The sequence below is a fragment of the Chelonia mydas genome, chromosome 1, assembly GCF_015237465.2.
Source record: "Chelonia mydas isolate rCheMyd1 chromosome 1, rCheMyd1.pri.v2, whole genome shotgun sequence".
Classification (NCBI taxonomy): domain Eukaryota; kingdom Metazoa; phylum Chordata; order Testudines; family Cheloniidae; genus Chelonia; species Chelonia mydas.
In genome coordinates this window covers 25806662-26960094 of record NC_057849.1, presented here as the reverse complement: position 1 = coordinate 26960094, position 1153433 = coordinate 25806662, and the positions used below count along the sequence as shown (strand labels likewise).

Genomic DNA, 1153433 nt, shown 5'->3' with positions numbered 1-1153433 from the left:
GGAAGGTGATCAGGAACAGTCTACATGGATTCACCAAGGGCAAGTCAGGCCTGGCCAACCTGATTGCCTTCTACGATGAGATAATTGGCTCTGTGGATATGGGGAAAGTGGTGGATGTGATATATCTTGACTTTACCAAAGCTTTTGATATGATCTCCCACAGTATTCTTGCCAGCAAGTTAAAGAAGCATGGACTGGATGAATGGACTATAAGGTGGATAGAAAGCTGCCTAGTCAGGCTCAATGGGTAGTGATCAACGGCTCAATGTCTAGTTGGCAGCCGGTATTAAGTGGAGTGCCCCGGGGTCAGTCCTGGGGTCAGTTTTGTTCAAAATCTGTATTAATGATCTGGATGATGGGATGAATTGCACCCTCAGCAAGTTCGTAGATGACACTAAGCTGAGGGGAGAGGTAGATATGCTGGAGAGTAGGGATAGGGTCCAGAGTGACCTAGACAAATTGGACGATTGGGCCAAAACAAAACTGATTAGGTTCAACAAGGACAAGAGCAGAGTCCTGCACTTAGGAGGAAGAATCCCATGCACCGCTACAGGCTGGGGACCCACTGGCTAAGCAGCAGTTCTGCAGAAAAGGACCTAGGGGTTACAGAGGCCCTGGGGTTTTTTCGCCTTCCTCTGTAGCGTGGGGCACAGATCACTTGCTGGAGGATTCTCTGCACCTTGAAGTCTTTAAGCCATGATTTGAGAACTTCAGTAGCTCAGACATAGGTCAGGGGTTTGTTACAGGAGTGGGTGGGTGAGATTCTGTGGCTTGCGTGGTGCAGGAGGTCAGACTAGATGATCCTAAGGTCCCTTCTGACCTTAAAGTCTATGATTCTATGAGAAGCTGGATATGAGTCAGCAGTGTGCGCTCGTTGCCAAGAAGGCCAACAGCATATTGGGCTGCATTAATAGGAGCATTGCCAGCAGATCGAGGGAAGTGATTATTCACCTCTGTTCGGCACTGTTGAGGCCACACCTGGTGTACTGTGTCCAGTTTTGGTTCCCCCACTACAGAAGGGAGGTGGACAAATTGGAGAGAGTCTACCGGAGGGCAACGAAAATGATTAGGGGACTGGGGCACCTGACTTACAAGGAGAGGCTGAGGGAAGTGGGGTTATTTAGTTTGGAGAACAGTGAGAGGGGGATTTGATAGCAGCCTTCAGCTACCTGAAGGGGGGTTCCAAAGAGGATGGAGCTAGGCTGTTCTCAGTGGTGGCAGATGACAGAACAAGAAGCAATGGTCTCAAGTTGCAGTGGGGGAGGTCTAGGTTGGATATTAGGAAACACGATTTCACTAGGAGGGTGGTGAAGCAATGGAATGGGTTACCTATGGGGAAATGGTGGAATCTCCAACCTTACAGGTTTTTAAGGCCCGGCTTGACAAAGCCCTGGCTGAGATGATTTAGTTGGTGTTGGTCCTGCTTTGAGCAGGGGATTGGACTAGATGGCCTCCTAAAATCTCTTCCAACCCTAATATTCTCTGATTCTAAGTCTCTTTCAAAGTTACTGTTCTTCCTTGTGCATCATTACAGGAGTTGCAAGCAGTTACAGCTCTTCCACCCCATTTAAGGCAAAGGTGGTTGCAAAGCAGTCACTAAGTAGTGATACTAAGGCCTTGTTAACACTAGATTTTGAACCACTGCATTTCCCCCTCCAGTAGCAATGGCAAGAGCAATAGTAGGCCAAGGCCCTGATGGTCATTGGTGATTTAACCACCATATTTTCTAGACCTGCTCTGAGCATTTTTAGGAGACATAGTAGTTAAGATGCTGGCACTTTGTCTACACTACAGCTTTCACTGTTGTTACTGCACCAATGATAGGAATAGTGGGAAAGTTCAGGGGGAAAAAGTCCAGGGTGGACACAGCTTGAGTGCATAATTTGTCCTTTGAAAACCTTTAATATCAGTGATGGTGCACAAGAAGGAAAGAACCCAGCCTGATTCTCAGATTCTAGGTTGAGTTTACAGGGCTGGCAGTTGGGGGCGGGGGAGACATCCTTTTACTTGAAAACTGATTACACTTGATATGGAAATTACTGAGCCAATAAATACAAGTCACAAGGATTTCACTTTTACACAGCAAACTGTCAGAGCCGAACTGCACTTTCACTTGGAGTGTTCAAACTTTTGTGGATTTAAATCAGGATCAAGATCTTAAATTCAAGATCATTTCAATCTTGGACCTTTTGTGTTCAGTATAACTCAGCCTACGGCATCATGTGCCATGTATGTTTCATCCAGTGTATTAAACCTCTATTTGTCTACTCACCCTTTTTTTCCTTTTTTTGGGGGGGTGGGAGGGGGCAGAGAGGTCTGGATTTTTTTATTCAATTTCTCTCGTAATCTTGAAACTTAAAATCACCTCAATTAAGAAGAATATGAAGGACTCATCAATCCATGTTTATGATGCAGTTTTTAATTGTATTTAATAAGGAGAACAATGCTAAAGTTTAAAGTAAAATTGTTTCCTTGGACAAAGAGAATAAGCACACAAGGATAGAAACTGGCCAACATTACAGAAACAATTGACAGATTTAACAAAACGTTGAATGAAAGCAACATTGTAATAAAGTCTTGGTTTCTTATTTTTTTTTTAAATGAAATGAGTGCACTGAACTCTCACAAATAACACCATTGATAGGCTTCAGTTAAACCGAGGACACTTTAGTTGTGCAGGATTAATACATTGGATAGAAGAAGTCATTCAACAAGTAAAAGTACTTTTTGAAAAATAGTTGGAGGAGGAGGTGCAGCATTTAATGAACTAACTCACTGAGCAAACTCCAGGATTGCTATATTTCCCCCCCCATAAGTAATATGGCACTTTTGGCAGTGTGATTGGTTATACATAATGTGTTTGAATGATGTCTTTACACATGCAAGATTGTCGTGCTGTTTAAAAAAAAATCTGTACCCAAATAAATCTCAAAAATGTAGGCACGATGTGTTTTAATGTAGATGGCTTCAATGCCACATCAGTTTATGATATACAGCAGAGAGGGCTACTAACATGTTTTTTATATCTCAAACTAAACACTGCTGGCAGTAACCAATGGCACTAGAGTATCCAGCTCACTAGTCTCAGTAGCTTTTCAATGGTTCATAGCTGCTAATTGTGCAAAATATTCTAAAGCAATAAAAGTCTACTTGAAATTCTGCAACATAATTGGCTTTCACTGTACTGCAAGAGTGACACATTATTTTAGATTAGTTCCACTTCAGATTGAAGGGGGCGGTAAGAATTTGATGCTCTGTCTATTTTTAATGACATTCATAGATTCATAGATACTAAGGTCAGAAGGGACCATTATGATCATCTAGTCCGACCTCTTGCACAACGCAGGCCACAGAATCTCACCCACCCACTCCTGCAAAAAACCTCTCACCTAAGTCTTTCATGGTGTGCTGTTGTGTAAAGCATTGAGGAAACCTTAAGTATAACTAACCTTTCCTGTGGCAGACTCCTGCCTTGGGGCCTGATCCTAACTTTATTCAGACAAAATACAGATGCCACAGTGATAAAACCTGGCATAAATACCTGGATAGAGAAGAGAGGTTAGATAGATAGGATCATGGCTCTGATTTTAAAAAGCATCTGGATTATTACACTAGATCCCATATAATCATACGTTATCAGCTAGGGCATGTAAGACTGGTGAACACACTGCATTTTGGGAAACCTAATGTTATATCTAATACAATTAATAGAATATCTGATTCATTACATTTTAATCAAGGGGAAAAGCAGAAACAGTTAGAAAATAGATTTGCAACAAAGGCTTTAAGGGAAACTTTTAGCAGTGAGGCTTTGAGCTAAACAGGACACAAGATCCCCTGCTTGCACCAGAGTAGATGAAAGGGAAATTCTGCCTGGCCCTTTTTCATGGGGACCTTTTGGAGCTGGATATAAAAAGCCTGGCTGAGAGAAGGGGGCCAGGAACAATTCCAGTCCCTAGACTCAGGAGTATAGGGACTGCTTCCTTCCTGCTCCTCTGGTGTGCATGATACCCTGAATCGGGCAGATAATGAGGCTGGGCTATGGTTCCTCCCCACCATTGTACAACAGCCAGTTGGGGGAGGGGAGTGAGTTGTGCCCCTCAGAGGTGCATAGTAGTACATATGCAGTCTCTGCCTACCCGAGAGCTCTGGGAATGCTCACCCTGTGGTGGGCAGCTGCATAACAAACTTTTCTATGGGTTGTGACTAAATGACATAATCTAGCCCAATGTGATTTGTGAAGTGGAGCCAAGTTTGCAAACTCATACTACCACCCTGACATCAGTGGGAGTACTTGCTACTCCCACCAGTGAGTGAGTTCAGGATCAAACTCTTGATTAGTTTACTACCCAAACCTAGTCACACATGGGGAAACATTTTAAAGTGCCTAAGTGACTTAGGAGTCTGTCCTGTTTTCAAAAGTGCTTTAGACACTTAGGAGCCTAAGTCTCATTGAAAGCGGATGAGACTTAGGCTCCTAAGTGATTTGGGAGCTTATGGAAATTGTAACCTTGTCTTTGGGAGTTTTTTATTTGCCATTTCAAAAATAGGTGACTAACGTTATGTTCCCAAACAAATGGTCTGATTTTCAAAATTGAAGAGTAGCCAGCAGTTCCCGTTAAAGTCAATGGGAGCCGCTGGGTACTGAGCACTTGAAAATTTTCACTTTTTGGGAGCCTAAATGTGGATATAGGAGTGTCAGTTTAGGCACCTATTTTTGAAAATTAGAATTATTATTGCAGCACCTGGGATCCCTAGTCATGGACCAGGAACCCGTTGTGCTAGGCGCTGTTCAAACACAGTGAAAAGATGGTCCCTGTAAGAAAAAGATGGTCTAAGTAATCTTAGTTTAGGTAATCCTTATGGAGAACACATAATAATCCATTTTCATGTGGTAGTGATGGCCATTAAGTTTTTTTAAGGCAATCAGAATATCTGAATAGGGTGTCATCCTAATTAACATTTTAAAAATGTCAGGAAAGGCTTTTTTAGGGGAGATCTGTAAATTGTGCAAGTGGCATCTAGTACAAGAAGAAAACTGAGCACTCTCCTTGATTGCATCACTCATTGAGGGTTTTACTCTTTGACGGGTTGTGGCATTTTATCAAAACGGAGTTATTAGTAGAACACCACTCAAAATCACACTGCTTGTTAAATACAGAACCAATTCTGAAAAAGAATGATCATAGCAAAATTTCTGTCTAATTTTGATTGTTAGGGGCTAGTTTACGACATTTAGGCACAGCTCAAGTAAAACATGGTGCGAAGTACCACTGCTCTAGTGGGGGCACCAAGAGCCATTCTGTTCTGCACCACTTAGGGCTCCCAGGTACAATGATGGGGTGTGGCTTACTACCCTCCACCCCTTCTTGGGGCATCATGTGTCCATATAGCATAGGGAGGTAGCAGTCCCTGTGTTCTCAGACTGGAATTCAACCTGGCTCTTATGTGGGCAAACCTGCTGGGGGAATGATCCCTCACCCACACTGTGCTTGCACTAAAGTCCAGGCATAATCTGTCTCTTTAAGAGAAAATGGGGGATTTTTTTCATGTTGAGCAGTAGTGCAAGTAGGGTGACCAGACAGCAAGTGTGAAAAATCGGGACAGGGTCGGGAGGTAATTGGCGCCTATACAAGACAAAGCTCCAAATATCAGGACTGTCCCTATAAAATCGGGACATCTGGTCACCCTAAGTGCAAGACACCTACTGGGTGATGCTACACAAATGAGCAGTTGGAAAGCCTGTCTCCTGGCACTTTGGGTAGACATTATTTCTTCCTTAGGCTGACTTAAATTTTCATCCTTGTTTCTAATCATCCAGTTTCACATTGTTCAAACCATGTTTTCTACCTCTTCTGGACCCTTTTTAGCTTCCATTTTGAGTATTAATACAGTTAAATTAAAGATATCTCAGAACGTGGGAGAAGCACAAGGCTATTAAAAAGTGATTGTTACTGTATAGAGCTGCTTTTGTCAATGGGGCTGATTCTGCACTCCTTTTGTGTTCAGAGCTCCCACTGCAGTTAAGGGGCGTTTATGTTGTGGAAGAAGTAAAGGGTACAAAGGAGTGATTCCTCATGCCTGGAACTGATTGTAAGTCCACAAGTATTCTTCCATATTCTACCCTCATGTTAGTCTGTGTGAGTCTTCAGCGACAAGTTGAGTCTTTTGAACACACATCTTACATACAGATGTGCTCAGGAGTCAAGTGGGGCATAGACCTGGTGCTGGCCACTGCATAGCAGATTTTCCCCTCACCAACCCCACAGAGTGGACAGTGGCAGTGGGGAGGGGAGGGAATGGATGTGTAAGAGAATTTTGCTAATTATTTTGTGCCATTTTGCAAGGCCTTTCACGCTTTTTCTTTTTCAGTGATATACCGATGAAATGACAACATGGAACACATGCAAGGAGGTGAATTGTCATGTGTTTTCATTGTGAAGCCATTTTGGCTCAAAAGCAAGGCATTTTTATTGAACATATGAAAGAACAACAGCAAACAGAGCAAATATAGGCCATTCCTGATTTTGTACCTAAAAAGCACAGGCCAGCTGGTGTAAATTGGCATAGCTCATCATTCCTGCAGTTTTAGTACTTGTGATTACGTCACATGTCTGTAACCAGAAGGCCAGCTCACCTGGATTACAGAAGAGTTCATGGGTTCTTTGATATCCATTTTAGATACAGTGAATAATTGTAAAACTGCATTACCATAGTCAACTCTTCATTGCACTGCTGAACAATGATTTCCTATATTATCATAGATTTAAGATAAATAAATATGTAAAAATTAAAGGCAGCAACTTCAAGACTTCATCCCGCAATCCTTAGATTGAGTGGGCATTTTGCTTTCACAGGAACTTCAGATCAGATCTTTATTTTGGGCCTGATCATGCAGTATGCATGGAAGTCAATAGGAGTTCTTTGTGTGGTAGCCAGCATTTTAGCTATCACCAGGTATTGGACTGGGGACTTCTAGGACTGAACACATGAGACTCTGCAGAATGAGATAATGAAAGGGTCTCTGGCTAGGCACGATGATACTCTTCCTCTGTGGATCCAGCCAGTCAGTTACAGTGGGAGGTCTTGCGGGATCAAGTTCTTTGTTACTGCAACTGTATCAACATGAAACATTCTTAATATTACATTCATATTATTAATTTTTACAATGCAATTAAAATAGCTCTTGCCCTAGAGGTTACATGAAGGGAATTATTGCAAAATATTTACAAAAAGATCTTTTAAAAAAATTATAACACCAATGTTTAGTGGTGTTTTCTGGATGTTGCTGAAGGAGCAATTAACAAAGGATGAACCAGAATCAATAATGCTTTCTACAGTTTGACATTATTAACCGCATCCATATACGCTTGATAGAGGTTGAGGCAGTCTATGGATTTATTATTTAGTCTTAGGGTGTAGAATCCAGCCTGTGAAAATGGCCATTTATTCCAATGGATTAGTGAACGGGAATGCTGGGAGGGTGGGGGTGGATTGTTTTTAAAATGTGTGGTAGAAGCTTAACTCAAGAAATGGTTACAAGGAAAAATATATACAAGATCCACAAATACTTACAATATATACAGATAGAGATTTATTTATTTAACTGTAAAATTTCCAGCCTCATACACTTCTTTTAAAATTAGAATTGGGGCAAAAACTAATCATTCTAAATCCAAATGTGCCATTAAAAGAAGGAAGAGAGAGATGTGCTTCTGACCCTGAGACTGGGGTACTCAGAATCCATCAGCTGAATCAGCACTTTTAGTGTGAAATCCTTGCCTCATTGAAGTCAATAGCTCCAGAATTCCATCCTTAATATTTTATGAAAATGCTCTTTGAGGGTGAATGTCATCCCTGTCGTCATGCCTGTGCAGAGGGCTAGCATATGGCCAATGCACCGCATAAATCTCACTTAAGCTCATTGGAAAAAGTAAAAGATCCATCCCTCTGTACTAAAGTGGGACTTACTGGGTAGAACCTCTGCAATAGACCCTCTGCAAAAGGTTGAATTTCACCTCTAAAGAAGAGTTTTGCTGTAAGGAACATTCTGGAATAGAATCATTTTATTATAAATCCAAAACACTAATAACATTTAAAATCAAATCAAGAAGAAACTAAATAGATGAAAAGATCCCAAATAGTCTTCCAAAAGCAGAATAATCACTAGCAGCCTTCTGTCCCTGAAGCATCATTCTCATTCTGCTAGTGACCCATGTAGAAGACAGGATCTCCCTTTGCTTTTTTCCGACATTTTCTTAAAGTGTCAACATTTGATATGCTGGTATTGTAAATATTTTACAGTCTTCACAACTGAGATACTCTTTTCCTCAAAGTTGCATAAATCTGTATGCAGCTTATTACACTCATCCTGACTATGTTTCAAATCATGCTATAAACGTATAACCTGTATTGTAGACTAATAAAAGAGTTTCTTTTTTTCCCATATCAGGAATAATTGCATCTTACATTTACAGTTTTTTTTTTCAAAATGTACAGTTGGAGGAAGGGATTTTCTAACTGTAACAAAGTAATGGATACAATTAATTTAAGGCTTTTTACATTGGTACGTGGGTATATTATTACATGGAAAAATAAACTATTGCTAAATGAAGAGAGAATTTACTATGGAAGAACTGTGTTAGTCATCTAGTTTAACTGGATTTATATAATTGATTTCAGGTTTAAATTAAAATTAACAGTTGTGCTGTAACATACTATATAAAAACTTGTTCTTTGTTTACCAAGCACCTCCCACTGTCATTGCAAAAGTACTCAAGATGGAGAGTACCTTGTGCTGCAAATACCCCCACTGATTTCACGTAGATACCACAAGGAGCAAGATAACAAGGTACTAAGTGAGAGTAAGGATGGCAGAATCTGTCTCTTAGGATAAAGCATCTCTTCCGACATCTTTTAGGCAGTTGCAATGAAGGGCCAGATTTTGGAACCCTTATATATCTTAGTAAGCAGTTACTCACATGAGTAGTCTCATTAGCTTCATTTCAGATTACTGATGTAAGTGCTCATCAATGTGAGTAACAATTCCAAAATTTGACCCCTAATTTTTAAAGCACAAATGTAATTAGAAAAATGACTTTGTAAAAATGTCAATGTCCACGTCACATCTGCTTCCTATAAACATATAGAATATCTGCTTACTTGTATGAGAAAAGTTATTACTACTTTTCATTTAGCTCTGCAGCATTAACACAGCAATAGGACTGTGAGCTGGATGCTATTCTGGCTCATGCATCATCGAATGATAAACTGAGCTCCGTCTGAGTTATATTTAACACTCGTATTCATATACAAGTTAGAAAGGATAGCTTGACTTTCAAGTCCCAAGCTGAGTTTTCAGAGCTAGAAGTCTGAATAAACAATGTTGTGAAGTGAGCAAATTTGGTGCCACCTCTTGCGTTCCCTGAGCACTCAAAATTCCGATTGACTTTGATGGGCATTTCACACACACAGAGACACACACACAGCAATTCCATATTCAGGACCTTGGACAAAATGGAGGGTGGAAGTTTTATAGAGTCATTTTCAAAGTAGAACTATGTTTTAAGGATGGTTGCTTATATTTAAATTAATTTTATAGGCACCATTGGGACAAATTTGTGCTGTTTAAATCCATGGAGTAATAAAAGGAATTAATTTGGCCCTGATTCTTTAGCTATTTCTCTTCGGTCATCATTAACTGTTCCTCTCTTTCACCATCCTATAGAAAATGGTTATATCTCTCCAAGATCTTTGTCCACTTAGTTTTCATCAAAGCAGTACTATATACCAGTTAGGCTCCTGTGCTTCAGAGCACATTAGCAATACCAGGAAAATATGGAAGAAGCTTGGAAAATCATCAGATTTGTCACTTTGCCATACAGTTTTGACTTTAGATGGTTTTCATTGCCTGCCATAAAATCTATTAAAGTGAGTTCATTCTTTGAAATTTGTCTCTAAAAATAGGGTCCTATGTTTAATGTGCTTTAGTGACTCCATATGCAATTTGCTTAGTGCACAAGTTTTAAAACATTTTTCCTAACGGTCAGCACAGTAAATCCGATTTGGAGTGTGAAAATCAAGTTGAGTTCCTTCCTTCTTACTCAGCATCACCAATGACTGAAAGATAGCTAATGTAACGCCAATATTTAAAAGGGCTCTAGAGGTGATCCTGGCAATTACAGACCGGTAAGTCTAACGTCAGTACCGGGCAAATAAGTTGAAACAACAGTAAAGAATAAAATTGTCAGACACATAGAAGAACATAAATTGTTGGGCAAAAGTCAACATGGTTTCTGTAAAAGGAAATCATGTCTTACTAATCTATTAGAGTTCTTTGAAGGGGTCAACAAACATGTGGACAAGGGGGATCCAGTGGACATAATGTACTTAGATTTCCAGGAAGCCTCGCCAAAGGCTCTTACGTAAATTAAGTTGTCATGGGATAAGAGGGAAGATCCTTTCATGGATTGAGAACTGGTTAAAAGACAGGGAACAAAGCAATAAATGGTAAATTTTCAGAATCGAGAGGGATAACTAGTGGTGTTCCCCAAGGGTCAGTCCTAGGACCAATTCTATTCAACTTATTCATAAATGATCTGGAGAACGGGGTAAACAGTGAGGTGGCAAAGTTTGCAGATGATACTAAACAGCTCAAGATAGTTAAGACCAAAGCAGACTGTGAAGAACTTCAAAAAGATCTCACAAAACTAAGTGATTGGGCAACAAAATGGTAAACAAAACGTAATGTGGATAAATGTAAAGTAATGCACATTGGAAAAAATAACCCCAACTATACATACAATATGATGGGGACTAATTTAGCTACAACTAATCAGGAGAAAGATCTTGGAGTCATCGTGGATAGTTCTCTGAAGACGTCCATGCAGTGTGCAGCGGCAGTCAAAAAAGCAAACAGGATGTTAGGAATCATTTAAAAAGGGATAGAGAATAAGATGGAGAATATCTTATTGCCCTTATACAAATCCATGGTGCACCCACACCTTGAATACTGCGCATAGATGTGGTCCCCTCATCTCAAAAAATATATACTGGCATTAGAAAAGGTTCAGAAAAAGGCAACTAAAATGATTAGGGGTTTAGAACAGGTCCCATATGAGGAGAGATTAAAGAGGCTAGGACTTTTCAGCTTGGAAAAGAGGAGACTAAGGGGGGATATGATAGAGGTCTATAAAATCATGAGTGGTATGGAGAAAGTGAATAAGGAAAAGTTATTTACTTGTTCCCATAATATAAGAACTAGGGGCCACCAAATGAAATTAATGGGTAGCAGGTTTAAAACAAATAAAAAGAAGTTCTTCTTCACAAAGCACACAGTCAACCTGTGGAACTCCTTGCCTTCGGAGGTTGTGAAGGCTAGGACTATAACAGGGTTTAAAAGAGAACTGGATAAATTCATGGAGGCTAAATCCATTAATGGCTATTAGCCAGGATAGGTAAGAAATGGTGTCCCTAGCCTCTGTTTGTCAGAGGGTGGAGATGGATGGCAGGAGAGAGATCACTTGATCATTACCTGTTAGGTTCACTCCCTCTGGGGTACCTGTCATTGGCCACTGTCAGTAGACAGGATACTGGGCTCGATGGACCTTTGGTCTAACTCAATATAGCCATTCTTAAGTTCTTATGTACTGTAGTAATAAAGATGATGCGAGCTAAATTATACAGGCCATAGTGGGGTGTGCAGGTGTAACCCATGTTGTAATTTGGCCTGCATGATTGCTGTTAGTGGAGAAGGAAAGAGAAGGCTGAGTTTGCAGACCTGACCAAAAAAACCCCTCCCTTTTATCTTGTAAACTGTGCAGAGTTGAGCTGGAGTAACACTAAGAGACCACAAACATGGAACCTCATCCTGATATTTTTAGAGCAGAACCCCACTTGAAGCAGGCAACCACATCTGCCCCATGTACAAAAAACCTTTAAATATCTCAGAGGAGATTTTCTCAAAAGTGTTCAGTATTGGCCAAATGCTGCTCACACTGAAATCAGTGAGAGTCAATGAAGTAAATGAGCGTTTCACCACTGACTCCAATGGGAGCAGAGCTAGGTCAATGCTGAGTACTTTTGAAAAGTGACACCGTTAGTGACTCCCCTTCATTTTACATGATTCTGTTTGGAATTCATTGTTCCATATAGTTTTTGGAGCCTACAACTTCCAAATGAACTATATATACTATATATAAAATTAAGAAGGCAATATTGATACTATATATTTTATATCTATTATTTCTAAACAGTTATTATGTGTCTATTGCCCTTCAATATACACACCACTCCACCAAGTACTAATGGGAATTCTGAGCACATATTAGAAGAAGAATCCTGAAAGTAATATAAATGTGTAAACAACTGACCAGTTACATTGTATCATCTGAAGGAAAAAAAGAGAAAGAAAGAATATATACAGAAGACAAATAGAATAAATAAACTGAGATGGATATATATGAAAATCCCTGCCAGGAAAGGCATTAGTGATAAAATATTCTTGTAGGACAAAATTCTCCTCTTCAGTACACAAGCAAAACTTGTTTCCCTACCAGTACATACACAGAAATGCCAAGTTTGACACATAGAGGGAAAGCACAGTATCTATGTCAATCTCCATGTGCAAATATGACAGGAAAAATTTGCCCTCAGCCTTGACTACTATACCTCTAAGCAAATGCATTCATTATATTTTCTAAGAGCCAAATTCTGACCTTGGATAAATGCATGACCCCCACTGAAGTCAATGACTGCCTCATCCACATTTTGAGAGCAGGATTAGTCTCTCAGAAATAAAGCAGCTGGCATTCATGTTCTACTTTAATTCTGAAGCTGATTTCAAATTGGTATCTTGTATAAAATATGAATTTAGAAGAGCAGTGTGTTTTATCAAGACAACAGTATTCCAGTCACTATATGACATTAAAATTGAAAGAACAGAAAAGTCAGCAAGAATGAGTGTAATCTTACAGTTACATCACTGGAGTTCTCAATGACACTTCTTTGCATTCACCATAACACATTTACAAGGTATCAGTTTTGATTTGGTCATTGTTGTTTAAAGCAGGAGAAGGCTTGGTCTTTGGACCTTCAGTCCCCCCTTTGGATGTGTCCTGAAAGAAAAGCCTTGGCATCCACAGTGACATTAGGATTCGTTTATATTCTTTCCGAAAATTCTGGTTAAGAAGTCCGTATATTATTGCATTAAGGCAACTGTTGAAGTAGGCCATGAAATAGCTTACGACGAACAACCACTCAGGAATTTTTGGTGCCATTTCCAAAGGATTGATAGCTACAGCTAGTCCAATGAAGTTCAGTGGCGCCCAACAAAAGGCAAAGATCACGAAAACCACGAACATGGTGAGAAAGTTTCTGAAGTCACTTGGCTTCAGTCTTGCTTTTATTTCTGATTTGACTCTTCTTCTTACTTGAATCACTAAGATCCAAATCCGAAAGTAGCAGAAGCTCACAATAGTGATAGGTACTATGAAATGAATTATGACAACAGCGATGGTGTAATAGGAGCTAGCAGTCTGAACAAATGTGCATGAATAGATGCGTGGATCATACTCTAAAGAGCCAACGAAAAAATTTGGCACAGTTGCAACAACTGTTAACACCCAAATTAGGCAGACGTATAGCATTGTGTTCCACCAGGTATACACTTTGTCATAAGCAAAGCTATGGCATATATAGCAGTATCTGTTTATTGCAATTGCAGCAATGTTGAAGATGGAGCCTATTACGCTTAGTCCCATCACAAAGCCACTCAGTTTACAGTGCATTTCACCCAAGGACCATCCATTGTGGAAAATGGCTAAGAGCACCAGTGGATATGGATACAAGGCCACCACCAGGTCTGCCAAAGCCAGGCTAACCACAAATGCATTACCTACGGAAGAAGAAAAGAGAGGCAAATAAATATACTCATATTTATGAAACAGAAGAAAATAGTTTCAAACATTTGTAACACGAACGTGTTCAGGGTACCAGCAAGAAGCAGCAATTTCAATAGCAACCTGTCTGTACATGAGATCTAGCTCTGTCATACAGAACAAGCTATCACATAAATATTAGCTGCTGCTGAGCAGCTGCTGAGTGGCTTATAGCTATTAGTGACTGCACTTAGGCCAGAGGATCTTCCCACAGTAAATACCCTACTGCCAGGATCACTTTACTATTCTACCACTGTTTATAAACTTAAATATCAATAATCCATTATATATAAACTAAGTCACTTTAGTGTAACCAACTCCAGCAGCCTTGTGCAAAAATGTGATTGAAAAGGCAGCTGGGTAGGCAGATGCTTGTGTAGAGGATCGTTATAGGCTGCCTCTGTAATACACCTTGGGATTCAACAAACTGCAAAGGGAAAAATGACATGAAGAGCAGGGATGATGGTACCAGGATGATGCATCATATGTTTATTTCAAATAGCTACACAATAAGCTGAACTACAGATATTTTCTTTGGCATGTTGCCTACCCTTCTGCAACTAGTTTGCAATTGAATCAATTTAGGAGGAAGAGTGAAACACTTCCACCATCTTCTATACAAAAGCACACCAAACTATGTAAAAATAAAAAATACAGGAATGCAATGGAAAGAAAAAGTATTTAAATGCACAGAAGTCTAGATTATTTTCTATTTTTGATATTAAAAGAAACTTCAACAATAAAAGTGAGACTTATTGTCTCTCTCTAAATAATACCCTTTTCATCTATTTGAAGTTTCTGAACTGTATCTATAAAACCTTCCTGTATAAAACAGTAAGACATCAAAATTTATATTTGAAATGTGAAATACGTTACACTAAATAGTGGTTCCATTGATTTTGTGGGAAGAATACCAAATACCTTCCTAGCAACTTCCCAAAGTAATATAATAGGAGAGTTACTAATATTAGGTTTCTGGCATTCAGGAAACATAAAAGATGTTCTTAGCTTGGCTGTTTGCTTGTTTTTATTGAAATCCATATAGTACTAGTAAAAAAAAAAAAATCCTTTAAACTGTGAATGTAATTGTGAAAAAGACCAGTGTATTTTAAAATTACGTGTGGGCATAAATCTGGTGTTCATTTACAGTGAAGAATTAAGGGCTCAATCCTGGAAGATGCCGAGCATTTTGTTCCTGATCCAGTGACACACCTATGTACATGCTTAATTTTAGGCATATAAATAAACCATATGCTTAAGTACATTGCTGAGTCTGGTCTATAGTGCTTAGTCCTCTGCAGGATTCAACACTCAGAAATAATGGCAAGACCAGTGCCCATACAAATTTCTCCACACACTTTAGCAAATATACCTTAACCATACAGAAGGAATATGGAGCTCTGCTACTCCCCTCTACTCAAAGGGAGATCTTCTTCCATCAACCCCTTCACATGAGGGAAGGGAGACTTACGATACTACCAAGAAGGACCTTGAACAGATCACTGCAGTCTACATGGATCTGGGAAGAAGGATAAAAGAGTTTGGTGTTCTCGTCCAACACAAGTGGTGTTCTCGTCCATCCTCTCTGTTGAAGGAAAAGGCCTGGGCAGAAACCATCAAATCGCGGAAGTAAATGTGTGGTTACACCGGTGGTGTCGGCAAATGGGCTTTGGCTTCTTCAACAACAAGCTGATGTTCCAGAAAAGAGGATTACTGTGCTGGGATGGGCTCTATCTATCTAATACTAGGAAGAGCATCCTTGGACATTGTCTGGCTAACCTGATGAGAGTTTTAAACTAGGTCCAATGGTGGATGGTGACAAAAATACAGCCAATGTGTATCTATAGTCAAGTAACAAAGACAAGGGAAAGGGGCTAATTGCTGAAGAAGGGTCTAGAAATAACAACTGCATTCAAAAGGCAAAAAGAAAAGCAAGAGGGTAATCTGCAAAGTATCTTCGATGCCTGTATGCGATTGCAAGGAGTATGGGGAAGAAGCAAGATGAACTGAAAGTCATAGTATATGAAGAAAATTGTAGTAAGATGAGGCCCTGAAACATAAACCCTTATATCAGAGGCCCGGTATGAAGCCTAAGGCCTGAACTAAAGTAATGGTCAAGACTTTGCTAACATAAAGCAAAGTTAAGCTGTGAGCCAGAGGCAGGCCCTGCTCACAGAAGCTGGCAAGGAAAGGGCTGATGTTGCAAAAATATACGTACCTAAAAGGTACTGGACACTAGATACCAGAACACTCCAATACTTGCACATTCCACACACATAACAAGGAACAGGCTGACCCATCCTAAAGACAGGGGCAAAAGGGTAATATGATGGATAGAGTTGTTTTGTTCGAACCAACATGTATAAGGTGAGAGGCGGAACCTTGCTACGTAGAGGGGTTGCACCGCAATATGTCCAGAATGATGCGTAACTTGTTTGTACCTGTATATAAGAATGCATCCCTGAGTGGATGTCTTTGTCCGGCCTAGGGGGCAGTGGAGTGTCCCACCACTGACTGAGCTGTGTCCATTGTCAGGGGGCACATATTCGTAGTATGTCCTGTAGAGTCTGCTGGAAGCTATTACTGTGCTTGGTTTGACAATAAACCTGGCCAGGTGCCTTCGTACCTTATCGGAGTCTGTGGACATGGGGGTTCTCTCAGGGTCTGCTGTGCCAGCAATCTGCAGAGCCGGGGCAGCACACAGAGGGAACACATGCACACGGACAACTGTTATCAACATTGAACAGAGCAGAGCACCACACTGGTGGCGTCTGACAACAAAAATTATGACTTAATTGGCATGACAGAGACTTGGTGGAACAACTCCCATGATTGGAGTACCTGCATTGAGTAATATAGCTTGTTCCAAAAGGATACGTATAAGAAAAAAGGAGGAGATGTTGTGCTGTATGTCAAGAATGAATACACTTATTCTGAGGTCCAAGGGCAAGTGAGTCACAGACCTACTAAGTCTGTGGGTGAGGATAACAAGGGAAAAGAACAGTAGTGATGTTATGGTGGGAGTCTATTATAGACCACCAAATCAGAAAGAGAAAGTGGATGAGTAATTCTATAAACAGTTAATAAAATTAGCTAACACATGAGCTAGTATTAATGGGGGATATTAAATTCAATGATATATATTGGAAGACTATTGCAGCAAAATATAATATATCCTGCAAATTCTTAGCATGTGTAGGGGAAAGCTTTCTGATTCAGAAAGTTGAGGAAACAACTAGGGGGTCATCCATTTTGGATCTGGTTTTGACCAACAGGGATGAATTAGCTACAAACATGAAAGTGGTCAGGAACTTGGGAGGAAGTGATCATGATCTGATAGAATTCAAGATTCTATGGAAAGAAGGACATGAGAACAGCAAAACATGGACACAGGATTTCAGAAAGGTGGATTTCAACCAACTCAGAGAAATAGTAGGCAAGGTCCCAGGGGAAGACCAATTAAGAAGAAAAGGAGTCGAAGGGGGCTGTCAGTTCTTAAAATACGTAATACTAGAGGCTCAAGATCAAGTTATTCCAACGCAGGGGAAAGATAAAAAGAGCCACAGGAGGCTAATGTGGCTGCTCAAGGAGCTTTTTAGCTATCCAAAACCAAAAGGGATACATACAGGAAATGGAAGGAGGGGCATGTGACCAAGGAGGTATACATGGGAATAGTGCAAGCACATAGGGACAAAATTAGGAACGCTAAGGCAAAGAATGAGTTACAGCTGGCAAGAAATGTTAGAAACAACAGGAAGGGGTCCTTCAAATATGTCAGACAAAAAGCAAGATCTAGGATGGTATGGGTCCACTGCTCAATGGAGAAGGTGAGCTGGTAATGGAAGATGATAGAAAGGCAGAGCCGCTCAATGCCTACTTTGCTTCAGTCTTCTCACAAAAAATAATGTGACCAGATGACTAGTGAAGTTACCATAGACAATAAAGGGGAAGGGATGCAGATCACAGTAAGTTAAGAATATGTCAGAGATCTTCTGACCCATTTGAATAAATTCAAATCAGCAGGGCCAGATGCTATTCACCCAACGGTACTGAAGGAATTAGCTGAAGAAATCTCGGCAATAATACTTACAAACTCATGGATGACAGGCAAGGTCCCATAAGACCAGAGAAGGGCTACTAATATAGTGCCCATCTTTAAAAAGCGGGGAAAGGAGGAACTGGGGAACTATAGACCAGTCAGTCTGACTTTGATACCTGGGAAGCTACTCAAGCAATGTATAAAACATTCAATTTGCGAATAGCTGGAAAGTGGAGGGGTAATCACTAGCAGCCAGCATGGATTTACCAAGAACAAATCATGCCAGACTAGCTTGATTTCCTTCGTTGACAGGCTAACTGATTTGGTGGATAGGGCGAATGTAGTGGATATAATATACTTAGACTTCATCAGTGGTTTTGACACAGTCCCACATGACATTCAGATAAGTACGCTGGAGAAATGCGGGCTTGACAGAACTGCCAGTAAGTGGCTACATATTTGGTTAAACAACTGCAAAGAGTAACTATTAATGGAATGATGTCGGATTGGAGGGAGGTCTCAAATGGGGTTCAACAGGGATCTGTTCTGGGTCCAGTCTTGTTTAAATCTTTATTAATGACCTAATGTAGGTATAGAGAGCATACTGTTTAAATTGGCAGATGACACAAAGCTAGGACAGGCTGCAAACACTTTGGAGGATAGAGCTAAAATTCAGAGGGATCTCTAGAAATTGGAGACCTGGGCTATAGACAATGAAACAAAATTCAACAAAGACAAATGTAAGGTGCTACATCTGGGGAAGAAAAACCAAATGCACTAATACAGAATGGGGGATAACTGGCTTGACAGCAGCACTGCTGAGAAGGATCTGGGAGTTGTAGCGGAACACAATCTCAACATGAGTTAGCAATGCGAAACTGTTGCAAAAAAATGCAATTTTAGGTTGCATTAACAGAGGCATAGCATGCAAGTCATGGGAAGTGATAGTACTGCTCTACTCGGTACTACTTAGGCCTCTGCTGGAGTAGTGTATCCAATTTTGGTCACCAGTGTATAGAAAGGATATAGAGAAACTGGAATAGATCCAGAGGTGAGTGACACAGATGATCAAAGGGATGGAATGCAAGCCATCTGAGCAAAGGCTGAAGGAACTCGGCTTGTTTAGTTTGGAAAAGAGGAGATTAATGGGGGATATGATAGCAGTCTTCAGATACTGAAAGGCTGCCATAAAAAAGATGGAGAAACATTGTTCTCTTTTTACCACAGAGGACAGGAAAAGAGGCAATGGGTTCAAACTGCAGCATAGCAGATTTATATTAAATCTCAAGGATAACTTCTTAACTGTAAGAACAATAGGACAATGGAACAGACTGCCTAAGGAGGTTGTGGAAGCTTCTTTTCTGGAGATTTTCAAAAGGAGGCTGGATAGCCATCTGTCATGGATGGTTTAGACAAAACAAATCCTGCATTTTGGCAGGTGGTTAGACTAGATGAGCCTTGCAGTCCCCTCTAACCCTATGATTCTACCTTCCCACCACAGCCAGCACAGGTGGTCTGCAATGAGAGGAGACTGGCTTACCTCAAGACTAATGCAGAGGGAGCTCCTTGCTATAAATTTGGCAGCACTTTGCAGGGCCAGGTCCTGCCTGCTTTATGATTCCCAGGATGCACAAACACCTTGATGTCCATTGTTCATTCCAAAACTCAGTAGAGTGTTGGAATAATTTTCTTTGAGACTGTTGGATCCCTTTTTCTGTACTGTATCTCTAAGAGGTAGAGTCCAGAACTCAAAATGAGGATGGGGGGGCAGGGGTTAAAATGACTTTAAGATAGCTTCCTGCCCTCCCAATCCTGAGTTGCTCTCATGGCTGGAGAGCCCCTGGCATCATTTAGATAGCCCTAGGAGTCAAATCTATGGCAGCTTCCCAGAATCTCCTCAGACCCACCCCAAAACTCTCTTCCTGCCCCCAGCTCCATTCCTGGTATGCACCTTACATTGGGATTGTGAAGAAGTCCTCAAAAGGCAGCCTTATGGTTGTCTTCTGCAGTGCCTGGGCTGGGGGAATCCTCCACAAGTCAGATGTAGGGGGTTTAGGGCCCCTTTACTCAGGGCTGATTACCCAGTAGGGAGACTAAGCACATGCTTAGGGCACCAGCAAAGCAGGGGGCACCAAAAAAATGAGATTTTTTTTTAAATTTGATATTTCAAAAAAAAGCATCCAAGTAGTCATCACGGGAAAAATCAGAACGTTGTTAGACTTCCTTACAATCCACTACACACTCTTCCCCCATTTTTCTGTTCTCTTTGTATTACTTATCCCCACCTAAACCAGGGGGGTGTCCTAATAACGTAGATCAAAATAATGTGAGGAAATCAGATCCTGTCATGTATTTGCAATACATTTATGTTTTATTATTGATATATTCTTCTGAGTTATATGTACTTGATTCGTTTTTTCTCATATATATATTATATATATATATAAAAATAGTGTACGTTGTGTAATTTTTTTTTTAAGTTCAGATAACTGAGATAAGGGGCAGGATGAAACGTAAGCAACTGAGTGGAGCACAGAAACATAAACTGGCAGAAGAAAAGAAACAAAAAACTAGTGAAATTTTCCAAAATCTTCCAAAGCTGACATCATTTTTCAAAGCGAATCCATCAGAAGCAACATCTTCTCTCAGTAGCACAGACAGCATTCCAAAATCTGTAGGTGTTTCAGAGACTGACCCTTCTTCTATTGGTGAAACAAACACCATTCCAGAATATGTGGATGTGTCAGAGACTGTAACTGATCATCCTACTGCTGGTGGTAAAACAGACATTGTTCTAGAAGGTGTGGATATGTCAGAGACTGAACCTGCTCATGCTGTAAATAATAGGAGAAAAGATCCTGGTATGTGGGTTGATTTCAGTACCGATGATGTAGCTTACTGGATAGAATCATAAAATATCAGAGTTGGAAGGGACCTAAGGAGATCATCTAGTCCAACCTCCTGCTCAAAGCAGGACCAATCCCCAATTTTTTTCCCCGATCCCTAAATGGCCCCCTCAAGGATTGAACTCACAACCCTGGCTTTAGCAGGCCAGTGCTCAAACCACTGAGCTATCGTGGACCAAAGGACTATCAATGCCACACTGGGCCATATGAGAAATCACGTTGGACTTTTACCAATGACAAACAAATACGATATTGCCCACAAAAAGAAGCTTTTAGAACAGAACAAATATGCCATATTCATACCATGTGCTGCGCACACTCTCTCAATCTTGTTGGCCGCAGTGCTGTTGATTGTTGTCCAGTGGCAGTACGATTTTTCTCAACAGTCCAGTTACTTTATACATTTTTCTCTGCCTCAACACACCGATGGGAAGTTCTTAAAACATATTTGGGCAATGATCGTGTGTTGAAATCTCTTTGTAATACTCGCTGGGAGGCACATGCAGTGGCAACAAGTGCAATTCTGGAGTCCTACTCAAAGATTGTGGATGCATTAGAAAGTATAGCTGAACACCAATCACAAAAGGGAGAAACTATACGAGAGGCAGAAAACATTGCAAACAAGATGCAAGAACTAGAGTTTGTATTCATGTTGACCATATGGAATGAAATTTTACAACACTTTTACCACACAAAACAAGCTCTCCAAGAAAAAGAATTGGATTTGAAAACATGTGCAGACCTCTGTCAATCATTAGCAGACCACTTACACACTTTGAGGAATGATTTCAAAAGATCTGAAGACATATCAAAAGATATCTTGCTTGATACTAATTACAAAGAAGCCCAGTCCCGCAAGCGAATCAGGAAACAACAAGCAAATGATAGCAGTGCAACAGAAACAGGATCAGCATTGAATCCTAGAGATAAATTTTGCATATCTACTTACTATGCTATAATTGATACACTTGAAGCTCGTATGAAGAGGAGAAGTGAAGTATACAAAGAAGCATCAAGTAGATTTTCTTTTCTAAAGAATATGGATTTATCTTACGAACAATATTCACAAGGTTCCCAAAAGCTAGTTGACTCATACCCTGTTGACTTGAACATGAATCTCTGTGAAGAAGTATGGCACTTCCACTGTTATATGCGCGCAAAGTTTAATGAAACAGGAAAAATGAAATTCAGTCACATTGATCTTCATGACACAATATTGAAAGAGGGAATACAATGTGTATTTCCAAATGTAGAGATCGCACTATGTATTTTTCTAACATTGATGATTACTAACTGCTCCGCAGAACACTCTTTTCCTTAGCTGAAAAGAATAAAAAACCCTCAGAGAACAACGTGTCAGAACAGACTTGATTCACTTTCCCTGTTGTGTATGGAAGCAGACATGCTTCGTTAAGTCAGCTTTGATGAACTCATCCAGAATTTTGCAATCAGAAAGAAGCTAGAAAGAAGCTATTTTAATTTCAGCATACATGTAAGTTTTATGTCATTTCAAAAAATAAAATTTTATTTTACGGTATAGTATTGTTTTTATTTTGAATTACATATGGGGGGGCACCATAATCTTTTCAGTGCTTAGGGCCTCTAAAGGTCTTAATCCGGCCCTGCCTTTACTCCACTCCACCCTTTTTACTTGGCATAGAGGGGACAGAGCAGGGTGGGGAGGATCTCACCATGGTGTATGTGCTTCATGGTAGTAAGTAGCTTCACCACATTTTCCGCACATTGTGATATCTTTTGGGGAGAGAAAATTTAATCCATGACAACACAGATTAAATGTCCATAAATCCCCTTAAACATCAACCAGGCACATATCTCAATTCAGCTAAAGGAATCGCCTATTACTTTCAGAAAATTCTACCTGGCTTCTAGCCATCAGGAGATCTTCCCCATATAATTAAATCATTTACCTTTCACACACACTTACAGGTGCAGCTTTTTATTAAACGCTGTTTAAAGGTAATCCAGAAAAGCAGGTGGTGGTGCTGCTGCAGCAGTGGCATCAAGCCTTCTCTCCTTGTGAGAACATCTGTGAGATCCATGAATATACTCAGTATTTGTCTTACTGACGTCTTTCAAGGGATCAATCTGTCTCTAGTCCTGGAGGGGGCATGGACGGAGAAACCTTAGTAATAGCTAATTAAATGCAAGTCTGATTTCAGAGTTATCAGCTAAAGCTGCACTGTGGAGAGGGTGAGGCTAGGTTGAGATGTCTGGGAAATGATTTATCCCTATGAAACATTGTGATTAAAACAATTTTTTTTTTAATTTTCAACAAAATTTTTCTTCAAATATTTTCAGGTTTTTGTCAAAAAAATGGAAATGGTTCAGTTTAAAAGAAAAATTTCACCTTTCAGTGACTGAAAAGTGAAGTCTTTATTCAAAAAAGAAAACCTTTCAGGAAAGTGGAAAATATTTGATAAATATTTCTGTTTAGTCAAGAAGCTATTTTCTGCTGAGGAAATACTTAGATGGGAAATTTTCGACAAGCTCTAATACTGCATAAGCAGCATCCAAGAAAAACTAGTTTTTAATCATAGCAAGGTGCATAGCGCTTACATGTAGGAATAGAAATCAGATATAAAAAGCTCCCTGAAAAGATGCAGAAAGTCAATGGGATTTGTGCTCCTAAATGCATGTGGACCTTTTGAAAATGCCACCTAGGATGAATAAGGCCATTCCAAACTGATCAAGAAAATAATGTGACATTGGTGCATAATGTGTACTGCATTTTAGGAGAGACAAAGTGTAAAAGCCTGACAGAATGCTTTCTGTGCTTTGTCAGACTACTCATTGCAATATAAGGGCCAGAGTCTTGTCTTTTGTGGAGGTGAGTGCAGAATATGGTCCTAAATTGTTATATTATTGCAACGAGTAGTTTGAAAAAGCAAAGAAAACCTTTTCTAATGTATAAATAATCTAAACCAGGGGTCGGCAACCTTTCAGAAGTGGTGTGCCGAGTTTTCATTTATTCACTTTAATTTAAGGTTTCACGTGCCAGTAATACATTTTTAACATTTTTAGAAGGTCTCTCTGTATAAGTCTATATATTATATAACTAAACTATTGTCGTATGTAAAGTAAACAAGGTTTTCAAAATGTTTAAGAAGCTTCATTTAAAATTAAATTAAAATGCTGATTTTACACCGCCAACCCGCTCAGCCCGCTGCCAGCCTGGGGTTCCGTTCACCTAAGCCAGCAGCAGGGTGAGTGGGGCCTGCGGCCGGGACCCCGGCTGGCAAGGGGCCAGCAGTCAGAACCCCAGACCAGCAGCAGGCTGAGCGGGTTGGCGGCCAGGACCCCAGACCGGCAGTGGGCTGAGTAGCTCAGCCCACTGCCACTCAGCCCGCTGACGGTCTGGGTTCCATCCACCGGCTCCTGCCAGCCAGGGTCCCAGCTGCCAGCCCCGCTCAGCCCACTGCCGGACTGGGATCCCGGCCCTGACCACATAGAGTGGGTACCTACCTTCTCCCTGGTTCTAGCTCATTCTCTTCCTCTCTCTCTCTCTCTGCACTGAGCTGAGGGTGGGAGTGCACTGACACAGGGCTGGGGGTGAAGGAGCAAGCTGGGGGTTGGGGTGTAGGATCTGGCCAGGACCTTGAATGAGGAAGGGGGCTCAGGGTTGGGGCAGGAGGTTTTGGTCTGGAGCTCTTACCTGGGCAGCTCCCATTTGGTGCAAGGGGTGCAGGTGGGAATGTGGAGGAGGGGGATGCAGGAGCTTCCATTTGGTGCTCAGGGTGGGGGTGGGAATGTGGGGGTGCAAGAGTCAGGGCATGGGCTGTGGGGGGTCTGGCTATGTGTGGGGGGTGCAGGAGTCAGGGCAGGGGGCATGTGAGGGAGTGCAGGAGTCAGGGCATAGGGTGTGGGGGGGCTAGGTATGTGTGTGGGGTGCTGGAGTCAGGGCTGGGGTCGTGGGAGGGTGCAGGGGTCAGGGCAGGAGGTTGGGGTGTGTGGGGTTGCAGGGATCAGGGCAGAGGGCTGTGAGTGTGTGTTGGGGAGTGTAGGGGTCAGGGCAGAGGTGTATGCCCTGATTCCACTCCCTTCCCCAAGACCCCGTCCCCACCTCTTCTCCGCCTCCTCCCCGGAGCCGGGAGCGTGCTGCGGCTCCGCTTCTCCCCGTCCCTCGCAAGGGCCATCAGCTGATCGGCAGCAGGGAGGGAGAGGAGGAGGCGGGGCAGGAACCCAGCGCACTGGGGGAAGAGGCTGGGGAGGGGGGAGCTTGCCTGCCCTGCAGCAGCAGCCAGCAGGACCAAGCTTCTTCACCCTGCCCCCTCAGGGGGGGAGCAGGCTGAGGTGGGCAGGATTTTTAATGGCACGCTGCTGCTTGCCAGGGTTCCGGCCGCCGGTCCCGCTCAGCCTGCCTCCGGCCTGGGTTCGGCAGCGGGCTGAGCAGGGCTAGCAGCTGAGACCCAGCAGGCAGCAGCGTGCCATTAAAAATCAGCTCGTGCGCCATCTTTGGCACGTGTGCCATAGGTTGCCAACCCCTGATCTAAACTTTTGGAAATCAAAGGACTGTGATATCTTTGAAGTTCTCTAAGCAAGCAAATGTTCCTTAATATGCCTATGAGGCAGCCTCTAGCATGGGTCTTATCTATAAGAAAATTACCAATTTAGTGCAGGAACCACACTTTGCTCTCTCCAGCAAGTCTGAAGCCACACTATGCTCAGGTAGTTGGGATGATTATTTCATCCTTACAATGTACCCATGGTAATGGGTTCCTAGATTTCAATTCCATCAGCTACATTTGCTAAAAGATAGTGCTTACTGATCAGAAACACAGCTGCCTCATTGAAAGCTACATGATAAAATGACTTCATACTGAATAAAGCACATATGCACCAGTCAGTGGTGAGTTACGGCTATTGAGAGCCAAATGATCAGCCCTGGGTGCAGCAATGTACATGCACCTATTGTGCATTAAAATCTAACATTTGTGTGTACAGAGAGGCAAATGAACGTTTATTTACCAATCCGTGTGCACAATCATCCAGTTTGTACCCCAGATTTGATAGCATGACAGGAATGTATATGTTTTTTGGTGTGAATGTCTGTGCATATTGTTTTTAATCCAACTTCATAATCACAGTAAATGGGATATCATTTAGGGTTTGTCTACAGTTGGACATACAGGAAAGTTAATCCAAAGTAACTAAAGGTGAGAATTTGAAGTGGATTAGTTAAACCACATTAAATCCCTGTGTGAATGCTGTTATTCAGAATTAAAGTGGCCTTAATGTAGTATAGTTTAATTCACTTTGGAAGTGAATTAAGGCCACTTTACTTCTTAATGAGAGGGTTCACACAGGGTTTTAATGTGATTTAACCAATACACTTCAAATTCACCCCTTTAGTTAATTCAGATTAATTTTCCTGGATGTTCCCACATAGACAGGTCCTTAATCTCTGACAGCATTTAAATGACTATGCTGAGAAATTAAAGAACAAACTTTTTATTAAGGCCAGGATTTTTAAATGCTAAGCACCCTCTGTGGGAAAAGTAGGTCCCATGAAGGTGTTTAAAGTTGGGCACCCCAAAATGGGAGTACTTAAAATCATTTGGGTTTTTTTAAAACCTTTTTCTATTTCTTTAGTTTCAAATTGACATTATTTTATTGTTTTATATATTTTTATTATAGACTCATAGACTTTAAGGTCAGAAGGGACCAGCGTGATCATCTAGTCTGACCTCCTGCACATTGCAGGCCACAGAACCTCACCCACCTTTTCCTGAAATAGACCCCTAACCTCTGGCTGAATTACTGAAGTCCTGAAATCATGGTTTAAAGACTTCAAGTTACAGAGAATTCACCATTCACCATTTAAACCACTAGTTTAAACCTGCAAGTGACCCATGCCACATGCTGCAGAGGAAGACAAAAAAAATCCCCCAGGGTCTCAGCCAATCTGACCAGGAGAAAATTCCTTCCTGACCCCAACTATGGCGATCAGTTAGACCCTGAGTATGTGGGCAAGACCCACCAGGCAGATACCTGGGAAAGAATTCTCTGTAGTAACTCCGAGCCCTCCCCATCAAGTGTCCTGTCTCCAGCTATTGGGGATTTTTGCTACTGGCAGTTGCCAATGGGCCACATGCCATCGCAAGCAGTCCCATCATACCATCCCCTCCATAAACGCATCAAGCTTAGTCTTGAAGCCAGTTAGATTTTCTGCCCCCACTGCTCCCTTGGAAAGCTGTTCTAAAACTTCAGTCCTCTGATAATTAGAAACCCCTTCACCTAATTTCAAGCCTAAACTTGTTGATGGCCAGTTTATATCCATTTGTTCTTGTGTCCACATTGGCGCTTAACTTAAATAACTCATCTTCCTCCCTGGTATTTATCCCTCTGATGTATTTAGAGAGAGCAATCATATCTCCCCTCAGACTTCTTTGATTAGGCTAAACAAGCCACGCTCTTTGAGTGTCCTTTCATAAGGTAGTTTTCTATTTCTTGGATCATCCTAGTAGCCCTTCTCTGCACCTGTTCAAGTTTGAATTAGGACTGTCCAGTGATTAAAAAAATTAATTGCAATTAAGAAAACTAATCGCCATTAATCGTGCGATTAATCCCACTGTTAAACAATAATAGAATGCCATTTAAATATTTTTGGATGTTTTCTACATTTTCAAATATATTGGTTTCAATTACAACACAGGATACAAAGTGTACAGTGCTCACTTTATATTTATTTTTGATTACAAGTATTTGCACTGTAAAAATCAAAAGATATATTATTTTTCAATTCACTTAATACAAGTACTGTAGTGCAATCTCTTTATCATAAAAGTTGAACTTACAAATGTAGAATTATGTACAGAAAAACCTGCATTCAAAAATAAAATAATGTAAAATTTTAGAGTTTGCAAGTCCACTCAATCCTACTTCTTGTTCAGCCAATCACTCAGACAAACAAGTTTGTTTACATTTGCAAAAGATAATTCTGCCCGCTTTTTGTTTACAATGTCACCTGAAAGCGAGAACAGGCATTAGCATGGCACTGTTGTAGCTGGCATTGCAAGATATTTATGTGCCAGATGCGCTAAAGGTTCATGTGTCCCTTCATGCTTCCACCACTATTCCAGAGGACATGCATCCATGCTGATGACGGGTTCTACTCAATAACAATCCAAAGGAGTGCAGACCAATGCATGCTCATTTTCATTAACTGAGTCAGATGCCACCAGCACAAGGTTGATTTTTTTTTTTTTGGTGGTTCAGGTTCTGTAGTTTCCACATTGGATTGTTATTCTTTTAAGACTTCTGAAAGCATGCTCCATACCTCATCCCTCTCAGATTTTGGAAGGCACTTCAGATTCCTAAACCTTGGGTCAAGTGCTGTAGCTATCTTTAGAAATCTCACATTGGTACTTTCTTTGCGTTTTGTGAAATCTGCAGTGAAAGTGTTCTTAAAATGAAACAACGTGCTGGGTCATCATCTGAGACTGCTATAACATGAAATACATGGCAGAATGCGGGTAAAAAAGAACAGGGGACATACAGTTCTCACCCAAAGAGTTCAGTCACAAACTGAATTAACGCATTATTTTTTTAACGAGCATCATCAGCATGGAAGCATGTCCTCTGGAATGGTGGCCGAAGCATGAAGGGGCATATGAATGTTTAGAATATCTAGCACGTAAATACTTTGCAATGCCAGCTACAAAAGGGCCATGCAAATACCTATTCTCACTTTCTGGTGACATTGTAAATAAGAAGAGGGCAGCATTATCTCCTGTAAATGTAAACAAACTTGTTTGTCTTAGCAATTGGCTGAACAAGAAGTAGGACTGAGTGGACTTGTAGGCTCTGAAGTTTTACATTGTTTTGTAACAACACAATGAGCTACAATGAATGGCAACTACACAAAAATGAGGAGGTCAGTTAAACAGAAATTAAAGGGTACAATGCCAAAAGTGAAATCTCTGCAAGCTGTGTGGAAACTTTTTAAAGACACCATAATAGAGGCTCAACTTAAATGTATATCCCAAATTAAAAAACATAGTAAGAGAACCAAAAAAGAGTCACCGTGGCTAAAAAACAAAGTAAAAGAAGCAATGAGAGGCAAAAAGGCATCCTTTAAAAAGTGGAAGTTAAATCCTAGTGAGGAAAATAGAAAGGAGCATAAACACTGGCAAATGAAGTTTAAAAATACAATTAGGAAGGCCAAAAAAGAATTTGATGAACAGTCAACCAAAAACTCAAAAAGTAATAGCAATTTTTTTTTAAATTACATCAGAAGCAGGGAGCCTGCTAAACAACCAGTGGGGCCACTGGACGATCGAGGTGCTAAAGGAGCACTCAAGGATGATAAGGCCATTGCGGAGAAATTAAATGAATTCTTTGCATCAGTTTTCATGGCTGAGGATGTGAAGAAGATTCCCAACCCTGAGCCATTCTTTTTAGGTAACAGATCTGAGGAACTGTCCCAGATTGAGGTATCATTAGAGGAGGTTTTGGAACAAATTGATAAATTAAACAGCAATAAGTCACCAGGACCAGATGGTATTCACCCAAGAGTTCTGAAGGAACTCAAATGTGAAATTGCAGAACTACTAACTGTAATTTGTAACCTATCATTTAAATCAGCTTTTGTATTAGATGACTGAGGCTAACTAATGTGATGCCAATTTTTAAAAAGGGCTCCAGAAGAAATCCCGGCAATTACAGGCCTGTAAGCCTGACTTCAGTATCGGGCAAATGGGTTGAAATACAGAACAATATTGTCAGACATACAGATGAACATAATTTGTTGAGGAAGAGTCAACATGATTTTAGAAAAGGGAAATCTACTAGAATTCTTTGAGGGGGTCAACAAGCATGTGGACCAAGCAGATCCAGTGGATATAGTGTACTTAGATTTTCAGAAAGCCTTTGACAAGGTCCCTCACCAAAGGCTCTTATGCAAAGTAAGCTGCCACGGGATAAGAGGGAAGGTGCTCTCATGGATTGGTAACTGGTTAAAAGATAGGAAACAATGGGTAGGTATAAATGGTCAGTTTTCAGAATTGAGAGAGGTAAATAGTGGTGTCCCCCAGGGGTCTGTTCTGGGACCAGTCCTATTCAACATATTCATAAATGATCTGGAAAAAGGGGTAAACAGTGAGGTGGCAAATTTGCAGATGATACAAAATTACTAAAGATAGTTAAGACCCAGGCAGACTGCGAAGAGCTACAAAAGGATCTCTCAAAACTGGGTGACTGGGCAACAAAATGGCAGATGACATTTAATGTTGCTAAATGCAAAGTAATGCACATTGGAAAGCATAATCACAACTATACATATAAAATGATGGGGTCTAAATTAGTTGTTGCCACTCAAGAAAGACATATTGGAGTCATTGTGGATAGTTCTCTGAAAACATCCACTCAATGTGCAGCAGCAATCAGAAAAGCGAACAGAACTATTAGGAAACAGATAAATAATAAGACAGTAAATATCATAATGCCACTATATAAATCCCTGTCATCCCAGGTTATGGGCCTGAGTGACAGGGAGATAGTATTGTCCTCCGTGACAGAGAAAGGGGGGAGAGGAATGATAAAGGGTGAAATTCTGACCCTAATAAAGTAATTGGGAGTTTTGACATTGTCTTCAGTAGAACCAGGAATTCACTGAAGGTGTTAAATTGATAGAAAAACATCTTAGAAAATATGTCAAAATGGCAGACTGAGAGTGCCAGAGATGCTTACAATATGTTCACAGTTTGGTGTATCTAACATACACTTAAACAAGGATTAGATATTATGGATGAAGGGTTTTCACCTGTTGTGAATGCTTTGTTTATTCTTCTACAAGATTGGTTTAAATCCTTTCACCCACAGTGTATAACAAGAGAGAATTTTGGAAGGACACTACCAGGATTCTAGCTTTGGCTGATGTATCAAAACATATTCTGAGTTGATTTTCCAGCTAGCTAGACAAATGAGGGATGTATTTTGTCAGGGATGTAAAGTTTTATAGCTCCCATAAATTACCTGTGCAGCCACTAAGCATAGGAAATGATTTCTTGTTCTTCAACAAGTGGTAAATATATAACACACATACAACATGAATTTAAACTTTTATAGCGTTCCTGTATCCCAATAAAACAGGGAAAATAAAACATATGTTTTATGGTCCCAATCATCCTGCAGGCTTCCTATGAGGTAAGCTGGTAAATCTGCACAAAACTCTTCTTTTGCTGAGACATCTTCCATCTTGAACAAAGATCAACAAGATATGGGCTTTGGACTTAATGTGGAAGACCCTCTTGACAGTATTTGTTTCTGACTATTAAAATTGTGAGCGAGGAAAAATTATTTCCTTTTATCAACTTGGTTGCATTTAGCTGATTATATCAATCTAAATTTGGCCTAGTCCAATGTCCATGAAAGTCAGTGGAAGAATTCCCATTGACTTCAAATGGCATTGGATCAGGCCATTAAATAATAGAAGTATAAGGAAATAAAAGCCACTTATCCTAAAGTAGAAATCCTGTGAGAAGCTATTCTCACAGTACTTCCAACCTGACCTAAACCAGGTCTTACAGGAAATCTTACTAGCAAAATCTGGCAAGTTTTTCACCCAGATTTCTCAACTAATGAGGTCCAGAAAAGCATCTGAACTCCAGACCAGTGGAAAATTGAGAAGTACTAATTTAAGGGAACAAGATCTTCACCAATAAAAGATAGAGTAATAAATGGGGGTATAGAGTTTTGACAGGTTCTTACTTCAGTAAAGACTGTTATATGTTTGTTTAACAAGAATGTGAAACACTGAAAACACATGGTATAGCTAACATGCACTAAATTGTGAAAGTTCAAGGCATGTGCATAAAATTTGGAAACAAACAAAGGAAAACCCCAACCCATAGTTTCTATCCAACCAAAAGTTTCTACAACTTTTAAAAGAATAGACCTCTTCTCAAAATAGAGCTAAGAAGCAACCCACTAGCAACCTCAGGTAGGAAAAAGCCTGAGAAAAGGTCTGACATGCCAAGGGAAGTAGCCAGGGCAATCTAGCTGCAGCCAGGAAGTAAAAGGCTAGTTAGTGATACCCAAAATGGAGACATTTCTTAAAGGAAACTTTTATTTATTAGAAAGGATCAAAGTTATTCTGCTACTCTGCTGAACTTCCCTAATAGCAAATGTAGCAAGTGGAATAAAAGCAGTTCACCCATGTTTTGATGTTTTTCTGAAATACTTATTACCTCATATCAGGGTGCCCTGCATCTAAAGAAGTATATGCTAGTTCTGGCATTGGTTTGCAAACATCTGCAGCATGAGTCAAAGCTTATGATGGGTGGATCTCAGAATACTCATCCAAAGCTTACTCTGCTAGTTTCTAATGGGGTGTGCAAGTCCGTTAGCATCCCAAAAGGAGATTCTTATTGTCATGACATTTACCACTAAGCAGAAACATTGCCAAACTGGCCAGCAATGCAGGTGGGCTTGAGGAAACTGGAGTTGTTTAAATCTAGCATCTGTTAGCTTGGACACTGAGAGTGCCTGCTGCTCTAGGAGAAGCTGTGGGCTAGGGAGATTGGGGTTAAATCCCAACCGTAGATTCTAATTTGAGCTCATTGAAGCTGAAGGAAAGCAGCTGGATCCCCAGCTAAGCCGCGTGTTAACTAGGGCAGCTGAGCTTTGTTCTGTAATCAAAGGTTTATAAAAGATCAGGCTTGTGTTCAAGGAGAAAGAAATCAAGGGAGAATTTCTGCTTTCTAACCAGAATTCAGCAGGTAGCTGGGTTGTTATGTGTTGTAGATGATATAGCTCCACGTGCCCTTTATCCTGTAGAAGCAAGATAATAAATGAAAGTCCCTACCAGAAGATGAAGACATCTTGTAGTCCCCTGACTAAAGACCCATGTGATTTGCAAGTGTGGACCCTGGCATAGCAATGAACTTCTTAGGCATAGCCAGTTCATTGATAAGGTAAGAGCTGTATTTTGTGTTCCTGGTTCTATTCCTGGCCAGAACTAAGAAGCATACAGATAGATGGGAACAGGGTTAACTCCTGTAAACATATAAAAACTAGTTTGAGGTTTTGAGATTAGGTTTGTGCAACCCCCAGACCTAGATAGTGTAGAGGGATGGAACTGTCTGCAACCTCTATAGGGGGAAAGCTACCCCTGGCCACCCTCATTACACAAATTACATTATTTCTTACCATTAGTTCCACATATTGTGGGGTTTTTTGTGATTTTTTTTTAATTGGAATATGTCTGTGTTGTTGTATACATGCTAATAGATTGTTACTGTGACTGATCTTCGGAAAAGGCACAGGAGTGGTGCAAAATATGCCCTAGAGTATATTGGTCACCCTGACCTTATAGATCGTGAACTCTGGTTTGGGAATGGGATTCAAGCTCCGTAAGAGACCAGAGAGCTCTGTCTGAGATACCAGGAATTTTTTCTCCCAAGGAGTAGGGGCTTCATCAAAAAGGCTCATTTTGTAGGTTTCTATTCAAGATTCTGAATCTTGAGTGGAGTGATTTGATTTGACTGGACTACACTCCACAAACAGCCATGATGCAGAACTGACTTCCCAGCGAAGCCTGACTGGGCAAGTGGTGGTGGAGAGCTGACTACGTGACAGGGCCCCACCAGAACAGCAGTGGCAGAGCTGATGTCACAGAACTGGATGAGGTAGCTATAAATCAGAATGCGATTGTGTGGTATGTAATTCATGGGAGTGGACAAGGAGAGCCACCTCCTGACCATCACCAAGTTTCTTTCAAACAATGAATGAGTGAGTTTGTTTATGACCAAGAGTTCTGGACCACAACAAGCTGGACAGTTGACACAATGGAACTGAGGGTTTGGCCATTGTTTAGGGTTTCTTTCCCCTGTCACTTCTGGAGCGAATTCTGTGATACTGCGCACCTGCAGAATTCATATGCCACACAGATTTTTGTTTTTGTTTTCCTGCAGAATAATAGTCTGATGGGGAAAGCAAAGGGAAGCCCCAAGACGGGTCAGCGTTCCCAAGTGGGTGCAGCAGTTCTGGCATTGGGAACAGCTGGGAGAGATGTAAATCACCACCTATGGTGGGACAAGGCTAGGCATGCAAGACTCTCTCTCCCTTGCTATCGCAGTGCACCTGGTACAGAGGGACAGAGCCCTGGGGTGTTGCTGGGGCAGGTCTGGCCCTTGCACAGTCTCACTGTCAAATCTGTGCCCCTAGGGAAAGGCTGCAGGGTAATTCTCCACCTCTGCAGCCAGTGGGGAGGCAGTGCGTACCCTTTGCCTCTGCTGATGCACCCACCCTGCAGAGGCATGGGGTTGACACAAGCAGCTATGGGGAAGTTACAGGGAGCCTTGGCCAAGGGTGCCATTTAGCAAGAGCAGGGGGGTACCTACCCCCCATGAGTTTTGAACCAGAGGTCTGCTCATGGCTGCACCCCAGGCGGAGCTCTTACCTGCAGCACCACACAGGCAGATCCCCTCCTCCATGAGTCGGGGTTTTCCGACTGTGACTCCCATGGTCAGTTTCCTCTGCTGCGCTACGCCTCTGGGGGTGGGGCAAGCAAGGAAGAGGTCAGTCAGGGTGGGAGGAGAGTGCATAAGGGACTGTGGTGGGAGTGCATGGGGAGAAGCAGAGGGTCCCCAGTGGTTGGAGGGGAGAAGCAGAGGATCCTCAGTGCTGGGGAGATCTTGGAGCCGAGGGGTGGGAAAGGGGAGTCAATCTCCAGGGGACGGGAGAGGTGAGGGCAAAGGGCTGTGCCCTGAAGGAGGGGGCAGGGAGTGTGGGAGGAGCACCTGAAGGGGGATAGTTCCTGGAGCAAGGATCTGAGAGAGGGGGAGCTGAAGAAGGGTAGGGGGCTAGGAGCAGCAAGTGGATTTTGGGATCCATTTGCCCTCCGAGAAGCAGGGAGCACCCTCACCTGTCCTTCGAAGAGACTGGGGACAGACTTCACTAAGCTAATGCATTCTCTCAACTGACTAACTTGCTCTCTGCCTTCCTCCCCATCTCCTACTCCAGGGTAACCTATATCTTGATCCCGCAGTGAGGATCCATGTGGATGCAGAGGTTTCTTTAACTCTTTACTCCTGGGGGAATCTTTTTTTGTTGCCTGTATTGTTAGACATACTTGCTGGCAGGTATTTTGAAATAAATGACCAAAATAATAGAAACTGATGTGATTATATTGGGTTATTCTGACAAAATGTGCAGAATTCTCCCAGGAGTAAAGCCTTGTATGTAAATATATATAGTTATTGTGTTTTGCTTTTGTTTGCTCTTCTTTTTTTCCCCAAATTATTTATGGTTTCATGTTCCCAAGGACTTCTGAATGCTTGCAAGTAGGGAAGACCCCTCCCCCCAGGAAGATATGATTTAATTTGGAAGTTGTGATTTAATTTCCCAGAGCCAGATGTACTGATACAGCTCTGGGTGGGGACTTTTCTCTTTTCAAAAAGAATCCCTCCACAGATCTAACCCTGGCCTTGTGGCGGTCATTGGCACCTGGCAGAAGGGTCACTCTTATTTTGGCTGAACAGACTCAATTTCCCTAACCAACACTGGGCCACCAATAGCCATAATCCTGATGGCTCAGCTAGACCCTAGGCTAATCCTGGTGCTGCTACAGGGCTCAGTCATGAGATGAGCTGTGCGAGTGAAGAGCTGCCTTGCACCTGTCTGCAGGCCTGACTTTCTTGTTTGGTATTGGCTTCTTCGAATTTGAGGGGAAAAAAAAGATGGTAATTTCAAGATCCATTTGATGTTGGCTCTTGGTTTAAATCTGTAATGTTTGAGTCTAACCAAGCCACAATACATGGTCTCATTCTTCTTTTTTGTCAATACATTAAAGAGGAGAAACTCTGCCAGCCATATTCAGGCAAAACTCTGTTCATTTGAGTAGGAAAAAAGCCAGTAGGATTGGCCCTGGTCTGCAGGTGGAGCATAGGATTAGATCTCTCATAGTTTGAAATTTAGATTCTCTAGTACAAAGTAGATATACCATGGATCAATACCTAGGGTATTTTTTGAACTACTCTGGACATGAGTTAATCCTTATGTTAAGTAATGTACTGTGAACAGAAGTGTTAGCATAATTCTCCTAGAAAGTGTGGGTGGGTGGGTTTGTTTTACACACTAAAATTTAAAGGTAGCAACGCCCTAATGTTGTTGCTACTTTCTCATGGCCAAAAATATTTTTTGGGTGAAACTGCAGAAGATTGATCTTATATAAAGTGACAGTCTAGATATTTTCACAGAGACTGCTGCATCACCTCTGAGCTTTTGTGGATCAATACCTTTTTTATTTTTTGGTATCTCAAAGGTAAGGCAGAGGGCTTTGTCCTTGATCCATGGCCTATAGAGGGTATTTACTGTTAGTAGACACATCTTTAGAAGAAACTTTAAATACTTGGTGAGTAAAATTGTCCCCCGGATCTCTCAATTGAAATCCCTCTGATATGGCTGGAAGTTCTGTGTGCAGAACAAGAGTCGGGAAGGGGGAAATATTTTTGAGAACTGATCCTGCATGTGTTATGCATCTTAATTGCTTCAATGGGAGTTTTGCATTCAGAAGAGGACTGGATCCTTCATGTTCTGAAAGCGTAGGTATGACAGAGGGAGGACTTTGTAGCATACTTTAATATGATTGGGTGGACAGAATTCCTGCTCCATCCTTCTTAATTACAGAAAAAGAGTAAGGACAGTACTATAGGTGAGAGTTGTTTCTGTGCTGGTTCCCAAGTCTGAATTTTTTTATAATGTATCTCGGGTATAAAAGCAACTTCTGTGCTGCTCCATGGCTAAAAAGCTAATCAGGCACAAGATTTGTGACCCCCTAAATATGTAACATTGCCCAGATGCAGTGTCCCATGGTGAAATCAGTCCGTATTAATAATGAATATGACTCTATAGTGCCACCTTGTGTTTCAGCTAAAATTGACATAATAAATTGTACCAACTAACACAGGAAGGCAACACGTAAAAAGTGTGTGGTGGTTTGTGGTTTCCAGAACAGACAAACCATCTGATCTGGTCCTTAGAGGTACTAGGCTTCCTCAGCTCCCTGTGCCGCTGAAAACTTAGGACACACCTAAGAGGTACCCTGAATAAATTTATAAGCAGAGTTCAATGCAAGAATCTTTAACAATATATTTACTGTCACTACTGTTTTGTAACCATTCAGACTCTAATAGTGTGATAATTCTGGGCCCAATTCTACAGCCTTTACTTACATAGAGCAGCTGTTAAACATATGAGTTGTCCCACTGTGCTCAGTAGGATCTCTTGTTGGAATAAATGCTACTGAACATGAGTAAGAGTGACAAAATTTGGCCTATAAAGACAAATTTTATGTCCATTTTTCTTTTTCCCCTATAAATAAAAGAATTCCTATAGAATCTGCTTATGTTGAGCTTAGATATTATTATTATTATTATTATTATTCTCTATTATATAGCACTTTTCATCAGATCTCCAAGCACAGGATCCTTTTCCCCATTTTATAGATGAGAAACTGAGGCACAGAAAGGTGAACTGACTTCCCCAAAATCACCCAGCAGGCCAGTGGTAGAGCCAGGAATTGTACTCTGGTCTCCTGAGTCCCAGTTTAGTACTCTAGCCATTAGTCAACACTGCCCTCCATGTAGGGCTAGCTCATGCCCTTAGGCACAGCCTTGAATAAAGGGCAGTGCATAGGAACACCGCCCCAGAGGGAGCACCAAGAGGCACTATACATCATTATTACTGCTCAGAGGCATTGGCACAGATCCTCAAAGATGTTTAGGCACTTTAATTCCCATTGAAATCAATGGGAGTTAGGCTTCTAAATATGCTGCTGATCTGGGCTGTTTCCTCCTGGGATTCACCTATTGCACTGGAGTGCACATCATTTTACAGCACTCTGTTTCAGACTACTGCATACTCCCCCTGCATAGCCAGCCAGCTCTGCTGACAGAAACTTGATGGGGAGGATGTATTCATAACTCCACTTACTCCTTGAGGGGAGAGATGATATTCAGCTCCTGCATTTCCAGCCCCAGCAGCACTGAGTTATAAAATCCCATTAGCAAGGGGAGGAACCCTTACTCCCCTGCCTCCACACTGAGGGCTAGTCACAATCTAGCCGTCAGCATAGCCCATATGGTTACAATGTGCATTTTCATTTCTAGAGAACTGCCACTTGTCATGAAGTTTTCTTCATAATTTTCTTCACTTGAAATAATCCATTACTTCAACCAACAAATAATAGGAAACCTATGTGAAGTATCACAAATATGAAAAACTCATCTACTGCTGACAAAAGGGGGAAATATAACCAATTTATAAAACACCACAGATGTATTCTAGTCAGATCCCACCAATAACCAACTAAGCTATTTTCATTCTTATGCTCTCCTGTCATTTGTATTATCCTCCTTCTATAAAAAGAGGAATGTATAGAATTTTGTGGTATGTTATTTTGTTAGCCTTAAAAATACCCACTGAAAACAAGTTTGGACCAACTATAACAGGCCTCAGTCTGGAAGCAAACAATCAAATTAAGAAGTTTTCAGTGGTCGAAAAGTCTGGTCTATTCACAAAACTTTACTGTGCTGTTTAGGCCTCATAAATATGAATTTATTTTGTGTGTCTGGGCTAGTTCTTCCTCTGCTACATTCACAGAAACCCTTGAGTCTGATAATGCACCTCAGCTTTCTCTGCTCCCTTCCTTTAGTTTCTGGTTTTTGTCAAAGGAAATTATGCTTTTTACTGTACATTGGAATGCAATATTGCCCAAGTTTAGAAGACAATCTATATTCTGCCCTCTTTCAGAAAGGACAATCTCACACTCTGGAAGCATAGCTGGTTGAAGAGTAAAACTTTCTTTGTGCGTTAAAGCACTGAGTTGGTTTGATATAATTAGTGGGTTCATGTTTGCAAGTATTCAGACAGAGGAGAGGTTGGTATTTGTGAAAATGTTCACAAATACCAAAAGTTGCACAAGACTTAACAAGAATATTCAGAGGTGCAGGAACCAAACTGTAAACCCTGTATTGGATGGAAACCACTTCAAACCAAGGGGTCCAGCAGCAGGCTCAGCACCCCTATTCCAGCACTAGCCTATGAGAATATTCAGCCAGGAATTATTTGCCGTTCATAATTGGCAATAAATAGTTCGGCCAGAGATAATGAAGGGCAAATTCCTACTAGTCATCAGAGAAGATTGGGGAAGCAGAGGATATGAGCAACAGTCCCTTTAGAACCCATCTTTCCAGCTCAGGACCAGGGAGGGCTAATATATGGGCTCAATCCAGGGGTAAGTGGCCTATGGCCTGAGGGATACAAGAAGTCAGTGGTGATTCTCTAATGGTCCCTTCTGGCTGTAGAATTTCTGAATCTATATGATTGGGGTGGGGGAACCTTACTGCTAGTCGAAAAAGTAGCAGCATGTAATCTCTAGCACATGCTGTCTGTTACGTGGGGCCTACCCAACTAAGCCAAAAAGTTCCCACCGATTGTTTTCTAGGATTATTGGGTGCTCAGCTTGAGAACCCTTGCACCTTGATTTGCAGAAGTTCTGAGTGCTCAGCTTCCATTCAATGTTATAGGAACTTTAGGTGCTTCTTATCTCTGAACATTAAATCCTATCTGTTTCAAGTTGGGCTCCCAACATCAGTGGCCACTTTTGTACATTTGGGTCATAGGCTTTTATAAATGGAGGCTAAGCTCCTTAGGGATGTTTAGAATAACAGTAGATCTAAGCAGCATTGGTAACACTCTGGAGAGCTGTATAAAAGGCCTGGGTCTATCCTCTTAATTTACAAGACACCCCAGTGCATCTGCAGTAGAGTTGGATGAAAAATGGAGGGGGGAATCACAAAGATTTTCATAAATTGTTTAAATTTTCATTCCTTGGATTTCAAAAGAGCAAATTTTGTCCAAAATTTGCATCAATTTATTGAAAATTATCATTTATTTTCTTTTCATTTTGTTCAGTTTTCCTCCCCTGCTCCTTTTCCCCTCTCCATTTTGCCACTGAAAAGGAAAAAGACAGATGAAGGGAGGGAGGAGAAAAATGAGAAATTGAAGCTCTGTTTAAATTTTTTGTGTTCCAGTTTTATTAAAAAATGGAAATTAAAAAAAGTTTGCAAAAATTGTTTTGGGGGGGAGACCATTTTTGACCCACCCACCCCCACAGGCCAAAAAAAGTTTGAAAAATTTCCACCAGAGATATCTAAACCCTTCAGACAAAGTTGTCCAGGGAATAGTAATGTGTAGTGCATTTTGATGGCTATGGGAAACTGCCCAGCTCTGTTTAACTAGGTGTTTTAGGTAACCAAGATTTGGAATAAGAGTTGTAACAATACATAGACTTTACATCAGTAGACTGCAAAGTGCTATGAGGAAGGCAGTGTGGTTTAGTGGCTACAGCACTGAACTGGGCCTCAGGAGATCTGTTTTATTCCCACCTCTGCTTCAGGCCTGCTGGTGACCTTGGGTAAGTCACTTCCCCTCTCTGTATTTCCATTTCCCTGTATGTAAAATGGGGATAATGATATTGACCTCTTGCAGTGTGTTTTGAAATCTATTGATAAGTGCTCTATAAGAGAGAGATCCTTTAAAAAGGAGGAGAGATCATTACCCTGATTTTTTTAGATGGGAAAATGACTTGCCCAAGCTCACCCAGAAGTAGAGATGGCACTAGAACCTAGGTCCCCTGAGTCCTCATTTGGTGTGGTATACTCTAAACTTAAGTCACACTGCTTCCTTCTAGCTCTGAATTTCATTGATATTGTCTATGGCTTGACCTGAGGGCCAGGCTCATGCTTATGGTGCTACCTGAACAATTGATAATAGCAATAAACTTAGTTGTAGACGAGTACTGCGCCTCAAACACACCATTGTGCATATGGGATAAGAGCTCTTTATCTTAGTCTCTAGTGTACAGCCACTAAATCACTGCGCCATAAGTAATATATGAAAAATACTGAGGACTATTGGACTCTCGGCAAACTTCCCTCAGTGGACTGGCACACTTTATTGCAGCTGTGTCTGCAATTGTGGTCGTCCTTTTAGTTCAAAGATGATCATGACATCACTGATTGGTTTGGTTTCTGTGAACACGTGTGGCTGATCAGGCCAATGGGAGCTTTGAAGGGTCTGTGGCACACTGAACAAGAGATGCTGTTATAGGTTACTTGATTAACAGCAGACATGCTGCTGCTCTCAATTGTAACACATTGAAAAATGTCATTGTACAATGGTCCTCTCCAGTCTTTTCCTTTCCTCTGTGCTCAAATCCTCATTTCACCTGCGTAGAGTAGAAACTCTCTAATTTAAATCTGCACACCCCTTAATCTAACCACAAAAGGTAGTGATCCTAGTCCTCCTACTGAAGTCAATGGCAGATTTGCAAATCTCCTTTGGTATAATAGCAAACTGCTGCAGCCAGGCCTGATAGGGTGTGTCTACACAGCCTGCAGCAGCAAGCGTCCCAGCCCTGGTTGACAGACATGGGCTCGTGGGACTCATGCTAAAAATAGTTGTGTAGACAGCGCTTTTAAGTTGCAGCTTAGGCTTTGAAGCCCACCACCATTCACAGGCTTCAGACATGAAGATGTAACATCTGGTCAGCTATTTTTAGCACAGTAGCCTGAGCCTGGTGAGCCAAAGTCTGTCAACCTGGGCTAGGAGGCTCTGCTGCAGGCTATGTAGATGTACCAATATATTAAGACTTCATTATTTTCACAAACTCTACTACATTTAGTATGTGACAAAGTACTGTAATAAATAATTTAAAACACTTGTTCAGATACATGAACACAATACACATGATGCATTATCCATGTTTTCCTATTGTGTTGGTTTGCTTACTTGCTAATTCATAAAGCTGACTAATGCAGAATGGGTTTCCCTTTCCCAGTTATTACTGTGAATCAGCAGGGTTCAGTTGTAGTAGAGAGTGCATAAATACTACCTACCTAATTCTTAAAGATTATTTTCTGAAACCATCTTCATAGTTACTACATCTTTTTTAAAAGATGCAAAATTCTGAAAATTGTAATAAATATCACACCTGACGCTTTCCCACTTTCCAAGCATTGTAGTCATTAAGTAACTCATCCTCATAACACTGTTTTGAGGAAGGGAAGTTTCATTAACCTTATTTTACATATGAGAGACCCTATCCAAGGTCAGGGTTAGAGCTGGTATTAAAATCCATGGTATTCCTGGTTGCCCAGGCTGTACACAGTGGTTCTCAACCTCTTCCATATCGTGATCCCATATTACAAAAAAAAGTTTTGGGACTCCTCCCCCCTAGTTTTAGGAAATGCCTGTACATAAAGAAATGGTTGCAATCTGCAGGTTGAGAACCCAGGCTCTACACAGTGCTGCCTTGCTACATCATTCATAGGGCCAAATCCTATAGGCTTTAGACCAAGGGTGGGCAAACTTTATGGCCTGATGGCCACATCTGGGTATGGAAATTGTATGGCAGACCATGAATGCTCATGAAATTTGGGGTTGGGATGTGGGAAGGGTTGGGGGCTGTGGCTGGAGGTGCAGGCTCTGGGGTGGGGCTGAGGATGAGGGGTTGGGGGGTACAGGAAGGTGCTCAGGGCTGGGACTGAAGGGGATCAGGGCTGGGGCAGAGGGCTGGGGCACAGGAGGAGGTCAGGGTGCAGGTTCCAGGGGGCACTTAACTCAAGCAGCTCCTAGAAGCAGTGGCATATCCCCTCTCTGGCTCCTACACAGAGGCACAGCCAGGCAGCTCTGCGCGCTACCCCATGCACAGGCACCACCCTGCAGCTCCCATTGGCTGGGAACCATGACCAATGAGAGCTGCAGGGGCTGCGCTTAGGGCGGGGACAGCATGTGGAGCCCCCTGGTTTCCCCTATGCATAGGAGCCGGAGGGGGGATATGTTGCTGCTTCCGGTAGCCATGCAGAGTAGGGCAAGCCCCGACCCTGCTCCCCAGCGGGAGCTCGAGGGCCGGATGTGGCCCTCATGCCATAGTTTGCCCACCCCCGCTTTAGACAAAACTCCCTTTGAACACAATGATGCTTTACCTGCATAAGGACTTCCAAGATTTGGTTTGGGGGGGTAAAGTAATCAGGATAATTTTGGCCAGAGCAGAAAATATTACAAGTTTATGTTGTGATCAGGAAAATAGAGAAGTAAGTGGACATTTCCTTGCCTGTACCAAGTTATTTTCTCTTAAAATCCCAACAAATACTCCCCTAATGTCACAGGGATCTAAATAAACTTGCCTGTGCCAGAAGAGAGACTAACAGATACAAACACACACAAAACACCATATGTAAAACAAAGCCTTTTATTGACTCCCACATATCTAGGAATAGTGAGCTCCCATCTCAATTCCCAGTCACATTCAGGTTTCCCAAGCCACATCCTGCTATCCCACAAATGACCTCTTCACATATTCCATTGAATATCTGTGTGCACTAACTATAGGCTCAATAAAGTTCCAGTGTTACTTAAGAGCCTCTCTTATTGAGGCACCCTAACATCTTCCTGTTCTTTTCCACTGATTCTCTCCTGGTTCCCGCTTCTCGTCTGGATGAGAACAGCTGTTTTTGGTTAAAAAGATCCATTGCTAATAAACCAACAGAAGTCTCCAGAAAAGAGTGTAGCCCTTTCTGCTCCTAGCTTGTGGGATCCTCCATCTGTTTTATATTGCACGCACTTACGGAGTTGAATGTCTGTAGAAGCTGTTGCCAGTTTTTACCATCTGCTCCCTTTGAAAGAGGGCTTTAAACTATGATGCATTTACATGTATCATAATATGATACACAGTAGGTTTATAAACAGAAGAGTAAATTAATGCTGTGTTGGAAATCAATTAATGTATTCTCTTCCGAAGCAGTAGTAGTTTTATCACTCACCTCAATCTAGAGAAGTAGTGGGATGATGATTCTTGAATCCAGGTCTTTCCAGACAGCTGGAAAAACACTCACTCACACATAGAGAAACTCTGTTATTGTTGGCCATAAAAGTCACAATACCAGTGCGGGAAACCATTTTTCCCCAACTGACTTGTTTTCTTAAATGTAAGTGGATCACATTCAGGGAGGAGATGCAAAGATATTTAAAATACTTCTACCTTAATTTTAATTAAGGTACCTGTGTATGTGGAACAGATGGGGAAGGCTACTGGTGATTCTGCCTTAGAATGGGGTTCTGTTTGCATGGGCTGCTCCATCAGAAAGCACTCCAAACGGGTGATCTCTGTGTTCTAGAACGTGAACCATAGGTGCACAGGGAAACTGAAAAAAATATTCTGGCTGGTTAAGCAATAGAACTCTTTAAAGCCCTGATTCTCCACGAAGTCTGAGCTCAGCTCACTATGGGAGTAGTCAAAAAGGGCAGCTGCAAGGAAACAGCTGTAGTTCCCTGATTCAGGGCCACTTGGCACCAGTGCAAGTTAGAGCGACAAGGGTCCTGTTTGGCTTACATCATTACCATAAAGTTTCTTATGGCTGCGGGGTATCTGGTATAGTGGAGCTCAGCTCTGCTGATCCCTCTCCCACCCTTGACAACACAGAATGGCCTTAGCAGAATGGAGAATTGGGGCCATAATGTACTTACAGCACACCGCAGAGAGCTCTAGACCCTGGCAAGAATAGTTTGGAAACCAACTTCATTGGAGTCAAGATTTCACCCAATGTTTCTGTAAATTAGTGTTCAATGCTAAAGTCAATTCAGCCATTTGCAGAGTCCCTTTCCCACTATGTACGTTTGTGGCACATTGTGTGGGCATCTTGAACCTCACTCAGGCCACACTTCAAACTGGTCCCCTCTTGGGATTCATAAATATTACAAAGATGGAGCCCAAGTGGGTAACCGTTTTAGTTTTGGCTGTAGCAAAGTCAATGGGAGAAATTTTGCCTGAGTAAGACACTGTCCAGATCAAGTCACATCTGTAAGCTGCTGCTTTACCAGGTGCGTCAAATGGGAATTTCCCATGGGCCAGACTAGTAATAGCTTTACTAAATCAGTCGCATCGGGAAACCACTCTGCACATCTTACAAGAAATAAGGTTGTTTTTTAAAGGCCACCTACTATAATATTTTGTTTGGTGTTTTTTTTAAGTAGACTTCAAAAGTAACATACTTTATCTTTCCTGGGCATAGATATTTCTATTTCATGTCTAAATGTGAAGCTAACTTTATAATAAAGGCAGGAGAAGATATTTAAAATCTTCAGATCCCTTGTCTACTGGGTTTTGTGTAAGCGTTATTAAAGAGGATTAGATACCTTTTAGATTAACTACCTAAAGACGACATAACAGGATTTGAAAGTAGTTAATTTTTGCTCAACTTTAAAGCAATAAGATGTCCAAGTGCTGAAATAAGATGCTGGACAGCTTAGTGAATGTTTCAAGTCTGGGACCATGGTCATTTTGGGTGATCTCTGCTCAGAGGTAATATCCCAGAAGATAAATCACCATGGCCAAGACTGTCATACCAAGGCCTATTTCTACATATGATTCCAAGCTACCCATTCTTCTGACTGCAAAAGGGAAACCTGGCCAACATGGCAATCAGTTCAGAAAAGAGTGTCTGGCAAGGAAAAACAGTGTTTTTCACCCTTCGTAAATTGCTATATGGGTGTTTTTGCAAAGACTCTAGAGTACACCGTGCTTAGTAGTCTGCCTTTCCTAGAGTGCTCTATAGTTTAGAATCACTACCAATCACTTTCTGTCACATGCGCGAACTACATTTTACTACAGCCCCCTGACTGGAATATCTAAGTACCATTTGCCTTCAGATAACCATGCTGCTGGGTTGCTTAGTTTTAAGTGATCCCTGACTTGAGAGAGATGCACAAAAGGATGCCAGGCCCCCCTTAATCAGATAAGTGTTTCTTTATTTCGGTACAATAGTAGGCCTTTATACTTAACTAAGGCTCTGTCTCAGGTGACTGTGTTGAGAAGTTTCCTGGATTTCATTCAGTATATGACAGTGTGCTTTTTCTCCTTTTTTGAACTTATTTCTTTCAGTTAAGACTTGAACCTACCCACAGATACAAAATGCTCACCAGACTTTACCTCCCAGTCCCAGCTGCTTCTAGTAACATTGTAAATTTAAAGCAGTTACACAGACACACAACATTCTCGTTATGCTTATTTAAGCAAAAAGGCTCCATGTTTTTTTATGCAAGAAATAATGCCCCACGAAATGCACTGATCCTGTTGTAAGCATGTTGCCAGTGGTAAGTTTATTTCACTGCTCCCAGTTTTCAAGGATGCAAAATTCACTCCTGCGAAGTGAGAGCAGTAAAGAAGTAGAAAAGTAGGGAAGGATAACGTTAGCCTTAAAATCAAGGTCACCATTCTTACCACCTCTACTCCCCCTGCCCAAATAGTTATTTTGCAACCTTCTATTTATATAACATTTAGGTTGCATTATTTAAAAACTCAGAAGTGAGGAAATGCAAATGCTAAGCTTCTATATGCAACTTTGGGCCAGCTCCTCAGCTGGTGTGGCTCATTTGGAGTTAGACCAATTTATACAAGCTGATAGTCTGTTCCCTTAACTCTTTCCCCCAGTCAATAAATTGTTTAATTACATGATAACATACTGTCTTTTAAACAATATAGGTTAGTACACTGTGGAAAAGGTATAGTGTTATGCTGGGACATTGGCTCAGTAGTGAATCAGAGGAAAGAGTGATACCTACTAGGTCACCAATAGCATATTTTACAGCATCTTGCATTTTCTTTGGATGTCTTCTTTCAAAGCACTGATCAAGCCTAACCCTAGTTAGCTTATACCCGTAGAATCGAAGGGAATAAGACATTAAACTACTACTTAAAGTTTCTTCTAATCCCACAAATGCAGGAGTTAGAATTTACGCTAGCACTCCATCTTTAACACAGACCATCATGGTATTGTGAGACTGCCCACTGTGCTGTGACCATTTCCAATAAGTAAACCAAATGGGTTAGATTGTCAGGGCTAAAATGGTCTTTCAGTTAATTTTAGGCAGCCTTAGCAGCAGCTTTAAGTTATGGCAGTCCTCCCAGTGTGCCCTGTGTTTTGTGGCACAAGACACGATGGCCATAGCTGAATAAACTATGGCTCACCCACTTTAGCCACTGGCACTTGCAGGGTACATTGCAGGCCCACCCACAGTGGTTCAACACTATCTGCACCAAGGGAATTCTCCCTCAATCCACTGCAGGCTATTTATAGCGCCTATACTCTGCCTGAGCAACATATAGGAGCAGAATCCTTCCCAGTGCAACAGCATTGATTTAAATGGTATTACATTTAGAATGAAGTTGGCCCAACTGGATAAATTAAGGGAAAATAGTCTCCTTGACTCAGTGTACTTGCTTTCCTTGGTCTGAATCAGACCCTTAACCTCATCTTAGTGTGTTGACTATCCTACTTTGTCATCCTGAATGACAGCAGCAGTAATGGGAATAATGCCAATGCTGCCAGAGTCCCTAGCTGTGCTAGTTTTTTCATCAGCAGGTCTTAATTTTTTTGTGCTATGGGAAAGCATTCATCTCCCTGCAATGGAACTCCTTTAGGGTGAAAAGCACATCTCCTTTTTCCTGCATTCTGTGTCTCTGGATAGTGGATCTGAACAAATTTGCTAATAGTTGGGTTGAAGCTGTGGGCGGTATTTCCCAACCAGACGCTCCTATGGAGAGTAAGAGTTGCCAAGCACTTCTGAATGTGGCCTCTTCATTTTGGTGCCTAAATGGGAACAGTTGGATGCAGACTGCTTCTGCAAATCTCACTCTCGTTGTTTTATATTCATTAAATGAGAGCAGTGTGCTTGGCAGTGCACAGATTGTAAAGAAAGACATGGTCATGTGCCATAGAATTCACATTCTCAGTAGACTGACTGTAGGTATGCAGCAGCACTTACTACTTACATGGCTTCACTCTGTACCATTTGCTGAGCCATTTCAGTAAAGGAAAGTTAGTTGTCTTTCATACCAAGAGTGTAGGAGGGAGTACTTAGTTACAAGGGGAGCATGAAAGAAATCACAAACCTGTTTACCTTAGCTACAATAGTGCTTTGCAGGATCAGGTCCAGAGAGGAGTTCTAGGTAAAAATGCCAGCTCTGATTAAGGCAGAGGTCCCCAAACTGTGGGGCATGCCCCACAAAGGGGGTGTGGAGGAACACTCAGGGGAGAGTGGCAGAGCATGGGGCAGCCCCCATGGTGGCAGGAACACCACACTGCACCACTCTGACGCCAGCCTCGGCCCCTGGCTCCCAGCAACGGCTCCCAGCTGTGACTCCAGTCTCAAGCCCCTTACCCCTGTCTGCACCCCTCTCCCCCACCCGAGCCACAGCCCAGCTCCTGGCCTCTGCCCCCCCCCCCCCCCCCCGGGGTGGGGAGGGTGACACAAACAGGATTGTGGGGGGGCATGACATGAAAAGTTTGGGCACCACAGGATTAAGCTATTTCAGTGAAGCTTATACGCTGTATTTTGCAGCCTCAGAGTAAGTTGCCAGAACTCTGTCTCTTAGGGTATGTCTACACTGCAGCTGGGTGTGTTATTTGGTGTTCATGTAGACATATCCATGCTAGTTGTAATCCAACTAGCTCGCTAAAAATATGCATGAGGATGCAGTGGTATGGGCTTCAGTGCGGGCTGCACAAGTTCACTTGACACCCCACCCTGGGGACAGACTCACTTGTACAGTCTCTGCCAAATCCCTCACCGCCATGTCCTCAATGCCATGTTTAGTGAGTTAGAATACAGCTGGTGTGGGTACATCTACACAAGTTGCAAATCAGACTCCCAGCTACAGCATGGACATACCCTTGGCCTTCCCAGATATTTACGCACAACGGCTTTGTGCACACAGCACACTGAAAAGATTTTGTTGTATTTCATTAAGAGCTTGTTCCTGAAGGGTGCTGTAACTCTCTCAGCGAGGTACATGGTCTCTCCCTGGATCGAGTCCCAGAGGAGTGTTTTGTTCTGGCTGCTAATTGTATGGTGGTTTATTTTAACATTCCAGTACGATACCAGGATGTCAGATCGTTCTATTTAACAAAATTGCATGAATGAATGCAATAAAGTGTGACATATTATATGGTCATTAACATTTATAACAAAAGTCCTTTGCTTGTGATGGGCTTGTAGATTTACTTTGCCATAACGGGGGAGAATCAACACCTAGCTTGGCATTTCCTCTAGTGTAGGTACCAGGGTGTGTAATGAGATTTAAAAAAAAAAAAAAAAGGGGGGGGGGGGAAAATAAAAATGCACGTTGCAATGTGCGTAAGCTTTCACGCAAGCATAGAGATGCTGGCTGCTGCATAGCAGCTGGCGTGCAAATCACATGGGCACAGAGTGTGCTGCTGATGCAGCACTGGGGCTTCCTTGATGGCTGAGGCTCCTGGAAAGGGATTGGTTGTGAGTGTAGGGGTTCGTGGTGGTGGTGGGAGGAGGAAAGCAGCAGTCAGAGGCTCGTGTGTCTAGGTGACCTCGGGGGGGCTCCCCTTTCCTTGAGGATTGAGGGAGGCTCCTGGGAGGGAGTGGGTATGGGGCTTATAGGTCAGGGGCATCAGGCTGCTGGTTTGGGAGGGGTGCCTAAAAGGGCAATAGAAGGGTTAGTATGGTGGAGCCAGTGGCCAGTTTTTCTGTGCCTTGGACGTTGGAGTTGTAACCCTATTTACAACATTAATATTAATGTAGGTTCACATTATTGCCATCTTTGGAGTAGGGGAGTGGTCTGAAAATTATTTTTGTGCTTTTGATTTTCAAAAAAAACACCTCAAACCCCTGGCGTCAAATTAACAGAGATGAGCCTAAAGGGTGTTGTGGCCTGAAAAAGTTTGGGAACCACTGATTTAGCTTAATGAAGTGTTGAAATCCTGCAGGCACTGGAATGTTTTTAGAGGATTATAATAAAATCGGGGTTTGTTATCTGTCAATTGAATGAACTTTGTGCTGTTGACAGGTTCCATCCTATTGGATGACTGGGACTGGTGGATAGGTTTCAGTCCAACACAGCTCTTGATTTACATGAAAATCCACAGGCAACACTGCTGGAGACACTGGCAACTTTTCCCTGTTAGCCTGATGCTGCCCTGTTACTTTCATGTCAGGGTAGCGGGGAACAATAGGACCAATATAGCAAAACAAAAAATACTGTAGGGGAAATACTGTATGCACTGCTCCCATAGAGTTATAAAATGTAGGGCTGGAAGAGACCTCAAGAAGTCATCAAGTCCAGCCCCCTGCACTGAGGTAGGACCAAGTAAATGCATGCTGGAGTCTCGGATACATACAATGTTAGGCCATCGCATACAGAGGACCTGAGTCTGAGAAGAGCCAATTTGAAAGAAGACTTGCAAGGAGCTCAACACCTCTGAGGTTTAGAGCTGGGCAGAATTTTTCGTATCCCAGGTTAAAAAATTGGCATCTGAACTTTTTTCCTATCCTGAATTGGGACAAAGAGTCAAGATCTTAACCATTTTTGCAAACTGATAATATGGAAGGAAAAAAAATCAGTTTGGATCAATCTAAATGCTTCACTACAATCCTTTTGAAACATTTTGTTCCCACATTGACCTTTTTTTTAAAAAAAAATTTCTAATTAACTTAAATTTCTTAAGAGTCATTTTGAAATGAAAACCCAGAATTTTTAGTTTTGAAAATATCAAATGGGGCTGTTGTGACAACTTTGAAGCTTTTTTCCCTAAAATATATTTAAATGAGAGATTCATTGAAATCGACCCTTTCCTGCAAACAGATTTGTTTTCAAGGAACTGCCATTACATGACGAAAAAAGGTTTCCTTGAAAAATTCCCGACCAGCTCTACTGAAGATCCAGCCCAGAACATGATGAGCAAGGTACTGGGTGCTTGGAAGCACCTGCCGGCTTAACAGGAGTGTAGCAGCTAGACACATTCAGCATGAAGGCAGCTCACAGAGGAGATACCTCTTACAAAGCTGTTTCCTACAATGCGAGCAAATGGACAACCCAAAATAAACATCACTTAGTTTCCTTTTTAAGCACACTGAGTTAGGAAAGGGCCACATACCTATTTAAGGTCAGCACATGAGATGGAAGACTGGATATGTGCACAGAGACAGATGCTTCCCTCATCAGCCAATGATGAGATACTGCAAGGATAGCCATTTTCCTCTGACCCCGGTCAAGGTGGGGCCTGGTGGGCAGAGGATGCTTCTTTGAAACCTGTCCCAGGTAGGTTGATGTGGGCCTGGACAAGCTGGTCTGGAGGTTGTTCTGCCTCTAGCCATGCTGATCCTGGCACCAGCTGGGCTTGCTTAGTCCTAGCAGCACTGGTCAGCTGCTGGATCTGGGACCATCATTGCCCCATGTTGTGGCTGAGCTGGTGGGCCTGGAATTTCTTGTGCCCAGTGAAGGTGGTGGTGCATAGGTCACATGAAGGCACACGTGCTGCTCCAGGGACCACTGGTCCTCTATGGGAGCAACACTGGACAAACCTGGCTTCTCGGCACAGGGCCTGGTCTTCATGCCTGTCTGACAGGGCTCCCCACCCAGCTGTTTCCCCTCATTTTGCAAGGAGCCTCCTTCCAGCCCACTTCCTTCCCCTTCCTCTTCCTCCTCCTCTCTAGCAATGTACTACTACTTCATCTGCTGGACACTGTAGGGCTTCTTTGAATCCTCTTTGTCCTGAGGGGTGCCTTCTGGCTGGGTCTGTGAGGACCATGGTTTGGGAATGGATGCTTTTGTCCTTCGTAATACCTGCCCTCTGAATTTAACTAACCCTGAAAAAAGAAAAGGAGGACTTGTGGCACCTTAGAGACTAACCAATTTATTTGAGCATTGGTTAGTCTCTAAGGTGCCACAAGTCCTCCTTTTCTTTTTGCGAATACAGACTAACACGGCTGTTACTCTGATAACTAACCCTGGTCTCTTGCTGCTTTTTATCTCTGCTCTGCCCAGCATCAGTTGCTTCCAGATCCTTCCTGTCCAACCTGGCTGGGGTGGGGTCTTCCCAGGTGTTCTTTTTCAGGTACATGCTGCTGACCTGGCACCACATACTGTTCAGCTGCACATAAGGGCATGTCCTCTGGCTTGTCCAGCTGCCAGAACTGCTCCTGGAGGTTGCTTTTGCTGTCTTGCAGCTCCAGAGCTGAATGGGGAGCAGCTGGCTCCAGGGCTGAGCTGGAGGCCAATTGCAGAGTTAGGCCCTTTTCAGTCTCCAGGGCTATCAAACATGACTTCTTTCATCTAGAACAGTGGTTCTCAAAGCCAGTCCGCTGCTTCTTCAGGGAAAACCCCTGGCGGGCTGGACCGGTTTGTTTACCTACCGTGTCCGCAGGTTTGGCTGATCGCAGCTCCCACTGGCCGCGGTTTGCTGCTCCAGGCCAATGGGGGCTGCGGGAAGGGCAGCCAGCATGTTCCTTGGCCTGCGCTGCTTCCCGCAGCCATTGGCCTGGAGCAGCGAACCATGGCCAGTGGGAGCTGCGATTGGCCAAACCTGTGGACGCGGCAAGTAAACAAACTGGTCCGGCACGCCAGGGGTTTTCCCTGAACAAGCAGCAGACCGGCTTTGAGAACCACTGATCTAGAAGATGCTACTTTAGGGCAGAGGGCCCATTTGCTCTTTCTCCCTGGCTCTGACGTAAGGCTGTTCCCAGACCTATCCCCACTTCAACATCGGTATCCACAGCTGAAGAGCCCACCCAGGAAGTTTGTGTAAGCTTCATGATCTAGACACTGCTGCAACCAGGATTTGGTCTGATATGATATGAAATGAGCAGCTACTTTGCCCCTAAATGTGAGAATGTGACACTGTTAGACAGCAGCATGATCTTCTCAGAAAGCCCAACTAAAAATGAGTCTCTGTGAAGACCTGTGATTATTATGCATTTAGGGCAAGATTTTCCAAAGTACCTAAGTGATTTAGGAGCACAATGTCCTGACTACTCCTAAGTCACATAGGCTATTTGAATATGCCACCCTTAATGCTGGTAGTACCCATGATATTAAGAGATTTCTACACAGAGAAGGCATGGCACTTGCCCTGAGAAATACACACTCTAAAGACAGAGTGATAGGAAGGGATGCAATATATATGTAGAGTGGTCAAGTTGATGATTCACCGCCTCTAAGTAATGGCTATATTGAGCCCTGGCTTGGAGGATTTAATAGGACTCATTGTTCTTCTAGTGTAGAAAACATTCCTTCTCCCCCAAGTTTGAAGTGTCATGGAAACAATGATTACAGTCTTTGTAAGACAAAGATGAGTGAAGCCAGCATTTTGCTCCATAAATATTGCTTATAGCCTCAGAATGTACAGTTTCAACAACATGGTTCACTAGTGACTTGCATCATTCATTACAAAAGGTCTACAGACACAAAAGGTACGATTTATCCTGTCAGTTAAGAATGCTCAATAAAAATATTTTAAAATATTAAATATTTATCATAATTCTTCCTGAAACCATCTAAAGTTGCCCTGTTTGTTCAGTTTTGTATGTTTTTCTGACAATTATCTGACACTAGTAACAAGGAGAAGAGATGGACGAGTCAGACATCTAAATGCGCTTCTTTGAGATGACTTTGTAGCTACTAAATATGAATGGAGGGAGCAAGGGATAGGGTGGAATATATAAAGGGCCAGATCCTGGGCTGAGTCTGAGACACACTTGGTGCAGCTCAGGTGCTATTTTATGGTCCCTGATCTTGGAACCATCTAGCCATTGTCCAAGAGCTGTCCTGTGATGGCTCTTTTTTATACTAAGTAATATTTTCTGCCAGCTGGAAGAACATGAATAGGGCTTCTAGGTACTAATAATTACCAATATGACCCACATCCTCCTTTCCAGCTCATTTTGTTTTTCAAAACTTTTTGTGCTTCTGAAGTCTATGGACAATATTTTGCTTCTCAAATGCCTTTGTACTTGCAGGTCACAGTTGTACCCAGAGTGCTAAAATACTATGCAAGAGGTTATCCTCTGGGCCCAAAAGGAGAGGAACCTTTTTGAGAAATGTTGTTAATCTTATTTGGTTGTACGTCTCTGTTCTTCAAATTCCCTCTTCACGTTCTGATTTCCAGCCTGTGTTACCTGCTAGAGTTTATACACATTTCTGTTGGCTTCACTTGGGTTGGATTTCCACGCTGTTTCTTTCTTGCTCTCCTTTCAGTTTAAGGGTATGTATGCCTTCTATGGCTCTACTCTGGCTATTTTAAATAACCTCTGTGAGTCTAAGGAGTTTATTGTCCTTATTTTCAATGTTAGGGTCTTTTTGACTAGCTTCCTCTTTAAAAAATATAAATGATCAGATCCTCAGCAGATGTAAATTGGCATAACTCTATTTATTGTAATGGAGCTATGCTGATTTATGCCAGCTGAGTATTTGGCACAAAATAAAGGAAGTTTGGTCAAAGTGTTAACTTTTGATACATACCCTTCTCCAGCAACATTGAAGTGGATTCTGTTATCACTGGGTGAAACAGTGGACGTGTTGTTCCTTGACTTTAGCAAAGCTTTTGACACTGTCTCCCACAATATTCTTGCCAGCAAGTTAAAGAAGTATGGGCTGGATGAATGGACTATAAGGTGGATAGAAAGTTGGCTAGATTGTCGGGCTCAACGGGTAGTGATCAATGGCTCCATGTCTAGTTGGCAGCCGGTATCAAGTGGAGTGCCCAAGGGTTGGTCCTTGGGCCAGTTTTGTTCAATATCTTCATAAATGATCTGGAGGATGGTGTGGATTGCACCCTCAGCAAGTTTGCAGATAACACTAAACTGGGAGGAGAGGTAGGCATAGGATACTGGAGGGTAGGGATAGGATACAGAGGGACCTAGACAAATTGGAGGATTGGGCCAAAAGAAATCTGAGGTTCAACAAGGACAAGTGCAGAGTCCTGCACTTAGGATGGAAGAATCCCACGCACCGCTACAGACTAGGGACCGAATGGCTCGGCAGCAGTTCTGCAGAAAAGGACCTAGGGGTTACAGTGGACGAGAAGCTGGATATGAGTCAACAGCGTGCCCTTGTTGCCAAGAAGGGCAATGGCATTTTGGGATGTATAAATAGGGGCAGTGCCAGCAGATCGAGGGACGTGATCGTTCCCCTCTATTCGACATTGGTGAGGCCTCATCTGGAGTACTGTGTCCAGTTTTGGGCCCCACACTACAAGAAGGATGTGGAAAAATTGGAAAGCGTCCAGCGGAGGACAACAAAAATTATTAGGGGACTGGAACACATGATTTATGAGGAGAGGCTGAGGGAACTGGGATTGTTTAGTCTGCGGAAGAGAAGAATGAGGGGGGATTTGATAGCTGCTTTCAACTACCTGAAAGAAGGTTCCAAAGAGGATGGATCTAGACTGTTCTCAGTGGTAGCTGATGACAGAACAAGGAGTAATGGTCTCAAGTTGCAGTGGGGGAGGTTTAGGTTAGATATTAGGAAAAACTTTTTCACTAGGAGGGTGGTGAAACACTGGAATGCGTTACCTAGGGAGGTGGTGGAATCTCCTTCCTTAGAAGTTTTTAAGGTCAGGCTTGACAAAGCCCTGGCTGGGATGATTTAGTTGGGGATTGGTCCCGCTCTGAGCAGGTGGTTGGACTAGATGACCTCCTGAGGTCCCTTCCTACCCTGATATTTAGAATCATAGAATCTTGACCCTTTGAAGTTAATGGCAAAACTTCCATTGACTTCAATAGGGCAAAGATTTCAGTCCTTGTCAGTTAGGCCTAGATCTTAAAGTATTTAGGCACCTAATGGTCATTAAAACTAATGACTCAAAATCAGTGACTCAACTGTAATTACTTTTTGAACCAGCTTAAATGGAAGAGAACATGTCACTGGGAATCTTCTCCCCTCTCGGATGACAACAGAGATGTACTGTGTTTAGCTTACTAAGGATGGGTAGAAAGTGGGCTGGTGGAGGGAAAGAAGAGAGAAACAGAAAGCTGTAAGGCTTCAGAGTTTTGGGGATGGAAAGGGGTGAATGAAGGAGATACATGGGGGGAATGTAGAGGTGAGATGACAGACTGAGGTTGAAAATAGGGTGACCAGATGTCCTGATAAAATTGGGACTGTCCCGATTTTTAGATCTTTGTCCCATGTCCCGACCGATGCACAGTCGAGACGCCATTTGTCCCGATATTCCGGCTTTGGCCACTCCGGACACTTTTTTTTTTGCTTCCCCCATGTGTCCCGATATTTTGTCTGTTTCATCTGGTCACCCTAGTTGAAAAGAGGGGGTGGCTAGAAAAGAGTAGCAGTACAATTGAGTGGGTAGGGAAGGAGAGGCGCAGAGAGCCTTAGATGGGGAAAAGAGAGGAGATGCAAAGAGCAGAAATTAGATGTTAGAGAAAACATGGAAAACGAGGGAGAGAACACAATGCAGGGGGAAAAAAGAGAGATGAGGAAAAAGGAAAGGCTACAAATGGTTAATATACACACAGATGTAAGGAAGGAATGTGGTGTGAATGAGAAAAGGGAATGTGAAGAACAAAAGCACAAGACACTTACATTTTTAAAAGTTTATTAAGTAGGAAGTTGAATGCCAGCATTGTTAAAATACCATGTGCAGGAATGTTTTGTTTTATACAGGTGTGTACGTTTACACATAGAAATATCTATTTCTGTAGAGATAGACGTGTGTGTATAATTACATGACTGTATACACCAGTGTTCTGATGGCAGGGGGCAGGAAGAATGGAGGAAAGTGGAATTATTATTCATATTATAGTAGCATCATACCCCAATCAAAATCAGAGTTCCATTGTGCTAGGTGCTGCTTATGAGCGTATGTATATATAGAGAGAGAGAGAGGAGGGAGTAAGAATGGAGGGAGAAAAGAATGTTGAGTGGGTAACATTGCACTAGTATAATAACTAGCTCTTATACAGTACTTTTATCACTAGATCTCAACGCACTTTACAATCTGTTTATCCTTACAACATCTCTCTGAGGTAGTGAAGTATTATAATCCCCATTTTACAGATGGGGGAACTGAGGGTCTGAGGTCTGGGTCTACAATTAAAAGTTAGCTACGTTGCTCAATGTGTGAAAAAAGTCACATGATGAGTGACTTGTCTACAGTCGCACAAGAAATCTATGGTGGAAAAGTGATCAGAAGCCAGATCTCCTAATTTTAGGCAAGTGCTTTAACCACTGGACCAAATGTCAATGCTCACTAATACAGCCTTTGGCAGTGCCCCAAGGCTAGAAAAAGGTTCCCTGCCAAAATTCAGAGGGTACCACTGTCCTAAATTATCCTATGAGCTTACATTCCAGAAAAGGTTGGGCAACTTTACAGTAGCAGAGGACCATTAAAATCCTTTGAGCTGTCACAATCAGGACAGCTCACCTGGCTGCTGGTGCAAGCACATGCACCAGAGCAGTGAGTCATGCACCAACACCACCCTGCCAGGCCACATCACATTATATGCATATATTGAACTCCATGATCTCATGGAAGGCAGATCAGCCCCTGCACACTCTCACCACTCCTGCCCTGGTCCCTACCAGTGGGGACATGCTAACCCCAGGCGCTGTCCACAAGCACCATCCCAGAGCTGCCACCTTCCTTCCCTTACTCCAGCAGGTGTCAGAGCAGCCTTCCCTCTTCCTCTGGACTGTGGAAAGAGCCACCTCTCACCCTTTTTCACTGTCCTCTGCTCCATGCCGGCAGAGCCTTTCCCCTTCTCTCACTCCAGGTGCTGGCAGATCTGCCTAGTCTCTTCTGGTTGACGGGGCCAAATAAAAAAGATCTGACAATGACCCATGGGCTACCAGTTGCCCATCCTTCTTCCAGATAATGGGCATGATTCTGATCTCTTCCCCATTATATGCTGGCATAACTCCATTGAATTTCTCTTGATTTGATCTGCCCCCCTCCAATATGGAGCTCCTTGTAGAGTTCCCTACCATAGGTTTTACTCTCTTGCCTATTGTTTGGCATTGGAATAGTAGAGTTATCTATGTCTATATAAATATGGACTGAAAGTCTCAGAAGTGACTTGTGATTTGGGGTAACTTGGGACATCTTAATAAGCCCTGATTTTTTTAGGGTGATCAGCTGAAAATGAGGCCCCTTCAAAGATCTCTCAAGTTTGGCACACAACAATTGAGGCACCCAAAATTGTTAGTCACTTCTGAAAGGACATTATGTCAAACAGATAGGACAAGTTAACTTATTTTATCATTCCCACATATGAAGTTTTGTTTAACTTTGCAACAGGTTGGATAAAATTATTTCCCCTCCAAAATTAGACACTAAAGCACCAATTTCTGTAAATTAAATCATTTCTAGAAATCAGAAATTGCTCCAGATCGTACAAAAAGGCTGGTTAGAGTTGCATAACTGGATAAGTGGTGTGGAGTCATACCAATTAGGATATGAATTAGTAGAAAAAACCTTCACAAATTCACTCCCTTTCCCCCAAGCACAATTCAGAAACGTCAAGCTTGCAGTTGTAATGTATGTACAGTCAATATGTACAGTACATATGTAAAGTCAGTATGTACGTCAAGCCTGCAGTTGTAATGCTGCCCAAACTCCCAATGTAGCCGGACAAAGATCAGGCCCTAAAAGCATCAGTCCTACCAATGCCCCACAGTCTCTTCACTCTCCTCTTCTGCTGAACATGAATACCAACCTACACTTTTCTATATAAAGGCTAATGGGACATTTTATTTCACTCAGTTCTGCGAGCCTCACATTGTACAAAAGCTGCGAAACAGATTTGCTTTTGATCATTCCTTAATTGTATGGTGGATGATTCATAATTAAACACTTTGTAATGATCAGGATCTTAGTATAAAACCTAAGACAGAAGTGTCTAAATCTGGGGGAATATAACATAATGGTGTCCTGATTCCTGAAGAGAAAGTTATTAGTGATATTAGTTATAGTAATTGAGCTTGGGTTCTTTATTCCCCAAATCCACACTTAGTTGCAACCTTCAGCTCACACCCTAAAACTCTCCCTCTGTCTCCACACACAAGTTTACCAGATTTTTCAGAGAGAAGGTAGTCAAGATCTGAAGTGGTCTCTCCGATTCATAGAACCATAGAGTTAGAAGGGACCGGAAGGGTCATCTAGTCTAACTCCCTGCCAAGATGCAGTATTTATGCCTAAGCCATCCAAGACAGATGGCTATCCAGCCTCCTTTTGAATTCCTCCAGTGAAGGAGCTTTCACAACTTCCTGAGGCAGTTTGTTCCATTGTCCTACTGTTCTTACAGTTAAGAAGTTTATCCTGAGATTTAATATAAATTTGCTATGCTGTAGTTTGAACCCATTGCCTCTTGTCCTGTCTTCTGTGGCAAGAGAACAATTTTTCTCCATCTGTTTTATGGCAGCCTTTCAAGTATTTGAAGACTAATATCATGTCTTTCTCCCCTCCCCCCATCTGCTCTTTTCCAAACTAAACATACCCATGCTTCTTTGCTCATAAAGCTTGCATTCCATCCCTTTGATCATCTTTGCTCACCTCTGGATCCTTTTCAGTTTCTCTACATCTTTCTATACAGTGGTGACCAAAATTCCTCCTATTTCCTCCCTCCCAGCACCCTCTCTTCCTTTTCCCCTGTCACCTACACCAAAGTTTTGGCCTGCTCTCTTCTTCTAACCCTTCCACTGTCTGTGATCCCATCCCCTCTTGTCTCTGACATCCACTGCCATCCACTCTTGCCGCCTCCTGATCCTCCTCAGTATCTGACTCGCCTTTGCTCCTTCCCTTCACAATTACAAAGATGCTCAAAATCAACAAGATAAAATTCAATAAAGACAAGTGCAAAGTACTATGCTTAGGAAGAAAAATCAAATGCACAACTATAAAATGTGGTGGCTAGGTAGCAGTATTACTAAAAAAAGGATCTGGGAGTTGTAGTGGATCACAAATGAATGTGTTAATGTGACGCAGTTGTGAAAAAGGCTTATCATTCTGGGTTGTATTAACAGTAGTGTTTGTAAAACACAGGGTAATTGTCCCATTCTACTGACATTGAGGCTTCAGGTGGAGTACTGTGTCCACTTCTGGGCACCAGACTTTCAGAAAGATGGGGACAATTTGGAGAGAGTCCAGAGGAGAGCAACAAAAATGATAAAAAAAAATTTTAGAAACCCTGACCTAGGATGAAAGTTTAAACAAACTGAGCATATTTAGACTTGAGAAAAGATGGGGGAATGTGATAAGTCTTCAAATATGCGAAGGGCTGTTACAAGGAGGATGGTGATCAATTGTTCCCCATCTCCACTGAAGGTCAAGTAAGAAATAATGGGCCTAATCTGCAGCAAGGGAGATTAATATATTAGGAAAATCTTTCTAACTATAAGGATAGGTAGGCTCCAACAGAGCCTTAACACAGAGGGCTGGACTAAATGATCTCTTGAGGTCCTATCCAGCCTTACATTTCTCTGATTCTATAATTCTATGCTCCAGTCTCCTCAAAAAGTCATCTCTTGACCCACCTATTTTTCCAGCTCCTGCCTCTTCTCTCTTCTTCCCTTCGCCTCCAAAGTAATTGGTTCTTAGCATTCCTCACCTTCTCCACTACTCCATTAATTGTGTTAGTCTGGAATGTTCATTTCTCTGATTCTCCCCCAGCCATGTTCACTCCTTCTTTCACTCTGCATTCTATTCATGGAAATCTGAATTGACCCATAAGCCACTACCTACCCCTACCTCTACCCCTTCTCCCTCCCCACCCCATCTATCCTCGAGTCATTTCTTCCATAATGCCTAAAAATGAGTTTGTGGGACAGTCATATGTAGAAAAATATTTAATTTTAAGAGAATATGTATATTCAAAATAAATATTTTGATGGTGTCCCTGATCCTCAGCATGTTGCTTGGCCTCATGAATTGTAAACTGTTGCTAGCACATTATGGGCACTACTGGACCTAATAATATGCATTAATAATTCTATTATGAAATAATGCTTGTCACTAGTGACAACTTATGATACCACTATGCACTTTGATACTTAAATGTAAGCTGCTTCTCACTATCACATTCACCAGTAACTTCTTTGCACTGTAAAATGAATGAAGCAAACCATATCTGCCTACCTAGACAGAAGTCCTTCCTGATCATGCTTCCTCCTCTGATTTGATGTTTCTGTCCATCTGAGCTTCTCAAAGATGAGTGAACAAAAATCTATTCATTTTCAACAACCAATGGGCACTAGTCAAAGCAAGGTACTCCCAGGGTTATTCAGAGCAGAACTGACACTTCTCTCAGTCTTTGGGTCATGCAAAGCTACAGTGATTCATATCTATGGACTCTGATAAGTGATAGACCTATTTGTCTAAGGACTGGTAGGTTGCTGTGATTTTTTTTTTCCCCTCCCCACTTACAGTATTTGCTCATCAGCAGAGGTGCAGGTGCTCTCAGTGTAATAAGAGGAATTTTAAAATATGGAGGAATGTCATTATTTTTCTCCTAACTAATTAGACATCTACATGGAGTAAAGCTCAATAGAAGCATATTGTTTTAATCATACTATATTATATGGCTTTCTAAGCCACATCCTGCCCTTAAATATACATATAAACATGTTATCAAGTTACTAAGCAATTGATGACTAAACAGTCATTTGCTAAAAGAAAACTGCTTTTAGATTAAAACTCAGCATCCTCTATTTTTCAGTTCAATACCTTCCTGGTTCTGTTTCTATATTTTCATTTTTCTGTCCCTTTGGCTTATTTTTCCCACTGATAAAGGCTAGATTCCTTTTTTAAAAAATATAAAATAGTATTTAAGTATTGACCAAATGGTAACAGAATAGTAATGATAGCTGCATATATTGTATTATTTCCAATTTCATGTATCTCCAGGTCCTAGAGAAGCATTTTTCTTTGAAAAGCAAAAGTAACCTAGTTCTTAGCTCCTCCTACTGTTCAATTCAAATCCAATTAGTATATCTTCAGCAGTTATTACTGTCAAGTTACATAAACCAGAGTTTCACACACATCTGAAGTGATGTTTGTAAAAGTCTTATGCTTCAGCTGAACTATGAGAATACCCTTTGTACCAGGTTAATTAATAAACAAGATAAAGAGCTATTTCAGCCTTTCTTATAGCAAATAAAATCTGTCTTAATGTATTGCATCCTCAATGGAGAGGAAGGAAAGGAAGTTTCATCTCTTTACACACTACTTTATCTTTTGTATTTAACAGGGGGACTGACTTTTCCTCAATTCCCCTCAGTTCCAGAACTATCTACAATGAATGTGAAACAAGAAAACACTGAAAAAACCTTTGCAAAAGAAGTGAACCTCCCTGAAATAGCCCTGTATGCTTAAAGTACTTTAATAAGGGTATATTGCTAACTATATTTTACTAACAGAAGAAGGGTTTACAGCAAGGCTCTCGATACATGTGTCTAACTTAGAGCTGTTCTTGACAAAGTTTTGTTACTTAGGACTGAGTTCTGTCACACCATAAAATAATGCTATTGAAGATCTGAAGTACCTGTGCAATCCCGGAACTGCTTGTAAGGAGAACTTTAAGGAGCTCAGGCTTCAGAGTAGCAGCCGTGTTAGTCTATACCCACAAAAAGAAAAGGAGTACTTGTGGCACCTTAGAGACTAACAAATTTATTTGAGCATAAGCTTTCGTGAGCTACAGCTCACTTCAGCGGATCCATGCAGTGGAAAACAGAGGGGGGAGATTTTATATACACAGAGAACAAGAAACAATGGGTGTTACTATACTCAGTGTAATGAGAGTGAGCTATTACCAGCAAGAGCGAGGGAGGGGGAAAAAAAAACCTTTTGGAGTGATAATGAAAGTGGACCATTCCCAGCAGTTGACAAGAACGTGTGAGGAACGATGGGGTGGGGAAATAAACATGGGGAAATAGGGAGATGGATGTAATGGAAGAGTAGTAAACTAACAATCTAACTTTTTAGCACTTTATAAATGAACTCTAGTTTGGCTGAATGCAGGCAGCATGGTAGATGGTATAACAAAAGTCTATACACCAGGACATAACACACCACAACAATGGGAAGCAATTCTAAAAGATGCATGGCAGAGCAGTCCCAGCGGGGTACCCCTTATTTCCTCCCCCTGTCTAGTTCTATAGGGCAAACAAATCCCTAGCCACCTGCATCTTTAGCTAACCCCAAACTGAATAAAGTGGGAGAGAAACAGAAAGTTTATCAGTAACATCACCTCAAGAAATAAACACACACGCCATTCATAAATCTCCTTTATTTTCTGTTTCCTGGTTTAAGGATGACCAGTCAGGAGGCAGAAAATGTTGTTTAATAAATATAAAGATAACCGTGATTTTGATAAAACTGGGGACCGTGAACTGAGTCAGTCTCTCTCGAACCGCCCCCCCTCCCCCCAAAGTACACTTAGACAAGCCTGGATCTCTACAAAGAGATTTCCCTCTTGATCAGTTTTGGGAAAAGCTTTAAGTTAAATCATTAAACGCTATATTATTAGCCTATACACTGGTGCCCAAAGAATTATACACGGCGCAAAGATTACACGACGCTCTGCCAGGAGATACTTGACGCCCCTGAGGCTCGAGGGCCGGGTTTAGCATCGCGCTCGCCCGGAGCCCAGGCGTGGGGCTGCTGGCGGAGCCCCCACGTGCGGGGCAGGGAAGGGCTACGCCGGAGCTCAGGTGTTGCTTTGAAAGCGCCCCCGAGGCGGCCCGGTCCAGCCTGCTCGCCCCCTCCCCTCCGCGCCCCTTACCGGAGTTCCGGAGCTTGCGGTTCTTGAAGACCGAGATGACGACCAGCAGGTTGCCCACGATGTCCACCACGGTGGTGAAGATCAGCACGCTGGACAGCGCCGGCCCCACCCAGGCCGGCCGCCGGGCCGCCGCCGCCGCCTCCCGCCCGGCCAAGCCGAAGCCCCCTCGCCCGCCCAGCTCGCAGCAGTTCCTCAGCGAGCCATTCTCCAGCATCGCGGACGCCCCCGCCGCCCCCGCTTCTCCGGGCGTCCCCGGCCGCCGCCTCCCGCCCGGCCCGGCTGTTCCTAGCACGGGCTGGGGCGCTCCGGGCTCGGCATGGCAGCGCCGGCTGCCGCCTTGCCTCACGCCCCGGCTGACCCGGCTCAGGCGACTAGCAGTGCTCGGCGGCGGGCAGGGCTTTAATGGGCTGAGCCCCCCGCCGCCCCGCGCCCACTCCCCCGCTGCCTCCCCGGCAGAAGGCGCTGCGGGGCGGCGGCCGGGCTGGGCGGGAAGCAGCAAAACCCTCCCTCGCGCCCCCTCCCCTCTCTCGCCCGCCCCCGGCCGGCAGCGCCGCCAGGAGCTGGGGCAGGCGGGGGAAGGGTCGGCGCGGGCTAAGGGGGGGGGAGAGACTCAGAGGCGCTGGCCACTGTCTGTCTGTCCCCCGCCCCCCGCGCGAGCGCAGCGTGACTGCAAACTTTCCCGCGCGCCGCTCGCTGCAGCTCGGCGGCGGCCGGGGGGCTCTGAGGGGAGCCCGCGCGCCAGAGCCGTTTGCTGCGAGCAGGCGCGCGCGGGGCGGCCCCGGAGCACGGGGCCTCGCGCACGGGGCGGCGGTGGGTAAGTTCGGAGCGCTCGGGCACGAGGAGGACGCGGGGGAAGTACGCATGGGGAGGGAGCGTGCAGGAGAGAGACGGAGGAGCGTGCCTAAGGGAAGGGGATCCCCGACCGGGGGGGATCTGGGGAAGGGATAACACGCATGGGGGGGGGAGGGGAGCAGCCACAGGGGAGGGGCTCATTGGCAGTGGAGCATGCATAGAAGAGGGGGAATCACACAGGGGAGACGGGAGGATGCACAGAGGAAGGAAGCTCACAGGGATATGGGAGGATGCGTGGTGGGGGGGGGGGCATGGTCAGGGCAGTGGCAGGCAACCTTTTTTCATGTGCGGACCCCTAAAATAGTTCAAATGGCGTTGCACACAGCCCCCTTTGGAAGTCTGCAGATCCCCTCCCCCCAGGGGTGCGCGGCCCGTAGGTTGAAAAACCGCTGAGTTAAGGGAATGGGGAGGGGAGGGGGGGTGATGAACAAGGGGCAGAGAGCCCCAAGCAGAGGGAGTGTGGGTGAGGGAGGAGTCCCAGGCGGGCAGGCACCCTGTAAGCTAGGGACTGGCACTCAGCAGAGTGGTAACAGGTGTGGGGCACTGCACACGCCGGGGCTGGCACGGGGGCTGTGGCCGAGTTGAGCGTGCAGGGGACGCTGTTGCTGTACGTGGGGCAGGCAGGGGCCATCGCACGCCGCAAGGGGCACGGTCCTGCGGCCGTGGATGTCCCGCGGCTGCTTGCAGCGGCCTCGCCAGGCACTGAGCCCAGCTGGGCCACGGGGCGGTGTGAGGGGCTGATCTTGGGCTGCAGACCCGGGGCCCTTCCTGCGAGGAGGCAGCGAGGGGCCTGAGCCGTCGTGCTAGTCCCGGGCGCTGCGTGGGGGCAGAGGAGCCTCAGTGCTCCTTTCTGCGCGGGACAAGTCACAGCCACAGGGCGGGGCGGGGGCAGGCTGAGGAAGGCCCGTGGTGGCTCACCTCACTGCCGGCAGGAGAGGAAAGGATTTAGAGACCATGCTCATTAGCAATAAGCCTCAGAAGGGTCCAGCACCGTGCTGGAGCTGCGTGGCAACTAGCCAGGAGTCTGAGCTCGGACAGCAGGAGCTTCCACGTGACTCATGAGAAGAGGCTGGGCGAATAGCTGCCAAGGGAGCAGCTCCTCCTTGGTTTCTCTGCCTTTGGCTCACTGTTTGAATGGCCTGACTAACCAGGAGAAGGTAATCAAGGGCAGCAAACAACCCTTCATCTCCTTTTTTTAAAAAGGGCAGGGCTTCAGATTTAGAGTTTATCATAATTATGAAGTCCATGTAATCCAGCTCTATCTAAACCATCTCTCTCTGGCTTGGAGTTTCAGAACTGATTTGGCAGGAGGCGATTTTTTAAAGCAGGGGTGGGCAAACTTTTTGGGCCGAGGGCCACATCTGGGTATGAAAATTGTAGGGCAGGCCATGAATGCTCATGAAATTGCGGGTGGGGGGCGGGTTCCAGCTGTGGGGGCGGGCTCTGGGGTGGGGCCAGAAATAAAGAGTTCAGGGTGTGGGAGGGGGCTCTGAGCTGCAGGGGTGGGGGAGGAATGAAGGGTTGGGGGTGCAGGAGGGTGCTCCAGGTGGGGAGATCAGGGCAGGGGGCTGGGGCACGGGAGAAGATCAGGGGTGCAGGCTCCGGACAGCGCTTACCTCAAGCAGCTCCCAGAAGCAGCAGCATGTCCCCCCTCCAGCTTCTATGTGGAGGCATGGCCAGGCAGCTCTGCGCGCTACCCTGTCTGCAGGTGCTGACCCTGCAGCGCCCATTGGCCCTGGTTCCCGGCCAATGGGAGCTGTGGGGGCAGCGCTTGGGGTGGGGCAGCGTGTGGAGCCCCCTGGCTGCCCCTAGGTGTAGGAGCCGGAGCAGGGACATGCTGCTACTTCCAGGAGCCGCATGGAGTGGGGCAAGCCCTGGATCCCACTCCCTGGCGGCAGCTCGCCAGACGGATTAAAACGTCTGGAGAGCCAGATGTGGCCCCTGGGACATAGTCTGCCCATCCCTGTTCTAAAGCAAGTCTCCCTACTATAAGTCAATAACTATACATGAGGCACCCAAGGAGGAGAACTTTATTTTCCTCAGGATCAGTCTAACAGCTACAGTGAGTTAGTTGTAATGGGAAATCCCTCCTCACTTTCCCCCTCTACACCATCTGTTGTCTGGCTCTAAATGTTCCACTGCTGTCCCACCAGTTAAAGCAATTTCAGTCACTTCCTATGGATTATGTCAGGGCTGCCCAACCTACAGCCCACCAGAGCATTTCATAAGGCCCGCAGCCTGCTTCAACACAATATACTAACGTCCAATTCACTAGCATTTTGTCATCATGTTTACATCATTTTAGTTTACACAAGTGTGTAAATAAACAATACTGTACATAGAAACAACCTGTTTCAATACATATGAAACAACCTGAACTTAAAATATAAATCAATACAGGTGACTTTAAATCTTATTAAAATTTGTGGAATCTGTTTGGCCCACACAAGATTGTGCTTAGGTATATGTGGCCCTCCTGTGTAATAAGGTTGGGCACCACTAAATGTAATCATTTACTAAGTATAATACAATATACACTATGCATTATTATTTGTGTTACATTAATGCCAAGAGGCACCACCTGAGAACAGGGCCCCATTTTGCTCAGTGCTGCACGAACACTAGGGTGGTATACAGTCCCTGCCCCCAGAGAGCTTACAATCTAAATAGGCATGACCTACAGAAGTGGAGTGACTTGCACAAGGTTACACACACAGAATATCATTGGAACAGCTGGGATTAGAGGAACCCAGATCTCTTTACTGCTAGTCTGATGCCCTATCAGGCCACACTGCCTCCTAATACAACAATAAGATTATATACAAGATCTCCTAGACTTGTGTGCGACTTCTCTTCCTCTCCTACTCCCCAAAATTTCACAAATAAATTGATTAATGTATGATAAGTAACATCCAGTGTACCCTGTGAATTTCACAAGTCACCCAGATTTGACTATCCTGGCAGACTCCAGTTGAGGCCTAATCAACGCAGAGTAGAGTGGAAGAATTACTTCTCATGTCTTGCTTACAACACTCCTGCTAATACATCCCAGAAGGATGTTTGCTTTTTTTGTAACAGCATTACACTGTTGACTCGTATTTGACTTGTGGTCCACTATAACCCCCAGATCCCTTTCCTCAGTACTCCTTCCTAGGTAGTCATTTCCCATTTTGTATGTGTGCAACCGATAGTTCCTTCCTAAATGGAGTACTTTGCATTTGTCCTTGTTGAATTTCATCCTGTTTACTTCAGACCATTTCTCCAGTTTGTCCAGATCATTTTGAATTTTAATCCTATCCTCCAAAGCACTTGCAACCCCTCCCAGCTTGGTATCATCCTCAAACTTTACAAGTGTACTCTATATGCCATTATCTAAATCACTGGTGAAGATATTGAATAGAACTATACCCAGAACTGATTCCAGTGGGACTGAACTTGTTATGCCCTTCCAGCATGACTGTGAACCACTGATAACTACTCTCTGGGAACTATTTTCCAACCAGTTTTGCACCCACCTTATAGTAGCTCCATCTAGGTTGCATTTCCCTAGTTTGTTTATGAAAAGGTCATGTGAGACAGTATCAAAAGCTTTACTAAAGTCAAGATATACCACATCTATCACTTCTCCCCTATCCACAAGGCTTGTTACCCTGTCAAAGAAAGCTATCAGGTTGGTTTGACATGATTTGTTTTTGACAAATCCATGCTGACTGTTACTTATCACCTTATTATCTTCTAGGTGTTTGCAAATTGATTGCGTAATTATTTGCTCCATTATCTTTCCAGATACAGAAGTTAAGCTGACCGGTCTGTAATTCTCCGGGTTGTCCTTATTTCCCTTTTTATAGATTGGCACTATATTTGCCCTTTCCCAGTCTTCTGGAATCTCTCCCATCGTCCATGACTTTTCAAAGATATCACTAATGCCTCAGATATCTCCTCAGTCAGCTCCTTGAGTATTCTAGGATGCATTTAGTCAGGCCCTGGTGACTTGAAGACATCTAATTTGTCCAAGTTGAATATTGTGCACCGGTATGGAAAAGATGCAGCCACATGCGACTTGTGGATACCCAGCTGAATACAGTGATGCAGTGCATCACAGGAATCCTTAAGTCAACTCCAACCCCATGGCTACCTGTTCTGTCTAACATCGCTCCCCCGCTGATACGCCACACTGCTGCGACATTCCATGAAGCTCAGTGAATCTAGGAAAATGGATGCCTTCCTATCCACCAAGACCTTGATAATGACCCCCTGCAACGTCGTAAGTCCCACAAGCCTTTCTGGGAACATTCGTTTAGCCTCAAGCAATCGGGCTATGATCAGAAGCAGGCTTGGAAAGCAGATTGGGCTAAACAAGACTTAAAAAATAAGCACCTTGTGCCGCATCCCATTCAGAAAGTTCCTAGGTTTAACCTTCACAGTCATCTTGGTCAACTCTGAACTGAATTTGAACCAACCATGGTAGATGCGCACATCTAATACACAAAGGGAAAATCAAGGACTCCCCAGTCTGAGAGTTTGGTTCCCCACAACAGACCATCGAACATATCACTACTACTTCCAAATTTATAAATATGAAGCAGGCATTAGTGCAATAAATTCTGCGACTCCTGATGTAGCCATTTGGCTCGATCAACTTCAGGTGAAATTGTAGTTGCTGCTCTGCACCAGCCAGACAAAAGAAGAAGATTTAACTGAGAAGAATTTGGTCCAGAATCTTCAGCCACACCTTAAAAAATGAGCACCTAATGTGGAGCACCTAACCCTTACTTAGGCACCTAAGTAAGAAGGTCTGATTTTCAAAATTGCTGAGCACCAGCATCTTCCATTGATCCTAATAGGAGCTGCTGAATGCTGAACACTTTTGAGAATCAGCCAACTTATTAAGGAGTCCAAGAGCCCATTTTTGAAAGTCTTGACTATCAATCATTGCTCAGAATCAGTGGGACTTTTCCCAGTAATGCTTTTCTGTGTTATATCTGTGGATGCTCTCTCTAGGAAATGCTTCTTTTAGTTTTCTGAAAAAGATCACTCTTACCCTGATTTTTTTTCTTTTATTTGAAGCAAGATGTGGTACTTCATCTATGGGTGAATCTGGAAAACTGTACTGAGAACAGTCATGGGTAATTAAAAAGTGTTTGTTCAGAATAACTTCCACTGAGTCTATGAACAGATCAATTTTTGTGGTTAAAGGTACTTCTATTGAGCTCTAATATAAAGAAATGCCTTGGTATTTTAAAGTAATATTAAAAATCTTTTATTTTCTTTTGAAAAATTCTATGCCTCTGCCCCTCATTTTATGTCTAAGGGAAGTAATTTTATTCTGTGATGTAAATCCAGGCAGATTTATTTTTTAAGCAATCTAAGGCTCTGTGTGTCTGCTGCAGGACAAAACCAAGGAATTGCCTGTATAGGGAGCAATCAAGTATTCCACACATCACTCAGCTGCCCAAGGCTGTTCTCTGTGGATTGTTCTTTTTTTCCTGAAAACGTGTGGCTGCTTCCTGAAGATACATTCATGCTCCTGTTTTCTGTGTTTTACTGATTTTTTTAAAGGGACTTATCTTTAACCAGTTGTCAAAAGTGTAAACTTTTTATGAACATGAATGTAATTTCGGGAGACAGAAGTTGCTACTGCTGGCGTCCCTTGAATTTTCAGTTTCCCAGTAGAACAGAAGAAAAAATTACCTCTCAGCACATTCATTATGTTATCACATGTCTCTGTAAGCTAACAGTGCAATTTCAACTAGAAGCACTATCTCTTTTAAGACGCCGTCATGCTTTCAGTGGTGTTAATTTCATGGCAATTTAAACTCTGCACATCCTGGTGGAAGCCAGAATCTAGGGTGCTCTCCTGCTTTCAATTTGATCCAAGTTTAGTTCTTTCAAAAACAGTTTGACTTACCTTTGAGTCAAATCAGGCCCAAGTTACAATGTTTAAAAGAAAGCCTCTTCTGCCCGTCACTGGTTTTCTACTGTTGAGAACCTGTGCAAAAAACGGTATCTCCTTGCAGAAAGGAGAGACTGTGCCATCCCAGAAACAAAGTTGGTTGACTAACATATTGCTATATGATCTGCATCTTTTTTGCTCCCACACTATGAGAAGGTACTTATCTAGAAATCAAAGCCAGTTTTGTTATCTTTGTTGTATATTTTTTGCAACTTTTAAAAATGGCTTTATTTTCCCCTAGAACTCTCCTTCGGCCCATGCCACTTCCTGCAGTCCCCACTGGCCTAGAATGGCCAGTGAGAGCTGCGATCGGCCAAACTTGCAGACGCTGCAGGTAAACGAACCGTCTCGGCCCACCAGCAGATTTCCCTGATGGGCCGTGTGCAAAGGTTGCCAATCCCTGATTTAGTGGGTCTAGTGAAGACCCGCCAAATTGACTGCAGATCACACTCTGGTCAACCCCGGTACTCCACCCGGAACAAGAAGAGTAAGGTAAGTTGATGGGATACACTCTCCTGTCGACCCAGGTCGGTGTAGTCACCGCAGTAAGTCGACCTAAGCTACGTCAACTCCAGCTACGTTATTCATGTAGCTGGAGTTGTGTAACTTAGATCAACTTACTGCGGTAGTGTAGACATAGCCTCAAAGTGTGACCTTCATGCTTGCAGGATGATTGTGAGGAGCCCATGTTGGCTACAGCAGCAAAGCATTGTGAGGCACCTCAGCTTGCAGGGCAAGTGGTAACACAGCCCCTCACTAGTATAGATTGCACCTGGAATGTCATACCGTGGCAGGAGTAAAATGTGTTCTTTTTTGAGCTATTAAAGGAGGCAGGGAGAAAGGAGTGGGAGAGAGTTAGGCTCCTAAATCCCATTGACAGTCAGCATGAATGGAACACTTAACTGCCCTTAGTGCCATTGAAAAATCTTTGTTACTGCAAGTATATTGTGAATTAGGAATGAATTGAATGCTCTAAAAAGTGAAATAATGGTGGCTCGAGCACAGTGCATTGCCAGGTGACGGTTCCATGCACATCTCTGCTGATGCAACCCATCCCTAAACTTAAACCCTCCAGGCTAGGCCACTCTTGGGCCTCTGCTGCCGTTTTGTGTGTTGGTTTTATGGCATTTATAAATGCAAGGCTGGAATGAAATAAACTAATTTTCACTCATGACCTAAGCTAATATTTGAGCATGCATTTCCACAGGTGAAAGGCAAATTCCATTGCCCCACATCACCCCTTAACTAACTGCATTTAAAATGGAAAGCAGAGTCACAGAGCTCATATCAGTAGACTGAGCAACCATAATGCATAATACAGTGTCTCTGAAAAATTCTCCACACTGAGCTCAGTTCAGTTGCCTATCTGTAACTGAGAGCAGAACTGGGTCCACGATGTGGAACAGGGCACAGGTGTGTGCTAGCTAATTGTTAAAACAATCTTTGAAATAAGGAAGGGGCTTGAATTTTCTCTTTCTCTTCCTACCCTGCAGTGCTGCTTTGATAATCCAGAGTGATCATCGTTTGTGGGAGGCTTGATTCCTGTCATAGAGGAGTGGGATTGACTAGGCTTATGCCAAGAGAATGGCATCTAACATTGGCCTCACTGGCTATGCCTGCCAGCTCATCTTGGGTTAGCAGACAGTGATCCTGCCTCCTCATTTCATGCAGTTGAATACAGGACAGGTGGCTAACATTATAATTAGCATACAAGATATCAAATATGGATGGGGACCCTTGCTTTCCATGTATAATTGAAACCCAGCTAGCCAACGCTGCAGGCTCAGATGACCCTGACGGAGAAGTCTGTTCAACATAAGCCATGAGAGAGATGCTGAGACAGTGCTGTTTGCACCTGGCTCTGAGTGCAGCCCCAACACCACCAGATTTGAAGGTGTGACCACCTTGTATTGGAATCTTAAGAAGGGTGAAGCAGGGACACTATGTGCCACACTGATGTACAGTTCACTACACCACAGAGTCCCTACTTGAGTTGACAACATTTCTTTCTGCAGAACCACTGATGTGGCCTGAACTAATGGGTGACTTCAGTCTCCACACAGATGACAATCCCTGGGGGGGCAACTTAAACTCTCGTGGTCAGCAGGACAGCCATGTGACTGTCCTGTGTGGTTTTTGGATTCATATAGCTAGAGATACTCTGGATCTGATTTTTGAGGTGGGATTGGAGGCAAAAGGGATGGTATGTCTTTTTCATGGACTGACAGGTTCTCTTGGAAGTACTATGTTCTGATGAAGTACTATGTTCTGCAGTACTTCATCAGTCCTTACTCAAGTAAAAGTCACTCTGGCTACAATGGATGTTTTGGCTGAGAAAGGACTGTAGGATTTGGCTCTCAAGTTTCAATGTAAACTAGATAGTTCTGATTGTTTCTTATATATAGTGTGTATATATGAATCCATGAAAATGTAAATGCATGAAATCCTGACTTTTCAATAGGGCCAGGATTCCCCCCATTAAGTACTGCAATATTTCAAACAGTGGTATACAGTAGAATCTCAAAGTTACAAACACCTCAGGAATGGAGGTTGTTTGCAACTCTGAAATGTTTGTAACTTTGAACAAAACATTATGGTTGTTCTTTCAAAAGGTTACAACTGAACATTGACTTAATACAGTTTTGAAACTTTACTATGCAAAAGAAAAATGCTGCTTTTAACCATCTTAATTCAAATGAAACACGCACAGAAACAGTTTCCTTACCTTGTCAAATCTTTTTTTTTTTTACAGTTTCCCTTTTTTTTTTTAAAGTAGTTTACTTTTAACACAGTATATGCTTTTTTCTTTTTTTTCTTTTCTTTTTTGGCGGGAGTGGGGGGGTATCTGCTGCTGCCTGATTGCATAGTTCTGGTTCCAAATGAGGTGTGTGGTCAGTTTGTACCTCAGGTGTTCGTAACTCTGAGATTCTACTGTATTTCAATTGATTTATAACCATTGATAGAAGCAGCCAAAATATGCACTAGACATATTTATATAAATGCATATATATTTATATAAATCTTCTCTGATAAATGTAACAACAACAAAAATTCAGGAGGATGAAGAATTTATCCAGAAGTAGAATTTTTCATAAGGTTCTGTCAATAACAGGGGAAAAAATTACCCAGCTTCTGTTCAATGCTAAGGATTTATCCTCAAGAATCTAGACAGAGCATTGGCATTCAGGATTGCATATTGATGTGAGCAATAATGATAGAAGTGCAGGGCATTTCCTGGAGATTAATGGTCATCCGGGTATTGAGGGTCTAAACTCCACCAAGGGGCACTCACCCCAACTGGTTATTCATCCCCAGGAAATGCTGTGAATGTCAGTCATTATTGCATAAATTAACATGCAGTCTTGGAAGCTCAGTCTACATTCTTAAGGATAAAATGAAAAAACAAAACCATGATGTGTGGCTATTTTTTAAATGGGTGATGCTGTTTCAGCTGGTACCATGTGTACAGGGCATCTCTAGAGAACTACTGGCGTGGAGTTTACACAGTCAAATTCCTTAAATCATCTGTCAATATCATTATATGAAACTCTACTATAGAATGTAATATTAGTTAAGAAATGTAGAAAGAGGGGAGCTGAAGGCCCAGTGTGATGAGTAGATATGCCACAAACTGCCCCTGGTGATTAAAGTGGAGTGAAACAGGAGTGGGAGGTTGCTTTGTACCAGCCAAGGGGGAATTTAGAGTGGTGGTCCCTCAAGACAGGGAAACGGGGGGAGCTCTCCCTCTGCTTTTAGGTTCACTACCTTCAGTTCCCCCTTAATATAACTGGTGTCCCCCTTTAATATAACCCCGGCCTCACTCAGTCAGTCAATAAAAGGTATCAAGCTCTTTAAGAGGCAAATTTTAAAAAAAATCTCATCAGATAAGGAGCTAACCACATAAAAGTAGGATGGTAAACACATTAAAAACATGCTAACCAGCTTTGCATCTTATGAAGCCACTGAATAGTAAACAGTAGCTTATATAAGCACAAAATTTGCAGGCCTAATCTTGCTCCCACTGAAGCAAATGAGAATCTTGCCACTGACTTCACTGGGGAGACCAAAATGAAGAGCTATGAGCACGAGAGAAGAGAAAATGCTCCAGTGATTACAGTGCTAGACTCTGATGGTGCTAGAGCAGTGGTTGTCAAACTTTTGTACTGGTGACCCCTTTCGCATAGCAGGCCTCTGAGGGCGACCCCCACCCTTATAAATTAAAAACATTTTTTTATATATTTAACACCATTATAAATGCTGGAGGCAAAGTGGGGTTTAGGGTGGAGGATGACAGCTCACAACTCCCCATGTAATAATCTCGTGACCTCCTGAGGGGTCCTGACCTCCAGTTTGAGAACCCCGGTGCTAGATCCTCCTGACCCCTGAATGCCAGGAGCATAAGAATAGGGATTGAGCCTGCCCCCTATGCGAGGCACATAGCAGGGGTATAGGGCCCTAGTGCACACCTACTAAGGCCTCAGGGTCTCTAAAATTAGCAAAGTCTGGTGCTTCATCAATGACTATATGGTTTTATTGACAAGTGACCCTGCATTGATCAGATAATAGCTGTCAGTCGGGGTTGTTTCCACTGTTGCATTCAGCCATGCGGTTCTGGCATTGGTCAGTGTGAAGGAAATTAAATGACTGCTATCCAGGGTACCGGCTTGCCAGATTCTCAATGGATCTAATGGGAATGGGTCACATCTACCACAGATGCTTGGTGAAATGGAAGGAAAATAAAGAGAAAAAAGTGGAGTGCAATTATGTCAGCCAGAGAGGATGGTACAGCACTGGAAGGGTTTGAAATGCCTAGATTCTGTAAGCCCTAAGATTTGAATCCCAGCAAGCTCAGCTAAGTCTTCCTCCCTTCTAAGTTAGATGGATTGAATAGTATGTAGTTTTCCTGTATGTATGAAGTCCTGTCTGCTCTATGTGAACATGTGAAAAGTAACTAGCGTTTGTCCTGGATGTTTTTCCATGGCCGAAATGCCATTTAATCCCATCCAGTTGTGCATTATCTACCTGCTGGAAGCTGCCCCTCAGCCCAGGGGATCTTCAGTGACATGTATGTAGAGGGAAAGTCATCTCTGGGAAGAAGGCTAACACAAGACCTATTCATCACTTAATAGTGCTTAAAAGTGAGAATTCAGTGGTGCATCGGTCTTGTACTGGTCCTTGGCCCAGGGTGAATTTCACCCACAGTTTGTAAGCCTTTGAGATGAAAGGCTAAATGATAAACAATAAAATCTTTCTACTTAACATGTGAGAGAGTTTCAATAGGCATTAAAATGAAGCTTGAAAAAGGGTGAAAACTATTTTTGCATCCTAGGCTCATGTAATAGTCTTTGTGTGCTCCAGGTACTTTCCCATTGGATAGGGGGTAAAATCATGTTAAAGAGCAAAATTGTATTTATTGTAGATGTTAATTATTCAAGCATTGACTGGAATTCATTAAGTAGAGGAAAAGGCATGAAAGTATGTTTGTGGCGGTGGTACAGAATTGCTTTTTAACTCAATATGAACATCAAGCAACAAGGAAAGGAATGTTGCTAGACATGTTATTAAGTAACAGAGAGGATATGAAAACAGAAAGGCAAAGGGAGAATGCAGGAAGCCATTTGCTTCAAAGTGCCATTAGGATGCGTTTTAAACAAAAAGGGGAAAAGTTAAAGTAGCCAACTTTATAAAGACAAGTTTGGTTTGGAAGAGACAGGGGATGAATGGAATACAATTAAATGCTATAAGACGCCACAGTGGAAGTTAGAGAGTGAAAGGAAATGTGACAAAACAGTGTTTCTTTCTACCTTTTTCATTTCAAATGCTATATTACTAAAAAGCGTATAATGGAAAAAATGGACCCATTTGAATAAGTAAAAAGGTTTATAGCATCATTAGGAGGAGGAAAGAGACAATCAGAACTATTAGATGCTTACAGTTTCAGGGAAAGAAGATAGTGAACTAGTGAATAGACTAAAATTCTAAATGTAAAAACATAAGGAACATTACAATAGCAAATATATAGAAATGGTATTTAACTAGTATATTTCAGCCAAGGATCCCAGAGGACTGAACCTTTCAAAGCAGACTAGAAACTGTGGGTAATTGAACTATGCAGGTTTATACCAGCTGAGGATCCGGCCCTAAATTGTCATGGATTTACTGGTATGCAGCCCTTAAGCAGCACACAATACTATGCAACTGAAAAATACCACATCCCAACTCAACCCACATGGGAATTGAATTAGAATTGTAGAAGCTTGGTGCTAACTCTCTTTCTGTCAGCAAAGGTGTCACACATTTTTAATGATCAGTGCTTGAGTTGAAAGATGGCTCCTCCCAACGCCCATCATATTAGGCTATTGCCAGTAATAAATCAGGAGGAGGAGCACCACTTACTGAATTATCTCAACAGTTCCATTTCCTCCTGCAGCACCTTAGAGGATGGGATTTCCAAAATTCATCAGTGGGAGCAGAGTTCAGGCAATGAAAAAGTGGGTGGCTAACGTACAATAGTTCTCAGATTTAAGAAATTGCAAACAAAAACCTACAATAAAACAATATTATCAAGGGTACAAAGTCAAGCACCCAAAAGTTGGGGACATGCCAGAATTAGGTTGCATTAAGGTACCTTGTGTTAATAAGAAGCATAATTAAAATTGGAATCTTGGTCATGCCTAGATTTCCCAGCAACATCAGTGGCCCCAAATGTTCCCACTTCCTTCCCCCCCTTCACTTAGGGACAGATTTTACAACACCTATCCACACTGACTAGGGGATAACCTGAAATCAGTGGGAATACTCAATCAATAATGCACAACTCAGTGCAGGTGGCAGAGTCTGGCCCCTTGTCAAGTAGTTAAAGTGTTTTCTTAGGCAAGCTTAACAATGTGTGTCACTGTCACTCCAGCTAGAATTCAAAGGTTACAGCTACACTGCGATAAAAAACCCACGGCTTTGAGGTCAGTTGACTTGGGCTCATGGGGGTCATGCTGCATGGCTAAAATTTGCTGTGTAGACATTCAGGCTTGGGCTGGAGTCGGGACTCTGAGACCCCATGAGGGGGAGGGTCTCAAACCCTGAGCTCTGACCCGATCCTGAACATCTACACTGCAATTTTATAACCCGACAGACCAAGCCCCCCAGGCGCAAGTAAGCTGACTCAAGCCAGATGCAGCCATACTGCAAGTCTTTTATTGCAGTGTAGATCTATCCATATTGATAGTAATCATAAATATAACTGTGACATTCTATACCTTGGGGGAGCACCCTGTAACCCCCATATTCCTAATTTACATATATTTGTGATTTTGCATATCAAGCATGCCTTGTAAAGTGTCATGGGAAAGGTTATGATCTGCTGAAACCCACTGTTCCCTCTAAATATGTACATTATTAATGCATATGAAGTTATGAGAATTGTGTTGTAAAGTTGTCACTAAAATATGCTGTGGGTTTGGGAAGCACCCAGATATTAGCTCCCCAGAGACAACAGCAAGAAAAGTAACCAACACCTGGGCAGGTGTCAAACAACCATCAATAGCCATTGTCCAGCAAGGGAGTTACAATTCAATGACTCACCTGGACTCATGTTCTCCAAGCACATTGACTAAGGGTATAAAACAAACACAGTGGCCACATGCTGGGGCATTTCTCCCTCCCTCCACCTAGGCTGCAAGCAACAAGGATATTCAGAAGACTGAAGATTCCAACAGAGTGGCCCAAGTTTCAAGGGTGAAACCTGTGTACTCTGAACTGCAATATCCATTGGGGTGAGAAAAACTGTTTAATCTAGATGTTGCCCAATCTAATAGGGTTGAGAGTTTAGACTACGTGCTGATATTTTCTTTTCTTTTGGTAACTAACTCTGACTTTTTGCCTATCACTTATAATCACTTCAAATCTATCTTTGTAGTCAATAAGTTTGTTTAACTGTTTATCTTTACCAGTGAGTTTGACTGGAGTGTTTGGTAAACCTGCTCAGGTTTACAAAGTCTGGTGTATATCCACTTTCCATTGATGCAGTAGTGAATCAATTAATAAATTTGCACTGCTCATCTTGAGCGGTGCAAGACGATATACTCCTGAGGTACAAGGCTGGGAGCTGGGGGAATTTGGCTGGTGCCTTTCTCTGTGTGATTCATGAGTGGCTCTGTGAACATGCAATCTAGCTGGGTGTGGGGCTCCACATGAGGTTGTGCTGAATGATAACAGTGCCTGGAGGGGTTTGCTGCTTTTCACTAGCAAAGCACTGTGAGAGGCAGCCCAGGCTGGAGAGTGAAGGGGGCACAGCAGTCCCACAGACCCAGGCTGCACCCTGAGGACCCTGTCACAATTACATGATTGTAAGGATTGTCCTTCTTGCAGCATCTGAACTTCTAAAATGACTTGTAGGTGTAACAATGCAAGACGATTGTCTTGCTATTGAAGGATGGGATGAGTGCAAAGTAGAGTGAAAAACCTTCTGAGGCTGCCTCTGGAGCAGAATAAAGGGGTTTGGGTTCTCCACTGCCTTGCATCCATTTACACCTTTGTTAAGTGTTTTGCACCCGCCTTACACAGGTGTAAAGTGACAACACAAGGTACAAGGTGGTGGAGAATCAGGCATAAGGAGCCTGGGAAAGAGGCTCCTACCTGAAGCAGCGGAGTGCTGAAGTTTAGGAATTTTAGGGACAGTGCTGGGCAGTAAGTAGTTTAATCCATTGATATAAACTAAGATCTGACCCTGGGGAACTGGAGAATGAACCTTCAACTAGAGAGAGTGAAAGTATAAAAAGGAGAGGGGAAAATTAGCAAAAATTGGGTGAGGATTCCATTGGAGACTGTGAAGAGATCCAAAGGGATCTCTCAAAACTGGGTGACTGGGCAACAAAATGGCCGTTGAAATTCAATCTTGATAAATGCAAAGTCATGCATATTGGATAACATAATCCCAACTATACATTCAAAATGATGGGACCTAAATTAGCTGTTCCCACTCAAGAAAGAGATCTTGGAGTCATTATGGATGGTTCTCTGACAACATCTAGGGGAACAATTTGTATCGTGCCGGTGCTGAGAGCCATTGAACCAAACTGTAAACTCTGTATATAACAACAAGCCAGTAAATATCAATGCCACAAAGGAGAAACAGAAACATATAAAAGTGAAGTGACTTACCCAAAGTCACATACCAGGTCAGTGGCAGAGCCAGGCTTAAAATTCATTCTCACCATTCCTAGACCAGGGCTCTATTTGCTAAATAACACTTGTGAAGGGTTCCCCCCGGCTGGGGTATGATCTGGAACTCGGGTACCATAGGTGCCGACTTCCCCTGTACCTGGGGGAGGGGGGGTGATCGACCCCCCACTCTGCCCAAGTCCCACCCCCACTCCAGCCCATCTCCCAACCCCCCGCCTCTTCCCGCTCCCTCCCCCAAGTGTGCTCCTGTCCCTGCTCCTCCTCCTCCTCACTTCTGGAGCCGACCTGCATGCTGCAAAACAGCTGTTCATGGCGGGCAGGAGGTGCTGGGAGGGAGGGGGAGGAGTGATCAGCAAGGCGGCCGGCAGGAGAGAGGCGCTAGATGGAGGGCAGGAGCTTGGCTGCTGGTGGGTGCTGAGCACCCACAAATTTTTCTCCGGGGCTGGAGCACCCACAGTGTCAGCACCGATGGATACCACTGAGCCCCCCTGACCCACCAGCCTGCGCTCCCTTTACACTGTACTGCTGTGACCAGTCTACCAAACCCTCTCCCAGGTTCCAGCACACATACAGATAGGGACACACCCAGCTGCAGAACATACAGATGCTGTGATCAGTTCTGCATGGGGAGGCTACAGCTAAGGAATTGCACAGCTACTCAAGTGCACCCACCTCACCCTGGAGTGTAAACCCAAAATTATACTGTCTTGTGCTGTACAGAGATCTGTACAGTGTAAGCTCATGAAATTCACCTCCTCCCTCCATGGGGAGAAGGATATGCAACAGCTTTCTGCTCCCAATTATGACTCTCACATACGGGTTTTAGAGAAAGCAAAAATAAATTTATTAACAAAAGATACATTTTAAGTGATTATAAGGGGTACCAAACAGATCAAAGCAGATTACCTAGCAAACAAACAAAACATGCAAACGAAGCTTAATATACTAAAGAGATTGGATATGAGTAGCAAATTCTCACCCTAAATGATGATTCAAGCAGGCTGCAGAGATTCTTAAGGGGCCAGCTGCACTTGCTTACAGCTTAAAAACCCCAGGTGTTCCTTTCACAGGCTAAAATCCCTTTAGCCTGGGTCCACCAATTCCCCCCATTTCAGTCTTTGTTCCTCAGATGTTTCCAAGAGTCTCTTTGGGGCACGGAGTCAGTGAAGAGCCACTATGATGTCACTCCCCTGCCTTAAATAGCTTTTGCATGTGGCAGGAACCCTTCGTCTCAAAGCTTTCTGGCCTTAAACTTTATGAATAGACAGACAGCTCATGTAATTAACTATATGGACTCCCTCAGACCAAAACCACTCCCATCTTCATGCCTGTCCAGCTTAGGCAAAATCTGAGTGAACAGATGGGTCTCACACAGAACAAGGAAGATCAAACCTCATCCCAGTCACTATGAAATAAAATTCAAACAGCCATTCATGAACATCTTTTTGAAGAGAACACTGCAGAGATCAACACACCTATGAGGCAGTAGCCTTCCTACATCTCAAAAAGAGACAGGCATGTTTTCATGATCATGCTCCACCACCAGCAACACATGCCAGGGAGAGGATTAACTGTTAAGTGTGTTCTGATTACACTGCCACATGCGAGTTAACTACATTTCTTGCCCCTACCCTGTGGCAGGGTTATTCTGCTGGCCTACCCTCTTGCATTTGAGCCAGGAGTGGTCAAAAAATTCTTATCAACACCATTTTATGATGGGAAATTTGGTTTTCAACAAAATGGACATTTGTGTGGAAAGTATCTGCTTTCTGCAGAAAATTTTGAGCTTGGGGGCTTTTGACGAAAAGTTGAAATTTACCTCAGAACCTCCCTCCCATTTTCTAACAACTCTAGTTAGAACCCTGCATAAAGCTGCTGAAGTTCTGCTGCCTCATAGAAGCAGGGAGGTAGCAGTAGCTCTCTAGGGAAAGGGATAAGGAATCTAGGACAGGGGAAGGCCCGGAGGCAAACCAAACCCAGGGCTGGTCTACACTACAACGGTAGGTCATCTTAGGCACTTTGCTCAGGGCTGTGAAAAATTTCACGCTCTGTGATGTAATTAAACTGACCTAAGCTCCAGTGCTGACACAACTATGTCACCGAGCTACCATCTCTCAGAGAGGTGGATTTACTACAGCAACCGAAGAAGACCTTCCATTGCTGTAGTAAGTGTCTATGCTGTGCTACTTTAGCATTTCTAGTGTAAAGGTACCCCCAGTGAGGAAGCTTAGGTTTAAATTACCAGTAAAGTTAAATCCCAGGAACACTGTGAGTTTGGACACTTAACTCAGGCTCTGGGTTGATTTACTGATGATAGGTCAGAGACATAGCCCATTCATATCCTGCCACAAATTTAAATGCCTTGCATGTCAAGGACTGCTAGCGTGGGCTATGAAAAGGAGAAAAAGTATGGTTCATGCACACACCAGATAATCCTATTTTTAAAAGGAGCAACTGCCAGAGAGATGAAGTAGTATGTGTCGCGGGGCAAGGCCCGATGGCTATAGGAAAGTAGTGAGAAACAGGTATATTAGCCCCAGGCTAAACAAATCCCTGTTACCATGGTAACCAAATGGCAGTTGCTCCAGGTCAATTAAGACACCTTGGGTCAATTAAGAGCCTTTTAGAAAGCAGTGGAGACAGCGAGGTTGATTGGGACACCTGAAGCCAATCAAGGGCTGGTTGAAACTAGTTAAAAGCCTCCCAGTTAGTCAGTTGGGGGGGGGGGGGGTGTCAGGAGCTGTAGGAGGAAGCTGCGCTGCTGGAAAAACTGGGCAATACAAACCCTATCAGGCACAAGGAAGGAGGCCCTGAGGTAAAAGTGATGTTGCACAAGTGGGGGCTGCTGTTGGGAGGTGGCCCAGGGAATTGTACTTGTCCTGTTTCAAAAAGTCAGCTACCAATAGCTGCTACTATTAGGGTCCCTGGGCTGTTGTTGGGGGGGGGGGGTTGCCCAGTGAGAGGTTGCTAGAGTGTGGGGAGAAGGAAAAGATCATTGTCAAAAGTGAACCCTGTGTGTGCTAGCACAGTAGTAAAATTTCCATCCAGGATGTTTGAATGACAACATATGCGAGTTTTTGTTGGGGGATAGGGAGGCATAAAGAAGCAAAGAGGGAGGAAATGGCCTGTTTGCTAGAGTCAGCTGGTTTTGGTGACAAGAGAACAGCACATGTTAGGAGAGATAATTAAGGTGTCAAGTTTAAATACTTTTCTATAAGGATGAATAATCGTATCAGAAAAACACCTCTGATATTCAGCAGAGAGCAGTTTAGTGCCTGAAAAGTCTACAGAAGCGTGAAATCTGACATAAAAGAAATCCAAGGGACAAAATGCCAATTAGCTCCAACTTTGATTTACATAATGGAGACTGTCATCCACTGAGAGTCAATGATTCTGATGTCCTGTGCAGACAAGGTACATGTGCCGATTGACGAATTGCCCACAATATCTCCGCATGAAAGCCTGTCATATTATATATATATATATATATATATATTTCAAAAAGAAATTTCCTCCAGAATTTAAGCTGAAGGTATTATAGTTAAGGTTGCTGCACCACAACTTCTGTTTACAGGTTGAATTTTCTAAGTATTCTAAAATGGACATGCTTAGTTAGATCCCTTTGAAATTTGATGTGCATCAAGAAAGTGCAGGGGAGGGTTAGTGAACCAAATTTGGAGTCATTTGAGCTAGCAGTTGCTGAGATATAACCCACTGAAAAATAGTCAGTTTTCAAAAGTTTCAAGGTGGGTTGCGTTTTTAGTTTTGTTTTTGTTTTTTGCTCAGAACTAGAGATCAAACTATTGATGTGATGCAGGTCAAAATGGCCTCAAATATGTCAAGTTTTACCCAAAGTAGTACATGGAACCCATTAAATCACTAAATACAGAACAGTATTTAAGAAATTTTTACAACGCACATGCATCAATACAGAAAAAGGACTAGAGGGTTTCCATTCCCTCCATTTTGTATGTTTTAAAGCTCAACTCTTGTAAGTGCTCTAAACACCTTTTTCCCCTGGTTGTTCTTCAATAGAGTTAGATGGAATCCTGTGGGTGGAAGCAAAATGGGCTGTAAAAGGAGGTGAAGAGCTTGTACATTTCAGCAGCTCTAGGGTTGATTCAATAACGGTATATGTGTTAATGGGCATAATGGGGTTTTGCTGAAAAAGGGAAGAGTTAAGGTTGCATGTGTAATTTAACTGTGAATTTCCTGGTTTTCAGAAGCTGAGTTCTGCTCAACTCAACATTCTGTATGAGGACGACATAACTCTGTGTTAGTATAGGTTTTTGCCATTGAAATATTTATATATATTTATAGTAAGTAACAAATGACCTTTTAATATCTGAACTGCTGCTGCTGTAAACGTGACTGACCACTGCTGCATATTGTGTTGCCTAACAATGTTGAGTAAGTATGATACAGTATTATCCAGAACCCAGCATGATGACTGAAGAGAGGAGATTGGGCTAATTAGAATGTTAATTAGAATCCAAAGATTAAACATCAGTTTTGATAACTGACGGAAAAGGTTGGTGAAGTTATATGTTCTGACAACTAACAGTTCCTCCTCTCTAGTGGTAAGTAACTTGTACAGAACATCACAAGCAGTGCATGCAGTAAGTACTATACTGTAAATCCTAGCAATTAAAAACTAAAAAATACCCCCAAACCAAACATGGAATTAAGGGGAATATGCTCCACCCTAACTGCATTGAAATGAGCATAGGCTGACCTTAAATCTTGAGGCTAGCATCTTGACTTACTTAGTCATGTACTCCATCATGTGATCTTCCTGTCTCCTCAGTTTCATCACCTGGGTCAGCCTTGGAACAGGTACACAGGGCCTTGCACATGTTACACCTTTTATGCCAATTCTTAGCTTCCAAAGGAGAACACAAATTATTTTTAGAATTCTAACCTTTCAGCTTCTTGCATGCTGAGGCCGCCCAGGCCCCAGCTACATGTGGCACAGCAGCATATACACTGCTCACAGGCCCATACAAGAGCTCAGTCTGAGGGCTACCACCCTATTCTTAAAAAGGGAAGCTCACATTTCTTGATATCATGTATGTAGCTATTAACACAAACTATCAATACAAACAGAACCACACTTTGGAGGAAGAGGACTTGTAGAGCAGACCCTATGTGATGGTATTAACAGAAGGAAGAAGAAGACAACCACTACAAAGACAATCATCAAATAGTCACACAAAATTATTACTAAAAATAAACAATATGAACCCATTTGTAAAACAATGTATTTCAGGGGTCTTCACACCTGTGCACCGAGAGCAGTGCACTGTTACACTAAAGCAGCCGTTCTTAACCGGTGGGTCATGATCCCTGTGGGAGGTCATAAAAAGGCATTGGGGAGGGAGGAGAAGGAGGCATCACAAGATGTTGAAAATTTTATTTCAATCTAAAGCCAAGAAAATTCGCTCCCCCACTCCCTGCAATACCCTTTCCCTTCAAAGTCAAATATTCCTTTTCAAGGTCTCAAAATGCACAGAGATAAATCCTATAGGCCTTGCATGGTTCTCAGTGATACATATTTTAAACACACCCAAACACATTCTGCCCGGCTTTTGTGAGCTATATAAATGACATCCTAAGATGAGGGGCAGTGAAGAATTGGGGCCCTAGCTTTCCATGCTGTCACAGGATGTTACTGACCCTTTAAGAGGGAACAGGGCCAGAGCCCCTTTGCCTTCTAGTCTGGCCAATTAAGAAGGCAGGCGAGCACACAGGGGTTATAAGTGGGCCAGGAGAATCAGAGCCAGGAAGTGACCTGGTGAAGGGAAGAGAGATTTGGTAAGAAAAAGAGACACTCAGTCAGCGCTGCCTGGGTCAGTCAGGAGAGACCCAGTGGGGGAAAGAGAGAGAGAGAGCCAGTGAATCAGAGCAGACTGAGTCAGACAGGAGAAGGGAAGGAGGCAAGAGCTGTCTGAGGTTGTTTCTGGGAGAAGGCTGAAGGCAGGAGAGCAGCAAGAGGGGGTTGCTGACTGGCGTCCCCGAACCAGGGTTGGGGAAGGCTGAAGGCCAGGCAGCAACAGAGGGAGTTGTCTGCTGGCTCTCTGCCAGAGAGATGTAGCCAAGGGCTGGAGGCAGCGAAGCAGGGGCAGAGCCTAACCATTGACAGCTCCAGGGCTGGAGAGGGGCCAGGGGCAATGAGAGGTGTTCACCTGGTAAAGATGATTTCCCAGCAGAGAAGCTGTGTGGTTTCCTGTTAGGAAGTCTGGGGCTGCATGCCAGCTGGAAGGGCTGGTGTGGCTATTCTAGCAGAGGAATAGCAGAGGACTGACAGAGTCTTGGCATGGCCAAAAGGTGCCAGTGTGTGGTATGTCGGGCATCAAGGGACAAGGTATCCTGAGTTTTAATGGCTGCTTGCACTGGGTCAGGGAAATGGATTTTTGTTGGCAATTAAGGGAATTGTGTTTTGGTAATAAACAGTCCCCAAGGAGGGGGTTATTAAGTAAGAGAACCAGACGTGAAGTTAGTGGATTACCTCAGGAGGGAAATTGAGGCAAGCACACCTGTTCTGTCATGACCTGCTGCAGGAGTGTGCTCCAGGTGGAACCACCCAGTGATACCTGGTAATTCTTTTAGATCTGTCAGCAATTCTTTGAAACCATTAGCCATGAGGTGGTGGTGATGCAGCTGAGGACCGTGAGGTGGATTAAGAAGTTGTATTTGAGTGGCTGTTCATTCTACTTTCAAAGATCCTGAAGGTGAAATTGGGTATTTATCCATCTGCTCCAAGGGCTCTCTAGCACAGGGTCCCTATTCTGAGGTTACTCACGGGTCTGGTTAGCCTGCACTACCATGAGTCATGCTGATGTCATTCAGCCAATGTCTCCTTTTGTTTAGACCCAGATGGTGCAATCTCTGCTTTCCCAATGTTGAGCCAAGGCTAGTCATATTATATAATATTTGTTAAGCACTGTGTGCGTGGTGCTATTCAAGATACAAAACACACACAGTCCCTCCCTCAAGGAGTTCAAACGCTAAACTAGACAGACACAAAGTGGACATGACTCACTGAAGCCCAGAAAAGGAACTGTTTGTTGTCCCTTTTCTTGTGGACATTACAAAAGTATTTTAATGAAAATAGTGTAGTGCTTAAGGGATCTGAATTATTCCACTTATCCAGGTTTTATAAGGTCACCCATCTACATGTTATCTAAGTGCCTTCCATGAAGAGAAGCCATGACATACCAGGGTACAATCCAGAGTAATGAGTATCTGTGTCACTCCTGTCCTGTAACCTGGGGTGTCCTTTACAATGCTTTGCTGCTGTGGCCTCCAACCTGGACTGTTCACAAACAGCCTCCAGCATGTAAGTCACTCCCAAAGTTATGTCTGTTTGTGCTGCAGCCAGCCAGTCACACCTTGGCTCTTATCAGCCTTGATTATGCTACAGGGTGACCCCAACACACACCCCAGTCCTGGATCATCCCCAAGAAATGTATGTCCTTTGCTGCCCAGCCCTCTCCTGGTATGGTAAGGCCCTTATTCCTTTAAAACGGAATAATATGCATGCAACTTGTTACCCTGAATGGAGTTACTCAGCCACTTCAGCTTGAACAGATTTGATTAGACAAAACAATAAAACAAGTTTACGAACTATAAAGAATAGATTTTAAGTGCATACAAGTAATGAGGCATAAAAATCAAAAATGGTTACAAGAAAAATAAAGATGAAATGCAACAAGTGCCTAACTCAACAAAGTATATTAAATTCAAAGCAAGGTTTTCTCACCACAAGCTTTCAGCAGTCTTATTGACCAAACTTTTTTAGGTCAGGACCCCATGCCCAGAGTCCAACGGCTGCACCCTGTGTCTCTTTAGGTGCAGTGAATGCGGTGGGCAGGGAAAGAGAGACATATGCCTTGGGGTGTTTGTTCCTCCTTTTTATCGTTTCAGTCCCCCTCTCTTGAAAACCATTTCCAGATGAGACCCAGGAGACACAGAGTCTATGTGGAAGAATATTCCCTGTTTTTTTCCCACCTGTTTGAACTTCCTTTATTTGCCTTCCCTGCTTGAGGACTCTGTTTACAGCTTAAATGCAAATTAAGGCAAGCATACATTCCTTTCTTTGTTCTGCCTAGGCAGGGTGTGGGGTTTGGAAGATGTGCTATGAATAAGGGTACAAATCTGTCACAGATATTACAGATTCCGTGATTTTACGAGACCTCTGGGACTTTTTGAAAATTCCAGTAATTCAGCCCCTTCAGCTTCAGTGCCGGGCAGTGGGGTGAAGGCCCACTCCTTAGTTTCTGCTGTGAGCCCCAGTGAGTCTAATGCTGGCTCTGGTTGTTGCTTAGCCAATAAGATTTGTTGTAATTGAGCAGTCAAGCATGAGGAGCACGTGTGTGTTTTAGTTGAGTGAAAGAAAAATTGGCAACTCCAAATACACTAAGAAGCAAAGTGGCAAACACCGCTGCAATGCAGAGAAGTAGTAAATTTCATGAAAGTGGCAATTGATTATTTGTACAGTATGTAATGTTTCTGTAGATTACAAGAGAAAAGCAAGCTGCGACAAACATATAGAAAGTACTTTGCATAAACATAAGGCACAAGGCCTTGAATCGGGTCTGGGCAAGAAAGCTAAACTACAAAAAATGGTGAGCGAACTGTTTACTCTAAAGACCGAAGAACAGATGCATTGTAGGACAGATGTTTACTGACTTACAGAGGCTTTCTTCACTGCTAACATTCCACTACATGTCCTAGACAACCCTGCTATGAAAAGCTATCTGGGAAGCTCCCTGAAAAACATCAGCGTTATACCGACCTCAGATCATCTCTGAAAAACGTATTTGCCAAGGCTTTCTGAAAGACATGTAAATGACCTGAAAGAACTGCTGAATCAATGCTTTGGAATAGTCTCATAGCAGACAAAACTACGGATGCTATATAGTGAATATCCTGGCAGCGCCCTGTTTGTCTTTTACAGACATTTCAAACTGACAAGGAAAAGGTAGTTTGGAATTGAAGTCTTTACTAATATTGTGTGTCTGTTTGGAGACTGTTAACTTTAAAACTGTGAGTCACACAGTGGTGGAAACAGTTCAGAAATACAGAATTCCTTTTGATAAAGTCACTGCTTTTGCCACTGACAAATGCTGCAGATGCAAACAAAACCTGGGAACGATGTCTCAAAGTGCTTTTTCTGAATGCACTGAACATCCTCTCAACTTAGTGGGCAATACCTGGAGAAACACATTTGGAAAAGTAAATGAACTTGTCGTTGACGTAAAACATACATTCACTACCTGCCCTGCCCACAAAGCATGGTTCTGTCAATCGTTGCAGGAAAAAGAGAAAGTGCCTGCAATTCCACCTTCTTCAGTAATCATATCGTGGAACAGCTGGTTTTTTTGAGGAGTGGGAGCAAAGCTGTAGTTCATCTGTTGAAGATGTGGTCACTTTAAGTAAATCAATGGAAATAAAAGCAGATATTGCAGCAACAGAAGAATTTGCACCAAGAATGATGGCAGCTCTTGTTGCTTATGAAAAAACAGAAATCAGCTTGCATAAGGTGGCAAATAATTTAGCTGATCTTGCCATTTGGGCAAGCCCTTCAGTGGGATGACTGACAATCTGTTAGCTAAGAAAGCCCTTTGTGAAAACAGCTATAAAATCGAAGCCTGTATGACCGGTTCTGAACAGTTTTTTCAAACTGCTGCCAGTTTTTTTTAAAGCCTGCTGAATGTTTGATCCCAGTCAGGCCAAACTTCTTGACCTTGCATCACTAAATGTATTTGAGTCTATTCCCCTGTTTGAAGACAATGAGTTGGCAATAGCCAAGTTTTGTAGCTATAGCAGTGCAGTTCCTGAAATGAAGTCCCTTGACACTGTGGAATTTTGGTGCAAACTTAAAAGATCGCTTTCCAAGTCTGGCCATAATAGCTTGGAGGTGTTTATTGGTGCATGTTAATAGTGCATACTGCATGAGATCATTTTTGTCTTACGAGGATATCTTGCGAGATGATAGACGCTCAAACAAAGACAACAACCTGGCGATGTACAACATGCGGTTTCAGAAATAGTTGAAAATTCTGTTTGTAAATGACTCTAACAATTAATCTTGTCAGTAGTCAAAATTATATAAGGTTTAATAGGCAATTTAAAAGCTTCAGTACTGATATAGTGAAAACTGCTTTACTGTGTACATTTCCCTGATACATAATTTATTGCCCAGGTCCTGTCCATGACTTTTAATAAAAATACCCATGCCAAAATCTTAGCCTCGTTAATGAGATCATACAGGGGAATCTTATAACTTCACATACAATGTTTCCACCCACATTTTACCAGGACAAGATGGAGCAGCAAATTATGAGTTTTCAAATGATACCTTACAAGGCAAACTTTGTACAAAGATTATTACTATAATGTGTAGGATATGAATATAGGGGTATATTCTGTCACATGGGTCATTTACAGATGACACAGAGCAGTTGCTCAAGGTCACGAGGCAGGTCAGAGACGGGAAGAGAGCCCAGGTCCCTTATACACTGGACCATGCTGCCTCCATGCATAGAGAGGTGCAGGGAAAAAGGAACAGACACAGTTAGCGGAGCAAATGAATGGGGTGGGAGAATAACCATTGTGGTAATGGGGCGGATGTCAGTACCTAAGATAGAAAAATTATTGGTAAGTGTAGGCTCAGGGAGTGACATGCAAAGAGAATGTGTCAGAGATGTAAGCCTGCAAGACTGGGACCTGGATAAGAGCTTATTGTCTAACCCTCAGTCTGGGTAAGACAGAATTGATACTGGTGGGATGGAAGAAAAGCATCAGGAGAAGATGGCGATTGTGGAGGCAGCATCTTCCTCCTTCTTTGAGGAAATATACTCACCAGTGCTTAATTTGTGCTAGGGCTTGCAAGGGCTGAGCCCCGGCACCTCTAGGCTTGGCAGTTCATAGGCCCAGCACCTCTGGGCTTGCTGCATCACTTATGAATAGAACCTACCAAATTCATAGCCATGGAAAACACGTCATGGACCACAAAATTTGATCTCACCTATGAAATCTGGTCTCCCCTGTGAAATCTGGCTATTGTAGGGAAGACCAGATTTCACAGTGCTGGGCAGCTGGAGAACAGCAGCTGCTGGCTGCGAGCCCAGCTCTGAGGGCAGTTCTGCCACCAGCAGCAGCGCAGAAATCAGGGTAGCATGGTATGAGGGAGAGGTCACCACTTTGCGGCGGGCAGGGCTGGCCTTATAGGTGGGCAACTGGACAACTGCCCAGGGCCCTATAGTCGGGGGGGCACCATGGTCACCCCCACATACACACACAGCCAGCCCAAGGCCCCTTTAACTCCTGAGCACTGGGCCTGGAGCCAGGAAGGGCAGGGCTGGGGATGCCCCACCTGGATCTCCTAATGTGCACTGGGCTCCATCTGCTTGTCCTGGCAGGCTGGGGAGGGACAGGACTTCGACTTCCTCTTCCTCTGCATGGGCCACTCCCAGCCCCAGGTCAGACCCACCTCTGGGAATCTTCCCTGGCTTCAGGAAGCTTGCAGCTGCTGGCTGGGAGCCCAGCTCTGAAGGCAGTGCTGCCACCAGCAGCAGCACAAGAGCGAGGGTGGCCTTGTATGGTATTGCGACCCCTTACTTCTGAGCTGCTGTGAGTGGTGGCATTGTCTTCAGAGCTGGCTGCCTGGCCAGCAGCTGCCCTCCAGCCACCCACCTCTGAAGGCAGCAACGAAGACATGAGGGTGGCATGGTATGGTATTGCCACCCTCACTTCTGCGCTGCTGCTGACAGCGGCACTTCCTTCCGAGCTGGCCACCCAGCAGCAGCTGCCCTCCGGTTGCCCAGCTCTGAAGGCAGCAGCACAGAAGTAAGGATGGCAATACCACGACCCCACCCCAACAACAGTCTTACCACCCCCTCCCACCACAACCCCATTTTGGGTTGAGACCCTCATGGTTACAATGCTGTGAAATTTCAGATTTAAATATCTGAAAGCACAAAATTTACAATTTTAAAAATCTGATTACCATGATGGCTTGAAAGGGTTAAACATCCTGCAAAATAAATAACCCTCAGAAGACATGTGGGGAGTTAGAGTAGGGTCGACAATGTAATCAACAGTCCCTATCTATGCTGTATTCTGATATCATTTAAATGAATTGTGAACACGGGATATCTCGGTATTCATTTCACTTTGAAATGTATAGCAAATCTGTGAATGGTGGAGGAACAAGCAAATGGCCTTATGTTAATTCATATAGCTAAGTACCAGTGATGGACCTCCTTCAGTCATCCTAATTACATTTTGTTCCCCGAGGAACTCCCAACTTGTCAAAGAGGACATGAAATTGTATAAAAGATCCCTAGGTCTGATTCTGTCATCTGAGAACTGCCTAGGCTTCATCAGGGGAAGTTTGAGTCGCAAGACTGAGGTCCCAGTTATGCTGGTACGCCCGGAATATGATATTTGGACACTGGACTATGACCTATGAACTGAATTCTAAAGGAACTCTTTGCAACTACAAAGCTCACCATCTCTGCTATGAATCTGAACCTCAATGGATTGAACTCATGTCCGTATGTATATTGATCTTTTAACCATACTCTCTCTTTTGTTTTTTAATAAATTTTAGTTCAGTTAATAAGAATTAGCTGTAGCATATATTTGGGTAAGATCTGGAATATTCAATAACCTGGGAGGTAATGTATCCGATCCTTTTTTCTTTTATATGATGAAATAAGATTTACAGAAATTTTCATCATATTTGACGTGGGTATCTGGATGGAGGCCTGAGGCTGGATCACTTTAAGGGAATTGTGTTGTTTGGACTTCTGAGTAACCAGTAAGGTAATAAAGAAGCTGTTTTATGCTGGCTTAGTAAATCTAAGTATTGGAATATCCACCAGCTTTGGGGGGGTTTGGCTGCCCCATTCTTTGCAGTTCACCCTAATTGAGTGACCCTAGCTGGTCCCCACTGGGACCCCAGTCACACATGAAATTGACCAAAATGGAGCATGAATTTGGTAGGGCCCTATTATGAAAGTAAAAAGATTGCTTGAGCCCCAGAACCTAATTGCTTGATCCTGGCACCACTTTCATTACAAATTAAGCACTGATGCTTGCCCTAGCCCTTGGCTAACAGAGCTCACAATCTGGTGGTCCTGCTAGAGCCTCTCATGCTCCTGGGGATGCAAAGCAGCAGCAGCAGCCAAGACATTTTTTTTTCCAATCTGTGCTTGGCAATGAGGTGGCAGCCATTTCTGTCTGTCCCAGACCTCTCTCTAGATTTCTCACTGCCAGGACAATATTCTCACAAAGTGCTGCATATGAAACCGCTCAGAAACTTCAGCCAGTGCCTGCCTGTATCTTAATGCATGGTCTTCCACAGAACATAATGATAGCTGTGTTACACAGAAAGCATTGGCTTCTCAGTTTAGTGTTCCCCAGTTGCAACAGAAGGTGCTGGTTTTGATCTATAAAGCCCTATATAGTATGGGTCCTGGCCCAATCTTAGAGCTCCCACTCTCTCCTATCCTGACAGCTGAGATCAGCAAGGTGATTGACATTGCCCAGATGGGAGCTGGAGGCAGGGAGTTCTCAACTCTGAAATGTCCCCACTCGTCTGCCAGAAACTGCGCTACCTTCCAGGGCATATTTCCTGTCTATTCACTCAAGGCTCATTAGTGCTGGCCCCTGCCCTATTCCTGAGCGTTTTGGGTGGGCAGACTGGTGCAAAGAGCCTCTCTATCATGTGCACTCCTACAAAGGATACAGTGCAGCTGAGGTCCTCTAAGTGCAAGGTGGTGAGAAGCATGTGCGATCACCTGCCAACAGGTGGGTTGCCATGGTGGGGGGAAGAAAGGGTCATAGCCTTGTAAAGTGCAGAGCAGGGGTTATGCCCCTTGGAGATCCACCAACCGTTTTGCCAGCTTCAGGCACAACACCTCCTAAATCTCCCTCTTGGCAGCTGTGTCATGGCCAGCTAGTTATGTTTTAACATGGGTTTGAAACAAAACAAAACTGTAAATGCACCTAAGGTGATGATGGGCCATTTGCAAACTGGAAAATAAATAAATATAGGTTCTACCTCCATTTGACCCAAATCAGTTTATTTTATTAAATCACAGTAGCTAGATTAAAACCTGATACTTACATGACTAACCCATACCCTCTGGCTGTCCACGTGACCCTCAACAATCCCAGCTCTAATAGCATTTAGACCCCAAAATGATGTTGAGCAAAATCCCTTACAAAAAGTGCATGTGATTTCTCCTATTCACTATTTTTGCCACAAATAAGATTGAATTAGTGTCCATCTTTCTAATTATAATTCATGATTCACAGAGGCTGAAAAGTTATTTCCTTTCATGTCTTTCTAATTAACTATGCTTACAGATACATACCAAAGTGAAGAGGTACTATGGAACTAGCAGCTTCTTCTTGGCAAACAGATATGTTTCTCGCTCACTTTGTTTTCTTTTCATCTCTGAGCAGAAATGGTTGTTATAGCAGAAAAACTAACTAAACAATGTATTTCTCGGTGGATACTCCATAAAAGTTCATGTAATGTCTTCACTTTGGTCTGATGATGCATTACAGGAGCTAATGATGAGCAAGATTAACTGGGGCTCTTACCTTGTGATCATTCAGTTATTGGTTCATTTATTCTGTTATCCAGAATAATGGTGGAAGTGTAACCACAAACCATAGTCATTGCTCCTCATTACATCTAGAATTATTTCTCATTATAACCATATAATAGGCATGAATGTAATTTCACTATCTTTACTGGACCACTGTTAGTTGAACTTTCTTTTAGTTTAAGCAGTATTGACTGTTTTAGATCATTCCAATGTTTCCTTAAGAAAAATTTAAGAAAATACTCTAATGTAGAGTATTTTAAAACACAAGGGGCCTAGATTAAGCAGGGCACTTAAATGCATGCCTAATTTTCAGCACACAGGTTGTACTATTGAAGACAACGAGTGCTAAAAGTTAGGCACCTGCTTAAATGCTAAGCTGAATCTGGGAGCCTTACGTGAGTGTGAAGTGGGTATAAAACACTGGCATTCTGCTCTGGTAACATTTGACACCCTCTTTGCACTGATGTAAATGACAACACAAGGTGCCAGGCAGTGGAGCATCAAAATGGAGGTATAATTTTTCTCATGATTGTTTATCTGTCACATGCATCCAATTTCTGAGGTCAAAATTTGAGAATAAAATCATACCGATCATTCTGAAGCCTGCATGTCGTTAGTTTTATATTAGTGGTTAATGTTACCTAAGCCTAGCACATGTAAGCATTCCCATGACTAATAGACCTCAAAATACGAATAATGGCCCTGATTATCCGCTCATTATTAGAATTTATCTGTATTAAAATAGCACCAAGATTAGAGTCCCATTTTGCTAGGCACTGTGCAAACACAGAGTTAAGAGACAGTCCATACCTCCAAGCAGCTTACAACCCGAGTGCTGCAAACAGCCATGCACATGCTTAACTTTAAGCACCTGATTTAAGCTCCCATTGACTTCAACGGGGACTTCTTATGTGACTTGCAGGATCAGAGCCTAAATCTCACTTAGATACCAAGTTCACGCGAGTGTAATTCTACTGACTTCAGTGCAGTTACTCCTGATTTACATCAAAGTAAGAGGAGAATCCAGCCCAGCATCTGTACTGCACATGAACAGCATTAATCACCTGGGCTGGATCTAATACTGCTGTTGCTTTCCTTGTCCTATTGTTGAAAATGTTGGATTTTTTTATATTCATTAAAGTAATGAACAGCTCTATTGCCTTTCAAATAACAAATATTTAAAAATAAATGAGCGAACGATATATTCTTAATTCATTGCATTCACATGCTTTTAAATGTTCCAGTGCTAAATAAAATCAATGGATACTAACCAGAGTTAATCCCTGAAATTGTTTTTAATGTTAATTTTAATTGTGTCAGTGCTTTGAGATCATTAGAACAAAAGGCATATTTTTATTATTATTTTGAACATAAAAAGCTCAATAACCCAGATATTTAATGTTTAAAATAAACTGCTCTGCCTCACAATAATCTCTTTGGAGCAGAGCACATCTTTTAATCTAGGTTTGTAAAGCACTGTGGATGTTTGTAGCTCTATGTAAATGAATTATGATTCATAATATTACAAATTATAATCAAAATTATTAGCACACATTCCAAAATGCAGCGGCATTGGTATTCAGCTGTCAGAGGAAAGGAGCAGACTTACTTTTCAATCTACACCACAGTGTAAATCTTCTAAAAGAGCAATTATACTCTACTGGGTAAATAATGCTCATCTGATAAATTAAATCTATGTATTTAGTGACACAATGTACTGCAGTAGCCTCTTCAGAGCCATTGGGATCCACAGGGTCAAGTTAATGTGGCAAGAATCTGTATGTCTCTGAGAGCCCAGTGGAGGGGATATCTAAAATGCTATGAACCTTCATGGTTTGGGGCATGAGCCAACCTCTGTCACCCCGACTTGGGAACCCCATCAGTGCACTGGGATTTCTTTGTTCTCCACTTTCCTCTAATTGGGGAACAGCAGGGCAGAAGGGGAGTCAGTCCCTGGAGCAAGGGGCTGGGGAAATCAGGCTACAGTGGGGCAGAAGGAGGGTTGGTCCCTGGAGTGAGGGGCTGGGGTGGAGAAATCAGGGCACAGCAGAGGGGCGGACAGGATCCCCCTCCCCATTTTCCCCCCTGGTGGCACCAATACCTACCTCTCCACCAGAGAGACTGCAGCTGGGTCTGAGAGCCAGCCAGTTCTTTCCGTCAGCAGCTGAGCAACATCTCCAGGCTCCAGCAGCAGCTGTTGTTGCTGCTCTTCCCACCCTTTCGTCAGGGAGGCTGATTGTGGTTACGCTGGTAACCGGACTTTTTTGTCTTTAGTCAGCAGTGCGGACACTGCTGGGTTCCTTTTTTGACTGGACTTTCTAGTTGAAAACCGGACACCTGGCAACCCTATTACAACATCCCTGTGAGGTGGGTAGTGGTGTAATAATTGTGCTGACCAATTTACCCTAATTGTGAGCTCAACTGTAAAGTGTCTGTGAAAGTTCATAAAATGTCACAATAATCTAAAATAACAACTGCTGACGGGAAAAGGTATGAAAGGGAGACACAGAGTGAATTAATCCACACAAAAAGGCTGCTGGTATGACTCCAGGATGGTGTTAAGATCATGGCTGGTAAACAAGAAAAGTGTAGAACTAGAAATCGGTGAAGCTAGGCCTAACTTGTGGACAAAGCTATTCCACCCACACTCCCTTTGTGGGTCCGTAAAGAAAGTGGATGGGGGGCAAATGGGCTACTGGGGTGAGCGTCACCATCATGGCTGTCACACCCACCATCTCCTTGTACCCTGGGCCTCTCTCATGCTGATCCTGAGAGATGGCCTGACCAGACTGGCCAGCAAGAAGGACTTAGATGACATCACCACCTCTACCAGCTCCAGCTGAATCCCAAATGCCACATGGGATGAAACGGGATTGGATTTCAACAGCAGCAGCAGCTCCAGTTCATCAAATATTACCATCCTTAACACCCATCTAAGAGACTGTCAAGCATGAGGGTTTCTCCACCTAAAACCTCTCTCCAGCTAAAAGCAAAGGAACCAAGGGATGTTGTTGAAATGAAAGCCTTATTTAATACTTTACATTTCAAATGCTTTAAACTGTTTTTCCTTCTTTTCTTTATCTTTAATAAAAAGTTTATCTAACAGTGCGTTTGCTATGGTAGTGAGCAGGCTGAGGGCTCATTATTTAACCCTGTTTAATGTTGGATGGTGACTGGGGCATGTTAATATCTCTGACTCTTTGGGCCCGTATACTCCAACTAAATTAATATAACAGTGGTAAGGTCTGATCACCCATATTTTACAGATGGGGCAGCTGATACTGCAAGATGACGTGACTGGTCCAAGACCACACAACATAGTAAGTCAGGATTAAAATGTGGGACCTTCCAATGCTGAGCTTATGCCTCCAGACCACGCTGCCACTTCCACCATCCCACCTCGGGGGACTATTCTACTACATAACACATCTCACTGTTCTCACCCCCAACCAAATTTTTGGCTGAAAAATCAGTCCCTCACCATTCTATTGAACCCAAGGTATTGTACAACAGATTGCATGTAAAAGCACTGAACAGAAATGACTGAGGGTGCCATAATTTTTGACAATACAAGAGAGTAAAGGACTCATAATGCAGACATCTCTGATCAATAGGTGATTTTAGGGACAATACATCCTACAGCACAACAAAGAAGTGGAAAAGCAAGAACAGCAGCAAAGACCCCAAATCTGTACATGATATTTACATATAGTAAATTATGTAATACTGCACAACAGGATGAGTCACAGCTCCAAACTTCGCAACCTCAAAATTGTTTAAACACAGCTGTTCTGTGTGAAATTCCCTTTTAAGGTGTTTATAGTAGTGCCTGCTATTTGGCTATCACAGGTTCATCAGCAGATGCTCTTTAAAAAAAGGAGTACTTGTGGCACCTTAAAGACTAACCAATTTATTTGAGCATAAGCTTTTGTGAGCTACAGCTCACTTCATCGGATGGTATATTACACTGGTAAGCTTATGCTCAAATAAATTGGTTAGTCTCTAAGGTGCCTCAAGTACTCCTCTTCTTTTTGCGAATACAGACTAACACGGCTGTTACTCTGAAAGATGCTCTTTAATAACCCATTATTTTGTAGCTGTAAAATTTCAACTCTGCTTGACAGAGAAGGTCTCAACCCTGGAGCATTAAAAAAACCAAATCACCTCAAATGCCATTTTTCTTTTGACAAGCCAGCACAGTGCATTAATAATGGATCATTTCCAAGAGCAAGAGGCATATCATCGGCAAGGGAAGAGGCTGGAGAGAGGTGAGCAGGGAAGGAGAATGAGAGAAAGTAATAAATGGGATTAAGGAGCAAAACAAATTGTTCTTTGTTACTATTTTATAAATGGTTACGTGCTCCAGAACTGTGCATAGATGTAATTTCATCGCAAAGTTCTAGTGACGCTGAGAAAAAACACACATACCGCTCCCATAATTTATGGTGTTGCTCTCTGCAAAATAGCAGTCTTACCATATATGGTTAGGTGTACAGAATTTGGTATATTACACTGGTAAGTGGCATGACAAAGGGTCTGATTCTGCTCTCGCACAGTGCAAATCAGGAATAACTCCCCTGAAGTCAATGGAGTTACACTGGTGTAAAACTGACACATACCTGAGCTCAGTATCAGGACCAAAGTACTTTGGATCTTTACTTCTATGTTAAGGGTTGTTCAGTATTTGTTATTTTAATTCACTACAATTTAGTCTGGTAGGGTCTGACTGGTCAAGAACCAGGATCTAGCTGGATTTATTCGCTGATATACTTAATTGACTCAAAAGGTGGTTGCACCTCATCCGTAAGTGAAGAGGTTGATTTTATATATGTATGCGCCCCATATCTATACATCTCTATCTCTAATCTCTGTATATCTCTATCATATATCTATATGCCCCAGTCCTGCAAAAACATGCAATTGGACTACTTGCATGTATAAAGTAACATACCTGCTTAAGTCTTTGCAGGATCAGCCCCATAGTTTGTAAAATAAGTCTGGCATCTGAATGAAAGTTGCTTATTTAGACATATAGAACTGTATTATCATACTTGGCAAGATTAATGAATTACAGTCACTGCATTCTAATGGTATGGTTTATTGACCTTCAGATTAAGTTACATAATATTTTCCATACCTGTTAAGGACCAGGAAGACTCTGCTAGGAGAAGACAGAGATCTTAAATGTGTTTTTGGCTGTCTGTTTACAACGTATGTTAATTATTGATCAAAAGGGTAGAGGCTGGAGTAGTTACTGGAGTGGTCTATTTGTAATATACGTCAAGAATTGCCTACAGCTAAGGATGGGTGATCTTTTTTAAAATGAGTTTACAAATCTAAATAAATAAATGAAGGAATACATTATTAATGCAACTTATTACTCTATAAAAGCAAGGGTAACACAACATAGATATGCAGAACGAGTGCAGAGGAGGTGTAAAACACTACCATTCTGACATGGTAACATATTACACTTGCATTGCACTGGAGGAAATGACTATCCAAGGTCCAGGGGCTTAAATAAATGTGCCTTTTGTACATGACCTTGGGATTTTTATTTCAAAATTGAACATCCAAACATTTAGGGCTCAACTGATGTTTGGGCACAAAAGATAGGATAGGGAAGGCACAAAGAACATCTGTGCAGGGACCAGGCACAATGCAATCCTTGTTCTCCCCAGACCTCAAGGACCACTGCACCTGGCTAGTACTGAGGTCAGTAATGGCCTTCCCAGAGAAAGAGAGGCTGTGACTGTGGCCCTCATTCTCTGGAGCACACCAGACAGATAGCGAGTCCCGTGCAGTCGGGACTGCTCGTTGCATGCTGTGAAAGAGAGGCACAACAATCACACTCCCATTTGTGCTCCTGGAGGCCTGATACCAGGATGAAGACCATGCTCGAGAATTTCACTCCTCTGGCACAATGGGACTTTCTGCAACAAGGGTGAAGCTCATCTGTGTAGCAGAGAACTTTTTCAGGGCCTGAACTCCACCAGGAACTAAGGACCATCACAGATCAAACCCCCTTCCACTCCAAGTACGAGGTGCATTTCTTTGACCTGGCCTTCTCCAGCACAAACATAGCAACATTATATAAATAAATAAACTCCAAAACAAACCCTGCACAGAGAAGCAATAATATGGAAAGGGAAGTCACAACAATGCCCTCAGTTTTCATTCCAAACCTGGTGTCACAGACACAGTCTTAACATAAAGTCCACCAACAATCTGCATCCACACACAAATACGCTATTAATCACTCACTCAGCTGCAGGCAAATGAGGGGAGGTGGTAGCTCTGTGACTGGGAAGCAGCCTTCACACCTCAGAGAACTCTTACACTGAGCATTGGGATGGGAAGCTAGCCACGAGTAGTGAGGCTGCCAACTTCCAGTCTCCATAACTCCTCTCTTCATGAAGCACTATCAGCCAAGGCACAGCCAGACTTGCTGGAGAGCACAGATCATGTGTGTAAGAGGGAATCACAGCCATGGACAGATATAACTCCAAACAAGTAGCAACCCAGAGAAAACTGATCACTTTCCCCACAAACAGTACCCTGAATTCACATGGCAATGTCTACACATAATAAATTGTTCTGAGGATTACCTGGTTTTATTGGTGCAGAATAGGCCAAGATGCAGCTACTCTCAAACTAGGACCTATTATACCTGGCAGCAAGGTGCTTCAGCATTTTGTCAGTCACCAGTACTTCAGGGGGACACTAAGGCTCCCTTGTCACTTTACTCCCTAAGGCCATGTTTCCTAAAATGTGGGATGGACCCCTTTTGGGTATTGCAAAGAACCAGTCAAAGAGTCTTGGCCAAACATCTGTTCTTCAGTCCCAGCTTTCATTTTGAAAGGAAGTTAGTCTCAAGCTGCAAGCACTGTGAGGAAAACCTTGAAAAATGTGCCCTGAGTGTACTGATGCAGTAATGTCTGCCTGAGTTTGAAGAGAGCCTAAAACAATAGCTCTGAATTTGAACTACCCCATTCATCTCAATGGATGCTAATAACACTAATTTAGACATCTACATAATTAGCTATTTCACTGATTGTCACATGTAAGAAAGGAGAATCATCATGTTATGAAGCTTTATACAGTCTACTTTGAGAGCTTGTTTACCGTAGAAAAGGAGTTGAAGCAAGATCATTGTTAGCTTGGGGTATGTTAACTAACTTCAGCCTAACCACAACCATTTTCTTAGGACATGGCTACACTTGCAAATGTAGCGTGCTCTCATAGAATCATAGAATATCAGGGTTGGAAGGGACCTCAGGAGGTCATCTAGTCCAACCCCCTACTCAAAGCAGGACCAATCCCCAACTAAATCATCCCAGCCAGGGCTTTGTCAAGACTGACCTTAAAAACTTCAAAGGAAGGAGATTCCACCACCTCCCTAGGTAACGCATTCAAGTATTTCACCACCCTCCTAGTGAAAAAGTTTTTCCTAATATCCAACCTAAATCTCCCCCACTGCAACTTGAGACCATTACTCCTCGTTCTGTCATCTGCTACCACTGAGAACAGTCTCGATCCATCCTCTTTGGAATCCCCTTTCAGGTAGTTGAAAGCAGCTATCAAATCCCCCCTCATTCTTCTCCTCCACAGACTAAACAATCCCAGTTCCCTCACCCTCTCCTCATAAGTCATGTGTTCCAGTCCCCTAATCATTTTTGTTGCCCTCTGCTGGATGCTTTCTAATTTTTCCACATGTAACCCTTCTGCCCATCAGAGCTGGCAGCAACAAGGGCCGGGTTCAATATCTAGGGGATCCATTCCAATAACACAATGCAAACCGGCTCGAGCCCCCACCCAGTGACCTGGGACAAATATATACCACCCCCCTGGGCACCTCCAAGAGGCAATACTTCCCCTCTCGCAAGCACATAGTCTGAGTGTAGCAAAAAGCCTTTTAATAACAGAGAGAAACAATGTGGCATTATGTTGGGGAAACACCACCAACAGGATTCATAACACAACCCATGAGCAAAAAAAACCACCCCAAGCAAATTGGGGCATGCCCCTTTCCCTCGGGTTCTTGAGTCCCAGCACCCAAACGTCTCTTGAGTCCAGCAATCCACAAATCACCCAAAGTCCAAAAGGTCCAGCCCCAGAGTTCAAAAGTTCATCTGCATAGTGTTACTCCCCCAGTCTGGCTAAAATGTGCCTGTGTGTGGGGGAAAGGGGTAAGGGGCACCTTACGTGTCCTGAAGCTGACTGCCCCACAGGGCTCTGCTCTGCTACACTGTCTCACGAACGGCTCTGCTCCACCACGACCGGCTCCGCTTTGCACAGCTCGCCGTCTCACGAACACGCCGCTGTCTCACGAACGGCTCCGCTCCACCACGACCGGCTCCGCGCTGCACAGCTCGCCGTCTCACGAACAGCTCTGCTCAGCTCGCCGTCTCACGAACACGCCGCTGTCTCACGAACGGCTCCGCTCCACCACGACCGGCTCTGCTCTGCTCAGCTCGCTGTCTCACGAACGGCTCCACTCTGCACAGCTTGCCGTCTCACGAACAGCTCTGCTCAGCTCGCCATCTCACGAACACACCGCTGTCTCACGGACGGCTCCGCTCCACCACGACCGGCTCTGCTCGGCACAGCTCGCTGTCTCACAAACAGCTCTGCTCAGCTCGCTGTCTCACGAACGGCTCCGCTCTGCACAGCTCACCGTCTCACGAACAGCACCACTGCAGTCTAGATCTTCCGGCTCCCCACTACTTGACACAGTGCTCAGTGATTTCAGCTCTTAGTGATTTCAGTTCTCAGTGATTTCAGCTCATAGTAGTGGGGGCCTTAGTGCTGGTGCACCATAAGGCCAAAGTGAATGCAGCACAGTACCTGTAGCAAGACTCTTAATAGACCCAAAATTAGCTCTGACATTCCACAGTGGAGAGAGACAGAGGTGCAATTGGTGCTTCAGGCCCTCACAAAGGGGCCCACACCACCAGGTACTAATACCTGTCTCAAGTCTCTCTCCATTCACACAGTTTTGGAACCCATGACCCTTGCCTAGCGAGTGCTACTTAGTTGATGGTGAGTCCCTCCATCATAGCAAAAGGCCAAGTACAGTTCCAAGCACAGTTCCCCTAATCAGGGTAATAACAATTTATTCTTCCCGCCCCAATAACAGAGACACTGGGGATCCCACAGCAGCCGAAGTGACCATTTGGGCAGCTATGGCCTCAGTCTAGGCGGGGTGGGTGTGCCTATGCAAATGAGATCAGCCCCTGAAGTTTTTTTTTTTTTCACAACTTGCCACACCTCACCACCAGATGTCAGGGTGGAGCTCATCCTGACACTGCTTACATCCTCCCCCCAGCCGAGAATTTGTCGTCCCGACAAATCACATGCCCTTTATACCAACTCATTGGTTTCCTCCAAAGGGCCTCAGGAAGCCCACTTTAGCTTCCACAAGCCTGTGTGCTAAATGTATTGGCTCCTCACTAGTCACCCCAGGTGCATCATAAGTTAACCGTTTCACTGGTCTTATCACCCTGTCTCGTCTATTGAGACTCTCTGTTGCCGAGGTAGGGGGAACATCCTCTTGAGTGACGGATGGAGAGGCTTCCCTGGAGGGTCCCTCGGCTACTGGCGTAGGCCCCTGCACTCCTAGTTCTAACGCTGGAGGGTCCAAGGTGCCCAGGGCATCCTCTACCTGTGTGTCTCCACTGTCCAATAACCTGTGTGTGTCATCACAGGGGGGTCTCATCAGCGGCACCGGGGTGTCAGAAAGGGGCCTAAATAATTCCGCCATGGGGTTTAGGGCGGAAGAGGGAAAACTCTCGTTTGGTTCAGCTGATCGAGACTGAAATCTTGTCTCCATCCCAGGATACACCAGGGTTGTGTCTTCCTCCTCAGACTCACTCTCAGATGTGCAGAATAGGGGTAAGTTAGCTGCAGGGGGCCCGCTGTCTGTGTTGGATGGCGGCTTGGGTCTAGCACCTCTGTTCTGCCCGGCTGCCCTGTCGTGGCCCGTCTCATAAGGGATGCTTACCAATTCCCCCACAGGGAGCAAAAGGTTTCTATGCACCGTCTTTATTTGCCCTGGGCCGTCTTCAGGTTTGATCTTGTAGACCGGCAGATCTCCCAGCTTTTCCATCACCACGTAAGGTATTGCCTTCCATCTGTCAGCTATCTTGTGTTTGCCAGCAATACCCAAATTTCGCAGCAGGACTCTGTCCCCCAGCTGGAGCTCCTGCGAACGCACTCTAGCATCATATCGATGTTTGTTGCGGTCTGCGTTCTTCCGAGCTGCAGCGGTAGCTAAGCGATAAGCATCCCGCAGCTTTTCCCTTAGTCGGGATACATATTGCTGGTGAGTTTCATAGCTATCTCCATCCTCTGATACACCAAAGCACAAGTCTATGGGTAATCTTGGTTCTCGCCCAAACATCAAGAGATATGGGGTGACTCCCGTAGCATCGTTCTTTGTGGCATTGTAGGCATGCACCAGAAATGCGACATGCTGGCTCCAGGTTGCCTTCTGCTCTGGTCGCAAAGTTCCCAACATATCTAATAGGGTTCGGTTGAACCTCTCTGGCTGAGGATCACCTTGGGGGTGATAAGGCGTTGTCCTAGACTTTTTAATTCCTGCTATCTTCAGCACCTCCTTCAGAAGGTGACTCTCAAAATCCCGCCCCTGATCAGAGTGTATCCGAGCCGGGAATCCATAGACTGAGAAATATTTGTCCCACAATACTCGAGCGACGGTGGTGGCCCTCTGATCACGTGTGGGATATGCCTGTGCATACCGTGTAAAATGGTCAGTCACTACTAGAATGTTCCCAACATTCCTCTTGTCTACCTCTACAGACAAGAAATCAATGCATACCAATTCCAAAGGTTTGTTGCTGGTGATGTTCTTGAGATATGCAGCCCTCGTGGGCAGAGTTTTCCTTTGAACACATCGAGCGCAAGTCTCACATTTCCTGCGAACATCTTCAGCCATTCGGGGCCAATAGAACCTACTACGAATAAGTTCCAGGGTCCTCTCCATCCCTAAATGCCCAAAGTCATCATGCAGAGCCCTCATGGCCAGGGCTCTGTACTTTTTTGGCAGCACTAGTTGTGCTCGTTGTTTTTGTAAAGGGTCAGTGGTCATTCGGTGTAGCACTCCCTGAATCAGTTTTAGTTTGGTCCATTCTCTCAATAGTAGTTTACCCTCCGGGTTAGGTGGGACAACTGCAGCTGGGCTTCGCCCCTCCCTTTTGGCAAGTAGTGTATCACGAATGTCAATATCTTGCCGCTGGGCTTCTTGCCAGTCCGCCGCATTGAGCATGGGCAAAGGAGATTGGTCCAATGCAATATAGTTCACTGAAGCAGAAGGCATGCATTCAGGGGGCAGGCCCAAAGCTTCTGCAACACATCCCTGAAGGCTCTCACGGGCCTCTGGCTCTCGGCGACTCACACTGCAAATAGCTCTCACTCCATCTGTGGGTATCACAGCAACTTCTGGAGCCTGTGGACGCCTGGACAATGCATCTGCATCTACATTGCTTCTCCCTGATCGGTACTGAATGCTGAACTCATAGCTAGCCAAGGCGGCTACCCATCTCTGCCCTGTAGCATCCAGCTTAGCACTTGTTAACACATAAGTCAGTGGATTGTTGTCTGTCCACACCTGGAACTGAGCACCATACAAGTAGTCTCGAAATTTCTCAGTGATGGCCCATTTCAGGGCCAAAAATTCCAGCTTGTGGGTGGGATAGCGAGTTTCACTATCAGACAATCCTCGGCTGGCAAAGGCTACAGGTTTACGTTTGCCTTCCACTTCCTGGTACAGGACTGCTCCCAGACCCTCCAAACTGGCATCAGTATGCAGGATAAAGGGTTTGCTTGGGTCAGCAAAAACTAGGACTGGAGCATGAGTTAGGCAAGTAATGATTTCTCGAAAAGCCCTTTCACATCTCTCATCCCACCGTGGCCCAAATGGTTCAAATGGGCCATAGTGTCTCTGCACAGGGGGCTTTGGAGACCTCCCCTTATTCTTGGACTTAGATTTGTTCTTGCTGGACTGATGTCCCCTGGTGAGATCGTTCAGAGGCTTTACAATCGTAGCATAGTTTTTCACAAATCTGCGGTAGTAGCCACTAAATCCGAGAAAGGTCTTGAGTTCTCTGTAGTTACTTGGACGTGGCCATGTAGTGAGTGCTTCTATTTTATCAGGATCAGTACTCACACCCTCTTGGGACACGATGTGACCCACATACTTCACTGAGGTTCTGCAGAACTGGCATTTGTCAATTGAAAGCTTCAGACCATAATCCTCCAACCTATCAAGCACTTTAAGAAGTCTTTCTTCATGCTCCTCTAAGGTTCTTCCAAACACAATCAGGTCATCCAAATAAACTAACACTTGCAGTAAATTCATGTCTCCCACAACTTTCTCCATGAGACGTTGAAAGGTGGCAGGTGCTCCAGAAATCCCTTGGGGCATGCGTTCGAACTGATAAAACCCTAATGGGCAGATGAAGGCTGTCTTCTCCTTATCTTCTTCTCCCAGAGGGATCTGGTAGTATCCACTTCGAAGATCCAACACAGAGAACCACTGGCTTCCCAGCAAACAGTCTAAGGCATCTTGCACTCGAGGCATAGTGTACTGGTCGACCACAGTACGGCTGTTTAGGGTGCGGTAGTCAATACACATCCGAATTTTCCCATTCTTTTTACGGACTACCACAATGGGTGAGGCGTATGGGCTGCGGGACTCTGTAATGATGCCATTCGCAGCCAGCTCCTGAAGATGATGTCGCACATCTTCCATCTCAGAGAGAGCAATCTTCCTAGATCTCTCCCTGAAAGGTCGAGAGTCATGGAGTCTGATATTGTGCTCTACTCCTTTTGCACATCCCACATCCCACTCATGCAGTGAGAACACCTTGGATCTTTCACAAAGTTTCTTCCTCAGGCGATCTTTCCAGTCCTCGGACACTGGTGAATCTCCAAAGTCAAACTTTGCTGGGTCTATTGTGGGAACTTGAGTTTCACACTGGGGTTTTACAATCGACTCAGGCTCAAAGAGGTCTGCTATCTTTTGTCCTTGCTTCACAACAACATCACGACTCGTTTCATTAGCAATCAGTATAGTCACCCTTTCCTGGGCTTCAGCAGGTAGGGTTATGACTCCACTGGGGACCAGCACTCCTTCAGGGAGCTCTCCTCCCATCGGCTGCTCTATCATTGCTAACGTCCGTTTACTGCCTTTCAGACAGGTACTCATGACAAGCACTTCTTGCTCCGTCCTTGCAGGCACTACTAAGGGGGTCGTGCCCGCGTACTTCAGTGCCCCAAGCGGTAGCTCAGATGTCTCCCTTTTAGAGCTCTCAATTTTCCTATAGGCTTCAGCACAAAGCGTATGGATCATCAGGGTATTCAGGTACTGGTCCCCAGCCCGCCTTCTGCAGTAATCCGCGAGTACCTTGAAGAGACTGGAGTTGGTCCCTATCAGCACAGACATATCAGAGGTCCCTTTAGGGTCAGGGCATATTAAGGCAGCTGTGTCTACCTCTTCTCTTACCCCAGCAACCTCCTCTGGGAATTCCAGGTGCACTATGACATACCCTTGGTAGGGGTATTCATCCATGCTGAGGCCACACAGGCCAAGGCCAGTCAGTGGCTGTATAGGCAGGTGCCTAAGCATCTGCTGGTAGAATGACTGAAATATAATAGTCACTTGAGATCCAGTGTCAAGCACTGCTTTACACTCCACCCCTTCAATCCTCACCGTGACCTCTGCTCGAGGCCCTATCAGTCCTGCGGGGATCCCAGCTGGACAGTCTTTTCTGGGGGAATCTTCAAATCCTGCAGACCTGGGGGGTCCCCGTCCCCAGACCCTCTGGCAGCTACCGGATCTCTCCCAACTGATCCTCAGCTTTCCATACACTAAGGAGGGGTTTTCTTCATTACGGCACTTGGCAGCACTGTGTCCATCCTGACCACATCGGTAGCAGAAGAATTGACATTTCCCCCTTCGCCTGGGTGGGATGGTGGCTCTAAGTGTGGGCTTCTCAATTGCCACCGTTTGAGGCTTCTTATTCCTGGAAGTCTTAACTTGGTCAATGGTACTTTGCAGCTCAGCTATCCGTTCCGTCAGGACCTGCATTTGTTGGGCAAGTTCCTCTCTGGTGCTCACCATCAGTACACTGGCCGCTTGCAGTCGTGTTGTGCTGGCTGGATCCGATGTTTGGGCTTCCCAAAACTCACTGGCAGCCTGCCTTTCTTCCTCCTCTCTGACCTCTTTTATCAGCTGGGAGTAACTTGGGGGATGTTCCCGTCGTTCTCTTAGCTGGAGATGAAGTAGAATCGGGTTCTGATACTGAGTTCCTCTTACAATTTGAGCCAGTCTGGTCCGATCCATCTGCTCAGCAGTCACTGCTCCCCTCAAGACAGCTCTCTGAAGCAGTCTCTCCAGTCTCTGGATGTAGGCTAAAGCCTTCTCGCTCTTTTGCTGTCGGGAATTAAGGAACTTACAGTAGCTGTCTTCAGGGTCCTCTACGCTCCCAAAGTTGTGTTCAAGGGCCTCTAGGCAGTCCTTCACACTGACCCCAGGGTCAGTGAGCTTCAGGGTGCGAATCACATCTAATGCTGGGCCGCCAAGGCTCTCTATGAGGCATCTTCGCTTTTCTGCATCTGGTACGGCCCACTCTTGCAGCATTTCAGTGGTATGCTCCAACCAGGGTTCAAACTCCTCCTCCCCAGCAAATAATCTTAACTTACGACAAGAGTTTGACGCAGCATGGGACAGCACAACCTTTTCCAATGTTTGCCCCAGAGCTTTTGTCCAATCATCAGCCGAGGCTGCAGCCTCTGAGCTAGAAGCTGCTGAGCCAGGGCCCAACAAACCTGACAAATTAGCCATTATACAAACAGTAATTTCCTCAAAATATAAGCACAAACAAAAAAAATATAAATTGTTTTCCAATGTAGTGGATCACTCAACAGGTGCTTGCGAGGGGTACTGACCCAGGGATCCCGGACGAGCCCCCAAAAATGTAACCCTTCTGCCCATCAGAGCTGGCAGCAACAAGGGCCGGGTTCAATATCTAGGGGATCCATTCCAATAACACAATGCAAACCGGCTCGAGCCCCCACCCAGTGACCTGGGACAAATATATACCACCCCCCTGGGCACCTCCAAGAGGCAATACTTCCCCTCTCGCAAGCACATAGTCTGAGTGTAGCAAAAAGCCTTTTAATAACAGAGAGAAACAATGTGGCATTATGTTGGGGAAACACCACCAACAGGATTCATAACACAACCCATGAGCAAAAAAAACCACCCCAAGCAAATTGGGGCATGCCCCTTTCCCTCGGGTTCTTGAGTCCCAGCACCCAAACATCTCTTGAGTCCAGCAATCCACAAATCACCCAAAGTCCAAAAGGTCCAGCCCCAGAGTTCAAAAGTTCATCTGCATAGTGTTACTCCCCCAGTCTGGCTAAAATGTGCCTGTGTGTGGGGGAAAGGGGTAAGGGGCACCTTACGTGTCCTGAAGCTGACTGCCCCACAGGGCTCTGCTCTGCTACGCTGTCTCACGAACGGCTCTGCTCCACCACGACCGGCTCCGCTTTGCACAGCTCGCCGTCTCACGAACACGCCGCTGTCTCACGAACGGCTCCGCTCCACCACGACCGGCTCCGCGCTGCACAGCTCGCCGTCTCACGAACAGCTCTGCTCAGCTCGCCGTCTCACGAACACGCCGCTGTCTCACGAACGGCTCCGCTCCACCACGACCGGCTCTGCTCTGCTCAGCTCGCTGTCTCACGAACGGCTCCACTCTGCACAGCTTGCCGTCTCACGAACAGCTCTGCTCAGCTCGCCGTCTCACGAACACACCGCTGTCTCACGGACGGCTCCGCTCCACCACGACCGGCTCTGCTCGGCACAGCTCGCTGTCTCACAAACAGCTCTGCTCAGCTCGCTGTCTCACGAACGGCTCCGCTCTGCACAGCTCACCGTCTCACGAACAGCACCACTGCAGTCTAGATCTTCCGGCTCCCCACTACTTGACACAATGCTCAGTGATTTCAGCTCTTAGTGATTTCAGCTCTCAGTGATTTCAGCTCATAGTAGTGGGGGCCTTAGTGCTGGTGCACCATAAGGCCAAAGTGAATGCAGCACAGTACCTGTAGCAAGACTCTTAATAGACCCAAAATTAGCTCTGACATTCCACAGTGGAGAGAGACAGAGGTGCAATTGGTGCTTCAGGCCCTCACAAAGGGGCCCACACCACCAGGTACTAATACCTGTCTCAAGTCTCTCTCCATTCACACAGTTTTGGAACCCATGACCCTTGCCTAGCGAGTGCTACTTAGTTGATGGTGAGTCCCTCCATCATAGCAAAAGGCCAAGTACAGTTCCAAGCACAGTTCCCCTAATCAGGGTAATAACAATTTATTCTTCCCGCCCCAATAACAGAGACACTGGGGATCCCACAGCAGCCGAAGTGACCATTTGGGCAGCTATGGCCTCAGTCTAGGCGGGGTGGGTGTGCCTATGCAAATGAGATCAGCCCCTGAAGTTTTTTTTTTTTTCACAACTTGCCACACCTCACCACCAGATGTCAGGGTGGAGCTCATCCTGACACTGCTTACACACATCCTTCTTGTAGTGTGGGGCCCAAAACTGGACACAGTACTCCAGATGAGGCCTCACCAATGTCGAATAGAGGGGAACAATCACGTCCCTCAATCTGCTGGCAATGCCCCTCCTTATACAGCCCAAAATGCCATTGGCCTTCTTGGCAACAAGGGCACACTGTTGATTCATATCCAACTTCTCGTTCACCATAACCCCTAGGTCCTTTTCTGCAGAACTGCTGCCTAGTCATTCGGTCCCTAGTCTGTAGCGGTGCATGGGATTCTTCCGTCCTAAGTGCAGGACTCTGCACTTGTCCTTGTTGAACCTCATCAGATTTCTTTTGGCCCAATCCTCTAATTTGTCTAGGTCCCTCTGTATCCTATCCCTGCCATCCAGCACATCTACCTCTCCTCACAGTTTAGTGTCATCTGCAAACTTGCTGAGGGTGCAATCCACGCCATCCTCCAGATCATTAATGAAGATATTGAACAAAACCAGCCCCAGGACCGATCCTTGGGGCACTCCACTTGATACCAGCTGCCAACTAGACATGGAGCCATTGATCACTACCCGTTGAGCCCGACAATCTAGCCAGCTTTCTATCCACCTTATAGCTCTGAGTTAAACCAGTCTTCATAGAGCGCAGTAGGTAAGCGCTGCAGTCTGTCCACACTGACAGCTGCAAGCACGCTGGCGTGTCCACATTTGCTGCACTTGCAGCAGCATTGGGAGCGGTGCATTGTGGGCAGCTATCCCATACAGCACCTCTTCCCATTCTGGCGCTGTGGCTTGTGGGAAGGGTGCGGGGGGTGTGGGGCATTCTGGGTCCTGTCCCAACACCCTGTGATGCATCGGTTCACATCCCAGCAATCCCTCTGCTTCTGTCCACAATTGGCGCCATCTTTCAATATTGTTTTGTACGCTCTGTCTTCCCTTTCAGTCTGCGTGAATGCAGCCCGAACTGCTGAGGAGTATGCTGACAAGTCTCGCCAGCACGTCACGTTTGGCAGTCGAGTTATTCCTTATGATCCAAAGTGACAGTGAGGACTCCAACGATATCGACACGAGTAACGCATACGACACGAGATTGCTTGTGGCATTCACAGACATGCTCACCACCATGGAACACTGCTTTTAGGCTCGGGAAACAAGCACTGAGTGGTGGGATCACATTGTCATGCAAGTCTGGGATGATGAGCAGTGGCTGCAGAACTTTCGGATGTGAAAAGCCACTTTCGTGGGACTGTGTGAGGAGCTCACCCCCACCCTACGGCGCAAGGACATGAGATTGAGAGCTGCCCTGCCAGTGGAGAAGCGGGTGGCTATTGCATTCTGGAAGCTGGCAACTCCAGACAGCTACCGATCGGTCGCTAACCAGTTTGGAGTGGGGAAGTCAACCATTGGAATCCTGTTGATGCAAGTTTGCAGGGCCATTAATTGCATCCTGCTCAGAAGAACCGTGACTCCGGGTAACGTGCATGACCTTATGGCTGGCTTTGCATAGATGGGTTTCCCTAACTGCGGAGGGGTGATAGATGGGATGCATATTCCAATTCTGGCACCAGCCCACGTAGCCTCAGAGTACTTTAATTGGAAGGACTATTTCTCTATGGAACTGGAATAGGGGCCAGAAGCCCACCCCCTGCAATGCAAAAGGGTAAATGGCTCAGCTCAGATTGTGGGTGATGAAAGGGAGGGATGTGGGCCTCACTCACAGAATACTTGACAGTGAGAGAACGTGTGTGTGAAGGAGAGAAAGCATGGTCGGAGGACAAGAGAATGTGCAGCAGAGAGTCAGCTAAGAGACAGAAAAACAAAAAGCACAGAAAAGCAGAGGGCAAGAAATACCTCTAAGTGCAGAAGAAAAAAAAATGAAGCCATCTATCCCGACCACAACAAAAGCTGAGCAAAGGGACAACAGGTAGACAGTGAAAGAAAGAAACCAGCAAGAGGGAAATGCAGCTAAAGACCCAGGCTATAGCAACTGAGGAACATCTTTAGAGCAGCTATGAAAAGCGCAAGATCACAGGAACTGAACTGTGATACTGCAGACATTATAAAGAGAACGGAGAGAAAGAAAAAACTAACACAACTGGCACGGCATTCCCAGCAATAGCCCTGGAAAAGTTAAATTGCACAAACACAGGTTGGGCTGGAAGATTACAATGCCTCCAGATGGTGTGAGGTTTCAATGAGACAATAGATCCTTAAAGGTGCATATGAGTACTCCACTGTCTGAGGGGAATCCAGCATAGAGTGGGCATTCCTAGTTAGCTCAGGGATGGGGCCTTGTGTGGGAGGAGGTCTGTCCAGAGGGAGACTTTTCCAAAGAAGCATAAGTTAGAGAAGTCTTATGGCTGTTCTAAATTGCACTAGCTGACCCCAAGATTGTAGGGGCAGGGAAAGCCACCTTTCCTCCTCCTTCCCTGGCAGCTGCACTAAGCAGGAGCTTCATATAACTGGAGGATAGAGCCCAAGAATTCCCAGTAAGAGTTACTCAATGAAAGATGCCTCTGATGAGATCCAGGAAATGTTTCTGTTAATTGCAGAAGCAAAAAATAATGATGAGAAGTTTGATGCTCACTGTTGGGGGTCCATAAGGACAGATACAAAGTGCAATTTAATCACAGTTCATAGATTCCAAGGCCAGAATGGACCATTGTGATCATCTAATCTGTCCTCCTGTATAATACAGGTCATAGAACTTCCCCAAAATATTTCCTAGAGCATATCTTTTAGAAAAACATCCAATCTTGGTTTAAAAATTGTCAGGGATGGAGACTCCACTACCAGCCATAGTAAACTGCTCCACTGGTTAGTTATTCTCACTCTTAAAAATTTACTCCTTATTTCCAGTCTAAATTTGTCTAGCTTCAACTTCCAGCCATTAGGTCACGTAATATCTTTCTCTAACAGCATATCCTCAGCAAATGTGAGGAGCATGATTTGCTTATCACAAATACTATCTTTAGGCAGAGGGACAAATATAAGACCACTTGGAAACACCCACAGTCCGAACACTGGCATCTTCTTGAGTATGTCAATGTCAGAGCTAGTGATTGTACTAATGTCCATATTACTCAAGTCATGAGAGGTACAGATGACTGCTGGACAGTCCATCATTTAGTCAGATCAATCATGAACATGCAGGTTGCACCACAACACCATAAACAACCAAAAGGAATGCAGAAGAGATTTAACATCAAGGCACTTCAGAATCACACTAGTCATGAGACTCTTCAGCCATGCCTCTTTGACAGGCTCTCTGACCTGCCTGACAACATCAATGACATCCAAAACACATTGGGAGCAGTTCAAGACCATTATTCACAAGGCATGGGCTGAATTGATTGGATACTCCACTCACCGCCATCGGGATTGGTTTGATGAGAACAACGAGGACATCCTAGCACTTATTCATCAGAAGAGAAGCACATTTTGCACTTGGCAAAATGAACTCTTTAACCAGCATTGCCCTCCTCTCCATTGCTGGAAAGTCCTTGCTCCCTTCCTTTGAACTGTCTCCTCCCTCTTCCCAAAGACATCCTTCCAGAATCCCAATGTGGTTTCAGACCACCTCAGACATGATTTTTGTTTCAGGACTGATCCAAGAGAAGTGTAGAGAATAACACCAGCTCTTGTTTATGGCATTTATTGACCTAATTAAGGCCTTTGATTAATCAATCATAACATATTATGGAAGGTGCTGTCTAGGTTCGTCTGTCCATTGAAGTTCATTTGTGTTCTCAGGTTATGTCATGGTGGGATGACCGCCATCATCCTCTGTAATGGTTTGGAGATGGACCCTTTCACCATCCATACTGGTGTCAAGCAGGGCTGTGTTAGTGCCCCAACACTTTTTCCCCCTCTACCTTGCCGTGATCTTGATTCTTATTTATGGCCACCTTTCTTCGGAAATGGATTGAGTATCGCATGGACAGCCAACTCTTCAACTTCCAGTGTCTTCATTCTAAAACTAAGGTCACCAGGACTGTTATTACCAACCTTCAGGATGCTGATGACTGTGCTATCCTCGCACACACCAAGGCTGACTTGCAATCCACCCTATATCTTTCCTCAGGCTCCTATCATAGCCTGGAACTTTCCCTCAGTATTGGGAATATTAAGGTGCCCCACCAGCCTGTCCCAGCACAAGTTGCTACCTTTCTCCCACTAATTGTCATCAGTGATGAGCCCCTGAAAAAAGGTTAAGCATTTCCCTTACCTTTGTAGCCACCTCTATCTTGATGAGGAGATGGAACATTGTGCCAGCGTATCCTTTGGAAGGTTGCTTTGTCATGTCTTTATTGACAGAGATCTGCAGATGGAAATAAAGATCCTGGTCTACAATGCAGTAGTCATCCCCATTCTTCTTTATGGGTGTGAGACATGGGTGATATACCAAAGTCAGCTTAAGTGTCTGGAGTGGTACCAACAGTGCTGCCTTAGGAAGATTCTCTATATCAGATGGGTAGACCATCACACCAATGACAGTGTTCTCTCTGCAATTAACATCACCAGTGTTGAGGCAAAAATTATGGAACAGCAGCTTCACACACTGGACTGGCCATTGTATGAGGACAGCTGATACTCATCTTCTAAAGCAAGTCCTCTTTTCTCAACTTAGTCATGGTAAGAGAACTTGCAGTGGACAGAGGAAACACTACAAGGACACCCTGAAAGTATATCTTAAGAAGGGAGGCATTGACCTCACAAACTGGGAAGAGCTTGCTGGCAATAGACTGCAATGGCACCACATCAGACATCAAGCCTCAGCCTGTTTTGAAGAGAATTGTCTTGCTTCAGAGGCTGAGAAACAGCAGAGGAGGAAGGAAGGTGTACAGCATCCTGGCCAGCAGTTGTGCTCTCTCCAAGCAACCACCTGTCACATATGTGGAAAACCTATAGAGCATGGATTGGACTCCTCAACCATGTTAAATTTCATCAATGACTTTTCCCCTGGCAGGCATCATCCTTGTATTGAGGTATAGCTGCCGCCGATGACCACCTTTCTTTGATAGATTGAAGAGCCCATTATCAAATATGTGTTCCCATGTACTTATTTAGATTGTAATCCAGTGATCCCTTAACCTTCTCTTTGTTAAACTAAATAGACTGAGCTCCTTGGGTCTATCACCTAAAGCATGTTTTCTAATCCTTTATTCATTATCATGGTTCTTCTCTGAATCCTCTACAATTTCTCAACATCCTTCTTGAATTGTTGACACCAGAACTGGACACAATATTCCAGCAGTGGTCACAACAGTGCCAAATATTGAGGTAAAATCTCCTATTTGAGATTGCCCTGTTTATATATCCAAGAATCACATTAGTTCTTTTGGCCACAGTGTCACACTGGGAGCTCAAGTTCACCTGATTATTGACCACAACCCCTCAAAGCTTTTTCAGAGTCACTGCTTCTCAAGATAGAGTGCTCCATCCTGTAAGTGTGGCATACATTCTTTGTTCCTAGATGTATACATTTACAATTAACCATACTAAAACATATATTGTTTGCTCACACCAAGCAATGTAGACTGCTCTGCATCAGTGGCCTGTCCTCTTCATTATTTACGACTCCTCCAACTTTTGAGTCATCTGCAAACTCTATCAGTGATGATTTTATGTTTTTTTCCAGGTTACTGATAAAAACATTAAATAGTGTAAGGACAAGAACAGATCCCTGTGGGAGCCCACTAGAAACACACCTGTTCAATGATGATTGCCCATTTACAATTACATTTTGAGACCTATCAGTTAGCCAGGTTTTAATCCATTTAATGTGTGCCATATTAATTGTATATCGTTGTAGTTTTTAAATTAAAATATTGTGCAAATACCAAGTCAAATGTCTTACAGAAGTCTAAATATATTACAATCAACCCTATTATCTTTATCAACCAAATTTGTAATCTCATCAAAAAAAGATATCCAGTTAGTCTGACAGGATCTATTTCCCATAAACCTGTGTTGCTTGGTATTAATTATACTACCATCATTTTATTCTTTATTAATCAAGTCCCATATCAGTCACTCCATTATCTTGCTTTGGATTAATGTCAAACTGACAGGCGTACAATTATCTAGGTCACCCCGTTTATCTTTTAAAAATATTAGCACAATATTAGTTTTCTTCCCATCTTCTGGAATGTTCCCAGTGTTCCAAGATTTAGTGAAAATCAACATATATGATCCAGTGAGCTCCTCAGCCAGCTCTTTTAAAACTCTTACATGAAAGTTATCTGGGCCTCCTGATTTAAAAATGTCTAACTTTATTAGCTGCTGATTAACATCCTCCTGAGACACTAGTGGAATGGAAAGAATGTTATCATATGATGAGGTTACATCATCTGTTTTTCTCCCAAATGCAGAACAAATATATTTATTGAACACTTTTGCATTTTCTACATTATTATTGCTAGTTCTACCATGTCCATCTATAAATGGACCAATGCCATTACAGGATTCTTTTGTTCCTAATATACTTAAAAACAACCTATTGTCCTCAATTCTGCTGGCCATGGATTTCTCCTAATGTCCCTTTGCTTCCCTTATCAATTTTCTACAATTCATAGCTTCTAATTTATATTCATTACCAACTTCCCTTTTCTTCCATTTGTTATATATTATTTTGTACAGTTGCCTTCACTTCCCCTCTACCCCAAAGAAGACTGTGTAGTCCTTTAAAACAGCTGTATAGAACCTTGTCAAACTTTGCCAATTTTCTCAATTACATATAAGAAATAAGAAGATACAATCATTATTGTGGCTGTAAATGGGACAAAAACCTGTCAAATACTTCTTGTGAAACCCCAAAACCGACACTTGAAAAAAGCAGCAAACACAAATAATTTACAAAGTTTATGGACTGTGTAAATAGACCTCAAGCTTTAGCTGGCCTTAATGGCTGAAAATGCTTTGATAACTTCCACCCAGAATCAAAAGATTTCACCTTGGATGCCTGTGAATTTCCTACAAAAGTAACACATATGCAAACAAAGATACTAAAATTAGCAATTTAAAAGTTGCATTTAACTGATAATTTGCATGTAAGCAGCAGGATACGGACCCTGGACTTCAGGAAAGCAGACTTCGACTCCCTCAGGGAACAGATGGCCAGGATCCCCTGGGGGACTAACATGAAGGGGAAGGGAGTCCAGGAGAGCTGGCTGTATTTCAAGGAATCCCTGTTGAGGTTACAGGGACAAACCATCCCGATGAGTCGAAAGAATAGTAAATATGGCAGGCGACCAGCCTGGCTTAATGGTGAAATCCTAGCGGATCTTAAACATAAAAAAGAAGCTTACAAGAAGTGGAAGGTTGGACATATGACCAGGGAAGAGTATAAAAATATTGCTCGGGCATGTAGGAAAGATATCAGGAGGGCCAAATCGCACCTGGAGCTGCAGCTAGCAAGAGATGTCAAGAGTAACAAGAAGGGTTTCTTCAGGTATGTTGGCAACAAGAAGAAAGCCAAGGAAAGTGTGGGCCCCTTACTGAATGAGGGAGGCAACCTAGTGACAGAGGATGTGGAAAAAGCTAATGTACTCAATGCTTTTTTTGCCTCTGTTTTCACTAACAAGGTCAGCTCCCAGACTGCTGCTCTGGGCATCACAAAATGGGGAAGAGATGGCCAGCCCTCTGTGGAGATAGAGGTGGTTAGGGACTATTTAGAAAAGCTGGACGTGCACAAGTCCATGGGGCCGGACGAGTTGCATCCGAGAGTGCTGAAGGAATTGGAGGCTGTGATTGCAGAGCCCTTGGCCATTATCTTTGAAAACTCGTGGCAAACGGGGGAAGTCCCGGATGACTGGAAAAAGGCTAATGTAGTGCCAATCTTTAAAAAAGGGAAGAAGGAGGATCCTGGGAACTACAGGCCAGTCAGCCTCACCTCAGTCCCTGGAAAAATCATGGAGCAGGTCCTCAAAGAATCAATCCTGAAGCACTTACATGAGAGGAAAGTGATCAGGAACAGTCAGCATGGATTCACCAAGGGAAGATCATGCCTGACTAATCTAATAGCCTTTTATGATGAGATTACTGGTTCTGTGGATGAAGGGAAAGCAGTGGATGTATTGTTTCTTGACTTTAGCAAAGCTTTTGACACGGTCTCCCACAGTATTCTTGTCAGCAAGTTAAGGAAGTATGGGCTGGATGAATGCACTATAAGGTGGGTAGAAAGCTGGCTAGATTGTCGGGCTCAACGGGTAGTGATCAATGGCTCCATGTCTAGTTGGCAGCCGGTGTCAAGTGGAGTGCCCCAGGGGTCAGTCCTGGGGCCGGTTTTGTTCAATATCTTCATAAATGATCTGGAGGATGGTGTGGATTGCACTCTCAGCAAATTTGCGGATGATACTAAACTGGGAGGAGTGGTAGATACGCTGGAGGGGAGGGATAGGATACAGAAGGACCTAGACAAATTGGAGGATTGGTCCAAAAGAAATCTGATGAGGTTCAATAAGGATAAGTGCAGGGTCCTGCACTTAGGATGGAAGAATCCAATGCACCGCTACAGACTAGGGACCGAACGGCTAGGCAGCAGTTCTGCGGAAAAGGACTTAGGGGTGACAGTGGACGAGAAGCTGGATATGAGTCAGCAGTGTGCCCTTGTTGCCAAGAAGGCCAATGGCATTTTGGGATGTATAAGTAGGGGCATAGCGAGCAGATCGAGGGACGTGATCGTTCCCCTCTATTCGACACTGGTGAGGCCTCATCTGGAGTACTGTGTCCAGTTTTGGGCCCCACACTACAAGAAGGATGTGGATAAATTGGAGAGAGTCCAGCGAAGGGCAACAAAAATGATTAGGGGTCTAGAGCACATGACTTATGAGGAGAGGCTGAGGGAGCTGGGATTGTTTAGTCTGCAGAAGAGAAGAATGAGGGGGGATTTGATAGCTGCTTTCAACTACCTGAAAGGGGGTTCCAAAGAGGATGGCTCTAGACTGTTCTCAATGGTAGCAGATGACAGAACGAGGAGTAATGGTCTCAAGTTGCAAATGGGGGAGGTTTAGATTGGATATTAGGAAAAACTTTTTCACTAAGAGGGTGGTGAAACACTGGAATGCGTTACCTAGGGAGGTGGTAGAATCTCCTTCCTTAGAGGTTTTTAAGGTCAGTCTTGACAAAGCCCTGGCTGGGATGATTTAACTGGGAATTGGTCCTGCTTCAAGCAGGGGGTTGGACTAGATGACCTTCTGGGGTCCCTTCCAACCCTGATATTCTATGATTCTATGATTCTATGTAAGTCATAAGATAATTATTACAGTAAAAGAAAGTGATATGTGAAAAGAAAAGGTGAAGTGAGATATCACAAAAGCATACTTTTAGAATTTTAGGGAGAGTTTAAAATAATGTTGAGCTTAACCGAAACTGACATGTACTAACTGCAAGTATACCATTGTAACTAATTGGTATAAATGTTAACGAGTGTAATGTAAATGATTAGTTAAACCATGGAAGATAGGAACCCCAATATTACTGAGATATGGAATTATGTATAAGGAAAAGAGGCTAAAACCCCCATTGAATATGCATAAGATAGGGAGCATTAGAATAACCCTCTATAAAAGTTAAGGCCCAGTGTAACCCATGCCTATGTGGTTCTGTACCCCTCTAGTGGCACCTAGCCCAGTTAGAGTCTGCTACAGCCTTGGCTAAGAGCCATGTGGATTATAGCACATGCAGTAGGAAGGGGTGGCCAACCTGTGACTCCAGAGCCGCAAGCGGCTCTTCAGAAGTTAATATTCGGCTCCTTGTATAGGCACCAACTCCGGGGCTGGAGCTACAGGTGCCAACTTTCCAATGTGCTGGGGGCGGGGGGAGGGAGGGGAAGGCTGCTCACTGCTCAACCCCTGACTCTGCCACAGGCCCTACCCCTACTTCACCCCTTCCCCCAAGGCCCCCGCTCCTTCCTGCCCCCTTCCCTGAGCCTGCCACGCCCTCACTCCTCCACCTACCGCCAGAGCCTCCTCCATGCCTCAGGAGGCATGGGGAAGGAAGGGGAGGCGCTGATCAGCAGGGCTGCTGGCAGGCCGGGGGGGAACTGATGGGGGGTTGTGGAGGTATTACTGTGGCTCTTTGGCAATGTACATAGGTAAATTCTGGTTTCAGAGTAGCAGCCGTGTTAGTCTGTATCCACAAAAAGAACAAGAGTACTTGTGGCACCTTAGAGACTAACAAATTTATTAGAGAATAAGCTTTCGTGGGCTACAGCCCACTTCATCAGATAATAGAATGGAACATATAGTAAGAAGATATATATACATACAGAGAAGGTGGAAGTTGCCATACAAACTGTAAGAGGCTAATTAATTAAGATGAGCTATTATCAGCAGGAGAAAAAAACTTTTGTAGTGCTAATCAAGATGGCCCATTTAGACAGTTGACAAGAAGGTGTGAGGATACTTAACATAGGGAAATAGATTCGATATGTGTAATGACCCAGCCACTCCCAGTTCCATTCTATGCATCCTATGAAGTGGGCTGTAGCCCATGAAAGCTTATGCTCTAATAAATTTGTTAGTCTCTAAGGTGCCATAGGTAAATTCTGGCTCCTTCTCAGGCGCCAGCTGGCTACTCCTGCAGTAGAGGCTCATACACTAAGCTTCAGAAGTCCGAGATTTGATCCCGCCCACTGACAACCAGGGTCTGTCAGTGTTACACCAGTTTGAGGGCATTGGAACGCATTGGTCTGATGACAATCTGTGGCTCAACTCACCTATTCCATAGTTTCCTGCAAAGGATGATGCAAGTGCCAGACATTTTGTATTGGCTCTGTCTCCTTTGCTATATTACAGTGTTTGTGATCCTGTTTGTTTTGCTAATACATTTTATAACATTAGTAGTCAGAAAACACGTAATGGATTGTTTCTCATGCAGTCCTCAAGGTCCTCATTTTACTGACAGCTTCACTACCCTAGCCAGTTCAGAGGCAGAACTCTCACAAACTACTGCATAGTAGACTAAATTAAATACCCCCTCCCTCCTTATAAATTAGGCTACAGATGCAAGAGAAAAGAGGCAACAATAAAACAGCAACATGGATCTGATGCCAATGTAATCTCCACAGAGCTAGCCATTTGCCTGAATTAAACCAAGAACAGTGTCTGGTAGCTTAATTTTCAGCCCTATGGCAAGGTTGTTAATCATACAGCAAGGAGGTGTAATAACCATGCAGCTCTACAATTCCAGAGTATACTCAAACCTGATTGAAATTGCTGGAGATTGGCATGATGAACACCACTAACAAAATTCATTATTTTCTATCTGGAGTATTTATTTCAGCAAGATTCCCCACGGCATTTCATTGGTATCAGTACATCTTCAGAAGAGAATGTATCACGGAGCAGCAAGACTGCAAAGCATGCTGTGCAAGGTGCTAATGTGTTGGACTCTAACGAATCTCACAAAGGACATGAAGAGAGCTTACCTGCTAAGACTCTTTCAGCAACTTGCTCTCATGCTAGGAAAAAAAATAATTCAAAAAATAAAATAAATCAGTGCTCAATACTTGTGAGTCCTACAGAAATCTCCAGCTAACAATGGTTAAATTGAGGGCCAGCTGAGTATAGTTTATGTTAATGTCATATATACACATGAAAAATTGCACAGATTTCAATTATATCTTCCTCCTACAACAAAAGGCTGAATTGACAAGATGCCTTTTATCACCATGACTGCTTTCTCGTATATTATATGCTGCTCACAATCCTTTCTCTATCCTTTTTAGATTGTAAGCTGCTGAAGGCAGAGACCCCATTAAGTCACCTGCCACAGAATCTTGCTCAGAACTGGGCCTCCCAGAACTATTACAATACCAATAAAAAAGTCTAAGCAAACTCAAATTGATCATAGAATTCCAGCAAACAGAGATACCTCAGGTGTGATAAGGAGACTTCTGGTGATGAATATACATCGAAGGAAACCCAGGTCATGTCTTTTAGAGTTATAAAGACACTAAGAGAGCTAATGTTTCCATCTATGCTGCTGCACTTTAAAGTGCCAATGAGAGAAAGCTGGTAGTGGCAGATGCTGCATCAAATGCAGTATGTACATATTGAAAAGACAATCATTTCTGGGGACATATTTAAACCTTTATGAACTCTCCCCCCATGCAGTATCAAAACAGATCTTAAGCCTTTGCTGGCCATTCTTAAATAAAACTATTTGGCTGAACCTCTGCCTTAAAAAAGAAAGAGAAGAAAAGGTTCCCCTGTCAGAGAGAGAAAGGGACTTTGAGAAACGAGTCCAAGTGCATTTTGACTGTGACACAGAAGATCCCCAAATCCACCACCCAATCACAAAAAGTATGGCAGTTCAAAAGATAGATAACATCAACCCAGATCTTGCAAAAGAGGTGAGAGACATAGGACAGAACTGCTTTGTCATTTTCATACGTGATTGGCAGTAACCCTGATAGAAAGAGGTTTGTTGCTGAAGCAACATCACAGAACAACACCACAGTCTCTCTCAGTAAAGCTGCTATTGAAAATTGACAAAGGATGCTAATGCATAATGCTAATGCAGTGTGATACAATGATTTACCGTCTCACCTTGAATAAAAAAATGTGAGCTCATGAAAGAGAAATCAGATCTGAAGACCACACATCCTCAGTCTTACTAATGTGATTGAATCTGATCCACGTAAAATAGAATTAGACACACCAAGGTATTTAGGCTCCTAACTTCCATTGAAATCAACAGAAATCAAAAAGTTAGGAGCCTAAATACCACTGATGATCTGGGCCTGAGTTTCCAGCAAATAAAAATACTTCAGAAATGATAATACTCCAGGGAATGAGCATACATCTCAAAAACTTCATACCCAATGTTGTACAAGTTACACAACCATTTAAAGAGTAACTCCAGCTGGTCTGGCATGATATAATGAAAAGAATCAGGAGATGGCAGTGGAAGATGCCCCATGATATAGCCAGTGGGCATCCCTTTTGCAGCTTCAATAAGATAGAGATTTGCTTTCATTTCCTGAGTATAACAGAAGCAGAGCAATGGTGTGTGCATATTGTGAAATAAGGCACTTATAGGCATTCTAATGTGTTTAGCCTTGCTGTGTGTATGTGGAGTTCATGATCAAAACAGCACAAGCCTTGCTTGGCCCTTCTTGGATCAAAATGCTTGAACGGAAAGACATTCTCATAAGTAAACAAAGGAAAGGTGGCCTACATGAAATTACTATAAGGTGGGTGCACAACTGGTTGAAAGAGTGTATTCAAAAAGAGTAGTTATCAATGGTTTGCTGTCAAACTGGGAGGGCGTATCTAATGGGATCCTGCATAGATCAGTCCTGAGTCTGATATTATTCAGTATTTTCATTAATGACTTGGACAATGGAGTGGATAGTATGCTTATATAATTTGCAGAGGATGCCAAGCTGGGAGGGTTGCAAGCACTTTGGAGGACAGGATTAGAATTCAAAATGACCTTGACAAATTGGTCGGAATTCAACAAGATGAAATTCAATAAAGACAAGTGCAAAATCCTTGACTTAGAAAGGAAAAATAAAATGCACAATTACAAAATGGGGAACAACTGGCTAGTCGGGGGTAGTGCTAAAAAGCATCTGGTTTACAAGGCATTGCAATGCATAACAAAGTGTGATGCATGGACTCTTCATCTCACCTGCATTAAAAAAAGTGAGAGAAATCAGATGTGAGGAACAAATGCTAAAATACTATAACTGGGCTTACCTCTTATTTTAAAAAAATAAAGAGAAAAATATTCACAGCCTTTTCAGCAAACAAAGATAGTTCAGAGTAATAAGACCAAAGGATGAGCATATGTGTGAGGACATTCATACCCAACCTTGCATGTGTTTCATAGCCAATCCAAGAATCACCTTGTTCTAGCATGAAAGGGTGCTTAGGTGTAGAACATGGCAGTGGCAAATGTCTCACTGTATGATCTGGAGGCTTTTCTCATATAACATCAACAAGAAAGAGAAAGGCAACCAGATGCCTTGATTTCCTGAGGCCTAATAGAAGCAGAGGAGTGATATGTGGATAGAAACCACCCCACATTTATTGGCATGACAATGTATTTAGCGTTACTGGATGGGTGTGGAGCTTACTATCAAAACCAGAGCAGATGACTTCCTTGGCCTTTCTTGGATTAGAAGCCCTGCTTTAGACACTAGCACTTTACTTACAGTAGCACACACAAATGCCAAAAAACGCTGGCAATAGTAATTTCTAAGGCTCCATTCACACAGGCTTTGCTGGAGGAGACACAGGAGGTTGAGAATTTGTCTGCGTGTATTTTGACTCTGTTACAGAGCATATTCCAAAATCCAGCAAGAAAGATCAATACCACAAACTTTGTGAGCACAGGTGATGTCAACAATTCACCAAGGACGCAGAAGCAGAAGCAAAGGCCATGCAATGGCCCTTCGGCCGATGTGGCAGATTGGAGTCAGCCCACAAATGCAAGAAATAATGGGAAATCGCAACATATGCCACATATTGAAGTCTTATCTTCCAGAAGTAATGATACCGATTTCATTTTTAAAGAGACCTTCCAGCATGTGGCAAGAGACCTAGTCATCTTGAACAAGAACACTGTAACAGAGTTCTTCTCTTCATCTACCGAAGTGGTCAATTTGGAGAAAACAACGTGCTGTATAATTCATCGACTAAAGTCCATAAACAGTCATCAGTTGCCTGCTACAGCCTTTGATGGTTTTCCAATAGTCTGATTTTGAACACATGCCCAGCTTTCTTCAGAGAAACAGGGGAGTGGAAAGAGTCTGTGGAATTTTAAACCACCTAAAAAATGTCAGGAAAACAAAACAAAAACAAAAAACGATACAACTATACTTGCAACTCTTTGGTGCAGGAAATTTGTGCAGCTGACCTCCTAATGAGAACATGAGTTCATGCCCTATTGCCTGTAGTTTAATAGAACTAAAAATTGACAGATTCCTGAGACTATGGGTTGTGAATGCATCCAGTTATTACACAAACCATAGGGCTCTGGAGCCCCAGTCAAAAAGGTTTCCAGGGTGTCACATAAGAAGTTTCAAATTTCAGAAAAAAATGAAGGGCTTTCCAGCTGTGTGAACTCCTTTCTTAAATGACATGGCGGAACGTCCTCATGCACTGTGGAAGAGGAGAGAGGAATGGTCAGATGGACAACTTAAACTGATGCCAAACTAATTTTTTGTTCAATATTTTGGAACGAGTAAAGAACTGGTAAATGTCAGTGGAGTGATGCTGAGAGGTCGCCATCAGTTATTCTTTATTTGCATTGTGGTAGCACTAACAGGCCAGAGCACACTGTGTTAGTCGCTGTTCAAACAAATAACAAAAATGGCTCCTGCCTCAGAGAGCTTATAATTTCGATTGTATATTAAATAATATACCATACTGAAATGGACATTAAGATACAAAATACATTTGGAATGCTATCGTTTTATTTTTTTCATATCAGGGCCCTGTTATTTGATCATCAGAACTCTGACAAATATGAATCAAGGATGCTATGTCAAAAAAACCAACAACCAGAAGTTCAAGGTGAATGCACAAATTGAATGTTATTGGACTAAGAAGATGCACAGCTAGGACTTCATTAATATCAAGGGCTCAGATGGTGGAGCAAGGAAGGTGCCTTCTTCCATGCCCCCCTCCGCTCCCCCGGTGGGAGGGGAACTCACACAGATGCACCTCTGAACCCTGGGTCCTCGCTGACCAAGGACAGCCACTGTGAGTGGGGTGTGGTGAGAGAGCAGAGAGGGGCACAGAAAAGGAACTTTTGGTTGTAGAACTCAAGAACCTGAGGCAGAAGACTCTGCCCCACGCACTCTGGGGTGGGTGCCCTGCTCACAGTTTTATGAGTATGAATCCTGCTTGCAGCATTTTCCCTAATTAATGTCAGGTGACTTCCCTCCTTTCATTAAAAGTTTCTTTGCTACACTCAGACTCTATGCTTGCAAACGGCGAAGCATTGCCTCTCAGAGGCGCCCAGGAGGTGATGTGTAATTTTCCCAGGTTACTGGGTGGGGGCTTGAGCCAGTTCTGTGTTGTATTGTTGAAAAGGAACCCCTAGATATTGAACCTGGCCCTGGTTGCTGCCAGCTCCACCTGGCAGAAGAGTTACAAAAGGGAGGGGAAAGGTCCTTCTTAAATTCACCATCTGTATATAGAAGACCTGCCTGTCTGCATGGACACATTTAAGAGGCTATCATAGATGTAGTTTGACTTCTATATTTGGGGGTAGGGCCCATGGCCAGTAGCCACCACTCTCCGGCCACCCAGCTCTGAAGGCAGCAGCAAGGCAGAACTTTAAAGCTGGGCAGCCAGCATTCATGTTGTTTGGACAATGGACATAGATTAGTAGATGGTTTCACTTTTGGTTTAGTCAGTTTCTCTTTCTTATGTTCCTGCACCAGAATGTGCTATCATGTGATTAAAAGTGCATGATTTGGAGTGAGACCTGAGACAGCAATGGTTGCCCAAAGTCAGAGCTGCACTGTCCCATGGGGAGGTAGGTACGGGGCTGGTTCTAGGGGCAGATGAGCAGGGTGATTGCTGTGCCACTCGGCTGGGGGTTTTTTTTGGGGGGGGGACGGTTGCCTTTTTCCCTCCTCCACTCTGATTGGCTGGCTGTTTTGTTGGTTTTGCTTCACTGATTGGCTTTTGGTTGGTCCTTTTTGTCCCTGTTGTTATTGCTTGGCTGTCTGGAGGGCAGTGGACACCACAAAGGGGGCACCAAAAACATTTTCTGTCCTTCCCATATGAAACAGTTGAGGCCACTCCTGGGTAAGGGAGGAATTGTGCCTCAGGAAAGCAGTCTTCTTTAGGGCTCTGTGCAGCTGAAGAGGGGTGGGTGGGATTAAGATAAACACTAAAATTAAGGCACTCAAATCAGTGTTCAGTTTTGAAAATGTCAATGTGTGGGCCTGATTACTGAGCTCCCACTGACTTTAGCAAAAGCCATAGGTGTTCAGCTCCTCTGAAAATCAGGCCCCAGGTTACTACTATTATGTTAAAGTTTCTTGTGGGCTGTACCCTTAAGTCTCTAAGATAGTGTCTGCAGAGATAAGCAGCCATATTGAGAAACGGAGCTGCCTCATGGAGGAGTCTGTATTGAGGTTACTGAGCACACAGAGGTAGACACCAACTCTGCCTGACTCTCTAGCTTGCAGGCTGAGGCAAACAGCCTATGCTGAACAGTGTTACTGCATGGCATCTGCCTAAATCATCTTGCTCTCAGAGATGGAAGGTATAAAGTTGCTCCTTGTTTGGAAGACTTAACACCACTGGTATAACTGAAAGCAGGATTTGGGCCACAATATTTTATGCTCAGCTTGGCTTTGTTTCTGAACAATGACTGTTTTATTGCAGAGTGAGGGGTCCACTTATATTTAAAGTTAACTTAAATGCCTGTTCATCAGTTGTCACTGTTAGGCTCTTTGGCACATGGATTGTGGTTGTAGATGTTTGTACCACACCTAACACAAGGAGGTTCTGCTTCTGACTGGGATCTCTGGATGCTACTTTAATCTAAATAGCAACCAACAATCTATTTGAGCATCTAACACTTTGTTGTGGAGTCATTTCGGTTTGCAGTAGCATCGACATAGTATTTGATTATCCTTTGCTGATTGGAGTCCAAGTCTAGACGAGCCAGTTAATCAGAATAAAAGTAACCTCACTGTGTTCGTGAACTGTTGGCATGGCACACAGTCAGCTTAACGCTGTGTCTCAACAAAATAAACTCAGTAAACTCAGTGACTAACTTTACTTTTTCTGGCATTCGAGCTGTACCCATTGGCTAGATAGATATGATGCATTTTGCTGTTGTGTGCTTCCATTGCCGATGAAGCGGAAGTGACTCACTGATGTGTGGGCTGACCAACGCAACCGAGTCTTCTAGCACTGAACCATTTCTTAATTGACTATGACAAGACCATCTCTCTCTTTTCCTATAATATTTTTAAAGGGCACAAGGCCAAAATGTAGGTTCTTTTCCTTTACACAACCTTCTATTACTATACTATAGAATAAAATAGCTTAGACTAGAAATCACTTAAGACCAGAGTATTATAAGTAATATTTTATTCTATGCTGAATAGCTAACACTAGGACTAACCAAACAACTAGCATTGCTCCTTAATTAATTGTAAAGCTGGTCAAATATTATTCCTCAAATGTCTTACAGGGGTTTTATTATTGGCTAGAAAAGTCATCAGGCACATGGATGTGAAACAACCAGATTTTTGTGGGTCATTTTTCTGCCATGCATGTGTGCCCTCAACTTCATGGAATAATTTATCTGTGAAGAAAGTTAACACTGGATGACACTGGAACCAAGTACCAAAAATTAAACGATAATTTAAAAATGAAGTCTTCCTTATTATTAGAATATGCCCTTTTATGGGAGTTGGACATGCTAAATAGCCAGGAGCTTTGCTTACAACCAATATCTCTGATTTATGTGATGCCATCAACAGGAAAAAGCCAGTTAACTGAAACTTTTAACCCTTTCTCTGCTTAAACACCTTCTGTTCTGGAGTGTGGTAAGCACTAAACCTGGTACATGGAGTAGCACACAAGTTTCAATCATTAACCACTGGGCACTTCAGACATCTATCTTCTTATGTCTTATTTAAGTCTCATATGCATCTTTTTGTTCTGTGTTTGTACAGCATCTATCACAACTGGGTTGTGATCCATGACTGGGGCTCCCAAGTGCTTGGCAATCTAAATAATAAATAATATCTCCCCCTTTTTGTGGGTTAGCTATTGTGACTCACTGATGTGTAGGCTGACCAATGCAACCGAGTCTTCTAGCACTGAACCATTTCTTAATGGTTCAGTTCTGTTGGCTGAATACTACAATAATATCTTACACTAATTGATAATGTAGTTAGCTTGTGGAAAAGGAATCAGACAAGGTAGATAGACTTCTGAAGACTTGAATGAAGCTGGTAGATATGTACTATTTACTGTACCATTAAGTATATAAAAATGTATCCATGCTGAAGAATAGAAGAGGCAGAATTTGCATCAGTTGTCGCACCCATTTACATGCAGGAAATGTTCAGCCCCTGCAACTCAAGAAATTAAACCCACATCACGTATAAACATTTCATAAGAACCTATGAGGTTATCCCTCATGGAAACGAATGTAAAAGTTCAATGGGAACACACAGAGATTTGTAAGAAGGGAGAATGTTAGCAGAGCTGAAAATAAAACCTTAGAAAAATACAATGGATGTTACAGAGTACTCTCCATTCACTTCTCATTTCCATAAAATCATGGTATAGAGTTTGGATATCAAAATGACAAGCATGGGAATAACCTGACAATTGAAGACTCCTTAGCAGTGATTCTTGAAAAATCACCTTCCTCCTTTAAAAGATAAGAAGGGTCATGAGAAATACATTAATCCAGTAAAGCATAAGGAAAGAGATGCTTTCTGGTAAGTTTACTGCCGAGTAATGTCAGTGTCATTAATATACACCAGTATAATCACCAAGGGATTAAAATGCGCTGTGCCTTTAAGTATGTTGTCTCGCAGGCTGAGAGAGGGGCACAGTCTATCACTCTCATTCCAAATGACCCTTCTGCAAGATATCTCTTCAGGACAAGCAGCATATATCTGGACTAAGCTTTAGACTAAGTCGGTGATTCGGAAAAGGGAAGGGGTAAGGAAAAATGCCTTCAGAGAAGAGGACCAGCTTGGATCCCTAGGTTATTAGTAATTCATACAGGACCATAGAAGTGTTGGCATTACAAATAAAAGCAATGGTTCTCTGGATTGGAGCGTTTTCAATTTAAGGCGCTGATCCTGCCAGGAGCTCTGTGCAGATGGACCCCTATGCCTACATGGAGCTTCTCATAGATTTGGGGCCTAAATTCCACATAATACAACAATGGCTAATGATAAAGGAAGGATGGGTGAAGATAACAACAGTGAAACATCAGGAGACACATTTATAGCTGCAGAGACATCTTGTATCTCACCAGTTCCTATTTTTAGTTAATATAGCAAAATTAGGGGATGCAGTCAGGGAAAATGAGAAGGAGCAGAGGTCAGCACTAATCAGATGAAGTGAGTTCTGATGCATAATTTGTAGGAGGAGAGTGAAGACTCAGGCCATGCAGTGTCAAGGACAATGTTCCAGATAGAGGGGAAAGAAGGGGTGGCAGGCAGCATTCCCCTTGACTCTGCGTACCATGCATCCTTCAGTGGGAGTTAGCTGCCTAAATACGTTGGGGATCTAGACCTCAGAGGATCTAGACTCCCTCCCCAATGCTGCAAGTGGCACCTGAGCCCCGATGACTTCACTGGGCTCCACGTCGGCACAAGAATCTCAACTCATGGAGACAATTCCAGGATCAGAACCTTAGATACCTCAATGGTAGGCACTATATAAAGAGAGAGAGAGAGAAAGAGAGAATGTGTTAACAAACATTGATTTTTTAATAACTGCTTTGTACAGTGCCAGAGAATGATGGGTCATTGTGCTGACAGAGCCACTTTGAAGTGATCTTGACTACCCCAGACTCAACTTCCTGAGCCAAATTCTGCCCTCAGTTACACTCATGTAACCCTATGAACTTCAGCAGAGCTGTAGCTGATGGCAGAGTTTAGCACCCTGTCCATCAGGAATGGAGAGCAGAGAATGCTACTCCCTGGTAAAGGACACACAAGCTTTATTTTTGCCTGTAACTTGAATATTTGTCATTTTAATATTGACTCCAAAGGAATTTAAAAGATGAAGTTGATAGAAGAATCATCCTTCCTGCCTGGAGCCCAAGAGTGAGTAAGAGAGTTCACAGTTTAGGGGGGAGGAATTCAGACTTAAAAAACAAGACTTACACAGCATAAGTCAAGTAAACTTGTGTGGGCTGGCAGGTTTAAAGAGTATGATAGTATTCATTTAGTGGGGGGTCTATGGCTTAAAGCACTTTCATTACAGTTATAAAAATTATTCAATACCCACAACTATTTTGAAAACTATGTATTTCAATCTATTCATATCCATCTGAGTGTCCTCCACTTCTAAGTGCTCTGGAAACTAGCATTTTAAAACACTTTTGTTGCTAAGGTCTTGTGAACTCAGCATTTCATCAACTTGATCCTGGCTACCTATGGTCTATTCATATCCTGAAAGGTGTCTCCATACCTGTCCCTAATTAGTTTGGATATTGTTTTCAAATGGCATTTTTAGATATATCAGCTAAACAGGCCCACGTAGATTAGATGTCTTTCAATTACTAGAACAACGTCATCTGCAGTTTTCCACTGGCACTAAATAAGCTACTTCAGCCACATGAACTGCTATATAACAAATTATGAGCCAGGCCTTCAGCTGGATGGCATAACACTATAGAAGCATGACTTCAATATAGCCTTACCAAGCTGAGGATTTTGCCATTCTTCTGTTGTGCACCTCGTATTTTACAGTCTGAACATTTATGATAAACATCTTTTTTTTATAGCAAAAGAACTTTAAAGCGATGTGGCAATTTGCAGAATTCTTTGAACTGATGAAGCCAGTTTTCCTTTAAAACAAATCCGAGAGTTCTGTGTAAGCTCAAAAGCTTGTCTCTCTCACCAACAGAAGTTGGTCCAATAGAAGATATTACCTCACCCGCCTTGTCTCTTTAATATCCTGGGACCAACATGGCTACAAAACACTGCATATATAAAGCACACAGACCTACACACAGTGCAGTAGAACCAAACTTATGTTAATATTTTCTTTGTACCTTAATGCAGCCCACAGGGGCTTCTATCAGGCTAGCCTTGCTCAGAAATGAAGGAAATAATTGTTATGATGATTTAAATAATGAAATTTCATTCAAACATGGTAATGTAAGAGTTTGGGGCTGTGTATCGTGTGATCAGCATGGCACTTTGCTATTTTGAGTCCACGTTGATTCTAGATTGCTTAATTGTGGTATTATAAACAGAGTCACTTTAAACACACTGCAAGCATGGTGCTAACCAGAGGGCCCTGCAAAGAAGTTTTACTTAAGCAGTTCATATTGATTTATGTCTATTTTAGTCATGATGAGGTGACCATGAAATACTTTATTTCTTTACCTTGTTATCTCTTTAAAAATATTGAGTAGTTTAGGCCTAGATGAGCTAGAGAGGATTTTCTGGGCAATTGGTTGGTAAAAAACACAGCATGAACTAAAATGGAGACTTGATGGTCCCTTTGCCCTCCAGGAAATTCCCTTGGTATACATGGATTTCCTGGCTGGCACAAAGTCCAAGTAAAGGTTCTAGGCCACCCTTGCAGTATACCAGGTACGTCAGGACATTGCTTGAGGTAAGAGGATAGCCCCTAGGAAACAGCACATTTGGAATTATTGGCAGGCAAGCATAAGTTATAGCAGCTCTAATTTAGGCCCCGAATCAGCCCAAGGGCTGAACTAGCTGGGTTGTAGAGATGTCAGTGAGGGCAGAATTTGGTGTTTCATCTCTAACTTTTTTTCATTGCTTACCTCCTTTCAGAGGTCAAGCTCCTGACCACTCACGGTCATTAGAAATCCTCTGGCCATGTAACAGGGCACTGCTCGGGCATCTCCTCCTGGATGCTCTGGGGATTAGCTCTCTCCAGGTCTGACACCCCCTTCTGCCACTCATTGAGTGCCTTCCATCTCTCTCCCCCTGCGACTCAGGGTGCTCTCTTATCATGACTTGGCTGCTCCTTCTTTGTGGGTTGGCCCTCTAGCCAGGTCACTAGGTGTTTTTCCCCTTTCCAGGATATCTGTACTCAGGCAGTCTTCCCAGTCACTGACCAGATGGTGCCACTTCCCCACTGGCTGGTAGGGGAACCCAGGCCTGCCCTCGAGTCTGGGTTCCAGCTCAGAGGTCTGCACTATCATAAACCTTGCTTTCATTTCCTACACCCTCTCCCCTAGGTTTCCTGCCTGCCTTCCCTCCCTCTCTAATGTCTAGAGAATGGCTATAGGGCCCCTAAGTACAGGCCCCTTTCCTGCTGCCAACTTCATGGCTTTGTACTAGCCCCACCTGTTCCTTCTCAGCTAGGCTCAATCATCATTCAGGGGGTTACTAACTAATTCCCCTCAGCTGTGGCCTATCTGGTTAACTAGCCCGTTCTCAGCATCACTAACCTCTTTTAGGCTAGTGTATGGTGAATACCCCATCACAGTCAATTAACAGTAGAGATGTTATCCTGGTATCCTAACTCAGTTCCATTTGGGCAATTAAAATCTGTGAATTGTCCCCACAGCTTCAATTAGACACCATAGCCTTCACCTTTTCTCCTAAACTATCAGCTAGTGTTTCTACTGGCTGTTAAACTTTCCCCACTTTACACCCAAGGAAGCTGCATCTCCATGATGCCTTTATAAATTTGGCTCATACTGGTGTGAATCCTGAGTAACTCCATCAAACTCTGTGCAATGACTCAGGATTTACACGAGTGTGAATGAGAGAAGAATTTGACAGATATAAATAAAGATCATGGTTAAAAAAAAGTCTTTCAATGAAAGCTGCTGTAGAAACACCAGAAATTATTAAAAGTTATTATTTTCATTACTATTAATGCCAGAAGATCTGTCAGCCATACAAAAAAAATCCTAGGGTAGATCTACTGGAACTATGCCAGTTTATACCAACTGGTGGCCTGGCCCCAAGTTTCTTTTGAGTTATCTTTATTAAGGAAGCATTGCTTTTGAAGCACTCACATCTCCAAATTTTTGTTCGACCCTTGGAGGTGCAACTGAGAACCAAATTTGGCCAGTGTCCTTGTTACAATATTCAAAGCATGTGAATTCTCTGTGTGCGTGTGCGTACATGCAAACATTTCCCTGTTGTTTTTAATGACATCTATGAAACATACCATATTTTGATAAAGATTCCTTTAAAAATGAATTTCAGAAAGGGGTATGGCAATGGATAAAGCCTTTGAGATGTTGAAGCTGTTTCCCAGCTCTGTTTACTTTTTCTCAGAATTCTTTGTTTTCACTAAAGTTTCAAGATAAATGATTATTAGGTGTTCACCTGGCTCTATCCTATTTCCTCAGTGCTGTGGTAGCTTCATGACCTAAACATGAGCCTGGAAAATCACTGTCCACTAGCTTGAATGATCACCTTACCCCTTCTTCAAAAGGAAGGTTAAATTCCTACTAACATCACATTCTGGTGGACTAGCAGAAGTGAACAGTGTGAAAGATGCCTGTTACTGGCCTAATGCATCCGATGAAGTGAGCTGTAGCTCACGAAAGCTTATGCTCAAATAAATTGGTTAGTCTCTAAGGTGCCACTAGTACTCCTTTTCTTTTTACTTCCTTAAAGGTATGGAATCAGCATGTATATTGCAGATCTGTCTTTTTAAAAATGTTCACATAATGCATTTGAGATTAAAACAGGAGTTTGAAAATATTTAAATATTTTTCCTATTTATGTGTGCCTTTTATATGCACTTTCTTATTCAGATTGAAATAATTCCTGTAGCCCATGATAACACATTACCCTATACGTAAACACCACATCATAACACTAGCCAAGTAAGTCACTTCATGCCAAGTTCTATGGTCTACAGAATTTGGCCCTCCTTTTTTATTCCCCTCTCTTGGAATATTTTCTATTCAAGTATATTCATTACTATGGTATCTGACTGGTCAGTATAACCCTTGTACCAATGTTCATGGCCACCTGATCCATGAAATAAGGCACAGTCTGCTAGCGGAAAATCCTGCCTTTGAACTAGATCTCCTTTGCTTTGCTTACAAGGAGTTAAGGAGCATGATTTGACTAATTTTGAAGATTGCCATTTGAAATTATTCTAAAAAGGATTAATAAAATGCTGGCTGTGGTCTGTTGGAAGTTGTGCACCATCTGCTGGAAATCTTGAAGCTCTCTCAACTGTCTTAGGAACCAGCTGTCATTTTAAATGGTAAAAGGTGCTCATTTAAAAGGCAATTGGTTCTTTTTAAAATGTGCCTAAACACTTTCTCTAGTCAGACCCAGAGTATATATGCACATATACAATACATTTCATCCAAAATTTGAATAAATGAATGGTCAACTTGAGAGGGCTTGAGCCGGATTTCAGAAGCGCTAAGCACCCACAACACTTGATGAGGTCAGTGAGAGCTGCAGATGATCAGCATCTCTGGAAATCAGTCCCAAGGAGTCCAAGACTGGGCATCTAGAACTAGCGACCTCTTTTGAAAATGTTGGCGTGTATATACACATATGAGGTTGGCCTGAACCTGAACACCAGATCTGAACCCCTTCAAACAACTGGGGAAGTTTGGATCCATGGCCAGATCTCTCTCTGCCTAGCCGGAAACAGAACCTTGGATCCAAACCCCCCTGGAGCTCTGGGGAAATTTGGATTCAGATCTAACTCGATCTGAACTTGATAACTCAGTCCCACCTCTGGATTAAATTCAGATTTTCCTCATAAACTCTACCCTGCTTCCTGGCCTGAGCACCCAATCTTTTTTTTTTTTTTTTATTTTATTTTTTAACAGATTTTAGCTAGGATGCGCAATTTGACTGAAGACAGAAGACTATAGGTCACCCTTTCAAGATGAGGGATTGTATCATGGAAAGCAGTGCCTCTAAAATAGAATTAGAGAACATGGTGGAGAACCCCTGAGCATGAGCTCCCAATGGCTGGAAAGACTAAGTGGGATTATGTGATCCTTGGCTGTATATACAGGGGAATATCAAGAAGGAGGTGCTATTATCTCTGTATATAGCATTAGTGAGACCCCTACCGGAGTGCTGTGTCAAGTTCTGGTGTCCATCCTTCACAAAGAATTTGAAAACTTGGAAAAGGTTCAGAAAAGATCTACAAGAATGATTCAAGGTCTGGAACATCTGCCTCATGGTGAGAAACTAAATAAATTCAATGTACATATGGAAAAGATATCTAACAGTAGAAGGCTATTTAATCTAGTAGACAAAGACATAACAAGAAAAGCTGGGAGCTGAAGCTAAATTCGTTCTGGTTAGAAATAAGGTGCACATTTTTAACAGTGAGGATAATTAATCATTGGAACCAAATGGATTCTCCATTACTTGAAAATTTTAAATCAAGATTGGTAGTCTTTCTGCTTCAGCCACAAGATACAGTCTTGATGCAGGAATTACTGAGCGGATTCCTATGGCCTTTGTTGTGCAGAAGGTCAGACTCAGTTTAGCCATGAGGTCTCTTCTCTCCCAAAGCAGCAACAGTCTTTGCAGGGCACGTGGGGGATGATGGTGCCTTCAGTCATATTCTGAAGAAGATGCCTGAGAAGTTTGAGGACTGTCCTTTCCTTATGAGAGAAGGCTGGAGCTCAAAACTTTTTCGAAAATAATTTGGCACCAATTCTTGCCACACTAGCATCATCCCAAACTAACATCCTGCGACTGAGGGTGAGCTCTGAGAACATGGAATTTCTTTCCTCTGGTGGGCCCTTCTCATGATGCTTGAGGTGGGGGGAGTGTCCCAGAAGCTAGGGCCCTATGCAGGGGCCCTACTCACTTCCCATGGTGGACAGAATAATGCCCGTTGGTGTCAATAATGCCCCTGGAGCCAGTTGTATCCTGCATCAGAAGACGGCAACCATGGGCATCCCCCTTAGAAATTATCACTGGCGTCAGACAATAGACTATTTCCTTGTGTGCAATGTGGGTGCTCTCTGTGCATCAGCAAGTGGGCTATGCACGCCCATGATTCCACATTATATCGTTTGCTTAAAAATAAGTCTACAAGACAATAAAATAAGCTAATCAAGGTTACAGCAAAGATACATTTTGCACAAACATCCTTTCTGGTGTTTTAGCAATTCTTTATTTCTACACTTTTCCATTAAGAACATTACTAAATATGACACCTATCCCACATAGCAAAACACCAATTGTTCAGTACAGCATAATATCCATAGGGGCATAATGAAGAACACTAATTAGAATGTTTCGGTGTCATCTTAATATAAAAACTAAGAGGAGAGAGATGAAATTACAGTGAATCCGTTTTCTAAAGACAAAAATGGGACAGAAATCTGTGAAATATTACACTGGAGAAAAGGAAACAAATTGCAGCACCTGTAAAAGTGATGCAGTGGACACAGAGTGCATAAGCTGCATATCTATTTCAGTCATGTGTCCATTAAGCCTAGGTGAAAGATTAGACACAAGTGACAATTCAAAAATATTTCTTTTAACTTCAGTCCATTGAGATGTCACTTGTCCCCTTTTCATAGGTCCTCTGAATGATAAAAATCAGACATAAGTGGCAAAGATTGTGGTTTAACTGCCTTTGTTCTTACAACAAGTGTATCCTAGCAGCATTTCTCTGCAGAACACCAATCCTTTACAGTCACCATATTAAATGAAATCTCCTTCACTTGTCTTCGGATTTGGATTCAGCTCCGAGTTATCCTCTCCCATTGTTCAGGCCCTTGTGTTTAGCGCTCTGATGTTATCATCCAATTCTCCAGGCCTCAAGGTCGCTTGGCCAGATCCTCAGCTGGTGTAAACTGGTGCCGTCCCAGAGACTTCAAGGGAGTGACTTCCAATTTACAGAGTTGTGAACTCTCACAATTTGATCAGAAATCTCAAGTTCCTTGGTGTTTTTCTTAAATCCCTAGACCCTGGAGTCACGTGAAGACACCAGAATCTCTCAGCTTTCGTTGCAAAAAAGTAAGTTTCTAGCCTTCATTGTTACGGAGGAATGCTTGAAAATGAAAGTCAAAAAGATTCAAATGTCAGAAGCTAAATAATTACAACCCCAAGCATAATATTATTTTTAAGCCAACAGAGGGTTTTAGGGCCCTGACTCAGGAGTTCTGAATGCTTGGGGTTGGCAAGCACCAACTGAAGAATTCCCCCATCTCCATGTTAATGTCCATTTCAGAGCGTATTGCCTCTGGTTTCTTTCCTCTTGGATGCAGAGAGTCTAATATATTCTTCCTCATCCTCAACTGTGCTGGAGCCACTTTATGCCACTCTCTTGGTGCAAAGTGACCATAGGGCTGGTGCATCTGATTATGGGAGGATCTCCCCAGCACAAGGAGATTGTTTTGGTGGCACAGAGCTCCTGTAATGTCTCCTTTGCCACTCCATTCCTTGTGGCTGAGTAAAGGTAATGCCACTTTTTTCCACAGACCCTGCAGATCCTGGGCTGCTGAGGCCACTTTCAGCCAGTATAAATTAGAGCAGGCTTGAGGTGGTTTCAGTTACACTGGGTCGCTGGCCATACTCACAATTGGCACAGGACTGGGGAATGCAGATTTACAGCACTAACATATACGTCTGCCAGCTGAGAATTGCTGGAGCACTGCAGAGCTGCAGACGTGTCCCCACCCCCCAGCATACCTCCTTCACTGCAAGATTCAGTCCTAGGCCAGTGACAGCTTTCCTAGGTCATGACTTTAGTCTCAAGTCTCACAGCCCTGCGAGACTAGAAACAGGAACTTTACACAATTGGAACAAGTAGAGTCCCGCCTTCCCAATGGGGGCACAGCCTTTGTTTTAGCCTTAGGAGGTCCCAAGCTATTTATCCTTGAAACACTGACATTTTTAGACACAAAAATGCTATTTAAAAATTGGTTTTAGAGGTTTTTGATGGTTCCCTCTGAGCCCTAGATTGTTGGATTCATGAGGCACCTGGCTGTATGGGCAAGGGGATGCAAAAATAATCTGAATCTTTTTGGTTTTTTAATTAAACAAACTCTCCAGAACATCCTAAACCTTTTTTCTTTAATATACATAGCATATCAGGCTATGTGATTGTGTGGTTTCTCAGAAAAGTTAGTTAGCAATCCAGGATTCAGTCCAGAGATTATAAACACATTAGAAATTTAGGAGACAAAGGACAGAATTCCAGTATGAGTAGTAGTCAGACAGAACTTTCAAAAACTTCAGCTGGAATCTTGCCTGAGAAAAGATTGCTGGATTTGGCTCATAGATTTTAAATTGTTCCATACCCAAAGGAAAACAAAACAAATAAAACAAGTAGGTCTCTTCAAATGTGGCAGTCTCTGCTAAATCATCAGTTTAGGTTAGATAAAGGAGGGTAATCTCTGGTTCAGTGCTTAACATAGACAGCTTGTGTAAAATAGCAGTCAAGCATGCCAAGATCACATCTTCTCCAGGTCTATTCCATCAACATCCGGACACACTTTTGAAACGGAGGAATTTGTGCATGTTTTGTTTTTAGTCATAAATACTGTTTAAATACAAGACAGGATTAATTTCACTGGACATTTTCTAGAGGAGAGTCACTCCAGCAGGCCTTGGGAAATTGGGTAAGAACAACTCCTGTCCAACCCCACTGTCAAGAAAGCAGGTACTTGCTGGAATGATAATTGAACAAGCTTTTGTAACTGTATGAATAACAGAAGACTAGATAAGCCTGATTCCTATAAAGTTTCTAAAATATTCCTGTCCATCCACACATCATACAATATTGCTGTTGGCACCACTCAACAAAAGCATGGTGACTTAATGGTTTCACTATAAGATCAAGGCATCTCTATAGCAAACAAGTGTCCCCATCTGTTCAGTCATCCATAATGAGTGTAAAACAGGGAGCTCTACAGTCAGACAACATGTTGCTAGGATTTCAATATCAGAAGCTGTCTGCATCTGTGAAGCCAGACAGGCTTCTGTCAGTTTAATTCATTGAGCCTGCAAAAGCATTTAAAGAGAAGAGAAAAGAATATACAGCTGGGGCTGTACCTGCTGCTTTCCTAAACGCTGAATACCTCCGTAGATAACTACCGTGTTTTAGATCCCAAATCATTAGCAAAAAAGATACAATAAAATTTACAAGTAGCAGGGGGTAGAAGAAGTGGGTTTTTTACCCATGAAAGCTTATGCCCAAAAAAATCTGTTAGTCTTTAAGGTGCCACTGGATTCCTTGTTGTTTTAATAAAATTTACAAGCACAGTAGGACCCTGAAGAGTCTGGGGCACAGGTGAACCCATCTGAAAAACAAGGTGGGAGAAATATTGTGAGTTTAACGCTTAGCACAGAGGTTTGGGGGACAAGAGACCTTCATTCTAGCCCCAACTCTGGCAGATATGGCTGGCCTCCCTATCTTATGCCATATGGCTGGGAACCCGGGTTCAGTGAGTCTGAGTGCAAGCTGGCCTTGGGGAAACAGAGCAATGTGGTCCTCTTCAGCTAGTTGGTTTGGAAGCTAGCCAGGGGATATTGACTTCACTCTATGTGAGCGCAGGAAAGAGTACAATAGAGTCCCGAGGGGGGAAACTGATCCTTATTTAATCAAGACCTTTGATTAGCTGGATTTTGGTAAAACAGAGTGTAGTGTGACCCAACAATTTAGAAAGCACAATACTGGAGCTGAAACCTGGTTCCTCAGTCCTTGCCATGCTCTGCATTCAAGATTCTATGTTTCTCTGCCCCAGCTAGTGGAGAGGACCTGACCCACTGACTGCATTAGGAGTTGCAGGTGCACACTTCTGTGCAGAATTTGATGCAAGTCATGAAATGCATTTCCTACTACTGGTTTAGTTGTTAGTTGTGCTATCAATGCCTCCAAAAGAAACCCAGCACACTGACCAAGTCCTCACAGCAAGTCAAATGCTCTTTAGGGGGGAAAACCAAAGGTGGACTAAGTTATTTAAACTGTGTAAACCAGAACCTCAATAATAGGCCTGATTTTTAAAAATACTAGCATGCAGTTGCATACCTAATTTGTTTACACAGTTACCATGACTGGACATGCAAATCAGGTAGTCAGAAATGCAAATTGCCCTCTATTCATCAAACTCGTGATTTGCATCCGTAAATTTGCTAAACATTATTTATTAAAAATAACATGGCTGCCCACATCCTTTGCCTTCTTTATGTGGATGACTTCTATGTTCAATCCTCTTTGCCACATGCTGCCTGCAATTACAGCTATGCAATCCTCTAGACTTCAGTTGAGGTTCACAATAGTAACTGCCAGCAAAATTTAACCCATAGTGCCAGTGTTTTCCTTCCTCCAATACAGAATTAGAACTCTCATTCAGCGCTTAATTTCTTGTCATTGCATTTAGTCAGCAGCTTGGATGATAATGTATGTTCCACTTTCTTATTGCCCAGTAGCCTGTGCATGGGCAAATCTTCCCTGGTTCATGCCAAATAGTCTTCGATGAGCCTGGCAAATTGCCACCTTCATTTCCAGTCTCATTAGATTAACAAAGATCTCCTTGTTGTTTTTCTGATCGATTTTTGCTTTACAAAAATGGCATCAATTAATCGAAAGTCACAATGAAAGAAAAAGTTCAAAGAAAGTGCAGTATTGTTGGGATGAATTCTTCCCTCCGACATAACCACACCCCTGATCTCTGCTTCAGCCAAAGAGGGCATGGGGCAGCTCAGCTGGGGCAGAGCCTTTAAACCACCTTTTTGTCATATCTCCCTTCAGATTCTGGACTGTTTGGGCACTGGTCTATCCCGCCCCCCACTCCAGCATGACTTAGGCCAGCCAGAGGGCTGGTCACTGTGGGTGGTGTGGGAGCTGCAAGAGTGGCTCTAAGGCACAAGGGGTACTTCCATGAATGGCTACATTGACTGTAGGGTTCCTTAACAGCCTGAAGTAGCACAAAGCAACTGCAGCTCAGTCAAGGGTCTGGCTTGTTGACTGCAATAGAAGTTGCACCTGCAGGCAGAATTTGGCCTAGTAATAATTCAGTCTTAAATTTGAATACAGAATCTCTGAAACACATGAACACTTCAGCCATCAAAGTGACAGTTTCTTATTGAAACTTGAGGAATTAATAAGTGTTAATCAAGCTACAAAACAGCTCCTCAGCGGTTCTCCAAACACAGCAGAAACATAGTAAGAATGACAGCTCCAAAACTGAATAAAGGGATGAGACAGCTTGAACCAAGGGTGCATACAAATTTCAGGCAAATCAGACAGTTTACTTTTGCCTTTTAACCCTTCAATCAACCAGAGGGAAGCTGAGTGCAATGGGGTTCCCACTCACCACTTCGTGCTCCCCTTTGCCTCTAGACCTGGGAAAGTAGCTCTCATTATATTGTGTACCCCAGTCCTGCTCTCAGCTCACTCGGTGATTGTCTCTCTTCTGCTCACTTGGCCCTCCAGCCAGGTCCCCATTAAAGCAGGGAAGGATGTAGAGGTGAGGAAGTCCAGCAGTATCACTGTCCGAACACTTTATCCAGATGGCGTTCAGCCCCAGCTTGGAGCTGAGTGCCACTATACCATTGATTGGAAGGGGAACCTGAGCCTTCTACTCTGGGTTTTGGTCCAGAGACCCTATAACTAGCAATCCAGGTCTGCTCTGTCCCCGTCGCTGTTTCCCTGGGCTCCTTCCTACCCAGCCTCTTGTTTCCCTTGGCTGTGTCTGGGTTTACCACAGTATTCTACTCCCCATACTTCACTGCTTCCTAGCCTCTTGCAAGACTTCTTACTCCAGGACAGGCTCTCAGGGCTCTCTCTTTCTTCCTGGACTTCCTCCTGAACCCTGACCACTACCCTCATCCCAGGGAGTATCTGGAGCCTCCTTCCCCGGCAGCCCTTCTGCTTTTAGCATCAGTGCAGGCTTTATAGCGCTGGCCCAGTCCTTCCTCAGCTCGGCTTCACTCAACATTAACCCTGGCCCTCCCTTTCGCAGGTGATGCCCCACTGAGTCCCAGTAACAACTCAGATATGTGGCTAAAGGGAAGAGATATTTTACTGGGACTGTCAGAATGCAGAAGGTTGCAAATGCCATAGTGACGCTACTTAAACAATTGCAATTCAAAGTAAAACAGCGGCAGTTCCTATTTGGGCCCTGGGGGCAGTTCAGTAGAGTGTTAGGGTTCCTCAAGTCTAATGCCTTTGGGTCTCTGTAGAGGCAAACAGGAGCTTCCAGATTTCCAGGCCAGGATCAGTAAGCAGTGATTAGGGCCCCTCTGAACTGGCTCCCTGCCCAGCCTCTGCTGCTTCCCCACAGAGTCTGCACAGGTTTGACCACAGCAGCAATGTGCTCCAGGCACACCTCTTCACATGCAGTTCCCCAGCTCCAGCTTGCTTTGCATGCAGTTTCCTGGCAATCTCTGCAGCATTCAGCTTCCCTAATGCTCCCAATTTGTCATGTAGCCATTGCTTCCCCCAGAATGAGGTTACCTCCTGGCTCAGCGTCCCCATAACATTTCTGCCCCACCTTGTAGTGGCCAGACAAAGGGAATGTACTCACATATCCACCTGGAGGGTGATAGGTCAGAGGAGATGGTAGTTTTCTGCTTAGCAGATCATCCCACGATTCTTTCCTGTGTATCAACTGTAATGTTTAATAAGTTCCAACCAGTCACACCTGTACAACCATATTGAAGGCAACAGCTCTCACTGAGGGTAGTATCTGGCCCGTCAAACCTTTATTATTGGCAATGGTGCACGGGAAGGTAGGAACCCAGCTTGACCTTCACCTTCAGATCTTAAGGTGAATTTGCAGGGCTGACAGCTAAGAAAAATACATATCTGAATTCATAAAGTGAGCACACTTGAGACAAACCTGGAACCCAATAACCCCCTCTCAGTTACTCCAATTAGCTAGCTATTATTATTAATCATTTGGATTGCAGTAGCATCTAGAGGCACCCACTTGCTCAGGTCCCGTTCTACTAGGTGCTTTACAAACATAGTAAATGATAGTCCCTATCCCAGAGATCTTACCAACTACAGATAAGAAATCAGGGGGCAATGAGACAAACAAGCAAGATGAGGAGGGTGGAGACCTGCAGAGTAAGAAAACGTTTAGGATATTTTTGCATCAACCAATTGTGTGCATATTGCTTAGCAGTAGCAATAATCACAACGAGCTACCTGCTAAGCTTCTGTACATCTGTCTGTCTGGATTTTTTCCTTCCATTTGCCTTCTCAAGTCCTGTCAATGAGTTTTCAGTTTCTTCCATACCTTGACTGCAATTCACTGCCAATTTTGTTGTGTTTTTCATTTCTACCTCCCACCTCCTCTCAAATCCTTTCCGTTGTGTCAGGAGGGTTTTTTTCTGACTATTTCTTTCTGATGAGTAAAATGGATTTTTCCCCCTTGGACAGCAATGCATTCCCTTATTATACACAGTAATATCCCCAGAATGCCACTTCAAACTGTACTTGAATGATTTAGCACATAAACTGCAAATGAATGAGCAAATTTGTGAATAACTTGAAGTTTTCTGCCTTTAACTGTTGAACTTTATGATCTCAGCAACTCAAATAGCCTTTCTGAGATATAAGATACAAGAATAAAAACAACAAATAGGAGGGAGGGTGTTTTGTTATTGCACAAGTCAAAGCCCATTTCATTTAAGGGCAGGTGTTAGCAGCTAATATTTACCATACCCGGGCAGAGAGATACAGTTTAAATGTCAGCTAGATAGATATTGTTATCTATATTTAAAGGGCCAGATTCTGTGGTGCCTTCAGCATCTGCTGTGCAAAGCAGAGAAGCCAGGAAGCCAGTTACGGTTCCTTGATTCTATGCCCAATCCCAGATGCAGGTTGGAGCAGCCTGGGGGCTACTCTATCATGCCCCAGCAGGCAGCTAGTGCATAAGGGACTATCCACTAGTTGGGAATTGCACTCCAGATACTCTCCCCCTTCTGACCCTGGACAAGCTTCCTGCTCCAAGAGATGTTGTGGGCAGAGAACTGTTGGAACCAGCTATGCTGACTGTAAACCCTTGGCGGAGTCCCCACGTCAGGGCAACCCCCAACACTGGCCTTGAAGCCAGTCTCTCTCCCCAAATGGTTCGAAGGTAAAGGAGCACAGCAGAGACTCTACCCCCAAAATGTATGTATCAAAATAATGTGAAAGTACCTTGTATTCCTAGGTCACTTAGACTATTATGTACACTGAAACTGGGAGGTGTGATTCCCAGCCTGGGTAGACAGACTGTGTAGATGTTGCAGCACAGGAACTGGCTTGGGCTAGCCGCCTGAGTCCACGCCTGCCCAACCCCCTGGATCGGAGCGTGGGTGGCTAGCCTGAGCCACACCCCTGATGTTGCAAAGACCACACTGCTATTTTTTGGTGAATTAGCTTGAGCAGAGCTAGCATGAGTCTGTCTACTCACACTGGAACCACATCTCCCAGCTGCAGACTAGAGACATTCCTATCGGCCTTGCTGGAGCCCGAGGCATAACTAACAGTGTGAACCAAAGGTGGTGAACCAGAGTAGGCCTGGCCTTGGTGAAATAACAGCACACTAGGTATTAGCTATCACCACGTAAGCACATTCCTGACTGGAGAGGAGGGTACAAAAACACACATCTCTCAAATAACTGTGTAAACACCTTCTTAAGAGCTGGTAGAGGAACGCACCGACACATGGATAAAGATGTTTTGTTCGAACTAGCAGTTACAAGGATAAGGGTGGTAACTAGCCCTGTCTGGAGTGTAATACTTAACTTGTTGGCATCAGTGTATAAAAGGACAAGTCATCGGAGGGGCATCTTTGGCCACCAAGGGGAGAGCATCCTGTTGTGCTGAATGAGCTGGTACCATTGTTGCAGGCATATATGTGTCAGTGTACTTGAAGCTCCCATGGGGTGCTAGCACCATGCTTTGTCAACAGTAAACTTGGCCGAGCGCCTTCGCCACCGAACTTTCTTAAGAATAACATTGAGATTTGCTGTATCAGCACGCTGAGTCCTCTGCTCATGCAGCTAACACCGGAGCTCTGAGAACAGCAGCGCTGAGCAGCCGTCACAACTTGGCAGCAGTAACAACATTCCTCAGCACTTAACAATTCCCAGTGGCCCGGGTGCCCCAAAATGGTACCTGTAGGTCTTTCTGCAGACTTGGCCAATGCTTCAACCCTTGGGCAAGCTAACCCATTTGCCATACCCCTTCCGCACCCACCAGGATGGCTATGCTAAGAGGAAAGCTGGATATATCCGCCTCGTTCCCCAGCCATCCCAGAGACATTATGCTTCCTGCCACTAAAATGGCACACCTTCTTCTTCAGACCTCTGAGGCAGCGTAATATGGCCCACAGTCTCTTGAGAACCTAGGCTGAAAATTTCAAAGGGTCAATCGGAGTTGGACACCCAATGCCCTTAGGCCTGTATAAAAATCCCATCCCTAGAGAATAAAGCAAGCCACAATTATATCAGGCACCTAAGAGTGGCAGAGGGAGGGTTATGGAAATCAGGGGCCCAGAAAACTATAGAGGGAAATAAATACTATAGCTAGATTTGTTGCTGCTGTTGTTTACAAAAGACTAGACAGTTCTGTGACTGATCATACTTATAGTGATGCAGGATAAGATTACAGAAACCCTGCCTAGCATGGGTTAAGAAGAGAAAAAACTATAAGGTGGCAGACGTGTCTTCCTTCGACCAGGCCTAGGGTTGAATCTCTCAGTGACAAGGCAATGGCAGACTGCGAGACCCTGAAATCTGGTTCATGCTGATGAGTGTAAATACTCTTGTTAATGAACCCAGCACCAACCACGATCTGACTGATGGTGGATCTGAACCTTCCTCATATCACTAAGACCTAGCTGCATTACCTAGCTGGCTGTGTGTTAGAACACAGCTCTGTGCTAATTAGAGCTGAGCATTAGCCTAGAGAAGGCCAGGGAGAAGGAGTGGCTGGGCTTTTAATTCTTATGTATATCACGCCATAAGCATACACGTGGCTTTACAGAGCAGGAAAAAGACTGTCCCTGCCCCTGAGGAGGAACTTGGCATGACACATGAGAAGAACAAGGGCAAAATGGTGACAGATCAAGAGATGCTGCATAATACACAATGTCTTTTCAGCTTCTGGTTTGCTTTGGTTTTGTATGTTAATTCTGTTCTGAGGGGTAGAAGTAATAGGAAGGAGCAGTTCTCAAGGAGAGATGAGAAGGAGGGAGAGTAAGGTTGTCTGGTGTTACAGGTGCTGAAAGGGCTTTTTGCATCAGAGCTCAGAGGCTGGAAACTTCCAGTTCCAAAGATGGACTGATGTGAATATTTTCACTGTGTCTTTCAAAGCCAATGTGAGACTCCTCAGGGTGCACATGGGAACATGAATGGGGTGCTAAGAAGAGCAAGTCATCACCTTAGATTTCAGGGAGAGAAGAAGCCATTCACACACTGTCTCCAGGAGGGCTGTATATAGCACTGCTGCATTTGCTGAGGTAAACCAGGCTTCTCACACCTATAAAGTCATCTCACTGCCATTCAGGGAATGGCGCTTGTCATATGAATGCTCCTTTGTCCCAACATAAACTTGCAGCTGTCAGCACAGCCAGCGCTAACTGCTAGGAAATGATCAGTCTGAGAAGGAAACGTTGCAAGCTACCAAGTTTCCAAAATGTGCTAAAACTGCCATAGACGCAAGCTGCCAGCAGCTTTTTATAAACTGTGGCCTTGACTGGCATGCTGCTGAGTAAGGAAATATATCAAATAATCCCAAAAAGAGAGGAGACAACACCCTGACCAGGGTAACAGTCCTGAATGATATAGGGATCATTTCCTGCCACCTGCCTCCCCCACAAAACAGGAGTGCATGAGCTCAAAAGAATCTTTAAAAGGCATGTTATTAGTGAGGGAGTGAGAAGAACTACCCTAGCAAGGAATTCTATAGCTGTTATCAGGAAAACCTGAATGAGCTACTGCTCATACAAGCAGCAATAACTGCCAGCGTATATGCCTGACTTGGATGCAGCCCTAACTTCATGGAGCAAGAGGTGAAAGAGTCAGGGAGCACCAGGGCTAAAACTGAATCACCAGCTTGCTGAACCCAGGCCCTGCCTTGAAAAGTCTATTCTGTAACTCCAGCCATGGAGCACTTGTGGAGTATAAACTCCACTGGCTTTGACGGTCAGTGGAGTTTGGCAGAATATGGATACATGGAAGAGGCTCTTTGAATGTAGCTAGTCTTATACTATATCAAGACAGGTAACATTTCATGACATGCTGATGATATCATAAGAGGAGCTGATAGCACTGTAATAGTTAAGGTTGCCTGACATTTTACATTATGAGACCCTGTGTTCATAATGATGAATGTTAACTGTTTGGGTTGAAATTTGACATGTTGTGAGTCTGCCTCAAGCTAAATTTTCTGGGAGAATTTCAGAAAAAAATGCTTCAGCAATTTTTCAGAACAAGGTTAACAAAGAATACATTGTTTGGTCCAAGTTAAAAGGTTTTTACAACTTCTTCACTGAGAAGCTCTAGCACCTTCATACTTCGGAGCCAGGACTAAAAATTTGGTAGGGGACTTGTCAGCTGCCAAGTATGTGCCTTTTGTGGTCTCTTTGAAAATCCCCCTCAAAATTTCACCAAATTATGATTGTCTGAAAATCTCAGTTTGCATGTACTCAGTAGAGAGCTGCTAGCATTTGCCAGCTATATTCTCTGAAGATTCCATCTGCACTGTCCATCTTCCATCCCAGCACTGTGGGGTCTGAGCAGAACTTTCTCTGCAGTTTCTCTTCCCAGCTGCCATGGCTGCTGGGTACTGGAACAGAGAGCAGGATACTGTCTCTCCTGTGATCTCAATAATTTGACTGATAGTGCCCAGACAGCAAGGAGGAAGAAGTCTGACTGGAATGCAGAGCGGTGAGGAACTGGGGCAAGGTGGGAATGGCAAATGGGGTGACAGGGACAAGGGGCTGAGGTGGGTTAGGAAGACAGAGACTTAGACACGTGGGATAGTGGGGGGTACGAGACTAAGATGTGGAGCTAGAGGGAGGATTGGGACTAGGGCTGGAACATGGTGCTGAGGAGGGCCAGAGGACAACCGAGACTGGGACGGGTTGAGAGGAGACTGGGACTAGGAAAAGGACAAGCTGGAGGGGCCAAGTCTCTGTAACGAACAGCAGGCAGTCCCCTCAGTCCCCCTGGAACAAAGCTTAAGATTCCTGCATCTCCCCATTCCTCAGCTGTGAAGCCCACTGACAAAATGTGTGCCTCATTTCCTTCTAATGGTTGACTTACGTAGAGGATAACAACCTACTACCACTGTCAGTTGCTCTGTTAGCTGAAGTAGCAGAAGGCTGCGCTGTGGACCTAAAGATACCAACCCTGCTGAGGAACCATGTGGGAGTCAGTATGGGTCCACATGATAGAATAGCTACTTTTTCAGAGTCCTGCACTTAGGACGGAAGAATCCCATGCACTGCTACAGACTAGGGACCGAGTGGCTAGGCAGCAGTTCTGCAGAAAAGGACCTAAGGGTTACAGTGGACAAGAAGCTGGATATGAGTCAACAGTTTGCCCTTGATGCCAAGAAGGCTAACAGCATTTTGGGCTGTATAAGTAGGAGCATTGCCAGCAGATGGAGGGACGTGATCATTCCCCTCTATTCGGCATTGGTGAAGCGTCATCTGGAGTACTGTGTCCAGTTTTGGGCCCCATACTACAAGAAGGATGTGGAAAAGTTGGAAAGCGTCCAGTGGAGGGCAACAAAAATGATTAGGGGGCTGGAGCACATGGCTTATGAGGAGAGGCTGAGGGAACTGGGATTATTTAGTCTGCAGAAGAGAAGAATGAGGTGGGATTTGATAGCTGCTTTCAACTACCTGAAAGGGGGTTCCAAAGAGGATGGATCTAGACTTTTCTCAGTGGTAGCAGATGACAGAACAAGGAGTAATGGTCTCAACTTGCAGTGAGGGAGGTTTAGGTTGGATATTAGGAAAAACTTTTTCACTAGGAAGGTGGTGAAACACTGGAATGCATTACCTAGGGAGGTGGTGGAATCTGCTTCCTTAGAGGTTTTTAAGGCTAGACAAAGCCCTGGCTGGGATGATTTAGTTGGGGATTGGTCCTGCTTTGAGAAGGGGGATGGACTAGATGACCTCCTGAGGTCCCTTCCAACCCTGATATTCTATGATTAAAAGAATATCAAGGTTGCAAAATCAAACACTCCAGAAATAGGAAACACCAGAATTAAGGTTTCCCCAGCTACAAATGCAAGAATTTGCAACACTGCAATGGAATATCCCAGACTTTCTTAAACTCATTTAATAACCACAAATCTGACATGGTTTGATGAGGTGTTTACCTCACACTTTCTGGGAAAGGGTTAATGGAGAGTGAGAAGGGGGCTAATTAACCCACCAAGCCACACCTGAGGGGAATCAGGTGGCCAAGTAATCCCCTGACTGCATGAGGAAGCCCATCTGCAGAGGAATGAGCTGGGCTGGGACCATAAAGACAAGAAATTGGAAGCAGAAAGAGAGCTGCTGGGAAAGTCTGGAGTCAGTCCTTTGGAGCAGCGAGATGTCTTTGGAGGCTATAGGGACAGATCATCAACAAAAATGATTAGGGGTCTGGAACACATGACTTATGAGGAGAGGCTGAGGGAACTGGGATTGTTTAGTCTGCAGAAGAGAAGAATGAGGGGGGATTTGATAGCTGCTTTCAGCTACCTGAGAGGTGGTTCCAAAAAGGATGGTTCTAGACTATTCTCAGTGGTAGAAGATGACAGGACAAGGAGTAATGGTCTCAAGTTGCAGTGGGGGAGGTTTAGGTTGGATATTAGGAAAAACTTTTTCACTAGGAGGGTGGTGAAACACTGGAATGCGTTACCTAGGGAGGTGGTAGAATCTCCTTCCTTAGAAGTTTTTAAGGTCAGGCTTGACAAAGCCGTGGCTGGGATGATTTAATTGGGGATTGGTCCTGCTTTGAGCAGGGGGTTAGACTAGATGACCTCCTGAGGTCCCTTCCAACCCTGATATTCTATGATCAACAGTTACTTTCTGGAAGCACCAGATGATAAGGAAAGAGCTCAGTGAAAGGCAGTAAGGTCTCAAAGGGAATAGATCTTGACAGCTGGCTAGAGGTCCCTGAGCCAGAGTGGTGGGGCTGGGTTCCCCTGCCTGCCACAGAGGGAGTGGCACTATAAGGTAGTGAATGAGCAGACTGCCTAGATCTACAGGAGAAGAATGACTTTGATATCCCAGAAGGGGACAAAGCAGATAGTGACCTGGCTGGATGGCTGAATCACAAAAAGGCTGCAGCAGCTCCTAGAGCAAGAGAGGGGTTAGAGACAGAGATGGAGTGACAGCTTGCAACTCCGGGAGGGAGGAGTTGACCCTGGTGAGCTATTCCCCAAATGACCAGGAGGAGGCGCCATGCCTGCAGTGAGTGCAGCACTTCGCCACAAAAGGAAATTTCACTCACCCTGAGGAAAGTGTATAATTTGAGGATATAAACAGGTGGAGTTAGGAAATCCTGTTCCTAACTGAGCTTGTGGACGGACACACACACACACATATACTGTATCTTTCATTTCAACCTTAAATAAGAATTATATATTTCCCTCTGAATTCCCAACTGAGCTTGGCTATTCCTAGGTTCCTTCCCTGTTCCTTGTATTCCGCCTCGGGAGACGTTCAAACCTTTTATACTTCTGAGTTGGAGCTAATAAAGACCACATGGTATGTCTATACAGGGTCCTAGCACATGACAGCCTGTGACAGAGTGTCTCACACTTTTAAGTTAAAAGATTCCTAGGTTTCATTAACTTTTTCCTAAAAGGGAATTAAGATTATCTCAGAGGGAGAGTAGCACTAACTGGCTTCCATGGGAGTCAAGTAAGAGCTAATCTCGTAGGATAGTAAATGCAAACCTTATTTTGAGGAATATTTTATCCTTGAAATTTTGGTTGGGTTTTCCATGCTTCCTAGATAGAGTTTAGAAGTACCTGAACTGAAGTGTATAACGAGAACATCTGAGAAAGAAAATCATCCTGATAGCATTAAGGAAAAACAAGCTGAGGGAAATCTTGCTAACAAATGTATTTACCTTAAAGAGTTTTCCTCAGGTTCGAGAAAGGATATGTCACCTGGGAATCTGGTGGCTGATAGAGAAAAACTGTGGCCAACTTTAGAGTCTGATCCTGAATTTAGGCCCTTAAAGATTTAAGGGGGCCTGATGGAAGTGAGAATTATGATCCTTCTCATTTGCTAGAGAAGGATAACTCGGTATTGGCTGAAGAAATCTGGGATGTCCTCCAGTCATGACACCAGGCTCCACAAAAGGACTTGGGCACCTACTCCTACTTTAGGCACCTAAGTCCAAATTTTAGGTACCATTGTGATCCTCAAAACTCCTGCTCTGCTATCTTCGAAAACCTGGAGGCACCTAAAATCCCTTGGCACCTAAATTTCTGCCATTGAAGTTCCCAAGGCACCTAAGAATATCTCTATACAGTAGCTGAGAGGGGTAATTCCCAGATCAGGGAGATGTACACAGGCTAGCCTGGCTCAAGCTAGTATCTAAAAATAGCATGTGGCCACTGTGGCACTAGTAGCCATCCAAGTGCATAGCCAAGGTCTTGGGTGGGATTGTACTCAGGGGGCTAGCCTGAGGCACGGCAGCCTTACTGTTGTTTGTAGCACACTAGCTGGAGCAGGGCTAATTAGGAAGCACACCTCCCAGCTGCTGTGTAGACCTACCCTAAATTTCTGCCTCTGGGTATCTGCACTCCCTGAGAGGGGTGGGGCTCAGGACACACTCCCTGTCTTTGGCATCTGCTATTGGATAGTTAGGTGTGCCCTCCCCCGCCCCGCATCTTGGTGGCTATTGTGGATCCCATACTTAGGCACCTAATTCTCCCCATGCATTGTATAGGGAGCCTAGCCCACTCCAAGGTTTGTAGATTTTGCTGGGCAGCAGTTGTCTAAAAATTAGGCTCTGTGTTACTGAGTGTTGCAATGTCTAAGTCCCTTTTTGGATTTGGGTCTAGGAGACCAGAGTTATTCAGGAGTTGGAATTAGCATAGCTTTGTTTTTATCAGTGATGCGTCATTTGTTAAGTGCCGGCAGTGTACATAGCTCTGCACACACGTCTGTGACCCAATTCTTGTTGAAATCAAGATGTATGTCTCAGACCATGAAGAACTGATGCAGTGCGTTCTCTGATTGGAAGCTGAGTAGGATTCAAGGTAAAGACATTGGCTCTGTGTGTGGGAGGAAGGTGAGGTCACTGATTCAGAATCACCTCCTACACTTTGGCAGGCGTGTGTCACACTTTGAAAAGGGTACTAAACATTAGGCAAGGCAACACATAACCTTTTCGTCAGACATTTTATTCTGTTCTGACTGTAGTCCCTCTGCATATCTGCATGCTCTCTCCTAACTGCTCCTTTGGGGCAAAATTCCACTCTCCATTCAATCTACCATTGACTTCAGAGAAGTTACTGCAGCTTTACACTGGTGTAATTGAAAGCAAGATTTGGCCCCATATGTCTCCTTCCACTCTTATCTTTTAGCCATGTTTCGTGCTTGAAACAGCCTGTCACTTCTCATGCACCAAGCATCCTCTCTCTCCTCTTTCAAACCTCTCCTTAACTCCTTTATTTCCTCAAGGCTTCCTACGTATCTTCCCCAAGAATGTCCATACATCTCCTTCTGCCTGAACCATTGTCCTGTGTAACTCTCCAGAGCATAGGCCTTGTCTCTTTATATGTTCTGTAAAGCAGCGGGCATATTTATGGTGCTCCATAATAACAGTATTATTCACAGCAGGTACGTTTTACTATCCCCACTTTATAGATGAGCAAACTGAAGCACGGAGAATTTAAGTGATTTGCCCAAGATCACATGGCAAGTCAGTGGCTGGGCTAGATGTTGAGAACAGGAATCCTATCTCCCAGTCACCTGTTCTAACTACTAGATAACTGCACCCTCTAAAGGAAAGAATTCTGGTGGTACTAGAAATCTATTACGTCCCTTTTCTTCGATTCCTAGATTTTTAACATCAGAAGTGTCCCTTACGGTCATCAAAACTGGCCAGCATAACACAGACCACAGAATTTTACACAGTAGTTCCTACATAGAGTCCAATACCTTTAGCTCTGCAATATACAAACTTGATATCAAGATTATTTGACCCACTAGTTCTCTGCTGTGTCCCAAATCCCCTGAAAATGAATAATACCCTCTAACTGCACTGGGCAGAGATGTTAATAGTGACAATTCTCTTTGATTATTGTAATACTAAACACTTTGAAGAAGTAGAATACACCATTTAAACTGAAATGATTGGATGAGTTCCAGGTTTTCCCATCTTTGCCTGCTAATACAAAATGTCACCCTGCACAAACAGTAATCTGGGCAGCTACTATACAAGGGGTCAAATCTTCAATTGGTGTAAATCAGCACATCTGTACTGAAGGTCTTGTCTACACTAACCCTGTAAGTCGATTTAAGTTACACTAGTTAAGTTACGTAACTTAAGTCGATGTAACTTACATTGACTCATAGCACTGCCTACACCATACTGTGTTGACGGGAGATGCTCTCCCGTCAGCACAGCTTCCGCCTCTCGTTGAAGTGGAGTACTGAAGTCGACGGGAAAGCACTCGGCCATTATTGCATCTTCACTGGACAGCTAAATCGATGCCCACTGCATCTATCGCAGCAGTGCCGATTTAGCCCAAAGTGCAGACAAGCCCGAAGTCACTGGAGCTGCGCAGATTGAAAGCAGCTAAGGATCTGGATCTAAGCCAGTGTTTCTCAAATGGGGCCACCATGGCCACATGCAGCCACCAGGGGCTTTTCATGCAGCCACAGCCTCGCCTGGGGTTGGGCCCTGCCATCCTCTTGAGCCACAAACACTGGAAGAGCAGGCAGCCGGTGTGAGTGCCCCACCTTCCCAGGGGCAGTGAGGTTCAGGCTTCCACGGTGGGCAGCGGGCTCTGTCCCCTGGCCATGGAGCTTGGGCTTGGGCTCTGGCCCCAGGCTCACCACCACCCCCATCGCCTCTGTGCCCCACTGCCTCCTATGGCTCCAGGCTCTGGCTACAGAGCCAGGTGGCAGGCTGTATCTCCCAGCTGCAGGGTTTCGGGTTCTGGCTACAGGGCCATGGGATCCAGCCCTAGCTGTGCCGCAGCAGTGGGTGCTGGCTCCAGGGTCACCCCCCACCATGCCTGGCCCCCACTGCATCCTCCAATGCCGAGTTTTGGCTGTGTGCTCTGTCCTCTGGCCACATGGTGATGGGCAACAGGTGCTGGGCTTTGGGCTCTGGCCCTGGGCTCACCACCCCACCTCCATTGCCCTGCTGCCTCCTCCAGCCCCCATCCATTCCCCCAGGCACCAACTGCCTCCCTAAGCCCCCCTATCCATCCCCAATTGCCCCTGACCCCTGCTGCATCTACCCACCTCCCCATACAGGGCTTAATTTGTCCCCCAGCTTGTCAGGGCTCAGTAAGTCTGTTATGAAAAGTGATATTTGTATGTTTGTTAATATCACTTTTCACTGCCTCCCAGTTAGCTAGCTGTGAAAAGTGTTATTAAGCATACAAATATCACTTTTCACAGAAGCAGACTTACTAGCTAGCAAGGCTAAAAAAAAAAAGGCAACCAAAAAAGCAAAAGAAACGACAACAAAAGACAAGAACATGCAAAGCACCTTATTTGTGTTTCTATTCTGGTTAGGTCCAGTAAAGAATAGAAACGACAGTAAATTCTTTTTTATTATTGAGTCTGCAAAAGAAAACCCTACATAAATAAATGACAATGATTTGGACATGTGTATGTGCATATTTATTTGTTCTTCCTAAAGTGAATTAAATATTTTAGGAAAAATTGTCAGAGCAGCCACCTGCAAGAGTTGGTGGCTGCACTCTGAGGCCACCAAAAAATGAGTTGTGAGAACCCAGCACTTTAAAAAGACTGTAGAGTGGGGATTAAAACTCTGTGGGTCATTCTTTAGAATACACCCTCAGAATACTGTAGATCAATATATTTTAGGGCAATTTCAGTTTTACAAACCACACAGTTCCTTTAATGTACACATGCAATAGGAATGCCCTATTGTCAGGCACAGAAGATAATTCTCCAGCAAGGGAAAATCTCACATCCCCACTTTGTCTCACACTGACAGATAATCACACATGGTAAAGGGCACGTGGTATCCCCGTGTACTGGAGTGCAGCCAGAAGCAGGGTTATGTGGATGTCGAACCTGAATTGCAGGGCAGGACATAGGACACTGTCATGAATATTTCCATGTTGAGCCAAAGGTCACCTTTCACTGAAACTCGGGGAGGCCAAAAATCACATGTTCTAATGAGCAAAATGCTGATTTTTGACATTGCCTGACTCTGCAATGCTGAACAGGACCAGTCAAGTTCTGTGCTTTCCATGGGGACACTGAGCAAAAGACAGATTCAATAAATCATTAACAAATTCACTCTCCGGGCAGGGCACATGGTAATTAATCTCATCTCTGTCACTGTTGCTTTGAGAGCTAACTCTGTAACTGACAAGCTTCTCCTCTTTGGTCCCATTTCTGCAAATGGATAGACAGCTGACATTGGTGGGGCAGCCCAGGAGATTATGGAGGCGCTTGTATGAGGAAGTAGCAACCCCATCTCCTGCCAATCCCAAGCCCTCCTTTCCCTTCCACCCTGATACTTCCAGCAGCATTAACTCTCGTGGATTGCTGATTAGGAATTGACAGGGTCCAGGGGGGCAAACGCAATGGAGTGCAGCTGCTCCCTGAAACCCCTATCCTCAAAATCTGTGGAAAATCGAACTCACTGTCTTTCTACAGTGGGCTCTCCACCCCAGTTCCAGCTGATTTTACTCCCTGTGCAGAGTAAGTGTAGAGGGGAGTTGGGCTCTTATTGCCAACACTGATAGCCCTTCTACAACAAAGATGTACTAAATAAGACTTACTCGTTTACTTCTTTTCCAAGAAGTCAGAGGACTTTTGGACACCTTTATGAAAGGACATCACAGTATCAGGCCACAGCAACAAGTATAAAAAAGAAATTTTCAGAGAACTTAGTCCTTACTTTATTGTTGCACAGGGTAATAGTTTAACTATCAAAGTATTTAGGAACCCCCTAGAAAAAGCTGTGGCAGGGGGCTTTTGTGTTCACTCTGTGCTTCTGCTCTGCATAAACAAAGTAGTCCATAACGTCAGCGGGAAGAACTAGGATATCATACCTGTTGTTTGTAAAGTAGACAGGACTCACTTATTGCTCTGATACCTGGAGACTAGAAGAATGCTTGTGGGAATGCAAAATGCAATCTTTCAGAGCAGTGACTCTACCCAGGATGCTACTGTGTCTCAAATGTTGTCACCTGACTTCTTTGCTTTCTTTCATTTTGCTTCACAGCAGTTGTTTTGGATTTTAAAGTGCACTCCCCAGGGAAACCAGAGATGGGGGGATGTAGATCCAAACGTAAGTATTAAAACCTGTAGGGTGTAAGAGTAAATACATAAAGCAGCAAGAAACGCAGATCACATGCCATATGGTGCAGCACCATATCAGGAGTCTCACTATTAGAGCATCAAAAGCAGCTAACCAAAATTAGTATTGCACTTCCATCCAGGCCATTCTAAACAACCCTTGATCTCATTCGGAGTTAGGACAATCTTTACATTAAGGACAAACCTGTCATGTACAAAGCAGGCTAATTAGCCTGGGAGGCAGGATACCTTAGTTCTACCTTCCAACCATGCCACTGATTACCTATGTGACTATGCCAATGAGAGAATGTCTCTCGCTGACATAGCATGGTGTGGATACTGCTTTAAGTCGATGTAACTTACGTCACTCAGGGAGGGGTCGTTTTCACACCCCTGAGTGACATAAATTACATCGACTTAAGCAGTAGCGTAGACCAGCCCATAATCTCAGGCGGGGCAGAGGGTTGTGTGTAGGGTGTGTGTGTGTGTAGAGAGAGAGAGACTTAGAGACTTATAAAAATGTCTGTCACTTTGGTATATTGTATGATGCACCATTAAAAACAACTATTAACAAAAACGAAGTCACAAAAAGAATCTAGATCAAAATCTTAAACAGCTTTTATTAGACACTCGGGCATCTACGTACAGCAGATTTAGCTAACCCTGATAAATACCAGAAATGCTGCCAGACATCAGCTAATATGTCCCATAACACTTTTTCTTACCGAAAATTACAAAAATATTGGAGTAATGTTTCATTAGTCTTTCCACAGTTTTGAATTCAAAGTTCCTCCCCTCTCCAAAAGCCTGTCACCTGGCATTTATGGACAAATTTAAGTAGTCCAGCAAATGCCAGAAATGGCAACTAATGTATCTCGTAGCAAAATCTGTAATACTCAGAAAATAGAGCACCCCTCCAGTTTATTTATAATGGGCAGGAGAATTGTCAAACACAGCTTTGACAGAGAAAATAACTATATTGGCAACAAAGTGAAGAAAAATACATTGAAGTGTGATGTGAAATGAAGGCTTAAATTAGCTGTGGTGTAACACAGCTTGTACACTGGGGGCTAGGTCAGCTTACCTATGTCACTCAGGGGTGTGGATTTTTCAACGCCCTGAGCGAAGTAGCTGGGTCAACCTAGCTTTTTAGTGTAAACCAGGCCTGACACGGTGACCTGATGCCCACCACATTCAGTTTGTGCTGGACTCCAAGAGGGGGCATACGTCCTCCTGGGAGAGCACACTGCCTCCCATCCCGGAGGGTTCAACCCCAGGAACAGGTAGCAAGAGTCTAAACTGCTGTGACAGGTCTGGAGATAGAAAGGTGATCTGCCAGGTGACTGGGTCTTGATTACTTAAGCCCAAAATGTATTAATAGATTTGTTCTGGATTCAGATCATAGTTTCATAGATTCTAAGGTCAGAAGGGATCACTGTGATCACCTAGTCTGACTTCCAGGATAACACAGGCCAAAAGATTTCCCTGAATTAATTCTTGTTTGGACTAGAGCATATTTATTCATTTGCCATGTGCTGGTGTCTTTGATGATAGCTATTTTGTATCATTACCCTGTGCAATAATTTCCCCATAAAAGAAAGACCAACTCTTGGAATAGTTCACAGTGCTATTCAGTCATCGTTTCCAAAACCACCATACGTTGCCATTCATGCAGGATCTCTAACAGGCATAACTTTGTAGTGACGTGAAAATGACAGCATGTGAGTGGCAGAGTTCCTGACCTGGGCTTCCAAACTTTCTTCATGTTAGGTAGCTGATTAGCGAGTGGGTCTGGCAAATATAAATATGCATGACAATGTATACACTCCTTAGTTTTCTCAACAAACTTTCTCAGTCTCCTCCAAGGCATTATAACACACAAAATTGGGTTTAAAACAGTCCAATGACACTAGACCGCATCACCCTACTTTGAGATTTGACGTACGGCCCAGTTTTTAGGTAAAATACAATAATCCTGTGCTGCAGATTTGTCTCAGCACATTTCACATAATTAGGGGAGCCAGTGAAGGAGCTGTTCAGAACCACAGAGAATCAGCAGGGTTCTCCCCAGTCACTTGTATTTGCCTTCTGTTCTACTGAACAAGAATACGAATGTTCTGAGGCCACCTACTGTTTATTTTAAGGACCTACATGTTAAACTTTAGGACACTATCCAAGAGATCTGACATTTCTTAATGACTGAAAAGTAGGCCTCATCATTTATTTAAAAAGTCAAAATAAGTTGACAACAGAACAGCATGAAACCCACCTGCTTTGCTTTATGTGAATCTTTATTTTAACAACAATCCCTAGCTCATATATAAGGCTCATAGGAGATAACTATTGTGATACCCAAATCTGTTTCTTTCACTTTATCATAATGAATGCAACAAGTGCTCTGGGAGCATGTAGAATCTTTATAAGAATGCAGTGAACAAAACTCAGACTCTCCCAAATGCTCCACTTTCAAATGCTCCTACAGCCCTGCTCTGGAGAATTCTCAAGACACAGGATGAAATCTGGGGGCCCATTGAAATTATTGGTTGAATCCAGTGGGGCCAGGATTTCACCCATGCTGTTTCTCCCCCATCAGTTCAACAGAGCCTGAATTTGCTGACTTCCAGGTGATACTGCAATGCCCATTTGTTCTCCCAGGCTTTTGCAATTGGGAGAGATGAGTAGAGGGTGAAGAAATGATGGTTGCAGCAACTCACACCACTTCAGAAACTGTTCTTGACTGAAAGCCTCAGGCCACTCACAAGCCAACCCAAGCTGCATTTGAACACCTGTCTTTGGACTGAGGCACAAATGGAATTTAACCAGAAGCTCCAGCCCAGCACAATCTAACCCTACTGCCAGGTGGACCAAGCGAGGGTGCCATGATGGTCTGTTGGACTGGTTAAAGACTGAGCCCAGGGAGGGCTGCAGAGAAGGGCACACCAACGGAGGGCACCGCTACAGGACCTGTTGGACAGTGAGAGGACTGAGCCCAGGAAGGGCTGCAGGACACTTTTGATTGTGTATCCTGGAAGAGGTTTTGTCAGTTTCACACACAGACTGAGTATGACTTGGCCAGAGGGCTGATTCACTGAAGACTGGCCTGACAAGCACAGCGGCTGACCGGGGGCACTGTGAGTGAAGGAAACTGAGAAAAAAACTGGAGGCCCACAAAAACAACGAGGAGTCCTTGTAGCACCTTAGAGACTAACAAATTTATTTGGGCATAAGCTTTTGTGGGCTAGAGCCCACTTCATCAGATGCATGTAGTGGAAAATACAGGAGCAGGTATAAAAATACATGAAAAGATGGGAGTTGCCTTACCACGTGTGAAGTCAGTCTAACGAGACAATTCAATTAACAGTAGGATACCAAGGGAAGAAATATCAGTTTTGTAGTGGTAATGAGAGTGGCCCATTTCAAACAGTTGACAAGAAGGTGTGAGTAACAGTAGGGGGAAATTAGGTTTAGGTTTTGTAATCACCCAACCACTCCCAGTCTTTAATCAGGCCTAATTTGATAGTGTCCAGTTTGCAAACTAATTCCAGTTCTGCAGTTTCACGTTGGAGTCTGTTTTTGAAGTTTTTTTGTTGAAGAATTTCCACTTTTAGGTCTGTTATTGAGTGACCATAGAGATTGGAGTGTACTCCAACTGGTTTTTGATGTTATAATTCCTGATGTCAGATTTGTGTCCATTTATTCTTTTACGTAGAGACTGTCCGGTTTGGCCAACGTACATGGCAGAGGGGCATTGCTGGTACATGATGGCATATATCACATTCGTAGATGTGCAGGTGAACGAGCCCCTGATGGTGTGGCTGATGTGATTAGGTCCTATGATGGTGTCCCTTGAATAGATATGTGGACAGAGTTGGCACCGGGATTTGTTGCAGGGTTTGGTTCCTGGGTTGGTGTTTTTTGCTGTGTGGAGTGCACCCCATTACAGTCAGCCTAACTTCAATACCTGGAAAGATAGCGGAACAAATTATTGAACAGTCAGTTTGTAAGCAGCCAGAGGTTAATAGGGTTGTAAGGCATTGCCAGTATGGATTTGTCAAAAACAAAATATGCCAAGCCAATTTATTTTCCTTCTTTGACAGGGTGAGTGGCTAGTGGATAGGAAGGAAGCAGTAAATATGATATATCCTGATTTTTAGTATGGCTTTTGATAAAGTCTCACATAACAGTGTCATAAGCAAACTAGGGAATTGCAGTCTAGATTAAATTACTAAAGATAGATACACAACTGATTGAAAGACTGAACTCTAAGAGCAGTTATCAATGGTTTGCTGTGAGGTTCCACAGAGGTCAGTGCTGGTCAATATTTTCATTAATGACATGGATAATGAAGTGGAGAGTAGGCTTATAAAATTTGCAGATGACAGTGAGCTGGAAGACATTGCAAGCATTTTGGAGGACAGGATTAGAATTCAAAACCACCTTGACAAACTGGAGAATTGGCCTGAAATCAACAAGGTGAAAATTTTTTAAAAAATTGCAAAGTACTACATTTAGGAAGGAAAACTCAAATGCACAACTACAATATAGGGAATAACGGGCTAGGTGGTAGCATTGCTGAAAAGGATCTGGGGGTTAGAGTGGATCATAAATTGAATATGAGTCAACAGTGTGAAGCAGTTGTGGAAAAGGCTAATATAATTCTGAGGTGTATTAACAGGACTGTCATATGCAGGACATAGGAAATAATTTTCCCTCTCTACTAGGCACTGGTGAGGCCTCACCTGGAGCACAGTATCTAATTCTGGATGCCACACTTTAGGAAAGATGTGGACAAATTGCAGAGAGTCCAGAGGAGAGCAACAAAAATGCTAAACGGTTTAGAAAACTGGGTATGTTTAGTCTTGAGAAAAGAAGACTGAGGAGGGACCTGATAAGTTTTCAAATACATTAAAAGCTGTTATAAAGAAGAGGGTGATCAATTGTTCTCCGTGTCCATGGAAGGTAGGACAAGAAGTAAAGAATCTGCAGCAAGGGACATTTAGGTTAGATAGTAGGAAAAACTTTCTAACTATAAGGGTAGCTAACTCTGCAATAAGCTCCAAGGGAGGTTGTGGAATCCCCATCATTGGAGGTTTTTATAACAGATTAGACAAAGACCGGTCAGGGATGGTCTGGGTTTCTTAGTCCTGCATCAGTGCAGGGGGCTGGTCTTGATGACCTTTTGTGGTCCCTTCTAGACCTACATTTCTAGGATTCTAAGTTCTGGTTCAGTGAAGACAATTCTTCCAGGCTCCAGAATGCTAGGGAAAAAACTCAGAGCAAAGCAAGACCCCAACACAGTCTCTGCTCTCTCTCTCATTGATCGTCAAACTCAGTATGTCATGAATGAATTGAACTAAAGGGATAGAGAATGTGAAGAGAAGAAAATTTACAATCGTTTATATATGAGGAGACTGGGTAACAAGCAATAGGAATGGGGAACTCTCACTGATAAGAAATTTGATATAATTGGCATTACTGAAACCTGGCGGGATGATTCACGTGATTGGAATGTTAAAATAACTAGTTATAACCTGTTTAGGAAGGACAGAGAAGGTAAAAGAGGTAGAGGGGGATGTTCTAGAGTTATTGATACCTCAGAAAGACAGAATGTTGAACACATATGGAACAATGTGCTAACTAACAGAGCCCTCTCTAGGGCTTTGTTACAGACCACTAAATCAAACTAGACAACAGGATGCCTTACTTCTTAAGCACCTAACTGTAACATCTGGAAAGAAAAAATGTGTTATGGTGTACTTAAATTTACAAGATCTCTTGTAGCCAGTAGGAAAAATCATTAGAGTTTCTAAAAACTATAAATTTAACAAAAAAGGTATTGCAGCCAACATGAGGAAACTCTATTTTGGACCTCATTGTGATCAATCACTGAAGTGGAAGATGGTGATTTCCTAGGAATCAGTGATCATGACCTGATTACATTTAATATGGGCAACCAGAGGGCAATCCCAACCAGTAAAATAACTGTGTGTGTGTGTGTGTGTGTATATAGAGAGTGAGAGTTCTAAAGGGCTAATTTCCCCAAGATGAGGAAAATTATGAGCAAAATTGATTGGGAGGAAAATTTTAGATAGAAGAATATGAATGAAAACAGGGAGTTCTTTAAGAGATTATTAGCTTGTCAAAAAGCCATGACTACACAATCAAAGACAACTTTGGCTAAATATTTCTGTTCTGTATTTGGAAACAAGTAAGCTGACATACTCGTATCACATAAGGACAATAAAGTTCTCTCCAGTCCATTAGTAACCAAGGAAGATATTAAATATCTACTAGGGGTTAAACATTTTTAAATCTACAGGCCTGGGACACTTCCATTCAACAGCTGGGACGAGTTGGCTGAGGAGATCTCTGACCCATTGATGTTAATTTTTAATAAATCTTAGAATACCAGGGTAATTCCGGAAGAATGTAATAGCACTAATATTATGCCAATATTCAAAAAGGGCAGGTGGGATGACCTGAACAATTCTGTCCTTGAATCCATATATATTTTAAGAACTTGTACCCTGAGTGCTTCATTGCATACTTTTAATGCTGCTCTTGAGTTGGATTAGAGAGGATTATTTATAAATATATCCTATCCAGTCCTTAACTTTTTTCAGGCTCAGTTTATACTAAAGCCACTACTTTCAGATCTGGATCTTCAGTTTCCCCAAGAGTGATGGAGTGTTCTTCTGAATTTGACAACAAATCTTAGTGCCTTCAGAATGAAATGTAAAATATACTTCTTCAGCATTGCTTTCCCATTAAACTTATACACACACATTTCTTCCAACTTGGTGATTGAAAGAGAGAAATATTGTATAAATTTGCTCAGATACAAAGCTGATGTGTTCAGGATGGGTAGATAGATGGATTTTATCCATTATCTCCAAATTTGGGGGTGCTTAGATGTAGTATTTTGGTCCAGACCATCCTCATATTTCTTTACAAGTTTATTTTGTATTGGATTCAACTGTTTATCCTTCAACTGAAGCAAAGCTCTCTCTGGGGTAAGTTAGCCCATTTGTATTTCATATTGATAATCTTTAGTAATTTGTTACCATAACTAATATTTTAATAGTGGAGGCCAAAAATCTGTGCTGATTTACCTTCTGTGGAACTGATTGACTTCAGTGGATTTGCACAAACTATGAGTCAGCATAGAAATTGGCCCAACGTATTTAGCCTTCAGATCCATCATTAAAACTATTTGAGTTTAGCTGGTAGAAGAACAACCACCTGGGATCCTTATTGATATACAATAAACCACTTGAAAAAATGTCTTTGGGTTTTCTTCCACAATTGAATGTGCCATTTTAAGTAATATTTTTACATGAAGTAGGAATGTGAGTGTTTTAAAAAGTAGTTATTAGAATAATTACATTAATTAGCTGTGGTATGGAGGGAAGTTGTTTCTCTTGAATGCCTCATGCTGTAGTTCATTAATTTTCCCATTTGCTCTTTTTTAACTCATTAATTTTAAATGTTGTAGATTGATGCTGAGGTGAAGACAAAGTTATTCATTCACTCTGCCATCAGCTTCAAGCCATCTTACAATTATCGGTATTGAGAGAGACAAGGTGGGTGAAATCTTTTATTGGACCAACTTCTGTTGGTGGAGGGCACAAGTTTTCGAGCTTCACCGAGCTTTACTTCAGGTCTGGAGAAAGTAACCTTATGGCAAGTCTACAAAAGTAAGTCAACATAAGTTATGTCAACATACAGCAACCACAGTAATTTAATCGGTTTATGTCCACACTAGCGCCTTCTGTCAGCGGTGCACATCCTCACCAGGAGTGCTTGCACCAGCTGTCAGTGTGGGGCATTGTAGTGCACTGACAACTGGAGCCCCACCACCTGGTCAATAGAAGAATTCATCTGTTGATTGAGCTACCATCTCTCTGGGAGGTGAATTAACTACAGCAACAGGAGAACCCCTCCCATCACTGTAGCGAGCGTCTACACTGAAGCACTACAGCAGCACAGGATCGCCACTGGAGTGTTTTTAAGTGTAGATATCCCTAAGGCCTGCTCTACACTAGGAAATTAGGTCAGTTAACTGTATTGCTCAGGGGTGTGAAAAATCCACACCCCTCCCCCTTAATTGACACAGTTCACAGAAGTTTAATGTTGGAAGAGACCTCAGGAGGTCATCATCCACTCTAATTCCCAGGTCCTTTTCTGCAGAACTGCTGCTTAGCCAGTCGTTCCCCAGCCTGTAGCAGTGCATGGGATTCTTCTGTCCTTGTTGAACCTCATCAGATTTCTTTTGGCCCAATCCTCCAATTTGTCTAGGTCACTCTGGACCCTCTCCCTACCTTCGAGCATATCTACCTCTCCTCCCAGCTTAGTGTCATTCGTGAACTTGCTGAGGGTGCAATCCATCCCATCATCCAGATCATTAATGATGATGTTGAACAAAACAGGCCCCAGGACTGACCCCTGGGGCACTCCACTTGATACCAGCTGCCAACTAGACATTGAGCCATTGATCACTACCTGTTGAGCCCGACGATCTAGCCAGAAATGGATCTATCCATTCATCTAATCCGTACTTTTTTAACTTGCTGCCAAGAGTACTGTGGGAGACCGTATCAAAAGCTTTGCTAAAGTCAAGATATATCACGTCCATCGCTTTCCGCATATCCACAGGGCCAGTTATCTCATCATAGAAGGCAATCAGTTTAGTCAGGAATGACTTGCCCTTGGTGAATCCATGCTGACTGTTCCTGATCACCTTCCTCTCCTCCAAGTGCTTCAAAATGGATTCCTTGAGGATCTTCTCCATGATTTTTCCAGGGACTGAGGTGAGGCTGACCATCTGTAGTTCCCTGGATTTCCTTCTTCCCTTTTTCAAACTGACCTAATCCCCCGTGTAGACAACACTAGCTTGACTGGGGCATTCTCCCATCGACCTAGTTACCAACTTTCAGGGAGGTGGAGTACCTACTCTGAGGGGAGACCCCCGCTTCCATCGGCATAGGTTGTCTTCACTGAAGTGTGACAGCAGTACAGCTGCACCACTGCATCATTTTAAGTGTAGACAAGCCCTAAAATAAATACAAGGTGGGGCAGATTGTTAATCCTAACGAGTCAACACTTGGGGATTGTCTACACTACGGAGCTTTTAGCGACAAGGCTGTGTCGACACAGCCTTGTCGCTAAAAGTCAGCAAGTGTGAACGCTCTTTTGCGGTATTTTGTTAGCACTTTTGCCAACAAAATACTTCCAGCCCCACGAGCGGCATAAGCTTTGTTGGCAGGAGAGTGCTTCTACCGACAAAACCGCATTCACACTGCTACTTGCATTGGCAAAACTTTTGTCTTTTGCGGGTACTTAAAAAAGCCTCCCCCCCGCCCCCCGCAAAAGACAAAAGTTTTGCCGACAACCATGCAGTGTAGACATAGCCTTGGTGTAGGCAACCGCTTAAAATGAAGTGAGCAATTAACACCTCTGCAGTTGGAACATGGTGGAGGGTTAGTAGGCAGCAGGGTGTGTTACAGATTGTTGTAATGAGTTATAAAACCAGGGTCTCTGCTAAGTCCATGGTTCTTAGGCCTGATCTACAGTAGAAAATTAGGTCAGCATAACTACATTGGTCAAGAGAAAAAGCCACACCTCTGAGCAGCATAGTTAAGCCAACCTAAGTCCCCATGTAGACAGCATTAGGTCAACGGAAGAATTCTCCCATCAACCTACCTACTTGGAGAAGTGGTTACCTGTGCCAATGGGAGAATCCCTCCTATCCACATACATAGTGTCTATGCTGAAGTGGTGCAGTTTTAAGTGTAGATGAGCCCTTAGAGTCCAGCAGAATTGTGAATTTAAATTCCCAGGTTCCTCTTCTGAAGGTGTTACATGAACCCCCCCTTTTGCTTAACAATCTGTCCAGCTTGTATTTAGCTTAGACAGTCTGGTTCCATTTTCCAGGCCCGAGGAAGAGCCTTGTCTGTCTCATATCCTGGGGCCAACACAACTATAACGCCACTGCACAAGCAATTATGGTATTCTGATTTATTTATATTGCAGGGGTTGGGGCTCTGTTGTGTGAGGTGCTAAATAAATGCATGTGGCCTATGCCTCCAAAAACTTACTATCTCTATCCACTTGTCTCTCTAAAATGAGACAAGTGGATATGACAAGGGGATGAGGAAGTACAAGGTTGCAGTGAGATAAGACTTGGTGGATGGGAGGCAATGTGTTGGGCTGTCCTGTCCCATGGACCTTCAGAGTTGTAATACATTTCCTCTAATTTCCTTCCAGCCATAATCCCTTCCTTATTGGGAAGTCTTAGGCACATCCATTGAGGTAACATAGGAGGGCCTAGGAACAGCTCTGCCCCCAGGTGACATATATGAGACCCTTGGAACAACTGTAACTTATAGAGCTATTGGGAGTAAAATGTTGTTTTCTGAAATTCTAAGGAGCCATGTGTGTGCATGTGCACACACTCATGGTGATGCAGGTGTCATTAGTGAGAGCTGGAAAGTAAATAAGAGAATCTGAACAGCTGGTAATTGTTTCATTTCCTACATATTTCATCTCCCAAATGCAAACAGCACATAGAGTAGATGAGAATTTTTCTGCTGATAAGCAATTAAACCAGGTGAGGCTATGGCCTACAATGGTCCCTATTTGGGGATTATAGGGAAAACCTGGGAGGAATCCCCTCTCTCTGGGTAAAACCTTAGAACTCAAAGTACTCTCTTCCGGCAACATTTGCTCCTGTGGAGAGGGCTAGCACAAGACATAGGCACCACTTTAATCCTACTTACATCCATTAGTATATCTTGCTAAACACTCCAGGCTTGGTAAAAACATAATGAAAACATACAAGCTCAACTGCATCACATCAATTGCAAAAGCCAGCTTGAGTTGTTAATTTCTTCAGGATGTCAAAGATACTTTGTTCCTAGCTCTGTGCTGGAAAGAACAAGCTGCTTATCAACAGAGCTGTAACAATATAGAGAGGGCGAGGTTAAACTGTGTTTGGAATAAAGGACCTGACACCTTGCGCATTTCCTCTGACAGCTCATTATTACAGCTAGAGCTGGAGGGTGAATATTTTGGCAAAAACTTTTTGTTCAGAAATGTAGATTTGGGTTGACTGAAACATTTCACAAATTCATGCTGATTTCAGCAAACTGTTTCTATTGTAGGGGGTGGGAGTGGGAGGGAATGGAAATGTCCAAACCGTTCATTCTGACAACAAAACACTTCAATTCTTCAGGCTAGATTCACAAAGGAGCCCAGATGTCCAACTCCAACATTCTCCCACCATTTGAGGAACCCTGGAGTAGATGGTGCTGGCAGCCCCTTTATACCTGACAGCTCAATGGTCGGGGTACTCCCTTGGAGAGGAGGGCCTGTTCCAGAGCAAGAATTCAAGCCTGGATCCCGCACATCCTAGGTGAGTTAGCTAAACACAGGGCTATTACCATTCCGCCGCCTCCTTGGTTTGTGAATGGTACCTCAGTCCGTCCTGTGAATCTAGCCTTTCACTTCCAAGTTGCCTTTATATTTAATTTTTTTTAAATAATCAAAAATGCCTAAAATCACAATGAAACGTTTGGTTTTGGTCAACCCAAAATGAATTCGTTTAATTTCTGGCTTTTCAGTTTGCCAAAAAACTTCAGCTTTGGAATGACCCAGAATGAATTTTTACAATTTTTCAGAACTGCCAGTGGACCAAAAAATCCCAAACCAGTTATTCACACATTTCTAATTATAGCTTCAGGGCCTGGTATACCACCACCTGGAACCTTGTGTAGTCATTTATTCCCAAAGTGGGTGTAAACTGTACCAGTCAAGATTTAGTGGAGTTTTACATCCAGTTTTGAACAGGGTTAAATACATGAGGGGCAAGGCTCTGAAAAGTCACACCTCCATTATCCAATTGTTGTTCTAGATGAAAAACAAGCATCAGCAGATAAAGCCAAGCTACTGCAGCCACATGCGCTTTGCAAAAGAAGGAAGGCTAGTGCTAAGACAAGCTTTACAGGACTAGTGAGTCAGGACTAATGCAGGAACCTGAGCTAGTGCACTGAGCACAAGCTTACGCTTCAGTAACTCCTCAGCTGTAGTCCCAACTTTGCTTGGTGGCATTGGGCAAGTCACCAAGAGTCAAGCATTCAAAAATGGCCTCTCACTTTGATCACTTCAGTTTTTGGGATCCCAAATTTAAACATTCAGAGCTGCTGAAATTCATGGAATCCACTGAGTTTAGTCAGTATTGTATACACTCAACATCACTGAAAACTAAGTGTTACAGTAAGTATTCAAAGCTAGGCTCTCAAAAATGGAAGCACCCAAAACTATAAGCCTCTCTTGAAAAGCTAGGCCTCAACTTCTGTCTCTAGTTTCACTTTCAGTAAAATGGGGGTAATACTTACTTGTCTCCTGGGGGCATTGTGAGGGTTCATCAGTTAGTGTTTGTGCAACACTTTCAAAGGGTAACTCACCTTTAAAGCGAGAAACTCACCTATTATAGTGAGAAAATACTTTGCATTACAAACCTGATTTTAAATCCCTCCTTTAATGTCCCCAAAATCCAACCAATCTGACTGAAATTTCTCCTGCATGATGTCCTGCCAAAGGAGACTTTATTGGGTGAATCAGACAGGGCTTCTAGCATTAGCTAGTGTCCTAGGAGTGAAGACTTACCATAGGATCATGATCTCAGAGCAGAGTAGAAATTGTATTACAAGAGTTGTCTGCAGTCCTGGAGCTGTTTGGAACACTTGAGGCAGGCTGCTGAAGCTCTGCCATTAGAAGACTGTTGGCCCTGGCCCTGTGTATATATCATGATTACTCCCCACAAAGAAGTAGCAGGACAATAAGGAAACATTTTCAGGAAGGTAACACTTCTCCCACACTGAAAAACAAATTACTCACCTCATGCTAATCACATGGCATTTTTACTAGCAGTAAGTGAGAGCAACTTTTTCTGTTCTTGTCAGTAATATTTTCTTTTCTCAGATGAACTGGGAATCAGTCACACTGAAAGTCAGTGGAACCTACAGTGTGATCCTAATGACAAATCTCTGCAGCTTTACATTCATTCACATGTGTTATTTTGTTTTCAAATCCCTTTTAAAAAGAATTTGTTCCAATTCCTTTAATTCCTCTTTAACAGAACTCTCAGCAGGGCTTCTCCATCACTCCTTGTTCAGAATACACAGGGGGTCCAGCTATATGAAATGCACAAAAGTGGGAGCATCCCCCTCTTCCCAGGAGGTGGGAGAAGGCAAACACAAAGGGGTTTTAATATCTGGGAGTTGCAGGGGTGGGAAAAGAGCTTGCTTCTTTTCTTCATCTGACTCCCTCCTCTCTTCCAGAGCCTGCCCACACCACAACCATCGCAAGCTGCCCATCTATTCCTAACTCTTTTACCTTAACAACCTTTGCTTCTGCTGGGTGCTGACACTACTGCAGCCAGCTGCAGAATCAGTTATCTGCTGCTTTCTGAATAGGGATGGGCCTGATCCCAAACCTTGAAACTAGATCTGTATGTCACATCGCGATCACAGGTTGCAACAAAACTTGTGCTCTGAACAGTCCCAGTTTGGGGTTCAAACTCCAGTGTGGAATCCAGGCTTTCCTGAATAATTGGGGTGTTCAAATCTAGGCATTTGAGGGCCTGTGAATTTGGCTCCAAATCAAAGTTTGTACCTGGGGTTTTGGTTCACGCCCATCTATGCTTCTAAGGCTAGCATGGCCCAGAATGCTGTGAACATTTCTTGCAGGATCAGCCACTAAGTGCTGTTTCATAGCAGGTAAGTAAGTATCAGCCCCATTTTACAGAAAGTGAAACCTGAGATGGGGAAGCTAGGGCCTAGTTTTTCATAGCAGTGCTGATGTCCAGGTTCTGGGGGAAAAAACAAAAGATTGGGGTGTTCTTATATGCCTGAGTTTCTTTCCTACAGTAATGTAAACCAGTGGTTCTCATCCAGGTGTACACATACCCTTTGGGGGTATGCAGAGGTCTTCTGGGAATACATCAACTCATCTAGACATTTGCCTAGTTTTACAACAGGCTTCATAAAAAGCACTAGTGAAGTCAGTGTAAATTAAAATTTCATATAGACAAATGAGAAAGGAAGTAATTTTACAGTAACAGTGTGCTGTGACACTTTTGTATTTCTATGTCTGATATTGTAAGTACATAGTTTTTAAGTGAGGTGAAACTTGGGATATGCAAGACAAGTCAGACTCTTGAAAGGAGAACAGTAGTCTGGAAAGAACCACAGATGTAAACTGTAATTAGTGCATTGCTATATCTCTCTCTGGTGGTGGCTGAACCATACAGAGGGAGACATAATTTGCAAACTGGACACCATCAAATTAGGCCTGAATAGAGACAGGGAGTGGATGAGTCACTACAGAAACTAAATCAATTTGTTAGTCTCTAAGGTACCACAAGTACTCCTCATTGTTTTTACAAAAACTAATTTCCCCTTGCTAACTACTCTCACCTTCTTGTCGACTGTTTGAAATGGGCAACCTTGTTTACATTGGCCTCATTAACACTACAAAAGTGATTTCCACTCCTACTTGTCAACTGTTGTGAATAGCCTACTTCCAACTTAAATTGAGTTGGCTCATTAGCACTGACCCTCCCACTTGGTAAGGCAACTCCCACCTTTTCATATGCTGTGTATTTATACCTCCCTACTGTATGTTCCACTCCATGCATCTGATGAAGTGGGTTTTAGCCCACGAAAACTTGTGCCCAAATAAATGTGTTAGTCTCTAAAGTGCCACAAGGACTCCTCGTTGTTTTTGCTGATACAGACTAACATGGCTACCACTCTGAAACCTGCAAAAAGAAAAGGAGGTCTTGTGGCACTTTAGAGACTAACAAATTTATTTGACCATAAGCTTTCGTGAGCGTTTATGGTCAAATTTGTTAGTCTCTAAGATGCCACAAGTCCTCCTTTTCTTTTTGCGGATACAGACTAACACGGCTGCTACTCTGAACTCTGAAATCTGTTACCAAGCTAATGTTCCTCCCACCAAACATATCTTTTTTTCATTTAACATGTGATGGAAGTGGTGGGGAAAACAGTCACATCTGAACTGTTGGATCATCACAGTACTTGATGCTGATGGCAACTTTTGGGCAGATGTTGATAAGGACCTTTTACCTGGCCCATTCATCTTGGGGTGCACTTTAAACTTTCACTGTCACCAACTGCCCCATGAAAGCAGGTTTTAAGATACATTCTACCCCCAAATGCATCGGTGCGGGTGTTCGGTAGATTTGTTGATATTGGCAATGGGCTCCAAATGGAGGATCATCAGACAATTATATGAGTCATTTTAGCTGCTTTTGCCTCCAAAATTGTGATTCCAGATAACAACAACAAGGACGATGATGAGGAAGCACTTGCCCGCAGTAGATTAGGAAACATATCCGGGGCATCATCCTTTATGGAAAAAATTGCACAGAGTAAAACCTGACAAGATTTCTATGGTTCAGGTCACAGCGGAGCATGAGGGATCTACCAGCAGCAAAGGACACTTGATTCTTTCCTTTTTAAAATATCACAACAGTGTCATTCTTATTGTTGCTGTAAGCTTCCTCGGAATTTAGGGCCAAATCCTTCAACCCTTACAGAGACTTGCATATTAATTTCAAGGGGCATTTTACCAGAACAACAACTGACTAAGGTCTGCAGGATTTGTCCCTTAAGAAATAAAAATTGTAAATACACATGACATCCTGCCCTCTGTCCTTTATGAGCTTTGCAAACATAAAAATATTTGGTTCACTGAGTGGTTACACTGTGTGGGGACCTGACCTATTATCCCTCATGCCCAAAGCAACCAGGTCCTCCACAGCTGGGAAAGTGAGAGCAAGACTGACTTCTCTCTCATAGTTAAACTGAAATAAAGCCTAGACACATCAATCATTTCTCTCTCAGAACTGGGATTCTTTCAGACTGTTCTTTGAGTACAGTCCTCACTTGCAGTGCGGGTGTCTTGCAGTTCTCTGTGTGACAGGAAAACCTAGGATTGAGCTTGACAGGAAAAAATGGAGGAAATGTCCAGCCCAGAAAGACTTCACTGTTTTTTGGTAGGTGCAGACTCTGCAGCATTCTGTTCTAGAGAATGTTAATTATGAAGAAGTAACGGTTACCTGGGTTGCTTTCAGTACTCTTATTCTCCCCGCCCCTCAAAATTTCTGTGCTTCCAAACATTGCAACGCCAAGTATAAACAAGCCTGAGTGTTCCAATGCAGTCAAAGCAACAGTAAATGTAAGCTTTACATAATACAAAAATTGCTAATTTTATTCTTAAAAGTTGGGTGCAGATTGATTTCGCCATCAGTTCCAAAATGCTTCCCAACTGTCAGATTACAAAAAGCATTCCTACTCTAGTGGTTAATTTCCTTTGTTCCATTTCTTTTTTAGTTGTTGATATAAACTTTCCTTAAATTGGATCCAAAGTCCCCCACCCCCCATCCCCAGTGCAAAGCCTGAGTGTACAGAGCATTGCATGGCAAAGAGCACCTACAGAATTGACTAGCTGACAATGCAATCCGCCACTCCGTCAGTCAGGGTATAAAATCCACTGTTACTGTAGTAGCAGCTGTAACATACTATTTGCTCTCTCATGTGAGTGTTTTGGCTGGAAGAGTGTAAGAAAAGGACTGAGACCAAATATTAATTTCACATAAACAAAATGGCAACAAGTACTTTCTGCCAGTACAAACCTGAGCACAATTCAAACGTAGGATATATTCACATTGTTCATGTCTGCAAATGTACAAGTGAGATCTAAAGAGGTTTATTTTATGGCCTGGATCCATGTATATTTGCCCCTGCTATGAAATTTAGGTTTGTACCTCAGCAAAAACTCTTGTATTCTGCATGGCACAATAGCATTTGTTCTTGCAGAAGGCTTTGCATTTTTCAAAGTTAAATTGACTAATAAGGACTCCTGGTGATTTATAGGATATCACAGGGAGAGATAATGAGTTTACCTTACATCTATGAATTGGTAAGCATGTTTCTGATAGCACTCAATAATGAATCACCATCTAAGTATTAGGGTCAGCCTTCTGACAATAAGCTACTTGTCAGGTGCTTGGAAAGCACAGCATTTTGCCATCACAAGAACAAATCAAGTGATTATCTTTCTCATGATTTTTGGCACTAAGAGAGGAGATATTGTGAAAACACACACACACACCCCGCTCTCCTGCTGGTAATAGCTCAACTTACCAGATCACTCTCATTACAGTGTGTATGGTAACACCCATTGTTTCATGTTCTCTGTGTATATAAAATCTCCCCACTGTATTTTCCACTACATGTATCCAATGAAGTGAGCTGTAGCTCACGAAAGCTTATGCTCAAATAAATATTTTAGTCTCTAAGGTGCCACAAGTACTCCTGTTCTTTTTGCAGATACAGACTAACACGGCTGCTACTCTGAAACCTGTCATTATGCAAGGCACGGAATTTAGCCATATGGAGTGGAAATCTATCAACTTCATGAAAAAACTTGTACAGATACAGACAGACATCATCTTCCTTTTCAAATGCAAACAGATGGACATCATACCAAAAGGACTGAAGATAAAAAATCCATTACAATCTACATACCACACAGACTATGCTGACAGCTTGTGTCACACGCTCTCAAAGAAACTGTGGAACCACCTGATCAACATCCTCTACAGCAAACAGGGGAAGATTAAGAATGAGCTCTCAAAACTGGATACTCTCATAAAAAACCAACCTTCCATACAAACTTCCTCGTGGCTGGACTTTACTAAAACTAGACAAGCCATTTACAACACACACTTTGCTTCTCTACAAAAGAAAAAGGACTCTAAATTATCTAAACTACTACATGCCACAAGGGGCCACAACAGTGGTTCTCTTAACCCACCCAGCAATATTGTTAATCTATCCAACTGTACTCTTAGCCCAGCAGAAGAATCTGTCCTATCTCGGGGCCTCTCCTTCTGCCCCTCCACCCCCATGAACATGATACACTTCTGTGGTGACCTAGAATCCTATTTTCGAAGTCTCCAACTCAAGGAATATTTCCAACACACCTCTGAACAACATACTAACCCACAGAGACCTTCCTACCAAGACTACAAAAAGAAGGATTCTGGGTGAACTCCTCCTGAAGATCGAAACAACAGACTGGACTTCTACATAGAGTGCTTCTGCCGATGTGCATAGGCTGAAATTGTGGAAAAGCAGCATCACTTACCCCATAACCTCAGCTGTGCAGAACACAATGCCATCCACAGCCTCAGAAACAATTCTGACATCATAATAAAAAAGGCTGACAAAGGAGGTGCTGTCGTCATCATGAATAGGTCAGAATATGAACAAGAGGCTGCTAGGCAGCTCTCCAACACCACTTTCTACAAGCCATTACCCTCTGATCCCACTGAGAGTTACCAAAAGAAACTACACCATCTGCTCAAGACACTCCCTGAAAAAGCACAAGAACAAATCCACACAGACACACCCCTAGAACCCCGACCAGGGGTATTCTATCTGCTACCCAAGATCCATAAACCTGGAAATCCTGGGCGCCCCATCATCTCAGGAATTGGCACTCTGATAGCAGGCTTGTCTGGCTATGTAGACTCCCTCCTCAGGCCCTATGCTACCAGCACTCCCAGCTATCTTCGAGGCACCACTGACTTCCTGAGGAAACTACAATCCATCGGTGATCTTCCTGAAAACACCAGCCTAGCCACTATGGATGTAGAAGCCCTCTACACCAACACTCCACACAAAGATGGACTACGAGCCGTCAGGAACAGTATCCCCGATAATGTCACGGCAAACCTGGTGGCTGAACTTTGTGACTTTGTCCTCACCCATAATTATTTCACATTTGGGGACAGTGTATACCTTCAAATCAGCGGCACTGCTATGGGTACCCGCATGGCTCCACAGTATGCCAACGTTTTTATGGCTGACTTAGAACAACGCTTCCTCAGCTCTCGTCCCCTAATGCCCCTACTCTACTTACGCTACATTGATGACATCTTCATCATCTGGACCCATGGAAAAGAAGCCCTTGAGGAATTCCACCATGATTTCAACAATTTCCATCCCACCATCAACCTCAGCCTGGACCAGTCCACACAAGAGATCCACTTCCTGGACACTAACATGCTAATAAGCGATGGTCACATAAACACCACCCTGTACTGGAAACCTACTGACTGCTGTGCCTACCTACATGCCTCCAGCTTTCATCCAGACCACACCACACAATCCATTGTCTACAGCCAAGCTCTACAATACGACCACATTTGCTCCAACCCCTCAGACAGAGACCAACACCTACATGATCTCTATCAAGCATTCTTACAACTACAATACCCACCTGCTGAAGTGAAGAAACACATTGACAGAGCCAGAAGAGTACCCAGAAGTTACCTACTACAGGACAGGCCCAACAAAGAAAATAACAGAACGCCACTAGCCATCACCTTCAGCCCCCAACTCAAACCTCTCCAACGCATCATCAAGGATCTACAACCTATCCTGAAGGGTGACCCATCACTCTCACAGATCTTGGGAGACAGGCCAGTCCTTGCTTACAGACAGCCCCCCAACCTGGAGCAAATACTCACCAGCAACCACACACCATACAACAAAAGCACTAACCCAGGAACCTATCCTTGCAACAAAGCCCGTTGTCAACTGCGTCCACATATCTATTCAGGGGACACCATTGTAGGCCTAATCACATCAGCCACACTATCAGAGGCTCGTTCATCTGCACATCAGCCAATGTGATATATGCCATCATGTGCCAACAATGCCCCTCTGCCATGTACATTGGCCAAACTGGACAGTCTCTATGTAAAAGAATAAATGGACACAAATCAGACGTCAAGAATTATAACATTCAAAAACCAGTTGGAGAACACTTCAATCTCTTTGGTCACTCAATTACAGACCTAAAACTGGCAATTCTTCAACAAAAAAAACTTCAAAAACAGACTCCCATGAGAGACTGCTGAATTGGAATTAATTTGCAAACTGGATACAATTAACTTAGGCTTGAATAAAGACTGGGAGTGGATGTGTCATGACACAAAGTAAAACTATTCCCCCCACCCCACCCCCCCCCACACACACACACTGTTCCTCACACGTTCTTGTCAACTATGGAAATGGCCCACCTTGATTATCAGTACAAAAGGTTTCCACTCCTCCCCCCGCCACACACTCTCCTACTGGTAATAGCTCACCTTACTTGATCACTCTCGTTACAGTGTGTATGGTAACACCCATTGTTTCATGTTCTCTGTATATAAAATCTCCACTCTGTATTTTCCACTGCATGCATCCAATGAAGTGAGCTGTAGCTCACGAAAGCTTATGCTCAAATACATTTGTTAGTCTCTAAGGTGCCACAAGTCCTCCTTTTCTTTTTGCGGATACAGACTAACACGGCTGCTACTCTGAAACCTGTGAACACATTTGACACTTAAATGGAAATAACCACTTCACACTTGAACCCCTTCGGCAGGACAGATTTTAGTGAATGCCTCTACACAGAGATACATAGATTCTGCCACGCGGTAAAGGATCTCCATCATGAGCTATGCATTTAAAAGTGAATAAAGTTTAGATATTGGCTTTATTTTTGCATATAGCTAAACTTTAAAAGAGCCACTTACCCTTAAATCTGTGCTTCCAAACATTGCAAAGCCTAGTGTAAACCAGCCTGAGTGTTCCAATGCAGCCAAGCAGGAACCAAACCTAGAGAGCCAAGAAATAGATCATGAAAATGTTGTCTATAACAATCTGTAGTATGCTCGCCACAAAAAACTCAAAATAAAGGAGATGGACAAATTTGATATGAAAATTAGAGGAGACAGGTAAATAGCTGGGTCCCAAAAAGATCTGTAGTAGGACCAGTGCTGTTCAACATATTCATAAATGATCTAGAAAAAGGGGTACACAATGAGGTGGAAAAGTTTGCAGATGATACAAAATTACTCAAGTTAGTTAAGTCCAAAGAAGACGGCAAAGAGTTACAAAGTGATCTCACAAAACTGGGTGATTGGGCAACAAAATGGCAGATGAAATTCACTGTTGATAAATGCAATGTAATGCACATTGGAAAACATAATCCCAACTATACATATAAAACGATGGGGTCTAAATTAGCCATTATCACTCAAGAAAAAGATTTCGGAGTGACTGTGGATAGTTCTCTGAAAACATCTGCTCAATGTGCAGTGGCAGTCAAAAAAGCAAACAGACTGTTGGGAATCATTAGGAAAGGGATAGATAATAAAACAGAAAAATCATCAAATCATAGAATATCAGGGATGGAAGGGGCCTCAGAAGGTCATCTAGTCCAACGCCCTTCTCAAAGCAGGACTAATCCCCAATTAAATCATCCCAGCCAGGGCTTTGTCAAGCCTGACCTTAAAAACCTCTAAGGAAGGAGATTCCACCACCTCCCAAGGTAACCCAGTTCAGTGCTTCACCACACGCCGAGTGAAAAAGTTTTTCCTAATATCCAACCTAAACCTCCCCCACTGCAACTTGAGACCATTACTCCTTGTTCTGTCATAACATCACTATATAAATCCATGATAGACCCACACCTTGAATTCTGCACCCAGTTATGGTCACTTCATCTCATAAAAGGTATCTTAGAACTTGAAAAAGTACAGAGAAGGGCAACAAAAATGATTAAGGGTTTGGAACAGCTTCCGAACAGCTCCTTTTGAGGAGAAATTAAAAAGACTAGGATTGCTCAGCTTAGAAAAGAGACGACTAAGGGGGGATGTGATAGAGGTCTATACAATCATGACTGGTTTGAGAAAATGAATAAAGAAGAGTTATTTACCCCTTCACATAACCCAAGAATCAGGGGTCACCCAATGAAATTAATAGGCAGCAGGTTTAAAATAAACAAAGGAAGTACTTCTTCACACAATGCAGTCTACTGGTGGAGTTCATTGGCAGGGGATGTTATGAAGGCCAAAAGTATAACTGGGTTCAAAAAAGAATTAGCTAAGTTCATGGAGGATAGGTACAGCAATGATTATTAGTAGGGCCCTACCAAATTCAAAGTCCATTTTCATAAATTTCACGGTCATAGCATTTTTTAAATCTTGAATTTCACTGTTTCAGATATTTAAATCTTAAATTTCATGCGGTTGTAACAAACATGGCTATGTATTTTAAAATGACAAAATATAAACACGTAAAGCCCTCAAGACACAGCATTTCTCAAACTGAGGGTCCTGACCCAAAAGGCTGTTGTAGGGGGGTCATGGTATTGCCACCCTGACTTCTGCACTGCCTTCAGAGCTGGGTGGCTGGAGAGCAGCAGCTGCTGGCCGGATGCCCAGCTCCAAAAGGAGCACTGCCACCATCAGCAGCACAGAAGTAAGGGTGGCAATACTGTGGCCCCCTCCAATAGCCTTGTGACCCCCTTTTGGGTCATGATCCCCAGTTTGAGAAAAGCTGTTTACCTTTATACACTTTTACCCTGTAGTATAGGGCATTTTTATAGTATTGGGTAAAAGTACACAGAAGATCAGATTTCATGGGGGAGACCAGATTTCATGGTCTGTGATGTGTTTTTCACGGCTGTGAATTTGGTAGGGCCCTAGCTATTAGCCAAGATGGCTAAGCCTCTGACTGCCAGATACTAGAACTGGATGACAGGGGATGGATCACTCAATAATTTCCCTGTTCTGTTCATTCTCCCTGAACCATCTGGCACTGGCCGCTGTCAGAAGACAGGATACTGGGCTAGACGGATTATCCGTCTGACCCATTCTTACGTTGCTTAGAAAATAATTGCATGACCATAGCACATAGCACTTACACAGCCCGCATTTTCAATGCACAACACAAACACTGACTAATTAAACTTAAGATTCAGTCGTAAATCTCCTAACATGCCCATGCAGGGGCGTAAAGGGGCATAAAATGCCCTCTTGTTTTTCTACTTGGGCTACCTATGTTGTTACTCAATGCACTTGGGAGAGAGCAGCTGTCACCAAGTTCCTGCTGTTATTTCCATGTGGCTGGGAGGGGAGTAAAGCTGGGCAGGAAAGGACTTTTCCCATTGTGGAAAAATATGAGATTTTGAAAAGTTTTCCCTTCCCAAATAGGAATAAAAAGTCAAAATTGCAAAAATTTTCATGAACCAACAATCCAGAAAAGGATTTGGTTCAGGCCAACCAAAATGTTTCATTTTGATCATTTCAAAATATTGTGTTTTGATTTGGACCTTTTTTAATCTTTTTAAAATACAATTAGTTTAAATTTGTAAATGAAACAATTTCTACATTTTTCAAACAAAAAAATGAACTTTTCATTTCAAAGATGTCAAAACAGGATGTTTTGACATTTTTTAAACTTATTTTTCCAAACTTTGTTGAAAGTGACCCTTTCCCCCCAAAATTGGTTTTGACAAATCAGCATTTTTGAACAAAAAGTCATTGTTGAAAAATTCCCAACCAACTGAGGGTGAGACAGCAGAACCCTGGCTCCACCCTGTTTTTCCCTCCCTCAATGCACCATGCCCTACTCCTGCAGCAGTGCAGCTGTCTGCTACCCCTTACATGGGGCAGGCTGTAAGATTATAATTCATTTAGTTTGTCAAATCTTTGGGGCAGGGATTGCCTTTTATTACAAGTTTGCACAGTGCCAAGCATATTGGAGTCCTGACCTCAGTTGGGGCCACTAGACCCTACTGACATACAAATAATAAACAACTGACAAACAACAAAGGCAGAAAAATCTATGGAGTCATTGGAGGTTTTCTGTCTGTTACAGTAGTCTGATGTTACCCTGGATGGATATTTTGAAAAAATGGTACTTAGAACAAGAAATCCCAACCACATAGAATAACTAACCATTGCAACAAAACTCCTTGCATTGGCTATCGATGTCTACCAAAAAGCAGCAAATTCTGCTTGAAGATATGCCCATGAGAAGTATAAAATAGATTTACTATTAGCAGACTTGGTCAACATTTTTCTATACACAAATGGCTTCTGCCACCCCCACCATCAATCTTTTTGGTTTTGTGTGCGTGTGGAAACTTTCATGTTTTAACAACATTGAACGTGACAGAGAGACGAAGTGGGGAAGAAGACAATGGGTATGTCTACACTGTATAAAAGCCCACAAGGCAGCGAGCCGCAGATCCCCAGTCAACTGAATGGACTGAACAACTGAACTGATTGTTACCAAGCTAACAATCAACATTCCTGCCTGGACTGGAGCCTGGGATCTGAAACCCAGCAAGAAGGGAGGGTCTCAGAGCCCAGATTCCAGCCTGAGTGGGAACAGCTGCAACTGCTATCTTTAGCCAGATTCCAGGCCTGCTTCAGTTGACCTGAACTCTGAGACTTTTTTTTTCTTTTTGCAGTGTAGACGTACCCAAAGCGACAGTCATGGGAGAGGTGTGTGTAGAGTCAGAGAACGAGGATGAACCGTGGAGTGATTTAAAGAAAAGTGGGAGAAGCTTCAGCTGTATGTAGAAGATGGCCCTGCAGAGAGTTAAAAATGGATTGGATCATGTAAAGCACTAAGCTCCCTCACATCCCACAGACTTCAGGAGGATGTGCAACCTCAAGCCTTTTCTAAAAATGATGGGAAGGGAAGCTCAGAGAGCTATGTACAAGGTGGATACTGGTACTGCTTTCCATGGGCAGCGAGTCAACCTCCCTGTTTGGGGAGGCTAGCCTACTGCCCTCCCCTTCTGCCTGAGGCCCCACCCCTACCTTAACCTTCTGCCCCCAGCTTGCCCACCAGAGCCGGAGGAGTCCCCCTCCCCCACCATGGCCAGAGGAGCCCCAGCCTGCCTGCTGGCCCAAGACCCACCCACCCTGAGCCCTGGCCAGCCAGTCCGAGATGCCCCAAGCCCCGATCCGAGCCCCAGCCCAGCCAGCCTGAGCCACCCTGAGGCACAGTCCACCCACTGGCCCGAACCCCAGCTGCCCTGAGTCCCAGCCTGCTGGCTAGCCTGAGCCCCATGCCCCGTTGGCCGGCCCCTCCTCTGGCCAACCCAAGCCATGCCAAGCGCCGAGTCCTGGCCCACCGGCCAGCCTGAGTCGAGTCCAGCCCTTGGCCTGAGCCACCCCACCTGCCCTGAGTCCCAGGCTGCCGGCTGGCCCAAGCCCCAGGCCGCCAGCTGCCCTGGCCCACTAACCGGCCTGAGCCCCAACCAGCCCACCCCTGGCCCGCCAAAGCTCCTGCAGGTGGGAAGAGGAGCCTTGGGATGGAGCATGGGTGGGGCCACCGCCTGGCTGTTTGGGGAGGCTTAGCCTCCCCTGGCCTATTATACATGTCATCCATGCTTCTTTTGGGTCTTAGCAAAGCTTTCCTTAAAATTCACAACAGAATAAATTTAACATGGTATCTAAGGTTACTCTGTTTTATCTAAATCTCAAACTCTCTTCTCTTTAAAGTTCATTTCACCCCATATGAACTCTCTTGGTGAAGGTGAAAAAAAGCTGCTGAGAGCATCTTAGTCACATCATTATTATTGTTCTCACTAACGGTCTAAAAGGTGATTGCATTTCCATCACAGTACACTGGGCAATTTTTCTTTCCCACATCCTCATCCTGACCAGCTCCAAACCACACAGCATCAGGAAACACACAGTACAACACTATGCTTGGAACAAAAACAAATGCTACTATAGAAGATGCAACACGTAGCTGGTTCTGGCTTACCTCTATTTTCTTAGATGTGGGCTGCGCACAGAGTTGTCCCAATGTAACTAAAGGTGTGGTTTCATGCCAGTTCTATTAAATCAGTGCAACTTTCATGTGTGGGCTCTTATATCAGTTTAAAACTGGTTATACTGGTTTAGTTTGCACTTGTACAGTTTTAAACCAATATACAAGAGAGTCCACACACAAAAGTTAAGTAAACTGATGTAAGTTAAATCTGTGTAACTTTGGTGCACAGACAACTTCTTAGGGCTCATCTACACAAGGAGTTATTCAGGAATAGCTGTTGCACTTTAAATTCACACCCTACCTTAAGCAAAATTAACTTTCAAGCATAAATACCACCTCAGTATGAAATTTTTGTCCCTCATGCAAAGACTGAATTCAGAGTTGAGCGACAATGAGGGGCCTGTTAAATGGGACAAATCCTCCCCCAACTCAGAGCAAGGTGCGGGGCACCTTCTATTACCATACTGTCTCGCAGGGCCTCATTCCCAAAGATGTGCTGTGGAGAGTAAAACTGTGAAGTTATTGCCAGGCCCTGCTCTTCAGCTAACCCATTCACAACACCTTGTCTGGGTAAATGAGGCCCCCTGCCTGGCACTCCATGTTCATAGAATCATGGAATATCAGGGTTGGAAGGGACCTCACGAGGTCATCTAGTCCAACCCCCTGCTCAAAGCAGGACCAATCCGCAATTAAATCATCCCAGCCAGGGCTTTGTCAAGCCTGACCTTAAAAACTTCTAAGGAAGGAGATTCCACCACCTCCCTAGGTAACACATTCCAGTGTTTCACCACCCTCCTAGTGAAATTTTTTTTCCTAATATCCAACCTAAACCTCCCCCACTGCAACTTGAGACCATTATTCCTTGTTCTGTCATCTGCTACCACTGAGAACAGTCTAGATCCATCCTCTTTGGAACCCCCTTTCAGGTAGTTGAAAGCAGCTATTAAATCCCCCCTCATTCTTCTCTTCCGCAGACTAAACAAGCCCAGTTCCCTCAGCCTCTCCTCATAAGTCGTGTTCCAGTCTTCTAATGATTTTTGTTGCCCTCCGCTGGATGTTTTCCAATTTTTCCACATCCTTCTTGTAGTGTGGGGCGCAAAATTGGCACAGTACTCCAGATGAGGCCTCACCAATGTCAAATAGAGGGGAATGATCACGTCCCTCGATCTGCTGCCAATGCCCCTACTTATACATCCCAAAATGCCATTGGCCTTCTTGGCAACAAGGGCACACTGTTGACTCATATTCAGCTTCTCATCCACTGTAACCCCTAGGTCCTTTTCTGCAGAACTGCTGCCTAGCCATTGGGTCCCTAGTCTGTAGCGGTGCATGGGATTCTTCCATCCTAAGTGCAGGACTCTGCACTTGTCCTTGTTGAACCTCATCAGATTTCTTTTGCCCAATCCTCTAATTTGTCTAGGTCCCTCTGTATCCTATCCCTACCCTCCAGCATATCTACCTCTCCTCCCAGTTGTATCACTGTGGATGTTCAACTATATTTTGGGGCTTTCGTAGCTCAGGGAAGAATTCCCAGCCCCTTCCCCCAGTTTATGATGTCATCTCAGAGAGATGAGGCTCAAGCCTGATTTACACTAAAAAGTTAGATCAGTGTGAAAAAGCCACACCACTGAGCGACGTAGTTAAGCAGACCTAAACCCTGGTGTAGACAGCACTAGGTCGCCGGGAGAATCCTTCCATTGACCTAGTTACCACTTCTCAGGGAGGTGGATTACCTACATTGAAGGGAGAACCCCTCCTCTCAGTGTAGATGGTATCTACACTGAAGCGCAGCTGTGCTGTTGAAGCATTTCAAGTGTAAACAATCCCTCAGAATTACTACAGAAAAATAAAGTACTCATGACGTGTGATGTATCCAGAATCCAGTGGAGCTAATACAAGATTGGGTGTCAGGAGAGTGCGCTTCTAATCCCAGTTTTGCCACTAGGTCACGGTGTGTCCTTGGGCAAGTCACCTAGGCCAGCATTTTCAACAATATCTGCCTAAAGTTAGGCACCTAACTAAAAGTATCCTTTTCAGAAGTACTGAGAACTTCAGACACTCGGTACATCTAGAAGTCAGTCCTCTGTGTATTTACGTACCTATGTATGGATCCGGGGGCCTAACTTCAGCCACACAAGTTTGAAAATGAGCTAGTGTAAATCCGCATAGCTCACATGCCTTAAATAGAACGCAGTCAGTTTGCATCAGCCCAAGATTTGGCCCATTGGTTTTAATCTGTCTGGCCTTAGTTTCACCATTTGTAAAATGAGGATGCGGATGAAACCCATCCTTTGCCATTATGCCTTAAGCTCACCCTTGCTTCTGAGACCTAGGGATGAAAAGCACTACAAAAATACTAAGCCTTATTTATTAAAGGTTATTCTATTATTACTGAGGAAAATTATAATATTTTTAATGTTCAGACCTTTGTTGTTTAGTATATTTTCTATTTTGCTTCAAAATGGGGCATTACAACTAAACGGTGCTATAATCTTGCAAATATACTAAACAGGGTATGATATTTAACATGTATTACTCAGTACTTATTAAAACAATAACAGTTGCAAAAGCTAACCACAGTCTGATTAATATATATAGACCAAATTCTGACATACTTACTCACACTAAGTCATACCTTAGTCTGTGAACAGTCCCTTTAAAACCAATGGGACTAACTGTGGAGTAATGTGCTATTCATCAGGAGTAAGAATCTGTCCTTTGAGCGGGTGATAAGAAATAAAGGCTCACATTCTCCTGTATTGCAATGAAATGTGCAGCTAGCTATTATACCTTCTGGGAGGCAAGGAACAAACTGCTCTCCGCCTTTCCAGTCTGCTGCTCGCCCGGTCTTCTGGGACTAGATCATTGGCTGCCATCTCCTCTTGCATTTATCACGGAGTGATCAGGCACTAGTATATTATTCAGGTGCGTGAGGGTGGCGAAAGCATGCCTGGGGCTCAGGAGCGGGAAGAGAGAGCCTTGGAATCTTTATGAGCATAGGCTGTTGGCATGTAGGCACCCCACACCAGTGCCTTGATCTGAGAATAAAAGAACTGCAACTGGTAGTATATGCTACTTTTCTTTTCCTTTCAGCTACTAAAATGTTCATTTTTCAAAAAGGGAAGGTTTCCCCCCAGGGATGGGACAAGGCCTCAAATCAGAGGGATGGCAAGGAAGTGGACACATGAGTTTTTGTGGGTTAAGCCATACTCTCCATGAGGCAGCTTACGCTGATCTAACTATGGAGGTGTACAATGCTCCTCCCACTGCTTTAACTCGCCTCTTAAACCAACCTGATAAGATGAGAGGCTTAGACCTTTAGGAGGTGTCCCACAATGTCCTCTGTCGCCGTTTTGAAAACTGCTGTCCTGCAGCCAGGTACTCAGGTTACTCCTGGGGGAATTGTGCGCCCACAGAATTCATGTCCCCCCACAGATTTCTTTGCTTCCCTGCAGAAAAATTATTTTCTGACTGGGAAGCAAAGGGAAACCTCAAGAGTGATCATGCAACCTTCCACAGCAGTGCGGGTGCATTGTTTTGCTAGCCCGGAGCGGCCATCAGAGAAGTAAATGACCGCAGGGTGGGCAAGGTTGAGGTTGCCCCAGCCAGTGGCTCCTACCCTGTGCGGGGCTCAGCTGCTAGTCCTGGCTGGGATGGGGGCAGAAGAACACAGGACTTCCATTTCCCCTCCAAGGAGCAGCCGGGGCCAGGGCAAGGGCCAGAGCCAGATCAGACCCAACCCCAGAAACCTCCCTCGGCTACAGGAAGCTCTGCACCCCCCCGACACACTTCCCGCCCACATTGGTCCTTAGCCATGGGGGGGGGTCACTGTGTGAAGAGCTGCTCCGCTGTCCACCCAACTTCCGTGTATCCAGACCCCCCCCCCATACCCGGACCCCCCCACCAAGCCTCACACACCCAGAACCGCCCCACACACGGAGCCTCCCACACGTGAACCCCCACCCTGCCAAGCTTCACCCCTGCTGCATCTGGACCCCCACCCTCCCCCGCATCCAGACTCCCACCCCTACACCCAGACCACCCCTTGCTGAGCTCCTCACACTTGAACACCCACCAAATTAGCCACACCGCTCCTGCACCTGGACCACCCTGACCAGCCCCCGTCCCCACTGAGTCCCAACCAGGTGCACCCAGACCCCCATCCTACCCCACTAAACCCCACTTCCCCAGCACCCAGACACCCCCACTGAGCTCCCCGCACCCAGAACTCTCCTGCTGAGCCCCAACCACTTCCACCTGGACCCCCCCAGCACTTCCACTTCCACCTCCCAACCACTTCCACTGGACCCCCCCAGCAGAGTCCCATTGCCCCTGCCTCCTGAACCTCCAAATAAGTCCCTGTGCATCCAGATCCTTCTGCTCCCAGACCCCCCACTGAGCTGCCCACACAGAACCCTCTCACGCCGCACCAAGCCCCTCCACACTTGGATCCGGCCAAGCTGAGCCTGCTTGCCCCACACCTGGTTGGGAGCCAGAGATGGGCATGCGTGCAAAACTCCCTCCCTCTCACTTGCTATCTTAGTGCCCCTGACGGGAAGGGGCAGGGCCCAGGGTGTTTCTGGGGCAAGCTCGGCCCTTGTGCTGTCTCAGAGTCAGGTGCAGCCTCACCACCGAGTCCACGTCCTGAGAGGGACTTCAGGGTAATCTCCCACCTGTGCTCCCCACTGCCATGCTGGAGCCTCCACATTTATTTATTGATAAAATTTGCAGAGTTTTGCAGAATTTGAAAACATTGTGCGCATAATTTTTATTTTATTTTTTTTGGTGTAGAATTCCCTACGGAGTAAAAGATGAATGCCCATCCCCCCTTAAAGACTCAAGAAGTTTTGAAATTGCTCTTCCTGTTTGCTCAGCATGGAGAGCAACTGCCCAGTGGACCGTGCCGGCTCCATGGAGCAAAAGCGCCCCCTGCCTGGAGTTCAGGGGAGGTGGTGGATCTCCTGGGTCTGTGAGGAGAATTGGCTGTGCAGGCACAACTCCGCTCCAGCCGCAGGCATGTTGCTATCGATGGCCAGGTCGCTCAGGGCATGGTGGAGAAAGGCTATGACAGGGACATGCTGCCGCACCGCGTACAAATCACGGCGTTGAGGAAGGTGTACCAGAAGCCAAGGGAGACAAATAGCCACTCCAGTGTGGAGCCGCAGACGTGCCGCTTCTCCATGGAGCTGCATGCCATCCTCAGTGGTGACCCCGTCTCCACCGCCAAGAGCCCCGGGGATACTTCTGGGCAGGGCGGGGCCGGAGTCACTGGCCACCGTAGTGAACCCAGAGGATGATATGCTGGACAAGGAAATGGAGGCAGAGGAGGATGGGGGCAGGCAACAGGGAGATCCAGTGGCGTGGGGAGCCAGGACCTCTTTTTGTCTCCTGAGCATTCTAGCCAGTCCCAGCAGTCAAGCTCCAGTGAGCCAGGGAACCTCTGGTAAATACTCTACTTCACTACTGCAGGGACACATCTGGGCATGGACTGCCTTTTAATCGGGCTACAAGAGGTAGTGAAATAACCAACACAGGTACAGTTGCTATCTTCTTCTCACTTCCCTGTACAGCTAGGCAGAGGGGGCCCTGCAGAAAGGTTTGTTTACACACACCAGGCTGTCCCACGAATCCTCCATAGAGATCTCTAGGAAACTTTCTGGAGATAGTCTGCAATTCTCTGCTGAAGGTTTCTTGGGAGGGCTGCTTTGTTTCTCCCCCTGTGGTAGGAAACTTTGCCATGCCGCTCAGCAGTTACTTCAGCGGGCACCATAGCAGCACACAGGGCAGCAGCATATGGTCCTGGTCTGCAGCCACACGCATACAGGAGCTGGACCCTTGCTGCCATGGCTAACTTCAAGACTGAGATAGTGAAGTCAGGGAAGAAAAGAAACAATCAGTTCCAAATGAGATACCAGCCCCCTTCCTTCTGGTGGGCCTTGGGCAAGCTGCAGTCCAGCTCAATGTCACTTGATCAATCCCCATAAAGTGTTTCAAGGTGATTGTTTACAGTCCAGCCCAGCTTTCTGTCAGGCTGCTTAGACAGTCCGTAGACATGGGAGCAGGTTGTGCCTCCCATCAGGCCTCTCACTGGGAGCTGGAGGAATTAGAGATCTGTCCCCACCCTACAGCTGCCTCCTACTGAGCTGGGTTTCTCCCTGTTGGAACTTTTCCTCCAGTCCTGACATGCTGGGCAGGTGTGGCAGAGCAGGGCTGCTCAAGCCTGTAGCAACTCCTTAACCTCTTCCCGTCTGGTGTGGGATCTGTGCACCCTGTCACGTTATCGCACTGAAACAATTGTTTTTGATTAAAAAACATAAAAAATTATGGAAAATTTCAGACCAAAGGAACATTTTTTATTTTTTCAAAAATGTTCATTAAAAATACTTACTTTATTTTTACCAACTCCCAGTGGCCTTTTCTCTCTCCCCCCATCAGTTTGCCATGGACAAATATTGCTGGAGCCATGTCAAATTCATCTGTACTTATTGTTCATTTAGTGTGCAATGTCTGCTTTGTGTCTAAGCCCACTTGGGCGCTGTCATTTCAGACATGAAGGTTACTGGACCTGAAGATAGGAACTTCATCAAAAGACACTCCCTCAGCTGGAAGTTGAAACTAGACAAATTCACATTGGATATAAGGCTCCACGTTTTTAACAGTGAGGTTAAATAACCACTAGAACAACTTAACAAAGGACGTGGCAGATTCTGCACCACCTGGAGTCTTGAAATCAAGACTGGCTATTTTTCTAAAAGATAGGCTATAGCTCAAACAGAGGTTGATGCAGGAATTATTGGGTGAGGCTCAAATAAATTGGTTAATCTCTAAGGTGCCACAAGTACTCCTTTTCTTTTTGCGAATACAGACTAACACGGCTGTTACTCTGAAAGCTGTATGGCTTGTGGTTAACAGAGGTCAGACTAGATTATGAGTTCTCAAACTGTGGGTTGGGACCCCAAAGTGGATCATGACACCATTTTAATGGGGTTACCAGGGCTGGTGTTAGATTTGATGGGGACCAGGGCTGAGGCCAAAGCCTGAGGGCTTGAACCCTGGGCAGGTAGGCCAATGTTACATGCTCCCTGCCCAAGGCAGAAGCTCTTGGGCTTCAGCTTTGGCTCCTCAGCCCAGGGTGGCGGGGCTATGGGTGGGCTCAGGCTCCAGTACCCTGACCTGGGGTCGTGCAGTAATTTTTGTTGTCAGAAGGGGGTCACAGTGCAATGAAGTTTGAGAATCGCTGGACTAGATAATCATAATAACCCTTCTTATCTTAAAATCTATGAATCACAAGGTGTGGGGGGAATTGGCAGATTTTACACAGTACCTGTGAAGCACACACATTATTCTATTTATAGAGATATTACTATAGCACAGGTGGATCTGAGAACAGAACTCCACCTTGGGAAAACAATATACACCAGACAAGGGCAGATGTGCCTGACTGTATGGGAGAGGCAAGGAGCCAACCAGGGTCTGCATGGGGGAGTCTCTCCAACGCCCTATTTCCCCCCCCCCAAAAAAAAAAACCCTGTTCCATTCTTCTCCCACCCACACCCAACAACCCTCTAGGTTGACTCCCAGGCTTCTCCCCAGCAATTACTTCCCTCTCACTTGGCTCCTCCATTATCCTGGACTCCCCCATGCATTTGCACTGCTTCTGAAGCATGCAGGAAATACTTTACTGCATTGTAGTTTAAATGAATTATTACTGATAAACTGTATTAATATGCCTAGTAAGGAATCTATTTGTCAAAAAACATTTCCTGAATCTTTTTTGTTGTCTGTATTGTTACAGACATACTTGCTGACTGGTATTTTGAAAGAAATCACCAAAATAATTGAAACTGGTGTGATTATACTGTGTTATTTGGACAAAATATACAGAATTTTGAAAATTTTGGCACAGAATTGCCCCAGGAGTATATATACATCTGCAACTTGCTGTGCTGATTTCAATGCAGTGCAATAGCTTGTTATTTGGGTTTATACATTATATGCAGAACAGACAAATCCCAGTTTAGAGAAGAAAATTACCACAGAGAGATATTTTTGTTGCAGGAAACAATCATTACATCAAAAGCAAAAGACACCGCTGGTACCCCTGTGACTAACCTCTTAAAATGAACTCTCTGAGGTAGACTCATACTGAGAAGCTATCTAATACCAGCTGTGCTTCCATGGTATTTTTCCCCCTTGCAGCAAAACTTCTTCTGTGTCCTGCTTTACTTGTAAAATTAACCACAGTAAATAATGCTTTCAGGTCTCTTTATACTGAGATTTTATTTTTAACAACAGAAACATCTTAATGGTTAAGACAGAGAATACTTTGTGCCTGGGATTTAGTACTCTTGAGGTTACTTGCTCTCAACACTGCGGGGCGGCACAGGGGGAGGGGGAAATCATCTCTGTCAGATAGTAGAGAAAATAAAAAGTCAGATTGCACACACTGAAGAAGCCTACAAACAATAAGGAGCCTCTAGATGGCAATGTGATCTTCTGCTATTGCTGGAATGCTCGCTAAACAGGCGTAGTGCCTCCATCAGCATTGGCTCGGTTTCGATGGCTTTCTTGTTATGGGCATATTAGACTGGAAGACCAATAAATTCCAAAGCACGCTGACCAAGGAATGCCACTGCTTGGCTGTCAATCATGCAAGTATCAAAAGCTTCAGCGGCATAGTGAGATTGCTAGTGATAAACTGAACATCTAGCCAGGCCACCATAAGCACCTTGTCAGAGATCAATCTGGATGGCGCTTGATCTGCAAGGAGGCTATGTCCCTTTGGGATATGCCATGGTGGTGATGGGGTTGGTGATGATGTGGGCACAGAAGGGTGAATTCTTGTCTGCGTTCAATGAGAAAAGTCAACCCATTCTTGGAGCAAAGCTTTCAAACCATGCGCAGGAAGACAGGAAGAGAGAATTCCTTCAGGAAAGACCTTAATAAAAAGAGAGACTGTTCTCCTGGGAAGAGAAACAGAGATTTTGCTCTGTGGAAACAGACTATGCTTATTTCACCCTTCTGACCCCATAGAACTAAAGCCCTTTCCAGCTGCAGAATGTGTGTACAATCACAGTTCTGAATTGGCTGAAAAATGCAGATCAGCCTCAAGCTCTGAGTGAGCCAGAGAAGAACAGAAAAACTCAGCAGAAAAACTCCTGAGCCATCAGTAGTGAACCTGAGCCCCAACTGGGGGAACATCCAAATTAACTGGAATTCTCCTGAAATGGAAAAGAACTATATCTACACCATATGGGGATGTGACCCTACCTAATGAACTAGACTGGATTCTTGGACTACTGAAATTGCTGAACTCTGCGCCCTTAAGAAGTAAACTGTTATGCCTTTGCTCAAAACGGCAACCCATCACTTCTCTCCAGCACTGTCCAACTGGACATGTTCTAGAACAGGCGTTCTTAACCTTTTTCTTTTTGAGGCCCCCCCCAGCATGCTATTAAAAACTCCACGGCCCACCTATGCCACAACAACTAGTTTTCTGCATATAACAGCCAGGGACAGTGTTAGGGGGTAGCAAGCAGGGCAGTTGCTTCAGTCCCAGGTTGAAGGGTGTAGGCCCATGAGGTGGGACTTTAGATTTCTGCCCTGGGCCCCAGAGAGTCTAACACTGGTTCTGCTTGGCAGACCCCCTGAAACCTGCTCGTGGCCCGCAAAGGGTCCCTGGACCCCTAGTTGAGAACCGCTGCTCTAGAGCACAGCACAACAAACACAACCTCTTCTGATTGTGCACTGGCAGACTGCTGTTTTTATCCTCTTGAGGCTCAGCCTCTCGAGACATCCACAGTGCTGTCCAACACTAAGGGGGGAAGTTTTCAAAGGAGCAGGTGATAATTCCCATTGATTTGCTCACTGCCATTTGTGCTTCTAGAATTCTCCACCGAAGTTCCTAGATCTGAAGTCAGGGTCACCAAGATAAGCAAAAGCCACTACACCAACTGCCAAGCCCAACCGACTTGCCCACCCTCAGCAATAATGTTCAGGGCAAAACTGCCTTGCACATAGTAATCCAGCCTGGGTGTCCGTATAGCTGCACGGATCTGTTGAAGGCTTTGAGGCCTAGAATGTAGTCCACAAAGAACAGTTCTGTGCATTCAGTGAACCTATGACCCATGCTCCCAGTCTTGACATGCACAGAGGCAGCAAGGTGCTACCTTTGAAGCAATGCAACATAGTGCCCAACAAAGCAGACCTTACAAAGTCTTCAAGTGCAAAGCTCAAGGAGAGGAAACGGTGCTGTGCCATCAGAACTCATTGCCATCATACTGGACTCATGACAGCACTGCCCCAGAGAGAGTCTGGAATACAGCCATGCACAGCCAGCCTTCCCCTTGCAGTGCCTGTACACAAGAGGAGAATGTGTTCCACTATCAAGGTGATAGCAAAGGGTGAGCTGTTAAGCCCCTAGATTTCCAAAATATTTCAGCTGTGAGAATAGTGGTCCCAGTTCTAGGGCAGGAGCTAGGAGATCCTGCCCTATCAAAGATACTTGTACCATGGCAACCTCTCTCAGCCAGCTCCACAGACAATATTGCAGGGCTGCAAAAAGCCCAAAGTGTGAGAAGCTGTCCAGAAGCTACGATACTGGTGTGATGGAAGTAGGAATTCTCTGTAATATTTTTATGAACAATGTGCATGTCAGTTGAACCATTTGGCTTGGTATTGCTCTTCAGTAGTGCAGAAGGTTTAAAGTGCTTCTCCTGGAAGAGAGGGAAGGCGTTTGGGTCACATGGATGGCTGAGATGGTCTGAATGAGCCATCTACAGATGGAATCAACACCGGACCCAGAAAAGACAACTGGGACCTCAAATGACCTAACGATTATCACTTAAGAGGGAGGCTCAGGCAGGCTGAACATGTAAATTTAGCATGGTTTTGCGGCAGGACAATGGACTGGAGGTGTCAGGGACCTGTGATAAGAACAGGGTGCACAGACACTCGGCAGCTCTTGAGGAAGAGCTCTGTGTAGCTTGAAAGATTGTCTCTCACCACCAGCAGTTGGTCCAATAAAAGATATTCCCTTATCCACTTTGTCTCTCTAATATCCTGGGACCAACATGGCTACAACAACACTGCATAGCTAAGAGCTAGATATCATTATTATTATTTCCCTGGACTTTCCTTTTCTTCTCTCCTCTTTGTTTACATAGTCTTTTGGTTTTTTCAAACAGACAGGAGGGCTAGAGCTAGTAAAAGCATACGCACATGCAGCCAAGAATTAAAGTAGGGACTGACGCAGGCTCAATCCTCCCAGGCAAAGGAGACAGGAAAATTGAAGCGGGAATCAGGTGGGTATGTTGATGTCTTTGCACTGGACAAAGCTGACAGTTCTTCTTGCCTCATTGCTTCCTGGTAGGTGGAGACATGCTGCTACCTGTCAGGGCGGCTTGGATCCTGGGTGGGAGGAGAGGAGGTATCTGACAAAGAAAGAGAGGCTAGCACAGCCCAAGGATTCAATTCCCTCACAGTGACTAAGGGAAGGGAACCCCTTTCAACATTCTTTGGGAGCCAAAAATCATCCACCTGTGCCTCCCTTGTGCAGACATCCCACCTAGGGCATTGCCCAGGCAGCCATCCTCTCCCTGAATATGGTCAATAGCTATGAGAACCCCTTCGGGGAGATCATGAATCAGCACGGAGTACAATGCTGCACAGATGAAGGTCAATTCTGTTCCCTTCACATCAGGCACCATAGAGGTAGGCACCCTGCAAGAATGAGTCAGACAGACAAAGATAAAGACAGATAGAAAAACTGTTCTCGTACTTGGAGGTAAATTAAAAATTCCAAACGGTAACACCTAGTCTAGCAGAGTGTAGTGCATGGGCCAGTGTGTATGCTACCACTGCCTTCTGCTGGAGAGGGCCAGACCTGCTCAAGTTGATAAGGGCGTGTTGATCTCTAAGGACATCTAGACATTCAATTTACTTGGAATAGCAACTGTAATGCTCAAAATGGTCAAGTGGTGGTAAATGGCCTGTGATTTTGGACCACAGGCCCCAAGATCTGTCCTTACTTGCTCGTACAACACTTTGGGCGGCTAACATTTTCTGAGTAAGATGATGCTGAAGTGCTTTGCAGTCATAGATCCACTGTAAAATCCACTAGTCTTCCCTTGCAGCTGCATAGGACTATTACGACTGTCTGCAGCGTGATCATGTCCCCCTCACTTCATGGACTTGGGTGAGAAACTTGAAGGGCTCCTGATCAGCAGTACTGGCACATGGGACAAGCTTCTGATTAGCTTCTGCAACATTCACTTCCATGGCTAAATGTTGCAGAAGCTAATCAGGAGTGTAGGTAGATGGCAAGTGTATCACCATCCTGTCTGGTGATCAAGGTGACTTATTATTATTTGTATTCTGGTAGTGCCCATAATATGCTAGGCACTGTCTGCATGCACTGGAAGATACAGCCCCTGCCTTGAAGAACTGGCAACCTAGGAAGCCCATCATGAAGCCAGGATGTGTAACACTCCATTGCTTGCCTGTAAGGCCTCAGCCAGATCAGACCCACGGGTGTTAAATGAGCAGCTTATGTTCTCCAGATATCTACACAGCATGCCTGAGATCACAACTTAAGGTAGGGTTCTTCATGGACACCTAGCACCAATGACAGGTTTCAGAGTAGCAGCCGAGTTAGTCTGTATTCGCAAAAAGAAAAGGAGTACTTGTGCACCTTAGAGACTAGTCTCTAAGGTGCCACAAGTACTCCTTTTCTTTTCACCTAGCACCAAGTCTCACTGAAACTCAGTGGGACTGGTCTCCCCTAACTCCCTTTGTCTCTTTGTAAATCTCAGCCTTAGCCCTTTGCTCTTAAAGCAACTTAGATTGTGAGCTATCATAGAATCATAGAACCATAGGGCTTGATGTACCACTCAGGGCGCCTAGTCTAACCCCCTGACGAGATGTGGGATTGTTGCGTCTAAACCATTCAAAACAGATGGTTCCTCTGCCTCTTTTTGAAAACCTCCAGTGAAGACGCTTCCACGACTTCCCAAGGCAGTTTGTAGCTATTGAAGTCTCAGTGTGTGTTTGTACAGCATCTAACACAATGAGACCCCTATCCTGACTAAGACCTCTGGGTACCACCGTAGTACAAATAATACTAGTAATAGCGGATAGCAGAGTTTTAAATACAACCCATTTCAACACACCCGTATTACAACATTCAAATACGCACTCTGATTTTACAGATAAGTCTAAACCACGACATTGAAACTCATCCGTTAACCTGTGTACTGCCAGGAGTCTAAATTTTATTTCCTCTTTGAGTGACTTATCTATGCCTGCAAATATGGCAAAGCAGTTTTCTGGGGTCAAAGCATGACAGGTAGGAGCTTCTATTGAGTCAATTCTTTTGACGATTCCAAGTTTTTGTTCTTTCCTCAGTTATGGTGAGTGGTGAGTAATTTTCCTCCAGCTGAGGAATTCCATTACCTTCCCCCCTTTAAAATTAGTATCCTCTGCAGAAACCACATCAAAACAGTGATCTAATGTCAAAAACATCTCAGGCTCCAAAAAAAGAGTAAAAAAACAAAACACCTTCCCCGACAATTTAGAAAAGTTCCTGCTGCCAAGTAAATTCCTTTATAAATGCTAACTCCACTCAAAAGACATTTTAGAGTCATGTTTTTGAAGGCTTATGCTTTCATTATCACAGTCGGGAAGGTGAAACTTCCTCACTAGAGTACATATTTGAATGCAAAATAAATAAATGGAGAGATGAAATAACATGGAAATATCACATGTTATAAACCAGCACTCACAACCAGAAGCAAAATTAGTGTCACCAGCGAACTCCAGAGAATTAAACTATCCTTTAAAAGTGCTCGCATGCAAAGGCAAAGTCCTTGGCAATGTATTGTGGGAATGGCCACAGTGTAGTCTGTGGGCCATGAACATACCACAGGGTTTTCACATTTGTGGCAGTCCTCATCATTAATAGTAATACGTTCGCCTCCATATTATATTAATAGATTCATAAATTTTAAGGCCAGATGGGACCATTATGATCATGTAGAGTCACCTCCTACATAATACAGGCCAAACAACCTCATCCAGTCATTTCTGCATCAAACCCATAATTTCTGTTTGAACTAATGTCTATATTTTAGGTATAAATCCAGGCTTAATTTAAAGACTTCAAGTGATGGAGCATCAATGGTTTCAATGGGTGATTATTCTCCTTGCTAAAAATTTGCACTTTAGTTCTAGTTTGAATTTGTCTAGTTTTCGCTTCCAATCACTGGCTCTTATGTCATGTCTTTTCTTGTCAAATTAAAGAGCTGTCTACTATCAGAAATCTCATCTCTGTGTAGTTACTTGTAGACTGCAATCAAGTCAAATATTACCCCTCTTTGAATAAAGTAAACAGATTGAAATTAAGTCTCTCACTATAAGGCATGTTTTCCAAATATCAAATTAGTCTTGTAGCTTGTTTCTGAATGCTTTCCAATTTTTCAATATCCTTTTCTGAAATGTGGACATCTGAACTGGACACATTATTCCAGTAATGGTCTCGCTGATGACACACACCATGGGAATGCCACCCTCCGTACCCCTACTTGTATTCCTCTGCTTATACATCCAAGTATGCATCTGCCTTTTCACATACAGACTCACCCTTGGAGCTTGTGCTCAGCTGGTTACCTGCTATGACCCTAAATCCTTCAGTGTTGCTCCATTCCAGGATACAGTCCTGCATCTTGTTAAGTGTGGCCTACATTCTTTCCCCCCAAGACATACTACCTTGCATTTGGCTCTGTTAAAATGCATGTTGTTCAAATGAGTCCACCATGCTAAGCGATCCAGGTTGGTTTTTATAACTGACGTGTCTGACTCATTATTTACCCCTGTGATGGGGTACATAGAGCTCACACTGGGCAACAAGGGGGCTGAGAAGTTGCTCTGGACTCATGCAGCTCCACCCCCGCCACCCCCCAGCTCCCCACACACCTGCAGGGCATGCGCAGGCTGGAGGAAGAGTTTAAAAGGGGGAGCAGAGCTCACCTGTTGGCAGACCAGGGAAGAAAATAGGACAGACCTTCAGCCCTCCGCTTCTGAGGAAAGGGCTGACTGAAGGAAGGAGCTTTCCACATGACCACTGCTTTACGGCCCTGGTGATTGCAGGTCACTGCAGAGGTGCAGCAGCCATCAGCAGGAGACCCAGCAGGGAGAGAGCTACTATGCCAGGCCTGGCCACAAGGAGGCACCAGCGGTGAGTCAACATCTTCACCCTTCCCATGCCTAGAGAGAAGGGAGGACTGACTGACCCAGACGGTCAAACACTCTAGACCTAAAGGCATGGGTTGGTAGGACAGACAACACGGATCTAGAGATGGGGTGGCCAAACTGTGGCTTGCGAGCCGCATGCAATTCTTTTACAGTTAACGTGCGGCTCATGGAGCCCCCCCAAACCCCCATTCTCCACCTACCTGACTTCAGGGAGTGGTGGGGAAACAGGTCAGGACCTCTGCCTTGCAGCAGGGTGATGGGGTGGGGGCTTCTGCTTGATAGGGAGGTGCTCAGAGCTTCAGCAGGAGCGGGACTGAAGCCCTGAGCCCCGGTAGGTGCCTCCCATGTGGCAGAAGCCCCAAGCCCCAGCAGGCACACCCCAGCTCTCAGATGTCTGAAGATCGTCATATGTGGCTCGCAGGGTCAGTAAGTTTGGCCACCCCTGCTCTAGAGCATCTTGTCACGTGGATAACTGAGAACCAGCAGCAGCAACAGGCAGCCCAGCAGCAGCAGCAACGCTTGCAATGCATGGCTGCCCAGCAGCAACACTGGTCCAGGACTTGGGGGTGCAGCAATAGGAACAGCAGCAAAGACTGGTCCAAGAGGCACTGTCCTAATGAAGCCTCAGGATCTCCCGGGGTTTCCCCTCAGGGGGGCTATAGGCCCCATGGCCCAGCCTGTGCCAGTGAAACTCACAAAGATGGGCTCCAAGGCAGTAGCGCAGCCGGGGGGGGGAAGCGGGGGGAGCGGCCACTCCCCCTCTGAGCACAAGTGGTGCCTTTTTAATTTATAGGATTAATTTTTTAATTTGTACTCACCCGGCGGCGCGCCGGGTCTTTGGCGGCGGGGGCCGTCACGCGCTCTGGCTCCTCGGCAGCACTTCGGTGGCATGGGCCTTCACGCGCTCTGGCTCGGCGGGGGCCGTCACTCGCTTCGGGTCGTTGTCGGCATTTTGGTGGCGGTGGCCTTCAGTGCCGCCGAGGACCTGGAGCGCCGCCCGGTGTGTACAAGCGGGTGGCACCTTTTTTTATGTCCGCTGCCCCTGTTTTCTCCACCTAGCTACGCCACTGCTCCAAGGATGACCTGCAGGCTTTCCTGCTGGCGTCTGAACGAGAGGCAACGGCAGCCCAGTGGCCACCTAACCAGTGTTTACATCCAACTGGGGATAGAGACTGGGTGCTCAAACATTGGCCAGAGTCCCTACCTAATGCTGTCTGATGGAAAATTATCTAGCTGCAGAAAAAGCTCTGGCAACATCACACAAGCAACTGCCTGAGCCAAGGGGGCCCCTTGACTCAAGAGAAAACCCACTCGGGCAAGTCAGCAATCACACAATATGGTCTCAGCAGCACCAGCTTTTAACGGGCCCAACGGATCGCTGGGTCCTGGTCTGGCCTCCGTTGGGAAATCCCAGCATCTCAAGCCCCAGCCCACACAGAGGCCCCTGGGACTTCTGCGGACATCTCCACAGGAATACAAGGGAGTAGGAGCAGACCAGCCACACAGGGAAGGGCTACCTCAAACATTCGGCCCAGAGGCAGCACCCACTCAGCCAGCAATGGGGGTTTGCTTTTTATGTGGGTGCCCAGATCATCAGTATCATGATTGCCCCTATATGGAGTGTGGTTATGGAGAGGTGTGGCCTGCAGAAAGATGCCCCATAGGTAAACCCTAGCTAAAGTAATGGGCCCAGTTCAGATAAATGGAACAGAGGTAGATTCTAGATGAGGAAAGAGCCTGGTCTGGGACAACTTGGTCCCAAAGCCTAAGACTCCCCAGGGAGACACTATTTCTACAGTGTATTCCTGGAGACATTAAACCCTATCCCAGTACACACATGCACTTGGCTGTAGGGGAAAACATGAAGTCCCTTGTAAGTGGGGCTGGCCTGCACACTAGCCTGCCTCATTATCTTGAGTCAGGACTGATAAGATTACTCTGAGGTACTGAGGGAGGTTAAACCAGCCCCACAAGGATTCACTGACGACACTCTGGGAGATGGGCTCTCAAAACCTGTGATGTTGGCAGGTGTAGGTGGGGAGCTGAGCCCTGGAGACAGGGGATCCAGCCAAGGAGAAGTTCCCCCAGAAGGGCCACCTCATAACAAAGTGACATTGCCCCCCCTACAGGATAGGGACATCCTAACTAGAAGGACTGCCTTCATCAAGAATCAGAAGGAAGACAAACCCTTGAGGCAGGTCAACTGCTGGTGGTTAGCAGGGATCTAACAGACTCATAACAAACAGAGCAGTACCCCTGATTTGAGCTCTAGGCAGAGTGATTGTACCGACTAGAGAAAGACTGACCGATGGGTGAAATTCAATTGCAGCTCCTCGTTCCCTGACCTCATAGGCATGAGGTTATATGACCGGCTCATACTATTCCCTCTCCAGGTCTCCTCAGTCATGAGAAGACCCTGGCTAGGTTCTGGACTGATTTTTTGGGAGGCCAGGATTCACCAAGAACTTAAAGTCTTCTGAAGCTCCTGTCCCTAATGCTGACTCATAGGACCGAAAGAAGTGACAAAAACCCATCTGGTCCCACTCCCCATAGTAGGCATGATGTTTGAAAAGATTGGGATGGACCTCTTCAGACCCTTAGAAAAAAGTCCAGTTGGGTACAAACACGTATTAGTTGTAGTTGATTATGCTACCCGCTGTCCTGAGGCAAACCCACTGTAGGTCTCAAATGCAAAGACTATTTCAGCAGAATTGCTAAAAGTCTTTGCCAAAGTTGGGGAAAGGAGATCCTCACTGATCAAGGCACCAACTTTGTCACATCTGCTGAAGGAGTTGTTGTAATCTATATGTCTGTTAACAGCCTTTTCACCGTGTGACAAAGTTAATTGCTGAGGACCCTGTCACTGGGATCAGCTGATCTCTCCCCTGTTATTTGCTATTCAAGAAGTTCCCCAATCATCTAGTGGATTCTCACTTTTTGAACTCTTACATGGGAGACAAGCCTGGGGAATTCTTGACTGGCCTGTGAGATGTGGGAGGAACAGGCTCCTAGGACAAGAGTGTTGTACAGAATGTAGTGAAGCTTTGGGAGAGGCTCAAAACCCTAGGGACCTTTGCCAAAAAAAACTTCCTCCATGCTCAACAGGCCCAGCAGCGAGCCTGCAACAAAGGTGACCATATGGGCATACTTAAGCCAGGGAATTGGGTACTACTTCTACTCCTGAGTGCAGAGCCCAAGTTACTTGCTAAATGGCCAGGGCCATACAAAGTATTCTACCAGATCAGGCCAGTTAACCATGAAAGCAGCCAGCCCGATAAGAGAAAGCGAACCCAGATCTACCTTAGTAAACTTCTGAAGCCCTGGAAGGAGAGAGAGAGCTTATTTATCATTCCTTATCCCCCTAAGTCTGAGCTGGGGCCCCAACGCCCACCCCACTGGACCCAGCTGCTATACAAATGGGAAGACATCTTCACCTGGAACAGAGAGCCCAGTGAGAAGCCTAGTAAAAGCCTTCTTGACAGTGTTTGTATCCCAGCCATGATGGACTTATCTCGTGCAACACCACATCCAGACAGAAGCTGGGCAACTCCTGGGACAGCCCACAGCGACTCCCCCCAGAAATACAAGAGGCTGTGAGGCAAGAGGTCCATGTAATGTTGGAACTAGGGGTCATTGAAGAATCCTGCAGCAACTAGTAAAGTCCAGTTGTACCGGTCCCAAAGCTGGACAGCACTATCCAGTTTTACATAGACTTTAAAAATGCCTGTGCGATCTCCAAATTTGATGCGTATCCGCTGCCCGAGGTTCAAACTACTTAACTGGCTAGGTGAGGCCCGATATAGTAACACGTTAGGCCTAGCCATGGAATATGGGCAGATCGCACTCACAGCAGAATCATGGGAGAAAACTGCCTTTGCCACATGGTTTGGCCTCTATCAGTTTAGGACTATGCCCTTTGGCTTCCACAGTGCCCCAGTGATATTCCAATGGCTCATGGATCAAGTTCTTCAACCACATGGGTCTTATGCTGCAGTCTATTTAGATGATGTGGTTGTCTCCAGCTGAGATTGAGATAAATATTTAGCACAAGTCGCTGCTGTACATCAATCACTATGGGGTGGGGGAAGGAAGGGCTAACTGCAAACCCAGCAAAGAAGAAAGCATCTGTCTGGGACATACTTTGGGGAACGGCACTGTCCAGCCCCTTGTAGACAAAGTCCAGGCCCTCAAAGCATGCTCTACTCCAACCATGAAGAAATAAGTCCAAAGATTTGTGCCAAGATTTTCAGTGATACCAGCTCCCCTAATTGAGCTAATTAAGGACAGTAGCCCCAAGAAGTTTCCCTGGCCTTAGACCTGTGAAAAAGGCCTTTCAGAAGTTGAAAGACCACTTGTGCAAACAGCCTGTCCTGTTCAGTCCTGATTTCTCAAAAGAGTCCATTTTGCAAACCGATATCTCAGAAGTGGGCTTAGTCACAGGATTGTCCCAGGAAGCAAATGGAGAGGAACACTCTGTGCTTTATCTGAGCAGCAAAGTGTTCCCTCAGGAGCAGGCATATTCTGTGATAGAAAAGGAAGAACTGGCTGTGAAATGGGTCATGGACTCTTCTTGATATTACCTCCTGGAAAATGCATTCAAGCTCATCACCGACCATGCTCCCTTAAGCTGGTTAATCGCCATGAAAGACACGAGGCCTCAGCTTATGTTCTGATATCTGTCCCGCCAGCTGTGCACCTTCCAAATTCAGCATAGAGTTGGAAATGCTCACCAAAATGTTGATTTTCTTTCCAACGGGTGGAGAAATCTGCTGGCCCTGGTTTCCTAGATACAATCTTGAAGGGGAGGGTGGGTGATGTGGTATTCAAATCCCCCACTGGACAACAGGGAATTATGGAGCAGCTCAGGGCTCAGGCAGCTCCTCCTCAGGGGTGCTGATGATGGAAACCATGTATTTGGTGTTTGTTATTACTACTTCAAGCCAGGAAGTGCAGGAGCACCCCATCACCCTTAGTTCCAGCACCACTGCTTCACCCTGCCACACCCGTAAGGCAGGCACAGGCTGGAGGAGGAGTTTAAAAGGGGGGCAGAGCGGCTCCCTTATTGGCAGACCAGGGAAGAGAACAAACCTGTAGCTCCTGAGGAAAGGGTTGACTGGAGGCTGGAGCTTCTCAGATGACTGCTACCCAAAGACCCCCTTCCTGAGGGAAGGGAGGGCCAGATTCTGATGCACATTGAGAGGGAATCATTCTCCTCTACTTCTTAGTAGCTCAGTGTATTTGTGTTAGTTCGTTTGCTTTTTTGTTAATAGACTACCCTAAAAAGAGAGAGACTTTAAAATGACCTGGTCAGAAGGCCAAGTCACAGGAAAAGGCAGAGCACCACAAAGGTGTAGCAGCTGTCAGTAGGAGACACCCAGTGGGGAGAGAGCTGCTATGCCATGCCTGGCCACAAGGAGGAGCCAGCGGTGAGTCAACCCATTTCACAAGGACTAAGGTAAATGTCTTACAGAAGTCTATTATGTAAATAGTTACCATTATCAACCACATTTGTGATCTCATCAAAAAACAATATCCATTTTGTCTGACGAGAACTATTTTCCATGAAACCAAGTTGACTGGATTATTTTACCATCCTTTAATCCTTTTCTGAGTGCAGCTCATATCGGTGACTAAATGGATCAAATGCTGGGAGATGCTGTTACCAATTTGTTACCCATGAGGGTTTTAACAAGGTTCAAATTTATTTTTTATTCATAAATTTCCAGTATACTCTGAAAATCTGTGTCTCTGGCATAACATACTAAATTCTGCTACCCTAAACGTCTATTACAATTTTTAGTACTTGTACAGTTCTGTAGCCATTAATTTACCCTCTCTTTAATGTAGGGATCCATGTAGACTGTTATAAGAACATCAGTAGAAGGTGTTATAAATGGTTATAAGCAACCTGTCGACCTGTTAGGCTCTATAACAATTTATTATTGTTTATTACAACATCTATTCATTATGTATTAACCCTTTGTAAGCTATGTATATATATATATTTAATATAGAATGTGTCCAAACCAAGATTTTTTTTTTAATACAGCACAAATATACAAAAGAGCCATTCAGTTTAACTGCAAGTGGGGGTTTGTGGAAATCAAACCATAAATGCACAGGAATATAAAAAGTTAACAGTTCAGAATTATGTCCATAGGTAAAAGTTTTGTCCAGAGTATTTTATTTAAATGTGGAAGCCTTCTGTTCTTATGTATCAGTGTTTAGAGATGATATTTGCTATTGTTCCCTTCAAACGTTGTAAATTGCCTTATTTTCTAAATGGCAGAAAATTCATTTCTAAAGGTTAGGCTTGTTTATCAGGAACATGACTTTTCTGTGGAAATTTAATGATTAGATACGGCAGCTCCGAACACAGAACGGAACCAAATAATTTATATCAGAGGTTCTCAAGCATTTTGCATAAGACACTCGGAAAAAATAGATAGCCCCATAACAACTAGTCCATTGTAAAATCTTAGGGTGAAATCCTGGCCTGATTGAAACCAATGGCAAAACTCCCGTTGACTACAGTGGGCTAGGATTTCACCCCGAGTAGAGACTTGATAGGTTTTTGTTTTACTGCATAGTAGCTGTTAAGGTAAACTTCAGGGGGAAGTCTAGAGTTGACCTTGACCAATTACATTGAGGTAGAACTACAGCTTGCCCCGTCAACACTACTCTGTTGTGTTGGTTATAAAATCACACCTTGTTATTCCCCCAAGTATAGACATTATCAGATTGTGGACTAAATCTTAACAGGTAGATTGTCTTGTGGACAGTTCCCTTCCTGGTAGTCCAGGCTATCTCCCCTCTCATTTGTGATCACATGACACCCCAACTGCTACATGACAGTGGCAACTACAGCAAATGCTGACTTGGGAAAGTAACGTCACAAAATTATTTAATGCATTTGTAGCTTCTTTGAATGAAACTTAGCAGATGGAGACAAGGAGGAGGAGCCAGTACCATGTGACCAGCACACACTTCATGATCCACCAACAAGTGCTCCACAGTTTAAGGACATCTGTTCTATATGATATTACGTTTAACAAAATCAAACCAAACTTATGTTAAAGGACTGTTTTTTAGATTGCAAAGTCAAACACTCAAAAGTTAGGAAATGCAGAATTTTGATTGTCCATGTAACCTTAACCTCTGCCCCACAATCGTTCATTACATGATCACATACTGTTTTTAACACAGGACCCCAGACTCTTTCAGTGCACAGGATGGGTGGTGTTCAAGGAAGGAGGCAGCTGTTCAATACCTTTAGCTTCATCATTTAATTAGTGGTTTCTGCCTTATTTGCTGCACACATTCCCAGGCCTGCAGTGCATACATAATCATTTCCTCGTGGCCAGGACACTTATTACTGTCGTGTCTGAGTGGCTCACAAACAATGAATTCATTTACACCGAAACATAATAGGGCATTATTATCCTCATTTAAAAGATGAGGAAACTGAGACAACACAAATTCACTGTAACCACACAGTGAATCACTGGCAGAGCCAAGATTGACACGAAGGCTGTTCTGACTCCCAACACTGGGTTTACGCCTCCAGACCAGACAGCCGCAATAGTGTGCGGGCACAGCTTCCCTTGGCATCAGCTGGAGTTGTAAGCGTTTGGCATTTCTGCACCAAGTGTCTCAAACCAGGCACCCAGGAAATGAGGAACACACATTTCGTTCGTGGCCACCTGCCAAGATTTTGGTTTAAGCGAATTGCTGAGCAAAATAAGGGAAGCCTGTGCCAGAGGCAGGAGGAGCACTGACTTCTCCTCCATGGCATTCACATGCCTTAGCCATAAGAACACCCTTTTTCCTCCTGCAGCCTCTTGCCTTGGTCTCTTCCAGCTTCTAAAGCAACTGAGGCCGAGATCCTACAAACAGCCTCAGACACTACATAGCCCTGAATGATGGCCTGGGAACAGCCCAGTCTGTTTGCTGAATCATTATTAGTTCTCTTTATGTGGAGGTAGTGCCGCTGAGTGACCTCCCAGGGCATTGAGTCCTGAGCTGAATAAACCAAACAACGGGGGAAAGGACAAGGTAACAGGACAGAACTGAAACCAAGCAAACCCCCAAGCTGAGTTCGTCCCGCCAACTTCAGTGAACTCGTAAGCCTACAAGACGACTGCCCCCAGAAGGACATGGGTCCCTCTCTCCAGGAGGGGGCAAGGGCTGGTATCTCAGACATAGTTTTCTCTGAGCTGGCTTGGTTACTGAGAAGCACCCTGCTTTGTTGCTGCTTGTCATTTATTGTCTCTGTTGAATAAATAGCTGTGAGTTCTTTGCTTGTCTGAGTCATTACATCCCTTCATGTGTGAGAAGAGCCCACGTGCCAAATAGCGGGATCGCGACCCTGGTGCTTAGACAATGAGGCTCAATTATTAGCAACTGCCTGCCAGCCCAGACTACACTTTTCAGTAATTTTCAGACAGCAATAACTTGGTGCTCAACAGACCCCTAAATCATGCCTAAAACACCTTGTTCCTGTCTATACTCCGCAGCGCTAGCTCCCCCAGTTCCCTGAATGGCATCTCAGGAAAGACTGGGCTCCTGGCTGAAAGGAACATGCCCTGCTGCACAGAGGTGCTGTTGACAAAGGGCTAGATTGTCAGCATTGTTGTTCCCCGGTGTGGCTGAACAAGCAGGAGTAAAACCACCCTCCTTCCTCAGATGGATACTCTGGCTGCGGGGGGAGACAAAGGCTGCTTGCAAGTAGGCAAGGAGGGGCTAGGAAAAGCCCTGGCTCCCATCACCCTACCAAACAACCGGCATCGGTATCCTGGTGAACAGGGAAGGGGTATGCTGATCCATGGAGAAACGTGAGTAGTACACATAAGGGCAGATCAGAGATAGAGTGACCTGTGCCCTGACCCTTTAAGGATTGAAGGCGTTAAAGGGGACAGCTGTGGTTGCAGCAGCAGGGTAGTGTGCACCCTGCAAGGACTGGCCTGGGCCACTGTGTGTGTGTTTGTTTGGATACTAAGTTGAATAAAACTCCAGTTTTAAAATGGTCCCTGCTCTGGTAGCGTAACGTGTCATAACTGACTTCCTCTCCAGAGCGTGGGAGGAATGGTGGCTGGTTGTGAACGACATGACAAACAAAGCTGTTCCTAAACCTACTGTGTCAGACTTTACACCTCTCTTTAGGGGGGATGAATAATGAACATTGCTAGGGGCTGGGTCTAATTTATAAAGATGTTAAGAGAGAATTGTAAGAAAAATAATGAGATGAAGGAAACACTGAAAGATCCATTGAGATGACACCAGCACCCGCACTTCTGGGAGGGCTTCCTATTTTCTAATCCAAAATAAAGCAGAATTAAAACTTGCCATTATCTGAAGAGGGGTTTCATACTTTTGGTCTCTAAGAGCTCTGCTCCCATTGGAACCACATCAAAACTTACATTGACTTCCGGGAGACAGGCTCAAGCCTCAAGAAGCAGTAGGCGGTGTGCACTCCCATTGAAGATAAGGGGCCAGATTTACAAGCTACTTAGGTGCCTAAAGATGCCGATGGATGTGTAGGCCCAGATCCACAAAGGTAATTTGGAGCTTTGAAATGAATGGAAGGTACCTTTGAAGGTCTGGGCTCTAGCGGGATGTTTGACTTCAAAAGAGTTAGCTTAACTCACCGAAGTGCTTTCATAAACGCCAGTCGGTGCCCATGTGTATTGTTAGGAGCCAAAATTCCTTTGTGCATCAGGCCCCTAGAATAGGGCCTGGTCCATGGGACTACTTGTGTGATTGAAATTAGACACATCTCAACAACTTGAACCCCAGAGGCAAGCCACTGCAACAGTACAGGTGGGAATCCCTCATTGCAGCATGCAGAGAGCCTCTTAGCACTGCATACCTCTAGGGGTGGGGCGGGGCACAGCAATGGTCCCATCTACTTACTAGACACCCTAGCATCCAGTACCAGGTACTGGAGCCAGCTGCATTCTTTTTAACGATGCAGTAAGTGCTACCAGTGAGTAAATTCTCCCCACACTCTGCCCTATGCTTGGGAACTTCACCTTTCCAGCCCAGTCCAGCTCTGGGTCTAACAGCTATAATTTAGCTCTTTCTTTCAAGCTCCATGGACTAGTGACTGTGCCTCCTGCTCTGTTCTGTACAGCACCAAGCACAGTAATTGTTCTCAGTTAATAATCAAATGCAGTAAGTTGCAATATTGCAATGAAATTTACATGGTTAAAGTTCCCTGAAGTCCAGTATAGCAGAAGTCAGTCCTTCAACAATGATAGCTCACTTGCATCACAGATTTGTGATCATTATTACATTGGTAAAGCTGCCATGCAATAACACTAACGGTGTCCAATAAAATTACTAATGCCCACGAGGTAGGATTTATGGTATTCATTTCAGTGCACAAGTAGTAACGTATTAAACTGCATATTTAACCAGGTGAATGGGGACAGAAAAAAAATATGGTTGAAACATTGGCCCCACTGAAGTCAATGGGGGGTTTTGCTTCAGCGGAGCCAGGATTTCACCCTATATATGTGTAATGAGGCTGCGTTAACATACCTGTTATCTTCACGCCTGGTTTTGGAGACTAACACAGTACTGCCCTGTAATTGTATGAATAATTATCTATGCATTTAAATCTCTAGGTTCTTTTAAAGAAAATTTAGTGTGAAAGGTGACCTGCAAAGTAAAAACAAATGTTGAGTGTGCCTCTTTTTTTGCTTCTTTCTGAGGTATACACAAGGCACCCCACAGTGTGCCCAGCTAATTGATCATCACACAGAGATTGAGGGCCAAATTCTCTACGACGCCTGTTTACAGCAGCATTTGACCCTGGGAAGCAAGCTCATGACACTTATGAGTTCAAACAACTAGTGACCAGATGGGAAAACCTGAATTTGGTTCTACACAATTCTGCACTGCTTTGGGCTCAACACAATTCTCTGCTCTCTGAAGAACCCAGGGCCATATTCTCACCTTCCACTGGCTTTACAGTGGTTCCCTCAATTGTTTTGAATGGAGTCATTCCTATTTTACACTGGTGTAAGGGAGAGGAGAAGCAAGCCCTAAAATATTGGTAACGAAAATCTAGTATCAAATTCTCTCAGGCAAACTGAAGAAGCTGATATTGGCAGGTGTGGGGCAACAAGTGTCGTCAGGGAAATAGAAAGCCAGAGAGAGAGGCCTTGTCATGTTAAGGGAGAAAATACCTCTGGTGAGAGCTAAACTACTGTAGAAACAAGTCATAACTGAAGCTGTTTCCTCCACCTGCTGTTCAACTGCTCTGTCCTCTCTTCCTGGCCCATGGATTCCGCTCCCTGCCAAGCTCTTATTTACAAGTGAGGCACTGGGGCTCGGAAGTCTCTCTTCGTTGCAGCATCTAACTGCTGGTAGAAAGCAGGCAGGGGGTTTGTCAATTACTGTTCCCACACTGCAGAGAGAGTCCTAGTTACAGTGATGATTTATTTTTAACTGGGAGGGAGAGGGGAAGAGAAACAGGAAAAGATGCTACCAGGAGTTGCAAGTCTTCAATTTGAAAATTGCAACACTCATTGAAGTTTAATGACCCTGAAGCCTCTATCTCTTCACTGCCGTTTGATCCACATAGAGGACTGTGCAGTCTCTATCAGTGGGATGCTGAGATACTACAGCCATGGGGGCCAGAAGTGCCTTTCTTAAATAGATGGCTTCTTTTGCCGAAACATTTTCATTCAGTTTTGCAAGTGCACCTTTTGTTTTATACTGGACGTCCCACTGTGAATATATAAGAAAAGTTTCCAGGTGAAAACCCAGTGCCATTGAAGTCAATAGCAAACTCTCACTGACTTCCATGAAGCTGGCATTTCATCCTCTGTACCTATTCATTTTTTCAATGCTTTATTATTTTTATATTCAATGGAAACACTGCTTATCACACTTATCACCACACGCGATGCTTCTTGGCACACAACGAGGGAGAATTCCCCTTCTTTAACCTCGTCTCATTACTCATACTTATAACGATAGTTTTATTGTCCCACATCCCTTAGTAGTTTTGAATAAAATTGCTACCAAGTCCTAAGGCACCCATTCTGAGTGTCATGGGAACAAAGAACCAGGGGCTGATACCAGAAAACTGGGGAGAATCACTGAACTGTTTGCCGTGGAAGGGGAATAAAGTTTCACTTAAAGAGTGATTTTTAAAAAGCACTCTCTGTATTAGCACTTCTAAACTGGGTCAAAAGTAATTTGTTTTGCCTGAAAATGATGTTTGCTAGTGTCTCCCCACAGATCTTGCACTCCCTACCTCTCCAAACAGGCAGATGGATCCTCCAATGGCTGAATTTTTGACTCCTAGTCCTGACAGCCGCTTGCCCACATGTGGTCTCAGTTCCAGAGCATCCACATCTACTTACACTACTGTTTGGGAAAGCAGTGAAAAAACAGCCTTCTACTCCCAGAACAAGGGAGATGTGAACTGAAAAGAAATTAACATGGTTCAAATGAGGGCCCTGAAGTCTAAGAAAACCTGTGTCCCCTTGGAGGGAATAGATGCTTTTGCTTGGCATCCTGCTTTGTTTTACCACTATGCGACTTTAAATTCATGTTTCCAGGAGGCCAAAGAAAAGTATCTGAACTCTGATCAGTGGTTTAGTTTCAAAGACTGTTCGAAGTCTCATATGGTTTTAATGTGATACCGTCCTATGAAAAACATCACTCCTCCAATTTAGTGGTGAGTGCTCTAAATCCATTCTCCAGTTTTGTATGGAAGTCATTTTTTAAAAAATTATATGGTTGTGTTACGTAAACAGGATTAAAATGTGTTTGAAGGGCTCTGAAACGGTTTCCCTTCCTACTTGGAGCTGTTGTTTCTTCTCAGCACGTTGGGAGCTGGGGGGTCGGAAGATCTGAGCAAAAGTGTCTAGAGTTAACTGAATGTTGTGGGTGGGGGAATCCCTCTAATTCTGATGTGGTGAACCCCTGTACACAAAACTCTGAATGGACTGAAAGATCTTTGAGACAGGGACTTTTTTAAAATAATTGTATATATCGTGCCTAGCACAATAGGGTCTCATTTTGTTACTGCGCTATAACAAGGAGGCGGATTTGAGGAATCTGAAAAGCGCAGTGCTTTCTGGATTACAACATACAGTAGGGAGAACTATACATTGCAATGTGAATTTCCCCTAGACTGCTGGCAGAATTTATATGCCTCATCTGAATCCCTCTTTTCAAAATGTGTCCTAATGAAAATGTCAATAAATAGTAAACACAAGTAGGTTTTTTTTTGTTTTTTTTACTTAAACTTGTTTTAACCATCAACTTTAGCAAATTTTGGCAGTTACAAACCTGTACACTTTTTTCTTTTTTATAGCAAAAGAACACAAGACAATACTGCCAACAGCAATTATGAAGGAACATTTAATCTTCAGATGAGGGCCGAGATCCACTCGAAGTGATTACCTTCTCCTTTGCATAAGGTTGGTTTTTTTTTGTCAATGAAAAAATGATGTATCTTAACAGCTACTTGACATGGCATAAAAATCATGTCTCTAAGTCTTTGTGCAAAACACATTGATTTAAAAAAAGTCAATAAAAAACATCTTCTTAAAAACAGAAAAAGTTAAATGAAAAGAGCTGAACCAAAAGGAAAGTTACAGTACATTTGAAATGATTAAAAAGTACCATTTTTTCAAATCTAAACTTTTTTTTTGCCATTACCTTAAAAGTTTAAACCAACTTGGATGACTCTCTTTTAATTATATCAAACAAAAATTTAAAGCGACCCGATTGGCATCAAATATCTACAAAAGCCTGGTAATTTGAAACCATTATATACATTATTTTTATAAACTTCTTTTTAAACACCAAAACATACATCTTTTACAAACCAGCCTGCTTGCAACAGGTAAAATTTACACGACAATCTTTCTGATACAGTGCTTTAAAGAGAACTGCTTCCATTTCCCAAATGCATTTGTCACTTCCTGAAAAGCAGTAGTATGGGCTCATAAAATTATTAAATAGTAGCAATTCAGGTATTCATATGACAGACGAATAATTACAGTACTGAGAGTTCCAATCTCATTCCCATAATACAATTCAAGTGCATCCTTAACACTGGTAACGACAAGTTATGGCCTTCGCATAATACTACGTATTTGTAATTATTGCTTTTTGTTATTACGTAAAGAAATGAATTTCGTTTATTCTTTCCCCGCCCACCCGCCTGTTCCTCCCCCGTAAGATGTGGCTATAGGTAAATCAATGCCCCTTCTGTTAATGGGTGACTTTGTAGGTCAAGTTTACAGACTACAGGCTAAAGGCAATGGACAATAATGCGAATACTGTTAATTTCTAGGGATTGTTGTATCACTGATGTGTACTGAGAGGACAGAGATGCAAACTTGCAAAAAAGCAGAGAACTATACCATAGAACTATACCATAGAGCAGGTACCATCATGAACCTAAAGAAGTCTCTCTCCCCTTTAGAACCTTTTAACTTCCGTAATTACTCCTGTAATAATTAAAAAAAAAAGAAGGCTAAAATGGTAATATTGATCTAACAAAGATGCATTTCCTCTATTGGTTTAAAATAGGTATTTTCCTTAATTATGAATGACACCAGCCTTTTAAAGAAAGCATTGCAGTAATGAACAGTAACGGTCCACTGAACCTTGAGTCACTCCTGGGTTGTGGGGTTAAAATATCATGGCATGATTTTCAAACAGGAGTATGACTTGCTACACAAATATGTATTTACCATTCCTGCTAGACCTGCCTTTTCCATTGGAACTTGTATTGAGGCACAACAACAATTGTCATGTAACATATCAAAGGCTTTATAACAGGCTAGAATTTTTTTTGTTGAGGACCAAATTTAAACAACTGTAAGAAACATGCTCAGGGTGAAATTCTGTGCTGTGCCTCTGAGAGGTGCAGCCCAGGTGGAGCTGGGATCTCTAAACCACCTTTGTGTCTTCTTGACCATGGGCTGCTCCCGTCTTCCAAACCTTGCCTTGAGAAAGGACCCTTGGAAGGGCAGCCCTATGGCTGTCTCCTGCAGCGCTTGTGCCAGGCAAATCCTCCCCCACCTGTATATGGGACTTTTAGGGTCCCTGTACCCCACTTTGGCCCTTTTACCCAGTGTAAAGGAGCCAGATCAGGAGTACTAGTTTTTTTCCCCTCAGAAGCTCATAACTGGAGGCAAATGTTAACGATAATTTAAAAAAAAAACCCCATGCTTGCCAGATTCTCCTTTACACTAAGGCCACTGTAGAGGGTCTTGGCAGTGTAAATGGCATTGACACCCACTTTAAGGCCCTTAAAGGAGCATTGGTGTTAATGAGAATCTGACCCTTTGTCAAAAATAGAAAATATGCATCAGATAAGTAAGACCCACAAGCATCTTGGAAGTCTAAGAAATTCTGATAACGATATGAATTTATTTTCTGAGCAGTTGCTGCCTTTTTTTTTTTTAAAAAATAAAAAGCGAAGAGTATATTTACCATAGAGGACTGTGGTTTTGCCGTGGAATATCATCATTTGATATTGTAGTAATTCTGTGAAAACAGAATCTGAAGGGAAATATCATGTAGTGGAGCCATCTACAGGAATGTGAATTGTGACACTGTACAGACACAATGATAGTTAGTCAAGACTAGCAGGGATTCTGAGCAAAGGCTGAACTAGGCAGCTGACAAGACGGCAACAGACAAAAAACCCATCATACGACAGAGTAATATACATCCGATGGAACAGTGTAAACTACCTACTCATGCACTCATTTGGTTCATATTGTCACCTCCCAGGTGAGAGAATCAGGGTTAATCATAGCACACCATTAATTAAAAAGGCAAATAAGATGCTGAGTTGTATTAACATGGAGACAGAAAGTAATGTGAGAACGTTATTGCACGCTGTAATGCTTGGAAAGGTTTTCACCTTGAGATCTGCATTCAAGTTTGGTCATTGAAAAGAACTAGAAGAGAACCAGAAAGGCAACAAAAGTGGGGACAGGCATTGAGGGGTTTCTGTCTGAGGAAAGACTGAATACAAGAGGCCTATTTAGTTTGAAGAGGAGGCGATATTGAGGTATATAAAATCATGAATGGTACGGAGAAGGTTTATCAGGTGCTCCCATATCCCCTTCCCCATAACACATTAACAAATTGGCGCTTGATTAAATGAAATGGCAACAAAATTTAAAAGACAGAAAAGGAAGTATATACTGAAGCTACGTGTATATTACCAGTGAAACTCACTGCCCACAAGATATTACTGAGGCAACAAGCTTAGTTAGAATCATTGGTATTTTCTGGTATGGCAATTGCTATGTTACCAATTGTGTTTCCCTTTATGACACTTTTGATATGTCCCTATATGGAAAATAACTTAGATACCAGTGTCTCAGGGATCTATTACCCAAAGATGTTTTCTACAGATGAAGATGGTGAGAATATTTAATAACTAGTTGGGGGCAAAAAGAGAGTTCATTGCATAATAGCTCAAAGTGTAGTACAGAAGAGTTGACTTGAAGCAAACCCCATGTACATCACAGCCATGTGCTAAAAGAGTATTAAATTCATATCAGCATTAAAACTATTGCACAACAGCTAAAAGTGCAGCTTTTTTATTTTGTTTAAACTCAAATATTCCTATCCTTGAAGTAATACTAATCTATTCCTTGCAACCGCTTCTCTGTAATGTGAACTTTCTGAGCAGGGCATGGTCATGCTGCAGAACTGAATCTGTGCCTTGGCCCGAGCCAAACTATTTCATAGGTTGCAGGGAAATCCCTCATTTCCCTTGCAATCGTGATATACTTGAAATCTGTATTTTTTTCCTTTAAAATGATGGGAGTGTGGGAGGGAAAGGGGATCAAAATGTACCATGAACACATTTAGAACATACCACTCTTACAGAAGCACTTTGAGGAGACCAAGTGACTGTCATAAATTCAATGAACAGGAACTATATGCAGGCAAGTACTTCATAATACTTGTAGGTGCAGTACATTCTCTTGCCTAAATTCCACTTTATTTATTTATGTACCTCTACATACTGTAACTGGATTGTTTTTTAATGAAGAATTGTTGCATGATCTAAAGTAAAACCAAACTTCTCCTGATAGATGATATACCGGAGGGAAGCACTGAAATATCAGGTTTACACTGCAAATTTTAGAGACCATGTTTTATTAAAAGTGTCACAAGCTACACAACTATTTAAGTAACATTCTCAATAACCTATTTTCTTTTGGGAAAACTTGTGAATAATCACCAGCAGTATGATAAGAAATAAGACTGACTTATGACAACCGAATGGGTAAAATTCAGTTCAGTCAAGAATCTCAAAAACGATCCAGTTAACTTATTTGACCAAGAAACAGGATAAGGCAGCAGCATGAAAAACCTGTTGGAGCATCCATTCATCTATAACTTCTATCTGTTCATCAAACTTTCAGAACGACTGAGTTCTGCCGGGGAAGGATGTGGATAGTAAACATGAATGCAAAGTGAAGACTTCCTCCTATTCAATGTACAACATACAGCTACAGAGATATATAAAGCTGTAGAATTACTCGTAACTGTAGTAAACACATTTTCACAGCACTGAGTAAAGGGCACATATATATTTTTACTGCAGTTGAGTGGAAAAAAAAAAGATGTCCATATTGCATTTAACCTGCTCTGGATGATTAATGTGAAATGCCAAAATTAACCTGATGTGTTGTTTTTGCATTTTACAGTATTATACAAAAGTGCTTTTAACCCTGTGAATACTATTTGAGCGTTCTGAGGGAATACAGGGCCAGGTACTCAGCTGATGTTGATGTAAACAAAAATACCTCCACTGACTACCCCAGTCTACACCAGCAGAGGATTTGTTCCACAAACTCGAGGGCAGGCCTTTTTGAAACTGTAGTTGATCTAGCAATTTAAGATTACAGCAGAATGCGTATGCAAATTAAGACAAACTAATTTAACCGGACTATGACAGCATTATGACTGCTGTTAAAAAGCTGCAAGGAAGCCCCAAATAAAAGCAGCAAAATGTGGAGTTCAGGTTCAGTTCTGTTCTCAGATACGCGTTCACATTCTGTACACAAATCACTGGGAGTTACACACGTGTATCTAAGGGCAGAATTTGGCCACTAGTGAGTCATACTCGCACGGGTTAAATGTCGCAATATTTGGAAAGTCTCATCATTCAATGTATACACAAACATCTGAAAGTAAGTTTGAATAATGGCAACCCACCTAGTCTAGTTTGGCGTACAATATATAATGTATATATTTGTCTTACTTGATGCACACAAGCTAGAATTAGATGTGATATATAAACAAAACCATAAATAAGTAGTTATTTATGGACAGATATCCATGTCGATAAGTTGACTTTGAAATGCTTTTTAAATAAAACCAATGGAATTGTTTTACATATGATCAAATTCTTTAGCGGACCTAAAATTTCATGCAACAGTGCCTCTTGGAATCATCCTCCCGTTTCTTAATACTGCCGGGAGAGATTGTAACACTTTTAATAATACAATACCAAATAAAATAGGAGGTGAAGAAAGGGAACTTAAAAGGTGAAATTGTTTCCCCCCTCAGAAACTCTGTGAGTGTACTCTTGGGAATAAATAAATGGTACATACTCTCCAGATTGTCTGTTAACAATTTTGTGGCATACAGCTTAACATAACTGGTCTCTTTGTGTCTGCACATACAGTATCATTTTTGAACGAGTTAATAGGTTATACTGGATTTCTGCCTTGCCCAATATACATAGATATATCTTTACCAAAATGTCTTCTCAGTATTTATACTGTTAATTGGACCAAATGACCACCAAAAAAAAAAGTCTCCTTTACACTTGTGTCTGATGCTGGGTCTCCACAAATGGAATGTGAATGTTATCTAGGATGAGCTCCTCCACACTTTCAAAGTCACTCATGGCTACTTCGGAGTCGTCAAAGCCGCAGCTAGCTGAGATGTCAGATGAGGAGGCATCCAGAGAGTTGTGTAAGGATAAGGGCATCTTACCTGCACTAACGTTTTCCACGCTTTGGCCTGGGACAACAGCAAAAGTACTAAATTCATTCACAGTCTGAGACCCAGCAGCGTCCATCTCATTGGGAAACTGATGAGGAGGGAGGTATTGGCTAGGGTGAAACTGTGGCCGCCGTCTGCAATCTGGGCTGAGTGTGCTAGCCATTGAGACTGGCTGTGATGGTGGAAGGGTTTCATATTGGTCTGGGTAATCCTCGGGTAGAGGTGGCGGTAACTGGTCCTGACTTAAAAACTCTTCTTCGTGAGGAGGAGGATAGTCGCTGTCAATGTCATAGCCACCAAGGTAGTAATCAGTTTCCAGCTCCCTGTTACTTCCATGATGCACCGAGCCTCCATCTGCTGTTTCATAATTGGGCACTTCCTCAATATCAGACAAACGAGCGCTTGGCATCCAGTCAGAGGTGTCCCAATGATAAGCTGTAAAGGGGAACAAACTCTTTAGGATGGACAGTAACTAATAAGAACAAAACCTATTGCATGCACCTGCTACAGAGAAAATATTCACAGCAAATTTCAGCCACAGATGCAAATATAATCAGCATGCTCCATAGCCTGCTAAAACTGGTCAGTCATGCTCTTCCCAAAGGGGGGAAAAACAACTTTACATCACGATGCCAACACAAAGATTAAAAGAAACAAAACATAACCATCTGAAAGCATTTCACATTGAAGGATGCAAGTAAGTGTATTAGAAATTATGAGTCTAAAAAATCAAAATGCTAGAAATCTGTGAATTAATATTTTTCAATTAAAAAAAATCCAGCATGCTCAAAATAGCACGTCTGTCACCCCCAAACAACTTTGTTTCAGGAAAGAAAATACGCAGGACACACAAAGTGAACGGCTGAGAGGTCGAAAAGTATGGACGGCCCCTGAAGTAAACACTGGATGGCAAAATTCCCATGCATGCAGAATTTGCACATAATATAATCCGGAAGAGGGAAGAGAGATGAAGCATACTGATACTGAGAAAACAAAAACCAACGCCTTCCCCACCCTGACACAGTCCAATAGGCAGAAAGCATCTCAGAAAAGTCACCTCTGTTGTAGTTCTGTCCTTGATCCATAACAGACACTGTTAGATACAAAGCGAAAAGTAAAAGCTGGTAATTCAAAGCTTGCTACCAGCATAGAGTTACAAGTGAAAATACAACTCTTAGCATGCATATGTCTAAAATACAGCTGGCTGTACGTTGTTTTATTAGCATTTTTAATTGTGCCATAGTTTAACGTATCAGGTAAGCCTTGCCCAGTCAAACATGGAAACATTCTGTCACTTGTATCAGTAAGTCATATTCCTTTGCTTTCATTATCTTAATTATCTATCTTCCCTTAACAAACATGGAATTAAATTAAAGCTGGAATTCTTAGTATGAAAGGGCCACCCACAGTCTGTAAGGTTTATAACTGTATAATACATTTCCCTCTCTCTTGCTCACTTTGAAATGGAAAAATAAGAATCTACAATTCTCAGGGCCAGTTCAAACAAATCTGGGCCCACTCAAGTTCAGATACCATGGTGATGGGCATGGTATAAAAACCTGAATAGAACAGAAAGCCATTCCATGGGGTCATCAGCTATACTACCCAACATTGCGTGCTTCCCGATCCCACACCCTTGACCTCTAAACTGTTCTGCCATGCTAGCTGATGGGGGGGGGGGGGGGAGGGAAGAGGGATTCCAATATGGGGTAGGAAAGAGAAGAGGAATGAAGGTTTTGCGTTAAATGGGAGGAGAGTAACCTGTGATCTTTTTTTTAAAAAGAAGCTCTAATAATTCAATCACTAGTTACTGGTCTCAATGCAGGAATCACTGAGCAAAAATCTATGGACTTTGTTATTGTAGGTGGTCAGATTAAATCATCATAAGGGTACTTTATGGCCTTAAAATTTATTAATCTATGTATCCCAGCCAGGGCCGAGATAAAAGTGTGTGTGGGGGGGCATGGGGAACCATCCCAGTTCCCTGGTGGCTCAATTTATTAACATCACACAGAGCTCTCATTCAGCACCAAGCCATTTGTCCAGTTTACATGGTAACATAGCATGGTTAGTAAACAACATGCTAGCCTTCCAACTGGTCTCTGATAATGCTGGGGTGGCTGGGGACATGCTTGCCTGGAGGCTGCAGGTTTGGCAGCACTGTCTAAACCACCCTTAGCCATCCAAATATTGTCCAAAAAGAGCCTAAAACAAATGATCACACCAGTGGTCCCCAAACTTTTACCTCGTGCCTCCCACCCTGAGCTGCAGCTCTGGGAGGGGGGGACAGGGACAGAGGTACAGGGGTAAGGAGGCCAAGGCTGGTGCCACAGCAGGGGGCAGAGCCGGAAACGGAGCCCTGGCCAGGGGTGAGGGCTGGCAGCCGGGGCCGGCACTGGGGCCAGGAGCAGAACTGGGTGGCACTCCTTCCCCACCCCCCGTGGGGGCTGGCCCGGGCCCCAGCCTCACCCCCAGAATGTTCCTCTGTGCCCCCCTTGGGGGGTGTGCCACAAAATTTGGGGACTTCTGGATTACACTGACAACACTCTTTGTTGGTAACCAGTATTGTGCTCTCCTCCCAGCTGTCTTCCGTCAGTGCAATTATACTGTACCCAAGGTGCATCAGGTACCTTAGCAGCTGCATCTTTTCACTACCCAGTAGAACCTCACTAATTTGCTGACCTGCACCACCCACAATTCCCACATGAAATAGTGCCCTCTGACCCCTGCCCCTGACTTCCCAGCAGGGATTTGACAGCAGATGTTGTTGTGAGGTTTCATGTGACTAAGGGCTTGTCTACGCCACGCAGCTTTTAGCGACAAGGCTGTGTCGACACAGCCTTATCGCTAAAAGTCAGCACGTGTAAACACTCTTTGTCGGTACTTTGTCGGCACTTTTGCTGACAAAATACTTCCAGCCCCGCGAGCGGCGCTAGCTTTGTCGCGCTCCTGCCAACAAAGCCGCGTTCACACTGCCACTTGAGTCGGCAAAACTTTTGTCTTTCACGGGGGGACTTTTTTATGTACCCGTGAAAGATAAACGTTTCATCGACAACTTCACAGCGTAGACACATCCTAAGAATCCATTGCTTTTACCCAACTCTACCTACTTCTCACATCAGGAGTTTGCAGGTGGGCACAACATTTTCAGTGGAGGCTTCTGAAATTTATTTCTATGTTTTCTTGAGTCCACTGACCTTAAGGCATGGTGTGCAGCCAATTTGTTTTTCAAGTTTTTGTCTTGAGACACTGAGGTATTGGCGTTGTTTCTTATTTTCTTAATTTGGGGTGGAGTCTATTTTATTAGTTAACATTGATTACCTCATTGTATTAGTTTTGTAACATTATATATGTTAGACAACTGCTCAGGGTATATCCTTAGATCTCAGGAAATAAGCAAGTACATTCAAGTACTGTACCATAAACAATTCCGGCTACATGAACCTTTGAAAACTGCCATGAAAATATACTATCCTGGGCACAAAATCAACTAGCTCACCATTTATTGTGATTATAATGATGACATCAGTATTTTATTTGCCCATCCTTAAACATTACTCAGCCTGGGCTAGCAGCACTCTGTAAGGCTGGACTAAACTATACTTGCTAAATAAGGGTGAAATCCTGAGCAAGCCAGACTCGATGGGCTTAGCAAATAAATAATAAAACCGAGCTCTTATATAGCATTTCTCACCAGTAGATCTCAAAGTGTTTTACAAAGAAGGAGAGTATAATTATCCCCACTTTACGGGTGGGGAAACTGAGGCACAGTGAGGCGAAGAGACTTGCCCAGCAAGCTAAGTGTTCCAGGTGGGAACAGAACCCAGTTGTCCTGAGTCCCAGTCCAGTGCTTTATTCACTAGGCAACACTGCCTCCAATGGGGGGCTATGGAACCCTCACTCTAACTGAGAACCAGGACATGTTTCTGTAGTAGCATCCAGAGCTTTCTGCACAACCCGTGTGTTGGCATTGTGGCATTTGGGACCATTTGGCTTTGCCCACGCCTACCTTCAGCCCCCACCTCCTCTCCATATGGTCCTGTGGCACAAAGAGCTGAAGAACTTAGCTCCCCTGTGGTTGGGGGTTAAACAGTCCCCACGCCTGGTCCCCCAGCATCCACCTTACGACAGCCACAGCAGTTTGGCTACGTCATGAGCTTAATCCTGCTCCCAATCAAGTCAACAGAATAACTCCCACTGACTTGAATGGCACAGGATCAAGCCCTGTGTGCCTTTCTGTACCCTGGATGGCACCCACAATTACCAAAGTAGATTTTGTGATGCATCGTCCTAGATCTTATTCTGCTGTTTGTTTGTAACCTTGCTAATTTGTAAAGCTGTCATCTGTAATGGGTTTGCCAGTCAGTGTAGATTAGTGAGGTTCTGCTGTAGTGTTTCAACAAAGAATACAGGAGGCAATGTTTGCAGAATAATAAAGAAAAAAATTAAATACCTTCATTTTCTATAGTGTCAACTACATTGTTGACAAGCTGTATGACAGTCACTATGGAAGCTTGTGGAAAAGGGAGAGCGGAAAATAAAGGGAGGGGAAGGACAGCTTTAGGTTAGTATTTAAAAACACACACAATATGTTCCCACATTAAAATTTCTCAAACAGAACTGGCATGAAAAAGGCTGTCAAACAATTCATGAATTATGCAGTGGTTTCCAACACATTTCATTTCAGATAATCCTGTATATTTTTCAAATGGAAAAGGACATGATGATAAATTCCAAAGCATTACTTTCAAAAAGGCACATGCAATGATGAATATCAACTCCTAAATTCAAACAGGACTGTCCAGCTGATTCAATTAACCAAAGTAGTATCTGGTTTTACCAGATACTAATCTCTAATTAATTCTTGCTCAAAGGCCACTAGAGACAGTGCGGTGCATTCCAAGGAATCATTATCTCTGAGGCAATCACACAGATCTGAAATGGAGCTAAGCCTTCAACTTAATCTATTTCATAATAGAGATATTTTACTTATTTACTGTGCGTACCCTGCAGTATAGTACCTCAATGACATTAAGCAGTGCTGCTATAATTAGGACACTGTCAAATGGTTTCAGCCCAAATTCCGACCCACGTTAAATAAAATGCTATGTTGAATGTCCTGTGGGTTCGAAACGTGTTTTGCCAGTAATTAATTTAGACCAATCACAGTTAAATACAGGACCAAACTGCATTGTATGGCATAGACACCTTGACAGTAGCAATGACTGGACTCCAAAAGGTCCTGGTTATTGGATGAGCTACCCCAAGTTCAGATGCTTATCTAAACCTTCCCCCGATCTCACAGATTGGCAAACCAGGACTTGACATTTTTTGCAAATAAGCTTTCATAGGAGGCTTCTGAATGTGCAACATTATTCTGATTAATATCCCATTCTTCTCCTGATGAGAGGCTATGCCCCTTGCAATTGAGGCATGGTCCCAGGCACACTGGAGTCAGTGGAAAGACTTGCATTAAATTGGTGCTGGCTCTTCATGAACGAATAGTCTTTCCCATCTCTAATTACCATGATCCAACTTAATGCTCCTGGGAAGGGGTCCCTATTTTGATCCAGAAATAGCCTCTCTTCTCATGATATTTAAGCCCATCCTTTATTGATAGTCATTTAGCAGAGAGAGGCCTGGTTAACCAAATAAACCATATCCTTGAGCTGTGTTGACCTTATAGATGCCATCAGTGATACTGATTATAATCATATAAATAAGGGAGTCCCAGATCTGTTAATGCACCATAAGTAATAGAGAGGGATAAAAAATCCTCCATTATATGGTTAGCTGCCGCATGACTGGGGAAAGAGGGTGAAGGGAACACTAAGTGGGGGTGCCTTTCCAGAGACGCAGTGAAGTGCCCGCCACTGCCGGGCCAGCACTATTTCACCAGCATAAGATACAGAGTCACTGCTTAGCCTAGCAGTGCTGACTAGCTCAAGATTTGGCACGCACAATTTGGAGACACAAAAAAAATCTTGCCCACCCCTCTGCTAATGCAAATGCTTGGCAAATTAAAAAAAAAAAAAAAAGGTAAAACCAGAAGGGAATGTGATGCTAGTGTGAAGCATCTGTGAGACAAGAAAGAGTTGAAAACAAAACATTAAAAACCAGGGTCAGCTTCACATGGTAATGGCAGTGGAAAAAGCGAACAGAATGTTGGGAATCATTAAGAAAGTGATAGATAATAAGACAGAAAATATCATACTGCCTCTATTTAAATCCATGGTATGCCCACAACTTGACTTCTGCGTGCATATGTGGCCGTACCATCTCAAAAAACGATATATTGGAATTGGAAAAGGTTCAGAAAAAAGGGCAACAAAAACGATTAGGGGTTTGGAATGGCTTCCATCTGAGGGGAGATTAATAAGACTGGGACTTTTCAGCTTAGAAAAGAGACAACTAAGGGGGGATATGATAGAGGTCTATAAAATCATGACTGGTGTGGAGAAAGTAAATAAAAAAGTGTTATTTACTCCTCCTCATAACACGAGAACTAGGGGTCACCAAATGAAATTAATAGGCAGCAGGTTTAAAACAAACAAAAGGAAGTATTTCTTCACACAATGCACAGTCAGCCTGTGAAACTCCTTGCCAGAGGACGTTGTGAAGGCCAAGACTATAACAGGGTTCAAAAAAGAACTAGATAAATTCATGGAGGATATGTCCATCAGTGGCTATTAGCCAGGATGGGCAGGGATGGTGTCCCTAGCCTCTGTTTGCCAGAAGCTGGGAATGGGCGATAGGGGATGGATCACTTGATGATTACCTGTTCTGTTCATTCCCTCTGGGGCACCTGGCATTGGCCACTGTTGGAAGACAGGACAGTAGGCGAGATGGAAGTTTGGACTGACCCAGTATGGCCGCGCTTATGTTAAGGAGTTACCCTTCCCCACGGGATCCGAGTTTGGGTTCTCAGACCAGTTGGAAGAGACAGCAGGGACTGGAACTACTTGCAGAGGCTGTGCACTCAGTCTCCTCATGCTGTTCTGGAGGGAATCCCTCTGGCTGATTCAATATGAAAGGGGTAGCATCCATGAACAGGGTCAGCTTTTGTGGAGAAAACTAGGGGTCTCAGTGAATGGTCCTTCTGATCCCTGAACCAACTCACCCACCCTAGACCCCCAATATAACAAGTAACCTGACAGTGTCCTTTTAAGTTTGCTTCAGCCCATCCATTCAAAATTCCTTCTTACAGGAAACAGTAACTTGCCTTCAAAGTGCACTCTCAAAACCTTTGTGCTGAGAGCAGGCATTCTTTTCCCATTAAGGTGAATAAGGAATTTTAAGACATCGTTTGCCTTTTTTGATTACGAAAATTAATGCTAATTACTCTGAGCACAACAAACCAAGACAAGCAATTTAAACACATTCAAAATGACTTAAAGTCACCTTAACAAAAACCAGTCACAGTAAATGTTCACAATAAAAAGCATTCAAAAGAAATGTTAGAGTTATGAGCTGAACCCATCAAAGCTATGGAAATCCACAGAGAAAGCCCCAAACCAACAACACTCGGGGGAACGTATGCTGCCTACCCATGTATTGACACAAACTGAATGAACAGTCTGATGTTTCTCTTAGGAGAAAGAAGCAATGCCTTTTGCTTGTAATGGCACTTTTACAGGAACTATTCCCAGCTCCAGTAAGACGAGCTCTGTTGCTTCCATATATGGAACAGGCTTCCCGAGTCAGTGGAAGATGACAACCCTACCCAGTTTTGCTAATAATTTTCGCAACATGACACAACACGTTGCCCAGTCTCAGAAGAGGACAGTCAGTGTTGCAGGGAGGGTCATGCCTTCCAACTTCCTTGGAAGTTTTTAAGGTCAGGCTTGACAAAGCCTTGGCTGGGATGATTTGATTGGGGATTGGTCCTGCTTTGAGCAGGGGGTTGGACTAGATGACCTCCTGAGGTCCCTTCCAACCCTGATATTCTATGATTCTATGATTCTATGCACAACCTTGATGGGAAGAAGTGTAGTAATGACTCCGCCTTCGTGTCTCCTTGAGGACGTGGCTGGTGAGCAGCTATCCAGTTTCGGGGGCAAACACTGTGACCTTTGCAAGACGGATTCATTCACTAGCTTTAGAATGGAACGCTGGTGTGGGAATGTGAGGTGGTGAGTCATCCCTGAACTAGAGCCTGATTAAACCACTTGCAGTGATGGGTCATTCCTCACTAGGCTCCAGTCAATGCACAAGCCAGGAGCTGCTCTGGTGACTCTCAGGGCACCTATATAAGCCTCACAGGAGAAACAGTAGCTCAATCTGCCCAACGTCACAGAATGACTTGGAACACTCCCCTGCTGGATAGTGGTGACCCACAGGCCTTGCTCTTGCTCCAGCCTTGTTTCCAGTCCTGCTCCTGGAGAAACACTTTAAACTGCTTTAAAAGGAGAGTGCTTCCTTACCCCCTGTGTGTGTGTGTCCATGTATGTCTGCCTCCTATTTGGGGGTCCTATGCTGAAAAAAATCAGAAAAAACAGGATATGCTATTCTGCACTGACTTCTGTGGGATGACGCCAATGACCTAAAAGGCCTTCCTATCCTCTCTGAACCTTGATTACAGTAGACACTGAACTAGAATTCTTATCTTTAAGGGACACATTTTAAATATTGCTTCCACAAAATGTGTGTGGACACAAAGGGTCCAATCCAGCTCCCCGGAGGAGTTTTGCCTAGGGTTGCCAACTTTGGTTGGAAGTATTCCTGGACGTTTCATCAGAGGCCATAATCTTTAAAGATTAATATTTAATTCTTGGAGACTCCAGGACAATCCTGGAGCGTTTGCAACCCTAGTTTTGCCACTGACTTACAGGATCAGGTACCTGAAAAGCCTGCATTCACACTAATTTGTATTTGGTTGGCGTACAAGGTAATTGCATATACGTGCAAATGCATGTTTTGCAAATGCAACAGAAGTGCAACAAATAATGCAGGATTACACAGCCAGTTTTGAAATTTGGTCTGGAACTGCACGGAAGCTTAACTGCAAGGAAACTGAGTCTTTGCTCTTTTTGTTTTAAATAAAAATGTGCATTTTTTTCTTTTAATTATTTTGAAAGGGGATAAAAAATAATCAATTAGACAAGAACATTTGAATGTGTTCAGTTTATTTAGACATAAAGGAAAAGGAAAACAGTCATTTGTTTGATAGCTATCATCCAGCTATAGTCAGCATTTTTTGTAGCCTATGAATTAAAAAGATAGCCAAATTGCTACCCTGTCTGTGAAAGAAAGAGTAAAATTCTCTCCTTCATTCCATGGGGCAGGCATCAATTATACACTCTGCACTCCTTCCACACGGGGTATGGATCCAAGAGGAGAATTTCAACCGAACACTGGTACAAGGTATGATTGGGACTGTTTACTTTTTATCACCAGGAACACATATTCTAAGCTTTTTATTGTGTTTATACTTTGGGGTTTGAAAACTCTGAACATCTTACAATGGAAGGAGGAAGGGTGATTCTTGTTAAAGGGCGGCACTGAGACTCAGGAGATCGTAGATTCACAGATTTGTTCCAGGCTATGCCAGGCTTTTTGTGCGATGCTTCATCTCCCTGTCCCTCAGTTTCTTCCTCTGAAAAATGGGGAGAATGCCATTTTACAAGGGAGCAGAGTGGATAGATTCATTCCTGTGTGGGAGGTGCTCAGACTCTATGGGTATGAGTGCCACAGAAAAGGTCAAAATGACTGAAATTTCTATTTTTAAGGTATGGATGAAAAGATTGAGTCAAGTGAATAAGAGGAATTACTCACCTGAAACTGGAGGTCCTTTGAGATGCGTGGTCCCTTTCTGTATTCCTCTGTGGGTTATGCATGTGCACCATGAGCCCAGAGCTGGAACATTTGAAAACAGTGTCTGTTGATCCACGCATGCCCCCTGCCTCACACCTCATGCCTCACCTCATAAAGGGCAGGCTGGACTGACCGCTTCTCTGGTTGCTTTACTACGACAAATCAGATAAGATCTGAAGCGGAGGAGAAGGAGCGTGGGTAGTGGAATACAGATAGGGACCACACATCTTGAAGACCCTCTAGTTACAGGTAAGTAACCTCCTCTTCTTCTTCAAGTGATGGTATCCCTATGGTATTCCACTGTGGGTGACTGACAAGCAGTACCTAAGTAGGAGGGTGTGAGGATGTAGATTGTAGGGCTGAGCAGAGTAATCCTGTCCCAAAGGAGGCATCAACAGAAGAGTCCTGCACCCGGGCATAATGTCTTTCAAATGTGTGAATGGAATCCCATGGGGCTGCTTTACAGATGTCCCGGAAGAGTACCTCCTGAGGAGATGCCAGAGTTGTTGCTTGTGTCTGGTAGAAGGAGCTCTTACCCCACGGAGGCTGGGGATTCAAAAGCGGATAGAGTAGAATGCAGCCAGAGATCCACTGGAGATTCTCTGAGGGGAGATGGTGTGTCCATTAACTTTTTCTGCTGTAGTGATGCACAGTCGCGGGACATCCTGGTTGGTTTTGTAAAAAGCCAAGGCCCGCTGAACATCGAGGGAGTGGAGTCTTTGTTCCTCTGTGGGAGTGTGTGGTTTTGGGAAGAACACAGGTAAGAGAATGGATTGGTTAAGGTGAAATACCAAAACTACTTTAGGGGTGAATTTGGGGTGTAGGTATAATATCCTTATGGAATATAGTGTATGGAGGATCTGCCATCATCACTCCAAGTTCACCAACCCTTCTCACTGAGATGATGTCTACAAGGAAAGCGACCTTCCTAGAATGGAGGGACATGGAGCAAGTAGCTAAAGGCTCAAAGGTGCGGCCTTGTGTGTACTGAGAGAACACAGTTCAGGTCCCACTGGGGGGCAGGCTTTTGAGTAGGTGGGAAGGTTCTGATTTAGCCTTTCCAGAATATATTGGTCCACGGCTGTGTGGAGACCGAGTAGCCCTGAGAAGGTGGATTGTATGTGCTCATCACCACCAAGTGTATTTCCAAGGAGCTGATGGACAAAGACAGGATACAGTCCAAGATGAGAAGAATATCTTTAGTCTCTGGGAGAATGCCTCTTTGGTTTGCCCAAGAGGAGAACATTTGAGAGCAAAAATGTCCTGTGGAGCAGCAACAGATTCAGATCTCCCTGGTGTGAGAGGGATTCTGTTTGTCTGGGTCATCAGAGCTGGCAAGCAGGGTGGTATCTGAAGTTGGCGGTGATCAGACTTCATCGGTGCAGACGGATCCTGGGGTTTGGGAGGAGCCGGGGATGACAGCGCCAATGGACCATGGTCCACTACCAATGGAGCCCAATGTTTCGGACTTTCTTGTTGTGCCTCTGGGACTTAGGATGTACTAAATCCTCATAGGCCAAGCTAGTGGACTTGCTTACAGCTGAGTCCAACTTCTTTCAAGTGGACTTAGAGGAAGACAGTCTCATGCTTGTAAGAGTGCTTCCTAGCTTCCTGACAAGACCTCACCGTAGGGTCCGTGCAGGCAGATTCTCTCACACCAGAGTCAGACTTCACAGCAGTAGGCGCACTCTTTGCTGAATCAAGCCAATGTACGGGGTGTGTGTGGGCGTGTTCTCGGGCCTGGGTCCAACTGGGGCCTCATGGCCTCCATGAGGATTTGCGGAGATGAAGTTCCCGCCCTTCTCAGGAATGGCTGGGGAACAATCAGCAGATACTGCACCTCGCTGCAATGTGAGTTTCCCCAAGGCAGCGCTGGTGGTCATCACTGACTGGGAAGGATGGCGAGCACAGAGTTTGAAGCCTGGAGTCCTGGGCATAGTCCAGTACCCAAATGGGATGGAAGTGGGGTGCTAATAGTTTTAAAAGTTTTAAAAAAGATTAAAATGATTAAAACCTATTAGAACTTTTAAACTATTTACGGACTAGATGATTCATATTTTGCAGAAGGAAGCTGAAGCTGCGGACTCTGAAGTTTCCCACCTGGACCATGTGGCAGTGATAAAAGACTGTGGAGGTGGTCAGTCTGCCCCACCCTTAATCCCCTGGTCTGGAAGCACAAGGTGAGCCAGGGCGTATGCACAGATCAGCAGGCACTGCTTTCAAATTCTGTAGCTCTGGGAGCATGGTGCGCTTGTGGAATATAATAGGGACTGTCACTCGAAGAAGAATCTGCGTGATCTGATGATGAGGCAATTCCCCCCCCCCACCCCCCAGGAAACGCACTTGTGAGTGCAACAAAAACAATTGCTGTGCTGCTTGTGGGTAAAAGGCCACAGCTTAACCAAAAGGAGCTGTGAGTGCTCTTCACTTTAAGTACTTTTTCTAATATTTAAGAGTAATTAAGGAAGAGCTGTACACAACGACTGGGGAAGTAGATCTCCAGAGGATTCATTAATTGATTGTTGAGGATTCTAAGAACAATTTCTTTGTGATAATCTTCTTGATGCATCTGAATTAGGCACCCACTTTCATGGCAGTAGCATCTAGCTTTATTTCAGACCATTGCTCAACATACGCAGTCCTTAGGAATAGAGGTTTGATCGGCTGCTTAATTTTAGGCCGCATATATTCACCCCTTGTATAACCTTCTGTCAACCACCAAGGTAACAATCTAAGACATGAGAGCAGGCAACCAACTTTCTCTGAGTTGGGATGTAATGGTATTGATCATTCATCCAGCTGTGATTACTAGCGTGACAGTCACCACTGACTGTTCACTGAAAGGTAGTGGAGTTTTTTGTTGGGAATCCTAAATGAGACTTTGCAAACCTTATAGGATTTCCCTTTGAACTGACTCTTGAGACATGAAAAAGATATTGCTCCAAGGCTGAAAGACGCTGCTGCTTTTGAGTGATAGAAATTCTATATCCAGGTCCATTATATTCCTTGTGTTCTGGACCTTTGGGCGCGTTGTAAAGCTGGGTCTCCCATATGACAGCTCAGGGCACCAAGGTTTCAATGATCTTTCCTTTAATTGAAAAAAAGAATCACAGAGAGGTTTAGGACCCAGGAGCTCTGTGCTCGCAAGCCTGTGCTCAGACTGCACTAGATTTTCTACCAGATTCCAGCCCTCTCTCTATAACGGCTGTGGATGGGTTTACAAGATGTGGCAACCTCTGCTGATAATTCATCCCCGATACAATAATGCTGTAATCACTTCTTACCGTTATCGTCACCCGAGTCTGACTGGAAAGAGCTGAGGGACTGAACTTCAGAGTTGCTGCCTTTATTACTTCCTGCAAAACAGGTCACCTCTTCAGCGTCATCAACCTCTTTACCTTCATCGATAGCAAAAAACAAAGCAAAATGGTACTGTACAGGTATGCACATGTCTAAACATACCACTGCAGAGTGAGTTAAATGTTGCAAATGAGTAATTCCCTCTTGCTTTTGTTGGAATAAAATTATTTACTTCAATGGCAGGAAATGACCTCATCTATTGGTCAAGTGGACAGCCAATCAAGAGATGTGAATTATGTTTTTGAAACACTTGACAAGTTTTGAAATGGCTGACGACAGCTGAAGCAATGAAGCAGCAGCTGTTTTAAATTTTCTCATTTGAATGCTGTGTGGGATCAGAACTAATTAAAATTATGAATCAAAAGGGTGCTATAAATATCTTATACAATAGATCACAATTACATTGATCTTTACTGTTCACTGTCCTGGGGCAGAATCTCACTCAGAGCCTACTCCAAAGCCCATTGAAGTTAATGGGAGTCTTTCCATTGACTTCAGTGGCCTTTGAATTAGGCTCTACTTGCTCTGCCATTGGTGAATAGTCGCAGTGATTATACTTTGCACTTCCAGTGTCTTTCCTCTTCAAGCACCTGACAATTTCTCCTAACTCCTAAACAGTTCAGAAAGGTACTTAATTTAACTGCCGTCTATGGTATATATCCTCTCTCCTTCACATAAAGATACAAACACACCATATAAGACACGTAACTAAACACAGACAGATATATATTTCCAATCAAACAACTATCAAAGTGGCATAATTACATTCTGTAATAAGGATATTTAGGTCTGTATTCTTCTTCAGATCAATGAAAGCATGTTTATAGGTAAGAAAAACATACCTATATCTGCAAATGCTGTTGTCTGCAATGTAAGTGGCAAGTCAAAAATTAAAACACTGCCAGAAAGCTTAAGAATTATATCCTCAGTAAATAAAGGTTATCCTTGTACTTCACAATGCTAGAAATATATTTGGTCAAAATTCTGACCTCATTTACACCACTCAATTGAAATTAAAAGGTAACGCTCGTTCTGCACTTGTCCCTTTGTTCTCAATTAATAATTTCCAGAACAATGGGACTTCCCATATTAAGATAAAGGTTGTAGTACGGGCTCCTTCATTTGGAAGTTTTAAGTTTAATCTACAAAACAGTGGTTTCAAGATGCAACAGAATAGAAGAGGGATGAGGTTATTAAGAAGAAAAGAAAAAAAAGATGAGCAAAAAAGAAAACTTTGAGGACCCATGCCCTAATACAAGGCGTTTTATCAAGCACTGTCTTGCGATAAAGGCAGGAGGACAAACAGCCTAATATATGGCCCTTGGAAACTGCTATTTCCTGATGCAATAAACTGTATCATGTCCCATGTGTAGATAGACTGTACAGAAATTGAAGATGTGCTTTGCTATCAGTGAAAAGGGAAGAGAAGCACTGGGAGCACAAATGGTTTAAATATGAAGATAACAGACGGTACAAGGTTTTAATATTTAGCACAGATGAGAAATAGATTGAAAATGTGGTTATAAGAGCAGCCTACACTCGTCCGATGAGCAGCATAAATAAAAAGTACTTATTAATTCATTTCCTGCGTAAATTTTAAGTGCCTTATCTAGTCTAGTTCTAAATACCCCTTGCACGACTGATTGCTCAAGCTAAGAGAGCTCAGAGTCAGGAAACTTAGGCCAAAATTTTCCTTTTCAACAGAAAGACACTTCCGCTGCATCATGCGGCAGGAGTCCTCAGAGCAGTCTTCCTCAAACGTCCTGAACGAATATAAAAAGTAGGCTGGCCGCCATATTTTGATGACCTAAATAGGGCACTTCTCTACCTAGCCTCATCCTAATTACATCCTTTCAGTACTAAACCCAGCACTTTCTCTGTGTACATTAGTCTGGGCTGCTTTCAATATGGTTCATTAAGTGTTCCCTGTCAAACTCACCTAGCGTTAACCAGACAGCACATCCTGGTTCACCCTGCCACCCTTGAGCTCCTAAAACTGCTGTACTCTGACAAGAGCTGTTATAACATGTGTCAGAAAGGGAAAGTAACACCCGGCATCTAATGACGCGACTCACTTTCAGTACCGCCGTCCCAGGTACTCTTCCTGATGGAGTCACAGTCGGATCGACAGGGAGACACGGCTGGCAGGTTGGGAGCCACGCTGCACACCACCACACCCCGCCTTGCTGTCAGTATCCGAGGAGACTCTGGATGAAACGTTGTCATCTCCTGATGCTCAACTCCAAGTCCATCCACTATCTTGTCTAAATTGTTCCGCGAGTCACTCTGGAAGCAAGGGGTGTAGGCCATGGGCCTCACAGGGACTTGCGGTGGCCCCACCTCTTGGTAGATATTGCGACTGTCCCCAGTGTTCCTTAGGTTCTTGAACTGGATCCCGTTGCTCTTGTTGAGCAGAGCAGCAGTAGCCGGGTCCTGGACCAGGGTGATATTGTTGCGTGAGTAATTTTTCCTGAACACTTTCTTGCGGAAAACTATAAACAGGATGATCAACACAAAGATGACAAAAAGGACGACTGCTATTCCTATTAGCTCTTCTTTGCCGACGTAGGAATGTCCGGCTTGTATGTTGGGTACCACCACAGGCCTGAGGCCACAATACTGGCCCACATATCCAGGAGTGCAGTTACACAGAAACGAGCCAAATACATTGATGCAGGAGCCGCCATTTTCACATTCCTCTCTTTCACATTCGTTGACATCATCTTCGCACCTTAAGAGAACAAGACATGGATACAGATCTCGGAGGAGAAACCTTAGCAATCAACACCACTTACAATAATTTATTTAGGCTGTCCAGGCAGCAATTGTGTTATGTACTCTGCCAGTGTCTGGCAAATGAACATATTATTATCCAGCCACATTACAACATTTAAAATCTTCTAAAGAAGGAAACAAGTTCTGCTGCTTTTTAAGCCAATGACAAGAAAACAAACTGGAGAAAGGAACTGATTAATCCTACTCGTCAGGAAAAGGCTCCTAGGACTGATTCACCATTGCATTACTCCCAGGTTTTATGCTGGTGCAACTCCATTGATTTCAGTGGAGTGAAATCGGTATAAAACTGGACTAATACAGTGATGAATCAGGCTCAGAGACTGTAATAAAAATGCTAACTTTTCTGTAGGTGTTTTGGACCATCCCACGAGATTCAATACAAATTGATATCCCTGCTGTACAATTCCACAGAATAGTTCAAATAACCTAACAAAAGGTTAGCATTGGCTATTAAATTCTATAGGATTTTAGATGGTTTGGGAAGAGAAAGGGAATGGAAATGAAAGAGAACGAATAGGGGGAAAAAGAGATATCAAAACTGTACTAATATGGGAAAGGAATGGGTGATGGGGAGTATAAAAAGTTATTTAGGACTGGAGGTAGAATTAACAAATGTAAGAGAAAGCAGAAGAAATGAGAACTAGAATCTGAAATATCGAGGGGAATTGGTAAGCAATGAAGCTGAAGGAATTATAACAGGAGAGCGGATAGATGACATGGGAAGCAAGTTGAGGAGCAGGTTAGGGGATTTTTCTGTTTCTGCAACAGATATTTGCTGGAGAACAAGATTTTAAAAAATGGATGCATTGAGTTAGGCTCCCAAGTCAAGACTTAGGTGCCTAAATAAGTGAGCTAATTTTCAAAACTGATGAGCACCCAGCAGCTTCCATTGCCTTAATGGGACTTTCAAAGGAGCCTATGGGAGTTAGGTGCCCAATTTCCACCGAACTCCCAGAGCTAAACAACAACTTCAGAAACTAATTTTAAATACCCACTTTGGAAAACTTTGGCCTCCTGCATTTCTTGGATCATGTTAATATGGCCTCTTGGTAAGCCACGTGATTTGGCTATACTTTGTTAGGTAACTAGAGGCTTTGGGGTACAAGACGCCCTATGCAAAAAAGACCTCGTATTAAAGTGATTCAAAGATGACAATTCCCCACTGGAATGCATCCGATGAAGTGAGCTGTAGCTCACGAAAGCTTATGCTCAAATAAATTGGTTAGTCTCTAAGGTGCCACAAGTACTCCTTTTCTTTTTGCGAATACAGACTAACACGGCTGCTACTCTGAAACCCCACTGGTAGTTCACTTACGTTACTCCTGTCAGTCCATTTTTGCAATTGCAGATGAAGGCATTGCCTATCGGGTCACATGACCCTCCGTTCCGACACGGATTTGGAAAGCACACTGTGATCTCCGATTCACAATTTCTTCCTGTGAATTGAGAGAGGCAACTACACTGATAACCTGGGAAAATAAAAACAAAAGTAACAACAGGAGCCTATAAATACAACTGTCAACACATGCTACAATTGGGTTACTTTAGTAGCTGTCCGGTAAATTGAAACAGAGTTACTTGGGGTTGGGTGTCACATAGGAATTCTGGCATGCAAGTGTCACCCACATTAATAGCAATGTGAGAGTTTGTCCCCAGCTCGTGGCCAGACCTCATAAGAAGCTTATACATCTGCAAATGCCTGTGCCCTAATAGAGTTGATCTTTTTGTTCCAGGAGTACAGCCAAATGTTTTTACATCAAGAGTCCTGGGTTCAATCCCAACAGAGGACACCACCAAAGAAGCAGTTACAGTCAGTAACTTATCCTTCACCTTCCGATATCAGCAACTGTCCTTTGAGAAAGCCTTTAAAAAAAGATTTTACATCATTGCAGCACTTCTTACTCAAAGACCTTGCACATGAAGAGAAGCTGCCCACACTTATCTTAGGGCTTCCGTGCAGAATAAATAAATGTGTCTAGACCGGGGTACGCAAACTACAGCCTGCGGTCTGGATCTGGCCTGCCAGCCTTTTTAATCTGGCCCTTGAGCTCCAGCTGGGGAGCAGGGTCTGGGGCTTGCCCTGCTATGGCACTCCAGGTGGGGAGCAGGGTTGGTGGCCGCTCTACACGGTTCCCGAAAGCAGCGGCATGGCCCCACTCTGGTTCCTGCGCATAGGGGCAGGCAGGGGGTTCCGCCCTGCATGCTGCCCCTGCCCCAAGCACCGCACCCGCAGCTCCCATTGGCCGGGAACTGCGGCCAATGGGAGCTGCAGGGATGGCACCTGCGGACGCGGCAGTGTGCAGAGCCGCCTGGCTGTGGCTCCATGTAGGAGCTGGAGGGGGAACATGGCCAGTGCTTCCGGGAGTCGCTTGAGGTAAGCGCCGCCTTTAGCCTGCACCCCAGAGCCTCTCCCAGCGCCCCAACCCTGATCCCCCTCCTTACCTCTAAACCCCTCAGTCCCAACCCGGAGCACCCTCCTACACCCCAAACTCCTCATCCCCAGCCCCATCCCAGAGCCCTCCCCCCGCACCCTGAGCTCCTCATTTCTGGCCCCACCCCAGCGCCCACACCCCCAGCCAGAGCTCTCATCCCCTCCTGCATCCTAACCCCAATTTTGTGAACATTCATGGCCCGCCATACAATTTCTATTCCCAGATGTGGCCTTCGGGTCAAAAAGTTTGCCCACCCCTGGTCTAGACCCTTAGAAAATATTTCCAATTCAGACATTTACACAGATGGTACACCAGAGTTTACTGATCTCATCACTAGAACAGAAAATCGCATAACACTAAATTAAGAATAGGCATGATAACGATACTTAACATTTCTATATAATCTGTCATCTAAGAGACTGTGTGTGCTTTACAAACAGTAACTGACTCACCCAATGCCTGAGTGAGGTGGGAAAGCAGTATGACATCCATACTGCTAGCTAACCTGGGACAGCATACTGTTAAGAAACTGATTAATCATGATTCAAGATCATACTGTTGGCCCCAAGTTTCCTGCTCAGTCTCACACTGAAGGTCAGTGGCAGTTAGAAATAGAACCCAACAGTTCCTAGAACTTCCAGTTTCCTTGCACACTCATTTTTGTAACAATGAGTAACATTAATGAACATTGTTTAAAATTAATAACCTGGAACAAATTTAGTGTTGTGGATGCTGTCACTGGGCCTATTAGACAATTGTAAGTATCACAAAACCACATATTTTCTGTGTTCTGGTGTCAGTACTGCATCTGCAAGATGAGGTGGTTTGTGGGGTTTTTTTTTTTCCCAATTCAGACACATTCTGAACATTCAAAGATCTGGACAAAACACACAGAGTGGCCTAACGAGATGTGAAACTGACAATGCCATTGGCATTATATCATGATGCCAGCCTATTAGGAAGATTTCTTGTTACCTGGAAAACCATTTGCTTACAAACAGTTTGGAAAGGAATCACTGCATGAGTGAACAAGATTGTGTCAGTGTTCCATTATATGACTCAATAGTGACATCTATAGACCAAAACACTACAGTATATCTGTTTTTATATGAAGCATTATAATCGCTCTGTGTATTTAATTTAACCAAAATATTTAATTCAAATACAAAAGATTTTATGCAGAAAGTTGTCATGTGACAATGTAATAGCTGAACTAATATGTTTTCAGTAGATTCCTGACCTAACTGTAATCAGACAGTAGGAAACTAAATAAAGCATTTGTGTAAATCAAATGTCTTTATCTAAGTTACTAATAATTACCAAGAATTATATTAAAATATAATTTTCTTGTCACTTTTTGCATTTCTCTGAGCTTGAAAACTGAAAATAGGTTAGTCAATTTTTCTTTCACGTTCTCATGCAATAAAGCATGATACCACAAAGTTTGGATTGCAAAAAGTAAACCTATTTCCACTGGAAATAAAAAAGCATACCATTTTTATTATTTTTTATATTATCTGCATGAGAGCAGCATTTAGAAAACCTGAACTGTCAGATGTTCAGAACAGATTAAGCTCCATTGTGCTAGGCAGTGTATAAACAAAACAAAACAAAAAAGTCTCTGTCGTAAAAATTTATACTTACAAAGCTGCATTTTAGACTGAATTTTACTCAATGATATGGCCTTTAAAATGCACTCAGATGCTAGCCTAGTACACTAAGCAGCACAGTATCTAAGTATAGGGATCCATTTCTTGGGTTAGGAAAAAACACTCATAAAACAAGGTAAATAGAGTCCACATTTATCACTGATTTAATCTCAGGGCCCTAATCCGGAACCTACTTATGCTTATATCTTGGGACCGAAAGCAGCGGGGAAACAGTTTTCCGGTTGCACAGCTAGGCCAAGCCACAGAAAACACGTTCAGGAGGATTCCTCTCACTCCAGCACATTCATGGGCGGAGAACTATTCTCCACGGGGATCAACAGAAGTGAAGCACTGAGCACTGGAGGTATTGCCAGCAGGCCAGGGCACAAAGAAGATTCCCTGGGCCAAAAGACTGGCCATTCCCTTTACTCCTTCCTATCCCCCAGAAGTGGCTGTGTTCTTGTTGCGTGGCAGCGACTGCAGGTCAGGGCGGAGGATTCCATACCTCACCCTGTGACAAGGTTTGACCCTGAAGCAAATCCCTTTGGCTGCTGTTTCTGATGTTGGGTTCAGATTTAGGCCCCCAGGGAGGAGGTATGATACATATTATATTTCATGGTACATACCATGTGATAAAGTTAGCTATTATCCCACTGGCACTATGAGAAGAAAAACATAAATCTGCTTCCCTAACAAAGGCAGGCAAAGTTAAAGGAAACACTAGCGACCTCTAACTTTTCTGCATGGAAAAGAGCACATTTCAAACAGTCCAGGGCTTGATCCTGCTGCTACTGAAGCCAGTTGCGGGGCTGTGGATGTTCAGCACCTCTCCAATTCAGGTCATGTATTCCGGTCCATAAATATGGATTTAAATGACTAACTTTATGCACCCACATTTGAAAACATTGGTCTATATGCTTCAGTGCAGTATGACTCACTGATGAACTGATGATGTTTCGAAAGGGAGCGGAGGAAGATGACAGATAAAAACGTGTTAATTTATTATTATAAATAATAACACAGATGCTAACATCGTCAAGTGTACTTTGTCTTCCTGACATTTTTAAAGGTGTGCATATTGTCTGCCAGAAGGCCACCCTGCAAACTTCAGGCCTGGTCTTCAGCTGGCGTGAATAGGAGTAGTGCCCACTGACACCAGCTGAGGAGCTGGTCCTTTAGCTTTTAATATGGCTTTTACCACAACTCTACCAACTTGCCTCTCCTCAAGCCTCATCACTTTGACTTCAGCATCTTCCTTTCATCTAAGGTATTGCTCACCTCTCCCTTTTTGGTGATATAAAGTGTCAAGAGGCACGAGGACACCGTGTAGTCCCAGAAGAGGAGCCTCCAGCAAACAATGACACTTGCAGTACTACGCAGGCTTCTCATCTATTCACATATGTTTGCTTGGCTGCCGTAGAGTTAAAGAAGTTGTAAGCAAGGAGGCACTGTGCCATTGTAGCAGATGGGATGACTCAATGCAGCTGTCATGCAGAGAGTGTGTCTGTTGTTGGTCGGATCTCCAGTCTGAACCTTTGAGCTGCTGCCTATCCGTAGATTCACTTGACTTTATTAAAGAGGATGTTCCAAACAGCTGCCAATTCTTTTTCACATACATATGCTCCTGTTTCCATCTATTACCTGGCCTCCTTTTGTGACATGCTTTGCTTTTACATCAGTTTCAGGCATGTCGTTTCCATGCTGTGCAGTTTTACTTCACCAATTCAGAGCTGGACCTATAGAAACAGGTTTTGCCTCAAATCCAGTTATACCAGGAGCTGATTGGTACGAAGCATTGGAGCAAAAGGGGAGCTCCCCGTTTTGCATTTTGATATGATTCTGTAGACATCTGGTTGGTTTGGGGACCAGAGTATTCTTCATCCAAGCATATTCCTGCCACCTCTAGTTTGTTTTATATTTCTCACACAGACAGTGACCTCCTTGCAATTACGACTCTGGTGACACCTTAAAGACTAAGAGATTTATCTGAGAATAAGCTTTTGTGGGTAAAAAAACCACTTCTTCAGATGCATGGGGTTTTTACCCACAAAAGCTTATGCCCAAATAAATTTGTTAGCCTTTAAGGTGCCACCAGACTCCTCCTTGTTTTTGTGGCTACAGACTAACATGGCTACCCCTCGGTTCCTTGCAATTCAAATTGCAATTACAATGAATCTCTGTCTTTCACTCAAGACCCTTGGAACCAAATTTGTTTCTGTGAATTTATAGTCAGACTCTTTTACCTAATTTGAAACAATAAAATTCAATCAAGAAATCTGGAAGAGCTGATTAGCAGTCGCTTAAAGCTATACAAATAATAAAACGGTCCAACTCTTTTTAATTTTTTTTTTAAATCCTAAAGTCTTTTAAAAATCAACATTAAATGGAGTTGTGATGTTAAGAGTGCTTTTGTAAATCACGGTGTTTCGTTTGCGTCTCTCTGAAGGAGAAAGAAAAAGAGAGCCGGTCAGTTAATGACCACATGATTAAAGCAGCCTTTTATTCTTTGCTTAACTCTCATGAGTGTTCTGAGAAATACCTAGTTCACATGTTAGTATCTCTAAAATGCATCAAAATTTAAAAGTACCATATAAATGCTACGAAGGGTCCCCCCCCCCGCCACTTGGGATTTTAATGGTATTTATGTAAAAAGCAAGAGCTCATAGAATGAGGAGGAGGAAAGGAGTGTTGTTCTCTACTCATACTTCGCCCATGATCCCAGAGGAGCTAGATACCGCTGTTAAAATGATACATACTAAAATAGCTAATGTTGATATTTATGATGTCATTAGGATTCAGAGTTAGTTCCTCACTGGTTAATAATGGGGCAGCTGCATCTTTCTGGGAGCTAGTGTCTATCCATACAGATGGTAAAACAGCTTCTGTCAGCTCACGTTTGAAAGATTTTCTTCAAAGCTGTAAGGGTGCAATTTTTTTACCCTTTAGTTGAAAGTTTGAATTCTGCAGAAGCTGAAGGGCTGAAAGAGGGCTGCTGGTCCATAATCTCACCACATACTGGTGCAAACCAACTCCTGAGACTCAACCCCACATGTGCTTTTTTTTCACTTAGACATGGTAAAACTGCCTGTTCAGACAATTCAATCCAGGCCAGATGTATAGCACTGATAAAATTAAAATGAAGTAACTATACTTATAATTACAAGACCCTAACTAACCTAAGGTTTGTTTTTGTGACTTTTGAAAAACTTGGTCCAGTATTCATGCTTGCACTATTAGTACATTTGGTACAGTAATGCTGTCTATGCCATTGCCGTTTGCCTGCCTTTGTATGGAGTGGAAATCTATCAACTTCATGAAAAAACTCGTACAGATACAGACAGACATCGTCTTCCCTTCCAAATGCAAAGAGATGGACATCAGACCAAAAGGACTGAAGGTAAAAAATCCATTACAGTCTACATACCACACAGACTATGCTGACAGCTTGTGTCACACGCTCTCAAAGAAACTGTGGAACCACCAGATCAACATCCTCTACAGCAAACAGGGAAAGATGAAGAATGAACTCTCAAAACTGGATACTCTCATAAAAAACCAACCTTCCACACAAACTTCCTCGTGGCTGGACTTTACAAAAACTAGACAAGCCATTTACAACACACACTTTGCTTCTCTACAAAAGAAAAATGACACTAAATTATCTAAACTACTACATGCCACAAGGGGCCACAACAGTGGTTCCCTTAACCCACCGAGCAATATTGTTAATCTATCCAACTATACTCTTAGCCCAGCAGAAGAATCTGTCCTATCTCGGGGCCTCTCCTTCTGCCCCTCCAACCCCACGAACATGATACACTTCTGTGGTGACCTAGAATCCTATTTTTGAAGTCTCTGACTCAAGGAATATTTCCAACACACCTCTGAACAACATACTAACCCACAGAGACCTTCCTACCAAGACTACAAAAAGAAGGATTCTGGGTGGACTCCTCCTGAAGGTAGAAACAACAGGATGGACTTCTACATAGAGTGCTTCTGCCGACGTGCACGGGCTGAAATTGTGGAAAAGCAGCATCACTTGCCCCATAACCTCAGCCGTGCAGAACACAATGCCATCCACAGCCTCAGAAACAACTCTGACATCAAACTCAAAAAGGCTGACAAAGGAGGTGCTATCATCATCATGAATAGGTCGGAATACGAACAAGAGGCTGCTAGGCAGCTTTCCAACACCACTTTCTACAAGCCATTACCCTCTGATCCCACTGAGGGTTACCAAAAGAAACTACACCATCTGCTCAAGACACTCCCTGAAAAAGCACAAGAACAAATCTGCACAGACACAACCCTGGAACCCCGAACTGGGGTATTCTATCTGCTACCCAAGATCCATAAACCTGGAAATCCTGGGCGCCCCATCATTTCAGGCACTGGCACTCTGATAGCAGGATTGTCTGGCTATGTAGACTCCCTCCTCAGGCCCTATGCTACCAGCACTCCCAGCTATCTTCGAGGCACCACTGACTTCCTGAGGAAACTACAATCCATCGGTGATCTTCCTGAAAACACCAGCCTAGCCACTGTGGATGTAGAAGCCCTCTACACCAATATTCCACACAAAGATGGACTACAAGCCGTCAGGAACAGTATCCCCGATAATGTCACGGCAAACCTGATGGCTGAACTTTGTGACTTTGTCCTCACCCATAACTATTTCACATTTGGTGTATGTATACCTTCAAATCAGCGGCACTGCTATGGGTACCTGCATGGCCCCACAGTATGCCAACGTTTTTATGGCTGACTTAGAACAACGCTTCCTCAGCTCTCGTCCCCTAATGCCCCTACTCTATTTGCGCTACATTGATGACATCTTCATCATCTGGACCCATGGAAAAGAAGCCCTTGAGGAATTCCACCATGATTTCAACAATTTCCATCCCACCATCAACCTCAGCCTGGACCAGTCCACAAAAGAGATCCACTTCCTGGACACTAACATGCTAATAAGCGATGGTCACATAAATACCACCCTATACCAGAAACCTACTGACCGCTATTCCTACCTACATGCCTCCAGCTTTCATCCAGACCACACCACACAATCCATTGTCTACAACCAAGCTCTACGATACAACCGCATTTGCTCCAACCCCTCAGACAGAGACAAACACCTACAAGATCTCTATCAAGCATTCTTACAACTACAATACCCACCTGCTGAAGTGAAGAAACAGATTGACAGAGCCAGAAGAGTACCCAGAAGTTACCTACTACAGGACAGGCCCAACAAAGAAAATAACAGAACGCCACTAGCCATCACCTTCAGCCCCCAACTCAAACCTCTCCAATGCATCATCAAGGATCTACAACCTATCCTGAAGGACGACCCATCACTCTCACAGATCTTGGGAGACAGGCCAGTCCTTGCTTACAGACAGCCTCCCAACCTGAAGCAAATACTCACCAGCAAGCACACACCACACAACAGAACCACTAACCCAGGAACTTATCCTTGCAACAAAGCCCGTTGCCAACTGTGTCCACATATCTATTCAGGGGACACTATCATACGGCCTAATCATATCAGCCACACTATCAGAGGCTCGTTCACCTGCACATCTACCAATGTGATATATGCCATCATGTGCCAGCAATGCCCCTCTGCCATGTACATTGGCCAAACTGGACAGTCTTTACGTAAAAGAATAAAAGGACACAAATCAGATGTCAAGAATTATAACATTCATAAACCAGTCGGAGAACACTTCAGTCTCTCTGGTCACTCGATTACAGACCTAAAAGTTGCAATTCTTCAACAAAAAAACTTCAAAAACAGACTCCAACGAGAGACGGCTGAATTGGAATTAATTTGCAAACTGGATACAATTAATTTAGGCTTGAATAGAGACTGGGAGTGGATGGGTCATTACACAAAGTAAAACTATTTCCCCATGTTTATTCCCCCCCTCCACCCCCCACTGTTCCTCAGATGACAAACTGTGCATGCCCCATTCCCACAGACCATGGTCCTTCCAGCTCAAGGCTACAGGGGCTCATAAGGCCTGTAAGGGCTGCTCTGGGCCAGGGTCAAGCCAGGCACTGGAACTCAGAGCAGGGAGCCTGTCTCTCCTGTGCTCTCATATGATGTCCCCTGATGGCACCCAGGCAGCATGGAGGAGGAAGCCATCTGATCTGAATGCAAAGTGGGAAAAGCTGGTCTGGGGGAATGGAAAGGAGTAGACTGGGACAAGGAATCTGGTGAGACTGGGACTGGGGGGGCGGATGACCGGACTATCAGGCAAGGAGATTGGAACTGAGAGGTCAGGGGAAGAGGCTGGGACGGTTGGGTGGAGAGGCTGGAACGGGGAACCGGAGGAAAGGGGAATCTGGGACTGGTTGAGCAAGAAGACTAGGAGTTGGGAGGGGGTTAAAATACGAGGGAGCTCAGGAACTGGCAAGGGAAAGAGGGCGATGGGAGAACTGGGAGTCAGTTGTCCAGGAAGGGGAATGCTGAGATTGAATGAGCAGCTGGGGAGCGGGGAGAGGAAACTAAGTCTGGCTGGACAAGGAGACTGGAACTAGGAACCAATGGGGGGGAATGGAGACAGATCTGACAAGGAGCTATAGTGGGAAAACTGGGACTGGCTGGGCGAAGAGACTGGGACAAGGAGGCAGGGAGGGGGGCACTGAGGTAAGGAGCTAGAGAAGGAGGTTGGGGCGGAGCTCAGAGAGAGAGACTGGAACTGAGAGATGTTGGGGGGGAGGGGAGAGACATTCTGGATTAGGAGTTGGGAGTGGGGAACTTGGACAGGATGTGGAAGGAGACTGGGGAAGAATCAGGACTGGGTCAGGGACAGGTTGGAGTGGATGGGACAGAAGGGTTCAAGCCTGGGGGAAATGGGCAGAAGAGTCTGTGTCAACTAGACAACACTCCCCTCCAGAGCACGGACAGGAACTGAAGAGTCCTAAGTCTCACTGCATCTCTGTTGTCAGAAAACAGCTGTGAAACCCACTGGAAAAGTCTCCCATCCTCCGCTAGTGACAGTCCACATAGCAGTGGTAGGTTGTCATCCACTGTCAGCTACTCTATTAGCTCACGTGGCAGAGGTTTGTGTGATGGATCTACGGATCCCAAGCCTGCTGATGAGAATCTGGCTTATTAAAAAAAACAACAAAGAAACAAAAAAAACACAGTCTAGGAAATCACACTCCCCCACCCCAATCCTCTCTTAAAAGAACATTACGGTTGCAAAGTCAAGCACTCAAAAGTTAGGAAATGCCAGAATGAAGCTTTCCTTTTAATTCAGCCTTTTTGTTCATTTGCTTTATGACAGAATCTTTAATTAGATGATCACATACTATTTTTCCCCCACAGGATCCCTGCTTCATTCGGTACACAGGATGCCCCTGCTCTGGGAATGAATCAGAATTGTGTAGTAGAGAAGACTGTTGTGTGCAGGATCCCTGCCTTTTCTGTTGCAGGAGTTGGAAGTAATGTGTAGTCATGAGGCAGGGGATTGCAGGAAAAGAAAGGCAGGTTTCATGTTTAAGGCAGCTAAATGATGCCCGGAAGAACTTGATTGCCTTCGCCACAGAGTTCCTGTGTGATTCTAGGCAAAGCACTTAAACCAAACTTTCCACAGGTAGTCCTTTTAATGCGTATTCCTCATTTTCTGGGTGACTGACTTGAGACCCTAGGGTCTAAACTGTGGAAATGTGGAGCTATATGCCAGCTGTGCTTTGAACACATAAAGTGATATATAATGCTTAGTGCTTTGACAAATCAGGTCCTGGGTGCTTCAGATCGGGCACTCAGAATTAGTGGAAACTTTTGACCTTAATCTCTCTGTGCCTCACTTCCCCATTTGTAAAATGGGGACAATACCACTTCTTCACCTCTCAGGGGTTTTGTGAAAATAAATTAATGTTTGTAGAGAACACAGCTACTAACGATTCATAGATAAGGCCAGAGGGGACCTCTTGGATCGTCTGGTCTGATCTCCTGTATAACACAGGCCAGAGAACTTCTTTGAATTAATTCCTGTCTGAACAAGAAAAACATACAATATTGATTTAAAAATTGCCAGTGACGGAGAATCTACCACGATCCTTGTTAAAGTTGTTCCAATGATTAGTTACCCTCGTTGTTAAAAATTAACATTTTATTTCCAATCTGAATTTGTCTTGCTTTGAGTTCCAGGCACTGGATCTTCATTTACCTTTGTCTGCTAAATGTGATGTATGCCACAGAAAACCAATGAGGAAATTAGTAATTATGTATTTAGAACAGGACTTGAATAGAGTACAATAAATAAGGCATGCAGCCACACACTGAACAAAGAGAAAACAAAATATTGAATAGATGTTAATTAAGTGTGCACTGAATGAGGCAAGAGTCCTGTGGAAAATACAGTATGTGATCACATATTTAAAGACTTACTATAATGCACACACACAAGGGGATCAAACTGAGGTTGCACGGGCAATCTTTTTGAGGGCTTGGTTTTGCAACCTTGATAGTGTTCTTTTGATATGTTTTTTTTGGAGTATAAGCCAGCAGCATCACCACAGTCTCTCTGAAACATTAACGGAATTTGCCCCTGGAAAGTGTTATTACTCCCATTTATTTAAATAGTTGGGAAACTGAGGTTTTGGGAAATTAAGATATGTCTACACTGCAGCTGGGAGCAAGCCTCCCAGCCTAGCACACCACGCTAGCTTTGCTCAAGATAGTGCACTAAAAACAGCAGTGTGGACACTGCAGCATGGTAGGCAGCATAGGTTAACCATCCCAGTACAATCCTACCCATACCCCTTAGGTCTGTATTCAGGTAGCTACCCTACCTGTGCCACAATGTCCATTCTGCTACTTTCTCCATGCTCGCTTGAGCAAAGCTAGCGTGTGTCTGTTTACCCGGGCTGGGAGGCACACTCCCAACTGCAGTGTAGACATTCCCTAAATGGCTTGCCAAGAGGGCAGGCACCAAGTCTGTGGCAAAGCCAGGAATTTAACCTAGGTCTCCCGAGTCCTAGTTCAGCACTTTACCCACAAGCCATCCTTCCTCCTTGCCACGATCAATTTAGCTGATCATACTTCTGTGTAAGCCACTGCTTTGGCTCCTGGTACCTTATGTCAAGGACTTCATGTTCAGGTTCTAGATTCTTTTGCACATGTAGCCCTTTCCTGGTTGACATCATCCTATGGACCATTTGCTTATCCTCCTCCATTCATGAGCAGAATGCCCACACAGGTCAATCAGAAGCAGTTCTCTGTATTGGTGGAAGTTCCCTACATGAACAGCATGCGGTCTTCAGCTTCTGAGCTGCTCACACTGTACAGTTCTACCTATAGGGTCCACCACTTTAATTCTGGAGAACCCCTTGCAGAAGGCCTCTGGTCCCAGCCCATCTATATGTCTTAGCAATAAACTTTGATCTGTTGAGACTAGTCTTTTTTCCCTTCAGATATGTCATCTCTCTCTCTCTCGGGGTGCCCAAAGAATGGACTGAGATTCATTGTAGCTAGCCCTAAAATGCCTTGAAAGCTGTAATGGCAAGGGGAAACCAAAGCTGATTAAATGTAGGTTTTATTGCTGATGAACAGAAACAACCAGCCATTTCTATTCAGGAAGGAAGGTATCACCTCAGGGATAGCATTATGGATGTCTGCATTCATTTTACATACTTTATGCAAATTATATGTAAATTAGGCATGGCCCCATGCCTCCTGCTACACTGCCAATGACTTTTTGACGTCACAGTGTTTGGTCGTAGATAGAACTCTGAGCTCTCTTTGTTTTCTCTTATTTTTACTGTAAATCATAGTAGGATTATTATAGGAAAAGGGAACTTACAATTGTATGCAGACTACTCTGGAACATTCAAATTCAAAATTTATCAAACTAAATTCTGCATTTAGGCTGAACACTGCTCACTTTGGGACAGATTCTGACACCCTTGTTCATAGTTAGTAGCACCTTACTCCAGTGACTTCAATGACCCTACATGTAAAGTAAGGTGCTATGTAAAGAACTGGGCTGTAGGTGCTGCTGTGTTATCCCTATAGTCATTGACTTAACTGGACCAGAATCAAGCCCCTTTGGTAGCAAAATATATGTGTGCGCACTTTCCCCCCAAAGAAACGCTGCCATCTCCTTTCCTAAGATAAAAATGAAACTTTGTATATTTTATTTTAAATCTACTGCGGGTGCTACCATTGGTGCCAGCAAGCACAATGTTCTGCCATCCTTAAAAGCATGCTACAATTTGTGGTTATATAATTAGCATTTGACATGGTGTAGGGTTCTCCTTTCAACCCAATTTCATTATATGCTCTTTTTATATACTGAGAATGGCTCACACTAACAGGATTGTTTTGCCTGGTGGAAAAAAATGGCCATGACTTGTCATAGCGGGCTGGTTTATAGAGCCACTCATGTATAGTTAGGGCCCACTGCTTTGAAATTATGGTACTATAACAATCCTTTATTTACATAAATTGCTGAAACAGTAAAAAGAGCAAACAGATTTCTTAACTAGAGACAGCTGAAATATCCCCTCTGGGCACTTGCCTCCTCATTGAGGCAATAACGTATGCAAGTCTAAATAACTTCAGTGCCTGGATTCCAGAAGTAAATTATCTTGACTTGAACCATTTATTTTATTCTAATAATAAAATGGACTCAACATTTGGAGCTGCATGCATCCCCTGCACTGCCCTCCTGTAAATTGGCAATACATATGATGTTGGGAAAAAGAATTACCATGAAGTGATTTGTTAGAAAGGTCTCAATATACTCACCATGCAATTGCTAGACAATACAATAAATAGATTCAAGTTAAATTAATAAAAGGCACAGTTCCTACTCTCCCCAGCTTGCTAAGTTGGTGAATACTTGACCTAATTTATTATATATGGAATCTGAGTTAACGTTTCATCTTTACTTCCTGGGATTTCTATAATCTTGTTTAGCAGTTTCTCAAAAGCCACTACCTCTTTTTCACTCAGAAATATTTTCTTTCCCCTGTAATTGCCTGCTGCTTATTGTCTTTCCTTACATTCACAGGTAAAGACCTTACACATACACATAAGCTGCAACATTTGTCTTCGTGCTGCACATTGAAGTCCCATTGCCATACTTGGTGTTAATACTGAGATGCTTTGCTAATGTACGTGCTGTGGGTTCATTTCTTTTAACTATCTTTGCACTTTCTTCCATTGACCGTACTTCTACAGCTTCCCTGACTCATCCTTGATCTTACTTGTTGTGAACCAAAGCAAAGTAGGAAGCACTGAGGTAAATACTGGGATGGCAAAAGGGTGCTGTGCGCCAAATTAAACCTCCCACTAGCGGAGCTGTGAAGAAGGTACCTTGCACGAGCAAGGACAGCTGGAGGCCATTCAGCGAGCCCCTTCCATATGCTCAGGGAACACAGACAGACCAGTTATGGCTTCCTTCTGCACAAGAGCACTAGGGAAAGTGCTTATAACTTCCTCCTGGTGAAAGCCAAAATTCAGCTTCTGTGTTTTCTTGCAATACTGCTGAAGAATAAGCTTGCTTTTACAGAGGGAAGGACACCAGAGTGTGCAAGTTTCCTGCAGATTTTCTTCCATTTCCAAAAGTGAATTTCAGTCCAGTTGAACTATTTAATGTCTGTGCAGGGCTGGGACTGAGAAGCAATAAACAGATGCTAAGTAACATTATTACTAACAGGTGCTTGGAAAAGGTACCAGACTGTTTAATAACTGGAATCGGAGCCCACAAAGACAAGGAAAGGCTCCACCCCTTCAGGTGAGGGAGGGGCCACTGAGCCCTGAAATCAATAGATTACAGGGGACAAAAAAATGAAAAAAGCAGGGATAGAAGTGCAGGTCACAGAGTCAAAACCAGGGCTCCGGAAGGTGCCACCAAGCAGAGAACCCCAGACAACACCCACATTTCCAAGAAGGAGTCCAAGGAATCAGTGGTTGCTGCATTGAGGAACCCTACCTAGACAGGTGAATGTATGAAGGACTGGAAAAGGGGACCACAATCTCAGAGAACCAGGTATGGCTAGTGCCAAGAGGTGGCTGATGAGTAGATCCTGGGACTCTGTAGGGCCACAGAAGAGGCATGCATAGAGGTGCCAACCTGACAGATATGGAAAATGAAGCACTGAATTGTGCATGGCAGAAAAAAAGCTTCCTCATTTCTGTGCTGCAAACTAGGACTGGGAGGGCCCAGCCTTAGCATCAAGCAGGTAGATTTGTCTCCACACCCATTCAACACTCTCACTGACAGGACTGCCAATGATACCAGTGTTTTTTGTGATTTGGGCACCTGCTCATTAGGAATTAGCTTGATACTACGAAACCCGCTTCACACAAGCTGTCAAACTGCCACTAGACAGGAACGGTCACCTCTAATACAGGTGTGAGTCAAAAGAATGACCTAATGGCTTTGCCCTGTTACCAAGACCCTGAAGCGTTCAGTTCCCCCTGAGATTCCACTGCACGTGGGTTTTATCTGCAGTTTTATAACGCTTTAGACTCACAATTTAATATATAGATATGTAAGCAAATTATATACTCAAAAATGGATGATGGTGTTGTGGAAGTCTAAGTAACAATCTGTGCCAGCTTATATAGAGAAGCACAACTGTACTGTTCAAGCTGTGATGGATATTAGGTATCACCAGTTTTGTTTGCAACCTCTGTTGCTGTAAATGGATTTTGAAAGCCTCAGCTGAGCACTTCAGTAATTGTTATGCTATTGGTGTCTATATAAATAGGATTATAGTAACCCTAGTAAAAGACAATCTCCTCCTTGAATACTAATACAGTGAGAATGGGTGAGTGCCATTTAGTTGTTGTTTATGAAGCTGGCAGCTTTTATAAACTTTGCCAAACCTAAAAAGCTTTTATAGAGTTTATGAGATTTTTCCAACATGTTTCCGCATTGAAAGACTTGTGACAGACTGAATGAGAGACAAGGTGGGTGAGGTAAAATCTTTTATGGGACCTATTTCTGTTGGTGAAAGAGACAAGCTTTCGAGCTCTTCTTCAGCTCTGTGTAGCATGACAGCTTGTCTCTCTCACCAACAGAAGTTGGCCCAATAAAAGATATTACCTCACCCACCTTGCATCTCTAATATCCTGGGAACACCACAGATAGCACTGCAATTGACTGAATGAGACAGACATTGACTTCTCCCCCCCGCCCAAAAAAAAGAAAATGTAATTAAAGATATTTACCACCAGATGGCAAACTAGTACAGCTCCCTCCGTTCTGGCAAGGATTCCTCTCACATGCATCAGGGTATAGAACGCAGCCAAGCTTTAATTCAGTCAGGCCAACCACTTCTGCAAAGCTGCTGCGCTTGTTTTGGAGCGGCAGTTCATTGTTATTCAGGATAACAGAATCCAGGCAGCCCTGAAAACCACTCAGGACCTGGGTTGTCCTCTTGTCAGTCAGGCTCCGGACATTATCCACTTGCACCTGGGCTCCAAAGTAGACAGAGCTATCCGTACTCAGAGTCTGAAAGTAGAGGGGGGCTTTGCGCCGCTCCACATAACTGTCATCAAGTGACAAGCTTGTGAAATTCCGATTGAGCTCCAGGAAGACCGAGTGCCAGTTCCCATCATTAACAGTCCTGCCAGAAATTCCCAGGATTCCTGGGCCACTTCCACAGTCCAACTGGAACCACAATTTGCCATCCACGATCTGTGAGGGTAAAAGCAAAAACCAACCCACTTAAAACATTGGTCTTACAACACTTCTCTAATGTGTGTCCTTAAAATTGGTCTGATGCTTTACACGAATACTGTGGTATATTGTAGCAACCATTCACAACAACACACAGACACACGTTACTGTACATTAGCGGTAGAAGTATAAGTAAGTTTCACACTACGGGGTGGGGGGGGGGGGCAGAGAGAGAGAGTGATGGTGTAATCCAAGGGATAAGGCACTGGGCTGGGACACCTGGCTTCTATTCCCAACTCTTGTGTGACTTTGGGCAAGTCACTTCATCTCTCTGCACCTGTTTCCTCTCCCATCATGTGCCTCTCTTGTCTATTTAGACTGGAAGCTCTTTGGGGCAAGGACTGTCTTGCACTGTACATTTCCTGTGCTTAGGACAATGGAGCTCCGATCTCAGCAGGCGACTCCAGGTGCTAATAGAAACAAATAGGTTTAATGGAGTTTACATTAGTCGGGCTGCAGGATTCTGCATCCCTATAGCTTTCACAGAGGAGCAATTATTTTTGTTGTTTTTCCTAATGTCACAAGTTCACTCACCTCTATCAACAAACTGAAATCCTGATTAACCAGGGGCCAGTTATGACCTGTGGAGTTTACTTCACTGCACTCCAGCTTCCATTCAGAAAATGCAAGAACTGCCTGAGAGCTTCTACTTTCTCTCCTTCCCTCATATTTGTACTGAGCTCATCACTGTGGGGTACGTATCCTTAATTTAAACATCATCACCACAATGTAAAGGTCACACCTGGGTCTAGTTTCCTCCCTCTTCCCCTGGAGGCAGCTGGCAATTTATTGATGGTGGTTGTCATTATTTATTACTGTCCCTCTTGCTCCTTGTCTGGCTGGTGGCAGAGGAATGGAGATGCTGGTTAATAAAGAGGGTCTAGAGTGGAGAGGAGACTGAACTAGAACGCAAGAGACCTAGGTTTGATTCCTGCCTCAGACTCCTTGTGTGATATTGGGGAAGTCATTTAATCCACCCTGTTCCTCAGTTCTCCATCTGTAAATCAGAGTTAACACTACCCTACGTCAGAGGAGCTGTGAACATAGCACTGAAGATTGTGAGGGGGCCAGTGCACGTACATAAATAGTGACAAGTGGAACCCTGTGCCTGGGTTTCCCTGAACTTGAAGCTTGCCAGCATTGTGGGGAAGGTGAAGTTCTTGGTCCACCAAATGAAGAGCACAAACACCGGCTTCCCTGATTAGCTGTTTATCCAAAGGTTGCAAGTGTCACCAGAGGACCATGAGGAACTTGAAAATGGCTGACAGAATTGAGAAACATTTTCCTTGACGTGCTGACATTCATTGGACCCACATACTGTTCAAACCTTTGTGATTGTTTTACTTTTATTTCTTACTAAATGTTGTCCTTCAAAGGCACAATCTTTTTGCTGTGAGGACATGCCACCATCTCACCTGGAGCATGGTAATACAAGTGACAACCCAGCCTCTGATTTAACTGCTGCCATTACTACGTCTTCCCTTAAAAGTCATACAAAATGGGCACCTGTAATAGAGATGTCTCAGCTTTCAGCTCTAGTGTAGCACAATGAAAGGAAAACAGCCTTCAGGCCTTAACTGATGTAGCATCAGGGATGAAACAGACAGTTGGCAGAATGAGGCTGGTGCACTTACTCTTTTAGCCCTAGAGACCAGTGTTCAGATCTAGATTAGGTTACTGGTGAAAATAAGTTTGGTGGTTTCTGCTGGTCCCTACTGTATGCATTGCCGTTTTATTTTGAACAGCCTCTGCACTGCGACCCAGAATGCTTTATCGCATTCTCTAAGCAGTATTTATCCTCACCAGCCCCATTTGGGGACAGCTCTGTCCCAGTGTTTATCCCCCACACTTGAGTTCTCACAAAAGTCCCATAAAATATTACAGCTAATACACTCCTTGATATTTCCCCATTCCTGACATTTTTTTCCCCACTTTGCTGGCCTTGGAAATCGAGGTAAAATATTTGGGACAAGGGCACAGGCTGAATTTTCAGCTACTGCCAACTTCCATATGTCCCACCACTTACAGCTTCTGATCCTGAGATTGGCCAGATTTGGACAGGCTGTAACTTTGAATGGGCCTGCTCCAATTCATGCTAGCAGATAATGGCTCTGAAGAGGCCGTTCCACTGTCCAGCACACAGAGTGGGGGCACAGAGCTGGCTAAGCCGGCTCTATGCCACATAGGGACTCTCTTCAACTGCTTTACATGCAGGAGTGGTGCCTAGCAGATGAAATGGGGCAGAGGACGAGGGGAAGGATTTGGCCTTATGAGTTTATCATGAACAACCCTTTATTTAAAAGCCCTTGACTAGACAAACCTGTAGGAGTCTGATGGAACTATAGAGAATTGGAAATGTTTCTAACACAACAAATGTAACTGACAGAGTTAGAAATCTAAACTGTTGTCTTATACTCCCAAAGCTCAATAAAGGAAAAGGCTGAAAGTTTTGTGTAAGAATAAGTCTGGATTCACCTTCCATTTCAAAGTCTTATCTCAGAGGGCTTAAAAATTGGCTGTCAACAATTACTTTAAATTAAAAGCTGGCCTATTAAGCTATCAACTGAAGAGGAATCTTTTGATCATCAAGATGGCCCCTCAAACTACAGTTGTTGTTTTTAAATTAAGAAGCGGCAGTTTATCTTCCCCCATGCAACAACTAAAACACCCCAATTTTGTAGGAGCAGTTTAGACAGGCAGTTTCAAATTTTGGCTTGACATGGTCTAAATACAAAATACAAAGGGGCGGGGGGGTGGAGGAGGAGGAGGAGAAGAGGTGCTTTGAAAAGTAGCCATCACAGGAGCAGTAAATATAGTTCTTTCCCTAAAGGCTTTTATTATGCTTACTATGGAGTCTACTCTCCTGCATATTATATACATATAACTCCCATAAGGCTCATTATACCCTGACAGGTCCATTATCGACATGCCTTTTACCGGTATCCACGTACCATGCTTTTCCAGTGATCTATCTAAATACAGCACCGTACACACACTCTTGGGACAAACATTACACAGTTTTTATCTGGGAGACAACGGATCTAGAGTTTAAAAATACTTTACATATCTTCTGTTGTTGCTTGATCTTCTCTTTCTTTTCTTTTTTCATCTGTTTTATTCCTTCCCATTCATATGTTTATTAAATATTACAGCTCCTCTGTATGCTCTGAAATTTCATGTCCATTTCATTAAATGAAAAACACACGCAAGGCAAGTCTTGGAGAGAGCAAGGATGGTCCAGGGGTTACAGCTGTAACCTAGGACTTGGGAGGCCTGCACTCATGTCACCAGTAACAAACTGATAACTTAAACAGTTATAAGTCACCAGGACCAGATGGTATTCACCCAAGAGTTCTGAAGGGACTCAAATATAATATTGCAGAACTGCTAACTGTGGTATGTAACCTGTCACTTATATCAGTCTCTGTACCAGATGACTGGAGAATAGCTAATAGATGCCAATTTTTAAACAAGACTCCAGAGGCGATCCTGGCAATTAGAGGCCACTAAGCCTAACTTCAGTACCAGGGAAACTGTTTGAAAGGACAGAATTATCAGCATGCTTTGTTGGGGAAGAGTCAATACATCTTTTGTAAAGGGAAATCATGCCTCGTCAATCTATTAGAATCTTTGAGAGGATCAAAAAACTTGTGGACAAGGGGGATCCAGTGGATATAGTTACTGGACTTTCACAAAATCTTTGACGAGGTCCCTCACCAAAGTAAGCTGTCCTGGGATAAGAGGGGATTAGGGATAGGGAACAGCTTCTATATGAGGAGAGATTAAAAAGAATGGGACTTTTCAGCTTGGAAAAGAGACAACTAAGGGGCCATAGGATAGAGGTCTATAAAATCATGAATGGTGTGAAGAAAGAGTAAAGAAGTACTATTTACCCCTGCACATAACACAAGAACCAGGGGCCACCCAAATGAAAGTAATAGGCAACAGGTTTAAAACAAGCAAAAGAAAGAACTACTTCACACAATGCACAGTCACCAGGAACTCATTGGCAAGGGATGTTGTGAAGGCCAAAAGTTCAATTGAGTTAAAAGAAGAATTAGACAAGTTGATGGAGGACAGGTCCATCAACGGCTATTAGCCTAAATGATCAGGGATGCAACCCTATGCTCTGGGCCTCCTAAGTCTCTAACTGCCAGAAGCTGGGAATGGGCGACAGGGGATGGATCACTTGATGATTAGCTGTTCTGTTCATTCTCTCTGGGGCACCTGGCATTGGCCATTGTCAGAAGACAGGATACTGGGCTAGATGGTCTGACCTAGTATGGTTGCTCTTATGGCCCTGCTCTGCTACAGACTTCCTGTGTGACCGTGGTGCCTCTGTTTGCCATCTGGGAAATGGGGATAATAGCCCTACATTAAATACATTAAAGATTGTGAGTTGCTCAGATACAACAGGGATGGAGGCTATAAAGTACTTTAGAAAGACAAATGCGCAGACAGTTACAGTGCTTAATGTGCAAGGGAAGAAGGTGTCCTGCTCAAATTGTGACTTCAGCTGCAATAGGCAAAGCAGGACCTACGTGCTATAAGTAAGAGGGTTGGGAGGGGCTGAGAGCAGGAGGAGTCCTGGCCCCAGCCACCCCCTACTTGCTGGCTACAGAAGCTGGATAGACACACAGGGAGAAATAAACTGCTTCACAAAAACAGGTGAAGCAAGTTACTCCTTCCCCCAGAGCAGGCACTGAGTAAAGGAGAAATTGTTGCTCACTGAGTCACAATTCACCTCTCGTCTCCCCCTGGGGTAGTGCAGCAAGGTGCTGCCCCTTCCTTAGGACAGGCTGTCCAATCTAATTTTTGGTGCTGCATTGAGAGATATGGGGAAACAGAGCTAAAATTTTGTCTGAAGATGGTAAATGCTAGCAAGTGTTATGCAAATCAAATTAAAAGCTGATGCTCAAGTGCAGGGTCCGCAGATTCCCATGCAAATAGCTTTTACGCCTTTGGCTCTAAATGGGATGACTAACGGTTTGCTGGTCCAGACCAGACTTCCACTCAGAACTGAGCCTCTGGTGCTATTTTTGCACATACAGCAAGGTGCAAGTTGCCCCATCCTGTGGTAGTACAGTCCGCGGGACCCCAGTGGAGACCCACTCTGATCAAATAAAAGAACGATGCTATAGCTTCACTGCAGGGCAGCCAGTGTTTCTTTAAAGTGGTAATTCCTGAACAGCTGAGTGCTTCCTACCTCAGAACACAACTTACCTTAAAGTCTCTCTCCTTACGGCTGCATGGGCTCTAATGTCAATATATATTTGGATACACGTACGTGCTCTAGCATACAAATACATAAAACTCGTGAAATATGTGAAATAGGCAGAGATGTGCAGAGGTGCTTCGTAAGGGTGATGCAATTTGGTACATTTTGATTGTTTCATTCAATAAGCAAAATGAATATTGTAAATTACATTAAAATATTAGCCTGGCAGAGGGGCTTGGATATGTACATCAACACAGGTAATAAAATGATCAAATGGTTCTTCTCAAACCACCTTAGGCTTGCATAGTCCATCTGCAATCACATACCATGAATACAACATGATGCCTACTGATCTATCTAGGGAAATGTTTTGTTACATTTCAGGTTTGTGTGTGTAAAATGGTATATTTAATACTGAAATATTACTTGCTTCAACTCTAGCAACACCTGGGATCACACCCAAGCTTCAATCTTATCCTGCATAAGGTGATGTTGTAATAATACGTTACAATGTATAAAATTCACTTAACTAAGCTGTGCAAAGTTTCACACTGACTGCCTGGACTAAAAAACATATGATCGCCTTATACTATTCAACAGTTACATTTATTGCATGAGAGGAAAGTCAGTCTTTATTTTTTTAATCTCTGATTTTATAAACCAAGCGGGACTTAAATGAGGATTCTCATCCAAAATGGCCTAATCTTGGTTAACCTTATTACTTTTCACTGATAGAATTACACGAGAGAAAGGAACGCGTGATGCAATTCTCTGCATGTGTAATCATTCCTAGGGAAAATGCAATTGAATGACATCTCATTTTGCTCCAATAGCTTAAAATCAGGAGGCATACATCTGAAAGAATTTACTTTTAGAATGGCTGACCTCTCTAAATCAATGGATAAATTGCTTTATCTGAAACAACAAAATAAATAACACCCTTATTATATCAACGTACTATAACTAGTAAGCTTTGAACAGGATGGTAGACAAGCAGTTTGTTCAATTAAATTGATTATTCAGTGAAGAAGGACCCTGTGTTATGATTATGAAACATTTCCATCCCTTGAGTTATCATAAACGTATGAGCTTCCAAAATTAAGCTGGTCACTTAAACATTAAAGACATTATTGTGCTATCAATTTTTAAGTAGATATCTATGGTGGTGGTGGTGAAGGCCTATTTCAAAAATCAATGGTACAATATGCCTTAAATATCTCTTTTGGCCTCAAGAGAGTTTCACACAAAGCCCTAAAATTGGTAGCATCAATATTGTTCCATTTTCTACCCTCATTTAGGGCTTGATTCTGTGAAGTGCTGAGCCATCTGGCTCTGATCCAGCAAAGCACGTAAGCATGTGCTTAAAACTTAGTATGTGTATAGTCTCAATGACTTCATGTGTATGAAAATAAGCAAATGTTTCAGTGCTTTGTTGGATGGGGTCAGAGTGCTCTGCACACTGCGGGATCAATCCATTATCCCCTTCTTTAGAATAGCTCGGCAGATTTAACTTAATTGAAAGCAATACTCAAATCTTCTGAATAACAGTCTCACATTTAGAGACCTCTGTCTAGTCTATCAATCTTAGATATGCATATGACCGGCATTACCATAGTGTTTGTTTGAGTGGCTCACAATCTTTAATACTCACAACACCCATTTTACAGATAGCATCAATTTTTCAAAGGTGCCCAAGAGATTTAGGAGCCAAATCCCATTTTCACAATTGGCTTAGGAGTCTAATTCTCAAATGGGCTAAAGATGCTTTGAAAAATTTGGCCTAAGTGAATTGCCCAAGATGGCACAAAGTCCATGACAGAACAGCGAAAGGAATCCAAATCTCCATATCATACCCTAACCACTGGAGTATGCTTTCTCTCTATTTTAGGTTTTCTTAAGTGTCTGTCACCATAGTATCCAAGCCCCTGTTGGTAATGTTAACTAAATGTGTGATCCATTGAAATGATAGGCACCATACGAATGTGGGATTATCATTTGAGTATTGCATATGCATTACAGACAGGGCTAATTGAGCCATCTATTGTCAACGTTGCCTGACACTTCTCATCATAAGATCCTATTTTCAGTTTCTTACAACTTTACCAAACTTTAATTATTCAGGATGAACTTTTATTTATAAGTGTCTGCTTCAGGTTGAATTTTTTGGGGAAACTTCATCCAAAATAGTTCAGCCATGTCCAAGAACGAGATTAGGAAAAAGACAGAATTTTTGTCCATGTTAAACTCTTATTTGGAAACCACTAGCACCCTCATATTTGAAAGTTCAAGCAATGGCCTTTTTTACATCTCCAAACAATTAGGTCTCATACAAGCCTGAGCTGTGCTGATTTCCCTGCTCTCCTTGCCCCAGGTGAAAGGCACAATACTTGTACTCATGAAACATTTTTTGTATTTAAGCACAACAGCTAAAGAGATATTTGCTGTACACTGAAAATTGCTGTCACTGTTTTAAATTTACCTGAACATTCAAACAAAAAAAAATAATCCAAAAATTGCAAACACAAATACAAAATGCTTTGTACCATTTCCTCCACTGCTGATTTACAGTACATGGAAAAGATACAATCAGTCACATTGTCTTCATTCAGTGCCTTTGGGATTCCAGCAGAAGTATTATACATGGAGGCTGTTGGAACTGTTTATCCTTCTCTTTTAACCTGCTCAACAGAAATTTGGCCTTCCACAGAACCACATTTTAGGCAGTTCAGCAAAGAGTCAAAGTCATAGAGACTTCATTCAATACAGTAGGTATCTTCACCTACCCCCAGCCTTCTGGAAGAACACTCATAACTCTCTGATTCAATAAGCCACCTCATTCAAGCAGAGAAGCTTTTCTTAAAAAATAAAAAAAAATTGTTTTTGAAATTAACTGTGATTCAGCGGTATGAAGGCTCATTTTCCAACCACACAGATGCAGAGGAAAAACAGCCTTTTCAACAAGTGTGGCTTAGAATACACAATCATCTGAATGGCCAGGTCTTACATCTCAAGTAGATCGGCTCTTGGCCTAGTCACACAGAATCATAGAATATCAGGCTTGGAAGGGACCTCAGGAGGTAATCTAGTCCAACCCGCTGCTCAAAGCAGGACCAATCCATACAATGGTCATATAAGATAAAGCACCCAATGGTCCATATTCAAAGAATACTACTACTGCAGTGCATATCAAGCTGCTTTTTTGTTTCTTGTTTTTGTTGAAATTGCTGCTTTTCCCTGTTACCATGAAACAAATCAATCTTCATCTTCTCAATCCACAGGTGAAATGAGAACAACATTCCCCAAAGCAAGAACCAATGAGAAAACACATAATCAAGAAAATAAGTGCAGGAAAGATAACATTTTAATTACCTTCAGAATTATACAGGGATTTGCTCTGGTGTACATTATAATCCCATTGCTTTGCAAGGTTCGCAGACGCAGAGCCAGCTTGAATTCTTCTTTCTTGCTATTTTCAGAAACCCGGTATTTGATGTAACTATTCCCAGCAAAACTAAGGGAAGTGTGCCCTGAAACAACCATTTTGAGAAGATACATATTCTTTTAATGTTCAGAAATGAGCAGAGACACATGAAATTATCCTACAATTGCAAATGAAGTTAGTTACAGAACACAGGTAGCTAACAAAGAAGAAACTTTTAAATAAAACCCACCTTTGACTGATTAAAAACTTGTCTCTGTTGCAAACCACACACCACAGATTTGGGGAGAAATCTAATAATTTATAATTATAATTTCCTAATAAGGGGGAAAATCCAGCTCACCATTCTCAGACAAGAAGCCTTATTGACTTCATTGGAACTATTGACAGGTGTAAGGTGAGAAGGATTTAGCTCTAGCAGAGCACCAGAAATCAGAATTTGCTGGGGAATCTGCACCCTCTGTTAGCATCAGGATATTTCTGACCCCGAGTCCTACTCAAAGCCCATTGAAGTCAATGGAAATGGTCTGCTTGACTTTGCATCAGGACCCTGGTGCCTTGGTGGTTAACATAAACTGAACAAAATGTACAAAGTTCCTGAAATGTTTTTTTCAAGATACCATGGTATTTTTATCACAAAAAATACAAACTTTATGAATGTTAATAACAAGTAAAACCTTGAATATCTCCTAAAGGATCCCAAAGTGCTTTGCCGCTAGCAGGGCGGTATTCAATGACAGCAGTTCTCTAGAAAGAACTGTCTTCTCAAAAGTCCCATGTTTTACTGATCTGGGGCACCATCCTGATCAGATTCAGTCAATGGGAGTTTTGTTTGTAGAAGCAGAATCAGGTATATATGCAGCACCAGGTTTGCACAACCAGTTTCTTTTACTACACTCATAAGTAAATGAGTGAGACCAGATCCTGAGAGGTGTGCATACACAACTCCCATTGACTTCAATAGCAACTCTCCGTATTATGATACAACGGCCGCACTTCTTATATAAAAATCACACTTTTAAGTATTTCCTGGTTACTCTTTTGCGGGAATCTGCACCTGAACATTCTCCGAGCTTCCCTGGTGGGCACTGGCAGATGAATGGCCTTCGACTAGCTTCGTACCCCACACACTGCATGTCCCCTGGACATGGCTTCTCCATACAGGGATCGCTGGACCCAGGACACAGCCCTCCTGTGACCAATTGAAACATGCTGTTAAGAATACAATGTCAAACATGCACCTTGGCAACAGGAAGCAGAAAGAGACTTAAAAATTGTAACAGAATTTAAATCTAGATTGTAAACTCTTTGGGTCAGGGATGTCTTTTAAATAAGTGTGCGTACTGTGCCTAGCATAATGGGGTGCTGGTCCTTGAGTGGGTGCTTAGGTGCTGCTATAAGACAAATCAATAAATAATAATAATAAACAATTATGACCAATTCACTGGTGTCATGATGGCTTTGTCAGTGTTTTCGTTCCAAACCCCCTCTCTGAAGGGGATCTAGAGCTGACCCATGAAACACATTACTAGGGGCTACAACCTTCTTTTGCCTTGCCTTAAGTCGGGAGAATTCTGTGCAGGCAGGAAGGATAGCCACGCCCAGGCTGCACAGTGTAAGGAGAGCTCCTTGTGCAGGTGGTACTGCAGTATCCTCATGCTCCACAATGGCATGCTGATCCTTCCAGAAGGGGAAAGCAATCCCATAAAGCTGGACACACTGCTAGGCACCACAAATCCTGCTCCCTCCCTCCCAAATCGGGCTGCATAAACTACACTGCATCTGGGATCCTAGACAAAAAAGGAGGAATGGACAGGATTTTTCTGTCTTTGAAGCTACATATTATCCTACAAAGGATTCAGGGTGGAGATTTTTTTTTTAATTGAAAAAATAATCGGATGGGTTATTTTAAATGATATATTTTTAAGACAGGAGAAGTTTAACACTCTAAATAGCTAGCTTCAATTTACAGACTTAAATTGGGCAAAATAATCCTTAAAATACTCAAACTGTATTTAGTGGCATATGTAAATGGATTAAAATTACTTAAACTTTGAAAAGCCCTGACAGCTGATGCACCGTCAGTACTTTCATAAAGATTTTGACTAGGTTTGCCAACCCGGGACACAATTTTGGTCTGACCTATATCCATGAAGATCTCCCGCTGACTTCAAAGGGTAGTCTGGAGGAAGAATTGAGTCCCCGAGGTGTAAACCTTGATTAAAATCTTTCCTTACAACACAGGCACTGCAAGCACTTCAAAAAAATCCCTAAATATGTTAACACCCAACAAATTCAGATGGCTGCTAAGGGCTTGATTTAAAGCTAATGGAAGTCAATGGAAAGTTCCCATTTAATTTAATGGATTCTGGATCAGGACCTTATTTTGTCTTTTTAAAAGCCCTTAAAATACATATATATTTAAATTACCTCAGTCTGGAAAGGCATGTAAACACTGTAAACCACAATACAAATGACCACACAGCCTCTGAAGGAGTCACTGAAGCTCAACATATCAATCCTCAAATGCTTCTAGAAAGAGAGACTTTCTTTTTAGACACCACAAAGAAATGTAAAGGAAATTAACATGCACTGGGCCAAGTTCTGCCCTTGGATGAGTTTGTGGGACTTCTAGTGAAATACATGTGGTTGTGCACAGACTTGGAAAATGGCACGCCTGCCTATGCTTGGGATTTATTTGCTTCTGTTGATTTGTATTTAGGGCTTGAACAGAGAGAGGGCCAGTGGTGGGGGATGGATAGGGTTAGCACTTCCTCATCTGTCAAACTTAAATTAATACATCTCAGAGCAGATTTAAGGACAGGAGAGTCCCCCCCTTATTGAATATTTGCTGTTCCTGCTTTGTGTCACAACCTTAATGTAATTTGAATGTGGGGGTTTTTTTTAGTACATGTATTTTATTTACAGTGTATAAAGAAAGTAATGAACTTGTAATAGAGCAATCCCCTCCGACCCCTTGCAGTTATGAAAGAGACAACGTTACTAACACACTTTTGTACAAGCCAAGCAGGGCTCAGACTAAGCATAGCTCAAGTTACCTGTCACTGTAGGTATTTTCTGGAAACAGACAACTTATTACTGTAGGTTTCAAAGTAGAGATGGTCTGCCTATAAATATGGCAGAGACTATAAATGTCTATGCTTGGTGAGCAACACAGTCAGTTTAATCTTTTTACACCTCCCCTCCTTTGTCAAACATTTGTTTGAGATGTCTGTGCAGGAAATGAGCGCTGATGTAAAATGATACATGGCAATCATTATTAATCAGTGTAATAGGGTATATTAACACGCATAATAATGAAGCAGAGCTCTGTGTAAGCACAAAAGCATGCCTCTTTCACTGTCAGAAATTGGTCCAATAAAAGATCTTATTTCGCCCACTTTGCCTCTCATGCATAATACTAGTAACATACTATCACATTTCAACTCCTATCGATACTAATAGGGATGAAATCAACAGGCTTCTATGGAAATTTAATTTAATAGGGTTCTATAGAAAATATTATAAAACGACAGAATTTAACTGAGAATGAGATATTTTCCATAGGTGTTTTTGGGTGTCTGTTTTCTTTTTGAGTAACAACAATCCTATAGAATTCTATAGCAGGGACATAATTCTCTAGAGAATGGCAAAAATGTTCCATAGAAAGGTTATAAATTACTGTTTAATTCCATCAGCTATATCAATACATTCTTATTAGGTGTGTGCGCTATCTGCACAGTACATCTGTTCTTTCAACACACTTAAACCTTTTGTAAGGTAGTATTTTAAGTGAGCCTCTCTGTAGCTGACAAATAGACAAGTCACTTGGGCAAAAACCCCAGAGCTTGTGAATATGCTGAACTGCTGAGATTTCAGAATGTGGCATTGCACATTTTCACAACCCTTTAACCTTTGATTAAAATCTCTGACATTAAGCAATAAATCAATACTTGGCTTCTCTATCACTCTCTGCCACTTTTTAGCTGATTCTAACTCTTGATTTGTGGTTCAGATTCATCATTCCATGGTCCAAAAGTATATGGAAAGAATCTAGTATATTTATTATCACTGTGAAGATGTAAGCTTACCCTGGCAGACCACGAATGGTTTTTTTAGATAAACTACAAGAAAATCAACTTTGTATTCATCCTGTGGATTTCACAGCTGTGACAGAAGCTTTAAAATATTCAAACCTGGGAGAAGAAATGTTTTATGCCTATCTGTATGATTATAAGTGCATAAGCTACAAATCATGCACTACTGTATTGCATTGTTTTGGCTAATGTGCATGTTCAGGCTGATTTCATAACTGCACTGTAAAATTGTAAAATAATTCACGGATATGTTATCCGTTGTCAAAGATTTACAGCCAGAGTTGAAATACAATAATTTAGTTGTCACATTTCCACTCTGAAGTCCAGCATTTTTACCATTCTTTGTTCTTTCCAAAAGAGATTCAACGATATGGATTAGGATTGATTTTCTTTCCCCTAGGCAAGTCCTGAAAATCCATGGCATTCCCATGTAACTCACATTACTATTAATAAATTTGTTTCCAAGAAGGTATTGCATAGAAACATGGGGTTAGGGTCAACCAGTAATGGACAGGAAATTTTGGGAGGGGTCTGCCTGATTTTGACAGATGATCTCTGTTTATTGCTCTAGAAAGAGGTGGAACTACTCCAAGGTCCCTGCCAGTATGATGAAGAGGAAAATACTTTCTCATTTCTAAATGTGGCAATTACTTCATCCCTGTACATATAAGCAGGAATCACCCAGAACCATGTAATCCCATTTGCAGTGTTGCCAAGTCTTGGTGATTTGTGTTTTTCTGAAAGCCCCAGCTCCTGGATACATGTGATTATCTAAAAAAATCTCAGATTTCATTTTAAAAAGTAAACGTTTAACTTTCTTGGTTGCAGAGAAAAAATTGAAAGTGACTCCTAAAGGCTAACAATACCAAGGCAAATAAAAAGAACCCCAAACTTATTATTGTAAAAAAAAAAAAACTTAAAATTTTTAAGACAATCTTATGATTTTTTTGGGTGGGGGGGTCTGACTCATAATTTTTGAATGCTTGGGTTGGCAATACTGCAACTGTACTCTTGGACTAGGGTGACCAGGCATCTTAGTCTGTTCTAATGTAACTGGGAATTTGTCCCGGTGTTAGTGGAACTGGCTGGGATATCTGACCACCTCTGCTGGCTCCAAATTCTCCCCAGCTCCTTCCAGTCTGTAGCAATTCCCATTCTGCCTGTCTCTACTTGCCTCACACTCCTCTGGGCCTCATTCCTCATATTTTATACCAGCTCTCTGCAACATCCCCTACCTCAATGCTCTATCAACAGCAGCTTCTCCTCATTGATCGCATTATGTGGTATCATAAGGGAATCCCATCTCCTATACAACCCAGTGACAATTCTTTTCTTCCTCTTAAAAATCACACCCCTTTCACTCCAGGGCCAAGTCTCTCTCAAACCATAGCTCTTCTAAAATCTGAGCAACATGGATTCTGCTGATACCTTGTGGGGCACAGAATTCCAAAGGTTGATAACCCTGAAAAAAGTCTGACCTTGCAAGTAATCTATACTTCAGTGGCTCAAAAGCACTGTGGTTCAAAGATCAATGGACTACAGTCAACTTTACAGTCAACTTGGGTGATGCACTGGCTTCAAAGGCAGCGTACATGTTTTAGGGGAGAGACCTCAGTATTAATGCAAAAATGATATTAATTATCTCATAACAACTTATTTTTTATTAGGTCATTACAAACGTTCATGGAGGATAAGTCCATCAATGGCTATTAGCCAGGGGTGAAAGTAACTTAAAGGACTTACCGATACTCCGGAATCCTGATGAGGGGGTGGGGCCTCAACCGGAAGAGGCGGGGCCTTTAAATCCCCAGGCTCTTTAAATCAGGATTTAAAGGGCCTGGGGCTAGGGCTGTGGGAGCAGCAGCTGGGAGCCCCGGGCCCTTTGAATCACCCCCTGAGCTCCCAGCTGCAGAGGCAACTGAGAGCCCTGGGGTTCGGGGGTGATTTAAAGGGGGCTATTTAAAGGGCCTGGGGCCACCGCTACCGCCCCAGCCCTTTAACTTGCCACTGGAGCCCCGCTGCTGCTACCCCAGGGCTCTGGCAACAAGGCTCCAGGGACAATTTAAAGGGCCTGGGCCGGATTAACTTTTTGGGGGCCTGGCGCCAAACATATCTGAGGGCCCCCCTGGGGAAAGAAGAGGCCAGGGGCAAGAACCACCTGGGCATGGTGGTGGTTTGGTGGGAAGGATTGGTCCCCAGCTGGAGCGAGGCAGGGGCCGGGGCAAGATGAGCACAGTGAGGCATGGGGGGAGAATTAGTCCCTGCTGACTGGAGCAAGGCAGGGGCTGGGGGCAAAAACACAGTGGGGCGGGAGCTAGGGTTGGTCCTTGGAGCAAGGGAGGGGCTGGGGGTAAACTGCAAGGGCAGCAGGGCTGGGGAGGGGGTAAATAGGATCCCCCACACATACCCCTGCCCACACAGAGTGGGTACCTAACTTCTCCCTGGTTCTAGCCCATTCTCTTTGTCTCTCTCTGCACCAAGCTGAGGGTGGGGGTGCACTGAGAACAGGGCTGGGGATGCAGGGTCTGGGAGGGAGTTAGGGTGCAGGAGCAGGCTGGGGGTTGCAGGGTCTGTCCTAGAATGAGGAAGGGGGACTCAGGGTTGGGGCAGGAGGTTGGGGTGTGGCGCTCTTACCTGGGGCAGCTCCCATTCGGTGCGAGGAGTGCAGGTGGGTATGTGGGGTGGGGGAGGGTGCCGGAGCTCCCGTTTGGTGCTCAGGGTAGGGGTGGAGATGTGGAAGGGTGCAGGAGTCAGGGCATGGGGTGTGGGAGGGTGCAGAAGTCAGGGCAGAGGGCTGGGGGTGTGGGCTGGGGTCGTGAGGGGTGTGAGGGGGGTGCAGGAGTCAGGGCAGAGGGCTGGGGGTGTGGGCTGGGGTCGCTCCCAGCTCCCTGCCCTGAGCGGCTCACGGCAAGGGGTATGCCCTGATTCCACCCCCTTCCCCAAGGCCCTGCCCCCGCCTCTTCTCTGCTTCCTCATGCCAGCAAACAGCTGATCGGCAGCAGGGAGAGAGAGTGAGAGGGGGAGGGGGAATGCAGCACACTGGGGGAAGAGGAGTGGGAGGGGGGAGCTGGGCTGCCAGCGGAGCCTGCCCTGCAGCAGCAGGACAGAGCCCCGGGAGAAGGCAGCACCAAGCTTCTGGCCCCATAGGAGAGAACGGGGGGCGGAGAAGAGCGGCCAGGGCCCCTTCCGAGCATGGGCCCTTTAAATAGCTGCTGGAGCCCCACCGCCGCTACCCCAGGGCTCCGGTAGCGGGGCTCTGGTGGAAATTTAAAGGGCCCGGGGCTCCAGCCGCTGCTGGGAGCCCCAGGCCCTTTAAACTGTCGCCTGGGGAAGCCGGTCTGCCCCGGTACGGCACACCGACTCTTGCCGGTACACCGTACCGGGGCGTACCGGCTTACTTGCACCTCTGCTATTAGCCAGGATGGACAGGGACGGTGTCCCTCACCTCTGCTTGCCAGAAGCTGGGAATGGGCGACGGGGTGGATCACTTGATGATCACCTGTTCCGTTCATTCCCTCTGGGGCACCTGGCATTGGTCATTGTTGGAAGACAGGATACTAGGCTAGACGGACCTTTGGTCTCACCCAGTGTGGCCGTTCTTATGTTCTTAAACTTGTTTACATGTTTACTGAATATTAAGATATAACTACAAATATGTTATAGCCAGGATGCTTGGAAATATAACAATACACATGTTTACCTAGTTATGTTACAAAATGTTAAAGCTAATCAAAGAAATTCAGGAAGATTTCTACTCCTATTTCCCAAGGACAAGCAAACATCAAGATGACAAACCATGTAAAACATTCATGTTTTAGGAAGAAACCTGAATATTACTGCAATGTAGGGTATGTTACCAGAGTGATACATCTAGGTACCATAGGTTCTACCAACCTCCACCCTCTTGCAAGAAAACTTACTTGTGTTCTTAAAACCTTCAGAGAAAAACATGTTGTTGGAGATGTTTTAAATTTTTGTTTATTTCTTAAATGTTGAAATGGCAAACAGCTTTGGAGATGTATGTTTGCAAAGATATCTAAATGTAGGAATAGTAAGATGTTTAATATACAAATATAGCAAGGTCATTTGATGCTATAACTGTGTACTAATATAAGAAGCCATTTAAGTATAGAATATTCATATTAATAGGATGCTAATTAATTACTGGCAGTGTGCAAGCAAACCCTCATCCAACTCCAGAAGACAAGAATCATCTCTTCTAAAACTATGACAAGAATCAACACATTTTTATATTATTTAAGTTGTAAAAAAAAACTTTCTAAAGGTTATTTAATTTTAAAAGACTGTTTGGAGAACTGAAATCTTTTATATAAAGAACACGAGTGTTTGGATTGTTTCAAAACAGAATTTCATTTTCTAGTAAAGTTGAAAGAATATCTCAGAAGATGGATCAAATAAAAAGAAACAGTCAAAACTAGCTTTGACAGTTATCTGATGCTTTCGTCCACAAGAAGAACAAAGGCGATGAAAGAAACGTTGCATATTTATTAAACAGACTGTATATTCAGGAGCTGAAGGTGTCACCTAAGCCAAACCTGAAGGCATCAAGCCAATGAAAAGGTGACAGCAACCAACTCTGAATCTTCAACAAGCCTGTGTCTTTTCCTGTAAATTTCCTAAAAATCGGAAGGCGATGCATATAAAAGAGTCAAAGTGAGCACCTCTCATACACACACTCCCTGCTATTCTGCTTAGACAGCAAACACTCCACAACTTATGTTGTGTATCTCTATAAGCTAGCTGCCACAGACAATTGAGAAAAACAGAAAAGACTCAAGAAGAAACCAACCCAAGGAAGACCTCCCCAAACTTCAACATGCACATGTGAGAGAAGTTAACTAAAACACTGACAATGGATTAGATTTCAATTCATATAATGATTTTATTGGGATACTGAAATGCTATTGTAACATAAAATATTAACAGTTTCTCCTGATAATCACCAGCTGGTTAGGCCATGTATTGCTGGAGAGGAGACGGGATAAACATTGGTAATCAGAGAAATAGTGGGATTTAATTACACTTAGGATTCTTAATATTTGTAATTGCCCTGTTTTAAGATAGCTTCTTTTAATTAACTAATTTAAATATTTCCTTTGATTTCAGAGGATTTAGTTAAGATTGCTTACTTTGCCCAACTACAAACTGCTTAGTTATTAACAACAACCAGATATGCTTCACTTGCCCTTAAACACATTATTTTGCCTGTTTATCCACAGTTTTAAGTATCTAATAAGATACTAAAACTGAATTTACAATAATTTGGGATAACAGTATACTTTGTCTTAACTTACCAAAAAACAAAAAGCACCCCACCATCGCCCAGGGAATCCATTCTCAAAGGTGAAATCTCTGCTACAAGACCTCCATAGAACAATATAATATAGGAGAGATTGTAATGGAAGTATCAGTATTATTACATCTGTTCTCTCATTTGTGTTATTTAATTTAATACTTTCTCTTTCTTTTTTCACTAGTAAAATGACCACAATTAATAACTGATTATTTTGCTTGGTCTTAATCATGGTATCTCCTAAGATACATAAAAGAACCTCTGTGACTAAGTAGGGGGAGTCACACCCATAATATGGCAATAAAAGAAACAATTAGTAAGAGATGGCCTACCCTTTCTCTAAACTAAGTATTTTTAGTAACATTTAAAATAAAATTACATGGCGCCCAACAATTAAAATGAGCCCCCTATACCACACAATGTGTTTGGCACCTTGGAAAAATCAGACCACTTTTATTTAATGCCTAAGCGCAGACTGGATGGGAAGATACTATCCCCCTCTCTCACTCAGCCTTCTTGGCTGTACTACCATGATGGCTTACAAGGGGCAGGATCTGTGTGTAGGCTTTATGGGAGTCAGTTGGTCTTTTGGAGGAATTTGAATGAGCAGAGAGTGGGAGTCTGGCACATTGGTATTGGGACTTGAGTTCAATGGTCAGGACTGGACGCATCGGACCCAGCCATGAGAGGTATCGAGGACCTGTTAGCGGGTGCGGTGCACTCTCAACTCCTACAATGGGACCTGAAGGGGCACAGCTCCTCTAAAAATTGGGCCCTTTTTTTTATTTATTAGTGGCAGAGGATCACAGTGCATTATATTCAGTTATTTCTGCCTTCCTGCAGAATGTACCGGGTATAGCTCCAAAAGACCTAAAGCTTAGATTCCTTCTTTCCTCCCATGAATTTAGATTTTGGTACAAGACAGAATAATCTATTCCTGTCACACTGTAGAAGAAGCCATATGCACTCTAATATAGATGTGTGAGTTTTCACTTCCACACAACACTTTTGGGGACAGTGTTCCCAAGGCTCCTGAATGATTACATCGGAACCATATTCGATCCTCTTCCCTAACACACACATTTTTGTAACCCATGTTTTCAGAAACTGTCTAGTGTAGTGCAAATTATGCTCCTCATAGAAGTTCCTTAACAGGGGCTAGAAATGGGACTGTGAGCAAGACTGTATGGACAAATCGATTCCAACAAAACTAACCAACTTTCCCCCCCGTGAATCTTTGTCCTAAAACTAAACCCAGACCAAATCTTTACTTAGTTTTTTTTTTTTAAAGGATAATGTAACATGAAGTATCATTTTTGCCTCTGAAACACCAAAATACCATGGGAATGGCTGTTTATTCCAGTACTTTTCACATGACTGGATGCAAAAATGCCAGAAATCTCAGGAGTTAGCCTGTTATTACACGATTTTTTAGTTATTGACTCTAAAGGTTCAGGCTGAGGCGTCTGAACTTTGGGGCGTTATCCTACCTGAAGTGAGCTGTTGAATCTTTAGAGGTTCACAAGTTACCTGCTTTAATAGTCTCTCAGCATTCTGGTGTTAGATAACTCCATTTGCTCATAAAGGTAATCTAGGTTATGCACAGCTGGCATGCATAATTTGTGCATATTTGTGACATCTGGCAGTGGGAACTACGTTCCAAGTCTGATACATATTTCAAGAATGTGTGAATTAGCTCAAACTCAGGCTTCCTGGGTTATAACTGAATCTGATCAGTGAAAACATATGCAATATTTTAATAGGTTTGTCATTCTTCAATCTATCTATATTTATTTGGCTAGATCATTAAACTACTCTAGAAACAAATACAGTAGAACATTGATTCTGCTGAATGTGTCTTGCCAAAGCTATCATGTTAAAGGAACCATGAGGAAATCTATCCTAGTATTTTGTGTACTATTTTTCCACTTGCTATATTTATATGCACATAAATATGCAGATACACATTCATTATGGTTTATCATACAGAATACACACATACACACTTCTGAGGAAAGACTGATTAAAAGAACTATCTATGATTTGCTTTAACAAAAACTAAAGAGAGTGAGGCAGGTTAATTTTCTACAAGTATCTGAAGGGAGCAAATGCCACTGACCAAGGTTAACTGCTTTGGGTGGTAAACAAAGGGTATAATTAGCTACAATGGAATGAAAATAAGAATGGGAACATGTAACTGAATATCAGGAGAAAATTGCTGTCAGTGAGATCTATCAGTCTCCCAAGATAGGTATGGATTCCCCATTGATTGGTACATTTAAAACTAGACTGGACAAAGATACAGTTTCAAGACAGCACAGAATATACTGTACGTAATAGTCCTGCACTGGCCTAGGGGCTTGGCTAGATGATATGATAGCACTGTCTATTCTATGAAAGTCTCTACTGCACAGCTTTTGTATAGCTAATAATAGCAGGGACTGTAACATACATCTAAAGCTGTTTGAAACACTTAACACTATCATTTAACAATTAGCCCTTAAATGTGCATAAAAGATCTCGACTCCAATATTCTAATCTTCTCACGTTCTCTGAACTATCAGGGCCCTATTAGCTCCCCTCTGCAGGACTCAAGTGACTCCAGCTGAAGTTCCATGCACTGGGGCCTGACCCAATCCCCTCTGAAGTCCACGGTAAGACACTTATTGACTTCAACAGGAGCAAGAGCAAACCCTTAAGGAGGCTAGGTTGTCACACTGAAGATCTGCCATACAGTTCTGAGAGCAAAATGTGGTGCACAGTCTTTATGGGCCGAATTCTTTGCTAAACTGTCACAGCCTCATTGACTTCACAGGAGTTTTGTCCATTGACACCAGCAGAAAACGAAGTCCCGTCTCTCTGTGTATGTTTACGAGAAGGGAGGTTTACATGTATTGATTTTCAGCAGCTTCTTATTTCACTCTTGAGCAAAGTGGAATGAGGAACAGAAAACCGCGCAAACAGAAGGAACAGGTCTATTATTATAACTGCTTGAGGTTTTTTACCTAGTACACAGAAGCAGAAGGAAGATGGGCAACCTAGTGAATATGTTGGCCGTTCCCATATGAAATCCCTTCAAAACTGCGGAACAATTTCATGAACCAGTGCCACTGCTGGGAGCCCCAGGCCTTTAAATTGCCCCCTGGGGAAGCCGGGCTGTCCCAGTATGGTGCACCAGCTCTTGCCGGTACGCCATACCGGGGCGTACCAGCTTACTTTCACCTCTGGTTAAAGGTCATTCTCACTTTCAAAACGCTGGGTGCAGCCGCTAAATACTGACTGGCCAGTTTCTGACATGACCACACTTTATGTACTATTCAGTACTGTTACAGATTGGGTGGCAAACCACAGCAGAAGGTTTGTTGATGGCTCTGATTACCATGCCTCCAGCAAAGTGGCCTTTGGTCACAGAAGGTGAAAGTTCACCATCTTCCATTTACATCAGTAAACATGAACAATTCTTAACCACCCTCAGAAATCAATTTCCACCATACATTTGCCACATGCTCTTTAAATGAATTGAACTGCCCCTTCCAATCTGCATCAGAGAAATAAAAACTATCCTAACCCATAATATGGAAAGATTGAAGGTGAAGAGGGAGTCACACTCACCATTACACGTGCAGCGTACATTTCTGTAGAAACGGGGACACACAAAACTAATTCGCGCTGTGCTATAGGTCATCAGGGAATGGGAATCAATAGACAGGCTTTGTTCGCAGTGCTGCTCCTGACAATCCAGTCCAGAACAATTCTTCTCCAAGATAGCTGAGATGTGAATCACATTTTCTAAGTGTCTCCTTGCATTGGTAAGCTTCTGAATCAAATAAGCAGGCTTATAGAATCCACTGTTGTGCATCTGAACTGCAAACAGCATGTCAAGCTGATTGGTGCCTGCCACAGGCTGAATGCTGATAATGTGCAGGCTATCTTGTTTCTGCGAGAGCACAGCATTTCGCAAGGTGCGCCTGAACCCATGCATGTGGAGCCCCACAAAATCTTCAGGGGAAACGTTCTCAAATCGAATGGTGACCGTGTTCTGCAGCATTTCTTGTATCAGCTGTTCCATGTGGACTATAACATCGATGGGCACTTGGAACCGACCATCGCTAACTGACACGTTCAGCGTGTACTTGCCGTTATCTAGCCCTCCCAGGGCAATGATCTTGCCATCATGGCTGTTAACCTTGAACAGACTTTTCTGCTCTGACTTCAGGGTATAAGTGAGAACGTCATACATATCTTGATCTGTGGCATGAATCTTTCCAATGACACCCCCTGGAAAGTCATCTTCCATGGTGACTATAAAAATCTCCAGTGGAATGGCTGTTGGTTTGTGAATGCTTTCTTCAATAACCCGCACTTGGATGTAACTGTGGGATACCTGTTGGGGCTTCCCAGAATCTTTAGCCTAATTTAATTTGGAAAGAACAAGCACACACGTAAATCACAGTCAACAGTAACAAATCCTCACTCTTCCTCCTCCTCCCTACTACTATATTTATAAAGTCTGTCATCCTGACACTCTTTTCAAAACACGTTACTAACTATATTCATAAAGGAACTTGGCCCCACATTGCAATGCTGCCACCTCTGATGTGGAATACAAAAACACCTTAGGGAAATGAAGAAAACTGTATCTAAATGAACTGCAGGGGGAAACATATAGGCAGACTGAAATGCGACCAGAATACCACAGACAGAACTTGTACTCCGGTATTACATGGGCTCTTCAATTACCACAAATGCTCAGGTTTTTTATTTTAGTCTCAAATTCCCATTTGAATGATGGCCCCTCCTGCGCATCTGATGGAGCTTTGGTTCAGTACTGACTCAAAGAAGAGACTGCAACCTACTTAATCATCAAGACTGCTTTCTGCAGCAGCTGGGCATGCTTCAGAAGTTTCTGATCCACCTTGACCCTGCTTAGCTTATGAGGATCTTAGAAAGTTAAGGTTGGCGTTTTTAATACTGCTTTCTGTATTGCTTTACCTAAATCACTCAAGAAACATGCTTGAAATAAAGAAAATTTATCACCCTCCAAAGATGAAATAAGATGCATGTTCTATTACTAACAATAAAATATGAGAGTAGAACTGAGCTTGGACAGCTGACTCTGTGACCCAGAGCACACATGATAGCATCATTTTCACTTTTTAGAGAGAGCAACAGAGCAGGTCTGACAAAAAACTCAAGGCCTTCCTGACAGAAGGCTATGCAAACTTGGATCAATGTCCTTTTTGTGCAGTAATAAAAATGCTCCATTCAGCTCACTATTAAGATTTACTACTCACTCTGAAGGAGAACAGAACAAAAGAACATAGACCTGCCACTTGATCCGAAGATCTTTATTGGAGAATTGAATGTGGTTATAAAAATCAACAAGGAAAAAGAAAAAAATATAGAATGCTAATAAGAATTATATATATACCTTCAATAGGAGCAGTGTGTGCTGAGCACCTCTGAAAATCACTCCTCCTCACCCTGAATAGGGCTGGAAAGCCAAAAAGGTCATTTTGTTGACCTGTCCCTCCTCCAAATTTAATTTTAATAAAAACTACAAAGGAGGACTGGTGGTAGAGTGGAGAGAGAGAGGCTCTTCCTTCAGCTGCCCTGAACTGTCAGGTATGCTGGTGGGGTCCAAACACTCCAAATAACATTAAAAATGTTTTAATTGTAGAAGCCCTTAAATAAGAAAGGAATGCGAAGGGTCCATTAAGCCTCCAAAAGTCAACCACAATATTTTTCTATATATTTTGATACATTTTAGACTATGATGTCTATCTTTTACTCCATTTATATCACAGTCACAGGTACATAGCTAAAATTGCAACCACATTTCCATTACATATGCTATTTATAGCCTCACCAGAACTTTGCTTAGGAAAATTAGTTTGGCCTAAAAATTGGCAGTTTTATAATAAAGGCTAGGGAAAGGGTTTTTTTATTCCTATAAGGCTTGAGAATAAAATTGGTTTCAGTGCTTATGAGTTTTAGGCTTGCTGCAGAATGACACCCAACTGTTTTCCCCCTGTAAATCATGAAGAGAAGCAGACAATGTACTTTTGAGTTAGACGTCACAAAAATTACTCTGGTTATGAAGCTCCTCGGTAGTGACTTCTATTAGCAGCTCTTTTTTCATCTCCTTTCTAAACTAAACAAACCTGGAAAATTTTCATGAGTTCTTGGTCTGTTTCGGAAAATGTATTACTACATTTATGGACTTAGGAACCAGTGTGATTTCCTTCCCGATAACAAGATTTTGTTGTGTGTTTATATGTGCAGAAGGTATTTTTTTCCTGGATATTCTATTCCCCTACTTTCCTTCCTGAGCTTTATAAAAAAATAAATGAAAATCTTAAATCATACGCTTGCTACTCACAAATCCCATTCCATACAAATAAAATTGGTAAGGTGGCTGGTTACCTATTTATATTTATATGAAATTGGGTTTGTGAGCAGTGAAGGAAATGTACTGTTTTGTGCACTGTACGTTGCAATGCACTATATGGACTAACTGAATAAAATCAATTAAAAACAAAACAAACAGGCAACATAAAAACATAAAACATAAAAATAGTGACAAAAATGACATGACACTAAGAGAATTTTCTTGGTTTGTGCTGATGTGCAATAATAAGGCCATACCTGCACACAAAGCATATATTCAGTTGCTACCATGTGCTTGAAGATAACTGCAGATCTCAAAACTCCATGTGGGTCCAACATAAATTCCTCCTCTTCATTGCCAGTCAGAATGGTAAAGGTAAACGGGGGGCCATTGTGAAAAGAATCGTTGTCTGTCACTACCAGCTGCAAAATGCTTGTGCCCACTGGCTTATTCTCCTTTATGCATATACACAGTGTATAAAGAGAAATTACAATGACGTATCTCACCATATTGTTAAAATAACATTCAGAATACACAGGAAAATGGTTTTTCCACAGCAGTTCCCCATAGTTTTTACATTCCACCCCATTGTGCTCCAGTTACACACATGGAACACGATTCACTTGGCGGGAAGCACAGAGGTGACTGAGAGCAGAATTTGACACAGCACCTCTAGTGAGGAGTCCAGATTTTGGGCCTTTTTTTTTTTTTTTAACCACACTGTATCTATTACACATGACCATTATTATTAGTACACTGAATAAAGTGAAGAAAACTTTAACCTCTTGTTGGCTCATCACCTAGCTTAGGGTTGGGCAGCCATTGGTATATTTGGCGGGACCAACATGCATTTACCAGGGTGATGCAGTGATTTGCCAGTCAGAACATTTAACTTTCCCCAGTACTATGAAGGTAATCATATCACAAAGCTGTTTCATAAAATTTTTCATGCCTGCATCCCATTGTGATGCAATGTTCATGATTTTCCCACAGGATACACTGAAACAGATAACATGGGGTTGCCAGAGATTTAGATTCTCTCCCAACTCCGCCCCCAAAAACCTACCCCAAAGAGAGCTCTGACCCTGTAAAGGGAGAAGTGCTAGAGACTCCATGAAGTCCCTAGGGACTTTGCAATTGCTCTTGATTTTATGGGGAAGGCACTGAAATACCACAGTGATTGGGGGGCAGTATAAAACTCTAAGATAGACAGATAGATCCATCTTCACAGTACCAGACATGGAATATACTAGTCAAGAGTGCAGAAACTCTTCAGGAGAGTATGGGAAATGGAAATTCCAGAACTTCTTTCATTTTCTTCTCTCCTCTGATCAAGGAGGGCTTGAACCCTCTGTTTACAATTTGAGCTAATTCTTTATCTAGCTGTGGGACAGGCAGGAAAGACAAGAGAGCCCGACATGGCAACTGGAATGGCTACAACTGCGGAAGAAGAATAAAAAACATTTCTTAGACAAGGGGAAAGCTTCTTGAGTAGCTGGGATAAGTGGTAAAATCTGTGGCAGATTCTGAGGAATCTCGTAAACAGAGTCCTGTCAAAGAGTTCAGTAAAACATGCCTATCCTTTGCTTGCAGTGAGACAATTTGATATACCTTGGGCTGATCAAAAGTAACTTAATGGTAACCAGATGCTTTCATGTTTAAAGGTCAGATCAGTTTTTGATGTGCAGGATACACTTACTTGAATTACAGCTGTATAGTTGGCTGGTGTAAATACAGGGCTATTATCGTTCACATCAGAAATGTCTATGTTGACCGTTACAGATGATGACATAGGAGGGATGCCACTGTCTCTTGCCTGAATAACTAGTGAATATCCAGACACCTGCAAAAAGGTGAAAACATTAAATCAATGTGAAAGGGGTCCTAAATTTCAGCAATCATTCCTTCCATCCTGTGTGCCACGTACCACATTCTGTGGAAAGCTGTCTCACCTCATTACTTGTCCTGCCCTTTGTATAACATTTCCCTGTTTAGTGCTTCACTGTGTCCCAAACTCTGTTTTATAAGGCTATCAATAATTCGAATGGCGTCACCATATTAAAATAACTGCACCAGACGATGCATACTGTAGATAATGGTACACTTCAAAAACAAACTGCATGGTGCCTTGCGTATAATATGCAAAATCAGCCATTACAACTTTAACTTACAAGCAAACACAAAGAATACTTTGAGTTAGGTGTCTATTGCAACATTTTGGTCAGATTCCAGTCAAACCGGGATTTTAGGAATGGGTTCCAAGACACTTTTGTACATGATTTCTGAGCGCATGTCTCATTATCTATCTAACATGAAACATTTCTAACATGGCATTTGCAAAGTACTAAGGTAAAGTTCATAGAGAGGTAGCCTAAATGATTTGAAAAACATTTTCAATGGCTAGTAACACCTGTGCCTCTGTACCCCCTGGCTTGGATAGGTAGTTTGCAGCTGGATATCATCTACCTGCCACTAAAAAGACAGATTTTTCTCGGTACTTATTAGAAACAGCCACACAATACATGTCATTAGGGGAGCAGTTGTCTTTATGCTTTTGGGACATGTCTTTACCTTTGACGATAGCACAAACCACAGGGTGCCTGTGGCATTAGGTTTAAAACATCACAACAGCACCTGGGGAATGGCTTTTCTTACTTCCCTCTCTCCTATGACAGGCTTTGGCTGGTTCAGAGTTGGCTGTTGTCTTGGGACTTCTTCCGACAATTTTTTTTGTTTGGTTTTGTCTTTCTGTGCCCTCTATCACTCACCTTGGATTTAAGATCTTAACCTGTCTGTATGTTTACCCCTTTGAAATGAGTACTGTTTCTCCTTCCAAAAGTTTAGCTTATACATTTTTTTTTTGTACAAGAATGAGGACCCGACATTGATGTCCTAGAGTATATCCTATATTCTATGTATTTCAGAATTGGGCTCGCTGTATTGTCTCCGAAGAACATCAGAGACAATGGGCCAAATTCACTACTGATGTAAGCAGGTGCAACTCTGCTCACATCATGTAACTGCCCCTGTTTATACCTGTGGTGAATTTAGTCCTACATGCATGTTTATATAAAGCACCTGTGTGCGTGTGTACTTTGCAGCTATACTAACACAAACATTAAATTAATGCAAATTAAAAAATTAAGGCTATACAGTAAAAAATATATAGCACCAATCTAGCCTATAGACCACAGCACAGCAAAGAACAAACACATGCACTGACTGCATGACGTCTGTGTTCTTAGCACCCCTAGTGCTACCTGCAGAGATTTCCCTATGTGTTGTAAGATTACTGAAGTCATGTAACTTTCTCCTATGCTCACACTAACACTAGGCAAACCATCTTTGTTTGTCAAATGCTGTTATTTGAGTGGTGGGTTGGGTGAATGTTGTACTGGGGTAAACAAAGCAATGCGGTCTCTCAAATATAGCACCCTATCACTACCTCTATAGCTTGGCCACTTCACAACATAACCTTGCTAATAATATTTTACACACATTGCCAATTCAAAGTTGAGGTCTTGGCTCTGTGCCTGGTGTTACTGTCTAGAATGTGTTACAATCACCATTGTGTATGTGTATGATAGATACAGGGTGGCAGCTCATTAACACTACAGCTTTCTGCATTGTCACGGGTTTGTCTTCTTTAATCTTATCTGATACCAGTAGAGAGGGGAGCATTTGAAGCTCAGTTTGCTTGTAGATAGGACTGGGGTGAAAGGAGTGAATTGGGCAATAATAGAAATAGAGGATAGAATATTTTGTAGTGCCAACTGCAGACTACATAAACGACAAGCCTGCAGTCATGCAGAAAGCCAGCAGCACAGCTGAAGTCAATATACATATGCAATTTCTAGTAAGTTTAGAAGAAAGTCCAGCACATGTTATCTTACCCTTTCTCTGTCCAATTTCTTTTTAACCTTTATAAGTCCCAAAACAGGATCAACTGAAAATTCATTGTCCCGATCACCATTCACTATGGAAAAATGAATCTGGCCATTGGTAGGACTATCCTGGTCTTCTGCTATCAACTTTTTGAGAGAAGAATAAAATTAGCTATACAGATTAAGAAATATTTCTAAGGTACAATAAGAAATCAAAACCCCAAAGGAATAACTTTACATTCCGTCAGGTTAGTAGATATAACTTACTAGACAGTGCATGTTTGTCTAAAATTTCTCTCATCACAAATTTGGAATGGGAAGATTATTTGCAAGGGGCAAGCCAGTGTGTGTGTTATACAAGTCATATGAAACAAGTACCAGTGAGCTCTTCATATTGCTGCATACAATCATACATTTTGTTTAGGCCACATAGAATCATAGAGTTAAAAGGGACTGCAAGGATCATTTCGTCTAACTCCCTGCCAACACAGAATCATAGAAAATCATAGACTCACAGAACTGGAAGAGACCTCGAGAGGTCATCTAGTCCAGTCCCCTGCACTCAAGGCAGGACTAAGTATTGTCTAGACCATCCCTGACAGGTGTTTGTCCAACCTGCTCTTAAAAATCCCCAATGATGGAGATTCCACAACCTCCTTAGGCAATTTATTCCAGTGCTTGTGATCCACTATGACCCCCAGATCCCTTTCCACAGTACTCCTTCCTAGGCAGTCATTTCTCATTTTGTATGTGTGCAACTGTTTGTTCCTTCCTAACTGGAGTACTTTGCATTTGTCCTTATTGAATTTCATCCTGTTTACTTCAGACCATTTCTCCAGTTTGTCCAGATCATTTTGAATTTTAATCCTATCCTCCAAAGTACTTGCAACCTCTCCCAGCTTGGTATCATCTGCAAACTTTATAAGTATACTCTGTATGCCATTATCCAAATCACTGATGAAGATATTGAACAGAACCAGACCCAGAACCAATCCCTGCGGGACCCCACTCGTTATGCCCTTCCAGCATGACTGTGAACCACGGATAACTATATGCAGGATTTGTTATGTCTAAACCCTCCAAGACAGATGCCTATCCACATTTTAGAGAGAAGTTATTTTAGAAAATTTGTTGACGCTCTAGAGTGGGATTTTCAAAGGCGTTGGGTGACTTTTAATGGCAGCTGGATGCCTAACTCCCTTAGGAGCCTTTGAAACTCTCAGCCTTAAAATCTTTTAATGCTTCTAGTTTTCACAACCTTTCCCACTAAAGCCAGATGTCTCAGATACAGTAGAAGGTGTTGTGATTTGAGGTAGGCTATGTTGTATTCCAGCAGGGCTAGATTCAAACACTTTTTATTTCACGGAAAGCCATAAATGTTGCCTCTCCAATGAGAAACATTATGTGTTTCTACCTCTGACGAGCCACGAGACATCAGACATCACCTGTCATGGGTCCAGGGCAAAATTATGCCTAGGGTGGAGTGCAAAATTGAGAGGAAAAAAGAAAACATTTTATCTCATGGGTTCTTTTTTTGGAGGGGGGCGGAGGAAATGGCAGTTGCTTTGAAAGTTGATTGGTGGTTTGGAACATTAAAAGTAATTCTAGAAGAGACAGAATACTGGACAGATGGCAGATGAGGTGGTCAAAAGGTGCAGTGGCTATTATAGTTTATCATCTGCACAGCCACAGAATGATTGTTTATTATATGCTTATGCAAACAGTTATTTATCGCAACACCTTGTATTGACTTTCTGTCTGAAATCATATACATTATACTCACCATAATAACGGAATCACCAACTGAAGCATCCTCACTGATAACTGCACTGTAGGCCTCTTGATTAAATTTTGGTGCATTGTCATTAACATCCGTTACATTTATGTTCACTGTAGTAACAGCACTTAGGGCTGGCGTACCTCCATCTTTTGCTTCCACTCTTAGGTAAAAGTCTTTACACATTTCATAGTCCAGAGCTTCAATTACAGAAATGGATCCTTTGAAAGAAGAGAGGGAATGTTAACAGATCTAAAGAAGCAAATTCTGTGAGCAGTAATATTATCAGCGTTAGTGATAGCCAAAAAATTATAGAATAGAATACGTTATTTAGCACCATTGCAAAATACCACATGATGCTACTGAAACGATAATGCCAGCAAATCCAAGGAAAATGTACAATTAGACATCTGCATTTCCTCTTGTATAAATTAAAGAAAGATATAATAACTTGAGCTTATATATCACTTCTCAGGACAGGAACTTCAAGTGGTTCAGAATGATTAATGGCCCCACTAGAGGTAGCTTTTATTACACCAGTGCCATAGATGGGTAAACAGAGAAAGCACAGTTTAATGACTTGCCCGGGCTCACAGAGAGTCAGTGGCAGAACGGGAAATGGAATCCAGACATCTTGATTCACAGCTCAATGTTCTGAACCCAATAAACATTCTGGCCAAAATTTTCAAACCTACATGGCTAACGACACCTATATCTATCTTCAGCAGCCTAAATACAGGAGGTCTGATTTTTCCATAGCATTAAGTACCCACAACTCCACCTGAAGTGGGAGCTGTTGGGTAATCATCAGCTTTGAAAATCAGGTTATTTTTGTTTAGGGCCTAAATATGGACTTAGAAGCCTAACTTCAGGCAACCAGGTTTAACAATGTTGACCTCTATCTCACAACACTGCAGGAGCAGAATTTCTCTTGCTCCAATGATTTGAATACATTTTCATCTTATTAACTTCATGTACCAATGCTACCTTTAGAAGATAATCACTTTACATACAAGTCATTAGCCAGAAGTTTTTTTGCACTGAGTAAAATGCATTGAGGGAAGTACCATTGGGCACTAAGGGGAAGGGCTGAGTAGCAACCCCAGCCAGACGAGCATTACTCCCCCTTTGGCATGACTTGCTGAGAGCAGGAGCACTGAAGAGGACCTGTGGAGAAGCCTGCACTTGCTAGCAGGAAATTCCCATTGATAAATGGCATGACTGAGGGGGATTATTTTTCAAGCCCTGATCAGGCATGTTACATCAGTATATGGCTGTCTAGAATCTCAGCTCCTGCATCTAAACTGACAATAATGAAGCTGTCACACATTAATGAATAATAAATGCTATTTTCTTCTTGTGCAATTAAACTTCACCTCTGTCTTTTATTGATTTATCTCCTTGGCTTCATTGTCAAATGCAAATTTAACAATATTTAAGTATCTCTTTCCATGGTGCTTATGTATAAATTCACCTACTCCTTGCTGAAATAAACTGAAGTTAAAGCAACACTTCCATTAGTTATTTTAAAAAGCCCTTTAACGTAAGTGAAGAGTTTCCATAGAGAGAAGGGGAATTTTTTTCCACAGTATAGTGTATGTGAGATAACGTGTCATGCTGGGTATTTCTAGGCTAAGAGCTACATTTATAGCTGCCCATAAACAACTGTTACTTTCAGCTTTCACATTACAGATCAATCAGGTAAGAACCTCAGGTGGCAAGTCCATATGGCTCTTCCTGAATATTGTGGGATGAGGGAATCCTGACTGAGAGAGGTACAGAAAGAGATGACAGCTCACTGCTGTTACTTAACGGGGATAATGAATAGATCCCAATCAGGAAACTGAAACAGCAGTAGCCTTTTGGAATACCCCATGTTTCTGGGTATTTCTTTAAAGAAGCCAAGCAGTCTGTTTTTTTAAAAACTCATTACACATAATAAAAGCATAAAGGGTTTAAGCCTACTTTCACAATCCTGTAGATCACGAGCAACCCCACTGAAGTCAGTGCAGTTCTACAGGGTTATAAACGTAAGGCCAGAGACAAGCCCTTAGTGCTCTGTCCATTGATCAATCTTCTCCCAACCTGCTGAGCATCAGCAGCGAGTCACATGTGGGTACCACAGCCAGTTAGTTCTTCAGGGAAGGACCAGAGAGCCTTTGCTCACACTGGTGAGCACTTGAGTTGCTCCACTGTGCGTAAGTGCTCATGAGTGTGAGTAAGGGCTGCATAGTTGGGCCCCAAGGACTAGTTTCTGCTATCCATACTCAGAGCCTGTAACATCCCAGGCCACTGATTCATGGAGTAAGGTACTATCCACTTGAGTACCTGTGACTGCATCTGGCCCTAAATCACACCACTCCTTTTCATGTGGAACTTGTCTAAAACTAATTCCACAATGAAAGGATCTATAGAGCTGTCTTTGGAACTCATTGAGTTCTACAGGTTTCCCCAAAGCACTATTAATTAGAGAGACGCTTTTCGTGGGTGTTGTATTACAAACCCGTCTTTGAGTTGATCCTGAATTTCCCTTTCTCATTTCCAGACCTGATGAGGTAGGTAATCTCTGCATTGGTACCAATGTCTTTGCTTGTTGCGAAAACAGCCAGTACTTTGGTGCCAGGTGAGGTATCTTCAGGCACTGTAACAAGGTAGTCTCTTCTCTCAAACACAGGAGGGTTGTCATTAACATCCAGCACTGTAATGGTAACTATGGCAAATGAAGACAGGGACAACACAATGCTCTGGTCTGATGCTTTTACGCTGATGTTATAGGAAGGCTGCAGCTCTCTATCAAGTGGATGCTCCAAAATAATAATCCCTGATGACCTATCCACAGAGAAGTAACCATCTGCGGAGTCCGCTAAGGAATAGACCACCTTTCTGTTCACACCTGAAAGAGAAGGAAAGATGAATTTTAAAAAATGCTTGAAAGCAAAACAGTTGCAATTTTGGTGTTCATTTCTCTAGCACGTCATGGGATGTGGTGGTGGTGGGGGGGGGCGGAGGCGGAAAGTTGAGTGGCCTTTCTTATACCAAAAATCCCCGGTGAGCAATCTGTGCAATCCTTTACACCTGACCATAGGGTGTTGATTGAAAAAGCATGGTAACCCTTTCGCAAAACCAACCAGCAATGCAGTCCAGAAGCAAGGCCCAGAACTGAGAACCAGTGACTGTCGAGATCTAACCCATTCTCTGGTGCTGACTCTGTGGCCGTGAACAAGTAAACAACATTTCCATCTCATTTTCTCCAGTTGTATAATGGCGATATTAATACTCACTGACTTCACTGGGGTTTGAGGGATTAATTAGCTACTATTTGTAGCGAACCTTGAAATGTAAAGTGATGAGGAAAAAAAAGATTTGTTACAGTGCTGTGATAAATGCTTAGGGTCCAGACCTTACTACGGTCACTCCAACGTGAGTTTTGCCTGAGTAAGGATGGGCTCTTATGCTGGGCATAGAAGAATTCCCACGAATGACAACAGCAGCAGTTGTGCATCTATTTCCCCTTCTATCCCATGTTGTTACTACAATATTCCAGTAGTGACTACTTAAATCAAGACCAGGGCCTCTGCTTTTGTGCTATATAGATTGTACAGACCTTGAGAGACACAGTTGCTGCCCTGAAGAGTTCATAATTTAAACAGATAAGAAACAGACAGAATATGCGGAAAATGCAAAATGCGGAATGCGGAAAATGAAAAAATTGCCTCAGAGAACATCTTGGAGAAATAGTAATGTACATATGGAAAAACAAATACAGCAGAACCCCTTTATCTTATCTAATTGGGAACAGGGCCGATCAGATAATCAAAAATTTGGGTTATGTAGAGAATGGGGAAGAGTGAGGCTGCATCGCCATCTAGTGGCCACAGGAGAGACCGCCAGCTCCTGGAACCGTGCGTGGCGGTTGTTCGGTTAATACAAAGAGCTGGATCACGGCAGTTCAGATAAATGGGGTTCTAGTGTATACCTCAGGTGGCAAACTGCATTCTTTCACTACCAACTTTGCCTTCATTCCATTGCACACACAGTATGAAAGTTAAAAATGTGTGTTGAGGAACAAAACATTGTCTCTATAGGTTGAAATTTGTCAGATGGGATAGTTACATCACCCAGTCCCAGCAACAATATGGACATTTTAGAAAGGAAAGTCTTTTTTCGGGTTGAGAACAGTAATGGAATTGGGCAATGAAGTCTTTTATTTTTCACATCCCAGTTATAGTACCAGAAAGCCTAGACTTACTTACCTTATAGTAACTGGAGTTCTTTGAGATGTGTGGTCCTTATGGGTATTCACTGTGTGTGCACATGTGCTCTTTGCACCTGGGACTGCAACTTCTTCAATAGCCTGGTCCACGCCTGCACCCTGCACCTCCTTGTGCTCCCAGCTGAGGGCATAAGGGTGACGCAGACTGATTGCCTCTCCAGCTCCAACTCTACCACGAATCAGAAGATGACACAAGCAGAAGGAAAGTAGGGCAGGCCATGATTATCCATAGGGCCTATGCATCTGGAAGAAATCCAGTTATTATAAGTTAAGTAACTTCATTTCTTCTTCAAGTGTGGGTTCCTATGGGTATTCACAGTGGGTGGGTCCCAAGCAGTGTTCGTTGCGGAGGAGGGTATGCTGTGCCACAGAGTGGAAGATCACCAAGCCAAATGATGCATCCATAGCAGAAGCTTGGACCAGTGAATAATGCCTGGTAAAAGTCTGTATGGAAGCCCAAGCAGCTGCTCTGCATATCTCCGAGAGGGGGATTCCCCTATTGATGCCACTTGGACTCTTGCAGAATGGCACCTGAGGGGCTTTCATAACATCATGGGAAAGAATGGTGGAGAAAATCTACCTAGAGAGCCTTTGAGAGGAAACAGCTTTCTCCTTCATTCTTTCAGTAATAACAACAAAGAATTTAGGGGTGCTATTCTGTGCAGGCAGAAGGATAAAGCCCTGCACACATCCAGGGAATGGAGTATTGTCTTCTCCATGCTTTGGTGAGGCTTAGGGGAAAACATTGGAAGGTGAACAGTCTGGTTAAGATGGAACTCAGAAGGCACTTTAGAGGTGAACATAGGATGTAGTTGCAACAAACCCTTCTCCTTGTGGAAAACTGTACAAGGCGGATCTACCTTAAGGGTCCGAGATTTCCAACCCTTCTAGCAGAGTTAATCATTGTTAAGAAGGCCACTTATATAGGTGCAGGAGGGAATGGGAGGCTAAAGATTCAAACAGTGTTCTCCTGTGAACAGAAAGATCAGGCTGGATGTCTTCAGATCAAGCTGGATGTCTTCAGTGATAGAAGATACTCCAGCAGGAGGGGGATTCCTGGTGTCCCAGCAGGTAACCGGTGGTGCTGGCACCAAAGGGAGAATTGTTTCCATGTAGCGGCGTAACGTATCTGCATAAAAGGTCTCAAGCTGTAACTGAGGAACTATGTTGGTTGTCCATCCAAAACTCATGCTGCCAGATGTAGGGATGCTGGGCTGGGCTGGTTCATCCTAGCCATGTTCTGGGACAGCAGGCCCAGGAATGGTTGTAGGTAGATGGATGGTGTGAGGCTAGCTATAGTGTGGTAGTGAACGAAATTTGCCTCAGCCACTAAGGTGCTAACAGGATCTCTGTTGTTCCATCAAGTTTGATCTTCTTGAGTATACAAGGAAGCAGAGGGATGGGAGGGAAAGTGTACATCAGTGGTTCTGACCACTTGCCCAGGAAGGCATCCCCTCTGGAACTGAGGCCTTGAGGGATCCCAAGACAGGACACTCTGCCAGATTGTTGGAAGATGGGCGGAGTTCCCACTGGTGGTCTTTGTGTAAATGCCTGCTGAAACTGTCTGCCAGGAAATTCATCACCCTGGGATGTGTTGGGTGATTCTCATAGACTATCAGAGTTGGAAGGGACCTCAGGAGATCATCTAGTCCAACCCCCGGCTCAAAGCAGGCACACTCCCCAATTTTTTTTTTTGCCCCAGATCCCTAAATGGCCCCCTCAAGGATTGAACTCACAACCCTGGGTTTAGCAGGCCAATGCTCAAACCACTGAGCTATCCCTCCCTCTGTGGCTGATGCCCCAGTTTCAGAGCTGGACTATCTCTCTGCAGAGTCCAAAGGATCTTGCTCCTCCCTGCTTGTTTATATAGTACAAGATGGTCATGTTGTCTGCTCTGACCTGGACGTGTGCGGACCAAACAATGGGTATAAATGACTTGCTCGTCTTGTGAACTGCCCGAAGCTCTAACACATTGATATGTAGTGTGGATTCCTGTGGGGACCAGGAGTCGTGGATTTTCTGGTTGTCAAGATGCACTCCCATCCCAGTAGGGAGGCGTCCATTGTGAGCGACTTTGTAGGGAGTGTGGGAACAAAGGAGACTCCCACTCATACTGTGTCTCTGCTCTGCCATCAGGTGAGCGATGTCAACATCTCCTGAGAAAGAGAGACCTTCTTGTCCAAGGAATCCCTGTTTGGGGCATAGACTGTAACCATATTTGAAGGGATCATAGGTGCAGACATAGAAATGGAGAGACATAGGTGCACTCCACCATGTGACCTAACAAAGACCAAGCAGGACTGGACTGGAGTCTGAGGTCTGAGATCAAGCTGGTTGATCAGATCCCTAGTGGCGAGGAGCTGGTCTTGAGGCAGAGTAGGGCCTTGATGTGACTGAGTTTAGGCCCATCCCAGTGAAATCTATGGTTTGTGTGAGCGTCAATGTGTCTAAATTGACTTAGAGTCTGAGGGAATGAAAGAGTTGGAGTGAGGTGGTGGCTATTGCTTGTACCTCCTGGCATGATTGACCTGTGAGCAGCCAATTGTCCAGGTAGAGAAATATTGATCTTCCCTGTCTGTGAAAGTATGTGGCCACGATTGTAAGTACGTGGGGCTGTGAGGAGGCCAAAGGGGAGCATCTTGTACAGAAAGTGCTCTTGGCCCACTGTAAAGCCCAGGAACCTTCTGAGAACAGGATGAATGTCCAAATGAAAGTATGCATCTTTTAAACTGAGGGCTATAAATCAATCACCTGATTTGAGGAAAGGCATTATAGAGGTCAGAGTCGTCATTCTGAACTTTGAGTGTCAGATGAAGACATTCAACTGTCTGAGGTCCAGAATGGATCTCCAGCTCCCCTTTTTTTGAAGAGGGGGCGGGGGGTAGAAGAAGTACCTTGAGTAAAAGCCCTTACCTACATGAGGAGATGGTTTGGGCTCTATTGCCCGCAGCTAGAGAAGAGAGTCTGCTTCTTGTTAAGAATCCTCTGGTGAGAGGGGCCCCTGACAAAGGGATGCGGGGAAGAAGCAACTTCCAGCATGCAGCCTTTTGACAGAAATGGCCAGTACCCATTTGTCTATCGTGATAATGTGCCACACTGGGAGAAAATGACACAGGTGGCCACTGAAGGTGTAGCAGTGGGTGTGGAATCTAGTTGTTGACCGTCAGGCATTGCATCAAAATGACTTTGGCTGAGACTGCAGAGCGGAGGATGATGGTGCAGACTGTCTATCCTGCTGGGTCCTTTGCCATTTCTTGGGAGGTTCATATGTCTGCTGTTGAAAGAAGGATGGAGACAGTAGTCAATGTTGAGGTGGAGGAGGCCAGGAATATTTTCTATGGGTTGCCAGAGTATATATAGCCAGAGAGTGGAGGATAACTTGAGAATTTTTGAGGGTACGTAGTGACTCGTCCGTTTTGTCATTAGAGGTTGCTACCTTCTAGGGGAAGTCCTCCACAGTAGTTGGACCTCTTTAGGGAACTCCGAGGTCTATAGGCACAAAGCCCTTCTCAAGACTACCGAGGTAGCCAAGGAGCGTGACACTGTGTTTGCTACATCAGGGGATTTCTGGAGAGAAGATATTGAGACTAACTTTCCTTCATCCAGGATGGCCTGTGGAAACTTGATGTAATTCTGACAGCTTGTTGTAATTCAAGAAGTTGTATTTGGACATCAAAGCTTGGTGATTCGCCAGCAGGTCTGGACGAGTGGAAGGGGAGCAGAAGGGCCATAATCTGAATGGGGCCTCATGAGAATTGCATAAGATGTCTCTGGAGCCTGAATTCACGAGTCTGCCTGGTATGACGAGGGAAAATGTGGCAGATACTGGACTTGGAAGGGATGTGAGCTTCCCAGAGGCAATACAGGCAGGTCTTATGCAGGTCATCAGGAAAACCAGGGGCAGGCACGGCAAGGCTTCAAGCCTGGAATTTTGGGCATAAAGGTGCCTGAAATAGTGGTGGAATTGGTGGGGGGAACCCCCCCAACTTCCAGCTCACTATCACTACAAGCCAAACTAACTAACTATCGAAACTAAAAGTCCTATCTACAATATTTACAAATTTGATTAAGTAAATCACCCAAGAGCAGAAATTGCCACAGAAATGGAGGTTCCATCCCAGACCATGAATGGTAGAAAAGGAATTTCAGGTTTCAGAGTAACAGCCGTGTTAGTCTGTATTCGCTAAAAGAAAAGGCGTACTTGTAGCACCTTAGAGACTAACCAATTTATTTGAGCATAAGCTTTCGTGAGCTACAGCTCACTTCATCGGATGCATACTGTGGAAAGTATAGAAGATCTTTTTATACACACAAAGCATGAAAAAATGGATGTTTACCACTACAAAAGGTTCTCTCTCCCCCCACCCCACTCTCCTGCTGGTAATAGCTTATCTAAAGTGATTACTCTCCTTACAATGTGTATGATAATCAAGTTGGGCCATTTCTAGCACAAATCCAGAGTTTAACAAGAACCCTGAGGAGGGGGGTGGGGGGGGGTAGGAAAAAACAAGGGGAAATAGGTTACCTTGCATAATGACTTAGCCACTCCCAGTCTCTATTCAAGTCTAAGTTAATTGTATCCAATTTGCAAATGAATTCCAATTCAACAGTCTCTCGCTGGAGTCTGGTTTTGAAGTTTTTTTGTTGTAATATCGCAACTTTCATGTCTGTAATCGCGTGACCAGAGAGATTGAAGTGTTCTCCGACTGGTTTATGAATGTTATAATTCTTGACATCTGATTTGTGTCCATTTATTCTTTTACGTAGAGACTTTCCAGTTTGACCAATGTACATGGCAGAGGGGAGAGGCAGTCAGTCTGCACCATCCTTTGCTCTCAGTTGGGCTTACAACGGGGGACAGGATGCAGGTGTGGACGAGCGGACACTGCTATTAAAGAATTTCTGGTCCTGGGCACACTTGTGCACACACAATGATATCCTTAGGGAATAGCACTCAAAGATTGCATAGGTGCGTATGCTAAAGTTGTCTGCAGTAATGAGGCCTGAAGGGAAGGTACCATACGGTTGCTTGCTCTTCCTACACTTCAGTGAGATAGCTATTTCAAATCTTTGTAAAAGTGAATGCTGAAACAACCCCACACAAGTTTCCTGGTTGCTGGTTTATTTTATACCCAGGTCCTGGGAACTGCAATCAGAGATTATTATTAAAACACAAAGATCCACTAAGTTGTAGATTCCCCCTTCTTAGCATCTATCAGCTGAGTATTTGCTGCCCTTATTGTGTGAGAACTTTACAAGCCTGACATTAATTGAACACACAAGAGCTACCAATCCCTTCTAGGCGTATTTTTTTAATGTAAAATTTGTGACAGTATTATTCTGCTTTACAGCAGTAGAAAAGCATTGTAAAAATGACTGATCAAAAGCCATACAAATCACATTTGTTTTCTGCTTGACATAGTACAAATAAAGTATTCACACCAGGGGGAGCTGAGGGACTCTCTTTTCTCCAACCGTGCTTACATAAAAGCAACACCAAGCACCAAGAAAAGACGCTATTTAAATTACATTAGGATTAGCTGGCTCTCCAGAGAATAATGCAGTCCTTGACACACCTATCTTGAGTTTTAAACATTCAAATGTAATTAAAAATAGACATATAATTGCCAGTATTCTAATTCATTGTTATTGGTGTTACACTAGCACCTAGACGCACTGCCTGAGATCACAGCCCTGTTATGCAAGACAGTAGAAAAACAGTCCTTGCCCCATCTAAACAGGCAAATGGTGGAAGAAAGGAAGTATCTGCATTTTACAAATGGGGAATTGAGGTCAGCACAGAAAGACAGACAATCACCTGCTCAAGGTCACACAGGATGCCTTTGCTGAACCTGGAACTGAACCCAGACTCCCTAAGACCGAGTCCAGTGGCTTATGCATAACATACATGGCTTAGACTGTAAGTTCCCTGGGGCAGGGACGGTCTTTTCGTTCTGTGTATGTACAGCACCTACCACAACAGGGTCCTGGTCTTAGGCACTATGGTAATACAAATAAATAAATACATATACAACAACAACAACGATTAGATGAACACAAAAAAACAATTCCCTGTACAGTAAGGTGCTAACACCCTGTGACCACGTGGGAACCACATTTTTAAGAGGACAGAAATAAGGAGGACATTGAGAGCACAGGGAAAATGAGCTCGTACTTATGAAAAAAGCCTAGAAAGAGAGATGAGTTTTAGGGGTTTTCTAAATGTGGCCAACCGTAGGCAAACCCCTGGGAGTAGTGGATTACAGAGGCAATGGCCTCTGTAGTTCCACCTCACTAAGTGGTCCAGATAAGAACAGGTTCTGTGATGGGTGAGAGACAGAAAGGTGGCCCCTAGAGTAGCTGGGCCAGAAGGCATTTAGAGATTTGCTGATTGTAACCAATACCTTGAATGTCACCAGGCAATTTGCAGGCAGCTCTCTCAGAATATGAAGCACAGGTAGAATACACCCTCATTCTCCCATCCTACTCAGATGGACAGCCGGGTTCTGCAACACTTGCTGAAATTTCTCAGTGGCCTTTGTGACTTGCTCCAGCCTAGAAGCATTGTGCAAAGGCATGGAGGAGCGAGGCAAGGTCTCCAAGGAGTATATGCTGCAATCTTTTAGCAAGCTGAAGATGGAAAAGGGCATTTGTGGCCACTGTTGCTATTTGGGAGTCTAGAAGCAGAGATGCACCTAATGGGACCACAACTTCTTTGACAAGGGGAAGAGACAACCTCAGTTTATGAGGTGATCATACCCCCTCCAAGGCCCTCAGGAGGCTTCCCTGTACTGAACAGCATTCTCGCCACCCTTTTTAGGTTGATCTTAAGCCAAATGGTTTTCATACAGGTCACTATTTCTTCCAGTCACTGAGAGATAAAGCTTTGAGTCTATATAATAGCGCGACACATCATCTAGAATATTAAAAGTAAGCCAGGTCTTTGGAGGACTTCACCTTAAGCTACTCATCCAGCGCACCATCAAACAGTCAACAAATCTGATGATATACAAGGCAGCAGTAATAGCATCCCTTGTATATGGGTGTGAAACATGGACAGATTTACACACACACACACACAACCTCAAACAACTTGAAAATTTTCACATGCACTGTCTCCATTCTGTTCAGAAGCTCCACTAGTGAGACCAAGTCTCAACTTTTAACATCCTTGAAAGAGCAAAAACAACCAGTATTGAGGTGACAGGTTTCAGAGTGGTAGCCGTGTTAGTCTGTATCAGCAAAAACAACTAGGAGTCCTTGTGGCACCTTAGAGACTAACAAATTTATTTGGGCATAAGCTTTTGTGGGCTAAAACCCATTTTATCAGATGCATGGAGTGGAACATAGAGTAGGGAGGTATAAATACACAGCATATGAGAACATGGGAGTTGCCTTACCACGTGGGGGATAAGTGCTAACAAGCCAATTCAATTAAGGTGGAAGTGGACTATTCTGAACTCCCTAAAGAAGTCCAACTCTTCTCAACAGTTGACAAGAAGGGGTGCAAGTATTATTATTCCTATAAGAGGATTCCACAGTATTCTTTTAATAAAGGAATAAGCCAGGAAATTTTATACTTAGATTTTGTACTAGCATGGGATGGACTATTGCCCTTTGCTATGTGAACACAAGCCAAGTCTCTAGAGTGGAGACTTTGTGTAATATACAGTCTTTTTGTACATCAAATGCCATCCTTCCAGTGGTTATTCCTTCCTTCTGTACAGCACTGAAATAAAGTAGCACGTAGCTGAATGCTGCTTATATTGTTTGTCGCTAATCGCTATATTAAGGACAATCACAAGAAATGTGTCTCTGTAAAACACAAGGGTTACAAGTGTAACTCCCGTGATTGGATACACTCCCATCCCCCGATTGAAAGGCTAACAAACATTCATGCACTCAGGCAGCACCAATTAGGTGCGCCTGCAGAACACGTTTCACTTGGAAAAGGGGAACTTAGAAAGGTGACGCTCGCCACAGAAATGGGGCAAAGTTTGCCCTGGAGGAGAGGCTGCCAGGGACTGCCAGTAGCAAAAGGAGCCCAGCGCGGGGCTAGCCTCCCTGCCCTGCCCCCCACCTTGTTTGGGGGCAGACAGACAGTGAAAGCCTGATACAGGCAAGAGGCCCCATGTAAGGCTGCTCCAAGCCAATTACCTGTGGTGGGACCTGGGGAGCACCGCCAAGAACTAGAGATAATTGGACTCAAAGAAGGATAGTGGGAGTGAGCTGAACTCCTGCCGGGAAATCTGAGATTGCCCAGACCTGGAGGGATAGAGGACCAAGGACCAGAGACTGAAAGAGACTATGGCCAAACCCAGGCTGAGGGTTGGCCAACTACAACTGTGGGGCAATGCGGGCGATGAAGCCCTATGCCTGATACAAGGCCCTGAGACAGAAACAGGTTCCGCACCAGTCCGATGAGAGGGGCCTTCTGCCAAGATGGCCCCCGAGCACTGATGTAAGTTGATGGTGGAGTGGCAACAACAGCAGGCCAACCAGCACCAGCAATCCCAGCAGCAGATGTTGCAGCATTGGAGAGTCCAGCAGCAGGCCCGAGCAATGCAGCAGCAACAGCTGCTGAAAGAGATTGTGTCCAGCAGCACAAACTCTGGACTTTCTGCAATAGTTAAGATCATCAGCCCCTGCCCAGAGAAGGCAGGCAGGGCCCAATACAACAGGGGGAGCTCTACCATCTGTGTCAGTGAAGTTAACTAAGATAGGCCCGGACAACAATCCAGAAGCATTCCTCACCACCTTTGAGGGGGAGCTGCTGGCCTCTCAATGCCCTCTGGAGTATTGGGTGTTAGTTTAGCTCCTTACCTGACAGGACAGGCTCAACTGGCTTGCCGTAATCTTGATCCATCGCTGGCTTGAGACTACAATCAGGCCAGGGTAGCTATTTAAATTACCTGTACATGTGAGAAGACACACTGGCAGCACTTTAGAGCAGAGATATAACCCAGGTGGTAACCCAACAATTAAAAGAGCACTGTCGGTGATGACTTCGCTCCAGGGCCGAAGTTGCAGAGTTGGGCCTAATGGAGCAGTTTGTATCCATGCTTCCAGTAAGGGGCCAGGAGTGTGTATTCCGGCATCACCCCAAGTCTTCGTCGGAGACGGTGTAGCTGATGGAGAAATTTCTCACAACCAACTGGTTGCTAGAGATGGGACACGCGTAGCCTCTGCCCTCTTGCCAACCATGGCACCAGATGCCCACCAGCAGACACCATACCCTTGGCGCGACAGAAAACAAGTGCAAACCCCACCCCAATGACTGAGCTACCCGCACAGAGAAGAGAAGACCTTGGCAAGACACGGGGCCAAGCTCAGTGAGGCATCACCCGAATTACTGTCTGGTAATGCAAACAACCAGGCTGGAGCCCTTGAGCTCAGACACAGGTCTCATTCATAGTTTAACAGCTGCTCCCCGCCAGGCAGGAGCCTGCAGAGATGAGCTTGGTAATATGCTACTCCTGTGGGCAACAGGGGCATATGAAGAAAGAGTGCCCATGGATGGAAAGGGAATAGGCAGAGAGTTGGACGGCAGATGACAGCAGGACTTCCCCTAAATTGACAGTCCCACTATGGGTCCAAGGGAAGGAGGTCCTAGGGCTTGTAGGTGTAGCCAAGTGGTTATGCAAGCCACCCTAGTGGGTTAGCCAATGAACCCAGAGGGGACAATTTGCTTGCAGTATATACATGGAGATGTGAAGCCTTGTCCCAGTGTACAACTGGAACTGACAGTGGGAACCCTCACCAATTCAGTTACAATAGAGCTAGCCAAAAAATTTGAATAGCCGGTGATAAATGGCCAAGATTGGCCCTACTTTTGGCAAATTGTTAATGAACTAACCAATGCTTCAGCTGAACACCTTGACAAGACCTGGCCTGTGAACACAGCAGACTCAGTGGGCTTGGGGGACTTGGAAAACCACAAGGAGGGTATGTCCCAGGACCAGAGCCAGCCAGGGAGATGCCTAAATAACTGGTACTTCCTGTGGATCTTGAGGCCCTAATGCAAGGGGAAAGCTTCGTCCAAGGTAGATTACTAAAGGACGATCATGCCAGACCAACCTGATCTCTTTCCTTGAGAAGATAACCAAGATTCTAGACAAAGGAAATGCAGTAGATCTAATCTACTTGAATTTCAGTAAAGCCTTTGATACAGTTCCACATGGGAAATTAATAGTTAAACTGGTGAAGATGGGGATTAATATGAGAATCAAAAGGTGTGTAAGGAACTGGTTAAAGTGGAGACTACAATATGTCATGCTGAAAGGTGAACTGTCAGGCTGGAGAGAATTTACTACTGGAGTTCCTTAGGGATCTGTCTTTGGGACCAATCTTATTTAATATTTTCATTAATGAGCATGGCACAAAAAATGAGAGTGGGTTAACAAAATTTGCAGATGGCACAAAGCTGGGAGGTATCGCCAATATGGAGGAGGACCGGAATAGCATACTGGAAGATTTGGATGACCTTGAAAATTGCAAAGCACAAGATCATTCGTGTAGGAACTAACAACAAGAATTTTTGCTATAAGCTGGGGATGTAGCAGTTGGGAAGCGAGAAAGGAAGAAAAAGACTTGGGTGTACTGGTTGATCACAGGATGACTACAAGTCGCTAATGTGATGCAGCTGTGAAAAGAGCTAATGCAATCCTAGTATGCATTAGGTAAGGTATAAGCAGTAGAGATATGGAAGTGTTATTATCATTGTACAAGGCACTGGTGAGACCTCATTTAGAATACCATATGCAATTCTGGTCTCCTGTGTTTAAGAAAGATTAATTCAAATTGGCACAGGTAAAGAGACGGGCTACTAGGAAATGGAATGGAGAACCTATCTTATGAGAGGAGACTTAAGGAACTTTGAAGGTTGAGGGGAGATAGGATTGCTCTCTATAAATACATCAGAGAGACAAACACCAGGGTGGGAAAGGAGTTATTTAAATTAAAGGCCAGTGTTGGCACAAGAATAATATAAACTGGTCATCAACAAGTTTAGGCTTCAAATTAGATGAAGATTCCTAAACCTCAGAGAAGCCCTGGAACAGCCTTCCAAGGGAAACAGTGAGAGAAAATCCCTAACTTGTTTCAAGATCGAGCCTGTTAAGTTTATGGAGGGGATGGTATGATGAGGTTCCATATAGTAGTATGCTACAAATGCCATTACCAAATATCTCCAATGGCCACAGTCGGGACACAAGATGGGGAGGGCTCTGAATTGAGGGAGATGGGTAGATGTCTGGCTGGTGGGTCTTGCTCACATACTCAGGGTCTAACTGATCACTATATTTGGATCAGGAAAGAATTTCCTCCCAGGTCAGACTGGCAGAGACCTTGCAGCATGGGGCACAGATCACATCTGGTTTGAACTAGAGTAAATGGTGGATTCTCTGTAACTTCAAGTCTTTAAATCAGGATTTGAGGACTTCAGTAATGCAGCCAGAGGTTAGGGGTCCATTACAGGAGTGTGTGGGTGAGGCTCTGTGGCCTGCGATGTGCAGGAGGTCAAACTTCATGATCATGATGGTCCCTTATTGCCTTAAAGCCTCTGAATGAGAACAATATGATGATGCGACATTTAGCTACGGCTGTGAACAAGTGGCATACATGAATGAGGATGCAATGGACCTCCAGCACCTGAGACACTACCCCCCACTTTTTGTTAGAGAAAGAGCCACTGTATAGAGTGGAGCAAAACTTGTAGTTGGGGGTAGTAGGAACTCAGTTACTCGTCCCCCATAAGTATTGTCAAGCTGCAATGCAGCTAGCTCATTATATTCTCTGTACGGTGCATCTAGGTCAGGAGAAGACTCTGGAGTGGATACTGGCCCTGTTTTTCTGCTCAGGGTGCATCAGGGAGTATTGCTCTTTCTGCCCTCAGTGTACGTATTCAGCAGCTAAGAATGTCCCGAAGGTCCCCCTGGTCCCAATGCAATTAGTGGAAACCACATTTGAGAGAATATGGATGGATATGGTCATTGAGAAACCAATATATACTTAAAAAGAAAAGGAGTACTTGAGGCACCTTAGAGACTAATAAATTTATCTGAGCATAAGCTTTCGTGAGCTACAGCTCACTTCATCGGATGCATTCAGTGGAAAATACAGTGGGGAGATTTATATGCACAGAGAACATGAAACACTGGGTGTTACCATACTCACTTTAACGAGAGTGATCACTTAGGGTGAGCTATTACCAGCAGGAGAGCGGGGGCGGAGGGAGAAAACCTTTTGTAGTGATAATCAAGGCGGGCCATTTCCAGCAGTTGACAAGAACGTCTGAGGAAGAGTGGGGTGGGGATGTGGGGGGGAATAAACATGGGGAAATAGTTTTACTTTGTGTAATGACCCATCCACTCCCAGTCTTTATTCAAGCCTAAGTTAATTGTATCCAGTTTGCAAATTAATTCCAATTCAGCAGTCTCTCCTTGGAGTGTGTGTTTGAAGTTTTTTTGTTGAAGAATTGCTACTTTTAGGTCTGTAATCGAGTGACAAAGAGATTGAGGTGTTCTCCGACTGGTTTTTGAATGTTATAATTCTTGACCTCTGATTTGTGTCCATTTATTCTTTTACGTAGAGAAATTTGTTAGTCTCTAAGGTGCCACAAGTACTCCTTTTCTTTTTGCAAATACAGACTAACACAGCTGCTACTCTGAAACCTGTCAATATATACTTGTAGTGGTGGACTATGCCTCTCATTACCTGGAAGCCATACTGTTGTGTTCAGCTAAGGTGACAGTGATCACTCCTGAGTTTATGAGATTTTTTGCCCAGATACGTTTCCCGCAAGAAATTTTGACTGATCAGGCTCCAAGTTCACACCTCAGGTGATGCAGAAACTATGCTCCTGCCTTAAAATCACGGCTCTGAGAACATCAGCATACCATCTGCAAATCGACAGCCTCGTGGAAAGATTTAACAAAACATTGAAGGAGATGTCAAAATGGTTTGTTGGGATGAAGCCTACTCACTGGCACCATCTCCTCCTGCTGCTGCTATTTACCATGTGAGAGGAACCCCAAGCCTCCACAAGGTTCTTGCCCTATGAATTGCTCTATGGAGTCTAGCTCTGGGGAATCTTGGATGTGTTATGAGAAGGTTGGGAAGAAGCAAGAAGCAAACCCACTTGACACAACCCAGTATATTATACGCCTACAGAAGCACTTTAAGACATTGAGCACGTCTAAAAAAGAGAATCTCATCTGCGCTCAACAGAGGCAAGAACAAAGGTACAACTAAAAGAAATGTTTATGAACTTTCCACCTGGAGACAGAGTTCTGTTGCTATTACCATCCTTGAAGTTGAAATTGACGGCTCACAGGCAGGGCCCATTCAAGATGTTGAGATAAATGGGCCTGGTAGATTATGAGATCCAGCTATCTGGCAGGAGGAAGGAAACTAAGGTCTCCCATGTACATTTTCTCAAGCTATGGATGACATAGGAAACTCTCCTGATAGACACTTACCTGGTGAGCCCGGAACTCGGGCCCAAGGTAGCTGCTTGCCCAGAACCTGGACCTCTACTATTAAATGAGGCCCTTTCACTGGATCAAAAAATCCAATTGGTGCAAATGATCTCAGACTTTGCTACAGAGATCTCCCCAAGTCCGGAGAGAACATACACAATACAGTATCATCTGGAAACAGCACCAGGGCAACTGGTTAGGGAGAATCCCCGATCCTTACCAAAAAGGACAGGGGACACAGTAAGAAAAGAGGTGAAGGCCATACTGAAAATGGGATATTGAGGAGTCTCAGAGCAACTGGAGGGCCCCTATAGTCCTGGTCCCTAAAGCAGATGACACAGTCCGATTTTGCATAGACTTTTAGAAGGTCAATGCCTTTGTGAAATTTGATGCCTACCCAATGCCCAGGGTGGAAGAGCTATTAGAGCAGTTGTGCCCAGCACAATACCTCAGTACCCTTGACTTTACAAAGGGCAGACTCCTCTGTCTCCATTCTTCCAGGAGATGCCTGTATAATCAATCCCCTTTGGCCATTTCCATTTTAAAACTATGCTGTTTGGGTTGCAAGGGTTGGCAGCAAGTTTCCAGCGTCTTCTGAATCAAAACATTAGACCCCACCAGCAGTAGGCCATGGCTTACCTTGACAATACTGTCATCTATAGCTATATGTGGGAAGATCATTTACAGCACAGAAGGGCAATACTGACATCCCTACTGGAAGCTGCCCTCACAGCTAACCTGGCAAAGTGTAAGTTGGTCGCAACAGAAGTAATTTATTTAGGGTATTGGATAGGAGGAGGCCCTGTGAAACCTGTGTTAGACAAAGTCTCTGTGTGTTAAAATCATATCCCATGTCCTGGACTAGGAGACAAATACGCTGCTTCTTGGGCCTTGTGGGATTCTATTGCCAGTTCACCTGCAATTCTGCACTCCAATTTAGCTCCCTTGCTAAAAGGCAAAGACACCAAGAACATCCGGTGGGAGGACTGGTCTGATGAAGCTTTTAATACCTTGAATACACTTCTAAGCCAAGCGCTGGTCCTCATCAACCCATACTTCACCCAAGAGTTTATTCTCTATATGGATGCTTCCGATGTCAGCCCAGGAGCGGTGCTCTCCCAGGACCCAATCCTATATGTAAGCAGGAAGTTGTTCCCCCTGGGGGGGGACGACAGTATTCAGTTATTGAGAAAGGGAGCTCTGGCTATCCAGTAGGCTGTAGACTCACTCAGGTATTACCTCCTGGATAGGTCCCTTGTCCTTAGTCACTGACCACGTGCCCTTGCGGTGACTACCCTACATGAAGGGCTCGAACCCCCACATTATAAACTGGTATCTAGCCCTCCAGCTTCTGGGAGCAGCACCACGCAGGGAAAGAGCATACAAATGTGGATTTTTTTCCCCAGACTTATTATCTCTGTTTCTTTCCGGACATGACAAGTTTCTTTCCGGACATGACATCCATTTGCTTTTCTGTAGCTGATAATGCCTGCTGATGACACCACATAACCATTTTCTTTTTAAATATTAAAAGTTTACAGCATGTTTCTCTTCTTGGTTTTAATCCATCTCCATCAACTAATTAACAAAAATATTTTCTCCAGGAAAGTTAATTTACTCTATTTTAATTGATTTTTTAAAAGAATTCTTAGCTTGCTTTCTTTCTTTTTAAATAAATGCGATTGCAAAAGAAAACCAAAAAAGAGGGCTGAAATATTTTCTTTACCACAGAAAACAATCACACTGTTAAAGCTTGGCAAAAAGTCACGACAACCATAAGAAAAAATATTCTATGAATATGAAAGAAAAAAAAAGGAAGCTGTGCCATAAGATCTGTGAAATTAGTGGTTACTTTTCAAGTTACAAATTATTTGTAAGCAGACTATCTAATTGCAGTGCTTCCTCCCATTCCAATTTTTCATGGTGTAATTATTAGCTTTAGGATGCTCCTATGGCAGTGGTTCTCAAACTGTGGGTTTACACACACAAACAACAGAGAATTATCCACATCTCTTGGCCTTTTTTGTTAGTAGTTGTTATAAACATACAGCTAAGGATAGCATAAAATCCCTCCTTTACCTGTAACGGGTTAAGAAGCTTAGATAACCTGGCTGGCACCTTACCAAAAGGACCAATAAGGGGAGAAGATACTTTTAAATCTGTGGGGGAAGGTTTTTGTTTTGTGTTCTTTCCCAGTCAGCGAGGAACCAGGGTAGGGAAAATAGATCTCCTAAAGCCATACCTGAACTAAGCATTTAAGAGTACAAATTGTAAGTAATAGGAAGGAAATGCGTTAGATTATTTTTTGTTTTAGCTTGTGAATTTTCCCTGTGCTAAGAGGGAGGTTTATTCCTGTTTTTTGTAACTTTAAAGTTTTGCCTAGACGGTAATTCTCTATGTTTTAAATTTTATTACCCTGTAAAATTACCTTTCATCCTGATTTTACAGAGGTGGTTATTTTACTTTATATATATATATGTAAATAAAGTTCTATTTTTTAAGAATTTGATTGGTTTTTAGTGTTCTAAAAACCCAAGGGTCTGATCTGTGCTCACCCTGTTTACCTATTTGGGTTGGTAGATTATTCTTAAGCCTCCCCAGGAAAGGGGGTGAAGTAGCTTGGGGGAGTATTTTGGGGAAACAGGAACTCCAAGTGGTCCTTTTCCTGAATTTTTGTCTAATTCACTTGGTGGTGGCAGCAGTACTCATCCAAGGACAGGGAAGTTTTTGTGCCTTGGGGAAGTTTTTAACCTAAGCTGGTAGAAATAAGCTTAGGGGGTCTTTCATGTGGGTCCCCACATCTGTACCCCAGAGTTCAGCATGGGGAGGGAACCCTGACAGTAGTATTTCATTTTTATTGGAGTTTTAGTAGCTCCCTTGGTACTCGCAAAGATTTAAACACTTCGGAAAGGAGCAGAACTTCAGACAGAATAGATATTAATCATAGTTACTGAGATCTTTGCTGAAAATGTTGTATCCTCCCTCACCCAACAGAGGGGAAAACTCAGAGAGAGGGCATTTAGAGATAACTGCAAGTACAAATTAACCATATACAGATACAGAAAACAATAGATAATGAACTTGATTCCTTCTCTTTGTAGCAGCTGGGAGGGCAGCTATCACTAACTAAACACAAAGGTCTATAGGAGCCCCAACTAGCAGAGTCTGCATGACATGGGATATGCTGAATGCAATGCATCCTCTGAGCTACCTGGACCTAAAGAGCACCACCCACTTTTTGATGGGTGCAAGCTCACAATGCCGCTTTAATCAGACTTAGGCAAAAATTCCACTGCCAGGGGCCTTCCGCTGCAGGCCATGACAATATCCAGCACAAATCCTGAAGGAATCAAGCCCAGGAAATAGACTCTTAATGGAAGTAAACCAAATAGCAGAGACATACTGAGCCATAGGAGTCATACAAGACCCAGAGCAACCAAGGTCATCATACAAAATATCCCACTGTGTGGATATATTTTTGAAACTGACAGATACATCTCAGAGCACTCTGTGTTCTGCTGTGAGGTTACAGCCTTTCAAAAGAGCAGGATACATCAGCAACTAAAAGCACCGCCTTCACAAAACTAAAGGGATGCTTTGGAAATGTACCACAGAACTTATTCATCGTACTTGTTGCTTTATGATGTATCCAAAACTTTTCTTTAGGTTTGTAGAAATCCTTCCCAAAATTGCACTCTTACACTATACCTGTGAAGTTTCACCCCTCCCAGCACAGACCATTCCTAGACTTGTTTTCATCTCAGGAGAGAGAGATGTGCTCTAATGGTATAATTTGCTCTGGATAGTCCCAGACAACATTACCCCTAAATCCTTTTCAGAGTCACTGCTTTCCACATATGGTCTCCGACTCTGTAGTTCTGGCCTGCATTCCTTGTTTCTAGATGTAGAACTCTGCATTCAGGAATATTAAAACACATTTTGTTTGCATGGGTCCAGCTTACCAAATGGTTCAGATTACTCATATGACTGCCCTGTCCTCATCATTATTACCATGCCACCAATCTTTGAGTCATCCACAAATTTTATAAATAGTGATTTTTCATTCTGTAAGCATGAAAAGCCAGACTACAGAGTGGCTCATCGGGAACACTGGCATGAAACAGGGCTTCATTTTATCTCTGCTGTTTGGCATTGCCATAAACGGCATAGTAAAGAAGTGCATTTGGAGCACAGATGCCAACTTTTGTTGGCGCCGGTGGGTGCTTGTGCCCCCCCCGGCCCCTGCCCCACCCCAACTCCGCCCCTCCCTGCCCCTATTGGATCCCTCTCCAAATCCCCGTCCCGGCCCCGCCTCCTCCCCCAAGGGCGCCACGCTCCCCCTCCTCCCCACTCCCTCCCAGGCTTGCTGTGCGAAACAGCTGTTTTGTGGCACAAGCACTGGGAGGGAGGGGGCAGAAGCAGGACCCAGCAGCGCGCTCAGGGGAGGAGGCGGAGTGGAGGCGAGCTGGGGTGGGGTGGGGAGCTGCCGGTGGGTGCAGAGCACCCACTAATTTTTCCCCATGGGTGCTCCAGTCCTGGATCACCCACGGAGTCGGCGCCTATGATTTGGAGTACAAACACTGGTATAGAATCAGTAGATAGCATATGATTAGAGGAGCTACACTTTACTGATGATAGTGGGAAACTAAGTGATATCCCCAAAAAGTAACAAAGAGAGTCAATCTGGCAAACACAGCAGTCCACGTAAGGCTCAAAATTAGTTATGCTAAAACAAACGTACTGGAAACCCAGACATCAAACAGTAACATCACGCTAGACGGCAAAAATATCAAGGAAGGAAAACAGCTTCCCTGCCTGGGCAGCACCATATTGGCCAGAGATCTCAAGAAGGAAAGGATATCAAAGATAGGAAAGGCATCTTCAGTATTTACTAAACTCAACAACATATGGAAATCAATGATATACAGCACCAAACCAAAACTGAGAATTTTCAATTCGAACACAATATCAATGCTAACATATGGCTGCAAGAACTGAAGATCTTTTAGACTGAAAACTAGATGCCTTTAAAAATATGTGCCTATGAAAGATTCTGGGCACTGGTTGGAAAGACTTCATCACCAATGAAAAGATCCAAGAAATTACGAACCAGCAACTTGTTTCCACTAGAATCAGAAGAAAGCACTGGACATATCTACTCCAGATACCAACTCTCAGACTCCCACATGAAGCTGTCAAGTGGAAACCAGCTGGTGTGCAGAAATGAGGGTACCCCAGAGAAACGTCAAGAAGAACTCTTAGGAGGAAGGGCAGAACAATCTATCTCAACACCATAGAACAGTGGAAGCAGCAGCAAATAACAGAAAGGAAAGGAAAAGACTAGATTCCGCCCTGTGCACCAACATTGGAAGATGCAATGTAATAATGATTTTATATTTATTTCCATATCATTGATGCAAATGTTGAATAGCTTCAGTCCTAGTACCAAACGCTGTGAAACTCCACTAGAAATATCCCCATTCAATGCTGATTCCCCATTGGCAGCTATTTTTTGAGATCTATCAAAGAGCCAGTTCTTAATCCATTTAACGTGTGCTTTATTGATATTGTATAGTTTGAATTTTTAATCAGAATGCTGTGCAGTCACAAGTTAAATGCCTTACAGAAGTCTATGCAGTTACCCTTATCGACCAAACTTGTAATCTCATCAAAGAATGAAATCAGGTTTGACATGACCTATTTTTCATAAATCCATGTTGACTGGCATTAATTATATTCCTATCTTTTATTTCATAATCAATTAAATCACATATAATCTTTTCCATTATTTCGCCTGGGATTGATATCAGGTTAACCAGCCTATAGCTAACTAGGTCATTCTGCGTGCCCTTTTTGAATATTGGCACAACATTAGCACTCTTCCAGTCATCTGGCCTTTCCTTGGTATTCAAGATTTATTAAAAATTAACATCAGCAGGCCAGAGATCTTCTCAGAAAGCTCCTTTAGGGAGCTTAGTTGCAAGTTATCCAGGTCTGCTGAGTTTAAAGTGTTTACCCCTAGTAGATGTTGTTTAGCATCTTCCTAAGTTATGAATGGACTGGAAAGTACTTCATGGTTCTCATGTGACATGAGCACATCATCTTCCTTCTTTCCAAATACGGAAGAGAAATATTTGTTGATCACTTTTGCCTTATCTGCATCATTAACAGTTAGCTATCTAGTAAATGGCCTACAACGTTATTAGGATTTCTTTTGTTCCTAATATATTTAAAAAATTCTCTCTATCCTTAGCCCTGGCAGCTATGGATATTTTCCTGATGACTTTAGTTTCCCTTATCAATTTTTTGCTGTTCATAACTTCTAATCTATATGATTTCTATTATCCTCCTTTTCTATTTTTTATATACTTTTTTTATTGCTAATTTTTGTCTTCATTTTGCCACTGAACTGGGATGGGTTTTTAGCCAAAGTTATCTTCTTTCTTGATTGTGGAAACACAGCTTTTTTGAACATTTAATACATTCTTTTAAAGAACTTTGATTTTTCATACACATTTTTCTATCTATATTTTTTTTATCTCAATGAATTTTGCTCAGCTTTTGGAAATTACCCCTTTTGAAGCACCAAGTATTTATAGTACTGATTGGAACTGTCCTCTACTTGTCCATATTCAGTGTTCTCTGGTCATGATCACCAGTCACTCAGCAATTATCGCCCTTATCTTTATTCATCATAAGGAGCTACCTTGGTGTTGGGTACAATAACTTTTGTATTAGAAAATTATCATGTACAATTTTTAGAAACCGTAATGATGGCTGAATGGTACCTCTAGCATACGTCTCCCATGACAGACCGATCAGCTAAAAGACTGACTAGAAGGATCTTGTTAGACTTCAATAAATTGCCAAAACCACCAGTACTGGATGAGGGAAATGGAGAACTGGATCTGCCAGCTGGTCACCACAAATGTTAACGCTCCAGGGACCAGATTTCTAGAGGTGTGTAGGCACCTGAAGATGAAGATAGGTGCCGGCCTAGTTGGAAGTAGTAGAATTTTTGAAAGCGTCAAGGCACCTAACTCCCATTAGATTTGTCCATCAAGTTTCCCTCTAGGGTAGACATTGCATAACAGATTCCACATATCAGATTGCTATGGTGTCTCTGCAAACCTCAGAGCCTCTCTGCCACACCGTACAACCAGTTGCAGCTCAGATCCCAAAGCCTCTATACTCTATCTACAACGGCAGGATGGTGGGTTATTTCACTAGCTTGTATGATACGGGTGAGCTCCGTGAAAAATCAGGAATTTCCAGTAAACGTAGGGCAGATAGCAATGCTATATGTTTATCTTTAAAAAAATCAATAATTTTAGTGTAACAAAGCGAGTTGTGTAGCCACTCCCCTTTCTTCCAGATGCCCACTTAATTCACAGTTTGGACCATCCACCTTTGTTTGAACTATGCACTGTATTGGAATATGCTCCTTGTTATCCAAAGCAATTCTCTTCGACTGAAAGTTGTGAAATTGGAAAGCAGAGCCCTCCCATTCATGTCCCCCTCTAGCATGTGTTTGGGCTTGGCTACACTTACATTTTATAGCGCTCTAACTTCCTGGCTCAGGGAGGTGAAAAATCACCCCCCTGAGCGCAGCAAGTCAGAGCGCTTTAAAGCGCTAGTGTAAACAGGCTCCGAGCGCTGGGAGCTAATCCCCTCATGGAGAGCTCTCTCCCAGCGCTCGCGCGCGACCACACTCACACTTCAAAGCACTGCCACGGAAGCGCTCTCACAACAGCGCTTTGAAGTTTCCAGTGTAGCCATGCCCTTAGTCAATTTAGGTTCAAATCCTGCATAGTGCTGAGTACACTCTGTGATGCTGTCAAGCAGGTTGCCAATACCCACCAAGGCAGCAGGCTAATTCACTCACATGCTAATAGAAATCAAAGGAGTGTCAAAAGGCATTGTAATGTGATCAGGCCAATTCACTTGTGGGTTGGCATAATTAAAAAGGAAATGTGATGGTATTGTCTTCATTTATCTGTAACCTGTTGAATGTTATTACATTATATTTTACATTATAGATCACTGTACTTAATTAACCCTAGATCAAAGCATGTATTAGCGTTTAGATGAGAATTTACTTAACGTGTAAAACTGCATGAAAACTAATGAAGGATTGTTTCTGGCTATCACGTTGTTCATGAAAACTAATGAAAGACTGGCTGGATGGCTTAACTAAATGTATTATGTATGTCTCTGTAAAGTTCACCAGGATTGAAGCCTTAGAACTGTAAATGAGAAGCATGCAAACTTCAAAGCATGGGCTCTTGCGTTCAACAAAGGGAAATCTACAGAACCATGCTGTGATGCGAACACGTGCCAGATTGCTTTCTGGGGAAAACAGCTAAGAGAATGTACCTTGGGAGCAATCCTGTATCTCTGAGCTGTTTGGACACTTTCAGGGGGTGTTCCAGATACAAGACAGAGATCCCCAAAGCTGTTTTGGGTAACCCTGAGAGACCTATGGAAAATCAGGAGATTACTACACCTCTGCTAATCATTTGGACTTACAAACTCTGACTCACCTATAATGTATTTTACCTACATTAACCTCTCAGTAACTTTAATTTCTTTTTCTTAGCTAATAAATCTCTAGTTAGTTTACTAGAGAAATTGGCTACAGCATTGTTTTTGGTGTGAGATCAAGAGTATCCTTTGACCTGGGGTAAGTGACTGGCCCTTTGAGGTCAGGAGTGTCCTAATGTGAGGTGATTTTTGGTTTTAATAACTTTTCATCATTTAGACCAGTTTGTCTGGGTGGCAAGATGCACTAAAGAGCCTCAGGGGACTGTCTTTGGCTCCATGGTAAGATTAATATAGTAATCCAGCAGTGCACAGTTGTTACTGGCTTGATGAAATCTAATTATAGAATCACCAGTTTGGGGTGTTAGAAAACAGGGCAGACAGTCTGAACGGAGACTGACACTCTCAGTTGTGAGCTACTCCAGACAGCATGACACCCTCACCTCTCATAGATTTCAAAAGGTCTCTTAGGAAATACTCAGCACATTTCATGATCAAACCCTTAAGAAGAAAGCAAAGGCACATCCCTGTTTCAAATAATACGCTGAGCAGCAGGTACTGCACAGCAAAAACCTTCAATAACTTGAGCAGCGGCACTGAATCTTCCTACTGCCTGGAAATTGCCCTAATTATCCTAAGAATATGTGACCAAACATTCATTCTATATAATGCCAGTTCCCCCATATGCTGTATTATGTTTAGTGGGACGAGTTCCTGGAGCCCACCACATGGCTTGTCTTTCACGTTTTCTCTCTATGTTCTCCATGCTGGCATTCCTTTCTTCATTCTTCTGAAAAGGGTGCGTGTTCTCTAAGTCACAACTCACCCTCCTTACAGGTAGAGTACATGGCGCTTCAAGGACCGAAATAGCAGAGGAGTCGGCAGATGCTGACACTGACTGTAAAATGCACCGTGGAAAATATGTTCCTTGGCTCATTACAAGCTACACAAATGTTTTCAAGGGGAGTGGGGGCTTTCAGTACTCTACAGAGATTTAACTACTGTATGTTATGAAAAAAACATCCTATCCTAATTCACTCATTTCCACAACAATGGGAATATGTTTTTTTAGTGCTGACTAATAAAACACTGAATTGTATTAAAATCAGTTTCAAACCAGATTAACCCCTGCATCTTACACATCCCTCTATGATTTACAGCTCTAAATACGAAGTCTATATACCCTTTCATATTTGTCATCACATATCCACCTCTATAAAAATATGCAGTCTCAGAAAGAGAATGAATGTAGCAATTACCTCTGTTTTTAAATAGTTCATCATCTCTTTATGTAAAGTTGATTTAGCACAAACATTTATTTACAACTTTTATTTCAAATTCTTTGCTATCTTTTTTTGTTTTAAATGTCACTTCATACACATGAGAAAAAAACTAATTAAAACAGCAGTGGAAAATAAAAACACTGGGTTTGCAACACATGTATTGGCTAACTAACAGTAATTGTTTTGCACTACTGGGCAGTAGAATAAACTGTAATTGTGATTTTTCAACCAAGGAGCATAATGTGTTCTTTATAGATAAAGTAATAAATGTTTGCAGCTTATTATTTAACTTTACTGAATGCAGCAAATTTAAACTAGCAACCTTAAGAACAGAGGACACTACCAGCATCTATTATAATTCAGAAAAATATGAACAAAAAGTATTTCTATTCAGTGGAAGATCCTGGTTTGTAGGTAACATCACTCATGCCATGATTTCATAAAACATCTCCCAAAAATAAAGCAGAGAAAAGAAAAAACTGTCAGACTCTATATTTATTTACCTGAAACAAATTAGATGAAAAAGAGCAAAGGCTTTTACAAATTAATACTTGTGTTACAAGACAAAAAAATCGTGCCTAGATTTCATGATTAAGTTCTTCACATAACAAAAGACTGAAATTAAAAAAAACAAACCAGTAAGAAAATAACCAGAGTATCTCCAGTGTAAACAATAACAGACTAAAATTATAACAAAGCTGTGATGTATCAAGACCTATATTTCTCTACCCAGCAATAGATTTCTACTGGCATATAACTATACTACATGCATAACACAAAAACAGGCATGGAGAACTTCAGCTCCAAAAGAACTTGAGACCTTTATAGCACAAGAGTTTAAACTTAACCCTAAATTCATCATAACTGCTACCAGTGACCTCTACAATAAGAATATGGTGATGACAGACTTCCCTGGCCACTGCAATACTTATACATCTATGACACCATGCCACACTCAACAATGGGCAGCAGCAAAGGGGATAACAAAGGGGAGAGGAAGGAAAAGCAGAAGAGGTGAATAAGGAGAGAAACAGGGAAGAGGAAGGTGCCATCTCTGTCGCAATTCCACCAACCCATGCATTTTTCCTAGTTATTCTTAGTAATATTGCTCACTTACCTACATCAGGATCCGTGGCCTGGACTCTTGTTAACAAAGCTTTAGTGGCTGTATTCTCATAGACACATGCAGTGTAATGATCAGTAGAAAACATTGGTGGATTATCATTGACATCTTCCAGAAAAAGGTGGATTTCTGACTGGCAGAACCTGCCACCGCCATCTGTTGCCCTGGCAATCAAGTTGTACACAGGGATTTTCTCTCTGTCTAAAAGGGCCGAGGTTTTCAACTCACCTAAAATTGGGTACAAGCAGTGATCATCATTATAATATTACAGAATATCCATTTTTAGATATTGTAAGTACCAGAAAGATCACATATTTTTCAGGAATTAAAAGAAAAAAAGAGGGGAAAAAAAAGAAACAACAACAGTATCCATCACTGAAAAGAATACAAAATCCTGAAAGTTTCATTTTTACTTCTGTTTATCCACCATAGTTAACTGCCAGTACAAATGCAGTAGCATAAGCCAATCTGGATGACCTTCAAAGCCCTACAATTTCACCCATGGCTGAGAGTATAATAAACAGTATTTTTCATGTCTGCCTTTTGGTTACTCTCATAATCTCCATGGCTCTCTGGATTTCTAAACACATAAATGCACTGTAAATCTACTGATGACAGCAGAGATAATCAAATGTAAAGGGCCATAATGCTGATCTTTGCCAAAAAACAACTCAAGCGTCTCAGTGGGTGCCTGCGCCTTCCAGTTTAGATCAGATCTCTCATTCTTAGATACACACACGTTATAGACCAATGAAAGGACACAGGTCTGACCATGGGCATTAAGAGCAACCATAAGGTAGATTGTTCATATTCCACAAGTTTTAAATATTATCTGCTTCTTATAAAACAAATAAATAGTCTTCAACCATTTACGTATCAGCAAAGCATCTGGTACTAGCCAGCAGGACTGATTTAGTCTTTTATATGCCAGATCCCATATTTAAATGCATTACACTTTTTTCTGATAGGGGACAATAACCCACCTTTAAAATACTAAAAACCTCCCACTGCTTCAACCTCTATCATTTATGGTAACAAAACAGTACCACCAGATGCAGTTGCCTCCGGTTATTAAACCACGTATCAAATCAGCAATACCCCCACAACACTCCAACATGCTAACAAATACTATATCCATGGCCCTTCCTCCCCAAAAGCCTGGATGAAAAGATAGTCCTTGCCACATGTCCTGAAGATTGACACATTCAGGCTATTTTAGACACGGGTGGAAGAAATGATTGCCAAAGCTGAAGGCTTTTTGTAAACATTCTGCCAGCAGCTCCCTGTCTTTTATACCAAGTGGGCTCCAGCTCAAGGCCTCTGATGCCCACAACTGGTTTGAAGGTCTTGCTGGGAAACAGGAGGGTTAAATCCTCCCCAATGGATGGAATATCCAAGGTGGCTATCAAAGGGGTTCCTTCCCCTCTACTGTCCTATAACTGTCACCTTCAAAGTGGACATAAATGCCTGCAATATTATAAACTGACAGCAGAAGTTCAGATTTCCACATGTGACACTTTAATGGAAAATGCATTAGCAGTAATTGGCGAGAACTCTGGCCCCAACTGGTGGCCGGGGTTAGCAATGTCATTCAGAGACAAAAGTTTTGTCACCTTACCGCTTTCTGGATCTAAAAAAAATTTATTGTTCCCAGGCCCGAACAGCGAATAGCGAATTTCACCATTGGATCCGATGTCTGCATCCTTGGCGCTGATCTTAAGGATGACTTTGTTTGATGGAATGTCTTCAGGAAATAATGCTGTGTATGCAAACTAGGGACAAAAGCACAAAATATAGGGGATGCAAGAGCAGCAGTTAATATTATCTTTGAACAAACATCATTTTGCATGGTTACTCTCTATGGTGCATGCACTTACAAGTATCTTCAACATTTTTATACAAAAGAAACAACTTTTCTTAAGGAACCTTAACTCATTAGTATAAGTTCTTAAGTTTTTTAAGTATCACAATAACAATTAAAAGCATTAATAGGACTGCAAAGGTGTTAGGAATAAAAAGGCAGCCACACCTTATACACTGTCTACCCTGACTTTTCCTTGAACATTCCCCTCATTTCACTACTGTAGCAGAACAACTGCACCCTTGACGGTGAATGTGGGAGCGCAAGGACAGGACACAGGTAATTTTACCACGGTATCATCTGTGCTCAGAGTAGGTCTAGATATCATGGTGGTTAAAATGCCAGAGGCTACCTGTGCCCGGTCTATACTAATCCTCTCACCATTGTTACCACTAGAGGAGCTGCACCAACAATAATCTAACCTTACTGCACAATAAGAAAACTACCAGCGTGGAGAAGGCCTAGCTCCTCTAGCTCCACTGCTATGTTCTCTAAAACACTCTACTCCCACCTGCTTTAGCGAAATTATCTGCTCCCACCAGTGCCTCCCAGAACACGTCAGGCCACTGAACTAAGAACTTACCATGAATGCAGCTAAGAAATGAAAAGAAATGAAACTGGAAAGCAATGATAAATAATAATGAACTTTATAGGAAATCTTTATGTCCAGTAAAATATTACACAACTAAAATTTGCTGACTAACCTGATCACAGACAGGACTATTATCATTAACATCCGTGACCGTCACTTCCACAGCAGCTTGCGTTACAAAGAGGCCATCGGTAGCAGTGATGTTCAGAAAATAAATGTCTTGTTCTTCCCGATCTAGTGGTCTCTTCACGTAAACCTTCCATTCATTCTGAACCAGTCCCAAGGCAAACTTCCCTTTGGGATTCCCTCCTACAAGAGGCAATGGAGGCCTATCAGAACTTTGCACTCATTCAAACATAAACACAAGATGCAGCTTAAAGGTGCCACAAGTAAGTAGCTATCTTTTCTCCTCATACAATGATAAGTGCTTTCAAACTGGCAAACTTTGGAAATCTGTAATAAGATTATGCTCCCGGGCATTTGTGGTCCCTTGTATGAAAGTAGAACACTAATATCGAAAGAAAACAAAATCCGTTTAGCAGAGCTCAAGATGATCTCGTTTAGTTCTCCTTAAGGGCAATCAAATTCAAACTGTGAACAATCAATAGTCTTCTCAGGATGGTACAATTGTCTTTCCACTTAGTCTCAAGAGAGGCTGTAATACACTATAGCTCTTGTTACCAAGACAATTTCATTAGCTGTTGATTATGCAATCAAGGAATGGCAGTAGGTTCTATTAAGGAATCCTTTAATGAAAGCTTTATCATACAGCTGTGCTGTTCTTATACTCATTAGGATTCTAGTTTTAAAAAAAAAGTTTACATGACCCAGGAAGACACATTAGTATTAAATAGCCCTAACGAGGGGTCATTTAAAGAGCAGTTGAAAGATAAGCATTGCAATTAGATCACATTTATCAGAGAGTGAAAGCTAGCGAAAGCCAGCTAGGAGTGAAGGAGGTGAAGCAGAACAGCTTTGCATTATGCTGAAACACTGACACCGAGCCTGGCACTATTACTTTTCCACATCATTAAATTGCATGGAGAGAAAAGCAGCTTGTACAGAGAAAGACTCGTCCCCATCATCCTCAGAGAAGGAAATAATGTTATTTCACACACTGAAGGATACAAGGAATTAAAAGTGATGTGAAAAAGGGCATGGTTCTTTGTCAATAACATTTCTAATGCTTACTTACACCTGCATTTGAAATGGTATAATCCCCTAACTCTTCTATAAGAAGATCACCTTCAATTACCATCCTTTGATGTAGCCTGTTCTCCAACCTTTGTCTTTAAGTTGTCAGATTAGACTGGAAATTCTTCGGGTCGGGTTATCACGACTTCCTATCTGTGTGTACAGCTCCTAGAACATGCCTGGTCTGTAAAACTAGATGTATACATTCACCATATTCAGGCAGAATGGCATCTGTTTATAATGAACTCAGATGCTGCATGAATTGAATGGGGAGACGGAAATGCCCCACATTGTTTCAGTGAGCAAATTACAACTCAGGCTAACCCGTTATGTAAGCTTTTCCCACTGGGCGAAGTTTGCTACTGTTCTCTTAAAGGGAGACTGCAAAGGTTAAAAAAAAGGGGGGGGGGGGCGGGGGGGCTTGTGCCCTCCTTCTTTGTGATGTATAAAGGCAGCCCAAATGGTGTCTTTTCATTAATTTTTTTTTTCTCCCTAGCAATATCAAGAACGTAAAGTCTGGTGTTCCCTGGCTTTGCTGGAGGGCTCACTCAGTGTCTTAGATGTGTGTTGTGAGATCTCTTGGCCCCTAATGGAAAAGGCAGGTTTTTAATCTTTTCTCCCAACTATTTATGTGAGTATGTTAGAAAATAGGCATTAACAAAAACATAGAAAAGAGAAAAAGTTATAAACGGTCAGAATAAAAAAAATCACTCTCCCCCTGTGATCACACCACTTAATTAGGTGTGACTACCTAGCATCTCAGATATCATAACTCTGCCAGTTCTCCATAAAGTCTCTCAGGGGCCTGTTCTACGTTATGAAATTAGGTTGGTATAACTACATCGCTCAGGGGTGTGAAAAATCTACACCCCTGAGTGACACACTTAAAATGATCTAACCCCCGGCGTAGACAGCACTAAGTGGATGACAGAAATCTCTCATTGATCTAGCTACTACCTCTGGGGGAGGTGCAATACCTATGCTTTCCCATCAGCATAGGTAGTGTCTTCATTGAAGTACTACAGCGGCACAGCAAACTTAAACCCGAACAGAAAGGTTGAATGCATATGTTAAGCCTTGTGTGTATATCAAACACCAAAAAATGAGGGCACACACTCGGTCCCACCGCTCTTTTGCTTTAAATATTCAAGCTTTTTCAAACTGGCCTCTCTCCATTAAAATTAATGGAGTGATGTCTGGCCCTAAGTCTCTATTGCTAGACAACACTATTTGTACCAACCTATAATTGATTTGAGAAATAATTTTGTGATTTAAAAGATGTTTAGATTATTGATCAGCCATATATTTTACAGAACCTTTAGACTGAGTGTGTGCATTTGTATTCAAGTATAAAATTAGTATATCAAACATTTAACCATTTTCTGTTTATAGCAAACCACTGGACACAGGTTCCAATCCTGAAAGGCCCTGAACTCCCAGTGACTTCTGTGAAAGCACAGAATGCTCAATGACATGCCAAATCAGGCCCTTGCTGAAGCTGTGTTGTGACAAAAAATGGATCTCCCCAAAAGAGGATCCATTGTATTTCATTATGCAACATGGGCTGGATCCAAAGACCAGTCAAGTCACTGTCCACTGACTTGACTGAACTATGAAGCACATCCTAATCAGGCTATCAAGAAAGGTTTAATGATTAACATTAAAATATCTCCATTTAAGTTCAGCATCCGGGTAAAGAAGCATAATTTTTCTCCACAGCTGGCTGCAAACCAGTCATAGCAAGAATTCTTTATAATATAAAAAAACAGCCTTAAATATATGTGTTTAACTTCATGGTGGCATTCAATACTTTTCTGCACTGTAAATGAGAGTTACATGTACATGCTTTGGTTAAAGCAAATGATTAACAAGCTTCAGTTAACATGAAGCAGTATACCCACCTCATGTATATCCCATTGCAAAGTAAAGAGGAGAGGTAAAATCTTTAATCAGTTGGGTGGTTGGTCCTGCTAATAGTAACACCAGCCTTGAACAACTCTATAGTCATTACTGCTGTGTTGTTCATGAAATAACTTTTATATCATACGCTGTGAATTATGGGAGCATGTATAAAATATTTGGGTCTTTAAGATCCCACATTTCTTTCCCTTATTCTATTAGAAGATTCATCTGACTGACCAAGAAACCTTAGTGATAAACAGAAAACATGTGAATCAAAGGATTGATTCATATGTCTCTTCCTTTTTGGTTATCATTATCCTTCCTTTCTCCATTGCTCAGCACTGGTGCTACATTTTGCTGATGAAAGACTGAAGGCATATGATAAAATGTCACAGAAATAATGAGCTGTAAACAGTAAAATACTGTCAGGGAAATATTCTTAAAAGGAAAGGATAAAAATAAGCTGTGGTTCATGGAACCATTTTCTAGCACTCATATGTAGGTCCTGCTGCAGATCTCATTCTGCAATGATTAATTAATTTTTCCACTAACATAGTTAAGCAGATTCTGTGTCCTCAGGGCATTCTAATTAATTAGTTTTTCACTCTGAATAATGTAGAATTTTTAAACGGACGCCTCCTGACTACAAGTATTAATGGATTCTTTAAAATCTGCTGGCAGTTTTCTTATGTTCTGCTTTGAATGTCACAACACTGAAGTGTTAGCTAAAAATAAAGGCAACTTTTTAGAATGACTTTGAGGCTAAGGCCTGGTCTACATAATGGGGGGGTATCGATCTAAGATACGCAACTTCAGCTATGAGAATAGCGTAGCTGAAGTCGACGTATCTTAGATCGACTTAGAATCACTTACTTCGCGTCCTCGCGGCGTGGGATCGATGGCGGCCGCTCCCCCATCAACTCCGCTTCTGCCTCTTGCCATGGTGGAGTTCCGGAGTCGACAGCAGGGCGATCGGGGATCGATTTATCGCGTCTACACTAGACGCGATAAATCGATCCCCGATAGATCGATCACTACCCGCCGATCCGGGGGGTAGTACAGACATGGCCTAAGAGAATCTGCATAATCTTTCATCTTTTGTTACTTGAAGTTTGACTAATGGCCTGTTCCCCCATGCCCTACTCAGCACATGGTACAAAACCAACTTGGGCACAAGTTTAATGAAAGAAAAAACAGCTGGATACAATGAAATCCAGAAACATGTTGATCTCAAATAAACAAATCTTGATACACATCATTACTAACGCGCACACACGTAAGTTATAACAACTAAAAGAGTAGCTGAAAACTAAATGCTGACCACATGAGTTTTCACTGCGAAAACTATTCCCTATTTGTAGTGCATACTAGAGTGGTTAATTTATTTTGTTTCTTTCTTTGGATTTCATATTTATTTATTTAGAAATGTCTAGTGCCTATCTGGAACTGTAGGTGATTTATGCATATTAAAACCAATAGAGTTTACACAAAATGTAATACAGTGCACATGCTTATTGAGCTGCCCAAATGATAAAGACAACCCACCAAATTCTACCACCACCACACCTTAGCTTTTGAGGACAATATTCTTATATCTGCCAGTATACCTCCTCCTGCAAATACCTGAGCTCTCAGGGCTCTCAGAAGTGGCTACCTGAATGACTCTAAGGGTATGTCTACACTACAAGAAAACACCCACGGCTGGCCCATGTCAGCTGGCTTGGGCGGTGGGACTACAGAATTTCAGTATAGATGTTCAAGCTCGGGCTGGAGCTCCGGCTCTGGGACTCCACAAGGTGGGAGAATCCTAGAGCCTGGACTCCAGCCCAAGCCCAAACATCTACACCAGTGGTTCTCAACCTTTCCAGACTACAGTACCCCTTTCAGGAGTCTGATTTGTCTTGAGTACCCCAAGTTTCACTTCACTTAAAAACTACTTGCTTACAAAATCAAATATAAAAATACGAAAGTGTCCCAACACACTATTACTGACAAATTACTTCCTTTCTCATTTTTACCATACAATTATAAAATAAATCAATTGGAATATAAATATTGTACTTACATTTCAGTGTGATACTTGAGCCTGTTTTTCCACTTGTGAGTCTTGTCTGAAGCCAGAGCCTCGGCAGTGAGGCTGAAGCCTGAGCCCCACCGCCTGCAGCTGAAGCATGTAACTTAGCTTCACAGGACCCACTGTGGTGTGGGGCCTCAGGCAATTGCCCTGCTTGCCCCACCAACCCTGCACTTGTGACCCCCCTAAACCCATCCTGCGACCCCCTCTGAGGATTGCAACCCCCAGGTTGAGAAACATTCATCTAGATTAGTTGAATAGCCCCTGGAAGACCTCTGTGTACCCCCAGGAGTATGCGTACCCCTGGCAGAGAACCACTGATCTACACTACACTTTTATAACCCTGCAGCCCAAGCCCCGTGAGCTCAAGTCAACTGACACGGGCAGCCGCAGGTGTTTTACATACCTTAAAGGACAGATCCTCAGCTCTGGTTTACTGTCTCCATTGACTTCAGCAGAGCTATGGCCATTTACACTAGCTGAGGATCTGCCCAGAGGTGCTTGAAATGCACACAAAGCAAAAATAAAAATGTGCCACCCACCCCAGAATTACTCAATAAATACCAATTGAGCTTCCCATGCAAAACAAACACAGACAAAAAGAAAATAATACTCACCACAAACAACACAAACTCTCCCTTCCAAAAAAAATACCGAGAAAGGAGATGAATAAGGGGTCCTCCTCTCTTAATCAGAAACACGGGCAAGGGCTCCAGTGACTTGCTGGATCAAAGTTATAATCTCAGCCACATTTTCTGGTTGCTTTCCCCTGATCTACCAGCACTACACCTCAGTCTCATCTGAGATGGGCATCAACGAGCTCACCCGTGCCCAGGGTCAGATGTCAGTCAGACACTGGGCTAGGCATACCGCCTCACCAGGTAGGTCAGCCACACTGAGGATGTCAGACTGAGTTCCACAGGCACACTTCGAAGCTGCTATAGCCCATGCCTCCTCACTAAGGGCCTGATCCTCTCAGCTGCTGAGCACCATCCGTTCCCACTTACTTCAATAGGAACTGTGGGTGCTCAGCAGCTTCAAGGACAGGGATGCAATCTTAACAGCCTCAAGCAGTGGTTACGTCCAGTTACCTTAGGCCATGTCTACACAGGGACACTCAGGAAAGTGAATGTAAATCAACTAGAGGTGTGAAGTCAATGCACATTGTGTGTGGATGCCCTCATTAAGAAGTAAAGTGGCCTTAATTTACAGTAACTTAATCTGCCTTGAATCAGGCTTCCCCCCCACCTTGAAGGTGACTTCACACCTTTTAGGTGATTTGCCTTAACTTTCCTGAGTTTCCCCAAGCAGACAAGCCCTCAGATATCTAAATACTTTTACAAAACCTGCAATATTTGCACTAACAAGGGCATTCCCCCCTACAGTAATTACAGGGTCCTGTAGGTAATACTGCAAACACCAAGAAAACCTTCTCTATTTGTCTAAAACAATACTGACAAGTCTTCGGTAACCCACATGAAAAGGCCCATGGTTTATTGCATGCAACTGGCCAAAATTGCGCTCTCACGAGAAAAGCAACAGTGTCCCTTCCATCTCCAGCTATCACTGCCAGGGATTTGCTGATATTTAACAGCCAGCTTTTATATCGTGCCTTTCATTGGTACGGATCCCAAATTGTTTTACAAGGACTGTCAATAAATGGACAAATAGGCATCACTCTTCCACCCGTGAAATGCAAATGGCTCTGGGCTAGAAAATGGCAGCTGTTTACCAGCACAGAGCAAGCCTGAAAAACAGGTTTGAACTGAAGAACTGTATCTATGTTAAACTAAAAGTGGGAGGGGCATGTTAGTCAAGGACGGTGTAGTTATCCATATCAGAAGTTGGCCAGAACACTGAGATTAATGATGTATTCTTGGGGAAAGTACTATGGGATCTTTAGTCATCACAAGTGGTTAGAGCTTTGATTTTATGCCTCATCTAAAAGGTGATTTTTCCACACCTTCTGTGTGTTACATGTCCTCAGGGACATGTATGAAAGGCTATTTTGAGTGCACCAAATGCCATTCTCGCCATTTACTTTCTTTTCTCTTTAATTCAGTGATCCATACTTGCTCCAGTGAACGGCTCAGGCGTGACTGTATTTACAGAACAATATTCTGGGTCTCAAAATACCTTCAAAATGACACAGTCACTGAAAAAAATCCCCAGCTAATTTGATCTCATGAAATGTTTAAGTCCACTAGCAAAACTCATTTTGAACTCGAAGTATGAACTGAATGTTTCATTAGTGAAAATGCAACTGTATTTTAACATTTGTTTTTTAACCAATAGAATTAAATTTTTCTGGATGATTTTCATTCTACAATTTCCCATATCTAAGAGGATGTCTTAAAAAAATGAAGATAGCAAAGCCTCTTTGGTATTATGTTCTAGCAACTGCAATGGTGTATCACATGTGCCTTTTAAACCTTTTGCTTTTTTCAGTAGTAGTATTTTTAGAATTTTCTATGACAACTTAAAATCAGGAAGGGATAGTTTTGAAACTTTTAGGTCTTATGGGAGGAGACTGCTGTTAAACTGGTATTTTTCTCAAATGAAAGGAAGTGGATTAATACATAATGTATCTATATTGTGCTTTAGAACAGGAGATTTAAGACTGTCACAAAACCAATAGGACACCGGCATTACTATTCCAGTTTTACGAACAGGAACAATGAAGCAGGAAGCGGGTGGGAGAGTCAGGAATAGAACTCCTGCCTTCCAGTTTTGTTCTTTACTCGCAAAACTATCCTTCACTTCCTGTCCTTATACACTATTAAATGATACACTATTAATATACCAGTTTAGCCTTTACAGGAGTGGAAGAATTTACTTTCCAACTGAGTAAAGACTCTTTTCAATGGTCAAAATGAATTATTAAATCACTTGAAACCTGTGGTATTTTGAACGTATATGATGACAAATCCATGTTACATAGGACTTCACGATTGTTACCATACCACGTGCCACAGCCATTCTGCATTTGACAGCAAAAGCAGGGACAGAATTCAGATCCTCCAGCTCCAAATACACAAACCCCTGCACCACTTGAGCTAAATGAGACTTATTTTTGCCCATTACTTGTTAGCAGAATTGAGTCTATGACAAAACTGGGAGCAGTTCTAATTCTATCCAGTGCAGACAGTGGTGCATACACACAATAACCAGGTCATTACAATATATCAGCAGCTCTGGCAGGATGAGAGGCAGGAGGAACCAAAACCTTAATCCCAAAAAAGTACTGGAGAATGCAGATAACAGACATAGGCATAGACAAAATAATCACATCCCATTCCCCTCTCCATCTCCCTTTTCCAACACATACACACATCTAATGTTGCTCTGGAAAAAAAGAATGACAATAAATATAGCATGATAGGAACAAACAATATTACTATGCTTGGAAAAAAATATTAGTGAAATAACGTTTACACCATATACCTACTGCACAGCGTTAACCAGAACAGCAGTGAGGAGGGTTACTGCTTCCCTGGTTTGTGATATGATGCTTCTCGTAAGTGGGGAAAGTGTGGTATTCCTCCCTCCCTAATTTACATTGCACATCAATTTTTCCACAGATAATGATTTTTTAAATTGAATTTTTAAATGAAAGTTTAAATGAAAATTCCCCTATCTGGAAGGGGAAAGGTTTAATTAAAAAAAAGTGCTTAGAAATGTAAGGGTTTTCCTCCTGAGAATAAATGCTGTTTATTTTCTCTGGTTGATACATTAAGTTCTGATCCTTCCCATGCTGACACATCAATCATGATGGGTTACACCTCCTTACATTGCAGCACAGCATGAAGTGCTGGGCTGTGAAATTGGGGGGGGGAGGGGTAGGCGGGGGGGCGGGAAGTGACACACACACAAATCTCTTTCTCTCTATCTCTAAGCTTCACTAATTGCTATAAAATTCTGGTCAAATTAAGAACAATAAATCCAAGAGAACAATAAATCCAAGAGAAACAGAACTGACTTGCTTCCAAGCTGAAGATGTACCTGACATACTGCTAAATCTTTCATGTCAATCTATACTAAATCTCAGTCCTTCAATAACGGCAGGTTTCAGGAAGAAAAGGGGTTTGAAAGTTTCTTACCTGTGATATGGTAGCTAACCTGCCGGTTGACTTCAGACGTGTCTTCATCCCATGTGCTGAGAACTGCCACAACTTCACCGGGAGGGTCACTCTCTTTTACGGATCCTTTGTACACCTCATGTTCAAAGACTGGTGTGTTGTCATTTATGTCTGTCACAGTGACAGAGACCAAGGTGGTGGATGAAAAGGAGAAAGCTTCTCCCAGATCTGAAGCAACCACTGCAAAAGTAAAAGTGGGATTCTTTTCATGATCTAGGTCCTTCAATGTGCTGATCCACCCACTGTTGCTATCAATTGTGAAGGCTTCCATGATCTTGTCCAGATCAGATTCCGCTGAAAGAGTATATGTGACTTGCCCATTTGCACCCCAGTCTGCATCAACTGCTTTAACCTGGATAAGATTAATCCCTATTGGCATCCCTTCCATTATTACAGCTTCATAGTTGGCAGCTTCAAACACAGGCTTGTTGTCATTTACATCCAACACTTTAACCTCCACATCCACAGTTAATACAATGTCCACTTTGTCTAGCTGTATGGTGGCTGCAACTTTAAAGTGAAAAGCAGGATTTGTCTCATGGTCAAGTCTCTTATCTAGCTTTATGATTCCAGTGTCTTGGTCTATGATGAAAATCCCTTCCTTGTTGTTTTCAGCTAATTCACCATTAACAGTGCTATACACAGCACCCTGGCTTGGCAAAACATGCAAAATGTCAAGGGTGCTTCCTATGAGAGTGTCTTCTGGTATTGTAAAGGAATATTGGGGTTGGGAAAAGGAAGGTAAAACAGCTTCTGGAGGTAAAACATGGATATAGACAGGAATAAGGGAATGCTTCATGGGAATGCCACCATCAACTGCTTTGACGAAGAACGACAGAACTGTGTTTTTCAGCTGGTTGAAGTTACCTTTGGTGACCATCCATCCATTGTCAGGATCAATTTCAAGCAGATCTGCCACTGAAACTGAGGCTTCACTATACAATGAATAAGTGATCCTTGAATTGGTTCCATCATCTGGATCTAATGCCTGCACTTGGGTGACCAAATGACCTTTTCCAACATCTGCTTTGACACTTGCTCTGTATTCTATTGTCAAAAACTGGGGAGTATTGTCATTCTCATCCACTACAATCACTCTCACGGTGCAGAAAGTCATTCTCCCACCTCCATCCAGGGCCCTCAAAAATATATTGATATCCCCTTCCAAAGGGTTCTCTCGGTCCAATTTCTCAGTGGTTAGGATCTGTCCATTGTTATCAATTAAGAATCGGTCCTTGGCAAAATCATTTATTATAGAGTAGTTTATTTGGCCATATATACCAGAATCTCCATCTGTCGCTTTTACATGAATTACCTTAGTTCCAGGGGCAGCATTTTCTCTAACCTCTGCCACATAAATACTCTGTGAAAACACGGGGCTATAGAGGTTAGCACCAAGAATGTGAATATGCACCTGAGCTGTGCTGGTGAACAATCCATCCGAGACAGAGACATTTAAGCTATACATTGGCTCCATCCTCTGTTTCCGATGGTTAGACAGAGTTATAATGCCACTCTTGCTGTCCATTAGAAAGCTGGTCCGATCATTTCCAGACAAGATACTGTACTCCAGTCTGTCAAAATCAGAGCTGTCAGCATCAGAAGCTTGGACACAAGTCACAAAATGACCCCGAGGGGCCAGTTCACTCACGTAAGATTCATATATTAACTGGTTAAAAACTGGAGGGTTGTCATTCATATCTGTCACATAAATACTAACAAGAACTTCACTGCTCAGTGGAGGGAATCCATTATCAGCTGCTCTGACTTTTAAGCTGCACTGCTGTAATAGTTCATGATCCAACATACGGGCTGTCAGGATTAGGCCACTTGTGCTATCTATGTGAAAATAATCAGTGCTGTTAAAGGAGTCCTGGACAATTTGATACTGTATATTTTTGTTATTTTCAGAGTCTGCATCAGTAGCAACAACCTGCAACACAGGAGTGCCAATCAAAGATGCTTCGGATAAGGTGGCATTATAAGCCGAGTGATCGAAAACGGGAGGATTATCATTTACATCATTAATGATTAAGTCCACAGTGACCTCAGCCCGAGCACCAGTGAGGGCATCACTGGCTCGTACTGTCATCTTAAAAACAGAATTTACTTCATAATCCAATGGGCTGATGACACTCAGAATGCCGGTATCAAAGTCAATGTTAAACTGGTTGTAGGGATCTCCATCAACGATGATATAAATGATACCCTGGCCCTCTGGGCTGGTTGCATTTATGCTAAGAATTGGGGTGTGCATTTCTACGTCTTCATTTACAGAAGCTGTATAGAAGGGCTTGTCAAATACAGGCATTGCTTTATTAACTATAGTAATAGGCAGTTCTACTGAAGCAGACAATGATGGATTACCACCATCTTTTGCAAGGATGATAACTAAATACTCTATATTAGATAAGTCAGAGTTGAAAGCTTCTCTTAAAGTGACACTACCAGTTTGTCTGTCAATTTCAAAATGCCCATAGTCTTCTTTCAGCAGATAGGAGACTTCACCATTTGCACCCTTATCTTTATCAATGGCTGTCACTCGATATATTAGGGTACCAGGCTCAGCATCAACTTGTACAGCAGCATAGTAAGGCAGCCCTACAAACACCGGAGCATTGTCATTGATGTCCTCAATGTTAACTCTGACAACCACCCTGGCCACACGGAGATGATCTAGTTCACGACTTGCCTCAACGACCAACTCATATAGCTCTTGTTTTTCTCTGTCAAAGGGGATGCCTGTTGTTTCAATGACTCCCGAGGTGGATTTGATCTTGAACTTGTTCCCCGGGTTTAATATACCATACTTCAAGGGCTCATTGAGACGGTTTCCAACAGCATTCACCACAGCTACCTTTGTGATATTAGTGCTGTTCTCTGAAATAGAAGTGGAATAAAAACTTTGCGTAAAATGGAGCCCACTATCCATGGCTTCTTTTACCATTATGGTCACCATAGCAGTGCTGTAAAATTTCCCATCAGACACTCTTACTATAAGCATATAATGATCTTTGGAAAGAGTATTATTTTTTATAGTGAGTACCCCAGTACCTGAATCAATCAAAAAATGGTCCACATTGCCTTCGATTAGACTGTATGTTAGTTCAGGTGGAACCTCTGAATCTGGGTCTGTAGCCTTGACTTTAAGAACCTCTACACCAACGTAAGTGGGAAGAAGCAAGACTGTCTCAAACACAGCCTGACTGAAGACTGGAGGATTGTCATTGATGTCAGTTACTTCAATAGTAACTTCGACCGGACTCTCCGCTGTGAGCTGTGGATTTCCGCTATCCCTAACATGCACGTGGAAATGGAAGTGGGCTATGGTTTCATGGTCTAAATTTGCAATTGTTCTGATCGCACCAGTGCTGGAATCTACAGTGAAGTACTTCTTAGCAGTGGATTCAACAATCTGATAAACCAGCAAAGCATTCTGATTACTGTCGGCATCCGTGGCTCGTATCACCAGTGGGTTGTTGGCTGAACTCCGGACTATACTGTTTACAGGAGCAGCTTCACTTATGCTGCCTAAGTATTGGGAGAGGATAAAAACTGGCAGGTTATCATTTTCATCAAGAATTTGAATGTTGGCGGTGGCATTTGATGCCATGCCTGCCATGTTAGTTGCCTGAACAATGAGCTGGTAAGAGGAAGTGCGTTCATAATCAAGTGGCTTTTGACTGGTGATGACTCCAGAATATGGGTTTATAGTAAAGGCTCCATCCACATTCCCATCCTTGACCTCATAAACTAATGTAGACTGACTGACTGCAGAGATCAAAATGACTGAAGTTCCAATATCAACATTTTCATTAACTTCTGCTTGGTATTCCTTGTGTGTGAACTTTGGATGGGAATTATCTGACATGGTCACAGAAATGCGTACAATTGCTGTTGCAGACAGTGGTGGTGAACCTTGATCAGTTACTTTGACTGACAAAACAAACTGTCCCATTGTTGTCAAGTCCGGCTCCTTCAATACTGTGATGATGCCTAAAACTGGATCAATCTTGAACGTGTTCCCAGTGTTTCCTAAAACATAAATGTTGAAAGCTATATTAGAAGTGAAATCTTGAAAATATGTTATAAAACTAATCTGACTATGATACCATAGTCATATGATACCATAGTCATTATGTTATAAAACTAATCTGACTATGATACCATAACCCACAAGTGTTCATCAGTAATACCAGTAATTGCATAGAATGAAAAAAGCAGGTAACTAAATCTGTGGCCTGAAAATCAAATAAGTGGCCTGATTTTCATAAGTACTGAGCATCCAGCAACTTCCACTGACTTCTGAAAATCAGACCATGTATTCATGTGTGTAAATATGGTCCTAAGAGCCCCTTTTTGAAAATCTTGGTTTATACATTTGTTTCATATTGATTAAAACAAAGCCTTTTTCTCTATCTTTAAAGATTTTAAAATTATTTTAATGGTTACTACAGGCGCTCAATACCTCTGAAAACCACACTACTTCTATTTAGGTGCCTACACGTGAATTTAAGAGCCTACCTTTAAGATCCGAGTTTTGAACATTTGGGCAATGTATATTATGCAAAAGTAAAATGTAGGCAAATGCACCTCCCACATTATGTAATTAGACTATCAAATAGTTGCATACCTGAGACACAAAAAGGGGATCATAGGCTAACAAGCCAATTGTCTGATAAAGGGATAACAATTCATGCCCTGAAATAAAGAGGCTATTAAGCACCTATAGAGAAGATTACTGTAGCTCAAGGCTACAAAGAACTGACTACAAAGTGTTAGAATAGAATTTAGAAAAATTACAAGGAACAATACCATATAAAATAGATAACAGTATCTTGTGTCAGAGAGGTTTATTATTTGATTTCTGAAGAAAGAGAAATCTAGATTAATAAGATTTTGTAGAAAATGTTTTGAGATCAGTGTTAGAATGTACAGACAGAGAGGTCACAGACTGCATAAAGGAGAAAATAATGTGTTTGGATCACAGGTTTATTTGCTTTTTAAACTAACGTGTGATATACACTCTGACTGTTCTTCAGGAGACAGATGCAAAACTTCAGGGTCTGTCCAAGTTTTTAACTGTTAATACATGTCACCTCTATTAGGCAACATTTTTGTGTGTGGCATCTTAAGTAATTGCTTAAAATGTGGTTGTGTGTGTGTGTGTAAGCATACACACAAGCTTTTAGCTCCTTCTTCTCATTTTGATTCCAAAGCCAAACAGCATATATAGACCTGTACCAATTCTGAATCTTTATTGTCAAACCATTCCCGATATCATGGTACATTATCATGGAGACTATTCCTGGGATCTTTTTTGCTAGTCAAGGACCCATGACCACTGTAAGAACATTTCTCATACACCACTGAGTGGTAATCATTAGTAAACAGTGATCTTTTAGTGGCAACTGCTCCAGCTGTTGCGCAGAGGGCAGCATGTGTGAAAATTCCAGCTGGAGAACAAACTATGTGGCGACCCAAGAAGTAAATAAATACAGATTCTCTGAAAGCTGTAACTGACTGCTAAGACTACCCGTATTTGCTGCAGGTTCTAAGGCACAGAGGCTAGTCCAAACAGCAGAGATCAGTATGATAGTGGCTCCCACATATCAGCTATAAACACACCCGTAAGAGCGACAGAGGCCAAGGGTTATGCTAGCTAAACCAAACTTTGTGCTGTTCACTGAGAAGCCCGGGGTGCAGATTCCCACAAGGATGAGCACACTGGTAGCACTGACAAACATCGCATGTGGCCAAGCAGTTTTATTTTGTTACTGCTAGCTAACAGGAATCAGTTACAGTCACAGACTGATACATGTAAGGGAGGGGGGGTGTTGTTTTTCTCCTTTAGAAATTTCTGATTAAATTATGAGACTACTGCTTTCATCATTCAAAATACTTCCTGTGAATGAAGAAGCTGTGTATGATCTGAGCCCAGCTGCTAAAATCAGCATCCTCACTGCACAGAATTTATAGGTTATAGAAACTACAGCAAATGAAGCCTCAATTTTGATACATCTAGGATTGGAACGTCTGTGGATAATGAAACCATAGGAGTTCAGTTTTATAGTAAATGGAGGCTTGAAGCCTGGAAAAGCAGACAGAGCTCATGATGAAACAGAAACAACAGGCAGTTATAGAAGACAAACCTATATGCAAACACTTTGGAGGATAGAACTAAAATTCAAAGGGATCTAGATAAATTGGAGAACTGGGCTACAGACAAGATGAAATTAAACAAGGACAAATGCAAGGTGCTACACTTAGAGAAGAATAACCAAATGCACAAATACAGAATGGGGGATAGCTGTCTTGGCAGCAGCAGAATCTGGGAGCTGTGGTGGCTCACAACCTCAAGATGAGTCAGCAATATGATGCTGTTGCAAAAAGGGCAAATGCAATTTTGGGTTGTATTAACAGAGGCAAAGCATGCAAGTCACAGGAGGGGATAGTATTGCTCTACTTGGTACTGGTTAGGCCTCAGCTGGAGTACAGTGTCCAGCTCTGGTCACTGCTGTATAGAAAGGATGTAGAGAAACTGGAAAGGATCCAGAGGTGAGAGATGAAGATGACCAAAAGGATGGAATGCTAGCCTTATGAGCAAAGGCCGAAGGAACGGTGTACGTTTAGCTTGGAAAAGAGGACGGGGTGAAAGTAAGGCGGTACGGGCCGGTACGGTGTACCGGTAAAACGTGGCCGCCGGTACCGGCTCGTACAGCTGACTTTAAAGCGCTGCTGCCGCTGCCCAGGGGAGGGGGAACGCAAAAGGGGCAGCGACGTTAAAGCCCTCCCACGGCAAAGGACCCTGCTTAAAGCTTAATATCGTTGCCCCTTTTGCCCCCTCTCCTGGGCCGCTGATGGGGGCAAAACGAGTAGCTGTCCTCGGCCCGGAAATTTAAAAGGGCCCAGGGCTCTGGCCGAAGCCCCGGGCCCTTTTGATCGCCACTGGAGCCCCAGGCAGCATGGGCCAGGCAGCGCGGATGGCCTGGCTGGGGGATGCTGACCCCCCAGCCCTGCCCCTTCTGCCTGAGGCCCCTTCCCTTCCCAGCCCCCCATACTGGTAAGAGTTCAATTTTACTTTCACCCCTTAAAGAGGGAATATTATGTCATAATATGTCATAAATATAAAGGGAAGGGCAAACGCCTTTAAATCCCTCCTGGCCAGAGGAAAAACCCCTTCACCTGTAAAGGGTTAAGAAGCTAAGACAACCTCATTGGCACCTGACCAAAATGACCAATGAGGAGACAAGATACTTTCAAAGCTGGAGGGGGACGGACGGACGGACGGACAAAGGGTTCCCTCTGTCTGTGTTGCTTATGCCGGGACCAGAGCAGGAATGCAGGTCAGAACTCCTGTAAAAAGTCAGTGAGCAATCTAGTTAGATATGCGTTAGATTCTGTTTTGTTTAAATGGCTGATAAAATGAGTTGTGCTGAATGGAATGTATATTCCTGTTTTTGTGTCTTTTTGTAACTTAAGGTTTAGCCTAGAGGGATTCTCTATGTTTTGAATCTGATTACCCTGTAAGGTATTTACCATCCTGATTTTACAGAGGTGATTCTTTTACTTTTTCTTTAATTAAAATTCTTCTTTTAAAACCTGATTGCTTTTTCATTGTTCTTAAGATCCAAGGGTTTGGGTCTGTGTTCACCTAAGCAAATTGGTGAGGATTTTTATCAAGCCTTCCCCTGGAAAGGGGGTGTAGGGCTTGGGGTGATTTTGGGGGGAAAGACATTTCCAAGTGGGCTCTTTCCCTGTTATATTTGTTGGACGCTTGGTGGTGGCAGCAATAAAGTCCAGGGACAAAAGGTAAAATAGTTTGTACCTTGGGGAAGTTTTAACCTAAGCCGGTAAAAATAAGCTTAGGGGGTTTTTCAAGCAGGTCCCCACATCTGTACCCTAGAGTTCAGAGTGGGGAAGGAACCTTGACAGGGAGACTAAGGGGGAACATGATAGTGGTCTTCAAATATGTGAAAAGCTGTGTGACGGGGTGTACTTGCTCCACACTGGAGAAGGAGGAGTTAACCCCACATGGTGGGTGGAGGAAGCCACATCCCCTTGCCACTGCTGGGCATGCTCCAACTGGAGCCTCAGTATAAAAGGCCAGCTCAGTCGGGGGTGAGGAGAAAGTAGGCTCATTGCAGGCTCCCTCCTCGGAGCTGCTGGAGCCCCCGATCGTGGAGGCCAAGCGCGCCGAGACCCAGGCCAAAACCTGGCTGCCCACGGAAGCCCAAGTCATTGGGAGCTCTGCAAACTGATGACCCCAGAGGCCCAGGAGACTTGTGCACAGCAACAGTGGAAAACTGGGTAGGAAGTAACCCAGGGGAACTAGAGATTGGTCTGGTTGTGGAACCGGGACAAAGGCAGCATGTTTCAGACGGATCCTCACTAATGTAGTGGTGAATCCATTCGCTGCTATCAGGGCCGTGGGCTGGGAATTGGTGGAGCAGGGATGGCCTGGATCCCTCTTCCCTGGCTGCCAGCAACCCCTGGGTGGCAGCCCACTTCCGCACTGTCAGCGCGGTCACACAGCCTTGACTAAGAGGGCAGCCATACTGACTCTGGCCACTAGGCCACATGGCCCTGCAAGGGAGGGCAGCCACATTGAGTCTGGCCATTAGGCCCTGAGGCTCAGGGTGGTCATTGGGACTCAGCTGCGGGGCTTTAATGCCCTTCCCCACGCCCCAAAGGGTGACGGGGTGTACTGGCTCCACAAGAGGTTGCCACAAAGAAGATAAAGAAGAACTGTTCTTTCTTGCCACAGAGGGCAGACCAAGAGGCAAAGGGTTCAAACTACAGCATAGCAGATTTAGATTAAATCTCAGGAAAAACTTCCTAACTGTAGGAATAGTAGGACAATGGAACAGACGGCCTAGGGAAGTCATGGAATCTCCTTCACTGGAGGTTTTCAAAAGGAAGCTGGATAGCCATCTGTTTTGGGTGGTTTAGACCCAACAAATCCTGCATCTTGACAGGGGCGTAGACAAGATGACTCTTGCAGTCCCCCCTAACCCCAAGGCTCTATGATTCTGTGATCTGATATATGTAGAAAGGAGGAAAACATACAGCCTAAAAATGGCCATCTAATAACCTAAACATCATTTCATCATCATCTTATTTTCTGTCTCCATTATGTACTATATTACAATGCATTGTAGCCATATACTTACAGCACTACATTATTTATGATGTGTAGTGTGGTGGCGCCTAGAGGCCAACGAGGTTGGGGTTTCCTTGTGCTAGGTGCTGTACAAAGATACAGTAAATAACAGTATCTTCTCCAAAGAGCTCACAGTCTCACAGACAAGACATAAAAGGTAGACAAGACAAACCAGGGGGCTGTGGGACAGACGGACTAATAAAAATAGTAGGATGTGTGCAATTCTTCACTGGTTTGCTGTCTACCTCTTCAAAAAAGCAATACACCAATCCCACGCCCTCACCCACACACATATTATAATAGGGAATATAAAACTATATCCCAATGAGGGAATCATGTAGGAGGAGCATGGAGGGAAGTAGATGGCTCAGGTTATGGAAGAAGGAGTCTTTTATCACTAGGTTGCCGGTTGGAATCTGCTTCAGGTAGATACTCAGGTCTGGTGACCTTGAACAAAGTAATTTGCTGGCCTCTGCTCCAGTGCTAGTGGAACAGAGGCTCCTGAGTTCTTTTGCTAACCCCGCTACTTACACTGGGAAAGTCTCTTCTCCTCCATTTCCTCACCCATCCTTAGTCCGTTGTGACTATTTAGACTGTTCTAAAACACCATTTGTTTGGCTCCCATGTTGGAAGCCACAGCAGACTGGCCAAGGATGGAACAGGCACAGAGACAGAGAGCTGGGTGCCCTCTCTCCCTGGGCTGATCCCTTAGGAAAGGGTGGAGGCATATTGGTGTGTCAGCATGGGTAACCTGAAATGCAGCTGCCCATGCTGTGCTCATTCTGTGATGACCAGGACTTAATTCTTCCAGGGTTATTAATCTATTCCCTTTCCCGAGGGCCACAATAAATAAAACGTATGACATCTATCTCTTTCAAAGAAAAGGCCACCCATAGAACGGTGATACACAGTGCAGAACTGTATTTCACCAACATACTCCATCTGAACATAATGCTGTGCCGCATTTATTTGTATGGCTGATGGGAGCCCTCCTAATTAATTGTGCATAGAGTCACTTGTTGTGGCAGTGAAGATGACATCAAATCTGGCAAAAACAGCCACAGCTGTCTGTCCATAGAGCTTGAGACCAGCTCCTCCCCCAGACAGTAAATTGTCTGATACTCTGCTGGAGCTGCTCACACTCTTGGCACTGGCTGACCATACTGGAACATGTTCACAGGAAGGACAGTGGGAGACAGAACCAGTAGTGTGTGTAGAGAGGCAGTATGAACCAATGGATAGAATACTGGACTGGGACTCAGGAAACTGGCTTCTGTTCCCAGCTTGTTACTTACCTTGGGCTAGTCACTTCACCTCTGAATGCTTCTGCTTCCACCCTTTATCTGTCTTGTCTATTTAGATTGTTAGCTCCTAGAGTTGAAGGCCAGAAGGGACCACCAGATCATCCTGTCTGACTTTTTGTATATGACAGGAACATCAACACCACCCAGCTCCTGCACACTAAACCCAACAACCAAAATTAAACCAAAGTCCATGGGAGATCAGTCTATTATGTGCCTCAAACAGAGAATGGGAAGGAATGAGATGCCCAAGACCGCTGCAATGGCAGGGAAATGATTAAGTGAGATACCCAGATAATCCTGGCAAGTGGCTTGTACCTACATGCTGCAGAGGAAGGCAAAAAATCCCCCAAGGTCACTGCCCATCTGACCGGAGAGAAAATTCCTTCCCAACCCCACAGATGGTGATCACGGAACATGTGAGCAAGAACCAGCCAGCCAAGCATCTGAGAGAGAGAGAGAGTGCTCAGTGCCACCTCAGAGCCATGGCCTTCCCTGCCCAATGTCCCATCTCCAGCTTTGGCTGTCCTTGATGAGCCAGAGGAAAGAGATTAAAAAAACAACCCAGAATACACGGGAATCCCTTTCTGATCCTCTGCAGGTGGCTGGCTGGAACCTTGAAGCATGAGTTTTTAGGAACGTAAGACAAACAGGAAATGAGACCCAGGGCTGCTGAGCCCTGCCCCCCACCATCACATGCAACCCCATCACACAGGGCAGGGACTGTTTCTGTGCGCCTGAACCCTTCCTACTTCAATGTTCCTGATCTAAATTAGGGCCTCTAGAGGATACCATGATACAAATAATAAACCTGCATTCTGACCACATGCATAAATAATATATATGATTACTTAGACTGTCCAGCTTGGCTGCTTTTCAGGTCTGTATTTAACTGTTTTCTGTTTTGAACAACTTACAACATTATCTTCTTATTTGCTTAAGGAAGTGAAATTCCAATTCCTGTCATTCTTACAAAGCCTCCAGAGTAGAGACGGGTGAACAAGAATGAGGGTTCCTTAGGGTTTGTCACCATGAGAAAGTTGCATGGTTTAATGTAAGGTGTGTAGTGCATAAAGCTGTGCAGGTACTCTTATTTTGGGTTGATCGAGGCTTATTTCAGTTTAGTTAAACCTGTTCCTAATAGACTTAAACAACACAAGACAGAGCCAAGAAAATATTTTTGCTCAGGGCTGGGTATGTAGCCTTAGTTTTTCTGGAAAAGCTAAGACTACATAAATAGCACAAACAATAAAGATTCTGTGGCCACTGGAAAACTCTTGATCTCTCACTGAAAAATGAAGAGGATTATTTAGATACTTTGGAAACTGGCTCAGATGTTGAACTTTCTGAACTGCGTTTTAATAGGTATGCTTAGTGTTTGTTTATTAATATGTTTATGATACTAAGAATAATGGGCAAGATCCTCGGCTGGTGTAAATTTGCATGGCTCCACTGAAGTGAATGGGTCTCTAGGAGAGCATAAGTGCCACCTGCATAGATCAGTCTGCAAGATCAAGGTCTAATAAGTTAAGTCTGTGTCTTGATTAATCATTGGGACCATCATGGAGTATGGGATTCCTCTTCTTTGTGATCTACAGTTGAGAAGTGTGATATAGGTGCCAAGCATTATTATTATTAAAATGGAAAATTCACATTATTTCAAAGTGCAGAGTGCAGCAGCAACACAAAAGCAATCTAAGAGATAGGATTTTCCATTTTCTCACTTTTCCCAAGTATCTCTACTGAATGCATACTAATTTCCGGCTTTGGAAATGGTTTCTAAATTCAAATCTATAAAAGCAATAAAATGTTCACCTCTTACATATATATGCATACACCCAGAAATGCATTAGGGAAATTAAACCATGAAAAATACAGGACTGACAGCCTTGGAGATTCACATCCACTAATTTTCCACAACAGCAGCACAGCATGGACAAAGGCAATGCAAGTTTCCAGAAAGTCTTGCTATTAGCTCTACTCTGGAGTAACCAACTCTAGGGCCAGAAAGGAAACTCAGGCCTAAGCTATACTTCACATTTTTGTCAGTATAGCTATGCCGGCAAACCTTCCCACTGTAGACACAACTTATACGAGCGATAAAATGCTACTGCTAGTGTAGCTTATACAGGTTCAGTGAGAAAGATAAGCTGTACCAGTCAAAACACTTCTATACTCGTATAAGATGCCTCTATAGTAGGGCCTTTGCATGCATACAAATCTTGGCTGGGGGGACGAGGGATATCATACCCTATGCCGGCAAAAGTGGCCTCAGTCTCCCTGCTCCTCTGATTAAAATGTCAGCAAAGATGCCAGTTAGCACCAGCTGTCATTGTGTTAGTTTATGATGAAGCCATCCTGTTCACTGCACTAGAATGCGGCTCCCACTGGCCACGGTTTGCCGCTCCCGGCCAATGGGGGCTGCGGGAAGCGGCACGGGCCAAGGGACATGCTGGCCACCCTTCCCGCAGCCCCCATTGGCCTGGAGCGGTGAACCACGGCCAGTGGGAGCCGCGATCGGCCGAACCTGCGGACGCGGCAGGTAAAAAAAACAGTCCAGCCCACAAGGGGCTTTCCCTGAACAAGCGGTGGACTGGCTTTGAGAACCACTGACCTAGAGGTAAAAGCCTCAGTAGCCATCTAATTAAAATGAAGTCAGCTCTCTCTGATCAGTAGCTTAAATGTGGAAAACAGCAGACAAGAATTTGTACTTTTTGTACACTTTCATCAGGGGATAGCTAGGATCAAGAATCCGTAAAGATTTCTTAGTGTTACCCTATCTCTAAATTAAAGCCAATATAATCACTCTTTTCAGTTTATAGAATGCATCATATTGCAGCCTTTTCTGCCCCGTCCTCTAACCTGCTTCCATAGCGTAGATAAGCTCTGCGTTTTCTCCTTTGTCTTTATCCAAAGCAGTGACCTGCAAAACAGCAGATCCAATAGCTGCTGACTCATACACCGAAGCTTCATACAAAGGACTGGTGAAGTAGGGACTGTGATCATTGGAATCTTCCACATTTATGATGACTCTGGCCAGGTTTCTTCTATAAGGAAACTCCTGATCTCGAACCTATAGAAAAAATGCAGGAGAAACATCTTTAAATAGCTTTATTAGCAGTAATAATAACTATCTGAGCCCTGGCAATGTGCTCCTTGCTGTACATTACACTAAGTACAGACTTTTTCCATCCTGAAGGCCTTAAAATCTAAAAGACAGACAAACAGAAGAGATGGCACAAAGTGAGAAATCAAGAGGAGAAAAAGGACTGGAGGGTATTTTTAAATTTAATTTGTTATAAATTTATTCCTGGTGCCCCCACACTGAAGATGTAGATTTTTAAACTGATACAAAATAATGCCATAAAGTCTCATTTGATGTTCAGTTTTGAGTTTGTGCCAAAGGTTCTCTAATGCTGACAAATACAATATAAACTGCGATGTGCCACGTCCCTCATTGCCACCATAGCAGGGGAACAAAGCAGCAGTATGTACAGTGCACATCTATGTAGCTTTGTTCCTTCTTTCCAAAAAAATGTATGGGATTGCACACACAATGACCAATGATATAGTTATCTAATCGTTTGCATGTAAAAATCCAATTTGCGCATACAGGTACGTGTGGATTTTTATATCAGCAAATATGTGCATACATTTTTGAAGATCACAGTACCCAGGGTAAAAAGGACAGTATTGATCCTACGGGGTGCTGAGCACTCTTCACTTAGACTGCAGTCAGCGGGGACTGATCAAACCTCGCAAGAGGGACTCAATACCTTGCAGACCTGGAGCTATTATTTACACCTGTACCTTCTTTCACTCCCACATCCAAAATCTCAGCACTGGCTACAGTGAAGATCCTACCGGCAGGTGTAAGACAACCTTGAATATTTTGGTTCTTCTTAAATAAAGCAAGCAAACTTTGCAACACATGGAGGCTAAGCACACAATCCTAGCAATGATCTCCATACCCCGGTTTCTCTATAGTCATGTCTGCACTTCTTCTTAGCTCCTGTCACTTCTCACTCACCACAAGCCTGCCTTCTCCTTGGGCTCTGCTTGCCTGAAGATGAGTAGCAGTATGCAGGATGGTGCCTAAGTTGTTTCTTCCTAAAGCTAGCCTTGCATCTAACGGGCCACACGGTGGTGCTTCAAAGGGCTTATTCTACAGGGCTCTTAGATAGCTAAAGAAAATTAGTAGGTTACAGTGTTTAAACTAACTGAGTTTAAACTAATTTGTTTTGAAATTAATCTCCACTTCATAATATGCAACTTCCACATCAAAGCAGAGCACATTCACCTCTATAATTTAGGCACATTGAGCACACAAACCGATAATTAATTTTTTCTCTGCCAACTCCCATGTTCGGAAAAGTAGCGGTATATGAATATCTACCACCTTAAAATAAACCTATATAAGTAAACTATCTATCAGGCTGCCATGCTTCCCAAGGCTACAGCTTTGTGAACTGCAAGAAGCAATTCTTCTGTGAGCGACTTCTCAAAGAACTTTTTAGCTTCTCTTCAGAAACTTTGAAAATGATCTCAGATGAAAGGGCCAAATGTCAAGAGATTATAACGTTTCTTGCTTGTTGTCCCTCAAGATGGCAAATCATTTCATATTAGATAAAATGTACTGGTAATAAGTCTTGCAGAGCTTAAATAAAAAATGTAAAATCAATGCACAGTGTAGGAAAAGATTAAATTAATTATCATTTACTATACTGAAAACTCTTTGCTTATCCAAAGACTAAAGCAAATATACATCTTAAACAACGATAGTGTTCTAGGTACCAAGCTTATATTCCATTCTTACCATTACATTAAGGATGTGCTTATCTTGAGCTTCATGGTCTAATCTCTCGGCAGTGTATAGTACCCCTGTGCTGGGGTCAATTCTGAATTTTCTCATGCTGACTGAGTCAATGCTGCTGTGAACAGTGTAGCTCAACTTGTGTTTCTCGTCTCTGTCTATAGCTTCGACCTGCAGTATCTCAGTATCAGGGAGAATGTCCTCCGAAATCGTGACATCGTAACTTGGGTGAGAGAATTCCGGGCCATTATCATTGTTATCCAATACTTTGATAAGAACCTACAGACAACATGAAATAAATAAATCAATAAAGCAACTATGACTAAGAGTTATTGGAGTCAAGTCAGTTCAGTCAACATGCACGCAAAGAAATATGATTTGCTTTACAGAACTATCCGTTATGTTATTCATATATGTGCTGGGGCAGAGGAGTCGAGAGTCATCATTTAATGTTAAACAGTCACTTCCATAATCAAAATAAATGCAAGAATATTCAATGGGAAAGCAAATTGATCCTAATTAAAATGATCTACCCTAGAGAGGATTGTTAATGATCTACACAAGAGATTCACAACACCAAGGTTTCCAGCAATTGGAATGACTTAGTATTTTGGAACTTTGAATTGCTATAGAAACATTAGTTTTGTGGGTGTTACCAGAGAGCTGTATGCATATTCTGGGCATTTTTTCCTCCTCATCATCAAGGCCACAAAACTGATCGTTTTCCTGATGTTTAAACCTGTTCTCTTACCGGATGAAGCATTCATTAAATCCTGTACCTTCTCAGCCCCACATATTGCACTGTGATGTACTATCAGTCGGTATGTTGGTATCCAGACACAACAGTGATGGGTACCGCAAGTGTTCATCACATTTTAAGCAACATTTTAAACTACTGTAGGACTGGAAATTTGGGCTAAGAATCAATTCAAGGCCACACAGATCTAAAGCCAGCTAAAATGGAACATATTTTGGTGACTGGGCAACAAAATGGCAAATGAAATTTAATGTGGATAAATGTAAAGTAATGCATATTGGAAAAAATAACCCCAACTATACGTACAATATGATGGGGGCTAATTTAGCTACAACTAATCAGGAGAAAGACCTTGGCGTCATCGTGGATAGTTCTCTGAAGACGTCCATGCAGTGTGCAGCGGCAGTCAAAAAAGCAAACGGGATGTTAGGTATCATGAAAAAAGGGACAGAGAATAAGACGGAGAATATCTTACTGTCCTTATATAAATCCATGGTACGCCTACATCTTGAATACTGCATACAGATGTGGTCCCCACATCTCAAAGAAGATATACTGGCATTAGAAATGGTTCAGAAAACTAAAACGATTAGGGGTTTGGAATGGGTCCCATATGAGGAGAGATTAAAGAGGCTCGGACTTTTCAGCTTGGAAAAGAGGAGACTAAGGGGGGGATACGGTAGAGGTATACAAAATCATGAGTGGTGTGGAGAAAGTTAATAAGGAAAAGTTATTTACTTGTTCCCATAATATAAGAACTAGGGGCCACCAAATGAAAGTAATGGGCAGCAGGTTTAAAACAAATAAAAGGAAGTTCTTCACTCAGCTCACAGTCAACCTGTGGAACTCCTTGCCTGAGGAGTTGTGAAGGCTAGGACTATAACAGGGTTTAAAAGAGAACTGGATAAATTCATGGCGGTTAAGTCCATTAATGGCTATTAGCCAGGATGGGTAAGGAATGGTGTCCCTAGCCTCTGTTTGTCAGAGGGTGGAGATGGATAGCAGGAGAGAGATCACTTGATCATTACCTGTTAGGTTCACTCCCTCTGGGGCACCTGGCATTGGCTCCTGTCGGTAGACAGGATACTGGGCTGGATGGACCTTTGGTCTGACCCAGTATGGCCATTCTTATTTTCAAGGATAGGCGATCTAAAGGCACTGGCTACATGGCAGATTTATTTTAAAATAATTTACAATTCCATACAATCCCCTCCTGCCTATGCTCTGTGCAGGATTCCAACCTTTATCGCCCCCTTGTTCAATTTTCCCTCAAACACTTTTGTGCTTCCTCCAATCTTTGCCTTAAGCCTGCAAGCAGCTCTCCATAACAATCTGAAAAGCCACTACATTATCCTCTTTCAAATTCCACCTTACAACTCAATGCCAAAGTGATGCCCACAAAACAATGATCAGTGGTACACTGCAACTGCAGGGTATTATACTGATTGTAACAGCTCACTGTTACCCTGGTCTATCCCCATCCGATTGTTGTATCCACCTGCTCTCTCTCCTCATAGGCTGTAGACATGGCCCTCTTTTCAAGTGTGCTGCCAAGAACAACAGGGCCCCAAATCCTGATTGGGGGGCTCTAGATGCTACCCCAATTCAAATGGTTAATAATCATCATCCCCACCTTCAAGTTTTTGCTTATTCACAATTTTGCCAATATGTAACCATAAATATACCACAAAATGTATTTATCACCAGCTGAGGAATCAGATCCCTGCTGTGGGCTTGGTTTCAAGCCTTTATATGCTACTGATTACTTCTGGGACCCTGGCAGCAGAATCATAGAAGAAGGCAAGGAAAAGTGTTTGTAACACTGAAACAGACAACAACAAATACAGCTGTATCTTTCATTGCACTGAGGAAAAGCAGTACCTCCTGCAGAGGATGTCTGGGAAACTTGATACACTTTTTACAAAGAGAGCATGTAATACTAGAGATGAAGAATAAATGTACCACAGGAGGGAATCCATCATTTAAAAAAATAGTCCTCACAGGTTGCCAGCTATAAATGGTCTGATCCTATTATTCAAAAGTTTTAGAAAGAGATAGGAAATGAACTGAGACCCTGCCTAGGAGATGTAGTTATAAACCAAGCACACGTCTGCTGGGTGATCTGACTATCCTCCAGGATACTACCTCTCGTATAAAGAAGTGCCTCAACCTGGCTCTTTTGTAGCAGAAAGAGTTTATTACAGTGCTGGATCAAACCCAGCTCACCCACACTTTTTGTTTTAGTAGAGGAAACATTCATTTAATCTGTTACTACAGTATCACATGAAAAGACATGGCCTCAGAGGGAAATGAAACTTTAGATTTCCATGTTTGGAAGCCTTTCTTGAATACTTTACCAGACAGAGCACAAGCAGTTGCAAACTCCAGTCACAATGACCTAGCCCGGGAACTGACTAAAAAGCAGTTGCAATGAAATGGTCTATATCTTAAAGCTATTATAAAGGACTTAGCATGTGACTGTGCGTTTGGGAAAGTTTAATCTTTGATAGCTTATGAGGATATGAAGAAAGGAGGAAGCTATATTCGGTTATTTTTTGGTGGGTGAGAGAGAGAAGTATAATAGAGGAGTAAACATATGTCATTAGAGCTATAATGATGACAAATCTCCCTTACTCATTGCAGTTTTATTTTTCTAAACATACAGAATACATCAGGATATGTTCCTAACCTTAACGAGATAAATAAATCCTTAAAAAGAAAAAAAAAAGATTTAGCACTTAGGGATTTTAGATGCCTTAAAACATGGGAAAAAGTTTGGAATAAAAATAAAGAACCTAATTCTGCTCTAAAAGCACACAGAGTAAGGTTACCTGACCAACAACTTGCTCTTTTGTGAGCGTAGAAAAGAGACACTGAAGCAATTTGAATGTGGGGGAATAAGATGGGAACATGATCTCTAGCATCTAACACTTAATACGAAAACTATTAAAATAGAACATTCCCTAAAAGCAGTGACACTTTCAATCCTTGACACACATCCTACTGTAAAGCAGCGTGATTATTATTTGCTGCATTGTTAACACAGACTATAAGGAAGAGAGATTTATTTTGATGTTGATTTAATTAGTGGCGAGGAGCTTTGTTATATGTCATTAATTTAGACATTCTAATTGAGAAGTGAACACCTTTCAAACGCTAAATAGCATTTCACTGAAATGCACAGTGTGTTCGATTGCACAGCTATTATTACAGCACAGATTACATTCATTTTGGGATCATTAAAGTTGCCATGTGAGTTTGTTTTTTTTACTAATGCTGAAGTGTGTTAGTTCAATCCACTCTCTCTCTAGGAAACAATGGTTATGCCAATGTGGGAGCTCACAGTGACAAGCCTTAACAGCACTGAATTATGTGCTACAATCGGGACTTTAACCACCAACACCATTGTTGCCGTGTTGTATACGATTATACAAATAGCATGGTCGCTTCCCACTAGGTGTTTATGTGCAGTATTTCTGATTCCATTATGGCAACCACAAGAGGTAAGCTCATGTGGTTCTGATATCGCAACCCAGAGATGTGTACATGCCTTTGTTCACCACCTTGATTGTGCAATCACAGCTCCTTGATCTATGATCTCATTCAATCTCATAAATTAAGCAGGGCTGAGCTGGGTCAACATCAAGAGACCAAAATGGAAACCAAGATGCTACAGGAAATCATAGCAGTGATTCATTAGGTGGCATTCTCTCTGATACACCAATGAACCAATGATCCAGCACATTATTAGGGAGCACTGAGGTGGCTGAGGTGCTCCTTGGATAAGACTGAGGTCCTAATTAGTTGTGGTCATTAAAAATCCCATGGAACTTTTCACTTTAAATTTTCTTGGTAGTTTCACGGATAAGGTGGTTTTCTTTTCACTTTCTGTCCTGAACTGTTATGAAATCTTGATAGTTGCTGTTTAATGGTTGCCAACTTCCTCCCTAGAGATGACTGCATTTTAGTGGTTTGTGAAGTGATCCATAGTGCAATATGTATTATTTATTACATACTTTGCATTTCTATAGTACCTTCCCATCTGGAGATCTTAAAGTGCATTACGAACATTAATGACTGAAAATGACTCTATCAACTTGAAATTTAGTCTATTAAAAAGCAGTTAAAAGTAATTTCAGGTACTGTCACCTGCACCTCTGTATCCCTGCCAATTTGTTATGGGTTTAAGATCAGATTTTCCTGTGTTATTTAAAATCATGTTCTCTCCCCTATTGCTGTGTCAAAGTCCTCTCCCCACCCAAATAAAAAAAGTGGAAACTGACTGTACAGGGGAAAAATGATTATATACAAAGTGTTTCAACTCCACAAACTGGACAAAATATAGAATTTTGTTTTCTCCAAGTTCTTTAAATTCTAGTAATCTTAGGAATTACTTGTAAAAACCATAGGTAAAAAATGTGCAGACACAAGTATAATTTTTAAGCTGATGGTATCCTATTAAGCCTCACAGCACTTCTATAGGGTAGATAAGTATTATCATCCTCATTCTACAGAAGGGAAAAAACAGAAGGGAGGGGTGGGCGGGGCTGTGATGCTGTATGATCAAAATATAACCATTTATATCATTAATATTACCACTGTTAGACAAATGCAACAAATCTTGCTCAAAGTATGTCATGTAAGGTATCAATGGAGAAGTTACAATCTATCAAATATGATTATCCTTTTGGATGCACGTATCATCTTTGTATCTAAAGTTATGCATATTGACTATGTACCAGTATTTCAAATGTGTTTGCTCCTGGGGTAACACCCAAAAGGTAGTTTAAATACAGTATAACCAGCACATTGTGAATGGATCATTCAAGTTGATGGCCCATTATGGAAAACCAGGGCCATAGAAGAAGCCTTTTCCAGGCTCAGTGAGCTTTCCTTTGGACGCTTTAGCCAGAATATGGGTAATGGCTGCTCCTATGAGTCATCAAAGCATGCAAGGGCATGTGACTTGCTCATGTGACCCCAGACTCCATCTTGTGCCTGTAATTTTCCACAAACTAAGACTGAGAGCATTCCCTCCACATGGGAAAAGTTATAAAGGACCCTGGATGCATCTCCATTTTGGCCTCTTTCCTGCTCTGTTTTCTGGACTATGGACTTACACTAAAAGGCGCATTCCAACCAATGGACTGAGGACCTTCCAATCTTTTGGAAGTTATCAGAGGCCTTACAAGCCAGCAGTCTGTAACATCACTGCTACAAACCTGATCCAAGAACTTTGCAATGACTGTATGTATTTGCTTTCCTTAACCATTTTAACTCTCTCCTTTTTCTTTTCATCTTATAAATAAACCTTTAAATATTAAATACTAAAGGATTAGCAACAGCATGATTATTGGGTAAGATTTCAGTTATATCTTGATCTGGCTATGTGGCTGATTTTGGGATTAGAAGGAACCTTTTGTTTGATTAAATTGGTTTTAAATAACTACTCATCAAAGGCTAGTGTCTGCATGGTGAAATGAGTGCTGGAATGCTTGGGGAGACGGCAGTTTGGACTTCTTGTTAATCATTGTGATGAAACAGAAGTTTAGTTTTGTTACTGGCTTGGTATATCTTATGGAAGAATAACCACCAGCCTGGGCTGCGCCTGCCCTATTTCTCAGCTGTTCCTCCTGAATTTGGCATCCTCAGCTGTGACCCACTGAGACATGGCAACAGGCTGTTAAATGACTTATCCATTATTGCACAAGGGGTTTGGGGCAGGGCTGAGAATAGAATCCAGATCACTTGACTGTTAGAGGTATATTTTTGATCTATTTCCTCATTAGTCATGTCACCTTAAAATATTTTTTTATCTTGTAAAAGATTTCCTGCTATGCTGGATGAATTTTATAGACTAAAAATGGGTTCCAGAGAGGAAAAAAAATCCTTCTCTTCAAAAAAGGAGCAATGTTAAGGTGACATGAACACCGCACACATACAAATGGGTCTTGATTACACATATGTGGATAACATTAAATGAGCTGAACTGAATTCAATCAGAGTACTCATTAGAGGAAAGTTATTCAAATACACACGTATTTGCAGGATTGTGCCAAAGTCCAGGGGTGAAATCCTGACCCCATTGACAAATGTCCAATTAACTTAAATGTAGCCATGATTTCACTCCTGAAGCCTTAAATCCTAACCATCCTGCAGTAAGGGAAGTGTCTTGTATTTTTTACAAGAATTAAGTCTTATCAACAGAATTGGATCCAAGGCTAACAATGCATGTGTGTGTGTTTCAAACCCTTTTCTTTTGTTCCAAATTGAAAATCTGACATGAATGAATCTGCCATTCATTACTGTTACTTCATGGGTCAAGCAAGCTTTTAATCAGACAAAGATTCATTGGCACACATCAGGACTGGCTTTTAAAAATATTTATATACTAGTTGCAGTTGCCCAAAGTTGCTGTCAACTTGGAAGAAGGTAAATGTTAATATTGTAGGTGAGTGGAGCATTATGTTGTCACAATACCTATTATTTAAAATGAAAGGCTGATTTTAAAAGTTCTATGTTACATCTCCTCAATGAGATGCAATGAAAATATTTAATGCCTGCATTCTGTTAAGTAGCAATGGCCTCAGGAATTCCTCTTTACTGAGGTCGCTGATTAAAACACTTTTCATCTGCCAACGTTATCTGAAAGACTTTATCCACCCTCATAAAGCAAATTTCCAGCACAGCAATCTTTGCCCAGATATCCTTGAAAGCTCATCTCTTTTCCAATATGTAGCAGGCTCTACAAAAGCTTGCCCATTTCTGGTCACATTGTGCACTGTCTAATTTACAGTCCGAACAAGTGTCTTGCTATAAAAGATCTCCTTCTCCCTACTCACTTCCTATTTCCCACAGTTAAAGCAAATTTCAAATAAAGGACCTTTTGGAGATCCAAGCTTATAAATTAGGCAAAGTAACTCTCAGAGCATTACCAGAGACTTTGTATTCAAAATGGCAAGTGACAGGCCTAGAGAAATACAATCAAATCAAAGCAGAACAAAGCCTAATGCAGGAAGTCTCTCCAAAGCCGTTTTTAATGTTGCCCATCACAAATACTTCTGGTTGAGGCAAAACGTAGTTGAATAAAAACTGGACACTTGCCAGGAGCTGCTTTACAGATATTTGAGGCTGGAAGAATCCTCTTGGGCTAATTGCTTGGTCAGGGAACTGTGTTGTAGTACAACCTATTAAGTGCCTGAATTGCTTCAACTCAGCCTATGCTTTTATATGGGTTTTGAAAACCTACTTTGATTTAATATTGCTTTCAAGAGTGTTACCACACAGGTTTATTTTTTACAACCTGAAAAGTTTTTTTTCCTATCCTTCTAAATTTTCCATACAAATGCAAACAATTTCTCCACCATCCTGAATTTATGCTGAAATGGAAATGAAATGTCACACACAGCCTCCACTTCACACACTGGCATGTGGCAAGATAGTGCTGGGGTTGTGGCATGAGGAAAAAGCAAGGCTTCCGAGAGTGGAGGTTCTAGTTCTGGAGAACTGTCCTGCTCAGAAAAGTAAAGAATTGAATGAAAACAGAATGTAGCTTCATCTCAGTTCTGTGCGCCATTCACAACTACTAACTTAACAGTTAAATCTTCTAGAACTGATTGATATGGGAACAGCTGTGGTAGTGGCTTAGACCATCAGGAGAGGGCAGAAAAAAGACTTCAGGGAAGGATCCAGTTTGTTTAACAACTGGCCACCTGGTAGAAGGCTGAAAGACATTTTAAAAATGTCTCCAATTAAAGCGCACATGTGGAGCTATAGAGGGCTATGATGCTTCACCTACATTTTGACTCATAGCCACTACTGGTTGAAGGCGAGCCTTTCTGGCATTCTGCAGAAACAACCTCCCTCTCGTGTAAAGATCACTATGATTTATTAGGTATTCACTTCAGCAAAACTATTTCCTAAAATAAACGTGTGCCCTGAACAAAGAGAACAAGTTCTACATCCTGAATGTGCCATCTAAAGGATTCGAATGAGCAGAAAAATTTCATAGCTTTCTGCAGAGAGGAGGGAAAAGATCCATGAACAATAGCTCTGGCAAAGGCTCATTCAACTAGAAGACAATTTGGCTGGGCTGGGCAAAAGCTTTTTAACAGCAACTACAAATATTGCTCACAAAAAAGTGTGTAGGAGTAGAGACCTAAGCATTCACAAAGCATGAACCAAGTCACCCACATCATGAGATTGGTTTATAAATAATGAGATTTATTGTTTAAAAAACAATACATCTAAGCTTTTTTTCCCTCTACTGTCTGGATTTTGAGCCTTCAGGGTTCACATTTGCTCTGAACCAGGAGGAATAAAACTTTCATTACAAAAACCAAAAGGAAGCTGAAATGCCTGCAAGCTGCATGGAAATTACTTAAAACCACCATAATAGAGGCTCAAACTAAATGTATTATCCCCTCACCCCCTGCAAAAACAAAAAAACCCAAACAGTAAGAGGACCAAAAAATGCCACCATGGCTAAACAGCGGAGTAAAAGAGGTGGTATGGTAGAAAAAGGCAACCTTTAAAAACCGGAAGTCAAATCCTACTGAGGAAAACATAAAGGAGGATAAACTCTGGCAAGTCAAGTATAGAAGTATAGTTAGACAGGCCAAAAAATAATTTGAAGAGCAATTAGCAAAAGACACAAAAACTAACCACCATTTTTTTAAAGTACATCAGAGGCAGGAAGCCTGCCAAACAACCACGGGGCCACTGGATCATCAAGGCGCTAAAGAAGCCCTCAAAGAAGACAAGGCTGTTGTGGAGAAGCTAACTGAATTCTGTGCATGAGTCTTCACTGCAGAGGATGTGGGGGAGATTCCTACACCTGAGCCATTCTTTTAGGTGACAAATCTGAGGAACGGTACCAGATTGAGATGTCAATAAAAGAGATTTTCGAACAAATCAATACAGTAAACAGTAATAAGTCCCCAGGACCAGGTGTTCGGGTCACCCAAGAGTTCTGACGGAACTCAAATATGAAATTGCAGAACTGCTAACTGTGGTATATAACCTGTAACTTAAATCAGCCTCTGTACCAGATATCTGGAGGATAGCTAATGAAACACCAATATTTAACAAAGGCTCCAGGGATGATCCTGGCAAGTACAGGCCAGTAAGCCTTACTTCAGTACCAGGCAAATTAGTTGAAACTATAGTAAGAAACTGAATTATCAGACACACAGGTGAATATAATTTGTTGGGGAACAGTCAACACATTTTTTGTAAAGGGAAATCATGCCTCACCAATCTCTCAGAATTCTTTGAGGGTGTTAACAAGCATGTGGACAAAGATGATGCTGCTGACATAGCATACCTGGACTTTCAGAACGCTTTTACAAGGACCCACAACAAAGGCTCTTAAGCAAAGTAAGCAGTCATGGAATAAGACAGAAGGTCCTCTCATGGATCAGTAACTGGTTAAAAGGGTAGGAATAAATGGACAGTTTTCAGACTAGAGAGAGGTAAAATAGTGGTGTCCACCAGGAATCTGTACTGGGACTTGTGCTGTGCAAAATAGTCATAAATGATCTGGTAAGAAGGCAAACAGTGAGGTGACAAAGTCTGCAGATGATATTAAATTACTCAAGATTGTTAGCTCCAAATCTGACCATGAAGAGTTACAAAGGAATCTCACAAAACTGACTAAGCAACAAAATGGCAGATGAAATTCAGTGCTGATAAGTGCAAAATGCTCATTGGAAAAAATAATCCCAAGTATATATACAAAATGGGGGAGTCTAAATTAGCTGTTACCGCTAAGAAAGAGATCTTGGAATCATCATGGATAGTTCTCTGAAAACATCTGCTCAAAGTGCAGTGGCAGTCAAAAAAACTAACAGAATGTTGGGAACCATTAGAAAAAGAATATATAGTAAAACAGAAAATATCATAATGCCACTATAGAAATCCATGGTATGTCCACAACTTGAATATTGTGTTCAGTTCTGGTGCCTTATTTCAAAAACAATATAGGAGAATTGGAAAAGATACAGAGAAGGGGCATGGAACAGCTTCTATATGAGGCAAGATTAAAAAGAGTGGGACTGTTCAGCTTAGAAAAGAAATGACTAAGGGGGGATATGATAGAAGTCTACAGAACCATGAATGGTGGGAAGAAAGGGAAGAAGGAAGTGTTATTTACCGCTTCACATAACACAAGAAGCAGGGGTCATCCAGTGAAATAAGCAGGTTTAAAACAAACAAAAGGAAGTAGTTCTTCACACAGTGTGCAGTCAACCTGTGGAACTCATTGCTGGAGGATGTTGTGAAGGCCAAAACTATAACTGAGTTCAAAACAAAATTAGATAATTTCATGGAGGACAGGTCCACCAGTGGCTATTAGCCAAGATGGTCAGGGATGCAACCCCATCCTCTAGATGTCACTAAACATCTGACTACCAGAAGCTGGGACTAGGCAACAGCTTGATAATTGTCCTAGTCTGTTCTTTCCCTTTGAAATCTGGCACTGGCTACTGTCAGATGACAGGATGCTGGGCGAGAGGGACCATGGGTCTGACCCAGCATGGCCATTCTTATGTTCTAATGTTCTCATGTAATAGCACGACTCCAAGAGCTGGGGCATTAAGAAAATCCATCAGATAAAATTGCAAGAGCTGGTAGCACTGAAGCTGACAGAAATAAATCATTCCCCACTCCTCTGTACCTTTCCAGGTGTTTTAGAAGAGTGAACAGCTGGTTAGTGAAAGGGGAAGCAAGAGGCAGAGCACCCAGTTTCTTTGCTTCTCCAGCAGCTGGGCTGAAAGGTTCTTGTGAAATTGACAAGACACTTCCAGGTGGGCAGCCGGGAAACTGAACATTTCTGTTTTAGTTCTCCTAAAATGATCTTTTTCTTGAAATCCCCTTTTGCAAAAAAAATTTGACATTTTGTCCTGGTTTGTGATAATTTTTTTTTAAATGCCAAATTTTTCATGGGAAGGGATTTCTATTTTCGGGCCAGCTCTATTCCTGACCTCATTTCATCAGGGCTGGTCAATACTGAGAAGGGAGTGGGGGAAAGGGTACCATTAAATTGATTCTGTGCCAGCAGAAGCCCCTCTTTGTTCAATTGAGGGCAATATACTCTCCATCATCAAGATTAAATCTTATGACCTACAGCAAAAGCAGAGTCCTAGGGTCATGGCTTCATGGTTTCATTCAAGTGTGGGGACAGCAGATGTCCCCCAAGGACTAGTGAGCAGGCGATACCTGCAAGAATCACATTTCTCATGAACTCAGAGGTGGTGTACAACTTCAGACTTTTATAAATTATCACATTGCCTTCAGAAATGATGAATTAAGTGGAGAAAAAACAAAACCCGTCCCTGTCTTGTTCCTCGCTTAGCCTTCCTAGAAGTTAATCAATCTAATAGGTACCTTCATACTCACACTCCAATAATATATCAAGTAAATCAATATTCCTCCCTCACAACTACCGCTGCCACTTTGCTCGGTTCATAGCAGGAGTGCATTAAAATAGATCTTTACTGGCATAAAACGTGGTGGTTGCAGCCTGGATGAAGGGGCAATGTGGTAAGTGGGAACAGTACATTAACACGAACAGTGTCTCACTCACGAATTTGCATGGATCTCTGTAACTTGACATCATCCACTCCCCCACCAAAAATCCTTTAATTTATGTGGAAACCTTTAAGGCCTTCTTGGGTTTCTTAAATTCTTTCTTTTACCTCCATCAAAACTTATCTATAACCCAAAACGTGTGAATTTTAAATCATAATGGTTTTGTTTCTCTTAATACACTATAACATACAGCGTGCAGGGTCATGGGGTGAAAGAAGTCATAATAGTTTATCAGAATTTAATAAATGTGCAGCACTGCTACTGAAGAAACTGAAGCTGTTATGTGGTCTTCAGCACTGATCATATTACTGAAACAAAAATCTTTGGTATTTTTACAATGTCTTTTACCACTTCTGACTGTGTAATGCACCAAATGACAGAAAGAGATAAAGGAAGAACAAGTGCTGTTGAATAAAAGGGAATATGGTTTCATTAAGCATGATGAAGATCAGCTGTTTTGTAGTAAACCACTGCGTGTTGGGGGAGGGGGGTGAGTGGGAGGGCTTCTTTTATTATTTTTTTTAAATGAAGCAAAGGGATTTATAGATGCATTTCCCCCCGCACTTCTTCCAGAAAATATTTTTGCAAGTAACATTAAAACTAGGGCTGTCGATTAATCACAGTTAACTCGCAAAAATTAATAGTGATTAAAAAAATTAATCACAATTAATTGCAGTTTTATTCGCACTGTTAAATAATAGAATACCAATTGAAATTTATTAAATATTTAGGATGTTTTTCTACATTTTCAAATACATGGATTTCAATTATAAGTGTACAGTACTCACTTTATATTATTCTCATTACAAATATTTGCACTGTAAAAATGATAAACAATAGAAATAATATTTTTCAATTCACCTCATACAAGTACCGTAGTGCAATCTCTTTATCGTGAAAGCACAACTTACAAATGTAGATTTTTTTTTGTTACATAAATGCACTCAGAAACAAAACAATGCAAAAAACTTTTGAGCCTACAAGTCCACTCAGTCCTACTTATTGTTCAGCCGAACGCTAAGAGAAACAAGTTTGTTTACATTTATGGGAGATAATTTACAATGTCAGCTGAAAGGGAGAACAGAAGGTTTGCATGGCACTTTTGTAGCCAGCATTGCAAGGTATTTATGTGCCAGATATGCTAAACATTTGTATGCCTCTTCATGCTTTGGCCACCATTCCAGAGGATATGCTTCCATGCTGATGACGCTGTTCAAAAAATATTGTGTTAATTAAATTTGTGACTGAACTCCTTGGGGAAGAATTGTATGTCTCCTGCACTGTGTTTTACCCACATTCTGCCGTATATTTAATGTTATAGCAGTCTTGGGTGATGATCCAGCATGTTGTTCATTTTAAGAACACTTTCACTGCAGATTTGACAAAACGCAAAGAAGATACCAATGTGAGATTTCTAAAGATAGCTACAGCATTTGACCCAAGGTTTAAGAATCTGAAGTGCCTTCCAAAATCTGATCAGGACGGGGTGTGGAGCATGATTTCAGAAGTTTTAAAAGAGCAAGACTCCTGTGTGAAAACTACAGAACCTGAACCACCAAAAAAGAAAGTCAACCTTCTGTTGGTGGCATCTGACTCAGATGATGAAAATGAACATGCGTTGGTCTGTACTTCTTTGGATCATTATTGAGCAGAAGCCATCATCAGCATGGACACATGTCCTCTGGAATGGTGGTTGAAGCAAGAAAGGACATATGAATCTTTAACGCATCTGGTACATAAATATCTTGCAACACTGGCTACAACAGTGCCATACGAACACCAGTTTCTGGTGACATTGTAAATAAGAAGCAGGCTGAATTATCTCCTGCAAATGTAAACAAACTTATTTGCCTGAACAATTGGCTGAACAAGAAGTAGGACTGAGTGGACTTGTAGGCGCTAAAGTTTTCCATTGTTTTATTTTTGAGTGCAGTTATTTTTTGTACATAATTCTACATATGTATGTTCAACTTTCATGATAAAGAGATTGCAATACAGTACTTGTATTAAGTTAATTGAAAAACACTTTCTTTTATTTTTACAGTGCAAATATTTATAATAAAAATAAATATTAAGTGAGCACTGTACACTTTGTATTCTGCATTGTAATTGAAATCAATGTATTTGAAAATGTGGGAAACATCCAAAAATATTTATATAAATAGTATTCTATTAGTGTTTAACAGCGTGATTAATTGCACAATTAATCGTGATTTTTTTTTATTTGTGAGATTAATCACGATTTTTTAATCGCTTGACAGCCCTAATTAAAACCCAGGTGGTTCTATGCCTACAGTGCAATGTCCTGGGACTCAGAATAAGACTTCTGAGAACTCTCAGAAGATTATATTAATATTATATGAGATATATTTTTGACTTAGCACATGGGCTTTATTTTGTTAAATAAACAAAGGTGAGTAACATTGTTCAGCTCTTTTTATCACTTTTAAGTTTGAAAATTCAAACTTTTGAATATGATAAAAATACCTCACATGAATTTATATAAGAGAATTATAGAATGTGAATATATGGAACACTATTCAGTATTTCCTATATTATAAATTCTCATCTCTAACATTATTTCACACTCTATAAAAGAAAACAATCTTTATAATTTTAATTCCTATTTCTACATATGAAAACATAACTTCCAGAAAAAAACTAGTTAATGAGTTGATTATATATCACACAGGAAATGATAGTTATTGCTATATCTTATATAGCCTGTTACTATAGTATATGAGTACCTCACAATGTTTAATGTACTTATCCTCACAAGACACTGATGATTTAGGGAAGTTCTACTATCCCTAATTTACAGATGGAAAACCGAGGCACAGAGGAGATAACTGATTTGCCCAAGATCACACAGGAAGCTTATGGCAGAGCAGGGACTTGAGCCAAGCCCACCCACAACCTACTATTTATTATTATTTTTCATTAGTAGTATTACTGTAGTACCTAGGGGTCCCAGTCACAGACCAGGACCATGTTATACTAGGCACTGTACAAACATAAGAACAAAAAGACAGTCCTTGCCCCAAGAAGCTTACCAAGACCAGTGCTCTAACCACTGGGCCATACCTCCTCTCTATTAAACCATGGGTTTAGGTGGACACCCACTATGAAGCACAATTTTCATTGTGGGCAACTCTTTTGGTTTTGTTTTTTGGTTCTTTCTTTTGGTTATTTATCAAGCATTTTAATAACATACTATTTGATATCTAAATCAAATCACAGAGGCTGCGTAAGTGATTGCACTGGGTATGTAACATGACATGTCTGACCCACAGAGATTATGGTTATATTTAGGATTGGGATAAAGAACTAGCCAATATATATACAAAATTCATTTTGCTAGCTACAAGCTTGTATTAAATGCTTCTGTTTAACTGTCACTGAAGACTCTGGAGATAAATCAAAAAGTACAAACTGGAAGTACTGTAAATGGCGAAGGTTAAACAGCTCATAATTCTTGAAGGTTTGAGACTTTGATCATCTTTTCAAATAAGGGCGGAGAGCTCCCAAACTACATATGAGTCATCCAAGCAAAACCAGACATTTCTGATAACGGTAAGATAAAAAAGCAAAAAATAAATCTGCCATGACATCTTTTTGCATTATAAAGAAGCAAATAACATTACAAACCTAATTTTTTTCATTTCCTCTGCAGGTCACCTTTAATCTGGGAGGCCCTGTACATTCCAATGATGTATATTTCATCCAAACACTATAAAATGCATGCTTCATGCACACTTCACTCTCATGCTGAGTTAGGAGTCAAGACACTAACTAGTCCATACCTCTCAACTGTACCTCACTTTGAGGGACATCTCTCCTTTTAGTCCCAAAGTGGTCTATGCTCCAAACAAATTCATCCCCTTACTTGTATTGTTGGAAATTACTGACATCAGAAATAAAGAAATGTAGAATTGAGATTACACAGTCATTGACAGGAAAGGAAGGAATCCCAAAGCACAAGTTTTCTGCCTGAATAATTTGTGCCTTCCCCTCATTTTGGGTCTTTGCTACACATTATGTTCCACATTTAGGCATGGGTAGGTTGAGAGGTATGAACTGCATTTAGAAAAAAAAAAGAAAAAGAAACAGAAAATAATCCGCAGTATTCTACAGTAATATCCACAAAAACTGCAGAATCACTAAGATGTAAGATGAAGTCCTCTGGACCACTGTTGTATAATACAAATCTGTGCTGTCACATCTGATATGGAAACTCTCAGTCCTGGGACAGAATCTTGGTTCAACATGAACATGAAGACCAGAAGAAGAAATGCCACTATTCTAAGTATTAAACATTCAAATCTCTTCAAAGCAAGTGGAAACATGCTTCAAAATATTCACCAAATGCCAAATCATTTAACTTGGCTCCCATAGGATGTTCTTTTAATTTGGATGGCACAGTTATTCTATAATATTGCACAAATTCCACAAATAAATGAAAAACTTGCACACAAAGAATGCAATATTGTACCTGAGTGGTTGCAACACTTGTTCCATCGGTGACCTCCACAGTCATGTTATATATTGACCTCTGCTCTGCATCCAAGGGCTTTGCAATGACAATAGTGCCCACACCCTTCTCAGCGTCGAAAGAACTATCGAAATTCCCTCCTAATTGTCCACAAAAACACAATTCAATTAGCTATCTCTGGAAACTTTCCATAGAAAATGTATCTGGGGTAGGTGTATCTGTTTATTGACAACCATGTTTAGGGCCTTCTTTACGCATAACCCAGTGAATTTTAGTGAAACTTTTTGTTCTAAAATAATTTATATTTCAAAGCACAGTTTTGTACACTGTAAAACAGATGTTATAAAAAATGCCCTGAAAACAAAAGCTTCGACAATATAGTTAAGTGAAGCATTATTAACTGAGTTTATAAAAAGATTTTAGGGGTTATAAACCCACAAGAGATGTGCCCTTGTAATTCCTGTAATGAACAAGCATAAGTTTTGGTTTAAGAAATTCATTTTAAGGGGGTTCAATTCTGCAGATTTTATGTCAATGGGTGCAAGGACTAGACTGGTCTTTTAAAATGAGTACGGCTTATTACATATTTGGAAAAAAATGCAAATAGAGAAATGTAATGCTAATTTCAAGGACATGTAAATATTTGTCAGGAGAGGTCAAATAATTTGTCTCTCTCAGAAATAATTAAACAGAGTTGACAGGGAAGACACCAAAAAAAAACCCCCCCCGAAATCAAGATAAACCTCTAAAACTTCTCTCTGCATTTTACATCAGAATTGTTCCAAATACACAATTGTCCTGCCAAACCAAATTACCTACAGCAGTGCAAAAAATATTCCAGCAGCTCATAAAGTAGGGAAAAAAAATCAACAAAAGAATAAGGGAAAGCCATAAACAACCAAAGATTAAAGGGTTACCAAGAATATTCTACCACAGCTACAGTTCATAAGTTAGAACTGCTCATTGTGCAAAAAGTAGGATTGCATTAACTGCTGCTGTGCTTCCCTCCCCACCCCGGGTGATCAGATGTCCCGATTTTATAGGGTCAGTCCCAATATTTGGGGCTTTATCTTATATAGGTGCCTATTACCCCCTCCCCTCCCAGTTTGCCTTCTGGTCACCCTACTCAGCTGTAAAGAGGAGTTTATTATAATTCCAACTCTGAGATTTTCTGGAGCATGAGGAGGAGGAATAAGACTAGACGGGGAGAGAACTCTTGCGCTATTTTAATTAAATATCAGTATCATTCAATCAGTATCAATATCAGTATCAGCTATATTTTCTAAGGGCCTGATCCTGTGAGTGCCTTTGATTCCCATTGATTTCAGGGGGTGTTTAAAATGTTTCAGGAGGTGCTTAGTTTCTCTAGGGATCAGGTCTGTAGTTGAGAGATTTCATTCCATTGATTTTGGTTTTGCCCAGTAATTTTATTGAATGGCTGCTTTGTTATGGTGAAACCCTAACCGTTTTTTGGGGGGGTGGGGGTTTGAGAGCTACCTTTACTCCTTGCTCTCACACCCTGATACACAAACTATACCAAAAAGAATAGGGAGGGGAGCAGGCAGGGCCTCACCCTGACCTGCAACAGCTAGATGCACAGTGTGGGAGTTTGCGGCACCATCCGAAGCTATCGGGCAGTCATCGAACTCCCTCTGCACACTGGGAGATCCAGAGGAACCTGTCTCCTGCACTGCCCCACCAGTGAACTGAGCCTATCAAGCACAATGTGGCCCTCCATTAAAACACTGCAATTTGATCTGCTGTGATTTACAAAGAAGGGAAGCACTCTTATTCCCCGCCCCCTTTCTGCATAACCAAACACTTACTATTCCCAGTGGTTATATATACTTAACACTTTTTAATTGCTAGTGAAAGCATAATTGTCCTTGACATTTAATTAAAGTTATGGAGATACCAACTTATTTGAAAACTATAAGATCATATGTTTGGAGGTATTTTTAAGTTAACCTAAAAAAGAGAGAGGTCATCTCCCAATTAATGTTTTTAATTGATTTACTTGGGAAATACTGCATGAAAAAAAAAATCAACTCCGGGAAAAAAAATCATTTGAAGAAGTGAGTTTGCAGATGGTTGCAAGGAAACCTGGGCTGAAATGAAGCTAGCCTTGGGACAGTCTGCTCTTTTCAAAGAGAATGTTTCACACTGATAACCGTGAGAAATAAAATGAAAGTCTTTAATACAAAATGCTTAATAACTATCTTAATGAGCAATCAAAAATCATATGTTATCAGCACACACTTCCAAGGAAACTCTGCCTTTAAAACTTCCAAAAAGTTAAAACTGAGAGATTAGCAAATACAAGTTTTTAAATGCCCTTTCCTTGCTTGCCAAGTATAGTGTTTAGGATGAGGACAATGCAGATTGTTCAACACTGTGCCACAAATAACACCCATCTGTCCTTGCTCTATGAGTCACAGACAACTTTGACTAACTCCATAATCTCTTCCTAAAATTAATAAACTTCATTCAATTGGATTAATAGTATAGGCTCTCATATAGCCTTCCAAAATTATATTCATGATATATTTCTCTCCCTCTCTCTCTTTCTCCTGTCCCTCCCACCAATCAGCAGGGGCTGGGCTGTGTCTATTTTTCATGGTTCAGTTTTGTATTAAATAGTGTTACTGAAGAAAAGCTAGGTCAAAGAACTGGATCTGCATTTTAGGGTGAGGTTTGCTATCAGCCCAATCTCTACTGGGATTGAGGGCCATATTTATGGGTAGTTTGTATTTCGCATCAGCTGTGGACAACAGAGAATTTGTCACTTGATTATTTCATTTAGGGGAATGACCTATCACTCAGTCTGAGATATTTGGATTGTGCCTCTCTTCTAGCATACACACCAGAGGCAAGTCAAATTCATGTCTCAGAGTTTCAGGGTTTAGCCGCACTGCAAACAATCCCTCACCAGGTGAGTGTTTCCAAAAGCGTATTGAAATGCTGACGCCTTACTAGTAAATTAGCTATAAATTCTTAATTGTAACTGTGTGTACAAATGTATTCACTACATACATGGACTCCAAGAAGGCAATGATAGAAGCACCCAAAGGAATTTCCTCAAGTGGGACAGAATGGGGAACAGGTGTTTCCCAGAAACAAAATCATAACAAGGTTTTGCTTCTGGAACCTGCCTCTCCCCAGTCCGAGACTTCAGAGATGTAGAAAGCAATGCAGAAACATACTAGGAAAGGACGGATAAAGTAATACAGAAAGAAAAAGAATTCTTGCCTTTACTACAAATTAGTGGAATTAAATTATTTTGTGACCAGTGCTTGGACCTACTTTCTTCCAAAGGATGCTTTCATGGGATGGCTACGGAGGTGGCAGCTTTACAGCTTTCCTTTGTGGTGGCTCCTCATGTTCTTGCTATGAACGTACTTAAAGGGCTCCAATCCCCTCTGCAAGTATTTTATTTGCAGCTGTGTAAACTTCAGCGATGCAGTTTCATACATAGCTACAGAATATTTAGAAGCTTTCAAGAAGAGGAATTTAGGATGAGAGGAGACAAGCAAGGATGACATCTGCCTCAACTGTGCAATCCTATTAAGGCAAACCACTGAGGGTGGGGGAAAAGCACTCTGCTATGATCCTGGAGCAGCCGGTTTCCTGTGCCTGATCTTTCTACCTTGGCAATGGTAACAGAATGTTTTGCAACCTCTTGCATAAACCAAGAAGGTGGAAGATCTCCATGAACTCAAGGGTCAACCTAATACCCTAGAGGAGTATCCCAGTTTATTTAGGGTTTGGCCCTGGTATAAAAGATCCTGCCTACTAAGAGGACAAAGCAGACACCTATGCAACAGGCCTATGAGATCTTAGCAGCACGGGCTTCTTTGCTAACTTGGGATGAGGAAAATGATGGCTGCTTCCTCTTTTGTCTTTTGAGTCACTCTTCCTAGTATAGTACGGAGCAGGAGGAGGTGTATGGAAGCTGAATTGGGACACCTGTGAGCCAGAGCTTCCGTTCCCTTGGTGAAGATGAGATTCAGCTGCATCTCTTGACTGGCTGTAAATAGAGCCAGGGGGAAGGTATGCTATTTGGTATCAACTGGAATGCTTCTTGGCTTAGGGGCTATTCCCAGTTACATATCTGCTGATGGCTTAGCCCAGAGGTGGGCAAACTACGGCCCGCGGGACTGTCCTACCCGGCCCTTGAGCTCCCGGCCAGGGAAGCTAGCCCCCAGCCCTTCCCCTGCCGTCCCCCCTCCCCCGCAGCCTCAGCTCACCGTGCTACCAGCACTCTGGGCGGCGGGGCTGCCAGCTCCTGCTAGGCAGTGCAGCAGCATGGCTGGCTCTGGCCGGGCGGCGTGGCTGCCAGTCCTGCTGCTCTGAGCGGCATGGTAAGGGGGCGAGGAGTGGTCAGGGGACTGGGAACAGGGGGGGTTGGATAGGTGTGGGAGTCCCGGGGGGCCTGTCAGGGAGCGGGGGTGTGGCTAGGTGTCAGGGAAGTCAGAGGACAGGGAGCAGGGGGGGTTAGATAGGGAGTGGGGTCCCGGGGGGGCAGTCAGGGGACAAGGAGCAGGGGGGGTTGGATGGGTCAGGAGATCTGATGGGGGGCAGACAGGGGACAGGAAGTGGGAGGGGGCAGGGGCCAGGCTGTTTGGGGAGGCACAGCCTTCCCTACCCGGCCCTCCAACCCCAATGTGGCCCTCAGGCCAAAAAGTTTGCCCACCCCTGGCTTAGCCAGTCCGCTCCTGCATTCTGTATCTTCTTCATGTGCATCAACCAGAAAGAAGCTAGAGAACCTTCTGCCCACCAAAGAACCTGCCTTAGAACTAAAAGCTACTGGTGTCCTCTTGCTGATTTCTATATCATCTTATCTGACTGAATAAGGAAATGGCCCCTTTCTCAGGTGGCCCCTGAAGTGGAGGAGGGTCAGCCTGACGATTTTTATCTCTAGGAAGTTGGTGTTCTAGAGAGTTTGACTTTGTCCCTGATCACTGCATGCTGTGGTTCCCCAAGCATGACCCTTCATGGTGCGGAGCTGGCATCCACGGTCAGGAAGTAGGGATTTCAACTCTGATGGAAGAATCCTACTATTACATAGGCTTTTCATTTCAACCACAGGCCTGCCACAGATGCAGACTGGGGAAACTGCTAAACTGGAGGTGCAATTTTTGTGTAGTCTTGCATGTGGGGTGACCAAGAAGACATAGGAGCTGCATGTAAACCTGGATGGGTGAAACTCAGACACTTCTTGGAGATTAGCACCTGCATCTTGCTGAATGAGACTTTCCTGTATCCAGAAGACTGGCCACCTTCCTTGTATCTGTTTTGAAACCTAACTATGTGATCACCTGTGAGGGAATCAGGGATTTTTTTTAGCTGATCAGAGACCCATGTTCCTGAAGCATGTGGAGGATCTTTTGGGTTGCTGGCTTCTTGTCATGGTGCTCTTAAAACAGTACCAGCTCAGAACAGGCACATGTGACTTTCTAGACAGAATTAGCCTGGCTAATATTATCATCAAAACCTTCGTGAACACCCTTGCTGCAAAGGACAGGCTGAACGGAAGGGTTTTATAATGCTAGAGGCAATTTCCAAGGGTGAACCTGAGAAACTGCCAATTGCAGGGCCTGATGGATACGTATACTGTAGCGCTCGTGAGGAAATATGATATGCTTTTTATCTTTTCTTTTGCATTTTCTTCGGTTTCCACTCTGGATTTTTTACTTTATCTTTAGAGGGAGAAATATAGAAAGTAGAAGGTGTAAGAGCCATGCGTCCCTGCCTTGCTGAGAAATAATTTAAAATTAAAACAGGCGTGTATTCCTGTAAGAGACCGTATCTTCCTCTGGGAAGGAGGGGAAAGCATGTCAGACTTCTGTGAAAATGACTCTATTACCCACTGATGTGTATGGAAGGAAACTCTAGAGTTTTTCCCCTTTGAAGAGGACTGGACTAGGATAGTGGGGTTGGAGATATTCCTGAGAAATCCCTGATTGCAGAGGGTGGTGTTTGTTATCAAGTCCCAGACATGATACTCGACAATACTGAGTTTAGTGAGGTATCTACAGGCTGAAGTGGGGTGGATTTCTCAGCCCTTTCTCCTGATGCCCTCGGGCAGCGTGTGCCTGGTTCAGTTGCTGGGCAGGTCTCCTTACAGATGGAGCAACTCTGGGTGTACATGGAGCAACTCTGGGTGAGCAGGGTCTCATACAGCCTGCTCTGTCATGATGTGGAGGGCAAGAGAAAAGGAGTCTGGTGAGTGCTTCTAATTCAGGGAGCAGAGCCCCAAAATAATATCTGTCCCAAGGCGTGGGGAGGGGGGAATCTTGCTTAGTCCTGCCCCAAAGTGAGTTATAAAACCTAGGATGCTAATAGAAAAACATGGGACAGCTGAACCACGGCCCTGTATGCAGTACTGGAGGCACAATGATGGAAAGGGAATGGACAGATTCCAGGGTCCCAAGGAAGAGTCTAAACTGCCTCTGGCATTTGCAGAAAGAAAGGTACAGCCCAAATTACTCAGACTCAGGGAGAGGTCAGGATCAGAAATTTAGCTTTCTAGTTCTGGCGGATCTAAAATAAATCTATATGCTGACAAAACAGGTACCAAGTACTCTGAATTCAACTGCAGCATTCAGTTAAAACATGGTGTATTTTAGAAATATTAGTAACACAACATGCAAAGCAAGACTTCATATGTAGCACATTATCTTAGAAAGAGAAGGACACTGCAGAGATATTTTGAATTTCAGCAAAGTAACTGTTAGTAGCAAATCCAAGGCTGTGATTCTCCTGAAAAGCTGAGTATGGAGCAGAAAATAAGGTGTAGGGGGAAAAAAACCCCAAGAAATACAGTACACAGTTCTCATAGCAGATGATTCAAAAGAGGCTGGGGAATCATGTTTTTGGCACTCAATGAAAACTGGTGCAATGTGGTTTGCATAGGAAAAAGTTTACATTATTATTAGCCAGGGATCCTGAAATTACTGGAATTTAAGCACAACGGGGTAGGAAGGTCCTGCTCTAGTTTTAAAAGTTGCCTGTCCTTTTAAAGGCCTACATCAGGATCAGGAGGAAGGGATGGAGAGAGACCTAATGGGAAAGTGTCAGAGGGGTTTTGTGCAACATGCTACTCAAGCAACAATCGGCACCGTGCAGCTCAGCTAATGCAGGGAAAGTAGCACACTAATTATCGTACCACTCCCACGACCAGTGCAAAGGGGTGAAAGAGACAGAGACAGAGAGAGGGCTCAGTTTACATGGGAACAAAAATAATTTCAACTGTTTTGGAGCTTCTATTCCATTGAAAATGAGTTTCTTATCAAACAGTGATTAAATATAATAAAAACTGAGAAAATGGGCTCTTGTGTTCAGGGCCTTCACAAGGCAGTGCTGTGGGCTCTGTGTGACCTGACAGATAAATTCAATACATGCTGAAAACAGAAACTGGGTTTGACTTTTCAACCATTATTGATTAGAAGGGCCCAAATAGAAGGCAGCCTCCTATGTGAGGAGGTGAATTCCAAATTAAACAAACAGGCAAGTAGATATCAGAAAAAAATAACGAAGGGAAATGATTACACTGGGAGATTCTGGTCTTTATTTATTTTATGAAGCCAATAAATTTAAAGGTTGAACTCGAAACTCTGAGTTAAATCAGGCACTTGCATAAGCATGCAGGACTCCCGTTGACTTTACTGTGGGATGTTCATGGAGATGCAAGTGCAAAATTCAGATCAGGGCAAGGTTGCTGCCATCTTTTAGTGTGGCTCACAAACAGCTGTCTGGAGCCATCAGTCCCTTCGAGCTTCCCATACGGTAACTGACACTGATTAGAAGCAGCTAAATTAATCTAAACATAAATACTAGACTGTAAGCTCTTTGTGGCAGGGACCATATTTTTGTTCTTTGTTTGCACAGCACCAAGCACACTGGGGTCCTGGTTCATGCCTGCTGCTACCAGGCACTACTGCAGTAGAAATACTACTTCTAATAAAGTAGATGGCCACAGGCGCAGACGAGGGAATCGACCCTGCAATGTACTGAGAGGTGCCGAGTGCCCAGAATACCTATTAAAGTCAATGGAAATTAGGCGCTCAACACCTCTTGGTACTGGCTAACATCAAACCCTAGAGCCTTTATGGACAATGTTAGTTGGTTTTTGTTTTTTGGTTTTTTTGGGGGGGGGAGGGGAGGGAAATAAACTAAAACCTATTTTAAAAAGTATTTAAGCTATTCTAGCTGTAAGTACTGTATTAAATTACCAACTACGGGCTCTAATTACCATGCATGCTCTTCATCAGCCATCTCTTTTGGGGGGCAAACATATTGAGCATCATTACGAGGAGGTGCTGGAACAGGAATAATTACAATGATGCGTAAGAATGTAGCTGGAAAGCAGCAGCCTTCTCTCAGACTTAAAGTTGAGAGCATTATAATGAGAGTGGTGGGATTCACTGAGCAAAAGACAAAACAGGATGAAGGGCAGAGAAGTCCAACAAGAAGTTCGAGTTCAAAAAGTGACAAAGTCAATGTGGGGGGAGGGGGGCCTCCCGTGGGAGGATAGTTAGGGTCAGCAAGAGGAAGGGAATGTAAACGTGATGCTAATATAAACTGCTCAGACTGTGCTAAAACTATCGAAGAATGCAAGGGAAGACATTAGATGTGTTTTGCTCTTCTCAAAGGGCTAACGGGAACCCAAGAGCACGACAGCACTGGGTTTAGTTTTAATGATGTTTGGCATCTCAGAAACGCAGCTACAGATACAAGAGGAAACACAACAGTTTTCCTTCCTGATCTGCACAAATTAAGGACAGAAAGGTTACAGAGCTGTTAAGTGAGTTGCCCAAAGCCACACAAATAAATCAATGGCAGAGCTGGGAACAGACCTCAGGAATGCTGACTCTTAGTTCCCTGTTCCAGCTGCTAAGAAATACTCCTTCTTCCCTCTTTTTCTGATATCCACAGACCTACTGCATTTGCCTTTGCATTTAAAATACCACCACTGTCATGCCCTCTCCTGCCTTTTACCAACCATGCTTGCTTTCCTTTTCCCCACCTTTATAAGCAAAGTTACGGAAGGCAAATTAGGCAATTTTGTGCTTGAAATCTCACATCTAAACTGATTTCACTTTGTCAGCTTGCATTCAAGTGGATCATTTTGGTGGCTCCACTTGCAACCCACATGCTGACGCTGCTCATGCCTAATTTTTTTTTTTCCATTTCCCATTTTAAAAGGACAGCACTGAACTGTAAAACCTTTGAATTTTTTTTGGTTAAATTGTGAAAATCCGTGAATAAAGGGCTAATAATTGGATATGATAAAATCTGTCATAGAAAAGAATGTATCCAGTCCATCCTGTCACAGGCACTTATGAAAGGTGTCATATAATTTGCTTCAAAGAACTTGTAAAAAAAGAAAAGAAAAAAAAAGGCAGCTTGGATAGTTGTACTTTAGCAAATGTGTTTGCACTAAGGGTACCTTCTGTTGAACAGTTCTGCCCACAAGCTGTCTGTAGAATATAGAACATCTCTCGAGCATGCTTGCCACCTTGAAGCAGGGCAGTCGGAAGCAGAAAAAAAAGAACAGAATGCAGAAAAAAAGGTGAAGAAAAGAGAGAAATGAGGGACAGCAAGTCTAAGTACCATAAATACATTTAGAAATGAGATTAGCAAAGTATGACAATAGAATTTAAATGACAGACAACATCAAGATTGCAGTAAATAACATACTATGAAAAAAAAAACAATCCAGCCATACAGCGCTTTCTTTTCAGCTTAGCTAAGGAGTCATAACAAAAGCATGAGTATTATTATTATTATATTATTAAATTAGGCATTTTCATTTCAGCATGTCACATTTTTAATTTGGGTAATAATTCACTGTTAGTTTTCTCACTCTCAAAACCACACATCCTGAGATGTTTTTCTTGATACCTATTCACAGCACTGAGTTCAAACTTACCGACTACATCAAACCACAAAGGTATATTAGCGGGTTGCACAGAGACCACGCCCACAATTTCCGTCACTTTATCGCTTTCCATGACAGTGAAGTTGTAGAAGGGCTCATCAAAAGTCAGTGATACAGGTGAGGGTACGGGTTTCTTAATCCACTCAATATGGAGGCGTGCAGTTGAAGACTTCTGGGGTCGTCCATTGTCCACTGCTTTTATCTGTTACGCATAGAGAGAACACATACGGTGCCTTAACATGCTGCTCTGTCAATGCATCTTGAGTATATTCCTGCCACCAGAGCAAAGTTGGGTTTATTTCTGTGGAAATTTTCAACTAAAATGAAAATTCATTTTTTGTCAAAATTTTTCATGTAAAAGTTTGATCTTTCAGTGAAAATCAAAATGTTCTGATTTGGAAATGCCGCTGGCCTCATGGGAGTTGTATTCTGAGGACCTCATGCTCCCTTTTGGTCCAGGCTCCCTGGCTGGACTACAACCCCCAGCACGCACCACAGTTATTCCTCCTGGTGAGGGAGGTGGTTGCATCATGAGAGCCCCTGGTCATAGTGAATCATGGGGAACATAGCCCAGCCAGGGAGGACAATGGGGACATGAGGAAACTGAACTACAACCCTTCATGAGGAACTGTGACAAGATATCTGGCTGAAAATATTTCAGTTTTCAGCCTAAATATGTAAGTTTTCCATAGTTTCATAGGGTTACGGTCTGAAGGGACCTCCTGTGTATCTAAGGCCAATAAATTTCACCCAAAATCAAAAATTTCTACAGATACTTTTCACTTGGTAAAATCTCTTTTAGTTGAAAACTCAATTTTGCACTATTTTTTTTAAACTAAGTAACTAACTTAGTTGCATCCGACGAAGTGGGTATTCACCCACGAAAGCTCACGCTCCAATATGTCTGTTAGTCTATAAGGTGCCACAGGACTCTTGGCCGCTTTAACTAACTAAAGTGACATGCCCAATACCTGAGATACAATTTAAGTCTAAAGGGATTGTTACTGCTTCTTGGTCTTCTCTGCAGTTCTGAGACAGCGAGGAGAACTTGATAAAATAAAATTATGTCAGGGGTTTGAAGCAATCCTTGCTATGCAGAAGGGATACAAACCACTACAACTGGCACTGTCAAATAACACCATCAATATTGTAGGGATGCGTGAACTCACAAAACAAATATTGAATACAGAGGGCTTTCAGCATGGTAGATGCTGATGATGACTTCAATATCCTATATAGGCTCTTTTCACCCATAGCTTAACTCCATAGATTTTACAACTGCTGCAGTTTTTGTGAGATATTGCGCATTAATATTTTGTCATTCAAACAGGGGAAAATAGCAAGATGGCATTCACACTAGTGAGATGTAAAGGTCTATATCTGCTTGCCATGCCAGTACTAAAAAGATCTGCTAAAAGCAACAGACAAGTAAGAATCTCAGCTTTCTAACAGTACACGTCAGATGTTTCTAGTCAAATAATTCACATTTTTAACCTGGTTTCAGAGTAACAGCCGTGTTAGTCTGTATTTGCAAAAAGAAAAGGAGTACTTGAGGCACCTTAGAGACTAACCAATTTATTTGAGCATAAGCTTTCGTGAGCTACAGCTCACTTCATAAACTGTTATTGGTGCCTGTGTCTACCAGTGCTTTATTGATACTGGTCCAGAATTGGACTAGTGTTATTTTCATTACCTTCTCTAGAAGCCTTTTTAAAAATGTAATAGGCTTTCGCTGTCAGGAAGTTTGACCTGGGTTCTATTCCTGGCTTTGCCACTAAGCTACTGGGTGACCTTTGGGAAGTCACTTCACAACTGTATGCCTCATTTTCCACATTTGTAAAATGGAGATAATTATATTTACCTTTGCACGTTGAGACCTGCTGATGAGAAGCATTATATAAGAGGTAAGTATTATTAATAATAATTTTCCCAAAATTTCCCTGAATTTCACCCCATTACTCCTATTTCCAGTCTAAATAATTTCTATATCTTATGTTCACACTGTTGTTATTATTTTCATCATTATTTGTATTACTGGAGTCCTACTCGGAGATTCCAACTGAGACAGCAGACCTACTTTGGCAGGTACTGTACAAACACAAATATGATCCATGACATGACACATATGTGGACCAATGGCCTTTTTTGCTATCGCACTTGGACTGCAAAACTATTAACTTTTCAGTATGCTATATCCTTCAGTCTCTTACAGTACTATGTTTTGGATTATTTCAACCCATTTTCCAAAATGATTACTTTCTTCCTGTGTTTCAGTTTCTCTAGATCTATTTATGTTGCTTCTCTGCCCTCAGTGTTCACAATTCCTCCCAACTTAGTATTAATTCTTCTTATTATTTATATTATACTATCAATGTGCATGGTGCGTAATAAGCGTGATCCTTGCCTGGAATAGTTTACAATCTAGGGGCTGGTCTATACCAAGAGTTAGTGCGTGGCAAGCTGGGGTGTAAATCTACAGCACTCTAGCCTGCTATGTGCTAACTGGCTGCATGGACCCTCTGGCCATGTGCTAAACGTTCCATAGTTCACTTTGATCTACCGCTGTTTCAGCATGCAGTAGGTCAAAACATACTGCAGAACTTTTAGTGAGAGGCAGCAGGGTTCACATGGTGACTTACTGTGCAGTATCCTATAGGGCTAGCCCATTGATTTACAGTGCAGCTTACAGCACAGTAACTGTCCAGATAGACAAGCCCTATGTGTACAAAAAGACGTGGGATGACAAACATCTGGGTAAGAGAAGGGAGGATGGGGGTTACAAATACTATTTCATGTGGGTGCGTTGGTCAGTTATGTAAACATCCAGAGAGTCTGGCTAGTTTTTCTTTATTTTAGTGTGTTTTCGAGTTACACACTATAGGAGATATTTATAAATATATATCACTATACCATGAACTAATGTGATTAACACACTTTTAAAAAGGCTGGAAGTATTTGCCTGAAACACCTTATCCTGTTAGCCAGTGTTGATCTTGCTGGGAAATAGATAAAGGGGGTCTGGTGAACTGTAACAGGTGGTTTGCTGGGAAATAGATTAAGGTGGTCTGGTGAACTATAGCAGATGGTTTGTTACTCTACTTGGATTTAAGAGGGATGGACTCTTTAGAGAGAGAGGAACAAGGCTGTATCCTGAGCAATCCTGGGGTAGATTCCAAGTTGGAACTCGGCCTGGGGAGAAGACTTGAGCTGAACTTTACATTACAGTATTTTATTAATAAAGCCAACTGCCAGGAAGTGAGAGACCTGGCTCACAGTGTGAGATCTGAAAGGCACCTGGTCAGAGTGCTGTTTACGCTGACACCTAGATCCCTGATGAAGATGTGAAATAAGACGGGATGAAACATCCATCGATGTGGCACACTACTAGACACCTGCGCCCACTCAATACTTTGCTGTTTATCATTAGCCTTTGTTTAAGTGCCTACCACCAGTCGTTTTCAATCACACAAGAATGTTTCAATACATATGGATTTCTGGAGTTCATATGCCCCTAAATTTGATTCTATCAAAAAATACCACACATCTCTTGTCTCTCTCAGGCCTGGTCTGCACACAGTTTTTGTGTCCCATAACTATTTTGGTTAAGGCAGTGATTTTTTTTTTTTTACTGAAATAGTTATTCCAGTGCAACCCCTAGGGTGGGTGAAATTACACCAGTGTAAAAGTGCTTTATATCAGTATAGATTATTCCACTTCACTTACAAGCATAAGCCCAGGGCCAAACAGAGAGTGGGGGCCAGGAGGGCCATTTGGCCTGGGCCTCAAACTCAAAGGGGGCCTCAAATTTAAACACTTGATATAGATTTTTCCTCAATAATTAGTGCATTTGCACAGAAAAAGGCTAGAAAAGAATTTGTTAAATAAAAAAAAATTCAAATTATGTCTCACTTTTTTTGGTGCCTTATTTTGTTTTCATGTGTCGTCATTTTTTATTTTTATTATGGCTAGGGGCCTCAAAAGCCGGAAGTGGCCCGGGCCTCTCTGGATCTCTGAGAGGGCCTGCATAAGTCATGCTAGTATAATTACTTTTATACCGATATAACTGTCTCCACACAAGGGGGTTGTATTGTTTTAACTGAAGTGGTAGAGTTACAGCAGTACAACTATTGTGTGCGTAGACAAGCCCTCGGTCTACATTTTTTCCCTGTGCATTGGAAAGACAACTGATGTTTTGAAGATCGACCATTTGAACAACCTGAGAAGAACCCATTATGTGCTATAGCATGAAAACATTCAGGTTAAAAAGAGCTTTTACTTTATCTATAGTTATGTATGAAGACTGGATTTCTTAATGGGCTAAGGTTTTACATATAACTCCTAAATTAGAGAAAACGATGTGATATTATTTATACTAACTTTAAAAAAAATATTCTTGAAACATGAAATGGTGTGTGCTTATTCTGGTTAATGAATCCTTACTGTTAAGATGTCGTAATTCCCTGCTGTGAATTGCTTTCTGGAAGAAACCATCCCGGTTTTAGGGTCAATAAAAAATTTCCCATCATCATTTCCATCCACGATGCTGTAGGAAATTTCTGCATTCGGTCCTTCATCTTTGTCAAATGCAAAAGCTCTGTAGATTGGCTCCCCTCTTTTCTTGCGGTCTCTTTCAGGCAACTTGATCTGATAGACTTTCTCTGGAAACTGAGGCTTGTTATCATTTTCATCCAGAACTTGAACCACCACCCAAACAGTAGATTGCTTGGGAGAGACGCCTCCATCTGTGACCGTCACCTGGATCAAAATATATTTTTATATATATATGAAGAATTATGGAATCTAAATCTAATGAAACTTTGTAAATGGGCGGAATGAGCCACATGGAAAAATAACTCTTTGGTAGTCAGCAAGGTCTTCCCTTTAAGGAGTAATGTTTATAACAAGAAATCTAACAAGTTCATATAAGTAAAAAGAGAGAACACAGAAAAATCTCCAGCTGGGGGTTCAACTCGGAACCTACAGCCCCAGGTATAGAAATCTATTACTTTTTCCAAAACACATTCTCCTGCCTCTCTCTCTCAAACAGCCCCTGAGCAGTGATGCCAAAAGAGATGGAAACAGAATTGGAAATAACCACTTGCTCACCAGGGGATCATGTGGTACCTTTGCACCACTGCATTTTTAAAAAATTTTTTTTAGAAGTTTCCTGATTCATACATGGAAGAAGAGATGTGATTTCTTTATAGCACTGATGACAAATTTAACACATTTCTTCTTAAATTCTGAAAGGATGGCTGTCATTTTTTCATTCATTACCCAGAATCTGACAGCTCATTAATCCCATGATTTGTATGGCTGCAGTGGAAACAGAGATACATATATCAACAGAACAGAACCAGAGACATGCTTAGTAAAAATTCCTGGTGCATTGTGTAAACTATACAGCGAGCTGACAGTAATAAATAAGCACTGCAATCTGAGGGAAAAAAGAGTTAATTAGGAAGCTGGCAGAGAGTTAAAACAGAATTTACTAATAATTTTAATTATGAAATATTGTGAAAATGCGATGATCCAAAATCAGCAAGAACTTGAGAGACTCAGTAATACTCTTTAAAAAAAAAAATCAATCAATATACATTTCAAGCTTTCCCCCCATCTTTCAAGTACAATTTTAACAAGTTAAGTAATAAGGCAGAAAGAGACTTCTGCTTGCATGAAAGAAGCTTGGATTCGCTTTCAATTAAATTTGCTAACATGCCAATTCCCACAGTAGCAATTTTGGATGGCGGTCAGCCAAAAATATTACATACTTTCTAGTCTGGCTGGGCTGACCATTGACAGTGACAGCTCTGCTGGTTAACTGCTCAGTGGGTTATTTTTGTCTAAATGTCTCTTTATTTCCTCCTTACAAAACGAAGTCCCATCTCCCAATCCGCAAAGAAAGCTAAATGGTTCTGGAAATCTTATCCCCTGGCATTGTTCACTCCCTGCAATTAGAAACCGCGATTTAGAGTAAATGCTGAAGTGGTCTTGCGATCAGCAGCAGAAGTACAGCATTTTCTAGGAAGGAGTCAAGCTGTTTTTTCCCCCTGGCCTGTTTTTAACCACACTTTTTAAAACTAAAACCATGGAAAGTGCTGGACTGACAGCTGTGAGACTCAACCCCTCTCTTTACAGACAACAACTGTTATGGCAGCAGGCACCAGCAATGTAAGATTGCCCACATCATCCAATCACTCATCTGGGATGAGGGACCTGCTCTAGGAGTGCATCAGCCTTGGGTGTCTCTCTTGAGAGACTGTCAACCTGGGTGCCAATTAGTACTGGTTGGGATTGCAGTCTCGTGATGCGCACACTTGTCTGCTGAGAACTGGACTGAGACCAGCATTGTATTTCTCACAAGCCACTAAACCACCATCTGTCAGTACTGGAGCAACCGGCAACCTAGAGATGAAAGACTCATTGCTCACTGCCGATGAGCTCAGTCAAACAGTTCCTTGTCACTGCACTTTTAAAAATATTATTTATCATTTTTAAAAGGCTGCATGAGTGGTAGCTGATCTGCCTCTCCCATCTTGTGAAGTTAACACCTCTGGAAGTAGCACTCAATAAACCCATGAATGCTAGATCATTTGTAAACAGAAAGCACTACCCCCAATCTATCACTAGCATAAAAAAGTAAGAAAAAATCTACCACCTTTAAGGATGATCCCACCGCACCTTTGCTTTTTGCTGCAGAGCAAGACAGGCAGTCAGCAGGAGCACAAGTTAAAGAAATCCTATTCCAGGACTTCTGCTTATAATAGAGATAAAATAATCAATAATACTGGCAGTACAGCAAGGATGTAGCATACAAAAAAAAAATGAGCCATGCTAATTTCAACACCAATCAAAATATAATGTAATGCTGTTTATTATTTCTATAATGTCCCTAATACACAGAAAATGCCAGAATGAGAGGGAAAATACTGGTGTTTGCATAATGAAATATGACACTATTACCAGGGAAAGATACATCTTCCAAACTTCCAGAGGAACACCGTGAACAATGGAGAATATAAATAAAAATATTATAGGTGGGGCTGATAGCACAGCCACTTCAAGATCACCTGATACTTCTATTATTAGATCCTGTTTTCACTGCTTATGACTTCGCCAAACTTTAATTGTTTGGGCTGAAGTTTTCCATTTCAGGTGTCTGCCTCAATTTGGGGCGGTTGTTGTTGCTGTATTTATTTATTTATTGAAGATTTCAGCCAAAATGGCCCAGCACTTTCTGAGAACCATAGAATATCAGGGTTGGAAGGGACCTCAGGAGGTCATCGAGTCCAACCTCCTGCTCAAAGCAGGACCTAATCCCCAACTAAATCATCCCAGCCAGGGCTTTGTCAAACCTGACCTTAGAAACCTCTAAGGAAGGAGATTCCACCACCTCCCCGTTCCACTGCTTCACCACCCTCTTAGTGAAAAAGTTTTTCCTAATATCCAACCTAAACCTCCCCCACTGCAACTTTAGACCATTACTCCTTGTTCTATCATCTGGTACCACTGAGAACAGTCTAGAGCCATCCTCTTTGGAACCCCCTTTCAGGTAGTTGAAAGCAGCTATCAAATCCCCCCTCATTCTTCTCTTCTAGAGACTAAATAATCCCAGTTCCCTCAGCCTCTTCTCATAATTCCTGTGCTCCAGCCCCCTAATCATTTTTGTTGCCCTCCGCTGGACTCTTTCCAATTTTTCCACATCCTTCTTGTAGTGTGGGGCCCAAAACTGGACACCGTACTCCAGATGAGGCCTCACCAATGCCGAATAGAGGGGAATGATCACGTCCCTCAATCTGCTGGAATGCTCCTACTTATACAGCCCAAAATGCTGTTAGCCTTCTTGGCAACAAGGGCACGCTGTTGACTCATATCCAGCTTCTTGTTGACTGTAACCCCTAGGTCCTTTTCTGCAGAACTGCTGCCTAGCCACTCGGTCCCTAATCTGTAGCAGTGCATGGGATTCTTCTGTCCTAAGTACAGGACTCTGCACTTTGTCCTTGTTGAACTTCATCAGATTTCTTTTGGCCCAATCCTCTAATTTGTCTTGGTCCCTCTGTATCCTATCCCTACCCTCCAGTGTTGTATGTAGAACAAGGCTAGGGGAAAATATGTTGTTTTGCCCACGTGAAAAAATTCTGGGGACTTTTTCTGAGAGATGCTCTGGTGCCCCAGGCTTTGGAGCAGGGATGTGACATTTGGCAGAGGGGCAGCCTTAGCATCAGGGATGGGCCTTTTGCTGGCCCCATGAAAATCCGCCCGAATTCGGCCAAGTTTATTAGTCTCTGAAAATCAAATCTCACACATGCTCAGTAGAGACTTCGATTTTCGCAGCTAAATACCCGGGCAGCTTGGGGCTGAACGTGACTTTTCCTGTAACTGCAGCAGGTTGTGACGGGGGTCAAGGCACCTGAACTGAGCGCAAATCTCTCCTCTGCTCTCAATACCCCCGATGCCTGGGCAACCTTATTTTGCCCACCTTGTGCATATGTATTACCATGTAGTCTTTAAATTGCATGATCATATCCTGTTTTTCCATGGGATCACTGGCACCATTCATCACATAGGATGGGCCTTCTCTGAAGATGGATCAGGGCTGTGTAATGAAGAAGATCGTTTGTAGGACCCCGACTCATTTGTTGCAGAAGTTGGAAGGTCTGTAGTGAGTGAGGCAGGGGATTGCAGGAGGACGACAAAAAACATGGTTAAAGCAGTTGAATGCTGGCCTGGAGAACTGGATTCTATCTCTGTCTCTGCCACTGGGTTCCCACGTGATGCTCGGCAGGTCACTTAATCCAAACTTTTTATAAATGGTAATTAATTGTGTGCTCCTCATTTTCTGGGTGACTGACTAGAGACCCTGGGGACTGATCTGCAGAAGCACTGAGCCACTGAAGTCAATAGGAGCTGTGCTTTGAACATGTAAAGTGCTATATCATCAGGATCTATGCATTTCCTTTTGACTTTAATCTCTCCGTGCCTCAGTTCCTCTCTGCAAAATGGGGATGATAATACCCCCTCATCTCACAGAGGTATTGTAAAAATAAATTCATTAATATTTGTGAAGAACTCAGGTTATATAATGATAAGCCCCTCCAGAAAGACCATGAGGAAATAAGTGAGTCTGTCTTCAGAACAGGGTTTGAGTAGCCTGCAATAAACAAGGCATGGGGCCACACATTGAACAATAAGGAGAGAACAAAGTGCTGAATAGCTGCTTGTTATGCTTCAGTCTGCACTGAACTAGACAGGGGTCCTGGGGGAAAAATAATGTGAATAAGATCACGTAATCTAAGGCTATCAGAAACGCATATGCAAAAGGGGGTCGAATGCTGGCATTTTCTAACTTTTCAGAGCTTGACTTTGCAACCTGCTAATGTTCTTTTAATTTTTTTTGTGCACACAGATAGATCTAGATACAGATGAAGGTGCCCTTTTACCAGACAGCAGTGATTTTGGGGCCAATTCTGTTTTGGAGTTGATACAGGATCCAAGTTTTTCTTCTCATTCCCTTTTTGCCTTTTTTTTTTTTTTTTTAATTAAAAAGTGAATTTTCTAGTTCCTTAAATTTACAAAACTAGCTTCTCCTATTAGGAAGGCATTGGTTCAAGCTATACTGTTAAAAGCATATTGTTATTGCTTCTCAAAGGTGAATTAAAATCCTTTGTTTTACTCTTTACTGACTGAATTCAGTCTCCAAACTTGGAAAAAAACCTTTTCAAAATAGAACTGAATTTTCTATGGATTTTTTGCTGTAAAATATTCTGTAACTCTGTAAAGAAAACCTTTTAGAATACTCCCTTTCTGAATTCTGGAATTCTTTGCCAGAGATTTTTTTTTTAAGTCCATCTAACATAAGAGCCAGATGAACCACGGGCTTCAAATTTTACTCATGTGGAGCAAGGTGTAGATCTGGGATCCATCACATTTCTAGAATACCTTGGACACTGTCTACATAGTGAGACATATAATAAATAAATTTAAAAGTTATTTCTAAAATGTGTCAAACCAAATTTATTCTGCCAATGGCAGCTGACAGATATGACAAATTACGAAGAATGCCCCCCAGCCCCACTATTGTGTCAAGTGGATGCTCAAGAATTGTTTATATAGCACCCGTGATTGAGAAGAAAACCCCCATTACACCTTATGTTTTCAGTATTTTCTTAATGATGAGTGCTAAGAGTTCCTCACGCTCATCTTTAAGAAAATGTTGATAACATAAACTGAGTGTAATCGGAGTCTTCTTCACCACCATGGGGCTATAAATATATTAATTTTTGTAAACCCAATTTCTGGAACATCAATGGAATAACAAATATATTCAATGATTCAAATATATGTCAATAACAACTGAATGGTTACATCTAGTAGTGTTAATTAAATAACATTAATAACATTCAAAGCAACCGATATCATAAATTTTTGCTTTAATCCTGAAGTTTGTCAATTCTGCTCTAAAATTGTACACCCTGGAGGAGAAAGCTTTACACTTAAGTGTCTTCTGGGTAACACAAGCTTTTCAAATTGCCAGGCTGCAGCTTCACTTGAAAAGCTCTGAGTGCCCGATAGAGGAAGCTGAAGTGTTAGTTAAAGCTTTATCTCTCAGGCATGTAAATTAAAAAAATCCAAAACCCAACAACCAGAGATCGGATTATTTTACTGAGCTGCTATTCCACTCCCTGGATAGCCCTTTTCTCCACTCCACTGGCCTATCTCCAGCCCTGGATTGTCAGATCCCACATTTAAAATAGATTAAAATAAAAGAGAAAAAACAAAATGACTTTCAAAATCCCCCCATCCCCCCCCCCCGGCAACTTTGCAAGTTTAAAGTTGCTCAGACATATTCCCATACAACACAAATTCTGAATAGCATGGAAACAAAAAGATATCTCAACTATCACCCAACACAACACCAATCTCCAAGTACTAGCTCATTTACATCAGGACACTCCAACATGTTACACTGACCTCTCTAATGTACTCACTTTCAATTCAACATTACTACAATCCTCAGTGCAAACATCAAACAGTTAAAAACCACACTGCAAGGTAGTAAGGAGATCCCCTCACAAACCCCAGAAAAATCCTCTGCAATTTTCTTGGAAAAACAGAAATCTCTTGAAGTTCTCTTCAATTTTAAAATGACCTTCAATCAAGGCTGTGCTGAGATATACCAGTTCATAGGAAAATTTAATTTATCCAAGCTTATCTGAAAATTTCCTTTCTTTGAGTAACAAGGTCCATAGCTTGGTTAAAATGGGTACTTCAGCCAGCTTGCAGCTTGGGAGAGGAACCAGACCTATCAGTCACTGGCAGCAGAAGAATGCCCTGCCTCCTGGAATAGCATAATTCAAATCTACTTTCCTAAATTACAGATTGTGTTCCTCAATATACACTGAAGGAACAAATTCTCCTACTGCAGAGTATGGTAAATCCCATGTAATGGCAACAAACTCAAAACCATGGATGTCAATTTCCACTGCTATTCTGGATGATTGGTTTTGTCTCCAGGATGAGCCAGATCTGTCCACCTTATTACTCAACTAAAGGAAATTTTCACATAAGCACGGATAAATTTTCCTATTCTTCATTACACCTATCCATTACAATGGGATTTTTATAGTAATGCACTTCCAGTGTGTGAAGCAGGTTCATCCTTTAATTACGGACATCCAAAAAAAGGTAGATTTTATATAAGTTGCTCCTCTGACTTCCTGTGGGCACTAAGGTGTGGAGAAGACTTCTGCCAAAAGAAAGAAAATGGCATCTGCTAACACTGGATGACCAATATACAGAATTTGGTGAACTAATGGATATCTACCAGACCTCAATACAGGAGATATGCCTACTCTGCCCTGAGAATGCTAGTGCCCCTAACAACTGGACTTGCTGCTTAACTGAAGGAGGACTATTTCCTGAATTTGCTTAGGAAATGAACTCTATGGCCATTGTAAGAATGACTGATCTGAATTAAAATTACAATAATGGTCTCATTAGAGAAAGCTCCCGAATGGAAATAAAAAACTCATCTGATTGGAGAACATAGCCAATAGGAGGCCTACATGTTTGTTTTGTCAGTTTGCTGCAACCTGAGTGTTTTCATGCTCAAAAGAGGGAGCCGAGAGGATACCTGCCTGGACCTGGCTGCCTACAAAGGGTCCATATGGTGAGGAGCCCATTCCTTCAACTAAAAATCTCCCTCTGTTAGAAATGCTGACTCCCTGACCACCAAGAAAAATAGCCACAGGTATCTTTGGTAGCAATACTAGGTTCAATTTTGATTGGTGCACACTGAGAACTGAGCAGACTGGTTCTTCCAGATATGGATTGCTGTCCCTCTCGACACTCTATAGCCAGCTGTTGGGAAGAAAGTGGCAAGGCAGGGCATTCTGCAGCAAAATCTGGAAGCAATCACCAGGACATTAGGGCATGGAGACCCATATTGGTAGCTGGGGATGAAAGTCCAATACCTTCCCAATCTTTTAGGATTTGGCAGGAAATCCCTATCACTCTATTGCACTTTCCCAGGGTCTGTGATGAGGTATACATAGCTACAGCTGTCTAAGGCCATTACAGATCTCCTAATGGAACCTATTTGAACCTGTAACTCTCATTTGGCGTTCCCTAAGGAGGAAGAATTCCCCTTGTGAAGGTGTGTGTGTACGCATGCCTAGAGGTATCAGAGCGTCTATGGACTGGTCCTTTGTGCACTGATCTGTCATGTTTACTCTATAAGGGTGATCAGGGGAATGCAGCACTGATGACTATCCCCCAGGCTGCGCTCCATGGAAGTGAGCAGAGGAACCGGGTGCTAGATTATCTGTCCTGCTGCACTCAGTGAGGGTGACCAGGGGAAACAGTGGTGATTTTATTATTAATTTATTTCCCCCTTGAGAGTTTGTCCCCATAATCCTGCTTTGGAAGGCAGAATAAAACTGGGCTCTGAGACAGCTCTGAAAATACTTCAAGTGGCTGGCATCTCCTTGTCCTCAGAGAGGCTTGGGCGTGTCTCCTCTCCCCCATATAGAATCGTAGGACTCGAAAGGTATGGCCCGCTACTGGCTCTCTCTGAAGGAAGGTTCAGCCTGGGTCTCAAGGATAGGCTTCCCAGAAGCTCTACCCCTCTCTAGTGCATGGGATCCATATGGGTCAGACGGGTCTGTGTTTCCCATTGTGGTCTCAGCCTGGGATATCAGCACGGATCCCCCATGGGGAGAGGGAATGTTACAGAAGTGGCAGCAAGGAGAGAAAGGGGGTCCCAAGGGCCCCTCATCAAACTCTCTGGCATTGGCAGCGTCTCTGCTGCATTTAGTGCCCTCCATCTGCAATCCAGGGGAAAGTGGAGGGGAGGAAGCAGCTGAGTTCCACAGTCAGAGGCAAGGCTGCTGGCATGGGCTAGAGGGTCTCAGGTGCAATCTTCTTCAGGCAGAGAGGGGCTGATTATCCTGCAGCCAGTTTTTTTCCAATCCTTCCTAGCTCCTTTCCTGCCAGGGATGGGGAAGCTGAAGTGACCCCACCCAGACTGGGCTGTGAAGGAAACTGCATTCTACAGGGGTGGTAGCAGGAGGCTCAATCCTTTCCTTTGGCATCTCTGGCTTTCTGGGCCCAGCTCGCTCCCTGAAGCCTGCAGGGGCACCCGTTGCTACCAACACCTCAGACAAGGAAGCAGAGCTGAGAGGATTGTCTGCCCAAAATCAAATGAAGCCACAGGATAGGGCTGGGCATGAGCTAGACAGTAGTCAACGGAACTGTTAGCCTAAAAAACTGAAGTAACGTTTGGAATTTCCCTCTGCAGCAGGGAGGTCTGGCTGAGCTGCCAGCCACTGTGGAGGCAGAAAAAAATGGAGATGAGTTCAAGAGGCAGGGTATTCCCCACCTGCCACTGACTGCCTGGCGTGGTTCTGCCTCCAAGCTGCAAGCACACTGAAGTATCCATTGGAACGGATCTGTGGACATTAGCATGAAGAAGAAAGATAAAGATTCTGAAGGCAGAAACATTGCAAGAAAAAGACAAAGACAGTGAAATACAACATGTAGTTATACTCCAGAGAAAGACAGCAATAGTGGCTACGTTGTTCCAGAGGTTTCATTTAAAACAATACCCAGAATCCTTAGTGGCAATAGCATAAACACAGTCAAATTGCTCTTCTGAGTTAGTGTGTGTGGAAGGTATGGTTATTGTATGATCTCAGTGAAAAATAAACTGAGTGCTTTAGGGAACTCTACGATAATAATTTTTGTAAAATGTGTGATTTACTATACTAAATTTAGGATGTACTGATACAAATCAACACACAATAGATCCGAGAGATCTTGGAAGTAAAACAGACATGAGGTGGGCAGCTGTTTAGCTCATTTAATCTAATGCAAATTCCTGAAAAACACAAATGACTCCAACACTTATTGTAGAAAAGACTGCCAGTTATAGCAATGGGACTCATCCCTGCTTCTCTCCCATTGGAGAACTGTTAATCTGGTAGTCTTATGTTTTCAATCATGAAAATTAATCACTCACTTTGGCCAGATATGATAAATGAGTAATTTTCCAATTCAGTTTTAACAACAATCTGTTAAAGACACAAACACTCGAGGTAGCTGATTAGAAAAGCCACTAATTTCAGGCCACATTCAAGCTGGAAAATGAGCACAACAATTTAATATTCAAAACTAAAGATTAAATTGTCAGGTAGTTTCAAGGCCTTAACAACGAGTATTGCTAACAACAAGTTTCAGAACATTTACTAAGAAAAAAGCTTTTGTTATTGAAAAAAGTGAAAATAGTTATTGGCTTGGAAATAAGCATTTCCCTGCTGTATTTTCAATCCCAATATTACAGGACTGTATTAAGAAAAGTCTTGATGTTTTTGAATCAAGACTGGATGCCTTTCTGGAATATATGCTTTAGTTGAAAACAAGTTATTGGGCTCAGCACTGGAGTAACTTGGTGAAATTCTATGACCTATGCTATACAGGAAGTCAGAGTAGGCGACCAGGATGTAACCACTCAAAGCAGCACCAGATCCTGCCATAACAACAGATTCAAAACTGATGATCAACACCCCTAACACACCTTTCAAGATCAACCGGGCCTACACATGCCTATCACAACATGGGGTATATCTCATCCAGTGCCTCAACAACTATTTGGGTGAAACAAGACAATCGCTATACTCTTGAAATGAACTCAAAAAGAAAAATGATAGAAGATAAAAACACCACATCACTCATGGACAAACACTTTCCACAAAATGATCACTCTATATCTGACACCTCAGTCCTCGTCCTCAAAGGAAACGTGCACACCTACAAAAGATGAGCCTGGGTTAGGGTTGCCAACCCTCCAGGATTCTCCTGGAGACTCCAGGAATTAAAAATGAATCTTTAATTCAAGATTATGTCATGTGATGAAAGCTCCAGGAATACGTCCAACCAAAACTGGCGATCCTAGCAGTGCTTAAGTTCATAACTTTGCTAGACAAAAATCATGACTCTATAGAGCAGTGGTTCTCAATCTGTGGGCCTCATGCGCCCCAATTAGCATACAGCTGCAGCCCAGCTGTGCGCTAAAGAAAATTTCAAAATTTGTCTCTCTGTTCTGGCAGGGGGCAGGGCTGGCTGACAGAGAGACAGGATCTGGCAGCCTGCTGGAGCGCTCCTGCCAGCAGGGAGCTGGTGGGTGCTGCAGGGGGGGCAGGGTGCGGGAGAGTGGGTCTCTGGGCAGGTTTGTGGGGAGGGCGAGTGCTCTGGGCAGTGGGGGGGGAATGTGAGGGACGCTGGGAACTAGGGGTTTGTGGGGGTGCTGCAGCACCCCAGGTTTTAGGCTGCCGGGCCCTGTGCGGCCGGACTCGGGTCCTGGCTACCAGCTGCCTGGCCCCGTGCAGAGGGTGTGGCTGCCCTGCGCTGCAGGCTGTGGTTGCCCGGCCTCCTGGCCCCACTCTGTGGAGGGAGTCTCTGGGCATAGGGGACTGTGCATGTGTGTGTGTGGGGGGGGAGGCATTGTAGTTCTCAATCTGCGGCCCACATAACACATTGTGGGCCATGTATGCAGCCCACAGTGATAAACAGGTTGAGAACCACGGCTATAGAGATACTGATTTTGTGTCTCATTACAACAATCAGTGGCCCAGGAACCACCCTTTGTCCTGTGACTGCAGAAGTGTTAATTGCCCACTTGATCTTCAATGGTCTCTTGCAACACATGTAAACTCCTTATGCCTAACAATCCGTTCCACCTTATATTTAGCTGTGACACTCTGATTATCTTTCCCAGACCTGAAGAAGAGCTCTGTGTAGCTCAAAAAGCTTGTCTCTTTCACCAACAGAAGTTGGTCCAATAAAAGATCTTACCTCACCTGCCTTGTCTCTCTCATATCCTGGGATGATTATAGCTACAGCACAACTTCAAACAAAAGTTAAATACATTCATTTATTTTATTGACCCAGCTGTTTGAAAGTCTAAAAAGCAAACAAGGGGAATAAATAGTGAAAAGAAAATTATATTTACATTTTAGTTGTAATAATCTAAGTTATTAATAGTAAGACAGGCAAGGATTTTTTGATTATATAAAAAATTTTACAGTGTCCCTTTAAAAATAAAATACAGTCCCCCATAGACACCAGTTCAGAGGTTCAATATACTTGGAGACACTATCAATCTTTGTGTACTAAGTTATATTTATGGCACTCTGGAATGGATAAGTGTAAAGCCTCAAAGAAAGAGATATTACTCCATTAACTTCTCATGACAGCACAGCAGTCTGCTACATGTCAAAAGACAATCCCACCTATCATCTCTCATTTGCTATTAAGCTGCCAACGCTCGCCCATGATGCCAGACTCCACTGTCCATTTGTGGAGTTTTCAAAAATGCACCTCCATGCTTTCTCCCAGCCTGCCCCACATGCATGGTCGGCACTCCATGTAAACCTCCAGAAAGCTAATATTCTCCTTCAAATCCTACCTCAAAACTCTTCTTTGCCATCCTGCCTGCATAAAATGTGACAGTGGTTAGGCTGCTATTGTGCCGGGACCACTGCCTATCATGCTGACCTAGAATGTCTTGTTGTTTCCTTGTACCCCTCCATCTGTCTATATCCATCTGTTGTCTCGTCTTGTACTTAGAGTGTAAATTCCTTGGGGCAGGGGCTGTCTTTTTGTTCTGTGTCTGTACAGTGCCTAGCACAGTGGGGTCCTGATCCATGACTAGGACTCGTAGGCTCTAATAGTAATATAAATGAAATATAAATTAGGTGCCCAGGCTCCCTAAGCAACACATGGGGACAGTTAGGTGCATAAGAATGCAATTCACAAATGCCAAGCTGGGAGCTCCCTCAACTAGCCAATAGGAAATGCTGAGGAGAAGGATGCAGCCTAAGCCCTGCCCCTCAAAGGGAGTTAGGTCAATCCAGTCTGGAGAGAGGCACTTCCCTGCACTCTGGATTCACAGCTATGAATGCTCTCCTGGAATTAGGCACCTAAGCCAGCCCAGACCTTTCTCAATGGAAAACTATCAAGGAACAGGAGGAGGTGGTGCCCCTCTTATACCCTACAGCCCAGTGATTAGAGCACTAACCCAGAATGTGAGAGATCTGGGTTCAAATCATCCCTCTGCCTGCTGTGGAGCAGGAACTTGAACTCAGGTCTCCCATCTCCCAGTGGACTCTGGGTCATGGGTGTGTGCTCCCCCTCTCCTGTTGAAGCTGTTCTGTTTTGTACAAAATACTTAAATGGTCATTGGCCAGACAGAGAGTGAGACTGACTCTATGGTCCAAGGGCTAGGGTGCCCACCTGGGATACACAGCTTCCAGTCCCTGCTCCAGTGAATAATTATTTATACAAACTTCACAAGGTTTTTTTGACCTTTTCATGATCTCTTATACTATTTCAATGAAGAAATGTTCAGGGTTTACCCACCTATGTTAAGTGCAAAGGTTGCCTGCAGTCCAGTAGTTCCTTTCCTAACGTACCTAATGGACGGTTTCAGAGTAGCAGCCATGTTAGTCTGTATCCGCAAAAAGAAAAGGAGGACTTGTGGCACCTTAGAGACTAACAAATCTGAGCATAAGCTTTCGTGAGCTACAGCCCTATCTACTTTAGCCATTTGTGATTCTTCCTTCTCTCAGGCTGAGGAAGACTTGTGATCAAATATTGATATTGAGAGCTGTTCTTCCATATCCTTGCCTAGCTCCACTTTTGCAGATAACAGTCTCCTTCAAAACTCTTATCTCTAAACTTCAGAAAATAGAGTGGCTCCCAGCCTGACAGCTCTTAAAGTCCTCATGCCTTCCCGCAGAGAGGTATGCATCAACTACTAAGCTCTTCACATTACCTTTCTCTTAGGAGATTCATCTACCCTTCATTTTCTATTCATAAAACTTGCTTGATTCCAATCTTCACTATCAGCAGGAACTAAACACCTTTTTCAAAGTTTCCTTAAAATTATGATGATTGCTATTCAATTCTAATCTCTTCCTTGTCACATACGCTAGCCCAATCTCTCCAATCACATGAGCTATTGAGAACAATTCTGTCATGAACAAAGACGTAAGATTTTAGTACCACTGTGATGGAGTGTTCACGCACATTAGTCCTGGAAGGGTTAACAGAAGCAAGAAAGGCCAATTAGCCAGAGGCTGCACCTGGCGAGGAAGTAGGATGCAATGAGGCTTAATTAGGGATGAAGCTCACCGAAGCAGAAACAGGCAGGGCTTCTATAAAGCCAGGAAGCTACAGTCACAGTCCCTGATATAAGTGAGGAGAGTAGGAGCCTGTAATAGGAGTGCAGGAAGCAGTCCAGGGAAGGACCAGTAAGGGCTGAGAGAGCAGACCTGAACTGCTCTTCGAGGGCCCCAGGACTGGAAGCCAGTGTAGAGGGTGGGCCCAGCTTCCCCTACAAGCCACTGTGGGAGTGGCGCAGGCAGTGGAGATATAGACTGCCTCAGACTGTGTGGAGAGACACTCTGGTGAGACTCCGGAAGGGGAGGATGATGGGGAGTTGGCCGGAGGACTATGCCACGAAGGAGAAGTGCTGCAGCTTCTTCCCAGCCAGAGAGGGGCCGCAGAGCGAGACAGCAGGCTGAGCAACTGCTGGATGGGGCGTGGACACTGGTGAACTAATTTTCCAGGTGTGCCACGAGGAGGTGCCAGAGCAGTGTAGAAAGCAATGCCCTGTCCCAACCGCTACCAACAAATTGCCCAAGCAGTACCCAACCTTTTGCAGTTTGTTTTATGCTTTAACTGTCTCCAGACAGGCTGTGTTCAAAATACGATTCAACTTACCAGACACTAAAAAATTAATCAACAACAGAAGAGGTACATCATGTCCTAGCTACAGTCTGCAGACCTACCATTTTTTACTATGGCTCCTCCAAGCTAAGCAGGGTTGGTGTAGGTCAGCTCTTCTATGGGAAACTTCCCAGGACTGTACTGATGATTTAATATGTAGCACTCTTCCCTCTGGATCATAATAAGCCAATGTCACTGCCTGGTGTTAGCATGTGCTGTAATGCTGAATGTGCTGTCTCTCAGATAAGACATAATACAGATGTCCCGGGCTCCATTTTCTTTAAACTGCTCCTGGCATTTATCGAAAGATGTGCGGTGTTTATTGTATTATACTGGCCATACCCCAAACTGGATAAATATATTCTGCCCACCTAAATTCCCACTTCTGTTGCACCTGGATAACAGCCATTCTACCCAAAACTATAGTGTAGTACTGCACTTAACAGTTGCCAAGTCTCATTTCAGAAGTAGCTGCATTCTAATAGTGGATGATGCAACCTTGTGTGTTGTTCTGTTATGGACTCGCAGACATTTAAATTAAGCTTTTAAAGTTTTATGTAAAAAAAAAAAAAAGTAAAAAAAGATCTGCAAAATAAAAAGACTTCTTACTAACAGACAAATTACAGGTAGAAAAGACCTATTAGGTCATTAGTCCATTCCCAGGAGAGGCCAGAATTATTACCTCTAACTCCAGTTACCTCTCGTTGTCTGTGTCCTAACTGATGCAGAGTTGTGCCACCACACTTGGGAGACTATTCCAAAACCTACAGCATCCAATCCTCAGGAAGTTTTCCCTGATATTAAGCTTATTCCCTTTCTCAATTGTATCCTATCACTTTTAATTAATATTAGTTGAGAGGAATGACGGAAAATCCCTAAACATAATCTACGCTGTTCTGGATCTTCATACTAACTGGTGGTCAATTTTACTAGTTAATTTCAGAATCAGCCTGGGGCTGGTAGTGGACAGGACCCAAAATTCCCTTCAGATGCTGCTTTTGGAGAAGTTTTTATCTTCATGATTTATTCTTTTTTCTCCTTTAAAGTTCAGTTATCAGTCTTGAAAACCCAGCCTGGGAAATGAAAACCAAATTGTGTCTTTTTTGGCTCACCTATTGTGACCAGCACAAAGATTCTGCATTCGGAACTCCAATAACAATTCTGTTGATGCCAGGATAAAAGCCCTTTAGTTTTTTTTTTCCATAGGTGCATTGGGTCTTCAGTTCTCACCTGAAGTAGCGAAACCGTATTTTTCCATCAAAGTAAGTTGATGTGGCTCTGAATACATTTAGGGACTGATTCGCTGTTGCCCTGAACTGTGTGTAGTCATTTTATTTTAATTTTTATCTGAACAGCCCAGATATGGTAAGATGTATGGGCTGCTAGTAATACACAGCGAGAGGCTAGAGGCAAGCAAGCATTCCCCTGCTGAACCAAGTGCATGTTGTCCAGTGAACCAGATTTATTGCAATCTGCTCAGTGGAGAAATATATCAGACGTGAAATTCTAGCCCTTTGAAGTCAGTGGAATTTTTCCCATTGACTTCAATGGGGCTAGGATTTCATCCCTAGTGCTTAATAACTTTACTTGAGCCCACGTATTGCCTTTGCCTAACCTTGGGCTCCATGCTGCACAGTATACAATATAAGAACCTGCAGGATCCAGGCCTTTGCCTAAAGGAAGGGGTACAAAAGATGTATGCAACTGTCTGGATACAGCAATAAATATTGGAGCAGGTAAGGAAAAACATAACATTTTTACCCCAAGAAAAATGTGTCCCCTTTTTGTTGAAGAAAATTAGCTATTTCTTATATACAATATCAGTGATTTGTGTTTAAAATCAGCCATTCTTGCTGGCTCATTCTTCCCTCATATAGGCACCATCTCACAAACAGTTATGCGTGTGAGTGACTTTTAGCATGTGTGCAGTCTCATACTACTTACAGACAGAAACATGTAGAATCAGGGTTGTGGGGTTTGTTTGTTTGTTTGTTTTGGGGGTTTATCTAATACAGGCAATACTGTCCTAAAGCCTTAAAATTCCAAGTGTCTTTGAAGAGATTTCATGTCCTGAAGGAAAGGTCACTGAGTTCCCATAAAAAAGGTTCAGGAGATGATGACTATATATACTCTACAGTGCACAGAGCTCAAGAACGGCATCTTTATAAACCTGAAAAATAGAAAAGAACGACACTCCTTTCCAGCAGGAGATGTGGAATTTTAAGAGGACAGATCTGTAAATCTTTTGATTTTTCTTAATCCCATTATTCTTGCGCACCATACTTCTATAGTGGTTTTTTTTATTATTATTTTTGCAAGGATCAGTGAGACTTAGGTAGTGCATAGGTACTGTATTAGCCCTCTGGAGACAGGTGAAATAAACCCATAGTGATGAAAATACCCATTAAATCCCTGCCCACTGATGCCAATGGAGCAGGATCAAGTCCTTCCTGTCTATAGTTATACTGGTTCACTTCCATGCAATCGAGGTATTTAAATTCTCAGTAGGCATCTGTCTTTGTCTGACTTCACTAAATCAGGACTTTTTAAATATGGAGCAAATAATTCCATTTTGGGACATTAGCAACTTGATAAAGTGCTCAAGCATCAAACCTATAATTTATGAAGTCACTATAACCCCTTGATGGAATTAGATAGTCTCATCATCTACCTGTTATTCTGTAGTATACCAATAGGAGAAACTGGTGCCACATGAGAGACCAGAGGGAGGATAGTCAGAGAGAAAGATCAGCCAAAGTGAGTGATAACTGGATTCCAAAAGTCACAAAACATGGCTGAAGTATAAGGAGTATCATTCCGTGTAAATGTCTCCCTATTGTGAAATGAAAGTTAAGAGCAGAGCCAGTCATTTACTTGTAGCACTGATTTATAGAAGGAGATCTGAGGGCCCCGGTGAGCAGCATCCCCATTAACTTTTTAGTACTAGGGTTTAGTGCTATTGGTAAAATTAGTGGATCTTAGAACGATGAACAGGAATGTCCGACTGAGACAACTTCATAATGCTATTAGCCTTTTGAAAGACTGTCCTCTAGCAAATGTGATCCCGGGGACAATAAAACACTGCATGAGACAGCGTGCCTAATTTGATAATGTGGGACTGACTCAAGGGAGAAGAATCAGAATTTACCTTGACTCATTTTATGGGCATCAATTAGTTCTTAAAAGGATGGAGAGAGAGAATGGTCAGTGGCAGAATTAATTGTTCTGAAACAATTTTGTGGATTTTTTAGCATGATAGATTACAGAAGCCAACTTTCCAGCTGAGAATCTTCCTGACACAGGGCAAGTCTCTGATAGGACAACTGTGCCCCGGCCATGCCCTGGGCAGCAATCCCCATCGCTAGGTATTTGGGTCAGAGGCAGGAGGTGCTATGGCAAAGTTCTATTATCCTCCACTGGAACATGGGCCCATGAAGCACCCTATGTGAGTGACGCAACAGAGCTTCCTAGCAGCAGCTCTAAATGGTGTCAGGGCTGGGGCTGGCCTTCAGAATCAAGGAGCAGTAACTGGCTCCCTGTTCCCTCATCCCACTTGCTGTGGCAAGTAGAGCTCTGGCACAAGAGTATCATAAAACACACTGGCAAATCTCTGTGTCTGCAAAGCTATTACTTGAGTGTGTAAAATCAGAGGCCAACGTGATACCCTCTTTCAAAAAGAGGCCTTAATCCATTGATTATTGACCTGATAGAATATTTAAATCTCATTAAGAAACTATTGAATAAAAATCCAGAGTGAGTTTAAGTGATCTGCAGCAAGGGAGATCAAGGTCAGATATTAGGGGAAAAAAATTAAATTTCTAACTATATGGATAGTTAAGCAGTGGAATAGGTTACCAAGGGAGGTTGTGGAATCCCTCTCATTGGAGGGATTTAAGAACTGGCTGGACAAACACCTGGTCTAAATATACTTGGTCCTGCGTCAGCATGGGGGAATGGGCAGACTCGGTGACATCTTGAGGTCCCTTCCAGCTCTACATTTCTATCATTTTATGAATATTCATATTTCACTGCTCATGCATGGTGAGTTCCTGTGCTAAAAATCCTTGGGAAACAGTGCTGAAATCTGCATTTTAAATCAGCCATTTAAACATCCCAAGGCAAGCCTATATTCTGGAAAGTCTAAAAGCAGAGATAAGCCCAAATGACAAAGTTTGGATGTAGACTTGTGATATTGCCAAGATTAAAGAATTAAGATACAGTGTTACAGTTGCCATCTCCACAACTACATGTGTTTAAACCACTCCCTTCGGAAACAAACACAAATCTTTTTGGTTACAAAGCTCAAAGAAACTTGTCTTTTTTAGTCCTTTCTTCTCACCCCACCCCTCAGAAACAGACCTTTCACTTGATACTTTCACACAAAGTTAGATTGTACAGGAAATGGATGCCTGGGGATAAGAAATTAAAGCAAATTTGATTTTATTATTTTTTAAATTTCAGTCCCTTGCTCAGACTTGGCATCTCAGCCTGGAGTGAATTTGTACAGTCAAGTTATATCAAGAGGCTTATAACAGAAATGTTGAAAGATCCTTAACTATCGCAAGACTGGGTAAATGCCACTGGCGTATGCAGAGAAGACACACCAGGGCTTGGCTTTGGATATTGCATTTAATTCCACGAAGAAATGGTTACATTCAAAACTCACAACACTGTGGGGAGTTTGTTGCTTGTGATTTGCCCACGATCAGAGGTGCAACAATGGGGCAAAGAGTCCGGGGGGCCGGGGCCAGACTCCTCCCCCCATCCCTTGGCTGGCTCTGAACAGAAACACAGCAGCTGCCACCTCCCTTCCTGGCCATGCTGAAGAAAGCAACAAGGGGCAGCCTCGCAGCTAGGGGATCCTGCTTCCCCACCTAAGGGCGGAGCCCTGGCTGGAGTCCCAGTGCTGTAGGCTGGCATGGGAGGCCCCCTATCTCAGGTGGGGCTGTAGCAGGGAGAGGGTGTCTGGAGCCTGGATTCCAGGGTTTTCCATGGGGATCCAGGGTGCTGGGAGCCTATGGTGCTGAGCCCTGCCCTGGCTCTGGGTTCAGCATGTCCCAGCATTTTCTTCTCTGGCAATAGCCCCACAAACCTGCCTGCATCTTGCTCTGCCCTCTGTGAGCCGTGTGCCAAGCCAAGCCAAGCCCTCAGGCCAGTGAGCCCCACACTGTCTTCTCCCCTAGGACAGGCACCCTACTGGAGAGGGGTCCTCTCCCTGGACACCCTCCTTTGGAAAAATTCTGGTCACATCTCTGTCCAAGACAACAGGGTATTTGGAGTTGATGGTGATGGAGGAGAGAGCACTAACACCAGTTAATACTTTTAACCCTCCGGTTTTATATTTTGGGCTACTCTTTCATCCTGAAGAAGAGCAAATTAATCCTGAAGCTTTGAGTATCTCCCTCAATGAACAAATTTTATCAGGGAACTCATGCCATACTCCACTTTTTAATGCACCACAGAATAAAACACATCTCCCCTCAGCTAAAGAGTACACAATCCCAAAGATGCTTATTAGTGGGAATTATTATTTGTAGGTCGTTTTTGAAATGAATATAGCCAAGATTTTAAAAAATGGTTGCCAAGCACATACCACATTTTTAGTTACTACATGTTTGTTTGTTGTTTGTTTCTTTAAAACTTGAAAATACCTGTTTTGGCAAAACAGGCTAGAAGCTCATATGATGGTTTTAAAATTATCTGAAAAAAATGGAGAAGGAAATAGAATCCATGGGAAAAATACATATGTTCAAGACTATGGAAGAAAGTATTAAAATGCTTATTGGTGTATTAATTAAAGACAAAATGCTGTTTCTGTAGAAAAAAAGACACTGTACTAGAACAAGGTTTTTAACGTTCACATCTTAGATTTTCCTGTATTATTTGAGGGAAATAAACTGATTAATTCTGTAATGATATTTTGCAAATAATTAACTATGATAATATACCCCGTCAAATATTTTGTGTTCCAAATAAGAGGGTTGCTTTTTTTTTTTGCCAAAACCTTCCATAAAACCCACTCCACAACTAATATTGTAGCATTTTCAACATCTCTAGAAAGATCATGAGAGATTTTCAAACAGCAATATTATGTTTCAAAAGGAAGAGACTCATCTACTTCTTGACAACTCAAAAGTCTTCTGGCTAGGAGAAAGAAATTATTTGTTTTTTTGAGGGTAGATTTCATAGCACTTGATGCTTTAGGGCTTCTGTACTTTTCTGTCTAAGTTATATCTCAGGAAAGGCCCCACTTTGGTCTTTGATTATGATCAAGCTAAAGATTTTTTTATCCATTCTGATGATGAATAACAATGTCAATGAATTAGATACCAAAGATGAATTAACCTACAAATTTGAATTTTTTTTTAATCTCTCAAGTCTCTAGTGTACCACTGTTTTAGAGATAATCCATTATGTCAGAGACAGCAAGGCAACAGTATTCTTATACCTTAGGGTAATAAGTTTAGAGAGAAAAAATATTTGTGTCTAGTATATTTATTAAACTGTGATTCCCAACACGATTAGAGGTCTTCTTATACCCAAGATTCTAGTAAATACTTTAATTGTGTCATGTTACAAATTATGCTCACTACCAGATTCTTGTCAGTGAAAGGTGCATTTCTTTGACATGATACATTATTTTTTTTAAATTGAGAGAGAAATAAATCCTGTAAGATGCCAGGGTTTTTTGTGACATTCTACCCTTTCATGTATGTCTTCTCTATCTCTACTTATCTAACAGAAAGTGGGTTGAGAGGCGGTAATTTTGTAAGATAAAAGAGCAGATAAGTAGGGAGAGGCTTAGCTGTGAAAGGGCTCACCTAACAATTGTAATGGAGAAGAGGGAGATTAAGAAAAGGGCTGTCATGTTTATAATGATGGGTCAGGAAGAGGATCCTAATAGCGCTATGGCATAGAACTGAGGAGAGGGAGGTGGGCATCAGAATGGATAGAAAGGAGGAGATTTCGGCAGACAGTCAAGATGGGAAATGACGCGGGCTTAGATGACAGTTTTGGCAACCAAAACAGAAACAAAAGCCCAGATCTTAGGGAGGATCTTAGAAGAAGATTTGGAGGTGGCCTGTACATGTGTGTCTACTGAGAGAGCAGGGTCAAAGATGACTCCAGGTTATGGGCTTAAGTGACTAGGACGATGTTGTCAGCACTGATGGAGACAAGAGGGAAGGGAGACACTTGGGAGGAATGGCAATGATTTAGGTTTTTGCCATGGTAAGCTGAAGTATATGATGCGACATTCAGGAGGAGATAGCAGGGAGACAGTTGACATGCAGGACTGGATGGAGAGAGGAAGGTCAGTGACAGAGATATACGTTTGTGAGCTATTGGAGAAGAGGCACTGGATCAAAGACAGAGTCCCATGGGACACCCAGAAGATGTGGGACAGAGAAGAAGTATCCTGCATGAAAAAAAACTGTGGAAAAAAAGAGCAAAGAGTTTTGAGGGGACCCAGAAGAGGACAGAATTGCAAAAGCCAAGAGGAGATTTCAAGGGGGAGGATATGATCAGTGGAGTCAACAGCAGTCAAGGAGGCTCTGGCTGGAGGCAGAGGTTGAGACTGAACTATGCAGAGGTCACTTGAGGCTTTGGGGAGAGTTGTTTCACTAGAGTAGAAGGCAGAAAGCAGAAAGGATGAAGGACGGCACTGAAGGAGAGAAATGTGAGACAATAGTTGTCAGTATCACATGCAGTGGGTTTAGAGGTGAGGTGGAGAAGGGAAGCATGTGGTACATGGAGAGGAAGGTGGTGTTTTTGTAGTGTCTGGGATGTCAATGTACCACTCTTTACAAGAACTAAATTAACTTTTTAAAACAATCAAAATTATACCTATACACTAACAGCTCACACAGGAAGAAGTGTTCCCAAGTAAGAGTGAAGCCAAACTACTCACAGGGAAGACAGTGGTCTCCCATGCTGTACAGGAGGCGAAGAGGAGATGGGGAATGTAAGCAGTGGCCATCTTTGCTAAGGGTAGCCTGTAGCCTCAGGGGATGTCTACACTTGCCATTTGAAGTGGAAAAAGTTCCTTTTTTGCCCAAAAACCACGGGAGCATCTATACTTGCCAATGACTTGCCCCGCGCCCCCCCCCACACCTCCATGAGAGGTATATAGCTCTTACTGGTGATGCTTTTGTGGTGATGTGCAGATGAAAATACGTTCTTCCTGTTTACACAGCTTTTAGACTCCGGAGAATATCCCACAGTGCCTAGCTGACCACGCTAGCCAGCAGCTCTGCTGCTCTGTTGCCAGGTAAACAGACATCCTCCCCACTCCCTGTAAAGCCCCGGGAACTTTGAAATCCCCTTTCTTGTTTTCTTGGCAAGTGCTCACTTATCTGACCAGGTGACAATGCCTGCTCTATGGAGCAAACGATCCCCTGCTTGGAGCAATGCAGAGCTACTGGAGCTGATCAGTGTTTGGGGGAGAAGAGGCTGTGCAGGGACCCAGGATGCCCCGCGATCACCCTCCACCCCATTCCCACAAGACCCATCGTCAAACTGGAGAGAGCTGAACTGTGGGACAGCTATCCTAGAGCGCTGCTCTCATGGATGATGGAAGTGTTTCTAATGTAAACACTCTCTGACACCTGAGGAATTAAGTGAGTACACAAACCAGAGCTTTACTTTCACTGGTTCCCTATCACTGGTGAAACTTACAGTACAAAAACTCTGCAAGTGTAGACATACCCTCACTCTCTCTAAGAACAAAGAGGGTGACCATTCTGAAAGAAGGAAATTCTTTGTGTGGTTCTCTGAAGGGAAACATCAGTGAGAACATTATCCTTCAGTAATTGATGAGGGAGAAACCTTCAGTTCTAAAGGATATTAAGGTGGGAAATGAAAATTAAACCTAAAAAAATCTTCACAAAAGATATCCATTCCACCAGATTTATTCAAGATTCATCTCTCTGCCACTTTCTGGATAGACTGAAAAGGCTTGAGCCAAAATCAGGAAAAGAAAAGGCTTGATGCTGAGTGCTACAATTCTTAAAGGACCTCTTTTAAAATTAATTTTAACTAATCAATAATTTTACTTGTAAATTCTCAGAAAATGGATTCTGTAACCAACAAGTAAGTGTTCTAATTTTCGGGAGAATACAGTGTATTTCTCATACATAACAAGGAAGCTGTATCCCTGCTTTAAGGGCAAAACTCACCTCAACCTTAACTATGAAGCTGCAGTTGGAAACCTCCACAATGAGTGTATGTTCTGTATATGTATTACACACAGTCACAAATTAGGAATCCATGGAAGCTGTTAGTTACTGTAAATGATGCAAAAACATGACACAGGACTAAAGCAGATATGCTTCAGATAACACAAAGATTCTGTACATCCAGATAGATTCAAATTATGTGAAAGATTCCCTGCCATTTCTGTAGAAGATTAAAACACTGGTACATTTATAAAAACAAGTGTGAAGATTTAGTAAACCAAGATGTCCTCCACAATGACTTTTTGTTTAGTAAAGCATGGAGCGTGGCAAGAGGCTCTGGAGGAGACACAGTAAGGGGATAAATCAAACCAGCGTGAGCCTCGTGGGTGGGCTCCAATCAATAAAACAGAATGACACATCTTCAGAAAAGTACAACAAAGTAAAAACCTATGAACCCTGAACTAATCTCTGAGCTAATTCATCAAAAGGAAAGCTACAGCAGACAGAACTCCAGAATTATGACAGAGAATAAGATATAAATGAACTACAGAATCTGCCGACACAAACTTACTGCCAAGAAAAGGTTTAAAACAGGAAGAGGGATGGAAAATCATTATAGCATGTTCCTTTTTATTTCATCATGCATTTAACAAACTTCTAATAGCCTAATTTTCATAAGAACACAATAATGTTGGGTGTTTTAACAACAAAACATCCATCCATTCTGTTTATGCTAAGGTAATGCCCATCATCTCCTAGCTCTCCAAACACAAGGGATGACATAGGACTTGTCCATGCTAGGATAAAAGGTATATTTTTTAAAAATGTGTTAGTGAATGCATTTTAACGGACCCATTTTACAACGCTATCATAGCCAGCTGGCCAAGATAAACCCAAGAGGGGAATCTAGGATACAATCGACTAATATGTCTGTGAAATACAACTTGCTCTGTCTAGCTAAATCATGTTAACTGATATGGTTTAAAAAACGCACCTTTTCTCCTACTGTGGACAAGCCCACAGTCACTGAGGAGAAGAGTGTGTGATCTCTCAAAATATATATCAGAAATTAAAATGGGAATGCTGCAGGTTCCTAACTCACACCATGGTAAATCAGGAATAACGGAGCTCAATGGAGTTAAAACTGGCCTAAGTAGACCAGTGTTAATCAGAAAATTAGGTCGCGTGAGAATATTACCATGACATAATGATAAATGTGAGTTATCCCTAACTACAGTGACTGCAATGCTATATTATTCAACATGTCAGTTAACCAAAAGGTCATGTTTTCACACTCCCTCATTTTCTAGTTAAAAGCTCAGTGAGATCAGAATCCAGCCCAAGATGATGAGCCCTTCCTGATATACATTTAGGAACCTCAGCACCCAAGAGCTGCTCAACCCTTTACAGTTCATTTCTCCTCAGAATCTTGTTGCCTAGTAAAATTTGATCTTGCGGAAATGTCCTGCAGCTAATATTCCACTGGGGAAGTGAGATCCAGGGATCCCTTGATGCCAGTTGGCAGAGGGCACAGCAGGTGCATAAGGTTGTACAGGGATCCCCTGGGTCAGAGATATACATAATAGTTCATCAAAGGATGGTATGTGAGGGGGTCTAGGAGAGCCAGTAGCCCACTGGTCATCATAATCTATGCAAAATGTACGTATGGATATTGCAGGAGTTATGTATCTATGCTGAAAATTATGTTCTTAAGGTCTCGGAGTTAAAACAGGTCATCTGGAGATGACATACCTTGGAGATACTTAGTTCAGGCAGGACGTAACACTTATCTCCCTGTCTGCTCATTTCTGCATTGCATGCCTCACAACATACACATATGTGCATATTGAGTTACAGGCAAAAGAAGAAGTTGTGAAATCTAGCAGAAAGGAAATCTACAAGATGAAAAGAACAGCAGAGGGGTGTCCTGTTTCTGAATAAAGACAAAGGATTGTTCTGGTATACTCTGAGGTGCAAGAAAACACACTGAATCCTAACCTCAGAGGCAAGCTGACAGAGTACTTGTCTCATCAAAGGAGGACCAGAGCCCAGCCTGACTGTAAATCGTTGCAAGGATTTTGGGTGAGCACTATTCTACGAGACATAAGAGCATCTTGTTAATTAAGTCTAGGCTCTAGAATGCATGTGATGATTTTGTTCTATGTGTAACCATTTGTTTCCAATACCACATCTTGCTGCTGCTTGAATCTCCATGTTTTGTTAAATAAACTTGTAAGGAAAAAAATCCAATGGGGACAAGGCCTAAATGAAGTAGTTGGTTAATACTTTAAAATTAAAGACTAAGATCTGCAGTAGACATGAGTGAAACAAACATTTCCTCTGGGATGCCCCAATTCCAAAGAGTTTATAGAAATATCACACAAACATTTCTAGGGTTCACAGTCATTCTCATCTCAATAGTATTGTTTAGCTAATCTGAAATCGATTGTGGATCTCTCACTCCATCTCCTAGCAAATATACCGACAGTCTCTCCCTTGCTGTGGTAAAAATTATGCTCTCAGCGATGCCTCTCACTGACAATGTGCATCTTGCACAGGAGCCTAACGGGATTTAAATAAAATAAAAACGGATGTTCATTTTCAGCAATATTCATGTTGCTTTATATTTTAGCACAAAAACTTTTTTTTTTGCCTTAAAAAAACATTGTAAAATTTAGTCGTCCTGAGACTTTGGCCTCATCTACAGCCTTACTTCTCAAGTTGCTGTCTAAAATAACACAGCATCTGGAAGCCACTGAAACGTGTGGTCATCAAGGAAAGAGAGAAAGAAATATCTGTAACAATGCCATGCATTCACTATTTTGCGGCTTTAAATTCTTGTACAGACCTCATGGACGGATCCTACTTGGTTAGCAGATGAAGTAGTAATATTTCCAGTCATGCATTTGATAACTCTGTGTTCTTAGGTCACATTAGTAAGAGATATGCTGTAGCCCATGAGTCACTTATCATGACAGACCGATGTAATCACAGCCAGATGACTTTCACATTCTGCTGTGTAACATTTTATGCCTCAATACTCCTGAGAAGCAGTGTCCAATGTCATATGTAAATCTGGCTCTTGAGCAATGATTTTAACCTCCAAAGCCAGTCCCTGTCTTTGGAAAGTTCGTTGGCAACTTCTGATAACAGGACCTTCAGAGAAATGGCATTTTTAAGTGTGTGCCACCATTTTGCTGCTATTCATTTTTAAGTGGTCTTCTGTAAAAATTCACATTTAATTCCTTGGGGTGTGCAAAGCAGGGGCAGAGGAGTAAATGCAGAACGCAGACTTCTAGGTGGCCCTCAGCTGTTGTCTTTGATACAGAGGCAGAGCCCACAAAGAATGCAGATCTCAGCATCATTATTATTATTATTATTTGCATTACTATACTGCCGAGGAGCCCCAGTCATGGACCAGAACCCATTGTGTTAGGTGCTGTACAAACACAGGACAAAAAGACAGTCCCTGCTCCAAAGCGCTTACAGTCTAAGCATAAGACAAGAGACCATGGATGGATACAGACGGAGCAACAGGACAGTACAAGAAAACAATGAGACAGTATTGGTCAGCATAATAGGCTGTGACCTCAGCACACAAGGAATGTTGCAACTTCCTCTAAGTTGCCTGGGCAGCTTGGCCCAAGCAGTGGCACTGCATGCTGGGAACTCTAGTCTCAATGAGCTGTACTGCCACATCGTAAGTATCAGCATGTTGAAATCTGCTCCGTTATATAGAAATAAATCTCCCAGACCTGCAAAGTGATCCACAGGCAGGGAGATCCACTGGGGTCTGAGTGTGGCCCACCACCTCCCCAGGAACGAAACCATTCGTTGGGCAAAGTTTGGGACATCCTCATCAGTTTTATAGGCCCCCACTCACAAATCAAATTTCAGACCTGTTAAAGTTTATTTCTTTCCTGTTTTTAAGCATTTTTTGCAATGCTGTCACTATAATGTTGCTTTTATTACCTTTTTAATAGGGACTCTTAGACTTATTTTGCCACTCCAAATGATTTTTAGATCATTCTAGCAATAATCAAAGGCGGCCTACAACTTTTCTCTCTCCTTTCCTTGTGGCAAACACAGCAAAGCTATTCCAGAGAACTGTTAACTAAACAATTTTAAGTTCAAGCTATAAGTAGTAGTTTGCCTTCCTATATTACTAGTTTCTCTTGCATCATCTAATGGACTTCAGTTTTAAAAAGGGAAAGGCACGTGCCCTCTTGCCAACACTTAAACCTCAGATAAAAAAAGCTGAACCAAATACGTTGCCTAGTTTATACCCCAATCGCTAGTACGTCACCAAGAAGGAATGCACAGTTTTCTTTGCCAAAAGTGGGCAAAGTTAAAGCTATATGAATAGATGTTTACACAAATTCATAATTTAGGATTTAAATAATCAATCTTCTGTATAGTACTAGCTACATCTCAGAAGCTAAGCAGGTTTTAGGTGTGTCAGTACATGGATGGGAGGCTTCCACAGAAAACCAAGGATACTGCAGAAAGTAGTGTTGGTGAGATGAAATTCTTCCATAGGGCTCTGTACTAAACCAATGCCCTGGCATGGTACAAGGAGGATACTGTGTTATTTTAAGTGCTACATTTCGGGTGAGATGTCAAAAAGCAAGATCCTTACCCACTTGTGGTCATTTCCAATAATACTCTTCCCCAATTTGATATTCAGGACAAATTTCAAATTGGATAACAACATATCCAAATATCAAAATTCCCCTTGCAGTTTCAATTTTTCATTATGGATGGAAACTAACTTTTCAGAAGGATGTACTTCTGACTGCATTTGCGGGCGGGGGGGGGGCTAATTATGTTTCCCTCTGACTACTGGAAATAAATACATGCTACATAACAAAAAGAAAAGGAGTGCTTTTGCGGATACAGACTAACACGGCTGCTACTCTGAATGCTACATAACACAGATTGTATAGTGCTCTTTGCTACTGTACTCACAGTAAATGGTTTCACTGGAGCCCTGATATTTTGGCACTTACATCAGATCTGCCCATTTATCTTCATTACGGTCTCTTGTACTGTTACTGACCTCCTTCTCAGAACTATACTAAAGCAGCACAGCAGCAAGATTGATGAGGCCGGTATTTACTGATTTACTACAAAAGTAAGGCATTTCTGAGTACTGCTACAACATTCTGATTGAACAAAGTTGGTTAAAAATAAGCAGGGAGTCAGCGAAGGCACTCTCTTCCCCTTATTAATAATGATCCTTGAGCTGAAATTTCAAGGGCCAAGCCTGCCACAACTGCTTCTTAAAAACCATTAAGTTATAGTTAAACTTTTAAGATAGTTTACATTTCACCCACGCTTATCTACAATGACTATTAGCAGCTATTTTTTGTTCTTTATGGAGACTCTACTGAAACTACCCTTTGATCAATCATTTAGTTAAAAAAGTACTACAGAATAAGGTAAGAAACTACAGAGTCCTTGTCAAGAATTTAAACATGGAAAGACTACGAGTAAATTTTCAAAAGTGCCTAAGGGTATGTCCACGCTGCAAAGAAAAACCCACAGTGCTGTGTCTCAGAGTCTGGGTCAATTGACTCAGGCCTGAAGGGCTCGAGCAGTGGGGCTAAAAGCAGTAGCGTACGTATTCCTGCTCAGGCTGGATCCTGGGCTCTGAAACCTGGCAAGGGGGAAGGGTCTTGGGACTTGAGCTCTACTCCAAACAGGAAGATCTACGCTGCTATTTTTAGCCCCACCAGCTCAAGCCCTGTGAGTCCGAATCAGTTGATCCTAGCTATGAGACTTGGTGTCATGGGTTTTTCTTTGCAATGTAGATGCCCTAAGTGTTTCGAAGCCTATGACCCATTTTCAAAATTGACAAAGGTACTTCGACACTTTTGAAAGTGTACCCTGTACTACCAGTGAGGTAAAAGGAGGAAGCAACATTTTACTCCAGCTTTTATGAACCTTCAAATCATGCAGTTCTCAGGTTTTGGAGCCTCTGTTGAGAACTGTACACTAAAACCGGAATCTTCTCTATACAAAAGGCTAATCCCCTTGTTAAACAGAGGACTTGCAGTTCAAGAGGGTCCTAGCCAACGAAACTCATCAGAAGCATGTACATTTTACAGATGCCTGCCCAGGATGGCTTGAACCAACATTTGCAACAGCTCATTTTGAAACCCCTGAAATTGAGAATGTACACTCAGATCTATTTTACAGAATGAATGTGCAAGTCAATGAGCTGTCACTTGGATTAAACGTTTCACTCCCATCAAACTGCAGATGTACACAGCAGAGCAGGACGGGAATTATTGCTATTCCTGGTGTCTCAGAGTAAGCTGACAAAGGACAAAGTTGTAGATCCTTCATGAAATGGTTTACTTTCAGCCTCCGTATCTCACTCCAGTTGCTGTTGGCATAAGATGAGGCAACTAATTTACTATATGCAAAAGCTGTAAAATATAACAGTAGGAAGCTCCCAACAAGAAACTCCCTGCAAAAGGCAGACCTAAACTTTTGACTCTCTTCCCAGAGCTAACATTCCAATAATGCTGCCCACTGTTAGCTTTTATGTTTTTGGTGAGTAAGAACTATGCAAAGAAAAAATGAGGGACAAGACTCCAAAAACCAGGAAACATTAGAAAACGAAAGAGACACAAATCTGGGACAGAGATTGGATGAAGGCAGGAAGAAGCAGCTGAGAGAGATTTAATAAAAATGCTGTAATGTCCAGTTATTACGGCGGAATAAAGGAAGATTCCCTGCAAATGGTAATCACATCTCATTTTGAAATGGGTATTTATTTTAATTCACTTGCTTAGCAAGCAGATAACTACCACAATTTCATTCCTTTTATCTGATTAACAATTAAAGCATGGATCCATTTAAGATATCCCGCAGAATAATCTGAGAAAACTGCATTGGGGTTGTTGTATGTTAGAAAATAATGTAGCAAGTTGATAATTTTCCCCCAATTTAAACCATCCCTTTAGTAAGTATACAGGAAAGCGAGAAACCATGCAGTATGTGATCCACTGAGACCAAATTACACCTGCCACAAAAAAAATGCTACTAGACAGTAATCATGTAACCATGCCCTAAACCCTAGAATTATTAAATGATTTTAGAAACGTCAAAGAAATCAAACCTTTTTTAAAAAACGGGATAATATACTTTTCAGGGAAGGTTTAAAAGGCACCTTTTTCAAAGAAATAAACAAACGTACCTCTCTCAAAAAAAAAACAACCCAAATAATTTGAATCTTTCAGCCAGGAAGCAAGATAAGAATTCAGGAAGAGTAAAGTCTATCACGTAAGTAGGTTCTGAAAGTTAATGTCTTCCTTTGTATGTATTCTTTGACTTGTGCAGAATCCTTTAACTGCAGCCATAGGTGTTTGTTATAAAAAGACAGACACTGGAAAACAGATAACTACAAAAAGGCATACTCTATGTCACTAAGGCACTCAATGTGGGTTCAGGAGATCTGAGTTCAATACCTGATGCTACCACAGACTCCCTGTGTGACTTGGGACAAGTCACTTTGTCTTTGTGCTTCAGCTCCCCATCTGTAAAATGGGGATCATGATAAAGAGGAAGTTACCCACCTTGTACAGTAACAATGGTTCTTCGAGATGTGTGTCCCCCTATGGGTGCTCCACTGTAGGTGTATGTGTGCTCCTGCGCCTCTAATCGGAGATTTTTGGTAGCAGTGTCTCATTGAGCCCGTGCATGTGCCCTCTCTCCCTCGTGGTCTGCCTCGAGGCTATTTAGCACTGCACGGGCGGGAGAACTCCCCCTCACTTCCTTCTCTACCGCAGAGCCCTATAGAGAACTCCAAAGTAGAGGGGAGGAAGGTGGGTTGTGGAGCACCCATAGGGACGCACATCTCAAAGAACCATCATTACTGCACAAAGTGAGTAACTTCCTCTTCTTCTTCAAGTAGTGTCCCTATGGGTGCTCCAGTGTAGGTGACTCCCAAGCAGTACCCACCACTGGAGGCTTGGACTTCGGAGCAGAGTCTTTTACTACAGAGAGTACTGTGGAGTCGAAGATGGTGTGAGTGCCCAAATCTTCAACGATCGCATAATGTTCTGTGAAAGAATGGGCAGAGGCCCAAGCGTTGAGATGGGGTATCCCTACGGAATGTGATTGAGCTAAAAACTGACCTCGTGGAGTGCGTATGGACTCTGGACGGAAGCAAGTAGCATCCTTGATTAATGCAACTAGAGACCCATTTGGATAGTCTTTGAGCCGATATCACAGAGCTTTTGGATCTTTCTGTGGACAAAAGGAAGAGTTTACGGGATTTTCTGAAGTCCTTAGTCCTGACCAAGTAGAATTCTAATGTCCTTCTAATAGCTAGCATATGTACAATTATCTCCCAGTTGTCCCAATGTGATTTTGGGAAAAAACAGGGAGATGGATCTGTTGATTCATATGGAAAGTGCAGAGAAAGTAGGGAGAAACTTGGGATATGGCCTTAGAGTTACTTTGTCTTTTTTTTTTAAAGGCCGTGAATGATCGATGTGCCATCAGGGCCGTTATTTCTACTATGTGCCTAGCTGAGGTGATGGCAATTAGTAATGATGTCTTCATGGACAGGTGTAAGAGAGAACAAGATGCCCTGGACTCGGAGGGAGGTCTAGTCAAAGCCCTGGGAACTAGGTTAAAGTCCCAGGCTGGCGTGGGTGGTGTCACATGCGGGAAGAAATTCCCAATGCCCTTAAAGAATCTACGAATTAGTTGGTGAGCAAACACCAAGTGGGAAGCTGATTTCACCATGAGATGAACCTTAAGGAAGCAGAGTTTAAAATATAGTGCAAAATCAGAGGGAGGAAAGATGAGGTTAAGTCTCTGTGTTTGAAATGACACAAACCTGGAGTCGTTTCCATTTTGTAGATAAGTATGTTGAGTGGTCAACTTTTGGTTGTGTTGCAACACATCTTTCAGCTTGTCAGAGCATTCTGCCTTTAAGCGTTGGAACTAAGAAGGAGCCAAGCCTGGAGGTGGAGGACCCTCAAGTTGGGGTGAAGGGTCAGCCCATTGTTCTGAGAGAGCGGGTGAGAGATGGGCTGAAGAGAAACAGGAGGGCATATTGCCATCTGTGTCAGGTAAGGGAGCCAGACTGGTCATGGTCAAGAGGGGCAATTAGAATAACTCCTGCTTTGTCTCGTTGAATTTTCAACAGAATCTTGGATAGAGTAGGAAACTGGGAAGACATATACAAGTGGGCCCTGTCCCATGGGAAGATGAGGGTAACTGCCAGTGAATGTTTCCCCAGGCCAGCCCTGGAGCAGTAACAAGGACCTTTCTTGTTCTGTTAAGTAGCAAAGAGATCCATAGGCAGGGCTCCCCACAGCGTGGATATATCTTGAAGCACCTCTGAATTCAGTACACACTCACTGTTGTGAGAAAATTGCAACTGTCGGCTGTGGCGTTCTATATCCCTGGTAGATAGACAGCTGAGATGAGCACATTGTAATGGAAGCATCAGTTCCAAAGTTTGAGTGCTGCCTTGTAGAGGGAGGGAGATCTGGCAGCTCCTTGGTGGTTTATACAAAACACACAAGTCACATTAAGTCTGTCATAACCTTTGCATGTTGTTTTTGATGAAAGGCAGAAAGTGTGCACAGGCACTCCCGACAGCCCTTAGCCCCAAAAGAGTGATATGGAAGGTCATTTCTGTGGAAGGCCATTTGTCTTGAACCTTGTGGTTGTGTGGGTGAGCTCCCCAGTGTATTAGGGAGACATGTGTCCCAGGGTGGTGAATGTGGGTAGCGAGAGGAATACTCTCGGTTGTACTGCATCAAGGTTGGTGCTGATAAAGTCCAGTCACTGTATTGGGGTTAGTATGCCACTACAATGAAGAGAACCTTGGAGAATACCCTGTGTGGAGCAGACTGTACTGAAAATGATCCTGCCCCAAAGGTAAGCAGTAGGAAATCTGCTGTACGATGGTTGTATTGAGATATGGAAGTAGGCACCCTGTAGGTTCAGGGCTAGAAATCAATCTCCTTGCTATAAAGCTGGTCCTAACTGCTGTGAAGTAGGGCAAGGTGACTTCTGAGTGGCGTGACAGGTGTATAGATGGCAGCTTATGCTGTAAGGTATCGTTGTTCAGGCCCTCGACCAGCTCATCAAAAGTGCTTATAAGAGGCAGTTTGAGAGGTCACGGACTGGGGTGCAGCCTGTTTCCACTTTTGAGCCATGGTCCTCTTACACTGTGGCTCATAACAGCACTGAGATGGTGGGTATTGAGAAGATTGTGATCTGTGGTGTGGTTGAGAGGTATATCTTCTCTTCTGTCCCACAGCGTAAATTCCTAAGGAGTGTAACATGGTCCGAGAATCCTTCGGGAAGTGGAGAGAAAATCTGTCTTCTCCGCAAAGAGTTTGGCCCTTCAAACTGGAAGTCTGTGGCTCTTTGAGCAATCTAGAGAGGTGTAGCCCAAAAACAAAAACAACACAACCTGCCTCAGTACCACTGTCATGGAGACTGAGAGGACAGCTGTAACAGTTACATCCAGCGCTGTCTCTAGGACCAGTCTGGCTATTAACTGACCATCTCTAAGAATGGTCTGAATCTGTTCTTTTTGTGTTTCCAGTAATGTTCCAGAAACACAGTGGGTTTCCCATAACTAATAAAATTGTATTTGGCCATGCCAGTTTGGTAATTAATGATTCTACACAGTAATGTTGTCGATGAATAGGCCATCTTGCCAAGCCTGATTGTATGGAGTTGACTTGGCACCATGCTGCTTGCTTTGGGCATTAACCACATCCACTATGATGGAGTTGGGTTGTGGATGTTGAAAACAAAGTCTGCCTCTTTGGGTAGAGATGTAGGGGTTTTTTTTTGTTTGTTTGTTTTTTAAACTCACAGTTGCTGGATGGTGTGATGGAGGCTGGAGTCTGCCAGATGACTTTGGTAGGATCTAGAATCACCTCATTAATTGGGAGGACAATTCTAGATGAGAAGGTGGTGTGCAGAATTTCCACCAACTTGTGATGTGTATCTGCCACCTCCTGTAGGGGAATCAGCAGCTTGTCTGCCACCCTCTTGGTAAGATCCAGAAAGTTCTTAAAATCTTCACCTACTGATGAGGGGTGGGCAGCTCAGCCCCATCTGTGACAGAGGAGGAGAAGTGTGCTGGACGGGTAGCTTCCTCTTCAGGTTCTTTTTCCTGTTCTGAAAAAGCTTCCTTCTGCACTGACTCAGGTGCTCTAGACAGCCAGGCTGTAGCAAACCATCTGGTGGACTCTTCCTGACAGACACTGGGGATGGTCGCAACATGTGTGTATGTTGCCCAAGAATTACAATATGACCTTGGGGGGGTGAGACAGGAAAGCAGGCATGGGTGGTGGGCTTACCTCAGGGGGCCCGTACCGCGATTGTAGGTTGGCTTGATGGAATTGGGGAGGACCCTTGTAATGTGACGGTGGGCCACGATGAGGGCCAGGGAAATTATCTCCTCCTGGTCAGTGTCAGATTCTTCAGTGGGTAAGGGTGGCGCTGACTGGGGTATTGGCAGTATACAGCCCGGTGCCAAGAGCGACTCTGGGTGCCGGGATGTGCTCGATACGGGGGTCCTGGTACCAAGTAATGGGGATTGCGGTTCTTCCCCAATCATCAGGTCTCCAGGGTACCAGAGCTCATGCAGTACCATGGGTTCATTTGGTACCACAGAGAAGTGTCTATGGTACGTTGTCAGTACCGATAGTTGGGCAGAGCACTCCCTACATAAGAGTTTTGTTGTGCACAGTACAGAAAGTTTGTTGGTGTCACTATTTTAGAGATAACTGTCTCTATTTACGGTAACTGTCTCTCCCTGGGTACTGAGGCCACAGGCCTCCAGAGTACCAGAGCACGTGTGTTACCATGGGCTCACGTGTTACCACAGAGGAGTGTTTGTAGCATGTTGTCAGTACTGATGGTTGGGAAGGTGCAGAACACTTCCTAGATGGGAGTTTTGTTGCACCTGGTACCAAAGGGTTTGGTACGGTAATTGTCCCCTCTCCTTAGGGGGCGGTACCATTGCCTGAGAGCCTGACTGAGGAAGCCCCTGGGTATGGAGGAGATGGGGCAACAGCAGAGATGACAGCAGGGCAGCGCTCACAGCAGGAGGCCCCTTCTCAGGTGCCTGCTTCAGAGCTGCTGGGTTCCTACCGAGGTGGCCGCTCTGGGGAGCCCCACTGGCTGGCCAGTTACTGGGAGTGCACCTGTTGGGATCGGTGCTGAGATGGCTGCACTGGGGAACCCCTCTGGCTGGCCAGTTGCTTGGAGGAGCTCTTTTTATGAGCCTTCTCCCCACCCCTTCTCTTCTTCTCTCTCTTCTTCTTCTCCTCTTCACCACTCGATCCCTTTTGAAGTCAAGGCTCCGGGGTCAGCACCCACAGGAGCCCCCTGCAGACCGAAGTGTTTTCTCCATAGGGAGGAGTTTTAACTTCAGCTTCCAGCTCCTGTGGCAGGTAAAGCATAGGGCCTAATCACATCAGCCACACTATCAGAGGCTCATTCACCTGCACATCTACCAATGTGATATATGCCATTATGTGCCAGCAATGCCCCTCTGCCATGTACATTGGCCAAACTGGACAGTCTCTACGTAAAAGAATAAATGGACACAAATCAGACGTCAAGAATTATAATGTTCAAAAACCAGTCGGAGAACACTTCAATCTCTTTGGTCACTCGATTCCAGACCTAAAAGTGGCAATTCTTCAACAAAAAACCTTCAAAAACAGACTCCCATGAGAGACTGCTGAATTGGAATTAATTTGCAAACTGGATACAATTAACTTAGGCTTGAATAAAGACTGGGAGTGGATGTGTCATTACACAAAGTAAAACTGTTTCCCCATGTTTATTCCCCCCCTCCACCCCCCACTGTTCCTCAGAGGTTCTTGTCAATTGCTGGAAATGGCCCACCTTGATTATCACTACAAAAGGTTTTTTTTCTCTCCTGCTGGTAATAGCTCATCTGAAGTGATCACTCTCCTTACAGTGTGTATGGTAACACCCATTGTTTCATGTTCTCTGTGTGTATAAAATCTCCCCACTGTATTTTCCACTGAATGCATCCGATGAAGTGAGCTGTAGCTCATGAAAGCTTATACTCAAATAAATTTGTTAGTCTCTAAGGTGCCACAAGTACTGCTTTTCTTTTTACAGATAAGGAAGGGACAACTGCTCATTCCGCCTGAGGCCAAAGGCGGTAGAGAAGGAAGTGAGTGCGCGGGGGAGGGAGGGGGTTCGCCCCTGCACTGCTAAATAGTCTCGAGGCAGACCAGGAGGGAGGGAGGGCACATGCGCGGGCTCAAAGGGACACTGCTACCAAAAATCTCCAATTAGAGGCGCAGGGGCACACAAACACATACAGTGGAGCACCCATAGGGACACTACTCGAAGAAGAATAGTCCCCTATCCTACAAGGTATTGTGAAGTAATCAATTCATTAAATATTGTGAGGCACACAACTATGGTTTGAATCAGGGGACATATAAATACCTAGATTAACAGAAGGATGGTTTACATTGGGCAGCTGTGGCAGCGTGGAATAAGCATGGGTATTGGAATCAGAAGACCAGGGTCTGCCACTAATTTACTCTGTGACCTTGGGCAATTTACTTGACCACTTTGTGCCCTGTTTGCTCTGCCTGTAAAGCACCAGTGTGAAGTGCTTGGAGAGCTATGAATGAAAATGTGCTATTAACACTGCAAAGTATTATAATCATTAGCCCCCACAATCTCATCTTGCCTTGTTTTGTTAACAGCTATTGTGAATGGGGTGGACACAGATCTTTCACCAATGGAATTTGCTCCATAGGTACTTTGTTGTCTGGGAACAATGCCTCAATCAAATTCAAGTTGAGAAAAGGGCATGACTATTTAAAAAATAATTAAAAGGCGTTCTAACCAGGAAAGGTCCATCAATGCCTCATACATGCACCACGCAAGCGGAAACAGAGGTTGCTGGGTCAAGCTCTAATAAGATCCTTTCAGAGGGAGCCAGTTTTACTCTTTTTTATGCCAGACAGACTCTATTGACAAGAGGGTATGAAACAAAACCGGAAGGGTAATAATTGTACTATTGGGAGACCATGGTAATCTTGGCAATTAAGGACTCCCTAGGAGGTTAATTAAAGACACGGAGAGTCAAACATTTCACAAAATGTTTCAAGTATGTCATAAAAACGTGCCCACCTTAGACAGCTCAGTTCTGAACCATCAACAGCCTATTTGTTTTTGCCATGCTCAACTTGCCTCTAAGTATGCTGTAAAGATGGCGAATGTTAACTTTTCATTAGCAAATGAAAAGACTGACTAGGTCATCTAGTTCATCTCACTGTCAATGCACAATTCTATTCCCTGCAGTAAGTTTTTGCCCACTTGGCCCAGTTTAGTTTTAAAAGCCTCAAGCAACAGGGCTCCTTCCACTCTCTTCAAGAGGCTATTCCAGACCTTGCTGTTCGCATTTAAAGATTGCCTACACTTTTCTGTGCTCAGTTTCATCCTATTAATCCCAATTCTAAACCTCCTGTATCAGCCTAAACACTTCATCTCATTCCTTTATATATGCACCTTTCAAAAACTTGTAGACCAATCAATATCTTTCAAACTGTACAAAAATCTGAGGAAAGCATCTAGCGTAGCGGGCTAAAGCCTGAGTTTTATAAATAATACAAGAGAGATCCCCCCTGCTTCCACCATTAAAGATGTATAATGCTTCCCTTTTAAAGAGATGAGAATCCCTTGGAAAATTGGCATCTGGTGTGATTCATTCAGATCCCCTGAGAAAACACAGACACGGAGAAGACTTACAGTCCAGACCAAATTTGTCCAATAAATGATATTACCTCACCCACCTTGTCTAAGACCCAAGTTTCTCATTAATATATATACTTCAAAATCTATGCCAAATTCACTTCAGCTGGCTATCTTCCCTAGCAGTAAAAGCTGAAAAATCTCCAGTTATCGGAATAAAGAATTACTTAGCTAACTTTCCAACAGAAGAAATCCCTTAAAGGAGAAAAAAAAATCCCTTTATTCCTCCTCATTTATTTATAGCCTGGGATGTTTGGGATTGTACAGAAACATATAGAGGGGAAAAAATTAGCAGGTTAGGTAAGAAATTAACCCTCCTCTCGTTTTGTTCTGTACTAAGCCAAATGCTCAGGATTTTCCTCAAGCAGTACTAACAATGGGAAGGAATATCTGAAACCAGAGGTTACTGCATTATTCTGCTGAATAGTGATTGGAACAAAAATTCATTCTGATCCTGTAAGGGTGCTTAATATGTCCAGATATTCTTTAGCTCACACTGCTATGTTTCCAAAAACATATTATATGGATGGCTGTGTCTATTGGATGATCTTTCACAGTGGCCCCGGTTTTCCACTTGCACGAATGTGAATCAGGAGTAATTTCAGTAAATTCAGGGGAATTACATCACTGCAAATTAGAGTGAGATCAGAATCAAGCCTGGTATATGGAAAAGGATGGAAACATTTTATCACATGGTTTTTAGAGCCACGAGGTAGAAATCACGTACTGGACCTCGCAATACACAGGTACAGTTTTGTGAGAGTTAGGCATATTACAGATAGTTATTCACATGAGAGGACATATACTATGGAGAGAGAGTTGAAATAAACCTTCCACTGCAAAGAGTAATTTCTTACTTGGAAACTGTAGTTGATAGGTTTAAATTTGAAATTTCAAAAATGATTCATCCTGATGATCTAGCCAAAGTGAGTAAAACCAGAGTTTACTTCCACTCACATTATAGGGTTTTGCATACAGATTCAAGATGCAATCTTAGGCCTCAATCCTTGAAAAACTTAGACATGTTTAATTGTACACTGGGAACAATCCCACATACAAGTGGTTTTCAAACTTTAGCAACCTGAGGACCCCTATTTTGATTTAAAATATTTCTGAGACCCCCCCAACCTCCCGGCTCAGCCCCAGGCCCTGCCCTTACTCCACCCCTTCCCCCAAAGCCCCACCCTTGCCCCATCTCTTTTCGCTCTCTGCCCACTCCATCCCCCCTCCCTCACTCACTTTCACCAGGCTGGGTGCAGGAGGGGGTGCGGGCTCTGGGTGGGAGTTTGGCTGCAGGAGTGGGTAAGGGGTGCAAGCTCTTAGAGAGAGTTTGGGTGTGGAGTGCGGGCTCTGGGCTGAGGCAAGGGGTTGGGGTGCGGGAGGGGGTGAGGCCAATTCCTGGCCAATGGGAGCTGCGGAGTCGGCACCTGGGGCAGGAGCAGCATGCGGAGACCTGTCCTCCCCTCACCCCACCAGGGGCTGCAGGAACGTGCCAGCCGCTTCCGGGAGCAGCTCAGGGCCAAGGCAGGCAGGGAGCCTGCCTTAGCCCTGCTGCACCACTGGACTTTTAGTGGCCTAAAATCTCCTGGTTTGGCTTCAGTAGCCCCCGGGAGATAGAGGGAGGGAGAGGAGTTGAGGGAGGGAGGGAGAAGAGTTGATCAGCAGGGCCCGCAGACCTCCAGGAGTTCCCTTCGGGACCCCCAGTGTTCCACGGACCCCAGTTTGAGAAACGCTGCCATATACTTCAATAGCACTAATCACAGGGTGCAAAGTTATCGATGTGCAGAAGTCTTTGCAGAATCAGGTCCTTCCAAACTGCATTAGAAATTCATTAGAGGGACACAGACGACTGAAGTATCACATGCTTCTCTGAAATATTTTAACTTATTGTTACAAAATAACAAAAAATTGCTATAACCGAAAGAGATTAGAGAAAAAAAGAATATCTGTCTATTTCTACAGTTTGTTCATGTGTTTGAAAGCATTTTGTGAATTGTCAATTGAATTATTTCCCTGTATAGTCAGGTTCCCCTCTTTGCACAGCTCTTTCAGACAGCAACAGGAGAGGGAATAGCATTGTCTTAGGGGGGTGGGGGGGGAATGGTTTTCCTGAAAATTAACATGGAAAGTTAGACAACAGGTGTAACAGCAGAAACAAACTTTAAACTCATTATTTGAAATTGGTAAGATTTGAAGAAGGAGGTACCCCTTTAATATATATATTCCCCATCAGAGTTTACCTCGAGAAAATGCTCTGCCTGCTGCTCTCGATCCAATTTTCTTGATGTTGTCATAATCAGACCTGCGGTAAAAAGGAGAACATTTGATTGTCAATATATGCTGGAGCAACGTAAGTCTCTCCACTGACCATAAGAAGCAAGTTCATTTGCTGAATTCTCCAAAAGTGGTGGTCATGGGGGGTGGGAGGATGATTTGGAACAGTATCATGCCTAGTTTTCTTGATGTCTGTCCAACATCACCATAGTCAGTATTTGCCTGAAAATGAATCTGTAAGGGGAAAAAAGAATACAATATTAAAAACTGAAAATGGGTTACAATTGTGTTTATATAGTTAATACACTGTAGTTAGTATGGTAAATTCAAAAACCTCAGTAAAGAATCACTAGCAGTTTTGTAATTAGGAATTTTAATTAACATTTGCATATGAGTGAAATCTTACAGTAAGAACCTCATTAAAGATTTTAGAGGTCTTGAACAATTAATAGGATGGGATGCTGATTACTTCTGTGCCAAAGCTCTGTCTTCTGTTATTTAACTTTCTGATAGGTTTTTGATCTCTCTTTTTTGTTATTATATTTGACAAGGAAGGTTATTTCTGTAATAACTCCTTGTATGCATAATGATTTCCAGCTCTTGTGCACTGAAGGTTCTGTACTACGTCATCATTTTGTTCCATGTATAAAGAGCCTTTAAACAAAGTAACTTTTTACATTAAAAAGATCAAGACATCTTTACTTTAAACAATGCTCTTCTATACACTAATAACCTCATGCAGGATATAGACTTAGCAAAGAAAATATGAGAGACACTCACAGACTTTCCAAGATTCATTACCCTTACCGTGTTGTTAAAAACAATTTTAGCTTTTATTTTTCCTCAGTAGCAATTAAAAGGTTCCACTTCTACCTCACACAGAGTGTTCTTTGAATAGCAGGATACATTGTGTGCTGTCTCGGAGGTAGATTCTGACTAGTGTTAAGACACCAGAATCCCAGAGGTATATATTCCCAGAGGTTTATATTTTATCGAAGACAATGCCAATGTACCATATACTTTGCAAGAATTCATTCTTCATGTTTGCTAGAAAAACAGGAGCAGTAATATCCCACGGCTGAACTAAAAGACTTACTTGTTTAATGAGAGGATTTGCCGTTCTGATGACCATGATTTTTTTCAGAATAATAATTGTTATTAATTATAATTATTATATTTTACATTTATATTGTGCCTTTAATCTCAAAGCACTCTAAAGCACTTTACACACGGTCGCTTTCTACTTAGGAGGAATCACTTCACTCACCAGTAAAATAGGGGTTATACCTAGGAGTAATGGGATTAATTTAACAAAGAGAAGTCTTTCCTGATATTTCAGGCTAACAACGAGATCTATTAGACTGAAAAATAGACTCCCAAGGGAAAGTGACAGAAACCAGACTAGACTTGACAAAGCATCAGAAAAAATTATATACTGTTGTTATTGAGAATAATCCTGTGCTGGCAAAGGGATGGAAAAGAAAAATGCAACAGGCCTTTTCGATCTCAGATGGTTATAATTCTGTTCTCTGGGTTGTAAGATGACTGCAGTTGTGTGGGTTTGGAAAGGCATCATAGTGGATGACGGGTTTGTGCCATGCATGCAACTCTGTATTCATGCATCCGATGAAGTGAGCTGTAGCCCACGAAAGCTTATGCTCAAATAAATTTGTTAGTCTCTAAGGTGCCACAAGTACTCCTGTTCTTTTTGTGTGAATGTAGCTCATCATATATGAACACAAGGAAGAAGTCACTACAAGCAAATACTTGTTTTCAGCAACACCTTGTAAGAGCAACCGCCCCTTACAAGCAACATTTCCTCTGGGAACATGTTCCCTACTGTGACTTATCAGCACTCCCCATAACAGCAACAGTCGCTTGGGAGCAACATAGCAAAAGGGCACTGACATATTGCTATTAATGACCATCTACTGTATTTAAGAAAATATTTCATTACCAACAAGATTTTAATGTGAAACTCATTAAGCCCTTTTGTGGCATTAAGACACCACTGTAGACACCTGTGCTCAGAAAGGGCATGTATCAACAGAGCTCTCACTATTGCTGAAGATATGACATTTCTTTATATGCCCTCCCACTCTCTTTTTGCTAAGGCACTATTTATAAATGGTACCCAACTTCTTCTTAAGTCAGAAATGTACATGCACAAAGAGTACGGACTGAAGGTCAGATAGTCAAATGCACCCTATACCTTCCCAAACAGTTTTGGACGCATGCTGCACGGCCATTCATTACAGTGAGTGATATGATTAGGGTTCCCTGGCTCCGGAAGGCTCCCAGAAGCGGCAGCATGTCCCCGCTCCGGCTGCTAGGTGGAGGGGCCAGGGGGCTCTGCATGCTGCCTGTGCTTCCAGGCGCCACTGCCACAGCTCCCATTGGCTGTGGTTCCTGTCCAATGGGAGCTGCGGAGCTGGCACACGGGGTAGGGGCAGCGTGTGGAGCCCCATGGCCACCCCTATACCTAGGAGCCAGACATGCTGGCTGCTTCCGGGAGCCGCGTGGAGCCAGGGCAGGTAGGGAGCCTCCCTTAGCACCGCTGCACTGTTGACTGGACTTTTAGCGGCCCGGTCAGCAGTGCTGACCACAGCCGCCACGGTCCCTTTTCGACCGGGCGTTCCAGTCGAAAACCAGACACCTGGCAACCTTAGATATGATTTCCGCCTTAACCACCCCATAGAGAGAGCACATCTTACTCTCCTTTTGAAATGAAAAGCTCACGATGGACTCTTCAAACTGAACCTTCCAGTTGGTAGAACACCCTGGCACCTGCCACTGGACAGGCAAAAGGGACGGTCACTATGATCAATTCTCACAAGTGTCATTTTGTAAGGTTGTTGGTTGGTTTTTTGTTTTGTTTTTTAAAGCTACAGACATTTGTATTACGGTTCTATCCAGAGGCCCCAAACACATCTGGCTCCCATTCTGCTACATGTTCTTCACGCGCTGTCTGTGTGTTTATTCAGTGCCTAGGACAGGGGGGCTCCATTCTTGGCTGGCGCTTAGGCACTACCATAATAAACATGATTAATGATAGAATAATAAATACAAACACATAGCAAATCCCTACTACAAAAATGGTTCATATAATTTCAAAGGAATGGCTACAGGAAGAGAAGAGCAGCCATCAGACTCCATATTGAACAAAACCTAGTATACGCTCTTCAATCAAATAATCATCTTATACAGAGATGGCTATAAATGTTCCCTATAAAGGCTGTTGATGTTGGGCCAATTTCATCAGCCCCCACGAATGATTTCAGCTGAATTTCATGAGTTTTTCTCGGAGGAGAATTCAGCCAATGGTGTTGTAACATTTTTTCCCTCGCCAAGTTTATTAATGTAATAAATAAGTGATAGTAATAGTACTCAGCAGGACAATTTTAATCTTCCAAGCACTGTACACATGTTAACCAATCCATCTGCACAACGTCTCAGTGAGTATCATCCTCACTTTGAAAGTGGGGAAACTGAGGCAACTTGACCAATGTCACCCAGCAGGCCAGTGGTAGATGTGACAGTACAGCTTGCTTTATTGATAGCTGGTGGGGCTGGAGGATTTAGGGCTACCGCCATGCCCCCCCATCCAGGGAGAAGATATTTTGCTGCTCTGTCCGAAGGGCAGCTCGATTCCTGAGCTGCCAGCTGGGAATTGTTCAGTCCAGTCTCTTCCTGGACGCCAGGCAGTAATAAGGGAGGATGTTTGCTGCTCCTGACATTCAGATGTCAAGAGGAGTCATCTCCCCCCGCACCAGACACCAAAAAGGGAGAAGGTCCCCTCTTCGGGCCCGGGGAGGGCTTTGTAATCACAGAAGTCTGTTGGGTCAGACAGCTTCAGGGGCTCGGTCCAGAGTCTTGGCTGTACACGAGCATGGGCAATATTGTGAGATTTCCTGCTTCCATTCAAACCAGACAAGAATGTCCTAGCAACCGACCTTCTGGCACATCTGCTCCCAGCCAAGCACTGAAAGTGGGGAGTCAGCTAAACTTTTGTGAATTTCAAAACAGATTAGATCCAGTCAAGTTCTGGGTCCAGAGAGGCCTGACTAGACTAGTCTTAATTTGCACTTTTACAGAGCCTTTCCCCCATGGATCTCAAAGCAATTTATAAGCATCCCCTGCAGGATAAACAACTATTATCATCCTCATGTTACAGAGAAGCTGAGACACAGGTAAGCGACTCATCTTAGGTCACAGAGTGAATAAGTGACCCCACCAGGAACAGAACTCTGAACTCCTGACTCCATGTCTGCTGTTCTAGTCACCGGACAACAAACCCTCTTTGAACCAGTTTACTAACCCTTTGGTGTTAACATATATATAATGTAGCGAACACGTAAGCATAAGAACAGTTATGAGCTCAACAATGAGGCTAGCACTCTGTGCAATGGTAAAATATGGGCATGAAATAACTAATAATAAAATAAGCAAGCCAGAGAGTGTCAAAAACAGTTAGCTTTTATGTTTAGCTTTTTAGTTTTGCTGATTTGTGTCATCCTGGGTATTTCTGTGATATGCAAAAAATAGGTTTCTTTTTTACTTTAAATGATTCCTTTGTGATTTAATTTTTTAAAAACAGTAGTTTTGCTTGGATGGTTAATCATGTGTTTATGCCGCTTTTTATGTGTATCTGGGGAAATTCCCAAAAGTACTTATTTGCACTATGGGCCTGATGCCATTCAGGTTTCAAAACGGAAAGCTAGATTCTCAACTGGTGTAAATCAGTGTAGCTCCACTGAAGCCAAAGGACCCACATCAATTTACATAAACTAAGGATTTGGCTGAGAGGATTTTATTGTTATAATTTTTGGTCTGCTTATTTTTAATCATAAGTATATGAAAACCCCACTGTAAATCACTACTTTTTGTGTAACAAGAAAAAAAGTTGTATTTTTTTAATAAATTGAATCAAAAGTCATTTTTAGACAAAAATCTGATAATCCATGTCCAAGCTCAGCATCCATTATTTTATTTGTCTGTGCAAGTTGTACTTTCTTTGAATACATAAAATGTCATTTAACTCCTACCAAAGCTGCAAATCAAAATTAAGTTTTGCCAGTTTTGCCAACCTTTCTGATAGTTTACCATGTACAGTACTGGAAATGTAAACATATTTTATAGGATTGTGTTACTCTAACACAAAGCTCATGGTTTTTGGCAGCCTATATGATTAACTTGCCAAGGAATGTGGGTCTGATATGCAGGCTGAGAGAGTATCTTGAGTAAAAGCAGACAGGTAAAGGAGAAGCTAATACGTGACTTTTCACCAACACTGAATCTACCCTTTTAAGTCTAAGATGGAACTGATGTTGATTAAAATGGAGGATTACAAATAAACAAATGAGGAAATAATGCTACAACTGTACTCTTCAAAGATGTGATCCCAGAATCCCATATTTAATGGGCAAAGGAATTAAATAAAGGTCCTAAAAAGTATCATCCAGAGCAGACGGGCTACGCTGTGCTGGGCACATGAAGCCCTGGCTTGCACCCTCAGAAAGCACAGCTGTCCCTAAGTTGGTAACATCCATATTGTACAGGTCAGTATTTCTATGCATTCTTAAAACAGCAAGGGAAAAGGATATGCAAGATTTGTGATGAGCAGGATATGTGGAATTGCTCCTCCTACATGTACTGTCTCATGCAGCTCAGTTGCAAACCAGATGAAACTGTATCCCAACTCCAGTACTTCCAAAGCAAAACAAACAAAAAAACAGAGGGACGTGCAGACTGGTCTAATAGGATTTGAGAAACCAAACTGCAAGGGATGAAATTACTTATTTCCATCCTCCTCCTCCATCAGCCTGGGCAAATGGGCATTTAAGAGCAGTAGTCCAACAGCAACACAAATGATCTGCATAGGTCCTGCTTATCATTATGGCAGCTGGCAGAACACACTTTCCAAAATGTGTTGGTAAGCTGCTCTACAAAACTCAAGATGATATCTCTGCTCTTGGAGCCGAGAAGTAGACATGGCCCCTGGTCCAGTGTACCCTGATTGCTAATGCTCCTTCTAAGGTCATTCCTCTAATCAAACCTGCCAGGCCCTTTTAAGGAATTTTAAAACCATACTGCCAAATAACACTCAGCAACACACAGTGATTGGATTAGCACCTAATGAGTTGTAATTTAAACCGCTGCATACCCATTGCATTACTAGCTCCAGCTTCACTCCTAATGTGCTGGCTACCTTGAGTTTAAAGGACCAGTTAACTCAAACTAGACATTTGTGTATGCAAACAGGAGTGTGGGTTAGGGGCAACACTCGAGTTATACCTGGAGTTAACAATACAGTGAAGATAAATCCTTAGGTTAATCAACTTTTCATAATCTTATTTAATATGTATTATTCTAAATGTTAGCATTAGAAATATTTGGAATATTCTCAACTGCTATCAATTATTTACATACACAGTCTGACTGGTTAATATCACTGTAGCCATCATGAATGTTACCCTATGAGGAAGTAAACAAACCTGTGGACTCATCATATGACTATATTCAGCTAGGATTTTCTTCCTGTATGTAAAAATCAATACATATCATCCTTACATATATTTGACTTCTGAGAAATATTTATTTAGTGGATCTTAGGTACCAAGGCACCTAAAGACTGAAAGTTAGTTTGCCGCAGATATTCTTTCATACAGAATATTTGAGTTTCCCTAATAGGTCTAATACTAATATTAATCCAGGGAGAGCTCAGTAGCTTTTTCCAATGAAATTCAATTATTTAGATTCTAACTGTAGGGTCAGATTCTGATAACCTTATTCGAGCTGAGCAGCAATTGACTCCAGGGATGATTCTGTTTTCAATGTGTCTCTTCTCTCAGTAAGGTACTACTTAACAGGAATAAGGGTGTCCGAATCTGGCTCAAATGAAGAGGATACATTAGCATCGTGTTACTCTCCCTGGTAGGGGAGCAGATTTTTAAATTATAGGAAATAAAAAAGGACTGAAATTGCAATCCAATTATTTTGTTAGCTTCTCATCTCCACAATCGGTTTAGCTAAGAATACACAAACAACATGTGCAAGGCAACAAGCCACCCAGGGTCAAAGAAGGCCAACAAGCAGCATGTTCCTATGTCTCTAAGCAGAAGGCAGCTCCACTGTGACTTTCAATAACTGATATGGTATCCAGATTTGTTCTCTCCAAAATAAAATATTCAGATTGGGATACAGATGTGAAGTTGGTTGAGTAGAAAACAGTCAGGCTTCAATATATTTCCAGGTGTATCATCCACTTTTTAAACCCACGTTCTTCTCCTATCCCACCCATTAAAATCCCATACATCTAATTTTTTTAAAATAAATTCTTGCAACTGCACGATTGGCTGGAAATATGAATAAAGGAGCTTGTAGTATATTACTCAGGTTTAACTTGTGGTTTCAGAATATGTTTACTCAGATGTACAAACAATACATTCTATCACTTGCAACATAAAAAAATCTTCATCAGAGAACAAGGCCAGACACAATTTGCCATGAATCGTAAAGCCTGTATGGCAAAGCCACATGGACAGATCCTACATGGATTATAGTTGAGATCTCAGCCCGAAGCTTTGCTATACCCTGGTTTCAGGGGAAAGCTTTCCTCTCACTAAGATACTGATCCTGGCCTCCAACTATGATGGTACCCATAGTATAACACTAGGGAGCTTTCTCCACAGAGTTATCACCCATCCATGCTCATCAAGGAGTTTTTGCACCTTCCTTGTCACAGATGCTATATTCCCCAGATTTTTAACTGCTGCTCTCAAGCGCCGCAATGAACAAAGATACAGGTAGAAGAAGATCCATCAAGTTATCAAAGCAACTTCCAGAGGGTAACCTTTGAAGACTATGTCCAAGTCCCAGTAGTCAGATGCCAAATGGGTCTATGCTTAAACAAAATAATGAAGCTGACCCATAGTTTGAGAGCAAGAGGAAATGGACAACATAGGCTCCAATGTTCATCTGTATCTGGGTAGGAGCCTGATTGACCAGAACAGAAATAGTTTGGGTGAACTGACACTAATGCCTAGTTGGCCTAGACAATCATATTTCTTGCTGCAGAAGTGTTCCTCAGCTAAAAGAAGACTGGCCTTTCTACATAGGAGGCTTTCCCAGATCTAAGGAAGCAGTTGGTCCTCTACTAGAAACTTAAGAACTGGACATTCCTTCTCTAGAACACATCTTACCTTAAAGGGAGAGTAATCAAGGAAGCTTTAAATGCATTAACTGACCATATTCTGAGACACTTATTTCCTTTGTGCCATAAAATACCATGACAATGATTCCTTCTCTTTGAGAGAGTCTATAGCTTTTTTAACAGTTTTGATGCAGAATCCATTCTCTAGCGCACTATTTGTTCTTTCCTCAACAGAAGGGTGTTCTGGAAAAGTTCAGGTATCCTTCCTAGAACCTGTATGTATATGGTCTCCTAGCAGAAAACCAGTTTATTACTTTCCCCCATAGCCTCTCAAATACATACACTTGGTCCCTTTGTTCAATGAAGAATGGCAGGCCATCTTTTTTCAAAATTGCTTGAACTCGCTTGATTGAAAGTGAGATTTCTAAAAGTGCCTAGATTTCCAGTGGAACTTGTGCTTCTAAATCACTCAGGCACTTTTGAAAATCCTATGCTCAGTCTCAGTTCTATAAATTTCACCATCACTGGTGGAGGCCTATAGATCCTAACAAGGAAAAGAGCATCCAAAGGTCCCTCACAGGTGATTGAAACATTTCTCTTTCTCTACCTAGACCCCCAAAGTCCTGAGGAGAGCCTTGTCTTGTGGAACCTCGTCAAAGCCTGATTCCTCTTCACAGGATATGAGGATTCTGCCTCCAGCTTCTTTAAGGTAGAACCAAACATGAACACTAGACTAGGATCCAAGCTCTGAACTGAAGAAGAGAGAATCAAAGGTAGTAGAAGGCTTCTTTACTGGAATCTGAACCATCAATGAAACTAAGTTTCAGGGAGACCAAAAAGTATATTCTGTAGTCAAGGAAGCCCTTTATTTTAACCTGCCCTAAATTTGAGATGTTCAAATCCCTTTGGTCATTTAAGGCTAAAGGAACTAGCCCAGGTATCCTAGCTTTGCATCTACAACAAAAGCTGCTGTGGATTTAGCCATTCATGGAATTGGCCAACATAATCCATCTAGTGGGAAAGATAAGAGACTGCTTCATCAGTGAAAAATTCACTTAAAAAAAAGTGTTCTGAGGATGTTCTTAATAATTCTAGGTAAGGTGTTTTAAATAGGCAGGAACCTGTTGGTCAGCTCCTATTGGGCACTGATTCCTAAAAGGTGGGACAAGCGACTGAAAATATCTGGCACAGGTATGGAGATTTCAGCCCAACAATGAAGTAGAAGAAGAAACTGAAGAAACTAATGCTTGTGCTCCCAGGAATAGTACTCCTGACCGAAGAAGTCAAAGGAGAGGTAATAAATATTGCCAATTAACAGGAGTTTACTAACTCAAATGATCAGAAACTTATTTCTAGAAGGCCCAAGTACACATCAATTATACTCACAAGTCAACAAAGGAATTTCATTCAAGAGCAGTATGCAGGAAATGGCATAAAGAGACAGGATACCTCTGTTCAGAAGTACAGCCGTCAACTGTAAAATCTTTGTTTTCCCCTGATGGTACAGAATTAAACCTACAAGTCTAGGTTGATCAAAGAGGGTCACTAGAGTTCATCATCTTTTTCAGTAGTGCATGCTGGAGTATAAAATTGTCCAGTATCCATGGTAGTGGAAGTGCAGAAATGGTTAGCAATAATCAGGGCAACTCTGTTATCAACAAAAGGCATTTTAAACACTAACAGCACATTCATCTAGCGTAATAAATTAGCGATTGACATAGTGAAATTGCATATCAAAGATAAATTATAGAACAGAATTTAAATTTGACTTGGAGATGTAAACAAACATATCATTTTATATAATTACACATGTAAACCTCTAATTTAGAAAGAATGTATTCTGATCCTAAATGAATGATACTATATTGAAGAAAAAAACGAGGAAGACTGTGTAATTACTTTAAAGATTACTGCATTACTGGTTTTGTTGAGATGACAATGAGAATGAAATGACCTCTCTCTCTGAAATGAGCGAAACATAAAATGCTACCACTTTTAAAACATTAATGTTTTCTTTTATATGCATAAACTGACTCCCAAGAATTTATTTCTCATTATCCTCTTCTACGTCTTGGATAGTAAACTTTATATTTAGAATATGAAAAGGGAACACAACACCGATATTCCACTAAAGAACTCCCAGATCCTCACATATTGGCAGCATTTGTCTTCTGATCTGTTTGGGATCTTATATCTATCTATGCATGGTACTTATGTTGCCCCCATTTCTGCAGTAACTGAGCATCTCACAATGTATTTATCCTTACAACACCCCTATGAGGTAGGGAACTGCTATGAGCCCCATTTTACAGATAGGGGAACTGAAACACAGGAAATCTAAGTGACTTCCCCAAAGTCACACAGGAAGTTTGTGGTACAGAAGAGAACTGAACCCTGGTATCCCAAGGCCCAAGCTACCACCTAACCACTGGATCATCCCTCTTTCCATCCTGACTACTATCAATGTAATTCCCGAGAGCCTTCCAAGTATTATGGGGGAGTGGTAGCAAGGCCCTAGTTAAGGCTGCCTCAGAGAACTGTGTATATTTTAAACACAGAAAACAACAATAATATACCTTTATTCTTCCTTCCCAGTTTGTAGGATCCTTAATTCACTGTGTGTGGGGGGTGCATGGGAGAGAAAGACCAGATCCTACTGAAAACCAGTTAGTCCTGTATGGGCTGAAGTTCACAGTCATTCTAATTTCTTCAAAGAGTGAGCTCAACTATCTGGGTGCAGCCAGGAATGTGTATGTTTACACACACAGTCCCTGTCACAAACAGCTTACATCCTAAGTAGATAAATGACACGTGAGGGATAGGGAAGTGGAATATTAATTAAATATATTTAATCTGGTTATATCTCACTAAATCAATTATCTGCCAGTACATTGGCGCATCTCGTTCCCTCCTGTTCTCTGCCTGTGGCCCACAGTAGTTTAATCTCCTGAGAGCTGTTATACTTTGGTCGAATTCTGGTGGTTAGGGTTGGTGTGGCAGTGTTTAGTGGCCTGTGATATACAGATCTGGGGGTCATTTCTAGCCTTCAACTCTATGACTCTATATAGAATTTGTATGTGCATTTGCAATTTTAAAATTATAAACATATAAAGTAAGTGTCAAACCCTCCTTGGCCCCTCAGCCAAGCCATCATTAACGGAGGATTTCGTATGGATGTTACAGCATTCAGTAGCCCTGAGGAGTCAATGATAGCTTCAATGTCATGGAAGGCCTGAACCATTACCCTAGATAGTGGGGGGCTATCAGAGGACGCAAGCTCTTAGGAATCCTTCCCCACAGTGATTAGCAGGTTAAAGGTTTTACAAGTTCCTCATTTAAAGATAAATGAATAAATAAATAAAAACATTTGTCTCCTTTGTATTTTCCCTTCAGAAAAAAAAAATCCGTGCCTCCTACACAACTAATTGTTAATATGATGCCTCTGTGCAGATTTTAACAACTCCCTAGGTCACTCTTTCATTTTCAATAATAAATTACAGCATTCCATTCTGGTTGTAATTAGCATCTAATTAGTACTTGTAGAAGTAGCTATAAATATATCTAACTCCTGGTTAGTTTAATATCCAAAACACATGATCATTATACAATTTCCTTTAATTTTTCTATGCACAAAGGCCTGCTAATGCCTAAACCGAGTGAGCCTAGCTAGCCTATGGTTATAACTTATGCCAGTCGGTTTCACATTTTAGAAAAAAAGAAACTTGCACAACATGAAAGAGAGGAAAGGGGAGGTGGTGCTGCTCTCAGTAGTGAGAGGGTGTGCAAATAACCCACATACCACTCTGTTGTTTAATGCATTACCAATCATTGCTTGATCTTAGTTTCTAGCATATTATCACACTACAAGAAGGGTGGGGGATTAAGTCCTCAGTCAGTGCTTTTGTAACCCATATGCATAGGTCACAGCATGGTGAAGCCTTGGAATTTTCTTTTATCAATTGTTGTGGGGGGAGTGGACAGTTCATCGCCTAACAAACAGAGCTATCGCTTGTGCCTCCTAATCCAGACTCTCTTGTCACCTTTTAAAGGAAAGTGATTTTACATTTTTCCACCCACATTATGAATGAACACTATACTTGACAATGGGTAAACACCTCCCTTTTCTCCCAACTGTGATCAGAATAAAGGGATTGATTGCTTATTACAAGCAATTGTCTGCAGCCTAGCAAAACCAAGGTTTATCTGGATTGCCAAAGCACCATGTTAGCAGTGCCCTTTGCTGGCCACAGATTATCAGGATCAGGTAAATCTCATCTTCATCTCTAATAAAAATGCTTCCTTGGTGGTGTGACCTTCCCTGAGCCAGATGCAGAAGGCAGAGCTGCAGAATGAAGCCTCTTATCAAGATTTATGGTCCTATTTCATGACATGTTTATCTCAGGAAAAGACCTAATTAATACCTTGGAACTGTTAAGATCTGTTACCATTCACAAAGTGGCTAGCAAACTGCACTGGGAGCCCTGAGTTCCTTTCCCAGCACTGCCACTATCCTGCTCTGTGACCTTACATGAGTCACTTTGTGTTTCTGTGCCTCAGTTTCCCCTACTGTAAAAGGGGGATAACAATGCTCTTTTTTGAAAAGTGCCTTGAGACCTATAAAGCACAAGCAGTGCATGAGAGCTAGATATTACCACCTAATAGTCCTGCAAAACACCAATGAAATACACCTTAATTGTTCTCTAAGATTATTTGTTAAATAGCTGGGGGGAAAGAAAAAAAAAACCTCCTTCAATTACTGAAATAAATTCCTTTCCGTACCAGGGGTTTATACTTTCATTTGTCTGTCAGGGTAACCACCCCAATGACAAAAACTTATTTAAATGTATTTCATCATAAAAATAAAAACCATCCCAGACTACAGATGCCCTGACAAATAATAATAATAATAAAAAAACCCACGAACAGCAGCAGCAGTAAACAAACAGACTTTTTCCTCAAACCCAGCATTTTCCCATCTCAGCTCCTGCAAAAATCAATTTCTGCCCCCTCCAAATGAAAATCCCCGCCTCAGCCTCCCCAGTCAGCTACCCAAATGTTTGAGCTCTGCAGGGTGCCTTACAGGTCGACATATTACGGGAGGAGGACGAACAATACAGAGGGAAATTAAGGAGTCCTCACAAAGAGGTGTCTCAGACTCCAAGAGAGAGGGGCAGTTAGCTGAAGCACATCCCCACCAAGCCCCTTTGCCCCCCACAGGTCTTTCCCTCAGCACCCAATGCCAGATAGGGCAGGAATGTTTCCAGGTCACTGACCTAAACAAGGCAATGGAAATGGAGGAATATAGGCAAGTGAGTGAAAGAAGGGTAGCAGGGCTTGATCCACGGTACAAGGAGCACCCTGAGGCTTCCCTAAGCCATCAGTTTGATTTATAGTTTATATAGTATGAGACGTTATTGACGGGAAGAGGAAATAAGGAACTGAATGAGGAAGGTGGAAGAGATAGAGAAACGAAAAGATGAGCGGAAGAGAGGGAACATGCACGGAAGAGAGTAGGGAGCAAGGAAAGGGTGGAGGTAAGGATCAAGAGGACTCAGATTCAAATTCATAAACTTTAAGACCAGAAGGGACCACTAAATCATTTAGGCTGATTTCCAGTATAACACAGGGTGCATAGTAATAGGGGCTGAAGGCTCTAGGACAAGGTGGTGACACCAGATTCAAAGACTCCACTGCCAGATTCAAAGACTCCACTGCCAGAAGGGACCATCATGATCATTTAGTCCAGGGGTTCCCAAACTTGGTTCACGGCTTGTTCAGGGTAAGTCCCTGGCGGGCAGTGAGATGCTTTGTTTACCTGAGTGTCCGCAGCTATGGCTGCTTGCAGCTCCCAGTGGCTGCAGTTCACCGTTCCCAGCCAATGGGAGCTGAGGGAAGTGGCGTGGGCTGGGCCACCACTTCTCGCAGCTCCCATTGGCTGGGAACAGCGAACCACGGCCACTGGGAGCTGCGAGCGGCCGTACCTGTGGACGCTCAGGTAAACAAAGCGTCTCGCAGCCCACCAGAGGCTTACCCTGAACAAGCCGCGAACCAAGTTTGGGAACCCCTGATCTAGTCTTACCTCATGCACACTACAGGCCACAGAACCTCACCCACCCACTCCTGAAATAGGCCCATAACCTCTGGCTGAGAGACTGAACTTCTCAACCCTTGATTTAAACACTTCAAGTTACAGAGAATCCACCATTTACACTAGATCAAACCACCAAGAGACCTGTGCCTCACACTGCAGAGGAAGGCAAAACCCCACCATCCCTCAGCGTCTCTGCCAATCTGATCGGGGGGAAATTCTATCCTAAACCCAAATATGGTGATCAGTGAGCCCCTGAGCACGTGGGACACAAGGGAAAGACTTTGCTGTAGTAACTCAGACCCCTTCCCGTCTCCAGCCATTGGAGATACTTGCTAATGGGGATGGGCCAGACGCCATCACAGGTAACCTCATCATACCATCCCCGCCATAAACTTGTCAAGCTTAGTCCTGAAACAAGTTAGTATTTTCACCCCCACCGCTCCCCTTGGAAGGCTGTTCCGGAATTTTATTCTTCTGGAGATTGGAAACCTTCATCAAGCTTGAAGCCTCAACTTGCTGATTGCCCGCTGAAATCCATTTGTTCTTGTGCCAATAGTGTCCCTTCACTTAAATAACTCCTCTCCCTACATGGTATTTATCCCTCTGATGTATTTGTAGAGAGAAATCATATCTCATATCAGCCTTCATTCTGTTACGGTAAACAAGCCAAGCTCCTTAGGTTTCCTCTCATAAGGCAGGTTCCCCATTCCACTGATCATCCAGGTAGCCCTTCTCCACACCTGTTCCAGTTTGAATGAATCTTTCTGAAACAGAATTGCACACAGTATTCCAGAGGAGGTCTCACCAGTGCCTTGTACAATGGCAATAAGACTATCCTATCCCGACTGGAAATACCTCACTTAGGATTGCATTAGCCTATTTCACAGCTGCATCACACTGATGGCTCTTAGTCATCATGGGATCAACCAATACACCGTTATATTAATTTAGATGGAATATATGGGCTAAAGGTATTAACATAACCCAGTCAATGCCCAACTTTAAACCGTGTTAAACAAACGCTTGGTATACAGAAAGCTCCGCCTGCTTGCAATCATGGCAAACACAACATTAAAATATTTTTTATTTTTATTAAATATACAGAAAAGAAAGAAAAGCAGTTAAAGTATTAAATAAACCTTTCATTTTAACAACATCCCTTTCCCCTTTAGCTGGAACGAGTTTTTTAAAGGACCTCACCTCCCCCGTCCCATTTGACAGTCTCTCAGATGGTATCAAAGATGGTAGTAACTATCCTTTTGGGGGGGAAAGAGAAGTTGTTAGTTGAAATGGGCTGGAGATACTGCTGCTGCTGAACTCCAATCCTGTTTCATCTCAGGTGGTGGTTGGGATTCAGTTGGAGCTGCTGGGGGTGGCAATGCCATCTGCAGCCCCCTCTCTGGTCAGGATACCTCTCAGGATCAGGATGATTAAAACCTGGGGTCACAGGAGATGATGGGGAAGGGAGCCATGATGGTGAAGCTCACCCTAGTAGACTCTGTCTGTTCTTCTGTTATGTTCCTCTTTTTGTTCTTTCATATTTTCCCCGCAAAATATCTTTCTTGTAAGAACCCAAAAAGGAAGTGGTCAGTAGAATAGCCCATGTCCTCATTATTTTGTCCACCAATTAGGCCTAACATCTGACATACCAATTTTGGCTCATTACCTTCCAGTTCCACATCTTCTATTTTTAACAAACATAATGTCAACACAGTCCTTGAATCATACAAACTTGACCTTTTTGTTTAAATTAATTCAGTTATTCTGCCTCCCTTTCATACCTTTCCCATCAACATTTGTTATTATAGGTTACTGTAACATCTCATGAAGTTTTCATACTTTTTACAGTTGAGCTCACAATTCAGGTAAATTCGTAGGCCCAATTATCACAACACCATCTAGGTCTCTCTCCTCTTCTGTTCTTATAAGTCTACCTCTTATAGCAAAAAATCTTGTTGTTAGTCCTTAAGTGTATGACCTTGCACTTTGCACTATTAAATTTCATCCCTTTTGTATTACTCCAGTTTCCAAGGGCATCCAAATCTTCTTGTGTGATATTCCGATCCTCCTCTGTATTGGCAATACCTCCCAACTTTGTGTCATCTGCAAATTTTATTAGCACACTCCCACTTTACGTGCCAAGGTCATGAAAGTGTTTAAATAAGATTGGTCCCAAGACCGATTCTTGAGGAATTCCACTAGTTAACTCCCTTCAGCTTAACAGTTCCCCTTTCAGCATGACCCACTGTAATCTCCCCTTTAATCAGTTCTTTACCCACCTTTCATTTCTCATATTAAGCCCCATGCTCTCCAATTTTAACTAACAATTTCCCACATGAAACTGTCTCAAATACTTTACTGAAATCCTTGTCTAGAAAATCAGTTATCTTTTCAAAGAAAGAGATCAGGCTGGTCTGGTACAATCTACCCACTGTAAAACTATAAGCAAGAGTCAATGAGTTGCTACTGATACAGAGAGACAACATGAGGGGGCAGGTTGTGGAGTGGTGCCTGGCTGAATGGAGTGCTATCTGTGAGGGCAGAAGCAGGAATGTCCAGAAGCTGGGCTGGAATGCCGGTGGGGGCTGTTGCAGCTGCAAGGACACACCCTTCCCCCTCTTCTTTATAGTCTCTCCTCCTCCAGCACAACACCATTACTTTAAGCCATCACTTTTACAGAGCCTAAATATATTTCCCTTCCCTACCCCCATTTCAGTCTTTTCCCCTTCTTTTTTGTTTGAGATCCTCCTCCCCCAGCCTTTGACTTCTTCACCCCATGATGATCACCTCCACATGGAGGAGGGATGAACACGGTTCTCTCCAGAACTCATGGATACTGCTCTTTCAGTCAGACAGCAGAGACCTGACCCGCTCTCAGTGTGCATTGCAGTATTCCCAGCCCAAGAAGCAAATGGCATTTCTACAGGTTGTAGTTACCACTCCACCAGTATCTCTTCTCCCATTCTCAATATCTGTATAATTATTTCTCCTCCTCAATTATCTGTCTCTTTTCTCCCCCACCTCTATCCTAACTTCCTCTGTTTTTATTCTAGACGGGCGCTGCTGCTGGCTTTGTAGCAAAAATGGCCATCACCTTCAACTGTCATGGATACTGCAAGCTCAGAAGCAGCATCAACAACACATGTTGCATAACTAGCCTGGGTAAAATGTATTCAGACTCATTTTCAATACTTCTTATTGCGCTACTGGATACAATGATTCTGAGGCAAAGTGGGATGCTTGGTGAGCTCATTTGCATCTCATTACCCAGCACGCTCTTCCTCCCCAAAGCTATTTTCATAGCAGCATTGTTGTCCAAGCCCTGGGAACAAGCGGAAAGATTTGGGCATGCTTTTGGATGCACTGAGTTCTTTTCTGCTGGCGTTGCTCCCCCTTAGTAATGAAAGGCTTTGCACAGTGGTCAAAATGATCCAATTTTCCATTTTACAGTTTTGTTTTGTTTTTTCAGTAGTTTAAGTTATCAGGAGCAAATCTTGAACAAGGAACAAGATTACAGACATGTGAGCCTAATGTTCCTCTCTGTGTGGTGCTCAGGCCTGAAGGTTTTGATCGGGAAGTAAAAAATGAGTTTAAATTCCATGGGATTTAAATTCGTTTGTAAGAAGAACATATTCCAGCAGAATGGGATTGCAAGCCCGTTACTTTGAGAAGGGCAAATATCCTCGATTATAACTCAGTAGTATCAGCAGCTTGCTTTGCACATTACATGCTTCAACTAAGAGCACGGAACATATCCACTCCTGTCACTATCTACATCTAAAGACTGAAATGATTTCTCTCTGTCCAATTCATTTCAAAGTGTGTAGTTTCCAATTACAAGTATAACATGTCAGCCAGTACAAGGGTCTACAGTTTGAGCCACTGCAGTAAATTTTTGCTTTCTGGCAGTTTTACAGCATCAAAGGGTTGATTTAAGGATCAGTAAAACATTTTTTTAATCCCCATACCAAAACTCAAAACAACACTTAAATTACTTAAGTTCTTTATTGTTTTCAATATCTTCTTAGAAATTTGGACATAAAATTCCACTCATGAATGATTTTATACTTTTTCAATTGACACTTCAAACAAAGGAAAGAATAAAAAAAAACCCCAGACACATCAGTTCTGTTCACTTGAATAGCACCTCTCATCCAAAGATTACACAGCACTTCATAATTGTTAATGAGCCTCAACACCCCTTCTGTGGCACGTATTTCCCCCATTCTATAGAAGGAAAAAAACACCTCAGGCACAGAGATAATGACACAGAATATCTCTGGCAGAACCAGTATTAAATCCCGTATCTTCAGACTCCCAGGCTTGTGCTTTAAACACAAGATCAGGACCAAGCATGTTCTTTCAAAGTGAAAATACACAGATAATGTGGGGTAAAAATTATGCACAGAGAAGTGACAAAATCTGTGGGAACAAGAGACGCTTTCTGCCATGATTCAGCTCCCCCTTAAAACCTTTGGAGTGACAATTCCTCAGGCCTTATGCACCATGTGTCTCCAAAACAGTGCCACGGGAGCATGCTCTGTAAGTTTATGCCTCTATACTCCCCGGACAGACAATTATACCCTCCTACCCACACAGATTATTCATTTTTCTAGTAATATATCCCTTCTGATGCAGTAATATGGGTCTATTTTAGGGCCATTTCCATGACAGGCCAACAATTGGTCCTTTAGGATCCAAAAGGACTTTCATGTTCAGATTATACCTATTGTGAGTGACAGGAATGTATACGATGTGGTGAAACCACCAGAAATACTGCAAATGGCACAGGCTAAAATAATTACACTGAACTGTTTAAAAGGTAGAGAAATACTGTGATACTGTCTAAGGCTGAAGTTTCACATCCCCTATCACAGCAAACTGCGTTCACACTGGAGTCACTGGAGCTGGCAGTACCAGGTCCCTGGGGGAGTCATGCCGGGACACTGGATAGGGATTTCTTGGGGGCTGGCCCGTGGCTGTGGAATCCTCATGCAGCAGAAATCAGGATGACAACAAATTTTACCACTTTATGAATATACACACATTTTTTCCTCTCTCTATAATGACATAATAATAGAGTGGTAGGATAGGGAATGCAGCCCTGCACACTGTAGTTTTATGTAACTTTGTTGGTGCCCAAATACCATAGTGATGGTCACAATAGCTACATCTCTCTCTATAATACACTTCACACAATGTCCAGCCCTCTAAACTTCAGAACACGAAAATGGCCATACTGGATCACACTAATGGTTCATCCAGCCCAGTATCTTATCTTTCAACAGTGACCAATGTCAGATGCTTCAGACGGAATGAACAGAACAGGGCAATTATCGAGAGATCTGTCCCGTCATCCAATCCCAGCATCTGGCTGGGTCAGAGATTTAGGGACACCCAGAGCATAGGGTTGCATCCCTGACCATCTTGGCTAATAGCCACTGAGGGACCTATCCTCCATTAACTGATCTAATTCTTTTCTGAACCCAGTTATAGTTCTGGCCTTCACAACATCCCCCGGCAACAAGTTCCACAGGCTGACGGTACATTGTGTAAAGACACACTTCCTTTTGTGAAGGCTCATGTTGAATATGCCATGCCTGCACTGCACTTCTATTTCAAACTATCCATGGGCCAATGAACTTAGTATCAAACAAAGCTGGTCATAAAACAGAACTGTAAAGCTACAGCTAAAAGGTATGTTAATACATTATGATATTTGATATGTCAACGTTCATCAGCCCTTTGCAGAAGGCTGTTAAAGCTCATTATTCAAGTACTTCCTCATGCAGCCAGTGATTCCAGCAACGTTGCACTGAACAGCCTTTGTTGTGTTTCACTAGTGAGGAAGCACTGAAGGGTGCTGCAGAATGTGTATCTTGCAAAGAACTGCGTTCCACTAGCAGGATGAAGGTACCAAGTCAAGGGTGAATGACAGACAGCCAAGGTAACAGTGGAACAGATAGCATAGAAATTAATGTTCACCAGTCCACTCTGTGTCTGAATGATTATTATTTTTTAAAACTCAAACCATTTATTTTTGTCAGTCAAAGCAAGTAAGGCAAATAAAAATCAAATGGATTTATTTTTTAAAAAGGAAACATTTAGCCACCTACAAACCTTATGTAATATCAATAAATGGAGTACATTTTCCCAGAAGTCACACCAGTGCAAGCCAGTGGGTATCATGGCATCAACAGAGGGAAGAACTGAACCCTAGGAGACCTGGCTGTGACTCCTAGGAGGTACAGTACAGGTGATGAAGCCAAGGAGAAGGAAGGAGACACCAAGGTGGCTGTATGCAACCTGAGGTCCCTCTAGATCAGTGTTTCCAAAACTTGGGACGCCGCTTGTTCAGGGAAAGCCCCTGGCGGGCTGGGCCGGTTTGTTTACCTGTCATGTCCACTGGTTTGGCCGACTGCGGCTCCTACTGGCTGTGGTTTGCCGCTGCAGGCCAATGGGGGCTGTGGGAAGTGGCGCAGGCCGAGGGACGTACCAGACGCCGCTTCCCGCAGCCCCCATCGGCTGGGCACAGCGAACCGCGGCCAGTGGGAGCCATGATCGGCCGAACCTGCGGACGCGGCAGGTAAACAAACTGGCCCGGCCCGCCAGGGGCTTTCCCTGCACAAGCGGCGTCCCAAGTTTGGGAAACACTGCACTAGATTATGGGCTGTTCCAGTCAGTCTGACCTCTGGTGTAAATCAGATCAGCCCCAGGATCTGCCTATGTGCTGCAGGGCAGCCCAGATTCTCCTATAGTAGACTACACATCCCCCCTGCATCTCCATCCCACCTTGTCCCTCCTCCGGCATCCGCCACATGCCAAGCCCTTTCAGTGGCCTGGTGCAATTCCTGGCCCCTTGCGACTTTTTTTATGCTACTGGAGCAGCATATAGGGCTAGAGTTGAGGGGGAAGAGGGCAGTAGTGGTGCCTATATCTTCAATCAAAACTGTGTAAGTTATTTACACAATTCCATTTATACATACACATGCCTGATAAAAAGAAAAAAAGGTGAGCATTCAGTTTGAAAGTTTCCATGCCACATTTTAGGCCTGGTCTACACACAGATTTTGTACCAGTATAACTACAGTATGTCAGTTAGGTGTGTGATTTAAAAAAAAAATAAAAAAGTTATACCAGGACAACCCCTAATGGACGCAGTTCTATTGGTATAAAGGTGCCTTTTACAGGTATAGATTATGGGAACGAGCTATCCGAGTATAAGCACATTTATACTGGTATAACTGCATTCACACTGGGGGGGGTTGTACTGCTTTAAGTATACCAGTGTCATTAAAGTGGTACCACTTGTGTGTACAGACGGGATCTTAGCCTAATGGTAATTAACACTGACATTTTCAACTACCATGAGCAGCTGAGGCTTACAATGGAAATAGCCACTGACCCATAACAATTTGCCGTACTATCAGACGCTGCTGTTAAACAACTCTACTTTCAATTAGTTTTGCCACATCTGCAGGAAAGACAGTTTATGTGCTCTTATGCCCCTTTTAGCATGAGACCCCAAGAGCTACAAGTTGCTTGTGACCACTTTTCTATTAGAACACTGCCTTCCGACGGCAACAGGAAAAAATACTCAATTCAGCCAATGACATTTCTAATGAAAGGGCTAAGACAACACAAAGGCACTGATAAAAGTGGCAGTTAACCCTGTGGTAGCCTTATTGTTCTCGATTCACAAACACTGAACACTTGAGCAACACCAGGAGAGAGAGGGAGAGAGAGAGAGGAGGAGGTCTGCCATCTGTTGCTAGCAGTGACATCACCCCCTTTAGCTCAACCATTTCTTTTCAGGATTGTGTCTGCATCATTAATCAGTACCGTCCTGAGGCTGCCCCATTCAGCCAGGCCTAAACTGTCAGCACTTGAGCCCTGCAGTTCAAAAGGGACCTGCCAAAATGCTTGGCCTCATTTTTAAAGAGGCTTGGACCCATATCAAGATTACCTTGGACAGTGTACTCTGCAACCAGTACTGGGAGAAATACTGCATCTTACGGTATGTAATTTGAAGAATAAAGTAATCCAGGGTTAAAACAACCCCCAAACATACCAAACCAGATACTGCTTTCCTTCTGTGAGCAAGACCAGTGCTCGGTGCACAATGAAATGATTTGCACCTATTCTGCTTACCTTTATACGATGAGTCTTTCTCTGCAAGCTACAAGGAAATCTATATGGGAGCCACAACAGACTTCTTGTACAGAAAACTCCAACTCAAATAAGAAAGTAGAGAATCCACTAATTCAACGGTTCTCAAAATTTATTGCACCATGACCCCCCTTCTGACAAGTACTACACAACCCCAGGAGGGGGGAACGAAGCCTGAGCCCACCCCAGCCCCCCTGCCCAGGGCGGGGGGGTGAGGGGGGTGTGTGTGCAAAGCTGAAGCGGGTAGGGGGCATGCAACTTTAGTTCCCCTTCTCAGGGCTGAAGTCCTCGGGCTGAAGGCCTGGGTGGTGGGGCTTGGGCTTCAGATCTGGGTGGTGGGGCTCGGGCTTTGGCTTTGGCTCAGCTCTAGGCCTCAGCAAGTCTAATACCAGCCTTGGAGACCCCATTAAAATGGGGTCACGACCCATAATTTGAGAACCCCTCACTCATTCATTAGGGAACTCTGTCATTTAAAAAAAGTGAATTTATCATAATTTGGTAAAAGGAGGGGAATAACCCTCACCTCTGGAATTCCCAGTGAGCCCGATCTCCCATGTGGCAATCTTTCACATTACTATTAAGTATTGTGGAAACACCTCAGAGCCACAGTCATTGACTAGGGGCCCACTGCGTGAGACAAATATTGTAAATTCTTTCTATCTAACATTGTACTTAGAGCACAGTGCCCCAATTACAAAAGTATCTGAGTCCCTCACAAACTAATGTATTTAGTCTCACAAAGTACTTTTGTCTCCACTTTACAGATGCGAGCTGAGGCCCAAGGAGGCTAAGTGACTTGCCAAAAGTCACACAAGAAGTCTGTGGCACAGCAAGGACTTGAAACTAGGACAAGGATTTTTACGTCATGCACACTATCAAACTAATAAACAGTAATAATAAGGTTTCAGAGTGGTAGCCGTGTTAGTCTGCACCAGCAAAAACAACGAGGAGTCCTTGTGGCACATTAGAGACTAACAAATAATTTAGCCCATGAAAGCTTATGCCCAAATAAATCTGTTAATCTCTACGGTGCCACAAGCAATAAAAAGGACAGTCTCTATAGGACATTATGAAATGATGCTTTATGGATCTGGTCCATTATAACTCAGTATTTGGGGCTGGGTAAAAATAAATAAATAAATAACCAGTAACATTGGTTGAATTTTTTTCCCCCATACTTCTTCAAAGCAAAACAAATCCCCCCCCGTCTCCCACAATCTTTGTGGTTCCAGCCGTAGCGCTATTCTTGCTGCTCAGCATTTTCTTTGGTCTCTCTTCATTTCTGTGTGGCCAATGCCTAGAGTCCCAGGGCTCACGGAAATAGGAGTAACATTGCCACAGGAGAGGTGGAAACAGTGAAGCTGCCAGAATCGTGCATGCAGCAGGAAAGCAACTTTCAGCACTTTTTACTGAATCAGCTGGGAAAGAGGAATTTACTGTAGGGAAGAAACAGTATCAGAGGAAAAAGCAGCAAATACAGAACTGATTTGACAGTGGGTCAAATTCTGCCCTAATTTCTGGACTGACTGCAAGGGAATTGAGTTTGGCCTAGTATGTCAGGAAAGGGGAGCGGGCAGAGCAATGCAGGGAGGATGACATGGTTTCATTATAGACAGGATTATCACCAACCTGGGAATGGCGTTCAGAACAGGAAAACAGAAAGGGAGAAAAATTCAGGCCTTACACAGACTCTCTGAATTTGGGATGGATTTGGGACACATTTAGAGAAGAAAATGGTTTTAGATATCTGAAGGTCTTCTACAGTTCACATTAGTGCTCTGTCTGAGTGCCTGATAATTGTTAACCTCCCAATATTCCTGTGAGGTAGAGAAGTACTATTATCCTTATTGTACAGATGGTCCTACCGGTACCATCCTTCTTCGCCTGTAAACAGAGTTTGATTACATAGAATAAAAGGAAGCGAAAAGAAAGGTTTACTTATGAGAATAACAATAATTGTTTGAAAACTATGGAAAAAATTAAGAAAGAAAATAATCATATATAATGAAAAGCTGCTGACAAACACTCTGGTTCACGGCATATGCAGAATCCCCAAAGTGGATGTTTTCTGTTTGGGAGGGTGGGGGATGAAAAGCACAAGCATATTTTTGCCCTATTTAGCTATAAAAAGTTTAAGAATGTTAAGAATAGAGGTGGTAGGGTATTCACCAAACAATTCCAGACATGAAATGTTACTTCAACAACTCCTTAAATCTGCTTCAGTTCTTACACAGCTGTGCAATTCTCAGTGTCAAAAGGAGGCATAGAAAAGCAAGCTTGTTAGCTTGAGGAGATAGGTACCCAAAAAGCAAGTCAACTAGTGTGCACAGGGGACAGAAATATAACCAAGAAATCCATTAGCTCCACACATGAAACAACAGCTATATATTTAAGGAATTTCCATATTTAATTTGACTGGTGTAAGTGGCACTTTCATGACAATACCTGCTATGGAGATTGGAATTGGAGATCCCTCACTGAAAAACAGTTTAGAGTAGGGCTGTTGATTAATAGCGGTTAACTCATGAGATTAATTTTAAAAAATTTATCATGATTAATCGCAGTTCTAATCGCACTGTTAAACAATAGAATACCAATTGAAATGTAGTAAATTTTTGGATGTTTTTCTACATTTTCAAATATATTGATTTCACTTACAATACAGATTACAAAGTTTACAGTGCTCACTTTATATTATTATTTTTATTACAAATATTTGTACTGTAAAAATGATAAACAAAAGAAATAGTATATTTCAATTCACCTCATACAAATACTGTATTGCAATCTCTTTATCGTGAAAGTGAAACTTACAAATGTAGGATTTTTTTTTTTTGTTACATAACTGCACTCAAACAAAACAACGTAAAACTTTAGAGCCTACAAGTCTACTCAGTCCTACTTCTTGTTCAGATAAGAAACAAGTTTGTTTACATTTACAGGAGATCATGCTGCCCTCTTCTTATTTACAATGTCCCCTGAAAAGGAGAACAGACGTTCACACGGCACTTTTGTAGCCAGCACTGCAAGGTATTTATATGCCAGATATGGTAAACATTCGTATGCTCCTTCATGCTTCGGCCACCATGCCAGAAGATGTGCTTCCATGCTGATGGCACTTGTTAAAAAAATAGTGCGTTAATTAAATTTGTGACTGAACTTGTTGGGGGAGAATTGTATGTCTCCTGCTCTGTTTTACCCACATATTTCATGTTATAGCAGTCTCGGACGATGACCCAGCACATATTGTTCGTTTTAAGAACACTTTCACTGCAGAGTTGACAAAACGCAAAGAAGTTACCAATGTGAGATTTCTAAAGATAGCTACAGCACTCGACCCAAGATTTAAGAATCTGAAGTGCCTTCCAAAATCTGATCAAGACAGCGTGTGGAGCATGCTTTCAGAAGTCTTAAAAGAGCAACACTCTGATGTGGAATCTACAGAACCCAAACCATCAAAAAAGAAAATCAACCTTCTGCTGGTAGCATCTGACTCAGATGATGAAAATGAACATGCTTCGGTCCGCACTGCTTTGGACTGTTATTGAGAAGAACCTGTCATCAGGATGGATGCATGTCCTCTGGAATGGTGGTTGAAGCATGAAGGGACATATGAATCTTCAGCACATCTGGCACCTAAATATCTTGCCACGCCAGCTACAACAGTGCCATGTGAACGCCTGTTCTCACTTTCAGGTGACACTGTAAACAAGAAGCGGGCATTTATCTCCCGCAAATGTAAACAAACTTGTTTGCCTGAATGATTGGCTTTAGAAAAAGTAGGACTGAGTGGACTTGTAGGCTCTGAAGCTTTACATTGTTTTAATTTTGAATGCAGTTTTTTTTGCACATAATTCTACATTTGTAAGTTCAACTTTCATGATAAAGAGATTGAACTACAGTACTTGTAATAGGTGAACTGAAAAATACTATTTCTTTTGTTTTTACAGTGCAAATATTTGTAATAAAAATAAATATAAAGTGAGCACTGTACACTTTGTACTGTGTCCTGTAATTGAAATCAATATATTTGAAAATGGAGTAAACAGCCAAAAATATTAAAATAAATGGTATTCTACTATTGTTTAATAGCGTGATTAATTTTTTTAATCACACGATTAATTGCGATTAATTTTTTTAATCGTTTGACAGCCCTAGTTTAGACCCAAAGTTTGATTTACCATAAGCGACTTACAATCTGGTATGGATTGTCCTCTAGAGCTAGTAGAAATGTGCTTATTCACACTTTACTACTTTGCCCTCCAAAAATGGCAGCCTATCTTCCACATCTCAGCAAAGATTTGATAGCACACAAAAAAGCTGTCGTGAGTATGGCTGGTTGAAAATTGTGCATCAATACTCTTTTTCGATAGATAAATGGGGTTTCGATTAAATGTACTTTTTGGTGAAAAACCTCTGCTTTCCGAGGGAAATGCAGTTTTTTTCCTTGAAAAACCAAACACCCAAAACCCAAAGAGTTTTCAGTTTCCATCCAAAATATTTCAGTCAAAAACTGAAATATTTAGATTTGGATATACTAGTATATAACTTCATGGGAGCTGTAGTTTGGTTTCCTCATGTCCCCATTTTCCTCTATGGGCTGCTCTACCCACATGAACTACATCTCTTATGATGCCCCACAGCCAGGGACTCCGATGATGCAACCACCTTTCCTTACCCAGGAGAGGATACTGTGGTATATCATGGGAGCGGTAGTCTGAGCAAGGGGCCCAGCCTATAGAGAGGAAAGGGAGCATAAGACACCTGAACAGCAACTCCCATGAGGCACCACACAGCAGCATTCCCAAAACGAAATATTTCAGTTTTCAATTTTTCAGTGAAAATTAAAAAAAAAAAACAAAAAAAAACACCATAGGGCCAGATTCTTAGTCTTAGTGCCATCCCCTTTGTGTTGCCTGAGTGGTGCAACAAGGACACAATTTGGCTGCGGGTGGCCAGTTCAGAATTCACCTGGTAGAGGGGAATTCTCAGTTGACACAGAGCTGGCCCTTATACCCCCCTCACTCGTCCACCCTGACTTAGGGAGCATGTGCTGGAGTAAGGGGATGGGGCAGACTCAGCTCTTGCTATGAAGAAACAGCCTTGAATTTTTTTCAGCTACACTTTCACTAATTCACATATCTCTCAACAAGGGGACCAGGCAGCCCAATTCTGACTGTTCTGGTGTCAGAGCCAGACTGCAACCAGCCCTTGAATGGGTGCTCGGGGTAAGTGTGGTATCCCTTCCCGTCTGGTGTCCATCACCAGCTATTGGGGATATTTGCTACTAGCAGTTGCAGATCAGCTACGTGCTGTTGTAGGCAGTCCCGTCATACCATTCCCCCCATAAACTTAACAAACGCAGAAGCCAGTTAGGTTTTTTGCCCACCACTGCTTCCCTTGGAAGGCTGTTTGAGAACTTCTCTCCTCTGATCGTTAGAATTCATCTAATTTCAAGCCTAAACATGTTGATGGCCAGTTTATATCTATTTGTTCTTGTGTCCACATTGGTGCTTAACTTAAATACCTCCTCTCCCTCCCTGGTATTTATCCCTCTGATGTATTTATAGGGAGCAATCATATCTCCCCTCAGCCTTCTTTTGGTTAGGCTGAACATACCCGGCTCTTTGAGTCTCCTCTCATAAGGTAGGTTTTCCATTCCTCAGATCATCCTAGTAGCCCTTCTCTGCACCTGTTCCAGTTTGATTTCATCTTTCTTAAACATGGCATATCAGCACGGCAGATTCCACAGCATTCCAGATGAGGTCTCACCAGTGCCTTGCATAACGGTACTAACACTTCTCTGCTCTACTGGAAATACCTCACCTGATGCATCTTAAGACTGCATTAGCCTTTTTCACAGCCACATCACATTGGTGACTCAGTCATCCTGTGATCAAGCAATACACCCAGGTCTTTCTCCTCCTCTATCACTTCCAACTGATACGTTCCCAGCTTATAGCAAACATTCTTGTTATTAGTCCCTAAATGCATGACTTAGCACTTTGCACTATTAAATATATAAGGAAAATATTCTTAAAACTAACTCTAATAAGTTTTCAATCAGCATTTTTCTCACTTTGCCTATCCATAAATTTCAGTTACTATCGAGGGAATTTTTTTTTTGTTGGTTTGTGTGTGAAGAGTGAAATCAACATATACCAACTTTCACCGATAAACATCTAATCCCTCCAAGCCTAGCTCTATAGCGCATAGCTTTTTTTTACTAGCTGAAACAAATGGCCTTGCAAGAAACTTTAGAAGAGAGCCCTTGCAAGCCACCACCCCTCCAGCACAGTAAAATATACAAAACCACACAGATCAGCACTCACTTGGGTCCTATTCTTCATCCCTCACTTCCCCCTCGCTCCTCTCCCCCAGGTTAAAAAATCCATGTGTGGCAGCACATTGGTATTCAAAAGTTTGTTTTCTTTTGGCAATTTGGTCTTGAAGTTTTACTGTTTATACAGTCAGACAATGATTACTACTGGTGTGAAAACACAGGCATCTGTGGTTCTGATTATGGCTAAATTCAGATTGCAACCTCAGCTGTCAACAGTTTAATGTCTCTCTCTCTCTCTCTCAAAAAAGCAGCCTCTAATTATAGAGGAATTGTTTTGAAACACATCTGGAAAATGTGCACTGGACCTTTCCAGTCAGCACTACTTCTCCATGACCTTCCTGCTGCCCAAAAAGCAATGAAGCAGAAATAACTGGGAAATTCCTTGCTATATCACTTCTCGCTTCTCAAGGCTGTCATCACACTTGTGCTTGCTCTCAGTAATAGCTCCTGGCATGGAGTGTACTCATCTCATACCACAATATTCACCAGCTGTCAGATACTGGCAATTTGGAGTCTAAGTACCAACACAGATAGAAATGGGGGTAATAATGTTGTTAGTTGGGGACAAATTATTGAACTTCTAGTGCAATCCCCCCTCAATCTCCCAAAAAGTCTAAGTTTGTGTGTTTTTTCCCAAACAAGTGCAGGAATGGGGTTATGAGATGGACACCGTCTGATTATAAGAATTTATGTGCAAATTTTTTTAACATGGACCCACAGTACTTAACTTCCACTGATTTAAATGGGACCTAGATGCCTACATACCTTTAAAAATCTGGGCCTATGTCCTTAATTGCTCTTTAAATTCTAGAGCAAAGGCTCATGCCTAATCTATACCACCACAGGGATAACCCAGTGACTTAGAAATACACCCGAGTCACAACTACACCCCTGCTTCTTCCTTGCTTCCGGAGACAGTAATTTATTGTTGGTTTATGCCAGTAGTAAATTACTACACATCTTCCCTCCCCCCCGCCAACCCCCCTGCCGCCCCAGTGCTAGCTTGGCTATTATGATCAGTGAGTAGAATGGGCAGAGCCAAATTTCCATTCACACTCTGCCCACTTGCTGCAAGGATGAAGTAAGTGGGTAAATAGGCCAGTTTATAGTTCTCCATGCAGTCTTGGGGCTCCAACCCACTGCTACTACTCCTTGAATGACAGAGGAAGAAAACTGCTCCAGTCTGTCCACCCTGATGCTTGCTTTACAGGTGGGCCCTGGCTGCCTCTGCTCTTTAGGCAGCCTAGGAGGTGGGTAAAATGGGGGGGGGAGGGGTGTAGCGTAGTCCCGGGCTGCTGCTCCTCTTTGGGAGGGGAAAGAGGGGAATCTAGCCAAGATAAATATGAATGTAACGGGTAATTGGTACTGTAAATACTGTATCTTCCAAAGGTAGCTTAGAGGTTGTAACCTTCATTTGGCCTTGCTGGACAGGCATTGGACTTCTGCTGAACAGCAATGGGAAGAGAACACCTAGATTCCACGGGGACAGGTGCACTATCTATACCACAGGTAGATGATAAATTAGCTAGACCTTCCAGGCTCTCCCCTTGAGTGTCAGTTAAGAAGATTTTATAACATACATACCAGAGACAGCTGTCAGAACGTGAAGCGTCCAGATACTCAGTGATCAGACGGACAATTGTATTGGCTTCTCTTTCGCTTGGCTAACTCCAGAGATGAATCAAAGTCTCTGTCATCCAGCAGCCATCATTAAAATTTTGTGATAACAAGCATCTTTAGTCAGTAGCTTCACAGTCATCCCTTTCAGTTCCTGCTTCTGTACCAAGGAAGCCGAATTCTTCTTTGTCACATTCTTCTCCGTCACATTCTTCTTTGACAAGTTTACCAGAGGCTTGCATTACTGCTTGCCCATCTACTCTTATGACACTTTCAAGCATTCTTCTTGTTCTCCGCATCTCTAGCACACTTCCGGCTCATTTAACAAAGCTTATGTTAAGCTGCAAGCACTGAATGAGCCAATTTGCTCGCTCTCTCCAAAAAGGGATTTTAGAGCAACCTGGTTGTTCCTGTAAGGATACTGAACTCCTCTTTCTCAAGCCAAAAAGTAAGAAAAGGCTACAAAGCAATTCCACAACATAAATATACGCTCACTAGCTGAACGGCTCCATACACATACGACCAACAGCAAATCAAACGCATGAGTCTTTGAGTGAACCCCCTACCTAGTAATGTTCACGTACAACTTCAACAGAGTTGGGTCCCACTGATCAGTACTCTGCTTCTAGAAAAGGTCAATCTGAGCAGAAAGTTGATCAAAGGACTGCTCCCTGTTCTTGATTAACCGCTCCCATTATTTGCTGTCCTTTAAAAATAAAGTTCTCAGTTTTCAGCTGCGATGCAATTTGCATTACTGAGCAGAACAGCCTGATGTGTATAAATCCACGTTTAGAGATATTATGAATTGTATTTTGCATATAGGTACATAATTTTACTTATCAAATACATAATAAAATAAGGAGACAATATTTTAACTGTGACAAAGTCAGGCCAGACAGCTGCAAGAGGGTCTTTTCTTTTTTTTTGTTTTTTAACAAACATTTATTGATGCAGCCATGTTACAAGTTTAGAATCGCAGCTTCTGGAAGAACCACTTATTCTTACCAGTCTTGTATCTTTCCTCAAATTTCACCTTGGCTTCGTGCCTTGCCTTGCGTTTTAGTGCAGGGTCCCTGAACACATCTTTATTGACAACGGTTTTGTCCAGAGGAATATCAACAGAATACCTGGTGAGCATTAGATGGTTGTAGTTATAAACCTTCACAAAAGATTTGATCTTGGACCTCTTCGCTATCTTCTTTTTGCCCATTGCAGCAGCTACCTTCTGTGGGTACCTATCAATACCAGCCACCAGGGCATGGCCATATGGTCAGTCCGAGGTACCATCATCATGTTAAAGGCCCTTTTTCCTACAAGCTGAGAAGGGGTTACCTCAGTGTCAGTTAGCGACACCTGATCCCAATTAAGGGCTGCCTGAGGCCTTTAACCCCACTCCTTTGGGTAGAAAAGAGGGGAAGAGAGAGACAAGCTGCTGCCATGTTAGTGGCAGTAGGGAAACAAGTTGCTCCAGGGAGACAGGCTGTTCTCCTTTCCATAGGGGAAATAGCCAAACCTCAGTACCTGTTGGGGAAGAAGGGCAACCAACAGGGTGACACCCGGCACCAGCGAGGAGGCAGCGAAAGGTACCCCTCTAGGGTTTTTTTTGTTCATGAGACTGTTTACTTTTTGTTTGGTGGAGGATCACTCCTTAGGCCAACCCTCAGGCCTATCCTGAAAATATGACCCAGGGAGCACAGAAGGGGGAAGGCAAACCCTGCCCTGAGTGGAGCTGATTACCCCAGGCCCGCCATCACCAGAGGGGGAAATGCTAAGTCAGGTGAGATGAAGGAGGTGCCTTGCCACATAATGTATACAGTACACATAAGGGGGACACAGAAAAGGTTCATCACACAACCTAAATTCTGTATTTCCATGATATGCTGAGTGCCTCATTTCTCAACCTTAATGTTGCATGAAGATTAGTTTTTGCATGGAATACCAGCACACACACACACGACCACACAGCCGATGTTTTCAACAGTGATTCTGGATGCCTCAGTTTCTGAGTCCCATAATTGAGACACTTTAAAAGGGCCTGCCTTCACTTCTGAACCTCAGGCCCCTTTAAACTGTTTCAAATTGAGTACCCAAAACCATTGTGTGAAAATTTACACACAAGAGTGCATGCATGCGTACACATATGGTGTAAATACAATTCATATTAAAAGTCTACAACTTTCTGTTCTTTCAATCACCAACTGAAAACCTCTCTTCTGTGTCAACTTCAAGATAGCTAGCTAAGTTTTACATTAAGAAAATGACTATTTTGACAGAACCAGTAAGAAGTGGGCACATCATGACTGAGTAACCATGTTTCAAAAGCACTTAAGTTCCTTTGACTTTCAGTGGGACTTAGGGTCCATAAGTGACTCTGGGACTTTTGAAAACTGGACTTAGGCTTCTAAAGTCACTAAGATGCTTTTGAAAATTTTATCTGGCATCTTATTGTTTTGTGTCTTCACCCCATTCTCCATACGGGTTAGTGATCCTGACCCACTATGTTACGCCTAAATTTAGATTATATGTAAACTACCTAGTACTTTTTGGTGCTGTGCTAATAATCAGTAAAATATTAACATTAATAATATATAACATCTGAGTTAAGGTTTGCACTTCTGTCCTCTTGAATGTGTCATTATGATAGTGGGCTGAATCCTCAGGTCTGGACACCTTTCCACTTTTCTGACTCCTAGATTGTACCAGGTATGTGGTCATACAGAGTACAAGTGCTGATAAAAGCCATGGCAGCTAGAGTGCTCCCCTAGGGACTGCGCTGCTAGCTGGAGATCCCTGAGTGTAGCACATTCTGGCCACGCCCCCTTCCATGTCCATGGAATGCTCCCTACTTCTGCGTAGGGGGTGGAACAGGTGGCACACACCTGGCTCTGATGGCTTTACCCTATCCTGGGGCTCCTCTACATTAGGGAAATCCTCCAGCAGTCATGTTAGGGGAGCTCAGTCAAGTTGGGGAGATAGAACTAGAAGCTAGGTTTTGACCTATGCTTTTTAGTTACATGAAGATGTACCATTTCTCAAATAATGAAGTAAATCTTTACTGATTTCGGACCAGATCATGAGATGTGACTTCAAGAGGAGTTGCAGGTGCTAGCATCTCTCAGGATTTTCCTCTAAGGGCCAGATTTTTAAAAGATATTTAGGTGTCTAGTTGGATTTTCAAAAGCACCAAGGCACCTCTCAGCCACAAACCATTAAAGATTCACTGAACAACAAAATCCATCAATCATAACAAGTGGATAAAACAAGTTAAGTTGTTACACAGGTTTCTAAGCTTGTAGGGAAAAACCCTAGTATGACATTAACTTTGTCATCATATAACTGAAGACAATCTGCTTCATGCTCCATTCCAGATTTACACCAGTGTAACTGGGAGAAGAATCAGACCTGACATCATAATGCATACACACAAAAGGACTCGAGCTGATTTTGCACATGGTACCTTGCCAACATTTTAAAAATGGTAGTAAGTGGAAGCAAGGACACAGAACAGCCAATTGCGACTGCTTACATGCTGAGAAGGAGAGAGATCTTCTCAATTCTGTTTCAAAACAACTGAAACAGCCCTAGTCTATCACTACCACAGAAATTTACCAAATATTTCTAATTAACAAAATATGCTCAAACATATAACACTCCAAAACAAAACAGCTCTCCAAGCTACCAAAGTACTCAATGACAGAGGGAGACATACAGACAGAACTTGTCTACAATATGAATCTACAATGTGTGTCAACAACAGGGCAGCTGAACCTGAACAGGCTCTAACCAGGATTTCTGAAACCGTGTGAAGCATGTTTGTCTTTGGCTGTACTTGCAGCTAAACCACACACAGCATCAGTTCAGTGGCAGCCATTATTGAAACCTGTGGTCAGCAATAGGTAAATTTCACAGTGTGGATGCTATGGGGATAGGATATGGTACAGAAGCTAAAATAAACTGATGCCAGAGATTATACCCAACTGCAAAATGGAAGAGACACTGAAAAGCTATATGGCCAAGGACAAATGCAGTCAAGAAATCCCAAGTACTGCTGGAAAGATCCCTAAAAGTGATTTAATTGGCTCTCTTGAAGCCTGAACATCACTTAAGTCTTTTCAAGCCAGAGAAGTAGAGAGAGAGAGAGAGAGAGAGAGAGATCCTTCCCAGAAACCAGCACTGAAAGCTACACTAACTATGAGAGAATTTGGAGCTTCTATCAGACAGAATTCAGGACCAGATCCTCAGCTGGTGTAAAGTGGCAAAGCTTCATTGAAGCCAATGGAGCTCCACTGATTCATACTAATTGATGAACTGGTCTTCTATGTCAAAATTGTCAGTGAGTTACCAAAAACAGCGACGTCTTGTGCTTACCTAGAAAAAAAATGCTGGCAATATAAATGAGAATTCAAAACTGAGGTATAAAACCCATATACGTTCTCTTTTTCATGACCTCCCAAGTGTTATACAATGAGTAGGACAGCATGCAATTTCCAAAACCTCGCAGGACTGACTAATTTAGGCAATTAGTAACATATGGAGATTTCACTTCAAGTCAGGTCTAGTTTGTTAGTGAAAGGTCAGTATCATGTGATGGATGTTGGTGGCCCCCTTTAGTAGGAACTTGATATCTCACCCCAGTGACAAATCAACACATGTCCATAGCATATAAAACCCCACCAAAAGTGATACAAACTGTTAGACTTGAGGGCACCTGCATAGGTCAAGGACTATACGGGTATACAGAATGACCATCTCCCAACAGAGATGTGGTCTTTTCAGGACAGGACTGAGGCCCATTGTGGGGGCAGTATTTTGGTGGGAATCATACACTACTACAGGCTATCATGTCCCTAGTGTGTGGACAGAGGAATTTGCTCCCCAGAACTTTCCCTGCAGCAGAAAATTCAGCTCAAAACATATTTGAAAAAACCATACAGGATATCTCAATGTCAATAGAATGAAACATCTTGGCCTTAAACATTTTAGAAGCAGATGTACCAATTTTGCCCCTGGCTTCAGAAAATGGACTTCACAGGTTATATCACCTATGTAGATAATAAATGCACGTATGCGAAGTCAGGTTTCCAACATTCCTTTATTCCCAGGCTTGTGGTGTCCTGGAAGAGATACTCACACCCAGTTCTACTGTATCAGCAGCTAATTATGATTCTGTGGTCTGTGGGCCAAAACAATAGAGATCATGTTCTAGTCCATCCCTCTGCACCTAGGTAGGATCAATTATACCTAGATCATCCCTCACAGGTTTTGTCTTACGTGTTCTTAGAAACCTCCAATGATGGCGATTCCACAAGCTCCCTTGGTAACCTAATTCCACTACTAAATCTTTAGAGCTAGAAAGTTTTTCTTAATATCTAACCTAAATCTCCCTTACTGTTACCTTTAGTCGAAATGGAGAACAATTGATTGCAGTCCTCTTTACAACAGCCATGAGCATATTTGAAAGCTGTCATCAGGTTCTCCCCTCAGTCTTCTTCTCTCAAGACTAAACATGCCCAGTTTTTTTTTAACCTTTCCTAAACCTTTTATCGTTTTTGTTGCTCCCCTCTGGACTCTCTCCAGTCTGTGCACATCTTTCTTAAAATGTGGCGCCCAAAACTGGACACAGTTCTCCACCAGTTCAGAGTATAGCGGAAGAATTACCTCCTGTGTCTTACAACACCTGTTAATATACCCATAATCTTAGCCTTTTTTGCAACTCCATGTTGGCAAATAAAGCAGATTGAAAAACGGTATTTTCCATACAAAAATTCAAGAACACAAAATGTTCATACAAATTTTCTTCCTTTTCTCACATACCCCCCCTAATTTTTTTCTGCTTTCAAAAGCCAAAATGGGGGTGGGGGATGGGAAGATTAAGAAAAAAAAATTCAAATGCACTGACAATCTTTGCTTTGTAAAAAGTCTATTTTGCATAGAATAAGCAAGTTTTATTGGACATATTTTTTCAGCTCTATTGGCAAGTGAAAGAAAAGTGAACGGGGTGGGGGGGGGGGGGGGAGTCTGAGGACACACCAGGAACAGTGTCCTCTCCCTTTGCATGTTGTAATGGGTAGAAATAATTAAAAGAAAAAACTTGGTGGGCTTCTTGCATGAAGGCTTGGGATTTAACTCCCATCTTCCACTTTTATTGCCCCAAGATTCCTGTGTTCCCTCTAGAGGACCAGTGGCTTGGGGGATGCCATGGTGATAAAAGACAAGTCCTTCGGAAAAGAGGTTGGAGAGTGGAGCAGGACTTGGGAGTATTGAGGCCCTGGACAGAAAGGAGCAGCCAAAGTGGAAGGGGGAAGGGGAGAAGAGAAAAAGAGAGACTTCATCACACAGTATAAATGCTCTTCTCTAGCTTCAGCACTAGCCTGTGGCAACACGATTTACTTCAATCACCCTGGAAAACAGCAGGTCTATTTGTCTCTTTCACACACAACAGCACTTTTAAAACTAATCTCCAGCAATTTTCTACAAACAGCTATAAACCCCCCCAAAAGAGAACCAAAAAAATGATTCCACATAAGTCCCCAAAACAATTTTAGTAACAACAGTGTTATTTTCTGGCAGTCTTACATTAGGGATTAAATTCACACATTTTATTGTTGGTTCTTCTTCTATATTTTAACCTTTTGGATGCCACACTCTCCTTGCTAAGGCTGAAAGCAATTTATTTTTCAGCGTGATAAGATCACTAGATTCTTATAGGCCATACAAATGCAGCTTCACTGTATATATTGTATTGCTGTGCTTTCAGAGAGACTTTAAAGGGACAGGTTCACCAGTGATGCAAAGCTGCTGCAAACCCAATTTAACTGACCAGCTAAACAGGGTTTATAACTGTTATGCATGTCCAGAACGGCACAAAGCAACTGGAGCTTCTTAATGTAATTGGTCCCAGGGAATCAACATTACATAGGAAAATATTAGGAGATTTAATGATGGTCATTCAAGGACAACATCAGCTTCAAATCTAGTCTTTTTGAAAGCATGAATTACAACAATAACACCAAACAGTTCTTTTCATCTGCAGATGCTGAAGTACTGAAGAGTAGTAGTTCAAAGTACTACACCTACGTAAATCCTCCTGCCAAATGCTGTGATTTTCCAGACACATTTTCTTATTTTTTTTAAAAAATTACTCTCCCTGCTTCACACTGCATGGAAGACCTACACAAAAAAGACCTCCGTGACAAAGATAGCATGGCTCTGTGATTGTTTCCCCCATGCTTTGTATGATGATTGTTTTTGGATAAAAAAATAAAATGGAATTAACCAACTACATGCCTATCATTATCCAGGTCACTTAGCTTGTATGTTTTATCCTCGTTTCCCTCCCTATTTTTGTCTTTTTAGACTGGAAGACTAATAAAGTAGAAACCGTCTCTCAGTATGCTTTTGGACAGACAGATAACAGAGCCTCTCTTCCTGATCCATTCCACTGTTCCCTAGTGCAATAAAAAACAACAACGAAACAGCACTTCCAGGTACAGAAGGTGTTAAATTCCAGCCTTTAAAACTAGAGAGCACTTTGTGAAACAGAAAAGCTCTCCTTTTTCACAACCAGTGAAAAGCATCAGTATTAGGCACTGAAATACTGTTTCTAAAACCTACCTCTTAAGCAGCTTTACAATAAAAATGAATCCCCTCTTTAATATGACAAGAATTTGAAGGATGTAAACACCAAGGAGATGTTTAAGGTAGTCAAAGTATAATGAGAAGTAATTGGATGGAGTTAAGGAAAAGGAGCAATTTGCCTAAATCAGGGGAAATTTCCTAAGGGTGAAGTTGATCAGGCCCTTGAAATGACTGAATCACGGAAAATCGGACTGAACAGAGCATGGAATAAATGGGCAGGAACAATCCTGCTCTGGTTCCAAGGGATGTGCTAAATGATCTAATACAACCTTTTCATCTCCAACTGTAGAGGGGCAAATCCTAAAGCCCTTATTTAGGGCCCTGTCCTGCAGCTACATCCACAGGTTAATTCTTGCTCCTGCATAGAGCCCCATTGACTTCTGTAGGGCTCCCAGGGATCTGAGTGCAAGGTTTTGAGATTTAGACCCTATTCAGGTTTCAGAGTAACAGCCGTGTTAGTCTGTATTCACAAAAAGAAAAGGAGTACTTGTGGCACCTTAGAGACTAACCAATTTATTTGAGCATAAGCTTTCGTGAGCTACAGCTCACTTCATCGGATGTGAATATGCATCCGATGAAGTGAGCTGTAGCTCACGAAAGCTTAGACCCTATTCAGTCACTACTCAGGAAAACTCTCCCCTCTCATTGAAGTCAGTGAGTCAGTAAGAATCTCCCCTATTAAGGGTCTGACTAAGGGCAAGATCTTGCCTCTAATGGAAAGGATCACAAGAAGGGAGGAAACTCCATGACATTTCCCTTGCACAATTTTCTTCAGACCTTTGCACTGGGGATGGTAGAGTCTTTCCCCCTCCACTCCAATAAATCAGCTGGAGGCTTTGACTCCAGAACCTGCAAAAAGCTTCAAGAGACATTTGTCTCCACAATGATTCCAGGATCTCTGGCTGCACACTCCTGTTTATTATCCTACTCACAATTTCTCCTGGATCTTCTCTGCCCCTAAGGGTAATTCCATATTCCAAGGACCTCCTAAAGCCAACTGGCAGAGGGGTACATAGGCATGAAAGGATCCCATGAGTTCACCACAAGGGGACACGTAAGGTCTCTACTGAAAGCCTGTGTCACACTTGTCATCATAATCACTATGTACAGAAAATATGTGAGGAGTTGTGTGTGTACACTAAAAATTATGTACTCTAGGTCTGCAGTGAAAAGGTCACAAAGTTAGAGTGTCTTGAAACGAACTTCTCTAGACAGGGGTTGGAGACACTTCTCTCTCTAGCAGACCATTTTGTATTGTGTGTCATATAACAGAAATCTATTAGCATACTAAATCAAATGCTAATGAATTGCTGGCAGAGACTTCAGAAGAACTTTAACAGGAAGAGGTAAACAATGAGAAAGGAGGGGGAACCCTATTTTCAGGTGAGCATCAAAGGTCTCTTCTGGTATATTTGGGTGTCTTTGTCATCCTTCCACCTGTGCAGACAAGCTTCTAGCAGGCTTGATCTTATGAAAGTGGGATCTTGGCCAATCTGCTTGACAATGCTGGGCAAAGGACAGAGGGTAAGCCATCCTATAGGATACAAGGAGGTAAATGAGGTACATTTAGGCTCTAGAAAGTGTGGAATGATTGTTTTATATGTAACCATTTGTTTCCAATATTCTTACTTATTATCACTTGAATCTCTGTTCTTTGATAATAAACTTATTCTTGTTTTCACTATAAAAACTCTAAGTGGAGTATGTGGAGCGGAGTGATGATCCTGAGGTGAAATTAGTAAGCTGGTGTGTAATTTTCCTTTGGAAGTAAAGAATCAGAGTTCTGTAAGTGCTCAGTTGAACAGGGGCTGGGCACTCCATAGGGTCACCTGGAGAACTTGGAGGTTGATATGTACATATCGCTAACCTCTACAGAGAGAGCAAGGCCTCGAAGGTGGTGCTTCTGTTGCCAAAGGCTGGTGGAGTCAAGAACCGAGCCATAGCAGGCACAAACAAGACTTCCTCACACTAATGGCAGGTGGTAGCGAGGTGCCTCACATAACCCTGATATCCTTGGTTAGTGCCACATTATAGTTTGGAAGAATTCTGCTGAAAAGCTTCAGCTGAAATGCTGCTTCATTAGTTTTCAGTAGATTCTCAGCGGGATTGGCAGGAGGGATGACATATGTAGCACACCTGCCACTCCCGCAGTTTATGTGTGGCTCTCTCTAGGAGCTGGGATGAGTGTCACATATGCAGGAGTAAATCCACATACAGATCAGGGAGTCGTGTTCCAGTCCTGAATATGGACCTCAGACCTAGTCCCTATGATTCTAACAAACATCTCAAAAAGTGTAAAATTGTTTTAAGGCCTGACAAACCCTGCTCTACATATTTATAAATGATTTTATTAACATTAGAGTATTGCAAAGCCCCAGCTAGAACTCAGATAACACAGACAGTTGAGTTCAGTTAAAAAATAATGACTGGTCTACAGATTAAAATACTAAAACATATTTCAGAGTAGCAGCCATGTTAGTCTGTATTCGCAAAAGAAAAGGAGTACTTGTGGCACCTTAGAGACTAACAATTTATTTGAGCATAAGCTTTCGTGAGCTACAGCTCACTTCATCGGATGCTCTGTTGAAGTGAGCTGTAGCTCACGGAAGCTTATGCTCAAATAAATTTGTTAGTCTCTAAGGTGCCACAAGTACTCCTTTTCTTTTTGGTAAAACGTATTTGTAGTTCTAACAAAATACAGACTCTTCCACAACATACCTAGAGCTAGCCAACACCTTGAAAAATTAGGACAAAACATCCAAAAGAGCTTTTCAGCACTACAGGTTATTCCCTAACCAGGACTGGATGGATTACACAATAAAATGTCAACATCAAAACAATATCAAAAAAATAATTACAGACAGTGTTAGTGTTGTAAGCTGATAAAGACCAGATGGTCTTTTGTATTTATGGTTTGCCTTGTGCATACAAATGCTTTTGGGATCTAATTAATCTCCTACAAAACTCAAACTGGGTAATTACTATCATTATCCCGTTTTCAAATAAATCTGAAGTCTAAACTGCAATTAAGTTTTTTATCTTACAATTCATATCAGAGATTTTAAGAATTGTTCTTTTCACAAAATTTCTTTCAGTGACTGATGTAAATAAAGTGCAAAAACTTAAAATACAATTTTAAAAAAGGATCCTTTCTCTATAAGGGAGTATTGGCAGTATGACTGTAAGTGCTTTCCAAATAAGTGAGACATTAGTGGTGGATACACCTGATTCTGCTATCATTACTCATGTTGAGTGGTACTTTATTCCTACTGGTAAAATCCAGAATCAGGTCATAATTAAGGTTCAGTTTTTAAGCTCTATAAGGGAAAGCAGCTGAAGAATTTATATGGAGAGCCATATAACTACTCATATACACAATGCGATAATCTTTTACAAGATATGAAGTGGCAGTGACTGTAATTAACTTTTGACTCTGCCCCAATAGGCAACACACGGGTTGATGATGGGCTATGAAAGAGTGCAGTGCAAATAATAAGCAAAGAATGTCATTTTTATTGGTTTCTTGCCCTCAGGACAGCTAATCACATGACAAAGGTATCATACTACAGAAAAGCTTGACATTGTAATAATGTGAACCAGTGAACTCATTTAATGGAGAATTAATCAAAATCTATCCAAAAATAGATAGTAGATAAGATGACAATGTTACAAGTTAATCACACTCCCCTGACCCAGATAAATTATTATAGATTACCGAGGGGTCAGAATCCTTCGTTTTGCAAGGTAAAAAAGCAGCAAGTGGTAATCATCCGAAACAGTTGTTCCGGCCACTAAGGTGACCAGACATTTTCAGGGACCCAAAGCATTCTGGTTTTGCTGCTGAAATGTATATGATTTACCCCTCTGCTTCTGTAAAGACCGTTTGCAATCTGAACACTGAAATCAACCAGAACACTGAGCTAAAGTGATACCATATGATTAATTTTATTATGGCCTTTCTTGTAACATTAACCACTGTTGTAATGGTTTCCCAAGCTGTGTTCTTGTGTGTGTTCTCCTCCCACTTCTGCCCAACCACCTCCACCGCTATTTTGAGGGCCTACGCTCGGAATTTGTTTTTATTTTGTTGATGTGGGGGAGACTTCTTTTAAATATTATTTATTATCTGTTAAGTTCTGATTTAAATAACTTTTTTTTAAAAAAAGTCTTTGATCATTTGTGCTATTGCCACATTCGATTAAAATATACACCGAACTCAATTATAAATGCGGTTTTTTCCCCCCAATGTCACTAGTAGAGTAAGATATCTTATTTGAATTTAACACAACTGCCACAGGCAAAAACAAAATACTGAAAATTAAGTCCCTCATCATGCAAACAGTCAAAGCAGGTAAATCACTTTATTGACATGAATAACCCCACTGACTTCAACTCATGCTTAAGGGTAGTTAAGCTCTGGAGTAGGCTTCCAAGGGAGGCTGTGGAATCCCCAGCACTGGAGGTTTCGCAGAACTGGTTGGAGAAACACCAGTCATGGATGGTCCTGGTTTACTTGGTCCTGCACCTGTGCATTGGTCTGGACTTAATGACTTTTTGAGGTCCTTTCCAGCTCTACAATTCTATGATTTCTATGTGCTTATGTATAATCCGTGGATACAACTGTATTTGTATTGAAGCTTTTCCTTAGTGGCATAAAATGTTTGACACTGCCAAACAAAATTGCTTTAGTGTTAACAAGGAAAAGTTAATTAGACTTTCAGTACAGTAACAAAGTTATTGGGATTTTTTTCTTTTTCTTTCTTTTTTTGTTTTAATGCATACAGCCCATATTTTTTCAAATATAAGAGTCCCTAAATCCATGTTTAAGGCATCTAAGGATGAGATTTTTGAAAGCACTTTGGTGACTTAGGGGTACAAGTACCTTTGACCTCAAACTACAGACCCTGAGGAAGGAGTACAGCCTGGTCAAAGCATTTCAGCTTTCTTGGCATGTGAGAATTCAATTTTGGATGGGGCGTTGATACAACCATAGTCCAGGCTATTTGCTTATCAATGTTGTGGTTTAGTTTGTTGTTGTTTTCACAGTAAGGATGTTAATGAGGCCCCGAACTTATCTTTTTCAGCACAGATGAGCATTTTAAGTGTGAAACGTCTTAGCAGAAAAAAAGAAACTATATCAGATATAATAAAGCAATAAAATAAGGCTAAAAATAAATAGCAATAATTACAATGACCCAAGGACTCAGAATCTCTGACCTTAGCAGGCAACGTCCTGCATTTTCAGAGCGGCAACAGAAACTCCTTATATGCATCAAGAGGTCTTTTCAGCCATTGTGAGACAAATACATCGTGCGTGTGTCATATACAGTAGCTAATTTGCTGATCCACAATTAAGAAATACAGCACATCAAAATCCAGCCCTGTCTACCTGTGCATTGTGTTGCTTGTTTGCTTGATGTTTTTGGTAGGTGAGGGAATTTCATTCTACATGAAAAGGATTTCTGGTTATTGGAAGTTTATAGCCGAAACTCTTTTTTGTAACATCAAACTCAATTGACCTGATAGTAGCATGGCTTGCAGCCGGCAGTACAGTTCTGCTATGCCCAGAACAATAATTGACTTGACAGTCCATTTTTTAACTGGGGTTGAAATATCAAATTGGTTCAGCTATTAATGCTGATGCTGCAGCATTCTGCCAGCTTGCCCGCTTTTTTGGATGACAAGCGGATTTGTGATCACACCATCATTAATGAGGGCCACAGCTGCTGCAAGAAATTGCCTTGGTCATGGATTCAGGAAGTTGTGCTTCAGAAAATAATACAGCACAAGAGGGAAAAATGGGTCAAAAAGACAAGAGTCAGAACAAGGAATGACAGGTGCTCCTGCTTCAAAGATCAGAGCATTACCAGTTTCATAGATTCAGTAATCTAAGTCCCTGCCTTAACTCTCCATTCAAACTCCCGCTGGTGCTGAACTTTGGATAAATAGATATCCAGAACTGGAGCATTAAAAGTACACACCTCTCATATGGCTTCATTTAACTTAATAATAAAGATTACATTTAAATGATACTTTTCACCTTGAAGGGTCCAGAAGTGTGTTTAGGCCTTGAATTGGGAAAACAGCACACATGCTAAAGTCCATCCATAGTCAGCAAAGCACATGCTTAACTTCAAGTGTTTCCCAAAGCGCTTTCTGAAGTGCGGCTTAGACAGACAGATAGATGCAAATAGGAGTAGCTATTACTGATTGTGGAAGTTCTCTTATTAAGGGGTGATCACACAAAGAGTATGTTACACATGCTATGTAGGATATCAGCAGGTTCCTGGATAAAACTTAAGGAGTCGTGCTTAATCTTCTAAAGCCATACATGGGTTAGATCCCAGTTGCTTGAGATACCACTTCTCTCCCTGTATGGTACTTCAATTACAATCATCTGAAGCAACTGTGATCAGCTGAGATGCCCAAGCTAAAACCCTACTTGCTCCTTGTTCAGACCAGTGGATGGCTTGCTGGCCATGTGTTCTTGGATAAGGGGTCTGCAACCAAGAAATTCACATCCCCTTCTTCCCCTTAGTCCAGGGGTCAGCAACCTATGGCATGCGTGCCAAAGGGAGCACACAAGCTGCTTTTCAGTGGCACTCTGCTGCCGGCTGGGATTCTGTCCGCCGGCCCCCTGCCAGCCGGGGTTCCAGCCACGGGCCCCGCTCAGCCCGCTGCCAGCCTGGGATACCAGCCGCCGGCCCCACTCAACCGGCTCCCTTTCTGGATGAACGGAATCTTTCCCTCCCCAAAGAAGATAATCTATTTACAGACAATGGAAAACTCAGCAATCAAAAGCAAGGGCAAGGATCACACTAAACTGATAAGATCTGCATTTTAATTTAATTTTAAATGAAGCTTCTGAAACATTTTAAAAACCTTATATACTTTACATACAACAATAGTTTAGTTATAGAAGATAGACTTATAGAGAGAGACCTTCTAAAAACATTAAAATATATTACTGGCATGCGAAACCTTAAATTACCATGAATAAATAAAGACTTGGCACACCACTTCTGAAAGGTTGCCAACCCCTGTCTTAGTCTATCGGAACCGGGATATGGTGACATTCAGGACATGCTATAAGTTTTGCCTGTTTCCCTAAGGCTTTTAGGGGTTTTCCCCTTTTCTTTTTTAAGAGCTTCCCTGCCTTTTTTTTAACATGGCTTTGATTACTGCTTTTGTAATGCACCTAGAGAACTTATGACCGGCACAACTGGGAGAAAAAACTAGGAATCCTTCCAAATAAAAGTCGCTATGTAGTTTATCCATAATAACCCTAGATCATTATTGTAATTATTAATACATGTATGTATTATCAACAATATCACCTACCAATTTAGAAGTAATGAGGAATACTGTAACCAATTAAAAAATAAATAAATAGGAACTTTTAGAAAGGCAACATGTAATTACCCACAAGATACAAAAGACACTTCAGCAACCCTTCTCCTGCAAAACATAACACAAGATCTTTAATGATCATGTGTGAACAGGACCTTAAGTATAAGTTTAATCTAAACTGGAGAAGTGGGGACGGAATCTGATGGATCCTATTCGCTCGTTCCCTTAATTATTATTATTTATATTAGCATAGCACCTAGGAGCCCAGTGTGCAAGAAATTACCAGATGTTAATATTTTCCATCTGCTTGACAGTGCTGACTGACTGTTATGACAAGGAGGAGAATCAATGCATGGACTAAATAAGGAAGTATGATTTACTCCTTCTCATAACACAAGAACTAGGGGGTCACCAAATTAAATTAATAGGCAGGTTTAAAACAAGCAAAAGGAAATATTTCTTCACACAATGCACAGTCAACCTGTGGAACTCTATGCCAGATGATGTTGTGAAAGCAAAAACTATAATAGGGTACTCAAATTCATGGAGGACAGGTCCATCAATGGCTATTAGCCAGGATGGGCAGGGATGGCGTCCCTAGCCTCTGTTTGCCAGAAACTGGGAATGGGCGACGGGGGGATGGATCACTTGATAATTACCTGTTCTGTTCATTCCCTCTGGGGCATCTGGCATTGGCCACTGTCAGAAGACAGGATACTGGGCTAGATGGACTTTTGGTCTGACCCAGTATGGCCGTTCTTACAGTCTTATGACTATTGGCTATAGTAACTCTTTAGGAAAAACTTGGTCTTATGTTCCACAGTAATGATACAATTACAGGGACTGATGGAGTTTGTAACGATGAAAGGTGGCTACCCTGAGAGGACTTACATTATAGTTGCTTCTTAACAAATTGTAGGTGGCAAACTTCAGACAACTGCAACGTGTTCAGGGAGCCACAGAAACTGGCCTAAGATATAGTGCATTCTATAAACACACACAGTATCTGCTAGAAAAAACTTGGTTTCATTCACTAATACTTTCTGAGTTTGAATATATGGCAACTGACAGCATTCAGTCAGGCTCAGAGCACTAGAGCTTCAAACATGAAAAAATTAATATGATCAGATATTCACCCAAGAAATGCTGAAAGACTTCCACTTTTCTTGAAAGTCTTTAGTGTCTACGGTGTCATAAGAATGTGCCAGGGAATGCAGGTTCTTAGTGGTTTCATCATCTTATGACACTGACAACTTGAGTTCCTTTGTTCACATGTGAGAGTGTATGCTTGTGTTTAACAGTATTTTTTTAATTAGTTCTCAACAAGTGTAAGACAATGGAGCCTCACAGTTACAAGGCTTAGAAACAGATATAATTATGAAAATATGAACTGTACTCTAGAGAACAGGGAGTAGACCAGGTCCTGACCCAAGGAGCTTACAGTCTGATAGAATGAACACTGCTCTCCAAGAACAGCATTAATTATAGCACTTACACTTAGTGCATTTTGTCACAAAGCTAATGCTCTTCTGAGGAGGATTTTCTTCACTAAGCATCAAGAGTTTCACCAATGTTTACGCAATACACCAACTGTATCAGAGACCTCTTTTAAATGCAGCTAAACAGCTAAGTCCCATCTGAAACAACAGTCTTAACATTTAAAGGGTTTAGTAGTTGCCAGCTGAACAAATCCCACCTAGGTATCTGAATTCAGAATGTGGGTGATGTTAGAAAGGACAAGGATTGAATATGTATGGACATCTATCTAACTATGGTACTTGTATGTCACCCATTGCTGTAGTATCTGAGATCTTCACAATCTTTTTTATGTATTTATCCACAGAAGTACTACTATTCCCATATTACAGATGGAGAACTGGGCACAGAAAGGTCAAGTGACTTGCTCAGGGTCACATGGGAAGTCTGGCAAAGCAGGGAATGGAATCCAGGCCTCCCAAATCCTAGACTTGTGGCCTAAAAACTGGATCATTCTTCCTCTTCAATCTACGTGCGTCTTCTTATTCGAGGTTGTTTCTCTCCTGGACAGGGCTGAGGCCCATTGACAAGGCAATGTGGGAAAGCTCGCTCTGTTGCTGCCTGTGTTATACATTTTCTATGGATTTACAGAAGGCTTCATTACCCAGGAATGCCAATCTGGCACCTATTACAAGTCTTACATACTCACTCAAAATAAACCAAACTGAATCCAGTGTTAGAAGAAGTGTCCACTGCCAAGAACAGAAGCAACAAAAATGCATGGAATATTCATGAAAACTGCCTCCTCCACTCCAGTGACAACATATTCTTTTGAAGGGATAATTCACAATTATCTTCCCCCATTACTTAAAAACATTTAGCTATAATTTGTGCAGCCAAGACCACTTATCTTTCCTTGGAACGATTCATGCCAAGTAAAAAGGCAACTGCAGCTTTTATAGCAAAGAGGGGCATAATCATCTGGTTCACTGCTGCCTCCTATAACACAAGCTCACAATCATCCACCCCACCCTAAAAAACACCTTACCCACAAAAAACAACATACACACACACACACACACACACACACACACACACACACAGAGTCTCTGCTTACAAGTGCTACTATAAAAATTAACATACTATGCTCGTTCAATGGAAAATCCCACAAAGGTTAGCAGTGTTGATCTTATTGATGTTGTCATTTTTAATGCTGCATTGATTTTGTTTTTGCTGTAATTGTGATAGTCTTTGCTTGATGATAATTCTTTACGAATGCCCATAAGAGGCAGAACAACTACTGTAGAACAGCCAAAATAAAATGTGTTCAGTTTCTACATCTAATAGACCATTTTTCTCTTTTGTCTGCAGCTAATAAAGTGATGATAATCTCATAAAAATTGGTGGTAAACAAAAGCCTTTGCAATTCCGAGTTGAATTTTATTTGAGAAGGGGGTTAAGAATCACATTCATTATTACTTTTTGAACAAAGAACTGGGGAGCAACCATAAGCCCTCTTCACAATTGACTGTCACAATGTAATATTAAGTCTTTCATTTTCCCCAACGTTTCATATGGTACAGAGGGCAATGTAGCAACAGAATAATCCTCTGGAGTTTTGTTCTTAGCTGCTATTTGCTCCTGTGCATAATTTACTTACACTGAAAATAACATAGACACTTCCCCCTGAAAGATTTGTTTGGGATTGTAAAAGGGTAACATTTACAAAAGCTGTAATCATCACTTAATGCACATATTGCTATTATTAATTATGTCCAGAGACATCAAAAGTCAACAATAAGCATCAGCTTGAAATTTGCTTTAGAAAAGACAGTAGCAGCAAGCAGCACAGTAGTGGCTGAGTTAAACAGCAGCTCTGCTTCCACAAAGTTAACCATGTCACATGTTAGACAGAAAGCTGCAGGCACTCCTGGATTTCAAGTATTGGACAAATTGCTTCAAAATGCTTCAGGGTCAAAAAAATCCTTTAAAATAAATTCAGCTTAGCTTGGAACTTAAAATTTCTTTCATGCTGCATACAGGCAACCATGAAGCAATGCTGAAGTTATGCTATATATAGACATAATGGAGTGCTAGAATCCTACAGCACTGCAGATCATTTTACCAAATGTATGTTTTGCTTTATTATGCTTTTTGGCTTTGTGCTTTGGTTGAGGCCCATTTATACATTCTCTAGTCACTATTTCACCTGTTTCCTGGTACACTTCTCACTTCCTACCTCCCATCATAACCCATCTCTCTCTCTCTCGCTCTCTTTTTTTTAAGCTAGGGAATCATTCCAGGAACGAACAATTAATTTAACCCTCACCCCCACCTGCACAGACACAAAAAGCTGGCACAATGTTGCTGCCAAACCGTGTGTGATCAGAATCTGTATCTTTACATTTCATCATCATGTTCCTAGTATGCCTCTGGCATTTAGGGCAATGACAAAGCTCCTCCACTCCTGTCTGTTTCTGGCAAGTCTTTCAATGGTTCCCCAGCTGTGCTCCAGGTTTTTCAGCTCAGCTTCTGCACCTCTTTGCCATGTTGTTTTCGGGCAGCCTCGTTTTCGCTTGCCTTCGGGTGTCCATGTTATTGCTACTCTGGTGATGAAATCAGTTTCCATCCGAAGCACATGACCGATCCATCTCCAACGCCTCCTGGCAATGATGGTGCTCAGATCCTCTTGGCTGCACTGTGTCAGTAGATCTTGGTTTGAGATTGTTCTGGGCCAAAAGATACGGAGGATTTTTCTGAGGCAGGTTGTATGGAATGAAGACAGTTTGGACATGTCATACTTTCTCATTCCCCAGCATTCTGCACTATAAAGTAGTGTTGAAAGTACGCAGCTCTGATACATCTTGAGTTTGGTGTAGGTGTTGTATGTTGATGATTTCCAGACTGTATTTAAGCTCCTGAAGGTGCTCCTGGCTTTACTGATTTTGTTCTGGATGTCCTGGCTTGTTCCACCGTCCTGGCTGATGGTGCTGCCCAAGTATGTGACTGTTTCTGCATTGGTGAGAACATAATCCTCTATCCTTACTGGTGATGGTGAGGCTATATTAAAGGTCATGATATTTGTCTTATTGCGGTTGATTTTCAGTCCAATTTGCTGACTGAATGCATTGAGTCGAGTTGTTTTTTCTTGTACATGGTGTTCAGTTCGTGATAGGAGAGCGACATCATCTGCAAAGTCCAGGTTTTCAAGGTATGGGAAGAGTGTCCATTTAATGCCTCTTGGCATGTCTTCTGTTGTACGCTGCATTACCCAGTCGATGGCAATGTTGAAGAGGATTTACATTTAGGACCTGCATAATAATACAGGAATTGCCCTACTGGATCAGAATCAAGGTCCATCTAGTCCACGCATATTGTCTCCAAAAGTGACCAGTATCAGCTGTTTCTGTAGGAGTTGCAAGCAATCACAAAGATCATCCACAGTAGAAGTTTTTTCATAACCTCCACCCATTAGTCATTGGCTTATGCCCTGAAGCATAAGAGTTTAAAGCTCTAGTAAATATCTTACCCCCTCTAATGCAACTGTAGTTAATCTCATTAAAAACACAACTGTCTAATCCTTTTTAATACTATTAAGTTCAATACCTTGTGGCATTGAGTTGCACAGATTTTTTATTTAGTGTTGTTTTTAATTCCCACAGTTTGTTACTTGACAAAATAATAATAATAAATCCCTATGTGGTTTGATCTTGTGAGACTCTGAGCACCTCCAGTGATGTGCTGAACTCCTCAGCTTCGGTGGAAAGGCCCCCACAGCACCTTATAGATGATACTTAGCACCTTTCATAAGATCAGAACCGATGGTGGAAAAAAGACTACACTGAGCAACTATTATCCTCTACTTGTGTTTCCATGTTCCCCAAATCTCTGTTAAATACGCATGTGAATAAAACTTCTAGCCCTACAGTTCATGGAACATATTTCAACATTTAAAGTATTAACAACTTTAGTTCCTCTCCTTCCATGCCCCACCCCCCAACAGAGCAGCAATTTAAGACCATGCAGCAGACCCCATTGATTTGATTTGCACTGAAAATATGCTATTTCAAAACAAAAATGATGAGCTCACTTTCTGAACTCACAAACAGATTGTAACTAACTGTGATGAAATATTTAATACCCCAGGTTCTTTGCAGTTCACTTTTAAAGTCACTGACTCCTTTGAGAAAACTGTGGAAAACATTCTAACAAATTCTGCTGATACAGTATATATTCTGGGTTGGTTTTTTTCTTCTTCTGTTTTCATTACGAAGAAAGTTAGCATGAAAAATAGATTGTTGTTGCATAGAAAGTCATCTGCCTCTGTTGCTTAGCCTTCACCCGCAGCCACGAGCATGTGCTTGTGACTTCATAATCACCTCCACAACAATTTACAGTAGAAGCCCTATTTTGCAAACTAATTGGGGATTGAGGAGTTCATCAAGGTGAACATTTCAAAATTACAGTAGGAATGCTGCATAAGTTGCAGTATGGTGCACAACATCATTTTCTTCCTGTCCTTCAAAGAACTGCAAATATATTTCCAAGACGCTGAAGGCATTGGAATAGAAAAGATGTTGAGCTGGTTCTTCATCAACATCACTTTCATTGCGGGGGACAGGGGAGGGGGCTTCCTAGGCAAAAATGTTTCTTATAACTGGTTATTTGTAAGATTGATGCTCATAAAAATCAATGTTCTAGGGTATCATGATATTAGAAACAGAAGATTATCGACTTTCAGTGAGGAATAAACAGAACAGGAGCAGATGAGTTCCAAAGCAACAGTGACCATTTTTCATATACATGTTCCTACAGGAACAAAAGAACAAACAAGACATGTAAATACACGACAATTTTATTTTGTAAGGCATCTTTCTCACACACACACACACACACCACAGCTGCACAGAATTAAACAGTACAGTTCTAAGTGAAAATACAGAAGTGGTATTAATGAGTTTTAGTTCAGACTAAAAATAAGAATACATAAAGCAGAAAGATGCAGAGAGAATGTATGCAGATTGCAGGAGCTGCAGAGGAGAAGGCTCTCACTCAGGCGATAGTAAAATTATGTGAAGAGGTAAAGCAAAGGTAGGTCCTAAGATAAGCAGAAAAAGGAAGGATGGGAGATCAGGAGGCATGAGGTCCTGGAGGTAGACTGGAGTAAATGCATGGAGGGTTTTATTAAAACAAGGATTCTGAAAAGAACAGAGAGACAGTGAAGCTGCTGTTCTGAGAACACAGGTCAGATGATTGAAAAATAAATACTTATACTGTACATTCAATAATTCCAACTAGGAACTTTTTCCATGACATGTCAGTGGGCCATTAGAAGTAACACAACACTCATTATGTGAATACTCAATATATTCAAAATGTTCAATATCAAACATTTGTAAGTGCAACCTACTGTTGAAAAGCTTCACCACAAATCATTAGAAACATTTCTGTAAATTTGGGAAAGATGGAACCAAACTGCACATCAATAATGCAGCACAGTCAAACTTTAACATCCTGAATACACGAGTTGCTACTAACAATTCTTAATGCAAGTCTAGACTAAATGCTTACAGATATGCAGATCTTCATATATATACAGTTAATGCGTACATCCTATATACACAACTTCAGTAACCATTTCACTAGTGGGATTCTGTCAGTGCCTTCTAAATTAATCTGATTTACATTGCTGTTTCTAGTGTTCCATGCTTCCTTCCACTGAACTTCATAATTGGAGCATGCAGTATCATAGAATCATAGAATCATAGAATATCAGGGTTGGAAGGGACCCCAGAAGGTCATCTAGTCCAACCCCCTGCTCGAAGCAGGACCAAGTCCCAGTTAAATCATCCCAGCCAGGGCTTTGTCAAGCCTGACCTTAAAAACCTCTAAGGAAGGAGATTCTACCACCTCCCTAGGTAACGCATTCCAGTGTTTCACCACCCTCTTAGTGAAAAAGTTTTTCCTAATATCCAATCTAAACCTCCCCCATTGCAACTTGAGACCATTATTGTTGAGACCATTATTGTGTTGTTCATAACAACACATTCATCAATAACTGTAATATGAGATTTATCAGAAAATGTGCTTATTGTTGCCTGCTGTCCACATTTGGGTGGACAGGTATCAAGTAGGGTCCACAGGTGAGTAGCTCTCCTGAAGCCTTTTAATGTTATGACTAGTCAAAACAAAATCTAAAAATGAAGTGAAGGGAAAAGATAAAGACTAAAGCACAGCAGAGCTAGCCAAAGGAACAACTAGAGCTTCGCAGGCAGCATACCCTTCGCGAAGGGGCAGTGGTTTTAGCAAAATCTCTGTGTTTTTCTGTCTCCATCTGCTGGAAGGAATTATAAATGACCCGCTATCTTGGCTACAAGGAGGAGGAGAGAGGAATTACATTTGCAGAGATGATATGCAGTAATAATGAGAGGTCCATACAGGAATCAGTACAATGAGTTCATGAGAAGCAAAAAAGAACCAAGCGTAATAGCTGAGAAAGGCAATAGAGCAGAATAAATCTACCCTGACAGTCCTAACAATTGCAGTACCATATGTTCTGTACTTTTATCTATTAACCGTTTGTTTGAACAATAGAACCCAAACTTCTTAAAAATCACACGACTCGTGCTATAGGCCATCTGTCAAACAAGCCATTGTGACAATATTCCTAACTTGCCTCAACCAAAATGCAGTACTGTGAACAACTTTCCTGTAGATGGAAACAGAATGGTATAAACCTGGTGCCCAAGAGTGTTCATGCTTAGGGATCTGATAATCATTTCAGGGGGCACAAGAACTGAGAGAATCTGAAAGCCTGACATTCAAATAATTCATAAAAAGACTGGCTTCCAAGAAAATAAGAATGGGGCATTCGCTCATGGTCACTGTTGAGCTGGGTGGTTAGATGGTGCCGGCTTCCTGTTTTCAGCTATTAACTTGCATTAAGACAGCTAAAAAATACATTAAACATCTTCCTAATGTCACTTTTCCATGTAAGCAACTGCTGAAGTAGCTACAGGGATGCTGTGTCACTGTGAATGGAAGGGGGAGGTGTCCACAGGCCATCACTCTATTAAGATGTGTTGCACCTTATGAAAAAAATTGGGAATCAATGACAGATTTTAAAAAAAAAACAATCTGAAGGGGGAAGTGCAAGGCAGCACCAGGTATTGTCCAGAGGGAGATGTGATCATTGCCAATAGTTACATTAAAAGAAAAATAAGAGTGAGTTCAGTATCTAAGTGCATTTATCTGCTAAATTTGACAGTAACAGCTCTGCTCTCAGCGCTATCAGTTTGAGTCTTTTGAGGGTTCAAGTTGACATGATGGTGGCAAGTTTCAAGATACTGACTTCACTAGCCTCAGGTGTCATTTCGTGGTGATGACAGCAGCTGTCTTGGACGGTGTGGGGGAAGGTTAAGACACAACTGTCAACATCACTGACTTACTGTGTTTCACTATCAGAGACCAAGTGCTGGCAGTCACAGCGTAGGAATAGGCCAGGATGGCTCCAGACAGCCACCTCCCTGGAAGTGCTGACAACATGATACGCCAATAACAGAGGCTGAAACTATGATGCAAAACAGAATCAGAGAAAAATCATACAAGTCTATGTAATGGCCACTGATTCTATACTCTCTAAAGAAGACATACGGAGCTCCATTCCACCTTTGTTTATAACCCATGGACTTCAAAGGAGTTGTATGCTGCATATCCCAGGGCAGCATCTGTCCCCTATGTTCTTGGACTGAAATTCACCAAGGTAGAGAGATCCTTTCAAACCTACCAGCACCACTTAAGCAGTGGGTCTGCACAGGAATGGGAGGAGCAGCTATCTGCTCTGTGCACTGCAGAGGGGAACTCCATGTTGGCTCTGAACACGGTGATAGGAAGAGGATCACTGGGGCAAGTCAAGAGAGAAGGACCAAGATCTGTATTTAGGCCCAGATGGTGAGCAGCCCCTGTGAGACTGTGCAGAGGTAGATAGCTGAGCATGAAGCTTCCCCTCGTCTCCTCCCCAGAGGAGCACATAGGACATTCACAGTAGCAGTCCCTGCATTCCCTGTTCTCTGGGGAGCACACAAACTGCTAACTCTTGTTCTCCCCACCCCCACCCACAGGCAGTAGGACATTCAATAGGGGGCAGGGAGGTGGGATTATGACCTGTTCCCACAGAGGGACACGGAGCAAGCCAGTGTCTTGGGGGAAGCATTCTGTGTCAGACTAATGGCTGGGGCACAATTACTCCTGGGGGAATTCTGCATCATTGCGTGTGCGCAGAATTCATGTCCCCTGCAGATTTCTTTGCTTTCCCTGCACAAAAATGACTTCTGAGAGGGAAGCAAAGGGAAGTCACAAGAGTGGTCATGTGTCCTGCCCCGGCAGCGCAGGCAGGTCAGTATGGGTGCCTGGAGCAGCCGGTAAAGACATAAATCACCCCAGAGGGAATGGGGGGGTGGGCAGTCTTGCGTGAGAGAGAGAGAGAGAGACTATTTCTCTCACTCACTACTGCAGCATGCTCGGCGTGGAGGGGCAGGGCTTCAGGGTGTTTCTGAGGATGTAGGAGTGGGGCAGGCTCTGTCCCATCAGGGAGAGCAGAATATAGCAGCCTGCCTACTCAGTGAATTGTTCCCACTGTCTTAGTGAATTCCCCTAGGAGTATAATAAAATAGGGGTAAAAGTTTTAAGGCTCCTTATAGAATCATAGAATAACAGAGTTGGAAGGGACCTCTGGAGGCCATCTAGTCCAACCCCCTGCCCAGAGCAGGACCAATCCCAATTAAATCATTCCAGCCAGGGCTTTGTCAAGCCTGACCTTAAAAACTTCTAAGGAAGGGGATTCCACCACCTCCCTAGGTAACGCATTCCAGTGTTTCACCACCCTCCTTGTGAAAAAGTTTTTCCTAATATCCAACCTAACCTCCCCCACTGCAACTTGAGACCATTACTCCTTGTCCTGTCATCTGCTATCACTGAGAATAGTCTAGATCCATCCTCTTTGGATCCACCTTTCAGGTAGTTAAAAGCAGCTATCAAATCCCCCCTCATTCTTCTCTTCTGCAGACTAAACAATCCCAGTTCCCTCAGCCTCTCCTCATAACTCATGTGTTCCAGTCCCCTAATCATTTTTGTTGCCCTTCGCTAGACTCTCTCCAATTTATCCACATCCTTCTTGTAGTGTGGGCCCAAAACTGGACACAGTACTCCAGATGAGGCCTCACCAATGTCGAATAGAGGGGGACAATCACGTCCCTCAATCTGCTGGCAATGCTCCTACTTATACACCCCAAAATGCCATTGGCCTTCTTGGCAACAAGGGCACACTGTTGACTCATATCCAGCTTCTCGTCCACTGTAACCCCTAGGTCCTTCTCTGCAGAACTGCTGCCGAGCCATTCGGTCCCTAGTCTGTACCGGTGCATTGGATTCTTCCGTCCTAAGTGCAGGACTCTGCACTTGTCCTTGTTGAACCTCATCAGATTTCTTTTGGCCCAATCCTCAAATTTGTCTAGGTCCCTCTGTATCCTATCCCTACCCTCCAGTGTCTCTACCACTCCTCCCAGTTTAGTGTCATCCGCAAACTTGCTGAGGGTGCAATCCACACCATCCGCCAGATCATTAATGAAGATATTGAATAAAACCGGCCCCAGGACTGACCCTTAGGCACTCCGCTAGATACCGGCTGCCAACTAGACATGGAGCCATTGATCACTACCCGTTGAGCCCGACAATCTAGCCAACTTTTAACCCACCTTGTAGTGCATCCATCCAGCCCATACCTCTTTTAACTTGCTGACAAGAATACTGTGGGAGACCGTGTCAAAAGCTTTGCTAAAGTCGAGGAATAACACGTCCACTGCTTTCCCTTCATCCACAGAACCAGTTATCTCGTCATAGAAGGCAATTAGATTAGTCAGGCATGACTTTCCCTTGGTTAATCCATGCTGACTGTTCCTGATCACTTTCCTCTCATCTAAGTGCTTCAGAATTGATTCCTTGAGGACATGCTCCATGATTTTTCCAGGGACTGAGGTGAGGCTGACTGGCCTGTAGTTCCCAGGATCATCCTTCTTCCCCTTTTTAAAGATGGGCACTACATTAGCCTTTTTCCAATCTTCCGGGACTTCCCCCGATCGCCATGAGTTTTCAAAGATAATGGCCAATGGCTCTGCAATCACATCCGCCAACTCCTTTAGCACTCTCGGATGCAACGCATCCGGCCCCATGGACTTGTGCACGTCCAGTTTTTCTAAATAGTCCCGAACCACTTCTTCCTTCACAGAGGGCTGGCCACCTCGTCCCCATGCTGTGCTGCCCAGTGCAGTAGTCTGGGAGCTGACCTTGTTCGTGAAGACAGAGGCAAAAAAAGCATTGAGTACGTTAGCTTTTTCCACATCCTCTGTCACTAGGTTGCCTCCCTCATTTAGTAAGGGGCCCACACTTTCCTTGGCCATACTTTCCTCTACATTGCCAGAGTGGTGTAAAGGACAGTATGGCCTTATAAATGTTTATGGTGCTTTAGTGATTAGAATGATAGAAAATTCCTATCAAAATGTGCTCCCTGAACTGTTTGCTACTGACCTTTCTGGAGATGGTCAGTAGCTAATATAAGTTGTGAGTTTAATTCCCCAGCCCTCACTTGCTCTTCAGTTGCTTATAATGTAACACTGAACATATGGCTGTATGTATTTGTTGACTAATAACTAGAAATAAAGAGTCATACCTAGCTACATTACTATTAAGGAAAGAGGGTTTAGGGATTTTCTCCAATGCTCCCCATTCCCAATCCATTGTATTGTAGTTAAATAAATTACCATAATAATTGAAACCAGCGTGATTATATTGCGTTATTTTGACAAATAAAATAGGCAGAATTTTACAGAATTTTAAAATAGTGTGTGCTGAATTTTTAATGTTTTGGCGCAGACTTCCTGCAGGAGTACACAATGCACACCTCCCACTTGTCTGGAAAGGGACAGTATCTTCCCTGACAAAAAGGTGTGTTTACCACACGACAGCTAATGCATGTTAGCTATCCCACTGTGAAAAAAACATAGCAGAGAGACATGGCACTCAGGTTTTACTGCGAGGCAAACCATGTGGGGAGAGAAGGGGAAATAGTTCTGAACACACCTACCACCTTGGGATAAACACTGCAAGAGCCTTGTCTCCACTTAGGATGTTACAGTGAAAAAACTGTCATGTGATAGTTATCTCGCAACACACCTCCGTATCAGTGAAGTGAAAATGTGCATCTCCTTGGTGTTCTTGCTAAAACAGTGTGGTTCTGCACCACTCCTACTCAGGGCTTCTGTCTAAATGCCACAGTCTTTCCCCTCCTTTTACTGTGTCCCCAATTCAGCAAAGCACTTACTCATATGTTTAAGCATTTCCCATTGAAGTCACTTCCCCGCTCTTTACATAAGCATGAACGTAATTCAAGGGCCAATTCCCAACATTAGGATTTAACTATAATCTATAAATATTCTTCATATTATTCAGGAGCAGAATTTATCAGAAGTTCACATTCTGCAACCTTTGAGATCTGAAAGGAAAAGCACTATGTACTGAGCACTAAAAGCTACTGCTAATGTCTAGTATTACAGGGTTATTTTTAAGATAAATATTTCTTTTAAAACACTTAAAGTTTCTTCAGAGCCACCAGGCTGAACAGCAATGTCAGCATTACCATGTGCCTGCGATTACTACTTTTTATTAAAGCTGGCGTGTCGCATGCAAATACAATGCAGCAAGCAGGTTGCCTCATGGATGTCATTACTTTGGACTCATAACTGAGAGCACAACAAAGCTTTAAAAATAGCTAGGAAGACTGATCAGATTTCCATGTCTACTAAAAGGTGGAATCTTGAACTTGTTTTGCCTTTCCTACTGAGAGCTGTAAAAGGCAGCTTGCCTCTGCTGATTGTGAGTGGTTCAGTGATAGTTATCCAAGGTTTCACACGATTACAAGTGACACGCGTGACCTACCATTATGGGGAACAAATGATGCAGTGATCGTTACAGACTGACATGCTTGCTTTCTCCTAAAAAAATAACAGTTAGCTCCTCAAAACACATACTGCCTGATACCCATTTACTTTTATTTGGCATGCTCTGGTTTTAAATTCCCTTCTCACTAAGGCCTTGCCAACAGTAGGGTTTTTAGCCACAGGTATAGCTACAGTCATGCAAACTTCTAGAGTGAAATCCTGATCCTACTGGAGTCAATGGGAGCTTTGGAATAGACTTCAATGGGACTGATATTTCACCCCTAATGCAGAAGCATTACATCAGTGTACACCATGACTTGCACCAATGCTGCACTCCTACAATGGGTGTGTGCACTGGAGCAGCTACTCGGATATAACCACACTAGTGGCTAAAAACCCAGTGTGGACCAGCCCTTACAATGGTATAAATTCAAGGATTTCAGTGCAATTGCACCTGATTTACAACAGCATACATGAAAAGAGAATCCAGGCTTCCCTGTCAAGCTATGTTCGACAAACCTGAAACACCTGATTTAGGTATTAAGAAATACGCTGCCAATGGCATTCATTGCTACTGTATTTATTGTGCTGAGATTTTGATGGGTTTAGAAACAACTTCTGAAATAGCACATTTTATTTAAGCAACTACCTCCTGAGGATGCTAATTCTTTGCCAGTTCAGGTAGGAGTTCCAAAGGCAAACAATACTGCAGTGAAAACTACCTGTAATTCACAACTGAAACAAAATTATTTAGGTCCCTGAAAAGTTATAGTAGCAGAAAACAAACATTCAGAAAATGTAGCTGAAAAGGAAAGTAAAAACATTATGGCCCAGGTTTTCTGTTGCCCTGTAACTTGCATAATCATTTACACAAGTGCCAACTGGGATAAATCATCACTGTTCTGATTTACTAGTGTTTTATGCTCACTTTGCACTGGTGTGTGTACACTGGAGTCAGTGCAAATCAGAATGTACATGTTTACATATTTGGGACATATGGAGTTCAGGGCAGCATTCTGGTCCTGTTGGTCCCGTGTGGCTACAAAAACACAGGCTTAAAGGGACATGGTCAGGTTTAAAATAAAATCACACCTTTGTCTGAACAGAGTATAGTAAATTCAAGTAACGCCTAAGATTACTATAAATTTATTTTTCTTCTGATCTCTTCCAGTGTAGTAATCTCAGGTGTTACTTGAAACAATACCAAGTAGTAACGCTGCAGACATAAATGTGAATCATAAGCAGACTGTGTGTAACATTTTGAAAAGTACCTAAGTTATTTAGGAGCCTAAATCTCACAGATTTAGGCCATGTCTACACTAAAGTATTAGGTCAACCCAGCTACGTCACCCAGGGGTGTGAAAATTACATATCCCGGAGCGACGCCATTAAGCTAACCTAACTCTAGTGTAGACAGCGCTAGGTGAACAGAAGAATTCACCTCTCTGGGAGGTGGATTAACCCCTCCCATTGCTGTTGTGTCTACACTAAAGCACACCAGCAGTACAGCTGCAGCAGTTTCAGTGTAGATATAGCCTCAGGCTCCTTGGTGTGTAAGTCACTTAGGGCCAAATTTCCACATTGAAATCAATGGGAGTTAGGTGCCTAAGCCGCTTAAGCACTTTTGAAAATCCCAGTAAGTGTCTACTTGCATCTTTAGGCACCTTAATGCCTTTGAAAATCTGTCCCTTAAGCACTTTTGAAAATGTTATCCTACGTCTCTTTAATAAGGTACAATACTGGTCCCATAGTTAAATGGGAGGAGGTTCTCATTTTTAAGCTGATATCTTCACTAGTTGGCGAGAGCGCACAATGGTCCCTATTAAAAAGCCATCAGCTACCAATGACACCACATTATGATAAACATTCTACAAAATGGCATAGCTTCAATACCATGCTTATCATTCTGGCATCTGAGTACTTACATCTTACATAGGTACCACAGGCAGATTTAGGGAGCCTTACACTTAGGCATGCAGCAGTTTCTACCCCCACAGCCTTTCCATCCTAAACCACTACCACCCATGCCCAACAAAAAGAGGAAATTAATTTAAAAAAATTAAAACCCCAACACCCTACCCCAAGCAGAATTTTGACCCCATAAAGAGAGAAGTGTCAGACACTCCATGAAGATCATTAGGCACTTCACTATTGCTACTGACTTTATGGGGAAGGTGCTCAGATACTATGGTGATGGGTGTCAGTATAAAACCTTAAAATAGATATATAGATTTGAACAGTGTTCTGTAAAGCTCATGGCCATCAGACAACATGGCCAACATAGGGGAAAAAAGCTGGGAAGAATCTTTGCACTTGAGTGTTCTCAATGTCCCTTTTGAGTCAGAAGCCATTATCCTTCATCTGTATGTTAATGAAGCAGCTGTTTCTTTGCTAATTGTTCTTCCAACAAATTGGTTTTGTTGGGTGCAATTAAGATTTTATTATGGGATTTATCATTACAACCACAAATACGTGTATTTCAGTTTTACAAAGACAACAAAAAGGTGCAATTATAGCACTAGGCTTACACAAGGTGTCATCACATGAGGTCACAACCCGGAGTCCTTAAAGGGTGATCAGGACATGTGTGGCTACCTATGTACATGCTTATTCACTGAGTGTTTCCCTTCACACGTGCACTCAGCAGTGTTTTTAAACTGGCTTGCCCACAGTTCGGCATCTAAATCCAGACATAGGCTCCTAAATAAATGGTCTAATTTTCAGAAATGATGAGAGTGTCCACAGGTCCCAATGACTTCACTTTGGTGTCCTTGTAAATTTGATATCAGAATCTGAGTTCAGTTTATTTTACAGTCAAATAATTGTTTTAAACACTCTTCTTCTTGGTTAATTTGTTTTAAGATTGCCCAGCAAAACAGTAATTATCCTTTCAGATGTGCTAGAAGTATGCAAAAACTCAAATCTGCACTATTATTTTTGTTAAATGGGATCAAATCAAAAGCATCTTAAGAATAAACGTATATCGCCAAGTTCCCATGAGAGTCCACCAAAGACTATGTAAACTAAGGGGTACGGTTTTCTGCTTCATGTTTCCAGATGTAATGAGAAAAACAGGACAAAAACTGATTAAAACTGTATATGGGTGCAATCTTCTGCCATTTGTTTTCACAGGTAGTGGATTTGGCTTACGGTCTAAATTCAGAAGATCCAATCCTAGCTCTGACGCTGACTTCATGAGTGACTATGATAAGTCACTTAACTCCATGGAGCCTCAGTTTCTCCAGCTATAGAAATGTGGGTACTGATATCCTCATATGAATGATGTTAAGAATAAATGATATTTGTGGTGTGCTATGATTCAGTAAGGTACTTTGGCATGCAGTTAATCTCACTGAACTCAATAGAACTACTTGTGCTTAAAGTCAGGCATGTGCTTATGCACCTTGCTGAACTGGGGTCAAAGTCACAGTGTTACAATTCAGGTCAATCAGGGGCAGAGATGGGAATACCTGACCAGGGGTCTGGATCCCACTAGACATTTTTCCCAAGATATGTTAGGCAGAAAAAGTCACACAAATGCTGCAGCATCAAACATAAAAATAGGAAATTTTGGTACAAATAAATAAATAAATACATAAAACCCATGTCAAATATTTTGTCTAGCTTCCAGTACTAAGTGAAGGTTGTACTTTTATTAAAATTTCATCAAGTCACAGGTCTGATGAAAGATTTTTTTTACCCTCTACTGTGTAGAGTGCTTGCTTCAAGCTCAGTTATTGCTATGCAACATCTCAGATATGACAACAGGTGTCACTTACATTGTGTAGGAGAAAACAGAGGAGTTACAGAAATACTGGTTATATCTTAGGGGCCCAATCTTTCAGTCTCAGGACAGGTAAACACCCAGTGATTTCATACCGAATTTTGTCTGCATTGAAACTGCTGATTTGGGCACAAAGTGTCGAACATCTTGGTGAGTGGCCAGTTTTTAAAGGTGTCGGAGGAACTATGAGGAGAGGGGGAATACGGGAATAGCTGGAATAGCAATGGGGAGAATGCCCCATGAAAGCTTATGCTCAAATAAATTGGTTAGTCTCTAAGGTGCCACAAGTACTCCTTTTCTTTTTGCAGATACAGACTAACACGGCTGTTACTCAAACTAATGAGATGAAGGCTCAGATTGAAAATCTTATCTGTAGCAAGTCACTACTGTCCCTGACTCCTTTAAATGGAACAACTCTTCCCTCAGGCAGCTCTGTCTATCTGTCTCAAATACTTATATGGTCCCCAATGGAGAGCTTTACAATCTTTTTAATGCATATATTCTCACAGAGAACTGACTGGCCAGGTGACATGCCCATGGTCAAACAGGAAGTCTGGACAGCACAAAAACTTGAAACCAGACCTCCAAAGCCCTAACCATGATCAATATCATAACGAACTGAACTGCTTCTTCATCTACAGTATGCCAATGTTACTGTGATAACTCTAGAAAGAGACACATTAGGAAGGATCTAATCACTGACATGATCAAGTGTAACAGGCACATTAGGACTAATATGGTTCCCTGCTCCGCTCCAAGAGGAGCTGTCACACAGGTTCATGAACCCGGGGAAGAGGCCAAGTTCATTTTAATTGTAGTTTTCTTAATTTGTTCATTTAAACAGCTAACACACTTTTAATAAGGCTGTGTAAATCGTTGGGATGACTGAGCAAAAACAAAATGCAACTACAGTACAAGAGAAAGGCCAGCTCAGCAGGAGGAAAACCTCAAACTGAACAAGGTAACATAAGGAAAACGAGTTCCTCATCTGGGCATCAACCCAGCCCTCAGTGTCAAGCAGGGATTTGTTCCCTTTCTGCCTCTTCAGCAACTCCTTCCGACAACTGTCCTCTTAAACACATGAGCAAGGGGAATTGCACAGGTTGGCAGCTGGAAATAAGCCTTTGGGAGTGCTTCAGCTCTGCGTTACAAACTATTTTAAGTCACCAAATTTGTGAGTCCCCGATTCATTCTTTTTTCTGACTGGTCTTGCTTCAAATGCTTTGTCTCAGATGTGTGTTCTGAAAAGATCCAGTGTTTTATAGACAACTGGCAGCATCCCCCCTAATTTATGATTTGCTAACTATCCACATTAAACACAAAGCAGGAAATAATTGTCCAGTTAGCACAGACGGATCAGAGGAATGGACCAAAGTCAAGCCACACTTTAGCCGATTAAATTCTATGAGGATGGCTCACAGAATTTGTACCTACAACTAATATTTTAAAGGAGTTAGAAATTTCACTGTTGGGGGCTAGTATGAACAAAGTCTTGATACAAATACTGAAAATAAATTTGTTCTTTACTTTGTCAGATCCTATCCAATGAACAGACATGACAATTGCTTTTTCTGCCCTTTGAAACAAACTATTAGGAACCTGTCTTGTTAAAAGTGACCTGCACAAGCTCACAGGAAAATCCAACAGCTTCAGAATCGTATGCTCAACATCCTGAGTAGCAAGGCTAAGAGGATAGTCAGCCCATGAAATGTACACACAGCTATGTTTTTCCTTTCTCATTCTGAAGGCTCAAGATGTCACACCTTCCCTGGAACCTTGCTGAAAACTAGACATCACTACGCTGTCATGGAAGGATTTAATCTTTTTGTTGCTGTTTTTAATAAAATAGTATGTAGCAAACTGTGACTTGCAGTTGGAATAAGTATGGGCCAGCAAAATTAGTGGAGGGGCAGGGAAAACAGGTAGGTAAGTTTAACATCTAATTCTGTAAAATCACTGAACTTTTAGAATATTATTTTCAGATCATCCTTAAAAATATCTAGGATACAATACTAAAATAAATAAAACAAGAAGAAGTTAAAATTATGTAGTCTTCATCCTGAGGGAATCCAAATTGCTTCAAAATTATATACAGCCCTGAAGCCTTCAAATTCCATCTGTTCTGCAGGAAGAAGTGTTTTGTTAGATTTTGTTCTTCTTCTTCTCAGGAACTCAGTGTCATTCAATGGAATTTATACAGCAGGAGAAGTATTACCCTGAAGAACAGTTAGTATTCGAAGGCTCCAGGACAGGGCTGAAGGTGGGAAACAGCAGATTTTGCGCAAGGTGCAATATTGTGAAGAGTGGCTTAGCAAATTCCAACTATTACAAAAAATGCAACAGACTCTAATGTCCACAAAGATCACACGAAGTCGTCCTTTTTTTTTTTAAGGTCTCATCCAAAATAGGAAAACACAATAAGTTGCAATTCATTTGCCAGCAAAGGAAAAAGGATTGAGTTGATTCTGCCAAGATCAAACCTCTAGTTCCAGAGAATCAAGGTATTTCTAATCTAATGCTTAGACCACTAACTGACCCCACCCCCACCCCCCGGCTATTCATGTGTCATCCTGAAGTACTGCAAAGCAGTAGAAGTACACAAATCATGGCACCTACTCCCGAAGTGCAGCCACTACTGCTTTGGGATATGAAAGATTAACAGCACACAGCAATCCTATAAAACAGAGCAGGAACGGGCAGACACAATTGATGTTTTACGGGCAACACAGGAGGTAGCCTCATTATTTTTGTCATTCACCTTCCTTCTTCCCATTAAGTATATGCACAATCATTCCAGTTCCTTCCATGATGACCATTTATTGTGTATGTGTTGTATAAATATTTATACTAAAATAAATTTTATATTTATTTTGCTGGAAATGGCCAGGTCTGTATTTACACCACAAATGGATAAGTGAATCCAGATCTGGCTTTTGGAGTCTAAACCATCTTAGTCTCGCTAGTGCTACAGATAACAGTCAGAATGGAGACAGACAGATTATGGGAGTTGGGTGGGGGGGAAGAGAGGACAAGACATCCCTAGATAAAAGATCAGGGTGAGCTTTACCAAATCCCTGTCTACAGGTCTTACATGTTTCACTGAGTTACTACCCTAGGAAGATGATAGCTTCTCTGATAAATCTATCAGGAAAGGGATTGTGGTCACATAAAAAATATCCACGTTCCAAGGTTAGGTCTTCTCACATCCAAAGGGATTAAAAATATATAATCTCTTTTACGGAATTGCTTGTTATTTCACAAACTACGGCTTTTGTGACCTTTCTGTCTGGTGCTTTCCACAAATGTTGCTAAACCAGAGCGAAAAATAATGCAAATGGATGACAACCAGTGAACTCTAGAGTAAATTATGACTCTTGCATTCCAAAGCATGTATATTTTTTATTCAGTCATTTATTTCTTCTGAGTTGCCCTTCTTAGATGGAGAACATCTCCCCTGTGTCATTGTTAAGAGGATAAGAATAGTCTTATTGAAATAAACCAATAGTCCATTTACAGTAATCCAGTATTATGTCTCCAAAAGCAGTCAGTGCTGGATGCTTCCTAAGGAGGTGTAAAACCTCTTTTATGTACCTAACCGTGCAATGCTAGGTATCATGGAGGAAAATTTCTTTTTGACCCCAGCAGGTGATCATTTCCCCCCCAAAGCATAAAGACAGATATCCCTTACAACTTTTATCCTACCAAGTGTAACAGCATCTGTGCAATTCTTATTAATTCTTATGTGTCTTTTGTTGTTGTTTTCAGGGCTTTGGAGCGGAGCCCAGAGCTGGAGCGTGGAGCAGCTCCGGAGCAGTGGGGCTGCAGGTGTTTGCCTGGAGCTGGAGCAGAGCCAGAGCACAGCTCCAAAGCCCTCGAAGAAATAGGTATCTCTTACTCTACCAGAACTTCTGAATTTGGCTTCTTGATCCATAAGAAGCTCCGGCAACGTAGCCCCTTCCCTTCAATTGGTGAGGCTACACCTTAAAGTAGTGAAGAGTAAACAGTGCTATTGTAAACCTGAGCCAATGCTCTGCCACTCTCCAGTAAGGTCAGACAGAGAAAGGCTAGCTCTGTAATACTGCCAGCCCTATAAATTCTACCTGGGTCATGCAATAGCACCAATAATGAAGATCATATGGGCCAAGTTTTGCCCTCAAAATATGCTTGTGCAATCCTGTTCTCTTGAATTGGACCTGCAGAGCTCTAAGTGAGGGAAGAATCTGCCTCCCAAAACCAAGTTAGATTAGTGTACAAAAGAGCAGAGTTTCGTTCTGAAAATGGAAGTTAAAGACAGATCCTGCTGCCATGGAAGTCAATGGGACTTTTATCACGAGTTCAGTGGTAGCAAGATTGGACTCTGAATTAACAATTCTGTCAATGAAGAAGAAACCACAATTGAATCTGAGTAAAATGTGCAAGTAAGAAATAATAGAAACCCACTCTTTAGAAATACATTTTTCTCACCTTGCTCTTCTGGTCAGGGACCATGTCTACACCTGTGTGTTTGTACAATAGGGAACTGATACTGACTAGGGTCTCTACACATTACTGTACTGTAAGCAACCCATAACAACTTTGAGATATTGCAGTAATGAGGCGCATACAGATCAATATATTTCTGAATCTTTCTGGAAAAGGCCTGGAAAGAGAGATAGCAGACCAAATGTTCTCCCGGCCTTTAATGCAAATAAAGGGGAAATCAGCTTCCAAATTTAAGACTATAAAAAAGCATTTGCAGTTTGTAGATAGTTTAATATTGTGATAAGTCTGTGACCACTTTAGGCTGCCTGGCTGTCACTCTGCAACACACACTGGTCCTTTGTAACTTCATGGTGGCAATGGAGATACATTTTAGATCCTCTTGTTTGCTTTTTCCAGCTCTCCATGTGCAGGGGATGGAGGCCCTTGCAAACACTTCCATGCTGAGGCCAGCTGGCTCTCCTTGCCTGAGTCCTGCGTGATCCCTGGCCAGCAACAGTCTGTGTGGGTGGACTTGGCTGCTTTTGGCAGAATAAGCAGAGGTTCCCATCCAATTACTCCACTATGGGAAGAGAAGCTTTTTTGCCTAACTAGCACCTCCACGTGGCTCTGGGGAGAGCTCCAGTTGTGGCTGCACCTCACTAATACAGAGAAAGGAGTTATATCATAGGGACTCCAAACTGCAAAGAAGCCTGATATTACACAGGTCAGAAACAGATCTGCAGATTTAACCAATTCATAAATCCTATGATTAATTAATTTGAAGAATAGATGATCCACCACCGGAGGGCCTGCAGCTGAGCAGGCAGGACGCCACAGGAGTGGTCCTCAGTTGCTGGGTCATTCTCACTCTGCCACTAACAAGTCTAGTTCTGCTTCCTAAAATGTATGAAAGGCCCTCCCTCCATAGAAAACAGTGATATTTACCTACCTTGAGAGACTGTATGGGGGAGACTGCCCATTACATGCTATTGTAACTCTTTTGGGACAATTTCATGCTTTGAAAACACTGAGATGCTCTCTGAGTTATTCCTCCACTAAGAGCAGCGGGCAGAGATTGAAAGATCGTCTCCTTATTTTGCCTATATTTAAATTCTCTGTGACTCAGTCTAAACCTAACCCTCGACCTAAGCAGCAGCACGGCATCAGGAAACCTGCTTTGGAGTAAGAGTGGAGGAGGCTGTACACATGTTAACCACTTAAACCCACTGGGCTGGCTGCCTGTGGAAGATTAATTTCCTTTATTTATGCATCCTTGCATGACAAATTGTTCTCAGTACAGAAGCTGATAGAAATGTGAATGGCCCCCATTAAAATATGCTAACCAATGTCTCCTCTTTATCACTGAGGTGTTAAAGAATTGTTTAAGCTAAACAAAGGATGACTAAACTTCTTCAGACGCTCTACAGTAAAAGGTTTCAGAGTAACAGCCGTGTTAGTCTGTATTCGCAAAAAGAAAAGGAGTACTTGTGGCACCTGAGAGACTAACCAATTTATTTGAGCATAAGCTTTCGTGAGCTACAGCTCACTTCATCAGATGCATACTGTGGAAAGTGTAGAAGATCTTTTTATACACACAAAGTATGCTATATAAAAAGATCTTCTACACTTTCCACAGTATGCATCCGATGAAGTGAGCTGTAGCTCACGAAAGCTTATGCTCAAATAAATTGGTTAGTCTCTAAGGTGCCACAAGTACGCCTTTTCTTTCTACAGTAAAAGCCTACTTAAAGTGTGGATCCACTTCCTTAAATCAGGAACCCACTTGAGCAATAACAACCTCTTTTAAACTTTGCTTTAAAAAAAAAAGTTATTTTTTAACATTATTACATATACATGGCCCCCCACTTTTGGTCATAGGGACTAGATCTTATATATCTATGTCAGGTCTGTATAAGGCCCCCATTACCATTGCACCCAAGTGAGTTATAATTTTTAAATGTATTTTTCCTACAGCACCCTTGTGCGGTAGGAAAGTGCCCCTTTATTATCCCCAGTGGGGAAGTGAGGCAAGGAGACTATGTGACTTGCTGAAGGTCACCCAGGAAGCCTCTGCCAGAACAGAGAACTGACACAGGGTCTCCAAAGCTAGCACCCTATCCACTGAGCCATCTTTTCACTATATCCTGTTTGACTAGGAAGTGGGGACTGGGCTGGCAGTTCTAACAAGAGCATTTAGCCGCAGCTCTGGAGACATGACACCTGCTACCTCTTCCACAGGAGAATCCAGACCCTCAGGTGCTGTTGGCTCTCGTGGGTCCACAGCACATCCTGTCACAAAGTTTGAGAGCCCCAATAGCACAACTTACAAATGGCTGCATATCATAGAATCATAGAATATCAGGGTTGGAAGAGATCTCAGGAGGTCATCTAGTCCAATCCCCTGCTCAAAGCAGGGCCAATCCCCCACTAAATCATCCCAGCCAGAGCTTTGCCAAGCATGACCTTAAAAACCTCTAAGGAAGGAGATTCCACCACCTCCCTAGGTAACCCATTCCAGTGCGTCACCACCCCCTAGTGAAACAGTGTTTCCTAATATCCAACCTAGACCTCCCCCACTGCAACTTGAGACCATGGCTTCTTGTTCTGTCATCTGCCACCACTGAAAACAGCCTACCTCTAATCTCTTTGGAACCCCCCTTCAGGTAGTTAAAGGCTGCTATCAAATCCCCCCTCACTCTTCTCTTCCGCAGACTAAATAATCCCAGTTCCCTCAGCCTCTCCTCATAAGTCATGTGCCCCTGCCCCCTAATCATTTTTGTTGCCCTCTGCTGGATTCTTTCCAATTTTTCCACATCCTTCTTGTAGTGTGGGGCCCAAAACTGGACACAGTACTCCAGATGAGGCCTCACCAATGCCGAAGAGAGGGGAATAATCACTTCCCTTGATCTGCTGGCAATGCTCCTACTAATGCAACCCAATATGCCATTAGCCTTCTTGGCAACGAGGAAACACTGCTGACTTATATCCAGCTTCTCGTCCACTGTAATCCTCAGGTCCTTTTCTGCAGAACTGCCGGTTAGCCAGTCAGTCCCCAGCCTGTAGCGGTGCATGGGATTCTTCCGTCCTAAGTGCAGAACTCTGCACTTGTCCTTGTTGAACCTCAACAGATTTCTTGAAAAAACATAATTCTTTAAAACCTAGCAGCAGGTTTGTTATAGATCTAAGAGTTAAAAAAATGACTCGAAGCCATTATATCAGGGGTGGTCAAACTGTGGCTTGTGAGCCGAATGCAGCTCTTTTACAGTTAAAGTGTGGCTCGCAGAGCCCTCCACACCCCCCTGACCCATTCTCCACCTATCAGACTGCAGGGGGGAGCTAGGGACCTCTGCCTTGCAGGGGGGTAGTGAGGTTGGGGCTTCTGCCTAGTGGGGAAGCGTGTCTCGGGGCTTCTGCCAGGCGGGGTGCATTTGCTGGGGCTCGAGGCTTCAGCAGAAGTGGGACTGAAGCCCCAGGTCACGACAGCTGCATCCCGTGGGGCTGAAGCCCCGAGTCCTGGCAGGTGTGCCCCGGCTCTCGAACTTCTGAAGATTGTTGTATGTGGCTCAGAGGGTCAGTAAGTTTGGTCACTCCTGCATTATATTATCTGACACCTTTTTGGTGGTCTCAGTTAAGTTCTCAGTCAACTGGTCACTACATCACAAAATTAATCACTGCCAATGGTTCTCTTCTGAGAAAAGTACCATGAATGGACATGATGATTTTACTCTTGCTCTCCATTTCAGGAATTTGGCAACTGGATTCTGTAAAGGTAGGAAAGTTTATAGTACCACTGTCTACGCCACACCTGTTCTGTGGATAAAACAGTCTCTGGGACTGTCAAATCTGGAACTTGTCAGGAGCGCTAAATTTGTATCCAGGAGAGTGAAAAATTTTTTGATCTAAAAGTGAATTTTAGATGAGACTGTACAGTACAAACTCGACTCTTTAAAGAAAATAAAGTGAGAACAACACATCACCTATTACTCTGTTTATGTTCCCTTTTGCATTATGCATGTCCCACTTCTACTTACCAAGTGAAGTGTGTACTTTCAAAATAACCTTGAATGTCTGACTGGACAAAATCCATGCATAGCCTTACATTTTTAAAGTCTGTCAAAGAGCTTACACCGGCTCTCCCAGGAGTTAAGCGATTGATACATAAGAAAATAAAAAAAATCTTTATGATCTGGTCTATATTCTGCAGCTGCATGGTGGAGATTAATTTAAGGAATATATTGTGATTTCTTCCGTCTTCTCTATGCACTGAGTAAAAGGATAATCCACTTGTGCAACTGAACTCCTTTAGCACAACTGAACAAACAACAGAATCTCAAATCATACAAAGCCAAACTCCACCACACTTACTCACACTTAGCAGTAATCAGTGTGAAAACTGTTGGGACCACTTGCTGCTAGAGGTACTACTTTGTGTGAGTAAGGGCAACAATACAGCCCATAAGAAGCACACCAGTTGAAAAGCTGTGTAGGATGCAGAAAAGATCAATGTGTAAATTGAGCAAAGGGGCCAGAGGAAACAGCAATAGTATATGCTGTTACATATATGTACTTTGTTTAAAAGGAAGTGAATAGCTATTGGGATGAGGAAGAAAACCCACAAATCTAACTTCTGGCCTTAAACAGAAGCAGTACTGTCATTCAGAAAGTGTAAACAAGGCTTCAGAACTTCAGTTGTTCACTTCCAGAAATCCTATCTGGGTAGACAGAAGACCTTCGCCTTGAAAGCACTGAGACAGGATTGTGGAATTGGTTCTTTGGTGGCCAGACTGATGATACTGTGGAACTAGAATGAGTGGAAATCCATGGCCGAGTCTTAACGATGCACCCTGGGTTTTATGCTCATTTCCCATCATTCCTACTGCCTTAGCGTCACAGCAAGTGATCTCTTCTCCAGCTCAGGAGCACATCAACAATGCTTGGAGAACAACTGAAAATGACAACCCAAGGTTAGAAGGCACCTTGTCACTTTCAATTCTTGGAGCAGGAGAGCTGTGTCTGTGCAGCACTCCCAGCCCCGATAGCCTGAGAATAAGGCACATTTTGGGTCTCTAATCTTTGTGTACACTTTAAGGATGGATAAACTCATGTTGCCTAACTTCAAATCTATTGAAAAATCATGGATTTGAAATTTCAGCTCCAACACAAGTCATATCCAGTTCCCATTTCTTCTAGGAGACAGCGCAAAAAAATGAGCACTGAGTTCAGTTTACAATATGATTTAGCATTTCTGGAATTTATGGCACTGTCACAGAAATAAGGGAATTTTGTCAATTCTCCATCACTGCTCTTTTAATTGTACAATTATACATATACACACAAACACATAATCTTTTAAGCACTTTCAGTGTGGCTGGTGCTATACAGACAGAAAAAGATCTCACCCATATTCCAAGAAGCATTCAAGGCTACCCCAAGCCTAAATCAGCCAGATGAAGTTCAGGCACATCATAAGACGCCAAAAGCCAGAGACAAGTCCACTCTCGAAAACAGTGCAGATATCCTTCTATATCATCTACAACTTCCTTCTACTTGGTAGATGACCACTGAAAAAGTTTGTGAAAGAAACACAGCAGTGCTGATATACTCAAAGTGATTCCCTTTGTATCAGCAAATCATTTGCTATGTTTCAGCGGGTCTTCAGCAAGAATAGCCTCTAAAAATAAAAATGCCTGTTGCTCCAACTTTTTCACATCCACATGTTTCCTGAAATGTATCAGCCCGAAAGTGTATCTAAAGTAAATAAATAAATAAATAAATAATGTAGATTTAGCAGTGTTACTTATTGAAGCACAACAGTTTAATCTGAGAATTGATAAGAGAAGTTCAACCTATTTAAACAACAAGGAGGAGTCCTTGTGGCACTTTAGAGACTAATAATTTTATTTGGGCATAAGCTTTCGTGGGCTAAAACCCACCCATCAGACGCATGGAGTGGAACATACAGTGGGGAGGTATAAATATACAGCTTATGAGAAGATGGGAGTTGTCTTACCACGTGGCGGGTCAGTGCTAAGGAGCCAATTCAATTTAATTTGGAAGTAGACAATTCTCAACAGTTGACAACATACAGATTAGATGCACCCAAATACTGCCAATACATTTCAAAGGGATTGGAAATGCACATTTGGATAATGCAGGTGTTCTACTAATGATAGGGAATGGGAAGGTGGCTAATTCTGTGGAATATTGTGCTTTCAAAGGGAGTATGTGTCAGCTGACAACCTACTTAGCATTTTATACCCCAATTCTGGGTATCCAGCAAATAAAACCAGTGAAACATGGGTAGAGACATGATTAAGTTGACATGCAAATTTCTTCCTCTTTTTAATATATGCTACTGAACAAATGTTATCTAATTACTACTACTAAAAGAATTAGCTGCTTCTTTATGAAAAAAGCACACTCCTTTTTTTTTCTTTCACTCCTTCCCTCAATGTAGGGAATATTAAATGGATTTTCTATGTTTGTGTTAGAGTTTTAGTGGATTAGGAGTGTGGGCAAGGATTCAACATAGTTCTAAATCCATTAATAAAAAGATACAGCTTATAGCTTATCTTAAGCTATTGCAGAGAAAACGACTGACATAAGGAAAAAAACCCACAACAATAATAATAAAGGGATTTAATGAGCTGATGTTCCAAGATAGTTAGATCCTGCTGAGAATTCAGACCTATGCCATTGTACAGTTACCCTGACAGTCAAGGCTAACCAAATTCAGTGAAGCAGACTTGAGGAGCATCTACTTGCAATATAGATTTTGTATAGCTTTCTGCTTATTAGCCTGCTCCCATATGTCCTGAAACAGTGGCAGTCAGCAGGCACAGATAATACTCTGACTTTTAAAAACCTATCTCATAGTAAGCTCCTGCTGGAATGCAGTCCATTTCAGAAAACATAGGGTATTTTGTTGATCACAAATCACCCCAGCCCCCGCCAAAAAGGATTTTATAACAGCAGTAATTCTGAATGACCCTTCCCTATTACTGCTGTCTTCTTCTTCATGTGGGACCATTTGGGTGACAAATCTCTACCTGTCCAAACTTTTGGACTCATTCCAAAATGTAAAAGTCAAGGGAAAGCAACTGTGCTGTGCTAGAAAATAAAAGTTTAACACTATTGACAAAGTATGTCATTAGATAACATACTCAATGCAGCTTTAAATGTGATCAAATAACTTGTTCCATTCTCCATCAGAAACACCATCTGCTTTAAAAAAAGTGAAGTCACACTTCACCTGATGGATTAGTTCATACAGTTTAAAACCTGATCTCAAGGTTGCTGGTTAGGAGTGGATGATGGAGGTAAAATGATTATAACTAATTTATATTTAATTTAGAGGAACTAACTAAGGAATAAAAAAATTCCACAGATTTAGCCACCTTCCCATTCCCTATCTTTAGTAGAACACCTGCATTATCCAAATGACTGGGGATTGCATTTCCAATCCCTCTGAAATTTATTGGCAGTATTTGGGTGCATCTAATCTCAGTTCAAGATTTTATACTGATACAAACTGCTGACCTATATCAGGTAGGAAAATCCCAGAGTATGTGTTATTCCCAATATCTGTGTTACTAGCATTTTGTGTTTCCACCTTAAATTATAAACAAGTAAATTCCACACATAAAAATCAAAGTATGATCTTGTCTTTTTTCTCCCTTTCATATTCAGTCATTAACAATGTAAGAGGCAAATTCTGTACTGATTTATAACACAACTGACTTAAATTGAGTCAATGAAATTATGGGTGCCAGTAAGCATGGAATTTGGCTCTCAGGCACTGCTTTGTACACAAGTCAGCATTTATTTTACACCTTCTCTCTGCAAATTTTGGTAATCAAATCTCTGTCCCAAAACATACAAGGCAAACCTAAAGATATCAGTCTGAAAGGCATGGGGGAGGGTGGTATTTGAAAAACTCTCCATACATGTCCAACAAAAATCCTGATGATCCTTGAAACAATAAAACAACCCATTTTCCACGGAAATGACTTTTCCCTCCCCTTTGGCTGGAGTTAAAACCTTCCCCAGAGAATGCCTGGAAAATTGTAGCCATTTGCTTTTTGGACTACTTCTGTGGTTAGACTGTGCATCCCAAAATGGAACTAAATCCGGGGAAGTACCAGAGTATACCATGGCATTCTGGAAGGAAGGGAGACTTGTGCATTCAATTCCAAAAGGCCTTGGAACAAATTGTCTGCTGGCATACTCAATGGAGTTATGCCAACAGAAAAGTTAGCCCCTTGAGTTATTCTGAAGTGAGGTTTAGCTGTCAGCGTGGCTTTTCAACACAGGGCTAGGACAACTTTGATAGAAGAACCTTATTTCTATTAACGTCTTTAGCATTTCAAGGATTTAAAAGAAACGAAGTACCTTTCTGAGACTGTTCCTGTACTTATTTCTAAATGCCCCAGTGATTAGAATTTCCAGAATTAGGGAGTGAAAGCAGGAGGAGGAATTATTTAAGCTCAGTACCAATGTAGACACAAGAACAAATGGATATAAACTGGCCACCAGGAAGTTTAGACTTGAAATTAGACAAAGGTTTCTAACCATCAGAGAAGTGAAGTTTTGGAATAGCCTTCCAAGGGAAGCAGTGGGGATAAAAGATCTATCTGGCTTTAAGATTAAACTCGATAAGTTTATGGAGGAGATGGTATGATGGGATAACATGATTTTGGTAATTAAATATTCATGGTAAATAGGCCTAATGGCCTCTGATAGGATGTTAGATGGGGTGGGATCTGAGTTACCCAGGAATGAATTTTCTGTAGTATCTGGCAGGTGAATCTTGCCCATATGCTCAGGGTTTAGCTGATCACCATATTTGGGGTTGGGAAGGAATTTTCCTCCAGGGCAGATTGGAAGAGGCCCTGGAGGTTTTTCACCTTCCTCTGCAGCATGGGGCACGGGTCACTTGCTGGAGGATTCTCTGCTCCTTGAAGTCTTTAAACCACGATTTGAGGACTTCAATAGCTCAGACATAGGTGAGAGGTTTTTCGCAGGAGTGGGTGGGTGAAATTCTGTGGCCTACCTTGTGCAGGAGGTCAGACTAGATGATCATAATGGTCCCTTCTGACCTTAGTATCTATGAATCTATGAAAAAAGGATTGGGCAAGTTAATATCTGAAGATGTTACTGGATTCCCTACTGCAAGTGCTACGGAGGTAAAAGGAGGATAGATTTCTCCTGTTCCCAAGAATGACAACGGTAAGTTGTGTCTCCAGGACATACTTTTCAGACACCCCCCCAAAAAAAAATCTGATCAAGCAAAAATATTCTTAACTAACCAAGAAAGGTGATTTAAATATAAAAATATTATCTAAAAATGACTTTAACCGCATCACAATAAGCGTAATCATTTTTTTAAATGACCATACATGCCATGTGAAAAGAAATGTGATGAGGTTCAACAAGGACAAGTGTAGAGTCCTGCACTTAGGACGGCAGAATCCCATGCACTGCTACAGACTAGGGACAGAGCGGCTAGGCAGCAGTTCTGCAGAAAAGGACCCAGGAGTTATAGTGGACGAGAAGCTGGATATGAGTCAGCAGTGTACCCTTGCTGCCAAGAAGGCTAACGGCATTTTGGGCTTTATAAGTAGGAGCATTGCCAGCAGATCGAGGGACGTGATCATTCCCCTCTATTCGGCATTGGTGAGGCCTCATCTGGAGTACTGTGTCCAGTTTTGGGCCCCACACTACAAGAAGGATGTGGAAAAATTGGAAAGAGTCCAGCGAAGGGCAACAAAAGTGATTAGGGGGCTGGAGCACATGACTTACGAGGAGAGGCTGAGGGAACTGGGATTGTTTAGTCTGCAGAAGAGAAGAATGAGGGGGGATTTGGTAGCTGCTTTCAACTACCTGAAAGGGGGTTCCAAAGAGGATGCATCTAGACTGTTCTCAGTGGTACCAGATGACAGAACGAGGAGTAATGCTCTCAAGTTGCAGTGGGGGAGGTTTAGGTTGGATATTAGGAAAAACTTTTTCACCAGGAAGGTGGTGAAGCACTGGAAGGGTTACCTAGGGAGATGGTGGAATCTCCTTCCTTAGAGGTTTTTAAGGTCATGCTTGACAAAGCTCTGGCTGGGATGATTTAGTTGGGGATCAGTCCTGCTTTGAGCAGGGGGTTGGACTAGATGATCTCCTGAGATCCCTTCCAACCCTGATATTCTATGATTCTATGTGCACTAGCATTATAAATTCTTTAAAATTTGCTATGGCTCCTGGAGGAATCAAATACATATTACATTACCTCCTTCTTGTATATTTTATTGTTTAGGCTCTTAATAAACTCCTTTCCCATAAAATTCATGGCTAAACCACTATGCTGTTACTAAAAGTGAACAAGTATAATACATCCAAAAGAATGCACTACCAGGGTTGCCTAAGGTATTGCAAAGGTTCCTCCTGACATACCAGGAACGTCTAAGCATCAACCAGAACTTCAGTTGAGTATTATATGTGCGCTGGTAGCACTGACTATTATTAAGGTTGCCTGACACTTCCCAGTATAAACACCCTGCTTTCAGCAGCTTATGCCTTTGCCAAACTTTAACAATTTGGGCTGAAATTTTACATGCCAGGTGTCTGCCTTAGGCTGACTTTTTTGAGGGGTAGGGGAGGATTTCAGTCAAACTGATGCAGCTGTTTCTGAGAATGAGGCTACGCAAAAATATGTTATTTTGTTCACATTAAAAAGTCTTGATTCCTTTTATCTGAAAGGCTCTAGTAGCCCCAAGCTGTGAAGCAGGGACTTGAAATTTGGCAGGCCTTGTCAGGACTTCTTTCCATCCCTGTGAAAATCCACATAGATTTGGCCTAGTTATATGAGATTTTGAAAAACTGCTGTTTGCACATGACTTAAATTTTAGCAGCTAAAATATTGGAAGATTTCGTCCTCACCGAGCATGCCCTCTCAGCTCCTAGTGAATGAGTGTGCTCCATCCCCTCACAGAGCCATTTCACTGGTTTGCTTTGGTTTGTTTTTCCTCTACACCGTTATAATGAAATCTCAAAGTAGATACAGTCTCTCATAGTTACCCAATATTTATTTTAAAATAACAGACGCATTAACCTGTATGTGAAACTTTTGGGGAATGGCATAAGTGACTTAACATACTAAATGCGCTTTCTATCCTCTCTCTTTCTGAAGACATAACTAGAATCTGTAATGAAGCTGAATATACATCTCTCTTTTATGTGCTCATAATGTCCTAGTTTCTTGAGAGGTATTACCCCACATGAAATCTTATCTGTGCAGAATTGAGACTAGCTCCTCACATATCATCCTCCACACTCCTTTCTAAAGAACTTAAGCTGATTATAGCAATAGCATCCAGCTGCTGTGCCCGCCTATTTCAATCATATCAGGACAAAATTATCCTCTCACTCTGCTCCACCTTACCCCCAAGAACATACTTGCTCGTCTTTGACAAGACCAGAGTTAAAATAACTGTGCACATTTGTATTGTATCTATTTTCTCATCTGAAATTGTTTGGTACTTTCCACGTTCTGTTGCCTGGGGAACATTTTTTGAAAACTTCAGGCAAACCTGTCTCTTAGATTTACACGTTCCTTTTATAAGAGTCCCGTGTCTCTTCTTTAGCACTTTAGCTGCAGTGTAAGTTGTCTCTTTCACTTGCTCTTTCTTAGAAGTTATCAGAAGTAAAATCCAAGAACCTTAATATAAGAATCAGGATTTAAAAAGAGAGAGAGAGAGAAAGCACACAGAATGCGCACGGCAATCAAATGGGAAAATAGCAGGTCTACCTTTCCCCCCGTATAAATGGTTAATCTGACAAAATTCTGAGACTATGGATGCTGAACGTTGAATTTCACAAAGAAGTTTCTTGAAGACAACAATTACAAAAGCCAAGAGCTCTTCCACAGTGACCTTCTAGCCCCCGATGATCAGGTTAAATTTAATTTGAAAAAAATTATTCCCATTCTTTTATCATATAGTATGCCTACAAAAATCCAACAGTGAGCGATTTATTCCTTTCCGGTATGATTAAATGTTGTATCACAGTTTAATATCTGACACATCTTCTGTGGGGGACAGAGTGGATGATCAATCAAAAAGTCTCTTCCATCTCTAGTTTCTATGATCCTAGTATATTATTATTTAAACACTTTACTTCTCCCCCTATTACGAAGTGCAAATGATGGGAAATGGTTTGAACTCTACATACATGGTAGCTCCCACAACAAAGAAACACTGAAACCACCATCATTGTACTTTGCATATTTAAAACCAATTTAATGGATTATTATTTCCAGATATTCTACTAGCATGCAAGCTCAAACGTGTATTTAACTTGGAACTCACAAGGCGAGAATGCTCTTCACAGTGAGTGTGTGTGTGTGTGTGTCCCCATACGATGTCATAATGATAGACTGACAAGCAGTCTCACCCTCTGCTAAACCTCCTTCAGCTTGTGTCACAGACATAAATCAGATTTTATTCTTCCTCAAGGACCTCAGGATGTTGGCTCAATCTCAATGTTGCAAAAATGAGAAGTTTGCCTTTTTATTAAACTTGCCTTCAGAGACATCTTCCCCAATTATATCTAGGGACAGTTTGGGAAAAATCTTACTGTATGTGCTTTGTTGTACCATACTTGATAGCATGGGCAAATGACCAAGGCCTGCAAGAGCCACCTTTGCTGTGTTTCACATGTCCTTGTTTAAAGTACTATGCAGAGCTACAACTCCTCATCACCAATCCAGCTTTTAACTGAAGAGACAGGCTACCAGGGAGGCGAGGAAAGCTGCAGGGAGCACTCAGATGCTATGCTATCCGTGTTTCATGACCACAGACTAGATTTGATTAAATAGAAGTGTGATTTCATATTTGAGATCAGGTTCACCGCACACCTTTTGGGTTTTAACACAGTGCAAGAGGGTGATGCTGGCACGCAGAGATATAGTGGAGAAAGTCATCACACATCTCTAAACAATGCCAGTATTGCCAACAGAGAGTTGAAAAATCATGAGTCAGAAGCCCCAACATCATGAGACTGGTATAAAAACCATGAGTTTTTGTTTTAAAAAAATGGGGGGATGAGAGGGGGGTTGGTCCATCTTCTGGCTTTTTAACTACCTCTGACTGCAGGCCCTTATTCCCCAGCTCTTTCCCCTCTGCAGGCTCCAGCACTTGTCCCTTATCTCCAGCTAAGGCTTCCTCTGTGGTTTCACCTCTGTTAACGCCCCTTTCCCACACTATAGTGGGAGATGAGGCTCTCGCACACGGTGCCTGCTCCAAGGCTCTGCCCAGCTCAGAGTGCACAAGGCCACCCCAGTACTACAGACAGATATTACTACAGTGATTATGATTATAAATAGCAGCTGGCCAGTGAGCACTGAAATATCAGTATGGGAAACAATGCACAATCCGATTAAACAGGCGCATATGGATCCTAACGTTTTCCGACATCACCCAGCAAATGTGACAGTATTGCGCAGATTGGGGTATGCAGGAAGCTCCTGCAGTCTTGCAACAAAATCAAAAATTCAGATATACATATACATATATACACCAGATATTCAGATATATAGGTATACATCACATATACATTTCATATGTGGGTGCCTTTATTTAAGTTTGTGGCAATGGAGTTTTAGGGAGGTAACCAGAATTTGCCCAATAAATATCATATACAGTGCTTTAATATTTTTTAAACCAGATGCTAGCTTGAGATAGATAAAACAGACAAAGATGAGGGGGAGGAGGTTAAAGGCAATTGAGAAGCTGCTGGGAAGCAAGAATGTGCTGGGATTTCTACCAGGGGACTTTTGGGGGGGCCCAGCTTGCGGCAGAGGGGCCTTCTTCTTGCTTTCCCTAGCAGCAGCCCTCTCCCAGGGTTGATTTCAAGCCCTTCAGGGCAGGAGCGGGTGACCATCTCACTACACTTACATGCAGCAGAATCATGGAGCTGATATGATCCTTGATTGTTTCACCACTACCCAGAGTACTAGAGAGCAGAAGTGAAACTGAGCACAGTTTTAAGAGCCCTCTCACTCTGCTCCTAACTCATCGATGTTCCCAGCTGCAGCAGAAGCACCTGAACTGAACATGTGCAGAATTGGGAAGGCCACATAATTTCCATTTGCATTCAGCCTCATTTCAGAAGCTTAAAATGCCCATAAGAGCTACATTTAAAAAAAAAAAAAAAAAAAAAAAGCTTCAACTGATAGTTTAAGTCCCCAAGCTGGTTAAGAAGAGCTTGACATTTGTCAGTCATGAGCAGTGAATGTAACTTTCAAGCGTGGATAATATATACTTACTAGAGTTGAGAGCAAAAGTGAAAAAAACTCTTAAGTTTAAAAAATGACTGCACTTTAAATGACAATTTTATCTGCATTAATACATGGAGTTCTGGACCTTTGCACTTGATTAATAACTGCAGGTCACTTTTCACGTCAATGGGGAATAGTTTTTCATTCTAAAACCAGAGGGCAAAACTCACTTCTCAGATATAGGCAGTAACTCTTAACTCTAATATTCTGCTTTACCTATACACCTGTAGCTCCTATTTCCACCACCATGTGAGCTGTGCATGTGGGGAGAACAACATATCATGAGAGCACTAACATGTGGATCTAAGTGAAGAATTTTGGACTGAGATGGCACTTTTGCTATTTTATTAGATTCATTATAAAAAGAGGGAGAAATAGTAAAGCAATGTTCTCTTCTGACTCTGCCTCCGTTCAGCTATTAAACCTAATTACTAAATAGCTTTCAGCTGGAGCAATTTTTTTTTTTCTGGACACTATTCTTTGAAGGCCACAATTAAAACAATAATTGTATTTGCTGCGTAAATTAAATCTTGATAAGTCACACACAACATCTTTTTTCATGTAGCCTCTTCGGAGGGACACATTCTCCATTTTACATTTTCATTAACCTGCAACAGCACAGAGGTTGAAAGGTTAAAGCTGTTTAATTGCTAGTATATGTTAATCAGTATAAAAATGATATTCTAACATACCACTGCTGGCAGAGCTGTTCTATTTTCAGATACAGGCCTGTATACTCTCCTTTTCTCATTAAGCTACATTCACATGTATCACATAGCATATATATCTAGGCTTTAAAGAATAGAATTCATTACTATTCCTATAAATAAGGCAAGAAGCAGCCCAAATCAAATGTTTTGGGGGTATAGAAGTACTTGGTTCATTACCATTTATTATTATTATTATTGTTATTTCTATTCTGGGAGCACCTAGGAGCCCCAGCCATGAACTAGGGCCCCACTGTGCTAAGTACAGCACAAACAAAGGAAAAAGGTGGTACCTGCCCCGAGGAGCTTACAACCCACCACATCCTCTCTTTCCCTTTACCGCAACTGTCAGGACTTCAGGTAGGGTTGGCTGCACATCCTGCTCTACCACTTTGGTGGTGGGTCTCCTCTTCAAGAGGACGCATGCAGGACCCGCTAACCAATTCCCAGCACAAAGAGAACAAGAATTTAGCCCAAAGCCCACAATAAACTCTGGGATGTCACTCCAGAGAGGGCAGCAGGCCACCAAGCCTCCCCCTCAGCAAGACACAATATTGCCAACACCAAACATTGAAAATTGAGAGTCAGACCTTCCCTCGTCCTGAAAATCACTAGATATGTTTTTTAACCAGTGATTCCCCCTCCCCCAACCCCACCCCCCCAAAAAATACAAGTTGAGTCTTTTTATGTGTTTCCTGGGTTTTTGAATCTTTGGGGTTCATGTTTTCCAGCTTCTTTCCACAACCACGAGGATAGAAAATAACTTCAATTCCAGGAACTGGGGTTTAAAGAAAACCACCAAATAGTGCAAGACTAGCCACAAAATGATGAGCGAATGAATGCTTGGAAGAGCACTGGAACTTAGTCAGACCTAGAGAGACCAGGTGTGTGCTTCCCAAGAGATGAAGCATGGTCCAGTGGTTAGGGAGTGGCTTAGGATTTGTGAGAGAAGGATTCAAGTCCCTGCTCAGCCGCAGACTTCCTGTGTGACCTTGGGGCAGTGCAGGGAAGGGCAGCTCTTCTCACACCCCTCTGTCCCTTCCTAGGCCTGCTGTTGCAGGGCAGGCAGGGGGAGAAGCACCGGAGCTGTCCCAACTCCACTGCTCCCAGTTGGGAGGGAGAGGATGGAGCAGAGCTGCCTCTGGGTTCTTTCTGCGATCACTTTGCGTATGCGTGCACAGTAGTTGGGAGATATCATTGCTAGCTCAGGTAGACATACACATGCTAGCTCTGCTTCGGCTAGCACGCTAAAGCAGCAGTGTGGCCACAGTGGCATGCGCAGTAGTTTGGGCTAGATGCCTACAGACAATTCGCCCAACCCTTTGGACACATACTCGAGTGGCCGTCAGAGCCACACTGCTCTCTTTAGCACACTAGCCTGAGTAGAGCTAGCACATGCATGTCCACCCGATGGGCACTGGAATGAAAGGTGCTGGGGGTGAGGCAGTATCCCTTACAATGAAGTAATAATAGTAACCAAATGCATGGCTTTCATCATATACTGCATTTACAGTTTTATTCAGTGCCTTTATTCAATGGTTGTTAATCTCTCTGGGCCTCAGTTCCCCATCAGTACAATGGAGGACAACAGCACTGCCCTACCTCACAGAGGTGTTTGTGAGGGTAAATATATTAAAGACTGTGAGAAACTCAGATAAAGGGGGCCAGATAAGTATCAAGGAGAAGTCTGCATAGGGCTGGTGGAGTTGGATTGACCATCAAAGGTTAACCTGATGTGGCTAAACTTCCGATAATCATCCAGACTAGCGAAATGGACTCAAGATCACCTTCCATAATGACTGAGGTTAGCCTAGTGCTGCTTCTGATGGAGGCAGAATTTGTTTTCATGAGAGCAAATGACAACTGGAAACACAGTAGGTAGATAGGTAAGTGATAATGGGACTGTAACTGGGGAACAAGAGGAGGAGGGAGTAAGTGATTGGAGGAGAAAACGAGATTGAAACCTAGCTATGTTCTCTTGCGTCCTGTGACAGTAAAAATATCAGCTGAGACTGGGGCCCTGCAGAACAGCCCAGATCAGTGGAGGGCTATATGAAGTGACATTTTCTTCTCTCTCTAAAATCCCTGCCTAACTGGCTTTAGATTACATTTCAAACAGTCTCTTCTTTAAAAAGCTAATTAGATGGTAAGATTTTTTAGGTCAGTGACTGTGTCTCCATAGGCCCCAATCATGCTCAGATGCTGAGCAGTATATTATTATTAATTATTCATAGAAAGCAAATACCTATCTAGAGATGCTAGGCCTGCCATTTAATGCACTTCTGAAAAGCGTTCAGCTAGCACAGTGACAGGTGTGGGATAAAAACCTGAAAAGAACAGAAATGAATTTAATCTAGGCATTTCTAAAGTGCCCATCATCACAGCATCTTGAGCACAAATTTAGCAACAAATTACGCTTGTGAATAACCCTAATTGTCTCCAGAACAGACAAATGCCTCACAGTACATCCTGCAACCTGCACAACATGCAGGGGATCATTACAGCTGGGCAGAGAAAGGGAATTCCCCTGGCCCCCTTCTAGACTGGGGGTAAGGGGGCAGCTCCAGAGGACCCCTCTGTACCTTCCCAGGCCTGGTATTGCAGGGAGGGAAAGGGGAGATACAGAGGAGCTGTCCCATCCCTGTGCTCAGAAGTAGGGAAGGGGAAGAAGGAGCAGAGCAGCTGCTGGGTTCTTTCTCCTCCCCTCAACCCCAATCCAGTGAGAATGGTTTCTGTTTGCAGAGGGCAAGGGAGATCTCTGCCTACAGCAGCTCTCAACTTTTTCTGACACAGGAGATGAGCAGAGAGCCAATCAACCAGACGGAGTTTCCCTCAGGCAGGGCTCAAATTCATGTGAGGGTTGGAACTTCTCATGTCATTGCCAGGCTGGGCCCCAGCCCTTGGCAAAATGCTATCACTCAAGGAAAAAAAATCACAAGAGTTGGCACCACTGAAGGTGCAAGTGCTTAGAAGGTGGTTTCAGCACGAAACAGAGACAGAGAATGCCTCTTGCACTCATTGATCCTGATCCTCTTCTCATTCAGACCATTTTTAACACTGGTTGCAACATCCTTGACTGATGTGAAAGAAGAACTCGGGCCAGAGTGTTTCCATGATACAGACACTATTCTACAACGGTTGCCAAGTTTACTACCTGCTGCGGCAGCACCAGCAACCCAAAACACACACGGATAGATTTTTAGGCCAGAAGGGACCATTAGGTCAGCTAGTCTGACTCCTAGTGAAATACAAACATAGAATCTCACCCAGTTATCCCTGCATCAAACCCACTAGCTTCCATCTGATCAAAGTATAACAGGTCCTGAGGAATTATCCACTGTAATTAGAAGGTAAATATAAAAACAAGTAAAAAACCACAAACCATTTATGATTAATTACCTTTTGGGACTGAAATATGAGTTAAACAAATTACCCTACTGAGTAAACTGATAATGCGGACACTTTAGCAGATGATCTAAACCTGTTTGGTGCCAAGACAGACAAAGAACTACTCTAACCCATCTTCCAAGAAGAAAACTTGAAAAATAAGTTCAGGTTTTAATATTCAGCAACTTAAATGTCAACTTAAACATATGGCTCACATTTACATTTTATAAAAGCAACCTATATAAAAGCTAAATCCAATAAAATAATCCACAAGTTATTTTTAGATTCCAGTGGGGACTGTTATTCTTTTAAACAAATAAACATTCCCTTGCAGTGTTACCACCAGACCCCAAAACTGAATCAAATTATAAAAAAAAATACCACTGACTTTACAGATTTTTGTCCACGCTGTGAGAAACACAACAAGTAAATAAAGAACATAAATAATGACTAATGCCTAAGACGTCATCTTCCCCCCCTTTTTTTTTTAATAACTGACAATTGTACCCATGGGCGCTGACGAAGACAGAAGAGTAGCAACTGTCTGTCATGGAGACGGCGATAGAAAGAAGAATTCTTGGAATTTCAATTTGCAACCAAGTCCCCAGTGAAGTGATCAGACAGCAGAGTGGAATGCAGGACATCATTGTTGAGAGCAGGCATAGTAAAATGCAATGGGCCGGGCATATAGTGAGGCTCACTGACAATCAATGGACTATTTGAGAGAAGAAGCATCAGCAGCCCCAATGGCAAAACTTTGACAGGTAAACACATGACCACAGTACCAAGGAGACAGATTAGACTAGATTGGACTATTCCTTTTTGTGGCACACAACATTACCCATCAATTGTGATTGATAAACTCACAACAGTGTTGGTTTGCAATGTGCGCAGGCCTGAAACTGATGCTAAAAAAAAAGAAAAAAAGAAAAATACAATCTTCTCTAAGAGCCTCTACCTTGCAGTTATAGAATAATACTAAATTTCACAAATACCAGAAGGATGGTCTTGATCCATTTTTTAATAGTCTGAGAGAGGAGTTAGGTCTGGAACCCTAAATCAGCTGGCTAGATCTTCATGCCCCCGAAGTGGTGGCTATTACTGCACATTTAGACATGGTACTAATTTTCCTTAGCCTTTGCCAGTAAAGGCAGCACTAGACGAAAAAGTAAAAAAACCATTCATCCCTAGAAATCTACTGCTGTTAAAAATAACTCAGTACTTTTTTCTTCAGGGGGAAAATCCATGCAGGATGACAAATCACTAAGCCATATGCATCCGTACTTTGAAAAGAAATTAAGTGGCTAATCAGTTCAACGTGGGACACACAGTCACCTCATCCGTACATAAGCAATAATTCACACAAGTTACAACCCTCTGTGTTTTCTCTGAATTTCAGCCATTAGTGCAGGGATTATGGAGGGCTGTGCAATGATTATAGAGTTCTTGGTCCTCCTCAGTGACCAGAGAGGGCCATGATGTGTTGTAGATGGAGCTTAATAAAGGGAGGGACTGCCTGGCACAAGGGTTCTCTAGTCACTGCTTAAAAAGCCATGGGTCTTTGTGTTTATGGCTTCACATTAGAGACAGGTGCTTAGGCAGCTTTATGCCTCCACATGCAAGTTGGACCCTCGTCCTTCCTGCTGGCAAAGGCCAGTGGGGAACTGTATTGTCATTTGTCGCTTTGAAGAACAGAACAATCTAGCGCTTCCTATCCAGAGGTCAACTACAGTCTGGCTCTAAAAAGAAAAGGAGTACTTGTGGCACCTTAGAGACTAACCAGTTTATTTGAGCATGAGCTTTCGTGAGCTACAGCTCACTTCATTGGATGCATAGCATATCATATCATATGCTATGCATCCGATGAAGTGAGCTGTAGCTCACGAAAGCTCATGCTCAAATAAACTGGTTAGTCTCTAAGGTGCCACAAGTACTCCTTTTCTTTTTACGAATACAGACTAACACGGCTGTTACTCTGAAGTCTGGCTCTAATTAACATAGGTGTGGCTTTCTCTACTCTCTGCATTACAGTGAAATATTGTACCTTATGTAATGAAGAAACTCTTCTGGCTTCATGACAGTGTCCGAGTACTTTCATGGGCAGAAACTACCTGGTACTAAAGGATTCTTTAATCTATCAGAGAAAGGTGTAACAAGAAGTGACTGGAAGTTAAAGCCTGACAAATTTAAATGGGAAATATGGTATAATATCTAACAGTGAGGATGACTAACCACTGGAACAAGCTACCAAGGGAAGTGATGGATTCTTCATCTCTTCCTGTCTTCAAATCAAGACCTGTGTGGAAGATGTGCCTCAGTCAGATACAAGTTATGAGGATCAATGCAGGTATTTCTGGTTGAAATTTTATGGCCTGTGATACACAAGAAGTCAGACTAGATGATCTAATGGTCCCTCTTTCTGGCCATAAATCTATGGTTATGTCTATGCTAACCGTGCTTTACTGGTAGAGGTATAACAATATACAATACTGGCAAAGCACTCCTAGTCAGGATACAATTTGTCCTGGCAAAGCTGCTGCTTTTGCCAATATAGCTTATTCCACACACACCCCCATAAAGGAAACAAGCTATACCAGTAAAAAACAAACACAGTTTTGCCAGTACAACTTGTGTCCACCTTAGTGGCTTCTGCTGGGATAGCTATGTCAGTCAAAGATCACACCTCTTCACACTCCAAATGACATGGCTACAGCAGAAGTCTGTAGTGTAGACATGGCCTATGCATTCCATACGTCTTAGGGCAAGTCTACACTACAGCACTACATTGGCACAGTTGCACTGATGCAGCTGTGCCCTGTGGCGCGTCTAGTGAAGACGCACTATGTCGATGGGAAAGCATAATTACTCCAGCTCGGCAAGAAGTGTAAACTATGTCGGCAGGAGAGCGCTCTCCCGTCAGCAGAGCGCATCTTCACCAGATGTGCTGCAGCTGTGCCGATGTAGCACTGTAGTGTAGACCTGCCATAAGACAATATGGAATTCATAGGCCATGTCTACATTATCTTCAATTTGTAAAAAAGGGGAATAATCCCACAAATTACAATACACATCTCAAAATGGAAAGGCAAAAATGTTTTCTGCCCCTAAATTACATCCCCAGAAGGGAACAAGGTTTGGAAAATATCAGCTCTTTAAAATACCTGAAAGTTTTTCCATTTTTACTGTATAATTTAAATCTAATTTAATATAAAAATACGGAAGCCAGTTCAGACAGTTATCTTAGCTATGAATTTGCACCAAGCAAATTATTGTTTCTAATAGTCTCAAATGAACCAAATTAAATACATTTTCTCACTTCACACTCAGTCACTTGGGGCTCAATTCTGCTTCCATCTGTGACAATGGCAAAAATCCCACTTCAAGGGGAACAGGACAGAGCTCTTACACTGTAGATATTACAGGATAACTAGTGTAACTTTTTTTTTTTTTGAAGACAACTATGAAACAACAGGAAGTGACATATGTAGTCTCGCAGAGAACAATGAAGTTGCACGTGCTTACACCAGTACTGAATTAGACCCTATCAGCCTGGTGTAGTCTACTTGTATTTATCATTCATAAAGTGCTGCATGGTTCTCAGTGGCTATATCTCAAGACCACATGGAAGTATGTGCTAGCCACTTCTCAGACAAAAAAGAAATTATGGGGTGTAAAATTTTCACACACCTAAATGACATAGAAACCTAAGTCCCACTGACTTTCAGTTAACAGTTAGGCTGCTAAATCACTTTTGAAAATGAGACTTACATGCTTTTAAAATTTTACCCATGGTCTCTTCCCCAACAATGTTGCATATCAATTTCACACCAGACACAATGAAAAGTACTTACAAAATTCAAGGTAGGGGAAGGATAACAGCTAAAGTAATAAGATCATACAGTTGTTTACAGTATGTTCACATCATGATAGTTCCCTGATGTTGTGGAGAGGGCTTTTTTATTTTCTGTTAATAAAATCACTTTTCAGGTGATGAAAGAAATGAATTCGTGACTTTATTTTAAAAGGCAGTTGAATATTTAAATGTACTTTTGTATTTTAAGGGTAATTTCTAATTACATGCACAATTACTCATCCATCTGTTTACTACATACTGTAGATGTCTGTGGTTACACATGCTTGAATAATTATTTAAAATTAAATATTGTGAAGAGTCAAATTAATTTCTCTGAGCATAGCAAATCACAGGAAGGCTGCAAGATGATAAAATGTTGTTTGCCCCCAGAAAAAGAACAAGCCAGTCTTATCATACAGCTCACCAAATGCATCTATGGCTGTTTTGTATCTGATAGGGAACTTTTTAATTCCAAATTTATAACAAGAAAAGATTCATTACATTCTGCTATCACTGAAAGAGTGATTTAAAAGCACAGTCTGCAAATGTTTGAATATCACAACAGAAAACATCATGTTCCCCCTAGGAAGCAACTTGCTATTAAGACATTTCTGTTTTTGTTCTAGCAGAAACATCAAAGGCACCTTTCTAAAAAAGATAGTGAACGTGCTTGGTATTTTTGAACAACCTTGCCCAGTAATAATGGTATTCTAGGCACATATTAAAGGAAATCTGTTATTTGCATGCATGAGATCTTAGGTACAATGAATTATATAAAAAAATAGAGATGCATCATTGATTCGTACATCTTTTAAGGCCAGAAAGGACCACTGATTATCTGGTTTGACCATCCATAGAACACAAGTCATAGAATTTCACCAAGTCATTCCTGCATCAATCCCACCTCTCACTGAGCTAAAGCATACCTTTCAGAAAGACACCTGGCCTAGTGAAATTGTAGCAATGGTTAATTAACATCACTGTTAAAAAAAAGGAGGATCCTTATTTCTAGCCTGAATTTGCCTACCTTCAACTTCCAGCCATTGAGTCTTGTGTCTCTTTCTGCTACATGAAAGAGCCCACTGTTACCAGAAACCTTTTTGCCATGAGGGTACTTACAAGACCATAAGGACAGCCATCCTGGGTCAGACTCATTGTCCATCTAGCCCAGTATTCTGACTCCAGCAGTGACCAGTACCAGAGCTTCAGAGGAAGTGTACAGAACAGGGCAATTGTGGAGAGATTCACCCCTATTTTCCCCTCCCAGCTTCTGGCAGTCAGAGGTGTAGGGTCACCTCAAGCATGAGGTTGCATCCCTCACCATCTTGGCTAATAGCAGTTGACGGACCTATCCTCCATCAATGTATCTAGCTCTTTTTTGGAATGGAGTTATACGCTTGGACATCACAATATCCCATAGTGATGAGTTCCACAGGTTAACTGTGCATTGTGTGAAAAAGTACTTCCTCTTGTTTGTATTAAAACTAGTGCCTATTAATTCCATTGAGCACCCCCTGGTTTTTGTATTGTGGGAAAGGGTAAGTAACACTTCTTTACTCACTTTTTCCACACCATTAATTATTTTATAGACTTCTATTAAATGCTCCCTCAGTCATCTCTTTTCTAAGTCTTTCCTTGTAAGGAAGCAGTTTCATGTCACTGATCGTCTTTTCTCCTCTTCTCTGAACCTTTTCCAGTTCCACTATAACCTTTCTGAGACGGAGTCACACAGTATTCAAGTGTGTGGGCACATCATGGATTTATATCGTGGCATAATATTTTTTTCTCATTTTTCTATCCCTTTCCTAATAGTTCCTAACATTCTGTTAATCTTTTTGACTGATGCTGCTCATTGAGCTGAAGTTTTCACAGACCTAGCCACTATGAGTCCAAGATCTCTTCTTGAGTGGTAACATCTAATTTAGAACCCATCATTATATACGTGTAGTTGGGATTATTTTTTCAAATGTGCATTATTTTGCACTTATCAATGTTGAATTTCATCTGCCATTCTGTTGCCCAGTTACCCTTTGGAAATCTTTACAGTCTGCTTTGGACTTAACTTTCTAGAATCATTTTGTATCATCTGCAAACTTTGCCACTTCACGGTTCACTCCCTTCTCCCATCATTAATGAATATGTTGAACAGCTCAGGTTCCAGTATAGATCCTTGGGAGACCTCACTGTTTACCTTGCTCCATTTTGAAAACTGTCCATTTATTCCTACCCTTTGTTTCCTGCCTTTTAACCACTTACTGATAATTTTATTTTTATAGACCATGATCTAGTCACCTCTTAAATATCAAGCCACGTTCTCTTTGTTAAACTACATAGATGGAACTTCTTTAGTCTCTCACTGTAAGGCAAGTGGTAATAACTCCTACACTGTCAACCCTGAGTACCACCATGGGCTTTGATGGAGTCACCCAGGATTCAGAACAATGTAATTGAGATCAGAATCTGGCTCTAAATGTTTAGCCACACCAGTTAGAGGTGAGCCTTATGGGGTACCCATCAATGCCTACAGCTAAAAGATGGTATGTCCAAGGCCTTTCAGTCCCTCCTGAAGGAACTCCAGAACTATGGAGAAAGGGATTTTTCTAGTTTGGATGAGAACACTTGCCAGCCTCAGCAGCATACAAAAGAAGTTCCATTATTCAGGAACACAGAAGAGTATATCCAGGTGACAGCTTGAGAAATCCAGCTTTGCTAGGAGACTCCCTCGTGAACAAGACACGAACGCGGCTGTGTTGTTATGAAGAACTGGAACTGGGTGCAACGGTTTGAACTTTCCTGGAGGATTAAGTATTCATTCATTGTTATTTTAGTTGCCGGGCTACTGGTTTTGTTTTTTTATTTTCTGATTTTTTTGACAAAATAAAACATTTCACTTCAACTGAATGTCTTTTTTTTTAATTCTAATCAAATAGAATATAAACACTTTGTTGTTGATTTGTTAAGTGCTTTCTCCCTCTCTTTCCTAATGACAAAAGGGGGAAAAGGAAAAAAGGGTGGGGGGAGGAGACAAACAAAATATGTCATTTACAGTCCATTTGATTTGAACTGAAACAAAAAAATTACATTGCAAATCATTTTGCTGAAACAAAATCCTTTAAAAATTCAAACAAAACAAAAAAAAACCAAATCCTTTTGTTCTAAATTTTGGTGGACAATAATTCCCATTTTTTTGACCAGCCCTTAAATAAACAGGGGGCAGAAGGCATATGTCTGCTACTAGTTCAGGCAAAGGCAGCAAACTAAAGAGAAGCTGACACCTGAGAGAGAGAGAGAGAGAGAGAGAGAGAGAGAGAGAGAGAGAGAGAGAGAGAGAGAGAGAGATGGGGGCAGGAGGCAAGAATATGCTTACAGTATACAGTGTACATGCTTTCTATATAATTATCATTAAAACACATATTATATATGCACCGATTGACAAAAAGACACTAAAGGAGAGGTGGTTCTATGAGATAAACATGCAGCAAAGAACGAGGAGTACTTGTGGTACCTTAGAGACTAACAAATTTATTTGAGCATAAGCTTTCATGGGCTAAAACCCAATCCGATGAAGTGGGTTTTAGCCCGTGAAAGCTTATGCTCAAATAAATTGGTTAGTCTCTAAGGTGCCACAAGTCCTCCTCGTTCTTTTCGCTGATACGGACTAACACAGCTACCACTCAAACATACAGCAAAGGTGATATGAGACATCAGCCAAAGCCTAAAGCCTTCAAGCAGCCAGAGAAAACAGTATCCTCATCCCAGCTTGCGATGCCTTACTGCAAATATTTGCACTCTTTTCTAACAACCTGCTTTAGAGGCCAAAATGGTCAAATCCAGGTGCCTAAAGTTCGACTTCAATGTATACATAAAGGCCCCAGTTCCACAAGATGTTTTAGCCCATGGCTAACTTTAAGCATGTGAAATGTCCCATTGAGATAAACAGAACAACACAGAAGCTTCAAGTTAGGTACGTGCTTAAGTACTTTACAAAATCAGGGACACAGACACCTCAACAGAATTGGCCTGATTTCAAAATGTGCTGAGAGACCCCAGCTCCCAATTAAATCCTTAGCCACTGCATGCTCAGCAGCGATGAAAATCAGGCCACTTCTAATTTAGGTGTCTACATATGAAATCAGGAGCCTAACCTACAGGAATGTAAGTGTGAAGACTTTGGCCCAAGACAAACTTTAAAAATAATCATTTCAATTTTTGGTAACATTCTGTGGTATGCAATACCATGTCCACTCTGTCCTGTTTTCCGGCTGTAGGACACACAAGGAGTAAATGGGTCCACTAGCAATGGAAGCGCGTTTTATATTTGAGAGTTTTATATAAGCTGAGGGAAAAGAACTCAGCTTTGGCACAGGATTGCACTTACCTGTTTTTGATAATTGATATACTGTATATCTTGTCACAAAAAGGCCCATCAAATACTATTCATAATACACTTCTATTCTATTAGTACTCTAAACGCTAGACATGAGTTTTGCAAATCTATAGTTAACTGTCTCCAATCATTTCCTACAAGTGAAGCTAAACATAGTATCAGAGCTAATGCCTTTATTAATTCATAACTTTGGTTATACTAGGCTTTTAACACTATAAAAAGGTAGTTTGAAATCAATACAAGTACAGTGCACGCACATTTTTCTTATATTTCTCAGGACGTCTTCTCAAAATATTCTTTACTCTAGCAAGACAAGCAACATCACGCTCTGTCATCAGTGATTCAAACCTTAATCCACATGAGGTAGACTGAGTCCTATACAGTTTCGCTATCTGTGGATTTTCAAAAGAGACCTGAAAAACCGCACACGCATTAGCTCTGCATGGTCATTTACAGAGCCCATGGCATTTTGCTTCAGGGAAAAATATTTCTAGGACCTGCCTGAAACCTGCAAACCTGCATAACCAAGCTCCTGTCTTAGCATTAGGGTATTAGTCACCTTATAAGACTTAAATGTGTGTTCTCTGTGTACTTAGATATTTATATAGGTTCAATCACCACAGAAACAGACTGAATCTGTTACTTTTGGTGAGGTGGGTGAAGGATGGTAGGGAGGCAGAGGCTACAGACTTAGCCCTCTGGCTAAGTCACTTAAGGTTCTATCCACTACGGGGCACTCGAAGTCCACAGTAAGTATGAAGCAAAATAAACTGTTCCCCTTCCTCCAGAAGATCTGCTAGGTCACCAGTCTTCCCCATTCCCTGACCCTAGCCAGACTTCTCTCTGACAGTCAGAGCACCACATCCTCTCTCTCCCTGCCTGCTCTCCTCTGACTGAACAAGGCTTTCCCAGCCCTTCCCAGGAAGCCTGCTCCTGCTCCAGATGTCTCAGTTTGGGCTGATTAGGCCTTCAGCAGCCCATTAACGCCTTCTTACTTTGCACAGAGGTCTGTCTCCCCCATTACAGATATTCTGTAGATATAAATGTCTTCATCTTCACCAACTCAAGAGCTATAAGGATGAGACAGATGAGAAACAAACTTTCCCCTCTTCAGTAATTTACCTTGAGTAGCCAGGGTTGAGTAAGGATATGCTACAGGGGTTGATGGGAGAGATCCTCTCTTCCAGAGAATGGAGGAACATAAAAACAGTCTCTGCCCGCCCTAAGTACAGCAGCCCTAAGGCCAACAGCCCCTAGGCTTCAAACCTTTGCAATGTGCTGACATAGAGTGAACAGCTGAGGGTGTGAGGAGCTCTTTCTCAAGCTCCAGAAATTCTGTCCCTTCCCATTGTTATGTGCAGAAAAACTGCATTGTTCCCACTGCTCCTTGGGATCTCCACAGCTGTGGTGGTGAAGGGCTCGTCCACAAGTGGCCAGGTGTTCAGGTGTTGCGCACCTGTACATCTCCATGAACACTACAATGCTTATCCCTTCTGAAAATCAGGTCACTGTATTTAGGTACTAAAGTTTAGGTACCCATATGTTGGCCTCGTTTTCTTCCTAAACAGATTTTCACAAAAGGGACAACTGTGATCATCTAGTCCAGGGGTGGGCAACCTGAGCCTGAGAAGGAGCCAGAATTTACCAACGTACATCGCCAAAGAGCCACAGTAATACGTCAGCAGTCCCCCATCAGCTCCCCCCACCGCCCCCAGCACCTCCTACCCACCGTCAGCCCCACCGATCAGCACCTCTTCCTCCCTCCCCGCACCTCCCAATCAGCTGTTTCATGGCATGCAGGAGGCTCTGGGGGGAAGGAGCGAGAGCACGGCAGGCTCAGGGGAGGGGGTGGGAAGGGGTGGAGTGGCAAGCCAGGGGTTAAGCAGTGAGCACCCCCCCAGCACATCGGAAAGCTGGCGCCTGTAACTCCAGACCCGGAGTCGGTGCCTATACAAGGAGCCGCATATTAACTTCCGAAGAGTCAAATGTGGCTGCTTTTAGAAAAATATCCAATCTTGATGTAATCAAGTCACCCCTTAACCTTCTCTTTGTTAAGATAAATAGATTGAGCTTGTTGAGTCTATCACTGTAATGATTAGGCATGCTTTCTAATCCTTTAATCATTCTTGTGGCTCTTCTCTGAACCCTCTCCAATTTATCAACATCCTTCTTGAATTGCAGGCATCAGAACTGGACACAGTATTTCCGCAGCAGTTGCACCAGTGCCAAATACAAAGGTAAAATAACCTCTCTACTGCTACTTGAGATTTCCCTTTTTATGCATCCCAGGATCTTATTAGCCCCTTTGGCCACAGTGTTATAGTGGGAGCTCAAGTTCACCTAATTATCCACCATGACCCCAAATCTTTTTCAGAATCACTGCTTCCCAGGATGGAATCCTCCATCATGTACTCATGACCTCCATTCCTTGTTTCTAGATGTATACATTTGCATTTAGCCATATTAAAATGCATATTGTTTGATTGCATCAAGTTTACCAAGAGATGCAGATTGCTCTGAATCAGGGACCTGTTCTCTTCATTATTTATCACTCCCCAATTTTTGGGTCTTCTGCAAACCTTATCAGTGATGACTTTATATTTTCTCCCGGGTCATTAATAAAAATGTTACATAGCATAGGGCCAAGAACTGGTCCCTGTGGGACCTCACAGGAAACAGACCTGCTCAATGGCAATTTCCCATTTACAATTACATTTTGCGAATTATCAGTTGGCCAGAACTTAATGCATTTAATGTATGCCATGTTAATTTTATATTGTTCAATTTTTTTAATCAAAATGTCATGCAGTAAATACAAACCCCTTACATAATTGCAAGTATACTATGTCAACAGTATTATCTTTATCAGCCAAACTTGTAATCTCATCAAAAAAAGATAAAATGAGTGTGAGAGGATCTATTTTCCATAAATCCATGTAGATCTGCATTAATTACACAACCCTCTGTGAGGGGGCTTAACTCCCATCACTTGTAAGTTAAGAGATAAATAAAGGATATTCTCTCACCCACCTTGTCTCTTTATTGTGCATTTAAATAGTACGGTAAAGGGAGCCATACAATAATACAGCTAGGATCTCAGTTGACACAAACTGGTGTAAGAGGCATTGATTTCAATGGAACTGTGTTGATTTACACCTGATTTACTCGGAACAGAAACATTTTTACAAACACTTTCAATGATTCCTTCCACCTGGAAGAAGAAAGTATATGACCGTGGGGGATGGATGTAAGAAAAAGGTATCAGGACCAATTTTGTCCTCAGTTACAGTTACAGATACACAATATGTCCCTGTAGAACTAAGTGCCCATTCTAAGAGACATAAGATAAATTTTTATGGCAAATGAGAGAAAGCACAAAATGTTATTCCTAATGTTGTTTGTCTGGGACTGTTTTTGTAATGATGTTGTACTGTTTATTGATCAGTGAAGGGACAAGCTAAGTGCAAATTAAGTGACTGACTGGAAAGTGGTAGCAATTAAAAAACCCCACAAACTCTGGCTGGTCCAGCATTGGAAGACTCAGAGCTCTGTCCTTAGTCCTCCGGGACCCCTTATCCCTGCGAGAACACAGCTGCTCACATGGTTTCTATATTATCTATATGCCTATAATTCTCAAAATCTATCTCCCCACCTGCTGATTTCTGTTCTGAGTTGCAGTCTTGCATCACAGACAAGTGCATCATTCTTGCGAGGTGTTTTTTGGTTTTGGTTTTGTTTCCCTGCTATTATTTATAATAGTTTAGGACATGAAGTGAAAACTACCTTATTGATAGAGATCTTTCAGAAAAAATTATATTGGCAAATGTTTAGCCTGCCTGTGCCTCAGTAATAAAATTTTGCCATTATAGGATATAGTATCTTTTATCCAATGATCTCAGTTATGCCTCTGTCTCTGATAACAATTCAATGAATATTATTCTGTAAGTTATAAGTGTATAACAGCCCTAATAACTAACCTTGAATATCAGTGGTAGGTGGATGACTGGGTGTGCAGTATATCAAAGTGGTTGCTTGACCAGTTTTGACTAATCATAGTGTCTTGAAATGTTACGAATAAAGAAATGATACTGAAAGACAAGACAGCATTTTAGAACTAAGCTGATAACCAGCATGGAGTTGAAAAGGAGAGAGATTCTAGCTTTTGCTAACCTTTTGAAGAGAACTGACGTCATCTACAATAATTTAGAATCGTAGGGAACTACTGCCAAAATTTCACATAACAAACTGCTCTAAGATCCCAGTTCTGTATGGACAGGAAGGAAATTATTTAACTGCATGGAAGTATTCGGGAGGGAGAGGGGTCCCAGAATTTGATTCACTACTCTTCCTTCTTGAAAGGGACTAATCCAAAGCCCAGCTGAAGTAAACGGAAACACTCCCACTGACTCAAAGAGATCTGGCCCTAAAGTCTGATTCTGCCAACCTCATTCCTGCTGAACAGCAACTTCCTCTATGAACAATATCAGCCTATTGGGCTATATCATACCAGGCTTTTTAAGCAGAGTTCCCCACTGAAGCAATATTCTCCTTAGAAGCTGATGGTACAATTAATGAACGATGGCACAATGGTCCAATGAAAGCAATCAGGATGCTCATGGAGTGTGCTACTACCCAACAGGAAAGAAAGTGGCATCACTGAGGCTTAAATGAATGTAAAATGTTCTGTAAGCCAGTTAAAATGTGCTGATTACAGAAAAATGGAGCTGGCAATTACACTGAGTAACAGCAGAGCTGTTGGTAAAATTTAAAAAAGAGCGGCTCCTGCTCTCAGGAACTTCCAGCAAGCTGAACTGCCTTTGATGTTTAACAAAACAAAACTCAATCAGCATAAAACTACTCTAATCAGAGGAGACGGAAATGTTTTATTTATTATTGTATGAAAAGCAGCGTTACATTAGCACCACCTGAGACCAGGGCAGCATTGTGCTTGGCGTTACACACACAGACTAGGAGCTGAGTCAATAGATTTCAGTCAATAGACAGACAAAAGGTAAAAAGGGAGGCAGAGGAGTGAAGTATTTGACTTAGAATCATACAGTGAGTGGGAAGTGAAGCTGGGAACAGACCCCCAAGGCTCATAGCTCCCGCTCCGGTGTCCTAGCCACTAGACCACACTCTCATTCACTCTAGGGAGGCTGGAGATGCATCTTGCTGCCTCAGCAAATGGCCACATATTTTTTAAATAGCTGTCATTTAGACAGAACTTTTCACCTTCAGAGCATTTCATGGGAACTAAGTCTGACCACAGCCACATGAGGTAGGTAAATACCATTCCCGTTTCTAAAAATAGGGAAACGGGGAAGTTATGCAGCTAGCTCAAAACCAAAACCTGGACTGGCATGGAGAACTTAACTGGAGACATACTATAGGGAATAACCTGCATCGGCATGGAGTTGGACCTGATGCTGTATGTCTTTTCCATTTGCTATGTTTGCAGGTATCTGCCCTGAGGCAGGGCCTGTGCCTAGTGTGCTTGTACAGTGTCCCTAGCAGGTACTACAACAAATAATACTGATCTAAGGAGGTTATACTGTAGAAAAATATCTAACTGTTCTATGCAAACACGTACTTTGGACTAGACTGTGCAGCCCTTAGTCATGTTGATGAGCAGTTACACAAGTAGTCTCTGACTGGAAGAGGAAGGACCTCTGCTTTGGGCACTAGCCAGAGACCTGGGTTCAATTCCCTACTCTACTACAGACTTCTTGGATGACCTTGGGCAAGTCACTTCATCATTCTATGCCTCAGTTTCCCATTCTGAATGTAGCACTCAAAAAGCTACACAGACTTTTTTTTTCCCTCTTGGAGGTGATGGGGTTAGAGTTGCTACTAGTCACAACCCAAAGAAATAAGCCATAAGAATAGCAAGACCTTTATTCATGAGGCTTATAAAATGCCAGTCCAGAAGAGGCTTACTTGAAACTTTAATAGAATGCAGAATGTCACCCCTACTTTCAGATGGGACTTATGAAGGCATTCGTGAATGTTTTCAAGTCACAAAGAGACAATACAAGTTGCTTATTCTTGCAGAAATGATGGGCATATGAAATAGCTTTCAAACAATCTAGAGCAACAAAAGCACCCAAGTAATTTAAAACATCTATTAGGTATTATTGATCTGGTGTCCATTAAAAAAAAGAAAGAAAAAAAAGTAGGTCTCTGTAAAAACAGCTTCATGTAAACATTTCTTACGATCTTGCATTGCTTGTAACTACTCCATAGATTGGGGATTTATAAACTGAATTGCATCAACCATGTACAGTATGTTACCACAATGCAGTCCTCTGGTCCTACCCAGGCCAACTTGGGTTTGATCCTCCAAGGTACTGAATGCCTCCTGGTTGGAGCTGAGGGCCCTCAACTCCCAATGACATTAGCAACTCCCAGAGAGCTCTCAGCACCGTACAGGATTAGGCCTACTCCCCAGGGCAGTTCTGCATCACTCTCAAATGATTCCCACCAGCTGCAGACTGAAGCACTGTTGACAAGCCCTGGGAGGCTCCACACTCAATCATGGAAAAGCCACCACAGGGCTAGGTCTTTAAGGGGCAAGCAAATAAAACCACAATTTACTAAAGGATCCCAAGAGAGCTTCACTGACTACATATATTGGAATGACTCTCCACGGAAATGCCACTTCTTCTGGGCTGAAATGAGGCAATTGTTGAACAGCATCTAGCTATACCCCACAGGAGTACAGGATATGGGAAGAATATTGTATCCAGCTGAAACTGGAGGGGGAATTTAGATTGACAGAATTTAGAAAAAGTGGGGGTGCAGAGGAAAGGGTGGGGCTGCGGAAATGGGGACCATCATGTGTAAGGCCTGTTTTGATACAGCACAGCATATCAGATTTTCTGCTTCTGGCTAAGCTAGGCCATACACCTACTGCTTCAGATGTTGGCAAAGAACAATTTAGTCTCATAATACGCCTTAAAAATTGCCCAAAACTCTTCAAGGTGGGTCGGAGGCATTTTATCTTGATCCCAGCAATTAGATTACGGCCTTCATTAACCCTACACTAGCTTGCATAGTCATAGAATTAACCAAGCCTCTCTCGAAATCTGTCTGTGGTATTTGAACAGCCAGGTACTGCCACACCCAAGAAGCATTACTGTAAAAAAAAGCACTGGGTTACATGTATCATTTCCAATTTTATTAATGAATCCAGTGTTACAATGTAAGCACACATTAGTTTGGGAGTGTTGTTGGTCAGGCATCGTTAAATCAAACGGAAAACAGTAAACTGTACTGGTAACATACCAGGCAACCTAGGGCCAAATTTAACTCACAGACACATCATTATAAATTTAGAGTGACTCCATTAAAATCAATAGTTAATTTGGATTTACACTGGTGTGAATGACAGCCAAATTTGCCTGCAATCATGTTAGTTAAAATATGTCTTAATATAATCTGCATTAGACTGAACAGAAGCCTATTGGGTTTCTCCAAAGTATCCTCTCCCCAAAAAAGTAATGGTTTGAATTAAAATTCATCATTTCCTTGAGAGCACTAAAAAGTAATAAATCAGTGCAGTAAATTACTGCTATGCTGCACTGTGAAATTAAAACCTGCATACATGAAATAAAAATAAGAATATATGGCCCTAATCAATCATTTTTTATAACTCCATCGTCTGTCTTTTTTATCTTCTTCCACTATCCTCTCCCAGATAATTGATACTAGCTTCAGTGCTAACTGTTTAGCATGGCCATAGAATTTCCAGCAGTTTTCTTCCAACACAGCACTTCTAGTAGTGGTTAGAATTCAGCTAACTTGAGAATTCATGTAACACTAGGATTCTTCTCTGTTTTCATCTGTTCCATCCTGTAATTTTTAGATCTATATATATAGGCACATTCAAATACATACACACACATCCCATCAGTTCATGCAGTTTATTTAGCTGCCCTGTGTTCAGTGTCAGAGTAAGATGGAGCCCTCCCCTCTGCATGGAAGTCAAGCCAAGAAGGGAAACCTGCATGTGGATGTGTTGAGACTAGCCATGAAAAAGGACGACACTATGGGTAAAATTTTAAAAAGTGCTTAAGTGACTTAGAAGCCATTTTTAAAAGTTACTTAGGCAGTTAGGAACATTAATACTTAAGGGCCAGATTTATCACTGTACTTAGTAAAACATATCAATTTAGGTTACTAATAGTCCTATCTGCATCTTTAGGGGCCTAAATACCTATGTAAGTCTGGCCGTAAATCACTCCTGAAAATAAGACTAAGGGCCAGATTTTAAAAGATATTTAGGTGCCGAAAGATGCAGATAGCCCCCAAATTAGATTTTCAAAAGTGCCTAGGTGCCTAACTGAAATTGGAATCAATGGGAGTTAAGTGCTACAGTGCTTTTGAAAATTTTACCCTACATCATCTTCATCATACATATGCAATCACCCTTGCTGAGCAGAACCAACAATGGAAACACTTAAGTTGCCATTTTAAGTACAGTAGGTGTCTACCAAACAAACAAGTGTCAACACACATTTCCTTACTGTGACTATAACCATACTGCAGCCACCATTTGTCCTTTCCTATTTGAAGTGCACTTCTATCCACACAAAAATTGAATTTAATGACAATATTGAATTTAAACACCCCTTGCACAATAAATCAGGGAAAGTCAGAGATGTCCTATTGGACTTGCTAAATTAAGCGAACACTATTCATTGTTCTACAGGAAAAGGCAACCTTTAATAGCTCCCTGAAAGAGAGCACAGATGATTTATGGTTTCATAACTACTCATGTACTACATTATCTGCTTGGTGCCTGTACTTATGCATATCAGCTCATCACAGAAAGTACCATTCTGCCCACTGGATGCCACTTAGCTATACATTATAACAAAATCTAGGACATGAAAGGAGGAACCTACATGTGAGGAAGCATTTGTCCTATGATGTCTGCTGTGCTAGAGAGCTCAGGGATGATGGTAGGATGTTCTGACAGTTTCTTCTTGTCTTTCTCCTCTCAGGTGTAGAAACAACGGGTACTGGAGCCAGCTCTGACACACACACAAAAACACATACCCTGGAATAGTAGGGTTGCCAACTTTCTAACAGCACAAAACTGAACACCCCTGCCCTGAGGCCCCGCCCCCCACTCACTCCACTAACACCCTCCTCGCTCATTCTCCCTCACCCTCACTCACTTGCTTGTTTACACCGGGCTGGGGCAGGGGGTTGGGTGCGGGAGGAGGTAAGGGCTCCGGCTGGGGGTGCGGGCTCTGGGGTGGGGCCAGAAAGGAGGGGTTCAGGGTGTGGGAGGGGACTCCGGGCTGTGGCAGGGGGTTGGGTGTGGGGTCTGGGGGGGCCAAGGATGAGGGTTTTGGGGTGCAGGAGGAGACTCCAGGCTGGGGGGGTGGAGCTGAGGAGTTCAGAGTGTGGGAGGGGGCTCCAGGCTGAGGCAGGGGGCTGGGATGTCGGAGGGGGTATTGGTTCTGAGCTAGGGCTGCGAGTTCCAGGGTAGGGCCAGAAATGAGGGATTCAGGGTGCAAGAGGAGGTTCTGGGCTGGGGCAGGGAGCTAGGAATGTGGGGGTGTATGGCAGGGAGTTTAGGTGTGGGAGTGGGTTCAGGGCTGGGACAGAGGTGCAGGAGGGGTGTGGGGTGCAGGCTCTGGGAGGGAGTATGAGTGTGGGAAGAGGCTCCAGGCCAGGGCAGGGGGTTGGGGTGTGGGAAGAGGTGCGGGATGCAGGCTCAGGGCTGGGGCAGGGAGTGGGGATGTGGGAGGGAGTGTGGGCTCCAGGAGTGAGTTTGAGTTTAGGAGGAGGCTCTGGGCTGGGACAGGGGTATGGGAGGAGATGTGGAGTGCAGGCTCTAGACGGCGCTTACCTCAGGGGGCTCCCGGAAGCAGATGGCATGTCCCTTGGCTCCTTGGCACAGGGGCGGCCAGGTAACTCTGAACTGTGCACGCTGTCTGCAGGCGCTGCCCCCGCAGCTCCAATTGGCCATGGTTCCCAGCCAATATAAGTGGCAAAGCCAGTGCATGGGGTGGGGGCAGCACGCACCCTCCACCTGGCTGTCCCTCCACCTAGGAACCAAGGGACATGTCGCCGCTTACGGGAGCCACACAGAGCCAGGTAGGAATCCTGTCAGCCCCGCCAATGGGCTTTTAACAGTCTGGCAGTGGTGCTGACCGGAGCCGCCAGGGTCCCTTTTCGACTAGGCTTTTGGGTCAAAAACTGGACACCTGGCAACCCTATGGAGCAGGGACCTGGGAGAAGTGGCTTTTCATGGTCAAAATTGCCTCTTTAGCCTCCCCCATCAGAGCAGAATCTAGAAGAGGAGAGAATGGATGGTGTCTCATGGGCCACTCCCCAAAAAGACCAGAAAACCTTCCTATGTCGCTAGAACCATCTGGATGGAGTCTTCAGACTGGGCTTCTTGCTCGGATGGACATTTCCTCATTGGGGGACTGAAAGTCTCACTTGAAAGTGAATTGAATTTATATTATTTTATTTGTACTTCATCAGCCATACAGCCAACACGAGGGCTCCATTTTGCAGGGCACTGCCTATGTACTTAGGAAGAGACAGTCCTTGCCCTAATGTGCTTATATTGTACAGAGACGTGGGAGACAAGGGATTATTATTATTTCCATTTTACAGATGGGAAGCAAAGGCACAGAAGAGCTAAGGACCAAATATTTAAAGGTATTGAGGTGCCTTAGGCTGCATATAGACACGGCATGGGATTTTCAAAAATACTTGGGCACCTAACTCCCATTGATTTCAATAGGAGTTAAGAGCCTAGGCACTTGGAAAATCCCTCTAGGCACCTATCTGCATATTGAGGCAGCACCAAAATACCCTTAAAAAAAATCTCGCCTTAAGTCACTTGCCAAAAGTCTGCGGCCCAGCCAGGAATCAAACCCAGATCTCCAGCGGCGTGCCCTCACCAGAGGGCGATACACTATGGTGATAAGTATATGATAAACTAGGGTGTAATATAAACACATGGATAGGTACTGCAAACCCATCCCATCAACATTATAGAAATGTATACAACTGGAATGAGCACTGAAGAGGATGAAAGCAAGCTTTGGAGAAAGGGAAGGTGGAAAACCTTGTCATTTATGAATTGGTGAACTGAGTGTATAGAAACAGCATTATAAAATGGACCAACCAGAAGTGATTCTTTGGAAATACCACACAAACTGCACCCAAAAGCAAAACAAAGCCAGGGATTTGTTGAATTTATGATTTGATACTCAATGGACTCCTGTCCATGCCAGCATGGGCCTAAATGGGACACTACTTTAATTTTCACTCACAAAGCCAGACTAGTCATAGATGAAAGATGACCGACTGTTGACATTACTTAAAATTTTAGGACTGAATTGATCCCCCTGGCATAGATGAATAGTTTCATTGTGAGGCAGAAACACCCAAACACCACTCACGTATACTGCCATCGCTACATTGCCACCTGTGACATATCTGGGTTCATATTAAATATATTAAGCTTTATTTATTGTACAGAATGCTGCAACATTTAAGTCTGCCTTGCAAAGCGCTACATAAATTACAGCTTTGCTGAATGTCAGCTAGCACATAAAGCTACACAAAAATCTGAGACAAATCTCTTCCGTACATGCTGGAAAACGATAAATCTATTTCTTAATTACTAGAAAACATCATAACTGAGAACCTGTTTCTTATAAAAATCGTATCAGTAAGAAAAGACTGTGGTTTGAGAGAGGTTTAAAAGCATCTTGGGCAGCTCACTGAAGGCTACTTTCTAAAGCTAACACTGTATGTTTCTCTCTCAGCTTTGAGTCTCCCACCTCCCATTGCTGTCACCGAGAACCGTGCTGCTAAAACCCACAGCACTTTGATAATTTGTGAGTCTGTGATTCCAATCCCTGGCTTTAGAGGGGGAAGGGGAGAGGCATCCCATCCAGTTTTCAGTGTTTTCCATTTTATTTCTCTTTAAGTAAGCTGCAAAAAGGGAGCGGATTTATCCCACATGTATACAATCTTTCACAAATCATACACTGGCCAGAAGATTCCCATAGCACAATAAGGTCCCTCCTGAGCTACTGAAATATAAACGTTTAATATTAAAAATCTTACTTGCCATCGGCACTAGAAGCTCTGAGAGAGTTTGCAGAGCTTAGGAGGGGAGTGGCTGAAGACTCTAAGTTCCAGCCATGTAACAGTTTTACTTCGTAAAACAAAGCAAAGCAAGCTTCAAATTAAACTCCCTATTGAAAAGAATGGAGGCACCCTTGTGAGGGGAAACCGTCCTGGTTCCCTGATCGAGGGTGCTCTTCTAGCTATTATGATTATTTGTATTACTGTAGTCTTGTTGCTGGACCTGGACTGCACCGTACTAGGTGTCGTCTGAACACAGAACAAAAAGATGGTCCCTGCTCCACTGACCTTGACATCGGAGGCAGTGCAGTTGCACTGAACAGGCTGTGCTGAAAGATTTGGGGAGCCAATGCAGGGGAAGCACAGGCATTATTACAACCCAGCTCATCTGGGGCTTCTTTCACAATGGGGATTTGGGGGTGGGGCCGGTGGATCAACCCTCCTCTTCCATCGCTTATCATGGGAAGGTGTGTGATTTGGGCTTTAGGCTGTGTATCTGCAGCAGATTCAGCGAGAGCACTTATTAAGGCCAGTCTGCAGGGTTATGCCTGAAAAGAAGTCCGCCAATTCTTTTACCACATATAGTAGCTGGGCTGCCTAGCCAAATACTGCATGGTAGCCAAGTTACTTACCCCCTGCTATTACTCACAACTGATTGTATTTGTCTTTGACTTGTGTACACGTACACAGATGTAAGTCTTTTAAAAAAAATGTAAATTGAGGTTTATTTAAAGCAGTGCAGAAGGCATTTGGCCATGCATCTTTCATTAGAATGAATTGGGGGCGGTGGGTGAAAGCCCACACTGCTTTGAAAAATCTCCGCCTATTGCTATGAAATATCCCACCACCTCCTTGGCTACAGAATATGCTGTCAGGTCCACATCAAGTCGAGGAGGTTTGCAAGGCAGATAATGGATGGTAGACAGCATGGAGGCCATTTTGCAGCAGCATACAGGTATGCATGCGGGATAATGTAAGTGGTCTCAGGCTCAACCACCTATTGCACTCTTTACTGTTCCCGAGTGTTAATTCTTGATCTTCCAGCTAAGGTGTGGTATTTATAGCACCCTTATTCAGCAAAACTTTAAAGCACATGCATAGTCCCACTGAAGTCAATGTATGTGTGCTCAAGTGCTCTGCTGAATTGGGGCCCAGGTGAGCTAACAGGTGACTGCAGTGCAGCTCAGAAGAATAACCAGACAGACAGCATCATATCGGTAACATGTCACCCATATGCCCAGATCCCCAGCTGGTATAAATCTGTGCAGACTCAATTTAAGGCCCGAGAGACCATTAGATCATATAGTCTGATCTGCTGTACAATACATGCCATAAAACTGCATCCAGTTAACTCTTGTATTGAGTCCAATAACTTGCGTTTGACAAATGTTGACTTCAACGGGGCTACAACCAAATTACAACAGATGGGAATTTGTCCCATAAACTACAACAGCTCTAACCCACCGGTAAATCTTCCCTAGCAGCATTAAGTGTACTTAGTATAGCAAAGCCCTATCCCTTCGGGTAAAGTTGATGAGTAATAATACCCTTAGTATACAAAGCCTCATCCCTTCTGGTAAAGTTGATGGGTAATACTGAGAAGCTATGAAAGAGGAGTAAGAAAAAGATCACCATAACGGCAAAAAGAAAATATTGTTTGGGTTGCACCATCTGCCAATGCAGATGTTTACAGGCACAAAGGTGTACACAACAGTATCACGATCCTTACACAAAGGCTATGGTTACTGCCACGCTATTGAATCAACTGTGAAATTGGAACTTGACTGTCGGGAAAAAAATAGGCAACAATTTCCCCAAAACATCCCCACACACAAAAAAACAGCTTCAGAAGAGTCCAATGCAAGAGACAGAGAAAGAAAAGCAGCTCTGTACAAAATCCACATTGACCAAGCAACAAAAAGCAGTGGTATCTCATTACCTGTTTTTGGATTGATAGCGAAGAAGTTCTGAGGGTTTCCACTTGTAATCCTGTATGTCAGTTTTTCACTGCTGCTGGAGTCGGGATCTTGGGCCTGGATCTGAATGACAGATACATCCTTCGGGGAGTTTTCCATGACAGCCGGATAATAAATGGGTTGAGAGGTCAGAGGGGCATTGTCATTCACATCTTCCACTTCAACATAGACCTCGATGGTGGCATAGAGTGGGACGACACCACGATCAGTCGCATACACTGTTAGCCAATAGGATTTGGTTGTCTCTCGGTCAAGGACATCTGCAGTATAGATCACTCCTGCAGGAAAGACAGTAAGCACAGTACTGTGGGTTACCAAAAACAATAGAGATAATAAAAGGTGCATCTTCACCTGGTGTTTCGAAGGAGAGTATGGTGCAGATGGATAAAGTCCATCGCAACAAATTACTAAATCATTAAATATGCATATGGACACAATGACAACAGACATCTATCCTCGGCCATCTGTTCTCAAACCCTGTTCGACACCTCCACCCTTACCCGAAGAAAAATCTGGGAAAAGAGAGGGGCTTAGCAGATTTGGAGTGTTGAGGGGCAAGTTCCAGAGTGAGTAACACGTCACCAAAAATGCCCTGGGCAACAACCCCATCTTCTGTAAACCCTGGGACTGTCACATCAGTGGTTCTCAACCTATTTACGATCGTGGGCTGCATACACAACACTCAATGATTTATTGGGCCGCATCCACACTATATATATATAGGATTGTATGGCCCTAAGAATGTCACATGGGCTGCTGCTATGTGCCGATTGGGTCGCAAGCGGCCCTCAGGCCACAGGTTGAGAACCACTGCATCAGATGATCACAATTGATGGGAAGGAGAGAGTTCCTCCTCTGAAAAGACCTCCTCAGACTTCGCTACAGATACTGAAACAAACAGGGGATGAAGATTATAATACTGATGTTGCTTTCAAATTAAACCAAACAGCGATAACACATTGTCACACATTGCATATGTTCCAGATAATCAACAGCCTGATACATGCATGGTAGCAAATCAAAGGATCTTCCATAAAAACCTATCACACTCTTTATTAATCAAGGCCCATCCACTCCACCTGCTGAGGACAGAAAATGTCAACAGGTTTCCCATCCACTCTGAGCATGTATGTAGAGCTGCCACCCTTTAGGATATATATAACTACACGCCACGCATACCCTTCCCCAAAAGCCATCCGCCCACCTTCAATTCAGTCTACAGTGACGTACAGACCCATTTTTCTCCCACTGAAATCAATAGCAAATACCACATCGACTTCAGTAAAAGCATCACAGGGCCCTTAAATTGTAAATTCCTTGTGGCATAGACAATTTCTTACATAAGTCCAATCCTAGTTTCAGAATTTACGTTCCTATTGACTTCAGAGCAGACTGTGTTTGCAGAGTGACAAATACAATAACAGTGCACAAATAATAATAATACCAAAATAAACGCATTCAGCTGTATTTTTCCCACCACTTTTGGGATGTATACAAAGACCGTTTAGTTATCCTAACCCAATGCTAACATTCTGGCAGAAACACCAATATAGCTGAACTCAAGGATGAAATATATTAACAGGGACAGTCTGGAGAAAAGTAAGTCATGCTGCTAATAGAGAGAAATTAGTGAAGAAGCTGTAGGGCAGGATGGTAACAAGAAACTTTGATTTAGCCACAGATGCATTTGGTACTAGATAAAGAATTTAAATGCATCAATTTTTCATTCAGGAGGCATGGGCCAGAACTAATGGGTTATTTTTGATTACACCATTCAGCACAGGACTTTCCGTAGCAGCCTAAATTCTTACACAATCTTTAAGCTAATCAAAACAGATAAAAGTGATCCTTTATAAATTCAGGGCTGCACTTGTGCCTTGGAGGCCAAACCAGCCATTTGTGATGGGTGTTGGTTCAGCCAGGATTCCAGCATGTTGCCGTGAGATATCTATTGTTCTTTAAATCTAGCTCCCCAGTTCTAGCTCTAATGGCCTGTGTGGAAGGGGTAAGATTCATGGTCCCAGCCTCACCCCACTCTGGAGAGACTGGCATGGTGGCTAAGAAGTGACTCTGCTCACCCGCCTTGCTGGGCATTGTCCTTGATGAGAGAATGTGAGTGGGGGAGGAGAGATAAACTCCATGTGTATAAATGGCTTATGTACCAATGTGGGCCAGAGATTGTATGCACTCCACAAGGGTTACCACAGCTCCTTCAGGTAGTGAAAACAGCAGGGAATGACGAAGGAAAATCACTCATGTTATAACACCTCCAGAGAGGTACCAGCTTCTGGAAAGACTAACATATTCTGATTCAAACTGGATTCCCCAGAGACCAACAGAAAAAGAAATGACTTTTGGATAAATAGCCCAGGCTTAAACTGACTCAGGGCCTTCGTTTTAGTTCCTGACTGGATGAACTTGTAACCACAGGGAAAACCCAATTGTGGGGTTTGAAGGACTAACCCCTACCAGAGTCCTATGTTGGAGTTGGGGGTGACCTCAGGTAAGCTTTTTATCATGTGTACAGGTTCTTTTATTGTTTTTATATGTTTTCTCTGTAATGCTTTTACCTTAAGAATAAATGTGTTTGCTTAGATGGATCTATCTGGTAACTTGTAAGCAATACACTGGTCATTGCCCTCAGAGAAAGCAAAGTGCAGGCACTGGCCTTTTAGGCAGACTGGCTTGCTGGACATATTAGTGTAGATCAGAGAGCTGGGCAGCCTTAAAATCCCCAGTCAGGAGGGAGTGAGACATGGATCTCCACCCAGGACAGGTGGCGGCTGGGAGCCAGAAACCCCTATGTGGGTGCCCTTGAAGGACCATGGAGGGGAAAATACAGGTGCAGTTACTGTGAATCATTGATAGAAGTCGTATCCAGCACCCTCCCCACTGATTTCTGTTCAGCACTGAAGAGAATAATAAGGCCCAAGTAGTCAATTAGTAGAGGCTTTGGAAGTAGGAACACTTGTCCACTAGGAAGTATACTGAGGCTACCAACTTACTTCTATTCTTTAAAAGTTTTCAAAAAACAAAAAAAACCTTTTTTGGTGTGAACAGCCTATCTGATAAGAGCTCCCATGCACTTCAGTCCAACGCACAGACGAAAAGATAGAGAGGGAGAAAATGGCATGAATTCCAGCAATATAAATACTCAAGTCTTTTTACAGCAGCATCAGGTCCATGTCCTTGTTGATCAGATATATTAATCACCTAACACAGGGAAGTAATGCAGTGCTTTAGAACAAAGGGAGAGTATATTTTAAATATCCCTTGTCGGCAGGCCCTGCCACATAATGACTTTCTGTAGGAACATGGATGAAATATGTAGTGAATAGTGATGGAAATACCTAAAAGTCCAGAAGAGAAATGACATTCTGTGAATGAAAAGAGCCCATAACAAACAATGCACTCTGGAAATAAATAAATCCAACCAGGAAGGGATAAAGCAAAGAGATGAAGAATAAATAGCCATAGAAATGCTAATTTATCAAAAAGATGAGAGGGATTATTTTAGATACGTAAACAGAAATTGAAATGACTGATTTTTTTTTTTCCCCAAGGAGAGCAGGGGAATGTGCTGGGAAATTAACGGCTGTTTTTGAAGCTGAGTTCCACTAGTACTGAGCTGACAATAAATATATTTTCTGAGACCTTCCTTTACTTTATGACTGCGGGCAACAGTTACTTTGCACTTCTTCATTTTACAGGGAAAGGATCACAAAACGAGTGTTGGCAATTGCTAATGGGTCTTTTCCAATGGATTTAAACACTGATTTATTAAAATGTTCCACCTACAGATTAAGTTCCTTTGCTCAGTATTTCTGGTCATTTCACCTGCCATGAAACAGGAACTTGATAAACAGATTAAAAATTTATCTACTTTCATTTGGATGTTCTCTAACTATACCACCTCCCAATATCCTCTGCTGACACAGTCTTTTGGAACTCCCCACAAGAGTGCTCCCAAGTGAAGCACAATAATTTCCTCCACATTTATTATCACTATCGAAGCATCTACAGGATCCACTAAGTTCCTAATACCTGATCCAAAGCACAGTGAAGTCATCGGGAGCCTTTCTACTGATTTCACTGGGCTTTGGATCAGAGGGCTAGTGCATAACCAACAACCCATCCGACGTTTCCTGCAGTCTGTTAGTGCCTCCTCCCACCCCAGCTTCCAACAGAAAGAGAACTTTATTTTAAAAAGCCTAACCTTTATGGTTGTGAAACCTTCTCAAATGTGAACCAATACATCATCGTCTTCCTGCATATCTAGACAAACTAATCTTAAGAAAGCTTTTAGACAGCCTCCAGTCATTCAGAAGGATCAAACTTCATCTCAGTGAGGTGTTAACTCTGAAATATGTTTGCTGTTCATTATATTGGCATGAAATCAATGTGCGTATCACAGAGTGGTTGATACAATATCATCACAGACATTAGGAGGTGGAAAGATTCTACTAGATAATCCAAACCTTATCTTAAACTTATCCCTGTAGTAGCTGTGTATTATTGAGAATGAATAAGGAAGGAGAGTAGAGAATGTGTGTGAATGCAGGATCACCAGAGATGCAAAAAAGACTCCATTCTCTTCAAAACTGTAGCCACTATTTTACTCCTTAGCAAATAAAATATGTTCAAGGTAGTTACAACTATGAAAATGTTCACTGAAGAAAAGAACTTTATTTGCAGCTGCCACAAAAGTAGAGAGAAGTGGAGATTTGTGCTTTCAGCTGCAAGCTTTTTCATGGACATGGGATGACCTTCTTCATGTGTGAGCTGCCACCCAATTTGAAAAGAAATACAAGTGAGACAGTCATCCCCATTGTGAACAAATCAAGACGTGCCAAGGATCACCATTAGTGATTCAGAAACTTTTTTTTTGGGGGGGGGGGGGGGGGGGGGGGCGAAGAGGAGGAAGAGGGAAGGTCTGAGTTATTTCCAGACCCTTTTACAGCTGAACTTGAAAAGTATATTGACATACAATGTTCCAGTCCGCTGTCACCATCTTTTATGAAAGACTGGCTTACTGAATTTCTGTAAAATGACAACTGAGTTCCAGATAGAGAGTATATAAGAAGGCTGTTTGTCGCACCGTCTGTGGAAGTAGTTAGATTTGTGAACAAGCTTTTTCTTACAGTGCTTCTATAGAAATCAAAGCTTTGCAACTCCTTAAAATACTGAAACTTATATTCCCTAAGGCACGTGGTACCCTCAGAGAGAGAAACCAAGACATCAAGAAGCTGAGTCAGAAAACCACCATTGATCTGCCTTTCACTACAGCCGTCAAAGTACATTTGTCCTTTGTGATTTGCAAATCACTGTGTGCGCCAAGAACGTTATAAATGAAAAACAACAACAGTATGCATTTATCTCTGGTTAAAATCCTACGCACATTTCAATGTAAATTAAACACAGCCCTTGGGCTCTTGGCATCATGCCAGCACAACCCTCCCTGCTGCATAGGTTGTGCAGCAACTTTCTCCTAGAGGCCTGTTTTCCCTCTTTCCCCAGCAAAAGAAAAGGATTTAGCCACTTCCTCCATTGATACTGATAGGCCTTTTACCCATGGCACACACTGAAAAGCTACATTAAAATGAGACATATAAAATACAGTGTGAATTAGTGGTTAGTACAGGGGACAAGGAGCCAGTGGCCTACCATTCTATTCCTGGCTCTGCAAAATCACTGAAAGGGTCACAGTCACTTCAAAAATCATCTGAAAGTTTTGTATTAACTATTATTGCAAGAAACCACTCAAGGTTGTTACAGCTGAAACGGATCAGAGAAGAACATTATTTTTCTTCTCTCTTTTCTTTTCTCAATGCTGTTGGTCCGGCGGCTGCTGGGCCTTAAACTTTGCTAGCTTGTGGTAGTTATTAAAATAGGACTTGGCTAGCAGAGCCTAGTAGTTTGCAATCTGGACCTGTAGTCCCACCAAGGAATATACCTTCTGGCCCAGCAGATCCATCCTCTTTGCCACCCTGTCCGCAGGGGTAGACTTCTGCAAGTGCTAGGGTATCCACTCTGCTGCCACATGGACCACCAGAGAGCGGCGGGGTGGAGGAGTAAAAAGAAAATCTGCCCTTTGGGCAGGTACAAAGTATCTCCTCTCTGCTCTCTTAGGTGTGGGGCACAGGAGGCAGGGATGCGTCACATGCACCGGTGAGCATTCTAGATGCACTGGCACCATGGTTGTCGTCAGTACTATCAGATCCCATTTCTGTCAGGCCTACCCTTCACACGGAGACGGTTGGATGCTAGTCTGACCAGATCCACGTGTGACCTCTCACCCTCACCTAGCCCAGCTTGGGGAGGAACCGCTGTGCTTAGGAGTAGTCCGTGGCGGGGATCTGCTCTTGTGCCTGTGAGAATGTTTTTTACTCTAATGTTGGGACTTGTCCTTGGTACCAACAGATCAAGGGAATGGGAGGTGCTCAGAGGGGCGCTCACCACAGGTGACGGTCATTGTACAGGGTGTTCCACCAGTCCCAGATATGAATGTGCCCTCGGTCTCATAGCTTCCTCCATCAAGTCACTTATAGAGGTGGAGCTCTCGACCTTCCCGGGTTTGGGGCAGGAAGGACTTGCAGATGGAACAGCGAGCCACGAGTCACTGAGGCAGAAAAGGCGCCTCTGGTGCTTGTCGTTCACAGAGAATGAGTGTGGACGGGAAACACCGTTTTTAAATCCCAAAATGCAGGGCATCGTCCTGGGGGTGAGGGGTTGGGTGGACAGGGAGGGATCTGTCCCTCAAAGGGGGAAAGAACTACTCTAACTTATCAATCTACCTACAATGATTTATAACCATATATGCTGAATGAAGAGTAGTCACTCTCTCAACAAAAAATAAGAGGGTGAAGGAACAGGGGTTCAGACTCAGGCCACGAGGCAGAAAGAGGGAACTGGATAGGCGTAGACCCACCCTACCTATTATGCCCTCTGCTGGGAGTACGAGGGGACGAGGTATACACGTGCAGGTCAATGGACACTGCTAACAAACACTTCCGGCCTCAGGCGCATGTGCACCCACATAGGGATCATCACTCGAAGAAGAAGAAATACTGTTACACTTGAGAACTGGATTTCACTCCTCTGCCTTTGAAACAAAGGAATCGAACACAAACAGTTTAGGAAATAGTAATCATTTGGTCTCAAAATAAAAACGATTATGGGTATATGTGTGCATTACACAGAGGTAAGCATGGATAAAAAGAACATGGTAAAACTCTGTTTTATCACTCAAAATTCACAGGGAGAAAAAAAGATTGATTTTTAAATGCTACTAATTATTCATAAGCCTCATCAAAGGCTCAGTGTTTTTAATAGTAGTGAACCTCAGATCACATTTGTCACACAACCAATACCCTAGTTCCTTGCTAATGTTTCCTTTTTAGCTAAAATAAATTTTAAAAGATAGTTGGATAAGGACATCGTTCAAAAGCTCACCGTTGAAAATAAAGAAAACAAAAAATCTTAAAAACCTAATCAGGGCTCATTGAAATTTATATATTATTCACAGCCAAAGAGAAAAAAAATGGTTGAAACTAGGGCTGTCAAGTGATTAAAAAATTAATCACGATTAATCATGCAATTAACAAATTAATCACAATTAATCGAATGATTAATTGCACTGTTAAAGAATAATATAATATCATTTATTTAAATATTTATGGGTGTTTTCTACATTTTCAAATATATTGATTTCAATTACAACACAGAATACAAAGTGTACAGTGCTCACTTTATATTTATTTTTGATTACAAGTATTTGCACTGTAAAAAAAACAAAAGAAATAATATTTTTCAATTCACCTAATACAAATACTGTAGTGCAATCTCTCTATCATGAAAGCTGAACTTACAAATGTAGAATTTATGTACCAAAAAAACTGCATTCAAAAATAAAACAATGTACAATTTTAGAGCTTGCAAGTCCACTCAGTCCTACTTCTTGCTCAGCCAATCGCTGAGACAAACAAGTTGTTTACATTTGAGGAGATAATGCTGCCTGCTTCTTCTTTACAATGTCACCTGAAAGTGAGAACAGGCATTCTCATAGCACTGTTGTAGCTGGCATTGCAAGATATTTGCCTGCCAGATGTGCTAAAAATTCATATGCCCCTTCATGCTTCAACCAACATTCCAGGGGACATGCGTGCATGCTAATGATGGGTTCTGCTGGATAACAATCCAAAGCAGTACAGACGGATGCATGTTCGTTTTCATTTTCTGAGTCAGATGCCACCAGCAGAAGGTTGATTTTCTTTTTTGCTGCTTCGGGTTCTGTAGTCTCCGCATCGATTGTTGCTCTTTTAAGACTTCTGAAAGTATGCTCCACACCATGTCCCTCTCAGTTTTTGGAAGGCACTTCAGATTCTTAAACCTTGGGTCGAGTGCTGTAGCTATCTTTAGAAATCTAACTTTGGTACCTTCTTTGCATTTTGTGAAATCTGCAGTGAAAGTGTTCTTAAAATGAACAACATGTGCTGGGTCATCATCAGAGACTGTTATAATATGAAATATATGGCAGAGCGTGGGTAAAATAGAGCAGGGGATATACAATTCTCCCCCAAGGAGTTCAGTCACAAATTTAATTAACGTATTTGTTTTTTAATGAGTGTCATCAGCATAGAAGCATGTCCTCTGGAATGGTGGCCAAAGCGTGAAGAGGCATACAAATGTTTACCATACCTGGCACATAAATACCTTGCAACGCTGGCTACAAAGTGCCATGCAAATGCCTGTTTTCACTTTCTGGTGACATTATAAATAAGAAGAGGGCAGCATTACCTCCTGTAAATGTAAACAAATGTATCTGTCTTAGCAATTGGCTGAACAAGAAGTAGGACTGAGTGGACTTGTAGGCTCTGAAGATTTACATTGTTTTGTTTTTGAGTGCAGTTATGTAACAAAAAAAAATCTACATTTGTAAGTTGCACTTTCACAATGAAGAGACTGCACTACAGTACTTGTATGAGGTGACCTGAAAAATACTATTTCTTTTATCATTTTTACAGTGCAAGTCTTTGTAATCAAAAATAATAATATTCACTTTGATTTAAATTGCAACACAGAATACTACATATGAAAATGTAAAAAAAGTCCAAAATATGAAATAAATTTCAATTGGTATTCTATTGTTTAATAGTGAGATTAAAATTGCGATTAATTTTTTTGAGTTAATCACGTGAGTTAACTGTGATTTATTGACAGCCCTAGTTGAAAGTAGTATAGGTGAATCCATATTATTATTATTATTAATTTATTTATTATTTAATTACCATAGTGTCTGGGAGCCCTAGTCATGGACTGGGATTCTGTTATGCTAGGCGCTGTATACACACAGAACAAAACATGGTCCCTGCCCTAAGAGGTATACTTGGGGGCATGGATCAGCATTCACGTTGCACACCTCATCAGTACCCAGCCCAGGCCAGGGAAGCTAACAATCCAACCAGCAGACCAAATTCGGTGATGAATCCTGGTCACATGCTACCTGAGGCACATATGCTAAGAAGCAGAAGGGACATACAATCGAAGTATAAGATAAAAAACCTCCGATGGATACAGGCAGAGAGGGGAGTACCAGTGATCAATGAGAAAACATGGTCAGCATGACTAGCAGTGGTTTCAGCACACCAGCAGCCTAACTGCTGTCAAGTTTTTTGCGGCCATCACAGCAAAAAAGTGTTTTAATGAGAGATGTGAAGGCAGATAATGAAGTCACTTTGCAGATCTTTCTCATGAGATTTGCAAATATAATCCCAAATGTCAGGACCAGCTCCTACTCCTGGCATAAACCAATTATATTATTTTTGAAGGACTGAAAAGTAAAGGTTATAATTATAAGGAGCCTTACTTTTAAAAAAAAGTAAAGAGTGACATGATTTGTAGATAAGATTTTTCTCTTAAAGATTAAGAAAGAAAATGTACGGTTTAAAGAGCCAATATTATAGCCATGTATTTTTGGATTGGGTAGCTCTCAGAGCATAGGCCTTGACGTTTATAAAAATAGGGTCTATACCTCCTTTAGTAGATGTTTGATTATTTCCATTAGAGATAAACTGTAAATACAACATACAAAGATTAAATAGCTTCAGTCCAATTAATATGCCGACTGCTCTCAATAACCAGTGCAAGAGCTGATTTGCATGTCAGGGGCCTGATTCAAAGCCCTTTGAAGTCAGTGGGACTCAGGGTAAACCTTGTACCGTGTCCCACCCCTCTTTAGGGCCCTTCAGGTCAGTAGCTACTCTTCTGAATGCTAGTGACGTCACGGCAAGCACAGAACCCAACCTGAGCATACAGATGGCCTATAGTAAGTAGCACTCACTGCTCCCCTTGAAGCACCTTTGAATATCATGCTACTTATTTAGGTGCTTAAAGGTGGATTTAAGTGCCTAAGTCTAGGATCCTCACTCTGAAAATTTTGCCTTCCCATTTTTAATATACCACATCTTTTGTAAATTTTAGTGCATATTAAAATGCCAACCCAACTCCCATTGAAATGAATGGAAAAATTTCCATAGATTTAAATTGGAATTAGAGCATGCCAAGAAATGGTTCCAAAAGCAACATTAACGCCATGCAGTCACACATATGTAGCATTTTCTAATATTGTTTTTCTGTTTAAATGCATCGCTTACTACCTTACTGTTTATATTGTGAAATGTATACCATAAACATACCAAACGTGCAATGTAAGCTAGTTAACATTCCCGCTGGAAGCTTAAAACTCTTACATTTTGCCATTTTTGACTGTGCAAATTCAATGTTGCATTAATGTGAAGCCTTTGCATTTGATACCGTACTCTAGTTGATAGCTTAATAAAAGAGAATTAGGGAGCCAATTCTCACTAAATGTAATTTCTATGGATATTAAAGATTGCACGCCGATATAAAAATTCCAGCAATCACACTGTTTGATACAATTTCTTGAATGTCCCAAATTACCCAGGGTTAACAAGGGTTGAGAGTGGCCAGGGTACTCAACATACAGTTTTGGTATCCAGCATGTTGGGGTAATGTGGGGTGCAGGTAAGTAAAAAAATTCCAGTTAACTAAGAGGGAGGGAGTTTGGGTGCGGGAAGGGGCTCATGGTGGTGCACACCTCAGGTGGCTCCCAACAAGCAGCGACATGTCCCTGCTGCTCCTAGGCAGACGCGCGTCCCACCCCTAGTACTTTTAACGGCCCGGTCAGCAGTGCTGACTGGAGCCACCAGTGTCCCTTTTTGACAGGGTGTTCCGCTCGCAAACCAGACACCTGGCAACCCTAAACCCCACACAACAGTTTAGGACAGGAAGTGAAGCATATCTTACCACACCGAAACTGCAAGTGTCTGGAATCCGGGCCTGCAGCACACCCAGTGTCTGGTCAACCTATCAAGCACAGCTAGCCTGTAGTAGACTGCCTGACTGATTGGAAGAGTCAGCAGAGCAGCTCTTAAGCCTAACAGTAGCAGCAGCTGAAGAAAGCATTCACCCATGGCTGCGATAGCTCCTGTGCCTTGTTCCCAGTCTCACTCCTGCCTTGGACCCAGCCTGGCCCCCCTCCGGGTAACCCAGTTCTAACCCTTGGCTCCATTCCTGACCTCTGATTCCAGCTCTCCTGTTCTAACCACTAGACATGACTCCTGCTCTGACCATGGGGGCCTGACTCCTGCGCCAAGCACTAGGCGTAACTGCCCAGGCACAGTCATGTGACAACAAGGGGAATTAGGCTAAATATAATCATTAAGCCGAAATTTGCCCCAGACATAATAGCCAGCACACTCTAACACTAAATAGATAAATTACAACGGGCTCTTTAATGATCAGATTAGGTGAGAACCCCAGCTTCATGTTCTAACTGAATGACAGAACCTCCAATAACTGTGCACTCTCAGGCACCATGCATTGGTTTAGCACAGATTCAACTTGCCTCCTACATGCAAATGCCTCCTACTGAATCATCAATGCCGTTTTCTGCAGGGCCTGGGTTTCCCAGAGGACCTCCCACTGAATTACTGGGTCTAATTCTGCTTAATTTGGGAGACGTGATGAGAAACACTGAGGTTGCATGGCTGCTGATATTAATATTAAGCTTCCTGAGAAAGCTGCATTTTTGTAACACCTGAAAAATGTGCGTCCTTCCTTACCCACATTAGGTATTCTACCCTTCAAGATTAAGTATTTTCCAAACTAACATCCTCAAATAACTTAATCTTGACACTGTCAGTTCCCATGCATTGGCTTTATCTTATTATATATATAAAAATAATTTCAAATCAAAATGAAACACCATTTTAAAATGACAACTTCAAACTCACACATTAATTTCAAAGCAATTTTCCAAGATCATCACCAAGAAATTGAACCGCACACTCAAGCCAAATACATTTTCTATTTTCTTCCTAGTATAGATGAAACTAGATGATTTTGCCAACATTTTCATCTTACTGGGGCTTTTCACGGTTGCTATATTTACCAACACAGTCCTATACTCAAGGAAATTTTCACTATCAACTTGCCTTAACACCAATAATAATTTCTTGAGGCTCATTGGAAAGAAACAAATCGAATTCTCAGAATGTTTCTGAAAGCACACTTGCATAGAACGGCCAGAAAAGAACCAAAATAGCTTTAACCATATCAACTTGAGTGTAGCTCTAAACCATATAAGCTCTATCTGTGAGATTTCCCACAAAACATTGTCATTGCCTGTTGACTTAAGGAGCCTATCCAATCTTAGAGTGATATCTCGTATCTTGGCTCTGGGAAGGCATCATACTGTCCTGTTGTTTGCCTGTCCCTTGCAGTACAAGTTTTGCTTCTTCTGAGTACTGACTCTCCAGCAAGGACAATCCATCTTCCCTAAATGATTGGAGAACTCTTTGCGGGCAAGCCTGACTTTCTTTCAGACTGGGTTGAGCTGCCATCCACACTTGTGTCCTGCCTCTGTTCCCATGGGTATGCTGGATCTCGAGAGGTTTCTTCCAAGGCTCCATGTTGAGGACCTGGTATTTATTTAAAACTTCTAGCTTTGTAGAATTTCTCTTGGTCCTCTTCTCTGGTGGCCATCCTCATGTGTCTCCAGTTGTGTACAATACCACCATGACCTCCTGGCTCTGGTGGTTATGAACCACCAGGCCTCCTATCTGACTTCCTCTCTCCCCCATTACTTGGTGGACAGCTCCATTCTTCTTTGAACCCAGGCTACTGGTGTTTCCTGAACCTGGCTGTCTAGGAACTCCTCAGCTTCTCTGATTCTCAGTAGCATCTCAGCTTGCACCTCCACTCCAAGAATCTTTTCTTTCAGCATTGCCATCAACTTGCACTTCATGCACATAAAATCCATTTGGTCTTCAAGCGAGAAAGAGAAACCCGGAAAGTACAATCCAAAGCTAAATGTAAATATATACATAAAGGATCAAAGAATGTAGGCCACACTTACAGAATGGGGAAGCAGCGACTCTGAAAAGGATTTGGGATTGTACTGGATAATCAGCTGAACATGAACTCCCAATGTCATGCTATGGCCAAAAGGGCTAATGTGATCCTGAGGCAACAGGGCAATCTCAAGTAGAAGTAGAGAGGTTATATTACGTCTATATTTGGGACTGGTATGCCCCTGCTGGAATACTTTACCCAGTTCTTGTGCCCACAGTTCAGGAAGGATATTGATAAACTGGAGGGGGTTCAGAGAAGAACCACATGAATGATTAAAGGATTAGAAAACATTCCTCAGTGATAGATTGAACTCATTGAGTCTATTTAACTTAACATAGGGAAGGTTAAGAGGCGATTTGACTATAGTCTATACACCTCTACATGAAGAACAAATATTTAATAATGGACACTTCAGTCTAGCAAAGAAAGGTATAACAGGATCCAGTGCTAGAAATTCAAGTTAGACAAACTCAGACTAGAAATGAGGCATAATATTTTTTCACAGTGAGGATAATTAACCATTGGAACAATTACCAAGGGTTGTGGTGAACTCTCCATCTCCAACAACTTTTAAATCAAGACTGGATTTTTTTTCTAAAAAATGTGCTCCGGGAATTATTTTAAGGGAAGTTCTACGGCCTATGTTACACAGGTCAGACTAGATGATCACAACGGTCCCTTCTGTCCTTGGAATCTCTGAATCTTTTAAATTGTCTGATATACATAGATCCAGGGACGTGCTATGTATACAACGCATGCATTGTATGTCCCAGAACTACAATGTCATCCAACTGGTGGCCCATGGAATGATTCTGTCTGGCCCCCAAACCCAAATGGAGGATGCCATTTTGTTACACAGCACATAGTGTGCAAGATCACACCTCGTGGAGGATGCTATTTTGTTGAACATCATTAAAAAAGCCTGTAAATGTAGAACTGAAAAAGTTTTAACGGGGATTTGCCATTATGCAACTAAAGAAGGCACGCAACTTCCCTTTGCATGACTCCATGATTCAGTAATTATTAATAAGACATCATGCCTTTGTACATTTCCAGCAGATGATCAGATTAAATGCACGGCAGATGTTTAACATAGCTCTTTGAGGTTTGCATTTTGATACCATGCATCTAATAAAAGGTCACACCTATAGATAAGACCTATTAGACTACAACTATATGGAAACATTGTTGAGTTCTTGAATTGAGTTAATCTAGTAGATTTCTGCATAGAGGACTAAAAAGGCATGCATGTGTAGAATTCAATACACCAGGCATGCAAGAGTAGAACTGAACTGCCCCTGACTGAAGAAAACTAGAGGTGCAAACTCTTTGTCAGGATGGAAAGTTTTTATCTATCATCTAAAAAGTGTTGCATGCCTTATTAAAATTTCACCGCATGCTACTGAATAGACGTCAATGCTTCCTCTGACGTTTTTTCTTCTCTCTATCCTCTGAAGAGATGTGTGAAGGACATCTCACCTTTAATGAATTAAAATTACCCTATTTTAGACCTCCACAGGCTATTTCTACTGCCTGGAGCTGAAGCTCTCGTGGTTGCAGAGGGAAATGACTATTAACTGGAGACCAAAGCTGGGTTCAGCTGTTTGAAGGAGATAACATCTGTCAACACGGAGAAAAGTTAGGAGACTCTATCCATCCAGTTCAGTAGGGACTACAGGTCTCTTGTACTTTTGCTAGTCAAAAGCTTAAGAAAACGGATGTGCCATACTGTCCTTCAATCACATGGTGCCTCCTCCTTGTCTATCTGTTATTTGGTGCAGGAATTGTAAGTCCCTCAGCACTCACACAGGAGCTCATCTGATGGAGTCTTCAATACACTCCCTTCTGCACTAATGCTTTACTGGAGCTGGTGGAACCACAATATTGGGACATGCTGTCTCCACTTACCTCCACCCTTTGCCTCTGTAACAGGAGCTCCTAAAGGGGAGATGTGGCCACAGTAACAGGACACAAGACAGGTGTTGGTGAACAACATTTGGCAAGCTACTCACTCCTGTCTGAGCTGGCAGCCAAGGAGGCTGCTGAAAAAAACTGGCTTGAGTCCTTTCATTAACTGAAGGTTGGATCTGCAGAGATATAGTTATTAGGTAGAAGGCACAGGGCCAAATGCCGCTCTTGGTTTCACATGTGTGGCTCAGCTGGAGCCCTGCACATGTATCAGCAGAAGGTGGTCTTTCACTTGCAGCCAAAAAGGTGATATTATTGGCTGCCTGCTTCAAGCTCATCAGCCCCAAAGCCACTTTTTCCAGCAACTTCGCTGGCCTAAGAACCCTAGAAAAAATAAAATTTCTAATATTTTAAGCACTTTGATCTTTTATAAATGCTGTTTTAGAAATATATATGTTTCACATGGGAGACAAGAGTCCTCTGTGAGCCTTCCTCTATCACTTCCAATACCCTCATCACCAATATGTATCCTCCCACTAAAAAGTGATTAAGATGCAATAAGAAGCATCCTATGATGTGCCTGCAAGTAAGATCCACTTCCCGCTGAGTATCACAACAAATAAGCAACTCAGAACTTTCTAATGGTGATGACGGCTTACATTTATAAGCCTCCTTCTCCCAGAAAGCCCCCAAACTTATTTAAAAACTTTACACAGGGACTACTTCAGCTATCACAAAGAAGCAGTTACCTCTATGACGGTGGAAAGTTAGAGAAGTAGAATGCAATTATCCAAATTGGAAGTTGGCCAAGACATTGCTGGCTACTAGACCTATTCCTGAGGAAATATGGCATGGGACCTTTAAAGTGGGCAGAACCTTAGTTTCCAGCTCGTGTGAAACATGGCGGAAATTGAGCTCTTGCTATGATGGTGGATACAGCATGAAACCTTGGCTTGTACAAGCAGCACTTTAATTGTATTTCTGTCTCACTCCCCACAGTCTGTCTAACTCATGGCAATAAATGGCAGGGTCAGGAAGACAAGGCATAAGGAAGCTGGGTAGGAGGCAGTGTTCATTTAATCTTCTTGTAGTTTTAGTTTAGAAATTTTCTTTGATAATATTCTACAGTCAAGACAATATTCCCAGACACTCTGCAGACAAGAGTATGGAAAGAAACACAAAGCTGAGAGACAAAAGGAATAGTGGCAAATAAGAACAATGAAATAAAACCCATGACATGCACAACCATAGTCTGCAGTGTGATCTTTCAAGATCTCAAATGCTAAGATGGGGAAAGCTGAGATGACAGAGTGCTAGTAAAAACCGAAGTGATACAGGTTGTATTCTACTTTCTGACTCAGAATGGAATCAATCACCTAACGGCACTTGGTTGCACTGGACGGTTAGAAGCTCTGCCTTTCAGATGAGACATATAATCAGGTCTCTGACCTCTTATGCGCCTTAAAGATCCAATGGCAACTTCTGATAGTTCTCCCCAGAGAACTCCCATATGCTATTACATGATACGATTGTCACTTTGGCTAGAAAAGCCACTTCCTCGCGGTGGGTGTGGCTTCACCTAAGGACTCCCAGTAGCAGAGAGGATCCCAAAGCTCAAGAGAAGCTGTGTGGTTTACTGTCCATTCACTTCGGACAATGCTAAAGATATTCAAAAGGATTCTGGGGCAGTTAAAGTGGAGTGAGATCATGGCTGGGACTTAAAAAAATAGAAAAAAAACCAGCAGGGAAGAGCAGATGGCAGCTACCCCCAGACCACTGCTGCGAGCAGGCCAAACAGGCAATGGCAGAAACGGCTGCTGGAGTCTGGAGGGAGGCTTCCCAGCAATGGGGGAGAGAGAAAAAGGCCAGTGGCAAGCGAGGCACTTACTGGCACCAGAAGCAAAGGGACACAGTAAGTGGGGAGCCAGTGGATAGGGACCTCAGCAGCCAAGTTGCATCATTTTCAGGGTGCCAGTAATACAGCTGAAAGGGAGAAAGTCCACCTCATAAGGGACAGGAAAGACAGAGAGTAGGAACAGTAGGGATAGTCATAAGAGGAAAGTGGTATATGAGGGAAAGAGAAAGGAAGAACAGTACAGTTAACCGAGGAAAAATAACTCAAGTGTCTCTAAGTAATTAACAAATTCTTAGAAAAACACTGATAGAAAATGGTGAGAAAAATAAAGCAACAATGAAATGTGACGGAAGTAAGCTGTAATAAAGGAGAACCAGACTTAAGAAATAAGGAGGAAGTGAGCTGTAGTGAAAATAAGAAAAGAGTAAAGACTTTAAAACAAAACATTCGGACAGTATCTTTAGATATACAAGGTGAAGAGACAGGAATAGAGAAATTGTGAGAGAGCAAATAAACGAAGCCAGAAAGGAGCAGAGGGATAATCGCTCAATCTAGAAGCCAACACATCGCATCAAGGAAAACTGTGGTCTTTATTTAATTTGGAACTCGAAACAATAAACAAAGATTACATAACAGGACTGCTCAAGAGATACCATCCTAAGAACTTTTCCTCCAATCTCTGGGCTTACAGAGACTGAAAACTGAGAAACTGAAACAGGGACTGTGGCGTTATGTTCTAGTGTGTTATATTTTCTAATTCCAAATTCTGTTATTTCATAAATATAAATTGTTACCTATAAAGTGAGTTTAATTGAGATAGTAGATAATATATAGTAGACAAGAGTAATAGTTATTAGTAATTAATATATAGTAGGTAAGAGTAATAGTTTACAGTAGCTTTTATGGTGTAAGCCTAAGTAGCAGTTCCTGCTAAAACAACTAACTTTGATAGACTTGTGATTATTCCCCACTTAGCTGATTTGTATTTTACCCCAACCGATTGAGATAAAACATAATTTGGCCTCTAGATGGTCTCTGGCTTGTTTTAAATGCATGCACACACAAAAACTGCAGCACCTCAAATTTAGTGTTTATGACTAGACACCGATCTTTCTGAAAGGGGAAAAAATGACATAGCAATAAAATAAATAATGAAATGCGGGAGTACCAATACTTATGATATTATTCCTAAGGACAAACTACTGGTTGTAAGGGCTCATGAGAAATAAACCACAGAAAATAAGGGTTTTACTATGGATGCACCACAGATGCAGGCTTACTGTGTCTATGCTTTACAATGACTTCTATCACTGTACCATGCTTATTCATAACAGTGAAACTTGTATATACATAGGTGTGTACTTTTTATACAGATGCAGACTCATATACAAAATGTAAGGGAAGAAAAAGGAAAGACAAAAATAAAAGGAAAATGAACGGCCAGTGCATACACAAGCCAACACTTCTTTTCTCTGCATGGGTTGCCTTACAAACCCATATTCTTATTTAGGATGACACTTTGATAAACACTTGGCATTAGAATTTGCACTCTAGAATATTTTAGCTTTTAACACCTTCTTGTACTTTGTGCTTTAAGATCTGAAACACACAATAAATATGGTTTGTGCCTGGCCCAGGACTAACCTAAAGGCTGTGTTTAAGCCAGCAAAACAACACTGTTGGCTACTTAAACAGTTTTTAGACCAGGGTTCCTTTTTATAAAAGGAAAGGCAATATGAGCAAACCATAGAATGCAGTTTAATTTTATTTTATTGTTTTATTTAAAATGCAACTTTGCCAACTACACTAGCAATAAAAAAGGCAAGAAATTATCCCAGATCCAGGAGCAAGAGAAAGCATGGTTGCCTTTAATTGAGTTTCCTTCATTCTTATCTCTTATAGATCCCTTAGATTGTTTTCCGATTTTATTTCCATTTCTTCCATTAAATGACTCTAACCTATGACCTCCATTTACCACCACACATTTATCTTCTGTTCTTAATTGAGATGTAACGTGTGCACTTGCCCAGTTCTGAGCACCAGAGACTCTGACAACATGCTTGATAAATACTAACTCATTTTAGAAAGCTCACTTTGAGAAGGTGAAATACAAAGCTATATTCTTGGGTTCCTTTAAAACAGAATTTATCATAAAAACCTACCAAGCAGAAGATGAGAAAAATGATCAGCTATGAGAAAAGGCAGTTATTATTGGGGGGGGGGGTATTTGCTTTATTGGTGCAGCGTGGAGGTAGTGTATTTTTATTGTTGTTGAGGGGAGAGAGGAGAAAAGGTTGGGTTAGGAAAGCTTTGCACAGTCTAATCATTTGTATTTTCCATGCTGAAACATTATAAGATTTAAATTATTTTATATATTTTAGAATTTTCAATCAAACTTCTGCCTCTGAGTTTTACTTTACAGTAAGCGATATAATTGGTAACTTTATTCATAACTAACATTTTGAATGTCCGTCACACCTTCCATCCAGGGATCTTGTACCCTTTTACAAACGTTAATTAAACCTACAAGAGGTATGAATTAGTGAGCACATTTAATAGCTGGGTAAGTCTGTGGCAGAGTCAGGAATACAGGAGCTTCACGGTTCCCCTCCCTATCTACTAAAACTCTGTCTGACAAAGATATATGGAATTTTGAAACTTGCAGAAGCAATATTTTAGGCACTTGGAGGAATACAGTTAATTTAATAGGTTACCCTACACCAGTGGTTCTCAAAGCCGGTCCGCCGCTTGTTCAGGGAAAGCCCCTGGCACGCCAGACCGGTTTGTTTACCTGCCGCATCCGCAGGTTTGGCCGATCGTGGCTCCCACAGGCTGCGGTTCGCCGCTCCAGGACAATGGGGGCTGCGGGAAGCGGCGCGGGCCAAGGGACATGCTGGCCGCCCTTCCCGCAGCCCCCATTGTCCTGGAGCAGTGAACCGCAGGCAGTGGGAGCCGCAATCGGCCGAACCTGCGGACGCGGCAGGTAAACAAACCGGTCCGGCGCGCCATGGGCTTTCCTTGAACAAGCAGCAGACCGGCTCTGAGAACCACTGCCCTACACTATAGTGAAGTCCTAAGTTTGTACAAAAAGCATGGCGGCCAAGCATTGAACCCTGCAAAGTAAATAAATAAATGAATGAATCAATCACTACACACTTATTGTAAAAGGCCCTATGTTTAGGACATTGGTATTAAGTGAAAGAGAAATGTATTGGAATCATAATGGCAAGAGTCTGAGCGAAACTCTTTATTCAAATCTTGTGTACCAAGATTTTGCACGTTTCTGGTTCTTTTTCCCAAAAAGATGGTCTGAAAGGACCTGTGGTCAAACCATCTGAACTTAGTCTCACTTTGCTGGCCAGAAGAGGTTGTGAATATCAGAAAGACAATACTCTCAGCCCACGGGCAGAGAAAGAAAGGGAAGACACAGCATCAGAGAACACTGTGTTGGTGCAGTCACCATCACTGGTTCCAGGAGACAACTTGTGTCTGGTCTTCAAAGCCACAGTGCTGGGACTGACGGTGCACATCAGTGCACATGTAAGGTGTCTGATTATGTGCCCTGTCAAAAATGTAACATGGTGGATAGATTAGGAAGAATCTGAGAACAAATGACAACCTTGCTGTGACAGTCCTGTGACTACTGACAAGCATGCTCTTTCAAAACAAGTGAGAGCAGTATTAATATGACGGACAAAATCCTTCTAAGAGGTCTCCAGTGCAGCATTGATCTTCCCCATCTAAACACAATCAAAATGTAATCCAGCGGCTAAGGGCCCAAGTATAACATAGGTATTCCGAACAGAAATCGCAGCTCTGAGAAAACATCACCGCAGGCAGCAATGGCGCTAAAGAGAACAATGCCATTCTCAGCATGAGTGCTCTTTAACATGCGCAGTACCGCACAAGCATCTGCTGCCACCTAATTAAAGCACCAGTTCCATTCAGTGACATCCAGCATCATGAATCAAATGAAACATCTGCTAATTCTTCCAAGAGGCAGCCAGAACAAGCCAAAAAAGACAACACACACACACACGTATTGCTAACTTTGACACAGACAGCTCGCCCAGTGCAAGATTGCCACATCATTAGCCAAGTCTTCAGTGTATCTGACGGTGTAAATATGCCTCCAGCATTTGCTTTGTGCTCCAGCAAGCAAGATGGGACAATTTCTGCCAAACTAGGTAAACATGTCACACTGTACATTGTAGTGCTGCAGTGGAATTGGCCACTGGGCAAACCAATCTCAAGTTCATATAGTACAGAGAGCAAAGGCATACACTACTATCCACAGAAATGGTTAAAGCACTAGGGAAGGCAGAAATCTCAATATATGCATGTACCATAATAGCAAAAGCACAGGGTGTTCCTCCCCCCCCAGGACAAACAGATGCTTTATTTTAATTCCCACTGTAAATAATTGTTTTATTTTAATAGGTAAAGATAATCAGGCATGTACATGGTTTCCTGCAGAGCGGCAATATTAAACCACCATGTTGCAGCCATTCATAAACCGATCACATGTTTGGAATTGCTTTTTGCTGTCCTCATTATCAAACCCACAACATAACAGTAAAATGATCCGGCTCACAAGCCATTTTTGAAAATCTAAGTTCCACCGCGTCAGGCTCTTAATGAAATTTTAAACATTTAAAGTATTCAAGACCTTCTCTTTCTGATGGCTGCAAAGTTCTGAACATGGATATGGTTAGAATTTATGGACCTGATTCTGGTCTCAAATCACATCGGATTTACACTGGTGAAATGTCACTCTCTTCAATAGATTTAATATCTAACATTCATATGCAGTACCTGATATGCCCAGGGCACTGCAAGTAAAAACAAGATTCCTGTCCCAGAGAGATTACAGTCTCAATTGAGTAAGAGAGCACCAGAGAACACCAGAAATCAGCATCAGGGAAAGAAGAAGGAGTACACTGATAAAGCCATGGGATGAGAAGGTGACACATCACGCATCCCGTCAGTTCAAGGCTTTTTTCTTTTTTTAAATGCATTGGTCATTGTTTGAAGGACTATTTGCAAAGGTGAGCTTTGAGTAGGGATTTGAAGTACAGGGACATTGCAAGGTGGTCAGACAATGAGGGCATTCCAGATGCAGGGAGTAGCACAGGAGAAAGCGTTGAGATACTTGTGCAAGGAAACAACAAACCACGAGTGGAAGGAAATGAAACTGGAATTTAACAGGCTTAATACATAATCTTATTGCTGTTTCCTCCTCACTTCCCCTTCCCTCCTGTTTTTGATTACACTTGTTGCCTATTGTCTTAAATCATACAGTAAGCTCTGAAGGGCAGAGACTATATTCAGCCCACATCTCACCTGGGGTCTCTGGGAGTTTCTAGAGTACAAATAATAAGAAGGTGGGGAAGGTGGTTTTGCAGCAACGTTCTTAATGTGAGATAGGTGGATATCAGGCAAAAAATGGAGGTTGCTGTGATCTTTCTGGGAGACATTTTGACAGAAGGATGGACACCCAAGGAATGGACTTTGGAGCTATTGCAAAAGAACAACAACATGTTTGCAAGAGGTAAGAAACAAACAGGTCAAAGGGGGCTGACATTGTGGGTCTAGGTAACAAGAAAGAGAGCAGAGTTACCTACTATAATGGAGAAATAAAGGTAGGAGTTGGGGGACACAGACGGATACAGAATATTTCCATGATGCTGAGAGCGAGCTGGTGGAAGGGTATCCAGGAGCAGAGTTAAGTCTGAAGAGAGAGGGAAGGTTCAGAGCGGGAGAGAGAGATTTACGAGTAACAAGCACAAAGATAGCAGCTGATCCCATAAAAACAGATATGGTCACTCAGTACATGAGTGCAAAAAAGAGAAAAGGAAGGTGACCAAGGATGGACCCTGTGGGATACAAACAGAGTGGGAAGGAGGAGAAGATGAAGCCACCAAGGGAAGCACTGAATAGCAGGGGGAAGGATAGAACACCAGTTAAACATGGAGTTACGAAGTCCTAAGGAGACGAGAGAGCATTGAAGAGGATGGAGGGATTGACTGTACTGAAAGAATCATAGAATCATAGAATTTCAGGGTTGGAAGGGACCTCAGGAGATCATCTAGTCCAACCCCCTTCTCAAAGCAGGACCAATCCCCAATTTTTGCCCCAGATCCCTAAATGGCCCCCTCAAGGATTGAACTCACAACCCTGGGTTTAGCAGGCCAGTGCTCAAACCACTGAGCTATCCCTCCCCCGCAAACACCAGTCAAGGATGATGAGGATGGGAAAGATGCCTTGGGATATGGCCAGGAGGAAACTGTTAGCGATTTTAGTCAACAGAATCTCAGTGGAGTAGAGGGGTCAGAAACCAGAATGTAAAGGAAAGAGCTATGGAGACAGCAGGAGTAGGGAGCAAGCACAAGGAGCTTGGATCTGAGGATAAGGATAAGATGGGGTCATAGCCAGAGACCAGGAAGGCTTCAGGGAAGATTTGTTTTTTTCCATGATGGGGAGACAGTGGCATACTTGAAAATAAACATAACAGATGGAGAAAATAAGGAGGGGGGGGGTGAGACAACAGGAATAATGAGTGAGATCAGAAGGCAGGTAGAGATGAGCTCAAGGGGAGCAGGCCAAGTAGCTGGAGAGTAGGAAGGACACTTTAGTATCAGGCTCATTTATAGACCGCAGAGAACACTCAGTCCATACCACACTGGGCCGGATGCAGCCAACCACCTAGTCATAAAGGGTTCAATATATCCTGTCACCAGACCCTGGAGCCACTGAGACACCATCTGATACACCACCTGTATGGGAAACCAGTATCAAAAATTGTGAAGTCACTTTCCACCCTACAGTTCTGTGTTCATTTCCCTTTTATAAAACATGAACTAGTTTAATAAATCATCCAGATGAAACCAAGATGGAGTATCTATTTGTTGTGTTTTAGCACTCTCTGTGGTTAGAACCTGGCCTGCCAAGGAGGAACTAGGAACATGGGCAGCTTTCAGCGACACAAGTCATAGTTACAGCACTTCTAGAACATTCACTGTGACCACCGTACAAGTCTCCCACTCTTAATTTCCATTACGGAAATGGCAACCAGTTAGACTTTGGGTGCAATCCTGACCCCACTCAAGTCAATGCCAAAACTCCCACTGACTTCAAAGGAATCAGGATTTCACCCTTTATTTTTAAAAGTCTCCTATAAGATAAAGAAAAGACCCCGCCAGACGCGCACTGCAGAAAATTCCTAAAACATTTCTGTGAAATTCATGCATCAGTCAGTTTTGTTTCCTGACTCTCTATATTAATAATCTCCCTTAGGACACCACTATTCACAGAATATAATATGATTTCCCAACAGTTTCTTGTCATTAACTGGAGAAAGGCACTTTATGAACATACAAAAAAGACAGTGGCTCAGCCACAATTAAACCAAAATTACACCTGCTGACCTTGACAACAAAGGAAGTGTTGGGGGGAAATGCCATGTAATATTTTATGTCCTGAACTAATTAACCATCTCATTCCCCAAACAGCCAGCTAGCAAAGATGAGCAGCACCTCCAGATGAAGAATTCCTATTTTGATGTTACTGTAATGAGCACAGCCTCAAAGGAGCAAGTCAATAAAAAGAATCTCCTAGCGGGAGGATGCTGAATGAAATTTGGACTTTTCTTAATTTAACAGCAATTCCTTATTGCATCATTGCAATGGTCTCAGTTCAATTTTTCTGTAATGAATTTGGGGATGCAAAAAAAAAATTCTGTGTTATCTTAGTCTGCTAAATTCTTTTCCTTCACTTATTGCTGTTGATGAATAAAAAGTCACTATTACACCTCTGCATGCATTTTTTACATTTAATTTATTAACTTGAGAGAATATCACAACCAGTCACTAGAACAAAAATGCCTTTTTATTGTGTTAAATTGATGTTACAGCGAGTGCCCTAGGTACACCACATTGCTGCTCAGTTGCTTAGAGATAAATAAAAAGGATATTTTTCCTTCCTCCTCTCTCACCCCCACCCCCATCTCCATCACTTCGTGAACACTGTGCTTCTGGCAAAAGAGATTACACTACTGCCTTCTGCAAAACATCATACCTGAATCCTGTTGTGTCTCCTATCTCCCATATGGCTTTCCTTAATTACCTCATTCAGGAGAGAGATCACTTTTCATAAAGGCATAGACCCAGTTAGAATAACTGAGCTAGGATATTTGCTCAATTATCAGAACAAAACCAGAAATCATTAACATTTTGGGCCAGATTTTGGCAAATTAATCCTTGACCCAGGCGCAGGGGGAAGAGAGAACAAAGGGAACTCCAAGAAGAATTCTGGCTAACTTGGGACTTACTAGCCAGTAAGTGGTAGTTACAGATGTAAGAACAAGTGGGATTAAATGTAGAAAGAAGAGAGACTGGCAACAAAGACCAAACTCTGAAAGATGCCAAAAGATGGGGTTGGGGACAGGGGAATCGTAAAGGCGCTGGAGAAGTATGGGGGTGAACCATGTACGCTGCACTACCAGGATATGGCCAGCAGTGTAAGTGCAGCCTATGGCTGTCAATCAAGGTATCTATTGTGCAAGCTTTGAAGCTCATGTGCAGAAGGGATGCTTGGCCTAAGGTACGCAAGTCTCAGATTCTCGATTATGATTATGATTCATGGGAAAAGTACCTGTTTACCTAACAGCAGCTCTTGCTCTATGTTGATTGGTTAATCTATTTACCTAACAAGAGCAACCTCATGTAGCTCTGTATTGATAAGTCAGTTGCCAATATATTATATATATATATATAGCATGTTGTTACCAGTTCGTTCGAGCTATCTGCTGGTCAGATTACCCCACTGTGACTCTGCCTGGTCAGCAGTGCTCTCGAACCTGTACCTTCGCATCTTTAATAAAGAATCTGTTAAACACTTACCTGCGTTCCAAGAGTCAGTTTCCGGATGGACCAGGAGGGTAGCAGGTGGAACCAGAGGGAATTACTACCACCCAGAGGGAAGGATAGGGAAGTAGCCCCAGCAAACCAGAAAAACACAACATCATGAAAGCCCAAAGGAGGAGAGTGTTTAAAGCAGTAGATCGATCGAGGAGAAGATCATCTGACAGAGAGAAGACCATCACTGACCTTACTAAGAGCAGCTCCAGTGACAGAAATCACATTCCAGACAATCCGGTAAAGAACTGAAGCAGAAAGTTCAAGGCATTGGTATAGATAGCACATTCAAGGTGTTGTGGGCAAACAGGAGGAAGAGGTTGATATAAGTGAGACCAGGTAAAGGGGGGGGGGTGAGATTTTAAGAATAGGATATTGCAGCCATGTTTGAAGGCTGAGGGGAAGGTTGCCAGGTGTCCAGTTTTTGACTGGAAAGCACTGTTGAAAAGGGACCCTGGCGGCTCCAGTCAGCTGGTGGGGCTGGCAGGCTCCCTATCTGGCTCCATGCAGCTCCCAGAAGCAGCAGCATGTCCCTAAGTGGAGGGACGGCCAGGGGGCCTCCGTGCATTGCCCCTGCCCCAAGCTCCGGGTCCGCAGCTCCCGTTGGCTGGGAACCACAGTGAATGGGAGCTACAGGGGCAACGCCTGTGGGCATGGGCAGCATGCACCACGCAGAGCTGCCTGGCCGCCCCTATGCCTAGAAGCCAAGGGACATGTCGCCGCTTCTAGGGAGCCCCCCATAGTAAGCGCTGCCTGGAGCCTGCTCCCCACAACCCAACCCCCCCATTCTTCAGCCCCGCCTGCACACAAACTCTCTCCCAGAGCCCACACCCCCTCCCGCAGCCCTGAGCCCCCTCCCACACACAAACTCCCTCCCGGAGCTTGCACACCACACACACACACACAGCCCCTCACCGCAACCCCCTGCCCCAGCCCACAGCCCCCTCCCGCACCCTGAATCCCTCATTTCTGGTCCCACCCTGGAAGCCACATCCCCAGCCCAGAGCCTTTACCCCCTCCCACACCTCAACCCCCTGCCTCAGCCCAGAGCCCCCTCCCATACTCCAAACCACTCATCCCTGCCCCCCACCCCAGAGTCTGCACCCCAACTCCCTGCCCCAGCCTGGAACCCCCTCCTGTACCCTGAATCCCTCATTTCTGGCCCCACGCCAGAGCTCACACCCCCAGCCGGAGCCCTTACCCCCTCCTGCACCCCACCCCCCTGCCCCAGCCTGGTGAAAATGAGCGAGTGAGTGAGGGTGGGGGAGAGCGAGCAACGGGGGAAGAGGGAATGGCGTGAGCAGGGGGCGGGGCCTCAGAGAAGGGGAGGGGCAGGGGCAGGGCAAGGGTGTTCCGTTTTGTGCAATTAGAAAGTTGGCAACCCTAGCTGAGGGAAAGGAGCCTGATAAAAAAGTGGCTGAAGATAAGGGAGGAGACAGAATAAGAGAAAGTGAGAGAGAAAGGATACACTCATGAAGACAAACCAAAAGGTTGGAAGCTGAGACTAAGACACCTCTGAGTCTGGGACAGGAGTGAAGAAAGGAAAGATTATGTAGGAAGGGATGGGAGAGAAATCTTGCTGAAGTGTCTCTCTCTTTCTTAAAAAAAAAGATTTGGTGCTGAGAAAGGAGGAGGAGATTGCCCAGAAAAGCCTATGAGAGGGAGATGGAAGAGCTCATAAGTGCAGAAGACAAGACATAGGAGAAGGTCAGGGAAGATGACACAATGAAAAGGTAGCATACAAAGAGTGAAGGGATCAAGGTGTATAAAGCAGGAACCAGAAAATAAGCAAGAGAAGCATGACAAGGAGTCAAACTGGGCAACGGATGAAGGACATTTGAGATGACAGACAATACATAGCAGTAGATAATTACTCCGGCAGATTAAGACAAGAAGGTTAATTTACGTGGGCTTTAAAATAATAAAATATATAGCAAGCAATTATACTACAATAAATGAAATAACAGCACATGTGCAAATGAGGTGACACCTAAGAATGCATGCTGGAGATACAAGAATTGCCAGGTGGCTGGTAAGTCACGCTCTGGGATCCAACCGTTGGTAGAGTGACTTGCAGTGGTTCCTGAGGATTGGGGATTTTAGCTCACACCCCATGAGTGGACTGTGCTGCAAACAAGTGGCTGAATCGCACAGAATGGCTGCTTGATTCATGTGGACAGGAGGGAGAGGGAAGCAAGTTCTGCTTTCTGAAGTCATCTCTTAGCTAAACATCTGTGTACTGCTACAAAAGAACAAATGCTAGTACTGAAGAAAATTAGATTTCATTCTTTTAGTGATGTTTTAAGATTTTCTGCACCTGGAAGAAAGATAACCTATAAACATATACAAAATCTGAGTTAGCTCAGGTTACAGACCCAGTGAGTCAAGTTGCTTTCGTTTTAATGAGACTCTCCAATTAGCCATAACCTAGTTCCAGTGCTAATTACTGTTTCCTTGACAACTGATCTACAAATTATAGACCATATACAACTCTGCTAACCGAACTTCTAAGGAAAGAACTTCCTCTGTTTCTCCAAAATCACCTTGTCTTTTTAAGTCAGCATTTCCAGACTGAAAACCATCCACGGAAGTAACTGCTGGTGTTTGCAAAGTTTGCAAGGCTGGCAGTTAATGAGGAAAAAAATACAAAAACCAAATCCAGCTTTACACTTGTAAACTACATTAACTGGAAAACCACAAAGCTATTCTTACAAAATCAGTTTTCAGAATAGAAGAATCTTTTGAGAGCATTTTCTGATAGGCAGTTGTGAACACGCAAAGCAACAAAGTTATGCAGTGGCTAAACAATGCTCAAAACCGGCTTTCAAAACGGTATGACAACTCTGTTGGTTGTTATCCCAGAGACAAGAAAAAAATTGAATGATTTGATGTGCATCTTTCTTTAGGAAATCGAAGTAACATTCATACAAAAAAAAATAAAAAATACAAAACTGAAAGAGATAAACAGCAGGTCCCTCTGCCCCAGCAACAAGAGACCTAAGTTCATTTGATCATTTTATGACACCACAGACCCATGGTAGTCTCTGCCAAGCAGGGTGGTTAAAATAGACTATTTATTAAGAAAATTAAAAATCGTATTTGTTTTATTGACATTGGATTTTTTATAATTTAAATAATAGTTTCTTTTTAAAAATAAACCATTTAAAATGGAATTCTGAATTTAATACAAAATATGTTAAGATCAAAACATATTATGATCTCTTAAAACATTTAAATAAAAAATAAATATGCTGAATCCGTGAGCCTCTATCAAAAACTTTGACTTAAAGGTTGCTTTTCTATATAAAGAAAGCATCTGGGGAAAACCATCTAACTTTTGAGATCAAGTTTTATTAAATATAGCAGAATAGGTCATGCACTGTATTAAGGACTTGTTTTGTTTAATAAAAATACATTTTATGTGCTGTTTCCTGTGTTTTTATTCCAGTTATCATCCTAATGCAGCTTGACACAAACATGAGCTAAAAGTCAAATTATCTAGTAAATAAGCAATATATCATTAACCATTTTCTAGCACACTAAAAATGTACAATTACTTAATAAGAATCTGAAAATATTAAGCTATATAATTGCTTCAATAAAAGTATATAGTAGGGCTCTCAATTAATCACAGGTAACTCACATAATAAACTCAAAAAAATTAATTGTGATTAAAAAAATTAATCACGATTAATCGGACAGTTAAAAATAGAATACCAATTGAAATTTATTAAATATTTTGGCTGTTTTTCTATATTTACAAATATATCGATTTCAATTACAATACAACGTGTATAGTACTCACTTTATATTATTTTATTACTAATATTTGCACTGTAAAAATGATAAACAAAAGAAATAGTATTTTTCAATGTTTCTGAGTAGCAGCCGTGTTAGTCTGTATCCGCAAAAAGAACAGGAGTACTTTGTGGCACGTAAGAGACTAACAAATTATTTGAGCATAAACCTCATACAAGTACTATAGTGCACTCTCTTTATCACGAAAGTACAACTTACAAAGGTAGGGTTTTTTTTGTTTCATAACTACACTCAAAAACAAAATAATGTAAAACTTTAGAGCATACAAATCCACTCAGTCCTACTTCTTGTTCAGCCAATCGCTAAGAGAAACAAGTTTGTTTACATTTATGGGAGATAATGCTGCCCACTTCTTACTTACACTGTCACCTGAAAGCGAGAACAGGCGTTCTCATGGAACTATTCTAGCTGGTGTCACAAGGTATTTATGTGCCAGATGCGCTAAAGATTCATAAGCCTCTTCATGCTTCAACCATTGTTACAGAAGACATGCTTCTATGCTGATGAAGCTCGTTAAAAAAATAATGCGTTAATTAAATTTGTGACTGACGTCCTTGGACGAGAACTGTATGTCTCCTTCTCTGTTTTACCCACAACCTGCCATATATTTCATGTTATAACAGTCTCAGATGATGACCCAGCACGTTGTTCGTTTTCAGAACACTTTCACTGCAAATTTGACAAAATGCAAAGCAGATACCAATGTGAAATTTCTAACGATAGCTACAGCACTCAACCCAAGATGTAAGAATCTGAAGTGCCTTCCAAAATCTGGGAGGGATGAGGTGTGGAGCATGCTTTCAGAAGTCGAAAAAGAGCAACACACTGATGCGGACACTACTGAACCCAAAACCACCAAAAAAGAAAATAACCTTCTGCTGGGGACATCTGATTCAGATGATGAAAATGAACATGCATCGGTCCGCACTGCTCTGGATCGTTACTGAGCAGAACCCATCATTAGCATGGACGCAGGTCCTCTGGAATGGTGGTTGAAACATCAAGGGACAAATGAATCCGTAATGCATCTGGTATGTAAATATCTTGCGATGCCAGCTACAATGGTGCCATTCAAATGCCTGTTCTCACTTTCAGGTGACATTGTAAACAAGAAGCAGGCAGCACTGTCTTCTGAAAATGTAAACAAACTTCCTTGTCTGAGCGATTGGCTGAACAAGAAGTAGGACTGATTGGACTTCTAGGCTCTAAAGTTTTACATTGTTTTCTTTTTGAATGTAGGGTTTTTTGTACATAATTCTACATTTCTAAGTTCAACATTCATGATAAAGAGATTGCACTACAGTACTTGTATTAGGTGAATTGAAAAAACACAATTTCTTTTGTTTTTACAGTTCAAATATTTGTAATAAAAAATAATGTGAGCACTGTACACTTTAAAAAGAAAAGGAGGACTTGTGGCACTTTAGAGACTAACCAATTTATTTGAGCATGAGCTTTCGTGAGCTACAGCTCACTTCATCGGATGCATGCTGTGGAAATCGCCTTTTCCACAGCATGCATCCGATGAAGTGAGCTGTAGCTCACGAAAGCTCATGCTCAAATAAATTGGTTAGTCTCTAAAGTGCCACAAGTCCTCCTTTTCTTTTTGCGAATACAGACTAACACGGCTGTTACTCTGAAAACTGTACACTTTGTATTCTGTGTTGTGACTGAAATCAATATATTTGAAAATGTAGAAAACATCCACAAATATGTAAATAAATGGTATTCTATTATTGTTTAATAGCATGATTAATTGCAATTAATTTTTTAATCGCTTGACAGCCCTAGTTTATAGGTATAATGTACCCTCCGAGGTAGAAAAAGATGTACAAAGTCTAGTGTAAAGGCTCTGTTTAGTTGTAAATCAACATGTTTCAACAGTTATATCAACCAATGAGAATGCACCTTTCTTTAGGAAATAACAAGTACAAATGAAAAAGCTGATTAAAATCTATTATTTAAATAGTTTCCACCTGGTGATTTAAATGACACTGATTTAAATCAATCCACCTTGCTACCAAGCCTAGTTTTATGTCACTGGATACAACCTCATTTACTGAGCACTATTTTCCCTTACTGGAAAGGGATGGAGATGTCCAGATATAACAGGGATGGAGATGTCCCAGGACTGATACTCTATTCTCCTCTCCTTACACTGAACAGCTAAATTAGTTGCATATTAAGAGAGGGAGAAAGAAAGAAAGAAATCAGAAATGCATTTAAAACTTCTCTTGCCTGGCTGCAGCTATGAAAAGCTATGCAAGAATGACTAAGGAGTTATTTTACAAAAGTGAAAAAACTGGTAACAATAACCTTACAATTATACAAGCATTCTTTCAGTCCTTTCAAGGTGATAGCCTTGTCTTTTCTGCTATAAGAGTGTGTTTTTCTGTACAGACCACTAAAGCTAGATAGCCATCTGACTACACATCTGAAATAAGAAACAAACATATACCCTAAATATATAAAGCTCAAATTCAACCTGATTATCATTCAATCACATGTTACCTAGCTAAGAATTAACAGTTAACACAGAAGAACTGGCCTTTCATCAAAAGCAATTTAATTAATTCCTAAGTCATGCATTTGTAGATGCCAAATCAGATGGAGGAATCGACAGGGGGGATACATATACGTCTTCCATAACGGCACTCAAAATTCTAATTAAGACCAGAAACATAAAAGTGATTATGGAAGGAAGGGTTATAGAAGAGGAGGAAAACTTGAGAGAAATCATGCCAGATTTTCTATTCCTTGTTTTGGCTCCTCACTTTTTTCCTTCATATGCAATCAAAACACACACACACACACAGACACACAGTTTTTAGCACAAACAACAGAGCTGCAAAACCATATACATGCAGTCAACCAAGAGGCCTAGGTCAGAAAGTGGCTTTGTAATCCTTGTTCTTACTGGTAGTCAAAAATCAGCTGTGTTAGCAAGTTAACATCCTTGCTCTACTGGGGGGGGGGGGGGGGGAATAAATAATAAATTCCATAATCATTATTCTACTGAGTGTGCAACCTTCCACCTAAACACCTGTGATGCTGAATGGTTAAAATCCATGTGATAGGATAAAGGTGCATATGCTCCTGCGAACAAGGAGTTAACATTCATTAATCTTCCACCTTCCTTTTGCACAGATGCTCAGGAGAAGAGCTATACATGGGCTAGCTTCCGTGAAAAAGAATGCCTATGACAACACTTCTCAAAGAGCAGGCGCATCTCCCCAGGGGAAGAGGTCTCACAACAAATTTTTTGGCAGCCACGCTAACAATTTTTCCTAAAATACTTAATTAACTTCAGGAAAAACAAATAAATGTGCACATACACATGTCCAATTCATTGTAATTTATTTATGTAGGGTTTTTTTTTAATTTTTTACAGACTCGATAATCAAAATAATGTACAGTTGTCTCTGTTCTTTACTGGACCTAAACAGACTAGAAATACTAGGACTCTGGATGGGGAGGTGGGCAGGGAGGCAAAGGGAACCTGGGGGGAGGGTGGTGAGCCTGGGGGCCAGAGCCTGAATCCTCATGGCTGGAGACTGCTGCCCACCATCCCAGGGTTGAAGTCTGACGCCCCTACCTCTGGGAAGGTGGGGAACTCACTGGCTGCCTGCTTCTCCAGTGTTTGTGTCTCCAGAGGGGACAGGGCACAACCCGGGGGGAGGAGGAATGGGGGGGGCACTACTTTGCTTCCCCTCGCCCCCCATCACCGTCCAGGAGGATGGGCCACAAGAAAAGCCCCTGGTGGCTACATGCGGCCACAGTGGCCAAATTTGAGAAATGCAGCCCCAGGGACTAGAGGACTAGATATAGGCGTTGAGGGAACAGATCTTCCCGTGGTCCTTGAGAGTGCTGACTTCCATTAATTTTATAAGTCTTCAGAAGACCTTCAAAACTTGAACTGAGCATAACTGATGTTGTGATATTTTCCCTGAGTTTGCACAGAGCCTAAAACAATAGTTCTCAGGCACAACTACCTTGTTTACTTCAATGGGTGCTAATTCAGTTAGCAATTATGCTATTTTCTATGTTAACCATCTTACCTATTTCATATTAATCAGAGCTGGCTGAAAAAAAATTAAATTCAGAAATTTTGTGACCAAAAAAAGGGGGTGTTGGGGGTAGTTTTTCCAAAAAAAAAAAAAAAAAAAATCAGTCTGTTTTCTCATCAACTCTAGGGGGGATGCATCAAGTCATGAAATAAAGGAGAGGCAGTAACAGATTACAAATATCTACTTCAGCATTTTCTAAACTCTGTGTGGAGGGAAGAAGAGAAAAAAGCAGGGGAGAGGAGGGAAAATGCAAAAATTAAGGTATGTAGGCCACCTTTAACCCCACATGACAGGACTACAAAAGGATAACGATTTGTTTAATTTTCCTGAAGGGGCCTCAGCTTTCAAAAGTCTGGGATACACTGGCCTATGGGAAGGCTCTTCACGCAGGGTTCTAGGCCTGGATTGAACTCCAGACTGCGAGAATATTCTCTTAACTCTTTTTAGTTTCCGGTTAAACACATTTTTCTTTAAGAAGGAATCCTAGCTGATTCCACCTGGTTTGTTTCTGCTGAATCATCCCACCAGCTTCCACCATAATACAGCAATATGGAGGTTGCTGAAAACCTCCAGCTCGCTCTCAAACACTCACACTTGCCTTTTAATTTGATGTTGGGCCAACTGGACACCAGTAAGATTCCATAAGGGAGATCTGAGGCTAGCAACCATGTGCTCCTTACCAATGTCTCCTTACCCGTGTCTATTTGAATGTCAACACACCTTCAGGTAACTGGCAAAAAGAAAATTTTCTAATCGGGAGAAAAAGGTTGAGTATTATTGGTTTCCTGTAGCGTGCCCAGTGTGCTGAGAGCAGTGAAAGCTCAAAACAAGATGGTCCTTGCCCCAAAGATCAGATAAACTGAAGACAGGAGAGAGGAATGGGTTATGAGACAAGGTGATGCCTGGCCCCCACTTGATAATACCGTCACGTTTTGTAAGTCACATATAGAGACTATCCTCAACGGACCCTCAGACTTTCCTTTTTTATTCAGATAATTTCTTGGAGATCAGGGTGCTCCGCATCATAGAGAACTGAGCTCGAAATTATGACATTTCAGCAAGAACTCCGCTATTGAATCCTACCAAGAAAGCGAGGCAGTTTGGCCCCTTGGCTACCATAGAGCAGTCACAAAGCTGGATAGTGGCCCACCAACTTCCACACAGCTGTGATTCCTTCCGTACCTAGAAGGAATCATAGATTCATAGTTACTAAGGTCAGAAGGAACTATTATGATCATCTAGTCCGACCTCCTGCACAACACAGACCAGAGAATCTCACCCACCCACTCCTGCGAAAAACCTCTCAACTATGTCTGAGCTACTGAAGTCCTCAAATCGTGGTTTAAAAACTTCAAGGAGCAGAGAATCCTCCAGCAAGTGACCCATACCCCATGCTACAGAGGAAGGCGAAAAACCTCCAGGGCCTCTTCCAATCTGCCCTGGAGGAAAATTCCTTCCCAACCCCAAATATGGCGATCAGCTAAACCCTGAGCATATGGGCAAGATTCACCAGCCAGATACCCAGGTGTCAAGGTTCCTTCCCCTCTCTGAACTCTATGGTACAGATGTGGGGACCTGCATGAAAAACCCCCTAAGCTTATTTTTACCAGCTTAGGTTAAAACTTCCCCAAGGTATAAACTATTTTACCTTTTGCCCTTGGACTTTATTGCTGCTGCCACCACCAAGCGTCTAACAAATATAGAACAGGGAAAGAGCCCGCTTGGAAACGTCTTTCCCCACAAAATCCTCCCAAACCCTACACCCCCTTTCCTGGGGAACACTTGATAAAAATCCTCACCAATTTGCTTAGGTGAACACAGACCGAAACCCTTGGATCTTAAGAACAATGAAAAAGCAATCAGGTTCTTAAAAGAAGAATTTTAATTGAAGAAAAACTAAAAGAATCGCCTCTGTAAAATCAGGATGGTAAATACCTTACGGGGCAATCAGATTCAAAACATAAAGAATCCCTATAGGCAAAACCTTAAGTTACAAAAAGACACAAAAACAGGAATATACATTCCATTCAGCACAACTGATTTTATCAGCCATTTAAACAAAACAGAATCTAACGCACATCTAACTAGGTTGCTTATTAGCCCTTTACAGGAGTTCTGACCTGCATTCCTGCTCTGGTCCCAGCAAAAACAATACACACACCGAGAGAACCTTTGTTTCTCCGCCCCCCCCTCCAGCTTTGAAAGTATCTTGTCTACTCATAGGTCATTTTGGTCAGGTGCCAGCAAGGTTATCCTAGCTTCTTAACCCTTTACAGGTGAATGGGTTTTTCCTCTGGCCAGGAGGTATTTAAAGGTGTTTACCTTTCCCTTTATATTTATGACAAGGAAAGAATTTTCTGTAGTAACTCAGATCCCACCCTATCTAACATCCCATCACAGGCCATTGGGCCTATTTACCATGAATATTTAAAAATCAATTAATTACCAAAATCAGGTTATCCCATCATACCATCTCCTCCATAAACTTATCGAGTGTAATCTTAAAGCCAGATAGATCTTTTGACCCCACTGCTTCCTTTGGAAGGCTATTCCAAAACTTCACTCCTCTGATGGTTAGAAACCTTCATCTAATTTCAAATCTAAACTTCCCAATGACCAGTTTATATCCATTTGTTCTTGCGTCCACATTGGTACTGAGCTTAAATAATTCCTCTCCCTCTCTGGTATTTATCCCTCTGATATATTTAAAGAGAGCAATCATATCTCCCGTCAACCTTCTTTTAGTTAGGCTAAACAAGCCAAGCTCCTTGAGTCTCTTTTCATAAGACAGATTTTCCATTCCTCGGGCATCATAGTAGCCCTTCTCTGTACCTGTTCCAGTTTGAATTCATCCTTCTTAAACATGGGAGACCAGAACTGCACACAGTATTCCACGTGAGATCTCACCAGTGCCTTGTATAACGGTACTAACACCTCCTTATCTCTACTGGAAATACCTCGCCTGATGCATCCCAAGACCGCATTAGCTTTTTTCACAGCCATATCACATTGGCAGCTCATAGTTATCCTATGATCAACCAATATTCCAAGGTCCTTCTCCTCCTCCATTACTTCTAATTGATACGTCCCCAGCTTACAACTAAAATTTTTTTTATTAATCCCTAAATGCATGACCTTACACTTCTCACTATTAAATTTCATCCTATTACTATTACTCCAGTTTACAAGGTCATCCAGATCCTCCTGTAGGGTATCCCTGTCCTTCTCTAAATTGGCAATACCTCCCAGCTTTGTATCATCCGCAAACTTTATTAGCACACTCCCACTTTTTGTGCCAAGGTCAGTAAAAAAAAAAGATTAAATAAGATTGGTCCCAAAACCGATCCTTGAGGAACTCCACTGGTAACCTTCCTCCAGCCTGACAGTTCACCTTTCAGTAGGACCCGTTGTAGTCTCCCCTTTAACCAATTCCTTATCCACCTTTCAATTTTCCTATTGATCCCCATTTTACCCAATTTAACTAATAATTCCCCATGTGGCACGGTATCAAATGCCTTACTAAAATCTAGGTATTACATCCACTACGTTTCCTTTGTCTAAAAAATCTGTTACTTTCTCAAAGAAGAAGATCAGGTTGGTTTGGTACGATCTACCTTTTGTAAAACCATGTTGTATTTTGTCCCACTTACCATTGACTTCAATGTCCTTAACTACCTTCTCCTTCAAAATTTTTTCCAAGACCTTGCATACTACAGATGTCAAACTAACAGGCCTATAATTACCCGGATCACTTTTTTTCCCTTTCTTAAAAATAGGAACAATGTTAGCAATTCTCCAATCATATGGTACAACCCCTGAGTTTACAGATTCATTAAAAATTCTTACTAATGGGCTTGCAATTTCTTGTGCCAATTCCTTTAATATTCTTGGATGAAGATTATCTGGGCCCCCCGATTTAGTCCCATTAAGCTGTTTGAGTTTCGCTTCTACCTCAAATATGGTGATGTCTACCTCCATATCCTCATTCCCATTTGTCATGCTACCATGCTACCATTATCCCTATCACATGCCAGACAGCACCAGCAGGTATTTGCTGGGTAACATCTTTTCAAAGCCCCTGGAAACATTATGCCATACATGACCATAATGTCTCCAGGCACCACTCTCAGGCTATGGACCACTTCCTTTTCCCAACCATGTCTCTCTCACTATGTGAAGACATAAATGCGCCCTAAACTCACTGCGTACTTCTAAATAATTTATTAAAATAATACTTGTTTAATTTGCCTCTTCCTGAAGATTCAAACGCCATTCATCTACAGATCATCTACTCTAGAGTTCTAGCAAGCTGACTGCTATTGGTTCGGGAATTTTTTTTAATGAGGGTGTTAGGCAAAGATGCTGTACTTAAGTGTACATTCAGGATTATTTTATATTTGCCACCTCCAGGGTTAATGGAATTGGTCCCATCCTTTCTTGTAGAAGATAAAATGCACTTTTTTCAGATTAAATCATTTGATATCCTCTCTCTGCATTATGTTTAATTTCAGCCCAGTGAAACTGATAAACTGTTGTCATCAGCTTCAACCAATACTAACTTTTAAATCCGTAGATTTTCATACCAAGGTTCTAATGAAAGACTCATTCCCAGGTAATTTTTTAATTTACATCTGTCCCTCTTCTACTCTGTACTCTCTCTTCTAGACATATTCCATTTTAGGGTTGAACAACATATTTCTTTCTATTGATATATTGCAAGCTGGTTCTCTAGATAACAGAGATATTCATATGTCACCTTCTGGCCTTACCATGTTTAATGTCAATCACATGGGTTAGTTTTCTTTCTAATACTGGTCTACTTTATCTAGTCCAAAATTCCCTTTTCCAGAAACTTGACCAAAAAGCAACAATATTTCCACACTTAAGAGGGAAAGCTCATATCATTGCTCTTCATCTGGAATTCTCTGCCCCAGCAAAATACTGTTAATGAAACACACCACAAATGACTTCTGAAAATTAGTCAGGTCTGAGATCACAAATATTAAGACCTTATAAGGTAAAGTGGCTATACCTGAAATCTAGTAGGAGGTTGGCCAAATCCCGCCATGACAGGAGTTATTCTTGCCTGTACTACTGATGTTCTTTTAACTAACTGAAGTGCAGGAGAAACTCAAATCTTATGTACAGGTTTAAAAAATTGACATGTCCTGTGGTTGGTAGAAAAAAATCAGTTAAAATTCGGTTTTTGAATAAATAAAATTTTTCACAAAAAGTTTCTTTCTGTGGAAAATTTCTGTTTTACATAGAAAAAAATGAACACCCCAAAGCTAAAACTTTTGGCCAAACACTTACATTTTTATTTCACATATGTCATTGTGTTGCCTCACGTCCCCATTTTTCACTGTGGGCCAGGATCCCGAGTCAGACTTTATCTGCCATAATTCATGCATTGCTTCTCCTCACCACGGCGGCAGACTCTGGCGCAGATTGCAGATGCAATCTGACAACCAAGCCTGATATATAGAGGACAATGGAAGCATAAGGCACTGTGGCAACTTTTCAGAATCTAAATATTTCACTTAAATATTTTTGCTGAAAAATCAAAATTTTCCACTGGAAAAGGGAGAAAAATATTTTCCCACCAGTTCTCACCTTCGAAGGACAGCACTCGAGACACAAAGCCTAGCATAATGTCCATTAACCTTGAGGAACTTTGGATCAGACCCTAAGTCTTTCCTGCAATTACATCACAGAAAGCCACACAAATTCTAAACAAAAATGTAAAGGCATTCAAAAGTCAGCTAGAATCAGCCAATATGCTCAATAAAGACACCTTTGCAAAAAAGGGACCCTCACAATTAAATACATTTCCTTTCACAATGGTGTGTTGTTTCTTCTTTTGTTTGACAAACTTTCACTCTAAATTTATGGCGCATGTATTTTTGCCATTAGTTTTATTGACGATTACTCTTATCTGTATTACAGCAGAGCCTCCAGACCCCTTTTTGCTACATGTGTGTGTATAAGCACATCATAAGAGAATATCCGAGACCTGCAGAGTTCACAGTTTAATAGACAAGACAAAGGGGGAAACACAGACAGGTGAAGTGAATTGGTCAAGGTCACAAAGCAGGACAGTGGTAAAGCTGTGAATAGAATCCAGGTCTCCTGAGTGCCCTGTCCACTTCTTCAATGTGCTGAACACATTCCTCCTGGGTGCTGGGTGCCCTTTGACTTCCAGAAGACATTCAGGTCCTAATGGAACAAGTCACTTAAACACATTGTTCTCATTGACTCCAATGGGACTTAAGCGTATACTTGAAGTTAAGCGTGCGTGTGAGTTCTTTGCTGAATATGGACGTACTAAACCACATCTTAAGTGTTTGGCTAAATTAGGGCCACAAGATCAGACTTTAATCATGGAAAATGCATGATACAATATTGATGCAATTCAACTTTAGTTTGCACAGAAACTTACAAACTACGTCCCAAACCAAAATAACTTATTGGAGTTAAATAACAAATGGTTGCAGAGAGGGAGAGAGAGACAGGTAACGGTGTAGAGAATGTATATACTGTCAGATGTGATTTAAAAAGACATGGACTCAGACACTAAGGCAAACAGAGACACTGTATAAAGGAGCTGGTAGAGTCAGCAAAACCAACCGAGGAGATGTTCTCACTTTGGTGTTTATAGAATTTCTTTTCTTATTTTATCTTAAATCTTGTTTCACACTAGTATAATAAAATATTCACAGGCCATCTCGGGGGAGAAGCGTTATCACAGTGCAATATTAAATACTTTCCTTTCAAATACTCTTCAGTCCATAATTCCTGTTTTATTTATATTATACTCCTTTTTCCCCCTCATCCCCCATCCCAGCTTTGTGGTCAAAACTGGGTTTTAGTGCACATACAAGGAATACAGTAACATATGGACACAACACGGGTACTTGTGGGTAAGACGGGTATTTGGCCTTCCCCCCACAAGCTACCATTGATTTCTAACTCAGAGGATAATATCCCAACCCTCAATAAGCTGAAATGGCATCTTGAGAATAACCATTTAACTGAATGTGGCATGACAAGAAATGAGGTCATGTATGATGCCAGGCTTTTATTTGTGAAAGTGTTACCTCAAAATGAAATTTCAGCAAGTTGGTCATACTGTTTTCAGTCAGACCAGCAATGGGTGAAAGTAACATGATGCAGGCTCACTGATGCCTCAGGGAATTTTACACTTTCTCTTAATGTGTACAACATGTTAATAATATTAGAACCACACATACTAGAATCCCTCACATTTATCTCCAGGTATTTAATCTCCTTTCTATACATGGAGTACATAAGGGTTCACGTTAGCATGATGAGTACAGTGATTTATGTTAATTTTGCACGTTTCAGTAATGGAGCATTAATAGGAGTATATATTTGCATTGAAATTATAGATAACAAATATATACATACTGGATGAAATCCTGGCTCTACTGAAATCAATCCTCACTGCATTTTCCACTTTTATGCATCCAAAGAAGTGAGCTGTAGCTCACGAAAGCTTATGCTCAAATAAATTGGTTAGTCTCTAAGGTGCCACAAGTACTCCTTTTCTTTTTGCGAATACAGACTAACATGGCTGCTACTCTGAAAACTGAAATCAATGGCAGCTTGCCCACACACACACACACACACACACACGACTTTGGGGAGGGAAAGGGGGCAAAGATAGACAAGCAACTACATACTGTACATTTCAACGTTTGCAGCTTCCCCTCCATGAAGAGAGAGCATTCATTGCACCCAAATTGATTTAGGCCCTGATCCTGAACCATTAAAGTCAAGGGGAGTGTTACATTTACTACAATGCAAGACACTAAAGTAACTTCACACCACCTCTCAGGAATCATTTGACAAACTGATTTAGCGTGTCAGAGAGGGGTGCATTGAAAGCACCGGTCTAGGATATGGTTTTTGTCCTTTTCTCCACCATAAATGCCCAAGTGTAATATCCTTCATCACAAATTGTATGCAATGACACAAAAAGCCAGCTCACTAGTCAGAATAGCTTACTATTTCTTTTCCAGCCTTGCATTAGAGAGCAAGTTAAAATAAGAGTTATTTTGATTAACCCCCTTCTGTTGTTTTCCCACCAGGGAGTCACACACTCACTCCGAAAGGCTGGAAATAACTGTTTTTATTAAATCACATTCAATTACAGGAATATTTATTAAAACCAATAACTGGAAATGGTAAGAATCCCCTCATGCTTGTTTCTGGGTATTTAAATTCAGTTAAATGCACAATACATTTTGCTTTGTTTCAATTTACATGACCCCAGAGTCTTTACATATCCCATAGGAAAGATTCACATACTTATAAACTGATATTAAACATGAACATATGGTGGACTAGAACGACCTGCACCATCACCACTCTTACAGGAGTGCTGCAAACTGCCTTGCTGTCTCTAAATCCACTCAGAGAGCCTAACACAAGGACAAAATCCCCCTTCAAACCAATAAAGATGCTCTAGTTCCAGCAGCGACTCAAATGAACAAATGTACCAAAGTGCCTATGGTGAGGGTTCAGACTCCCACGTGCCAGCCTGGCGTCTTGATACAAGTCTGACTCTGGTCATCTCTCGCAAATCAGTATCTTTCACAAAGCAGATTCATAAATTTCACAGCCAGATTATCACAGATTGTGATAATCTAGTCTGACCTCCTGTCTGACAAAGGTCACATAATTCCACCAAGTGGCATGGATTTCAAGGGAGCACGTGTAGTATAAGGAAGATAATTCCCCTATGGGCAGCTTATTTCCTAATGAGGTCCCTTGTGCCTTCCTCTGAAGTAATGGGCGGTGGCCAGAGACAGAGTCACAGTCTGATTCAGTAGGGCAATTCCCATGCTCCATAAAGGATCCCTTCTCTCTTGTTTTATTGGTTCCCTATTAAAAAAAGGAAATTGGACCCATCAAGACAGATAAATTATTAATACTAAAATGATCTCTTATTTACTGACCTCCTCTGCCATCCCTTTCAATCCCTCTGTCAATAAACACGCTATCTCTAGTCTTTGTTTAGTTCTTTACCAGCTTGCACCCTTCAATTATATCACACATCTAGCAGCACACGTTCACAACAGTCTATGGATCACCATGAATTCACGTCCATCTTCCAGTGCTTGGAAAGAGAGCAGCACATTTTGGTGCACCTTTGTCCACTGGGTCCAGTGAAATAATGTTTAATTCTCAATATACTAACGTTCTCTCCAGACCTTAAAGACTTGGTTTATCTTGTGTATCAAGATACACACAGGATGTGTGTAACTTGCAGTACATGTTCCTCACAACTGATGGCCAACTCAACCACACCGCCATCTTTTTGTCCACTGACTGCTAGGATATTGCCACATTTACCTTTAAGACGAAATGGAGAGACAATTCCACTGTTACATCATGCTCATTCACTCTAGATCCATCTGCAGCTATCATCCTCATATACTACAGCAAAGCCAGTAACAACTTCATCTTCTCTATGAAGAAAGCACCTCCCTTTTTCATTTGCACTTGTCACCTTCTGTTTTCTTACCCTTGCTCCTGATATCACCAGCATCTCCAATGGATCTCTTCTTGTCTCACTAAAAGCTGCTGATAAAAATCTTACCTGATCTTTTCTGGATCACTCCAACTCCCACCTCCTTTTTCTCACTAAGTCACTGGTCTTCCCTCACTACGTCTTCAGGCACAATCTCACTAAATGTTTTCTAGGCTGACTTCTGACCTGTTTACAGTACCAACAATATTCTTCCGGGGGTGTCCATCGACTAATTCCTCGCCCCAACCACAGAGTCTTCTCTTCCAGTCCTCCATGTGACTTTGGATTCTAACACTCCATCCTTCTTCAGCATGTGAAACAAGAAGCTGATGCCTGCTGCATGTGGTTCTCCTTGTTTAAATTTAAGCTAAGCACTTATTTCTTAATCTGAGTGGAAGTATATCATTTCTATGAGATGTCATGGCCCCATGCATGACACTCCTCTTCCTTCCACCTTTTCCCTCTGGAAATTCAATACTAGATTCAACCTTGGACATCACTTCTGTGTGGACACCCAACTCTATATCTTCATGAATCGATAACATTGCTGCCATGGTTAGATATTTTGAACTCATCTTTAACACCAGATTTTGTTCTTTTACACATAAAAGGCTATGGAAATAGCAGACACAGTTTCCCTACTTAAAACTAAGTTGAGTTTTGCATGTCAAACAGATTCGAACTCTTTGTCTCATATGAAAAAAACAGCATCTCTTTCCCACATTTACATCACATACTCTTTGAATACAGAATGAATTTTCTGAGACTTTATAAGTAGAGCCATTAAGTTTGAGTTAAAATTAATCTAAAATGGATCCTTTAAAAATGTGTCAACCAGTGTCCGATCATAAACTGCAATTCCTCCCTGTAGGGACACCATAAGGGGGGAAAAAACCTGATGTCTTTAAAAATCAGTTTACTCTGATGTGCAATAATGATTATTGCATGGTGTACCCCATGGCAGAGTTCAGAATTGTCTGGACGTATTAACTGCATTTCCATACTTTAATATGTTTGGGTATCTTTTAAGGTTAATGTTAACTCTGAACATGCTGGGTTTACTATGGCTGTTTCAAGGATAATTCCAATATCCTGGTAATGCGTGTTACTCTAAATTCTAGACATGTACTCTCAAACTTAACTCCACCTTAATGTAGTTTTTATCTGGCAGCCAACTAGAATCGCCTGAGCAGAGTATGATTTTTTTTGTCAAAAACAGAAGTTCAGAGAAAATTTTCAGAGGAAACCATATCCAGTTTCACTATGGTGGCAATCAACCCACAACATTCAGTTTCTGCTTATTAATTTTAATGGTTTTTCCAGCTTATCAGTGTCAAAACCATAAGCCACTTGTGTGCACACAGACATATTCTGCTTCCTGTTTGAAATGGTTAATGGCATAGATTCCATCCAGAAGGAACCATTAGATCATCTAATCTGACTTTCTGTATATTACAGGTGTGATGGTTCTTGGGCACCCAGGACTGTGAGTCACCTTGGTGCCCTCTGCCTCCAGGAAGAGGGACCCTTTTTTGTGGTAGCTGGGTTTCAGTTCCTTGACACCACCAGCCTTTCAGCAACTCAAGTCCTCTCCTCTGTGCTATGCCAGCTTTCCATCACCTTGCAGGTTAACAGTAGGTGCACCCCAATCTCCAAACCCCTTTGAATAATTCACCTGTGACATCCAGCCCATAACACTGTTTACTCGCAGACATTTCAGATCCTGTGCACCCTAAGGTGCAGTATGCCCCAATTTACCAGCTTTACCTAAAACCACCACTCCTGTAAGTTACACAGCACTTATAATAAAACACATATAGATTTATTTAAGAAAGAATAAAATGATTTAACTAGAAACAAAAGAGAGTGAGGAAAACAAAAGGTTACACAACAAAATAATAAAATGCGAGCCTGGGTCTGCACTTATCAATAGTTACTTTTCCTATATATTAAAGTAGATGCCTATTGCAGAGCTGGCTGGTTTCTCAATAACCAGGATCCAAAACATTCATGAAACCCAGCTCTCCTCCCCATCCCCATTCTCCAAGGTGTTTCCTCAGTGAATGGATCCAGATCGTCTTTTTCTACACTCTGTTGTACTGAAAACAGTCTCTTGTTTCTACTGATGGCCAGGGTGAAGCTCTGTCTGTGTAACGTTCCTTTCTGACCTCTAAGAGATTTCCATCGCTTAGTGGTGCCTCTGATAGCTCACCAGACTTGTTCCCTCCCAACACTATCAATGGAAGCTGAGCCTGGCATTATCTCGCCGGCTGATTAAGGAGGTGTGACAACTCCCTCTTGCTTGGATACGCCACCCCCGAGGCCCACTACGCCTTGGTGATTAATTTCTACTCCAAGGCCACAAAGCAGACTTTCAATATGCATACATTGTTCCTTAAATATTACCTGTACATACATCTCGCAAAAATTATGAGTCATGACAAGTTATGAGCTTTCTGTCGATATCTAACTCTATCCATTATGGCAGTGGTTCCCAAACTGCTTCCGCCGCTTGTGCAGGGAAAGCCCCTGGTGGGGCGCGCCGGTTTGTTTACCTGCCGCGTCCGCAAGTTTGGCCCATCGTGGCTCCCAGTGGCCGCGGTTCGTTGCTCCAGTCCAATGGGAGCTGCTGGAAGCGGCTGCTGGAAGTACGTCCCTTGGCCCGCATCACTTCCAGCACCTCCCATTGGCCTGGAGCAGTGAAACACAGCCACTGGGAGCCGCAATCGGCCGAACCTGCGGACATGGCAGGTAAACAAACCGGCCCAGCCCGCCAGGGGCTTTCCTTACACAAGCAGCGGAACAAGTCTGGGAACCACTGCATTATGGCATAAATACCCTGTCAGATATATGTTTGGTGTAATGAATTTGTCAGGTCTCAGATGAGGACTATTTACAAAGAACAAAGGACCTTTTGGCAAAAGGTCTGTGTATCATAACAGGCCACAGAATTTCACCCAGTTACTCCTGCATTTAGCCCAATAGCTTGTGTTAGAGGACAACCTATTTTCCAGAAATGCATCCAGTCTTGATATGAAGACATAGTGAGATGGAGAATCCAAAACTTCCTTCGGTAGTTTGTTGTAATGATTAATCATGCTCACTGTTAAAAATGTGCGCCTTATTTCTAATTCGATTTTCCCTGGCTTTTACTTCCAGCAATTGTTTTTTGTTATGTGGTTCTTTGCTAGACTGAAGAGCCCTTTAATACCTGGTATTTTCTCCCTATGAAGATATTTATGCACTGTAATCAAGTCACCTCTCAATCTTCTCTTTGATAAACTAAACAGACTGAGCTCTAAGTCTCCCACTGAAAGGCATTTTCTGCAGCCCTTAAATCAATTTTGTGTGTATTTACCAATTTCTTCTGATCCAGGCAAAGGACTCCACATTTCCTCTGGGAGCTCCCTACTGTCCCCCAAGTCTGGATAGAGTCACTAAAGTCTCTCTTGTCATGTGTATTCTGGTTATTTAACTAAAGCAGCATCAAACGTAGGACCTGTAATATCCATCAACATTCCAAGCAGCATTAAACTAATCAAAAGACCATTACATTGAAAAAAAATAATCAATGGACTTTTCCAGTGCTATAAAATGGATGCTGAAAATCTAGCTAAGCAGATCACCACAGCCCTGCCTATAATATATTGTGCATTTATCAGCCTATCACCCTTCATGCTTGTAAACTTTATTTTCCTGTTTGGCCCTTTATCACCAAATGTCTTGGCATACCTAGCCCTTAGTACGTGCATGAAGAGGCAGAGAAAGAAGCGCTGCTAACTGCTTTTGGTGACCCTATCTACAATAAAAACAGAAAGTTGCCCAAGGAGTTTGCATCCTGTAACAACAATAGTCAGGACGAAAGTTCCATGAAAAATAAAAACACAATTTGGACCTAGGCTGAACAGACTATTTAAAAACAAAGCCTGAAACATCCTGACCTGTTCGGCTCGTTCTTTGTTTCAAAAAATCATTACGGTTCATGGAGCTTGCTCTCTTATCCTAGGATAATGAAAATTTCTCCTATCGCCACCTGCTTCTTAAGGTCCATCTACAGCACACCAACACTGTGGTACTGGAATATTCTGAACTTCCAGGACCTTATGTTTAAACCAACAAAACAAAAACAAAACAAATAGCTTTTACTCTCAGGTAAGGAGAAACCATCTGCAAGCTTTAAAATAACCAGAGAGAGAGAAAGATATAACAAAGTACCCCTTTCAAAGTAAAGGTTACAACCACAACAGTTTGCATTAAATTCAGAAGCAACTTATGGCATGGTTGCTAGAACAAATGACTGCATCAGAAAAAGCATTTTTTGATATATCGCTGATTTTTGATAACATACGGATACACACAGAATTTCAGAAAACAACCGTGGTTAGCAAACAGTGATTTGTGGGCAGAGACGTTACGCCAAAAGATCACTATAAACAGAGAAAAGGAGTACTTGTGGCACCTTAGAGACTAATAAATTTATTTGAGCATAAGCTTTCGTGAGCTACAGCTCACTTCATCGGATGCATTCAGTGGAAAATACAGTGGGGAGATTTATATACACAAGGAACATGAAACAATGGGTGTTATCATACACACTGTAAGGAGAGTGATCATTTAAGATGAGCTAATACCAGCGGGATGGGGGGGGGAGAGAAAACCTTTTGTAGTGATAATCAAGGTGGGCCATTTCCAGCAGCTGACAAGAATGTCTGAGGAACAGTGGGGCGGGGAGGAGTGTATAAACATGGGGAAATAGTTTTACTTTATGTAATGACCCATCCACTCCCATCCAATTCAGCAGTCTCTCGTTGGAGTCTAACCACTAACCCAGGAACCTATCCTTGCATCAAAGCCCTTTGTCAACTGTGTCCACATATCTATTCAGGGAACACCATCATAGGGCCTAATCACATCAGCCACACTATCGGAGGCTCGTTCACCTGCACATCTACCAATGTGATAGATGCCATCATGTGCCAGCAATGCCCCTCTGCCATGTACATTGGTCAAACTGGACAGTCTCTACGTAAAAGAATAAATGGACACAAATCAGATGTCAAGAATTATAACATTCATAAACTAATCGGAGAACACTTCAGTCTCTCTGGTCACTCAATTACAGACCTAAAAGTCGCAATATTACAACAAAAAGACTTCAAAAACAGACTCCAACAAGAGACTGCTGAATTGGAATTAATTTGCAAACTGGATACAATTAACTTAGGCTTGAATAGAAACTGGGAGTGGATGGGTCATTACACAAAGTAAAACTATTTCCCCATGTTTATCCCCCCCCCCCCCCCCGTTCCTCAGACATTCTTGTCAACTGCTGGAAATGGCCCACCTTGATTATCACTACAAAAGGTTTTCTTCCCCCCCACTCCCCCCTGCACTCTCCTGCTGGTATTAGCTCATCTTAAGTGATCACTCTCCTTACAGTGTGTATAACACCCATTGTTTCATGTTCTCTGTGTATATAAATCTCCGCACTGTATTTTCCACTGAATACATCCGATGAAGTGAGCTGTAGCTCACGAAAGCTTACGCTCAAATAAATTTGTTAGTCTCTAAGGTGCCACAAGTCCTCCTTTTCTTTTTGTGAATACAGACTAACACAGCTGCTACTCTGAAACCTGTAAACAGAGACAGACTTTTCCCCACCCTGTTGTTTAGAAAAGGAAAGACTTTGGGTTGATCAAGGAAGAAGAATGTGCACAAAGTTAAGGCCCTGGATTGGGACTCAGGAGATCTCGGTTCAATTACTGACTAATATCAGACTTCTGCATAACCTTTTGGAATTCAATTAGGGCTAAAATTTTAAAGGTATTTAGGCACCTAACTCCCATTGATTTCAAAGGAAGTTAGGCATCTGAATACTTTTAAAACAATCCAACCTTTATTTTCTAAGTGCTTCAGCTCTCCATCTGGGTTGGTGTTTCTGATTTGTTATCGGTTAAGCTTGAATTTGAAAGGTATCATTTAAATTGTAGCAACTAGGAGCACCTCTTTAATTTCCTCACAAGATGAGAAATCAGTGTCTAGTGTCACACTCGGGGAGTGGTCTGGTGAGTATCATCTCTCGTCACACACAGATTTTCCCGACTTTTGCAAAATGTGCATTCAAGCTCAAGAAAGAAGACTCTTGTCAGGGTTCCTTCCCCACTCTGAACTCTAGGGTACAGATGTGGTGACCCGCATGAAAGATCCCCTAAGCTTATTCTTACCAGCTTAGGTTAAAAACTTTGCCTTGTCCATGAACAGTATGCTGTCACCACCAAGCGTTTTAAACAAAGAACAGGGAAAGAGACCACATGTAGGCGTCTTCCCCCCAAAATATCCCCCCAAGCCCTACACACCCCCTTTCCTGGGGAGGCTTGAGAATAATATCCTAACCAATTGGTTACAAAATCATCAAAGACCCAAACCCCTGGATCTTGAAACAATGGACTATTCAGTCAGATTCAAGAAAGAAAGAAAGAAAGAAAGAAAGAAAGAAAGAAAGAAAGAAAGAAAGAAAGAAAGAAAGAAAGAAAGAAAGAATCAGGATGGAAAATACTTTACAGGGTATTCAGATTCAAAACACAGAGGATCCCGCTCTGGGCAAAACCTTAAAGTTACAGAAAACAGGAATAAACCTCCCTCTTAACACAGGGAAAATTCACATAAAACAAAAGATAAACTAATCCGCCTTGCCTCGCTTACCAATACTGGCTGCAATATTGGAGACTGGGATTATGATGGGTTGAAGGAGATGGATTTCTGTCTGGCCTCTCAGTCCCAAGAGAGAACAACCACATAAAACAAAGAGCACAAAACAAAAGCCTTCCTTCCCCCAAGATTTGAAAGTATCTTGTCCCCTTATTGGTCCTTTGGGTCAGGTGCCAGCCAGGTTAGCCGAGCTTCTTAACCCTTTACAGGTAACAGGATGTTTCCTCTGGCCAGGAGGGATTTTATAGCACTGTATACAGAAAGGTGGTTACCCTTCCCTTTATATTTATGACAACTCTTTTATATGCTGCTTCTTCCTAGGCGGGGAATCTGATTTCCTTCTCTTGTGCAGAGTAAGGCTCTCTGTGGAAAGTTGACTAGCTTTTGGATAGAGACAGAAGAACCAAGACTAGAAGGCCTACTGTCTCTCTGATGCCTCCTGTTACTGGCTAGATGAAGGTACAAAATTTAGGGCATGTCTACACTTGCCATTTAAAGCGCAAAAAGTCCCTTTTTTGCGCAAAAACCATGGGAGCGTCTACACTTGCCAATGACTTTTTGCGGTGAAACTCAGAAGTTTCACTGCAAACAGAAAACCACCTCCACGAGAGGCGAACAGTTCTTACCGCTGATCCTTTTGCGGTGATGTGCAAGTGGAGACACGTTCTTCCTGCGTAAACAGCTTTTAGCCTCCACAGGATATCCTACAGGGCCCAGGGTGATCATTCTGGCCAGCAGCTCTGCTGCTCTGACACCAGATAAACAGACGTCCGCCCCTCCCCCTGTAAAGGCCCGAGAACTTTGAAACTCCCTTTCCTGTTCTGTTTGCAAGTGCTCATCTGTTCAAGTGACCACGGCTGCTCCATGGAGCAAACAATCCCCGGCTTGGTCCCTGCACTCACCCTCGCTTCCCACAAGACCTATCGTCAAAATGGAGAGAGCTGCACTGTGGGATAGCTGCCCTCAGTGTGCTGCTCTCATCGGCAATGGAAGTGCTGCAAATGTAAACACTATCTGACGCCTGTGGAAGTGAGTGAGTACACAACCCAGCGCTTTTCCCTATCACCGGTGAAACTCTGCAAGTGTAGACATAGCCTCAGTCCAAAGACAGGGGTCTGGCTTGCTTTAAGCTTGGGAAAGAGAACATAGGGGCCTTCTATTGTACTGGCAGGCCTTTGCGGAGTGAGAGACCTCTCATGCACACTGCTGTCCTGGATTTGAGGGGTATGTATATACCCCAGAATGTGACTAAGGTAACTACATCATATTACGTGCATTCAGCCACCCTGAATTAATGAAATAGAACACCACGTAGTTAAGGGTTAATTTGGCTTTTAGAAGCAAAATCAAAACTAGTGCTAATCAGAATGGGAAGAGGGGACAAACATGTAAACAACTAAGTCTGAAAACCTTGGTGGTTGGAAAACCTTGTCTACACACCTCTGATATTAAAAGTTTATTGAAAGTTAGAAAAGTGATGAGATAGAGGTCATAATGACCCAGACTGTGTTTTGTAGAAGTTAGTTATAAAAGATTAGCTAATAGGGTGTACTTTGGAGCAGTCCTCTGAAACCATCTTGAAAGATGTTTTTCCTGACACCCTTTCTCTCCAGCAGTTGAGCAACTGGCCACTGCGAACCTGCTGTTAATTACTCAATACCATTCCAGATGTTAGGTAAATATCTGGGACATTCTAAACCTATTGCCTATGTTTGTGTGTGCTTGAATCTAATAAACTGCAGTGTTAGCCAAGAGCATGCGTACTTGCATTACTCCTCAATCAGACAGAAGTGCTGTGTTCCTGTTGATTTATTCCTTACACCGCCTAGAGTAAAATAGTTAAGTTGCCCCTGCTGGGGGTCCTAAAAACCCCAGGGTAACAACACTAGTGAAGGAACCTGCAGTTGACGTGATGCAATGCAAACCAGAATGCATACATTCTCAGCTATCTCTCTCTCTCTTTACTCCCCTAAACCAGAGTTGCTGCTAGAAATGGTTGGCCAACATTAAGGGCAGATGAAGATCATGATCAATCTGATGAAATATGGCCCATGGCTCTGCTGGACAGGCGGATCTCAAAAGGAAAATCAATTAGGTTAGACTGGTGGAAATTTTCATCTCAGAATTGTCACACTGAATACATACACACACACACACACAGTGTTTGCTGGCTAGAATAAAAAAAATGAGAAAGGCTTTCACTGCTGGAACAAAAGCTAAACTCCATGAGCTAGATAGATGGAGGGCAGAAATGCTGAGGAATGACTTTCTGGTAGTTGCTGGAGATTTAAATTAAACAGTTTTATTAAATAATACTTTGCAAAACTGGCTAAAAAATTACCTCAGAACATAGGGCTGGCAGGGACCTCCTGGGTACTGAATCCGGTCTCCTGCTATTTCAGGCAACCCCATCATATAATCCCAATCCTAAATTTACCAAGCTCCACCTTAAAACTATTTAGGTCGTTTGCCCCATTACTCCTATTGGGAAGTCATTCCAGAATCTCACTCCTCTCCTGGTTAGAAACCTTATAATTTCCAGTCTAAATTTATTCATGGTCAGTTTACACCCATTTGTTCTTGTGCCAACAATGTCCTTTAGTTTAAATAGCTCTTCACTCTCCCTAGTGTTTACCCTCCTGATGTATTTACAGACACTTTGATATTTACATCATACCAATCAGCATAATATGGAGGCACACATGCTTCTTTCTGAATATCAAGACCAAAGTATAACATCATGTCTGGTAAAGTCAGCCTGCATGAAGTGTGGTTATTCATGAATTTCATGCTGCAAACAGTGGGTGTAAGTTCCATTTGTCCCAATAAAAATACATGTTATTGATACAAAAATAAAGAAAGAAAAATTAGGTATTCCATTTAAAAAGTAATGATTTTTTGTAAAAGGACAGACTACACTTTTTGAAATGTATATAGAATTTTCTATTATGCCAGCAGTTGCCTAATTTAGAAATTTTTAAGCACAAAATATTTTCAGAGAGTTTGCGCAGGGTTTCATACAGCCTAAAACAAAGCCCCGCGAGAAAGTCTCAAACACATGGTCATTAGTAATTACAAATGCCCCACCTCATGCAAGATATACAATTAATAATATTCAACCCATATCTTACAAATCCTGTCTTTTTTTCCCTTTGTTTTGCCAGGGAAAGACAGGTAGCAAGTCAGCTTACAAATAAAGCAAAAAAATTCATCAAGAAAAATAAGTGTACCGTGGTCTGCTTTATAAATGTGGGTTTTTAAGAGTTCTCATTTTTATTACAGTTACTTTAAAACAATCTTTTTCCTAGTTACCTTTATAAACACCAGATGGGAATAATTTAGAAGCTCCCCCATTTTTTTAGGTATTTTTCCCTTTCCAAAATATGTACTAAGTTTTGTCACTTTAATCAGCATGTTCATATTGATGAATTAATGTGAAAATAATAAATAATTCTTAAATATCAGAGGGGAAGCCGTGTTAGATCTGTAAAAGCGGCAGAGTCTCCTGTGGCACCTTATAGACTAACGGACGTATTGGAGCATAAGCTTTCCTGGGTGAATACCCACTTCTTCAGATGCATGTAGTGGAAATTTCCAGAGGCAGGTATAAATATGCAAGCAAGGATCAGGCTAAGGATAACGAGGTTAGTTCAATCAGGGTTTCCTTCCCATGGGTCCAGATGATGAAGATGTCATCAATGTAGCGAAGGTAGAGAAGGGGCGTGAGTGGACGAGAGCTGAGGAAGCATTGTTCCAGGTCAGATACCATCACAGGACCTAACCAGATCAGCCACACCATCACCGGTTCATTCACCTGAACGTCCACGAATGTAATATACGCCATCATGTGCCAGCAATGCCCCTCTGCTATGTACACTGGCCAAACTGGACAGTCCCTCCGTAAAAGGATAAATGGACACAAATCAGGTATTAGGAATGGCAATATATAAAAACCTGTAGGAGAACACTTCAGTCTCCCTGGACACACAATAGCAGATTCAAAAGTAGCCATCCTGGATCAAAAAAACTTCAGGACCAGACTTCAAAGAGAAACTGCTGAGTTTCAGTTCATTTGCAAATTTGACACCATCAGCCCAAGATTAAACAAAGACTGTGAACGGCTAGCAAACTACAAAAGCAGTTTCTCCTCCCTTGGTGTTCACACCTCAACTGCTAGAAGAGGGCCTCATCCTCCCTGACTGAACTAACCTCGTTATACTTAGCCTGATTCTTGCTTGCATATTTATACCTGCCTCTGGAAATTTCCACGACATGCACCTGACGAAGTGGGTATTCACCCACGAAAGCTTATGCTCCAATACGTCTGTTAGTCTATAAGGTGCCACAGGACTCTTTGCCAATTCTTAAATAGTCACACAGATGTGGGTACAAACACACACAATATTATAGACTGAGCCTGTAGCGCCGCCTAAAGTTAAGGTTGCCTGATACATCCATTATAAGTAGGGCCCTACCAAATTCACGGCCATGAAAAGAGCATCACAGAGCATGAAATACGGCTGTTATTGTAGGAAGGTCGTGGTATTGCCACTCTTACTTCTGTGCTGCCTACAGAGCTGGGTGGCTAGAGAGCGGCAGCGAAGTCAGGCATGGAATATACCATATGAACACATCCCCAAAATTTGCTATTTATGTTGTAACCAACCCACAAAAAATGTGTGATTTTTCCGTGATTTAAGTAGAACCCTAATTATACGACCCTGTTTTCAACTGCTTATAACTTTGCCAAACTTTAACTGTTCAGGTTGACATTTTTCATGCAGGGTGTCTGCTTCAGACTGAGGTTTTGGGTTGGGGTTTTTATTTGAAAGTTCAGCAAAAATGGTTCAGCCATTTCTCAGAATGACATTGGAGAACAATATGTTGTTTTGTTCATGTTCTTAGAAAAAGCTCAGGTAGCACATGCTCAGAAGACGACTTGGCAGTGTTTGGCATCTCCATTCTCTGAAGATTATATCAACACTGAGCATGCTCTATCCCACGGCTGCAGGAACTGAGCAGGATTTTTGCTGCAAATGGCTGCTCCCAGGTGCTGGGGGCCGCTGTGGTTGCTGGACACAGGAACAGAGAGCAGGGCGTCTCTCCTCCGTTCTCAAAAGTCTCCCTACTGGTGCCCAGGCAGCATGGAGGAGGAAGTCACCTGTCTCCAATGGGGCAGCCTTAGGAGCAGACTCAGACAAGGGCCCCAGGAGGGTGAGAGGAAGACTGACTGTCTGAACATGGAGACTGGAGAGGTGCAGATTGGGAAGACTGGGATGAGGAGCTGGGGGGGGAGGGAACCTGAGGGAGAGGAAGAAAGAGAGACAGGACAGGGACAAGGACAGGCTGAAGGGGACAAGGGCAGAGGGTCAGTGACCACTAGAACACACTCCTCCCCACAGCCTAGAGTAGAATCCAGGATATCTTGGGTCTCACCACTCCTCTGCTATCATCAAATTTCTGTGAAACCAGCTGGCAAAGAATATGTCTCTTTCCCCTCTAAATGCTTGTCCATAAGAGCATGACAACCTATCACTGCTATCTAAGGTTCTGTACAGCTAGTTCAAGTGGCTGTGGATTTAAAGGTTACAGCGCCGCTGATGCACCATGTGGGTATCAATATAGCAGCGTATGGTTTTTTCAGTATGCTTTTTCACAGTCATAGGAAATTACATATAAAAAACTGTATTAAAAAACATTAAAGGTTGCAAAGTCTAGCATTCAAAGGTTAGGTAATGGCAGAATTAAGGTTGTCTGGACAATGTTAATTCAGCCCCCTTGTTTTAGGAGCATCATTTTAGTCACCTAGGTTTTAAAATGTTGATCTGTGGCTTAATCCTGCAATAAGGTCCACACAAGCGAACCCCTGCATTTGTTTGAAGCCCCCTTGACACTATTACAGATGAGCAGACCACTCCCTCCCACCTAACACACACACACACTTAATTGTCCAACACACAGCGAGGTATTTTAGAAAATATATCATAATTAACAGGTTTGACCTCACACCTATGATTTGGTAAAGTCTTCCAATCACAGCTCCTGATACCAGAGGAGATGATGTGTGGGGCATACAAACAGATGGTAAGCAAGAAAATCCCAAGCATGAGTGGGAAGGGGTAGGAGGTACAAAAAAGAAAAAATAAAAAAAATCATAATAAAATAATTAAAGAAGGGGATAATTAAAGAAACTGCTAACCTTGTGTATTTAAAGAAGTGCTCCATCCAACAGTAATTAATAACCTAAGCTTGTGACTACTTCAAATCAACTGTTTTACTATATTTGCTATATGTTTGTACAGTGCCTCACACACAATGGAACTCAGGCCTCTGGCCTTACTACAATGCAAATAACAATGATTTAGAAAACCATAAAACCCAGTAATTGAAACATTGCCTCCTTTTGAAAATGCATCAGCATTTAACCTTGTTAAGTGTGTTGCAATATTGCCCCATGTAACAAAGAGTACTGACACGCATGCCAAGCAAGCACGACAGCGGCTTACACATAGGAATCTGCTGCATAATGAGAATTAAACAAGAAAAACCAACAACAAAAATCTTAGAGAAACAGCATCAAAGCATTATTTTTACTATAGCTTTGCAATTTCAGTCTATCTGTTTTTGTTATTTTAATTCCTCTCTTCCATCTGCATTTATTTTGGGAGCTATACTGTAAAAATGTTTCTGTGTACTGTAGTAGAAAACTAATTTGCCCTTAAACAAAAAAATCCTGATAGTGTTACTAGTTATACTTGGCTTTCTGGTACAAAGCAAACCGGAGTCTTTCAAGACTTGCAACACGCAAATATAATTTCATTAGTTTTCAATCAGTAGTTTGTACACGTATAAGCAAAATAAATTGATTTAGCACCTTAGTCCTGTGAAACTGAAGTCTAAATGGAGCAGGTTTTCTTCCTCTATTGTACCCTGTCCTCAAATATTAGTTACCATCATGGAATATCACGGAAATCAAATAACAGACTCTTTTTTCATAATTACACCAGCAGCTGCAGTGACATGTTTCAATGGCTATCCACTGGAACTCATTAAGAAAGCATTATGTATAGTAAATTAAAATGCAGGGTCTATGATCTGCGGACAAAAGGATGACAAAGCTTATCAAATGTAAGCCTTGGACAGGACTTTAAATGGCATTGTCCTCTTAGAACAGGTAACCTAAGTGCACTCTAGGATACTTCTGTTTGTAATGAGCAGACCAGAGCCAGACAATCTATATCTGGCTTTATGGAAATTGTTCTAAAGAAAATGCTGCATTCCCTAATCCAGTGAAGCAAAGATTTAGATTGGGGCTGAACAGAATTTTAAAACAGCTAAACAGTGTCTTCAAGGCACATACAATTACAGAACAATCAATCACAATGGTAATACTAATCAGTGGTAATGTAAAATTATCCATCGTAACAAACATCTGCTTTTGCAAAGCCCATGTTGGTTTTGGTAAAGTGTGCCCGAGGAAAGGAAAGCAAATTTAGAGACAACAGGCCGAAGACCCTGCTCCCACCGAAGTCAATGACAAAACTCCCACTGTCTTCCGTTACTCCTCACAGTTACAGTGGTGTAAATCTAGTCAGAATCTGGCCTTTCACATCTGCATTACAAAAGGGCTGTCTCTCTCCCCTTTCTAGGCAGCTTCACACTCAGGGTTAGTCTACACTAGAAGTGCTATAGAAGCACAACCTCTCCAATACAGCTGTGCCGCTATAGCAAGTCTGATGAAGATACTCCCCGCTGACCGGAGAGGGCTCTTCCGTCAGCATAATAAAACCACCTCTGCAAGAGGCAGCAGCTATGTTGGCGGGAGAACCTCTCCCCCCAAAACAGCGTTGTCCACACCAGCACTTAGGTCGGGGTAACTTATGTTGCTGACGAGGGTGGCTTAATCAAACCTCTGCATGACATAAATTATACTGACATAACATGTCGAGTAGACAAGCCCTCAGACAGGAATTTCCAGAATGCTAAGCAGCAAAGGCCTAGTCAGTATCACAACATTCAACCACCACAGAACAAATCCTTCCTTATCATTCAAATGAATGGAGATTTGAGCAACCCTGCAGTAATGGACAGATACACAAGGCTTCCAAAGCAACTGACAAAAGTTAGTCACACCTTTCACAAAGTTAATTCTGTACACAAATCAAGCCCCATACTCGTCTTACTAACTGCCAGTTTAGTTCAACAAGTCATGAGAGTCTGCTGTTCATCATTTTATTTTTATGTTATGGATGGTTTCTAGGTGTGTGGAGCATACACCTTTAACATGATAAAAGGCTTTTGTAAAAACAATTTGAAATCCAAACCAAAGGACATAAATTGTCACAAGCTAACAGAGGAACACAAAGAACATTCATCAGATGGTTTCCCTCAGATGCATATTAGCTTTGCCCAAAAGCTTTGCTTTAGTGCTGCACTTGCACTGAACATGGCAATGTACGGATCACAGTTATGCTTCAGTAAAAATTTGATTTTCCAGTGACAGCTTTCTTTGAAGAATATCACTCATTTACTACAAAATAAAAATACAACAACAAACTGCCCAGAACCAGAAAAGTGCTTAGCTATCTACTGCCTATTTCATGCAACTAAAGTGTCAATGTTTACGATCCTTGTCCCACCTGTGAAAGGAAAAAAAAAACAAACCTTTCCCCATTTTACAAACAGTTATCTAAAATTACTTTGGGCCTGAAAATCCAAATGCGGGAAAATTTAGACAGGACTTGAGGGCAGAGGGACAGAAAGGTTAACAGCTGCTTTTTTAAAAAACAGACTAGTTGAACATATCTTAGGCCCTTTTAAGCCAAGGGAAAAGCATTTCTATCTATTTTCCAGTGCACCCTAGTAACTGTCTCTTATTTAACATATACTTTACAGAGCCTATATAAGCTTGGAAAGAGGGGTAGGTAAAAATTAAGTACAGAAGCAACAGAAACTTTGGTAAAGATTTATCATGTTTTCAAGCTATGCAACGGTTTGACATTCTTTCACCAAAATAAAAACAAAGATTTAGTAGTAGAGAGCACCATCATGCCAGTGTGACTCTCCAGAAGCATGGAGTTTCACCTCTCTCATTCCTCCCAAACCCAGTCGTGGAAGTAGGCCGGTACGCTGCGGTACACCGTACCAGCAAGCTATTTATAGCTGGTACGGTGTGCAGTAACTCCTCACTTAACGTCCTCCTGGTTAATATTGTTTCAGTGTTACGTCCCTGCTCCATTAGAACACATGCTCGTTTAAAGTTGTGCAATGCTCCCTTATAACGTCGTTTGGCCGCCTGCTTTGTCCACTGCTTGTAGGATTCTCCAGAAGAGCAGCGACTTTATAAGAGAGCACTGCACAACTTGTAACCAGGGTGGGCTGGCAGCCCTTCTATCAGCTCCCATACCCCCCCACCCCCACTCCCGAGCACCTCCCACCCGCCGCAATCAGCTGTTGTGCAGCGTTCAGGAGGCTGGGGGGGGAGGAGCAAGGCCACGGCATGCTCTGGGGAGGGGAAGCTGCTGCTGCTGCTCAAGGTGCTTCCTAGCCTAACATGGCACCTTCAGCCTCCTTGTCTGCAGTGGGCTGTGCCTGTGTGGGGTAAGGCAGGGGCACCTCCCAACTACAGTACTGTACAGTGCGTATGTTTGTAAACGCACACCACGTGCATGCTTCAACCCCCCGCCTTCCCTCCCCCCCAGCAATTCACCGTTGCTTTATGGCCCAGCTGCCGCCCTGCTCGGGAATAGGGCACTACGCCAAGGGCTTGCAAGGCCACCAGCCACCTGCAAAGCAGCTGCAGGAGGTGCACAGCAGCGGCCCTGCCTTGCTGTCTTGCGGCTGAATACACAACGTTCCATCCACCCCCCCCGCGCGCGCGCACACACACACACACACACCCACTTTGCTGGAGGGGGGTAAGAACAGAGGGGGCGGCAGCCCGCCCAAACCAAGTTACAGTAATAGCGTTCCAGCGCCTGCTTCATGTAGCAAGGGGGAGAAGTGATATAGAGATGCACAGAGCCTGGCTCTGCTCCCATAAAGGTGAAATCCACGAGACCTTTGCCATTCACTTTAATGCCAGCTGCATCTCTCTGCCCCTGCATGTACACAGCAGGGAGGGGCACAGCCCTGCAGCAAACGTTATATTTCTCCTCTTACTACATTGGCTGCAATGCTGCCTGGGTGCTGAGTGCATGGTTACTAGGGGAGACACAGCAGGACCAGCTTTTCCAGGGCACCCTAGAAGACAGGCCTTTGGTCCTCCAGCAAGTCTACTGTGAAAGAAAGAACCTCCATAACTAGTCCTAGCCTAAACCCACAGGGCTTCCCTTAGGGGAGCAGATTACCATGGAGAATGAAATGGGTTTTCCAAATTCTTTCCCTTGCAATAGTTGATTGATGCTGCATGACCCCGGCCATTCCATGCTGAAGGGAGTGAAGAGTAGCACATGCATGCGCCATCCAGAGGAGCATCACCCAGCTTCATGAGTCAAAAACATCCAGCAAGTAATAATGAAGTGCCTAGCAGTAGCAGTACCACCAGCAGTAAGAAAACCAGGAAAACCATTAGTTTGGGTACTAAATTAGACACTTCAAAGCGTTTTGATACAGGCCAGTGTGTGGTAGACACTGGCATCGCTCCAGGTCTTACTCTGACCACTGTGAGAACAATTCGGAGTAATGCCAACAAGATCAGGGCTAGTGCTCGGTGTGTAACACCACTTAGTGCTGCTACAACAAGCCAATCAAGAAGTCGTTTGCTGGAAAATATGGAGCATCTTCTCTCAGTGTGGACAGAGGACCAAAAGCAGCAGAACATACCTCTAAGCTTGCTAGTGATACAAGCAATGGCAAAAAGTCTGTATGACAATTTGAAGAGAGATCAAGGTGAAGGATCACACACAGAGACTTTCACAGCAAGTCGCGAATGGTTTGATTGGTTCAAGAGGCACTTCCACCTGCATAACATCAAGATGTCTTGTGAGGCGGCTAGCGCTGATATTGCAGCCACTAAAAAATTCCCCAACTATCTCAAGAAAATAATTGAGGAAGGTGGCGATTCCCCTAAACAAGTCTTCAATGTCGATGAAACAGGCCTGTACTGGAAGAGAATGCCTGAGCGGACTTACATTTCCTGAGAGGAAAAGACAGAGCCCGGATTTAAAGCTGCAAAAGACCGCCTACCCTTGCTTCTGCAATCACACAGAGAGGAGCTAACCAATGAAGATCTGATGCAACTAGAGGTGATGAGAGCAACGGAAGAAGAGGGCCAAGACGTAAAAGAAGAACCAATCCATCAAAATTTGACTGCCAAACGTCTTTCTGAAGCTTTCCAAATGATTGAAGCTGGCTTGCAAATCCTTAGTGATGACGATCCTGACAGGGAACGCAGCTCCAAAGTGATTAGGGGAGTTGGTCATCTAAATGACTTGCTATAAAGAAATTTACAAAAAAAAAAGGGGGGGGGCAAAACAATCATCTCTAGATGTGGTTTTTTTGAGTTCAGAAAGTTCAGCAAGAACAGTAAGAGGAGAAGCTGGACGATCCACCCTCTTCCACGCTCTGACTCCACCATCTCAACCAAGCTTCATACTCAGCAATGATGACTGTAGTATTAAATTGTTTATTTAAAACTTATACTGTATATGTATATAATGCCTTTTGTCTGGCAAAAAAAATTTCCCTGGAATCTAACCCCCCCGTATTTACATTAATTGTTATGGGGAAACTGGATTCGCTTAACATCCTTTTGCTTAAAGTCGCATTTTTCAGGAACATAACTACAACATTAAGTGAGGAGTTACTGTACCAGAAAGACATAGTGGCAGCCCCACCGGAGAAGAGGGCTGGGGGTTCTGCTCCTTTCCCCGCTGCCCCTCCCAGCAGGGAAAGGAGCAGAACTCCCAGCCCCAACCCCTGCCCTTCCACGGAGCTGTGTCTCCGCCTGTGTACCACAGCAGCAGCCCCGCCGGGAGAGAGAACCGCAGCCAATGGGAGCTTCGGGGGAGATACCCGCAGATGAGGGCAGCACGCGGAGACCTCTGCCCTCCACCCAGGGGCCACAGGGACTTGGTGCCAGCCGCTTCCGGGAGCAGCAGGGGCCCAGGGCAGGCAGGGAGCCTGCCCTAGTGCTGCTGCCACCCTGGAGCCACTCAAGTTAAGCGATTTCGGGCCGGAGCCTGCGCCCCGATCCCCTCCTGCACCCCAACCCCATGCCCTGAGCCCCCTCCCGCACTCCGCACCCCTCCTGCACCCCAACCCCTTGCCCTAAGCCCTTTCCTGCACACCGCACCCCCTCCCACACCCCGTGCTCCCGCCCGCAACCCAACCCCCTGCCCCAGCCCTACATTCATGGCCCTGCATGCAATTTCCCCACCCAGATGTGGCCCTTGGGCCAAAAAGTTTGCCTACCCCTGCACCAGCTGTATACTGATGAAATCCTCCCCCAATTGAGTAGCACAAACAGAACACTCCAGTGTGGGGTCAGGTGATACCTCAGCTGTCCTCAAAATACACCTTGGCTCTGTGTAGCTTCTCCGAACGCTGTAGCCTAACATTCTCTGTGTTCCAGAAACTAGAGCATCCGATGAAGTGAGCTGTAGCTCATGAAAGCTTATGCTCAAATAAATTGGTTAGTCTCTAAGGTGCCACAAGTACTCCTTTTCTTTTTGCGAATACAGACTAACACGGCTGCTACTCTGAAACCAGAAACTAGAGTGCGCACAATGACAATCTCAGTAATTCTGAATACTATCAGAGTCCTACTGAGATTCATTCTTCCGGAAAACACTGATACGTTACAACCGAATGCATTACAGCTTGTCAGTAAAAATTACCCAAGTAGGAAAAGTACTCCACAGCCAACCACACTGGCCATTTAAACCAATTAGGTTGTGTTTGATCTTCCTCAGACCCACAAAGCCCAGCTCTCCTATTCTTTCTAACAGACCTTAATGTTAGGATTTCTTTCGCTCTCTTTCCCGCCCCCCTCTGTGAGAATTAGCAGGCCTCTAAAAGTGAATAAATTTGATAGAGCTAAGCAAATAGCCTAGACTATGAAAAGCAAAATGAGGCTTTCAGCTACTGAATACTGCTAAGACAGTGAACTTTCAGACAGGCATGATAGCTTTTTATGCAATCAAACAGCTGCAGAATTGGGTTTCCATTGGGCAGCTCTGTTTTCAAATGTTCCTACATTGTTATTTATTATTTGATGAGCGAAGGCAGGGCATTGTGAGACAGCTAGGACCCTGCTCTCAAGCAGTGTGCAATCTAAGGCCCTGATCCTGCAAATTGTAACCACATACAACAATTTACACACCCTTCTGAAAAGCTTTACTTTTGGCAGAAACTTTCCATGTTGAGTCACAGCCAGAAGGTGAATATTTGGGGAAACTTTCAGTAACTTTATTTGAGCTGATTTTCAGCTCAGCAAGGGAAGTGGAAAACTGCTTTGCTAGTTTAAAAAAAAAAAAGAACAAAACCTCCATTTGTTTAAAGACATGAAGGAAACAAGGAGAGGAAAAAGGCTGACATCTGACACTTTACTAGAAAATAGTTTTCATGATAGGAGTAGAGGCTTCGCTGTCATAGAAGTTACAGAATGAAAGGCCCTACTGAGTCATCTAGTCAACCTCTCTGTCGACAGGGTGTTGAGAGAAGCATTTTAAAGTTATAAGCACTCACTGAGCATTACATCTGCTAAGACTTATAACTATTAACGAATTCTTATTATATATTTATGTTATGGTAGTGACCAAAGGCCCTAACTGCGGTGAGGGGGGAGGTCTGCTGTACGATGCACTGTGCAAACACCCAAAAGAGACAATCCCTGTTCTGAGAGCTAACAATGTAATGATGTCCTTATTCTTTGATGACATCACTGGATATCAACCCTACTGAGCTGGACAGGAGATTGTAAATATCTGGCTGAAACACACCCAGCAATACCCTTGTGGGGTGGAAAGGAGAGAGCGAGAGAAAAACAATGACTTTTAAAATAGGGAAAGGAGGAAATTAAACATCTCAAGATTTTCAGATCTCTGAAGCCAATGGACTATGAAGGGGTCTGGTCCATGCAGAATCAAGTGCAAGATCAGGTCCCAACCTTTAGAAAACTAAATTTCTACCTCTTTCAATTGTGATTATGCAAATACAGTTAGAGCACATAAGCAACCTTAACTCTGTCCTGTAATGATATCAGGCAACAACCATACAATTATGATTAATGCACTTTAGTTTTTGTGATCCCAGGTTGATGAAAGCATCTTTTTAAAGACATTAAGATTTTGTCATACTTGTTTTTCTCATGGTGTCACTACAGGGCAGATTTAAGGATATTTGAATGCCAGTGATGGAGTGCCCACCCCACACAAGGCCTGAAGAAGTTAAGGTCGCTAGGTGGGCCAATTAACCATCTAGGCTGCACCCAAAGGAGGGTAATGAGGGTTAATGAAAGAGGAAGCACAGCTGGACAGGAACAGGAGTGGCCCGTATGAAGCCCAGTGGCTAAGAGCAGAAGGGGCTGCAGAGAGTGAGGCAGCAGTCACTCTCAGGGTGAGAGAAGGCAAGGTAGGAAGTAACCCAGGGATACAGGAGTAAGATTTAGGATTGTGCAGACTTTGACCGCTTGTTGCAGGGTCCCTGGGCTAGAACCCAATGTAGAGGGTGGGCCTGGGTTCCTCTACCAACCCCTGGAGAAGTGGCACCATTAAGGAGGCAGTAAGAGGAAGGACTGCCTGGGACAGTGGGTCTGGAGAGAGACTGATACCCTGCAAAGGGATGAGTCCAGCGACCCAGCCAGAGGGCCAAACCAAGAAGTGGGAGCAGTTGAGTCCTTAAAGAGCGAGGCTTTAGTCAATAAAACTTTTGTCATTCAGGGGTGTGAAAAAAAACACACACACCCCAAACAAAAAAGCTTTTTTCCCGACAAAAAGTGCCGTGCGAACAGCACTTTGTCAGCGGGAGAGCTCTCTCCTGCCGACGAAGAGCAGCTACCCTGCGCACCTTTTAGCAGCATGGCTGTAGCGGCACATCTGTGACATTAAAAGGTGTGTAATTTAGACATAGCCTTAGAGAGTGACAGAATGCAACTGCAGGAAGGAGCGTCCATATGACAGAGTTAAGCCCCAGAAGGGGCCAGGTGGTGGCGCTCCTGCGGTGAGCAAAACACCCCATGACAATGGCCTAACTATACATTCCCATATCTTAACATGTTTGCATTTCTTATAAATTAAAATTAAACTGTAAATTTCCTGGGTTTGCAATGCCAGTCCACACATGGAGTTGGTCAGGAATCATTAATCTGCTTGAAATTCAGGATTAATTTCCCTGTGTTGACAAGCCCTTACAGTGCTAGACTCTAGGAGCTCAATCTGCTGAGCTTAACCACAAGAAGCTTACGGCGGTGACTTGATCACAGTCTATAAGAATCTACCTGGGGAACAAAACTTGGATAATGGACTCCTCAACCTAGCAGAGAAAGACGTAGCAAGACCCAATAGCTAGAAGTTGAAGCTAGATAAAATCAGACTGGAAATAAGGTGCAAATTTTAACAGTCAGGGTAACTTCCCATTGGAACAGTTTATCAAGGCTTGTGATGGATTCTCCCTCCTGGAAATTCTTAAATCATGAGTGGATGATTTTCTAAAAGATCCACTCTAGTTCAATCAGGCATTAATTGAGCAAAGTTCTGTGGCCCATGCTATACAGGACGTCAGACTACATAATCACGATGGTCCCTTCTGCCCTTAGAATCTATGAAACCTCCATATATGTTTTTAAACTCTTAAGTTACTGAAACATGTATTATCCACCTTTATATACCTTTTTGGGGAGGAATTTCCTTGGTCTTTCTAAAAACTATTAAATTTTAACACATAAATACCAAAGAACCAACCCACTGAGAATGCTACTGTGTTATATTTGAAAACATGTGATATCTACCTTAACACATTTGTTTTTGAAATTTTGACCCCGATTTGCTAGCACACTCCAGATCAAACTCGCCAAAGAGCACTAGCCAGTTAAACTTTGCATCACTGCACCAGCATGGTGAAGCTGGCCCTTCATCTGCAATTGGCTTCTTGCTTTAATTATCTAGGGTTCTGAGTAATTTTTGTAACTTCTTTTTTTTAAAGGCAAATTCATTAAATAAACTGCCAGGATATAAAACAGTGGAATCTGGCTTCCCAAAATGAAAGGAAATAGACATTCCCTTTATTTTGGTTATCTGTGTAAGCCCAGATGCAATCTAGACAGGCCCAGAGTCCAGAGATAGGTGAGATTGGAGCTGTGAGATGTACGGAATGGAGAAGGGTGATGGGACTAGGGAGACTAGGGCAAGGGGGGGGGGAAAGAAAGAGGATTCTGGACTTTATGCTGCATTATTAAAGTCAATGGGAGGTTTGCCATTGTGGAAAGTTTGAAGACTCTGTGCTATTTCATTAACATTATCATTTGGGACCAAAAGAAAAAGGGGGTGGGGAGGGGGTATAATATGCTGCTAAATTTCTTAAAGGACCAGTTTTTCAAAATTAAGTTTAGCTCAGAGCAGTTAAGAGGTTTACCAAAATTATCAGAAAACTCATTGCGCACTCAGATAGCATGTGCTGTCATTTTGGGTAGACCCAGCCTTAAATTTGTGCTATGGTCAGCACCTCCACACTTCACTTTCTCTCTCTCTCTCACACACACACACGCGTGCACGAACACAAAGAGCAATTCAGCATAATCTCCAGTCAAAAATGACATATTATTCAAAATAAGCAAAATCCTGCTGTGCGTATCTCCTCGGGTGCTTTATGTTTATTGAAATTTATCTGCCAGTCATGGTCTAAAAATTACTTAGATTGGGAGGGATTTTTTTTTCCAGAATGTCGTTTACTGATGAAAGCTATAGGGAAGCCACAACTGTTTGTCGAGTCTCTTGGACAGGAGAAACAGGCAATAGTTACTCAGAAATATCTTTGTCATTGTTCACACCACCACCAAAAAAAAAAAAAAAAAAAAAGTTTACACAGCTTGTGAAGATTATTTTTCAGAAAATTAAATCTCTGTAACACCTTCATCTCATTAGCACACTTGCCAATTATTCCCCTCCCTCTGATTCCAAAGACAAGTAGTGCTCAGAAAAATGAAGCGCACGTATTTAGCTTGGAAAAGCTATGTGTGTCTACTGTAACCGATAGTCCATGATTACCTCCTCTGTGATAAGTGAAATCCACTGTGTTAAGAATAATTTCTCTTGCATGAACACTGCCTGCCGGGACGGTTGGTATTGCCAAGCTAGTTTTATTATTCTCTTTCTCAATGGTTCGGAAAGTGAAGATGCCGGAGCAAGTGTTGCGGAGATAGAATTTCTTTATCCCCCATATTCCACAGAATGGGTATAGTACAGGCCCCAGTAGTGCATGCTTCCCCATTGCCCTGCCAGTGCGTTTCAATGCTTACTGGGACAGACCTACTGTAGAAGCTGGAGAGTATCACTGGCCCCATGTTTTATTCAGTCCTCATCTCCACTGTAGAGGATGCCACTGAGGGGACCAATCAGCCCAATTGCTGAAATCCTTCCTGTGCCTACTGGTGACAGCAGAAGTAATACTATGTCCCGGTGCTACAGTGCTGAGGCCACGGGCTCAATCCTTCCAGATGCTGAGCATTCTGGCCCATTCCAGAGAAGCTGAAGCACATAAGCAATCCCCTTGCAGCTTTGTTGGATAGGGTCAAGGATCGAGCACCATATAAGCACTGAGAGAGCAATAATGTTGGAAGGGACCATCCAATTAGGTTCAACACATCTCTCCAGGAACTCGGTGCACTGGAGCATTTCTCCTAATTGCTTGGTCTGGCTTCATTTGACATGGGGCCCAGAAATTCCTCTGCTGCCAGAGAGGCAACACTGAAGTCCTTGGCCACTAATTGTTTCCAGGTCCACGTGGTTTGTGCTGCTGTCCATTCAAGGGGTTCTTGGCTCTCTCATTTTCTCCCCCTCATTTTGTCCATGCAATTCCTTTCTAGGGCTCTTCAGAAAAGCCTGCTAATGGCTATTAAGCACATTAATCCCCCCCAAGCCTTCAAAAATGAAACAGCCTCCTGAATATGTATACATGTAAGTGCAGGAGCTGCCCTGGAGGGCAGCCGGGCTGCTGACAATATTTTGAAGCCGACAGGCTATAGCCACTGCAAAAAGGGCAACAGTGCAATTAAGCATATTCACCGTATAACTGTATCCATTGCACACAGGATACTGAGGGGCAGATGCATCTGCCAAGATTTTCAGAAAAGCATATCTTATGAGGAGTGAACAGCTTAGTGGATTGATAATAGGATAGAGAGCCTTTTATCTCTTGGCTCCTGGTGACAAAAACCATCATCACCACCAACAGCACTATTTGGTAGTCTAAGCAGGGGCCTAAGACTGAGGGGATACAAAGACTGAATTTCCCTCCAGGCGGGGCTTGGAACCTTGTGGGGAGACTGCACTGCCACTCCTAGGTTTGGATCTGTTCCCGGGACAAATAGAGGACTTCAGTCTTTAGGGCTGTCAATCCAGCACTTTTCACAAGCACCAAAATTCACATTCATGTTCATTATTTTAAATGTAAGCCCCAAAAAATGGAGAACTCTCACCCTGGAGCTGCACCCAAAGCTACTCACCCACTGTGAAGTGCAAAACTAGTCGTCTTTGCCAGCTATAATTTGCCAGCAATGATTTTTTGCACTGATTTGCTGGAAAACATGATTTGTCATCACCATTTCTGGCATTTCAAGGAAACTTTCAAGGGACCTCACAGTCCTTGGAATTGCATTCCTCTACCATGTCCCTCCCTCCCTCTCCTATACCTCATTAGCAAGTCAACTGCTAGTGGTGGTCATCCCTGTGTTCTTGTGGCCAGTTTGCCATATACATTCCTAACACACACATACCCAGGCAGACACAGGAGGGATTCAAGCCACAACACAAATGAACACTTTATCCAAGGCTTTTCTTTCATTTTGAAACAATCTCAAAGGCAAACTTGGATGGTGTCTTTAAACAGATGTTATAAAAAAAAAAATCTAGATTTTACAGCACGCAAGTCTCTCAAAATTTGGATTCCACAATAACAATAATGATTATTAATAATAATTAATGAGGTCTTATTTTTTCAGTCCATGGATGGACATAAATTGCAAAAACATGAGGCGACATGTACGAGCTGAAGCTAAAACTTTTTAATCACAAACAAGCTGTCATTAAACTTATTTTACCAACTCCTCACTTGGCATAAGCAGATTCATAACTCTTGCTGAAAGCTGCTGAACTGACTGGATTTATTGATTTTTTTCATTTGCTTTGGAAGGCTGGTGGACACTATCACTAAATGATTATACTGGTTCAAAGCCGGGAAGGCACAGAACAGTGGTGGCATTGGTCATTAAAATATTGTAAAGTATGAGTATGTGGGGAAAAGTGCAATTTAGAAAAACAGTCATTTTGTCTCAGGGTATTATGCAACTCTAACTGTAATCAATTCATCTGCATATAGTGTGCGCAATGGCACACACTACTGGTTAACTGAAGTATGTATCTATCCCATTATTGCCACAAGTGAGAAGACTTTTCCTTTCAATGGAAAGAACACTGTCTAAAGATGCTGGCATAACAGTCTCAACCCAGAATTCCTTAGCTGCTTTACCTGGAATCAAAAAACAGAACTAAAGAGCAATTCAGTCCTATTTCAGCTGCTGTGTTCTGACCCGGGGAAATATATCAATAGAGCATACAGTACATTTATTCTAGAGGTAATGGCCAGATTCTCATCTCAATCAAATTGATGTAGCTCCAGAAACCAATGGAGTGACTCCCAATCTACACCAGTATAATACAGATCAGAATAGTAGACACTTCTCACAGGAAAACCCTACATTTGTAGCTTTAAACAATTTCTGAACTTCATTCAAAAATACTTGCAAAATATTAAGGGGCAAAATATTCGAAAGCAGAACCCTATGCTGTAAAATGCTAAAACATGTATGCATGGGTGAAAGCTGTTAATTACACATACAGTTATCTGTTTTGTACATGCAGCTACTTAATTTATTTGTTCAATTCCTTGTTTGAACACTCGTGTGCATATTTTGTACATGCACTTGTGCATCTATGTTTTGAAAATAAGGTCCTAAATTTAAAAAAAGAAAATCAAAACATGAGGACTTATATCTGTTAACTCTTATGTAACCAATTGTTGTATTAAACAGAGAGTTTGTGCGTGTGTGTGTGTGCGCGCGCGCGCGCACAGGCACATGTGCAGGCAGGCATGTTCACATATCAGCTATGCTATGTTGGATGCAGCTTGTTTTCTAATTTATTTTCCTTTGGGGAAGGATATTATACTGTTGCTACATTTGTTCTTCTATTATTTATATTTCTCCTGATTTATTATTAAAATCTGGCTTCAGATTAGCCATTCCTGGATAGGATTTGAATGTTTTAATACATTTTGCTAGAAATTCAATGACAAAAATCTGAACATGCAATTTACATGCAATTTACATCCAGTGGATATTAAAAAAAACCAAAACAGTTGTAACCCCTTTAAATATTTGGCAGGATACTTACCTAGCATATTTTAATTTAATGCAGATGTGTCCTAACAAATGAAATGCATTTAGTAGTCTATATTCATCACCCATAATCAATTGCCCACTCCTTAAATTGTTGCATATTTAGAACTAACAACAAATATATTGAAGACAGACCAAGATATAACAATAGCATTAATAATAATTTTATTTATAAAGTGCCACTCCCTCTGCAATAATCCTTGGGCAGCTACTTAAAAGACAACCAAGCACGTAACATAACATAACATAAATAAATCAGCTACATAATTTAAAAAACAAATAAAGGCAACAGAATGCAAAATCATAACCACTAAATACCATCTTATTTTACTACCAGTTTTAATTTTGGTTGAATGTGTGATGATCAAGAAATATATGGACTAAAAGCCCTGTCTAGTAACAGATACAGCAAATTGTGTAGTATGTGAGTGAAGTTGTTGTATCAACACATCTCAAGATCTGACCAGCAGCACTTTAGCGCTTGGTCACCTCTAAGAAGCTACTGCTTGCAAAGAGCTGTGTGAGATTTGTAACAGAGAAAAAGACCCTCTAATAACTTAGCTAAGGTGTCCAAACTTCTTTAAACCTTTTAATTTCATTCACATATGAAACCAATGAAAAGCACAGTGAAACTGCTCTGCATCTGAAGACCTGAGCCAAAGCCTACTGAAGGCAATGAGAGTCATTCCATTGTCTTCAGCGGGCTCCGGATCAAGACCCTTAGTAACCAGCAATATTCCTATTTTTTCTTTATGCATGCAACAGCCCTGTAACACACTCCCAAGAAGAATTTCCACTGGTCCTTCAGCAGTCAGCTGACCTTTCCCCTGGTTATGCTAGCCTATCACCCATGGCCTACCAGGGCTTGTGTGGTCCAGATGATGTGGTCTCCCGGATCTGGCTATTCGTGTTTAAAATCAATTAGCTCATCCTGGATTTAAAAAATAATGCATGGTCTATTCATTTATTGTTCCAGCTTTCTGCTACTTTAAAAGCAAGATTTAAATTCTCGTGCTGGTAAGATCTAGCTGCATAAGTTGTCTGAATACAATGCCTGAGCCATAAAAATTCACTTGAACAACACAGCATGCATTTTGCAAGGGAGCAGAGTGTGTGCTTGGGGAATTTCAGATACTGACATCCTCTGATGAGTGTCTGACAGAGACGCTAAATCAGGAAAGGTTATTTTTAGGAATGAAAAAACAATTTTGCTATTTTCTTCTTAATGTTATTAAGTCTCACAGACTTTTTTTTAAAAAAAAGACAAATCCTGCTTGTTTACTTATCCCATTTACTTATCACTTGTTTTCAACACAAGTTTCCATAACAGAATATTTTAATTTTTTAGCCCAGCACATCTCAATGCAAACTAGTGTACATCTGCAGTGAGCTCCATTTAAGGGGATGTTTGCTACATAAGAGCTATTCACCTTTCCTACAATATTTGTGGTAGTCCCTACACCTGAAATGGAAAATACGCAACCTCCACAGCGAATACAGTATTTAACAGTGCCTACTGCAAGTACAAGGCATCCCAACTTCATGAAACGTGTTGGCAACTTGCACAAGAATCATACTCATTTTTGCATCTAATGAAGCAGATTAGAGGCACACTTCATATGAAGGTGCAACCCACAGAGACAGTAGGCTATAACTCTGAAGTAATGGACTGAAATAAAGCAATGCACAATGGGAATTTATGATGTAGTGGGGATTTTCCCTTATGCTGTATGTGAGCCTATGTGAGTCTTACTGTTTTGCATGAATGCTGTGTGTGCCTCAGTTTCCCTGTGTATTGCACCAGTGTCTAGGTGGTGGGAATAAGGGTGTGTGATTTTTGTGGGGGCTGCTCCAGCTACCTGCACGGATGCTATGGCCGCCTCTTTGTAACCTGAGACCCAAGAGTGGGATGCGACCAGGTGACTCTTGGCCCGGGAAGCGAGACAAAGGCCAGAGGAGGAGCAACAGGCAGGGCAGGGGCCAGGCAGCTGGAAGCAAGTCAGTCTCAGCTGGCTTGGGGAGCAGGGTCTGTGCTCCTCTACCCCCAAGATGGACTTGGCTGAAAGTCACTGATTTCTGTGCTAACAAGTTCTGTTCTACACTATGTTCCTGTCGACTAATAAACCTTCTGTTTTACCGGCTGGCAGAGAGTCACATCTGACCGCGGAGTTGGGGTGCAAGGCCCTCTGGCTTCCCCAGGAGCCCCGCCCAGGCAGACTTGCTGTGGGAAGCGCACAGTGTGGAAGGGGATGCTGAATGCCCCAAGGTCAGACCCAGGAAGGTCGAAGCTGTGTAAGCTTCTTGCCCTGGAGACAGTATGCTCAGAGAGAGGAGGCATGCTCCCCCGGAGTCCTGACTGGCTTCATCTGGAGTAGTTCCAGAGCATCGCCACAGTGACTCCGTGACAGAACTTCATGGAGCACCCTTCAGTGTTGTCTGCGGACCACATTTTAGAAACCTGTTGGGCAGGGGTCTTATTTTGGTCAGTCCTGATTTAGGTTTGGGTGCAATTCACGTTTGGCATTAGTAAACACTCCTATAAAGTGTTCCATTCCTCAGTAAGGATTTACTGCTTTTGATTATCAATTTTTCATTACCATCAAAAGTGAGGTTAAAATGTTTCAGAGGCAACAGCTCATATTAGTCTCTCAAACACATGCTCAGAGTAGAGCTGTCAGTCAGGGAAACTGCTGTCATTCCAGCTTCCAAATAGCTATGGAAGCAAGTAAAGAATCATTAAATGTAAATACTTCCAAATGAGGTAGGCTAGAGAAAGGGAGAAATACGGCCAGCCAAGAGATTTCTGAATAGAAGCCAAGATATACAGATAGGGGCCAAGATTCATTGGCCACATTGCATTCATTTCATTTAAAAAGGAAAACACATAAAAGCAATAAAACAATAACAGCACTTTATACGACAACAGTAAAAACAGGGATTTTTAAAATAGTTTTTACTTAACTCTCCTGTACCTCAGAGCTTAACTCTCCTGTTGGCTAACATGTGGTAAATTAGATAGACTAGACAGAGAATTGCTTCAGTGAGGGACGAAAGGGAGTTTAGCTTCTAAATGTGGAACTGTAAGATGTATGGAGGCACAGTGGAGTGGGGTGTGCAACTTTAGCCTCTACAAACTAGTTCCTGAATAAAGTGATCTGTTTCTGAAGGAGTTCAATTTGGGGAATTTTTCTTATCCTTCCAGGGGGAGAGGGTGAAGGAAGAGGAGAGAAAATGAACTTCAAAGTAACTTCTCTCTAGAGATCAAGCTATATGATAATATCCTTTCATTGCAGGGGAGAACCTAAAAAGTTTGATAGTTTATTTTGAGGCATTTTGCAAATACCAACACAATCATGCTTATTAACAGATGCTGGAACTGACTGCATGATCTGCCAAATGAAGGAATGCAGCTCTAAGGGAGCCCAGCACCCTGGACAACAAAACTAAATCAAATCTATGCATATATTACTTTTGCTTAAAGAAACAGACAAGATGGTTCCTTGTCCTGTTGTAATTGGATTCAGGAGTTGTTATACCTGCCTCCCTATTGCCTAGGATTTCCACCACTTTTTTTTCTGGGAAACAAAAAACAAGATTTTATTGAAATAATTTACTCTGGAGTCAAGAATACATTCCAAGGGCTGTGGTGGCAGCATAAAGAGGGATACAACATAACACAAGCAGATACTGTATTTCTAAATCACTCTGTACTTTTTAAGTACATCAGAAACAGGAAGCTTGCCAAATAATCAGTGGGGCCACTGGATGATCAAGGCATTAAAGGAACATTCAAGGAAGATAAAGCCATTGCAAAGAACCTAAACGAATTCTTTGCATAGCTCTTCACTACAGAGGATGTGAGGAGGGTTCTCACATCTGAACCATTCTTTGTAGGTGACAAATCTGAGAAACTGTCCTAGATTCGGATGTCGACAGAGGAGGTTTTGGAACAAACTGATAAATTGAAGAGTAACAACTCACCAGGTCCAGATGCCATTCACCCAAGAGTTGTGAAGGAACTCAGATATGAAACTGCAAAGCTACTAACTGTGGTACGACAGGTTTCAGAGTAGCATGTGGTATGTAACCTATCACTTAAATCTGCTTCTATATCAGATGAGCGGAGGATAGCTAATTTTTAAACAAGGCTCCAGACGCAACCCTGGCAATTAGAGGCCCGTAAGCCTAACTTCACTACCAAGCAAACTGATTGAAGCTATAGTAAAGAACAGAATTATCAGACACTTAGATGAACACAATTTGTTGGGGAAGAGTCAATATATCTTTTGTAAAGGGAAATCATGCCTCACCAATCTATTAGATTTCTTTGAGGGTGTCAACAAACATGCAGACAAGGGTAATCCAGTGGATATAGTGTACTTGGACTTTCAGAACATCTTTGACAATGTCTCTCACCAAAGGCTCTTAAGCAAACTAAGCGGTCATGGGATAAGAGGGAAAGTCCTCTCATGGATTAGTAGCTGGTTAAGAGACAGGAAACAAAGGGTAGGCATAAATGGACAGTTTTCAGAAGGGAGAGAGGTAAATAGTGGTGTCCCTCAGAGATCTGTACTAGGACCAGTACTGTTCAACATATTCATAAATGATCTGGAAAAAAGGAGCAAATAGTGAGGTGGCAAAATTTGCAGAGATAAAAATTACTCAAGATAGTTGAGTGCAAAGCAGACTGAGAAGAGTTCCAAAGGGATCTCACAAAAATGGGTGACTGAGCAACAAAATGGCAGATGAAATTCAATGATGATAAATACAAAGTCATGCACACTGGAAAACATAATCCATTTTTCTACATATAAAATGATGGGGTCTAAATTAGCTGTTACCACTCATGAAAGAAATCTTGGAGTAACTGTGGCTAGCTCTCTGAAAACATCTGCTCAAAGTGCAGCAACAGTCAAAACAGCTAGCAGAATGTTAAGAACATGAGAAAAGGGATAGATAGTAAAATAGTAAATATCATAATGCTGCTGTATAAATCCCTGGTACGCCCCAGACCTCAAGTACTGTGTGCAGTTCTGGTCACCCCATCTCAGAAAAGATATATTAGAATTGGAAAAGATTCAGAAAAGGGCAACAAAAATGAGTCAGGATATGGAACAACTTCCCGGTGTGGAGAGATTAAAAGGCTGGGGCTGTTCAGCTTGGAAAAAGAGACGATGAAGGGGTGATATGGCAGAGGTCTATTAAATCTTGAATGGCATGGAGAAAGTGAATAAGTAAGTTTTATTTATCCCTTCACATACCACAAGAGCCAGGGGTCCCCCAATGAAATTATTAGTCAGCAGATTTAAAACAAACAAAAGGAAGCTCTTATTCACACAATGCACAGTTAACCTGTGGAACTCGTTCCGGGGGATGTTGTGCAGGCGAAAAGTATAAATGGCTTCAAAAAAGAATCTGAAAACTTCATGAGGTGTAAGTCCATCAATGGCTATTAGCCAAGATGGTCAGGGATGCAACCCCATGCTGTGAAAAGAAAAGGAGGACTTGTGGCACCTTACAGACTAACAAATTTATTTGACTATAAGCTTTTGTGAGCTACAGCTCACTTCATCAGATGCATGCAGTGGAAAATACAGTGGGGAGATTTTATATACACAGAGAACATGAAACAATGGGTGTTACCATACACACTGTAACCAGAGTGATCAGATAAGGTGAGCTTTTACCAGCAAGAGAGCGGGGGGGGGGGGGGGGGGGGGGGGGGGGAGAGGGAGGGGTGGAACGTTTTGTAGTGATAATCAAGGTGGGCCATTTCCAGCAGTTGACAAGAACGTCTGAGGAACAGTGGGGGGGGGGGGGGGCGGGTGGAGGGAGAAATAAACATGGGGAAATAGTTTTACTTTGTGTCATGACACATCCACTCTCAGTCTTTATTCAAGCCTAACTTAATTGTATCCAGTTTGCAAATTAATTCCAATTCAGCAGTCTCTCATGGGAGTCTGTTTTTGAAGTTTTTTGTTGAAGAATTGCTACTTTTAGGTCTGTAATCGAGTGACCAAAAAGACTGAAGTGTTCTCCAACTGGTTTTTGAATGTTATCATTCCTGACATCTGATCTGTGTCCATTTATTCTTTTACGTAGAGACTGTCCGGTTTGGCCAATATACATGGCAGAGGGGCACTGCTGGCACATGATGGCATCTATCACATTGGTAGATGTGCAGGTGAATGAGCCTCTGATAGCGTGGCTGATGTGATTAGGCCTACAATGGTGTCCCCTGAATAGATATGTGGACACAGTTGACAACGGGCTTTGTTGCAAGGATAGGTTCCTGGGTTAGTGTTTTTGTTGTGTGGTGTGTGGTTGCTGGTGAGTATTTGCTTCAGGCTGGGGGGCTGTCTGTAAGCAAGGACTAGCCTGTCTCCCAAGATCTGTGAGAGTGATGGGTCGTCCTTCAGGATAGGTTGTAGATCCTTGATGATGCGTTGAGAGGTTTTGGTTGGGGGCTGAAGGTAATGGTTAGTGGCGTTCTGTTATTTTCTTTGCTGGGTCTGTCCTGTAGTAGGTAACTTCTGGGTACTCTTCTGGCTCTGTCAATCTGTTTCTTCACTTCAGCAGGTGGGTATTGTAGTTGTAAGAATGCTTGATAGAGATCTTGTAGGTGTTGGGCTCTGTCTGAGGGGTTGGAGCAAATGCGGTTGTATTGTAGAGCTTGGCTGTAGACAATGGATCATGTGGTGTGGTCTGGATGAAAGCTGGAGGCATGTAGGTAAGCATAGCAGTCAGTAGGTTTCCGGTATAGAGTGGTGTTTATGTGACCATCGCTTATTAGCATGGTAGTGTCCAGGAAGTGGTTCTCTTGTGTGGACTGGTCCAGGCTGAGGTTGATGGAGGGATGGAAATTGTTGAAATCATGGTGGAATTCCATGCTGTGAGTGTCCCTAAGCCTCTGACTACCATATGCTGGGACTGGAAGAATCACTTGATAATTTCCATGTTCTGTTCATTCCCTTTGAAGCAACTGGCATTGGCCACCTTTGGAAGACAGGTTACTGGGCTAGATGGACCACTGGTGTGACCCAGTATGACCACTCTTATGATGTGCCATTCCTGCATAGACTGGCTTTCTTCCCTTTCTAACTATATGTGCAGTCTTTACACACTTCTCTCCCAGATATCCTTAATACCAGACCCTCCTCTGAACTCACAGTAATAACAAACAGGAGATGAAAAATCCACTTGCCTACTTATCAAAGCCATCTGTAGAATGTGAACTTTCATTCAAATGTAAAAAATTAAGCTTCTAGCATTTAAAGATTTCAAAGATAACCTTGTGCCCATTAACTGATCCAGAGCCTTCCTTCCACATTTACAGACAGATAACTCCCCTGTCCAGCTTCTGTTGACACCGCTAACTCTTCCCACAGTCAGAGTTAAACGGACTAATCTTTAGCCAGTTTCACAGGTAATATCCAGACCCCTCTGGGCTTGAGTGAAATTGACACAAATCATGTCATTTTCCTCCCTGCCACAGTTTTGGAAGGTGATGCACAACAGCAAAGGCAGGCTTTGAGGTATTCACAGGGGAAGAGGAAGCTGGATGAAGAGGCAGAGCAGCAGGCTGGAGAAAAGAGAAGAGACCCCTCCCACACTTACGCCAGCAATGAAGTTGATGGAGAACAGCAGAGATTAACTTCTGCCAAACAATCAATAGGCTCTGGTGTGGGGGAGGAGGGAGGTGAAGAGAAAGAGTGAGGTATCTTCCCTTCCAACAGCAGAGGTGCTGATGGTGGGGAGGTCCGCAAAATATCAATTATTTACTAGGCAGTAGTCTCTAGGAAAGATGCAGCCCCTGAGAAAGCTGGCGAGAGACAGAGAATAATAGTAGGAATCCCATTGCCACCTAGTTGCTCGGGCTGGCTGGCTTCTCACCAACGATTCACCCTAGACATCACTAATAGACCCCATCTCCTCATGATATCATATTCTGGCTAGTAGCTTTAGTCTTCTGGCTAATTAAGCATTGTGACATAGAGGCCCATTGGTGCCAAAGAGCAAAGGGTTCACTGTTCTTTACAAGCAACTCCTGTCTCAGACCTGACAGACTCACTACACCTAATACACCACTTTCAGGGTAGTGTGCGGGGTTTCTACTGAAAGCTTGTAACTTTTCAATATTCAATCATTGCAAGATGTGCGTATAGGTAATATGTAAGGCATAATGTAACTATATTGAAAATTATTCTCTTAGGATCTTGGAGTCAAAGTGATTCACAGAAGCTCAGGCTAGATCAGTGGTGAGCAACCTGCGGCCTGACAGGGTAATGTGCTTGCAGGCCGGGAGACAGTTTGTTTACATTGACCGTCTGCAGGCATGGCCGCCCGCAGCTCCCAGTGGCCATGGTTCGCCGTTCCTGGTTGACAATTTCCCCCAAAATTAATTGTTTCCACCAAGAGTGTCTGCTTTCTGTGGAAAATTTCAATTTGCCATCAAAAAGCTCCCCAGCATCGGGGCGCTGGGCTCGGAGCCAGGGAGGGGCAGGACTGTAGGCACCCTGGCCAAGGGCTCCTACTATACACTGGCCTCCAGCTTCTGGTCCTGGCCAGGCTGGTGAGGGATGGGACTTTCTCTTCCCCTGTAGGGGCCTCTCCTGGGGCCAGGTCAGACCCACCTCCGGTAACCTTCCCCAGCTGCAGGAAGGTCTGTGGCTGCTGGCTAGGAGCTCAGCTCTGAAAGCAACGTCACTGCCACCAGCAGTGTAGAAATAAGGGTGTCATGATATGGTATTGCCACCTTTACTTCTGCGCTGCTCCTGGCTGTGGCACTGCCTTCAGAGCTGGCCAGGCAGCATCCACTGCTTTCCAGCCACCCAGTTTTGAAGGCAGTATGGAAGTAAAGGTGGCAATACCGCAACACCCCGACAATAGCCTTGCGACCCTCCCACAACCCCCTTTTGGGTAGGGACCCCTAGTTTCAGATATGCTGGTCTCTCCCGTGAAATCTGTATAATATAGGGTAAAAGTACACAAAAGACCAGATTTCATGGTCCGTGACAAATTTTTCACAGCCATGAATTTGGTAGGGCCCTAGTCATAAGGGTAAAGCTCAACTGCACAGAAGACAGAACTTCCCCGGGGCTGAGCAGAGAATGTGGAACGAACTCCTCCAGGAGCTAAGGACAATCACAAACCCCACCGCCTTCCCCTCCATTTGCCAGGAGCACTTCTTGAACTAACCATCTCTAACATACACACCGAGCAACATGAACATTTAAAAACAAAAACAAAACCCTGCCAAATAAAACACCACACTACACACACAATTCTCCCACTCTGAGTAGAGGGTGAGGGACAGAACAAACCACATGGGACAGATGCTAGACACATTAATAAATGCACTACTGGAAGGTGCTCACATGCTGCGGTCAGGAGGGAGGCATAAAAAGCTATATAAATAGAACAGAACCGGACCAGACCACAAAATGATAAATTTTCAGAGAATCAGCACTGAGGGTCTAATGGGATTCATGTAAACAGGAGGGAATTGATGTCAGAGTACATTTAGATTGGATAAAATGCAGCCAGATTGTTTCTTGTTCTGAACAGGTAAGGATATAGCTTGTATTATTTATTTGGAGTTATTTATTTATGTATTGGTTCTTTGTTAGTATAGGGATGGGGATATATGTATTTATGTACTGGGGATGCGGATATGTTATTGCCTTGAACCTCTTTGGTCTAATTGCTCATTTATGCTTAATTATGGTTTTAGCTCTTTTTTTTTTTTTTTTTGTGAAGGTGCCTTAGAGACCAGAAACAATACGGTTGTATTATCATCATGCAGAAATTTGAATCTGAAATATTCTTTGGAACGTAAGAAACAGATGTCTTAGTAAGTTGTGGCTTGCAGTATGTGGAATAAGACCATTACTGAGCAAGACACTAAACAAAACTGTATCTAATGAGTAGAAGATTCACAAGAGATTTTCTCTGTGACAGGACTATGCAAAGGCAACTCGCTACACAAAAAGAAAAGGAATGTATTACTATCTCATTTGAGGCAAGAGCTACTTCATTCTTTAACATGCACCTGATTTGGCAACTAGCTCACCATTAAAGTTATCGTCCCTTCCAGGAAAGATTAAAGAGCGCTAGCTGGTTATTGTAAAACACATTCTGGTTAGTAACAGTCTTGCGGTTTGTTTCCTTAGGTAATGAGCGTCAAGCTTCACATTCTCTTTTTTTTTTTTTTTTTTTGTAAAAAGCCCTAAAACCGTCAATATTAATTTTCTGCTAAGTGACCAGGGATTCATTTACCATCATCTGCTACACGGCAAAGTAGCCTTGTGATTGGCTTGTTGAAGCTTAGTGGGTTTCCTATCAAAGCTTCCATTGATTCCCTTCCCACTTGGAAAAGCATTCACAGTTTGTCCTGGAGCAGGATAATTGGCAAGTGGTTAAGTACTTACACAGTTGTTTTCAGGAAGAGCATTGCAGTAAATGGGCACTTGCAAAGAGCCCTGATTAACATTTTCCTCAAAACTCCTGTCACTGACGTTAATAAGTCTTTTAAAATATACATGCACTGTATTCCCACCCCCGGCCCCTTACTTACAATGCAGCCTCACCCCACTGTGTGAGCATGTCAAAACTTCCTTATTTTTAGCAGCACACAGAATCTCAATCAGACAGTGTTGTCAAAGCAGTCATTCATATGTAAGAATGAAAGAAGACTGTGAGGCAGAGCCATGGTCTAAACAGCTGAAAGCTAAAAACAAAGAAACATACTTTAGCTCTGCACTGTTGTGCTTGAAATCAGCGTCAAAGCGGCCAACATTTGCTGTTATTCCCCCTACTACACACACAAACACTCTCTCTCCACAGAGCCAGAGAGCAATGCATATTATGAAAAATAATCAACCCCCCACCCTTGTGACAAAAATAGATAATTAAATGTATAGCCTCTCTCACCCACTAGAGAAAAGTGATAAGCAAAGTGATATTCCCTGCTGGATCTAACATTGATTCCCCCCAATCTCCTGCATAATGCTAATGAATGCCACAGTCCTGCTCTTATTGAAACAGAATCAAGGCTTAAATGCACAGCATATTCTCCTAGCTACCTTAGGTCCCCACTACCATGGTAGCTGAACATCTCGCAATCTTTAACTTATTTATCCTCACAACACCTTTGGGAAGTGGGGAAGTGCTATTATCCCCATTTTATAGGTGGAGAAATGAGGCACAGAGAGTCCTAGGCTCAGGCCCTCAAAGGTATGGAAGTCCCTAACTCCCACTGAAATCAAAGGGCTAGGAACCTAAATACCTTTGAGGATCTGGGCCTAAGTGACTTGCCCAGCGTGACATGCACAGTCTGTGGTGGAGCAGGGAGTTGAGCCCAGGTCTCCCAAGTACCAAGCCAGCAACCTAACTAGTGACCCATCCTTCCTCTCTATCCCACATCCTTTCCCTCTTCCCCATAGCCCTGTGAAGGTGCTCTGGATGGTTCAGGCTCCATGGGTAGTGAGTTACAGGTGGAAGGGAACAGCTGTTCTCCACAACATTCCCCCCCTCCCCCCCGCCGCCCAAATCTATATGCAAACCCATGGCCTGCTGGCACCACACTGAGTCAGCAGCAATTTGTAGGGATTTCTTCACTTCACAGTGTGAGGCAGACCGAGACATACCGTAGCAGAGGTCTGGGGCTAGCAGCTGGTCAGAGAGACTCTGGTAGCATGCCTTCACTGTGTGAATGGAAGTGCCAGATGGCAAAATGGCATACAGCAATGCCTATTTATCACTCCAGACCTGGGCTAAAATCTTCATTAGGTGAGAAGTGCTAATGCGTTTGGTGGTTTCATCCATCTCCCTGTTTGCAGACTTCATAAAACCACCACTCCCCCTGACCCCCCACACACGACTGTCCATTTCTGCCAAAGTCTGGAAGAGTTCGGTGCAGCAGAGCAAGACAGCAGAACAGAACAAAGTGTGGGCAGTTTGCTCCATTATTGCTAGCTCAGTAATAACCACACACGATCCCTGGCCAGCACTATCAATCCTAACATTCGCAAAACAGACTGACAGGTTTGTTTGTTTTTTTAAAAAGTAAATACAGAATGTTTATAAGTTCAAAAAGGTGCTGGAAACACTATCCGTGCAAAGCACTGAACGTTAACAGGCAAAATGTAACAGCCAAGCCTTTGTAGCTTGGGAGAGGAGAAAGGAGTGGGAGGGGGAGGAAACGACCTGTGGTCCACATCTTGAGCTGGTATAATTCAATTAGGCTGATCTACACCAGCTGAGGGTCTGCCCGTATACATGTAGGTTATAAAGTACATACACAGTGCTGTGCCAGTTTGTCCCCCCCTCATTTTGGTAATTTCACATAATTTACACATTAGTTATTGGAGTTCCAAAAACATACTAGATGCTTTAGGCAATTCACATGGCACAAATCCAGGACGACATCTGTACTCAGCAAACTGAAGCTAACCAAGGCTTGTCGTGAATTCTCCATCACTGGCAAATTTTAAATCCAGACTGGATATTCTTCTGAAAGATACGTTCTAGGAATTATTTTTGGGAAGTTCTACTATGGCCTGTGTTATGCAGGAGGCCAGACTAGATGATCACAATGGTCCCTTATGACCTTGGAATCTATGAATTCCCACTATGCACACGGGGATGATCCAAAGCCCACTGAATTCAATGGAAAGATTCCCATTGGCTTTAATGAGCTTTGGATCAGACCCTAAATATACATTTTTCTCTCACCTCTCCAACCTAACACTGTCTCCCTTCCAGAAATTATCAATTTACAACTCAGCATCCACTACAAGATTATAAACTCAATCCCTAACATATTAAAGAAAAGTAACCACTAAAACCTATTCAAAACAAAGCCTATATAACTCCTGGATAGCCTGTAGAGCAGGTAGAGGAAGATATAAAACGGTTACCTACCTTTTTGTAACTTTTCTTCGAGATGTATTGCTCGTGTCCATTCCATTTTAGGCGTGTGCACGTCCACGTGAACAGTTGCTGGAGATTTTTGCCTTAGCGGTATCCGGAGGGCCGGCTGTGGTGCCTTCTGGAGTGGCGCTCCTATGAGGGGGCATATCAGGCACTGCCAGCCCTGTGCCCTCTCAGTTCCTTCTTGCCGGCAACTCTGACAGCGGGGTAGGAGGGTGGGAAATGGAATGGACATGAGCAACACCTCTCCAAGAACAACAGTTACAAAAAGGTAGGTAACCGTTTTTTCTTCTTTGAGTGCTTGCTCATGTCGATTCCATCTTAGGTGACTCACAAGCAGTACACACGGAGGTGGGCTCGTAGCTCACAGCTTACGACTTGCAGTACTGCTCTGTCAAAGCCAGCGTCATCCCAGACCTGCTAGGTCAGCGCATAGTGGGATGTAAAGGTATGGACAGATGACCAGGTGGCTGCTCTGCAGATGTCCTGAATAGGCACATGGGCCAGAAAGGCTGCCGAGGAGATCTGCACCCTAGTAGAGTGGGCAGTGACAATCTCCAGAGGCGGTACCTTTGCTTGGTCATAGCAGAAGCGAATGCAAGCCATGATCCAAGAAGAAATTCTTTGTGTGGATGCAGGGCAACTTTTCGTCCTGTCGGCCACCACGATGAATAGTTGTGTCAACTTACAGAACGACCTGGTTCTGTCAATGTAGAAGGCCAGAGCCCTTTGGATACCCAAGGCATGTAGCTTACTCTCCTCCAATTTATGCAGCTTAATGAAGACGACCAGTAAGTAAATGTCCTGACTCGAATGAAACAGAGACGAACTTGGGGAGATACGCCAGGAGTGGTCTGAATTGGACTTTGTCCTTATAGAAGACCTTATACAGCGGTTCCGAAGCAAGCGCACAAATCATGGGGCCGACATTACCACAACTAGGAATGCAACCTTCCAAGAAAGGTGGAGGAGAGAGAACGAAGCCATAGGCTCGAAGGGGGGACCCGTGAGCTGCAACAGCACCAAGTTCAAGTTCAAGTCCCATGGCAGGACGGGGTCCCTGACTTGCAGGTAGAGATGATCTAGGCTTCTCAGGAATCTGGCCATGTTGGGGTGCCGCAGACTGCCATGGTTCTGGACAACAGGTCCGATCTGAGAGGTAGCCAGAACGGTGTTGCCACTGAGAGGTCCAGCAAACTGCTGAACCAGTGCTGGCGTGGCCATGCCAGCGCTATGAGAACGATCCTCGCCCTGTCCTGTTTGATCTTTGTGAGGACCCTGGGTAACAACGGCAGAGGAGGGAAGGTATACATCAGGGCCTACAACAATGGGAGCAGAAGGGCGTCCGACAGGGATCCTCTGTCCATGCCCCCAATCAAGCAGAAAATGTGGCATTTCCTGTTCTGCCGGGATGCGAACAAGTCCACCTGTGGGAGTTCTCCATCTGTGGAAGAGGGAACTGACCACCTCCAGATGGAGGGACCACTAGTGGAGAGGGGAGAAGTGCTAATGAGTTTGGTGGTTTCACCCATCTCCCTGTTTGCAGACTTCATAAAACCACCACGCCCCCTGACCGCCCCCCCCAACATGTCCTGAGCACCAGTGAAGGGGAGCAGTGCTGGGCCGAGTCCAGTGGTGCACCGAAGCCGATCCACTCAACAAAGGGTCAGCCATGGAGGACTCCAGCGCGGGACGAAGAGCTGATTCCAAGAAGAAACCGCTAGCCCTTGCTACGCAAGGAAAGGTACTCCAACTAACCACCACAGGCAGTAAGAAGGAACTGAGAGGGCCCTGGCTGGTTGCACCTAATATACCGCCGCATGGGAGCGCCATTCCAGTGGGTGCCACAGCCAACCCTACGGATACCACTAAGGCAAAAATCTCCGGCAACTGTTCACGTGGCGTACACACACAAAATGGAATCGACATGGGCAAGCACTCAAAGAAGAAGAGTTGTTACGCAAAAGGGAAATATTAAACAGCTCACAGAGCAAACTGAAATAAACTAGACATATTATAAGCTATAGATCCCTTCATATCTATCTGTATATTTACAGAGCGGTTACATACCCACAAAGAATACGAAGTGAAATAAATTCTATGAACTACCAATTAATGCATCTGGAGAAACTGTTCAAAACATTAATATTAAATAAATTTATCTGGACCATGGTAGAACAAACCCCTCAAACTTAGAATCATAGACCCATAAGGTTAGAAGGGAGTGCAAGGCTCAGCTAATCTAACCCCCTGGCAAGATGCAGGATTTGTCGTGTCTAAACCATCCAAGGCAGATGGTTTCCAGCCTCTTTTTGAAAACCTCCAGTGAAGGAGATTCCATGATTTCCCGAGTCAGCCTGTTCCATTGTCCTATTGTTCTTACAGTTAGAAAGATTTTCCTGAGATTTAATCTAAATCTGCTATGCTGTTGTTTGAACCCATTGCCATTTGTCCTCCCCTCTATGGCAAGAGAGAACAATTTTTTATATCTTTCTTATGGCAGCCTTTCAAATATTTGAAAACCACAGTCATGTCCCCCCTCAATCTCCTCTTTTTCAAACTGAGTTTGAAACTTTTATAAATACCCAGTTCCTTCAGCCTTTGCTCATGCGGCTTGCATTCCCTCTCTTTGATCATCTTTGTCAATCGCCTCTGGATCCTCTCCAGTTTCTCTACATCCATTCTACATATTGGTGACTAAAACTGGACACAGTACTCCAGCTGAGGCCTATCCAGCGCCAGAGCAGTACTATCACTTCTCGGGACTTGCATGCTATGCCTCTGTTAATGCAACCCAAAACTGCATTTACTTTTTTTTTTTTTTTTGCAATAGCAAAATTAAAGGACAACGAATTAACTGAAGACCTCAGAGTTTCTCCTTCCTTATAAAGTGCCTAGTACACCATTAGCTTTCCATTAAGAAAACAAGAAAATGGACACTCCCTGTCCAGTTACGACAGAATCTATGCTGGATTGTTTGATTTTAAATTTCTCGTATAGTGAATTTACAGTGTTGTAGCCACATTGGTTCTTTTTTTTTAGGCTCAGATATATTGCTTCCTTCCCCAGACCTGAAGAGCTCTGTGTAGCTTGAATTCTTGTACACTCCACAAAAAGAAGTTGGTCCAATAAAAGATATTACCTCACCTACCGTGTCTCTCTAGTATACAGAAAACATTCTGTATATACTGTATGTACGTTACCGACATCCGTTATATTAACCATGCAGTATGATGGCTGGATATGATACCAACATCTGTCCTAGTATTAGTTTATGTACTCCTAAAAGTATCTTTTTACAACAATTATAGGGGTTCTTCGCAATTTTTTGTTGGGGTGGGGAGCAGCGGGATGTCAAAAGCATATTGCCTCTTAGCTGTGTAAATAAATAAAAGATACCAAGTAACATTTTTGGTGGAATTTGTGAACAGCCACAAAAAATATATATATGGATCCCCTCTTTTTCCCTACATGAGCTTCAGCAAGCAGGCAATTCTTTTTTTCCTGGAGAAGAGCCAAGAATTTTAAACGTGCCATACCAACTACATTTCTTTATTTCCAACTCATATCTGTAGCAACCTGGCAATCCTTCTCTGATGAGCCCAGCACGGCATCCAATCTGTTCCTAATTATCTGTTTCTCATGAGCTGAGGTAGGGTAGAATACTGAGCAGAGAAAGGGATGAGACAGACAGGGTGCCAGGATGCAAAGGAGCAGAGCAAGAGATGGCACAAAGAGAATAAATGTATGGGGGTCACAGTTGCCAACTTTCACGCAGTAAATAAGCACCCCGACTTTCACAATAAGCCAAAAATCAAGTTAATCCCATTTCAAAACAAAGCCAAAACAAGCCAATCCCTAAGAACCCCAACACTCTATGTGACTAGGTCCCCCTGGCGTGCAGTCTGGGACTGCTTCTTGCTGACACAATTAAGGTCCAAATGATTGTCATATGTGGGGTTGGGAAGGAATTTTCCCCACATGAGATTGGAAGTGACTTTGGGGGTTTTTTTTGCCTTCCTCCAGAATGTGGTATGAGGTCACTTGCCTGGACCATCTGGGTATATCTCAATCAGTTCCCTGACACTGAAGCCCCTGGTGTTCCTTAATCCCTCCTGTTCTCTGCCTGTGGCACATAATAGTTCTAATTTCCTTTGGGCTGTCCTACCTTCATCAATTATCAGTGGTTGGGTGTAGTGTGGAGGTGATGGGTGGGTTTGGTGGCTGTGATACATAGATGGTCAGACTAGAGAATCTGGTAGTCCCTTCTGGCCTTAAATGTTATGACTGTCTGACTATGTTATTGAGAGAGAGAGAGAAATAATAGAAAGGACTAGAGAGGAAGAGAACACTAAGGACATAAAGGGGAGAAAGGGCAAGAGGAAAGGCGAGAGAGGGAGTGAGATTTATAAACTCTTGGCACTCAGCTGCAAAACAGCAGCTTTTAAACAGACTCGGGTGTCTTGGAACAAAGTCTTTTTCCTTACATAAAACATAACTGCATTCAATGTAGATTTTTGTACAGTCTACCTCAACAGTAGAACAAACAAACTTTCAATGCAGCTTAGTACATACACTCACTCTCAAAGCCACCCCCAATAGCCCTTTATTTGTACTACGGCAGGGATTCAGAGACAATCAGAGCCAGGTGAGCTTGGGAGCACCTGCCTAGTGAGTGGGTTTAAAAGTATGTTTGTTATATATGAATTATGTATTTTCTTAGCACACTCTGTACATGGGTATTAGTTTATATACATGATTAAATATATAAGTATAATTTGGTAAATATAAAATACCTAAATACAAATATGAAACATTTTAATTGCATATGAAACCTATGCTAAACAATGTTATTTAGGTTGTAAAGTCCAACACATGAAAGTCAGGAAATGCCAGATTCAAAATTTCTTATGTAACTTTTAATTTGTCCCCCTCATCCATATGCACTGTGGTATACACTCACATTCTATTTTTTAATAGGACCTGTAACAGGGTGCTGAGTCAGGGGCTGACTCACTACCCTGGCACTCAAATCCTCAGGCAGGTTAACTGGGACCTAATTAGAAGATCAGTTACAAGTGGTGATACAGCTACAGGACTAGTTAGAGGTGGATGGAAAGACAGCAGCTGTGAGCAGATAAATGGCAAGGAAGGAAGCCCTGGCAGGGGGGCGGGGAGCTGAGAGCCTGAAGGAAGGCAGAGCTGGCACTGCGCTCCCTTCCTCCATCAGCAAGTGCGGGAGCTGGCTGGGACTTATAAATACTACAGGCGGTGGCAGGCTGGAATAGTATAACAAACCACGGTAGTAGTGAAGGAGACCTGAAGTGGGTGTGGGCTCTACTTCACGCAAGAGAGGACTCACAGGAGACCATCCCGGGACAGGACCCCTGCCTCATTCAGTGCACAGGATGGATGGTCCTTAGAGAATAAGACATCTGTTCAATATTTCTTTTCATTCTCTTCATTCAGTGGGTGGCCCTGAGCCTTATTCAAAGCACCAGGCCTGTGAAAGGATATGAAAAATAGTTCCATAAAATGTTTTAAACTCTCTCAATCACTTCTAAACAGACTTCCTATATCACATGTGCCATATACAGTTTACGTGATGGTGTGATGTGGGATAAGGACTTTTTGGTATTTGTTTGCGTCGGTCTGCATAACTTTCAAACAATTACTGAGGAGGCTGGAGAAAGCTGAGGGTGACATATGCAAGAGACCTGGAGCAGACAGTGGGAGATGGGCAATCAGAGATGCCGATGGCACATGTCTCAGAAAGGAGTGGCCACACTAACTTCTTTCAAGATATTGCTATTCTGTGACCCCACTGTGCCAGATGTTCATGAATTAAGGGAGGATCTGAGTCACTCATGCTGCAGTTCTTATGAAAACAGGCCATGAAGGGGATTGTATCAAGCCCTTACAGAGACACACACAAGCTGGGGAGGAAAAGGTTGTATTTGGAAGGAGATGTATTATAGATGAGCAAAATGTCACTGTTCTAAAATATTTGCGGTGTCATTTCAGACAATTTTCTTTTCAAAGTCTTACTTCAGAGTAACTGGATACCAAAGTTAAAAATCACAAAAAGCACGTAGGCTAGTAGATTACTTGCAATCCTGTGCTTACTATGAAAGCAAAGAGACAATGATTTTTTTAAAAACAAAAAACGAAAAATTAACGAGGTTGTTTTCAAATTTATTGGCACAATCCAAACCCACAAGCATTTTTGTTTGTTCTTTTAGGACACGCTGTTTTTGAACCATGCAGTATCAACAGGCAGGAGGAGTTATCTGATAGGAAACATGGCTAATGTAGCCTAAGAAAGTTAATATATGGAGTCAAACAGGGTACATTATGAGCAATACTAAAAACCCAGTTCATAGGTTAAAATACCATCATGAGACTGAACATAATAAATTGATTGCCAGGCTTAAAGGCTACGTGGGATAGAAGTCATTTTAAATCAATTGAGTTACTGTTTCTTAGCAATTTGATAGAACGGAGAAACAGTGTAATTGGTAATCAAGTGCTCCTTTGGGAGCTTCAAAACAGCCAGCTGAATTTGTAAACTCATGTTAATCTGTTCAGGCCAAATTCTGAGATAACATAAATGGTGGTGTAAGGTACACGCTGAGTGTAAAATTGGTCAGAAAACAGATGTGAATGGGGAAATGCATCAGAACCTGCAGGGTGAAGGAATGCACCATTTGTCCATAATGTTAATACAATCCTGGCTCCACTCCCCGGCCAAAACAGACTACACTAGATTTAATCAAGGGCCAATCTACTCACGTGTTCTTTTCAAAGCAGAAACCAGATATAATTTGGAGAGAAATACATTCAGTCTGCATTATTAATTAGCTTTTTTCTGTTTATCTAAGTTTATATTAAGTAAAAGGATTTGTAGATAAACCAAGCTTTTCAATTTCTTCGAAGCCACTGTATATGGACTAGATTTCAGTGTAGACCCAAGTACAATGGGAAAAATGCTATAACAGAAAAAGTACTTTATGGGGAAGATGCTGCATTTACCTCCTTGATCACGGTCACATTAAATACATTTCATTTTACTTTCTGTTAACCCAAATGCTCTTTTATATGGTTGAAAACATTCACCCTTCTCTTCCCCTTTATCAACTTCTCCATTTGGTAAAGGCAACATGTGTTTGTTCTCTTTCATTGTGAGTGAAGATAAGTTTCATACAACCCTTTTGTTTACCAATGAAAAATTTTAATATATTTTTTTAATTGTTAAAGTGCACCCCCCACACCATCCAAAAGTCACAACAAATGAAAAAATTCAGCTCTGAAAAGTATATTTTTGAGGATCGTAGATTGTTGCAAAGGCAGTTGAGAAACTAAGCTGAAAACTTAGTTGAAATAAGGAATTTGACATGGAATTAGGGCTGTCAAGTGGTTAAAAAAATCAATCATGACTAATCGTGTGATTAATCGCACTGTTAAACAATAATAGAACACCGTTTATTTAAATATTTTTGGATGTTTCCTACATTTTCAAATATACTGATTTCAATTACAACACAGAATACAAAGTGTACGGTGCTCATTCTATATTTATTTTTGGTTACAAGTGTTTACATTGTAAAAAGACAAAAGAAATAGTATTTTTCAATTCACCTAATACAAGTACTGTAATGCAATCTCTTTAGCATGAAAGTTGAACTTACAAATATAGAATTATGTACAAAAATACTGCATTCAAAAATAAAACAATGTAAAATTTTACAGCTTACAAGTCCACACAATCCTACTTCTTGTTCAGCCCGTCGCTCAGACAAACAAGTCCATTTACATTTGCAGGAGATAATGCTGCCCGCTTCTTCTTTACAATGTCACCTGAAAGTGAGAACAGGTGTTCTCATGGCACTGCTGTAGCCGGCGTCGCAAGATATTTACATGCCAGATACGCATGCTTCAACCACCACTCCAGGGGACATGAGTCCATGTTGATGACGGGTTCTGCTTGAAAACCATCCAAAGCAGTGCAGACCGACACATGTTCATTTTCATTATCTGAGTCAGATGCCACCAGCAGAAGGTTGATTTTCTTTTTTGCTGCTTCGGGTTCTGTAGTTTCCACATCCAAGTTTTGCTCTTTAAGACTTCTGAAAGCATGCGCCACACCTCGTCCCTCTCAGATTTTGGAAGGCACTTCAGATTCTTAAATCTTGGGTTGAGTGCTGTAGCTATCTTTAGAAATCTCACATTGGTACCTTCTTTGCGTTTTGTCAAATCTGCAGTGAAAGTGTTCTTAAAACGAACATGTGCTGGGTCATCATCCGAGACTGCTATAACATGAAATATATGGAAGAATGTGGGTAAAACAGAGCAGGGGACATACAATTCTTCCCCCAAGGAGTTCAGTCACAAATTTAATTAATGCATTTTTTTTTAAACGAGCGTCATCGACACGGAAGCATGTCCTCTGGAATGGTGGCCGAAGCATGAAGGGGCATATGAATGTTTAGCATATCTGGCACATAAATACTTTGCAATGCTGGCTACAAAAGTGCCATGCAAATGCCTGTTCTCACTTTCTGTTGACATTGTAAATAAGAAGAGGGCAGCATTATCTCCTGTAAATGTAAACAAACTTGTTTGTCTTCCCGATTGGTAGGACTGAGTGGACTTGTAGCCTCTGAAGTTTACACTGTTTTGTTTTTGACTGCAGTTATGTAATAAACAAAAAAATCTACATTTGTAAGTTGCACTTTCATGACAAAGAGATTGCACTACAATACTCATACAAGATGAACTGAAAAATACTATTTCTTCTGTTTATAATTTTTACAGTGCAAACATTTGTAATCAAAATATACACTTTGATTTCAATTACAACACGGAATATAAGCTATATATGAAAATGTAGAAAAACATCCAAAATATTTAATAAATTTCAATTGGTAGTCTCATGTTTAACAGTGCAATTAAAACTGTGATTAATCGTGGATTTTTTTTTTTTAAATCATGATTAAGTTTTTTGAGTTAATCGCGTGAGTTAACTGCGATTAATCTACAGCCCTACATGGAACCTGAAGGGGTTTAGCTACAGCCACTGCACCCAACTCAATATCATTAAAAGTACTTAGCTGAAATTCTTACATATTCTTTGCCACAGTAAAACCTATTCTCTCAAAGGCTATGGACCCTTTCAGAAGCAGTGGGGAAGGGCATATAATTCCTCCTTCAAACAGAGGATCCCAGACCAAGTGACTGCTACAAGATATTGCTTCTCAGAGCCCTGGCCACTTGGTTGAAAGGTAGAGACAGAAGACAGGTCTCATACATGCACCAGAACTGAGGCCAGAATCCCTACAGGCCCAGGACTGGAGTGACTGGTTCTTGAAGTTCAGCTATTGAAGTTCAGCTGATCATCTGTGTTATTAGATGAGTCAATTTCACTGAGTTGGAATTGACACTTAGCCCTTGGAGGCAACAGCAGGATGCAGGTTCTGGGCTTTTTGCCGTGGGTTGTGAATTGACAGGGAGTAGTGAGCTGCTGGAGACAGGACAAAAGTATGGGAAATATTTTGTTTGTCTACAGACTGAGTCAAGGGGAGTCCAAGTTATGTTTAGGCTGGGAACTTAGCGTTCCTCCTGGAAGGAAGAGTTGAGTTCTAGCATCCATCGGTCCTACAGAGATGCCAAAGCGCGGACACAGATGAAGTCGTCTGTGGAAGGGTACCGGTTAGACAAGCCCCGCCCGCCCCAAAAAAACCAGATTAACCAGAGTCATAACTAATGGGGTGGCTGGAAGAAATCCTTACCACATGCTGTTAATGAAGAGGAGGACGAGTTGTGTTTGGTTACAACAATACAAACAGAGGAGTAAGTACAGCACTCAAACTTTGGTCCTCTCATGAACTCTTGTCTATGATTAAAAGTACACAAAAGGATCAGGGCTTTTCTACCTGGACCAGAACATCTGCAGATGGAGGTTACAGCATGAACTCTTTGAATAATCCTCTTAATAGTCACCTTGTATTAGGCTATTTGCTATCAAGGAAACACATGACCTTTACCAATAGGAAGTTCTGGCAGGGCATGAAAACCAGAGGTGCATGGGAATTTTTTGACAAGATGTTTCTTTAATCAAAAAATACTGACTCATCAAAACCAAAACTTTGCAAAAAATTTCAGTCTTAATGAATTTCTTGCTTGAGAAAAATTTTGGGAAAAAAAGTTTTAAATTTTTCAAAACATCCCATTTCAACATTTTAGAAAAGTTCCATTTTTCTGTTCAAAATAACTTCTCATTTTGAATTTTAAGTTAATTTCTAGTAAAAAATAAAATGAAATGTTTTGATTGCTCTGACCCCATTATTTTTTCAGTTTTTCAGTTCTCCCAAAAATTAAGATTGCCTTTTTATCTCAATTTGGGGAAAATTTGTCATAATGCCAAAAATTCTCACTGGACGGGAAAACCATTTCCTGTCCATCTCCAGTAGAAACTTAGCTCCCTCGAGTAAACTGTGACAACCATTTCTGTGGCTTCTGACAAAATACTAAAACTAAAAGTTTATGGCAAAATAACTTTGGTTATTAATCTTGTTAGCCGCTCAGCTTTCAATTTCTGAAAACTACAGCAGAGAGAGAGAAAAAATCTCCATACCGAAGATCCAAATTGTCTACTGTGATGTAACCAAGGGGTCTCAGAACATAATCTTGTGCAGCATTTCAATGGACTGTGAAATTACTTACATTAATGGACAGTACTAGTTTCTATTGGGAAACATGTAGAAATTAATGGATACGCTAAATCAAAAACACTGACTTAAATTCAGTTATTTCAATACTTACAACTCTTGTATAGTATGAGAAGCCTGATTTTGCTTGACTGTGTACGCTGCCAATATTTTCATTTTTCAGTAAAGGTAAATTTTTAGGCACCATATTAGAACACCTTTTTGATGCACCGAAAAGGTACAGCCTGACCTGCAGCAGCACAATCTTCCCAAAGTGCTGTCCCACCAATGTGCTTCAACCCTGCGCTGGGCAGGACCACCTGTAGTCAAGAGCAACCAGGTTAGTTTCCATGGCCATTGAGTCATTACATTCTCCACTGAGACTTGCAGAACTTAGTGCCAAATGTAATGTGGACAAATGCCCACTAGCCTGTGAGTTCTCTGAAGCAAGCATTGTCATTTTCTATACGTTTATACAGTGCCTAGTACAGCAGGGCCCTGACCTGACTGGCCTCTTCAGTGTTTCCATAATATCAATATGGGATAATGATAGGAACTGGAATAGAAACAGAGCAATGTCGATCAGGCCCAACGTGTATCTAGTCCAGTATCCTGATTCTGAAACTGGCCAGCACCAGATACTTCAGAAGAAGGTGTAAAAAGTCCACGGACAGCAAAGATGTGGAATAATCTGCCACTTTTTGTCTCATCTTCATCTCTGATAATTATAAACTACAGATCTGAGTCATCCTACAGTCTTTGACCCTAAATCCATCTCCTTCTCACTTCAAAGGGAAGGATTGTAATTTGATTTCAAATAGAATTGGATTGGGATCTAAATGAATTTCTCTCCGGCTATCAGTTATAATATGTGACCATTTTGGTGAGGGGGGGTGGGGGTGGGAGGAGAGTGGGGTTTTTTTGTTTTCCGAGGTAGTCAAACTTTAGAGAAACACTGCAAAATAGACCAAGTTTACCTGGGCAAGGCAAAACCTTTATCAAACCAACTCTTTGTTGTTGTTTTTTCTTTCCATGCTTTGTTTTGCTGGAATCTCAAAAGTCAACAATTGCTGCATATTCCACCAAGACCAGTAACAAAATGAGGCAGTAAATGGGACATGGAAAATCATGATTACGGAAGACAAGAGAAAGCAAGAAGGGATGAGAGCTATTAAATTGAAATCAGAGAGTTGAAAGGAGGAGCACAGAGGGAAAGCTCACTGGATCCTAAAAAGGCATTTTTTTGGCCCAGATCTTGAGAATTAACAGCTATTGTTGAGAAATGTGCAACATTTCCGTATTTCACCAGTCAGACCACATTAGATATACTGTCTGCAGGATATCATGTTTCAAGGCCATTTTCCTGGAGGCATCTTATTGTCCCCACCATGTTGCCAATAAATCATAACTTTCCGAACCATTACTCATCCTGCTTCTAGGCCTGGACCTCTCCATTTAATCAGCTGCTTTCTGCTCAGCCTAGGTGATAAGGGAAGAGTGAGAAGAGAGCAGAGATCAAACAAAAGAGAAAGTCTCGCAGCACAGATCTGAAATGGACATTGGCCAAAGTTTTCTAATTTGAGAGCCTCAAGTTAAGCCCCTAAATCAGGGCCTGCTCAAAAAGCTCCTTGAAAATTAGCTTCAATGAGTTTTGGATTAGACTCTAAGTGGCCTGATTTTCAGAGGTGCTGAGCATCACAACTTTAACCGATATCAGCGGAAGCTGCAGGTGCTCTGCTCCTTTGAAAGTCAGATCACTTATTTAGGTATCTAACATTAGGCTCCCAAGATTGACAATTGTGTGCTGTGCGCCCATGCTGCAATGTGACGGTAAGGGAAGTGACGGAGGACGCGAGAGAAGGTGAACTTTTTTTTTTTTTTTACCCTCAGGAAAAGGAGCTTAGTTCAAATTCGTACTTGATAATACTAAGGGTATGTCTACACTGCCACACAATTCAGACTACAGGGGTGCAAATGACAGTGTGCCCCAAGTGCTGTGCTGTATCTCCCCCATGTGGACACCGTGGGCGCAACAAAAAGGTTTCTGCTTCTCATTAATGTCATCCTGGTTGAAGGCATTAATGCGAGGTAGGAACCTTTCAGTTTTAACCCGCAGCATGCACAAGGGAGAGTTACAGCACTTTGGGGCACACAGCTACTCAGCCCCCATAGTGTGAATTATGGGGCACTGCAGATATGGTCAAAGTTGACTGTGGCAGAAGCCTGGCTCAGTAGCTGATGGGATATAAAGCTGATTCCTTCCCAGCTAACAGCTTGACTGGCAAGATGGGATGCCACTAAGTAGATATTAATGTACCTAAATAAATGTCTAGTAGAAATTCCAGGCTATGCTACAGGTAAGTCCTTCCCTGAGAAACTTGCTCAGAACCAACCAAAGTTCTTTCAACGAGGCCAAGAACTGCACAGGTACTCTGTATTCAGCCTAGATTCGTACTGGATAAATACTTCCTAATAGTTTCCATAAACTTTTGAGAGAATAAAGCAAAGTGTGCCTATATTCTTACTCATATGAAGAAGAGCCCTGCTATGCATGACAACTGCTTCCTAAGACTTTGTGATAAGAGAAGAATTTAGCTGCTGATTAACATATACTGACTTTTCTCACATTACAGACTCAAAAACTGTTTTTTAAAAATCCACACTATACAGCCTCTTCTATTTTCACTTAGCTAAGAAGTGATCAATCAATTAACAATGGTTTGATTTTACACATTGTGACAGGGTCGGGCCAGATGGCTACAGGAGAGTAATAGAAGGCAGATATATTAGCCCCAGGTTAAACAGGTCTCTTTTCTCTGGGTAAAGTAACAGGGAAGGTTCCAGAACAATCAGGAACCTTCTGGAGACAACTAAGGCAGATAGGCTGATTAGAACACCTGCAGCCAATCAAGAAGCTGCTAGAATCAATTAAGGCAGGCTAATCAGAGCACCTGGGTTTAAAAAGGAGCTCACTTCAGTTTGTGGTATGAGTGTGAGGAGCTGGGAGCAAGAGGCACTGGGTGCTGAGAGTGAGAACGTGGACTGTTGGAGGACTGAGGTGTACAAGCATTATCAGACACCAGGAGGAAGGTCCTATGGTGAGGATAAAGAAGGTGTTGGGAGGAGGCCATGGGGAAGTAGCCCAGGGAGTTGTAGCTGTCGCACAGCTGTTCCAGGAGGCAGTCTAGACAGCTGCATTCCACAGGGCCATGGGCTGGAACCCGGAGTAGAGGGCGGGCCCTAGTTCCCCCCAAATCCTCCCAACTCCTGGTCAGACACAGGAGGAGTCGACCTGGACTGTGGGTTCATGAAAACGTCCAAACTGAGGGCTTCCGTGAAGCTCCAAGGCGAGCAAATCCGCCAATAAGTGCAAGACCCACCAAGGTAGAGGAGGAACTTTGTCACAACTTCCTTTACAACCAACATTCAAATCTGTAAACTAACACTCATTATTCCCTGCACACTCAAATGATAAATACAAATAAGTAAAATGTAAAGGGCCACAAGAAATTAATACAACTTTTGATTTAGGGGATATGTAATTTTATACATGTAATTCTTATTATAGTCAGGGTTGGTAGCACACCTATTATTAAGGTTGCCCAACACTTTCCATTATAAGACACTGTTTTTAATTGGTTATAATTTTGCCAAACTTTTAACTGCTTTAACGGCTGGAATTTTCCATCCCAGTGGCCGGCCTCGGGATGAGGGGTTTTTTTGGAAAATTTCAGCCAAAACAGCTGACCCATTTCCGAGAACAAGGCCAAGGGAAATACTTTATTTTACCAATGTTAAAAAAAAATGTGGTGGCCTTTCCTTTGAGAAGCTCTAGCTTTGAATTAATCATGGTCTGGTTCTGGGATCTGATTTGCAGAAATGGTCAGCACTCACACCTGTGAGTGAACTCAATGGCAGCTGTGCTTTGAACGTACACAGTGCTACTGTAACCCTACATATTCTGTAAAATCAGGTCCTGGGTGTCTGAAATTGGGCACCCAACATTTAGTAGATACATCTGACTTTAATCTCTCTGCACCTCACTTCCCCATCTGTAAAATGGGTATAATACCCCTGATCCCACAGGGGTGCTGTGAAGTTAATGTTTGTGAAGCACCCAGATAATATAGCGATGAGCACCAGAGAAAAACCCATAAGCAACTTAATAATTCTGACTTCAGAGCAGGATTTGAGTCATATGCTGTAAATAAGCACTAAGGTCACGCATTGCTCAACAATGGTGAAACAAAATATCCAAACAAAGCAGGAATCCTGCTGAAAAAATGGTATGTTACCATATAATTAAACACTGTAGCATAATGCACACACACAAGGAGGCCAAATTAAGTTTGCCCACGCAACCTTAATTCTGGCATTTCCTAACTTTTGAGTGCTTGATTTTGCAATCTCAATAACGTTCTGCTAATGTAGTTTTTTGTGGGTAATATTTTATATACATTTATGATTATATAAAGTAGATACTAGGGGAAGGGGCTTTCAAAGACACTCCATGCTGGCTTTACTCTGCTCCCATTATAGCCGTGGTTGTTGAACCATGCTTTTGAAAAATCCCACCCCAGATTTATAATGTAATTTTATACAGCCCTATATTTTCTCCTTGAAATCATTCCTGCAGCTACAGGAATTATGTCCATAATATCATGCCCTGAATGCCTATATTAAAGAGTTTCTTTTGTCCTAATAGTTCATACACAAAAATCGCCTGAAGCTGGCAACAGTCCAACAAAATTCAAAGTCAGTTAATCCATTTTAAAAAAAGAGTGGGTACTTCTGTATGTGCACTACCCTGTAATCTAAACTAGCAACTGTGAAATACAGTCATTATCTTACAGCACTGATCTAATTTTCTACTGAATGCCCTAAAATGAGGGGTTTCTTTAAAATACAAAATACAAGGACTGGGACTTAAAAATGATAATTTGACAGCACTTAAAACAGAATTTATTTATTTTTTTACTCCCATCACATTAAATAACACCAACTGACAACAGCTCTACATGCTGCATGAATCGAGATGCATTTGCTGACTGTAGGAAATCTCAGAGATATAATGCAGTGGGAGATTGGTATTGTGCTCATTAGATCACTAAGCAGCAGCGCTTATAAAAAGAATATTTAACTAGAATCCTCAAAGATATTCTAATGCAGCTGCCATAATGTACTTTGAAATTTTCCCCCAATGCAAAAATGCGAGAGACAAGATATCATCTCCCTTTAAAGCATGCAGGTTCAACGTGAATATTACCTGATTAACTCACTTTGTTATTAATTTAAATTAATAAAGAAAACAAATATGGTATGCCACAATTTATTAATCTTAATATTGAGGTCATGTAGGAAGAACTCTGTATACCATTTGGCTAGTAGATTTAAGTGGGATTTAATAAAATATCACAGGAAGAAATCAGGGAGTAGGATGATAGAGAAAGAGTATTTCCTTATGCTGATTATAAAGGGGCAAGAAAGAAAAACAAATATATTATATAATGTACATAATGTATAATTCATTAAGAGCCGACAAGATTATTAAAGGGGAAAAAACAAAATCCATCAGCGATGAGCTTCTGAATTCAATAAAGAAAGAGAACCATTTTCTGCTGCATTCTCTTTTTAATTCCCTATTTCAGTTCTGTCATTCTTACCCACATCATAGCATAGATCATAGAATCTCAGGGTTGGAAGGGACCTCAGGAGGTCATCTAGTCCAACCCCGATCAAAAGCAGGACCAATCCCCAATTTTTGCCCCAGATCCCTAAACGGCTCCCTCTAGGATTGAACTCACAACCCTGGGTTTAGCAGACCAATGCTCAAACCACTGAGCTATCATTCACAAGCAATACTCTTTAATGAGAAATGTGAATTTGTCATGAGGCGGCCTGTATGATATTAGTCAGTGAACTCAGTCTAGTTCCTGAAGTGAGCGTGGTATCCACCTTATTGGGAAATTTCAACACCACTACAACTCGACCCCTCTCTCGAAGTCTCAGCATATAGCCCAAGATCTGACTGCATATGAAGACTGGACAGTATTATCCTACTCACATCCAGAGGAGGTACTGCCCTCTAGGTCAAACCTGAAGTTTGCCACTGGCTGAGCAGCATGTGGGAACTCATACTGCAGCTGACTATGACTATGACTGCAGCTGACTATGTCAGACCTTATCTAGGTCTAAGCAGATGACAGCAGTCTCCATGGCTATCAAACTGGCTCCTTTCTCCAGCACTGAAATTAACTTTAAAAAAAAAATCATTTGCAAAGTCAGGCGAATAAATGGAAAGTTAAATTGGCTGAAAAAAAATCTGCAAAAGCTGGAAAGCAAAGATACATTCACAAGGGGAATAAATTCACAGCAAGCAAGACATTCCTATCATTTCCTCTGGTGCTCATTGTTCTAGCATTAGAATGAGGATGGAACTCTCCAGATATTCTTCTGGCTGTAATAAGTAATTCAGAAGGAATCCCATCATAATTTTGCAGGAATTAATGTCCACTTAATATAAAGCATTACCAAATCTACTGCTTAACAGACAGCTTTACAGACAGCTATAACCAGAATTAACTGATGTCATCTGTACATGAGGAAGAATCCATTTGTGACCCAAATGTTGTGGAATTTAGCATAATTACACACTATCGTTTGGGTGATTTTTTTCATTAAATTAGGAGTTCACAGTGTGGTTACAGTCTAATCAGTTGACTACATTTACCTCTTGATGAGCATTTCCCCACAACTAACCCTGAAGAGAATAACCTTGGCAATCGAGACAAGCTATGAGAAATATGAAGGACATTTCAAACTTAAAAGTCAAGCTACCCAAGGCAGGTAGACAGGTGAACATCCACAGTGTATTAAGGGAACTATTAAGGACAATGAAACAGAACTAAAGGAGCCATACTGGGGAAAGCAGGAGGTACTCCGCACATCAGCCCTTCTTCAAGGAACGAGATCATGGTAGCACCCAAAAATAATACACGCCCTTAAAAAAAAAAAAAAAAAACCTCATGTAAAATATAAATATTCTCCCAGCTAAGCAGCTATGCCTGTTCAGTTCCACAATGAGACAAATGCATCATTTCCATGAAGCACGAAACAGATTATATTAGGGGAAGTGAGAATTGTGTTCCCTTTCAGTGCAGGTAGTTGGGGAGGCACTGTGATGTTTGTTTAGGGAAAGGCTAATTAGGTATGAAGCCAATAAGAATAAAAGCCCTCTAATGTGCTAAAAAATACAATTAGTAAAGAAATTGCATGAACTGCAGCTAAAAACCTTGTTCTTACGGGGAACCAAGGGACACATAAGGATCCAGCTCCAGTTCTCTGAACCACTGACTCATGAAACAGTTTATTTGTCTTTGTGCCAGACAAGCTTCCTGTGAATATAATGATGAAGCTATGGACTGTACGGCCTGGTGGGTCAAAAAGGAATCCCTGATTAATTGCACTGACACGGTTATGAAAGTTTCATGTCATGACGTGGAGTCATCTGAAGAGAGAGGCATGGGGGGGGTGGGGGGAGTGGAACAGGGTTTGCTTCTTTTCATGCTATAAGGTGTAAGTCTGCATCTCAAATACCAGAAGGTTAGAAACTTGTTTTAGAGAGGATAAAATTACCCAAAAATGACAGCAGGGGGGAAAAGGGAAGGCTGAGACTTAAGAGCTATACAACACTATTAGTACACAGAGACTCTCGCAAATTAGACAGGGTAACAACAGGCTAAATTCTGCTTTCCCCTCACTGAGGCGCGCTGGTAGGAGGGGGAGCAGAGATGAAACAATCGGCTGGCAGTTCTCCAATCCTTCTGCTAGTCCAAGGAGGGCTGTCTTTTAGGGCTCTGAAGGCAGGCTGGGTGCCATGGCACAAAAGCACTGAAGTGCCAGTCAGAGCCGAGCACGACCAGGGGACCTAAGCAGGAATGGAGCAGAGAGAAATGAGCTGCCTCAAGGAAAAGGGGAGCCCTAGAATTGAGCTACCAGACAAAAGGGGAGAGAAAAAGCAGGAGAAGGGTCTAAGCAGAGCTGCACTAAGTTGCCACTCAGAGGTAGTGAGAGGAAAAGAGACTGAGCAAAGCAAGGGAATGGAGACAGGGGTCAAAGGAGCAGGGGGAGGAGAATGGGCTGTGCCGAGCAATAGAACAGGGAAGCCTGTCAGAAGGGAAGGAGCAGGAGCTTAAGAGTAATAATAATCCGATTAAGTTCCTAAAAGTATCATATGAAAGTGTGGCGCAGACCTCTGGCACCTGGCACATTGCAACCATGGCTCTCTGCAAAAGGAGCACCCCACTGTGCCGGAGCCTGCAATAATATTGCAAAGAAATTCAAAGTCCCATTGCTAGAAACATTCAAAATTGGATTTAACACGACACTCTCCTCCTAGTGATCATTACAAAAGTCTAGAATTTAATTCCTTTTATATATATATATAAACATAAAGTATTCCACAATCACTTATTTACTCCCACCCCTGCACTTATACAGTAGTCATGTACTGTGACCAAAAGAGCGTCAGAACACTTTTTAAAACCCCCTGAAAAAAAACCAAAAGTATAATTCCCCTGTAGACAACAGAATAGAAAAATCTGCTCCTTCAGTGAACAAAGGCTACCAGCATCCCTGGAGCTATCTACTGCACTGTCTTGCCAAGCTCACAATTCACTGCTTGACATTCAGTAATAAATATGTAGCACATTTGTCCTTTTCAGAGTTCTGCAGAATCCCATTACCTTAGATAAAAATATGACCCAGCCAAATCACCTTCCAAAATCCAGAAAATCATTCCATTCTGAGGCGTATATTCTAATCTCGATGTGCTGGGTATTATTTCAATAATGGGCTCTAGCAGAAGTTAGACACACAAATACTGTGTGCATTAAAATAGGAATCGTAGTAGTATTAGTCATTTGTACTGCAGGAACATGTAGGAGCCGCAGTCAAGGACCCCAGTCCCATTGTGCTAGGTGCTGTTTAGCCACAGAACAAGATGGTAAGATCCTTAAATTTCTGCATTAAGAATGCTGAGCAATCTGGCCATGGTTCAGTAAAGCACTTTATAACATGCTTAATTTGAAGCACATGAGTACCTCATTGGCTCCCAGCACTTTGAGCATTAAACCCATAATGAACTTTTCACTTTGATAATTCATGAACTAACATCAATTCCCAAATCACCTCCTTACATCTGCTCCTAGAAGTCGATCTGCTGGTGTGACACTCATCAGTACACTTTTGGATATGTGTTCCTTAAGCAGATAGGCACTAGGCACATTTTGCTTTATGGGGGTGAGAGCGGTTGGGCAGGAGTGTGAGCTACTGAACTCTGATAGCATCCCACACAGATGAGCACTGAGTGCTGCATGCACTCAGTGCCTCGACCTCTCAGTCAACTGGAGGCCACTGCAGCAGTTGCTCCTACGAGGAAATAGGAGGGGAGAAGGGAGGAGGAGAATTTTGCAAGGGATGAAAACAGATGACAATAACCTGCTCTCAAACTCTGAGTGGGAACGGGGAGGAGATGGATCATTATCAGCTCCACTGGCACCTCATGTCAACTCATGCCCACAGTGTACGCACACTCTTCAGAATGTGGAGACTTGCAGCAGGCAGCCATAAAGCCATACACAGGGGCTAGCTGAACAGTCAGATGTTGAATATCTCTCTGTGGGAAAGCAAGTGAGTCAAAGGAAAATAACGGTTCACATTTTCAAAGGGGTGTGCTTCCTAGTCTGATGCATGTAAAAAAAGTGCATATGTACTGAGGCCTGTTAAAATATTTAAAAAGTCACTCTCAGCCAGGACGATCAGTCCTGCTTGAGAGGAAAAACAAATGGAAATTACCATGCTGAGTGTTTAGAGCTCACATGAATTTAGGGTGGGATTTTTCAAAAGTGCTGAAGGGATTTAGAAACACAAGAGCCATTTGATGGATCAAAGGAACTTGTGCTGCTCTGTCACTTAGAACAGTAATAGCGCAATGTGGGCCAAGATGAGAAAAACAAAGCAGTCCCGGGAAAAGCGCAAAGACAGACCCTTTCAGATGGGCTATCACCCCATCTGCCAGCTTGGAAGAGAAGAGGTGGCAATGTCATTAGGAGAAATAAGAAGGCAGTTCAAGGGTCTCACAGCAGCATAACACCAAGAATTAGAACACATTGTAAGTGAAGAGAGAAGATGTCCCCAGTCTAGCTGCACTGGCTATACAAGAAACAAAGTCACCTACTACAGGACAGGCCTAACGAAGAAAATAACAGAACGCCACTAACCGTCACCTTCAGCCCCCAACTAAAACCTCTCCAACGCATCATCAAGGATCTACAACCTATCCTGAAGGATGACCCATCACTCTCACAAATCTTGGGAGACAGGCCAGTCCTTGCTTACAGACAGCCCCCCAACCTGAAGCAAATACTCACCAGCAACCACATACCACACAACAGAACCACTAACCCAGGAACCTATCCTTGCAACAAAGCCCGTTGCCAACTTGCCCACATATCTATTCAGGGGACACCATTGTAGGCCTAATCACATCAGCCACACTATCAGAGGCTCGTTCACCTGCACATCCACCAATGTGATAGATGCCATCATGTGCCAGCAATGCCCCTCTGCCATGTACATTGGTCAAACTGGACAGTCTCTACGTAAAAGAATAAATGAACACAAATCAGATGTCAAGAATTATAACATTCATAAACCAGTCGGAGAACACTTCAGTCTCTCCGGTCACGCAATTACAGACATGAAAGTGGCAATTCTTCAACAAGAAAACAAACTCCAACGAGAGACTGCTGAATTGGAATTAATTTGCAAACTGGATACAATTAACTTAGGCTTGAATAAAGACTGAGAGTGCATGTGTCATTACACAAAGTAAAACTATTTCCCCATGTTTATCTCCCCCCCCCCCCGACACCCCCACTGTTCCTCAGACGTTCTTGTCAACTGCTGGAAATGGCCCACCTTGATTATCACTACAAAACGTTCCCCCCCACTTCCTGTTGGTAATAGCTCACCTTAAGTGATCACTCTGGTTACAGTGTGTGGTAACACCCATTGTTTCATGTTCTCTCTGTATATAAATCTCCCCACTGTATTTTCTACTGAATGTATCCGATGAAGTGAGCTGTAGCTCACGAAAGCTTATGCTCAAATAAATGTATATCTCCAGGGTTGATGTCCTGTAATCTAACTACAAGACCATCCTTTTTTAGTGCTGTTTGATCCATTGTCTTCTCTCTTTTTTCCCCATTTACTACTTTTCACTTAGTTAATGTATTTGTTTGATCTTCAGGAGATGCAGATTGACCGATGCAGGGGCTGAAGGTGATGGCTAGTGGCGTTCTGTTATTTTCTTTGCTGGGTCTGTCCTGTAGTAGGTAACTTCTGGGTAATCTTCTGGCTCTGTCAATCTGTTTCTTCACTTCAGCAGGTGGGTATTGTAGTTGTAAGAACGCTTGATAGAGATCTTGTAGGTGTTTGTCTCTGTCTGAGGGGTTGGAGCAAATGCGGTTGTATCATAGAGCTTGGCTGTAGACAGTGGATCGTGTGGTGTGGTGGAAAAGAAGCCCTTGAGGAATTCCACCATGATTTCAACAATTTCCATCCCACCATCAACCTCAGCCTGGACCAGTCCACACAAGAGAGCCACTTCCTGGACACTAATGCTAATAAGCGATGGTCACATAAACACCATCCTATACCGGAAACCTACTGACCGCTATGCTTACCTACATGCCTCCAGCTTTCATCCGGACCACACCACACGATCCAACCCTATCAGAGGCTTGTTCACCCGCGTATCTACCAATGTGATATATGCCATCATGTGCCAGCAGTGCCCCTCTGCCATGTACATTGGCCAAACTGGACAGTCTCTACTTAAAAAAATAAATGGACACAAATCAGACATCAAGAATTATAACATTCAAAAACCAGTTAGAGAACACTTCAATCTCTCTGGTCACGCGATTACAGACCCAAAAGTGGCAATTCTTCAACAAAAAAACTTCAAAAACAGACTCCAACGAGAGACGACTGAATTGGAATTAATTTGCAAACTGGATACAATTAACTTAGGCTTGAATAAAGACTGGGAGTGGATGGGTCATTACACAAAGTAAAACTATTTCCCCATGTTTATTCTCCCCCCCCCCCCCCCCCCCCCCCCCGTTCCTCAGACGTTCTTGTCAACTGCTGGAAATGGCCCACCTTGATTATCACTATAAAAGGACCTGCCCCCCCCCGCCTCCCTTGCTGGTAATAGCTCACCTTACCTGATCGCTCCGATTACAGTATGTATGGTAACACCCATTGTTTCATGTTCTCTGTGCATATAAATCTCCCCACTGTATTTTCCAGTACATGCATCCGATGAAGCGAGCTGTAGCTCATGAAAGCTTATGCTCAAATAAATTGGTTAGTCTCTAAGTTGCCACAAGTACCCCTTTCCTTTTTGCGGATACAGACTAACACGGCTGCTACTCTGAAACCTGGAGATATAGGTTCACACTTCATCTCTGCCACAGACTTTCCGTGCAACGCTAGGCAAACAACTTCTCTATATACTTCAAGTCCCTATCTAAAATAGAGATGATTACACTTCCTTATCTCATGCTACAGCTGTGAAGACAAATTCTTGAAGACCTGAATTCAGCAAAGCAGAAAGCTAACCCCATCCTTGTTCAGCAAAGCACTTAAGTATGTGCTTAAATCCCATTGACTTCAGTGAGGTTTAAGTGTTTTGCTGAATCAGGCCCTAATGTTTGGGAGATACTTAGATACTAAGGCTGGGGAGGGAAGGTGCTTAAAATTGCTTACGATAGGACTGAGGGCACTAAAATGCATATGAATTGACTGGAGAAGTTTTCAGGAGGAATGGGGAAAAGGAAATAGCACTAAAAATGTAAGACAGCTTTCCAGTTAATTGAAGATCAGAGGTAAGTGGAATCAGAAAATTAAATGGGACTGAAGGTATGTTAGATTCACAGCAGAAGGTAGGAGATTACTTAATTGTCTTACACATTTAAATTAATTCTCTTTAATCTTTTTATACACATTGTAAACAAGATCTCTGTATCCCTTGAAAACTACCTTTCAAAATCTGGGTAAATATATTAATGAATCCAGAAATCTCAGTTTATTTACTTTTTTTTTTTTTTAAACAAAAACCAAGCAGGGAAGAGCTTTGTAAACAGTTTTGACCTTTAGAGAGCCCAGCACTCTATATATTTATTCCAAAAATGAAAAACACTTTGAAACTGCTAGGAACAAAATGGTCATTTACATGGAATTGGCTGCATTATTGCTACACTTCATTTACAGTAATCAAGAGTACGCACCCTAAACGTTAACAAAGCATTGCACAGAGGAAAAAAACAAAACAACTACTGCCAGTAGCTAGAGTAATTACAAAACTCTTACTCCTTGTTCCTGGAGTATGGTTCTCAATCTAATGCTAAGTCCAAACTGAAAACATGCACGGGACAAAGTAGTGGTATCCACATTTATGGGTGGTTCCTAGTTTACTTAGGGTTGCCAGCATTCTGATGTCTGAAACCCAGACCCCCTGCCCTGCCTCTTCCCTCAAAGCTCCTCCCCACATCGTTCGCTGCTCTCCCCCCGGCCCCCTTCCTTGTCCCTGGATCCTCTCTACTTCCCTCTTTCCCTCTCTCCCAGCTGGGCTCCCTCCCCTCCTGAGCTGGGCCAGGAGCTGGAGCCCCTGACACGGAGCATGCCTGCCATGAGATGCAGGTAGGAGGTAGCCCCGGCTGACCAGGGGCTGGCATGGGTTGATGACCTGGTGCCTCCCCCCCGGCTCCGGTAACCAGTGCCAGGTCCTCTTTTTTACTGGACTTTCTGGTCAAAAACCAGACACTTGGCAACCCTAAGTTTACTACTATCAATAACCCGATCATTACTATCAATATTTCATCTAAAAACATAGCAAAACTAACAAAGGATCATTCTATCAGCAAGTTTATACCAAATACTAGTTCTCAAATCCATTTTTAATTTGTGTACTGTTTTAATAAGGGAGTGCTGCACATACAGGTGTACATGTAAACGGGCAACATGATGCGCTGAAGTTACTGTGTATATTGCTTACTCACAGCTGCTGGATGGAGTAAAATCTGCTTCTGGGTTTGAGAGTATGGCACCCTTCAGTCACTGTACCATAATGAAAATTTACTCCAAATTTTCTCCTTTTACTTAAGCATTTTACTTAAGGTTTAAAACAAACGAAAGTAAGTATTTCTTCACACAACGCATAGTCAACCTGTGGAACTCCTTCTAAAGGCCAAGACTATAACAGGGTTTAAAAAAGAACTAGATACATTCATGGAGGATAGGTCCATCAATGGCTATTAGCCAGGATGGGCAGGGATGGTGTCCCTAGCCTCTGCTTGTCAGAAGCTGGGAATGGCAACAGGGGATGGATCACTTGATGATTATCTGTTCTGTTCATCCCCTCTGGGGTACCTGGCATTGGCTACTGTCGGAAGTCAGGATACTGAGCTAGACAGACCTTTGGTCTGACCCAGTATGGCCGCTCTTATGTTCTTAAGTGGTAAAGGTGTAACTTTTTAGAACAGAAAATCCTGATGTGTAATATCAATGAAAATGTTCATTTTTACTTTATTTCTTCATAAACGTATTAAAACACTTTGGGGGATGACTAAAACATTTCTTTGCAGTGCTGGGAACCCAAACACCATGATCACTGTGCTAGACACAGAGCATCTGAACCAGAAATTAAAAACTAACTAAAAAAAGAGAAACTAACCTGCTTAGTTTCATACTCCAGTATGAAAGGCAGTAAGTAAACCAACAGGATACAATTAAATCCTACAAGGTAAGAGAGCAGCCTTCTTTAAAAGAATCATTACAACTGTTTATATCAAATAGAGCAGAAAGTTGTGACAAGTCAATGAAACTTTGCTAGACACATTCCTTGACCAGCTTGGAGCCAAAACATCAGACACTACTGACAGAGCCCTTCACGGATACAAAATTGATAGAGCCCTTCACGCATCCAATCAGCATCCGCCAGAATCAACATGCATCCAACCCGCTATCTGCTAGTCGTCCTTTATGTGTATCCGCATCCACACCTGCAGCAGGAAGCTGTCTCACAAATGCTAGCGACAGGGTCTGGAGGGGAGGAGAGGGAGCAGAGATGAGCGGGCAGGGGGGTGTGGTCTTTCAGGGAAGAGGCGGCATGAAGGCGGGGCCTGGGGGAAGGGGTTTTGCATCATGCGCTGCTCCCAGTGGCTCGCAAGCAACGGCAGCAGCAGTGCGTACTGCATCACAGCAGAGTGGAGGGGTGGGACGCCGGGGTGGGCCAGGCCATGGTTGGGATCCTGTTGCTGCCCATGGGGCCTGAGCTCCTTGACAGGAAGTGGCACAGCAAGCGGGTGCTGGACAGCCCCAAGTCCGGCCTGCCGCCCAGCCTCTGCCACCGGCCCCAAGCACACTATACCCCACGGACTGCCCGAGCCGGACGCCGTGGGCCAGGCACCGCCGGTGAGTAAGAGCCCAGTGCGGTTGTATCCGCATCCAATCCACTATCCGCTAAAATAGTCCGCAGATATCCATGTATTTGCAGGTCTCTATCTATAGACAATACTAATCTACTTCTTTCTGTCTCTAATTGCTGCCCTAATAACCTGGCTTAAAGCCCAAAATAGGGAAATCAGTTGCTCAGATTCATTCCCATCACCAGAAAAGTTCCTTTTATTGCATTTAAAACAAGATCATCATAGCACGACTTTTTATTGACAAGACAATTACTCTAAGAAAACAGCACTTAATGTAAACTGATGGCTGCTGAAACTATTTAATGGGGTAAGTCAAGAGATAAATATTGATCTCAAGTGCCTTAGCAAAGTTAAACAGAGGGACAGTCTTCTTATTCTGTGTTTGTACAGTAGCTAGCACACTAGGGTCCCTGGTCCATGACTGAGGCTCCTGGGTGCTAATACAACACAAATAACAATACATCATAATTACACTGGAAATCTGAACAAGAAACAGAAATAGTTACAGACAGTACTCTGGGGTAGTTTACAAGCTAAAGGCCCACGCATGCAATGAGGTCTGTGCAGGTTCACCCATGGCAAACTCCAGAGGATCAGGGCCTACATATCTATATGTAAGTTCCAGTTCGGTTTGTAAAATAAGGCAACCACAGAGACCTATAATAAGCAGTTTTGCCATTCCATTGACTTTAGTGGACCTGCACCCAGGAAATAAGGCATACACTTTTAACAGTGAGGGTAATTACCCATTGGAACAATTTACAGAAGGGTCATGATGGATTCTCCAACACTGGCAATTTTGAAATCAAGATTGGATGTTTTTCTAAAGACTTGCTCTAAAATGATTTAGGGGAATTTCCACGGCCTGTTGTATATAGGTGGCCAGACTAAATGATCACAATGGTTCCCTTCGTGCCTTGGAATCTTTGAATCCTCAAGGAGCACTGTCAAAATGTATCAAAACGCAAAATGTGGCCCAATAAAGACTGAGGCTGCTTTTCCCAAAGTGTCTAAGTGACTTAGGAGCACAACTCCCTGATTTAGGGTGGGATTTTCAAAAACATCTGAGTCTTCCCAACGACAGCACAATCTTGCCTGCCCAGTAAAGACTTTACATGAAAATTAATTTGTTGCTTTGTTTTCTCTGAACAGCACACTAAGTCAGATTTTTGGAATATCATTCCTTCCCAGAAGGCTGAAAGGAATGATCTGTCACTGTGAATACAGACCCGTCGAGTAGCTCCAATTCAGGTAACGGTTAAAAAAAAAAAAAAAAAGATGGTGACTATTTGGAATAAACGTACTAGTTTAAATAGTTGCTGTGATTCAGAAGCTTTCCTTGGAGATTAGGATGCGAAAAAAGTGGGTCCTGAAGGAAATTCCTCTCCTTTAACATCCTCTCACTTCAAGCAGAACGCGACGGTTTTATACAACACTGTGCATTTTAATACTGACTTCCATCATATGCACCCTCAGAGCTTTGCAACCATTCATCAAGCAAGCCTCACCACACTCCTGTGAAATGGTAATCATTAGACTCATTGTACAGATGGGGAAAGTGACGCATGAAGAGGTTAGGCTCACTGTCTGGGGGATGCTTTTCCCCTATATAATTTACTATCAGTGACCCTACATTTTTTATTTTTATTTTAGAAATCACAATAAATAAATGCAGTAACACCTAACCAAAGCACTAGGGGCCCTGCCATCGCATATATATATCACATACAAAATAAGCAGCCCTCTGAGCCTAAGCCCTTAGTAATATCCAGCCATAATCAGAAGTAAAATAGACCAATACCCCATTCAGCCACAGACCTGGCCCTAGTCCATCTCTGTTGCCCTTTCCCCCAAAAGCCTGGTAAAAACAGAGGTCCTTGCAATCTGTCATAACTTCCAGCCCCTTCTTTTATCCAGTATAGCAGTGGTTCTCAAACTGTGGGTCAGGACCTCAAAGTGGGTTGCGACCCCATTTTAATGGGGTCACCAGAGCTAGCTTAGACTTGCTGTGGCCCAGGGCTGAAACTGAAGCCCGAGCCCCACCACCTGGGGCCGAAGCTGAAGCCCGAGGGCTTCAGCCCTGGGTGTCGGGACTCAGGTTACAGGCCCCCTGCCTGGGGCTGGATGCATTTCATCACAAATGTCTGAGAAGAATATTGGGAATACACTCACAAATAATCTACAAAAGAAGTCCTCAGTGGCTGGGACATGTGCTGAGAATGGAAAAAGAACGCTTACCAAATACCACCCTTGAATGGAAGCCAGAAAATGCAAGAAGAAAGAGAGGAAGACCGTGAATAACATGGAAACGAACAGTTCTGAATGACTTCAAGCACCTTTCAACATGAAATGGGAAGATTTGGAGAGAAGGGCAGTTCACAGGGAAGGATGGCAAACGTGGGTAGCCCAATATGCAGGAAAGCACGGGAAGGACTAAGGTCTAAGGTAAGGCCTGGGCCTGAAGCCCTAGGGCTTTGACTTTGGTCCCCCTATACACACACACCTGGTCTACTAATGAGATCTGGTGCTGTGTATTAGTGTCTGCTTCCTTGACAGCCTGTTGCTAGTTTTATCTTTAACTGATCAATGGGGAAAATAGCTTGGGGAAGTATTTCCTCATGGACAGGTAATTCACCATCCATCCCTCAGTGCATTCCCCATGGGACAGGAACCAAGCAGGTCTATATGTGTGTGGGTAGTGGGGGAGGAGAGATTGTTTGTGGAAGGTTTTTCTCCAGTGCTCCCAGGAGCTTGTTGTATGATGGAGAGAGAGAGAGAGAGAGGGATAGAGGTTTCATAATTAACAGCCAAGTGAGTGTTGAAAGCCCCTCCGGCTGGGGATCATCTGAGCTTCTGTGTCTGGCTTGGATTTTCTAGTGGTCCAACAGGGCTTTAAATTCATGCTATAATAACTATGCATTAGCAGAGACAGACACAAAGGATAGTGCGTCACATTATTTTATTGGCCTTACTTTGTATTGGCCACAGGCCGTGATAGCAGGCAAATTGCCGAACTGTTATATTATTATAGTGCAGGGGAGACTCTTGTCACCTTCCTGTTGTCACTATAAATCTCAGACCGAGAAATTAATTCAGGCTGGCTCAGCTATTTCATGGGATTCTTCCCCCCACCCCCTCCCCCGGCTTCTCTAAACTAACTTTCTCCTGCTGTTGGTTTGATGTCTTGGACAGAAAGAAACTTCAGCGAGCTCTGGGGAAATTTCTTCCTCCTTTATCTCTCTTACAATCTTTAATGTGTTTATCATCTTCACAACACCCCTGTGAGCCAGGGCACTGCTATTATCCCTATTTTACAGATGGGGAACGGAGGCACAGAGAGAAACTGGTTAGCCTAAAGTCACACAGGTTGTCTGTGCCAGAGCAGGGACTAGGACCCAGGTCTCCCAAGTGTTTGGCTCAGTGGTCCAGCCCCCAAATTAAAAGAGTTGAGGTTCCAGGAAGGGGTCCCAGTCTTCTGAGCTCTAGCTGCTAGAACTTGAACACTGCCAGAAATTTCTCTGGTGGTCAGAAGATGCTCAGATAATGCAGACATGGATATCACCAGTATGCAGAAATGAATATGACGAGATGGAAAGATTCAGTGCCCTCAAAGAATGGATGCCATTCAGGGACACTGGGTTCCTGAAAGAGATCACAAGACAGAACCCACTGATTTGAACAGAGAGCACTCTGAATTATAGGCAGCATTAGAGAAAGATTAAAGTACTCAACTGCAGGAACAGGAAGGGGAAAGCATCACACTTCGTGAGCATCTAGCCTCAGGGTTTGAGAGGGGAGAAGTGCAATTTCTTGCAGTGCCACTAAGCCCTGAAAAAGAGTACAGGAAGTAAGCTATTCAGCAACCAAATTGCACCATAGAAGAAACACAGATAGAAGTTAAACAATTAGAGAAAACTTAGGGGGATGGAAGGACAGTAGATGTATAAGTAGTCACTTATGAATGAAAAGACTGAAGCAACAGGATTTGGTTGCAATTTATATGTAAATGCTAAAAATTATATCATCCGTAATCATTTCAGAAAAAGACTTATTCCAAATTGCAACATACAGACATTTTTCCTAGAAAAGCCAGACTCAAATATTTTTTTCCGTCTAGATATACAGCTGCAAAGCTAGCCAGGCCTCTTTTTTTTTTAATTAACCCTTGCTAATTTTCTACCAATTCAAAGAGCTATAGATTTTAACCTGTGAACTAAGATATCTGGCTCAACATCAAAACTGAAAAAGTCATTTAATTAGCAGAAAAGTATTTGCTAACAGACGGAACTTCTCCTGGCTTACCACCAAATGTAGTCCTACTGGAATAAAGCTGAATTCAATAGCTCTACAGCCAAAAGTGAACACTACACACAGTAGCATTTGCAGGGTCAGGCCTTCCACATTTGCGCTGGTCTTCCAATGAAATATAGAGTTGTGTAACTGCAGGACGATTGATGTGCTCAAAATAATTGAAACTGAGGTTTGAAAGTCTTGATCAGTTTTTAATTTCTGGACAGAGAGGTTAGCCCACTTATCCCTGTCCAGCACAGGATGCAAAAGCAGAACAGTATTATTTTTGTGTAATGTGTGTCTTAACATCTCCATTATTTTAATTACACGTCAAACTTTAATATCTAATGCTATTTAAATTACAAATCAACTGGGTATAAGAAGAAGACAGGAAACAAAGCTAGATAGATGGGATGTTTACATATTGACTAATTATCTTCATTTGAAGAAAGCATAACTAAAAGCTGGGCAAAAGCATGTGAAAAATGTAGGATCATCGAAAGTAAGTGTGATATTGGTTAATGAATGCTAGCAACAACCAGTGCAAAAATATGGGTGGGGTGTCTCTAATAAAGGTCATAATGCACTGAGGGCTAGATCCTGGTAGTGACTCATGTCCAGTAACACCTTACTCCATGAGTGGTCTCATTGACTTCAGTGGAACCACTCATGGAGAAATGAGGAATTAAACCGGATTAATTTTATCAGACTCTGCCCCTAAATGACTATTATAGCCTTGAAAACAAAGTAACTTCCACATGAACAGAGTGTGTGACAAACATGGGGCTGCTCTGTAGTAATGTATGAATGCCGTTGACCTGGTTATTGAGAGGTTTGCTGTGGACATGTATTGGTTTAATTTAGAAGGAGGAGGTATGGAAATCCAAGCAGGAAGAAAAGACAAGGGCTACAGAAACCTCAAGGGAAGAACTGGAGATGCCAGAACCTGTGGGATAAGAATGGTTGATATTCAGGGTACTGTAGCCCAGGACCTAGTCTAAGAGTGAGAAAATTGCATGATTCCCCCATGAGACAGGTAAAAGCAGGAGGCCTGACACTGCAGGGGGTGCCACGGAGAGGTTACAAAGGGAGCAGAGGTGCAGCTAACACTGTAACTAGGACAGGGTGTGCCTTATACACGCCAGGGGCAAAACCACATGGCCACACTCTTTTGACAATTTAATTTTAAAGCACTGGAAATGCCCATTAGTGTGAACTCCCAACAAAAACAAAATCCAAGGAAAACCTTCCTTCCCACCTCCAATATACTCGGTTTCTTCTCTTTTTTTTTTTTTTTTTTTTTTTTTTTGTGGCAACAAATTAATGCTAGTAAGATAAAATAAGTGGTGACAGCTGAGGAAAAGTATAGGTTGTGTATTTTCACCATATAAAATTATTTCAAATGATCTAGAATTTATGTTTTATTATCAGGAGCATCCTGGATAACAAAGGTGTTTGCAAATGGCAGTGGTGTTTGATGGCTCTCTAGTGGCATATTCCAAAGAAGGAAAAATGTGTAAAATTACACACAGCTGTAAAAGTTGCGCATTATAAACCATTTTATGTGGTATTAAGCTGTGAATGTTGAACAGCTTGACTGGAATAATTCTGTATAACCAACTCCACATAAGTGAACTTTCAAAATATGCCATAATTATATTAGGGCACCTTTAAAATAAATATTTTAAAAGCTGATGTATGTTTTAAAGTTTAAATGATTAAAATAAAATTTCCCCTGTCAAATCCAGACAGACTTCATTGCCTTTAGTAATTTGCAGCCAGATGTTACAGCAAAATTTATATATATTTTTTTTAATAAAAATACACACAGAGATCACATCAAAGGGTTTTTGTTGCAATTAATTTGAACAGCAAAAGGATTATCTTAACATTTACTTTACAGAAATTGGTTGGATACCATCAATGGGGAAAGACCATATTCTAAAGTGCTGCCAGAGATAACTTACAGCTGAACAAGAAAGCACACCCAGAAGCACAGAAATGTCTGTGTTCTACAGGAATGCTGTACTCACAGCTGACATAGACAAAGTATGTTTGCAGTGTTGTTGCAGTCATGCTGGTCCCAGGATATGAGAGAGACGTGACAGGTGAGGTATTATCTTTTTCTGGACCAACTTCTGCTGGTGGAAGGGATGAGCTTCCACAGTCTCAGATTCAGGCCAGAATTCTGCTCCCTGAACCACACAGTGGATTTCACCTCTGATATTCTGTTCCAAAGGACTTCCAGTATAGGCAACAAGAGCAGAATAGCATAGCTAATATCTGATGCACAGCCCAAAGAATAGAATTTTGCCGTAACAAGCATCCTAACATTACAGAGAGAAATGAAGCATAAATGTGGACATACAGATACAAATGAACAATTGTTGATGCATACACAATAACAAATTAGTACAAAATGGCTGATATGCATTACCGTATCACTAATGAAGACCAGGTCAAGTTTTGATGTTCTCACAATTAAGAGGCGGAAAACCTAAATTGTTCCTAGAAAGATGTCAGAAACATTAGCCTCTACAAATTAACTTTACAAAAGTAAACACTTGATTTTAGTATTACTTTAGGCTAAGTTAAAAACTAATAGAAAGGTTGAATCATAGAATAGTAGGACTGGAAGGGACCTCGAGAGATCATCTAGTCCAGTACCCGAGGTAGTTATTAGAGAAGGAAATGTATTGCAGGAAAAAATTAAACCATGATGGCACTGCCACCTTTTTGTGTGTCAGCAGAACCCCTGATTCTTCAGTGGTAGAGCTAGTCAGAAACTGGGGTTTCTGTTATCTTGTGGACAATTTTGATTTTTCAGGGAAAAACTAAAGAACAAATATTTTAAGCTGAAGACTTTTGGCTCAAATCCAAAAATTCAATTTGGAAATGTGGCAGCTGTGCAGGTGTAGTTCAGATGCCTTATGTCCCCTCTCTCCTCTGTGGTCCAGGTTCCCTGGCTGGACTATGTCTCCCATGACCCAGCTCCCACCGACTTTCAATGAGACTTTGACTCCTATATAATTAATGTCACTTTTGAAAACGGGAATCTAAGTCAATTAGGCAGGTAAATTCCTTACTTTGACAGGAAAACTAGAAGCATCCCATTATACCTAATAATGCAAATACCTGAACCAGGAATTTAATATAAATTTAACTGAATTCTACATGCAACTCTTACATAAGAATGCCCATATTGGGTCAGACCAAAGGTCCATCTAGCCCAGTATTCTGTCTTCTGACAGTGGCCAATGCCAGGTGCCCCACAGGGAATGAACAGAACAGGAAATCATCAAGTGACCCATCCCCTGTCACCCATTCCCAGATTCAACTCTTCATAGATTTAGTCAGCAGATACAACATATTTTCATTTAAAAAATGCAGACCATAGCCCATTTTCATTTCATTTTCTTTTCAATAAACCACTATGCTGGCATCACATAAATATTTATCAAACTCTATAACTCCTCAAACTGTGATGATAAATGACAGTATCCTTCAACTTGCATACACATTACCTACAAAACTATTTCAGAAGACAGCAGTGAGATGCAATAAATGTATTCCCTTTGCCACATAGAGACAACATGGGCAGGCTTATTTTGTTGCCAACTCTATTTCCTGGTGTTTCATGTTTCCATTGCAAATAAATTTAAGCCATGATTAAGATTTTCCAGAAGTGACTCGCTTCTTTTTTGGACTCTAGCAACAGTTTGTCAGAGTATTTCCATTACTCTTTAGGTAAAATTAAAGGCTTCAGAACTGTGCATCAAATTGCTGCACTAGTGACAGTGAATTACTACATGTATCCCATCTCCATTTAATGGCATCCGTAATTTTTTATCATTTAGGAAAGAGAAATATTTCTGAAAGCTAAAGGCTTGTCTTTGTTGGTCTAAAGTTTCAGGATTGAGGAAAAAAACAAACAAACCTAGAGACCACAGTTAAAACCCTGACAGGGTCAATTCAGTCTTCCATTCTTCTGAAGCAGAAAAATTTAGAGCCAAATAGTTTACTGGGGGGGGGGGGGGGTAGAGGGAGTGACTTAGGCGACTAAGTGACCTTTGAAAACAGGATTTAGGTTCCTAAGTGAATTAGCAGCCTTAGAAAATTTTATCCCTGATTTGTATGGATATTAAAGATCCCATAGGATTTTTAATAACATTAGGGTTTTACCCGCGTTTGTGTACAGCTGTGACTTCAGTGGGACCTTAGTGCATGCTTCAGTGCTTCCCTAATCAGGGCTCATAAGCTCTGTGCTTCAGTTTCCTCATCTGTAACAACAAAGATGATCATACTTTCCACCTCATGGGGATGTTAGGAGGCTACATTAATTGATGCATATAAAGCATACTGAGATCACAGTACCACAAGGCACTAATTGTCTCCAGTCTCTCTGTTCATTAAGAAATCGTTTCATTCTATTTCTACTATAGCTAATGCCCTGGACTAGGCTGAGGTAAATATAGGAGCCTTCCTAGTGCAAGACTGCTACCAAGGGCACATTGTTGTGAGCATAGGCCAGAATGAAAGGCAGAGCTTGAGTTAAAAATGGTGTTTCACTGCACTGCAGAAACATGAAAAGACTGAACATCTGAGAGTGTGAATTAGAAATACTCCCATATTTACTGTCTAAATAAAGGACAATGGAGGGTTTCTGATGCAGGGTATTTTCAAAAGGCTACTCATATCCTTCAAAAGCTCAACCAATGTAAAAACCTAAGTGCACTGTGATCTCACACAAATAGGTAATAGATCTGTGTTCATGTTACTTGTGTTAGTAGATTTTGGTATTGTAAATGATGCAGGAAGCATCCTGTACAGTTATCCTCTGAAGGAGAAAGTAGTCATTATAGACTAGACGTAACCAGAAGGTAAATGGATGAAAGTAATAGATGAGGAACAAGAGACCATGTCCGGGAAACATGATGAAACTTGGCTGAAGCCCACGAACTGGGTACAATACAGCCGGCAGTGTCTGTGTCTCAGAGAGGCTACCCTTTCAAGAGAGAGGGACAAGAAAGGCAGGGAGAGCTCTTTCTTAACTAACATTGTTTTCCTGGAATCTGGAGCCTCACAACAGTGCTAAACAGTACGCATGGAGATGCCTCAGAAACTGTCTGCTAAAATACAGCCAACAGCATTCCAAGGTAAGGACATGAGTGTAACAAGAATTACACACACACACACACACACCCCTCCATAACATAGAAGCTAGTTTACAGAGAGTGTAAATTCTAGGCATGCCTAAGAAAACTAGAGAGAGGGACACACCAAGCCACTTGAAAAGGCAGTGCTGGTTGAAGAAAAAGAAGAAGAACATCCGACTCCATCAAAGCCAGGATCACATCAGATGTCCACTACTGAGGGCTTTTTAGTGGCAAACTACCAGCCTATAAACAAGTTGATTAGAAACAGCCAAACAAGGAAGCATAAAGAATAGGCGAAGCAATGAAGATGATTTGGAATTGTACACATAGAAGGGAGGTAAACTAGCTCTCTAGTTAGCATGTATGGATGAACAAACTGTCCATAGAATCATAGGGTTAAAGGGACAGCAAGGGTCATCTAGTCTAACCCCCTGCCAAGATACAGGATTTGTTGTGTTTAAACCATCCAAGACAGATGGCTATCCAGCCTCCATTTGAAAACCTCCAGTGAAGAAGCTTCCACACCTCCCGAGGCAGTCTGATCCATTGTCCTAATGTTCTTACAGTTAGGAAGTTTTTCCTGAGATTTAATCTAAATCTGCTATGCTGTAGTTCAAATCCATTGCTTCTTGTCCTGCCCGCTGTGACAAAAGAAAACAACTTTTCTCCATCTTTTTATGGCAGCCTTTCAAGTATCTAAAGAATGCTATCATATCCCCCCTTAATCTCTTCTTTTCCAAACTAAACGTACCCATTTCCTTCAGCCTTTGCTCATATGGCTTACATTCCATCCCTTTAATTATCTTTGTCGTTCACCTCTGGATCCTTTCCAGTTTCTCTATATCCTTTCTATACACTGGTGACCAAAATGGACACAGTACTCCAGCTGAGGCCTAATCAGTGCTGAGTAGAGTGGCACTATCATCTCCCTAGACTTGCAGGCTGTGCCTCCGTTAAAGCAACCTAAATTTGCATTTGCTTTTTTTGCAACAGCATCGTATTGCTGACTCATGTTGAGGTTTTGATCTGCTACAACAGATCCTTCTCAGCAGTGCTGCTCCCAAGCCAGTTTTCCACCATTCTGTATTTGTGCATTTGGTTTTTCCTCCCTACATGTAGCACCTTATATTTGTCTTTGTTGAATTTCATTTTGTTGTCTATAGGCCAGGTCTTCCCTCTGCATTTTAGCTCTATCCTCCAAAGTATTGGCAAACTCTCCCGCCCCCACCCCCCCACCCCCCCCTTTGTATCACCTGCAAACTTGATCAGTATGCTCTCTCTACCTATACCCAGATATGGAGGTATAGGTATAGAATTGCATCCATAACATGCAATTCTTCCATATGTAGTCAACAACATTAGGAGATAAAATAACTGGATGTTTTCTGCCAACACCCTTACACTACAGGAGAGAGTACACTAATCTTGAGATTTTTATTGACTCCATCTACCAGTAGAGGAAAATAAACCCACTTGCTGGGCTGGCACAGAGTGAAGTTGGAAAAAAGCTGAAGTTTGGTGGGGGAAGTGGTTTGGACATGGATGTAGGGAGGAAGGCATGAGTGGAGTTTAGTTATGTGAACTTTACCTATTTAGCAGTCGGAGGCACAGCCACAGTTTGCTGCTATAAATTTGACTCACTAGATTCTGAGGTGCTGAATTCTATAATTCATCAACGGTACCCAGAGAGATGTCCATCACACAGGCCAGAGAGAAGAGTTCTGGGATGAAATCCTGGTCCCAGTAAATTTCCACTGATTTCAGCAGGGCCAGAATTTCATCCCTGATTTTTTCTGGGTGAACTCAGATGCAGCTTTGATAGCACATGGAGTGACATAGACAAGAGAGAACAGAGTTGGAATTACACCCACTTACATAAGGACTGAATTTGGTTCCTTTGTATTTAACAATTATTATAATAGGTATTGCAGTCTTCCTCTCATTAAGGCAGTAGCCAAAAAATACTGATTTTTTTGTACTTCTCACTTCTGCTTTCCTTCACAAGTTTCACAAGAAAGACAACGGATAAGTCAGTAGAGCAGGTCAGTTTAAAAAGTGACAAATTAAGTGCATGAAAAGTAAATAAGCAGCAATCTCCTTATAAATTCATTCAGTCTGTGATTTCAGCTCTTCATTACATCTAGAAAGCCAATTCATCATTCAACAGCATTTAAGCTTTCACCAGCCCAACAGCAAAGCTTTATGGATTTCACCAATTTGGCAAATAGATCAAAATTTTGCACTCAGATTACAAGGGTGCAAAATAACGCCCAAAGCATCAAAACCTGTTGTCCACATATACTCAATGGCAACTGTAGCCACCTTTTTGGGTGGCAAAAAGCACCTGATTTCTTCAATTAATTGAAGAATTTTTTTAAAGTATCAATATTCAATGTAATCACAAGGACAACTGAAAGAAAATTATTTTTTTAAATGCTTTGCTGCTAGGTAATCTTTCAAAACAGTCGAATGAAATACTGACAAGGGGCTTGTCTGATTATCATTTTAAAATATGTTCTCAAATGTGAAAGAAAAATATATTTATTCCTATATTTATTTTTTTAAAAGGGTCTATCCTAAAGATTAATTAATTTAAGCTTCAATTCAGGAAAGCATGTAAACACACACTTAAGTTGTAGTAGACAGTTAAGTTCCATTGAAGTCAAGCACATGGTTAATTAAGTATGCACTGTATTTTGCTGATCTGGGGCCATAATCCATTGTAGGCCATCAAATCTTTCGAACTAGTTGGGACACAGGTTAAAAATCTGGATAATCTAGTTAAAGAAAGTCTTCAATGAACCTCTAATTTTTCAGAATTTCACCAGGTAACTTCCATTGCCTTTAGCGGGATTTGTTTTGCTTAATCCTAACTATGACGATTTGGGGACTCTGTCTATGCATACAGTATGAATTCTGTTTGATATCAGAGGCTTTTTATAGTTATCTGTGTCAGGCTGCAAACTCCAGTCTGAATGTGGGGCTTGCTGCCTTCTCTGTTGTTCTTTTAACTCCATATTAGTCTGAAATTTCAAGGAACAGTGGCACATAGGTAATAGTAGAGGGTTGTTGAGCCTTGATTGTCTTCTGTTCAAACAGAAGCACCCTGAGTTAGCTGCCACCCAGAAGAAGCAGTCTGCCCAGGTGGGGATCAGTTCACCTGGTGAGGGACTCTGATCAGGTTGAACAGCAGGGTCACTTGACAAAGGAGATGAGAAGTTATAAAAGAGAGGGTCTCTCAACAGTCATTTTGAGAAGAGACCACAAGTAGAGGAAGCTTGGGAAGGAGTGTGGAAAGACCCTCACAGCAGAGGTCAGAGAGATTCCTCTCTAGAGTGGTAAGGAAATTGAGATCGGGAAATGCACACAGGTGTGGTTATTTTGTCTAGATCTGTGTACTTCTTGTGCTATCCAAGTAAGGAGAAATTGTGTTTACAATCCTGTGCAAAGTTGGTCTGCGTGTCTGTTAGCTTTCACTGTCATCTGCCCCTTAAGAGGTGAACTATATACTGAGAGCACCTACACAGCTGGAGTTCTGAGAGAAAGTGGGTATAACCTAAGGGACAGTCTGAGGGTCTATCACAAGTCTCAGGGACTATGCAGTTAGACCGTGGGGTCTCAGCTATCAGGAGAGAGTGCTAGACAGAGGATCTGCACCACAAGAGTGTGCAGAGAGACCCCAGCCAAGGGCAGTGTCTGGACTCTGTTCAGAGTCAAGAGAGTTAAAGCACATGGGGCCCAGTGAGGTGAGGGCCTAACACAACAGCATGACAAGTGTCAGGTCAGAGGGAGCTCTAACAGAACTCTGTGTGTGTGATACACTGTGCAACTCAATTTCAACTCAGTAAGATCGTAGACCAAAATTTTCCAACCTGAACACCTAAAATTGTGTTTCTAAATCCATAATCATTTACATAAATCAGTGTAGCCCGAGCACCTACAGCTGCCATTATCTTCAGTTGGGGAGATCAGCACTTATAAATAAAGAGACCGCTTTTAATGGCAGCCCTGAATATTGCTTCAGACACCCAAGTTTGCATTGTTTGGTCACAGGGCTATAAATACATTGTTTGTGCCCAGCTGCAGTATATAGACTGTAGCTCAAATAGCTTTAAGGGGTTTTCGATGCCTTTATTTCATATTAGGCTCACCCTCTGTTTTCCATAATGTTCAGTTTAGAATTTTGATATTTGATTAAACCGTTTGAATTAGCCAAACCATACATTTTTAATCTAATGCTTTAATACCACATTCAAAATTAAAAGCTTTAGAAAAAGAAACACATGGTCTACTTAAACCACAGCAAACCCCACATATTTAATGTAATTTCTTAAGATGCAAACTAATGTTTTCTAATTTCCACACTTAATCTAGTATCACAGCTGCACCATTACTGCCAACAGCTATTAAATACTTAAACAGCCAGCTCCTAAACTGTGTTTTACTACACAGCTTCTCCTGCTTGATTTTTATGTTTTAGAATGCTGGTGACTTTGCAGTTAAAAATCTTTAAAAAACATAAACTTCTTCATCAGCATTCAAATACTGTTTTCTAATGTGCATGTTTGAAATTTTATTCTTATGAAGAGAATCAATATTAGCACAAACTGAATTGTGTGTTATCTCAAAGCATATGATACAGCGTGACATATTGTCTCAAACTGCTGAATGCAAACGAAAAACAACAGCATGCCAGCATTATGAGTAATACCACAGAAACTGAAATTCTTTGATCCCCAAACCTATTTCACACTCCTCATTTACTTTATTGGGTTCAGCCTTTAGTCAAGGTCGAGAGTGCAGTGACAGTCTGCAGAAGTGACCTGAGTAATTTATAGTTATCAACAGATAATATGGTAGCTGTAATGGAATCCCCGCACAGCCACCATTGCTATTCAGTGGAACTGTATGGCGACTGCAACGTAATGTGTGTTATTCCACACCCACTGCGAGACGGATGCATCCAAGTAATAAACACTTGTTAGATCTATGCCTGAAACATTTATATTTATAACTTTATCTTGCCTATTATGAAGAACTGAACTTATGTTACATTATGAAGTGAAATAATTATCCCCCTGCTTTACTTTTGTAAAAACTTCTATGAAGGTTAAAGTAAATAAAATAAATTAAGTAATATTCTAAACTTACCGGTTTCTTCATCTATGCTAAATCTTCCAAGGCCACTGCCATCTCTGATGGAATACTGAATCTCCCCATCCCTTCCAGAATCTTCATCCTGAGCTATCACTTGCAACACACTTGTTCCAGTGCGGGAGTTTTCCTTTACAGTTCCAATGACTGCAAAGTCAGGAAAATAAGGAGCGTAGAGATTTTCATTAACATCCACCACTTCAACCTCTACAAAAGAAACGGAAGAGAGGGAAACTGGACGTCCTTTGTCTTTTGCACGCACAGTCAGGTTATAGAACTGCTGTTTCTCGTAATCGAGTTCTTTGTTCAAGCGAATGGTGCCGCTAGTTTTGTCTATTTCAAATCGTCCATTGTAATCGTTCACCAAAGAGTAACGCACTTGACCTCCCAAACCAAGATCTGGGTCGTGAGTTTCTAGCCAAGCTATTACAGTGCCAACTGGCAGATCTTCAAGGACCTTCACGCTGTAGCTAGATGGTATGAAAGCTGGAGAACAATCATTCACATCATCCAAAAATACCTTCAGAGGAACAACAGAAAATTGCTGATGGCCAATCTCAGCTTTGTCCCTGGCCTCTATCTTTAGTGTATAGTTTGCTTTCAATTCCCTGTCTAGCTGGTCAGCCACATAAACTACTCCAGTAGAACTGTTGATGGCAAACTGCTGCGTGTCTGTCAATATTGAGTAAGTCACTTCACCGCTAGATCCTAGATCTTTATCTCTAGCTTCTACTTGGATCATTTCTGTACCAATACTCATGCTTTCTAAAATATTAACTGAGTAACTATCCTGTAAAAAAACAGGTCTGTTATCATTTGCATCCTCTACAGTTACAGTCAATAGTCTCCATGTAGATTTCTGGGGATCACCTAAATCATAAATTGTAATGTTAAGGAGATACAGGTCTGTTTTCTCTCGGTCCATGGGCATAAGAACTTTAAGAAGCCCTGTTTCCATGTCAATGTTAAAGCAACTATCTGTATTACCATCAGAAATTGTATAGACCACCTTCCCATTAAATCCAGAGTCCGCATCATAGGCTTTTATTTTCAGGATGCTAGCACCAACTGGAAAGTCCTCTCTAACCGCTACATCAGAGGGAAAGGATTTATCAAAGTGTGGAGCTTGTCTGTTAATTGAATAAAAATCAAGGAAGCCATCTTCCAAATTCAGCTTCACATTTGCTTTTGCCTTCTTGAGCAATTTCTCTGCCAGCTTCTGAGCAACTCTAGTCTCTCTGCAGCTAAAGGTCTTTGAAGACACTTTCCCATGTACTACTGAAATGTTAATGAACATGGCATCAGCAAAATTCTCTCCATCCGTAGCTGTGATCCTAAGGCCGAAATTGCTGTTCTTTACACCAGAATTAACAAGAGACTTTTTAAGTTGCAGCACACCGGAGTCAGGATTTAAATAAAAAATCCCAAGATCATTTCCAGAGATTATTTTGTATTTCACTAGTTCTAGCTCATCTATATCTATTGCAGATACAGCAGTGATGTGACCACCAATGGGAAAGTCAGATGAAATCACTCCCTGACAAGCCACTTTCTCAAACAACGGCTTGTTATCGTTGACATTGCCTACGTACACAGTGACATTAACCTCACTTTCATGACGGTAGGGCGAACCCCAATCAGAGGCTCTGACAATGAACCTGTAGCTCTCCGGAGAGGACTCAAAATCCAGTTCTTCAGAGGTGCTAATAACACCAGTAAACTGATTTATAGTAAAGGGCAGTGAATTCAGACTGGCAATGCTGTATGTTATATATCCATTTTCTCCCCTGTCCTTGTCAAATGCTGAAACTGACAAAACACTGGTTCCTACAGGAACACTTTCATTGACAAAGGAGCTGTATGAAGGCTGTGTGAACTCGGGAGTATGATCATTGGCGTCCTCTAACCTGACAATAACTTGTGCTTTTAAATCACCACCTTTGTTTACTACTTCTAACTCATAGAGTTCCTTCTCAATGATTTTTAAAGGGCGAGCGGTGATAATAAGACCTGTCCTGGGATTAATCTTAAAATATTCAGCATCCTGATTAGGAGATATTATATATTCCACACCCTGTGGTTCAGGCACCAACTTAACTATAACTACCACCACTCCAGGAGGGGAAAATTCACTGATTGATACATCATAAACTTCCTTTTCAAACTTTACTGGGATACTTTCTCTCTTGGGACTAGCGATGTGGACCAGTTTGACTGCAGAAAACTTCTGAGGAGACCCTTTGTCCTTTGCTTGAAGAGTAAGATTGTAACCATAGGGGAAGTTGTCCCAGTCAATGGGTTTTCTCTCTTTGATTTTGTATTCATTAATCCATTTCCCCTCCTTAGCCAGAAAGAACTGTTCTAAGGGGTCTCCAGCTACAATGGAAACAGATTCAATCTCCCCATTAGCTCCTTCATCTAGGTCATCAATGTTAATAACAGCATATGTAGGCTCCTTGTCTAATGGAAAGGGTACGTGGGTTACCACACTTATGGCTGGGGCATGTTCGTTTATACGTTCAATATGAACATAAAGCTTGGCAGTGCTGCTTACTCCATTGTTTCCATAAAGTTTCATCCCACGGTCCACAGCCAGAACTTCAAGGTCATATCTGTTTTTCTCATCGTAGTTTAACCGGCCACTTAAAGAGATAACGCCACTAGTTGGGTGAACTGAAAAGAGATCAACTTTGTTTTTGAAGTAGTAATAGAATTCACCATTGGACCCAATATCTGCATCTGTTGCTGTCACCTGCGCAATACTAGTCCTTAAAGGAGTGCTTTCTGCTATTGTTACAGAGTAAGTGGTTGGTGAAAACAAAGGTCTTAGATCATTCATATCTAAAACCTGGATATTCACTTTTGTCCATGCTTCTAAGTCCTCTCCTCTGACGGACCCTTTTACTATCAATAAATAGTTATCTTGGATTTCTCTGTTTAATATAGCAGAATTCCCACCTTTAGTTCTTATTCTGAGAAAGCAGAAGTCAGCAATTATGACTTCCTCTGCTTTGAAAAAGCCTTCTTCATCGCCAGACACTATCCTGTATTTGATATCCCATGAAAGATCTACCAATGTAATGCCCATTCTACTTGGACTGTTGACATAGGTCCTGGCTGCAGAGTTCTCATACACTGTAGCATTGTAAATGGAATGCGTAAAGTGAAAGCCGAGTGGTATTGTCCCGTGAAGCCCCTGGCAAACGCAGACCAAAAGCTTGACAAGCAGGAGGGCCAGGCAAGACAATGGGGCTCTTGTGCCTGACCAGCAGCCCATAGTCACCTCCATCACATCATTCTTTCATCCTAAGGCAAAAGAAGAGAAAAGAATAATTAATCATAATTTATAATGGGGAGGGGAGAAATCAGCACTGAAAAATGTCATTTAAAAAAAAGGTGTTCAGTAACTGCATTATTAAAATTAATACATTCATTGGTGGCAGTCACTCCCGAGTAAATGTGGAAGAACTGAAGTAGAGACTGTTAGTCTAATAGTGATTCTGTGATTATTACACTTGTGGGAGGGCATGCCATAATATCAACATACAGGACTATAACTGGATTATAAGAAATAGAAAATCACCAATCCCAAGCATACACACACACACAATAGTAATCAAACAAAAAGAAAAACACTCACAAAACCCCAAACAGGATAATACAAGACAGGATGAATGACACACAGTGACTACAGATCATAATCACTGCTAGTCCACCAGAGCCCAGATTTATTAACTTCCAAGGCATGTTACAAAGCCCATCTTTTTGCCCCAGTATTTGAGGCGGGAACAGATGCTATTCAAGAGGGCTATTGCTTTATGTGTAATAAGATGGTGGGCAAGTACTAAGTTTTGCGCAGTCTAGAATGGTAAAATAGTACAAGGAACGAACAATGGTACACATAAACACTGACAAGTTCATGACTGTAGTTATATATTCCTATATAAAATAATTAAGAATGAATTAAGATTGCTTACGTACATACACACACCCATACAAAGAGTATGATAAAGAGGTTGCAAAGCAAAGTTTTCAAATCAGGAAATGTCAAAGTTAAGGTTCTTTGAAAGACATTAACTCTGCCCCCTCATGCACATATATTGCAGTACAATCTGCAATTACATGAGCACATACTTTGTTTTTTTCATGTGCCTTCTCTGCTTCATTCTGTGTGCATGTAATATAATGCACAGTGAATGAGACAGGTTTTAAACATTTTTATCCCCATATTCAATCGTTGCTGGTTGTCTCTGTAGTAGGAAGAGAGCCCAAGACATAAGCTCTTGTACCAGAGGCCTGGTATGAGGCCTGACCTAAAGTAATGGTCATAACTTGCTAATATAAAGCAAAGTTGAGTTGTGAGCAAGAGGCAGGCCCTGTTCTCAGAATCTGGCAAGAACAGGGCTGATATTGCAGAAACAAGTTCCTAAGTCGTGCTAGGCATAAGGATATATAAGCAAACACATTCCAGAAAGGTAGTACCAAAACATCTCGATACCACATACATTCCCCAAAGATAACAGGAACACACTGACCCCTCCAAAGATAAGTTCAGGATGACAGCATAATGTATAGAGATGTTTTGATCGAACCAACACGTCCAAGGTAATGGGTGGCACCAAATACGTCAGGGGATGGCACCAAGATACGTTAGGGGTAATACGTAGTTTGTTTGTATCTGCGTATAAAGATGTATGTCAGAGGGAGTGTCTTTGTCTGGCCAAGGGGAGAATGGGAAGTCCTGCCATTCACTGAGCTGGTCCATTGTCACGAGCATACATGTGTTAGTGTATCTGTAACATTGAGCCGGGGCATTAGCACTGTGCTTCATCGGCAATAAACCTGACCAAGTTCCTTCGCAGAAAACTGAGTCTGTGGATTTATTGGGCAGTTCAATCGGAGCCTGCTGTACTGGCTATCTGGCCAGAGTCAGTACAGCATGCAGAGAGAACACACACACGCAGCCAAACATCTGACCACAGTCTCATTAACTGCACACTGTCCAAACTTCATATTCCTGGGGAACATCTTTGGAATTTCTAAATGTTATAGATCACAATTTCCTAACAAAAAGTGTTGCATCCAACACAAGGGAATTCTGTATTAGACTTCAGCTTAACCGATACAGAGGAACTGATCACAGAACTAAAAATTAACAGTAGTTTAGGTACAAGTGATCATCACTTGATCCCATTTATAATGTGCAAACACAACAAAGTCCAGACCAGTGATTTATATACTTGGTGTTTTAAAAAGGCCAATTTCACAAAGCTGAAAACAATTATGGGTCAAATCATAGAATCATAGAGTATCAGGGTTGGAAGGGACCTCAGGAGGTCATCCAGTCCAACCCCCTGCTCAAAGCAGGACTGATCCCCAACTAAATCATCCCAGCCAGGGCTTTGTCAAGCCTGACCTTAAAAACTTCTAAGGAAGGAGATTCCACCACCTCCCTAGGTAACACATTCCAGTGTTTCACCACCCTCCTAGTGAAAAAGTTTTTCCTAATATCCAACCTAAACCTCCCCCACTGCAACTTTAGACCATTACTCCTTGTTCTGTCATCTGCTACCACTGAGAACAGTCTAGAGCCATCCTCTTTGGAACCCCCTTTCAGGTAGCTGAAAGCAGCTATCAAATCCCCCCTCATTCTTCTCTTCCGCAGACTAAACAATCCCAGTTCCCTCAGCCTCTCCTCATAACTCATGTGTTCCAGTCCCCTAATCATTTTTGTTGCCCTCCGCTGGACTCTCTCCAATTTTTCCACATCCCTCTTTTAGTGGGGGCCCAAAACTGGACACATACTCCAGATGAGGCCTCATCGATGTCAAATAGAGGGGAACAATCAAGTCCCTCGATCTGCTGGAATGCCCCTACTTATATAGCCCAAAATGCCATTGGCCTTCTTGGCAACAAGGGCACACTGTTGACTCATATCCAGCTTCTCGTCCACTGTAACCCCTAGGTCCTTTTCTGCAGAACTGCTGCCGAGCCGTTCAGTCCCTAGTCTGTAGCGGTGCATGGGATTCTACCGTCCTAAGTGCAGGACTCTGCATTTGTCCTTGTTGAACCTCATCAGATTTCTTTTGGCCCAATCCTCTAATTTGTCTAGGGCCCTCTGTATCCTATCTCTACCCTCCAGAGTATCTACCTCTCCTCCCAGTTTAGTGTCATCTGCAAACTTGCTGAGGGTGCAATCCACACTGTCCTCCAGATCATTTATGAAGATACTGAACAAAACTGGCCCGCGGACCGACCCTTGGGGCACTCCACTTGATACCGGCTGCCAACTAGACATGGAGCCATTGATCACTACCCGTTGAGCCCGACAATCTAGCCAACTTTCTATCCACCTTATAGTGCATTCATCCAGCCCATACTTTAACTTGCTGGCAAGAATACTGTGGGAGACCGTGTCAAAAGCTTTGCTAAAGTCAAGGAACAACACATCCACCGCTTTCCCCTCATCCACAGAGCCAGTTATGTCGTCACAGAAGGCAATTAGATTAGTCAGGCATGACTTGCCCTTGCTGAATCCATGCTGACTGTTCCTGATCACTTTCCTCTCCTCTACGTGCTTCAGAATTGATTCCTCGAGGACCTGCTCCATGATTTTTCCAGGGACTGAGGCGAGGCTGACTGGCCTGTAGTTCCCAGGATCCTCCTTCTTCCCTTTTTTAAAGATTGGCACTACATTTGCCTTTTTCCAGTCATCCGGGACGTCCCCCGATCGCCATGAGTTTTCAAAGATAATGGCCAATGGCTCTGCAATCACAGCCGCCAACTCCTTTAGCATTCTCTGATGCAACGCATCCGGTCCCATGGACTTGTGCTTGTCCAGCTTTTCTAAATAGTCCTGAACCACTTCTTTCTCCACAGAGGGCTGGTCACCTCCTCCCCATGCTGTTCTGCCCAGTGCAGTAGTCTGGGAGCTGACCTTGTTCGTGAAGACAGAGGCAAAAAAAGCATTGAGTACATTAGCTTTTTCCACATCCTCTGTCACTAGGTTGCCTCCCTCATTCAGTAAGGGACCCACACTTTCCTTGACTTTCTTCTTGTTGCTAACATACCGGAAGAAACCCTTCTTGTTACTCTTAACATCTCTTGCTAGCTGCAACTCCAGGTGTGATTTGGCCTTCCTGATTTCACTCCTGCATGCCTGAGCAATATTTTTATACTCTTCCCCGGTCATTTGTCCAATCTTCCACTTCTTGTAAGCTTCTTTTTTGTATTTAAGATCAGCAAGGATTTCACTGTTAAGCCAAGCTGGTCGCCTGCCATATTTACTATTCTTTCTACACATCGGGATGGTTTGTCCCTGTAACCTCAATAAGGATTCTTTAAAATACAGCCAGCTCTCCTGGACTCCTTTCCCCCTCATGTTATTCTCCCAGGGAATCCTGCCCATCAGTTCCCGGAGGGAGTCAAAGTCTGCTTTTCTGAAGTCCAGGGTCCGTATTCTGCTGCTCTCCTTTCTTCCTTGTGTTAGGATCCTGAACTCGACCATCTCATGGTCACTGCCTCCCAGGTTCCCATCCACTTTTGCTTCCCCTACTAATTCTTCCCAGTTTGTGAGCAGCAGGTCAAGAAGAGCTTTGCCCCTAGTTGGTTCCTCCAGCACTTGCACCAGGAAATTATCCCCTACACTTTCCAAAAACTTCCTGGATTGTCTGTGCACCGCTGTATTGCTCTCCCAGCAGATATCAGGGTGATTGAAGTCTCCCATCAGTTGTGAGGAAGAATTTAATCAGAAAAATATGAATGATAATTGGGAACTGTTTAAGAACCCTTAACTAGATGCCCAACAAGCTGCAATTGAGGAGAAAGACGGTATCGGTTAAAGAAATTACCTGGTTTAGAGCGGAGGTGAAGGCAATCATAAAAAATTAAATATATTTAAACATAACAAATGAAAGAAAATTTAAGTTGATAGTAATGAATATAAATCAAAAAGCTAAGAATTGTAGAAAATTGATCAGGAAAGCAAAAGGGACACAAGGAGAAATTTATAGCCAGCAGAGTTAAGGACAAAACCACCTTCTTATTAAGCATATTAAGAACAAAAAAGCGTCCTAATTGTGGTATTGGTCCACTACTAGGTCGAAATGCTATAATTATCAATGAAAATGCAGAACAGGGTAGAAGTATTCAATAAATATCCCTGTTCTGTATTGTTGTGGGGAGGGCAGGGGAAAACACATGGGGGAAACAGATGATATAGTCATATAATATGATAATGCGCTTTCCATTACACTGGTATCTCAGGAGGATGGTAAACAGCAGCTGCTAAAGTTAAAGTTCGACATTTTTAATTCAGCAGGTCCAAGTAACATAAAGCACTGGAGAAATTCCAGAAGACTGGAATAAAGCTAATATTATGCCAATATTTTAAAAGGGTAAATGGGATGATCTGGGTAATTATATGCCTGTCCGTCTGACACTGATCCCCAGCCAGACACTGGAAAGGCTGATACAGAACTCAATTAATAAAGAATTAAAGGATGGTGATATAACCAGTGCCAATCAATGTGGGTTTTATGAAAAATTTATCCTGTCAGAATAACTAATCTCATCACAAAAAGATATCAAAAGTTTGGGTGATAAGAGGTAATAGTCATGATGTAACTGACAATTTGATTAAAAACTAGAATGATATAAATTGACATGGCACACATTAAGTGGATTAAAAGATGGCTAACTGATAGATCTCAAAATGTTGCTGTAAACAGGGAATCATCACTGAGCAGGTGGCTTTCTAGTGGGGTCCCACAGGGATCATTTCTTGGCCATACACTATTTAACATTTTTATCAATGACCTGGAAGAAAACAAAATCATCACTACAAAAATTAGGGGAGAGGTAAGTAATGAAGAGGACAGGTCACTGATACAGAGAAATCTGGATCACATGGTAAGCTGAGCACAAGCAAACAATATGTGTTTTAATATAGCTAAATGTTAATATACGCATTTAGGAAAAAAGAATATGTAAGCCTCGCCTACAAGATGGGGAACTGTCCTGGGAAGCCATGACTCTGAAAAAGATTTGGGGGTCACAGTGGATAACAAGAGTGTCCAGTGGAATGCTGTGGGCAAACGGGCAACAGGAGACTCTCAAGTAGGAGCACAGAGGTTACTGTACCTCTGTATTTGGCACTGGTACAACTGCTGCTGGAACACTGCGTCCAGTTCTGATTTCCACACTTCAAGAAGGATGTTGAAAAATTGGAGAAGTTTCAGAGAAAAGCCACGAGAATGATTAAAGGATTAGAAAACCTGCCTTATAGTGATAGACTCAAGGAGATCAATCTATTTAGCTTAACAAAGAGAAGCTTAAGGGGGGGACTTAATTAGTCTATAAGTACTTACGCTGGGAGGAAATATTTAATAATGGGCTCTTTAATCTAGCAGAGAAAAGTATAATATGATCCACTGGCTGGATACTGAAGCTAGACAAATTCAAACTGGAAATAAGGTATACATTTTTAACAGTGTGGGTTATTAACTCCTGGAACAATTTACCAAGGGTTGTGGTGGATTCAACATTGCTGACAACCTGTAAAATCAAGATTGGATGTTTTTCTAAAAGATCTGCTCTAGGAACTATTCTGGGGGAGTTCTTTGGCCTTCTAGCTTTGGAATCTATGAATGAGGCAGGGGTCTTCAAGACCTCTGCCCCAGGTTTGAACATCCTGTCCACCAACAGCTTAAATGCATTCTCATTCTCTACATAGACCAACTAACACAAACTTTCTTAGATACACCTACTAAGGAATTACAAGACTGTGTGTGTACTGCAGTTGGTTTCCTTCTTGATTTGTCTTGTTTTCTCAAAAAACAAGCATAGGTGTTGGAACTTGGGGCGCTATTGCACCCCCTGGCTTGAAGTGGTTTCCATCATGTACAGGGTTTACAGGTTGGTTCAATGCCTCTCAGTAGCTCCACTATATAAATTGTTCCAGCACCCCTGAAAACAAGCAGCAGATTTCTTTTACAAATCTGTTTTTAAACTTTATCCCAAGCTGAATACCAAGATATTTCAAGTATATTCACTTATTTACTACCATTACACTTCATATTATGAATTTCTACAAGAAGTTTACAAAAACATAAAAACAGAGTAATACATATTGCTGAAACATACTGAGAGTTATTGTTCAATGACATTTTCAATATTGTTTCCACTTGATACTTTCTTCTTTTAAAAAAGATTTAGCTAATTCATTAGTAAATTTACAAAAAAGAAGAATGACTCCCTGTATATAGAGCCTGACCCAAAAGCTATTTAAATCGATGGAAATCTTTCTACTGACTTCAAATGGCTTGGAGTGTGCCCATAATGAACACAAAATGGAAAGTTAACATTAAAAAACGGACTGTTTTTCCGGCATCCTAAGAGTGTTTGTTGCCAATTACTTTCATAGCTAGGAGTGAAAATCCTAAAAGCCCCTTTTAAAAGACAATTACTATAAGCCCCCCATTGCTCTTATTTTAATAGAAAAGGAAACAGTTCAAAGCTGCTTGAAACTGTAATAAAGGAAATGTCAGAACATAGGGCAGAAAGGGGGCAGGAAGAGTTGTTGGTAATGATAATCCAAACGCTATGCAGCCTTCCTAGATTGCTGGAGCCCTTCATAGGAACACAATAGTGCAAGCTCAGAGTGAAGTTTCCTTTTTTCCTCTTGGTTTCAACAATCTGGGCTGCAACTAGCACTAGTCTAGACCAGATTGAGGGGGGTTGGGGGGGGGAGAGAGACTTGGCTAGTGTTACCATGCACCTGAATGATGCCTCTAAAGCAGCACCATCATCCACACAGTTAATGCAATGGGGAGGTATGAACTGAGTGCTCAGCGACCTCCAGGCTGATTTTGTCTGCTGTGGCAGACACTTTTGACCCAGAAGATCACCCTACCACTAAAGAATGAATTTTACTATTTGAGGGAAGTGATATACATGCTTCTTGGATCAACTCTGAATATCCTTAACAAGTGCCAGTCAAGGGGCAGTCCGTTCTTTGAGACCCTTTAAGCAAAATAAAAAGTGCCTCCATCAGATTAGCTTCTTTATCAGACAGCTGTAGTAGGCTGATATCCTCTTTGGCAGACCAGCCACTAGAGGGAGACAAAGACCACATTGTCATGGGCTGAGATGGCATTTCTACCAGCCAGCTGGCTGGGTAAGGTCATTTATGGAATTTGTCAGACTGGAGGACAGCTGCCACCACAGTTGAGAATTCCCTCAGAACTGCCATGAGACTGAACGACAAAGCAGCATGTTGAAAGGAAAGAGAAATGATCTGTACCTCAAATTCCACATACACCTCAAGGATAGGACAAACCCCACCCACCACTTATCCTCAGAATGAGCTCCCACTACTGAGAGAAGAAGCTTATCCCCGTTCCTAGAGGACACAGGTATAATTCTGGGATAAAAATAAACAGTTTTTGTCCAGCTTTGCCAACACCAAGTTTGTTCCTTCTCCTCAGAGCCCTGGACTCTGAAGAACTAGGACTTGAACAGTGATCTGCTGAGAGAGTGGCCTATAACACTAGACAGCTGTAAAGTTTTTCTTTCCAGTGTGTGCGTTTAAGCTTCACATTAGCATTCTAATGGTGCCGTTTTATATTCTCAAACCATGCTCTCTAAATCAATAATTTAACAACTGATGAGTGCACGTGGGAATTGGGCTTTACTGCCCTACAGAGTCTAATGACAGCATGTTGGAGGCAGTAGAATTCTCATTCCTGATCCATGCTGAAGTCTAAAGAACTCATAGCCACATGACATATCTGAAGTAAGAGCAGCAACGCAAGATTTTGTTAGACAGAAGCACCCTAAATCTTACTGATAACTCATTCCTGTCACTTAGACTACTCAGGATGATGAGGTTAGATAACTGTTTGAACTATGTCACCAAGGCCCCAATCCTGCGGTTTCACTCAGGCAGATCCCTGCACTCACAGGGAGCCCTTCTGATTTCAGTGGGGCTCCACATTGGTACAGGGAGGACATCTTGCTTCTGGCAAAACTGGGAACCACATATGTGCATTTCACCAAAATAAAGGGCATAACAGGCAATAATGAAAGATTCCTGTCATGATCTGTTGTCTATATTGTAATGAACTCACTAGTGTGTATTTATACCACTGCCCTTAACTGGAAGGAAACTGCTTAACCGTATGTCTAGGCTCAAAGCTCATTTTTAGCACCAACAGGAGTAGAGTGATTTGGGAGCAGAAGGTCCAGAATTCTATTCCTGCCACCAAACAACCACAGTAAACGATTGTGAAAGTCGAGCTGTAGGTTGCCACGGATTCTTTACAGCATTTACCTACTTACACAAGCCTGATAATCGGCATTTTGTCAAATGCAATACGATGCAATGTGAAAAATCAGAACATTAAAGGTGTCTGGCAATGAGAAGTAACATACATGTTCCTTTCATGATCCCCAACAATAGCTCAAAACAGATTAGCAGGAAGCAATGGTGATACTGGCTAGGAAAAGAAATAAAGATTGAAAACTGGAATTCACGTTGCACCACAAGGCATTAGAAAACTAATGTTTGACCCCAAAACACAGCAGAGAGAGAAAGAGACTGATAGTAGATATGCTACTGACAAGAAAATGACTTTTCCCAGAGAGTAATCCCTTTGCAACAGTAAATTCTAACCTCTGTCATAGCAGCAAATCTTTCAGCCGCCTGACTGTAACCTTACAGGAGAAAAGCCCACTCAGCATGAAGGAAGTGTAATTCAAGACAGCCCCAAAGAAGTGAAGATTCAACCACCCAGGAATGTGTTATAAATAGCTTGCTTTATTTTATACCAGGTGCGGGCGGGGATATTTCCATATACCAGTTAATGTCAAGTATCAATTCGTCATCAAATACTTCAAACTTGTGAACATGATTTCAGTCATTCTTTGTCTTCTTAAGATGCTGGTGCAGTGGTAGGGCCTTTCAAATCCCTTTCTCACACACACACACACACACACACACGGCTTGGGAAAAGGAGAAAAAGGAATAATTTGCTGCCATGTGAGCTGTGTCAGAAAGAGAATTCCAGAGAGCGATCTTACAAAGGGATTTTAGCTTGTTCCTTGGTGGTCCATTTGGCTGGAAACAAAGAATGATCAATAGTTTTCGTGCCTTGTAGGTGCCCAATTCCCCCGCCCCAACCCTGGAACCTACTTTTTAATCCCTGTCAACTATTTTGAAATGGGGAAGCTACTGAACAGTTTCAATTCATCAAGTTATTTCATAGTGCTACCAGTCAGAGGCCAGTATTTTAATTATTTGTTTTTAAAAAGCTTTAACCAGTATATCTATTTTGATTACGATACTTTTGAGTTTTGTATTGAAACTTCATCCTATACAAGGTATGGTTATAGGAAATTTTGAAAGAATGCATCCCTTTAGTATTTCCACAATTAGCCCATTATTATTAAATTAACTGTACAATCCACAACAAACTAGGTGCTTTACAGATACATAGAACAGGGGTGGGCAAACTACAGCCCAGGGGCGGCCCTCCAGATCTTTCAATTCAGCCCTTGACATCCTGCCGGGGAGCAGGATCCGGGGCTTGCCCCGCCCTGCACAGCTCCCAGAAGCAGCAGCATGTCCCCGCTCCTGCTCCTATTCATGGGGCAGGCAGGAGTCTCCACATGCTGCCCCCGCCTCAAGTGCCACCCCAGCAGCTCCCATTGGCTGGGAACCACGGCCAATGGGAGCTGCAGGGGTGGCACCTGCGGAGAGGGCAGCACGCAGAGCCACCTGGCTGTGCCTCCAAGTAGGAGGTGGAGCAGGGACATGCCGCTGCTTCTGGGAGCTGCTTGAGGTAAGCAACTCCCAAAGCCTGCACCCCTGACCCCCTCCTGTGCCCCAGCCCCCTGCACCATCCCAATCCCCCTCCTATCCCCCAAATCCCTTGGTCCCAGCCAAGAGCACCCTCCTGCACCCCCAACCCCTCATCCTCAGCCCCACCCCAGAGCCCGTACCCCCAGCCTGAGCCCTCACCCCCTCCCAAACCCCAACTCCCAATTTTGTGAGCATTCACAGCCCACCATACAATTTCCATACCAGATGTGGCCCTCAGGCCAAAAAGTTTGACCACCCCTGATATAGAAGGTAGTCTCCTATTATTATCATTTTAATTGTGGTAGCACCCATGATCCCGCAGTCATGGACCAGGACCCCACTGTGCTAGGAGCTGTACAAACACAAAAGTAAAAGAAAAGTTTACAATCTAAGTTTCAAACAAGGAATAACAGGTGAATACAGAGAGACAGGCGGTGGAGCACAAGGAAACAAGGTCTTATTCTACGGCAGTTCTGCAAAGTTCTGTTTTATGCTCATGCTTAACTTTACCCCTCTGAGCATTCATGGGATTTCAACTGGATTACTCTCGTACATAAATCGAAATGCAAGCCTGCAGGACTGGGCTGTAGGTAAGCCAATATAAAAAGTTAGGAAAGGGGTGGGAGTCAATATAATGCAGTGTGAATGAGAAGCATCTTGTAGTCCCACCATGTTTAATAATGATTTACACTAACCCAGATGGTGGGGTACTGGAATAACCATTACTGTTAGAGAAACGGAGGACAGGGTGGAGGCACAGTTGATACGGTCAGGGAGGCTGTACTCCAGGAGTAAGGAGTCAGGAAGAAGACCCAAAGGCAGAAGAACAAAAAGACACAGGAAAGGGAGTCCAGAGTCATGTGGCTTCGGTGAAGTGAAGTGGGTGCGAGGGGGTGCAGGTGGGGTTAAGACAAGAACAGAAAAGTACTGGACATTTTACTGGAGAACTACACATGAGGTAAAAGGATGGTCTTGTGGTTCAGGCACTGGGACACAAGAGATCAGGAGTCAGTCCCTGACTGCCACAGACTTTTTGTCAGAGTTTGGACAAATCTCAATCTCTATCTCTTACTTTCCCCTCTGTAAAATAAATGGGGAAACTAATATTTATTTTATCTATAACTTATGTTTTAGTGCTTTCCAGAATAGGGATGGACTTAAGCATGCACTTAAAGCTAACTGCATGCTTAAGTGCTTCCCCAAAACTGATCTTAAGTCCTTTGGACCAGAGATTGTTTGTACAGAGCCTAGTACACTTGGGGCCCCATCTTATTTGGGGCCTTCAAACACTTTGGGTGAAATTTCAAAAACACCTAACTAGCTTGGAAGCCTGAGGTCAATTTTCAAAAGTGACCAGGCACTTCGTACCCTAAATCTTACTGACTTTCAATGAGATTATAGGCTCCTAAATGCCTAAACCACTTTTGAAAATGAGATGTAGGCTCCTAAATCAATTAGGCACATGGGACACGAATATCTGAAAGGAGGCACAGCAAAAAAAAGTTTGAGAACCTTTGTCTTAAGCCACCTAAGGTGAGCAAATCCAATCACAGTGAATGGAATATTTTAACATATTATTTTTGATATACAATGGAATCTTGATTGATCTTTGTCGGTCCTACCCTCACTGAGCTAACCAAGCCACAATTCACTATTTCCACACTTCATCAGTAGTCTGACACCCAGCAACAAAGGCAAGTGCTCGATTCTGCAGCTCTTCTGAGTGCAGGAACTTCCATGCCATCCACACTAAGAGGGTATGCCTCTTTGCCCCCCCTCTGTGCCAAGACTATGTATGCATGTTTATTAATCTGCTATTGCCTTCAAGCTAATGGAGAAGGTTCCTTTCACTCAAGCTGTGGAGGCCCTTGGTTTTAGTACCCGGCATGTTTTCACAAATACACACACACCCAGCACGCCCACTGCAAGTTCATCTCCTGAGTAAAAATTCAAAGGAGTGGTGCTTTGTATTTTAAAATGGGTTTATTGTTTGGTTGGGGGTTTTTTAAGCAAACAGGCATTTATTAGTTTGTTTGAAAAAAAAAATCAATATTTCCAATATAAATCCTATGTTAATTAACGTTTCCAGGATAAAGAGTGAGATCAGGAACAAAACTTAAAAGCATAAAATTAATAACAAAGACATCATGATTTCAACTGGAGGTACAGACATTCTCTTTCCAGGAAAAATGGTAAAGGGGTTACCGTTTAGGAGTCAACGAACCAGTGTTACTGAGATCCTGCAGTTATTTCTCTCATGAAAGTATGTCGGACACTACAATGTAGTATCTGCTGAAAACTGCTCAGTACTTCATGATGACCGTTGTCTGTGATATAAAATAAGATACCTCTTAATATATACCTTAGATAACTACCTTGGAAAAACTAAATTACTTGACATTAAAGAAAATCCCCTAAAATAGTATAATTTCATTTATGGGCCAGTTTCATATGTTAAAATAGTACCATTTTTCTTTTATTCCTCGTTAACACAGCCATATCCTCCCTTCGGTTGAGGCTTCTAATTTCCTCAGCTATCAACAGGAGCTATGTTCCCTTTAACGTGCGCGCCTGCGTAGGGGCCGCTAAGGACCATGCATTTAATTAGCAGAGCCGCACAGGCATCCACACTGCACTCAGGGGCGTAGCCACAGGTGGGCCTGGAAGATGGCAGGGGGGGAGGTGGGGGCAGCGGTGAGAGGTGGGGGGTGGTGATGGGGGAGTTTGGGGCACGCGGGGCTGCGGCCACTCCCCCAGCCCCAGGGCTGCAGCGTGGCAAGGAGAGACGCCTCTCCCCCCATCCCCATCGCCAGCCCCACCCCAGAGCCTGCACCCCCAGCCAGAGCCCTCAACCTCCTCATCCCAACCCTCTGCCCCAGCTACACTCCAAATCCCTCAGCCCCACCCAAGCCACACATCACCTCCATATTGGTGCACATAACAAAATTCATTCCACACATGGATGGGAAAAATTAAAGAGAACATCAAACAGGAGCACTGCATGAAGAACAAGCAGAGAACAGCATGACTGAGTTGCACTGGCTGCAGAAATTTTGCAACACACATCCTTTCTCCTTGCAAGGAGCTTTGTGTTCTAGTTAAATACGCTAAACATTAGAGCAGGTATGGAAAGCTTCAAATTTAACTCTGCTGGAACACCAGGACTATTCAAAAACATCCTGTTATCTACTTCCTGAAAGTATTACAAACACTGGACAAAGTTTTCAGAAGCACCTACATCCCATTAACTTTCTGAAACCCAGAGCCAGTGACAATTTTGAAAGTGGGATTTAGGTGCTTTTGAAGAAGTTGTCCATTAATTCACTAATCCACAGACACCTCTGCAGGAAAGGAAAATATTGGTTTTCCCATTGTACAGATTAGGAAACCAAGACAATTGGCTTTGCCCAAGGGCACACAACAAATCAGTGGCTGAGACAAGATTAGGAATCAAGATATCCAGGTCTCCCAGCAATATGCTCAATCTGCCAGGTCACCCTGCCTCTCTACAACACATTATAATGTCAGCAAAGTTCAGTTCAGAAATGTTTCACAATACAATAGTGCTAAAGCATACTACAGGTGTCACAATTGCAAAAGAAAGGGTCATGCCATTATTCTGCCCCCTCCCTCCCATTTTTTACAGTGGCTGCTATTTGACACAACATTTATCCACAGCATGGTATCTGAGAAACTGCATTATTAGTTCCCTGTACTCAGAGTAGAAGAAAGCTACAGCAGTATCTCAGACACTGCTCCATGGGAACTGTTGCCCATATAATGGCAAACAAACAATGTAAAAAGAAAAAAGTCTGACCCCATTATACCTGTGAAAAACTAGCGGCAAATTCCAATACCTCTTCTCCATTGTAAATAGGCTTATCGCCTCAATACCCTATCACTTTCCAATGGCTTTCCTAGAGTCCGTGATTATCTGTGACTAAAGGTCAAACTGGGGGGGGGGGGAGGGTAGTACTCTGCAAAGCTCCGCCCACAAAGGAAGCTCCACCCACACAAGACGCTACTCTCAGTAGATTTTGCAGATGTGTACACATCGTCTCTGGGATCAGCTCCTCCTTAATGCAGTCCAAATACACTGATGATCTCTGCTGCCCTTGGATTTCCTGCAGTGAGGCCGACGTGACCCCGCTAGGCTTCTTGAATTCTGAGAGGCTCCTTGTTGACTGAGGGATGGGAGAAGCGACAGTATTCTTGGAAGCCCACTCCCCCATGGTGCCAAAATCATCTGTCACGCACAGTACAGTATGAAGATCTTTCATAATAGGATCCCCCTTCTCCTTTTTTTACATGGTTTGACAAGCAGTGAAAGTATTATCGTTGCTCAGTACAGTACACTGGACTTCTGAGTTAGAACCCACACAACCAAATGGGACAATTTACACCTCTCAGAGCTGTTGTCCCAGGTACTGTAAATGCAGGCAGCGGATACTGCACTGACTTTATGCTTTTGAGGCTCTCTCAGTAGCGATAAGGGCAAGAGACTTACTATTTTTTTTATTATTAAATGAAAGCTTAGATTCTGGAGAACATGATGGGTAGAGTAAGAGGTGCTGATACACTATACTGCCATATACCGGCCGTGTTACAGCCCTGTCTCAGACTCTGACCAGGAGCTCTCTTCAGCAGGCTATGTATATTGAGCCAGATCCTCTAGTGCACCTGCTTGGTTTCATAGGCTGCATCATCCCAGTTCAAGAGGGATTCTCAAGTGATGTGGAAACTCCTACACCAACGCTTTCCAGCTGCTAACATTGGGGACATAGCCAGAGAAAGGAAGCCCCTATGTGGTTCCTTTTCTGGCGCCACTAGCAGCTGCTGGAAGACAGAGCAGCCCTTCATCTGCTTTGCTCTACAACAAGGGGACCGTACTAGGGCACAGGGGCCCAAGACAAAGGCAAATTGCTACTTTTACACAACCTCTGTGGCAAGCCCGGGCCACATGCTCCTCAGCCACAGCCAAGGGTTTGTCCGCCAGTTTCCTTGATAAAAGATGGGGAAAAAAACTACTAACCTGTTTTCTAGTACTCAGATACCCCAGTGTAGATAACGGTGTTTTGTTCCTCCTGTCTATACTCATAGCAGAAAACCCGGCTGAAAGTGATGTTTCACATGTTAAAACACAGTTCACCTTTATAGACAAACTGCTGTACAATGGTTGTCACTTGTACTATTTCTCCACCCAGACCTGATCCTGCAGTCCTTCCTCAGGCAAAGTGCTCCATAAAGTTAACAGGTACTTAGCCTGAGTTAAGGGTGCAATATCAGTCTCCTTGGTTCTTTTAAGGCACGAGCAAAGAACAAAAAGTAGGGTTACGAAAGTAGCAACGTTAAGCAGAGTAACACAAATTTTGCAATATTATAAATCCACACTGAAAAAATCCTGGCTCAATTGTGATGCTAATTCTTATGGATAAAAAAAAAATGTTGTGAGCATAATATATTTCTATACATCCTTTATGAAGAAAGGTTCTGAACAGCTTTTGGCATTTGAAGAGAATGTCAATAAACCAGAATGTACTGCAAAAACACTGTCTTACACCTGTCCCAGGAATTTATGTCCAAATGCTATTGTATTATCCTCTGTATTTTGTGTGTCTCTGGGGTGATGACTATATTTTATTAAATGAACCGTGATTTATTGCTTTTAAAGAGAAAGTATTTATAGGGAACGAAAGGAGCCTTTTTAATGCTAAGAGGAGCTGGCTCCCACTTAATTAACCCCTTTAGGTAAATGGCCACCTTAAAATATATATTTATATGTACAGTGCATTTCATCTGAGTCCAACTGCAGTAATACTTCAGAACTATACAGTATTTGTCACCTGAAGTAATTTAAGTAGAGCCCTGCACGGATACAAAATTTGTATTCACATCCAATCTACAATCCGCAAAAAGGATCTGCAGATATCCACAGATTTCCAGGGCTCTAGATACAAAATGTATATCCGCATCTGAGCCGCGAACCGCAAAAATGGTCAACGGATATCCGCATCCATATCCGCAAATGCACATATCTGTGGATATAAAATCTGTGGATTTGTAGGGCTCTATATTTAAATGTCTAAATCCTTTTTGCTCTAGGATATTCATAAGGCCCTAGCGGTCTCAAAAGAACAGTTAAACATTGATTTTGTTTGACATGTAAAAATATTTCCGCCCCCGCCCTCCCAAATGAGTTCTCAATATTTATCAAGTACCGTTTCTAGTAAACATAATTGATGTGTGTAGTATGTACTGCAAAGCTATAGTGCTATCAAAAATCCAGATACACATACAGACATACGGCGGATACTACACATTCTGGCCACAATGAAACAACAGTAATCATAGCATACTACAGAACTGTTAGTGCACAGTAGCAGGGTCCACTGGGCTGATGTGTGTGCAGCAGGCTAGACTGTTATTAATTTACAACCCAGCTTGCCGCACACTCACTCTCAGTATAGATACATCCTTGGGATGACTACAGATTTCATCACCTTAGCTTAGGCACCCAAGTTGGAAAATGCTGACTTACAGTGATATTCACACGGTATAGACTGAGGGAGAAAGGCTTCTCTATTACAAAAAACAGTAGTTACAAGAAACTTAACCAAAACTACCAAGGTACCATAAAATATATATGTAATACTATTTAAAAAGACACATTAAGTATAAAACTACACTTCGCATCAGTCATTTTAAAAACATGGCAGATTTTACTTGTCACCCAGGATTTAAACAGCTTCTCTTCATTGCTGTTAGAGTCTTTGCAAACAAAACAGCATGAATTTGAAGCTGAAATGAATAGCGGCACTTCAATTCCTATTTAAACCGCATTCAACAATATAACTCCACTAACAACATGCAAGGTTTGCACATATTATGAAACATAACCTGCTCTTGGCTCAAAGTGAGCCGCACAAATTAGCTGACAAAATAATTTGCCTCTTGTTTTTCCTCTCTCGTAAAGAGAATAACAATCACTCATGAACTAAGGGAGAAACCTTTATTAAAGCCATTAGAATAACCAAGCATCTTTAATGTTTGTCTTGTAATGATATGCTAAATGCTCAGTATCCAAGGAAACAGTGTTGTAATGAAGTTGGAGAGTACTGTATAAATGTACCTCTTAAATCACCACATAGAATGTAAATTCCAACACCACTGGACAGTTTATTAGTGTGAAAACTGTCAATGCCGCTGATGCACTGATAGCTTAGACATGCTACAGCTTGAAAAAAAGCTAACAAGCTACCTTTAAAGAAAGGACCATTTTATCTGCCATGTATGAACAGTCTCCTCTTAGCATCTTGCTACAGAGCCTCTGCTTGTATCGTGTGATACTTCATGCATGTTAGCCACCTTTGTGAGTTGTTTGGGAGGGGAAAAAAAACAACCTTTAATTCTGAGCATCAATTAAATCTCACAACCAGCAACAAACAATACAAAGACATTTTCATTTGCACACAACTTCCAAGTGGCGCTGAAATGTGCATCAGTAGAAATTTTACAACCTTCCACCAAAGTTCCAGGGAACTAGTTGTCTGAAATTTATTTCTTTAAGGCTGAGAAATCAGCCTATTCATGGGCTGAGTTACAGCTGCTTTACTGAAAGTAATTTAAAAACAAATACTTATTTCCCATCATTTTTATCCTACACACAGTGTTATTTTCTAGGACCACGGGCAATTTTAAGGGCAGGAAGCCAATCTGAAACTGATTTCCACTTGGGGGTGGGGGGGTGAGCACTTGTACCGTCACACAGTATTTCTGTTCTTGAAAAGTTTCTGAGGTTCTGTTCAGGAAAACGTTTAGTTGCTCTCATCACTGCCCGAGTAGCTTACTCCATATAACCACCTTAGTTTAAAGAAATTCCACTGTGTTCATTGACCCAGCCATTCTTTCACTGAGCTTTGGCATCCTCTACTTTTAGCAGCTGACACAGCTTTGTTGTGTATATACACCCCAGAATTCCAACATCTTCAGTAATCTCATCTTTCTCCATGACCTTTGCAGCTTGTAGAATTCAAGTTTCCTCTTGGTGCATCATTTCCACATCCGCAATGCCCTTTATATAAGAATATAGACAAAATTCCATACATTATTTCAAATATTACCTCCAAAACATATAGGTAAGTGCGAGAACAATCTGCTCAAAACTCCTATCCGAAGACTTATTCTATCAGAGAACTGGCTTTTTGCTGCTATTATGTTAGAAGTCTTAGCCACCCTATCACCATATCTTTCCTCCTACTTTAGTGTTTTGTCACTTATGGCTCTTGGAGGTTATATCTCTTTTCCACAGGTAAGGTCATAGACTCATTACCTGTACATTCAGTTCTGAAGGCAACTTATCTGCTGTGCTCTTTTGGCCTCTTGTATTGTTTAAGAATATCATTCTTTGAATTTTGCCGTCAGTAAATTTTGTCTCCTTACTGAACATTTCTTCTTCCAGATCAGTGACATATATATGTGACAATCCAGCCCAAATGCTGATTCTTGCAGCAATCCACTAATCTCGTCCCTCCATCACAAACTGTTTTGTCTCACAAATACCCTACTTCTGAATTATCTGAACTGGCTCTGAAACTCACCTTTTTGCCATACTTGTTGATTTTGTTAGATTAAGCTTTTTAGTAGGTTACTATACCAAAGAACTTTTGTTAAAGGTCCTAGAAATAATACCCATAGCTTCCTTGGCAACTCCTTTTTCCACTAACTTTCTCAAAATATCTTATTTGTTACACATGTGCTATTCGTTTTTCTTGTACTACATCTTAATTGCTGAAGTCATGCTCGTAGTCCCATAATTACCTGATTTTTCCCAAAACTGATTCTTAAAAACATAACTGATATTTCTAGCTAGCTGGGCTAGCTAACCCTAGCCTCATTTGCACTGTCCATCTAGCTCATCCATTTCTACAGCATTAATTTCTTAATTTGTCTACCTAACAGTAAGATTGGTCAATACAAGACAGAGTCCGAGACAATTCCACTCAAATTAACATCTTCCTTACTATACAGAGCACTACAACGTCAAAAACAGCAGTTGTCCATAACTTCCTATGCTCTGGATGCAATGACCTAGTTCCAGTCTCACTGTAATTCAAGAAGATATATTGCAGGTATCTTATTGCCCTTAGCTGTATCTCCTCGATATAATCATAAGAAAAAGGGAGTTTCCAGTTTAAGAACCCACCCATAACTGATTAGAAAAGTAATCAATGAGGAGGTCTTACTTTCCAGTAATCTACACATGCCAATCTGCTGAGCCTATTTCAACATCCGTCATTAATGGACCATTTGGGACAGCAGCTCAAAGAGTCTCTTCTATATTGATGATCATACGGGCTACCTTATTACAGAAAGAGAAGGCTGAGTCATACAGCCGTTGAGTCTTACACCTTTGTAAACCCTTATTTTCTTTTCTGTTACAAATAATGATCAGATATCCATGGGGAACTCCAGCCTCTACTAGATGAAAGACATGGACTTCATTCATGCATTAAAAGCTCACAGTAAGCACTCTTTCTTCTACAGGGGCTACTTTTGGATGCTGGAAACCACTCTACTGTTCCTTCCTAAATACCAAAGTTTGTTTTGCTGCATCTTTCCTCTTTTCATTGTTCCAACAATACCTCTGATGTGGTGGATGGATATATGCACAAGGATTTTATTCCCTGCCCATATCTGTCTTCTTCATGCTTCATACATCCATTAACCTGAGGCTTTCTTCCAGGTTATTATACAGAGTTGTTTTTCCACCCTCCCTTTCCCAAGAGATCCTCAGCTTTGAAAATGGTTTCACAGCTGTAAGAAGCAGCTAAAAGATCATAGGAGGGAAGTGCAAACAGGAAAATCTGTAGTTAAGTTATCTCCATGAACTGAATTGGGGTGGGACTAATCCTGCACTGCCTCCGTATTGGACACATGTATTTAAAAGTCCCATTTACTGGTATGAAATAGCAGTGCTGCTGTTTTGATGATGACAGAAGGTACAAGCAGAGTTAACTAGAAAATCCTCAGCAAGACGACTCTATTCAGACCAGGGCAAAACAAAGAGATACCTCCCTGCCTAGGGTACCTCTCCTGCCGGTACAAGCATTCCAGTGGTTAGATCTCAGGAGTGGCAGTCAGAACTTGTAAATTTTCTTCCTAGCTCTGCAACTGACTTTGTGTGTGACCTCAGCCAAGTCATTTATGGCCTGATACTGAGCATCTTTAGCTCATGTTCACTCCAGTGGGAATGTCATCAGGCACTCAGTTCCATGGAAAATCAGGCTACTAACCTCTCTGTGCTTCATCTTATTTATCTGTAAGTTGTGCTTACTGCTTATCTGCCTCACAGGGATGTTGTGAAGTTTAATTAGTTTATGTCTGCAAAGCACTTCGAGATCCCTTGATGAAAAGCACTATATGTGTTCACAATATTATTGCTGACAGCTAAACAATCTACTTGGTGTCTGAGGGATAACTAGCACTAGCAGCTGAAGGAGGATTCCAAAGGGACAGTATTCCTTACTCGGCAGCTCCAGTCTCTGTGCTAAGCTGCCGGGGATTCCTAGATGTTTCCGAAAGATTATATGTTTCAGAGGCAGAGTTTCAGCACAATGTGCACTGGATTAGACATGGGAGTTAGCAGCAGTTACACCTCTAACTTGGCCCTGAGATGGAAAATGTACTTATCTGGTTCTTTCAGCTAAAATAACTAAGTCAGAACATGGAGATGAACAACAACAACAACAAAAACAAAAAGTAACAGAAAGGTTGTTGGTTTTTTTTGAACACCCCCAAATGGCTTAAAGTTGTTTACACTTCTGTATGCATTAATTGCTCAGGACACAGATTGATTTATTTATGGCTCAGAAAAGAATTCCCAGTTCTTTGGATTTCCACAGAACAAGCACCCCCAGTTCTGCCTGGCCACCTCAGCCAACCCACCATGCAGTTCTCCATTATAATGCTAATGCAGTTCAAACAACCAAACCCTGCATATTCTATTTATGCAATAAGCCATTCTTTAGGTCACTTAGTTGTGTCAGTTTAAACGTCAACATTCCCATGCAGAAAAACTGATCTTTTATTTACTTGTGAGGGAAGAGACGGCAGAGAAAAACACTTCATTATAAAAATGTTCTTTTGTTTATTGGGGGGGGTCCCACACCCATTGAAATACATGGGAATTTTTATTAACTTCAGTGGCCGTTGGCTTGGGCTCATGGTGAACAATATTTTAAAGTTTTGAATATTTGTACTTTAATAATTGCATATTATCATAGAAGTATAAAGCTCCCAACGAATTTGTGTTTTTACACGCGTGGGCACACAGAAACACACACATTATTAGAACCTGATCCAATGTCTACTGAAGTCAAGGAAAAGGCTGCATTGACTTCAATGGACTTTGGATCAGCCCCTTTAAGTGAATTTAAGGCTCGAATCTACAACCGTTAATCTCACAAATAGACCCATTATTTCTAAAGAGCTCCCCACAAGAGCAAAGGACGATGGTCAGGCCATTAGTGCTCAAGAAATGTGCTGAATTCCCAGTAGAGACACAGACGTTTTTTGCAATTAAACTGAAAACAGGGTATTTTCATGCTTAATTGAACCCCTCCCCCTCCCCCCCCCCCCACACACACACACACAAAGAAAATCCCATTTTGAGCCCAAATTTGAGACATCTTGTTAAAAAAACAAGGACAATTTTCAGCACAATTAGGCCGACATTTGAGCAAAGATGGAGACACAACCATAACATGTAAAAATTCAGTGCACAGGATTCCCACGCTGCCCTTGCAATGAGCCTCAACCCTGACCTGCAGGAACCGCTGTAGGAAAGTTCTACCATTTCCCTCAGTCTTTTGCCTCTCTGTACAGAACACTGAGAAGGGACACAGTTAAAATCAATTAGTGCCAACTATGCGATATGCACGTCCATTAAGAACTAGAATGACACCACCAACTTATATCAGCAAGCCACTAAGACACCAGTTAGTGACAATTTTGGCTAATTACCATCAAGCACTACATTCAAGACAACAATCAAGATACGAAAGCACTGGAGTCCTTTATCAACCCTACTGCCCACAATACAGCTCCCATACCATCTATCACTGCAGACTGGTTGAATAACAGAAACAGCCAGCCCCGTGGGGGTTTCTTATTAGCAGATGGCACAAAAACTGCTCCCCTACTCTTCCGAGTGCACACTTTTCCGTGAGAGGGCTCCATCCTAGGAATAACTAGGAGGGAGTCTGGAAGCAGATAAATGTGTGTGTAAGGTACGTGAGAGATAGACAATGCCCTGAGCTGAACAACCCTAAAAGTACAAAACTGGTGCTGATGACAAACAACCTGGACATACTGTGGGGCAGGGCAAAGGACTGCAATATACAGAAAACTTATCCCTTGTTCAGAGAAACTTGGTACTCAGCTATAATCCACACTAAAATAGTGTGGCTCTTTCCCCCCCTCTAGTGGCTGAACCACACAAGAGGTTTATGAATCTTCTGTGGCTGCTCCAAATGGATGGACAGGGTCCTGTTGCCACAAGCAATGGACATTTGGAGTTTCAGATACAGAGGTCCCTGTTCAATCCCCACAGACTAGGGCTGTTGTTATACAGTGAGAAAGCAGAGGGGCCAAACCATGACTTCTGAGGCGGATAGGATACGCCTTACGTTTAGGGACAGATGCACACTTGCAGATTTTAGAATTAGGTGGTCCAAGGAATACTTTGCTGTGAATACCTGCAGATGAGATAAAAATGAACCCTTTTTTTCCCCCTTCAGGAAGCACAAGAGAATCAAATATTCAGCGACCAAGAACATCTCAAATTCCCAAGTGTTAACCTAGTTTGAGGACGAAGTTCCGTGCTTGAAAGTTACCTGCATGTCAATGAGGTCTGAATGAATCACTGGGAATCTTTAAAAAGAAAAAGGAGTACTTGTGGAACCTTAGAAACTAACAAATTTATTTGAGCATAAGCTTTCGTGAGCTACAGCTCACTTCATTGGATGCATTCAGTGGAATGTATCCGATGAAGTGAGCTGTAGCTCACAAAAGCTTATGCTCAAATAAATTTGTTAGTCTCTGAGGTGCCACAAGTACTCCTTTTCTTTTTGCGAATACAGACTAACACAGCTACTACTCTGAAACCTGGGAATCTTTAATCAATTCTATGTCTCAATGATCTTTAATCAATTTCCCCAGAGGCACACAACCATATGGCTATATGATGCCCTTCCGTTTCTGAGAGAGAACACAAACAGGAAAAAAAAACTTCACATGTCTTCACCAGTCATCGTTTTAATGTGGGAACAGTCAAGTCACTTTCCCTTGGTTGCCAGTGCTAAAATATGCTAACAACAAGGGAAGACTTGCAAAGAGCTCACAATCTGTATTCAGCATAATTAGCAGATGCCAATTTTCAACTTATTACTGCTTCTTCATTTCTATACTCTAAGAAGGACATCAGCGGCAACCTGTTATCTAAATGATTGTTTTCTTTGTATGGATATAAAGCAGCAATCATGGGAAAATACAGCCACAGAGCATGTGTTAGCAAATATCCATCCCATTTTGAAATGACTTTAAAAAAAAACAAAAACTGTTGTTGTAAATGAAGAAATTCATGCCTTTAGATGGGCCCGCTGTCTCTTTCTTCATACCTTGGAGTTTAAAGCACTGCAAACTAAAAGCATTGGGCATTTCGCAGAATTACCAGTTATTTAAATATGCACAGGCAAGACACAAGGCAAAGTAAGATTAGTAAAGGAGCTTGCTCAGCTGAATCTGCTACTGATCATTTTAAAACAGATGAAACAAAAGCACTTAAAAGAACGCATCTTCTATGCAGAGAACCAAAAACTATAAATGAATAAATAAAATGGAGCCTTTCAAATTCAGTACCTAATAAAGCAATGCAACCTTTAAAAATGTTACTGCCAAACCACCAGAATAAATAGAATGTGTGACAGTTAAAGGGATCAATCTATAGTAAGTGCATACACTTTCATTCTGCAAAGCCAGAATATGTTTCATAAAACAAAGCCCTCTTGAACGAAGAGCTTTTAAAAGGATGGACATATGCAAAAAATTTCTTCGCTCATCTAAGTTATGGCTTTAACAGGTTATTACAGTATAAAGATCACAATGACACAGTCCAAACAGCATCTTCCGCTGCTTTGTGTTTAGTGAAGGTTTTATTCCTCCCATAACATTTCGTATGTTTCAGTATATCATACACAATTATTCTTACAAATCTGATTATGATTACAAAGGATAAATGTAAAAGTCTTGTAGGCTGTCCTTGTGCATAACCACTCATTTTCTTCTGACAACCTTAGATAAAAAACATCCAACAACTTAATTTTCTGCTAGACATAACAATAAAACTCTATCATTATTGTCCACAATACTTAAGAAGAAAGAATATCTCACATGCTTCTCTAAGCCCATATGCATGCACAGTATAGGATAGCTTCCGTGCAAACCTATTTCCCCCCCCTCCCCCCCAGGTTAAACTGGTCTCTGTGGAAACTAATAACTTTCCACAGTATGCACTGTAATCCAAGTAATAATTTTAAAACTGGCATAAGCTGCAGCCTGCTGAACTAAGGCATTCTTACCTTGCAAAGAGTGTTTGAGTATATTTAATTACTGTAAAAGGAAACAATGAACATGCTGCCAAATAGAGAGAGAGAGAGAGAGAGAGAGAGTGTGTGTCTGAAACACAGTATATTTCTGAGTTGGGGAAGAGGAACAGAAAGGATAAGATGCAAAGTTAATATTTTGTCTTTATGCTTCAACCAATGTCGAGTCAAGTGGGGGAACTCCTTGTGATGAAAAGGAAAATTTTCAGGAAACAACAATTTTTCCTCAGATGTAAAGAGCTTTGACTGGATGATGTACAATAGTGTAAGTCAAAAACCCTCATATCCTTCCTCCTCATGAGCCAATTAGTTGCAAACAACAAACAAACATTGCACAAAACAATGCACGAAGACGTTTAACAGAAAAATTACAGAAGCCCTTACCTTTTAGTCAGAATAAGTGACCAATATGCATAATAAACTCAGTGGGCATGGTTGCTGTACACATCTCTCTGTGGACTTCTCTCTAGCAGTCCCAAAAGCACTGAACATAAAAAACTCCAGCCTGCCTGCTTCATTCTTCCGCAACAGAGATACATGCTACCACGGTAACGAGGAAAAGCAACAAGAACTACAGATCTTAATTTCTTAAAAATCCTTGTGCTTATATAAGAAAAGAGAGGCAAAAATAGAGCATACTTTCACTGAGAGGAACTGGCCTTGGCTGTATACCTAACCCACAGCAGAGGATCATTAAGTTTGAATTTCCCTGCTTGCAAGCTTTCTGGAAACAAATAAAGTCGGTCTTTAGGAAGGAGGGGGGAAAAAAAGCAAATGCCTGGATTGGGGGAAGGGGAGCAAAGGAGGAGGAGGAGAGAGCTCCTATGTGACATACATATGGAATGAGCATTAGAACAATGCTAACAGGATAGCCAAGCAACTGCTCTCTATGGCAGCAGTTTTCAAAGCAGAGCTCCGCAGTTTTGCAGGAAGGAGAGGAAAACAATAAAAATGTATTATTTTTTCCCCCACAAAAAAAAGGAGCTAATTCCAAAAATGAACGGGAATGAAACAATAAGTTGCCAAATTCGGCAAAAATTGCCTTGTCCGCTTTCCAGCAATGCAGGCAGAAGCCTGGATGTCTAATGCTCTTACATTTTATGCAGCTCGCCATGGGTTCGTCCTCCCCTCCCCCCCCAATGAAGCTCTCGGTCCCAGGGGGTAAGAATTCCAGTGGACCCAATTAACACTGTACTTTGCTAGCTCCTTAGTTTGATCGATATAAAATAAGCTGTTTTATAGCGGTGTTGAAGAATAAAGCAGCCATCCAATTTGTGACTGTTAAAGGTTGGGGGGTTTTCCACCTCACCCATCCATCTCAGAATGATCCAACAAGAAGGAAAAAAAATCCACCAGTGCAAGTGAGTGACAAGCTATTTGGTAGAAACTTGATAAAAGCATAAGGTTGGTTACTCATTTCAATGAAGGCTCCACCGTATATTTAAATAGAACACATCTTTCAAATCAATGGACAGATAACAACTCTCAAACGGACTTTCACCAGGTCAATTTCTATTGTCTAATATACCTTTTAATGGACAGGAAGTTTGACAATGGGTTTGGGGATTGTATCAGAAGCACATTTGTTTTAAGTGGATTCCCCACATTATGATTGCATATTTCCATAAATAAAATGCATTAACAAGTTCGTTGCTTTAAGGGAATTCATCAGTAATGTGTTGACTGGCTCATTCCAATAGCACGTGCCACAATGCACTCTTCAAACGATTTTAATTTGAAGGGGAAGCGGGTAGGAAGGAGTAACCCTCTCTGGTCCTATTTTCACTGATCTATCAATCACAGATTGCCATGTAAAAACAATCTGCTACAGGCTTCCACTATGGAGAAAAGTAATTATTAGACTTAACTGCTGCCATTGCAAATTAATACAATCCACTCTACAACTGACTGATACAGTTTGCACAAGACACATTCATATAAGAATGATCTAGTATTGTGTTTAAATCTGACCTGTTTGTTTGGGAGTCTCAAGTTAAGAACTTTTCTCCCCTGCACATATTTTTATCCATTTTTTTTAAACTCAGGGGAAATGAAAGACAGTCACTAGCTAGGCAAAGGCAGACATTTTATTTCGCACGACCTAGTGCAAATCAAAGCTAACAAAACCCAGAAGTGGACTTGCACACAAATACCAACTTCATTATCAGTATCTGCTATTTCCTTTTGTTTCTGATGTGGCCCTAATCTACAAACCAACCACAATAAAAAACACTGAACTAGTTCATTGACTGAACAGCTGGGTTTACAGCAGCAGACTCAAATCCATCCTGTTAAATTAATGGGAGATCGCATTTCCATAAGAATAAGGTCAATTCAGAATGTTCCAGAAGATAGATATTCATGCAGAAATGCTACTGAAGATACTGAAGAATTAAATAAGGAAATTAAAAAACCCATGATTAAATAATTTTAAGGTTATGATACTAACTGAAGGGAGAAAAAAACAGAACAAAATACTGGGATTTAATGGCTGTCCTGCATTACCTCAGAATTCCTCTCTGTTAGGCAGTTTCCCCGACATCTTGTATGTTATTTAATAGTCACAAGCCACCTTATAGTGTTATTCCATAAGATATCACATTCTGCTGAGCTAAATTACCCTGCAGTTTCAACTGAAAGTTCATTTCTTATCGTAAATGGTGGTGTAATGCTAACTTCTGTTTTGTTACATTCCTTCCCAGAAGTGGATGCACTTTAGTGATTCACAAAATAAGCTCTCTCTGTATACAATGTATCTCAGTTTAAGTGTATGAAAACCATTGGGATCCCTTCCAAACAATGCTTAGCCAAGTTGTCCTACTGAGGATGCCCACCAAACTTTCAGCCTCCTTCCATGAGACAGTGAGATATAAGATGGCAACCTCTAACAAAAGACATTTTATTTACATGGATCAGATGGGATCTAATGAGTATTTCTGTATTTGGGAGGGTAAAGTATTCACAACTTTAATGGGGGCCACATAAGTAATTAAGGCCCACACAAGCAATTAATCAATCTCTCTTCCCAACACTTCTGTAAAGTAGAACAGTGTTAGCACCACATTATACACACAGGGAACTTGAGGCACAGAGAAATTAGGTGATTTCCCCAAAGCCACAGAGAAAAGTCTGGGGCAGAGCACAGTAGTGAACCCAGATCTCTCAAGTCCCAGCCCGGTGTGTTAGTCACAAGACTGCTCTCCCTGGGTGTAGACTATAAAATGTGAAATATTTCTAGAGTTAAACTGTTAGTCCCCGAAAACCTTCAGGCTCATTCTAGTCTATTTTAGGTACCACTCAAAGGGCTGGTGATGCTAGTTAAATGCTGAAAAGGTGGAGAACCCAGCTTCCTTAGAAACTCCCTTCTTATTCCTAACTGCAAGAGCTAAGGGTCAATGGGGCCTAAACGCGAGAAGTAGTTCCCATCAGTCCTAAAGGTTGAACTCTTGGGGGCCAGCAGCTCAGCATCCTCAGCAGAAGTTTCTTGGCAGTGGAACATACTCCTTCTCACGTTCCCCACAGAGCACGGGCTGAGCAAGCTTCGCAGCACAGAGCAATGCACACTCAGCTATTCTCCAAGTTTTTGACAACACCCACATGGATCTCTTTGCCAATGGGCAGAGGGTGACTAATTATTGGGTTGGCTTCTTTTGTTGTCTGCTATGTGAAGTACAGTATATGCTTTTTATACAGTACCCATGTATCACAATCACCAGCAGCAAACAAGAGAGAGAGAGAGAGCACATGTGCAAGAAGAATGAAGATACTCGGGACACTACATCAAACTGCACATTTCTGTTTTAGTAGAACATTAAAATGGTCATGTGGTGATTCCACAGGGGAGGTGTGAGAATCTGAGTCCCCCATTGGTACCATATTTCTGAGCTGGAAGGAAGCCCTACAGAAGCAGTTCTCATAGTTATGAGAGAATGCTGGAAAATGTTACATCACTATAACCAATGCAGTAGTGTCTTCCTGTGTCTGCAGCCAGCCTCACGCCCAGAGAGAAGCAGCAGTTACCGGAGCCAGGGAAGAAGCCCCTGGGCCCACATCTCCCACCATAGCAAACCATGCACCTGCTGAATTTGAGGGGCAGGAAGGCAGCTTGCCTTTGTCTATCCTGGCTTAGAGCAAGGGGTTCCCACATATCGGTCCCCCAGAAAGGGGTGTACATTGGGCCCAACTACCTTAATCCTGCCCTGCATGCAGATTCTCCTAGCCTCTGGCTCCCCTTCAATGGCACTTGAATGCCCCACTGGGCTCTGCAAGACTGGCTACCTGTAAGCATGTGATTCACCGGCCACCACACCCTATGGAGGCTGGGCATGCCATAGCAGACTCTCCTCCTTTAGTGCCCCCTGCTGACTGCTGTTCTGGCCCTATGGTGGTCTGCTTCTTCTTGCAACTTGACACCTCCTCCCCCGGCCAGGTCACATACTCCCACCCCTTCTGATGCAAACTAACAGTCCATCAACTTTCATGCTGGACCCTCAGTCTGAGCCTGAACTCTGGTTCATACCCCTGGAACCAGGGGGTTTCAGTCGTCCTTACCCCTAGTTGGAGAGGGGGGTTCCGCTCCGCCTTCCTCAGTGGGCTGGTGAGAGAACCCAGGTTCTCCCACTCCACCAGGTTCCAGTCCAGGGACCTTTGAGGAAGCAGCCAAGGACTGACTACATAGACCCATGGCTGCCTCCTGGACCACTTCCCACCTTGCCCTGTCTTGGGCCTTGCCTCAGCCAGCTCCCCCATCTCTAAGCCTCTTCCACAGGCTCACAGCAGGGCTTCTCAGCACTTTCTGCAACCCAGCTGGTTCTGCTGCAGGAGAGTTTGCTCCACTTCCCTGGCAGGGCAGTCCCGGACACAGCTGTCATCTTCCTGCTCCCTACAGGCCCCTCCACAAGTGCACCAAATCCTAGGCAGACTCACTTCCTGCTGTTTCGTCTCAACTGCCTTGGGCTCCCTGCTGGAGATCTACCTTCCTTCCAGGAGGCTCTATCTGCTGCAGTCCTACCCTGCTTCCTGACTCCAGCCATGCTTCTCTCACTGAGAGCCAGAGATCTACTTTCCTTCCTGGTCAGGCCTTAGCTGGGGAGGCTCAGCCCTTTTAGCCTTCCAGGTATGACACTTACTGCAGATGAGTGGGGTGAGGCTGACTGCGCCCTCAGGCCCTCTTCAGGCCAAATGTGGGATTGGTACATGCCATCATACCTCCCCTCCGTGGGATTCAGATGCCCCCCTTCGCCCCTAGGGTTCTGGGGGACAGATGAGGGGGAAGAGAAAATGATGACACCTTCCCAACTGCTACCCACTCGTGATGCCAAAATGAAATGCCACGGAATAGACCACACAAATCTTAGTGTCTGGTTTAATATAGTTCAGAGAACGGAGTGGAATACAACATGAATCATCCTCTTCTCTCATCATTTGCTTAAGTTGCCCGGAAGCCCACTCTACAAGAGTAGTAATGAGCACCTAAATAAAAGTCCAAGCTAGAAAGATTTATCAAAGAAGCAGAGCTGCTACTAAAAGAGAAAGGCCAATCAGTATTTACTGCTTTGAGGGCAAGAAATAATGACCAGTGCTAATGGAGTAACACGGTACACCACAGAACTGCGATACTAACACTCTGGAGATTTTTCCCCTTTTCTCCCCTAAAAGAGAAATTATATTAAAAAAATATCAGCATTGAACTAAACATCAGAGTTCTGCAATTTATGCAGATGTTTCCCCAACACCTTTGACCCCAACTACCAATAAGGGAAATTAAAACAGTAAAAGATACACATTGTTTTACAGCATGTAACAGCTAATTCACTTTATTACAAGCATCGTCAACTCTGCTCATTATGTAAACCTTGCAACTTAACCGCTCCTGTACTCGAAGACTTAAAGCCTGAGGGGCAATATTTGTTTAGGTTGCTTAAATCGATTTTTAGAAGATACTGTTTTTGATGATTAAAAGGCAAATAAATTAGCAGATTTTTCTCTCCCTTTTCCTTTCAATCCTGTTTAACACAATACATCCAGCACATTCACAGCCACATAGCTACCAAAAATAAATAAATAAATAAATAAATCCTGACTTCAAAGCACTGGTATTCAAAATAGGAACAACTGAACATACATGCTGATTTGGTCTTTATACAAGAATGAGAGAAATGTCTGAACATTTTAAATATTTACCAAACAAGGCAGTTTGCATCATGTTTCAGAGTATTGGTTTATACATACTTTCCATAGATATGATTCATGGAGATCAGTAGGTTTGGATTTTTTTTTTCCTTTCTCTTTTAAATTACATTTTAATCGAGGAATAAACAGAATGAACACGTAATGGTAGATTTTAAAAAAAAAAAGAGAGTAAAAACAACCTTTTACAGAGCTTAGCATCAGAGAAGGTTAGCCAGATAATTACGATTTACAACTGCACAATAAACCACCGTGGAGGTTCAGCTGACTAATGCGCTATTGTGTAGCAAGTATCAAAGATAAAAGGCCAATTTCCTATTTAGAAATTGCATTTCAGTAACTTGCAACCACCAGCCCATAGGCTGGATTATTAGACTCCCACTCTCATTAATCACGGAGACTCATCAAACTATTGTTGGGAATTTCTGCACCCCATTTCCACTCTCCTCATCTTAGTCCCACTCAGGAGTTCACTATTAAACATCTGTACCCAACTATACATAAAAAGATAACTCAGTTATCTATCACACAACAATGCTCACAGAGAAAGAACGGCCCTAAGGTTAAAGCTGTGAACCAGAATTCAGGAAATCTAGGTTCAAATCCTGGCTCTGCCACAGACTTCGTTTGTGACCTTAGGCAAGTCACAATCTCTCCCTGACTCGGATCCTCTTCTATAAAATAGGAACATTCTTCCTCCCTTCATCTGTTTTGTTTATTTGGATTATAAATTCTTTGAGGCAGGGACTGTGTCATACTATATTTATGCACAGTGCCTCACTCAAGGGAGCCTCAAACAAACAACCACATAGGCCCATACAATGTGGAAGAAAGCAGGGAGAAGGAAGACAAGCACAAATAAAAGCACCACTACTAGATGTAATAAATTGCTAAGTGGCATGTCAATGATCCCACAGTGGGGCTGGCAGAATCCCAAAGGCAGCATAGGTGGAAGAGGCCACATCAGCTTTACAGTGTCTCATGAAAGAGCGCAGGAATCCCTAGGTCATGTCCTCTGGCTTTAACTGACCAAGAGATGGTGAAGAGTCTTGTGAAAGGTACCAGAATACACAGCGCAGAAGACAAGGACAAAGGTCCACATCTCCATGATAAAGCTGTAAAAGCTCTGGAAGGAATAACTTTGTAGCAATATCAGCATCTGAGGCCTAGTTGCAGGAAAGAGGCATGAGGATCATAAATGTTCCAGGAGACGCACTGCAAGACAGCAGACAAAAGGAGCCCAGAACTGGCAGATGAGAAAAATCCAGTGTTTTACTGGAAGAATGCACATGAGAAGGAAGGGGCAGGGATTATGGGTAGCTTGATATCACTGGAGAAGGAGGAACCATTCAGTAAAGGAGCCAGGCACTAAGGAGTCACACACCTCACAAACTGGCTTTCAGTGGAGCATGACCTACCAGTAGTCAGATATTCTAAGTTAAGCATCAGTGGGCCGAGTCAGTACTTGCATGGAGAAACCCCAAATGTTGCAAAGTGGTGCTGGTCATTCAGTGGGTGAATTCTTCTCTAAGACTCAGTACTAAGCCAATTCTCCTTTCACTCAAGATGTAAAAGTGAGGCCTGGACAGGGCCATGGTCATTAGACAATCCCATGCTAGTTCTGCGAGAATAAGGGTGTTAATCTTTGATCAACACCCAGACCTTGAACATCTAAGTTTTGCATAACTGAGGCTATGCCTACATTACAGCTTATGTCAGCATAATTTATGTCACTCGGGAGTGTGAATAAATTGCCCTCCTGAGCGACGTAAGTGACGCTGACATAAGCACTGGTGTGGACAGCGCTATGTAGGTGGGAGAGCTTCTCCTGTCGACGACATAGCTTCCACCATTTGCAGGTGCTGGAGTAATTCAGCCAACAGAAGAGCTCTCCCCCGTCAGCTTAGTGCAGCCACCTTAGAGAGTTTACAGCAGCGCAGCTGCATCAGTGAACCAGCGCTGCTCTAAACTCTCTAATGTAGCCATGCCCTAAATTTCCCCAGAACAAACTCCCCCTCTTTAGGCTGACATTGCTGGAGATTCAATGCTGCACTTCTAAGACATTCAGCACAGAAAAGGAAAGAGGGGCCATTCCCAAGGTGGTTTTAAGGCCACTTTGTATTCTCCTAATCCTGGGCTGCTCTGGGGGCTGGAAAAAAGCCCATCTAATTTATGGCAGCCTCCTCAGCGTGTTCTATGGGCCACATTGCTGTGTAACATGGCCCCACCTTCAACCCACCCCTCCACCTCCCGATAGCAAGGCTTGCATTGGGATCCGCAGAAGGCAGCCTCACAGTTATCTTCCACAGCTCCTCGGCAGGGGTAATCCTCCCAGGGCAGAAAAAGGGCTTTTTAGGGGCCCCTTTTACACTGCTCCAGTCCTTTCACCAAGAGTAAAGGGGCCGAAGCAGGGGTGAGATCTCACCCCCTCACATACTGGTGAAGAAAAGTTACCACAATCCATCCCAGAGGTGGCAACGTTTGGTGATAAGCAAGTACTGACATGTTACGAGTTACACAAGATATCCCAGAGAATGAATATTCATAAAACACAGAAGTAAGGGTAAAGGAAAAACCAGAGTCCCAATAATACCCATCAATACATCCTGCGAACTCGTGGTGTCATACGGAGTGGAAGCTGAGGGGGAATGAGGCTCACTGTGTATGGCAACTTCCACCTTCTCTGTGTATGTATGTATGTATGTATGTATGCATGCATGCATGTGTGTGTGCGTGTGTGTGTGTGTGTGTGCGCGCACACACACATACACATATATATACACATATACACACACACACAGAGAATGGAACATATATATTCTTACTATATGTTCCATTCTATGCATCCGATGAAGTGGGCTGTAGCCCACAAAAGCTTATGCTCTAATAAATTTGTTCGTCTCTAAGGTGCTACAAGTACTCCGGTTCTTTGTGCAAAAAGAATACGTTTTTGTTTAATTGTTAACATCAGTACCATACAGTGTGAGTAATTAGGTTTATGGAGGTTTCCTGGAAGAGGCAGTGGCGAGGCCAGCCTCTCAGGGCAGATAAGTGATGGAGTTTTGTATATTTTTATACGTTTGTTCAGTGCCCAGAAACTACAGGCACTTAGAACCCTTTAAATAAATAAAGCATGTTGGAGTCATTCAACATGAAAGGCACTATATAAATTCAAGTTAGCTGCTATCGATGGAAACGGTTATGGAAGATTTACACAGGATGTGGGGATAATTTGAACTGCCAAAGAAGAAACGAAATAAAAATCAAAAAAAAATTATAAGGCCAACAGCCGTTCAGCAAGCAACAGATCAGGCCAAAGATCTGAGAATAATTCAAAGAGCTACGGAGGGAGAAAATACGCCACCACGCCTTGCTAAGATTTGCCCATGATAACAGAAGAACATACGTCCCATTATAAGGAGCCCAAAACGGGAGATTCTGTAACCATGAGCCAGAACACGTAGTCATATATAATTAATGCAGAGTATTCTGAAAATGAGCTTAAAACGTAGCCATGAGCTTCCCTTTAAGGAATCCTCCTGCAGTGCTTCTTCAAGGCACTGCTAGAGAAGCAAAAGGTATTAAGATGAAGAGAAAGGGCCACACTTTCTGCTGGTGCAGGTGGAATTTTTCTCATTTAAGTCAATGGAGCCATAATAATTTATACCAGTAGAGACTCTGACCCAAGATTTTTACCTTTCTGAAATGAGAGAAAGAAGTTTTAATCCAATAGCTGTAATTTAAGAGTGCAAAACACTGGTCTAGACATTTTTACAACATCTTAAGGGTGAAATGAAGTTACAAGCAGTGATTTACTGAGATTTAGACAAGTCGGTCTTCCGCTGATTGTATGCCTGAAATTTTAGAGGTACTAAACTACGATGCAGCATTATTAAGTGACAACACAAATCAAGGGACATTAGCAGTTTTGTCATCACATTCTACCAGTGTGTTTGACTCCTTAGGTATTTATAAGTTAATCTGTGCACATGCAAAGTTAGTTGATAGTTAAACTGCCTTCCATTTTGCAGGGTCACTAAAATACCTAGTGCTCTTCATTGCAGGTCTGTATTTCACGTTTGTGCATGCACAATGTGGTCAACAGAAACGAACTGAAATTCTATAAACTATGTAGGACAGAGCATCAATATGATGAAATTGATTAAAAATGGAATATGTAACAATTTATCTGGATTCTTTCCAGCACATACAATCAATCCCAGGATCATGGAGTAGAATATAATCATTTACACATGCACAGGCCCTTCTGACGGGGTACACAGGCCCCACGCTCATGAGGAAGGCACCAGAGAAACCCTACATGCAGGGCTAGCCCCGCCTCTCCAGCCCTGTCAATCACGTATGGTAGGAAGGAGACCTTTAAAAAGAAGGAACTGCAGTCATCTGGGGGAGAGAGATCACCCTAAGCAATAAAGAGCTGGAGTAACTCCTTAAGCGGCATGGGGAACTCCCATGCAGGAGATCTCCACTCTGACCCTTTGGGGACTACAGCAAACTCCCAGGGTAAGCCTGACAGAGTCAGCCCCATAGCCACCCAGCCAGAAGGACTCCTAGAAAACCGCTACGCAGGCAGCCCGGTACTGCTGGCCTTTTCCCCTTTTGAGTTGACTCCATGAAGAAGTTATTCTCAAATGCACTGGAGCATTTATTGCCCTTTTGATCCCCCACTAGAAGAGACACAAGAAGGCCCACAAAGGGCAGAGTCCCCATTGCAAGGACTAAGAAACTGGGACCTGAACATAAGCTACCCAGTGCAGATAACTGAGTGTGGCCAGGGTCTCCCACTGTCTGGGTAAAAAACCAAAGAGGGCTCTTTCAGGCTCTGAAAATCCAATTTCAGACTCTGCAGTAGAATGGAAACAAAATGAACCCACAAATATGGAAATGCAAATCAGGTGCAACTGCCAGTCTGCATGTGCAAACACAGTTTTCGCAAAGGCAAAATGCATTTCCCCTGGGGCAGATTCTGAAGGTATGTTTTCAGATACAAGGTGAAAATTTAGAGCCATTCCATAACTAGAATAAGCATTACATAGTTAAAGCTGTTAAAACAAATGCCATCAGCTGAAGGGACTTTTTCTTTCACTAGCACTTCTCTTTCTGTGACATGAAAACAATGAATTTAGAAGGCTGACCACCTTACTAGATTGGTCTGAAAGAGTTAAGTGCTTCCCTGCTTAGATCTTTTCCTTTCCTGAGTCTCATGGTAAGTACTGGAAGATTTATGTGCAATGAATTTCCAATTACTGATCTCCACCAGCTGGGCTGTCAATCAGACTGTCTATACACTGGATGTCTTCACCTCCCTGTTTCCTTGTTATGCACACATGCTCACAAAAGCATATAATTCTACATAGAGATTCCCATCAACTACAGTAGGTTAAATGTTGTCTTGGCCAGCCCAAGCTTCCACAGTCCTCAGTCTTTGGCTTGGCTTATTTTCTGCTCTGCCCTAGCTACAGAACCCAGGAGAGCAATTCCAGTGGTGGATCTGAAAGACCAAAAAGAATTTTAAAAGCAGAATTACATTTTCTGTGACCTTTCTCCCACCAGCAGCCCTCAACGAGGAACTGATGGATTGAGGGAGGAAGCCAGGCCTCTTTTCACATCAGGAGACTGGTGAGAGATTTTTAAGATGTTACAACTGCTCTTTGAACTCTAGGACATCAAAAATCCCCATATGGTGATGCAAAAAGCAAGGTTTAAAAGGACAGACAAAACCACTACTTTCTGCTGACACTTCACCTCATTTCATCCAGGCAGAAGTGCATAATGGTTTCAGACCAACTAGACAGGCCATCATTGGCAACATAGCAGGAGCGCCAAAAAAGCATCCTAGGGTTTATCTACACTACACAGCTTTTAGCAACACGGCCGTATCGCTAAAAGTCAGGCAGTGTAAATGGTGTTTGTTGGCACTTTTGCCGACAAAATATTTCCACCCCCTATGAGCGAGGTTCGCGTGGTCGACAGGAAAGCACTCCTGACGACAACGAGCGGTTTACACTGCCACTTCCCAAGGCAAAAAACTTTTGTCTTTCACGGGGGGGAGAGGAGCTTTTTTAAGCACTTGTGAATGACAAAAGTTTTGTCGTTCAATTGTCAGTGGAGACATAGTCCTAGGATTCTCCTGGATTAGGTGGCCCTTGGTGCCATGAACATCTCCCATGCTCCATCTCATATCTAGGGTTTCCCACCCCAGATACAGATGAGCGCACAGTGGTAAGTCAGGACCTCCAGCTTCTTTTTACCACTTCCCTCTCCCTTCCAACCCAGACATAGGGTTCAATTCCCTTCACATGGAGAACAGCAGCAGCCACAGCTGGAAAGGGCCTTCACACACCCCTTAACAGGATCACTTGCTTATTTCTGAAAGACGCACTCTGGATTTCTCTTGCACATTTGCTGTGTCACCACTTGCAGCTGGGCTCCCCACTCCCTTTATGCTGTCCCACTCTGACCACCCCTCAGATGCCCAACATTGCTTTACAGAGCCCATTGCCTCACCTATCTTCCTACTCTCCATTCTCTCTCTTCCTCTAACAATCTCCTCCTCTCCGACTGCCCCCAAGAAAGGTCCTCTAACACTAAGATTCTGTACCATAAATAAGATTCTTTTATTAAAAATGGTACAGAACATGAATGACATGTGCCCGTAACCCACCTGATCACTGTTGTTTGGTGTACCCTTTCCCCCACCCCTCTGGTTGTTATTTTGTCATTTTATCTTGCAAGCCGCTCAAGGCAGGGATCAAGTCATCCTGTACATTCATACAAAGATCCCTGATCTCTGCCGGGTTGAAACACAATGTATATAAATAAATAATATGGGGAAAATGGGTAGCACCACGTTGTGGTTTAAAAAGGATCTTTGGCAGAAATTCAGGAAGGCTTATGGGTCATTGTATCTCAATTTAAAACTAAATGGAGCAGCCTGCACTACAGAATCAACAGTTCACTCAACCCCTTCCTAGCGGTGAGATTGGCAATGAGGAAACCAGTTTGAATAATACAGTACAGACACTGAGCCCATGCTCTCAAAAGAAGAGTCATGGAAGCTACAAAGAACTCGGGATCTAAGCTGCTAAAGCAGTACACTAAGGGCATGGCTACACTGGAAACGTCAAAGCGCTCTCGCAGCAGCACTCTGAAGTGCGAGTGTGGTCGCGCGAGAGCGCTGGGAGACAGCTCTCCCAGCGCTCCTGGTAATCCACCTCCACGAAGGGATTATCTCCGAGCGCTGGGAGCACGCCTCCCAGTGCTCGGAGCCTGTTTACACTAGCGCTTTAAAGCGCTCTGACTTGCTGCACTCAGGGGGTGATTTTTCACACCCCTGAGCCAGCAAGTTAGAACACTATAAAATGTAAGTGTAGCCAAGCCCTCAGTCGACCCCACCTCTCACATGAGCCAAGCATTCTGCATCCACATTCTATTCAGGTTCTACCAGCTTAAGGAATAATAGGATAGCTGGATTCCTTTTTTTTTTTTTTTTTTTTTAAAGTAATCAAGATGAAAATCTGAATTTTTGCAAGCTGTCCGACGTAAAACAATGAGAGAACACATGTATTTTTGCCTTAGTTTACATTGTGTAGTCCCTCTTTTCTTACATTGGGTTAACTTGTTTTTCAAAATGATCTACACACAGAATTTGCATGAAGCCAAATTTCACAAATAAACTCTACAGCACTATCAGCTCCTTGAGAACGCAGACCTGCTTCAGTACTTAGACCAGAGACCACGGAAAACCTAGAGTCCTACATGGAGTGCTGGTGCTGACACAGCAGATTTTCAATCACAGATTTCTAGTGTCCAGTCAAGATTGGGACCCCAGTGTGGAAGGCATTGCTCAAAACACAGAAAGACACAATGTCCTGCTTTTGAAAACATGAAGGACATTCTTCCATTCAAGTCGGTAGGGCACTAGAAGGCACTGAGCTCCTAGCAATTGTGTCTTCTGACTAAGACCTGAGGAATTAACCATGCGTGGCCATAAAAAAGAAAACTTCGTGGCACTTTTACAAGAAAGGAGTGTTAACAATGGAATCCTGTCCAAATTCCAACTGAGGACAACCACGCTACGCCTATCAGTAAATATCGCTCGATCTGGCTCTAAATGTGCAATTACACCGTTATTACATAACTGCCAGTGCTTAGGAAAAGTAGACTCACAACCAAGTGACATTAGCAGCTTTGCCATCCATTCCCTTCCCTTAGTACAGGGGTGTTCTCTCAGGCTACAGCTACACAGCCTGTGGCAGAGAGCCTCCAACCCTGGGTCAACAGACTCAGGAACACAGGGCTCGGGCTACTGTGCAACTCAGGCTGAAACACCACCCCGCCCTCCCTAGGCTTCAGAGCCCAAGCTGCAATGACTACACAGCTATTTTTAGTGCAGTAGCATAACCCACCCCCCCACCCCCAAGCCCACCTCTGTCAACCAGGGCTTGGCAGCTTGCTGCTGCCTGCTGCCACTGCCTGTTAAGGGCTACCCAAAGTCTCACAGGCAACGATTTCTACCGGGGGGGAACAGCAGGAGCTGGAGTGCAGCAATCCAGGTCCCGCTATGGAAACATGCATCCAACACATTCAGAAATTGCTGGGCCTAAACCCAAGTCAAACTCAAACAGCTGAATCAGCACAAAAGCTAGAAACAGATGAAGCTGGAAGATAAATGTGACTGCGGAAAAAAACAAAGGTGGGGGTATAGGTAAGGCACACTAATGCTGAGGGCGGGTATAAACACACATAGTAGGTATTTGAAGACCAGCCAGTAAAGTTTTAATTCTCAGAACACCAGCATTTCCTGACTGCCAGTCAAATAAATCCTTGAGATAACACCCAGCATTCCCATTGGCAGCTATAAAAAGACACAAAAAAGTGGCCAGGTTAAAATCGTATCTTATAAAATAAGATCTACACCTATGTTGCAACGTCATATAATATCTGGATTATTAAAACTGAAACAGTTGTAAACATCTAATTTCCTTTTTGCTATTTATGAGTTGGTGTACTTTGTGTATTTCTCATACCTGGGTTATGCAAACTGGCTAGCCCCTTTCACTTTTGTTTAGAGTCAGTTTCACTCAAAACGTTCTCATTCATCAGTGTAGCGCAGCAATGTTTATGTCACCCACATTGCAAGGATACGTTTATGTTCTGAAACACAATTTTCCCTGGATTAAAACAACAAAACAAAAACTAGTTCTAGTGGTGTCAGGTTTTCTAGGAGAAAGTTTTACAAAAGCTAAATTTTGAGCCACATATGATTCAACATCATCCCTTTTAGTGCTCATTATCTTCTGCCCTGAAGCAATGAACAGTGGCAGTACAAGTTTCCCCTATAATGCTCTGCTAACATGGCAGGGCTGAAGTGGGGAGCAAAGGATTTTATTTTCCTAAAAAGAGGCTCTCACACAGCTTTCAAAAGTTTGTATATATAACTGCAAAGGGTTAAACACCATAAGGTGTTACTCTGATCTGATGTCCTCAGGTCTATGAAGTTACAATGGTGTAAAACCAGTGTGAAGCAGAATCAGACCAAAAAACTCTTAATGAAGTGTGAGCTGGATGTCTATATGGATTTCCGAAGGATGTTTTTGTATCAAGACGCATTCTATATATTATTGTTTAACCTCTTTCAGGACCTAGATCTTTGATTTCAAACTAGCACCCACGGTCAACAAGATCAGCAACATTGATTAAATCTACAGGTACCGAAGAGACAGTGATATTACATTTTCTAGAAACACATGCTTTGCCAGACCGTAACACTCTGGAAAAATAAGTTTACCTACAGAGTTGGACCAACTTTAGTCGTAGCTTTGGTGACAGTAATAACAAATAATCCATTTACCACCTAAAATTGTTACAAGGTAAGAAACTGAATTATTAAAACTTACAGTACATCTGTCCTCTGTCTGTTCAGAGTGCCTTGATTTCAGCTGCAAATAAGAGTCTAAAATACCTCTGATAAAATCTCTCTCATTGGTGGTTCACTTAGGGTTAAAGTTTGAAAGTCATCCATCTGGGTTTGTAGTCTGTAGTTTATTGCCACCATGACCAGCTAGGAAGCGTAGGCATTTTATCAGGAATTCAGTGGCACAGCAAAGCTTTAAAGTATCCACATACAATTCTGATTCCAAGCAAGCAGAAAGCATGCAAAAAAAAAAATTATGCCATGACTAACCATTCCCATCATTCCTCCCAACTTTCTTCTTCGCAATGAGCTGAATCAAGAATTTAAAATTGGTCACAAAATCACCATTTTTCCTTAGAGAAAGGGGTTTTTTAAACCAGAATGCAAAGCACCGATTTTTCTGTTTTTGTGATTTAAATCTATTAATTTGTGTTAACAGAATATTTGCAGAGTGGTTCAAAAATGCTACAAGCCTTGCAAATACTGCTCACATTTTCCTTGCCTGCATTGCTGTGAGGTCACAGAGAAGTCAGAATTTAATCACAAGTGTAAGCAGCAGCATATTTTCTCTTTGAAATAGCTGCCACCTGGGGGCATTAGGTGTGTTTGAGCAACCTAGCTCCGTTAAGCCCACACACCACTGTGCAGTGGTATTGTGGAGCTTTTCTGTACACAACACTTGTGAGAGGTGTGACCTAAAATCAAGGGGTGAAAATTGATCAGGGGGAGGAATGCATAAAATTAATATCAGGGTATTAACAGTGCAGATTGTCAACCAAAAAGCATGGATGAATGTACTCTTTTTTTTTTTTTTTAAGCTATTACTTCAGTTGCTTTAAAAAAAAATTTGAGCAGGCGAGAGGAAAAAACAACAGGGATCAGTTATTGAGTGGCACAGTGACATTTGAAGAAATAAAATTGAAAGCAAGCAGAAAAGGTGAAGTGCCTGAAAACATCTGAAAGATTTCTGCTCCACGGATGCTTATGTATCCTCCTGAGCTCTGACACTGGCAGTTCCCCGATGGTGGTGTAAGACAGCCTTACAGGAAGTGACAGGGTTGCGGAAACGGGTTGATTGGACACTGTCCCACTAATGACAAAAGAAATAGGGTTTCACATATGAAAAGTGGGTCATGGACAAATACAAATGGGAAAAACCCAGTGTAACAGAGCAGCGCTCCTAGCGTCAAGACACTACCAGTGATAATGGAGTAGTTAGTGGCACAAAGCCTGAAGCATTTATTAGTGTCATCATTATTACAGACATTTCTAAAATACCCATCAACCTGTCACTGTTGTATTTGGGGGCTGACCTAGGTGAATTTCAGTGTATGTGCCCTCCGCTCCTTAGTCCAGTCTATGTCTGTGTTCTTTCAGTCTTATATTTCTATGTGGTGCAATAATTCATCCCTCTTCGCCTTCACTCCCCACCCTTTCTTCCTTTCATGGCATTGTGCAATTGGCCTTTCAATTACACTCTAGCTCCTCTCCCTACCCCCACCCCAAGCAGTCCGGGCCCTCCTCTCTTCCCCCTTCCTTCAGTAGTGCTCGACTCACACACACTGGCTCCCTCGCTCTCCCCCACCCGGAGTCTCTTTCTGCCCCGGCCACCCACGCTCTCTTCAGAGGCCCCTTTCTCCATCTTTTCTGACTTGCCCCCTTCAATCTCTCACCCTCTCTTCTGGGGTTCTCCCACCCACCCACCCACTTTTGCCCTGCCTCTCACCAAACCAAGAGGGTGATTTGGGGTCAGAGAGCACTAGCAGAGCCAGGCTGCATGGGGGAGGTCAGGAGCCTTCGCAAGGCAAAGGGGGGTGAGCAGGCTGGAAGAAGGAAGGCTGACAAGCTAGGGCAGCTGCTACTGAAAGACAGCAGTGAGACTGGGGGCTGGGCAAGCCCGTTCTGTGAGCAGCCCAGAGCCTTGGCCTCTCACACACTCCTCTTTTCTCCTCACCCTCACAGTAGCTTTGCAGAAGTGGTGCTGCGGTATCAGCAGCCACCACTACCTGGCTCCAAGGTTTGGCCTCATTCGCACGCCTCTCCCTGGGAGTTCAGCTCATCGTGTCCCCAGCCAGTGAAAGGCAGGCGTCTGAGCAGCCCTCTGTCTCCGCAAAGGGAGTGGGTACTTTCCCTGGAATTCAGCAAAGCGCCTCAAAGGCCACTTGTGGGCACTCTGTTGTAGCATCTGCCTGCCAGAGAAAGGGTAGGGCTGGATGGTATCCTTGGGAAGAGGAGGAGGGACGCAGAATCTGATCAGCAGCACTGGGAGAGGAAAGGAGCAGCTGTGTGTCAGTATGTCTCACTGTCAGGGTGAGGGAAGGGACAAAAGCACTGGACTGTGAGCTAAGGGTACAATTCCACACCCTGAAATAAACTAGACTTCCCCATTCCCTCCTTAAAAATTAGAAAAAAATCAGATTTCTTAAACACTGCTTAAATGATCCACACCCCCAAAAGAATTAAATTACCATTTATTGCCTATTCCTCCTATTAAACATTTATCAATTTATTCATCACTTCTAGAATAGAGACCTTTCATTTGTTTTATAATGAAGAAACCTTTGATCTGCAATTCTCCACGGCTACTATTTTTTATTCTTCAGTTCTTCTCATTAAAAATAAATATCTCCGTTCTCCAAAATGCAGCCATGGAGAACTCCAAATACCCACTTTTAACAATAACAAACTTGTTTTAGCCTTATCTTGATTAGGTACACTGAAGATGTTAAAAAGGATTTTTTTTTCCAAATGGGAACAGTACTGTTCTTCAGCAGAAAAATCCCACTCTATAATATGCCTAAGAATCACTAAGGTTGAAGATTTGCAGCTATCCAGTGTTTAGAGAGGGAGCTGAAAAGGCAGTTTCCTCAATAAGTGCAAATGCAAACAGTAATAACAAAGCCGCACACACAATATCCTTGTCCTGGCATAGCATATCAGGCCAACTTTAAGTCAATCTGATGCACTGAATGCTCTTAGCTACATCCCCGGTGTTTACCAAACCACCTCAAACAAGGATTGCTTTTATACCCAAAGCCAGAGCTTCAGGAGATAACTCAGAGACCATATTTTAGCCAGATTTTTTCCCCTCACCTTGTTCACAATAGCTGGATGTACAAAGACGCTCCCAACAAAACAAAAATGTCTTGCTACTTGGGTGTAGCTGTCCACAGCATTACATTTATTACACACACCCAGACTTGACCATAAGCAAGCATGCGGCTAAGGCACAACCCTTGCTTTGCTTGACATAAAGGGTCTGATTCTGCTCCCACTGAAGTCAACAGTAAAACTCCCAGCCGGGTCGGCCCTGTAATATCTTTGGAACAAAAAGTACACATCCTACACATCTTTCCAGAACAACAGGCTTTCACCTCTCCATTAGTTTATCCAAGCTTCCATAGCTACAAGAATTTGGGGTGAGAAAACGTGCTGCACTGACCCTTTGGAGGCACACAGAGCCCAATTCAGGGTTGTCCCAAAATCCCTTCCTGCAGTTCTATCGTAAAGGTTATGTGGAGCTGCCATATTAGTCACCGAGAAATTACCCTGGCCCAGGAGTCGTCCCGCATAGTACAGAGCTGGCTATGCTGGGGCTACACCACCTATTCCCATAACATAGGGGGCACGGCAGGAGTTGCACTCTGCTACAGTTCTCCTAGCTGCTAACCAAGTTCTTTAGATAGGGCTGGTTGAAAATTTTCCACCGAAAAACTTTTTTTTCCAATGAAAAATTGGGGTTTTGACTGAACAACATTCTTCACACCCAGTGTCTGCTTTCCACGGAAAATTTCTATCTTTTGTTGAAAAACCTGAAGACCAAAATACTTCCGTTTTTCATATTTGGATAAAAATTCCAAGTTTTCCATGGAAAATGTCAACAAAAAAAGTCATTTTCCCCCACGATTTCCATGGCAATAAATCCCACTTTTCTGACCCGCTCTGCCCTTGGGACCACCACACAAGGCACAAGTTGGAGCAGGCCCCAGAACAGAGAAAGCACACTGGTGGTAAAGCCCCCTCGACCCATTCAGATCTCTGTTCTGGTGCTGAAGTCAGCTCAGGTGCAAGGATGGCTCAAGCCCATAGAAGTCACTGAAATATTTAAAACACTGATTTAACAAAACATACGCATTGTGTGAAGACCCTCCACAGTACTGAAGGAAATAAACAGCTAGCTTGGTAGAGCACCAACAATGTACTCCACTGCCAAAGTAAGAGAGTGTATCTCAGGATCAGGAATTCCAAGCCTCCAACCAGTGGAAAACAAACACATGGTGAAGGCAAGCCACAGAGTTTCTGGGGAAAGGCAGTCATACTGCTTAGACAGCAGCTCTTGCCAACAGACCTATCTATCTGTGTAGAGAGTGCTATCATTGACCCTTTGGGAGGCTGCCAAGCTGCTTACCAGTGATCTCTTCTCCACCTATTCAACAAAGCTATAGCAAGTAGCTGCTGGAGTTAAGAGGGAGCAGAAATGGGACATGCAGGAGGCAGAGAAATCAGGCAACAGCTAAGCATAAAAAACGACTACATAAAAGACCCCATTGCTAAATAGCGTTAATTACATTTTTGGCACCAAATGCAAGATGAACTGAAAGTATACTTTGCCTTCTATACACTGAACACGCAAGAGTATAACCCAGAGATAAGAGTTCTGTGCCAAAACAATTCATCTAAACATAAATGGATTAATTTCACAATTTTGTGAAAATGAATTCATCACTAACGCAACCGATGTATAACTGCGCATCACCAGATGTCACACAGACTATGAAACAGCCACTTGAGTACTCTCTTCACATGCACTGCACAGTGGCAGATGAGTGCCGTGAATAGGGCATTCCACGTACTTATCAATCTGTAATACGTATTATTCCTGTTCAATAATCTAACACTGTCATCTTGTTCCTGTGTACGTTAAAGCTTGCTCAGCATGTTCCATTTGCTATAATTCTTGCAGACTAATCATTTGGCAAAATGAAACCGCGTTAATAGATAACAGCTTGCCCTCTTTGCAAACAGGAGGCCCATACTAGTGCACTGTCAACTACAAATGCAAAAAACCCAAACAGAAATAAACAACATTACAATAGCACCTACGGAGGCCACAGTTAGGTCCAGGATCCTACTGTGGTGGCACTGTACAAATGACTGCACCACACCTGAAGCGGAGGAAGACACTGTCCAGGCTTGCCAGGGGAAGGTAGCAGGGCTTTACGGGAAGGGCTGCAAAAAGGTGCGTGGGGGGGGGGGGGGGAGTCCAGCTTGGCGATGCTGATTCATCCCCTGGGAACGTACATGTGGAAGGTTTTAAAAGGTGCAAGCCTGGGTGTTTGAAGCCCTTCCTCCAGGAAGCCAGCAACCACCCTCTCTCCCCTCAAGGTGGGAAGTATCATTCCCATTTCACAGATGGAGAATTGAGGCACAGAAGCACAGAGCTTCAAAATATTTAGGTGCCTTACTCTCCCCTTTGAAGATCTGGGCCAGAGACCAATAAGATCACACCGAACACCTGTGCAGAGCAAGCAATTCAATCCAGTCTCCCAAGTCCCAGACCAGTTAACCACCTGTGTTACACAGGAAGATAGTCAAATACTGTAGTTCCTTTTGACCTTAAAATCTATGATCTATGAACAACCTGTGTATTTACATGTATCTCATATTCTGAATCTCAGTATTCTGGAAAATTACTCCAAATGCTGCTTTTTTTTTTTTTTTTTTTTTTTTACTTTAAATGCAGCATCTACCTATTCTGAATCCTGGTTGCATTGGGCATGCATGCTGAGCACTAGAAAACAGAGAGGTTACCAATGGTGTGACTAAACCTACCCTTTTGCATTTTCTGAAGGTCTCGAATACTCCTGTATTATTGCCCTCAGTGTTCCTGTAAAGGTCCAAGTCTCTTAAAGTGACCAGTAAAAACAACACATTCACTATCGACCTCAGTTTGTGCTGCATACTGCTAGTTTGTACAGGAACCAAAAAGGCCATATTTCTGATGAAGGGTCTGACAGATTCTTCATGGCAGTTTATGGAAAGTGTTTTAAATACAGCTGGGCAGTATGTCTATATGACCTGATTTTACATTTTCCCTAACCTGCTAATATTTTCTCACCAAGATTTGGTTATCCTGTGTAAGAGGTGGAGTATTCCTGAAAATGACTGTAGTTCAGGGGTGGGCAAACTTTTTGGGCGAGGGCCACATCTGGGTGGGGAAATTGTATGCAGGGCTGGGGCAGGGAGTTGGGGTGCGGGAGGGAGTGCAGTGTGCAGGAACGGGCTCAGGGCAAGGGATGCCCTGGGGAAAAGCAGTTTACAATATAATCCCTCTGTTAAGATGTGCTCCACATAATGAAAAAAAGAAAGTTTGAGACCCCACGGTTTATTGCAATCAAATTACTTCTTTACTACATCTCCAAGACAGCCTCTGCCTGGAGCAACACCGGTACGTGCTATGTAAAGGCTCCAAGGCTCTTCTTCCCTCCTAGACCACCGACTCTCAGGGCATTTCTGAATCAGCTTCCTGGAATCATCCCTACCCTGTATCTTTCTATGGGTTACAGGATCAGGCGCCAACCAATCGATAATGAACTAATAATAATACCTAGGCTCTTCTATAGCCTTTTTCATCAGTAGATCTCAAAACACTTCACAAAGCAGGTCAGTATCATTATCCTACTTCTAGGAGTTCACTCAGCTACTTCTTATTCGAAAGGTCCAGCTGCTCAACTGGGTCCCTGTACTCCCCTAAAATGGCTACAGTTATAGACTCTTCCTTGGCAACATTGGGCAGGAACCTTTCTGTAACTGATCCGGGCTGGCTGAGTTGAGTGGAGTTTATTTGAATGTTTGTTTTCCATACTGTGGGGTGTATTATGCGGTTGTAAGATTGTTGTGTCAGGAGTGCTTGGAACTCTTCCATAGGCACCTTCCTTATCTAAAATCTAAATAAATAAAACTGGGGCAGTCACCTCAGTGGGGAAGACCCACACAAAGCCCTACAGACTCTTTGAAGCCCTGCGCTAAGGGCTGCAGCATAGATGAGAACTCATGCTCTGGGGGGAAAATTCACACTGATGGTACAATTCTTCAGCTGTTTCTCAGAAGTACGGTGTCAAGACACTCATGTGTTTGGGCACTGTAGTTTTGGGGACTCCATTACTTCCAAACCTGATGCTTTAACTATTAAGCTATTCCATCTGGTACTAGTGGCAGTATTTATTATTTTTAATACTGTGCCTTCAGGCACAGGCAAACAAAGTAAAAGAGAATGACAGGTCTCCCTTCAAAGTGAGTGTCAGCTGAAACAAGAAAGCTGTGTGTGCACTTTATAGTTTTCACTTTAGAATGTGTGTGTGGCTCCTAGATAAAGCATTACAGATACACTACTTCTGACTCTTAACCGTTCCTCTGGATTTAAAGAAATACACAGAATGCCACGAGCATTCATTATTGTTTAATACCAGATTTGAACCGGCTAAGAGAACCTAGCTTAGAAAAATGAAAGGCCCATTTTTCTATTGAAAATGGAAAGCTTCTCATTAAAAGGAAAAAAAAATAATAACTGTAGGGAGAAAATGTCTCCTTTTAACTACCTACTGTTGTTCCTCCCCAACTGTGCTTTGGGCAGTGCAGATTAAGAAAGTATTAAGAAAGAATGCTGAAGGAAACTTGAATAAAGTTTTTAAAAAGTGGAGCTCCCAAGAACTGTAACAGAAATTTAATCTGATTAAAATATTAAAGCAAGTTTCAAAAACAGAGACTTACCTTTTAATAAGGAAGTCTAAATGGCATGACAATCATTTTCACATTTTTGTGAACTGTACATTGCTACATAATAGCCTATAAAAGGCAATGTGTTCAGTTAGCCACTGCACTTCTCAGAGGCCGATAAACAGCCCATAAATTCAGTTCCCACATCAGAAATATTCTAATATAAGCACACTAGACAATTCATTGCTCTATGTAGGGGCCTGACCCAAAGCGTACTGAAGTCTATGTAAGTCTTTCCATTGTTCTAAATGGGATTTGGATCAGTCCCCACAATATATTAAATAAGATAGAAGATAACTCACAGTAGTAATAACTGGAGGCATGATTCTCCTCTTACTTGCACCAGTGTAAATCCGTGGACTTCAATGGAGTTACATCTGATTTTATACCAGCATAAGTGAAGGGGAATCTCACCCAATTTCCTAGAAAGGCAGCTTAGTAGATTTCTCCGTCAAAACCCTTCTAGGTGTGTGTGTGGTGGGGGAAAGACAGTTGGGGTGTCACAGACTCAGATTACAAATTCCAATCATGGTTTAATGGAATCTCCATGCAGTTAACATTTTCTGCTCACCCCTCAGTCCTTTATACCAGCTCTTCTAAACATCATGCAGCCGCCCTCCTCTAACTTTCATTTGATTTTACTGCAAGGGTCTATAACGACTTCGCTCATACACTTCTAACTTATTTTTGATAATGTGTAGGCTACTGTACAATTATTTACAGCTAAGTCTGCAGGCTACATTACTAGATCAATATCCTTGCCTAGTGTTAAATGGTTTCGCAGCAGGTCACAAATCTTCCTTTTATTATAATTCAAATCCTAAAATATCTGAGGTGGGGTTTTTTTCTAAAAAAATCTCCGCAGGTTTAGTAACTTATGAAAGGGGGGGGGTTGTTTTGTTTAAAAAAAAAGGTGCAAATATTCTGATTCTATATTGCACTGTCTGCACTTTGTCTGTGTGAATTTAGCTCAGGAGAAGGATATCAGAACCCCAACCCTAGAGCCGGAAGAGAGAGAGAATGAGCAGCAGCAATACAAATTTGTTCAAAACCATCTTGTCTGTGTCCTGGTCCTAGAGCGGCCACAATGCTAGGGGTGAGAGAGGATACTTCAGTCTCCACACCAACTAACTCCTTGGCCTATCCACTCAGACTGCCAACAAGGGAGCCAGTCGTGGTGTGATGCTTTTTGTGACACTGACACCTTTCCACTAGGAAATGGACTTGACCCCCCCATTCCTATTACCAGGGCCAAACAACTATCCCATGGTAACAACTTTAGCCAACGCTCAAATGAACTGACAACTAAGAACTCAACTGCTCTTGTGTAGATGTTCTCAGTGGAAGGGGAATCACTGACAGGTCCTGGAAGATCACAGACTCTCTCCCTTTGTCAATGGCTAACTGGGAGAAGGCTGCTGAATTGATGGGAGGGGGATCTCACAGCTTCTTGCTGTGATAACGTGGGATCAGGGGATGGAAGAGGTTGAGAACCACTGCTCTAGTGTATAATTCATTACCAGTCCCCTGAATCAACCAATACGCAACCTCTCTCCTTTATTAAAAGAAAAGTCTGCTACATAAATTAAGTTTTTACACACGTCTGATTTTCAAGTACATTCACTGCAGCTAGTACTGACAAGCTATTTTCATCCTAATCATTTATTACACAGCAATTTATTAAAGCCTTATAGACACAAGTGTAAGCTAGCCAGGAATGCCAGAAAGCAATGGTTCAAGTCTTCAGGTCATGAACCTTCCTGTCAGATGGCACCGGTCAAAGTGGACTTAGCAAATGCTTAAACTCCTTAACAGATTCCCTGACATCAAAATATGACAATTACTTCTAGAGCATTTACAACCAAAAAGGAAAGGGAAAGACTAGGCTTAGATCAAATTATTAAAGGCTGTTTGAGAAAAGCTGCAGTACTGGCTAACAGGTTACCATAACCTAGTGGAAAGAATACAGACAGATCACTAAAGGAAAAAACTTTCATCCTCCCTCCTCTGCATTCAGAGCAGATCACTACCAAAAATGCTGTCCAGAGGGAATGGCTTACTGATCTATGCCTCAGGTTTGAAATACCAACTCTCTCAAACCAAAGAGTCAAATCCCAGTAGGATCAACACAGGCCTGCATCCTGAGTTATATGCACTTTACTGCATGGGGAACTTTCAGATATGACCTTTAGAATTTTTTCTGCTCTCCATGGGCAACAAAGATCCCACAGTTCTTTTAGTAAGATAAGCAGAGGGACTTGCTAACATGTTTCTGACCAAAGCTTCCCATCCCTACACATCAGATGGTCCCCACCCACCAAGCCCAGTGAGGGCCACATTTCAGTGGTGGTGGATGGGTGTAAGTTACGTGCTTTAGGATCTTCAGAATGAAAGACTCCATATAAATATAAATTATTATTAATAAATAGGAATTATTCAGACGTCTCCTTCAGAAGTTTGAAGGGAAGTGCTGTAGCAGTAGCCATGATCTGAATGCTAACATCATGAAGACACAGGTCAAGAGGAAGCACAACGAATCAGCCTTTAGACGTATGAAATGGAGAGCCTGGGGAAGTACGGGGGATGACAAAAAAAGGGAAAAGGGGATTTGTCTCATACAGATGACATCCATCAACCCAGAAGATACTGCTGGGTCATTACCTACCCACAGCAGTGGCAGGGCAATTGGACTGAAGGTGGTCCTAGCATCATTTACAGGTTCTGTGACCTGAATGGAACCCTTTATTAACTGCCTCCTTCTCTGAATCTGCTGACAACTTCACAGCTCTCTGGCAAGCCAACAAAATCCTCACTCATCCTTCAGAGTACAACTGTCGGGAAAATTATCATTTTAAATTAATTCAATTAATTCTTCCTCCTTCTTCTGTGTCAGCCTAGGAGATCACTGGGAATTCTCTGCCTGAATTAAAAACCTCCTCAGGTGTGCCAGTGAGACCTGGCTTTATCGGACATCAGGGGCCAGATCCTGCAAAGGCAACGAGTGCACTCATCTATTGGTTTCAAAGGGAACTGTTGGTGCTCTGCATTTTACAGGAGACAAATAAGCAGCTCGTAGAATCAGGACCAGATCCGAAGTCCAAGAGGGTCTTCCACTCATCATTATCATTAATTCTGTCATAGTAGCACCTGGAAGCACCGTTGAGCTAGGCACTGCACAACTGCATACCAAGAAGCAAACTTTGCCTAGAAAAGCTTACAATCGGGCAGGTCTTCGCTACCCGCCAGATCGGCAGGTAGTGATCAATCTACTGGGGATCGATTTATCGCGTCTCATCTAGACGCGATAAATCAATCCCCGAATGTGTTCTCCATTGACTCAGGAACTCCAGCTCGCGAGAGACAGAAGCGGAGTCAACGGGGGAGCAGCAGTGGTCGACTCGCCGCCGTCCTCACGGCCAGGTAAGTCGATCTAAGATACGCCAACTTCAGCTACGCTATTCGCATAGCTGAAGTTGCGTATTTTAGGTCGACACCCCCCTACCCACCCCAGTGTAGACCAGGGCTAAGTAGACAAGACAGACATTAAGAATGGGAGTTGAAGTAACTTGCCAAAGGCCACACAGCAGGTCATTGGCCAAGCCAGGAACACAAACCAGGTCTCCTGACTTTCAATCCAATGCCCTATCCATGAGATCAAACTGCTTCAGGGTGCTCTGGATCAGGCCCCGAGACAGTAATTTAGCAGAACACCACCAGGGTGCAGATACAGAGGTAAAATGAGTCATTTTAGGCCAATGCACCGACTGAAATCACTGAAAGCTACTCCACCTTCTACTGCCACAGGGGATCTTTACCCTCCTCTAGCTGCAATATCATGAGAGCTAGTAAATAGACTAAATGCACCGTCCCAGGCAGCTGGGTTTCTCTTTTGTTTTTAATTAAGATACACCAGTCAGACTACAATGAGATGTAAATTCCAGGTACTATATTTTCCAGCTTCTAGTTTCGGAGTATCTTTTTCTTAGTATCCTAGTCCCTGACCCATCTTTCCTGTGCACACTGTATTTTACACTGTGGAACTGAATCAATGCTCTTTATTTTTAATTTTTCTTCCTGTGACTCTATGCCACAAACTCTATTAACACTATGTCTTAGAACATCAAAGATACTCAAAGATCAATCAAACTGACAAAAATGCTCTCTCTGCTTAAGAAGGGAACCCAGCCAACTTTCTTGTACGAAAATCAGAAAGCAAACACACACAAAAAACAAAAACAAAAAAACCCATCCTGAAAATAAACCAAAACAGCGGATTTTGTGACTATACACTAAAATTCCTCGGGGGGGGGGAAATGGAGTAGCAATTTTTTAATCACTCGTACGCAGCAAAAGGATAGATCTGTTTGAATTGAGGGCACCTCAAGGTGAGGGGGTGAGGAGACAAGACAAAATAACTATGCACTTCTGCCTCATTAGAAGCAAACATTTACTGGCCCCTTATAACTCCCTGTCTTCCCCTCTCAATATACCGACTCTAATCATAGCTGCAAGAAATTTTAACTTAACTCATGACCCTCAGTTCAGTGAAAATCTTCTAATTCACCCAGTTCAAAATGTTGAATTATTAAAGTAATATGCTCCGACCTAAGGCTATTTAAGATACAGTGATATCTCCTCCCTGGGGGGATGGGGAATATGACTTTACATTCCATTCCAGCTCCTCACATAAAACATACTATAATCAATCTCTTCATTCTTTAATTTTCTTCCCAAGCAGGATTAAAAGAGACTGAAAATAAAAATACAATTACTTCAAAACGACACCCTTCTATATTCTGTAATGGAGTCTGCTCTTAAAAATACCCCCAAAGCCTCCCGCAATTTAAAAAAAAAAAATTGTCTGGAATATATTGCAACTTGTATTTTAGTTGGAGCCTGGGGAAATATGTAAAGCGTTAATCGGAAAAAATCTAATACTGCCTACATGTCAGCTGAGAGAGGGGAGAGAAATGATTATGAAGAGCAATTGAAGATTAAAGAAAAGGAGTACTTGTGATTAAAGGAATGCTGTCAGTTAGATGACCACATTTCTAACTGAAAATTTCTGACGTGCTATTGTTACAATGCCTTAGATTATTACAAAAGAAGGATGTGAGCAAATTATTAAATTTCTCTGTATCTTCCAGTTTATTTACTCTTTCGTGGGTGAATATCCACTTCGTCGGATGCATCAGACGAAGTGGGTATTCACCCACGAAAGCTTATGCTCCAATACATCTCTTAGTCTTTAAGGTGCCACAGGACTCTTTGCCACTTTTACAGATCCAGACTAACACAGCTACCCCTCTGATATTTATTTACTCTGTGTATCATTTAAATAGCCAGTTACCCTTCCTAGTCTCATGTACTTAGCATTACGACATCACAAGCACATACTGGTCTGGGGCAAGACTTGACATCTCTGCAGGAATCCTTTTATAGATTTCAGCAGCTGTTGCCTGGTCAAAGATATGCATCTAAGTATATGAGTGCTCTACACTGTCAGCCTAGCTCAGGCAACAGGCCGCCAGATCAGGAGTTGTAAGACCAGGGTTTTCTATTCCCTGTTCTTGTACTGACTTAGTTTGTGTGATCTTGGGTGAGTCACTTAGCATTTCTGGGTGAAATCCTGCCCCCACTGAAGTCAATGGAGGCAAAAGATCTCATGCCCTGTGTCTTAGTTTCCCTATAGTCAGTAAGGAGCTTGAGACACATCTGCCAACTATCTAGCATGCACACACCCCCACTATGAGCCTTTGGACATGCACATCCTCCCATACAGCTTGAGAGCAGGGGAGAGCAAAAGAAACCCCGAAAACCCTCTTAAATTGATCAAAATAAAAAAATTGAAGGACATGAATAAATTAAGCTTTATAAAAGACACTTATACTTTACAATCTGTTCATCTTCCCCAAATTCAAGTGGACTCAAGTTAGCGCTAGTTGAAAAAGGCACAAACATCTTTGAAATTATTCTTGAAAAAAAGTTTTTGCAACTTTTTTTGTCAAAATTACAAAGTTCTGAAAAAAGTTCACCACTTCATAAGCTGGTCAAAGAACAGGCACAGATTTTTCTCAAAATATTTGATTTTTTTAAGATTAGAGCAGCCAAAGAAAAGTATTGAGTGTATCAATTTTTCAGCACCAAAACCTGTGCTAGCCGCTTTACCAAATAGACACAAAGATCACTGCCCCAAAACTATCACAATCCAGTCTTTGATTGTATGTTATCCTCTACCCAAAGGAGCTAACTGAAAAACCTGAAGCAATAAAATTGATGCTTATGTAGGCAATTCTTTACAAAATCCCAAACATTGTGGAGTCTATTCCTTCATTTGAATGCACTATGCTCTTAATGTTAATAGATGTCAAGCATGTACTCATCATAGATAAAAAGTAAACATTTGCCAAGAATTACCACATACCAGTGTCTCAAGTATTGCCTACTGTTATTTCCGATTTTCCACACAGGGGAAAATTACAGTAACTGTTGACAAATGTTGACTTTTTATTGAGAACCACCATATCCACAGGTGGGATAAAATGCCGTTTATTGCTAAAAGTAATCTTATGATTTAAAGGGACCTAGTAAGCAAGTTAATTCACTTAATCTGCAAAGGTATTTTACCCAATTACTAGCCAAGAATTATCGACCCTGCAATGTTATAACACACAGAGCTTTAGTCATGCTTTCAGCAGTGCTTTATTTACACACTGTGGTTGTATTTATCTGGCTGTTGCTGTGATGCTTAAGGAATGATACAGAATACTACTTAAAGCAGTATGCAACGTAAACACACAGCAAAGTAATTTCAGAAGCAATCACTATAGTTCAAGTGTGGATTTATATCCACAAATGCCATCAACATCATGTCATGGCATCAGGAAGCAGTAATAGTTAATTACAAACATTGCATTTACATAGCAATAGATACAGAGGACTAAAACTATGTAGCACCACTTACATGAAGCGGCCTTCAAGGTTCAGGGTAGTAACGAACTATTCCACAGCACGCTTATCTGCTGTGGCTCTGTAGGGCTTGGTTTAGGGAGGTGCAGGTACCTGCAACTCCCACTGCAATCAGTACTTCCCCATCATCTGGCTCAAACATTCAAAAGTGCCCATTAATATTTGCCAGCTTCTGATCTATATTTGATTTCTCTATAAAACTTCCATCCTACTGTAGCTTCTATTGGTTATGTAATAATGCATCTTTTGAGGGAAAAGTTTTGTTCTTAACCTTTAATTTGCATTTTGTAGCAAGATAGCTCCTGATCACTGTTTCCAGAGTGATTTTACCACTACCCTAGTCACTGCCTACAGCTCCAGACCTCAATCTCACTTCCTGGTGCAGCCTATAGCTCCTCTCCTCTTTTCCCTGGACACCCAGTGCCCTTTTACAATGTCCCTCCACCTGGAGCATGCCCTGCTCCTACTGAGGGGCAAGGCCTCCCGAGTTCAATATTGTTCCACGTCTTGCTCTGGTTTAGTGTGGTGTCTGTAAATCCCATCACACAGAGGACAAGTACCTTTAAGTTTCTTCTTAACGAGACACACATCTAGACACTTCACCCTAGGACAGCGAGATTACTAAAACAACTTCAGTCCTCCTTTGTACAGGCCCTTCGTACTAGGACAAATTTCACCTTAAAGGGAAAAAGGCCCTAACGTTTGTTCATCTTCTAGCCCTGTCTGGTTTGCTAATGCAGACAAAGAGAACAGCTAAATACCACCTAGATGTTTGGCAAATACAAGGCAGGACTGTAATTCAATATTGTCGATCGGACAGTATTTGCACACAACAGAAACAGAACTAGCCACATTACAAGAGAAATTAACGCTATCCAAAATTCTGCCTGCATTAAGAGCAATGCCAAGTTCTATATATAGACTCTTTTTAAAAAAATGATTTAGCAAAGAATTAGTAGTGGCAGGAACTGGGAACACTAAAATCATGCTATTGGGTTTTTGTTTTTTATAAAATGGGACAGTGAAGGTAAAAAATTACATTAAAAATAGAACTTCAAAAATCTGTACTCATTTGTGCGGTTTTTGTTTTTGTTTGTTTCTTTTGGGGAGTGTTGCTTTTACTTTAGCTTGGGCAGGGAAACCACCACAGTGGTTAGTTTCACTATCTGTTCATAGTCAGGTTTCAGACTAGCAGCTGTGTTAGTCTGTATTCGCAAAAAGAAAAGGAGTACTTGTGGCACCTTAGAGACTAACAAATTTATTTGAGCATAAGCTTCCGTGAGCTACAGCTCACTTCATCGGACGTATTTTCCACTGAATGCATCCGATGAAGTGAGCTGTAGCTCACGAAAGCTTATGCTCAAATAAATTTGTTAGTCTCTAAGGTGCCACAAGAACTTCTTTTCTTTTTGTTCATAGTCAGTTTCACTTTCGGCTTCAGCCCTAGCACAGTGCCATCTTGTCTGAAGGCAGAATGCTGCAGGGACATGTTGGTATTGCACTGAACCTGCTGGTTCCTTACTCAGTTCCTTCCCCTCCACTCTGGCTGAGCTGGAGCAAAGGAACCTGATGAGTAGTGGCCACTTCACTACCCAATTCTACATCTAATTCGTAAAGAACTCCATAATCCCTCTGATACAGGAAAGGGAAGTGCAACTCAAAGTCACAGAACGCCAGGCTGGCCAGAGGCAGCACCCTGGGAGCTGGCACTTGAATTCTGAAAGCTGGGCAGAGATTCACAAGCAGGGGGCCAGCAGTACAGTACCTTCAGTGGGAGGAAAAAGGGCATCAGCAAAGTGTGGAGGGGTCACACGGAGATTTTTATCTTTATACCCACACAGTGGGCTGCCACTAGGGGTGGGTTGGGAACTCCTGGTTTGAGCTTTGTGTTGTAACAAAGCAACTCGGTAAAGTTTTCAAAAGCGTCTAAGTACCTTAGGAACCTCAAAAAGGGCAGACACTTTAGAGCCTAAGTATCAATGTAAGTCAATGGGACTTAGGCTCCAAAGTGCCTATGGCACTTTTGAAAATAGAACTTCAGTACTTCTGAAAATTGTATCCACTGTGCTTAGGATATTTGCACCTTTTACTTCTCGCAGTTGCCTGTTACTCAGTATTTGTGAGAACTCACTGAGGGCTAGAGTCTGTGGAACCTAGTGCTTGGAACACCTACAGCAGTTGCATCCAAGCTCATGGCATGTAGACTGTACTACCAGATACCAGATGGAACTAGCGTCATCCAACACTTCTTGCAATGGGGGTCTCTTACAGTATGAAATCAACCAAATTCCACCAATGCTACACAGGTGTAAACAAGATCAGAATCAGGTCTTCTGTTTTTTCCATCCAATGCAATAGCAGAAATATAAGTATATATTAACAAATGCCGCGCTTTACAAGCCCCAAAGGATATTTACCTTTTAACCTATCAACATAGTGGGTCTACACTGCCTCCATTTTTCAAGCCAAAAAAGAGTGCTTGGAACTAATAACAGAGCCTGATCTAACTCCGGTTAGCTTCCACGGGAGTTGGATATGGCTCAATGCTTTCACAGCTTTTCCCTCATCTGCTAGGCTTTGAAGAAAATACCCAGGACTTGAAATTAAACCTGACTGTCCCACACGGCAAAGCCGAGTGTTGAATTATGAGGCTTCTTTTCCTGTCCCTTCATTTTCTTTTCATCTTCAATTTTGTGTGCCGGTGCTAACTTAATATACAGTATTAACAGGAGTTAATTTCTTTCCTGACTCAAGATCTCACTAGGGGAATATTGTGTGTTATTGTGGCTGTTGGAAATCATTACTTCCACATAAAAAATTAACCTGTGTCACTACACTAATCTTTTCTTTATTTTACTTACAGAAAAAATACCTGTCTTATTAAAATAAGAGCTAGCACAATCGCTAATGCAAATAACTGAAGCCCCAACCACATTAAATATGCAAATGTTTCCATTTTTGAGAGTCCAAGTGTTTTTCCAAATCAATATAATGAAGAATATGACCTTGGTGCCTCAGCTGAAGAATTAAATGAGAGATCTAAAGAACTGTCCTGTTCACTTGTCAGAGATAGTTTTCTATCCCACCCGACTTGATGACAAACAAGCCATTCATGTGAAATCAACTCCCCACTTAACCCAGCCATACACAGAAAGAGGACAACTACTATATATATTTCAAGAGTAAGACAGGAGACTAAATGCTAAAGGGAACAATGTTAAATGGATTGAAAAGGGAAGTGATGGACAGAAAACAACTGACGCTCTGGAACACTCTGAACGTAGTGGTTATATGAACTCTGAGGCTCAACCTGTTAATCTGTAAACTCTTTAATGCTGCAATACATGCCAGGTCTGACCAGGAAAAACACTATCCACGAAGCAACTAATTTTAAGCTGAGAGAATAACTGATTTTTCAGTTCAATGTCTGAAACAAAAAATCTAAAGAAAAAAAAATCAGTTAATTTCAATCCCAAAGTGATTTTTCAGTTAGTCGTCTTTTCTCGAGACTAAACAAACCCATCTTTTTTTTAACCTTTCCTCATAGATCAGGCTTTCTAAACCTTTTACCGTTTTTGTTGCTCTCCTCTGGACTCTCTCCAGTTTGTGCACATCTCTCCCAAACTGTGGCATCCAAAACTGGACACAGTACTCCAAGCTGAGGCCTCACAAGTGCCAAAAAGAGTAGAACAATTACCTCCTCTGTTTTATATACGACAATCCTGTTAACACACCCCAGAACTATATTAGCCTTTTTCAAAACTGCATCACACTATTGGCTCATATTCAATTTTTGGGCCACTTCTTCTTCTTAGTGTATGCACAATGTGCCTAAGGCAGCAGGAGACGAAAAATGTGGCCCACTGGTTGGATCATTAGCTTCCCCGGGTTGGGCCGAGTACTGATGGGAAGGGCAATGTGAAACCCCATATCCCTTTCAGCAGTACTACTGCTAGTCAGTTGTTCCCTGTTGTGTAGTTGTGCATTTGATTTTTCCTGGCTGTGTAGTAATTTACACTTGTCTTTATCGAATTTAATCTTGTTAATTTCAGAACAATTCTGTCCTCCCAAGTGCCTGCAGCCCTTCCCAGCTTGGTGTCAACCATAAATTTTATATTTATATTCTCCACTCCACTATCCAAGCCATTAATGAAAATAGTGACTAGAACCACACCCATGACAGACTCCCACAGGATCCTACTAGTTATGCCCTCCCAGTCTGATGGCAAACCACTAATAATTACAGTTTTTCAATCAGTTGTGCATCCACCTTACAATAATTTCATTTACAGATTTCCGTATTTTGCTTATGAGAATGTCATGTGGAACTGTGTCAAAAGCCTTACTAAAATCTGTGAGGGAACCTCACAAAGTCCGAGATGGGATATGTGAAAGGGCGCATATATATTCCTCCTGGACCTTCAAGAATTACAGCCCTCTAAGTTTGCCACAATGCCACAACTCCCCCCCACCCCTGCCTCTCCACAGGACATTTTAGCCGTTTCAACACCCAACGCCAAAATGTCTCGTATCTTTTGGAGGCCTCACATGCAAGCCACAGTGCAGGCCTTATGGCCTCTTGTAATGCGCACGCCCACTTCAAGGCATCTCACAACAAATTCCTCTGCCTGCTGCAACCTCTCGAGACTCCATCTAACCTCTAGACTGTCATCACCCCAGATTTCATAGTAGAACCACTTGAGTCCAACAGGCTCATGACCATCTTGACAGTGATGGACCAATTCACCAAAATGCCACACTTCAAACTCTGCACTGGCCTGCCCTTCTTCCAGGAAACCGCCCAACTTTGGGTGGACCAAGTCGTCCACCTCCATGACCGCCCAGAGCACATCACGTCTAACCACAGTGCACAATTTATCTCCCACAAGTCCTCCAGATGTTAGGCATTCACAATTCTGTTCGACTCCTAACTTAAGATCACTGTTATTGTTTTCAAGTGAAAAATATCATGCAACAATGCCTTAATATTGATTTTCTTTTAATCTCACAAAAAAATTACATCATCACCTCTCTTATGCTTCTGTATTGCAGATCATCAAAAATATTCATACCTATGCACATCTAGGTCAGAGTTCGAACCTAAACTGGGTCTCTTCGCTTCTCTCAGATCATGTCTAACAACACTTAATAGCATGGGCAGCTGATGAACTGTCGGTTGGGGGAGGCTAGCCCTTGGTTGGCCCCGCCCCCCTGCCTGAGGACCCAACCCTCTTCCCCCACCATAGAACCCCCTCCCTGCGGCCGCCAGCCCCCCAATCCCTACCACAGCTCCGAAGCACAGAGCAGGTGGTGCCCCCACCCCCAACCCCTGAGCGCAAGGCAGGCGGGCAGCACGTGGCCCCCCCCTCCAGCCCCCGAGTGGCACGGGCCTCCCCCCAGCCCCTGAGCGCAGCGCGAGCGGGTAGTGCGCAGCCCCCTCCAGCCCCAGTGCCCCCAGTCTCCCCAAGCACAGGGCGGGCAGCCCCAGGGCCTCCAGCCCCCTCCGCTAGCGCTGGGCGGCCCCAGCCACCCCAAGTCCCAGCCACTTTAGCCCCAGCACACTTCCCTGAAGAGGAGCAGCCTGCCTAGGCTGGGGCCAAGAGGGAAAGGCAAGCAAGAACGGGCTTCAAGGAGGAGTGTGGGCAGGGCCACGCCGGGCTGTTTGGGGAGGCACAGCCTTCCCCAGCCCATGCGACGCACCACCCATGCCGTGCTTAATATGTTCTTTTTTGTTTTAAATTTAATTCTGCATATCTTTCCACTGCAAAATATGATTCCTTACAAAATCCCTGGGGACCCCACCTTTTGATTTATAGAATTTTTGAATATGAAAAATGATACAGCTTCTGTTTCACTGACTCCCTCTTTCCTGTAATACACTACTACTCCTTCACTATCCAAGCATAATAAAACATTTTTTCTCCTACTATTCAAACTGTTAACTCTCCACACAAAACCAGAACTGGATACCAATCATTTAAATTCTTTTACTGTCTGTCTGGCATCCCACACAATGGCACAAAATCTGGACGAACTGTAAAGCATTTTAATGGGATGTGGGTTTCCTCATTTAAGCTGCCATTAACACATTTTGATGATTATGTAGGCAAATTTGTCGTTTAAAAGGCCTGGGCCAGTTATTGCATTCATTATAGTCAGCTACCAAGATCGCCAAGCTGATATTACTTGGAGATAGGGAAAGAGGCTGAAAAATGTAGAGTGGGGACAAACAAAAATATATCGCAGTTTACGCTCTGATGGCTACCGGTTTATTAAAAGAAACTCTTTCAACATATGGAGATTTTTAAACAAGAAACAGCTTACAGATTCATGGCCTGATTTCCAAAGAGGTGAGAACCTGCAATTTCCCAGAGACTTCACTGGGATTTGGACTTTCTTAGCACTTCTGAAAAGCAGGCCACCAGGTTTTACATAATCCATCACACATATGCAACTAATGGAAACTGAGCCAGATGTTTTCATGCTGCTTCCGTTACATGCCTTTCTGTGGCTACAGGGCTAGAGAGAGAGTCTGTAAGGTCCCCATTTTTTCCATCTCAGATGACAGCTGTGCAATGTTCTTCAGTAGATGTTAATTTCATTTTCTCTCCAGGAACGAACAGCTCGGCTAGTGAAGCACAATCTCAGACTAAGGGAAACTTTACTGCCCTTACAAGCACCATGCAATAGCCAAAGGGTTTTAAAAGGATAGATAAGGGAAAAAACAGTGATATAAAATCATTATCTTGGATCATTCCAAATTTTTTCCAAAAAACACAGTGCCATTGTCATGCCGTCTGGATTGACTCACAACAGTGTGTGCCTACCTCAGGTCAGACTGTCAAAAACAGGGCAGATACCCCAAACTGATTATATGTTCTATAATTAGATTTCACCAACCCAGTAACAAATGTGATCCCCTGGATCACTATAATAGTCTTACCACGGAGTCACAGGCAATCCCCTTAGGCTCTCCAATCTATTTTGCCAGGCAAGCTGGACTTAATGATAATTGGTCACCTACACCAAAGATCACAAAAATATTCAGGTTTCAGAGTAGCAGCCATGTTAGTCTGTATTCGCAAAAAGAAAAGGAGTATTTGTGGCACCTTAGAGACTAACAAATTTATTTGAGCATAAGCTTTCGTGAGCTACAGCTCACTTCATCGGAGCTGTAGCTCACGAAAGCTTATGCTCAAATAAATTTGTTAGTCTCTAAGGTGCCACAAGTACTCCTTTTCTTTTTGAAAAATATTCAGGTTACTTCCACTCCCAAGAGCCAACAACATACCTCAGATCACACACCAAAGATGCTTGTAGCCAATCCTGTAATAAATTACCTAAAGGTTTAGTAACTAGGAAAAAGAAATGAGGGTTATTGATAGGTGCAAGCAAGTATACCTACACCCAAGAATTTCAGAATGTGATTCAAAAGTGACAGCTGTAGTATTCTGTCAATTCAAAGTATCTTTCAGAGCTAACCCATGCCAAATAGCCTGGGGATCTCTTTGCTTATGTTTAGGAATCTTCGCCACTCAGAGTCCAGACAACATGAAAGCGACCCAGTTTCTCCCTGTCAGTGATTTTTATCCCATTCACTCCAGGGTCCAAACTGATGGGATGAGTTCATGCGTAGGTCTCTTTTTCCTAGAGGAGGTTATGAATGCAGTCAACAAAATCTCTGTCCTTTCATGCTACATGATAGTTCATTTACCTTCAATGGGCCACAAACGAGCACTTTATCTTAATCAATGCTTCTTTTACTGTTTGGTGAGTTACACAATTACAGAGGTTTACAATGCAAACACTCAATATAACTTTATACCATGGGCTACAGAGGTTATGGGTGAGATCAATACATGCAGAATCCTACAAGCATTTAATAAAGTCTAAACACTAAATGCATTCTTGTCAACTGAACATCTAATATCTATTTTGAACAGGCTAACACACAGGTAAGCAACACTGGTTTCCAGCTATGCATTTGTAAGTGTTCAATGAGGCTTGGGCCCTTGGCATGAGATGGCGTCTGGTCTACCAGTGTCACAGCCATCCTCTTGCTGTATAGACAGTGGGGCAGATCAGCAAATGTCAGTGTCCTCTACAGAACTGTGTTGCTTTTTTATTTTCCAATCTCCAGCCATCTGGAGTAGATCTTAGATTAGTGCAGATGACTAAATCCAAGTTTTATGAACAATCCTCCTGGAAGATACTGTTTTCAGCTGAAGAAAAGTGTTCAAAAATTTCTAAAAAGAAAATTTCAACAAGCCTGTTCTAAAATTCAGGATCCAATCCCATCATCATCACTCAAGCAAAACCTCCATCAGCTTCAGTGGACCCCGCAGAATATACGTGAGTTCAGTGTGAACAGAAGGTTCTGAGCGCTGAAGTGCAGCTGCAGGAAACACAGAAGCTGGGAACTTTCTCTGTTCTACCTTGCATTCAAAATAGCAACCAGGGTGGCTACATGTTGCATTCCTGTCCCTAAGTCCTTTGCTAGGCATTAATCAAACTGGTAAGTGAAGAAGGGGAATCCAAAGATGGTGCCAATAGTCTTCAATCTGCCTAATCTCTTGCCCTGCCTGTCCATCCCAGAGGACAAGGAGAAATCTCAGTTCATGCCAAAGCAGGCCCACATCTTGGAAAAATCCTACAGAATTCATTTTTAAAAATTATATATCTAAAGGGTTTCCTTTTTAAAAGCTTCTTATGGAATCTGATGGAGAATTATATCCCGGCTATAAAATTTCTACAGGGTGCTCAATAAACCTATAGGAAGCATCTCATTCTGTAACAGATTCTAAAGTACTTTTCTACTATTGGGTCTGTAATAGGGAACAACATGCTATATATTTGCAATTACAAAATTTCTCATTTCTGAGCCAAATGGGCAAGGTACAGAATCCCTTCTGAGTGGTGCTAAGCACTCAACTACAGCTGAAAGTTCCAGGACGGATCCCAGCATGGCTGCACCTTCGACATGCTGTTTTTATTAGCAGTCACTCTTGTTCAGCAGCCACATCTCAAAATGCTAGCCACAAGAGAAAATGGTTACATAGAATGATACAAATGTAGGTCTGGAAAGGACCTCAAGAGGTCATCTAATCCATCCCCCGACAATGAGGCAGGACCAAGTAAACCTAGATCATCCTTAAGTGTTTGTCTAACCTGCTCTTAAAAAGCTACAAGGACGGGGATTCCTAGGTAACCTGTTTCAGTGCTTAACTATCCAGAGTTGGAAAGCTTTTCATAACATCCAAACTAATTCATGCTTGCTGCAGATTAAGACATTCACTTCTTATCCTATCTTCTGTGGGCATGTAGACCAATTTACGACCGCCCTCTTTACAGGAGCCTTTTGTATATGGTGGACGTTGTTACTATTTCACAACCAGCCTCTATTAAAGCCACTCACTGTGTGCTCAGATCTGTATCTGACATACAAGAACCTGCCCCAAAAGGGTTACAATCTACTGGACAGAAATGGAGGAGATGAGACACTCTGAGAAGTCCAGAGAAAGGATTAACTTTAACAATTGTGCCATTTTTCTTCTTGTTCACGGCTTGCGATCATGAGGGAAGCTTATGAAACTCAATGGTCACCATAGCTTCTAAGTGAAAATCTCTGATGAATTTCATCTGGGTCTTATGTTCTTTTTCCTTTGTAGGCTGATTTCCATGTGAAGCTTCCAACATTATTTACATGGGGAAAGGCCATTACCATTTGGTAGCTAAGCAACTGTTGCTCAGTTGTGCCAGTCTTTCAAAGCCACTATGTTTTTTTTAAAAGTTAACTTTTTAAAAAATGATGGATTGTCCTCAAACAAACTAAAGAGGGCCCTCATAAGAGAGCAGTTAAGGGGCTTTTTGTTTGTTGTTAAATGGTTTCTGCATTTGGCCAGAGGAGGCCAAGAATGCAGCTGACAGTGCATTTGCACATAGGGGAGTTACTTGTGCTTTTTGCTGGAGTTATTATACATTACACAAACTTTCCAGCCTCCAGAGGACCCAACATAATCAGAAGGCAAGTGCTGTCACTTGGAGGAGAGTTTTCCTCCATCCTGTACAACTTTGCAATCACCATCTGTGTAGATGAGATAAACTGATTCACAGTCTATCCAGTCTTTCCCGTGACCAGGTGGACTGCTTAGGGGCATGAGATCTAAAACCTTCTGCAACACGGAAAAGGCCACAGGTCACTCTAGCTGGGGAAAGGTCATCCTACTGAATTCTAACTTCAGCCACAATGCTGCATATCACGGTTAGGACTGCACATTCACAGAAATGAATATTTTACCAAATATTCCTTTATTACCTGGATAATGGTTAAATTTACAGTGTCCCTGCAAATCCAGATACGCTAAGGTATTCAGGCATGATAAAATTTCGTCGGCAATATGTTATGTGTAAAGTTGTCAGTGATGGTGTGTAAATCAGACAGATGTTCCATAGTGTTTACTAGGGCTGTCAATTAATCGCAGTTAACTCACGTAATTAACTCCAAAAAATTAATTGCGATTAATCGCAGTTTTAATTGCACTGTTAAACAATAGAATCCCAATTGAAATTTATTAAATATTTTGGATGCTTTTCTACATTTTCAAATATATTGACTTCAATTACAATACAGAATACAAAGTGTACAGTGCTCATTTTATATTATTATTTTTATTACAAATATTTGCACTGTAAAAATAACAAAAGAAACAGTTTTTCAATTCACCTCATACAAGTACCGCAGTGCAATCTCTTTGATCATGAAAGTGCAACTTACAAATGTAGATTTTTTTTTTTTTGGTTACATAACTGCACTCAAAACAGTGTAAAACTTTACAGCCTATAAGTCCACTCAGTCCTACTTCTTGTTCAGCCAATCGCTCAGACAAACAAGTTTGTTTACATTTACGGGAGATAATGCTGCCCACTTCTTATTTACGTCACCTGAAAGTGACAACAGGTGTTTGCACAGCACTTTTGTAGCAGGTATTGCAAGGTATTTCGATGCTAGATATACTAAACATTTGTATGCCCCTTCACGCTTCGGCCACCATTCCGGAGGACATGCTAATGGCATGTGATGTTCTGTACCTCAGGGGAACACCCTAAACCCCCATGTTCATCTTTATAAAATGACTGTGTGGTATCCAATGCAAAATTTGGAAAGTTGGGTGTCTTCGGAAGGCTCATGATGCACTGAGCCATGGCTGTTATAGTGATGTTATAGTAACTGTTACAGTAATGTCACAGTAAGGTTATAGGTTATAATTTCATGTTTCTAGTTATGAGGCTGAAAATGTATTCTCGTGGCTTAAAGCAAGCCCAGGCAAAAACTCTCCAAGAACAGAGAGGCAGTTCACACCTCATCAGGGCATGTATGGGACAAACCCAGCCCAGACTCACAGGAACAAAGGACGCTGGCCTAGGCAACAACAAAAGGATCTGTTAGACTCTCGAGTGAATCACCCCCCTTCCTCTGGTCAGTTTGGAATCGCAATGAGGTAAAGCTCACCTGACTCTGAAAGGGGGGAGGGAGGGGCAAAGCCAAGAGGGAAGAAAGGACATGATAAAAGGAAGAGACATTTGCCATGCTCTTCCTCCTCCATCTACAGACACCACACCAAACAACTGAAGCGCTGATCAAAAGGGAGAGCCTGGCTGAAGAGCAACCAGCCAGCTTCTGGTGAGAAGTATCTAAGGTTGTAAGGGCACTCAAAGTGTTAAGATCTTAGAATGCGTTTTGCTTTTATTTCATTTGGCCAAATCCGACTTGTTATGCTTTGACTTATAACCACTCAAAATCTATCTTTATAGTTAATACATCTATTTGTTTATTCTACCTGAAGCAGTGCGTTTGGTTTGAAGCGTGTCAGAGACTCCCCTTGGGAGAACGAGCCTGGTACATATCAATTCCTTTGTTAAACTGACAATCTCGTATAAGCTTGCAGCATTCAGAGGGCATAACTGGACACTGCAAGACGGAGGTTCCTAGGGTTGAGTCTGGGACCGAAGATATTGGCTAGTGTCATTCAGTTGCACAATCCAAGGAGCAGCTTACATGCCAGAGGCTGTGCATTAACAGCCCAGGAGTGGGAGTTCTCACAACAGAGCAGGGTAAGGCTGGCTCCCAGAGCCAAGGACTGGAGTTACCTAGCAGATCACCAGTCCAAATAACAGCAGAGGGGGAACGTCACATGGCACTCGTTAAAAAAATAATGTGTTAATTAAATTTGTGACTGAACAACTTGGGGGAGAACTGTACATCTCCTTCTCTGTTTTACCCGCATTCTGCCATATATTTCATGTTACAACAGTCTCGGATGATGACCCAGCACATGTTGTTCATTTTTAAGAACACTTTCATTGCAGAGCTGACAAAACACAAAGAAGGTAACAATGTGAGATGGCTAAGGACAGATACAGCACTCGACCAACCGTTTAAGAATCTGAAATACCTTCCAAAATCTGAGAGGGACGAGGTGTGGATCATGGTTTCAGATGATGTCTTAAAAGAGCAACACTACAATGCGGAAACTACAGAACACGAACCACCAAAAAAGAAAATCAACCTTCTGCTGGTGGCATCGGAAGAAAATGAACATGCATTGGTCTGCATCGTTATCGAGCAGAACCTGTCATCAGCATGGAAGCATGTCCTCTGGAATGGTAGCTGAAGCATGAAGGGACATATGAATCTTTTGCGCATCTGGCATGTAAATATAGAATCATATAATATCAGGGTTGGAAAGGACCTCAGGAGGTCATATAGTCCAACCCCCTGCTCAGGGCCAAACCCCAACTAAATCATCTTTCAACGCCAGCTAAACAGTGCCATGCGAATGCCTGTTCTCACTTTCAGGTGACACTGTAAACAAGAAGTGGGCAGCATTTCTCTTCCGCAAATGTAAACAAATTTGTTTGTCTGAGCGATTGGCTGAACAAGAAGTAGGACTGAGTGGACTTGTAGGCTCTAAAGTTTTACATGGTTTTATCTTTGAATACAGGTGTTTTTGTACATAATTCTACATTTGTAAGTTCAACTTCCATGATAAAGAGATTGCACTACAGTACTTTTATTGGGTGAATTAAAAAACAGATTCATAGATATTAAGGTCAGAAGGGACCATTATGATCATCTAATCTGACCTCCTGCACAACGCAGGCCACAGAATCTCACCCACCCACTCCTGAGACAAACCTCTTACCTATATCTGAGCTACTGAAGTCCTCAAATCGTGGTATAAAGACTTCAAGGAGCAGAGAATCCTCCAGCAAGTGACCTGTGCCCCATGCTACAGAGGGAGGTGAAAAACCTCCAGGGCCTCTTCCAATCTGCCCTGGAGGAAAATTCCTTCCCGACCCCAAATATGGCGATCAGCTGAACCCTGAGCATATGGGCAAGATTCACCAGCCAGATACCCAGGAAAGAATTCTCTGTAGTAACTCAGATCCCACCCCATCTAACATCCCATCACAGGCCATTGGGCCTATTTACCATGAATATTTAAAGATTAATTAATTGCCAAATAATACTATTTCTTTTGTTTATTTACAATGCAAATATTTGTAATAAAAAATAAATATAAAGTGAGCACTGTGTACTTTGTATTCTGTGTTGTAATTAAAATCAGTATATTTGAAAATGTAGAAAACATCCAAAAATATTTAAATAAATGGTATTCTATTATTAACAGCGTGATTAATCGCACGATTAATTTTTTTAATCGCTTGACAGCCCTAGCATTTACGCATTCAGCAGCGATGTAAAGTACTATTAGTGCACATTAGTACAATTAGTGTGCCTTTTTGTCCATCAAGACAGGTTTGCACTTTACAGTTATTATTTGTTTAGCACCAAAAATATGCATTTTAAATCATTTATAGCTATAACTGCATTTTAATAGTCCAGCTGTGGTTTACAAAAGTTATCAGAATATGTTAGAAGAAAGTACAGTCACTTTCTATGTTTTCCATAGGAGCCCAGTCCTGCAAGATGCAAAGCACCCTCAGCTGCCTCTGACTTCTGCTCAGCAGGCACTTGGCAACTCAGAATCAGGTGTTCAGTCAGAGGAAAAACAGGTTTGTGGTTAAGGCACTCCACTGGAATTTAGGGAGTCTGCAATCAACTGCTGATGCTGCCATATATATAACCTTAATCTCTCTGTGCCCTGGGTGTCCTGTCTAGTTAGAATGTTAATTCTTTGGAGTAGGGAAGTCTACTGCTCCATATATATATACACAACAGTTAACACAATGAGGCCCTGATCTCAGCTGGAACCTCTAAGTGAAACTGAAATACTATCATCATTAATAAAGTGAGGCAATATAAGTAGAATGTACTCACTCATCCATCATCCCTCTTTTCTATTCAACTCCTTTCCCCAACACACAGATGGAACATAGCAGAGCTTAAGACCTTTGCGGAGAGGAATGACAAATTATTCCAAACCGGCTTTTGGATTTGCATGTTATACCTTTAGTTATTAATATCGCATTATAAATGTACACTGCGCTTTACAATGCAAATAAGACCACTCTGGAGAGCTCATGATGTACATTGATTTCTCTGCACTTTTACTTTAAATTTGGTACTGTGCCATTGTGAAACTGCCATTGCATTAGAGTTTTACAATGATGCCAAGAGGGATTTATAATTGCTACACGTTGTGAAGACAACAGCAATACAACACGAATTGTTGAGGCAACTTTTAAACATTCCCCAACGCAGGCCCAAATTAATACTTCCACACCATTATTTTGCACTGGATTCCCTCACTGAGCAATCAATGCAAGGACCAGGAGTGATTCCAGCAGAGGCGGAGATGGCTATGCGAGGGTTAAGAGGGTTGGCACTTTAACACGTGAATCTTGATCACCTCTGTGTCCTGCCACCGAGTGGCACAATGAACAAAGAGCACATGCAGCGTGAACCACATGGGTTTTGACAGGGATCCAGGAAAGAGACAAGTCTTCTCCCAAGCTAAGATTTAAAACAACATCAATCCCCAACTGTACCAAGCTTTGTTCCACATCATGTCTGTATAACTCATTAGTCATTAAAGGTTTGGCCAGTATTCTCCTATTATAGTTGTGCAATTTCATTTGCCCTCCCTGGTGTGCATTCAGATACTAGGGGAGGAGTACAGCATAAATGTCACAATACCCTTCATTTGGCTATGCCACCTCTTTTGCATGTTTCTTATGCTGGCTCCACAGAATCCTGCCTGGAAAACAAACACCACAAACATAAGTAACTATGTAAGCGGTTTAATTTCAGTAGGAACAGTTGGTGTTTCATATCGCTCTGGGACACATAACAGGTGTCCAAGTATGGGTTTAGCTGCCTAACTTTAGGCACCAGAGTTTGAAAGTGTTGGTGTAGGGCCTGTAAAAAACGATTAACATTTCTGTAACTGTTGTTTTTCAAGATGTGTTGAACATGTCCATTCTAACATAGGTGTGTGCATGCCCCAAGCACAGTTGATGTAATTTTTTCCCTTAGTGGTATCTGTCGGGTCGGCTCCAGCATCCTCTGGTGCCGCGCACTCATAGAGCTGGTACAAGAGGACCTACTAACCCAACACCCCTTCAGTTTCTTCTTACCGACTGACTCTGATAAGAGGGGATGGAGGGCGGGTCTTGGAATGGACATGTGCAACGCATCTCAAAGAACAAGTGTTACAGAAAGGTTAGTAACCGTTTTTTTCTTGTTCAAGTGCTTGCCTATGTCCATTCCAATGTAGGTGACCCACAAGCAGTTGAACAGGATGTTGGCTCAGTCGAGGACAAACTGACTGCAAGACGGCACAGCCAAAGTTGGCATCGTCTTTTGCCTGTTAGGTAATGGCATAGTGCGCTGAGCATGTGTGCTCCGAGGACCAGATTGCTGCCCTGCAGATATCTTGAATAAGAACTTGTGCTAGGAAAGCAGCCAAAGAGGCCTGAGATCTTTGGGATGTGCAGCCAGGTTAGTCAGAGGTAGGACTCCCATGAGTTTATAACATGCACAGATACATGAGGTAATCCAAGATGAAATCCTCTGAGCAGAGATGGGGAATCCCTTCATTCTCTCTGCTATCGCTATGTGCAGCTGAGTTGATCTGCGGAATGGTTTGGTCCTTTGAATATAAAATGCCAGGACCCGTCTAACATCCAAGGAGTGTAGGCGCTGTTCCTCCCTTGCATGTGATTTAGGGTAGAATACAGATAGAAAAAATTGCTTGGCTGCAGTGGAATTGTGAGACCACTTTTGGGAGGAACTTTGGATGCAGGCACAGCTTTGAAAAAACAGATTACAATATTGTGCAAAAAGACTGATTTGTTGTCAACTTTAGAATGGAAGACTGAAATGGTCACCAGGTGGACCCTGACTGAAGGCCAGACCTTGCTGCTTCAAGAGCAGAAAGAACTCCAAAATAAACTGCAATGAGGACTGTGCAGATGGAACTCCGTGCTGGGAAGACTAGTGGAAGAATTGTTTCCACTTTGCCAAGCAAGTCACCCGGGTGGAGTGTTTTCTATTGCCTAATAGGATTCTACAGACCTGCTCCAAGCAAGCTTGCTCTTCAGAATTCAGCCAGGGACGTTCCAGGCCATCAGATGAAGAGAACTGAGGTTCGGATGGAGCAGCAGACCGAGGGTCTCAGGAGATCAGGTCTGAGTGTAGCGGAAGCCAGATTGGGGTCTCTGCCGAAAGTCTTGACACGGTGGTGAACCAGTTCTGTTTGGGCCATGCCGGGACTATGAGGATGACCTATGCTCAGTCCTGCTTGATCTTCGTCAGAACCTTTTCTATCAACGGAATGGGGGGAAAAGGCGTAATACAGGCGAGTTGTCCATGTTAACAGGAAGGTGTCCGAAAGCGACCGCAGGCGGTGACCCCGCAGGGAGCAGAACTGATAGCATTTTCTATTGTCATGAGTAGCAAACAGGTCTATAAAAGAGGAAGATGTCCTTTGCGATGTCCAGTCGAAGGGACCACTCGTGGTGAGTGGAGAGGACCTGCTGAGGTGATCCGCGAGTTGGTTCTGTGTACCCAGCAGGTCAGATGCTTATAGATAGATTGAGTGTGTGATACAGAACTCCACAGCCAAACTGCCTCCTGACATAGGGGGAAGAGCGTGCTCCACCTTGCCTGTTGATGTAGGACGTGGCGGTTGTATTGTCCATGAGAACCGAAACTACCTCGTCCATAATATGGAGTAGGAGCACTTGGCAGGCTAGGTGAACCGCCCCAAGTTCCCCGATACTGATATGAAGAGAGAGTTCTTCTTGGGACTATAGGTCTTGAGTCCTGAGGAACCCTAAGTGGACCCCCTCAACCCAGCACCGAGGCATCAGAGACCAGAGGCATCAACAGCTGATGCCTCAAAAAAGATACTCTTGCACAGACCATGCATTGGTTCAACCACTAAGTCAGTGAATCAAGGACTTGAAGTGGGACGGTGAATACCATGTCCAAGTGATATCGTGAAGGTGAATATACCCTGGCCATGCAGGCCAAAGAGGTCTGAGACATAGCCTCGCATGTTGTGCCACACATGTGCATGATGCCATGCAGCCCATAAGGCTCAAGTATTTCCAGACTGGTGACTGGATGCGTCTGAAGAGAACTTATCAGGGTCGAGACTGAGAGAAAACAATCTTCCGGAAGTAGGACCTTCACCTATAGAGAGTCGGGAACTGCCCCAATGACCTCTATCCTTTGTATAGGGATAAGGGTGGATTTATGATTATGAGTAGGCCTAATGCCCGGAAGGTCGATTGGATGAGATGATGTCAGATTCCACCTGAGCTCTGGACCATCCTTTGATTAGCCATTCATCAAGGTATGGGAATACATGAAGTCTCTTTCTCCTGAGGAAAGCCTCTACCACTGTCATACATTTGGTGAAGACCCATGGGGCAGTCAACAGGCCAAATGGGAGAACTGCAAACTGGTAACGAGTCTGTTTCACAACAAATTTTAGGAACCTTCTGTGGCCTTGAAAAAATCAATATGTGGAAGTATGTGTCTTTTAGACCAAGGGCAGCATCCAATCCCCTGGATCCAGCAAAGCAGTGATGGAAGCCAAGGAGACCTTGCAGAACTTCAAACTCTTGAGATAGTGGTTGAGATGACGCATAGGATCGGCCTGAGACCCCCCCATGACTTCTGGAATTAGAAAGTAATGGGAATAAAATCCCTTTCCTCTTAGATAATGTAGAGCCTCTTCCAAAGCTCCCACCCAAAGGAGGGACTGGACTTCTTGTTCCCATAGTTGCTTGTGAGACGGGTCCCTGAAGAGGGATGGGGAGGGGAAATGGGAAGATGGGGTGGATAAAAACAGGAGGGTATAATTTAATTCTATTGTGATTAGAACCCAACAGTCCAAGGTAATGTGGGTCCAGGCATTGTGGTAGGTAGAGGGATAGTCGGTTGGAAAACAAAGGGGTAACTGGATCCAGAACTGAGTGGATTGAGATGTCGTCCTTGAGCACCTCATCAAAATGAGTATTTCAAGCTGCCCGTGTGTCTAAGGCCAGACTGCATCAGCCCTGAGGAGGATGTCGGTGGAGGGGGTCTATGACTGAACCCTTGTTTGGCAGGCTGCACAAAATAGCATCCAGTCTGCTGAGGCCTGTAGTGTTTTCTGCACAGTGCCGGTGTATACAGACCAGAGATTTTAGGGTCGCCATGGAGTCCTTAAGCCCATGGAGTTTGGCATCTGTTTGCTCTGAAAAGAGTGAGGACCCTTCGAATGGGAGATCCTGGAGGGTCTAATGCACCTCTTGAGGGACCCCAAGAATTGTAACCACGAGCTCCTGTGCATGGTAACAGCCATGGCCATCGATCTGGACACAGAACTGGCAGCATCCAAGGCTCCCTGCAGGGAGACCTGGGCTGCTGTCTTCCATTCTTTGACTAGTGAAGAGAACTCCCGTCTGGCCTCTTTGGGGAGCATGTCCTTACATTTTTGCATCACCTCCCACATATTAAAATCACAGCGACACAGCAAAGCTTGCTGATTTGCTATTCAGAGTTGTAGTCTACCAGTCAAATAAGCTTTTCTGCCAAACAAGTCCAGGTTTTGGGGTCCTTTGCCTTTGCCCACTTGACCTTGATGGTTCCTCTCATTGGTCGCTGCCACCATTAGAGACCCTGGAGCAGGGGTGTGAAAACAGAAATTCGTACCCCTTGGCTGGTACGAAGTATTTGCAGTCCATCAATTTGGCCATAGGAGGGAAAGAAGCAGGGGTCTCCCAGAGTGCTCTAACTGGGTCCATGATTGCCTCATTAAGGGATAGAGCCACTCTTGAGGGACCTGCTGCAGACAAAATGTCTAGTAAACTGTGTGTCGTCTCTTTGACCGCTTCGACATGGACACTCAAATTTGAGGCTACCCGCTTTAATAAGTCCTGGTAGGTCAGTGGCAGGCAACCTGCAGCCCATCAGGCTAATCCTCTGGTGGGCCGTGAAACAGTATTTACACTGACTGTCCGCCGGCACGGCTGCCTGCAGCTCCCAGTGGCTGCGGTTCGCCGTTCCCGACCAATGGGAGTTGTGGGAAGCAGCGGCCAGCACATCCCTGCGGCCCACACCGGTTCCCGCAACTCCCATTGACCGGGAACGGCGAACCACGGTCACTGGGAGCTGCGGACGGTCAATGTAAATGCTGTTTCACAGCCCACCAGCAGATTACCCTGACGGGCAGCAGATTGCCCACCATTGTGGTAGGCCTTGTGGTCATCTTCAGATAAGACACACCATAAACCACCACTGCCTCACCTAAGGAAGACGAGACTGCGGCTAAGGCTGGTTGAGGGGCCTTCCCCCTTCCCCCTGACTGAAACCTGTGGGACCTCCTCCTCTTGTTCTTCAACACCGGGCTTGGCACCAAAATGCAGGTTGGGGATCTTGCAGCATGGTACCAGAGGTGCCCTATTTTCTGAGGCCACAGAATGCAAATGCCTTGAAACAGTGCCCTGGCCCAGGGGAAACTCCCACAGGTTCCATAAAGGCCACTGGCACCCATGCAAAGTGTTTGGGGGAATATTACAGTGTAGGATTGGTGTGGGGGGCAGTATGGACGAACCTGACAGTGGGGAGAATAGGACTCCAATGACAAAGATAAGCTCCAGCGGGGAGCCCAGGGCGGTGCCGATCCTCTTGGTGCGGGCGAACAGTGTCACAGAGACGTCCAAGCCGAGGCTACCATGGGGGTTTTCCCCTAGATGGTGGCCTGGGTGCCACACAAAATCTGGGGGATGCTTCTCTGCCGCTCATCGGTACTGGTGGTACCAAGTCCTGAATCTCTGAAAACTCTGGGACTGGAAGAGTGAGCAGGTCTCTAGCAGCCACAAATGCCTCTGAGGTTGATGGTACCACAGCCTGATCGGTATGCTGTCTCCTGGAGGATTGCATTCCCATGCTTGAGTTAGCAGAGCTTGAGGGGGTACCAAGGCTGACGGAGGTGGCTACTACAGTGCTGGGGAGGGAAAGCGGCTCGACGCAGGTCTCGCTCTATCCCAATCCTCTCTCCTGCTTACTTTCAGCGCCTGGGAATGCCTCTTCTCTTGGTCCTTATGGTGTTTCTTCTTATGCGAAGAGGATCAGTGCCAGAACTCAACTGGTGGGAGGAACACTCCACACCAAAGCTGAGGTGTTTGGTGCTGAGTCCAACAGCTCCAACGCTGGTGTTAGGGCTGCCTCCATGAGGAGGACCTTCAACCTCGTTTCCCGGTCTTTCTTGGTGCTGGGTTTGAAGTCCCTGCAGATCTGGCAATGGTCTTTCCTATGAGCTCCCCCTAAGCACTTGAGACAGCTCGAATGCACATTACTCAAGAGCATCGACTTGCCACAGGAAGCACAGAGCTTGAAGCCCGGTGACCAAGGCGTGCTCCGGCACCGGGGATCAGGCAAGTCTGGCCAACTAAATGTGGAGTTGTCCAAAACTAACGACTAAAACAACTACTAACTAACAAACTAAGTAAACTACAATAACTATATACACGAGAAAAGAGAAGGAAAACCACTGGGAGAAATTGCCCGAGCAATGAGGGAAGTTCCAGCAACCATCACAGGTAGTAAGAAGGAACTGAAGAGGCACTGGGTCAGAGGGGCCCCTTATAGTGATGTTATGAGCGCGCGGCACCAGAGCGCATTGGAGCTGACCCAAGGGATACCACTAAGGGAAAAAATTCTGGCAACCGTGCTCAGGGCACACATACACCTACATTGGAACGGACCTGTGCAAGCACTCAAAGAACAAAAACGTGACTTTGAAAACCGAAGCATAGTGCTTCTGTTACCCCATACGTTTGGGCAGGTCACCAGCAATAGGGACTGAACCTGGGACTTCTGGAGCTAAAAGAATGAGTCTTTTCTGTCTCATTTAAGAGAACCAGGTCTCTTAGCCAAGATTGTAGCAGGCCCATCAATATCTGTATGTGGCCCAGTCACCACTGGAGAGGGACAGAGTGCCACACTGAGTGGGTGTGGGTTACACCTGGCTATGTAAGCTGGAGCTGCGTTAATGACATGAATGCTAGGAATGCCAAGGTCTGCTCCCATAATCTAAATCTCATTGCAAACAAATATCTCCTCCACTCTCCAAGGACAATTCCAAGGTCTTTGCCTCTGGTGCTACTGCCACTTGCTGCCTAGACAAAAGGACTTATAAAACTTTCATTACATTCTAGCAGGTCCCATGCAGCTATACTTCCTCAATTTCTGCCCTGGCAGGTGTCTGGCGCAGATTTCTGGGGACCCGAGCACTTTGCCTCTCCCTTTACTGTCATTATCCCCAACAGGATACCTGTGAAAACATCCACAAACTGCCCTGCCCAACCTCAGCACTTGATTTAGGAACCCTCTTGTTTGCACACTTTGAATCTGAGCAGTACCTTTAACCCAACCACATTGGTTGGGAAACATTTGTTTCGGGTAAATGACAATTTTTTTTACCAATGTAACCCTCATGCACTTGTCCCTACAGCCCTGAAGAGATGTCTCAGTCTGCACTCGTTGTAAACATCCCATGGAGTCACCATCAGGCACTCATGACAGTTTGCTTAATGAAGAACCTATATGGGAGTGGGTCTGATGTGTTAAGTACAGGCAGGGCCCATCCAGTGTCTTTATGAAGGCATTAAATAAACAGGGAACTGTAGAGGGAGTCCTTCCAGCCTGACCCATCTCTTTCAGGGCGCTCTCGTGAGAAATACCCCTAGCTTCTGGCAGACACTGATGAGAATAAAGTTGGATGCAGTATCACCCAGAAAAGAGAAAGTTTCCCTTGCACTACAAGGCAGCCTGTTTTATTTCCCAAGTAGCAGACGGTCCGCTGGCCCAAATGATGCTATATCCCCCTATACTTTCTATGTGCAGTAGATCTGGTATTAACGTATTGGTCAGCAGTGGAACTTCTGAACTCTAACCAAATGTTAAGATAATCTTGTCAAACCTTTCAGAGCTACCAGAACGTGCATCAGCAACATCACTGAAAGCGACAGCAATAACCCCTACAACTGCCTATGCACACACGCAGCTTTCCTCACAGGAGCGGCCCCATTCATTTCAGGGGGATAGCTCAAAGGCTGATAACTAAGGGTTTTGCAAATACTTATACACATACTTAACTATTACATCATTTTTATTCTATACAGCACCTTGTAAAATTTCACTTAAGTTCAATGAGCTGGTTAACTATATTGTGCAATGAATGTTTCTCAAGGATATTCACGGTTCTTCTATTAAGTTTTATGTTGCTACTTTTGATAAGCGAGGGAAAAGATGATGAGGTGCTACAGGGAAAAGCCAGAACCTAATTTAATATTTTAGAAATAGCTTGGTGCTTTATAGATACTATGAAGTAATGCTTTGGGGTGCTTTCCCCTTGGTCTCTTGTGTGTCCCTTTCAGCCACGCAGCTTAATGTGTCTACCATCTTGGTATTATCCAATCCCTTTTGTAAAAGGCATACCATTTTTAATCTAGCTGTCTGATTAATCATTTCAGCCCTACATAGAATTAAACAGAACTGATGCAAATGAATTTCCCCTGAAATAGAGTGCATCTCATGTATCTATCTAAGATATTAACGCAATTGATGCCACAAACAAGCCAGCTGATGACAAAGAATGAATGGAAGCAACACTGAGCATACTGGTGAGATGCAGTTATACAAACGCACCTGGCCCAAGAATGCAACTGAACCAAAAGTCACTGTATTCATCTCTTTACAAACAAAGCCTCCTTGGAACAGGACTATTCCCACATTGTAATAACTGGAGGACTTACAGGGAGGCTCATATCCATCACTAACAGGATGTGCAGAAAATAACCACATGAAAGCAGAATGGACCTGATCCTTGTAAGGTTTTCCACACATTTTAAGAATAGAAGGGACCCTTAATCTGACCTCCTGCATAACACAGGTCAGAGAATTTCACCAAGTATTTTTGCATCAGGCCCACAATTTCTAGACAAGCTAGAGAATCTCTTTAGAAAGACATCCAATTTTTATCTAAAGTCTTTAAGTGACAATGTATCTACCACAAGCCCTAGGTAAACTGTTCCAAAGGGGAATTACACTTGCTGTAAAAAAAAAAAAAAAAAAAAAAAGAAGTGTCTTGTTTCTACTCTAAATTTGTCTAGCTTCAGCTTCCAACTATTGGGTCTTCATATAGCTTTGTCTGCTAGATTAAAGAGCACTCTTACCAGAATTCTTCTCCGGATGTAGCTACTTAGAGACAAGGAGCAAGTCACCTTTATTATTGCTGCTTTCACTTCCTTTCATAACCAGGATGGTTTGGATTTTCTAAAACCAACAAAGCCTACTTTTGCAATAGCAAAATTGTGGGGTTTTGAGGCATCTGATAAGACTTTCTTAAACTTCCATTTTTGTTTTGTTTAGATGTTCTTCCCGGTCAGTTTTGCTCATAACTGGTGCCAGATGCAAAGCTCCCACTTGTACCATCGAAGCCAACACACTGCAATCTGCTGAGCAACTTGACAGACTACGAAGGTGACATTACACTCCATATTCCTTCTGAAAATATGCTTATGATATGGATATGACATAACTGAGATGAACTTTATGCAAGATGGCTCATGTAAGATATCATCGGAAAGGTTATGATTTACTGAATGTGATTATCCAATTTGTATGCCTGTATTATTTCTTTATCTAAAGTTAGGAACATGGACTATGTAACAATTACAACTAGGTGTGTACTGGGAAGACACTCACCAGACGACAGGCCATCAGATTTGATGGGCCATTAAGAAGGAACAAGACTGTGAAGATATTAATCTCTCTCCCTCCTGGGAGGCGTCCGGGTACATAACTGTGACACTACTAGGTCAGGTGGTCTTGTCACGTGATACTAAACATTACCTGGGACGACTTCTAACTTTCCACTAAAAGAAAAGGGGGGTCAGGTTTGGGAAACAAGGGATTCCCATCTTATGTAAATCTTATTTCAGGGTGGGGAGAAAGAAAAAGGGGACTCTACTTCATGGCCTGTCTGCCCAAGAAGAAAAACTGCTAAAGACACCTGAATGGCAGGCAAGGGGAGGGTCCAGTCTGAAAAGAAATATCACAGAATCATAGAATCTCAGGGTTGGAAGGGACCTCAGGAGGTCATCTAGTCCAACCCCCGGCTCAAAGCAGGACCAATCCCTAACTAAATCATCCCAGCCAGGACTTTGTCAAGCCTGACCTTAAAAACTTCTAAAGAAGGAGATTCCACCACCTCCCTAGGTAACGCATTCCAGTGTTTCACCACCCTCCTAGTGAAAAAGTTTTTCCTAATATCCAACCTAAACCTACCCCACTGCAACTTGAGACCATTACTCCTCGTTCTGTCATCTGCTACCACTGAGAACAGTCTAGATCCATCCTCTTTGGAACCCCCTTTCAGGTAGTTGAAAGCAGCTACCAAATCCCCCCTCATTCTTCTCTTCCGCAGACTAAACAATCCCAGTTCCCTCAGCTTCTCCTCATAAGTCATGTGTTCCAGTCCCCTAATCATTTTTGTTGCCCTCCGCTGGACGTTTTCCAATTTTTCCACATCCTTCTTGTAGCGTGGGGCCCAAAACTGGACACAGTACTCCAGATGAGGCCTCACCAATGTCGAATAGATTCATAGATACTAAGGTCAGAAGGGACCATTATGATCATCTAGTCTGACCTCCTGCACAACGCAGGCCACAGAATTTCACTCACCCACTCCTGCGAAAAACCTCTCACCTATGTCTGAGCTATTGAAGTCCTCAAATCATGGTATAAAGACTTCAAGGAGCAGAGAATCCTCCAGCAAGTGACCCGTGCCCCATGCTACAGAGGAAGGCAAAAAAACCCCAGGGCCTCTTCCAATCTGCCCTGGAGGAAAATTCCTTCCCGACCCCAAATATGGCGATCAGCTAAACCCTGAGCATATGGGCAAGATTCACCTGCCAGATACTACAGAAAATTCGTCCCTGGGTAACTCAGATCCCACCCCATCTAACATCCCATCAAAGGCCATTGGGCCTATTTACCATGAATATTTAATTACCAAAATCATGTTATCCCATCATACCATCTCCTCCATAAACTTATCAAGTTTAATCTTAAAGCCAGACAGATCTTTTGCCCCCACTGCTTCCCTTGGAAGGCTATTCCAAAACTTCACTCCTCTGATGGTTAGAAACTTTTGTCTAATTTCAAGTCTAAATTTCCTGGTGTCCAGTTTATATCCATTTGTTCTCGTGTCCACATTGGTACTGAGCTTAAATAATTCCTCTCCCTCTCTGGTATTTATCCCTCTGATATATTTAAAGAGAGCAATCATATCTCCCGTCAACCTTCTTTTAGTTAGGCTAAACAAGCCAAGCTCCTTGAGTCTCTTTTCATAATACAAGTTTTCCATTCCTCGGATCATCCTAGCAGCCCTTCTCTGTACCTGTTCCAGTTTGAATTCATCCTTCTTAAACATGGGAGACCAGAACTGCACACGGTATTCCAGGTGAGGTCTCACCAGTGCCTTGTATAACGGTACTAAAACCTCCTTATCCCGACTGGAAATACCTCTCCTGATGCATCCCAAGACCGCATTAGCTTTTTTCACAGCCATATCACATTGGCGACTCATAGTCATCCTATGATCAACCAGTACTCCAAGGTCCTTCATCTCCTCCGTTATTTCTAATTGATGCGACCCCAGCTTATAACTAAAATTCTTGTTATTAATCCCTAAATGCATAACCCTACACTTCTCACTATTAAATTTCATCCTATTACTATTACTCCAGTTTACAAGGTCATCCAGGTCCGCCTGTATGATATCCCAGTCCTTCTCTAAATTTGCAATACCTCCCAGCTTTGTATCATCTGCAAACTTTATTAGCACACTCCCACTTTTTGTGCCGAGGTCAGTAATAAAAAGATTAAATAAGATTGGTCTCAAAACTGACCCTTGATGAACTCCACTAGTAACCTTCCTCCAGCCTGACAGTTCACCTTTCAGTAGGACCCGTTGTAGTCTCCCCTTTAACCAATTCCTTATCCACTTTTCCATCTTCATATTGATCCCCATCTTTTCCAATTTAACTAATAATTCCCCATGTGGGGAACGATCACATCCCTCGATCTGCTGGCAATGCCCCTACTTATACAGCCCAAAATGCCATTGGCCTTCTTGGCAACAAGGGCACACTGTTGACTCATATCCAGCTTCTCGTCCACTGTAACCCCTAGGTCCTTTTCTGCAGAACTGCTGCCTAGCCATTCGGTCCCTAGTCTGTAGCGGTGCATGGGATTCTTCCGTCCTAAGTGCAGGACTCTGCACTTGTCCTTGTTGTATCTCATCAGATTTCTTTTGGCCCAATCCTCTAATTTGTCTAGGGCCCTCTGTATCCTACCCCTACCCTCCAGCGTATCTACCCCTCTTCCCAGTTTAGTGTCATCCGCAAACTTGCTGAGGGTGCAATCCACACCATCCACACCAAATATAACAAACTCTAAGCTACAGAAACTTTGTAACTTGCCTAAAATAAGATTTAGGGTAAGAAATTACATTTTGTAACCTGTTTCTTAAGTATATTGAGCTTAGCTTGTGTATTTTGTTTTATTAGCTCAGTAGTCTGCTTTGTTCTGTCTATTATCTCTTATACTCACTTAAAAGTCATCTTTTGTAGTTAATAAACTTATTTCTTGTTTATAATATAACTCAGTTTGTGCAATTCATAATGGGAGAGTGGGGAGAAGAGGCTGTGCATACGTTCCTCCACATTGAGGGAGGAGGCAGATTTCATAATATACTTTTGGGTCTGCACTCCAAGTGAGATGGACACTTGAGTGCTGGGGTAGGTCCCTTAAGCTGAGTCTTCCCAGTGACTGTCATTTTGCAGTTGGGTGTGGTCCTGCCTGTGTGTGTGCTGGAGGAGGCTTAATAGCCTGGCTCAGCAAGACAGGTAAAAAGGGTGCATAGGCTGGCATAACAGGCGGGCTCAGTGGTATCTCAGCACACCAGGTGGCATCCTAAGAGGAGCAACCCATCACAAGGATCAACATGCAAAAGTTGAATGATGCACCATGCAATTAATTAACAAGAACATAACATAAGAATGACCATATGAGTCAGACCAATGGTCCATCTAGCCCAGTATCCTATCTCTGACAGTGGCCAGTGCCAGATGTTTCCAGCAGCTGGAAATGTAGGGACACAAGAGCACAGGGTTGCACCCCTAACCATCCTGGCTAGTAGCTATTGATGGATCTATCCTACATAAAATTATCTAATTCTTGTTTGAACCCTTTTATACATATAACAACATGCTTATTTTATTATACACATGGAAGCAGGGAAAACTTACATTGATTTCCATGGAAGGTTTGCCTAATAGAAACACAGGATTTGGTCCTCAGCTGCTTTCCACACTGCAACCTTTTAAGAGTTGGTGTCAGCCTGTTAAAACAGTACAAGAGGTGCAGACAAAGCCTCTAAATTCACTCTGCGAACTCCATTAAGAAAACAGCAGCTAAGGATAAGGTCATCACTGAAGATTATGCAGCCAGTGTACTAACGCTTCATTTTCTCTTCTCCCTGTCTCCCCCTTCTCTTCTCGGAGAAAATGTAACTCTTGACATTGAATGTACAAGTAATTTCGCCCTAACCAATAACTAAGAGGACAGAAGTACAGTTGAAAAGTAAAGACTGCTTTGTGATTTTCAAAATAGTTTCAGAATGATGCACAATACATATAAAATTGCTATAACATTTCACACTCCCGAGTGAAGATTCAATCTAATCCAAATGATACTTGTAACTTTAAAACAACCCTGACTCCAGACTTGTTAAAGCACTCAGAGATTAAATATTTCAGACAGGAAAGCTCCACTTGATTTTCTCTTCATCTCAACCAAGCAACAAGGAACAACATGAAGAAGTAGTCAAGTATCCCGATATGACACCATACTTCTCTCTCTCATACACACAAATTCTCGGCTCCAACAACCATCAAACATTGCTAATTACAAATGCTACAGTTAATTTATGGAATTATTTTAGCCGCACATGCAGGCACACTGAAGTCTTTTGAGCAAAGATTTCACCTTTCACCCACATGTGGAAATATGCTGTATTTACTATTGTGCTTGCTCAGTAACAAACACCAGGCATTAAGTTTAAGAAACAGTTGTAGCGGTGATTATCCAACAATGATCCCCTTCCCCATCTTCACATATTTCTGCACTTAATGCAAATATTCACTTTTAAGACTGGCATTCTCTAGCCCTAATCTCTGGCCAAAAGCCAATTTTGTTGTTTTTTGTTCTTGTTGTTTTAGCAAAATCTCTTTAGCCACGTTGGAATTCTGAAAGGGTGTGGTTAACCCCTCGATGACCCTGAATATATTACCTTCAACAGCCACAACCAGAGACAGAGCCTGATGCTCCTTTTTAGGTACCTGATCCTGGAATCCTACCACTATCTTCAGCCCGCACTTCAGTATTTTCAGGATCAGGGCCCAATTATATTAGTAACGTTATGCATGTGAATAGTCCAATTCAAATCAACCGGAGCACTGGCTTGCAGGATCAGGCCCCCAGTGAGTAATATCACAGGACTGGGAGCAAAAGGACCAATGTGTGCGACAGAGCACAATCCCTCTCCCTCAGCCCCCACAGATCTTCATATATTGGCAGCTCCATTCCTCCACATGGCTCAATACAGAAAAGGTAAGATATCTGCCCCAGATCTTAAAAGGTACCTAAACACCCTTGATTTTGATGAGACAAGTTGGATGAGATAGTATCTTCTACTGGACCCACTTCTGTTGGTGAGAGCTCTATGTAGCTCGAAAGCTAGTCTCCTTCACCAACAGAAGTGGGTCCAACAAAAGATATTACCTCACCCACCTTTTTCCCCGCTAATATCCTGGGACTAACACAGCTACAACAATACTGATTTCAATGGGAGTCAGGCAACTAAATAGTTTTGATGATCTAGGCCTTTGTCCACATTCTTAGTATTAAGCATTCACTGATCTGCAAAGTCAAGCCGCTTCTGTGGGATGTGTGTCATGTCCGGGTTTAAAAGTCACTTTGTGTGCATGGCCTTGCGTTCCGTTATGGTGGCCTCGCGCTCCGTTACAATGCTGCACAAAGGAAGCGCTGCAACGGCATTAAGGAGAGAAGCAGGGCAGCTGAAGCTCCCCCCTGACTGTGAGTAGAGTATCAATCTTTCCAGATACCAGAAACAAAAAACTAGACAAAACAAAGTAAGAAGCCTCCCTAAATAAAGGTGATTTATGAACTGGTAGAACCCAAGAAGTCAATCACTAGGTAATGAAACAAAAAAGCAGGTGTGACAGAACACTTGGTTGGTGGCAATTACTCTGACATGTCCGGATTGAAAAGATTCAGCTCATTTACACAGAAGTTCTCCACTTCTGATAACTACTGATTGATGTGCAAGGCTCACGTGCATTTTAGTGCAGAAGTTTGACTTGTTTTTTCTGTTTAATATACCAATTGTCGCCGCAAGTCATGGTGCCTCTGTGTATGAATAAATTCTTTTTCTTCCTTTATCAGGCTCAGGTTTCCACCAGCATATTAAATACTTATCTGTTCCTGTTTGTTTCTATTACTGAACTGCAGTCCTTTTAGGCCTACATGCTTATTGTCAGATTAGTTTAGTCAACCCGGTGCCTATAACGAGACACAATGCACTTTACGGTCAGCTTAATATTAGAAAGAGCTCCTGTGTTCCACGAAATCATTCTAGCATACAAGTATATCTGTGATTGAGTTTGAATGAGGGAAGATCTAAAGTCTGGAACTTGACATATCCCCAGCTTCTGAATGTAATCATTCGGTCATCTTTTCCTTTTTCTTTGACAGCTGTAATATCTGCAATTAAAAGCCGAATCAGCGGGGGCTGTTTTAAGAACAAAGAAGGTATTGCAGTTCAGTGAAGCTCTGCAAGATCCAGAGGGATACGCTAGAATCAGCATTCCAGTTCATTAATTCGTTCACTCTAACAGCATTTTGCAACTGTACATACACAATATAAGGATCCCTCACCACTGAAACACAGCCAACTCTGGGGTGGAAAGTGACAGCCATCAAGCACTAATAATACTACACCACAGTCCTTATGAGTGGAACTGAACAACATCCGCTCTAAACTATAAGGTGAATTTTGGGGGGTGGGGGTGGGGGGGAGTATAATTGTTCCACTGGAATTTGACAAAAAAAAAAACCTGAATATTTAACACCCTCCACACTTCCATGAAGCATCATGGCAACTCTTCTTTAATGACCACACAGGATCAGGAATTTGGTTTTTTTCAGAAAAATTCAAAGTCTGGATCTGTAACAGAAACGTAAGAGGATCCTGATTGCAAATTCCTAAAGAATCTTAAAGTGGCTCCTGAAGAGTACTCATTTGCACACATGGGGGGGGGGGGGGGAGGGGAATAAAGGAGTTCCAAAAATTCTGGGCGCTTGCAGATTGAGCTTTAGGTGTCTCTAATGGGGTACCCAAAATGAGTAAACACTAATCAGAATTACGGCCTTAATCTGTTTCTCAATACCCCACCTCTTAAATGGGGATAGTTATACTTATCCACCATGGTGGTGCTAAATTACTTTATGACGACTGGGTGCAAGGCACTACTGCAGTATTGAAAACTGCAAGGATACAAAAGTATGAGTGAGGACCCAAAAATCTTGAGACTGGCATAGAAATCTTGAGGGTTTGTTTGTTTTTTTTAAAAGTAATCTGGGGTTCTTTTTATTTGCCTTCTGATTCACATTGTTCAAGCTTTTTCCTCTACGAACACTTAATTCCTCCCATCCCCAACTTAAATCATATTACTTCAGGGTTTTAAGAAAACCCAACAAATTGTGAAACTTGAGATAAAATTGCAAGAGTTGGCAACAGTGCCATCGTAAATGAAGATAATCAGAAGTCTGATCACGCTGCTAACGTTTCGTGTTTGGTGCAGTACTCCTGCACTTAGGCAGAATTAAGCCATGGGAGAAACGCCACACAGGGCAAGGTGTGCGTTCTGAGAGAATTGACTACAAAAAAAAACCAGGCATGTTATCTGTGTGCGCGAACACATGCAATGGACGCAAGTATTTTTTTTTTTGTAGACCCACAGATTCTAAGCCCAGAAGGGCCCATTGTGATCATCTGTATTCTGACCTCCTGTAGAGCACCAGCCATACAAATTCCCCAAAATAATTCCTTGTAGCCTTTTATTTATTTAATATTAATTGTATTGCAGTGGGTTCAGCTCTGGCGGCTACAGTCTCAAGTTCAACAGAGTTAGCTCTGTTTGTTCTGGATCTAGAGCTCACAGGAACACATGAAACCACAGGCAAATAACACATACAATTACAAGAACATCCATCTTTTAGCAGTTTTATTAAGCTTACCGACAAAGCTATAAATGTCACAGCATTTACAATTCCTAAAGGTAAGTACCATGTACCAGTTATATCTACAGACATCCTCCTAGACGGTGTTAGAGTCTCTTGGCATCAATACGGAAGTGGCTCCTGCTGAGGGTTTCCATAGGAAGCTCAATTTTCCTGCTCTTGGCACCCTTTTTTATACTGTGATTCTGTCTCTACCTACATTCTGTGCATGTACATGAATGTGTCAACTCTCTGTTTCTTATTGGTCTGTGTCCCCTAGAAACACAAGGGATCCCGAATTCTATAGGCTGTGTAGGTTCTCATTAACATACCACCTTTATCTTGTGGTTGAGGCATGTTGGAGACAAGATTTACAGTTACAGCCTTTTTTAATTTAAATGTAATCTTCCCGGTTATACTTTCACAATATTACCAGGTGGTACCTCTTGTCCGATAATCTTTCGGGTTACTTCTCGGTCATTGACTTACACCATCATTTCTTGTCTCCAAGGCGCAAAATAGCTAAGCTAAAATCTTGCAGGCCTCAGCATACAGGTTCTTGCATTTCAGCTGGTCTTACTTATGTCTACTACATGGTTTCTCTAAACACTGATATATTTAGATATATTTTATACTTTTATAATCGTACAAATTAACATACAATGAATATATATGGTATAACACTGATTAATCATAACATCACACAATAAAGGGATAATAAACTAAAATCATTTGCTACATCGTAGAGCATAACTTTTAGAAAAAACATCCAATCTTCATTTAAAAATTTGTCAGTGATGGAGAATCCACCACGACCCTTGGTACAGTAGTACCTCAGAGTTACGAACACCTCAGAAACGGAGGTTGTTCGGAACTCTGAAACATTCATAACACTGAACAAAACGTTATGGTTGTTCTTTCAAAAGTTTACAACTGAACATTGACTTAATACAGCTTTGAAACTTTACTATGCAAAAGAAAAATGCTGCTTTCCCTTTTTTAAAAAAAATAGTTTACATTTAACACTACTCTATTTCCTTTTTTTTTTTTTTTCTTTGGGGGGGGGTCTCTGCTGCTGCCTGATTTGGTACTTCCGGTTTCAAATGAGGTATGTGGTTGACTGGTCAGTTCAGAACTCAGGTGTTCGTAACTCTGTAATTTACAGGTTCTCCTGTAAATTGTTCCAATGATTAATTACTCTCACTGTTAAGAATTTATGCCTGATTTCCAGTCTGAATTAGTCTACCTTAAACGTCCAGCTGTTGGATTGTTTTACACCTTTCTCTGCTAGATAAAAGTCCCCTTTCAACTCGTCCTCACTGAACACTCCACTGAGAAAGAAAACCTTCCAACTTGTTAACCAATGAGTACTAGTGTAAAATGGAACAGCTTCAAATGACTTCTCACAGAATTTATGTCATCCGCAGATTTCTTTGCTTCCCCTCAGAAAAACTACTTCTGAGGGCAAGCAAGGGGAAGCCACAAGAGCGGTCACTCGCTCCTCCCCAGCAGCCCGGAGCAGACAGCGGAGACGTAAATCAGCGCAGGGTGGGGTGGCTGGGTGTGTTTGTGTGAGGAGATGTCAATCACTGCCAGAATGCGGGGTTGGGCAGGCGTATGAGCAAGTGAGCAAGAAAGACTTTGTCCCTCTGGCTCACTATTGCACCACGCCCAGCATGGAGGGGCAGGGCTTTGGGGTGTTCGGAGGCAGGCATGAGGCAGGCTCTGTCCCCTCACACAGAGCAAAATGCAGCAGCCTGCCTATTTAGTTGTTCCCGTTCTTGTTGGTGAACTGTTCCCATTCTTAGTGAATTCCCCTAGGAACATAAAACAGGTGTAAAACTTTTAAGGTTCCTTTATATTGGCAGAGGCTGTAAAGGAGTCGTATTGTAAATGCTTATGGTACTTTAACTATTAGAATTGGTCTAAATTTTCGGACTGAAAAATTTTCTCTATAGCAGCTGCTGATATGATTGCCTTAACATCTGGACAGCCACAGCATTAACTCTGTCTCTCAATATAACACCCTGTCCTCATGCCTCAGGGCCCCTAAGAGTTAGGAAATCAGATTCCAGCCCTCACTTCTGTGGCAACAATAGTTCACCACAGCAGCCCTCTCACTAAATGGCTTCCCTTGCAGTATAATAAAGAAGAACTTTCAAAGAGGCAAGGGGAAATCACTCCTTAACATGCAATATTAGAAATTACAGAGCAAGAGAGCTCATCTAAACATATAGGGAAGTCCACCTCAAACAGATACCTTCATAAGATAAATCTAAAAGGATATCAGGTTTCAGAAGAACGTTAAGGAAACTTTGAATAACTTCCGATTGTTGCTAGAGTAGACAAGGCCAAACACACTAGGCCCCCATGTTCCATGTGCCGACCCACTGCCTCCTCAACTTCCGTTTTGCTGCTGCTCTTACAGGGAGACACAGATGTAGTGTCTGGGAAACAGCGTGCACATGAGGAAGTGATATCATTATGCTAGAGTATGAGACTGGTCTCTTGCACTTCCTAACACAGCAAGCGACAATCCACAAAGTAAGCAAGCTGAAAAAATACAAAACAGTATTTTTTTCATTAACTTCTTACAGTTTTAATACTCTCATGTGTTACTTTTAACTAGGAGCTGAAAAATTTTCAGACAAATATTATTGTCTAGTTAACAGCATCCCTCTAAATGGATATTCCATGGACATTCTGCTTCAGAGACCCATAATGCTGTCCAGAGGCAGAAAAGGTGGGGATCATAAAATCAAAGTGAGTAGGTTTTATTTAATAAGTGATAATATGTAGCACTTGCCAACTGCTTTACACTTTAATACGGAATAAATATTCAGAAGTGTATTACAGCCCCACACAGGGTAATTACATGGTTAACTCTCTTGAATGTGTTCTGTAATGAGCATTTAAGAACAAGCTTTGCCACTGAATACAATAGATGACACTCCTGCATCTCATTTACATTTTAATTATGTGTGACAAAAGCATTGAGTCACAAAGTATAATTTTGTTTCTAATCCTTGCTTTATTTTGATTCCACACTAGGCAATATTCAATAGTAAGAAAATCTAAAGGCTTTTGTCAATGGGGGAAAAAGCTGCAGAATAGCTTACAGCAATCTATGAACTTAAAGTATTACTTCATTTTTTTTCTCTCGAGTCTAACAGTGCATGACAACAACAAAAAAATCAAGTCTCTGGAACATTTCCACAATGAGAATATGTAAATAAATTACCCACTTACGTTGACTGATGAGAGTTATTTTGGTTAAAAACAATGCAAGTCACCCTCACTTTACAAAACAATATATATCAATAAAATGAGTCAGACATGCTAAAGAAAATATTTGTTGTAGCCTTACGCTGTTTTTACTGAACCTTCAATTACAGTTTTTAGAGAAAGTGTGCCAATTTCATGCACCTATTACCGACTGTTAAAATGAGACATAAGTCTCCTCAAATAGTAACGCATCTCTTAATATACAAGCTAAAAATACACACAGGAAGGTTATGGAGAGCACATAATCATCCTTCAAGATTCCAGCAACAAGTGGGGAAAAAACTGAAAGCACTCAGAGAACTTTACAGAAATACCTTTCTATCCAAAAAAATAAATACTTCACAGCATCCAGTGTCTCAGTTTCTCCCAGCATCTTTTTCCAGAATCTAAACATACTTGCATAAGAGAGAAAAATATAACCCAGTTCAAACAAAGCATCACTGCAGGTAAACTCTTGTTTTTGAACCAAAGTTTAAAAATGCCTAACAGCATCTTCCAAAAAGCGTCAAGCTCTATTCCAGCCTCTATATGCTGCTCAGGCAGCATACAGGGGATGTAGAGAGGTTGCAGGAGGCTAGAGGATAATTATCCCGCCACAGAAGCAGCACAAGCCACAGCACAGAGGGCCTGCCTGGGGGTTGCAGGAGGCATACATCTCTAGGTACTCAGCACTACCAGGACTCTGAGCTGCAGAGAAACCGATAGGTAGCCCTGAGGCTGCTCTGCTTTATGTTGAGGGGTCTTTTCAGCCTCCACAGCAGCCAAGAGTCCAGACATACAATGCTAGCAAAGTCTTTTGTGCTTTGTCTTTTGCAGGAAAGTTATGAACGCAGTGAAGAGTCTGAAAACGTATCAATGTTTGGAATCATCTAGAGTCATGATACCAAGGGGACATCAAGGATCTGGATGGCACACAAATGTCACTGGACACTCGAGACACACACGCCAACAGTTTTCAAACTTAGGTACCTACTTTTGTCATCCAAGTCCACAGACAGGCCCTCTAAATAACAGTGGCCTGAATTTTTCAGAAGTGCTGAGCCCCTGCGACACATGCACTGAAGCCAATGGGAGCTCCGGGTACTTGGCACCTCTGGACAAAAAAAAACCATCAAGACATTTTCATTTAGGTGCCTTTAGGCACACAGCTTTGAAAATATTGGCCTAAATGTTTAATGGCAAAAAAAAAAAAAATCCTCTAATCCTCTAGATATCAAAATATACACCTAATCCACACATACACACAAAAATCTGTATGGCGGTATGTTTGTTTTTTAAGACCCAGACATACCGAACTCCACGTGACAATATTCAGTGCACACTAAATACAGGATAACATATATTGCAGGGATCGAAACATTTACTAGACATCTATGAGCTGGAGGACTTGACCTACTAGTCAAAAATCAATGCGACAGCTGAGAGTTAGGGTACTCCACCAGCAAGGTCCACAGGTAACTAGATAGGCTAGCCTACTAACCACAGTCCCATCTCCTGGGAAAGGAAGGTTCTGGGATTTCTAGCAAGGAGCTGGCCCTGGGCTCTAGCTCTATCTGATGGCTCAATCATCCTCAACAGGTGAAACCTCACACCCCTCCTCCCACACAAAATTCCCATTTGCTGGTAGAAGCTCTCTCCCTCTCTCTCCATTCTCCTTCCAGAGCTTCCTTGGGAGAGTGAATGGAGCTAGAAGTCTCAACCACTCACCCTCTCCCTCAGCCTCCACTACTGGGTGCTTCTGTGTGAATATCTCTAGTATCTGCTGCTGCTGCTCAGACCTTCCCAAAAACTGCAGCTGCTTGAAACTGACATGGTGGTTGTCCCTTTAATCATCTAGAGCGGCCTTCTGAACACAAGCAGTGAAACAAACCATATTGCAGGTATTTACAGTCTGTAGCTGCTGGGCAAAGCTCTGAGCACACAGAAAGTACTGGAACTCTCTGCATCAGATGACAGTATTATTATTACCATAGACATAGAGCCTGTGAGCCCTAGTCATGGACCAACACCCCTATGTGCTAGGTGCTGCACAAACACAGAACAAAAAGATCGCCCTTGCCCCCAAAGAGAGCTTACAATTTATTACATTCACTCAGTAAGTTCTCTACCAGCACAAGAGCTAGGAAATCGCTATTTTTTAAAAGTGTAAGCTAAAATTCTGCAAAAATTGACAGTTTAGCCTGCCCCCCTCCTCCCTCTCAGAGAGAGAGAGAGAGAAGGCTCCTACTTACAGGTGGGGAGTAGATTTTCAAACCTTGATATGTTGACATTATAACTCTAAGCCATGTACCCTATTACACATGATATGGGAAGATTCTAAGATAAAAAATGTTTGTAATGAGATTATCCAGATCCAATTAATGGTGGGAGTAATAAATACTATGAGACCTGCACCACTTTATGCTAGGAGTCTTACTGAGTCTATGTGACGCTACCAAAGATCATAAGAAATAACTTGAGCAAGCTTTCCTCATGACAAAGAAATTAATTTTAATGAGATGGAAATCATCATATGCACCACAAATTAGCAAACAGAGTGTGGGGCTAAATTAACTCACTGTAATGGAAAGGATACTTTATAAAATACCAGATAACTTAAACTTGCAATAATATCTGATCCACAAATTCTTTGAACTACAAATATATGAAAAGATGTAACCTAATACATATCTTATTCTTATGAACATGTATTTTTTCTTCCTCTCACTTCCTCTTAGATACGTATATTAGATAATCCTTGTATATTTTTATTTCCAGAAAGTAATGAAAAAATTTACTTGTTTATAAGCTGTGGACAGCTTGAAATTAAATTCTAAGGAAACAGATATCCAAGGGTTTTGTTTTTATTTTTTCCAGCTAGGGTAGGTAGATATTAGCCTGACACAATGCACACCACTTTATGTCACAAGGATGATGTTACATCAGAAGATCCAAAGTCTTTTAAAGTGCCATCCTCCCATAGCCCCTAAGCAATGGAAAGGGCAAAGGGAATAGGCACACATCTCCAAAACCATCATTCTAATTAGAACACAACTGTTTATTTTTGGCTCCAAATTTACACACTAAGCAGCTGCTGATATTTTACTTGATCTCTCTCTATTTAAAATTAAATAAAGAAACAAGACAGATGATGAGTTTTCTGCTGGTACAGTTTGAAGTTCAGAACAAATGGACTCACTGAGTCCGTAAAACAAAAAAAAAATTAAAAAATTTAAAAAATAAAATAAAGAACAAGCCAGGATGGCAGAAAGGAAGAAAATCTGTTTCACTGCATATTGATCTGGAAGTAGAAACATCCCTAATGCAACAAAATTAGACCTACAGCTTGTGCGACATTATTCCTAGCCTACTAAATTGAGGACTCCTTCTAATGTGCCAAGTTTTTTCTGAAGGCATTCTGGATAAAAGGCATTGTAGAGTTCGATGGGGGTGGTGCTGGGGGAGATTGTAGGGGGCAGTTGTGTTTCAGCAGCTTCATTATCGGACTTTAAAAATGAAAACATGTATTGTAAATAACTTGACCTGCAAACTCAGCCTGGGATCTGCAAATCAAGCCGAGATCTTTCCTTCTTACAGGTCATCATCAGTACCACAGATGATGTCGATAAATTCTTTCCTTGGTTACACCTGTACAACCCCCAGCTGGAGCGGATGTGCTTGCACAAAAGCAATTGAGGGTATAAACTAAAGACAGAGATGCAGAGGTGGGATAGAGTCTGTAGGCCAAATTCTGCTCTATCGTCAGAGGAAACGTGAGAGAAGGACTGAACCAAATTCAACTCTAAAATCCCAGGGTTGAGCATGCAGGGCTGCCAATAGATGAAAAAAGCCATGTTCTTAGATATAAATTCATCACATCAGTTAAGGAAACCACTGAGACTAAAAAAATTGGACTCCAAAAAGATAAGTCTCTTTTCAGAGTACACCTGCACTTTAAGAAATGGCTGGACGATTACAACTGCCATATGATAGAAACAGATGCAACATACTCCTAGAAGGTTCAATCTGGATTGTCTTTGATTTGTTTGGCAAGGATGTTGTAGACTAGAGATAATGGGTCAATTCATTCCTGTTGTCAGTTTATTAACTTACAAGGAGGATGAATCTGTCCCAGTGCTTTTATGTGCTCAAGATATTGAGCTTATCTTGTGGTCACTGTTACTTAGTGTCTCGACTAGAGTTACTTCTTGAACCGGTTCCAGTATATTACCGTGTGTTAAATCAAGAATGGCCTGCCCTCTTGAGTGCTCTGGAACTAACGGTTCCAAAAGGTAAACTTGTAAGGCAGAGGTAGTCTATTTTTTGTCAAGGTCCAAATTTCTTGGTCAAGGTATCGTCAAGATCCAGACTACAGAGAAAATTTTAAAAAAAAAAAGATAACAAGTAAATAAAAAGCCTTCACAAGCATCTGGTGGAGGATTTCGTTTCGCCCCAAAAGATCCCCAATGGCTAACAGATTTAATATCTTCCTCTTTACACCTACTTCTCATCCATCCATGCATTGAGACCCGTGGGTTCCCCCTTTATAGCTAGCCTTACAATGTTTCAGAGAAAGCGACCACAGAGCATAATCCCAGGTCCCAAATCTTTTTTTTCCTAGTAATCCAAATTTAGCTTCTCTCTCCTTCAGCTCCTTGCAGCACAGGTACCAATATATACCATGACCACAGCTTCCTCTCCAGCATGCATTGATGTTTGTCTAGAAGATGTCCTTTTAGACTCAAAAAGTTCTCATGGTCACCATGCCTGAATAACGATATTTCTGACTATTTCATTTCCCATCGCCACAGTGTGTTTCCATCTCACAACTGCAACCCCTTCTATCGGAGTTACCTCCTCATTGGAGTGAAGAATAATCAGCCTCTTCTATCTTGGTTCCTTCACTCCACCTTGGTCCCTCACCCATCCTGAGGCTGACTCCTCAACCAGAGCGTTGGGGCATCCAAGTTCTCATGGGGTCCCACTCTGCATATCACTATACAACAATGGTCTATAAAGAACTCGCTCTCGCTCTCTCTGGTCCACCAGTTCACCAGCTCTGGCTTCAGGACACCATACTTAGGCTCTGAGGGTCACAAGCTGCTTGCATAAGGCACATACATACAACCGGTTGGCTACAAGGCCAGTAGCCCTATATCCTGTACTCTCTTTAGCAATCTGGATAGTCCCCACCATGATTAATCTGCTGCTGGCCTCTGCAGCCACAGCTGAATCAGGGTTTTTGCTCTGCATCTGGATAAAAGCTTGAGCTGGGTTTTATCTTTAGCTGTAAATTAGAATTTATGGCTTTCTCAGTGGCTGAGTTTACTTAATGGATTTTCTTTACTCTAGATCATGAACAACCAATTAAACCACCTCCACCACCTTAGTGCCAAAATTCCCACGGGCTCATTCTGTCAGTGCTGCTGCCTGCCTGGGGCCTCTCTCAGTGAGCTGAGCTACACGGCATTAGGACAGAATTAGATGGCCTAATAGCTCTTTTCCCTGTCTCATTTCTATGTTGCTTGATAACTACAGACTAGTTACCCCACTCCTAACTTGCTGCAGGTCTTAAGTCCAAAAAAACACTTTTTACAGCTGGCAAACTCAGAAACCGCATCACCAGCAGCTAAACACTCTGGCTCTTCAGTACAAAAGAAACCTAGATAGTGAAATATCTGCTTTTCCCTGTCCTTAAGAGGTCATCAAAGATCACCTGCATTTCTCTCACTAACCCCCTTTCCAAAGCAGACAGCAGTTGGTACTGAATTAACTCACCTTCAGACTAAAAACCAAAAAAACAAATATCTAAATTGAGGCAGGTGGAGCAGAGTGGTGTGACTTACTGCCGAACGCCTTCATCTACACACCCGTATAATCTTTTCACTTGAATGACAGCTGCAACGTGGTGTAATGTAGATCTACAACTTAGAGATGGCTTCTGACTGCTCTGGCGTTTACACCCAGGCCACAGATCAGAAAGCTCTTTCGTCTAAACAGCCGTAAGTTAATTACCTTTTAATTACTTTTAATTATCTTTACACTATTACTAAGGATTTCTTATGGGGGAGAAAAACCTAAGTATAATCAATACATGCCATATGTCCTAGCTGATTAGCACAATTCTTACCTCGCGGTCGTGCTGGAGACGTGCCAAACTTACCTTGTGCACAATTCAGTGTCTACTAATGCCTGCTGCTGCTCAGCAGGCCTCTGGAGTTAACAGTAAAAGAACTGGGATTTATGTTTCCTCTCTCCCATCCCCTCCGCGCTCCCCTCTCGTCTGTTTTAGCTCGCTCGTGCCTGAAGAAAACAGCCAACTGTCAAAGGATGTAGTTACAAAGAAAGAAAACTCTTGAGTGCAGAACTGACCCATTGTGGTGTTCATAGCACAGGGCCAGATTCTTGTTTGGGCCAAACTACGCCTGGCACTAAACATGAGTGTCAGGAAGCAAAAAAGTCCTAAACCTTGGCACTCTCCTGATTCTAGATGTAACAAGGAGTCGGTGTAGCCACTGTTTTAACTTTAGACCAGATCTGAAGTTGCTCTAACTTATGCCATGCATAGATAATGTGCTAGTGTGGATTTCAAGGTTTCCATCTCTAACTTGGATCTCCTGACCCATTTGTTCACATTCCTCAGGAGGATTCCTCCAGAGCAACTAGAAACACAAAAGATGGAATAGGTTCCTTGGAGATCTTTTGATTTGGAGATTGGCTCCAGGACCCCAATAATTAGTAAATGAGGACAATGACTGATTTTTTTTTTAATTTTTTGAGAATTTGAGTACTGAAGGATGGGGACGGTCCAGCAGACATTGCCAGCTATTTCTATCACCCATCGATTCAAAGATGCAGCAACCCACTGAAGAAGCTTTCCCCATCTAGCTCCTTAGAATGACAACAAAAGGAATCAGGAGTTGTTCCTGATGATGGAAGGCTGCTTGGAAAAGTTGCTTCTGATCCATGATCTGGTGCTCTACTGTCCCCTTGAAGAGTTATCAGCTGCAGAACCTAGTCAATGAACAGCCTGAAAAGTTTTGCTGAGACCTTGACAAGGACTCATACAAGAAAGCAAGTTCGTAAAATGCATTTTAAAAACAAAAACTAGCTACTTGATTACTTTCCACAGTCAAACGTGTATTATACTTTTGTTCAGTTCCTTGCTTTAATTTTGTTTGGCTCTCATAAAATACTGTGAACTGAAACTAAGAGGCTCAGCTCTGTATCAAATCAAAGGGTAGGTCTACACTAGAGCTGGAAGATGTAATTCCCAGCTCCCAGGACATATCCATGCTACTGCGCTAAAAAAAAGAGGGTAGCCATGGTGGCACAAATGCAGGACAGGCTAGCTGATCCAAGGAAAAGCCTAAGGTCACAGATGGGGTCATACTCAGATCAGAGAGTCCCTCCCGCTGTTATAGCTACGCTTCTGTTTTTAGCATGCTAGGTCCTCAGAGCGAGTGCAGCTAGGTCTACTTAAGCTGGAAGTTACACCACCAGCTCCAATGTGCATAAGAATGGCCATACTGGCTCAGACCAGAGGTCCATCTAGCCCAGTATCCTGTCTTCCGACAGTGGCCAATGCCAGGTGCCCCAGAGGGAATGAACGGAACAGGTACTCATCAAGTGATCCATCCTAACGCCCATTCCCAGCTTCTGGCAACAGAGGCTAGGGACACTATCCCTGCCCATCCTGGCTAACAGCCCTTGATGGACCTGTCCTCCATGAATTTATCTAGTTCTTTTTTGAACCCTGTTATAGTCTTAGCCTTCACAACGTCCTCTGGCAAAGAGTTCCACAGGCTGACTGTGTGTTGTGTGAAGAAATACTTCCCTTTATTTGTTTTAAACCTGCTGCCTATTAAAGACATACGCTAAGACCTGGAGGGAGGGAAGGAAGGAAAGAGCTACAAAATAAATCTGTCCTAGCAACCGCATCCAAAACTAATTCAACATTTTCAGTTTATAAAAAAATAACATGGCAATGGTCCTAACAGAAGAGACTCTTCAAATGTTTTGTTTTTTCTTTGGTTACAGGGCCTTACTTTGGTTTTAGTAAGACATACTTGATCAAATGCCATGCCACAAACCATCTTGCTTTAGAAGGATGTTTTGCTAGCTCTCCCACTGCACAGTACTATAGATAGGGCTAAATTCTATCCTCAGATGTACCCATGTATTGTAATTCCTGTTGTCTTCAGTAGAGTTGCATAACCAAGCACAGTATTAGGCCCTAAATTAAAATTCGGTTAATGTTTTTAAATATTTGCTATCGTTACTGCTAAATATTTTGCTGTGAAACTCAACCTGATAAGTACAAGGTTAAGTCATCTAGCCTCTTCTGGCAGAGAAACTAACACATGAAAAAGTGTTAAAGATTCTAATCTCAGTTACGCTGCAGTAAATCTGAAGCATCTCCACTAATGTCAAAAGACTGACTCTAGATTTACAAACAGTCAACTGAGATGAGAATAAGTTCTAAATCGTTCTATTAACTTTCAGAAAAGTTTTAACTTTCAGCAAGAAATATATTTATGCACTCAGTACAACAAGTAAAACGCTCCCATAAAATTCACCCTGTAGATCTTGGATTGTATCATCAGTGACTTTAAAAACTTTAAGATCACTTAAGCACAGCTTTACTTACTTCATAAAAGTATATTGCAATAATATTTATGAACCCAGTCCTACAAATGCTCTGCACACAGAGCGCTTTAATGGACTATGCCCTATATTGTTTCTAATAAAGATCTGATTCTGCAAGCATTATTCATATGAATTGTTCCAATTAAGTCAAATGAGTAAGAATGTAAGCTTGCTCCCAAAGAGCGAACTCTTCCTTAGCATCTAGCAATGAGGAAACGAATTACTTTTCAATATATGTGGGATGTGTCTTCCATATTGGCATATTGCTCTTCTCCAGTAGAATTCTTATTCACAGACCAAATACACACTAGCCTGTGCAAAAATAAAAAGGGGGTGGGGGGGTAGAGTATATGCACAAGAAGAGATCATTAGAGGATGTTTCTAAATCATTCTCTTTCATGCAGATTCAAAGTACATCAGAAAGACCAACTCTGGGCAGCGTGTGCAGTTCACGCAGACAGTGAACGATCAGCTATGCCTGCAGGAATGATGGAATGCTAGATTTGTTTTAAAAACCACTCTGGGTAAGAAATGTATTTATAGAGTGGAGAAATAATAAAACTGAAGATATCTCTGAAGTGACTGAAAGAGTTCACTTCCAAATTAATGTTTAACTTACTGAAGCACATTTACAACTCGACTTTCAAATGTAAACAAGTACAAGTGAAAATCAGACTGGACTTATATGAAAAAGTATTTTCCAATAGCCTTAGTCTGCTAATCACAGTGAGCATGGGCGGCTCTCTTCTTGTGAAGATTCCAACGTGCTTTACACAAAGAAAGCCAGGCAAGCCTTAGTATCCCCATTTTGCAGATAAAATAACTGAGGCAGAGAGAAGTTAAGTGGCTTGCCCAAGTCACCCCTGGAGCTAGGAATTTGAGGGATACTCTAAGCAGGATTCCCTACCCATTAGACCACACTGCTTCCCAGATATTATACACACACAAACAAGTTTTCTGCTTGCAAATACAATTAATGACAAAGAAAACTGAAAGTGCGTTTTAAACTAGCCCAGCTAATACTCCAAACAGTATTACTTATGCTGCTTTATCCATACTGAAAACTTTATGTGGTTAAAGTTTTAAATTTAGAAAATTTTACACTTAACATGGATAAGAGTCTCTTCCTATCACTGTCCCTCTTCATGTCCCCCATTCAGCTCCCTTCTATGCCCCTTTCTGTAGATATCATAGAATCATAGAATATCAGGGTTGGAAGAGACCTCAGGAGGTCATCTAGTCCAACCCCCTGCTTAAAGCAGGACCAATCCCCAATTTTTGCCCCAGATCCCTAAATGGCCCCCTCAAAGATTGAACTCACAACCCTGGGTTTAGCAGGCCAATGCTCAAACCACTGAGCTATCCCTCCCCCCCCACACACAAATCCATCCATTACACCCAAAGCCTTGCCATTGCTAGCTTCCTGCCCTCTTCCAGCTGCCCTCCCCTGGTTCCAAGACCAGGTAGCACCCTATACACAATCTCTCTCTCTCTCTCCTGGACTGCTATTCCTCCACATTTCAACTCCCTCGCCTAGCCTCCCACCCTTCCAATCCATGTCTGGAATCAGTAGCAAGTCAATTGATATTTCATAGACATTTAACAATCATTTCAGACCTTTCTCTGTGTGCACAGGAAGACAACGGTGTTCAATTGTGACCCATGAGGTAAATGTGGTTCAGGTTGGGGAGGAGGAGCAAAAAAGGAACCAAATACTGCATCCTCCTGCTTTAAGGCACACCTACCATTCTGCAGCACATTTCTGTGCCCAAGCCTATAGTACAGGGAATCTAAACTGGGCACAAAGGGACACCGGCAAGGAAGCTTGTTTCAGCCTGAGGGGAACCAATTAATTACAAAGCCTTTTAAATATATAGTCCTTTCCAGTTTTTCCTGACCCAACGGCATGTCTGGGCAAGGACTTCCTCTAGGTGGCACAGAGTACATACATGTAGCACTAATTATATATATCCAAGTGCTTTTCAGTAATCAGATAAAACTACCCTGAAAGAGACTTCAACTGTGTTTTGAAATATTCTGCTGTGCAAATAACATGGGCTAAAGACCCCCCAGCAAAACAGGAGCAGCACCAAGTCGCTGGAAACTGCAAACAGAAGGTACAAGGAGGTCAAGTTTAAGAAAGTCCCTTAAAAAAATGGCAAGTAGTACAAATCTGAACCAAAGCGCACTAACAGTTTGGAGGGAACATCGTTAAAACATTGAAAATTGACGGCAAGATTTTAAAAACACTTCCCAATTTTAAAAGGCAACTAATCTAACTGCACAAATAATGAGCCAATCAAAACAAATTAAAGGAGCAGCAGAATTCTGTATCAGCTGTAAGTTTTTTTTAAAAAAAAAAAGAAACTGAAAGGCCAGCAAAACCAGTATTCCCTAACTGAGGACTAAACCTATATGTCAACCACAGATATAAAAAAGGAGAGGGGAGCCCCACTGCCCAGGTGAGATGCAGGAGCCCTGAACAGCCCAGCCGTACCTAACCCAAGGCTTGTGGGAAGTGGTGAAGGCAATGGGATTCTTACCAGAATGCACCATCTTTCATATCAGCCTCTAGCTGGTAAGGTCTCTGATAAAACTGAAGACTTCCTTTGGCCACTGGAAAAAAGCAATTGCTTTTCCTCTCTGTTCCCATCCAGGTCTGTGATGAAAAACCTTCAGCTTCAAATATTTTTGCATAGTTGGTGTTGCTTCCCCACCTTATTCACTAGGGAAACTTCATACCTAGCTGGGAGAGAAGTTTTTGAGTTGCGGCCAGTACAATCGAGGTAACAATGACATGCACTAAAGTTTCAGGGACAACGAGAGTACAGAAAGTGACACAGACTATCCAAAACACTGACGATACAAAGAAGCAAGTTGAGATTTTCAAGGTGCCCAAGTGAGTTAGGCTCCCCTGAAGATCTCAGCTAAATTCTAGCCTTTGGACCACAACTACAAAATACTGTAACAAAGCCATGGGAAAAAAGGCGTATACACAAAATCTCAGTTTTGGGTCCATATTTACTGCCGACCTATCCCTAGTATGCATTGCACTGCAGAAAAAAGAAAAGAAAAAAAAAATCTATAAAGAGATCATTCCAAAGAAATAGCAGCTGACAACCCTACTCCGCACGGAATCATGCTACATGATTCACAGCTTACATGACTCCACATAACTCAACCAATAACAGCGTGAGTTGCCGTTATTTAATCGCCACTTAAAGGAAACCTAGCAAAGAATTCCAAATCCCAGTCTTAAAAATAGCCATGTAAACATCAAAATTATTAGCTCAACATTTCAATCTGAAGAGTCAACAGAACATTTCACCCAATGGCAGAACATAAATAGCCTAGTTTAAGACTCTCTAGATGCCATAATTCTTATAAGCAATGTGAAACATCATAATGCTTAACATTTAAAAAAAACAGTGCAACATATCTGACGGCAAAATGGATTTTTATACCGTCATTATATGCACTTGTCACTAAATTTAATCTGCATTACCCTGAGAAGTGCTCAGATGGTTATAAGACAAAACGTATGTTCAATGTTATTTAGTAGTATTAATAACCTCCTTTACTTCAAAATGTGAAACACTAATAGCTCCGCTCGAGATGGCTCACTTCTAACCTTTAACAACATTCAAGTGGCTGTAATTTTTATCAGATTGTTTGGAATTTGATTTAGTTCAAGTCCTGAAGCTACAATTAAACTCACAGCTACCTTTTCTAACTATGCTTCATTCAACAGCTAGAATAATCTTTCAAATCTGGGGGGGAAAAGAGGGGGTGGAAGAACAGGACACATAATGCTATTTACAACTGGTTTGCACAATACAAGTATCAGCAAGTTGATTTACGTATTTTCTGAGCTGGTCGAAAACAAACCATTTCTTACCAGCACGGCAAGAAAATCATCAAAGCTACTTCCTCTCCCCACCTTTCACTCCCTCAAGTCCAGATGCTATTCAAGGCTGAAACCAAAATTGCTGTGCAATTTTCCTGGGAACACACACAAAGGGATTTGCAAAATCCCTCAGCATTGGCCTAACTGTTCTCTCACTGCAGTCAATGGTGACATTCCCCTTGACTTCAATGGAAGAATTAGCCAACTCTGAGAACTTCTGAAAATTCCACCTGTAGAATCCAATACGTTTAAGGATCAGGTACTAAATCTGTAAATAATGGTACACCCCTTTTACAGTCCAAAAAAATCCACCCAGTTAACTGAAGCTGGAAGGGAATTTCAGGTCAGAAGAGCCACCTATGGTGGGATCCACAAAGGAGTTTAGGGGCCTGACCCCCAAGTTTGGCTCCACTGCAATCCACAAAACTCCTGCCAAACCTTGTAGGTACCTAACTGCACTTGGCACCTAAGTTTTTCAAGTAGAAATTCCCTTGAACCTCAGAGCATGTGCACTGCTGTCTCCCTCCCACCTAAGCCCCAGAGTGATTCATGAACCACAGAATGAGGCATCTTCAGCTGCCTAAATCGCATGTGGGGCCATATCTGGTCAGCAGCCTCCGAGCACACCTACTGGAAAAGGTGCTACTCAAACGTCTCCTGCAGGAGGTGCTGTGCACCCAACTACTGGTTTGGCCCAGTAATTAGAGCACACCAGATCACCCCCTCCTCAGGGAAAAACAGAGGGTGAAATGCAGGCTTCATTGAAGTCAGTCGTTTTTTTTTGTTTGTTTTTTTTTCCCCATTGATTTCAGTAGGGCCAAGATTTCACCCAGAGCATAATTAAACTTTGCAGCTGGCCTGGAAAATCAACAAACAGAGGATTCTGCCAGAGCCATTAGCCAGCCACTGTAAGTGACCTGCCTCTGGCTCCCAGAGCTACGAGATCTAAGGCTGTTGGCTGGAGCGGAGCGTGCCAGCTGATATCAGCGATCAGGTCAGAACACAAGGAAGGGAATGGTCTTCAGGAGTCACATAACCCACACCACAAAGGACTTTTGAGATCAAAATCAACTCCCTGCATTGCACTCAGAAATGAACTAGGAGTCAGTGCAGCCCAGGGAAAAGTAGCACAATACTGGACCTCATCAGTCTCTCACTGCCGTATTGCCCTTTGTGTAGCAACAGCATGAACACAGTCAACGGGCTCAATTCTGATCTCAAACCTGTTTTGCACTGGCGCAACTCCAAAGACTTCAATGGACTTGCACCAAATTTAGGGTCTGCTTCTGCTCCCACTCCCACCTCAGTTAATGACAAAATACCCATTGACTTGAATAACGCAAGACTAGGACCTTCCAATGGTTTCAGTGAAAGGAGAATCAGGATCACTCTCTTTTAGTCACATTTTTTTCACAAACATGATGAAGAGAGATACTAACAGGGTATAAATTGCATTTTTTAAACAAATACCTTTATTTTTATGAAAGCCACTTAATTTCCATAAACCTGCTCAAACTTTTGTTTAAAAGAAATTTACTTTTCCAAAATGAACGCTGACTGAATTCCAAAATGCACTCATCTTTGTTTGCTATCAATTTTACTTTTAATTCTTGTGCAAACCCCACAATGAAGCATTATCTGGGCTGAATGCACTGCACAAACACTGTTTGAACCTAAATGAAAAACTCTCTATATAGGAATTAAAAACAGAAAAACTCATGTAAATGTTTCATTTTCCACTTCTGTGAAAACTTTTCCACAAAAGGTAACATTTATATGCAATGTCCCATCACAATTTTTGTTCTGCTCTCTCAAATTCTCCTCTCTTCTGCTGAATCATAGGTGCTGGAGCACCCACAGGAAAAAAAAAAAAAGAGTGGGTGCTCAGCACCCACCAGGGGTCATGCCAGTCAGCTTCTCCCCACCCCCCCAGCACCTCCTGCCTGCCGGCGGGGCCCATCAACCAGCTCCTCCCCCTCCCTCAGAAGGAAGACAGGGGGCAGGGCCTTGGGTGAAGGGGAGGAGTGGGGCCTGGGGCAGAGCGGGAGTCGAGCACCCCCAAGCAAAATGACAAAGTCAGCGTCTCTGCACTGAATACTGTAAAAACCTACTGAAACCCCACATTCCAACCGAAAAGATAACTCTAACCCAACCTGGAACTGTGCTTGTGAAAAGCACTAGCTGGACAACCCAAGAGACTTCCCCGACGAGAGGCATACAGCTTTCTGTGCCAGGGCTACAGCGCTGTGGTGCCAGTGTAGACACTGTGGTCGGTTACAGTGCTGCAACTGGCCTCCGGGAGGTGTCCCACAATGCCTGTTCTTTCCTCTCTGGTCATCGGTTTGAACTCTTCTGCCCTGCCCTCAGATGACCAACCGTCATCCCTACCCCATAAATTCCTTTGCAAATGTGAAAGTCCCCTTCCTGTTTGTTCTGTGACCCGTGCAGTGGTCTCAGCGCATCCTTCCAGGTGGCCACGCCTGCTCCACGCACCAGGCGATCCCCCACTTGGAGCAATGCCAAGCTGCTGGACTTCATAAACATTTGGTGAGAGGAGGCTGTCTACTCCCAGCTGCTCTTCAGCCATAGGAATTATGATACCTACGGACAGATTTCATGATGCATGACAGAAAGGGGCCATGACTGGGACACACTGCAGTGCCGGTCAAAGTGAAGGAGCTGCGGAACGCCTACCAGAAGGTGCAGGAGGCAAACTTCTGCTCCGCAGCTGCACCCACGAGCTGCCGGTTCTACAAAGAGCTGGACGCAATACTCGGCGGTGACCCCACCTCCACTGCGAATACCCCTGTAGATACTTCAGTGGTTTGCATGCCAGTCGAGAGTGGACTTAGCCAGAGGAGGAAATCTTGGACGAGGATGTGGAGGGGGACCCAGAAGCAGATGATGACTCGGAGGTCAGAGATGCATGCAGCCAGGAGCTCTTTTCTACCCCGGAAGAGGCTAGCCAGTCACAGCTGTCGGAGATTGGCGAAGCGCAAACAGGAGAGGAGGCCCCTGGTAAGTGGATTTGATTTTGGGAATCGCTGAAGCGAGTTGTTGGGGGCAGGAGGGCTGCAGAAAGCAGGCTTGTCTCCCGCCGCATGCCGAGTCTGAGCAGCAGAACAGGCTGTTGATTGACTTCCTCATTTCACAGGAATCTGCCTCAGAGATCTCCAGCAAAACTCTCATGGAGATACTGGGCAATCCGCTGCCGTGGGTTCTTTGGCAGAGCTGCTTTGTTTCTTGCCCTATTAATGATAGCTTTCCCATGCCACTGTGCCATCATGGGTGGAGGGGAGAGAACACCATTTCTGCACACAGGCGAGCAACATAGAGGCCAGGGTGGAAGCCACAGTCTTGGAGAAGACCCTCCCATGATTTCCTGCTCACCCTCAGCAGCGAGATATCTTCCATAATGATCACATCCTTTGGAAAGTGTGGGGACAGGAATGATTATCAGGCCCCCCTATATTGCTGCCTCTCCTCAAGAGCCACATGCCCAGTGTACAGCAGGGGCTGGGAAGAGTGATTTACCTTGCCCCTGCGACTACTCACTATTTTGGGGGTCTTGTCTCATATGTGCTTGCCTGGGGTCAGCCAGTTAGTGACAGGTGTGTGAGTACTGGCTGTGTTTTAAAGCACTGAATCAGTGTTGTCTGTGTTGCAAACAATACTGCTGCTGTAAAATTTTGCATTTAAACTTCAGAGAGATGACTGTGGGAGCCCAGCCTCCCTCTTTGTTTCTGGCGGCTGAACGGCTTTGCAGAATTAGAAAGCGGCCAAGAAGAACTAAGGAGGATTTTCTGTGTGGTGTTATGATGCACTCTGTGGCCGAGAAATAGGAATTGAAGGAGTGGGAGGACTACAAGAAGAGAGACCAAAAGGAGAATGCAGCACGCCAAAATGAAGCCACGGAGCGACTCTTAAACATTACGGAGTGCCAAGAGGACACGCTCCAGGCAATACTCCCATACACCCCCCAGACACCACCTCCACACTCTTATCTACCTCCTGGCTCGTCTGTACCCACAGCATTCTACTCCTCCCCCATCACAGTCCACCACTGCAGACTCCCACTATCCATTGCACTCAACACCCATCCCTCTGCAGTTTGGCTCTGCTGAAGTACAGTACCCGCTGCATTGTACTCCAAAGGAGAAGGCTGGATATGATCCCTGGACATACACAAATCTTTAGGTTTCAGAGTAACAGCCGTGTTAGTCTGTATTCGCAAAAAGAAAAGGAGTACTTGTGGCACCTTAGCGACTAACCAATTTATTTGAGCATAAGCTTTCGTGAGCTACAGCTTTAGCTGTCCTGGGACCCTCCCTTCTCCCATCCCCATCACTTGAGGGTTTTTTTGGTTTGACTCTCTCCTCCAGTTGTTGTTTTTTATTAAAAGAATTGTGTTGGTTTGAAAGCAATCTTTATTTTATTAATTGAAAGCAAACAGAGCCCTGCAAAGCCACAATTATGTTAAACCTTCACATTACATTGTCTGCACCAATCACAATCACCTCCTAGCATTACAAGCACTGCATTCCCAAGCATAGTAACAAATATTAGTGGCTTTCAGCTTCAAATTGCTGCCTCAAGGCATCCCTGATCCTTATGTCCCCACGTTGCACCCCTCTAATAGCCCTGCTCTCTGGTGGCTCAAACGCAGCCTCCAGGCACTGAGTCTCTGTGGTCCAGCCCTGAGTGAAGCTTTCACCCTTCCCTTCACAAATATTATGGCGCATACAGCACACGGCTATAAGCAATGGAATATTGTCATCAGCCAGGTCCAGCTTCCCATAAAGGCAGCACCAGCGGGCTTTTAAATTGCCGAATGCACACTCAACAGTCATTCTGCACTTTCACAGCCTATTTTTGAACTGCTCCTTGCTGCTGTCAAGTTGCCCCATGTATGGCTTCATAAGCCACGGCATTAAAGGGTAAGCAGGGTCTCCCAGGATCACAATCACACTTTGACTTCCCCTACTGTGACCTTCTGGACCAGGAAGACAGTCTCTGCTTGCAGCTTCCTGAATAGGCCAGTGTTCCAAATGCGTGCGTCATACACCTTTCTGGACCAGCCTGCGTTCATGACTGTGAAACAACCACGGTGATCCGCAAGTGCCTTGAGAACTATTGAGATATACCCCTTGCAATTAATGTACTCGGTAGCTAGGTGGTCTAGTGCCAGAATTGGAATATGTGTGCCATTTATCACATCTCCACAGTTAGGGAAGCCCATTTGTGCAAAGCCATCCACAATGTCACGTTGCCCAGAGTCATGGCCTTTCACAGCAGGATGCGATTAACATCCCTGAACACTTCTGTCAACACGAGTCCAACCGTCTACTTTTCCAATCCAAACTGGTTAGCGACCGATCGGTAGCAGTCTGGAGTAGCCAGCTTCCACAGTGCAATCGCCTTGGCCTTCTCCAAAGGCAAAGCAGCTCTCATTCTCATGTCCTTGTGCCGCAGGGCTGGGGGGAGCTCATCACACAGTCCCATGAATGTTGGTTTCCTCATCCAAAAGATCTGCAGCCATTGCTCGTCACCCCAGATGTGCATCACGACGTGATCCCACCACGCAGTGCTTATTTCCCGAGCCCAAGAGTGGCGTTCCACTGTGGTCAGCACCTCCGTGAATGCCACAAGCAATCTCGTGTCGTAACTACTACGCATGGCGAGATCAATGTTGCACTCCTCTTGCCTTTGTAGTTTAAGGAATAGCTCCACTGCCACTCGTGACGTGCTAGTCAGAGCAAGCAGCACCCTGGTCAACAGTTCAGGATCCATTCCTACAGACTGAAGAGGCAGAGCTCTCAGTACACAAACCGTTGAAAGATGGCGCCAAATGTGGACAGAAGCACAGGGATTGCTGGGATGCGAAGCAACGCATCACGGGACATTGGGACAGGACCCAGGATGCCCCATGACCCCCTCCGCCTTCCCACAACTCTTAGCGGCAGGAGAGGAAGAGATGCTCTCTGGGATAGCTACCCAGAGTGCACCACTCTGAATAGTGCTGCAAGTGCCACAAGTGTGCACACGCTATTATGCAGGCAGCTGACAGTGTTAACACACAACAGCGGTTTCCCTTCAGAGCGATAACTCCCGGCGCCGTAACTCTGCCAGTGTAGACATACCCAGAGTGTCCCAGCTAAATACAAGGTGGAACAGATTGTTTAGCATAGGTAGTTAACACACATTTCAAGGGACCATTCAAGGTGAAGTGGCCCATTAACCTCTGCAGTTAAGGGGGAGAAAAGAAAAAAAAAGATGGGGGAGGGGTTAAGTGAGTTATATACTGCTGTCATGAGCCATAAATCCAGCGTCTCTGTTCAGTCCATGATTTTTAGTACCTACCGAAGTTATGAATTTAAACTCCTGGGCTTGTCTTTTGAAGGTATTGGGCAGGCTTCCTTTGAGAATAAGGACTGATAAGTCAGATATAAAGTGATGGCTTTGTGAAAAGTGTTCCCACACAGGTGATGTGGTATTTTTGTCTTATTTTTCTGTGTGAGTTCATGTGAGGGCATAGTGATTGTCTGGTTTCATCCACATAGTTGTTTGGGGGCATTTAGTGCATGGGATGAGGTACACCACATGTTGTGATAGGAATGGATCTTGAAAGATGTGTTGTGGGGGTACTGTAGTGGTGGAGATATGTCTCCAGGTTTTGCTGTTCTTCTGGCAGGGTCTGGTGCTGCTTTGAGTTGCTGTAACCTGGTCTGTGGAGAGCTTGCTGAATAGAGACACTGGATTTATGGCTTATTACAACAATCTATAACCTACTTAAGCCCCCTACCACCATTTTTTCCCACCTGTCCTGCCCCCCTATGACTGGAAAAGTGTTAATGGGCCATTTCACTTGAATGATCCCTTGAAATATGCATTAACTACTTGCTAAACAAGTGGCTCCACCTTGTACTTACCTGTAACACTTTGAGTATATTTCCCAGACCTGAATAAGAGCTCTGTGTAGCTCAAAAGCTTGTCTCTCTCACCAACAGAAGATGGACCAATAGAAGATATTACCTCACCCGCCGTCTCCCTTAAATCTTCTGTTGAGCCACTGAACAGACACAGCATGGGTGGCAGCAGTGAGAACTTCTCCACATTATATACCACTGTGCCTCCCAGCCTAGTAGAGATTACTTCTAGTGTGAAACTCTGGTCTCACTGAAGCCTGGGGCAAAGCTGCCACTGACTTCAGCTGAGGCAGGATTCCACCACTGGTCTAGCAGTTCGGTCTCCCTGCCCATTCTGTCTTTGGCCTTCTAGCCAAAACCATCAGGATGCTAAATGTGCAAGCAGCTTTGGTGATGTGAACTAGAGACAAGTCACGAAACCATTCACATAAGCCATCAAGTAGCCATAAGATGGTAAAAGAAAAAGAAAGAAAGAAAGAAAGAAAGAAGCGCAAAAACAAAAAACTTTTAGTCACTACTGACCTGTGCTTGATTCAAACCTGCATCCAAGAGATGAAAGGTATTCTATATCCTGTATCGGGACTGCATGGGATAACAAATCCTCTCCTACCCCACAGACTTTTCTCATACGAGTAAAAGAAAACTATTAATCTGAGCAACATTTGTACTGTTTGCATGTCACAAACATTTGAGAACTCCAAACATATTTATGTCCGTAATGGAATAAGAGCTACTAAATGCTATCAGCAAGTAATGGCTAGACACCCTACTCAGTTATAATTGCCCACTTCATTCTATTTGACATAATCTATCAACTAGGTTACATCAGGTCGTATTGTCGTATTGCCGTATTGGAGAGTGGCAACAATGAAAACGTAACTTGATCAAATATAATGCACTTATGTCAGAAACAAGGACTGCACTGAAAGAACCGAGTGTTTTATACGGCCGTCCATCACAGTAGTAAAACAGCATAACACACAGGTCAATGGGCACCCTCATCTTATTGCTAGGTAACAGGTGTTACTCTATAGGTAGTAAGACTCCAAGAGATACAACTTTTAGTTAGAAAGCAAGGCTCTTGCCCTTTAAAAAAAGCTTAACATCTGAAGGCAAGTACAGTCAAGGCAACCTACTGATTATCCGCGATAACACTAGATGGACAGTTCTGCAGTTTCCACGATATGCTATGCATCCGATGAAGTGAGCTGTAGCTCACCAAAGCTCACGCTCAAATAAACTGGTTAGTCTCTAAGGTGCCACAAGTACTCCTTTTCTTTTTACTAGATGGACAGGCACTGGAAAAGAAAGAAGCAGAGCTACATCGCGGCTTTCTGGAGCGCCAGTAAATTGGTTCTAATTTGGGTTTCTCAGCCGGCCCGCAACATCTTTGGGGCACACGGTTCTGTGAACTCTTTCACAGCAGCATCTCGGGACCACAGGCTGGCTCCAGAGGGATCGTCTGTTCTTTTCCTAGCGCCACCAACACGGTTTCTCCAAGGAAACGAGAGCAACTTTGGTTAAATTTAAAGGATAAGCTCTGTGTCACCAAAAATGGGGAGCAAGAACTGGACCCTCGCTGTTCCATGGCGCCCTGGTTTCCCAGCTCCGGTGTATACCCCCTATGTAACTGCTTCTAAGCGACCAGTGAAAGCCAGGGCACTCCCTCAGCGGTTAGCGAACAGGGCAGGATTTCTCCTCCCTAATTCTCAGAGCTCTCTCTTTTTCAGCTGCTAATTCCTCTGCCAGGAACCTGACCATTCATAAGTACAGCCTCAGCTACATACTATCAATGACTATGCCGGTGGAGAACACATCTTCTCCTGGAGAGAGGCGAGTTAGATTTTTGACGAACACCGAGCAAAGGATGCTCCTGGCGGAGTCTGACAGCAATGCAAAGGGACAGAAAAGGAGGAGAGAGGGAACGCACGCATTTCCCGGAGCATTGTCTCTGGAACAAGGTAAGCTTGCTGCTCCGGAGAGCTATCCGAGTTTTCCCTTCTTTTATGTCCCGCTTACTTGCATTTATTTTAATTGGATCTGGGACTGAGGACAATCGTCAAACCTTTTAATCCTCCAAACAACAAAGCAAGGGCACGAAGCCACCAAGAACAAAATACAAGGCACACAACGATAGGTCTCTTTAGCGACTGGGGGAAGGGCGCGGGGGGTTGCCCCTGTAAATAATCCGGCAGGGTTCAAGAAATAGCAAAAGAGGTACAACGGTCTCTTAATCATAGAAGTTAGGGGTGGGAAAACCACATTTACCAGTCCCCAAACCAGGGCAGGTTTTGCTCCATGCCTACATTTACCAGCAAGTGGAAACACGGTCATCTGATGATTTCTTTTAGTTCCTTTATGTTAGCTAATGGAAATTCAGTCCCATTTGCAAACCAATGCAGCGGGGATGGAAACGGTCCGAGGCCCCAGCAACCCTCCTGCGGCTGCCCTACAAAGGCTGAACTAATCATTAACCGCAAAGGCAAAGCGAGATCTGTTCCCTCCGCCCAATCCCAGGCAGCAGCCAAGGGAGAGGTGAGCGATTATTGCAACGCTCAACCCCCCCCCGCCTTCCTGCAAAAAACCCAAACTTGTTTCAAACGTGCGGAAATCCAAATGAAAGCGACCGGCCCCCAGGGCACGATTGGGAGCGACGGGGAGAGCAGTCTCCCCTCCCCCCACCCTCCAGCACTGCCCATTGCAAGCACTTTCCCTGTGCGACCCCCACCGGGCAGAGTCCGCGCTGCCAGCCCCCAAGCAGGGAGCAGCTGAGCGATTCTCTCTGCTGGTCTCCGGCAGCAGCAGCCCCGCCGCCACCTCCCGGGGAAACCCCCCTCTGCAGCCATGCAAACCGCAGCACAGTAACCGCTCCTTCCCCCCGCACCTCCAACGAGCAAGTCACGCCGCGAGGAGACGGGAGCCCCTTCCCTGCTCGCTGCCTCCCGCCCAGAGCAGCAGCAAGCCTCCGCCAGGCACCGCGATCGGCTGGGCTAGTAACAAACGCAGCTGAACAGCACAAGCAGAAAAATCCTCCCCCCTCCCCCGACTGTGTTTAAATCTGGTGCAAAGCAGGAGAACACTCACTAGCAGCAGGATTGCACTGCAAGGGGGGGGGGGGACACCCACTTGCTTCCTCCCTTTGCAAAAGCACAGCTCACCCGGAGAGCCACTGAACTACAGATAAAGATCAAACACACCCGGCGGGCTGGGGTCGGCAATCTGCATCAGCCTAAGGGGAGTTTCTCCTGCTTTACGAAAAGCGAACCGGTTTAAGTTTTGCAACTTGCACATGCGAACTTCCCTATCGCGCGGAGCCCCTTCGGAGCGTGCACGGGGGCCGCTGCACCTTCCTCGGCGTCCCACGCTAGCGGCAGCGCGGGCTCTGCACGCCCAGGCAAGTTTGCAAGGTGGAAAGTTTCCACGCGTATCCCCCAGCCCGCTCCTGCCCGCCCGGCTCTGCAAAGGGACCGGCCAACCCCAAGAAGCAAAGGCGCCGCACCCTTCCCTCCAGCGGCATCAGCTCCGGGGCTTCCTCCGCTGCACGGTCTCCATGAGCCCGGGAGCCAGCCCCGCTGCGCCCTCCCGGTGCAGCGCGCAGCCCGGGACTGGAGCCGGGAGGAGACGGCTGGAGGCTCGGCGCGCAGCTCCGGACTCTGCCGGGGGGCTCTGAGCGGAGGGGGAAGGGGGCGATCCCAACCCGCCGGGCTGGTCACAGCGCAGCCTACCGGGAGGAGAGCCCGCTCCCGTGTCGCCGCCTCTTCTTCCCCTTGCCAGCCTCTCCCTAGCAGAGAGACAGACCCACACTCACCCCGCTCCTGCCGCCTGCTCTCTGGGGAACACAGACGCTCAGCCTCTGTGTCCGCTCATCCCGGCAGAGAGGCGCTCGCTCGCTCTCCACAGCCTCCCTGGTGCCTCTTCTTCCCCTCAAAGACACACACGGCTCGCCCTGGATCCTCGCAAGCGCCTGCCTCCTCCCCGTCACAGCAGGCAGACCTCACGAGTTCTTCTCTCCCATCCCCAGCTGCCGCGCTCCTACACACCCACCCTGGAGCCGCTCACATCTGCCTCAACCCATCCCACCGGCGCAGGGAAGGCTCCACGGGCTACACCCTCAGCTCGATGCAATAGTCCTTCAGTGGCAGGGCGAGCCACACGGTGCGCTGTCAAAGCCCGAGGTCTGGACAGGGCTTCCCAGTGTGTTTCTGCTTTTATCCCACGGCCCTTGGTCCTTACTGTTGTTTACCCCGATCCCCTAGCGGGTAGTTATGTGTGATGAGTCATTATCTATGGCCCTATACTATGCTCTAATATCTGACTCGCTCACAATATTTAATAAAAAGAAAAGGAGGACTTGTGGCACCTTAGAGACTAACCAATTTATTTGAGCATAAGCTTTCCTGAGCTACAGCTCACTTCATCGGATGCATTCAATGGAAAATACCAGCTTTTTGCGAATACAGACTAACACAGCTGCTGCTCTGAAACAATATTTAATGTCTATCTTGCCAACACCCTTGTGAGGTAGGGAGCTGCTTGTATCCCCATTTTAGAGATGAGGAACTGAGAGACACAGGCTGAGACTTTCAAAAGTACCTAGTTTTGGGAAATTCCTAGGCCTTAGTGAAAGTCAATAGGATAGGAGTTAGGTACCTAAGTCACTTAGGCATTTTTAAAAATTCCTTCTTAAATGATTTACCTAAGGCCACACAGGAAGCCTGGGGTGGAACAAGGAACTAAACCTATGTATCCCACAAATCGAGCTAGCAGCTTAATTTTTGAGCCTGCTGCCTTCTTTTATTGCTTGTTTTTCATCTGGCAGCTTTTCCCTTTTTTTTTTTTTTTTTTTTTTTGTATGAAAAATCTTTTATCTTGGTTGATAATTACAGGAAACATCTTTCTCATGCTCTCTTGTATGTCAGACGTTGGAATATAAGAACAGCCATACTGGGTCAGACCAACGGTCTACCTAGCCCAGTATCCTGTCTACCAACAGTGGCCAATGCCAGGTGCCTCAGAGGGAATGAACAGAACAGGTAATCAAGTGATTCATCCCCTGTCACCCATTCCCAGCTTAAGTGTCTCAATTTCTTCTCTGTCCCATCGATTCCTACCTGGGGTTGAATGGTGCTTCAGGACTTCCAGTTTTCATGTCTAGTTTGTATTCATGGATTCTGCACTTGGTAAGAGTCCAGCTTAGCTTTGCTAGTTTCACCGTAGTCTGCTGTGATAGCTCTGCACAAGGATTTGTAGCAGTCTACAGGGTTGATTTCTTCCCGGTGTTTCATATATTGGTATTATGTAGGGTCTAGCATCTTGAGCATTTTCAGATTTTTCACTCCATTGGCTTGGAGGTCAGGACTGTTGGGAGCAGTAAATTCAAGAGTGGATTATGCTTCTGTAGTTATTTGTAGTTATTTGAGAGCCTCTTCATTTTTGAGTACTGGGGTAGGCTTTTATGTACTAGGGTACTTATTATTTGTTTCACAATATGCATATTCATGTTGCTGAACTGTATGTCCATTATGGCACTTTTGCTGTGCTAAGGGTAAATCTGCCCAAGGAGCCCCTCTTGTTCTACCATTGAGAACATTTTCTGTATAGTTGGCAATTTCTTCCCATTTGTGTTGATGGTGATGCTCAATGATCCCTATTTTAATGGGGTGTTATGATAAGGTACATCATCTCTAAATCTGTTTGTCTCCCTTTGTAGAGATGGAATCCAGTTCCGTGCTTGTACAGTCACTTATGGCTTATGTACTACATCTGAGAGAGACAGCTATCACTAGTGAAACTGCTTTGAAGTGTTAATTTAGTTTATTTTCTAGTCTGCTGCTCTTTCACTCTTTTCTTGCCTACCCCTTTACTGCTGGTCACAGTTGCTAAACATGACTTCCAACCAGAGGACAGGTGAAAAGTTCCCCATGAAAACCACTGTCAGCATTGCTCTCTCCACTGATCTCATAAAACACTCAGCATGCATTGGGCAATCTGCTGCTGTAAATTAGTGTGAAGGTGGAAAACACCCAGCAAAAGCCCACATTAATCACACTATCCAGGCCAATAAGCACAAAACAAGAGGGCAAGACTATAGCCAACAAAACAAACAAACAAACAAACATCAAACACTGATTATTTATTTTAAAACCCTACTAACTACAAATAAAAGTGTGAATGCCCCATGGCAGAAGTACATAGGCAATGTTACCTTTTACTAAAACAAAACTACACTACAAGTCATTTTATACTAATGTTTGTTTTTCTCATAATGGGTCATCCAGCGAAATTTACTACTACTACTACTTAAAGTTTATTAATATTTGTGTTTTGGTAGTCTCAAGAAGCTACAACTGAGACCAGGGAAGCATTGTGCTAGGTACTATAGAAACACAAAGTAAGGAATAGTCCTGTTCCTAAGAGCCTATACTCTGCACAGTCAAGAACAACATAGACTGGGAAGGAAAATATAGTATATTACAGATGGTATTGGGAGAAAAACTGATTTAGCTGAGGGATTAGCCACTGGGCTAACAGGACCCATGCCCAGGGGCCCCAACCAATTGCGGGGCCCTGGAAAAATGGGTGCCCCGCACACCTACCCTGATCCCCCTCCACCCAGCGCTCCTGCCAGGGAGCGGGGTCAGGGCGCAGGGGCGCCTGCCAGGGAGCGGGGGAAGCCCCTGCTCCCCGATCCCGCTGCCCGGCAGGAGCGCTGGGTAGACAGGCATGGCAAGTCCCCCTCACCCCAACCCCATTTCCCCTGCAGGAACGCCGGGGGAGGGGTGGGGGGGACTACAGGTGGAAAGGGCCTCCACTTGCTCCGGGCCAGGGCCCCACAAAAGCGTAATCCACCTCTGGAACCCGGAACCCAGATCTCCCCAGTCCCAATATAAAAATAGTGCTCCTTAGCTTCCAAAAGACCTTGCAGATAATGTTATACAGTACTGTTTCTTAAGTCGTCTTTTTGAGATATTGGCTGTTTTTCTTTATATTTTTGAACTGCCTCTGTGGGTGAATGGTAACATTATAAAAACATAAATAAAACTAAACACAAATTCCTCTAACTATAAATTAAAGTACTAGGATAGATTGTGTTCCATGCCACTGCAATTTTGTTCCCTACAAATTATTGTAATGAACTGGCTAGTGTATGTGTACACCTCTGCCCTCTACTGGAAAGAATCAGAACTGTGTGTCAAAGTTCTTATACTGCTTATATTTACCTTTAACTCAAATGGGAGGAGGCTGTATTTGCGGAGTAGGAAGTATGAAGACTGCAGTGTCATCCCTACTGTTGTCATGTACTTCTGAAAAGTGTTGCACTGAATTTGTTACAATATTGCACAGTCCTTTGTTTCGCCTTCTTTGAAATGTCTCCTAGGATAGGGCTTCCACTGTTTCTCCTGGGAAAACTATTCCACAATATTATGGATTTCACTGTCAGGACAGCTTCTTTCTCTATTCTACCTATCCCCCACTCAATATTTGGCCTAAATTTCTATTTTCTTAATTCTATCCTTTGATAATATACCCTTCAGATATTTACAGACTTACATCTGTTGTAGATCCCCCTTAGTTGTCGCTTAGCCAAAGTCTATATATCAGATTGGAAGGTATTCAAATTTTTATCGGTGAATGTCGGTAAGCATTGATTTCACCATACATGCACAAACTGATGACAAAATATTTCCATTGATAATAAATGAAATTTACAGATAAGAAAAGCAAGAACACTGCTGCTTGGGAACTTATTAGAGTTTGATTTAAGGATATTTACTTTGTGTATTTTGACATGTGACAATTTGTGTTTTAACGATTTGAATTTCAATGTCTACTGTCATTCAATAATTGTCAGAGCCCCATAATTTCCTGCAACTCTGAAAATTTTAATTGCTAAAAATAGAAAAAAGTGCTTAAAAATAAACATTGATATTATCTGTCAAAATTATTTAAAAAATTAAAAAGTTTAGTTCTGCCAAGCCTTCCTCTGTCTATATATTTACTGAGTGTTACAGTAGATAAATGCTAATGAGTATTAGTAGTTAGTTCAGTTTTTCCTTATTAATCAATCCCTCCAGCCCTGTAATGATTTTTGCTGCTCTTCTCTGAACTATCCCCAGTAGGGAGGGAATTCTGTTGATTAGCAATAGGACTTTGTATGGATGTAGCATTTTGTTCATTTGTAGATTACTTTTCTAAAGGAGGGAAACAGTTTGCATGTGGAGTAACTAAGGCATAGAGGACCATACTGTCCTCTCATACCAGTTTTTTACATGGTGTAACTTCATCAACTTCAGTGGAGTTACCCCTGATTTACACTGCTGTGAGAGGAGAATTAGGCCCAGAGTGGTTAACTGAGTTGTGTCAGTCAGCAACTGAACCTAGGTCTCCTGACTCCCAAGTCCCATCTCAGTCTACTCGATCCAGCTGATCCTAAAACATAATCATCTATAGAATTACTATTGAAAACAAAAGAACACAACTATCATGTCTGATATATCATGTTATCATACTCTACAAACACTACTCTGGAAATTGCTTCTTGATCTCCATATGCCATCTTCTAAACCAGGGGTGGGCAAACTACGGCCCGTGTGCCAGATCCAGCCCGTCAGGGCTTTGGATCCGGCCCGCAAGATTGCCACCCCCCTGGCGCCGCGGGCCCCCTGCCACTCCCTGAAGCGGCCAGTACCACATCCCTGCGGCTTCTGGGGGTGGAGGGGGGAACGGAGGGCTCCGCGCACTGCCCTCACCTGTGGGTACCTCCCCCGAAGCTCCTACCGGCCAGGGGCTGAAGGGAAGTGGTGCCGTCTGCTTCCGGGAGCGGCGCAGGGCCAGGGCAGGCGCGGGAGTGGTCAGGTAATCGGTGCCGGAGTTGGAACCCTTCCTGCACCCTGCACCCCAACTCCCTGCCCTGAGCCCCCTGCCTGCACCCCAGCCCCCTGCCGCACTCCGCATCCCCTCCTGCACCCCAACCCCCTTCCCTGAGCCCCCTCGTACACCTCACACCTCTCCTCTTCCCCAACCCCTTGCCCTGAGCCCCTTCTTGCACAGCATACCCCCCTCCTGCACTCCCTCCCACACCCCAACCCCCTGCCCCAGCCCTACATTCATGGCCCTGCAAGCAATTTCCCCACCCAGATGTGGCCCTCGGGCCAAAAAGTTTTCCCACCCCTGTTCTAAGCAAACACCCTCCTGCAAAGATGACCAAATTAATGAAGATCTAAATAAACAACTAGTGGGCTATATGATTTTACTTTTTAATCTACTCAGGAATTGACGTTGAAATTATAGTTAATGATTATTCAGCTAAGCTTAAGGTAAAGAAAAAATAAAACCAAGTCAGAGGACAAAAGGCTTCCAAGAACTCCAAGAAGGGACAGAGAGACTGATTTTACATATGATCTTAACTGAACCTGCAGCACACTATTAAAAATAAATCTCAGCATATTGTCATGAATTATGAAACGCTGACATTTCATCTGGAATTAATGCGAAGAGCTGCTTGTACACTATTTTAGAATCAACTTGGTTTAGGCAAATTAATACATATTTTACTTCACCAGAACAAATGTTAGCAACCCTGTTGTTTTTCAAAACATCAAACTATTTGCATAATAAAAAATATCTTAATAGACGTTGTTCCCCAGGGCTGTTGTGAAAGTTACTTTGAAAAGAATCAAATCTGTTACGAATCGCCAATTGCTTGATTCAAAATACTGCTGATTATTTTCATATAGGTGTAAGAGATTACTCATTGCCCAGGCTGACCTTTCTGGGTATGTCTACACTGCAATTAAAAACCCATTGCTGGCCTGTGCCCACTGACTTGGATTCAGGTTAATAGGCTGTTTAATTGTGATTTTGACTTTCAGGATTGGGCTGGTGCCTGGGCTTTAGAACCTGACGAGATGGGAGGGCCCCATAGCTCAGGGTGCAGTCTGAGCCGGAATGTCACCACCACAATTAAACAGCCCCTTAGCCTGAACCCCACAAGGCTGAGTTAGCTGGCATGGGCCAGCCACGGGTTTTCAATTGCAGTGTAGACATACCCGTAGTTTACAGGGCCTCAAGCTGCTAAAAGGGGAAAGAGGGTAATTGGGCTTCCTGCTCAAAAAAGGCATGAACATCGGAGAAAGTTGTTTTCACTTTTGGCAACTGTGGTGCCGGAAGTAGACACTGGGGAGGCCCATTTGGTGAATTTGCATGAGTCCACAAGCAGCCAATAGCAATGCTGATCACAGTCTTACGTTACCTTTGCTATATCTGGCTATAACAGATACCACGGTGCCAGTCTACGGCTCCTGTACATCAACTTTGGTTTTTGTTTTTCTGAAGAACATCGAAACTGAAAATACTCCAAGTTGAGTTTTTTGTCCGAAAAGTAATCAGGATTACTTCTTACTGTTTGAGGCATCAGTTCAGCAAGGCACTTTCAGCATATGGGTGAATACTTTATGGATGGACTTAAGAACATGCATAACTGCTTTGCTGAATTGGGGTCTAAAACAGTTATCTGAAAAAGTCATCTGATAACAGGAAATTAAGGAGTCACTTGTTTTCAGTTCCATCATTTGACCAAAAAAACCATTTATTTCTATATCAATTCCCCATAATTTTTTATTTCTCTCAGAGGCAAAATCACCCACCTCAGTAACAGATGTTTGTGAATCTGCAATCAAGAAACAGAAGCATGTCCTACAGTTTAATTTCTCATCATATATTCTGAACCTATTTGGGAAGTGATAGAGCATGGGACCCGGTAACCCAATGATGCCACAGAACTTCGTACAAACTTCCCATGCATCTTGCATATCTTCTCACATCTGCTGGTAGCAAGAGATATTTTAATGATAACACTAAGTCAGCGTTAAAAGTTAACCAATTGTGACATTACTCATTCTCTACTTTAGAAACAAGATGCGAGGCACAGTTCAGCTAAATGGAGCCCGTACCAGAAGTTTTCCTTAGGGACATTAGTCCTCATGTCCTTGAGCACATCTTACTCAAAGGCTTGCTCTCTCTGATGAGGAACTACACCACCGGTTGGTCTTCAGTAGGGTCAGTCATCTAACAAGTTACTGGGCTCAACACAGGAGTAGCTGGATGAAATTCTGTGGCCTGTGTAATACAGGAGGTCAGACTGCACACTCACAATGGGATCTTAAAAATCAATGAAACTAACAAGGGCCACAGTATGAATGATCTGAGATAGCACTAGCCATTAAATACTAAGGATTTAGCTAAGTACTTTGGCTTTAATGGCTAATGCTTCCTCCTTAAAACCTTCCTCTGCCATGATATTTACCGATCAAAACTATCTGGCATTGGTAAGACTAGCCGTCATTCAGACCACTGAAGCTACTTACTTGTGCAAACAAATAATTTCTTACTGTTACCTTGCCCCTCACCCTAGGGCTATTGCCTGTTTATTCACTTGCTTCACTTTATCATAATCCTTCTTTCTCAGGCAGGGAACGTCTTTGTGCTACTTGTTTGTGCAGTGCCTAACACAATGAGGCTCTGATACCTCACAGGGGCCTCTAGGTGTCGTCATATTAGTAACTGAGAACGGGTGCTGTAACTGGATTCTCTTGAGCTGTAATTGCCATTTAACAAGAAAGATCCTCAGTCAAATGCAGGAGTCATTGCAACTGAGTTTTATTGTGATAGTCAGAAGGGGACTGCAGTTACTATCTCCTTTTGTGAGGGCAATGATATTATGCATCCAAAAATTGATTTTGACAGTCCAAGTCAAAACACTTCACTGGTATAATGCTAGATTGTGATTTACAGCACAATACTATTAACCCCCCTGGAACCGTATTAAAGAAACATTAAAGGTTTGACTTAAACCCTCAGGAGTGAGGTCATTCTGAGTAAAAGGGAAACATTGGAGTTGACGTATGTCCTTAATTTATGCTGTTGCAAACAAGGAGACAATGGCACATGTAGAGGCAACGTCAGTTCAGATTTTTTAGCCTTTCTTTTCTGTTTGCTCTCTTTAAATTCTTCCCACATCCAATCAAGGATCACTTTAGCATGACTGGGCACAGCACGAACTCTAAGAGGAGTGTATCTGATCAGCATCTAACCTAGGGTCAAAGAAATCAGACATGCCACCTTCAAAGAACAGATTCTGACCTGAGTCGACCTTTAGGAGATACATATTTGTGATACTGGAACACTTCCTCTCCAGAGGGAGGATATCAAACTTGATGGCTTGATCCATGAATGAATCCTGTTTACAGAGCATTGAAAGCAGGGTTTTGTGCCTATTTTTCTTTTAGGGAGTTTTGAGAAAGGAAGAAGCATCGTCTAGTGGTTAGAGCATGGAACACTGAGTGAAGTTCCAAGTGCTAGTCACAGCTCAGCCACTGACTTTTGCTTTGTAACCCTTGGCAAGTCCCTTAACCTCCCTGTGCCTTAGTTTGCCCTGCTATAAAAGCAAAGCACTCTAATACTAACCTGAAGAATGCCAATATAAGACACAGGCTGGATGGTTTTGTGGCTATGTTACTAGCCTGGGCTGTTGGAGATCTGAGTTCAATTCCTGAACTTGCACTGGATGTTTTGTGTGACTTTGGAGAAGTCATGTTAATCTCTGTCTACCGCACTGTCCCATGTGTAAAAAGGGGATATGAATACCTATTTGGATGGAAAGCCAGGGTTGGCAATTTCCCGGGAAAAACTAGCTTAAGAGGGGGCACCAGCAAATATTGGCTTAAACCTAATGTAAACCAGGAAAAATAAAATTATTAGAATATACTAATGAAAATTGCTGAAAAATATTTAACAATATTATAATAGTTTGCAGTATATGTAATATTGAAAACTGAAATATGAGTCATGACATGTGTAACTTCCTTGAGAAAATACTGAACCAAAATGTATAGACATTCCAATGTTCAGTGTTATGTTACATTTTACTTTTTATTGGAACAACCCCACATTAATTTCCAAATCTACTGTCTTATGTAACCACAATTTGAATATTACTCATGTTGGAATTCTGCACCACAGTGCAATGCAGAATTTGTACAGAATTCATGTTCCCTGTAGAATTTTTTCCTGCAGAATTAGTGATTTCCACCAGAATGCTGCCTTTTTCTGGTTTTGCATATTTCAAATGTATTAGTTACATCCAGTTGAACCCCAATTATCCAGTCTAATTGGGACATGGGTCAGACTGGAGAATCAAAAATCTGGATAAACTGGAGAATGGGTGGCAGGGCTCCCGCTGTCAGCCCGAGGTGGCTGTGGCTTCTGTGACAGCGGGAGCCCCAGCTGAACTACATTTCCTGAATATTTTTTGTTGCCACTATTGTTGCAGATATACTGTCTAACAGGTATTTTGAAATAAATTACATAATTGAAACTGGCATGATTATATGGCGTTATTTTGACAAATAGAATATGCAGAATTTTGCAAAATATTTTTAATTTTTTGGTGCAGAATTCCTACAGGAGTAGAATATGTAACTAAAGCTAACTGTAATGTGGCATGGATTAATGAAACACGTTTTTAAAATAAAAAATACCTTGACCTCGGGCAACCTAGTTTGTCCCAGGGTGGTAAAAACCATGATTTTACCTGGTTAAAAACCACGCAGGTAAATACCATCCCATCTCTGTTGGAAGTTCTTTAAAGCAGATACCGTCTGTGTCTGTACAGTGCCTAGCACAATGGAGTCCTGATCTTGTGATGGGGCCTGTAGGCCATTTTAATAATAATAAATACATTGAGAATAATTATGAGACTTATTTAATGCTGAAAAGTACTTTGAGATCAGATGAAAGATTTTACTGAACAGCAAAACATGTTTAACATGCAAACAAGAATAATAAGTTGCTAATCATAAAAGTTGATTATATAAACTTTGTAAGAGCTGCTGCAATGCAGACAGCGACAACTCTAGAATTCAGGCCATCATACAGGGTAGTTAAGTAGTCACTGATTTTTTTGAGAAGGATATCATATCCCCAGTAGCTCTGTGCAGTCACTTCAGTCAGTCCATTGTGCCAAGGTTCCATGCCTACAAACACTTGCACACATTTAACTTTATGCAGAGGAGTAATCCCTTTGACTTTCACTTTTAATGTAAAGTTAAGCAGATGCATGACTGTTAGCAAGATCAGGGCCACAGCTTGGGATTCATTGGCCCACAACACCATGGTGGCTTCTTTGGGTGTTTCCCATGTCTAGTGAAAACTACAGTATGGACCTGAGGCATGATCCAGCTCCCACTGAAATGGGAGCCTCTCCATTAACTTCTATGGGTGTTGGATTTGGCCCTTAATGGGCAACAAACGTGTTTTTTGATTGTCACAACTGCAAAAAATAAATAAAACCTAAATTAATGGTATAAAATGCTCATTTCCTGTTTTAGGACTCAAGATTTTATACATCAAGCTTCTGACCAGAGCAAAATTTTACCAGCTGAGCTATAAGCCACTGCAAATAAAGTGTTGTAGCTAAACTCTTAGCTTTAGCAGAGAAAAATGTACTGCTTGGTGTAGGATAATAGTGCAGTAGCAAGCTAAGAATGTAAGAATGGTCAGACCAATGGTTCATCTAGCCAAGTATGTGGTCTTTCAACAGTTGCCAGCGCCAGAGGGAATGAACAGAACAGGGCAATTTATCAAGTGAGCTATACCCTGTTGTCCTGTCCCACCTTCTGACAGTCAGAGGTTTAGAGACATCCAGAGCATGGAGTTGCATCCCTGACCATCTCGGCTAATAGCCATTGGTGGACCTATCCTCCATGAACTTATCTAATTCTTTTGTGAATCCAGGTATAGTTTTGGCTTTCACAACATCCCCTGACAACAAGTTCCACAGGTTGACCTACACTGTGTGAAGAAGTACTTCCTTTCTTTAGTTTTAAACCTGCTTCCTATTAATTTGTGTTATGTAAACAACATTTCTTTCCACACCATTCATGATTTTATAGAACTCTATCATATCCCCCCTTAGTCATCTCTCTTCTAAGATGAACAGTCCCAGTCTGTTTAATCACTCCTCATACAGAAACTGTTCCATACCCTTAATCATTTTTGTTGCCCTTCTCTGTACTTTTTCCATTTCTAATATATCTTTTTTGAGATGGAATGACCATAATTGCACACATTATTTGAGGTGTGGGTGTATCATGGATTCATATAGTAGCATTATGATATTTTTGGTCTTATCTATCCCTTTCCTAATGGTAGCTAACATTCTGTTAGCTTTTTTTACTGCCGCTGCACACTGAGCAGATGTTTTCAGAGAACTATCCACGATGACTCCAAGATCTCTTTCTTGTTTGGTAACAGCTAATTTAGACCCCATCATTTTATATGTATAGATGAGATGTTTTCCAAAGTACATTACTTAGAATATATCTACTTTGAATGTCATCTGCCATTTTGTTGCCCAGTCACCCAGTTTTGTGAGATCCCTTTGGAACTCTTCACAGTCAGCTCTGGTCTTAACTATTTTGAGTCATTTTGTATCATCTGAAAACTTTGCCACCTCATTGTTTACCCCTTTTATGAATATGTTGAACAGCACTGGGCCCAGTACAGATCCCACGGGGGCACCACTATTTACCTCTCTCCATTCTGAAAACTAACCATTTATTCCTGCCCTTTGTTTCCTATCTTTTAACCAGTTCCTGATCCATGAGAAGACCTTCCCTCTTATCCCATGACTGCTTACTTTGGCAAGGTCCCTCACCAAAGGCTCTTAAGCAAAGGCTTTCTGAAAGCCCACTGTACCCATTGGATCACCCTTGTTCACATGTTTGTTGACCCCCTCAAAGAATTCTCAGAGACAGGTGAGACATGATTTCCTTTTAGAAAAGCCATGTTGATTTTTCCAACATATTGTGTTCATTTAAATGTCTGATAATTCTGTTGTTTATGATAGCTTCAACCAATTTGCCTGGCACTGAAGTTAGCTTACTGGCTTCTAATTGCCAGGATCACAGCTGGAGCCTTTAAAAAAAATTAGGATTACATTAGCTATCATCCAGTCATCTGGTATAGAGGCTGATTTAAGCAATACAGTAGAACCTCAGAGTTACAGACACCTTGGGATTGGAGGTTGTCCGTAACTCTGAAATGTTTGTAACTCTGAGCAAAGCACAGTTCAGGCGCCAGATCCAGCAGCTGATGCTCCAAGCCAGGCTTCAGCAGCAGCTGAGCTTCCTACTCAGCCCTTGCATGAGTTTGCAAGCTTGTCCCCCTCCTGACAGAGGGGTGGTGTGTGTGTGTGTGTGTGTGTGTGTGTGTGTGTGTGTGTGTGTGTGTGTGTGTGTAAGAAAACAGCAGACCCCAGCACTGCTCCTGCCCTGCTGCCTAACTCCAGCAGCCTTGAGCTGGCAGCCCCAGCATCTTGCTGTAAGTGACTGCCCCACGTGTGGGGATGGGATGGGGACAGGCAGCCCAGATGTGCCTACCTTTAATATTCAATACAGGCACATACAGTATTTGCTCTTTTTATTTTTTTTGGTCTCTGCTGCTGCCTGATTGATTAATTCCGGTTTCATTTGGTGTCCGGTTTACTGGTCAGTGCATAAGTCTGGTGTTCATATGAGGTTATACTGCAGGTTACATACCACAGTTAGTAGTTCTGCAATTTCATGTTTGAGTTCCTTCAGAACTCTTGGATGAATACCAGCTGGTCCTGGTGATTTACCATTTAACCTGTCAATTTGTTCCCAAACCTCCTCTATTGACACCTCAATGTGGGACAGTTCCTCACATTTGACACCAAAAAGAATGGCTCAAGTGTGGGAATCTCCTCTGCAGGAGGAGCAGTGCAAAGAATTCATTTAGCTTCTCCAAAATAGCCTTGTCTTCCCTGAGTGCTCCTTTAGCACCTCAATTGTCCAGTAGCCCAAGTGATTGTTTGGCAGAATTCCTGCTTCTGATAGACTTAAAAAACATGTTGCTGGTTTGTGTCTTTTGCTAGTTGTTCTTCAAATTCTTTGTTGGCCTCCCTAATTATACTTTTACCATTGACTTGCCAGAGTTTATGTTCCTTTCTACTTTCCTCAGTAGGATTTGATTTCCAATTTTTAAAATATGTCTTTTTGTTTCTAATGACCTCTTTTACCCAGTTATTTAGCCATGGTGGCATTTTTTTGTTGGTCCTCTTACTTCTTTTTTTTTTTTTAATTTGGGGGTATACATATAATCTGAGCCTCTATTATGGTGTTTTTAAAAAGTTTCCATGTAGCTTGCTGGAATTTAACCCATATGACTACTCCTTTGAATTTCCATTTAATTTCCTCGTTTTTGTTTAGTTCCCCTTTTGAAGTTAAATGCTACTTTGGTGAGTTTCTTTGGTATTTCTTTCCCCCCTCCCCTCCCCAAGGATGTTAAATTTAATTACATTATGGTCGTTATTACCATACAGTTCAGCTACATTGACTTCTTGGATCAGATCCTGTGTGCCACTTATGACCAAACGAAGAATTGCCTCTCCACTCCAGGACTACCTGCCCCAAGAAGCAGTCATTAATGGTGTCTAGAAACTTTCTCTCTGCGTCCCATCCTGATGTGATATATAGCCAGTCAGTATGGGGAAGGTTGACATCCTCCATTACTATTGGTTTTTCTGTTTTTGTAGCCTCTCTAATTTCCCTGAGCATTTCACAATCACCACCGCCATCCTGCTCAGGTGGTTGATCATACATTCCTACTGCTCTCCTCTTATTATTCAAGCATGAGATTTCTATACATAGAGATTCTGTGGTGCTGTTTGATTCATTTAAGATTTTTAATATATTTGACTCTATGGTTTCTTTCACATATACCTCGGAAGGGTATTCTCAGTGCAAGGATACCATGACATCATCTGGAAGGAGAATAGGATTGTTCCCCCTGCTCCAGCTTGATGTTCTCCTTCCCCAAGACTTTACTCCTTCTCAACAGCATGGGGGCTGTCAGACTGGGAGTGGGGCCACTCTTCTGTTGCCCAGTAAACATTGTCTATGTACCTCTCTGTCTCCTTTACCTCCTCCAGTTCAGCTAGGATGATCTCAAGAGCCCACAATCTGAGGGCCATGAGCAGCTTGCACTGAATGCACACATATACCACCTGCCCACAAAGTGCAATAAACTGTATGTCCAGCAGCAAGACTGGGGGCTTTCTGCCTGTATTATTTTTTACTGTTGCAGCAGATTTGTTTGTTTGGGGGGCGTTATTGGATTAAGTTTAGAGATGGTTTATTAGATCTATCTAGCTCTCACACTCCCTCACAAAATTCCCTTGTTTGCTGCTCCTGTTCTCTAGCTCAGTGGCTCGACCTTTCCAGACTACTGTTCCCCTTTCAGGAGTCTGATTTGTCTCGTGTACCCCAAGTTTTACCTCACTTAAAAACTACTTGCAAAAAATACAACAAAAAAAGTCACAGCACACTATCACTGAAAAATTGCTTACTTTCTCATTTTTACCATATAATTACAAAATAAATAGTTTGGAATATAAATATTGTACTTACATTTCAGTGTATAGTATATAGAGCAGTATAAACCAGTCATTGTCTGTATGAAATTCTAGTTTGTACTGACTTTGCTAGTGCTTTTTATGTAGCCTGTTGTAAACCTAAGCAAATATCTAGATGAGCTGATATACGCCCAGGAAGACATCTGCGTATCCCCAGGGCTACATGTACCCCTGGTTGAGAACCACTGCTCTAGCTCCTCTGGCCATTTACAAGCTGGCTTTTTGAACCCCTGTTCTCCCTGAGTTAGCCCCGCCTCATTGTCAAAGGTTCCTAAAATGGTTAGGGATCAAAGGGTGGCAGGCTAGAGCCTTGTTAGCAAGCGCTCAGCCTTCCCTAGCAGGCCACTAGGCTCAGCACCCAAGCCCCTAAACAGACCTCACTCCAACGGTCATGTAGTCACTCCTCCTTCACCTGGAGAACTCCCTCATAAAACTGTTTGCTGCTCCTGTTTGCTAGCTCAAAGCTAATAATTAAGGTATATTAGGGTTCACAGGTTTTTCCATTGTTGTATACATTCACAGTACCTGGTTTAAAAAAAGAGTAGATAAACAATACATATACAAGTGCCAACATTTTCATGGTCTCATTTCATAGCCATCATCTCCCATAAGGGGAGACATCTATCAGTGGGGATCTATGCATGCCATTCTTGCTTTATGGCTACGGCTGTTCCATTTTTTTCTTTATTAAAAGTTGCTCAGAACAGAATTATTGAATTAGAAACTTGTATCAAGTTCTTTCACCAATTACTTGGCACAACTATCACTGTATATTCATATTCCTTATATTGTATTTTCATGTTTGTGGCCATTATCAGTGACAGCTTGGCAGGTACAATTAGTGCTCTAAACTGTTGATTTTATTTCCCACCCACCTCCGTCTGCCTCCAGATGTGTCATTCCCTACCAACAACTCCTTCAGTATGTGGCAGTTCCTTGCACTGGATGACACCTTATAATAAGTAGATATGTTGGAGAGAAAGAAAAACAAGACAGAGAGAGAAAGAAAAAATGTCCCATTGCTTGGTCAAGTAATAAGGCCATATCAGAGGGCATATTATTATTATTATTATTACCCCAGATACCCAGTGTGCCGCACTGCCTGGCCCATATGCGTGGTCTTTTACTCACAATATGCATGCAGTCTGTTACTGTTCACCATGTGTATCTTTAATCTTTAATCTGTAGAATCTCTACAGACCACAGTACAGGCATGGGTCCAGGGGAGCCCTCCACCCAGTTTTCTCTGCCACACCCAGCAATTATTTATCTTCCTTTACTCAGCTAATTACCTCATTAGCCCAATCATTTCTCCCACATGTCAAAATTTCCACCATAACAGGTTAATTGCCACCAGTTAACCCTGTAATCATCTCTGTATTCAATCACTTGAGTGACCATGGTGCCTCAACTCGGTCACAGGTCAATTTTGCCAACAGTTTTTTCATTTAGTAATGATTGATAAAGATGATTCATGCCCAGGGGGATGTAAAGGGAACTTAACACACCATTGGTCCTTATTGGACAGACCAAGGACTGATGTGGAAGGATGGAAAAGAGTCAAGGTATTCATAGCTTTGAGGGACACAGACGTTCCCTCCCTACAAAGCTAACATGACAGCCGTAGAAAAGTGCGCACACTGCCAACTTCTTCTCAAATAACGGTGAGGCCAATTGCCATGGAGGTGGGGGAAAGCTAGATGGTGAGCTGAAGGGCCTCTATTACAGTGGGGTTGGCCCTTTCCTCAGGCTGGCAGAAGACTCCAAGAATTACTGCCTCCACCACTCACATTCCCAGAAGTTCAGACTGGCAGTCTACCTGTGGACCAAGGACACTACGGTGGTATCTTTATAAGTGACTAGTTTTGTGTTCCTCAACTTTTGGATGCACAGCTTGAGACACCTTAGAGGGCCCTGATTAGCACAGTACAAACTGAAAATCAAGACACTTTAAGGTGTCTCACCAAAAATCACCAGTCATGTTTGAGAAGCATCTCAACAGGCACATAACTTTAGCTATCTAACTAATTAACTAACTACAACAAAAAATCCACAGAGGCAAGAGGAGAAACACTGCAATTTACACGATTTGAGAATGAAGGCCTTGGTTCTAGATGTTTTGAGTATAACCTTGACAGCATTAAAGTCAGTGGTGAAACTTCTATTGACTTCAGTAGGGCCAAGATATCACCCTTGGCTTTTACATTTTGATTTCCATCTAAAAACAACTTAACCCAAAAGGATGCCTGTCCAATCCTCTGGCTGCCCTTGCTGTACATTAAAAAGTACAGTACTGGAGGAGTTGCAACATAAGGCATTGAAAGCAGCAGCTCTTCTCCTTCCTCCATAACACACCTCATTTGGACGCTGCTCAACTCTCTCTTCAAGTGAGGTCTCCAATGCAGAGATTGTCAGCCACCACCTTCTATCTTTTGCAGTTGCAATGGATCGAAAATGTCCACTCTTCTTTGGAGACCAGTCCTTATGATGATGTTTCTGACATAACTGGCTCTCTTTCTTTCTCTCCTCCTCCTGGTTTGCCTATGTTCTGCTAAATGATATACATGCAGTGAGACTAGTTTGACAGCAACACCCATGATCCAAGTTGTGATGTTGCACCCCATAATGTTTTATGGAAATATGCTTTTGAATGTAAATATGACATAACTGAAATATGTTTTATGCTACTGTCAAGGTTCCTTCCCCACTCTGAACTCTAGGGTACAGATGTGGGGACCTGCATGAAAACCTCCTAAGCTTATTTTTACCAGCTTAGGTTAAAACTTCCCCAAGGTACAAAATTATTTTACCCTTGGATTTCCACTGCCACCACCAAACTTTATCTGGGTTTACTGGGAAACGTAGTTTGGACACGTCTTTCCCCCCAAAATCCTCCCAACCCTTGCACCCCACTTCCTGGGAAAGGTTTGGTAAAAATCCTCACCAATTTGCATAGGTGACCATAGACCCAAACCCCTGGATCTTAGAACAATGAAAAAGCATTCAGTTTTCTTACAAGAAGACTTTTAATAGAAGTAAAGGAATCACCTCTGTAAAATCAGGATGGTAGATACCTTACAGGGTAATTAGATTCAAAACATAGAGAATCCCTCTAGGCAAAACCTTAAGTTACAAAAAGATATACAGACAGGAATATTCATTCTATTCAGCACAGCTATTTTCTCATCCATTTAAAGAAATCATAATCTAACACATACCTAGCTAGATTACTTACTAAGTTCTAAGATTCCATTCCTGTTCTGTCCCCGGCCAAAGCATCATACAGACAGACACAGACCCTTTGTTTTTCTCCCTCCTCCCAGCTTTTGAAAGTATCTTGTCTCCTCATTGGTCATTTTGGTCAGGTGCCAGTGAGGTTACCTTTAGCTTCTTAACCCTTTACAGGTGAGAGGATTTTTCCTCTGGCCATTAGGGATTTTAAAGGGGTTTACCCTTCCCTTTATATTTAAGACAGCTACATATGCCATGTAACATATCTCTGCAAAGGTTATGATTTACTGAATATATTCTTCTTATTTGTATGCATGTATCATTTTTGTATTCGAAGTTATGAATATTGGCTGTGTACTTGTTTGAGTTTAATAGCCTTAGTAAAGCATGTGGTCAGCTTCTTGAGAAAGGAATGTGCAAATTAAGTGCCCAATCAAGAAACACTTAACTGACAAAGGATCTTGGAAGACTCCAATCCACACATAAGAAGTCTTCCTGGAGACATTCAAGATAGCATGTGGGCAATGGCTGCTGCCTGTAAAAACGGAGTCATGCATGAACATGTGACTTGCCCATCTGACTCCAAAACTCCATGTTGGAGCTGGATTTTGCACAGGAGAGAGGAGGGGGTCTCCACCCAAAAGAGAAAGTCTATTTAAGCCCCTGGGAGACCCCTCCATTTAGTCTTCAGCTGGCTCAAGAGATAGCCTCTCCACCCCCAAAGGATACCTGAAAGAAACTGGAACAAAGGACAGTAACCATGAGGGTGTGAGTGATTGCTAGACCCAGACTAGAAGGAGGCTAGTCTGTAAAAGAAACTTACTGGAACATCTCGGAGGGTGAGATTTCATCTGTAATCACTTTCTTACTGTATTAGGTTTAGACTTGTGTGTTTTATTTTATTTTGTTTGGTAATTTACTTTGTTCTGTCTGTTATTACTTGGAACCACTTAAATCCTATGTTTTGTATTTAATAAAATAACTTTTTTACTTATTAATTAACCCAAAGTATGCATTAATACCTGGGGGGGGGGGGGGCAAACAGCTGTGCATATCTCTCTATCAGTGTTATAGAGGGCAAATAACTTATGAGTTTACCCTGTATAAGCTTTACACACAGTCAAACAGATTTATTTGGGGTTTGGACCCCATTGGGAGCTCGGCATCTGGGTGTTTTCATAGATTCATAGATTCATAGATATTTAGGTCAGAAGGGACCATTATGATCATCTAGTCTGACCTCCTGCACAACGCAGGCCACAGAATTTCACCCACCACTCCCACAAAAAAACCTCACACCTATATCTGTGCTATTGAAGTCCTCAAATTGTAGTTTAAAGACCTCAAGGAGCAGAGAATCCTCCAGCAAGTGATCCGTGCCCCATGCTACAGAGGAAGGCGAAAAACCTCCAGGGCCTTCCAATCTGCCCTGGAGGAAAATTCCTTCCCGACCCCAAATATGGCGATCAGCTAAACCCTGAGCATATGGGCAAGATTCATCAGCCAGATACTACAGAAAATTCTTTCCCGGGTAACTTGGATCTTACCCCATCTAAAACCCATCACAGGCCATTGGGCCTATTTACCATGAATATTTAATAACCAAAGCCATGTTATCCCATCATACCATCTCCTCCATAAACTTATCGAGTTTAATCTTAAAGCAAGATAGATCTTTTGCCCCCACTACTTCCCTCGGAAGGCTATTCCAAAACTTCACTCCTCTGATGGTTAGAAACCTTCGTCTAATTTCTAATCTAAATTTCCTAGTGGCCAGTTTATATCCATTTGTTCTTGTGTCCACATTGGTACTGAGTTTAAATAATTCCTCTCCCTCTCTGGTATTTATCCCTCTGATATATTTATAGAGAGCAATCATATCTCCCCTCAACCTTCTTTTAGTTAGGCTAAACAAGCCAAGCTCCCTGAGTCTCCTTTCATAAGACAAGTTTTCCATTCCTCGGATCATCCTAGTAGCCCTTCTCTGTACCTGTTCCAGTTTGAATTCATCCTTCTTAAACATGGGAGACCAGAACTGCACACAGTACTCCAGGTGAGGTCTCACCAGTGCCTTATATAACGGTACTAAGACCTCCTTATCCCTACTGGAAATACCTCTCCTGATGCATCCCAAGACGACATTAGCTTTTTTCACAGCCATATCACATTGGCAGCTCATAGTCATCCTATGATCAACCAATACTCCAAGGTCCTTTTCCTCCTCCGTTACTTCTAGTTGATGCGTCCCTAGCTTATAACTAAAATTCTTGTTATTAATCCCTAAATGCATGACCTTACACTTCTCACTATTAAATTTCATCCTATTCCTATTACTCCAGTTTACAAGGTCATCCAGATCCTCCTGTAGGGTATCCCTATCCTTCTCTAAATTAGCAATACCTCCCAGCTTTGTATCATCTGCAAACTTTATTAGCACACTCCCACTTTTTGTGCCCAGGTCAGTAATAAAAAGATTAAATAAGATTGGTCCCAAAACCGATCCCTGAGGAACTCCACTGGTAACCTCCCTCCAACTTGACAGTTCACCTTTCAGTAGGACCCGTTGTAGTCTCCCCTTTAACCAATTCCCTATCCACCTTTCAATTTTCCTATTGATGCCCATCTTATCCAATTTAACTAATAATTCCCCAGGAGACAGGAACACTTTTAAAGCTGTTTTCAGTTAAGCCTGCAGCTTTTGTGTGACATTGTTCAGACCTGGGTCTGGGTTAGCAGCAAGCAAGAGTGTCTGGCTCAAACAAGGCAGGGTATTGAAGTCCTAAGCTGGCAGGGAAAACAGACTCAGAAGTAGTCTTGGCACATCAGGTGGCATTTCCCAAGGGGGTTTCTGTGATCCAACCTGTCACATAAGCACTGGCATATGATTGACTATGCCATTGCCTGGGCTCTGGATCGCAAAGATGCCACTCAAACTATGACTGGAAGAGATGACTGTTTACCAGTCGCCTAATCCACTTGATCATGACCGTCAGACTGGCCCCTAAACGACAGCTGCAATGGAAATAATAGAGACAGAAAATCAATATAGAGGCATTCAAGATTTGGATAAAGCATGATCTCTTCCACCAACGGCTTAGTGAAAAACTGACAAATCCCAAAGAAAGACAACTGGACTGAGTCAGGAGTACCTGGGATGCCTTCAAATCTAGCATCCTCAATGACTGTGAAGTCATGCTAGGATTCTCTATTAGGAACCATCAGGACTGGCTTGGTGAAAATGATCGGGAGATAGGAGACCTGATTGATCACAAACACAAGGCCTTTTGTGTCTGGCAGAATGATATCAATTTGGTGCAAAAGAAGTCAGCTCACCAACAAGCAAAGGCAGAGGTTCTAAGAAGAACTCAGAACATGAAGAACAGGTGGTGGCTAGATAAGTCACATGAGCTTCAACTCCTTGTTGAAACTCATGATATGCGTGGCTTTCTTAATGCAATTAAAAGCATTTATGGCCCATGCATCTTGGAGCCAACCACTCTGAGACTGATGGATGGAGAAGAGTTGATCAAAGAAATGGAAGCTGTCAATGGATGCTGGAAGGAACATTTTGAAGATCTCCTCAGTAGGGACTTTACTGTTGATGACAATGTCTTCACCTTCATCCCACAACACCCAACCAGAGATGAACTCAGAATACCGTCAACCCTGGAAAAAGTATATAGAGCTATTAAGCAGATGAACAACAACTAGGCATCTGGAATTGATGGAATCCCTGCAGAAATCTGTAAGCATGGGCGATTTACAGCTATACACTTTTATTTTGAAAATCCGGAACCATGAGAAAATTCCAGATGAATTTAAAGATGATGTGATTATGATGATCTTTAAGAAAGGAGATGAATTCAACTATGGAAATTATAGAGGAATCTCTCTACTAGCAACTTCAGGAAAGATCCTCCCTAGTTTTCTTCTGAACTGTCTTCTTCCTCTTGCCAAAGACATTATTCCTGAATCTCAGTGTGAGATTAGACCGTCTAGAGGCACTACTGACATGATCTTTACTGCTTGCCAGCTGCAGGAAAAATGTAGAGAACAACTCCAACCATTATATCTGGTGTTCATTCACCTGACAAAAAAGACTGAGTCCATCAACAGGGAAGCACTGTGGAAAATCCTTCTGAAGTATGGATATCCACCAAAATTTGTCACCATCTTTTGTTTCCTTCATGATGACTTGCAAGCAGTGATCCTTTGTAATGGAACTCCTATGGCTCCTTTTAAGGATAATATAGGTGTTAAGCAGGGCTGTGTCATTGCCCTGATGCTCTTTTCCACTTTCCCTGCCATGATGCTCTATTTGATCATAGACAAGATCCCAGAAGCCGTGCAGCTAATCTTTCGAATGGATGGTAAGCTGTTCAGCTTGGGTCACTTCTGATCCAGAACGAACATGCCACTGACCCTAGTCATTGAGCTGCAGTATGTTGATGACGCTGTAATGTGTGCTCACTTGGGAACAGATCTTCATGCGATCATTCACGTCTTTGCTGAAGCATACCAGAAAGTGGGACTGACACTCAAGATCCAGAAGACAAAGGTTCTCTATCAGCACAATTCCAAGCACCAGCAATACAGATCCATGATAATGTTCTGGAGAATGTTGTGCATTCCCATATCTTGGAAGCCACCTCTCTCAGACAGCTGACATTGACAAAGAAATCCAGTATCGGCTCAAATTTGCTAGCCGAGTTTTTGGTTATCTGAGAAAGAGGATGTTTGAAGATTGTGACATCAGAATTAAAAACAAACGTATGGTTTACAAAGCTGTCGTGATCCCCACCCTATCCTATGGGGTTGAAATGTGGACAACAAAAGGAGACATCTTAAGGCCCTGGAGAAGTATCACCAATGCTGTTTGCATAAGATTCTTCTAATTAAATGGGCGCATAGATGCACTAATCTCCTGAGCTGGGAGACCATACCGGAGCCCTGCCAAGCTGAGGACTGGTCAGAGCTGATGGAGCTGCCCATGACCAGGGCACTGAGGAGTCGCTGGGACTACCACTGGCCTTCTACCCCGAGGAAACGGAGGACCCCCATGGATCCAGGTACACCCCCAGAGGAGGGGAGGAAGTGGCCCTGGGACAGCCGACCACAGTCTGGCTGCATTGCTGCAAGAGACCCCGTCAGTGTGTGGAGGCTGGACACTCTGCCACTGTGAGGACCCTAGGGTAGCAGCCTGCCCTCTCTAGGCCAAGAGGCCTGCGTTTGTCAGCCGTCCGCTGGAGATAGGATGCCCAACCCTGTGCTGCTCTGCCTGGATCACAGGCCAGAGCCCCTAACCATTTGCTGCTCTGTAGTCCAGAGCCTTAAACGGTTTGCTGCCCCAGCCTGACTGAGGGTCTGGAATCATAGACTTGTGCTGCTGTGCTCAGATTGCGGGCCAGAGCCTCTAACGGTTTACTACTTGGCCTGGACTGCAGGCTGGGAGCTGTTGGGTGCCCCACACGGCTTGATGGCCTGGGCCCAGAGGCTCATTTGCGGCTGTTCCCTGACTACAGGCCAGAGTCATAAACTGTTCAATGTCTGCTAATTCCCTGGCTCTGGACAACGCTTACCGACGTAGTGAGATGGAGTGGCCTCCCACTGACCCAGAGGAGGAGGGCCCAGCACTAACCTGCTACAGGGGGGAACTTGAAAAAACAGAAGGGAAACAGTCAGGAGTAAGCCTGAGAATGGGGGGTAGGGAAAGAACTTGAGAGAAGCATAAAGGGTAGGGGCTGCCTGAGAAATTAGGCTACCTGTGGGGAGGGAGAAGGAGCTGATGTCAGAGAATAAAGCCGTGGAGATTGAGGAAAACTGAGAGGAGCTGCAGAGAAAGGGTGAGAGAAAGTGTGTCTTAGAAATGGTCAGTAGAGAGCAAAGAGAATCTGAAGACTAAGTGGAAGGAGGAAGCCTGAAGATTTACAGACAAGCTGTGCACAGCAGGGGAATCTCCCAGGGAAGGCTGACAAGTAGATAGCAGGAGGTACACGCCGTTGTTTTAGGAATGATCAGTTTCATGGGAAATACCCTGTATACAAAACTGATCTACAAAGGATCATTTTATGAAGTGCAACAAGCTGTATTCTACATATTGCTGAAAGGGTATTCAGGTAGTAGGAAAATGAGAATTGCCAGAGTGGATCTGACTAAAGTTCCTTCTAATCTAGCATCTTGTCTCTGACAATGGTCACTAGCAGGTGTTTCACAGGAAGGTGCAAGAAGCCCTGTAATAGACAATGATGGAATAACCTGCTGATGGAGAAAGTTTTATCTTGCTGACTCCAGACAATTAGTGATTGGCTTCTGCACTGAAGCATTAAAGTTTATATCCATAATGTCTTTTTATGCCATCTAATAAAACTGTGGCTGTTGCCATTACATGGCTAATGGCCATCTAGATGTAAAAATGTACAAAATATAGATAGGGATCAGCCCACTCACTACTGATACGGAGCCACGTGATGTGAAATGCAGCATCTGTTCAACAGCCCACTGCTATTAATAACCCACAGCAATAGGACACTGCAGTTTAAGACAGGAGGTGACAAATGGCATATCGAGTAGAAAGTGCATAAGGAATGTGGGGACTCCGAATGTAATTATCCCATCTGGGATTTGACCAGAACACAGGGACTGGGGCCCTTAAACCCTCAACGAGTATCACAGAATCTTTTCTGATTCACAGTGGTTAGCATTTTAATTGTACATCTCCTGCTGAAAGACAGAAACCCCACCAGCACAGAGTGCATCAACACCATCCTGAGACTGCCCAGTGCTGACTTAGAAAAAGGGACACTTGTGGAATCAACACCACAACTTCCTGCAGCTTCTAGTATTCCTCAGAGGTTTTTCATCCAAGTATACCTCATCCAGGTGTGTGAGATCTGATAGGCTCCCCGCATAAGGGGAATGGCTCCAAGCATATTACTTAAATAAGACTTATTCCAGGACTAATACCTATCTGAAAAAAAACAACGTATTTACTATTTGGCAGTTACTGTTTTGTACCATCTAGCATCTGGAATCATTGTCAATACTGTATTTTTTAAATTCTGCATCATAAGAAATTATCCCTCCAGAAAGGGCGGGAAGCCATAATTAAAACTAAAAGTGATAACTCACAGTCGTATCCTTTCACAGCAACATTGTTCAAAAGAGACTAAAATGTAACTCCAGAAGCAGCAAAACCTCTGTGTCCTATCAAGGGAAAGGAGTATCTGAAAGAGATGTAAACAGAGTAAAAAAAAAAAAAAAATCAGGCAATCTGGCAATGTTTGCAGAAAGGCTACATTACATTTCAAAACTGTAAACAATGAACAATTTCCAGTCTCTGTTTGCTTTGTGGAATGTATAAGCATTTGATGTAATAGTCTGTCACAGTTCAGGGCAACTGCACCTGTATTCCCCCTCTATGATCCAGCAAGAGCACCCACTCTAGGCTTCTAGCTCCCTAGCTGTTGCCTCTCTTGTGTGGAGACATGCATCTCTCTGCCTTCCGACAGGAATATTTCTAAGCTGAACAGTTCCCAGACTATACTGTGACCTCCCTGGAAAAAGACACACTACCTCAACAGGCCTGTTTCACTTCTCTCCTTAGAGACAGTACACAGTGTAACTGCTGCAATTAAATTACCACATAGCCCTTTCTAAGCATGCACATTTATCCTTAAGGTGAAAGCGTTACAGAGAAGACATATTAAAAAACAACAAAAGAACCAAAACACATGCTGATAAGCTTACCAGAGATCATCCTTTCACTCCAACAAGGGATCTGGTTGGTAATTAGTCCTTCAAACCCCGCATAGGGGTTTTTACTGTGGTCACAATTTCATCACAACCCTAAGCTCTGAACTAGCACCTACATTTGTCAGTAGGTCAAAAATCTTCCAACCCTCCCTTAAGGATTGGGCACTCCTCCTTCCCCCCAGACCAGAGGTCCTGTCCATTTGGTAGATCAGAAAGAAGGCCATGACTCACTTTTTAACTCAGGCTATTTAACCAAATATCCTTTCTTTGTCTGTTGGTTCCTGGAGAATCCTGTTTGAACCAGTATATGCAAGCCTCTCTCCAGGTGGTGGTCACTCTCTGGAGGTGCTACAACCTGAATGAATTTGCCTACAGCCAGCCCCCAGCTCCCCTGCACCATTGGTTTGAGTTTCTGGAGGGCTGTGGTCCCCCTTCCTCATGGAAATACATATGCTCCCTCATAGTACATAAACATTTGCATTTTTAATACAGTGAACTCCTAAAAAACTCAGTTCAATAAAGTTTAACTTAATTCAATAATGTTTGTCCAGGGTATTGTCATATCTGCCACACGATTATGAAAGGAGCTAAATAATTGTGTATGGTTGCTTTGTACAGTAAATAATTTTCAACTTACATACAGTTTTCCATCTTTACAGTGCCTTATAAACACTAACTCCCCACTGCCCACATTTTACAGATGGGGAAACTGAGGAAGCAACATTGAATGACTTGCCTAAGGCTTCATGAGGATTCAGTATTTGAACCTAGTTCAGAAAACAAGAGCCCTAGTCTCCAGTTCCTGTGCTGAAACCACTAGACTATATCGCCCTTAAATACAGACCATCATAGCATCCAAGTGAATCAGATGTACAAGAATAATTTTTTGCAGAGTAATTAGAGCTTTACCAAAGAGCACGCACGGAAATTACAAAGTAACAAAAATTAACACAGAAAAAATTTAGTCCTTCATTCTAAATGTCTTTGGTGATGGATTAAGTATTTTCCTTTCACCACTTAAGTACTTTCTTGCACACTCTATTTCTGATGTTTTTTACCTCCTTAACATGAATGTAATGTAGAGAACCTTTCCGTTGCTCTGCTGATGTTTTTGTCATTTAACTGAGGCAGATTGCACTCCAGAAAGAATGTGCTGATGTCTAGGTCAGTGCACTTTGTATTTTTCCAGATCGTGCCGATAGTATATTATATTATATAGTATAATATAATTGTATTATATTATAATATATAGTATAATATCAAGATGACTTAACATCTGTAAAACACACCCATGCAAAAAATTAGAAATAATGGCTGTAATAAGAAGGATGGCTCTCATTAATATGCCCCAATTAAGTCTGGTGAGAAAATCTCACATACATAGGGTGAGGATTAGCAAAGGAATCGAATAAAGGAAACATTTTCTTGTGGTTAGAGGTGACAGCTGTAAAGGCTGAGGCCATTTCTGCTCACAGCAAATGAGCTTCTCGTATCTCATAATGCAGTAGGTGAAAGGAAGAGTTTTTGCTAGCAGATTAACATGAGATAGTGGAGGTGAACTGCAGATTCAGCCATCAATGTGTTTCAGCCAGACAGGCAATCTGCAGGACCCTGGGTATAAGCAGGCATGCACCGCTAAACTCCATGACATAAAATTTGTAATATCCTGTGTGTGACATTTCTTGTGGCAACAGGCAAGTAGTTTAATCCTTCAGGAGGCTTTTTATTAACCCACTGCTAGGTCTCTCTATTTAACAGCCTCCCCTGTGCTAGTGATCATATTGTATGTGTAAAAGACATGTCTATTAGGAATATTAGGAGTCTACTGATGTCGGGGACTGGGGGGAGAAATGAATTGGTCAATGTGTCTGCAAGTGTCAGATTGCTAAGGGAAGCCGTGTGCAGGAAGGCAACAGCAAAGTAGGTTCAACAGGGCTGCAAATTAACAGTGATAAAAAGGCTTTCTTTGCTGTTAATAGAACGCTATTGGGCAACTGTAAAGAAGTAGATGGTTTTCAGACACTGCATTCAAGTCCCAGGTTGCTAATGGTGGAACATAGATTGTACTACTAATATTGTAAGCTCTTTGCGGCTGGGTCCATCTTTTTGTTCTATGTATGTACAGCACCTAGCACAAATGGGTCCTGCTCTTTGACTGCGGGACTGAGGCACTACCACAAGAGAAATAATGAATAACATACCTTATGATCACTAGTTTGTATGTGGAAGGAACAGAACCAAATTCAGAGGGTATGATGAAACGCTATTAAACAATGCCAGAGTGTCTCTGTTGAGGATTGTTCCCAAAAAAAAGCCCTGTTGTCTTACCTTGATCCATCATTCATCGTATCCAGACATCAGATGATTCCATTAATCTACAATTTTAAAGGTTACATACTTCCATAGATTTTAAGGCCCCAAGGCACACTTATGGTCATCCAGTCTGACCTAGTGTTTAACACAGGCCACAGAATTTACCCAGTCAAGCAAAAGAGATGGTGTTGGGGATCTCCATTTACAAACAAACAACTGGTTATTTTGGCTCTCAGTATATCTGGAAATATTTAACTGAAAGTTTTAAATTCACAGGAAAGTGCCCTGTGGGAAAGTATATGCCTATGAATCTTTCAGTATCATGGCCATACTCATTGATATAAAGGCCTTAACTCAGGCATCCTTGTTCCTTTCACAGAATCATAGAAGATTAGGGTTGGAAGAGACCTCAGGAGGTCAAATAGTCCAGCCCCCATACTCAAAGCAGGACCAACACCAACTAAATCATTCCATCCAGGGTTTTGTCAAGCCGGGCCTTAAAAAACTCTAAGGATGGAGATTCCACCACCTCCCTAGGTAACCCATTCCAGCGCTTCACCACCCTCCTAGTGAAATAGTGTTTCCTAATATCCAACCTAGACCTCCCACACTGCAACTTGAGACCATTGCTCCTTGTTCTGTCATCTGCCACCACTGAGAACAGCCTAGCTCCATCCTCTTTGAAACCCCCCTTCAGGTAGTTCAAGGCTGCTATCAAATCTCCCTCACTCTTCTCTTCTGCAGACTAAACATGCCCAATCCTCTCAGCCTCTCCTTGTAAGTAACGTGCCCCAGTCCCCTGATCAATTTCATAGTCCTCCCCTGGACTCTCTCCAATTTGTCCACATCCTTTCTGTAGTGGGGGGCCCAAAACTGGACGCAGTACTCCAGATGCGGCCTCACCAGTGCCGAATAAGGGGAATAATCACTTCCCTCGATCTGCTGGCAATACTCTTACTAATGCAGCCCAATATGCCATTAGCCTTCTTGGCAACAAGGGCACACTGCTGACTCATATCCAGCTTCTCATCCACTGTAATCCCAACGTCCTTTTCCTCAGAACTGCTGCTTAGCCAGTCGGTCCCCAGCCCGTAGTGTTGCATGGGATTCTTCCATCCTAAGTGCAGGACTCTGCACTTGTCCTTGTTGAACCTCATCAAATTTCTTTTGGCCTAATCCTCTAATTTGTCTAGGGGTCACTCTGGACCCTATCCCTCCCCTCCAGCGTATCTACCTTTCCCCCAGCTTAGTGTCATCCGCGAACTTGCTGAGGGTGCAATTCATCCCATCATCCAGATCATTAATAAATTTAATCATTTCAGCCCACTACCTGCAAACTTGCTTGCAGTGGGGTGTGTCAGATGAGTGATCCCTGCTCTCCTGACTGCCCCAACTGAAGAATGTGACTAGGGCCGACATCCTTAAAGATATTTATGCACCTAATTTCCATTGAAGGTCTGGGCCTAAATGCTTTTTCTGGATCAGGGCCTTAGTTTCCACTGGGAGACCAGTGGACTCAGGAACCAATAGAGTCAAGAATCACTAGGCCAAAAGGCTTGATGCTTTGCACTAAAACCTAATTTTCAACCAGAACCAGTAAGAAGCAGCTGAAAAATTTCAACTTGAATTTCTACTTGGTTTGTGTTGGGTGCTAGAGATAAAGAAAGTGAAGTAAAAAAAGTGTTGTAATTATTTCAAAATTGGAAAGTTGTCCCAAAAAGTCCAGTTGTGTGAGTTTCTTGCAGCTGGAACTGCTGCTGGGCTTTCATACAAAGGCAAAAGACTCTATACCTTTAGTAGCAGAAGAAGAAACCAGGTCACATCTCAGATGGTGACACTTCTGTACACTGAGCTAAATTAAAGAAGGATGGAACGTTCTTTCCTTTAGAAAGCTGTAAAATATCAAACAACTGGTTACACACACATACACACAAAAAAAAGACGAAAAAACACACCTGGGGAAGGGGAAAAGTCATGGAGTGAGCCATTCAGAAGGCTTACTCTTTGCCCAGCATGCTGTCTGAATGCTAACAATAAGGAAAAGTCACCCCTTGTATATTAAATATAGTATAAGCTTATATTTAAAGGGAGAGCTTGGCATCTGAATCTTCTATATGGAGGTATACATTTCAGCATCAGTGCAACATGGCAGGAAGGGCAGACCATATCTAACAGGGTGTTAGTACAGTTGTTGCAGGAGGAGAAGTGATGGCAGTCAGGGAGATAGGGGTAGAGAAAAGGGGTCATCACTGGCCATACGTCGGATGGTGTGAAACTCTCTAGAAACAAGTGAAAGTGTCCTATTGTTAAGCTAAGTGGTAGGGGTCTCAACATGTATGAGAACCTTGGCGTGGGAATGAATTTGCATTTAATTCTCCCGATTTCTATATATTAAATAGAAAGAGCACATTCAAATAGGCCTAGTATCGGATAAAACCTTTCTTTGAGCTGTGAGCACAGTTAGCATTCTGATAAGTGCCATTGTGACAGCCGCCATCTTGGCCAGCAGAAATGAAACTGCCTGGGATCTCCAGAGCTAAGCATGAGCTACCAGTGCTCTCTGACTTGCTCTGTAACTTGGGCTGTAGACTCTGTGGATTGGGCCCAGAAGAGGGCTTGTAATACACACATACCGGCAGATTACACCACCATTGCTTGGAATACTAAAAATGTGGGGTCAGATTCCCTGGTATATTCCAGCTGTTTGTTTTACTCTGGTGATGCATAGCAGCTGTGACTCTGGGGAAGTGGTCCTGAACCAGCTGTGCCCTTTCAGAAAGATGCTGGTTTTGTCAAAGGCATTGTTACTAGCCGGCGAATGAGACACTTTTAAAATTACTAGCTGGTGAATGCTACGCTTCTTTCGTGTTTTCAAGATGTTCTGCACAAACATAAGCACTAGAAATATAATTATTGTTTTTAACTGAAAGCTTTGAGTCAGGAGCAGCCATTAACTTGTCAAAAATATTTGTCAAACAACACTATGATGGAGGGGGGGAAAAACAAATTATGATGAAGATTGTCTATACATCAAAATTAACACAGCAATAAAGTTAGAAAGTAGCCTTTCCTTTAGGTGCTGATGAAATCTACAAGCAAGTTGATTTTCAGTTATCATAAATCAGTAAACTAATTACCCAGAAAAGTCATAAGACTGAAAGTAAAAAAAGTTATTTCAAGCAGCAATTTTTAAATTTATTATAATACCTTACCTGAAAATCTTGAAAAAAGTTCATCTTTACTCACAGATGATGTGCTTTACATTTGAGGAAAGTATTCTATATTCTTCAGACAAAATAAAGTGGCTAAATCCCTGCTTTAAGGGAAAAAGAGAATCCTGCCTTACCAGCACCTCCAATTTTCAGATCCAGCAGGCCAGATTCTCTCTGTGCCAAAACCTGCTTGGCTCAGGAGACGAGGTTGAGCCATCAGGTTACAGCTCACTCATTCTTTGCCCTATGAAGACATAGTCTCAGCATAGGTTAGAGCAGGCTAGGGGCTGCTGTGACCTACGCCAGCTGGCAACAGTCCCAAGGGCCTGTCCTGGAGATGAGAAATGGGAACAAAACATTGATATTGTTGTACCTGAGCCCCTAGCATGCACCCTACTTCAGATTCACATGAGTTGAGAGCTCCCCACCAAGTGGATGAATTTTCAACTGGCCAGATACAGCCACTATCCAGCCCCTTTGCATTGGTCTCATGGCACCAAGCAACCTTAGACCTGGTGGGTCTGGCTGCAGTAGAATTGCCCATTGTGAGAGTCTGTTTTGCTGGTGTGGGTAGCCATAGTGGCTTCTATGCTGCCCCCACCAGTATGGGATGGGCATGCCAGGGAGAAAGGGCTGTGATTCAGATGCTGAGGTCGTCTAGCTGAACTACGCTGTTGGAACAATTCCTAGGGGCCCTGTGCAACTGGTATAAAGTAGTGCAGACTTCATTCTGAGTCTCACTGGGGACTGGACTGGCTCATCCGGGATCAGGGTAACTTATGACTTTTGCTCCTCCCTGATCCTGCATCAAGGGTGGCTCAGATGGCCCAAAGAATCTGACCCATAGCAGGGGTGCTGGAACAATTTTTATAGTGGGGGTACTGATGATGGAAACCATGTATTTGGTGTTTGTTATTACCACTTCAAGCCAGGGGGTGTGGCAGCACCCCCAGCACCTCTAGTTCCAGCACCACTGACCCACAGTTTCCAAGGTGCTTTAAGATTCTCCTCAGTGGAAGGGGGCCTATATAAATAGAAGTCATTCCCCTAGTAGTTGGTTGCAATGGTTAGTCTCATTCTTAAAAGATTGTCACTTGCTGGAGGATTCTCTGCTCCTTGAAGTCTTTAAACCATGATTTGAGGACTTCAATAGCTCAGACATAGGTGAGAGGTTTTTCCGCAGGAGTGGGTGGGTGAGATTCTGTGGCCTGCATTGTGCAGGAGGTCGGACTAGATGATCATAATGGTCCCTTCTGACCTTAATATCTATGAATCTATGAATTTCTTATTCAAATTTGTCAGGCTTCAATTTCCAACCATATGCCTTTCTCCACTAGATTCAAGACCCTTTTCGTACTTGATATTTCCTTCCTGTGACGGTACTACTATAATGAAGTCACCTCTCAATCTTCTTTTTGATAAAAGAAATGGATCTCTTTATCTGTGTCTCTCACTGTAAGACATTTTCTCCAGCCCCCAAATCATTTTGTGGCTCTTTTTTCACTCTCTCCAATTTCTCAGCATCCTTTTAAAAAATGTGGAGCCCAGAATGGTATGCAATATGCCTCCAGTGCTTTACAACAGAGGTAAAAATCACCACCTCACTACTACTTGCTACTCTTGTTTATACATCCAAGGATTGCATGAGGTCTTTTTGCCATAACATTGCACTGGGAGCTCATGTTGAGTTGCTTGTCCACTATGAACCCTAAATCATTTTCAGCGTCACGGCTTTCCAGGAAACTGTCCCCCATTCTCTAGTTATGGCCTACATTCCTTGTTCTTAGATGAGTAGCTTTGCATTTGGCCACGTTAAAATGCGTTTTGTTTGAACTGGGCCATTTTACCAAAGGATCCAGATCACTCTATCTGACTGCATTATCCTCATAATTATTTATCACTCCATCAATTTTTGTGCCAACCATAAGTCTTACCAGCAGTGATTTTATATTTACTTCCAGATCATTGATGAACATGTTGATTATTGTGAAGCCTCATGCCAATTCTGTGGAACCCCATAAGAAACATCCCCATTCAGTGATTACTCCCCATTGACATGTTTTTGAGACGTCGGTTAGTTGGGTTCTTAATCCTTATATATGTTCGTGATGTGTGAAATTTAACTACTGTTCTCTAATAAATGTGTACCAGAGTAAAAATCCCAATGTCTTTAAAAAAAAAAAAAAAAAAAAGAGGAAGTACAAATCTAAATGGCTACAAGAAGAGCAAAATTTTAATTAAAATTGTAATTTGTGCCACTGATGGAGTGTCAGAAAGGTATATGAGAGACCTGTGAAAAAAATGAGAGTTATAGAACATTATTTGCTTCCTCTTGCTCTCCAAATTTTTACGTTTTTAAAGTTAAATGCACCATATTTTGTAGGCTTTTTATATTTTGGTCCTGTGAAGGAGCAGAGAGACTGCAGCTGGGCACAGCAGGGGCTAAAGAACACCTGTGGGTTCAGTTAGCCACACCCCGTTACACCTGCAGCCAATGCCAGGCCTGGAGGGGGGAGAAAAGAAGGGAGCCTGGCTCAGTCAGGGGCTGACTGGCGAAGAGGCAGGAGCTCTCTGTATTCCTGCCTGAAGGCACAGACCAGCAACCGGCCTGCCAACGCAGCCACTGGAAACAAGTAAATCTTCCCTGGCCAAGGGGAACCTACAGATAAGCCCCAGCTGTGGGGCAACTGGACTAACGGGGACACGACCTAAACTAAAAGGACTTGCATAGGGAGCAGGCCAGGAAAACAGGCCCTGAACTCCCCCTCACAGCTGGGAGAAAGATCCATCTCCCCTGTTTAGGGGTGAGCGACACAGGACCCTGGCCCAGGACCTGAGGGAGAAGGAGGGGTCGAATCCTCCTACAGCCCCCCTAAGCAATGATCTAGACACTAGGCTCCCTGGCCACTGAGGATCCTATCACAGGTCCCATCAGGACAAGCTCAGCTCAATCCTGCCTTCAGGTAATCTGTCTGTCAGTTTTAGGACTCTTGCTCTCTCTTTTTTATCTCAACTTTTCTTTAAAACTCCTCCAATATCAAGTCATCCCAAACTGTCTTCTGATGCAAAGGAAGAGAATTCAGTTTTCAGTGTTGCTTTCATCGTTTCCTTTCCTTTGAACAAGCCCATTGGTTCAATCTTTCCATTTAATAGAAAGTCCTACATCACTGACAGAGTAAGGTCCCTTGGGGGTGGGGTTATTATAGGGATGCCCTCACAGGAGCAAGAGAGTAAATGAACCTATATGTTTGCAACACCCAGAGAGTAAACCAGGTGTTTATGGACTGGAATGTGTTTATTCTCTGTCTATCCAGATTCTTATAGCAGCAACTATAACATAGTGCCATCTTGTGGACACTAGGGGTATGTAACAGGAAATAGGCCAGAGACATTGAAACACAGATTATAGATCCTCTGAGTGAGACTCTGAATCCAGTTTCACCATCAAGTTTTGATGTAATACAGCATTTTCTAAACTTTTGAAAGCTGAGCCCCATCTTTCAGGAAAATGAAACCAATTGTTCCCACTGTCAAGCCCTCCATATGTTAAAGATCTACCCAAAAGGAGCAGGTACTCACATTAGACTGTGTAGATCTTTACAATATGATGTTTCTCCTTTCTCACTTTGATGCTTTCTCATGCTTTGATGAGTAATGAAATAGTTAACAATGTTGACATTTAAAGTGAGGCAGTTCATACCTCTCAGAACTATTGTTTCAGGCTCTCTGCAAACTCAGGCAGTTGTTGGTTGTCATATTTTCTTCACAACTATAGCAGCTAGACACTAAAAAAAAGGAAAAAGGCCAAGATTCCTGAGAATTGTAGGCCTCTCTGTGCTTCTGCCCCCACATCTACACATAGCATGTCCATTGGATTAGGGGGTTTCTCCAAATCCAGGGCAAAAAGTTAGACATTTGAATAAATAGTGGGCCTTAAGGGCAGTGTAATTGTAATTTGGCTGTGCATCCCTCCAGAGGTGGGAGAAAGTTGGTTTGTACGGTCAATAAAAGATGCAGGGATATCTTATCATAAATGCAGAATTGAGACCTGCACTGTGTTCTGAGGTCAATGTGACTTGGAGTAAATTGCTTAATCTCTCTGTGCCTTAGTTTCCTCATCTATAAAATGAGCATCAAACATAACAAATAGGGGTGTTAAGAGGCTTAATTAATGTTTCTAAAAACCAGTGAGATCCTTGAATGGAAGATGCTATATGTAGGGCCCTACCAAATTCATGGTCCATTTTGGTCAATTTCACAGTCATAGGATTTTTAAAAATTGCAAATTTCATGACTTCAGCTACGTAGATCTGAAATTTCATGGTATTATAATTGTAGGGGTCCTGACCCAAAAAAAAGTTGTGGGGGGTTGTGGTACTGCTACCATTACTTCTGCGCTGGTGCTGGCAGTGGCGCTGCCTTGAGAACTGGGCAGCTAGAGAGCGGCAGCTGCCAGCTGGGAGCCCAGCTCTGAAGGTAGAGCCTCTGCAAGCAGCAGCGCAGAAGGAAGGATGGCATGGTATGGTATTGCCACCCTCACCTCTGCTGCCTTCAGAGCTGGACCCTTGGTCAGCAGCTGCCACTGTCCGGCCACCCAGCTCTGACTGCAGCAGCGCAGAAGTAAGGGTGGCCCCCCTGCAATTCCCGTTTGGGTCAGAACCCCCAATTTGGGAAACACTGGTCTCCCCCATGAAATCTGTATAGTATAGGGTAAAAGAAAACAAAAGATCAGATTTCACAGTGAGAGACCAGATTTCATGGTCCGTGACACAGTTTTCAAGGCCAAGAATTTGGTAGGGCCCTAGCTATATGGATGCAAAGTATTAACAACAGTTAAAAATTGTTAGTAAATAATTCATAGGAATAGTTGCCAAATTGCAATTGAAGCTTAATCTGTAATATTTTCAGAATGATATCAATCAGTGATATATTTGTAGTTGGGTCAGGCAGAGACATTCCTCCCTCTAAACAATCTGTTCATAGGAACATAGGACTGGAAGGGACTTCCTGAGCCACTGAGTCTGTCCCCTGCTGTCACATGCAACCTCATCATATAATCCCATTAATCTATTTATCGAGCTCCTTGATTCCAAAGCTTCACCAGCTTCCCAACCAAAGAACGTATTTTCCCCTTTCTATATGTTTCTTTTAGCTTCTGGGAACTATAATACAACAGGCTGCAAATGCTGGTTTGTTGCTTTGAGAACTTCATATGGATTGCCCTTTTTTAGGAATGTCCCAAATAAATCACTTGATCTTGGTATTATTTTATTCCCCCAGAGTATAATTTGTATCTTACATGATCTATATAATTTTGAAAGACAAAAGAGGAACAATGATGTTAGGATCTAACAGAGGAGGAACAGCTTCTGGGGATATGTAGCTGGGTCATTGTGGCAGTTAATTATTTATGTTATATATTCACTAGGCCCCATTAATCTAGGCACAGTAGAAACCTAGCAAGAGACAGTCCCTGTTTCAAAGAGCTTGTAGTCTCAGTGGAGAAGTCAGACCAGGGATCCGCAACCTTTGGCACACAGCCCACCAGGGTAAGCCCCCTGGCGGGCCAGGCCGGTTTGTTTACCTGCTGCATCCGCAGGTTCGGCCGATCGCAGCTCCCACTGGCCACGGTTCGCCGCTCCAGGCCTTTGAGGGCTGTGGGAAGCAGCAGCCAGCACATCCCTTGGCCTGCCAGGGGCTTACCCTGGCAGGCTGCATGCCAAAGGTTGCCAATCCCTGAGTTAGACAAAGTGTGGGAGGAGAAACAGAGGCACAGAAAAGTGAAAGGAGTTGCACAATGTCGCGCAGCTGATCAGTTGGAGTAGAACGCTGGATAGCCTGATTCTCAGGTCTCTACTTTATCCATTGCACATACTGCCCTTCATTATAGCTCAGACTTCTGTCTCATGCTCAGTTACCTTTGTGGCAGTAGGTGCGTTACAAATTATTTAGCTAAAGAAAGAGAAAATCATATTAAAAGAACAATTTTCCCCCTCTAAAAACGAGTCATTGTTTGCATTAAATAATCACTGAAAACTAGGAACTCTAAATTTGATTAATATTGTCTATTATATATTGATGGGGGAATAAGTGTGAATCAGCCCTGAATTCTGATTACCTGAGAGGTTCCACTTGTACTTTAATTAAGAGCTACTCCATAATGGTGCTAGGTATATAATTGAATAATACATGCATCCCCTGCTGTTGGAACTCAAGGCAAGGCATTCATTAAGAAGGATTTTTTTTTTGTTCCTGCACTTATGATGTTGAGAGCTTATTGCACTTAGAGTGCATGTTTACATTATTAATAGAGATGTGCCTGATCCGTGGCCCTGGATCCAGACACTTCATGCTTCAGAGGGTTTTGAAATCAGGATCTGAATTTTATGAGTCAGGCCCAACTCTGTTTATTAGTTTTTCAGATTTCTTGTTGTCATTCAGTTTAGATAGGGCAGTAGATCACTCCTGACAAAAGATATGCTTTGGAATAATGCTGGGGCAGGGGAGAGAGAGGGGGTATTAATATGCTGACACTTGGTTGCTTACTACATATGCCCACTAGATGGCTGACATTGGTGTGGTCATTCATTACTTATTAAATTATTTTACACACTTCTGTTTTTGAAGATTTGTTTACTACATGGTTTTCTAATCTTCCTGATCTTCATTAAGAAAACACTTTGCATCTCTGTATCATTCCATCTGCAGATTCATAGAGTTTTAAGGCCAGAAGGGGCCATTAAATCATTTAATCTGGCCTCCTGTACAACACAGATCATAGTACGTCAGCCAAATACCTTTGATCTCAAAACAGTTTACAAACACAGATGAGCTTAACTTTATGCAAGCAGTTTCACTGAAGTCAAAGAGACTATTCCTGTGCTTAAAATTAAGCATGTGAGAAAGGGATTGCAGGATGGGGCCAGATATTATAGAAAAGGGGAAACTGAAGGAAAGAGAAGCTAAGGCCCAGATCCTCAAAGATATGTAGGTTCTTAACTTCCATTTCACATGGCCATACTCACCAAATGACTGGCACCATGCTCTAATGAGTAGGAACACATTTTTGCTTTACTTCATATAGGTATTTAACTTTGAAATGCTACATTTGACTCATCATACTGTTTAGTCACTGGTGACTAACATCTAGCATATGGTTAGTGAAAATGTAGGGCTATCATTAGCATTGAAGTATTATGCCTAATCGCATCTTGTGTATGTTGCATTAAACTTCTGACTTAATGGGAGCAGAGATAGGCCATCGCACCACACTTTATATCACAGATGGAATTTCAAATTACCAGCCACATGGGCAACTTCCATCTGCATATTCAAGCATGCTAGAGAGAGACAGCATTTTATGAGCACAAGAGTTGGCATCAGGAATGTTTTGAGCTCCAGTCCTGCCTCTGCCATGGTTTGCCTTTGTGATGCTAGAGCTTGTGATGCTTCATGTCTCTGCTTTGGCTTTCGATCTCTGAACTGGAGATGAGCCAGTATTAGAACCTTACCTGCTGCATAGAGGTGTTGTGAGAATTGACACTAATCAATATTTGTACAGTACAAAATGTGCTTAAAAGGGATTACTATAATATTTATAACACAACTGCTCCCCTCTATATCTGGGACTTCAATGGCAAGAACAATTTATTTACTATAAATCCAGTGTATTTGGTTCAGTTCAGAATGAAAATGCACATAGATAAAGTGCACAATCCTGTTAGGTGCTGAGCACCATCAGTTCCCACTGCCTAGGATGGGAGAGGATGGAACTCAGTATCTCTCAGAATTGTGCCTAGATACACATCAGCAACCTTGCTTGAAATTAAATCATTTTCATACACAGTATTGCAGGGAAAGCCTTCTTTTCTGTATTTGCCCCTTTCCCTTAACGAGACACAAATCCTTCTACTCCCTGAAGGTAGAGTCATTAACTGGCTACATGAAGCTTTAGCTATAGCATGGAATGAAGTATTGTACATTCTGGAAAGTCATACAACCTGTGATCCTACAGAATTTGAATATTTGTCCAAACACAGTGTATTCGTATCAAAAACAATGTTTTCTAATTCCCCAAGAATCTAGGGAGAACTTCTTTCTTAATTTATCTTATATCCATTTATTCCATGTTTCCTCAGCCATATATGCAAGTATAACACAACTACCATGAATTTTTATAGAGTAATTATATCATGTCAGTAGTTTTCACTGACGTATTTATTCTTTGTTCCCTCTGTGTGTGTGTGTGTGTGTGTAATATGCGTATCATGGCTGCTGTGACAGAAAACACCAGCCAATGCATTTTCATCAAGCTGACTGGTTCATACGATCTAGTGGCATGTCCTGCAGCCCTTGCCTTAGCAATGAAGATCATGGTCTGCATGCAAAATTCTATAAGATTTAAGAAGGATCAACAATATGAAAGAAATTAAAACACAATAGCAACGATTTGTGTATAAGTGACAATATACTATAGAGGAATACACAAGTTTGGTGAACCAGAAACTCCTGTATTCTAATTATTCTTTGTCTCACAGTAGTGCCTAAACACACCAGCCAGGATTGGGACCCCCTGTTGAAACATATAAGTGTCCCTGCCCCACAGAAAGATAACAGGTGGGAGAAAAGTATTATTATCCCAATTTTACTTATGCTGAAGTGAGGCACAGAGAGATTAAGGTATTTCCAGAGAAAACTCTCCAGTCTCTGCTTTGTGTCTCAGATTTCCATTCTGAATAAACAAAAATCACCCCACTCTGAGATGGGTGCTGCGGACCCTGAACATGCTCAGTAAGATCTTAGGATTTTGTTTAAAAAAAAAAGTGTCCTGGCAAAGAGCCAAGTGTATGTGAATGTGGCTTATCAGAATCATAGCTCTGAGGTGAAGGACATCAGTGAGCATGTGCAAGATTAGCAACTATTGCGCCTGTGCAAAAACATGTCCAGACAAAGACCAGACATGACCAGGTAAAGGCCTGACAGTCAATAGTATAGTACTACTGAGTCTGTGCAGTAAAGGGAGGGGTGGCAGAGAGGTCAGTCAGTTAAGCCTCTAGCTGGTCGGAAGCCACTCATACCGGCCACAACTTGTTTGAATGGTCAGAGCTGTCAATCAGAATTCTGAGGTAATCAAACTGATTACCTTAGATCAAAACTGAGCATGTGCGAGTGAAGTAACTGTAGCGAACAATAGGAAACTATATAAAAACAGAGCTACAATGTTGCATAAAAGGCCAGCAGCCAACAGCATTTTTGGAGTCCAGAGGCTGCATCTGAGAAGAGGAGAGCTGTGCAGAAAGAGCTGAGAAGCCAGAGACAAACTGCTGCAGAGGGAGAGAGAGAGAAAAGAAAGCTAGAGCAGAGCAGAACTGGCTGACCAGGAGCCCAACAGCAGCAGCAGTGATTTGATTTTTAAAAGAAAGCAGCAATGGATTTAGAGAGTTAGGTTAACATTCTTTTAAATATAGTTTAGTATGAGTATAGTTTAGAATAGTTTATAGTATTTGTAGTAAGATGAGGCCCGGAAACATAAACCCTTGTGTCAGAGGCCTGGTATGAGGCCTAAGGCCTGAGCTAAAGTAATGGTCAAGACTTTGCTAACATAAAGCAAAGTTAAGCTGTGAGCCAGAGGCAGGCCCTGCTCACAGAAGCTGTCAAGGAAAGGGCTGATGCTGCAAAAAGATACATACCTAAAAGGTACTGGACACTAGATATCAGAACACTCCGATACTTGCACATTCCACACACATAACAAGGGACAGGCTGACCCATCCTAAAGACAGGGGCAAAAGGATAATATGATGGATAGAGTTGTTTTGTTCGAACCAACATGTACAAGGTGAGAGGCAGAACCTTGCTACATAGAGGGGCTGTACCTTGTTACGTAGAGGGGTTGCACCTCAAAACATCAGGAGTGATGTGTAACTTGTTTGTACCTGTGTATAAGAATGCATCCCTGGGGCAGTGTCTTTGTCTGGCCTAGGGGGCAGTTGAGTGTCCCGCCATTGACTGAGCTGTGTCCATTGTCAGGGGGCACATATTCGTAGTATGTCCCGTAGAGTCTTCTGGAAACTATTACTGTGCTTTGTTTGACAATAAACCCGGCAGGTGCCTTCGTACTTTATTCGAGTCTATGGTCATTGGGGGTTCTCTCGGGGTCTGCTCTGCCAGCCATCTGCAGAGGGAACACACGCATGCAGCCAACTGTTATCATCATTGAACAGAGCAGAGCACCACACCGGTGGCCTCTGACAACAGTATTTAATATGTGTGTGCTTGAAATGTGTGTGTGTGTTTTAATTGTAACTTTAGCTATGTGAACTTTAAAGCAATTTAAGATCCGCTGTCAGCAATTTGTTGCAAACTGGCTACTTGCAACAAATTGCTTCGCTTAGTATCATTTGAACTCTATGCTATTGTAGTTTAAGTGCTCTTTAACTTCAATAAGGGATTGGAGTCTCAGGGATCTTTGTGCTTTATTTCGGATTTTTAGGATACCCTGTATTAGGGATTATTAGTTATTTTAATAAAAAGATACTTTGTTTTGGAAGGATCACTGCCTGTGTCAATTACTTTATCGGAAGGTTATATCCATGTCCTTTGAGTGTTTCTTTAGCAACTCCAGGAACTTTTACCTTGGGAAGAACAGGTTAAGGGGGCAATAGGCAGGTTAGTGTAGCAGTGCTTCAAAACTCATTTTTTGGGGTAAAGTTTCTTGCCTAAGGTCATACAGGAAGTTGTAACAAAGGCATGGATCCTAGATCTTTTAAGTGCTAGTTCAGTGCCTTAACCATCCTTCCTCTTAGTCCCAGTTCTTCCACGGATTTGAGGTGCATTCTTAGACATGGCACTTAACTTCTCTTCCTTAACCTCCATTTTTCTGCCTCTAAAATGAGGATCAGACCTACCTGATGGACATATTAAGAAGGACTAATGAAATGACATGCTTTGAACACCAGTGATGTGCTGCTCAAATTTTAACAAGGGGCTTCCTCAATAATTCAGTGAAACATGCTACATTCCCTGGATAAAATACTCCCCCCAGGAAATCCGATCAATTCCATAATCTCATTCCACTCTTCAGAAAGAAAATGCATATCCCTTCCTTCCCCTCCATCTGACCCAATAAGTCTTGACCCACTGCACTTCTTCCTCAGAACCTTTGACCTGGACATTGTTCCTCCCAGCAGTAGTAATGGTGGTTGGTTATCCTGTGGCCTCTCCTCTACCACTGGGGTAGCTGACTGGGTGAGCAGGAACCTTCTGATGATTGGGTGGGTGGAGGTGGATGGGTCTCACATGACTGCTGGCTACCTCCCCTAGCTGTTCTATGATATGTGTGGGAGGAAGGGTGTGTGCAGGTGTCAGAGATAGTCCAGAGCTCAAGTGGGAACCTGAATGGGATAGAGCTTCAGGTGCCCTAAAACTGCAGGCATGGATTCAATGCAGCCCAACAGCAGCTTAGCTGATCCTCCTCTCCTCCTGTGCACAACCGATAGGGGGCAGGGACCATGCAGCATGTTCTATAGTACTCCTCTAGAGGAGGAAAGTTCTTCCTGTAGCAGCTGCTATGGCCAAAGCAATAATGGGTACACATGTGGTAACCACGCAAGTGAGCAGTAGCGGACTCCGTCCCAGCCTCAAAGAGAGCTGCACATTTCAGCAAGATGTTAGCATTTCTAGGTGAGCCATGTGAAATTTCCCACACCACTGTGCATAGATATGGGCCCAAGGACTAAATGGTCCTCACTCAGGGTCTGGTTGGGGAGCGTGGCTTAGTGGTCACAGCCACAATCCCTGACTGCCAAGGGGGGATGTGAGGAGGGGAGCCCGGGCCCTCCCACTCCACCGGGCTCCGACCCAGGCCCCTTTGGGCTACCAGTAGTCTGGCAACCAAGGCTGCTTAAAGCTTCCTTTCTGGGCCTCTTTCTCTCGTCTCCCCCACTCTCTGGGTCAGCTCAGTCCAAGGCCTTCCCCTGGTGGGAAAAACCAAACTAAAAGAAGTAAGAGGGAGTTACCAATGCCCAAGGTCCATAGGATACTTCCCTCTCTGGTTGTCTCTGGGGTGGGTCCTCCCTTCCCTCAGGGAACCCCGTTTGCGCAGCTGTGTCAAAGCCTTTAGGCTTCCCTCTGCTCTGCTCCGCTTCGCTGGAGCTGTGGGCTGCAGGTCTGCTCACCTGCAGCTCTGCCACGTAAATGAGCTAATCCCTGCCTTTTAATTCCTCCAGCAGATTAAGCATTTACTGTAGGTGTGGTGGGAAGGCTGAGCCCCAAATAATTCCTTAACCCCTTGTTGCCCAGTGTGGGGTTTGTACACCCCATCACCCAAGGCCTAGAGAGAAGATTCTTTGGGATCCACGCCAAACACATCCAACTTATTTACATGAAGTGTGTGTTTGTATGTGTGTGTACCATTCAGTTCCACCCAGCCTACTGCTGCAGGAGTGACAGCCAGTTGCTTGTTTCTTTCAACCTTCATGATCCATGTTTACATTTTCCATGTCATCTTTGCAAAGAGGAGGGCTTGAAACATACTTTTTATATGAAATGACAGCTGAGATGCTCCTTGAAGGACTCCAGAGGCTGCCTTTGGTAACCAGAGGCTCACACAGGCCCCTTCCAACCCATTGTATCTAATATTGCCATTGTGTGTGTTCAGAAATCATGAGTCAGAGCTGCCCATGAAGTTGGCTTTGAAATCACATACTTTTAAAGACACCACATTTAGTGGGGCTGGTGGTGGGGTTATTTGCCTTCAGGTTTTCGAGCCTTTTGGAGTTATGATTTCAAGCTTTTTTCCACAACCAGGAAGGCTAGAAACTTACATTAAAAACAAACAAAGAGACACACACAAAAACAGATTCTGATATAATTTCAAGACTCCAGGATCTGGGGCTTTAAGAAAACCACCAAATATCACAGGACTGCCAGTAAAATAGCAAGAGTTTAATTTTAAAATGACCTCTCTTTGGGATCCACCCTTTGGTACTGGGTGCAGAGAGAATGATGTCATTCATTGGATCATGGGCCTTTTCATTCTTGCTGGGAGTTGAGTGGCTCCCTGTGTCTGTGGATAGAAAAACAATGACTCCAGCTCCAGGGTATTTTCTGCTCTCTCCTTACCAGTTGAATTCAAGGAGTTTATGTGCAACATACAAATGGGTATCTTTCCATTGACTTCAATGGGCTTTGGATCAGGACCTAAGGTTCAGATCCTCAAAGGTATTTAGGTTTTTAACTTCCATTAAAATCAATGGAAGTTAGAAGCCTACATACCCTTGAGGATCTGGGCCTAAATCATTGTACACAATAGTCAGTTAAAGCTTAACTCTTCCCTCCTCATTCCAAACACACCACTAGTGATGACCAGAAAAGGATGTTTTTTCGGTAAAAAAATGGCTTTTTGAATGTTTCAAAAATATTGACAGAAAAGTGGGGAGTCTGGGGTTCATCTCAATCAGCTAAATGGAGGTAAAACTACAACTTGCCCTGTCTACACCAGACTTTTACAGTGTCTTAGAAATCACATTTTAAACACACACCCCTTTTCACAGTGTTGAGAGCGCATAAGAGGGCTCTCATCCTGAAACAAACTCAGGAGTGTGCATGCAATCCCTCCTGGGGGAAGTTTTTATAAGCTACCTGAAGAGGTCCTTATGGTACTTCTTCCTCTTTGCTACAGAGACATGTGGATTTTTAAAGACCCACAGGATGAAAGGAAACATATCGATGGTGGAAAATGTTGAGCCCCTTTGGTGTTTGAATTAGCTACCAGCAACTTCCCCCGAGCTGTATAATGTTGGAAGAACCCCAGGAATGCTGACATTCAACTTGCTTAGAAGTGGAGATGCAGATGGCTACTGAGTCTATTTCTGTGAGCATGAAAATCAAGGGCAGGGAGAGGGAGTGAGACTAGCACAGCTTTGCTGTATTTCCTCTCATTGTCATGGGTGCCAAGATCTGAATGCTACTAAACAGGGAAATCTTGTGGGAGGTGGAATCGGGACCTCCCCTTTTGACCCACTGAAATACATTAGATTAAAGAAATATTTTTGGATGAAAAGAGCGGGAAGCGGGTACATTTCAGTGCTATTTAAGGACAAAACAAAAACAAAACCAACCTCCAAACAGGGCATTCTCTGCTAAATAGGGACAGCTGGAATGTACTGTACCATATGTAAAGAATCCAATCAGACTTTCTACTGGGGGAAAAAAATAACAAAAAAACAATTTACTTGAGTAACAGCCAAGTTGCAAGAGAACAGATTGAAATACCCCAAAATATCATTTCTGATTGTTTATAGCAGGGGTCGGCAACCTATGGCATACGTGCCAAAGATGGCGCGCGAACCAATTTTTAATGGCACGCTGCTGCCTGCCAAGTCCCAGCCGCCGGCCCCACTCAGCCTGCTGCTGAACCCCAGCCAGGACCCTGGCAGGCAGCAGCGTGCCATTAAAAATCCTGCCCGCCCTTCTATGCCCACCCCCCCCATGGGGGCAGGGTGAAGAAGCTTGGTCCTGCCGGCTGCTGCTGCAGGGCAGGCAAGATCCTCCCTCCCCGGCCTCTTCCGCCGGCGTGCTGGGTTCCTGCCCCTCCTGCTCTCCCTCCCTGCCGATCCCCTGATGGCCTTGAGAGGGAGGGGGAGAAGTGGAGCCTCAGCACACTCCCTGCTCCCGGGCGGAGGTGGAGAAGAGTTGGGGATGGGATCTTGGGGGAGGGGGTGGAATCAGGACATGCCCTCTCCAGCCCCCTGCCATGAGCCGGTCTGGGCGGGCGGCTGGGAGCACACCCAGAACCCTAGCCCACACCCCCAGCCCTCTGCCCTGACCCCTACACCCGCTCACACACCCCAGCCTCCTGCCCTAACCCCTGCACCCCCCCATGACCCCAGCCCTGACTCCAGCCCCCCCCACATACCCAGTCCCCCCACACCCCATGCCCTGACTCCTGCACCCCCTCACCTGCCCCTAGCCCTCTGCCCTGACTCCTGCATCCTCCTCACACACCCGCAGCCCCCTGCCCTGACTCCTGCACCCCCCACACATACCCAGCCCCCTCCACACCCTATGCCCTGACTCTTGAAACCCCCCACATTCCCACCCCCCACCCTGAGCACCAAACAGGAGCTCCTGCACACATCCCCGCCACTCATTCCCACCTGCACCCCTCGCACCAAATGGGAGCTTCCCTGGTAAGCACTCCACACCCAAACCTCCTGCCCCTACCCTGAGCCCCCTCCCTCATTCTAGCTCCTGGCCAGACCCTACACCCCAACCCCCAGCCTGCTCCTTCACCCCCAGCCCTGTGCTCAGTGCACTCCCATCCTCAGCTCAGTGCAGAGAGCGAGGAAGAGAATGGGCTAGAACCAGGGAGAAGGTAAGTACCCACTCTATGTGGGCAGGGCTGAGATCCCAGACCGGCAGCGGGCTGAGTGGGGCCAGCAGCCAGGACCCTGGCTGGCAGGAGCTGGCAGACGGAACCTCAGGCTGGCAGCAGGCTGAGCCACTTAGCCCACTGCTGGTCTGGGGGCCCGGCCTCCGGTCCCGCTCAGCCCGCTGCTGGTCTGGGGTTCTGGCTGCCGGCCCCTTGCCAGCCGGGCTCCTGGCCTGCTGCCAGCTTAGGTGAACGGAATTCCAGGCTGGCAGTGGGCTGAGCGGGCCGGCAGCGTAACATCAGCATTTTAATTTAATTTTAAATGAAGCTTCTTAAACATTTTGAAAACCTCATTTACTTTACATACAACAATAGTTTAGTTATATAATATATAGACTTAGAATCATAGAATCATAGAATATCAGGGTTGGAAGGAACCTCAGGAGATCATCTAGTCCAACCCTCGGCTCAAATCAGGACCGATCCCCAATTAAATCATCCCAGCCAGGGCTTTGTCAAGCCTGACCTTAAAAACTTCTAAGGAAGGAGATTCCACCACCTCCCTAGGTAACACATTCCAGTGTTTCACCACCCTCCTAGTGAAAAAGTTTTTCCTAATATCCAACCTAAATCTCCCCCACTGCAACTTGAGACCATTACTCCTTGTCCTGTCATCTGTTACCACTGAGAACAGTCTCGATCTGTCCTCTTTGGAACCCCCTTTCAGGTAGTTGAAAGCAGCTATCAAATCACCCCTCATTCTTCTCTTCTGCAGACTAAATAATCCCAGTTCCCTCAGCCTCTCTTCATAACTCATGTGTTCCAGTCCCCTAATCATTTTTGTTGCTCTCCGCTGGATTCTTTCCAGCCTTTTTCCAGTCGTCTGGGACTCCCCCGATCGCCATGAGTTTTCAAAGATAATGGCCAATGGCTCTGCAATCACATCCGCCAACTCCTTTAGCACTCTCGGATGCAGCGCATCCAGCCCAATGGACTTGTGCTTTTCCAGCTTTTCTAAGTAGTCCCGAACCACTTCTTTCTCCACGGAGGGCTGTTCACCTCCTCCCCATGCTGTTCTGCCCAGTGCAGTAGTCTGGGAGCTGACCTTGTTTGTGAAGACAGAGGCAAAAAAAGCATTGAGTACATTAGCTTTTTCCACATCCTCTGTCACTAGGTTGCCTCCCTGATTCAGTAAGGGGCCCACACTTTCCTTGACTTTCTTCTTGTTGCTAATATACCTGAAGAAACCCTTCTTGTTCCTCTTAACATCTCTTGCTAGCTGCAACTCCAAGTGTGATTTGGCTTTCCTGATTTCACTCCTGCATGCCTGAGCAATATTTTTATACTCCTTCCTGGTCATTTGTCCAGTCTTCCACATCTTGTAAGCTTCTTTTTTGTGTTTAAGATCAGCAAGGATTTCACTGTTAAGCCAAGCTGGTCGCCTGCCATATTTACTATTCTTTCTACACATTGGGATGGTTTGTTCCTGTAACCTCAATAAGGATTCTTTAAAATACAGCCAGCTCTCCTGGATTCCTTTCCCCCTCATGTTATTCTCCCAGGGGATCCTGCCCATCAGTTCCCTGAGGGAGTCAAAGTCTGCTTTTCTGAAGTCCAGGGTCCGTATTCTGCTGCTTTCCTTTCTTCCTTGTGTTAGGATCCTGAACTCGACCATCTCATGGTCACTGCCTCACAGGTTCCCCTCCACTTTTGCTTCCCCTACTAATTCTTCCCAGTTTGTGAGCAGCAGGTCAAGAAGAGCTCTGCCCTTAGTTGTTTCCTCCAGCACCTGCACCAGGAAATTGTCCCTTACACTTTCCAAAAACTTCTTGGATTGTCTGTGCACCGCTGTATTGCTCTCCCAGCAGATATCAGGGTGATTGAAGTCTCCCATGAGAACCAGGGCCTGTGATCTAGTAACTTCCGTTAGTTGCTAGAAGAAAGCCTCATACACCTCATCCCCCTGGTCCGGTGGTCTATAGCAGACTCCCACCACGACATCACCCTTGTTGCTCACACTTCTAAACTTAATCCAGAGACTCTCAGGTTTTTCTGCAGTTTCATACCGGACAGAGCTCTGAGCAGTCATACTGCTCTCTTACATACAATGCAACTCCCTTACCTTTTCTGCCATGCCTGTCCTTCCTGAACAGCTTATATCCATCCATGAAAGTACTCCAGTCATGTGACTTATCCCACCAAGTCTCTGTTATTCCAATCACATCATAATTCTGTGACTGTGCCAGGACTTCCAGTTCTCCCTGCTTGGTTCCCAGGCTTCTTGCATTTGTGGGTAGGCACTTAAGATAACTCACTGGACTCCTACTTTCTCAGTATGAAGCAGGAGCCCTCCCCTCTTGCGCTCTCCTGCTCGTGCTTCCTCCCAGTATCCCACTTCCCCACTTACGTCAGGGCTTTGGCCTCCTTCCCCCGGTGAACCTAGTTTAAAGCCCTCCTCACTAGGTTAGCCAGCCTGCTTGCGAAGATGCTCTTCCCTCTCTTCGTTAGGTGGAGCCCGTCTCTGCCTAGCACTCCTCCTTCTTGGAACACCATCCCATGGTCAAAGAATCCAAAGCCTTCTCTCTGACACCACCTGCGTAGCCATTCATTGACTTCCACGATTCGATGGTCTCTACCCGGGCCTTTTCCTTCCACGGGGAGGATGGACGAAAACACCACTTGCACCTCAAACTCCTTTATCCTTCTTCCCAGAGCCGCGTAGTCTGCAGTGATCCACTCAAGGTCATTCTTGGCAGTATCATTGGTGCCCACGTGGAGAAGCAGGAAGCGGTAGAGATCCTACGGCTTGATGAGTCTTGGCAGTCTCTCTATCACATCGTGAATCCTAGCTCCTGGCAAGCAGCAGACTTCTCGGTTTTCCCGGTCAGGGCGGCAGATAGATGACTCAGTCCCTCTGAGGAGGGAGTCCCCGACCACCACCACCCGCGTCCTTCTTTTGGGAGAGGTGGTCATGGAACCCCCATCCCTAGGACAGTGCATCTCATGCCTTCCAATTGGCAGAGTCTTCTTCTGCTCCCTTCCCTCAGTTGCATCATCTAGTCCACTCTCCGCATTAGTACCTGTGGAGAGAACATGAAAACGGTTGCTTACCTGTATCTGCATTGCTGGTACATGGGCGCTCCCCTTTCTTCTTCTGGAGGTCACATGCTGCCAAATTTCTTCACCGTCCTTCTGTCCCCGCTGCGCAGCCTGCTCTGAATCTTCAGAACGTTGTGCCCGTAGAAGCATATCCTGATGTCTGTCCAGGAAATCTTCAGTTTCTCTTATGTAATGCAGAGTTGATACTTGTTTCTCCAGACCTTGGACCTTCTCTTCCAATATGGAGACCAGCTTGCACTTTGTACAGACAAAGTCGCTTCTGTCCTGTGGAAGAAAGACAAACATGGCACATCCTGTGCAGGTAACAACAGCTGAACGCTCACCATCCATATTACCTTCCTTCTAAGAGCTTCCTCTGGTGTTGTAGTAACTACTCAGAGAAGCCTGCAAGATGGAAGCCTTGGTGGGCTCTCCCCAGGCAAACTCCCTCTGTTAGCCTCTCCGCTGTTCACCGCTCCACTGGTTCGCAGCTGACTGGCTTTTTATAACAGTCAGGCCCACTCAAGGCTCACCTGGAACAAAGCACTCCCAATTCACACTTTTCAAACAATCAAGCAAGCACACGGTCAAACTGACAAACTGTCCCCGCTTATAGAGAGAGACCTTCTAAAAAATGTTAAAATGTATTATTGGCACGCGAAACCTTAAATTAAAGTGAATAAATGAAGACTCCGCATACCACTTCTGAAAGGTTGCCGACCCCTGGTTTATAGTGATGTCATTTTAATTTCCCTCTCTAGGATACCCAGGGGCTATTGGCAGAACAACATCCAATAGCATTTCTCATTGAAAGGTGGGATGGATGTATCTATTTTTGAGTAATATATTTTATTTCTTTTCAGTTTTCATAAACCAATGCATACCAGAGCAAACCTTCAACCTATCGCACATTTCTTCATGAGACAAAGAATTAGGGAAAAGATGAGGATGGCTTGTTCTGAATTGTCTGTATTAAACTAAAATGTTGCAATGATGGATAGTGGTTTATTCATAGGTTTGGGGGAAATTAGAGCAATAGAAAGTCCAGTTCATCATGGGCCAGATCCTCCTAAATACCTTTGGAGATTTGGGCCCATGTTCCTTGAATAATGCAATAACCTTTGCAGTCATAGCAATGAACAATATGATAACCTTTGCAGCCATATTAGACCTACTGTATGTGCTCTTCAGAGATAGGCATTGATTTCCATTAGATTAACATCAAGGGCCAAATTCTGCCTTTGATTACACCATTGATTTATTCGGGTCTGAGAACATGGCCCGATGGGCTTGATTCTGCAAAATCCTGAGCACTCTGGCCCCAGACCTGCAAAGCACTTAAACAAGTGCTTAAATTTAAGCACATGCACAATCCCATTTACTTCATTGGGCGTGGACGGCAGTCAGAACCTTGCAGGACTGAGACATAAGAGGACAGTCCTGCTCTTAGTGAGGTCAGTAGCAAAACTCCCATTGACTTCAATGGGTACAAGAATGGGCCCTAGGGCCTGATTCTGCAAGATGTTGAATGCCGTCAGTTCCTGTTGAGGACAATGGGATTAAAGCAGGAGGTGAGGGTGCTCAGTGCTTTCTAGTACATGCTCAGTTCCTTTCAGGATCATACCAGAAGGTATTTAAGGGAACCATTTCCTTTTGAGCAGGAAGGATGATGGTGGGTAGGGTTGACTAGATCTGTTTGTGAAATGAACGTAGAGCTCAATGAAGGTCCCAGTCAAACCTGTCCTCTTTTCAGTTGTACCAGCTATGTCCTCCCTGAATTATCTAAACCTAGGACGATCGCATAGCAAATGTGATTAGAGTGTGCCCAGATATGATTTACTACACCAGCCTTTGTTTGTTCTGGCAATTCTGGCTGAGTACATTTGGACCAATGTCCAACGTGAACAAAAACAATTCTCTGGCACATTAAATGTGGTTTTAAATCCAAGGGGTAGTTTTGACTATTTGAACAGTTAATGGCCCATATGGGTTGTGCAATAGAAATCTGGCTGTTCCTCTCTTGACTACAGAGTGTATACATGGGCAGGAAGGATGGCCATGTGGTGAAGGCACTGGACTCAGGAGACTGCCTTCTATTCTGGCTTCTGCCACAAAGTTTATGTGTGGTTTAAAGCAAGTCACTTAAAATCTCTATGCCTCAATGTTCTAAAACAGGAATTATGGTAATACTTATGTAACATTTACCGGATCCCCTCCTAAGTAAACCTTCCCCCCCATCAAATGTGGAACTAATGTAACCTATGTAGAAGGGAGATAAGTCAATTTACTTACCAATTCTTTGCTACAGAATTCCTCTATCTGACTTAAAGTATTTTCACAGACCATGAATTCCTATCCTTGCAAGAAACTACAGCAGGATTTTCTATAGGAGAGGAAATTATAATAGGATTCACTTTCTTTCCCTCCTTAGGAATCCAGTACCAGACTTTACCATAAGACAGTTAAGCACATACAGTTAATAATTTCCTATTCCTTTTTATGAATAACACTAAAAAACCCACAACTTGTTAGAGAACAACAGTTACAACACCCCTTAACTAGACTAACATTGCTAACTAGAAATGTGTTTCCCTTTAAAATGAAGACTATAACACAGAGTCTAAACCCAAAGATACATGTATTTATAATACCTTACAATATAGATACAGGGATTGGGACGTCTGACAAGTGGAGATGTTCTGCTTTCATGTAGGCTCATGATGGGTATTATATTGACAATTAAATAAAATATTTAGTAGTATCACATAACTAATTGTTTCAGCATCCATGCTATTTAGCACATACATAACTTCAAATAAGAAAAAAAATTGACAATGACTGTAGCTGTTAGTAGGGTTGCCAACTGTCTAAGCACACAAATCCACTCTTGTCCCGCCCCTTACCCGAGGCCCTGCCCCAGCCCCAAGGCCCCACCTCACTCACTCCATCACTCACTCTCCCCCACTCTCACTCATTTTGACTGGGCTGGGGCAGAAGTTTGGGGTACAGGATGGGGTGCAGGCTCTGGGCTGGGGCCGAGGGGTTCGGAGTGTGGGATGGGGCTCCAGGCTGAGCCTGGGGTAGGGGATTGGGATGCAGGAGGGGGTGCAGGGTGCAAGCTCTGGGAGGGAGTTTGTGTGCAGGAGGGGGCTCTGGGCTGGGGTAGGGGGTTGGGATGAAGGAGGGGCTTGGGGTGCAGGCTCAGGGAAGGAGTTTGGATGTGGGAGGGAGCTCAGGGCTGAGGCAGAGGGTTGGGGTATGGGAGAGGGTGCAGGCTCTGGGAGGGAGTTTGGATGCAGAAGGGGGCTCCAGGCTGAGGTAGGGGGTTGGGGTGCAGGAGGGGGTGAGGGGTGTGGGCTCCGTCCGGGAGGCGCTTACCTTGGGTGGATGCCGATTGGCGGCACAATGGGGCTAGGGCAGGCTCCCTGCCTACCCTGGCTCTGCACCACTCCTGGAAGGAGCCGGCATGTTCCCGCGGGGAAGAGGAGGTGGTCAGGGAGCTCTGTGTGCCTGCAAACTCTGCCCCTGCAGCTCCCATTGGACACAGTTCCTGGCCAATGGGAGCTGTGGGGTCAGCGCTCAGGGTGGGGGCAGTGTGTGGAGACCCCTTGCCCCCCCCACCCCAGGGGCCGCAGAGACGTGCGGGCCACTTCTGGGAGCGGCATGGGGCTAGGGCCAGCAGGGAGCCTGCCTTCGCCCTGCTGCGCTGCTAGACTTTTAGCACCTGAAATTTCCCGTTTTGGCATTGGTAGCCTCTGGGAGATAGGGCCTGATTCTGGGAGACTCCCAGCGAAACCAGAAGGGTTGGCAACCCTAGCTATTAAGCGCACACTGTGTCTTCGGTTTAGTGATGTAATACACCTTGCAAAGACATTTCGCCTTCCGTCTGTGATTCCTCCTTAATAGTGTTTCTGAGTCTCAGTCTCACTGACTTCTATAAAGATATAGGAAACTGTGTTGAGATCCAACCCTCAGATTCAGTCTGGGTTATCCCTGGCCATTCTATCTCCTCCCTTCAGGGCTGGGCTGGATCTGACGGGTGCTCAACATGGCTGCCAGTGCTGTACACCTGACAGGACTCACTCCTGCTTGGCCAGGAGCTTCCAGCTTCTAACTAAGGGGCTATGTGTGTCCATGCTGGCAGTACGTGTGTACATGAAGGGATAGCTGCCCTTAATGAAGCCTTCCCCACCAGCTTCAAACAGCTGCTGAGTATGGTTAACAACTTCCTGCGCTCCCTCTCGTGTGCTGAAACAGCAACTACTTCTCTGCATCCGACGAAGTGGGCATTCACCCACGAAAGCTTATGCTCCAGTACGTCTGTTAGTCTATAAAGTGCCACAGGACTCTGCCGCTTTTACAGAGCCAGACTAACACGGCTACCCCTCTGATACCTCTCTGCAGTCACTCGAGGCTCTATACTGCCACCTTGTTACCAGCAGGAGAGTGGGGTGGGAGGAAGTTTTGTTTCATGGTCTCTGTGTGTATATAATGTCTTCTGCAGTTTCCACGATATGCTATGCGTCCGATGAAGTGAGCTGTAGCTCACGAAAGCTCATGCTCAAATAAACTGGTTAGTCTCGAAGGTGCCACAAGTACTCCTTTTCTTTTTACGAATACAGACTAACACGGCTGTTACTCTGAAACTTGTCTGGGAATATTTTGTAACAGCTCCGAGCAAGTAGAAACAGCAGCTCTAATTACAGCAATAAGTGTTTTGGCTGAACACCATGAAATAAGAAAAAGAAAAGGGGATTATATTAACGTAACATTTACTGCCATCACACTGCTCACTCTGCTTGTATATCCTATACCTTGAGTCTATTTAGACTGCAAGCTCTTTGGGGCAGGGACTGTCTACTACTCTGTGGTTGTACAGTACCTAGCACAAGGAGGCTACTGAAATAAACTCGATTAAGAATGACCCTCAGACTGCAATAGCAAAAATGCTATTGCTATTACTACACTTGTTTTAATACATTGCTAGGCAGTAAATATATAGGAAGAGCTGCAGAATTGCTAGTATTGACATAAGCTCCACTTGTTTATCATTTTAAAAGTATTACATCAGTGATTTATTTGCAGTGGAGTAAGCCAAGGAAATTCCTAACTCTGTCTGAGTCTGTTCCTTGGCTCTGTATATTCAAGAACTTCTGTACCAGGGAAATGAATTTCCTTCCTTTTTATAAATACATAGCATAATGATAATGGAACCCACAAAATATAAGTGGGTTCTATTATTGCATAAATTGATAACAATATGCTGTTTTCCTTGGTGTGCATTTTTTTACATGACTTATCTTTCTGTCGATCTGGATCAGGGGTCGGCAACCTATGGCATGCGTGCCAAAGACGGCGCACGAGCTGATTTTTAATGGCACGCTGCTGCCTGCTGGGTCCCAGCTGCTGGCCCCGCTCAGCCTGCTGCCGAACCCCGGCCAGCAGCAGGCTGAGCTGGGCTGGTGGCAGGGACCCCAGCAGGCAGCAGCGTGCCATTAAAAATCCTGCCCGCCCCGGCCCACTCTTCTCCACCCTCCCCCCCCCACCGGGGCAGGGTGAAGATGCTTGGTCCTGCCGGCTGCTGCTGCAGGGCAGGCAAGGTCCCCCTCCCCTGCCTCTTCTGCCGGCGTGCTGGGTTCCTGCCCCTCCTCCTCTCCCTCCCTGTTGCCGATCCCCTCATGGCCCTTGCGAGGGAAGGGGAGAAGCGGAGCCGCAGCACGCTCCCTGCTCTGGGGAGGAGGCGGAGAAGAGGTGGGGATGGGGCCTTGGGGAAGGGGGTGGAATCAGGGCATACCCCCTCCAGTCCCCTGCCTGAGCCGCTCTGGGCAGAGGGCTGGGAGCACCCCCAGGACCCTAGCCCACACCACCAGCCCTCTGCCCTGACCCCTATACCCCCCCCACACCCAGCCCTCTGCCTGACCCCTGCACCTCCCATGACCCCAGCCCTGACCCCTGCACCCCCCACCCCAGCCCCCTGCCCTGACCCCTGCACCCCCCTCACACACCTCCAGCCCTCTGCCCTTACCCCTGCACCCCTCACACACCCCCAGACCTCTGCCCTGACCCTGCACCCCCCCACACCCCAGCCTCCTGCCCTGACCCCTGCACCCCCCACGACCTCAGCCCTGACTCTAGCACCCCCACACACCCAGCCCCCTGCCCTGACCCCTGCATCCCTCCCACACCCCAGCCCCCTGCCCTGACCCCTGCGCCCCCCTCACACACCCCCAGCCCTCTGCCGTGACGCCTGCACCCCCCTCACACACCCAGCCCTCTACCTGACCCCTGCACTCCTCACACACCCCAGCTTCCTGCCCTGACCCCTGCACCCCCATGACCCCAGCCCTGACTCCAGCACCCCCCACACCCCATGCCCTGACTCCTGCACCCTTCTCACACACCCGCAGCCCCGCCCTGACTCCTGCACCCCCCAAACATACCCAGCCTCCCCACACCCCATGCCCTGACACTTGCATCCCCCACATTCCCACCCCCACCCTGAGCACCAAATGGGAGCTCCTGTACACACCCCCACCACACATTCCCCCCTGCACTCCTCGCACCAAATGGGAGCTACCCTGGTAAGCACTCCACACCCAAACCTCCTGCCCCAACCCTGAGCCCCCTCCCTCATTCTAGCTCCTGGTCAGATCCTACACTCCAACCACCAGCCTGCTCCTAGATTCTGATCCTACACTCCAACCCCCTGATCTAGATTCTTATATGGTACGTACCACTTTAGTATCTGTATTATAAACCATACACACTTTATCTCTTTCCCACTCCTCCACAGTCATTGGGTCCTGGACTTTGTTTTGTGAGGAGTTTTGTGGTTTTCTTTTTTAATTGTAATTTATTTATTTATTTTAGAAATGTGGCTTTATTGCGGTTGGCAGCAGTGGGTTCTGCAGCTTGCTCTGAAGGTGCTGTGGTTCATGTTTATTCTACTCTCTGCTGGGAGTGAGTTCCAGATTTGTCAGCTGGTTACTGAGCAAGTCCCCTCTCCTGTACACATGAGCTTTACAGCTCTGCTGTTCCAGTGGAACGCAGCTGTGGCAGGAGGGTATGGTGCTGAAGGGACAGATGGGGCCAGGACCATGGAAGGCTTTGAAGATGAGAATTGAAACCTTGAATTATTTGGGGGAAGAGGCGAGTGAAAACGAAAGACTAAGGTGATGTGCTCTTCAGTGGCCTGTGTTGTTGAACAGTTGGGCTGCTGTTGTCCTGAACCGATTGTTGTTTCATTAAGGTTGGCAGTTTCATACCTATGTACAGGGAAATGTCAGTAGCTGGACAGACCAGAAGACAACTCCTGAGGAGCATCTGAACTAGCTCACTCATTAGTGGAATAGCAGAAACTGGGCAGTGGCTGGAGAGGGTGGTTGCAGCAACTGATGGTTCATTATGGCTTGCTTTGGCCATCGTTGCAAATCTCCCTGCTCAAGGGAGGCATTTATGACCCCAGTTAGTGGGGGCTTCTATTCACGTTCTGCCTAGGAATTTCATAGATAAATCACAGATCCCACTGGCTCTCTGGTTTATTTGAGTCTATTGTGGCACATAATGTATTTTCTATCAGGTTTCTATTTTCTGTCCTTTTTTATTTCTAGAGTTTACATCCTATTGTGAGAAAGGTCAAATCCTGCTCACCTTATTCAGGTGACTAGCCCTGTTGGTCTGGATTCTAATAAAACACTCCCTATGAGTGGAACACTACGAAATTAGGTTGATATTATAGAAGTCAATTTTTAGAAATTGATTTTATACAGTCGATTGTGTATGTCCACACTAAGTGCATTAAGTCGGCGGAGTGCGTCCTCACTACTGTGGCAAGCGTCGACTTAAAGAGCGGTGCGCTGTGGGTAGTTATCCCACAATTCCCGCTGTCTCCACCGCCCATTGGAATTCTGGGTTAAGCTCCCAATGCCTGATGGGGCAAAAACATTGTCGTTGGTGGTTCTGGGTACATCTCGTCAGTTGCCCCTCCCTCCATGAAACCAACGGCAGACAATCCTTTCGCACCTTTTTTCTGCGCAGATGCCACACCACGGCAAGCATGCAGCCCGCTCAGCTCAGCTCACTGACACCACCGCTGTTGTGTCCTGGGTGCTGCGAGCAGCAGACGGTGCAATAGGACTGCTAACCGTCATCATACACTGCTTCCGCTGCAACTCTGCTCTGCTGCTATTGTCTCAATAGCGAATTTCTCCATGTTGTCTGTCATGGGCCCCCGGGTACGTGTGTTGTTCCTCGGGAAATGTGGCGGTGCAAACCGTCATCCTCCACCACTTCCGCTGCAACTCTGCTCTCCTGCTCTCAGGAATCCACCTCGCAGGTCTTCTCATCATTCTCTATAAATATCTATTCTTGTAGCATCCATCGTCAGCCACCACTTCCGCTGCAACTCTGCTCTCCTGCTCTCCTGCAGATGCCATACCACGGCAAGCATGGAGCCCACTCAGATCCTCGCGGCAGTTATGAGCATTGTAAACACCTCACTCATTATCCTGCAGTATGTGCAGAACCAGAACCTGCAAAAGCAGGCGAGGAGGCGACGGCAGCGCGGTGACAAGAGTGATGAGGGCATGGACACAGACGTCTCTCAAAGCACGGGCCCCGGCAATTTGGACATCCTGGTGGGAATGGGGCAGGCTCCTGCCATGGAACGCCGATTCTGGGCCCGAGAAACAAACATAGACTGGTGGGACCGCACAGTGTGGCAGGTGTGGGATGATTTCCAGTGGCTGCGAAACTTTCGCATGCATAAGGGCACTTTCATGGAACTTTGTGACTTGCTTTCCCCTGCCCTGAAGCTCAAGAATACCAAGATGAGAGCAGCCCTCACAGAAGCAAGTGGCGATAGCCCTCTGGAAGCTTGCAACGCCAGACAGCTACCAGTCAGTCGGGAATCAATTTGGAGTGGGCAAATCTACTGTGGGGGCTGCTGTGATCCAAGTAGCCAACGCAATCATTGAGCTGCTGCTGTCAAGGGTAGTGACTCTGGGAAATGTGCAATAGTGGATGGCTTTGCTGCAATGGTATTCCCTAACTGTGGTGAGGTGATAGATGGAACGCATATCCCTATCTTGGGACCAGACCACCTTGGCAGCCAGTACATAAACTGCAAGGGGTACTTCTCAATGGTGCTGCAAGCACTGGTGGATCACAAGGGACGTTTCACCAACATCAACATGGGATGGCCTGGAAAGGTACATGACGCTCGCATTTTCAGGATCTCTGGTCTGTTTGAACAGCTGCAGGAAGGGACTTACTTCCCAGACCAGAAAATAACTATTGGGGATGTTGAAATGCCTATAGTTATCTTTGGGGACCCAGCCTACCCCTTAATGCCCTGGCTCTTGAAGCCATACACAGGCACCCTGGAAGTAGTAAGGAGCTGTTCAACTATAGGCTGAGCAAGTACAGAATGGGGGTAGAATGTGCATTTGGACATTTAAAAGCGTGCTGGCGCAGTTTACTGACTCGGTTAGACCTCAGCGAAACCAATATTCCCACTTGTATTACTGCTTGCTGTGCACTCCACAATATCTGTGAGAGTAGGATAGAGATGTTTATGGTGGGGTGGGAGGTTAAGGCAAATCGACTGGCCATTGATTACGCGCAGCCAGACACCAGGGCGATTAGAAGAGCACAGCAGGGTGTGCTGCGCATCAGAGAAGCTTTGAAAACGAGTTTCATGACTGGCCAGGCTATGGTGTGACAGTTCTGTTTGTTTCTCCTTGATGAAAACCCACCCCCTTGGTTCACTCTACTTCCCTGTAAGCCGACCGCCCTCCTCCCTTTGATCACCGTTTGCAGAGGCAATAAAGTCATTGTTGTTTCAAAATCATGCATTCTTTATTAATTCATCACACATATAGGGGGATAACTGCCAAGGTAGCCCGGGAGCGGTGGGGGAGGAGGGAAGCACTGGGTGGAGTGGTGGATGAGGGGAGGAGGGAAGGACAAGGCCACACTGTACTTCAAAACTTATTGAATGCCAGCCTTCTGTTGCTTTGGCAGTCCTCTGGGGTGGAGTGGTTGGGTGCCCGGAGCCCCCCCGCCCGCGTTCTTGGGCTTCTGGGTGAGGAGGATATGGAACTTGGGGAGGAGGGCAGGTGGTTGCACAGGGGCTGCAGCAGCGGTCTGTGCTCCTGCTGCCTTTCCTGCAGCTCCACCAGACGCTGGAGCATATCAGTTTGATCCCCCAGTAGCCTCTGCATTGCATCCTGCCTCCTCTCATCTTGCTCCCGCCACCTCTCACCTCGCTCGTCCCTCCTGTCCTCGCATTCATTTTCTGCTTTCCTGGTCTCTGTCATTGTCTGCCTCCACGCATTCTGCTGAGCTCTTTCAGTGCGGGAGGACTGCATGAGCTCAGAGAACATTTCATCACGAGTGCATTTTTTTAGCCTTCTTATCTGCGCTAGCCTCTGGGACAGAGATGATAGGGGGAGTGTTGAAACATTTGCAGCTGCGGGAGGAAAAAAAGGAAGAGTAGTATTTAAAAAGACATTTTAGAGAACAACGGGTAGACTCTTTCACTGTGAACCAAGCTGTTAACATTACATAGCACATGTGCTTTCAGTACAAGGTCGCATTTTGCCTCTTATATTGAGGGCCTGCCAGTCTGGTGTGAGAGATCACACATGCAGGGCCAGGAAACAGAATTCAGCTTGCAGGCAGCCATGGTAAGCCATAGTCTTTCGGCTTCTTCAACCTTCATAACATATGGGAATGGTTTCAAACAGCAGCGCCCTCCTTTCCCATACCAAGCACCCGTTGGATTGGCCATTTAAAAGGAGGGGCTGTACTGGCCGCGAATGCATCCCAAGTCTTCAGGGCAAATTAATTATTAAACACGCTTGCTTTTAAACCATGTATTATATTTACAAAGGTACACTCACCAGAGGTGCCTTCTCCGGCTTCATGGTCCTGGAGCCCGCCTTGGGAGGGTTGAGACAGTATTGGCTCCAGGGTGATAATCAGTTCCTGGCTGTCGGCGAGAATGGTTTCTCCACTTGCCTGCTGTGTGCTATCCTCCTCCTCCTCATCTTCCTCATCCCCCAAATCCTCATGCCTGTTGCATGAGACCCCCCCCTTGCAGGTGTCCATGGACAGGGGTGGGGTAGTGGTGGGGCCCCTCTTAGAATTGCATGCAGCTCATCATAGAAACGGCATGTCTGGGGCTCTGACCCAGAGCGGCTGTTTGCCTCTTTCGTTTTTTGGTAGGCTTGCCTGAGCTCCTTAATTTTCATGCGGCACTGCTGCGGGTCCCTGTTATAGCCTCTGGCCATCTTGCCCTTGGAGATTTTTGCAAATATTTTGGCATTTTGTCTTTTGGAACGGAGTTCTGATAGCACGGATTCATCTCCCCATCCAGTGATCAGATCCAGTACCTTCTGTTCGGTCCATGCTGGAGCTCTTTTGTGATTCTGGGACTGCATGGTCACCAGTGCTGATGAGCTCTGCATGGTCACCTGTGCTGATCAGCTTGCCACACTGGCCAAACAGGAAATGAAATTCAAACATTCCCGGGGCTTTTCCTGTGTACCTGGCCAGTGCATCTGAGTTGAAAGTGCTGTCCAGAGCGGTCACAATGGAGCACTCTGGGATAGCTCCTGGAGGCCAATACCATCAAATTGTGTCCACACTACCCCAAATTCGACCCGGTGATGTCGATTTCAGCGCTAACCCCCTCATCGGGGAGGAGTACAGAAATTGATTTTAAGAGCCCTTTAAGTTGACAAAAATGGCTTTGTCGTGTGGACGGGTGCAGGGTTAATCGATCTAACGCTGCTAAATTTGACCTAAACTTGTAGTGTAGACCAGGGCTCAGTCACATAGAGCACTTTCCATCACTAGATCTCAATGTGCTTTACAATGAAGCTGAGTGTCATTATCCCCTTTTTACATATGAAGCAGAAGAGAGGTGAAATGACTTGTGCAAGGCCACCCAGTAGACTGGTGGCAGAGGAACTCAGGTTTCCTGATTTTGAGCCCAGTACTTTAGCTGTTAGGCCACACTGCCTCAGTTGTTCAAGGGGGGTAATATTTTACTCCTTGAGTAGTGCTATTGATTTTATTGTTACTAGTTTGTATTATCAATCCTTACAGTGAAATCCAAGGATATTAATTAGTTACGCCTGGTGACACTTCTGAGAAGTAAACATTACAGATGGGTAAATCAAGGAAGGATTTGATTTTTCAGAGGCGCTGAGCACCCAGAACTCAAGTCTATGTCGATGGGAGCTCATTGCTTTCCCCTGTATTTTCCTTTGCGAATGTCTCACCCTTTGCATACATCTCCTCCCCTGGCAGTGTGTTGTTCTATAGTTAGGCTTCTAAGGATTGGATTTTTATGGATAAATACTGGTGAACACTGATTTCACTTTACACAAATTGGCAAAAATATATTTGCATTGATGATAATGGAAATTTACAGATAGGCCAAGTAAGAAAAATGCTTCTTGAGAATTTGTTAGAGTCAAAATCCAGTGACTGAGGCTTTTGAATTAGGTTTGTTACAAATGAACTAGTGAATGAATTAAAACAGGCATGAAGTAAAAATGGGTCGGATTTGTTGATTTAAGGTATTTATTTTGCATATTTTGGCATGTGATGTTGACAATTTGTGTTTTAATGGTTTATAAAGCTTTAACTTTTTGAATCTCAGTATCTACCATCATTAAATTATTATGTGACTCCCCTATAATTTCTCACTTCTGTGAACATTCACATAAATAAAAATAAAACAATGCTTAAACAAACATCAATGTTATCCATCAACGTTATAAAAAAATCAAATTCTGCCAAGCCTGTTTATAGCACATCATTCATTTATTGATGTTTTCCCCCAGCATTACATGTTGTCTTGGAATTACAAACTGTACCTCCAGATCCTTGTAAATTTCAATACTGGAAGCTACCACCAAATGTTGGTGTGATGAACTGTTAAAGTATGAGGTGCTTGGGATTTAATGTCTCTGTGGTTGGATGAAAGATCTATGATGAGATTATATAGACTGTCTGTGGCTATGGGGAAATGCATCTTTTAACCCTTTAGGGCAGGGAATAACAGCAAATGCAATTCTGTGATCCATGCTGGAAGCAAGAGTATTGAATGTACTTTGGAAAAACTTATCCACAATGCAAAGGAACTAGTGAAGTCAAATGCTGTGTGCTGTTCCAATTGACTTATTACACAAACTGCATGCCAGAAAGGGGAAACATACAGCAGAAGGCAACCAGAATGATAACACGGCTCAAGGACTCTGGTATTCAAACAGAATGGAAAATCTACAGTGGATTATTTGGAAAGTAGGAGGCCCTCATTAAGGTAAACACAATTCTGAGGGGGCTACAGAAGATAAATGCTACAAGGCTATTATTAGCTCATGTCAAATACAGGAACAGCAGGAGAACAGCAGAGGCACACACTTAAGTTACAGTCCAGGCGCTAAAGGCATTTAAGGGGAATTCCTTAGAGAGAGCACAGTTAATGTATGGAATGTACAGTCACAAGCAGCAGTTGAAACAAACAGGGTAATAAGTTTATGGAACTAGTAAGAGGAAAATGTTGTGGAAGGGCAACTTAATGCCCTGATTCATCAAGGTACTTCAGCATGTGCCTAAATCAACTGTAAGCAATGGGGCTGCTGAATTGGGGTTTAAAGCAGGAGCAGACCTATTGTGACGCCCAATGGCCAAGACAGACATGGGGGAAGTCCAGAGCAGTGGTCAAGTGTGTGCGGTGTTGGGTAGCTGTGAGGTCAATCACAGGTCAGAGGCCGTCACTGGCAATGGTCAGAGTTCTGACAGGGGTCAGTAACCAGAAGATCCCACGTAAGGGGCCCAGTCAGAGAGATGAGGAGGCAAGGCAGAGTCAGGCAAGGTAGGAACCAGCAGGCAATGGTCTATTGCTCAGTCAGTTTCCTCATCCTGTTAGAGTCTTTATACAATCCAGGTACCCAATGACACTGCTTTCTCTCCAGCCAATCAGGGGCCTGAGGTGTGACTGCTTCAGGTCAGTAGGGCTTAAGCCAGAGGTTCTCACAACAAATTTTTTGGTGGCCACAGAGTGCGGCCACCAACTCTTGCTGGTGGCCGTGCAGAAAATTTTCCCTAAAATAATTAATTAACTTTAGGAAAAACAAATAAATATGCACATATCCATGTCCAAATCATTGTAATGTATTTATGTAGGTTTTTTTTCAGACTCAGTAATAAAAAAAATTTATAGTTGTCTCTATTCTTTACTGGACCTAAACAGAATAGAAACACAAATAAGGTGCTTTGCATGTTCTTGTCTTTTTGTTGTTGTTTCTTTTGCTTTTTTGGTTGCGCTTTTTATTCTTCTAAGACTTGCTAGCTGGTAAGTCTTCTGCTGTGAAAAGTGATATTTGTATGTTTGTTAATACCACTTTTCACTTACTCAGCCCCGGCAAGCCCTGGGATAAATTAAGTCCTGAATGGGGAGGTGGGCAGGGAGGCAGCAGGGCCCAGGGACAATGGCAGGGGTGGTGAGCCTGAGGCCGGAGTTCTGGAACCAGAGCCTGCCACCGTGTGGATGGAGCCCGAAGCCCCGTGGCCAAAGCCTGCCTCCCCTACCCCTGGGAAAGTGGGGAATTCATCAGCTAGATAACTGGTTTAGGTAGCCTAGCTGACCTAGTAGGGTTTTTCCAGCTCTTATTTTTATAATTCTGTGATGCAGTTCCTAGCCTTCCTGTGTCCTATAATTCCCAATGTCTCCTATAACTGCTATATCTCTTAAGTATTTAACATATTGTAGAATATCTCCACTTATAACATCTTCCTCTGAGCAATCTTTGCATCAAGACTCGGCATTTTATGATTGTGCACTGAGCTGCACGTGGCATCTACCACCCCAACTGCTTAAATTATGTACGTTAAGCCCCTATGTCTACATCTGCATTTTTCCTGCCATTTTTTGGTCTTCCTCATGTTCCTTTCTACGTGCCTAGAAAATTGACTTTCAGCATTATCCTCCAGGTCAATTAAATGTGATACAAAATAAATTAAAAAAGGATTTGGGACTCAAACTCACTGGCTTTAGTACTTTCCTATTAAACTTTTTCCAGTTCAAAAACAAAAGTTCTATTTGTGGCTTTCTCTGTTTATTGTACTGTACAGGCAGTTTCAATACAGTGAGAGCCAGAATGTTCTACTACAAAATTCATTAGACATTAACCTTACAAGTAGAACTTTTTCAAGTGCATACTTGGAGTTGAAAGCATACAGCGGCCACTGCAGCTCTTTTGTCTGTCTATAGCCTTGAACTACTTGAAAAGAGTTCCTGCTTTTAACTTGAGTGGAAAACATGTTATCTCATGTTGTTTAGGGGGCTTATAGGTTCATTTGCTACTGGTATTTCTTGTAATGTTTCTGCTCTTGTTTGCAGAGGTTAGAAAATTCCCCTAATCAATTTTCACCATGGTCTTTTTCTTTTGTATGTGTTACAAGTCAATATCTAGCTTGTTCAGCCCCTAACTGATGAATCGTTGAGGGTAGTAAGCAGAGTTGCCAACTTTCAGGTGGTAAATAAGCACCCTGAACTTTCACAGTAAACCAAAAATCAAGCTACTCCCATTTCAAAACAAGGCCAAACCAAGCCAATCCCTAAGACCCCCAACATGCTATGTCAGAGGTTCTCAAAATGTGGTCTATGGGCCACCATTGGTCTGCGAACTCCATTCAGATGGTCCGAAGACAGTTCCCTCTAAGGTGCATGCCTGGGTGGCCACGCACGAGACAATGAAGGGCCACCCACCTAATTAGGGGAACCGCGCAGGTGTGGCTCCGCTAATTAGGTGCCTGAACCCTGGAGAAGATGCGCATGTATGGTGAGGTGGTGGCCTTGGGGGGAATAGGGTGTAGGTGGGAGGGGGCAGTGGGGTGAGAAGAGGGAGTGGGGGGAATTTGGGATGTGCAGGGCTGTGGCGGCCAGAGAAAGAGGTGACTCCCCCAGCTCCAGGGCTGAGGCTGCCGGGGAGAGGTGGCCCTCCTTCCCAGCCTCATCTCTGTGGCTACTCTGGTGGGAGAGAGACCCCCCTCCTTCCCAGCCCCAGCTCAGGGGCTGCCGCAGCGGGGGAGAGATGGCACATTCATCGCATTAGAAAGGTACTGATATTAAAATATGAATTGTGTGCTTTTATTTGTAGAACAAAAAAAGTTAACTATTAAGGTTTTTAATGTATAGTGTTTTTATCGAAAGCACTTTACAATAGTTAGCTAAAGGTACAAACAACATTTGGAAAGATCATTAAGTGGTCCGCTGAGACCCCCAGCAATTTTCAAGTGGTCCACGAAAAAAAAGGTTTGAGAACCACTACTCTGTGTGACTAGATCCCCCCGGTGTGCAGTCTGGGACTGTGGTGGGCTCACTGTGCACCCTTGACTGTCCTCACCTTGCCTCTGCTTGCCTCTTGCCCCTGCTTGCCAGGAGCTGATAAAAAAAAAAAAAGCAACAAGCTACAAGCCAAAAACTAGCCAACAAGCAACTCATAAGCCAATTAAGCCAAAAACAAGCCCAATTTCTGCGTTTTTTTCACGGGTTTGGCATGTCTGGTAGCAAGGTGTGGAAGTCCACCCTCCAGTCTTCTAATTTTATATTCCTCCAACATGTTTGACCATCTGCATCTCTGCCCTGCAGTCACTCTGTGAAGACTGGCCTAAACCAAATTTCTTGGATGAAGTGTCTATTGCTTTCTTGTGGCATCCCCTGTGAGTAGCATAAAGTGAAATGCAAGTAGACAAAATGTGGAACATAGGTTTGCATTCACCATGATAATCTCATCCCAATCCTAATCAGGTCCAAGCACAGAAGAAGTGCTAATATAGGCTATTGATTAATTTGACTTCACAATCTATTTTCCTACCCTTTGCAGAGTGCAGAATTTACAGTATATACACACCTGCATTTCTTAAATGTTTTACATTTTTTGTTGGTAGAAATAATCTTATCTAGGGAAAACAAGGTTGTCTGCATGTAGTTATGACTATGGACTTCACATTCCTGAGGGGGATGAAAGTCAAGGTGCAACTAAGTGGAATTCAGGGAGTAGCAGGAGGAGAAATTATGCCCCAAATGACACAAAAGTCCCATTTCTATAGCACAGAGATAATGTATGCATTTGCATTTCATGAATCATAGAATCATAGAATATTAGAGTTGGAAGGGACCTCAGGAGGTCATCCAGTCCAACCCCCTGCTCAAAGCAGGACCAATCCCCAACTAAATCATCCCAGCCAGGGCTTTGTCAAGCCTGACCTTAAAAACCTCAAAGGAAGGAGATTCCACCACCTCCTTAGGTAACACATTCCAGTGCTTCACCACTCTCCTAGTGAAAAAGTTTTTCCTAATATCCAACCTAAACCTCCCCCACTGCAACTTGAGACCATTACTCCTTGTTCTGTCATCTGCTACCACTGAGAACGATGAATGATGTAGGCCTGAACGAGAAAGCCCTAAGGACCAAAGTAATAAAATATTAGCTTTTGTTCATCCAGCACCCATCATCTCAAATCCTATCCATATTAGAAACATGGATCTCTCCACCCACCACTGAGTTGCAGCCATGTCTGGGGTGAAACATGTCAGCTGTTTGACAACAACATTTTAGGAAGTAAGAGAAGGAGAATACAGTACTCAGTTCCTGTGACACTGTAGGGGTCATTTTAGGTAGACAGAATACAATTGGCTAAATAGGATTGTGATTAGGAGATCAAGATGAAACCCCTACTTTTATTAAAAAGTACCTGAAAAGAACCCCGGTATATTTAATGGCAAATCATCAGGATCATAGTTTTACATCATATCTGAAAGATGGTGTCTTTTGTATCATGGCTATCGACTGCTCCCCCTCCACCCCAAACCCAAGTTGTTCTGCAATTTTTAGAAAAAAAAGCAGCTGTGATTTTTTAATTTATCATTGTTTCTGCACTTCTTTCATTGTGATTAACCCTGCTGTGTCCAGGGAGCTTCTGTGGTCTAAAGCATCCCTCTCACGATATATTGCAGTTCAGTTTGGAAAAGTAACATTTTATGTCCTTGAAATTCCACAAGGATTTTTTCCTGTGCTCCTGCACTGAGCTAGCTGAGACAATAACCCTCTGTGTCTTGTCCTATTCCAAGCCGCTCAACCTCTGCAGGCTGCAGTACCTCCATGGCATGCCCATATTGCAGCAGAAGCCTGGGTCAATGTACCTTCATGGACTGTTCCAAGAGGAAGTGTTTCTGTGAAGAACTGATGGTTGATGTCCTAGGGAGGGCCAACAATCAGGTCCATTATTAAAGACCGAGGGACTTACGGCAAGAGGAAAGGCTGAGGCTGGCTTCACAGCTTGAGGAAAAGGGTTTCAGCAAGGGAACAGGATGATAGAGCTCAGCAGAAAGAACGGTTTGAGTGGCTGCTATCTCTAATGGCCACAAGAGGACCGGCTCTGGGTGCATCTGCACCATAACCTGCCTGAGTCCCCTCTCTGGTTCCTTGTTCTGTTGTCCAGAAACAGCTTGGACAACTTCATGGCTGGGTGGCCCATGCAATCAGGCCCTATAAGCAGCTGCGCCGGACACCTGTGCCCTATGCAGTCCTCCATATTACCCCCTTTCCATCACACACCTCTACCCCTTCCCTGTATCATGTGGATGGCAAATGTGGAAGCAAGGGAAAGGAGAATGGGGGGCAGGGTGGGGACATGCAACAATTGGGGGGTTCTGTTTAGTACATGGTTTCACGGTTTGTACTTGTTCATGAATTTTTAAAAAGATTTTATTGATACTCCATTTTCTTAAAACCAGCAATTACTTCAGGAATCTCTTTGATGTCCACCAGCATGGGCCAAACCACATGCCTGATTGCATCAGAATCCTCCACCACCCCTTTATCACAGTTTACTTTCCAACACCAAACTGCTTGGCAATGGATCTGTAGCAGTCTGGGGTAGCCAGCTTCTGCATGGTTATAGCGACCCACTTCTGGACCAACATGGTAGCCCTCGTGCAGGTGTCTTTATGCTGGAGGGTTGGGACAAGCTACTGATGAAACTCCAGAAATGTAACTTTCTTAATGTAAGAGTTCTGGACCCACTACTGGTCATCCCAGGTCTACTAGACAATGTGGTCCCGCCAGTCTGTGCTTGTGACCCTGCTCCAGAAGCACTGGTCTACATAGGGGAGCAACTACACTGAGACAATTCATGACTGCCATGTCTGTATCCTCTTCCTCCTGCTCCATCAGATGCCTTTGGTGGGTCAGTGTAGCAGGATTGAGACTCACCAGTGTGGCGCCTCCTGGTGGTCATCTGGGAATTAACTCTTTTCCAGCTTCAGAGCACCCTCTGCTGGCTGGTGGCTCACCTCCCTCAGGCCCCATGTCCCTCCCAGACCTCAGTGCACCTTTACCTTGAGGTTCTGCCCTAGAAATACCCCCACACTCTGGGTCTCCCCTCCCCAGGGAACCCCCAGCCCTCTACACTCACCTTGCCTCAGTGACTACTGCCAGTCATCATCTAGCCCCTGCTCACTGGGGCAGACTGCAGTCAATAATGGCTACTCATCATTGGCAAGAGGTTAGGACCTGCTGCCTCTGCCTATTCCCAGGCTGTATCTCTGCAGCCCCAGTACCTCTGCAGGCCTTCAACAAGGCCTGCAGCCTAGGGTTTTACAAGGCTGGAGCTCCCCAGACCTATTCCCCAGCACTGCTCCAGTTCAGGTACCTTCCTCTCAGGCAGCTAGCCCTTCTCCCTCCAGGGCTGGAGAGAGACTTCTCTATCACCTGGCCCCACAGCCCTTTTATGAGGGCCAGCTGGGCCCTGATTGGCATGGCCCCTGCTGTGGCTGCTTCCCCAATCAGCCTATCTTGGCTGCTTTTAACCCCTGTTCTCCAGGAGTGGGGTAGCCACCCCACTACAGTCAGAAAATGCTGCCAAAATGTCCACCAGCATCCCAAAGAAGCTCTGCTTGTTTCCTGACACAGGAGTGAAAGCACAATTCTTCAGTGAAAGAGAAATTCTTCAAATGGCACCTCCTCCATGTTGTTGGCTCTAGTTGCTGGGAGTGCACAGACCAAAATGATTGCTCAGCAGGGTGTATTCAGAGGCTGTTCAAACTTCCTATAACACGCAGGGTGGACAATCAAGTTTTCCCACACTGGACTGCAGAGTGGCTACATTTCGGGAGGATGCTAGGAAGTCTAGGATCTGGCCGGTTTGACTCCGGTGTGTGTGCTGCAGTGTGGATGCCAGAGCCACGGTTTCCATCCTAAGTTAGAAAATTCTTTACCTAGGGTTTATGATCAGTGTAGATGCTGAAGCCCGGGTTCTCTCACCCAGGCTCCACTGGCTTGAGTCCCACTAACCCCAGGCTTATGCTGCAGCATAGGCATACTCTGCAACAAAACACCCCAGGTGGCTCAGGCTTGCAGGGCTTTAAAGTGTAGATGCTTGGGCTGAAGCCCAGGCTCTGGGACCCCACGAATGTGGATGTCTACACTGAAATATTATAGCCCCACAGCCCAAGTCCTGTGAGCCAGAGTCAGTTGACACAGGCCAGCTGTAGGCGTTTTGTTGCAGTGTAGACATACCCTCAGTGTCTGAGGGCACCCAGGAAACCTGTGACAGAGTCAGGATGAGAACTAGGTAATCTGATTCCCAGTCCTGAGCTTTAGCTAGAAGATCAGCCTCTCTCCCAAGAAGATCTGAATACCCTGCATTCCATGGGCTGCTTTATCCATGGATCGAACAGCTGGCTATTTCAACTGCAGTAATACAGCATATCATATAAATAAATAATAAAGAATGACCACACTCTCCCTGCTAGAGTGGCTGTCCTTTAAAGTCATGGCTAAAATCACCAAGTCTGTAATATAAAGGCAAAGCAGAGGGTTATTGTTGTTTCCAGAGCTGCCAGTCGCCTTTGCAAATATGTGAGTGCAGAGAGTAAAGAAGTAACCTTAAACTGCTGAGGAGTGCAAGGAGTCCCTGGCACTTAGATATTTCCCTTTTTTGGGAAGGAAAAAAGAGCATTATGCAGTGCTGGGATATTGCAAGCTGCAGTTAGAAATAACGGCCAGCTCATGCCTGCCTGGCTAGAAAGATGCTTGTATATCAGCGTGCACAGGAAACTGTTGCTTTCTATTTGTAACAGCTACCAAAGAAGCAGATTGGGAAGAAAAGGGGTTTTTTAGCTCTGGGATGGTTGAACCTTATTACTGGAGAGACCGAGGGTATTTTCAGTTGGAAATCAGATTGAGCCCAATCCCTTTTCCCCAGAGCAGTAGGGGCAAAGTATGGTATCTTTGTAATGAAAACCCACTGAACTTTGTGTGTGTATGTGCCTGGTGTGTGTGCACAGAAATCCAGATCTAAATCCGAGTTCTCGCAGGGCTGTTAGTAGTGGTACTCACTGCCTTAGCGCCCCCTATTGTCGGAGCTTGTGGGTGCCCTCTGTAGGCCATGTGCCTTTGTGCATGGTTTAGCCTGCTGGCGGAGAAGCTTCTAGTTTAGATCCCTTTCAGGGTAACAGAATTCACACTAAGTGTCCAAGTTCAAACTAGAGCCAAAGTGTCTCAACAAATCAGCCGTTCCTCTGGGCTTCATCTTCATTTCCCTCTCTGGGCTACTCTGGAGTCTCCTCTCCAGCTCTGGTATTGAGCAATGGCCCCTCAGGCTGAGTCTTCCTGTGGTGTCTATGCTCTTGGAGACTCTCACTCAGGCTCCTTCCCAGGAGTCTCTCCAGAGGCCGTGGAACTAGGGTGACACTGGGGTTAGCGCCCTTGCAATGGAAATACTGTGGAGGCTGATTCATGTTTCCTGCCCCACAATATTTCTGCTGTACCCAGGAAGGGTGTGAGAGACAGCAGCCTGGACCCAGCTCCTCCTCCAGCCCAGCCCCCTCAGTGCCAGGGAGAGGGGGTGCCTTGAGGTGGAAGCAGGAGCCAGGCTGGGCGGGGAAGGGGTAGCTGGGTGCAGTGGTGGCATTTTGGGGACGGGGGAGTCTGTTTCCCTTGCAGGACAGGAGCTGCAGCCAATTGCCTGAAAGCAGCTGCCAGGGTGGGGAGCAGGAACACCATGCCACACAGCTGCCCAGACCACACCACTTTCTCAGCCTGCCTTGTGTCACCCAGGCCAAGATGAGTCCCTGCCCCACTGCCAGAGCCCTGGCACTGAGCTCTATCTGCACCCCGGGCTCCTCGGCACCTCCCTGCCCCAAACTTAGCACTCCCCTCGCTAGTGAGTGTCCACCACCTCTGACTGCCTCTGCTGTTCCTCTCTCTCTCCCCTGACTGAACTCTCTCAGACTTTTATGGAGCCCAGGTGTCCAATAAGTTCTAACCTGATCCCTCTTAGTACCACCCCTCTGGTTGAGAAGCAGCTAATTAATTACAGTACAGGTATAATTGATGTAATGAACTGGCTTTTAACCGTTTCTAGCCCGTGATGGGGTGTCACCTTGTCACAAGGCCCATCTGTAGTTTTCACTTATTTGGATGCTGTTCAAACTTTGTAAAAATGTAGGTCTTGAATAGTCAAACCCTACAAGTGGTATAGGATTGGTCCTGCCTCAGTTCACAGGGCACCCCCTCCTGAGCAAACAGGAGACACCATTTCAATCCTTGGGTCACTGTTGTTCAAGAACTAGAGGAGTTGAATGTCTGTCTATGGTCCCCTGGTGCACCAACTAGTGAACCATGTATAGTCTGTGGGGCAGTGCACATTGCACTGTTGTAAAGTATTACTCTTCTGCCATGGCATGTGCTGCTCCATTGCTCTCCAAAGGATTCTGTCTGAGTCCCCTCCTCCCCAAACGCACATTATGAGCTTTGAGTTGTAAGGACCTAATTTGCAAAAATATGTGCCTAATTTATGCACTTGGAATATGCACAGTGGCAAACACACAAAACATGCATTTGTGCACTCAAACGCTCACGGTCTGCAAGCAAGTAGGGGTATGTGTCAGTGTATGTGCACATGTGCCCTCACAGGTATTCATATTTTGCAGGCACAACTTAGCTGCCTACTTTTGAAAATCTGACTCTTAAAAAACAATGGTCATACCTATTTTAAAACAAAGAGTAGATTTAGCAGCCTGAAGAAAAGAGAATATTTCTGTTTCTGTGCTGTAGTTTTACTTTGCTTTGCTACTGCATCAGCAAAACAGCCTTTTATTCTTATCAATAAAAAGTTAAATAGTGAATAGATTGGAAAGTGTGGGAACTAAAGGGAAATTATTTATTTTAAAAATATTTGCTGAGGAGTCCCCGGAGGTTCCAGGCCCTGTTGGCTTTCTTTCCAGGCGGCTGTACATATATAAAAAGCCTGTTGGGGCGCTGGGAGATTGTATCACAGAAGTTTGAGTTGCTGCAGTTCGAAAGCCAACATTCCAGAGATACCATTAGTTCGCCAATATCAAAAGAGCCACTAGAATGGAAACTGACCCCACTCTTGTCATATAAACAGATCTGTTGTGTAGGTTTGTCAAAGACGTATGAGACAATCCATTGCAACGCCTGATTTTGACGTTTCTCCCTGTTTTAGGCTTCACCTATGGCAAATCTCATCCCTAGAAAAATCAACAGAATTATAAGTTAAAGAAAATTCTTTTTTCCCTCCATCATTGCAGACATGGTCCATTGCCCAGCCTCAGTGGGGATATTGCATTGCTGAGAAATTCATTGTTGAACATCTTCAGGGCTGCTTACCTGAGGAATCACGTTCTTTCATGTGGTATCTTCATCTGTTGATTTATGGTCTCCACCACTTATCTGACATGTATCTAAAGTGTTCTTTGTTCATAACCATACAAAATGCCTAGCAAATTTCATTTGCTCAACTGCAGGTGCAGCAGAATTTTAAATAAGAGCACAATTAAATGGAAATCTGAATGCCAGCCAGCAGATGTTCACAATACTACAGTACACTGGTGTGCTCTGTAGTATTGATCCTGTCATGGTTCAATGTGAAATGACTCAAAGCACAGTTACTATATAAAGATATAGGTTTTTCATTGAAACATCCCCTCCATTACCATGGTGAGTTGTGCCAGGATCTAGGTTGACATAATTAGCTCAGATGTAAAATCTAAGTGCAAGATAAAATTTTGCCTTGATTTTTGTTTAACTTTGTTGATGTCTCAGCTCTCTTGGCTTTGATAATTTCCACTTGTTCTTCACAGGCTTAAAAAAACTGCCACTTAAAAGCAATTACTGGCTAGTGAGGGGAAAAGTGGTAGGGAATTGAGACATGTGAAGATGTGTAAGAACAGAGGGTTTTACAAACAACATTCTTTCTATCTCAAAACTGAGCTACTGCCAAGAAATAAATTTGCTGAGCTGCGGACTGAGTTTACTTGTCTATATAAAGGCACTAAACTCGCAGACGCAGATATTACAATTTGCACATTTGCTAGATTTATTCCTAAAATTTTGGCACACCAGATATACTGCTCATTGATCAGTATAAATCAGACTTAGGGCACAAACTGCTTTCTTTTTTATTATAATAAAAACAATGCAAGACAGGGTTTCATCTTTTATTTTTCACCCTGGAGGTACAGGTCAAGAGATTAGGCTGCAGAACAAGGGAGGACCTCGGGATTACAGACACTTGGTATATCTACCACGGTGTTTACATTTTGAGGAGACAAATTTAGTGCTTCTAGGAACAGTTCCATTTTTGATTAATGGAGCCAACTTCATCCCTGTTTTAAATAGGTGCAATTCCACTGAAATCACAGATGATGTTGGCCTACTTTTTCAGAGTAGTTTATGAGGTCTCTGTGAGTCATTCTCCAAAAGAAGAATTAATTGATGGCAGACATTGGCCTTGTTGTATACCTTGCAGCTGTGGGAGGGGAAGGTCATGTGTGTTTCCACCATCCTGACGGTCCATTCAGGTTTTCAGCTTGTCAGTGGCAAAGACACTGGAAGAAAGAGCAGCCCATCCAAAGGTGCCAAAAATGGGGCAGGGTCACTAACCCTCCTCCTTCCTGCAAAGACAACACCAGAGAGAGGTAGAGGGATATGTGTGTGTGAAAATGTCTCCTGGTGAGGTCCTCCACACATTCAGATAAGCATTCCAACTCGGAACTTTTTGGCTATTCTGAGTCCGGTAAAGAACTTTCAGTGGCACCACTGTTATAGGGCTATTGGAGGAGTCCATCACTGGTGATTCAGCAGAACAGGTGCCCATATGGACTCTGTATACCCCCTGACTAATTGCATGGCTAGTTGCACAACACTAGCATCAAGCTGCACAGCAGTGAGATAAGCCTGCATCTCCTGCTGAGCAGCCAGAGCTCCCATTCATCCAGAACTCACTCAGACTCCTCCAGCGCCCAGTTGTGCTGAGCAAGAAAAACCACAGTGGTTACAGGAGACTGCTGCCATCTGGCCTACCTCCCCGACTCATTTAGCGGAAAAATCTCAGCCCTCTGACTTGGCCAGACCACAGGATGGGGAAATCTTTGGGACACAATTCTCTCGACAGATTCCCATGCCAAGTCCAGAGGCAGAACTTGAATACATATGTCCCTGGCATTTTGCACTTCCTCTTGATCTGGTGCATGTGTTTTTATATCAGTGTTTTGCAATGGTTTATGTAGTGCTGTATTTCACCCCAATTTCTCTCTACAAACCAAAGTGACCAAAGATGACCGCCATGCTGCATATGGGTGAAAATTCAAATGTGCCAAATCACAAAATGTTGAGTGAGATGTAGATTTCACAAGTAGTGAAGCCAGATTTTGATTAAAGCTACAGGTGTGCAGCCAGGCCTATCCCAGTGGATCTGGGGTAAGCTGTAAACCCATGAAATGGTTCCCTTACAGACCTAATGGAATGACCAAAGCCAACATTAAGGCAACCACTTCCAAATCTGAGCCAGAATGGAAGGTGGGTGCATTGAAGCCCAAGCAGATGCTTGACTTTACTCATGAGGCTGCAGAGTTGGCAGGGTTCAGATCTAAAAGGACATGGGAATTGCAATACTTTCAGCCCCCATTCGGGTCTCCCAGTTATTGCTGGTCTTTCTTATCTCCCACACAGTAAAACTCTCATGCAAGCTCTCATGATCTGGCATCTCAATTACTGCAACATCCTTCTCTCTGGCCTTGGCAAACACAACCTTGGCCCACTCCTATCCCCATTCAGAATGCTACTGCAAAGATCATTTTCCTAGTTTGTTGCTTTGACCTGGCCACCCATCTCCTTGAATCCCTCCACCACCTCCCATTTCTCTATTGTATCAAACATAAGCTGCTTACCTTCACTGGCAAACCCCTTCACCGTCAGGCCCACCCTACCTAACATCACGCGTTCACTAGTGAGCTGTAGGTGCTCTCCTCCAATCGGCCCATGATGCCAGTCTCCACTGCCCACTTGTTAAATTTTCTAACAAACTCCTTTGTGCTTTCTCCCATACTGCCCTACACACTTGGGAATAGATCCCCATAAATATGCACAAAGCTACCTCATTATCTACCTTCAAATCCCTATTCACGATTCTCCTTTGCTATGATGCCTACGACAAACTTGGCTATTAGTCTGCTGGTGTGCTGAGACCACTGCCTGTCTTGCTAGCCAGTATTGTCTAATTGGTTCCTTGTACTCCCTCAAATGTCTGTATTCCTGTGTTGTCTCTTGTTTTACACTTAGATTGTAAGCTCCTTGGTGCAGGGACTGTCTTTTTGTGCTCTGCTTGTACAGTGCGTAGCACAATGGAGTCCATGCCTAAGGCTCTAGGAGCTACAACACCACAAATAATAATACCTGCTATGTAGAACTGGGTGGGAACCAGATTTTCAGTTTTGCAGGAAATTCTACAATTTCAATTTTTTTTTCTCTTTCGAAGTGAACAACAACAACAACAACAAAAACCAACCTACCTGCTTTTGGTTGACCAAAATGTTTTGTTTCCACGAAATTGAAATGTTTCATTCTGATTTTGACATTTTTTAAAAAAATATGTTATATAAAATTTTAAAAATGAAATGGAAAGTGATGTAGAAACAAAAAACCTAGACATTCCATTCTGATTTTGACAAAATGGCATTTTCTGATGGAAAAACAATGTGTTGGAAAATTTCTGATCAGTTCTACTGCTTAGCTTTTGAATGACAGTACAACTGCAAGGCTGGGAAGTGGAATATCAAAGCTTGGGCCTGGATACACTCACTCTGCACATGTGACACACACCCTTTTGCGTGTCTCCTGGGTGTAGGTGGGATGTGTTAGGTAATGGCTGAATTCTGCTGGGGTGTGATCATATTCTGCAATGCAGTATGGCATGTTAGCTAATCACTGCTCCACTCTTTACTAAGGTAGCTGCAGAGTTGGCAGGCTCCCTCTTCCAGATCTAACAGGACATGCGACGTAGGACATTACTCAGCTGAAATGGTGTGGGAGCACAGGAGCTAACCTCCATATCCCTGATGAGACTGAGAGCAGGGCCATAATACCTTCCATGCGTAACCCCCTTCCGGTATGGGGTGGTTCCAGATAGGGTAAGTCTGTCAGGATATTTTTATTTCTGAGGGAGTTAAGCCCCTGCTGGCATAAGCTATGACTCTCTCCTTCCCCAACTGAACCTGCATCAGTACAACTCCTAGCCCCTCCATGGATGCCTCCGTTTGGAGCATGAATGTTAAACTTTAATTAGCATATCTGAACACTGGTGCAGTTGTCAGCTTTGTCTTCAGCTCCATGAAGGCCTAGTCACATTACTCTGTCCAGGTGAAACTGGGTATCTTAGTGGAAACCTTCTGACTTCTCCTTCTGGTCTGGGATTCACCTGCAGTTAATCTGAACAATGGGGCAGCCAGTTTGGAATATACTTTGATGTATCTCCTGTAATAGCCGGTGAATCCAAGAAACTGCAACACTTCCTTCCTGTTAGAAGGGATCTTCCAGTTCCACACCTCCTGTATCTTATTTGGCTCTGTTACAATACCTTGGGCAGACACTATTGTCAAAGCTATCCTATCTTCTCTTGTAACAAGTGACACGCCTTGGGCTTCATCTTGAGACTGTGTTAGCAGAGTTCATCAAGAACCATCTACATCATGTGCTGCAGATGTTCCTCAAAACTGCGGGAGATCACTATGACATCATCGAGGTAAATCAGTCCTGCCAAGAAGTTTAAGTCCCCCAAGATATGTGTCATCAGTCTCTGAAAGGTAGCTGGTGCATTCTGTAGACATTTCCACCTACTAGTATCCTGAGGTAAGGTGCAGGGTGGAGGGTGCAGAAGGGTGCAGGGTGGAGTAGTATCTGGAGTAGTATCTGGCTTTTCCTATGGCAGCCAGGGCAGAAGAAATGCATCTTGAGTAGTCTTAGCATTCAGCTGTCTGTAGTCAACATGCACTCACATAGAACCACCCTTCTTCCTTGCCACCACTATTGGTGGTGCATATTGGCTTTGGCTCATAGACTTTAAGATTAGAAGAGACCATCGTGAACATCTAGTCTGACTTGCTGCACACTGCAGCCACAGAACCTCACCCACCCACTCCTGTAATAGACCCCTAACCTCTGGCTTGCGTGACTGAAGTCCCCAATTCATGGTTTGAAGACTTCAAGTTACAGAGAATTTACCATTTACAAAGCAACTACTTATTCTGACACGATGCATTAAAAATTCTGTTTTTCCTTTCCTATTGTACTGTGAAGTATTTTGGTGATACAAAATACTCTCACTCTCTTCACTGAACATTCTGGCTGCCTCTTAGCGATAGTTCAGAAAGCAGGGGAAATCCATCCATATCCAATGGTATCTAAGGATGTGTGATATAGAATATTTGTTTCACATTAAATCATTTAATTGCAGAGACTTTAGAGTCTTGCAGATAATTTCGTATATAGTTCTGATTGTGCACTTATTTCCATGGGATTTAACAGAGGGCTTTTAATCTGTTTAAGGTGCCGCAGATGAACAACAAAGAGCAACTAGTGTGCTTTGAAATTTCATCTTCTGTACCACTGCTGGTTTGGGAACGCTGGAGGATTTGTGGTGCTGCCATTTTCTGGGTTAGAAGCTTATACAGGGCTTGATTGTGGACCTCAAGGTCTGGGTAAGGGGCACTGTGTAACTGCACTGCTTCTGGACCAAACGGTGACTCTGGTTCCTGGTTTACTCTATAGCTCCAGCATGGGTGTAATTTTGGCCAGCCATTTACGTGGTGCACATTACTTCCCCCTCAGAGCTGGCTCAGCTGCATCACTTACTGTAGTGTGTGTGTGTGGTGGGGGGCGAGGTGGGGTGGCAGAGATGAGGCTCTGCGAGTCCCTGGCCCTGGCCATTCCCTGACAACCTGCACGGAAGGGACAGTAGCTGGCTCAAAGGGACTCCTAACCTCACCATGACATAACCAGAAATCTGGGCTTCCTGCATAGAATAAGAAAGCACATAATATTTACTTAATGTCCTGCATGTGCAGAGGGGAAACCACCATCTGCCCTACAGTATATGTGTGTTGTTTGTTAATAGAGACGTCTCTATGCTGCATCTCACTGTATTTCCCACCAAGAACTTTGAAAACATGCTCTGTTATCCCATATTATGTCCCAGTTTCCCACACAGATCAGAAAGCAAACTATCAGTATGAATATTTGGCATCAGTCTAGAGAATGAAATCAGGTCAGAGCTTTTGAAGGCAGCTGAGTGGCTACCAGAATAGCTATTGCTTTGCATATTGGGTAGTCATCCTCAAAAATTGGAATTTGCCAGTAGTTACCATGCACTGGTATATGGCACATCATCATATTCTACCATTTTTGGAATCTAGAGGTAAGTGAGGTATCTGAGAGGCTCTGATTGGAGAGGAAGGATGGTTCAGTGGTTGGAGTGGTGCCTTAGGGCTCAGGGGATCCATGTTTAATTCCCTACTTCAGCACGTCCTCTCTTGGTGACCTTTGGCAAGTCTCTTTGTGGCTCAGTTCCCTATCTGCAGAAGGGAGATAATAGCACTTTCCTACCACATAGGGGCATTGTGGGGATAAATATAGGAAAGATTGTGAGGTGCTCAGATACTACCATAATAAGAGTCCCAGCTGAGACGGAGGGATACCTCTGTGGTATGTGTTGGTATAGACTTTTTTTAATGGCAGTCACTGCACTGAATTCTTCCTTTTGCCTTGACATCCCTCCCACAACTGATTGCTGGCTTGTTAATGCTGTCACCAGAACAGGAGGTACTGATTCAGGTAAATGTAAATGCAATAATTTTAACTGAGTGAAATTCCCCCCTTGTGCAAGATGCCACCAGAAGGTCACTGCACCACTTGCATCTCATTTAATAATAATAAAAAATTCTTTGATACGGTTCTTATCATCCTCATGTCTCAGAGGGCTTTATGAGGAAGAGAGCACCATTTCACAGATGCAGAAGCTGAGGCAGAAAAGTGACCAGCCCATGGTCACACAACCAAGTGAGCAGCAGAGATGGGAAGAGGACCCAGATCTCTTGAATAGCAGGCCATTATCCTGTCTGCATCACCACTCTGTCTCTCTGGAGGGCTTGGATGGTACTTATACATAGACCTTTTGCTGTCCCTCTGTGCAGAGGTGAATTTTGCTCTTTGGATTTAGCACAAAACGGTCTGGGTTCAGGCATTGCCAGCCCCATGCATCATCTATTCACCTTATTTTAATTTCACTGCTAGCAGCAGTCTGGAATCAGACTTGTTTTGATAACACCAAGTGTTTGTACAGTGGCCCTCCTAATTAAACTGAAATGTCACCACATGCATATGCCTATGTGGTATCTTTATTCTTATCTGAAGTTCTTTCCCTTAGGAAGTGTCCTAATTTAAATAAAACTTATCAAGGGAACTTTTTTTTGTAACTTTCAAATAAAGCTATGCTATTTCTATTAACCATACTGTGAAATATAACTGTTCGAGTGAAATTCAGCCCACTGCAGAAGGCTTAGACAAACTCCCTCAAAGTCACAGATCACAGAGCTTCCAAGGTCCCTGGCTTGTGCACAGATGGTGAGGTGGACAGCTTTGGGGCCTAGTATCCCAAGATCTGCTCTTCTGGAGCTCCATCTAAACCAAAATGGAACCAGATGGCTGGTGATTAAAATTAAAAAGGTCGTAGAGCAGTTTTTAAACTAAGGGCTGGGGGAAGGCCAACAGGTACGGAGAAGCATATGGTTCAGACATACCTTAGGGGAGGATCTATAAATGGAGATTCCCTATGTCCTAATAAGGAGGAGAGGATGGAAGATGATAAAATAGAGGTAGGATCTGATGAGAAACAGTCAAAAGAAAAAAGTCTCATTCAATTACATCATGTAACGGCAGACAGCTAAAAAGTGACAAATTTTTAAAGTGCTTATATACCAATCCTAGAAGTCTAAATAATAAGATGGGCGACCTAGAGTGCCTTGTATTAAATGAGGATATTGATATAATAGGAATCACAGAAACTTGGTGGAATGAGGATAATGAATGGGACACAGTAATACCAGGGTACAAAATATATCAGAAGGACAGAACAGGTTGTGGTGGTAGCATTATATGTGAAAGAAAGCTTAGAATCAAATGAAGTAAAAATCTTAAATGAACCAAACTGTATCATAGAATCTCTATGGATAGTAATTCCATGCTTGAATAATAAGAATATAGCAGTAGGGATATATTACAGACTACCTGAAAAGGATGGTGATAGTGACTGTGAAATGCTCGGAGATTAGAGAGGCTATTAAAATAAAAAACTCAATAATAATGGGGGATTTCAACTATCTCCATATTGACTGGGTACATGTCACCTCAGGAAGGTATGCAGAGATAAAGTTTCTTGATACCTTAAATGACTGCTTCTTGGAGCAGCTAGTCCTGGAACCCACAGGAGGAGAGGCAATTCTTGATTTAGTCCTAAGTGGAGCACAGGATCTGGTCCAAGAGGTGAATATAGTTGGACCGCTTGGTATTAGTGACCATAATATAATTAAATTTAACATCCCTGTGGTGGGGAAAACACCACAGCGGCCCAACACTGTAGCATTTAATTTCAGATCATTAAAATCAGCTTCTGTACCAAATGACTGGAGGTTAGCTAATGTGATGCCAATTTTTAAAAAGGGCTCCAGAGATGACCCTGGCAATTACAGACCGGTAAGCTGACTTCAGTACCAGGCAAACTTGTTGAAACTATAGTAAAGAACAAAATTGTCAGACACATAGATGAACATAATTTGTTGGGGAGTAGTCAACATGTTTTTTGTAAAGGGAAATTATGCCTCACCAATCTACTAGAATTCTTTGAGGGGGTCAACAAGCACATGGACAAGGGGGATCCAGTGGATATAGTGTATTTAGATTTTCAGAAAGCCTTTGACAAGGTACCTCACCAAAGGCTCTTGAGCAAAGTAAGCAGTCATGGGATAAGAGGGAAGGTTCTCTTATGGATTGGTAACTAGTTAAAAGATAGGAAACAAAGGGTAGGAATAAATGGTCAGTTTTCAGAATGGAGAGAGGTAAATAGTGATGTCTCCCAGGGGTCTGTACTGGGCTCAGTCATATTCAACATATTCATTAATGATCTGGAAAAAGGGTAAACAGTGAGGTGGGAAAATTTGCAGATACAAAACTACTCAAGAGTTAAGTCCCAGGCAGACTGCAAAGAGCTACAAAAGGATCTCTCAAAACTGGGTGACTGGGCAACAAAATGGCAGATGAAATTCAGTGTGGATAAATGCAAAGTAATGCACATTGGAAAACATAATCCAAACCGTACATTTAAAATGATGGGGTTATTATGTTCTTATGTTGGGTCTAAATTAGCTTTTACCACTCAAGAAAGAGATCTCGGCCTCATTGTGGATAGTTCTCTGAAAACATCCACTCAATGTGCAGTGGCAGTCAAAAAAGTGAACAGAACGTTGGGAATCATTAAGAGAGGGATAAATAATAAGACAGAAAATATTAGATTGCCTCTATATAAATCCATGGTATGCCCACATCATGAATACTGTGTGCAAATGTGGTCACCCCCTCTAAAAAAGATATTGGACTTGGAAAAGGTTCAGAAAAGGGCAACAAAATGATTAGGGGTATGGAAGGGCTGCCGTATGAGGAGAGATGAATAAGACAGGGACTTTTCAGCTTGGGAAATAGACGACTAAGGGGGGATATGATAGAGGTCTATAAAATCATGACTGGTGTAGAGAAAGTAAAAATGGAAGTGTTATTTACTCCTTCTCATAACACAAGACCTAGAGGCCACCAAATGAAATTAATAGGCAGCTGGTTTAAAACAAACAAAAGGAAGCATTTTTTTCACACAACACACAGTCAATCTGTGGAATTCCTTGCCAGAGGGTGTTGTGAAGGCCAAGACTATAACAGGGTTCAAAAAAGAACTAGATACATTCATGGAGGATAGGTCCATCAATGGCTATTAGCCCGGATGGGCAGGAATGGTGTCCCTAGCCTCTGTTTGCCAGAAGCTGGGAATGGGCGACAGAGGATGGATCACTTGATGATGACCTGTTCTGTTCATTCCCTCTGGGGCACCTGGCATTGGCCACTATCGGAAGACAGGACACTGAGCTAGATGGACCTTTGGTCTGACACAGTATGGTCATTCTTATGTTCTTATGGGGCAGCCCACCAGGCAGATAGCCCCAGAGTTATGGGCCCTAAGGCTTCAAAAGTCCATGGCTCAAGGACAGGTGGACTATCTTTGAGTCAGGAACCCTGGAATTTTCCCTGGTGCACTGAATTCAGAAACTTTTGGTTTTCATTCTGAATTGGATTGAAACCATATTTCATAATATTGAAATCCTCTGCAAAATGGAATGACCTCTCTCCGTATTGCTCTAACAAGCACATGCTGAAGTGCTTTGCTGAATCAGGGCCTTAAGGAGTGTGCACGCAGGAGTATGTTAGAACTGCTTCTTGCAGAACTTTATGGGATGTATTGTTCAGTAGTTATGTACCCACAGTTCTCAAGAAGAGAAAAATACCCCCTGAGATATGACATTCACTGACTTTATGGACCCGTGAAAAAATATTCATCCCTCTAAACTATGTGAAGAATGCCTTCCAGCCAAGCCAAGCTTAATAAACCTTGCAAATATAGTTTATTACTTCAGGCTGTGCTCTCACCTTATTTCACAAGTTAAACAGTGTTGGGCCTAGTCCCTGGATGCCTTCACTCAACCCAGCATGTTGCTGGAAGTGGCACTCTTCCTCCTTAGTTCCTGCAGCACAATATTGGGGGTACAGTGCTGTCTTTTGTGTGAGACATTTAAACTGGGGGCCTGACCTAGATCTTAAGATCTCATGGCACTTGTTTGCAAGAGTAGGAGGGCTAAAGTTTCTTGCTGTACTGCATTAAAACAAACCAAGTAGGGGAACATCCTAGCCACAATGAAGTCAATGACAAACTAGCAAAACTCCCATTAACTTTAACGCAGCCAGGACTTCACCCAAGGTTCTTGCGATACATTTATGTTATATCTGAAACTTGTTTACAACGTCTTGAGTATTTATCTTCAACAACACAATCTTTACAAGGCAGCTGGGTCTGTAAGTTCCTTGATCCAGAGCCATTTGCAAGTGGATATCTAAGACTGTATTTAGAAATGAAACAACGACATTCTCAGTGGAATTATAAGCAAGAGCTATTCTACTCAGACTGATAAGAAACACATCAATCATTTCAGATACCACAGGCTTCTCCTTTCTTCACACAACTGAAAGCCTTTTGCAAGCAGCCTGGGAAACCAAAAGGAAAAACAAAATAGAATGATGTCCACAGGATGTTAATATAAGTCATAGTACATAGTCATACAGATTTCTACATTTAAAATAATACATTTGAAAAGATTACTCTGTTTTCCATGATTTCCTAACCAACACCAGTATCCCAGATTATGCATTGTATGTTTTGTAAATACACCTTGTGTGATATTTTAATACACTGTTGTGAGTAGCAAAGGATTGTTTTTCCAGCTAGAAGTTTAGATGCAGGATGTGCATTACATGGCAGCACAGGATGGTAAATGTGTTAACCTTGAGATTTCCAAAGGGGCCGAAGGCTCTGATCCAGTACCTTTGAATTCAATGGGAGTTTTGCTATTGAATGGATCAAATCCTAAATAAGTTAGATGCTCAACTCACATTAAAAGCTGAGTGCTTAACTCACTCAGACCCCCTCTTGAAAACACTAGCCTAAGGGCATGTCTAGTGGGTGACATGTTGGGGTTGAAATTAGGGTTGCCAACCCTCCAGGAATTAATCTTTAACTAAAGATTGTCATGTGATGAAACCTCCAGGAATACATCCAACCAAAATTGGCAACCCTAGTTGAAATCTGCAGTCCTTTAGCCTGCCGTGCACAAGAAGCTACTGTGAACTCTGCTACTGTGCACAAGAAGCTCGGTAATGCCCTTTGAGCTACTGCTGTAGGCTGGAGTGCTCTATATTTACACCCCAGCTTACTATGTACTAACTCTCCATATAGACAAGCCAAAATGCACTACTGTATGTAAAGTTGTACTCCTACTTCAGTGGCTTATTTGCCAAATATTGATGTAAAGAAAAATTATATTTTAAGGAGGCTCGAGTTAGGCTGAATTTAACCTTAACTTCAGTTTGAACTCATTTAATCTGTTGCTTTTTGAGAGCTTGATTCTTCAACTGTTATTTGAAAACTTTTCAAATACATTTGGCATTTCAAATAAATGTGCAAAAGCCAAACCAAACCAAACCACTCAGCACCCTAAGCCATCTCAAACCACAGGCCATCCTCACAGCTTCAGGTAGTGGCTTTTTGATTACTCGATTCAGCTCAGAAAGGGCCATAATGCTGTCACAGAATAGTCAGAGCACACTGTGAAGTAGTCACACCCTCTATGGCTGGGAGATGGAGTGAGGCCAGTGGAGAGCCATGATGCTGTTTCTATGCTGGCTGGAGAACTCCTCTATGAGGAAGGTATTCTGAGTGGGCCATTTAAACCCCATTTAAGGTCCCTTTATGCCACCAGGCCTTTTTGTTTTACTCTACAGGCAGTTTGTAATGACAAATATTTTAGTTAGCCTCGTTTTTTTCCATGGGATTTCGAGAATTAATTTCATATTGTAGAATATCGAAAACAGCCCTTTTTGTCTGGCATGTAACTTCTCTCTTCCATCAGGAAACAGCAGGTGACTTTGTGGAGAGCATTTGCTATTGGATAGTTTTCAGATTTCCATGTGCTGGCATGATGTTTTCTTGCACAAAGTGTTGAGTATCCAAAATAATCCTTACTCGATTTTAACTTTACAGTTATTAGATTTAGCTATTCCCAAAAGACAAAGCAGTGGGTCGGGATGCCAATTAATTGGTGTCATCTCTTTAATTGCTTGTAAGTTATTTTCCCCATCAGAACTGGAAGAGCTATGGGGACGTTCCCAAAATATCTGAAATGTTGCTTCTTGCTGAGGGTGACAATGCCAGCAGTTGTTCCTTGGCTGTGCTCCCAGGCAGTGTAATTTAACAGGTGAGAAATAGAAGTCTCTGGGTGAGAAAATAGTGAGATGGTCTAAATTTAGAGGCGGTCGTGTGTTTTTGTTAATTGTCGTATTTCTTTCTGTTTTCCTTTGAGAAGATACAGAAAGATCTGTTGCAGTCTCTGATTGCTATAAGGACTAAAGAGGATTCTAGAGTTTGGATAGAAAAAACCCAACTTGTTGCAAGATGTTTTAAATCAAAGAAATGAACTGTTTTGTCGTGGGGCCCTTTTGTTAAAAATAAATATTGGAATCTGTATTAAAAAAAGAGTGCCCGGAGCCAGTGCAGTGCTGAAACTGTAAATGATACTTAAAGACTGTATTTAAAGAAATTCTCATTTTGACTGGTCTGCTTCTAAAAGAATATAGTGCAGTGTAGTTATGCCGCTCAACTTCCAGCCTTAAAAGTGTTTGCTTGGAGATATTTTGGAGTGTTGTAGTTGTCCCATAAGTTCTGGGAAATGTAGCCATCCTAAAGACTATTTTAATTTCTTCCCATATTTGGATGAAGTGCTTCACTGTGCATTGTTTTAGTTGGGGTTATAAAGTTCACTGAGTCTCTACATTGATGGGGCAGGTAGGAAGACTCGTTAATGTAGCGCGGTAAGGCTGATGTTTCAAATGAGTCTATCAAAAAGAAGGTTAAAGACTGTGGGTCAAATCCTTAGCCCTGCTAACATTGTGTCCTAAGTGGGCAGCTGAGGTTTCCCCTTTTGTGAGGGGAATTTCTGGCTGGTGCAGGGGATGTGTTGGGAGTGGGAAGGCAGTGGCCAGAGCATGCTGCACTCCTACTGTCCTGGATAACATCATGGCCCCATGAGAACCATTACAAATTGACATAACTTAGAGCACTCCCAAGGCTCCTCCTTGTGCATGACTTCTGTCAGAAAGGTGTCATTAGAGACCACAGAAAAGGGACTGGATTTGTTCTTGTGTGTTTTGGGCAAATCCACAGAGTGCAGAAATCAGACTCCTAAATCCATAAATGAGGGTGCTTAGCACTGTGAAAATCAGATCACTTATTCAGCTGTTAGGATACTCATCATTCTTGGTTTTTGTTTGTGGGACTGAAAGTCACCCATTCTGATTCTCTGCTGGAAGTTCAGTTTGTTGCTAAGTTAGTTTTATATCTGTATATTTTATTAAGGGTACCAATTGTTTTTACTATCTCAGGATGTTGGGTCAAGGTCTCTAGGGCAGAAATAAAGGCATTCCTGTTTATTTGGTGTGTGCATATAGTTTGGGAACTAATCCATCTAATAGGTAAAATAGGGATTAAACTGATGTAGGGCACGAAAATTTGCCAAATCCAGAAAGAAAGACTGGGGAGGGGGGGGCGTGGTTATCATTGTTCTGGGGGTATTTATTTGCACACTATGAATATTGGTGGAATTTTCAAAAGCACCTACATGATTAGTGGCTTGATTAGTGGCTTCCTCCATTAAAGTCAGTGACAAAACTCCCAGAGGCTTCAGTGGTGCAGGATCAGGCCCCAGGAGCACAGGTCATCGTACTGATTTTCAGGGGAATGTACGTTCTCTTAAATCACACAGGGCAGTGGCTCTCAAACTTTTGTACTGGTGACCCTTTTCACATAGCAAGCCTCTGAGTGCGACCCCCACCCCATACATTAAAAACACTTTTTTATATATTTAACACCATTATAAATGCTGGAGGCAAAGTGGGATTTGGGGTGGAAGTTGACAGCTCATGACCCCCCATGTAATAACCTCACGACCCCCAGAGGGGTCCCAGCCCCCAGTTTGAGAACCCCTGACATAGGACCTGTCTATGCAAACACTTAGTTCACAGCAAGCTGGTGTGTAAATCAAATCAATCTAGCCCTTGCTTGCTGCACACTAATTGTCCAGGTGGACCCTGCTGCTGCACATTAAGGGTTCCATAGGTGCTTTGATCTACCCTGCTTTGAAACACGAATAAAGTGAACAGCAGCAAGGCCCACAAGGATAGTGTGTGGCAGCAGAGTCTACACAGATAGTTAGTGTGGGGTAGGCTAGCTCAGGGTAGACTTACACCTCAGCTTGCTGCCAGCTAGGTATAAAGAAGCCCTTAGACACTTTTGGAATTCTCATCCATTATGTATATGAAAATGAACTATTACATGTAGGCCATTCTTGCCAGCATTTTCCTTAATATCAGTAGAATTTATTCATGAAGAGCTAATGATTATCACACTGCTAGATTGGAAGGATCCTCCTGATTTTAGGCATATATGTAGAGCAATATTTGTCATTATTTTAGGGGGAAAATGAAACCCCTAACATACCATGTCAGTATCCTGGTTTTATTACAGAGTTCTTCCATGCAAGATGATAAGCTGTATCTTAGGCTGTTTCTGTGTGAAGAATATCGACTGATCACCAAAGGCTTTGGTTTGTGGGACTAGGAAATAAAAGGAGTCTCAAAAGGACTGCTTTCTAAATTTGTTTTAATATGTTTGCATCTGGTTAATTTATTTGGAAGAGAATATTGAAAGTCAAGTGTTATTACATTGTAACATGTGATACTGGGCTTCTTTGATTAAAGGTATGTTATTGCATTGAGTCTATTAAAAGAAATTAAGTATCTAAACCTTGGAGACCATCTTTCCTCATGGAGTTTGAATGGAAATCTGTAATGAACAGAACATTCTTGGCTCTGATTAGCCTGAGAATCGTTATGCATTTCAGTGTTCTAATTTTCTAATAACCTGTTTCTGACATTTTCCAATCATGGTGGCCTAGATAGATGCCTTTAAAGCTAACTGCTGTGTCACAAATCTTATTTATTGAAAAATAAAATCATATGACTCAAATCACAGGAGGAAAGAAAAGCAGCTTTCCATGTTTCCTTTTTCAAGGGTCAGATTCTGATACCCCTAACATTGAGAGCTCTCTTTATTCCAGAAGTCATTTCATTGACTACAATGGGACTATTTCAAGGAATAAAAAACTATTCAGTGTGAATAAAGGTGGCAGAATCTGCTCCCAATGAAATAGTTATCTGTCAGTGGTAATTATTCCCAGTGTAAAACTTTTTAAATATAGAAAAAGAAAGGGAAAGGGATTTATTCAGATAAAATAATGGAAAATAAACTTCCTTTCACACACATGCATACCAGAAAAGGGGTCCACCCTGATGACCCCTTTTAGCACTACTTATCACAAAATTTTAAAAGACATGACTATATAAATTTGAGCCTTCAAACTCTTCACTTGATAACCATTGTCCAGTCAGCTTAGAATATTTATTGCTATAGTTATATAACTGGTCACAATTAGTGGAATTAAATCTAAGTAAAATCATGGGTGGTGACTGTCAAGGTTCCTTCCCCACTCTGAACTCTAGGGTACAGATGTGGGGACCTGCATGAAAACCTCCTAAGCTTACTTTTCTCAGCTTAGGTTAAAATTTCCCCAAGGTACAAACTATTTTACCCTTTGACCTTGGACTTCCACTGCCACCACCAAACTTTATCTGGGTTCCTGAGAAAACGTTGTTTGGAAACGTCTTTCCCCCCAAAATCCTCCCAACCCTTGCACCCCACTTCCTGGGGAAGGTTTGGTAAAAATCCTCACCAATTTGCATAGGTGACCACAGACCCAAACCCTTGGATCTTAGAACAATGAAAAAGCATTCAGTTTTCTTACAAGAAGACTTTTAATAGACGTAAAAAAGAATCACCTCTGTAAAATCAGGATGGTAAATACCTTACAGGGTAATTAGATTCAAAACATAGAGAATCCCTCTAGGCAAAACCTTAAGTTACAAAAAAGATACACAGACAAGAATATTCATTCTATTCAGCACAGCTATTTTCTCATCCATTTAAAGAAATCATAATCTAACACATACTAGCTAGATTACTTACTAAGTTCTAAGACTCCATTCTTGTTCTGTCCCCGGCAAAAAAATCACATCGATAGACACAGACCCTTTGTTTTTCTCCCTCCTCCCAGCTTTTGAAAGTATCTTGTCTCCTCATTGGTCATTTTGGTCAGGTGCCAGCGAGGTTACCTTTAGTTTCTTAACCCTTTACAGGTAAGAGGATTTTTGCTCTGGCCAGGAGGGATTTTAAAGGTGATTACCCTTCCCTTTATATTTATGACAGTGACATTTCAGGATCTTTCAGGTAGGTTGAAGTTCAGTCACTGGAAGATAAAAATGGGTTATAATTCAGGCTGAGAGGAGAATGGCACAGAGCTAAGTTAATATGTGGCCATTTTTGGCAGATGATTCTCTGTTGCTTCCAGAACAAGCAGCTATGAAAGTTGTGCTGCTTTCTGAAACACATGGTAGTGAAGGAACTCAATCAACGGAACCGAAGTCAACGGAACGATGCCAATTTACACCAGTTGTGGATCTGGCCCTGAGACTGCATGTTGTGGAAAGTCAGTCCTGTTGGAATGAACTGTGGCTGCATATATACAAATTTCGTTTGCTCAAGGTGTAATGGCCTGTGCTATAGGTCCTGAGTTTGGTCTTCACTGTGACTCTAGTATCTCTTTGCATTTGGACGTGGTTTGTTACACTGTGATCCCAGAAAAGCAGCCTTGGGTCTCACATCCACTCTGCTTTAGCTGAAGTCCCTACAAGAATATGGCAAAAAATGCCTACAGTGGGAATGACCACCTCATAGGGAACTGCTGTGATTACTGCTTATCATGCTGATCCGTATTGTCTCATATAAACTTGCGCGCTCCCCATATGGCCTGTTCTCTCTCATCTTATACTCAGGTTGCAAGGGCAGGGACCATCCCTTTGTATGTTTGTACATTGCCCAGCACAATGGGGCTGGGGTCTCTAGACTGTACAGCAACACAACTAATAATGATCAGGGCATGGATAGCAAAGCCTAACACATTGCTGCACCCGGCTTTCCATGCCCTGGCCACCAAGTAAAGGCAGCTATCGAAGAGCTGCGGGGCAATAAGGCCAATTCTTCAGCACCCAGCAAAATAACTCCAACCCAACAAGTCAGTGACTAACTTTCAGGAGTTCAGGGAAGGACTAGTCATGGACGGATCAAGGAAGGTCATTCCTAGTTCAAACCTTGATTGTGGTAATATACAGGCCATGAACACAAGCCATCGCTGTGTAGCCCCTTTGAATTCAATGGGGCTGTAAGAATGTGAATGAGGAAGAATTTGGAGCATGGAGTCCAGCGATTAGACATGGAGAGTACCACTAATTGGTCAAACCCTCTCTAGTGTCTGACCAGTTGGAAGGCACAACAACGTCCTCTTTCCTCGGTGAAACACTGAATAAAATAAACATTATTAGTTTCCAAAGCAGTTGTCCCTTTGGCAAGGAAAAGCAGAATTAATAGAAGTGTGCAGATTTTAAAGGAGCACAAGTTTCACACCGCTACATTTGCTGTGGAGAAAGAGGACAATTTACAGGAAGCTTAATAAGAGTTGTGTTCTAAGGTTAAAGCAACAAAGTAGATTTTACTGGAGTTTTTATTCATTCTTTAAGGGTTTTTTTTTTAAGTGTGTGTGGAGGTCTACTAGGATATGAATCTGTGGCTACAGTGAGTCTGGAGTTTAGATCACTAATACCGTTGCTATAACTGTTAAAACTTTAGAGATACAGCTGCTGAAACCTCAGTGAAATTGGTATGTGATTGCCAAACATTTATGATTGTCATAAGTATTTCTTTCAGCTGTCACTTTTTCAGCTGGATAAAATAAAGAAATGCTACTAAACAATTCTATAGATGTAGCAGACTCTTTCCAACTGGTTAGGAATGACCAATAGTTACAATTGCTATCAATTTCTTTGCAGCAGCAGGAATATTAAAACAGAGGCTTTCATCTTCTTTCAGGTACATTTGTTACACATTAATTTATCATTATTTACACAGCACACAAAGTGTGTCGGTACATTACAGCCATATAAAAGAGACAGGGGTCTTATGGAAGATAAGGCAATTGCAGAGAAACTAAATGAATTCTTTGCATCAGTCTTCATGGCTGAGGATGTGAAGGAGATTCCCAAACCTGAGCCATTCTTTTTAGGTTATAAATCTGAGCAACTGTCCCAGATTGAGGTGTCATTAGAGGAGGTTTTGGAACAAATTGATAAATTAAACAATAATAAGTCACCAGGACCAGATGGTATTCACCCAAGAGTTCTGGGTGAATGTGAACTCAAATGTGAAATTGCAGAACTACTAACTGTCATTTCAATGAGCTTCTGTACTAGATGACTGGAGACTAGCTAATGTGACACCAATTATTAAAAAGGCTCCAGAGGCAATCCTGGCAATTACAGGCTGGTAAACCTAACTTCAGTACTGGGCAAATTGGTTGAAAGTATAGTAAAGAACAGAATTATTAGTTACATGGATGAACATGATTTGTTGGGGAAGAGTCAACATGGTTTTTGTAACGGGAAATCATGCATCACCAATCTGCTAGAATTCTTTAAGGGGGTCAACAAGCATGTGGACAAGGGTGATCCAGTGCATATAGAGTACTTAGGTTTTCAGAAGGCCTTTGACAAGGTCCCTTACCAAAGAGTCTTAAGGAAACTAAGTAGCCATGGTGTAAGAGGGAAGGTCTTCTCATGAATCAGGAATTGGTTGAAAGACTGGAAATCAAGTGTAGGAATAAATGGCCAGTTTTCAGAATGGAGAGAGGTAAATAGGGTGTCCCCCAGGGGTCTGTACTGGGACTGGTCCTGTTCAACATATTCACAAATGAGCTGGAAAAAGGGGTAAACAGTGATGTGTCAAAATTTGCAGATAATTCAAAACTACTCAAGACAGTTAAGTCCAAAGCAGACTGCAAAGAAGTTACAAAAGGATCTCACAAAACTGAGTGACTGGACAATAAAATGGCAGACAAAATTCAGTGTGGATAAATATAAAGTAATGCACATTGGAAAACATAATCCCAACTGTACATATAAAATGATGGTGTCTAAATTAGCTGTTACCACTCAAGAGAGAGATCATTGTAGGTAGTTCTCTGAATACATCCACTCAAGCTTCAGTGGCAGTCAGAAAAGCTAACAGAATGTTGGGAATAATTAGGAAAGGGATAGGTAATAAGACAGAAAATATCATATTTCCTCCATATAAATCCATGGTATGCCCCCAACTTGAATACTGCATGCACATGTGGTCGCCCCATCCCAAAAAGGATATATTGGAATTGGAAAAGGTTCAGAAAAGAGCAACAAAAATGATTAGGGGTATGGAACGCCTTCCATATGAGGAGAGATTAATAATTTCATCTTGGGAAAGAGATGACGAGGGGAGGACATGATAGAGATCTATAAAATCATGACTGGTGTGGAGAAAGTAAACAAGGAAGTGTTATTTACTCCTTCTCGTAACACAAGAACGAGGAGTGACCAAATGAAATTAATAGGCAGCAGGTTTAAAACAAACAAAAGGAAGTATTTCTTCACACAATGCACAGTCAACCTGTGGAACTCTTTGCCAGAGGATGTTGTGAAGGCCAAGACTATAACAGGGTTCCAAAAAAAGAACTAGATAAGTTCATGGAGGATAGGTCCACCAATGACTATTAGCCAGGATGGGCAGGGATGGTGTCCCTAGCCTCTGTTTGCCAGAAGCTGGGAATGGGCGACAGAGGATGGATCACTTGATGATTACCTGTTCTGTTCATTCCCTCTGGGGCACCTGGCATTGGCCTCTGTTGGAAGACAGGGTACTGGGCTAGATGGACCATAGGTCTGACCCAGTATGGCCTTTCCTATGTTCTTAACCCAAGAGCTTGCAGTCTTAGGATGACAACAAATCTCGCTTAGTGTTTTATATTGCTGTCCATCACTGTAGTATCTGAATATGAAATAGACTGGCAGTAGTGAACTCCAAAGTGGATTTTATGTAGTCTCTTGATCTTTTCTCCTTTATTGGGTTACAAGAAGCTCTACTGTTGTTTAGTGGGGGAGAGAAGGGTAGTTGATGTCAGTAAGTTTATGGTGCACTAGAGAAAAGGGTCTACAGACATTTTATAAAATCTCTTGTCCAATTATACTTAACTGTGTGTCCAGTAAACCTAATGTAGTCATACACATTATCTCTATCTATATGCTAAAGGCCATATTTTCCTGTTGAGGGGTTCATTGCTCTATCAGCAGCCCCATTCATTTTACTTGTAGAGTGACAGAATCTGTCCCTAATTTATTATTTACTCATATTACCCATATTCTCCAACCCTCACCCATTCACTCATTGCCTTGATATCTGGATTACATTTTAACTTATTTATTTTTTAAAATAATTATCTATTTTCCCTCAATCACCCAAGCTTTCTTCCCACTATCTTTCCCTCTCCCTTTCTCCTCCCTCTGTTATTATCCCAGGCAATTACTCTAGGGAATGTCTCCACTTGGAGCTGCGGGGGTGTGATTCCCAGATTGTGCAGACAAATGTACACTAGCTGTCATTTAATTAGCATGCTAAAAGTAATAGTGTAGCTGTGAGATCATGGGCAGCGGTGAGTGGTGGCTAGCCGTGCCAGGTACAAACCTGCCTGAACCCCATGGGTATGTACTCAGCACAGCTAGTCCCCGGCCACCTATCACTGCTGCCCATGCTACCCTGGCGATTTTTAGCTTGCTAGCTCGATGAGAGCTTGTGTGAGTATGTCTATGTGAGCTGGGAATCACATTCCCAGCTCAAAGTGGAGACAGAGCCTTAGATTCTTTATTTTTAGCAGTTGGAGTGTGTTCTTAATGGCAAAGTGGGTGGTATGTGGTCTGGTAGTAGGGCACTGGACTGGGAATCAGCAGAGTTAGGCTCTCTTTCCAGTGCTGCAAGTAACCTGTGGTTTGTTCTTGGGCAAGTCACTTCACCTCTCGGTGCGTAATTCAAATAATAAAAAACCTTTCCCCCCAGCTAGAACAGAAAAATTAAGTTATGAACACTTTCCTTTGTGTAGTGGAGGAAGGTTGAGCTAGTGCATGGGAAGCACCCTCCCAGCTGCAGTGCAGATTCCAGCTAAAACCAAAAGCCAGAATTTCAACCTCAGTCAGAAGACAGTATTCTCGAAGATTCTTCAATTAGACCCCAATCCCACAAAAGGCTGTCGTGTGTTTAATTGAAGAAGACCGTAGGTCCTTGTAAGACAGTTGTGGTGTTACATATGGTGTGTCGGGAACTTCTTTGGAGACATATGAAATGTCCCGGCTCTTCATTTCTGCAGTCAAAACATTTTTGTATTTTCTTTACGGCTAAAAGCTATCTGTTCAGGATACATTGCTGCCATGAGCAGAGCTTGTTCTTTCTTTATCAGGAACAAACACCCCGGGGAAATAAGCATTCAGTGTGATGGGCAACATGGGGAGGGAAGAGAATAGTCCAAGGAACATATGCCAGGTCAAAACTTAAAGTGAACATTAATTAACATTTAGCTTAAAGTGAACATTAATGAAACTTGTTCTGTGTTTCCTGAAGCATGTCATTCAGAACACTGTGTCCCTGGGAAAATGTCTTCCTCTTTGAGAAACAAGCCCATGCTGCTGTTGAGTCACAAGTTGGCAGTATTAACAACACCCTGTATTTTTATCAGTAGCTTTTTATTAAGTAGCTTTATTTTTACAAGTAGCTCACGACCCTAAAGATATCACTACAAAAGTGTCCCCGTTCTTTATCTTGAAGCATGTTTGGGCCTCAGTTTATCCAATGCTAATCTGTTTCCCCTTTCTGCCAGGAAGTAGTGGGTTTTTTTTTGTTTGTTCGTTTGTTTTTCCTTTTCATGAAGTTCTCCAATTGAGGCTCTTCTCCTGTTTGGTCCTCAGTCAGAACTGAGTTATGAGCTCAATTTTTTCCAGCTATTTGGATGTCGGAAGCAGGGAATTAACCCTCTCCTTGCTGGATCTTTGTTAGGGTCTCTACTCTCTCCCAAGGCTGTATGAATAGTATTATGGTATTGGGAGAATTACGCTGTAAGCTCTTTGGGGCACAGTCTTTTTGTTCTGTGCTTATACAGTGCTTAGCACAATGGGGTCCTGGTCCATGACTGGGGATTCTAGGTGCTACCACAATAGAAATAATTAGTAAATAATAATGCCCCAGTCCTGCAAACACTTGAGCATGTGCTGAAATGTTTGCAGAATCAAGGCCTCAGTAATGTGATTTAGTTCTCCAGTGGTACCATTACTTAGAAACTACCTCCATTTTGGCTAATCCAAATTAATGAATAAATAAATAACTCTATAAACAAAAGGAAAAAAAGGATAAAATGTTACCAGTGCACAGAGGGTATTACAGTGCATTCTTCTATAATTAGATTCAGTGAAGCCAAAGCAAAGTGTGTTACTTTTATTTCTAATACCCAGGTAAGAAGGCATCTTTATAAAAGGAAGAAGAGAGAGAGAGACTGCTTGGTTTTTCATTACAATTAATATAGACTCCAGTGTAAGATATAAAATCTGCTGGGTCAGGAGTGAGTCTTGCAAATGCTACCTGGCTTCTCTCCATTTAAAATCCCACAGTGTAGACACAGAAGTAAGTTTTGAGTTTAAGGAAACATTTTTCAGCCCTGAGACTTAATTTTGACATGCCTGAAGTTTTTCTTCCCTTCTGAGTTCTCCTAGAGATGACCCACTCTCCCAGGCCCCGCTGGGCTTTTCAGTTTACCATCTCATTGTCACAGTCCATGTTAGTGTACAAATAGAGTGTCAAATTCGCTTTCTTGACAAACATGGTAATTAGGGTAGGCATGGTAAAGACACAAACACTCTCCTTGTGGTCTTTTAAAATTGTGATCTTTCTCACATGCTGGATTTTAGCTTTGTTCTGCAATACTTGTGGCTTTCATATCAAGGAAAAGCCAATACTGCACACTCATCTTGAGGCCAAGATCCACTCTGGAATATTAACATCACTGGTCATTTTGAAAAATCTTGGTCACCAGGTTTAAACCTGTAGGGGCACTTTGAGATCCTATAATCTAAAGGTGTAAAGTGCAAAATATGACTGGTAACGTGAACCTCTGAGATCTCAATTTGTGTCCAGTGTGGTTAAAAATAAATTACAATAAACAGTTGCCAGGTCCTCTTCCTCTGACAAAACAGATCCCTGAAAAAAACGAATAAGGATGAGCCTTTATATCCACACCAACAGTGCCTTTCATGATGTAAAACACATAGAAGCTTCCATTTGGAGCTTATAAACAGACAGAAAACACAGCCTGAAAAAGGCTATTCAATAACATGCCAGGAAGGAGTGTGGAGTGTGGACGTGATTTCACATTGTGCTTTGGGGTTACTAAGCCCTTCCATGTATAATTTTTTTCTCCTTATCTGGATTCTATAGTAAGGCAAGTTTGCTTAAACAGGCTGCATCAGTTTACACATTGCAAATAAAATTCTCAGAACAAAATCCTGTTGCAAGTAATTCATTATTGGACAGAGCCCTTTTGCCATTTCTATAGCACAGCCTCAGATAGGAACAGGAGTCATGCCTAACATTTTAATGATGCTTTTATGAGATGCAGAGAAAACATTACTTATTCTTATTTTAAGGAATTGCACACAGTTATGTAGCTATTGTATCTGTTGTAATTTATTAGTGCAATTTATCTCCCGCTATGTGACATTCAACTCTTGTCACCAACACATCAGATTTTCTTTTTGTAAATGATGTTTAATCACTTAAAATACTGAATATTAAGGAACCCATTTAAACAGTTTGAATGTCTAAAGTTATCAGTGTTTGATTATACAGCTAAAAGTAATGGTATGAAAAACTAACAGCTTACTGGGAAAACTCATAAGTCTAATACACATACATAAAATCAAGCTTACCACAATGGGAACAGAACTTATGTCAGCACACTTCCTTTAATGGGGATGTAACTGTAAGTGAAATGTCTGCATTATACTTTGGCTTGTTTATGCCTGTTCTGATTTCATGCAGTCACACTGTAAATCTTTTTGTGAATATTTATTATTATTTATGCCATTAGGATGCAACCAAGATTGGGCTTCATTGTGTTAGGAGCTGTACAAACACTCAAGGAGAGGGAGGCCGGTCACAAACAGTTTACAATCTAAAGAGACAAAACAGACAAAGGGTGAGAGGCACAGAGAGGTGAAGTGACTTACCCAAGGTCACACAGAAAGTCAGTGGCAGAGATGAAGGTCTCCTGAATCCCAGTCCAGTGTGGTGACCACAGGCTCACACTGCCTCTCCAGCCCGCCCTTTATTATAACTATAATAATATTTAACACTCACAGTGCTTTACGTTTTCAATCATTAACTAGCTATTGGCTCCTTCAGAATGAGTGTAAGCATCTCTGCTCATTATAAGTGATATCTCACTATAGCTGGCAGTACCAATTCAAATATTTCAGCCACAGAGAAGCCCCAGGAAGACACTATTTTTAAACCACAGAACTATCATATCTTCTCATTCTTTGTGTGGTATTGTTCTTGCTATATCCTACTTTATCTCCACTTTTGCCCTATCTTGCACTCAGCTACCAGTACATGTGATACCTGCAACTTCACAGTAAAGCTATGAAGCCACTGAAAAATTCAACACATTTTATCTGAATGGTACTGCTAATGACACCAACAGGATCAATGATAAGGTGATAATCCTTTCTTCACTCCTTTTTAATCTATGTCACCACAAGTGCTAAAACATCTTCAAGAGCGAATTTAGTTTGTAGACTTGATACAGAACTTTGCAATTTGACATCTCCCACCCTATGACTTTGACTCTGTTAGTCATTACTTCAGCAACCTTCTATTCAAGGCAGTTCAAACACAGATGATACAGTTGTTTCCTAATGCTCTTCATCAATTCATTGGCAAGGCTGAAGATGCATCCAGCCAAACAATAGCCAAATGTCCTTCTGAGCTACAGTAGCAGCCGTGCAAATGCAAGGAAGGAGCACACCTATGGGATGTGAAATATATGAAGAGAAATTAATTGCAACTATTTTCTGTCCAAAATTAAACTTGATTGTGATTTAGGTGCAGTAGGTTATATGCTAGTAAAATAGCTTTCAGCTGATCCTAGTGGTTGTACCATACACACAGATTGAGGGAAAACTAAAAGTACACTGCACTGTGATTTAGAACAGTATGTATGTGTCTGTGTGGGGGTGAGAGGGTTGGGTTTATGGATTAGAGCCGGTTAGAAATTTAAGCTAATTATAAGTAAAAAATGGGGCAAAAATCAAAATGCTTCAAAAAGTAGAATGAAACGTTTTGGTTGACCTCAGCTGAGTTATTATTCAGATGGTCTGTTTGTAAAAATTTTGACTTTTTGTCCCAATTTGGGATGTGAAAATTTTTTGAACTCTTACATTTTCCTGGGCTAGGAGAATAGTATCCCATGCAATCTAGTGTGGGTCTATATAAAAACTGTCTCCTGTATATAGTTACAAACCTGTGTCCACCTGGTAAATTTAGTTGTCACTATGCTACCCACTGTGACCACTTGACTCTTCACAGCAACAATAAGGGAGAGCTTAAATCCCTGTAGTCCAAAAACACAGGCAGCTCCAGCCTAAAGTTGAAGGAGACTCTCAGCTGTCAGCAGTGAGGGCTCTATAACACTGACTAGGTCTGATTTCATCCAGTAGAGGGCAGTAATACACGCACAGTTTATTATTGTTATCTACATTTACCTGTGTATATATAAAATAATATAGTACAAGAGGGCTTTCTTTCTCCCCATGCCATGACAGTGATGGAAGCTTTCTTGTGACGAGAGCAATAACATTTACCTACTTCTACTCCAGGTGAGGTTGAACCCAGAATCCCAGGTCTGGCTCACTTTTCCTGACCATGTGGACGGGCCCAATTTTTCTCACTTCTCAGCCATTGTCATGAATCAGCCTTTTAATTTTACATGAAAGGTGGTTCACTGTCATCAATTTTGAAAAAAATATTCAGTCCTGAAACGTCACGAAGAAACCTACATTTCATCAGTGTGAAATCATATGTGTTGAAGTGGAAGCAATATTACAGAATTTTCAATAAAATATATTTTCTAAAATACAGATTTTTTCCCCACCCAGTTCTAGTCAGATGCGCCTGAATGATGGTGTCTTCCTGCCTTCCCGGTATATCATCATAACTGCATCTAGATGATGCGAGAATAACATTACCATCTATTGTGTGAAAACACAGCCACTTCCTAATCGTTTTGCTTGAAGAGAGATACTAGCTGTGAGCCATTAGTGTGTGTGGAGAGAGCTCATTAGAAGAAAAGCAGAGATTAGACAAGAAATGTAATTTATGTGTGAGAAGGCAAAAAGCTTTAGAATGAATGTTTCATCCAGCCTCTTTAATCATTTAATTGTTAAACTACAGCCTGTCAGGTAGAAATGGAAGGAAATGATGGCTCACTGTTCCCTTGTGCTCCCCTGTCTGTCTGTAGCCCTTGTCTCTTGTCTTGTACTTAGACTGTAAACTCTTTGGGGAAGGGATAGTCTATTTGCTCTGTGTTTGTGCAGCACCTAGCACAATAGGATCCTGGTCTATTCTGGGGGCTCCTACATGCTACCTCAGTACAAATAAGTAATAATAATAATAATAATAATTAATAATGCCTTTAGGCCACAGCCCTCTGTGAGGGGATGGTGCAGAAGCACATTGCTCAGTAGGAGCTGTGGCAGTCATTGGGAAGCAGGCCCAGTGCTACTTGGAGATGCAGGCTTTGCAGGGGGAGCACAGCTACTGAGGTCATTCAAGTAAAGGGTGCAGTGCCCAGTCCTCTTTGGAGAGGTCAGAACCAGCAGGAGCATTAGTGCAGTGTAGCCATTGTAATCCCTTAGGGCAAAGATTGACCATTATGACCAGCCTCTTCATGAAATAAGGGAAGCAAACTACTTCTGCCCCTTGTAGCATCCTGCATGGAACTGGAGGGAAGAGCACAGGAGGGAAGAGTTTGGAGGAGGCACCGGGAATTCAGTCTGTTTGCACATGGCTAGAATGCTAGCTGCAGTTGTAGTATCTCTAAATAGTTCTCTTAATAAAGAGCCAGTTTAATTTAACAAGTATGGAGTTCTTTCATGTTATTCCCTAGCACACAATTGAAGACCTGAGCAGGGGTCAGACACATCTTGTCCGAGGGGATGCTAACTTGTTAAGTTAAAATGTACTCTCCAACCTCACCCCCCAAATGGTTAAAACAAATAGGTTCCTTCTCTCTTTTGGGGCTTTTTGTGTGTGTGTCCAGTGTTTGTGGATTCCTCTCCTGGCAGGCAGTCCAGTTCCTGCCATAGCAGTACTTAGACAGTTCTACTGTCTCCTTGTGGGCAGGACAACAAACAAGATTTTCTATTTGGCAGGGGGAAGAAAGGAGAGCAGGGGCCAGGCTCTCACCTTCACATTCCTCATGGACCTAATTCTGTGTGTGTGTGTGTGGATGAGTGAGGGCAGACTCAAAGGGGTTGCTTCCTTGGAGGTTTCAGAGGGAGCAGAGTTCAACATTGTTTTATGGGTGGTTCTTGAGGAGCACAAGTGCTTGTCCAGCCTGCTGTCAATTTCACCAGTTCAGCTGGTCACCTGCTCATTCAGTGGCCAGTATGAGACTGGCCATGACAACAGGGACATTTCTAGCTTACGCAAACGTGGGTTTTTTACCATGTATATCAGGGATTGACAACCTTTGGCACGTGGCCCATCAGGGAAACCTGTTGGCGGGCTGGCATGGTTTGTTTACCTGCAGCATCGGCAGGTTTGCCTGATTGTGGCTCCCAGTGACTCAGGTTTGCTGCTCCACGCCAATGGGGGCTGCGGAAAGCAGCGCGGGCCGAGGGATGTACTGGCTGCCACTTCCCACAGCCCCCATTGGCTGGAACGGTGAACTGCACCCAGTGGGAGCTGCCATCGGCCGAATCTGTGGACACTGCAGGTAAACAAACCGTCACGGCCTGCCAGCGGATTTCCCTGACAGGCCGCATGCCAAAGGTTGCTGATCCCTGATGTATATTTATAAAGACAGTGATGGCAGAGCTAGAGGTCAGAACCCTGGACAAAAGTTGTTTAATTTTTTCTGGAGGAGGGAGAGTCAGGAGACTGTCATTTAAAAAAATAATTGTGTGGGGTGGGAGCCGGAGCAAAAATGTTTTGCTGGCCTGGCAAAGATTACTTTGTTATCTGTCTAATCTCTGTATGCTGTCCTCATCAAGTTGGCACCAGCAGATAGGTTTGCAAGGGTTCGATTTTTATCAGTAACTGTGACTAAATGTCAATTTCACTGTACACACACAAATGGATGCAAAATATTTCCATCCATAGAAATCAACATTTACAGAGAGGCAAAGTAAGAAAAACTTGAGAACGTTTTAGAGCTTGATTTAAGTATATTTACTTTGTATCTTTGACATGTGATGTGGATAATTTGTGTTTTAATATGTTATAAAGCTACTGGCATGAAATAATTATTGTCTGACCACCCCATAATTTCCTGTAACTGTGAAAATTTTAATTGATAACAATTTAAAAAAGCTTAAAATAAACAGCCATATTATCCATCAAAATTGTTAAAAAATTGAATTCTGCCAAGCCTATCTCTAGGTACATTTACCACATGGAGTCGGATTTCCACAATGTGGAGGTATCAGGAGGTGAAATTGCTAAATATACTTCAGCAGTAGTGGGCAAATTAAATTGCTTCCCAGGTGTTCATATGGTGTGAACAATGGAAACTAATCAAACTTATTGCTACAATATATCATGTTGTCTGTTACAATTATAGCTGGCAAAAAAAAAAAATTGACAGAACATTTTTTCTGTCAGAAAATGCATTTTTGTCTAAACAAAAATGTTTTTCAGAAATCTGTGGAAAGTTTTAACAACATTTAGTTTGGGAAGGTGTCTCAGGTCCAGGGTGGAATGAACATACATACATATGTGTATGTATTAACAAATATATATACATTTTTGACAAAGCTCTGTCCTTGCCTCTGTGGGTCCCACGTTTCCTGGTGGATTTCACTAGCCTCAGAGGCTCACTGTGACCCTCCTCGTAACCCTTCTCTCTCTAGAGACAAGGGTCATAGTCTACTGAGCCATTTTCATCATAAGCCAGGGAGGGAGGTGAGGAGAAGTTATCCTTCCTTGCACAGTCTCTGTTGTCTCCCAGTCTCAGTGATTAATCAGGGGGCAAAGTGGGCGGGGGGGGGGGGGACCAGGCCCACCCTCTACTCCGGGCTCCAGCCCAGGGACCCTAATAGTATCAGCTATGGTAGCTGACCTTTTAGAAACATGACATGTACAATTCCCTGGGCTACTTCCCCCACAGCAGCCCTCACTTCCTCAAGCTCCACTTCACCCTTAACTCAGGGCCTCCTTCCTTGTGCCTGATATGGTGTGTACTATTCAGTCTCTCCAACAGTGCAACTTCCTCCCACAGCTCCTGACATGCACTCCCACCTGACTGCCTGGGAGGCTTTTAACTAGTTTCAGCCAGCCCCTGATTGGCTTCAGGTGTCCCCATCAACCTAGCATTCTCCCTGCCTTCTGGAAAGTTCTTAATTGGCCCCAGGTGTCTTAATTGACCTGGAGCAGCTGCCATTTCACTTATCCTGGTACCAGGGATTTGTTTAGCCTGGAGCTAATATATCTATCTCCCACTACTTTTATATAGCCATCTGGCCTTGCCCCGTCACAACCTATATATGTACATGCATGTGAATGTATAAGCAAAAGCATCCCAGGATGGCCAATAGTGTGGTAGCTAAGGCATTAGCCTTGCTATATAGGAGACCTAGGTTCTAGTACCTACTCCAAATCAGGCAGAAAAATTTTCTGGGAAATGGAATTGTTCAGCAGACAGCCCTAGTTAAAAGCTCATCATGGTGGAATGGCGTTGCTTTAATACACACCCGCTAAAGGGATGTACAGTAAAGACTTGACAAATACTCAGTGTAGAAGAGATGGCTGACTCAAAGAGAGATTCCTTTGGTATCATAGCTGCCTAAATGCCTGGCTTTCCCTAAATTAACGACATTGGCAAAGAAATAATACTTAAAAAGCCTGAAGGGCCAAACTTGCCCTACTTTATACCCCTAAAATGTAGTGACAGCAATGTATGTGTAAATGAGGATAGAAGCCATCCCGCAATGTCTTATCATTCCAATTATCTTAACTGAAGGACAATTCTTTTTGGACCGAGTATTAGTTACACTAAGAGTGGGTTACACTGCTCTGGCAGTATAAAAAGTGGGTGCCAGTGTAACTTAAGGGCTAAAACAAAATGCAAAGAGGTTTCAAGTAAAAATGAGAATCACGCCCCCAGATTACAACAGAAGCAGAGGCAGGACTTTAGGACCTGATCTGGCAAGGTACTGAGGGCTTCCAAAAGGTGCTAAGACAGTGGGATTTGAGGGCACTCAGTCCCTGGCAGGTTCGGGATATGGAGCTAACGTGGTCCATAGATAGGTCCTGATTCTTCTCTCATGATAGTGCTACCCCAGTGTAACCTCATTGATCCCAGTATAGTCAGTCCTGATTTACACTAATGTAATTAAATGCTGAATCAGGTGAATAGCAAACAAGAAATATGAAGGCTTTTGTATAGCTCTGCGCATCAATATGCCAACTGTTTTTCCCTGTTACTTCCCTGAGAACATTCATTGGGAACTTCAGTAAACATAATTAAACACATAGTACTGGATTATCATTGGGGTGAATATGCAGTCTCAAAAGACCTGCTCGAAACAGAAATGTGGCAGTGCTCCTGCCTGGTCTTGTCATCTTATTAATGAAGTGCTCTTCACAGAAAGAGGCACGATTTTTTACCATCAATGGAGAAATTACCTAGCAAGCAACTACTTAATTAAATGGCATATGGTGAAAATTGCAGTAGAAGATAAAGTCAGTAGAGTGCGAAGGTTGAGGTAGGCAGTTACAAGATATCACTGGTATCTGCATTCCAATGAACCTGAAGAATTATAAATCTAGGCTTTATAAGGATTCAGATAATCACCCTTGTTTTTATTTGTGGCACAGCAGCGGCCCAGAGATCTCAATCAGGGCCCCATTGTACTGGTCCAAACCATTTACTAAAAGACCATCCTTGCTGTGAACAGGTCACAGATCAAGGCCCTGATTCCGCAAACACTTATGCATGTGAGTAACTTTACATGTGTGAGTAATCCTGGTGACTTCAATGGGATGATATACATAAATTACTCATGTGCATATATTTTGGTAGGATTAAGGCCTAGTTCAAGAAAGGTGCAACAGGGGGACATAGGACACCACAGAGGGGTTAAAGGAACGTGTAGTTACATGGAGTAGCAATCAGCACAGTTTGTAGGTTTAAATTAAAAAAAAATGCAAACAAAGAAGAGCTTTTAAGGTCAATACAGATTCAAGTTTCACTTACGTGGCAGACAGGAAACTTTCTAAAGCCTCCTAGAAATGCTAAGTCTTCTAATATAACTGATTGAAGCTAGCTGCCAACTCAAATGGATTAACAATCGATGCAAACTAATGCAAGAAGCACATAGATTGTAGTGCACTGATGTGAAATACATGTCAGCTGAAGTCTTTAGAAAATCTACATTTCATAGAATCAATCATAGAATATCCGGGTTGGAAGGGACCTCAGGAGGTCATCTAGTCCAGCCCCCTGCTCAAAGCAGGACCAATCCCCAATTTTTGCCCCAGACCCCTAAATGGCCCCCTCAACAATTGAACTCACAACCCTCGGTTTAGCAGGCCAATGCTCAAACCACTGAGCTATCCCACCCCCCCTGAGAAATAAGCTATAAAACTCCTGATACTTTTCAACTTTTAGTTAGTTTAGAAAAGCACAAAGATCCAGCTGGCAACTGGCCTTTCAACTCATATTTGTTACTGAACTAATGGTGATCACTTGGGTTGCTGCACTGCGGGTAGAAGCAAATCTTCAACAGTTTTCTTCTTTTTCTTTGTTCATTAGATATTTAAACACACACGTGGCCAATAGCCAAGCAGTCTCTTGTTATAGGGGAGTAGTGCCTTTGGAGATGGGCACACCTGCCATTCATACCAATAAGAGTGATCTGTGTACATTTAAGGGCAGAATTTGGCTCTATTCTATTTTATTCACGTTCTTCTGGCTTCATCACTGCAGTATCTGAGAGCCTTAAGTGACATGACAAACATCTTCAGCTGTGGTTCATCCTGTCTTCCAGCCTTTTCCTAGGGAGAGAACTGTGCCTGCAATGGTGTGTTTTGTTTTGGTAGGCTTTTCTTTTTAAGATGTACCTGCTGCTCTAGAAGAAGAAGTGTGCCTTGCTCTTGGAGCACAAGGTGGTGAGGTTTGGGATGGCCCTTGGATACATGGTCTCGGGACAGCCGCTGAGAAATCTCTGTCTCCTGCACAGACAAGGGGTACTCTTGTGGTCAAACCCTAAGCTTAGAATGCATTTGTTCTCCAGTGGGATGAAAGTCTGGATAAAGAATGGAAACTGCATGGTCCAGATTGTGGCAGTTAGGTGCGGTGAAGCAGAAGTGATCTGCCCCAAGAGGAGCTCAGGGAGGGATGGTGCGGTATGCTCCCCAATCCACAGCTAGCCAGTAATGTGATCTGGTGCAGAAGAAGAGTAGACCATAGCTTTACCTCCTCCCCATCCCTTTTTTGCAGTGATTTGCATTCCCAGGAATGCATATTCCCTGCAATATATGGACTGCAGTTGTCTGTAGCCTTTAAATGGGGCACACAGAAGCAAAGGAAGGCTTTTTGCATCCATCTTGACAATTAGCACTGGCAAGCTGGAGAACATGGTCAGATAGAAATAAGCCATTACTTTATGTCTTCTTTTCCTCTTTTCATTAGATATTTTAACACACACAACCAATATGCTACTAATCTCCTAATCCTTCCCAGTCCTGCAAACACTTATTACCAGGCATAGTGATTTAAAAGGCATTTTTCACAGCCATGAGCATAATGTGGAGCATTACAGTTTTGTAAGATTGTGTACTGCCGGTGTAAGAACCCAATCCTGCAACTGGATCTATGCGGGGGGTGGGGGAGACTTTAGTCCCTGTGGAGACCCTGAATGACTACAGTGGGGCTTTCCTAGTTATTAGCCATGATGCTTATCACATGTGCTATGTGCTGAGAAAACAGTCTATCCATCAGCAAGTTTTATCTGGCGGTAAATATTGGAATACACTTTCTTCTGATCTGAAGGGAGATTAGCTGTCTGGCACACACCTTTACTTTGGATGGTCATTTTGGCTACCAGCCTTTAACATGGTCAAAGGTTAACGTCTTTCAGAGAGATATCAACAAAATAGGAAAGGATCTAAGATAAGTCAAAGTACCTGTCAGTCATACAGAACGCAAAGAGGTGGAGGATGAAAATACTTGAAAGAAAAAAATAAATTGTGCTTCTGAGCCCCTGGAAGCTTAGGTTCTATTTGACTCTGTTCATGAAAATAAATAGCTCCTCTTCAGAAATGGCATCTGGGACTGCGAGGCGGATCCTCCGCAGAAGTAAGTGTCCAGTTAATGACAATTTACACCAGCTGCGGATCTGGCCCTATATTTTTCTGAACATCAGCAAATTTAGCTCAGTGGAACCTGCCAAAAACCAAGGAGGAATAAATACAGGGAAGGCTTTCCCCCGCATTGTTGAAAAATAGACCTTTTTTTGAAAAAGGTGACGAAAGTGACGAAACAATTTAATTGTCACAAAATGAAGCTACCTGCATCAGCAACCTGAATTGTGACCTTTTTCTGTTTTAAAAATCTTAAAATAATTAGGTCAAAGTTTCCATTGCTGATATTTATTCCACGGTAATTCATGGCTGATGGTTTAATTGAATTTTGGTACATATGAAGCAGAGGCTATAAGCTTCCTGCCATATCACTGTGAAAATGTTAGTCATGCAGATTTATAATAAAGCAATCACTTATTGTTCATTCCCACTTTCAGATACATTTTGTGCTACAGCTGATTTTGAAATTGTCTCATTTAATTAGGAACATTGACACAAGTCACAGGATTTATGCATCTAATCAAGTGGACTCTAACAGGAGTTTTAAAAATGATTAAAGCTAAGAGACTAATATATGTTTACATGTATTTATAGTATTTTTCTTAAACAAGAGGTCAAAGTAAAAATAATCTCTTTGCTTTTCCACACTCACAAGAAGTCCTTTTATTTAAACAGTTGATGTGAACATGGTACAGATGTGAGTGTATGTTTATATAAGTTGTAAATACATAAATAGAAGGAATGATAGATGGATATAAACCATAGTTATAAGCAACTTTTTGACCTGTAGGATTCTAGAAATTGGTAAACCATTTATTAAAACATCTATTAATCATCTAACAACTCTTGAGAAACTATTTATATAATTTACCTATAAATATAATTTAATATAATTTAATATACTATTTATGTACCTTTAATATAAAGTGTGAACCGTTTCATTTTGTCCACCAAAGATTAAATGAAAGAGATTTGCTAATTAATGATCCAGTGAGCTAGTGGAATGGTCAGCTAGTTCAGGAATTAGAGAAAATCTAGCTAATTAGTCAGCAAGTTTTCCTCCTTAAGGTTTTATTGCTGAGGTTTGCTTATTCATTGATCAGGGCAAGAAAAACAAATAGGAAAAACCCAGCCAAGGTTACAGTCCAGCAGCTCTGTAACAAACAGGTGTGGCTTTCTGTCTTCTTAGGAACCTTCCCTTGTTACGTCTGGCCCAACTATCAAGTGCTGGTCTTGTAGGGCTTGATTGTGCACTCACTGAAGTCAATGGGTACAGGATTAATAGATTTTAAGGCCAGAAGGGCCCATTCTGATCATCTAGTCTCAGCTCCTGCAAAACACAGCCCACAGAACCTCACCCAGTGATTTCTGCATCTAATGCATAACTTCTGCTTGAACTAGAGCATGTCTTTTAAAAAGACAGCCAATACTAACTGAAAGATGACTTGTTCCACATCCTTACATAAGCTATTCCAATGGCTCACAAAGGATCAGGATAATAAATTATATATTTTGGGGATATTTTCATTTGTTCATGGAGTAACTACTATGGATGGAGTAATTGCTGTGAACGGATTTTCCTGTTATTTGATGAGCTCAGTGTTATTATTATTTAATAATATACATAGTGCAATAGTGCTCAGTTAGGATTGTGCTAGGCACTGTACAAAATACTTAGAGATAGTCCCTGCTTTGAAAATCTTGCGTTCTAATTAAGATGATATACATAAGGCAGGGGGAGAGAGAGTCAAATAAATTACTTTTATATGCATTCGTTGTATTTTTATTATAAATAAAGTATTTTTTTGTGATCCCTATCAGCTCCTCAATTTAGCCATCATTAACATTAATTGCTAACTCTCACAGTTTTGTCATGAGTTTTGAAATATTTGGTGTTTTTCCTGGGTTCAAAAAAGAACTAGATAAATTCATGGAGGATAGGTCCATCAATGGCTTTTAGCCAGGATGGGCAGGGATGGTATCCCTAGCCTCTGTTTGCCAGAAGCTGGGAATGGGCAACAGGGAATGGATTACTTGATAATTACCTTTTCCGTTCATTCCCTCTGGGGCACCTGGCATTGGCCACTGTCAGAAGACAGGATACTGGGCTAGATGGACCTTTGTTCTGACAGTTCTTATGTTCTTATGATGGCAGTTCTTATGTTCTTATGTAAGCCCCAGCTTCTGGATTCATGTGATTATTTGAGAGTCTCAGCTTTCATTTAAAAAAGTAAGTTTCTAGATCTCATGGTTATAGAGAAAAGCTGGCAAACATGAAGTGAGTAAACTTGCAGACTCAGAAACCAGCAAGCAAATAAAAGAGCCTAACATTTATTGTTTAAAGAAATCACATGATTTTTTAGCCAAATACATGATTTTGGGGGGGGGCCTGCCTCATGATTTTTGTATGATGAAGGTTAACAATCCTGCCTTAATCGGCTGAATTTTTATAGGCTTCATGTGGAGGTGGGTCTTGAGAAGGAATTAAAGGAGGATTGGGGTCATGGTTTTATGGATTAACTCCACACCTAATGGACAGTGTGAAAAAATCTGTGTAAGAAGCTGAGGAAGGGGCAGAAGAGGCTATGCCAATTGTATCCATCATTACAGTATCTAAACAATGATCTATAAACCTAATCTTGCATCACTGTAGTCCATGGGAGTTTTCCTATTGACTTCAGAGGAAGCAAAATCAGGACCATGGTTTCCTCTGTCTTAGGTTATTTTAGAGTTCACCAAGAACCAGACTGAGCCAGCCCTGCCACATTAATCTCATTAAATACTACAACACACAGTCAAACTGTGGAACTCATTGCCCGGGGATGTTGTGGAGACCAAAACTATAACTGGGTTCCAAAAAGAATTAGATAAGTTCATGGAGGATAGGTCCTTCAATGGCTTTTAGCCAAGATGGTCAGGGATGCAACCCTATTCACTGTCTGTCCCTAAGCCTCTGACTGCCAGATGCTGGGACTGGACAACAGGGGAAGGATCACTTGATGATTGACCTGTTCTGTTCCCTCCCTTTGAAGCATGTGGCATTGGCTACTATCAGAAGACAGGATACTGGGCTAGATGGATCATTGGTCTGATCCAGTATAGCTGTTCTTATGTTCTTAATCTACCCATGTGAGATATATAATAATAATTATTATTAGTATAACAATAGTGCTTAAAGGCCCCAACCAAGACTGAAGACCTATTTTACTACAGGATTACATACACCTGTAACCCTTCTGAAAGGTGCTGTCAGCAGCAAGGAGGGCAGGGTCAGTCATTTAGAGGCTCCTTCTGAAAACCTAACAAATAACACCAGCTCATCCTGCCTCCCAGAAACCTGGGGAAATGAAATAACTCAGTGGGCACCCGTGATAGGCAATACCTCCTCCTTGTAAACACTGAGTCCATTATACAAAAAAGAAAACTTTACTGGGAGGAAAAGGGGACACAGAATAAACTTGGGAAAGCCAGTAATAATCAATCAGCAATAGATGTACATATCTATTAAGTAAGATTCCTTCTCCCATATGCCTCCTCCCCTCCTTTCTCCCTCCCCCTGGACCTGGCAATACTTGTGGTGTGAATGTCCAATAAGGTAATCCATTCCTATGATAGCCACTTCCCTCCCCAATCCTCCATTATCTACCCTACTCACTATTCGCTGACCAGGGTCAGCAGAGCCAGTCAGTGGAATCTCGAGTTCAGACAGATCCTTCTTAGCTCCTAAGGAAGTGTTGCCTGGTCTAAATCAGGTGCTGTACCATCTATCTCAGAATCAGTGATTATAGCTTTTGTTTATTGCTGGAACAGGAGGTTCTCACCAGAGTTCTTCATCTATGCTACTGCCCTGTGCAGCATCAGCCAAAGCCACTTCCAGGCCATCATCTGCCTCAAATCTGCTGCTTCAAAAATTCTTCAAAGCGAGATCAGTAGCATATCAGACCCCGAGCAGAGTCCCTATACCATCTAAGACACTGTGATGTTCTGTACCGCGGGGGAACACCCAGCACCCCCATGTTCATCCTTATAATATGATTGTGTGGTATCTAATGCAAAGTTTGTCATGTCATGTGTCTTTAGAAGGCTCATGAAGTACTGAGCATTGTTGTTATGGTAATGTTATAGTAATTGTTGTTATAATAGTGTTATGATATAGGTTGTAATTTCATGTATATAGCTTTGAGACTGAAAATGTGTCCTCATGGCTTAAAGCGAGCCCAGGGAAAAACTCTCCAGAAGCAGAGGGGCAATCCACACCTCAAACTAAAAAAGTAACTGATTTTTTGATCAAAATGCCCCAAACTGTCATATAACAGAAATGCAAATGGAGCCTGGCCAGTTCAGTCATTCCCTCTTGCTCACCAACAGAGGGCTCCCTTCCCAATGGAGCTTCCATTCAACTGGAGTTGTCAAGTAGCTCTGGGCTTCTGTTCTCCCTATACACCAGCAGATGTCAATGGAGAGCTCCCTACTCTTTAGGGTTTCAGGATGTACACACATAGTATATTCCTGGGGGAATTCTGTGCCAAAAAATTAAAAATTCTGCACATAATATTTTAAAATTCTGCAAAATTCTACTGACTGCTATGGCCGGTGAGTAGGCTGCCCTCTGTTCTGGTGCCACAGCAACCCTGGGTGCTTGAAAGGCATAACTGCAGTGCCTCTTTGGCAAATGTATTTTCTGCAGCAAAATAAAAAATAAATTGGGGAACATGAATTCTGTGCATGTGCAGTGGTGCAGAATTCCCCCAGGAGTAATAGCAATAGTAAGAGATAGTTCCTGTCCCAATAGACATGACAAAGTATTAACATAACTTTGCAGATGGGGACCTAAGGCACAGAGAAATTAAAAGACACACTCCAGGTCACACAACAAGTCTGTCAGAGCTAGGGCTAGAACCCAAAGCTCCTGAATCCCAGTCTAAAGCCTTACTAACAAGATCAAACTCTCTCTGCAAACGCTATTAGAGGCATGATGCAGAAAAATGTAGGTCTTACTATGCCTGCAGGTATAGTATTAGCTCCCCCATAAACAAAAAAGTCCCCCTCTTTAACAGCACAAAAAGTAAACGTGTTTTATTTTAATTATTTTAAAAATTAACATATAAAATACATTTGCTAGTATAATGTTAGCTATCACATCACAGAACAGATGTATGTACTCACCAGTATTTATGTTTGAGGAGGAACTAACTACAATATTAGCTGACAAACTACACTGTTTTCAAGGAACTCAATACCCACAGGAGAGCAATGGAATCATTATCATAACAGATTACTATTCGACGACGAATGTATGGTATTTTTCATCTGTGTGTCTTCGGAATGAATAGAAAACAGACATAGATGTATTGTTTTCCATTCCCCGTGACTGTGTCTTGAGCTTACATTCTTATCAGCGAAATGAATTGATAATATGCTGAGCTAACTGTAACTGCTGTCTGAGAAATGTACATTGGGTGGCCATCAGTTTTACATACTCAAATGGTAATTTTTGCCCTGTTATTCCTCACTGCTCATGAAGACTGTCCTGTAAATATCCTATAGGCTTGTTCATAGTCATTGAGCAAATATTTCTGGTTGCCGTTAAATTTCATCAGTAAACAAATGGTAAACAAATCAGCTTAGCAATAAAGTTGAAAAAGTGAGGCTGTATGAGAGCCCTGCAAGGTGACTTTACAGTAAGACAGCTATCAAAATAGCAGGGATGTGACCAGAATCTGAGCAGAAGATGGCTGTGGCAATAGGGTGCCAAATGATAGTGAAGTGACTTTTGTGTGAAAACCCATTTACGTCTGCCACTTAAGCTTACACTGGTACTTGAATGCAGAACTTATTTGAAAAGTAGACTGTTGATCTCATTTATATTTCTATACCTGTGGTTCATCCTAATGTGATGAATATGTTTTTTCTTCCATCCTCAGTCCACACTTAAACAATTTGGTCCTCATGTCTGCTGGTCAGAAATGTAATGTTTTCTCACAGTAATGCTGCTACTGTAATGACCTGATCCAACAGAAAGTCTCCCACTGACTTCAACGATCTTTGAATCAGGCCCTTACAGTAATCAGTGAATGCTTTACTTAGTAGCCTCCAGGCCTTTGATACGCTGGTTCTTTGGTAACATAAAGAAAAGGAGTACTTGTGGCACCTTAGAGACTAACCAATTTATTTGAGCATAAGCTTTCATGAGCTACAGATCACTTCATCGGATGCAACATAACATAACATAGTTACTGCAGACAAGTAGACCTACTTGACCCCAAAATGCATGCAAATCATGTAACTGTGCATGCAGGGACTGCTTGAACATGCACTTACCTGATCTGTTTGCAAAAAGGATGTGCAAAAGTCTTTCATGCATTTTTTGCATGTGTAAATGGACCTGCGCTTTTTCAAATGTAGCCCTTAATTTACTTTGTCTGCTAAATTCAAGAGATAGTTTTTCTAAGTGAACTTCTGTGTCCTACTCTTCGAATCTTAAATGAAGTTGTCAGATTACTTGAAAGTATTGTTTCAACGTGATCTTTTTTAAAAGCAGGTATAGAGGAAGCAATTAAGTGAGGCTAGTACAGAAGGAAACATTCATTTGTCATTCTGTGAGAAATAAACCCATGTATTAAAAGGAAGATGGTGTTTAAAATTTGACTGACAGAACACTAGAAAAAATATTGGATGATCTAATAGGTCCTTTTAATCTCTTCAGTAATACTGTGATAAGTCAATGGGTTTCAGTGCTCTTGCTTATATAGCTAGTGAATAATAGATGGTCATAGTACATTTCTATGCTGTGCTGAAGCGATAGTGAGATTCTGTGGCTTTGGCATATTGCCCGCTTGCAGCATGATGAGTCCCTATTTCATAAAACACTATATATGAGTCCATTGGTAATAGTTACCAATTTTGTTACTTACTTCTACTTGCCTTAGAGATGGGCCAAGGAGGTGATATTAAGATCTAGAGTAAATTTGGGATTTGATATTCAGTTTGGATGTACCTGTGTTCTTCCAAGACTCTCACAAAGCCTTGCTCTCACAAGATTTAGGAAATCTTATGAGCTTAGTCGGTCTTGTGAGATTTCCACCATCTAGGGCTGCATCTGACCTGGATTCAGATTTTGGATGTGAGCCAGGCCCCAGATTGTATAGAACCAGATTAAGACAAAGAATCAGGGCTGCCCAGAGGATTCAGGGGGTCTGGGGCAAAGCAATTTTGGGGGCCCCTTCCAGTGGCGTAGCCAGGTGGAGCAAACAGGGGTACTCACCTGGCAGCGCTCCGGGTCTTCGGTGGCACTTTGGCCAAAATGCCGCCGAAGACCCGGAGCAAGTGAAGGACCCGCCGCCAAAGTGCCACCGAAGAATTAAAAAGGCACTGCTGCCCCGCTCCCCCCCAGCTATGCTACTGGCCCCTTCCCTGTCTCAGACCTCAGACTTCAGACATTCTCATGGGGGCCCCTGTGGGGCCCAGGGCCTGGGGCAAATTGCCCCACTTGCCCCCTGCCTGGGCGGCTCTGCAAAGAATGTGAATGAATAACACTCTCCCGCATCCCCACCCCATTTCAAAAACACCCTTTTGTAAGTATCAGATCTGAGCATTCAGTTGAAATACATCACTGGTAAATTGTGAATAAAATGCTGTTCTAATACTAGCTCCTATTGTTTCATTAGAGTTTATAATGTCAATATATAATAATATTGAACTATTACACATCCCCCTTGTTAACTAGTAAATCCATGAGTATAGTACTGACTCCATAAAAAAACCCCACGTTTCTTAAAGACTGCGAATGTTTCATGAGTCAGAGATGTTACCCCAAGGGGAGTAAGGTAATGCTTCAGAGAGAAAATACTCGAGAAATGGTAGGGGGAAAGATAGAAAAGGAAAGCCCCTTTTCTGAGAAGAGCAGACTCGGCTCCCTTCTGTGTCTATCACCAGTGGATTTAGCTTACAATAAGGGTCTCCCTCCCTCCCTGTGTGATATAATAAAAATGAAGGAAAGACAAGGTAATATGGTGCAAATGAAGGTAAGTATTTTAAGGGTAAAGGTACAGAGAACTGGAAAAACGGAGGGAAGAAACTCAAACTTAACCATACAGTGATTCAGTGACTGGCTTTAGAAGCTTGAAGCTCAGACCCACAAAACCTCCCTTGGTATTTAGAAAAACAATAAATAAAACCCCAATACAGAAACCTTTTCCTACGATTTAGGAGCAGTGGACACAGCATACAGGGACGAAGCCCAGGACCTTCTACTCCCTGGCTGGTGTGGAGCCTTCGAGGAGGACTACCGGGGAGTCCCGACGACTGTTGGATTTCGTTGCAGGCAGGGAGACCCTCCGGGATGATGGACACCAGGAAAGCAGGACCCTCCAGAGGTAAAATGGATTCAGTTCGCTGTGGCGGGGATAGTGAGGACAGGCCTCTCCTTCCTCAACCTCGCTGTGGGATAGATGGTACTTTTCTCTCTAGCTCTGGAGCGTTAGGAAGACCCCACCGTGCACATGCTGCCGCTGGAATGGACAGCCCCTCATAGGTGCTGAGCAAGATCTTATATAGCCTTTTTGGCGGGAAAAACTGGTTCAGTCCGGTCTGAGTCAGGGAAATCCAGGGTCTTTACAGTAAACAAGTCTGCTTACAGAGATGGAGTCCGAGAGTCATAGATGATATACTCCATATTGGATTTCATTAAAGCCAGTGATTTACATAACCTTTACCTTATACATACTATTAAAACAGCTAATTAAACACATTTAAACAATACCAACACAACATTTCTTACTAACAGAGAGAAGTGCACTACGCTGCGTGATTATACAGATTATGGTGCCTGGAGGAAACACTGTTCCCTAATGTTCAGCTATTGCCCGTTTGGAATTTTATAGTCTCTTAAAATGGTTTCAAAGGCACACTCTTCCTGGTGAAGAAATGCCTCTAGAATCTTACAAATCCAAGAGAAACCTGCACTGCAGAATTCATAAGATTTCCACAAGCAATGCTAGAAATTTTACAGGCCAGTTACATTTACATCTCACTCCTGATGGAGCGGGTGGTAATCTTAGCAGCTCAACAAGCGTGGCTTCCTTTAACCCCTGGTTTTACAATTGTGCTTTGCTACCTCAAAAATGCCTCTCCAACAGAGATGGACTAACTCTTCATTTCCTCAACAGTTCTCTGGAAAGAGGCTTGATAGGAAAGCATGAAACTTTCCTTTTCCTTCTATCACGTACAGGGAGATTTTCAAAGCCACAAATGGGAATTTGGAAATCAATGGGAGTTGGGCCCCCAGTTGGCCTTTGACACTCTCCCCCAGAGGAAATAGTACATTTTCCCCTGGAGCTGAGTATGTACAAGACTCTTTCACATTGGAGTCTATAACTTTTTTACAAGGAAATTTGATGAATCTTCTTTTTGGCCAAGAATTTCAGTAACACATCCCACCTTCCTTTCCTTTTATGACATTCAGATGTTGTTTAATCAGTCAACAGACAGAGTGAGCATATCTAGAGAGAATGTAAGTAGCAGAGGTGGAAATGAGGGATCAAATTCTCTAGTTCTTTTCATGCTTTACTCCAAAAATCATCGTCAAGAGATTATCTGATTGGTTCCAATCTCTTTTAATAGCTAACTAAAGAAATTCCTTAAAGAAGCCAGAAACATTCACTGACTGCAGGCACAAAAGAGCATTCAGGGATTTTGTTTCTCAGCCCAAAGACAGTGTTCAAAATCTCCCCGATAAGATCATTCTTTAGCTTTAATTTCCCATTAGAGAGGGTTTCAGTAAATCCAGAGTCAGTTTTCCATTGAACGGCAACTTGTGAATACCACCTATTGTGCTGTTAAAGGGTCTGTTAATTTAAGAGAACATGAGGTCTGGATGTGTGTGTCCAGTCGATCCATTTAGATAAGTGTTCATTCTCTTTCAGGAGCCTTTATGGAAAGTGTCTCACCTTTATGGGAAGTGTCTCACTCATCTTCCTCAGATGGGCCAGATAATGGTCCTCAAATGGACAAGTGCCAAATGGTTTTGTAGCTGCATGGGCATATTCCTAATGCAATAATTTCTTGTGGGAAATACATACGCATATTTTTTTGACTAGGGTAATGGGGTCCTCATTAAGGATTCAACTTTGAGCTGACTTATGTACCATTACAGAGGGGAAAGGTGCCCCTTTGCTTCCCTATGCAAACTACCCACATTTCTACTCTGTGCATGGGGAGGAGAGCAGCTACTGCAGGCTGCTACTTTCCCCTCTCTGCAGGTGGGTGGGGTGGGGTGAGGAATGGGAGGAATCTTGACTCCACCCACAGACCTCACTGACTAGCACAGCTGAGCCCCACAGAGAGGTAAGTAAGATACACCCCAGGTATAGGGCTGGGACAGCTGACTTCACCCCAAGTGGAGACAGGGACCAGTGGGGACCGACTTGTGACTCCCAGACACCTACGTGCTGTCTCTTACTCTGAGCTTGTGCTAATTCCATGGTCTAACCCCCTGCAAAGAACAGTTGTATGAATCACAGAGAATAGTTTAAACACGATTCTTGGGAAGCTATAGGAGGCTTCTGCTCCATTGGCTCTCTGTTCAAATATACCTGAGGGCAGAAACTGGCCCTATGGCTTGTTTTGAAGGTGCAGTGAGCCAGTGTTGAAGGCTCTCAAAGCTAAGCATAAGATTCTCTCTTCATTGCCAGCCTGAATGTGGCCATTAGGCATGTAATAAAGTGTGAGACTGAAAAACAGCAGGGCCCCACACCATGCTTTTCATGTTTGTGTTTATGGTGTGTGTGTGTGTTGGGGGGGGGAATGCCTAATTGTTATCTGAGTGGGAAATAAAGCCAACTCCTTGTTTAACATGAATCATGAGCCCTTTAATTCATACAGCTTCTGCTTTTAGCTGCAGACTCTTTGCCACTATTATTATTATTTATTCCTGAGCAGTGGCAACGTGCTTGGCATTGTATAGCACCTAGATTGAGATAAGGTCCTTATTCTTAGAGCTTAGAGGCTTGGACCTGTGAGGTCCTGCAAACTGACCCAAACCTGACAGGACACAACTACAAGTGTTAGGTTCAGGTCCTGTCAGGTCTGAAACCAACCCGACCTTCCTGGGCTTGGATTGGGGCAGGCTGACTCTGATTGGCTCCTGTGGAGTTGGTGCAGTGCTGGCTGCATGGCCTGCTCTTGCCGGCCGTTGCCACGTTGCTGTGCTCCCTGTGTGCGCTGCACAGTGAACATGCTGCCAGGTCGCAGAGCCTCTGAGGCCGCACACAGTGGCAGGAGGGGAGCATACAGCACCTGCTGCACCAAACCCATGGGCAGGAGATGTCTGGAGACAGGCTGCAGTCATGGTGGGCTGTGGGGAGTGGGAAGCCCCCACCATGCTGAGCCCCGCGGAGGAGGTGCTGGTGACGGCAATGACTTAGGTTGGGGGGGAAGTGTCGGGTTCAGGTCAGTTAGGGTGGGCTTGGCTTGGGTTTGGGTCCAAGTCGGGCTTTATAAAAGGCCCAAGCAGACTGCTACTCTGAGGAGCTGAGCTCCCTTGGCTCCCATGAGACTGTATGAATCCCCTAAAACCATAGGGTGGAATTTTTAAACCTGGATGCCTAAAGTTAGGCTCCTAAATGGATATTTAACCAGGTAAATAAAAGCAGCTTCATTTGCAAAGGGGCTGAGCCGCCATACACCTGACTGAGGCTGATGACAGCTGCAGGTGTCCAGCACCTCTGCACAAGGGGTCACTTTTCTTTAGGTGTCTAAATTTGGATTTAGGAGCCTAATGTTAGGCACCCCATTGATAGTTTTGACCATGCTGCAGGTGCCCTATTTTCAGTCTTGGCCTCTGATATTATAGACATGATCTCCCCCAGCAGCAGGTGCACCTCCCAGTGGGTAGACCCAAGCAGCCATTTGCACCCACAACACAAGTTGGAAATCCAGCTAATTAATAGGGGTATATTCTTTTTTGCCCAGGAACATGACTGTGCTGGCAGAAGTGGACAAAACTGGAATCTGGTAGAAAAATTGGCCCTGTATCTGATCCCTTGCTCTAAAAGACAACATCTAATGTTAAGATGTGGCTGCTCAGGTCCAGTCCTGTGAGGTGCTAAGAGTCTCCTAAGAGTAAAGTAAACAACGTTGAGGTAAAGTCATTGGAAATTCAAAACACTTCATGTTGTTTCAGGAAGCAGCTAGCTCCTCACCCATTTGCTCCATCACTATAGCCCAGGTGGTGTCTAAAACCTGGAAAAGAATTTATTAGACAGGACTGGATTCTAACCCTTTATTAATTCTTCTCCTTATTATCTATTTATATGTATTACAGCAGCACTGAGGAACCCTAGCTGTGGATAAGGATCCTGCTGTGCTAGGTGCTGTATGAACTCAGACCAAAAAGATGATCCTTGCCCCAAAGAGGTTACAATATAAATGGAAGATAAGAGCCAACAGAGGGATACGGACAGATGGACAGGGAAGTCCATGGAAACAATGAGACAGTATTGGCCAGCATGATAAGCAATGGTATCAGCTTACCAGTCGCTTAACTACTGTTGATTTTTTTGGGAGACACAACAGCAAAGGAGAGGTTTGAAGGGGGTATTAAGATAGCTTAGTAAATATTTACAGGGAGTTCCTCTGAAATGTGAGGGGCAGCCTGAGAGAAAGCACAAAGGTGCTTGTTTAAAAATTTAACAAGTGGGTAATGGAGACTGGTAGCATGGGCTTATCGGAGTTGTTGTTTATTTCTGGGGAAGTCATCTTTGATTTTTCTCTCTCTATAAGTATTTGTAAGTATTTGGCCCATTTTCAAAGCTGAATTTGTATTTCACATACAGAGGGATTGTGTATGGAGTTGGACTGCGCCCATGTATTTGCAAAATAACCCCTTCTGTGGAGCACACAACAGATGATTAATTGACAAGAAAACGCATCTAAATTTTTAATCTGGTAGCCTATTTGTTTCTAATGATTTGATGTAAATGATACGGTGCTTTATTAGCATGAATGGGTTATAATGTGAGTGTCAGATAAAAACACTGCTTTACTCACCATGTGCAGGATATTTTCTAAACTGTGACTTAGTTTAAGACTTCTCCTTTAAAATGATAAGTTACGTGTTTGTCACCTGAATATTAAATCCTACTCTCTTAATAAAACAAACCTTGCAGAATTATACTTATTAATCATCATTGTCATAGTTAAATGGCTGGAGGCAAAACAACACGTCTGTAGTGATTAAAACAAATGATGAGAGCTAGATGGAACCATTGCACGGACCCTTTGATTTCAGTCCATAGCGAGGGTTCAAAAAATGCCGTTACACTGTGAACAAAATGAGTCCGGTGGTCTCGGACTATTCTTGTGTAGACTTTTCCCTGCATCATAAAGTAACCCTAAAATCTGTCTCTCTTCTCAGGATGTATTATGATTGGGATAGCTGGTAGAAATTGGTGTTGCTCTATTGTTCAAAATTAAAAAAAACATAGGCTCGCTAACATTAAAACCCATGTTTTTTTCCTGTTAGGTGACTTTAGTGTTCGTGAAATGTGGTAGATGGTCAGGCGTGCAGACTGGAGTTCTCTTTATCTGCAGCACACGTAGCAACAATAGAAACCTCCCTCTACATCACACGGCAACACCATTGTGTGTGGAAAAAACAATTGACTGGTGCTCTATAAATTCCCTGGGCCTGATTCTCCACTGTAGTACTCCCGTTTTAGGCTGTTGGGATTCCGTTGATTTCAGTCCCTATCTTTAGGCACCTGATTTTGGAAGGTTTGGCCTGAACCCCCATTTGCCTCAGTTTCACCATTTGTAACATGGGGCTAGTGATACTTACTCTCCTTTGTACAGCACTTTGAGATCTGCAGAGGTGAGAACTATAGAAATGCTGTGTGTTTATTATCTCAAATAGTGAATCAAGGATAGGAAATATAGAGCAAGCTGGAATACGAATTAAACCAGACAGGCATGAGCAAAGAAAAGTGGTGGGAGTGATTTTAAAACTAATACCAAAATGGAAACCTAATTCTCTCTGAGAGCAAGGACCAGTGTAATTGCTGAAGCAAAAGGGGTAACATGGTAATTCTGGGAAGGGCAGAAAATGATATGTGACAGACCTTGAGTCCATTGCAAACATGTGACAGAGGAATGGAAAAGGCCAGCTAAGGAACTGATACAATGATCCAATGAAAAATAGCCAAAGTCTGAGTCAGAATCTTGGTGACAATCATAGTTCATATTTTGTGCAAGTTTAAGAAACACTAAAGGCACAACTGCTTGTGCAGTGAGGATACACTACCAGCACTACGGTTTTGATGTTGCAACCATGGAAGTCCAGAACAAGGATTCTGTGGGCTCCGGTAGTGCAGAATCAGGCTCTAGAATGCTTCTTAACTAGTAATATTGCAGGAGCTCTGCAAATATGGTGGTTTGGGGTGCACTGGAGTTTTGGTACCTCTGTTATTACTTACCAGTGTGAGCACAGATCTGTTTTCTGATGTGGTTCCAGGGACTACATCTTGCTCCAGCAGATGGTCCACAAACTAGTATGCTGGGGATTATGTTTGAAGTAACACTGATTTGCTGTTCTGATTTGCCGCATCTACTTCTTTCCCCAGCGAAGCACATCGGAGCCATTGGAGTGGGTGATGAAACTGCACCTTGAGCTTGATGTAGCTTTAATCCCTCACATCTATAGCCAACAGGATAAGTCGTTGATATGTGATTTTTATTCACATCCAGCTCCTTGTGATTGCCTTGGTACAAAGAAAAAAATCCTCTTGTCACAGAGGAAGAAAAAACCCCCAGTAATTTCAGTGTTGATTCTGTCAATGCACACAGGATACATTAGCCACAGAATCAGCTCAACAGACAGAAAAGACCAGAAAGGATAATTTTTAAGAACAAAGTTTGCTTTGCATTGTCTCTGCAGAATAAAAGATGGTGTTATCTAGCACCATTCATTTTCTAGGTGTCCCAGAACACTTCGCAATAATGAACTGCATCTAGTGACTCTGTAGGTAAATATGACCGGCACTGTGCTCTCTTACAACCTTGGACATCATGAACCACTTTTAAATTGAGAGACAGGTATGTGGGCTGGGTTCATCCCCTGCCTCCAGGTCTGAAAACTTGCCAGGATTTTCACTAACATATTGGGATTTCATACTTTTTATGGAGAAAATCCCAGTCCAAGGGTGTGAAGGCCCCAAGTACAGCAGAACCAGTGCAGTTCTACGGTGGGTTTGCAAAGCCTCTGTAGGAGATGTAAAAAGAACAGGAGGACTTGTGGCACCTTAGAGACTAACAAATTTATTTGAGCATAAGCTTTCGTGGGCTACAGCCCACTTCATCGGATGCATGCAGTGGAAAATACAGTAGGATGATTTTATATACACAGAGAACATGAAATAATGGGTGTTACCATGCACACTATAACAAGAGTGATTAGTTAAGGTGGGCTATTACTAGCAGGAGAGAAAAAAACCAACCATTTTGTAGTGATAATCAAGATGGGACAAGAACATGTGAGGAACAGTAGGGGTGAAAAATAAACATGGGGAAATAGTTTTACTTTGTGTAATGACACATCCACTCCCAGTCTTTATTGGACACAAATCAGACGTCAAGAATTATAATATTCAAAAACCAGTCGGAGAACACTTCAATCTCTCTTGTCAGATTACAGACCTAAAAGTCGCAATGTTACAACAAAACTTCAAATACAGACTCCAACGAGAGACTGCTGAATTGGAATTAATTTGCAAACTGAACACCATTAAATTAAGCTTGAATAAAGACTGGGAGTGGATGTGTCATTACACAAAGTAAAACTATTTCCCCATGTTTATTTTTCACCCCTACTGTTCCTCACATGTTCTTGTCAACTGCTGGAAATGGCCCATCTTGATTATCACTACAAAAGGTTGGTTTTTTTTCTCTCCTGCTGGTAATAGCCTATCTTAACTGATCACTCTTGTTATAGTGTGTATGGTAACACCCATTGTTTCATGTTCTCTTTGTATATAAAATCGTCCTACTGTATTTTCCACTGCATGCATCCGATGAAGTGGGCTGTAGCCCACAAAAGCTTATGCTCAAATAAATTTGTTAGTCTCTAAGGTGCCACAAGTACTCCTTTTCTTTTTGCGAATACAGACTAACATGGCTGCTACTCTGAAACCTGTAGGAGATGTGAAGTTCTTTGGGTCAGAAAAGGAGTTGGGGTTAGTGGGTTTGCTGGTTCCCAGTCCACCTGTAATGCGCAGTCCTGGCTTTATGTCTATGAGAAAGTGTGATGTAGCCTCACCCAAATGCCTGACTACTGCTGCTAGCTAAGGCTTGATTGTACCCTGCTGGGAGGGGGCTTAAAGAGGAGAGAGTTGCAATTGTTGTATCCTCAGAGCACAGAGGCTGCTTGCTCTGTGTTCCCCCTGGACTGTGACATACACCAAAGGGAGCAAAGAAGAGACAGGGCCATGCATACCTCCAGAGTGAGCCGCAGATCTGTGAAGGAGGGGAGTATAGTGGGGTGGCTGCTCCACTCCTGCAGAACAGGGGTTAACAGCAGCCTGGGAGAGGGCTGTGGCTGGGATAAAAGGAGTGAGGGCAGCTGAAGGGGTAGCTGACCACAGGTAGCTGGCCCAGCTGGCCCTGATAAGAGGGCTGGGGGACCAGGAGTGGGAAGGGCTAGCTGCCTGGTAGCAAGGTACCTGAAGCGGAGCAGTGCTGGGGAAGGGCAAAGGGAGCTGGGGATCTCCAGTCTGGTAAACCCCCAGGCTGCAGGCCTTGTTGAAGGCCTACGAAAGGTATTGGGGCTGCAGAGGGGCAGCCCCAGGTTAGGCAGAGGCAGCTGGTCCGACCCCCTTGCCAATGATGAGTGGTCTTTACAGACTGCAGTTTGCCCCAGTGAGAGGGGGCTAGATGGTGACTGGCAGTAGCCACTGAGGCAAGGTGGGTGTAGAGGGTGGGGGGGGGTTCCCCTGGGCGGGGAGACCCAGCATGTGGGGGTACTGCAGTGGGCAGAACCCCAAGGTAAGGGGCACCAGGGTCCAGGAGGGACACGGGGCCTGAGGCAGGTGAGACATCGGCCAGCGGAGGGCGCTCCAAAGCTGGAGTTAAACTAATTCCCTGGATGACCAGCAGGAGGTGCTGCGCTGGCGAGCCTTCGCTTTGCTACAGGGAGTATGTTGCACTTGAAAGATATGCTTCTCCTGTGCCTCCTCCCTAAAGAACAATTCCTCCCAAAACACCTACTGGAGTGTCCTAGCTCCACACTGCCCCAAATACAGAGCACTCCTGTAAGGTGCTGTGTTCCCTTTGCTCCCATTGAAAGTTCAAGGAGTGTACAGCGCCTTCCAGACATGCTTAGCACCTCGTGTGACTGAGTCCTAAAGGGAAAGGCACAACTGAGCCCTAATGTAATACACCTTTTGCTCAAGCACTATAGGACTGTGGCCTACAGTTGAAGGACCAAGATTTTAATGCAGAATCCCTGTGTACATGTGATGTATACATTAACTCTGTCTGTTGTCAGTGGACAAGGGAGAGGAGACACTCTTCTCCTCTTGCCAGCATAGTACACAACATGCACAACACAGTTATGTGGGTTGTGTATATCGGGAAAGAGGTGCTCCTTTGGGTTAAAATACTTGGAGTCCTCATGAAATTTGATACCATCCAAATATTCAGTGCTTCTCACAAATATTTTGGTTTCATACCGGACATGGAATTTGTGTTGCAGCAGAATTTTGGTGGTGTTTTAGAGACAGTCCATTGTATCAATGTGGGCAGCCACAAACCATGACACACATTGTTGAGGACTGCAAAATGACTCAGCTTCCTGGAGGGCTTCGTGCCTTGAACATTGTTGGTAAGAATGCTGTGGCTTGGCTTGACCGGATTACATACACCAAATCAATAAACAAATATTTCATGTTTGCCCATGTAAATTTAAAAAAAAAAAGAGGTTTTAAAAAAAATATCTTGACCACCAGACATGAAGAGACAAAGGCAAGATGGCTCTCCTGAATCTCTTTATGCATGGAGGGATTACATGGCATGTAGGGTATAAAGAGCATGAAGTTCTATATTCAACAGGTTATTTTGTAACAAAGATTGCAAAGTGAAATATTGTCCCGCTTGTGGAATGACCACTGAATGCTTCTGTTTCTGTGTTCTGCTGTATTGAAAGGTTTTGGGTTATAATTGCAAGAGGAAAGGGAAACAAATGAAAAGTATATCCAGGAAAGGATGCTCATAATTTGTTGCTCTACTTAGTATATATGTATTTAGACTTTAGGCTTCTTCCCAGAAGGAGCTCAGAAATAGAAACTCCACATAAAAATAGTCAGACTGAACAAACACTGATCTGTGATTCTTTCAGAGTATAATTGTTTTCAAACAGAAACCCCATAAAGCTGTAAAACATCTTGTTATGCTCTTAAAACAAGATGATGTGACAAGAGGCAACTTGGCATGTATACACCACAGCAAGGTATATATCAGTTATACATAAGTTGATTAGATGGCTAACCTACTTTTGAAAATCCCATTTGGCACCTATTTGCATCTTTAGGTTTCTAGATACTTTTAAAAATCTGGCTCTAAGTCACTTTGGAAAATGAGACGTCAGAGCCTATGTCCCATTTTCAAAAGCACGTACAGTCTAGATTCCTAAATCACTTAGACCCAGATCATAGGTATTTACATGCCTGCCTACCTGTGATCCTTTGAGGAGCTGGGCTTAGGAACTTTTGAAAATTTTACTCCCCCATCTCTTCAACCACTTTTAGCTGTAACATAACCACTATGAGAGAACAAACAACTCGTGACAGATGTGTAGTCACATTGCTTAATGCATTACTGAAAGGTGCTCAGATACTACGGTGATGAGCACGGTATAGGAACCTATGTAGAAGAGTATTTAACATAGAATATCGTGGGCTTTCAAATGATAATACTATACACAAGCATTGGGGAGTCTCTTGTTCTAATGGGAGTTACAGGCGCTCAACTCTTCTCAGAGTTTGGCCCTAATATCATAACTCTTTTAGCCAGCAAAGTGCATTTCACTCATATTAGATCACAGGGAAAGTTTTAAAAAATATTATATAAAACATAAAACCAACATGTGATGCTGCCTCAGAAGAGTCAGTACAGCCACACAGAAGGCACCAGGAAACTCTTTTTTCAAATGTTGACCCAAGGAGAAAATATTGAAGTGGAAAACCAGAGCTTTCCTACATATTTTACAAGCTGCCTGGTCCTACATTAGTGCTGTGAAGTTACCTCGAGCCTCAGAAGTCTCTTTCAATCCATTTTTCTCTGCATTTCTCCTGTCTCAATAAGCCTTCTCAGCACATTCTTTCTGAAAGTCTCAGGAAGAACAGAGGACAAATAATTCCCTCCTGGGGCAAACCATTGATAAAGCAGAGAACGGTGCACAACTGCAGGAAACTGTTCCTGCAATATACAGTCTATAGACCTGCTGCAGCCCTCAGATACTCCTTCATCTAGGTAAACTAGCTCTGCTCCATGATGCACGTACATCATAATGTTTGGAAATTGCTATTGACATCAAATGAGCTGTACCAGTTTACAGCAGTTGGGAATCTGGCCCATTGTGTGCAGCTCTTAGTGATGTCCAGGGGAGCTGTGTACATATAGGCTGTGTCCTCACTGCAAAAAAGGTGTGTTTTTGAATCCAGATAGCTATCTTCACGTAAAATCCTAGTGGAGACAAGGCATGAGTAGTTTTTACTTCAAGGTAACTGGCTAAGGTCAGCCTCAGATGGGGGAATAGTGTTGATCTCAGCCAGATACATGAAGGAAAAAACTACCTGTGCCTTGTCTCCACTCAGATTGTATCCCAAAATAGTGATCTCAGTATAAAACCCACAATTTTTGCAGTAAAGACAAAGCTATTACTGACACCAGAATGTGCCCCAGGCTTATACCTTGCCTACCAAAGGGGAACTCTGTATGAACACCATAAGAAGAATTCAGCAATAACAGTATTTTTGCTAGAAGATTTAGTTTAGCAAGAAACTGTATTACATCTTTTACAAACATGATGAGAGAGACAGCATCAGCCTGGACAATCAGCCCTAAGCATGGCCAGGAAAGTGCTATTCTATATGAAGGATTAAATTATTCACTTATTTCTTCCTCTGAAGCTTCAGTGTACTTAGTGTTGCTTCCATTCTTTTTTTCTCGTTGGACCAATTTCTGCCCTCATTTACACCTGTTAAATGCACTGACTTGCAAAGAGCATAACTGAGGGCAGGATTTCCCTTTAAAATTATGGACATAGGATCCTTGATTCATCAAGTACAGTATCTTGTCTCTGACCGTGACTAGCACCATATACTTCAGAGGGAGGTGTGGGGAATGCCATGGGGGAAAATAAGAGAATAACTTACTTCCTGGAGATATTTTTTACTAACCCCATCCATTACTGGTTGAATAATGTCCTAAAACATCATATTTTATATCCTTTATACCCTTTTATTCTATTTTATGTGGCTGCAGATGATGCTATCCCTATACATCGTTAAGCTGCCCTTCACTTTGTAGTGAATGTTGTTACAGATCTGCTGCTGTATTTCCTTCATAGAGACAACCACATTTCAGGGGCTGGCAAAGCGATGTCTGTACAGAGTGTGTAAAACTCTTTGAGACCCTTCAAAATGAAAAGTAGTAGCAAAGGCTTCAGATATATGAATGTAAAAAGGAATATTTTGTCAGTTAAGGGCTTTTTATATTTGTAAACTCAAATGACTGGATTGAGATCAAGCAGCTCTTTAGTGTCTTATAGAACAGGGAAATGAGCTAGTGGTCTTGCTTCCTTCTACAGGGGGCAGGTGTCCATATCAAGAAACCATCGATAAAATTGGTAGTCTCAGCAAATGAGCCAAGGACTGAGTGGTCATTGATGTTGAGGTAAACTCAGTGATATTCGTGTGGTGTAAGCAGGATCTAAATGAGTTCTCCCCTGTCAGCTAGCTGGGAGAGGGAGAGACTTCAGGAGCAAACTGTATTTACATGAACACACCTACTCTGCCAAGATATCCAGCAGATAGAGCTGTGTTGCTTAAAGAGATCAACTTTGGCTGGTGTTGGGTTACAAATCACTTTATTAGTGAATGCAGGGGTAGTGAAATATTGTTATCAATGTTGTTGTCTTTATTGTATGAATAAAGGGGAGCAGAACTGTGCTTACCCTGTCCCAAATGAGGGGGGTCACCCTCAGCTGAAAGGACCTTGTTAAGCCAGGGGCTTGAATGCCAGACCCCTGTGAAAGTAAGAGGGGTGGGGACAGGTGTCCCAGCCGGGATGTGTGGACTCTGGTTTAACCTGTTTCTTTCTACTGCTCAAAGAGAGAGCTAAATAGGTTTCATTAGGAGCCTTTTGGTATTTCAAGTACTCAGTAAGAGCTGAAATCACTTGTGGTGGAGTCGTATTTCTATCCAGCCTGCAAAGAGCTAAAAATCATGAAGAGACTGATCTACAGAGGTCACAGCAGAGAGGCAGGTGGTGGCAGTAGTTAATTGACAGGTGGCTAGTTGGCTGACGGAGCAGCCAGGTGGCAAGGAACATTGGCTGGCAGGATGGCCAGGAACAGTGGCTGGCAGAAGGGCCAGTGGAGAGGAAGCGCGGCTGGTGGGGTGGCCAGCCGGAGGAAGTGCTCAGATAGCAGAGCAAACAAGGTGCCTTCTTCCCCAGGTGGGAGGTGAACTCACACAGATGCACCTCTGAACCCTGGGTCCTCACTGATCCAGGACAACCACTGTGAGTGGGGTGTGGTGAGGGAGCAAAGAGGGGCATGAAAAGGAACTTTTGGTTGTAGAATTCAAGAACATGAGGTAGAAGACTCTGCCCTGTGCACTTTGGGGTGGGTGTCCTGCTCACAGTTTTATGCTTGTTTGTGGAATTTTCCCTAATTAATGTCAGGTGACTTCTCTCCTTTCATTAAAAGTTTCTTTTCTGCACTCACACTCTGGGCTTGTGAGTGGGGAAGTATTGCCTCTCACAGGTGCCCACGGGTGGTGCGTAATTTTCCCAGGTTACTGGGCGGGGGCTCAAGCCAGTTCTATGTTGTATTGTTGAAAAGCAACCCCTAGATATTGAACCTGGTTGCTGCCCTCTCCACCTTGCAGATGGGTTACAGTGGGAAGCTTGCCTGGCCACAGCTTGCTTTGGAGCTGTTCTCTAGATAGAGAACTTGACTCTCAAGCCCTGATAATCTGGCATAATTCCACCCACTATTGTCATGAGAAAAATATTATTAATAATAATATTAATAATTATTATTAACAATAATCCCCCACAAAATGGCATTCAGTTTGGAAATCCAAACTGAGGACCTTTCCATTTTGCATATTCAGGCAATCAACAATCTGCATACACTTTCCCTTCTCAAGTAAGCCTGTATTTGCTCACACAATGAGTTCCAAAGGCTGCATAGAAACATACTGTGTGTACAATTTTAATTTGCAATATCAAACTTCTAAAAATGTACATATGAAAATATACCCAAAGTTCTTTGCTTCAATTTATCATTGTCATTTAAACAATGCAAGACACAAGTGAACAGTGTACCTATTACGAAGAACAATCCTGGAAGAACCACAGCCCTTTACATAGAAACGCTCTCTCTCTCAAGTTTTAATATTAAGAATGTACTGCCAGTATTATACCCCAGCTCTTCTGAAACTCCTGTGCAATGCAGCTTATTAATGGCTCTGAATTTCTTTTCTTTTCAAAGTGTTTTTAGTCTATTAAAATTAGATACTCATGCATCTGCCTGATCATGTGATTCCTATTCTTAACTTGTACGGAGTCTTAATGACACTTCTCCAGAACACATTCTTCATCTATGTAGGCTATAAATGGAGCTAAAATGTTTGATATTAAACATCCTTTTGTGTGTCAAGGTTCTCTAGAATCTCCTTGAGCAATTTTTTGCTAGCAGTGACTGTATAATTTACAAAGCATGTATTATACGCTAATGAGATGCTAAAAAGTATCAACAGCATTTGCAAATTAAGAGTTAGACATAAGCCCTCAAAATGAGCCCTTAGAAGCATAACATAACATAAATTTGTCAGCACAAATATACATGTTTTCTGTAAGCTTCTTTATAAACATACTTACTCTTTTGTGTTTATTCTACCACTAGATTTTATTTAGCAGATAAAAACTGCTGCCATTTTCATTTTACGATGAGTTTTTATGAGAAGCAAAGGTTCAGTCACTTCAAGGATGTTATTTCTCTGTTACACCATCTCCTAAGTTTTAGAATATGATGGGCCCAAATATTTAAGAAAAAGGCTGATTGAATAATCTTTAATTTTACCTTTATTCTCAAGAAATTAAAAGAGAGAGAGAGAGAGAAACCTTGTGGACAGTCTATACTTGTGAAATGGAGTAGTGAAGAAGGAAGTCAAGAGACTAGATATGACTAGAAGCCAGTGGCTAGAACGAAGAGCTGGGAAACATGTCTTGGTATTTTCAAAACCATTTAAATATTTCCTTTAAAAGAGATTATCAATACAAGCATTTCAGTTCCTAAAGAAATCACATGCGTACTATAAATGTTATGTCTTAGACATTTTCATATAGACATACTTGTGTTAATGACAATGTCTTAGTATTATAGCAATAGCCTTTCTATGTATTGTGGTTGCTCATCGGAATATCAGTCTTTCTATGCCTTTCCCTCTCTTGGCCCTGTTGCATTAGGTACTGCTCATAGTTTATAAAGGCTGGAGCCTGGTTTTATATGTGTTTTTCCTTGGATCTCTTTCTGATGACCTTCCACCTCTCTCTGCCTTAGGGTCTTCTATAGCATCCTTCACTGGGGTATCTACCCATTTCCTAAGCAAATCAGTTCCACATGCTGAAGTTCCTAGTGGATTTTGTGGACATTTCTGCTCATCTCCTCTCTCTGTTTTGGGAGTATATTTTTAAAAAAAAAACCCTCATCATACTCAGAATTACTAAATGTGTCAAAGTGTAACTGGGCTTGTATGGATGAAGAGGACTGGTGGTGGTGGATGGGCAAGAAGACACTTTAAATAATGTAGTTTTGGTGTAAACACCATGCTCCTTGTTTTGAAACAAACATATAAGAGAATAGTTCTGCTTTCCTAACTGTGGTTCTCCATCACACATTGTGCAAATTTTTCTGTTCATCAAGGCGTGCTCCACCAATGGAATACGCAAAATGTCTGGGGGGCTGCGGGGCGCAGGAGAAAACACGACATGGGTTGCCGACCTGTAGTTTGGATCCATCACAAGATTCTGGCAAATACATTTTGACATATAGGTGTGATATATATTCAGATGATTTGGAACAAGTAGGCCAAATTCTTCTCTGTTACAACCACAGCTTCTTTGGGATCCTATGGGTATAAATGGCAGCAAAATTTGGCACAGTGTTTGTTACTTAACAAACAGCCTGATGGAGCCTAGTTGATTAACTGAGCATGGATCTGGGAACCAGAACAAATGTCAGTCATGTGGCCAGATGTCAGTCACGTCACTTAATACACTACTGGAAGGTGCTCGGGCACTATGGTGATGAGGGTAGTATAAGAGTCTGCATAGAATAGAATAGATTCATAGGTTCCAAGGCCAGAAGGGACCACCGTGATCGTCTAGTCTGGCCTCTTGCATAACACAGGTTGTAGAACTTCCCCAAAATATTTCCTAGAGCAGATCTTTTAGAAAATCCAATCTTGATTTAAAAATTGTCAGTAATGGAAACACCACTGTAATTTACACACCTTGGTAAATTGTTCTGATAGTTATTTACCATCACCATTAAAAATATATATGCCTTATTTCCAGTCTGGATTTGTCAATTTACAGCCATTGGATTGCGTTATACTTTTTTTTTGCAAAGGTGAAGGGCCCATTATTAAATATTTGTTCCTCATGTAGATACTTATAGGCTGTAATCAAGTCACCCTGTACCCTTCTCTTTGATACACTAAGTAGATTGAGCTTGTTGTGACTATCACTATAAGGCAGGTTTTCTAACCCTTTAATCATTCTTGTGGTTGTTTTGTGAATCCTCTCCAATTTATCAGCATCCTTCCTGAATTGCAGGAACCAGAACTGGACACAGTATTCCAGCAGCAGTCACACCAGCACCAAATAAAGAGGTAAAATAACCTCTCTGCTCCTACCTACAATTCCTGTTTATGCTTCCCAGGCTCGCATTAGCTCTTTCGGCCATAGTGTCTCCCACTGGGAGCTTGTGTTCAGGTGATTATCCACCATGACACCCAAATCTTTTTTCAGTATCACTGCTTCCCAGTGTGTAAGTATAGCCTCCATTCTTTGTTCCTAAATGTATATATTTACTTTTAGCCATATTAAAATGCATATTGCTTGCTTGTGCGCAATTTACCAAGTGATCCAGATATCTCTGAATCAATGATCTATTCTCTTCATTATTTACCATTCCCTCAATTTTTGTGTCATCTGCAAACTTTAGCAGTGATGATTTTGTTTTCTTCCAGGTCATTGATAAAAATGTTAGATAGCATAGGGCCAAGAGGGACCTCACTGGAAAAACACCCTCTTGATGATGATTCCCCATTTACAGTTACGTTTTGAGACAAATCAGTCAGTCAGTGCTCATTCATTTAATATTTGCCATGTTCATTTTATATCGTTCTAGTTTTTTAATCAAAATGTCATGTAGTACCAAGTCAAACACTCTAGAGAAGACTAAGTATAGTACGTCTCTACTATTACTTTTAGCAACCAAATTTGTAATCTCATCAAATAAAGATATCAAGTTAGTCGGAGAGGATCTATTTTCCCCAGCCCATGTTGATTATCATTAATTAAATTACCCTCCTTTAATTTTTTATTGAGTCCTATATCAGTCGCTCCATTAGCTTGCCAGGATTGATGTTGGACTGACAGGCTTATGATTAAAATAGAATAGAAAATCTGGGATCTATTCCTCATCCTACTACTGACTTGGTGTGTGATGTTGGGTAAGTCACTTAAACTCTCTGAGTCTCACTTATCCCTCATCAAAAGTCACTATCATCTGGATCATCAAGTTGTGCACATTTCTAACCCATGTAGCCCTGGATTTTCACTGCTGTTACTTTGGTCATGCCTCCCCCTTCCATTTTAGCTTTCACTACACCCACATGTAGCATCTTGTCTTAAATCAGGCTCTGATCTTGTAATAGCACATGAGCGAACTGCTGCACTTGCCCAGAGTTCCGACTGAAATCAATGGGGCCCCACAGGGGCACAGCACCCCAGCTACACACCACCAGTTACTGGATTTGAGCCATTAGATGGTAAGCTTTTGGAGGCAGGGGCTGCACTGCACTATGCATTTGTACCATATAGTTCCTAACACAATGGGGTCCAGATCCAGAATGGGACTTCCAGGCTATACTGCAGTGCAGACATTAATGATCACCCGTCTTTAAACTGAGGCTAATTATGCTTAACCACCTTTGCAAAGTGCTTTGAGAGATATGGTGTGGATGCAAAGTGCTGCACAAGAACAAAGTATGATTAATTTTCGCCAACCCTAAAGTAGGTGTAGGGGGGGACATTACTCAGGGGAGTGGGTAGATTAGGCCATCCCTATCCAGTATGCAAGAACTACATGGTTCTAATGCGTCAGGTAACTACTTCTTATTGACAAAGCAAATCTGCTCCATTTATTCATTTCCAGTGTAATCTTTTTGTTTTCGCTGCTCAAGCTTGTTGTATGTAGCGATCCGTTCCTCTTCATGGAAGATAAGTGCTTAGAACAAAACATCGAAGGATGTGTCAGGAAACATCTCAGCCCTTAAAATGTGCTGTTACAGGAAGAGGCTGAGGGTATAATCTAGTCCCCAAACTTTTTCTGTCACATCCCTCCCTTACCAGTAATGGAATCTATCTGTGCATCCCCCTCTACTCCGGGAGCTGCAGTCAGGAGCAGAGCCACAGTCAGGAGCTGGGGCTGGGAGCCGGGGGCTGTGGCCTAAGCTATGGCCAGGGCCCTGGCCGGGGGCCGAGGTGTGGTCGGGACCTGGGGCTGGGAGCAGAGTCGTGGTCAGGGCAGGGAGCCAGAAACCCAGACTGGGCCTGGAGTGGAGCTGGGTGCAGAGTGTGACTGGGTGGTGCTCCCTCTCCGTCCTCCGTGGGGACTGGTCCGGGCCCCACCGCGCCCCTCCTGTATGCTCCTCCAGGTGTGTTCCACAGTTTGGGGACCTCTGTTAGGAAGTTCTTTCTAATGTCTAACTTAAATCCCCTTGCTGCAATATACGCCTATTACTTCTTATCCTGTTCTCAATCGATAAAGAGAACAATGTATCACCTTCTTCTTTATAACAACCTTTTACATACTTGAAGACTATTATGTTCCCCCTCAGTCTTCTCCAGACTAAACACACCCATTTTTTTCAATCATTCCTTGTAGGTCATGTTTTCTTGACTTCCAATCATTTTTGTTGCTCTCCTCTGGACTTCCTCCAATTTGTCCACATCTTTCTCACTTGTGGTGCCCAGAATTGGACCCAGTACTTCACTTGAAGTCTTATCAGTGTTGAATAGAATGGGAGAATTACTTCTCATGTCTTGCTCACAACACTCCTGCTAATACATCCAGAATTATGTTCACTTTTTTTGGAAACAGTATTACATTATTGACTCTCATTTGGTTTGTGATCCACTGTAATCCACAGATCCTTTTCCAATACTCCTTCCTAGTCAGTCATTTCCCATTTTGTATTTGTGCAATTGATTGTTCCTTCCTAAGTGCAGTACTTTGCATTTTCCTTACAGAAATTTCATCCTATCAATTTCAGGCCATTTCTCCAGTTTGTCAAGACCATTTTGAATACTAATCCTGGCCTCCAAAACACTTGCAACCCCTTTGAGCTTGGTATCATCTGCAGACTTTATAAGTACGCTCTTTATGCTATTATCCAAATCATTTATGAATAAATGGTATTCCCTGGGCTTAATATAGGGAATATCTAATGAAACCAGTAGCAGCTTAACCAGTGGAAGAAATGTTCATAAATGCAGCCTCTGTGGATCCTCATCTGGTATAAATGGTTGTAGTTCCATAGAAGTCAATGGAAAACACCAACTCAGAGTATTCATCTGTATTTCTCAAGTGATATTCTTGGCTTAATTTAAAAGGACAACTGGAACTCAAATTAGGCCAATATTAGGCTTTGCCTTTTGAAAGGATTTTGTGCTTAAATTAAAAAAAAAGCAAAAAAACCCAACAACAACCCCAAATAACATTTTGAATCATTTTTGGTAAATTCAAATATATTATTACTGTTTGTTTATAGAGCAGGTTGAAACTCTACAGGAAATTCTGGCATTTCAAAATGTCGGTTCAAAATGTCCTGAATCTGAGTGAGAACAAAAACAGCTGAAATTTCCTGTGAAATTTCAGGTAATTTTAAAGGCTTCATTTAGATAAAATCAAAACATTTCACTCTGAGTTAGACTTTAAAAATGTATATTATAATTTAGAATATAATAAATTTCTAAATGAAAAATAATTTTGAAACAAAAAATTAAAACATTCTATCTGACTTATTGAAATGCATCATATTATTTTGTGTTCAAAATGAAAGTTTAGATTTTGACAAAAAGGCATTTTCTTATGGAAAAATGATTCCATCTGAAAATTTTCAACCAGTGCTATGTATTATTTTTCAGGGGAGAAAAGAGTGTTAGGTTCTTTGCAGAGCAATTAGGAGTACACAGTCCTTCCTCCAAAGAATTTACAATCTAAAATCCCAATCCTGCATTTATATTTACATGGGCAGACACCTGTTCTTATGCAGAACCCTCTTGACTTCAGGGATTCTGTTTGAGGGTAAGGGTGTTCCAATACAGCTCAGCTTGTAAACCAGGGCCCACACAACAACGAGGGTAACAAACAATAAGGGAAGAGGTGAGGAAGGAAGAGAGCTGTGGCAAAAGAATCATGCAATTACTTGATGTAGGTATGTGCTCATTGTAATGGTCCATCAGAAAACCAAACAACAGTGTGCTAACACTGGACAAAGTCAACTTGAAATTGACTTGAAACAAAAGTGAAGACCAAGTTTATTAAACTGTCCAGGTTGACTGAGATGCAAAAAGTGAGCAAACAAGAATAAAGTGAAAGGCAATTAACTCTGAGTTTTTAGCTTGACAATGCCCCTTTAAATGCACAAATTAATTATATACAGCAGCTGTATTTTTTCCCCAGTTATTCACAGTACATTTTATTTGCAAACTGCTAGGATAGTATTTCCACAGCAAGTTTCGTCTCAATTTTTCCCCTTTCTTTTAGCAAATATTGATTATTCTACAGTGCTTCCAATGGAGTTTGAAATGAATATTTTGTTAGCGTCCTCTTTTGTGCACTGACACGATGAATGATGCCAGCAGCACCTGAGAAATAGGGAGTTTGAGTCTGATCTCCCGTACCTGGTATATCCTGGTATAACTTCATAGATTTCAGTGGACTTGTTCCTGATGTGCACGGATATGAGTGAGATTAGAATTTGTCTCAGGGTGTGAAAGTGAGCTGTTGCTGCTGCAGAGCACACAACACTGGTTTTGCCTAGGTCCTTCGTAGGGGGCCTTGCCCTGTTCTCATTGAAGTTAATGGCAAAACTCCTAATAACTAAGGCCCTGCTTAAACCGCGGGATGATTGTCAAAAAATTGCAGCTGGGTTGGGGACGAGCCATGGAAAATTGCAAAAAAGTAATAAAGGAACTTATTATTTGTGGCAATAAACTCCATTAGTACTTCTCAGCGATTTTCTGCTGTTGTCCACTCGGGGATGAGGGTGGGGCCCCAGGGCTGACAACAGCTGCCCGGGGCTGACAGCGGGCACTCCTGATCTCAGCCCCAAAGCAGCTGGGGCTCCCACTGTCAGCCCAGCACACTGAGGCACATGGAGGCACACTGAGGCACATTGATTGAGGAGATCAAGTGACTTGCCGCAGGTCACACAGGAAGCACATGGCAGAGTCAGGAGTTGAATCCACTGAGTCCCAGTGCTTTAATCATTAGACCATACAGAATAGGTTCAGTTGGATGAGTGGGGACAGGCTGAACTCCGTAATGGTGCATAACAGTGGTTGAACTAGGGTGTTCTGGGAGGCATTCCTGGAGTCTGAGTGCTTCTTGGTGCTCCCCTGGGGTCCCGAGGCACTGTGCTGCCCTGTAAAGACATGATCTAATCCCCTCTGAGACCTGCCATGCTTTGTCATCACAAGTTATGTTGAATTAGGCATCCGTGCCCCTTTCTCCTCCCTTAGACACAGTCCCTTCTGCCCTCCAGTCCATATGGAGCATAACTCTGTGGTGGAGAGGAAGAGTGTAAATATTCCCACCCCTCTCATCTATCTATCTGTCCCAAACTCCTCATGTCACTCTCACCATCCATCTTGTGGGCTCTGGTTCCTCTCTTCCTTTTGGGTGTCCATGCAAGGATGTCCTTTGACTCCAGTAGCAGTTCCATAAGAACCATATGCAGAGGAGAGCAATGGCCCAGGGGTGTGGGGCAAGCTCAGGATGTAATTCTGAGACATGTAATAATGTGCTTGGGTCACAAACTGTCCAGTTAAGTAAATAAGGTCAGAGGTTATAATATAGTTGGGGTACAAAAAGTAATTACTTTTTCATTTGAACTGGAATAAATATGACAATGATTGTCGATGCTGTATTTAGGCCAGTGACAAGAGCAATGAGGAAGATGGACATATTGCATATAAAACAAATGAGATCATTATTTTGCGCTGCCCAGCACTTCTGAGGCTATAATTGGAATAGAACATTCTATTATGAGCATCGAACTTGGAAGATGACCTAGACAAATTAAAGGGGGAAGCAACACATCTGATAAAAGGTTTGAAAATTAGACCTAGGTACTGGGGAAGGTTAAGAGAAATAGGTCTCATCAGGTAAGAGGAAAAGAAAACTGAAGGGAGACATGCTAACGAGCCACAACCACATAAAATGATGCTATAAATAAAATTTTGCCCTCCGAAACCTTTTTTATTCTTGTTACTCATATTTGTTTTGTCATAGCCCCAAGCAGGGCCTGTGTTGAGGTGGTGAGACTGCATGGCCACAATGATCTCTTCTGGCTTTAAAATCTCTGAATCTACAACTCGTGCTAACAACAGCTGTGCCAATACAAAGGAAGACGGGGTTGAAGCCCTGAAAAGCTTACAATCTTCCCACCACGGATCTCTGGCTTAACTAACAGATAAACTGAGAAAGAATAATAAAGAGGGTTGAACTTTTCTATTTTCTTTTCCTCTTGTTTAAGGTGGCCATACTAATCAGCTTTCAACAGCATATTGCAAAACAATGGTAAAGAATCACAGAAAAGAGTTGATTTCTTCTAATGCTGACCAATGAGCTTTATTAGAATAAGGAAAACTATATTATCCCTCAGACTTTGTCTCTGCTTCACTCTTGAGCTTCTTTTTAGAGCCTTTTCCAGTCCTCTTATTGCCTGGCCTCCTTCGCCAGCTCTAAAGAGAGCTGTATTATGTTGGGCTGTCGTTAAGCTATGCTAATTGGACACTCACATGAAAACAGCTGTATGAAACTTTACTAAAATATTCTTAAGTAAACAGCCATATCTCTGGAGTGCATGCATAAATTATTAATTAGGATGGAAACAAGTCTGCAATTTAACTGTTTCTATTAATTTTTTTTGGCTCAAATTCAACTTTTCTCATTGTATCCAACTTTTTTCCCTATTGAAAGTCTTTGAACAATCTGCCTGGTGCTTAATTTTATGTAGCAAGAGAAATCTGGAAATCAGTTAACAGAAGCTATAGAAAGGTGGAGGAAGATCTTCCTTATAGCAAGACCTCCCTGGTCAGACACCCCAATCATCTGTGGATCTCTGAGCACAGCCAGGACAGGGGAAATCACTTCTAATTCCCCTACTGCCCTGATCTGGCACTATGGGAGTGTACCACACCATTCACACACACAGCATTTAGCACATGGTTAGCTCCATATCTAGAGGTAGATTTAGCATATGTTGCCTTGTTCTGCCTGACAGGCATAGTACATTTCTTCTTACTTATTCTCCAATCTCAATGAAAACAGAATACAGCCTCTTTATGATTGACATCCTCTGGGGCATATTTATGTTTATACTGAAGCAGTTAGTCCAGATGATTGACCCCTATGATGAATTATTTCACACAGCAACTATTTCTCAGAAACTGATACCTATCACTTACGTATATGAGATCATGTAACTTCTCAGCTGGATCCCTCCCCCCTCATGTCATAGTTATTGCCACTAAAAGGTTGGTCTCCAAGAGAAAACAATAGGGAGTGTAGCAATTGTCTGTCAGTAATGTGAATGACATGCTGCCTGCTATATAGCTCTGTTTCAGCTCTGACATGTCCTCCGTGCACTGCCATGCCCTTCTCATAGCCCAGGCTAAGAGGCATGTCACTGACAGACTGCAGGGTGTGATGATGTGCCTTTCACATCACATGCCACTAAGTGGGGCATTCTCCACTCACACTTTACTAAACCATTTCTATTCTGCTGTATTTTCTCTCCTCCGTGGGGTTTCAAATAAAAGGAAGGAAGCAAACAACGCAGTTTACTCAGTGCAGATGTACGAAATTCCAGACAATGCTGATGAACGCTCACCTAGAGGTCTGTGTGTGTGTGTGCGTGTGTGCGTGCATACACGTGTGCTCACTGAGAGATGCTTCTTTGAAATCTCAGCAGTCTATCTATGGTACAAATAGAGCTGGTTAGAACATTTTCAACTAAAAAATATTTTGGAGCGGGGGAAGAGTGAGACAGGCTTTCACACTTCACGGTTTGGTGATTCGGACACTGGGTTGGGATGTAGGAGACCCCAGTTCAAGTCACTGTTCTGACTGAATCAGCATGATCTAGAGTGAAAAATGCCATATGACTCAGGCAGAATAGGGTCTTTAACCCTGACTTACACTTCCACATACACAAAAATGTTCTAAAGGTTTTGTTTTTGTTTCACTGCAGAACAAAAAGACATTTCAACAGCCCAAAAGTGGCCACAAAACAGAACTTGTCATCCTCTGGTCGGCTTTTACTTCTGTGGTCCAATTACTGTAGTATCAGAGCACTTCACCATCTTTAATGTGTTTATCCTCACAGAATCCCTGTCAGACAGGGAACTGCTATTATTTCCATTTTATAGATAGGGAACTGAGGCATGGATGAAGTCTGTGGGAGAGCCGGGAATTGAACCTGCATCAGCAACCTGACTATCAGACCAGCTGTGACACTCTGTATCTCTGTACACTCTGGAACCCCCATATTCCTCTCTGTCGTATAATTATGATATGCTTTGTACAAAGTATGCCTTGTTGAAGAGATTACAAGTTTGTTGCATTTGACTTGGTATCACCTGACATTTTGATTAAAAAACTAGAACAATACAAAATTAACATGGTACACATTAAAAGCTGACTAATTGATAGGATTCAAAATGTAAATGTAAATGGGGCATTGTCACTGAGAGGGTGTATTTCTAGAAGTGTCCTGTAGGGATCAGTTTTTGCCCCTATGCTGTTTAACATTTTTACAAATGATCTGGAAGAAAACATAAAATTGTCACTGATAAAGTTTCCAGATGACACAAAAATTGGGCGAGTGGTAAATAATGACGAGCATAGGTCACCGATATGGAGCAATCTGTAAACTCTGGTAAGCTGGATGCAAACAAACAATACGCTTTTTAATAAGGCCAAATGCAGAGTTATACATCTAGGAACAATAAATGTAGACCATACTTACAGAATGGGGGACTCTACACTGGGAAGCAGTGACAGAAAATGTTTTGGGGGACGTGGTCAACTAAACACGAGCTCCCAGCGCAACGTTGTGGCCAAAAGAGCTGAAGTGTTCCTTGGATGTATAAACAAGGGACTATTGAGTAGCAGTAGGGAGGTTATATTACTTCTGTATTTGGTGCTGGTGCAACCATGACTGGGATACTGTGTCTAGCTCTGGTGTGCACAGTTCAAGAAGGATGCTCATAAAATTGGGGAGGGTTCAGCGAAGAGCCATGAGACTGATGAAAGCATTGGAGAACTTGCCTTATAGTGATTAAGCTCTTTAAGTCTATGGGTACGTCTACACTTACTGGAGATTGACGCTGCAGCGATTAATCCACCAGGGGTCGATTTATCAGATCTAGTGAAGACTGGCTAAATCAACCTCAGATCACTCTTCTGTCTACTCCAGTACTCCAACGGAACAAGAAGCATAAGATAAGTTGACAGGAGAGTTTCTCCCATTGTAGACACCGCAGTAAATTGACCTAAGCTACGTTGACTCCAGCTACGTTATTCAAGTAGCTGGAGTTGCGTAAGTTAGGTAAACTTAACCCCGTAGTATAGACCTGCCCTATGTATTTAGCTTAACAAAGGGAAGGTTAAGGCTTGTCTTGATTGCAGTTTATAAGTATCTACATGAAGAGCAAACATTTGATAATGGGCTGTTCAATCTAGCAGACAAAGGTATAACAAAATCCAATGGCTGGAAGTTGAAGCTAAAGAAATTCATCCTGGTGCAAATTTTTAGCGGTGAGGGTAATTAGCCACTGGGATAATTTACCAAGGGTTGTGGTGGATTCTCCAAATAGGAGTTAATCCAGGCAAATTCCATGGCCTGTGTTATGTAGGAGGTCAAACTGGATGAGTATAAAGGTCCTTTCTGGCTTTATAATCTAGGAATCTTCTTGCTAATCTTATGGAAATTTGGGCCAGATTCTCAGTCTCTTTGAATCTCTCAGATAGTGTTGGAATGCAACTGGGTCTTGTCATCTAGGGATTACCTGCAATGGAGGAGTTGCTGAGGGATGTGGAGTTGGTATAGCTTCCTCTCATTCCAACCCCCCTGTAACATATGTAAGCAAGTGGGTTGGGATGGGGAAGGTGTGTGACTGAAGCATACTGCACTCCGACAATCTGCATTTGGCTGACCACACTTTGGGGACCTCAGCCATCAGACATAAACTGGAGCGGCCACCTTGCTAATTTGTGTTGAAGCCAATAGAGAACATGTCCTCAAATTAGAAGTACCACAACTGGCACAGTTAGGGCCTTCCTTCTCAGCTGCATTGGAAGTGAAATGCAGCTGAGAAGCTGTGCCTTTGACCTTCAGGAGTTTTTCTTTTTCTGTGGAAGTAATAAAGCACAAAAAGGTGTTTAGTACGGAGAAAATCTGCATGTTTTATTACCAGAAGTTTTGCAAAATCGTGTCAGTTCTACCCTCCATTCTACATATCTCCTTCCAAATACAGCTTGAATGAGATTTAGTGAGTAGAACACATGATTGCTGCTGTCCTGAGTGTCCAGAGATGCGCCATTTAACTAGACAGTAGAGTAACCATTTTGAAATCTTGCAGCAGCTACTACTTTCCATGAAGTTAATTGCCTATGTACTACGATCCCTTAAAGGAATGTGTCTGAGTGTTTGTAGACACAGACCACTAGTCTGTACATTGCTCAGAAAGTTACTGTATAAAAACATCATTGCTTCCTTTATATGACAGAAAATTAAAACACTTCCTTTTCAAAGAAGACCTTTCAGTAGAGAACAAACTTAGGGCAAAATGAACTGCCTGTTTTTCTGACAAGAAGACTGTTTAAAGCCTCAAAAGAAAAGTTTCTTTATTTTTCTTCTTAATTAGATTTCCTCTGTGCCCAGCACCAGACATTTCAGTGTGGACACCTTAGAATGCCTTACGGTGATGTGAAGTATAGTGTGTTCATAGAAGAGCATTAGCTATGCCCTTTCCTTCATAATATGCAGTGTGCTGTTGGGCACTTGAGAGCTAAATGCTTTCCCTACAATATCTTTTATTTACTTTTGAGTTGTGAAGGAGGCTCTGGAGGAAAAATTGCTGCCCACGGATTTTAGAATGTAGCATAAGGGGAAGGGTGGTCTTGTAGTTAAAGTCTGGACTGAGACCTGTGGTGGATTTAGAGTTAGTGGGGTGCTGTGTGCAGTTTCATTTTCTGGCCCCGCCCCACTTCAGGACCCAGCCAAGAAAAAGAACATTCTTTCTTATCCCCGCCCCCCCCTTTTCATTATTTTTTTCTTCATGCTCCTCCTATATTATAAGTAATGGGAAGTAAATGAAAATAAATTGAGGTACCTTGATTGGGACAGGTGGTTGGGGTGCAGGAGGGGTTGCATGGGTGGGGCAGGAGTTTGAGTGCAGGCTCTGGGCTGGGGCAGGGGGTTGGTGTGTGGGAGGGGTCGGGGGGCAGCGCTTACCTTGGCCAGCGCAGCTTCCAAAGCGACCGGCACACCCCTCTGGCAATGGCTCTTAGGTGGGCATGGCCAGGGGGTCTCTGTGCGCTGCTGCCCACAGGCACCGCCCACACAGCTCCCATTTGGCGCAGTTCCCAGTCAATGGGAGCTGCGGAGTTGGCGCTCGGGGCGGGGGCAACGTACAGAGACATCCCCCCCAAGGGGCTGCAAGGACATGCCGGACGTTTCTGGGAGCGGCGTGGCACCACCGGTCACGGAATGCAGGCAGCCTGCCTGCCTGAGCCCTGCTGCGCCATTGGCCGGGACTCGGGGGCAGGTTGTGAGTTGAGATTTGTCCTGCATTTTGGGGGCCCCCTGTCCTTGGGGGCCCCGTGCCACCGCACTGTTTGTTTCATGGTAAATCCGCCTCTGACTGAGATTCAAGTGATTTGGGTTCAGTTGCCAGATCTGTCACAGACTACCCGTGTGACTTTGGGGAACTCACTTAATTTCTTGTGTCTCAGTTCCCCATCTGTAAAAGAGGGAGAACAGCCAGCAGAACCCATATTTGGGGATTGAAGAGTGCCTAACATTGCAAATGCATAAAACTGAACATCATGATAGTGGGTCCAGAGCATACGCTTCATTTTGGTGCGTTATATCACCTTTTTCTTGTCCTTCTAACCACTGCAAAGTGATTTCTAGTGCACTGAAGGCACCAGAATGTGAAGGGATGTTGACATCACTTGCATTATGTGATTTTTGTTTTTTGCTTTCTGGCAGGAAAAATGGTTTGTGTTACTGGTTGTCCTCAAAATTGGTGTTCATAAAATCAAGATTTTACTGTACTTCCTTTCTTCCTTTGTCTATTTTATCTATCCATATTCTTTGGGTCGGAAACTTTCTCTCATTTTGTCAATGTACGGTGCCTAGCACTATGGCGCTCGGATCTCAGTTGGGGCCTCTTGATGGTATTGTTATATAAATAATGATAAGCAGAATCATTTTAGTCTAGGTTCTTCTGGAATGCAATTCTGATAATATTCCTCACTGGTGCATGCATGAGAATTGTCAGGGAATATTTTATGTCTCCCATCAGTTTGATGTCACCTTGAACTTTATGATGCAAGGCCCAGCATTTCAAATGAAGTTGCCTAAAATTAGACACCTAAATCCATATTTGGACATCTAAATGAAAGCCACCTCATTTTCAAAGATACCGAGTACTTGCAGTTCTTGTTAAACTCCTTGGGATCTGCAGGTGCTGAGCATCTCTGCAATTCAGGACACTTTTATTTACATGCCTAATTAAGGATTTAGGTTCTACCTTTAGGTACCCAAGTTTGAAAATTTTGACACAATGTATGATGTTACCTTGCCATCTCTTGACCACAAACACTATTTAAAATCTAGATCCTGACATTAGGCTCAGTTCTCCTGCCATTGAAGTCAATGGCAAAATTCTCAATGATTTCATTGGGCGCAGGTTCAAGGCCATAATGCCTTCCCCAGCTGACCAAAAGCAGAGTAGAATTGCTGAGCTGTCATGCTTAATTTGCCATCACTATTAAAAATCTGAGCTAGATGTCAAGAATTGCATAATTGTGCATTTTGCCCCCTAATTGCTACTTAATTTTTGTTTTTAACACTCATTTAGTAGGAGCTAAAGTGAAAATTAAATAGTAATTGGGGAGAAAATACACAACTGTGCGATTCATCACTCGTGCACAATACAGGCCAGAGGATACTGATCTGGATAAAGATGCCAATTTAAGCATCTCCATTTCCATACTTTTGTGCTTCTTTTTAGGGCATTGGGCAATGTATTTTAAAAGAACTATATCACTAACACTCTAGTTTCTCTGTGAATGTAAGCCACAGGCCATCTTAAAAACGTGGCATGTCTGCTGGTTTTACATTTTCAGTCTGAAAGCAGAGGCCGCTGATAAATGACTAATAGTTTAATTTGCTTGCTAGCAGATAGAGAACTCCCAGTTTAATATAGTGTATTCATTTGTCTGGCCAGTGAACACTTAAAATATGAACAGTGTAAGACTTGCAAGATGTGATGCCTGATGATACAGGCTTTTGAAAATAAATATCCTATAGCCTTGAAATATATGTTTGATCCACACAAGCTTTCAACCCCACCAGTTTAAAATGTAGTGTGTAAATCATCTTATGCTTGAAAATAGCCAAGATTTTGTTGATAAAATATAATAGAATATTCACTTTGTCTACAAAAGGAAATGAGCAGGAAAACCTCCCCAATGAGCACTCCAGAGAAACTGCTCTATTTTTTTTCATCCACTCCCGTGTACATCCATAAAGAACAGGGGTTCAGAAAACAGACTATGTGGTAAACCCCACTAATGGAAGATTAAAATGAGTTCAAACTGTCCTTGTTTGAGGAGGAAACATGTGGAATTCCAAGTGAAAGTGGAAAGTACTTGATATTCCATAGGAGACTGCTGGAAAGGAGTGAAAATGCTTTCCATTGACTTTATGTATATCCATCCAGATGCCCCTGACCTTGGATATTTTTGTCCCTTGCTTCCAGAAGTTTACAATAATTGCTGACCAGAATGATAGCTTATCAGTCATTTTCTATGGCACAGAAATGCAGCATTTGTAGTGAAAACAAGACACATCAGTGGTTTATTAGGCTCCATGGTAATTACAAGCATTAAACCCTTTTGTAATTAAGGCTTCATAGCAATCTGTTGCTATTTCTGACATTTGTTTTATGCGTTCTTAGTACACAATTGTAATCAATGTTGTGTGTGTGTGTGTGTGTGTGTGTGTGTGAGGAATAGTGATAACAAGGATTTTATTTCAACCTGCCGGTGACATTGCAGACATATTGCCATATGGTGCTATAAACATTATAATGAATCAATGCTTGTTTGCTAGATGTTGTTAGACTCAGATAGACAGCGGTTCAGGTGCACTGCCATGATTTAGCAAAAAGAATCTTGCTAAATTGGAACATTTTAGTTGTCAGGCTCCATCATGGTATTATTGGCTGGGTATTTAAAACAGGTGGGAAATCCTAGCAATTTAAAATTAAGTAACTGCATATGCGAATACAAATCCTACTGAGGGCCAAACCTGTGACATGATATCTCCTTGAGGATGTCTAGCCATCAGCTCAAGCTCAACTTGGCTAAACCAGAACTCTTCATCTCCCGCAACCCCTCCCTGCTACCTCCTTTCTTGATCTCTGTGGACACCACCACCATACTGCCTATTTCTCAGGCCCATAACCTGGGTGCCATCTTCAACTCAGACCTCCCTCTAGCTCCTCAGATCCAGGCTATGTCTAAATCTTGCAGATTTGTTCAGCATAACACCTCTAAGATACTGCTTTTCCTATCCAACCACACAGCTAAAATTCTCATCATCTCACATCTTGATTACTGCAACATCCTTTTCTCTGGCCTTGACAAATCATGCCTTGCCCCACTTGTATCCACTGGGAATGCTTCTGCAAATATCATTTCCCTAGACCACCACTTTGACCATGTCACCCTCTCTTTGCATTCCTCCAAAGGCTCCCTCTTTTCTCTTGTATCAAACCTAAGTTCCTTGTGTTCACTTTCATGGCCCTTGACAGCCTAACCGTACCCTACCTATTATCTCTCATTCACTAACAGGATTAACAGAGTCATAGATTCCAAGGCCAGAAGGAAAGGAGTACTTGTGGCACCTTAGAGACTAACCAAGCCAGAAGGGACCATAGTGATCATCTGCTCTGACCTCCTGTATAACACAGGCTATAGAACTTCCCCAAATGATTCCTACAGCATGTCTTTCAGAAAAACATCCAATCCTGGTGCAAAAATTATGAGAGATGGAGAATCCACCCGATCCTTGGTAAATTGTTCTGTTGGTTAATTACCCTCACTGTTAAAAAATTATGCCTTATTTTCGGTCTGAATTTGTCTAGCTTCAACTTCCAGCCATTGGATCAGGCTATACCTTTCTTTGCTAGATTGAAGAGCCTATTATTATATATTTGTTCCCCATCTAGGTACTGATAGGCTATAATCAAGTCACCCCTTAACCTTCTTTTTGTTAAGCTGAATAGATTGAGTTATTTGCATCTATCACTATAAGGCATGTTTTCTAATCCTCTAATCATTGTCATGGTTCTTCTTGGAATGCTCTCCAGTTTATGAACAACCTTCTTGAATTGTGGGCACCAAAACTGAACATAGTATTCCAGCAGCGGTTGCACCAGTGCCAAATACAGAGGTAAAATAACCTCTCTACTTCTACTCGAGATTCTCCTGTTTATGCATCCCAGGGCCTCTTTAACTCTTTTGGCCACACTGTCGCACTTATGTTCAACTGATTATCCACCACGACCCCCAAATCTTTTTCAGATTCACTGCTTTCCAGACTAGAGTCATCTCATCTTGTAAGTCTGGCCTACTTTCTTTGTTCCAAGATGTACACATTTACATTTGGCTGTGTTAAAAAACATATTGTTTGCTTGTGCCCAGTTTACCAAATGATGATTACTTTAAATCAGTGACCTGTTTTATTTATTATTTACCCACTCCCCCAATTTTTGTGTCTTCCGGTTATTGATAAAAATGTTAAATTACATAGGACCAAGAATTGATCCAGCAGGATCCCACTGCAAACATTCGTTCGATGATGATTACCTGTTTACAATTACATTTTGATACCCGTCAATTAGCTAATTTTTAATTCATTTAATGTGTACCATGTTAATCGTTCTGGTATTTTAATAAAAAATGTCATGATTTTCAGTGTTACAAGGCAGTATATATTATCCCTTTAATTTATTGTGGGGTGGAGGTAGGGTTGGGGAACATACTATGATTATTTACTGTCATCATTTTTTATCTTCTTTAACCATGGGTTTTTCATTCAAAGCCTAGTTTTGTTTGTGAACCATTACCAAAAAAATGTCATTCGGAATTCTCCTGTGTTGCATTTGCAGAGGTATCGCAATTTTAAGGCCTTGATATTTAGTTGCTTTTAATGGTAACCCAGTGACCTGGGGCCTTATCAGTCGGAAGTGTCTGAGGAGGAGAGTGTCCTGGGTGTGTGGGTCAATCGCAGGATGACTGTGAGTCACCAATGTGTTGTGGCTGTGAAAAAGGCAAATGTGATCCTCGGATGTATTAGGTGAGGCATTTCCAGCAGAGAGGAGAAAGTATTAATGCCATTGTGCAAGGCACCAGTAAGATCTCATTTGGATTGCTGTGTCTAAGAAAGATGATTTTAAAATGGAACAGGTGCAGAGAAGAGCTAGTAGGATGACTGGGGGAATGGAGGGCTGATTTAAGGAGAAGAAACTGGAAGAACTTGGCTTGTTTAGTCTAGCAAAAAGAAGGCTGAGAGGGGATATGATAGCTCTCTGTGAACAGATTAGGGGGATAAATACTTGGGAGGGTGAAGAGCTATCTAAACTAAAGAACAACACTGGCACAAGAACAAATGGATATATACCAGCTATGAATAAATTTAGGATGGAGATTAGAAGGTGGTTTCTAACTATCAGAGGAATGAGGGTCTGGTACAGTTTCCCCATAGGAGTTGAGGGGACAAATAATGTCATTTGTTTCAAGAGAGAGCCGGTGAAATTTATTAGTGCAATTGTATGGTGGGTTTGCTTGTGATGGTGGTGGGCAGGGCTCGATAGCCCTGGGGCTCACTTCTGGTTTATGTCTTATGCTCCTAAAGTTCATGCTTCAGGTTTCAGCCTGGCAGGGGTCAGGAAGGGATTGCCCCCCAATGTATTCTGGGAAGATTTCTTTTAAATCTCCTTCTTCTGAAGCATCAGGGACGGCCCTGGCTGGAGATGGGACACCGGGCGGGGAGGGCCAGAGCCCTGAGATGGCATTGAGCATTCTCTCTCTCAGGTGCTTAGCTGGCTGTTTCTTGCTCAAATGGTCAGGTGCTAACTGATTACCATATGTTGGGTCAGGAAGGAATTTTCCCTCAGGTCAGACTGGCAGTGACATTGGGTTTTTTTCACCTTCCTCTGCACTGTGTAGGTGTGTGTTGCTTGCCAGGGTTATCTGAGTATATCATTTAATCATTTCCCTGCCATGGCAGGGGCTTCAAGCACTGGTGCACTTGATCCCTGATATTCCCTGCCTGTGGCACATAGTAGTCGAATTGTCTGTGCCCCATAATAGATTGGTCTAATTTTGGTTGGTGTTTTCTGACCTGTACATTACAGGCCACCTCGGTGATCTGGTGGTCCCACCTGGCCTTTAACTCTGTGACTCTAATAAAGAATTCCCCTGTCTTGGGATGAACACTTTTTGAGTTAGGAAATTGTCATTTATTATGTTTAAAAATTCCAAGAATGTTTTAACACTGGCAACATGAGCCCTCCAACATATGTCTCTCCCACTTCCAATGGCAACTCTCACTGCTGCTCAGCCCATGATGCCAGCCTCCATCGCCCACTTGTTACATTTTCAAACAAGCACCTTTGTGTTTTCTCCTATGCCACACTGCAGCTTGTAACTGTAAACCTCTGCAAAATGAACTCATTTTCCTCCTTCTAATCCCTCCTCAAAACTCTCCTTTGCCATGATGCCTAAAAATATCTTGTCAAGGGTTAGGCTGCTTGTTTGCTGAGACCACTGCCTATCATGCTGGTCACTGTTGTCCCATTGTTTCTTTGTACTCCAGTGTCAGTCTCTGTATCCATCTGTTTTCTCATCTGTCTATTTTAAGCTGTCTTTAAGTTCTGCCATTGTACAGTGCCTCGCACAATTGTGTACTGGTCCAGCTAGGTGCTACAATAGTACAAATGGAGCTGCTAGGTGCTACAATAGTACAAATGGAGAGACAATAATACATTGTAAGGTGTGACTCAAAGCCCATGCATGTCTGTAGAAAAGCTCCCATTGATTTCAATGGGCTTTGGATTAGGCCCATATATCATTTAGGTCCAGTGGTGTGCGGTGGGCAGTTGGAGAGGGGAATAGAAGAGGGGGGCTTTGCTTGGCTTGCTAGCTGAGGCTGAGAGCATTGCAGAAATCATGAAGGAGTGAAATCTTTAATTCTTCTTCAACATTTATGGAGTGAAGGGCAAGATCATGGCTTTCCCTTTGCACTGGCATGGAAGAATAATTGACCATAAGTGCTTCATGGACCACAGTTTGGGAACCTTTCATTTATACAAAGTTGGTCTTCCTCACCATATTCTTCCCTATAATTAACAATGAAACAGTCAGAGGCACTTGGAAGTGAGGCACAAAAGGTAGCAAAAGGAGCAAATAAAAAGATGACCCCATACACAAATTAGTGAAGAATTGGACATTTCTGAGTAAATGTCCCAGACCTGAAGAAAAGCTCTGTGTAAGCTGAAAAGCTTGTCTCTCTCACCAACAGAAATTGGTCCAATAAAAGATATTACCTTTCTCTCTCTAATATTCTGGAATCAACGTGGCTACAACAGCACTGCATACAACTTAGGGAAAGACAGAGTAGGAAAGCTAAAGTGGTTTCTCAGATGCTTTAATTTACCTGACTGTCTCTGCTATAACAGAGACAAGGTGGGAGAGGTAATATCTTTTATTTGGCCAACTTCTACAATAAAATAAATAAATACAAGATATTACCTCATCCACGTTGTCTCTCTAATATCCTGGGGCAACATGGCTACAACAATGTGGCAAACTGATATAACAAATAATGACTCATGCTGACCTGACCTTGGTATCTTTATATTTTCAAAGTGGTAGACTGTTCCATACTAATTTGTCTTAGGTGCTTTGGGGACATGAGTTTCTAGCTTCAGAAGCAGCTGCATGAGGAATATTAGCATGCATGAATTGTGCTGTGTGTGTGTTTGTCTGTAGGACATTCTTGGCCAGTTACAGTCCACTATGGGCTGGCTCTCTGAGCATCCTGTGAATTCTTCTTCAGCACTCTACTTAAGACCTGTGCAGTCAAAAGAAATCTTTCTTGAGTGGATTTGAAGACTGCACCTACATAAGCTGCTAATGAAACCCAGTTATAGGTGCTGGAACTATGGGTGCTGTGGATGCTGCCATATCCTGTGGCTTGAAGAGCCAATCTTCACTGGCAATGCATTTTTTATTCTGTACATTTATTACCCTTTAAAAGGAAAATATTTGTCTGTATCCGATTGCCCTACTTACTCACAGTTTGACAGGTACAATTGCTGCTCTTCATCACTCAAATTATGTCTTATGTTTAATTACAGAGTTTGAGAGATGATAACTTTTGCAGCCTGGTGTGAGTGACTTGTTCAAAATAGCTGAGGAGTACAGTTTTTAAGGAAAACAAAGGGAAGCTGAGCTAGCTATTACAAATGCAAATATGAAGCATTACTAAACTCTGATGAAGATGCATAGCCCCATCAACGACATATGCAATTGATTCATGAGGACTCTTGCTCTGAGTTGGAGGAGCTGGTTTGAGATGGCACACATGACCTCCTGGGAAGGGAAGTCAGCATGTACTGTACTCCCACATATCAGCTGAGAAGTGATAAGGCAGTGTTAGCTGATTAGTAGCAGCTTCCTCACTTCTTTCTAACACCAGTGAAGCAGTGCTTGTTAACAGATCTTCTCCATAGGGGGATTATAACATCATGGAAAACTGTGCATTGAATATAATTAATATAAACACTTGGATTGCTTTCAGGGAGGGAAAGGGAGAATGGAAGAGAATGAAGAGAAAGATCAAAATAGAAACATGTTGAAACGGATTATAAATCATGGAAGGCCAAGTTTTCCCTTGAAAACTCTTATTGATAATAATGGGTGCTTCACTCATAGCTCAAAGTTGGAGCATACTAAGCACTTGACAAATAATCTCAGTGCTAGAGAAAGAACAGTTCTGAAACAAAGCTTGGATCTGAACAAGAGCTTTAGGAAAGTTCAACTCTGGATCCATACTCCGTACTGGGAGCCTATCTGTACAGTAAAAAGAAAAGGAGTACTTGTGGCACCTTAGAGACTAACAAATTTATTTGAGCATAAGCTTTCTTGAGCTACAGCTCACTTCATTGGAGCTGTAGCTCACGAAAGCTTATGCTCAAATAAATTTGTTAGTCTCTAAGGTGCCACAAGTACTTCTTTTCTTTTTGCGGATACAGACTAATGCGGCTGCTACTCTGAAACCTATCTGTACAGTAGGTTGTATAAGGCAATGGCTCTCAAACATTCCAGACTACTGTACCCATTTCAGGAGTCTGATTTGTCTTGCCTACCCCCAAGTTTTATCTCACTTAAAAACTACTTGCTTACAAAATCAGACATAAAAATACAGGGCATAGGCATTCTGGCATAGAGGTCACAGCTGGGCAGGTGTCTACAAGTCAGGGATAACCACCAGGTAGTAGTCAGTGAGCAGAGGTCAGAGTAATCGCTAGAGGCTAGAGGCTGAGTCAGCTATCATCTGCAAACTTTGCCACCATACTGTTTAACCCCGTTTTCCAGATCACTTATGAATATGTGAACAGCACTGGATCCAGGACAGATCCCCAGGGTACACTTCTATTTACATCTCTCCTTTCTGAAAACTGTCCATTTATTCCTACCCTTTGTTTCCTGTCTTTTAATCAGTTCATGATCCATGAGAGGACCTTCCCTCTTATCCCATGACTGCTTGCTTTGCTTAAGAGCCCTTGGTGAAGGAGATTGTCAAAGGCTTTCTGAAAATCCGATTACATTATATTCAGTGGATCACACTTGTCCACACATTTGTTGATCTTCCCAAAAAATTCCAGTAGATTAGTGAAGCACGATTTCTCTTTACAAAAGCCATTTTGACTCTTCCCCATCAAATTGTGTTTATCTATGTGTCTGATAATTCTGTTCTTTACTGTAGTTTCAACCAATTTGCTTGGTACTCATGTTAGGCTTTCTGGCCTGTTATTGCCAGGATTGCATCTGGAGCCTTTTTTAAAAATTGGCATTACATTAGCTATTCTCCAGTCATCTGGTACAGAGGATGATTTAAGCGATAGGTTACATACCATAGTTAGTAGTTCTACAATTTTATATTTGAGTTCCTTCAGAACTTTTGAGTGAATACCATGTGATCCAGGTGACTTATTACTGTTTAATTTATCAATTAAACCTCCTCCTTCCAAAACCTCCTCTACCAACATCTCAATCTGGGACAGTTCCTCAGATTTGTCACCCAGAAAGAATGGCTTAGGTGTGGGAATCTCTTACATCCTCTGCAGTGCAGACCAATGCAAAGAATTCATTTAGCTTCTCCTTGTCTTCCTTTAGTGCTCATTTGGCACCTTGATTATCCAGTGGCCCCACTGATGGTTTCCTACTTCTGATGTTAGTTTTTGTATCTTGTTAGTTGTGCTTCAAATTCTTTTTTGGCCTCCCTAATTATACTTTTATACTTGACTTGCCAGAGTTTATTCTGCTTTTTATTTTCCTCAGTAGGATTTGACTTCCAATTTTTAAAGCATGGCTTTTTCCCTTTAACCACCTCTTTTACTCTGTTGTTTTGCCATGGTGGCATTTTTTTGGTGATCTTACTATTTTTTTATTCAGGGGTACATTTAATTTGAGCCTCTATTATGGTGGAGGCTGGAACCAGGAGGAAAGAGTCAGCCTGGGGGTCAGAGACTGGAGATCAGAATGCAAGGTGAGGTCTGGCATCACAACAAGCCAGAAGTCTGCATGATTGCTCAGACAATTTTCTGGACCACCCTCCAGGGTTAAATAGTGAGCATAGGCCCATCAGAAGGCCACAGGGTGCTGTCACTGTGGAAATGTTAGCAATGTTTCCTATGGTGCCTAGTCTCCATTGTGCTCATTAGATATGTGAATGGCTGCTAGCCCAGACTGCAGAGATCTGGGTCCTACAGGTTATTACAACGCATACTTGAACTTTGTGGCTTGGGTCCATTTTGAAGGTCTTGACTGAGAAAGGTATTTAAGCCTGTGTCTTTAAGCACTTTAAGCACATGACTAATCTGATTGACATCATGTGCTTAGAATTACGCACATCTTTATGTACCTTGCTGAGCTGGGCCTTAATCGAGAGGAACTATTGTAAATACTTCAGATTTCAAGTGTTTTTGAGAAGATCAACAAACATGTGGACAAGGGTGATCCAATAGATATAATGTACTTGAACTTTCAGAAAACCTTTGATAAGGTCCCTCACCAAAGTTTTATTATGAAACCCAAAACAGTGTCATACTTGAGGTCCAATCCTCTTCTGTTGAAGTCCCCGGTAATTTCCCATTATCTTCACTGGCAGAAAGATCAGACTGTTGACTAACCTAATTTAAGATGGACATTTCTGAGGCTCCCAGAACTGTGAGCAAACTTGGAAATAATTTTTTTTCTTCCTCCTCTGTTTAAGCACAAATTTTTCAAGACTGAGTTTTGCAGTTTTGTTTTGTATTTGTAATGAAAACTTTGTGAGATCTGATGTCCTGGTAGGTCTTCTGGGAGGTCTAGAAAACTTCATGAAACTGGGTAAACCCATAGGAATCAATAGCTTTTAGCTTGGCTCTGGGCTTTGGACATAACTGAACTCTGACTATCTGTGAACATTAAAGAGCTGGGGATGTTCAGTTCAGCCAGGGCCGTCCTTAGGATTTAAGGGCCCTACACAGTATTATTAAACTGGTGCCCCTGTGCCCGACTTGCTCTTAGCAACACAAACATAAGCTTACAGTATTGGAAAACTTGCCACATACACTTTATTAAAAACAGTTTAAATAAAAAGTTTAAATAAATTAAGCACACTACAATGCTGATAGACAATACTTGCACTAAAGAAGTAGCGCTATAGAAAAAATTCTGATTTATTGACAGAATGATGCAAATTATATAATTTAAAAATTTGTCAACATTTTATTGGAAATTACTATGAAGAGGTATTGAAATAGGGAGGAGGGATGAGGCAGCAAAGGACAGCGGTGGAGAGTCACAGTTCCCTGCAGAGACCCCCGTACCCTCTCCCTCATGCAGAATGCGCTGCGCCGGCACATTTGGCTCTGTGAATACAGCCCCTGCCTAAGGAGACTGCAGTGCGTGCTGGGTGCGTGGGAGCCAACCTGCTCTTACCTGCTGTCCCGATGGTGCCCCAAATTTTTGGGTGCCTTACTCAGCCGCATATGCTGCATATGCCTAAGGACGGCCCTGAGTTCAGCTTCTTGACCTGAATCCTTCTAGACAAATTGCATTCTGCTGGAGCTGAGTGAATAATCCATAGTGGCTAATTTATATGATAAATGTAAGCTTTTTCTGTCCGTGAATTGTCCACAAGCAGTTTATGATTTTTCTTGGATGTATTAATTAGTTAAAATGATGCACTAAATAATTTCTATTAATTTTGTTTGGTCTGTGGTTTGTTCATGAGCAATTCATTTCAAATAATCAGTATTCAAGATGTCAGGTATGTAGATTAGATTGGACAAGACACAAAGTTTTGTGTGTATTACATCAAATATTTTTAAAAAATAAATTAGCTTTGGAAGGGATATAAACCCTCATGCTTCAGACCATAAGTCAACCTCTAACTACTGGGACTCAGGAAGAAACTCCCTGGGGACAATTTGTCCCATAGTGGCCTGCTGCAGGGCTTCTTGCACCTTCCACTGTAGCAGCTTGTATCAGCTATTGTAGATGACAGGATATTGAGCTGGATGGACCACTAGTCTGATCCAGTATGGTCATTTCTATATCTGTTCTCTCACAGGATGAGTGTAACTCTTCGATTCTGTTGCCAGTGTGAATATTCACATTCATGCTCTGTTAAGAGTCTGTAATATTCACTTAAAACTGGCTGTTTCTAAGAACATTCCTGCCAGCCAAATCCTTCCCTAGATTATTTGTGGGGAGGAAAAGGGTCATGAACTGTTTGATATGAATGCAGTTCATGATTTGCGGTTACTTCTATTTCCTCTATCCATACTTTGCTTAACTAAGGCTAAGGTCTGCATTCTACATGCATTTGTGGCTTGGAAGGGTGTTGCTTCAGTGTGCAGTTTGCGTTGACTGTGACTTTACATAGCCCGTGACAAACCTGCAACAACAATAAACGCCCTTGTGTCCACAGGACTTGATTACTAAAATAACCTCTTTGCAGGCCTACCATTTAGTTTTCTCTGTTACTTACTGCTTGTTCAGAATGCAGTGGCAAAACTGTTCATCAGGTTGCCCTAGCATGATCACATTAGGCCTGCCCTGTATTCTTTAAATTAGCAGCCTATAAGCACTTTAAATTGGCCCAGATTCCCCAAAGGAGGAAAGAAAAAAAGCTCCGATAAGCCAGACATTTTTCAGGTCCTAACCACTTCCCAGACAGTCCCTGTGCAGTAGTAAAACCTGCCATGACACCTTCCTCTCTGGGAACTAACAATTCAGTTAAGGAAAATAATGAAAACCTAAATATGACTCAGAGTTTCTGATTTCAAAACACCCTTTCAATGCTGCACAAAAATATCAAAGGCCATGGTCTTTCCAGTTAATACTTATGGAGATCTCTGAATACTAGACAAATAGGACACCAAAGTTACAAATGCACCTTTCCAGAAGTTTAGTTGCTGGAACATAAGCTTCAGAAAAAGAGATTAATTGTAGGGCAAAATTCTGCTGTTAGATGGGTTCATCTGACTTCTAGTGAATTCAGTGGAAGCCATGAATACATCCAAGGGCATATGTACATGCAAGCAGCTTAAAGAGTGAGAGAATTGAGCTTGACATATAACAGACCATTCATTCTTGGTGGAAAAGCCAAAAGGAGGAGGAGCAAGGAAGGGCATTAAACATGTCACCCTCTTTTAGATTCCGATGAGTGCATCTTGGGAGCAGTCACAGGATAAGATAATTCTGCTTTACTAGGTTCTGAACCTACTGACTTTAAGCATGAAGGTGGTTTAATATCTTTGAAAAGGCCTTTTTGTGGAAAAAGACAGTAGAGAATGTAATTTTTTGCCCATCTCAAAGTCAATGACACACATGCAGAGGGAAGTTTTGTCTTCTGGGATTGATCTGCAAGGTCTGCTGCTGTAGAAACTAAAAATACAAAAATCTTTCTGTAATTCCAAAAAAGTATGTAGCTTCCCAATAGCTGACTGTCTTTTGCTACCTTAATTTGATACTACAGATGTTTTATTAAGTGAACTATAATATCCTCTTGCCTAAAGAGTCAAACATCGTGGGATGTTCCTCCTTTTATATTCTTTGTGTTCCTTTCCCTCCTCTCTTATTAATTTAAATGCTTAGACAGGAATTCTGAGTAAGTCAGGAGTACTTGCTTTTTATGTACGTCTATTCTTTTATTCTGTTTTATATAGTTTCTAGCATGCAATAGACTAGGCTGTTGCATAGGTGGATAGCAGTTTAAGGCTTTCAAGACCCCAAACAGTGGATGGACGTGGAAGGAAACAATCTGGTTGATGACTCAGTCTTTGCTCTTTATTGCTGATATTTTGTAATGGTTTGACTTTTTGTAGAGATTTGGAATTGTCAACTGGGCATCTCTTCTCACTGATTTGCTGTTTACCCTCTTCACTGTAGTTTTAATTAGCCTTTATGTACACTTTTCTTGGTAATGTTCTGGCCTTTAAAAGATGAAATAGCATTTCACTGAAGTAGGGTTACAACTCTTCCTTCCCATGGCTCTTTTTTACTTCCCCATTATAATGTGGCACTCACTACTTGAGCACCTCCTAGCAGCTGAGTATGGTACAGCAGTCATTTCCTCACTCCTGGTGCCCCCTGTAGGCTGCTGGCTGACCTTGGTGGATCTTCAATAGTTAAATAGTGAGCATGGGCCCATCAGAAGGCCACCGGGTGCTGTCACTGTGGAAATGTTAGCAATGTTTTTATGGTGCCTAGTCTCCATAGTGCTCATTAGATATGTGAATGGCTGCTAGCCCAGACTGCAGAGATCTGGGTCCTACAGGTTATTATAACGCATACTTGAACTTTGTGGCTTGGGTCCATTTTGAAGGTCTTGACTGAGAAAGGTACTTAAGCATGTGTCTAACTTTAAGCACATGACTAATCTTATTGACATCATGTGCTTAGAATTATGCACATCTTTATGTACCTTGCTGAGCTGGGGCTTAATCAAGAGGAACTATTGTAAGTATTTCAGATTTCAAGCCAAGTCACAAAGTCCAAACGAACCCCTTCTAGGGTAGAAAAGAGTCCAATAAATGAACAGTCCCATTGCCCTGGCTAGGATCTTCTGCCCCAGCTCTTGGCCCTTTAAATTCAGCCCATTGTTTGGGCTCTCAAATTAGTCATTTCCCCTTCTTGTGGTTTATTCCACTATGGCCCTGGGGAACCTGGGCACGCCCATTCCTCTGAGTTTCAACCAGGGGTCCTATACACCGCAACTACACACTGCTCGATTTCAGTTCATTGATGCTTCTTCCGTGGGCCTCTTCCTACGGGCCACTTTCAGCTTCACCCTTAGCTAAGGTTCTTAGGTCCTCTCTCTTTCCCTGCATACCCAGCTTGAGCAAACTGAGCCAGGAACAAACTCTGGTTATCCCTCAAGCACCTTTGGCCAGAGAGGCTCACCCTTCCTTGAGCTTCTGACACTAGCCAAGAACTGATTTGCAAATGCCCTGCGCCTACTTTTATCTGAGCCTGCTGGGCTCTGATTAGCTGCTTCCATGAGAGCTCTTTAGAAAGGCCTGGAGGATCCACCTTTGCTTCTCCTTTCCTGTCACTTCACTGCTTCCTGGGGCAGGGTGTAGTAGGACCGCGGGGCCTCCTGCAGAAAGCTGCAAAGGCCTGGTAGACCCCATCACACTTATGCTTGACAGGTCTTTCCTTCTGTGAAAACAATCTAGCTGTCTCTTGAGTTCATCTATGCTCTTTCATGGTATCAACTTTAATACACTCTCAGGCAGACTTAAACCAGTCACCTCGCCAATTACATAGTTGTCTGAGTTGTTCAGTCACTTTTTAACAAAGGTGTCCAGGCAGCATTAGGAAACACCTTTTTTATGCTTGCTTTCGGGCATATAAATCTGCAGTGGAGCATTTTCTTTGTAAGCGAGCTGAAATGCTTCCATAGGTGATGGGGCCAGATAACAAAAGGCCTATCAGAGATTTCTTCAAAGAACAAATTCTGAAAGGTTTGAATACCTGTAGAGTCACACATTCTGACCTCAGTTATGTCAAATCTGTCAGTCTGAGCCTGTTGCCACTGAAGTCGAAGCAAAATACCCCATTAACTGTAGCAGTGGTCGCAGCCGCGGAGGTGTGGCTGAGCCATGCCGAGTAAAACCCTGCCTGAAATTGGTGGGTATGTACGAGGCACAGCTCAGCCATGCTTCTGCTGCCACCCCTTGTGCTCTGGTGGTTACACTGCTACTTATACTTGCTCTACCCTTCCTTGAGCTAGCATGAGTTTGTGTGCACGAGCCGGGGAATCATCCCCCTCGTTCGTGGTGTAGACAAAGCCTAAGCCAATATAATTTAGCAGGTGTTTCAGAGCAATATGTGAGGTTATGTCCCATACATATGATTGACTTCAGTAGAGATGAGGTCAAGCCCTAAGCAAACGCAACATGCAACACTGACTCCGTTACAACGAACACAGGAGTTGTTGTATGCTCAGCTCTTTTGAAAAATCAGGCCACTTACCTAGGCGTGTAAATATGGACTATGTGCCAGTATCCTTTACTGGCCCGTTTACTGGCCTGGTGTCAGGCTCTGGGTTCGAGGCAGTCAGACCTGTTGGTTAGAGCTGCAGTCAGGAACAGGTACAAAGATTGAAACGGGATGTATAGTCAAGACCAGGCTGAGGGCAGAACTGAAACTGAGGGAAGAACTGAAACCCAAGACCAGGCTGGGTCAGAACTGAGGTCAGAGTCTGTAGACAAGCCAAAACAGGGTCGTATTCAGAGTCCAGATGCTGATCAAAAGGTCAAAGCTGTGTTGGAGTCACTCTGAAAGCCTGGGGGCGCCAGGAGGCAGGTGCAGGGCTGAAGAGGGTTAGTAACAGGACTGGAGCATGGTTGGAGTAGGGCATGGACAAGGCTGAAGTGGGTTGGAGCAAGGCTTGGGCAAGGTTGGGGCAGGAACAGGATTAGGGGCAGGCTGGAAGCCTAGGGAGTCTGTAACACTGTGGGGCCACAAAAGGGTTCCTGGCCAAGTAGTTCTGCTGCACAGACTAACTTGCAGGTCTGGAGGGGTCAGTGAAATACCTGTTCTTGGGGGTCATCTGACCCCAGGCCCTGCCCAGGGATAGGCTGCTGCAGCATGACTGAATGATGCAGGGCCAGCCTTAGGGAAAATGGCTGCCTGGGCAAACTGTCTTTGGTGCCCTTTAAGTACTGCTCCCCAAGCTGTGGGTGGCTGCTCAGCACCCACCCAGTAGCACCTCAGCAGTAGGTGGAGTATTGGTGGTGGTACTGCAGGTTCATGCTGCTGGGAGGGCAGAGAAGGGATGCATCTGAGCACCTGGCTCCTGCCCTGCACCTCCCTTTATCTCCTCCCCCCACCTCCCAGGTAGGCACGGCCCTTCTGCAGCCTCTTGATCAAGGTGCCCCTCCTGACAATGGCACCCTGGGTAGTTGCCCACATTGCCCACCCATAAAGCTGGCCCTGGAACAATGAATCACTGCAGGCTCTGTTGGAGGGGTGAGTCATGGCTGAGTGAGCTGCCCTGGGGTCTGGCTTCAGGTTTGCCTTAAAATTCACTTTACACCAGTATTGTTGTTTAATATTTATATTTCAGTAGTGCCTAGAGAGCCTGATCCGGGATCAAGGCTCCTTCGTGCCAGGCACTGTACACAGAGCAAAATACACATGTAAGTTTGAAATTAGCTTCCTGTGAGGAGTCTCACTATGCGTTACTGGTGTGGCTCCATACTACATCTCAGTGTCTCACTGTCTCTTATATTTTTATCCTCACAACACTGCTGTGTGGAAGGGAAGTGCTATCCCTGTTTTAGAGATGAGGAACTGAGACAAAGGGAGATTTAAAGGTAAACATCCCCAAAGCCCCTATGATTTAGGATGTAGGAGGCTAAGTTCTGTTTTCAAAACTAGCGATGTCACTTAGGCATCCCAGTCCCATGGAAAGTCAATGGGACTTAGGTGCCGATCAAAACACGACTCTCCTCTGCACATGCTTCTCTCTCTGGGAGAGGATGAGAGAGCAAACAACATGAGACAGATATATAGTCATATTGCCTAATGCACTGCTGGAAGGTGCTCAGGTACTATGGTGATGAGCAGGACATAAAACTTACATAGAACAGAAAATGGGACTTTCACAGGGTGTATAGACCCTACGTGGGCCTGTCAACCAAGGAGTAAAGACAGGAAAGGCCATCAAATGCTGATTGGCAGCCTCATAGCAGCTGGGAGAACAAATAAGCTGAGAAGCAGAGGGGTGGGACAGCTGCCAGAGGAGCAAGTAGGCTAGGGAAAGAAGGTCTTGCCAGCCAGCTGCTGAGAAGCTGCCCCAGATTGACAACAACCCAAAGAAGGGACAACCAGAGCCAGGAGTCTACAGACCTAAGTGTCAGAACCGGAGAAATGGATGGTCAGGCCTAGTGGTTGAAGCAGTGATGGTCAGGCCTAGTGGCTGGGCCAGGGACTGGAGCCAGGAGTCAGAGCAAGAACAAGGCTGAAGCAGAAGCAGGCACAGGCTGGGGATAGAGCAGGAGTGGGAGCAATCTGTCAGAACCACCAAGCGGTGAGGGGATACTCCCAGCAAGGTAGCCATGTTGAGCAGATTGGAGTGGCTACTCTCATTGGAAGTCTAGGGGATCACCTAGTTAGAGTGCGCTTGTGGATGGGCTGAGCCCTGGTGGATTGATGTGGAGCCCTCAGGTAATCATGCTCAGGGATGACTCATCATGCTCAGAGCCCTCTTCAGGCTCACAGATGACTCATTACACCAAGGGAGGTAGGAAGGAGTTCAGGGTACAGCAGGAGAATTGTTGAGGACCGATTCTGCCTGCCTGAGTTAAAGAGACCTGAGCTGGAATCTAGTGGAGTGGGTGGGCCTGGTTACCCTAGCTACTCACTAACAAAGACTTAAGAACCAAAGGGTGTCCTGCGCCTCTCAAGGCCAAGGAGCAGATATAAGGGGAAACCCATACACCCTAGTAGAGGGGTGGGAAAGATACGGCCTAGGGGCCACATCTGAGCCTTCAGACGTTTTAGTCTGGTCCTCGAGCTCCTGCCAGGGAGCAGGGTCTGTGGCTTGCCCTACTCCAGCGCTCCAGCTGGAGACCAGGGTTGGCCCTGCTCCGTGCATGCTATGGCTCTGCATGGCTCCCGGAAGCAGTGGTATGTCCTTCCTCCAGCTCTTACGCGTAGGGGCAGCCAGGGGGTTCCGCATGCTGCCCCCTGCCCCAAGTGCGGCCCCCACAGTGCCGATGGGCCGGGAACCATGGCCAATGGGAGCTGCAGGGGCGGCGCCTGCAGACGGGACAACGTGCAGAGCTGCCTGCCCATGCTTCTGCGCAGGAGCCGGAGCGGGGACATGCTGCTGCTTCCGGGAGCTGCTTGAGGTAAGTGCTGCCTGGAGAATGCACCCCTGCCCCCCTCCTGGGCCCCAACTTCCTGTCCTAGGCCTGATCCCTCTCCCACCTTCCAAACCCGTTGGTCCCTGCCCGGAGCCCCCTCCCTCACCCTGAACTCCTCATTTTTGGCTGCAACTCAGAGCCCGCAACCTCAGCCAGAGCCCCCATCCCCTCCCACACCCTAACCCCCAATTTCATGAGCATTCATGGCCCGCCATATAATTTCCATACCCAGATGTGGCCATTGGGCCAAAAAGTTTGCCCACTGCTGCCCTAGTGGGACAGAAATTAATGACCTTAACCCCAAAATAGGACTACAGAGATTCTGACAAGAAGGGCAGACTGACCTCTCAGCTGATCTGCGCAGACTCTGTGCAATGCCCTACCTGACCAAAGGAGGGCATGATGCATTGGGATCCCAGTCTGCAGAGAATTAGGGTAAAACTTTTGAAAGCATCTGAGTGACTTGCCCAAGGTCACACAGAATGCCTATGGTGGCATAGGGAACGGAACCCAGGTCTTCCAAGGCCCAGGCTAGCATCTTAGCCACTAGTCCACAATTCTTCTTGTAAATAAAATTCAGTCACTCTAAGCAAATGCAAAAGGGCCACAAACAAGGACAAAGCAAATTACCTGTTTCAGTTCTATTAATGTTCACAGACCTTTTTTTGCAGCTCTGTTTGTAACAATGACACTGGAGGGGATGATTTAACCTGAGTTAAAGTTTACATCTCTAACAGGTCATTAAATAAACAAATAAATCTGAAATCCTTGCAGAGTAGAAACAGGCTGGTTTCCATGAAAATGAGGTTTCTTCTGTTATTATGGAATGGTACATAAGTTATGCTGATCAATAAAGAAGGCATTAAAAGCATGGGTGACTCAGCGGAGCCTTTCGGCCTTCTCTTTCCATTCAACAGTGATTTTCTATCAACATGTGGGTGGACAGCTCCTTCACAGCTCAGGACTTTCGGAAACATGGAAGTGTATTAGATGCGTGAGCACAGGAGTGCTGTGAAGACAGACATGCCGTTTGACTGATGTGGGTCAGCATTATGTGAGGTTGATATCTCTGTTACATAACAGAGGTGTCTCCTGACTCCATTGGTGAATTTTGTTATGTGGAATGGTACATGGTACCTGTAAATAACTTTTTATCTGCTCAGTGGATGCAAACTTTGCTCCCATTGTGAGATGAAAACTTTAAATGCATGTCGTGAGGCTGCCACTATTTTTAGACAGCAATAATTCTTTTATAAGGAGACAATACGTATACAGTGTAGATTAACTCTTCAGAAAGCCTTTACACATGGTGAAATAGATTTTGAGAACAAAAGCACTGAACACTGCAACTTGAATAAGATGACGGTCTTTATTGTTAGCTTTGAAGCATCGAACAATGTCTGTGACTTGTTCTGCAAAAGAGAAAGGGAGAAAGAAACACTTTCACCTCCATTTACATTCTAATTTTCTCTGAAAATAGAATTCCTCTCTGGCTCTAGAATAAATAGCATGTGGTAGCTTGGGGATGTTGCTTTAATTTATGTGGCTAGAGACCACAGAACTGGACTAAAATAATTCCTTTTGTGAGATGTTTATTTCTGCAGTTTGGAGAGGGGCTAAAAATGAAACTGAACAGAAACAAACAGCAAGGTGAAGCGTTCCAACACAAACATGGCTGTGTTGGCCTGACAAATCACTTCCATTCTGATTATTAAAATGGTACTCCAGCAAGGCTGGTTATCACGATGGCCTTTTTGCTGGTAATAAATTCCATGCTGAATGGGCAATATTCTCCCACCAGACAGCCTTATCAATTGCAGCCAGGGTCAGGGGTGGTTGGGTAGATGGCAGAATAAGACAGATAATAGAAAGTGACTCAGGTTCATGGTATTGTTCTGGTATTTAGCTTTCTGTCAGTTCATTTGTTTGATTAGAAAACAGAAACGTAAGCACAAAAAAAAAAGAGAAAAGGAACTGTTATGAGGAAATCTACATAGTGAAAAAGCACATATCTTCTTGGTGTCATTTCAACTGATATTCACCCACCTCCAACACACACACATTTATATGCTCAACCTTCTTCAGACACCTGCCTTTCTACTGATTTCAGCTGTTTAGTCCTTAATTCATGCCTCTGAAATACAGTCACATTGGACCAGCTGACAGTTTATGCGGCTAAGCAAGAGCTGCAAAATCATCCATCCTTTCTCGCTGTGGCAATCTATGGACTGGCCAGTTCATATTAAAGTTATCAGCATGGTGTAAATGTCTCACTAATGGTTGACCTGGGTTATGAGCATTCTCACTGGGCATTGCTGTTGGCTAAGAAGCATCAGAAAGGGAAAGAGGAGCACTTGTGCTGGCAGCGGTGTCTTGCTTGTAAGCCAACTTTAATTTAACGTATGTGGAAAAAGCGCTTTCCCTGTCTGGTAGCAACTGGAAATATTATGTGCACAGAAAGAGACTGAGCGTTATCAGGTAATGTCACCACGTAATATAAACTGTATGCAGGCAGCATTAAGTGCTTATTTTTGTTCAGTGGTTAATATATTAATAAAAAAAGCAATTGTGTGCACTTAGAAGACTCAGCTTTGGGTTTTCTAGCACACATTGCGTGGGAAACCATTTCATCCCAGTCACTGGGCAAATCGGACTCTGTCCAGAAAATGTCTCTTCATAATCTCTGGGTGCTCTAAAAACAAATAGAGCTTTTTTGGCAAGTGAGATGCTACCAGTCAACTCATTTTGGATCTATTCAGAAAGTCATGCTAAATTAACAGCTCCCACTCGATAGGGCAGATTTGGCAGGCTGTACCGCCAGAAGCCTCAAGTCTCATATGACAGTTTGATTCATTAGGGTTTACATGTGTGTGTGAGGGAGAGAGACAAAGACAGAGACTCTGTGTCCGTAGCCAGTTTATTGTCTAGCTGCTCTGGATGTTTTTTGGCACGGCATTCTTTTTTGCTGGACCTAGTGGAAATGTTAAATTTTCCTGATGTTTAATTAAAAATAACTTTGGGGGTGCCATGGGAAGGCATCCTGATGCTTGGGGCCGGGGGGGGCTGGGAAGAAACAAATCAAAAAGCTTCAAGACTTGCTTTGCACCAGATAAAATGCTAGGGTCTGTGCTGGGGGACTTGCCAGCAACAAACTCAAGGCTGATGCAGCTGGACATGTGTTCATTTGATGTCCCCTCTGCTCTGCCTGCCCGCTCGTGATTATTGAAATTTACAACACTCCTGTCCTCTACTGCGAAGGGATTGCGCAGCTTATGCTCAGTGCCTCAGCAAATCGAAACAAAGCCTGTAGCTATGATTTTTGGACTACAAGGCCTGTCTGTGTCTCTTTAAGGAGTGGCAGCCAGCCAGGCCCCTGTGATTAATGATGGACCGAGATCAAATGGTTTGGTTCAATTTGGATAAGCATCCAGAAGTTTGGAAGTTAATCTGATGATTATGGGCTCAGTTGTGAGCCTCTCTGTGTCCTCACGAAGGGCAGGAAGGTAACATAAGGAGTCTTCTAACTCCCCTGCATGGGATACTTGCATTGCTCGACCTTGTTCTGGGAGGCCAGTACCTGCGAGTGGGTTGCTACTCCCCCTCCCTGCAGGTGGGGAAAGAGTTGGCAGGAAAATTGTGAAAGATTCTCACCAGTATTTGCCAGCTGAGGAAATTCTCATTTGACTTTTGTGTTGTTGCTGTGCCAGCTGACCCATTCCGCCAGTTTACTGATCATCTATGCACTTCCTAGACTGTGAGCTCTTGGGGGGGTCAGGGTCTGCATTTGTGGTATTGGCTTATACAACGCGTAGTACAATGGGGCTGTGATTCCTATGTAGGGGTTCTTTAGATGCCAGTGCAGTGGAAGTACTCAGTAACATTGTACAACAACGGTTGGCTACAAAGTTGGGTCTTTCTAAAGGAAAGAAAACAATATTTCCTGTACGTCCAGCACTGTAATAACTCTAGAATTAGCAGCCTTAAACTGTAACTTAGAAGCATCACTGAAAACTTTTCTTAGTAATTGCATGTCAGTTGCACCGAAGACAGTCATGCAAAACTTAAATAATTTTAACTGCTTAGACTTTAATACCTGCCTAAATGCCTTCCTGCTCGATAGCTAAGCTTAAAAAAATGCACTGTGGAGAGTGTGGGGGGAGAAGAGGTGGAAATTTAGATAAATATTCAAAGGGGTTAAATTTTTCCAACCACGTTGAGTTGAATCCTCCTCCACTGAAACCAGTAGGACTTTTGCTATTGATTTCAACTGCAGTAAGATGGGCTAAAATTATGTGAGTAGCTGCCTTTTGTATGGACTGAACCTGGGCAGTGTTGGTGTTAGAGGGTCTTGGGAAATGATGATGGTGAGAGTTTTAACTATTAGGACAGAAAGAAAAAGTTGGGCTTGAGAAATGCTGGGGAAGACAAAGTGACGATATTTGGACATGGCTTGGATGTGCGGAAGAAGATAGAATCATAGAACCATAGAATCATAGGACTGGAAGGGACCTCAAGAGGTCATCTAGTCCAGTCCCTTGCACTCATGGGCAGGACTAAGATCTAGGGAGCAGATGAAGATGAACCCCAGATTATGCACCTGGGTGACAGAGAAGATTGTAGTGTTGTCGAGAGTGACAGAGAATGGTGGGGGAAAGGTGATAATGGTGGGTGTGTCAGTGAGAGAGAACTGTGGTAGTGGGGGGCATAATTGGGAGGTGACAGTGGCAGAGAATTGTGGGAGAGGATAGGGAAGACCACTTTTGTTTTGGCCAAAGGAACAATGAGCTATCCAGGAGGAGAACATCGGAGACAAGCTGAGATGTGGGACTAGAGTGAGGGAAAGGGGGCAGGAGTGGAGAGGTAGATTTGCAGGTCTTTGACATGATGGTAGGTGTAACTGTGAGTACAGGTCTGGTCACCTACAGAAAGAGGGAAAAGGCTATCTCTTAAGTTAGCAGTTGCTTGACCTCTCTATTTTGTTTACCATTAACACAGTTCCTTTTCATTCACGCCCTTTTCGTGTGAGATGCTACCCACCCACAACTCTAACTGATTTCACACCACTCAGAAATAGGTTCTCAGAGAGCTCATTAAATTGTGATCCAGAGTCTAAGACCCAATCCTGTCAGATGCCGAGAACACTCAGTTTCCTTTTACCTCAAAGGCTTAGACCATAACTCAGTGGATGGTTGAATTTATTCCCTCACAGGACCTATGTCTGAGAGTTCCATTAATGTAATTTTGTAATTTACACGGAATTGTGCTTCCTTTTTACTAAAAGGAATAAAATGAAACTCATAATGGACTTTCATGACAGAATGTTTCAGAAATATAGTCCTTGCAGCTCCCCTATCTCCCTCAAATATTACAGGGTTTTTATTTTTAAGAAGGTAGAAGTGATACTGCATTGTCAACGACTTTTTAGAGCAAGTCCTACAGAATTTAACAGAAGATAACTTTTGGCCTATTAGAATTGTATCCCTGCTATAATATTCTGTAGGATGTTTCCAAAAACTAGTCACGCTTTATGCTAAGGTTCCATTTACAAATGGTTGACAAAAAGTTAATAAATGATTGATAAAGCTTATAAACATGTTACAAATCTTAGTATGTGCACTGTAGGTGATTAGAAGTACATAACTCAAAAGTACTATAGATCTGTTGTGCTGTTGAACTATATAAAATATATAGCAATTGATTAGCCATTGATTAAAACTTCTAGTAGTCATTTACTAAGCATTTATAGACTAGTTATAAATGGAACCTTAATATACATGGACCCCAAAACATGGAAAGGTTACTGTTTTCTATGAAATTCTGAAGTTTTTTGGAATATTTTCTGCAGAATCCTATTGAATTCATCCCTGTTCATCTAATGCACCAGATACTCAGCTGGTGTAAATTGGCATATCTCCATTGAAGTCAGTGGAGGTTTGCCAGTTTACATCAGTGGATGATCTGACCCTATTGGTCTTTTCCGTAAGGAGAGATGGTGCCGTTCAGAAATCCTCTGGGTTGTTCTACTCCAGCTGATGAAATCATATATGCAGGTTGTGTATTCCTTTCTTCTTGGAGAAGAGAATTTTAAATATTCCCCATATAAACATAAATAATTGAGGGCTGGAAACTTTCCCCCTTTCTTATTAAAATGTATCTCTATGGGAAAATGCTTTTGAATATTATACTGTACAAGAACTCCCTATTGGCGGGGGTAGCACATAATAACAAAACATTGAAACAAATCAAGTAAATAATTTACATTGCTAAGCAATACACCCTAGAAACAGCCCTGCACATCTGACATTCTGGAAGTATTATTATGGTGTTATGAAATTTTCATAAATAAGATCAATGTGCAGCATCAGGCACATACAGGATTGTTTCATGACACTGAAGGAAATGGTGACCTGCCTAGAGGTCACACTATTATGCTCCAATAAAACTGAAATAAGCACAAGCCATTTAAATGTTCCCTGAACTGTGATACTAGCCTCCCAAGTGGAGTAGAGATGGGCACAATCAGAGTGGGTCAGGACAGGGTCAGTCATGTTTTGGGATTGGCTTTGCAGAACCAGATAATGGGCAATTCATCAGGAATATGGAGCCAGCTCCTCAACTAGCATAAATCAGTGTAGCTGTATTGACTTCACAGTCTTACACCAGCTGAGGATCTGGCCCAGCAAACAGACAGGAATATACCTTACATCCTCAGAAAACAGAGTCTTAAAGTCGCCTTCACATTTATGTAGCTACATGCCCCCCACACCTCATCTCCCTGCTTCTTACCTTCTATCAGCCCATGCTGCTCAGCAAGCTACCTGGTAACCTTTCATCATCATTTCTTCTTCCAGGAGGACATCTCCCTGCCTGTCGCTGTTTCTGCTCTGCCATCTGGGGCAGGATCCCTTAGTTCCAAAAACAAGCTCCAAACTCCACCAGCCTCACATTGTATTCCAGGAAGTGATGCAGATGCTCTCTCAAAAGATGCAGAGGTGTGTCTGAGACCCTGAAGTGCATGCTGGCAGCAAAACCAGGAACAATCCTAAAAGAGGATGGAAAGAGGTTCTGGACAGACATCTGTACTTAGAGGCTCCTGTGTATAAGCTCCAACATTAATAAGGTAAGAAAATACAAATAAGAGAAAGGGGGAAAATCCCCTACTAAATATGCATCAAACACAGTGTAACATATCATAAAAGTGGTATCCCAGCCTAGGGGCGGTAGAAAAAAAAAAGTAGTTCTTGGAAGATGCCAAAATAATGGCCACTGGCAATAATAAAAAAGGTTATGGCAATAAAAGAATAATGGCTAACATTTCAGGTTGTTCTACAAAAAATGGTGTAAGTATATGGGTGTGCAAATGTACATTCTGTAGTATCTCTATTTATCTTACTAAGTTGGGGTGTTTGTAACTGTGCTAAATGTATTAATAAACTACATTTGTAAATACACTATAAGAACTTTTTTATATGTGTTGCAACTGTGCACATCAGGGTTCCCAACTATATAATAATTTAAATAATACTGGGCCTAATCTTGAGGCAAAAACCTGGCAACCCTCAAAGTAATAACTAAAAATTCTTAAGTAATCAATACAATTAATACATAATCTAAAAATCAGGCTACAGACCCTAAGGCAAGATAGGTGGGGAATGTCTCGTTTGAGAAACAAACTGAGGCTTAGGTGTGAATTAGGTGCTGAGCTACTGGGCAGTGTCAGGATTTAGGTGGCCATGTGCATGCCCAGCTGCCAAAATGTAAGTACCTGAGACTGTGACGGGGCATGCATACCCCACACCCGGCCAATGAGGAGTCAGCACTCGGGGTGGGAGCAGCTCATGGAGACCCACTGCCCCCCAACCCCAGGAGCCGCAGGGACATGCCCGCCGCTTCCGGGAATGGCAGGGAGCCAGGACAGGTAAGCCTGTTCCCCAGCATGCTGGAGGCGCTCCTGGGAGGAAGGGGGAGGAGTAGAAGGAGGGAGGGGATAAGAGTTTCTCAGCAGGGCCCACTAAACTCCTAGAGTCCCCTGAGGGACCCCCAGGGGTCCTCAGACCCCAGTTTGAGAAACACTGGTCTATGCTGTAACCTTCATTTCTCTGTGCTAACCAAGGTCTTCTGTGTTCCTGTCAGCTGATAAACCCTACTGTTTGACGACGTTGGCTGTGTCACTGCAGATACTTGCGGAGGTGAGCTGATTCCTCAGATTGTACAAGTCTCCCAGGAGACCTTCTCAGCTGGACTCGCTGAACAGAGCTCAGGGTGTGAAGGAGTGCTGAAGGCCCAGAGCCAGCCTCAGGAGGTGGTGAAGCACTGTGGCTTACCCTAGAGGCAGAGTGGGACCCATGTGGGGGTCTTGGGCAGCGAAGGGGTCCTCCCAGAAACTGTTCCAAACTGGGGCCATAGGACTGATCATGTGGATAGGTGTTTTGTGAATGCAAATGGCACCTAATTGTTGGACTTATATGCCTAAGTTTCCCTTGAGAATCCCACCTTAAGTGCCTAAATCACTTTTGAAAATGGGACTTATGCACTTCTGAAAATGTTACCCGGAGAGATTAAGGCCCTGATCCTCAGAGGAATTGGGGCACCTAACTCCCATTGGTTTCAATGCCTAAATATCTTGGAGGATCTGGGCATAAGTGACTTGCACAAGATCACTCAAATTGAACCTCTCTCTCTTGAGTCTCAAGCTGGGGTCTTAACCACAAGACCCTCCTTATTTTTCTTCCTTCCTGTAGCGTGATGGTCACCCTGCTCCAGCCTGAATGGGATAAAGCAGCCCTGGAGAGGGCTGCAGCAAGGAAAGCTAGGCTGATTAGAAAAGCAGCCACAGCTGTGGTCAACTTAATCCGGGGCCAGCTGGCCCTTATAAAGGGGCAGTGGGTCAGAGGCTAAGACAGTCTCTCTCTGGCTCTAGAGAGGGAAGGATCTGGCTGCCTGGGAAGCTGAGGTGGGAACCTAGGGTGGAGCAGTGCTGGGGAAGGGTAGAGGGAGCTGGGAGCTCCACCTTAGCAAAACCGCAGGCTGAGTTAAGGGCCCACAAAGGGTACTGGGGCTGCAGAGGGGCAGCCCAGAGATAGGCAGAGGTAGCAGGTCCAAACCCCCCTTGCCAATGATGAGTGGCCTTTACAGACTGCAGTCTGCCCCAGTGAGCGGGGGCTAGATGGTGACCAGCAGTAGCCGGTGAGGTGGGGATGGAGGGTTGGGGGCTCCCCTGAGTGGGGAGACCTAGGTTGGGGGTTGCTGCAGTGGGCAGAACCCCTGGGTAATGGGCACTGGGGTCCGGGAGGGGCATTGGGGCCAGTGGCAGGCGAGACATCAGCCGGCAGAGGGAGCTCCGGGGCTGGAAAGAGCTAACTCCCTGGACAACCAGACGGAGGAGCCTTGCCGGTGAGTCGTGCCCTGCCCCGTGGCCTCATATAAGATAGCTGTTACCTGAATTCTTACGTGTAAATGTCACCATGGTTTGTTGGGGTTTAAAGCTATTAAAATTATTAACAAGTTATTATGTGTGTTTGGCTTTTTCTAATGGGAATCCATCTCACACAATTTTTCTTTGGATCATATTAACAAAAGGATGAACCTACTGTGGTGACTCCTGTTAATTAGGGCCACTTCGCTCTTTCAGACTTAATTATAGTACTGAGTGGCTCATAGGGGAAGCATCTTGTTGGAAAAAAATAAATGCCTTACATAGGAGTCTGTGTCTGTGTACTTACAGGGAAGATCCTAAAGTAAATTCCTGATAAAGGAGTACTGCTGTTACAGTAAGTACACTGTATGCTGCAGTAAGAAGTATCTGCATTTTATAGTGAACATTACCAGCGTGACTTTGGCATGAAAAGGACATGGAAATTAAAGACCCGAGTCTGCAATCTTCATTTACATTCAGTGGCACTTATTAAAAACTAGCTCTTCCTTCCACCTCCCTCTGTCATTTCTATTGGCAAGGAAAGGTGGTGTTGTGGTGTCAGATTGGACATAAGAGACCTGGATTCAATTCCCAGCCCTGCCACAGACTTTCTGTGCCATGTAATCAACATGTGTTTGGCTGCATGGGGGCAGCAGGATGCGGGGTGTGGAAAAATGTTCCCTGGGTGAATCAGCAGGACTGGAATGTGACTGTTAGTGGGAGATGGAGCATGGCTCCACTGCTGTGGGGCAAGGCTGAAGTTGGGCTGCAAATCCCTTAAGGAGAAGAAGCAGTGCCACTCTCATTCCAGCTGCCTTGTGGGGACCTTGGGCACCAGGGGCAGTGAGGGGAAGCGGTGAAGTATCGAGTCCAGCCACAGCCTCCTGGAGGAAATAGAATGTACTGTGCCAGCTGCAGAAAAAGAGTTAGATGAAGAGCCCAGCGATATAGAAGAAGGTGGACTAGATGTCCATGTGTCACTAAACCAGTTAGTTCCTACACTGCAGACAAAAAAGAAATGCTTCATCAGTGCCTCTGTGTCAGAGGGGAGAAGAAACTGCAGAAAATGCTGCCTGGTGTTTTAAGGAATTGTTCCATGGAGGAAATCAAAAGGCCTTGCCTGGATCAGTTAAAACTGCTATCTGAGGGGGAAAAAAAACTGCTAAAGATTCTTGAAGGTGAGAATGGTGCTGATTCTGATACTGATGAAGATGCAGACCATGGTGGAGATAAGTTTGCAGTTGAATGAGTCAGTCAACAAAACAACAGTGTGACTCTACTTCTATGATTCTCTGTTGGATAAGTCACAGGTCAGACCTGGATGGAGACTCCCATTGATCTCAATGAAGTTACTTTGGAACAGGCTTATAATCTCTGTACATCAGTTCTATACCAGAGGGATGATGATATTACTTTGTTTCTCACCTTTTGTGTGTCTTGCCTATTTAAATCATAGTCTCTGCCCTGAAGATTTTCTCTCTACCAGGTGTTTTGTACAGCACCTAGCACACTGGGGTCACATTACTGTAATACAGGTAATAGTAACTGGGATTGCTTGTGTGCATAGGTGTTACTCACAGTGATGAAGAATTGCAGATTCAGGCCTGAGATATCCTCTTGTCCTGGAAATTGTGGTGTAGGGTGTGACATTGCACTCCATATAATTTTATGAAAATATGCTAATAAGTGTGAATATAATGTAACTGGAAAGCTTCATGCAAAAGCTCTCTTGTAAGATATCATTACAAATCTTAATCTACTGAGTGTTCATCCTATTTGTATGAATGTATCATTCTTGTATCTGAAACTAGAAATACAAAATATAACTGAGGTTCTATTGTAATTATGGAAAGTGTAGGCCATTAAAGATGGTTTGGAATCTTGATGGCTCCCATTAACTAGGACAATTGACTATAGATGGCTCTGTTTGTTTGCTTGCAGCATTCCTGTGAGTCAGGCCAGGAAGAATGAAGGCTTGGGGTCTCACAGGACATGCGACCATGTCACCTCATACTAGAATCCATCTTAAACCTGGTGCTTTTCCATTTAGAAGGAGGGGTGGGGACCCAAAGAGACAAAAGATTCCCGCCTTGTGCCAAAGGTATATAAGGGGATGGAACAGAACAAAGGGAGCTGTAGTTATGAGAAATCCCCTAGCTACCACCTGAACTGGAACAAGGATTGTACCAGGGGAAAGGATTGGGCCCAGACTAGAAAGGAGTCTAGTCTGTGGAAGAAGCTTATTGGAACATCTCTGAGGGTGAGATTTTATTTGTAATCAGTTTCTTAATGTATCAGGCTTAGATTTGCATGTTTTTGTTTTATTTTGCTTGGTAACTTTGTTCTGTCTGTTGGAACCACTTAAATCCTACTTTTTATACTTAAGATCACTTTTTTGCTTATTAATTGACCCAGCGTAAGTAATTCCTGGGGGGGGGGGGCAAACAGCTGTGCATATCTCTCTCTGTGTTAGACAGCAAACAATTTATCAGTTTACCCTGTATAAGCTTTATACAGAGTAAAATGGATTTATTTGGGGTTTGGATCCCATTGGGAACTGGGTGGCTGGGTGCTAGAGACAGGAGCACTTACTGTTAAGTCTGCAACTTGGGGGGGGCGTGGTTCAGACCTGGGTCTGTGTTTGTAGCAGGCGAGCGGGTCTGGCTCAACAAGGCGGGGTACTGAAGTCCCAAGCTCGCAGGGAAAACAGGCTCAGAGGTAGTCTCAGCACATCAGGTGGCTGTCCCAGGAGGGTCTCTGACCCAGCCCATCACATAGGGAACTTTAGTAATGGTGGTGACTCTGTCTGGATATTGTACCATTACATTCTGTCACGTCCTGGGATGTAGTTGTCAAAAGACATGTCGACTGTGTCTGAAGCTACACTGGACACAGATTCCTCCAGCAAATGGCTGCTGCATATAGCTTGCTTTAATATGGATCCAAACACTCTGCTAGCTTGATTCATTTTGGTGTTTTATGTTGTTTGCTTGTTGTTGTGATCCAATTAAAGTCATTGAGCCAGATCCTGAGCTGGAATAAATCAGTCAAGTAAACCAAAATCAATGGTGCACCATTGATTTACACCAGCTGAGATCTGGCCCACTTGTAGATAATTGATAAGGCAGAGTTGGCTTATTGGATTTGGGGAGGCATAACAGGAGTACTCATTGTAAAAGGATTTTCACATTAACTCTTTGACCCACAAATATATTTGCATTGAAAGTTTTATAGATGTGTCTGGCTCCTTGGCACATAAAAATAAACAAAGATAAGTATGGCTTGGGGCTATAAATAATAGCACAAATATTAAATAACCTGAAACTTCACAATTTTACAGTGCTATCTACTTGTTGGGCTAGCTGGGCATTAAGTCCTCTATTCAGGAAAGCATCCCCCTTCAAGACAGAACTTAATCAGGACATTTATATTCAGCATGTGTTTAAGTCTCAGTGAAGTCAACAGGAGTGAAGTATATGCGTAAAATTAAGCACCTACTCCAGTGCTTTCTTGAATTGGAGGCACGTCTCAAACAAAGGGGGCTTATATCTCTTTCTGTGGGAGATGGTACTGCAGTCAAAGATCTCACTCTTAGGAACATACTGTCCCCTTTTCAGTAGATGCAATTTTGCAGCCACGATATCTTACATCCACATTTTTGACAACAGATATTAGGTGCTAAATTACCTGTTTACATCCACAAGTCATGAACTTAGCTGCCCAACTGTTGGCATTTGTGCCCACAATTTATTGTGGGTGCAGAACTGCAGGATAAAGTTTTTACAGGTGCATAATTGTGCGTAGTTGAAAATGTGGGCCAGAATGCATATTGCAGTTTCTTGCAAGAGCAGTCCAAAATTTATAGAGCTCTGGGGTGATTTTAGACACTGGCCCATCTTGTAAGGGGTGAGTCCCAGGGGGATTTTTTCAGGAGAAAAAATTCTTCCCAGTGTTTCCAGGCTATGGGTGCCTTGCCTGCCTGTCCCCAACATGTGAGACAGTGTGTATTCCTGGGAGCACTAGACAGAAGCAGTCCCCTCACTCTGGAGAGCACAGAGACTGAAAATATGTCTGACTCCACATGGGACCCACCAACAGAGATTGTCCACTATCTTGCACCCTTTACTCCCTTTTCTTCCTGTGAAGACAGCAGTCACAATCAGGCCCATAACTAGTTGATAAACCCCATGTGCATGGAAGAGATGGAACACAGGAGTTGCCATAATGGATCACACCCAAGGTCCATCTAGTCCAGTAGCAGGTATCTGACAATGGCCACAACCAGCACCTTCAGCGGAAGATGTAAGAACCCCGCAGTAGAAAAATCTAGGGTATCTGCCCCCTACATTAGGTCTGATACAGATCTCTTAAACTAGAGATTCGCTTAAACCCTGATGCCAAATGTTTAATGTCCCTTCTGAATTTTTGATAACTTTCACTCTGGATATTCTTGTTATCCATATAAATGTCCAATCCCTATGTAAATCTGGCTAAGTCATAGGCCTTAATGACTTCCTGTGGCAATGCTTCCACAGTTTAAACTATGACAGGTTTCAGAGTAACAGCCGTGTTAGTCTGTATTTGCAAAAAGAAAAGGAGTACTTGTGGCACCTTAGAGACTAACCAATTTATTTGAGCATAAGCTTTCATGAGCTACAGCTCACTTCATCGGATGCATACTGTGGAAAGCACAGAAGACGTTTTTATACACACAAACCATGAAAAAATGGGTAATTATCACTACAAAAGGTTTTCTCTCCCTCCACCCCACTCTCCTGCTGGTAATAGCTTATGTAAAGTGATCGCTCTCCTTACAATGTGTATGATAATCAAGGTGGGCCATTTCCATCACTCCCTGCCTCAGTACTCCTAGGTGGTCTTCGGCACTCCACCCACTAGTCTGTGCTGGAGATGTGACTTAGCTCTCCAGCCCAGTCACAAATGAAACTTAACCCCACCTCTGGGGTAGCAACAGGCCAAACTAAAAAGTCCCAACAAACAAAAAGGTTCTTTTGTCTAGGTGACCATTAAGCTACCATCTGACGCTCCTAATTAATTATGGCACAGGTATGGCTGGCCCTATCTCCCCTGAAAGGGGCCAGTCACCCTGTGACAGATGCCTTCTGTGACGAGAGGAAGATGTTTGGATTAGACTGTCTCCACTTAAGCAAATAGGGTCCATTCACCAGGGATCCAAACTAGAAAGGGCTTGTTAGCAAGGCTTTAAACTATGAAGGAAATGTATAGAAAGAAGCTTACATTCTGCTCCAAAGTATATCTAATTTACTAATAGAGAGGAAAGGGAGATGTTCTGAAACAATGTGCAGATGGAAATAAAAAGGAGCATGACTGATTTTACTGGCCAGTTTATTCATAGACTTCTAGTTTGTTTGTTTGGTTTTTTTTTTTTTTTAGGCCATCATGATGATCTAGTCTGACCTCTGTATGACACAGGCCATAGAATTTAACCTCAGGACGGCTGTCAGTTATAAACTGGGAAACAGATGTAAATTGGTCTGAGTTGCTGTCATGTCTAAGTTGTACAGAAGGTGTAAGCGACACAATTTTACACTCTCCCCCCCCCCCCCCCCCGCAACATTTGTCCCATTGTTATGCAAGGAATTAGCAGAATGAACAAGAAGTGAAGCTGAATGACAGAGTATGACCTAATGGGCCATTTGAAATTTGGCAGGATGAGTCTCATGACTGGGATGTTGACACGGACGGATATAAATACTCTTTCTAGGAGACACAGAAGGGAAGAAGGCATGGAAGGGTGGTAGTATGGTAAAAAGTACTGACAAAACCATCAAGATGCAATCAAGTAACCAGTAACGTAGTGGGCAAGGATATAAGAAATGGGAAAAACAAGAAGGAAACCGCAGTTCGTGATGGCTGCAGACTCTCAGAGTGAGAATAATAGGCCTTGTTTTCAGGATCCTGAATTTAGTTTGGGCTTTACCAGCTTATTCTTGGTGAATGGACACCACCCTTTATGACGGATCCATGGAGAAGGTGGCAAAATGAGCATTCATCTGTGGTTAGATTGTTTCACTGGGTCCTGGTTTAACACAAGGGACCCTAAGCACAGAATTATCTACTCTGACACAATTCTCTTACTGCACTCCTTTCATTATCCAAGTCTCTGCATCAAGCTAACTCTTTTCTGCCTCTCCTCCTTCCTTGCCACTGGCCCATGGACTGAGATTCTGTTTGTCTCACCCCATGCTGTCTGAAGTGACACTGTTGATCAGTGAACAGCTTGTCCAAGAGAACCAGTTTGATTGTCCTGGTGTGACTGTGCTGAGAGCAGCTGTGCATTTATGAACTGCACCACGGAGTTCTGCTCATGGTTCTTTTTATGGAGATGTTTAGCTGTACTCATTGATTATTCCAGTAGCCTGATGTTTTATCACTTTTATTGCAAACAGTAACTGAATTCACTGGCATTGTTTATTTGCCATTTTATTTGTTCTGTCATGAACCAGAACCACATGAGGGCTATGCCCTACCCAATTGGTGGCAGCTGGAGGCGGCATAGTTCATAGATTTGTATTTAAAGGCCAAAAGGGTCCATCATGAGCATTTTGTCTGACCTCCTGCATAATGCAGGCCCATACAGATTCATCCAATATTTCCTGCATCAAGCCCATAATTTCTGGTTGAGAGGGTATCCTGTACAGGGTTTCCTTTAAGAAGATATCCAGCTAGAGCTGATAAAAAAAAAATAAAAATAAATAAAAAATGGAATTTCCATTCCATGACACATGTTGAGATTTCAACATTTTTTTCATTCCAAATCAAAACACAAAATACGAAACTTTCCATGAATTTTCAAAAAAAAGTTTTGGGTGGATCAGAAGGTTCCGTTTTGATAAAATCAAAATGTTTCATTCTGATTTTGACTTTCTACATTTCATAATATAAAATAAAATAGCACATGTTTTGAAACATATTTTTTTCAAAATGAAAAATGGACACATTCTATTCTGATAACTTTCATCCTTTCATCAGCGCTGAAACACTTCATTTCAGTTTTTTTTTAAATGAAATGTCAATCAACACTTTTCACAAAAGGTTTTGATTTTGACAAAATGGTATTTTCTGATGGAAAAACATTCTGTTGGAAATGTTCAAGCAGTCCTATCAACAGCCTTGATTTAAAGACTTGAAGTGACAAAGAGTCCACCATGGCATAGGTCACAGGTTCTCAAACTTCATTGCACCATGACCCCCCTTCTGACAACAAAAAATACTACATGACCCCAGGAGGCGGGCCCATAGCCTTAGCCCGCCTGAGTCCTGCCACCCTGGGTGGCAGGAGGTGCAAAGCCAAAGCCCAAGGAATTCAGCCACAGGCAGGGGACCTGTAACCTGAGCCCCGCCACCCAGGGCTGAAGCCCGAGGGTTTCGGCTTTGGCCCTGGACCCCAGCAAATCTAACGCCTGGCGATCCCATTAAAATGAAGTCACAACCCACTTTACGGTCCCGACCCACAGTTTGAGAACCACTGCCCTAGGTAGTAATAGTCACTGGTCCAGGTTTCAAAAAGCCAGATTTGTCAATTGCTCGTCCCCTACAATTGAAGCCCAATTTTCAAGAGCTCAAATCCCATTTAGGCACTTAGATAAGGTCCAGATTCTAGGAGATGCTCAGCATCCTGTCTGCTGAGCTATCTTGAAAATCTGCCCACTAGTTGTGGTGCATAAATAATTGCTGAGCGCTTCTGAAAATCTGAGCGAGCGCAGCACTTTGCAGGATTGTGCCCTACTGCCATACAAGCCAGCACGATGAGCATAATGCTGCAGGAGGACTGGGAGAAGATCCTCACTGGTGACTTACTCTGTCTTTCTCTAGTAACATGTGCACCCCTTAGCACAGGCCTGTTGGAGTGCAGGTGGTAGCGGGGAGCACTGTACATGGGCGTTAAAAACTCTCCACACCTTATGCTCCATGCCAAATCCAGGTTTCCTCCTTCCCACTGTGCAATAGGGAGGGGAAGAGGCTCTCTTTGTCCTTCAGGGGATCTGTGCTGGGATATCCATACTGTGGCTTCACAGTACATGCAAAGTGAAATTAGGCATGACCATTCTGGTATGCTATCTCCTCCAGGTGGTGCAAGGTTAAATACACTAGAGTGCGAGGTGTTCAGATACTTTGGGAATGGGGACCTGTTGGGGGTGTTTGCTGTCCGAGGTTGATGGTAGCACCTAGTCCAGGTATCTCAGCTATGTCACCAAGTGACAAGATTCAAGGGTCACCTTGTCTAGTGGCTACAGTCGGGGGGAGGGTGTGTAGGGGAACCCAGGCTCATCCTGCTGCACTGGGTTCTGACAGGGACCTTCACAACAATAGTCCATACACGTGACTTAGGGACTGGCACCCTTACTCCCATTAGTTGGGTCACTTCCTACCCCTGCTTCTGTTCCTTTGTCAGCACCACTGGTCTGCTTTGGGATCCCTCTTGGTGTACTCTCGGGTCAGTCTCCAGAGCACCTTCCCTTCCCGGTGGTGACTTGTCACCCTCGGGCCATGTGGTTAAAGGGCCTCCAGTAGCTTGGCTGTAAGGTTCTGTCCCAGAGGTGTCTCTGCAGGAGGCTGCTGTACCCAACTGCTCTCCTGCTCCATCTGCCCAGACTGAGCTGAGCTGCTCCCTTTTGAATGCTCCCTCCACTAGCAGCAGGTCCAGCAGAGGTGAGGGGGCATGGCTTCCTGCATTTAGCATAGCTCCTTAACCCTCACCTCACCAGTGTGGTGTTGGTATATCCCATCAGAGGGCCATCTAAATTCCTCAGGGAGATACCAACTGCCATCACTGTGAGCTTTGTACTGTTTGTTATTTTACTGTTTTAGTATCATAGAAAAATCCATTTATTTACACTACTGAACCCTGTGGCTCGGTATGCAGCTTGGCAGTGACCCACCTGCTGAAGGCAGAGGACACAGATGGGTTTGAAGGAGGTGGGAGCTGTTTCCTAAACACATATGAGTACGGTGCAATTTCAGCCTTTCTTCATTCTGTTAGATAAACGCAAGCAAGAACAAATGTAAGTCTCCACAACAGAGAAGATGAGAACATAGTGTCTTGCTCTCGTTTATATTCAATGTGCTGGAGAAGGGGGAGCCAGTGGAGGGATTTAAAGAGAGGGGTGACATGGTCAAAGCAATGGGCTAGGGAAATGAGCTTTGCTGCAGCGTTCTGAATGGATATGAGCAGGGCAAGATGGCATTTGTCACTGCCGGAGAGAAGAATGTTGCAGTAATTGAGACACAATATGACAGAAGCCTGGCCAAGAGTTTTAGCTGGATAGGAAAGATTGTAGCATAGAGATGTTATGCAGTGAGAATCTGACAGATTTAGACATAGCCTGGATGTGAGGAGCTAGAGGGAGGCCTGAGTCGAAAATGATACCCAGGTTACAGGCCTGAGTGACAGGCAGGACAGTGGTGTTTGTTCACAGAGATGGAGGAAAGAACGGGGGTGGGGAAGGTTTTGGGGGAAAGATTAAAAGCTCTATTATAGCCATGTTGAGCTTGAGTTGATGGGCAGACATCTTTGAGGAGATATCAGAGAGACAAGCCGAGTTTGGACAGAAGGAGGCAGTTCTGGAGCAGAGGTAGATGCAATTCTTCAATTTAGTTTTTTGGATGACATTACCCGAGATAAGGTGTTGAGGGAGAAGGACGGGGGACAAGGACAGAGCCCTTTGGAACCCCCACAGAAAGCTGGAGGGAGGAGGAAGATCCTTTAGGACATGCTGAAGGAGCAATTAGAATGGGAAGAGGAGATCTTGTGGATTCAATGGCTATACCTCACTACCCTGGACCATAGGAGAAAGCCTGCCACCTTTAGCAGGAGGAACACGTTGCATGCTGGGACTTTGTGTTTTTGAAAACTGAACCATCTGGTATGTTTTGAGACTGCATTCTTTTTGGGTTAAAAATTTGTGTAGGGGAAGTCTAGCGGTAAACATTGAAAAAGACACTGCTAGGGACAGGCTGGGTGTACCATGAGCTGAAATCATTAACACCAATTCCTGCAGCAGCTATTGTAAGCATTCCCAACTAAATAATTGCCCAGGCTCAGTTTGACCCTGCCGACCTTATGAGACCTGATGAGCTCCCACCACTTTGTGCTCTGGCTATAGGCACACATGGCATTACATTGCAGGAAATATGAACATATTATCAGTGACTGTATCTACTCTGGGCTAACGGCAGGATTGGCTCCTTGAATAGTTTTTTCTTTGTACAGGTCAGTGATTATGTTCACACTCATCTCAATGAAGCACTTAATTAAGGAATAACAAAGGTGGATGGAAAGGAAATTACTGCACAGGCTGCTCTCTAAGTTAGTCTCAAAAATAAAAATGCTGCAAATAAAGTACTAAAGACCCACTAAATGGCTGAGGGACATGCAGTTCGCACAGTAGCAGCACTGTGCTGAACAGAAGATTTACAGTCTCTCTTTTGCACATCTCAGAATCATTCAATCAATAAAATAAATAGCTGTAGAAGGTAACCCGGAGAGAGAGTGTGACTGAAACAGCTTTCCAAATATCATGTTAATTATTTCTGTGTCTTGTTGTAGCCTTCTCTGCAAAGCTCTATAAAACCTGGTTGTATGTATTGCTTTCTTCTTCTCAATGTGCCCCTCATGTAAAGACAGCAGTGTATCATATGATAGCTATTTATGTACTTCACTGTCTGTAATATCTCTGATATCTTTTAGAGAGAAAGGGGATGAAATGTCCTTTAGAAATTCTGATACAAATTAATTGTTACAGACTAGCAAAGGATGCTACTAATAATAGTTAGCACTGATGTAATACTTTTAGTCTTCAGAGCACTCTACAAACATTTACTAGTTAATAGGGTTAGTCAAACCTTTTCTGTCAAAACAAATTTTCACCATAAAATTGGGGGTTTTGGAATAAACATTTTTGTTTTAATTAAAAGGTTCTGGTTTGTGTGGAAAATTTTGATTTTTTTTTTTCATCAAAAAAACCCAAACACCTAAACCCCCAACATTTTGGCTGAAACTGAAATATTTCGGTTTAGAAATGCTGCTGCTGTAGTGCCTAATGGGAGTTATAGTTCAGTTTTTTCTCATAGCCTCATTCTCCTCCAGGGGCTGGGCTACTCAGCCAGACTATGTCTCCAATGATACACACTGGATGGTGTGATGGGCTGTACAGACCCCACACTGAGCCCCAAGGGTTTAAGGCAGTGGTTCTCAAACTAGGGCTGCCGCTTGTTCAGGGAAAGCCCCTGGCGGGCCGGGCCAGCACATCCCTCAGCCTGGGCTGCTTCCCGCAGCCCCATTGGCCGGGAGCGGCGAACTGTGGCCAGTGGGAGCCGCGATTGGCTGAACCTGCGGACAAGGCAGGTAAACAAACCGGCCCGGCCTGCCAGGGGCTTTCCCTGACAAGCGGCGGCCCTAGTTTGAGAACCACTGGATTAAGGGATTTTTTGGGGCTCAGCCAGCCCTGCCCCACCACACCTGCAGCAAATGCTCCATCTGCTGGAGGAATTAAAAGGCAGGGAATTAGGTTATTTGTGGGGGCAGAGATGTAGGTGAGCAGACCTGCAGCTGAGCCGAACGGCTCTGACACTGTTTCCTAAAGGAGCCCTCTTTGAGGGAAGGGAGGACCCACCCCAGAGACAACCAGAGAGGGAAATATCCTTGGACATGGGTAATTCTCTCTTACTACTTTTGGTTTGGATTTCACCACCAGGCAAAGGTCTTGGACTGAGCTGACCCGGAAGGGAGGAGAGGGGGGGACTAAGAGGAAGAGGCCCACGGAGAAAAACCTTAAGCAGCCTTGGTTGTCAGATTATGGGTAGACCAAAGGGTCCTGGGTCGGAGCCTGGCGGAGTGGGAGGGCCTGGACTCTGTTGGCAGTCTGAGGTTGTGGCTGCGACCACCAGGCTGACTGTGCATTGTGTGAAGAAATACTTCCTTCTGTTTGTTTTAAACCTGCTGCCTATTAATGTCATTTTGTGACTCCTAGTTCTTGTGTTATGAGGAGTAAATAACACTTCCTTATTTACTTTCTTCACACCAGCCATGATTTTATAGAACTCTATCATATCCTCCTTAGTTGTCTCTTTTCCAAGCTGAAAAGTCCCAATCTTATTAATCTCTCCTCATACAGAAGCTGTTCCATACCCCTAATAATTTTTGTTGCCCTTTTCTGAACCCTTTTCAATTTCAATGCATCTTTTTTGAGATGTGGTGACCACATCTACGCATAATATTCAAGATGTGGGTGTACCATGAATTTATACAGAGGCAATATATTTTCTGTCTTATCTATCCCTTTCCTAATGATTCCCAACATTGTTAGCTTTTTTGACTGCTGCTGCACACTGAGTGGATGTTTTCAGAGAACTATCCAAAGTAATGCCAAGATCTCTCTCGGTGGTAACAGCTAATTTAGACCCCATCATTGTATATGTATAGTTGGGATTATGTTTTCCAGTGTGCATTACTTTGCATTTATGAACATTTAATTTCATCTGCCATTTTGTTGCCCAGTCATTCAGTTTTGTGAGATCCCTTTGTAGCACCTTCCCCACTATCAGGGGAACTCATGGTCCATCATGGGAAATGCAGTCTGACCACAGTGTCTGGCACATAAGGGAGAATGGATGCTTAGGCACATGAACCCAGTTTCCATGAGGCAACAAAGCAGTACTTCCAAATAAAATATCTCTGTTTTTAGCTGAAATATTTCAGTTTTTGTTTTTTACTAAAAATTCAATGGAAATTTTCAATGCAAATGAATCTTTTTCCAGCAAATTTTTCCAGGGGGGAGGAAGAGAGCTCATTTTCCAACCAGCTCTACTAGCTAATCTCACTTCTCCATGCACTGACCTTCCATGACCAATCTGCTCCTCCACAAGCCAGAGTACTAATTTTAGCTCCTTTGCTATTATAGGAAGAGTCCACTGGATGGTTAATACCCACAAGCAGTCAGGCCTCATCTAAACAATGACATCTGCACCAGCGCAATGCCCTGTAACATCATCCTGCACCATTGTTCACTCAGCACCGACTACGAAAGAAGAATTCCTCTTGCAGCCTTACCAACACCAACTCTTGTGCCTTGGAGATCTCCTACCCAAAAACGGACCCCTCCCTACCATGTGAGATGTGATGGGACTGCAACGGAAATTGCAGTCCATGGGCAAATGATGCTTTATAAATATGTGATATGAATTAAAATGTATGTTTTCTGTGTAAAAATGTGCTATCGCCTCAATAATAAGAAAAGGAAATCTGTGTGTGTGGGGGAACGGAAGAGTTACCCAGCTGAACAACACATGCAGGTAGCTGTAGCCAATTGTAAAATGGTCCCTTGAGGGCTGCAACTGCTTGGCTTTGCCAAATTTCAAGGGCCAGGCACAAAAATGCATGACGGGGAAAATGTTCCTTTAAGAGGGCAAGAGTTATTACAGAGCAGGAAGTCACTGCTTTTGTGTTGTGCTTATATCAGAGGCTAGTGTGGGGCGGAAAGTAAAGTAGGCCAAACCAAAGAATGCCAGTTTGGGCTGCACAACTTATTTCCAGCCATTTTGCAAAGAGCTAACACTATTTTGAAGTCCAGCTCTTAGACTTTGCTGTGCAAAATGTGGTATTGTATGTCTACACATTGCGCAATGATCCAAAATATGTATATGACAATTTTGCACTGGGGTCAACTACCAAGGCATTGGTTTCTCCAATGCTAGTCAAAGACGATAATATTAAATACAGGCTGGCAATGAATTTTAATCTTTTGGTAGAGCCAAAAAGAAAGAAAGACAGACCTATTTAGGAGCCAACTTGATAGTTTTATATTCATTTCTTCTTTTTCTTATTTATTCGTATTACCATATATCCTAAAGGTTCCAAGTGAGATCAGGGCACCATTGTGTGAGGCATTGTACGATCATAATATCCAGGCTTTGTCCTGAAGAGCTTACAACTTAAATAGACAAATCAGACCAAGGATGGAGGAGAAACAGCGGTACAAAGGTGAAGTGACTTGCCAAGGTCACAGAGCAGATCAGTGGCAGAGGTGGGACTAGACCCAAGGTCTCCATTAGCCCATGCTGCCTCTCAAAAATTCTCATTTCATCCCTCCTGTTCCTGCAGCAGACATGACCCTAGAGAATTAAATAGTTCTGAGCAACATGTGCAGTGAAAAGGAAATAAACTAGCTCTGTGGTTGTGGGTTTATTACAGGGGTGGGCAAACTATGGCCTGCGGGCCTGTCCCGCCCAGCCCCTGAGCTCCTGGCCGGGGAGACTAGCCCCTGGCTTCTCCCTGGCTGTCCCCCGTCCCCTGCAGGAATGCCGCCGCGCAGGCAGCACGGCTTGCGTCCGCCCACCTCCCAGGTTTTCAAATAAGCCTGTCCTGCCGCTCTGAATGGCATGGTAAGGGGGCGGGGAAAGGGGGGGTTGGATAAGGGGCAGGAGGGCCCGGGGGGCAGTCAGGGAACAGAGGGTGGTTGGATGGGGCGGAGGTTCGGGGGCGGCAGTCAAGAGACAGGGAACAGGGGGGGATGGATAGGGGGTGGGGTCCCTGGGGGGTGGTTAGGGGCGGGGGGTCCCGGGTAGGGGCGGTCAGGGGACAAGGAGCAGGGGGGGTTGGATGGGTTGGGGGGTTCTGAGGGGGGCAGTCAGGGGGCGGGAAGTGGGAGGGGGCGGATGGGGGTGGGGGCCAGGCTGTTTGGTGAGGCACAGGCTTCCCTACCTGGCTCTCCATATCCATATCTCACAACCCCGATGTGGCCCTCAGGCCAAAAAGTTTGCCCACCCCTGGTTTATTCCAAAAATTTTGCTGGTGTCCAGTTCAGGCAATGTGACCAGAGCAGTTACTGAGTTACAGAGCAGTTACTTGACAAAGCTCTGACTGGGATGATTTAGTTGGGGTTGGACTAGATGACGACCTGAGGTCTTTTCTAACCCTAATCACCTATGATTCTGTAATGGATTTAACATCACTTGGATATGCATTTTAGAGACCATGGGAGTACATTGTTTGCAGTGACATCTACACTGTGAGTGGATTAAAATGGAGCTGCATATTTCCTTTATGAAAAATAAATGGGAGATGACAGTTTGTACTAATTCTCTCTGAAAGGCCTTATACCATCATCTCTAGGTGGGAGTGAGGGTTGTGGCTTTATTTTTGGAAATGTTTTGAATTCTGCTGCTGAGCCTGCCAAGGACTGAGCAAGGCTAGGAATACATGTCCTGTACTCAGTAAATGACAGAATTGCCATGCTGCCAAAACCAGCCTGTTTTTCTGTATAGAGCTTTGCAGAAAAGGACAGCATTAGCAAAGGGTTAGTGGCCCCTGGAATAAGGCGAACAGATGTTTCAGTTTTACTATGACATTCCTGCCTTTGTAATGGACTCTGCCATAGTGTTTGGCCATTAGCTTTTATGAGTATGTTAAAATGCCTCCTTTTACATGCTGCCGTTTTGAGAGGCAACCTAGCTGCTTTTACAAAAGAAATCTCGCCATCATTTCCTGCTTGTGAATCCCACCAGGGTGATTGGTTCCTGTTTGGTTTTTTTACCCCCAGCAAGAAAAGATTACCCCCACTTTGCCCCCCACTATTCAGGTTTACGTGTGTTCAGTTTGATGTGGTTCAGTCACAAGAATCTGAAGGGGACACCAAGATGGTTGGGTATGAACTCTTGACAACGAGAACAGGAAAGCTGGTTCATTTGCTGAAGGCCTTTGAAGTTTATAACCAGAGCTCTGAAAAACTCAGTGGTTAGATTATAAGCTTCTCCAGGACAGGGACTGACTCTTCATATTCGTACAACACCTAGCAACGTGGACCACAAGCCTGGCTTGGGATCTCTGAACCCTACTGGAATATTAATAAATGTTAGCTAATAATGCTAATGTGCTTGTTTTCTGACATAAATACACCCCAGCCTGTTTCCATAGCTTGGTGTCATGCTCTGTTCACATTGCAATTCTATCCCAGTTATGAAACTGCACACAAAATGCGCTCAGCACAGCAGGTGGTACAGCACATCAGATTGTTTTCTGTATCAATGATATTAGAGAATAGTGCTCATCTATAGTAACTGGTGGCTGGCAGGAGTTATGAGCGACCATACAGTAAATGACACAAAATCTCATTCAGCAGCAGATGGACCAGTGAGAAATGCGCAAGAGCAATTTCTCTTTTCATGGGCTGGGGAGCTAATTATCCCTTGGGTCACCACAGCAACAAATGGAATTTAGTATCCTACTTCCTGGTGAAGGGGAAAAATATGAAATTCATCATATATTTATAGGATATAATTTTCTATACTGTTAATAGAAGAGCTGGCCCAAGTATAGATGTCAGATTCAGGAGACTGGGTTCTACTTCATGATAGGTCAAAGACTGAGGGCCTGATCTAAACCCTGTTGGAGGCAATGGAAAGTCTTTATTTAGGTTTGAATAATAATAGCTAACTCTTATATAGCACTATTTATCAGTAGATCTCAAAGCACTTCACAATCTTTAATGTACTTTTCCTTATAATACCCCTGTCAGGTAAGGAAGTATTACCATTTTACAGGTGGGGAACTTTGGCACACTGAGTCTAAATGACCTGGCCAAGGTCATAAGAACATAAGAACGGCGCTACTGGGTCAGACCAATGGTCCATCTAGCCCAGTATCCTGTCTTCCGACAGTGGCCACTGAATGAACAGAACAGGTAATCATCAAGTGATCCATCCCCTGTCGCTTATTCCCAGCTTCTGGCAAACAGAGGCTAGGGACACCATTCCTGCCCATCCTGGCTGATAGCCATTGATGGACCTATCTTTCATGAATGTATCTAGTTCTTTTTTGAACCATGTTATAGTCTTGGCCTTCACAACATCATCTACAAGGAGTTCCACAGATTAACTGTGTGTTGTTTGAAGAAATACTTCTTTTTATTTGTTTTAAACCTGCTGCCTATTAATTTCATTTGGTGACCCCTAGTTCTTGTGTTATGAGAAGTAGTAAACAACACTTCCTTATCTACTTTCTCCATACCAGGTCTCATAGGAAGTCTGGGGCCAACTTACTGAGCAAGTACCCTTCCTTACTGAGTATCTTTGAGCAACGCAGTTTACTTCTCTGAGCTTCTTTCTGTGTCTGTAAACTGGAATGGATAATAATTACTTGCATTATGATGTTTAGAGCATTTTAGGATGTGCAGATGGAGGGCACTATAGAAAACAAAGTGTTCATTTCATATATATGCACATATATATTTAATTACATATAACATATTTATATATACATATTCTATTCTTTATTACAGAATACATATGTGACTCTTTTACAATTGACAGTAACTCATATGAGGATAACAAAGAAATAGAAATAAAACTTAAATTAACATACATATAGGAATATCTAAAACCACACAAAATCTTCATAAAGCATAAAAAATAATTACAATACAAGGAGAAATGGTGCTAAATAGTAATAAACCTGCATGTTAGTAATTCTCAGACTTGCAGTTAAAAGGCAAAAAGTAAATACAAAACATATATAAAACTATATAATGAACACTAAAGATTAAGAAAGAGGATGTGATATAAATGAAATTTATAAATATTTTAGGCCAGATTCATCCTGGGGATAACTTCACTGGCCTCATTTGAGTTACCCTCAGGATGAATCTGAGTTTTTCTATTTTTATTATTTACTTTGTGCAAAAAAGACCATTTTCTAATAAAATTATTTCCTGTTTGGTTCTTTACTGCAAATTATTTTCCCCTCCTGATGTTATGTCATGTCAGCTGAAAGGTTGTGAGCTATACATGTGAAAACGGTTTGTTTTTTAAATGTTCATCTGGGTCTAGTTAATGTCCCTGATATCCAAACACAGTTCTCCCCTGCTTGTGCCAGTATCATCCCAACATATGGGTTGAAATCCTGGCTCCAATGAAGCCAATTGCAAAACTCCCATTGACTGTCCTGAGGCCATGATTTCACCCGTGGTCCTTAGGTTCTCACACTATTCCTGCCCAGGTAACTCACAGAAGATATTACAGCCCAAGCCATCCTGTAGGAGAGGCTTACCATGCAGAATTCTCCTTTGAAGTGGGCTCTCAAGGAGGAGGGGCATAAGAATCAGTGCAGAGCTAGAGATTGCTTTTTTCTCCTGTAAGTTGATATGCAGATCTCCGGGAATCTGACTGGCTCTGGGGAAACTCATGCCACTGAGGGACAAACCCTGCCCACACTACTACAATATGGTTTTGGGGAAGGGGAAGAGATCCATTATCCAGTTTTCTTCCCACCAGGCATTTCCATGGCAGTACCTCAGTGACTAACTGGCGCAACCAACAGGTCATGCTGATTGCTCATCCACTTCTGGCAACTGACCCAAGCACGTGTTTTCTTAGCCAAACCATCGATGGTGGCAAGTAGCATTTAGCCAGTGGAAGTGGGCTTGAATCCCTCATTTCATTTCCTCCTTTTGGTGCATGCCAATATTTAAATTTCTATTGACTCAATACTGCTCTTTTTAAACAGGCTCCAAGAAAAACTCATACAAAGAAAAACTCATAAACACTCTGGACGCTGAAATTTAGAAGCGAGACAGGATATGCAAATAACCACAATTCTCACGTGACGTAACTATTTATACCCATATAAAATAGAGAGCGTGTGTGTCTGTCTGTGTGCACACATGCCAAGTTTAGAACTTAACCCTGAAAACAGCTTGGAATTTGTTGAGTTTTCACTGTCACTAATAAGGTGGAAACATGCTCAATTTTTCTTAAATCTTTTTTTTTTTAAATACTATGAAACTAAAATGCAGCAAGTCTAACAGTTAGTAGAGACTCCACATGGCAACCTGTCAGTGGGAAATGTTTTGGAAAGCCAAAGGCAACTGAATAAAAAAGCAGCTGAGCCATCAACATTTCAATTATGTGAGAACAGGGTAGGTTCACTGCTGAACTAGCTCACGGGAAGTCTTTTGTTTTGTTTTGCTTTGGTCCTGTTTAGTTTATTAACACAGCTCTCCAATTAGGAATAATACTTCTAAAGAGATTGCTAGTTAGTGGCCCCTTCTCAGCTTTCTTCTGCCCATTTTGTAAGTACAGCTGTAAAATTGCAACATAACTTTTGAAATCTGAGGAATGAAGCTACGTTTGTTACGGTATATTAACTCACTGAGCTCCAGAGAACAAAGATGCTAACCAGTGAAGTAGCAAGCTCAGAGACAGAGAGAGAGGGAGAGGGGGAAAATCATGCTAGAGTTTTATTTCTCCCTGGGGGACTTGTTAATTATTAGCCAGTTAGAAAATATCTGTGCCACATTTACCACATGAACTGTGCCTCTGACTACCTCCTCGTCTGGTCAAGTGCGTCCCCTTCAGGTCTCAGGTTTCTAGACATCACCTGACCTCTATTGTTCTCTCACTCAGACTGGGTACTAGGTTGCAGTCTCCAGTACTAAACATGCTTGCTTCAGCGGGTCTGATTTAGGCTCAGACCCGGCCGTTCTGTTCCCTGTTGGGCAATGGCAGTGGTCATCAGTGACCAAATGGCCTCCTTGAACAAAATACCATTTATTTAGAAGAAAAGCATTTCAGAGAAAAAATATCTTAAAAACAATAAAACACACGACACGCACATCTAGCTTACCAGGCGTGTGACCATCTTCCACAGTGGGACCCTGGTAGGACTAACGCCCCATAGACTGTTCTGCAGAGCCTCTCTCCATCAGAGCTCACTGACCCATTCTAGACAGCCCTTAGCAACTCATCCCCTTTGCAGGATCAAGACATTTTTTAACCGTCTAGAGCCCTTTTCAGCTCTTGCCCCTCAGCCTGACAAAACAGCTGTGTCGCTTCTGCCTAGGCCCTGTCAGGGCGGTGTCTTTCAACTGTGTGCTTTGGTGTTCTTAGCTGGGAAGCCACGCTGTCACCTTCCTGCCCTGACCCCACTCAACTCCAACATTATAGGCATATAATAATCATTCCACTACTCCCAATATACAACAGCTTCCCCTCACTGACCAGGTCACATACACCCTTCATAACATTACGCTACAGCACTATTCTTAATATTATGGTATAACAGTTCACAATTTGTATGTATTAAAAATACAGAACAGAAAGAGTGTGAGCACTGGATTTCCTTTAGCTGTGTGCACATGAAGAGGTGAGTCAATAGTTTCGGAGCTATCCACAGCCATTGTTATGAAACTTGAACCCACTTCAGTTTGGCCTGGTTTCTCATTAGCATTCTATTTGCTAGCGGGCCAGGCTTCATTCTGAGGGGATGACTCTACTGCAATCCGGGGGTGTGACTGTAGCTCAAGTAGAAGGACCTGAGCCAGCTGTAATGTAGCTAGCTTTGGGTCCTGCAGTAGTGAAGCCACAGCAGCATGTGCTTCAGCATGGGCTAGCCCCACAAGTAACTACCCCTGGCTCCAGGTAGGCTTGTATGGCTGGTACTGAAGAGCAAGCTGCTGTGGCTTCATTACTGGGTTACCCAAGCTAGCTAGATTCGAGCTAGCTCTGGTCCTTCTGCTTGAGCTGCAGTCATACCCTGGTATTGCAGTAGAGACATATCCTAAGCTCTTTCAGGTCTGTGCACCTTTTGATTGAACTGGAAGCAAAAAATAAATAAATTCAGAGGCTAAGTGTAAATTTCAGATTATATTTTCCATTCACTGGGAAAGGTCATGAGGTATAATTCACGTGGTAAGTCTTCAGGGTCCCTGGTTGGCTATTCCTGCTCCATGTGATCAGGAGTAGAATGGTTAGAAAGCACTCAGGAAACTGGTAGGTTCAAGAGAAGGCAGCCTGCTTTTATTAACTTCATGAGCACTTGGGTCAGTTTTAATCAGCTAGTCTAAGGCTTCTGGTTATCCTGGGCATGCTCTGAGGCTTAATATAGGTATTAGCATAGCCTCTCTCATGGTAATATTACATAGGACCAGAGGGATAGATTGGATCAGATTTGAGGTTCATCTATTCTGTGGTTGTGAACCCTCTAGGAGTGTCCTGGAGACTCCAGGAATTAAAGATTAATCTTTAATTAAATATTATGTCATGTGATGAAACCTCCAGGAATACAACCAAGCAAAATTGACAACCCTAATCTATTCCAGTATCCTGTCTCTGTCATGAGTGGGGCTGCCATAAATATAAAGGGAAGGGTAAACCCCTTTAAAATCCCTCCTGGCCAGAGGAAAAATCCTCTTACCTGTAAAGGGTTAAGAAGCTAAAGGTAACCTCGCTGGCATCTGACCAAAATGACCAATGAGGAGACAAGATACTTTCAAAAGCTGGGAGGAGGGAGAAAAACAAAGGGTCTGTCTGTATGCTGCTTTGGCCGGGGACAGAACAGGAATGGAGTCTTAGAATTTAGTAAGTAATCTAGCTAGGTATGTGTTAGATTATGATTTCTTTAAATGGATGAGAAAATAGCTGTGCTGAATAGAATGAATATTCCTGTCTGTGTGTCTTTTTTGTAATTTAAGGTTTTGCCTAGAGGGATTCTCTATGTTTTGAATCTAATTACCCTGTAGGTATCTACCATCCTGATTTTACAGAGGTGATTCCTTTACTTCTATTAAAAGTCTTCTTGTAAGAAAACTGAATGCTTTTTCATTGTTTTCAGATCCAAGGGTTTGGGTCTGTGGTCACCTATGCAAATTGGTGAGGATTTTTACCAAACCTTCCCCAGGAAGTGGGGTGCAAGGGTTGGGAGGATTTTGGGGGGAAAGACGTTTCCAAACAACATTTTCTCAGGAACCCAGATAAAGTTTGGTGGTGGCAGTGAAAGTCCAAGATCAAAGGGTAAAATAGTTTGTACCCTGGGGAAGTTTTAACCTAAGCTGGTAAAAGTAAGCTTAGGAGGTTTTCATGCAGGTCCCCACATCTGTACCCTAAAGTTCAGAGTGGGGAAGGAACCTCGACAGGGGCGTGAGTGGTTAGGCCTAGTTGTTGGAGCAGGAGTCAGGTGCTAGGAACTGGAATCAAGAGGCTGGAGTCCAGACCAAGCAAGGCTGGAGCAGACTGGTGCGGGACAAGAACAAGGCAGGAGCAAGGTTAGGAAAAAGGCAGACTCAGGCACGACTGCAGCTGCAAGCATATGTGTTGAGCAGCCAGCAACCTACTGCTGAGTTTAAAAGCAGGCCTGCTGGCTCCCTTCAGCCAATCCTATCGCAACACAGCTGGGATCGTTCATCCTATTACAATCCAGCTGGCAGGCTGGGCTGGCTGGTCCTCAAACTCAGCTGAAGGTGCTAAATTCTGACAATCTCAGACAGTGCCCAGTAGTGCACCAGATGCTTCCAAATGATGTGTATCATCTCATTTGCATAGCTGCCCCGAAAACAGAGTCACATATAATGTGATCCCACTTTCTGGCAGAGGCGGTGCTAGCCCATTGGGGGCCCTAAGCAGGAATATTTCCCCTTCCACTCCAACACATAATAAAAAGTGAATAGGTTGCCCCCATGAGGGGCCCTAAGCAATTGCTTAATCTGCTTATGCCTAGAGCTGGTTCTGCTTCCTGGGGTACTGCTTTAACCACAAATAAACAACATAAGCCCCCCATCACCACTTGTAGTGGGGAAAACACTGGTGCCGCTGTGTAGTGAATGATCCAGCAGCTCTACTCAAACATCTAACATGCCCCACTCCCACCCTACCCTCTCCGTCCCCCAAAGCTGGGATACAGGTGGCCGGGGCAGAGTTATGCTCTGTGGCACAAAGGGGGTGACAGCCCTTCGGACTCGGCTTGGCAGTCCCTCCCTTAAGACTGCTCAGCCCTGGATGTTAGATTTAAAAGAACAAAGGCTCACTCTCACCTCCCTCATATCCAAGGTGGAATTAACACTCTGCAGCTAGTCAGCGGGTCACCCATTATTTCCCAACAGGCTTCCAACACCTTCCTACAGCATGGATCAGCAAAAGAACACAGCCGCCCTGTTACATTTCTGTATCAGCAACATGATATCTGTTCTCCCAGGGGAAGACCGGCCGCATTGCTGCTTGTGATCAAGCACTGACAGAGGGCCAACTCCTTAAATCTTTACATAGGCAAAGCTCCCATGGAATGAGAGTTTTGCCTGAATAGGACTGAGTCAAACAAACAAACAAACAGAACAAAGTCGACAAAGGGAATGGGACTTTTCCTCTTGGCTTCAGCAGGATCAGTAACAGACCCTGAATGTTCAGAACGGCAAATATTTCCAGCTTAAAGGTTACAGTGCACAGTAATTCATCTATCAGAGGGGTAGCCGTGTTAGTCTGCATCTGTAAAAGCAGCAAAGAGTCCTGTGGCACCTTACAGACTAACAGACATATTGGAGCATGAGCTTTTGTGGATGATCCAATACGTCTGTTAGTCTATAAGGTGCCACAGGACTCTTTGCCAGTAATTCATCTGTATCTTGATCTTCACCCATATCGACTGCATCTATCATCTGTATCATTTCTAGCTATTTACCAAAAAGCTGCACTTTGTTTAAATTACATTTATTTTTATTGATATTCCATGAGTTTCTATACCTCCAAGTCAATGTATGTTATCTCCCTTTCCAGTGAAAAGCCACCGTACTGAGGAGGCATAAAATAGGAAATGTCATGCTAGCCAGCACATTTAATTTTTAAGTACGGCTAAGTCTAGAACACCTTTGGAGCATGGAACTGTAGCTTCCCAGGGTCCGATCCTGTGGTAGGTGGCTTCAGAGGGAGAACTCCCATCAGCCAGGGCTAGTCTTGTAATTAAGGGTATGCAGCACCTGCCAATAACCTTCATTGTGGAAGAGCAACATTCATTTTTCTGAGAATAATTGCATCAGGCGTATGCACATTGTGAACGCAGCACAGGGGCACAAGTTTTGCCCCACCAAATCAGAATGCTGGCTCAGCAATGTTAGTGTTTTGCTTCTGGCAGTGACCTAGGGACGCTTCCATGAATGTGAAGGTCTCTGGCTAAATGGTTCCACAGTGAGCATAGCTGATGGAGGCACAGGATGAGGGAATCCTGCACAGGAGACGCTTACCCCCGGTGTGCTGCAGAGCACAGCTCTACCAGGGCTGCCTGCCACCAGTACTGGCAGGGATAGGGCAGGAGTGGGGCACATTAGGGGCGTGGTAGAGCAGCTGTATCCTTGACTACAAAATGGTGCCAGGCTTTTCCACACCACAGGGTGTGAACACAACAGGAGTTCATGGACTGCTGCAATAAGAATGCTGTGGCTATCACAGAACATGGTCTGGATAAACGGAAGGTTTCTTAGCTTCTCATAGAACTGGCACAGACCATTTATTCTGGCTAGACAGACAATGCTGTCAGGAATTGTCCCTGAGCCAACTATGCCATGCTGTATAGGGGGCAAAATTCCTTCCATAAATAGTTATCTTAGGCTCTAAGAACATTAAATTTGATTATCCTTCTCTACTTTGTTACTACATGAACTCGGATTGGTCATAGATCTATCCTGCTACAGTAGGATGTCCTGCTGTCATGATTTCCAAAAGGAAGGATGATCTAGAGTTTAGGATGCTCATCTGGGGCTCAGGAGACATGGAATCCCTGGTCTACCACAGATGTCCTCTGTGACCTTGGGTAATCACTTAGACACAGCTCCTCAAACGTATTTGGGCTAAGTACCTAAACACCATTGAGGATGTGGGCCTTAGTCTCTCCTAATGGAAATAGAAGTTAGTTTTTGAGCATTCCACCCCTCTGCCTCAGTTCCCTGTGTGTACAATGGTGATAATACTACTGGGGTGTTGGGAGGATAAATACATTAAAGATTGTGAGGTGCTGTCAAGGCTGAATCCCCACTCTGTCACTCCAAGTGCAGAAAGTGGGGGCCTGCAAGGATTCTAAAAATTAATACTTGCCACTCCAGGCTTGTATTAAACTCCCAAAGTTACAGCTTTTTTCTGACCTTGGCTTGGTAAACGTTGCCACCACCCAAATGCAAAAAACCCAAAACCAGAACCCCCTTGGACTTAGGAAGGAACACTTGGGAATTCCTCCCTGTGGGGTACCCTCGAGCCCTTTCACTCCCCCTTCCAGGGAAGAGCTGAGAAAGAAAACAAAGGAAATTAGCTGTTGCCCCCAGCTAATCCAACAGCATATGCACAAACCTCTTAGGACACCAAAACTTCAATCCTGTTCTTAAAAAAGGTAAAGTTTATTAAAAACAAAAAGAAAGAAAATACATCTGGAACTTAGGCTTTTGCTAGATTTTAAAAGAGCAATTCCAAAAACCAAGGACCCAAAATAGCTTTCTTGGGGTTCAGCTTAAAGGTAACAGGCAAACAAAAGCATCTGGAGTTAGCACAGTGGCGATCCACAAGCCAAAATAAAGAATAAACCTGATCACATTTATCTAAACTTTCCCTATCCAAATGATTGGGATGGAAGATAATTTTTCATACAAAAAGAAAAGGAATATTTGTGGCACCTTAGAGACTAACAAATTTATTTGAGCGATAAGCTTTCGTGAGCTACAGCTCACTTCATCGGATGCATGCAGAGGAAAATACAGTAGTGATATTTTATATACACAGAGAACATGAAACAATGGGTGTTACCATACACACTGTAACAAGAGTGATCAGGTAAGGTGAGCTATTACCAGCAGGAGAGCATGGGGTTGGGGGGGGGACCTTTTGTAGTGATAATCAAGGTGAGCCATTTCCAGCAGTTGACAAGAACGTATGAGGAACAGTGGGGGCGGGGGGAGGAAATAAACATGGGGAAATAGTTTTACTTTGTGTAATGACACATCCACTTCCAGTCTCTATTCAAGCCTAAGTTAATTGTATCCAGTTTGCAAATTCATTCCAATTCAGCAGTGTCTTGTTGGAGTCTGTTTCTGAAGTTTTTTTGTTGAAGAATTGCCACTTTTAGGTCTGGAATCGAGTGACCAAAGAGATTGAAGTGTTCTCCAACTGGTTTTTGAATGTTATAATTCTTGATGTCTGATTTGTGTCCATTTATTCTTTTACATAGAGACTGTCCAGTTTGGCCGATGTACATGGCAGAGGGGCATTGCTGGCACATGATGGCATCTATCACATTGGTAGATGTGCAGGTGAACGAGCCTCTGATAGTGTGGCTGATGTGATTAGGCCCTATGATGGTGTCCCCTGAATAGATATGTGGACACAGTTGGCAACGGGCTTTGTTGCTAGGATAGGTTCCTGGGTTAGTGGTTCTGTTGTGTGGTGTGTGGTTGCTGGTATTTGCCTCAGGTTGGGGGGCTATCTGCAAGCAAGGACTGGCCTGTCTCTCAAGATCTGTGAGAGTGATGGGTCATCCTTCAGGATAGGTTGTAGATCCCTGATGATGCATTGGAGAGGTTTGAGTTGGGGGCTGAAGGTGATGGCTAGTGGCGTTCTGTTATTTTCTTTGTTGGGCCTGTCCTGTAGTAGGTGACTTCTGGGTACTCTTCTGGCTCTGTCAGTCTGTTTCTTCACTTCAGCAGGTGGGTATTGTAGTTGTAAGAACACTTGATAGAGATCTGGTAGGTGTTTGTCTCTGTCTGAGAGGTTGGAGCAAATGTGGTTGTATCATAGAGCTTGGCTGTAGACAATGGATCGTGTGGTGTGGTCTGGATGAAAGCTGGAGGCATGTAGTTAGGCATAGTGGTAAGTAGGTTTCCGGTATAGGGTGGTGTTTATGTGACCATCACTTATTACCACCGTAGTGTCCTGGAAGTGTTTCATATGTGGTTCAAACCTTTCACAGCATTCCTGCTTATAGCATTGCTGCTCTGTCCCTGCAGTCCAGAGAACAACAGACAAAGGGAAAGTTTCTTTCCCAATTTTTAAAAAGTTCTACCTTCCCATTGGCTCTTTTGGTCAGGTGTCCATGCCTTTTCTTTTACCTGTGGGCTTGTTCACCTTTTACAGGTAAAGCAAGCAGAGAACAGACCAAGAGGGATTTTACAGTTAACTGGATGGCTGGGTGTCCATCAAAGGGAGCTATTCCCTGCCGCCTTCATGTATCACAGGTGATCAGATATTACATTTATGGAGGCCATACAAGTACCTAAGATAGATGGAATTCCACTGACTACATGCTGTATGGTGAAGTATTTCCAATTATTTGTCTTAAGTTTGCCATTCACTGATTTTGGTAAACAACCCTCTTGTTCTCAAATAATGGGGCAGGGGAGGTAAAAAGTTCTATTGCAAAGATCTGAAGCAATGATACTGAAACATTTTAGCTCATTAGTCTGTGGTAAGTAATTGCCTTTTTTTTTTGTTTTAGTAACAAACTTCAGGCATACTTGCAAAATAAAACCTGTAAGCATCACTGTTGCAAGCATCCATGCTTTGGATCACATATGTACAGTGCCAAAGTAACAAGAAAGAACTCCAGTGTAATACAATTAACCCATATATTTCTGATCTCTGACATTTTAGGCAAGTTTAACTGACAGCTCCTGGGTCACATCTATCCCAAGCTGCATAAGAAATAGGAACTAAAAAATGGAGCTGTTACAAGCTCTGTAACTTCCTATTATTTCCCAGGTATATTATGCTAAATGTCTTATCCCTTATTGATTGACACAGTTATTAATCAGAAAAGCCTGAGTATATAATCCTGCTTGATCTTTAGGTCCTTGGAAATGACAGCTAAAGCAGGCAGCTGGCTTAGTGGAAGAATGGTAAGATGAAAAAAGCAAATGAATATCATGTTGCATTATTCACATAATTCCACTAACAGACACACAGGAAGTCCATTAACTCATGTTGCTTATGAGCGGGCTTCACGAGAAAAGTATTATTGATAACACAAGTTTGAGGCTCTGCAAGGTTATTGTTATTGTCAATTTTTCTTTTTTAAAATATATGCTTGACCAGAAGCTTAATTTTAAAGTTTTAAAGGCTGGTTTCTGTCTTGAGTGATGCCTCCACAGCTCCTGTTGACTTTCCTTAGGAGTGGTATATCTATATATTGCATTTTGCCCTAAGAAGCTGTATAGTATTCCAGAAAAACCTTGGCCATAGCAAATGTTTATATTGGTCATCACTTATTATAAACAGAGCAAGTTACACATTAAATAGCTAAGGAAGCTTAATATATTTTGTGCCCAAGCCTGAAAATCCAGATAAAACACACATTATGGTTATTAAAGCACCTGGAAGCTGTGACCAAGACCTGGGCCCCTTGGTGAACACGACAAACATCTGAAGCGCTTGGAGTTCAAATGGACAAAGTACGGGAGGGAGAAACAGAGACGTGAAGTAGCTAGAGAGCAGGTCAGTAGTAGAACTAGGAATAGAACCCACAGCTCCTAATTCCTAGCATAGGGCCCTGGCCATTAGACCACAGTGGAAGCTAGGAATACTAGGAATGGAGTAGTTCTCTCTTCTTAAATGGATGTTGAGTAAGTAATAGGCATTCATGTGTATTGGTGTATAAGTTAGGTATCCTGTCCAATATTTTTGAAGAGCGCTAATAAAGTTGGACTCCTTAATTAGGCACCTAAATAATTGGCCTGATATTCAAAAATGTTTAGCACTCACCTGCTTCCATTGACTGAAAATTTTCATCCCTCATTTTGTTTCTTACTTATTTGTCCAGGACTCTATTTTTGTAGGTGTTTGTTGCTTGCCCATCCCATAATTTTGTAGCATTGATTTAAACAGCAGAAAGAGCAAGAAGATGACACACTATTTGCATCCCTTTTATAGCTGTAAATGTAGGAATGCGATTACCAGGTGGTGCAAATGTCATCATGGTTCATGAACCGGCAGTCTTCACTACAAACACTCTTGCTGTGCATTTTAGTGGAACATTTTTCTGAGTCTGTAGCATGTCTCAGTGGCCGTAGCAATTTAATATGGGTCTCTACCCAAAGAGCCTCATCAAACCTAGCTTCATTCTTTAAGTTGCACTTTAGTACCAGGCAAATAGCACAAGCTACTTCTTGTACTAATAGACTGATATGCAGTGTATATGTTATAAATAATGTAAGTTCCATGCGTAATTCCTCAGTTTGGGTTTTGAAGGTCTGAGTTTCCTGTTTTCTGTTCCATAACGTGATGACTAGCTAAATACAAGAGATAGCAACAGTGTTTCTAAAAGCTGCTCATTTGTTTAATGAAAGCTTAAATAAACATGTATCCCTCAGGCATGGAATGTTCTCGGCGAAACCATGATTTCCATGATTAGTGGGTACAGAACTCAGGTCTTATGTGAAGGATGGCAACTCTAAACTATCAAACTCCCTGCTTCTCAAACTCATTAATTTTCCCCACAAAAGGCAGATATGAAGGAATACCTTCACTAACACATTTGCATTCACACTGAAAATTGGCTTTTATGTGCAATAAATTAATGTTTAATAAAAAATGGGTAGGATTTCAGACATTTATATGCAATTAAAATGACATCATGCTATCAAGACATTTGGACCTGATTGTCAAGTGCAGAAGCCTCAGATAACACAAAAATGCATGCACAGTTGCATTCCTAATATGCATGCATGGCTACTGTAATTACAAATCACAAATCTAACTGGTCATTTCTACATACAAATCAGGTCCAATTGCCATAAATGTGCATACAAATTAGGGACACAGTTGTGCACTGCCCCTTTGAAAAGCAGCTTTGGGGCCCCCAATGTGGCCTTCAAAGGTTGTATTTTGCGTTCTATGTGAAACTCTTAATTGAAATGTGCAATATATCACAGGTCAGGACATACGGACAGAATGAGGAAAACTTCGACAATTCTGGGCTTGCCAGTCCTCAGCAGCACTGTGGCTGCCTTATGTCAGTACTCTGGCATAAAGCAACCCTACAACTGGCATAGCTGGCTATGGGAGGATCACTACAAGTTACACCAGCACCCTTCCCAGCCACCAGAACAGGGGGCTGTACCCAGGGGAAAGGGACATGGTCCCAGCAAGCACTGATTGGCATATCAGTCCATGTACTCATTTAATTTATAGCAGGGGACTGGCTGGGTGTACAGCCAGCCCTGAAATGGGGGACATAAAGATGGCTTAACCCCCCCTTTGAATAAATCACTGGGGCACACAGTGCTGCCATGGGCCAATAAGCCTTATTCCATTTGAAACATTTATTCCTTTTTACATTGATTTTTCCAGGATGAAAAAAAAAAATGCATGAAGCAACAAATAGCGTGGTACTTAGGAAATGTTCTCTGTGTAGAATGCAATTTATTTTTATTCCACAGCCCTGCTACACAGAATGTGAAAATGCTTTACAGGAACAGGTAGGATTGAGATGAGAAACAAGTGGGTAACAAAGGCACTTGTGCTGCCAGACAAGGACAATAATGTACAGAGGCAGAGAAAGATGAAGGAAGGGAAAGCTGAAATTTAAATCCGATAAGGTGCCAGGAAAGTATTTTTGCAGACTAGATACAAATGATGGGGAAATAGAAACAGGTAGGAGTGGGTCATACTGTTAATCATAAGCTAAAGCAAACAGGAAGGTTTTAAGGTGAGATATGAACAGAGGATGTGACTCAGTGGCATCAGGGAGGAAGGAAAAGAACTCCTAATAGATGGAGCAGCACAAATGGAAACGCAAACTCTAAATCCTGGAGAATCGCAGGGAGGGGATAGTGGAGAAAAGGTTAATAGAATGAGTGGGGAGTGATTGGATATAAGGCCACAGAGTGAACCAAAGGACTATTTAATTGGATTCAGCCATGACTAGTAAGCTGCGGTAGTTACACAAATAAAACTGCACGTTTGCACTATTAGTATTTCCTTTTACTACAGACTATTAGTAGCATCAGTTTGGGGAAGCCCTAAAGGAGCCTGAGAAACTGTGAAGCACTACCTCTGAAAATCCGGCCCCTTTAACATAACACAAGTTGGGCACTCCAAAAATAGGACATCCAAATCCCTTTTGAAATCCTTGGCCATCGATAGTACAAATGGGGCAGACTCTCAGGTTTGTGAGTGTTGGCCACACATTATATCGATTTCGGTTTTACTTTTTACTTTTTTCAGACTGGGGCCAATTGGATTTAAAAGATCTACAGATGGTAGCCTCTTTTCAGCTATAATGTGGAATTGTATATTTAGGCTAGGTTACACTTGGGGTCAATAAGTCTTGGCAGAGTCCCTTTGAGCTTTGATATTGTGGTAACTTTGATCTAAACAGAAAAAAAAAAGAAGAACGGAAAGTTTCTGAAAAGCTAGTCTGAGCAAAGGGAAGGCCTGCTTTGGTGAGAATTTGATAAAATGTCAGAGACAGTGGGGAAGAAGTATCAAAAATGCTTTTCATGTTTGGGATGAAGAATCAAAAAATGGTTTGTTTGAAGAAATCAGGACAAAGATAGTTTCTTTTCAATAGAGACAAAGTACAATTCTGTACTGGACCGGACCTTGATATTTATTTAGGTTTCAGTCTAGCAAAGCACTTAAGCACATGGATAACATTGAAGCCAACTGGGCTATGCACATGCTTAGGTGCTTTGCTGGATTGGGGCCTTAGCCAGCATGGAATTAGATTAGCCACTTAGGATAAAACCCTCGAATAGTAACTTCTTTGGGGCAGGGACTGTCCTTTTCTTCTGTATGTGTTGAGTGCCTAGCACAATGGGGTCCTGGTCTGTGACTGGGTCCCCTACGTGCTATTGTGGTACAAATCACTAGTAGGGGATACAATGTTGGTGGGTGGTACAGAAATGCATAAACGACATACCCAGAAATCCTGGTCCCACTGAAGTCATTGAGAGCTTTAATGTTGACTTCAATAAGAGCAGAATCTGGCCCATAGCTAATCTCTGACAGTCTGAGGATAGTTACTAGACATTAAAATAAACATTAGTTTTTGCTTTTAACGCACTAGGAAAATATCTTAAAGACAAACCCAGAGGCAGATACAGGGCTGGGAATCATAACCAAGAGTGAGCTTCAAAAGCAACAAAGTTCAGGTCAATAGAAAATATCTGCAGTCTGAACTATGCTTCACAATAAAAAGAAAATCTGATGTCTGTAAGCAGGAGAGCCATGCAATAGCACAATCCCACTATGTTTCCAAGTTGTTTTTATTGAACTCTGGCCATCCACCTAATTTCTTCTCTTCGGCATTCTTGCTGAGAGTGATTTTACAGGAAAAAAGCTGACTGTCTTCAATATTTTAGATTTAATTTTTCTCTCTGTCTTTTTGGTGTAAGCAAGTTGCAGATTTTTTTTTAAAGTAATAACAGACAAATGCCTATAGTGGGACAAATTAAAAATAGATGATTTCATATAAGAGAACATTGCAAGGAAGTAGTTTTATATTGGAGTGGACAAAGGCAAATTAAAAAAAGATCCCAAGTAAAGTAAGGCCAGGCTACACTGATGAAGACTACACAGTATAAAAGAGAAAGAAAATATTATTTAAAACCCCCAAATCTTAACTCAAATGACATTTACGCTCTAGATGACCATTTTTCATTAAAATTATGCAAAGGCTTGACACAGGAAAACTCTTCCCTGAAATGCATGGAATCAGTACATATTAACCTGTTTTAATTTCTGAGCAAAAAGGACACTTGATCTGCACCTATTGAGAGGTAGTGGAACTACCAAAAGAAGTACTGAAGAGATAAAAAGAAAAAGGGAAGATGCTAGCAATAGCAAGGAGGGAATTTTAAAAAATGCATGATTTATACCGCTGATTACAAAAGGAAGCTGAGTTAGACCAATACGCTACGTCTACACTACGAGCTACGGGTGTGAGTCCCCTGCTTGCACACCCATGCTCACACTAGCTGTCATTGAGCCGCATGAGTATAAATAGCAGCTATGATAGCTGTGGTAATATGGGTAGCGGCTGCAGAGGCATGGCTAAGTGCTGCTGAGTACATACCCATCTGAAAGTGTTGGCTACTTACATATAGCTCGTAGTGTAGACATAGCGGGAAGTACAGTCATGCCAGCTCACCCTGTGATCTTGTTGGATCTCGCTAGCTAAGTAGCCTGTCCAGTACTTGGATATAGAGGTCTAACAAAGAAAACCCAAGATATGGTGGTGGTGATTGAACAGCCGGTATTTTTTGCTGATGGTGGCACTGTCTGGAAAATGTATCTATTTTAGGCATTTAGGGTACCCATCACCACAGTATCTAGGCTCTAGGACAAGGTATAAAACAGAGTTCTTAAGGTGGGGGGACTATCAAAGATTCCATGTTATATTTTTGCAAAAGCAAGGTTGTTAGCTAGTATTGTGGGGAAATTTCAAGGTGGTGAATTATAGTCTGTCTACCTAAAACGTGAATACTTGAAAATGATACTGAAAAAAAAAAAGCCTTTAAGTCTGAAAAAAAAATTGCTAGTGAAGAGTTGCTTAATTTACTCAATCTCACGTTGCTGAATGTACTTCATGTATTTTAATTTGGTATCGAATAAAGTCACAGAGTTTCAAATGTGACTTCTCATTTTGATTGTCTCTATTTCTGTGTGAACAACTTGAGACACATTGCGGTTGGGAACAAGGTGGGCACCCAAAAATAGAGGCACCCATCATTAGTGAATGCTAGTGGAAAGGTTGAGCAAATTTGTTTAGAGTCAGATTGTACTTTTGTGGCACTGTCCTGCATGGGGGGACCCAGGTCATCCTGATGCTAACTTCAGAGGCATTATACTTCCTAGAGTGCAAGAAGCAACCTTCTGCTACATCCTGCAAGGCAGTGCAGCATGTGCTTGTCTGTGGGGCTGGTCAGCTCTGCTGAATGGTGTGAAGGAGAAAAGAGTCATAGTTTTGTTTCCTCTTTGCCCCATCGGTGTAGCTAGTGCCACCAGTAGAACTAGCAAAGAACAGGCTTTGTGCTCTGGGGAGCACAAGGACCACAACTGTGGCCTGCGCTTTCATAAAGAGTACAAGGTTCCATGGGTCAGATTTACAAAGATATTTATGCAATAAAGACGATGGGAGTTAGGCACCTCACCCGCTTGGGGATGTCTGTAAATCCCTACCTACCTCCATCTTTGGGTGCATACAGCTGGTTGGAAAACAGATTTCCTGGGGAATTTCCAACAATTAGTTTTTGTTCCTAATCAGAAGAAAATTTTTTTATCATGGAACAGAAAATCTGAAAAATGTTGATGTTGGAAAACATCAAAAAGTTTTGATTGGATAAGATTAAAACATTTCATTTTGAAACATAAAAATTTAATGCTAAATAATATATATTGTGTTTACTATAAGAGATAATATAATAAATTAATATTTAAATATAATAGAAAAGTCTAAACTAAATGAAGTGAAACATTTTAACTTTTTTCCTGTTGAAATTTTGTCAAAATCAATAGGTTGGTGCAAAACATTTTGATTGTAATGAAACTATATTTTCTGATGGAAAACTGCAGGTTTGAAAATGTTTTGGCCAGCTCTTTGCAATCCCTTTGCAAATCTGTCTCTGCGTGCTTTCCTCACTTCCCCTCTTCTCCCACTGCTCCCTCACACCTGCACAAGGGCAGCGTACAATATGGCCTATCATTAGTCATTTAAAAAATGTTTTTTTTCCTTTGCACAATATTTAAAGAGATCATTTCCCCTTTCAGACAACATACTTTAGTGGGTTTTCACAAAATAAAATTCTTGAGAAGTAAAATTAACTCAGCTAAAAGAGAAAGGGATTAATAACCCTACATTTGGAACCATTTTTCTTTTCAGTTTTTTGCTTCAGTAGAGGTTAGAAAAAGGATCCCCTATTTATTTTTTAATCATGCATACACACAGCTGTGAAAAGGAGATGATTGCTCACTACTGTTGCTAGCTAACGTCACAGTGCACTGCTCCTGCTGTTTAGCAATAGGAAGAGCTTTTTAACGAACCTGACATCTCCAGATACCATGCTGGTTTCAGATAGTCCAGAAGCATTGTTTAATACAACCACAGGATTAGTTGCCCTCAAAATATATTATTTGGTTTCTGGACTTTCCTTCTTCAAAGGCTGCATGATAAATGTCATAATTAAAACTATGTGACATATTGCATGGTGAGCTTTCAAATTGGGATTCTCTCCTCTTTGTTAATTGTGCTGCACTGATTATTTCTTCCACGGGGAGGTATTTCTTCAGCAGTCTGCAAACAACTCTCCACTCCCCTCCTCAGCACCTAACTTGCTTGATTTATTTATTTTTTACCGTTTATTCTCATTTTCACAGTTCTCTACTTAGGACATAGCAGTTCTCTACTTAGGACATAATGGTGCCAGGAGAAGTTGGCCAAGCTGAGAAGGCTGTGAAAGGCATAAAGGGTCCAGCTTCCACACGACTGTGTCTCAGACATCCTGAATTTTAGACCTGCGTCTGACACCAATTCCCCCTGGAGTCATGGGCAGATATAAGCCTGTGAAGTCTTCAGCTAAATTACCTTAATAGTTAGCTGACATCACCCGAACTGCTGCTGACTGAAAAGAAAATGCATAGTCCATGGACAGGGTAAACATGGTCAAGTACGTAGCTTAGAAAAAGGAGGGGAGAAAAACCCTAAATTGTTATATATGAGGCCGTAGAAACAATTGGCTGATCTACTATATTTTCACATCACCTCCTCTATAGTTAAAGTGTGGGGGATTTTGTGGTGGCAGCAGAATTTTAGTTTTCTTCCTTAAATTAGAAGCCACAATTTATTTATTTATTTGTTTATTTTCCAGTAGTACTTATACCTGTCAGTTGAGATCAGGGCCCCATTTTGTACAGACACAAACTAAGAGAGCGTCCCTGCCCTCAGGATCATACAATCTAAATAGACAAGACAGACAAAGAGTGTGAGGGGAAAGAACAGAAAAGTGAAGTGATTTGCTTAAGGCCACAGAGTAGGACAGTCCAGGAGCCCGATTAGAATCCACCACTCCTGACTTCTGGATTATGGTACATCTAATGGGGTGAATGTATTGGGAGATTTTGGGGAAAGAACATCAGGAAACTACTGTTAGGAAAGCTTTTGAAACAGGTGACTTCTATATCACCAGATAACTGCACTTCCTCTATCTGTATGTAAGGCCAGCATTATCTAGGTATAGAATCATAGGACTTCGAGAGGTCATCTAGTCCAGTCCCCTGCACTCAAGGCAAGACTAAATATTATCTAGACCATCCCTGACAGGTGTTTGTCTAACCTGCTCTTAAAAATCTCCAATGATGGAGACTCCACAACCTCTCTGGGCAATTTATTCCAGTGCTTAACCACCTTGACAGTTAAGAAGTTTTTCCTAATATCCAACCTAAACCTCCCTTGCTGCAATTTAAGACCATTGCTTCTTATCCTATCCTCAGAGGTTAAGAAGAACAATTCTTCTCCCTTTTCCTTGTAACAACCTTTTATGTACTTGAAAACTGTTATCATGTCCACTCTCAGTCTTCTCTCCTCCAGACTAAACAAACACAATTTTTGCAATCTTCCTTCATAAGTCATGTTTCAATCATTTTTGTTGCTCTTCTCTGGACTTTCTCCAATTTGTCCACATCTTTCCTGAAATGTGGTGTGTAGAACTGGACACAATAGTCCAGTTGAGGCTTAATCGGCGCAGAGTAGAGTGGAAGAAGTACTTCTCGTGTCTTACTTAATCCCAGAATGATGTTCGCTTTTTTTGCAACAGTGTTACACTGTTGACTCATATTTAGCTTATCATCCACTATGACCTCCTCCCCTTGATCCCTTTCCGCAGTACTCCTTCCTAAACAGTCATATCCCATTTTGTGTGTGTGCAACGGATTGTGGAGTACTTTGCATTTGTCCTTCTTGAATTTCATCCTATTTACTTCAGACCATTTCTCCAGTTTGTCCAGATCATTTTGAATTTTAATCCTATCCTCCAAAGCACTTGCAACCCCTCCCAGCTTGGTACCGTCCGCAAACTTTATCAGCCTACTCTCTATGCCATTATCTAAATCCTTGTTGAAGATATTGAACAGACCCAGGCCCAGAACTGATCTCTGCCGGACCCCACTCGTTATGCCCTTCCAGCATGACTGTGAACCACTGATAGCTACTCTCTGGGAAAGGTTTTCCAACCAGTTTTGCACCCACCTTATAGTAGCTCCGTCTAGCTTGCATTTCCCTAGTTTGTTTATGAGAAGGTCATGGGAGACAGTATCAAAAGCTTTACTAAAATCAAGATATACCACGTCTACCACTTCCCCACTATCCACAAGGCTTGTTACCCTGTCAAAGCTATCAGGTTGGTCTAACAAGATTTGTTCTTGACAAATCCATTCTGACTGTTACTTATCACCTTATTATCTTCTAGATGTTTGCAAATTGGTTGCTTATTTATTTATTTGCTCCATTATCTTTCCGGGTACAGAAGTTAAGCTGACTGGTCTGTCATTCCCTGGGTTGTCCTTATTTCCCTTTTTATAGATGGGCACTAGATTTGCCCTTTTCCAGTCTTCTGGAATCTCTCCCGTCTTCCATGACTTTTCAAAGATAATCGCTAATGGCTCAGATCTCTCCTCAGTCAGCTCCTTGAATATTCTAGGATGCATCTCATCAGGCACTGGTGACTTGAAGACATCTAATTGAGAGACACGCTCCAACCTGTGTCCTGTCACAGCAGTTTGGGATTAGAAGGGATGCTCTTGCATTCAGTTTCTGGGGCTGAGTTCTTTGGAGGGAATTCTCTGCCAGAAGCATCCACCTTTGGCATTTGCTCCCCTTGATGGTCAGCCAGAGACAGGCCCTTACCACCAGACCTGAGGCTTCCTTACTTTATTTAGCATTCACTGAATTCTTTTTGTTTTTTGTTGTTTTGGCTTTTGCTTGTTAGGTCAGGTCTGTATTTTATCTGCCCTAAGAGCTGGTCAGGGAATGTTGGATGGCAAGGGTTGCAGTAATGGTCATTTTAGTCTCAAAACCCCATTGTGGGTGGCACATGTAATGTGTGTGTTTTTAAATTTTGTAACTGAAGAGTCTGGCTTCCATGGCAATAGGAAACTGTGGAAATTAATAACAAATGCAGGAAGCACACAACTACAACAGGGCATCACCTGCCGTTTCCTGAAATTAAAATCCCGCTTGCAAGGAACCAAGAGGAAACTGTAAATATATGCTCCCATCACACACTGGTTCCATCTACCCCTTCCAGCCATACATCCGTGGAGACACTTCTAACTTCCAAGCAGCTGCCGAAATATAGTCCTGGGGCTTTCTTTTCAGGATGTCTTTCTTTCCCAGAAATCCATGTTATCTAATAGAATTTACCTTGAAATCCACTCAGGACAGGTGAGATTTAAAGTGCCAACAGGGCCATAGTTTTTTGTGGGCAACAAAAGGGAGCAGAGAGCAATTATTCTCCCCTCAGTGCCACACAAGTAACTTCTATTACCTGAGGAGCTACATGACCACGTGACAGGGATAGTCAATGGCTCAGGTTTAAAAGCAATGCCTTGGTGAAAGCTGTTGGATGAAGGCAGAGAGTAGCCATGACATATTCACGTTTAAACAGGTTACAACAAATTCTGGGATTACAAAAGTTCTTAGACCTTGGGTCAAAATTTGCACTCACCTAGAGCAGTGCACTGTCAGTCTGAAGCATCTCCATTGACTTCATTGTTACTATTTATTATCTGAATTACAGCAGTGCTTAGAGGACCAAATCAAGCTGGGGCGCCATTGTGATAGCGGTGTCCAAACACATAATAAAAGACAATCCTTGACCGACAGAGCTCATCTTCTAAATGGACAAGATGGACAAGGAACTATTATTCCCATTTTAGAGATGGGGAACTGAGGCATAGAGCGATTAAGTGAACTGCCCAATGTCACAGCAGAAGTCTGTGGCAGGGGCATAAATTGAACCCAAATCTGATGAAACCTAGCCTAATGCATTAACCACTAGACTTCCCTTCTTCTCATGAAACTCCAAACTGACATTAGTTTTATTCAGTGTGCAGCATTTCACTCCTTGTATTATGTACGGAACCAAAAATAAAAATACTGTTCAACATAGCTTTTATTCTACACTTTCTTTGTCACCTATTTTATAGCTACCTGACTTCTATCTCTCCATCTTGGATTTTTAGACAGTGCTTAACACCATGGTGTCTAAATACATGGAGGAATGACGTGCCATGCAGCCAGTTTGTTCTATAAAGAGGCTCTTTTTATTTGATTCACTCACATCCTTGAGAAAACAGCACTGAGCAGTAGGTGTCACCATATTTTAGGCATGCCATGCTGTAAAGAAATCTTAAAACACTGAAGCTTGAATTTGGTCTTGTCAGCCTTTGCCCTGGGAGCTCCTTGCTCTGGAGATGTCTGGGGCAGGAGATCAGGCAGCTTCCTCTTCCAGGTGCTGTGGACCAAGACTCTGTGTACACGAAGGGGCATCTGCCCTTCCTGCCTAAATCAAAACACTGGGGACATCAGGAGTGGGTGGAAAATCTTAAGATTACCTGGGAGAGGTGGGAACTGCAAGCTGGAGGGGACAGAAAGAAAGTAGTGACACAGACTGGGTAAAGGGTGGCTGCTGCAAGAGCTGAAGGAGAGATGGAAGAGGGGGCCTTTCACACTCTATCCTTGCCAGGCAGGGAGAGACAGACCCTTTCCCTTAGCTGGAAGCACTGGTCTTTCCTATCACCATGCATTGACACCTCAATGGCTAGCCCTGGGAAATTAAAAAAAGAGTAATTTGGTGGCTGTGAAAACCTAATCAATTTCACCCACGTTATTAAAGCTCCGAAAACCATACTAGGTTGCAGCAGATTGGCGGTGAAAGGTCATCAGACATCAGCTTCTATCTCCCTAATGCTGACCCACATTCTGGTGCAACTAGATAAAAATACATGTGTGTGTGTGGGAAAATAAATAGGCAACTAACATGATGTGTGCAACGCAAACAAAATTCACCCCTTAACCTATTATTTATTTACTAAGGTGCAAAGAGTGTGCTGGGTGCTGGACATAACACCAAAATGAGGCCCCCAAAGAGGGGTGAACCTAAGGCTCAATCACGGTTTTGCCATGAGCCCTGCATTAGGGACCGTGCACTGCAGCATAGATCCTGGAGCAGCCTGAGAGGGAGAGTGTGATTCAAGGGATTCTCTACCTGTTGCAAGTGCTCACACTGCCCTGGGCAGCAGCCCCGTCATCAGGGGCATTGGAGGGATGGAGCCACAATTTGCAAATGACCATTACAGCAACCAAAACCTTGTAGCTAAACACCCCTGAGCTTTAGGGGTTTGAATTCTGGATCTGGGCTTGCATCTCTTTTGAGTGAGTCGCCATACAAATCAGTATATGGCTCATATTGGAGTAGCTCAACGAACAGCCTACCCAGTCCCAGGTAGCACTGGGGTATGTGGAACCCTGTGGATTTTCAGCATGCAATTTTGCACAGGTGTTATTGTAATTGCAATACACTGGGGAAATTCAGCATCCCCTCAGTCTCATACTTCTCTCTCTGCTGTGTGCTGACCTAGCACTTTTATATGCTTGGCTATAATTTAAAACACGCAGGAATGTGGGCTGATTCCAGACCCACTAAGGCGTTTGCCTCACAATGTCTTTGTTTTTTGGGATGTGTTCCTTTGTTTCTGCCCTAGGCCAAAAGCCGCACATTTGTAAAAGGGACAGGAAACGAGGCAAGTCTTGATCATGGGAGTTTTTCACATTGTACCCAACGGTCTTACTGGTGAGACAGAGGTCTAGGTTTAATTCATTTATTTTTTAGATTTACAAAATACACTAATCACACACACAAACTGGGCCATTTGCAAACTTTTTTTTAAAAAACGTGTGTTCACTTGAAGTTTGGCATGATTAGCCTTTGGTCAGGCTAGTGCTGGTTTCTGGGTGGAATTTGTCTCTACGCAGTGGACCAGAAAATGCATATGCACCACTTAAATCCCAAGTAAGCCCTCAGAAAGTGGGATTTAATGATGCATAGGTCTTGGCTTTCTGCAGAGGGGCAAACTCCCCATTTTTTATAGAGTCCAAGGCCAGAAGGAACCACTGTGATCATCTGATCCAACCTCCCGTATAACACAGACTATAGAACTCCTCTGAATTAATTCCTAGGGCAAATCGTTCAGAAAAAACATTCAATATGGATTTAAAAATCGCCAGTGATCGAGACTTCATCACTGTTTTACTCACACTCACAGATATTCAAGCCGGAAATGCCTGAGCACTCATCCAAGCAAGGATGAGAAAAAATACCATGTGATTTACTTGACCAATCAGAAGTCAGCCGTGCAAGTTGAATTTTGAAAGCTTGCATCAATCCATCAAGTCAAAGTCCTCTAAAAGGCTTTGGTTGATGAAATTCAAATAATGCCTGAAGGGAGTCACGGTCTGCTCGTAGCCACCATGAGAAGGGCAAAAGAAGGTCAGTTCATGGAATAGATCGATTGAAGTCAATGGGCCAGGATGGGTCCTGCCCATACATGGGTGTGCAGGCTTGGGGAGGGCTCTAGGAGTGAGGCCTGGGGAAGGCCAGGTACAATTGCAGTCCCAGTGGTTGGGGGAGCACAGTGACTATTCCCTCTTTGCATCCCTGGCTCTGCACAGCACCATGAAGGGGGCAGGGAGGCAGTGATTCCATGTTATCCCTCCACAATAGCACACCAAGCAGATCAACATCACTGGGTGAAGCAATCTGCGCTGGTGTTCTTTGTGCAATGTCTCCACACACCAGGGCACCTCGGGAGCCATGGTCCTGGCTGAGGCCCAATTCCTTCAGGGTTCCCCTGACCCAACCCTTATGTGGGCCAGTGGCTAAGTGCTACATTTTGGCTCAATGGGACTACGCATGGGAATAAGTGATACTCAGTGTAAGGGTTGCAAAATCAGGCCCATACAAAAAATAAAAATAAAATTCAACAAATCAATCCAACATTTTTTAAAGGACTCAGCCCAGTTTAAACTGCAGTACACCTACTCTCCACCCCCTCACCCCCGCCCATCCTCTGCCACCTACACCCTCATGCAAAACTCTGAGCACATTGAGGAACCCAGTGGCACCAGCTCCAAGTTCTTGGGCAGCAGTGTGAATCATGGGCCTTTCATCAAGAACATCCTGCCAGCAGCTCCTCTGCTGTTTATCTGAGCACTGTTGGCTTGAATGCCTTGGCTGATCTGAGCTCCATAAAAATATCAGAAAACTAAGTGGTCCCAATTTTGATGGGCACCATGATGTTTTTATGCAGGAGCCAAGACTTGAGTAGCAGGTGTTCCTTTAGCCATCAGTACTGCAGCAGGCAGGCAGAGCTGGAGGAAGGAGAACTTTGCTCAGTCCACTGAGGGTCTAGTATTACATGTCAAGGTCTAGTGTTTGTGTGTTGACAGTCTGACCTCAGCTGGTATTCTTGAGACCTTGATGTTGCAACAAACTAAGTCCTTCCTGAAACCTCTTCAGGGTAATGAAAACGGTGGCATCCAGAAGGAATCTGCCGAGGTCACAATACAACTGTGGGAGGGGAAGGGGAAGAGGGGCACAACCCCCCTTGTTAGATATAGGGTGATAAGAGAGACTTCCCTGTGGAACAGATCAACAACTGGGCCCCATTTTGTCTCAGTAACATGGTCCCTGCATTCTTATGTATTCAGGTATACTTTACATGTATCTTTAGTAGGGCTGTCAAGCAATTAAAAAACTTAATCGTGATTACTAGATTCATAGATACTAAGGTCAGAAGGGACCATTATGATCATCTAGTCTGACCTCCTGCACAACGCAGGCCACAGAATCTCACTCACCCACATGATTAAATTGTGCTGTTAAACAATAATAGAATACCATTTATTAAAATATTTTTGGGTGCTTTCTACATTTTCAAATACATTGATTTCAATTACAACACAGAATACAAAGTGTACAGTGCTCACTCTATTTTTTATTACAAATATTTGCACTGTAAAATACAAAAGAAATAGTATTTTTCAATTCACCTAATACAAGTACTGTGGTGCAATCTCTTTATCATGAAAGGTGAACTTACAAATGTAGAATTATGTATAAAAAAACCTGCATTCAAAAATAAAACAATGTAAAACTTTAGAGCCTAAAAGTCCAATCAGTCCTACTTCTTGTTCAGCCAATTGCCCAGACAAACAAGTTCGTTTACATTTGCAGAAGATAATGCTGCCTGCTTCTTGTTTACAATGTCACCTGAAAGTGAGAGCAGGTGTTTGCATGGCAGTGATGTAGCTAGTGTCGCAAGATATTTACATGCCAGATGCACTACAGATTCATACGTCCCTTCATGCTTCAACCACCATTCCCAGGGGAAATGTGTCCATGCTGATGATGGGTTCTGCTTGATAACCATCCAAAGCAGTGTACTGATGCATGTTCATTTTCATCATCATGAGTCAAATGCCACCAGCAGAACATTGATTTTCTTTTTTGGTAGTTTGGGTTCTGTAGATTCCGCATCAGAGTGTTGCTCTTTCAAGACTTCTGAAAGCATGCTCCACACCTTGTCCCTCTCAGATTTTGGAAGGCACTTCAGATTCTTAAATCTTGGGTCGAGTACTGTAGTTATCTTTAGAAATTTCACCTTGGTATCTTCTCTGCATTTTGTCAAATTTGCAGTGGAAGTGTTCTTAAAATGAACAACATGTGCTGGGTCATCATCCGAGACTGCTATAACATGAAATATATGGCACAACGTGGGTAAAATAGAGCAGGAGACATACAGTTCTCCCCCAGAGAGTTCAGTCACAAATTTAATTAATGCATTATTTTTTTAACAAGCATCATCAGCATGGAAGCATGTCCTCTGGAATGGTGGCTGAAGCATGAAGAGGCATATGAATCTTTAGTGCATCTGGCAGATAAATATCTTGTGATACCAGCTACAACAGTGCCATGCAAATGCCTGTTCTCACTTCAGGTGACACTGTAATTAGGAAGAGGGCAGCATTGTCTTCCATAAATATAAACAAACTTATTTCTCTTAGCGATTGGCTGAACAAGAAGTAGGATTGAGTGGACTTGTAGGCTCTAAAGTTTTACATTGTTTTATTTTTGAGGGCAGTTATGTAACAAAAAACCCTACATTTGTAAGTTGCACTTTAATGATAAAGAGATTGCACTACAGTACTTGTATGAAGTGAATTAAAAATACTATTTCTTTTGTTTATCATTTTTACAGTGCAAATATTTGTAATAAAAATAATATAAAGTGAGTACTGTACACTTTACATTTTGTGCTGTAATTGAAATAGATATACTTGAAAATGTAGAAAAATATCCAAAATATTTAATACATTTCAGTTGGCATTCTATTGTTTAACAGTACGATTAATTTTTTCATTCGCGATTAATTTTTTTTACTTAAGTGAGTTAACTGAAATTAATCTACAGCCCTAATCTTTAATTTACCAAACATTTCCCAGTCATCCAACATAAATAAAACTGGGAAGTAAAACAAGTAGGTGAAAATGCTTAAAGCCTGATTAGCAAAGGCGGTGAAGCTTGCTGGGCACAAACAAAAGAAATAATTATTATAGGATGTACACAAATGCACTGCACGATCATTGATCCGGATAGGAGTGGGAGATTTATGAAAGCTCAGTAAATCTCGCGCTGTCCTCCTCACTCCCTGCTCATTTCAGTAGGTATCAGCTGCGAATACTGAATGCCCAAATTACATACTTTCAGGGATATTAGTTCAACCCGGTTATCCCATTATTCCCACAGAGTTTTCTAGTGTTATCTTTGGACACCAGAGCAGGGATGCGTAATTATTAGGGTGATATTTCAGAACTGTCCTATCACTAATGCAAACCACTCTCTTAATTGGGTTCACCTAAAGAATATGAAGTTTCCTCACTGGGAATTTTATGATTTTTATTCATGATTTATAACATACTTATTGATGCAGCAGTTAACAGATTAGATTGCTGAATGCTAAGACTTATCTCACAGACAATGGAAACAAAGCATCTTCTTAATCAATCATCTTGCTAGATATTTATCTGGCTTCATTCCTAAGAGGATCACTGGGCAGTGATGCCATTGCTCGAAGAGGAAATGAAAAAAAAACACAGGGAAAAGAAAATGTATTCATTATTGTTTCCCATTTGTGTCCCCATACATAGTCCCAGCTGCTCATTCTAGGTGAATGATATTGGATTTCTTGCAAGAGTCCCCAGTCAGGTGCTGCATTGCTAAATGACTTGGTTTATAAGGTAAGCACATCTCTGAATTAACAAGGGAAGGCGTTTTCTCTCACATCTCCATTTCCCTCCATGGAAGCCTGGGAATCTTTGGCTGGATTATTTATCTTCAAAACAGAATACCAGATATTGCTTAAGGCAATAAGAGCTGACCGGCTAGTTACAGTATCTCAGAAAGCCTTTTGCTTTAGTATGTGTTTTCAGTGGGACTGTGCAGTAAACCTGATTGTCCACCTTCCTGCCCACACACTCATGCCAGATCTTCCTTTTTCCTAATTCTCAAAGTCTATTGAGCTGCCCAGAACAGTGAAATTCACCCTAACACAACAAAATTACACAAGCAGCTTTGCTGTAGAACCTGGTTAACACAGTGTACTCTGACTCCTCTTGGCCTTTTAGAAGCAAGGCTGTAGAGGGATGTATGTTTTGTCCAGAACCCAGAGTTGTACTTTCCAGGCCATTTCCGATAAAGATCTCTGTGCGGTGTCTGTTTTGTCTGAAATCCTATTCCCTCTTACCATACAGGTTCTCTTCTGTTCGTAAATGTAATCCTCTGCCCTGGAATTCTCTCTTTATTTTCCTAGTTATGATGAAAGCGAACAGCTGGACCATTTTGTAGACTTTGTTGACAGCGTTCAGTTGTTACTTTTTTTCCCCTTCAGATAGAGCCTGGCTCACTTTGTCTGGCTACTGTCTGACACGTCGGCATATACTACTCCAACTCCCAGCTGTTCTTTCCTTTCATGCTTGTTCTTTGCATTATAGTCAAACATGGTTTTTTACTTCCACAGGGCTAATCTGTTTCCACAGCAACCTATAAAATGGAGGAATCTGATCCTAGAACTTTTCTGTAAAAGTTTTTACACATGTGCAAGCACACACATTGCTGGTCTGTCTTAAAAGCAATCCTGGCAGCTATGATTTGAACACTGAGGTTGCAGAAACTCTGTTTACCCTAAGCTGGCTACAAATTATACCATCAGATGTCTGATTCTCATTACATATGATATGTAGAAAATGAAATAGAATGACTTCCTGGAAGTATGGTTAGAATTAAAAAAATAGATATGTGAAACTAAATTATTGGAGTATCCATATTGCCTCACCATCAGTGGTTTCCATGTCAAATTTCCAAGTCAACAATAAGATTGGCTAGTCAACTGCCAGCATTGCAAGCTCACCCAGGAACTGAAATATCAAGCTGCCTTCTTTCAGCTTTGCATGTCACCAACAATCAATATTCTGGAATCTAAACTTGCCTGGCAGCGTTGTTACATGAGGAAGAAAAAATTACAACTTGCCATTCAGAAGCACTGTTTCCAGGAACTATGCAAAGCAAAGCAGTACAAACTTGCTTTTTGCCAGTCATCCAAACAGATATGATTCACAACAATGAATCTCTATCCCCAGTCTGATCTCAATATAACAGCTACGGTTGTGTGCACAGATTTGCATGGGAAGACTGGATGTGAGAGCATGAATCAAATAGATGGCCATCTAACTAATGATCTCCAGAAACCAAACTTGTGTGCCCAGCAGATGGAGGGACTGTTTTTGAAAATTTGGCTCACGGGAAGCACATATGTTGAGTCAAAAGGTGCCACTATTCATCACTTCTCCTGACTGTAGCAGCTCTTTAAAAGTCACCTTTATTCACTTAAGACTTGTGTTGGATGAACCCGAGGGGTTTAAATGAAGCAGACCCTGTCCAAGATCCATTCACGGGGGTAGCAGTGGGCCACCATCTGCAGGATCATATCAAGTTAGATTTCTACAGAGCCCCAAACTTCAGGGAGAACAGCCTACTCTATCCCCTACTCCATCCCTCCCAATGCAACCTGTACCCCTCCAGCTACCCACTTGCCTTGAGAGCCCCACAACTCTTCCAGTGGGGCTAATGGGTTGTTGACCCCTCTCAGTTCTTCTCCCAGTATGTACTGGCATTTAGTCGATACACAGGCTGTTCCCTACGGTCTTGACTAATGAGAATTGCTTCAAAGTTAAAAGGGTGCTTGCAGGATAGAATAAAGCCTGCCCCACCACCCCTTCATCCAGAGGGTGAATATTCCCTCTTTGGCTGTATTGGATGCTAAATTAACCCCTGGGGCAAGTAGCTGCTCATAGACTTGAGAGGAGATCAGCACACTACATGAGATGCCTGGGTTTCCTATGAAAGAAGATAAGCCCTGGTCTACACTATAGAATCAGGTTGACATAAGGCAGTTTATGTCAACCCAACTCTGTAAGCATCTACACTAAAATGGAGCCCCCACTGATGTAATTTCCCCACGACACCAACTTAATAACTCCACTTCTGTGAGAGGTGTAATGCTTAGTTGATATAGTCAGGTTGATTCTGTGTCAGTGTAAACACTGCGTTGCTTACATCGACTGTTGCTGCCTTTCAGAAGCCGTCCCACAATGCCCCACACTACAGTTAAATCACCGCTGACACAAGAAGGCTAACGTAGACATGCAAAAGTGATTTAATTACTGTGCTGGCTGTATGTCGCCATAGCTTATATTGACTTAATTTGGTAGTGTAGACTTGCCCTAAAAAGTCTTATGGGATAATAACCTTGTTCTTTTAGCAGTGTGAGAAGGAATGTTTCTGGGGTTTCATGGGTTACCTTCTCATGTTAGATTCAGGCACCTCCAGGCCACTCAAAACCTGGGTGAAGGGGAAATCACAAAGAAATAAGAGAGTGATGAAGCCATTGCTGTCCCCAACAGAAGAAACAAGGCTGGGTTCTAAAGGGGAAGGGCACTCATTCAGGAGCATAGGGGTACTAGATCTGTGTAAATAGCACCAGCCTTGGCAAGGGGTTGATGTTTTGATGTAGGGCTAGAGCCTCAATCTATCTTGATTTCAGGTGGGCTCATGGTTCCAAGCAAGTTTTTCACCCAGTTCCACTGAAAACCAATTTTAAAGTAAATCTGCAAATGCAATCTGCAAAAAAACTGCATTCTGTTAAGATTTATGTCACAAATCATGTGTGTGCTGTTAATCTGGTCCCAGGTCTCTTTCATTGCACGCAAAGCACCAAGAATATAATGTTAATAAGAAAATAAACCCAAAATACCTCTGGCTGAGAAATGATATTTCTGTTTAACATATTTATATATACCCAACCAACCTCAGTGAGAGATTTCATTTCTGGATAGACCAATTCCATTATATTAGAGACAGGAAGCTAAGTCCCTTGGATGGAAAGAGCACGTACTAATGATTTGATAAGTTTCAGGTGAAAAATAAAACATGATTTGTCTTCTGTGCTGAGACATTGGTAGGAGTTTAAGCATAACATGGAGTGGAATAGTCTACACTTTCTAAGGCTATTGAAAACCCCTAGTTCAAATATTGTTGCTCCTTTTCAAGCGAAGCAGCTAATCAAAGTTTGGAGCCCTGTGTGTGTGTTCCAATTGTGTGTAGAAATTGATGGAGTCTGGTTTTTTTTATGCAGTTTTGTTTATTTACCAATCACGTACAAAGTCCTGTGTCTCTGAGCACAGAAGGAGTCAAATGGCACCAAACAGCTTTGTTTGCTCACAACACCAAGAGCAGTCTTTATCTTGCCCCCGACCCAAAAACCTGTTCCCAGCCATTATGCTTGCAGATGTTCCTTCCGGCTGTTTCTCTCTCTCTCTTCCGTCTGTTCCTGTCTGACCTCAGTTTGTGTGCTCTTGCTCCCTCACCTATGCAAAACAATACTCAGCCAAAAGCTCCTGGGCAGGTTCACCCACAACTTTTGTCTTAGGTGGGGCTCACACTAATAGTTGTGGTAACTGTAGGGTGAGTTCACACCTCAACGGGGTTTTAATGCAACTCATAACAGGTCTCACTCACCTAATAACAATGTTCTATCACCAAACTGAAGAGAAACAGAGTCTGTTTCCTCTGCACCTATTGTAGGTCACCTGGATATTACTAAAGCACCCCTTGTTAAAATACTGGCAGCTAAACACATCACCGATATAATAGCCCGGGTCATATCAATATTTAAAAGCACATTTTTGAGGAACATTACAGCTCCCTGTACATGCAGAGTTTCTAGTTCATGAGCAAAACCGCAGTGGGTGAGAAGTTATTGACTGTGTCAGGGGATAATGAGGTACTCTGCATAGTATTACCACTGGGGAACTCTCACGGAGCAGGAGGATTTGTGAACCTCTCAGACTATTTTTGGGGTTAACCAGATTAGTTTGAGTCCATGAAGCTTCTTCCTCCCAGTCCAACCACAAAACAAGACTTTTTTTTCTGGCTAATGGGGAACTTGGAGTCAGAGTCATAGAGTTTAAGGCCAGAAGGGACCACCAGATCATCTAGTCAGATTTCCAGTATATAGTAGGCCACCAGCATCACCCAGCACCAGCACATCAAACTTAATCACCAAAATTAGACCAAAGCATTACAGCTCTCTGGACACTAGACTTACATGCCAGAGGCAGGGAATAGGAGGGACTGAGGTGCACCACTGCCTGAGGCCCCCACAGTGGCAGGGAAATGATTAAGTGAGCTATATCCAGATAATCCTGGCAAGTGACCCACTCCCACACACTGCAGAAGAAGACAAGGTCAGTGCCAACTCCACATATGGCTATCAGTTAGAGCCTGAGCATGCGAGCAAGAACCAGCCAGCCAAGCACCTGAGAAAGAGAGAGAGTGCTCGCTGCTAAGTCAGAGCCCTGCCCACCCTGTCCAGTGTCCCATCTCCAGCTGTGAACATTTCTGATGCTTCAGAGAAGATCAAAATCCGCCTCCTTCTCTCCAAGAATACATGGGGACAGGGTGGGGACTCCCTTTCTGGTCCCTTGCAGCTGGCTGGCTGAAGCCCTGAAACATGAAACAGAAGACATAAACTGGAATTGAGCCCCAGGGCAGCTGAGTCCTGTCCTCCACCATCACAAGCTACCCCATCAAACAATCACACTCATAAATTTGTCCAGCTTTCTCTTAAAACTAATTAAGATGTTTGCCACCCAACTCCTACTGGGAGGCTGTTCCAGAACCTCAACCCCGCTGAAGTTTAGAAACCTTCTTCTAATTTCTAACCTGAATTTGTTCATAGCCAGTTTACACCTGCTGGTTCTTGTGCCAACGTTGATCTTTAGCTTAAACAGTTCTTTACCCTCCCTGGTGTTTATCCCCCTGATGTACTTATAGAGAGCAATCATATCCCCTCTCAGCCTTCTTTTTACTAGGCTAAATCAGTCTCCTCTTATAAGGTAGGCCCTCCATTCCCCTGATCATGCTCGTAACTCTTCTCTGCACCCTGTTCCATTTTAAATTAATCTTTCTTGAACACAGCTGACCAGAACTGTACACAGTATTCTAGCTGAGGTCTTACCAGAGCAGTGTACAATGGCATTAATACTTATCTATCAGCTGGGAATGCCTTGCCTGATACACCCTAGGATTGCATTTACCTTTTTCACAGCCACATCACATTAATGGCACATAGTCATTCTCATTGACACACCCAGGTTTCTCTCCTCCTCTGTTGCTTTCAACTGATGAGCCCGCAGCTGACAGTAGAAGTTCTTATTATTAGACCCTAAGTGCATGACCCTGCACTTTGTACTATTAAGTTTCACCATATTTCTGTCACTCCGGATGGGGTCATCCAGATCTTCCCATATAATATTCCGATCCTCCTCTGTATTGACGATACCTCCCAACTTTGTATCATCAACAAATTTCATTAGCGCACTCCGACTTTTTGTGCCATGGTCATTAATACAAATATTGAAGTAGATCACTCCCACGACCTACCCTTGAGAAATTCTGTTAATAACCTCCTTCCAGTCCATTCATTCACCTTTCAGCACTGTCTTTTCCCCTTCAGCCAATTCCATACTTATTATGCTTGTATTGATCCCCAGCTTCCCTAAAATAACCAATAATTTACCATGTGGTACCGTGGCAAATGCTTTCCTGAAGTCCAAGTATATTAGCTCTACTGCATTTCCCTTATCTAAAAAGTCAGTTATTTTCTTAAAGAAGGAAATCAGGTTAGTCTGGCATGATCTACTTTTGGTAAACCCATGTTGCATTACATCTTCATTATGATTTACCTCCATTAATTTAATTATTCTTTCCTTCACAATTTGTTCTAGAGCCTTGCAATTTGTTCTAAAGCCTTGCACGATATATTAGAGAAAGATGATCACCTGATGATCAGACTGGCACAAATAGGTATCTTATATCCAATATGCATCATCTGTTTTTCCACTGGCATTTTTCTATGGCCTGTTCTCATTTCTAATTTTTCACTGGATTGTCTCTTCTCTTCCACACCACTCCTAAGGTGATAGTAAATCCAATAATGCTGAAATCTGAATCTTTTGATATTCAAAAGGTTTCAAAATATAGATAAATAAATTTCTTGGGTATATGTGTCCCATTAACATAGCATCTGAGCACTTCATAATCTTTATCCTCCACACCCCTATGAGGTAGGGAAGTGTTAGTATCCCCATTTCATAGAGGGGTAACTAAGGCACAGAAAGTCCAAGTGACTTGCCCAACATTGTACAGGAAGTCCATGGCAGAGCAAAGAAATGAACCCCATTTTCCTGAGTCCCAGGCTGGCACCCTGGCCACTAGATGCACTCGTCCTCTATAGCCCCATTTCTAATACCATGAGTTTCCACTGTTTGGAACAGTTATCACCAGGGATCCTAGAAATCTGTTTGCCATGGAAAATTGCAGAAAAATGCAGAATTTGCATTTTTACAGACTCTTTAGTATTTCATTTTGTGAAAAAATAAAAACATATGTTAACTATTACCTAAATGTTATTAAAAGTCCCAGTGTCACTTATTCAATGCACTCAACCACCCCCTCTTGTGGTTGATTTTTCAATGCGCTTTACATTTACAGTGTAACCCCATTTATCTGATCTAATTGGGACTGGAGCCCGATCAGATAATCAAAAATTGGGATAATCAGGAGAATTGGCAAAAAATAAAATAAAAAATTAAGATTGGGGACAGGGTGGCTCCGGGCAGTCACCCCGATGTGGCAGTGGATTGGTCCAGTCAGCTGGAGCCCCAACTGCCCAGGGCTGGCTACCAGAGTGCCAGCCACTATTAGCCCCAGGCGGTTGGTGGTTCAGTTTATATGGAGAGCTGGATAATGGAGGCTCAGATAAAGGGGGTTCTCCTGTATATCTGTAAACCTTTGTGTTCAACTGATATATATTTTATGGCCAGGGAAACTAAAGTTCAGCATTTCATTTTAATCATGGAAAAATGTGGATTTTTATGAATTTTTATTGGAGAATTTTGTTTTTTTTTATCATGGAAAACTTGGTTCCCTGGTTATCACCTAGCATAAACTACTGTAGAGATAGATATGCATGGGATTTCACTGTGACTCAGTTATTCACCTATGTCAACTTTGTAATTGTAGTTCACATTTTTATAAAATTCAGTGCTTGTCTCTTTAAAGCAAACTACACAAACTTTCAGCAATGTTATTTTTCTTATACATTCATAGATTCTGGGGCCAGAAGGGGCTGTTGTGATCATGTAACACAGATAATAGGGCTGCCCCAAATTAATTCCTGTTTGAATTGGTGCATATCTGTTAGAAAAAAAAACCCCTTCAATCTTGATTTAAAAATGGCCAGAGATAGGGAATCCACCACAACCCTTGGCATATTGTTTCAGTGGTTAATTACCCTCACTGTTAAAATACATGGGACCGAATTTTTAAAGGGGTGTGTGTGTTGGGGGAAGGGGGCAATATTGCACCCTCAAACAGATAGTTTGTGCCTCCAGATTGAGTATCTGCTCTCAGTACCTTTTGGGGGCACAAATATTCAATGGACAGGTGAGATTGACCGTTTTGTGGGCACAGGGCAGGCTACAAAATCTGCAGTGTGACAGAGGGTGGACTGATATCCCAGAGCCTGGAAGTCCAGCTGACTGACTTGTATATGAAGACTTTTCCAAACACCTCAAAGTAAAGAAGCAGCTGACCTCTTTGCAACCAAGGCTTTAAGCCAGTGGTTTTCAACCCATGGTCCTCAGACCCCTGGGGGTCCAAAGTTCATGTCTAAGATTTCCAAAGGGGTCTGCACTTCCATTCAAAAAATTTTAGGGGTCCACAAATGAAAAAAGGTTGAAAAGCACGGCTTTAAGCTAAGTATTAGAATGGCTTCCTTGACCTGGTTTGTAAATTAAGGTAACTTTATGAAGCCATGGTTTGTGGTTTCCTGCTCATATTTTAAGATCAGACTCCTGATTCTAACATCAGCCAGTCTCAGCTTCTCAGAGCACCTCCCTGATATAATGAGCTGAAGGAATTACTTAATTTCCAACAGCTGGCACAACCCTTCTGCCCTGACAATCCTGACATTTAAGGCATGCAGCTGTGGTTGTTCCTCTGTCATAGAAAGACTCAACGCTCTCCCTGCCACTCCCTGGCTGGGGCTTATATATCTTGTCACCGGGGAGATTCTCTGTCTTTTATAGGCACAGCCATTGCGTCTTATTTGTCCTTTTTTTGTGCTCCTAATCAAGGTTTATGTAATCTGCTGGTGCGTGTGTATGTCACAGATACCCCTCTGTGCCTAATCCACAAGACTGAATACGTTATTCCTATAGCTACAGAGCTTTAGCTCAAGCTAAAATTGAAAGTTCCATAGAAAGTTCCATGACTTTCATGCCTGTGCCCTGTCCTCTGGTCTGCTTGTTTTAACCTTTCCCTTTCTTATTTTTCCTGTGTTGTGTGCATTTCCTGGTTCTGACCCTCACCCGAAGGAAAAGTGATGAAATATTACAGGAATGGCTGATCTCATGCTACTAGTGTTTGGTATCTGACAACCAGGAGGAAGAACCAAAACTCTCATAAGAAATCACGTTCTTGTCAGATTTCCAGCTCAATTTTGAGAAGTTAGGAGAATAAGATGAACTTCTAAATGTTTGGGTGTATATCAGAAATGAACCTGAACTCTTCTGAGATTTGTCCATCATTTTGCCAAGGAAAAGTGGCACACGTGGCACTCTGGGATTTGCCAGTTCCCGGAGAGTGAAAATTTGCAACTGGGTTGACTTGATAACGGCACCATCGCCATTCTATAATGCAGTCATTATTGCGTCTCAGTGCCACTAACTCTGCTGCAAGAGATTGTTCTATACCAGCCCTTAGTAATGTTATCTGATGTGAGATTTCATGGGAAATCACACAGGATTGAATGAGGGACACAATGAAGGTCAAATTCTGCCTCTTCCTCTGCAAGTGTGAAGGGACCTGACCCAGCGAAACAAATGTATTTGCACCGTCATAGAGTCTTTAGGATCTTGGACAGAGTCCAGCTAACCGTGACTATGGGCCAGAAAAGGCAGGCTGAGCAGGAGTGATGGTGGCCACAGGGACTGCACTGGCCACAGGGGCTAACACAGCCCAGAAGCCTAGGCTGAGGTATGCTGCTCTGTCAGCCTCCATGCAGATTCCCAGTCCACAGCCCAGACTCTCAGGCTGTGCACTGGAGTCCAGGATTTGTCCCTTAATACACAACACTCTGACCAACCCAACTGAAGAAAGCATTATTATGAGAAGACAGACATAACTGGTTCCCAAGGAGATTTTCCTCGTGTCTCAACCCCCGAAAGTAGGCACGGCTGTGATTTTCTATTTTCCCACAGTATCCCCCTGCTTTAAATGGCACGACTGGAACAGCAGTGTCCCATGACCATGGTTTTATCATTCAACCCTTGGAAAGCAGTCAACACAATACTGTCCTGTTCCCAGTAACTTGGATGATACATCATGGATGCATGTCTCTGCTTGGTGCCATGCTCTGACTCATCGAAAATGTGGCCTCCCAAATAAAACTGTCTCCGGGAGTGGACAATCCTCAGTCCAGGTAAGAACCACAGAATATAGGAAGAAGGATTTATCTGAAACGTTAGTAAGAAACATTTTCCAACAAAGAATTTTTTTTAAATTACAAGGTCAAGTTTTACATCTATTTAATGTCTGTAGCTTCATGAATTGCAGAGACAAATATCTCAGTGACCAATAAAACAAAAAATGCTCTTGGATGCATCTCTGTCCCTGTTAATCAATTCTTGATCCCATCTCTCTGTCCAGATCCACTCTCATGTGTTCACTACGATATTGTTTTTCACCCAAGGCCATTCTTTCCAATGATCTGGAGATTCTGTGGTGCATTCCGACTCTGACGCCAACTCCTATGGCCATTAATTCATAGTCAAAGGTAATTTTTCTAGACCCCATTTTTGGACTGCCAATATTGTAAGTGAGCAGTGATTGAGAGAGCATTTCTGGGGAGGCTGGAGGCGATGGGAGGGTGACGATTTGGGGGATCTGTCTGTACAGTTGATGAATTCTGTGTGAGATTCTGAAATCTCTGTATGCATCTTTACCAACCTGCAAGCTTCATTTTGAATGGTGGGGAGCAGCTAGTTGTCTTCTCAGATGCCTATTTACCTGACAATAAATGATTGTTAAGTCAGCATGGTCCTAATACAAATGTCCTAGACAATAGACTGTCTCCCAGCCAGAAGAATTACAGGGGAGAGGGCTCCTGGCAATGAGATAACCTGGTAAAAGTCTGTTATCACCTCACCCACCTTGTCGCTCTAATATCCTGGGACAAACACAACTACAGCAACATGGCAGTCACCTGTCATGGCTGATCTGAGAGTCACTTAAGCAAGGGACTGAAAGGTAGTAAAAGGACTCACAGGGGAAAGACTCAGGGAGATACACAGGAAGTTTGGGAAGGAGAAGGGATGGGAACAGACCACCCAAGGCCAGAGGAGGCCACATGGGGGGATAAAGTTCCATGTTTCAGCACATAAACCATGCACTGTATCAGAAGAACCCTGGGTAGGCTGACAGGACGCTGATGCAAACCCAAAGAATGCTCCACAGTGGTGAGGAGACTGAGGCAGGGAACGTGGGTAGGGTTTATTATTGTTGTATAGCTCTCTCTCTGTGCTGTGCTATTAAAGAAAGAGCAATAATGTGTTAGAACCTTGTGCAAAGTGTATGTGATGCATTTACACCTGTCATGTGCCTCCTGGAGGGGTAAACTGGAAGGGTCACACCTTCAGGGGGAGTTCTGGAAGGGGGAGTGTTAAAGCTTTGCTGGGAAACCAAAGGGATCAGCACCGGTTTCAGAGACTGGGTAGCAGGCTGTGTCGTCTAACATTTCAGGAGAGGGTTCTAGAAAGAAGATCTGCATCCATAGATTGTGCCTGGGGACCCCCAAGGTAGGGATGATGTCTGGGCTCTGTTCAGACTCTGGAGGCTTAAAACACCTGTGATCCAGCAGCTGGATCCCCTCACAGCAGTCTAGCAAGTTGCCAAGAGGAGGTACTCACCTGCTCCTATGCCAGAGGGCCATATAAATCCCTAGATGGATATATAGAAGCTTGATTTTAGCTTGGGTTGGCAATGAGAAAAGCCATTGTCTTCTTATTATAATTTGTTATGATGTCATAAGAGTACATGGCACTCTATGGATAACTGAAGTGACAGGTTTCTTGATTTAACACAGCAAAGGACAATAAACTAAAAGAAGAGGCATGGCCACAAAGGTGAATGATGGTGGGCTAAACTTCGTGTCATGCATGGACCTTTTTGTTTCCTCCTCACTTTAAATAGAACTTAATCTAATGACATATGGAAAATGTGGGAGTGGAATGATGTGCAGGGTAGAATTCAATGATGGAAGCTCCCAACAAGAAGTAAGGGTCAGATGTGGACACTGCTTTGTAGCCGATTGGTGGCTTGGATGTAGGATGCAACCGTGTCTGTAATTAGACTTATATTGTAATCTCTATAGTGCAGGGACCAACTTTTTGTTTTGTATTTGTGCAGCACCTACCACAAAGGTGCCTGATTCTTGACTTTGGGCTCCTCGATGCTGCTGCAATACACATATAGCATACCCCTGTTTATCTCATAGAATGGGGAACACAGATTTTATTCAGACAATCAGGAGTTTGGATAATTGAGAGGGCAGCCTCTCACCCCAATCCCCCCAGTGCTTTCCCTTGCAGTCAGAAACAGCTAGACAGGGTATATAGCCTTTGCTTTTTTCACTATGCATGCATAGGAACAGCAAGGCAGAAGACTACCTAGCTCCTAGGCTCCTCCTGCAGCTGCTCAGCTTGGCATGTGTGTGCCCAGCACTGTCCATGCTGAAGAGGGAGCTGGGCATCTCGGTGCTGCTTAACACAGGCCAGAAATACAACACCAACAAGGTGAAGAGCAAGTCCATGTCAGAGGGTTGGGGAGGAGGCAAGGGGGTCAGGGGACCGAATGTGTATGCAGGTGGCTGCAGGGGGTTGCACTAAGGGATTGTATGCTGGCATCTGGACGGAGTGGCTAAGTGGGAGATTGCAGACAGGAGTTGTTTTGGGGGCAGGGATAATGCGGAGGTTCATAAGAACATAAGAATGGCCAGACTGGGTCAGACCAAACGGGTCTCAACGGGTAATGATCAATGGCTCCATGTCTAGTTGGCAGCCGGTGTCAAGTGGAGTGCCCCAGGGGTCGGTCCTGGGGCCGATTTTGTTCAATATCTTCATAAATGATCTGGAGGATGGTGTGGATTGCACTCTCAGCAAATTTGCGGATGATACTAAACTAGGAGGAGTGATAGATACGCTGGAGGGCAGGGATAGGATACAGAGGGACCTAGACAAATTAGAGGATTGGGCCAAAAGAAATCTGATGAGGTTCAATAAGGATAAGTGCAGGGTCCTGCACTTATGATGGAAGAACCCAATGCACCGCTACAGACTAGGGACCGAATGGCTAGGCAGCACTTCTGCGGAAAAGGACCTAGGGGTGACAGTGGACGAGAAGCTGGATATGAATCAGCAGTGTGCTCTTGTTGCCAGGAAGGCCAATGGCATTGTGGGATGTATAAGTAGGGGCATAGCGAGCAGATTGAGGGACGTGATCGTCCCCCTCTATTCGACATTGGTGAGGCCTCATCTGGAGTACTGTGTCCAGTTTTGGGCCTCACGCTACAAGAAGGATGTGGATAAATCAGAGAGAGTCCAGCGAAGGGCAACAAAAATGATTAGGGGTCTGGAACACATAACTTATGAGGAGAGGCTGAGGGAACTGGGTTTGTTTAGTCTGCAGAAGAGAAGAATGAGGGGGGATTTGATAGCGGCTTTCAACTACCTGAGAGGTGGTTCCAGAGAGGATGGTTCTAGACTATTCTCAGTGGTAGAAGAGGACAGGACAAGGAGTAATGGTCTCAAGTTGCAGTGGGGGAGGTTTAGGTTGGATATTAGGAAAAACTTTTTCACTAGGAGGGTGGTGAAACACTGGAATGCGTTACCTAGGGGGGTGGTAGAATCTCCTTCCTTAGAAGTTTTTAAGGTCAGGCTTGACAAAGCCCTGGCTGGGATGATTTAATTGGGGATTGGTCCTGCTTTGAGCAGGGGGTTGGACTAGATGACCTCCTGAGGTCCCTTCCAACCCTGATATTCTATGATCTATGATCTGTGATCAAAGGTCCATCTAAGCCAGTATCCTGTCTTCCGACAGTGGCCAGTGCCAGGTGCCCCAGAGGGAATGAACAGAACTGGAAATCATCAAGTGATCCATGCTCTGTCGCCCATTCCCAGCTTCTTCCAAACAGAGGCTAGGGACAAATGGGATATATATGGGAGTATATTGTCATAAGCCCACAAAAAGGCTAAGGCAGAGTCTTTTGGCTGGTAGAATTACTTTTATGTAGTTATATTTCAAGTAATAATCTCAGTTTTCCTTTACTGGCAAAAACACTAGCAAACTGACAGGAGGAAGAGGGTATGGAGAAGCTTGCGTTGATACAAGGCCTGCTAAAAAACCGTGTACGTTTATCTAACAACACTTCACAGTTGCCAGATTTATGTGCATGCTGTATTTAGCCCTGTACTAGAATTTATAACTCCCCTTTTAGACATTGTAATTCTTTCCCTCTGCCAGAAGAAAAGCATATGCAGAAGTGAAGAAGGAAAATTTCCCCTACGAACCAGTCTGTTTTGTGTATCAGCTCAAAGAGTCTAAAATATATTTAGGAACCTTAATGACATAGATAATATTTTCTTGCCACAAACCTGCCTTGGTGGTTTTCTAGACACTGGACACTTTTGCTCCATCAAATAGACATTTGGGGCCAGATTTGCAAAAGCGTTTAGGTGCCTCACTCACATTGATTTTAATGGGAGTTAGGTGCGTGAGTGGGCACTTAGAAAATCCCACTAGGTGCCAATCTGCATATTTAGGAGCCCGAATACCTCAGCAAATTTGGCTCTTTGGTGCTTAGGAACATTTTACCCCCAGGTGAGGTACTATAAGAGACAACCTACTTTTGCCACTTCCATAATTTCTGGTGTTCACTGAAACAATGCTCTTTGATGAGTGCATATTTCTGCTTCACAAAATTCAAGAGTTGAATTGTCTTTCCTCCAGACATGCATCACACAAATTGCAATTGTGGCTTACATTTACATCCTGTAAGTTTTCCAGACATTACTCATCAGCGAGTTTTTGTAAAGTTTCATACCAGTTTCACCCACTTGGTAATTGTTACAAAATTTCTGAAGACTTTTATGAGTCGTTAGGGCTAATGCTTCTTGGATTGTTTTCCTTAGAAGAGAGGGTCTCAGAAGAAAACCAAATGATGTGTTTTGCTCTGATGTTGAATTTCATGTTAAACATTATCAATCAGTTTCACAACTTTTTTGAGACTTAAATGGAATTCCATCAAAGCAGTCATTATAGGCCCTAATGCCACCTCTGAGCTACTAAATGTGGAATGGTACAGAATCATATAATCACAGTTAGACTTTATGAGTAATAATTATCAATCGTCTGTCACAGTACTTCTGTCGTAATTTCATACCTCCCTGTAGACATGTTGTCTACTCTACCTGGCATATATCAGCAGCCATCTATAGTAGTAGTATTTTGAAGATTTTTTCCCCTATGATGACATGATCACTTAGATAAAGTTTGCTTGACTCTTCATCCTTGCAGCGTAAACTTCTAATTGGATAGTTCATTGAACAGAAATGTTAATACCAGAGCAAGGTTTGGCTCAAATTAAACCCACCTAAGATACCAGTATTTGACTTAGTTTTGCAGCCTTCTCTGGATTCCCACAAAGATGTCTGCCATGTGCTAAGTGTGTGTGCATCAAGTCTTGTTGATTATTATTCAGTGTGACAGTGGGATGACTGATAAAATAAATGAGGAAAATAAATAGCAGAATTAGATTTTAATTTCTTTTTCTCTTGATTGCTCACAGTGTGTGTTTGTAGAGGCATGAAATTATGGCATCTTTTCTGTATTAAAAAATGCCAAGAATCTGTCTAGATTCCCTTGTAGAAGGGCTGATATCGCAAGACCTATTACAAAGAGAAAAGGAGGAGAGGGAAGCAGTTTAATGGAAACAAAAACATTAAAAAGGCCTCTTCCTTGAGTACTGCATATATTTACAAACACGTGTCGGATGCTACTCTGATAATGGCTACTCTGGTATGGCAACACCCATTTTTTCATGTTCTCTGTGTATATATATCTTCCAACTGTATTTTCCACTGCATGCATCCAATTAAGTGGGTTTTAGCCCACGAAAGCTTATGCTCAGATAAATTTGTTAGTCTCTAAGGTGCCACAACGACTCCTCGTTCTTTTTGCTGATACAGACTAACAAGGCTACCACTCTGAAATCTGATAATGTGGTGCTGGATTTTGGAAGTGTCGGTTGTACATATAATTCACAGTACTGTCATGCTAATATGTTTGTGAATGAGCAATATTCACTTAATTCTATATGAGCTTTGCTTGAGTGAGTACTATGGGTTTGGCCCATCGACTTAGGCACTAACAGTTAGAGTTGGCTGGAAAATGGAAATACCTTGCTGCCAAAAATGTCACATTTTTGAAAAAAAAGTTTCATCCCAAATTGGGACAAAAATATGATTTTTTTTTTGTGGGAAGGGATTTCAGGGGAAATTATTTATTTGGAGCCTGCCTGGAAGGTTCTTGTCAATTTCACTTTCTTGTCATTTTGATTTTCCCCAGATGGACAAATCAATTTTTTTGACATTATTACAAGTTTCAGAGTAACAGCCGTATTAGTCTGTATTCGCAAAAAGAAAAAGAGTACTTGTGGCACCTTAGAGACTAACCAATTTATTTGAGCATAAGCTAGTGGTAAACACCCATTTTTTCATGCTTTGTGTGTATAAAAAGATCTTCTGTACTTTCCACAGTATGCATCCGATGAAGTGAGCTGTAGCTCACGAAAGTTTATGCTCAAATAAATTGGTTAGTCTCTAAGGTGCCACAAGTACTCCTTTTCTTTTGACATTATTGAAATTTTCCTGCAAAAAATCCCCAAACAACAAGCAACAACAACAACAAGATTTTGGTAAAAAGAAATTTTCCATCAGAAAATCATTCTGATGGAAAATTCCTGACCATCCCTACAAAGTAGTTTGCGTTTATCTTACCAGGGTACTATCTCCTCAACAATGCATATACACACATAGGTCCAGACTGTGGAGCCTTTACTCACCAGGTGAGCACTTACTCAGGTGAGTAGACACATATGGGTTCAATGGGAGTATTTGTGTGAGTAAGTGCTCATCCATATTCAAGTCCACCACTGACATATACATTTAAAAGCTACATACTTCCATTTGTATGTATCTGTGTTGTAGATTGTTCCAGTTTTAGAAATATATACTGGATAGATTAGACGGGGGTGCATTTAGCTGAATTTATCAGATGTTGCCATAGTAAGATTAAATACCTTTTAGGACCTGATTATATGACATAAAAGAACACCCACAAGTCTCACTGGCGTCTGTAAGCCAAATCTTGTCCTTGTTCAGTCCTTCCATAGGCAAATTTGCCACTGACTTCACTGGTTCTAGCACCTAGCTATGAAATAGAGTACTACAGTGTAATTCCAGTTATCCCAATTCCCTTTATCCAAAAACCCTAGTTATCTGAATTCACAGAGTACCCTCATATATCCCAAAGGTAGCTTGTCACTTCTGTTTATAAGAACACTCGATTATCTGAAAGTTTCGGCTGTCTCCCAGGCCAATTGAATAACGGGGTGTGTACTGTGCATATTATACTTTAGAAGTATCGGATCCTCTGAGATCCAACACCTCATGGCCAATATTGGCTTCTGGGACATTGCGCACACGTCTGTCGTGCAGAAACTAAACACAGAAGTTTTACTGAACTATGCCTGTTAGAGGCAGCTGTAGTTTCATCAAACATATTCCAGTTTATTAGAGAAAAATGTTAATAATTTTTATAGAAAACCTTGGAGGGAGAGACCTATTTCCTTTTTGGTTATAAAGCACAGGAAGCTTATTTTGGTAATGAATCTTTTACTTTACTGGCACTCATGGTACTAGGTTCTAATGTATATTCTACAGTCTTTTATAGGTGTCTGTTTACAGTTGTGGCTTGGACCACCAACTTGTTTCACGTAGGTGGATGGTACACCTTTTGGTCACTGCTAACCTGACCTGCATGCTAATTAGTGGCAGAATAGCTTATTATTAGTCCCTTGAGCTATCTAGTGACTGGTGTGAACTTAGTTTATAATTGATTATTGATCTGACATACCATAATGAGTTCCCTAGCACCACTGCAGTCTATTGGGTTAATCTAGCTACTCAACATGCATACTGAGTGGTTTAGTCCTCCCTCATGCTTGTGCATAGCTCTTATTCACATTACTGCGAGCTATGTGTTCACACTGAGGAAAGGAATACTTCTTAGGTTGCACGCTACGAACCCCAGAGAAACTTGCAAGGCAAGTCTAGTGTGCATGGCCAAGGGCTGATTTTTAAAATGAATAGCTCAGCTGTTCTTTCTATGCAGAAAACAAAACAAAACAGAAAACAAATAAAAAAACCCCACGGCTAGACTGTGTTACCATGTAATAACTGTCTAAATTTCATTGTTATATCACACCTAGTTTTGAGTTACTGTACATAAGCTTACAAAAAAGATTCCAAAATATAAGAGTTTCTTAATTTCATTATACCTAGGCTTGTTCTGGCCACACTGAAATCAATAGTAGTTCTGCACGGACTTCAAAGGGAAGAAGATCGTGCCTTAAGATATGTACTACATTTGTGCACAAAAATCATCCTGCTCTCTGCTGACATCCTTACATCCCATGTTTTAGAACTTTTAGCCCAGACAAGATTTTTATTGGCAGGCTGTAAACCCTGAAAAATGAGACGTATAAGGGGAAATGCACCACTGACACAATATTAGATATTGGGCCAAATTCATTCCTGGTGTAATTCAGTGACATTGAGTGAAGTCACAAGGGTATATATTTGTGAGCAGTGATGTCATAATGTGCCTAATTCTGTACTCACATCACCCAGATATGTAAACTACTAGTCTTGATTACTTTAATATTATAGACTTAGGGCCAGAAATTTCCATGGGATTTGGGCTTCTAAATCCCTTAGTTCCCTTTAAAAAATCCCATCCTGGACTAAGGGCAAAGTAAGGGAGGGTCTTCTATGAGCACTGATGGTGGTCTTGGTGAGATTCCAAAAGGGTACAGACATTTATTTGAGTAATAAGAATATCCAGATTAATGGATGTGCACCCGGTGCACCTGCACAGGCCCCACAATATGAGGGGGGACACTCTTCCACGCCCCCCAAAATGACTCTGGGACAGGAAGAGGGCAGGACGTCATCTGCAGAGGGCCCTGCCTGCATGCTGTGGCAAGAGCAAACTGGCCAGAGTGGGTAGCCCTGCGAAGCCTGCAGGACAAGAGCTGCTGCAGGATGTGTGTGGCATGGGCTCACTTTTCAATGACCCTCCCCCTGGGACCTCCCACCCTCCACCCCATTGCCATAGTACATAGGGCCACAAAATTCTTTAATCCGGAGCTGCCACAGTTATAATAATTAATGCTAACAAATTTTGAAAGAGATGTTAAACCTCATACTAAGCTGATCACTAAATATTAGAAATGAGGAGGAAACCTAACGTTGGGAACGGATTATCCCACCTATGCCTAATGTGAGTTTTCTTGCATGGTCCTCTGATGCAACTGGTGCTGGCCACTGTCAGAAACAGGATGCTGGACCATAGTCAATGCTTCTATGTCTTGCAATAAATTTACAGCTGATGTCCTCCAGTGCATACTTGATACTAGATACTTTCAAAAGATCTTATATTAAGGGTCAGATTCTGACAAGCTTACTTATGTTGATTAATAGCTTAATGTAAAGGTGGCAGAATTTAGTCCTGAAGGAATAGGTTATACTTTTAAGCTCCCAGACACCTATAAGAAGAGGGTTATTATATTTATATTGGATTATAATATTTTTCATGCACCAAAGGCCTGATATTCAGGTAGTCATAAATCAGTTTGAAAGTGGACCACAAACACATATGTACTGTAGAATAATAATACCTAGGTTTTTCAGTGGCACATGAAGAAATAATCCCCCTAACAAAATATTCTTCCAGTGATTTGGCATGGTAGCCTCAGAAATTGAAAGACCTAGAATTGTTGGTTTCAGGACCTCCGAGGCCACCCCTGAATACCATGGCAGTTGAATGCATATGTTTACTATAACTTATTCCACATGTTTGTTTAATCACGTAAATAAATGAATGTTGCATTGCATGACCTTTCTGGGTTCCTTTCTGGGTTCTTTCATATTCGTTTTGCTCTTGTTTATTTTTCTACGTTTCATTATTAATGAGCCTGAAAGTACTTTCCTCTTTCATGTCATATTCCATCCTATGATTATTTATTTACATTTGATTTTCTTTTGCCGTTACGGTGTACGTTCAGAAAATATATATTAAAATTCAAACACTATTATTGTAGGAAGAAAGGAGGTTTAAGTGTAGGTTACATACAGGGAATTTTTAAAGAATTATTCCTAACTGCCATTTAAAACAAACAGGCACAGAGCTTTACAGCATTTCAGCAAGAATACATACTTCCTCTTTATGCACAAGGAAAACAAACAAAAAAAACCTAAGTCCCTATAGTGGCTGGTTCCTCCTGGTCAATCTCGGAGGGAGGCCACTCTGCCTTACTCCACCACCTAGCTATTAAGAGTTAATTGGCAGGGGATTAGCAAGGTATAGGATGCTAGAATGGTCTAGGGCCCTGGGACGGAAGTGGGTAACTAGCCATCTGTAACAAAAGCTCCCTCACTTGGGCAGACAGGCACAATAGCCAGGGTCTAGCCCTCTGGGAGGTCAGAGCAGTCTTTAGCTCAGCCCCCTGGCCAGGGCAGACAGCAAGCAAACACAGGCCTCTCAGCTTCAGGTGGATAGGCGGCCCCCCAAAGAGGTTGCCCTACCCCACCTCCTTCACTGGGTACCAGCCCAGGGCCCTAACAGTGCTGAGTAATCCCACCACTGGGTCAGCAGGGATCCCACTGCAACACGCTGACTCAATTCCCAGTTAAGCAACCAGACTAATGTCTGATTTACCTGGGCCATTTCCTACCTCAGTCTGGTCTTAGGGCTCCATCGTTTTCAGGTCCTCTGTCTCCTTGGGGGACAGCAGTCCCAGCGGCTCCCCCAGGTATTTGGCGGACGGTAGTCCCAGCAGCTCCTCCCTGGCATAGGTCTCCATCATGGTTTGGTCACTGCACAGCTGGGTTCCTGGTCCAGGGTTCAGCAGTAAGGCAGGGGTGTCTGCCTCCTTCCAGAGCATTCGCACAACTGAGCTGGAGGCCCTGCCTCTTATACTTCCTGTCCACCCCTCTACTTCCTCTGCAGGCAGCAGGACTGACCTGGTTCTGCCCACCAAGGGGCAAGGAGTGGTTAGCCTCAGAGGGAGGCCTCTCCACCTCACTACAGTCCTGAATCCTGCAATGAGTTCTGTGGCAGCCCAAGGAACCATCCACCTGGAGCTCATGCGGCCTCAAAAGGGAAACTGAAATGTAGCCCAAAGTCCAGGATGCTTCAGCAGCAGCAGTGAGATCTACAAGTTGTGGACTACAACCTGCTTCCTGTTGGGAGAACTTCCTAGTTCCTGCCAGGAGGTATCCTCTCCCATTCCGGCAGGAAGTTTCAGCACTGAGTGAAGCTAGGAGCATGAGGCAAGCAGAGAAGAGGCTTCTGGACTGTAATCCTGTTCTGTTTCCTTACTGAAGAAACCTTTGTTTCTGGTGGTTTGTCTGAGTGGGTCTGGTCTGAGATGACACACACTGGCACACAACACATTGAGCACATTGAGGAGCCTCAGGCCCAGTTTCCTAAAGTTGTGTAAAAAGGCACAAGGCAGGCTTCCCCTATCTTGAACAATCTCATACTGGCATGGTGAATAGGAGGGAGGTTACACATTTCCATAAGGGACAGATTGTGATGCCCTTCATGGCATCTGGTATTTGCTTTCTCTGCATTGACTTCAGTGGGATGTCAGTCACATACAGTATGACCAGATGTCCCTATTTGATAGGGACAGTCCTGCTATTCAGGGCTTTTTCTTGTATAGGCACCTGTTACCCTCCACCCTCGTCACATAGAGCAAGTACTGCTCATTGTAAGAGTATCAACACATGGCCAAGTGTTTATAAAGACACACACACAAATATTAAGGAAAGAATAACAATGAGGCATGATTCTCAGCTGCTGTAAATCGGTGTAACCCCATCAAATTTAGTGGAACTACCAAATTTACATCTGGCCCTGGGTATATTTTATTGTTTTACAAGGAGTAGATGTTGAAAGATCTCTTGATTGGCATCTAGTCATATTTTAATAATAAAATAATGATGGGACTATTCTCTGCACTTCTATAACAAGTGCTGTTGAGAAGCCCCAAACCGTTCACTGATATCAAGGGTTCTACTGTGATGGTTAGATGCAGTCCCACAATGGGAGGCGATTCTGTGCTGCACTGCCTCAAGGGGAGAAGTGGGAGGCATTCACTTCATGAAGCAGGATGCCTCCTGCAGCTCCCATTTGTTCGTGGGAGGGCACTTGCTTCTACCCTTTGTGGGGTGCTTCATACTCCCCCCTGCACTACAGTTCCGCCACATGGGTCAGGTGGGGCCTCAGGTCTTATTGCCACATTAACTTGGCCATGTTGCATATCCTATATATCACAAAAACACAAAACAATGTTAAAAGAACATTATTAAGGTTGCAAAGTCAAGCACTAAAAGTTAGGAGATGCCAGAATTAAGTTTACCTTTGCAGCCTTATGCACAAGGGGACCGAAATATGCTTTATGATGCAGTCTTTAATCACATGATCAAATATTCTGTTTTCCACAGGACCCCTGCCTATTTCAGTGCACAGAACTAACAGTGAGTAATGAATCAATACCGTCTGTTTAAATGGCTGCTTAATAGGTGGGCCCATTCCTTATGTACAGCAGCCTAGTCAAGCCCGGCTCATTGACTTTTCTGTGGTGCTCACAGCAAACATTAATTAACTTATCTTCAAAAGACTTGCACAGGCAACCTTAATTCTGTCATTTTCTAACTTTAGAGTGCTTGGCTTTGCAACGCTAATGCTCTTTGAACATAATTTTTGAGGGTAATTGCCTCAGTTTTAGAAAGGCAAACGGAAAATTAACCATGTATTCATCTGCAGGATTGGGGCCCTTAGGTCTACCACACATACCTCTGCCACTTGAGCTAACAGAGTAACCGATGGCAATAGCAGGTTGTCATGGACTGGCACTAAAGGAGGAGGAGACACGCACTTTTCTAGTAGGTTTTACAGATATTTGCTGACATCAGAGGGATGGTGACTCTCAGAAACCTTGGGTTCCATTCCAGGCTCTGGAGGGGAGAAGGCTTAAATCTTTGGAGATTTTAGCAGTTAAACTCTAAGAAGCCTCTGCTGAACATATACAAACTGTGATTATTCAAAGGCTTATAAACTAGCCAGATTTGGGTATTTTTTTCATTGTTTAACGCTGACCCACAGAGGGGCGCTGGCAGCAGGGACCAAATCTGGGACCTCTGGAGCTAAATGTATGAGCCTCTATTGATTGAGCTAAAAGACACATCTCTGTCATCCACATCTGTAGCAGGCTCATCACTCTGTAACTGGCCTAGCCATCACTAGAGGGGCATGGAGCACCATTCCAAGTAAGCAGAGGGTGACGTACTCCCCCTGGGCAGGGAAGCATGTCCCTGAGCTTCAGAAACTTTGCAGTTGAATTGCCTGAAATACCCATATGGGACACTTGTAATGCCAACCCACGCAGGGGTGTCAGCAGCGGGAATCAAACCTGGGAACTCTGGAGCTTAGTGCATGAGCTTTTACTGCATGAGCTAAAAGACATGTGGAGACAAAAGAAGAACTCAGATATGATGTAGTCAGATAAGCAGGGGGATGGTCTTGTCATTAGGGCCTTGGGAGATCTGAAGTCATTTCTCCACTTTGCCAGGGACTTCGTGTATAACCTTGGGCAAGTCACTTAGCCTCTCTATGAACCTTACTTCCCAATCTTTTGTTGTTCCTTTTCCCAGCCCATCGTCTGTCTTGTCTGCTGAGACTGAAAACTCTTCAGGGAAGGGACTATCCCTTACTATGTGTTTTTCTACAAGACCTAGCAAAACGGGGCCCTCATGTCAGTTGTGGATAAATAATAATATAGTCAAGGAAGCCAAAGGAGGACATGATTTTAAGGAAGAGGGAGGGATAAATATGATAAAGAGAGATCGAAGAGGATAAGAATGGAGCCTGGGCCTTAAGACTTACTAAGGCTGCGGTAATTTGAGATTTGAAGAGTGGAAAGTGTGGAAATGGATCCAAGAGTGAGTTTGAGGTGAAGCAGTTGAGTTGTTGTAGGCTGCCCATTTAGGGGGGAAATGGAGATGGGTATAAGGCAGTACTGGAGAGACAAAATAGGATTTTTTTAAGTTTGCAAAATTCAAGGGCATGATTGTAGACAGTGCAATGGTGGGAGCAGGGAGAGTGGATTCCCTAGCAGAAACACTTTAGGCTATTCTGATACGCGGGTTTGTCATGCTGTGTGCAATTGGACCAAATGAAGTCAGGGTTAGAAGCCTCTGCCATTTGCAGAAATCACAGCTCTGGATATTTGCATAAATAATAATTATGTGGGCTGCCAGAGAAGCAATAAGCTGGAAAGAGATGTAAGAATTAGAACGGGTCAAAAAAAAAAAATTCCTTCAGAGAACTTTGATTTTTGGCAGAAATTCGTAGCAGTAAAATTTTGAGTTTTGGTTGTTTATTTTTTTCCTCAAAAAAAAATCTAAATTTTTGATATAAAGCACATGCTTTTCACCAAAAAATTATTTGGTCTAAAACCTAATTTTCTGTCCGTAACCAATTTAAATAGAATTTTTTTGACCAGCCCTAATTACTATAGGTCATCAGTGGCGATCCCTTGAGGTCAAGGATGATCTCTTTCCCAGGTTTTATTTTTCATGGGTCCTTTGGTGACTGAGGAGTCTGATCCTTGAGCCACAGGCTCATTGGCAGACATTGCAGGTGGTGTTGGAAGACAGGGTTGGGCCATGATTGCTGTGTGACGGTTGTCTTTCCTTTCTTTTCTGGTGTTTTTCTGTGACCAGGGCAAGGCAATTTTCCTCAAATGTGGACATTCCCTCTCTGACAAGTCATCGCCAGTTACCCCTACCCCAGGCTGCTCTCTCCCAGTGTGCGGTGTTGATGCCACATCTCTCGATGTTTATCTTGAGGGTGTCTTTCAAGCGTTTCTTTTGGCCTCCTCATTTCCTTTCTCCTTTGGAAGAGGAGTCCTAGTTACTGTACATCATTGATCAGAAAGGAGACTACAGCATAGAGACCAAGGCTTTGGTGTCCCTGTCCTGCTGTTTCTAAACACTTTTTTTCCCTTCAAGAAGATGAAAATATTAGCATTCTTTAATGTTATCTAAAGAAAATACACTGTAGCTTGTAATATCAAAGGTCTGAAGCTATTAAACCATTGACATTTACTGCATGCAAATTCTGTGTACTCCACGAGATGTATCCATGTGTGCAGAGCTGTGTCCATGAGATCTGACAAAAAAAAGGAGGACTTGTGGCACCTTAGAGACTAACAAATTTATTTGAGCATAAGCTTTCGTGAGCTACAGCTCACTTCATTGGATGCATTCAGTGGAAAATACAGTGGGGAGATTTATATACACAGAGAACATGAAACAATGGGTGTTACCATACACACTGTAATGAGAGTGATCACTTAAGGTGAGCTATTACCAGCAGGAGAGCGGGGGCGGGGAGGAGGGAGAGAACCTTTTGTAGTGATAATCAAGGTGGGCCATTTCCGGCAGTTGACAAGAACATCTGAGGAACAGTGGGTGGGGTGGGGGTGGAGGGGGGTGGAGGGGGGGAAATAAACATGGGGAAATAGTTTTACTTTGTGTAATGACTCATCCACTCCCAGTCTCTATTCAAGCCTAAGTTAATTGTATCCAGTTTGCAAATTCCAATTCAGCAGTTTCTCGTTGGAGTCTGTTTTTGAAGTTTTTTTGTTGAAGAATTGCAACTTTTAGGTCTGTAATCGAGAGACCCCTCCTCCCCCCCCCCCCGGCTCTCCTGCTGGTAATAGCTCACCTTAAGTGATCACTCTCATTGCAGTGTGTATGGTAACACCCATTGTTTCATGTTCTCTGTGTATATAAATCTCCCCACTGTATTTTCCACTGAATGCATCCGATGAAGTGAGCTGTAGCTCACGAAAGCTTATGCTCAAATAAATTTGTTAGTCTCTAAGGTGCCACAAGTCCTCCTTTTCTTTTTGCAGATACAGACTAACATGGCTGCTACTCTGGAACATGAGTTCTGAGTATTTTTTTATGGTAATGGACAATCTACATTGAACTGTACAACATGTTTTTCAAGTGTGTCTTAAGATTTGTTGTCTTGATGCTAACTGCTGAAGGAAAAAGTCTAATTGTGTGTTAAATTAATAGCTTTATAGATTCCAAGGACAGAAGGGAGCATTTTGATCATCTAGGCTGATCTCATGTCTAACACAGGCCACAGAACTTCCCCAAAATAATTCCTTGAGCATAGCTTTTGAAAAAACATCCAATATTGATTTAAAAATTGTCAGTGATGGAGAATCCACCACAAGTCTTTGTAAGTTATCTCAATGGTTAATTACTCGCTGTGTTAAAAATTTACACCTTATTTCCAGTTTGAATTTGTCTATCTTCAACTTCCAGTCATTGGATCATGTTATACCTTTCTCTGCTAGGCTGAAGAGCCCATTAGTAAATATTTGTTCTCCATGTAGGTACTTACAGACTGTGATCAAGTCACACCCTTAGCTTCTCTCTGATAAGCTAAATAGATTGAGCTCTTTGAGTCTATCACTATAAAGCATGTTTTCCAATCCTTTAATCATTCTCATGGCTCTTATGTGAACCCTCTCCAAATAATCAACATACTTCTTGAATTGTGAACACTCAGGCCTGGACACAGGATTCCAGCAGGAGTCACATCTGTGCCAAATACAGAGGTACAATAATCTTTCCACTCCTATTTGAGATTATACTTCCCGTTTATATTCTAAGGATTGCATTAACTCTTTTGGCCACAGTGGTGCACTGAGAACTCATGTTCAGCTGATTATCCACCATGACCTCCAAATCTCTTTTCAGTGTCAGTGCTTCCCAGAATAGAGTCCCCTATCTTTTAAGTATGGCCCACATTCTTTGTTCCTAGATGTATACATTTATATTTAAACATATTAAAACACATATTGTTTGCTTGTGCTCAGTTTACAATGACGTGGTCAAGTACAGCCACCCATGTGGTTTGTTACAACCCACTACTTTGTACATGTTGGTTCGATCAAAGCATCTCTATCCATCACACTTACCTTATTTTTAGGAGGGGTCAGTGAGTTTTCATTATCTTTAGGGAATGTGTTTGTACCATATTTGTGTAACACTAACACTACTTAGCTAAGGCTGAGACCATTTAGAAATTAATGAGTTTACTACAGCCATAGCTAAAAGCCATGTGCCTTTTAACTCATGCAGTAGAGGCTCATGCATTTAGCTCTAGAGGTCCCAGGTTCAATCCCGCCAGCCAACAACCTGGGTCTGTTAGTGTTACACAAATATGATACAAACACATTCCCCAAAGATAATGAAAACTCACTGACCCCTCCTAAAAATAAGGTCAGTGTGATGGATAGAGATGCTTCCCCTTTCTTCCATTTGTTATATATTTTTTATGACTACATCACTTTCCCTCTAAACCAGGTCTTTTTTTAAACCAGTATGACCTTCTTCCTTGATTGTGGCTTTTTGGGCGTCTAGTAATTCTGAAATTAGTCCCAATTATCATTCAGATGTTTCTGATAATATTCTTCCTCCCAGATGATAGGGCTCTTAATTGTTCCCAGGTTTGTAAAACTAACTCTATTAAAGCACCAAGTATATCTGTCACTGGACTTTATTCTGTTTGCACATTATAAATGTGATCAAATCCATGATAACTTGTACCTAAGCTGCCATTAATTGTTAGTTCTGTGATCAGTTCCTCTTTTCTCTTAAGACAAAGTCTAATAAAGAAGTCTCCCATGTTGGCTGCAACACTTTTTGAGTTAGGTAAGTGTCATCTATAATGTTTAGAAATTCCAGGGATGTTTTAGTGCTGGCAACATGAGATCTCCAGCATACAACACTCAAATTGAAGTGCCCCATGATCCCACAGCATTTCTTCCTACACGTTATAAATAGGTGTGTAATGAGATGGCCATCCCGTTCGCTAGTATGATTTGGTGGTCTATAGCAGACACCAACTACTATCCCATTGTGGGTTTTATCTATTAGGACTTGGACCTGTAAACATTCAAGATAATTTTCTTCTCAGCTATCAGTGACTCAGAAACAGGTAATGTCATTGTTGACAGAGTGCCTCTCCACTTCCCTTTTGCCCACTTGATCCTTCCTAAACAGATTATAACCATTGATTTTAACATTCCAGTTGTGTGAATCATCCCTCCAGGTTTCAGTAATACCACCTCGATTAAGTTTATGCTCAGAAATAAATTCCAATTCCTCTTGTTTGTTACTCAGGCTCCTGGCATTGGTTTATAGGCAATTGAAGAATGTCCTCTGTTCATTTCTTTGGTTCCTTGGTTAATTTTGTTCTCAACATCTCAATTTTGAGCTGAGTGCTCATATCTTTCCTCTTTTTACCTTCCACTTTTGCTATTAATTTAACACCTTCTTGACAAAGTTAGTCAGCCTGATCATATGTCTGTTCAATTAATGTACTGTTTAGGGCAAGTTTGGTGGGAATAGTATTCTGATGCACTTAAATAGTCATCATGTCCATAGTGTCTCGACATCTCATACTCTTCAATGTATTTAGCACAGTATCTCTGAGAGATAGGGCAGTACAATTATCCTCCTTTTACAGGTGGGGAACTGAGGAAAAGATTTGTTCAAGAACTTTGTGACTGAACAGGGACTTGAACCTGGGCCTCCTGAATTCCAGGCTAGTACCTAAGGGCCATTCTTCTTTTTCAGAGGAAGGAAAACCAACACCAATCCTTCTGCCCAAGGTTTCTAACTGTGTTAGTTTCTGTACACTGGGGAAAATACCCTTCCCGATCCCATATTTGATGATTATTTTAACTCCGTGCATTGAGCAAAACTCACCATAACTAAATCACCTCAGGCTGTGATAGTATCAGATTTCATAAGGCAGCATTATCAGGGTGTCGGTCGGCCTACTGGTTGGTGTGCCTGACCTCTGGTCCCCTGTTTCCCTGGTTTAGTCTTTTAAATGATGGGGTAGCGGGACCAGGCCTTCCCTCTCCACTGGGCCCCAGCCCAGGGCCCTGTGTGAGTTGACCTCTGAACATGGGGCCCTCCAATCAGGAAGTCTAAATCCACTGTCCTGGGCTACTTCCCACCACTGTCCCTTCAGTTTGGGGCATGGCCCCTATAGTCCAGTTTGCTGGTGGCTGGGTCTCCAGTAGTGCCCCTTGTGGATCTTTGACTGCACCCCGCCGCAGTCCCAGGCTCCTTCAGGAAGGGCAGCTGTCAGTTTGGTGAGGTTCTGTGCATCAGTCACCCAGTTACCCGAGTTGCTGGGAGCTCCTATGTCTCCTCCACAGTCTCGCGTGGCCGAGAAGACAGCGCTTACTCCCTGGTGGCTATTTCACCTGGCAGGCTAGTGACCCTTCCTCTCAAGTAGGGAGGCAGCTAGCTCCTGCCTCTTCACCAGTCAGCCCTGAACTGACCCAGGTTCTCTGCCTGTCTCTCCACCTCCAGGCCTGGCACTGGCAACAGGCATAATGGGGCAGGGCTAGCTAGGTTCAAAGGCTCTCTTCAACCCCTGCTGTGCTGGCAGACAATTTCTCTGCTTCGTCACACCAGCCTTGCAAAACTGTCGCGGAATTATACCAGCACAGCACTAAATTAGCTAGGCTACACTTCCCATGAGAATGAAGACAACGAGGCATACACTTAAGTGGTTCATGGACTAATTCCTGCATCCAACACCCATTGAAGACAATGATAAGACTCAGTGGGTATTGGGTCCAGTTGATAGTTTGTAAATCCATTGGTAAAGTGTGTAAAATACTCTGGAATCCTTCAGGATGAAAACCTGCAAAATAAATGAGAGATCATCATTATTAACCTTAAGCATCTGATCCTGTTTATACTATGAGAATAATACTGGTAAGTAGTTTTCCATTATCTTCTGAATCCCAGTAAGGTGGATTCTGCCAGAACCTAATGCTCCTTTTATCAACACTTTCTACTTAGTAACTGACCTTCAGTACTTATGGGACTCATTAAGATCAGTGATGAGAGTTTTTCATGTATTCAGAATCCTACAAATAATATGGTGATGTGATTTCCTGTCTAGATATAACCCAGGAACATTTGCTCATACACTGAATAATTGCCAATAGTGATTAAGTGTAATTTTATAAGTTTGCTTTTATTTCTTGCAAGGCTTCATAGGTCTTGTCGGCTCATTGTAGCTCTTATTTAACTCTTCAATTAGGTCAAACTAAGGTCAGTCTTAAGCAAAAGCTGAGTGATGGATACAAATATGAGTTGTCCCTTTGACTCTCAAGATTTCAGAGAAACATATGTGCCCACACTGAATAGCTCAAGTAATTATCTATTCTACAGTAATGCCCAACATGGATTCCCTTACAGTACAATATCAATCATAGATGACATATCTTTTGTATGAGATTGTACAGTAGGCAGAGAATACATGTATCATCTTTAGAATTATAGTTAAAACCTGATGATAATATCAGTTAATGACATGCTCTCAGAGGCTGTGAATCACCATTTTTTATATTTATATGCATTAAACAGATTGTGAATTTGCTACTTCCTTTGAATTTTCAGTTGCATTTTACAGACAATAATACCCTATTCTTCACATTTACATGAAAAATAGTTTGGTAACAAGTCCATATGCAACATTAAGGATCTGTTTCAAATCCTTGTATTCTTAAATAGTTCCTTGCTATCGTATTCTCGTTTTTCTCATGTGCCCCTTACTGTAGTATCTCAGCACTTTCCAGCCTGGAGAATCCCAAAGCTCTTTGGAATATATATAGTTTACAAACTTTATCAAATTTCACTGTAATCTGGCCATTTTCTGCGTGGAATGCAATGGTTCTTTAATAGCACAGAGTCTGACTACAAAAAGATTAGCACAGGAACTGAAAAATAATTCCATATTCAGATTGATTTATTTATACAATTTTAAAAATGTACCCATCTCTGTTTCCTCTGATTGAAAATTTTTTTAGCTAAAAAGTAGATTCCTGACATAATATATGAGATTATAAATAAACTGCTCTGAAACTCCCTGGAAAAATCCAAATGAAATTTGGGCTCTTTTGAAACAGCAGAAGTGAATATCAGAGTTGAGGGCCCTGTCCTGAAAAAAGCATCTGTCAAATGTTCAAATCTAGGGACTGTAAGCAAAATCACCCAACTTGTCCCTCAACCTGGGCCTGCATGGGGATCCTTTCTAGGGGAACAAGGGGCCACACCATGTAGAGAATAAGATTTAAAGATCAATGCTTAATAAGTAGTTAGGCTCCTGGAAGTCAACAGGAACCCAATGGAATGTATGGACCAATGTTGTAATTTGCAACACCATCTGCTAATGTAGATACAACACCAGTAAGCAACTGGGCTACCACATTCTGTGCCTACTAACTAAGGCTTCTGAGTGGTCTTCAGATTTAATTTTTTTTATTATAGCTAATGTTAAAATGATCTAATACACAGGTTAAAGAAAGGTTTCAGAGCTCAGCTCACGAAAGCTTATGCTCAAATAAGTTGATTAGTCTCTAAGGTGCCACAAGTACTCCTTTTCTTTTTAGGTTAAAGAAAGAGTTTCTATACATCTGGGTACGTTGCTTAAATTATCCAAAAGTACAGTTTGGGTTAAAAAGTCATAAAATACATATAGTACATGATCTGCAATATCCCGAATTAAGGTTAATAAATTTTATAAGAGTTTAAATATTAGCATCCAAATATTCAGATACATCATTCATAAAAAGTTATACTACGAGTAGCTTGTGGAAAGCAAATATAAGAATGGGTACAGATCGTCCCTCAATAATTGAGAATTTAGGATAGGTTGTCCCTCAGTGAATACAATCCATAAGAGAAGTGTTTCAGTTACTTTCCAAATGTTGCTTCTCAGGGGCACACTAGCTCTGAGCAATCCAGCACGGAAGTCACAAATGCATGAATTACTGTAGCAAGGTTGTAAGCAGTGTTGTTGTAGCCATGTCGGTCTCAGGCTATTAGATAGACAAGGCGGGTGAGATAATATCTTTTATTGGACCAACTCCTGTTGGTAAGAGAGACAAGCTTTTGAGCCACATGGAGCTCTTCTACAGATCTCGGAAAGGTACTCCCAGCATTACAGTAAAATGTAAGGTGGAACAAATGGTTTAGCATAAGTAGTTAGCGCATATTGTAAGGGACCATTCAAGGCAGGGTGGCCTGTTAACACCTCTGCAGTCATGGGACAAAACGAGGAGTTTAGTGGGTTACAGAAAACTCACACAGGAAAATGATAAAAGACAAAAAGACCATCTCACCTGTGGGTGAACTCTTATCACAAAGCTATCACTCTGTATTTGACCTGTCAGTCTCCATCCTCAAAGGAAACCTGCACAACACTTTCAAAAGACAAGGCTGGGAGCTTGAATTCATTGCTCTGCTACACACTAAAAATCCAGGACTGAACAGAGACGTTGGATTTATGGGTTATTACAACAATCTGTAACCCACTAACCCCCTCTTTTTGTCTTGTGACTGCACAGGTGTTCACGGGCCACTGAGCGACAGAAGTTACACCGATCTACGCACCGGTGTGGACAGCGCTATGTTGATGGGGGAGCTTTTCCCATCGACGTAGCTGCTGCCGCTCGCAGGGGCTGGAGTAATTAAGTCAACAGGAGAGCTCCATCCCGTCAGCTTAGAGCGTCTGCATTCGCAGTGGTGCAGCTGCATCGGTACAGCGACGCTGCTGCCAGTTGTGTAGCGTAGCCATTGCCCCGGTTATCAAAGCCACCTGGGGACTCCAGGAACGATCCGGGATTGAGACATACGAATACTCCATGAACCTGCTTAATGAAGGTTGAGTAAACCCCCTGCAACAATGGATGTAAAGCACCATTCTGGCTGAACTCCCTAGTTACTTCCCGCAAGCAGCATCACCGCTGCCTCAGCGGACTTGCTGTTACCCAAGACCCTAACACAGCCAGGCTTTAGGAAAAGAGAGAACCACATTGTCTGGGTATAAAGTAAAAGAGAGAGCGAGCTGTGGGTCATCTGCATACAAGTGGCATGGCAGTCCAGACCACCTCACTAATCAGTTTTCCCATCTGTAAAAAGAGACTAATGATACCAACCTGCTTTATAAAGCACTTTGAAATCTACTGATGAAAAGCTCTGTGTAAGAGCTAGGTATTAATACCTATCATGAAAGCTTCCCTTCCTCACTGCAATGCCCTATTTAATCTTGCCCCGCATGTTTGCTTTAATTTCCCGTACTCCCACTCCAATCCTTAAATTCTTCCCAATCCCCTCCCCTCGCTGTTCTCTTCATTTATTTTTCCAGCTCTTTGTTTCAAGCTTACCATGCTGCTCCCTATGCCTGGGGCAATCTTCCTGTATTTGCCTGATAAGGTCCCTCTCTCCTACTCCAAATTACTCCTTAAAATTCACCACTGCAGAAAATCCCTTCTCCCATCTCCTCACCATTCATAAATCCACACCCTCAGTCAACTGATCTGCTGCCTTGTCTTGTGTTTTTTGCCCTGGTAAATGCTTTGGGGAAGCAAACTTGGCTTAAACTAAGTTTGTATAGTGCCAAGTACAGTAGGGCACTGTTATTGTACAAAAGATTTCTAACAACAAAATACTAAATAAAAACACTTTCTAAGCAATGGAATTCTGGATTCACCAGATTATCCATCAGCTGGAAGGATTCAACCACATGCATGAGAACTGGGGGCACTGTCACATAGAAGAACGTAGCTGCAGGGAGAATGCATTGTAAGTAAGCAGAATTCAGTTACCCAGCTTGGATTAGTAGGCACCAAGGATAATACTCCCTTTGTTATAAAGCATGCTGAGTCCCTTTACTGACCACAAGTGGCAGGACTGTGGCTTTATCTCACATTTCAAAGAGGGTTGCTCTGTCTGTGTTTCTTTGGTTGTTAACGTCCTTCATCTACAGAGCTATGGAAATGGAGGCCATCTGGAAGTAGGGAAATAAACGGGTGAAACGGACCAGCAGAGCAGGGATGAGAGCTATAATTTGTAGATTGAGTGAGTTCTTTGGGACAAAGATTGTATCTTTCTTTGTGTGTAAGGACATATCTATTGCACTGCGTGTAACTGTAATACAAATAAGGAATAATAAGAGAGGTATATATCTGCTTGTGGATAGAGTGGTCCCAAGCAACTAGTTTGTTAGAAAATAACCAGAGCCTTTCCTGTAGTTTTTCATTTTATTCCAAATAGGTCAAAATCCCTTTCCTTTACCCACGTTTGTTATTTGTTATGTCTCTCGCCTTGGAATGTTCAGTCGTACTGACAAATCAAAATGAAGTGGGTTATTACATGTCCAGATGGCGTGCAAAAGATTATCATTGGCTATTAGGTGTCAGAAGAATATCTGTGTCAATTTGCCGAATGCATAACGCATGGTAGAGTTTACTAAATTATGTCCCAGTCACTTGTCTCAATTGGCTTACATAACAGTGTCTTAGGATCTGAGTCTAGAAAATGTCTCTTTTTCAGCCACTCATCTTCAGCTGTCAACATGTACAGTAACAATTGTTGTTACTGTCAGAACTGACATGAGACATCGGCCACAGTACTGGATTAACTTTCCTTTGTGTCTCTCACTCACTACAGCAGTAATATCCCCCCACTAGCAGCAATTCTGTCTATCTTGTTTCCACATGCTTAACTTTTATGTCCCTTTTTGCTTGTTGAGGCTTATCCTGATTTATGATCCTAATTAGTTGCCTTTCTCCTCAAAATTGAGAGTAGGCTGCTCGATACATATAAATCTCATCCTGGATGTTGGAGAATGAGAGGAGAGATGACATGACATTCATCTAGTAAATCCCAGATTGCCGAGTCATTGCTCTAAGTCTTTCTGAGCAGAACTGACAAACAGGATCAGAATCTGTGCTCTGCTCAAGCATTAAAGCCACTGTTCCTCACAGTATGACTTTACAGTGAACTTCTAACTGATGTTCTCATAAATTACTTTTACAGCTGTTGCATAATGGCAAAAACAACCCAACATCATAAAGTCCAGCAGACAATCTTTTATTCAAACCCACATTTAACCTTGAATGGAGATGACTCTCTAAAAAGATGTAATGAGCCAGTGGACCCTGTATGTGTGGCTAGAGGCTAAGAACTGTCTCTCATTTCCTAGTGTTGGTCAAGAAAATGACCAATTCAGCTAGGGAAAAAGAAGACCTGGTTTTGATATTGTAACAACCTGAGGTTGCCTCATAATTTATGAGGTAATAACTGTATCCTTGGATGTATAAACTCCAAGGGCAAAAGTTGAGTTTTTTATAGCAGATCAGCTCAGAAGATAAAGTCTGAGGGACTTTTTTTAAGCTCCAGATACAGCGCTGGATCCAAATTCCATTTGGAATTTCTCTATTGACTTCCATGGACTTTGGATCAGGCCCTTATAGCTACTACACTGGGTGTGCTCTAGCTACAACTGTGAATTCTTAAATTGAATATTCTAATTTTAAATGAAAGAGAAGGGGAAAAACCTTCTACAACAATGAAAATGTACATTGACATGTGAGGAATGGAGCCTCCCACACTGCACAGGACTCTGGCCATCTTGTCACAGTATCAGTGGAAGGTTGGCTAATGTTAGTATGATGGGTCCTGCACTTTTCTTGGTGGGGGGGCTAAAATGCCACCTCTTGCCCCTGCTTTTGGGGCACCAAGGTCCCCCTGCTAGTGGCCCAGGAAGGTGGTAAAGGAGGGAAGCAGGGGAGGGGTCTGGGTTTGCTCCTCACTCTGAGCCCCAGCCCCTCTCAACCCCTGCGGGTTCTTACCCTCTTCCCCCTTGGGTGGAGTACCTTCAGTCCTTAGACACTGGGAAAGGGAGTCTCCCTCCCCTGCTCCCTTACTTCAGTTCTCTGATCTTTCAAGTCTCACAGCGCCCCTCCAAGCTCCAGTCCTCCCTCCTTCCTTCTCCTCCCTGTCTGCCTGAAACAGGGGGTTTTATTAGGTTCCTGACAGGGTCTTAATTGACTGCAGGTGCTCTAATTAACCTGTAGCCACCTGCCCTAGTCTACAGAGAACCACACCTTAATTAGCCTTGGGTTTATATATTTCCCCTCGACCTCTGATCCCTGGCCCTCCTGTATCACATAACCCACTGACTGCATGAAACACGAAGCTTCCAAACTAGTGCTAATGTGTGGGAATGTTCTAATTTATATTGCAGTGTTGACTACTATGTGCTCAGGACCTGATCCTGCAAGATGCCTAGTGCCACCTCACATGAGAGACTGAGCACCCCCAACTCCCAAAGATGTCCAGTGGAACTGAGGGATCCAACACTTTGTATGGGGTACTGGGCACAGGCAGGACTCTTGGTGAGCTGAGTCATTAATTTAAGACTTTGGATCTGAACCTCTTCTCCCTTAAACCAGTGTAAATCAGGTGTAACACCACTGAAGTCAAAGGGTCAGTCGTCAGCTGGCATGAATTGACATAGCTTCTTTGGCTCTCATGGAGCTATGCTGAGGTACACCAGCTAAGGATCTGCCCTAATGGAGTTCAACTGGTGTAATCGTGTGTAAGTGAGGGGAGAATGAGACCAGTTAGTGCTAGTTAATACAAGTTCATTGGCAGATTATATAGTATACATGTGCTATCTAAACAGATTTTTAAAATCTAAATTTACACTATTCATATACACACTTTAAAATATATTAAATACTAACAAACAATGGGTCTAATCCACTCGCATTATTTGAGCAATTAGCACCACTGACATCAATGGGCCAAATTCTGACCTGAGTTACATCTGTCTGAACTGGACGTTAGCAAAATGACTCCTGTCTTATATTGGTATTAAAGCAGAATTTGGCTTAGTGAGAATATTCATGTGAGTAAGGACGCCTAAGAAAAGGGTTGAAGATTGAGCTGCCCGTGTCAATGGCTGAGACAGAATTTGACCCTCTGAGTTTATACTCAGAGTGTAAACTGTGTAAGGGTAATTTTTCAGGCTCTGCATTTTTTCAAGTTTCGGGGAATAAGCGCACACACAGGCCTCTGCTGATGACAATACAACACTTGATGCAGACCGCCTATTGCTTACATTACAGTATTATGTTGTCAGCTGAGCTGTATTTCTTGCGTCCCCTGCTTCTTTTGTTTGTGAGGTGTTGGGCTGCAGTGCTGACGTATTGAGGACTGGCAGATTCTTCTATTTACAATGTAAATATTCATTTCCAGAAACAAATGATGGGTTTCCGTCCTGGTGAATTCAAGCTCCCAGTGACATTGCATACGCTGTGCTTAACGGAAAGACTGACAACAGTAATAATATTTCCTCATACCTGCAGTTACAGTACAAAATGAATGGGGGTAATTAGAGGGCCCTCAGTTTGATGGCTTCTGTAATGATAACCCAGTCCGCTCTGTTAAAAAGATTCTGTGCTTACAGCCAGTAAGATTTTGCTTTCATTTTAGCCTTTGGACACAGAGGTTTTCTGGCTGGCATAAATCAGCATAACTCCATCGATTTCAACCAAGTTACACTGTCTTACAGCTGTGGATCTAGTCCTAAATATTAATTTTTCATGTGACAATTTCATTGTAAGTGGAAAGCAGTTTTGAGGCTGTACATGACACCCCTTTCTACCTTCCGCTCAGTGGGGTTGGTGTCCTTTGTTTCGCCCAGCTACTAAGGCTGGGTCAACCCAGTCAGGATCCCACCTCTTTGTTGTGGCAGGCCCTGCCACCTGTTTGCCAATGGAAAAAGAAAAAAAAACATAAATGTTCTGAAACCCCTGAGAATAAGCCGCTTCTGGGGGCCTACTGACCAGGGAAAAGGTCACTAGCATCATCTTCCTTCAGGGCTGCTTCCAAATTAGCTTTGCATGGGGCCTCCCTGACAGAGTAGCAGCCCCTCCTGGTTTGACTTACTTCACAAGATACTGGCTAGCTTCAGTGGGTGCTGGAGTTTTCCTAAGGCTGAAGAGTATTTATCATGGGGGAAATTTCTCTCACTGCTTCGTGAGCTGCTCTAGCCACTCCCTGCTCCGGACTACACCCCCCCCCCCCCCCCCGCCCCCACGACCTCCACTGACTGCACTTTCCGACTTTTAAAGCCCTCCTTGCTATCATGCAGGATTGGCAGAATTACCAAAACCTCCTTGGCCCTTTCCCTGTCGGTGTGGGGTTTAAGCACCCCACAACAGGGCTCCCCAAACCAACCAACAAATCCCAATAGTGTTTTCCCCAGTCATCATGTTGCCAGTGTGTTATCTTATATCTTTTTACATTATTGCTTACAGAGCTGTCTATTGCTGTGGCAAGTAAGTAGGTTTACTTTATCTAAAGTATATACTAAGAGAAAAACTGAAATCACGTGTTTGTGGGTTCCCTCTCCTCCCTCCAAAGACTGTTAGCCTCTGCATACGAAAAGGGCTGCATTTTCTGCTGTGTTTTGTTATCCTTTTGAAAGTTTCTCCACTAATAGGTTGTACCATCTGTTCGGCAATTTGCCTGAGTGCCATGTTGCCTGCAGCACTCCTGTATTTAGTCATGTTACACTGTCTCCTTTCTCCCTGTGTCTGATGGCAAAGTCTGATTTCTTTTCATTTTAATATTTGCATCATCCTCTGCCATTTTTGCTTTCTGAGTCTAGAATATAAAGACAGATCTGAGCCTGAACATCAGATATGAGCCTCTGGAAACTAGGGGCAGTTTAAATTTTTCTATTGAAACTTTATTTTAATGAAAAATGGGATTTTTGATGACAAAAGATTCACAGGACGTGTCTGTGCTTTAATTGAAACTTTTTGATTTTTTCACTGGAAAACAAAAACCTCAAAACAAACATTTTCAGCAAAAAACAAAACAAACTTTTTTTTCCCTTCAGCAATTTCAGGTCAAACATTTTCAGTTTTTTGATTTTTGATGAAAACTTGACATTTTCAATGGACAGCAGCCCATGTTCTGACCACTTCTATTGAAAACACAGACAAACAGTCAAAGTTGGCCCCAGGTAGGCTAAAAATCTTCACAGGTTGAATCACACAGATTCTCCCTCATACTATTCCATTATGGAGCCAGAAGGCAAGAAGACACAGGAAAGATGTGGATGTCCCCAAATCTGGAGGATCTCAGAACTTTTGCTGACCACAGGAAGGTCTAGTATATCTGTATTACTTCCCAGATTTCCTCCAGAGCTGTGCTGCTATGTTATCCCATCTGGCAGGTGATCCAATAACCTCTTGGGCGAGGGAGTAGTTTTACATAAGGGAGTGGGAAGCTATAGACGATTATACTAGCAATTTTAGTTGTGGGAGAATGCCATGGAGAGCTGCCGTCCTCTGTTCCCATCCCTTGTGTTGCAGGAAAATACTATAAACAGCTGCAAAATCCCACCCCTGCAGAGTCGGGGTAGAGGGACTTATGCAGAGGCAGAAGAGCCTGTCATTGATTCATTACTGTCTCCTCTGCTGGACAGTTTCTGCTAGGTTTTGACCCCTCCACATGCATTAGGAAAGACCATGTAAAAATAGGACAAGGAAAAAAACCCAATGAAACATGGAATGGTGGGTTAGCAGAGTGAAACGTAAAGACAGCAGGACTGTGAAGTAAAGATCAGAGGGAAGTGGAGAGCGAGAAATAGACTAATGAAAAAATAAGTGAAGTAGCTATGAGAGAGAGCATACCCACTTAGGCCAGCCTAGCTTTTTGTCCCTAATAAATAGCACAGACTTCCTGCTAGTTAGACAACCCAGCTTTGTATACATTTTTTACATTGATTCTACCATGGAAAAATAATTGGTTCAAATTACAATGAGAAGACTTGATTACCCCTTGGGCTGCAGACCTCTGTAAGTGGTGAGTCTGCCAACAACCCCTGGTGTCTTTGCTTGTCAGAAGAATGAGCAACATTTGTCCAGTGGGGGTGGGACTGGCCAGCCACTAGATGCATGGATTCAGCACATTTAATAGACAGTCTCCCTTAGTAAGGTGCCTATGAAAACCCAGCCAGAATTTAATGTTGCCACCCTCCTCCAAGGGTGAATCTCCTCTCCGTTGCAGCTGAATCCTACTTGTGCCTGGGTTGCAAATTGCAGCCATTGGAGTGAATGTGGAAAGTGCAAAAACTCGGACAAGTATGAACCCAGCATACAGTATGAAGTTAATCTGAGTCCATGGGGATTGACTATTTCATTGTGAGTTTATGGAGAAATTTTCCAATAGCAGTAGTGTAACGGCAGGAATTCCAGTTAGAGGTTGAGAGAAGTAAGGAGGGAGGGTGAGAATGAGAAAAGAAAATGAGCTACCAAAGCCCTTTCAATCTTAGGCTTTAAAACATTCTGCTTCTTTTCCTGTAAGTGACAAACTTGCATTCCCAGTGTGATGCCGGAGCACAGTATCTGTCTCCTTTTAGTCCCTCGGTGCTTCAGTCAGATAACTCTGCCAATCTCTCTCTCTCGCTCTCCTGCCTCTAAAATGCTGCTTTAAGCAGCTGTGTCGGCTGCAGGTCTTAGAAACACGATGCAGGCCCCCACCTTGAGGCTCTAGACAGGTCGGAAGGAGAACACAATATTTGCAGCTGACCTCTCAGAACACCCCACAGCAATGATTGACAGCTTGTGCTCAGCCTAAATCTCAGGCTTCCAGAGAGTGCAGCAAAAAGCCACTTCTCATTCAGTCCTTACCGGCACATTAAATGCCTCAGACTCTTTCTAAAGTTACTGAAGTCACTAAACTTGTTACACTGCGGGTTTTTTTTTTTTAAATGATCCAGAGTTAAACTAACTGCCCTTTTTCCTTCTCCTCACTAGGTAGCAACCGGAATATACATTCAAGAGATGCCACATTTTCTTTCTATCCTGATTAAACTTAATGTGAAGTGCATTTAAAAGGAAGTATCAGGGGGGTAGCCGTGTTAGTCTGGATCTGTAAAAGTGGCAAAGAATCCTGTGGCACCTTATAGACTAATAGACGTACTGGAGCATAAGCTTTCGTGGGTGAATACCCACTTCGTCATGCATCCAAGAAAGTGGGTATTCACCCACGAAAGCTTACATTTAAAATGAACATGTCCTCAACAGAATATTCTTCTAATAACTGGTAATGAGACAATGCTGTTTAGATTTAATATAATCCCATATTAAACACATTAAGGGTGCTCCAGTGAGCTGTTCCCTTCTTTGATTTTTCTTGCTGCAGTTCAGCTACATCATTCATTAGGGGTAGACTGTTCCCAGTATTCTTCTCTTTCTATGCCTGAGATGCATTCTTGTGTATTGGCTTCTGTGAGGTTGGGTTGTGCTTTTGAACATGGCACTTGGCTTGTGTGTGGGGGCCAGGGCCCACCTGCACAGAGCAGCTTGCAGAATTAGGCGCAGATCCTCAAAGGTATTGAGGCACCTAACTCCCATTGACTTCAATAGGTGCGACCTTTGAGGAACTGGCCTTTAGCTTCTGATATGTATCTATATATGGAGGATAACTCTCAGCAATAACATCTTACTTTTATATAGGACCTTTTGCCCTGAAGTACCCCAAAGAAACTTAAACAGATACACAGAGAGAATTTCATCTGCCTCTGAAATGCAGCCACTTTTGGAGTGCATCAATGCCCAGAAACAATATACCATTGTCTAGGCCACACAGTGAATATCCCAATGGAAACTGCCAGGGGAAATTTACCCTGGTAAAATATAATTGGCTGTGTTGTAATAATGGCCAGGGATTAATTACCCTCATCTCAGAAAGAATCATGATCTTTCTGATTATCATGACTGGTCAGAATCTCTGTTTTACAGCTCATCCAAAGGCGAGCTCTTCCAGCAGACGGGGACACTGATGACAGAGACATAACGGGCATTGACTCAGAGTAGAGAGACATCTACTGAATCATCAATGACAGCTCCTTCAGCACCTGAGTTCTGTTTTATTTGTGCTTGGAGGTCACCCATTCATGCACTAACCTGTCCCAGACACTACCTATAATGTGATTGCTGACAAGAATACAGAACAAGGAGCTACGGCTCAAGGCTGTATCTGTGGTTCACAGCAATGCTGAGACTAAGATATTTATCATTCAGGATTTCACTCAGAAAGTGAAGGTTCATTGAGGAGGCTGTTGTGATCCAGACCCTACAAATATCTGTGTTTCTCATTTCTCTGGTGGTTCTTCTTTGTGTAGCTAGTAGACGTATTTCTGCCATATTCTCTCTATAGCAGGTCAGTCTGCACGGTCAGAAGTGAATCTGGGTGTGAAGGCTGACCACTCTGCAGCTAAGAGGAGAATACCCAATGTCACCCTTTCATCTCAGAACTCATCTTTCATCCTTGCTCTTTAGGTTTTCCCCATACTTTAGTCCAAAGGCAGCCAAACTGACTACAGTACCTTATGGAATGGTGCTCCCTGCATTGTGCTGTTAGCCAAGAGCTTGAACTGGGCTTAGGATCAGCTTCCCTTGTGTGCAGTAGCTGTGATCATGATGTAAGGATGTGGGTTTGGCTTCACAGGACAAAGGTGATCCTCAATTTTGGACAACAGTTAATTGACGGCATGGGCCAGTGCTCTGAAATGGTACTGAGTGCTTGGCAGCTGGGTCTTGCGCGTGATCTAACTGACCATCAGAATCTGGAAGTGGACTGCTTGGCTGAAAGTGATCATGAAATAATAGAGTTCATGATTCTAAGCAATGGTAGCAGGGAAAACAGCAGAATAAAGATAATGGATTTCAAGAAGGTAGACTTTAGCAAACTCATGGAGTTGGTAGGTAAGATTCCCATGGGAATCAAGTCTCAGGGAAAAAACAGAGAGTTGACAGTTTCTCAAAGAGCACAAGAGCAAACTATCCCACTATACAGGAAAGATAGGAAGTGTGGCAAGAGACCACCCTGGCTTAACCAGGAGATCTTCAATGATATGAAAAGCAAAAAAAAAAAAAGAGTCCTACAAAAAGTGGAAACTAGGTCAAATGGCAAAGGATGAAGATAAACAAACAACACAAGCATGTAGGGACAAAATTAGAAAGGCCAAAGCACAAAACCAGATTAAACTACTTAAAGACATAAAGGATAACAAGAATACATTCCACAAATACATTAGAAGCAAGAAGAAGACCAAGGACACTCAAAGAGGAGGAAAGACCATAACAGAAAATGTGGAAATGGCAGAAGTGCTAAATCACCTTTGTGTTTCAATTTTCACCAAAAAAGTTAGTAGCGATTGAACATCTAATATAGTGAACACCAGTGAAAATGAGGTAGGATCTGAGGCTAAATTAGGGAAAGAACAATTTAAAAATTACTTAGGCAAGTTGGCAGAGCCTGATGAAATACATCCTAGAATACTCAAGGAGCTGACCGAGAAGATATCTGAGTTATTAGCAATTATCTTCGAAAAATCATGGAAAATGGGAGAGATTCCAGAGGACTGGAAGAGGGCAAACATAGTGCCAATCTATAAAAAGGGGAATAAGGACAACCCGGGGAATTACAGACCAGTCAGCTTAACTTCACTAACCTGGAAAGATAATGGAGCAAACGATCAACCAATCAATTTACAAACACCTTGAAGATAATAAAGTGACATGTAACAGTGAGCATGGATTTGTCAAGAACAAATTGTGTTAAACCAACCTGACATCCTTCTTTGACAGGGTGACAAGCCTTATGGATGATGTGGGGAGAGCAGTAGATGTGATATATCTCGACTTTAGTAAGGCTTTTGATCTTCTCTCTCGACCTTTTCATAAGAAAACTAATGAAATACAGCCTAGATCAGTGGTTCTCAATCTAGGGATGCCGCTTGTTCAGGGAAAGCTCCTGGTGGGCCGGGCCGGTTTGTTTACCTGCTGTGTCCGCAAGTTCGGCCGATCCTGGCTCCCACTGGCCGTGGTTCGCCGCTTCAGGCCAATGGGGGCTGCAGGAAGGGCGGCCAGCACATCCCTCGGCCTGCGCCGCTTCCCGCAGCCCCCATTGGCCTGGAGCAGCGAACCACGGCTGTGACGCTTCCCACAGCCCCTGCTCTGATGATAGGACAAGAAACAATAGACTTAAATTGCAGCAAGAGCAGTTGAGGTTGGACATTAGGAAAAACTTCCGAACTGTCAGGGTAGTTAAGCACTGGAACAAATTTCCTAGGAAGGCTGGGGAATCTCCACCTTTGGGGTTTTTAAGAACAGGTTAGAAAAACACCAGTCAGGAATTGTCCAGTTATTACACTGTCCTGCCTTGAGTGTAGGGAACTGGACCAGATGACCTACTGAGGTCCCTTCCAGTCATATACCATTATGATTCTATATGTGGAGATGGGAAGGAATTTGCCCCCATGTCAGATTGGCAGGGATTTTCGTTTTTTTGCCTTACTCTGCAACATGGGGCCTGGGTCACTTGTTGGGATCATCTGGGTATATCTCACTTAATTCTCTGCCATTACGGGGGCCTCAGACATTGGTACACATTAGTCCCTCCTGTTCTCTATCTGTGGTACACAATATTTAATCTCCTGGAGGCTGCAATACTTTGGTCTAATTCAGGTTGTTGGGCTTGGTGTGGGGGTGTTGAGGTGGTGTTTAGTGGCCTGTGATATACAGGTGGTCAGATTAGATGATCTGGTGGTTCCACCTGGTCTTAAATTCTATGGATTGCAGGCTTTGGTTGTTGATGTTTTAGAGTTTTATGTAAATTTTTAAATTAAAATAATGTAGTTGTTAAAGACAAGCTCTCTGTGCCGTAAAAAGAAGAACACACCTCTGCCATTCAGTCTCTCCTCAGAGGCCAAAGTATCATTTGTTTCTCCTCAGAACAGTGAAAAACTCCAATGTAACGTAAATAACAGAGTGTATTTCACATAGAAAAACACAGAGAATCCATGGAAATGAAAACAGAGTGCAATGCCTGATGTTGCATGCTAACATGACCACAGACCTAGAGAGACAGGCAGAAAGTGTCTTCAGTGTTAAAGATGGAGTTTAGAAGGATCCTTTATCCTCCGTTCAATCCCACTTCCAACTCAAATACATCTCTCTCTTGCTCTCAGACTGACCCATCACAACAGATTCACCTAGGTGACTCAACTGTTCCCCTTGCTTGACTAGTTAGTGGATTGGATAAGCATTTGTCCTAACATCCCTCAGAAACCATTAAGTCCCAGCTTCTTCTTTTATCTCTCTTTTTGCATAGGCATAGTGTGACTTCTATATGTGGGGGTGGGGGGGGTGGAGAAGGAGAGGGAGCGAGCCCGGTGGGGCTCAGGTCAGCTCCCCACAGCAGGGCCCAGGGATGGAGCATATCTCTACCCTGTGACTCACCTCAGAGTGAAGGCAGGGGTTAGCTAGGAGCTGTGTGCTGGGAGGGTCCCACCTTCAGTCACTGCTGGCCCTGGAGCTGGGTCTCCCCACCCAAAGTCCACCCATGCTTCCTTGACATTTATGTCTGCAACTAGTACCTGTTATGAAAGGATACAAGCTTGAGCTGGTTGGAACCATTTTCCACTGGAGAAAGCAGTTTCATTGAAATCGAAACACTTTTGGAAATAGTGTTGATTTAGCTGAAATTTCATTTTAGAGAAAGACTGAAAAAAAACTTCAGACAGACAAATGAGGAAACATCTCGTTTTGACCTTTTTGGAATGAACTGTTTCAGTTTTGTTTTGAAACAACTTTGTTTTGATTTTTAAAAAATTTGAATTCTATCATATTTTAGAATATAAAATAAATAAAGGCAAAATAAAAACCAAACATTTTGCATTTGTTGAAAAGAATCATAGAATCATAGAATATCAGGGTTAGAAGGGGCCTCAGGAGGTCATCTAGTCCAACCCCCTGCTCAATCCCCAACTAAATCATCCCAGCCAAGGCTTTGTCAAGCCTGACCTTAAAAATATCTGAGGAAGGAGATTCCACCACCTCCCTAGGTAACGCATTCCAGTGTTTCACCACCCTCCTAGTGAAAAAGTTTTTCCTAATATCCAACCTAAACCTCCCCCACTGCAACTTGAGGCCATTACTCCTTGTTCTGTCATCTGCTACCACTGAGAACAGTCTAGAGCCATCCTCTTTGGAACCCCCTTTCAGGTAGTTGAAAGCAGCTATTAAATCCCCCCACGGCCCGTGCCACTTCCCACAGCCCCCATTGGCCTGGAATGGCGAACTGCGGCCAGTGGGAGCCGCGATCGGCCGAACCTGCAGACGTGGCAGGTAAACAAACCAGCCCAGCCCGCCAGGGGCTTTCCCTGAACAAGCGGCGTCCCTAGTTTGAGAACCACTGCTATAGAAGTTCAAACCATTGTATAGTGCTGTGCTTAATAAACATTTTGCTGAATATAATGCTTTCAGCATTAGTTCTCAGCATGCTTCAGAACAGTGGAAAGCTTCCTCCCCATTTATAAAATGCTTCTGAACAGTGGAAAGCATCCCCCCCCATTTTATAAATGGGGAAACAGAGGAACAGAAAAATTATGGTTCCAAATCAGCAAGATACTTAATCACATAAGTAGTCCTTTGACTTCAATGGGACTTCTCAAGTGCTTAAAATTAGGCCTCTGCTTATGATTGATCTAAGTGACTTGTCAAAGGGTATACATTGAAAGAGATGGGAAGAGAATCCAGAACTATTGAATCCCTGTTCCTTGCCTTAGTCACGGAACGGTTCTGCTTTCAAAAAGTTTACTGCCAGCTCTGATCCAAAGCATTATTGGCCTGCTCCTGAGGGATACTTCAGCTCTTCATTCCCATGCAGGATAGTTCTGTTCAGGTCTGACCAAACCTCAGGAAAAAGTCATGTTAAAAATACTTCATCCATTTAAAGAGCTATAATATTTGCTTATGATAAGAATTGCCATAAGAATCTCGGGTTCAGCTGTTTATAGGTTCCGCAAGGCAAAGATAGAGATAATTTTCACTCTGTTCTTACCCTGCTGCTTATAAATCCGTATGTGGAAATCATGAGATGTAGTGTTGGGGACATCTTTAATTGTGTCTGGTTTAGTGTGACAATGTAAGTGGCTAGCCCTTTTGTAATGAGGCTTTTTAAAAAGAGTAGATGTGACTTTTGATGGCTTAACTGTTCTTTTTCAAGCTATTTTTTTAAAAATCAGGTATAATTGGGTTTTGCTTTAGAAAAGTGGTAAGAATTAAGCTATAATTTCACTGATAAAAATAGTTTAGACTGTAATAAAAGCACAACCTCAAAAGGATTGGAAAGTAATGCCTTTGAATCACAAGATAATCTTTTAAGCTGTCACCTACACTGTCTTGACTTTAGCTGAGACTTTAGCAGCCATCAACATTTAGAGGCAGTGTTAATAAATAATAATAAAATACGTTTTTTCTAATGCACATACTCCTAAATTCTTTAAGGTGCATGATAAAAGTGCTACTATACAAATCTTCAAGACTGCCACTGACATGTTGTCATTAACAAACACATCATAAGATGGTACAGAGTCAAAACCCAGCATTCCCCTCTCTATCCCAATTACACAACAAGTTACCAGTCTTGCTATGTGGTGGCAAAAGTGTCCTATTTACACTACAGACAAAAATGAAGACACAGGTGATATAATACAACCCTGAATTCCCGAACACCTACCCTTACAACTCATCCTCAAACATACACTAATACTACTCTCCTTTCTCAGTACGTATGGAGAGGTCACCAAGCAGGAGCCACAAAACCAGCAGCAGAAGCCATCAGGAGATCCTGCTCTCTCCCATAGGATGCCTCGTAGGGAGGATGGAGACGGAGGGAGTGGGTGGGAAGAAGAGCATTGCTGGCCCAGCTTGGGGCAGGGTGGGGGTGGGGTCGTGAAGGGTTTAGGGAAATGGACTTTATATCTGAAAAAAAATGAGTAGTAGAACTAATTGATCATTTAATTTGCCTGTAACTCTCCCTCCCCCCAGCCCTTGTCTATGTGCCATCTAGTTTGATTGTCAACTCTGCAGGGTGGGGATTGTGCCTTCTTCGGCTATGTCTTTGCTATGAGCTGGGGGTGGGGGGTGGGGCGTGATTCCCCGCTCCCGTAGACATACTAATGCTAGCTGTCATTAAGCTAGCATGGTAAAAATAGCAGTGTGGCTGGGGTAGCATGGGCAGGGGTTAGCAGCGGCATGAGCGAGCTGTGCAGAGAAAGCACCGACCAGGTTCAGGCGGGTTTATACTCACTGCTGCCCATGCTACCCTGGCCACACTGCTATTTTTAGCACACTAGCTCAATGACAGCTAGCATGAGTATGTCTACGTGAGCTGGGAATCACACCCCTAGAGCTCTCAGTGTTCTGTGAGGCACCCAGCCCACATTTGGGCACTGAACAAATTATGCCGCAGGCATCCTTTGGTAGGTGTGGAGGGGAGAGCTTTCCAGACTCACAACCTTTCAACAGAAAAGTCCCTGGCTCCTGTCCTTCTGGGATTAGGAGAGGGGGTGCTTTATCCTCTCAGATCTCAGTCCTGAGGGCGAGGGAGACCGGTCCTATGTTACTCAAGGCTTTTAAAAGTAACAATAATATATTGCAATCTAACTGGTACAGGGCATGTGATAAATGAAGGGTGTGGGGGAGCTCTCCTTTATGGACACCCAGCCAGCCAGTTAGCTGTAAAATCCCTCTTGGTGGCTGTTCTCTGCTTGCTCTACCTGTAAAGTGTTAAAAAAGAAAAGGACACCTGACCAAAAGAGCCAATGGGAAGGCTAAAACTTTTTAAAATTGGGAAGGAAGCTTTCCCTTTGTCTTTGTGGTTGCTGTCTCTGGGCTGAAGAGCTGGGGCAGCAGGGATGCTGTGTAAAGTTTGAACCAGATATGAAAATCATCAGATCATATCTAGAACTACTTTTAACAACCCAAATATGTAAGTAAACTAGGAATGTTTAGAAAGACGTGATCAGGTTTATTTCTCTTTATTTTTTAAGGCTTGTGGACTCCTCTGTGCTAACCCCAGATGCTTTTGTTTGCTTGTAACCTTTAAGCTGAACCCCCAAGAAAGCTATTTTGGATGCTTAATTTTTGGAATTGCTCTGTTAAAATCTAGCAAAAGTCTAAAATCCAGATGTATTTTTTTTGTTTGTTTTTAATAAAATTAATCTTTTTTAAGAACAAGATTTGAATTGTTGTGTCCTAAGAGCTTTGTGCATATGCTGTTTGATTAGCTGGTGGCAACAGCTAATTTCCTTTGTTTTCTTCTCAGCTCTTCCCCGGAGGGTGGGGGGAAAGGGCTTGAGGGTACTCCACAGGAAGGAATTCCCAAATGTTCCTTCCTGAGTCCAAAGGGGTTTTTTGCATTTGGGTGGTGGCAGCATTTACCAAGCCAAGGTCAGAGAGAATCTGTAACCTTGGGAGTTTAATACAAGCCTGGAGTGGCAAGTATTAATTTTGAAAGTCCTTGTGGGCTCCCACCTTCTGCACTTGAAGTGCCAGAGTGGGGAATCAGCCTTGACAGGGCTTGATCCCAGTGCTCACTGAATTCAGTGGGAGCCTTCCAGTGACCATGATCCTTCCACTCAGTGTCCCAGGATGTTGGGCTACCACTTCCGTTCACAGGGTACAGGCATTACGAAGCCTCATGGACAAAAGCCCTTTGAGCTTCTGGAGCTTTCAGAGGGGTGACCAAAATAAAGCATACTATTAAAAAGGAATTGTTTTGGCCACTGGAGGGCTCCCATTTTTATTCATCAACATAATAGAAATATATGGAGGCTAGAGAAAAAAGTGAACGAAGAGGTCAGTATAAAGGAAATAGTGTTCATGTGCACAGTGTATCCCCTAGTTCCTGGGGAAGTAAGCTGAGCCTTGTCAAGGGGTATGGCAATTTATTTCCCTCCTAGGAGCAGGGGAGGATCTGACTCTCTGAATCACAATTCCTTCCTAAGTCTCCTCCTAAAGCAGCACAGTACTCAAAGGCTCAATCTAGCCCGCTATCATATGCGCTGCTAGGGTGCTTTCCTTCTTTCTCTGGAAGAAAAACTGTACGGGGAGACTTTGGCAAACCAGTAAAGTGCCTGAAACCACTATGGCTTATTCTTAAAAGCAGCCAAGTCAGCAGGCTGCAAATTGGCCATTCAGCACTCTCAGTTTGACCAAGGCAGGAGGGGAGGGGGTTTTGGGTGCCACAGAAAGGACAGCTTGACCCTACATCCTTCCTGATAAGAATTGTGTTGAAGTTGCTGATACATGAATTTTAGAAGAGCAGGATGTGCCCCAGGAATGTCTATTGGGGACTCAAGGCTGCAAACTCTGGAAAAACCCACATCTGGTTAACTGACAATCAGAAGGAACCTCTTGCTTGACCATTGAAACTGCTTGCTTAACAAGTTTCAGAGTAGCAGCCGTGTTAGTCTGGATCCGCAAAAAGAACAGGAGTACTTGTGGCACCTTAGAGACTAACAAATTTATTAGAGCGTAAGCTTTCATGGGCTACAACCCACTTCATCGGATGCATAGATGAATAATAATAATAATAATTAATAATACTATGCATTTGATGAAGTGGGCTGTAGCCCACGAAAGCTTATGCTCTAATAAATTTGTTAGTCTCTAAGGTGCCACAAGTACTCCTGTTCTTCTTACTTAACAAGTTTTCTTTAAGGGACATGTCATTCTATTACTAATGTATAAATAAGGGAAAAAAGTCTGAGGTAGTTGGACTCTTTTTGGACTCTCCCTCTGGATACATCTTGAGTCCCCACCAGCAGACGGAAGATTTGGCCACCGGAAGCCTGCCACTGTGTCACTCGAGAGCCACGCTCAGCTTTGGTAGTTGTCAAGGTTTGGGGGTGTTTTACTAACCTGTTGTAGACGTGTGTAAGTACTTGAGACTAAGTAAAGTTTAGCTTTACGTGAAAGCACTCTTGTGTTGTCCTGTTTGTGCCAGCCATCTATCAGTTGGACGGCTGTGTCTCCCCTGATTTATTTCTGACACCACCTTGCACAGAGCAAAAGTTACCAAGAGCTTTGGGTTGAAAGAACCCCGGGTAACAATAACACAATACTATCTTGCTTCCTGAGGCTCTTCACAAGCCATGCACAAACAGCATCACTAAGTAGAACTGACTGGAAAATAGAGTTGTCATTCAGTGGCAAATTCCATCGTTGAAAAAATAATCGTTCTGAACTGGAACAAAAAAGCCGACATTTCCCACAAAATGAAAATTCCCTCAAAATTTGATTCGGGACCATCAAAAAGTTTTGTTCTGGCAGTGTCAAAATGTTAACTTCTATCTACCTACCTATCTACCTACCTACCTATCTATCTACCTAATAGATATTGTAATAGCTGTAAGTTGAAACAAGATGAATTGAAAAGATAAAGTTGGAATGAAGACTTGCCTTACTGAAACAAAACATTTTGACCTTATCGAAACAAAACAAGAAAATCAAATTAATGTGTTTAGACTTTTTTCCAGTCTAAAATGGCATCACAATCAACGCCACAATCATGCAAAATATTTCTGTTCTGATGAAACTGCATTTTCTCACAGGAAATTGTTCTCTTAACATTTTTTTGGACCAGCTCTAGCTGTAATTTCGACAGCTCTGAGTTGAATGACAGCAGCCAACCACAGCTCAGCATTCAGGGAAGTGGTGGGGGAAGAGGTTCCTTGCTTCTCTCTCCTTGTCTCCTGAGAGCTTTTAGCTTTGATTCAACAGTTTAAAAAGTCTGAATTAAAAGCTATATAACACTTTGTGTTTGCGATTAATCAGTTTTACTTACAGAATCATAGAAACTGCCTTACAGGATCAGAGCTGTGGTTTTCTGATCCCATATCCCGTCTCTGACAGAACCACAACCAGATGTTTCAGAGGAAAGTAGAAGAACCCCGCAGCAGTCAATTATGGAATAAGGTATGAGAGAAAGACAAAAGTTCTTCATGTTTTGGGTGTGGGATGGAACCCAGAGAATGGAGGGGTAGGATATATAACTCAAAACATAGCTGAAAGCCAGAGCTTTTGGGTGGTTAGCTAAAATTTGAAGGTACATCCTTTACTGTCCTAAGCCCTGGGGCAGGTCAGAAGCCTCAGGACAGCTCAAATATCATGCATCACCTTGACAGCTTAACACATTGTTCATATTATTTTCTAAACCTAATGCTCACACAGTTACAATTGAAAGGAATTGGCGTGAATACATTAGGCTTGGGTTTGCGTGGCAGGTACAGCCTCCAATAGGGAATGATTCAGAACTGCACTGTTCCAGTGGGAGCACTGGTCAACATTGTATCGCAGGAGTGTAGTCCCTGCTAGAATTCCCCAGCATGACAGAGAGCTTCCTACTGCTTGTCCTTGCCTCTTCCTTGTCTCTTTCCAGGTGTCTTGCATTCCAGGGGGTCAAAGATATGGGCTGGCTCAACCACCAGTTATTGGGCTCAATGCAAGAATCACTGGATGAAATCCTATGGCTTGTGTTATGCAGAGTCAGACTAGATAGTCATAATGGCCATAGCATTTATGAAACCATCCAAAGGAGTGGTGCATCTTGTGACCTTTGAGCCCTTCCATTCTTTGCCTTTGAGGAACTGTGCTGTGGTCAGACCCAATGGCACAATCTTCAACTAATAAGATTTGTTAATGGTGATTGCTACTTTAAATTGTAAGTCATGCTGCCAGTCCTCCTGCCAGAAACAGGAGATTTAGCACTGACTTCTGTGAGAGCAGGATTGGGCTTGCAGTGGTTACCACAACAACTTTCTCATGCAACCTTATCACACTCCCTTATTAACTTTTCCTCTTTTATTATAATTTAGATATAGATGTTCATCTGTTCATGTAAGAAGCTATTAAAATATCTCCATATTCATCTCTGTCTATCAGTCAATGACAAACTTAGATGCATTAATACTGGGAGAGGTATAGTTGGAATTCAATTAACTTATTAATGAGGCATCAGAATGTTTTAGAGCTGTTAGCACTGTGCTTTGGGATATGATCCACTCTGTGATACATCATCTTGAGTGTGTAGGTAGTAAGTGGACTTGATCTCCTTGTAAGTGACTTTGTGTAAGTGACGTCTACTTTCACGAAAGGACCCCTGAGCCACTACTGGTGCTTACTCATGCAACTCCCTTGTTGGTAGCAATGATGGAATCTTCAGTGCTGACCGTGTTCAGGTGTCTTTACTACTTTGTCATTTAACCCGGAAAAAGGGGACCAGACAGCGATAAAAATTCCTGACATCTGTTTACGCTACAGCTTCCACTGTTGTTGCTTTCACTGGTGGGGCCGCACTGGTGCGAACGACATTCCTATTTCCACCGCTGTAGTCCAGGCTTAAGGGAATCCTGAATGCGTTCCGATTCCTCACTGAATTCAAAGGAGTAAGAGCTCGGGAAAGTTGTTGTACGGGGTAGTTCAGTACTTGAATACTGTCACTATTGCAGATGCACACTTGCATCTTTTTACAGCAGACGTGTGATGGGGTGTCCACCCCACAAAAGGCCTGAAGAGGTTAAAATGGTCAGATGGGCCAATTAATCACCTACAAAGCACCTGGAGGAGGAACCAGAGAGCAAGGACTAATTAGAGATGAGGCTCAGCTGGACAGGAAAAGGAGAAGCCTGTATAAAGCCCAGTAGCTGGGAGCAGAATGGGGTTGTAAAGTGAGAAACTTCAGTCATTCTCAGGGTGAAAGAGGGTAAAGCCCAGGAACACAGCAGTAAGGTTTGGGACTGTGCAGACCTTGACTGCTTGTTGTAGGGTTTCTGGGCTGGCACCCAGTGTAGAGTGTGGTCTTGGGTTCCCTTACCAGGCAGTGGTGCTATTAAGGGGCAGTGAGAGGAAGGTCACCTGGGTGCTGAGAGACTGATACCCTGGAAGTGGAGGGCTACAGTGACCTGGTTGGAGGCCCAAGTCACAAAGTGGAAGCAGTCAAATCCCAAGCAAACAGGACAGGGAGGCTAATAGAGTGAGCAACTGCAGGAGTGATATTGGACTGGCAGAGCTAATCCCCAGACACAGCCAGAAGGAGATGGTCCGGTGATGAGTAGAACACCTTGTGACAATACACTTTTAACTATTATTATTGTTTAACTTGTACATGACTGTAGCACCTAGAAGCTAATTATTGTCCTAGATGCTGCCCAAACACATGATAGTCCTTGTCCCAGAAAGCTTGCTATCTAAAAGACAAGACATAATAGGCATTTGATACGGTTCCACCTGGGGAATTATTAGCTAAATTGGAAAAGATGGGGATCAATATGAAAATTGAAAGGTGGATAAGGAACTGGTTAAAGGGGAGACTACAACGGGTCATACTGAAAGGTGAACTGTCAGGCCTGAGGAAGGTTACTAGTGGAGTTCCTCAGGGATCAGTTTTGGGACCAATCTTTTTATTACTGACCCTTTATTAGCACAAAAAGTGGGAATGTGCTAATAAAGTCTGTGGATGACACAAAGCTGGGAGGTATTGCCAATACAGAGAAGGGCCGGGATATCATACAGGAAGATGTGGATGACCTTGTAAACTGGAGTAATAGTAATAGGATGAAATTTAACAGTGAAAAGTGCAAGGTCATGCATTTAGGGATTAATAACAAGAATTTCTGTTATAAACTGGGAATGCATTACTTGGAAGTAACAGAGGAGGAGAAGGACCTTGGAGTACTGGTCTATCACAGGATGACAATGAGCCGCTAATGTGATATGGCTGTCAAAAAAGCTAATGCGGTCTTGGGATGCATCAGGCAAGGTATTTCCAGTAGAGATAAGGAGGTGTTAGTACCATTATACAAGGCACTGGTGAGACCTCATCTGGAATAGCGTGTGCAGTTCTGGTCTCCTATGTTTAAGAAGGATGAATTCAAACTGGAACAAATACAGAGAAGGGCTACTAGGATGATCTGAGGAATGGAAAACCTGTCTTATGAAAGGAGACTCAAAGAGCTTGGCTTGTTTAGCCTAACCAAAAGAAGGCTGAGGGGAGATATGATTGCTCTCTATAAATAAAGCAGAGGGATAAATACCAAGGAGGGAGAGGAGTTATTTAAGCTCAGTACCAATTTGGACACAAGAACAAATGGATATAAACTGGCTATCAGCAAGTTTAGACTTGAAATTAGATGAAGGTTTCTAACCATCGGAGGAGTGAAGTTCTGGAACAGCCTTCCAAGGGGAGCAGTAGGAGCAAAAGACGTATCTGGCTTCAAGACTAAGCTTGATAAGTTTATGGAGGAGATGATATGATGGGATAGACTAATTTTGGCAATTAATTGATCTTTGACTATTAGCAGTAAATAGGCCCAATGGCCTGTGATGGGATGTTAAATGGGGTGGGATCTGAGTTACTACAGAGAATTCTTTCCTAGGTGTCTGGCTGGTGAGTCTTGCCCACATTCTCAGGGTTTAGCTGATCTCCATATTTGGGGTTGGGAAGGAATTTTCCTCCAGGGCAAATTGGCAGAGGCCCTGGGGGTTTTTCGCCTTCCTCTGCAGCCTGGGGCACGGGTCACTTGCTGGAGGATTCTCTGCACCTTGAAGTCTTTAAATAACGATTTGAGGACTTCAATAGCTCAGACAAATGTTACGGGTTTGTTACAGGAGGGGGTGGGTGAGATTCTGTGGCCTGCGTTGTGCAGGAGGTCAGACTAGACTATCACAATTAATGGTCCCTTCTGACCTTAAAGTCTATGATTCTATGATTCTGTGATTCTAGATGGGCAAGAAACACAACTGAGATAGGATGGAGGGAGACTGGGTAAGAATTATGCATATCCCATTATTTTTGTTACCGTATCAGACTAGACTTAAAACCAATCTGTATGCCAGCCCCGACAACCTTCCCTTAACACAATATACTGCCAATTATATTTCCCCATTGTTTACAAAAATTTAACTGTATTGAATATTTAAAAAACACACATTATTAAAGTTCAGAGCCTGGAGAATTTGGATTGTGATTAAAAGCAGTAATGAATCCTTTCTTTATAAACCAGTAAAACTTCTTATTTCCCTCTCTTAAACCAAAGGGAAAAACTAGGCTCATCCAATTTTAATTAAATTAAAAAAAACTAAACTCCTTTGAGGTATAACCAATTTAATCTTAAAATATGGTGCCCTTATATTTAAATATAATGTCACAAGCAGGATGCAATAAGAATTCCAATTTAATTTGAATTGCTTACGAAGCACATGCTTTAATGTCCAAAACAAACCATTTCCCTTTAAAAAAAATTGTTTTCAACTTGGTGGTCTTAAGAAATTGCCTAAAACAAGTTTCCTTATCAGATACACTTACAAAGGGGCCAAGTTGTCAGCTGGTGTAAATCATCATTTTCCCCATTTACACTGACTGAAGAGCTGACCTAGACTACACCTCATACAGGGACATTAATCATTTACACTATGGACAAACAAAAATTGATTTTGACCACTGGCCTTCTAGGTTCAAGATGCAAACTCACAAGGGTGATTCAAGAAGGAAATTGACCCAGGGGAGAAATGGAGTGAACATAATGGGAAATCTGCTTTGGTGGACAAAATACTGTTTATTTGTTCTCAAAAGGTTTCCTGTGGTCTCAAGTTTAACTCTTCCTGGAAATGGACAAAGAAAGGGCAGACCAACGTTTCCAAGCAGTGTGTACAAAAAGAAGTACAAAAACTCTTACTTATTAACTGGGGACCTGGGTGGCCAGAGGTTCCCACATACTGTTCTAAAATTATAGCCCTAAATGTCTTTGCGCATTATTTATAATTACCTAAGAAAATACAGAGGAAGCTACTGAGTTAGAGAATACCAGCCATCCTGGGGCCTGGAAACATTTCTAATAGTTTAGGCTTGTGGCATAATTATATAGGACCTGCCCCGAAAAAGATGAACAATTCATGTCTCGGTAGTTGATTAGTTACTTAGAAGTTATCTGTCCAGCACCATGTGACCATTTTTTGAGTCCATTACCTATTCAATGAGTGCTACTAGCAACCTTATTAACTGAAAATACTCAGCTAGGTATATAATGTGCTGTAAGCAGAAAGAAAGCATGCAATAGGGTATATGGGGTATTTGGTGCCCCCTAGACGGTATCCAGCAACCCTGCTATCCCCCTAGCCTCAGTGGGGTCCCTATGTTGATTCTGCATCAAGCCAGGTAGAGGCTTGGGTTGGCAGTGACACAGGATTCAGGTTAGCACAGAGTGGCACTCTCAGCTGGAAACTACATGCTGCTGAGCCTAATTAGGTCCCATTGCCTGAAAAAGGGGCTGGTGATCAAGAAGGGGGCCTGGAGGTGTAGTATGTGATGGGATTGTGCATGTTCCATGCCTAACCACTAGGGGACATCTGTATGTATTAAGATAAGGAGCAGCCAAATGTGAAAGCGCAAGAAGCAGCTCTGCAGCTGAATAAACAAGCGGGTTTCTTTGCTCATTGTCCATGTCTTACTTGAGAAGTTCCTGGGTTCAGACCTAATAGGAGGAAAGGCAGGGTTCTTTTCTGAGCAGAAGAGAGGGGACTGAGAGAGCTGCCTGGTTTATTGGCTTACTGTAAAGCAGCATGGAAGAAATTCAGCTGTCAGAGACTTGGCCAGTTTGCATTCTTTTGGTTAAACCAGATGTGCTGAAATAACCCAGAAACCCCAAAGAGGGATGTGTGAGTGTGTTTTAAACCTGAGCCTTCTTTGAACAGCCTCTCTTTATCTAGCTGCCCCGATTCTGGGTCTTCCTCTCAGTGTAGCTTGTAGCCACATGCATCTGACCCTGGATTGGGTTAGTATAATATAAATGGATGTAAATGAGCCATATCTCCTAGACACATACCACTGAATAAAAGTCTCACCATGGAGGCCTTCCACAGCTTAGCTCCTTCCCACCACTTTGCTCTTGTCTCCTCACTGCCCACACGGCTTGTATGACAACACCCTTTGTGTCATTCTTCCTAACCCTTTTCATCACCTTCTACTTCTTAAAGTCGGTCCTTTAAATAGTTTTCCTGCAATATATGTGGCATATATATCTGTCACGGGATTCTCTCGCTGTTGGGGTTCATTCTTGTGGCTGTGTCTAGGGAATTGGCTCTTGGACAGTCTGGTGCTCCTATCTGTTGCGTGCCCTGCAGCCTCGGTCTCTGACTCTGGGTGCTCTTTGGGTGATTCAGTCCTCCGGTCCAATCACTATATAGTCCCCACTTCCAGGGTATCAATGTCCCTCTTGGCCAGCTGTTCAGCTGGTGTCTCCCACAATCCTGTGCCATCTCCCAGGGCTGGTAGGGGAATCTGGGCCTGCTCACTACTCCAGGTTCTAACCCAGAGACCCTATAATCAGGAGCCAAGGTCTGCACAATCTCTAACCTTGCTGCTCTTTCCCTGGGTTGCTTCCTACTCTGCCTCCCACAGGCTCTCTTCTCCACCCTTCTGGGTAAGCTCTTCCCTCAGGACCAGGGTCCCTGGGCTTCTCTCTCTCCGTCCCTCTCCTCCTTTCCCCTCATTAAGCCCAGAGAGTGGCTGCCAGCTTCCACATTGCAGACCCTTTTGGTTGCAAACTTCCTGGCTTTATACCTTAGCCAGCTTCTCCCTCAACTAGTCATTTTCAATCAGGCCAGACTCCATGAGGTACAGCCTATAAGGTTAATTGGCCTTATCTGTGCCACCTTAACCCTTCAGAACACCACATCAGAACACCACATATGTGATGGTGTAGTGTTAAGATGCTATGGGCATTTATTTGGGATTCATTCTTGGCTTTGCCACCTATGAATTCTGAAAGCCATTGTAAACTCATGCTGATAAAACCTACGTTTCCCAACATCATGTGGTTTGTCTATGTAGAAGCAAGATGGTGTTCCTAGCGTCTGTTTGCCAGAAGCTGGGAATGGGTGATGGGATCGATCACTTGATGATTACCTGTTCTGTTCATTCCCTCTGGGGCACCTGGCATTGTCCACTGTCAGAAGGCAGGATACAGGGCTAGATGGACCTTTGGTCTGACCCAGTATAGCATTCTTATTTTCAAAAGTGACTAGTGATTTGTATGCCTCCGGTTTTTTTGGTGCCCAGTTTGAGGTGCCATGGGCATTCAATGGAAGGTGGAGACAACCTCTCCTTTAAAGTATACCCTTTTTAAATCAGCATCGCTTCAGTCTTCCCTGGTTTCAGTTTGAGCCAGCTGCTCTTCAGCCTGCTCACCATTCTGACACTTTAGGAGTGGCAATGGTCGGATCAGCTGAGAATGAGGTTTATAGTTGCGTGTCATCATCATACCGTTGGCACCTGAGCCCATGGAGGGGCTCATCTAGATATTAGAGAGAATAGGGGCTAGTGTAGTTCATTGTGGAACTCTATAGGTGACGGCCTGTGGAGGGTAGGCTCTGCTACCCATAATCATACTCTGAGCTCTTCAACAGAGAAACAACTGGTACTACTGAACCATCTACTCCTACTGTGTTACATAAGTGGATTAGCAATACCTGATGGTCTACTGTGTCAAATGTTGCAGAGATACTGCATGCCTCAATTTTTGCTGGATCTGTGGGCACTGCTGACTATGTTGGCCCTATAGATAATATATATTCAACACCTAAGATACATTTTGTCACCCAAGAAACTGCATATCTCCAGCTTTGTCATCTTTCCCAGTATTTACCTTCTTCTGCCACAATTGGCTTGACTTATAGGCAAAATGTAGTCCTTGCTCAGGCAAATTCTCATTGATTCTGCAGACTTTATTCAGGCAAAACTCCCACTGACATCAATGGGAACAAGACTGGGCTTGCAACAGTTACCATATCAATTTCCCCATGAAATATTGTCACAGTCCCTTATTAACTTTTCCTCTTCTATGATAATTTAGGTATGGATGTTCATCTTCTTATGAAGCTCTTAAATATCTCCAAATTCATCTGTCTATCAGTCAATGACAGGCTTAGATGCCTAATAGGGGGAAAATTACAGTGGAATCCAATTAACTTATTAATAAGACACTGGATTGTTTTAGAGCACAGTAGCATTGTGCTTTGGGATATGATGCACTCTCTGATAAGTCTTAGATGGCATACCAGTAAGTAATTGATTCTAGACCTGCAAAAATGAGACCTATAGTTCACAGCTGGTGTCCACTGTCAGTGTAATGGTGGATGTTGTAATGTAGACATGGTACAGGCATTTTTCAGGGATCAGGCAATTTCACGGGGAGTCTTGTTTGATTAAAAAGTGCAGAATTTGGTCATTTGATTGTAAATTCTTCAGGGCAGGGACTCCACCTTCATTTGTTTTGCAAAACACAATACACATCTTTAACAGTCAATTATTAATGTTTGTATAGTTCTAGTGGACCAGGAATAATAGACTGCTGTTTCCCTACTGAGAAAGTTATGTAATATTTAACACATGTAACCTCAGGTTGAGAGCTGTCTCTCAGTGAAGTTATGTACCTCTTTCTCTAAATAGTGGTATTTCTATCTTTCATTTCTGCATACTCCTACAATAACCATGATCACACTGTAAATATTTTAACCTGTGGAGTACTACCAATTGACGATTAGACATTTCTATTTCAGATAAAGCCTCAGCTTTAAGCTAGAGGAATACCAGCTATACAATGATGGCGCTACAAGTATTATTATTATTTAAAAGCTGATAACAGTTGATGCTGTACAAAACACAAAAGGAATAGGGTTTCTGCTCTGAAGAGGCTGATATATATATTTATATATAGCACATTAGGGAGGGCATTCTGCTATCAAGCATTCTTACAACTACAATACCCACCTGCTGAAGTGAAGAAACAGATTGACAGAGCCAGAAGAGTACCCAGAAGTCACCTACTACAGGACAGGCCCAACAAAGAAAATAACAGAACGCCACTAGCTGTCACCTTCAGCCCCCAACTAAAACCTCTCCAACGCATCATCAAGGATCTACAACCTATCCTGAAGGACGACCCATCACGCTCACAGATCTTGGGAGACAGGCCAGTCCTTGCTTGCAGACAGCCCCCCAGCTTGAAGCAAATACTCACCAGCAACCACACACCACACAACAAAAACACTAACCCAGGAACCTATCCTTGCAACAAAGCCTGTTGCCAACTGTGTCCACATTTCTATTCAGGGGACTCCATCATAGGGCCTAATGACATCAGCCACACTATCAGAGGCTCGTTCACCTGCACATCTACCAATGTGATAGATGCCATCATGTGCCAGCAATGCCCCTCTGCCATGTACATTGGCCAAACCAGACAGTCTCTACGTAAAAGAATAAATGGACACAAATCAGATGTCAAGAATTTTAACATTCATAAACCAGTCGGAGAACACTTCAGTCTCTCTGGTCACTCGATTTCTGACCTAAAAGTGGCTATTCTTCAACAAAAAAACTTCAAAAACAGACTCCAACGAGAGACGGCTGAATTGGAATTAATTTGTAAATTGGATACAGTTAACTTAGGCTTGAATAAAGACTGGGAGCGGTTGAGTCATTACACAAAGTAAAACTATTTCCCCATGTTTATTCCCCGCCCCCTGCCCCCGCTGTTCCTCAGACGTTCTTGTTAACTGCTGGAAATGGCCCACCTTGATTATCACTACAAAAGGTTTTCTTCCTCTCCCCCCCCCGCACTCTGCTGCTGGTAATAGCTCATCTTAAGTGATCACTCTCCTTACAGTATGCATGATAAACACTCATTTTTTCATGTTCTGTATGTATATGAATCTCCTCACTGTATTTTCCACTGAATGCATCCAATGAAGTGAGCTGTAGCTCACAAAAGCTTATGCTCAAATAAATTGGTTAGTTTCTAAGGTGCCACAAGTACTCCTTTTCTTTTTGCAGAAGGAAAAGGTGACACATCAAGAAATAAGTCCCTTTGAGGACCTGAGCCTGAGGTCCTAGGTGTAGACTCTAACAGTGATATCCAGTTTTGAACATGTGGACCAGTGGCTTAACACTCCATTAACCTGAACCTTGCATAACTGTTTATATTAGCGGAAAAAGTGAGTGCAAAATGGGTGTAAGATCAGAATGGTAATTTACATACCCATTTTAAGTGGGTGTAAATGGTTACACAAGGTAGAGGGCAATGGAGAATCAGGCCCAATGTGTTTAAATATGATGTAGAAGCCAAGGAATGCTGTATGTTGTTATCTTCTCACGTTCATTTTCTTTCACGTCAGAAATAACATTTAGTTACTAGTTAACACCCAATTCAGACGTGTTAAGAGGGACAATGGAGGGAAGCTGGTGTTGTCACTAGTATGAACAAACATGTAATTGTCTTCCAGTCTCAGCTGCACCTGAGCTAGGTTCTTCCTACTTTTCACGAAGAATCAGTTCACACTATGATGGTCACCAGCATCTTACTCTGTTCCCTTTGGGGTCTAAATTCATTCACAAAAACACGTGCCATATTTCCCTGAAGAAAATTATAGTAAGTGTTACTATATACCTGCATATTAAAGGCCCAAATTTGCTCCCACTAAAAACAAAATTCCCATTTGCTACAGTGCACCAGGATCAGGCTCCATAACTGTTAAATTTGGGAGGGGGTGGGCTTTGAAAGATGCAGTCGGCTCTTTTTCTGTCCTCTTCACTCCTCTCACCAGCAATGGCAGCCTCCATACATCATTGTCCCCTTCTCTGCACTTTCTTCCTCACTGTTCATTAGATTCCAGTACTCTTCATTGAGCTAGTTTATATGACCAGTGCCCCCTCTCCTCATTTAAACCCCTCATGACGCCCTATTTCTGCTTTGATACCTACGAGCAACAGGCTGATGAGTAAAAGCATGATGAAGGAGACAGTAGGGGATAGCAGTCTATATACTTTAATTTTGGGGAAGGATGGACTGGCCTGGAATGTAAGAGATTAGGGTTCAATTCCCACCTCTACCACAGACTTCTTGTGTGACCTTGGAAAGTCACTTAATTTCTTGAAAAATGGGGATAATAACACTTCCTTTCTCCCAGCCTTTGGCTGTCTTGTCTAATTAGATTGCAAGCTCTTCAAGGCAGGGACGGCCTTTCGTTATGTGTGTATTCAGCACCAGCGCAACAGGGCCTAATCTTAGGCCATGGCTATACTTGCAAGTTAGAGCACATTAAATCAGCACAAGGCACCCTAACTCCTAAGGTGTTCACACTGGCAAGGCACGTAGAGCGCCTGGACTCTGCACCTGGAGCGCTCCTGGTAATCCACTTCGACGAGAAGCATAGAGCTTGCTGCGCCCCGGCTGAAATGCCCGGGTGTCAGTGTGGACAACGTGTTGCATTACTGCGCTGTGTTTGGCCTCTGGAAGCATCCCATAACCCCTTGAAGTCAAGTGGCCACTCTTCTCATTGTTTTGAACTTGGCTGCTGGCATGCGCATATCCCCTTTCAAAGCTCCATTTCTGACAGCTGGCATGCTTATCTGCTCAGGGACAAAGCAAACCATTAGCGTGGAATGCTCCTGCTGCAGGGGCAGGCGTTTGTGTGTGTGTAACCCCTTGGGGTTTAGAGAGCATGGCCCCTTTAAATCTTTTTCCTAAGGGAGAGGAGGAGCAGTGAGAGAAAGGAGGGAAACTTCAGGTGGGGCTCTGGAGCTGGAGAGAGAGAGAGAGAGAGAAGGGCTGCAGCAAGCAGGACCTCGCAAAGCGAAGCAGCAGAAAACCTGCCTGAAGCCTGGGAAGGACAGAGCGGCCGATCAGGGAGACACCAGGACAGAAGCCAAAAGAAGGACTGTGCTGGGAGGGAATCACCCGAAAAGGACAGGCCAAAGCTGAATCCAGTATCACTGCTGCCCAGAGCTGCATGGGGCTGTAAGTACTGGGGCTTGTAACTCTGCATTGAAAATAAGGAGGGAGGCTGCTAGCTGGTTAAGTGGGGAGGTTGTCACTCTGTGTGACTTTGCAAAGAGCAGTAGAAAAGGGCACTGGAGGGGTTTGTTGGGAAAAGTTTACTGGTGCTGAAAATGACCAGAAGCACCCAAATCTCAGCACTGAACTAAAACTTTGCTCAGGCCTCCTGAACTCTGTGTGCAGACACATTGCTCAGTGTCTGCCCTTTCAAACAGTGCTAGCACTGGGCCTGTGGGGCCTTGGTTTGAATGCAACCCTGTTTTACTGCTCCCCCTATATTTCCATAAAATAACATTAAGAATGGCCATATTGGGTCAGACCAAAGGTCCATCCAGCCCAATATCCTGTCTACTGACAGTGGCCAATGCCAGGTGCCCCAGAGGGAGTGAACCTAACAGGTAATGATCAATGATCTCTTTCCTGCCATCCATCTCCACCCTCTGACAAACAGAGGCTAGGGACACCATTCCTTACCCATCCTGGCTAATAGCCATTAATGGACTTAACCTCCATGAACTTATCCAGTTCTCTTTTAAACCCTGTTATAGTCCTAGCCTTCACAACCTCCTCAGGCAAGGAGTTCCATAGGTTGACTGTGCGCTGTGTGAAGAAGAACTTCCTTTTAAACCTGCTGCCCATTAATTTCATTTGGTGGCCCCTAGTTCTTATATTATGGGAACAAGTAAGTAACTTTTCCTTATTCACTTTCTCCACACCACTCATGATTTTATAGACCTCTATCATATCCTCCCTTAGTCTCCTCTTTTCCAAGCTGAAAAGTCCTAGCCTCTTTAATCTCTCCTCATTGGGACCCATTCCAAACCCCTAATCATTTTAGTTGCCCTTTTCTGAACCTTTTCTAATGCCAGTATATCTTTTTTGAGATGAGGGGACTACATCTGTATGCAGTATTCAAGATGCAGGCATACCATGGATTTATATAAGGGCAATAAGATATTCTCCGTCTTATTCTCTATCCCTTTTTTAATGATTCCTAACATCCTGTTTGCTTTTTTGACTGTCACTGCACACTGCGTGGATGTCTTCAGAAAACTATCCACGATGACTCCAAGATCTTTCTCCTGATTCGTTGTAGCTAAATTAGCCCCCATCAAATCATATGTATAGCTGGGGTTATTTTTTCCATTGTGCATTACTTTACATTTATCCACATTAAATTTCATTTGCCATTTTTTTGTCCAATCACTTAGTTTGTGAGATCTTTTTGAAGTTCTTCACAGTCTGCTTTGGTCTTAACTATCTTGAGCAGTTTAGTGTCATCTGCAAACTTTGCCACCTCACTGTTTACCCGTTTCTCCAGATCATTTATGAATAAGTTGAATAGGATTGGTCCTAGGACTGACCCTTGGGGAACACCACTAGTTACCTTGCTCCATTCTGAAAAATTACCATTTATTCTTACCCTTTGTTCCCTGTCTTTTAACCAGTTCTCAATCCATGAAAGGATCTTCCCTCTTATCCCATGACAACTTAATTTATGTAAGAGCCTTTGGTGAGGGACCTTCTCAAAGGCTTTCTGGAAATCTAAGTACACTATGTCCACTGGATCCCCCTTGTCCACATGTTTGTTGACCCCTTCACAGAACTCTAATAGATTACGTAAAAGGATCCCTATGTAAAAGGATAAATGGACACAAATTTATCCATATGTAAAAGGATAAATGGACACAAATCAGATATTAGGAACGGCAATATACAAAAACCGTAGGAGAACATGTCAATCTCCCTGGACACACAATAGCAGATTCAAAGGTAGCCATCCTGCAGCAAAAAAACTTCAGGACCAGACTTCAAAGAGAAACTGCTGAGCTTCAGTTCATTTGCAAATTTGACTGGATTTGGATTAAACAAAGGCTATGAATGGCTAGCCAACTACAAAAGCAGTTTCTCCTCCCTTGGTGTTCCCACCTCAACTGCTAGAAGAGGACCTCATCCTCCCTGATTGAACTAACCTCGTTATCCCTAGCCTGATTCTTGCTTGCATATTTATACCTGCCTCTGGGAATTTCCACGACCTGCATCCGACGAAGTGGGTATTCACCCATGAAAGCTTATGCTCCAATATGTCTGTTGGTCTATAAGGTGCCACAGGACTCTTTGCCGCTTCTAATAGATTAGTAAGACATGATTTCCCTTTACAGAAACCATGTTGACTTTTGCCTAACAATTTATGTTCTTCTATGTGTCTGACAATTTTATTCTTTACTATTGTTTCAACTAATTTGCCCAGTACGGACTGTAATTGCCAGGATCACCTCTAGAGCCTTTTTTAAATATTGGCGTTACATTAGCTATCTTCCAGTCATTGGGTACAGAAGCTAGTTTAAAGGACAGGTTACAAACCATAGTTAGTAGTTCCGCAATTTCACATTTGAGTTCTTTCAGAACTTCCCCTTGTTATTTTTCTCCTCTCATCCCTCTGTAAATAAATATTTCCCTTTCTTATATCCATTGTACTTTTCTGGTGTGTTTGTATTCACTCTGGGGGGTTTAAAACAGGTGCCCCTGGGGTAGAAGGGATTTTTCCTGCTGCATTCCTGCGCGTACCTTCTCTTGGCCAGAGCTGCCTACAGAGCAGACTCCATCTTGGCTACTAAGGTGCTAAAGTTACACGTGTGTGTGTGTGAGAGAGAGAAAGGCAGGAGTGGGGGCTGATGTCGGGGTTTCCCCCTTCCATCTGCCTGTCTGAACTTACAAGACAGCATGCTGACACACTCTCTGCCCCCAAAAACACAGTCTCTCCCCCCACATACACACAACACACTCCCTGTCACACTCCACCCACTGCCCCTGATTTGAAAAAGCACACTGCAGCCACTTGCACACTGAGGTAGCTACCAAATGCACTGCTCTCTGTGGTGTTGTGTGGTGTTTAAATGCTGCTTGTAATTATTAGAACTGGGAGCACTGGCTGTTGGGAGTCTGAAAGGACAGGAAACAGGAAGGAGCGGAGGGAGTTGAGGAGGCTGAGTGAGAGCTACCAAGGGTGCAGCAGCAGCTTGGTAAAGAGGTTTCCTCTTTAAGAATAAAGTCCTGTTGAAGTTTGTTAGTACCTTGCCTGGTTGTTACAACATTTTGGTGATGAGGATCGATCTTCTGCCTCTGAACCCACCTGCACCCTTTCTGAAAAGCCCAGGTGAGCCTCCAATTGATTTTACTGCCTGGATCCATATGTTTGAGACTTGTCTGCTTGCAATCAGTGCTACAGAGATTTCTGAAGTAAGAAAGTGTGCTCTGCTAATCCACTGCCTTTGAGCAGAAGGGCAGCGTATATTTTACACTTTTTCCCTTGCAGATGATAAACATGCATTAAAGAAATTTTTTGTACCAAAAGTGAATGTAGTAGCTATTCACTACAGATTTCGCAAGCATGAACAGAAAACACGGGAGACTATAATGCAGTATATTGCTTCCCTGAGGAGTATGATTGTAACTTGTGACTTTGGGAATATGGCAGATGAGATGATTAGAGACCAGCTCATTGAGAAAACAACCATGCTTCGTGAAAGAGAACGCTTACTTCCAGAACCACAACTTACACTAGAAAAAGCAATAACCATTGCTACTCAGATTGAGTCAGCTACAGCTGAAGCCAAAATAATGAGCATGGATACAGGAGGCACAGTCCAGGCTGTGATTCCTTTGCAGAAAAGTTCACTATCACTGCAGACAAACGATTCCAAGAGGAAAACTAATGAAAAACCACCAAATCAGCAAATTCAAAATACATTAAAAGCATGTTTTCCCTGTGGATCCCCACAACATCTTGCAAGCTACACAGGATGTCCGGCAAAAGTACCTCAGTGCAATCGTTGCAAAAAGATCGGGCATTTTGCTAAAGTATGTCGCAGCAGCCAGTTCAATCAACAGGTGCATGCAGTTACAATACCAGATGTTACTGTGCTGAGCATGGACAAAATCACTACTGCACATATTCCAGAACAAATAAAGTGCAGGTAAATGTTTCTGCTATATCCTCAGGCAAATCACACTCTATTCAGCTAATGTTGGACACTGGCTCAGCAGTATCTATACTACCTGATTCCATCTATTTGTATTACTTTAAAGATGTGCCTCTTACTGAACCCGAGCTTCACTTGGTGTGCTATTTGAGAAACCATATTCCAGTAGGTGGCTGCCTGCCAGCAATAGTTACTTTTGGTGATTGCTGTGTAACTGCAGCGTTCTACATTGTCCACAAAGGCCCTCCTATCCTTGGCAGAGATTTATTGGCTGCTTTAAATCTCAGGGTAGTTAATGGACGAATCGATCTTCCTCAGCAAAGCACTCTTGCGGTACACACACCAGTTTCAGCTGGAACCCAACACCAGGTTGAGGAGAAACTCGGCTGTGCTTGTGGGTTTCTGCGTAACGTTAAAATGTGGAATAATGTGATGCCTGTACGACAGAAGTTATGGCGCTTACCATTTTCAGTCAGGGAAGCTGCTTCAGAGGAACTTAGAAAACTGTTCAAAAGGACATTATTGAGGAGATTGACTCCTTGGAATGGGTTTCACCTATAGTAGTGATGCAGAAGAAGGGTGGAGGCAGTTGCCTTTGTGTGGACTTAAGGGAGCCAAATAAAGCTATTGTGATTGACAACCATCCTCTTCCTCACATAGAAGAAGTATTTGCAGAACCCCATGGAGCAAAGATGCTTTCTACTCTTGATTTGCGGAGTGCATACTACCAGGTTATGTTGCATGAAGATGGCAGAGACCTCACAGCATTTATTACACATGAGGGACTATTTCATTTTAAACGTGTTCCATACTGTCTCGCATCTGCCCCAAGTGACTTCCAAAAATGATGTAATTGATTTTGAAGAATCAGCATGGAGTTCAGTGCTTTCTGGATGATATTATCATGCTTTGAAATACTTCTGAGGAGCGTGACAACAACCTGCAGTCTGTACTAAACTGCATCAGCAAAGCAGGCCTCAAGCTCAATAGGTCCAAATGCAAATTTAGACAAACTGAACTCTCCTTTCTGGGGCATACAATTTCACAGGGTGGACTAAAACCTGATCCAGATCATATCCTGGCAATTTCAAATGCTCCTCCTCCAACAGATTTGCAAACCTTATGTTCCTTCTTGGGTCTTACCTCCTGGTATGCAAAATTCAGTCCCAATTATGCTTCTGTCAGTGAACTGTTACGAGAATTACTACAGGGAAGTTCTACCTTAGCGTGGACAACGGATACACAAGCTAGTTTCGAAACAGTGAAAGACTTGATTGTACATAGTCCAGTACTTGCACTATTCAGTCCTGCATTGCTCACAATTGTAACTACTGATGCTTCTGATTATGGACTTGGGGCTGTCCTCACACAACTTCACGAGGACAACACAGAAAGGATTGTTGCATTTGCTTCAAGGACACTAAGAGAGAAAATATTCTACAGTCGAAAAAGAAGCACTTGCTTGTGTCTGGGCTACTGAAAAATGGAGAACTTACCTGTGGGGCCGTGCGTTCAAGTTGCGCACAGACCACAGCCCTTTGACAACGTTGCTCACCACGAAAGGACTGGGAAGAGTAGGATACCGTATTGCTCGATGGTCAGCAAGATACTCTCTTTCAATTATGAACTGGAATATAAGCCTGGAAACCAAAATGTGGTCGCTGATTGCCTTTCTCGCCTGCCTCTGCCTTCACCAGATGGTCCACCGGAGGATGAGGATGTAGTAGTTGCGCTTATTACACGCACTCTCACTGCAGTTACAAGAGAACAATTTCAAACTGCTTGTTCACTGTGTCCATTTCAACAAAAACTACGGGAATTTCTGACAAAGAGATGGCCCAGTAACCCTAAAAACCTTGACCCAGTTTTGCTGCCTTATTTTAGAGTTCGGGATGAACTTTTTTTGCTTGAGGGCTGTGTGCTACGAGGTACACACCGGCTACTTGTGCCAGAAGAATTACAGTCAAAACTCCTACAGCTGGCACATGATGCTCATCAAGGAATTGTCAGAACCAAACGACGACCATGGGATCTGTATTGGTGGCCAGGGATGGACTCTCAAACTGAAGCTCTCATAAAATCCTGTGTCACTTGCCAAATGCATGATAGGACAGCAGTGACATGTACCCCTCCATCACAGCCTGTTCCTCTTCCTGAATCTGCATGGGAAAAAGTGGCGACTGACATTGTAGGACCCTTTGATACTGCTCCAATTGACTGTCGTTATGCCATCACCTTAATAATTTCAGGAAATGGCCTGAGGTAGCGTTTACATCGCAAATCTCTTCTGCTACAGTAAAAAAGTTCCTCTCTTCAGTTTTTAGCAGGGAAGGTAACCCCAAAGAACTGGCTTCAGATAACGGTAGGCAATTTACTTCCCTGGAGTTTGAAACTTTTCTAGCAGAGAGGAACATTTTACACAGAAGGTCATCCCTATATTACCCTCAAGCCAATGGGGAAATCGAACAGTTTAACAGAAGTTTGAAAGAGGGTTTGCAAATGGCTAAACTAGAAGGGTGATTGCGGATAACTTTCACTACTGATTTCTTGCAAGCATACCGGGCTACACGACATGCCACAATGCAAAGATCACCCGCAGAGTTACTGCATGGGAAACAGATGAATACTAAACCGAATATTGCTGGATTGTTACAGGCACGATCTGATGCCCCAACCGAGGATGATGTGAGAAAAACAGTTGAACAGAACAAAGCAAAGTGTAAGGCTTTCACAGACAAGCGGCGGGGTGCTAACGAACCAAAGTTTGAGTGTGGTTCCTTGGTTAGAATACGAAAACCTGGAATTTTACACAAAAGGGACCACAAATTCACAGCTCCTCTTAAAATCATAGAGAAGAAGGGACCTTACACCTATTGATTTTCTGATGGGTGGGTATGGAATGTTTCTTATCTTGCACCTGCCTATGCATCAAGAGGAGATTATGCCAACACCCAATCTACATTGGATGACTTCACTGTAGTATCAACACAGCAAGACATTGCACTGGAATTAGGGCTTGAGAGACGGCTTGTCAGACCCAGACAACCACCTGTCTGGACTAGAGACTATGTTATGTAGTATCTACAGTGTTTTCAGTGTAATATTTCTGCGAACAGTATAGTGTCTTGTTTCATATTTGTTCCTGCGGTTAGAACAATAATGTTTATTTTAATTGGGAGAGTTTCTTAGTTGCTGCTTGTAATTATTAGAACTGGGAGCACTGGCATTTGGGAGTCTGAAAGGACAGGAAACAGGAAGGAGTGGGGGAGTTGAGGAGGCTGAGTGAGAGCTACCAAGGGTGCAGCAGCAGCTTGGTAAAGAGGTTTCCACTTTAAGAATAAAGTCCTGTTGAAGTTTGTTAGTACCTTGCCTGGTTGTTACACCATGTTGCAAGAGCTCCTAATGTGGCCGTGCCACTGCGCTTGCAGCTGACAGTGTGAACACACGGCAGCGCTTTCCCTGCTGCAGTCTCTGAGGGCTGGTTTAACTCCCGGCGCTCTACATCTGCGAGTGTAGCCATGCCCTTAGCTGGAGTCTCTAATTCAAATAACAATGATTAAGACCTGGTGTAGCGAGGTGGTTTGTTTAGCCAGCGGGCCTATTGGTCTGGGCCTCTGACTCCAGCCTTTCTGTTAGTTCAAGGTGGCCTAGAACCTCGGGTGAGGTCTTAGCTGGACTGCCTCTTTAGTAACCCCTGCAACTGCCCTCCTTGGGGTAAGGAGTCATATCTCTGGGGTGGGTAGAGGGACCCCGACTCTCCCTCTCCACCGGGTCTTGATCCAGCACCCTGAAAGTAAAGCAGCGTGCACTGGCCTAAGTTTGGCCACCCACTTGCTCGCCTTCCCTGGGCCACTTCTTACCACCGATGCATCTCAGTTTGGGGCATGGCCATAGTGGAATTAGTTTTTACTTCCAAATCTCCACATTATAGGGTCGATGCTTGTGGCCTTTGAGCCAGGGGTGCTGGAAGGGCTGGGAACAGGGGGTCCATGGCCCCCTCACTTTTTACCAGCCATAAAGATGAGCGACGGGGAAAGGGGATAGAGAGGAGCAAGTGGGGCTGGGGCCTGGAGGGGAGAGGTGGCATGAGGGCAGGGAGTCGGGGGGAAGGGGTAGTGCAAGGGCAGAGGTTCGGTGGGAAGGGGTGGGGGAGGCGGGGCCACAGTTCAGGAGCTGGTGGTGCCCCCACTTTTAGGGCGCTTCCATCACCCCTGCTTGGAGTCCTTGCCCATGGGGAGAGAAGACTCACACCCAGGTTCCCCCTCCAGGAGTTTCCTCTACTATTGGAGTGCTCCTCCAGGAAATGGCGTCTTACTTTCCCCCCTCACCTAGGGCTGAGGAGCACCCTTTATAATACTCTTCGCCCAAAGCATACTCAGCAGTGCCTGAGGGTACTGCTCCAGCCCTTCCCTTGTCTGAGCCTTAGCATGGGGTTTGTAAACCCTGTCACACATGGTCAATCCTCACTTTGTTCACTTTACTTAGTCTCTCTAGTTTCCAGGGTCACTGGGGAAACGCCTTTCCTTTATGATGGTACAGTGCCTTATGCCTCGTGAGTGCAGTTGTTGACAAATAATAATGCTTTCTGCTATAATACACATCTTGCGGCCCCTCAACTTTAAAGCAAAGTAATTAAACAGATCCATATTATTTCTTTGTTGTTTAAGGAAGCTGATCTGCTGCTTGTCGCAAATTTCAAAAGAAAAAACAATGTGGAGTTTTTTTCAGAATTTCAGGTAGAAGAACAATCCTGAAAGCCCTGCAAAGGTAAAAATTTCAGGATCGGGTCTTTGTTCTGCAGAAGACAGGAGTAATGGGCCAACCATCACTGAATTTTGGAGGCTGTACCCTCACTTGACCTCCACAGAACTGGAGGATCCACAGTGAAGTAACAAGTCCTTTCCACCACATGCAAAGGGAGACTGGTGTGACATATTATACCTTGAGGGAGAAAGCTGTTAACCCCCATATTCCTCATTTATATATAATTGTATGCCATGTGAGATATCAGGGGAAAGGTTATGATCTGCTGAAAGTCATTGTCCTATCTAACTACATATATCATTAGTGCATATGAAGTTATGAGATTGTGTTGTATGGTTGTCACTAAAAGATACCTTAAGTTGGCAATTGGCCAGATATTAGATCCCTAGAGACAACAGCAAGGAAAGTAACCAACAGCCAGGTGGTTGTTGAACAACCATCAACAGCCATTGCCCAGCAAGGGAGTTACAATTCAGTGACCCACTTGCACAAGGCCACACTAGGGGAATTACTCAACTTTGCCTGGGGACTTAGCAATATTCACCCGACATGCCTGGACTTGTGTTCTCCAAGCGCATGGACTAAGGGTATAAAACAGAACACAGTGGCCCCATGTTTCGCCTTTCTCTTTTCCCCACCTATGCTGCAACAAGCAACAAGGACACTCAGAAGACTGAAGACTCCAACAGTGGAAACTGGCCCAGATTTCAAGAGTGAAACCTGTGTACTCTGAACTGCAATATCCAATGGGATGAGAAAAACTGCTTAATCTAGATGTTGCCCAGTCTAATAGGGTTGAGAGTTTAGACTGTGTGCTTATATTTTCTTTTCTTTTGGTAACCACTCTGACTTTTTCTCTATCACTTAAAAATCTATCTTTTGTAATCAATAAACTTTTTTTACTGTTTATCTTTACCAGTGAGTTTGCCTGAAGTGCTTGGTAAATCTACTCAGGTTTTCAAAGGCTGGTGGATATTCACTTTCCCTGGATGAAGTAGCGAGCCAATTAATAAATTTGCGTTGCTGAAGAAAGGGTCTTGAGCAGTGCAAGACAGTATATTCGTGAGATACAACCAGGAGCTGGGGGGATTTGGCTGGTGCCTTTCTCTGTGAGATTCATGAGTGGCTCTGGGAGCATTCATACAATCTAGCGGGGTGTGGGGCTCCACGTGTAGTTGTGTTGAATGGTAACAGTGCCTGGAGGGGTTTGCTGCTTGTCACTAACAAGGCTTTGTGCGAGACAACTCAGGCCGGAGAGTTAAGGGGGCACAGCGGTCCCAGGCTGCACGCCGGAGATCCCGTCACAACTGGTTCTGCTGCCTTCCCTACCCCAAGACAGGAGTTTTGTGGTCCCCTTGCAGTGCTCATGACAGGACTTAGAGGGAAGTGATATAGTGCTGAAAGAAGAAAAGGAGGACTTGTGGTACCTTAGAGACTAACAAATTTATTTGAGCATAAGCTTTCGTGAGCTACAGCTCACTTCATCAGATGTATGCAGTGGAAAATACAGTGGGGAGATTTTATATACACAGAGAACATGAAACAATGGGTGTTACCATACAGACTGTAACAAGAGTGATCACGAAAGGTGAGCTATTACCAGCAGGAGAGCAAGGGTGGGGAGGGGACCTTTTGTAGTGATAATCAAGGTGGGCCATTTCCAGCAGTTGACAAGAACAGTAGGTGGGGAAATAAACAAGGGGAAATAGTTTTACTTTGTGTAATGACATATCCACTCCCAGTCTTTATTCAAGCCTAAGTTAATTATACAGTTTGCAAATTAATTCCAATTCAGCAGTCTCTCGTTGGAGTCTGTTTTTTGAAGTTTTTTTGCTGAAGAATTGCCACTTTTAGGTCTGTAATCGAGTGACCAAAGAGAATGAAGTGTTCTCCAACTGGTTTTTGAATGTTATAATTCTTGATGTCTGATTTGTGTTCATTTATTCTTTTACGTAGAGACTGTCCAGTTTGGCCAATGTACATGGCAGAGGGGCATTGCTGGCACATGATGGCATATATCACCTTGGTAGATGCGCAGGTGAACGAGCCTCTGATAGTGTGGCTGATGTGATTAGGCCCTGTAATGGTGTCCCCTGAACAGATATGTGGACACAGTTGGCAACGGGCTTTTTTGCAAGGATAGGTCTCTATCGAGCTGTAGGGTAGTGGCATCAGCACAGGGCAAGTGAAATCATGGGAAAGGAAGAGTTGGAATGATGTGATGGAAGTGGCACTCCACATATCATGTGTAGAACGAGGGGTTTGTGAATGGAGAGGACCGTTCCTGTGCATGTGGTCAGTCTGGCCCTCTGAGATGCTGAACAGCTGGAACTCCCATTAACTTCAAAGGCCATGCAGCACATGTTAGGACTTGGTCCAAGTTATTTAGTCTCATTAATGGTGAAATTCATTCAAAGCCTTTCTTGGACCACTTGTGCCCCACTATTTCCTTTACCACAGGGCTTAAGGGGGATTTAAGTTGTGCAGAGGCTCTTGTGAGGGCACTCAGCACTGAGGGTGATATATTTCACACTGTTGGCTCCCTCTCTTGGAGGCTTGCAGTTCAGATCTCTCATTGTGAATGTACAACAACTTGCAGGGGCTGCAGAGACACAAATACTTTCCAAAGAAATATACATGGTACCTGATCCTGCTTTCCTTGCACACCCAAAACTTGACCTCAGTACAAACAAGGAATGCAGGGGTTAAGGCCATGGGTGAAATCCTGGTCCCACTGAAGTAAACAACAAAACCACTGTTGATTCCAGTGAAACAAGGATTTCACCCCATATTGTTTTTAATATGTATTTTCTTGTCTAGGAAGCTAAACATATCACACTCACATAAAATCTTCAATCAGGGTAAGCTGGCCTTGCTCTATCTAAGTCAATGGAACTGTCTTAATTTACATCAGCTGAGGATCTGGCCCTTAGTTTTAAAAGCAAGAGCCATACATTTCCAAAACAAAGTTATACGTGAATCTGTTCCTCTCCCAGAGAGGGACTGAGTGTCACACGGCAGGGAGTGAAACTAGCTGTTTGTTGCATGTAACTGCTTTAGATCTTCTACCTTTATGTCATCCTGTCAATAAGAAGAGGGGATGTTTCCTTGTCTGTTTTGAACAGAACATGCTCTGCCTCAGTCTGACAACTTTTGTTTCCTCGCTGGATAATCAGTCCAAATACTTCATAAAGCCTCCCCCCAATTCCTGTCTCTTTCATTCTCTACTATTTTGAATGTAATTATGATGCTTTCTCACCTTTGAGCCAAAGCTTTGTGCTTAGTACCAGGTTTATAGCCCCAGATGGATAACTGCTGACTAGAAGGAAAATAAATGGGCTTAGAAAAAACAATTTATAATTTCAGGGTATTTTACATATCTGGTAATCTTACCTGAGAACCCAGGAATTGCCAGGCTGCATGAGAACCAAGTCTATCCATTCCAGTATCCTCCCTCCAACAGGGGCCTGTGCCAGTGACCTCAGATATACAGTAATGGGGTACAGCTCAGGACTCCCTAAAACATATGGCACATGTATGATCCTGCTGAAAGCCAAAGGGAGATGGTTCCCATAGGACCCTTTGAAAATCACAGCCAAAATAAATACTGGGATTTACCTGCTCCTCAGCATTGCTTTACAAGTACGTGCTACTAACCTCTCTGTTTGAAGGCAGCACAAGCCATAATTATTGAATTATATCAAATTAGCAGACATTTGAGCCCCATTTTGACCATTCTGGAGTGAGATTGTCTAGGATTCCCAGCAGTGAGAGACAACCTGGACACAACTAACACATGGGATGTTGCTCCTCCATGTACAGACTGTGCTTATAGGTCTTATTGATGTAGTGCCTAAGGACCCCAGTCAGGAAGCAGGGCCCCACTGCGAGGCACTGTACAAAAAAGTGACACAGATGGTCCCTGAACCAGAGAGCTCATGATGTAGGATTTAGACAGGTGAATGGACAGACAAATGGGTTTGGAGGAGATGGGAGGATAGGTAGCGGGCAAGGCAGTTGCAATGGTCACACTAGTCACTGGTAGCCAGTAGCTCTTCTCGTGACTGAGTGGATGAAATTCTCTAGGTCTTCTTGAAGGAAGGGAAGGCCTAGCTATGAACTAAATAGGCTTTCCCTCTGGAGCTGACCCTAGCCCATACCAAGCTCAGGCAATGGTACTTCTGTTGCTAGTTTTCAATAAAGAATCTTTTCTCTTCCCCTCCACCAAACCGCCCAGAGGCATGTCACCCTTTGTGACCAGTCTGCAGCAGAACATCCTCCACACCGATTATATCTAGTGTCCTGAAAGCAAATACCTGATTCTTCTACTCATTTAGTCTTTTACTTTGTTTTTACTCTCCCTTAGTTTTATTCTTATTAATCATGTGTGTTACAATAGTGCCTGTACATGGTGCTAGGCCCTGTATAGAGTAGCAGACAGGCCTTGTCTTGAAGAACTTATATTCTAAATAGAAAAAAACCCAGCACAAGGCAGAGGAAAGGGACAGAACACACAAGCAGAGTGAACAGTGCAATTGTGGCAGACATCATGTTAGTTCCACAATATTTTTTGTGAAAGGGGTTTGGGTGGCTGAGTTAGGCAGTGATGCACTCAGTGAAAGGATATGGGAAAGGAGAAGGGAATAGCAGATTGGAAGAGGGATGGGAGTGAGGAGGAGGGTATGAAGGGCGGGTGTGGAGTGAAGCTGATGTGAAAAGACTGAAGGAGGAGGTTGGAGCAATCAGCACAGCAGACACAATGTCTATTTAGTGCTATAGAAAATACTGACAGTGTCCATTGATCCCTGCTTAAACTGTTTCTGCAGCAGCTCCGACTGGCTTTACTCTCTAGCTGGCTCCTCCCTGCAACCTCTTTCCCCAAGGCCACATACGGAAGGGAGGCACCCCATGATCTGTGCCCCCCAGGGTGGGGGTCTCCATTCACATTTCTGGGCCAGTCTTATACTGGTGCAACTTGAGTGATGTCAGTGAGGTTACTCCCAAGTTACACCTGGGTAGCTGAGAGCACGCCCAGGCAGCATAGCAATGGCGGAAGAGGTAACTTGAACCTTAGCATACACGGGACGAGGACTTGCAGCAATCAGCTATGATGCCTTAGAAAGTTGAGAGCCTTAACTGTAGTTAAGCACAGAAGGGTTTAAACAGAGCTCATAAGTAATAGCGGTGTATTAGAAAATCATTGCCAGAAGCAGATGTAGTATCTGTGACATAGGAATTAAAGTGGAGTGAATGGTGTAAAGTGTCCTGACAGATTAACCTCCTGTGAGTGCGTGTACAATTTATAACACTCATTGAGAAAGTGAAGAGATTATAGGAGGATAACAACAATTTTTTTTCCCTCTGTAAATTGCTAGAGTATGCATCATAGGGCAGTTTTTGCCCCACACTGTGCAATGATTGTGTAAGTTTGCAAAAGAAGCTGATGTTCATAGATAGATAGATATAGATATTTAGGTCAGAAGGGACCATTATGATCATCTAGTCTGACGTGTATACATTGCTGCAATCTCTATGCAGGAGTGTTCTCTTCTCATTGCTCATTTCTCAGCATGTATGTGGCCATGGGAGTGATTGTAGAACTGGAAATATGTGCAGTAAATTCACTTTTGCTATATTCAGATATTAAAAAAAAACACCCCAGCAAAAACTAGACATTTTCATATCAAGCAAGTTTGCTGCGCATGTGATGATAACTTAGTACATGAGGTCAGCTTCATTTGGGCTACAATAAACAGTTCTGCAGTAGTAACCTCTCTCGAATGTGGTTATGGTTCGACCTTTTGCTCTGTCCCATTCATGAGCAACTATGATTTAGTTGGGGATTGGTCCTGCTTTGAGCAGGGGGGACTAGATGACCTCCTGAGGTCCCTTCCAACCCTGATGTTCTATGATTCTATACATTTATGGCCTGCTCTCACTGACTTCATTTGGAGTTCTAGGTGCTCAGCTGTTCTGAAAACTAGGGCCTTTGTGGCAAATTGATATGTTGTATGGATGTAAACCCAAAGGAGGTTGGAGCCAAGCAGTGCTCTGGATTCAGAACCCTGTAACTGAGTAGAAGTTGTTCATGTCTCTGGAATGGTGTTCAGTGTAAGTTGCGGGAGGGGTTTATGCTTACTAAGGAAGCCAGCCTGAGCTAGTTGCTCCTGCGTGGAGTGGGGGAAGCTAAAGCACAGCACAAAGACAGATGGCTGGTAGCATTGTGGCCAACTTTGCTGGAAGGAGGGAAATGATGGAGTGCCATTTAGCAGCAGTGACAACTGGCTAACACCACATAGGTGGTCTGATTTAGTTTCTGAAGTGTCAGATCTGTATCATTTCACTGTGGTTTTCATAGTCACCAGTCTGGCAGTGATATGATGGAAATTAGACCTTGCATGAGTGGCTTTGCCTATTGTGAGATGGAGCTGGGGAGACATCAGATAATGACATTTTCTGGGAAGGTCAATGTTACAGCCTTAAAAAAAGTATACAAAATTAAGGTACTGCCCCTTTAAGATAGAAGGACATGTCAAAGTGAGGGAGACCATGTGTTTAAGGCCTGAAAGACAGACCCACCATTTTATGGAGCCATTTTGGAGTCCTGCGTTTCTCAGCTAAGTCGTCACAAATTATGAACTGATTTAGAGTTGATCAACTTTATTTGAAATTATTTTTAGATAAGTTTGTGGAAAATGTCAGACTCTGAAGCTTTTCATCAAAAAAAAAAATCAAGCTGAAAACTAACAATTGTTTCAGCAACTAAAAAACAGAATTTTCAGCCAAGAACCAAACATTTGTTGGTTACTGAAAACTGAAACATTTATGTTTTCTGAATGAAAACTTTTCAGTTTGGGGGGTTTGCTTTTACAACAAGAAACATTTGAACAACTTCGATGAAAAACTCTTTAGTTGTCAAAGTTGTGGGAATTAAAAACGTTTTCCAAACAGCTTTACTATAATTAAAAGTAAAGAGCAAATCATGGTGCTTATCTGCAGACATATTACACAAAAGTAATATGGAGAATGGTGCCTAGCCAGTACAATGTGTATTGTAGCACTTAGATCAACATCAGCAATGTTGATATTCAAAGACAAATTCTTTGTGGTGTCCATCTGAATGGAAGTATAATGGATGCTATTTCTATCACAGTCAGTAGGACACTATAATGGTATAACTCTGTACACAGAGGTGTCACATTAAAAGGAAATTTTATGCATAGAAAGCCCTCCAGGAACTAGTCTGTAAAGCCACTGTCTTGTCTCCTAAGACACATTACTAGCAGAATGTATGGGAAATTGCTAACTCACAAATAAATAGATGGCTAATAGATATTTCTGATATCTTATCGATTTATGTTTCATAATATTGTAAAAATGACTTGATAGCATGTATGATCAGATCATTCAGGCCTTCTCTGCTGCCTGCGGAAGCCATCTGTGCCCTGGATGGGCTGGATGAATGGACTATAAGGTGGATAGAAAGCTGGCTAGATTGTCGGGCTCAACGGGTAGTGATCAATGGCTCAATGTCTAGTTGGCAGCCGGTATCAAGTGGAGTGCCCCAAGGGTCGGTCCTCGGGCCGGTTTTGTTCAATATCTTCATAAATGATCTGGAGGACGGTGTGGATTGCACCCTCACAAGTCTGCAGATGACACTAAACTGGGAGGAGAGGTAGATACGCAAGAGGGTAGGGATAGGATACAGAGGGCCCTAGACAAATTAGAGGATTGGGCCAAAAGAAATCTGATGAGGTTCAACAAGGACAAGTGCAGAGTCCTGCACTTAGGACGGAAGAATCCCATGCACCGCTACAGACTAGGGACCGAATGGCTTGGCAGCAGTTCTACAGAAAAGGACCTAGGAGTTACAGTGGACAAGAAGTTGGGTATGAGTCAACAGTGTGTCCTTGTTGCCAAGAAGGCCAATGGCATTTTGGGATGTATATGTAGGGGCATTGCCAGCAGATCGAGGGACGTGATTGTTCCCCTCTATTCGACATTGCTGAGGCCTCATCTGGAGTATGTGTCCAGTTTTGGGCCCCACACTACAAGAAGGATGTGGAAAAATTGGGAAGAGTCCAGCGGAGGGCAACAAAAATGATTAGGGGACTGGAACACATGACTTATGAGGAGACGCTGAGGGAACTGGGATTGTTTAGTCTGCGGAAGAGAAGAATGAGGGGGGATTTGATAGCTGCTTTCAACTACCTGAAAGGGGGTTCCAAAGAGGATGGATCTAGACTGTTCTCAGTGGTAGCTGATGACAGAACAAGGAGTAATGGTCTCAAGTTGCAGTGGGGGAGGTTTAGATTGAATATTAGGAAAAACTTTTTCACTAGGAGGGTGGCGAAACACTGGAATGCGTTACCTAGGGAGGTGGTGGAATCTCCTTCCTTAGATATTTTTAAGGTCAGGCTTGACAAAGCCCTGGCTGGGATGATTTAGTTGGGGTTGGTCCTGCTTTGAGCAGGGGGTTGGACTAGATGACCTCCTGAGGTCCCTTCCAACCCTGATATTCTATGATTCTGACCTCCAATGTATGGGAAAAACTGGGCCTGGATACCAATGAGACTTAGTCCTCCGGGGATGGAGAAGGGCTGTGAATAGACACTAACCAATCAGGAGTCAGCAAACAAGTTAAGAAGGCATTACCCTAGGGAATGTTGGTTAAAGCTGTGATGAGAGGAGTTTCTCAGTCCTAACCAGGAACCCTCCCTTTAAGTGCTGTGACCAAGTGGTTACTTTTGGTGTTTGTTTACAAGCTTAAAAGGTGCAAACAGCCAAATTGAGTTAAACTTGCATTAAGTATTAAAGGACAGACAGCTCACTGCACAAGTAGTGCAGCAACCCACCTGGGGCAAGATTATCCAGTTGTTCATTGCTCGTCTATGTAACCATGTTCTTATCTATCAATACCCTCATCCTCCCAACTGAGTGTTTGTTACGCTTGTTTCTTGCATCTCGTCTTAAATCGGACACTGAGCTCTTTGGAGCAGAGATTGACTCCTGCTCCCTGTTTGCACAGTGCCTAGCACAGCTAGTCTTTGATCCTGACTGGGGCCTCTGAATGCTACAAGCACTTCTGTGCTATGTGAGACCCACATTCTTTAACGTTAATTTAATCTATAAATTGACCTTTTTTATGGATCAAGTGTTTGACCAGCCAATGAGCATTTCTGATGAGGCAATGCATGTTGTTTGGCATCCTGTTGGAGACACTGGGTAAGTGAGGTGTCTGTGGACATAACTAGATTGCTCTTGCATGCAACTTTGGCGAAGATCACTTGAATTAGTTTCATGCTCTGAGTAAAGCTGCTTTTTAGATACATCAATATTTTTTTAAACCCACCAATAGGTAATGATAAGCAACTACATTATCTGATACCTTTTTTTTAACACTAGATCCAAATATCTGTGAAAGCTTGGATTATTAAGTAGGAAAAGCTGGCGAATTCATAATCCAGTGATCACTAGTTACCAAAAGCAAAAGTAGGAAGGGAAAAATATGAACAGCATTAGCAATTGGATTGCCTTCAGTAAGAAATATACCCATCTTCCAAATACATTTGATGGAAAAACAGTAAAGGCAAAAGTAAATGCAAAAATCTTGGCTGGATGGCCTCATGAGTTCAAAACAAGATACAATTAGGATAGACTCCCTTTGATTAATATGGAGTATTATCTGCGCCTGCTCTGCCTGCACAGATTGTTTGAAGACCTTCAGTTAAACACCACCGTGTAATTTATTTACATTGCTCTTCTCATCACCTTACTGATCCGCACAGCATTTGCAACATCTGTTCCTCTTTAGCCTCCTGCCAAGAAGAGAGAAGACTTCTCTCCACCCAGAGATCCTTCTTGATTCTGGTTCCACTAGCCTACCTTCCTCCTTCAGCACTTCCTTCCTGTGCCACTTTCTACCCCCTGCATTAATGGGCTAATTAGCTCTTTAGTCCTCCCCAGCCCTTTCTAATCCACTAATTAGGCACAGTGAGGTCTGTGGGGGCAGGCCAAGCCACGAGGGGGAAGGGGGTCAAAGGGAGCAATTGCCCAGGGATCGGGTGATTTAAAAGGTCACAGGAGTTACCTACCAGAGCTGGGGGGAAAAAACCCATGTGTGTAGTAATTACAGCTCACCCCCCCAGTCCTCCAAATTTAGGGTTTCCACAATTCTGCAGTCAGTGGGTCAGAAAGGGTGGCAAAAGAAAGTTAACCCTCTGGTGGTGAGGAGAGGACAGGATGATGGTGTGGAAGGCCCCAATGGACAAAAGAAAGAGTGGGTGGAAGCCTCCAATGAAGGAAGAGTGGTTCCCATCTTCATAAAAATAACGGGAAAATTGATAGCGGGGATGAGAGAAAAACAGAGCAAGAGAGAAGGCGAGGAAGAGCTAGAAAGAGATGGAGAAACATCATCTGGCCAGTCAGGCATAAGCACTGATTCAGGCATCACCTGACCTAAAGACCAAATGACAGTGGAATTAGAGACAGGCCAAGGCACCACCTCTTGTCTCCTGATTACTTTAACAGATGTAGTGTCCCTAGCTTACCATTCCTTGTCCCCTGCCACTTCCCACACTCTGCCTGGCATGGAACTCTTGCCCTGTGCGCGGTGGTACATGGATAACTGCAGCTTCCCAGATGTATAAGCCAGCCTATGCCTCCAGTCAGTGTGGTTCAGCTCCTTCTTTCCCCCCACTCCTCTGCATCTTGTAGTCCCTCCACCCCCAGTCCTTGGTGACCACTCTCTGCACCGTTCACATTGCTGTCCCCTTTCCTGCCTCTACCTCCCCTTGACCAAAGCCAACCCATGTCTTCACTGAGCTCCCGCAATGAGCCTTCCACTTGCCCGCTCCTCCCAGTTTATTTGCCAACTGGATCCTACTGGAATTTCCTTGATGCTGAGGGGACTGGCTTTGGAAAGGATCCTGGTATGTTTTCCTAGCGCTCCTATGGTGGTTGGGCTTTTTGAAACTCAAAAAGGCACAAGGATGTGGGCCATATGCAGGATAATGCACTATGCTTAGTGTGGCTGGGGGTTATGCCCATGGCAGCATTATCAGTCTAGAGTCAGGCGAAGCTCTAGACTTCTATTAATTATTATTATTATTGGGACACCATTGAAAACACAGATTCTGGCTTCTGTGCACATGGCTGCAGATGCTCTTTTGAAAAGACAGCATTAAGTAACTTGCCTGAGGTTACACAACAAAGCCCTGGCAGAACTGGGACTTACTTGACTGAGTCCATGGTTCTGAACCCCAGACCACATGCTTAACACCTCCACACACACAAATGACAGCTTGAGGCTGAAAGGCAATTACAAAGTTTAGAAAAAACCCTTAACGCCTGTACTTGATGAGATAGTCTGCGATGGAGAGATTGATGCAGATGAATGGTGGGATGACTCCACTGATAAGGGTGGCAAACAAAGAGGAGGACGTGGCAAACCAGCAGAATGGAAATACAAAAGAAATTTTAAAGAAGGAGCGTTCTGACACTGTGGGCTAAGGCTGCCCTGTGGACTGACTAGAAGAAACAAGGCATAATCTGATTTTATGATTTCTATAGGCACAAGAAAAACCATCCACAATACCAAAATACACCCTAGTACATTTCCAGTTTTTGTGATCCAATGCATCTATGGGAATATCTTGGCTGGTAGATTGACAGTATGATCAACAAATATGGCCGTGGCTGTTTTATATAAAATGGCAGCTTCCATAAATCAGCAATTACTCATGTCCGTCTCCCAGGATTAAATGGAGACGTCTCATGGCTTCCATTAGTAAAATTGACTAGGAAGTACAAGAAAGTTAGAATGGTTTCCGTCTGCATCAACTGCCCAGAGGGAGCTCTGTGAGCCCTTAACTCCAAAGAAATAAGATACACACTTGTCCTATGTGTGTCAAACAATAGATACGCTGGAGCTGACATGAAGAAAGTCAAGTTAGGCAAGCACTGTAGTGTTATGTCTTCCAATTAAATCAGTGTGCTGGCAATAATTTTCTATTTGGGCCTGTTTAAGTGTGAACAATGCACAGCCAGAAAACTCCTACATGTCAAGACTCTTAATAAAAGGTGATGATGAGACAACTGAAACTGACAATATTTTTGTCTAGCTCATGTTTCTTGCCAAGGAACTTCAGAAATGGCAAATGCTCTTAACAGGCACAGCATTTCACTTATACATTTTATACGACAGGGTCATTACAGAAGTGCTGGCTGAAGGGGCGGGGGATGTCTGCTTCCCGCTTCATTCGTGAAAGCATATGAACATACTTCCCAGGGGAATTGGTTGTGGGAACCTCTCACAAAGAGCTGGGCAAATATTGAAAAAAGTATTTTCAAACATTGGTTCAGATCAAAGCCACCGATTTACTTCGATGTTTTTGGCAGCACCTGGCTAGCAATATTTTACAAGAGCACCTGGAATGTCCAAGGGAGATCGGGGCCCTGTTGTGCCAAGTACTGTACAAACATAGCAAGGGACAATCCCAGCTCCCAGAAGCTTACAAAACAGTCAAAGGGAGTGAGAAAGGAAGGATTATGACTGTGGCAGAGAGGTTAAATCACTGGCCCAAAGTTGCTTGGGGTTAAAGCTGTGCCAGAGACAAGAAATAAGCCCTTTCACATCCCCGTGCAGTGCCTTAACCACAAGACCATTCTTCCTCTCTCAATACTTACATATGTTTACAAATGACGGGGAGAGACAGAGAGAGAGATCAGAACTGATTAAAAAAGGCGGGAAATGGAGTGGGCCTGATTCTCATTTATACTAGGAGCCCTCGTCACCATTCTGGCAGCGTAAAAGGGCTTCAGAATGAGTATAAATAAGACCCCTTTACACTCCACTGCCAGAGCAGTATAAAGAGGCCTTAGTGCAAGTCAGGCCTTGTCCACACGCAGGTTTTGTGCTAGTATAGCTCTGTGTGGGCTAGGGGTGTGCTCATTAAATAAATATAACCCCTTGCATGGATGCAATTATTCCAGTAGAAAGGCACCGATAGACAGGTGTAACTGTGTCCATATTAGGGGGGGGTTATACCACTTTAACAACACTGTTGTAGTTAAAGCAATAGACATTAAAGCAACAGACAAGGCCAAGAAACAGGCCCTTGGAGCAGGTGCAGGGGCTGCAAAGAGCTTTGGCTGAGATTTTTCAAAGCCAGCTCAAGGATCTAGCCACACAACTCCCATTAATTTCAATGGCTAAATTGTGTGGGTAAATCCCTGAGTTGGCACTGAAAACCTGCTTTTTCCCCACTTCTCCCTCCCCATGCATAGAGTGGGGAGTATGCTGCACCTTCTTCAGAGCAGTGCTGCTGGCATGTTCTCCCCAATTCCTGCTAGGGGATTCCAGATTTGTAGCCCCTCCACATCCCCCCTGATACTCTTGATGGCATCAAGGGCAGGATCGAGCCTGAGAACAGACATCAGGAGCCGTTAATTTTTACATCTCAACTAGTTGAACCTTATGGGTCAGATCCTCAGCTGGTGTAAAGTGGCCTAGCTCCATTAACTTCAACAGAGCTATACCCATTCACATCAGCTGAGGATCTAGCCCTATATTATCATTTGTGTAATTTCATCTGTTCCTGGCCAACGGCAGCTGCAGAGCTGGCCGTGCATGGATCTAGGAGCTTAGGGAGGAACATGTTGCTGCTTCCGAGAAGCTGGGTAGGGAGCCTGCCAACTCAAGCAACCCTCCCGCAGCACCAGTGGGGATCCCAGGCTGCTCGCATCTGTGGCGCCCCCCAGACCACCCCCGAGAGCATTTGCTGTGCCCTCTTGGACCTTCCCCCAGCACCTGAGGCAGCACCCCTGCACTCACAGCACCATCTTCCCCCCCACCCCCCGCCCTCGCAGCATCCACTGGGCTGCCTCCCCGAGCACGTGTGGCTGTCCTAGCACCTGCAGCACTCCCAGTATTTAGACAGGGGTATAGTATAAGGCATGGACAGGTCATGGGCCGTGAATTTTTGTTTACTGTCCATGACCTGTCCATGACTTTTACTAAAAATACCCGTTACTAAAACATAGCCTTACTCATCAGTGCATGTGGCTTAATCAGGCTCTAGTTCAGGGATGACTCATCACGGTATCACTTTCCACTGTTGCAATGGTAGGCACACCTCTGCCCTCTGTGTTCCATGGATGAAATGGTACGTTCGCCACTCTGTTCCCAGGGATGGAATAGTATGCACATCACTGCCCTCTGGGTGGGAGCTATTGATCCACTGTTTGAACAGAAGTGTTCAACAGCATGTCATAGGCTCTAAAATGCCTATAACTAATGCAGATTCTCTTTTAACTGAAGGGGAAAATGTCTGTATTTTGAGAGCAGAAGGATCTCAGTTCTTCTATCCCTACTGCCACACACAAGATCTAAATGCCAGTGTGGTCCAGGGGTTAAGGCACTAGACTGGGAATACGGAGACCTAGATTTCTAGTCCCATTTTTGCTCCTGACCTGCTCTGAGCCCTTTCACACATGTAGTGGAGTAGTTGTAACTTGCTGCCGCAGATCTGAAGCAAATAATGACACGGGAAACATATGAGACCACTTTGTATTCTCACCTTACAAGGCCTTGTATTCACATGAAATCATACATTGTGTGATTTATCAGCGATTCTGTGGGAGCAATGGAGTTCAATTCAGTTCTTGATGCAACATATAGCACTAGTGCCCTTCCTGACTTTGGGGACGGTGTGGAAAATGGGATGATGGCCTTACTAACGCTGTTCTGTAGGAGGAACTTTAAATAAATCAATCATATGCCTCTCAATGAAAATCAACATGTTTGCTTTGTAGTGCCGCTTTCTGCATGGGTATGCATGATGAGAAGAAATGCAATGAATTCAGTGCTAAAGTCCTCAGCACAGAAAAGGATAGTCCATGTCCAAGTTCAATTTGACCTTTGACATATTTTTGCAAGTCAAACAGAAACTGCATTAAACCATATTCTTTCAAAGGCCGCCCTCTGCATTATGCAATCAATATTGTTTAATTAAAGGATGATGCTATTGATTCTAATTAACCAAAATTGCTTAACTCATTCGTTTACAGTTCCTATGTGGTTCTAGAGACAGGATGATTTAGTACTCTTAATTCCACTCTCAGTGTATGGGAGAGACATGCCATAACTCTGGCACTCAATGTTTGATGTGTCACATATCTCTTGTGATAAATGGACAATTTAATGTGTATAAACATAATTTTAAAATAATAAATGATGGAAGTGGGTGGCCTAAATATGCAAACATAGGATTTTTGGAAAATTTAATTTTAAAGGGTTGGAATCATGAAGGGACTGTGCTGCTATTAATGCCACACTTTAATATACCTTGGAGCTAGTATTTTTCAGTCTAAATAATCTGTCAGGAAATTGGTTTTGTGGTATGTGTGTGTACATTGTGAATCAAAATGTGTTAAACTCAGAGCCTCATAAGCATATTTATCATTTCATTTGAAGAGAAGAATCTTGGTTCTATTAATACAATATGCAATCTAATATGCACCAGGAAACCATTCTTTACCTGCTTTCTTCATAAATGGAAACAGACATGTAACTGAATATTAATGACTTTACATTCTCTGAAAAGCTACACTTTAATTCTCATCAGATGATAATTTAAAGAAACACCCACATATAAAAACATTTCTATAGTAATCTCTGAACTAGTATGTCCTTCCAATGGTGGGCTTAATTACTTTTTTTTTTAAAGATGAGTCTTTATACAGTAATTCATAAATCATGATGTAGGATCAACAGTATATTAGCTGAGGGCCAGATATATGATCCTGCAGATTGTGCACATAAGGACACAGGGGGTAATGGTTTTGGGGACTATTAACATGTAAAAATAAACAAAAGAAATGAAAAACCTGCTGGCATTCTATGAGAAAAGTGAATATTATGAGTGTCACTTGTACTTGATTTATTTCTCAGGTAGACTTGGTCTGACTTCTGTTCCTAGGATCATCATCAGAACTGCTGTGTTATGATCTTCATGGAAAATATCCACAAAGCAAACATGGAAATCCCCAAGCAAAATTTTACTGACATAGTTTGGAGAACCTCAGTTGCAGTGGGTGGACAGTGCTGTGACAAATGGTGCAGTTTAGACAGTTTAGCAGATACCTAGAGTACTGAACTTCTGCCAAACATGTTCATGCTGTGGAAGAGGGGAAGGCATCCATGTTAAGGATACATTTGAATTCTGTTAGCCCACCTGAATGGTATGTTGTCTGAAAACTAAAACACCAGGACATGACCATAGACAAGTAGATGCTTGGGCCTTGATTCTGAAATGAACTGTATATAGGGGGGGGACCTGCTTCCACGTAAAATCTCAGTAACTTCAAGGGAGCATTGTACACTCATATGGGCCTCATTGCAGGACTGGGACCTGAGTGATTCCTTAGTGATTCCTTGGTGAAAACAAAGCAAGAGACAATTTATGCAACCTCCAAACTCTATTCCCACTCCCATTGTGCTCTACACCCATCTGGTGTGTCCTTTCTCTAGGCCCCAGTCCCGCAATGAGCTCCACATGGTTGAACCTGCCCTAGGATGGAGCTCCAGTTATTAAAGTTAAATGAGCTCCTTGTAGGTGTAGTGGTCTACCCAGATGCAGCTGGAAGATCTAGTGTCTTGACTGCAATCTCTTTTATTTCATGATTGAATAGGATGCACTGTCCAGTACAGTGGGGCCTGAATCTTGATCAGAGCCTCTGGGCATTGCAAATAAATAATATTAATTGCAAAGAAATAATAGCAATTAATAATCGCTTTCAATTATGGGGAAGACTATCATTCTTTATTCTTGAAAGGATATTGTCTACTAGCTTTTACAATTCTATCAGAATTTTGAAAAATCTTGCAACAAAGTATTGGTGTCCAAAAGAGAAACTAAATTGACAGTGGATTGTCTATTGCAGTTGATGGCACCAGCCTACCCTTTGAAACAGTTTCTGTCATTGTAAGCAATTTCTATTCCGGTATTTTTCTAGTCAAATCTGAAATGCCGTCGTTTATTACTTTTCTCATATTTTAATAAAGATTTAACATATTCTATAATGAATAACCATTAGCACTGAGAAAGGTGTGTTGTAGGGATCCGATCACAGGACTGGCACCCAGGAACATCTGAGCTCTGACATTGGCTTGCTCTGTTACTTTGAGCAAGTTAATGAACCTCTCTGCCTCAGTTTCCCCATCTATAAAATGGGGGGAAAGCACCTATGTAAAATAGCTTCATAAAAATAATAATATAATAATTATTAACTTAATTAAATCTGGATTGCAAACTCTTCAGGACAAGAACCACGTGTCTTCCTCTGTATTTGTACAATACCTAGCATGCTAGAAATTAGTCTTACATGATTGAGAGCTGTGCGTATTAGTGCAGTACAAATAATAATGAAGAATCTAATCAAAAAACTGCCATGCAGTCGCAGTAGTCAACAAAAGTCCCACATCCAGAACAACTAGGGTAGCGGGATTGTGAACTGTTGGAGAATTTGAATCGGAACTGGAAAAGTAACGGCCTGATTTTGAAAAATAGCCTCTGATTTTTTGTGTGCAAATAGTTGCAGATATACTTCATAGCTCTCTAACAGAGAAAGCACAAGATGGGGCATTAGTTGGTGTCTGCTACAGACCACCAAATCACACTAGGGAAAAGGGTTACTGGCTCCTTACTCACCTATCAATAATGTGTAAGGAAAAAAAAGCTGTGTGATCATGGGGGACCTCAATTTGAGTGTCGTACGCTAGAGGTCTCATGCTGCCAGTACTAAAACATTATTGGATTTTCTAAATATTATAGATGAAAATCACCTAAAATAACCAACATGGGGAAATTGTATATTCAACTTCGTCTTAATAGAAAAAGAGAAACCAATCACAGAACTAAATGTTAATGGTAACTTAGGTACTAGTGATTATGACTTCATCACATTTATAATGTGCAAACAGAATAAAGTCCAGACCACTGTTATATATATATATATGCAGAAAACAATTATGAGCCAAATCACCTAGGAGGAAGAATTTAATCAGAAAAATGTGAATGATAATTCGGAATAATTTCAGAACACTTTACTAGATGCCTAAAAAGCTAGAATCCCACAATGGAAGAAGGCCATATTGGTTAAAAAAAGACCTTGTTTTGAAAGAAAGTGAAGGCAGTTATAAAAATAAATAAAATAAATAACGAATGGAAGAAAGGGAAGGTTGATAGTAATGAATATAAATCAAAAGCTAGAAATTGTGGAAAATTGATTAGGGAAGCAAAGGGTCACAAGGAGAAATCTATGTCCAGCAGAGTGAAGGACAAGAAGGACATTTTAAAATATATCAAGAACAAAAAGGACCTTAACAATGATATTTGTCCATTACTAGAGGGAAATAGTAGAATTATCAATAATAATGCAGAAATGTTCAATACATATTTCTGTTCTGTATTTGAGGGGAAAACAGATGACATAGTCTCATCATATGGTAATGATAACACACTTTCCATTCCATTTGTATGTCTGGAGGATGTTAAACAGAAGCTACTAAAGTTAGACATTTTAAATCAGCAGAGCCAGATAGCTTGCATCCAAGAGTTTTAAAGGAGCTGGCTGATTTTCAGTAAGTCATAGAACACTAGGGAAGTTCCAGAAGACTGGCAGAATGTTAATATTATGCCAATATTTAAAAAGGACAAATAGGATGACCCAGGTAATTATAGGTCTGTCAGTCTGATATCAATCCAGGGCAAAATAAAGCAGCTAATGTGGGACTAGATTAATAAAGAATTAAAGGAGGGTAATATAATTAATGCCAATCAATATGCGTTTATGGAAAATTGATCCTGTCAAGCTAATTTGATCTCTTTTTTGATGAAATTACAAGTTTGGTTGATAAAGGTAATTGTACTGGTGTCATATACTTAGTCATCTGTAAGACATTTGACTTGGTGCCACATGACATTTTTGTTAAAGAAATAGAATGATATAAAATTAGCATGGCACCACATTAAACGGATTAAAAGCTGGCTAACTCATAGGTCTCAAAATGTAACTGTAAATGGGAAATCATCATTGAATGCGTGTATTTCCAGTGGGATCCCAGGGATTGGTTCTTGTTCCTAAACTATTTAACACTTTTATTAATGACCTGGAAGAAAACATAATATCATCACTGATGAGATTTTCAGATGACAAAAAAATTGGGGGAGAGGTAATAATGAAACCCCTCCCCCCATCACAGATCACTTGATACAGAGTGATCTGGATCACTTGGTAAGCTGGGTGCAAGCAAACAATATGTGTTTTAACATGGCTACATGAAAGTGTATACATTTGGGAACAAAGAATATAAGTCATAGTTACACGATGGGGAACTCTATCCTGGAAAGTAGTGACCCCGAAAATTTTTTGGGGAGTCCTGGTGGATAATCAGCTGAACATGAGCTCCCAGTGCAACTCTGCGGTCAAAAGATCTAAAGCACTCTTTAGAGGCATAAACAAGAGAATCCTGTGTAGTAGTAAAGAGGGTATTTTATCTTTGTACTTGGCACTGGTGCCACCACTGCTGGAACTTTGTGTCCGGTTCCGGTGTCCAGAATTCAAAAAGGATGTTGAAAAGTTGGAGATGGTTCAGAGAAGAACCATGAGAATGATTAAAGGGTTAGAAAATCTGCCATATAATGATAGACTCGAGGAGCTCAATCTAGTTAGCTTAACAAAGAGAAGGAGAAGGAATGACTGTATTACAGTCTATAAGTACCTACAGGGGGAACAAATATTTAATAATGAGCTCTTCTATCTCGCAGAAAAGGTATAACAGGATCCAATAGTTGAAAATTGAAGCTAGACAAATTCAGACTGGAATTAAATTGTAAACTTTTAACGGCGAGGGTAATTAACTATTGCAATAATTTACCAAGGGTCATGGTGGATTCTCCATCACTGACAATTTTTAAATCAACACTGAATGTTTTTGTAAACGACGTGCTCTAGGAATTATTTTGGGGAAGTTCTATAGTCTGTGTTAGACAGGAGGTCAGACTAGGTGATCACAATGGTCTCTTCTGGTCTTGCCATCTATGAACATCTAACTAACCGATTCAGCTATGTCAAGGTTCCTCCCCCACTCTGAACTCTAGGGTACAGATGTGGGGACCTGCATGAAAAACCTCCTAAGCTTATCTTTACCAGCTTAGGTCAAAACTTCCCCAAGGTACAAAATATTCCACCCTTTGTCCTTGGATTGGCCGCTACCACCACCAAACAAATACTGGTTACTGGGGAAGAGCTGTTTGGACACGTCTTTCCCCCCAAAATACTTCCCAAAACCTTGCACCCCACTTTCTGGACAAGGTTTGGTAAAAAGCCTCACCAATTTGCCTAGGTGACTACAGACCCAGACCCTTGGATCTTAAGAACAATGAACAATCCTCCCAACATTTGCACCCCCCCCTTTCCAGGGAAATGTTGGATAAAAAGCCTCACCAACTTGCATAGGTGACCACAGACCCAAACCCTTGGATCTGAGAACAATAAAAAAAACATTCAGTTTTCTTACAAGAAGACTTTTAATAGAAATAGAAGTAAATAGAAATAAAGAAATCCCCCCTGTAAAATCAGGATGGTAGATACCTTACAGGGTAATTAGATTCAAAACATAGAGAACCCCTCTAGGCAAAACCTTAAGTTACAAAAAAGATACACAGACAGAACTAGTTATTCTATTCAGCACAATTCTTTTCTCAGCCATTTAAAGAAATCATAATCTAACACGTACCTAGCTAGATGACTTACTAAAAGTTCTAAGACTCCATTCCTGGTCTATCCCCGGCAAAGACAGAATATAGACAGACAGAGACCCTTTGTTTCTCTCCCTCCTCCCAGCTTTTGAAAGTATCTTGTCTCCTCATTGGTCATTTTGGTCAGGTGACAGCGAGGTTACCTTTAGCTTCTTAACCCTTTACAGGTGAGAGGAGCTTTTCCCTGGCCTGGAGGGATTTCAAAGGGGTTTACCCTTCCCTTTATATTTATGACAAGCTACTTACATGGCTGCTCCCACAATCCTAGTAGGTTAGATGAGTAAATATTATGAAATACACCCACAGTTATTTGTAGCTGCCGAAATAAAAGTGGCAAATTATTGCTATTATTATTTTATCATGGCATCTTGAGGGTCCAGTCAGGGATTTTGAAAGTTTAAATAAATTACATCAACCATTTCTCTTTTATCTACTATGCTATTGAGATGATAAAGTAATTCTGGTAGACTGATGAAACACAATGTTCATTTTCAGAAGTTGTGCTTGTTAGACCCTGTTATACGATCAACATGATCTCTTAGGTGTTATATTATTCTGTTGTAAATGATTGTTTCAACCAGTTTACCAGGGACAAAAGTAAGGCTTCCTGGTCAGTAACTCCCAGTTGGCTCCAAGAGTCTTTAATAAAAATAAAATAGGTTTGATCTGATGGATAAGGGTAAACCAGTGGCAGGATGCTGTGATAAATGAAGTGTGTGGGTGTGGGAGGGAGGTCTAGCTCCCTTTGATGGACACTCAGCCAGCCAGTTAGCTGTAAAATCCCTCTTGGTAGCTGTTCTCTACTTGCTTTACCTGTAAAGGGTTAAAAAGTCCCCCAGGTAAGGAAAACAAAAGTGGGCATTTGACCAAAAGAGCCAATGGGAAGGCTAGAACTTTTTAAAATGGGGAAAGAAACCTTCCCTTTGTCTGTTCTCTCTGGGCTGCAGGGACATGGAGCAGAAATGCTGTAAGAAGCTTTAAGCCAGGTATGATTACAGATTATCAATTCACACCTCGAACCTACTTACCTGAAGCCTCAGATATGTAAGTAAAATTAAGGAATGTCTAAGAAGACACAATGAGGGTTATTTCTTTTATTTCGCTTTGGCATGTGGACTCCTCTGCTAACCCCAGATTCTTTTGTTTACATGTAACCTTTAAGCTAACCCCCAAGAAAGCTATTTTGGGTGCTTAATTTTTGGAATTGCTCTTTTAAAATCTAGCAAAAGCCTAAATTCCAGATGTATTTTCTTCCTTTTTGTTTTTAATAAAATTTACCTTTTTTAAGAACAGGATTGAATTTCTGGTGTCCTAAGAGGTTTGTGCATGTTGTTTGATTAGCTGGTAGCAACAGCTAATTTCTTGTGTTTTCTTTCTCAGCTCTTTCCTGGACTGGGGGTGAAAGGGCTTGAGGGTACTCAACAGGGAGGAATTCCCAAGTGCTCCTTCCTGGGTGCATTTGCGTGGTGGCAGGGTTTACCAAGCCAAGGTCAGAGAAAAGTTTAATACAAGGCTGGAGTGGCAAATATTAATTTTTAAAATCCTTGTGGGCCCCCTCCTTCTGTAGTCAAAGTGACAGAGTAGGGATTCAGCCTTGACAGATGCAGAAGGAAGACAGTGTCATCAGAGCAGTGGACCAAGAAGATGAGTTGAGACTCTTTTAAAGATATGGGTCTTAAAGCTGTGTATCGATGTCAACATTAGTATGTTATACCATTTTGTACGTATCTCTTTCTGTGTATATGTGTGTTTGTATATAGCCACATTCTACCCGAGATACACTGGCCCTTGCACAGGTATAAGTCAGGACAGAATCTGGGTCTCTAGGTGCTTAAATAATGATAGGATTCTTGTATAAGTGTTGGTGTCTCAGTGGAGGAGGCAGCAACATGGAAATAAACTCCAAATCATTTGGCTGATGGAAATACTTAGTGGCATAACATACCATTGATTTGAGTTTGCTAATTCTTTGTTTCCTGTGTGCTACAGCCAGTTATCTGAATACAGAGATAAAAGAACCGTGCAGCAATGAATTTCAGTAGTGTATTGATCTTGCTGGGAATTAGTAAAAGAAAATCAATTGGAGCATCTTGGTCACCAGCCAACAAAATAGGATTTAAGTAGTACAGACTTACTCTATGAAGGATCGGCTTAAAGGATGCCACTGATAACTGACCTGATAGAACATAATGGTTATTGTGGAGAGGCAGTTCTAATATTAACAGAAATGCACAGGGATTCTTTAGAAAAAAAGCAGATAGAGACATACATGGCAAGTGCTTCTTAAACATTTTTCCAGTGAGGGCAGCAGTATTTTTGTTCCTGAAAGGCTGGGCAGTAAAGCCAATTGATTACTTTATTCAATCAGCTGATAGCTGGTATCATCGCCTGGGGAAAGTGCTGGAGTGTAACCAGATTGAGCAAATTACAAAAACATTTGGGTGTGAGAAGCAACATCATTATAAGTAAAACAATAAATAAAGAAACCAGTGAAGGGAAAACGTATTTGATTTCTATTTAAAAAAAAAGAACTGGAATTAAAACGCAGTTAAGGTTAAAGGTATGGCATTTAAATTCCTTATGCTGCTTACACATGGGCTGTAGGGCTTGGCTTGCATGAATGAGAGCCTTTCCTTCCCTTTGTGCCATGGACAATTTCATTCCTTATTCTGCAGGAAGTCCAAGCAATGGTTCTTCCTAGAGTCTATGAGAATGCAAAATCGCTCTAAAGGAAGCAGGCCTTGCATCCATCTTAGTCCACACTGGCCAGTGGAGATGTTTGTTGACACTAGAAGAAACAAAATCAGCATTATGTGCACTCCTGTGTGATTCTACCCCACCCTCAAAATGGGTCATTGTATAACATAAAGAATCTGGCTCCTTGAAGTTTATAGTAATCTGTTATATGCACTATATAAAACAACACATATGAAGAGAATAACATATTCATAAATGATCTGGAAAAAGGGGTAAACAGTGAGGTGGCAAAATTTGCAGATGATACAAAACTACTTGAGACAGTTAAGTCCCAGGCAGACTGTGAAGAGCTACAAAAGGATCTCTCAAAAACTGCGTGACTGGGCAACAAAATGGCAGATGAAATTCAATGTTGATAAATACAAAGTAATGCACATTGGAAAACATAATCCCAACTCGACATATAAATGATGGGGTCTAAATTAGGTGTTACCACTCAAGAAAGAGATCTTGGAGTCATTGTGGATGGTTCTCTGAAAACATCCATTCAATGCGCAGCGGCAGTCAAAAAAGCTAACACAATGTTGGGAATCATTAAGAAAAGCATAGATAAGAAGACAGAAAATATCATATTGACTCTATATAAATCCATGGTACTCCCACATCGTGAATACTGCGTGCAGATGTGGTCGCCCCAGCTGAGATATATTGGAATTGGAAAGGTTCAGAAAAGGGCAACAAAAATAATTAGGGGTATGGAGTATCTGCAATATGAGGAGAGATGAATAAGACTGGACTTTTCAGCTTGGAAAAGAGATGACTAAGGGGGTATATGTTGGAGGTCTATAAAATCATGACTGGTGTGGAGAAAGTAAATAAGGAAGTGTTATTTACTCCTTCTCATAACACGAGAACTAGGGGTCATCAAATGAAATGAATAGGCAGCAGGTTTAAAACAAACAAAAGGAAGTATTTTTTCACTCAACGGACAGTCAACCTGTGGAACTCCTTGCCAGAGGATGTTGTGAAGGCCAAGACTATAAGAGGGTTCAAAAAAGAACTAGATACATTCATGGAGGATAGGTCCATCAATGGCTATTAGCCAGGATGGGCAGGGATGGTGTCCCTAGCCCCTGTTTGCCAGAAGCTGGGAATGGACAACAGGGGATGGATAACTTGATGGATAACCTGTTCTGTTCATTCCCTCTGGGGCACCTGGCATTGGGCACTGTCAGAAGACAGGATAGTGGGCTAGATGGACCTTTGGTCTGATCCAGTATGGCCGTTCTTATGTTCTTAAGTTGAAGTTGGTACAGCTCTCTTGGAAAATTTACAAGAGTACACACTTGCCATTAGTAGAATCATAGAATATCAGGGTTGGAAGGGACCTTAGGAGGCCATCTAGTCCAACCCCCTGCTCAAAGCAGGACCAATCCCCAATTTTTTCCCCCAGATCCCTAAATGGCCCCCTCAAGGATTGAACTCACAACCCTGGGTTTAGCAGGCCAATGCTCAAACCACTGAGCTATCCCTGCCCCCAAACAACACTCCTATACAATAATCTCCCCATCTCCACCCACTCCAGATGCTCATATGTTTAAATACCCAGGTCTGACTATGGGTGCCCATAAATTGCCCACTGACTTACCTTCTGACTGTGCAGTCTCCCCAGGAAGGTGAGCCCTCCAGAATGGAGATCTCAGTGCTGTCACTGCTGATTGCCTACACTGCCTATTTCCAGAGGTGGGGTTTTCAGACCAGATGACTCAATATGTATTGTGATACAACGAGACAGGGTTGGTAAGTGACTTCCTTACATGTCATGGCTCAGGGGCTACACTCCCATCTCAGACAAAATCTATTTGGGTGGAATTCATCCCTCCCTGCATAAACCCAGTGAAAATGTGTATAGGCTTGAACCAAGTGGGATTGGTGAGAATAGAATCCACCACTCTCAATTTATAGACAGCTCATTAGCAGCTGCTATTCCAGCCTATATGGTGCATCCTACATGTGCCCACTGGATTTGCATAAAGCATGAAATCAGAGGGTCTTCCCCAGACTTCCCACAGTGTACCAGTGAGCCAACAGGTTGCCAAAGCCTGTGGTGAGCATGATGGTACAGATATCCTTTCCCCTTGTGACCATTCCCCACACACCACCTTTCTGAAAACTACTGCAGGCGTTGACCATGACAGGGCCCTCAGGGGGCCTGTGAGAGGCTGTGCTATGCAGAGAAAGGATGTTGCAGTTGTTAGGATGCTAGTGGTGGGTTCAGGAGACCAAAGTTCAATTCCTTGCTTTGCTTCAAATGCTTTGCTCCTAAATATGTATGGTTTCAGAGTAGCAGCCATGTTAGTCTGTATTCGCAAAAAGAAAAGGAGGACTTGTGTCACCTTAGAGACTAACAAATTTATTTGAGCATAAGTTTTCGTGAGCTACAGCTCACTTCATTGATGAAGTGAGCTGTAGCTCACGAAAGCTTATGCTCAAATAAATTTGTTAGTCTCTAAGGTGCCACAATTACTCCTTTTCTTTTTGCTAAATATGTATGTATTTGTACAGCACCTGGCACAATGGGACCCTGATATTGGTTTGGCACACCAAAAGTGACTTGCATGAAGATTTCCTTAGGAGATCTTTATGCTGATTTAATACCCTTGTTTTAAAATAAACCAAACTTTATATGTGTAAATGTATAGATAACATGATGACTTATAGAACTGGTCAGAAATTACAACTAATCTAAAATGAAATCTCATCTGTAAGGGAGTCCTAAATGTGTCTTTTTAGTTTGGATGTATGAAGTAGTGATTCAAACTATAGGATCAATTTGCTTCTAGAAGCAGCATTTGGATTTAGTAGAAAAATATAGTGCGCCGAATTCATCTTTAGCATGACCACATTGATTTTGATGGAATTATATTAAGGGTGGATCTACCCTATTTTGTTCAGCTAAGTGTAGAAATCCAGTGTATTTGAGCATAAGCTTTCGTGAGCTACAGCTCACTTCATCTTATGCTCAAATAAATTGGTTAGTCTCTAAGGTGCCACAAGTACTCCTTTTCTTTTTGCGAATACAGACTAACACGGATGTTACTCTGAAATCCAGTGTGTTATGATGTTTCCAGTTTCCAATAGGATGATTTTCTCAGCCATAGGTATGATATCTTCTTGGCTTTTCGAGCAGTGTCCCTACATTCACTGTAATAGCTGATGACCCGAGTTATGTTTCCAATAAATAAATTGAATGTTTCTAGGGATGTGTGAAAACTACCCATTCCAGTTCCTGCGGTTCACACATTCCCTAAAACTCCAAGCTAACCTAGCAACACCTGCCAGTATTGCTACTCCCTGCTCCTGCCCTGCCTTTTCATGCACAGGAGCTTATCTCAGGACTTTTCCCCTTTCCACTGCACTGGAGGGCTGGAAATTTACCATGCTCTTTCTCTCAATTCTTTGGAGTGCCTTTAAGCTGCATAAATTCACACCATCATGTTTCACACTGAGTTGCAGATTAGAATGGACAACCCATCACAAAGCATTAGAATGTCTTTAGGTACAGAGGGCACATGTAAAAACTCATTCTGGTTTCAGAGAGATTATAGGCTACTGCAATATTCCCTATCCTTCAAATTAGGGAATACCGCGAGAAACGGTAAAAGCTCTAGCGCTGGAAAGAACCTTTCCAGTACATCGTGGTATGCACCTTGTTTGTAAGTGCTTCATTGTGAGTACTGGATAGTTGCAATTTGAAATCTATTCGGTTTTGATTGGACACATACATTAGGGAATGTTCCTTCCACTAAACCCATTAGCTAACATACTAATGAAAAGCAAGCTCATAAGGGGCCTGACAGAGATGGAGTGCATTTGTTTCAAGATTAAATATTTTGAGAATTTTCCTCAGATGATTCACCCAGCTGAGCTCAGCACATGGTGAGTCCTGCACAAGGGAAAAAAGAAGTTTCTCCTTCGTCTAGTTTCCAGGAGACAGGGGAGTTGTCTCTCATTCCTGTCATACCCTTGACATTGCAAACATCCTTGACAGTCATGGGAGATGCCACCTGTACAAAGGAAATAGGAGTCAAGATGGCCAGATCTTCAGCTAGTGTAATAATATTGTAGCTCCATTGATTTCAAGCTGACATGCACGGTGCTGCACTGAGTTACACCAGCTAAAGATTTAATCCCAAATTGTGAGAACAGGGTTCCAGAAAAAGAAAAATGTCAAATGTGTTTCCATGAAACATTGTAATAATAATGCTTTTCGTCAGTAGATCTCAAAGTGCTTTACAAGGAGGTCAGTATCGTTATCCCCATGAATAATATCTAGCCTTTATATGCAGCTTTTCATCAATAGATATCAAAGATATTATCAGCAGATATTTAATCAATAAATATCACCTGTGAGTTTACCAGTCTGCCTTTCAAATTTCTGACAGCCTGTCACTCTTCTGAGAGCAAGTCAAGACTAAATGAAGGTATTACAAAGCAACCAAGGTAACCGAGTAAATAATACCCAGCTTTTATACAGAGCTTTTTGTCAGTCAATCTCAAAGGGCTTTAGGAAGGAAAGAAATACCATCATTCCCATTTTACAGATGGGGAAACTGAGGCACAGGGAAAGGACGTGACTTGTCCGAGGTCACACAACAAGTCAATGGCAGAGGTGGGAATAGAACGTAGGTTTCCTGTATCCTAGATGCATGTGCTAGCTATTAGGTCACACTGCCTCCCATTACAGTCATTACATGATAGCACATAATCCCAGTCATTACATGATTACATCATTATTGTTATTATTATCATCATCATCATCATCATCATTATCACAGAGCTCAGGACATTAAAAGGCAATAAGACCGTTTTAGTCAGCTGGAAGGATATATGGTACAGAAATGAGCAATAATCATTAAAAGTATCTGAGCAATTGCTTCATTTTGAAACTTATTTAAAAACAAGTCACTACAAGAATGTGTAAATATCAGCTTTCCTCCTTCTGATTAATGTAATATCAAGCATGAGATCAAACTCGTCTGCTTTTTTAAATTTAAATGAGAGTGGAATGAACTAGAAAAGCAGCATGTATCAGTAGAAGCAGATGCAATGGATCCAATCCTATGAACACAGTTTTCTGAACATCTGCTATGAGTGCAATGTATTGAAACCAAAAGACTGAGACATTAATGGCTCAGCTCACTTAAGACTGTGGCTTAGCAGGTACAAGAAAATTGCACCAGATAGCATTTTACAGGATTAAATGTACCCAGTGCAGAAGTCCCACGCCAGGCTCTGCAACCTAAGCGAAGCCACAGGAAAAAGTCTTACATGGTGCAGAGAGCTAGGCTTGCCTTGTGTGCATGTGTGCAAAATTACTTTTAATTGCAAAAAGTCAAAGTTTCAGTCTGTAGGCTGGAGCGGGATCCCCAGGATGGCGGTAGAGACAAGGGAAAGTGCGCAGTACTGCAGCTTTGTGCCCTAGTGCCAGTGTGGATGGTGTGAATTTTGCCTCCCAATTGCATCAGCTGCATAAAGTCCCATTTCCCAAGTAACATAATTTCGACCTCATCTGAATGCATGGCAAGGGGACTTGCAATGTTGTGGGGAAATTTCTTTAATATATTTATTTTGCTATACATTGTGTGTGGCTCTATAAATCCCCTGCCTTTGGCATGTGTTCAGATAATGAGCTACATTCCCTCAGCCTAAACTATCTGACTCTCAGGTGGGTAGCCCTGTTCTGTTGTTAATTATGTGCAATACAAGTTTCCCAGGGCCTGCTTCAGTCTCCATACGTGTTTTTGGTTAGGCCTGTAGAGGTCTGAAACCACCACTGGCCCGCAATAGAATACAAAGATGGTGTAGCACAGGGACGTCAAAGCCACAGGAAAAATTGTATCTTGGACGATGTTAAGTGGGGTCATGTCTCTAACATGTTTGAGGAGGATTGCGGGGGGGGGGAATGGTGGTTTCAAAACAGATTCTTGCCCTCTAGAATACAGTAGAGGATTATGTTCCTTCTATAATTTTTAACGATCCTATAGTATTATATCCTTGCTACACATTTCTATAGGATGTTTTTAAAAAGCTATAGAAACTTTACCATCAACTTAAGGATTTTGGAGCACTTTCATCTGATTCATCAAGTTGTGCAGGACTTTTTCATAAGGGGATGACTCTTATAACAACCTCCAGCTCATAACTAGTGTGTGCCAGGCAATACTGTGTTCTATGACTTAGCAATGATCCATCTTAAGTGGGAAGAGAGACTATATTGTGTTTTCTAGTACATAGAGATAAATAGCTCTATCTATGCCCTGTAGTTCTCCTACAACATTAATTGTAACTTTACTGATTATGCATTGTTGAGGTGGTCTGAATACTCTGGCCTATGTTTTCTGTGAAAATGTTTTACCGTGGTTTTCAGTAAGATGGGTTCTCAGATATTCATGCTTGATTTTATTCTATACACAGGAATACCTCTACTGGGGCTGCGCAGAAGGCTGGTCTCCCACTCCACCCCCCTCTGGTCTCGACTTTTATTGAGACATCTACCACTGCTGATTCTATATGTCCTTGCCTCAGGTAAGCTTAAGGTCTGTAGTTATGACTGTCTTTTGTAGAGCATGTATAGTGTACAAGAGACTCTTTTTCGTTTTCCCTCACCCCCAGGTATCTGCTCATAGACTGGCCACACTTTTTCCCTACTTGGGGTCATATGTGCAAAATATCACCCCACCAGTCTCACATTCAAGCAAAAGCCAGAGAAGGAAGTTGGCCTTTGCACCATAATTCATATTTAAAGCAACCATAAATCCTGGTTTTACCCAAATAATCCTGCATTTTTATATGACGATCCTCAGCCTCATTCTCATTTTACACTCTTCTTGGGGGGATACCAGAAATATGCCAGTTTTCTCTGTCATCAGTCAGAGTGTTCAAGATGTGTTGCTATCCGGAATATAATTTTTTCCATTTACCAGCAACAAGCAGTCCAGTGGAAGGAGTACTCAGTGTGATGAGTAGTGTATGCAGTGAAGAAAAAAGGGAAGTATGGGTAGACACTATTCAGACCAGTTCTTTTACTCAAAGTGATTAACAACGCTCACCCACTGATGGATGAAAAACTCATTCGAAACAGGAAGAGGGAGATTTTCAAAAGCATCTGAGGGATTTAGGAGCATAGGGCCCTAAAATCACAAATGCCCACCTAACCAGAGGTAAATGGGGGGAAATGTGACTTCTGATGCTCCTCATAATCCAGGGCAATGAGGGGTCCAAAAGCATCCCCAGATTGTGACATCTTCTTAAATTGGACATGATCAAGCCAAAGGCGCTGGAACAATTTATATAGTGGGGGTGCTGAGAGCCATTGAACCAAACTGTAAACCCTGTATATGATGGATACCACTTCAAACCAGGTGGTACGGCTGCACCCCCAGCACCCTAGATTCCAGCACCTATGTATCAACTGCATTAAGTCAATGGAAAGATTCCCATTGGCTCAGGCCCAAAGTAAGGGAAGGAAGCACACCGAGATGACCCTTTCTTCTAACCAACAATCAACTCCTCTGTCTTGTCTCAGTTACATTTCAGCCCTCTCAGCGTGTTCTTAGCTAAATCTCAATCTTGGCCTGCTGTGGGAAAATCAGCCCAAACCTCCTCACTGATTTTCACAATGGCATTATACACAACTTGAACAGGAACAGTGGCTGGACATAACCCTTAGGAACCCTACATGAGAGATCTCTTGAGTCAGGACAACAAAACCTTGTGGTTAAATGATATCAGAGGCTGCTGGTAGCTCTAAAAGAATTAGCCTGGATGCTTTACTTTTGTCCATTGCTAGGAGTAGATTATCAATGAGAGTAGTGCAGTCCCCAGGTTGAAAGCAAGACGGCTACTGTTCAAGATGTCTGAAGATTTCAGATGACACTAATGTTGTCTCAAACCGCCTGCTGAGGAACCTCCAAAATTTTGCATGAGGCTAGAAGTAGCTGTGTAGGATATTTAATTACTCCATCCTGTTACACCTTAGACAAGTGGGTTCCAGGTGCATGCATTAAAATTGAATGACTGCAATCAGTGACGAATTTCAACATCTTTCTCTATGAAACACAGACAGTAACAGATTGCTTCATGAAATGGCAAGCTTTGCCAGGGAGGGAAAGCCACTGGGAGTGTTAAAGTAACCTTGCAGCTCTGATTAACAAGCTTCCAGATGCTAGATTAATGCCTGGATCTAAAAAGTTTGCATCAGCATAAGTTTCACAAGTCACTGATAGCAGTTGGCTTTGTTGGTAACATGCTGGAGTAGAGAAGAGAGATGACTGTAATTTGTAGAAGCACACTCTGGAAACACACCACCACACCCACCACCACCTGGTGACTTGTAAATAGTGCATCATGATTTTTTATTAGAAGTTTACATTGGTCCTGTTTTAGCAGCAACCAAACATCTCAAGGCTGAGATAACTTTCATTGTGCGGCCCATTTTGATCCCAGAAGAGCAATGAGCTGTAGAATATGTGCAGTTGTTTCATTTATGACCAGCTTTGTTCAAAATAATAATCTCATTAGAAAAAGTTACTGAGCCAAAGCTGGTATGAACTTTAATATTGAAAAGGCAGGAAAGAACCTAAAACTCACTGGAGTAAAATGAGCTTTTAGAGGGCCTGGATCTTCAGTGTAGATTTCGCTTTGAAAAGATGCGTTGAATAAGAATCATAAGAAGTTATGGCGGTGAAGGCTAGGAGTGAATCAGTGTTCATTTTGTCCATGACTACATTATTGGGCATAGAATTAGCTCAGAACATACTACAGCCAGTCACACGATCACTTCAAATTTTCCAAGATGCTTTTGTGCAGAGGTAATTATGTTTTGCATTTCTCCATTGCTGGTTCATCTGCCGATAGAAGGATTAGTGCAATCTAATATAGTTGTACAAATAATGGGGCATAATCTTGAATATGGGTAAATGGGATTATGGGAATTCACAAAAATAGTTTGCCAATATATTTGGAGGCATACCTTCCACTGTACAGCTTTAGAAAGGTGTGGTTTTTTGTTTTGTTTTTCAGGGGGGAAATCCCCCTTTGTCTTACAGTCCTTTTGCTATTCTTGGAACTGATCATGTGATGAAGCATTTTCAGTTCCTTAGCCTCTTCCTCTGAAATGTTGTTCTCATGTTTGGTTGTTATGTGGTGTTTCTTGATGAGCTTTATCTCTGCCTTTTTTGCTGAGGTGGATTCCTCTGTCCCGAGAAGCAGCTTAGCTGCCTTTGCATGCGATATATTTAGCAACACCTGCTGTTAGTTTGTTGCTTAATGTTTAACTGTCCAAATATTCCTTTGTGAAGAAGAGGGAAAATGGCAAAAATATGGTACCATTAGCACTGCTATTTATTTCCTGTTCAAAGACAAGATTTATTGGCAAGCAGATAATAGACTGCTTTCTCCGGGCTAATTTTGATTGTACTCACAAATGTTTGGCTGACATTATATGCGCTTTGTGTACTGACTAAGATTATGACCCGTTATCAGTTTTATGTAGCGCCAGAAAGCCTTTCTACTAACCAAACCAACTGTCTCTGCCGTTAGCTTTGTGACGCTCCTAGATACGGGCAACCAATACTACACCTGAAGTAGGATGAAATAAGGAAGTATCCCAGAGACTGAGTGGCCAGAGTGACTTATAAAGGGCACTTCAATCAGACTAGGCAAGAAGAAAATAAAATAAAGTGTCTTTATCTTCCTTGGAAAAGAACCAAAACAAAAAAATCTCCTCACAGTTGTAAGAAGATAAGTCACCAATAACAAAGGCACAAAAGACCTTAGTTCAAGTTTGCAGTAGGCTCCCTACCAGCTTGGGCTTCATATCCAGCATTAAACTCCCTCCCCCGAGGTTCCTGTTTTTAATCTGCCTCCTGTACCTCTGGGAACCATCCATTTAACAGTTCACTGCAACTGGATCTGAAACTGGATTTGACTAATCTGCCTCTTCTTCAAGAGCCAGCCCGCCCTGTCACTGGAACAAACTGATAAAGTCACCAGGGAAACAATGCCCCAGGATGTGGCCACCTCTAGCAGTCTCTTGCCCTCTGACCTGTTATAGGGGAATAGTTCCCAGCTTCCCAGAAATGGTTTCAATTCACCCTTCCGCTACTGTAATCCAATATCATTGTTACACCAGGGTAGAACGGGAGGAAGGAATGGATGGATCAGGCCTAATGATTCAAACAGCAAAGAGGCAAGGTTTGCAGATGACTCCAGTGCTTTGCCATCTGTGTGTTTGGTGTTTACAGGACTGCCTGCAGTCAAATTACAAAGTATTAAGAATGAAGAGCAGCGAGGTAATACTATCTGTTGTTGGCTTTGTTCGGCAGGATCTGTCTCTGGGGCTGATTAGCGCCTCCACCTGAAGAAGTGAAGTCATCCCAGATTCTAATTTTATCTCCTAATCTTTAAACCAACAGTTGCTAAACAGCACTTTGCAGCCTCCAAAGTACTTTTGCCCTGAAGCTGACAGTAGCCCTGAAACAAATAATAATGTAAAGTGAAGTTCAGGGGAGGAAATCCTGTATTAAACAGAAAATGATTCTGTATAATAATTGAAGGTTGAAAACCCTTGTCAGTTTGCATACATGTCAGCCAATTTACTGTCTGCGGAATCATCCTGCTGGTCTCCAAAGGTACTTATAGGTGTAATTGTGGGAGAGAGTTTGTCTAATGCATTTGCTCTGCATCAGCTGCTATTTGCTCTTTTCATGTCACTGCTGGATAGGTTTATGTAAAAATGAAAGGGACATCTCTTGACAGCACTGGCATTTGAAAATTTGTTACAATGGAGACATCGGTTGAGGAATGTAGGGCTTTTGCATCTTTTCTGTCACAAGCCACACAGTGTTTCCCTATCCAAAAGCCACCTGTAGCCATTTGAGTTAATAAATAAATAAAAATTAATAAACTAAGCTGAGTTGTGGGTTTTTTGAACTGCTGACTATGATATTTCAGATGGGAATCAACTGACTATTTACTGAACAACATACTGCTGACCATTGCTAGAAAGATCCCCTTGAACTTCTTCTGAGATCACGCCCACTAAGGAAACTCTTGTTGCTTGGAGTCTTGTTACCACGTGCAGAGTTCCTGTCAGATTTCACAGAGTAGGTACTTGGATGGAAGACTTCCATAGAACATCTGGAAAGCAATGTTGGGGATTCCATAGTTTTAGGAGGTGCTATTTTATGGATGGGAAGTAAAACTAAGGTACTGACAGCTTAGGGTGACAATCTGAACTCTCCTAAACGTAGAGCGTAACTTGAAAACAATGGGATTTGAAGTTACTTAACAATTCCCTTGATTAAAAGTTCAGAAGGTACCACTTTCCTGGGCCAGTGACATATTCAGTGGGTCACATTGCTCCTTACATGCAATATTCTCTATTCTTTGTTAAACTGTCATCAGTCTGATCTGAGCTGGGAAGCCCGCTAGCCACGCATTATATTGGTATGTATGGCTTTAACAGCACTGACTACAAAGGCATATTCAGGCTTCCATCTTGCCTCTGTTGGCAGATTTCCACCTCAGTGGATTCAAGGATGGTGACTAAATTATTAAGAGATTTTATTTTGAAACACTTGATGCATTATTCAAAGCCAGACATATGTGTAGGGTTTATATATCAGAATATCTGATTTTCTTTCTCAAATTATGTGGCAGCATTTCAGGTTGCGAGAGCCAGGAGCCAAAGAAAAACCCTGCCCAATCTTATAAGCACTTTGAAAGCTTACATACCAGAGGAACACATTTGTGAGATTGCTGGGTTGGGCTATTTTAATTTTATATCATTTTAGAGGGAGAGAAATGTGGGCAGTAATGATTGTGAGTGACATTTTAGCAAGAGTGCCTTTCATCCAAAGATCCTGTAAAACAGAATAAGCTACACTTGCTATGCTCCTCTCCATTACCCAGCTCTGGGGAAAGAAGAAGCAGAAATTGGGGAACAAAGCGCTGATTCTGTGGTCAGAATTGAGTCAATGTACTATGCTCCATGCTTCCTGGACACCTTACTCTGTCTACTCTGTACAGTTAAGGCTTAGTAAGCTGTTTTTGGAGGGGATTAGGTGGTAAGGAGGTGTTCTGCTTCATGCCTCCCATAGGGCCCAGCTGATTTCTGAGCTGCATTGCATGCTGGAGTCAATACTTCTAAAAGCACCATTAACTCTTGTAGCCCTCTGATGCTGCCGAGTATGGGAAGGAACAGCAGCACTGCTCCCAAGGGAGCCAGTTGGGGAAGAGAAGCCTACAGAGTAGTGTGAAGCAGGACTTCTGTGAGGGGAGTCTGCAGGTTTAGGGATAAGGTTCCCCAATGGAACTCTTGGACCTTCAGGTTTAGAGGCCATTTTCTCCCTGCCACCCAAAACTTTTCCCCTAAGTGGAATATTAGGAAGAAATTTCCATGAGCTAATTTGCAGAGTTTCTTGTTCTCTTGAGTCATGAATTTTACTGCAGGAGCTATGGGCCTATATGATGTAAACAAGAATTCCATTCCGAATGCAGCAGCCTTTAGTCAATGCACAGCAACAGTATGTAAGGAATACCCATATCCAACTGAAGTGCAGGATAAAGGTAGTTAGGCAGCATGCCATTGTTCAGTTGGACACCAGTGCCAACATCCCTACTCCTCTTGTGAAAAGGCACGTGATTTTTAGTGATCATAAGTGGTTAGAACCTGGCTTTTATGTCTCATCTCAGCTTGAAGAGGGCATCTACCACCATGTGGCACTCATTGAGAGATGACTCAGAAGAAAGAGTGCATGAAATAATAACACCACTGCTTGTAGATCCACAATTTTGTTGGTCCAAATACTGACTGGTCCTACTTAGCTTGGTAGAGCTGAGAAGAAGAAAGACAACTGTGGAGACTATAACCACTTGATTCCTCAAGGACACTAGATTGGAGTTTTGCTTCCACTTTCTACCTGTAAGGTCCCCTTGGATGATGTTGGTTTTCAGGTCACTGCTGTTAGGAGAAGGTTTGGAATTCATTTGTCCGTACTGAGATTCCACGGTGATGGACGCAATATAATGCCCTGAATAGAACAGAATAAAAAAACTATTGGGATCCCACTTGCCTTTTCTGCAAGATGACCTGTCATGTAACCTGCAGAAGTCAATGCGAGTTTTGCCATTGATTTCAATGGAATCAGGAATGAAAGGGTCAGTGGTGGTTGCCTAACGTACTAGGTTTCTTGTCCAACTTAGAGTGCAATGGCAGCACTCACAGTAGGAACTGTATCTTTATTTTGGTGATGCTCCCTGTAGGAAATTTCTGATCCCTGCCAAAGTCAGCAGAGGTATTTTGAATGCACGAGAGAAAAGTTTCGAACAATGTTGTTGCCATCAGTAGGCGTATAAAAGTCTCTTTGTTCCAAGATTGGTGTGGTATAGGTGTATTGCAAAGGATAGGAAATTCTCTCAACCAGCTCACATTCTTAGTTTGCAAATAGGACTTTGCAGCTTTTGCTGGTAGTAAAAAGATGTTAGTACTCTTAAAGGGTGTCGCAGAGATCCACGCTGCATGCTTGAGGTTACAGCAGAATTCAGAGAAACATTGAGCAGGAAGCAGTACTGGGGACAAAGAAGAATTTGGTTCTGATATGGGATGATGCTATTGCAGAGTATTGGTGAGGCAGAATGACTTGAACCCCTGACCTATAATTATCTCAGTAGCAGCTATTGTCCTACTTCAAGGGTTTTAAAAAGTGATGCAAAAATAAATTATATACCAAAGCCAAGTGGAGTATATCAGGTGTCCCTGGCAAGCGATGTAATGAAAATTAAATAAAATAAGAGCCCTTTAAGGGGATCTGAACAAGCAATCTTTCATGTTTTATAGGGCAACCACTTGACCATCATTGCCATCACACTACAGATGAGAAATGAGACATTCTGAGGCCTCTTGAGCCTTATGAATGAACATGGTGAATCAGCACGGAGTGATTTAGCACAGGTGTTCCTGTAATTGGGCTGCTCTGGCAAAATCCTTAGCACATTCACTGGTCCTCAATGTCACCTTTCCAGTTTCATTATTTCTTCCCTTTACATTTTATGTGCTTAGTATGTTTATCCAGGTATGTTTATTTCTTATATTAAAAAAAACCTTACAAAGCAGTACATTAATAATAAATGAATAAATAAATTATTATTAATAATAATAAAATGAAACAGGCCTAAGCAGCTTTCATAAAGTTATCGCTGAAGGTCTTAAAGTAGAATATGACCCCCAAGTTCATTGGCAAAGGTCTCTGCCTGGAGAGTCAGCAATATTCATCATCTTCAAGTCTCACTAGCTCCCTAAAGTTCAGTGAGTTGACATTAAAATCTTACTATTGATTCTAAAGTGTTATCGAAAATTAGTCTGAGGGAGAAAGACCCCGGAAAAAAAGTAGAGAAAAAAAAAGAGATATGAGGAAAAAGTGAAGGGAACAAAGGAGGAAAACCCCAGAAAGGTGAATCAGGTCTTCTAGGATGCTATTCAGTGTCTTTGAATGTCACAGCTGAGATGGGATTGGGCCATTTACAGGACTCAGAATACAGAACTTTATAGGCTACAAGTAATATTTTGAACTGAATCTGGAAATAAAATGGAACAATTCATGTTCTGCAAATGGTAAGGACTCTAGCAAGAACTCAACAAAATTTCCACATGAATTTAGAGAATGAGGGCTTCCTTTTGTGTATTAGTCCCACAGTGCTTCAAATGCTTGGAATAAAAACTTTGTACTCTCTCCCCCAAAAAGTGTTTAGACTTGCAAGTTAAATAAGCCTCATAGCCATAAGGTGGGTGCCCCTATGGAGTAGATAGGTAGTATTATCCCATTTTACAGATAAGGAAACTGAGGCAGAAAGCGAAGCGTTAGGCAACTGGCCCAAAGGGTTAGTGACCGAGCTGGCACTAGAATCTAGGAGTCCTGGCCCTGCTCTCACAACTAGACTCATGGAAGAAAGAAACATGCCAAGGTCCAAGGGAGATATTCCGCATGCCACGCTCCTAGACCACGTGCTATGCAGCCATTTTGGAGGCCAGCAGTTACTTCTACTTCCAGATCAGGAGTTATTGCTGCCAGGGACCTGAAGCTATTGGGGCTTCCAAAGCCACCTGCTTCCTAGATCTGGGTGAGAGGCTGCAAAGTTTGCATTTGCAGGGGACTGCAAGTAGGAGTTGCAACCAAGGATTGGGTGGAATCATTTCACCAGCTACTGGGGGTTGCCAATCTGATGCTTTCCCAGACATCCAGAACTAACAGCAGGAGCCATGAGGACTACACATTTCAAACTGACCCTTGATTTGAGATTCACTTTCAACATGGACAGTGGGTATAATAGACCAAGGAAGGCTCTGCCTTCCTGGCTGCAGCTGCTGCCATAGGATGCTAGTCTGGGGCTGCTTGGGCCGGGGCTAGGATTGGTCAACTGGCTGGAGCCGGCTTTTGACTCCTCTGTCGACTTGGGCTTCTGTCCAGCCCAGGGCTTCTCCAGCCATGGGGTGGGGGACCTCCAGGCTCTGGCTGCGGGGGGGAGGGGCCTCATGTGGAAGGGGCAGGGCTTCAGGGCTAGCCACCCCAGAGGGGTGGGGGGTCCACCACTGTCATGACTCTCAAACCCCAAACACACATGTGAATCACTCCTGTTCTTCTCACATGGTTGCTATGGAAATTTAGGGGTTTCCCAAGCTATTACACAGGCCCTAGATCCAATGACTTTCCCTAACACTCAAGGGGTTCTGTGATTTGGTTCAGCCTTATGGGACAGTGGACTGAGTGACAGCCTGCCTTGACCAACTGATGAACGGTGTGTGTGTGTGAGAGAGAGAGAGAGAAACATTAATCTTAATATTTGGATTTCTTTGCATTTACTCAAATCAGGAGATACCTGTTTTTTTTTCCATTCCTGTGGAATCATCAGAATTTGTTCCTTCAGCAATGCCATCTTTTTAAAATTCTTTTGTTCAGAGGCCTTTGGAATTGAGCACTTTATATAAAGAAAAGAATGTTGTTTTTGCTGACATAGCAGCAATGTACAAAAACTGGTGTAGAGAAATAACGGTAAAAGAATATGAATCAAAACATCCTGAAATGTGTATCTGTGACTAGTAAAATTCATGCTATTTAAGTAGAGAAGCATTTTTAATCCTTTCAACTGACAGACGGGAAAAGCTATACGGAAGTCATGAAGATGCTGTAAGACTTATTCAGCATGACTAGGTGTGAGGATTGAGGTGAAAATGGTATATTACTAGCTAAAAATTCTTAGTTAGCAAAGGTCTGACATGATCTCTTCCCTTTACCGTTCACACAAAAAACCTCTCGACACCTTTAATCTGTTTGTTTTTGTTCAGAACAAAGAACACGAGATACAATACAATACATACATATAAAAAATCCTAGAAAAAGGAGTGGAAACTCTCAAAGGTTAACAGAATAAGAGCAGGATACATTTATTTTCACAATCAATGTCAGACCCCATACACTTTATTTTCCACCTTGCACCAGCTGATTGATATAGATGTCTCAGAATTTTACAGCCTGCCCCTATTCCCACACTAGTTATTCCAGGACTATCTCCTAGAGAGAAGCTGAAGGTTAAAAAGTCACTACTGGATTTCAAACACCCTAGTTTGTTCACAAGTGTTTAGATCTGGAGTTTTGATGTAAATTGCTTTTGAAATAGGGCTGTGTCAGAAATTTGCATCTATGATACGTCCATCTAATCCAGGCATTTGAGGTGTTAGTGGCTAGGGGTGTAGTCTCTCCTCTTTATTTCTACCACGTGAGCTAATGGAATAACCAACAGCAGTAATGGGCTGTTATCTTCTATGTGGACCTGCTACTAGAGAAGTATGGAGATACACCCTTTGCCAATGGATTTCACAGCTGTTTGCTAGATAGATCCCCAGGAATAATGGGTTCAATTCCAGGTTCTGTAGAAGAGTGCTCTGGTGGTCATAGACTCTTCTCCCCCTGCCTGCCCCCCTCCCTTGCTGCTACCCCCCATTGTCTCCTAGCTGTTCAACCTCAGCCCTGATCCTCACCATGCCCACCCCCCACTCTGATTTAGTTGGTGTTGGTCCTGCTTTGAGCAGGGGATTGGACTAGATGACCTCCTGAGGTCTCTTCCAACCCTAATATTCTCTGATTCTCGCCTCTCTGGCTCCTACCTGCCCCTGGACCCACCCCCCGTGGCTCCTGCTGAATCTGACAAATGGTAACTCCTCCATCCCCTGCATCACCCAGTTTCTTTCCTTCCCTTCACCAAATGCCAATTCAATCAATGACTCATTTTGCCAATACTGTCCATGTCCCTCATATCTGTTCCTATCCTCTTCCCTCCAAAGCTCCTGCCCCTTTTCTTCCTATCTCCCCCATCACCAGCAGCTAGTTCCCTTTCCCCCAGGCTCCTCTTCCCCATTCCTCAGCCCTCTGCATGTGTGTCAGGCTGTTTCTCCTTCTCCTCCTCACTGCCTGAACAATGGCAGAGGAAAACATGAGCGCACAGGAGAGACCGTCTCCCTGCTCAGTTCCTGTGCCTAGCATCACAGAGGCCTGCAGCAGCCAGCAGGAGCAATTGCAGGGAAAGTTCTCTCAGGCCCTGCAGTTCCAGGATGGAGCATGCCCAGCCACTCTGTGGGTATGGCACATACACTGTCTGGCTGGACATAGGAAGAGTGAGGGGATGGAGCATGCTCAGTACAGATGGAATCTTTGGAGAATTTTATCTCCAAAGCTCCAACAAACCTCTACTGAGCATGTGTGAATTGAGATTTTTTCAGAAGCTTAAAATTTACCAAGTTTAGTTAATTTTTATGTTGATGACAAAAGGCACATCCTTGACTTTGGGGTGACCCATCTACCAATTTTCAAGTCCCTGCTCCAAAGCATGGAGGCACGAGAACTTCTCAATGAAACAGTTATAAGAATTTTTGAAACGTAGACAAAACAACATATTTTCTCCTAACCTCATTCTCAGAAATGGCTAAACAGTTTCTGCTGAAACTTTACAAAAATATTGAGCTCAAGCAGACACCCAGAAGGGAACATTTAAGCCTGAACAGTTGAATTTGGCAAAGTTATAAGCAAATGAAAACAGGTTCTTATAAAGGAAAGTGTGGAGCAACCTTAAGTATAGGCATCAACACCTGTATTGCCTGTATTTCAGCTTTGTTTCCCAAATATACGGATCAGAAAGATTTTACTCTGTTTAATATGAGATAATACTCCCTGCAATAAGTGACACTTCTGTTGAATTCTACAAATAGCTCTACGTTTTTTGCTGTCCTAGACAGAATGGAATATGTCCAAATCTCAGAGTCTGAAGTTACACACTAGACAGCCTCAGACATTTTCCTGCCCCTAATGTCTTCCTGTCTTAAGGAGCCACCTGTTCTGCCTGTATCTGGTCCTGTCTGCACTTTCTTCCCATCATTTCTATATAGTGCTCTTTTTGCCAGACATATACGAATGCAGGGGTCTATAGAGAGAGAAAACTGAACTCAGTTAAAATCATACAGATTAATCTGTGGTCACCTGATTTCACTGAGTCCTGAAGATAAGCAAGTTCAGTAAAAACCAATAGAAGCTCAACAAACACCAGGCAATGAGGTTCCATAGTGGTGTAATTTTGATCAGAATCGGGCAGAAACTGGGATCTCTTCCTATACAGGGAATAGGAGACATCACAGGACCTAAGGCCCAGACCCACAAAAGTATTTAGGCACTACCACCCATTAGTTTCACTGTAAATTAGGTGCCTAAATAGCTTTGAGGATACGAGTCTAAGTCACTCCGGAGTGACAAATGTTGGCTCATTAATGGTAACCACTTCACATAACAAATTGAAAAATAGCTAGACCTGTGTTCAAGCAACATCTCACCTGGTTACTAGGGAAGAGTCTATCATATAGATATATATATACACACACATATACAATGGCTACTCTTCAAGAAGATGTGATGGAGTTCGGTGTGCAAAATATACAGTTGTCTATGTAGAGCTAATTTTGTACATGCATATGCATGGTTTGCATGAACATATTTGAAAACAAATGCCCTAATTTTCAGAGCTCCCAATGAAGTCAAAAGGAGCTGTGGGTGCTTAGGCCTTTAACCCATAGCATCTTTTAACTAACCTATAGGCTATCTGTAGAGAGGCACAAAACAGAAAGCTAAAAGGGGATAATGATACTGACCCCTCCCTTGTAAAACTCTTTGAGGTCTATGGATGACATACGGTATATGAGCTAGGTATCATTATGATTGTCATTATTATTCAAAAAAGGACCCATTATTGTAAGAACAGTGACACAAACAGTTAAAAAACTAAAAAACCCTGCTTTAGGAACATGAGTGAGAAAAAACAGCTGTGAAGAATCCCCTGTTGGCAAATGAATGATTGCAAATCACACACAACTTAGTTTGTAACCCAGACACTGGAAGCCATCCTGCCTTGATTTAAAAGGGAAAGACTGCACTGGAAGGCTTTTGGCCTGGTCACAAACAAATCCAGATTTTATATAGTTAACGTGAGGGCTTGTCACATTGCCAGTGTAGTTAATCAGTTATTTTATTGCTGGGACCTCAGTCTCAGGACTGGTTTAAAAACAAATAAATACATAAAAATGTAGGATGTCAGCTATGTGACACATGCCCAAAGTTGTCTCCTATTAAACCCATCACTGACGTAATAAGCTTGTTCCTCTTTAGTGTCTGTAAATAATCAGGAGGCACCCATTGTGTTAGACTCAACTATCAGAGACATCAAGCTCCCTCAGCAACCAGGAACAACCCATATCTTGTGTTTTTTGGTTTGAAATCACTCCTGATTTCAGGGAGAAGCAGCAGGAGCTGGTACATTTTTCTGTATCTGCGCAGAGAGATGATAGCTTAATTATTCTCTCCTGACCTTCCAGTCTCCACAAGCCGGAACGTAGTTGGAGGCTAGGGAAACGAAGGGAATCTATACCTAGGCCAGGACAGCTGAGTGCAGCAGTCAAAAGGAATGGAGAAGTTGTGTTTGGAACAGACCATGCTCCAGTGAGTAGGGTGTTAGAGCAGCAGTTAGGAGTCTTGGGCTCTGTTCAAGGCTCTGACATTACCTTGCTTGGAGATATTTGGGAAGTCACTTCACCCTTCTGTGCCTTGCTTTCCCATTTCTCTGCTCCTTCCAACAAGACCTGGAACCTATTTCCCCTCTGAAGTCTCCTGGGGTAGGTGGGAACTTGGGTACTACCACCTACATGAGTGTCTCTCAGTCTTTCCAGACTACTGTACCCCTTTCGGGAGTCTGATTTGTCTTCTGTACCCTCAAGCAGTGGTGAGCTGGAGCCGGTTCGCACTGGTTCGCTAGAACCGGTTGTTAAATTTAGAAGCCCTTTTAGAACTGGTTGTTCCGTGAGGGACAACCGGTTCTAAAAGGGCTTCTAAATTTAACCGGCCAAAAGTGGCGCCTTAGGCGCCGACTCCATGGGTGCTCTAGCCCTGGAGCACCCAAGGGAAAAATTTGGTGGGTGCTCTGCAGCTCCCTGCCCCACCCCCGGCCCCAGCTCACCTCCACTCCACCTCCACCTCCGCCTCCTCCCCTGAACCCACCACCCCGCTCTGCTTCTCCGCCCCCCCAGGCTTCCCGCGAATCAGCTGTTCGCGCGGGAAGCCGGGCAGGCTGAGAAGCAAGTGGCGGCTTCCCGCTCACGCCAAGGGACACAGAGCGGAGGTGAGCTCGGGCAGGGTGGGGGGCGCGAGGAGGGCCACCAGCGCCGCAGCAGGTAACCCGGGGGGAGGGGGTGCGCAGGGGAACCACTCCCCGCCCCAGCTTGCCTCCACTACCCTCAGCCTGAGCGGGAAGTCGCGGCCTGCTTCTCAGTCCTCCCTGGCTTCCCGCCGAACAGCTGATTCACAGGAAGCTGGGGGTGGGGGGGTGCGGAGAAGCAGAGAGGGGCAGTGCGTTCAGGGGAGGAGGCGGAGCGGAGGTGAGCTGGGGCCGGGCGTGGGGTGGGGTGGGGAGCTGCCGGTGGGTGCTCTGCACCCACCAAATTTTCCCTGTGGGTGCTCGAGCCCCGGAGCACCCAGGGAGTCCGCGCCTAAGGCGCCACTTTTGATGTGATGAGTGGGGGAGCAGCCGCTCCCCCTGCTCCCCCCCAGCTACGCTCCCCCGCCCCTAGGGGCCAGAGGGACCTGCCGGATGCTTCCTGGTAGCTGCTCCAGGTAAGCACCTCCGGGACTCCCCACCTCGCCCCCCGGCAGGTCCCTCTGGCTCTTAGGGGTGGGGTGGGCACCCACTACGGTGGCCCACGAGACCCTCCTGCCCAGTTCTGGGGGCAGTCAGGGGACAGGGGAGGGGGGTGGATGGGGCAGGGGCCCTGGGGGGGCGTCAAGGAATGTGGGGGGGTTGGATGGGGCAGGAGTCCCGTGGGCTGGGGGTGGGCAATGACCCCCTCGTGGGGTGAGGAGGGAACCCGTTGTTAAGATTTTGGCAGCTCATCACTGCCCTCAAGTTACACCTCACTTAAAAACTATTTGCTTACAAAATCAGACATAAAAATACAAAGTGTCACAGCACACAATTACTGACAAATTGCTTATTATCTCATTTCCCCCATATAATTATAAAATAAATCAACTGGAATATAAATATTGTACTTACATTTCAGTGTATAGTCTATAGAGCAGTATAAACAAGTTATTGTATGAAATTTTAGTTTGCACTGACTGCACTACTGCTTTTTATGTAACCTGTTGTAAAACTAGACAAATATCTAGATGAGTTGATGTATCCCCTGGAAAATCTCTGCTTACCCCCACGGGTACACGTACCCCTGGTTGAGAACCTCTGACCTACATCCTTTTACTCTGATGTCTTCAGGGAAGGGTTGGCTGACTCACCCTAACCTGGGATATTCGAAAGGCAACAGGTGTCTTCAGTCCTGAAGATTGCCACCTTGGTGGTAAGAGACCAACTTTTAATCCCCTGCATCCTGCAGCAGTGTGGTAGAGAAGGCTCTTGGTCCACTAGTGCTGGCTAACTGGATTCTGGGGTAGAACCAAACTATGTGTCATGGCCGACCTAGTAGGTGGAGCCAGAGTCTGCAGTCACGAGTCAGGAATCAAGAGTCAGCTGGGTAGGGATGCCAGGAGGTCAGAAGCAGGAGACTGACGAGCTCAGGAATCACAAGTCCGATGCCAGGAGTCAAGCCGGGTCGGAATGCCAGGAAATCAAGCCAGGGAAGCACAAGGCATACAGAGTCCAGAGCAAGGTGGAGCCCAGCTGTTCAGACAGCTTCCTGTTCCTGCTGCTGGCTTAAGTAGGGCCAGCAGGCCAATCAGCTGCTCTGGCACTCCACCAGTTGGACCTCAGGGGTTGAGCCTTGCACTGGGGACTGGTTTTAATGGGTCCCAGGTAAGCTATTGCCAGCAGGCTGCCAGGTAGAGGCCTTGTAGGCCTGGATTTGAGACCCATGGGTCATAACGCTAGGGAGGCTCCTGTGCTGCTAGGTGAACTTTGTGGTTTTCTTATGCATCTGTGACCTGAGCTGTAGCACCTGTATTTCCCTAAGCACCATGCAAGATGGACTGGGGTCTTGCTGGATTTTTTTTCCCATTACAACATTTATTAATGATCCATCCATCAGCAGACTTGCAGATTAGCTATGCCTCATTTAACGTGACTTTCTATCTATCCAGGCACTAATATGTCCCCCATCGCTGAACTAACTGAGTTCCTCACATCTCTTAATGTATTTTACCATCACAAAATCTCTTCGGAGTAGGGCAGTACTGCTATCCCCATTCTTCAGAAAGAAAACTGGGGCACAGACAGGATAAATGGCTTGCCCAAGGTCGCAGAGGAAATCTGTGGCAGAGCCTAGGAACTGAACAGACCTCTCCTGCATATCAATCTACAGGACCACCCTTTCTCCCCTTTACCATTCTCTTTCGCCTATTGTTATTAGGGATGCCCTATGTATAGTTAAAGGAGCCAAAAGAATCAGAAAACTCAGTTGATTATTCACTATGTGCTAGATAAGGAAGTACAGCCTGCAAAACTAATCATTAGACTAGGCCAGGGCCCATACGTGCTAGTCCTCTAATTTTCTGTGAATGCCTTCCACTGAAAGTGATATACTATATACGATAGGAATGGGAGGAATTTCATTCTATGAACCAATGCAAAAGTTATTGCAAACCTTGGCTAGCAGCATGTATCCACTAATGGCAGATTATATGCCAGCACCTTCCCATCCTCCCCCGCAAGGGGAGTTTAAAACGGCAACCAGGAAATGCAAACAGTAAAAATGCCTTGAAAGTGAATTCTTACTGGAAAGGTGCACATTTTTGCTAGGGCATTCCTGTTTCTTAAAAATAATAACCTTACATTGCCATCCCTGTAAATATGCCTCTCTGTAACCACTGAACAGCACCTGGAAATGGTGCACTGTGGGATGAGGGGAGGGAGAAATGTGTTCCATTTATAAATCTCGTCCATTGCAGTTAAATGTAGGTCATGCAGTCCAGAGGTGGCAAAATCATTCATGCCAAATCTGACTGGTGTTTGAAATTTTGTCCAGAAATGTGGGTGGGTGTAAGGAGGATGGCAGTGGAGCTCTGTGTGTTTTCATGCATTCACAACTGACTAAGTCATCTGGAAGCTAACGCAGCATCCTGTTGATTCCCTCATGAATTCTGACCCAATCCTGGGTGCTGATAGCTGCAAGCTTTTCCTGTAGTAAATTTTCTTCTCCTTTTGAAATTCTGTGATTTTTTTCAATAAAAAAATGAATTAAACCAAATGAAAATGTTGATTTGAAACTAAATTAAAGGAACATTTTAAGTTTGTTTCAATTGCAAAAATTTAAAAAAATATCAGTATTCTCCACTTTTTTTTGCCTATTTGAATTTCCCCCTCCTGTCTCTTTTATTCTTTGCTTTCCCCCAAAAAATTAAAAGAGAGAGAGAGAAAAATAAAACACTGATTTTTTTCATTTTGTGAAAGCCAAAACAAAATGAAAATCTTCAATCTGAAATTAAATTAAATGACCATTTTTGTTTTGTTTCAATTAAAATAATTCCATGAAAAATGTTAAATGAAATATAAAAAATGCATTTATGTCCATGGAACACACCTAGTTGGGGTTGGTTGAAAATATTCCACTGAAACTTTTTTTAACAAGAAATTGAGGTGCGTTTTTTTGAGGAAATCAAATATTTGTGGAAAGCATCTGCTTTCCTTAAAAAAAATTGAATTTTCATCACAAATGGAAAGCCTCCAGTTCAAAAATTTTGAGCTGAAAACCATTCTTTGTTTGTTTTTTGGCTGAAATTTTTCAGTTGTCCAAAGCTGAACATTTTGGGGGATTTTCCATGAAAAGTTGAAAATTTCTATGGGAACCACCCCATCCTCCCCCATTCTCCAATCAACTCAAATACTTACTTTTCCCCAAACCAGCTTTAGCACCCATCCCATTAAAATCGGTTTCCTCTAAAGTGTTTCAAGTTGGATAGCCAGAATCAGAGGCACCCAACATCGGAAGTCCTTCATTGAAACTTTAGGCCAGTAACTATAGAATATTTTTCATAAAAGACTACCCTGATGTTCCTGTGCCTGGACAAAACACATCCATGAACTTGACACTTTTGTGTGTGTGTGTGTGTGTGTGTGTTTTGTTAAAAGCAACTTTTTAATAGAAAATAAATTTTACTGTTAATGAAAATATTTTGTGCCAGGAACTTTCCCAGTTTTTGGAAGATGAAATGATGACTTTGATTTTGCACCTTTTTAAATGCACTGTTTTTTTCTATTTTTATTATTCTGCTACGACACACAACCACCTTTAATTATAAACTGGGTGTGTGCAGTGATATGACACTTGCCAAAGATGCAGCAAACCTTTTCAATGTTGCATGTGGAGCAGGGGTGGGCAAACTTTTTGGCCCGAGGGCCACATCTGGGCATGGAAATTGTATGGTGGGCCATGAATGTTCATGAAATTGGGGGTTGTGGTGGAGGAGGGGCTGAGGGCTCTGGCTGGGGGTGTGGGCGCTGGCTGAGGGTGCGGGCTCTGGGATGGGACAAGAAATGAGGAGTTCAGGGTATGGGAGGGGGCTCTGGGTTGGGACAGGAGGTTGGGGTGCAGAGAGAGGTGAGGCTATGGGGTGGGGCTGCATGAGGGGTTGGGGGTGTGGGATGGGGCTCCAGGCGGGGACCAAGGGGTTCGGAGGGCGGGGGAGGGATCAAGGCAGGGTCAGGGGGTTGGGGCACAGGAGGGGGTTGGGGTGCAGGCTCCGGGTGGCGCTTACCTCAAGCAGCTCCCGGAAGCAGCAGCATGTCCCCCCTCCGGCTCCTATGTGGAGTCTCAGCCAGGCGACTTGGCATGCTGCCCCATCCGCAGGTACTGCCCCTGCAGCTCCCGTTGGCCATGGTTCCCAGCCAATGGGAGCTGCAGAGCCCCTTGGCTGACCCTATGCATAGGAGCTGAAGGGGGGACATGCTGCTGCTTCTGGGAGCTGCCGCGCGGAGCCACAGCATGCGTGGAGTAGAGCAAGCCCCCGGCTGGAGTGCCAGAGCGGGGCAAGCCCTGGACCCCGCTCCCTGGCAGGAGCTCAAGGGCCGGATTAAAATGTCTGAAGGGCCAGATGTGGCCCCCGGGCCGTAGTTTGCCCACCCCTGATGTGGAAGATGTATGTAAAAACTATGCTGTAGCAAGAGAGAGTGTTTGCCATTTTTGACTGACTTATTGGGAAACCTGACAATGATGCTAGGGGCTCTATCTCCTTCTGTTAATCCCCTACAATACATGGGGAAGACATTGATTGGCACATTTACAAAATAAAGTATCCATCAATTATGCATATTAGACAGGTAAAGAAGTGTGGGAAATAAAACTTTTCCCCACTACTCTATTCGAAAGATGATGGGCTAGATCCTCAGCTGCTGGAAACAGATTTCAGTGGAGCAATGCCGATTTACACCAGCTGAGGATCTGGTCCTGTTTCTAAAGGATGTACTGCAGTCTTTACAGAAAAGGCAGCCTAAAGTCTGTCATTTTGTTAGAGACTGGCGCCCTCACACTTTGCTTTCCCTTTCCCACTTGCCTCTCTCCTAGTAGCCACATACAACAGTGCCTCAGATGGGGCTGCTTTCACAGTTCAGTTTATATTCATGTCAAAATGGAAGCAGTTAAGAGTCCTGATTATTGCCTGCACATGTCACCCCATCACCTAGAGCAGTGCACTAGAAAAAATGCCTTCCTACTGTGTGCTTTTCTTGTATCCTTAGGGATCACATCCTAAGAGCTGCCATATCAGATAACACCACTGGGGCTTCTAGACAGCATCCTGCCTCTGGCCCTGGTGAATGCCTCAATCTTCTCCTTTACAGATTCCAACTACTTGTGCAATACTGGGGGTAGGGGGGAAGAGGACATTCCCTACTGACCACCACAGGTGACAGGTTTACATCTTGAAGCATGAAATTTTATTATCTCTGCCATTGTCTTAGCTGGTATAACAATGTATGTTGCGAATAACCATTACATTATCCAACCCTCTTAAAAAGCTGGCCACACTATTTGACTTAATGGTCTCCTGTGGCAGTAAATTCCGGAGGCTGACTACAGGCTGCACAAAGTAATATGTCTCTGTATTCAGTTTAAATCAAATGCCCCTTTCCTTTAAATGAGTACCCCGTTGTTCTCTTGGTATGAGGCAGAGTTACAGAAAATGACTGATCAGTCCCTATGCCCTTCAGAATTCTGAATACCTAAGCTGTGTCCCCTGCCACTTTCCTACTTTCCATGCTAAAATAACTGTAAGCTATTCTGACTGCTGCAATCTCATTTCTACTACCCTTTTCCAGCATCATTTCAATCTCTGCTATTTGGCTTCTAGGTGTTTAAGGCCCAGTGGGATCACATGACTAATCTAACCAGCTCAGTCTTACTCACAAAATACTCGTTAGTCACTTCCTATCAGCAATCAATTGCAATGCCACTTTTCCCAGGTTTTCTTTTAGTCAGAGGCTCTGAGGCAAACCTGCAGAAATTGTTTCCATCCTCCCTGCATGGCCCTGATTGTGTCAATGCTTCAAAGTGGTGTGCGCATTCCAGGAATCTATGGAGCTTCATGCACCATCTGATAAGGCTGACATTGATATTAATCTACTTACATTTCTATGGAAGCCCCCGGCACTCTCCCTTCCATTCTTTTAAACATGAGGTAATAATTTCAGCTGACAGTTGTATTTCACGTTTTTTTCTGTAGGAGAGGAACTCAATGGCATTTCCTTCAGAAAGGTTCTTTACAAGCAGCAGCCAAGAAACACAAGCAGCATGTGCAGAGTAGTACATGTGAAGGGAAAATGAAGAATAATTTAAACAAAAAAGTGAGGTAGCCATGTGCAAAGACAATTGAGTCTCATGGGGCAGATGTTGGAGACGGGAGATAGGAAATAACACTTGCTAAGAAGAAACCATTTTAAAGGCGTTTGGCCTCTCCATTAGATACCCACTAACTTATTTCACTGCTCTCTCCCAGCTTCACATTTTAAAATGGTTGGGCTAGGATATCAATGGACCGATGATTTCTCAATTGGGGATCTGCCCTATGCATTTCTGAGGCAGTTGGGACCCACGTCTCAGTCATAGGAAATTGGTGCTGTCTGTCAAAAGCTTTGGGGGAAGGCCAGCCAGATTCACTTCCTTTGGTGTCAAAATACAGTCACTTCTTTCCTATGACATTTAGTTGTATCTAGTTTTGGCTGGAATGCCAATGTTAAAAGCTCATCATGCCCTTTAGGAAAATATATGACTCTCTTGCTGTGCTTATCATATTGCTGCTGGTAATTTTGCTATTACCCTGTCGTGAGGTGAACCAGCTAATCTGTAGAGTTCTGTCATCTAAGGCCCAAGGAGCTCCTTGTTTCTGAATCATGTTCTCCCAGCTAAAGCTTTTGGCAGCATTCAGACCGCAGGGCTGATGCTGTTACAAAGAAGGATTTGTCTGAAATGTGGTGTTCTTTTTTCTTTTGTAAGACAGAGGATGCTAATTTTCCTGTCTGCAGCCTGATGTACTGACTGTGCTCACTGTAGTCAACACTACAGTTTTAGTTACCTTCTTACATTTCATATTTCACTTATACTTCTGCTTATGAAATAGGTTTTCTTTCCCCTCTCCTGCATAAGCATCAAGATGGGCCAAGGAGGTGCTGTTCGGATCTGGATCAGGCTTAGGCTAGGTTTTCAGAGTAGAGTTCAATGCCAAATCTTGGTTGGGTTTGGAGGAAATGGGACCAAAATCATATAAGCACTAGATTTTTGCCATACGGGGCCATAATCTGGCAAGAACAGCTATTAACATCAGATGGCAGTTGTCTCTAAATCAGAACTGGAAAATAGGTTCTTTCCAGTTCTAGAACCTACCAGGAAGGAAAAACCGAGGTGAGCTCAGATACAGGGAATCAAATCTGACTCCACCCAAATTGTGAAGAGCTTTGCATTCACGGGTCTAGTTTTGGCAAATTTGCCCTTGAGATGTAAATGTTAGCTTCCTTGGTACCTTCCTTAGTTGGATATCATCAGGCAGGGTAAAGGGCCTCTGCTTTGTAACAGGGATTCACATCCTCTGCTGCAGGACAAGGAACATTTTTGGCCTGTCCCATTGGTTCAGTTGTATCAGTTGTCCCATGGGCCTTCCTTTGTAAGTATTAAGCCCCAACAATGTCCCACTGCTCAGTGTTTAAAAGATGCAAAATAAAGATCCTAGCAGCTTTCAGTCTAAAAAGGCATGATGAATACAAAGGATTTCTGTGAGATCTTTGGGATATGTGATATTTCTAGGATATCTGCGCTATTTCTCTTACATATAGTCAGAAACCCTTTGACAAGGTCCCTCACCAAAAGCTCTTAAGGAACCTAAGTAGCCATGGGATAGAGGGAAGGTCCTCTCATGGATCAAGAACTGGTTGAAAGATAGGAAATCAAGGTTAGAAATGAACTGTCAGTTTTTATAATGGAGAGAGATGAACAGTGGGGTCCTCCAAGGATCTGTACTGGGAGCTATGCTGTTCAACACATTCATTAATGATCCTGAAAGGGGGATGAACAGTGAAGTGGAAAAGTTTACAGATGATACAAAATTATTCAAGATAGTTAAGTCCAAGGAAGACTGCAATGAATTACAAAGGGATCTCACAAAACTGAGTGATTGTGTAACAAAATGGCTGATGAAATTCTATGTTGATAAGTGAAAAATAATGCACATTGGAAAACATAATCCCAACTATATATATACAATGATTAACTGTTACCACCCAAGAAAGAGATCTTGGTGTCACCGTGTATAGTTCTATGTAAATGTCCACTCAATGCACAGCAGTGGTCAAAGAGGCTAACCGTATGTTAGGAACTATTTTAAAAAGGGATACAAAATAAGACAGAAGATAACATAATGCAACTCCTAAATCCATGGTGTGCAGCCACAGCTTGAATATTGTGTACAGTTCTGATCACTCCATCTCAAAAAAGGATATAGTGGAACTGGAAAAGGTTCAGAGTAGGGTTACAAAGATGATCAAGGGTATGGAACAGCTTGCATATGAGGAAAGACTAAAAAGATTAGGGCTATTCATCTTAGAAAAGAGACAATTAAGGGGGGATATCATAGCAGTGCATAAAATTACGAATGGTGTGGAAAAAGTGACTAGAGAAGTGTTATTTATCCTTTCCCACAATACAAAAGCTAAGAGTCACCTGACAAAATTAATAGGCGGCAGGTTTAATATAAACAAGGGGAAGTACTTTTTTACATAATGCACAACTAACCTGTGGAACTCATTGTCATGGGATGTTGTGATGCCCAATAGTGAATGGATCACTTGATGATTACCTGTGATGTTCATTCCCTCTAGGGCACGTGGCATTGGCCACTGTCGGAAGACAGGATACTGGGCAATATGGACCTTTGGTCTGACCCTCTATGGCAGCTCTTATGTTCTTAACATTCTTATGTTAAAACTGCTGCAAGAATTTTGTCCTTTTGGTATCAGCAACTTCGCAAGCTAGCAGGTATGAATGAATAATTAATCAGACAAGAACGATGTTTTTATCTGAGTTACACAAGTCACACAGCATGCTTAATTACACTCCATTAACTGAGCATCAAACTGCAAAATGCCAATTCAGAATGGTCTTGGAGAAGTAGCCTATAACCCTCACACACAGTTCTCTTTGTGAGTGATGAAGACACGGGTAGGGTATTCTTGCGGTGCAATGTTGTGCGAATGTATAATGTAAAATAACAGACAATCTAATTCCAGAGACTTCAGCTGGCTTTTGGAATGCAAATTTCAACTGTCAGATCTTAATTAAAAAGTACCAGTCAGCACTATTTAAAAAGTGGAAGAGAACTAAGTGGTAGGTTGTTGGGGAAAATGTGCAACTTGCCTTCTAAATGCAGTAGGTAGGGTGACAGGTATGTAATTATAATCACATCAAGTGAAGGACAAGAAACAGACTACAGTTCCTGAAGGGGTGGAGCTTCAGCTATTTTCAATGTGGCAAAGGGGTTCTTCAGTCAGAGTTAATTTATAATTCCCTTTATTTAAAAAGAGAATCTCCTTTTATGTTGAACCTCCCTGAACCATAGAAAGTGGTGACATTTGCTTGGTTGAGCTGTTACATAAAGAGGTTGGCATTAACACAAATGCACATGCTTCATGTGTCAGTTAGAGCTGAGTTTGAGGCATTGCATTGTGTTCAGGTGTTTATCCACCTTTGTGCTGAAATCCATTACATTACACTGTAATATCCCACTCAGTATACAGCCAGCAAAGGGACTGATCCAAAGGCCATTGAAATCAGTGGCCCTAAGTAAAGAACCTTCATCAACAGCTACTAGTTAAGTAGATTTGAAGTTTTAAGTGGATGGTACTTAACTCCCCGCTTCCCCAGTCTCCCACCTTAGTAAAGTGCAGAAATTCTCAGTCATAGAGCATGCTGTGAAAAATCCACCAACATGTTCCATGCAGTACTGCATGAGGACAATATTATTTTTATTGCAGTAGTGCCTAGAAGCTCCAGTCCTGGACCAAAACACCATTGTGCTAGGTGCTGCACAAACACAAAACAAAAATATAGTCCCTGTCCCCCAAGAGCTCACAATCAAAGTTATAATAATAGACTAGATCCTGAGGCAGTGTAAATCAGCATTGACTTCAGTGAAGTGGTGCTGATTTACGCCAGCTGAGGCGTTGGTCTAGTATGTAGTCAATTAGAATTTGAGCTCCGTATGCAGAGTATCTCATCATGGTTCACAAGGAAGCAATAGCTTCTCTCTCTCTAGCTCTGGTGAGACTCTGCATTCACTTCCAGCCCTTCCTTACCAGAAAGATACAGACAAATGGGAGGGAGTTCAGTGACAAGCAGCAAAAAATGCTCAGAGCCTGGCTCATGAGGAAAGCATAGAAAGGATATAAATTGCAGCATGAATGATGGTTCAGACACTGGAAGTGGGGAATGTTAAGTGTACAAGTCATTTATGAGTGCAGCATTAAGGAGGGAGAATTACTTCGGGTGGTACAAGGTATGGGATGAAATTAAGAAAGGCAAAATTGAAGCCAAAGAATAGGAAAAACATCCTGACTGTAAGATATATGAAACTGTGGAAGCCCTTTCTCTTAGTACTTTTGAAAATAGACTGGACAAAAGCATTAGAAAACATATTGCAGGGAAGAATCCTGCACTGGCAGAAGCATGGATAATATGATCTAATGCCTTCCCACCCACACACGCCTTGTCTCTAGTTTCTAGGGTGAAATTTTGCCTTTGGATTTACTCCTGCAAATACAGTTTCAGGACAGATTGACAGAAGAACCTGCAAAGCCAAAAGGGCAAACGATTTGTATTTCACAGTTGCACTGAATAAAAGGCTTTAGTTAAAGGGTAGGATTAGGGTCAGAGTTCATATGGAAGCTGATGAGAGTTGTGTGTGTCTGAGTGCAGAGTTTGGCCCAGGGTTTTTAGGACAGATACGCAGCCCTTTCCACACAGCTGATGTCGGCATGTACTTGTTTGGAATGCTGGCACTGGCTGGTTGTGTTGTGCATTAAATCTAATATCAGAGGGGTAGCCGTGTTAGTCTGGATCTGTAAAAGCGGCAAAGAGTCCTGTGGCACCTTATAGACTAACAGACGTATTGGAGCATAAGCTGTTAGTCTATAAGGTGCCACAGGACTCTTTGCCGCTTTTATTAAATCTAATGTTTCTACTCTCTTTTTTTGGGGGTGTTTGTGTGTGTGCGTGCGTGCCTGGAAAGTGGAAAAAAAGATCCTGCAAAGGAAACAATGTGAATGATTACTCTTTGGGAAAATTTTAAGGAACTAATGCCAGGTTTAACTTTGAATTTCCTGATTTTTGTCAACTTAAGTCAGAGTGTTCAAATAACGAAATACCATTTTTACATTTAACTTGAGTATCTGGCAACGCAGGTTTAACAATCATAGCTCATATTCAGAAATGGCAACATGTTAAGCTAATTTTCCTTTTCCCCCCATTATAAAATGGGTGTAGTTAATCTGTAAGACCAGAAAGGCTTTGGACTATCCATCCTCTTTGATAATTATATAGTCAGTTCTAAAGAAAAACATTGTATTAAATACTCAGTTGTCAGTCAGAAACATATCTGTTTAGAATTTAAATTACATATGTTTAGATTACATATACAATATGTACCTGACAGGCTAGACTAGAACCATTATTCATAAATAAAAGATGCATTATGATACTTAATTATAGTGCGACCCCAGTGCTCCAAACTCCAATTAAACCTAATTCCGTTCTATACTTGCTCAGTGTGGTACAGAAAGAAAGATGATACTTCCTTTCTCCCACCCTTTATCTGTCCTGTCTATTGGAAGGTCTTTGGGGGCAGGGACTGTCTCATACTGTGTGCTACAGTGTCTAGGCAACACTAAATTTTCACATGCACTTGGCATTTCTGGAGCCCAGATTGCAGAGAAGATGTTGATTGACTTCATAAGGACCAGTAAACTTCAGATGCTGTTGTTTTGTTTTTGCTGAAATATGTCAATATTGGAATTTTTGCTGAAAAACTGAATTTTCCACAGAAAAAATTCCCCCCATTTTGACAAGCACAACTGATTATATGATCTTCCAAGTTCTCAGGTGTCTGTTTGAGGTTATGCATCTGAAAGAAAGAGTAAGAAGGGAGGATTTGGTTTGCTTTCCTGTAATCTAGCCACCATATAGATATTTTTGTCAGTTCTTTTTAAAGGTCTGGATTGCTGTCAGAGGCTTCACATTGATGGAGCAAAACATGCTTGAATTTCTGCCGAATATTCCAGGTAGGACCTAACACGCTGACTTCACGGGAACATTAATGAAACATCAGATGCACAGCAGGTAAATTTAAAGATCATCGGCTAAAGCCGCAAAAGAACAAAACATTCCACTCCTGGGCTGAGGCTGTGTTTGCTCACTTTTAGCATAAGGTCAATCCATATGGCAGGAGCATATAAAGGAGATTCCCCATCATTATCTTTACCTACTACTGCAGGCACCGGTGCACGGATTTCAGACTATTCATAAATATTGTCCGTAGTGGAGAAACAAAGCAAAGATCATATTCCAAGGAAGGCTATGTGCAGATGCTGGTCCTCCAGGACAGTAAGAAGCCCTCAATTCCCACCTGCCAGAAAGGTACATAGAATTACTGGGGCTGCTAAGAGATACTATGTTTCATATGTGTCAATTACAGTACATTTCAAAATCTAACCAGAAAACAGACATGGCTCCTGCCAAGACTACATGATCTGCTGCTGCTGCTTCAATCTCATGATTTGAAATTGTAAGTGCTGGCAAAATATTTTAATCTTTAATTTTTGAATGAATTTTGTGTGCAGGAAAGATGCCAGATTTATAACTGCACTTAGAAATGGAAATCCTCCATGTACTAACATGATGTCAATCCGTAGAGCAGGCGCTAGGCATCGGGGATCTGGAACAATTTGTGTACTGGGGGTGCTGAAAGCCATTGAACCAAACTGTAAACCCTGTATATGCTGGAAACCACTTCAAGCCAGGGGGTATGGCAGCACCCCCAGCACCACTAGTTCCAGCACCTACGCTAGACATAAGCAGACTAAGCAATTGCTTAGGGCCCCGAGCACCTCAAGGGCCCCCCATTTGCTTCTTATTATAAGTACTTGCCTATTTTAGTATTGTGTGCCCCCCCCCCCCCAAATATTCCTGCTTTGGGCCTGCAGTGGGCTAGCACCAGCTCTGTCGATCTGTTTAATCTATCTGATCTTATATTATCTATCAGGATTTTCTATTGCCTCAGTCACCAGAGTATCAAAGTTCCGGAGAAGTTTCCTATAAACAAAGATACCTCGTTGTCCTTCACATCCCGCCTTAACACTCCTTTGCTATGATAGCTACAAAAAACTTTAGCAGCTGTGAGCTGTGATCACTGCCTAGCATGCTGACCAGTGCTGTCTCGTTGTTTCCTTGGGCTCCTTTGTCTGGATCCATCAGTGGTCTTTTGTCTCATACTTAGATTGTAAACTCTTTGGGGCAAAGAAGGACTTTTTGTTCTGTGTTTACACAGCGCCTAGCACAATGGGGTCTTGGTCCATGACTGGGCCTCCTATGTGCAACCGCAATGCAAACCATCATCAAACAGCATTACCTACAGGGCAGGTTTCCTTAACTGCCCTACTAATGTGCCTGACCTCCTTATGGGGTGGAAACTCAAACTCAGATTTGTGCCTAGAAAATACAGTTGCATGTGCAAATCAGGTACTCAGGTACAGGTGACCCACCTGTTCATGGCAATCTTGCATACACACAGTGGAGTTTACGTGCACATATGAAAATATTTTTATGCTGTTTTGGAGCCTCTGTAGCAGCCACTCTGAAAATCTGGTTTTAAACACATCGCATGCCAAGATTGGGAAACAGGCTAATATTTCTGGTGCTAGCAGAAAGGTCTCTTTACTCAGAATTCAGGGCAACGTTAAGACATTAAATTGGATTTCTAACAGGCAAGAACACCAAGCCACAAGGACAGAGTGAAACAGTACAGAAATGTTTTATAATGCCACATGTGAATCCTCTGGGTCACACGCAGTGGGCTTGACTGTGCTTTGCTGCTGAGCAGCGGCAAAAGAGGGCACAAGGGCAAAACAGTAATCTTCAGACTCATTAGCACAAAGGCTACTTATGCCTGGTACCGTTGCAGGACTTGGACTCCTTGAAGAGTGTAGGGAGGGCTGGCACCGGGGGTGCTGGAACAATTTGTATAGTGGGGGGGTTGAGAGCCATTGAAGCAAATTGTAAATCCTGTATATGATGGAAACCTCTTCAAGGCCGGGAGTGCTACAGCACTGCAGCACCTCTGGTTCCAGCAGCTGTGGGCGGCACTGTGACCATGCTCCCCCAGAGTGAAAGTGCAACCTGCAATAGAGTTCTGCCGTGGGTGGGTGCCCCTCTTAATTGCCTCCTGCTGTTAGACGTGGCTTATTGCCACAAGGGAGATGTGCAGCGCTATTAAAAATAGACCTGCTTGAATAGTATTTGCTGCAAAATTTATTCAACACATGTCACTGATTCCCCACCCCACCGCCCCGGCAATGATACACCCAGATTACGGAGCTAATAATTTGTGAATATTACTTGCAGGACTTGTTCAATGCATTTCACATTCCAAATCAAATCATTTGCCAAGATTTGCTCAGGGCTAATAAATGCGTTGGGGAAATAGCCAGATTTCAGTTTAAAAACCAAAACGCCGCAGTGATTTGTAGCTTTCTCTCCACTTTGATGGTAGCGGTAAAGGGCAGCTCCTGGCAAGGGAAGTCTTGTCAGCCTCACTACGTTGGAACAGTGCTAATAGGGAGAGACAGGAACTGAGGGATGGGTAGGGTTCAAAAAGGGGGCTGTAAGGTATAGCAGAGGCCATGCAGATCAGGAGGGATCTGCAGATTCTGGGTACTGAATCCTCTTTCCACATGGGGAGAAACCTGCCATCCCTCCCCTAATCGAGTGATCAAGTGGAAACTCTGCACAGGTTCCCCTCAGATGGGGTTAGATCTTCAGCTAGTGTAAACCAGCTCCATTGGCTGTGCCCATTTACATCAACTGAGGATCTGGCCCCATGGAGTTTATTTTCTCCTATGCAGGTTTTTCCAGGCGGGTCAATCTGGACCAAGGATTTTTAAGAGCAATTCAATATTTTTCTTCTGATTAGGACCAAACCAGTAAAAGTGCAGACCCTAAGCCATTGCACAAGGTTGGGAAATGCAGCTAGAAAAACAACCTATCATTGAATAATACCTATTGTGCAAATGTGTCCATAAGTGAGCAGGACTGAAAATGATGATTGCTGGGTTCTGTTCCTGGCTCTGCCAATGAGTCACTGTCTTACCTCGAGCAAAGGATCTGATGGGCCAGATCCTCAGCTGGTGCAGATCAATATCGTTCTATTGATTTTGGAAGAGCTACAATGATTTACACCAGCTGAAGATCTGCCCAACATGCTGTGGGGCAGGGACCATCTTTTTGTCCTGTGTTTGTACATCACACAGCACATTGGGTCCTGGTCCATGACTGGGGCTTCTAGGCGCTATGACAATACAAATAATAAATAATAGTGTCCATGCCTCAGTTTACCCAACTGTACATTTGCTTTTTGCCTAAGTAAAGACTGCGGGGTTTGGCCCTTAGCGTAGTGTCTATAAAGGAACTTAATGGCACATCCAAAGCCCACTGAAGTTTTTCTATTGATTTCAGCGGCTTTGGATGAGGTCCTTAAAGAAAGATGCATGCAATAGAATTAGAGCAACATCTGTTTAGTGCGGTGAAGTCCTGAAATGAGGAGAGGCAGGGAGAGGAGAGACACCTTACTGAACGGCATCACCTCCATTGTTCCACTCACGTCTGCTCCTGGGAGGGGGGCAGTTTAACAAGCAAAACATGCAGGCAGACAATGCAACAGATGGTATACCCTGCTATTGAGGAAACATTTGAATGGGTAATGAAATATGGCGGCAGCCGTCTTACAGTTTACACACTGAATGCAAAACCAAACATGCTGTTTTCAGCAGGTTGTGGCTGTTTCCACTTGTAGATGCCAAGTGCTTTGGGGATAACACAGGATCCGCCGCTTCCAAGTGTTTAGTATAGTGGCAGGCACTTACAGAAGTATACAGAGTTATCCTGTGTGGGTCCCTGACAGTGGACCAGATTCCTGGTGCTGAGCTCCACTCAGTGGAGAGGTGAAGAGAGGGTGCATAACAGGGCTAGTTACATTTTCATTCTTATATTTTGTATAGTATTGTAACACCTAGAGGGTCCCTCTGAGATTGGTGCCCCACTGTGCTAGGCTCTGCACAAACACATAGTGAAAGGCAGACCCTGTGCTGAAGGATTTACAGTCTAAACAGACACAGGGAGAGAGGAGAAAGAGAGGCAAAGTGACATACCTAACGTGACCCAGTAGGTCAGTGGCAGAGCTGAGAATAGACTCCAGGTGTCATAAGTCTCGGTCCAACACCACTAGATCACATTGTCTCTCATGGCATCTTGTGAGAATAGAGGGATTTGGGGGGGCATGAGAAGGGGGAGTGCTGGGTTTCTGTCATTTATGTTTCTGATCATGAACAGAAGAAAGAGATGAATAAAATATATTTGTGTGAACATTTCAGAACCTTAAAAAGTGGGTGGGGGGTGGGGTGGGATCGGGGGGATTGAGTGGAGGGGTGATATGAGTTTGGTTCTCGGAAGTGAAGGTTTGAGACTATTTGGGGTGGGGGTGGTATTTTTTCCAAATTCCTTCAGCCATCCCTATTGCAAACATTTCCTGCATCGTGCGCGGCTGCACCTATTCCTTTGGTAAGAGGGGTGAGGTGAAGCAAGATCATTGGATCCTTGGGATCTAGACCCAATATTTGAAGGGACCCAGATGCAGAAATAATCACTGATCTGGTGATGAGGTGGCACACTAGGCACTTGAATTGCTCTGACCTCAGCTCCTGAGGTCCTGTTATGCTGTCACATAAAGACCAGAAGGAAGGCGAGAGGAAGCAGAAACTGGCAGAGTTTCTGTATGCCGGGAAGATCAAGGGATGCAGGTATTGGCAACAGCTGCATAGCATGGTCACCAGGGCTGTGACTACATGAAGCTTGCCCCCCCCCCCCCCCCCCCCGGCTTCTGATGAATTTCTGACCATTGCTGTGATGGAATATTGACAAACCAACAGTACACACCACACTGATAATCATTTCCTGCTACTAGAAACCAGGAGAAATGAAGAGATAAGCCACACTGACAACACAAGCCTTTTTTCCCTTGAACACTATATTCCAGCACTGCTAACACTGTTGGAACTCCACTGCTGGCAATGCTAATGCAGATATGGCTCCAAGCAGCTGCTGGAGCTGTAAATACATTGTGTAAACCTGCTTAGAGCTGGTCTCCATGACACAGCAATTACAATGCTGGCAAGTACCAGTGTGTCTGGAAAGTGCTTTCTCTATGCTAGTGCAAGTTCCATTCTTGCCACTGGTGGAGCTGCACCAGTATTAGTAATAGGGGCATATTCTTCAGAAAAGAAAAAAACAACAACCTAGTGTAATGCCGACGGACCCCAGGCGTTGGTGGGCAGGATTGAACTTGGGACCTCTGGCGCTTAGTGCATGTTGTTTGATTAGCTGATAGCCACAGCTAATTTCCCCCCCACAGGGAGGAATTTCCAAGTGCTTCTTCCCCGGTCCAAGGGGTTTTTTTTGCATTTGGGTGGTGGCAGCATTTACCAAGCCAAGGTCAGAGAGAAGCTGTAACCTTGGGAGTGTAATACAAGCCTGGAGTGGAAAGTATTAATTTTTAGAATCCTTGCGGGCCCCCACCTTCTGCACTCGGAGTGACAGAGTGGGGCTTCAGCTTTGACAGTTACCTTGCACGCACTGTATGTGCAAGGTCACACTGCACGGAGGACACAATTTTGTAGAACAAAATGGCATCCTCTGCACAGTGTGACCATGCATGCACCGTGTGAGGGCCTGCTGCATGTAGGACATCATCTTGGACGGCCTCAGGAATGCGAGTGAGTTGTTGCATGTCTTATGAAAACTGTCACAGCATGCCACTGCAAGCGATCCTCTCAAGGGGCTGAGAGGTAGGGTTTTGTCCATTGAAGAAGCTGGGATTTTCAATCCTTGATATAGGCCACATCTGTGTCATTTATCAGGGCGAGAGTCTGTGTCTAATTTATTTTATGTTGTAAAGTGAGCCTGGTACTGCGAGGTGCATGGAAATCCATGGGAGGCAATCCCCAGCAGGCTCAGTCATCTGATGGTGAAAAATTAAAATGTGTCTAGTCTGTCAATTCTTTGCATGTTGCCATCTCTATAATTTTTATTAGCAAATTCTCACTAGTTGCCATGTCATCACTCCAAACCGATGAGAACGGCTGTGGGATTATGATAAACCTGAGGCCCGGCATAAAATGACAGATTCATTTTGAGACTTCTGTGGACATTAACAGCAGGAACTGAGGCCAGCAACAAAACATAGTATTGTGGCTACTGCACATGCAATTGAAAGGAGCTGAGCAAAGTCAAAATGATAACTGGAGGCAGGTGCACCCTGGGAGTATGTGATCATATGTGCACAACAGAAACTTGCCCGAGAGAGGAAAATAATGGCTGACAAAGTTTATCATTAATATTTAAACAATATACATTATACAGGAAAGACAGGAAGAAAATGTAACAGGAGATGGAAATGTAGAGTAGCTTTGTATGTTTAACAGGACTTGATAGACACAGTTAAACTGTTAGGATCAGATCCTGCGGCTCTTGCACAAAGACTAGTGCATACATGCCACAATGATGAAGAGAACGTATGAATGAGATTCGTCATGGGAATTAGTGCTACTTAATGTAAAGGGTGCGGAATGGGGTCATTAGTATTTATACCTTCAAATATATGTTCCTGGAACATGGAGAAGATATATACAAGTTTTTCTTTTGGTATTAAATAATACTTTAGAGTGTAATTGTGCTACTAATGATGGTAGGGCCCAGATATTCCTGGATGTGATAGCTGAAAGATTTGTTCGACAAATAGTAACCACACCAACAAGAGGAGCCAGGATTTCACCCCGGAAATGTATCTGAAATGTACAGCACTCTAGTGCCACCAACTGGTGAAGCTGAATAATGGTTCTTGTTTGAACGTTATTATTGCTCTATGAGGTGAAATGGCTGAGAACTTAAAAGTTGGGCAATAACAGACCACGAATCCCAGTGATGATTCAACCTGGTGATATTCAAATAAAAAGAACTCTCAGCCATGCTTGAAGGTGTTACAGTCGCTTCACGCTGACTCAAGAGACATTCTAGGCTTCAGAGTGACACAAAAAACAGTGTGACAGTCCTGGAATCTGATTATATAGACTGTAATTACTTCATGTTATGATGTCTGTAGATATGTGATTTAATATGTGGTCTTATTTTCTGCTGTGTTTTGGATCAAATTCTGCTCTCACTTAAACTGGTGTCAATCCAGAGTAACTCGATTTAGCTAACAGAGCTAACTCCAGATTTACAGCAGTGTATCTAAGAGTATAATTTAGCATGTTACGTTTAGAGCCAGTCAGCATAACCTGGAAAGCATTTGAGAAGAGATGGGGAATTTGAAAGGACCAGGTAAGTAAAGATATGCAATAGGGATGAAAGTCACTTCTGGGCAAAGGTGTATCTCAAGGCCTATGGACCACTTAATTCCTATTTTTATCACACGGATAATCCTCCCTTTACTGCTACGTATTCACCTCACTCCTTGCCCCCCAAAATACAAGCTCCAATCCAAGCAGAACTTTCTGTAATGAGAGAAGGGAGAGGAACCAGAGACTCCATGAAGTCCGTTAGGGAATTAGATATTGCCAATCTAATAACTATGGAAGGCACCGAAGTACTCTAGTGATGGTGGCAATACAAAACCCTAAGATAGATACTTAGGACTAGTGCTGGCCCTCTGCATAAGTGACAGTTTCACCTAAATTGAATACTGGCATAAAGTTCTATTGAGGTATACATGGTCTAAGAGCTATGGATTTGTGCTCATACAACTGTTTATTAACTTCATCTTTTCTGTTTGCTTAATTTTTTCCCAAATGAAAAGTTTGAAGGAAACATATGTTTGCTTATGGTTAATTCTCTGCAATTCCAGAAGAAAGATTCTGTGCTTTTTTGTGTGCAATAACAATATCTATTTTTAAAAATACTTCAGTGGTTTCATTTTGCTTAAAAATGTTTAACCCACTTCCTCGTTATCCCTATTATGCTCGTGTAACACTGGATTTATCTTCTTAGGACGAAACAGATTGACAACATGCTTTAAAAGTTGAGAGGCTACAGAAAATAAGCAAGAACATGCAATAGGCCATCTGATCAAAAAGAATAACTAGACCATGAAATAATCTCAGGAAAAAAAATCCAATAAGAAGGGTTGAACTGTGAAAAACATTAACTTGGATAATCACATTCTACTCCGAGAGGATGTCATATTTACTGATTGCAATGAAATGGGATGAGATAGTGGGGGAGAGTCAGATAATTCAAAGGCAAATTATTTTGTACATAAAGATTGTCTTTGTAATAAATTAGCTATAAAATCAGACCAATGTGGATGAATAAGAAAGTCATGAAATGATCAGGAAAAAGAAATTGTAGGCTTCCAAAAAGCCGATCTCAGAGGAGGAACACGAGGATGGAAGTGTGTATGGATAACATTTTAAAAGTATGGAAATACGTTTAAGGAAGATGAAAGCAGTAAATAATCCAATGATGTATGCCTTTTATCCCAAAGGATCCCGGTGGGATTGGTCAGGATGCTGGGAAGATAAACTCATATAAGAATTTGCTGTTGATATTGTATCTTTAGACTTCCCCATATGTCAGTCTGTATTCACCTGTTGCCTCTTGTCTTATATTTAGATTGTAAGCTTCTTGGGGCAGGGACCACTTTTGTTCTGAGTTTATATAGTGCAGAGATCAGCAATCTTTGGCATGCAGCTCATCAAGGAAATTCGCTGGCGGGCCGGGTTGGTTTCTTTACCTGCTTTACCTGGCCGATCGCAGCTCCCACTGGCCACTGTTCACTGTTCCAGGCCAATGGAGGCTGCAGGAAGCAGTGTGGGCTGAGGGGTGTGCTGGCTGGCACTACCTGCAGCTCCATTGGCCTAGAATGGCAAACGGCAGCCAGTGGGATCTGCGTTTGGCCAAACCAGAAGATGCTGCAGGTAAACAGACTGTCCACACCCACCAGCAGATTTCTCTGACAGGCCGTGTGCCAAAGGTTGCCGATCCCTGGTATAGCGCTTACACAATGGGGTTCTGGTCCATGACTCAGGTTCCTAGGTGCTATAGTAATATAAATAAATAAATAAGGAGATCTTATGCAAGTAGCCAATTCTCATAATGCCACTAGTATTTGGGTACAAAATCTTGGGAGAATAGTACACAAGATTTTGGTGCAGATCAACCTACTCGTGAACCCTAGCCCTGAGTCTGGGCAAACTAAAATAATGGGGATGCTCAGTCCCTAAATACTGCTCCAACCTACTCCAGACTGTGATTAGAAGAGTGCCTACCCAGCTCATCCCTAATATTGAATTGACCAAGTAATAGCGTCAGAGATTCAGTTGGATGATCCCAATCCAGCCATCCACTGGACTGCTGCATGTGGAATCCAGGCCTCTGGGTTCCCAGACACAGACCTTCTATTGGACACCCTCTCCTCAGAGCCACAATCTGTTGTCCAGCTGCCGAGTCACCCTGGGCACAATGCCGACTGTTCAGACTTTCCTGTACTTAAATACACCCTCTCCCAGAACTCCACCCAGTGTAACTCACTCTGGAGGCATACAGCAGTTGTGCAGCATTTAACACAGAGAGAGAGGCACTTTATCCAGGGTCTATCACCTCAATGCTAGAGGTGCTAGACCTCAACCTCTAGCACCTGAACCCCTTCGGTTGTTCAGAGTCCTTCTGCTTAAGTGCATGCCTTGTAGGCTGGAACTTGGAGCCTGCTTCCCCTTAGGTCAGCTTGCCTCCTTTGCCATTGACCACTCTGATCTCTTTTCCTTGAGAGTCCTTAGGGTCATCTGGGCTCAGGAAAGCTGGCAGAGACCCCTGCCTGATGCAAGCCCCTACATGCGGGGTCGCTTCTCTCTCCTTTTGAGCTAAAGAAGCAATTGCCAATTACCACCAGAAAGATCAGCACCTCCATCTTTATAACCTTCCTCTGTCAGGTGACACCATTGCCAGCTTCCCATGTGAGCATAACCCCTGCCAGTGGCCTTTATTGCCCAGGCAACCTCTCCCCTGCTAAACTGTTCTCCTGGTTAGGATCCAGTCTATTGTCTAGGGCAGTAGTTCTCATACTCATTTGATCATGCCCTGCCCCCCTTCTTTGTGTCTATAGTAGTTTGCGTTCCCGCCTCCCCACCACATATACTGATATATGCAATGGTGGTGCTTCACTTGAATCAGTTTTGGCTTCTTTGTTATTCACTTGAATTGGTTTATTTTTTCTGTTGCTCGAGTGACGCAACAATCCATTGTAATAAGAGCAAAAGCAAAACTGCGATTGTGATCGATGCTTACAATGAAATGTGCATACCGTGTCGTAGCAAACAGATTAACGTACAGATGGCAACGACTTTGTATAAGGCTAGGCAAGCTTAACAGAAATCCGTCAAAATGCACAGCGCCATCTGAGGACCTGATATATCTGGAGGAATCAGCGTTGCTAGTTATTCATGGCTGGAGGTAAAATGTGAGCTGTGAAGGCTCTCACGCCCCCCCAGAATACACTCCATGCCCTCCCACAGGGGATGCCCCCCCCATTTGAGAACCTCTGGTCTAGAAAAATTACATTTATTAATCAACGGCCCTCTTTTGTTTTTCTTTTGCCACTAGCCTTTGGCTTCCAGGAAATATTTCAGCAAGGGTAAAGCATAGAAAGCCTGGGGCAGATAATTCTTGTAATATGTCTCTCTTCTTCCACTGGCATGCTAGCCTGTTATAAAGGAGCCATGGTGCACCTGTTGTTTTTTAAAGCACTGCATTGAAGATTTAGGATACAGAGCAGACATGCAAAAGGGTCAGACAGGTGCTGAATCAGGGAACACATGCTTTGTGTCCATGGTTCAGAAAGGATCCAGACATTAGAGACCTATAAAATTAACTCCAGACACTGACACTCTTGTAAGCCTGAATTCTGCCTGTGAGAAAGATGCTGGAAATTTTGATAAGAGATGGAAATTAAACAGCATTTCAGAAATGTTTAATATGAATAAGGGGAATGGGCTGGAGTTCAAGAAGGGGAAGATGGAGCCAGAAGAAGCCTGAATCCTTAAAGAACATCTCTGAATTAGGAGGCAGGGGTGAAGCAGTGACATAATTTATCCTTATTTCAGGATAATTCTTGATATTGCCATAAATAGATTTTTTCCCTCCATAGAACCAGTAAATTGGTTAAGAGGATAATTCATGGACTGGGTTTTTTAAAGAGCTAACTTGATGGAATACAGAAGATTTCAGCTGGTGAGTTCAAAGGGAAAAGAAGGGTAACATGGAGGGCCCTGAAGGGTCAGTATTAGACTATCTTTCACGTGCCTCATACAGTTATCGAGTAACATGTTGAAGAATAGACCATACCCAATATCAGTATCATTAAGATAAGCAATGCTGTGATAGATACAGTCACACAGAAACGCCTCATGACACTGAAGTGATGGGAATGTAAATCAAGAAGAAAGAATTAGAAAAAAAAGGAGGAAGAGGAGAAAGGAAAGAAGAATATGAACTAGTGGTTAGAGCAGAAGACTGGGAGTCAGGGCTCTCTGCCTACTCTTGGCTTTGCCTCTGGACTCAGTTATATGAGCTTGGATGAGTAACTTATGCCCCAAATGAGCAAAGCACTTTGCACATGTACAAAAATGTAAGCATGTACTGAAGTCTTATTGAAACTTAAACATATACTTAAGAACTTTGCTGAATAGGGATGGACAGCTAACTTAGGGCCCTAACTTCTCTGTCCTTAACATATCCAGCCGGGATATATATATGCTGTAATAATTATTATCCACCTCACAGACTGGGAAGAGGGAGCCTGGGGAGTGGGGGTGAAGCAGAATTAATAACTATTTATAAATTGCTTTAAGATGAAAGGTGCAAAGTATTATTATTTTATAAATTTTAAAATTCATTGTTGTACTGAATTTCATCTTATCGAAAACATGGAGGCCATATGGCTGGTAGATCCTGTTCTTTGTTTTATAATATATTACTACAGACTGCGTTACGTCTTATTCAGCAATCCCCCACATACAGATAGTCGTACTGAGGACTTAGAGGACGGAATCATTTGGAAAGTGACTGAACTTCTTTACAGGGTAGGATTTTTAAAAAATCTGCTACAACGATGCAACAGAGCAAGCTAACTCCAAAAGGATTTGAATGGACTGGCATTGGGAAATGTGTGGGAAGAGATCAGGGATCAAATAAATAATAGGGATTAGGATTTTAACTGGAGAACAGTAGAGAACAGAAATTAAATAAGAGACCAGATTGATGTTGCTTATGGATAATATGCTAAAAACATCTGCAAATGATGGCAAAAGATAATATAATAAAGGAGAGAGAGAGAGAGGGAGAGGGAGACTATTATGTGTCAGCTTCCCAGAGTCTGAGGTCTGGAATATAAATCATCAGGCTAGCTCTGGCTAGACAGTATGAGGCACTACTAATTAAATCCAGTTCTAGACCTGACCCGACAGTCCTTACTCACTCAAATCTCCCACTGAAGTCAAAGGGAGTTTTGTCTGAGCAAGAACTTCTGGACTAAGCCTGGGCATATCCATACCTTACCTGGTTCTAATGGCATAAGAGTTCTCAAAAGTCTTCACTGTATGGATGACATTTTAATGTTGAGATTGTCTCATGAAAACACCTGGCGTCCCACTTGCAATCCTACAGATCAGCTCTCCTCCTATTTTCAAGTGCATGACATCCCTGTGACAGCTACAGTGACTACGTACATGGAAAAAATGATATCAGGACAACATTTAATGAAGTTTCACCTTCTTTTAATGCAATTTACCATCCGGAAATAAGGAGAAGGTGGAGGAGTCAGTACCATGTGACCAGCCAGGTCTCCACAGACCACCAGAAAATGCTCCCTGGACTGCTAATGGTCCAAAGCCCCAGATCTGGGAACCTCTAGCAATGGCTATCTGAGCATATAGCACAGACTGTAACAGGAGAAGATACTGTACAAAGGACAGGTGCTCTTATGGTTAAGATGCTGACTCAGGAGAACTGCCACAGACTTTCTTTGTGACCAGTCACTTAATCTCTCTCTATCATAGTGTGCAAAACTCTGCTGCATTTACCCATCTGAGAGATGACTTTTATTTTTCAGCTGTGGCTTACTGAACATATGACGGAGTTTTGTTTTAACAAATTTTTCAAGCCTGAAGAAGATGCTAAAAACAGACAGGCACCTGGAAATGCCAAATGTAGAAAAAGTAGAAAATACAATTTATTTCAAACTGAGCCATGGCATGTACTGTAATCCTCCCACCACACATAAAGCAAAAAGAATAATTTGCCCACTGCTCTCCTCTTAACTTTTCATGTGAGCTTTGTGGTCAGAGTGAAACTTATTAGTCTGGTAATAACATTAATATCGTCAAACTTCATTTTAGAGAAAGCTGGCAGGAGATGTCATTAGCTCTCTCTGCACCTCTTTTCTATTAACTTTCCTAAGCCAGACTCCTTTAACTATAACATTGGTGTGGGGTAAACTAAATAGGATTTTTTTAAAAAACTCACCTGGAAGGAAATGTTTCTAATTTCTAATTTCCTGGTATTGGAACTGCTAGCTATTGTGATTAAAATCTATGCAAGAAATACAAAGGATGCACTTATAATCCAAAGCAATATAAACTATCCATGGATGCAGGTGACATCTTGATGTTTCTTACTAATCCATGTATCTCAATGACAATTGTGCTTGGTCTGGTGGATAATTTTAATGTTATGTCCACATATGCAACTGGATGAAGTTGGAAATTCTGCAGGTAAATGACCATAGGTCCCAATTCAGCAAAGCACTTAAATATGTGTTTCACTTTGAGTGTAAGTAATACCATCCTTATTCTGTAATGCACTTAACTACATGTTTAACTCCCAATGACTTCAGTGGGATTTAACCATGTGTTTAAATTTAAGCAGGTGCTTATATGCTTTGCTGAATCAGGTCATTAGAAACTAATCCTGCAAGCTGCCAAATTGCCTTGATTTTCCTTGCAGTCAATGGGAGTTGAGGGTGCTCAGTTCCTTAAGATTTGGGTCTATAGAAAAATATCTGCCTTTTACTAAGTCGTCCCAGGGTTTAAAATACCTTGGGGCTGAATTATGTGTAAATTCAATTAAACCAAGATGGAATTGTCTAAATTATCACATAAGTGCACAAATAGTCTCCTTTAAAACTATGGCCCCAGTCCTGCAAACATATAAGCCCATGATTAACTTTGTGTGTGTGAATAACCCTCTTGAATCCTTGTGGTCCTAAGAGTGTTTAAAAGTTACTCAGAAACATAAGTGACTGCAGGACCCAGGACTCTCTTGGAGGACAACAATCAGAATGATGAGTGTGTCCCAGATTAACTACACAGTAAACTTCACCAGCTTCAGTGACATGTCTTTATAGTTTAAAAAGGAGCAAATCTGAAATCACGTACTCAGTTCCCAAGCAAAACCCCCAATGACTGAGTGGTTTTGCTGAGTAAGAGTTAATCAGCAATTTAGCAGAGCCAGCACATTAGGAGTGGGGATTTTGGATTCTTAGAAGCATTTACTGTAAGTAAAAATACATGTCTGTTTTTATAGTTTATGTCTATCACATTCTCTTTAAAAAACTTGTAATCAAAACATTATTTAGCACACCTCCTAATGTTCCTAGTGTAAGCAGAGTCAGGATGAGCTCCACCCTGACATCTGGTGGTGAGGTGTGGCAAGTTGTGGAAAAGAACTTCAGGGGCTGATCTCATTTGCATAGGCACACCCACCCCACGTAGAATGAGCCCATAGCTGCCCAAATGGTCACTTTGGCTGCTGTGGGATCCCCAGTGTCTCTGTTATTGGGGCAGGGAGAATAAATTGTTATTATTCTGATTATGGGAATCAAGGACAGTGGAACTGTACTTGGCCTTTTGTTATGCTGGAGGGACTCGCCATCAACTAAGTAGCACTTGCTAGGCAAGGGACATGGGTTCCAAAACTCTGTGACTTGAGAGAGGCTGGAGACAGGTATTAGTACCTGGTGGTGTAGGCCCCCTTTGTGAGGGCCTGAAACATCAATTGTACCTCTGTTTCTCTCCCCTATCAAACATCAGAGCTAATTTTGGGTCTATTAGGAGTCTAGCTACAGGTGCTGAGCTGAATTCATTTTGGCCTTATGGTGCACCAGCACTGAGGCTCCTACTACTACAAGCTGAAATCACAAAAGAGCTATAATTACTAAGAGCTGAAATCACTGAGCACTGTGTTAAGTAGGGGGGAGCCTGAAGATCTAGAGCAGAGCGGTTTGTGGGATGGCTGGTGGAGAGGATCGGATCAAAGTGAAGCCCTATGAGGCAGTCAGCTTCAGATCATGTAAGGTGCCCCTTACATCTTCTCTTCTTCCCCCCCCCCGCGCCAAACACACACACACACACACACATTTTCACCCAGACTGGGGAGTAACACTCTGCAGATGAACTTTTGAACTCTGGGGCTGGACTTTTGGGTTGTTGGACTTTTTGGACTTTGTGTGATTTTTGGGTTGTTGGACTCAAGAACCCGAGGGAAGGGACATGGCCCAATTTGCTGGGGTGGGTCTTTGCTCATGGTTTGGTTGATGAACCCTAGTTGTGGTGTTTTCCCAATTTAATGCTGATGTCGTTTACCTCATGCTATTAAAGTTTCTCTGCTACACTGAGACTCTGTGCTTGCAGGAGGGGAAGTATTGCCTCTTTGAGGTGCCCAGGGGTGTGTGTAAGATTTTCCCAGGTCACTGGGTGGGGGCTCGAGCCAGTTTTGCATTTGCTTTGATGAGAGGGAACCCCTGTGTACTGAACCCAGCCCTTGCTGCTATCAACTTGGCCTGGCAGAAGGGTTACACTAGGAATAGTGAAGTCCTTAGGTCTCATGCTGATCTCACTGACAGTAAACTCCACTGAAAACCAGGATGAAACAATAGATGTAAATGAGATCAGAATCAGGCCCTTTGTATATTTTTTTTAACTGGCACTATGTTCATTTTTTCCTTTACTAGTGTGACAATTAAGATGGGGAGGAAAAACAGCAATAGACCCTAGAAGATTCATCAAGTACTGTATGGAATAAATTTTATGTTCCCAAAATACGGTCTTGTTAACATAAATATGTTGTAGCATTAGAAGTGCTTTCTGTTAAATTTTCTCTGGTTTTAGTTGCTGCATTATGTTGCTACATCAGTTAATGGTGCCAAGAACTAGTAAAGGGAGAGGTGCAAGATTATTTTAGATCACAGGAATGATGATATTCTGGAAAATACCTCTGGGATTTGGCCCTTTTAGGGTAAAAGGTGCTATAAAGTAAGGTGTTATGTTATACACATTTCTCATTTGTGGTAAATCTTATAGGCAACTTGTCTGGCTCTGTTAAAAATGCAATAAAGGAATTGTTAAATATTTGCTGTCATCCAGATTTTTTTGTTGTTGCTGTAAAAACCCATGAACGACCCAACATGGGCTCAGCCCTGAAAAGCACTGAGTTTTCTGATGTGGTGCTGAGAATCCTGAACTCCCCTTTAATGGATTTCATACAGTTTAAGACCCAAAGGGACTATTAGAAAACCTGGTCTGGTATATCCCAGGCCAATAAATTTCACCCAGTTACCCCTGTGCTGAGCCCAGTAACGTGGGTTAGATTAACACATTTCAGTCCTCAGGAAACAAAACTGTGTGCCACAGGCAGAGAGCAAGAAGGGCTGAGGTGCCACTAATGTCTGAGGCCTCCACAATGGTAGGGAATTGCCTGGATAGCAATATGTCCAGATATCCTAGCAGGTGAGCTATACCCCATGCTGCAGAGGAAGGTGATTCCCCCCCTCCCCCAACGTTCCTACCAATCTCATCTGGGGAAAAATTACTTCTGACCCCAAATCTGGCAATCAGTTAGACGTGGAACATGTGAGCAAAACTCACTAGCCAGAGGATTCTTTGTATTACCTCAGAGCATTTGTCCATCCTGCCTCATATCTCTGGCCATGGCCAATCCCTGATAGTTCAGAGGAAGATGACTCCTCCCCCAACAAACAAAACCCCAAACACATCACGCCAATTGTGCAGAGGGGAAAGAATCCTTCCTGACCCTTGCAGGCAACAGGCTGAAGTCCTGAAGCATGAGATTTGATTACAGTGATTGTCTTTTTGCAGAGCTGGAAATATAATAAACATATTGAGGGTAATGCAAAGCTTTCCATTCTGACCTTGGCTCACAAAGGGAGTGAATAAATTGAGCATTTCATAGATTATAGTCAGTAGGCTTGTTTCAACTCTCACGCTGGTGTAAATCACCAATAACTCTGTTGACAATGGACTTACACCATTGTCAAACTAGCATCAGTGAGAGGAGAATCAGGACTTGGCAGCCTCAGCATCTTATAGGACTGACCATCCATTAGAGTAACTGATGCTGAAGAGAACAGATTGACATTCACTTTGTGGCTCAGTCTGTCTTTTGTAGCCCAAACTGTACTGTATGTGTTGACCAGAGTCTTCACTTTTAATACGCATTCCTTTTCATTTTAATTGGGGAATGCATACTACTGTAGTGACATGGCCATTAGCAGTGATTTTTCCAAAGAATGAGCTGGACTCTGATCTGATAGAAAAGGAGATTTTAGAAAAGTAAAAAGAAAAGGAGGACTTATGGCACCTTAGAGACTAACAAACAAGTCCTCCTTTTCTTTTTGCGGATACAGACTAACATGGCTGCTACTCTGAAACCTTTTAGAAAAGTCTTAGTTTAGAAAAGGCAAGTGGGTATTTTAGCGGTATTTCTACCCAATTTCATCAAAATTCCATCTCTTTATGTTGTGCTCTTTGTCATTCCAGAGATGAACCTTTTAACATAGACATGGAAATGGTAAAAGAATGATTGGAATTGTTTTTCTGACAATCAAAAGGTAGTTATAATAATATGAATCAGACAGCTGCATCATATTCAAATGTCATTCAGTCAAAGTTATTAACTCAGTTTTTATAATAGCTCAAGAGGGTAGATTATCATGAAGTAATTCAATCACAAGGAACAGGTCTTTTAACTCTTGTAAGAGAAAACCTCTACAATTGATCTGCAGAACAAGAAGCAAATGACAAGAAAAGCAGAGCAATTACCCTACAGAATGGAATATTACCAACACTGTCTCAAATATTTTACACTTAAAATGAGTGCTTTATATTTTAAGGGGCAGTTTATACTGGACCAGAACTAAATCCCAATGAACTCAATGAGAATCTTTCCATTGAGTTTAATGGGCCATACCTATCTAAGGCAGCCTTACATATGGAAGCAGCATGTGTTAGTAGTTAGTGAGGGGAATTCGAAGTCAGGAGACTGGGGCTCTTATTCTGTTCATGCTTCTGACTCCCTGTGTGGTGTTAGGTAAATCACAAAGTCTTCTAATCTATAAAAGCGGGCTTAGGGTAAGAATTTTTGTCAGGGCCAGGCCATCTAGGACCAGCCGCTGGCCTGCTCTTTGACTGACTTCACTGCTAGGCAACCAATAAGCCCAGCTACACTGCCTTGGAACTGACAGAGTAGCCACAGCATCTGATTGGTTGCTGGTTTAGCAGCCCTGTTTATAAGCTTAGCAGTCACAGCAGGTCAGTGACTGCTCAATGTGTATCATGCCTGCAGCTGTGTTTGCTTGCTTGCTAGCTCCTGCTTCTAGCCCTTGCTCCAGCCTGTTTCCAGTCTATGCACCTGCCCTGTTCCTGTTCTGCTCTGGGCTTGTTTCTGAACCTCTTCCTGCTCCATCTGCTACCTGCTCTGGCTCCAGCTCCTGTTCCCCTCTGACTTCTGCTTTGATCCTTGGTCCTGTCTTTAGCTTATGACTCTGGGTTATCCTCCGGCTCTAGCATTTGACTTCTGTCCCTCTGGTACTGACCCTTGGCTCATTTGTGGGCTCTGTCCCCTTGGACCCAGCCCAAACCAGTAGACCGAAGTCTCATTTCAACCACTAGGGCTGGCTATCCGCTGCTTGGCTGGTCAGTTTTAAAGGCACCGAAGGGGACTAGGTGCCTTTGACAATCTCCGCCACAATACTTCCCCAGTTATCGTGTGATTTGAGATCCTTGGGTGAATGACTCTGAAGACATTGAGAGTTGTCACTGTTTTTCATTGCACTAAATAAGTTGGTCGCCAAGACCAAAATTTTTGTACCTGGATGACTAAAATTAGGCTCCTATATTCTGATTTAGATACCTTATTTTAAGTAGCTTGATTTTTAAGAAGCTCTGAGCACCCATAAATCCCAGGAAGTAAATGGGAACTGCACTTTTGAAAATCAGAGCACTTTTGATTTGCCGGTTTAACTTTGTGCAATCAGCTTGCATGTTTTGACTTATCTTTAGGGGGATAGTATCCATCTTTATAAGAACATAAAGGCCGTGCACAATTTCCACATGGAAAATGTCTGCATTTGTGATATCATGTATATCATAGATTTCAGAGCAGCAGCCATGTTAGTCTGTATCCGCAAAAAGAAAAGGAGTACTTGTGGCACCTTAGAGAGTAACAAATTTATTTGAGCATAAGCTTTCATGAGCCACAGCTCATTTCATCAGATGCATGCAGTGGAAAATACAGTGGGGAGATTTTATATACACGGAGAACATGAAACAATGGGTGTTACCATACACACTAAAAAGAAAAGGAGTACTTGTGGCACCTTACTCCTTTTCTTTTTGCGGATACAGACTAACATGGCTGCTACTCTGAAACCATACACACTGTAACGAGAGTGATTAGCTCACCTTACCTGATCACTCTCGTTACAGTGTGTAACACCCATTGTTTCATGTTCTCTGTGTATATAAATCTCCCCACTGTATTTTCCACTTCACGCATCTGATGAAGTGAGCTGTAGCTCATGAAAGCTTATGCTCAAATAAATTTGTTAGTCTCTAAGGTGCCACAAGTCCTCCTTTTCTTTTCATATATATCATAGTTCCTTAGAGATTGAGAACAGAAGAGACCAGATCATGTAGTCTGACCTTCTGTATATCATAGGCCATTAAACTACACCCGAATACCATACACTAAGCCTGAAGACTTTTGTTAGACCAAAGAATCTAATTGTGAGGAAACTAATCTGTGTGCCACAGGCAGAGAATGGGAAAGGACAAAGTGCCACCAATGCCCCTGGTCTCTGCAATGGCAGAGAATTGATTAGGTGAAATATGCCCAGATGATCCTAGCAGGCTAACCATGTATGCTGCAGAGGAAGGTGAGAAACCGCCAAGATCCCAGCTAAATCTGACCCAGGGGAAAATTCTTTCCTGACTCTGGCGATTAGTATGACCCAGAGCATTTCTGAATTAATATTCCCAGAGGAATCTTCTTTGTCTTCCCAGAATCACTCTGCCTGCCTGGTACTATTTTAAAAGGTTGCTTTGTCACTCTAAATTGACATCACTCTCAGCTCTGATGGCGGAAACTTGTTAATTAACTGGACAATTTAAAGGTGCAATTGGTATGTAAATACTCTTTTCCGTCGAGGTAGAGGCTTGCTGTTGATATAAGTGTTGAGTTTTCTGATGGAGGATGAGAGTGAAGAAACCACAGCAAGGAAACAAAGAGAGAGCAAATGAGAGAGAATGAGTATCTGCTCTCAGATTCAATGTGACTTCTCTGTAAAAGCATCGGCAACAGTATTACTGTTAAAATTACAAGCTGTGATTCATAACCCTTTGATTTTTTTTTCTCCCATTCAAAGAGATGGGGTTGAAGCCAGTTCTGTGCTTGCTCTCCATTCCTACATGATTTTTTTTTTTGAGCAATTTAACATTAAGTTTTAATGAGAAGAAATTAGTGGGATATTAGTCTTTGGCTCATAGGATTAACATGGTAGATTTTTGCTATTGACAATAGGTTCCTTTAAACTTTGCTCATCCAGCCACTCTTGACTTGCTCTTATGTATAATTGATAAAGACACATCTATCATAACAGCTTTAGACTGAATTTAAATAAGCTGGACTGGACCTGATTCTAACTGCTCCCCCCAACTAATGTGATGGTGGGGTAATTTCACTGATTTCTTCGGTTGTCAGTTGGGCTCTGCAAGGTTGCCAGGATCTCCTCATCATCTTGCATGATCAGGGTCAGAGTGTTTGTATGTGTCTGTATATGAACTTGAGTAGTGTTTCACTTATACCAGTTTTATACTCAGGTAAGCCCATTCACTTTAACAAATTTATTGCTGATGTACATAATTGTACATGGCTCAGACATCACATGTGGTACCAATATACATGTGACAGAATGCGGAACCATGTACCAAACTGTATTTATCATGCATTTGTGACGCATACTCTGCCCACTAGGCTGACTCCAGCAGAACTTCTGCTAATGAGTTCTGGCTCAGTTCCACAAAATCTTTTCTGCGCATTCATGCTCCTCTTGAGTTAACTCTCTGTGCATATGCTGATGTGCACATTTACTGTCAGGACTGTTTCCTAAAATAACAATTTTAAAGCAAATATTGCTGAGCATTCAAAAATATTGAATTTTTATTCTTGAATATTCCCACCAGAAATCTGATTCTAATAATTATACTCTCTCTGTTAGAGAGAAGAAATATACCAGACAAGCTGCCTCCAATCAAAACAGCTCTAATTATAAATACTCAGTGCTCACAACAAATTGCTATCAAATGATCTACAGACCAAAAGAGTATTCAAATAAATGATTCTGCAAATAAACAAACATATTTGGAAAGAAAACTATTTTATTTATGGATAATTTGCAAGCCACAAATTTATCTATTTATCTTTCTTAAGATTTTATACTCCCACCCGTCTTTGTAGTATCTGAGCTATTTCCATTTAAAATCTTAGCAATAGCAAAGTCCCTAGTGGGGACTTAAGGGAGTCTCTACCACTTCTCTCTTTTTAGGGTTATAACTCTGGTTCAGGTAGGGATTTTGGGTGGGGACTGGTTGAGATTTAGACATTAGCAGGGAGTGTCAGCATTGTGAATGCCATTATTCTGGTTGTGACGTTGCATTCTATATGATTTTATGAAAATATGCTAATGAGTATGAATATAATGTAACTGGAATATGCTTCATGCAAAAGGTCTCTTATAAGGTATCATTACAAAGCTTATAATCTACTGAGTGTGGTCATCCTATTTGTATGTATGTATGATTCTTGTGTCTGAACCTAGAAATATGAAATGTAACTCTGAGGGCTTATTGCAGTTATGCAAAGTGTGGGCCATTAATGGTGGTTTGGAATCTTGATGGCTCCCATCAACCAGGACAACAGACTGTGGATGGCTCTGTTTGCAGGCAGGCCTTCCTGTGAGTCAGGCTGGGAGGAATGAAGGCTTGGGGTCTCACAGGACATGTGACCATGTCACCTGAACTGGAATCCATCTTTAACCTGGTGCTTTTCCATTTAGAAGGGGGGCTGGGGACCCAGAGAGACAAAAGATTCCTGCCTTGTGCCAAAGCCATGTAAGGGGGTGGAACAGAACAAAGGGGGTGGCAATCATGAGAAATCCCCTAGCTACCACCTGATCTGGAACAAGGGCTGTACCAGGGGAAAGGATTGTGCCCAGACTAGGAAGGCATCCAGTCTGTGAAAGAAACTTGTTGAAACTTCTCTGAGGGTGAGATGTTATCTGTAATCACTGTTAGGGGGCTTATTCCTTCACCCACTCACTTCCCTGGTCCTTCTCTCATGAACAGAGAGCAACAATACCCGAAGTCCAAAGGTGCAAACAATTCGATGTTTATTGGGGTGAACTTCCAGCAAGCATGATTCCAGTTTCCTTCCTTAGTATCCTCCTTCCCAGCTCTGACACCACAGAGCCTTACACCTGTGTCCCTGTTCCCATTCCTGCCCTTAGCAAAACAGGATTCCAGTTTCCTTACCCCCATTCCCTGTTGCCATCTCCCTCACCCGCATGCCCATGCCCACCCCCACCCAGCCACCCACGCCCCCTCACTTCCTCATTGACTACAGATTATATAGTAAAACTTGAGTTCTGCTTAGCTATACCTTAACCAATCATTTTCCTGAAATTTAACTAACCAATCCTAACATATTGTAACATGATTATGTAACCAATTATATCCCACCACCTTAATTACTTTACACCCAGCAAAATTAATTATACAGCAGACAGGAACAATCACAGAACCAGACAGAGATTATACAGACAAACAATAGCAAAGTGGGAACTCTAATGACAAAACAATACAGAAGTGAGGATTTCACATCCCAGTATTGATAAGTGAGTTCTTGCCAGACAGGATGCTGTTTCCTTTTACATTTTCTAGGCACTTCCCTTTCTCTGGAGGTGATAGGCATTATCAGGACAGGATTGTATTCCTAAGAGCCCAATAGCACCTTCTTTCAATGTGACTAGTTTGGAATGTGAGGATGTGACCGGTCGCTTCCTAGCTTATGGCTGCCTCTGCTGCTTAGCCAAAGGCCTTAGCCTAAGCACAGGGCCTCAGACTGTCACAGTAAGAGAAGGCCCTTACACCGGCAGACAGTGATTTTGATTCTCTCTTTTATACCTCTATAACTAGCCAAGTGATAAGAATACACCAAAATTCTTAGAGTATAGGCCTTTACAGACAGGCCTGGATATCTATATCCTAACACTCCACCCCTTTTTTTTCTTTTTCTTTTGGGATCCTCCTGCCCAGGTATCCCTGGAAAAGCATAGGACATATGGCGACACATTTCCTGATAGGGCCAGGCATCAAGGTGGAAGGTGTCGATATTCCATTTGTCCCACTGCCCCTTGTGTAGTATAGTGCCCTGCACCTTCTCTCGTACGGGCATACCACACCTATTCCAGTTAGTGTTCCAGACTTCCCATTATAGTGGGCCCGAGAAGGTTGAGTCCGGGTTGTCTAGTACACTGTAGGGTTTGGAGGGCTTATTACATTCCTTATAGGCTATCTCCCTATGCAACGTAACACAAATACAGTTAACAATACAAAATCCACAGCAGCACTGAGTCCTGACCACTGCAGTATGGTCCAACATTCGAGACACCCCCAAAGCACTGCCTCTCCTCCTTCGACGGGGTCACGATCTTATGTGTCCAGTTGCTGGCAGTTGCAACACGCTGCCCCTGCAGGTTTTGCTTGCTTTTGTCCATATCATAAGTCCATTGAATGTTCACAGAGAAATGGGATATTGTCCAAACCAGTTTGACCACTTGGTATGGAATCAGGCAGTATGCCCTGGCTTGATTATTCACAGCAATAAGATTCACAGATCCATTTGTGCACCAAAGTCCAGATAGCAGCATGTAAATGTGTGTAGTTTGGTTATGGACTGGTGTAATTGTGCCCCCAGTAATATGTACATTCCCAGCAAAACACCTTATACACAGTACACCCAATTGTCCACCCCTTGCATAGGCTCCTCTATAGTCACAGGAGAGGGGCACATCCAAACATCTTCTGTTGATTTACACTATTTTACACACCCCTCCATTGATTCCCAGTGAGCTCCTCCCCTTCTCATTGGTTCCATAGGGCTTGTGGGGGCCACCTTAGTTGCCATTCCATTTCCAGGTACCACGGTAGCTATTACACAGGTGCTGGCCTCCTAGCTGAGCATTTTGTATTCCCATACACATCTTCCCCTCCAAGGTCAGCCTTTTGAAGCCATCCCACACCCACATCATGAGATTTTTCTGTTCATTAAAACACAACAATGCCAGCAACAAGACAGACACCACAGACAAACAACACAAAACATAGATCCATGGTATTCTGAGTTATTCTTCCGCTGGCGCCAGCTTGCTTGTAGAGTGTCTGAAAAACAAAAGAAACAATTTCCACCCCCCTGGTGGGGACAGATTATTGCTTAATAATAATACCACTTTCTTTTACAAATTTCCTTGCTAATTGCAGGAAAAACAGAAGAATTACCTCCAGGCTGTCCTTATTTTGTTCTATAGTCAGGCTAGTGAATTACCTCACTCACTGGTCATTTATGAAATTCATGAGATGGTGTACCTCAGTTTCCCCTCTTGTATAACAGACCAAGTTTGCAATAGTTTCTCTGCTGTACCAAGCTTTAAGTTTATTCTCAGGTAATAGCTGAGACACAGCTTCAGATTTTAGCACTGTACACACACACACACACACACACACACACCCCTTAAGGTTAACCTGTCCCTTATTTTCAGGCTTGACTTGTTTTTTCCACCTCCCTTTCCTGAAGGGCCATAATCTGAGTCTTCTAGTAGCTTGTTTGCTGACCGGATGTATTCATTATTTGCAGCTCCTTTGTGCCCATCAGCTAGGTAATTTGCATTTACACACAGAGGCTTACTAGCTTGCTTTTGGATCCAAAGCTGTTAGCAGCTCAGACACTGTCTTAAAAGGGAAGCATTCCACTTCCACTAGAGTTCTGATTACTTTCCACTTTCATCTCCTGCTCCAAAACACACAGATCTGAAAAAGAAAGCACAACCTATTGTGGCTCCTTTTGGAGCCCTAATAGGATTTTAATTAAATACCATGTTTTATTTGCATTTCTTTTACCCCTTCTCCAATATAGACCACACATGTCCTGGGAATATGCACATTCCTTCCATATAGTTTAACCTCCATAACATTATATTAGCCAAATTAATTTTATACAAGGTGTAACTGCCTCCCCTATGCCCACAGAGTTTTCATGCACACCCACCAAAGCAACAATCTGATCCCCCAGAGCCACCCCAAGGCTCAGTGCTCCCATCATTCCTCCCCTTTTCCTTTTCTTTTACCACACAAAATTCTCTTTTGCCTAACATTTCTTGCACTGTGATTACTCTTTTACACAACTGTACCCCAATTACACTTCCATCTTGTACAACTAGACACAACCAGGGGCAGCCAAGTTAAGTTCCAATAGAAACCCCTTACATCCTTTATTGATTTTGATTACATTACCCAAAAGTCAAATAATTTTGATCAGATTCTCTCTCCGCCTGCTGCCTGCAGCAGTCCCCTATAGACCATTTCTGTGGGAAAAGGGCCCATTTTCCCTCAGAATAGCTGTAAAGGCTTCTGGGGACAGAAGCATAGTGGTGGTAGTAGCCACTCGACCTGACCCCCTTGGATAATTTAATTACCAAGCTTCCATCCAATGTGACTGCACAGAGTTGCACATACAGTTACATTTATATAACTGGGTTTTATCATTAAACAAAAACTTCCCTCTTGACATCTCACATAAGTATCCAAAGTACCCTCCATTAAAACTTCAGAAAAACAAAAGAGTGGAAAGGCAGGTTGCACTTTGAAACTTTTTTTTTTTCCATTCCCCCAGGACCAAGTCCCAGATCCAGTCTCTAAAGGTGGTCTGTTAACTCTGCTTTTGACTATAAACCCTTTTGTGCCAAATCATCTTTCACTACCCCTAACTAATTTACAACCCTTCAGCAGCCCCTGCTGAAGCAGCACCAAACTTGAAAGATTCCTGGCAGCTTCCCATAATGCTGCCCTTACTTCAAACCTCTCACAAGCAGACTGAAGTGCCTCCTTTCCCTGGAAGGCATTCAGTCCCCATGGGCAGGGACCTTCTTCCACTACCCATATACCAAGGAGGGTGGGCTCCTCAGCCACCCCCCATACCTCTGGGTCCCCTAACACTTCCTTTTTAATCTCATCCCAGGTTGACCCCTGCACCTGGTATGGGTCCTGGTTCTTCCTTATCCATTTATCCAAAAAATCCTTTACCCTGGCTTGCCAGAACCCGCAACTACCATCACGAGAGTTCACGATACCCCCTCCAAGCAGCTGCGCGGACTGTTGGGGAGGGGAACTTACAGGCTGCCACTCACCTATCCAATGCGATGCATCCGAGTCACGGCACCAAGATGTTAGGGGGCTTATTCCTTCACCCACTCACTTCCCTGGTCCTTCTCTCATGAACAGAGAGCAACAATACCCGAAGTCCAAAGGTGCAAACAATTCGATGTTTATTGGGGTGAACTTCCAGCAAGCATGATTCCAGTTTCCTTCCTTAGTATCCTCCTTCCCAGCTCTGACACCACAGAGCCTTACACCTGTGTCCCTGTTCCCATTCCTGCCCTTAGCAAAACAGGATTCCAGTTTCCTTACCCCCATTCCCTGTTGCCATCTCCCTCACCCGCATGCCCATGCCCACCCCCACCCAGCCACCCACGCCCCCTCACTTCCTCATTGACTACAGATTATATAGTAAAACTTGAGTTCTGCTTAGCTATACCTTAACCAATCATTTTCCTGAAATTTAACTAACCAATCCTAACATATTGTAACATGATTATGTAACCAATTATATCCCACCACCTTAATTACTTTACACCCAGCAAAATTAATTATACAGCAGACAGGAACAATCACAGAACCAGACAGAGATTATACAGACAAACAATAGCAAAGTGGGAACTCTAATGACAAAACAATACAGAAGTGAGGATTTCACATCCCAGTATTGATAAGTGAGTTCTTGCCAGACAGGATGCTGTTTCCTTTTACATTTTCTAGGCACTTCCCTTTCTCTGGAGGTGATAGGCATTATCAGGACAGGATTGTATTCCTAAGAGCCCAATAGCACCTTCTTTCAATGTGACTAGTTTGGAATGTGAGGATGTGACCGGTCGCTTCCTAGCTTATGGCTGCCTCTGCTGCTTAGCCAAAGGCCTTAGCCTAAGCACAGGGCCTCAGACTGTCACAGTAAGAGAAGGCCCTTACACCGGCAGACAGTGATTTTGATTCTCTCTTTTATACCTCTATAACTAGCCAAGTGATAAGAATACACCAAAATTCTTAGAGTATAGGCCTTTACAGACAGGCCTGGATATCTATATCCTAACAATCACTTTCTTACTGTATTTGGCATAGACTTGCTTCTTTTATTTTATTTTGCTTGGTAATTCACTTTGTTCTGTCTGTTATCACTTGGAACCACATAAATCCTACTTTTTGTATTTAAAAATCACTTTTTACTTATTAATTAACCCAGAGTATGTATTAATACCGGGGGTCAAATAGCTATGCATATCTTTCTATCAGTGTTATAGAGGGTGAACAACTTATGAGTTTACCCTGTATAAGCTTTATATAGGGTAAAACAGATTTATTTGAGGTTTGGACCTCACTGGGAGCTGGGCATCTGAGTGTTAGAGACCGGAGCACTTCTTAAGCTGTTTTCAGTTAAGCCCACAGCTTTTATTGGACATGGTTCAGACCTGGGTTGCAGCCGGCTAGCGTGTCTGGCGAAAACCAGGCAGGGCACTGAACCCCCAAGCTGGCAGGGAAAACGGGCTAAGAGGTAGTCTCAACACATCAGCTGGCAGTTCCCAAGTGGGGTTTCTGTGAGCCAACCCATCACACTGGTAGAAAGGTTTATTTGAAGAGAAAGGTTTTGCAGTGTTTCCTAAAGACACTCAAGCTCTGGATTCACCTGATTGTCTCTGGACATTTTGTTCCATAGCTGGATTCCCCTCTGCTTAGGGTATGGCTACACTACAAGGTTTTTAGCGACATGGCAAAAAGTGGTTAGTGCTCCTTGTTCCCATTTTGAGTTGGATTGATTGATTGCTATGCAGTGCTGCCAATTCTAACAATTTTAGTGCAAGTCTTATGATATTTGGTGTTTCCTTTGGCACAAAGGTCCATTAGTCCCATGATTAGCAAAGAATCCCAGCTTTTATTTAAAAGCAAAGAGTTCACCTGAGTGAACCCTAGAGGTGCAGAGGCCAAAAGCTAATAAAAAGAACCCAAAATGTATTATTTCTAAGAATCTCATGATTTTTAGTGGCCTGACAGGATTTTTAAATGATTGCAGCTGGCAATACAGTATCGTTCACATAGGGTTGTTCATGGCTTTCTGATTGGAAATGGGCGCCAGGGGATGGATCACTTGATGATTACCTGTTCTGTTCATTCTTTCTGAAGCACCTGGTGGTATTGGCCACTGTCGGAAGACAGGATACTGGGCGAGATGGATATTTGGTCTGACCCAGTATGGCTGTTCTTATGTTCTTATTAGCTGACCCTACTTTATATGGTCGAAGGGCTAGCAGAAGCCATTTTGACTCATTTTCTTCCTGTGCACTGACTCATTGTATTACTTTGGGCAAGTGATTTAGCCTCTCTTTGGCACCGATCCTGCATTGTGATTGTGTGAGCGTGCTGCTTTGTCCACATAGAGTCCTGTTGGCTTTAGGGTTGCCAGGTGTCCAGTTTTTTACCAGAACACCCGGTCGAAAAGGGACCCTGGTGGCTCTAGTCATCACCGCCAATCGGGCTGTTAAAAGTCCGGTCAGTGGTGCTGCAGCGCTAAGGAAGACTAGTCCCTACTTGTCCTGGAACCGTGCGGTGCCCCAGAAATGGCCAGCAGGTTTGGCTTCTTAGTGGGAGGGCCACAAGGCTCCACATGCTGCCCCCGCCCTGTGCACCGGCTCTGCACTCCCATTGGCCAGGAACCATGGCCAATGGGAGTGGAGGAGCAGGAGGGCAGTGCCTACGGGCGAGAGCAGTGCGTGGAGCCTCCTGGCCCCCCAGCCTAGGAGCTGGACATGTTGGCTACTTCTGGGGTGTAGCACAGTGCCAGAACAGGCAGGGAGCCTGCCTTAGCCCCACTGCACCACTGACCCAGGAGCTGCCTGAGGTAAGCCTGTGCCCGAGCCCCTGCCCCAGCCCTGAGTCTCCCCAAACCTGGAGCCCCCTCCTGCACCCCAAACCCCTCATCCCCAGCCCCAACCCAGAGCCAGCACCCCCAGATCAGAGGCTATACCCCCTCCTGCATCCCAACCCCCCTGCCTCAACCTGCAGCCCTCTCCTGCACTCCAAATCCCTCAGGCCCCAGCCTGGAGCCCCCTCCTGCACCCCAAACTCCTCATGTAGGCCCCACCCCAGAGCCCTTACCCCCTGCCAGAGCCCTCATGCTCTCCCACACCCTGATTCCCTGCCCAAGACCAGAACCCCTCCCTCACCCTGAACCCCTCATTTCTGGCCCCACCCAAGAGCCCACACCCCCAGTTAGAGCCCTCACCCTCCTGTACCCCAACCCCCTGCCCTAGCCCAGTGAAAGTGAGTGAGGATGGGGGAGAGCGAGCCGCCAAGGAAGGGGGAATGTAGTGAGCAGTGAGCGGGGCCTTGGGGAAGGGGCAGGGAGGGGCCTCAGGGAAGGGGCAGGGCTAGGATGTTCGGTTTTGTGTGATTAGAAAGTTGGCAACCCTAGTTGGTTTTGATAATAGAAAAGGATTCCACTATGCACTGTGCGTGACTAATGGGTAGGACGGCCATTCCTGAATAGCTTTTCCATTGGTTTAAGTCAGTCTAAGGCCTTGTCTATGCTACCATGGTAAGTCAACCTAAGTTACGCTACTTCAGTTATGTGAATAATGTAACTGAAGTGGATGTAGCTTAGGTTTACTTACCATGGTGTGTACACCGCACTGGGTCGACAGGAGATGACTTACCTTACCTCCTGCTGACTTACCTTACTCTTCTTGGGGAGCTGGAGTACCAGAGTCAATGGGAGAGTGCTCTGCCATCGACACAGTAGGTCTTCACCAGACCTGCTAAATCGACATCACTGCATTGATCGCAGCAGTGTTGATCTCCCGGTAAGTGTAGTTATGGCCTAAAAAGTGTCCTTCCGGGCTGCACTTTCAAGACAGGTTTCCCTGCATTAACTGAGAATGAACTTTGGCTGGTGTAATACCAACTACTAGGTTAGCCGAGGTCATTAGTAAGGATCTCAGTTAAAGCTGGTCATTGCAAAGAGTATCAATGGGACATTTTTGCAATCACTTCTACCTCTTCATGTTTGCAGGTAAATGCTTTAATTATGCAGTCACTCTGGGTAAAGGGGCTGTTGAAAGGGTGATAGAGGAAAGCACTAAGGCTTTGTTGAAGAATCCCATTGAGTTCAATGGGCTTTTCAGGCCATAAAGCAGGTACTTGAGTGAATCCAGATACTTAAGTCAAGACAGCACTTAAACATATGTTTAACTTTAAGCACACGCTTAAGTACCATATTGGCATTTTAGGTCAAATATTTATTCAGGTACAAATGTTTCTATACTCTGTCAAGTTCTAGAGTAGCAGTCATGTTAGTCCGTATCCGCAAAAAGAAAAGGAGTACTTGTGGCACCTTAGAGACTGTGATTTCAGAAATAGTGATGTTAGATGGGTCCATAATTGATTAGCCTGTAAAGATGGTTGATGTTGTTTTTTTAAATTAAAAAAAAAATTAAACGAGTTTTTAAAAAACAACACATGTTAAACAACATTTTCATGAAAAATGTTTCCTGTTTTTTGACCACGTATGGACTTTGATTTTCAGAAAAAGGAAAATTTGCCCATTCCCATCCCTCCAAACCTCTTTTTAACTGTTTTTGAACAGGTCTAGTTAATTGTGGTTTGAATTTATTTAAGGGAGATTATACAAGGGAAGGTATCTGGGGCAAACTCTGCATTGAATTGGTAAGGACATCTGTGTCCCTGTTGATTTTTCAGGGTGTCACACTGTTGCCAGAGTATTAGAGAGACAGGGCGGGTGAGGTAATATCTTTTATTGGACTAACTTCTGCTGGTGAAAGAGACAAGCTTTTGAGCCACACAGAGCTCTTCTTCAGGCCTGACCTCAAGCTTGTCACTCTCTCCCCAGCAGAAGATGGTCCAATAAAAGATATTACCTCACCTGCCTTGTCTCTCAAATACCCTGGGACCCACACAGCTACAACTACACTGTTGCCTGAACAGACATTTGAGCTGTAAAATTTTCAGGAAGTACCATAAATAGTATTCTCAACAAGAACGTAATGTTGGCAGAACAGAAGTTGAAATAGCAGCCATGCAGGGTAATTGTGGATATCCCTGAGGCTTTGAAGAAAAGTGAGACCATATGTTTGCTGCTAGGGTGACTGAAAAGCCACGGCCCTTGAACTTCACTGATTCTCTTTAATACACTGATGGAACTGTAATGATTTTAATAAGCTGGATGCTCAGATACATAAGGTTGCTTGCCCCCTGCATAGGTCTCTTGTCTCACTAAATCAATTAATAGTTTGCAGCTCAGTCTGTGTGGTGAGGGGTTGCTGGATGCCCATGCTGAAGACGAAGGAAACAAATGCATTTGTGACCTCTCCAACTAAGCCCAGGGGGTACTTAGCACTCAGACTATACTGCACTTTCAGGACATTTTAGCAGCTGGTAGAAAGACACACAGGTAAGGGAACAGAATGGTCTGTGATTTGTTGCAGCATGATTTTTATGGTCTCCTTCACACAGACAGCAATTTTATGCTATTTGGGTCTGAACATACACAAATTCAGCAGAATGACTTGACTGAGATCTCTCTTAAATCTGTGACCCAGGAATTCAACCTAACTGGTTCTGAAACATCAATCTTTTAAAAGAATTACCATTGTACTAGGCCTTGAGAAATCAACAACAACTGTTGGAGTGTAGTCATTTTAAGTTCTACAAAAGAGCGTCTTTATGGAGGGACATCTTGTTGGCTATTGGAGGCATGTTTGGACCATAATCAGCTGTTAGTGTGTAAATTGTGACTCAAGTACTTCACTGCCTCAAAGCTAGATGCTGGGTGGTGGTTGTACAAAGTACTTGTCTGTACACTAGCTGCAGGACTGATGTAAATCATGATGAGCAGTGCTAAATTAAACACTCCATGGAGACGCATGAGTAGGAAATGAGCAGATCCTCTGGTGACAAGTGCTATGGAAATGCCTATAAACAAATGTATACAGTGTGTCTGGTGAGTGAGCATAGGCTCCTCGTAAGTTCTTGGTCTATCAGCATCCATGCAAAATGGATGTAAACTGCTACTACCAGTGGAAGCGAGTGGAAAATTTTCATTTGGTAACATTTTCCTTCCACTTGGCGCGAATGTAATGACGGCACAAGGTGCCAGGCAATGGAGAATTCAGACGCCTATGTATATTCAGTATTATATCTAATGACTGTAATGAAAAAAATAAGTTTTGGCTACTCTACATTCCTTTAGCACTGCAATGTCAAGATAAACACTGGTCACTACCTGTGGTGAAATTCTGGATCCATTGAAAACAATAACAAAACTCCCATTTGCCTTCAACAGAGTCTGGATTATTATTATTATTCAGTGGAGCATCTAGATTATATTTCTATTTCCTGCATTAGCAACAGAATTGTAAACTACATTTCCACTTTTGCCCTTAGACCCGTGTAACCCCAATGAAGACAATGGGGTTACAGAGGTGTAACTGAGGGCAGAATTTGGTCTGCAGAATCTCTGTTAACAGAAGCCAGAAATAACGTAACATGGCTTTCAGATCCCAGGTTGAATTTGCTGGGCTGCCTGTAATAAATACAATAAAACATGTATTTTCATCTTTAAACAAAACTTTGATCTAGAAGTCTGAGGCAACGAATATGAGATTGCATTATGCCATTTTTACGCCTTTACTTCTCAGAGTAGAACTACACTTTAATTACACTCTTATGGTTTCACATAACTTTCATTCCTTCTCTGGTATATTCAAAAGTCCTGTTGATGTTGAACTGGTCAAGCTGAGTATTGGCACAGCACTTAATGAATGAAGCTTATTGTTCAGTGTTAGAAGGACGTGTCAGTAGATAATGTAATGATCTCAGATGTCACATCCAGTGAAGTATACACTGTTTAAAGATAGTTATTTTGTTTTCCCTGAGATTCTACTTTATTAGAATAAGGAAAACAGTATTATCCTGAAAGTTTCTTTCTTTGCTTCACTGAGAGACCTTCTACCAAAATCCTCTTCAGAATCTTACCTGCCTAGATGCCAGATACTGCTTTTTCTCCTGGTTCTGGCCTTGTTTCATTACAGGAACTGAGAATCCCTGAGAAGAGTTGCTTGCCTGTGGAAAGTCGGAAACCTAGCGCAGTTTCTATTGCCTTGAGTTTACAGCTTCTTAGACTGATAAATTTTTAGGTCAGAATTTAGAACATGTATTCTGACTCTGGCCCCTTCATTTAATCTGACCTCCGGACAGTTTCTGTGCTGAACCGTGATTCTGGTGGAATATTGCCTAGCTATAAGGAAACACTTAGGTAAGCAGGACACCTTACCTCAATGTAAAGCTTGCACTACTAGCCATATGTTCCTATAGTTTCGCATTGATCTTGTGTGACTGAAATAGAGATTTAGACTGAAATTCCTAAGAGCTATTTCTTTGGTTCCAGGTAAAGCTCAAGTCCAGACACTGACTTGGTATTTGTAGAGTATAGGTAAATGGGTAAGGTTTAGCATCTATCCTCACAAATGAATCCAGGCTTCTCTAGGTGTAAGGTTTATAGTGTGATATAGGAAATAAACAAGGTGTTGATCAAGGAATCAGGTGAGACTTTAAAACCATACTGTTAGGCTATAACCATAACAAGCCATTTCCTTCTTTCTCTGTGTTCATTTTTTGCAAGATAGGGTTTTCCCCCCCAAAGGACATGATCCTCAGAGATGCTGAACACCCCCAGCTCTTATTGGCCTCAAATGCTTATTTTCTACTTGTTGTGAGTGACCCTAACAAAACCATTTTACGGAAATCAAAAGTGACTTCTTTTTAACATGCTCTTTGCTGAGAGAAGAGCTGTAACCTCACTACGCACAGCTGTAGTAACAGATCCCTTGATCAGTCATCTTTCTCACCAGATCAGCTCAAAGCCTTCTACACTTTGCTTATAATTTAATTAAAAATGCAAGGAAAAAAGTTACCCTTTTATGCATGTGCTTTGAGAGGAATAAAAGATTGCAAGTGAAGAACGTACAATAATCCTGTCTATTTACAAGTCTGAGAATTTTATGAAAATGCGGGAAAAAATGTTCTGATCAGAAAGGCATTTTGATTTAAAACAAAAGAGGTCACTTTTTAAAAAGTTTTAAAAGACAAGGTTTTTGTAAAATACATTTGCAAAAGAAATTGCCAGCCTACTTTCAATGATTGATGTTAGCCAGAGCTAATTAAACCAAAATCCCAGATCCAGACCTCTAGAAGTTTGAATCTACCTGGAAAATTTTTGCAGATGAAATGATAGAGCTGACTGTTTCTCCTTTACATGCCGTCCTCTGATGTAAACACTGAAGTTTTTCTTTTATCCAAAGATGGAGCACTTGTTGTCTTCTTATGACAGTCACCCATGGCCCTAAAAATTAAAGACATAACCATCCTTCTCATAAATCCATTGTCCTGATTATGTGCATATTTGTGGGCTTCATACAATGAGCTTTCAGTGTTTTGTTTGAGACATGGAGATGCATCTTGTGGCTGGCTAAGGTGCACCCATAAGAATAAAAGGGGTAGGGGTATTTTTTTTCTTGGTGGTTATATTGTTCCATCTGTGAACCATTGGAAGCTGGTGCACAGATGTGACATCACCAAGAAGGCCCAATTAGAATGCAGTGTTTAAAGAAACAATTTTCAAAGCCATAAGAGATATAAATATACTATGGAAAAATAAACGCTTCCTGTGTCTCCCTGGTAACAAGGTTAAGTAATATGTCTCACTCATTGTTCAAACAATCTTGTTGGATCTGAAGTCTGAAGAAGCTCAGCTCCTCATAAACAGCAGCTTTCACAGAAATCATTTTATCGGTGATTAAAACCAATCCTTTGTCTTGTAAACAATTTATTTCAATTGCTTTAGTTACATTTACTGTTGGCGAATATGCCTTCGACCGCTGATCAAATGGGAAAGAAATATAATGCCACATCTTGCCACCGAGTGTAAAATAATTTAACACAGGGCACCATAAAATCTTACTTGAAAAGCTACAATTGCTTGATGTCAGTATTGCTGCTTATTCCTCATTAATCATGGAAGATAAAGTTGTCACTCAGGATAGGAAGAGATAAAAATCATGCTGGAAGTATGCTGAATATATAAATGATGGGTCTGAGTCTCTTCTTCATTTATATCAGTGCAAATCAAGAATAACTCAACACTGGAAGATAGTGGAGTTACTTTGGATTTACACTAGTGTAAATGAGAGCAGAATTTGGTCATATATGCCTCTCACTGTACTGTACTGACACTGTTAGTGAGTACCTAATGTACGGCTATTAGCATTTGACATGTTGGTATGCATGCTGGTCCTCTCCATATTGTGCCATTAAGGCAGAGCCCTAAGTAGCAGGAGCTGAATCTGCCAGGAGTTGCTGCCAGAAGTACTGTGCTTTGGGAAGTCACAATATCTTCTGGGGAGTGCAGCCATTATGCTACCACCCCCTGTTAGGAGGCCATGTCCATTTGGGGAGGGGGGCAGGGGAAAGGACAGGGATAGTAGAAGAGGAAGAGGCTAGTACCCATGGTATCACTAGACCCTAGGATACCTCATGCCTGGAAGAATACAACAGCTGCTACTAAAACAGACACCAAGAGTGTGAATGAAAGTAGACAGGTTTTGTGATCTCTCCTTTGCACACTTGCATATGGATTAGGGACAACCTGGCCCATAGTATATGCATGTTACCATGTTTTGTTCATAGGAACATCCTCTCTATGTATTTGATCACAGATTACAAATTGCCTACAGTTTTGTGCACAGCTGCTATCATTTTAATTAGTGATATTTAGGCTTGTCAGAATTCATTTTAAAAAACAAAAACAATTTTGATGGAAAATGTCAATGTATATTTTCAAGTATTTTTAATTTGTTTAAAATTTATATTTTCAGTCACACAAAATTATGGGGTTTAAGCATTTTTTAAAAATTATTTTATCAATTTTAAATGTTCACTGTTGTGGGAACTTACAAGGAGGTCAGAAAATAATAATTTTAATGACAGTTGATGTTGCCATTTGAAAAACTAGAGCTTTATAACTGCTAAAACACAAATTGTCATCATAATATGTCAAAATATACGAAGTAAATAACCTTATATCATAGTCTATTAAGTTCTCAAGCATCAATTTTCTTACTTTGCCTATCTGTAAATTTGTTATAATTGATGGCAATATTTTTTCATCAGTTTCTACAGTGACATTGACGTTTATCGACATTTACTGATAAATCTCTAATCCTTCCAACCACAAAGCTATTTTAAGACCACCCACAGACGATGACCTGAAAGGTGGAAAAAGCACCATGTGCTTTCCCAGTGACTGACCTAAATGGTGAATTCATGAGCTATCACTTGATGTTAAATATTGTGGGGAGACTGAAAAATGAAGCTCATATCTATGAGAACAATGCCGTGGCAATCTAACCTGTAAGTGAACAGATTTGCACAGCTTGGATCCCTCTTCTAGACTAGGCGGGGGAAGAGAAGTTCATTTCCCTTGTTCGCTCAGGCATGCGAAAAGAGGCATCAGAAAGCTTCTTTATTAGAGACGGTTTTCAATATTGCAACTTCTGTTGCTCAGACGGAAGAAAACAATATTGAAATCAATAAAACATAATCAAATGGATGCCTAGTGTGTATGCTGCTGCAGATAACAAGGTGTCATTCATTAAAGCATTTAAGGTGTCACACTATTTTTTTCTAGTGTATCAACTAAATTGTTTCCAAAAATATACAAATTAAAACAAACTAGGGAAACAGATATGTCAAATGCTAATAACAGCTGTGATACTGTACTATAGTCTCCTCTCCAAAACCTCCTCTCCCCTTGGATTCTTTTTTTTTTTTCATGGACAAATTTTGCTCTCCAATGGCAAATGAGCCCCAGTTGTGAACCAGAACCCCAATGTGCTAGGTGCTGTACAAACAGAATAAAAAGACAGTCTCTGCCCCAACAGCTTACAATATAAGTAAATGACAAGAGATAACATATGGATACAGACAGACAGTGCAAGGAAACAATGAGACCGTATTAGTCAGCAAGACTTGGCACCACTGAGCTGTCTGCAAAACAGCTGGCAAAACTCTCACATTATATTTAAATTTCTTCAGCAAATCATTCTCCGTATGCAGATTGCGACCGGTTTGATGCTAACGTTAGCAAGTCGGGCTGTTTTTGGTTCATAGCAGAAGTTACATGGTGTTCTTTCTGATAATCGATTGGATGGCTTGTGTAACTAACCTAAATAACACAAAATGGCCAGTTTTATGCAGTTTGAGTTTGGTGAATAGTCTGGCTGAAAATGTGCATGGTGCTGGTGAAATTCACACACTCAGGTGTTTGCAGAAAGGTGGAGAACCTAGTTGGATTCAGAATGTCAGGAGATATTTTCCCACTCTTAGTTCAGATTTCCAGAACAGCCCGTGAGAATATTGTACCTTCTACTACAAATCAAAGAGCTTGACAGGAAGACAAATGATGGGGATGGGATGTAAAGATGGCCGTGTGCCCTGTGTGTAATTATTTTCTCATTACCCCCAAACTCTGCAGCCACAAAAAACTCTTTCGAAAGGAACTGAACTGGCAACAAAGAAAATGGGAACCCTACTCATCCAACTACTCTAAAGCAAGAAATGGGTACGTAACCCCTGCAGAGAAAATTACAAATATTCAGCCTTATCCATTTCCGGTTGGCGTCTATAAGAAATCAGACCGATAGTTACGAAAACCTAATAAAGTATGAGTCAAAGGCAGGAAGAAATCATTGCTGCACAAATATAAACTCTCAGTTACGTTTCAGTGCTGCAGGTTCCATGCTCAGTGAAAAGCTGCATGAGCAGATGAAAGTGCAAGCTTCATACCCCATATCTAATTCCCAGGACCCTTTTTGTATTTTGAAGGCATGCAGTGACCAACAGTTTTCAAAATTGCAGAGAAGAGGTACAACCACTCCACTTTGAAAACAGCTCTGCAGGGTAATAGAGTCAGAGGAGATATTTAAAAAGGATTCTTTTTTATTTAGTCTCTTTTCTTTGACTCCTCTAGTTCAAGTGGCTGCTGCGATAGAAATGTACAAGAGGTATCTTTATGCCTCAGGGCACTAGCCATCCACTGACTGCCTGAGGGTAGGAAGAAGCTTCTCTTATGGGCAGATTGTTCCATAATCGTCCATGATGGGGTCTGAAAAAAATCTGGTAATAGCCGCTGTGGGTGACAGGAATCCTGGACAAATAACTTGTCTGAGCCAGTATGGCAATTCCTATGTTCTTCAGCCAATTACGTTGACTTTTACCACTTCTGAATAGCACAACATGTGGTACTTGTAAGTAAGAGGCAGAAATAGAATATATGGCTTAAGGTTTTAATAACTGCTAGAGTCTGTAACCTACTAGGCAACCAGTTTAGCCCCATGCTGTAGTAAAATGACATGCTGGACAGATCTTTTTGGCAGGGTGGCTAAAAGTCACATGACCAGCTGTTTTCAGCATACCTTTTTTATTTTGTAATATAGGTATTATCCAATTTACTGTAGTATTAGCTTTAGATTACACAGTGGATGAATTATTTCTCCATGGTCCCACAGCCATTATGGTTAATGTCAATTTTCATTCAACACTGAAATGTAACTTCTGCATACAGTCAAAGCCCATCACGTTTTGCACTTATCCTAACTTTAAAAAATACTTAATGTTCTTCTCTCAAAGTACACAAAAATGAAAGGTCACATTTTCATATGTGCTTGTAAAACTACACTTACAAGGTATGAACAAGTAAATTGGGTACTTAGGTGGACAAATACCTATTTGCAGGGTGCATGTGACTAACGTGTGGGTGCAATCTTCCTAGTATGTTTGAAAATTTGGCACTAAAAATTATATCATTTGTGATCCTAATGGTAATAGACCTTAGATAAATTGTTCAAAACCACCTAAGTGACCTTGGAGCCTAAAACCTTTTGGATTTAGGTTCCTAAGTCACTTACATGCTTTTGAACATTTTATTTCTAATCATGAGAACTGAAGAGTGTAATTGGTTTCCATATTCAATAGAGGAATTCTGATGTCTGCTTCAAATTTTCTTATTTGTTATTTGCATGACAGTAATGCCTAAAAGTCCCTATGGAGAACAGGGCCCCATTGTGCTAGGCATTGTACAAACACACAGTAACCCAGTCTAAATGGACAGCGCAAATGGTGGAAGGAGAAACAGAGGCAGAGAGAGGGAGTGACTTGCCCAAAGTCACACAGCAGGTCAATGGCAGAGGTGGAAATAGAATCCAGGTGTCCTGAATTCCTGTCCAGTGCCCTCTCCTGTAGACCACAGTGCCTCTGCTTCGGCACACTCCCTCTGTCTTCAAACAGTCCATGCCATGGCTGGAAAAACCTGATGATCTGAACAGTACTGTACAAGGGGGGGGCGGGAAATCTGAACACTTTGTACTCAGCAGTGAGCAGCCCAGTGCTATTGAAGTAGGCTTTACATTTATTTTTAAATCTATAACAAGGCTTGTACTGTGGAGCCTCTGTTTATTAAGACTGCTTACTTGTCTGTCTTGAATCTGAGTTATTGCTGTTCACACAGTAAGCTTCCGTATCTGGCACACCTTGCTATGCTTACTGACAACTTTGGTGAGTAGCATGGGATGCCTTTCGATAAGTGCCCTTCTGCCTGCCATAAATTCACCACTTCCATTATGGTCATGTTGTATGTCACAGATGACTGGGCTGAGCTCAACAGAAGGAGGATGAGAGGGCAGAGGGGAGTTCATAATCACAAGACGATGACTTTTGTGTGCTAGTATCTGCCGAGTAAAATGAACCTTTTGAAGGCTTTTGACCCAGTCTCCCACAGTATTCTTGCCAGCAAGTTAAAGAAGTATGGGCTGGATGAATGGACTATAGGTGGATAGAAAGCTGGCTAGATTGTCGGGCTCAACGGGTAGTGATCAATGGCTCCATGTCTAGTTGGCAGCCGGTATCAAGTGGAGTGCCCAGGGGTCGGTCCTGTGGCCGGTTTTGTTCAATATCTTCATAAATGATTTGGAGGATGGTGTGGATTGCACCCTCAGCAAGTTTGCAGATGACACTAAACTGGGAGGAGTGGTAGATACGCTGGAGGGTAGGGATAGGATACAGAGGGACCTAGACAAATTGGAGGATTGGGCCAAAAGAAATCTGATGAGGTTCAACAAGGACAAGTGCAGAGTCCTGCACTTAGGATGGAAGAATCCAATGCGCTGCTACAGACTAGGGACCGAATGGCTCGGCAGCAGTTCTGCAGAAAGGGACCTAGGGGTTACAGTGGACCAGAAGTTGCATATGAGTCAACAGTGTGCCCTTGTTGCCAAGAAGGCCAATGGCATTTTGGGATGTATAAGTAGGGGCATTGCCAGCAGATCGAGGGACGTGATCGTTCCCCTCTATTTGACATTGGTGAGGCCTCATCTGGAGTACTGTGTCCAGTTTTGGGCCCCACACTACAAGAAGGATGTGGAAAAATTGGAAAGAGTCCAGCGGAGGGCAACAAAAATGATTAGGGGACTGGAACACATGACTTATGAGGAGAGGCTGAGGGAACTGTTTAGTCTGCGGAAGAGAAGAATGAGGGGGTATTTGATAGCTGCTTTCAACTACCTGAAAGGGGGTTCCAAAGAGGATGGCTCTAGACTGTTCTCAGTGGTAGCAGATGACAGAACAAGGAGTACTGGTCTCAAGTTGCAGTGGGGGAGATTTAGGTTGGATATTAGGAAAAACTTTTTCACTATGAGGGTGGTGAAACACTGGAATGCGTTACCTAGGGAGGTAGTGGAATCTCCTTCCCTAGAAGTTTTTAAGGTCAGGCTTGACAAAGCCCTGGCTGGGATGATTTAGTTGGGGATCGGTCCTGCTTTGAGCAGGGCGTTGGACTAGATGACCTCCTGAGGTCCCTTCCAACCCTGATATTCTATGATTCTATGAACCTATAGAGCGACTTGTCACAGATAAGCCATACAGTTTGTCTCCTCTCATCAGAGAGAGGAAGTGATGTTAAGTGATTATAGAAGCAAACTGGGAGTCATGGAATGTAAGAAATTAAACATGGGCAAATAGTCGTGTGGAGCCAGATTTGTAAAGGTATTTAGGCGTTTACAATGCAGATAGGCCCCAACTGAGATTTTCAAAACACCAAGGTTCCCAATTCCTTTTGAAATCTGGACCCTAGTCCATTCCCCTGCCTCTGCAGGATTCCTGCTTAGAGCAGTGGTTCTCAAATGTATTTGATCGTGAGCCCCCTTCTTTGTGTCTGTAGTAATTTACGTGCCCCCACCCCCTACTACACAAGTACATATACCGATATACGTGGCGGCAGTGCTTCACTTGAATCGGCTTCTTTGTTTTTCACTTTTTTTTTTTTCTGTTGCACAAATGAGCCAATGATCCATTGTAATGAGAGCGAAAGCCAAACGCAGTTGTGGTCAATGCTTACAATGAAACGTGCACACCGCATTGTAGTAAACAGACTAACATACAGATGGCAACGACTTTAATGTGTAATGCTGCTGCTTCTTAGCGTATGTACAACGTGCCTCAGGTGGCATGTGACCAGGATTCATCACTGAACTTGGTCTGCTGGTTGGATCATTTGTGTCCCTGGGCTGGGTACTGATGCAGAGTGCGACGTGAACGCGATTCATGCCCTCATCCTCGTGCATAAGGCTAGGCAAGCTTAACAAATCCGTCAAAATGCACAGCACCATCTGAGGACCTGATATGTCGGGAGGAATCAGCTTTGCTAGTTATTCGTTGCTGTGGGTAAAATGTGCCCAGTAATTTCCCCCCCCACCCCAGAGCTTCATGCCCCCCCGAATACATTCCGCACCCCTCCAAGCGGGCCTGCCTCCCCAGTTTGAGAAACTCTGGCTTAGAGTATATGTTCTACTGCTAGAGCCCATCTAATTATTAAATGTCCCCAATGTTGGAGATCCCACCACGTTCCTTTGGAGAGCATTCCACAAATTCATGGAGGGAGCTGCTGGCTGAGCAAACTCCAAGAAAGATTGTGGTCCAGGAATGAGGTTTGTAGCACATCCAGACTTGTTCTTATTCCAGGCATGCCAGAAATCCCATATTTTCTCTCAGGTATTTAGAGAAATTGCGGGAATATAGGTGAAGAGCTTGAGATTAAAGCCCATATCTGGCAAATGTTCATGCACACGAATCATCCCTGTGATTTTTTTCACACAAAGTGAAGCATGTGCATAAATGTTTTCAAGACTGGGATCTAAAGAATAATTGGATGAGCCCTCATGAGTGGGGTTGGGGTTTCTTCTTTTATGGTTCATGCTTATGCCATTGGAAAATTTGAAGGAAATGTACGTAGCGGTAAATGTTAATTAAATAATTTATATTTTGGGAGGCACCTATACCTGTAGATAGGTGCTTCCTGATGAATATAAAGTTTGATTTATTTAATTTAATTTACTTAATGATCATTGCTTTTTAGTGCATTTGAGAAGGCAATCATTATCTGGCTTGATTGATAAGATATATTTTTCATGTTCTGTCTCCATTTTTCCAGAAACATAACAGAAATGCAAAAATTCATGGAACTGTATCACTTGTGGGGAGGAAGCTCTCCTTTATCTTGAGTGACTTTTTCACACTTTTTTAAATTTAATAAAATATCATTTTTAAATTTACACAATTGCCTCGTAAAATACTTATGATCACTTACTGCTCTCGTAACCTCCAAGAGCATAGGTATATCATTAAGAGCATGCACATGGCATGATTATACAGACATGAGTAGTCCCATTGAAATGAATATGCACATAACTAAGTTTTAGCAGGATAATGGCCTATCTTTATAAAAAAAAAATTGTTCTAATAGAAACGAATAGTAATAGTGAAAAACCCATATCCTGTTGCAGGAAGATTCCCCTGAAGCAGTCACTGCTGAAGACAGCCATAAGGCTGCTCCCTGAGGATCCCCTTGCACGCCCTGGCCTAGTGGGTGTGCTGGAAGAGGCAGAGATGTGGCAGAGACAGGACCCAGGATGCAGCACTATGGAGATTCTGGGGAAACCTGCTGCAAGTAGCCTACCCTCCCCCGGGTTGTAAGTTCTGTGCTGTGCCTCTAAGGATCTCAATAGCTAAATGTCAATTAACAGGAGAATTTACTTTGGGAGATTTTTTTCATACAGTTCAATACTAGCAAGATTAACCCAATTTCAAGAATCTATATAGCACTAGACTTCATACGGTGATTTTGCCCATCAAGTTCCTTAGATGTTATTATGTCACTTCTAATTAATGTTCCAGGTAAAGACTTTCAATTTGAGTTTGCAATTCAAGAATCTTATCAAAGCTTCTTCTGAATTGTTTAACTACTGTTGGTTCTGTTCATTGCTTAAAATTTATCATTGGCTTTTTCAGATTGTTAATGGCTGCGTTTAAATGAGAACAGCCAGAAATGGAATACTGATTGTTGCAGCATCCCATGGTGCACTTAGATGGCCCTCATTACCATACTACCTGAGTCCCTCACAATTGTAATGTATTTTATCCTCCCATATCCCTGTGAGGTAGAGAAATTTGTTATCCCCATTTTATGGATGGGAAAGTGAGGCACAGGGTAGATTAAGCTAAAGATCATATACTAAACGTATGGCTCAGGAGATAATTGAACACAGGTCTCTGAGCTTCACACGGTCCAGAGCCCTAACTGCTAAGCCACGCTTCCTACTATAACTTTTTGGATTTTTTTCCCCCCTACAGAAAATTTTGAGTTTGTGGTAAAACAAAGAAACAAACAAACAAAAAAAATCCAGACAATTTTCATCAAACACTGAAAAATTGACAGCCCCTTCTGCCCCCGCCACTACTCCCAAGCAAAAAAAAAAAAAAAGGCAAAAACATTCAGCTGAAAACCTGATTTGTAAAAAAATTTTTGGAGATGCCACCAATAGTGGTGCCTGATAGGAGTTACTGTCCAGGTGCCTCCTAGCCCCCTCCTCTGTGGGCCAAGTTTCCCAGAAGTATGATACTGTGTACCATTTTCTTAGGTAGCCTCCACTGGGGATTAAAAGATCTATGAAATTTGCCTACAGTGTTGTGGTAGACAGCCTCTCTGAATCACTAGGTAACCCACAAATATTTTAAATTGGTATTCAGTTATATTTTTCACATTTAGCTAAAGCTTTCCCATATAATGTGGCACTAAATGCACTACTTACAACTGTAAACTTAGCACCTTTCCCATGTAACTTCTTTAATTAGACTTCTATGAACTATCAATGAACCAAGTGTTTAAAAGGCAGCCAATTTAATTGCTGTAATTGTATGATTTAGATGAAGAATAAATGTGCTAATGATACTGGAATATTAAATGGTTATCAAAAGTCAATTAAGATGTAATTGTAAAGCACCAGTCCACAAATAATGAGTGAAATACTTCTTTTTGAGCAGGATGCTGACAGAAACAAAATAGAATAACCCTATTACATTTTAGCACTTGCTTCAAGAATATAAAAATATGTAGTCAACATTTCTTCCTACGGAAGTTCATCATGCACAGTTCAGATTGCCCCTTGTATTCCCAATTCAAAATGGTGAGAGCAGAAGGATTAATAAGGAAAGAGTATTGAACAGTCATATGATATTCCTTTCCTGTACCCTTTGTCTGTCTTGGTGTGATTTTCAATGCACTCAATGGCCTTGGCCCAGAAGAGCCTCTGGGATGGAGACCATGGTCAATAACTTTACTCCTCTGGCAAAAACAGCTCTCTCTAACATAAGGATAAAGCTCATCTGTAGTCGAGACAGAGCTCTCTAGCGGGCTGCTTTGCAACTGGGGAATGAACTCCCTTAGGAACTAAGGACCATCACAGACTTTACCACCTTCCAGCCTAAGTGCGAGGCACATTTCTTTGATCAGCTTTTTCTAATATTAACACAGGGCAGTGTGTACATCCTTTTTAAAAAAGGAAAACCCTACCAAAACAGAACATCCCACTGTATACACAGTTCTCTGCTGGGGAGTGGATGAGAGAAATAATGAACAGCATGTGACAGAAATCATTCATGTCACTTAATTCACTGCTGGACTGCCCTCAGATGCTACAGTGATGAGGGGAAGTTAACAGCCTGTATCGAATAGGATATTTACATTGTAAACTCTTTGCAGCAGGGACTCTCTACTACTGTGCCTATACAGTGCCTAGCAAAATGGAGCTCCAATCTTGGTTGAACCCTTAGGTATCATAGAAGATTAGGTTTGGAAGAGACCTCAGGAGGTCATCTAGTCCAACCCCTGCTCAAAGCAGGACCAACCCCAACTAAATCATCCCAGCCAGGGCTTTGTTAAGCTGGGCCTTAAAAACCTCTA

The 1153433-nt window shown here is 42.8% G+C and overlaps 2 protein-coding genes and 2 long non-coding RNA genes across 12 annotated transcripts; 1 reads left to right on the top strand and 3 right to left on the bottom strand.

Moving 5' to 3' along the window:
• Positions 1 to 12901: 12901 nt before the first annotated feature.
• MTNR1B (melatonin receptor 1B) lies at positions 12902 to 63714 on the bottom strand. The gene is made up of 2 exons (XM_037889662.2): positions 63501 to 63714; positions 12902 to 13894 (listed from the first exon to the last, which is right to left on the bottom strand). Exons 1-2 carry the CDS (start codon positions 63712 to 63714, stop codon positions 13026 to 13028), a joined length of 1083 nt encoding a protein of 360 aa, XP_037745590.1. The 3' UTR covers positions 12902 to 13025.
• On the top strand, positions 32594 to 62362 carry LOC122461982. 2 transcript variants are annotated; one of them, XR_006284296.1, is made up of 3 exons: positions 32594 to 32815; positions 33340 to 33529; positions 61968 to 62362. It is a non-coding gene; the product is annotated as an uncharacterized LOC122461982 (long non-coding RNA). The 2 variants fall into 2 exon arrangements; XR_006284295.1 differs by lacking the exon at positions 61968 to 62362 and adding an exon at positions 53730 to 54100.
• Positions 63715 to 129632: 65918 nt separating the features above from the next.
• On the bottom strand, positions 129633 to 133780 carry LOC122461979. The gene is made up of 2 exons (XR_006284293.1): positions 133177 to 133780; positions 129633 to 131085 (listed from the first exon to the last, which is right to left on the bottom strand). It is a non-coding gene; the product is annotated as an uncharacterized LOC122461979 (long non-coding RNA).
• An 81814-nt stretch (positions 133781 to 215594) lies between these two features.
• Positions 215595 to 759911, bottom strand: FAT3 (FAT atypical cadherin 3). 8 transcript variants are annotated; one of them, XM_043528746.1, is made up of 29 exons: positions 759766 to 759911; positions 642235 to 645543; positions 517532 to 517846; positions 409708 to 409769; positions 368640 to 368954; positions 364191 to 364401; positions 363708 to 363776; positions 354257 to 354396; positions 337422 to 337697; positions 335468 to 335678; positions 322103 to 326176; positions 312945 to 313141; positions 311998 to 312151; positions 310374 to 310607; positions 284185 to 284574; positions 281688 to 281902; positions 279914 to 280051; positions 277720 to 277863; positions 276278 to 276475; positions 273242 to 274040; positions 261276 to 261410; positions 260149 to 260306; positions 251051 to 251519; positions 235084 to 235237; positions 233048 to 233703; positions 230897 to 231010; positions 222253 to 222312; positions 218857 to 218892; positions 215595 to 218234 (listed from the first exon to the last, which is right to left on the bottom strand). In XM_043528746.1, exons 2-29 carry the CDS (start codon positions 645524 to 645526, stop codon positions 217615 to 217617), a joined length of 13836 nt encoding a protein of 4611 aa, XP_043384681.1. In that variant the 5' UTR covers positions 645527 to 645543; positions 759766 to 759911; the 3' UTR covers positions 215595 to 217614. The 8 variants fall into 8 exon arrangements, with proteins under 8 accessions (XP_043384681.1, XP_043384675.1, XP_043384691.1 ...); XM_043528740.1 differs by lacking the exon at positions 759766 to 759911 and adding an exon at positions 671143 to 671448; XM_043528756.1 differs by lacking the exon at positions 759766 to 759911 and adding an exon at positions 671143 to 671448 and having other exon boundaries at positions 235084 to 235204.
• Between the last annotated feature and the right edge of the window lie 393522 nt (positions 759912 to 1153433).

Bases quoted from the DNA above. Each gene is read 5' to 3' on its own strand.
- MTNR1B (XM_037889662.2), bottom strand. From the start codon at position 63,714: ATGCTGGAGAATGGCTCGCTGAGGAACTGCTGCGAGCTGGGCGGGCGA. The intron at 13,895-63,500 runs GTAAGGGGCGCG...CTTCTTCCGTAG, and splicing joins CCGCAAGCTCCGGAACTCCG to GTAATGCATTTGTGGTTAGC.
- FAT3 (XM_043528746.1), bottom strand. From the start codon at position 645,526: ATGGAGGTGACTATGGGCTGCTGGTCAGGCACAAGAGCCCCATTGTCT. The intron at 260,307-261,275 runs GTGCAGATTCCC...TGGTTGTTTCAG, and splicing joins GAAGCTCGGAGAATGTTCAG to GGCACACTTCCCTTAGTTTT. The intron at 218,893-222,252 runs GTATTTAATTTT...TGTATCTAACAG, and splicing joins TGACACTATAGAAAATGAAG to TGTCTGTTATGGATCAAGGA.